The sequence below is a fragment of the Haemaphysalis longicornis genome, unplaced genomic scaffold (assembly GCF_048455015.1).
Source record: "Haemaphysalis longicornis isolate Haplotype H1 unplaced genomic scaffold, Haemaphysalis longicornis Haplotype H1 scaffold_11, whole genome shotgun sequence".
In the NCBI taxonomy this organism is placed as follows: domain Eukaryota; kingdom Metazoa; phylum Arthropoda; class Arachnida; order Ixodida; family Ixodidae; genus Haemaphysalis; species Haemaphysalis longicornis.
In genome coordinates, this window is record NW_027526214.1 from 30,920,287 (window position 1) to 32,073,719 (window position 1,153,433).

General features: G+C 45.9%; 1 long non-coding RNA gene, 3 other non-coding genes and 2 pseudogenes across 4 annotated transcripts; 3 read left to right on the plus strand and 3 right to left on the minus strand.

Moving 5' to 3' along the window:
* Window positions 1-465,526: 465,526 nt before the first annotated feature.
* On the minus strand, window positions 465,527-465,599 carry Trnat-ggu (transfer RNA threonine (anticodon GGU)). Its single transcript has one exon. It is a non-coding gene; the product is annotated as a tRNA-Thr (tRNA).
* Window positions 465,600-466,406: 807 nt separating this feature from the next.
* Window positions 466,407-466,479, plus strand: Trnat-ggu (transfer RNA threonine (anticodon GGU)). Its single transcript has one exon. It is a non-coding gene; the product is annotated as a tRNA-Thr (tRNA).
* A 391-nt stretch (window positions 466,480-466,870) lies between these two features.
* Window positions 466,871-466,943, plus strand: Trnat-ggu (transfer RNA threonine (anticodon GGU)). Its single transcript has one exon. It is a non-coding gene; the product is annotated as a tRNA-Thr (tRNA).
* Window positions 466,944-631,660: 164,717 nt separating this feature from the next.
* Window positions 631,661-634,627, minus strand: LOC144160832 (uncharacterized; annotated as a pseudogene).
* Window positions 634,628-908,900: 274,273 nt separating this feature from the next.
* LOC144160611 (uncharacterized) lies at window positions 908,901-910,656 on the minus strand (annotated as a pseudogene).
* Window positions 910,657-1,047,564: 136,908 nt separating this feature from the next.
* LOC144160833 (uncharacterized) lies at window positions 1,047,565-1,061,894 on the plus strand. The gene is made up of 4 exons (XR_013320400.1): window positions 1,047,565-1,047,757; window positions 1,051,220-1,051,379; window positions 1,055,266-1,055,369; window positions 1,061,778-1,061,894. It is a non-coding gene; the product is annotated as an uncharacterized LOC144160833 (long non-coding RNA).
* Window positions 1,061,895-1,153,433: the final 91,539 nt, after the last annotated feature.

Consider the following 1,153,433-nt stretch of genomic DNA (forward strand, 5'->3'; position numbering starts at 1 on the left):
CCATGAAGACAACATCGGTAAAAAATCACCCTTCTTCGTTTATTGTCAATGACATCTCTGACCTGCACTCGTTTCTCAGTCGGCCCTCCATATTTATGCCTTTTTTGTTGAGAGTTGAAGTGGAAGCTGAGGAGCTTGAGATTTCTTTTAACGAGACTTGCAAAAATCACAAACCTTGTGGCTCCTTGGTAGTGGTTCCAGCTTTCTTGTGACCTCTTTTAAAGCCGTTAACATAAGCACTGCACCAGGAGAATTCATCTTGCAGCACTTTCTATGCTTACAACACTAATATCCTAACAGAACTGTTTACACAGATGCGGTTAGGTTCACCCATTCTTTGTCATGCACTGCACACAGCCCAAACTTTGCTATCACAAAGATAATGAACAAAAACATCAGTATTTTTACAGCTGAGGCACACGGAAGTTTAACCACTGCAGAACACATTACATAATCACGTTTACACAGCTCCATGATTTCTAGGGACTCCCTGAGTGTAGTACCAACTCTTCATTTGAAAAACCAACGTGAAACATTATTTTAAACCGTCTTATCAAATTCACAATGTCTGCTTACGGTCTAAAATTGTAGTATTATGCTGCGACCTGCGCACAGCGTAATTTGGGGCAATAAATTGGCCATAGTTCCGCTGTGGCGGCTCTCTTCAGTGTTGTAGATATCCCACATGTTCCCTCGCTAGAAATGAAACCGCTAGTTCGGAGTATGCTTCGGAGGCGCTGACTTATACATTGGGATACACAAATGAAACCAAACTACAGAATATTAAACCACATATGGAGAAATACAACATAGACAGACGAAACAGGTTCAAAGAAATATCAATATGCAGATAAAGAATTCGTCACACACATGCTACACACTCACATCTTTTAAAAGCAACCCCACCACCAGATTGTGCGAAATGTTGACAAATACTTACAGTCCTCCACGTATTGAATGAATGCTTGTCATACCTAGACGCTGATGATGATGGTTGGTGTTTCATGGCGCAAGGCCAGCGAGGGCAAAGAGCGCCAGAAAAGAGGTTATATAATGAAGCGAAGTGATTACCATAAAAAGGTAGGTACAAAAACATGTAAATCCAACATTGTAAAATCAAATAAAGGTAATGGTGATGCCTGGTGTATAGGGCCAGATTTGATTATGCGTGATATGAGATAAGGTTTAAAAACTTAACATCTGAAAAATAATCAAACACACGTTTCATTGAAACACCGGCATCATCACCTAGAAACAGCGATGGGTGTGGTGGGATATGTTGTCTGTAGAGTTCTCTGAAGTGTTTGTGTCGTGTTGTGTGAAGTGCCTTGCATGTTATTAGTATGTGGACTACGGGTAGGCCCTCCCCGCACCTGATACACAGGGGTCTTGGAGATCCCGTGAGCAGGTGGGAATGTGTTGCATGCATGTGGCCTATTCGTAATCGAGCCAGGGTAACTTCGTTGTGTCTGTTGTGAGTATCAGTGGTGTATGCTCCTAGGAGTGGCTTTATACTGTGTAGTTCGTTGTCAGTCTGTTGATTCCAGTGCGCTTGCCATGTTGTGCGAAGGTGTTGTCTGATGTGTGATTTAAGGTCGGTGTAGGGTGTTGTAGTTATGTCAACGGTAGTTGTAAGGGCAGCAGTGGCCGCCATTCGGTCTGCGGTCTCATTACCTGGAATTCCAGAGTGCCCTGGCACCCAACACACGGTCACATAAAGGTTTAACGCATGCACAGACATAATAGTACTAATGAGAGCATTGACCACATGTTTTTTAGACTTCTGTGAGGATAATGTACGCACAACACCTAAAGAATCAGTATAAATTACAGATTTCGGAATTCGACTTAGAACAATATGTTGAACTACAAGAAGTATGCCATAGGCCTCTGCCGTAAAGATACTTGTATTTCTATTCATAGTTCTACAGACATTAAAGGTACCACCACCATGCGCAGCACAGGAAACAGTTGTGGCAGTTTTAGAAGCATCTGTGTCAAATTCAGCACACTTGTATTTGTGCTGCAGGGACAAGAAATGTTGCACGATCGCGCTTCTAGGCACTCTGTTTTTCTCAACACTTGTAAAAGATACATCACATGATATCGGGCGAAGCTGCCACGGTAGTAGAAGTTCAGTAGCGGAGGTTTTGATGGTGTCTGAGAACATGACATCAAGTTGTGACGCTTCTTCTCTTACTATGAAAGCGAAGGGAGCAGAGACTGATGGGCGATTAGTAAGAAGTTGAGATATTGATGTATCATAAAAAACTCACGTAAAAGGATGGTGAGGCATTGATGAGATTTTAAAAGCATAAAGCAGGTCTTTGTAGGCTCGCTGACGTTCTAGGCTCCGTTTGTTGCACTCTATATACACACTTTCCACTGGACTAGTCCGAAAGGCACCACACGAAAAGCGGAGCCCTAGATGAAGGACACGGTCCAGTATTCTGAGGGATGTTTTAGTGGCTGTCTCTTAGACAACGCTACCATAGTCCAGTCGTGAGCCTATCAAGCTGGTAAAAACACGTAAACGAAGTTGTTTGTCAGCACCAAAAGAATTGTGCGACAAAACCTTCAGGATATTCATTGTTTTTAAGCATTTATGTTTTAGTTTTATGTGTGGGGGAAACGTGAGCTTTTCATTAAAGATTATACCTAAAAACTTGTGTTCTTTCTTGACGGGAATCGAGACACCATTGAGATGAATGTCTGGAACCGGCCGGATGCCACGCCTCTTGGAAAACAAGACACAAGTGCACTTCCCTGGATTAAATTTAAAACCTTTGCTCTCTGCCCAACCAGCTAGCTTGTTAACACCAAGCTGGACTTGGCGCTCGCAGACAGACAGGTTACAAGACTTAAAGGATAATTGTACGTCGTCTACATAAACAGAGCAGGAATTCGACGGTGACAATGCCTTCCTTAGGGAATTTATTTTTACAATACAAAGGGTGCAACTTAAAACTCCACCTGTGGCACTCCATTTTCCTGCACATGCACCCTAGAAAGTGCAGTTCCAAGTCGCACGCGAAACGTCCTTTCGGACATGTAACTAGAAAGCGTGTTCATCATGTTACCCGTTATGCCAAAGGAATTTAGGTCGATGATGATACCATACCTCCATGCAGTATCATAAGCCTTTTCTAGATCAAAGAATACTGTCATACAGTACTGCTTATAGAGGAAAGCATCTTTTATATACGCCTCTAATGCAACGAGTTGATCGTTGGTAGATCGCCCCGCCCTGAAGCCTGCCTGGCAACTCTCGAGAAGACCATTGTACTCTAAGAAGTACACGAGTCTCCTGTTTATCATCTTCTCAAAGAGCTTACACAGGCAGCTTGTCTGGGCAATGGGACGATAACTGGTAGGAGAGGAAGGGTCCTTCCCTTTCTTTAGGACAGCCACTACAATGGCCTCCCTCCAAGAGCGTGGAATGTGCCCCGAAAGCAATATTTATTGTACAGGTGTAGGAGTGTTTCAAGGGTGTCTGAGTGTAAAAATTGTATCATTGTGTAAGTAATCTTATCTGCACCTGTAGCTGAAGGTTTACATGTGGTAAAAGCAGCCTTCAGCTCATAAATAGAAAAAGGAGAATTGTAACAAGTGTACGACTTGTTGCTATCACGCAGTGACTTTTCCGCAGATATTTTGTGTTTCATGAAAGTGTTTGTGTACTGTGCTGAACTGGACACGTGTTCGAAGTGTTGTGCAAGAGTGTTGGCCTGGTCTTCGAGTGTGTCTCCTGTTGTGCTAACCAAGGGCAGATTTCGTGAGTGTCGGTGTATGAGTTGATGGAAGTGAGGAAGGTGCGCCAACTCTCCCTTTTCGCCTCACGACGCACTCGCTTCCCAAGAGCCTTTGCCCGTTTAAAAAAAAATGGGGATATCTGACGTGGGGTACCGGCGTAGGACACCCCACCCCTTGTTCTGGGCCTCTCGCGCCCGCCTGCACTCCTTGTTCCACCAGCGCCTCCTTGGTGTGCGGGACCCACTGGAGGCCTGGGGAATGGACTTTTCGGCGGCGTCGAGGATGTGCGCCGTGACGAGTTGGGTGGCTTCCTCCACGTGTAGGTGTTTTATGGATGTGTGGTGTAGTTTAGATGTTTCTGTGAATGTGCTCCAGTTTGCTTTTGATTCATTAAACTTGTTATGGGAAGATGGACTGCATGGGCCTTTACCTATGTACGTTAGGGAAGTGGGGAAATGGTCACTACCATTAGGGTCTGTGCCCACACCCCACTCAAGACATGGAAAGAGAACTGCGGAACCAATCGCCAAGTCAAGATGCGAGTATGTATTGTGTCCTATATTATGGTATGTAGGCTGTTTTTTGTTGAAAAGACATGCTCCGGAGGATGTAAGAAACTTCTCTATCAGGCGACCTCGGGCATCCGTTCTGGAAGAGCCCCAAAGAGAGTTGTGCGCATTAAGGTCCCCTGTTAGTATGTATGGTTCGGGCAGCTGGTCAACCAGTGCCTCGAAATCAGAGCTCAGAAGTGCAAAATTGGGAGGAATGTAAATGGAGCATACCGTTATCAATCTATTAAATATTATCTTACGGATTGCTACAGCCTCGACGAGAGTGTTCAGAGTGACAGGGTGGCAGGCTAAGGATTTCCGGGCAATTATGGCCACACAGCCAGAAGAGTGTGTGCAGCCATCCCTGTCCTTTCTGAAGACCATGTAACTATTCAAGAAATCTGTGTGCTTGGAATGCAAATGTGTTTCCTGAACACACATTACACTTGGCTGATTAGCATGCAGTAGATCGTATACATCGTCAAGATTTTTAAGAAGGCCTCTACAGTTCCATTGAATTATGTTTTCTATTCCCATTATTTAGTGTGAGAGCTACTGGAGTGTGTGTGTTTGTTTATGTGTCGTCTTTCGGGGCTGTGACTCTCGCCTTTTTTGGCTTGTCGGGAGGCTTTGGCGTCGGGATGCGTTCCTTGCGCTGCGTTGCAGGCAGGAACAGCCCGACATCCATCTCGTCGTCGGATGCCCGAGGGGTGCCCGACGGACCGGGCCCCTCGGACTTGCCCCCCCCCCTCGGGAGCCCTTCGTTTGAGCCGCCACCGCCGAGGGCATCCGGGGCGCCAGAGGTGGCACGGGCGGTGCGGTGGCGGTGGAAACCGGTGCGGGGCCCGTGGTGTCCATCACCTCGGTACCCTCCAACGCACTGGAGGATGGGGAGACAGAGGCGGGAGCGGCACCGGTGCCGACAGAAGACGTTCCCACCACAATCATTGCTGCCTCAGCAAGCGGCGTGGTGGCGGGTTGGGCTGCCACAGGCAACCCAGGGGGGCGGAGAGGGACCAGGTCAGACTCGCTGAACTGGGTCCCTGTGGAAACCAGACGCCGCTCTGCCCCCCGGCGAGCTGTGTCTGCGTACCTCCCCAGAGGGAAAGAGGCGAACCTCTTTGTCGCCTCTGGAAAGGTGATGTTCTCAGTGACCTTAATGTTTATGATCTTTTTTTCTAGTTGGAATTTTTGGCACTTGCGGGAGTATGCTGCATGCGGCCCCCCGCAGTTTACATGGATGATCGTGCGCCGCGCCTTTTGCACAAGTTGTTCGGCCACGGCAAGAGTTCGTACCGTGCCCGAACCGCTGGCACTTAAAACAGCGCCGCGGGTTCGGGATGTACGGACGGATTGAGCAACGGATAAAACCGGCATTTATGTGTTGTGGGAGAACTGCGCGGTCCAACGTCAAGATGATGTGCTTGGTGGGAATCTCCTTGTCGTCTCTGCGGATGGTGATGCGTCTCACGGCAGTGGCGCCCTGATCCTTCAAGCCGGCAAGGAGATCCGCATCGGTTTCGTTCAAGAGATTTGTCTCTGATATCACACCCTGCGAGCTGATTAGGCTCCGATTGGGTGTGACCCTGATGTCTAGATCAGCCAGTTTTGTCTGAGCTAGAAGCTTTGTGGACTGCTGCTTGTCATTTATTTCGATTAGGAGTTCACCAGATCTTTGTTTTTTGCATTTATGCGATTTTGCTATTATGGCTTCAAGATACTTGGCGATCAAGAAGACTGACTGAGATGTAAGAGGGTAGGTTGGATTGAGGGATTCCATGACAAGAAATTGAGAGTAATGATCTGGGCCAGGAAATGTTAAGGATGGCAATGGGGGAAACGATACTTCGGTGCGGCCCCTTTTAGGGGGCCGATCACGTTTGGGGGGGGGGTTGAAAATGCCATATAGCATAGTATTAAAGCAGGGAGACTGGGGTACTTTCTTCTTTGACCTTACCCTGGTAGCCAAAGAGGTCCCGAAGCTCCCTGCCTGGTAAACAGACAGGGAGCCCATCCGCCGGAGCTTGACCTGGGCTCCGACGGCCACCGTTCGTGGTTTTTAACCCTCCACCTATAAACACATCGCCACGGTTGGATCCAGCTTATGTTTGGGGGCTCGGGGTCCCCGGTATCGCCAGTACCGTCACCAAGATTGCTCAAGGTGCCTCGTGCGGGGTATACCTAGACGCAACGAAACGACACTTCCTCAAACTGTACACCTACACGATAACCTTACACCCATTATTGTTTTGCCTGATCAACCCCCGATCAGAAGTGAACGCCTTTTAGCCTACCTCGCTCATATTATATTTTTATCACTCATCTCATACCATGTGTGACCTCATGCCACCCAATGCAAATAGTAAAGGCGGTTCTGAATGTTTTCATTACGTGACACGGACGTCACTGCCATCCCTCCTATGTTATGATGCTCCCAACACGCACCGAAACATCGTCATACTTATCTCTCATCCTATTCATATTCGGTTTTTAGAGTAAGGGACCTTTACTCCCTTAAATACACTGTTTGATCAAGTACATCACAATCATCGCAATGGTCTTTTAATAAGAAATGTGACAAAATAAACATTGTCTTGGCGCTCTTTGGCATCAGACACCCTTGCGCCAACCAACCATACATAGTAGTAATAGTAACAACTGGAGGCATTCATGCTCCACTTTGGATATTACGGGAATAATGAAGCAGACGGCGCACAGGGCTCATAAATCTAAACAAACATTGTTGCAGCGAACCTCAAGAGCTAAATAAAACCAGTTCATTCTAAAGGATTTGGCTCACAAAAATAATAAAGAAGAAGGTCTTTTTGCCTCAATCTTGCATTGCAAATTCCAGTAGCCAAACGTACACAATTGTTCCGAAATTCAAACAGAATCAAAATCGTGCAGGTTGTATTTGGATATGCCACGACTATATGTATGTATATTTTAAATAAAAACTATAACGCATAAAGCCATGGTCTTACTTCATAAACCAATACTAGGCACGTGCATTTCTTATCCCAGCAGCCTATTAAGTCTCGCGAATGATACCGACTTTAGCATACGTTTATTTTCCCATTGAAGTGCACTTTTGTCATTATCGCATCTTTTTCCTTTCTGAATATGAGAAATACACATGCATGGCGCTTCGGATTGTTTTTTAACCTGAGAATTAGTGCACAAAAGAAAAATGGCTGTCCAATTTTGGTGAAACACACATGAACACTCCTATTTTTTATGGCGGCATTGACTTTTACTAAGCCATGTGAAATAGGTGAGCCCAATGCACATAGTGCATGCCTTCTTGATATCACTTACCATTAAATGCTTGCTTCACATTCTTAATAAGCGACCACGACAGTTTGTGTCACAACGTATTTTAATATTGGGCCCAAGCTGAACAGTGGTGCGCTATTAAAATATGCAAATGTAACAATGTCAAACACAATGAACTTTCGAACGTTTCGGTATGAGTTTCAGAAGCTGCCGCAGTAACGCTGAGGACAGAAATTAACTTCAACAAACCATAAATGTTGTGAAGTTACAAAATCCTAAACAACTGCCAAACCTAAAGCACTGCTAATTTTTGAATTCAGCTATGTCTTTCTCAAACGTGGTATTTCAGCTGCCTTCGAGCCTGTAGGTTCGGCTGGGTGTTGGTATAATTTATTTCAAAACAAGGCATACTGTTTTATTGCAGATAAACACTCAGCGACTGTAAAAATGGCTTGTAATATGTTTTGCTGAAATTTTGTATCTCTTCACTCCCGGGCTGTTTATTAGGCTCTTGGTTGCGGCGACCACGCCGAGACCAAATACCAAGCAAATGCCGCGCGCGTAATGTGCATTTCGCGAATGGCTCACGTCATCATACAGGCTTGCACGGGCTTCCGCAATGTCAGGGGCTAACAAAAAGAATATACTCAGTGCAGGAAATACAAGAGCATGTGAACGCGCGTCACGTGAAGAGCATCCCGGTGTCATCCACGCTTGTGCGTGCGCTTACGCCACGTAAGGAGCTCAGAAAAAAGATGGAAATTACAGAGTAATTGGGAGCGTGCGCTTGGGGACGAGCACCCGGCATCATTCAACTTATATCTCGAGAACACACTGCCCAGCGTTTGTGACGTGATCTCTCGCGTCCTGTTCTACTGGCCAGTTTACGAATGCTCACGCCGAAAGTGGGCAGAACCGAAGAGCTCGCGCTGCAGACGCCAAGTTCAGAAACTCGTTAGTAGCCGGTTCGAGCGCGTGCTAATACGGTTCACCTTGTTAAACATGTTAAAGCCAGAGTACGAAACGATCTGGACCCCCCAACACGTGGACTTTGGCGGTGCAGAAACGGATCACGTGGCCGCCCGATGACTCATTTGCCGAGGACAAGACCGAGGAGAGCGGACCAATGACTCATTTACCGAGCACAGCATGGCGCACGAAACGCCTGCGAACCCTTGCTTACTTATAGTGGCAATATAGCACACTTCCGCCTACAATGGTTAGAACTACTGCCCTCACACGTCTCTTACTTCACCCCTGGACAGAATATTGCAACAACTGCAGACAGATTCCCTCCCCACCAGACACAACCTCCACCACATCTATGCCATATTATATCCACCCCCAAACTGCCTGTCATGTGGCGCTCGAGATAGCACGTCACACACTATTAGAGAATGCCCCTTCCAACCCCCGCTCAGTTTGCACCTTTCTCAATATCAGTTTGGAGGTAACAAAGAGCTCCTCGTCTGGGCAACAACTCCTGACCACGGCTAGGGCTTATTATTACCTGGCGTGCATCTATCTCCTGAGCGACATTGGCAAGGACTGACGTCGACAGAAATGAAGTAATTCTTCCTCTGTCTGTGGTTTCTCTTCGCATTTCTTACCGGCTGAATCCTACAGGACATACTACGGGTATTCCTTCGACGAAAGTGGGCAGGTCGCAAGTCTGGTAAACGGCTAATGCAAGCAGACCACACACAGCACTAACCATTGCTGCATTTAACGTGGCCTGGTAGACCCATTGCTCAACAGCTATTCACGACATCGTCGCATGTTTGTTCTCATTTATTTTTGATAGAGAAAACATTCGTTACCACTTGTTAGCTATAAAAATTTGGTGCCCTTACTCTCTTTGAGGAAGGACGCCCTGCTATGCAGCGCGCCCCACACGGAGTGCACGAAACAGAACTGGTTTGTTTGTAATTTTCAACTGAGCATTCTTTCTTACCAATTGCTTAAATGAGATTTAGAAGATGCCGTGCTTAATCTCAACGGACAATTGTAGAGCTGTATCTTTTCTCGCGCGTCGTAGGAATCTTAGTGATTGCAATAACGCCAACCCAATCCATCCTGCCACGGATGACACCGGACCGGTCGCATTGAGGTGTTTGATATCCACGTTCAACCTCACGTCAACAAAACGGACATGTCATCACTAGAGGCATGGATCCTATACCTGTGTGTACCCGTCCGCCCGAACACACAACCGCCCTCCTCTCTCAACCCGTACGCGCAGAAACCAGCAACCGATCATGACGGGTTTCTCAAAAGTGAACGATACTGTCGCCACTATATCGCTCTCAAAGCTCTTAAAGCTTAACGGGTGGTATTGGCCCACGTCGGCGTTCAAAGCGGACCAATTTCTGTTTATCCCAGAAGAACTTGCAGCTATACTGCCCCCTGGAACTTCACCGGCAACGGCGGCGGCCGCGGCTTTCCGTGATTTTCGTGCCCATTCAAGGTTCTGTTTTGGCTGACGCTTCTTAAGTTTCCGCTCTTCTCCTACAATTGACCGACATGGCTCCGTCTTATTGCAACTTAAAACCTCGAGGTCTTCGAACTCTATTTTAGTGGACACACGTGGGTGCCCCATTCTCTGCCCAGCCATAGGCATCTCATTGTCTGTGCAACACACAACACGGATAAACACGCTCGATTGCAGAGGACAGCTGAGCCACAATTGAGGACAGCGTTGAACACGGCATCAAACCACGACACTGCCACGTTCAGATCTGCCACCACAACAACGGATGTCATCGGTAGCGGCATTAAGCCCTGCTGTGCATGCATTCTCCCTTCCTTCACCACCAACCCGTGCACGTTTAGAGCGACAGCGGGGTATAGGCGCATGATTAGGCATAAATACACTGACGAATGAAGAGAGAAAAACTTCATATGCGACGAGACTAACATCTAATATTATTATTCCGCCACAAGAACTATGACGAGGTGGTCAACGAAGGCCGCCGAAGCGACAATGTTGCTCGGACAGGCTTTCAAGCTAAAGGAAATTATAGTACTCTCGGTGGCGTCTCAAGAAGGCCAGTTGCTTACACCTGGTAGGAACGCCCCACTATTTGGCGAGGCAAAATTTAGAGAGCCAATGGCCGCAGCTACATTCTCGGTGGCGGCGGTTGGCGGCTTCGGCCGTGTTCTAATATTCTAATACCGGCGCTACGGCCACTGCCAACCGATTGTGCAACTTTTGAAAGAGGCATGAATGGTTACGAGGAGAATCTTTTTGTAATAAGCGTTGTAAAAGAGGTGTCCATGGTTACGAGGAGGAGCCGCGGATTGGTGCTGAGTAAGTCAGCTTCACTGGAATGCAAATTTCAGGGGTGAGACATATACTGCTTTAGAGTAAAAAGTGGCAATGGCAATATTTCATTTAGTTTTTTTGCACGTCAGTTTTCCGATCGTAAGTTTGGAGACCATTAAATTTTCGTTTGCGTTTACACCGAAGTTGGACTTCACTTGCTATGCCTCTCAATAAATAGGTCACCATCGTCATCACCATCCTGCTCAGGTCCACTGAAGGACATCGGCCTTACCACTGACGACCATCCGCTTCTGCCCTGCACTAATCAAGTCCACAGTTTATTTCCAAAGTTCCGGATGTCAATACATTATCGTGGTATTCGCCTTCGTCATCTTCTAAACCCATCGAAAGATATTCACGCTGTTACCACAATTTTTACCTGTTCGCTGGTTCGTGTAACTATATGACCAACCAAGTAAATTTCTTTTTCATAATTGGACCTATGATATTGTAAACTTTATTTTGTTGTTTGATCCAGGTGGCTCATTTTTGGCCACTGACTGTTATTTCGTACATTATTCGTTCCGTGGGCCATTGAGCCAAACCTTTGTTGGCTCTCTAGTTGATTACTAAGGTGGCAAGTTTCACCTCCGTATGTCAGCACCGCAATTATGCACTGGTGGTAGGTTTTTTTGTGTACAAGAGGGAGCTCATTTTTATTACTTGGGAGATCTTGTCGAGTGCTGTTTGGCCCATACCTATTCTGTGCAAGATTCCTTTTTCGTGGTTGGGGTCAGCACTAACCCTTTGCCCGAGGTAGTTATAAAATTTAACTTCTTCTAGCATTTTCTTTCCTAAGCTATTCTGCCTGTGCAGCCGGGTGCCAACATGGCACTTTGGCTGTTGAGAAGCAGTTTTGGTAGTTAAGCCCTCAAGGCTGCTACGAAGTGAATCCTCAAGCAAGGTCTTGTTTTGCTGCCCTTACAGTAATATTTATCAGACAGAATGCACCCTCGAAACTACCGGCCACTGTGTTGTTTCATTCTGAGATTATGAAGACAATCCTCCTCCGTGAGATATTCTGGATAAGTTGCGGCACATGATGGTTTTAGTTCTTTAGGATGGCTTGAGTATCACTTTTTCGTATTCTTGCGCAGTGACGGGTCCGAAGCTTCATAAGCAATATCACTGTAGAGCCCTAGAATCTCTCGAAGCGGTCGGACTCAGTTCTAAGGAAAGTCGACTTGCCACCACAACCTAAAAGTGTTTACTCTCGTTGATTCCATTCCATAGGAGCCAACATTTCAGATATTTTTTGACATGGCATGCGGCCGAGATAGGGGTAGACATATGGGTCTAAATTCGGCCGCCCGAAAGGACTGAACCCTGTGGAAAAACCAGCGAATACACTTTCATGAAGTGCGACACGATAACCTTGCTTGACTAAAAATTGTTTCTTTCAAGCTTTTGTTCAATTAAGCGTCACCATTGCTTTCACCTGCTGCAAGTCATATGTGAAGTGGGGCACCAGCAGGTACTATTTAAAGCACTTTTGCCTTCCAAATCATTTAATGTGAAATGAAGATTATTCGCGAGAGTGTCTTTTGTTTGGAATGGTGGCACATAAAGGAAAGTGGGTGGGGAAATCACGATTGGTATATGAATGGCCGTCGAAGTATGCTTTTTTTCTCAAAAATTTGTACCACGCAGCTTGCCCAAGCCCCTGAGGAATCGCATTGAAAATGAGATTTATATGTTTGAACGAATAAACATTGACATAGTATAGTCACAGGCGCAGATGCTGACAAAACCTTTTCATGTCATTTCTGGCCTATCAAGTGACGGAAAGAAATGTTGCTTCGTAACAAAAAATAAAAAAAAATGCCACCAAGCAACAAGGGGGTCATCTTAACTCAACTTAAAGTCCAGAACTATGCATCAGCACAGAGGTTCCACTGTCCCCTTCGTTGTACACCTTAACCCTAAAGATAATACGACGGAAAAAAAATTAAAACAATTGGCAAGTAGCTCGTAACCGGTTTGGCGTTTTGGATCTACTCGCTGGGAGTTATTAGTGAGCGATTGTTCCCAAAGCATCACTCTTATATAGAGAAAAAAACGTCAGAAGCACTTCAGGAAACCGCGGATAATTTCAGCGGTTGTACCTAGGAAATCATTAAGCATCCTACCCGTCGAGCTGCACGTTAACTGTCAGGTATGCTCGCGGTGAAGTATGGATACACGTTATCACCCAGTTTTTCTCCATTCACGAAGCACTCATCACAGCGACCAATGACCAATCTGTGATAAGTTTCTTTACACATGCTGGCAAGCCGTAAATCAACGCGAACTTCTTTATTTTCAGTGAAAAACACGCTTGTAGCTCACGGGAGATTTCGCGTCTTAAGGAGTGCAAAATAGTGATGCATGGTCACCGTTCTTTCTACGGCCAGATCGGTAGCTAATAATGCAGCAGGATTGTTCAGGCTTGCGCATTCATCCGAAATTTTCGCGCACATTAAAAATACCCACCCTACTTTAGAGACACATGACAAGGAGTTTAAAAGCCCACTGCAGGCACTCTAGAAAGCCTTTGTTTTATGCTAATGCCACTCCGACCACCTCCCTGGCTGCCCTGTATATCTCGCCATTGTTTGCGAAGCCTCTTTAGCACTGTTGAAACCTGTTCTTTATCGTGGGGGCAGTTTTTTATGAACAGAAACCAATTCCAGAACTGTTGTTTTCCAAAGGGCATTTTTTGCTCTACTGTGTATTCTTGAATACTTCTCCTGTTCTAGATTTATTTAAATAGTTGTTTCACTTTTTTATAAGTAGTAGATTTCTGTTTTGTTACCCTAACATCTGAATGATCAGGCAGTTAAAAGTGAATACTGCAGCGGTGACAGTTTTGTTTCAAACAATTATGAATATTTGCGTACGCATTACAATTTTTTTTGTTTTGGACGTGCATAAAAGTGACAGCCTTGCATTGTTATTCGGTGCTACCCAACAACAATACCTAAAATCAAGTTGTTCATATCAGTAGATGATGATGTAGTGATTTGCAATGTACCACTCACACAAGCAAGTATGTGAAGACACATTTGAAATCAGTCCGACTCTTTACACGCGGAAGACATCTCAGAACGGAAACGCTTTTGACATCGGCAGCAGCGTGATGCCATCTCCTACTCCCAGCAAAATTGTTTACGTCATGGCTTCCCTAGCGAAGCCTATTTCCGAACTCCTGATGCCGTGCGTTGGTTTGCCTTATGCATCATGGCACCGTTGAGTACTGGTGACGTACTGCTCGGGCGTATGCATTCATGGCCGGTCTAGACACACCCTCTCGCGCTTCCTGAATGGTTGTGGTGCGGCAGAAATCTTGACGTCAAGAGGGGCGTCCGCTTATTGCAGCCGCATTGGTGTTTCCTTTATTGAAACCGAAACTGACGCCAATTTTTATTGAAACAATATTGTATGCTGCGATAGGCCGTTCATTACGCAATTCTATCATCAGGGGGCTGGTAGGAACCTATTGAAGCAAATAAACACTAACATAAAATTTTTGTATCAGTTGTCCTTTCATGCAGAAGTTGGCAAAAATGTCAGTACAGTTATCGGCCCAACGTCTCAATTTCTGGCAGTACAATTTGGGACATCAAAAACATTGTATTGTAAAGCACAGGTTTAGTTAAGCTGTTTCGGTTTTAGTTCATCATTATATAATGGCCGATATGAAAGTGGAGACTTGTACTAAGCCATTTATATGCCCGTCTAATTTGTTTTCAACAGTTGTACATCGGGATACCAGAAAACCTTTGCAGGCGGTTGATGGGGAGTCTGCTCTAATTTATATCAAGAGAAATTAGAAGTGATAGCCCCCTTGGCTGGTTGCGAAATAGACAGAACATGTTTGCGTGCAAGCATTTTTTTCTTGGAACCCTTTGTAAACAGTTGATAGAAACCCTGAGGAAAAATCGATGGCACTTCTAGCTCATTCGGCAATAGATAGATCATCACATCAAACTTGAAGTATTTTGTGTTTTTTTCGGTATTGTATGAGTAAAGGATCCGCAGAAAACTGAAATGTGAATTTAAAAACCCTAACTTGTCACAGTCTGTGTCCAAGGGCTACAATGTTTCCAACTTTGTGGCTTTGCGCACAACAATGCGTAAGCTTTGTTCATCAACTTTGGTTTTTTACCAGACACTAAACGAGAATACTAATACGCACAAAGCAAACTGTTCGCTTATAAATGAAGAAAGATTTTTAGAATACCTGTGAAATTGGGCAATATGCTAGATTGTACCACACTGTGCAACACCAATTTTTATATCTCGAATAGGGCGAGAGCTTGTTAAATATAGGTTGTGTAGGCCAGATACTTCTCAATACTTATGTGCACAACAGCTGTCCGCAAACATACAAGTCACCGAAAATAAATACAGGGGCTATGAAAAACGTTTAGGAGAAATTTTGGTTACTGTATTTGTCATGTCATTTAGAGATAGGAGCTAAAAAGCTTCATAGGTAATGAATTAGCAGACCAATTTAATCTCTCATCAGAGGAACATAACCTTTAAACTAGCTTTGGAGTAAAATGAGGCAGTTTCGGTGCATTATTAGCCCACCACAATGAGAACTGAGGCGTGGTTCAGTTCACCAATTTTGATTACGGGCATTTTTGATTCCTCGGTAGTGTCGCTTGGAGCTGTGACAGTTAAAAGTGCTTTTCCCTTTTGAACATTTTCTGCTTACTAACAAACAAGATTGGTTTATCACGATAAACAGCAAACCCAACAGCAGTAGTGTTGCTTGCTAGGGCCGCTGGCTGCATGCTCCAGGCACACCAGAGGTGGCTACATTAGCGATAGAACGGAAGTCTGTGGGGCAGTGGCTCTGATTGGTCCTGGCCGATAAACTTTTTCCAGTGCTCACTCAAATGCCTGGTCTTGCCGTACCTTCAAGAAGATGCTTCACCCTGTGCCTTGTGTCAAGTCGTCTCGGAATCAAGCGTGCAAGTGTGAGTGGTTACCGCTTGACACAGCAGCACATCATTCAGGTATTCTGTCTCGTTACTCTAAAAATTAGCTGCCTAGTTATAGAAATATAACTCAACAAAACCAGCCACGCATTGTGGCAAATTTTAGCACCCACAACACAATGGTAGCCTTTCAAACGTAACTCGCGGAGGTTCTAAGTTACGTGTAAAAATTGCAGATATACTGCTTACGTGTCCCTCCAAACAACGCAGCCGATTATTCAACAAAGCTTTGTTTGCGGCAAAGCAAAAAAAATGTAGGAAACCAGTAGATATATGTCTCGTTTAGGCACCACTCCGACATTCATGCGGTGGACTACTAAGGTAACACCCCATAAACGGCTTATAAAAGTATCGTGACACGTTCGTTTTACAATTTCACGTTTTCTGGTAAGAACCTTGTTCTTTGACAACGTGGAATATTTGTAATTTTAACAACCTTGAATGAGTCATTTTGATGAAAGTGCGATGTTTTCTACATCGGACACATCGATTGGTAACTTCTCCAAAATACGTTTGGGACATAATGTTGTTTTTTGGGCTGATTTCAAGCCCGAGGTGTATCGTAGGTGAATGTATGGATAACGTCCACTCACACGTCCCAAATCTTTCTAAGGACTCTCCCATTGTATTCATCAAATTCAACTCGACCATTTTAGGTATTCAAAAAACACAGCTTGAACCTTTATCTAAACACTGCACTGTATTTTGATGTATCAAGTATATTGGCTATAACATTGTGAGTATTCCAAAAACAGGAGATATAAAATATGTTCAAACAACCTCAACACCCTTGTTTTTAACCATAGCAATTGCACTTTTCATCACACAGAAAAGAATCCCGTAAAAACATAGCCATGCACGATACCTAAACAATATAATTTCCTGTTAAAAAAAGCATTCCAGAAATTGGTCAAAAGAAGGAAAATGTACACGATTAGAGGAAAACACCACTTCACTGTAATATTTGTCAATGTTATAAAGGTGCACGTTACACTGTCTCTCAAACCGAGGTTTTCCTCAAAATATCCTGACGTAAAGACACAATTTCTGCGAATGCTCAAACCGAACACTAAAAAATACCATGCCACCATTGGCCCGTTTGCTATAGTTATTAGCGCAATACAAGTCTTCATACAGTTGCGGTGACAGAATTTGAATAGCATGACTATTGTGCTAAATATATGAATTTACAAGGATTTCTCGTTGAGCCCCTCTTTGGCGCCAACATTTGTAGTGTACTAATCGGTTTAATTTAGAGCAATTCACATTTTTCAATGCACATCTTGAGTATATTTCCGTGGACAGCGTAATTATTCTCATGCGGCTGACTTATTGTGCCTTGAATCGTGACATCAGTCATAGATTGGTCATGAAACGCGCTAAGGAAGCAGCAAGAGCCTTGTTTTACTACAACAGGTATCGCGCTTTTCGAAATCACGTAGTACGACAAGCAATACAAGATATCAAAACTTTTATTATGCAGAATACATAAACCAGAGAAGCTCAGTGTTTTTAAACTCTAGCATTTCACGTTTGCGACAACAGAAAAGCAAAATATATGCCATTTTAGCAATCTATCCTCTTTCTGTAACATACAATCTGATGTAGCAATGGAACCGTTACCCACACATATAAGGTACAGTTTTTTTACAAACTGCCACGAATATTTCCCAAGCGCGTGCATATTTCCTGCTCACCGTGCACCGTAATATTGCCGCGAACCATACATTGGGTTTGTTTATTTGTGTTTTGCTTTTACCGCCTGGCTGCGCTGGTCTGTGTTATCTCTGTGCCACGGGAAGCGCGTGTTCCATTCTTTCTTTCTGTGCCGCATGTGTTATCTGTTGTGATAGGGAGAGAATTCCGATCTAACGTGAACAGCCCAGAATAATCTTGTTGGATGTACTATGTTCTTGATGTGAATCGACGTTTCGAGAACCACGCGCGCCGAAAGATAAAAAGCCGGCAGTGCGTACGCCGGAGGATTCGATTCGACGGCACTCGCCTCTGCAAGTCACTTTGTTGACCGCTTCTTCGCCGCCTCTGTATTCTTTTGAGTTGTTAGGGGAGCACAAGTTCGCTCCAATCAACGTGTTTCTCATTCACGACAACTGCATCGTCTTTTTCTTCGTGACATCTGGTGGAGGTGCTGGGTACGCACCTTTCATGCCCACTACACCATCGGGAAGCCGCCAAGCCAGTCCAACAAGAGCCAGCCTCCGCCTGCAACATTTACCACCCGAGTTCAGTTTGATGCCAGAAGGGCCCAAGAATAGGAACGCTGCAACCAACACCATGGTGCAAGAAACAACGTCGCCAATCGTCCTGCAGCAGCCCCAGGAACTGCCATCGTTCCGGTGAGCCCCCGCTGAAGACCACGAGGAATGGTTGGAGAAGCTGGAGCGCGTCCGCATCTTCAACAAGTGGGACGACGAAGAAACTTTCCGGCATGTCTTCTTTTAATTAGAAGATGCTGCTCGAACTTGGTTCGAGAACCATGAGAGTTCTTTGACCGACTTGACTCACTTCAAAAGAGACTTCCTTAAGAAATTCACTACAGTTGTGAGAAAAGAGCGAGCTGCACTTTTCTTGAAACTCGGACAGAACACCCCAACGAAGGGGTCGTGATCTTCATTGAAGAGATGAAGCAGCTATTTCGCCGCGCGGACCCCGAAACGACGGAAGAAAAGAAGTTACGCTTTTTGATGCGCGGTGTGAAAGAGGAGCTGTTTGCTGGACTTGTCCGCAACCCGCCCAAAACTATCGCTAAATTCGTGACCCAAGCCAGCACGATTGAGAAGGCTCTCGAAATGCGTGCTAAGCAGTGTGACCGGAACTTTGTTGGCGCGGCCAGTGCGAACTACGTCGACAGCATGTGGATTCCGGCTGATAGCTTTCGCGAGACCATCCGCGCAGTAGTGAGAGAGGAGCTGCGGAAACTTTTCCCGACGACGCCGCAACCCCAAGTCGCTTGCCTAACTGACGTGATCCGTGAAGAAGTTAAAAAGGTTTGGGAACTTCCGTGGCATCCGAAGTACACTGCGAGCCCCAAGCTATGACGTACTCCGCGGTTGTTCATCGTCCCCGCCCTGCTCCAAGACGTCGTCAAGAGGCACCTCGTCCAGAGGCCCCGCCCTACCGCCGCCAACTGTCGCCCGCCCGACCCCCTGTAGCACGAACCCAGACGCCTAGGAAGACTGACGTACGGCGAACACCGGATAATCACCCTCTGTGGTACCACTGCGGAGAGGCCGACCACATCTACCGTCGCTGCCCATACAAGAGACTCAGACTACGTGGTGTCTTCGTCGACGCACCACGCCCCCGACCCGGCCACCACCCATCTGAGATTTAAGAATACCTGTCGAACACCAGCCGTGGACCAGCCCGTTCCAACCGTTCGCCGTCGCCCTACCCGTACCAGTCGCCCGACCGCCGTAGCAGTATTGACTTCACACGTGGACGGTCTCCCAGCCCACGCGGGGGAAACTAAAGGCGGCAACTTCTGGAGGTGAGTTTGCCCAACGGCGAAAAAACGAAAACCCTCCAACGGCGCAACTATTCGCCGAAGACAGTGACTTACGACATGTCCTCATCCCGACGACCCGACCTAACCCTGACGTGACTCCTGAACACAGAGATAACCACAAGGCGCGACGCGTACCCGACCTGACCGAGACGTCCGTTGAGAAGACGACGACAACGACGACGCACAGTGCCCGACCGTGAACACGTACAAGCAGAGATACGACGCCCCGACGAACCTGGAACTCGAGGAAGACTGCATCTGACGTTAAGGTGTCCATCGACGGCTTTGACGTAGTCGCCCCCGTAGACACAGGAGCTGACTATTCGGTAATGAGCGGACCATTTGTGCTTAAACTGAAGAAAGTTATGACCAGATGGGACGGTCCGCACATACGCAAAGCAGGAGGCCACCTCATGACGCCACGTGAAACGTGCACATCGCGCGTCACCATCGACGGCACAACGTACCCTGCGGCGTTCGTCGTTCTGCCTAACTGCTCCCGCGAAGTAATTCTTGGAATGGACTTTTTGATGGACAACGGTGCAATAATCGATCTGCAGACTAAGTCAATAACCTTTTCCCCCCATCACTCCATGACGCCGGAACCGAACCCCGAACGACATGCTGCTGTAAGGATTGCTGATGACCATGTCACCCTGCCACCCCGCGCAAGCTTGATGGTCGCAGTCTACCGTTAAGATGCTGCTCCTGACGCCGACGCTATCGTAGACACTTATCAAAGGGTGCTTCTCGACAGTGGTGTGTCTGTCGCAAGGGGACTTGCGCGCTTCAAGGAACACCAATCTCACATTTTGTTTAATAATTTCACCGAGGTGTACCAGCATTTCAACAAGGGCACGGCAATTGCATTACTCGAATAAACGCAAGAAGCAAGTGACGTCATCGCGGTCGCCGACTTTGAACGCACACCCGTAGAAACCTTCAAGCTCCCGCAGCCCTTCGACGTGAATCCGGCGCTACCACAAGAACAACGGAACAAATTATAGGGTTTGCTGCGTCGCTATAGCGAATGTTTTTCGTCGAGCGCAAAACTTCGCCAGACCCCTCTAGCAAAGCACCGAATAATAACCGAAGAAGGAGCCCGACCTACCCGACAGTCACCGTACCGCGTCTCTTCACACGAACGGGAAGCCATCCGGACTCAAGTCGACGACATGCTCAGTGACGACATCATACAGCCATCGAAGAGCCCCTGGGCTGCGCCCGTCGTACTCGTTAAGAAAAAAGACGGCACACTAAGGTGTTGCGTTGACTACCGGCGACTGAACAAAATCGCGAAAAAGGACGTGTACCCCCTCCCCCGAATCGACGACGCCCTCGACCACCTCTGCAACGCGAAGTACTTCTCATCGATGGACCTGAAGACCGGCTACTGGCAAATTGAAGTGGACGAGAGAGACCGAGAGAAGACTGCATTCATAACCCCAGACGGCCTATACGAGTTAAAGGTGATGCCGTTTGGGATGTGCACAGCACCATCGACGTTTCAAAGAGCCATGGACACTGTGCTAGCTGGCCTTAAGTGGCACACATGCCTCGTATACCTCGACGGCGTAGTGGTATTCGCCCGGACTTTCGACGAACACCTTGCAAGGTTGGAGTCTGTACTCGAGGCCATTAGTACGTCGGGGTTGACGATGAAGCCTGTAAAGTGCCGTTTCGCATACGGGGGACTCAAGTTCTTGGGCCACATGGTCAACGCCGCGGGAGTCGTACCTGACCCGGCAAAAACTTCAGCCATTGCGAACTTCCCAAGGCCGAAAAACAAGAAGGGCGTGCGAAGATTTCTCGGGCTGTGCGCATACAACCGGCGCTTCGTCGCACACTTCGCACGAATTGCAGAGCCACTCACGTGCTTGACGAAAGATAGCACCCCTTTCAGCTGGGAAAACGACCAAGAAAAAGCATTCTGCGAGCTGCAAAAACGCCTGCAAAGCCCGCCCGTGCTCGCTCATTTCGACGAAAATGCCGAAACAGAAATGCACACGGACGCCAGTGATATAGGCTTGGGTGCCGTCCTTGTCTAAAGCAAAGGGGCTGCGAAAGGGTAATCGCCTATGCCAGCCGTGGTCTCTCGAAGGAGGACAAAAACTATTCTGCCTCTGAGAAAGAGTGCCTGGCTATTATATGGGCGATTTCAAAATTTCGCCCATACGGGTATTGAAGGCCATTCAAGGTTGTAACAGACCACCATGCGCTGTGTTGGCTCGCCAATATGAAGGACCCCTCTGGCCGTCTTGGGCGGTGGAGCTTGCGCCAACAGGAGTTCGACGTTACAGTCGTTTACACATCTGGCAGGAAACACTCCGACACCGACTGCCTGTCCCGCGCCCCCGTCGACCCAACACCACAACTCTGATGAAGACAGCGCGTTCTTCGGGATCGTGAAGGAGAGCGACCTAGCGTGCCGACCCCGACTTACGCGTCATAATCGAGTACCTCGAGGGATGCAACGTTGCCGTTCCTAGGACCATGAAACGCAGCTTACCAGCATTCAGCCTGAGAAACTTCGTCCTCGTGAAGAAGAATTTCAGCCCTGGAACAAGAGCGAATTACCTTCTCGTCATCTCCGCGGACCTTCGTGACGAAATTTTGGAAGCGTGCCACGAAGACCCGTCTTCCGGACATCTGGGCACAGCCCGCACTATTGGAAAAATCAAGGCGAGGTACTACTGGCCCGGCCTTAGCTCTGACGTCACCCACTACGTCCGGAGCTGCCGTGACTGTCAGCGACGAAAAACGCCGCCGACAAGACCCGCCGGACTTCTGCAAGCGATCGCCGTCCCATCGAGACCATTTCAACAGATCGGAATGGACCTTTTAGGCCCGTTCATTACGTCACGAGCACAGGACAAGTGGATTGTCGTAGCGACAGACTACATGACGCGCTACGCAGAGACCGCCGCTCTTCCGAGGGGGACTGCACAAGAATTGGCGAAGTTCTTTATAAGCCAAGTTTTGCTGCGACATGGAGCCCGGGAAGTCCTGATCCCAGACCGCAGAACGGCATTTACTGCAGAGCTGATGCAAGGAGTATTACGCTACAGCAACAAGGATCACCGAAGAACGACGGCGTACCACCCCCAATGAACGGACAAACAGAACGTCTGAACAAGACAATCGCAGATATGCTGTCAATGTACGTTCACGTTGAACATAAGACTTGGGACGAAGTGCTGCCGTATGTCAAGTTTGCGTACAACACTGCTATCCAGGAGACGACGCAGCTGACGCCGTTCGAGCTTATCTACGGTAGAAGGCCGAATACGATGCTCGACGCCATGCTTCCGCACGTAGAAGACGACGACCTCAACGCTGACGTCCACGGATATCTTCAACGTGCGGAGGAGGCCCGCCAGCTCGCTCGAGTTCGTATAACGGACCAGCAGCTGGTGGATACGGGCCGCTACAACCTCCGACGCCGAGACGCCCAGTACCAACCAGGGGATCGTGTGTGGGTTTGGACTCCCATCCGACGACACGGACTCAGTGAGAAGCTTCTGCGACGATATTTCGGACCCTACAAGATTCTACGACGCGTTGGCCAACTTACCTACGAAGTGATCCCCGATGGTGACTCCGGCACATCACGACAACGCACGCCGCGGCCTGAAGTGGTCAACGTGGTTCGGTTAAAACCTTTTTACGGACGATGACAAACTTTTATTTTTATTTGTTCGGACTTTCGCTTTTGTTACCATCGGGTCGATGCACTCTTGGAAAGGGGGTAGTGCCGCGAACCATACATTGGGTTTGTTTATTTGTGTTTTGCTTTTATCGTCCGGCTGCGCCGGTCTTGTTATCTCTGCGCCACGGGAAGCGCGTGTTCTATTCTTTCTTTCTGTGCCGCGTGTGTTATCTGTTGTGATAGGGAGAGCATTCCGATCTAACGTGAACTGCCCAGAATGATCTTCTTGGATATACTATGTTCTCGATGTGAATCGACGTTTCGAGAACCACGCGGCCCGAAAGATAAAATCCGGGAGTGCGGACGCCGGAGGATTCCATTCGACGACACTCGCCTGTGCAAGTCACTTTGTTGACCGCTGCTTCGCCGCCTCTGTATTCTTTTGAGTTGTTAGGGAAGCACAAGTTCGCTCCAATAGACGTGTTTCTCATTCAAGACAACTGCATCGTCCTTGTCTTCGTGACAATATTATATGCAATGTATAGGCGTCAACACATAAAAAGGCTTCGTCCAATTGGTACACGTTTACTTTTACACGAGAGTTCTGTTCCCATTTTATTCATTTCCAATGAGCAGTTACAGGCACCATTGCTTCCCAAAAACCAAACAAATGTACATCTTGGCTAGGACCGGGACAGTTAGCCTTCTCAAAAGACACAGCCTGAGCATATCCCCCTGGGGGGCATATTTGGTCAAATGTGCCATATCTATCGTGCACTGAATGACATCTATACGAAAGTGGGGATGGAATCTGCTTGTCAAGAAGCAATAGACTTGTTTTTATAGCCATAGAAGCTACCCCTTTCATAATCTGACGCTACGACTACTTCTGCAAGGTATTAAAACTTCGTCATGTAGGGCATGTAAAGCAAGGCAATCCCAACTTTCAAACTATAGCATTGCTTGTTCTCACAACAGGAATACAAATTGTATCCGTTCTTAACCCTACACAGTTTTGCTGTGAAATTTCAGCTGATGAATAATTGAATTTCTAACCACCAATTTTTTAACCTATTTTTCTTCGGTTTGTCGAAAACGTAACCCAAAACCTAACCATACCTTCGGTAAACTTGGCACCTTACAGATTACCATTATTAGTTTCCCACACCGCAGATATGGCTTCACTAAACATTTACTTTCAAGTGAGAAATTTTGTGTGTCGAACACATGAATTTTCTCCTATATCTATACGCGTAAAACGTGCAGTTCCAAATCACAGTCCTTGACAAAAACTTTCAACGATCTCAGAGAGAGAGCATGAGTATATTTCTCAGGACACAACATTGTGATCTACTGTCCTCGTTGTGCACAGAACAGTGACATCTGTCAAAATTGGTGATGAATTTTGCTTGACCAATTGAAGTAATATTGTTTTCCATCATGGAATTGGGGTCTTACAATTTGCCGCTTACAAGGATCAGAAAGAGCTGTCAAAATAGTATATTGCAGTCTAAGAACAACACAAATATCGCAACCTTTTAAAACTACATTTTGTGGAGTTTTGTGGATAAATAATATCTTAGCAATAGGCCCTTTAGGTGTAAAATCCTTCTTGTTGAATAAAACACTTTGAGGTTTTTCATCCCACTGTGGTAAATTTTAAAAACCTGTGAGCAGTTTTGGAGACCTGACCCTGTGAAGTGTCGTGCCAACTTTAGTATGGAGGCTGTAATTGTCAACGCACTAAAACGGTTGGTTCTTTTAGATACGTATACTTTTCAAAGCAATTTCTATTCTTATTAACGTGCACTTTCAATGATTAACGTACATTTTCGGATAATACGTCTTCCAAAAGCCGTCCCTTTGTATCCATCGACCGGCAGCTGTGTCCACGTATTTAAACAACACTGCTTCAGTGTATCACTAAAGACAGCATTTATGTGAGATATACTAACATTTTTGTGCACCTCCTATACAATTATGGGTGTTTTGTAATAGTATTGGCACAAACAATGGCAACAACCTTTGTTTCGACCATGTCAATGCCAACTTTCGTCATACCGTCACAGAATAAGCGCCGACACTGTAAGAACAGTGTGCTGTAGGAGGCTAAACCAAACCAATGCCACCTTTTTAATCGGTCTTGACAAGATATGACCACATCAACACAAGTTGTTCATACTCCTGGCCAAGCAGCAGTTTGCTTCAAAATTTAAGATGAATGAAAAATGATAGCCACGCCATATCATGAGAATTTTTTCAACAAACTATGGTAAACTTTTGACACTACCTATGCGCATTTCTGGTACAGCTTACACATTGAAATGACACACTCCAATTACACGCTGTAAATAGGAGTCAACCCAGTAAAGTATCCTTTTGCTTGGCATCCGCTAGTCTTCATATATTTTTCCACTCCTATGCGGATTCATTCACAATTTTAACGTCACTTCCGGGTCCCACTGCTAGCCAAACACCATCGTAATGTGCACAGGTAAATCAAATTGAACTGTAGAGGATTTCAAAACCGACAGCTTGAGCGTAGCTTTACAGAAAATACAACAGGTCGTCTTTACCACCAATAATCCGCACGGAAAGGTAATATCCGTAAATATTCATGATAGATTGCGCCTGAAGAACTGCATTTTTTTGCTAACAATCGCAGATATATCGAATTTTCGGTAATATTGCGGTGGCGATTTTCGGCGCTTTCGGCGATATTGGTGGTTCTAGCAATATACCGATTTGTTATAAAATTTCTCCAGGTGTATCAAAGGAAACGTTATTTACTATGTATTCTGCTGGGTTTTTTATTAAAAATTTGCAAACATAAAGCCAAACCTACCCACTTTTTATCCATACATAGTAAAATAACATAGTTGCATGCTATACACAAGCTATATAATAAACTCCCTAATGTTTTCGTACCATTTAGAGACTCTGTTGTTTAAACATGTGAATTCATCGCCTAAATTATGCTTATACAACATTCGCAATGGGGATGTTCAGCTCGCCCTAAACCATTCTAGTGTACCTATCGATTTGCAGCGAAACAGTTCCCGATATCAACAGACACGGCTTGAATACATCTCAAAGGACAGCATTTCGTGCGGATGTACGACTCTTATTGTGCACTTGCAGTGGACATTAGTGATGTATTGGTGATGAAATGTCCGCAAAAAGCCAAAATAGCCGCGTTTCGCAGCATTTTAATTGCGGTTTTTTTCATCCCCACATAAGATGACCACTGAAAGCTGTCAAAGAATTGTCATGTAATGTACCTTAACCAAAACGGTGCCACATTCTTTACCTTAAGCAATGCCAGTTCCCCTCTACAACAAGAAGATATACCAGGTCATACAATACACCATTTGCTGTATATTACTTTTTTTAGCCATGAGAGACCAACCCCCCGAATAAAAGCTGCCTTTTTTCAGTAACAGTTTCGGACATTTACTAAAGCCTATGAATATGTCTGATAAACCATACGCGGCCAATCACACTATGTAGGCGGCAACAACGTAAAACGCTTCGTCCGCAAGGGTTGCGTTCGATTTCAAATAGAGTTCAGTTGTCAGAGTATGCAATAACAAAATGTACCCTTAGGTCCCACTGATTTCCCAATACCATCTCAATTATATTCATCCAACTGAAAGAGCCGTTCACGTAATTGAAATGCAAAGATTGAGTATTTCTCTAAACAAAGCTTTTGGGATAACATGCTCTAGCTTCATTGACAACCGAATCTTAACTTTAGTTGAATATTGCAGATGGAACCTAATCAACGAATGGTAATGGACTTGTTGAACAACAATAAAAATTGCGCTTTTTCTCACGTTACAAGGACTGTTACAATAAACAAATGACGATGTCAAATGTCATGCAGAGTACAAAAATAAAAGCTCTGCTATCTTTCAAAAATATAGCCTTATACGTATCCCACACCAGGAAGGCAAATTGCATGAGATCCCAGCAATACACTGTTTTTGTGTAAAATATGTAATGATTTCTAATGAAAATCCTTTAATACTGATAAATAGGACAAAGGTTTCTTCAAAATGCAGCGAGCTTAGGCCGAAGCAATACGGTTTTTTTTCTAAATCTTACACCATTATTTAAAACCTATTGTACGTTAGCTATGATTGAAAATGCAGTACATCTTCGCGCATTTGCTTGAAGTTGCCTTTTTACATATCTGTTCGGTGCTAAAGGCCTGTATTTCAAACAATTGATGCTGGGACACTCCTCGAAAGAAATCACAATACTGCACCCATCGAATTGAACTAGGGCATTAGGAGATTTAAATAGACACAGCTTAAACATATCTGTAACGATAACAACTTGGATCATACCTAAAATCCTTATTGTGCATTGAACGTTGATTTCAGTAAAACATTTGTGATGGATTGGGCTAAACCAACAGCGATGACCTTGTTTACTGCCACAGCCATTGCATCTTCCGTGATACCACTGTAAAACGAATATTAAAATCTGTTTATTATTTATGTCGTGGATGGTCTGTAGGAAACGCTGCCGTCTTTTGAAACTAATGTTTGGCAAGCATTGGACAACAGCAACGTATTGTATGTGACGCTAGCAATACACCAATTTGCTGTAACATTTTTGGTGGAGTATGAAGGAAACGCTTATCCACCAGGTATAACGCAGGCAGCACAGAAAGTGTGTCCCAAGATCGGCCCGTCTATGGCCGCTTTCTGGCATGTCCGGCCAGCGTCCAGGTTCTGGCAGCCAGGGATCATGGGATGAGCGGCCAACATTCGGCAACCAGCGCTTGGGTATTTCTCCGGCCGCCCGTGTTCAGACCACGACGAACTATTCTTCGCACCTGCCCAGCGAGCGCAGCCCCAGCAGCGTCGTCGCAGGGATAATTTTCGCCGCTGCGAGTGGAGTGGCGCTACTTACGCCCTGTCATTAAGGTCCCTAAAATTACTAAGGTAGCGCCATCTTTAGATCTCGCCGCCTTTCGCCCTCACCCGCGCTCCTTTCCTGCTTCGTTTTTTGCCATTTTCTTTTTCGCCGGCAAACGCCGCGCTCCATTGGCCAACAGAAAAGTCACGTGGTATTTTTGTTTTGCTCCGCCGCTGGGTCGGCTCACCAATGCTTCGCCGGCTCGGACATTGCGCAACGCAGCCGCTGCGGCGCCATTGCTGGCTGCCGAGCCGCGCTGCTTGAGTTCCGGCTTTATGATAGGCGCCACCTAATAGCAAAATAAGAATAACCGGCTCGTTCCCAACAAATGTAGCACCGGTGTCGCTTTATGTTGCTTCTCGGTGCCGATGTGTTGTGCCTTAGGCAGCGCGAATATTGTCAGGAAAGGCAAAAGACTTCGTTATTCCGTCCGGGAAACGTGACGCAGAAAGGAGAAATGTTTGGTTGCATAGATTTGAACGGGCTTACTTCAGGCTGACGCTGCCATCACTCTTTTGTGAGGTAAGTTTCTGAATGCTAGTTCTTGCTTCGTTAAATTCTGCGCGAGTTTGAGCGGTCACTTACGAAGAAGTGCGTATTCCCTCCGCGACCGCCGTCCCCCCTTCGTTCTGTGTAGGCTTTGCGCGCAACGGCGAGTTCGTAACGTCGTAAGCTTGATTTTGGATAAGAGGCCGTGCATTTGTCATTTGCGCGCTTAACTTCCATCATAACTATCAGCGGCGTAGCATGTTCAGTAAGTTGTAAGGTTTTCGTGACGCGAGAATTGTTCACCTAAATTCGCGCTTGTTTTAGCCGACGGCAGCTTGCGTCTGACCATGTACCGTGGGCGTTCTGAATGCGTGTACGCTCTTTTCGGCGTGAAGTCGTATTTTGTGTGCTAGCGACCCGCGTGGAATTATAATCCTGTTGTTATGACAATGGAGTGATTTGCTGAGTAATATATGCTTGGTCGGTGCTGCGCAAATGGAGGCTGTTGAGAGAAAAAAAAAATTGCGGCCAGGTAAAACAATTTAGGGCCAGCTAATATAGTGACCAGGCTGTTGACGTACGTTTGATTCGCAATTACTGCAATCGCTTTGTTAAATTCGCGCACGTTATAATGGGCACTTCAAATGCATATTCCCACCGTAACGGCTGTACGCCCTTTCCTGTATGCGCTGAGGACGTTAATTACATCTTACGTTTGCTTTACACGTGATGCCGTACATTTGCAGTGTGCGCGCTTACTTTATCTTAGTAGTCAACGGCGCAGCGTATCCAGTCATTGCGATTTGAACCAAAACACACTGGGCGACTATAGTATTTTCAGCAGATCTATTATTGTCCAGCAAAACGCTTGTTAAACGTGTTTAGTGTAATCGAGTTGAGCGTGGACGAGGCACTGAGCACATGCGCGAACGCGAATGTGACCATGCTATGGTAGAACGGTCACTTACTCTATTCTGCAATGCATTATTGCCTATATTTGCGGAGTGTTTGTAGCGCATCTCAAACTCGGTGGTGACATTTTTTTCCGGTGTCAATAGGATTATTTCACGGATCAATTTGAGCAGCGGATATTGGAGAAGGTTGGCGTTAAAAAACAAAACCCAAATGTCACTCCCAGCATTTTTTCTCAGAGGAAGCCACGTCAGCACCACAAGACACCTGCACAACGTCATAACGGACGTTTGTTCCAATAAATAATCTATTTGGTGGCACCAGTTCATTTTTGTGATGTACAATATGGTTTTCTCTTGATAATCATCGTGACATTGGTTCTCTTTTGAATTTATTTGGGTGTATTCCTGTGTTAGTGCAATGTACAAATATGCCAGAATATATCCCAGCACAAAACAATTCTGTCCAGACGCGCCGTGGTGGCTCAGTGGCTAAGGCATTGCGCTGCTGAGCACGAGGTCGTGGGCTCGATTCCCGGACGTAACGGCCGTTTTTCCGATGGGGCGAAAAGCAAAAAACGCCCGTGTGTACGAGATTTCGGCGCACGTTAAAGATCCCCAGGTGCTCGAAATTAAGCCAGAGCCCTCCACTACGGCGCGCCTCATCGCCTGCGTTGCGTCGCCTCGTTAAACACTACAATCAATTCTGTCCAGGCGCCTCCATTAATAACGGCTAAAAACGTATTGCATGCTTAATTAACTGCCGTATTACTTACATAATTTGTACCTAGAGGGACTACATCTCTGGTTCGTATGAGAAATAAGAGGCCACATCTGTTTTTTCAGTTTACCCGATCGATTGATCGCAGTCTTCTCTGGCGCGTATTCCCAGAATTACAAGCCTGCGTTTTTCGCTAGGTTCGCGCGTGAAAGTACAGCCGCGAGTGCAGTTTGGTGTATCCGGTTGCGAAGTCGGGGAAACAGATTTTTCACATCGCTGTACGTGCACACACGCACAACAGCATGCATATATTTTTAATCTGTTCACTGCAGCCTATAACGACATGAAGGTGAAAGAAATATTTATACAAAAACGGGAAATCACTCTAAACGGAGGGGAATTGAGGTAGGATGCAGGTCGTTAGTAAAAGCGGGCGCAGAGTGAACGCCGCTAAGGATTCACAACCATCGCAAGAAATTCGAATGATGCAAGGACGCCAGCGCAGCGCTCGAACGATGACATTTCAGAATGAAGCCCTCTGTATACTGCCGCGAACAGTGCGCAAGACCTCTGTGCAGTGATTGCACGGCCACAGTCACGCGAATGCAAAAATGGAACTACCGCAACAAAGCAATTTAAATGGCCACGCTCGACCCTTTCGCATTCACGAGCTATCCTGAGATGTTACAGCATGCCGCACACGTAAACGAAAACCGCGCTTTGCGTATCTGCCTGCGGCTACCGCCCCGCAAATATCCACTTGTAGACAAAAATATGAAACACAGCCCCCCTCACTCGTGCGTGTTGGTAAAATGGGGCTCTAGAAATCCTATAAATGCTACCAAAGAGCGATTCCGCGCGAAAACAAGAGCAAACTGCACGAGAAACTGTAGCGACCGGCCCGAAGCGCTGCGAGGGCGTCTGCTCTGAAGCAGCCAACAAAAATGGCGGCACCGCCGCGGAGTTGAAGGGACCGCGGCGCCGCAGGTGAGGGGAAAGAAAAAAGAGGAGGGCAGCGGAGAAGGAGGGAGCAGTTCGCGCTACCTTAGGGATCTCACCTGTCGTTCGTCGCCGCCGCTGCTCCACGGCCGCGGCCGCCGCGCGCGCTGGCGCAGCCGTGCAGAATGCGCCATTGCAGACGCGGCGTGGAACGTAGGTTGCGTCTGCTGTATGTAAAACACAAAGTTTCAGACATGAAAAATACAGCTTGTTTAGTCCTCGTAAGCGAGTGTTTCTTTTGAAGGAGCACGACGGTATACTGTTTCGTACCGTACTGTAGATGTGGGGAATGTAAGGTGCAAATGTTTCCTTTCACGAGTTCCCCGTCCCTGAAGTTCAATACAAATGGATAAAGACAATCTCAAGGAAAACTGAAAACCGACTTCGTTTTAGTTTTTTTTTGCTGCAAAATTGTGTTTGAGTTTTGTAATTATGCACTTTATTCGTTCGACCGCTCGCGACAGATTGAAGCAAGCATGCGTCGCTGCGCATAGTTATCGTATTTTAATATGGTCGATTGGTGTGAAATAGCAACGAGCAGTGGGGCGCTGTCTTTAAATCTGAGCGTACCTCTCGTGTTCACAGAGAATTTACTGGTGCTTTTTTCAAGTCACCCAGTTGCAGGTATCAAGGCCAGCCCACTAGACCTCATTGCAGGCTTCCTTGTGAGAACCGTCGAGGAACACATTAAGTGCTCACTATGCATGGAGCGGCTTAAGGCGCCTCACTCATCGGGAACTGCCACTGCGGTGATCTTCGATTTGGACCGGGGTTTGCAATCTTATCGCAGGCTTCAGTCCCTGGAATTCGCCTGTGTAATAGAATTAGCGGCCAAAGCATTCGCATAACTTGCGATCTCCTACAAAAAACCGATGGCGCTGTTTGTGAAGACGATGCTACCAGCTGCACTGGAATACAGGCTTTTCAGCCACGACGGCTCAACGGACAGTCATACGAGGGCAGTGGTTTAGCTCATGCTGGAGATGTTCAGCCGACCTTTTTCACAAGTTTTGCTGCGGAGAAAACGGCCAAGAATGGCTAAGAAAAAAGGATTGCGGGAAAACCAGGCTCCATAAAAGAGCTGAAAGTGTGAAGACTGTGCTTCATTGTTCAAGTAAAATATAGGGTTGTGAACTAAAATGAACTCTTGAAAAGAATGCCAAAGTGAAAAAGATTGTACAATACCATCGTTCATGAATGTTTTGAAAACCTGACTACAGTGGGGCTGTGGGTGCCCAAACGTTGGCATTCTGTATGTAAAAGATTAGCCTTTATATAGGCTTAAAATGGCGTCGTTGTTAAGTTATAGTGTAGTAGAGGTCATTCTAGTACTTCACATGCACTCCCAATAAAGAATTTCCAATTTATTCCCAAAGAAGAGGCCAAATCATCGTCGCTTATTAGTGAGTGTAAGACCACAACTGGCATCTTCGCTGCTTGAATATGCATTTTGTTTTCCGAGCGTATGAAATTACTTCGCAACCTTATAGCAAGAAAACACTGCTACACTTCATGAGAAATTTCAACAGAAAGCTTCAATTTTGTTGTATTTACTACGACAAAATGAGTTCCTGGGAAGCTTTTATGACCTAAGTTTAGGTATGCTATGAACTTCCCAATGTACATCGTATTCCGGAATAACCTTCTCGGCGAGTATGAACCTGTACACTTTGGTTACCTAGCCAGTTCAGTTATCAGTGCGTGAGATAATGTTATTTCTTTTTGTCATCACTTCATATGAGACCACAAAACAAAATGCGCCGCGTGCACCACAACGCTTATCAAAACGAGAGTCAGTCAAGAAGCCCCGCCCCGCTTTAACACACCTAATCAGAAAAAACAACAACAGCCATTCAGGGATGGTCACCGTAAAACTCCTACTGTTTCATTCGGATATACCGAAATCAATTGCCTGTAGTGTGATTAAACGCGAATTACTGCGCCAGACGGCTGCAACTAGCGCTCGAGTACGCCCTGCCCCTCTCCCCCCCCCCCCCCCCCCCCCCTCAGCGTAGCCGTTGCTCTCCGCACCAGTGCGTAAATGCGCCCCTAGCGGCCGTGCGCGAAACGAGACTCGCCGCAAGCGCTCTTATAGAGCGCCGCTGGCTGGGCAGGTCCGAAGTAAAGCTAGTCGTGGTTTAGACACGACAGCAGCTACCCGGCTGCCAGATATTCAGTCAACTTTCGGCGGCCGTTGTTGAGAAAGAGAACGGCCGGAGTACGGCTTTAGGGCATCCGTTTTTCATTCGGGTAGCGGTGTTCATCCGAAGCACGGCTGGCGACCGGCCACAGAATATACCTATACCTGTGGCAGTTGATGTTGCCAAGGAGACCGGCCGGAGCGCGGCTGCCTTGCATTCGCTCTTTCAACGTGAACCATGCGTGCGGTAGCAGAATATTCGTTTTCTTCGGGAATGCGGTGTTATAGAGGAGACCGGCTGACGCACGACCGGCTGGCGCTGTGAAATATCATCAGAAAAGTTGATCGCGTAGAAAATTTTTTGGCAAAAAAAAAAATGCGCGAATAGTGGACATCCTTTTTTTGGGAAGGAAATTATATTGAATGCTGCTTAGTTTTCTTTTGAGAGCGAAAACGCCTTGTAAAGGCAGTCGCGCAGGTTTTATATACACCAAAACTGGTCAAGCAACTGTATGTAAAAATAGTTGATGTAGTCAGAGCCTGAAGGGGCTCAGGAAGAATTGCCCTAACTAAGATTGGTTAAAGGCGGCACTTGTCCTCTTTGTGAAATTCAACAGCCTCCGTTCCCCCCACCCCTCATTCCCCGTTTATTACAGGTAAGACGACCCACAGAAGATATCCGGACCTGGACAATACATTTATTCCAGCTCTACAGAGAAATGAATATTTTCGGTATTTGACAGTAAAAAAGGCACATCAATTAAAGGAACGACGGTTTGTGAGCACTGTTTAATACATAAATTTTGGTGTCAATTGACGCTGATAATTAAGCAAGGCTGGAAGCTCGAAGACTGGTGGTTGCGCGCGGGCTCACTTTGATGTGGCGGCAGTGGACCCCAAATGCTGGGTTCGTGCTGCTTCAAAGAGCGACTGAGTGATCTGTTTGGGCTGAATGCAGTGACCGGCCTCAGTACAGTTACGTACTTGCGGCTGAACTCCAATGCCCGTAGCACGGCCGTATTTCCGGCAGCTTTAATCCGGCTTGAGCCTGACCACTGCATCTCGGCGGTTCTCCGGTGCCGTAATTCGGCCGTAAAACGGGTGGCCTTTGGAATGGCCGAGAGCCCTACGGCTTTTACCTTGCCGCATGAACGTAAGCCTGTCCACCGGCCGAAGGACACTGGCCGTTGGACAGCCATGGGAGTAGGGCCGTATATGGCCACAAGGCCCACCATTTGTACATGGCCCGAAACATGGCTGCCGGAAAAGAAGGCTGGACACAAAATCACCGGCCAAAGTACACCAGCTTGCTTTAGGACCGGAAAGTGCTGGCTGCCTGAGAAAAGTTTTGCTGGGAAATGTTGTGAACTTTAGAGAAAATCTTAGGCACAATATACGTGAACCTTACACTCTAAAATGACATGCGATCATTAGTACGCATGCTATTGTTTGTGAACGATGTAACAATCTTTCTTCACTTGATGAATGTTGATTTTCACAAACGTGAGTTCTGTGCTAATTGAGCACATATAAAATGTTCAGTCGGGGGGCCCCGAATGCAAGAAATCTTAGTGTGACCTTCAACCTAAATCAGAAAGTTGTTCACGTCTCCACCTGACACAGCCTGAGTATACCTTCTATTAGGCCGTTTTGGACCGGCGTTTTAAGATCACTTAGACTATTTTCTTAACCAGTTTGCTTTTCGTTTCTATGTAATTACACTCACCAAAACTTGGTATAGTAATGACAAAAAGTATGCTCCCAAATAAACGGATAGATAACTTTTTTCATTTAAAAACGGGCAGTCGAGGATGCGGTGTTGCTATCTACGTACAATCTTCCAGATATTACTACTTCCTTCCCGAGATCTCAACAATAAGTGAGGACTATGAAATGTTAACCCTAAAAATCTAATACAGAAATCACATACGCAATATATCGTCCACTAAAACGAAACATAACATGATTCCTGCAGTTTATTGGGAAGTTGGTGGATTATGTTTGTAAAAAACGATTTTATTCTACCTTGTAAAGGTGATATGAACGTAAACATAATAGATGACAGTATTATTTTTTTAGTTATTTCTGTTATCATTTTTTAATTATTTTTTTTGTCTAGACATATGGGCCTTCTATTCACATTTTCTTGGATACTTTTTTGTACATTTCACACATTGCAATTTTTTTTATACTACAGAGCGTTATGGCGATGCATATTTGCATTTTTTTCAAAATTATGTACTGAAACTTTTATCTACGGTGTATTACATTGTCTAAAAATCAGAGTAGCCATATTGTTTCATTTCAGTAGAGTTTGCGTAGAAGTATGCTGCGTTATGCTGACACTGTTGTGTAAGGAATCATGGGCCCAGTCAAGCGGTTATTTCTGCTTTTTGCCCATGGAGCCCTCCAGATGTATTTTTAGAAAATATTCGATTGATATTCATATATTCATATTCACGTACCGCCTTCACTGTTTTCGCTGAACGGTGATATTAGTCAAACACTCGTGACATGGATGTGCTCAACCAGAAGGAGTGGTTTTTCGTTACACGTATATTATTGCGGTTTTATTGTTCGGCCGTATTACGAGCACTGCAAAATTCAAAAAACATATTCAAAAACCAGAACTGTGCCACCTTCTATATCTACCATTGCAAGTTTTGAAAACGGTAAGAGAAAGTATAAGCGATAATATCAATACACCATTTTGCTTCAAAATAATTTCTCATATATCAATGAACCTTAACCACCCAGCAGAAGGCGCCAATTTTCTATATATTATTGTGAATATTTACCAATAGCCATTCACCTATCTGGCAAATGATACACATTAAATAACACACGACCAGTAGTACACAATATACAGGCGTCAATGAAGTAAAGCATTTTTTCTTCCTCTAGCAATGCGTCATTTTTCCACCAACGATGGTATGCATTAACAACGTGCACTCTCAGGCCGCCCCGCTTACCAATCACTAACGCAGAACACCCGTTTACTTGAACCAGAGCGGTTTACGTTTTCAAGAAAATCTTTACTATATATCGAAGGACTGCACTTTAGGTCAGGTTTACAACTTTTATTTTGCACCGAAAGGCGAAATGAGTGAAATATTGGCGATTGATGGTGCTCAATTACCCGAAAATGCTGTATTTTACGACCATAGCGATTCCGCCTTTTTATTACACCCATGTAATAGGAGCACTGGAAGTTGTGACCGTACTGTTTTGCAGGGGACATAAAAAAACCGTACCATCCGTTATTACCATAGCATTGCAAGTTTTTAGAGCATGAAGGAATCGTACGTGATTCTAGCTATACACGAGAAGGCTGTAAAATATCGTTTTCTTTTACTAGAGGAACCCTAACTACCTAATCTAAACGTAGCTTTTCTCCAGACTGTAAAATTTAGGAACACCTACGCCAAATTCTTTATACCTCAAGTTCTCAGGGGCTGAAAACACAACTGGCACTTCAAAACGTTTCGCAATACGTTTCAAATTGTGGGACACAGTATGTAGGTACGGCATATTTACCATTTATTTCTTATTTTGTCCAGGATCAGCGACACAGTGATGGTATGCAGATTTTAGGTTCCTTAAACAAGGCTTCAGCAACAGAAACTTGAAGATGGCCGGGATATCCTGCGAGCGAAAGCCTGTTGCACTGTTGAAGAAGACTATCAGACATCAAGTGCCTCCGGGAGAGGATTTACGAAGAGCATTAAGAAAGCATAGGTTGGCAATAGCTCTTTTGACAAATTTAGAGTAAGCGGAACTAAAGAGAAGACGCGGTTAATTGCTGCGGGGTTCATAAACTCAACAAGTATGCATAGGGTGAAAGGTGAGGCTTATATCGCGAAATGTAAGCTTATTGTTAGTAGGCATTTCATGCGCAAGAACAAGCGGGTTGAACCTTTGTCTGAGCACACTGAGTATGCTAAAAGTATGTGATTCAAAGGAAGCGTGGTCACAATCAATCAAAAACAAAAAGTCATCAACGTATCTGAATGCTCTCACAACCCCCATTTTAACTAGGGTATCCTTAACGGATGTATCCAGTTTGGCTAAAAAAAATGTCACTTAGGATTGGCGCAATACATGAACCGACACAAATACCTCTTTTTGAAGACAAGGTTTATCGTCGTACAATACAAAAGTAGACCTCAGATAAAAGGATAAAAGTTCTAAAAAAACTATCAACACCATACCCACAGAATTTTGAAAGGTCATGCAACCAAACAAGACAATGCAATCTTCTACAGATTTTAGTAAAATGTTATGTGGCAAAGAATAATAAAGATCTTTTATATCTACAGAGAAAGCGAGAAGGTAATCACTGTTGCCAGATTGTTCAAACTCGAGCATCTCGTTAGAGTTTTTAACGAAGTATGGGTCCTCAAATTTAAGAATACTAAGCCTACTCTGCAGAAACTGAGAAAGCTGTCGTTGCCAGGTGCCACGTTCAGACACAAAAGGTCTGAAAGGTTTATCCGGTTTATGTGTTTTGGCATTGAAAAAACCCGAAGAAAGTCTTTTTAGCACCAGAAATGTTCTTCGAAAGATTGCTGAGATTGCTCTGTTTACATAACTTCATTGCATGCCTATTACCTTTTGCAATGTTTACATTATCATGGTATGCAAACACGAAAGACACCACTTGATCCGATTTACATTTATAGAGCTTGGATTATAAAATAGCAAAACCACCTTCTTTATCCGCAGGAAGCACGGTGAGGCCACGCTCGTCAAGGGAGGTCCGCACTAGCTTGATGGTAGACTGGATGGGGCAGGTTTAGTGCGGGACAAGAAGTTGTACTTTCAGAAATACAACGTTCTTGCTCACTGATTGGAGCATTCTGCGAAATATCGTGCACAAACGTGAGAAGCTCAGGTGGTGAGCGCTTTGGTTGAACAGCGAATATAGTTTTTTAGAACTTTTATCCTTTTATCTGAGGTCTACTTTTTTCTTGTACGACAATAAACCCTAGCTTAAAAAATAGGCTATGTGTATCGGTTCGTGTATTGCGCCAATCCTAAGTGACATTTTTTAGCAAACTGGATACGTCCGTTAAGGATACCCTAGTTAAAATGGGGGTTGTGAGAGCATTCAGATACGTTGATGACTTATTGTTTTTTACTGATTGTGACCAGGCTTCCTTTGAATCCCAGACTTTCAGCATACTAAGTGTGCTCAGAGAAAGGTTCAACCCGTTCGTTATTACTCATGAAATGCCTACTAACAATAGGCTTAGATTTATGGATATAAGCCTCACCTTTCACCCTATGCATACTTGTTGGGTTTATGAACCACGCAGTAATAAACCACTTCTTCCCTTTACTTTCACCCACTTTAAATTAGTCAAAAGAGCTATTGCCAATTTATGCTTTCCTAATGCCCTTCGTAAATGCTGTCCGCACTTAATGTCTGATAGTCTTCTTCAACAGTGCAACAGGCTTTCGCTCGCAGGATATCCCGGCCATCTTCAAGTTTCTGTTGCTGAAGCCTTGTTAAGGAACCTAAAATATGTAGACCAAGCCTGTGTCACTGATCCTGGTCAAAATAAGAAAAACAAAAGGTAAATATGCCGTACCTACACACTGTGTCCCACTATTTGAAACGTATTGCGAAACGTTTTGAAATGCCAGTTGTATTTTCAGCCCCTGAGAAGTTGAATAGGCTTTGTAAGATAAATAATGGTGATAGGCAGATTTCGCATAATTGTAAAAAGACACACCAAACTTCGTTCGTTGAACGTATAGATAGTGTTGTCTACCAGATTCCCCTCTTTTGTGGTAAACATTATGTTGGTCAGACCGGTCGTTCTTTAAATGATCGCCTTCGTGAGCACAATCGCAATGTAAAAAAGAAAACTGAACAAGATGAACTACTAGTTATGCACTGTAACGCATGTACAGATTGCAAACCATTCCTTGATAAGTGTGTTATTATTGGTAATAGTAAGGACAAGTGTACGCGTAAAATCATTGAGGCGGAGAAGATAACCAGGTTAGCAAGCTCTTGTGTAAGTTCTACTTCTATCAAATTATCAGAAAAAGAGACTGCCTATTTGCATTTGCGCTGATGTACGCATGTGTGTGACGTCACGGGATTCTTGCCTATATATGTGTGTGTGCTACCGTTTTCAATAAAGGTGTTGGAAGTTAGCGCCGTGTATGTCTACTTGTCTGTGTCTCTCGTCTTCTGCGCTACATATTTGTGAGCTTGAGTGAGTTTTAGCCGAGTGAGCACGACTTAGTTTGAGTCCTATTGTGTTTTAGTACGACTGAGGCCTAGTGAATTCTGAGTTCATCTTGAGTTGTGAGTACATTTTGAGTTTAAGTCCATTTTCAGTTCTGAGTACATTTTGAGTTTGAGTCCATTTTGAGTTCTGAGTACCTTTAGAGTTTTAGTCCATTTTGAGTTTTTGAGTACATTTTGAGTTTGAGTACATATTGAGTTCTACGTGTATTTTGAGTTTGAGTACATTTTGCGCTTTGAGTACATATCAGTTTTGAGTCCATTTTTAGTTTGAGTATGTATGAGCAGCCTAGCAGGCAGCTATGGTTAGCTGTTAAGTTTCATGCGTTGCTGCGGGCTCGGAATTCAGCTTACCTGGGGTTACAGCAGCATTCGTGATCAGCATGATCGGTTTGGACGAAGAGGGTGTATGATTTTTTTTTCTTGTTGAATTTTATCACCTAAGCACTTTCTGTATACCGAGTTTTCACGGCTGGGCACGTGAGTGATAATTGACTGGTGAGGTCATAAAAAAGGGCTGTCTTAACTTTTCCTCTTGATGGATCCACTAAGAGGGTGGAAAGGGTGATAGGAAAGCACACGGCAGGGATTGCTTGCTGGTTGTTCGCCTGCTACTGTTAATGGCTTAAGACTCTAGGGGTCACAAAAACAGATGTGAGAGCCGAGGGAAAAGGGGGCGCGGGCTGTACCTTCTGCAGTTTCAAATAAATTAGCTGAATTTACTGGGCAATGCCCCTTTAAACAAAATATTGTCCGCACTAAGTTGCGTGAAAAGTCAAACTGATGATGCTAAGGCGTGTTAGGCATGAAATGATAGGCCCGAATAACGAAATTATGCCGGGTAAATAAAAAATTGCTTTGTCATTGTAGTCATCAGGTAGTCATATTTAGTCATAGATTGGGTTAAAATTCAAAATGCTGCTACGAGGGCATGTGGGGAATTAAATTCAAGGCGTCGATGTGGGAAATGATTCGGGACCAAAATACATTATGGTTATATCATGACGTAGTCGTGGTTAGTCATAGATTGGGTAAAATTCAAGTTCGTGAGATAAGTGTGGGTGGCGTATCAAATTAAAGGTCTCAATAAGGGCAATCACATGCTTCCTGATTATTATCATGACATAGTCAAGGTGCGTCATAAATTAGGTTAAAATTGAGAATGACGCGACTGGGTGTTCGGGGCATCAAATTGAATGTTCCGATGAGAGAAATAACGGGAGGCAAAAATGTGGTATGGGTATATCATGAGATAATCATGGTTAGTCATTCATTGGTTTAACATGGAAATTGATTTTGCTAGGATGTGACGGGTATCAAATTATTGTCCTTATGAGCTGAATCACGTAGGAGAAATATAAAAGTGCTTCGGGGTTATAACTAAGATAGACATGGTGAGACCTATATTTTATTAATATTCGAAGTGATCCCCGCTAGGGCGCGTAGGGTATCAAATGTACTGTCTTGACGAGGGGATTCACGTGGTACAAGTAAAAAAAAAGGCTTCATGGTTTTAATTATGGGATACACTCGATCCCAGATATATCGAACCCAGATATATCGAAGCATTGCATATATCGAACAGTCCAAACAGCCCCTTCCAAAGCCAATGCCAAAGCATAGCACTCTCTTACCCGTGTGTCGCACTCTCCTTCACCGACACATTCCAAATATCTAACGCCACGCCACAAGTACCCCTGCAACTGTGCTTCTACTGAGGCAGTTGTGGGTGATGACGATGACTAATCGTGCGTCGCGCTGCTTTGGGGGCCTTCAGTACCTAGAAAGTAACTCTATGCCCTCAACACCTACGCTACACGCTCGGTGCGCTAGCATGGGATACCCTCATGACAACGAGAATGCAGAGTGTGATTGGATGCGAATGGGAAAGGGGATACCGAACGGAGGGCTGTGACCCACACAGATATATGATGTGACACAGCGGTGGCTCCGCTGGCATGGCGACCTGTGCGGCGTGGCGCGTGTTTGTTTTGATCTTTGCGGCGTGTCTCCGGAGAATTAAGCTTTAGCGATGAAGGCGGACATCATTAGATGGGGGGAGGCCATTGGAAACTAGTCGTCGGTTGCAGGGGCATTATGAAATCAAACTTCCTCACAGCACTTTTTATGACAAAACTGCGAAGCAAGCTGACGTAGGCCGAAGGCAGCAGAGCACGGCCGTCCTGGGGTGTTTCGGGCGTGTGTTCTTGGAGCTGGTTCAGCAAAGCGGCTTTGTTACGGCTCCACATGAGATGCGTTCGAATACAAAAAACACCAACGTTGAGTGCCTCGAGAGTGACTTTAAGGGCTATTAGCATTCCCACGAGAAATCCCGGGTGCCGCAACAGCATGTAGTTTCGTAACTGTTGACGACGACGAGCAAGCTGTGGTGGATCGGGACGACGAGGTGATTGCATCGATGATAGCCGTTACTGAAGAAGCGGATATTATTAAGCCACCCTGACGACGTTCCCAAACGCGTACGGCAGCCGAGCTAGCTTTTTGCTGTGGACTTCACGGCCGTGGGGGTGCAGTAGATGACGATAGACGTTTTGATTTGAATGGCCTTGGTAAGCGTGAAGAAAGGTTTGTGAACTCTATGACGAGAAAATGAAGAAGCCGAAGCCCACGGACTTTTTTTTCAGCTGAATAAAGTGCTTTGGTCGTCGCGCTGTGTTTCATATTTTTCGTACTTTGAAGAACAGATCAGGACGTTGTCGGGAAGCCGTCTCTCAAAGCTCTCAGCGGTGTGTGGAGTTTTCAGACAAGCTCCAGATGGGCATATTTTATATTTGGAATTATCGATATATCATGGAGTTTCATATATCAGCGATCGACTGTAGTCATTATGAGTCATAGATTGGGGTAAATTCAAGTTGAAGGCGCTAATCATGTGGGGTGTCAAATGGAAAGTTTCAGTAAGGGGAATCACATCGGATATTTAAATAAAGCGTCCTGGTTACAGTCATGAGAGTGATGGTTAGTATGAGTGGTATGAATTCGTTATGATCCTGCTAGTGTGTGGGGGGTATGAAATTAAAGGTCTCGTCGAGGGGGATCAATTGGGAGAAATATAAAGATGCTTTCGGAATATAGTTATGAGGATATAGCAAAACGTATCTTTCTTTATTTGCTGGGTCAGGTTTAACCAAAACTCCTTTCCAACCCGCAAGGCAGTTGTGCTATATACATGCGAAAGTTTGTCGAGAGATGTCCATCAATGCTGTGCATTGAAATAAAAATATTGGCGATTAATTGCTGAATGATCGAGGCAGGATGGCATGGGGTAAAAACAAAAGCCATGCCGTGCTCTCGAACCTAAATCACCAGAATCAAAAACTATCTGCTAATAACTGCCATTCAATCGTTACTTCCTCCATTTCCATGTGTCCCAACAAACAAGCAAATCCTTCGACACATATGCTGAGAGGTCGGCGAACTCACTCATGAGTCCACTCACTCAGACTGATTTTACTCAAACTCACGGTGAGTGTGAGTTTGAGGGAGCGCGAGGCTAGTGTGGCATAGTGAGTCTGAGCTCGAGTGAGTTTGAGCCGAGTGAGCCCGACTGAGTTTGAGAACAATTGAGTTTGAGTACGCCTGAGACCTTGTGAATTCTGAGTTCATTTTGAGTTCTGAGTACATTTTGAGTTTGGGTACATTTTGAGTTCTTAGTACATGTTGAGTATAAGTACATGTTGAGTTTGAGTACATAATGAGTTTTGAGTACATTTTGAGTTCTGAGTACATATGAGTAGCCTAGCAAGCTGCTATTGTTGTCTGTTAAGCTTCATGCGTCGCTGCGGGCTTGGAATTCAGGATACCTGCACGTACGGCACCATTAGCGATCTGCATGATCGGTTGGGAGGGAGGGGGTGTGTGATTTTTTTTTAGTTTCTTGTGAAATATTTAGGACCCTAAGCACTTGGTGTATACCAAGTTTTCGCGCCTGGGCGCGTGAGTGATAATTGACTGGTGAGGTCATAAAAAGGGTTGACTTAACTTTTCCTCCTAATAGATCCACTAAGGCGGTGGGAGAGGGTGGTGGGAATGCACAGGGCGGCACTTGCTTACTGTTTGTTCGCCTGCTACTGTTAAGGGCTTTATATTCAAGGGGTCACAAAGGAAGGCGTGAGAGCCGGGGAAAATTGGGACGGGGGATGTCCCTTGTGCAGTTTCAAAAATTGGGCCCATCTCCATGCGGAGGGGACTCGAGTAAATGCGTCGCATAGGGGGTGGGTGTATTGCGTTAACGTTTAGTGTTTGGGGAGTTGGTGGTAGTGAATGCGTTGTATCAGCAGCTTCTTGACGTAGTTTGAATGAGTCAAGGATATGAGGCGCGTTCGTGGCCTCCTATTCTGTGTCGGCTTTGTGGCACAGTGGGTTGAGCACCGTGCACATTGCGTTCCGCCCGCAAGGTCGAGGGATCGAAACCAGGCGCCGGATAGTATTTTTTTATATAGTGTAGGGGGAGGGGTGCGGACTATGTTTACGGACGTCAACGCGGGTGACATCGTGAGTTACTGAAATGCTCTGCATTTAAAATTGGGCCCATCTCCCCGCGAGGGGAACTCAAGTAAATGCGTCGCATTGGGGGTGGGTGTATTGCATTAACGTTTAGTGTTTGGGGAGTTGGTGGTAGTGAATGCGTTTTATCAGCAGCTTCTTGACGTAGTTTGAATGAGCCAAGGATATCAGGCGCGTTCGTGGCCTCCTATTCTGTGTCGGCTTTGTGGCACAGTGGGTTGAGCACCGTGCACATTGCGTTCCGCCCGCAGGGTCGAGCGATCGAAACCAGGCACCGGAAAGAATTTTTTTATATAGTGTAGGGGGAGGGGTGCGGACTACGACTATGGACGTCAACGCGGGTGACATCGTGAGTTACTGATAGCTCTGGATTTAAAAAGTTAGCTGAATTGACTGGGCAGCGCCCCTTTAGACAGAATAATGACCGCATTAGATTGGGTGAAAAGTAAAACTGATGACGCTTAAGGGTGTAACGTATCAAATAAAAGCTCCCGAATAACGAAATCACGCGGGGTAAATAAAAATGCTTTCTGATTGTAGTCATCAGGCAGTTATAATGAGTATAAAATGGGTTAAAATTCAAAATGACGTTGCGAGGGTATGTGGGAAGTTTAATTCAAGGTATCGATGTGGGGAATCATTCGGGACAAAAAAGCTCCATGGTTATATTATGACGTAGTCATGGTTAGCCATCGATTCGGTTACAATTAAGGTTCATGACACTAGGGTGCGTGGCTTATCACATTTAGAGGTCTCGATGAGGGTACTCTTGTGCTTCCTGATTATTATCATGGCACAGTCAAGGCGGGTCATAAATTAGGCAAAATTCACAATTACGCCACTGGGTGTGCTGGGCATCGAATTGAAGGTTCGGATGAGGAAAATCACGTAGGGCCAAATTGCGGTATGTCTATAACTTGAGATAGTCATGGTTAGTTATTGATTGGTTTATATTCAAATTGAACCCGCTAGGGTTCAATGGGTATCAAATTAATCGTCTTGATGAGCGCCCTCTCTTGGGAGATATACAAAAATGCTTTCTGGGTATAACCATCACATAGTCATGGCGAGTTTTATATTCGGTAAAAATTCGAAGTGACCACGCAAGGGCGTGTAGGGTATCAAGTTTACGGTATTGACGAGGGGACTCACGTGGTACAAATAAAATACGCTTGGTGGTTCCAGTCGTGAAATGGTCATTATGAGTCATAAATTGGGTTAAATTCATGTTGAGGATGCTAAAGCATGTGGGATGTCAAATTGAAGGTTTCTGTTTGTGGAATCACGTTGGACATTTTAATATTTTGTTCTAGTTACACTCATTAGTGTCATGGGTATTTTGACTGGTATGAATTTCATATTCTGGCGTCTTAGTAGACGGAGGTGTCGACAGCTGCAGAATGACGATGTACCTATTTATTAGGCGTAGCGCTACACCGAAGCGTACAGGCACCACGGCAAGTCTCAGCGAAGATTCCTGAATCGTTTTGGCCCGCGAGCGGAGGACCCACACATTGGCGTCGTCACCTTCGAACACCTGTCAGGCCAAGAAGAGGGAACGTACCACTAGCTGGGGTTTGAACACTACACGGCGATCACACACACTGCAAGTAGGGGATTGCTGCTTGATAAATATCGACGTGACAATATGATCCTGGTAGGGTGTGAGGGGTATCAAATTAAAGGTCTCGTCGAGGGGGATCACGTGGGACAAATATAAAAATGCTTTCTAGTTATAGTTATGAGGATATAGCAAAAGGTATATTTCTTTATTGCTGGGTCGGGTTTAACCAAAATGTTTTGCCAAGTCGTAACTGCCATTCAAACGTTACTTCCTCCATTTTCCCGTGTCCCAACCAAAAAACAAATCCTTCGACACATATTGTGTCGTACAAATTGTGGACGAGCATAGTTAAAAGGGGGCATCAGAGCTTATCAGAAAGGCGAATTTCACATTTGCTTATGAATAAAGCCTTGCGGCCGCATTTAGTACGTAAATTCCTTCCCACAGTGTACCAACGTGCACTCGATTCCGGAATTGGACAATAACATGTGAGACATTATCTCCTTGCTTGAGTGTACGAGATAGGGAGGCAATGAAGCAACCAAGACATAAACAGATATTGCGACAGAAGTAAAACGCCTCAGAAAATTAGCAAGCGCAGTTTCTGCGTGCGCTCTAACTGATTTTATTACAAAAAGAAATCAGCGCAAGATTACAAAACTAGCACACGATAAAAATGTAAAGGAAAAGAATTTAACTCGAATTAACAATGAATAAATTTCAAAAAAAGGTGAAAGAACAGATGACTGACGCAACACACACACACGCAAACGCACGCGTACGCGCACACGCACACGCCCACGCTTGCATGCTGGAAGTGAACAGCTGGGTACGGTGGCGGTACTTGCTTACAACGATAGCGTGGGGCTTTTCCGAGCTACGAGAGCTCATTCCACCTAGCAAATGTTAATAAAAACAAATACAAGTGCCCCAGGAAACAACTAGGCGCTTTTTTGTTTGTCCCACCTGATTTCCCTCCTCGAGACACCTAATTTGATACCCCACATTCTTTCGCGCCACATTTCTAAGAATTTTAACCCAATCTGAGACAATCATTGATTCCCGTGTTACACAGTTCACCATTTTTTATATTTTCGCTTATTCTTTCTTTTTTTATTTTTTGACATTTAAATTGATCAATTCTCTATATTTATACTTTTATAATGATTACAAGTAGAATTTTCGTGATGTTTGCATTTTTGTGTAAGTGCAAGGCGTTACACGACCCTGGCGCGGGCAAGGAGAGGGGGTGTACTCTGCAAAGAATGCTATGCATTAAAAAAGAACAGGAATATACGCGAATGCATCGCGCTTCAGAGATTTGCGGGGACAGTTTGCTTTGACACAAGGGCTTTTTTCCGGATGCAGAGCAATAATGCATGAAACCATAACCCTAAACAACATCGACGCAAATGAACGGAGCAGTGAGCGCACGTCCCCTCGCCCAATCTTGCTTGTTTCGACCCTGGGGCCAAGCACACCATCGAGTCTGGACTGCTCTGTCATGAACACGAACACGGAGCCTACATCGAGAGTTTCGTATCCGATATATACGCACAAGTGCTTGCACCAGCGCTAGTCATCATGGGCAGCAGATATAGCTGTATTAAAGTTGCAACAAAATTTTTTTACGACCTCACAGGAGCCACGGTGTCATGTCGTGCCGAAAGCAAGAGCTTGAGTTCACGAATACGCACCCGTAATATTTTTACTGCGCGTCAATTTGAAAATACTGAATGCTAATGAAATCATAGTCCATTCGATGATGATGATGGTTGTACGTTTATGGCGCAAGGCCAACTGGGACAAAGAGCGCCAAAACAATAGTCATATATAAGGGGTTAACCTTAAACACTAAGTAAATTCAGCAAAAACAAAAGTACAATCACAAAACGAGAATGAGCATGGCTGGTGTATAGGGCCAGTTTTGATTATGCATGATAAGAAATGAGGTTTAAAAACATAATGTCTGACAAATACTCAAAGACACGTTTCACAGAAACCATGGCATCGTCAACAAGAAATAGCGATGGATATAGGGGGATATGTTGTCTGTAGAGTTCTCTGAAGTGTTTGTGTCGTGTTGTGTGAAGTGCCTTGCATGTTATTAGTATGTGTACTACGGATAGTTCCTCTCCGCACCTGCTGCACTGGGGCCTAGGAGATCCCGTCAGCAGATACGAGTGAGTTGCATGCGTGTGCCCTATCCGTAACCTACCCAAGGCGACGTGCGTGCGTCTGTTGTGTGAGTCAGATGTGTACCGTCCCAAGTGTGGCTTTATTACATGTAGTTTGTTGTCTGTCTGTTCGTCCCAGTGTGTTTGCCCTGTTCTGCGCAGGTGTTGTCTTATGTCTGGCTTGAGGTCAGTGTAGGGTATCGTTGTAATGTCTACAGTGTTCCTTAGTGCAGCAGCAGTGGCCCTCTCGTCTGCCAAACTCATTCCAAGCAATCCCTGCGTGTCCTGGGACCCAGTGAGGACCAGCTCATGCTTTTGTGCATACACGGACATGATAGTGTTGAATACAAGAATAACTATGTGGTTTTTGGGGGGCTTGTGCGATGACAGTGCGCGAACAACACTCAAAGAATCTGTATAGATGATGCAATTGGGAATTTGAGTTTTAAGAATGTGTCGTACAAGCAGTAAAATTCCATACGCTTCTGCTGAAAAAATTGTTGTGTGCACGCTCATGGTTTTGGCTGCATTGAAATTTGGACCATGAGCAGCACGACACCATAGTGGAGGTTTTAGAAGCGTCACATTAAAATTCTGCACATGTGTATTTAAACTGCAAAGACAGAAAGTGCTGCAGTATTGCAGCTCGTAGTACACAATTTTTGTCAAGTCTCATAAAAGAAAGGTCGCACGACACAGGGTGAACTTGCCAAGGCGGTAAACTGTTACAAAAGGATGACCTGCACACATCTAAGAACAAAGCACTGAGATCCGAGGCTCGCTCTCTCACTTTAAGTGAAAAGGGCAGAGAAACGGATGGGCGATTTACAAAGAGCAGTGCTGTTGATGTATCATAAAGACCTGATAAAAAGGATGAGTATTCTGCGACGAAATTTTAAAAGCATAAAGCAAGTCCATGTACGTTCGTTGGTTCTCAAGGCTCCACTTATCACACTCGACATAAAGACTCTCGGCAGGGCTAGTGCGGAAAGCACCCGAGCAAGACGAAGGCCCAAGTGTAGCACTGGGTCCAGAATTCGCAAGTCTGTCTTGGTCGCCTACCCATACACCACACTGCCATAGTCTAAACGAGACCCAACCAACGCAGTATACATACGAAGCAGGAGTTCTTTGTCGGAACCGTAGGATTGGTGGGACATAACCTTAAGTATATTCATTGTTTTGAGACATTTATTTTTAAGTTTCTTGATGTGGGGAATGAATGTGAGCTGTTGATCAAACACAACACCTAAGAACTTGTGCTCCTTGTTCACAGGAAGCGGCACTCCATTAAGATGAATGTCTGCGTCTGGATTGACCCCGCGCTTTCTGGAGAACACAACGCAGGAGCTTTTTACAGGATTCAATTTAAAACCATTCTTGTCTGCCCAGCCGGCAAGTTTCTTTACACCAAGCTAGACTTGACGTTCGCAGATTGACATATTGCATGATTTATAGGATATCTGGACGTCATCTACATACATGGAATAAGAGATTGAAGGTGGTAGTGCCTTACCAAGAGAGTTCATTTTTACTATGAAGAGAGTGCAGCTCAACACGCCACCTTGTGACACGCCATTTTCTTGCACGTGAACCTTTGAGAGTGCATCACCGACTCTTAATCGGAACGCTCTGTCTGACAAGTAACTGACAAGAGCGTTCAACCTGTTACCCGAAACACCGAATGACTTGAGGTCCCTAAGAATCTCATAACGACAAGCGGTGTCGTATGCCTTTTCAATGTCGAAAAACACAGTTAAACAATACTGCTTGTGCGCGAAGGCATCCTTGATGTACGAGTCAAGAGCTAACAGTTGATCGTTCGTCGATCGCCGCACCCTGAAGCCTGTCTGGCAGCTCTCGAGAAGACCATTGTACTCAAGGAAGTACACGAGCCTGCGATTTATCATCTTCTCGAAGAGCTTGCAGAGGCAGCTCGTCAGGGCAATAGGACGGTAACTTGAGGGGGATGACGGGTCCTTTCCCTCCTTCAGGAAAGCTACAACTATAGCCTCCTTCCAAGAGTTTGGAATGTGCCCCGAAAGCCATATATTGTTATATAGGTGTAAGAGTGTTACAAGAGTGTCTGCGTGTAGGTGTTGTATCATTGTATATGTAATGTTGTCTGGGCCTAGAGCTGAGGGTTTACACGTGCTCAGGGAAGCCCTCAGCTCATGTAGTGAAAACAGGGAGTTGTAAGAAGTCTGTGATTTGTTGTTGTCGTGTAGTGACTTCTTTTTACTAGAGTCTTTATACCTCAGGAAAGTGTTCGTGTAGTGTGCCTAACTGGACACGTGTTGGAAGTGTTGTGCGAGTGTGTCAGCCTGGCCTTCGAGTGTGTCCCCTGTAGTGCTGACCAGAGGCAGGCTGTGAGTTTGTTGTACTTTGAGTTTGCGTATTCTCGTCCATACTTTCCATGTGTCTGTGTAGGAGTTTATGGACGTTATGAAGGAACGCCAACTCTCTCGTTTTGACTCACGGCGCACACGTTTCCTAACGCCTTGGCCCGTTTGAACAAAATGAGGTTACCCGACGTGGGGTACCGACGATGGACACCCCACGCCTTGTTATGGGCCTCTCGCGCCCGCCTACAGTCCTCATTCCACCACGGCCACCGCTGGTTGCGCGGGGCACCAGAGGCGTGGGGAATGGACTTTTCGGCGGCGTCGAGGATGTGCGCCGTGAGATGTTGGGTAGCTTCTTCAACGTGTAGGTGTTTTATGGATGTGTGGTGTAGTTGGGATGTCTCTGTAAATGTATTCCAGGTAGCTCTTGCTTCATTAAACCTTTTATGGGAAGATGGACTGCTCGGGCCTGTACCTATGTACGTTAATAAAGTAGGGAAATCATCACTACTATATGGTCCGTGCCCACACCCCACTCAAGACATGGAAAGAGAATTGCAGAACCAATAGGCAGGTCAAGATGTATGTGTTGTCACCTATGTTATGGTATGTAGGCTGTTTATTATTGAAAAGGCATGCTCCAGAAGATGTAAGGAATTTCTCTACCAGGCGACCTCGGGCATCCGTTCTGGAAGAGCCCCAAAGAGAGTTGTGAGCATTAAGGTCGCCTGTAAGGATGTATGGTTCGGGCAGCTGGTAAACCAGCGCCTCGAAGTCGGAGCTCGTAAGTGCAACATCAGGAGGAATGTATATAGAGCATACCGTTATCAACCTCTTAAATATTATTGTGCGAACGACTACAGCCTCAAGGACGGTGTTCAAGGTGACAGGGTGGCATGCTAAGGATTTGCGGGCGATTATGGCCACACCGCCAGAAGAGTGTGTACAGCCATCCCTGTATTTCCTGTATACCAGGTAACTATTAAAGAAATTTGAGTGTTTAGAATTCAAATGTGTTTCCTGAACACACATTACACTTGGCTGATTGGTATGCAGAATCTCATACACGTCATTAAGATTATTCAGAAAGCCTCTGCAGTTCCATTGAATAATATTTTCTCTTCCCATTATTTATTGCAAGAGCTACTGGAGTGTGTATGTTTACGTGTCGTCTTTCGGGGCTGTGACTCTTCGATTGGGCTTTTTGGGCGGCCTATCTGTAGACTTGGACATCGAAGGCCGCTCCTTGCGCAGCGTTGCAGGCTCCTTGCGCAGCGTTGCAGGCAAGAACGGCACGACGTCTATCTCGTCGTCCGATGTCCTTAGTGTGCCCGTCGAACCGGGCCCCCCGGACCTTCCACCGCCGGTGGTGTCGGAGGCACCAGAAGTGGCACGGGCGGTGCGGTGGCGGTGGGAGCCGGTGCGGGGCTCGTGGTGTCCATGGCAGCCTCCAACGCACTGGACGATGTGGAGAGAGGGACGGGAGCTCACCGGTCCCGACGGAAGAGGTTGCCACCACAACCGCTGCTGGCTCAGCGAGCGGTGCGGAGGCGGGTTGGGCTGCCAGAGGCAACACAGGGGGGGGGGGGGGGGGCGGGGGGCTGATGCGGGACCAAGTCCGACTCGCGGTACTGGGTCCCCGCCGAAACCAAACGCCGCTCTGCCCCCCGGCGAGCTGCGTCGCTGTGTCTGCCCAGAGGAAAGGAGGCGAACCTCTTCCGCGCCTCTGGGAAGGTGATGTTTTCGTTTACTTTCAAGGCACTTATCTGTTTTTCCTGCTTGAACTTTTCACAGCTCCTAGAATAGGCAGCATGTGGTCCTTGACAGTTTGCACAGGTGAAGTTCTCGGATTTACAATTGTCTGTCAGATGATCATGTGCTGCTGATTTTGCGCACGTCAATTTACTACGACAAGAGGTTGTGCCGTGCCCAAACTGCTGACACTTGAAACAGCGGCGTGGGTTTGGCACGTAGGGTCGGACCAGACATCTCATGAAGCCTGCGTTGACCGACTCAGGAAGTGTTGAGCGGTCAAATGTCAAGATTATGTGTTTAGTAGCTATTATTTGGTCGTTTCGGCGTATCGTGATTCGCCACACTGCTGTCACGCCCTGATAGCGAAGGCCGTCGAGCAGATCTGCTTCAGTCTCATTTATTAGATCTCTATCGGAGATGACGCCAAGGGAGCTATTAAGACTGCGATGGGGCGTCATCTTGATGTGAACATCGACCATGCGCGTTTGCTTCAAGAGGTTACGGGATTGTTGTTTGTTTTGGACTTCAATTAGGACTTCTCCGGTTGTGAGCTTTTTAGCCTTGTACGATTTGCCTACGAGGCTTTCAAGAAACTTGGAAATGAGAAAGACAGACTGGGAAATGATGGGTTTTGATTTATCTAGGGATTCCATTACCAGGAAGCACGAGAGATTATCGGGCTTTGGAATGGAGATCGAAGACAAAGGAGGAAAAGATACTTCGGTGCGGCCCCTTTTCAGGGACCGATCACGTTTGGAGGGGGGTTTTAAAATGCCATATGTTACATTGGAGAGCAGGGAGACTGGGGTACTTTCTGCTTTGACCTTACCCTGGTAGTCAAAGATGTCCCGGAGCTCCCTGCCTGGTAGACAGGCAAGGAGCCCATCGGCCGGAGCTTGACCAGGGCTCCGACGGCCACCGTTAGAGGTTTCTACCCTTCCCCTTAAAAACAAATCACCACGGTAGGGCACAGCTTATGTTGGGGGGCTCGGGGTCCGCGGTATCGACAGTACCGTCACCAACATTGCTCAAGGTGCCCTGTGCGGGGTTATAGTCCATTCGAGCTTGAGTAAATTCCTAGCATGAGAGAGTTGTGAGGCCATTTGAGTTTTGAAATCATTTTGAGTTCTCAGCCCATTTTGAGTTCTGAATTTATATTGAGTTTTGAGTACATTATGAGTTTAGAGTACATTTTGAGTTTGAGGTAATTTTCAGTTCTGAGTACAATTTGAGCTTTAAGTACATTTTGCGTTTTGTGTACATATTGATTTTTGAGTCAATTTTGCATTTGAGTACATTTTGGTGTTCATTTTGAGTTTGAGTACATGGTGATTTATGTGTACATTTTGAGGTTTGAGTACATTTTGAGTTTGAATAAATTTTGAGTTCTCAGTACATTTTGAGTGTTGAGTCCGAGTGAGTTCTGAGTTTTGCGATCAATGTAAGCTTGAGTTCGAGTGAGCGGTAATGTGCTTCTAAGCATTGAGTTTGAGTTTGAGTAGTGATTCGAAAAAAAAAACTGGGAGTGAGTTTGAGTGAGCTGCGGCAACTTTGCCGAGGTATGCCCATAGTATATTGACCACACCAATAGATTCAACCAAACGCTGACTAATGTGATATCTATGTATGTGTTCGGCGAACATCCAGATTTGGTCGTTTTTCTCCAGCAGGTGACATTTACTTATAGCTCCTCTCGCCATGACACTGCTAATTACTTTCCATTTTTCATCTATTCGGCTGAGAGCCCACCTCACAAATGTACTCAATTCTACCTGCCTCAAGTACTGCGATGTTTAACTATACTCATGATGCTTTAGCTAGAGCGCATCTTACAGGCAGACTTGGTGAGGCCAAGCTCTCTGCTTCAGAGGTGGCGCAAAAGAATGGCTATTACAAGAGCCATCGCATGGAAATATTTTATTACGCGTCTTTGTCGTGTTCTGTTTATCTTCCAGTTGTGTTGGCCTCTGCGTAAAGCTTCTGACGCGCTTATATCGAGTAGTGCGCAAAGTAACCCTTGTCACCTTTGAAGTTGCTCAACGTAACTCCGATTCTTGGGCTTCCAACTCTCACAGTGATCCTGACCATATCAGCAATATAAAGTTCTACAGTCCACATTAACTTTGCTCCCAAGTGTGACAAAGTCGCTCACCAGTAAGAATCGGGACGGCGGCTTTCCATCCTGGGGGTAACGTTCCAGGAGAAATTGTAAGAACCTGGTTTCTGCATCCAAAAGGACGCCGGACAAGAAAGCACCTATGAAACTGGCGCAAACGAGAGCCAGCAGAAGACGAAGAAGTAGACGATTCCCGCAATAAACTGGGAGCACCGCAACTCAGACTCTCTCTCTCGCTCCCTCTCTCTCTCTCTCACTCCCTGTCGCTAAACACGAAAAACACAAATACTGTAAATATATTCTACATTTTGTGCTGCACGTTACCATGCCATGTAACCATGTTAGAAAAGTAATGTTTTCAACTAACAGCAATGGCTGTGATTACAAGCTTTGTCATTTCTCCCTCTCGGTACGCGAAGCCCTTAAAGCTTTAAAACTTTTCTTTTGATGCTACGCAAAGAAAAACAGCCCCACTTTTAAAACTGCTAAATTGAAATTTTTAAATACCGCAAGGCAAAGCGTACGCTGCCCTGGCAATACACCTTTCTGGTGTAAAACGTGTGCCCATGCATCAAAACAACCGTTGGTCGGCATGCATAGAAATCACAGCGATGAAACACTTCTATCACTTTAGAGACTTTGAGTTCTGAAAACGTAAGTTCTAAACTAAATTATTCTATGTACAACGTACAATCACTATCTCACTCTTCACTCTAAAATATATCCCGTTAGGCTCAACGGCATGAACGAGAGCAGTAGTTTGTTTTCAATAAACCCTGCTTGACTACAACTCTGACGAGCACAATTTGATAATTCTATAACCGATTATTATGTACTGAATGGCGATTTCTGGAAAGTGGTTATGATATAATGTGTTACGCCAGCAGCAGTAGCCCTGCTTAGGAAAAGAGCAATGCGCCGTCATCATACTGCTGTATTAGGAGGAGCGAAAGATGTCATATCTTCGTCTTGCAGCATACAGGAAAGAGAACAGCGCCAACTTTTAAAACTAAAGAATATAATTTTTGCTGCAGGAAAGTAACTTGTATGCGGAGAAAAAGGGTGATAAGTTTCTGTAAAATTTACCTGTTCTAATTTTCTAACCCTGAGAGATGATAGGGCTACCCAGCTGCACAGTTCTTTTGGGTGCCGGGCGCCTGCTTTTTTGGAAAAAAGCAGCCTACATGCAATAATTTATTAAGGAACACACACTGATCTGTCGCAGTAACGCTTGCTTCTGCAAGTTTAAATTTTCTCATCTGGGAGGCTTGCAAAAACCCTTTCTCAAGTGACACGTTCCGAGCCACCATACCATGCCAAGATATTGCTCCTAGATCAACTTTGCAATAAATTTTGACCAAAGCAAAAAACTAGCATATCGTAATCAAAACATATAAGCTTCAACAAACATACTAAAAACACCTTAGCCTGAAAGACGACACCAATCTCCTCGGGCCTGTATGACGAAATCAATAAAAATGCTTTTTTCACACACTTAGGCAGCCACAAGCAACCCAAAGAGGGCTTGGTTAAACGAGGATTGCCCGCTCACAGGTATGGCCAGGAACAGGGCTCATGGCATTGTTACCTGTATCCGAATACTGAGACCCTATACTATCATTGAACCTCATTGAAAAGCTTTAGAAAAGCTTTTGGGATGTGAAGCACAAATGGAAAGTTGGTGCATATTTCTAAGAATAATAAACCTTTATATATACACACCCCAAATCTTGACCCGAATGTGTAAACCGAAAGTCCCTCGTTCTCAATAGGCTACTACTGGCATCCGGTGCAAAACCTTGCAAATGCCCATTCACATCTCGTCAAACAGGTGTCCAGTTCTGCACACTATGTAAACACTTTCGTACGAAACACACTTTTAGAAAACAAATCGTTAGGAATAAAAACTAAAACGCCTCTTAGAACTGTGAATTGTCTCTTGATCAGCTGAAAGATGCTCGAATATTATCAAGAGGTAAAACTAAGGCAGACAGAATATATATATATATATATATATATATATATATATATATATATATATATATATATATATATATATATATATATATAGATATATATATATATATATACACAGAAAGATAGGTCAGCAGTCTACGACGCCAAAGGAGGCATAGGGGTGTGGTTAGGCTCTTTTCTTTTTTACTACGGTTAATGAAGTGAACATTTTTTAAATATACAGAAGGAAGAAAGAAAAACACGAGCCCAGAGTGGGGACCGAACATCTTTCGCTCCTCCTAATACCGAACCCATCTAAAGGCGTGGGTTCGGTCCCCACTCTGGGCGCGTGTTTTTCTTTCTTCTGTATATTTAAAAATTTTCACTGCATTAACCGTAGTAAAAAAGAAAAGAGCCTAACCACACCCCTATGCCTCCTTTGGCGTCATAGACTGCTGACCTATCTTTCTGTATTTCCTCAACGAGCCCCTCATTTCCTCCTTACTATATAATATACATATATATATATATATATTTATATATATATATATATATATATATATATATATATATATATATATATATATATATATATATATATATATATATATATATATATATATATATATATATATACATGATGATATAACACTTATGTGCCGGCACTTTTTAAACTCTCCTAAAATTTAAAATAAAAGCGAGACTGTTGTTATTGAAGCGCCCTCCCAGGTGCTAGAAAGGGGTCAATAAATGCTTCAATCACAGATGGAAAGTGCCTATTTTTCCGGCAGGTTATCGTCAAATTACATGGCCATCTGCGTGTGCTATCTTTTTGGGACTTTTGTAACAATTTAAGCCCTATACTCAGGCAGGAAACTTGTTGGGGTGATCTGCAAATGATCAATTTGTGGCCTTGACATTCTACATCAACGGTGTTTTTGCACGTCGTCAGTTTTGCATAATATATTTTTCAGACATTATGCAAGCTTGCGTCATCTCTAAGCTTTATTTAATCATTAGAGACCAAGTCATTCGGTTCATCCAGCAACGTATTTAGTGCTCTCGATAGAAATTCGTGCAAGTAAACACCCGTGATCAGAGTTGATTTAGAAACCTCAATCCTTCTCGTGCAAGGATATAGAATGCAGAACGGTTGATGTATAAAGGAATGAATGAAACAAACATTTATTAACAACAGCAAGTGCTGTTGTTAGGGCACCCGCGTGGTGGAGCGGATGGCTAGTCCGGGTTCCCCTGGCTGCAGCTGCCTGCTCGGGCCCGTTGCACCAAGTCACTGTGGAACGTAAAATCTATGCTGGTCAACCGCACCGTCCATTCTTGTTGAAGGGGTTGGGGATTGGTTGCAGGTCTAGTGTTTTGTAGCACTCCCACACCTAAGAGCATAGGGTACCTGGCGCTGGGCAGTAGGTGCAGGTGGCCTAATAGGCTGTCGGATAAGTGGCATGAAAAGGGTACGGTATTAGTAAGTGTTAGTTCGAAGTCTGAACATCGTTGCTTCATGCCTTGTGAGTTTGTGGTGTGGAGTGAGGAAAATTGGTCGGTAGTGTAGGTCGTCCCCCAAGATATCTGTGTTGCGCAAAAGAGGTTGCGGGTTAGGTGGAAGCGTTGGACACGGCCCCGTGAGAGAAGCGGCCCAGTGCATGCATTCGCAGGCAGCAGCTTGAGCCGCTGCTTCCCCATCAAGAGATTTGTGTCCTGGCACCCAAAATATATAAAAGTTCTTGGGGTATTCTTCTGGCCCAGCTTTACTCCGGATGCATATTTTTTTTTATATTGGCCCCATTCGTATGTGCTGTCGAATGTTCAAAGGTATGCTCCTTTTCTGATCTTTACTCGCGGACCCGGCCTACCGGACTAGAATGGCCACCCACAGCTCATTCTCTTTTCTCCCTCCTTCTACATCCCCTGTATTTCAATAAACATTCTAATCAATCAATTTACCTGGTGGAGCCATAAAATTTATTCGGTGGAGATTTGCGTGCCCCGTCGTTGTTTTCTTCAGGCACTCCATCTGACAAGTGGCGTGCGCTTCTTTTAATTCCTCCCTACTTGTATATACGCCTAATTGTAATACTTTAGATATCGACGTCTTCTAGGGAAGCACGAGCGCAGTCATGTAGGCTTGGCGAATATTTACATTTATTCTGGCTTTTTTGTTCGCTTTAAATGCCAAGTACCGTTTTCTGTAGGTATTTTAGTTACAAGTTCTGCTTGAAACGTTTTTTGTGTGTCGGCGTTTTTGAGGCCATACGGGTGAGGTTCGACGCGCTCAACTATGTGCGTTAGCTGGATGACAGCCTTCTGGGTGGGAGCGATTGTGTGGAGCCTGGAGCCATTTTGGGGGATATTAGTCAAAGAATTCTCGAGTGCGGCACATTTGGAACTAATTGCTTCTTTATTGATAGGTCCGGGTCTGGGACGGTGGACTTGTTATTTTTTTTTCGGGGTACCAGCACTAAGTTTCAAAAGTGCCAATTTCCATGAGGCACACAGAAGACCTCGTTCTCGAAAGTATATTTGCGCCTTATCTAGAGCTGCTTGACGTGCTTCTAATTGCTCAGCAATGTATCCAGTACGGATCCAAAAGGTGAGATCATCTTCGTAGATGGAGTGCTAAAGGTTGGGAATATTTTCCAATAATGGTGGTGGGTCCCTCACGGCAAGGTTGAACAAAAGTGGCGAGATGACTGACCCCTGTGGGGCACCACGAGCGTTCGCCTTGAACGTTGCAGACCACAGTTGTCCTATTTCAATGGTCGATGTGCGTTTCGTAAGGAAGGCAGTGGCTTAATTGTACAGTCTCTGCTGACAATCAATAAATGAAAGTCTTTGAAGGATAGTATGGTGACTGGTGTTATCTAAACCACATTATTGTCTAGAGCCACGATGCAACGCTTCGGGTTCTTGGGAAGCCGGTCAGGAAGGTATTGTTTAACATGAATGGGTACGTTAGATTGATTATTGTGCTTAATGGCGCAAGAACTTCTGGGCCAAAAAGATCCAAAACAAGGCTGTTGCAAGGTCGCAGGTGAGTTATATCCTGCATGCTTTTGTTAAAAGCTTGCTAGGTAAAATTGGTGTATAGGGCCACTGATTATAAGTAAAAAGTTAAATTATTTATTTTTATTTTCAATAGTGCCAGTCTCGTTCCGAGACCATAACAGGTGGGCATACAGATGGTACATGCAGGTGGTACATAAATAAATATCAGCGCAGAAAACAGAAACAGGAATGTAGTGAAATGCAGTCACACAAAGTATAGGAGCGAAAATATAAAAATTTGTTTACATTTAATAGTTAGGAAGAATACGGAGCGTAAATTCTTGAACAACACACTTGAAAACTTACAACATGAACACACTCATAAGAAAAAGCATAATAAAGTCACGCTTTTTAACTTAATACAAACAAACCAACAACAAAAAGAAGAGAAATTGTACATGAATTCCAGGGGTACACAGGCAAAAAATAGCAAACTTGCAAACACCCCAGTTAACACTTATATACTCCACTAATACGCTTTCACTGGTGGCGGAATGCCGCTGGGGATGCGAGTGTTGCCGCATTACCAGAACATATTTTGTAATTTTGGTGCAAAGTCAGATACCGATTTAGCATTAGTTAAAGCGGGATCTAAACAGTTCCATTCCTTTATGGCAAGTGGAAAAAAGGAGTGCTTGAACGTGTCATTGCGGTAGGAGTACTCTTTCAGTGTGTGTGAATGTTTGTGCCTGGTAACGCGGGATGGAGGACTATACAATGATGGGTCAATTTTATAATGGTTGTAAAGTAGCTGAAAAAAAATTTAAGGCGCGCTTGTTTTGCTATAATCGCAAGTGTTTGGAGGCCAGAGCTTGCTAACATATTTGTGGAGAATCAGTGCGCTTATATTTGTAGCAGATGAACCTTGCTGCCTAACTCTGTACATTTTCTAGCTTTTGAATGTTAGTGACTGTATAAGAAAACCATACTGTGTTAGCATATTCTAATACCGGTCTTACGTAAGTAGTATAGGCTAAAAGCTTGGTTGAGTGAGGGGCCAACCGAAGGCATCTGCGAAGATAAAAGAGCTTGCGCGGAGCAACTGAAGTAATATTAGATATGTGCGCATCCCTTCTGAGGTTTGAAGTAATCGTGATGCCTAAATATTTGTGTTCAGTCACTTTTTCAAGCCTGGTGCCTGTAATGCTGTAGTCATACTGGATAGCTTCTTTTTTTCGGGTCATCGTCATGCACACTGTTTTTTTGGGTCAATCAACATTTGCCACATGTAGCACCAGTTGGAAAGATCGTGTAAAGAATCGCTTAGTGCAAGGTGATCTGCATGACTTGTAATTTCTTTGTAAATAATGCAGTCGTCGGCGAAGAGCCTAATGTTGCAAGAGATACTGTCTGTGATATCGTTAATAAAAACAAGAAATAACAAAGGCCCCAAAACGGAGCCTTGTGGTACTCCGGACGTAACAGGCAAGGTTTCTGGTGGTACTTGGTCATACAGGATATATTGCGAACGGTTGGTTCAGAAGTCCTTACCCCAATCTGTTAATATTCCCACTCCAATAATACTTCGAATTTTTGCAGTAAATTTATTGTGACATACGGAATCAAATGCTTTAGCAAAGTCTAGTAGAATGATATCCGTTTGCGTGCAATTGTTAATAGATAAAGCTAAATCATGAACAACTTCTGTTAGTTGCGTGATAGTCGATAATCCGCTGCGAAACCCGTGCTGGCAAGATGACAAAACGCCCTTATTCTAAAAAAAACGGTCAAGTGTTTCAAGAATATATGTTCCAATATTTTGCATGACGTGCTGGTTAAAGATATTGGCCTGAAATTTGAAGGGTTATCGGTATTTCCTGCTTTGGAAATCGGTGTGATTTTAGCTTTTTTCCAGTCATCTGGAAGTTTTGCGAGGGCGAGATATTTGCGGAAAATTATACCAAGGTATTTGCTGCACCATTCGGCGTATCGCTTAAGAAAGGGATTGGGGACGTCATCTGGCCCGGAAGATTTTTTGGGGTCTAGGCCGAGCAAAAGGCAAAATATTGCTTCATCAGTTACATCTAGAGTGCTGATTTCAGTATTATCTATATGCGCAAGCTGTGGAATTTTCCCGTCATCTTTTGTAAAAACAGAGTGGAAAAAGTTGTTGTACATATTGGACTTTGCCGTTTTCTGTTGCAATGAAAGTTCAGGACTGTTTTTTTTTCTGGGGCTGAAATGCTTCCAGAACCTTTGCGGGTTACCAGTAATGAATGACGGTAGCGTTACTTTAAAGTAATATTGTTTTGCTTGCTTCGTTTTGCCCTTACAGTGTGAAATAGATATTTTCATTTTTGATGTATTCGCACTGCAGCACTGTTGTTTTACCGCTTTCCGAAGTCGTTTTACTTTCCTCTTTGCGTGTAGAATTTCTCTTGTGATCCAGTGGTTATTTCTTTGCGGCCGTCTAGGCCGTAATAGAATAAATTTATTCATGCAGTGCAGAACAGTGCGCTTGAACATTAGCCAGAGGTCATTTACAGTTGTGGCAGGATCACAGTTCAATTCAACATACTCGTAAAATTTATGAGCTAAATAAGTTAGTACGTTGGCGTCGTCTGCTTTACTTAAGTCTTGAACACGGTTTACTGTTGATTGTAGGTGTAATCTGTGATCAAGTGTTAACCGGCAAATAGGCACTCTGTGGTCTGAAATGCCCTCTACAACATCAACTTGAGTGTCGATATGGATAAGGTGACTAGTAATAAGTATTAAATCTAGTACATTTGTGGCTGTTCCTTGAACACGAGTTGGGCATGAAACAATTTGATGGAGGGTAAAATTTAACATTAAACCGAATAAATCCTCTGAACCCTGTGAGGTGTGGTGCATGGTACTCCAGTTTATATCAGCAAGGTTAAAATCCCCCCTTATCACGACTGCAGAGCTATGGACATGCTGCTGAAGAAAATTGTGGATGGAATCTATGCATTCCGAACCAGAAATGGGCTACGATAAACGCAACCCGCCACTATGCTTGTGCTATTGCAAAAACGTTTGCAAAAAACCGCTTCTGTTTCCGGAACGTCTGGCAGTAGTGTATATGAAATGGAACGTCGAATTAACAATGCGACACATCCGCCTCGAGTTGGTCTGTCTTTTCGGATAACAGAATAGTTAGGGGGAGTGAATTCATGGTCGAGTATATCTGATGAGAGCCAGGTTTCTGTGATTGCTACAATATCTGGTTCATTAGGCAGCAACAGGTCTTCAAGTGGCTGCACTTTATTCACGACGCTTCTGGCGTTCACGTTTAGTAATGTTATTTTTTGTTTTGTGTGGTACTCCGCGTGTTTGACCGAGTTGGTATTTCGTAGTTTTTTTGTTTGCTCAGAGGCACCCTTTCTTCTTTCTCCTCATCCCAAACAAAAGCGCAGTCATTTATGTACAGGTTCTCGAAAGCCAGCGCCACTTTTTCCTTTTTTCTCTGTTCGATTTCGCACTGTCCCAAAGCGTTTTTCTAATTTCGCGAGTTTTGCGAAAAAATCTTCGCCAATGGCGTAATCGGTGCCCTTTAGGTGCTTTCCATTCTTTAATATGGCTTCCTTCTGACGCGAATTCACAAGTTTGAAGATAACTGGTCTGGTTTTATTGGGAGCGGGTTTACCTAGCCAGTGGATGCACTCGATCGCAATCGGTTGTAGTTTGAGTTTATCCTGTATGACGTTCATGTTCACGGCTTGTGCGAGGGTTTCACTTGTCTCAGATTGTGCTTCCGGCAAGCCGTATACGATTAGATTGGATCTTCTGCTCCTATTCTCAAGATCGTCTATTTTTTTCTAATGTTTGTATTACCCTAGTCATTGAATTAAGTTGCGTTTTGCAGTGCCCTAGCTCTACTTCAAGGACTGACAGAGCGTCAAGTTTGTTATCTATGTCTACTAGCCGCTTTTCTTTTATTTCTTTAATGTCGCTTGCAATGTCCTTCAGTTGATTAAACAATTCTTCAAGGGTGGGGCCTTGGTTAGTTTCAATGTCTCCTCCCAACAATAACAGTTTTTAAAAAAACTTCGTGCTATCTAACGCCATGCTAAACAGCCGTGGGCACGGCGACACCAACAAGAAGCGGTGACTTGAGCGAAAGCGTTTACCATAGTTTCTGCTCACCTGCAGAATGAAGACAAATGGGTTAGCGAACCGCATTCTGCTGGTGAAGCCGTGCCCAGTGACCGTCGCATCAGTGAGGCTGGCTTTTATTGGTGGTCTGGAAGGGGGCGCTGCCAGTTGATTCTGCGCACCGAGATGCGCCGATGTCGTCTTGCGTGGACTGATTCCATTCGGCAGGCCCGGCACGTGTGGGACCGTCTTCAAGATTAGCGCCGTTTCGTTGATCCTCAGCCATCCAGTGTCGCCATTGCTGGCGGGGTACAGGTGGATGAGGCAGAACTCCAGAATGAAGACACATGGGTTAGCGAGCCGCATTCTGCTGGTGAAGCCGTGCCCAGTGACCGTCGCATCAGTGAGGCTGGCTTTTATTGGTGGTCTGGAAGGGGGCGCTGCCAGTTGATTCTGCGCACCGAGATGCGCCGATGTCGTCTTGCGTGGACTGATTCCATTCGGCAGGCCCGGCACGTGTGGGACCGTCTTCAAGATTAGCGCCGTTTCGTTCATCCTCAGCCATCCAGTGTCGCCATTGCTGGCGGGGTACAGGTGGATGAGGCAGAACTCCAGAATGAAGACACATGGGTTAGCGAACCGCATTCCGCTGGTGAAGCCGTGCCCAGTCCAGAATAAAACCAGCTGCGAGAGTATAAAACGATTACGACTAAAAATGATTGTGGCTCGGGAAGAGTTCTTGCCCAAGACAAAAAGGTCGAGACTCATGATTGTCGCGTAACAGTACCTTGGCTGTGTCCCCGTCACTGAGGTACAAGCTGGAGAAATGTGCGATAAAAAATTTTCATTACAAATCAACCTCGGCCAAGTAGTGTAGAACGTGTTTGCAACTGAATATTCTTGCATCCTAGAGAAGGTGCGCCAGGTGAAGGGGTATGTGTTGCGTGTATATGCTAGCGAAGAGACTTTGTGTAATTGTTTCGAGTGAGTTACATTCGATTCGGATATAAAGTACAGAAACATCTCATCCACATTTGTCACATGTTGGTCGTGGTGTTCCATTTAAGAGGTATTCATGTGTGTCATGTGTGTGCCTTATCCTTAAACGACGCGGAGAAAGTTTTACAGACCTGTGTAGTTTTTTGGTTATCTTTCTACCTATTTCTGAATTATTTGCATAGAATTTGTTTTATGTTTGCGTGTCTAGTGTTTCTGTAAGCGTTCTCGGAGTTTTTTTTATTTAAAGATTTCATACCACAGGAAAGCAGTGACATTAAGTCCACATTTATACAAAGAGCAGCCACAGTTGACTCTATTAGCAGACTCATTTCCTGCTATTCTTCAATGACCAGGAGCCCAGCAGACAGTAATTTTGAGGCCCATCAAAAATGCTGATATGACAGCGTTTATGAGCACATTGAGGACTGCGTTCTTGTGCGGCTTTGCAAAGAACGAGGCTTTCACCACAGAGAGAGAATCAGTGTGTATGACCGAGCAAACCTTTTTGTCCTGTGCTATATGTTTTATAGCCAGTGTAACGGCTTGGGCTTCACCTGTGAAAATGCTACTGCAACAATTTAGGATTTTTGTAGCGCAGACAATCGGTCCAAGAGGGGCACATGACACTGCAGAATTTGTTTTGAATGCGTCTGTATAGAACTCTGCACATTATTCTTTATGTTGAGCACTTAAAATGCGCTGTTCAATAAGGGCAATAAGTGCTTCGTTTTTGTTATACTTTCAAAGACATGTCGTTTGCTACAGGCGATAGCTTCATTGGGGCTATAACACCAGCTAAAAAGGTTTTCTACGTGTCTTTAAGAGAAATACCTAAGTTGGAGGATACAGTATATACTGTTATCACATTGGCCTGGGAAAACGACTGCCGCTTAACGAACAAAGATACAGTGGTTGTGTCATGAATAAAGGTTGGATGGTATCTTCATGACAGCGGTTGTTTTTACAGCCTATAACAAGGTGGTGTAAGCACGCTGGTTTTCCAATGACCACATATCAGATTCTACATACAAACTTTTTATCGGAACGCAAGGCCTAAACAATAGACAGGGTCCAGTAGTTTCACAGCAGGCTTTGGGGCTGACTAACCAAACCTCGATCTTACGATGCTGTTTAAAATATTTAATAAGCATTCTCTGTCCGTCCATATGATTGACGCGACAAAGTCCTGGGAATATTTAGTGCTTTCTTGCATCTTATTCGTAATTGTTTGATGTGAGGAATACATGAATGTTTTTGATCCAGCACCACTCCAAAAATTTGGGCTCTTTTGCTAACGGGATGCGCTTCCCTTCAAGAGTCACACATGGTCTGCCCGCATGCCCCGCGACTTAGTAAAAAGTATGCAGAGGCTTTTGTCACATTGGGACAGATCAATTTAAAATCGTTCGCATTTGCCCACCTTGAGAGGCTGTTCACTTCAAGTTGGTGTTGTCTCTGACAAATGGCCTTATTGCAAGATTTAAACCTAACCTGAACATCATGCATATATAAAGAGGAAAAGCGGAAGTGGGGTAGACTGTTCCTTAAAAAAATTTATTTCCACAATGAAAAGTGAACAACTGAAGACACTTCCCTGAGGTACACTGTTTTCTTGGATGAAAGCGCGTGATAAGACACGGCCAATTCTCACTCGGAATGTACTGCGCGTCAAAGAATACAGACATGCAGTGTTGTTTATGCCCGAACACGTCACGCGCGTATGTCTGAAAGGCCACAACGACATCCTTTCTACGCCTTCCCGAACGAAAGCCCGCTTCACACTTGTCCAAAATCCTGTTATGCTCTAAACATAAACAAGGCATATGTTTATCATTTTCTCCAAAAGCCACCATAAACCGCCTGTAGCTAGGAGGTGAACAGGTATTCTTTCTTCTTTTAGTATTGGAACTACAATGAATTCTTTCCAAGATTTAGGAAGGCGTCCTGCTTGCCATATTTTATTAAAAAAATAATTGCTTCTTGGATGTCTTGAGGAACATGTTTCAACATTCTATAAAATATTTTGTGGGCCCTTGGAGCAGTTTTCCTACAGGTCAAAGCTGCAAGTGCAATCTCTTGTTTGGTTAACGGACAGTTGTAGCCCACACGGTCTTTTTTTCCTGCTGAGGCTGCTGTTCCATTAACGTTTTGTGCCGCAAAAAGTGTGCTGTGGGGTTAGCAGACCTGGAGACACTCTCAAAGTGTTGCCCATGGGCGTTAGCTTGATCTTCAAGCGGGTCTCCAGCTGTGCTAACAAGTTGTAGGGTGTTTGTGTTTCTTCCTTGTAGTGCACTCATGCTTTTCCAAACTTTGTTGGTATCAGTGTAAGAGTTGATGGAAGCAAGAAATGTTTTCTATCTGTCAGTTTTCGCCTCTCGTTTATTTCGGCGGCATTGTGCCTTCCCGCGTTTGAAGGCCACAGGATTGCTAGTAGTTGGATAGCTTCTGAGAGGCCCAGGCTTTCTCTTGTTGTTTGCGAGCTATCTTGTTGCTTATTGTTCCACATAGGCCTCCGTTTGTTCTTGTTTCTAATCGAGGTTTGGGGAATTGTGGAATGTGCTGTCTCTGTTATGTGTGTAGTAATTATATGTGTGGCTTTACCAATGTCTAACCTTTCTATTGAGGCATACCACAGTTGGGACATCACCCTGAATTTTTTCCAATTGGCTTCCTCCTCACGAAATCATTGTGTGTGTGTGTTGGAATTCTGGGGCTATTTATTGCGGCGTATGGAATATAAAAATGGTCGCTACCGAACGAATTTTATGTTACACTCCGCTCTACTAATAAAAAAAGAGTTGGGTTGCCTATTGTGAGATCGATCAGGGAGTAATTGTTGTGGGTTGTGTTGTAATGGGTCGGCTGTTTTTTTTTGTTAAATAAGCAGTTGCCACAAGAAGCAGAAATTTTTCAATAAGTGTTCGTTGTTTATGGGCACCTGCAGAACCCCAGAGTTGATGATAATTAAAATCACTCATTAGTATGAAAAGCTGTAAGAGTTGGTCAACTAAACTTTCAAATTCAGTAGCCTGGTGATTGTCATCGGGGAGTATATACAAAGACCAAGCAGTTGGTCTTTGTATGCAGTTGGTCTTTGATGGCGAATATATTGAATATAATCGCCATTTTGGCAACGGCTTCAAGGTTAGTTTGCGGGCTTATTTCATGTAAAGCAATAGACTTTTGAATGAATGAGGCAACACCTCCGGAGGAGTGAGTACAGCCATCTCTATCCTTTCTAATAACCGTGTACAGTGTCAGAAAGAGTGTGTTTTGCGTTCAGATGTGTTTCCTGGAGACAAATTACCTCTGGCCTGTGTTAAGATATTTCGTAATTGTTGTGAAGATTTTTCAACAGGATCCTACAATTCCGCTGTATATGGTTTTGCAACTTAGATTTCGTTTTTGAAATGATGGTGCTTGTTTGGTTACTTACGTATTGCTGTTTATTGCGTAGTGCACCAGTTACTCTCGTTATTTATTTTCGACGCTCAGCTGTGGGGCGCTGCTCCCTAGACAACTCTGGTGCCACCGGGGACGGCATTACGTTCATTTTCTCAACGGGAGCCCCATGAGCAGCTGATGGGTGAGGCTCTTTCGGGCGTGATCCGAGAGAGTTGGAGTCTTTGCTGGCAATCGCGCGCTGGTGCCACAGAACGCGGCACGGATAACGTGGAGGGTGGAGCCGGCCCACCAAGTCCATTTCCCCCAATCGTTCATGAACACTCAGGGTGGGTGCATCAGACGCCGGTGTGGCCGCACCATCTCAAGCCGTCTTCGTCGCCACTGCTGCAGCAGTGACAGGCAGTGTGACGACATTTTGAGCTGCCCAGGGCAGCACAGTGGGGAGCGAGAATGGGACCAACTGATCACTGCTGTACTCTGTCGCCCCCGGCAATAGACGAGGCTCCGCCCCCTGGCGAGCCACGTTGGCATACCTAGGAGAAAACATCGAATGTTTTCTCCGCGCTCCCCGCTAGGAGATGTTTTGCGTTGCGTTGAGATTGGTTATTTCTTTTTCTGCTTTGAACTTTTAACATTTTCGGGAAGAGGCTGCGTGCGGTTGTTCACAGTTCGGACATTTAAGCTCATCAGAAGTACAGTTTTCGTACGAGAAATTGTGCGCTGCACATTTGGGGCACGTCAGACGTCCGCTGCACGATGTTGTACTGAGCCCATACTGTTGGCATTTGAAGCATCGCCGTGGGTTGGGGACGCATGTTCGAACTTTGCAATGCCAGAATCCTGCAGTTACTGAGTGGGGAAGAGTCCTTCGATCAAAAGTTAGAATAATATGCTTCGTGGGATTTCCATTTCCATCACACCTTATCATTATTCTTATCACTGCAGTAACCCCTTGGTCACAGATGCCATCTAGGTTATAAGAATCGGTCTCTTAAAAGATGTCAGTTTCAGATATTACACTTTGCAAACAGCTTAGGCTTCTGTGTGGAGTGACAGACACTTTGATAACTTGCGTCTCAGTCTAACTCAAGAGTTTATTGAACTGTTGTTTATTTTGCACCTAAACGAGAGTGTCACCTATCGTTAGCTTCTTCGCCTTGTAGTTTGCGCCAACAACAAGGCGAAGAACGCGATCTTTGGGAACCTAGCTACAAACAAGACTGACTTTCTGGTGATTGGCGCGTCTTTCTCAACGGAATGTACTATAAGAAAACGAGGGAAATTGTCAAGTCTTGTAAGCAATTCCGCAGAAAGGGGTGGGAAAGCCATTACTTCGTGACCAGCCCTCTTCAGGGCTCGATCGTTTGGTTGGGGGGAAGGGTTCAGAATATAGCATACGCTATAGTTCACAGCAGGGAACGGTGGTACTTTCTTCTACAGCCTTACCCTGTTAGCGAGAGAGGTCCTGGACCTTCCGGCCTCGTTAACAGACAGGGAGGCCATCCGCTGGAGCTTGACTTTGGCTCCAACAGCCACTGTATGAGGATTCTACCCTTCACCCTAAAACTGATTACCACGGTGGGTTACAACAAGAATATGGTTTCTTGGGTGCGCGGTGTCACCAATACCGTCACCAAGATTGCTCAAGATGCCCCGTGCGGGGAATTTGAATGGATACTGCCGCGAACCATGTATGGGCTTGCTTATTTATTGTTTGCTTTTACTGCCAGGCCACACCCGACTGTGTTATCTGCGTTCCAAGCAAAGCGTGTCTTCCATTCTTTATGTTTATGCCGCACGGGCTATCAAATTCAGATAAGCAAACTGTTTCGCCCTAAAGTCGCTAGCCCAGAATAATCGACTTTGATCTACAATGTTCTGGATGTGAATCGACGGTTCCAGAAGCACTCGCGCCGAAAGATAAAAAGCCTGCAGAGCAGACGCCTCGGCATTTTCGATTCTGCGACGCTCGCGGACGCAAGTCACTTTGTTGACCGCTGCTTCGCCGCCTCTGTATTCTTTTGAGTTGTTAGGGGAGCACAAGTTCGCTCCAATAAACGTGTTTCTCCTTCAAGACACTGCATCGTCCTTGGCTTCGTGACATCTGGTGGAGGTGCGGGGTACTCACCCTTTATGCTCTCTAAGACATCTGGAAGCCGCCAAGCCAGCCTAACCATAGAAAGCCGCCGACACCAAGGATTGCTACCCGAGTTCGGTTTCATGCCAGAAGGACCCAAGAAAAGGAACGCTGCAGCCAACACCATGGTGCAAGAAACCAGCTCGCCAATCGTCCGGCAGCAGCCCCGGGAACCGCCATCGTTCCGGAGAGCCCCCCCTGAAGACCCCGAAGATTGGTTGGAGGAGCTCGAGCGGTAGGTGTGGGCAACACCCATACATAGTGTTGGGAAAATGGTCATGGTCTTCAATGAATGGAGAAATACGATTTTGTACTATATGTTCAAATAATTTTCTTACGCAGGAAGTAAGAGATATGAGTCTCAAATTCGCTGTTAGCGACTTTCCAGTTTTAAGTAATAATATGACATCGCAATGTTTCCATTGATGAGAAATTTGCCTCGTTATCAAATTTTTGTATATTCTAGAATGGCTTCTACTGCTTCAGAGTCGAAATTTCGGAGGAGCACATTCGGAATTTCGTAATTTCCTGGTGTACTGTCCCGAAGAGGATTTGTCCGGCAGCTTCTATTTCGGAAAGGGTAAAAAGGGCATCCAGTTCGGGGTTAGGGATGCCATTGTACGGTGGTAGAGCAAGCGTACGTTGGGCTATGCCTTTCGATGACTTTTGCAGCTTCTGGAGGACTTCCGCCTCTGTTTCCGGATAGTTACAAATCAGTGTCGTTACTTGATCGGCTATGGATGACATAGCTTCTTTGTTTTATGGGAGGGATTGAAGCAGAAGCCATGTTCAATGGGTACCCAGTGCACCCCGCCATTGCGTACAGAATTGAGGTTGTAGCGCCACCATCATCATCTTCGTAAGGGCCACCATCATCATCAACAGATTGATCAGCTGGCTCGGAGGGACCCGCGACACTCGGCACCCGGCGCACCTCGGGAACGGCCCTCGCGTTCTACGCGCCTCGTCGGGTTCATAGCACAGTCAACTCAACCACAATAAACGTGGGGTCGGCCGCACCGACTTTTCGGCCGCCTACAATTTGGTGACCCGGACAAGCGGCTTCGCATGGCTTCGAAACGCTGTTTGACCAGCCAAAACGCGGACGACGGCACGGGAAGAACGTTCCCCGCTCTCCCACACCATCCCTTGCTGATCCAGTTTGACTCCATCTCAAACCACGTGGCATGGTTCGTCATCCTGGAGAGCCATTTTTACGTACTTGACATCTGCTCCCCAGAAATCAGGTACCTCGTGACATTACAGAAGCTACCTGCTGACCTCGTGGAGCAGATCCAGCTGCCGGCCCCCGGCCCCAGTGCGTATGACGAATTAAAAGACACTGTCCTCAACCACTACGACATGAAAACCCGGCAGACGACAATACTAACAGAACCTGCAGCTGTTACCACCACCAGTCCTCCTCCGACGCCAGACTCGGCTCACGCACCCGAACCCTCCCTAGGGGACGGGTCTGCTATCATGGGCGCGTATTTCAACCTCCAATACCTCAGCGGCCTTCCGGACTTTTATACCCCTCGCTGCGACATCTGGTTTGTTTAGCTCGAGAGCCACTTTGTCATCAACAACGTAAGGAGGCAAACGCTGCGCTATCACGTCGCAGCGACACGGCTACCTGACGGGCTCCTCGCGAAGCTTCGGCTCCCACCACCTGGCCCACCGACCTACAACGACTTGAAGAAGGCTGTTCTTGAGCACTATGGCGTCTAGGATAGGATTTTTCAATACTTAAACGATAGTTGTGATGACACGCCTACCTCGGTCACACTCATGCCGACGCCATCCTGTACACCACCACACCTTCCAACGCCAACTGTGCATACAACTTCGCCACAGTGTTCAGTATCGCCTTGTCAGGAAACACCAGCGCCGGCTACGGCTTGCAGCACTACAGAGTCGGCCTTTAGCTTAGTGGAATCTGCGCAACACCACGCCGCAGTGCGACAGGTTGTTGCGTCGGCTTCACCGACCCCAGCAAGTGTCGACTGCTTTGCCGCTCGTGGCGGCGAAACTGCTCTGCACGGCACGATTGAGAGCGATCTTTATGAGCGATGTACTCCCGGTGTACGACCGCCGTCTTCCTCGCCTCATGTATCAGAGGCTGCAGCAGCCAATGACAGATCGAGGACTCCGAGAGTCGAGGATACCTTCGAAACACATGTGCTTCCTCTTCACAATCTTCACACCCTGGCTACGATGGCGATACCGGAGCAAAGATTGCGGGACGCCCCTCCCAACAACCGTCGCCGAAAGAGGTATCCCATGACCCAATGCAATCAAGAGATGCGTCAAAAGCTGGTCCCCAGACGTCGGCCGATTCCATGCTCCAGGACAGTGTTAGGTAGACGCAGTAACCAGAGCGCAGCCGTCTGCCTACAAATGAAACAGACGAAACCAGCTTGCAGGTTGGGGATCCGACATCATTGCAGTTCAAGCACAGCTCATCAATGCAAGGCTCCGCTCTGCCACCTCTCACCGCGTTTGCGAAAGCAGCCCAGACAGCGACGAAGCCACAGAGCCCACACCGGGGCTCAGTAAACCCCTCACTCCGGTCGTCATTCTGCTGCACCATGCTCAGCCACTTCGCACCCCGCAACGCGTCCACGGCCGGACTCCCAGCCTCGACCACCAGAGGTTGCCCCTTACCCGGACGCCACCTCGCCGACGACCAGGACCATGCCATTTACTCAAACCCGGCCCCTAAACCACTGACTGCCGACGGACTCTCTATAGCTTCGGACAAACATTACATGTGCCTGTGAACTGCGATAAGTGCTTCTCCTACTGCTCCTCCCCCTGCTTTAACTTACAGTGCTGCACAAAACAACACCAAGATCAGTTTTCTCTATCGCGCTACGCGCTAGGGGGGGAGCCCTGTAGCGCCACCATCATCATCTTTGTAAGTGCCACCATCATCATAAACAGATTGTTCAGCTGGCTCGGAGGTACATGCCACACTCGGCACCTGGCACACCTCGGGAACGGCACTCGCGTTCTACGCCCCTCGTCGTGTTCATGGCACAGCCAACTCAATCACAATAAACGTGGGCTCGGCCGCACCGCCTTTTCGGCCGCCTACAAGGCCAGTTCTGTTGGCTTTTGTTTTAGCGTAGTCTGCTGCTTCCTGCGTTAGGTTAACTATTATGATACCTATTTTCGATTTGTTTTGGGCTTTCTCTATCGCTTAGTTCGCCCTTTCGGGCCTCTCACGGATGTAACAGATGTGAATTTACAGTGGGGCAATCGTGCATGAGAAACAATTGTTTCGTTTTTTTTTGAAAATATCAAGCATTCTCTGTGCCCAATTTAAGACGTGTTGGATGGGACGGGTTCGTGCCAATTCGCGAAATTTCTGCCAATCAGTTTTCGGGCAATGCCGATCTTTTGCAATTCAGTACGATACTTCAAAATTTGCAATTGAATGATGTAATGGTCACTGCCCAGTGATTCAGAAAGGCATTCACATGTATATTTAACTGCGCATGTTAAAGTAAGATCTTGGGTATGGTCTCGAGAGACTTTATTCCGATGCCGGTGGGAGTGTCGTGGGCATTGCACAAGCGCAAGCTAATACCTCGTATATCATGATAAAGTGGTTGTCCTTTTTTGTTGTCCTTATAATAGCCCCAAGCTGCATGTTGCGGATTAAAATTCCCGGTTATTACCAAAGCATGTCCGCTCGTGCAGTGTTTAACCGTTTTGGAGAGGCGGTAAATCTCCCCTAGACAGGTTGTCGGAGGGCCATAGATATTGAGAAGGAAGAGCGTATTCTGATTTTTCTTTCGTGGGAGAAGCTTCATAAAAGTGTGGTTAACAGATCTTGGCAGGGAGTGTAGTTGTGGAGCTTTACTCGTCTTTACGAGTATTGTTATCCTTTTATGTGCATCGGTATATGTAAGTTTTGTAGCCTCGAAGATGAAGTTTGCCCGTGTGTGTTTTATGTAGAGCAATGGCGAAGGGCGAGTATTGATACCCGTTGAAAGAGAGCTGTTCTTGTTTACGGCGAAACAAAAGACAGTTCTACCACCAAATGACTGTTGGTCGGTTCACGCGACACTTAAGGTACACCATTATTGCAGTTTTACCATTCGTCCTGTGAAGCCATGGCACTGGTCGATGGGGAGAAGACGCAGGATCAATGGGCTCGCGCTTTGACCGAGGATTTTTGCGATTTCTCCACAGAGTGGCTTACGTAGTTAGTATCACCTGCTTCGCAATGTAGCGCCAGATCGATTGATACCACTATAAACCACATATGACCTTCCGTACCCCGGCACTGCCCGATAAAATCTTGGAGCACACCACACATCGCACCTAGGCCTACTATGGCCGAGGCGGCTGCAGCCACGACTACAGCTTACACACCTGTGCCCTCGGATAGCCATCAGTTAAAAAACTCGCCGCAGTTCAACAACCAGGAGAGGGCCATAGATTACGACGAGCTTAGCGGCCGAATAATTTTTCAGCTCAGCACTTGGAAAGAGATTCTCAACTCCAGACGCTGCACGCACCCGCAAGCCCATAGGCAAACATCAAGTAAACCCATGACCTCTCAAAGAGCACCGCCTCCCTCCCGTATACCAGAAATGGACTACAAAATATTTCGACTACGCGAAGACGTAAGACTTGCCTCATGAAGTGACCGCCTAATCATATCTGATATCTAAGTGGGCAGTGCAATACCTGAGGGCTCATTCTATCAGCAGGTAGAGATTCAAATCCAGGCTGTGCAAAATAAATCGTACCGTGTACGGCTAACGCAGAATGCGCAGATGGTCTCACTTACTTGACGCCAATTTAACTTGGTGCAGTAAACTGTGCTCTTCTACCCAACATGATGCACTTCCCGGATACAGTTAAAGGCGTTATCTATTGCTTATACCCTGGAACCACCACCGAGCAACTGCCCTGTATCATTGCGTCGTCTGGACCCCGCATGGTGCAAGCCTAAATTGTCTTGCAAATCCACGTCTGCTGTTGTGACTTTTGAAGGCCACCAGGTGCCTTTCTACTTCCGCGTCCAGGGAATGCGTACTGAGTGCCGCCGGTACCAGGGATAAATCCAGTGCTGAAGTTTGTGCGGGGAAATCGACCATCGACGCGACGATTGTCCCACGCCAGACGTAATGACATCTGCCCACTGTCATGAGCTCGGTTCCTCCTAAGACCACATGGGCAACCGGAAGTGTAAATTATACGGACTTGCACCCCCAATGGTCAGCAAGGAACGCTCGTAAAAAGTTTGTCCTCAAACTGCCCCAGCTATTTACGAGAACGTCGCACCAGTGCCGAAGTGACTCCTTCTCTCCAGACTTCCTTACAAAGTGAAACCAGCCCTCCGCTATCGTCACATTACTAGGCGGGCAGCAGCGTACACCGTCAACAACCTATGCAACTCGCCAACTGGTCTGTCATTGTTGTCACAGGAATACCGTTGCCGCAATATTTCGCTACCCCCCCCCCCCCCCCCCCGTTACCAGACCAACCCGTCCTACCGCAGGAACGAATTGACGACCCTAGCATATTGCAGCTACAAAGGGAAAACGAACAACTCATAAAAAAAACTCTCAATTCTGGCACCGATTGATCACCCTTGCATGCAACGGTTAGAGCAGGAAAACGCACAACTCGGAAAGACACTTCAAATGCAAACAGCTGCCAGTGAAATTCTAGAGCGATGCTTTGATGTCTTACTATCCCTCCGCACAGAGCTTCAGGCACTTCCTGTAGGGCAAGTCTCAGAAACAGTGACGCCCTCCAACACAGGACAGCCTACTTTCAATGTCACTGACACACCTGACCTCAGCCGTATTGAACAACTAATCATATTCGAGAGTGAAACTGCGGAACGCCGTACCACACCGTTGGAGCAACAACCAGAGGCTGCAGATTCGGTGAAAGGATGACCCACAAAAAGAATAAGGACGAAAGCGTCGGATCTCTTCAACTGCTCCGAACTACAACTCTACCAACGACACTCAAGGTTGAGGTATAACATGCACATTTTTTAGAGGTCTGGTTTCGGTGTGTACAACAGAACGTTTTAAAAAATACTGAAAGCTCCAAGAGGCTGTTAACAGTCCCACGTGTACAGGTCAGCATGGGTCAATTGAATATCCTAGGATCTACTGTTCTCAGAAGATTGCTCCCTTGTGAAAGCATTGAACTTTATTGAGCTCAGCGTTGCCAGTGAGCCTAAATCCTTTTTAATCAAACATCATGGGTGCTGAGGGGTATGGAGGGAGGTGAGACGCGCTTTTTACTTCAAACGATCCAAATATTTTGTCGCACATTATTTTCATTGCTCCTGTTATATCAACACTACGATTAAACTAAACTTTTAACAGCATTTTCCTTTTGAACGCAACTCATTTCTGATGTGTCGTATGCTATGTTTGTGCAACTGAGTTTTTCGCGAAATACACCGGTTTGTTGCTTCGTCGAATTTGTGCATTAAAACAAGTTCTGCTCACAGTTCAGTAAATGCTTAAACGTAATTACGGTACCTAAACGCCGTTTTACTTTTATTGAAGATGTATATGCTGCATATCTTCCAAATATGTCATCATACGTCTCGTAAAATATAATTACCCATCTGTTATTTGTGTGGTGGATTTCCTTTGACTCAATAGGCTAAGAATTAAGAGACCAATTTATGAAAGTCATGATGAAGTGGAAGTCATAAAGAATTTTGGTATTAATTTTAACAAAAGTAAGACGACTAGCGCGTCGACATAGGGGAAATAAATTATATGTAGTCAAATCGAAAGCATGGCACGCGACAGTTGAAAAGCTGGTGTGGTTTTAGACAATGCTGACCGGTTTCTTATAACAATGTGGAGCTTGTATTCATAATTGCGCTACGAAACAGGTACAGTGTGATCGTACAAACTAGAACTGTCAGACGTCAAAACGAAGTTGTCCTATTGTGCACACATGAGATTGGATGTAGTGGCATTGATGCCGCGGTGAATATACTCGAAATTGTATATATAGACCTGAATTTGACGCCAATAGATGGTATTAGGACTGTTGTCTGGTACGTGTGCGCACGGGTAATCGGCCAATAGATATTTCAAAATTATTAATTGTGTAACGATCACTTTGACTAAAGCTTTCCGAGCTTCTTTCAACACGTTGCCCAGCACACCATCTAATATGAGGAGGTAGTTTAGGTAAAAAATGCTCCCGTTTTTTCCAACTCTCCATTTCAAGTTAACACTTCTTCTCATGCCCCCTCTTTTTTTTCCCCTAATATCACTTTCTCATTGCATAGTAGGTCGCTACGTAATGACATTCACTTTCTAGTTTTCATCAGCTTTCACTAAATTCCATCAGGTTTGTTGCTTAAAAGTGTTTACGTGAAATATTTTTTCAACAGTCAAGTTTTCAGTAATCATGAAAAATATAATGCCGCCACTTACGGCTTTGCAAAATATAGTTATCTATACTGATCGGACAAGATGCAAATAATTGGTTTATGTCGCTACGCAATAAGATGAGGCAAATCACTAAATTAAATTTTCTTAAGATATTCTTGTTGGGAATACCTTTTTTACACTGAAAACAATCTGAAATCTGTCGAATTCCTATATTGTGAATTGCGTTGACCGTAAAAACACGCACCATATTTTTGTTGGCGTGTTTCAGTTTTAGCTAATACAAATTTGATTTTTTTGTTGTGATGTGGCGATAACATGAAATTTTAATGTTTTGCTGCAGCGAACCGTAAACAGAACTTGGAAAAAATAATCAATACTTTTTTGTTTTCAGTGTAAACAATTGTCCCTGTAAAAAGCGCGCATAATAAAGCCCCTCGTTCAAGCAATCCAAGTGCAATGCCTTGTACAGAGATTTAAAACACAACCGACAGTGGTTGCCAAGTTTCCAATCCCCCCCGGAGCCTTAAAAAATATTCATTTTCGTGATACAGACTCACGTCACACTGCTTTCCTTAATGGGTAATTGAGCTTAGGTACACCAAAAATGCTTAGAACATTTTTTATAACGTTGTAGCTTTGAACATGTATTGTCATTAGGAGGAAAGCCGAAAATATGTTTCCTTGCTAGACTATGGAGAGACATTTGTGAGAAGTTTCATATCTGTAGTATTGTACATTGAGCATAATAAATTGCGTTATCAAACAGATTTTATAATTTACGTATGCCGCGGAACACTAAGAAAGGTACGCCTCTTTTAGTGGACATGACATTATTTGCGATGGCACATAAATATTACTATAGCATTGCAAAAATGATGGTAAATGAAGCGCAGAAAGCAGAAATCTGCTTTACAAATGGGTGCTTTCACTGAAGAAAAACCAATACTTGACCCATCTGACGTGAAATTGTTACTAATGCTTCGTATTACTACGTTAAACTTGCATGAATGATGGAAGATCAAATTTTTATACAATAACGTATAATATTTTTAGTCTTGCAGTTTCTAGTTGTTCGCATTCACTTGACAAACCGCTTATATTTACAGGACATGGTAAGCCTTCTGAAGACCAGCTTGTTGTTTTAATATTTGGCTTATTCTGAAAGTTAGAACACTCTGCTGTCGAGCGTTACCCGAGGAGCGTTACAGAAAAAAGGTGTGATAAACACATACAGGAAAAAACATTTTACCCCAAAACTTACATTTATAGCATTCAAAAATGCCCAAATGAATTAAACTTGTTTTGGGATAAAAACTTGTCATAGTAAAAACCCGAATTTAAAAAGTTTTCACAAGTGTACAATATGGCGTTAGCATTGTTTCCCCTGGTAACATGCTTGCGCCCAAAATATTAGGAGATTATTAATCAATGGTTTTTTATGGCTCCACCACACAAAAGTATATTTATAGTTCGTTCTGGTTACGCGCGTTTTATAAATTGAGTGAACCACGTTCAATACATCAACGGGAAGTGCATTTTTCTAAGTTCTCTAGCTCATATCAAGGCGGCATTTTAACTGTTTTTATTCATGTGGTATTAGTTTTTTATTACTTCTTACCAGCCTTCCACACCTATGCCCATCTGCCATTCTGGATCGGAATTTGGCACCCTTGGAAGGCGAGATACATTGGCATTTGCACGTTATGGTGTGCAAAATTCATTGTCAAAAATATCTGTCTCTTTTCAAAATGAACTCGTTTGACTGCAATGCTCGAGTGAATTCCTGACTGGCCTTTTTACTTTATAGTTGTTCTGAACTGTGCTCCAAGTCAACTTTGTTTTTTTGAGCTAGCTGCACATGTTATTACTTGATGCCACTACGAATCCCATTACCCGTTTCCCTATATGGTGGCCCAGTAGTCATGGTGCCCCAACACTACGTAAAAGTCTGCAGTTCAATTCCTGGAAATCTGATAACCACATTGCTGTCTTGAGGCGCAATTCAAACCACTGCTCGTGGGCTTCTTGCTGTCTTTCCAGTTTCGCTCCCAATTGTTGGCGTAGAAATTTGTTACTCTCTATTTCCCTGATTGCGATATTTTTCAGGTAACAATCCGCAGCAACAGAACAAAGTTTAAATGAGTTCATTCAAGAAGGGGGGCATTATTTGTGTATACCGCCTCCACAGTCTGTAAAAGAGAAGGCAAAGAGATATTCACAAGTCAGAATTTTTCAAATAAATGCACAATGAAATATACACAGAAAACTTCGGAGAAAATAGTCTAATGCATCAAAAACATGCCAGAGAGAATTTCAAACAGTTGTAGTAAAGTTATTACAATGTTGAGGACGAAGAAATTGTGGATTTAACAAGCCCTGCATATTATACCAACAAAAAGCAGATTTACCAGTGGGATATTAGATTTTTTACAACCAAATATAAAAAACGAAAGAGGAGAAAAACAGATCTATAGACGAACAATAACCAGTGGCATAATGTGAAGTCCATAAGGTATGAGCCAGCCATGATAGCAAATGGGTTGTAGAAGCCCGCGTGTTACAGATAACAAATTACAATATATTACAACGTAAAGAAGACCCATAGTACAGAACATAAAATACCCAAAATGAAGACGGAGAACACCGTGTGTACTGAAGTGGCACTGAAAAGAATTATGTTAGAAGAGACCGAGCCGTTAGAAGAAGGAATTACAAAATTGTGAGGAAGAACACGAAGAGAAAGCAATACGCTATTGCAAAAAAGAACAAGTTATACCGAAGCACATAGATGAAGCACCCCACGAAATGGTTGGTGCAGAAGACCCAGAGTAATGGTAAGCTAAAACAAATAGTGTCTGGGAGACAGAACCATTATGTGTAAAGGAGCGAATGCAAAATGTTGACGTGTAAAGGACCTAGCTTAACGGCACGCTGTTAAACCCGGAAAATGGGAAACAGTACCTACTGGAGAATCAATATTGAAAACTATTGTAGTTCAGGTGATGCAGAAATATAAACAACCACTTTAAAATACCCAAAGTGGGTCACATTGAGCTAAAGATAGCTATACAAAATGAAAGAGAGCACAGCAAGACAGAAATTTATATACAAAATATCTGTAGGGGAAACTCAGTTTTAAAAGGCTAATATTGAATCTCAGGCGTAAAAGGCGCGGACTTCATTAGGCTCATTGAAAATGTACGTGGTTGAAAATTCAAAAAATTGACATGTGGTTGCCAACGCGCACGCAGAAAATACCTTATGGTAAGACCCAGAGTTTCGGGTATTCTACAAAAACGTAAGTTAGGGGAACACCTACAGTTCACACTTGGCATAGCATGTTACAAAAAGAGAAAAGTGCTACAAACAAACCTTGACAAAAATGTCTGAAAATATTCGCTTTTGGAGTAAAGCTATTACAAAACGGCCACGTGTACAAAGCAGAATAATACCAAGAATAAATATGTATGAGAGAAGGCAAGACGAATATATAGGTTCATTGAAAATGTAGAGGTTGGGAGACCTGCATACAAAAATAATTATAAATATACACCACATAAAAAGCCTACAGCGTTAGACCAGAAAATATAGGGTAAATACCAAATCAACGCCTCATGGGAAGCATTGAATCGTCTGCCAAAAGGTAGGCGGGGTGGGGTAGAATATGTTGTCCGTAGCGGTTTGGAAGGTGTTTCTGTTTTATTGTGTTTTCTGCCTTAAATCTAATAAAATGTGAATTTAAGATCAGTGTTCCTCGTGTCTAGCCCACAGTATCTGTCGTTATCCTGTGGGCAGGTGTCAATGTGTTTCATGTGTGTGAGCGATCCGCAACAAACATAGGGCAACGTCAGTGAATTTGTTGCGCGAGTCAGTTGTGTACTGTCCAAAGTGTGGGTTTAAGAACCTGCCGTTTATTGTCAGTCTGTTTCCTCCAGTGCGTTGGCCACTTTTTACGAAGGAGTTGTCAGATGTGGGCTTCATGTCAGTGTAGAATACGTCGTCAGTATGTTCTATGTTTGAGAGATCATCAGCAGCAGCTATGTTATCGGTGACCTTTTTGCTAGCAATTTCAGCCTGGCCTGGGACGCAGCACACGACCAGTCACGTTGTTCGGCATACATAGACAAAGTATACGTAGGCTGAAAGCAGGTTGACTGTGGTTGTTGCATGGCTTCAGTTATGACAATGCGTGCACAACGCCTAAGGAATCGGTGAAAAATATGGACTTGGGAATTTTAGGGTAAACAATATGTTTAAAATTAAAATGTCATTAGTAACCCGAGCAAAACATGTGTATGCCGTAATACATCCACACACATTAAAAATTGGTCAATAAGCAGTACGGGGCACCTTGGGCAAATCGTTGGTGCATCATTGTAAAATGCTGCACATTGACATTTATGTTTACAGTACAAAATTCCTAAAAAATAACAGTTATTCGTACACTGTTTCTATCCATTTTCACAAATAATCGACACTTGAGAGAGAAAGAGGGCACCGACCAAGTAACGAAAAAGAAAAAGAAAAACTTAAAAGACGTTTCGGCTCCCGCAGGGAGCCTTGTTCACAATTGTGAACAAGGCTCTCTTGTTCAGATTGTGAACAAGGCTCCCTTGTTCAGATTGTGAACAAGGCTCCCGTGCGGGAGCCGAAACGTCTTTTAAGTTTTTCTTTTTCTTTTTCGTTACTTGGTCGGTGCCCTCTTTCTCTCTCAAATGTACCCTCCCGACCAGACGGTTGTCCGTCAAACCCTTGACTTCAAATAATCGACACCAGAAATAGGCTGATGTCGCCAGGGCCATGGTTAGTGAAAGATGATGCGTAGACGCCAAACACGTAATTTTAAACATTATAAGCTTTCTTCATCACTCTCGGTGAGAAGGGCAGATAAATAGATTGGCAAATTAAAAAAAGTGGGAATGGTGCGGTAACGTTGAGGACGAGATAGAAAGGGTGCTAGTTCGGTGAAGAATTTTAAAAGCATACAACGAAATATGTACCTTTTCTGAAGTTCCACCAATATTTCTTGCAGTGTACGTAAAACTCTGTGCGGGTTTTGAGCGCAAAGCACCTTACCGATGCCATGCTTATTAAGTGGTTTTGTGGCTGAACGATATACGACACTGCTACAATCTGGTCGCCACACGATTATGACAGCAAAGACCTGAAGAAGGAGTTGCACGTAGGCACTTTAAAAGTGATGGGAAAGAACATTACGAATGTTGATTTTTCTTAGGCCCCGTGTTTAGGTTGTTTACTTGTAGCCCCATCGGAGGTGGAGGAAGAGTACCTTAGAAAATTTTTGGGGGTAATGTGTGCTTGTGTTCGAGTTTTTTATCTTGTAGCCACCTTAGAAATGCTTGGAAATGAGCTTAAGAATGTTGATGGTTCGCAGGTGCTATTGTTTACGTTGTTTATTATGTCTATTATATGCAAGAGATTGTTCAGTAATATTTCCGAAGAACTTGTGTACCTCCTTAAAATGATCACAGTTACCATTGCTTGAAATGTCGTGGTCCGCCCTAATTCCCCGCCTCCCCGGAAATACACCGCAGGTAGTCTTCACAACATAAATGCACAGCCATTCTCTTTCACACAGTGAGCAAGTTTTTTCACACCAAGCTGGTTGGCGGATATATAAAAGGAACATATGCTGAAACACACTTGCAGGTAGTCTAAATGCACTGAATAGGAGAATAATGGTGGCAGTGCCTTCCGAACCAAATTCATCTCAATATAAACAACACGGAGCTCAAAACTCCTCCTTGAGCTCCCGCTTTTTAACGCACGTGTGATCTTGAGACAGCAAAGCCTACCATGAACCGAAATGCTAGTTCAGACATGTAACTACCATGGGGGTTCAACGTGTCGCCCGAAACGTTCCAAGACTTCAGGTCGCTGAGGATGCCGTAAGGCCAAACGGTTCTGTAAGCCGAATTCAGGTCAAAGAACACCGTTAGAAAAACTGCTTTTCGACAAAGTCATCCTTTATGTTCAACTCAAGCGGTATAATTTGGTAATTGATGGATCGCCCCAGCCTGAAGCCACCTAAGGGCCGTGAGCAGACCTTTGCACTCCGAACTTGCGAAGGTGGCTGTTTACCTTATTATCGAGGAGCCGCACAAGCAACTTGTCACAGCGATGTGGCGATGGGTACAAGAAGAGGAAGGATCTCTACCCTCCCTTCTAAAAGTCCCTTATTTGCCCCCTTCCATGACCTTTCAGAGTACCCGAAAGCTATATTTCATTTTATAGGTGTAGAAATGTTTCAACAGTGTCTGCGTATATGTGTTGTATCATTGTGTATATATAGTAAACTGACTGTCAAGCTGAAGCCTTCCATGCGCAACTCCAGTTTCAAAATAAGTATGCATAAATTCTATAGTTGTAAGCAGACTTGAATGTGCTATTCCCTGGCAAGGGCGTTTTTCTGCACACATTTTGTGCTTTATTTAGGTGCTTGTTTAGTGTTCTGACCTGGACCCGTGTAGGAAGAGTGTCGCAAGTGTGTAAGTCTGGTTTTTAAGTGTGTCCTCTGATTGGACTAACAAAAGGCAGACTGTGCATACCATGTCCTTTGAGTTTTCATTCGTTTTGATTCCTTGCGCGTGTCTGTTTACGCGTTTATTGATGTCAGGAAGACCGGCCAAATCTCCATTTTAGCCCTGCGCAGCCCACGCTTCTCAATAGCCATTGCCCATTTGAAAGATAAGTTTATCATGGTGTACCAACAACCCAGGCAGCACAGGACCGTTCGGCCTAACTCAAGCCAGTGCAGTTTAGCTAGTGATTTGCCAGTTTCAGGAAGTGCATTGGTTCTCATCGCCCTGATGCGTGCCGTTGTTCGGCTGTACACCGCTTACCGAAGTAACAACGGATAACCTGAGACTTCACGTCGGCTGATCTCCAGCTGAGCACAGGTTGCCAATTATTCTGCGGTCGTTCGCTTGCCGTGATCCGGCCGAAGGCCGCTAACTGAACAAACAACGTACATTTTTGGGCCACACGTAGGCCGGTCTCTTTTACTACACCGGTTGCCCGCAGAAAACGAATATTCCGCCACCAGACGCGTGGTTCACCGTAGAGAGACTGAATGCATGGCAGCCGCACTCAGCCCGGTTTTCTTCGGAACAGGAGCTGCCCCCGGGATACAAATATATCACGCGCCGCGCTTCCGCTGAACACCGTTTCCCGAAGGAAAAACGGATGCCCTATGGCCGTCCGTCGGCCGTTATTCTTCTGAACGTTGGCCGCCCAAAGTCAACTAGATATCTGGCAGCAAAGTACTTGCCGCTGTGTGTCTGAACATGGGCGGCCGTAGAAATACCGAAGTGCTGGTTTCCAAATATTGGCTGTTTATCGGCTGAACAGTGGCTGCCCGAACCTGGAAGCTGACCGACATGCCACAAAGCTGCCATAGACGGGCCGCTCGTGGGACAGACTTTCTGTGCTGCCTGGACTGTGCGTGTTGGAACAAGAACTGTGCGCACAGTTCTTGTTCCAACACGACCTCCTATGGCTACGTGGAGCGCCAGAGGTATGTGGAAAGGAGTTTTCGTGGTGCCAAGAATGTGTGCTATGATGTTATCGTTGCCAACTCTAAGTGTAAGCGCTTTCCTATGTGTGGTTGTGGCTAGGTTTAATGAAATTGTATTGCAGTTCGCTCTGGCGTCAGTGTGGTTGGGGAGACAGTCTGGTTTGGAAGTGGTCGCTACCATATGTATCTGTGTTACTCTCCACGCAAGAGATGGAAGGCAACTGAAAACAAATAGAGTAGTCAAGGTGTGAATAAATAGTGTAGCATAAATTATATTATCAAGCACTTTTGTACTGAAAGGGCATGCCCCAACGGAGTTTACGAACCTTTTAATAAGGACACTACAATAATTCCTGCAGCGACAACAGCTAAAAATTGCGTGTATATGTCGGAATTAGGGTACAAGTATGGGGACACTGATGTTGCAGTGCATACAAATTAGTGCCGAACTGCTAAACGAACAAATTAGTGTCAAACAAACCGTTATTACATATCGACTCTTATTGTAGAAATTCTACAGCCTCAAGAACAGTATTTGTATTTAGGTTCTTTCATGCTATGAGTTTAGAGGTGATATCGGCTACACCAACAAGAGTGAGCGCAGTGATGTCCGTACCATTTCATTATTCAGAAATTTTGTGCTTACTGGTTATGCGCTTTTTTTGCATACAAAGTGCAGTCAGATTTTTGCGCGTAGTATCTCGTATGCTAATTACTTCAAAAGCGCATAGTTTTACTTTACTTGTTTTTCAGGCTTTAACGTGTGTTCATGTATGGTCTTTTGAGGCATCAGGCACCATTACATTACTTAAATCTACTTGCGGCAATCACCACTCCGGTATTGTAGTGCAGAAAGTTAAGCTTATTCTGTGCCGCTCGTGCCTCACCGTCGTCTCTCCCAACCGACAATTCATTGATAACCTCGAGAATGCCATTGTTCTCACGTGCATGTCAATATTGTTCTCAAGGTTTCCCGCTCCCTCTTCGCCTACCACAATTACAAATCTCCAGAGAGAACCCAGACATTCTCTCTGGAAGCTTGCATGCAGTATAGATGAATGCAACAACCTCGCTATTCAGAAATATAGCTTGCTTAATATGACATATTTTAAGGGCTGTGTGGGGGTAAATGTCCATATCGTCTTTTTATAACCAGCAATGTTTTTCTTACCTAAAAATCGGAAGCCATTTCTCAGAGGCTGTACTTCCTGCCCCATCAAGAAAAACTACTACGATTGCTCCTGCACGAAGTTCAGTTATTATGGCCATGTGTTCAAAGAGAGTCGAAAACCGCGTCACTTGCATATATTGTGTGGAGGCGTATGCAGCAGCTGCCTGAAATCATCAAAGCAACAATAACGTTGTGTGCAGAAAGTGTTGTGCGGCCTCGAACGTGATGTTTGTAATACTTTTATAGCGCCATTTTGAGAAGTCTCGACCACGTCCATAGCCCTACTGAGATTGTAGACAATCTTCAAGAAATCTCCAACCGTATCCTCCACGTCTGCTTAGGTTTTCACAGAAAAATGACACCGCTCCAATTTGTACAGGCCAATCTGGAACACACAGGCACCGCGACTGCACAAGTCGTCTCGTATATTAGGGCTTAAAAAGAGACTTAGAAGTTTTTCTTGTTTATTCACTGCCACGTCAAGCAGCTGGGGAAACCGGATGCAGAAAAGCAAAACATTTATTACGGAAGCACAGTAATGTACACGATGCCACACTTCACAGCACTCCTCATACCGGCAACAATAAAATGTGTTAGACGTAAGCACAATATACAGTTAGCTTCGCTCCTTTGCCAATTATTGTCCGTTCCTTGTTGAAGCTGTATTCCGTAGGGACCGGTAGTCGAACACCACTTGAGAAGCTTGCAGGAAACGCTGCGGAACCCCTGGTTCGGAAACACCAGGTGTTATAGAGAACTGGTCTGAGGTGCGCTGCCCCAGCGTTCAAGCGAGACAGCTCTGTGGTGCTCGTTTCCGAAGCCGCCAAGGGTGCGTTGCTGCGCTCAGCATCATTGCCTGAAGCTGCTATTTGGGGTCCAGCTTGGCGGCTTTCCTGGGTTGGTGCCTAGAACATTTACGCAGACGTTGGAACCGCTTGCTTTCCTCGCTGCACGCGCCTCTCTTCTTCTTCCACTTCTACCTGTCACCTCCATCGGGGGGTAGCTATTGACATTGCCCATATATTCTTTTCCTCCCCTTCTACTAGTCATCTTCTGGCTTTCTTCAGTATTTGCTGGTGACATTTACCCCCCCCCCCCCTTTAAGGTTTTTTTTTTAACTGCTGATTCGCTGAATGGGAAATTTAGACTCAGTGCGTTCTGATGAAGCACCGTCTCTTCTCAGGAAAAGTGAAGCAGACCCTCCTCTCACAGATGCAGTCTTGCGGCTCCAGAAAGTCAAGGGTACACCCTACATGAACTAAGATTTCTCACACACGGTTCGACACACAATTTTAAGTCACAATTCAATGTCCTTTGATAATAAACGCACAAATTCCATTCTACAGTTAACCCATTCTATACATTCCCCAATAAATACTGAGGAAACGTTCGCTTAGGCAGCTACTCATAACATCTGCGCCTACGTTCTCTCTTGTTTTTATGTGCTCCACATGAAAGTCATACTCTTGCAGATTTAACGGCCATCGCATTATTCGGCTGTTATTTATTTTCGCCTCCTTCAGATATTCCAGCGGCTGATGATCAGCGTGAAATTTGAAGGTTTCTTTAAAAGTATATGTGGAAGATTCTGATACCCAATACCAAGACGAAAAATTCCTCCTCCATCTTAGAGTCATTTCTATCTGCATCATTTATTCAATTACTTGCAAAACAGACCGGTTGTAACTTTTGTTATCTACCTTCTTAAAAAGCGTTCGAAGAGTTATGTCTGAGGCATCTGCTCACAAAATGAAGGGTCGCTTAAGTTAAGTGCTATCAGTACCGGTATCTTTGCCGTGCAGCTCTTGAGTTTATCAAATGCTTCTGCACACTCTGTTATAGATTTACGGTATTGGTCGACCCATTTATCTTGAGTTCCTCCAGGAGATCAGCCGCGCTAGCGTAATAGGGATTGAACTCGCAATAAAACCCGATCAGTCCCAGAAACGACGGGACCTCCTTCTTCGTCCTTGGTGTAATTGCTGTTTCTATTTTGTCCAGGATTGCTTCCTTGCAACACACGGTCCCCATTCGTAATTTGTGTCCCAGGAACATCCCGGCTTGGTAACTAAAGTCAAATTTTCTTGACGTAGTCGTCAGATTTGCCTCTCGCAGTTGTTGCAACAAAGCTTCACGTGTTTAACCGTGTTTTTTCGTGTGTCCGTGGCTACCAAAATGTCTTCGATGTAGTGTTGCACGTTACGAAGGCCTTGTAACACTTTCTTCAATAATTTTTGTAAATTAGGCAGCGGCTGTTTTAGCCTAAATAGCGTAAACTTTAAAATAAAAAGTCCTATCGAACAGGAACAAGACGTCTTATCTTTCCATTCTTTATCCATAGAGATTTGCCAATATCCCTTGGTGAGGTCGAAATTGGAAAAGTACTCCTTGTTTCCGACTTTCTCGGCAAGTACGTCCACTCTAGGTGTTGGCTCAGCATCGGCAAATAAATTGTTGTTGAAGCCTCGGAAATTTACACACACTCTCGTCGACAATCCGGTTACTTCACTGCCAATAAAGAGGCACTATACGCAGAATAAGCCGTTTATTTGTCTACTGGGTGAACTCTAATTCGACCTTTTTTTTCGAAAGCCTATTGGAATGCAATTGGTAATGAATATTGCTTTACGTTCACAAGCTTTTCCTGGGTTAGCTGTGGCTGGGGTCAGAATACAGGTGAGCATTTTTGTGGTGCAAAGTTTGAAGTTTTAATGCTTTGTTTGTCTTCAAGGAGAGGCATATTCGACGTTTTCTACTCCCATAGTTGTCCTTGCCGAATAATATAATACTTGATGATTCTTACCTTCAGCTAGCACCATGCAGGCTGTACTTATACTGTTCCTTGCTGGGGGACGCCAGTCCTCGCACTTCTTCAATATATTGATGTCGAAGAGTTACCTCGGTCCTTTTACTAACAACTCGTAGTCCAATTCATTTGTCTTGCATGTAACCACGAGGGCCCGTTCCATTGCTTGAGCAATTTTCCCCTTCAGGAACTCATGGCTGTCTGTAGAGAGAAGCTCCTTGCCTGGACACGCAGGTCATCCAATGCTGTCGACAGACCAGTGACAAATTAGGACACCCCTGCCAGCGAGCAATGGCCCTGCCCCAGCCTTAGCGTGCCAATGTGACCACTAACTTCATCACTCCGACGGATTCGCTCCACCAAATCTCGGCGATGTTGAGTACTTCTGAAGGCAGCTGGGGACAGCATGGGTACTACATAAGGAGCCTTCCTCACACGTGCCAGTGGATCTTGACACCCCATCCAACATGTGCTCGTCGCTGTTTGTAGCCAGGTGCGCCTTCTTGCCTGGGCACACCGCCCATCTAAAGCTGTCGACACACCAGTGACAACTGAGTACACCCCTACCGGCGAGCAATGACACTGATTAATTGATTGATTGATTGATGGTTGGTGTTTATTGGCGCAAGACCAACAGGGGCAACGAGCGCCAGGGAGTAGTTGAGACCGTAAATACTGAAACCTGCGAGTTAAACGAACAGTTACGCCAATACAAATTATATTAGAGATGGCTTGTGTATGGGGCCAGGTTGATTGCACGTGATATGACAGGAGCTGCACAAATTGAATGTCAGCTAAAAATTTAAGAAAATGTAGAGTACAAAACATTGGTTCGTCGGCTAAAAATTCTGATGGGTGCAATGAAATGTGTCTTCTGTGTAGTTCAGGGAAGTGTTTGTGTCGTGTTGTGTCAAGTGCCTTGCCTGCTATTGGTATGCGTAATACGGATAGGTCCCTTCCACACCTGCTACAAAGTGGGCGGGAAGATGCAGTGAGCAGGTGCGAGCGCGTTACAAGTGTTTGTCCTATCGGCAGCCTAGCTAGGGCGACTACAGTGTATTTTTTTTGTGAGTGACTTGCATAGCGTACAATTGTGACTTTATTACCTGTAGTTGTTGCCTGTTTGTTGACTCCAGTGTAGTCGCCATGTGTTACGAAGCTGTCGTCTGATGTGTATCTTTACGTCGCCAAGGTAGTTTTATGTCAACTGTGGTGATGAGAGCAGCAGCACCAGCCATTGGATCAGCGGCCTCATTGCCAGGGATTCCGCAGTGACTCGGTACCCAGGATGTAGTCATTTCAAAGTTTCAGCCATGTGGCGCAAACCATTAAAAGAGTATTTTTCACATTGTTTTTAAACGACCTCCCTAGTGACAGTGTCTTCAAATGGGTTAAAGAATCTATGGACAAGATGGACATTGTAATTTTATGTTTGGTGAATGCATTTGAAACGAGTAAGATGCCATATGCTTCTGCTCTGTAAATATTGCTATGAAAGTTCAAATGTTTACTAACGACAAAAGGGTAATCCGTGTGCTGCAAAAGAGACATTAGAAGCAGTTTTTGATGCGTCACTAAAGAATTCTGCGCGCTTGCAATTGTCTTGTAGGAGCAGGAAGTGGTGCAGGATTCCTGTCATGGGTTACCTATTTTTTTCTACGTGCGTGAATGACAAAACGCTGTATAATGGATGCAGACGCCATAGTGGGATGAAAATAAGGAGGGGTGTTTTGTGCGTGTCGGAAAGGGGGATTTCAGTGCAGAAGCCTTGCTTTGAGAGAGAAAGGTAACAAAATATATGGCATGTTAAAATATAGATTAAGGTTGATGTATTTTTCATGACAGGATCAAAAATGATAGTTGGGGAGCGACACGATCTTCGATGCCTACAAAAACTCAACATACTCCCGTTGATGCCCTAGACACCACCTGCCTCCATCGACATACAGACTCTCTACAGGGCTAGTGTGGAAAAAGCCGCAGGGCAGGCAAAGGCCAAGATGCAGCACTGGGTCGAGCATTTGCAATAATGTTTTTGTAGTCAGGCTAGTACACGACACTTTCTCATACACGACACTTTCCCAGGCTCATACACGACATGACACGACACCATACACGACCCTTTCGTACTCAAGCCAAGACCCCATCAAGGCAGTGTAGAGGAGCAGCGAAAGTTTTAGGTCGGCCACATAAGATTGGTTTTAGAGGAATTTAGGAATGTCCATTGTTCTTAAGCATTTGGATTTAGGGAGTTGTTGTGTGGAATTATTGTAACCTTTTCGTCGAGTAAAATACCTGAAAACTTGTGCTCCTTGTTCACAGGAATCGAGATTTAGTAAAGAGTCATGTCTAGGTCTGGTTGGACTCTTGCTTCCGGGAGAACACAAGATCTCTTTCCAGATTTACGTTTAAAACCATTCTTGTCTGCCCAGCAGGCAAGTCTCTTGGCGCCCAGCCGAACTTGACGTTCGCAGATTGATAATTAAATGATTTAAATTATGTCTGCACATCGTCTGTATCATGAAATAAGAAATTAGAAGTGGCGATTCCTTCCCAAGAGAGTTCATCTTCACAATGAAAAGAGTTCCGCTAAGCACGCGACATTGCGACACCCCGTTTTCCTGCACGTTGACCCTTGAGAGCGCACTACCTACTCTCACTCGAAATGTTCTTTCTCGCAAGAAAGTAACAAGAGTGTTTAATGTTACCCGAAACACCGAATGACTTGAGATCACTAACGATCCTCTAATGCCAAGCAATGTCATAGGCCTTGTCGATTTCCAAAACACAGTTGCCCAACACTGCTGATGTAATACGGCCTCCTTGATTTACGAGTTAAGTGCGACTAGTTGAGCGTGAGTCGATCGTCTAATCCTGAAGCCTACCTGCCAGCTCTCGAGACGACCGTTGTAGTCAAGGAAATACACGAGCCTGTGCTATATCACCTTCGGGAGAAGCGGCACAGGCAGCTCGTAAGGACTATGGGAATGTAACTTGAGGAGAACGACGGGTCGTTTCTCTCTTTTAAGAAAGCCCTTACTATGGCTTTCGTCCAAGATTGTGGAATATGCCCCGAATGCCAAAATATAGTATGTAAATGTACAAGTGTTTTAACTGTTTCTGCGTGTAGGGGTTGTGTCATTGTATACGTGACGTTGTCTGGGCCTTGAGCTGAGGTTTTATTTTAGCGCGGAGCAGCCCACAGATCATGCAGTGAAAACGCTTAGTTTTACGCAGATGCTAACATGTTGGTATCTAGTATATGCTTCATTTCTTCCGATTGATTGTGTTTTATGAAACCGTTTGTATAGTGTACTTAACTGGACACGTTTTGGATGTGTTGTGCGAGTGTGTATGCCTGGTCTTCCGGTGTGTCTCCTGTTAGGTAGACCAGAGGAAGGCTGTTTGTTGCTTGTCCTTGGAGCTTGAAAATTCATTTCCACACGTTTGGTGTGTCTGCGTAAGTTTATTGATGTTATCAAGCAACGCCAATTTTCTCGTTTTGCCTGAACGCGCACACGTTTTGCTAACGCCTTTGCCCTATTGAACGAAATGAGTTTTATCAACGTGGGGAACCGACGAAGGATACAATACGCCTTGTTCTAGGACTCTCGGGCCCGCCTACATTCATTCTACCTCGGCGTCCTCCGGTTGAGCAGGGCACCAGATGCGTAGAGAATGGACTTTTCCGCGGCATCGTGGATGTGCAGCGTGAGTTGTTGTGTTGCCTGCTCAACGTGTAGGTGTCTTATGGACTTGATGTATAGTTTGGATGCTTCTGTAGGTGTATTCCGTTGTGCTCGTGCATGATTAAACCTGTTTTGGGAAGAGGCACTGCTTGGGCCTTTACCTATATGCGCTAGTGATGTGGGGAAGTGGTAACTACTATATGGGTCAGTGCTCACGTCCCTTTTTTCTTTGTATTTTCTTTCTTAATGCCATCATGCTGTGCCTGGGACCCTTTTGGTTTTTTTTTTCCTTTTAACGTCCCTTTCAACATGGCTTTTTTCCAAATGTAGGTATGTAAATAAATAAATAAATAATTAATAAAAATAAGGAACGAATAAGATGGGAACGTGTAGTAAGAATAGTGTCCTGGGTGTCAGCGCTTGTATGAAAAATTCTGGTAGTTTCGTTCATAATTTGAGTGATACCAAATTAACTGCATAAATTATCTTTATCAGATGAACAAGGAATGCCAAGACCAGAAACGGGCCACATCACTTTAAAGAAAATGAAGACGCCTAGCAGAATTATCAGACCAAATGAGAAACGCAAGATAACAATGTTTATTCGATCGTGAAGTGCAGCGGAAAGCATAAAGGAGAAGTGTGGTCCCATAGCACGCGCAGATGACGAAATCGCGGTAGCCTATGCGCACTCATATGCACACAATTTCAAGGCAACGTAGTAAGGGTGGGTAAAAAGAAGAAACGCTGTAAGCAACGGTGATTTTTACGCCTTCTCCTGACCTTTCCCAACAGTTAGCTCAAAACAAATTGAAATGTATCTCCGTGTTAACATATTTTTTGGAAATTTAGCTGATCATCAAAATTATGTAATGAGCCTCATATCAGTTCGGAAAGTGTCAAGGAATGACGAAAGGTCATAACGCTTACTCACAAAGCTGCGGATACTAGTAAAAAGAAAATTATCAATAGTCGCAGACAGTAGATGGCAAACTGGGCATAGCTATTCGGATGGCGCGTTTTTTGATGCGGGAACGCTGGTTTCACTACCCTGCGCAGCAATGTCGTTTTAGGAATAACATTCGGAGACGCAGTCGGCTGAAGGAACGTACTTGTATCATTTTCTTATGAACCATTTTTTTACGTACCAATTTGTTGTACCTACCCGATCGCGACTGGCCTTGAACAAAATTTTGTGTTTTATTTAGGTGTTTGTTTAGTGTTCAGACCTGGACACGTGTACAAAGAGTTGCACAAGTGTGTTATATTGGTTTTCAAGTGTGTCCTCCTATTGCACTAATGAAAGGCAGGCTGTGCATATCTTGTCCTTTGAGTTTTTATTCGCTTTGACACCTTGCGTGTGTCTGTTTACGCGTTTTTTGATGTGAGGATGACACACCAAATCTTCATTTTTGCCCTGCGTCGCCTACGCTTCTCAAGCTTTTGCCCATTTGAAAGATATCTTTATCATGGGGTACCAACAAAGGAGACCCCACGCCTCCTTCTGGGATTCTCACGCGAACGTACAGTTCTTGTTCCAACACGACCTCCTATGGCTACGCGGGCCGCCAGAGGTATTTGGAAGGGAGTTTTCGTGACCAATAATATGTGCTTTGATGATATCTGTTGCCAACTCCAAGTGTAAGCATTTTCCCGATGTGTGGTTGTGGCTAGGTTTTATGAAATTGTATTCCAGTTCGCTCTTGCTTTATTTAACGTTTTGGGCATTGTCAGTGTGGTTGTCAGTGTGATTGGTCGCTACCAAATTTATCTGTGTTACTGTCAACTCAAGAGATAAAGACAACTGAAAACCAATAGTTTAGTTAAGGCGGCATTAAATATTCTAGCCTACATTATGTTATCAAGCTATTTATTACTGAATAGGCATGCCCCCACGGAGTTTACGAAGTTTTTATTATGGGCACTTCAATCATTCCTGCAGCGACAGCAGCTAAGAATTGTGTGTATTGAAGTTGCCGTTAGGGTAAAAGTAAGGGGAAACTGATGTTGCAGTGCATACAAATTAGTGCCGAACTGCTGGCAATCAAGGGGAATGTGGGAGAAACATACCATTATTACTTATCGACTGTATTATAGGAACGTACACGTCGCATTTTTTTATGAACAATCTGTTGTACCTAACAATTTGTTGTACCTAACCGATCACCACTGGCCTTTCTAAATTCAATGGGCTTTCTGCGCGATGCACATGTTTCGACACATAAGTGTTCTTTTACGCTAACATTTTTCTTTTAAATCTCTTTTCAGGCAGATAAAATGGCTTCGTTACTTTGAAAGCGGAAAAATATTACAATAAACGAACGGCACTTATCAGAACTACATTTGAGAGCCAGTGAACTCTTAAAATAGCCTCATCTGAAAGCTGCAGCTTTAGAGTGGATCGCAACAGCTCTCTAACCTTTTTCTCGGAATCCTTCAATGTTTTGTTAAGATCATCAGAATGTCCCTGAAATACAGTCAAACTCGTTTATAGCGAACTGCAATACCCACCGCGATTTATTCGATACATTCAATAGTTCGATATAGCCGAACCCGCCTGTAAAGAGCTCATTATTACGAGTTCGCAATCTGCGAAAGCCCGCCCCCACCTTTCCCGTTCCCTACTCCGCCATCTCTGCATGCAGAAACGAACACAGTATAGTAGCCATTACCATACCCCAAATATTCCATTTATTGCAAGCAATAAAGCTACTTTCCGCATTAAATGCCTACTTTGCAAAATAAGCGGTTATTTTTGTTTTCACTTTCGTTTTGGCAGCTTCAACTATCATAGCATTGCTTACACGATACATTATTTGGACGAGTTCGAGTCCGCGTCTTCGAAAATAGAAGAGGCATTGGCGTAGCACATCGACTGCCGAAAGCGCCTCATTATACACGCCGGACGACGTTCACTCGTGACATCATGGGAACATTGGCGAGCTCTTCCTACAGTTCGTCTACTTATCGATTCAGAAAAAAAAAGTCCCGTGCACATCGAGGCACTTGAAATAGATGAATAGATGTTATATGCATATCCCCGAGCCAGATGGCCTAGTCATCAAGACGATAGAAGCAATGCGTTTGGATACACGGGCACACTTCAAACGAGGTTCTAAGGAAACCAAAATAACGATCCTGATTGGCTCGGACCACTACTGGGGTCTGGTAACCGGCAACGTGAAGCCAGTGACGACGAAGCTCGAGGCAGTCGAAACGTATCTATGCTGGACTGTTCAGGGCCCACTGCCACAACGAGCTAATGTCACGCACTGTGCTAACATTGTCGTTCTTCAATCGAGCGTTGGAGATCAAGGGGTCTCAAAACTTGCGACTGATTTTGTTGACCTTGAAGGCATCATAGGTCAAGACCCAAGACGGACGACTGACGGACAGCGATTCGATGCTGCCGATGTCACAGCGCAGCGCCCCGATTAAAGTCAACCGGACATCAGCACAAGCATACCAACCAGTATCAAAAATTAATCGGATACCTTTCCCAGCTACTTCGAGTCCTGTCCTCATAACTCCCACTTTAAAGCACCACTTTTAACCCACCAAAAACCGCTACCGACAGGCAGACCGACCACCGCAATACTACATGTCTATGAAGGATCCGCTTATAAGAGCTGACATTATTGAAGAAATACTGGAGAACAAAAAAAACAGACATCGTCCAACAAGCTTGTACGAACTTTTGCAAACCGGCCAGCAACGACCCAGTTGTAGCTGCCACCTTACAACAAAGAGTTACCTTTCCGGAAGAAACCATCTCTTCGCCTCCTAGAACCCTATGAGTGCTGGTACCTGGTTGTAACACGCCTATAGATACTTTTTAGTCCGCACGCCAGAACCTCCCGCACTCCCTCCAGGAGTCAAAGAAAACTGGAAATCTTCGTGAGCATACGTATATAAACTCAACTGAGGCCAAAAGACGCGAACGCAAAATGAAGAGAGCAAAAGCCAGCAGACATCATAACGAGGCCAGACAAACGATTTGCGGCCTGTACACTCGGAACGCGAGAACATCAGTTGAAATGCCAAGTTCATAAATAAACCCAAACTTCAGGCTGCAAAATTCAACATTTACTTAAGATTCAACACCTGCGAAGGAACGATTCCATTTTCAGCGAACTTCCTTTGTCCAGAAACTCTTGTCGCTTCGCGTGGTGGTGGTGGTGGTAATGTTTATTTACGGGTGGACCTAGAATGCGTGGTATGCCGGCAATTGCGCACCCGATCAGCACCTTTTTACCGCTATCCGCAGGAATTCACCATGCCTCGCTGAGGCTTGTGACATGTAAAAATTGCAGGATCAAACGAAAGATGTCCCTCCTCGTGATCCAATGGCCTTCCGGGAAAATTAAATTGTTCAAAGAGGCATGCGGAGCGGCCAGCCTTCGCAGTTCTTTAAACAAAGCTAACCGCTCCTCCACATGCTAATAAAATGACCGATGTCGCCTGTAGCACCACACGTTCCACACAGACGTGAAGCGATAATGTTCAGCTTGTGGAGCCACGCCGGTGTCCGCGCTGAGTTGGTCCGGATGCCGAAGAGTAAGGTTGCCTCTGTCCTCTTCATTCTTTTTGTGACACAAGGTCGATGTTGTGGTCGCCAAAGAGAGCGGAAATGATTCTGTATGACTGTTTTTAAAATGCGCCGTTCATCTGGAGCCACATTCAGAAGACGAGCGCACGATGTCGCTTCACGAGCCAACTGGTCCGCAGCTCGCAATACACGAGGTGAGCCTGGATTGCTAATTTTTGGGAACTCATTCTAAAGAGCAACAAGTTCGACGGTGTAAAAACCGGTGGCGGAGAGAGCGCTTCATGGATGTTGGAGGGTCGCCGTTTGGAAATTTCCCCTGGAACCCAGAAAAACACAGACTGATTGTGGAATGAGTGATGATCGGCCCGTTCAACTCTTATACCCTCTTGGAAGCCAACCAGCCTCATCTGTCGGCGGGGGAGAACGTAGGAACCTCTTCCTCTTCCTACATAACAGACGACGCTGATCATCATCATCTTCACCAGCACGGACCTAGCGGTGGCACGCGCTCGCGCTCCACGCGCACCCGGTCGAATAAAGCCTCCATTCTCATCAGACGTGCGCTCTCCGCTCTTTCTCGACGGCGTGGCAGCCAGACGACCTCGAGGTCTATAAAAGAGAGGTACGCGATGCAAGGCATTAGAGAAATCAATGAAGATTGGATGACTCGCAACCAGAAGTATACTGAAGTAGATAAATCGTTAGTAAATACGGCGAAGTGGGTCTCGAACGAGTAACCTTTTCGGAAACCGTGTTGGAGTATAAAAATAGCGTTATTACGTTTGGCTACCCAACTTGAGAATTTATGTTGTGCTCGGTAATATTACAATAGATGCGCGTCAGAGAGAGGGGTGGGTAGTTAAGTTGTGAAGAACAATCACCGAACTTGAAGAAGGGCGTGATTTTCGTTATACGGCATTAAGGTGAGAGTAACGAGATAAGAACTAAGTGAAATGTGCTGCCAGTACGGGAGCAACAGAAACGGAAGTATTTTTAGTGTCGTATTGTTGCCCCTTTTATATTCACATGTATTAAAATTTTGTGTTTGTTGAATAAATATCAGATTCAACCCTCAGTAATGACAATTTCGCGCGTAACGTCCTCCATAAAACCAGCTGTCATCGGTAACGAAGCAACGTCTTCGCAAGTAAAAACCGAAGAAAATGAGTTGTTTAGTATCTGCAGGCACTCTTCGACAGGCATTCATTCAGGCGCTATTATATGACAGGGCAGCTTTTATGATTGATTACGCACCAGAATTTCTGAGGTTTGTTACATATCAGGGATGTTACGTCGTGACTGGAGAAATTGCGACAAGTAGATTTAGGAAGAGATTGGTACAGGTTGTCATTGTCATTATAGCCAAGCCAAGAAACCGTGTTTCTATTTTTCTCCGCTTACCTGTAAACGCGCCTTTTGTTAATGTTTAAACGCCGAAGTGAGAGGGTGAACCAAGGCCCAGGACAACTTTTTTTGTGGTTAAGACAGGAATGTATGACTGAAGTACCTTTAAAAGGTTCTTTAAAAACGCCCCATTTTTCTTCCAAGGATGTTAAATCATATATATTCAAAATGTGAACTGAGAAACGAGATAATTCAGAGTTCTTGGCCCCACATTTCGCACTGCTGTATCGCCAAATTTTTTTTGCGTTTTTTCAGAAATTCAACGAACGAACAATTATAGCAGTTATATTGCCATGATCCGGGATGCCATCTACGATAGTATTATTGGAACAAAATCGGGATGATTTGTAAGTATAAGATCAAGGATATTTGCAGACGTCGCTGAACCACAATTTGGGGGGTTATTGGCTAAGTTAAGAAGAAATCTAGGCAGCACTGAAGAAATGCGTTTTGATTTATTTAAGGGGATGCTATGAATAGCGAAGAAAGGTCAATGGTCGGAAAGTTGAATTCGGCAAGAATTGTATCTCAATTGACGATTTTACAAAATGCAGCTGTGAATGAGGATAACATATCGAAAGGGTCGTAAAAAACTGCAAATATGTCTTGAAACGCGTCACATCTAATGGAAAATAAAACATGTTCAGGAAACAATTCATTATGTTAGGAATGGCCAAAAATTCTCCATTGACCGCTATGAGAACACGCCAACCCTACTCTATAATCTGTCGCAGTAAAAACAGCTGAAGTGCGATCCACTTACCAGAATGCTGCTTTGAGGAACCGGATTCTTAAGCTCTGTTTTTGCTAATACTGCTAGAGCTTGGCAACATAAATCACGAAGAGAAGAAAGGGCGACATTTTTGATAAGGCGCTAAGAATTTTACTGAAGAGAAAAAAAGCACCGGTAATAAAAGACACCTGATTTTTTGTTGGTAACTCCTGGGAACGAGGTGGAGTGGCACTACAGAAATTGTCACGCAATTCCCAAGTGGGCGCAGATGCTTCGTAGTTAATATCACACATTTCGTATTGATTTAAACAAAGAGCCTGGCCTTTACCTCAACCACAGTGATAGGCTTGGTCGCTATTCATATGTGGTGAATACGAGCCAAACACGGTCGTTCCGCTTCTTAGCTGTTTTTGAAAAATGAAGAAGGTTCCGACGCACGTGAAGAATGGTTAAATAGTAGTCACGAAAAATTGAAAACGTTGTGGTCTTTAACTCATTACATTGTCCAAAACAGTTCTACAGCTCTTTTGTTGAAATTTTTACTATACTTGGACGCTTTTTGTCTGCAAACACTTGAGAACATGTGCGCTCTGCTGACGGTTGTTCCCGTCACACGCAAGTTTGGCAGCACAAAACTTTTTAACGAGTTTTTCAGACACATGACATTATTTCACTTTATCGCCTTCGCCAATGCGAAGAATAACCCATGAAGTGCTATGAGCACTTCTCCAAGTTGTCAATTTTACAGTGCACCAAAGAACGGTTTTCGCGATAGTTTTGAGATTGATGGGGGACGCACTTTATCCAGTTCTAGACCCGAGTTCCACAACCCGCTTGCGTTATATTTCTATATCTTTCTTCTTAGCGTTATTATTCTGCAAGTTGTTGTTACGAGATTCAGGAAGGGCTCCATGGTTTGATTCGAGGCGTGTAACTACATCAAAGACGAAGTTTACCTTCTCTTGGTCTTTGGTCAAAGGTCCCGGATTACCTTCTATGTCGCCGCTAAGTAGCGGGATATCACAAAGGTACAACGCGACATCACGACCGCACTTCGAATGGTCAAAACAACCAGAACAACTATTGCGCCATGACACAGCCACAGGGCAAACATTGTAACTACGGTAACAATAACATTTGTTATATCTAACCCTGATATACATCGCTTGTAAGTGCATTGGCGCGGCAGCATTGTCGTGACCCGAAGTGTGTATGAAGTGGGCGTGTCTTTTCAAGTGTTGTCTTCGTAGAGCGCATTGAATTCACACCGAGTGGCCAGTTGTCGAATTTGTAGGGGTCCAGGCTTGACGGAAATTCCTACGCTACATCCGAAATTGCCGAAGGCCAGCTGCAGGAACCAACGAATTTGATAGAGACTGCGCTGCATTGCGTGAGGACAGGCAGCATCAGCAGCACCAACGTAGTTGAAGAAGGACCACCGAAGAATGCTGAGAAACATTACCTGGAAATAGATCGCTTGTGCGCCCATTGGTGAGGCACCAGTTTCGTAGTATCTGTGTCTATGAGACCATGCAAATGATTGAATACTGCAGGTGTTGACATTGGATGTGCTGTTCACTATAGTTTGTTTCCATTCTTCGGAGTTTTCTGCACAGATGACCCATGTTAAATTTACGATTCCTATTTTCTAGGGTGCTCGGACAACACCGAGGATAAATTTGCTGGACCGATTCTAAATGCTTAAAAGTTATAGTTGTGTTACTTTAGCATCGAAAAGTTCTCAAAAAATGGCTTGGTTTTAATTACGCTGATGAGGTCATTTTATTGTTCGAATGCTCAGATAAGTGTTTTTTGACTGATCAGTAGTTTTTTACTGTTTTGTTTTATTAGCACTTAGTACAATAGGAAGTATTATTTTAGAATAAAAAAGTGCATTATACAACTGTATTTGCAACCATTGTTTATGAAATAGGCTGAGTTTTTAAACACACCCAGCTATTTTACTAAGCTCCGTATGTTTTGCATATGTGTGTTTTATGCCACGATTTTGGTAAACCATGCGGCCAGAAACGTCGGGAAATGCGCTTGTTCAATATGTATGCCCAAAACAAAATATTTGCAATATAATACCACGGCTTGGCAATTGGAGCGAGTACAATATATTTGTTTTTAAAACGTTCAGTTCAAGCTTGTTTGAGTTAAACTATACAGGCATCTCGTGCGGGTAGATATTACCTAGTGTTCACGTTTTATTTAATATTTTCTACTAAAAAAGCGCCTAAAGCCTGCGTACATTATTAGCCCAGGAGAACAAGGGATGTCACACCGATAAATTATATAAAATCTGCATAGCTAGGGGCGAGCACGGACCCGTGTGCTTGTCTTCGAGTTATGTTTGCATAAACGATGTACTGTTGATTACGCAGTCATTTTGACGACGGTAATTAAGTATTTTACATTACCTTCCGAACGACACAACCTACGGCATATCTGCTAAGTTTGCATGTTAGGACTTTATTATACACCCCATAAACGCCTTCCTAATGTTAACGCAGAAACACAGGGAGTTTACCCTATGTTCGTCCATATTTTTATTTAGAAGATAATTTTAATAACAGAAATTGCTCACAACATTTCATTTTCTGAAAACCATACAGGTCCTTATTGGGCATGATGTGTTTGCTAAAGAACTTGTACAACCACGTGTAAGTTGCATGATCATATGCTTTTGACAAACCCGAAAGAACACATTGTCACGAAGCCAAAGACGACGCAGTTGTCTTGAAAAAGAAACAAGTTTTTTGGAGCGAAATTGTGCACCCCTAAAAGCTCAAACAATACAGAGGCGGCGAAGCAGCGGTCAACAAACTTACTTGGGCAGGCGAGAGTCGTTGAATCAAATGCCGCGGCGTCTGCTCTGCAGACGTTTTACTTTTGGCGCGAGTGTTTTTTAAACCGTCGATTCACCTCCAGAACGTTGTATATCACAAAAGAATATTCTGGCCTGGCGATGTTAGGGCGAAGCGGTCGGCCTATTTGATTGTGATAGCCCTTGCGGCATAAAAATACAGAACGGAAGACGGGCTTTGCTTGGAACGCAGATACCACAGACGGGCGTTGCCCGGCAGTAAAAACAAACAATAAATAAACCAACCCATACAAGGTTCGTGGCATTACCTCCCTTTAGGAGTGCATCGACTCGGTGCTATAAAATAAAAGACAGTCTCAAAAAGCAACAAAAAATTCGTCATATTGCATAGTAGGTTTTCAAGCGAACCACGTGGACGACTTTGGGTGGCGTGCTTCGTCGTGATGTTCCGGAATCCCCATCGGGGATCACCTCGTACGTAAGTTGTCCGACGCGTCGTAGAATCTGGTAGGGTTCGAAATTCCGTCCCAAAAGCTTCTCACTGAGTTAGCGTCGTCGGATGGGAGTTCAAACCCAAACACGGTCCCCTGGGTGGTACTCTACGCCTCAGCATTGGTGGTTGTAGCGCCTGGCATCCATCAGCTGCTTGTCCATTGTACAAACTCGAGCGAACTGGCGGGTCTCTCCCGCACGCTGAAGGTATTCTTGCACGTCGAGGTTGAGGTCGTCGTGTTTGCTTTCGGAAGCATGGCGTCAAGCATCGTAGTCGGCAGTCTTCCGTAGACAAGCTCGAACGGCGTCATTTGCGTAGTTTCCTAGATAGCCGTGTTGTACGCAAAGGTGACATACGGGAGCATTTCGTCCCCAGTATGTTCAACGTCGACGTACATTGACATCATATCCGCGATCGTCTTGTTCAGGCGTTCCGGTAGTCTGTTTGTTTGGGGGGATTCGCCGTCGTTATTCGGTGGTCCATGTTGCTGTAGCCTAACATTCCATGCTTAAGCTCCGCAGTGAAGGTTGTTCCGCGTTCCGTGATTAGGACATCAAGGGCTCCGTGTCGCAGCACAACTTAGTTTATGAAGAACTTTGCGACTTCCTGTACAGTCCCCCTCGGAAGAGCGGCGGTCTCTGCGTAGCGCGTCATGTGGTCTGTCGCTAAAACAATGCACTTGTTTTGTGATTGTAATGAAGGGAACGGGCCTAGAAGTTCTATTCCAATATGTTGAAAGGGCCTCGACCGGACGGCCATCGGCTGCAGAAAGCCGGCGGGTCTTGTTGGTGGAGGTTTTCGTCACTGGCAGTCATAGCAACTCCGAACGTAGTGGGTGACGTAGGTTGTAAGACGGTGCCAAGAGTACTTCGCGTTGATATTCTTAAAAGTGCGAGCTGTGCCGAGATGTAGGGAGGACGGGTAGTCGTGGCATCCTTCCAAATTTTAGTCATGGAGCTTTGCTAGGATGCCAAGTAGGTAATGTGTTCTCTTTCTTGGGCTGAAATTCTTCTTCACGAGGACGGAGTTTTTGAGGCTGGATGCTGCTAAGTTCCGCTTGAACACCGTAGGCACGACGACATTGCGCTCTTCGAGGTAGTCGATCATGACGCGCACGTCGGGGTCGGCACGCTGCTGGGCGGGTAGGTCGCTCTCCGTAACAACTCCGAAGAACGCTCTGTCTTCATCAGAGTCTTGTGGTGGTGGGTTGACGGGGGCGCGGGACAGGCAGACGGCGTCGGAGTGTTTCCGGCCGGATTTGTAGACAATTGTAACGCCAAACCCTTGAACGCGCTAGCTCGACCGGCAAAGACGGCCAGAGGGGTCCTTCAAATTGGCGAGCCAGCACCGCGCATGGTGGGCTGTCACAACCTTGATTGGTCCACCATACTCGTATGGGCGAATTTTTAAAATGGCCTATATAATTTCGAGGCACCCTTTTTCAGAGGCTGAGCAATTTTTCTCCTCCTTCGATCGACGAGGGCTGGCAAAAGCAGTTACTTTTTCGCTCCCGCTTTGCATTTGGATGAGAACGGCACACAAGGCTATATCGCTGGCATCGGGGCGCATTTCCGGTTCGGCGTTTTCCTCGAAATGAGCGAGGACGGGAGAGTTTTGCAGGCATTGTTGAAGCTCGCAAAATTCTCTTAGATGCAAAGCATCTCTTAGTCGAGCCTCTGTCGTCCGGGTCCCCACCTCTCCCTCTCTCCACACCACATGTGATAAAACCCCTCTCTCCCCTCCTCCTCTCCACACCACTTGTGCGCTAGCGCGCGCTGCTCCTTCACTCCACACCACCCGTGCGTTACACGCGCTCCTCCTCCTTCCACCTCCCCCCACACCCGCTGTCCAATCACACGAACGTGCGCTGCTCCTCCTCTCCACTCCCTCTGCTCTGCAAACAAACCCGGTCCGTGCTCCGCTCAGTTGCTTCTTCGCTACTGCGCCGTCCGATGACTGGAAATGGACGCGAACGATTCAGTCAGCGAAGTAGCTGGCACACCTTCAAATTGCGCAAGCCGGCACACTGTCAGAACCGCGGGCACCTCCGAAGACAAGGCTGCACAAAAGAGAGCTCGCGACGCCGAATGTAAACGGCAGCGCCGATCAGCGGATTCCTCGGTTCGAGAACGAAAAGCCACTTTGAAACGAAAGCGGCGAGTACCTGATCCAGATTTCACGGCATTGCATCCCCTCAGGGTTTCCACGTGGGAAGATAGTGTAATTTTTCTTGGGCGTTTTCCCGTTTGAAAGGGGTGCTATCTTTTGTCAGCCGCGTGAGTGGCTCTGCAATGTATGCAAAGTTTGAAACAAAGCGTCAGTAGAATGCGCACAGTCCAAGAAATCGTCGCACGGCTTTTTGTCGTTCCGTCTTCAGAAGTTCGCTCTGCCTGATGTTTTCGCCGATTCAAGCAGGACTCCCGCGGGGTTGACGACGTTTCGGAAAAACTTCCTTGTATACGAAGCGGCAGTTTTCAAGCTTTAGTTTGAACCACGACGTGCGAATAGCCTCCAATCTTGCAAGGTGTTCATCGAAATTTTGGGCGAATACCACAGCTTCGTCGAGTTGTAAGAGGCTGGTGTGCCACTTCAGGCCAGCGAGTGCAGTGTCCATGACTCTTTGAAACGGTGCTGGTGCAGTGCAAAGCCAAAACGGCATTACCTCCAACTCATATAGACCGTCCGGGGTTATAAATTCCGTCTTCTCTCGGTCTCTCTCATCCACTACAATTTTCCAGTAGCCGGTTTTTAGATCCATCGATGAAAACTACTTCGCACGGCAGAAGTGGTTGAGGGCGTCGTCGATTCCTGGCAGGGGGTACTCATCCTTTGTTGGTCATTTTATTCAGTCTCCGGCAGTCAATGCAGAGCCTTAAAGTGCCGTCTTTTTTCTTCACGAGTAGGACCGGCGCAGCCCACGGATTTTTCTATGGCTCTATATTGTTCTCGCTGAGCATGCCGTCGAATTGAGTCAGGATGGCTTCCCGCTCGTGTGAAGAGACGCGGTACGGTGACTGTCGGGTAGGTCGGGCTCCATCCTCGGTTACTATCCGGTGCTTCGCCAGAGGTATCTGACGCAATTTTCAGTTCGACGAAAAACACCCGCTGTAGAGACGCAGCAAAGCTGATAACTTGTTTCTTTCTTCTTGCAGTAGCACCGGATTCACGTCGAAGGGATGCGGAAGCATGAAGGTATTTTCGGGTGTGCGTTCAAAGCCGGTGACTGCGATCATGTCACTTGCTTCTTTCGTTTCTCGGAGGAACGCTATTGCAGCGCCTTTGTTTAAAAGATGGTACTCCTCGGTGAAATTGGTGACCAAAACGTAGGATTTGCGTTGCTTAAACTGCGCATTGCCTCTTCCGACAGACACGCCGCAGTCGAGGAGCAACCTTTAACCACTCTTCATGATAGCGTCGACTTCAGGAGCAACACCTTCGCAGTAGACGGTGATCATCAAGCTTGCGCGGAATGGCAGGGTGACGTGATCGTCGGCGATCCTTACCGCAGCACGGTGTTCGGGGTTCTGCTGCGGCGTCGTGGAGTAATCGGAGGCAAAAGTTATCGACTTGGTCTGTAGATCAATTATTGCGCCGTTGTCTGTCAAAAGGTCCATTCGGAGATTTACGGTGCGGGAGAAGTTAGAAAAAATCACGAATGCCGCAGAGAACAATAAGCCATCCATGGTGACGCGAGATGTGCACGTTCCCCTTGGCGTCACGAGGTGGCCTCCGGCTATGCGAATGTGTGGACCGTCCCATCTGGTCATAAGTTTCTTCAGCTTAGATGCAAATGGTCCGCTCACTACTGAGTAGCCGGCTCCAGTGTCTATGAGGGCGACTACATCATAACCATCGATGGACAGCTGAACGTCGGACGCCGCTTTCCTCGAGTTTCGGGTGCGTCGGGACGTCATATCTCGGCTTGTACGTGTTGACGGTCGACACAATGCGTCGTTGTCTTCGCCGTGTTCTCAGTAGCACGTTTGGTCATGTCGGGTACGGGTAGCGCCGTCTTGTTCAGGAGTCTCATCAGGGTTAGATTGTTGACGGGCTGAGGGCATGTCGTGAGTCATGGTATTTACTGAGTCGCTGTGTCGTTGGATGGTTTTCATTTTTCTCTGGTGTGCAACTATACCCCCAGAAATTTCTGCTTTTAGTTTCATCCGTGTGTGCTGGGGGACCTTCACGCGAGAGATCAGCAGTGCTTCGGTGGTTCGGTGACTGTTAGGGGTAGGGCTACTGTGAACAGTTGAAGCAGGCTGGTCCTCGGTTGGTGTTGGAGCGGTATTCCTCGATCTCAGCAGGGCGCTGGCCGTATCGGGGGCGTAAAGCGTCGACGGAGAACCCTCACAAACCGAGCCTTTTCTAGGGACGACGGTAGATGTGGTCGGCCGGTCCGCAGTGGTAGCTCAGCGGGCGATTATTGGGCGTTCGCCACACGTCGGTCTTCCTCGGCGTCTGGTATTGGTCTTCAGAATCCCGGGCGGGCGGAATTGAACAGCGGTATGGCTCGGCCGTATGGGATGAACAGCGGTATGGGACGCAGCGATGGCGTAGAGGTAGAAAACCCGCCTCGCGTGCAGAAGGACCGTGGTTCGAATCCCGGTGCCAGAAAATTCCCACCGGATTTAAAAAAAAAATCCACGTATTGATGGAATTGCACAAAGGGGCTTGGGGTGCGGCCTGACCCCGGCGACCATTGCCGGTAATGCACTCCCTCACCAGAGCAGGATTGGCCACCCTGGTGCAGTACCGGCCACAACCTCCCATGAATACGCCAACTAACCCTCGGCCCTCAGTCCCCAGCGGCTGCGAAGCAACTCACCACGGCGGCGGTCAGACCTGTGACGCAGCAGAGGGTGCTAAGAATTACTGGATCTGGACAGGCCGCCAATGGAATCTGAACCTGGCAACGTGTAACGTGCGAACCTTATCTAGCGAAGTAAGTCTCGAGGTGTTGTTCGAGGAATTAGAGGGCATTAAATTGGATGTAATAGGCCTTAGCGAGGTTAGGAGGGCAGGCGAAGCATTTACGGTGCTGAAAAATGGACACGTCTTATGTTACCGTGGTCTAGAGGACAGAAGAGAACTGGGAGTGGGATTTCTAGTCAATAAAAGCATAGCTGGCAACATAGACGAATACTACAGCATTAACGAAAGGGTAGCAGCTCTTGTAATTAGGCTCAATAAGAGGTACAAGCTCAAAGTGGTGCAGGGCTACGCGCCCACATCCAGCCACGACGACAAAGTAGTGGAACGCTTCTATGAAGATGTGGAATCGGCAATGGCTAAAGTAAAAACGCAGTATACTGTAGTTATGGGGGACCTCAATGCTAAAGTAGGCAAGAATCAGGTTGGAGACAAGGCAGTTGGTAACTATGGTCTGGGCTGTAGAAATAGCAGGGGGGACCTACTAGTTGAGTTTGCAGACCGGAATAACCTACGCATAATAAATACCTACTTCTGTAAACGGGAGAGTGGGAAGTGGACCTGGAGGAGCCCGAAAGGGGAGCACAAACATGAAATAGACTTCATATTATGCGATAACCCTGGCGTCGTGCAGGATGCGGAAGTGCTCGGAAGGGTAAGGTGTAGTGACCACCGTATGGTAAGACCTCAAATTAGGCAAGAGTTGAGGAGGGACCGCAACAAGCTAGGACGAAAGAAGCCGATAAATGAGCAAACAGTAAGACGTAAAGTTCAAGAATTCAGGATCGTGCTGCAGAACCGATATTCCGCCCATAACGAGGAAGCCGAGCTTACGACACCGGAAGCCAGCTACAACCTTACACGCATTCTCACGGAGTGTGCAGTAGAATTCGGGGGCCCTATGGCTAGACAGGATACTGGTAAACTTTCACAGGAGACGAAAGATCTAATCAGGAAACGGCAAACCATGAGAATCTCTACCGCAGCTGACAAAATAGAACTAGCAGAGCTCTCGAAGTTAATCAATAAGCGCAAGACAGCTGACATACGGAAGTATAATATGGAGAGGATCGAATACGCTGTAAAAAACGGAGGTAGCCTGAAAGCAGTAAAGAGACGTCTTGGCGTGGGGAAAAATCAGATATATGCACTTAAGGATAAGCAAGGCAATGTCATCACAAATAGGGATAAAATAGTCACAGTGGCCGAGGAGTTCTATAGGGATCTGTACAGTAGCCGGGACATACAGGATAATGCCGAACGAGGCAGTAGTTCAGAGGAGATAGACATCCCACCACTAACGGTCGCAGAAGTAAGGAAGGCTTTCAAAGAAATGAAAGGGGGCAAAGCACCTGGTGAGGATCAGATAACAGCAGACGTCTTGAAGGATGGCGGAGAAATTGTACTTGAAAAACTGGCAAACCTGTATACGCAATGCCTAATGACCGCAATGGTACCGGAATCTTGGAAGAACGCGAACATCAACCCAATCCATAAGAAAGGCGACATCAAGGACTTGAAAAACTACAGGCCGATCAGCTTACTGTCAGTCGTCTAGAAGGTGTTTACCAAGGTAATCGCTAACCGAATCTCTGCAACCTTAGATTTCAGTCAACCTAAAGAACAAGCAGGGTTCCGTAAAGGTTATTCAACAATGAACCATATTCACATGATCAATCAGGTGATAGAGAAGTGCGCTGAGTATACTCAACCCCTATATATAGCCTTCATAGATTATGAGAAAGCATTTGACTCGGTCGAAACCCTAGCAGTCATTCAGGCATTACGGAACCAGGGGGTAGATGAGCATTATGTAAGAATACTAGAGGATATCTATAATAGGTCTACAGCTACCATCATCTTCCATAAGGAGAGCAGTAAAATACCTATAAGGAAGGGTGTCAGACAAGGAGACACAATCTCTCCAATGTTATTCACAGCATGCTTACAAGAAGTATTCAGAACGTTGGATTGGGAACAGGTGGGAGTAAGGGTTAATGGAGAATACCTCAGTAATCTCAGATTTGCTGATGACGTTGCCTTGCTAAGTAACTCGGGGGACGAATTGCAAAGCATGCTTTCCGCACTGGGCGAACAGAGTAGAACCGTGGGCCTGAAAATTAATATGCAGAAAACTAAAGCAATGATCAATAACCTCGGGACAGCACAGCAGTTTGAGATAGGGGGCGACGCAGTGGAAGTGGTAAGCGAATATATATACTTAGGCCAAGTTGTGACCCCAGATCCCAACCATGAGGCACAGATAATTAAAATGATCAGAATGGGGTGGGATGCATATGGCAGATATTATCAGATAATGAATAGCAGCCTACCATTGTCGTTGAAGAAGAAAGTGTATGACAGCTGCATCTTACCAGTACTCACCTACGGGGCAGAAACTTGGAGGCTCACTAAGAGGGTTCAACTTAAATTGAGAAAGACTCAGCGGGCAATGGAGCGGAAAATGATAGGTGTAACATTAAGGGACAAGAAGAGAGCGGAGTGGGTCAGGGAGCAAACTGGTGTTAAAACATATTTGTAGAAATTAAGAAGAAGAAATGGACTTGGGCAGGGCATGTAATGCAAAGGCAAGATAACCGCTGGTCATTAAGGGTAACAGAGGGGATCCCTAGAGAAGGCAAGCGCTGCAGGGGGCGGCAGAAAGTTAGATGGGCAGATGAGATCAAGAAGTTTGCGGGGATAAATTGGTCACAGTTGGCACTGGACCGAGGTAATTGGAGAATAATGGGAGAGGCCTTTGCCCTGCAATGGGCGTAGACAGGCTGGTGATGAAGATGGCTCGGCCACTCGACAACGGGTTGGAGAGGGCGGGGTTGATAAAGAGCTGCGAAGGAGGCCATCGCTTGGGGCTGACGGGGTGCTTCTGAAGGCGCAGAAGTCCCCAGCGCCTGTTTAACCTCTTCTCGAATGACGTCAGTCAGGTAAGCCACTTGAGATTGCGGCGTCGTTGGAAAAAGCGTCTGAAGCTCCTCCTTGACCACTGCTCGGAAGATCTCGCGCAATGTATCTGAGATTACAGTTGCGGCACCAATGGCCCCCCAGAACCGCGCGTTGACAGGGCGGTCGTACTGCCCCGTTTGAATTTCAGCGTCTTCTCCATCGCGGCCGCCTCAGACGCCAATTCAGCCACCGTCTTCGGCCAATCACAAATAGACAAGCAAAAATCTTCAGCTTCCCTCCTCGCATTATTGATTGATTGATTGGTTGATTCATTGATTGTGGGTTTTAACGCGCTCACGCAACGCAGGCGATGAGCCGCGCCGTAGTGGAGGGCTAAGGGTTGAATTTGGCCAGGTGGAAATCTTTAAGGTGCGCCGAAATGTTGTACACACGGACGTTTTTGCGTTTTGCCTCCATCAGAAAAGCTACATCCGGGCCGGCAATTGAACCCGCGAACTCGCGCTCAGTAGCGCGATGCCTTAGCCACTAAGCCATCGCGGCGGGTCACTCTCGCAATAGAAACCTGAGCACCTTTTTTCGGTCATTTCGGGGTCAACACGGCGAAACATTTGCTTTATCTGTTCTACAAAGATCACGACACCTTCATTGTGGTGCTGCGTTTAAGTTTCAAGAAAAAGCGCAGCTCGCTCTTTTCTAACACGGTGGCGAAGGTATTAAGGCACTCAGTAGAACAGAAAGTTGAGCTAGTTGGATCTTATTTATGTTTTAAGCGCGGACAGACGAAATACAACAAGAGGACAACCCTAGCACTCATGCTGTCCTCTTCTTGTATTTCATCTGTCCGCGCTTCAAACATGAATTAAGGAGCTCCCTTTTGAATTAGGTCCAGTCGATCAAAGAGCTCTCATGGTTCTCGAGCCAAGTTCGAGCAGCATCTTCTAGGTAAAAGAAGATATGCCGGAAAGTTTCCTCATCGTCCCACCGGTTGAAAATGTGGACGCGCTCCAGCTTCTCCAACCATTATTTTGGGTCTTCAGTGGGGGCTCCCCGGAACAATGGCGGTTCTCGGGACTGCTGCAGGATGATTGGCGACGTTGTTTCTTGCACCATGGGGTTGGTGGCAGCGTTCCCTCTCTTGGAGCCTTCTGGCAGAAGACCGAACTTGGGTAGCATCCTTGCAGTCGGCGGCTTTCTCTGGTCGGACTGGCTTGGCGGATTCTAGATGTCGTAGGGAGCTTAAAGGCTGAATACCCAGCTCCCCCACCATAAGTCACGATGCCAAGGATGACGCAGTTTTCTTGAAAGAGAAACAAGTTTACTGGAGCGAACTTGTGCTCCCCTTACATCTGAAAAGAATACAGAGGCGGCGAAGAAGCGATCAACAAAGTGACTTGCGCGGGCGAGTATCGTGAAAAAAAAAGCCGCAGCTTCTCCTCTGAAGGCTTTTATCTTTTGGCGCGAGTGTTTTTAGTACCGTAGATTCAGATCCAGAACATCGTAGATCGCAGAAGGGCTAGCGACGTTAGGGCGAAACAGTCTGTTTATCTGTGTGTGAGAGCCTGTGCAGCTTAATACAGAATGGAAGACGCGCTTTGCTTTGAACGCAGATAACACAGCAGGGCGTAGCATGGCAGTAAGAACAAACAATAAATAAACAAACCCATACATGGTTCGCGGCAATAAATAGCAAATGTAAGCCTTTAGGTAAGAATTGATGTTAGGTATCGCCTTTAAAAAACGGCCTACTTTTATATTATAGGGGAAAGTTTAAGATCTAAATTTTTGTTGAAACATTAGGCAATTATGCAGCTATAATATCAGCTACGCATTTTGACGTAGTGACGTGATCTTATCATAACCCGTATATACACTATGTGTGACTTGCCGTATCAGTTTTATTACTTCCTCCGATGTCACAAGGTTAATTTCGAGAGAGTGTGTTATGCTCAACTCGCTTGGCACCAAACAACGAACAACATTGTTATTTTGTTGTATTCTACACTTGTCACAAGGTAATCATTCGTCTGATTCGGCGGTTCAGTGTAACAATGGATGTGTCCACTAGTCCAAATTTATATTTCTGAAGATTGTTCCTTCTGACATATTCGCTTCTTTGTTTCTTTCCAAATATTCCTTGCTTCAATTTTTTATGTTAGCGAACTGCTTACCATAATACGGACCCCAACATATCTTAAAACATCTTTTCTTCCCCACATATCCCTTACTACATACCCTTACAACTGCCACACCTGCCATATTCACAATACAAAATACCATCTTGTACGGGCTTGCACCGACCATCCGAACACCCTCTCTTCCCTAACTCCGGAGCAATGGTTGCGCGAGATGACCAGGTCTCAGCTCGGGACTAAGGAACACCTTACCTCCCAGCTTGATCAGCAGCAGTCGATCACACCTTTGTGAACTGAGAAGAGGGGATACACCTTCTTTTGTTCTTTTTGTCGGCTCAAATAAAAATGTTCTCCTACCTCCAGCACCCCCATGCCTCACTGGTGTGGTCATTTATTTCAATAATTTTAAACTCTGACAATGCCTTTTAGTTTTTTACTTAACAAATATGTGAAACATCTTAGTTTTTGTCATAATAATGTTCAATAACCTTCCATCAATTCAGGACTTTCTGGCTCACTTTGATTTGCAATTTTTAAGGGAGTGGGCCTGCTCGATCATGTGATGCCACACTTTTTTTTAAAGACACTTTGTTTGCTGCATTTCAGTGTCTCCGCTCGAACGCGCTCGTCAAACGAGTTAATTGACTTTGTGAGTAAAACGGTTGCACGGCAGCATTACTGATGTTTGGAGATAAGGCTTACGTTATGGGTTTTCATTTTACATGTGCATTTGGCTGCAAGCAAACAAACTGGTACATAATCATTTAGGTCAACAATTGGACGTGCACAATACAGGTACGGGTATAGATGTTCGTTAAACATATGTCTTATGAGGCGGCATCTTTTTCACTTACCCCCATAGCATCCGTAACAAGGTTTCTGCGTGTGAATAAAATGATTTAAACGAAATTTATTCTGTAAGTGTCACTTGATTACGTATTTATGTGGCCATCCTCCTAGACATCCCCCATTACCTCCCCACGAGAGATAGACAATAAACGCTCTCAATAGTGAAAGAATGTTTATTTGGTACACATAAATAGTCGGTGGATAATTGTCACTTTATACGTAGCTTGAAATGTAGCAACATACACTGAATGCTATATTTATTAGTGGAAACATTGAAATTGCGTCGTTCGTCTTTGATGTTTTTCTATAAATGACTAAGACACCGCAGCGACCACTTGGGTGCACGAAGCCATTGTACAAGTAAATTTGGTAATGCTCTGGCTGTTGAGTTACTGTTAGCTTTTTTTCGTGCACATTGAACCGCCAGAACTACCAGAAATGGATTAAGTTATTCCTTTTTATTTGGGGTGCTGCACGCGTTTATGTGTAAGATATTAAGCTGCTTACCTATATATTGAACAGACTTGCTGAACCTCGTACATCATAGTAGCCACGTGCTTTCTGGGTGTTCACGTTTTTAATTAGCAACTTCGAACTAGACTTGGGAAAGACTATACACTATTTTCCTCCATTTATTCTTTCAATATCGCTTCCGTTAGAAATGTTCGACGCAGGTGAGAAAAATAGCAAACAATCAACAAAAACACGTTGTTTTTTTTTCATTTCTTTTGTTGAATCCATCCGCATGCGAATAAGTGCACTTCGGGGCTTTTTTTTTCAGCAAAAATCAAACTGCATTGCTTTTGTACTGACAAAAAACAACCCCCCGAAATTTTCAAAATCTCAAAACTGCAAAAAATACTCAACATCCGGAAATAGGTACTTTCTCAAGACACTAAATTCTTGAATGCCCTCTTAAGTTTTAATGAATTCATAAGATTTGAAAACTTTTTTTCTTTTAACAATGACAGCGCATCAATATTTAGAAAAACGAGAAATTGTTTGTTTTGTTCACAGTAAGAAAGTATTTTTGTCAAAAGTTGGATATGTTCTAAACTTCAATGCAGGTGACTATGGTATCAAACACAGTTGACAAAAAAGAATCCAGTGGAAGTTGTATAAAATAATTTACTCAAAGATATGGCAATGTTTTCCAAATGACAAGGCACAACCAAAATGTCGGTAAATAAAGCTCATAGAAACAGTATTCCCAAATTCTCTGCTGGGTAGCTTCATTGATGAAAAAGCTGAATGGACCAAGTTAGTACAAAATAGCTACTAGAACTTTTTATTACTACATTGTCATTACAAATATGTCAGAAAACCTAGGTTTTTATTCAAGAATCCATATTATTTTTATTATGGCCCTCAACGATTGCTTGTGTTCACGTATTAAATTGCTTTTTTACAGAAATACGTAAGTTTTACAAAACATGAGCTTGTTGAGGGATATTGGGGTAATCATCACAGTGAATATACCACGCTCATAGTACTTCCTGAAGAAGCCAAACGAGAAAAGCGGCTATAAATCATAAGGAGAAACTTTTTACCGCGCAGTTGACTTTCAGATGTAATTTGAAAAGCAATACAAATCAATCTAAAGATAGTATGAAACGTAAATCAACCTAAAGATAGTATAAAACGTACAAAACACTCACCGTAATTTCTTTCCCAACATAAACAGCAGTGCCAGTTTGATATTTGTATGTTATTTTCCTCTGGTAACATGCATACGACCCACAAAAATGCAGTTTTTTATTATTTTTCATCTTAGGGCTTCCTGAGGTGAAAGTTTATTTGGTATTTGTGTATCGGTTACGTGTTAGTCTTGCTGCCACTTCATTCTGTCCTGCTACCTGGTCCTCGACCGTAATATAGGCTGCAATGAAAATATTATGCACTACCGTGTGAGGACCCCACGAAACGAGAGGGATCTTTAATTTTCTCGGCACAAGCATTGGAGAGAACCGTTTAATATTTATCTGGTCTTTTTATTTTATTTTTATACTTATGTCACCCGACGCTGCCAGTTCACGCACTTGGTTACGTCTTCAGGAGTTATCAGATCTACAATCAGCGACAACACTAAAAGATCCTGTGCATCGATATAAACCCAAATCGCTAACATTACCCTATGGTAACGAAAAATTGCCCTTGGCAAATTTACGAAGACATTCTTATGCGAAAGCAGCACAGGCCATACTGTGATCAATATGAGAAGTGCATTTACATTGCGATTGTTCCTTTTTCACATTAGTCTTCATCGCTCAACCCAGTAATTATCGGCCCATAATGACTTCACGGGGCCCACGGTAATGTGTACGCATATCGCTGTGAGTAATATTGCATATGAAAGTTTTATTGCGTGTGGAGGTGGTGAGAAAAACTTCACACCTGCGTTTTAAGAAATGCTTGAAACTTTTGCAAACTGGTCACAGCCTATCTGATGTGCCATTGATAAATCTACGCTGGGCAAGACATGTTCAGCCATATATTCCGTTCGTAGTTGATTTGTGCAAATATAAGGGAAGATCAAAGAGTTCATATAAATGTTGTGTAGTGTTCGGGTTAAATTCTGCTTTGGGATCTACAGAAAAGGCAATCGTGTTTCTGCAAAAAAAGTCTGCAAAAAAAGTATTAAGCATTCTCGAATGACCCAAACAAAGCGAATGTCTTGCGAAACTGTCCAAAAGATTTCTTTAAAAAGAAATAAAAAGTATTTGTGTGTCATTCAGTACAGTCCATAAACTAAAAATATTTTGACAAGGAGCCCTCTATTTTGATGTTCGGAATTACACTCAAGATGAACCATTCTTGACCAGGGTAATGAATTGAAAAAACTGAGCATACGCATTCAGGATTATTTCTGCGAAAAAACACCCCAAAAAAGAAATTGCCCTAGGACAGTGCAAGCAACTATAAATGCCCCGACAAGAACGTAACCTTTGTAACAGATTGAACTTGGAATGGCAAACTACTGAGTTTTTAGGACGGCTTTCCTGGCTATGTCAGTTTAATGCTGAAGGCGAAATACATTTTTTTTACAAAATTGATACTATACAAGCACGGGTGTACTTTGCTCGTATGTAATTGTAGGAGTGTTGTGAGAACAGGCGTGATAGGCATATTCTGCATGCCGGCGTGATAGTGGTTTTCGGGGCGCTGGAGTGGTGGCGATTACAAAATGTGACACTAAACTTCCTTTTGCTGAGAGAAGCCCTCACTATGAATGTCTTCTTGTAATGGTGTCATTCTAGGGGACAATTTTTTTTTCTGCCTGCCCACCCCTCGAGCACCGATGACTTCATTTTGAACAGTCCTTATGGCCCCCTGCTAAATTCGTTACTCACACGAATAAATACCACAGGGCATTTTACTTGCCAACTGTTCTTTAAAATAGCATGCTGTATGGGTAAAATGTATCAGTTGTACTACATGTAATGATAACTTTTACTTATTCTCCAGTTTGGTAGACTACACCTACTACAACGCACCCCTTTATTCGAACTCCAGAGCTCATCACAGAAAACTGATGAGGAGCTAAAAAAAACGTTTTCCCATTTCTGCTCTCGTAGATAATTCCGTGCTCTTCAGCAAATACGCTGTATTCGATTCCTGGCGTGTCATCGGCCAGGTTTTTTGGTATATTGTGGCACGCAAGAAACTGCATCGATTTTTCATAGAAATGTCTGTACAGCAAAGCGCTGGTCACAGTGTAATCAATCTGCAATACGTGATTCTCTTCTCTGATAGACTGTTGTGTAATATTGAGAATGTACAGATGGCCATTACTCCGAACGTGTGATCCTACGTACGGTACACCCTGATTCCCTATCGGAAATGTTGAATAGGTTCACTACCATGCCAACTAAGGATTTAGATACTCATCCATGTATTATGTAAAAAAGGCGTTAAACATAGACACTTTGAGTTTCTACTCATTATAAAATCGCGAGTACATAGTACAAAAGATAAGTCATAACTTCCCAAATAAAATGTATGATAAGCGACAGTAAGGTAGCCCTTCCTGTTACATAAAGTGTTTACAAATTTTTGTTAACACTGCGGAGCGTTTATCATAACCAGCCAGATTAAAGGCACATTGCGATAATACTAAACAGAGCTGCTATTGGCCCACAAGAATGATCCATTGTATGCACATGTGAGATTAGGTGCCTGCCAACCAGCTGTAATTCAACCTAGCTCTTAAGTTTCCTCTGAAGTGGATGCCGATAGATTGCATAATGAGTGTTGCCTGACACCCTTATGTGGCGATTGTGTGTGGAATGTTTTTTTTAATATTATAACTTTTGCTAGCGATCCCTTTCACTAATGGTTACAGAATGTTTTCAGACAATGCATCCATTGAACTATACGAACTGAACAACCTAAAAGCTTCACAAAAAAGGCCTGTAATTCTATGTCCTTCTCCGCGTCGATTTTGTCCTAAACTTCGTGTCCTCTCTTCTAATACCGGAATATTACTCTGCAAACGCAGGGAAGTTTACTGCCCGCCACACGGTTCTCTTACCGGTTCTCCACTTTGCTTCCTTTACCTCTATGTCTTTCTTTCATGTTTATCGTTTCAAAATATTACTTAAAATTTGTATTACCTTTGAAATAATTTTTCTTATAAATATTTAGGCTTTATTCGTGCGGATTCATTGAAAACAATGCAGCTCTACCAAATACATTACGCAATCCTAAATGTACTAGTTATTGAAAACCTGACTTTATGCAGTATGTTTATCTTTCCAGTACAATAAAAGGAATCACACAATTAATAGTTCGCTGGACCATACCCAGTACACGTCCTGCGTTTACCGCGACAAAAAGGGATATATAAAATTTAATGGTCATTGTATGGTCCGGTGTATATTGTCCCGTTGATATTTCTGTAGAGAAATTTTTGATTGATTTGATTGTTTGATTTCATTATAGGGTTTAACGCACCGACACGATGCAGGCGATGAGGTGCGCCGTAGTGGAGGGCTCCAAAATAATTTTGACCACCAGGGATTTTTAACGTGCGCCGAATTGTCATACACAAGGGCGTTTTTGCGTTTCGCCTTCTTACAAAAGTGGTCGCCACGGCGGGGAATCAAACCCGCGACCTCGGGCCCAGCAGCGCAATGCCTCAGCCACTGAGCCACCGCGTTGGGTTTTTCCTTTTGCATTTATGCCAGGCAATATATAATTGTTGATATATTTTGATGCACCTATAACATACAATATCAATTGTTGTGCAGCAGCGAGCTCTCTAACCAGAAAGGGAAGCACTATATTCCTTGATAATTACTGATACCTGAGCAGAGGCTACAGGCTTTATAGAAAAACAACTACCTCTGCACATGACTACAGTTGGCAAGCACGACTTTATAAACAACGGTTAAATTTATTATCGCAACATTTGACGGAATAACACAAAAAATCAAAATTATGCAATAATGCAATACAACCTAAAAACATATGTTTTACTTAAAAAATCGCATAGCTTTTAAAGATCACCCTTTTTCAGAGTATAAATTCACAATTAATACATCTTAGGCATTCACATGACAGCTTTGTCACCTTATACCAATTGATAGGTGAAACATTTTCCCCGCGAGGTGCACCTTGAGTATTTGTGGTTATGGTAATGGGGATACCGGGGACCCCGAGACCCCGAACAGAAGGTGGAACCAACAGTGGTGATGTGTTGTATGGTGAAGGGATAAAGACTACGAACGGTGGCAGTCGGAGCCCAGGTCAAGCTCCGGCCGAAGGGCTACCTGTCTGTTTGCCAGGCAGGGAGCTCCGGGACTTCTTCACAAATCAGGGTAAGGCTGACGAAAGAAGTGAACCTGTCTCCCTGCTTTTTCTTATGCTATATAGATAATTCCAAACCCCCCTCAACAAGATCAGCCCCCATAAAGGAGCTGAAATTAGGTTTCCTAACCAACCCTTCTCACAATCCACATTCCAAAACCTGACAACTATACTCGAATATCGGTTATCGAGGCACTCTACACAACAAACCCGGTTTCTTCCAAGTCCGTATTCCTGATCACTAAAGACGTGGAAGGCATCCTCGGAAAATCGTTCGATGCTGAGTTCCACCCCGGTGAAGTCTTAGTCAATGTCAACATGCAGCATCAATCTACTAACCTCCTGACCCAAACCTGCATGGCAAATCTGTCCATCAGAGTCACACCGCATCGTAGCCTCAACTGCTCTCAGAGTGTGGTTTCTGAGACAGATGTATTGAATGAGATCGAAGCTGATCTGTTTGAAGGCCTGGAAGATGAGGATGCAACTGCATGAGGCATATCACCATCAGACGAGATAAGCAGGAATTTACCACAAAGAATTACTCTTGACATTCAACCACCCCAAACGTCCTGAATTCATTCAAGCATGGTTCATCTCGTCGTCCGTCCGAGCATACCTCCCGAATCCGCGTCGCTTCTACAAGTGCCAGCGGTTTCAACGATACTCACTCGTGCCAACGGTACTTACTCGTGTCGGGGCCAACCAACCTGCGCCAAGTGGGCCCAAGACCATCTCACTGATGCCTGTACATGTAGTCAATTATGCTGTGCCTATTGCCTCGGACCTCATGATCCATATTCGGAAACGTGAGAGTGGTCGAAACTTCAGGAAAAAATAATCAACATAATGGTCACAGAAAACATTAGCTTCAGAGAGGCGCGAGAAAGGTTCGCCTATTTCCCTGTGTGGAGGTACGCCGACGTGGTTCGCCGTGGGGCGGAGCAGCGCATCGTTTCGGTGGGAATCCAATAGAATGAGTCGGGCCTTGTCCCACTTCTGCAACCCATTATTTTGCCTGTGGCGACCGCTGCCGCCCCCCCCCACCGCTTGCTTAGCCAGCAGCGGCTGTGGTGGCAGCCACATCAGTTGGGAATGCGGCTGAATCCGCCGCTTTCTCTCCACAGGCCCAAACCACATGCGAGGGCACGGAGGAGATTCAGGCGGAGCCACCCGCGGCTGTTCCCACCCCTGTCGCACCACCTCTGCAACCTGGGGCGCTCCTGACACCCTCGGCTTTCGCGGCTCCAACGAAAGGCACCGGCAGTGGTGCCAAGTACAGGTCTTGGGGGCCCTCCCTTGCATTCAGATTACGACATGGACGTCGAGTAGTTTCGACGTGCCCCACAGCGAAGGAACGGTCTCCGGCATCCAGGTCAGTTGAGAAGATCTAAAAAGCCCTTCCAAGGGTTCAAGCGCTGAAAGTCGACACCTAAATACGCAAATACTGTTGTAGCCTAAACCTTTAATATTGGGGCGATAAAAATTAGCCGCGTATCTGCTCCTTTTGTGGAAAATGTCGGCAAAAGACGATAGTCCTTGTAGACATTTGCCAAGGAAATGACTCTCTCTGCTTTCCTGCTTACCTCTCATGCTGTTCCTGTGCAGTCGCGCTCATCCCAAGGTAAACACACTAAAGATTTGCTCAAGGTGAATTGAATTTACCGCGTTCCACTGATACAGGCCGGATTCCTCGATGCCAGCGCAGCAGTACGGCGGAGACTCGCATGAACGGAGGCGGCCGACAACAATGTTTATAGAACCGCTTCGCAGTGCTCCACGTTCGTTCCAAGCAGAACGTGAAACCTAGCTAGTGGTACATTTTGTTATTTTTGCCGCGTGAGTTTTCATATGCCGCTAGGAGGAAGCGGTTTTCTGCAGTAGATGTAAAATATCATTTCCTATCGAAATACCAACCATCCATAAATTTTTTTTATAAAGGAATCTTGTAAATTTCCCTTGTGTACTTATTTCCTGTCTTATATTTGCGTAATTTCTGGTACTTCTTCAACAAAGTTGGGAAGTATGAATACATTAACCGGGATTAGGCGTTTACGTTTGGTTGTGAGTATATAAGACTATTGCACACTATCAACTTTACTTTGGCCAGTTGGCTGAATCAATTCAGGGACAGTCAGACAGACATAAATACAGACACACCAAAATTTTCTAATTTAAGTAGCCCAAGAGAGACTCTCGTCTAAAAATTTTATGCAAGGGAACTCCAGAGGCTTTCTTCAAAATAAAGATGTCTATGGGTTATTGCATTCCAATCGGCCAAGTGTGATGTGTCTGCAAGAAACCTATTTAAACTCCAGCCACACAATTTTTTTGAATAGTTAGAAGGTATTTAGGAAGGACTGAGATTGAGGTGGCACATCGTCAGTTGGCGTGGCCATAATTGCCCGAAAATCCTTTCATGCCGCACTGTCCAACTACAAACCATCCTAGAGGCTGCGGAGAAAAAGTCCTCTGCGGAGAAAAAGACCTTACATGACAAAGACAAACGAAATTTCTTAAAACTCCGCATTCACACTGTATGAGTTCATGGCTGCCCTGTGCTCGTGCAAATGTTCAGATGCAGGCTCAGATGAGATTACACATACAATGATACAACACCAACCGGAAGACACTCTTGAGACACTGCTACACCTATACAACAAGATATGGCTTTCGGGGCAGCTTCCAAGGCCTTGGAAGGAGGCCATTGCCGTGGCTTTCCTGGAGGAATGGAAGGACTCTTCCTCTCCCACTTGCTATCGACCCATTGCCCTGCCCAGCTGCCTGTGTGAGCTTTTTCAGATGATAGTTTACAGAAGACTCGTGTACTTCTTGGAGTACAATGGTTTTCTCGAGATCTGCCAGGCTCGCTTCAGGGCGGGGAGATGCACTAACGATCACGTGCGTGCGTTGGAATTGTATAAAAGATGCCTTCGTTCAAAAACAGTTCTGTCCTAAATGATTTTTGACTTAGAGAAGGCCATTCACACCGCATGGCGTTACTACATACTTAGTGGACTCAAGTCATTCGGAGTCTGGGGTGGCATGTTAAATACCCTTATTAGCTACTTGTCGGAAAGAACCCTTCGCGTGAGGGATGGTAGTGTACTCTGAAAGGTTTACGTGCAAGAAAATGGCGTGCCGCAAGGTGGAGTGATGAATTGCACGCTTTTCATAATTAAGATTAACTCTATTGGAAAAGAGTTGCCAACTACAATCTCTAATTTAATGTTGTAGATGACGTCCATATATCCTCTAAATCATGTATTATGTCAATATGCAGACGTCAAGTCCAAATGGGCGTCGAGAAACTTGCCAGCTGGGCAGACAAGAATGGTTTTAAATTACGGCAAAACGCTTTTCCTTTGTGTTGTCCGGGAAGCGAGGGGTTCATCCGGACCCAGACACAACTCTGAATGGCGTGTTGCTTCCTGTGAACAAAGAGCACAATTTTTTAGGTGTTGTGCTTCGCCACAAACTCACATTTCATCATCAAATCAAGCAAATAAAGCTTAAATGTCTCGAAACAGTGAATATCCTTAAGGTCCGCACAAACCAATCGTATGGTGCGGACACAAAAATTCCTGGTACGCCTATATACTTGTTTGGTTTTGTCTGGTTTGGACTACGGTAGTGTGGTGCAAGGGTTGCCGACAAAACCAGCAATAAGAATGCACGACACAGTGCAACACTTGGGGCTTCGCTTTGCATGGGGTGCTTTCCGCATGAGCCCCGTCCAAAGTTTGTATGCTGAGTGTAGGAAGTAGTGCCTTTTGGACCAACAAACGTACCTGTACCCGCTCTACTCTTTTAAAATTTCACCGCACAAAAACCATCCTTTTAAACCTGTTTTAATGATACATTGGCAACTCAACTATTTGTAAATCACCCGTATGTGTCTTTGCTATTCTCAATTAGGGTGAGACTGTCTGCTTCGAGTTCGAACATCTCCTTTATAGACATATACACATCTTCTATTACTGACGTTTTACCACCCGGGCAGCTTCAACCTGTATCCTGCGACTTGTCCTTCGTAAAAATTGATAAAGCCAGGTTACGACAACCTGCTGTTTTTCAGAACTTCTTGCCCCTGCAGTATGAGTATCATTGTGCGGAATTTTATTATGACGCATCCAAAACTGCAAAGATCGTGTCTTCAACTGTCCATGGGTCAAACTTTGATGTACGCAGAACCATGAGCACATACATCACAATTTAGTCAGCCGAGGAATATGGCATATTACTCATTGCACAACAGATTTTTAATCACAACATTCCGAATTTCATTATGTATATACATTCCTTGAGCGTTGTGCGTGCATTGGCATCGCACGCGCCGTTCAAAAATAGTATTGTTATTATGGTCCTTAACACCATCAGGTCTATATATATTCCCAAACACTCTTTCTGGCCTTGTGCTGGGTTTCATTCCACTCTGGGATCACTGCCCATGAGGTTACTGATGAGAGTGCCGCTGCCGCCGCACTCAGGAACACAGTGGACAACACTACCTGAACAACACTACCACACAGTGACTTAAAGCAACAAGTTCAACGAAACCTTTGTAACAAATGGCAAGAAATGACAGACAACAAACTACATGTCATAAATCCACACTTAGGACAATACACAACTGACTCACACAAGAGACACACCGAAGTGACCTCAGCAAAGTTTCTGGATAGGCCACTCACATGCAACACTTTGGCGGTGGCCAATCACTTGGGCGGTGGCGGCGTTGGCGAATAGACGCCAATCTAATTCTTCTTGCTTCAACTTACAGACTACCAGCAGGGAACAGCCGCCCTTCCTTCAAAGAATCGTCATTGTGATGTCATCTCGTCACGCTTTCGCTATGTTCCTCCTGGTGGCCGAAATGGGAGCTCGGCACTTGGGCGGAGGCGGCGGTGGCCAATAGACGCCCCCCTAATTCTTCTGGCTTCAACTTACAGGTTGGTGACGCCCGCTATACTTTACCGTTTCCACCTGCTCCGCCAACCCTGTCCGTGGCTGTGACCGCCCTGCCTAAGCCGTGTACACTGTTCTGCATTTTCATCGGCGTCTTTTCGCATTGGCTTCTACGCAATTCCAGACTACCAGCAGGGAACAGCCGCCCTTCCTTCAAGGAATCGTCATCGTCAATCGTCAAGGGATCGTCATCACGTCGCGCTCTCGCTGTGTCCCTCCTGATGGCCCAAAATGGGAGCTAGGCACATGGTCGGTGGCGGCGGTGGCGAATAGATGCCCCCCGCCCCCTAATACTTCTTTCTTCAACTTACACGTTGGTGTGTTTCTAAATCTGCTAAGCAGTGTTATCTTTGCTGCCGCCGCAGCCGCCAATAGCCCTGTTGCCGTGCAATTCGCTGTGCTGTGTTTGTGGCCGTGTTTTGCCTATCTTTGTATCTAACTATGCCAACCCGGAAGATATGTGTTTGACCTGCGATGAGTGCCTGCCAACTGACATCCGCTTCCTGAAATGCTCAGACTGTGAGTACGCCTACCATGTGGGAACCTGTTCGGGTTGCTGAGAAGCGACTTTTGAAGGCAAAGGAGAATCTACACGAACGTCGTGGGGTGCCTGAATTGCCGTGCCTCCAAAACGAAAGGCGCTGGGAAGGCCGTTCCAGAAGCAGATCTGAAGTCTAGTCTGCGTGAGATAGTGCGTAGGCTTTACGCCTTATCCTGCTTGTCCACTCAGGTTGACAAGGTGAAAATTTCCATTGAAATGATGTCAAAACAGTACGATGGCATTCTGAACAAGCAGGCAGTTCACGACAAGGAAACAAATGATCTAAAAAAACGTGTCTCTGTGCTCGAGAGAGGTCGGGCTAAATATGATGTTGACAGCATCAAGTCCTTGCTGAATGACCTCAAATCGCGTAGTCGTAAATAAAACATTGAATTCATGGAAATCCGAAATCCGACAATGAAGATTTAATTGCCAACCTAATGAAGTAGCTACAACCGTAAATGTACCTCCGCTCTCTGGAAATGAAGTAGACCTGTACACAGGCTTCCATCGAGAGCGGGATCTAAAGCCGGGAGAGTTGTTCGCTTCTACCGGCAATCACTTCGAGACGAATGGTTGGTAAAAAGGAAGGTACTGCGCGAGTCGAAATCTTGTGTTTCTATCACAGAGAAAATGACAAAACAAAATCGTGAGCTACTTCGTCGCATGCAAGAATGGGCGGAGGAAAACGGCTATCGCTTTTCCTTGCACGCTAACAATAAAGTTCTTATCAGAAGAGCAGCAGGCGACCGTAATAATTGTCGTGCACTACAAGAGACACCTTGAAGAGCTCAATGCTGTATAGTGCGTTCGCGTCGCTGAAGTTTCTTTTTTTGTACTTTTTTTCTCCATGGCTTCTGTTACAAAATAACCAAACAGACTTATTAGAACTTGATGACAGTATCGTATTTATTAATCAGCAAAATTGTAACTGTGTTCATTTCAATCTTAGGTCAGGCAAAAATAAATTTAATGATCTTGAATATATCTTTACCGTTCTAAATCACGCCTTGATGTTATAATGTTCTCTGAAACGTGGTTTACTTCCGAAGCTGCTGTTTTTAAAATGTCTGGTTATAATACATACTATCTTAACCGAAATTACAGAAGAGGAGGAAGCGTGTCAATGCTGCTTTCCAGTGTTATGGAATGTGAAGTGCTCACTAATTTCTCTTGCATAATACCCCATTACGAAATGTCAGTTATTCAGTGTGACACGCAAGTGATTTGTGTTTGTTACCGTGCACCTTGCAGTGTAATTTCAGAGTTTCTTTCCTTTCTGGGTTTCCTTTTTGAAATTTCTCAATGAACGCGAATATAGCCTAATCATGGGTGGTGACTTTAATATTAATTTCCTCGTCGAAAGTACGAAAGTAGAACGAGGACAAAATTGGGAACCCTGCTTATTATTAACTCCTGTCGCCACACTATAAAATCCACCACACGAATCACAGCTACTTCAGATACTCTGTAAGATCTTTTTATTACAAACAATGATGAAACTTGTCTGAGATCCGGCGTAATTAACTTTGCTCTGAGTGACCACCTTCCTGTTTTTCTGTCTGTTCAACTTCATGCTACGTCTAAAAAACGGCACCACATAACCCGCTCTTTCCACGTTATCAATCACCGTAGTCTAATAAAATTTCGAGAGTGCTTAGCTCGAACGAATTGGAACGATGTCTTCAGGGAGAGCAGCTCTGATGCTGCATATGAGAAGTTTCTGGTAAATTTCACCCATGCATATATTGCTAGTTTTCCGTGCAGAACGCATTCTCCACGAAAATGTGCCCGGAAATCCTGGATAACTCAGTACCTGATCAGGATTATGAAGAAACGGGATGAACTTTATAAAAAAATTTTTGAAAACGAGGAATGCTGACATCTTTAAAGCTTTAAAACTCTCTGTAGTCACGTCACTAAAGAGCTCCACGATGCGAAATACCGCTATCATTTTATTTATTATTATTTATTCGGGTTACCCCTAAAGGCCCTCTAGAAGAGGCTATTACATAGAGGGGCCAATACCACATGATGTGTAAACTAAAACAGCAAAAAAAGCAGTACAACAATATACAATGCAACGTAACAACTGCAACAAAACGCAAATCATAAATACGGGCAGCAATTGCATGGCGTTATACAAGAGTTAAAAAAAGTTAGAAAGGAAAGAGAACAACAAAAGCAAAAAAAAAATCATTGGTCAGCGTAGCGCGCATGAGCTCTAAAAACTTAGCCGAGTCTTTCTCGGTGGCAATGTGTGCGGGTAAACTGTTCCACTCAATAATAGTGCGCGGGATGAATAACTGAGCGAAACGAAGTGTGCGAGATAGCGGGCGCTTAACTTTGTTAGGATGATCACGGCGTGGAAAGATGGAACAGGGGGGTTCAAAGAAACTGTCATGTAATGACGGGTGATTGTAAAGTTTGTGGAAAAGTGATAAGCGCGCATATCTCGGACGAAGGGCCGAATCCTCTAGCTCAGCACGGTTTTTTAAGTTAGTGACGCAGGAATAAGAAGAATAATCAGAGCAAATGAAACGAGCAGCACGGTTTGCAAGGATTCAATATTTGATGCGATGTAGGCTTGATAAGGATCCCAAATGGCACTGGCGTATTCTATTTTAGGGCGAATTAATGTGGTAAAAGCAAGCTTTTTTATGTGCGATGGAGCCTGTTTAAGATTTCGTTTCAATAACCCGAAAGACCGGTTAGCAGCTGCAAGAGTGAGTTCTATATGATGATGCCATGATAGATCCGATTGAAAGTGGAGGCCGAGGTACTTGTAAGTAGATGTTAACTGAAGTGTTATATTATTCAACGAGTATTGACTAGGAAAACGGGTAGCAGCGTTATTAAAAGACATACACTTTGTTTTAGAAACATTTAACGATATAAGCCAAGTTGAACACCAATGATTAATTTTGTTAAGGTCAGATTGCAAAGCTTAGCGGTCCGATTCAGAAGAAATATTATGGTATATTACGCAGTCGTCCGCAAAAAGTCGAATGTGTGAAGATAGAGAATTTGGTAGATCAATAATATAAACGAGGAAGAGTAGAGGACCAAGAACACTTCCTTGGGGTACACCAGATGTTACCGGTAAAGAAGAATAAACATTCATAGCAAAGGTGAATTGAGACCTGGAGGAAAGAAAAGCTTTTATCCATGCAAGAACGTTGGGATGAATGTTAAGTTGTTCTAGCTTTAGTAGTAATCTGTGGTGAGCAACGCGGTCAAAAGCTTTAGCGAAATCTAAGAAAATTGCGTCTACCTGGCAACCAGCATCCATAGATGTATGAAGGTAGTGAACAAAACCGGCAAGTTGGGTGTCGCATGAAAATCCCTTGCGAAAACCGGGCTGAAAATTGAAGATGATATTGTGACGTTCCAAATAGTTTATGACTTGAGTGTGTATGATATGCTCCATGAGTTTGCAAACGGTACTAGTTAAGGAAATGGGCCTGTAATTTAGCGGTGAGGAATGGTAACCCGATTTGAAGAGGGGGACGACTTTAGCTGTTAGCCAGTCTTGAGGTAGAGTTCCGGTAGACAAAGACTGTGAAAAGAGAGCGCATAAAAAGGGGATGATGCTGAATAATATAGATTTGAGGATTTTATTATTAAAGCCTATATTATCCGAGGTGGAAGAAATTTTCAGTTTCTGTAAAAGGGACACAATACCCGCCTCACTGATAACAATCTCCGGCATGACTGTGCTGTTGATACTATGCAGTATGGGAGCGGATGAAACGTCTTCTCTGGTAAAAACTGAAGAAAACGCCTGGTTTAAGACCTCTGCGCATTGCGATGTGGGAACGGAAAAGCCATCGTTATTTCTTAGGACTATATCAGGATAACATTTGGGGTTAACAACGCGCCAGAATCTGCGTGGATTATGTGCAAGTATAGATGATAAATCATGTGTAAAGAAACGGCTGCGGGTAGATTTTAAAAGTGAGTGATATTCTTTATCGCATTTTTTGTATTTCGCCCAAGAGTTAGAGGTATCTGTTCGGACAGCCTGTTTATATAAACGTTTTTTTTGGTTGTTCAAACGTCGGAGCTGCTGAGTAAACCATGGAACCGTGCTTCGGGTTCTCACAGTGATGACAGGTATGAATTTGTTTATGAGACCAGTAAGTTTATTTATTAATAGCAACCAGTTTTCTTGAGTGGTGCGCTGGAGGTGACCATGTATGAATTCTTCGTAAAAGGCCGATAATTCATTATTTATGCCATCAAAGTTACCTCTGTTATAGCACCTAATCAATTTGTTATTTGTTGTTTTTGTGACAAGTGGGCGAATCAGGTTTCCGGTAATAATAGCATGGTCGGAAAGACCATCAAAAATATTAATGTTCGAGCAAGCATCGGTTTCATTTGTTAAAATTAGGTCGAGAATATTCGAACTTGTTGCTGAGCAGCGTGTAGGAAAACTTATTAGTTGAGTAAAAGAAAAGTCAAGGGAAATCTGCAAAAATTTTCGCGCTTCAACATCACATGGTGGAACGGTAAGGTCGCTCCCATTAATGGCAGGAAAATTAAAATCACCGAAAATGATAAGAACAGCGTTCGGAAAACGGGTAATAATATCGCCCAGAACACGGGAAAATTCATTCGAAAACGTGCAACCCATATCGGGGGGACGGTAAAAAACAGCAATTATAACATGATTACCAGCGCACTTCAAAGAAGCAAAGGCACATTCTAGAAAAGAACACATTGAAATGGGGGTAACAACAAGATCGTTTTTGACGGCAAGGAGGACACCACCGCCCCTTCGGTGCTTTCGATCGCAACGAAAAAAATTGAATTCAGATGCACAAAGATATTGTTATCACTAACAGTTTCATTAGGCCTTGTTTCAGTTAATATTACTACTGATGCTGACGACGAGTCTATCAGTGAAGAAAGAGGGACCGTTTTTGAAAGAACACACAGATATTTGTAAGCAAAAATGGAAAATGCTTGACTATGGTGCGGGGTACATGTGGCGAAGAACGTTTAATTCTCGGGGGAGAGCCACGTCATTCACTCGTGTCGCTCACGGGGGTTAGCGCCGCATGTACGTTATCACGAGAATTTATTCGGACAGCGCATTCATTTTCAGTGTTCCACACGTAGATGTCGTCATTCACGAACAGCTTAGTAAATATTATGCGGCAGCGGTCTCCCTCCTTCACCACTGATTTCTTGAAGTGGGCAAGTTTGCGGCGCTTTTTGCGAACGGGCAGCCAGTACTCGCGCGAGATGCTGAAGGGCGTATTTTTTAGTTTAGGTCCTTTCTTCAAAATTACTTCAATTTCTCTATCGTTAAAGAACTAGGCTATAATGGGCCTCTTTTTGTCCTGTACAAAACGACCTAATCTATGAGCTCGGGCAACGGAATGGACTGTTATGCCAAACTCTGACGCGCAAAATTCTCTAACGAGACCCTCAGTTACATCCCATGTTTCAGATGGTTCTTTATCATCTACGCCAAAGAAAAGGACATCGGAACGCCGAGAGCGATTTCCCAGGTCGTCCGTTTTGTCATGTAATGCGGAAAAATGTTGGTCGTGGGTCGGTAAAGTTACGGTGTTATCTTTGGTTTGCATTTTAGGTTCGATAGCCTGTACCCGAGTTTTGAGCTGTTCTACATTGTTTTGAATAGCCATATGTGTTAGTAAAACATTATTTACGGATTCCAGTAAGGTAGCGTTGTTGTTTTCGAGGCGCTGGACAGCATCGAGCACAAAGTTCAATTTTTCTTCGTGGCACTTATTCATTGGTCCGGGGTTTTCCTCCACGTCACCGTGAAGTACCAAAAGGCGGCTGTGGAACAACGCTGCACTCCGAGCAAATTTCAAAACCCCAGAAGGCCACGACACCGCCAAAAGGCAAATATCACCATCCCGGTAGGAACAACAGTCTTTTTATTATTATTTTTAATATTCTTTTTATTATTCTTTTTATTCTTTTTATTTCATGTACGGACGCCCTCAAGACATTTGGAAAAAAATTATTACGATGCTTGGAAATCCCACGGACCACCTAAAAAACTCATAAATGACGGTAAGATACTAGAAAAAGAAGCCTGAGCCAATGCTATAAACATTTTTTTTTTCGTTCCAACTCTTTCAGTAAATATTGAAAGTTTAAGATGCCTAAAGTGCTCTACAGACAACACTATTTTTCTTGATCCCGTAGCTGCATTTATGTCTTGCTGCATTTATGTCTCTAAGAAAAAGCAATTCCTCCGACGTGGACGGTTTCCAGCTAAAGGCCGTAAAGTTTGTCATTGATTTATTAGCAAAATGTCTAACCTAAATGTCTAACCTTTTTAACGTATGTTTCTCAACCACAGTTTTCCCACGGAAAACGCAGTCTGTAAAGTTCTAGTACTATTTAAAAGGGGCGATCGCAATGATTTCTCAAACTACCGGCCTATTTTTATTTTGCCTGTTTTTTCCAAAGGTATACAAAATAATCTCCTGAAGCGCTTATCTTCATTTTCTGATCGCTATAATATTGTCACGGAACACCTATGCGGACAATGCCCCATAGCGCCATAACCCGTCACCGAAGACGACGAAGAGGATGCGGCTGGCCCGTGCGATCATGGCCGCTTGTAAATAGATCGCATTCGCTCTGCGGCAACATCTTGTAAATACATCACTTCATTGTCGCCCATGGTTCGCCTCATCATTGTCCTGCCGCCACGTAGCATTTTGGTGGAGGGTGCGGGTTCCAGTCCCATCCCGGCCCCGAGCTTCACCCCGTCTCGCCTCGTGAAGCGGTCCCATCCTGTCTCTTGGAAAGCGTCGGCCCGCCCCAGCCTTGCTGAGCCACGGACGCGACATTCCCCAGCCCCGTGTCCCCTGCCCATGCCCCGCCGATACCAGACGAACTGACCAGCCACGACCAGACGTATAGCCGACGATGTCCCCTCGCTCAGATTTCCGGCGCTTCTCGCAAGCTTTGGACGCTGCCTAGTGGGGTCGGCGGTGGTCACAGCTGTTCCGGGGCCACTGCTCATCGCGACCATCAACATCACAGTGGCGGCAAGGACTTCATTGTACATGTTATCATCGTTTTGATCATCCGCTTCGCCACCCTGTCTTTGCCCTGGCATCGACCGGGTCGGTCGTCCTCCGACGGGGGGGTCATGTCACGGAACACCTAGGTGGACAATGCCCCATAGCGCCATAACGCGTCACGGAAGACGACGAAGAGGATACCGCTGGCCCGCGCGATCATGGCCGCTTGTAAATAGATCGTATCGCTCTGCGGCAACATCTTGTAAATAAATCACTTCATTGTCGCCCATGGTCGCCTCATCTTTGTCCTGCCGCCACGTAACAATATCATTTCCCCCACTCAATACGGTTACAGAAAGAGCAAATCAACTGAGCTGGCATTGCTTTATCTAAAAGTGTTTATCCTGGACAATTTTAAAAACAACAATGTCGTTCCAGGTATTTTGCTTGACTTCACAAAAGCATACGATTACGTGAATCACGATATTCTTCTTCATAAGCCATATCGATATGGCTTTCACGGGAAAGCTCATTCTCTAATATCATCTTATCTATGCCATCGATCGCAGCTCGTTGAAACATTTCAACAACTAAACCATTTAGGAGTGGCGTGCCACAGGATAGTATTTTAGGTCTGTTTCTTTTCATTTTGTTCAATAACGAGATTGTTAACATCGATGAAACAGTAAATACATAATATATGCCAATGACACAAGTTTAGATTTTTCCGGTTGCTCAGGTATTGATTTCGCAAATCACGCAAATAAGACTCTTGCAAGTATTAGCAGCTGGACATCAAACAATCATTTAAAACTGAATGCTAGCAAACCAGAAACAGTACGTTTTAACCCACGTTGTGAAATCAGCACAGTTGACCCTATTGTAATCAATCAAACTCCAGTTGCATTCATTCAATGTTTCAAAACATCAGGTGTATATTTTAAAGAAAATATGCCACGGAATAAACACACTATTTTGTCCAGAAATTATACCAGGCCACTGGTTTTATGCACTGTTAGTTTTTGTCTTTTGCAGTCTCAGAAAACTTTCAACTTTACAACTCCATTTCAGCTCTATGCTTAACTACGGCGTACTAATTTGGGCTACCGAAACTTGGGAAAATATAGGTAAAATAACAAACTTACAAAAACGAGCTATTCGCCTAGTCAGCAAGGTTCCGTATCTTTCTCCTACACGAAAAGTATTTAAAAAGTACAATGGCCTTTATGTGGATTTTTTACAGCTATAAACTCTACCGATGTTACAAACAAGCAGTAATAGGTAGCGGTTCACTAAATAATCTAGCCAGTCTATAAAGCTCTCTCCGATATATTCTACTCGTTATCCTGAAACCTGGAAAGTAAAAAAATGCCGAACAAACTACGGGGAAAAAATGTTGCAACACAGATTTCCGTCTTTGCCTAATATTTATAAAGACATTTGTACTATTCCTTTTAACCATCTACGGGGCATCTTTACGCTTAACTCATGGTGTTGTTATTACCATAAATATATTTCTCTTCATTTTTAATGTATTTCGCAAGCTTACTACTTTTTGAAACTTTGCTCAGTGTGTATTTTGAGTGCTGTTTATAGTCATTGCATGTATTCTATATACATTGCGTTTTTCGTTTGTGTGAGTTTTGTTAATATTAGCCAATGCCGTTCGCCGCCTCTCTGCCCCGTGGGACTGGGACTCCTCAAGCTGGTAATACGGCTTTTTTTCCCGTTCCCTTTGCGCGAAAGTGATTTGTTTGTTGTTTTTTTGCGCAAGAATAAAAAAATCAAAAATCAAATCAAACACACCCGCACTTGCTCACTGGATCTTCAAGACCCACGTGCAGCGGGTGTAGAGAAGGCCTATCCGTAATTAATGTACTTATACAATGCAAGCCACTAGAAACGACTCGACACAAACACTGCACAACTATACAGACAACACATTCCACTACACCCGTCATTCATTTAAGGGATGACCCTATAATCACCCACAAGTGTACTTTCCTGCTTCTTAGCGATGTCAAGTTTTAACACCTCACTTTTTATCATGCATGTTAAAATCTGGTCATTTACGCCAGTCACCTTCATTGCCTTCATTGTCACTTCAAGTACATTTTCGGTAAATATTTTACACTCAATGTCACTCCGTCCTAGTAAAACAACTTTTCTTTTGAGCTCTTTGATCTTTGTCAGCCTTGTGCCAAAAAACCCCAACCACCATGAGCATACGTGAAACATTTTAAATACATATACATTGTTCTACATATTGCATGTTGTGAAACATAAAGATAGACTTATTGGTTTTATTTATTTCATAGTACCCCTAAAGACAGTCAATGATGGGTTTTGCATTTGGTGGGAGTGGCATGCACATATTACAGTACTCATATGTTCCCAGCAGTATTAGTGAAATATAAAAAAACAAAGATAGAAAAGAACAAAAATCAAAACCTCGGTACAGTAGCTAAAAGGATAGAACGGACCCAAAAATAAACCTTTGGTGAAAAGAATGGGGCATGCATGCAATGCCAATTAAAAAAAACACTTTGAATAAATAAACTAGTTGCACTTGACCAGTAAGGCACTAACTGATGGCAAGCAAATAACTCTACAAAACTAATAAATATCGTTGTGTAAATAAAAGTGACGAAGAGGAAAAAGAAAACACCGCGGGTGCTCACCGATACATTTAGAGAAACAATGCAATTCAACGCATCCCAATCGGCGAAGGAAGTCTTGCAGCTTTGTATTTTCTGTTTGAGTTGCTACGTGTTTGTGGTGTCGCGTGGGCGACGGCCCCGAAGGGCGAAGCAGGAGACAAACGCCCGGTGAAAGAGTCAAGCCAAAAGAGAGTAATTTATTTAGTGACATCATATATATAGCCTGGGGTTAGCCCCCTGGTGGTAGAACTACCGAAACGGCGAGATGCGAAAATCCCGGATACTACATACTCCTTCCCTTAAAATTTTTTTGTACTTCATCTTTCCCTCTTATAAAGAAAAAAATAAAAACGAGCAAATGACATTTCCGTACTCTACACAAACAACTGACACAGTCCACACAGCAAAGGTAATATCATCCACATGTCCAAAAATAACTGTCACTTCACGTGAATGTAGTTCACCGTTATTTCACTGTGCTTCACTTCACACACATTGCACTGTTTTCTTTCCCCTTTTTCTTTTTTCTTCTTTTTTCTTGTCGGCGGACTCGTCGTCATACTCGACATCCTCGATCTTGGGCTTATCCTCTTCGTTGGCCTTCTTGGCGTCTCCCTCGGGCTTGTTGGCTTCGTCGGCCTTTTTGGAGTCTTCCTCGGGCTTGTCAGCTTCTTCCTTTTGAAGCTCCGGCAGCTGAACCTCTTGAGATTCATTTGTGCTCTCCTCTATTTCCGACGAGTTTGCTCGTAGTTGCTCACGAAGATCTGCTAGTTGCGATTTTAGCTGCCGCTTCCCTTCTGCCAGTTGGGATTCTCTACTTCTGCTTTGTGCTACCTCTGATACAAACAGGGAAAGTAAGCTGTCATTCACCTTGACATCAGAGTAGGATTCTTGGGGCGTTGGCGTCGTATATAGACCGAGCTGGTTGACGACGACGACGTCCTGCTCGTCGTCGGGTGGCGCCTCGATGTTTCGCAACGGTGACCGGGTGTGTCGTTTCACACGAGGTGAAGACGGATGCATGGTTGCAGAACGCGGCGTACGGCAGGCATTTCCTAAGTGGCCGATTTTACCACACTGGAAACACGTTTTCCCCAGAGCGGGGCACTGTTGAAGCGGACGCGGCGTACGACAGGCATTCCTGATGTGGCCGATTTTGCCGCACCGGAAACACGTTTTTCCTTGAGCGGGACACTGTTGAAGGCGGTGCCAAGTCCTACCACAGCGGCTGCATGTTGGAGGAGGAGAGCGTCGACCGGTGCTCCGGGCAAAGCTAGGCCCCGAACGGGACGGTGACGAACTTCGTTTTCTGGAAATGGTGGGGCGGAAATCGCGACGTGGAAATCGGGTGGGGCGCTGTTGAAATCGAAGCGGTCGCCTTCGTTGAGTCCCGTCGATCGCTTGAACTATTTCTTCTCTGGCTGCTCGATATCGTTGGAGCAGATCCTGGACTTCAGTTACGTTTTGGATGACTTGGATGGCTCTGTCAAACGTGAGTGCTGGGCCTTCTGTGAGCAGACGTTCCCTTGGGCGTCGAACGCAAGTCCCACGATAAGTTTATCCATGAGTGACGCGGCTTCATTGGAGCCGAAGTTGCATTTTCGACCCACGTATTGCACACGGCGCGTGAAGTCGATCGCCGATTCCGTTTCTGCTTGACATAAACTTCGGAACTGTATACGGTTTGCCCGCTGTGATGTCGAAACGTCAAAGTGAGCCAGGAGGCCCTGAACAAGATACTTGTACTCGTCAGAATCGCCTGCGCCCGCCGGCCCGGCTGACTCGATCATATGCGCAGTTCCATTCGCTTCCGCTCCCAAAAAGGTCTTCAAGAGCGCTGTTTCGCGTCACGGAGTGAATTTTTGACAGCCTCCTCCGATTAGGTATGTTTCGATCGAGCGGTGCCACTCGCGACATGAAATGGCCGGCCTCCCCGGGCCCGGCAAAAATGGAAGTGGCTTCGCGGCAATGTAAGCCATCTTGTCAAGATAATGAACGAAGTGGTGCCACTTTAGTTTGCTTCGTGAAGTTTATATAATCCTGGTGCAAGAAATACTTGGGGCCAGTTGACGATATCTTGCAGTTTTACCTTAAGGTTACATGTCGCTGGTCGTATTTGCTGCGTGTCCCTCGATGCACGTCGATTTCGGCACTATGCTGCTGGCCGCCCTTTCCTTGCCGGTGCGGTCGCCCGCGTCGGCCTAACTCTCTATCGCTCTCGGCTGACTGTTTCAGCCCTCACTATTGAAAATAGAAGTGGCAGCCTGTTCGGCGGCTTACATCTTGCTGCAGGAATGTCGAGCGCTTACATTTGTGACGGTTCTTGAGTCGACTGAGCCACTGTGGTGTCGCGTAGGCGACGGCCCCGAAGGGCGAAGCAGGAGACAAACGCCCGGTGAACGAGTCAAGCTAAAGAGAGTAATTTATTCAGTGACATCATATATATAGCCTGGGGTTAGCCCCCTGGTGGTAGAACTACCGCAACGCCGAGATGCGAAAACCCCGAATACTACAGCGTTGTGTTGTGTTGTGCTGTGTTTTATGGCGCATTAGCAACTTAGGCTATCATGCGCCAAACAAAAGGTTTTGCATACCAGAGCTTTATTCTTCAAACACGTAAACTTTTTGTCTCAAAAGGAGCCTGAGATCGGCTGGGTAAACTTCGAGAACACGACTGGCCTATTCTGTTGACGGAGCTGGCTTTTAACTACTGGGCGTGGGCCAACGCGGTTCTGCATGCTTCGCAGTTAACATTTCGACACGGCGGGGGCATTTCCCTCTCTAAATAAAATGAAAAATAGAAAGCAGCTTGAGCAACATACCAGAGCTCTATTCTTCAAACACGTAGAATTTTTATCTCAAAAGGAGCCTGAGATCGGCTGGGGAAACTTCGAGAACACGACTGGCTTATTCTGTTGGCGGAGCTGGCTTTTAACTACTAGGCGTGGGCCAACGCGGTTCTGCATGCTTCGAAGTTAACATTTTGACACGGCGGAGGCATTTCCCTCACTAAAGAAAATGAAAAATGGAAAGCAGCTCGAGCAACATACCAGAGCTCTATTCTTCAAACACGTAGAGATTTTGTCTCAAAAGGGGCCTGAGATCGGCTGGGTAAACTTCGAGAACACGACTGGCCTATTCTGTTGACGGAGCTGGCTTTTAACTACTGGGCGTGGGCCAACGCGGTTCTGCATGCTTCGCAGTTAACATTTGGACACGGCGGGGGCATTTCCCTCTCTAAATAAAATGAAAAATAGAAAGCAGCTCGAGCAACATACCAGAGCTCTATTCTTCAAACACGTAGAATTTTTATCTCAAAAGGAGCCTGAGATCGGCTGGGGAAACTTCGAGAACACGACTGGCTTATTCTGTTGGCGGAGCTGGCTTTTAACTACTAGACGCGGGCCAACGCGGTTCTGGATGCTTCGAAGTTAACATTTTGACACGGCGGAGGCATTTCCCTCGCTAAAGAAAATGAAAAATAGAAAGCAGCCCGAGCGACATACCAGAGCTGTATTGTTCAAACACGTAGAATTTTTGTCTCAAAAGGAGCCTGAGATCGGCTAAGTAAACTTCGAGAACACGACTGGCTTATTCTGTTGACGGAGCTGGATTTTACCTACTGGGCGCGGGCCAACGCGATTCTGCATGCTTCGCAGTTAACATTTCGACACGGCGGAGGCATTTCCCTCACTAAAAAAATGAAAAATAGAAAGCAGCCCGAGCAACATACCAGAGCTCTATTCTTCAAACACGTAGAATTTTTGTCTCAAAAGGAGCCTGAGATCGGCTGGGGAAACTTCGAGAACACGACTGGCTTATTCTGTTGCCGGAGCTGGCTTTTAACTACTGGGCGTGGGCCAACGCGGTTCTGCATGCTTCGCAGTTAACATTTCGACACGGCGGGGGCATTTCCCTTTGCTAAAGTAAATGAAAAATAGAAAGCAGCCCGAGCAACATACCAGAGCTCTATTCTTCGAACACGTAGAATTTTGTCTCAAAAGGAGCCTGAGATCGGCTGGGTAAACTTTGAGAACACGACTGGCTTATTCTGTTGACGGAGCTGGCTTTTAACTACTGGGCGCGGGCCAACGCGGTTCTGCATGCTTTGCAGTTAACATTTCGACACGGCGGGGGCATTTCCCTCGCTAAAGAAAAAGAAAAAAAAAAGCAGCCTAAGCAACATACCAGAGCTCTATTCTTCAAACACGTAGAATTTTTGTCTCAAAAGGAGAATGAGATCGGCTGGGGAAACTTTGAGAACACGACTGGCTTATTCTGTTGGCGGAGCTGGCTTTTAACTACTAGGCGCGGGCCAACGCGGTTCTGCATGCTTCGAAGTTAACATTTTGACACGGCGGAGGCATTTCCCTCGCTAAAGAAATTGAAAAATAGAAAGCAGCCCGAGCAACATACCAGAGCTCTATTCTTCAAACACGTAGAGTTTTTGTCTCAAAAGAAGCCTGAGATCGGCTGGGTAAACTTCGAGAACACGACTGGCCTATTCTGTTGACGGAGCTGGCTTTTAACTACTGGGCGTGGACCAACGCGGTTCTGCATGCTTCGCAGTTAACATTTCGACACGGCGGGGGCATTTCCCTCACTAAAGAAAATGAAAAATAGAAAGCAGCTCGAGCAACATACCAGAGCTCTATTCTTCAAACACGTAGAATTTTTATCTCAAAAGGTGCCTGAGATTGGCTGGGGAAACTTCGAGAACACGACTGGCTTATTCTGTTGGCGGAGCTGGCTTTTAAGTACTGGGCGCGGGCCAACGCGGTTCTGCAAGCTTCGCAGTTAACATTTCGACACGGCGGGGGCATTTCCCTTTGCTACAGTAAATGAAAAATAGAAAGCAGCCCGAGCAACATACCAGAGCTCTATTCTTCGAACACGTAGAATTTTGTCTCAAAAGGAGCCTGAGAGCGGCTGGGTAAACTTTGAGAACACGACTGGCTTATTCTGTTGACGGAGCTGGCTTTTAACTACTGGGCGCGGGCCAACGCGGTTCTGCATGCTTTGCAGTTAACATTTCGACACGGCGGGGGCATTTCCCTCGCTAAAGAAAAAGAAAAATAGAAAGCAGCCTAAGCAACATACCAGAGCTCTATTCTTCAAACACGTAGAATTTTTGTCTCAAAAGGAGAATGAGATCGGCTGGGGAAACTTTGAGAACACGACTGGCTTATTCTGTTGGCGGAGCTGGCTTTTAACTACTAGGCGCGGGCCAACGCGGTTCTGCATGCTTCGAAGTTAACATTTTGACACGGCGGAGGCATTTCCCTCGCTAAAGAAATTGAAAAATAGAAAGCAGCCCGAGCAACATACCAGAGCTCTATTCTTCAAACACGTAGAATTTTTGTCTCAAAAGGGGCCTGAGATCGGCTGGGTAAACTTCGAGAACACGACTGGCTTATTCTTTTGACGGAGCTGGCTTTTAACTACTGGGCGCGGGCCAACGCGGTTCTGCATGCTTCGCAGTTAACATTTCGACACGGCGGGGGCATTTCCCTCGCATAAGAAAATGAAAAATAGAAAGCAGCCCGAGCAACATACCAGAGCTCTATTCTTCAAACACGTAGAATTTTTGTCCCAAAAGGAGCCTGAGATCGGCTGGGTAAACTTCGAGAACACGACTGGCTTATTCTGTTGATGGAGCTGGCTTTTAACTACTGGGCGCGGGCTAACGCGGTTCTGCATGCTTCGGAGTTAACATTTAGACACGGCGGGGGCATTTCCCTCGCATAAGAAAATGAAAAATAGAAAGCAGCCCGAGCAACATACCAGAGCTTTATTCTTCAAACACGTAAAATTTTTTGTCTCAAAAGGAGCCTGAGATCGGCTGGGTAAACTTCGAGAACACGACTGGCTTATTCTGTTGACGGAGCTGGCTTTTAACTACTGGGCGTGGGCCAACGCCGTTCTGCATGCTTCGCAGTTAACATATCGACACGGCGGGGGCATTTCCCTCTGTAAATAAAATGAAAAATAGAAAGCAGCTCGAGCAACATACCACAGCTCTATTCTTCAAACACGTAGAATTTTTATCTCAAAAGGAGCCTGAGATCGGCTGGGGAAACTTCGAGAACACGACTGGCTTATTCAGTTGGCGGAGCTGGCTTTTAACTACTAGACGCGGGCCAACGCGGTTCTGCATGCTTCGAAGTTAACATTTTGACACGGCGGAGGCATATACCTCGCTAAAGAAAATGAAAAATAGAAAGCAGCCCGAGCGACATACCAGAGCTCTATTGTTCAAACACGTAGAATTTTTGTCTCAAAAGGAGCCTGAGATCGGCTGAGTAAACTTCGAGAACACGACTGGCTTATTCTGTTGACGGAGCTGGATTTTACCTACTGGGCGCGGGCCAACGCGATTCTGCATGCTTCGCAGTTAACATTTCGACACGGCGGAGGCATTTCCCTCACTAAAAAAATGAAAAATAGAAAGCAGCCCGAGCAACATACCAGAGCTCTATTCTTCAAACACGTAGAATTTTTGTCTCAAAAGGAGCCTGAGATCGGCTGGGGAAACTTCGAGAACACGACTGGCTTATTCTGTTGCCGGAGCTGGCTTTTAACTACTGGGCGTGGGCCAACGCGGTTCTGCATGCTTCGCAGTTAACATTTCGACACGGCGGGGGCATTTCCCTTTGCTAAAGTAAATGAAAAATAGAAAGCAGCCCGAGCAACATACCAGAGCTCTATTCTTCGAACACGTAGAATTTTGTCTCAAAAGGAGCCTGAGATCGGCTGGGTAAACTTTGAGAACACGACTGGCTTATTCTGTTGACGGAGCTGGCTTTTAACTACTGGGCGCGGGCCAACGCGGTTCTGCATGCTTTGCAGTTAACATTTCGACACGGCGGGGGCATTTCCCTCACTAAAGAAAATGAAAAATAGAAAGCAGCCTAAGCAACATACCAGAGCTCTATTCTTCAAACACGTAGAATTTTTGTCTCAAAAGGAGAATGAGATCGGCTGGGGAAACTTTGAGAACACGACTGGCTTATTCTGTTGGCGGAGCTGGCTTTTAACTACTAGGCGCGGGCCAACGCGGTTCTGCATGCTTCGAAGTTAACATTTTGACACGGCGGAGGCATTTCCCTCGCTAAAGAAATTGAAAAATAGAAAGCAGCCCGAGCAACATACCAGAGCTCTATTCTTCAAACACGTAGAATTTTTGTCTCAAAAGGGGCCTGAGATCGGCTGGGTAAACTTCGAGAACACGACTGGCTTATTCTTTTGACGGAGCTGGCTTTTAACTACTGGGCGCGGGCCAACGCGGTTCTGCATGCTTCGCAGTTAACATTTCGACACGGCGGGGGCATTTCCCTCGCATAAGAAAATGAAAAATAGAAAGCAGCCCGAGCAACATACCAGAGCTCTATTCTTCAAACACGTAGAATTTTTGTCCCAAAAGGAGCCTGAGATCGGCTGGGTAAACTTCGAGAACACGACTGGCTTATTCTGTTGATGGAGCTGGCTTTTAACTACTGGGCGCGGGCTAACGCGGTTCTGCATGCTTCGGAGTTAACATTTAGACACGGCGGGGGCATTTCCCTCGCATAAGAAAATGAAAAATAGAAAGCAGCCCGAGCAACATACCAGAGCTTTATTCTTCAAACACGTAAAATTTTTTGTCTCAAAAGGAGCCTGAGATCGGCTGGGTAAAATTCGAGAACACGACTGGCTTATTCTGTTGACGGAGCTGGCTTTTAACTACTGGGCGTGGGCCAACGCCGTTCTGCATGCTTCGCAGTTAACATATCGACACGGCGGGGGCATTTCCCTCTGTAAATAAAATGAAAAATAGAAAGCAGCTCGAGCAACATACCACAGCTCTATTCTTCAAACACGTAGAATTTTTATCTCAAAAGGAGCCTGAGATCGGCTGGGGAAACTTCGAGAACACGACTGGCTTATTCAGTTGGCGGAGCTGGCTTTTAACTACTAGACGCGGGCCAACGCGGTTCTGCATGCTTCGAAGTTAACATTTTGACACGGCGGAGGCATATACCTCGCTAAAGAAAATGAAAAATAGAAAGCAGCCCGAGCGACATACCAGAGCTCTATTGTTCAAACACGTAGAATTTTTGTCTCAAAAGGAGCCTGAGATCGGCTGAGTAAACTTCGAGAACACGACTGGCTTATTCTGTTGACGGAGCTGGATTTTACCTACTGGGCGCGGGCCAACGCGATTCTGCATGCTTCGCAGTTAACATTTCGAAACGGCGGAGGCATTTCCCTCACTAAAAAAATGAAAAATAGAAAGCAGCCCGAGCAACATACCAGAGCTCTATTCTTCAAACACGTAGAATTTTTGTCTCAAAAGGAGCCTGAGATCGGCTGGGGAAACTTCGAGAACACGACTGGCTTATTCTGTTGCCGGAGCTGGCTTTTAACTACTGGGCGTGGGCCAACGCGGTTCTGCATGCTTCGCAGTTAACATTTCGACACGGCGGGGGCATTTCCCTTTGCTAATTAAATGAAAAATAGAAAGCAGCCCGAGCAACATACCAGAGCTCTATTCTTCGAACACGTAGAATTTTGTCTCAAAAGGAGCCTGAGATCGGCTGGGTAAACTTTGAGAACACGACTGGCTTATTCTGTTGACGGAGCTGGCTTTTAACTACTGGGCGCGGGCCAACGCGGTTCTGCATGCTTTGCAGTTAACATTTCGACACGGCGGGGGCATTTCCCTCGCTAAAGAAAAAGAAAAAAAAAAGCAGCCTAAGCAACATACCAGAGCTCTATTCTTCAAACACGTAGAATTTTTATCTCAAAAGGTGCCTGAGATTGGCTGGGGAAACTTCGAGAACACGACTGGCTTATTCTGTTGGCGGAGCTGGCTTTTAAGTACTGGGCGCGGGCCAACGCGGTTCTGCAAGCTTCGCAGTTAACATTTCGACACGGCGGGGGCATTTCCCTTTGCTAAAGTAAATGAAAAATAGAAAGCAGCCCGAGCAACATACCAGAGCTCTATTCTTCGAACACGTAGAATTTTGTCTCAAAAGGAGCCTGAGATCGGCTGGGTAAACTTTGAGAACACGACTGGCTTATTCTGTTGACGGAGCTGGCTTTTAACTACTGGGCGCGGGCCAACGCGGTTCTGCATGCTTTGCAGTTAACATTTCGACACGGCGGGGGCATTTCCCTCGCTAAAGAAAAAGAAAAATAGAAAGCAGCCTAAGCAACATACCAGAGCTCTATTCTTCAAACACGTAGAATTTTTGTCTCAAAAGGAGAATGAGATCGGCTGGGGAAACTTTGAGAACACGACTGGCTTATTCTGTTGGCGGAGCTGGCTTTTAACTACTAGGCGCGGGCCAACGCGGTTCTGCATGCTTCGAAGTTAACATTTTGACACGGCGGAGGCATTTCCCTCGCTAAAGAAATTGAAAAATAGAAAGCAGCCCGAGCAACATACCAGAGCTCTATTCTTCAAACACGTAGAATTTTTGTCTCAAAAGGGGCCTGAGATCGGCTGGGTAAACTTCGAGAACACGACTGGCTTATTCTTTTGACGGAGCTGGCTTTTAACTACTGGGCGCGGGCCAACGCGGTTCTGCATGCTTCGCAGTTAACATTTCGACACGGCGGGGGCATTTCCCTCGCATAAGAAAATGAAAAATAGAAAGCAGCCCGAGCAACATACCAGAGCTCTATTCTTCAAACACGTAGAATTTTTGTCCCAAAAGGAGCCTGAGATCGGCTGGGTAAACTTCGAGAACACGACTGGCTTATTCTGTTGATGGAGCTGGCTTTTAACTACTGGGCGCGGGCTAACGCGGTTCTGCATGCTTCGGAGTTAACATTTAGACACGGCGGGGGCATTTCCCTCGCATAAGAAAATGAAAAATAGAAAGCAGCCCGAGCAACATACCAGAGCTTTATTCTTCAAACACGTAAAATTTTTTGTCTCAAAAGGAGCCTGAGATCGGCTGGGTAAACTTCGAGAACACGACTGGCTTATTCTGTTGACGGAGCTGGCTTTTAACTACTGGGCGTGGGCCAACGCCGTTCTGCATGCTTCGCAGTTAACATATCGACACAGCGGGGGCATTTCCCTCTGTAAATAAAATGAAAAATAGAAAGCAGCTCGAGCAACATACCACAGCTCTATTCTTCAAACACGTAGAATTTTTATCTCAAAAGGAGCCTGAGATCGGCTGGGGAAACTTCGAGAACACGACTGGCTTATTCAGTTGGCGGAGCTGGCTTTTAACTACTAGACGCGGGCCAACGCGGTTCTGCATGCTTCGAAGTTAACATTTTGACACGGCGGAGGCATTTCCCTCGCTAAAGAAAATGAAAAATAGAAAGCAGCCCGAGCGACATACCAGAGCTCTATTGTTCAAACACGTAGAATTTTTGTCTCAAAAGGAGCCTGAGATCGGCTGAGTAAACTTTGAGAACACGACTGGCTTATTCTGTTGACGGAGCTGGATTTTACCTACTGGGCGCGGGCCAACGCGATTCTGCATGCTTCGCAGTTAACATTTCGACACGGCGGAGGCATTTCCCTCGCTAAAAAAAATGAAGAAGAGAAAGCAGCCCGAGCAACATACCAGAGCTCTATTCTTCAAACACGTAGAATTTTTGTCTCAAAAGGAGCCTGAGATCGGCTGGGGAAACTTCGAGAACACGACTGGCTTATTCTGTTGGCGAAGCTGGCTTTTAACTACTAGGCGCGGGCCAACGCGGTTCTGCATGCTTCGAAGTTAACATTTTGACACGGCGGGGGCATTTCCCTCGCTAAAGAAAATGAAAAATAGAAAGCAGCCCGAGCAACATACCAGAGCTCTATTCTTCAAACACGTAGAGTTTTTTTCTCAAAAGAAGCCTGAGATCGGCTGGGTAAACTTCGAGAACACGACTGGCCTATTCTGTTGACGGAGCTGGCTTTTAACTACTGGGCGTGGACCAACGCGGTTCTGCATGCTTCGCAGTTAACATTTCGACACGGCGGGGGCATTTCCCTCACTAAAGAAAATGAAAAATAGAAAGCAGCTCGAACAACATACCAGAGCTCTATTCTTCAAACACGTAGAATTTTTATCTCAAAAGGAGCCTGAGATCGGCTGGGGAAACTTCGACAACACGACTGGCTTATTCTGTTGGCGGAGCTGGCTTTTAACTACTGGGCGCGGGCCAACGCGGTTCTGCATGCTTCGCAGTTAACATTTCGACACGGCGGGGGCATTTCCCTCGCATAAGAAAATGAAAAATAGAAAGCAGCCTGAGCAACATACCAGAGCTCTATTCTTCAAACACGTAGAGATTTTGTCTCAAAAGGGGCCTGAGATCGGCTGGGTAAACTTCGAGAACACGACTGGCTTATTCTGTTGACGGAGCTGGCTTTTAACTACTGGGCGCGGGCCAACGTGGTTCTGCATGCTTCGCAGTTACCATTTCGACACGGCGGGGGCATTTCCCTCGCTAAAGGAAATGAAAAATAGAAACCAGCCCGAGCAACATACCAGAGCTCTATTCTTCAAACACGTAGAATTTTTGTCTCGAAAGAAGCCTGAGATCGGCTGGGGCAACTGCGAGAACAAGACTGGCTTATTCTGTTTATGGAGCTGGCTTTTAAGTACTGGGCGCGGGCCAACGCGGTTCTGCAAGCTTCGCAGTTAACATTTCGACACGGCGGGGGCAGTTCACTTTGCTAAAGTAAATGAAAAATAGAAAGGAGCCCGAGCAACATACCAGACCTCTATTCTTCGAACACGTAGAATTTTTGTCTCAAAAGGAGCCTGAGATCGGCTGGGTAAACTTTGAGAACACGACTGGCTTATTCTGTTGACGGAGCTGGCTTTTAACTACTGGGCGCGGGCCAACGCGGTTCTGAATGCTTTGCAGTTAACATTTCGACACGGCGGGGGCATTTCCCTCGCTAAAGAAAAAGAAAAATAGAAAGCAGCCTGAGCAACATACCAGAGCTCTATTCTTCAAACACGTAGAATTTTTGTCTCAAAAGGAGCCTGAGATCGGCTGGGGAAACTTCGAGAACAAGACTGGCTTATTCTGTTGACGGAGCTGGCTTTTAACTACTAGGCGCGGGCCAACGCGGTTCTGCATGCTTCGAAGTTAACATTTTGACACGGCGGAGGCATTTCCCTCACTAAAGAAAATGAAAAATAGAAAGCAGCTCGAGCAACATACCAGAGCTCTATTCTTCAAACACGTAGAATTTTTGTCTCAAAAGGAGCCTGAGATCGGCTGGGTAAACTTTGAGAACACGACTGGCTTATTCTGTTGACGGAGCTGGCTTTTAACTACTGGGCGCGGGCCAACGCGGTTCTGAATGCTTTGCAGTTAACATTTCGACACGGCGGGGGCATTTCCCTCGCTAAAGAAAAAGAAAAATAGAAAGCAGCCTGAGCAACATAGCAGAGCTCTATTCTTCAAACACGTAGAATTTTTGTCTCAAAAGGAGCCTGAGATCGGCTGGGTAAACTTTGAGAACACGACTGGCTTATTCTGTTGACGGAGCTGGCTTTTAACTACTGGGCGCGGGCCAACGCGGTTCTGAATGCTTTGCAGTTAACATTTCGACACGGCGGGGGCATTTCCCTCGCTAAAGAAAATGAAAAATAGAAAGCAGCCTGAGCAACATACCAGAGCTCTATTCTTCAAACACGTAGAATTTTTGTCTCAAAAGGAGCCTGAGATCGGCTGGGGAAACTTCGAGAACACGACTGGCTTATTCTGTTGGCGGAGCTGGCTTTAACTACTAGGCGCGGGCCAACGCGGTTCTGCATGCTTCGAAGTTAACATTTTGACACGGCGGAGGTATTTCCCTCGCTAAAGAAAATGAAAAATAGAAAGCAGCCCGAGCAACATACCAGAGCTCTATTCTTCAAACACGTAGAGATTTTGTCTCAAAAGGGGCCTGAGATCGGCTGGGTAAACTTTGAGAACACGACTGGCTTATTCTGTTTGCGGAGCTGGCTTTTAACTACTAGGCGCGGGCCAACGCGGTTCTGCATGCTTCGAAGTTAACATTTTGACACGGCGGAGGCATTTCCCTCACTAAAGAAAATGAAAAATAGAAAGCAGGTCGAGCAACATACCAGAGCTCTATTCTTCAAACACGTAGAATTTTTGTCTCAAAAGGAGCCTGAGATCGGCTGGGTAAACTTTGAGAACACGACTGCCTTATTCTGTTGGCGGAGCTGGCTTTTAACTACTAGGCGCGGGCCAACGCGGTTCTGCATGCTTCGAAGTTAACATTTTGACACGGCGGAGGCATTTCCCTCACTAAAGAAAATGAAAAATAGAAAGCAGCTCGAGCAACATACCAGAGCTCTATTCTTCAAACACGTAGAATTTTTGTCTCAAAAGGAGCCTGAGATCGGCTGGGTAAACTTCGAGAACCCGACTGGCTTATTCTGTTGACGGAGCTGGCTTTTAACTACTAGGCGCGGGCCAACGCGGTTCTGCATGCTTCGGAGTTAACATTTAGACACGGCGGGGGCATTTCCCTCGCATAAGAAAATGAAAAATAGAAAGCAGCCCGAGCAACATACCAGAGCTTTATTCTTCAAACACGTAAAATTTTTTGTCTCAAAAGGAGCCTGAGATCGGCTGGGTAAACTTCGAGAACACGACTGGCTTATTCTGTTGACGGAGCTGGCTTTTAACTACTGGGCGTGGGCCAACGCCGTTCTGCATGCTTCGCAGTTAACATATCGACACGGCGGGGGCATTTCCCTCTGTAAATAAAATGAAAAATAGAAAGCAGCTCGAGCAACATACCACAGCTGTATTCTTCAAACACGTAGAATTTTTATCTCAAAAGGAGCCTGAGATCGGCTGGGGAAACTTCGAGAACACGACTGGCTTATTCAGTTGGCGGAGCTGGCTTTTAACTACTAGACGCGGGCCAACGCGGTTCTGCATGCTTCGAAGTTAACATTTTGACACGGAGGAGGCATTTCCCTCGCTAAAGAAAATGAAAAATAGAAAGCAGCCCGAGCGACATACCAGAGCTCTATTGTTCAAACACGTAGAATTTTTGTCTCAAAAGGAGCCTGAGATCGGCTGAGTAAACTTCGAGAACACGACTGGCTTATTCTGTTGACGGAGCTGGATTTTACCTACTGGGCGCGGGCCAACGCGATTCTGCATGCTTCGCAGTTAACATTTCGACACGGCGGAGGCATTTCCCTCGCTAAAAAAAATGAAGAAGAGAAAGCAGCCCGAGCAACATACCAGAGCTCTATTCTTCAAACACGTAGAATGTTTGTCTCAAAAGGAGCCTGAGATCGGCTGGGGAAACTTCGAGAACACGACTGGCTTATTCTGTTGGCGAAGCTGGCTTTTAACTACTAGGCGCGGGCCAACGCGGTTCTGCATGCTTCGAAGTTAACATTTTGACACGGCGGGGGCATTTCCCTCGCTAAAGAAAATGAAAAATAGAAAGCAGCCCGAGCAACATACCAGAGCTCTATTCTTCAAACACGTAGAGTTTTTTTCTCAAAAGAAGCCTGAGATCGGCTGGGTAAACTTCGAGAACACGACTGGCCTATTCTGTTGACGGAGCTGGCTTTTAACTACTGGGCGTGGACCAACGCGGTTATGCATGCTTCGCAGTTAACATTTCGACACGGCGGGGGCATTTCCCTCACTAAAGAAAATGAAAAATAGAAAGCAGCTCGAACAACATACCAGAGCTCTATTCTTCAAACACGTAGAATTTTTATCTCAAAAGGAGCCTGAGATCGGCTGGGGAAACTTCGACAACACGACTGGCTTATTCTGTTGGCGGAGCTGGCTTTTAACTACTGGGCGCGGGCCAACGCGGTTCTGCATGCTTCGCAGTTAACATTTCGACACGGCGGGGGCATTTCCCTCGCATAAGAAAATGAAAAATAGAAAGCAGCCTGAGCAACATACCAGAGCTCTATTCTTCAAACACGTAGAGATTTTGTCTCAAAAGGGGCCTGAGATCGGCTGGGTAAACTTCGAGAACACGACTGGCTTATTCTGTTGACGGAGCTGGCTTTTAACTACTGGGCGCGGGCCAACGTGGTTCTGCATGCTTCGCAGTTACCATTTCGACACGGCGGGGGCATTTCCCTCGCTAAAGGAAATGAAAAATAGAAACCAGCCCGAGCAACATACCAGAGCTCTATTCTTCAAACACGTAGAATTTTTGTCTCGAAAGAAGCCTGAGATCGGCTGGGGCAACTGCGAGAACAAGACTGGCTTATTCTGTTTATGGAGCTGGCTTTTAAGTACTGGGCGCGGGCCAACGCGGTTCTGCAAGCTTCGCAGTTAACATTTCGACACGGCGGGGGCATTTCACTTTGCTAAAAAAAATGAAAAATAGAAAGCAGCCCGAGCAAAATACCAGAGCTCTATTCTTCAAACACGTAGAATTTTTGTCTCAAAAGAAGCCTGAGATCGGCTGGGGCCACTGCGAGAACAAGTCTGGCCTATTCTGTTTATGGAGCTGGCTTTTAAGTACTGGGCGTGGGCCAACGCGGTTCTGCATGCTTCGCAGTTAACATTTCGACACGGCGGGGTCATTTCCCTTTGCTAAAGAAAATGAAAAATAGAAAGCAGTCCGAGCAACATACCAGAGCTCTATTCTTCGAACACGTAGAATTTTGGTCTCAAAAGGAGCCTGAGATCGGCTGGGTAAACTTTGATAACACGACTGGCTTATTCTGTCGACGGAGCTGGCTTTTAACTACTGAGCGCGGTCCAACGCGGTTTTGCATGCTTCGCAGTTAACATTTCGACATGGTGGGGCATTTTCCTCGCTAAAGAAAATGAAAAATAGAAAGCAGCCCGAGCAACATACCAGAGCTCTATTCTTCAAACACAGAATTTTTGTCTCAAATGAGCCTGAGATCGGCTGGGTAAACTTCGAGGACACGACTGGCTTATTCTGTTGATGCAGCTGGTTTTTAACTACTGAGCGTGGGCTGACGCGGTTCTGCATGCTTCGGAGTTAACATTTAGACACGGCGGGGGCATTTCCCTCGCATAAGAAAATGAAAAATAGAAAGCAGCCCGAGCAACATACCAGAGCTCTATTCTTCAAAAACGTATAATTTTTGTCTCAAAAGGAGCCTGAGATCGGCTGGGTAAACTTCGAGAACACGACTGGCTTATTCTGTTGACGGAGCTGGCTTTTAACTACTGGGCGCGGGCCAACGCGGTTCTGCATGCTTCGCAGTTAACATTTCGACACGGCGGGGGCATTTCCCTCGCTAAAGAAAATGAAATATAGAAAGCAGCCCGAGCAACATAGCAGAGCTCTATTCTTCAAACACGTATAATTTTTGTCTCAAAAGGAGCCTGAGATCGGCTGGGTAAACTTCGAGAACACGACTTGCTTATTCTGTTGACGGAGCTGGCTTTTAACTACTGGGCGCGGGCCAACGCGGTTCTGCATGCTTCGCAGTTAACATTTCGACACGGCGGAGGCATTTCCCTCGCTAAAAAAAATGAAAAATAGAAAGCAGCCCGAGCAACATACCAGAGCTCTATTCTTCAAACACGTAGAATTTTTGTCTCAAAAGAAGCCTGAGATCGGCTGGGGCAACTGCGAGAACAAGACTGGCTTATTCTGTTTATGGAGCTGGCTTTTAAGTACTGGGCGCGGGCCAACGCGGTTCTGCATGCTTCGCAGTTAACATTTCGACACGGCGGGGGCATTTCCCTCGCTAAAGAAAATGAAAAATAGAAAGCAGCCCGAGCAACATACCAAAGCTCTATTCTTCAAACACGTAGAATTTTGGTCTCAAAGGGAGCCTGAGATCGGCTGGGGAAACTTCGAGAACATGACTTGCTTATTCTGTTTATGGAGCTGGCTTTTAACTACTGCGCGTGCCAACGCGGTTCTGCATGCTTCGCAGTTAACATTTCGACACGGCGGAGGCATTTCCCTCGCTAAAAAAAATGAAAAATAGAAAGCAGCCCGAGCAACATACCAGAGCTCTATTCTTCAAACACGTATAATTTTTGTCTCAAAAGGAGCCTGAGATCGGCTGGGTAAACTTCGAGAACACGACTGGCTTATTCTGTTGACGGAGCTGGCTTTTAACTACTGGGCGCGGGCCAACGCGGTTCTGCATGCTTCGCAGTTAACATTTCGACACGGCGGGGGCATTTCCCTCGCTAAAGAAAATGAAATATAGAATGCAGCCCGAGCAACATACCAGAGCTCTATTCTTCAAACACGTATAATTTTTGTCTCAAAAGGAGCCTGAGATCGGCTGGATAAACTTCGAGAACACGACTGGCTTATTCTGTTGACGGAGCTGGATTTTACCTACTGGGCGCGGGCCAACGCGATTCTGCATGCTTCGCAGTTAACATTTCGACACGGCGGAGGCATTTCCCTCGCTAAAAAAAATGAAAAATAGAAAGCAGCCCGAGCAACATACCAGAGCTTTATTCTTCAAACACGTAGAATTTTTGTCTCAAAAGAAGCCTGAGATCGGCTGGGGCAACTGCGAGAACAAGACTGGCTCATTCTGTTTATGGAGCTGGCTTTTAAGTACTGGGCGCGGGCCAACGCGGTTCTGCATGCTTCGCAGTTAACATTTCGACACGGCGGGGGCATTTCCCTCGCTAAAGAAAATGAAAAATAGAAAGCAGCCCGAGCAACATACCAAAGCTCTATTCTTCAAACACGTAGAATTTTGGTCTCAAAGGGAGCCTGAGATCGGCTGGGGAAACTTCGAGAACATGACTTGCCTATTCTGTTTATGGAGCTGGCTTTTAACTACTGGGCGCGTGCCAACGCGGTTCTGCATGCTTCGCAGTTAACATTTCGACACGGCGGGGGCATTTCCCTCGCTAAAGAAAATGAAAAATAGAAAGCAGCCCGAGCAACATACCAGAGCTCTATTCTTCAAACACGTAGAATTTTTGTCTCAAAAGGAGCCTGAGATGGGCTGGGTAAACTTCGAGAACACGACTGGCTTATTCTGTTGATGGAGCTGGCTTTTAACTACTGGGCGCGGGCCAACGCGGTTCTGCATGCTTCGGAGTTAACATTTAGACACGGCGGGGGCATTTCCCTCGCATAATAAAATGAAAAATAGAAAGCAGCCCGAGCAACATACTAGAGCCCTATTCTTCAAACACGTATAATTTTTGTCTCAAAAGGAGCCTGAGATCGGCTGGGTAAACTTCGAGAACACGGCTGGCTTATTCTGTTGATGGAGCTGGCTTTTAACTACTGGTCGCGGGCCAACGCGGTTCTGCATGCTTCGGAGTTAACATTTAGACACGGCGGGGGCATTTCCCTCGCATAAGAAAATGAAAAATAGAAAGCAGCCCGAGCAACATACGAGAGCTCTATTCTTCAAACACGTATAATTTTTGTCTCAAAAGGAGCCTGAGATCGGCTGGGTAAACTTCGAGAACACGACTGGCTTATTCTGTTGACGGAGCTGGATTTTAACTACTGGGCGCGGGCCAACGCGGTTCTGCATGCTTCGCAGTTAACATTTCGACACGGCGGAGGCATTTCCCTCGCTAAAAAAAAATGAAAAATAGAAAGCAGCCCGAGCAACATACCAGAGCTCTATTCTTCAAACACGTAGAATTTTGGTCTCAAAAGGAGCCTGAGATCGGCTGGGTAAACTTTGATAACACGACTGGCTTATTCTGTCGACGGAGCTGGCTTTTAACTACTGAGCGCGGGCCAACGCGGTTCTGCATGCTTCGCAGTTAACATTTCGACATAACGGGGGCATTTCCCTCACTAAAGAAAATGAAAAATAGAAAGCAGCCCGAGCAACATACCAGAGCCCTATTCTTCAAACACAGTATTTTTGTCTCAAATGAGCCTGAGATCGGCAGGGTAAACTTCAAGGACACGACTGGCTTATTCTGTTGATGGAGCTGGCTTTTAACTATGAGCGCGGGCTGACGCGGTTCTGCATGCTTCGGAGTTAGGATTTAGACACAGCGGGGGCATTTCCCTCGCATAAGAAAATGAAAAATAGAAAGCAGCCCGAGCAACATACCAGAACTCTATTCTTCAAACACGTATAATTTTTGTCTCAAAAGGAGCCTGAGATCGGCTGGGTAAACTTCGAGAACACGACTGGCTTATTCTGTTGATGGAGCTGGCTTTTAACTACTGGGCGCGGGCAAACGCGGTTCTGCATGCATCGGAGTTAACGTTTAGACACGCGGGGGCATTTCCCTCGCATAAGAAAATGAAAAATAGAAAGCAGCCCGAGCAACATACCAGAGCTCTATTCTTCAAAAACGTCTAATTTTTGTCTCAAAAGGAGCCTGAGATCGGCTGGGTAAACTTCGAGAACACGACTGGCTTATTCTGTTGACGGAGCTGGCTTTTAACTATTGGGCGCGGGCCAACGCGGTTCTGCATGCTTCGCAGTTAACATTTCGACACGGCGGGGGCATTTCCCTCGCTTAAGAAAATGAAATATAGAAAGCAGCCCGAGCAACATACCAGAGCTCTATTCTTCAAACACGTATAATTTTTGTCTCAAAAGGAGCCTGAGATCGGCTGGGTAAACTTCGAGAACACGACTTGCTTATTCTGTTGACGGAGCTGGCTTTTAACTACTGGGCGCGGGCCAACGCGGTTCTGCATGCTTCGCAGTTAACATTTCGACACGGCGGGGGCATTTCCCTCGCTAAAGAAAATGAAAAATAGAAAGCAGCCCGAGCAACATACCAGAGCTCTATTCTTCAAACACGTATAATTTTTGTATCAAAAGGAGCCTGAGATCGGCTGGGTAAACTTCGAGAACACGACTTGCTTATTCTGTTGATGGAGCTGGCTTTTAACTACTGGGCGCGGGCCAACGCGGTTCTGCATGCTTCGCAGTGAACATTTCGACACGGCTGGGGCATTTCCCTCGCTAAAGAAAAAAAAATAGAAAGCAGCCCGAGCAATATACCAGAGCTCTATTCTTCAAACGCGTAGAATTTTTGTCTCAAAAGAAGCCTGAGATCGGCTGGGGCAACTGCGAGAACAAGACTGGCTTATTCTGTTTATGGAGCTGGCTTTTAAGTACTGGCCGCGGGCCAACGCGGTTCTGCATGCTTCGCAGTTAACATTTCGACACGGCGGGGGCATTTCCCTTTGCTCAAGAAAATGAAAAATAGAAAGCAGCCCGAGCAACATACCAGAGCTCTATTCTTCGAAGACGTAGAATTTTGGTCTCAAAAGGAGCCTGAGATCGGCTGGGTAAACTTCGAGAACACGACTGGCCTATTCTGTCGACGGAGCTGGCTTTTAACTACTGAGCGCGGGCCAACGCGGTTCTGCATGCTTCGCAGTTAACATTTAGACACGGCGGGGGCATTTCCCTCGCTAAAGAAAATAAAAAATAGAAAGCAACCCGAGCAACATACCAGAGCTCTATTCTTCAAACACGTAGAATTTTGGTCTCCAAGGGAGCCTGAGATCGGCTGGGGAAACTTCGAGAACATGACTTGCTTATTCTGTTTATGGAGCTGGCTTTTAACTACGGGGCGCGTGCCAACACAGTTCTGCATGCTTCGCAGTTAACATTTCGACACGGCGGGGGCATTTCCCTCGCTAAAGAAAATGAAAAATAGAAAGCAGCCCGAGCAACATACCAGAGCTCTATTCTTCAAACACGTATAATTTTTGTCTCAAAAGGAGCCTGAGATCGGCTGGGTAAACTTCGAGAACACGACTTGCTTATTCTGTTGACGGAGCTGGCTTTTAACTACTGGGCGCGGGCCAACGCGGTTCTGCATGCTTCGCAGTTAACATTTCGACACGGCGGAGGCATTTCCCTCGCTAAAAAAAATGAAAAATAGAAAGCAGCCCGAGCAACATACCAGAGCTCTATTCTTCAAACACGTAGAATTTTTGTCTCAAAAGAAGCCTGAGATCGGCTGGGGCAACTGCGAGAACAAGACTGGCTTATTCTGTTTATGGAGCTGGCTTTTAAGTACTGGGCGCGGGCCAACGCGGTTCTGCATGCTTCGCAGTTAACATTTCGACACGGCGGGGGCATTTCCCTCGCTAAAGAAAATGAAAAATAGAAAGCAGCCCGAGCAACATACCAAAGCTCTATTCTTCAAACACGTAGAATTTTGGTCTCAAAGGGAGCCTGAGATCGGCTGGGGAAACTTCGAGAACATGACTTGCTTATTCTGTTTATGGAGCTGGCTTTTAACTACTGCGCGTGCCAACGCGGTTCTGCATGCTTCGCAGTTAACATTTCGACACGGCGGAGGCATTTCCCTCGCTAAAAAAAATGAAAAATAGAAAGCAGCCCGAGCAACATACCAGAGCTCTATTCTTCAAACACGTATAATTTTTGTCTCAAAAGGAGCCTGAGATCGGCTGGGTAAACTTCGAGAACACGACTGGCTTATTCTGTTGACGGAGCTGGCTTTTAACTACTGGGCGCGGGCCAACGCGGTTCTGCATGCTTCGCAGTTAACATTTCGACACGGCGGGGGCATTTCCCTCGCTAAAGAAAATGAAATATAGAATGCAGCCCGAGCAACATACCAGAGCTTTATTCTTCAAACACGTAGAATTTTTGTCTCAAAAGAAGCCTGAGATCGGCTGGGGCAACTGCGAGAACAAGACTGGCTCATTCTGTTTATGGAGCTGGCTTTTAAGTACTGGGCGCGGGCCAACGCGGTTCTGCATGCTTCGCAGTTAACATTTCGACACGGCGGGGGCATTTCCCTCGCTAAAGAAAATGAAAAATAGAAAGCAGCCCGAGCAACATACCAAAGCTCTATTCTTCAAACACGTAGAATTTTGGTCTCAAAGGGAGCCTGAGATCGGCTGGGGAAACTTCGAGAACATGACTTGCCTATTCTGTTTATGGAGCTGGCTTTTAACTACTGGGCGCGTGCCAACGCGGTTCTGCATGCTTCGCAGTTAACATTTCGACACGGCGGGGGCATTTCCCTCGCTAAAGAAAATGAAAAATAGAAAGCAGCCCGAGCAACATACCAGAGCTCTATTCTTCAAACACGTAGAATTTTTGTCTCAAAAGGAGCCTGAGATGGGCTGGGTAAACTTCGAGAACACGACTGGCTTATTCTGTTGATGGAGCTGGCTTTTAACTACTGGGCGCGGGCCAACGCGGTTCTGCATGCTTCGGAGTTAACATTTAGACACGGCGGGGGCATTTCCCTCGCATAATAAAATGAAAAATAGAAAGCAGCCCGAGCAACATACTAGAGCCCTATTCTTCAAACACGTATAATTTTTGTCTCAAAAGGAGCCTGAGATCGGCTGGGTAAACTTCGAGAACACGGCTGGCTTATTCTGTTGATGGAGCTGGCTTTTAACTACTGGTCGCGGGCCAACGCGGTTCTGCATGCTTCGGAGTTAACATTTAGACACGGCGGGGGCATTTCCCTCGCATAAGAAAATGAAAAATAGAAAGCAGCCCGAGCAACATACGAGAGCTCTATTCTTCAAACACGTATAATTTTTGTCTCAAAAGGAGCCTGAGATCGGCTGGGTAAACTTCGAGAACACGACTGGCTTATTCTGTTGACGGAGCTGGATTTTAACTACTGGGCGCGGGCCAACGCGGTTCTGCATGCTTCGCAGTTAACATTTCGACACGGCGGAGGCATTTCCCTCGCTAAAAAAAAATGAAAAATAGAAAGCAGCCCGAGCAACATACCAGAGCTCTATTCTTCAAACACGTAGAATTTTGGTCTCAAAAGGAGCCTGAGATCGGCTGGGTAAACTTTGATAACACGACTGGCTTATTCTGTCGACGGAGCTGGCTTTTAACTACTGAGCGCGGGCCAACGCGGTTCTGCATGCTTCGCAGTTAACATTTCGACATAACGGGGGCATTTCCCTCGCTAAAGAAAATGAAAAATAGAAAGCAGCCCGAGCAACATACCAGAGCCCTATTCTTCAAACACAGTATTTTTGTCTCAAATGAGCCTGAGATCGGCAGGGTAAACTTCAAGGACACGACTGGCTTATTCTGTTGATGGAGCTGGCTTTTAACTATGAGCGCGGGCTGACGCGGTTCTGCATGCTTCGGAGTTAGGATTTAGACACAGCGGGGGCATTTCCCTCGCATAAGAAAATGAAAAATAGAAAGCAGCCCGAGCAACATACCAGAACTCTATTCTTCAAACACGTATAATTTTTGTCTCAAAAGGAGCCTGAGATCGGCTGGGTAAACTTCGAGAACACGACTGGCTTATTCTGTTGATGGAGCTGGCTTTTAACTACTGGGCGCGGGCAAACGCGGTTCTGCATGCATCGGAGTTAACGTTTAGACACGCGGGGGCATTTCCCTCGCATAAGAAAATGAAAAATAGAAAGCAGCCCGAGCAACATACCAGAGCTCTATTCTTCAAAAACGTCTAATTTTTGTCTCAAAAGGAGCCTGAGATCGGCTGGGTAAACTTCGAGAACACGACTGGCTTATTCTGTTGACGGAGCTGGCTTTTAACTATTGGGCGCGGGCCAACGCGGTTCTGCATGCTTCGCAGTTAACATTTCGACACGGCGGGGGCATTTCCCTCGCTTAAGAAAATGAAATATAGAAAGCAGCCCGAGCAACATACCAGAGCTCTATTCTTCAAACACGTATAATTTTTGTCTCAAAAGGAGCCTGAGATCGGCTGGGTAAACTTCGAGAACACGACTTGCTTATTCTGTTGACGGAGCTGGCTTTTAACTACTGGGCGCGGGCCAACGCGGTTCTGCATGCTTCGCAGTTAACATTTCGACACGGCGGGGGCATTTCCCTCGCTAAAGAAAATGAAAAATAGAAAGCAGCCCGAGCAACATACCAGAGCTCTATTCTTCAAACACGTATAATTTTTGTATCAAAAGGAGCCTGAGTTCGGCTGGGTAAACTTCGAGAACACGACTTGCTTATTCTGTTGATGGAGCTGGCTTTTAACTACTGGGCGCGGGCCAACGCGGTTCTGCATGCTTCGCAGTGAACATTTCGACACGGCTGGGGCATTTCCCTCGCTAAAGAAAAAAAATAGAAAGCAGCCCGAGCAATATACCAGAGCTCTATTCTTCAAACGCGTAGAATTTTTGTCTCAAAAGAAGCCTGAGATCGGCTGGGGCAACTGCGAGAACAAGACTGGCTTATTCTGTTTATGGAGCTGGCTTTTAAGTACTGGCCGCGGGCCAACGCGGTTCTGCATGCTTCGCAGTTAACATTTCGACACGGCGGGGGCATTTCCCTTTGCTCAAGAAAATGAAAAATAGAAAGCAGCCCGAGCAACATACCAGAGCTCTATTCTTCGAAGACGTAGAATTTTGGTCTCAAAAGGAGCCTGAGATCGGCTGGGTAAACTTCGAGAACACGACTGGCCTATTCTGTCGACGGAGCTGGCTTTTAACTACTGAGCGCGGGCCAACGCGGTTCTGCATGCTTCGCAGTTAACATTTAGACACGGCGGGGGCATTTCCCTCGCTAAAGAAAATAAAAAATAGAAAGCAACCCGAGCAACATACCAGAGCTCTATTCTTCAAACACGTAGAATTTTGGTCTCCAAGGGAGCCTGAGATCGGCTGGGGAAACTTCGAGAACATGACTTGCTTATTCTGTTTATGGAGCTGGCTTTTAACTACGGGGCGCGTGCCAACACAGTTCTGCATGCTTCGCAGTTAACATTTCGACACGGCGGGGGCATTTCCCTCGCTAAAGAAAATGAAAAATAGAAAGCAGCCCGAGCAACATACCAGAGCTCTATTCTTCAAACACGTATAATTTTTGTCTCAAAAGGAGCCTGAGATCGGCTGGGTAAACTTCGAGAACACGACTGGATTATTCTGTTGACGGAGCTGACTTTTAACTACTGGGCGAGGGCCAACGCGGTTCTGCATGCTTCGCAGTGAACATTTCGACACGGCGGGGGCATTTCCCTCGCATAAGAAAATGAAAAATAGAAAGCAGCCCGAGCAACATACCAGAGCTCTATTCTTGAAACACGTATAATTTTGGTCTCAAAGGGAGCCTGAGATCGGCTGGGGAAACTTCGAGAACATGACTTGCTTATTCTGTTTATGGAGCTGGCTTTTAACTACGGGGCGCGTGCCAACGCGGTTCTGCATGCTTAGCAGTTAACATTTCGACACGGCGGGGGCATTTCCCTCGCTAACGAAAATGAAAAATAGAAAGCAGCCCGAGCAACATACCAGAGCTCTATTCTTCAAACACGTATAATTTTTGTATCAAAAGGAGCCTGAGATCGGCTGGGTAAACTTCGAGAACACGACTGGCTTATTCTGTTGACGGAGCTGACTTTTAACTACTGGGTGCGGGCCAACGCGGTTCTGCATGCATCGGAGTTAACATTTCGACACGGCGGGGGCATTTCCCTCGCTAAAGAAAATGAAAAATAGAAAGCAGCCCGAGCAACATACCAGAGCTCTATTCTTCAAACACGTATAATTTTTGTCTCAAAAGGAGCCTGAGATCGGCTGGGAAAACTTCGAGAACACGACTGGCTTATTCTGTTGACGGAGCTGGATTTTAACTACTGGGCGCGGGCCAACGCGGTTCTGCATGCTTCGGAGTTAACATTTAGACACGGCGGGGGCATTTCCCTCGCATAAGAAAATAAAAATAGAAAACAGCCCGAGCAACATACCAGAGCTCTATTCTTCAAACACGTATAATTTTTGTCTCAAAAGGAGCCTGAGATCGGCTGGGTAAACTTCGAGAACACGACTGGCTTATTCTGTTGACGGAGCTGGATTTAACTACTGGGCGCGGGCCAACGCGGTTCTGCATGCTTCGCAGTTAAAATTTCGACACGGCGGGGGCATTTCCCTCGCTAAAGAAAATGAAAAATAGAAAGCAGCCCGAGCAACATACCAGAGCTCTATTCTTCAAACACATAGAATTTTTGTCTCAAAAGGAGCCTGAGATCGTCTGGGTAAACTTCGAGAACACGACTGGCTTATTCTGTTGACGGAGCTGGATTTTACCTACTGGGCGCGGACCAACGCGATTCTGCATGCTTCGCAGTTAACATTTCGACACGGTGGAGGAATTTCCCTCGCTAAAAAAATGAAAAATAGAAAGCAGCCCGAGCAACATACCAGAGCTCTATTCTTCAAACACATAGAATTTTTGTCTCAAAAGAAGCCTGAGATCGGCTGGGGCAACTGCGAGAACAAGACTGGCTTATTCTGTTTATGGAGCTGGCTTTTAAATACTGTAACGCGGGCCAACGCGGTTCTGCATGCTTCGCCGTTAAAATTTCGACACGGCGGGGTCATTTCCCTCGCTAAAGAAAATGAAAAATAGAAAGCAGCCCGAGAAACATACCAGAGCTCTATTCTTCAAACACGTATAATTTTTGTCTCAAAAGGAGCCTGAGATTGGCTGGGTACACTTCGAGAACACGACTGGCTTATTCTGTTGACGGACTGGATTTTACCTACTGGGCGCGGGCCAACGCGATTCTGCATGCTGCGCAGTTTACATTTCGACACGGCGGAGGCATTTCCCTCGCTAAAAAAATTAAAAATAGAAAGCAGCCCGAGCAACTTACCAGAGCTCTATTCTTCAAACACGTGGAATTTTTGTCTCAAAAAAAGCCTGAGATCGGCTGGGGCAACTGTGAGAACAAGACTGGCTCATTCTGTTTATGGAGCTGGCTTTTAAGTACTGGGCGCGGGCCAACGCGGTTCTGCATGCTTCGCAGTTAACATTTCGACACGGCGGGGGCATTTCCCTCGCTAAAGAAAATGAAAAATAGAAAGCAGCCCGAGCAACATACCAGAGCTCTATTCTTCAAACACGTATAATTTTTGTCTCAAAAGGAGCCTGAGATCGGCTGGGTAAACTTCGAGAACACGACTGGCTTATTCTTTTGATGGAGCTGGCTTTTAACTACTGGGCGCGGGCCAACGCGGTTCTGCATGCTTCGGAGTTAACATTAAGACACGGCGGGGGCATTTCCCTCGCATAAGAAAATGAAAAATAGAAAGCAGCCCGAGCAACATACCAGAGCTTTATTCTTCAAACACGTATAATTTTTGTCTCAAAAGGAGCCTGAGATCGGCTGGGTAAACTTCGAGAACACGACTGGCTTATTCTGTTGATGGAGCTGACTTTTAACTACTGGGCGCGGGCCAACGTGGTTCTGCATGCTTCGGCGTTAACATTTAGACACGGCGGGGGCATTTCTCTCGCATAAGAAAATGAAAAATAGAAAGCAGCCCGAGCAACATACCAGAGCTCTATTCTTCAAACACGTATAATTTTTGTCTCAAAAGGAGCCTGAGATCGGCTGGGTAAACTTCGAGAACACGACTGGCTTATTCTGTTGATGGAGCTGGATTTTAACTACTGGGCGCGGGCCAACGCGGTTCTGCATGCTTCGCAGTTAAAATTTCGACACGGCGGAATCATTTCCCTCGCTAAAGAAAATGAAAAATAGAAAGCAGCCCGAGAGACATACCAGAGCTCTATTCTTCAAACACGTATAATTTTTGTCTCAAAAGGAGCCTGAGATCGGCTGGGTAAACTTCGAGAACACGACTGGCTTATTCTTTTGATGGAGCTGGCTTTTAACTACTGGGCGCGGGCCAACGCGGTTCTGCATGCTTCGGAGTTAACATTAAGACACGGCGGGGGCATTTCCCTCGCATAAGAAAATGAAAAATAGAAAGCAGCCCGAGCAACATACCAGAGCTCTATTCTTCAAACACGTATAATTTTTGTCTCAAAAGGAGCCTGAGATCGGCTGGGTAAACTTCGAGAACACGACTGGCTTATTCTGTTGATGGAGCTGACTTTTAACTACTGAGCGCGGGCCAACGTGGTTCTGCATGCTACGGCGTTAACATTTAGACACGGCGGGGGCATTTCCCTCGCATAAGAAAATGAAAAATAGAAACCAGCCCGAGCAACATACCAGAGCTCTATTCTTCAAACACGTATAATTTTTGTCTCAAAAGGAGCCTGAGATCGGCTGGGTTAACTTCGAGAACACGACTGGCTTATTCTGTTGACGCAGCTGGATTTTAACTACTGGGCGCGGGCCAACGCGGTTCTGCATGCTTCGCAGTTAAAATTTCGACACGGCGGGGGCATTTCCCTCGCTAAAGAAAATGAAAAATAGAAAGCAGCCCGAGCAACATACCAGAGCTCTATTCTTCAAACACGTATAATTTTTGTCTCAAAAGGAGCCTGAGATCGTCCGGGTAAACTTCGAGAACACGACTGGCTTATTCTGTTGACGGAGCTGGATTTTGCCTACTGGGCGCGGGCCAACGCGATTCTGCATGCTTCGCAGTTAATATTTCGACACGGCGGAGGCATTTCCCTCGCTAAAAAAATGAAAAATAGAAAGCAGCCCGAGCAACATACCAGAGCTCTATTCTTCAAACACATAGAATTTTTGTCTCAAAAGAAGCCTGAGATCGGCTGGGGCAACTGCGAGAACAAGACTGGCTTATTCTGTTTATGGAGCTGGCTTTTAAATACTGGGCGCGGGCCAACGCGGTTCTGCATGCTTCGCAGTTAAAATTTCGACACGGCGGGGTCATTTCCCTCGGTAAAGAAAATGAAAAATAGAAAGCAGCCCGAGCAACATACCAGAGCTCTATTCTTCAAACACGTATAATTTTTGTCTCAAAAGGAGCCTGAGATTGGCTGGGTAAACTTCGAGAACACGACTGACTTATTCTGTTGACGGGCTGGATTTTACCTACTGGGCGCGGGCCAACGCGATTCTGCATGCTGCGCAGTTAACATTTCGACACGGCGGAGGCATTTCCCTCGCTAAAAAAAATGAAAAATAGAAAGCAGCCCGAGCAACATACCAGAGCTCTATTCTTCAAACAGAGAATTTTTGTCTCAAAGGAGCCTGAGATCGGCTGGGTAAACTTCGAGAACACGACTGGCTTATTCTGTTGACGGAGCTGGATTTTACCTACTGGGCGCGGGCCAACGCGATTCTGCATGCTTCGCAGTTAACATTTCGACACGGCGGAGGCATTTCCCTCGCTAAAAAAATGAAAAATAGAAAGCAGCCCGAGCAAAATACCAGAGCTCTATTCTTCAAACACGTAGAATTTTGGTCTGAAAGGGAGCCTGAGATCGGCTGGGGAAACTTCGAGAACTGAGTTGCTTATTCTGTTTATGGAGCTGGCTTTTAACTACTGGGCGCATGCCAACGCGGTTCTGCATGCTTCGCAGTTAAAATTTCGACACGGCGGGGGCATTTCCCTCGCTAAAGAAAATGAAAAATAGAAAGCAGCCCGAGCAACATACCAGAGCTCTATTCTTCAAACACGTGTAATTTTTGTCTCAAAAGGAGCCTGAGATCGTCTGGGTAAACTTCGAGAACACGACTGGCTTATTCTGTTGACGGAGCTGGATTTTACCTACTGGGCGCGGGCCAACGCGATTCTGCATGCTTCGCAGTTAGCATTTCGACACGGCGGAGGCATTTCCCTCGCTAAAAAAATGAAAAATAGAAAGCAGCCCGAGCAACATACCAGAGCTCTATTCTTCAAACACATAGAATTTTTGTCTCAAAAGAAGCCTGAGATCGGCTGGGGCAACTGCGAGAACAAGGCTGGCTTATTCTGTTTATGGAGCTGGCTTTTAAATACTGGGCGTGGGCCAACGCGGTTCTGCATGCTTCGCAGCTAACATTTCGACACGGCGGGGGCATTTCCCTTTGCTAAAGAAAATGAAAAATAGAAAGCAGCCCGAGCAACATACCAGAGCTCTATTCTTCGAACACGTAGAATTTTTGTCTCAAAAAGAGCCTGAGATCGGCTAGGTAAACTTCGAGAACACGACTGGCTTATTCTGTCGACGGAGCTGGCTTTTAACTACTGGGCGCATGCCAACGCGGTTCTGCATGCTTCGCAGTTAACATTTCGACACGGCGGGGGCATTTCCCTCGCTAAAGAAAATGAAAAATAGAAAGCAGCCCGAGCAACGTACCAGGGCTCTATTCTTCAAACACGTAGAATTTTTGTCTCAAAAGGAGCCTGAGATCGGCTGGGGCTACTTCGAGAACACGACTGGCTTATTCTGTTGACGAAGCTGGCTTTTAACTACTGGGCACGGGCCAACGCGGTTCTGCATGCTTCGCGGTTACCATTTCGACATGGCGAAGGCATTTCCATCGCTAAAAAAAATGAAAAATTGAAAGCAGCCCGAGCAACATACCAGGGCTCTATTCTTCAAACACGTAGAATTTTTGTCTCAAAAGGAGCCTGAGATCGGCTGGGGCAACTTCGAGAACACGACTGGCTTATTCTGTAATGGAGCTGGCTTTTAACTACTGGGTGCGGGCCAACGTGGTTCTGCATGCTTCGCAGTTAACATTTCGACAGGGCGGGGGCATTTCCCTCGCTAAAGAAAATGAAAAATAGAAAGCAGCCCGAGCAACGTACCAGGGCTCTATTCTTCAAACACGTAGAATTGTTGTCTCAAAAGGAGCCTGAGATCGGCTGGGGCAACTTCGAGAATACGACTGGCTTATTCTGTTTATGGAGCTTGCTTTTAACTACTGGGCGCAGGCCAACGCGGTTCTGCATGCTTCGCAGTTAACATTTCGACATGGCAGGGGCATTTCACTCGCTCAAGAAAATGAAAAATAGAAAGCAGCCCGAGCAACATACCAGGGCTCTATTCTTTAAACACGTAGAATTTTTCTCTCCAAAGGAGCCTGAGATCGGCTGGGGCAACTTTGAGAATACGACTGCTTATTCTGTTTTTGGAGCTGGCTTTTAACTACTGGGCGCGGGCCAACGCGGTTCTGAATGCTTCGCAGTTTACATTTCCACACGGCGGAGGCATTTCCCTCGCTAAAGAAAATGAAAAATAGAAAGCAGCCCGAGCAACATACCAGAGCTCTATTCTTCAAACACGTAGAATTTTTGTCTCAAAAGGAGCCTGTGATCGCCTGGGTAAACTTCGAGAACACGACTGGCTTATTCTGTTAACGGAGCTGGCTTTTTACTGGGCGCGGGCCAACGCGGTTCTGCATGCTTCGCAGTTACCATTTCGACACGGCGGAGGCATTTCCATCGCTAAAGAAAATGAAAAAATAGAAAGCAGCCCGAGCAACATACCAGAGCTCTATTCTTCAAACACGTAGAATTTTTGTCTCAAAAAAAGCCTGATATCGGCTGGGGCAACTTCGAGAACACGACTGGCTTATTCTGTTGACGAAGCTGGCTTTTAACTACTGGGCGCGGGCCAACGCTGTTCTGCATCCTTCGCAGTTAACATTTCGACACGGCGGAGGCATTTCCCTCGCTAAAGAAAATGAAAAATAGAAAGCAGCCCGAGCAACATACCAGAGCTCTATTCTTCAAACACGTAGAATTTTTGTCTCAAAAAAAGCCTGATATCGGCTGGGGCAACTTCGAGAACACGACTGGCTTATTCTGTTGACGGAGCTGGCTTTTAACTACTGGGCGCGGGCCAACGCGGTTCTGCATGCTTCGCAGTTAACATTTCGACACGGCGGGGGCATGTCCCTCACTAAAGAAAATGAAAAATTGAAAGCAGCCCGAGCAACATACCAGAGCTCTCTTCTTCAAACACGTAGAATTTTTGTCTCAAAAGGAGCCTGAGATCGGCTGGGGCAACTTCGAGAACACGACTGGCTTATTCTGTTTATGAAGCTGGCTTTTAACTACTGGGCGCGGGCCAACGCGGTTCTGCATGCTTCGCAGTTAACATTTCGACACGGCGGGGGCATTTCCCTCGCAAAAAAAATGAAAACTAGAAAGCAGCCCGAGCAACATACCAGGGCTCTATTCTTCAAACACGTAGAATTTTTGTCTCAAAAGAAGCCTGAGATCGGCAGGGGGCAACTTCGAGAACACGACTGGCTTATTCTGTAATGGAGCTGGCTTTAACTACTGGGTGCGGGCCAACGCGGTTCTGCATGCTTCGCAGTTAACATTTCGACAGGGCGGGGGCATTTCCCTCGCTAAAGAAAATGAAAAATAGAAAGCAGCCCAAGCAACGTACCAGGGCTCTATTCTTCAAACACGTAGAATTGTTGTCTCAAAAGGAGCCTGAGATCGGCTGGGGCAACTTCGAGAACACGACTGGCTTATTCTGTTTATGGAGCTTGCTTTTAACTACTGCGCGCAGGCTAACGCGGATCTGCATGCTTCGCAGTTAACATTTCGACATGGCGGGGGCATTTCACTCGCTCAAGAAAATTAAACATAGAAAGCAGCCCGAGCAACATACCAGGGCTCTATTCTTCAAACACGTAGAATTTTTGTCTCAAAAGGAGCCTGAGGTCGGCCGGGTAAACTTCGAGAACACGACTGGGTGTTTCTGTTGACGGAGCTTGCTTTTAACTACTGGGCGCGGGCCAACGCGGTTCTGCATGCTTCGCAGTTAACATTTCGACACGGCGGAGGCATTTCCATCGCTAAAGAAAATGAAAAATAGAAAGCAGCCAAAGCAACATACCAGAGCTCTATTCTTCAAACACACAGAATTTTTGTCTCAAAAGGAGCCTGAGGTCGGCCGGGTAAACTTCGAGAACACGACTGGGTGTTTCTGTTGACGGAGCTTGCTTTTAACTACTGGGCGCGGGCCAACGCGGTTCTGCATGCTTCGCAGTTAACATTTCGACACGGCGGAGGCATTTCCATCGCTAAAGAAAATGAAAAATAGAAAGCAGCCAAAGCAACATACCAGAGCTCTATTCTTCAAACACACAGAATTTTTGTCTCAAAAGGAGCCTGAGGTCGGCCGGGTAAACTTCGAGAACACGACTGGGTGTTTCTGTTGACGGAGCTTGCTTTTAACTACTGGGCGCGGGCCAACGCGGTTCTGCATGCTTCGCAGTTAACATTTCGACACGGCGGAGGCATTTCCATCGCTAAAGAAAATGAAAAATAGAAAGCAGCCCGAGCAACATACCAGAGCTCTATTCTTCAAACACACAGAATTTTTGTCTCAAAAGGAGCCTGAGATCGGCTGGGTAAACTTCGACAACACGACTGGCTTATTCTGTTGATGGAGCTGGCTTTTAACTACTGGGCGCGGGCCAACGCGGTTCGCCATGCTTCGCAGTTAACATTTCGACAGGGCGGGGACATTTCCCTCGCTAAAGAAAATGAAAAATAGAAAGCAGCCCGAGCAACATACCAGAGCTCTATTCTTCAAACACGTAGAATTTTTGAATCAAAAGGAGCCTGAGGTCGGCCGGGTAAACTTCGAGAACACGACTGGGTTATTCTGTTGACGGAGCTGGCTTTTAACTATTAAGCGCGGTCCAACGCGGTTCTGCATGCTTCGCAGTTAACATTTCGACACGGCGGAGGCATTTCCATCGCTAAAGAAAATGAAAAATAGAAAGCAGCCCGAGCAACATACCATAGCTCTATTCTTCAAATACGTAGAATTTTTGTCTCAAAGGGAGCCTGAGATCGGCTGGGTAAACTTCGAGAACACGACTGGCTTATTCTGTGGACGGAGCTGGCTTTTAACAACTGGGCGCGGGCCAACGCGGTTCTGCATGCTTCGCAGTTAACATTTCGACACGGCGGAGGCATTTCCATCGCTAAAGAAAATGAAAAATAGAAAGCAGCCCGAGCAACATACCATAGCTCTATTCTTCAAATACGTAGAATTTTTGTCTCAAAAGGAGCCTGAGATCGGCTGGGTAAACTTCGAGAACACGACTGGCTTATTCTGTGGACGGAGCTGGCTTTTAACAACTGGGCGCGGTCCAACGCGGTTCTGCATGCTTCGCAGTTAACATTTCGACACGGCGGAGGCATTTCCATCGCTAAAGAAAATGAAAAATAGAAAGCAGCCCCAGCAACATACCAGAGCTCTATTCTTCAAATACGTAGAATTTTTGTCTCAAAAGGAGCCTGAGGTCGGCCGGGTAAACTTCGAGAACACGACTGGGTGTTTCTGTTGACGGAGCTTGCTTTTAACTACTGGGCGCGGGCCAACGCGGTTCTGCATGCTTCGCAGTTAAAATTTCGACACGGCGGGGGCATTTCCCTCGCTAAAGAAAATGAAAAATAGAAAGCAGCCCGAGCAACATACCAGAGCTCTATTCTTCAAACACGTATAATTTTTGTCTCAAAAGGAGCCTGAGATCGGCCGGGTAAACTTCGAGAACACGACTGGCTTATTCTGTTGACGGAGCTGGATTTTGCCTACTGGGCGCGGGCCAACGCGATTCTGCATGCTTCGCAGTTAATATTTCGACACGGCGGAGGCATTTCCCTCGCTAAAAAAATGAAAAATAGAAAGCAGCCCGAGCAACATACCAGAGCTCTATTCTTCAAACACATAGAATTTTTGTCTCAAAAGAAGCCTGAGATCGGCTGGGGCAACTGCGAGAACAAGACTGGCTTATTCTGTTTATGGAGCTGGCTTTTAAATACTGGGCGTGGGCCAACGCGGTTCTGCATGCTTCGCAGCTAACATTTCGACACGGCGGGGGCATTTCCCTTTGCTAAAGAAAATGAAAAATAGAAAGCAGCCCGAGCAACATACCAGAGCTCTATTCTTCGAACACGTAGAATTTTTGTCTCAAAAAGAGCCTGAGATCGGCTAGGTAAACTTCGAGAACACGACTGGCTTATTCTGTCGACGGAGCTGGCTTTTAACTACTGGGCGCATGCCAACGCGGTTCTGCATGCTTCGCAGTTAACATTTCGACACGGCGGGGGCATTTCCCTCGCTAAAGAAAATGAAAAATAGAAAGCAGCCCGAGCAACGTACCAGGGCTCTATTCTTCAAACACGTAGAATTTTTGTCTCAAAAGGAGCCTGAGATCGGCTGGGGCTACTTCGAGAACACGACTGGCTTATTCTGTTGACGAAGCTGGCTTTTAACTACTGGGCACGGGCCAACGCGGTTCTGCATGCTTCGCGGTTACCATTTCGACATGGCGAAGGCATTTCCATCGCTAAAAAAAATGAAAAATTGAAAGCAGCCCGAGCAACATACCAGGGCTCTATTCTTCAAACACGTAGAATTTTTGTCTCAAAAGGAGCCTGAGATCGGCTGGGGCAACTTCGAGAACACGACTGGCTTATTCTGTAATGGAGCTGGCTTTTAACTACTGGGTGCGGGCCAACGTGGTTCTGCATGCTTCGCAGTTAACATTTCGACAGGGCGGGGGCATTTCCCTCGCTAAAGAAAATGAAAAATAGAAAGCAGCCCGAGCAACGTACCAGGGCTCTATTCTTCAAACACGTAGAATTGTTGTCTCAAAAGGAGCCTGAGATCGGCTGGGGCAACTTCGAGAATACGACTGGCTTATTCTGTTTATGGAGCTTGCTTTTAACTACTGGGCGCAGGCCAACGCGGTTCTGCATGCTTCGCAGTTAACATTTCGACATGGCAGGGGCATTTCACTCGCTCAAGAAAATGAAAAATAGAAAGCAGCCCGAGCAACATACCAGGGCTCTATTCTTTAAACACGTAGAATTTTTCTCTCCAAAGGAGCCTGAGATCGGCTGGGGCAACTTTGAGAATACGACTGCTTATTCTGTTTTTGGAGCTGGCTTTTAACTACTGGGCGCGGGCCAACGCGGTTCTGAATGCTTCGCAGTTTACATTTCGACACGGCGAGGGCATTTCCCTCGCTAAAGAAAATGAAAAATAGAAAGCAGCCCGAGCAACATACCAGAGCTCTATTCTTCAAACACGTAGAATTTTTGTCTCAAAAGGAGCCTGAGGTCGGCCGGGTAAACTTCGAGAACATGACTGGGTGTTTCTGTTGACGGAGCTTGCTTTTAACTACTGGGCGCGGGCCAACGCGGTTCTGCATGCTTCGCAGTTAACATTTCGACACGGCGGAGGCATTTCCATCGCTAAAGAAAATGAAAAATAAAAAGCAGCCCGAGCAACATACCAGAGCTCTATTCTTCAAAAACGTAGAATTTTCGTCTCAAAAGGAGCCTGAGGTCGGCCGGGTAAACTTCGAGAACACGACTGGCTTATTCTGTTGACGAAGCTGGCTTTTAACTACTGGGCGCGGGCCAACGCGGTTCTGCATGCTTCGCAGTTAACATTTCCACACGGCGGAGGCATTTCCCTCGCTAAAGAAAATGAAAAATAGAAAGCAGCCCGAGCAACATACCAGAGCTCTATTCTTCAAACACGTAGAATTTTTGTCTCAAAAGGAGCCTGTGATCGCCTGGGTAAACTTCGAGAACACGACTGGCTTATTCTGTTAACGGAGCTGGCTTTTTACTGGGCGCGGGCCAACGCGGTTCTGCATGCTTCGCAGTTACCATTTCGACACGGCGGAGGCATTTCCATCGCTAAAGAAAATGAAAAAATAGAAAGCAGCCCGAGCAACATACCAGAGCTCTATTCTTCAAACACGTAGAATTTTTGTCTCAAAAAAAGCCTGATATCGGCTGGGGCAACTTCGAGAACACGACTGGCTTATTCTGTTGACGAAGCTGGCTTTTAACTACTGGGCGCGGGCCAACGCTGTTCTGCATCCTTCGCAGTTAACATTTCGACACGGCGGAGGCATTTCCCTCGCTAAAGAAAATTAAAAATAGAAAGCAGCCCGAGCAACATACCAGAGCTCTATTCTTCAAACACGTAGAATTTTTGTCTCAAAAAAAGCCTGATATCGGCTGGGGCAACTTCGAGAACACGACTGGCTTATTCTGTTGACGGAGCTGGCTTTTAACTACTGGGCGCGGGCCAACGCGGTTCTGCATGCTTCGCAGTTAACATTTCGACACGGCGGGGGCATGTCCCTCACTAAAGAAAATGAAAAATTGAAAGCAGCCCGAGCAACATACCAGAGCTCTCTTCTTCAAACACGTAGAATTTTTGTCTCAAAAGGAGCCTGAGATCGGCTGGGGCAACTTCGAGAACACGACTGGCTTATTCTGTTTATGAAGCTGGCTTTTAACTACTGGGCGCGGGCCAACGCGGTTCTGCATGCTTCGCAGTTAACATTTCGACACGGCGGGGGCATTTCCCTCGCAAAAAAAATGAAAACTAGAAAGCAGCCCGAGCAACATACCAGGGCTCTATTCTTCAAACACGTAGAATTTTTGTCTCAAAAGAAGCCTGAGATCGGCAGGGGGCAACTTCGAGAACACGACTGGCTTATTCTGTAATGGAGCTGGCTTTAACTACTGGGTGCGGGCCAACGCGGTTCTGCATGCTTCGCAGTTAACATTTCGACAGGGCGGGGGCATTTCCCTCGCTAAAGAAAATGAAAAATAGAAAGCAGCCCAAGCAACGTACCAGGGCTCTATTCTTCAAACACGTAGAATTGTTGTCTCAAAAGGAGCCTGAGATCGGCTGGGGCAACTTCGAGAACACGACTGGCTTATTCTGTTTATGGAGCTTGCTTTTAACTACTGCGCGCAGGCTAACGCGGATCTGCATGCTTCGCAGTTAACATTTCGACATGGCGGGGGCATTTCACTCGCTCAAGAAAATTAAAAATAGAAAGCAGCCCGAGCAACATACCAGGGCTCTATTCTTCAAACACGTAGAATTTTTGTCTCAAAAGGAGCCTGAGGTCGGCCGGGTAAACTTCGAGAACACGACTGGGTGTTTCTGTTGACGGAGCTTGCTTTTAACTACTGGGCGCGGGCCAACGCGGTTCTGCATGCTTCGCAGTTAACATTTCGACACGGCGGAGGCATTTCCATCGCTAAAGAAAATGAAAAATAGAAAGCAGCCAAAGCAACATACCAGAGCTCTATTCTTCAAACACACAGAATTTTTGTCTCAAAAGGAGCCTGAGGTCGGCCGGGTAAACTTCGAGAACACGACTGGGTGTTTCTGTTGACGGAGCTTGCTTTTAACTACTGGGCGCGGGCCAACGCGGTTCTGCATGCTTCGCAGTTAACATTTCGACACGGCGGAGGCATTTCCATCGCTAAAGAAAATGAAAAATAGAAAGCAGCCAAAGCAACATACCAGAGCTCTATTCTTCAAACACACAGAATTTTTGTCTCAAAAGGAGCCTGAGGTCGGCCGGGTAAACTTCGAGAACACGACTGGGTGTTTCTGTTGACGGAGCTTGCTTTTAACTACTGGGCGCGGGCCAACGCGGTTCTGCATGCTTCGCAGTTAACATTTCGACACGGCGGAGGCATTTCCATCGCTAAAGAAAATGAAAAATAGAAAGCAGCCCGAGCAACATACCAGAGCTCTATTCTTCAAACACACAGAATTTTTGTCTCAAAAGGAGCCTGAGATCGGCTGGGTAAACTTCGACAACACGACTGGCTTATTCTGTTGATGGAGCTGGCTTTTAACTACTGGGCGCGGGCCAACGCGGTTCGCCATGCTTCGCAGTTAACATTTCGACAGGGCGGGGACATTTCCCTCGCTAAAGAAAATGAAAAATAGAAAGCAGCCCGAGCAACATACCAGAGCTCTATTCTTCAAACACGTAGAATTTTTGAATCAAAAGGAGCCTGAGGTCGGCCGGGTAAACTTCGAGAACACGACTGGGTTATTCTGTTGACGGAGCTGGCTTTTAACTATTAAGCGCGGTCCAACGCGGTTCTGCATGCTTCGCAGTTAACATTTCGACACGGCGGAGGCATTTCCATCGCTAAAGAAAATGAAAAATAGAAAGCAGCCCGAGCAACATACCATAGCTCTATTCTTCAAATACGTAGAATTTTTGTCTCAAAGGGAGCCTGAGATCGGCTGGGTAAACTTCGAGAACACGACTGGCTTATTCTGTGGACGGAGCTGGCTTTTAACAACTGGGCGCGGGCCAACGCGGTTCTGCATGCTTCGCAGTTAACATTTCGACACGGCGGAGGCATTTCCATCGCTAAAGAAAATGAAAAATAGAAAGCAGCCCGAGCAACATACCATAGCTCTATTCTTCAAATACGTAGAATTTTTGTCTCAAAAGGAGCCTGAGATCGGCTGGGTAAACTTCGAGAACACGACTGGCTTATTCTGTGGACGGAGCTGGCTTTTAACAACTGGGCGCGGTCCAACGCGGTTCTGCATGCTTCGCAGTTAACATTTCGACACGGCGGAGGCATTTCCATCGCTAAAGAAAATGAAAAATAGAAAGCAGCCCCAGCAACATACCAGAGCTCTATTCTTCAAATACGTAGAATTTTTGTCTCAAAAGGAGCCTGAGGTCGGCCGGGTAAACTTCGAGAACACGACTGGGTGTTTCTGTTGACGGAGCTTGCTTTTAACTACTGGGCGCGGGCCAACGCGGTTCTGCATGCTTCGCAGTTAAAATTTCGACACGGCGGGGGCATTTCCCTCGCTAAAGAAAATGAAAAATAGAAAGCAGCCCGAGCAACATACCAGAGCTCTATTCTTCAAACACGTATAATTTTTGTCTCAAAAGGAGCCTGAGATCGGCCGGGTAAACTTCGAGAACACGACTGGCTTATTCTGTTGACGGAGCTGGATTTTGCCTACTGGGCGCGGGCCAACGCGATTCTGCATGCTTCGCAGTTAATATTTCGACACGGCGGAGGCATTTCCCTCGCTAAAAAAAATGAAAAATAGAAAGCAGCCCGAGCAACATACCAGAGCTCTATTCTTCAAACAGAGAATTTTTGTCTCAAAGGAGCCTGAGATCGGCTGGGTAAACTTCGAGAACACGACTGGCTTATTCTGTTGACGGAGCTGGATTTTACCTACTGGGCGCGGGCCAACGCGATTCTGCATGCTTCGCAGTTAACATTTCGACACGGCGGAGGCATTTCCCTCGCTAAAAAATGAAAAATAGAAAGCAGCCCGAGCAAAATACCAGAGCTCTATTCTTCAAACACGTAGAATTTTGGTCTGAAAGGGAGCCTGAGATCGGCTGGGGAAACTTCGAGAACTGAGTTGCTTATTCTGTTTATGGAGCTGGCTTTTAACTACTGGGCGCATGCCAACGCGGTTCTGCATGCTTCGCAGTTAAAATTTCGACACGGCGGGGGCATTTCCCTCGCTAAAGAAAATGAAAAATAGAAAGCAGCCCGAGCAACATACCAGAGCTCTATTCTTCAAACACGTATAATTTTTGTCTCAAAAGGAGCCTGAGATCGTCTGGGTAAACTTCGAGAACACGACTGGCTTATTCTGTTGACGGAGCTGGATTTTACCTACTGGGCGCGGGCCAACGCGATTCTGCATGCTTCGCAGTTAGCATTTCGACACGGCGGAGGCATTTCCCTCGCTAAAGAAAATGAAAAATAGAAAGCAGCCCGAGCAACATACCAGAGCTCTATTCTTCAAACACGTAGAATTTTTGTCTCAAAAGGAGCCTGAGGTCGGCCGGGTAAACTTCGAGAACATGACTGGGTGTTTCTGTTGACGGAGCTTGCTTTTAACTACTGGGCGCGGGCCAACGCGGTTCTGCATGCTTCGCGGTTACCATTTCGACATGGCGAAGGCATTTCCATCGCTAAAAAAAATGAAAAATTGAAAGCAGCCCGAGCAACATACCAGGGCTCTATTCTTCAAACACGTAGAATTTTTGTCTCAAAAGGAGCCTGAGATCGGCTGGGGCAACTTCGAGAACACGACTGGCTTATTCTGTAATGGAGCTGGCTTTTAACTACTGGGTGCGGGCCAACGTGGTTCTGCATGCTTCGCAGTTAACATTTCGACAGGGCGGGGGCATTTCCCTCGCTAAAGAAAATGAAAAATAGAAAGCAGCCCGAGCAACGTACCAGGGCTCTATTCTTCAAACACGTAGAATTGTTGTCTCAAAAGGAGCCTGAGATCGGCTGGGGCAACTTCGAGAATACGACTGGCTTATTCTGTTTATGGAGCTTGCTTTTAACTACTGGGCGCAGGCCAACGCGGTTCTGCATGCTTCGCAGTTAACATTTCGACATGGCAGGGGCATTTCACTCGCTCAAGAAAATGAAAAATAGAAAGCAGCCCGAGCAACATACCAGGGCTCTATTCTTTAAACACGTAGAATTTTTCTCTCCAAAGGAGCCTGAGATCGGCTGGGGCAACTTTGAGAATACGACTGCTTATTCTGTTTTTGGAGCTGGCTTTTAACTACTGGGCGCGGGCCAACGCGGTTCTGAATGCTTCGCAGTTTACATTTCGACACGGCGAGGGCATTTCCCTCGCTAAAGAAAATGAAAAATAGAAAGCAGCCCGAGCAACATACCAGAGCTCTATTCTTCAAACACGTAGAATTTTTGTCTCAAAAGGAGCCTGAGGTCGGCCGGGTAAACTTCGAGAACATGACTGGGTGTTTCTGTTGACGGAGCTTGCTTTTAACTACTGGGCGCGGGCCAACGCGGTTCTGCATGCTTCGCAGTTAACATTTCGACACGGCGGAGGCATTTCCATCGCTAAAGAAAATGAAAAATAAAAAGCAGCCCGAGCAACATACCAGAGCTCTATTCTTCAAAAACGTAGAATTTTCGTCTCAAAAGGACCCTGAGGTCGGCCGGGTAAACTTCGAGAACACGACTGGCTTATTCTGTTGACGAAGCTGGATTTTGCCTACTGGGCGCGGGCCAACGCGATTCTGCATGCTTCGCAGTTAACATTTCCACACGGCGGAGGCATTTCCCTCGCTAAAAAAATGAAAAATAGAAAGCAGCCCGAGCAACATACCAGAGCTCTATTCTTCAAACACATAGAATTTTTGTCTCAAAAGAAGCCTGAGATCGGCTGGGGCAACTGCGAGAACAAGACTGGCTTATTCTGTTTATGGAGCTGGCTTTTAAATACTGGGCGCGGGCCAACGCGGTTCTGCATGCTTCGCAGTTAAAATTTCGACACGGCGGGGTCATTTCCCTCGGTAAAGAAAATGAAAAATAGAAAGCAGCCCGAGCAACATACCAGAGCTCTATTCTTCAAACACGTATAATTTTTGTCTCAAAAGGAGCCTGAGATTGGCTGGGTAAACTTCGAGAACACGACTGACTTATTCTGTTGACGGGCTGGATTTTACCTACTGGGCGCGGGCCAACGCGATTCTGCATGCTGCGCAGTTAACATTTCGACACGGCGGAGGCATTTCCCTCGCTAAAAAAAATGAAAAATAGAAAGCAGCCCGAGCAACATACCAGAGCTCTATTCTTCAAACAGAGAATTTTTGTCTCAAAGGAGCCTGAGATCGGCTGGGTAAACTTCGAGAACACGACTGGCTTATTCTGTTGACGGAGCTGGATTTTACCTACTGGGCGCGGGCCAACGCGATTCTGCATGCTTCGCAGTTAGCATTTCGACACGGCGGAGGCATTTCCCTCGCTAAAGAAAATGAAAAATAGAAAGCAGCCCGAGCAACATACCAGAGCTCTATTCTTCAAACACGTAGAATTTTTGTCTCAAAAGGAGCCTGAGGTCGGCCGGGTAAACTTCGAGAACATGACTGGGTGTTTCTGTTGACGGAGCTTGCTTTTAACTACTGGGCGCGGGCCAACGCGGTTCTGCATGCTTCGCGGTTACCATTTCGACATGGCGAAGGCATTTCCATCGCTAAAAAAAATGAAAAATTGAAAGCAGCCCGAGCAACATACCAGGGCTCTATTCTTCAAACACGTAGAATTTTTGTCTCAAAAGGAGCCTGAGATCGGCTGGGGCAACTTCGAGAACACGACTGGCTTATTCTGTAATGGAGCTGGCTTTTAACTACTGGGTGCGGGCCAACGTGGTTCTGCATGCTTCGCAGTTAACATTTCGACAGGGCGGGGGCATTTCCCTCGCTAAAGAAAATGAAAAATAGAAAGCAGCCCGAGCAACGTACCAGGGCTCTATTCTTCAAACACGTAGAATTGTTGTCTCAAAAGGAGCCTGAGATCGGCTGGGGCAACTTCGAGAATACGACTGGCTTATTCTGTTTATGGAGCTTGCTTTTAACTACTGGGCGCAGGCCAACGCGGTTCTGCATGCTTCGCAGTTAACATTTCGACATGGCAGGGGCATTTCACTCGCTCAAGAAAATGAAAAATAGAAAGCAGCCCGAGCAACATACCAGGGCTCTATTCTTTAAACACGTAGAATTTTTCTCTCCAAAGGAGCCTGAGATCGGCTGGGGCAACTTTGAGAATACGACTGCTTATTCTGTTTTTGGAGCTGGCTTTTAACTACTGGGCGCGGGCCAACGCGGTTCTGAATGCTTCGCAGTTTACATTTCGACACGGCGAGGGCATTTCCCTCGCTAAAGAAAATGAAAAATAGAAAGCAGCCCGAGCAACATACCAGAGCTCTATTCTTGAAACACGTAGAATTTTTGTCTCAAAAGGAGCCTGAGGTCGGCCGGGTAAACTTCGAGAACATGACTGGGTGTTTCTGTTGACGGAGCTTGCTTTTAACTACTGGGCGCGGGCCAACGCGGTTCTGCATGCTTCGCAGTTAACATTTCGACACGGCGGAGGCATTTCCATCGCTAAAGAAAATGAAAAATAAAAAGCAGCCCGAGCAACATACCAGAGCTCTATTCTTCAAAAACGTAGAATTTTCGTCTCAAAAGGAGCCTGAGGTCGGCCGGGTAAACTTCGAGAACACGACTGGCTTATTCTGTTGACGAAGCTGGATTTTGCCTACTGGGCGCGGGCCAACGCGATTCTGCATGCTTCGCAGTTAACATTTCCACACGGCGGAGGCATTTCCCTCGCTAAAAAAATGAAAAATAGAAAGCAGCCCGAGCAACATACCAGAGCTCTATTCTTCAAACACATAGAATTTTTGTCTCAAAAGAAGCCTGAGATCGGCTGGGGCAACTGCGAGAACAAGACTGGCTTATTCTGTTTATGGAGCTGGCTTTTAAATACTGGGCGCGGGCCAACGCGGTTCTGCATGCTTCGCAGTTAAAATTTCGACACGGCGGGGTCATTTCCCTCGGTAAAGAAAATGAAAAATAGAAAGCAGCCCGAGCAACATACCAGAGCTCTATTCTTCAAACACGTATAATTTTTGTCTCAAAAGGAGCCTGAGATTGGCTGGGTAAACTTCGAGAACACGACTGACTTATTCTGTTGACGGGCTGGATTTTACCTACTGGGCGCGGGCCAACGCGATTCTGCATGCTGCGCAGTTAACATTTCGACACGGCGGAGGCATTTCCCTCGCTAAAAAAAATGAAAAATAGAAAGCAGCCCGAGCAACATACCAGAGCTCTATTCTTCAAACAGAGAATTTTTGTCTCAAAGGAGCCTGAGATCGGCTGGGTAAACTTCGAGAACACGACTGGCTTATTCTGTTGACGGAGCTGGATTTTACCTACTGGGCGCGGGCCAACGCGATTCTGCATGCTTCGCAGTTAACATTTCGACACGGCGGAGGCATTTCCCTCGCTAAAAAAATGAAAAATAGAAAGCAGCCCGAGCAAAATACCAGAGCTCTATTCTTCAAACACGTAGAATTTTGGTCTGAAAGGGAGCCTGAGATCGGCTGGGGAAACTTCGAGAACTGAGTTGCTTATTCTGTTTATGGAGCTGGCTTTTAACTACTGGGCGCATGCCAACGCGGTTCTGCATGCTTCGCAGTTAAAATTTCGACACGGCGGGGGCATTTCCCTCGCTAAAGAAAATGAAAAATAGAAAGCAGCCCGAGCAACATACCAGAGCTCTATTCTTCAAACACATAGAATTTTTGTCTCAAAAGAAGCCTGAGATCGGCTGGGGCAACTGCGAGAACAAGGCTGGCTTATTCTGTTTATGGAGCTGGCTTTTAAATACTGGGCGTGGGCCAACGCGGTTCTGCATGCTTCGCAGCTAACATTTCGACACGGCGGGGGCATTTCCCTTTGCTAAAGAAAATGAAAAATAGAAAGCAGCCCGAGCAACATACCAGAGCTCTATTCTTCGAACACGTAGAATTTTTGTCTCAAAAAGAGCCTGAGATCGGCTAGGTAAACTTCGAGAACACGACTGGCTTATTCTGTCGACGGAGCTGGCTTTTAACTACTGGGCGCATGCCAACGCGGTTCTGCATGCTTCGCAGTTAACATTTCGACACGGCGGGGGCATTTCCCTCGCTAAAGAAAATGAAAAATAGAAAGCAGCCCGAGCAATGTACCAGGGCTCTATTCTTGAAACACGTAGAATTTTTGTCTCAAAAGGAGCCTGAGATCGGCTGGGGCTACTTCGAGAACACGACTGGCTTATTCTGTTGACGAAGCTGGCTTTTAACTACTGGGCACGGGCCAACGCGGTTCTGCATGCTTCGCGGTTACCATTTCGACATGGCGAAGGCATTTCCATCGCTAAAAAAATGAAAAATTGAAAGCAGCCCGAGCAACATACCAGGGCTCTATTCTTCAAACACGTAGAATTTTTGTCTCAAAAGGAGCCTGAGATCGGCTGGGGCAACTTCGAGAACACGACTGGCTTATTCTGTAATGGAGCTGGCTTTTAACTACTGGGTGCGGGCCAACGTGGTTCTGCATGCTTCGCAGTTAACATTTCGACAGGGCGGGGGCATTTCCCTCGCTAAAGAAAATGAAAAATAGAAAGCAGCCCGAGCAACGTACCAGGGCTCTATTCTTCAAACACGTAGAATTGTTGTCTCAAAAGGAGCCTGAGATCGGCTGGGGCAACTTCGAGAATACGACTGGCTTATTCTGTTTATGGAGCTTGCTTTTAACTACTGGGCGCAGGCCAACGCGGTTCTGCATGCTTCGCAGTTAACATTTCGACATGGCAGGGGCATTTCACTCGCTCAAGAAAATGAAAAATAGAAAGCAGCCCGAGCAACATACCAGGGCTCTATTCTTTAAACACGTAGAATTTTTCTCTCCAAAGGAGCCTGAGATCGGCTGGGGCAACTTTGAGAATACGACTGCTTATTCTGTTTTTGGAGCTGGCTTTTAACTACTGGGCGCGGGCCAACGCGGTTCTGAATGCTTCGCAGTTTACATTTCGACACGGCGAGGGCATTTCCCTCGCTAAAGAAAATGAAAAATAGAAAGCAGCCCGAGCAACATACCAGAGCTCTATTCTTCAAACACCTAGAATTTTTGTCTCAAAAGGAGCCTGAGGTCGGCCGGGTAAACTTCGAGAACATGACTGGGTGTTTCTGTTGACGGAGCTTGCTTTTAACTACTGGGCGCGGGCCAACGCGGTTCTGCATGCTTCGCAGTTAACATTTCGACACGGCGGAGGCATTTCCATCGCTAAAGAAAATGAAAAATAAAAAGCAGCCCGAGCAACATACCAGAGCTCTATTCTTCAAAAACGTAGAATTTTCGTCTCAAAAGGAGCCTGAGGTCGGCCGGGTAAACTTCGAGAACACGACTGGCTTATTCTGTTGACGAAGCTGGCTTTTAACTACTGGGCGCGGGCCAACGCGGTTCTGCATGCTTCGCAGTTAACATTTCCACACGGCGGAGGCATTTCCCTCGCTAAAGAAAATGAAAAATAGAAAGCAGCCCGAGCAACATACCAGAGCTCTATTCTTCAGACACGTAGAATTTTTGTCTCAAAAGGAGCCTGTGATCGCCTGGGTAAACTTCGAGAACACGACTGGCTTATTCTGTTAACGGAGCTGGCTTTTTACTGGGCGCGGGCCAACGCGGTTCTGCATGCTTCGCAGTTACCATTTCGACACGGCGGAGGCATTTCCATCGCTAAAGAAAATGAAAAAATAGAAAGCAGCCCGAGCAACATACCAGAGCTCTATTCTTCAAACACGTAGAATTTTTGTCTCAAAAAAAGCCTGATATCGGCTGGGGCAACTTCGAGAACACGACTGGCTTATTCTGTTGACGAAGCTGGCTTTTAACTACTGGGCGCGGGCCAACGCTGTTCTGCATCCTTCGCAGTTAACATTTCGACACGGCGGAGGCATTTCCCTCGCTAAAGAAAATGAAAAATAGAAAGCAGCCCGAGCAACATACCAGAGCTCTATTCTTCAAACACGTAGAATTTTTGTCTCAAAAAAAGCCTGATATCGGCTGGGGCAACTTCGAGAACACGACTGGCTTATTCTGTTGACGGAGCTGGCTTTTAACTACTGGGCGCGGGCCAACGCGGTTCTGCATGCTTCGCAGTTAACATTTCGACACGGCGGGGGCATGTCCCTCACTAAAGAAAATGAAAAATTGAAAGCAGCCCGAGCAACATACCAGAGCTCTCTTCTTCAAACACGTAGAATTTTTGTCTCAAAAGGAGCCTGAGATCGGCTGGGGCAACTTCGAGAACACGACTGGCTTATTCTGTTTATGAAGCTGGCTTTTAACTACTGGGCGCGGGCCAACGCGGTTCTGCATGCTTCGCAGTTAACATTTCGACACGGCGGGGGCATTTCCCTCGCAAAAAAAATGAAAACTAGAAAGCAGCCCGAGCAACATACCAGGGCTCTATTCTTCAAACACGTAGAATTTTTGTCTCAAAATAAGCCTGAGATCGGCAGGGGGCAACTTCGAGAACACGACTGGCTTATTCTGTAATGGAGCTGGCTTTAACTACTGGGTGCGGGCCAACGCGGTTCTGCATGCTTCGCAGTTAACATTTCGACAGGGCGGGGGCATTTCCCTCGCTAAAGAAAATGAAAAATAGAAAGCAGCCCAAGCAACGTACCAGGGCTCTATTCTTCAAACACGTAGAATTGTTGTCTCAAAAGGAGCCTGAGATCGGCTGGGGCAACTTCGAGAACACGACTGGCTTATTCTGTTTATGGAGCTTGCTTTTAACTACTGCGCGCAGGCTAACGCGGATCTGCATGCTTCGCAGTTAACATTTCGACATGGCGGGGGCATTTCACTCGCTCAAGAAAATTAAAAATAGAAAGCAGCCCGAGCAACATACCAGGGCTCTATTCTTCAAACACGTAGAATTTTTGTCTCAAAAGGATCCTGAGGTCGGCCGGGTAAACTTCGAGAACACGACTGGGTGTTTCTGTTGACGGAGCTTGCTTTTAACTACTGGGCGCGGGCCAACGCGGTTCTGCATGCTTCGCAGTTAACATTTCGACACGGCGGAGGCATTTCCATCGCTAAAGAAAATGAAAAATAGAAAGCAGCCAAAGCAACATACCAGAGCTCTATTCTTCAAACACACAGAATTTTTGTCTCAAAAGGAGCCTGAGGTCGGCCGGGTAAACTTCGAGAACACGACTGGGTGTTTCTGTTGACGGAGCTTGCTTTTAACTACTGGGCGCGGGCCAACGCGGTTCTGCATGCTTCGCAGTTAACATTTCGACACGGCGGAGGCATTTCCATCGCTAAAGAAAATGAAAAATAGAAAGCAGCCAAAGCAACATACCAGAGCTCTATTCTTCAAACACACAGAATTTTTGTCTCAAAAGGAGCCTGAGGTCGGCCGGGTAAACTTCGAGAACACGACTGGGTGTTTCTGTTGACGGAGCTTGCTTTTAACTACTGGGCGCGGGCCAACGCGGTTCTGCATGCTTCGCAGTTAACATTTCGACACGGCGGAGGCATTTCCATCGCTAAAGAAAATGAAAAATAGAAAGCAGCCCGAGCAACATACCAGAGCTCTATTCTTCAAACACACAGAATTTTTGTCTCAAAAGGAGCCTGAGATCGGCTGGGTAAACTTCGACAACACGACTGGCTTATTCTGTTGATGGAGCTGGCTTTTAACTACTGGGCGCGGGCCAACGCGGTTCGCCATGCTTCGCAGTTAACATTTCGACAGGGCGGGGACATTTCCCTCGCTAAAGAAAATGAAAAATAGAAAGCAGCCCGAGCAACATACCAGAGCTCTATTCTTCAAACACGTAGAATTTTTGAATCAAAAGGAGCCTGAGGTCGGCCGGGTAAACTTCGAGAACACGACTGGGTTATTCTGTTGACGGAGCTGGCTTTTAACTATTAAGCGCGGTCCAACGCGGTTCTGCATGCTTCGCAGTTAACATTTCGACACGGCGGAGGCATTTCCATCGCTAAAGAAAATGAAAAATAGAAAGCAGCCCGAGCAACATACCATAGCTCTATTCTTCAAATACGTAGAATTTTTGTCTCAAAGGGAGCCTGAGATCGGCTGGGTAAACTTCGAGAACACGACTGGCTTATTCTGTGGACGGAGCTGGCTTTTAACAACTGGGCGCGGGCCAACGCGGTTCTGCATGCTTCGCAGTTAACATTTCGACACGGCGGAGGCATTTCCATCGCTAAAGAAAATGAAAAATAGAAAGCAGCCCGAGCAACATACCATAGCTCTATTCTTCAAATACGTAGAATTTTTGTCTCAAAAGGAGCCTGAGATCGGCTGGGTAAACTTCGAGAACACGACTGGCTTATTCTGTGGACGGAGCTGGCTTTTAACAACTGGGCGCGGTCCAACGCGGTTCTGCATGCTTCGCAGTTAACATTTCGACACGGCGGAGGCATTTCCATCGCTAAAGAAAATGAAAAATAGAAAGCAGCCCCAGCAACATACCAGAGCTCTATTCTTCAAATACGTAGAATTTTTGTCTCAAAAGGAGCCTGAGGTCGGCCGGGTAAACTTCGAGAACACGACTGGGTGTTTCTGTTGACGGAGCTTGCTTTTAACTACTGGGCGCGGGCCAACGCGGTTCTGCATGCTTCGCAGTTAACATTTCGACACGGCGGAGGCATTTCCATCGCTAAAGAAAATGAAAAATAGAAAGCAGCCCGAGCAACATACCAGGGCTCTATTCTTCAAACACGTAGAATTTTTGTCTCAAAAGGAGCCTGAGGTCGGCCGGGTAAACTTCGAGAACACGACTGGGTGTTTCTGTTGACGGAGCTTGCTTTTAACTACTGGGCGGGGGCCAACGCGGTTCTGCATGCTTCGCAGTTAACATTTCGACACGGCGGAGGCATTTCCATCGCTAAAGAAAATGAAAAATAGAAAGCAGCCCGAGCAACATACCAGGGCTCTATTCTTCAAACACGTAGAATTTTTGTCTCAAAAGGAGCCTGAGATCGGCAGGGGGCAACTTCGAGAACACGACTGGCTTTTTCTGTAATGGAGCTGGCTTTAACTACTGGGTGCGGGCCAACGCGGTTCTGCATGCTTCGCAGTTAACATTTCGACAGGGCGGGGGCATTTCCCTCGCTAAAGAAAATGAAAAATAGAAAGCAGCCCGAGCAACATACCAGGGCTCTATTCTTTAAACACGTAGAATTTTTCTCTCCAAAGGAGCCTGAGATCGGCTGGGGCAACTTCGAGAATACGACTGCTTATTCTGTTTTTGGAGCTGGCTTTAACTACTGGGCGCGGGCCAACGCGGTTCTGAATGCTTCGCAGTTTACATTTCGACACGGCGAGGGCATTTCCCTCGCTAAAGAAAATGAAAAATAGAAAGCAGCCCGAGCAACATACCAGAGCTCTATTCTTCAAACACGTAGAATTTTTGTCTCAAAAAAAGCCTGATATCGGCTGGGGCAACTTCGAGAACACGACTGGCTTATTCTGTTGACGGAGCTGGCTTTTAACTACTGGGCGCGGGCCAACGCGGTTCTGCATGCTTCGCAGTTAACATTTCGACACGGCGGGGGCATGTCCCTCACTAAAGAAAATGAAAAATTGAAAGCAGCCCGAGCAACATACCAGAGCTCTCTTCTTCAAACACGTAGAATTTTTGTCTCAAAAGGAGCCTGAGATCGGCTGGGGCAACTTCGAGAACACGACTGGCTTATTCTGTTTATGAAGCTGGCTTTTAACTACTGGGCGCGGGCCAACGCGGTTCTGCATGCTTCGCAGTTAACATTTCGACACGGCGGGGGCATTTCCCTCGCAAAAAAAATGAAAACTAGAAAGCAGCCCGAGCAACATACCAGGGCTCTATTCTTCAAACACGTAGAATTTTTGTCTCAAAATAAGCCTGAGATCGGCAGGGGGCAACTTCGAGAACACGACTGGCTTATTCTGTAATGGAGCTGGCTTTAACTACTGGGTGCGGGCCAACGCGGTTCTGCATGCTTCGCAGTTAACATTTCGACAGGGCGGGGGCATTTCCCTCGCTAAAGAAAATGAAAAATAGAAAGCAGCCCAAGCAACGTACCAGGGCTCTATTCTTCAAACACGTAGAATTGTTGTCTCAAAAGGAGCCTGAGATCGGCTGGGGCAACTTCGAGAACACGACTGGCTTATTCTGTTTATGGAGCTTGCTTTTAACTACTGCGCGCAGGCTAACGCGGATCTGCATGCTTCGCAGTTAACATTTCGACATGGCGGGGGCATTTCACTCGCTCAAGAAAATTAAAAATAGAAAGCAGCCCGAGCAACATACCAGGGCTCTATTCTTCAAACACGTAGAATTTTTGTCTCAAAAGGAGCCTGAGGTCGGCCGGGTAAACTTCGAGAACACGACTGGGTGTTTCTGTTGACGGAGCTTGCTTTTAACTACTGGGCGCGGGCCAACGCGGTTCTGCATGCTTCGCAGTTAACATTTCGACACGGCGGAGGCATTTCCATCGCTAAAGAAAATGAAAAATAGAAAGCAGCCAAAGCAACATACCAGAGCTCTATTCTTCAAACACACAGAATTTTTGTCTCAAAAGGAGCCTGAGGTCGGCCGGGTAAACTTCGAGAACACGACTGGGTGTTTCTGTTGACGGAGCTTGCTTTTAACTACTGGGCGCGGGCCAACGCGGTTCTGCATGCTTCGCAGTTAACATTTCGACACGGCGGAGGCATTTCCATCGCTAAAGAAAATGAAAAATAGAAAGCAGCCAAAGCAACATACCAGAGCTCTATTCTTCAAACACACAGAATTTTTGTCTCAAAAGGAGCCTGAGGTCGGCCGGGTAAACTTCGAGAACACGACTGGGTGTTTCTGTTGACGGAGCTTGCTTTTAACTACTGGGCGCGGGCCAACGCGGTTCTGCATGCTTCGCAGTTAACATTTCGACACGGCGGAGGCATTTCCATCGCTAAAGAAAATGAAAAATAGAAAGCAGCCCGAGCAACATACCAGAGCTCTATTCTTCAAACACACAGAATTTTTGTCTCAAAAGGAGCCTGAGATCGGCTGGGTAAACTTCGACAACACGACTGGCTTATTCTGTTGATGGAGCTGGCTTTTAACTACTGGGCGCGGGCCAACGCGGTTCGCCATGCTTCGCAGTTAACATTTCGACAGGGCGGGGACATTTCCCTCGCTAAAGAAAATGAAAAATAGAAAGCAGCCCGAGCAACATACCAGAGCTCTATTCTTCAAACACGTAGAATTTTTGAATCAAAAGGAGCCTGAGGTCGGCCGGGTAAACTTCGAGAACACGACTGGGTTATTCTGTTGACGGAGCTGGCTTTTAACTATTAAGCGCGGTCCAACGCGGTTCTGCATGCTTCGCAGTTAACATTTCGACACGGCGGAGGCATTTCCATCGCTAAAGAAAATGAAAAATAGAAAGCAGCCCGAGCAACATACCATAGCTCTATTCTTCAAATACGTAGAATTTTTGTCTCAAAGGGAGCCTGAGATCGGCTGGGTAAACTTCGAGAACACGACTGGCTTATTCTGTGGACGGAGCTGGCTTTTAACAACTGGGCGCGGGCCAACGCGGTTCTGCATGCTTCGCAGTTAACATTTCGACACGGCGGAGGCATTTCCATCGCTAAAGAAAATGAAAAATAGAAAGCAGCCCGAGCAACATACCATAGCTCTATTCTTCAAATACGTAGAATTTTTGTCTCAAAAGGAGCCTGAGATCGGCTGGGTAAACTTCGAGAACACGACTGGCTTATTCTGTGGACGGAGCTGGCTTTTAACAACTGGGCGCGGTCCAACGCGGTTCTGCATGCTTCGCAGTTAACATTTCGACACGGCGGAGGCATTTCCATCGCTAAAGAAAATGAAAAATAGAAAGCAGCCCCAGCAACATACCAGAGCTCTATTCTTCAAATACGTAGAATTTTTGTCTCAAAAGGAGCCTGAGGTCGGCCGGGTAAACTTCGAGAACACGACTGGGTGTTTCTGTTGACGGAGCTTGCTTTTAACTACTGGGCGCGGGCCAACGCGGTTCTGCATGCTTCGCAGTTAACATTTCGACACGGCGGAGGCATTTCCATCGCTAAAGAAAATGAAAAATAGAAAGCAGCCCGAGCAACATACCAGGGCTCTATTCTTCAAACACGTAGAATTTTTGTCTCAAAAGGAGCCTGAGGTCGGCCGGGTAAACTTCGAGAACACGACTGGGTGTTTCTGTTGACGGAGCTTGCTTTTAACTACTGGGCGGGGGCCAACGCGGTTCTGCATGCTTCGCAGTTAACATTTCGACACGGCGGAGGCATTTCCATCGCTAAAGAAAATGAAAAATAGAAAGCAGCCCGAGCAACATACCAGGGCTCTATTCTTCAAACACGTAGAATTTTTGTCTCAAAAGGAGCCTGAGATCGGCAGGGGGCAACTTCGAGAACACGACTGGCTTTTTCTGTAATGGAGCTGGCTTTAACTACTGGGTGCGGGCCAACGCGGTTCTGCATGCTTCGCAGTTAACATTTCGACAGGGCGGGGGCATTTCCCTCGCTAAAGAAAATGAAAAATAGAAAGCAGCCCGAGCAACATACCAGGGCTCTATTCTTTAAACACGTAGAATTTTTCTCTCCAAAGGAGCCTGAGATCGGCTGGGGCAACTTCGAGAATACGACTGCTTATTCTGTTTTTGGAGCTGGCTTTAACTACTGGGCGCGGGCCAACGCGGTTCTGAATGCTTCGCAGTTTACATTTCGACACGGCGAGGGCATTTCCCTCGCTAAAGAAAATGAAAAATAGAAAGCAGCCCGAGCAACATACCAGAGCTCTATTCTTCAAACACGTAGAATTTTTGTCTCAAAAGGAGCCTTAGGTCGGCCGGGTAAACTTCGAGAACACGACTGGGTGTTTCTGTTGACGGAGCTTGCTTTTAACTACTGGGCGCGGGCCAACGCGGTTCTGCATGCTTCGCAGTTAACATTTCGACACGGCGGAGGCATTTCCATCGCTAAAGAAAATTAAAAATAGAAAGCAGCCCGAGCAACATACCAGAGCTCTATTCTTCAAACACGTAGAATTTTCGTCTCAAAAGAAGCCTGAGATCGGCCGGGTAAACTTCGAGAACACGACTGGCTTATTCTGTTGACGAAGCTGGCTTTTAACTACTGGGCGCGGTCCAACGCGGTTCTGCATGCTTCGCAGTTAACATTTCGACAGGGCGGAGGCATTTCCATCGCTAAAGAAAATGAAAAATAGAAAGCAGCCCGAGCAACATACCAGAGCTCTATTCTTCAAACACGTAGAATTTTTGTCTGAAAAGGAGCCTGAGGTCGGCCGGGTAAACTTCGAGAACACGACTGGCTTATTCTGTTGACGAAGCTGGCTTTTTACTGGGCGCGGGCCAACGCGGTTCTGCATGCTTCGCAGTTACCATTTCGACACAGCGGAGGCATTTCCATCGCTAAAAAAAATGAAAAATAGAAAGCAGCCCGAGCAACATACCAGAGCTCTATTCTTCAAACACGTAGAATTTTTGTCTCAAAAGGAGCCTGTGATCGCCTGGGTAAACTTCGAGAACACGACTGGCTTATTCTGTTAACGGAGCTGGCTTTTTACTGGGCGCGGGCCAACGCGGTTCTGCATGCTTCGCAGTTACCATTTCGACACAGCGGAGGCATTTCCATCGCTAAAGAAAATGAAAAATAGAAAGCAGCCCGAGCAACATACCAGAGCTCTATTCTTCAAACACGTAGAATTTTTTCTCAAAAAACGCCTGATATCGGCTGGGGCAACTTCGAGAACACGACTGGCTTATTCTGTTGACGGAGCTGGCTTTTTACTGGGCGCGGGCCAACGCGGTTCTGCATGCTTCGCAGTTAACATTTCGACACGGCGGGGGCATGTCCCTCACTAAAGAAAATGAAAAATTGAAAGCAGCCCGAGCAACATACCAGAGCTCTATTCTTCAAACACGTAGAATTTTTGTCTCAAAAAAAGCCTGATATCGGCTGGGGCAACTTCGAGAACACGACTGGCTTATTCTGTTAACGGAGCTGGCTTTTTACTGGGGGCGGGCCAACGCGGTTCTGCATGCTTCGCAGTTAACATTTCGACAGGGTGGGGACATTTCCCTCGCTAAAGAAAATGAAAAATAGAAAGAAGCCCGAGCAACATACCAGAGCTCTATTCTTCAAACACGTAGAATTTTTGTCTGAAAAGGAGCCTGAGATCGGCTGGGTAAACTTCGAGAACACGACTGGCTTATTCTGTTGACGAAGCTGGCTTTTAACTACTGGGCACGGGCCAACGCGGTTCTGCATGCTTCGCAGTAAACATTTCGACACGGCGGAGGCATTTCCATCGCTAAAGAAATTGAAAAATAGAAAGCAGCCCGAGCAACATACCAGAGCTCTATTCTTCAAACACGTAGAATTTTTGTCTCAAAAGGAGCCTGAGATCGGCTGGGTAAACTTCGAGAACACGACTGGCTTATTCTGTTAACGGAGCTGGCTTTTTCTGGGCGCGGGCCAACGCGGTTCTGCATGCTTCGCAGTTACCATTTCGACAGGGTGGGGACATTTCCCTCGCTAAAGAAAATGAAAAATAGAAAGCAGCCCGAGCAACATACCAGAGCTCTATTCTTCAAACACGTATAATTTTTGTCTCAAAAGGAGTCTGAGATCGGCTGGGTAAACTTCGAGAACACGACTGGCTTATTCTGTTGACGAAGCTGGCTTTTAACTACTGGGCACGGGCCAACGCGGTTCTGCATGCTTCGCGGTTACCATTTCGACATGGCGAAGGCATTTCCATCGCTAAAAAAATGAAAAATTGAAAGCAGCCCGAGCAACATACCAGAGCTCTATTCTTCAAACACGTAGAATTTTTGTCTCAAAAGGAGCCTGAGATCGGCTGGGGCTACTTCGAGAACACGACTGGCTTATTCTGTTTAGGAAGCTGGCTTTTAACTACTGGGCGCGGGCCAACGCGGCTCTGCATGCTTCGCAGTTAACATTTCGACACGGCGGGGGCATTTCCCTCGCAAAGAAAATGAAAAATTGAAAGCAGCCCGAGCAACATACCAGGGCTCTATTCTTCAAACACGTAGAATTTTTGTCTCAAAAGGAGCCTGAGATCGGCTGGGGCAACTTCGAGAACACGACTGGCTTATTCTGTAATGGATCTGGCTTTTAACTACTGGGTGCGGGCCAACGTGGTTCTGCATGCTTCGCAGTTAACATTTCGACAGGGCGGGGGCATTTCCCTCGCTAAAGAAAATGAAAAATAGAAAGCAGCCCGAGCAACGTACCAGGGCTCTATTCTTCAAACACGTAGAATTTTTGTCTCAAAAGGAGCCTGAGATCGGCTGGGGCTACTTCGAGAACACGACTGGCTTATTCTGTTGACGAAGCTGGCTTTTAACTACTGGGCACGGGCCAACGCGGTTCTGCATGCTTCGCGGTTACCATTTCGACATGGCGAAGGCATTTCCATCGCTAAAAAAAATGAAAAATTGAAAGCAGCCCGAGCAACATACCAGGGCTCTATTCTTCAAACACGTAGAATTTTTGTCTCAAAAGGAGCCTGAGATCGGCTGGGGCTACTTCGAGAACACGACTGGCTTATTCTGTAATGGAGCTGGCTTTTAACTACTTGGTGCGGGCCAACGTGGTTCTGCATGCTTCGCGGTTACCATTTCGACATGGCGAAGGCATTTCCATCGCTAAAAAAAATGAAAATAAGAAAGCAGCCCGAGCAACGTACCAGGGCTCTATTCTTCAAACACGTAGAATTTTTGTCTCAAAAGGAGCCTGAGATCGGCTGGGGCAACTTCGAGAACACGACTGGCTTATTCTGTAATGGAGCTGGCTTTTAACTACTGGGTGCGGGCCAACGTGGTTCTGCATGCTTCGCAGTTAACATTTCGACAGGGCGGGGGCATTTCCCTCGCTAAAGAAAATGAAAAATAGAAAGCAGCCCGAGCAACGTACCAGGGCTCTATTCTTCAAACACGTAGAATTTTTGTCTCAAAAGGAGCCTGAGATCGGCTGGGGCTACTTCGAGAACACGACTGGCTTATTCTGTTGACGAAGCTGGCTTTTAACTACTGGGCACGGGCCAACGCGGTTCTGCATGCTTCGCGGTTACCATTTCGACATGGCGAAGGCATTTCCATCGCTAAAAAAAATGAAAAATAGAAAGCAGCCCGAGCAACGTACCAGGGCTCTATTCTTCAAACACGTAGAATTTTTGTCTCAAAAGGAGCCTGAGATCGGCTGGGGCAACTTCGAGAACACGACTGGCTTATTCTGTAATGGAGCTGGCTTTTAACTACTGGGTGCGGGCCAACGTGGTTCTGCATGCTTCGCAGTTAACATTTCGACAGGGCGGGGGCATTTCCCTCGCTAAAGAAAATGAAAAATAGAAAGCAGCCCGAGCAACGTACCAGGGCTCTATTCTTCAAACACGTAGAATTTTTGTCTCAAAAGGAGCCTGAGATCGGCTGGGGCTACTTCGAGAACACGACTGGCTTATTCTGTTGACGAAGCTGGCTTTTAACTACTGGGCACGGGCCAACGCGGTTCTGCATGTTTCGCGGTTACCATTTCGACATGGCGAAGGCATTTCCATCGCTAAAAAAAATGAAAAATTGAAAGCAGCCCGAGAGACATACCAGAGCTCTATTCTTCAAACACGTATAATTTTTGTCTCAAAAGGAGCCTGAGATCGGCTGGGTAAACTTCGAGAACACGACTGGCTTATTCTGTTAACGGAGCTGGCTTTTTCTGGGCGCGGGCCAACGCGGTTCTGCATGCTTCGCAGTTACCATTTCGACAGGGCGGGGGCATTTCCCTCGCTAAAGAAAATGAAAAATAGAAAGCAGCCCGAGCAACGTACCAGGGCTCTATTCTTCAAACACGTAGAATTTTTGTCTCAAAAGGAGCCTGAGATCGGCTGGGGCTACTTCGAGAACACGACTGGCTTATTCTTTTGATGGAGCTGACTTTTAACTACTGGGCGCGGGCCAACGTGGTTCTGCATGCTTCGGCGTTAACATTTAGACACGGCGGGGGCATTTCTCTCGCATAAGAAAATGAAAAATAGAAAGCAGCACGAGCAACATACCAGAGCTCTATTCTTCAAACACGTATAATTTTTGTCTCAAAAGGAGCCTGAGATCGGCTGGGTAAACTTCGAGAACACGACTGGCTTATTCTGTTGATGGAGCTGGATTTTAACTACTGGGCGCGGGCCAACGCGGTTCTGCATGCTTCGCAGTTAAAATTTCGACACGGCGGAATCATTTCCCTCGCTAAAGAAAATGAAAAATAGAAAGCAGCCCGAGAGACATACCAGAGCTCTATTCTTCAAACACGTATAATTTTTGTCTCAAAAGGAGCCTGAGATCGGCTGGGTAAACTTCGAGAACACGACTGGCTTATTCTGTTGATGGAGCTGGATTTTAACTACTGGGCGCGGGCCAACGCGGTTCTGCATGCTTCGGAGTTAACATTAAGACACGGCGGGGGCATTTCTCTCGCATAAGAAAATGAAAAATAGAAAGCAGCCCGAGCAACATACCAGAGCTCTATTCTTCAAACACGTATAATTTTTGTCTCAAAAGGAGCCTGAGATCGGCTGGGTAAACTTCGAGAACACGACTGGCTTATTCTGTTGATGGAGCTGGATTTAAACTACTGGGCGCGGGCCAACGCGGTTCTGCATGCTTCGGAGTTAACATTAAGACACGGCGGGGGCATTTCTCTCACATAAGAAAATGAAAAATAGAAAGCAGCCCGAGCAACATACCAGAGCTCTATTCTTCAAACACGTATAATTTTTGTCTCAAAAGGAGCCTGAGATCGGCTGGGTAAACTTCGAGAACACGACTGGCTTATTCTGTTGATGGAGCTGGATTTTAACTACTGGGCGCGGGCCAACGCGGTTCTGCATGCTTCGGAGTTAACATTAAGACACGGCGGGGGCATTTCCCTCGCATAAGAAAATGAAAAATAGAAAGCAGCCCGAGAGACATACCAGAGCTCTATTCTTCAAACACGTATAATTTTTGTCTCAAAAGGAGCCTGGGATCGGCTGGGTAAACTTCGAGAACACGACTGGCTTATTCTGTTGATGGAGCTGCATTTTAACTACTGGGCGCGGGCCAACGCGGTTCTGCATGCTTCGCAGTTAAAATTTCGACACGGCGGAATCATTTCCCTCGCTAAAGAAAATGAAAAATAGAAAGCAGCCCGAGAGACATACCAGAGCTCTATTCTTCAAACACGTATAATTTTTGTTTCAAAAGGAGCCTGAGATCGGCTGGGTAAACTTCGAGAACACGACTGGCTTATTCTGTTGATGGAGCTGGATTTTAACTACTGGGCGCGGGCCAACGCGGTTCTGCATGCTTCGCAGTTAAAATTTCGACACGGCGGAATCATTTCCCTCGGTAAAGAAAATGAAAAATAGAAAGCAGCCCGAGAGACATACCAGAGCTCTCTTCTTCAAACACGTATAATTTTTGTCTCAAAAGGAGCCTGAGATCGGCTGGGTAAACTTCGAGAACACGACTGGCTTATTCTGTTGATGGAGCTGACTTTTAACTACTGGGCGCGGGCCAACGTGGTTCTGCATGCTTCGGCGTTAACATTTAGACACGGCGGGGGCATTTCTCTCGCATAAGAAAATGAAAAATAGAAAGCAGCCCGAGCAACATACCAGAGCTCTATTCTTCAAACACGTATAATTTTTGTCTCAAAAGGAGCCTGAGATCGGCTGGGTAAACTTCGAGAACACGACTGGCTTATTCTTTTGATGGAGCTGGCTTTTAACTACTGGGGCGGGCCAACGCGGTTCTGCATGCTTCGGAGTTAACATTAAGACACGGCGGGGGCATTTCCCTCGCATAAGAAAATGAAAAATAGAAAGCAGCCCGAGCAACATACCAGAGCTCTATTCTTCAAACACGTATAATTTTTGTCTCAAAAGGACCCTGAGATCGGCTGGGTAAACTTCGAGAACACGACTGGCTTATTCTTTTGATGGAGCTGGCTTTTAACTACTGGGCGCGGGCCAACGCGGTTCTGCATGCTTCGGAGTTAACATTAAGACACGGCGGGGGCATTTCCCTCGCATAAGAAAATGAAAAATAGAAAGCAGCCCGAGCAACATACCAGAGCTCTATTCTTCAAACACGTATAATTTTTGTCTCAAAAGGAGCCTGAGATCGGCTGGGTAAACTTCGAGAACACGACTGGCTTATTGTGTTGATGGAGCTGACTTTTAACTACTAAGCGCGGGCCAACGTGGTTCTGCATGCTACGGCGTTAACATTAAGACACGGCGGGGGCATTTCCCTCGCATAAGAAAATGAAAAATAGAAAGCAGCCCGAGCAACATACCAGAGCTCTATTCTTCAAACACGTATAATTTTTGTCTCAAAAGGAGCCTGAGATCGGCTGGGTAAACTTCGAGAACACGACTGGCTTATTGTGTTGATGGAGCTGACTTTTAACTACTAAGCGCGGGCCAACGTGGTTCTGCATGCTACGGCGTTAACATTTAGACACGGCGGGGGCATTTCCCTCGCATAAGAAAATGAAAAATAGAAAGCAGCCCGAGCAACATACCAGAGCTCTATTCTTCAAACACGTATAATTTTTGTCTCAAAAGGAGCCTGAGATCGGCTGGGTAAACTTCGAGAACACGACTGGCTTATTCTTTTGATGGAGCTGGCTTTTAACTACTGGGCGCGGGCCAACGCGGTTCTGCATGCTTCGGAGTTAACATTAAGACACGGCGGGGGCATTTCCCTCGCATAAGAAAATGAAAAATAGAAAGCAGCCCGAGCAACATACCAGAGCTCCATTCTTCAAACACGTATAATTTTTGTCTCAAAAGGAGCCTGAGATCGGCTGGGTAAACTTCGAGAACACGACTGGCTTATTGTGTTGATGGAGCTGACTTTTAACTACTAAGCGCGGGCCAACGTGGTTCTGCATGCTACGGCGTTAACATTTAGACACGGCGGGGGCATTTCCCTCGCATAAGAAAATGAAAAATAGAAACCAGCCCGAGCAACATACCAGAGCTCTATTCTTCAAACACGTATAATTTTTGTCTCAAAAGGAGCCTGAGATCGGCTGGGTTAACTTCGAGAACACGACTGGCTTATTCTGTTGACGGAGCTGGATTTTAACTACTGGGCGCGGGCCAACGCGGTTCTGCATGCTTCGCAGTTAAAATTTCGACACGGCGGGGGCATTTTCCTCGCTAAAGAAAATGAAAAATAGAAAGCAGCCCGAGCAACATACCAGAGCTCTATTCTTCAAACACGTATAATTTTTGTCTCAAAAGGAGCCTGAGATCGTCTGGGTAAACTTCGAGAACACGACTGGCTTATTCTGTTGACGGAGCTGGATTTTGCCTACTGGGCGCGGGCCAACGCGATTCTGCATGCTTCGCAGTTAATATTTCGACACGGCGGAGGCATTTCCCTCGCTAAAAAAATGAAAAATAGAAAGCAGCCCGAGCAACATACCAGAGCTCTATTCTTCAAACACATAGAATTTTTGTCTCAAAAGAAGCCTGAGATCGGCTGGGGCAACTGCGAGAACAAGACTGGCTTATTCTGTTTATGGAGCTGGCTTTTAAATTCTGGGCGCGGGCCAACGCGGTTCTGCATGCTTCGCAGTTAAAATTTCGACACGGCGGGGTCATTTCCCTCGGTAAAGAAAATGAAAAATAGAAAGCAGCCCGAGCAACATAGCAGAGCTCTATTCTTCAAACACGTATAATTTTTGTCTCAAAAGGAGCCTGAGATTGGCTGGGTAAACTTCGAGAACACGACTGACTTATTCTGTTGACGGGCTGGATTTTACCTACTGGGCGCGGGCCAACGCGATTCTGCATGCTGCGCAGTTAACATTTCGACACGGCGGAGGCATTTCCCTCGCTAAAAAAAATGAAAAATAGAAAGCAGCCCGAGCAACATACCAGAGCTCTATTCTTCAAACAGAGAATTTTTGTCTCAAAGGAGCCTGAGATCGGCTGGGTAAACTTCGAGAACACGACTGGCTTATTCTGTTGACGGAGCTGGATTTTACCTACTGGGCGCGGGCCAACGCGATTCTGCATGCTTCGCAGTTAACATTTCGACACGGCGGAGGCATTTCCCTCGCTAAAAAAATGAAAAATAGAAAGCAGCCCGAGCAACATACCAGAGCTCTATTCTTCAAACACGTAGAATTTTGGTCTGAAAGGGAGCCTGAGATCGGCTGGGGAAACTTCGAGAACTGAGTTGCTTATTCTGCTTATGGAGCTGGCTTTTAACTACTGGGCGCATGCCAACGCGGTTCTGCATGCTTCGCAGTTAAAATTTCGACACGGCGGGGGCATTTCCCTCGCTAAAGAAAATGAAAAATAGAAAGCAGCCCGAGCAACATACCAGAGCTCTATTCTTCAAACACGTATAATTTTTGTCTCAAAAGGAGCCTGAGATCGTCTGGGTAAACTTCGAGAACACGACTGGCTTATTCTGTTGACGGAGCTGGATTTTACCTACTGGGCGCGGGCCAACGCGATTCTGCATGCTTCGCAGTTAACATTTCGACACGGCGGAGGCATTTCCCTCGCTAAAAAAATGAAAAATAGAAAGCAGCCCGAGCAACATACCAGAGCTCTATTCTTCAAACACATAGAATTTTTGTCTCAAAAGAAGCCTGAGATCGGCTGGGGCAACTGCGAGAACAAGGCTGGCTTATTCTGTTTATGGAGCTGGCTTTTAAATACTGGGCGTGGGCCAACGCGGTTCTGCATGCTTCGCAGCTAACATTTCGACACGGCGGGGGCATTTCCCTTTGCTAAAGAAAATGAAAAATAGAAAGCAGCCCGAGCAACATACCAGAGCTCTATTCTTCGAACACGTAGAATTTTTGTCTCAAAAGGAGCCTGAGATCGGCTAGGTAAACTTCGAGAACACGACTGGCTTATTCTGTCGACGGAGCTGGCTTTTAACTACTGAGCGCGGGCCAACGCGGTTCTGCATGCTTCGCAGTTAACATTTCGACACGGCGGGGGCATTTCCCTCGCTAAAGAAAATGAAAAATAGAAAGCAGCCCGAGCAACATACCAGAGCTCTATTCTTCAAACACGCTGAATTTTGGTCTCAAAGGGAGCCTGAGATCGGCTGGGGAAACTTCGAGAACATGACTTGCTTATTCTGTTTATGGAGCTGGCTTTTAACTACTGGGCGCATGCCAACGCGGTTCTGCATGCTTCGCAGTTAACATTTCGACACGGCGGGGGCATTTCCCTCGCTAAAGAAAATGAAAAATAGAAAGCAGCCCGATCCACATACCAGAGCTCTATTCTTCAAACACGTATAATTTTTGTCTCAAAAGGAGCCTGAGATCGGCTGGGTAAACTTTGAGAACACGACTGGCTTATTCTGTCGACGGAGCTGGCTTTTAAGTACTGGGCGCGGGCCAACGCGGTTCTGCATGCTTCGCAGTTAACATTTCGACACGGCGGGGGCATTTCCCTCGCTAAAGAAAATGAAAAATAGAAAGCAGCCCGAGCAACATACCAGAGCTCTATTCTTCAAACACGTATAATTTTTGTCTCAAAAGGAGCCTGAGATCGGCTGGGTAAACTTCGAGAACACGACTGGCTTATTCTGTTGACGGAGCTGGATTTTACCTACTGGGCGCGGGCCAACGCGATTCTGCATGCTTCGCAGATAACATTTCGACACGGCGGAGGCATTTCCCTCGCTAAAAAAATTAAAAATAGAAAGCAGCCCGAGCAACTTACCAGAGCTCTATTCTTCAAACACGTAGAATTTTTGTCTCAAAAAAAGCCTGAGATCGGCTGGGGCAACTGCGAGAACAAGACTGGCTCATTCTGTTTATGGAGCTGGCTTTTAAGTACTGGGCGCGGGCCAACGCGGTTCTGCATGCTTCGCAGTTAACATTTCGACACGGCGGGGGCATTTCCCTCGCTAAAGAAAATGAAAAATAGAAAGCAGCCCGAGCAACATACCAGAGCTCTATTCTTCAAACACGAATAATTTTTGTCTCAAAAGGAGCCTGAGATCGGCTGGGTAAACTTCGAGAACACGACTGGCTTATTCTTTTGATGGAGCTGGCTTTTAACTACTGGGCGCGGGCCAACGCGGTTCTGCATGCTTCGGAGTTAACATTAAGACACGGCGGGGGCATTTCCCTCGCATAAGAAAATGAAAAATAGAAAGCAGCCCGAGCAACATACCAGAGCTTTTTTCTTCAAACACGTATAATTTTTGTCTCAAAAGGAGACTGAGATCGGCTGGGTAAACTTCGAGAACACGACTGGCTTATTCTGTTGATGGAGCTGACTTTTAACTACTGGGCGCGGGCCAACGTGGTTCTGCATGCTTCGGCGTTAACATTTAGACACGGCGGGGGCATTTCTCTCGCATAAGAAAATGAAAAATAGAAAGCAGCCCGAGCAACATACCAGAGATCTATTCTTCAAACACGTATAATTTTTGTCTCAAAAGGAGCCTGAGATCGGCTGGGTAAACTTCGAGAACACGACTGGCTTATTCTGTTGATGGAGCTGGATTTTAACTACTGGGCGCGGGCCAACGCAATTCTGCATGCTTCGCAGTTAAAATTTCGACACGGCGGAATCATTTCCCTCGCTAAAGAAAATGAAAAATAGAAAGCAGCCCGAGAGACATACCAGAGCTCTATTCTTCAAACACGTATAATTTTTGTCTCAAAAGGAGCCTGAGATCGGCTGGGTAAACTTCGAGAACACGACTGGCTTATTCTGTTGATGGAGCTGGATTTTAACTACTGTGCGCGGGCCAACGCGGTTCTGCATGCTTCGGAGTTAACATTAAGACACGGCGGGGGCATTTCTCTCGCATAAGAAAATGAAAAATAGAAAGCAGCCCGAGCAACATACCAGAGCTCTATTCTTCAAACACGTATAATTTTTGTCTCAAAAGGAGCCTGAGATCGGCTGGGTAAACTTCGAGAACACGACTGGCTTATTCTGTTGATGGAGCTGGATTTTAACTACTGGGCGCGGGCCAACGCGGTTCTGCATGCTTCGCAGTTAAAATTTCGACACGGCGGAATCATTTCCCTCGCTAAAGAAAATGAAAAATAGAAAGCAGCCCGAGAGACATACCAGAGCTCTATTCTTCAAACACGTATAATTTTTGTCTCAAAAGGAGCCTGAGATCGGCTGGGTAAACTTCGAGAACACGACTGGCTTATTCTGTTGATGGAGCTGGATTTTAACTACTGGGCGCGGGCCAACGCGGTTCTGCATGCTTCGGAGTTAACATTAAGACACGGCGGGGGCATTTCCCTCGCATAAGAAAATGAAAAATAGAAAGCAGCCCGAGAGACATACCAGAGCTCTATTCTTCAAACACGTATAATTTTTGTCTCAAAAGGAGCCTGAGATCGGCTGGGTAAACTTCGAGAACACGACTGGCTTATTCTGTTGATGGAGCTGGATTTTAACTACTGGGCGCGGGCCAACGCGGTTCTGCATGCTTCGCAGTTAAAATTTCGACACGGCGGAATCATTTCCCTCGCTAAAGAAAATGAAAAATAGAAAGCAGCCCGAGAGACATACCAGAGCTCTATTCTTCAAACACGTATAATTTTTGTCTCAAAAGGAGCCTGAGATTGGCTGGGTAAACTTCGAGAACACGACTGACTTATTCTGTTGACGGGCTGGATTTTACCTACTGGGCGCGGGCCAACGCGATTCTGCATGCTGCGCAGTTAACATTTCGACACGGCGGAGGCATTTCCCTCGCTAAAAAAAATGAAAAATAGAAAGCAGCCCGAGCAACATACCAGAGCTCTATTCTTCAAACAGAGAATTTTTGTCTCAAAGGAGCCTGAGATCGGCTGGGTAAACTTCGAGAACACGACTGGCTTATTCTGTTGACGGAGCTGGATTTTACCTACTGGGCGCGGGCCAACGCGATTCTGTATGCTTCGCAGTTAACATTTCGACACGGCGGAGGCATTTCCCTCGCTAAAAAAATGAAAAATAGAAAGCAGCCCGAGCAACATACCAGAGCTCTATCCTTCAAACACGTAGAATTTTGGTCTGAAAGGGAGCCTGAGATCGGCTGGGGAAACTTCGAGAACTGAGTTGCTTATTCTGCTTATGGAGCTGGCTTTTAACTACTGGGCGCATGCCAACGCGGTTCTGCATGCTTCGCAGTTAAAATTTCGACACGGCGGGGGCATTTCCCTCGCTAAAGAAAATGAAAAATAGAAAGCAGCCCGAGCAACATACCAGAGCTCTATTCTTCAAACACGTATAATTTTTGTCTCAAAAGGAGCCTGAGATCGTCTGGGTAAACTTCGAGAACACGACTGGCTTATTCTGTTGACGGAGCTGGATTTTACCTACTGGGCGCGGGCCAACGCGATTCTGCATGCTTCGCAGTTAACATTTCGACACGGCGGAGGCATTTCCCTCGCTAAAAAAATGAAAAATAGAAAGCAGCCCGAGCAACATACCAGAGCTCTATTCTTCAAACACATAGAATTTTTGTCTCAAAAGAAGCCTGAGATCGGCTGGGGCAACTGCGAGAACAAGGCTGGCTTATTCTGTTTATGGAGCTGGCTTTTAAATACTGGGCGTGGGCCAACGCGGTTCTGCATGCTTCGCAGCTAACATTTCGACACGGCGGGGGCATTTCCCTTTGCTAAAGAAAATGAAAAATAGAAAGCAGCCCGAGCAACATACCAGAGCTCTATTCTTCGAACACGTAGAATTTTTGTCTCAAAAGGAGCCTGAGATCGGCTAGGTAAACTTCGAGAACACGACTGGCTTATTCTGTCGACGGAGCTGGCTTTTAACTACTGAGCGCGGGCCAACGCGGTTCTGCATGCTTCGCAGTTAACATTTCGACACGGCGGGGGCATTTCCCTCGGTAAAGAAAATGAAAAATAGAAAGCAGCCCGAGCAACATACCAGAGCTCTATTCTTCAAACACGCTGAATTTTGGTCTCAAAGGGAGCCTGAGATCGGCTGGGGAAACTTCGAGAACATGACTTGCTTATTCTGTTTATGGAGCTGGCTTTTAACTACTGGGCGCATGCCAACGCGGTTCTGCATGCTTCGCAGTTAACATTTCGACACGGCGGGGGCATTTCCCTCGCTAAAGAAAATGAAAAATAGAAAGCAGCCCGATCCACATACCAGAGCTCTATTCTTCAAACACGTATAATTTTTGTCTCAAAAGGAGCCTGAGATCGGCTGGGTAAACTTTGAGAACACGACTGGCTTATTCTGTCGACGGAGCTGGCTTTTAAGTACTGGGCGCGGGCCAACGCGGTTCTGCATGCTTCGCAGTTAACATTTCGACACGGCGGGGGCATTTCCCTCGCTAAAGAAAATGAAAAATAGAAAGCAGCCCGAGCAACATACCAGAGCTCTATTCTTCAAACACGTATAATTTTTGTCTCAAAAGGAGCCTGAGATCGGCTGGGTAAACTTCGAGAACACGACTGGCTTATTCTGTTGACGGAGCTGGATTTTACCTACTGGGCGCGGGCCAACGCGATTCTGCATGCTTCGCAGATAACATTTCGACACGGCGGAGGCATTTCCCTCGCTAAAAAAATTAAAAATAGAAAGCAGCCCGAGCAACTTACCAGAGCTCTATTCTTCAAACACGTAGAATTTTTGTCTCAAAAAAAGCCTGAGATCGGCTGGGGCAACTGCGAGAACAAGACTGGCTCATTCTGTTTATGGAGCTGGCTTTTAAGTACTGGGCGCGGGCCAACGCGGTTCTGCATGCTTCGCAGTTAACATTTCGACACGGCGGGGGCATTTCCCTCGCTAAAGAAAATGAAAAATAGAAAGCAGCCCGAGCAACATACCAGAGCTCTATTCTTCAAACACGAATAATTTTTGTCTCAAAAGGAGCCTGAGATCGGCTGGGTAAACTTCGAGAACACGACTGGCTTATTCTTTTGATGGAGCTGGCTTTTAACTACTGGGCTCGGGCCAACGCGGTTCTGCATGCTTCGGAGTTAACATTAAGACACGGCGGGGGCATTTCCCTCGCATAAGAAAATGAAAAATAGAAAGCAGCCCGAGCAACATACCAGAGCTTTATTCTTCAAACACGTATAATTTTTGTCTCAAAAGGAGACTGAGATCGGCTGGGTAAACTTCGAGAACACGACTGGCTTATTCTGTTGATGGAGCTGACTTTTAACTACTGGGCGCGGGCCAACGTGGTTCTGCATGCTTCGGCGTTAACATTTAGACACGGCGGGGGCATTTCTCTCGCATAAGAAAATGAAAAATAGAAAGCAGCCCGAGCAACATACCAGAGATCTATTCTTCAAACACGTATAATTTTTGTCTCAAAAGGAGCCTGAGATCGGCTGGGTAAACTTCGAGAACACGACTGGCTTATTCTGTTGATGGAGCTGGATTTTAACTACTGGGCGCGGGCCAACGCAATTCTGCATGCTTCGCAGTTAAAATTTCGACACGGCGGAATCATTTCCCTCGCTAAAGAAAATGAAAAATAGAAAGCAGCCCGAGAGACATACCAGAGCTCTATTCTTCAAACACGTATAATTTTTGTCTCAAAAGGAGCCTGAGATCGGCTGGGTAAACTTCGAGAACACGACTGGCTTATTCTGTTGATGGAGCTGGATTTTAACTACTGTGCGCGGGCCAACGCGGTTCTGCATGCTTCGGAGTTAACATTAAGACACGGCGGGGGCATTTCTCTCGCATAAGAAAATGAAAAATAGAAAGCAGCCCGAGCAACATACCAGAGCTCTATTCTTCAAACACGTATAATTTTTGTCTCAAAAGGAGCCTGAGATCGGCTGGGTAAACTTCGAGAACACGACTGGCTTATTCTGTTGATGGAGCTGGATTTTAACTACTGGGCGCGGGCCAACGCGGTTCTGCATGCTTCGCAGTTAAAATTTCGACACGGCGGAATCATTTCCCTCGCTAAAGAAAATGAAAAATAGAAAGCAGCCCGAGAGACATACCAGAGCTCTATTCTTCAAACACGTATAATTTTTGTCTCAAAAGGAGCCTGAGATCGGCTGGGTAAACTTCGAGAACACGACTGGCTTATTCTGTTGATGGAGCTGGATTTTAACTACTGGGCGCGGGCCAACGCGGTTCTGCATGCTTCGGAGTTAACATTAAGACACGGCGGGGGCATTTCCCTCGCATAAGAAAATGAAAAATAGAAAGCAGCCCGAGAGACATACCAGAGCTCTATTCTTCAAACACGTATAATTTTTGTCTCAAAAGGAGCCTGAGATCGGCTGGGTAAACTTCGAGAACACGACTGGCTTATTCTGTTGATGGAGCTGGATTTTAACTACTGGGCGCGGGCCAACGCGGTTCTGCATGCTTCGCAGTTAAAATTTCGACACGGCGGAATCATTTCCCTCGCTAAAGAAAATGAAAAATAGAAAGCAGCCCGAGAGACATACCAGAGCTCTATTCTTCAAACACGTATAATTTTTGTCTCAAAAGGAGCCTGAGATCGGCTGGGTAAACTTCGAGTACACGACTGGCTTATTCTGTTGATGGAGCTGGATTTTAACTACTGGGCGCGGGCCAACGCGGTTCTGCATGCTTCGCAGTTAAAATTTCGACACGGCGGAATCATTTCCCTCGCTAAAGAAAATGAAAAATAGAAAGCAGCCCGAGAGACATACCAGAGCTCTATTCTTCAAACACGTATAATTTTTGTCTCAAAAGGAGCCTGAGATCGGCTGGGTAAACTTCGAGAACACGACTGGCTTATTCTTTTGATGGAGCTGGCTTTTAACTATTGGGCGCGGGCCAACGCGGTTCTGCATGCTTCGGAGTTAACATTAAGACACGGCGGGGGCATTTCCCTCGCATAAGAAAATGAAAAATAGAAAGCAGCCCGAGCAACATACCAGAGCTCTATTCTTCAAACACGTATAATTTTTGTCTCAAAAGGAGCCTGAGATCGGCTGGGTAAACTTCGAGAACACGACTGGCTTATTCTTTTGATGGAGCTGGCTTTTAACTACTGGGCGCGGGCCAACGCGGTTCTGCATGCTTCGGAGTTAACATTTAGACACGGCGGGGGCATTTCCCTCGCATAAGAAAATGAAAAATAGAAACCAGCCCGAGCAACATACCAGAGCTCTATTCTTCAAACACGTATAATTTTTGTCTCAAAAGGAGCCTGAGATCGGCTGGGTTAACTTCGAGAACACGACTGGCTTATTCTGTTGACGGAGCTGGATTTTAACTACTGGGCGCGGGCCAACGCGGTTCTGCATGCTTCGCAGTTAAAATTTCGACACGGCGGGGGCATTTCCCTCGCTAAAGAAAATGAAAAATAGAAAGCAGCCCGAGCAACATACCAGAGCTCTATTCTTCAAACACGTATAATTTTTGTCTCAAAAGGAGCCTGAGATCGTCTGGGTAAACTTCGAGAACACGACTGGCTTATTCTGTTGACGGAGCTGGATTTTGCCTACTGGGCGCGGGCCAACGCGATTCTGCATGCTTCGCAGTTAATATTTCGACACGGCGGAGGCATTTCCCTCGCTAAAAAAATGAAAAATAGAAAGCAGCCCGAGCAACATACCAGAGCTCTATTCTTCAAACACATAGAATTTTTGTCTCAAAAGAAGCCTGAGATCGGCTGGGGCAACTGCGAGAACAAGACTGGCTTATTCTGTTTATGGAGCTGGCTTTTAAATACTGGGCGCGGGCCAACGCGGTTCTGCATGCTTCGCAGTTAAAATTTCGACACGGCGGGGTCATTTCCCTCGGTAAAGAAAATGAAAAATAGAAAGCAGCCCGAGCAACATACCAGAGCTCTATTCTTCAAACACGTATAATTTTTGTCTCAAAAGGAGCCTGAGATTGGCTGGGTAAACTTCGAGAACACGACTGACTTATTCTGTTGACGGGCTGGATTTTACCTACTGGGCGCGGGCCAACGCGATTCTGCATGCTGCGCAGTTAACATTTCGACACGGCGGAGGCATTTCCCTCGCTAAAAAAAATGAAAAATAGAAAGCAGCCCGAGCAACATACCAGAGCTCTATTCTTCAAACAGAGAATTTTTGTCTCAAAGGAGCCTGAGATCGGCTGGGTAAACTTCGAGAACACGACTGGCTTATTCTGTTGACGGAGCTGGATTTTACCTACTGGGCGCGGGCCAACGCGATTCTGCATGCTTCGCAGTTAACATTTCGACACGGCGGAGGCATTTCCCTCGCTAAAAAAATGAAAAATAGAAAGCAGCCCGAGCAACATACCAGAGCTCTATTCTTCAAACACGTAGAATTTTCGTCTGAAAGGGAGCCTGAGATCGGCTGGGGAAACTTCGAGAACTGAGTTGCTTATTCTGTTTATGGAGCTGGCTTTTAACTACTGGGCGCATGCCAACGCGGTTCTGCATGCTTCGCAGTTAAAATTTCGACACGGCGGGGGCATTTCCCTCGCTAAAGAAAATGAAAAATAGAAAGCAGCCCGAGCAACATACCAGAGCTCTATTCTTCAAACACGTATAATTTTTGTCTCAAAAGGAGCCTGAGATCGTCTGGGTAAACTTCGAGAACACGACTGGCTTATTCTGTTGACGGAGCTGGATTTTACCTACTGGGCGCGGGCCAACGCGATTCTGCATGCTTCGCAGTTAACATTTCGACACGGCGGAGGCATTTCCCTCACTAAAAAAATGAAAAATAGAAAGCAGCCCGAGCAACATACCAGAGCTCTATTCTTCAAACACATAGAATTTTTGTCTCAAAAGAAGCCTGAGATCGGCTGGGGCAACTGCGAGAACAAGGCTGGCTTATTCTGTTTATGGAGCTGGCTTTTAAATACTGGGCGTGGGCCAACGCGGTTCTGCATGCTTCGCAGCTAACATTTCGACACGGCGGGGGCATTTCCCTTTGCTAAAGAAAATGAAAAATAGAAAGCAGCCCGAGCTACATACCAGAGCTCTATTCTTCGAACACGTAGAATTTTTGTCTCAAAAGGAGCCTGAGATCGGCTAGGTAAACTTCGAGAACACGACTGGCTTATTCTGTCGACGGAGCTGGCTTTTAACTACTGAGCGCGGGCCAACGCGGTTCTGCATGCTTCGATGTTAACATTTCGACACGGCGGGGGCATTTCCCTCGCTAAAGAAAATGAAAAATAGAAAGCAGCCCGAGCAACATACCAGAGCTCTATTCTTCAAACACGCTGAATTTTGGTCTCAAAGGGAGCCTGAGATCGGCTGGGGAAACTTCGAGAACATGACTTGCTTATTCTGTTTATGGAGCTGGCTTTTAACTACTGGGCGCATGCCAACGCGGTTCTGCATGCTTCGCAGTTAACATTTCGACACGGCGGGGGCATTTCCCTCGCTAAAGAAAATGAAAAATAGAAAGCAGCCCGAGCCACATACCAGAGCTCTATTCTTCAAACACGTATAATTTTTGTCTCAAAAGGAGCCTGAGATCGGCTGGGTAAACTTTGAGAACACGACTGGCTTATTCTGTCGACGGAGCTGGCTTTTAAGTACTGGGCGCGGGCCAACGCGGTTCTGCATGCTTCGCAGTTAACATTTCGACACGGCGGGGGCATTTCCCTCGCTAAAGAAAATGAAAAATAGAAAGCAGCCCGAGCAACATACCAGAGCTCTATTCTTCAAACACGTATAATTTTTGTCTCAAAAGGAGCCTGAGATCGGCTGGGTAAACTTCGAGAACACGACTGGCTTATTCTGTTGACGGAGCTGGATTTTACCTACTGGGCGCGGGCCAAGGCGATTCTGCATGCTGCGCAGTTCACATTTCGACACGGCGGAGGCATTTCCCTCGTTAAAAAAAATGAAAAATAGAAAGCAGCCCGAGCAACATACCAGAGCTCTATTCTTCAAACAGAGAATTTTTGTCTCAAATGAGCCTGAGATCGGCTGGGTAAACTTCGAGAACACGACTGGCTTATTCTGTTGACGGAGCTGGATTTTACCTACTGGGCGCGGGCCAACGCGATTCTGCATGCTTCGCAGTTAGCATTTCGACACGGCGGAGGCATTTCCCTCGCTAAAAAAATGAAAAATAGAAAGCAGCCCGAGCAACATACCAGAGCTCTATTCTTCAAACACGTAGAATTTTTGTCTCAAAAGAAGCCTGAGATCGGCTGGGGCAACTGCGAGAACAAGACTGGCTTATTCTGTTTATGGAGCTGGCTTTTAAGTACTGGGCGCGGGCCCACGCGGTTCTGCATGCTTCGCAGTTAACATTTCGACACGGCGGGGGCATTTCCCTCGCTAAAAAAAATGAAAAATAGAAAGCAGCCCGAGCAACATACCAATGCTCTATTCTTCAAACACGTAGAATTTTGGTGTCAAAGGGAGCCTGAGATCGGCTGGGGAAACTTCGAGAACATGACTTGCTTATTCTGTTTATGGAGCTGGCTTTTAACTACTGGGCGCGTGCCAACGCGGTTCTGCATGCTTCGCAGTTAACATTTCGACACGGCGGGGGCAGTTCCCTCGCTAAAGAAAATGAAAAATAGAAAGCAGCCCGAGCAACATACCAGAGCTCTATTCTTCAAACACGTAAAATTTTTGTCTCAAAAGGAGCCTGAGATGGGCTGGGTAAACTTCGAGAACACGACTGGCTTATTCTGTTGATGGAGCTGGCTTTTAACTACTGGACGCGGGCCAACGCGGTTCTGCATGCTTCTGAGTTAACATTTCGACACGGCGGGGGCATTTCCCTCGCATAAGAAAATGAAAAATAGAAAGCAGCCCGAGCAACATACCAGAGCTCTATTCTTCAAACACGTAAAATTTTTGTCTCAAAAGGAGCCTGAGATGGGCTGGGTAAACTTCGAGAACACGACTGGCTTATTCTGTCGACGGAGCTGGCTTTTAAGTACTGGGCGCGGGCCAACGCGGTTCTGCATGCTTCGCAGTTAACATTTCGACACGGCGGGGGCATTTCCCTCGCTAAAGAAAATGAAAAATAGAAAGCAGCCCGAGCAACATACCAGAGCTCTATTTTTCAAACACGTATAATTTTTGTCTCAAAAGGAGCCTGAGATCGGCTGGGTAAACTTCGAGAACACGACTGGCTTATTCTGTTGACGGAGCTGGATTTTAACTACTTGGCGCGTGCCAACGCGGTTCTGCATGCTTCGCAGTTAACATTTCGACACGGCGGGGGCATTTCCCTCGCATAAGAAAATGAAAAATAGAAAGCAGCCCGAGCAACATACCAGAGCTCTATTCTTCAAACACGTATAATTTTTGTCTCAAAAGGAGCCTGAGATCGGCTGGGTAAACTTCGAGAACACGACTGGCTTATTCTGTTGACGGAGCTGGATTTTAACTACTTGGCGCGTGCCAACGCGGTTCTGCATGCTTCGCAGTTAACATTTCGACACGGCGGGGGCATTTCCCTCGCTAAAGAAAATGAAAAATAGAAAGCAGCCCGAGCAACATACCAGAGCTCTATTCTTCAAACACGTATAATTTTTGTCTCAAAAGGAGCCTGAGATCGGCTGGGTAAACTTCGAGAACACGACTGGCTTATTCTGTTGACGGAGCTGGATTTTAACTACTTGGCGCGTGCCAACGCGGTTCTGCATGCTTCGGAGTTAACATTTAGACACGGCGGGGGCATTTCCCTCGCATAAGAAAATGAAAAATAGAAAGCAGCCCGAGCAACATACCAGAGCTCTATTCTTCAAACACGCATAATTTTTGTCTCAAAAAGAGCCTGAGATCGGCTGGGTAAACTTCGAGAACACGGCTGGCTTATTCTGTTGATGGAGCGGGCTTTTAACTACTGGACGCGGGCCAACGCGGTTCTGCATGCTTCGGAGTTAACATTTCGACATGGCGGGGGCATTTCCCTCGCATAAGAAAATGAAAAATAGAAAGCAGCCTGAGCAACATACCAGAGCTCTATTCTTCAAACACGTAAAATTTTTGTCTCAAAAGGAGCCTGAGATGGGCTGGGTAAACTTCGAGAACACGACTGGCTTATTCTGTCGACGGAGCTGGCTTTTAAGTACTGGGCGCGGGCCAGCGCGGTTCTGCATGCTTCGCAGTTAACATTTCGACACGGCGGGGGCATTTCCCTCGCTAAAAAAATGAAAAATAGAAAGCAGCCCGAGCAACATACCAGAGCTCTATTCTTCAAACACGTAGAATTTTTGTCTCAAAAGAAGCCTGAGATCGGCTGGGGCAACTGCGAGAACAAGACTGGCTTATTCTGTTTATGGAGCTGGCTTTTAAGTACTGGGCGCGGGCCCACGCGGTTCTGCATGCTTCGCAGTTAACATTTCGACACGGCGGGGGCATTTCCCTCGCTAAAGAAAATGAAAAATAGAAAGCAGCCCGAGCAACATACCAATGCTCTATTCTTCAAACACGTAGAATTTTGGTCTCAAAGGGAGCCTGAGATCGGCTGGGGAAACTTCGAGAACATGACTTGCTTATTCTGTTTATGGAGCTGGCTTTTAACTACTGGGCGCGTGCCAACGCGGTTCTGCATGCTTCGCAGTTAACATTTCGACACGGCGGGGGCAGTTCCCTCGCTAAAGAAAATGAAAAATAGAAAGCAGCCCGAGCAACATACCAGAGCTCTATTCTTCAAACACGTAAAATTTTTGTCTCAAAAGGAGCCTGAGATGGGCTGGGTAAACTTCGAGAACACGACTGGCTTATTCTGTTGATGGAGCTGGCTTTAACTACTGGGCGCGGGCCAACGCGGTTCTGCATGCTTCGGAGTTAACATTTAGACACGGCGGGGGCATTTCCCTCGCATAAGAAAATGAAAAATAGAAAGCAGCCCGAGCAACATACCAGAGCTCTATTCTTCAAACACGTATAATTTTTGTCTCAAAAAGAGCCTGAGATCGGCTGGGTAAACTTCGAGAACACGGCTGGCTTATTCTGTTGATGGAGCGGGCTTTTAACTACTGGACGCGGGCCAACGCGGTTCTGCATGCTTCGGAGTTAACATTTAGACACGGCGGGGGCATTTTCCTCGCATAAGAAAATGAAAAATATAAAGCAGCCCGAGCAACATACCAGAGCTCTATTCTTCAAACACGTATAATTTTTGTCTCAAAAGGAGCCTGAGATTGGCTGGGTAAACTTCGAGAACACGACTGGCTTATTTTGTTGACGGAGCTGGATTTTAACTACTGGGCGCGGGCCAACGCGGTTCTGCATGCTTCGCAGTTAACATTTCGACACGGCGGAGGCATTTCCCTCGCTAAAAAAAATGAAAAATAGAAAGCAGCCCGAGCAACATACCAGAGCTCTATTCTTCAAACACGTAGAATTTTTGTCTCAAAAGAAGCCTGAGATCGGCTGGGGCAACTGCGAGAACAAGTCTGGCCTATTCTGTTTATGGAGCTGGCTTTAAGTACTGGGCGTGGGCCAACGCGGTTCTGCATGCTTCACAGTTAACATTTCGACACGGCGGGGTCATTTCCCTTTGCTAAAGAAAATGAAAAATAGAAAGCAGTCCGAGCAACATACCAGAGCTCTATTCTTCGAACACGTAGAATTTTGGTCTCAAAAGGAGCCTGAGATCGGCTGGGTAAACTTTGATAACACGACTGGCTTATTCTGTCGACGGAGCTGGCTTTTAACTACTGAGCGCGGTCCAACGCGGTTTTGCATGCTTCGCAGTTAACATTTCGACATGGCGGGGGCATTTTCCTCGCTAAAGAAAATGAAAAATAGAAAGCAGCCCGAGCAACATACCAGAGCTCTATTCTTCAAACACAGAATTTTTGTCTCAAATGAGCCTGAGATCGGCTGGGTAAACTTCGAGGACACGACTGGCTTATTCTGTTGATGGAGCTGGCTTTTAACTACTGAGCGTGCGCTGACGCGGTTCTGCATGCTTCGGAGTTAACATTTAGACACGGCGGGGGCATTTCCCTCGCATAAGAAAATGAAAAATAGAAAGCAGCCCGAGCAACATACCAGAACTCTATTCTTCAAACACGTATAATTTTTGTCTCAAAAGGAGTCTGAGATCGGCTGGGTAAACTTCGAGAACACGACTGGCTTATTCTGTTGATGGAGCTGGCTTTTAACTACTGGGCGCGGGCCAACGCGGTTCTGCATGCATCGGAGTTAACGTTAAGACACGCGGGCGCATTTCCCTCGCATAAGAAAATGAAAAAAAAAGCAGCCCGAGAAACATACCAGAGCTCTATTCTTCAAAAACGTATAATTTTTGTCTCAAAAGGAGCCTGAGATCGGCTTAGTAAACTTCGAGAACACGACTTGCTTATTCTGTTGACGGAGCTGGCTTTTAACTACTGGGCGCGGGCCAACGCGGTTCTGCATGCTTCGCAGTTAACATTTCGACAAGGCGGAGGCATTTCCCTCGCTAAAAAAAATGAAAAATAGAAAGCAGCCCGAGAGACATACCAGAGCTCTATTCTTCAAACACGTAGAATTTTTGTCTCAAAAGAAGCCTGAGATCGGCTGGGGCAACTGCGAGAACAAGACTGGCTTATTCTGTTTATGGAGCTGGCTTTTAAGTACTGGGCGCGGGCCAACGCGGTTCTGCATGCTTCGCAGTTAACATTTCGACACGGCGGGGGCATTTCCCTCGCTAAAGAAAATGAAAAATAGAAAGCAGCCCGAGCAACATACCAAAGCTCTATTCTTCAAACACGTAGAATTTTGGTCTCAAAGGGAGCCTGAGATCGGCTGGGGAAACTTCGAGAACATGACTTGCTTATTCTGTTTATGGAGCTGGCTTTTAACTACTGCGCGTGCCAACGCGGTTCTGCATGCTTCGCAGTTAACATTTCTACACGGCGGAGGCATTTCCCTCGCTAAAAAAAATGAAAAATAGAAAGCAGCCCGAGCAACATACCAGAGCTCTATTCTTCAAACACGTATAATTTTTGTCTCAAAAGGAGCCTGAGATCGGCTGGGTAAACTTCGAGAACACGACTAGCTTATTCTGTTGATGGAGCTGGCTTTTAACTACTGGGCGCGGGCCAACGCGGTTCTGCATGCTTCGCAGTTAACATTTCGACACGGCGGGGGCATTTCCCTCGCTAAAGAAAATGAAATATAGAATGCAGCCCGAGCAACATACCAGAACTCTATTCTTCAAACACGTATAATTTTTGTCTCAAAAGGAGCCTGAGATCGGCTGGGTAAACTTCGAGAACACGACTGGCTTATTCTGTTGACGGAGCTGGATTTTACCTACTGGGCGCGGGCCAACGCGATTCTGCATGCTTCGCAGTTAACATTTCGACACGGCGGAGGCATTTTCCTCGCTAAAAAAATGAAAAATAGAAAGCAGCCCGAGCAACATACCAGAGCTTTATTCTTCAAACACGTAGAATTTTTGTCTCAAAAGAAGCCTGAGATCGGCTGGGGCAACTGCGAGAACAAGACTGGCTTATTCTGTTTATGGAGCTGGCTTTTAAGTACTGGGCGCGGGCCAAGGCGGTTCTGCATGCTTCGCAGTTAACATTTCGACACGGCGGGGGCATTTCCCTCGCTAAAGAAAATGAAAAATAGAAAGCAGCCCGAGCAACATACCAAAGCTCTATTCTTCAAACACGTAGAATTTTGGTCTCAAAGGGAGCCTGAGATCGGCTGGGGAAACTTCGAGAACATGACTTGCCTATTCTGTTTATGGAGCTGGCTTTTAACTACTGGGCGCGTGCCAACGCGGTTCTGCATGCTTCGCAGTTAACATTTCGACACGGCGGGGGCATTTCCCTCGCTAAAGAAAATGAAAAATAGAAAGCAGCCCGAGCAACATACCAGAGCTCTATTCTTCAAACACGTAGAATTTTTGTCTCAAAAGGAGCCTGAGATCGGCTGTGTAAACTTCGAGAACACGACTGGCTTATTCTGTTGATGGAGCTGGGTTTTAACTACTGGGCGCGGGCCAACGCGGTTCTGCATGCTTCGGAGTTAACATTTAGACACGGCGGGGGCATTTCCCTCGCATAAGAAAATGAAAAATAGAAAGCAGCCTGAGCAACATACGAGAGCTCTATTCTTCAAACACGTATAAATTTTGTCTCAAAAGGAGCCTGAGATCGGCTGGGTAAACTTCGAGAACACGACTGGCTTATTCTGTTGATGGAGCTGGCTTTTAACTACGGGGCGCGGGCCAACGCGGTTCTGCATGCTTCGGAGTTAACATTTAGACACGGCGGGGGCATTTCCCTCGCATAAGAAAATGAAAAATAGAAAGCAGCCCGAGCAACATACGAGAGCTCTATTCTTCAAACACGTAGAATTTTTGTCTCAAAAGGAGCCTGAGATCGGCTGGGTAAACTTCGAGAACACGACTGGCTTATTCTGTTGATGGAGCTGGCTTTTAACTACGGGGCGCGGGCCAACGCGGTTCTGCATGCTTCGGAGTTAACATTTAGACACGGCGGGGGCATTTCCCTCGCATAAGAAAATGAAAAATAGAAAGCAGCCCGAGCAACATACGAGAGCTCTATTCTTCAAACACGTATAAATTTTGTCTCAAAAGGAGCCTGAGATCGGCTGGGTAAACTTCGAGAACACGACTGGCTTATTCTGTTGATGGAGCTGGCTTTTAACTACGGGGCGCGGGCCAACGCGGTTCTGCATGCTTCGGAGTTAACATTTAGACACGGCGGGGGCATTTCCCTCGCATAAGAAAATGAAAAATAGAAAGCAGCCCGAGCAACATACGAGAGCTCTATTCTTCAAACACGTAGAATTTTTGTCTCAAAAGGAGCCTGAGATGGGCTGGGTAAACTTCGAGAACACGACTGGCTTATTCTGTTGATGGAGCTGGCTTTTAACTACGGGGCGCGGGCCAACGCGGTTCTGCATGCTTCGGAGTTAACATTTAGACACGGCGGAAGCATTTCCCTCGCATAAGAAAATGAAAAATAGAAAGCAGCCCGAGCAACATACGAGAGCTCTATTCTTCAAACACGTATAAATTTTGTCTCAAAAGGAGCCTGAGATCGGCTGGGTAAACTTCGAGAACACGACTGGCTTATTCTGTTGATGGAGCTGGCTTTTAACTACTGGGCGCGGGCCAACGCGGTTCTGCATGCTTCGGAGTTAACATTTAGACACGGCGGGGGCATTTCCCTCGCATAAGAAAATGAAAAAAAGAAAGCAGCCCGAGCAACATACGAGAGCTCTATTCTTCAAACACGTATAAATTTTGTCTCAAAAGGAGCCTGAGATCGGCTGGGTAAACTTCGAGAACACGACTGGCTTATTCTGTTGATGGAGCTGGCTTTTAACTACGGGGCGCGGGCCAACGCGGTTCTGCATGCTTCGGAGTTAACATTTAGACACGGCGGGGGCATTTCCCTCGCATAAGAAAATGAAAAATAGAAAGCAGCCCGAGCAACATACGAGAGCTCTATTCTTCAAACACGTAGAATTTTTGTCTCAAAAGGAGCCTGAGATGGGCTGGGTAAACTTCGAGAACACGACTGGCTTATTCTGTTGATGGAGCTGGCTTTTAACTACGGGGCGCGGGCCAACGCGGTTCTGCATGCTTCGGAGTTAACATTTAGACACGGCGGGGGCATTTCCCTCGCATAAGAAAATGAAAAAAAAAAGCAGCCCGAGCAACATACCAGAGCTCTATTCTTCAAAAACGTATAATTTTTGTCTCAAAAGGAGCCTGAGATCGGCTGGGTAAACTTCGAGAACACGACTTGCTTATTCTGTTGACGGAGCTGGCTTTTAACTACTGGGCGCGGGCCAACGCGGTTCTGCATGCTTCGCAGTTAACATTTCGACACGGCGGAGGCATTTCCCTCGTTAAAAAAAATGAAAAATAGAAAGCAGCCCGAGAGACATACCAGAGCTCTATTCTTCAAACACGTAGAATTTTTGTCTCAAAAGGAGCCTGAGATCGGCTGGGTAAACTTCGAGAACACGACTGGCTTATTCTGTTGATGGAGCTGGATTTTAACTACTGGGCGCGGGCCAACGCGGTTCTGCATGCTTCGGAGTTAACATTAAGACACGGCGGGGGCATTTCTCTCGCATAAGAAAATGAAAAATAGAAAGCAGCCCGAGCAACATACCAGAGCTCTATTCTTCAAACACGTATAATTTTTGTCTCAAAAGGAGCCTGAGATCGGCTGGGTAAACTTCGAGAACACGACTAGCTTATTCTGTTGATGGAGCTGGATTTTAACTACTGCGCGTGCCAACGCGGTTCTGCATGCTTCGCAGTTAACATTTCGACACGGCGGAGGCATTTCCCTCGCTAAAAAAATGAAAAATAGAAAGCAGCCCGAGCAACATACCAGAGCTCTATTCTTCAAACACGTATAATTTTTGTCTCAAAAGGAGCCTGAGATCGGCTGGGTAAACTTCGAGAACACGACTAGCTTATTCTTTTGACGGAGCTGGCTTTTAACTACTGGGCGCGGGCCAACGCGGTTCTGCATGCTTCGCGTTAACATTTCGACACGGCGGGGGCATTTCCCTCGCTAAAGAAAATGAAATATAGAATGCAGCCCGAGCAACATACCAGAGCTCTATTCTTCAAACACGTATAATTTTTGTCTCAAAAGGAGCCTGAGATCGGCTGGGTAAACTTCGAGAACACGACTGGCTTATTCTGTTGACGGAGCTGGATTTTACCTACTGGGCGCGGACCAACGCGATTCTGCATGCTTCACAGTTAACATTTCGACACGGCGGAGGCATTTCCCTCGCTAAAAAAATGAAAAATAGAAAGCAGCCCGAGCAACATACCAGAGCTTTATTCTTCAAACACGTAGAATTTTTGTCTCAAAAGAAGCCTGAGATCGGCTGGGGCAACTGCGAGAACAAGACTGGCTTATTCTGTTTATGGAGCTGGCTTTTAAGTACTGGGCGCGGGCCAACGCGGTTCTGCATGCTTCGCAGTTAACATTTCGACACGGCGGGGGCATTTCCCTCGCTAAAGAAAATGAAAAATAGAAAGCAGCCCGAGCAACATACCAAAGCTCTATTCTTCAAACACGTAGAATTTTGGTCTCAAAGGGAGCCTGAGATCGGCTGGGGAAACTTCGAGAACATGACTTGCCTATTCTGTTTATGGAGCTGGCTTTTAACTACTGGGCGCGTGCCAACGCGGTTCTGCATGCTTCGCAGTTAACATTTCGACACGGCGGGGGCATTTCCCTCGCTAAAGAAAATGAAAAATAGAAAGCAGCCCGAGCAACATACCAGAGCTCTATTCTTCAAACACGTAGAATTTTTGTCTCAACAGGAGCCTGAGATGGGCTGGGTAAACTTCGAGAACACGACTGGCTTATTCTGTTGATGGAGCTGGCTTTTAACTACTGGGCGCGGGCCAACGCGGTTCTGCATGCTTCGGAGTTAACATTTAGACACGGCGGGGGCATTTCCCTCGCATAAGAAAATGAAAAATAGAAAGCAGCCCGAGCAACATACCAGAGCTCTATTCTTCAAACACGTAGAATTTTTGTCTCAAAAGGAGCCTGAGATGGGCTGGGTAAACTTCGAGAACACGACTGGCTTATTCTGTTGATGGAGCTGGCTTTTAACTACTGGGCGCGGGCCAACGCGGTTCTGCATGCTTCGGAGTTAACATTAAGACACGGCGGGGGCATTTCCCTCGCATAAGAAAATGAAAAATAGAAAGCAGCCCGAGCAACATACGAGAGCTCTATTCTTCAAACACGTATAAATTTTGTCTCAAAAGGAGCCTGAGATCGGCTGGGTAAACTTCGAGAACACGACTGGCTTATTCTGTTGACGGAGCTGGATTTTAACTACTGGGCGCGGGCCAACGCGGTTCTGCATGCTTCGCAGTTAACATTTCGACACGGCGGAGGCATTTCCCTCGCTAAAAAAAATGAAAAATAGAAAGCAGCCCGAGCAACATACCAGAGCTCTATTCTTCAAACACGTAGAATTTTGGTCTCAAAAGGAGCCTGAGATCGGCTGGGTAAACTTTGATAACACGACTGGCTTATTCTGTCGACGGAGCTGGCTTTTAACTACTGAGCGCGGGCCAACGCGGTTCTGGATGCTTCGCAGTTAACATTAAGACACGGCGGGGGCATTTCCCTCGCATAAGAAAATGAAAAATAGAAAGCAGCCCGAGCAACATACCAGAGCTCTATTCTTCAAACACGTATAATTTTTGTCTCAAAAGGAGCCTGAGATCGGCTGGGTAAACTTCGAGAACACGACTGGCTTATTCTTTTGATGGAGCTGGCTTTTAACTACTGGGCGCGGGCTGACGCGGTTCTGCATGCTTCGGAGTTAACATTTAGACACGGCGGAAGCATTTCCCTCGCATAAGAAAATGAAAAATAGAAAGCAGCCCGAGCAACATACGAGAGCTCTATTCTTCAAACACGTATAAATTTTGTCTCAAAAGGAGCCTGAGATCGGCTGGGTAAACTTCGAGAACACGACTGGCTTATTCTGTTGATGGAGCTGGCTTTTAACTACTGGGCGCGGGCCAACGCGGTTCTGCATGCTTCGGAGTTAACATTTAGACACGGCGGGGGCATTTCCCTCGCATAAGAAAATGAAAAATAGAAAGCAGCCCGAGCAACATACGAGAGCTCTATTCTTCAAACACGTATAAATTTTGTCTCAAAAGGAGCCTGAGATCGGCTGGGTAAACTTCGAGAACACGACTGGCTTATTCTGTTGATGGAGCTGGCTTTTAACTACGGGGCGCGGGCCAACGCGGTTCTGCATGCTTCGGAGTTAACATTTAGACACGGCGGGGGCATTTCCCTCGCATAAGAAAATGAAAAATAGAAAGCAGCCCGAGCAACATACGAGAGCTCTATTCTTCAAACACGTAGAATTTTTGTCTCAAAAGGAGCCTGAGATGGGCTGGGTAAACTTCGAGAACACGACTGGCTTATTCTGTTGATGGAGCTGGCTTTTAACTACGGGGCGCGGGCCAACGCGGTTCTGCATGCTTCGGAGTTAACATTTAGACACGGCGGGGGCATTTCCCTCGCATAAGAAAATGAAAAAAAAAAGCAGCCCGAGCAACATACCAGAGCTCTATTCTTCAAAAACGTATAATTTTTGTCTCAAAAGGAGCCTGAGATCGGCTGGGTAAACTTCGAGAACACGACTTGCTTATTCTGTTGACGGAGCTGGCTTTTAACTACTGGGCGCGGGCCAACGCGGTTCTGCATGCTTCGCAGTTAACATTTCGACACGGCGGAGGCATTTCCCTCGTTAAAAAAAATGAAAAATAGAAAGCAGCCCGAGAGACATACCAGAGCTCTATTCTTCAAACACGTAGAATTTTTGTCTCAAAAGAAGCCTGAGATCGGCTGGGGCAACTGCGAGAACAAGACTGGCTTATTCTGTTTATGGAGCTGGCTTTGAAGTACTGGGCGCGGGCCAACGCGGTTCTGCATGCTTCGCAGTTAACATTTCGACACGGCGGGGGCATTTCCCTCGCTAAAGAAAATGAAAAATAGAAAGCAGCCCGAGCAACATACCAAAGCTCTATTCTTCAAACACGTAGAATTTTGGTCTCAAAGGGAGCCTGAGATCGGCTGGGGAAACTTCGAGAACATGACTTGCTTATTCTGTTTATGGAGCTGGCTTTTAACTACTGCGCGTGCCAACGCGGTTCTGCATGCTTCGCAGTTAACATTTCGACACGGCGGAGGCATTTCCCTCGCTAAAAAAATGAAAAATAGAAAGCAGCCCGAGCAACATACCAGAGCTCTATTCTTCAAACACGTATAATTTTTGTCTCAAAAGGAGCCTGAGATCGGCTGGGTAAACTTCGAGAACACGACTAGCTTATTCTTTTGACGGAGCTGGCTTTTAACTACTGGGCGCGGGCCAACGCGGTTCTGCATGCTTCGCGTTAACATTTCGACACGGCGGGGGCATTTCCCTCGCTAAAAAAAATGAAATATAGAATGCAGCCCGAGCAACATACCAGAGCTCTATTCTTCAAACACGTATAATTTTTGTCTCAAAAGGAGCCTGAGATCGGCTGGGTAAACTTCGAGAACACGACTGGCTTATTCTGTTGACGGAGCTGGATTTTACCTACTGGGCGCGGGCCAACGCGATTCTGCATGCTTCGCAGTTAACATTTCGACACGGCGGAGGCATTTCCCTCGCTAAAAAAATGAAAAATAGAAAGCAGCCCGAGCAACATACCAGAGCTTTATTCTTCAAACACGTAGAATTTTTGTCTCAAAAGAAGCCTGACATCGGCTGGGGCAACTGCGAGAACAAGACTGGCTTATTCTGTTTATGGAGCTGGCTTTTAAGTACTGGGCGCGGGCCAACGCGGTTCTGCATGCTTCGCAGTTAACATTTCGACACGGCGGGGGCATTTCCCTCGCTAAAGAAAATGAAAAATAGAAAGCAGCCCGAGCAACATACCAGAGCTCTATTCTTCAAACACGTAGAATTTTTGTCTCAAAAGGAGCCTGAGATGGGCTGGGTAAACTTCGAGAACACGACTGGCTTATTCTGTTGATGGAGCTGGCTTTTAACTACTGGGCGCGGGCCAACGCGGTTCTGCATGCTTCGGAGTTAACATTTAGACACGGCGGGGGCATTTCCCTCGCATAAGAAAATGAAAAATAGAAAGCAGCCCGAGCAACATACGAGAGCTCTATTCTTCAAACACGTATAAATTTTGTCTCAAAAGGAGCCTGAGATCGGCTGGGTAAACTTCGAGAACACGACTGGCTTATTCTGTTGACGGAGCTGGATTTTAACTACTGGGCGCGGGCCAACGCGGTTCTGCATGCTTCGCAGTTAACATTTCGACACGGCGGAGGCATTTCCCTCGCTAAAAAAAATGAAAAATAGAAAGCAGCCCGAGCAACATACCAGAGCTCTATTCTTCAAACACGTAGAATTTTGGTCTCAAAAGGAGCCTGAGATCGGCTGGGTAAACTTTGATAACACGACTGGCTTATTCTGTCGACGGAGCTGGCTTTTAACTACTGAGCGCTTGCCAACGCGGTTCTGGATGCTTCGCAGTTAACATTTCGACATAACGGGGGCATTTCCCTCGCTAAAGAAAATGAAAAATAGAAAGCAGCCCGAGCAACATACCAGAGCCCTATTCTTCAAACACAGTATTTTTGTCTCAAATGAGCCTGAGATCGGCAGGGTAAACTTCAAGGACACGACTGGCTTATTCTGTTGATGGAGCTGGCTTTTAACTATGAGCGCGGGCTGACGCGGTTCTGCATGCTTCGGAGTTAACATTTAGACACAGCAGGGGCATTTCCCTCGCATAAGAAAATGAAAAATAGAAAGCAGCCCGAGCAACATACCAGAACTCTATTCTTCAAACACGTATAATTTTTGTCTCAAAAGGAGCCTGAGATCGGCTGGGTAAACTTCGAGAACACGACTGGCTTATTCTGTTGATGGAGCTGGCTTTACTTATGGGCGCGGGCCAATGCGGTTCTGCATGCTTCGGAGTTAACATTTAGACACGGCGGGGGCATTTCCCTCGCATAAGAAAATGAGAAATAGAAAGCAGCCCGAGCAACATACCAGAGCTCTATTCTTCAAACACGTATAATTTTTGTCTCAAAAGGAGCCTGAGATCGGCTGGGTAAACTTCGAGAACACGGCTGGCTTATTCTGTTGATGGAGCGGGCTTTTAACTACTGGACGCGGGCCAACGCGGTTCTGCATGCTTCGGAGTTAACATTTAGACACGGCGGGGGTATTTTCCTCGCATAAGAAAATGAAAAATATAAAGCAGCCCGAGCAACATACCAGAGCTCTATTCTTCAAACACGTATAATTTTTGTCTCAAAAGGAGCCTGAGATCGGCTGGGTAAACTTCGAGAACACGACTGGCTTATTTTGTTGACGGAGCTGGATTTTAACTACTGGGCGCGGGCCAACGCGGTTCTGCATGCTTCGCAGTTAACATTTCGACACGGCGGAGGCATTTCCCTCGCTAAAAAAAATGAAAAATAGAAAGCAGCCCGAGCAAAATACCAGAGCTCTATTCTTCAAACACGTAGAATTTTTGTCTCAAAAGAAGCCTGAGATCGGCTGGGGCAACTGCGAGAACAAGTCTGGCCTATTCTGTTTATGGAGCTGGCTTTTAAGTACTGGGCGTGGGCCAACGCGGTTCTGCATGCTTCGCAGTTAACATTTCGACACGGCGGGGTCATTTCCCTTTGCTAAAGAAAATGAAAAATAGAAAGCAGTCCGAGCAACATACCAGAGCTCTATTCTTCGAACACGTAGAATTTTGGTCTCAAAAGGAGCCTGAGATCGGCTGGGTAAACTTTGATAACACGACTGGCTTATTCTGTCGACGGAGCTGGCTTTTAACTACTGAGCGCGGTCCAACGCGGTTTTGCATGCTTCGCAGTTAACATTTCGACATGGCGGGGCATTTTCCTCGCTAAAGAAAATGAAAAATAGAAAGCAGCCCGAGCAACATACCAGAGCTCTATTCTTCAAACACAGAATTTTTGTCTCAAATGAGCCTGAGATCGGCTGGGTAAACTTCGAGGACACGACTGGCTTATTCTGTTGATGGAGCTGGTTTTTAACTACTGAGCGTGGGCTGACGCGGTTCTGCATGCTTCGGAGTTAACATTTAGACACGGCGGGGGCATTTCCCTCGCATAAGAAAATGAAAAATAGAAAGCAGCCCGAGCAACATACCAGAGCTCTATTCTTCAAAAACGTATAATTTTTGTCTCAAAAGGAGCCTGAGATCGGCTGGGTAAACTTCGAGAACACGACTGGCTTATTCTGTTGACGGAGCTGGCTTTTAACTACTGGGCGCGGGCCAACGCGGTTCTGCATGCTTCGCAGTTAACATTTCGACACGGCGGGGGCATTTCCCTCGCTAAAGAAAATGAAATATAGAAAGCAGCCCGAGCAACATAGCAGAGCTCTATTCTTCAAACACGTATAATTTTTGTCTCAAAAGGAGCCTGAGATCGGCTGGGTAAACTTCGAGAACACGACTTGCTTATTCTGTTGACGGAGCTGGCTTTTAACTACTGGGCGCGGGCCAACGCGGTTCTGCATGCTTCGCAGTTAACATTTCGACACGGCGGAGGCATTTCCCTCGCTAAAAAAAATGAAAAATAGAAAGCAGCCCGAGCAACATACCAGAGCTCTATTCTTCAAACACGTAGAATTTTTGTCTCAAAAGAAGCCTGAGATCGGCTGGGGCAACTGCGAGAACAAGACTGGCTTATTCTGTTTATGGAGCTGGCTTTTAAGTACTGGGCGCGGGCCAACGCGGTTCTGCATGCTTCGCAGTTAACATTTCGACACGGCGGGGGCATTTCCCTCGCTAAAGAAAATGAAAAATAGAAAGCAGCCCGAGCAACATACCAAAGCTCTATTCTTCAAACACGTAGAATTTTGGTCTCAAAGGGAGCCTGAGATCGGCTGGGGAAACTTCGAGAACATGACTTGCTTATTCTGTTTATGGAGCTGGCTTTTAACTACTGCGCGTGCCAACGCGGTTCTGCATGCTTCGCAGTTAACATTTCGACACGGCGGAGGCATTTCCCTCGCTAAAAAAAATGAAAAATAGAAAGCAGCCCGAGCAACATACCAGAGCTCTATTCTTCAAACACGTATAATTTTTGTCTCAAAAGGAGCCTGAGATCGGCTGGGTAAACTTCGAGAACACGACTGGCTTATTCTGTTGACGGAGCTGGCTTTTAACTACTGGGCGCGGGCCAACGCGGTTCTGCATGCTTCGCAGTTAACATTTCGACACGGCGGGGGCATTTCCCTCGCTAAAGAAAATGAAATATAGAATGCAGCCCGAGCAACATACCAGAGCTCTATTCTTCAAACACGTATAATTTTTGTCTCAAAAGGAGCCTGAGATCGGCTGGGTAAACTTCGAGAACACGACTGGCTTATTCTGTTGACGGAGCTGGATTTTACCTACTGGGCGCGGGCCAACGCGATTCTGCATGCTTCGCAGTTAACATTTCGACACGGCGGAGGCATTTCCCTCGCTAAAAAAATGAAAAATAGAAAGCAGCCCGAGCAACATACCAGAGCTTTATTCTTCAAACACGTAGAATTTTTGTCTCAAAAGAAGCCTGAGATCGGCTGGGGCAACTGCGAGAACAAGACTGGCTCATTCTGTTTATGGAGCTGGCTTTTAAGTACTGGGCGCGGGCCAACGCGGTTCTGCATGCTTCGCAGTTAACATTTCGACACGGCGGGGGCATTTCCCTCGCTAAAGAAAATGAAAAATAGAAAGCAGCCCGAGCAACATACCAAAGCTCTATTCTTCAAACACGTAGAATTTTGGTCTCAAAGGGAGCCTGAGATCGGCTGGGGAAACTTCGAGAACATGACTTGCCTATTCTGTTTATGGAGCTGGCTTTTAACTACTGGGCGCGTGCCAACGCGGTTCTGCATGCTTCGCAGTTAACATTTCGACACGGCGGGGGCATTTCCCTCGCTAAAGAAAATGAAAAATTGAAAGCAGCCCGAGCAACATACCAGAGCTCTATTCTTCAAACACGTAGAATTTTTGTCTCAAAAGGAGCCTGAGATGGGCTGGGTAAACTTTGATAACACGACTGGCTTATTCTGTCGACGGAGCTGGCTTTTAACTACTGAGCGCGGGCCAACGCGGTTCTGCATGCTTCGCAGTTAACATTTCGACATAACGGGGGCATTTCCCTCGCTAAAGAAAATGAAAAATAGAAAGCAGCCCGAGCAACATACCAGAGCCCTATTCTTCAAACACAGTATTTTTGTCTCAAATGAGCCTGAGATCGGCAGGGTAAACTTCAAGGACACGACTGGCTTATTCTGTTGATGGAGCTGGCTTTTAACTATGAGCGCGGGCTGACGCGGTTCTGCATGCTTCGGAGTTAGGATTTAGACACAGCGGGGGCATTTCCCTCGCATAAGAAAATGAAAAATAGAAAGCAGCCCGAGCAACATACCAGAACTCTATTCTTCAAACACGTATAATTTTTGTCTCAAAAGGAGCCTGAGATCGGCTGGGTAAACTTCGAGAACACGACTGGCTTATTCTGTTGATGGAGCTGGCTTTTAACTACTGGGCGCGGGCAAACGCGGTTCTGCATGCATCGGAGTTAACATTTAGACACGCGGGGGCATTTCCCTCGCATAAGAAAATGAAAAATAGAAAGCAGCCCGAGCAACATACCAGAGCTCTATTCTTCAAAAACGTCTAATTTTTGTCTCAAAAGGAGCCTGAGATCGGCTGGGTAAACTTCGAGAACACGACTGGCTTATTCTGTTGACGGAGCTGGCTTTTAACTACTGGGCGCGGGCCAACGCGGTTCTGCATGCTTCGGAGTTAACATTTAGACACGGCGGGGGCATTTCCGTCGCATAAGAAAATGAAAAATAGAAAGCAGCCCGAGCAACATACCAGAGCTCTATTCTTCAAACACGTAGAATTTTTGTCTCAAAAGGAGCCTGAGATGGGCTGGGTAAACTTCGAGAACACGACTGGCTTATTCTGTTGATGGAGCTGGCTTTTAACTACGGGGCGCGGGCCAACGCGGTTCTGCATGCTTCGGAGTTAACATTTAGACACGGCGGGGGCATTTCCCTCGCATAAGAAAATGAAAAATAGAAAGCAGCCCGAGCAACATACGAGAGCTCTATTCTTCAAACACGTATAAATTTTGTCTCAAAAGGAGCCTGAGATCGGCTGGGTAAACTTCGAGAACACGACTGGCTTATTCTGTTGATGGAGCTGGCTTTTAACTACTGGGCGCGGGCCAACGCGGTTCTGCATGCTTCGGAGTTAACATTTAGACACGGCGGGGGCATTTCGCTCGCATAAGAAAATGAAAAATAGAAAGCAGCCCGAGCAACATACGAGAGCTCTATTCTTCAAACACGTATAAATTTTGTCTCAAAAGGAGCCTGAGATTGGCTGGGTAAACTTCGAGAACACGACTGGCTTATTCTGTTGATGGAGCTGGCTTTTAACTACGGGGTGCGGGCCAACGCGGTTCTGCATGCTTCGGAGTTAACATTTAGACACGGCGGGGGCATTTCCCTCGCATAAGAAAATGAAAAATAGAAAGCAGCCCGAGCAACATACGAGAGCTCTATTCTTCAAACACGTAGAATTTTTGTCTCAAAAGGAGCCTGAGATCGGCTGGGTAAACTTCGAGAACACGACTGGCTTATTCTGTTGATGGAGCTGGCTTTTAACTACGGGGCGCGGGCCAACGCGGTTCTGCATGCTTCGGAGTTAACATTTAGACACGGCGGGGGCATTTCCCTCGCATAAGAAAATGAAAAATAGAAAGCAGCCCGAGCAACATACGAGAGCTCTATTCTTCAAACACGTATAAATTTTGTCTCAAAAGGAGCCTGAGATCGGCTGGGTAAACTTCGAGAACACGACTGGCTTATTCTGTTGATGGAGCTGGCTTTTAACTACGGGGCGCGGGCCAACGCGGTTCTGCATGCTTCGGAGTTAACATTTAGATACGGCGGGGGCATTTCCCTCGCATAAGAAAATGAAAAATAGAAAGCAGCCCGAGCAACATACGAGAGCTCTATTCTTCAAACACGTAGAATTTTTGTCTCAAAAGGAGCCTGAGATGGGCTGGGTAAACTTCGAGAACACGACTGGCTAATTCTGTTGATGGAGCTGGCTTTTAACTACGGGGCGCGGGCCAACGCGGTTCTGCATGCTTCGGAGTTAACATTTAGACACGGCGGAAGCATTTCCCTCGCATAAGAAAATGAAAAATAGAAAGCAGCCCGAGCAACATACGAGAGCTCTATTCTTCAAACACGTATAAATTTTGTCTCAAAAGGAGCCTGAGATCGGTGGGTAAACTTCGAGAACACGACTGGCTTATTCTGTTGATGGAGCTGGCTTTTAACTACTGGGCGCGGGCCAACGCGGTTCTGCATGCTTCGGAGTTAACATTTAGACACGGCGGGGGCATTTCCCTCGCATAAGAAAATGAAAAATAGAAAGCAGCCCGAGCAACATACGAGAGCTCTATTCTTCAAACACGTAGAATTTTTGTCTCAAAAGAAGCCTGAGATCGGCAGGGGCAACTGCGAGAACAAGACTGGCTTATTCTGTTTATGGAGCTGGCTTTTAAGTACTGGGCGCGGGCCAACGCGGTTCTGCATGCTTCGCAGTTAACATTTCGACACGGCGGGGGCATTTCCCTCGCTAAAGAAAATGAAAAATAGAAAGCAGCCCGAGCAACATACCAAAGCTCTATTCTTCAAACACGTAGAATTTTGGTCTCAAAGGGAGCCTGAGATCGGCTGGGGAAACTTCGAGAACATGACTTGCTTATTCTGTTTATGGAGCTGGCTTTTAACTACTGCGCGTGCCAACGCGGTTCTGCATGCTTCGCAGTTAACATTTCGACACGGCGGAGGCATTTCCCTCGCTAAAAAAATGAAAAATAGAAAGCAGCCCGAGCAACATACCAGAGCTCTATTCTTCAAACACGTATAATTTTTGTCTCAAAAGGAGCCTGAGATCGGCTGGGTAAACTTCGAGAACACGACTAGCTTATTCTTTTGACGGAGCTGGCTTTTAACTACTGGGCGCGGGCCAACGCGGTTCTGCATGCTTCGCGTTAACATTTCGACACGGCGGGGGCATTTCCCTCGCTAAAGAAAATGAAATATAGAATGCAGCCCGAGCAACATACCAGAGCTCTATTCTTCAAACACGTATAATTTTTGTCTCAAAAGGAGCCTGAGATCGGCTGGGTAAACTTCGAGAACACGACTGGCTTATTCTGTTGACGTAGCTGGATTTTACCTACTGGGCGCGGGCCAACGCGATTCTGCATGCTTCGCAGTTAACATTTCGACACGGCGGAGGCATTTCCCTCGCTAAAAAAATGAAAAATAGAAAGCAGCCCGAGCAACATACCAGAGCTTTATTCTTCAAACACGTAGAATTTTTGTCTCAAAAGAAGCCTGAGATCGGCTGGGGCAACTGCGAGAACAAGACTGGCTTATTCTGTTTATGGAGCTGGCTTTTAAGTACTGGGCGCGGACCAACGCGGTTCTGCATGCTTCGCAGTTAACATTTCGACATGGCGGGGGCATTTCCCTCGCTAAAGAAAATGAAAAATAGAAAGCAGCCCGAGCAACATACCAAAGCTCTATTCTTCAAACACGTAGAATTTTGGTCTCAAAGGGAGCCTGAGATCGGCTGGGGAAACTTCGAGAACATGACTTGCCTATTCTGTTTATGGAGCTGGCTTTTACCTACTGGGCGCGTGCCAACGCGGTTCTGCATGCTTCGCAGTTAACATTTCGACACGGCGGGGGCATTTCCCTCGCTAAAGAAAATGAAAAATAGAAAGCAGCCCGAGCAACATACCAGAGCTCTATTCTTCAAACACGTAGAATTTTTGTCTCAACAGGAGCCTGAGATGGGCTGGGTAAACTTCGAGAACACGACTGGCTTATTCTGTTGATGGAGCTGGCTTTTAACTACTGGGCGCGGGCCAACGCGGTTCTGCATGCTTCGGAGTTAACATTTAGACACGGCGTGGGCATTTCCCTCGCATAAGAAAATGAAAAATAGAAAGCAGCCCGAGCAACATACCAGAGCTCTATTCTTCAAACACGTAGAATTTTTGTCTCAAAAGGAGCCTGAGATGGGCTGGGTAAACTTCGAGAACACGACTGGCTTATTCTGTTGATGGAGCTGGCTTTTAACTACTGGGCGCGGGCCAACGCGGTTCTGCATGCTTCGGAGTTAACATTTAGACACGGCGGGGGCATTTCCCTCGCATAAGAAAATGAAAAATAGAAAGCAGCCCGAGCAACATACGAGAGCTCTATTCTTCAAACACGTATAAATTTTGTCTCAAAAGGAGCCTGAGATCGGCTGGGTAAACTTCGAGAACACGACTGGCTTATTCTGTTGACGGAGCTGGATTTTAACTACTGGGCGCGGGCCAACGCGGTTCTGCATGCTTCGCAGTTAACATTTCGACACGGCGGAGGCATTTCCCTCGCTAAAAAAATGAAAAATAGAAAGCAGCCCGAGCAACATACCAGAGCTCTATTTTTCAAACACGTAGAATTTTGGTCTCAAAAGGAGCCTGAGATCGGCTGGGTAAACTTTGATAACACGACTGGCTTATTCTGTCGACGGAGCTGGCTTTTAACTACTGAGCGCGGGCCAACGCGGTTCTGGATGCTTCGCAGTTAACATTTCGACATAACGGGGGCATTTCCCTCGCTAAAGAAAATGAAAAATAGAAAGCAGCCCGAGCAACATACCAGAGCCCTATTCTTCAAACACAGTATTTTTGTCTCAAATGAGCCTGAGATCGGCAGGGTAAACTTCAAGGACACGACTGGCTTATTCTGTTGATGGAGCTGGCTTTTAACTATGAGCGCGGGCTGACGCGGTTCTGCATGCTTCGGAGTTAACATTTAGACACAGCAGGGGCATTTCCCTCGCATAAGAAAATGAAAAATAGAAAGCAGCCCGAGCAACATACCAGAACTCTATTCTTCAAACACGTATAATTTTTGTCTCAAAAGGAGCCTGAGATCGGCTGGGTAAACTTCGAGAACACGACTGGCTTATTCTGTTGATGGAGCTGGCTTTTAACTACTGGGCGCGGGCAAACGCGGTTCTGCATGCATCGGAGTTAACATTTAGACACGCGGGGGCATTTCCCTCGCTAAAGAAAATGAAAAATAGAAAGCAGCCCGAGCAACATACCAGAGCTCTATTCTTCAAACACGTAAAATTTTTGTCTCAAAAGGAGCCTGAGATGGGCTGGGTAAACTTCGAGAACACGACTGGCTTATTCTGTTGATGGAGCTGGCTTTAACTTCTGGGCGCGGGCCAATGCGGTTCTGCATGCTTCGCAGTTAACATTTCGACACGGCGGAGGCATTTCCCTCGCTAAAAAAAATGAAAAATAGAAAGCAGCCCGAGCAAAATACCAGAGCTCTATTCTTCAAACACGTAGAATTTTTGTCGCAAAAGAAGCCTGAGATCGGCTGGGGCAACTGCGAGAACAAGTCTGGCCTATTCTGTTTATGGAGCTGGCTTTTAAGTACTGGGCGTGGGCCAACGCGGTTCTGCATGCTTCGCAGTTAACATTTCGACACGGCGGGGTCATTTCCCTTTGCTAAAGAAAATGAAAAATAGAAAGCAGTCCGAGCAACATACCAGAGCTCTATTCTTCGAACACGTAGAATTTTGGTCTCAAAAGGAGCCTGAGATCGGCTGGGTAAACTTTGATAACACGACTGGCTTATTCTGTCGACGGAGCTGGCTTTTAACTACTGAGCGCGGTCCAACGCGGTTTTGCATGCTTCGCAGTTAACATTTCGACATGGCCGGGCATTTTCCTCGCTAAAGAAAATGAAAAATAGAAAGCAGCCCGAGCAACATACCAGAGCTCTATTCTTCAAACACAGAATTTTTGTCTCAAATGAGCCTGAGATCGGCTGGGTAAACTTCGAGGACACGACTGGCTTATTCTGTTGATGGAGCTGGTTTTTAACTACTGAGCGTGGGCTGACGCGGTTCTGCATGCTTCGGAGTTAACATTTAGACACGGCGGGGGCATTTCCCTCGCATAAGAAAATGAAAAATAGAAAGCAGCCCGAGCAACATACCAGAGCTCTATTCTTCAAAAACGTATAATTTTTGTCTCAAAAGGAGCCTGAGATCGGCTGGGTAAACTTCGAGAACACGACTGGCTTATTCTGTTGACGGAGCTGGCTTTTAACTACTGGGCGCGGGCCAACGCGGTTCTGCATGCTTCGCAGTTAACATTTCGACACGGCGGGGGCATTTCCCTCGCTAAAGAAAATGAAATATAGAAAGCAGCCCGAGCAACATAGCAGAGCTCTATTCTTCAAACACGTATAATTTTTGTCTCAAAAGGAGCCTGAGATCGGCTGGGTAAACTTCGAGAACACGACTTGCTTATTCTGTTGACGGAGCTGGCTTTTAACTACTGGGCGCGGGCCAACGCGGTTCTGCATGCTTCGCAGTTAACATTTCGACACGGCGGAGGCATTTCCCTCGCTAAAAAAAATGAAAAATAGAAAGCAGCCCGAGCAACATACCAGAGCTCTATTCTTCAAACACGTAGAATTTTTGTCTCAAAAGAAGCCTGAGATCGGCTGGGGCAACTGCGAGAACAAGACTGGCTTATTCTGTTTATGGAGCTGGCTTTTAAGTACTGGGCGCGGGCCAACGCGGTTCTGCATGCTTCGCAGTTAACATTTCGACACGGCGGGGGCATTTCCCTCGCTAAAGAAAATGAAAAATAGAAAGCAGCCCGAGCAACATACCAAAGCTCTATTCTTCAAACACGTAGAATTTTGGTTTTAAAGGGAGCCTGAGATCGGCTGGGGAAACTTCGAGAACATGACTTGCTTATTCTGTTTATGGAGCTGGCTTTTAACTACTGCGCGTGCCAACGCGGTTCTGCATGCTTCGCAGTTAACATTTCGACACGGCGGAGGCATTTCCCTCGCTAAAAAAAATGAAAAATAGAAAGCAGCCCGAGCAAAATACCAGAGCTCTATTCTTCAAACACGTAGAATTTTTGTCTCAAAAGAAGCCTGAGATCGGCTGGGGCAACTGCGAGAACAAGTCTGGCCTATTCTGTTTATGGAGCTGGCTTTTAAGTACTGGGCGTGGGCCAACGCGGTTCTGCATGCTTCGCAGTTAACATTTCGACACGGCGGGGTCATTTCCCTTTGCTAAAGAAAATGAAAAATAGAAAGCAGTCCGAGCAACATACCAGAGCTCTATTCTTCGAACACGTAGAATTTTGGTCTCAAAAGGAGCCTGAGATCGGCTGGGTAAACTTTGATAACACGACTGGCTTATTCTGTCGACGGAGCTGGCTTTTAACTACTGAGCGCGGTCCAACGCGGTTTTGCATGCTTCGCAGTTAACATTTCGACATGGCGGGGCATTTTCCTCGCTAAAGAAAATGAAAAATAGAAAGCAGCCCGAGCAACATACCAGAGCTCTATTCTTCAAACACAGAATTTTTGTCTCAAATGAGCCTGAGATCGGCTGGGTAAACTTCGAGGACACGACTGGCTTATTCTGTTGATGGAGCTGGTTTTTAACTACTGAGCGTGGGCTGACGCGGTTCTGCATGCTTCGGAGTTAACATTTAGACACGGCGGGGGCATTTCCCTCGCATAAGAAAATGAAAAATAGAAAGCAGCCCGAGCAACATACCAGAGCTCTATTCTTCAAAAACGTATAATTTTTGTCTCAAAAGGAGCCTGAGATCGGCTGGGTAAACTTCGAGAACACGACTGGCTTATTCTGTTGACGGAGCTGGCTTTTAACTACTGGGCGCGGGCCAACGCGGTTCTGCATGCTTCGCAGTTAACATTTCGACACGGCGGGGGCATTTCCCTCGCTAAAGAAAATGAAATATAGAAAGCAGCCCGAGCAACATACCAGAGCTCTATTCTTCAAACACGTAGAATTTTTGTCTCAAAAGAAGCCTGAGATCGGCTGGGGCAACTGCGAGAACAAGACTGGCTTATTCTGTTTATGGAGCTGGCTTTTAAGTACTGGGCGCGGGCCAACGCGGTTCTGCATGCTTCGCAGTTAACATTTCGACACGGCGGGGGCATTTCCCTCGCTAAAGAAAATGAAAAATAGAAAGCAGCCCGAGCAACATACCAAAGCTCTATTCTTCAAACACGTAGAATTTTGGTTTTAAAGGGAGCCTGAGATCGGCTGGGGAAACTTCGAGAACATGACTTGCTTATTCTGTTTATGGAGCTGGCTTTTAACTACTGCGCGTGCCAACGCGGTTCTGCATGCTTCGCAGTTAACATTTCGACACGGCGGAGGCATTTCCCTCGCTAAAAAAAATGAAAAATAGAAAGCAGCCCGAGCAAAATACCAGAGCTCTATTCTTCAAACACGTAGAATTTTTGTCTCAAAAGAAGCCTGAGATCGGCTGGGGCAACTGCGAGAACAAGTCTGGCCTATTCTGTTTATGGAGCTGGCTTTTAAGTACTGGGCGTGGGCCAACGCGGTTCTGCATGCTTCGCAGTTAACATTTCGACACGGCGGGGTCATTTCCCTTTGCTAAAGAAAATGAAAAATAGAAAGCAGTCCGAGCAACATACCAGAGCTCTATTCTTCGAACACGTAGAATTTTGGTCTCAAAAGGAGCCTGAGATCGGCTGGGTAAACTTTGATAACACGACTGGCTTATTCTGTCGACGGAGCTGGCTTTTAACTACTGAGCGCGGTCCAACGCGGTTTTGCATGCTTCGCAGTTAACATTTCGACATGGCGGGGCATTTTCCTCGCTAAAGAAAATGAAAAATAGAAAGCAGCCCGAGCAACATACCAGAGCTCTATTCTTCAAACACAGAATTTTTGTCTCAAATGAGCCTGAGATCGGCTGGGTAAACTTCGAGGACACGACTGGCTTATTCTGTTGATGGAGCTGGTTTTTAACTACTGAGCGTGGGCTGACGCGGTTCTGCATGCTTCGGAGTTAACATTTAGACACGGCGGGGGCATTTCCCTCGCATAAGAAAATGAAAAATAGAAAGCAGCCCGAGCAACATACCAGAGCTCTATTCTTCAAAAACGTATAATTTTTGTCTCAAAAGGAGCCTGAGATCGGCTGGGTAAACTTCGAGAACACGACTGGCTTATTCTGTTGACGGAGCTGGCTTTTAACTACTGGGCGCGGGCCAACGCGGTTCTGCATGCTTCGCAGTTAACATTTCGACACGGCGGGGGCATTTCCCTCGCTAAAGAAAATGAAATATAGAAAGCAGCCCGAGCAACATAGCAGAGCTCTATTCTTCAAACACGTATAATTTTTGTCTCAAAAGGAGCCTGAGATCGGCTGGGTAAACTTCGAGAACACGACTTGCTTATTCTGTTGACGGAGCTGGCTTTTAACTACTGGGCGCGGGCCAACGCGGTTCTGCATGCTTCGCAGTTAACATTTCGACACGGCGGAGGCATTTCCCTCGCTAAAAAAAATGAAAAATAGAAAGCAGCCCGAGCAACATACCAGAGCTCTATTCTTCAAACACGTAGAATTTTTGTCTCAAAAGAAGCCTGAGATCGGCTGGGGCAACTGCGAGAACAAGACTGGCTTATTCTGTTTATGGAGCTGGCTTTTAAGTACTGGGCGCGGGCCAACGCGGTTCTGCATGCTTCGCAGTTAACATTTCGACACGGCGGGGGCATTTCCCTCGCTAAAGAAAATGAAAAATAGAAAGCAGCCCGAGCAACATACCAAAGCTCTATTCTTCAAACACGTAGAATTTTGGTTTTAAAGGGAGCCTGAGATCGGCTGGGGAAACTTCGAGAACATGACTTGCTTATTCTGTTTATGGAGCTGGCTTTTAACTACTGCGCGTGCCAACGCGGTTCTGCATGCTTCGCAGTTAACATTTCGACACGGCGGAGGCATTTCCCTCGCTAAAAAAAATGAAAAATAGAAAACAGCCCGAGCAACATACCAGAGCTCTATTCTTCAAACACGTATAATTTTTGTCTCAAAAGGAGCCTGAGATCGGCTGGGTAAACTTCGAGAACACGACTGGCTTATTCTGTTGACGGAGCTGGCTTTTAACTACTGGGCGCGGGCCAACGCGGTTCTGCATGCTTCGCAGTTAACATTTCGACACGGCGGGGGCATTTCCCTCGCTAAAGAAAATGAAATATAGAATGCAGCCCGAGCAACATACCAGAGCTCTATTCTTCAAACACGTATAATTTTTGTCTCAAAAGGAGCCTGACATCGGCTGGGTAAACTTCGAGAACACGACTGGCTTATTCTGTTGACGGAGCTGGATTTTACCTACTGGGCGCGGGCCAACGCGATTCTGCATGCTTCGCAGTTAACATTTCGACACGGCGGAGGCATTTCCCTCGCTAAAAAAAATGAAAAATAGAAAGCAGCCCGAGCAACATACCAGAGCTTTATTCTTCAAACACGTAGAATTTTTGTCTCAAAAGAAGCCTGAGATCGGCTGGGGCAACTGCGAGAACAAGACTGGCTCATTCTGTTTATGGAGCTGGCTTTTAAGTACTGGGCGCGGGCCAACGCGGTTCTGCATGCTTCGCAGTTAACATTTCGACACGGCGGGGGCATTTCCCTCGCTAAAGAAAATGAAAAATAGAAAGCAGCCCGAGCAACATACCAAAGCTCTATTCTTCAAACACGTAGAATTTTGGTCTCAAAGGGAGCCTGAGATCGGCTGGGGAAACTTCGAGAACATGACTTGCCTATTCTGTTTATGGAGCTGGCTTTTAACTACTGGGCGCGTGCCAACGCGGTTCTGTATGCTTCGCAGTTAACATTTCGACACGGCGGGGGCATTTCCCTCGCTAAAGAAAATGAAAAATAGAAAGCAGCCCGAGCAACATACCAGAGCTCTATTCTTCAAACACGTAGAATTTTTGTCTCAAAAGGAGCCTGAGATGGGCTGGGTACACTTTGATAACACGACTGGCTTATTCTGTCGACGGAGCTGGCTTTTAACTACTGAGCGCGGGCCAACGCGGTTCTGCATGCTTCGCAGTTAACATTTCGACATAACGGGGGCATTTCCCTCGCTAAAGAAAATGAAAAATAGAAAGCAGCCCGAGCAACATACCAGAGCCCTATTCTTCAAACACAGTATTTTTGTCTCAAATGAGCCTGAGATCGGCAGGGTAAACTTCAAGGACACGACTGGCTTATTCTGTTGATGGAGCTGGCTTTTAACTATGAGCGCGGGCTGACGCGGTTCTGCATGCTTCGGAGTTAGGATTTAGACACAGCGGGGGCATTTCCCTCGCATAAGAAAATGAAAAATAGAAAGCAGCCCGAGCAACATACCAGAACTCTATTCTTCAAACACGTATAATTTTTGTCTCAAAAGGAGCCTGAGATCGGCTGGGTAAACTTCGAGAACACGACTGGCTTATTCTGTTGATGGAGCTGGCTTTTAACTACTGGGCGCGGGCAAACGCGGTTCTGCATGCATCGGAGTTAACATTTAGACACGCGGGGGCATTTCCCTCGCATAAGAAAATGAAAAATAGAAAGCAGCCCGAGCAACATTCCAGAGCTCTATTCTTCAAAAACGTCTAATTTTTGTCTCAAAAGGAGCCTGAGATCGGCTGGGTAAACTTCGAGAACACGACTGGCTTATTCTGTTGACGGAGCTGGCTTTTAACTACTGGGCGCGGGCCAACGCGGTTCTGCATGCTTCGCAGTTAACATTTCGACACGGCGGGGGCATTTCCCTCGCTTAAGAAAATGAAATATAGAAAGCAGCCCGAGCAACATACCAGAGCTCTATTCTTCAAACACGTATAATTTTTGTCTCAAAAGGAGCCTGAGATCGGCTGGGTAAACTTCGAGAACACGACTTGCTTATTCTGTTGACGGAGCTGGCTTTTAACTACTGGGCGCGGGCCAACGCGGTTCTGCATGCTTCGCAGTTAACATTTCGACACGGCGGGGGCATTTCCCTCGCTAAAGAAAATGAAAAATAGAAAGCAGCCCGAGCAACATACCAGAGCTCTATTCTTCAAACACGTATAATTTTTGTCTCAAAAGGAGCCTGAGATCGGCTGGGTAAACTTCGAGAACACGACTTGCTTATTCTGTTGATGGAGCTGGCTTTTAACTACTGGGCGCGGGCCAACGCGGTTCTGCATGCTTCGCAGTGAACATTTCGACACGGCTGGGGCATTTCCCTCGCTAAAGAAAAAAAAATAGAAAGCAGCCCGAGCAACATACCAGAGCTCTATTCTTCAAACGCGTAGAATTTTTGTCTCAAAAGAAGCCTGAGATCGGCTGGGGCAACTGCGAGAACAAGACTGGCTTATTCTGTTTATGGAGCTGGCTTTTAAGTACTGGCCGCGGGCCAACGCGGTTCTGCATGCTTCGCAGTTAACATTTCGACACGGCGGGGGCATTTCCCTTTGCTCAAGAAAATGAAAAATAGAAAGCAGCCCGAGCAACATACCAGAGCTCTATTCTTCGAAGACGGAGAATTTTGGTCTCAAAAGGAGCCTGAGATCGGCTGGGTAAACTTCGAGAACACGACTGGCCTATTCTGTCGACGGAGCTGGCTTTTAACTACTGAGCGCGGGCCAACGCGGTTCTGCATGCTTCGCAGTTAACATTTAGACACGGCGGGGGCATTTCCCTCGCTAAAGAAAATAAAAAATAGAAAGCAACCCGAGCAACATACCAGAGCTCTATTCTTCAAACACGTAGAATTTTGGTCTCCAAGGGAGCCTGAGATCGGCTGGGGAAACTTCGAGAACATGACTTGCTTATTCTGTTTATGGAGCTGGCTTTTAACTACGGGGCGCGTGCCAACACAGTTCTGCATGCTTCGCAGTTAACATTTCGACACGGCGGGGGCATTTCCCTCGCTAAAGAAAATGAAAAATAGAAAGCAGCCCGAGCAACATACCAGAGCTCTATTCTTCAAACACGTATAATTTTTGTCTCAAAAGGAGCCTGAGATCGGCTGGGTAAACTTCGAGAACACGACTGGAATATTCTGTTGACGGAGCTGACTTTTAACTACTGGGCGAGGGCCAACGCGGTTCTGCATGCTTCGCAGTGAACATTTCGACACGGCGGGGGCATTTCCCTCGCATAAGAAAATGAAAAATAGAAAGCAGCCCGAGCAACATACCAGAGCTCTATTCTTCAAACACGTATAATTTTTGTCTCAAAAGGAGCCTGAGATCGGCTGGGTAAACTTCGAGAACACGACTGGCTTATTCTGTTGACGGAGCTGACTTTTAACTACTGGGTGCGGGCCAACGCGGTTCTGCATGCATCGGAGTTAACATTTCGACACGGCGGGGGCATTTCCCTCGCTAAAGAAAATGAAAAATAGAAAGCAGCCCGAGCAACATACCAGAGCTCTATTCTTCAAACACGTATAATTTTTGTCTCAAAAGGAGCCTGAGATCGGCTGGGAAAACTTCGAGAACACGACTGGCTTATTCTGTTGACGGAGCTGGATTTTAACTACTGGGCGCGGGCCAACGCGGTTCTGCATGCTTCGGAGTTAACATTTAGACACGGCGGGGGCATTTCCCTCGCATAAGAAAATAAAAATAGAAAACAGCCCGAGCAACATACCAGAGCTCTATTCTTCAAACACGTATAATTTTTGTCTCAAAAGGAGCCTGAGATCGGCTGGGTAAACTTCGAGAACACGACTGGCTTATTCTGTTGACCGAGCTGGATTTTAACTACTGGGCGCGGGCCAACGCGGTTCTGCATGCTTCGCAGTTAAAATTTCGACACGGCGGGGGCATTTCCCTCGCTAAAGAAAATGAAAAATAGAAAGCAGCCCGAGCAACATACCAGAGCTCTATTCTTCAAACACATAGAATTTTTGTCTCAAAAGGAGCCTGAGATCGTCTGGGTAAACTTCGAGAACACGACTGGCTTATTCTGTTGACGGAGCTGGATTTTACCTACTGGGCGCGGACCAACGCGATTCTGCATGCTTCGCAGTTAACATTTCGACACGGCGGAGGAATTTCCCTCGCTAAAAAAATGAAAAATAGAAAGCAGCCCGAGCAACATACCAGAGCTCTATTCTTCAAACACATAGAATTTTTGTCTCAAAAGAAGCCTGAGATCGGCTGGGGCAACTGCGAGAACAAGACTGGCTTATTCTGTTTATGGAGCTGGCTTTTAAATACTGGGCGCGGGCCAACGCGGTTCTGCATGCTTCGCCGTTAAAATTTCGACACGGCGGGGTCATTTCCCTCGCTAAAGAAAATGAAAAATAGAAAGCAGCCCGAGAAACATACCAGAGCTCTATTCTTCAAACACGTATAATTTTTGTCTCAAAAGGAGCCTGAGATTGGCTGGGTACACATCGAGAACACGACTGGCTTATTCTGTTGACGGACTGGATTTTACCTACTGGGCGCGGGCCAACGCGATTCTGCATGCTGCGCAGTTTACATTTCGACACGGCGGAGGCATTTCCCTCGCTAAAAAAAAATGAAAAATAGAAAGCAGCCCGAGCAACATACCAGAGATCTATTCTTCAAACAGAGAATTTTTGTCTCAAATGAGCCTGAGATCGGCTGGGTAAACTTCGAGAACACGACTGGCTTATTCTGTTGACGGAGCTGAATTTTACCTACTGGGCGCGGGCCAACGCGATTCTGCATGCTTCGCAGATAACATTTCGACACGGCGGAGGCATTTCCCTCGCTAAAAAAATTAAAAATAGAAAGCAGCCCGAGCAACTTACCAGAGCTCTATTCTTCAAACACGTGGAATTTTTGTCTCAAAAAAAGCCTGAGATCGGCTGGGGCAACTGCGAGAACAAGACTGGCTCATTCTGTTTATGGAGCTGGCTTTTAAGTACTGGGCGCGGGCCAACGCGGTTCTGCATGCTTCGCAGTTAACATTTCGACACGGCGGGGGCATTTCCCTCGCTAAAGAAAATGAAAAATAGAAAGCAGCCCGAGCAACATACCAGAGCTCTATTCTTCAAACACGTATAATTTTTGTCTCAAAAGGAGCCTGAGATCGGCTGGGTAAACTTCGAGAACACGACTGGCTTATTCTTTTGATGGAGCTGGCTTTTAACTACTGGGCGCGGGCCAACGCGGTTCTGCATGCTTCGGAGTTAACATTAAGACACGGCGGGGGCATTTCCCTCGCATAAGAAAATGAAAAATAGAAAGCAGCCCGAGCAACATACCAGAGCTTTATTCTTCAAACACGTATAATTTTTGTCTCAAAGGAGCCTGAGATCGGCTGGGTAAACTTCGAGAACACGACTGGCTTATTCTGTTGACGGAGCTGGATTTTACCTACTGGGCGCGGGCCAACGCGATTCTGCATGCTTCGCAGTTAACATTTCGACACGGCGGAGGCATTTCCCTCGCTAAAAAAATGAAAAATAGAAAGCAGCCCGAGCAAAATACCAGAGCTCTATTCTTCAAACACGTAGAATTTTGGTCTGAAAGGGAGCCTGAGATCGGCTGGGGAAACTTCGAGAACTGAGTTGCTTATTCTGTTTATGGAGCTGGCTTTTAACTACTGGGCGCATGCCAACGCGGTTCTGCATGCTTCGCAGTTAAAATTTCGACACGGCGGGGGCATTTCCCTCGCTAAAGAAAATGAAAAATAGAAAGCAGCCCGAGCAACATACCAGAGCTCTATTCTTCAAACACGTATAATTTTTGTCTCAAAAGGAGCCTGAGATCGTCTGGGTAAACTTCGAGAACACGACTGGCTTATTCTGTTGACGGAGCTGGATTTTACCTACTGGGCGTGGGCCAACGCGATTCTGCATGCTTCGCAGTTAACATTTCGACACGGCGGAGGCATTTCCCTCGCTAAAAAAATGAAAAATAGAAAGCAGCCCGAGCAACATACCAGAGCTCTATTCTTCAAACACATAGAATTTTTGTCTCAAAAGAAGCCTGAGATCGGCTGGGGCAACTGCGAGAACAAGGCTGGCTTATTCTGTTTATGGAGCTGGCTTTTAAATACTGGGCGTGGGCCAACGCGGTTCTGCATGCTTCGCAGCTAACATTTCGACACGGCGGGGGCATTTCCCTTTGCTAAAGAAAATGAAAAATAGAAAGCAGCCCGAGCAACATACCAGAGCTCTATTCTTCGAACACGTAGAATTTTTGTCTCAAAAAGAGCCTGAGATCGGCTAGGTAAACTTCGAGAACACGACTGGCTTATTCTGTCGACGGAGCTGGCTTTTAACTACTGGGCGCATGCCAACGCGGTTCTGCATGCTTCGCAGTTAACATTTCGACACGGCGGGGGCATTTCCCTCGCTAAAGAAAATGAAAATAGAAAGCAGCCCGAGCAACGTACCAGGGCTCTATTCTTCAAACACGTAGAATTTTTGTCTCAAAAGGAGCCTGAGATCGGCTGGGGCTACTTCGAGAACACGACTGGCTTATTCTGTTGACGAAGCTGGCTTTTAACTACTGGGCACGGGCCAACGCGGTTCTGCATGCTTCGCGGTTACCATTTCGACATGGCGAAGGCATTTCCATCGCTAAAAAAAATGAAAAATTGAAAGCAGCCCGAGCAACATACCAGGGCTCTATTCTTCAAACACGTAGAATTTTTGTCTCAAAAGGAGCCTGAGATCGGCTGGGGCAACTTCGAGAACACGACTGGCTTATTCTGTAATGGAGCTGGCTTTTAACTACTGGGTGCGGGCCAACGTGGTTCTGCATGCTTCGCAGTTAACATTTCGACAGGGCGGGGGCATTTCCCTCGCTAAAGAAAATGAAAAATAGAAAGCAGCCCGAGCAACGTACCAGGGCTCTATTCTTCAAACACGTAGAATTGTTGTCTCAAAAGGAGCCTGAGATCGGCTGGGGCAACTTCGAGAATACGACTGGCTTATTCTGTTTATGGAGCTTGCTTTTAACTACTGGGCGCAGGCCAACGCGGTTCTGCATGCTTCGCAGTTAACATTTCGACATGGCAGGGGCATTTCACTCGCTCAAGAAAATGAAAAATAGAAAGCAGCCCGAGCAACATACCAGGGCTCTATTCTTTAAACACGTAGAATTTTTCTCTCCAAAGGAGCCTGAGATCGGCTGGGGCAACTTTGAGAATACGACTGCTTATTCTGTTTTTGGAGCTGGCTTTTAACTACTGGGCGCGGGCCAACGCGGTTCTGAATGCTTCGCAGTTTACATTTCGACACGGCGAGGGCATTTCCCTCGCTAAAGAAAATGAAAAATAGAAAGCAGCCCGAGCAACATACCAGAGCTCTATTCTTCAAACACGTAGAATTTTTGTCTCAAAAGGAGCCTGAGGTCGGCCGGGTAAACTTCGAGAACATGACTGGGTGTTTCTGTTGACGGAGCTTGCTTTTAACTACTGGGCGCGGGCCAACGCGGTTCTGCATGCTTCGCAGTTAACATTTCGACACGGCGGAGGCATTTCCATCGCTAAAGAAAATGAAAAATAGAAAGCAGCCCGAGCAACATACCAGAGCTCTATTCTTCAAACACGTAGAATTTTCGTCTCAAAAGGAGCCTGAGGTCGGCCGGGTAAACTTCGAGAACATGACTGGGTGTTTCTGTTGACGGAGCTTGCTTTTAACTACTGGGCGCGGGCCAACGCGGTTCTGCATGCTTCGCAGTTAACATTTCGACATGGCAGGGGCATTTCACTCGCTCAAGAAAATGAAAAATAGAAAGCAGCCCGAGCAACATACCAGGGCTCTATTCTTTAAACACGTAGAATTTTTCTCTCCAAAGGAGCCTGAGATCGGCTGGGGCAACTTTGAGAATACGACTGCTTATTCTGTTTTTGGAGCTGGCTTTTAACTACTGGGCGCGGGCCAACGCGGTTCTGAATGCTTCGCAGTTTACATTTCGACACGGCGAGGGCATTTCCCTCGCTAAAGAAAATGAAAAATAGAAAGCAGCCCGAGCAACATACCAGAGCTCTATTCTTCAAACACGTAGAATTTTTGTCTCAAAAGGAGCCTGAGGTCGGCCGGGTAAACTTCGAGAACATGACTGGGTGTTTCTGTTGACGGAGCTTGCTTTTAACTACTGGGCGCGGGCCAACGCGGTTCTGCATGCTTCGCAGTTAACATTTCGACACGGCGGAGGCATTTCCCTCGCTAAAGAAAATGAAAAATAGACACCAGCCCGAGCAACATACCAGAGCTCTATTCTTCAAACACGTATAATTTTTGTCTCAAAAGGAGCCTGAGATCGGCTGGGTTAACTTCGAGAACACGACTGGCTTATTCTGTTGACGGAGCTGGATTTTAACTACTGGGCGCGGGCCAACGCGGTTCTGCATGCTTCGCAGTTAAAATTTCGACACGGCGGGGGCATTTCCCTCGCTAAAGAAAATGAAAAATAGAAAGCAGCCCGAGCAACATACCAGAGCTCTATTCTTCAAACACGTATAATTTTTGTCTCAAAAGGAGCCTGAGATCGTCTGGGTAAACTTCGAGAACACGACTGGCTTATTCTGTTGACGAAGCTGGCTTTTAACTACTGGGCGCGGGCCAACGCGGTTCTGCATGCTTCGCAGTTAACATTTCGACACGGCGGAGGCATTTCCCTCGCTAAAGAAAATGAAAAATAGAAAGCAGCCCGAGCAACATACCAGAGCTCTATTCTTCAAACACGTAGAATTTTTGTCTCAAAAGGAGCCTGTGATCGCCTGGGTAAACTTCGAGAACACGACTGGCTTATTCTGTTAACGGAGCTGGCTTTTTACTGGGCGCGGGCCAACGCGGTTCTGCATGCTTCGCAGTTACCATTTCGACACGGCGGAGGCATTTCCATCGCTAAAGAAAATGAAAAAATAGAAAGCAGCCCGAGCAACATACCAGAGCTCTATTCTTCAAACACGTAGAATTTTTGTCTCAAAAAAAGCCTGATATCGGCTGGGGCAACTTCGAGAACACGACTGGCTTATTCTGTTGACGAAGCTGGCTTTTAACTACTGGGCGCGGGCCAACGCTGTTCTGCATCCTTCGCAGTTAACATTTCGACACGGCGGAGGCATTTCCCTCGCTAAAGAAAATGAAAAATAGAAAGCAGCCCGAGCAACATACCAGAGCTCTATTCTTCAAACACGTAGAATTTTTGTCTCAAAAAAAGCCTGATATCGGCTGGGGCAACTTCGAGAACACGACTAGCTTATTCTGTTGACGGAGCTGGCTTTTAACTACTGGGCGCGGGCCAACGCGGTTCTGCATGCTTCGCAGTTAACATTTCGACACGGCGGGGGCATGTCCCTCACTAAAGAAAATGAAAAATTGAAAGCAGCCCGAGCAACATACCAGAGCTCTCTTCTTCAAACACGTAGAATTTTTGTCTCAAAAGGAGCCTGAGATCGGCTGGGGCAACTTCGAGAACACGACTGGCTTATTCTGTTTATGAAGCTGGCTTTTAACTACTGGGCGCGGGCCAACGCGGTTCTGCATGCTTCGCAGTTAACATTTCGACACGGCGGGGGCATTTCCCTCGCAAAAAAAATGAAAACTAGAAAGCAGCCCGAGCAACATACCAGGGCTCTATTCTTCAAACACGTAGAATTTTTGTCTCAAAAGAAGCCTGAGATCGGCAGGGGGCAACTTCGAGAACACGACTGGCTTATTCTGTAATGGAGCTGGCTTTAACTACTGGGTGCGGGCCAACGCGGTTCTGCATGCTTCGCAGTTAACATTTCGACAGGGCGGGGGCATTTCCCTCGCTAAAGAAAATGAAAAATAGAAAGCAGCCCAAGCAACGTACCAGGGCTCTATTCTTCAAACACGTAGAATTGTTGTCTCAAAAGGAGCCTGAGATCGGCTGGGGAAACTTCGAGAACATGACTTGCTTATTCTGTTTATGGAGCTGGCTTTTAACTACGGGGCGCGTGCCAACGCGGTTCTGCATGCTTAGCAGTTAACATTTCGACACGGCGGGGGCATTTCCCTCGCTAACGAAAATGAAAAATAGAAAGCAGCCCGAGCAACATACCAGAGCTCTATTCTTCAAACACGTATAATTTTTGTCTCAAAAGGAGCCTGAGATCGGCTGGGTAAACTTCGAGAACACGACTGGCTTATTCTGTTGACGGAGCTGACTTTTAACTACTGGGTGCGGGCCAACGCGGTTCTGCATGCATCGGAGTTAACATTTCGACACGGCGGGGGCATTTCCCTCGCTAAAGAAAATGAAAAATAGAAAGCAGCCCGAGCAACATACCAGAGCTCTATTCTTCAAACACGTATAATTTTTGTCTCAAAAGGAGCCTGAGATCGGCTGGGAAAACTTCGAGAACACGACTGGCTTATTCTGTTGACGGAGCTGGATTTTAACTACTGGGCGCGGGCCAACGCGGTTCTGCATGCTTCGGAGTTAACATTTAGACACGGCGGGGGCATTTCCCTCGCATAAGAAAATAAAAATAGAAAACAGCCCGAGCAACATACCAGAGCTCTATTCTTCAAACACGTATAATTTTTGTCTCAAAAGGAGCCTGAGATCGGCTGGGTAAACTTCGAGAACACGACTGGCTTATTCTGTTGACGGAGCTGGATTTTAACTACTGGGCGCGGGCCAACGCGGTTCTGCATGCTTCGCAGTTAAAATTTCGACACGGCGGGGACATTTCCCTCGCTAAAGAAAATGAAAAATAGAAAGCAGCCCGAGCAACATACCAGAGCTCTATTCTTCAAACACATAGAATTTTTGTCTCAAAAGGAGCCTGAGATCGTCTGGGTAAACTTCGAGAACACGACTGGCTTATTCTGTTGACGGAGCTGGATTTTACCTACTGGGCGCGGACCAACGCGATTCTGCATGCTTCGCAGTTAACATTTCGACACGGCGGAGGAATTTCCCTCGCTAAAAAAATGAAAAATAGAAAGCAGCCCGAGCAACATACCAGAGCTCTATTCTTCAAACACATAGAATTTTTGTCTCAAAAGAAGCCTGAGATCGGCTGGGGCAACTGCGAGAACAAGACTGGCTCATTCTGTTTATGGAGCTGGCTTTTAAGTACTGGGCGCGGGCCAACGCGGTTCTGCATGCTTCGCAGTTAACATTTCGACACGGCGGGGGCATTTCCCTCGCTAAAGAAAATGAAAAATAGAAAGCAGCCCGAGCAACATACCAGAGCTCTATTCTTCAAACACGTATAATTTTGTCTCAAAAGGAGCCTGAGATCGGCTGGGTAAACTTCGAGAACACGACTGGCTTATTCTTTTGATGGAGCTGGCTTTTAACTACTGGGCGCGGGCCAACGCGGTTCTGCATGCTTCGGAGTTAACATTAAGACACGGCGGGGGCATTTCCCTCGCATAAGAAAATGAAAAATAGAAAGCAGCCCGAGCAACATACCAGAGCTTTATTCTTCAAACACGTATAATTTTTGTCTCAAAAGGAGCCTGAGATCGGCTGGGTAAACTTCGAGAACACGACTGGCTTATTCTGTTGATGGAGCTGACTTTTAACTACTGGGCGCGGGCCAACGTGGTTCTGCATGCTTCGGCGTTAACATTTAGACACGGCGGGGGCATTTCTCTCGCATAAGAAAATGAAAAATAGAAAGCAGCCCGAGCAACATACCAGAGCTCTATTCTTCAAACACGTATAATTTTTGTCTCAAAAGGAGCCTGAGATCGGCTGGGTAAACTTCGAGAACACGACTGGCTTATTCTGTTGATGGAGCTGGATTTTAACTACTGGGCGCGGGCCAACGCGGTTCTGCATGCTTCGCAGTTAAAATTTCGACACGGCGGAATCATTTCCCTCGCTAAAGAAAATGAAAAATAGAAAGCAGCCCGAGAGATATACCAGAGCTCTATTCTTCAAACACGTATAATTTTTGTCTCAAAAGGAGCCTGAGATCGGCTGGGTAAACTTCGAGAACACGACTGGCTTATTCTTTTGATGGAGCTGGCTTTTAACTACTGGGCGCGGGCCAACGCGGTTCTGCATGCTTCGGAGTTAACATTAAGACACGGCGGGGGCATTTCCCTCGCATAAGAAAATGAAAAATAGAAAGCAGCCCGAGCAACATTCCAGAGCTCTATTCTTCAAACACGTATAATTTTTGTCTCAAAAGGAGCCTGAGATCGGCTGGGTAAACTTCGAGAACACGACTGGCTTATTCTGTTGATGGAGCTGACTTTTAACTACTGAGCGCGGGCCAACGTGGTTCTGCATGCTACGGCGTTAACATTTAGACACGGCGGGGGCATTTCCCTCGCATAAGAAAATGAAAAATAGAAACCAGCCCGAGCAACATACCAGAGCTCTATTCTTCAAACACGTATAATTTTTGTCTCAAAAGGAGCCTGAGATCGGCTGGGTTAACTTCGAGAACACGACTGGCTTATTCTGTTGACGGAGCTGGATTTTAACTACTGGGCGCGGGCCAACGCGGTTCTGCATGCTTCGCAGTTAAAATTTCGACACGGCGGGGGCATTTCCCTCGCTAAAGAAAATGAAAAATAGAAAGCAGCCCGAGCAACATACCAGAGCTCTATTCTTCAAACACGTATAATTTTTGTCTCAAAAGGAGCCTGAGATCGTCTGGGTAAACTTCGAGAACACGACTGGCTTATTCTGTTGACGGAGCTGGATTTTGCCTACTGGGCGCGGGCCAACGCGATTCTGCATGCTTCGCAGTTAATATTTCGACACGGCGGAGGCATTTCCCTCGCTAAAAAAATGAAAAATAGAAAGCAGCCCGAGCAACATACCAGAGCTCTATTCTTCAAACACATAGAATTTTTGTCTCAAAAGAAGCCTGAGATCGGCTGGGGCAACTGCGAGAACAAGACTGGCTTATTCTGTTTATGGAGCTGGCTTTTAAATACTGGGCGCGGGCCAACGCGGTTCTGCATGCTTCGCAGTTAAAATTTCGACACGGCGGGGTCATTTCCCTCGGTAAAGAAAATGAAAAATAGAAAGCAGCCCGAGCAACATACCAGAGCTCTATTCTTCAAACACGTATAATTTTTGTCTCAAAAGGAGCCTGAGATTGGCTGGGTAAACTTCGAGAACACGACTGACTTATTCTGTTGACGGGCTGGATTTTACCTACTGGTCGCGGGCCAACGCGATTCTGCATGCTGCGCAGTTAACATTTCGACACGGCGGAGGCATTTCCCTCGCTAAAAAAAATGAAAAATAGAAAGCAGCCCGAGCAACATACCAGAGCTCTATTCTTCAAACAGAGAATTTTTGTCTCAAAGGAGCCTGAGATCGGCTGGGTAAACTTCGAGAACACGACTGGCTTATTCTGTTGACGGAGCTGGATTTTACCTACTGGGCGCGGGCCAACGCGATTCTGCATGCTTCGCAGTTAACATTTCGACACGGCGGAGGCATTTCCCTCGCTAAAAAAATGAAAAATAGAAAGCAGCCCGAGCAAAATACCAGAGCTCTATTCTTCAAACACGTAGAATTTTGGTCTGAAAGGGAGCCTGAGATCGGCTGGGGAAACTTCGAGAACTGAGTTGCTTATTCTGTTTATGGAGCTGGCTTTTAACTACTGGGCGCATGCCAACGCGGTTCTGCATGCTTCGCAGTTAAAATTTCGACACGGCGGGGGCATTTCCCTCGCTAAAGAAAATGAAAAATAGAAAGCAGCCCGAGCAACATACCAGAGCTCTATTCTGCAAACACGTATAATTTTTGTCTCAAAAGGAGCCTGAGATCGTCTGGGTAAACTTCGAGAACACGACTGGCTTATTCTGTTGACGGAGCTGGATTTTACCTACTGGGCGTGGGCCAACGCGATTCTGCATGCTTCGCAGTTAACATTTCGACACGGCGGAGGCATTTCCCTCGCTAAAAAAATGAAAAATAGAAAGCAGCCCGAGCAACATACCAGAGCTCTATTCTTCAAACACATAGAATTTTTGTCTCAAAAGAAGCCTGAGATCGGCTGGGGCAACTGCGAGAACAAGGCTGGCTTATTCTGTTTATGGAGCTGGCTTTTAAATACTGGGCGTGGGCCAACGCGGTTCTGCATGCTTCGCAGCTAACATTTCGACACGGCGGGGGCATTTCCCTTTGCTAAAGAAAATGAAAAATAGAAAGCAGCCCGAGCAACATACCAGAGCTCTATTCTTCGAACACGTAGAATTTTTGTCTCAAAAAGAGCCTGAGATCGGCTAGGTAAACTTCGAGAACACGACTGGCTTATTCTGTCGACGGAGCTGGCTTTTAACTACTGGGCGCATGCCAACGCGGTTCTGCATGCTTCGCAGTTAACATTTCGACACGGCGGGGGCATTTCCCTCGCTAAAGAAAATGAAAAATAGAAAGCAGCCCGAGCAACGTACCAGGGCTCTATTCTTCAAACACGTAGAATTTTTGTCTCAAAAGGAGCCTGAGATCGGCTGGGGCTACTTCGAGAACACGACTGGCTTATTCTGTTGACGAAGCTGGCTTTTAACTACTGGGCACGGGCCAACGCGGTTCTGCATGCTTCGCGGTTACCATTTCGACATGGCGAAGGCATTTCCATCGCTAAAAAAAATGAAAAATTGAAAGCAGCCCGAGCAACATACCAGGGCTCTATTCTTCAAACACGTAGAATTTTTGTCTCAAAAGGAGCCTGAGATCGGCTGGGGCAACTTCGAGAACACGACTGGCTTATTCTGTAATGGAGCTGGCTTTTAACTACTGGGTGCGGGCCAACGTGGTTCTGCATGCTTCGCAGTTAACATTTCGACAGGGCGGGGGCATTTCCCTCGCTAAAGAAAATGAAAAATAGAAAGCAGCCCGAGCAACGTACCAGGGCTCTATTCTTCAAACACGTAGAATTGTTGTCTCAAAAGGAGCCTGAGATCGGCTGGGGCAACTTCGAGAATACGACTGGCTTATTCTGTTTATGGAGCTTGCTTTTAACTACTGGGCGCAGGCCAACGCGGTTCTGCATGCTTCGCAGTTAACATTTCGACATGGCAGGGGCATTTCACTCGCTCAAGAAAATGAAAAATAGAAAGCAGCCCGAGCAACATACCAGGGCTCTATTCTTTAAACACGTAGAATTTTTCTCTCCAAAGGAGCCTGAGATCGGCTGGGGCAACTTTGAGAATACGACTGCTTATTCTGTTTTTGGAGCTGGCTTTTAACTACTGGGCGCGGGCCAACGCGGTTCTGAATGCTTCGCAGTTTACATTTCGACACGGCGAGGGCATTTCCCTCGCTAAAGAAAATGAAAAATAGAAAGCAGCCCGAGCAACATACCAGAGCTCTATTCTTCAAACACGTAGAATTTTTGTCTCAAAAGGAGCCTGAGGTCGGCCGGGTAAACTTCGAGAACACGACTGGGTGTTTCTGTTGACGGAGCTTGCTTTTAACTACTGGGCGCGGGCCAACGCGGTTCTGCATGCTTCGCAGTTAACATTTCGACACGGCGGAGGCATTTCCATCGCTAAAGAAAATGAAAAATAGAAAGCAGCCCGAGCAACATACCAGAGCTCTATTCTTCAAACACGTAGAATTTTCGTCTCAAAAGGAGCCTGAGGTCGGCCGGGTAAACTTCGAGAACACGACTGGCTTATTCTGTTGACGAAGCTGGCTTTTAACTACTGGGCGCGGGCCAACGCGGTTCTGCATGCTTCGCAGTTAACATTTCGACACGGCGGAGGCATTTCCCTCGCTAAAGAAAATGAAAAATAGAAAGCAGCCCGAGCAACATACCAGAGCTCTATTCTTCAAACACGTAGAATTTTTGTCTCAAAAGGAGCCTGTGATCGCCTGGGTAAACTTCGAGAACACGACTGGCTTATTCTGTTAACGGAGCTGGCTTTTTACTGGGCGCGGGCCAACGCGGTTCTGCATGCTTCGCAGTTACCATTTCGACACGGCGGAGGCATTTCCATCGCTAAAGAAAATGAAAAAATAGAAAGCAGCCCGAGCAACATACCAGAGCTCTATTCTTCAAACACGTAGAATTTTTGTCTCAAAAAAAGCCTGATATCGGCTGGGGCAACTTCGAGAACACGACTGGCTTATTCTGTTGACGAAGCTGGCTTTTAACTACTGGGCGCGGGCCAACGCTGTTCTGCATCCTTCGCAGTTAACATTTCGACACGGCGGAGGCATTTCCCTCGCTAAAGAAAATGAAAAATAGAAAGCAGCCCGAGCAACATACCAGAGCTCTATTCTTCAAACACGTAGAATTTTTGTCTCAAAAAAAGCCTGATATCGGCTGGGGCAACTTCGAGAACACGACTGGCTTATTCTGTTGACGGAGCTGGCTTTTAACTACTGGGCGCGGGCCAACGCGGTTCTGCATGCTTCGCAGTTAACATTTCGACACGGCGGGGGCATGTCCCTCACTAAAGAAAATGAAAAATTGAAAGCAGCCCGAGCAACATACCAGAGCTCTCTTCTTCAAACACGTAGAATTTTTGTCTCAAAAGGAGCCTGAGATCGGCTGGGGCAACTTCGAGAACACGACTGGCTTATTCTGTTTATGAAGCTGGCTTTTAACTACTGGGCGCGGGCCAACGCGGTTCTGCATGCTTCGCAGTTAACATTTCGACACGGCGGGGGCATTTCCCTCGCAAAAAAAATGAAAACTAGAAAGCAGCCCGAGCAACATACCAGGGCTCTATTCTTCAAACACGTAGAATTTTTGTCTCAAAAGAAGCCTGAGATCGGCAGGGGGCAACTTCGAGAACACGACTGGCTTATTCTGTAATGGAGCTGGCTTTAACTTCTGGGTGCGGGCCAACGCGGTTCTGCATGCTTCGCAGTTAACATTTCGACAGGGCGGGGGCATTTCCCTCGCTAAAGAAAATGAAAAATAGAAAGCAGCCCAAGCAACGTACCAGGGCTCTATTCTTCAAACACGTAGAATTGTTGTCTCAAAAGGAGCCTGAGATCGGCTGGGGCAACTTCGAGAACACGACTGGCTTATTCTGTTTATGGAGCTTGCTTTTAACTACTGCGCGCAGGCCAACGCGGATCTGCATGCTTCGCAGTTAACATTTCGACATGGCGGGGGCATTTCACTCGCTCAAGAAAATTAAAAATAGAAAGCAGCCCGAGCAACATACCAGGGCTCTATTCTTCAAACACGTAGAATTTTTGTCTCAAAAGGAGCCTGAGGTCGGCCGGGTAAACTTCGAGAACACGACTGGGTGTTTCTGTTGACGGAGCTTGCTTTTAACTACTGGGCGCGGGCCAACGCGGTTCTGCATGCTTCGCAGTTAACATTTCGACATGGCGGAGGCATTTCCATCGCTAAAGAAAATGAAAAATAGAAAGCAGCCAAAGCAACATACCAGAGCTCTATTCTTCAAACACACAGAATTTTTGTCTCAAAAGGATCCTGAGGTCGGCCGGGTAAACTTCGAGAACACGACTGGGTGTTTCTGTTGACGGAGCTTGCTTTTAACTACTGGGCGCGGGCCAACGCGGTTCTGCATGCTTCGCAGTTAACATTTCGACACGGCGGAGGCATTTCCATCGCTAAAGAAAATGAAAAATAGAAAGCAGCCCGAGCAACATACCAGAGCTCTATTCTTCAAACACACAGAATTTTTGTCTCAAAAGGAGCCTGAGATCGGCTGGGTAAACTTCGACAACACGACTGGCTTATTCTGTTGATGGAGCTGGCTTTTAACTACTGGGCGCGGGCCAACGCGGTTCGCCATGCTTCGCAGTTAACATTTCGACAGGGCGGGGACATTTCCCTCGCTAAAGAAAAGGAAAAATAGAAAGCAGCCCGAGCAACATACCAGAGCTCTATTCTTCAAACACGTAGAATTTTTGAATCAAAAGGAGCCTGAGGTCGGCCGGGTAAACTTCGAGAACACGACTGGGTTATTCTGTTGACGGAGCTGGCTTTTAACTATTAAGCGCGGTCCAACGCGGTTCTGCATGCTTCGCAGTTAACATTTCGACACGGCGGAGGCATTTCCATCGCTAAAGAAAATGAAAAATAGAAAGCAGCCCGAGCAACATACCATAGCTCTATTCTTCAAATACGTAGAATTTTTGTCTCAAAGGGAGCCTGAGATCGGCTGGGTAAACTTCGAGAACACGACTGGCTTATTCTGTGGACGGAGCTGGCTTTTAACAACTGGGCGCGGGCCAACGCGGTTCTGCATGCTTCGCAGTTAACATTTCGACACGGCGGAGGCATTTCCATCGCTAAAGAAAATGAAAAATAGAAAGCAGCCCGAGCAACATACCATAGCTCTATTCTTCAAATACGTAGAATTTTTGTCTCAAAAGGAGCCTGAGATCGGCTGGGTAAACTTCGAGAACACGACTGGCTTATTCTGTGGACGGAGCTGGCTTTTAACAACTGGGCGCGGTCCAACGCGGTTCTGCATGCTTCGCAGTTAACATTTCGACACGGCGGAGGCATTTCCATCGCTAAAGAAAATGAAAAATAGAAAGCAGCCCGAGCAACATACCAGAGCTCTATTCTTCAAATACGTAGAATTTTTGTCTCAAAAGGAGCCTGAGGTCGGCCGGGTAAACTTCGAGAACACGACTGGGTGTTTCTGTTGACGGAGCTTGCTTTTAACTACTGGGCGCGGGCCAACGCGGTTCTGCATGCTTCGCAGTTAACATTTCGACACGGCGGAGGCATTTCCATCGCTAAAGAAAATGAAAAATAGAAAGCAGCCCGAGCAACATACCAGGGCTCTATTCTTCAAACACGTAGAATTTTTGTCTCAAAAGGAGCCTGAGGTCGGCCGGGTAAACTTCGAGAACACGACTGGGTGTTTCTGTTGACGGAGCTTGCTTTTAACTACTGGGCGGGGGCCAACGCGGTTCTGCATGCTTCGCAGTTAACATTTCGACACGGCGGAGGCATTTCCATCGCTAAAGAAAATGAAAAATAGAAAGCAGCCCGAGCAACATACCAGGGCTCTATTCTTCAAACACGTAGAATTTTTGTCTCAAAAGGAGCCTGAGGTCGTCCGGGTAAACTTCGAGAACACGACTGGGTGTTTCTGTTGACGGAGCTTGCTTTTAACTACTGGGCGCGGGCCAACGCGGTTCTGCATGCTTCGCAGTTAACATTTCGACACGGCGGGGGCATTTCCCTCGCAAAAAAAAATAAAAACTAGAAAGCAGCCCGAGCAACATACCAGGGCTCTATTCTTCAAACACGTAGAATTTTTGTCTCAAAAGGAGCCTGAGATCGGCAGGGGGCAACTTCGAGAACACGACTGGCTTATTCTGTAATGGAGCTGGCTTTAACTACTGGGTGCGGGCCAACGCGGTTCTGCATGCTTCGCAGTTAACATTTCGACAGGGCGGGGGCATTTCCCTCGCTAAAGAAAATGAAAAATAGAAAGCAGCCCGAGCAACATACCAGGGCTCTATTCTTTAAACACGTAGAATTTTTCTCTCCAAAGGAGCCTGAGATCGGCTGGGGCAACTTCGAGAACACGACTGCTTATTCTGTTTTTGGAGCTGGCTTTTAACTACTGGGCGCGGGCCAACGCGGTTCTGAATGCTTCGCAGTTTACATTTCGACACGGCGAGGGCATTTCCCTCGCTAAAGAAAATGAAAAATAGAAAGCAGCCCGAGCAACATACCAGAGCTCTATTCTTCAAACACGTAGAATTTTTGTCTCAAAAGGAGCCTGAGGTCGGCCGGGTAAACTTCGAGAACACGACTGGGTGTTTCTGTTGACGGAGCTTGCTTTTAACTACTCGGCGCGGGCCAACGCGGTTCTGCATGCTTCGCAGTTAACATTTCGACACGGCGGAGGCATTTCCATCGCTAAAGAAAATTAAAAATAGAAAGCAGCCCGAGCAACATACCAGAGCTCTATTCTTCAAACACGTAGAATTTTCGTCTCAAAAGAAGCCTGAGATCGGCCGGGTAAACTTCGAGAACACGACTGGCTTATTCTGTTGACGAAGCTGGCTTTTAACTACTGGGCGCGGGCCAACGCGGTTCTGCATGCTTCGCAGTTAACATTTCGACAGGGCGGAGGCATTTCCATCGCTAAAGAAAATGAAAAATAGAAAGCAGCCCGAGCAACATACCAGAGCTCTATTCTTCAAACACGTAGAATTTTTGTCTGAAAAGGAGCCTGAGGTCGGCCGGGTAAACTTCGAGAACACGACTGGCTTATTCTGTTGACGAAGCTGGCTTTTTACTGGGCGCGGGCCAACGCGGTTCTGCATGCTTCGCAGTTACCATTTCGACACAGCGGAGGCATTTCCATCGCTAAAAAAAATGAAAAATAGAAAGCAGCCCGAGCAACATACCAGAGCTCTATTCTTCAAACACGTAGAATTTTTGTCTCAAAAGGAGCCTGTGATCGCCTGGGTAAACTTCGAGAACACGACTGGCTTATTCTGTTAACGGAGCTGGCTTTTTACTGGGCGCGGGCCAACGCGGTTCTGCATGCTTCGCAGTTACCATTTCGACACAGCGGAGGCATTTCCATCGCTAAAGAAAATGAAAAATAGAAAGCAGCCCGAGCAACATACCAGAGCTCTATTCTTCAAACACGTAGAATTTTTTCTCAAAAAAAGCCTGATATCGGCTGGGGCAACTTCGAGAACACGACTGGCTTATTCTGTTGACGGAGCTGGCTTTTTACTGGGCGCGGGCCAACGCGGTTCTGCATGCTTCGCAGTTAACATTTCGACACGGCGGGGGCATGTCCCTCACTAAAGAAAATGAAAAATTGAAAGCAGCCCGAGCAACATACCAGAGCTCTATTCTTCAAACACGTAGAATTTTTGTCTCAAAAAAAGCCTGATATCGGCTGGGGCAACTTCGAGAACACGACTGGCTTATTCTGTTAACCGAGCTGGCTTTTTACTGGGGGCGGGCCAACGCGGTTCTGCATGCTTCGCAGTTAACATTTCGACAGGGTGGGGACATATCCCTCGCTAAAGAAAATGAAAAATAGAAAGCAGCCCGAGCAACATACCAGAGCTCTATTCTTCAAACACGTAGAATTTTTGTCTGAAAAGGAGCCTGAGATCGGCTGGGTAAACTTCGAGAACACGACTGGCTTATTCTGTTGACGAAGCTGGCTTTTAACTACTGGGCACGGGCCAACGCGGTTCTGCATGCTTCGCAGTAAACATTTCGACACGGCGGAGGCATTTCCATCGCTAAAGAAATTGAAAAATAGAAAGCAGCCCGAGCAACATACCAGAGCTCTATTCTTCAAACACGTAGAATTTTTGTCTCAAAAGGAGCCTGAGATCGGCTGGGTAAACTTCGAGAACACGACTGGCTTATTCTGTTAACGGAGCTGGCTTTTTCTGGGCGCGGGCTAACCCGGTTCTGCATGCTTCGCAGTTACCATTTCGACAGGGTGGGGACATTTCCCTCGCTAAAGAAAATGAAAAATAGAAAGCAGCCCGAGCAACATACCAGAGCTCTATTCTTAAGCACGTATAATTTTTGTCTCAAAAGGAGTCTGAGATCGGCTGGGTAAACTTCGAGAACACGACTGGCTTATTCTGTTGACGAAGCTGGCTTTTAACTACTGGGCACGGGCCAACGCGGTTCTGCATGCTTCGCGGTTACCATTTCGACATGGCGAAGGCATTTCCATCGCTAAAAAAATGAAAAATTGAAAGCAGCCCGAGCAACATACCAGAGCTCTATTCTTCAAACACGTAGAATTTTTGTCTCAAAAGGAGCCTGAGATCGGCTGGGGCTACTTCGAGAACACGACTGGCTTATTCTGTTTAGGAAGCTGGCTTTTAACTACTGGGCGCGGGCCAACGCGGCTCTGCATGCTTCGCAGTTAACATTTCGACACGGCGGGGGCATTTCCCTCGCAAAGAAAATGAAAAATTGAAAGCAGCCCGAGCAACATACCAGGGCTCTATTCTTCAAACACGTAGAATTTTTGTCTCAAAAGGAGCCTGAGATCGGCTGGGGCAACTTCGAGAACACGACTGGCTTATTCTGTAATGGATCTGGCTTTTAACTACTGGGTGCGGGCCAACGTGGTTCTGCATGCTTCGCAGTTAACATTTCGACAGGGCGGGGGCATTTCCCTCGCTAAAGAAAATGAAAAATAGAAAGCAGCCCGAGCAACGTACCAGGGCTCTATTCTTCAAAAAGGTAGAATTTTTGTCTCAAAAGGAGCCTGAGATCGGCTGGGGCTACTTCGAGAACACGACTGGCTTATTCTGTTGACGAAGCTGGCTTTTAACTACTGGGCACGGGCCAACGCGGTTCTGCATGCTTCGCGGTTACCATTTCGACATGGCGAAGGCATTTCCATCGCTAAAAAAAATGAAAAATTGAAAGCAGCCCGAGCAACATACCAGGGCTCTATTCTTCAAACACGTAGAATTTTTGTCTCAAAAGGAGCCTGAGATCGGCTGGGGCTACTTCGAGAACACGACTGGCTTATTCTGTAATGGAGCTGGCTTTTAACTACTTGGTGCGGGCCAACGTGGTTCTGCATGCTTCGCGATTACCATTTCGACATGGCGAAGGCATTTCCATCGCTAAAAAAAATGAAAAATAGAAAGCAGCCCGAGCAACGTACCAGGGCTCTATTCTTCAAACACGTAGAATTTTTGTCTCAAAAGGAGCCTGAGATCGGCTGGGGCAACTTCGAGAACACGACTGGCTTATTCTGTAATGGAACTGGCTTTTAACTACTGGGTGCGGGCCAACGTGGTTCTGCATGCTTCGCAGTTAACATTTCGACAGGGCGGGGGCATTTCCCTCGCTAAAGAAAATGAAAAATAGAAAGCAGCCCGAGCAACGTACCAGGGCTCTATTCTTCAAACACGTAGAATTTTTGTCTCAAAAGGAGCCTGAGATCGGCTGGGGCTACTTCGAGAACACGACTGGCTTATTCTGTTGACGAAGCTGGCTTTTAACTACTGGGCACGGGCCAACGCGGTTCTGCATGCTTCGCGGTTACCATTTCGACATGGCGAAGGCATTTCCATCGCTAAAAAAAATGAAAAATAGAAAGCAGCCCGAGCAACGTACCAGGGCTCTATTCTTCAAACACGTAGAATTTTTGTCTCAAAAGGAGCCTGAGATCGGCTGGGGCAACTTCGAGAACACGACTGGCTTATTCTGTAATGGAGCTGGCTTTTAACTACTGGGTGCGGGCCAACGTGGTTCTGCATGCTTCGCAGTTAACATTTCGACAGGGCGGGGGCATTTCCCTCGCTAAAGAAAATGAAAAATAGAAAGCAGCCCGAGCAACGTACCAGGGCTCTATTCTTCAAACAGGTAGAATTTTTGTCTGAAAAGGAGCCTGAGATCGGCTGGGGCTACTTCGAGAACACGACTGGCTTATTCTGTTGACGAAGCTGGCTTTTAACTACTGGGCACGGGCCAACGCGGTTCTGCATGTTTCGCGGTTACCATTTCGACATGACGAAGGCATTTCCATCGCTAAAAAAATGAAAAATTGAAAGCAGCCCGAGCAACATACCAGGGCTCTATTCTTCAAACACGTAGAATTTTTGTCTCAAAAGGAGCCTGAGATCGGCTGGGGCTACTTCGAGAACACGACTGGCTTATTCTGTTGACGAAGCTGGCTTTTAACTACTGGGCACGGGCCAACGCGGTTCTGCATGCTTCGCGGTTACCATTTCGACATGGCGAAGGCATTTCCATCGCTAAAAAAAATGAAAAATTGAAAGCAGCCCGAGCAACATACCAGGGCTCTATTCTTCAAACACGTAGAATTTTTGTCTCAAAAGGAGCCTGAGATCGGCTGGGGCAACTTCGAGAACACGACTGGCTTATTCTGTAATGGAGCTGGCTTTTAACTACTGGGTGCGGGCCAACGTGGTTCTGCATGCTTCGCAGTTAACATTTCGACAGGGCGGGGGCATTTCCCTCGCTAAAGAAAATGAAAAATAGAAAGCAGCCCGAGCAACGTACCAGGGCTCTATTCTTCAAACACGTAGAATTGTTGTCTCAAAAGGAGCCTGAGATCGGCTGGGGCAACTTCGAGAATACGACTGGCTTATTCTGTTTATGGAGCTTGCTTTTAACTACTGGGCGCAGGCCAACGCGGTTCTGCATGCTTCGCAGTTAACATTTCGACATGGCAGGGGCATTTCACTCGCTTAAGAAAATGAAAAATAGAAAGCAGCCCGAGCAACATACCAGGGCTCTATTCTTTAAACACGTAGAATTTTTCTCTCCAAAGGAGCCTGAGATCGGCTGGGGCAACTTTGAGAATACGACTTCTTATTCTGTTTTTGGAGCTGGCTTTTAACTACTGGGCGCGGGCCAACGCGGTTCTGAATGCTTCGCAGTTTACATTTCGACACGGCGAGGGCATTTCCCTCGCTAAAGAAACTGAAAAATAGAAAGCAGCCCGAGCAACATACCAGAGCTCTATTCTTCAAACACGTAGAATTTTTGTCTCAAAAGGAGCCTGAGGTCGCCGGGTAAACTTCGAGAACACGACTGGGTGTTTCTGTTGACGGAGCTTGCTTTTAACTACTGGGCGCGGGCCAACGCGGTTCTGCATGCTTCGCAGTTAACATTTCGACACGGCGGAGGCATTTCCATCGCTAAAGAAAATGAAAAATAGAAAGCAGCCCGAGCAACATACCAGAGCTCTATTCTTCAAACACGTAGAATTTTCGTCTCAAAAGGAGCCTGAGGTCGGCCGGGTAAACTTCGAGAACACGACTGGCTTATTCTGTTGACGAAGCTGGCTTTTAACTACTGGGCGCGGGCCAACGCGGTTCTGCATGCTTCGCAGTTAATATTTCGACACGGCGGAGGCATTTCCCTCGCTAAAGAAAATGAAAAATAGAAAGCAGCCCGAGCAACATACCAGAGCTCTATTCTTCGAACACGTAGAATTTTTGTCTCAAAAAGAGCCTGAGATCGGCTAGGTAAACTTCGAGAACACGACTGGCTTATTCTGTCGACGGAGCTGGCTTTTAACTACTGGGCGCATGCCAACGCGGTTCTGCATGCTTCGCAGTTAACATTTCGACACGGCGGGGGCATTTCCCTCGGTAAAGAAAATGAAAAATAGAAAGCAGCCCGAGCAACGTACCAGGGCTCTATTCTTCAAACACGTAGAATTTTTGTCTCAAAAGGAGCCTGAGATCGGCTGGGGCTACTTCGAGAACACGACTGGCTTATTCTGTTGACGAAGCTGGCTTTTAACTACTGGGCACGGGCCAACGCGGTTCTGCATGCTTCGCGGTTACCATTTCGACATGGCGAAGGCATTTCCATCGCTAAAAAAAATGAAAAATTGAAAGCAGCCCGAGCAACATACCAGGGCTCTATTCTTCAAACACGTAGAATTTTTGTCTCAAAAGGAGCCTGAGATCGGCTGGGGCTACTTCGAGAACACGACTGGCTTATTCTGTTGACGAAGCTGGCTTTTAACTACTGGGCACGGGCCAACGCGGTTCTGCATGCTTCGCGGTTACCATTTCGACATGGCGAAGGCATTTCCATCGCTAAAAAAAATGAAAAATTGAAAGCAGCCCGAGCAACATACCAGGGCTCTATTCTTCAAACACGTAGAATTTTTGTCTCAAAAGGAGCCTGAGATCGGCTGGGGCCACTTCGAGAACACGACTGGCTTATTCTGTAATGGAGCTGGCTTTTAACTACTGGGTGCGGGCCAACGTGGTTCTGCATGCTTCGCAGTTAACATTTCCACAGGGCGGGGGCATTTCCCTCGCTAAAGAAAATGAAAAATAGAAAGCAGCCCGAGCAACGTACCAGGGCTCTATTCTTCAAACACGTAGAATTGTTGTCTCAAAAGGAGCCTGAGATCGGCTGGGGCAACTTCGAGAATACGACTGGCTTATTCTGTTTATGGAGCTTGCTTTTAACTACTGGGCGCAGGCCAACGCGGTTCTGCATGCTTCGCAGTTAACATTTCGACATGGCAGGGGCATTTCACTCGCTCAAGAAAATGAAAAATAGAAAGCAGCCCGAGCAACATACCAGGGCTCTATTCTTTAAACACGTAGAATTTTTCTCTCCAAAGGAGCCTGAGATCGGCTGGGGCAACTTTGAGAATACGACTGCTTATTCTGTTTTTGGAGCTGGCTTTTAACTACTGGGCGCGGGCCAACGCGGTTCTGAATGCTTCGCAGTTTACATTTCGACACGGCGAGGGCATTTCCCTCGCTAAAGAAAATGAAAAATAGAAAGCAGCCCGAGCAACATACCAGAGCTCTATTCTTCAAACACGTAGAATTTTTGTCTCAAAAGGAGCCTGAGGCCGGCCGGGTAAACTTCGAGAACATGACTGGGTGTTTCTGTTGACGGAGCTTGCTTTTAACTACTGGGCGCGGGCCAACGCGGTTCTGCATGCTTCGCAGTTAACATTTCGACACGGCGGAGGCATTTCCATCGCTAAAGAAAATGAAAAATAGAAAGCAGCCCGAGCAACATACCAGAGCTCTATTCTTCAAACACGTAGAATTTTTGTCTCAAAAGGAGCCTGTGATCGCCTGGGTAAACTTCGAGAACACGACTGGCTTATTCTGTTAACGGAGCTGGCTTTTTACTGGGCGCGGGCCAACGCGGTTCTGCATGCTTCGCAGTTACCATTTCGACACGGCGGAGGCATTTCCATCGCTAAAGAAAATGAAAAAATAGAAAGCAGCCCGAGCAACATACCAGAGCTCTATTCTTCAAACACGTAGAATTTTTGTCTCAAAAAAAGCCTGATATCGGCTGGGGCAACTTCGAGAACACGACTGGCTTATTCTGTTGACGAAGCTGGCTTTTAACTACTGGGCGCGGGCCAACGCTGTTCTGCATCCTTCGCAGTTAACATTTCGACACGGCGGAGGCATTTCCCTCGCTAAAGAAAATGAAAAATAGAAAGCAGCCCGAGCAACATACCAGAGCTCTATTCTTCAAACACGTAGAATTTTTGTCTCAAAAAAAGCCTGATATCGGCTGGGGCAACTTCGAGAACGCGACTGGCTTATTCTGTTGACGGAGCTGGCTTTTAACTTCTGGGCGCGGGCCAACGCGGTTCTGCATGCTTCGCAGTTAACATTTCGACACGGCGGGGGCATGTCCCTCACTAAAGAAAATGAAAAATTGAAAGCAGCCCGAGCAACATACCAGAGCTCTCTTCTTCAAACACGTAGAATTTTTGTCTCAAAAGGAGCCTGAGATCGGCTGGGGCAACTTCGAGAACACGACTGGCTTATTCTGTTTATGAAGCTGGCTTTTAACTACTGGGCGCGGGCCAACGCGGTTCTGCATGCTTCGCAGTTAACATTTCGACACGGCGGGGGCATTTCCCTCGCAAAAAAAATGAAAACTAGAAAGCAGCCCGAGCAACATACCAGGGCTCTATTCTTCAAACACGTAGAATTTTTGTCTCAAAAGAAGCCTGAGATCGGCAGGGGGCAACTTCGAGAACACGACTGGCTTATTCTGTAATGGAGCTGGCTTTAACTACTGGGTGCGGGCCAACGCGGTTCTGCATGCTTCGCAGTTAACATTTCGACAGGGCGGGGGCATTTCCCTCGCTAAAGAAAATGAAAAATAGAAAGCAGCCCAAGCAACGTACCAGGGCTCTATTCTTCAAACACGTAGAATTGTTGTCTCAAAAGGAGCCTGAGATCGGCTGGGGCAACTTCGAGAACACGACTGGCTTATTCTGTTTATGGAGCTTGCTTTTAACTACTGCGCGCAGGCCAACGCGGATCTGCATGCTTCGCAGTTAACATTTCGACATGGCGGGGGCATTTCACTCGCTCAAGAAAATTAAAAATAGAAAGCAGCCCGAGCAACATACCAGGGCTCTATTCTTCAAACACGTAGAATTTTTGTCTCAAAAGGAGCCTGAGGTCGGCCGGGTAAACTTCGAGAACACGACTGGGTGTTTCTGTTGACGGAGCTTGCTTTTAACTACTGGGCGCGGGCCAACGCGGTTCTGCATGCTTCGCAGTTAACATTTCGACACGGCGGAGGCATTTCCATCGCTAAAGAAAATGAAAAATAGAAAGCAGCCAAAGCAACATACCAGAGCTCTATTCTTCAAACACACAGAATTTTTGTCTCAAAAGGATCCTGAGGTCGGCCGGGTAAACTTCGAGAACACGACTGGGTGTTTCTGTTGACGGAGCTTGCTTTTAACTACTGGGCGCGGGCCAACGCGGTTCTGCATGCTTCGCAGTTAACATTTCGACACGGCGGAGGCATTTCCATCGCTAAAGAAAATGAAAAATAGAAAGCAGCCCGAGCAACATACCAGAGCTCTATTCTTCAAACACACAGAATTTTTGTCTCAAAAGGAGCCTGAGATCGGCTGGGTAAACTTCGACAACACGACTGGCTTATTCTGTTGATGGAGCTGGCTTTTAACTACTGGGCGCGGGCCAACGCGGTTCGCCATGCTTCGCAGTTAACATTTCGACAGGGCGGGGACATTTCCCTCGCTAAAGAAAATGAAAAATAGAAAGCAGCCCGAGCAACATACCAGAGCTCTATTCTTCAAACACGTAGAATTTTTGAATCAAAAGGAGCCTGAGGTCGGCCGGGTAAACTTCGAGAACACGACTGGGTTATTCTGTTGACGGAGCTAGCTTTTAACTATTAAGCGCGGTCCAACGCGGTTCTGCATGCTTCGCAGTTAACATTTCGACACGGCGGAGGCATTTCCATCGCTAAAGAAAATGAAAAATAGAAAGCAGCCCGAGCAACATACCAGAGCTCTATTCTTCAAATACGTAGAATTTTTGTCTCAAAAGGAGCCTGAGGTCGGCCGGGTAAACTTCGAGAACACGACTGGGTGTTTCTGTTGACGGAGCTTGCTTTTAACTACTGGGCGCGGGCCAACGCGGTTCTGCATGCTTCGCAGTTAACATTTCGACACGGCGGAGGCATTTCCATCGCTAAAGAAAATGAAAAATAGAAAGCAGCCCGAGCAACATACCAGGGCTCTATTCTTCAAACACGTAGAATTTTTGTCTCAAAAGGAGCCTGAGGTCGGCCGGGTAAACTTCGAGAACACGACTGGGTGTTTCTGTTGACGGAGCTTGCTTTTAACTACTGGGCGGGGGCCAACGCGGTTCTGCATGCTTCGCAGTTAACATTTCGACACGGCGGAGGCATTTCCATCGCTAAAGAAAATGAAAAATAGAAAGCAGCCCGAGCAACATACCAGGGCTCTATTCTTCAAACACGTAGAATTTTTGTCTCAAAAGGAGCCTGAGGTCGTCCGGGTAAACTTCGAGAACACGACTGGGTGTTTCTGTTGACGGAGCTTGCTTTTAACTACTGGGCGCGGGCCAACGCGGTTCTGCATGCTTCGCAGTTAACATTTCGACACGGCGGGGGCATTTCCCTCGCAAAAAAAATGAAAACTAGAAAGCAGCCCGAGCAACATACCAGGGCTCTATTCTTCAAACACGTAGAATTTTTGTCTCAAAAGGAGCCTGAGATCGGCAGGGGGCAACTTCGAGAACACGACTGGCTTATTCTGTAATGGAGCTGGCTTTAACTACTGGGTGCGGGCCAACGCGGTTCTGCATGCTTCGCAGTTAACATTTCGACAGGGCGGGGGCATTTCCCTCGCTAAAGAAAATGAAAAATAGAAAGCAGCCCGAGCAACATACCAGGGCTCTATTCTTTAAACACGTAGAATTTTTCTCTCCAAAGGAGCCTGAGATCGGCTGGGGCAACTTCGAGAACACGACTGCTTATTCTGTTTTTGGAGCTGGCTTTTAACTACTGGGCGCGGGCCAACGCGGTTCTGAATGCTTCGCAGTTTACATTTCGACACGGCGAGGGCATTTCCCTCGCTAAAGAAAATGAAAAATAGAAAGCAGCCCGAGCAACATACCAGAGCTCTATTCTTCAAACACGTAGAATTTTTGTCTCAAAAGGAGCCTGAGGTCGGCCGGGTAAACTTCGAGAACACGACTGGGTGTTTCTGTTGACGGAGCTTGCTTTTAACTACTGGGCGCGGGCCAACGCGGTTCTGCATGCTTCGCAGTTAACATTTCGACACGGCGGAGGCATTTCCATCGCTAAAGAAAATTAAAAATAGAAAGCAGCCCGAGCAACATACCAGAGCTCTATTCTTCAAACACGTAGAATTTTCGTCTCAAAAGAAGCCTGAGATCGGCCGGGTAAACTTCGAGAACACGACTGGCTTATTCTGTTCACGAAGCTGGCTTTTAACTACTGGGCGCGGGCCAACGCGGTTCTGCATGCTTCGCAGTTAACATTTCGACAGGGCGGAGGCATTTCCATCGCTAAAGAAAATGAAAAATAGAAAGCAGCCCGAGCAACATACCAGAGCTCTATTCTTCAAACACGTAGAATTTTTGTCTGAAAAGGAGCCTGAGGTCGGCCGGGTAAACTTCGAGAACACGACTGGCTTATTCTGTTGACGAAGCTGGCTTTTTACTGGGCGCGGGCCAACGCGGTTCTGCATGCTTCGCAGTTACCATTTCGACACAGCGGAGGCATTTCCATCGCTAAAAAAATGAAAAATAGAAAGCAGCCCGAGCAACATACCAGAGCTCTATTCTTCAAACACGTAGAATTTTTGTCTCAAAAGGAGCCTGTGATCGCCTGGGTAAACTTCGAGAACACGACTGGCTTATTCTGTTAACGGAGCTGGCTTTTTATTTGGGCGCGGGCCAACGCGGTTCTGCATGCTTCGCAGTTACCATTTCGACACAGCGGAGGCATTTCCATCGCTAAAGAAAATGAAAAATAGAAAGCAGCCCGAGCAACATACCAGAGCTCTATTCTTCAAACACGTAGAATTTTTTCTCAAAAAAAGCCTGATATCGGCTGGGGCAACTTCGAGAACACGACTGGCTTATTCTGTTGACGGAGCTGGCTTTTTACTGGGCGCGGGCCAACGCGGTTCTGCATGCTTCGCAGTTAACATTTCGACACGGCGGGGGCATGTCCCTCACTAAAGAAAATGAAAAATTGAAAGCAGCCCGAGCAACATACCAGAGCTCTATTCTTCAAACACGTAGAATTTTTGTCTCAAAAAAAGCCTGATATCGGCTGGGGCAACTTCGAGAACACGACTGGCTTATTCTGTTAACCGAGCTGGCTTTTTACTGGGGGCGGGCCAACGCGGTTCTGCATGCTTCGCAGTTAACATTTCGACAGGGTGGGGACATTTCCCTCGCTAAAGAAAATGAAAAATAGAAAGCAGCCCGAGCAACATACCAGAGCTCGATTCTTCAAACACGTAGAATTTTTGTCTGAAAAGGAGCCTGAGATCGGCTGGGTAAACTTCGAGAACACGACTGGCTTATTCTGTTGACGAAGCTGGCTTTTAACTACTGGGCACGGGCCAACGCGGTTCTGCATGCTTCGCAGTAAACATTTCGACACGGCGGAGGCATTTCCATCGCTAAAGAAATTGAAAAATAGAAAGCAGCCCGAGCAACATACCAGAGCTCTATTCTTCAAACACGTAGAATTTTTGTCTCAAAAGGAGCCTGAGATCGGCTGGGTAAACTTCGAGAACACGACTGGCTTATTCTGTTAACGGAGCTGGCTTTTTCTGGGCGCGGGCTAACGCGGTTCTGCATGCTTCGCAGTTACCATTTCGACAGGGTGGGGACATTTCCCTCGCTAAAGAAAATGAAAAATAGAAAGCAGCCCGAGCAACATACCAGAGCTCTATTCTTAAACACGTATAATTTTTGTCTCAAAAGGAGTCTGAGATCGGCTGGGTAAACTTCGAGAACACGACTGGCTTATTCTGTTGACGAAGCTGGCTTTTAACTACTGGGCACGGGCCAACGCGGTTCTGCATGCTTCGCGGTTACCATTTCGACATGGCGAAGGCATTTCCATCGCTAAAAAAATGAAAAATTGAAAGCAGCCCGAGCAACATACCAGAGCTCTATTCTTCAAACACGTAGAATTTTTGTCTCAAAAGGAGCCTGAGATCGGCTGGGGCTACTTCGAGAACACGACTGGCTTATTCTGTTTAGGAAGCTGGCTTTTAACTACTGGGCGCGGGCCAACGCGGCTCTGCATGCTTCGCAGTTAACATTTCGACACGGCGGGGGCATTTCCCTCGCAAAGAAAATGAAAAATTGAAAGCAGCCCGAGCAACATACCAGGGCTCTATTCTTCAAACACGTAGAATTTTTGTCTCAAAAGGAGCCTGAGATCGGCTGGGGCAACTTCGAGAACACGACTGGCTTATTCTGTAATGGATCTGGCTTTTAACTACTGGGTGCGGGCCAACGTGGTTCTGCATGCTTCGCAGTTAACATTTCGACAGGGCGGGGGCATTTCCCTCGCTAAAGAAAATGAAAAATAGAAAGCAGCCCGAGCAACGTACCAGGGCTCTATTCTTCAAACACGTAGAATTTTTGTCTCAAAAGGAGCCTGAGATCGGCTGGGGCTACTTCGAGAACACGACTGGCTTATTCTGTTGACGAAGCTGGCTTTTAACTACTGGGCACGGGCCAACGCGGTTCTGCATGCTTCGCGGTTACCATTTCGACATGGCGAAGGCATTTCCATCGCTAAAAAAAATGAAAAATTGAAAGCAGCCCGAGCAACATACCAGGGCTCTATTCTTCAAACACGTAGAATTTTTGTCTCAAAAGGAGCCTGAGATCGGCTGGGGCTACTTCGAGAACACGACTGGCTTATTCTGTAATGGAGCTGGCTTTTAACTACTTGGTGCGGGCCAACGTGGTTCTGCATGCTTCGCGGTTACCATTTCGACATGGCGAAGGCATTTCCATCGCTAAAAAAAATGAAAAATAGAAAGCAGCCCGAGCAACGTACCAGGGCTCTATTCTTCAAACACGTAGAATTTTTGTCTCAAAAGGAGCCTGAGATCGGCTGGGGCAACTTCGAGAACACGACTGGCTTATTCTGTAATGGAGCTGGCTTTTAACTACTGGGTGCGGGCCAACGTGGTTCTGCATGCTTCGCAGTTAACATTTCGACAGGGCGGGGGCATTTCCCTCGCTAAAGAAAATGAAAAATAGAAAGCAGCCCGAGCAACGTACCAGGGCTCTATTCTTCAAACACGTAGAATTTTTGTCTCAAAAGGAGCCTGAGATCGGCTGGGGCTACTTCGAGAACACGACTGGCTTATTCTGTTGACGAAGCTGGCTTTTAACTACTGGGCACGGGCCAACGCGGTTCTGCATGTTTCGCGGTTACCATTTCGACATGGCGAAGGCATTTCCATCGCTAAAAAAATGAAAAATTGAAAGCAGCCCGAGCAACATACCAGGGCTCTATTCTTCAAACACGTAGAATTTTTGTCTCAAAAGGAGCCTGAGATCGGCTGGGGCTACTTCGAGAACACGACTGGCTTATTCTGTTGACGAAGCTGGCTTTTAACTACTGGGCACGGGCCAACGCGGTTCTGCATGCTTCGCGGTTACCATTTCGACATGGCGAAGGCATTTCCATCGCTAAAAAAAATGAAAAATTGAAAGCAGCCCGAGCAACATACCAGGGCTCTATTCTTCAAACACGTAGAATTTTTGTCTCAAAAGGAGCCTGAGATCGGCTGGGGCAACTTCGAGAACACGACTGGCTTATTCTGTAATGGAGCTGGCTTTTAACTACTGGGTGCGGGCCAACGTGGTTCTGCATGCTTCGCAGTTAACATTTCGACAGGGCGGGGGCATTTCCCTCGCTAAAGAAAATGAAAAATAGAAAGCAGCCCGAGCAACGTACCAGGGCTCTATTCTTCAAACACGTAGAATTGTTGTCTCAAAAGGAGCCTGAGATCGGCTGGGGCAACTTCGAGAATACGACTGGCTTATTCTGTTTATGGAGCTTGCTTTTAACTACTGGGCGCAGGCCAACGCGGTTCTGCATGCTTCGCAGTTAACATTTCGACATGGCAGGGGCATTTCACTCGCTTAAGAAAATGAAAAATAGAAAGCAGCCCGAGCAACATACCAGGGCTCTATTCTTTAAACACGTAGAATTTTTCTCTCCAAAGGAGCCTGAGATCGGCTGGGGCAACTTTGAGAATACGACTTCTTATTCTGTTTTTGGAGCTGGCTTTTAACTACTGGGCGCGGGCCAACGCGGTTCTGAATGCTTCGCAGTTTACATTTCGACACGGCGAGGGCATTTCCCTCGCTAACGAAACTGAAAAATAGAAAGCAGCCCGAGCAACATACCAGAGCTCTATTCTTCAAACACGTAGAATTTTTGTCTCAAAAGGAGCCTGAGGTCGCCGGGTAAACTTCGAGAACACGACTGGGTGTTTCTGTTGACGGAGCTTGCTTTTAACTACTGGGCGCGGGCCAACGCGGTTCTGCATGCTTCGCAGTTAACATTTCGACACGGCGGAGGCATTTCCATCGCTAAAGAAAATGAAAAATAGAAAGCAGCCCGAGCAACATACCAGAGTTCTATTCTTCAAACACGTAGAATTTTCGTCTCAAAAGGAGCCTGAGGTCGGCCGGGTAAACTTCGAGAACACGACTGGCTTATTCTGTTGACGAAGCTGGCTTTTAACTACTGGGCGCGGGCCAACGCGGTTCTGCATGCTTCGCAGTTAACATTTCGACACGGTGGAGGCATTTCCCTCGCTAAAGAAAATGAAAAATAGAAAGCAGCCCGAGCAACATACCAGAGCTCTATTCTTCAAACACGTAGAATTTTTGTCTCAAAAGGAGCCTGTGATCGCCTGGGTAAACTTCGAGAACACGACTGGCTTATTCTGTTAACGGAGCTGGCTTTTTACTGGGCGCGGGCCAACGCGGTTCTGCATGCTTCGCAGTTACCATTTCGACACGGCGGAGGCATTTCCATCGCTAAAGAAAATGAAAAAATAGAAAGCAGCCCGAGCAACATACCAGAGCTCTATTCTTCAAACACGTAGAATTTTTGTCTCAAAAAAAGCCTGATATCGGCTGGGGCAACTTCGAGAACACGACTGGCTTATTCTGTTGACGAAGCTGGCTTTTAACTACTGGGCGCGGGCCAACGCGGTTCTGCATGCTTCGCAGTTAATATTTCGACACGGCGGAGGCATTTCCCTCGCTAAAGAAAATGAAAAATAGAAAGCAGCCCGAGCAACATACCAGAGCTCTATTCTTCAAACACGTAGAATTTTTGTCTCAAAAAAAGCCTGATATCGGCTGGGGCAACTTCGAGAACACGACTGGCTTATTCTGTTGACGGAGCTGGCTTTTAACTACTGGGCGCGGGCCAACGCGGTTCTGCATGCTTCGCAGTTAACATTTCGACACGGCGGGGGCATGTCCCTCACTAAAGAAAATGAAAAATTGAAAGCAGCCCGAGCAACATACCAGAGCTCTCTTCTTCAAACACGTAGAATTTTTGTCTCAAAAGGAGCCTGAGATCGGCTGGGGCAACTTCGAGAACACGACTGGCTTATTCTGTTTATGGAGCTTGCTTTTAACTACTGCGCGCAGGCCAACGCGGTTCTGCATGCTTCGCAGTTAACATTTCGACAGGGCGGGGGCATTTCCCTCGCTAAAGAAAATGAAAAATTGAAAGCAGCCCGAGCAACATACCAGAGCTCTCTTCTTCAAACACGTAGAATTTTTGTCTCAAAAGGAGCCTGAGATCGGCTGGGACAACTTCGAGAACACGACTGGCTTATTCTGTTTATGAAGCTGGCTTTTAACTACTGGGCGCGGGCCAACGCGGTTCTGCATGCTTCGCAGTTAACATTTCGACACGGCGGGGGCATTTCCCTCGCAAAAAAAATGAAAACTAGAAAGCAGCCCGAGCAACATACCAGGGCTCTATTCTTCAAACACGTAGAATTTTTGTCTCAAAAGAAGCCTGAGATCGGCAGGGGGCAACTTCGAGAACACGACTGGCTTATTCTGTAATGGAGCTGGCTTTAACTACTGGGTGCGGGCCAACGCGGTTCTGCATGCTTCGCAGTTAACATTTCGACAGGGCGGGGGCATTTCCCTCGCTAAAGAAAATGAAAAATAGAAAGCAGCCCAAGCAACGTACCAGGGCTCTATTCTTCAAACACGTAGAATTGTTGTCTCAAAAGGAGCCTGAGATCGGCTGGGGCAACTTCGAGAACACGACTGGCTTATTCTGTTTATGGAGCTTGCTTTTAACTACTGCGCGCAGGCCAACGCGGTTCTGCATGCTTCGCAGTTAACATTTCGACATGGCGGGGGCATTTCACTCGCTCAAGAAAATTAAAAATAGAAAGCAGCCCGAGCAACATACCAGGGCTCTATTCTTCAAACACGTAGAATTTTGTCTCAAAAGGAGCCTGAGGTCGGCCGGGTAAACTTCGAGAACACGACTGGGTGTTTCTGTTGACGGAGCTTGCTTTTAACTACTGGGCGCGGGCCAACGCGGTTCTGCATGCTTCGCAGTTAACATTTCGACACGGCGGAGGCATTTCCATCGCTAAAGAAAATGAAAAATAGAAAGCAGCCCGAGCAACATACCAGAGCTCTATTCTTCAAACACACAGAATTTTTGTCTCAAAAGGAGCCTGAGGTCGGCCGGGTAAACTTCGAGAACACGACTGGGTGTTTCTGTTGACGGAGCTTGCTTTTAACCACTGGGCGCGGGCCAACGCGGTTCTGCATGCTTCGCAGTTAACATTTCGACACGGCGGAGGCATTTCCATCGCTAAAGAAAATGAAAAATAGAAAGCAGCCCGAGCAACATACCATAGCTCTATTCTTCAAATACGTAGAATTTTTGTCTCAAATGGAGCCTGAGATCGGCTGGGTAAACTTCGAGAACACGACTGGCTTATTCTGTGGACGGAGCTGGCTTTTAACAACTGGGCGCGGGCCAACGCGGTTCTGCATGCTTCGCAGTTAACATTTCGACACGGCGGAGGCATTTCCATCGCTAAAGAAAATGAAAAATAGAAAGCAGCCCGAGCAACATACCATAGCTCTATTCTTCAAATACGTAGAATTTTTGTCTCAAAAGGAGCCTGAGATCGGCTGGGTAAACTTCGAGAACACGACTGGCTTATTCTGTGGACGGAGCTGGCTTTTAACAACTGGGCGCGGTCCAACGCGGTTCTGCATGCTTCGCAGTTAACATTTCGACACGGCGGAGGCATTTCCATCGCTAAAGAAAATGAAAAATAGAAAGCAGCCCGAGCTACATACCAGAGCTCTATTCTTCAAATACGTAGAATTTTTGTCTCAAAAGGAGCCTGAGATCGGCTGGGTAAACTTCGAGAACACGACTGGCTTATTCTGTGGACGGAGCTGGCTTTTAACAACTGGGCGCGGTCCAACGCGTTTCTGCATGCTTCGCAGTTAACATTTCGACACGGCGGAGGCATTTCCATCGCTAAAGAAAATGAAAAATAGAAAGCAGCCCGAGCAACATACCAGAGCTCTATTCTTCAAATACGTAGAATTTTTGTCTCAAAAGGAGCCTGAGGTCGGCCGGGTAAACTTCGAGAACACGACTGGGTGTTTCTGTTGACGGAGCTTGCTTTTAACTACTGGGCGCGGGCCAACGCGGTTCTGCATGCTTCGCAGTTAACATTTCGACACGGCGGAGGCATTTCCATCGCTAAAGAAAATGAAAAATAGAAAGCAGCCCGAGCAACATACCAGGGCTCTATTCTTCAAACACGTAGAATTTTTGTCTCAAAAGGAGCCTCAGGTCGGCCGGGTAAACTTCGAGAACACGACTGGGTGTTTCTGTTGACGGAGCTTGCTTTTAACTACTGGGCGGGGGCCAACGCGGTTCTGCATGCTTCGCAGTTAACATTTCGACACGGCGGAGGCATTTCCATCGCTAAAGAAAATGAAAAATAGAAAGCAGCCCGAGCAACATACCAGGGCTCTATTCTTCAAACACGTAGAATTTTTGTCTCAAAAGGAGCCTGAGGTCGGCCGGGTAAACTTCGAGAACACGACTGGGTGTTTCTGTTGACGCAGCTTGCTTTTAACTACTGGGCGGGGGCCAACGCGGTTCTGCATGCTTCGCAGTTAACATTTCGACACGGCGGAGGCATTTCCATCGCTAAAGAAAATGAAAAATAGAAAGCAGCCCGAGCAACATACCAGGGCTCTATTCTTCAAACACGTAGAATTTTTGTCTCAAAAGGAGCCTGAGGTCGGCCGGGTAAACTTCGAGAACACGACTGGGTGTTTCTGTTGACAGAGCTTGCTTTTAACTACTGGGCGCGGGCCAACGCGGTTCTGCATGCTTCGCAGTTAACATTTCGACACGGCGGAGGCATTTCCATCGCTAAAGAAAATGAAAAATAGAAAGCAGCCCGAGCAACATACCAGGGCTCTATTCTTCAAACACGTAGAATTTTTGTCTCAAAAGGAGCCTGAGGTCGGCCGGGTAAAGTTCGAGAACACGACTGGGTGTTTCTGTTGACGGAGCTTGCTTTTAACTACTGGGCGCGGGCCAACGCGGTTCTGCATGCTTCGCAGTTAACATTTCGACACGGCGGAGGCATTTCCATCGCTAAAGAAAATGAAAAATAGAAAGCAGCCCGAGCAACATACCAGAGCTCTATTCTTCAAACACACAGAATTTTTGTCTCAAAAGGAGCCTGAGATCGGCTGGGTAAACTTCGACAACACGACTGGCTTATTCTGTTGATGGAGCTGGCTTTTAACTACTGGGCGCAGGCCAACGCGGTTCGCCATGCTTCGCAGTTAACATTTCGACAGGGCGGGGATATTTCCCTCGCTAAAGAAAATGAAAAATAGAAAGCAGCCCGAGCAACATACCAGAGCTCTATTCTTCAAATACGTAGAATTTTTGTCTCAAAGGGAGCCTGAGGTCGGCCGGGTAAACTTCGAGAACACGACTGGCTTATTCTGTTAACGGAGCTGGCTTTTTACTGGGCGCGGGCCAACGCGGTTCTGCATGCTTCGCAGTTACCATTTCGACACGGCGGAGGCATTTCCATCGCTAAAGAAAATGAAAAATAGAAAGCAGCCCGAGCAATATACCAGAGCTCTATTCTTCAAACACGTAGACTTTTTGTCTCAAAAAAAGCCTGATATCGGCTGGGGCAACTTCGAGAACACGACTGGCTTATTCTGTTAACGGAGCTGGCTTTTTACTGGGCGCGGGCCAACGCGGTTCTGCATGCTTCGCAGTTAACATTTCGATAGGGTGGGGACATTTCTCTCGCTAAAGAAAATGAAAAATAGAAAGCAGCCCGAGCAACATACCAGAGCTCTATTCTTCAAACACGTAGAATTTTTGTCTCAAAAGGAGCCTGAGATCGGCCGGGTAAACTTCGAGAACACGACTGGCTTATTCTGTTGACGAAGCTGGCTTTTAACTACTGGGCGCGGGCCAACGCGGTTCTGCATGCTTCGCAGTTAACATTTCGACACGGCGGGGGCATTTCCCTCGCAAAGAAAATGAAAAATAGAAAGCAGCCCGAGCAACATACCAGGGCTCTATTCTTCAAACACGTAGAATTTTTGTCTCAAAATGAGCCTGAGATCGGCTGGGGCAACTTCGAGAACACGACTGGCCTATTCTGTTAATGGAGCTGGCTTTTAACTACTGGGCGCGGGCCAACGCGGTTCTGCATGCTTCGCAGTTAACATTTCTACACGGCGGGGGCATTTCCCTCGCCAAAGAAAACGAAAAATAGAAAGCAACCCGAGCAACCTACCAGGGGCGGTATTCTCGAGTTTTGTCCCTTTTGCGTCCCTTTCAAAAGTGTCCCTTTTGGCGAGCCCTGATTGGCTAAAAGCAAACAACCGTAAGTGACGTAACCCGAGCGCGGCAAACCTACTGCCAACTTTTCTTCATGCTGCCCACGTCCACTGCTTAACCGGAAGTACGTCACGATGAAAGGGACGCAAAAGGGACGTTTTCAAAAGGGACAGTTACGAGAATACCGCCCCAGAGCTCTATTCTTCAAACACGTAGAATTTTTGTCTCAAAAGGAGCCTGAGATCGGCTGGGTAAACTTCGAGAACACGACTGGCTTATTCTGTTGACGGAGCTGGCTTTTAAGTACTGGGCGCGGGCCAACGCGGTTCTGCATGCTTCGCAGTTAACATTTCGACACGGCGAGGGCATTTCCCTCGCTAAAGAAAATGAAAAATAGAAAGCAGCCGAGCAACATACCAGAGCTCTATTCTTCCAACACGTAGAATTTTTTTCTCAAAAGGAGCCTGAGATCGGCTGGGGAAACTTCGAGAACACGACTGGCTTATTATGTTTACGGAGCTGGCTTTTAACTACTGGGCGCGGGCCAACGGGGTTCTGCATGCTTCGCAGTTAACATTTCGACAGGGCGGGGGCATTTCCCTCGTTAAAGAAACTGAAAAATTGAAAGCAGCCCGAGCAACATACCAGAGCCCTATTCTTCGAACACGTAGAATTTTCGTCCCAAAAGGAGCCTGAGATCGGCTTGAGAAACTTCGAGAACACCTTTGGGTACCCAACTTGAGAATTTATGTTATGCTCTGTAATTTTACAATGAAAGCGGGTCTGAGAGATGGGTGGGTTTTTATGTTGTGAAGAACAATCACCAAACTTGAAGAAGGTCGCGCTTTTTTGTTATACGGGAGTAGGGTGAGAGTAACGAGACACGAACTGAGTGAAAAGTGCTGCCAGTACGGGAGCAAGACTTAAGGAAGTATTTTCAGTGCCGTATTTTTGCCCCTTTTGTATTCGCATGATGATGAAATTTTAAGTTTGTTGAGTAAATACCAGATTCAATCCTCAGTAATGACGTTTTCACGCGTCACGTGCTCCATGAAACCAGCTGTGATCGGTAACGAAGCAACGTCTTCGCAAGTAAAAACCGAAGAAAATGTGTTGTTTAGTATCTGCAGGCACTCTTCGGCAGGAATTCATGCAAGCACTATATTATGACCGGGCAGTTTTTAGGATTGATTACTCGCGTGAATTTCTTAGGTTTGTTACATGTCATGGATGTTACGTCGTCACTGCACAAATTGCGATCAGTATATTTAAGAATAGATTGGTACAGGAGGTCCTTGTAATTATGGCCCTGCCAAGAAACCGTGTTTCTTTTTTTCTCAGCTTACCTGTAAAGACGCCTTATGGTGTTGTTTAAACGCCGAAGTGAGTGGGTTAATCAAGGCACAGCACGACTTTTTTTGTGGTTAAGACAGGAATGCATGACTCAAGTGCGTTTAAAAATGTTTTTTTAAAACCCCCCATTTTTCTTCCGTGGATTTTGAATTATACGTATTCAAAATCTGAACTGAGAAACGAGATAGTTCAGTGTTCATGGCCCCTCATTTAGCACTGCTGTAGCACCAAATTTATTTGCGGTTTTTCAGAAATTTAAAGAAAGTGTAATTCTACCAGTTATACTGACATGATTAGAGATGCCGCCTACGATAGTAATATTGGAACAGAATTGGGATGATTGGTAATTATAAGATCGAGGATATTTGCAGACGTCGCTGAACGACAAGTTGGGGAGGTTATTGGCTAAGTTAAGAAGAAATCTAGGCAGCTTTGAAGAAATGCGTTTTCATCTATTTAATCGGATGCTACGAATAGCGAAGAAAGGTCAATGGTCGGAAAGTTGAATTCGGCAAGAATTGTATCTCAATTGACGATTTGACAAAATGCAGCTGGTAATGAGGATAACATATCGGAAGGGTCATAAAATACTGCAAATATGTCTTCAAGCGCGTCACATCGAATGAAAAACAAAACCGTTCAAGAAAAAAATTCATTAGGTTAAGAACAGCAAACAACTCTCCATTGACCGCTATGGGAACACGCAACCCTACTGTATAATCTGTCGCAGTAAAAACAGCTGAAGTCCGATCCACTGATCAGAATGCTGCTTTCAGGAACTCGGTTCTTAAGCTCCGTTTCTGCTAATACTACTATAGCTTTGCAACATAAATCACTAAGAGAAGAAAGGGTGACATTTTTGATAAGGCGCTAAGAATTACAGTGTACAGAAAAAAATAACCGCTAATAAAAGACAGCTGATGTTTTTTGATAACTCCTGGAAACGAGATGGAGTGGCAATACAAAAATTGTCACGTAATTCCCAAGTGGGCGCAGATACTTCGTAGTTAATATCACACCTTTCGTATCGATTTAAACGAAGAGCCTGGCCTTTACCTGATCCACAAGGATAGGCTTGGTCGTTATTCATAGGTGGTGAATACGAGCCCTACACGGTCGTCCCGCTTCTTAACTGTTTTTGAAAAATGAAGAAGCTTCCGATGCACGTGAAGAATGCTTAAGTAATAGTCACGAAAAATTCGAAACGATTTGGCCTTTGCTTATTACATTGCTAAAACAGTTCCTAGAGCTTTTTTGGTGAAATGTTTAATATATTCGGACGTTTTTTTGTCTGCAAACACTTGCCCACCTGTGGGCTCTGACGACGGTTGTTACCGTCACACGCAAGTTTGCCAGCACAAAACGTTTTCACGAGTTCTTCAGACCCATCACATTATTTCACTTTATCACCTTCGTCAATGCTGAAGAATAACCCATAATAGCGCTGTGACCACTTCTCCAAGTTGTCAATTTTACAGTGCACCAAAGAAATGTTTTCGTGATAGTTTTGAGTTTGATGGGGGACGCATTTTATCCAGTTCTAGACCCGAGTTCTACAACCCGCTTGCGTAATATTTCTAGGTCTTTTTTCATAGCGTTATTATTCTGCAAGTTTTTATTATGAGATTGAGGGAGGGCTCCATGGTTTGATTCCATGCGTGTAACTACTTAAAAGACGAAGTTTATCTTCTCTTGGGCTTTGGTCAAAGGTGCCGGTTTATATTCTATGTCGCCGCCAAGTAGCGGGATATCACAAACGTACAACGCGACATCACGACCGCACTTTTAATGGTCGAAACAACGAGAACAACCAGTGGGCCATGACACTGCCACAAGGCAAACATTATAACTACTATAACGATAACACTGGAAATAACTAACCTGGATATACATTGCTTGTAAGTGCATTCGCGCGGCAGCATTGTCGTGACCCGAAGTGTGTATGAAGTAGGCGTGTCTTTTCAAGTGTTGTCTAGGTAGATAGCCTTGAATTCACACAAAGTGGCAGATTCCCAGTTTGTAGGGGTCCAGGCTTGACGGAAACTCCTGCGCTACATCCGAAAATGCCGAAGGCCAGCTGCAGAAACCAACGAATTTGAAGGAGACTGGGCTGCATTGCCTGAGGAGAGGCAGCATCCGGAGAACCAACGTAGTTTAAGAAGCACCACCAAGAACGCTATGCAACAGCAAGTGGAAATACATCGCTTGTGAGCACATTGGTATTGTACCAGTGCCGTGGGTCGCTTTTAAAATGATTGCGATCGGTGTCTATGAGACCATCCACATGAATAAATACTGCAGGTGCTTGACATTTGATGTGCTGTTCACCATAATTCGCTTAGACTCTTGGAAGTTTCCTGCGCACATGACCCTTGTTAAAATTATGATTCCGATTTTCTATGGCGCTCTTACAACACCGTGAAGAAATTTCCTGAACCCATAGTAAATGCCTAAAATATATAGGTTTGTTGTTTTTAGCATCGAATATTTTTCCCAAAATGGTGTCGTTTTTATGTCGATGATGACGCCATAATATTGTTCAAATTCTCAGAGCATTCTTTTTTGAGTAATCAGTTGTTTTTCACGGTTTGTGTTATATTACCTTATAGTAATTACAAAATATTATTTTAGTATAAAACAGTTCAATATACAACTCCATTGGAAGCCAGTGTTTACTGATCTGAGCTGAGTTCGTATAAACACCCAGATATATTACTAAGCTTCATAATATTTGCATTTGTGTGGTTTTTGTCAAGATTTTGCTTAACCATGCTGCCCGAAACCCCGGAATACTTGCCTGTTCATGTCTCTCTGCAAACAAAATTATTGAAATATAATACCACGGCTTGTTAGTTGGAGAAAATACAATGTATTTGGTTTTAAAAAAGCGTTCAGTTGAAGCTTGTTTGAGCTAAGCTATACAGACAGCTCGTGCGGGTAGATATTACCCTGTGTTCAAGTTTTATAATATATTTACCCCTAACGAAAATGCTCTTCAAGTCTATGTACATTATTAGCACAGGAGAACATCGGATATCACACAGATCAATTATAAAATTCCCCGCATTTTCCCGAGGGGAAGAATGGGAAAGTGCGAATGCACGAGTTGAATTTGCGCGGTCCGGTAATGTTCCCGAAAGAGAGATCACACACACACACACACACACCACTACAAAGAGAGAAAGATGCATTTATTCACAGACACCTATTTGTGTTGTCGTTGTACTTGATTGCTAGAGCGGATCTCAGCTTTGAAATTTCATGTCAGTACTACTTTAAGCGGGTGCATTAGCCCTTCTCACGCCCGATTCCTGGCCAATTCCCCACGTGGGTATCTGCCACGTCAGCGGCCAGGCAGCGCGCGCCCATCCTCCCCGCGTTGCCAAGGAAGACGAGGAGATTCCTGGCCAATCCCCCACGTGGGTATGCTATGCGGACATCGCCGGTAGACGCAGGTTCAGGGTCGCTTAAGAAGTGCATTAGCACTTAAAAACTCTACATAGCAAAGGAGCGAGTATTGACCGCTGCTGTTTTCCTGTGGATATATTTGCATAAACGATGGCCTGTTGCTTATGCAGTCATATTGACGACGGGTTTCTAATGAGCTTTCATTACCTCCAGAACGACACCACATACGCCATACCTTGTAAGTTTGTACGGTAATGCTTCGTTATATACCGAATAAACGTCCTCTTAAAATAAATGGAGACACAAAGGGAGCATAGCTTATGTTAGTCGATGTTTTTATTAGATTATATTTTTATTACTAGAACGTTCTCACATGATTTCATTTTTTAAAAAACACGGAGTCTTATTGGTCATATTGCACATGCTAAATAACTTGTACAACAACGTGTTAGTTGGATCATCAAATACTTTTGACAAAAACGAACGTATGTAGCAAATATTGGTCGGTAAATATAAATTGGCGTTTCATTGTCACCTATAAAAATGCAGAAGGCCTACTTTTAACATTGTGAAAAATTCCCAATTCTGAAATTTTGTAGAAAAAATAGGCAATTATGCGGCTCTAAGATCAGCTACGCATTCGGACGTTGTGAAATCATCTTATCATAACTCGCAGATACTCCTATTTGTGATGTGCCGTAGAAGCAATATTAGTTCGTACTATGTCACAGGTTTAATAGCGGGAGAGCGTGTTAGGCTCAACTCGCTTGGCACCAAACAATGAACTACATTGCTATTATTTTTCTATTCTGCACTTGTCATAAGGTATTCATTCGTCTAATTCGGCTTCAGCGTAACACAGGATGCGTGCACTTGTCAGAATGTATATTTTTGGATTGTTTCTTCTCAGACAATCGCTTCTTTACTTTTTTCCAAAACTTTCTTGGTTTATTGTTTTCTTAGTGAACTGCTTACCATAATTCGCTTCCCAACCTATTTTACACCCCAATTATTCCCCATATATTTCTTACTACATACCCTTACAACTGCCCCACCTGCCATATTCACAGTACAAAGTACCATCTTCTACGAGCTTGCGCCTTCCATTCCGTAACTCCGGAGCAATTGTTGCGCGGGATGACCAGGTCTCAGCTCGGGACCAAGGAACACCTTACCTCCCGGCTAGAGCAGCAGCAGTCACTCGGGGCTTGCTAAACTAAGCAGAGGGTACACACCCCCTAAGGCTCTGTTTGTCGGCTCAAATAAAAACGTTTTTCTGCCCACCACACCACCCATGTCTCACTAAGGTGGTCATTTATTTCTGATTTTTGAACATTGGCAATGCCTCCAGGTTTTTATTTAAAAATCTGGGGAACATCTTATTTTTCGTCACGAATATTTTAAATATCCTTCCATCAATCCACGGCTTTCTAGCTCGTTTTGATTTACGATTTTTGGAAGCGAGTAGACCTGCTCGATTATATGATGCCGCAACTTTAAAAAAGAAAAAAGACACATTGTTTGCTGCATTCGAGGGTCTCCGCTCAAACCTGCTAGTCAATTCGGTAAATTGAATTTGTGAGTAAAACGGTTGCAGGGAAGCATTACTGATGCTTCGATGTGAGTTTTACATTATCGGTTTTCATTTTACATGTGCATTTGGTAGCATGCAAAAAACTTATAGATAATCATTTACGTCAACAGTTGGATGTGCGCAAAACAGGCAGGCGTATAGATGTCATCAATCATGTCTTGGCGTCATCATGTCATCAATCATGTCATGGCGGTACTATTTCAGTTACCTCATACTTCTGTGACAAGGTTTGTGCATGTGAATAAATGAATGATATCAACGATATTTATTCATTCAGTGTCACCTGATAACATATTTATGTTGACATCCTCCAGGACATCCCCCTTTACATCCCCACGAACCACAGAAAATGCACGCTCTGAATAGTCACAAAATTCTCATTTGGTACCCATAGGTGGTCGGTGTATAATTGTAACTTGAAACGAGGCTTGAAATGTAGCAAGATACACTGAATGCCAGTATGTATTAGTGGAAACTCTGAAATTGCATCGTGCACCATTGACGTTTTTGCATAATTGACTAGGACACTGCCCCTACCACTTAGGCGCATGGAGCCATTTAATTTATTTTTTCTTTATTTGTTTACATATTTATTTAATTGTTTGTTTATTTATTTTTTATTTATTTATTTATAATTATTTATTTAATATTTATTTATTTATTTATTTATTTATTTATCATGGTACCCACAGCGCCAGTTTGCCATTGCAGGGGGGCGGAAGAAGTACATATGTATTATAAACAAAGAAAGCAGTAATACTGAACACATGAAAAAGACCCTGCCGTAACCGGCATGTAGTAAGTGAAACGATCCTGGCCAATCCCCCAAGTGGGTATGCGCCACAAACTGCGCAGAAGGCCGCCTGGCTCTTGCTACGGGAGGAAACTAAACATCCCCCTCGCAAGGGGCACGATCAAATGCAGAGCATTTCCGGAGGCGCACGACGTTAAGTAGTTTGCGTTACGTTAATGTTGTTGCACTTGTTGCTGTTTGTGGTTGTATTGTAATTAAATGAGGAGACGTAATTACGTGGTCATGTGACATCATTTATTAGCAGGTGGGTATGACATTATTTATTAGCAGGTGGATATGATTATTGTGGCGCAGTGGGAAGAGCCCCATGTACCTCGCGTTCCGCCAACAGGTAGTGAATGCGTTGTATCAACAGCTTCTTGACGTAGTTTGATGAGTCAAGGATATAAGCGCATTCGTAGCCCTCCCTTCTGTGTCGGCTTTGTGGCGCAGTGGGTAGTGCACCATGTACCTTGCGTTCCGCCCGCACGGTCATGGGATCGATACCAGGCGCCGGTGAGTAATATTTTTTTTATATAGTGTAGGGGGAGGGGTGCGGACGACCATGAACAACTAGAACGGGTGACATCGTGAGTTAAAGAAATGCTCTGCATTTAAAAAGCAATTACCGTTCAGAACAAATCGCTGACACAAACCAAAACGAGAACCGTAATGTATGCGCGACAACCACCACAACACGGAAGATAAGCAAGACATAGTCGTACATGTGCGCAGCAAAACATGGTTCTTGGTGACGCAAAAAGGAAACCACTGAAAGGAAACGAAAACCCAAATGCGAAAATGTAAATCACACGGCTGAAGCAAATGTATAACTTGAAAACAGCGATGCGACATCACAAGGCAATCTGTTCCACTCACTGATCATCGTAAGGAAAAAAGACATCTGAAAAAGTTCAGTTCTACATCTATATTCTTTAATCTTAAGCGGGTGATCGCACCTTGCAGAAGTATACTCTGTTGCCTTTATATAGGTATCCCGATTGAGGCCGCTTGTATTATGGTATATACTATGCAAAAAAATTAATCTGAATGTTTTTCTACGATTTTGAAGGGTATTCCAGCCTACGTTTTCTTTTTTTGGGATGCGTTAAAATACCGAGTTTAATTTTGAACCACGAAACGTGCCGCTAAGCTTTGTACCCTTTCTAGTTTCATTATGGAGGTCACAGCCCGGGCGTCCCAGATGGTACAACCATATTCAAGTATTGGCCTTATGTTTGTCTTGTAAATTTTCTGTTTCCAAAAAAAAAGCACTTTGCACTTCTACGCAACATACCAAGAACTCTACATGCCTCCGCAATTACATAGTCAACATGGCGGTGCCAGCATAGTTGTTGGGTCAAGTAAACACCAAGGTATTTATAATCACATTGATGTAAGATTTGTCCAGTTATTGCTATACGTATATACATGTGGCAACCTTTGTCTAGAAAAGCGCATCTGCACCGTTTGGTCAAGATTTATACCCAAGCCCCATTTATCACACCTTTCGGCAATCTTGTATGAATCTTTCTGTAGTTCATCGTAATCGTCTGAATTTTTATAACACGATACAAAACGCTGTCATCTGCAAACAATCTGATACAAGATGAAATGCCACTATAAATATCATTCATGTATAAAAAAAACAAGAGCGGACCCAAAACTAAACCTTGAGGCACTCCCCGATGACACATCAACACCATGCTACCGTTCACCGCCAACGACTACATGTTGCGTCCTACAACGACAATTTTTCAAGCAGCAAAGAATGAGGAACTAGGCGGAAATCCTTCCGTAATCTAAAAATTATCAATTTGCACAACCCCTATGTCAAGGGTTGATGCTAAGTGGTGTAATTATGCTGTAAGCTGGGTAACACAAGAATAACCACTTCGAAATCCATGTTGGTGAGGAATCAATAAGAAAAACCTGTATATGGCCCATGATGTTGCTAAAAAGTATATGCTCAAATATCTTGCAGCGGACACTAGTCAGTGACAGAGGCCGTTATTGAACACAAAATTTTGAGGTCCCGATATCGAAATAGAGACAACATTGGGGATTTTCCAGTCGGCAGGCAATAAATCGCATGTCAAGGACACAGTAAAAAGCACACCCAAGTATTTGGACAGCAGGCCTGCACAAGCGGAGAGCAGAAAGTTCGACAGGTCATCGTGGCCGCTGGCACTAGTGATACCTAAACGCAGAAGTTGCATTTAAATGCCCCTCCGGTCAAAGACGATGCCATTCATGGGTTCCCCTGCGATAAGCTCGTAGTTAAACATTGGATCCGTGTTAGTTGGGCGCCCAGGAAAAACAGAGCTGAAGAAAGAACTAAAACATTCTGCCTTATCGCTGCTTTCATGAACAAGATACCAATTGTGTTCGAGCACAGGAATAGACACTTCGTACTTTCTATTCCTTTTGATAAATTGCCAAAATTCCCTAGCGTTAGTTTTTAACCTAAAAAGAAAAGGAGCATAAAAGCACTTTTTGCGTGTGATTTTGCGGACTTTGCAGCATATGAGGCGCGCTGCAGTTGTTGCTTTTTCTGTGGTGTGGGGTTCTTTCTGAACGCAGTGTATACGCCATTTCTTTTACGAGTAACTATAAAAATGCTGTGGGTGTTTAGTTTCTCCTACGTATTTTTTTGTGCGACAACGTCACAACTACCAGAAATGGAGTAAACTATTCCTTTTTATTTCGGGTGCTGCGCGTGTTTATGTGTAATATTTTAGGCTGTGCAGTTTTATATAGAACAGACTTGCTGAATCTCGCACATCATAGTAGCTACGTGCTTTCTGGCTGTCCACTTTTTTTCCTGGCCACTCTGAACAAGACTTCGGAAAGACTATACACTACATTCCTTCATCTATCCTTTCGATATCGCCGCCGTTAGAAATGTTCAACGCAGGGGAGAAGATAGCAAACATTACCCTAAATTACGTACTTTTTCCCCTTTCCTCTGGTTGAATACTTCAGCAAGCGTAAATGTTCTACTTGGGTTTTTTACCGCAATCATACTGCATTGCTTTTGCAGTGACTTTATACCAACCGTTGTTTTCAAAATCTCAGAACAACATAAAATACTTAACATTCGGAATTAGGTTTTCTCAAGACACTAAATTTTTGAATGTCCAATTATGTTCAAATAAACCCATAACCATTAAAAACCTTTTCTTGTAACTAAGCCAATCTTCCGCTATTTAGGACTAACAAGAAATTGTTTATTTCGGCCAGAGTAAGAAGATAACTTTGTCAAAAATAGGATAACTAGTAAACTTCAATGCAGGTTTATGGTATCAATCACAGTTCACAAAAACGAATCTAGCGAAAGCTGTACAAAATACATTTCTCAAATATATGACAATATTTTCCAAGTAACAAGAAAGTAATGTGGCCCCACCGAAATGTCAGTAAATAAACCTCCTTGAAAGAGTATTCCCAATTTCAATGCTCGGTACCTTCATTAGAGAAAAAGCTGCCTGGACCAAGTTAGTACAAAATCGCTACTACAACTTTTTATTACTACATTGTCATTAGAAATATGTCAGAAAACCTAGTTTTTTATGCAAGATTCTATATTATTTTAGTATAGCCTCAACGATTGCTTGTGTTCACGTGTTAAATGGCCTTTTTTACAGAACGACGTAAGTTTTACCAAACATGAGCTTTTTTGAGGGATGTTCCCTACCATACTTACACCGTGCTGATAGTCGTTACTAACGAAGCCAAACGAAAAAAAGGCGCGATAAAACATATCGAGCAACATTTTACAGGGGAGTTGACTTTCGGATGCAATTTAACAAACTAAACCGAATGAACCTAAAGAAAGGGAAAAAAAATTTAATATAATGAACATAAATTGTTCCCAAACAAACACAGCAGGGCCGAGCTAGTTTTGTATTCACTATATTCATTTGGTAACAAGCAAACCACCCGCATAAATTTTTATTATGTTCTTCCTAAAGCCACCTGAAGGCGAAAGTTTATTTGGTATCTGTGTCTCAGTTACGTGTCAGTCCTGCTGCGACTTGACTGTACCCTCTACCCGGTCACCGACCGTAATAAAGTCTGGAAAGAAAATATTATGCACTACGGTGAGAGGACCCCACAAAACCAGAGGAATCTCATTTTTTCATGACACAATAATGGATGAAGGCATTTTATTACCTTTATTTCTTAATATGTTAAGTCATACTGGCGTCACCGATGCTGAAGTTCACGCACTTGGTTACGCCCTCGGCAGTTCACAGATATACAATCAGCGACAACAGTAAAAAATTGTGTGCATCGACATATAAACAACATCGCTAACATTAGACGATGCCATTGAAAAAGTCTTCTGGGCAAAATTACGAAGACATTCTTAAGCGGAACCAGCGAAGGCCATACTGCGATCGTTGGGAGAAGTGGATTTACATTGCGATTGTTTCTTTTCACATTAGTCTTTAGTGCTCAACCAAGTAATTACCGTCACGTTATGGCTTTGCGGTGCCCACGTCAGGGTGTACGCATTTGCTATGAGTATTTTCGCATATGCAAGTTTTATGTGTGTGAGGTGGTGAGAAAAACCTCACACCATCTTTTTAGAAAAGCTTGAAACGTTTACAAAATGGCCGCAGCCTTTCTGATCTTGACATTGAAAAATCTACCCTGGCCAATACATGTTCAGCCATATATTGTTTTTGTTAGATTGGTTAAAATATAAGGCAAGATCAAACAGTTGCAAATAAAAGTTGTGTGGTGTTTGGGTATAATGCTACTTTGGGACCTACACCAAATGCAATAGTGTTTCTGCAAAAACGTCGATGTAAGTGATCCTGGCGTAAAGTGCAGTCAGGTTGTATTAGGTATTCTCGTATGACCTAATCAAAGAGAATATTTTGCGAAACTGGCATTAAAATTTCATCAGAGAAAAAAGAAAGTGAATTGTGTTCTTGAAGCCTGTCCTCAGGATTGCGAGGACCAAGGTGGTCTGCGACCATTTGGTAATTAATGTCGAGACACCAGGTCTCCACTACAAACGCCGTGTCGTGGCCCTGTGCCCAGTGCATCTGCTTTTCCCCTGATTGCCCCACGGCACCTTCTCTTCCTGGGCATCTCGCTTCTTTAGCAGCGGCGCCATCATAAGGCTGTTATTTCACAAGACGTCCACGTGGCCCACGCTTTCCAGCTCTGCAACGACATCTTCGTGTATCGACCACACGGGACTCTTTGCAGTCGCGAGAACCTCAAATCATATTTTGTGTGTGTGTGTTGGACTATGCCCCCCTTTACGTTAGTTTTGTTCCGTTGGAATCTCGCATAAACCTTATAAATGCACCTTTCCTGGTTAGAGTACCAAAATACCATTATCTCACGTCCTGCATAAATGTTGGCTATCGTTGTCCGTTAAAGCCGCGTCGCAATTTCTTGCTCTGGATTGAACTACCGCGTCATGAGTTTTCCCTAACCTCAATATCATCACACAAACAATGCCTGAGTCATCTTCGCATAAATACATGCTGCACAAAAATATTGCAAGACCGCATACTACCACATTGCGAACATAAAACAAACAGCTGCCCTTCATCCTTTCCACAAATCGTCCTGACCAATAAAGAACAGGAACGTATAAATTTAGCGTACAACCCAACAACCAAGGCGGAGTCTTCACCGCGTAAGATCAAGGATGTCATATTCTCTTACCAACTGAACCGCCTCACCAACCCAGCCAACATCAAACAATCACCCAATACCAACTTCACCTACTAACACACTGTTTTAGGAATTTTTAGATGCGACACTCTGAGCATCTCTTGTCGGGGGCCCTGTCCTTCCTGTGTGCGTTCGTTGTTGTCCGCGTGCGTCCTTTGTTGTCCGCCTGCGTCCGTTGTTGTCCGCAGCCACTCTCCCGCTCTCCTCTCCGATAGCGAACACTCTCTCGCGAAGGACATTGGATTGGCTTGGCTTGGCTTGGCTTCGCTTGGCTTGACTTGGCTTGACTTGGATTGGATTGGATTAAAGTGGATTGTGTTGGATTGTGTTGCGTCATAGCCGCGGCAGACGCACTGGCGCCGGCGCGTGCCCAGGTGAGAGCGTGTGCGGCCCAGCGCGCTCTCACTCCGCCTGTGGGCGGTGCTGCGCACGGTGCTGCCCATGTGCAGTACTCTCGCTCTCCGCGATCTCCTCTCCTTCGGGCGCGCTGCGCATATAACCGGTGTGCCGCTCTCCGGCGGCCTTTCGGTCGACGGTTGCTCTCCACTTGCGCTTGAACCCCCTCATCGTCTCATCACACCAGGGTTCCCGCGAGAGGAGGTGGGCGTATTGTTTTGAAACGCGCAGGTTTTGAAAGCCGCCGTGTAAGGCTTACAAATCCGCAGTGTAAGGGCAGACACTGTATAGAACCTTTTGGACGCGACAGCTACGCGGCAGCCCATCTTACAAGAACCTCGAATTGCCAATATCGCCGCACCAATTCAGCCACGCCTTGCCTACGTTACTCCATGGACAGAGAACTCTTGGTCCTATATAGAGACTAATTGCAAGAAATTGAATTACCACTCCGGAAGGCCGTCAGACCACCAGGCCACATAAACTCTTTAGGCAATCAACATGACAAGTGCTATCCCCGTCACGTGCGCCACACATGTGCTGCGGCACAGACAACAAAAATGTATACATCGAGAGTGCGCTAATCGATGGCCTTTGTGGTCACACAATCAACTCCCGCACTACTCCGTCATCTGGTACTGTCCGAAATTCTTTCTCATATGCTTAATTGCACTCTCTAGATCTAGCACGCTCGTATGCTCACTGCCACTATCACTCTTGCTCTATCACTACAGAACAAGTTCCTGTGGTCCCCCATGACCAACACATAACACCCCCTTCTTTGTTACCAATTAGGCAACCAAAACCGGGCCAGAAAAGCTTGGTTTTACTGCTAGGCTGGATATGCACTCAACTAAAAAAATTTTCGGTAAAGTATCTTGTAAAGATTTGAAGTAAAGCCGTAATTTCAAAACTTTCGAAAACCCTAACGAGTTAGTGTACCCACAAATTCCCCTGGGACAAAAAGTGCCGAAGAAACTTCAAGCAATCAATAGGCTAAATCTGCGAGTCTTCAAGAATTCATGTCAAAAAAGGAAGGGGATATAGTGGAGGTCCTTCAAAACGCTTTAAAAATATTGCAAAAAGACACAAAAATACGGACAAGAAGAGACAAAAAGATAGGAGTGGGTCCACAGGGAGTTTGAAACAACCCATTGTAGAGGCCGGAAAACAGAGTAATAGGGGAGAAGGGAGAGAAATGTTCGTATCTTGGGACATTTTAAAGTAAACCGTTCTAGTTGAAGCTTTTTGGCTCCTTATGAAGGCGGATGAGGCCACGTGGGGCAAAGAGAGCAGGCTCACGACTTTAAACTGCTCGTGCTAGAGCGCTTTTTATTGGGGTAGTGCGCAATTAAAGTAAGCGTGGAGGGTTTCAGCGTTCGAGGGTCAATAATGGGGAGGAGGAATTTGAGGAGATTTCAAAGGTTGAAGTGATAGAAACGTTAGCACAAAACCTATAAAGGAGCAGACATCCATTTCTAATGCGTTATTACACCAATATGAGGGAGAAGACCCAGAGGTATGCATGATGCAAAAAATTATATGAAGGTGCATCGACACGAGCAGTTACAGTAAATTTATAAATAAATAAATTGAGAAGTGGCAGGAGTCGTAGATAGTCTATTACCAAATTGTAATGGGGAGACAACCCACAGTTATAGAGTTTAAGTAAAAACCCATCACTAAAGGAATGCGAAACCGAAGACTCAGAGTTGAAGGCAAGACAGTTAAAATTTAGGGACAGAAAAAAGACCCACACAAACAATGAAAACAAAGCTGAGAACAGCTGCAGTTATGGACCACCAATTTGTGTGCTTTCGACAGCAGCGATCTCGCGGTTCAGAAATCCCGACAATAAACAGCACGTTCTTACGGTTACACAGGGGCCACGACGCCCCATTTTGTTCCTCGTGCTCCGTTCCTGTGTAAGTGGTGGAGGATTAGGGACCGGTGCCGCCCACTTATTTCAAAAAACGATGTACTGCCTTCTACGACTGCTCCCACCCCAACAATTCTCTTGTAATGGATATAACATCTTTGTTGCCCTTGTATGGACGGCCGCCACCAGCTTCTTTGAAAGAGCAGCGCCAATGCCGTTGCCTCAAGTGTTTTATGCTATGCATGGGCTGCTCATTTGACCTTCTTTGTCTGATAATCCCTCTGGTAAAGTCACCTTGGTTGCTTCTCCAACTGCGGGCACTATATGTGACGTTCATTGTGAATGCATTTTTGTTGTTACTCTTAGGCGGTGAAATCTATACGAATCATTTTCCTTCTAATATTTCCAAAGAACCTATCCAACAATGGATCCGAGTGAAATACTGGTGATGTCATGTATAAACAAAACTGTCAAAATCGACATAAACGACGTTAATACGCTTACGAAACTGAACAAGGTGAAGAAAATTAAATTATTCCCCTAAACATAAATCGCAGGTTTCAACAATACTGATAGTGATTGAAAAAAAGCCGCGTCTGATGGATAGTAACACCCAACCTTTCCCATTCCATCGCTGAAAGATGGCGCTGTGAAACGAATAGCCTTACGCGTGTCCGTGACGAATATGAATAACGGTCATGGCGTGCAACCGTTATATTTAAGGGTTCACAATATTCGAATCGAGTAATGGCAAGAATCCCAAAATAACACTCCCAAGGTCTTTTGTTTTATTCTAGAAACAGCACTTGCCGAAGGGCCAACCGAACGCGCTTATGGGCTTAAAAGTTTGTCCATAATTAGCTTATACACATTTTCCGTAAATTTTCAATATTTAAAATCAACAGTGGTATTTTCGTAAAGATGGAAACTGTTTTCTTAACTGCCTTAATTCTGCGCTGTGTCCCGTCCACTTCACGTCCTCGTCTACTTGCGCTGTTCAAAAGAATGTCGTATCAACACGCCCAAGTTTTACACCTTAATGAACTTAATTGTAGGCATTACCAAATATTTTTGCACCGCAACTGGAACGCTGCCAAGGAAGCTGACCGTTTGTGTGTTTGTTTTTTCTTTATTGAGAAAACAACCTTCAATAGTGGGTTGTCTTGATGCCAAGGCAAAAGGCGGAGCGGAAAGCCTTCTTACTAGTTCTTTGGCACCAGAGACTACACGCTCCAGACAACATGAACGCAACATACTTCGAAACAATTTGCAAAATCTGAAATGCTCAAACACACTACATGAAACATTGTATAAAATACAACATCAAATGTTCAGGCCCGTTGCAAAATTTCTAGCGCATACAATAAAAAGGCATCCATAGTATCAAAAACGATACCGCAATATGTACGGGAAAATTACAAAAAAATGTTCAATACGTACTTCCCCAACATATAACCATTAAGGGGACATGAAGTAAATATTCCATAGGATTGACCAGAGCCAGAACGAAATGTACACAAAAATTCTGACTACTGGGTGCAATATATTTTATTTAGTTTTCGGAAGGCAGGGTTAGCGAGGGAACTCACTATTGTTTCTAGAGACGAAGGATAGCAATTCAGAAGGTTCGGAATTCGCCATTTTAATAATTCGCCATGCATAGTGTTCGTTTTATTCTTTAGAATGCTTTTACATCTGAAATGATATTGTGTCTCTGTATTTGCATACGTATCAAAGAAAAGTTCGCGATTTTCTTTTTATTTCTAGCGATATCCTTTCCAACGAACGCTGTTTATACAGCATTTCTATATAAATATTCTAGTTCACGGCAAAGTATGGGAACGTATGATAACGATGCGATATGTTTTGAATGAATCGTATATTTTTTCTGCATTGGATTTGGTCGTTTTAAATTATACTTCGATGTAGCCCCCAGACTAATAAACAACATTGAATAATGGTATAAACTCTACTAAAATGAAGTTGCCGTTTTATATTATTGAAACCGACTTCCTAAATCCCCATAGCATTCCCAATAATTTAGGAATGATAGCATTTATGAAATTCGCGTGACTTGTCCACCAAAAATTGTCAGAAAATTGTACTCTTATAAGCCCTGATTCTGCAGTATGTTATAGTGGACATGATTTAAAATTTAAAAAGATGTTTGGGTGACCTGATATATTAACAGAGAAAAAGAAAATGTATTTGGTTTTCCTAACATTCATTAGGAGTCCCTTTGCGTATAGCCATCAAGATAAATTTGAAGCCATATATTAACGGTGCGAATTAGAGCTAAAATGTTATTGGACGTGAAAAAACGTTCGTATCGTCGGCGTCAATGACCAAATCGGAGGTCAGAGGGATGTTGACAATGTTGTTTATATACAGTAAGTATATTCTGGGTCCTACTACAGATCATTGCGAACACCAGAATTCATAATTTCAGTATGACGACACAGCTTATAAGTACAATGAACTGTGTACGGTTAGTAGAACAGTTACGAAGTACCTTAGGGGTAGGGTGTCCTATTTCCTCGCACGGTAACTTTGCAAACAAACAATATGGAATGTGTATAGAATCGTCAGCTTTGTAAAATTATAAGACACCTTTTCAGCGCAGTTGATTTACTTTATCAGTTTCAATTTTTTCTGAAATGTATATTATTGCTGATTCAGTACATTCACCTGGCCGAAAACCATGCTGATATTCGATAATTAGGTTGTGGTTAAAAACTAAAATTAATTCTCGAATTTATAACTTTCTCGGCTATTTTGCAAGAAAAAAAGGAAAGTACAGAATTTGGTTGGTAGTTAGTACTACAGCCTAGAGGACCACCTTAATGTAAATGTAAAATCCTAGCGATTTCCATTCTATCCAAAAATATTCCTGCAAACAAAATACTATTCATTAGGTGGCAAACTATGTCGCATAGAAAATCTCAGACTGCTTTATTGGGTACCACTTTATTTCCTCCGAAACTGCAAAAAACATTACTTTTAGGTTGGTCAATTACAGTTTCTATTCAAGGAACTTCGTAAAAAATAGGGTTTGACTGAATTGTGTTCAATACACGTTTACAATTCCTCATAAGTTGTCACTTGCGATGCTACAGAAGAAAAAAAGTGGTGGTTAAACTGATTGGCAAGCGCCGCACCAGTTGAAATTTGCCCATATATTTTGGTTTTCTTAGAAGTGTCAGTCCGCATTTTAAATTATAAAAATTTTAAAGAGCGCCATGTTTTCATAGGGTGATAATATATCTCGGCAAATTTGCTATAATAGTAAAGAATTTGGTACTTTATTATGAGAGCTCAGCTAATTTCTTATTTTTTTTGTACTCTATAAGTACTCTCAAGTCCCTGTTTTTTATAATTTTCTGAAAGAGTTTATTTTTTCCTTTTATTCGATGCAATAGTAAGGGGGTTTTTCAGGGTTTTCTTGATTTCTTACTCTTCTTAATTATATTACTCGGAAACACGCGAGCATATACTCGAACGTTTTATCAAGAAATGCATGATAGATGACATTACGATCAGTCTCTTGCATTATTCTTCCCAAAATTTTCGACGATACAAGCCTACGAACATTATATATACAACTTGATGTCATAGGCTTAATTTTATAACTTGTCTGTATGGGTTTCACTACATGCACCGAGTATTTTAAAAAAAAATCCAAAAAAGAGACATATGGCCACTGATTTCCATAGTAAGTACACCAGAATTGACATTGTTTTTATCAAGTTTTGTGAGACATAATCCAATCGGTCTCAGAAGTGGCTGCTATGCGTTCGGTATATTTAGTGATATATTTAGTGATATAAATGATATGCGTTCGGATTATTTATTGATAGATTATATACGAATTCCAAACTAAATCAATTTGGTTTAGTATGTTTATTTTGAGATCCCCCCAAAATGACCACTGGTAATATAAAAGTTGAAAACTATTTCAACATTTGTTCAAAAAAGGTGTGAAATGCGTCTAAGCAGTAGGAGAGCGAGCGGCAACTTTGTCTGTGAATAGCTTAGCTGTAATGAAGAGGGGCTCAACATTAAAAAAACGATAGATCATTCGGCCATAACATATTACGAAAATTATTTTTTGATATACGGGGCCACACCACCAACTATACTATTATTTTTAGACAACGCCTCGAAATTGTAGCTATCGAGATATACGAAATCCCTGTCACCAGTAAACAACGTTTCAAAAAGGCCAGTACAGCAAAAATGCAGTGTCAAGAAGGTAAAAAAGAGCCCTGTTCTTCGTTTATATGGTACTCTAAATGGTAATAGGCATTCAAAAGGTAATCAGAAAAAAATTGACCGCGCATCTGCTCCTTTCGTCACAAATCTCGACAAAAGGCGATAGTGTTTGAAAACACTTACTATGTAAATGACTCTCTTCGCCTTCCTGCTCACCTCTCGTGCTGCCCCGTTTGCGTCGCGATCCTCACAAAGTAAACACCCTAAAGGTTTTCTCAAGTAAGGCTGAATTTACCGCGTTCTACTGCTGCAGGCCCGGTGCTTCAATGCCAGAGCTGCTGTACGGCGGAGACGCGGGTGAATTAGGGCGCCATACTTCAACACTTATAGAACCGCGTTGACCTAGTCAACGGGCGTTTCAAGCAGAAAATTGAACCTATCTAGTGGAACCCTCCGTAACTGTTCCCGCTTGAATTCCTAAAATGCCGCCGGAAGCTATAGTGGCGCGGGCGGCAGCAGGCGACAGTGTGATTTTTTTCGCAGTAGGTGTACTATTTCATTTCGCAAAAAATCAAGCATCGATATTTCTTTTATAAAATACCTCTCTATATATCACTTGTGTAATATTGTGTCTTAAATTTGCGTAATGTCTTGTTATTGTTCAACAATGTTTATAAGTACGAACATATAAACCGGACTTCGATGTTCAGATTTCGCCATGAGTATATGAGACTATTGCGCGGACTTCGTTTCACTTTGGCCGGGTGGCTGACTCGGGTCAGACAGACAGACACAAAAATTTCTGGGTTGAAGTAGCCAAAGAAAGACTATCGTCTTTAAAACTTCATTGTTGCTGTTGCACAGACACAATAGTATAGAAAGAGGCAATATCGTGGTGGCAGCAGTAGTTTTTTGCGACGGGCATCGGACATTACTCCCGCATCTCACATCGGAGGCTTAACCGCCTAAAGCAGATTTTCGAAATCAGGTTTTTCATGCATTCGAATGAAACCGTCACCATCGTCCTTACGGTCCAGCAAGTGTCAATTTTTTGCAACACAAACAGTGAACACTTTTTATGGTTTCTTTCTTTCAACCCACAGGAAATTTTTGTTGAAAGCACACTGGTTGTCAAAGATACGCTCATGAGGCTTTCTAATTTTAAGGGCACAGTTGGCTCTATAGCCGCGCTTTCTTAAGTGCGGTTGAAAATTACGACCGATTCTCTGCGGGCACGTGCTGATAGTTGCCTTTGTGCATAGACACTATTGTGTAACGATGTTTTCGACGTCGGGAAGGCCTATGACACCGCTTCGCGTTAAGGGATCTTTAGTGACCTCAGTTCATTCGGTGCGTCGGGTAATGTGTTAAACACCATTTATAGTATTTGTCGGACAGAACCTTTCATGTGAAAGTTGGTTAGGCACTCATGAGATTCACGTGCAAGAAAATGGCAAGCAACAAGTTAGAGCGTTGAGCTGCATTCTCTTCATAATTAAGATAAACAATCTTGGGAAGCCATTGCCACCCACAATTTCTTATACCGTGTATTTAGACGACGTTTATGTATGCCTTATTCATGTAATATGTCCATCTCTGACCGTCAAGTCCCACTTGGTGTCAAGAAACTTGAATGCTCGAAGCACAGGAATGATTTTGAACTTCAACCTCCAAAAGTCTCTTGCGTGGTGTTTTGCCGGAGGCGTAGAGTCCGTGCGGACCCATCCATTACTCGCCATGGCGTGTTCATTCCTGTGAACAAGGAGCACATCTTTTTCGCTGTTTTTTTTTACTACAAACCCAAATTAATTCCTCAAATCAAGGAGCTTGAGCATAAACGTCTGAAAACATGACATATTTTTAAGGTTCTCTCCCACCAATCATAAGATGCCGACAAAGAATTCTTGCTGGGCTTGTATTGTGCTTTGTTTGGGTCTCGTTTTTACTATGGCGGTGGAGTGTATGGGCCAGAGACTAAAACAGCATTGCGAAAGATTTACCCGTGCTATACTTGACGCTTCATTGTGCCTCGGGTGCTTTCCACATTAGCCCTGTCCAATTTGTGTATGTTGATTAGAAGAACTTGTTCGTGGGCGAGTTGGTGCATCTTCAACCTAATGTAAAAAACTGCGCGATTTCGGACATAGTTTTGGACACAAGACTGGGCGTGGATTGTGTTTTCTTCTTTTTTTGGCCGTCCAAAATTGCGCGGTTTTTTACTGTATGTTGAGTGAAACAACTGGTGCCTTCAGAACCGGTGGACGTACATGGTGCTTTATGCTTTCAAAATTTCTTCGCTGAATAACCATCCTTTCCGTGATCCGCGCTGATCCGAAGTTTGGATCACCGCGTTTGGTTTGTAGATGTGCACAGGTCACCTTTTTCATACATTTTACCGCCTTGGGAAGTTTGCGCTTTTTCTGGAATTTTCTATACTGAAGTTAGGGAAAAATGGTGTACCACAAACTGCCATACTGCAGTCCTGTCTGTCCGTGCACTTTACTTCCCAGCAGCAGAATTTTACTCTGATGCTTCTAAAACTTCCACTATGGTGTCTTGTGTTGCTCATGGTTTTATTTTAATGCCACCATTAGCATAGACGTCCACGCAATCGTTTTGTGAGCAGAAGGTTGTAGAATTTTACTCATTGTCCAAAACGTTCTTGGAAATGCAATTCACAATCTTATCATCGGCACAGATTCCTTGAGTGTTCTTCGGGCACTGTCATCCCAAAAGCCTAGAAAACACGCATAGTTATTTTATTTTCAGCACCAATCGGTCTAGCTATGCACAAATGCATTAACTCCTGCGGTGTTGTGTCCAAGGTCACGCTGGAATTGCTGGCAACAAGTTGGTAGGCGAAAGGGCCGCTGCTGCTCCATTACGAACACTGCATACATAATAACGATATCCTATACAGACCTCAAGCCACACATAAGACCACACTTGCGTTCAACTTGGTAAACGCACTGGAGGTTTTATCAGACGTCAGGTTTTTATAGCTCCTTGCATAACATGCGTAATCATCCTGGCCAAATACACAAGCCATGTTTCAACTTTGGAGTCGTTTCACTTTTGTTTTAGCGGGAAAAATTAGTATTTATTATACATCTGAGTTATCATCAAAAAAATTTGTCGTTGGCGCGGTTCACCTTTGTTGGCATTGCGCCATGAACCCAAAATGATCATTATAGTGCAGTGGATGGTTCGGCAAGGTATTTGGGAAAACGTGGGACGTGTTACAGTGTGCGCCCGTTGCCGCTACTGCGGGCAAAATGCCGGGGCCCCGATGACCTATTCTTTTTAAGCTGCCAGCGTCCATCGCCGAATATGCCGGTGCCTTCCGGTATTCGTTGAGCACGCATTTTCTTATCCGATCTGTAGATCAGGTTACGGTAATAGCGCAGTGGATGTTTCTGCAAGGTAGTTGGGCAGAATTAGCCAATGCTAAAGCGCGCAGCCATTGCCGTGGCTGCGTGCTGGTTCTGTAACCTTTCAGTCAGCTACAACAATGGTTTTCTCAACAGGAATTGTACGCACTGTCTCCTGATAGTGTGTGAAAAATTAGTGTTCATAACGTTGCGCTGCTGAGCACGTGGTCACGGGTTGGATTCACGGACGCGGAAGCCGCTTTTCAAATGGAGGCGAAAAGCAAAGACATCCGTCTGTACGAGAAGTGTACGAGATCCCCAGGTGGTCAAAAGTATTCTGGAGCCCCCCACTACGGCGCGCCTCATCGCCTGTGTTGCGTCGGCGCTTCAAATCCTACAATCAATCAGTGTTCATAACGACGATACCCCTGTAAACAATGGGGTTTTCGCATAACACCAAGCTACGTTAGAAATTCACAGTCGTAGAAATCGTAGAAATCGTATAATTCGTAGTCGTAGAAATCCACTGTCGTAGAAATCCACAGTCGTGACCATCTAAATTATTTGCTTGCTTTAAAAAAAATCAATGCCCTGAATAAGCGGGATGACTGTTGACCCATGAAGCGCAGATATGGGGGAAGTCAGAGAAACATGATTACTCTCAGAGGTGTTGTGTAGCAAAATTGTACATTTTTAAAATATTTTAATTTTATCGTAGTGGTCCAGGCTCAGAAACAGGAAACAATGCTATTTGTAATCACTGACTATCTCCACTCATTTTATGTACCCATTTTACTCCCCTAAATATATTTTGCGCAGGTGTTTGCATAAAACACGACCGCGTTATATTTTTTTGTCACGTACCAGAAAACAACTGTTCTCTTTACGAATAACTAATTTTATTGCGCTAAGGGGACCTGAATTCATTTTTCCTTTGGGGAATTATACGTGTTTACACTTTTTTCGACACAATACTGTGCTGGTGTGTCGAACTACTCACGCAAAAGTTCTCAGTTTCTTCATTTGGGGTCAAAATTTCATTTTTGGACTTCTCATCTAACTAACCCCCATGGCAATAATAATCACCAATGAGCGTCATCTAGTTTTAAACTCTTCTCGACATCTTGTGCACTGGCTGTCTGTGACGCCAGGGCTAAGAGACCGCGGTTTTATCCACTTTTCAAGTAAAGCGAGCCCGCACCTCCGAACATAGGTGTGAGCCTTCCTAGCATTCCCATTGGAAGGGACACGTCATGTGGCTGCCTACGCGGGTATACATTGGCTATCGAAGAGCGTATGTGTCAGCATGACATCTTTATTGGTTACAGGCACGAGTAGGCATCGGCCAAAAGACCATGTGGTTCGTGCGTGAAATGCCGATGTAGAAAAAGGGCGGCGATGGATGTAGCAATAAATCTTTATTCGGCAAGAGGTAGCCAGCAGCCTAAGAAAAGAGGCGAAACTATCGAGATATAACAATCAAAGCAGATGGCTCAGCAGAGGTCTAGTGTGGACGAGGGATATATCACGCTTCAGGTCGGGCAATTGCCGCGAAGAAAGAAGACCAGCGTTCCCACTATTAAAAAAAAAGCCCCAGAAGGTTATTACAAGTAGTAGTACAGTAGTACAAACAAACCTTGTGCAGCCTGTACGGAGCTTTTTGCTGCATCGACATTAGCTACCCCAGCCAACAAAGCTCATAAATTGCTTTGAAAATTTTATGTGCAGCTTTATTCTAGATAACAACACACACACGTTTTGTGCTCTGATGATTAGAAGAGGCATAAAGTGGTACCTAGATTGGATAATTTTTTTTTCGCCCATTTAAAATTGCGCAAACACACATTTTTACCTACATACGCAAAAACTGTCAAGCGCCATTATATGACTACAGCGTGAATGTCATCAATTCTTACCAGTACCAGGGGGCGAAAAATAGCGAAAAAAGTAGCGTATGGTGGAATACCTAGGCGAAGTTTTAAGGTATTATTTGCAGTTTCGAAACGTTGACAATCAGGCGCCATGCATTACTCCGCAAAAAACGGCCGCGACAGTACGGGGATTCATGACCTTTAGGGTATAGCTTTGCCTATACCCGAAACGCAGGCATTCGGTGCTGCCCTCTCCAGGATTTTTGGTACAGAAACAGCTCTCCCTCGCCAGAAAAAAACCAGTCCACTTGTTGTAGCAGTGGGTCCACACCTCCAATCATTTGCAAAAAAAAAAAAAAACGTCGGCCACGAGTGTCGAGCAGCTCTAGATCACCTGACAATGGCGGCGATCAGACCAGAGTTACAGAAGAGGGTGCTAAGAATCTCAGTTTCTGACGGGCCGCCCTTCGAACCTTACCGTGCCAACGTTCAACCAGTAAACGCTGACTAGCGAGGGAAGCTCAGCTGTACTGCTAGAGGAGCTCTCAGACATAACATAGTATATAATAGGGTTAACCGCAGTTACAACAATAGGACAGGCCTTCATGGAGCTAACAAGTGGGCATATTTTGACCTACAAAGGACTCCATCAGAAGAAAGAGCACGGAGTGAGAGTTCAAATTCACAAAGATTAGCAGGCAATGTATAAGAAGTCTTCAGCATTACGAAACGAGTCACAGCCGTTGTGATCAATCTAAATAAGGGGGACAGGTAAGAGGTAGTACAGACCGTTGCGCCAACAAGTACCTAAGATGGTGAAACTGCAGAGATTTTCTACGAGGACACGGAATTAGCAATCAAGAATTAAACAGCACTGTTCCGGATTGTGAGAAGTGACTGACACAAAAGGCGGTAAGAAATCAGAAAAAAGTAAGTGGTAAACTTTGAAATAAAAAATCACAACAGACGAGATTATACAGTGTTCGGATTTGCAGAGTGAAAGATTCTGCTGTTATTGAACACATTATTCTACAAAAATATGAATAGAAAACAGACATTACAAATTTTCTTGTACAACAAACAACAATGTTGAATTCATTCCAAGTATTCGCCCAGCGATTGTGCGGGACGTAGAGTTTCCAAATAATAATCAGAACAGCGATCACATGGTGGATAGATTCAAGGTAACCATAAATCTCAGGAGAAAGAAGGAAACTTTGGAAACGTAGAAAGACCAGCCTAGCGTCAGTAATAGAGAGGATGAAACAGCATTAAATAGCTCTCTAGCACAAGTTCGCGCATCTATACAAAAACAACCAAGACATTGTAGACAGGCTAAATGTCAACCTAACAATCTGAATTAAAGAATGTCCGGCAGCTGTGGAAAAAGCAGCATATAGGAGAGAAACGGAAAACTGACTTAGAAAACGAAGTAACTAATTACGATACCTAAGAACATGAAGTTGTCAAGTGCTATTGATCGTATTGTCACGAAGACAAGGACGATGCAGTTGTCTTGAATGAGAGACACGTTTATTGGAGCGAACTTGTGCTCCCCTAACAACTCAAAAGAATACAGAGGCGGCGAAGCAGCGGTCAACAAAGTGACTTGCGTCGGCGAGCGTCGCAGAATCGAATGCCCTGGCGTCTGCTCTGCAGGCTTTTTATCTTTCGGCGCGCGTGGTTCTCGAACCGTCGAATGGCATCGAGAACATTGTACATCCAAGAAGATTATTCCAGGCTGTTCACGTTAGATCGGAATGCTCTCCCTATCAGAACAGATAACACATGCGGCAAAGAAAGAAAGAATGGAACACGCACTTCCCTTGGCACAGAGATAACACAGACCGGCGCAGCCGGGCGGTAAAACCAAACACAAATAAACAAACCCAATGGATGGTTCGCGGCATTACCCCCCCTCTAAGTGTGCATCGACCCGATGCTAACATAGGCGACAGTCCGAACAAATAAAAATTAAATTTCGTCATCGTCCGTAGAAAGGTATTAAGCGAACCACGTGGACGACTTCGGGCCGCGTGTGTCGTCGTGATGTGCCGGAGTCAGCATCGGGGCTCACTTCGTAGGTGAGTTGGCCAACACGTCGTAGTATCTTGTAGGGTCCGAAATACCGTTGCAGAAGTTTCTCACTCAGTCCGCGTCGTCGGATGGGAGTCCAAACCCACACACAATCCCCTGGTTGGTACTCGGCGGCTCGGCTTCGGAGGTTGTAGCGGCCGGCATCCACCAGCTGCTGGTTTCTTATACGAACTCGAGCAAGCTGGCGGGCCTCCTCCGCACGCTGAAGGCATCCTTGGACGTCGGCGCTCAGGTCGTCGTCTTCTACATGCGGCAGCATGGCGTCAAGCATTGTAGTCGGCCGTCTTCCGTAGACGAGCTCGAACGGTGTCATCAGCGTGGTTTCTTGGATAGCCGTGTTGTACATTACCGTGACATACGGGAGCAATTCGTCCCAAGTGTAATGTTCAACGTCAACGTATATGGACAGCATATCCGCAATCGTCTTGTTCAAACGTTCCGTTAGTCCGTTCGTTTGTGGGTGGTACGCCGTCGTTCTTCGGTGATCCGTGTTGCTGTAGCGTAAGATTCCTTGCATCAGCTGCGCAGTAAAAGCCGTTCCGCGGTCCCTGATGAGGACTTCAGGGGCTCCATGTCGCAGCACAACTTGTCTTATGAAAAACTTGGCGACTTCTTGTGCAGTCCCCCTCAGAAGAGCGACGGTCTCCGCGTAGCGCGTCATGTAGTCTGTTGCTACGACAATCCACGTGTTCTCCGACTGGGACGTAGGAAAGGGGCCCAGAAGGTCCATTCCAATCTGTTGGAAGGGCCTGGTGGGACGGCGATCGGCTGCAGAAGTCCCGCAGGTCTCGTCCGTGGCGTTTTTCGTCGCTGACAGTCACGGCAGCTCCGGACGTAGTGGGTGACGTCGGATGTAAGGCGGGGCCAGTAGTACTTCGCCTTGATTTTTGCAATTGTGCGGGCTGTGCCGAGATGTCCGGAAGACGGGTCGTCGTGGCACATTTTCAAAATTTTGTCACGAAGGTCTGCGGGGATAACAAGAAAGTAATTCGTTCTCGTTCCGGGGCTGAAATTCTTCTTCACGAGGACGGATTTCCTCAGGCTGAATGCTGGTAAGCTTCGTTTGAAGGTCCTAGGTACGGCGACGTTGCGTCCCTCGAAGTAGTCGAATATGACGCGTAAGTCAGGGTCGGCACGCTGCTGGGTGGCTAGGTCGGACTCCGTCACGATTCCGTAGAACGCGCTGTCTTCATCAGAGTCTTGTGCTGGTGGGTCGACGGGGGCGCGGGACAGGCAGTCGGCGTCGGAGTCGAAGAAGCAGTCAACAAAGTGACTTGCGTCGGCGAGCGTCGCAGAATCAAATGCCCCGGCGTCTGCTCTGCAGGCTTTTTATCTTTCGGCATGCGTTGTTCTCGAACCGTCGATTCGCATCGAGAACATTGTAGATCCAAGAAAAATATTCCAGGCTGTTCACGTTAGGTCGGAATGCTCTCCCTATCAGAACAGATAACACATGCGGCAAAGAAAGAAATAATGGAAACACGCGCTTCCCTTGGCACAGAGATAACACAGACTGGCGCAGCGGGCGGTAAAAGCAAAACACAAATAAACAAACCCAATGCATGGTTCGCGGCAATATTGAGTGAGCAGAGCTGTTTAAATTGGTCAGCAGAAGTAAAAAAAACGACAATCGTGCGTATAACTTGGCAGAGATCAAGGCAACACTGCAAAAAAGAAGTTTAGAAGCAAACAGAAGGAAGTTTGCCATCGGCAAACACACAATGTGCGAACTCAGAGGTGAGCAGGGTAGCAATGCGCACGAAACTGATGAGCTAGTAAAAGCAGCCGAACGATTCTACAAAAAACGTTGCGCCAGCGACACAACCTCAAAGGACACAACACAGAGTACGAGTTTACCTTGCAATGTCAAACTAGGTATACAAGAGAAAGTGGGGAAGGCTATCAAGAACATGGAAACATGAAAAGATGCAGTTGAAGACGCAATAACCGCGAATCGTTTGCAAAGAGAAAGGAGGCATATTACTTGTAAATTATGCTAGTTTATATTTCGAACGCTTAACGGCTGAAAAAATGCCCATTGTATCTAACAAAGACAACGTATTCTGAATCATACAACGAGACTTTAGGACCTTACGAATTACCTAAATTATACCTAATCGCGTTAGAGATAGCATTGCTTTCTAGCAACCCAGAGAGCAGGATGAGTTTAGATTGGTTCTGAACCATGAATCATATCCAAGTTCCTATTCAATATAAAGAAAAATCCGCTGAATACACTCAAGACCTTAGTATAGCGTTTATAGACTATGAGAAAGCATTTCCTTCTGTACAAAGCACAGTATTACTAAAATAATTAGGAAGCAAGGAATAGAGGACACCTACCTGGGACTTCTAGACAATATAGATAGGGAAGGCGGGGCCCGGATAGCACTTCAAAAACGAAGCGGTAAATTCTTTATCGAAAAAGGAGTAAGAGAGTGAGAAACTATCTCCCTAGAAGTGCTCACTGCATGTCTGGGGACAGTGCTCAGGGAACTTTGCCTGGAAAAACATATGGAAAATCAAAGGTATATACTTCTGCAGTCTGAGGCTTGCTGACGACATAGTATAGCTGAGTGAGACTGCGGAACACCTGCCAAAAATGCTTCAGGTAGTACAATAAAATGCATTGTCGTAGAAATAAAAATAATTATCATATAATCTAATGTACTGACGAGTTAGCATGCTGTAAGAGCCATCTTTAGCTTAGGAGGCTTAGCGCTGGAAGAATTACAATAATATAATTACCTCGGATAGATAGTTTCTGGTGACCCCAAAGATGATAAAGAAATCCGTCTTAGAATAGGCGTGGGCTAGAGGGCACTCTTCAAGCACCCCTAAAGATAGAAAAGTATTCTATCTCTCTCACTCAAAAAAAAAACGTACACGCCATGCCCACTGTCTGTGATAAGATACGGAGCTAAAACTCTGGGCCTAATTAAACAACTGAAAAACAATCTTATATCTGCCAAACCGGCCATAGAACAAATAATAATTAACGAATAACAATAACAATAGGAGTAACAATCAGAGACAGGTGACCAGCTTCATGGATCAGAAAAAAAAATACACGATACCATACTTTATGTAAAAAAAATTCATTTGGGCTGACCCTGTAGTGAACCGAACCAACAAACGGTGAACAATTAGAGTGAGTGGATACAAATACATGGTTCTAGAAGCAGGGGGAAAGTAAATTACGCGATTGTGGAATCAAATGTGGGCGTTCTGTGGTGAGCAGTGGCCTCGGGAGGCGTAGGACAGGAGCTGTGGGAAACCAATGAGGGGGACTTCGCTCTGCAGTAAGGCTGGGTTGGCTGGGGATGTTGATGATAATGAAACCAAGGAAGTGGTAAGCCAAAAGCGTCAGTGGTTAGCAGAAAGCCGAGTGTTAGTCGGTTATAGAGGTGAAACAGCGCGCAAAAAACCGGGACAGAAAGAGGAGGACAACAACTCGAGCGCTCCTGTTGTTGTCCTCTTGTTTTTGTCTCTTTTTTTTCGCGCTGTTTCAGCACTATGAATCTGTGCCAACTGGCCCAATTCGTGACACTTTTGAACATTAGTCGATTAGTGAACAGGGTGAAGCATTTGTGATAATTATAGCGCCCCGTCTCATGAACAAACTGTAGCGACATATTTGCCGTTTTTTAAAGGCAAATCGCCTTTTTTAATCAACAATCATATACCTTTACGCATCATTTATTTCAATAGTTTGTCCCTTTGGTTCAACCTTTCGCTCAAATATATCCTTAATAGTAAACATTGTTTAGAAAAGCAGGGCACAGCAATATAAAAACAATGTGGTACTAGTATCAGGGCTGCAACTTGTAATTTCGCAAAACTGACCGAGGTGGAAAGACGTTTTTATATTGACACCTTTCCTTCTCTACTTGTACAGGGCAACAATTCCTGGAACATGATTGGTGGCACAAAGAAAAATTTATGTCGTTTGTTTATAAAAATAGCGCAGTTAAACATCATTGTAAAAGCTCCTCTGTGCTTTAGAGGGCATTCAAAAATGTTTCCAACCACCATAGCCACGTGCTCGTTCATACCACTGCAGTACTCGAATATTTTCCCCAATAGAAGCATCCGTAGTAGACTGGATTTAAATAAAACCACTAATCGCCATTTTAAATATCTTTCACCGTCTTTGGTACACTGAATAAAATAAAAGAATTAAAAACGCAAGCTTTAATTTTTTATAGTTGTTTCTGAAAGTTTTACCTAATCTTATAAGTCTTGTGTATTACCTGACAGTCGGAAAATTGGTCAATTGGCACATTCTTCCATTCTGGTGCTGCACAAAACACCATAATATTGCCCAACCTTATTACCTGGTGTTTAGCGTAAGCTGCGTGGTCATATAACTTTCAAAAACCTGGTAGCATTTCAAGAAATCAATATTTTTCAACCTTGCAAACTGAGATATTCTTATACTTTTTTCGTAAAACTTGCTACTCTTTTGAAAAATAATATTTTCTGCACCCTAGACTACCAAACGTTTATTCATTGCATCTTTTTTTCAGTAATCCAAAGCGCCCGACATACCCCCTTATCACTTGATTTGACCAAGGTATTCTAGTCTGGATCGAGAACATCTTTACTGACAGACCAGTTTGCCATAAAAAAATACTATGAATCATATAACTGCCCAGTAAATTCTGCGGTACCTCAACGTGTTCCCTTGGTCCACTCTTGAATCTGTAACTACTGACGTCAAATTATTTGCATACTCCTGCGTTTTTACCGCGTCATTTTATCTTCGTCTTAATCATCGATACTGCCGTATGCACCTAAATATTGTAAGAAGTTACTGTACACTGGCAAATGCGGCTAAGTAGAGTAAATGTAAAATAACGATAAATACGCAACGACCCAATCTCTCTCAAACATACCGACATCCTGCACCATTCATGACGAACAACTAGAAATGACAGCTGCTTTCAACTATTCACAAATACCGGAAACTAACAACTGATCCTCCGAAAAACATGTTATCATTACTTAAACAAGGCAAATGGCATTCTAAGATAATTGCGTATCCTGCAAAACGGAATTATTGGAACCCAAACAATGCAATTAGAATTGTGAGATTATTCCGACGTAAATTTTATGTCTCCTTCAAGCTGAACGTAGTCGTTCAAGGACGCAAACCGTGGTTAACATAAATTCTGTGCAGTCGGAATCCAGCGCTTGACTTCCCTATTAGGTTTTATTATAGGTAAAAAACTCAGAGCATGCTTTATCTTAATTCAGCTTTCAAGGCTGGTATGTTATAAATTAACGAACACTAAACGTGCCACCTTTAAGGATCCGCAGGAAACCCGTACCGCGTAATCTGTTTCATAAAAGTATCGCTTCCTTTATAGCTGAAAGATAGGCTTGTAGTTTATCGCCGCACAAATCGCCGCACATACATAACCCGTTCAAACTGAATTTTCCTCATTGTCATACTAATCTGCGTTTTTATTCGTTCATACCTCAAGCGTCGTACTTGTGGAAACGCTTTTACGCAGTAAAAACCACTATTACCAATGCTTGCGGATTTCGCTAAGAAAAGTAACGACATTTATGTGCGTAGTAAAACTGTTTTGGTGTTTGTGTATTCTATTGTGCGTTTGTATATTTTTGTCTGGCCATAAACTTTTATTTTCCTAAGTTCACGTGTTTTTGTCCCACCGTTAGTTGCTTCCGGCATTCCCGCTTGCTTTTGTGTGCCCGGTGTGTTTGCGTGTGATACCACTAGGTTATAACCATGTTTTCGAAATGACGACATTAAACTTCTCAGTGCCGCTTTATTTTTTATGCTGCTCGATTACGTATAACTTAAAAAAAACCCTCCATTTTGTAGCGATAGCTGGGAATTGAACGTAACAAATCATATAAGTATATGAGCAAATAAAAGAGAAAATTTGCATGTAGAGAAGACGGTGATTTAAAAACACGCCACTAAGTGAAATATAAAAAAGAGAATAACCATAGCTATAGACAAGCCGACATATTTAGGTGTACCTCATAAACACACGTCAGAGATCTCTACCGCTTCAAACAACTCAGAAAATTCTATTATGGTGAAGTCTACAGATTCTAAACAAGTAATACCGTGAAAATATAAGAGAAACGCCCAAAAATATCAAAAACCAATTAAAACATAAAAGGAACCAAACCCCACACTCACAACAAGGCCAAGAAATTACAGGGGAAACGGCTGGAGGGATATAGACGAAACGTCACAAATACGTAGTTGGAAACATGCGTAAAGTTATAGACAAAAAGTCAGGTAAAATGGCTTGAGCCAAGACGCAGAAATATTGATAATGCATGCAACAAACAGGGAGTACAGACTTATTGTTTTAGTACACTTCATACAAAAAAACTGTAACGAGAAGGCCCAGTATTAGACAAGGCTGAAAATAAATCAGGGAAAACCAAATTTTACAGACAACCCAAATTATATTTCTCACAGCAAAAATATGAAACGCTTTTACAAAAGTATTAATGAGGTAAGATTAAGGGTTGGAGTCAAGCGATTCCGAAAACGTTATATTGCCAAGAAGCGGAGTTTTAGGCTGGTCACTACAATATTGCAGCTCGGGAAAGCCCAACATTGGCGAATCATTATGAGAGGTACGTTAAAAATAGTTTGATTTGCATACAATTTTTAGAAAAGATCGACAGGCATCTAACGCGAATGTAGGACCAAAATGCCGACAGTTGTTGTCAAGCATTACAAATAAGTAAAAGCGGAGAGGCATAAATATCGGCTAGCCTTTAGGTAATTGCAGAAGAGAAAAAATACCGATCAAGTCATAAAAACGTAGCGTAAAGAATTCCCATAGGGGCTGACAAGCGGTCACTATGAAAAATCAGCCACCTTCGAACTCGACATGCGAACACAGAAAACCGCGAAGTTGCTGGACTTCAGTAATGTTAACTTGTCTGTCCCCAAGTCCGTTTGTTTGTTGGATGCTTTAAAAAAAAGCTTCCTCTATGCGTAGTGAGGTAAATCAAAGTCCACAATCAACCATTTTAATGTGCATTACTCACACCGCCCAATTTGAAAGAGAAACTGCACTTAAAGTTAAGCAACGTAAAAATCCAACGTCCTCGCAACGAAGCTAGGAGAAAAGGTGCGGCCCACAAATGTTATTTAACGCGTTCTGATAGACGACTGTTTCGAAAAACATTACATGCATCCTTAAGCTTAATTGCCCATAGAGATCTTGAAAAGATAAAGTTGTGAATTTTTCCAAAAACACTAATAATTAGGCTGTAAACACCACTACAGTTGAGAAAATACCTGCAAATATTAGGTACAAAAAGTGCAACTATGGCGACATTTTTTGCGGGCGGCATTCCGGGGTGTCCTGTTTCGAAAAGAAAACTTTGCGAAACACATAACCGTGCAGAGGTGAACCTTGCATGTTGTGCAAATTTTATTGGACCGCCTGTCACTTTCTCTGAAGAACAAAGTCTACAGCGCTCGTTCGACGTCTCCGCCTAAGAGAAATGGGGTATGGCTTATAAAAAGCGTATTGATGTTATTAGGAAAAAGCGACGCATTTCTTAATTTATTGCATTCGGTAAGTTTTCGATCTTTCTTTGCTTCCAACTAGGCTTGCTTGTTATGTCATAATATTATAAGCATCACCAAACAATGCGTCTGTACGTCAAAAATGAGCACATACAAATCGCGTGGAGCTTCGCTCAAACTCGTGCCCGTAAAGAAAATTTCAAAACCCTTTTGTTCGCGTTCAGAAGCGCGAGCCGAGTTTCTCATAAATACCTTCATCTCCTTCAAGCCTGTTTCTGCTGGAATTGGCTTCTGACGAGCTAACGCTAGCTTCAGTGCTATCGCGTTCTGCATCTTTTCAGTGGGTAAACGCTACTTATGCCTTATCATCACCATCCTGATCATCACCAGCCTGACTATCCATCGAGTGGTCCACATCGCAAGTAGAAAAATCAAGAAGGTTTAAACAGCTCCAGCAAAGAGTCGCCGAGCTGTCTAAACAGGCAAAAAAGGCACCAAAACCTATTTACATTGTCTGAAAGGCTATAGAAAGCTATGTTCTTAAGTGGTAGATTTTATAGAAGGATTTTTGTATTGCATAAATGCATGAAGTGGGTTCAAAAGCATACTAGTATAGTGGTGAAGGCTTCATCTTATTATAAAAATAGGATTTGCCTATTTTCGTCGGGAAGATTCTATTGTAATCTGTATATTGTAGCTCTCATATTGATCAATGCGCGAAAGCTCAGAAGGACAGAAAAATGCAGCGTAGGTTTATAACTGCTGCTGCAGCACCTAGTAGAATGAACCTAAAAATACGGTTTCCCCAAACTGGCTTTAAAATAAAAATGCAAAACAATATCCGGAGGAAATATGCAGCCCTCCAGGCTGGAACGCATTTAAACGAATGGTGAAGTATCTTCCCTGTAGGTGTTTATGGGTTATTTGTCTATACACGGAGACTTTTTTCCTCGTTGTTTATTACTATGTTGATCCGGTGGTGGCACTTGGAGTGTTTTTCGGGGGTATTTTGGGGTGTTAGGTTATCCATTTTAGACGTTTTATTATTTTGTCCTCCCATACCTAGGTGTCCATTTGCTTTCCGTTTTGTAATGAGGTGGCCTGGAAGGATGGGATAAAATTGCTTTCGGAAGCAAGAGCAAGAGGACTCAACTTCGTTTATAGACTCATTTTTCTTTTTAAATCTACCCATTCCACTGTAATAAAGTACGCAATTTTTATCTCAACCGTTATGTTTGCAGGTGTTGCGTGCTGCATGCAGAGAACAACATTTTTTCTGTTAGCTGCACGGATGATTGTTCCCTATCACTGCTAACCCATATTCCTCAGGCCTTCAGGCTGCCTAGTAGTTAGGTTGCCCGTATATTTACATAGAGATTCCACGTTCTATTTCGGGACAATCGCAAACCACAATTTGTGTGACGCGCGCACACTTATAAGTACTTGTCGAGTGCTTGACTTCAAGCCATTTTCTCTCACACTTACTCCCCAACCATTTTCCCCTGACGACGGCGCGGACGATAGATTTAACACGCAGCGGTTACTGGCCGTAAGTTGGTCGTTGCATGAAAAAATAAAGGGAAAATGCCAAACACACGTGAGCGCGCGCATCTCGGCTACCGGTGAGCGTTCTCTTCACGCATCGTGCCTCTATAAAAAAAACAGGTCAATACCCTGATGAGCGAAAAAAGTAAAGCCATTCCAGTCAGAGTGGGAGCTGTTCAAAGTGCAGATCAGTGATTCGCGAAATTGGATTGGGGCCCCATGAGTCCCTCACTGCTACAACTTACCACTCTCTTTGCATCCCTGTCTCACTGTTTTCTTAAAGAATTGAACAGAGTTTTGTCAAATTCAAATAACATTTCCTGCCTTCGTAGTCTGCGCAACCTCTGCCTGGAACAGGGCGAGCCAAAGGGTATAACTAACTAAATGGAAGCGGCGTCTGCAAGTTATATACCCAAGTTTCGCAAGAAATGTACCTCAAATTTATTTTGCGCTATACAACGGGGAGATGTAGGACGAGCGCAACGAGTTCATAGGTTTCTAACACTTATGGCTATATAAACCATTTGTTTTTGAAGCTTCTGTCACGAGTTCTACTTGAGTCCGCTATTTCGCTGCTCCGCCTAATTATGGCAGGCGCTTGACATTATGACCGCAAGTAGGCGCTGACAAGAGGGCGGGTCCCTAAAGTGCTCGGAGATTAAAATGCTGGGCACTCGTCAGCGCGTGCATCGCGGCGACCACAGAGTTCCCGGCCTGCGAATTGGCGTTGGGCCAGCACCTCCACCGCTGCTGTTAGTACTACCGCGCAAATAACAATACCTCCAGCGCTAATGATCAAGAATAAAAGATTGCCTGGCTGGGAGAGGTCACCGATGCAGCCGCATTCCCGGCTATTTGTTATGAAAAATTGATTACATGGCTACCATTGTGCTAATCAATGCCCAGCCGAATATTGATCCCGCCAGCGTTGCTTCGACTGGAAGACCAAAAGATGGTGAAAGTCTACAATGGTGAGGGAGACATGGCATTCCACAGTCGCCGCAAGGAAAACGGGGAACTGTTCGACGCAAATGATAGCAAATGCTAGAATTGCAACTATGAAGACCAGAATATTAGCTAAATCCAACTATGTGCCGAATAATGCCTACCTAGTAGAGCTTTGTCATTTAAGTCTTGCACAAAAGTGCAAGTTTGCCTGAATATTTGTTATGAATGCACACGGACGGAAGAAAACTTGAACAGATTTAAAGTAGAGGGGTACATTCGTATTACGCAATTCGTACATTGCGCAATCACAACATCTGGGGAGAAGACTAAGAGTTTTGCGCAAGCTGAAACCTTCGACACCGACAAAAACAAAGAAAACACGTATGAACATAACCCAACATTTATAAATAGCCAGCCATTTTTAAATTGCCTTTCAATTACTATTGACCTGCTATTAGAAAAATTTTAAAGAGAAGACAAAGTCCTGTGGCGAAATACTTACCACATGGTAAGGGGAAGAAGTGATACATTTTTGAACAAGACTTCCCCCAAAATAATAGAGAATGCCCCAGAGTTAGGAGCAGAAGACCTGGATTTGTATTAAATGACATATAAAGTAACATAAATTTGATAAACCAGAGATATAGTTTAATAATGACCGTGGGCATAAAGAGAAGAACGCGCGAGCTAAACAAGGCAATAAAGCATATTGGCTGCACAGGACCACTGGGTATAGAGAAGAAATTACGAAACATTTTAACCTAAAGATGAGACAGAATGATCGACAGTATAACACCAAACGTTGACAACGTAAACGACTAAGAGTACTCAAGCAGTCATAACAAAAATGCAGGTTAGAAAAGACCAAGCAAATTTATAAATCCATTGAAAAAATGTAAAATAAAGTAAAACAGCAAACTCAAGGACGTTCAAAAAACTAGAAGCAATACCCATAAACATAAACAACCACAGCACGATATTGTTGGTAAAGCTGACTCGTTGTAATGAGCACAAAATATACCGAACTTTCTGGGAGACGAGACTGAGTTTTAGGCTACCCTATAAAAAAAGCCCCGTAAGATATAAAGTTAGCATCACGTGATTACAGATTGTAAAAAGAAGAAAAAATAGTAGGGTATCATCAATATACAAAAAAATAAAATGCAGGCGAGAAGGAGTTGTAAACAACACTTCACAAAGACTCAAGGGGAACAACCTGAATGCTTAGAGCAGATATAAAAGTATTTTTCATAATTGTTGAAAAGCAATACCCAAACTTCTACTAAATAACAAACCTGATCTATGAAAGCCTATGATAAAAAGTTTTCAAAGAGAAGACTGAGAGTTTGCAGAAGACCTTAGCGAGCGTCGTTGATTACTCAACATAACAGCAAGTGATTACAAGAATATTAGGAAGACACCTATAGGTCTCTACTGGTAACCTTGCTCGCTACAAACATTCCAAAATACCTAGCAAATTGAACCACAGCCGTTTCTACGTTTACAAAACACAGTTTCCTTTTGTTGTTCTTTTTAGGATTTGACTTACAAGCTTGTGGGTACCTTTTTCGATGGCACACCGGTTTTTTTAACAAGCTCTAACTTTGGTGCACGTAATGTGGAATTGTTAAGGGCACGTGATGACTGGAAGATACCCTGACTTTGTATAACGTTTTAAAAATGATACGTTTGTGATCGGAATTCGGAGAGAGGAATAAAAATTGCTGCAAAATTTCATCACCATGCCAGCGTCCTTTCGAAAATGGCGTCTAGGTATCGTCGTGTTCACAACTCAGCATTAGAAGAAGCACCCTGCATAAAACACAAACACATGAGCGGCCGGGTGAGAGCACTTCTTTAAACATCGGTGCGCCGGCGTCTTCAAGGCAACAGACGCCCCTTCCAAGGGGTTCCAAATCCATCCCTAGGCTTCCCTTAAGGCGCCTACGGTGATCGCACAAAATGTCGGGTGACGTGATTAGACTGCTGCACGCAATTTATTAGAGAAACTGAGGCTGTCTGAAATATTGTCTACATCTGGCGCTGACGCTTCCCTCTTCTTGTCTTTCATGTTGGCGGCAGCTGCTTACAATAAACTACAACAATCTCCTCCAGGTGAACGTTTTCTTGCCTCCATGATTTCTTAAAGTTTTGGAGGGTACAGCTATGCTGTCTGACCTCTACTCCCCTGCGACGTCTAAGCTTCCTAGACCGCACGTTACTGTTCCTTCCCTTGATAGTCTCTAGAATATCATAGGTTTTCCATAAATGCGTTTTCCGGTTATCTTCTTTGAGGAGACCAAGTCACCACATTCTAGGGTACTTAATTCTTTACGTTTGCATATGTTTGCCGATCTCAGCTGTAACAAGTACTCCAGGCATCACCTTTTCCAGAGGGTGCCAGGAATGATGCCACGACACTTTCATTGCCAAACAAGTTGTGGCCACTTCGAAACTTTTCGACCGGCAAGTGCTGCGGTGGCCTCGTAGTGAGCCTTCTACCCACGACGAGGTTATTCCGTCATGGCGGCTCCGGCCGTTTCGTGATAACAAACAAATATCAGTTATTGCGCATTTCTTGCTGCCTGCACCTGGTATAGAACGGTTGCCATTTCTTCAAATTTTAGGCTGCTCCGGCGCAGGACTTGTGGAATATCCATTTCACTGACCTGCTCAAGCACTCCCGAAATCTACCCCTGCAAGTGGCTCTTTCAACTATTTATTTTAGTGATTTTAGAGTTGGCGAATAAAAATGGCGATTTTGGCTTCTTTTTTAAGTTAACATCATTTTAACGTTACTTGACCATCGTTTTGTGTGAGTATTGTCAGAGTAAACCGTAGTGCCCATTTCCCGTCGTGCAACCAAGCGCCTAATGCCTAAGGAAAGCTGTAGCCGAAAGGCCACTGAAGTGCTCGAGGTGCACTGCACGCGTTACCGCACATATAAACAGAGCAATGTAACACTTTTGTTCCACGGCGGTGCGTTACAATAGATGGTTAGTGAACCCTACTCTAATAACGCCAAGCAGGTTTCCTTAACTGGGTCGATTGGCAGGGGGTGAGGCCATCTGGTAGGACTCCGGCGGACGAATTTGTTTCCGACACTTAAGGCACTCATTCACCAATTCTTTCACCGCCTGACACCCCCTCAGAATATAGTACGACTCCCATAGTTGAGCGAACGTAGTTCGCATGCTGGAGTTCAGTAGTCTTAGGTGTGCTTTCTATATGCGCAGGTGAGTGAGCATGTGGTCTCCGGTAAGTTGAAGTCGATGCTTCGAACTTTCGCTGATAATATTGAACTTAAATCCCCTCCATACCCTCACAAACACGTCGAGATCATAGCAAAGGGTAAATAAGGACACAGGAGGTTTCTTGGAAAACCCACTTTAAGAGATAAAGGGGGAAATGTCATCGCCAAATGATGCTTTTTTGGTATTACCCACCAGTAACTTTTATTGGGGACAATGATTTTAGCTGTTACTGACACTTTCCTTTTTTCTTTTTTCTTACGCACTTGCCTAAACAAAAGAGGTACCATGCAGTCACTTGTACCACCCCACTTGAACACACTATGATTTTCAAGACTAGAAATCAGGTCACGGAATGGTGACGTCACTGTCATTGCAGACAGTCTCATTTCCTCTTTTTAAGAGTCCGCTTGTTGTGACGCTTCATTATTCAGCATTGTCCAACCTTACTCATCTTTGAACAGCTAGTGGAGCTCTTTACATCATTTTGCACTCTGCTATAACGCCGAGGACAGAATTGAGCCCGTTACCAGATCAACAGAGTTGTCAGCTCTAAGGCAATGCCCCAATCTTTTTGTTTTGTCAGCGTCGGCACCTCTGTAGCTTTATTAACGACTAATAGTTTCCATCGGTAACTGCAACCCTTGATGCACTATATAGCCACCCTGCAGTCAGTCTAGAGTCGCAAATTAGCGTCTTCAAATCATAACATCTTCTCAATGTATTGGTCTGGTAGCGCGACAATAAGGGATAAAATAAAGGGGCTCTAAATAGGCTGCTAATTAGGTTACAATTTTTCGTGCGCAGTCACTTGGGTACTATCCAAGGAACGTCATCCCGCAAAAATTGTTTAAATGCGTTAAGCATTGGCCAAGTTATCACTCAATGAAAGCGTCCACCCATAAGGCCTTGGGCTCTCCTTCTCCAGTAGCGCCTCCGAAGCGCTGTGGAAGGCACGACTTCTACCAGGTGCAAGACCACCGAGAGAAGCCTGGCAATCCATCACCCTCATTGATGTACGTGCAGTCATTGCCTGCGCTAAGCCCTGTGAGCACGTTTTTTAGCACTTGACGCGCATGCTCCGCCCACCAGATTCTGGTTGCACGGGGAGCGCTGTCGCTGTGGTTAACGTTGGCGGCGCCGTACAGGGCAATGTCTTCTGATGGAGGCGAAAAGCAAAAACACCCGTGTGTTCGAGATTTCGGGGCACGTTAAAGATCCCCAGGTGGTCAAAATTAATCCGGAGCCCTCCACTATGACGCGCCTCATCGCCTGCGTTGCGTCGGCGCGTAAACCCTACAATCAATCAACTGGACAATGTCTTGTGCGTCATAGAGGCGCGTCAGAGCCAGAATGAACTGCGCCAGAGCGCGGCAGTGTGGTGGCAAGGTATGGTTGGTGAGCCAGAAGAAAATAGAAATCTTTTTTTCGTGTTTGTGCAGTGTAGGCTTTACGCAGAGGTGTAATATTTGGTATACGTTATCGCGAAGATGCACTCTAGCGATTGCGCGAAAGAAATGGCGACCTTCGGAAGGATATTTAGTGCCCCTATAACGCCAGTCGGGGAACTTTTAAAAGACCGGATGTGAGTATGGCTTATACGATATGTTATTGGATCATGTTTACTTATCCGGAACACAACGGAACAATCCAATATTAGTGATGGAATGTGGTGAACTGTAAACCGTAGCTTGGTTTATCAAGTAAAAATTATGTCAACCTCATCACCATACTACACGACGAGAAGAGAAATGTGTAAAATGATTGTCGCGCAATGTACGTAAACAAGAAAAGTTCTACCTTGAAAGCTTGACATGAGAAGTTTTAAAGGCAGTAAATAAAAGTGCGGACGATGCTGGCAATACTCCAATTTATTTGCAAAGATGTTTTGATGTGTCTAAAAAATCTCTCACCACGCTAACAGGTGCCTTTTTTACGAGTGTTGAAATATAAACAAATATATAAAGGTTCCTGTAAACCATACAAAAAATAATGACACATAATATTATTACGCATACTATTGGCATGAAACATGTAAATGTCTTTGTGTACTTGTGGAATCTAAAATCTTGTGAAACCTCAACATGGACAACAAAAACTACTGGACGAAGCACTACTAGCAGCCGAAACGTCTAATCGTAAAACACATACAGATATATCAACTCGATTAAAACCACCATCATCATGACTGGTGTAGTTTAATACACCAATGCACAATCGCCCGAAACAACAACCACAGCACTACACACAATCAGTCCGCTCGTGTACAAACCCAGAAAAACAAGACGGCATACTTTATCAGCCTTTTTCCAAAAAGCAAACTCAGCGTCTTATATGAAGACAGAAGGTTGGCTGCCACACGTGTCTACATCTTTTTGATGCAAAATGCTTCATTTATCTCCCTATTTACCCGTTTTCCCTTTATAACAAGAACGACATTGTGTGGAAGCTCCGGATAGCACGCGCATTCTTCGTGGTTGTGAGGGGCGTCAATGAGCATGAGTGGCAACTCTGGATGGCCATGCCCAACTTTCAATGCCGGGCCAAATGGGAACACGGTACCCTTTTCAGCGAGCCCTGGGGTTCGCGATGTCTACGTCCAGGCAGCAGCCACTTTCACTTATGTACTTTTTTTCCACACTTCAAACGTTTACTCCGAATAAGATCTTTACGGCGCTCAACAAACTTCATACCGTGCCTTATCACCACAGCCATTAGTCTATTTTTCTTTTTTGTCTGGTAAACTTTGCACCGCTGGGCAAACCTTGGCCACTGTGTTTAGGGCTGCTAAAGCACACACGCCATATCTCGAAGCCATTTTCTTCAGCTGATGAGATGCACCTTGTAGGTGAAGAATGACAGCTATCTTATCGGGCTCCAACTCCCCTCCTTTTTCCTTGCCCCGAGCCACGCTTAGCGCCTTACTAGTCTCTCGGCGATTCTTTTCACAAGCCAAGCGAATAGATTCTTCTGGGTGCTCAGCTGCTCTAAACCTGTCTAACTGGGCGGCGACACTCTGTTTTAAAAATTTTCGCAGGATTTGAAACAAGCCCAACTCGCAGTTGCACTTAACGTATGAAACCCTGCATTTTTTTTAAAAGTCAATAACTTTGCAAAGTAGTTACTTATATTGGTATTGCTTGCTGATTTCAGCAAAGCATCCGATTTTTGAATTAACAAAATTTTAACAAAAAAACATTTGCAACCACATGATCACCGCTTAAGGAACATAATCCGATCGACTACAGATGGTGTACGTGTATCGCAAATAACAAAAAGTGGGACTAATTTTATCTCTTCTTTGGCAAACGCGGAAGTGAACTTCCCTGCCTACCAAGCACAGTCAACGGAATTTTGTCCCGTACCCTCAGCCAGACAAACTGCATCTCTCAAACGATAAACTCCGAGGCACAGCAATACACTCTTCTAAAGTTACTGAATAACTCAACTGTAGTAGTGTGGACATTAGGTCATTATCAGCTCTAAGTGCACACTTTTGTTGTTACACGCCTTAACAAGCGCAAACACTTCTTTTTAATTATGTATCTTCTCTTAGGTGTGCAATGATGTTTCTTTTGTGAAAGATCTCATTTTATTTTTTTTTTTTGCTTATGTAGTTCCATCTCTTGTTATCCCGCCACGCCACAAAACCAACTTTAGTGTAGCGGTAATTAAGCTGCGTAATTCTGAGTTTTAATCTAATGTGTGATTCTGATTAAACAGTCATAGGCGGGTTGGAATCTCATATACTGTATATTTATGATCTTTAGTATTGTTCATCGTCGTTCTGTATTACAGTGATATAGTTTTCATCTTGTCACTACTTTCTTGTCACTACGCTTGTTGTGTCAAATATTACAATTTTCGAAATATGAATGCAGCAAGTGCATCAAGCTGAAAATTTACAAACAGGCAAAACATAGCGCTAGTAATTACTATAATAACGCTAAAAGTATTTTTAAAAAATATTTGCAAGATTCCTTTTAATTTTTTGAAGCCAATGATCGTTCTCAAGAGAAAGAAACCTTTAGTACAAGTATAGGAAACTTGGCAGCACAAAGGTCAAGTGGGGTTACAATGACACTTGAAATGTTCTGTCCCATACAACCAGGAAATGCATGCTAATGTAACACAGGACTCCCACAGTAACAGAGTGCTTGGCAGGGTAAGGTTTAGCGACTACCGTTTGGTAAGATGTCGTATTAGGCTAGATTTGAGGAGGAAACGTAACACGCTAGTACGTAACAAGTGGATCAATGAGCTAACAGTAAGACATATATTTGAAGAATTCTGGATCGTGCTGCAGAACCGATATTCAGTTCTTACAGAAGAAGCAGAGTTTACGACACAGGAAGCCAGTGGCAATCTTACACGCATTATCACGGAGTGTGCAGTAGAAGTCGCGGGCACTATGACTAGACAGGATTGCGGTAAATGTTCTCAAGAGGCGAAATATCTAATTAAGAAACACCAAAGCATCAACCCCCGTATATAACCTTCATAGATTATAAGAAAGGATTGGACTCCGTCGAAAGCCTAGCCGTCATTTAAGCATTACGAAACCAGGGCGTACATGAGCTTTGTTTAGAAATACTACATGACATTTACAATGGGTCCACAGCTACCACCATTCTCCAGAAGAACAGTAAAATACCTATAAGGAAGCGCGTCAGAAAAAACACACCAATTTATCCAATATTATTCGAGACATGTTTTCATGAAGCATCCAGAAGATTAAATTGGGAACAGGTGGGGGTAAAGGTTCATCAGAGAACACCCCAGAAACCTCATATTTGCTGATGACATTGTCTTGCTAAGTAACGTAGGGGACGAACTACAAAGCTTGCTTACCGCACCGCACAAACAGAGTAGAAACGTGGGCCTGAATTTTATTATGCAGAAATCTAAAGTAATGGTCATTACCCTCGGGACAGCCCAGCGATTTGAGATATGTGGCGAGGCATTAACAGGGGTAAGCGAATACATGTACATGTGCCAAGTTGTGTCCACAAATCCCAACCATGAGGCTGACATATTTCGAAGGATAAAAATGGGGTGGTGTGCATTCGGCAGACATTCTCAGATAATGAATGACAGTCTGCCATTCTCCCTGAAGAAGAAAGTGTATGACAGCTGCATCGTACAGGTACTCACCTACGGAGCAGAAACCTGGATGCTTACTAAGAGGGTTCAACCTGAAAGGTGGACTACTCAGCGAGAAATGCTATTGAAGATGAGAGCTGTAACACTAAGGGACAAGAAGAAAGCGGAGTCCATCACGGATCAAGTGCGTGTTTAGGACATAGTAGTAGTTATTAGGAAGAAGAAATGTTCGTGTTCTGGGCATTTAATGCGAAGGTAAGATAATCATTCGTCGCTAAGGGTAGTGGATCCCTAGAGAAGGCAAGAGTGGCAGTGGGCGGAGAAAGAAAGGCAGGCAGATGACATCAAGACGTTTGCCTGCATAAATTGGTTGCAGTTAGCACAGGACAGGGGTAATTGGAAATAATGGGAGACATCTTTGCCCATCAGATGGCGTTGATGGGCTCGCGATGATGATGTTGCATAGAAAAAGCACTGTATCTGCAGTAACTACATATTCTGACTCCAGAGAAACTAAATCTGCAGTTTTGTGAGTTAGTTATAAAGACAACATCAATTTAGAACTACTGCAAGTCCCTGCTTCGCTAGAAAACTGTGTCGTGCACGGCGCGTTTACCACAATTTGCGGTGTAAAATATTATTTTTTTATTTTTTTGCAGTTCAAGGTATGTTTATTTGCAAAAAAACCTCGTCGCTGGGCAAGTCAGTATATCCTAACAAGGTATCCCTGCTACTTTTTATATATTTAAAATATAAAGAAAGCAAAATCAGGCCGATCCTGCAATACTAAACTAGTCTTTAAATTTCACAGGTAGGAAAACAAATAATGAACACATAAAAGGACTGTTGTGAACGCGGTTTTGAGGCAGGAAAGGATAACAAAGAACAATCCCAAACGTTATTATCTATTTGAGTGCAGCAGCACAAAATATTTTCGATACAATTACAATTTATGGGTTTCCATTCAGCATCTTTCAATCACCTATTTTATTCCACAAATAGAACATTTTATTTAGATTTAAAATATACATTGCTCCAACTATAAGAGAAAATTCCCGTGAGCTTCACACTTAGTACTTTCCTTACAACAACGCCAGAGGTTTAAAGTAGAAAAAAGTGAAATATTTTAGTTAACTTTGTCTACAGTTAGTTATCTTTGTGTGCTTAACTTTGTTAGTTAACCACAACTTCATGCAATAATATTTGCAATTGATTAGAAAAAGTTTCTGGGGGTCTGGGCAAGCGGGATGAAACGTCAGGACACAGCATCATCAAAGGTAATAATGGAGTAAAAATGATTGTACTACTAATTTCAACACCGCCGGGAACAGGCAGACAAATCGAACCCATAAGCTGAGTCCTTGCTTTTTTACTCTGTAAATATTTAAACCTCGTCCATAGTGTGTCTTCTCATACTACCATCTACTGCCACCGGCCAGGCTGCCTATGGTTATTCAAAACAGCCAAAGGAAGACTAATAAAAGGGAACACCTGATTGGCTTCCGTATTTGCCACCGCTGCCTTTACGAGAGGCGTGGTTGGCAAAGATTCTTCGAGCGACACCTTCGCCCCTTGCCTGCAAAACGTGTGAACTTGAGAGACGAAGTCCCATTCAAAACGGCCGGCGTGCGCCAAGGTTCAATCATTATCCTCGCTTATCCGTACCGATACACCCGCTACCGCAGCTGTGATGACTTCGCACTTAAGAAGTCTCCCTCCACAGGTGACGAAGGTGTCGGGAGCACCAAAGGTGGCAATGGCGGTGCGGCAGAGGTGGTAGTCGATGCGGGACCCACGGTGTCCACGCTGTCCGCAGGAAGGAGAGACCGAAGGGGCATCTGATCCGACGGTGACTGTTGCCAACACAGCCGGTGCTGGCTCAGCAAGCGCTGTGGTGATGGATTGGGCTGCCTGAGGAAACCCAAGGGGGGGGGGGGGGCGGTGGCGAGACCACGTCTGACTCGCAGTACTGGGTTTCCATCGAAAAAAGAAGCCGCTCCACCCACCGGCCAGCCGCGTCGGTGAACTTCCCCAAGGTGAATGAGGCGAATCTCGTTCGCTCCTGTGGGAAGGAGACGCTTTCTGTTACCTTTAAGTTTATTATTTTCTTCTCAAATTAAAACTTCTCGAATTATGTAGAGTACGCCGCGTGTTGGGCCTGACAGGTAATGCCGGGGAGTGGTTGTGAGCTACAAATATATGTGCGATGGTAATGTTAAGCGCACTTGCACCGATTATTTGTCCCCGACGTGAGTTAGTTCCGCACTAAAACGGCTGGCACTTCAAACAGCGCCGTGGGAAGCGGATGTACGCTCGGACGGAGCAGCGGATGAAACTGCAATAGATGTCATCAGGAAGAACACAACGGTCAAATGTAATGATGTCTAGTCGGTACTACCTTACCGTCTCTCTTGATGGTGATACGCCTGACTGCCGTCACACCTTGACTTCTCAGGCCGTCAAGAAGATCGGCCTTTGGCTCGTCTGCAAGATCTGGCTCCGAGGTAACCTCTTACGAGCTTTAGAGGCTGCGTTGGGCGTGACCTTTACGTCAAGATGGGCAATATGGGTCGGTTTCAACAGTGTTGTGGCCGGCTGTGAACCTCGGCCAAGATCTCGCCGGTTCTTTGTTTCTTAGGTTTATAGGATTCACCTAACACAATTTGCAGAAACTTAGTAATCAAGAACACATACTGGGAAGCAATAGAACTGGCTTGTTAAAGAGATTCAATTACCAAGTAGGGGTAGTTAACAGGTTTCGGGATTGTCATAGTTGAAAGTGGTAGAAAGGATACTTCAGCGGGGTTCCTTTTAGGGGGCTCATCATTCGGTTTGGGGAATTTAGAAAAAAAACATACAGCATCTGTAAAAGCAGGTGGACGGGGGTACTTCCTTCGCTCTGGTTACCCCGATACCGAGAGATGTCCCGGAGTTCCCTGTCTGGTAAACCAACAGGGAGCCCATTCGCCAGAGCTGGAACTGGCCTCGCCGCCCACCGTTCGATTTTTATGCCCTTCACCTTAAACTCATTACCACAGATATTTAGACCGTGAGTTTGAAGGCTCGTGGTCCGCGCTGTCGCCAATACTGTTACCAAGGTAACTCAAGGTGCCCGTTTGGGGATACGGACTTTTAAATAGTCTTTGAACGTTACGGGCTTGTCGTCATTATATAGAGGGACGAAATGTCTTGGGAATAATGCACGTCTACGCACGCTTGCAAATGCGAACTTCTTTCACCGTGCCGAATCGGCTAATAAAAATTTCCGGAATAGTGTTGTAATATAGATTTCGCCTAGATAACGGGAAGGCACAATGTTTGACTCCGCCGGCAGGAAGTGCCTATTTTTTTTTCCGCTTCACTCATGGTCGTTATCATTGTTAGAGAAAGTTGGCGTTTATCTATGGCGTTCATCATGGGGTAGAGATGACAACGCTTAGATGCTAAAATTTTCGCTAAAACAAAACCCTATATGAATGTACAAAGCAACAATATTCCCAGAAACAATGCGGGTTTGTGCATCGTTTCTCCGTCAATTTGTTGGCCTCCAAGTTTTATTTGCGGAATTAATAAATTGTCTTGGATTGAGCCATTTGAGTTTTAACCAACTACATCAATTCCATGTTTCAGCCTATCCGTATTTGATTCTGAATTCTTATTTTTTCTTTACTTTTCAAGCTTCACTGGCGCCTTCCTGTCGGAAAACCCCGCGGTTCCAGCATTAGGAGAGCGATGAAATACGCCGGAAAGAACGGAATACACTGAAAAACGCCGCGCTGGAAGACATAAACTCGGGGAGGATGCTGGAAAGCATCGAATAACACGGGGACGTTGCCTTTGGAGACTGGGATTCAGACATGGCGAACGGGTCAGTACGTCCTCACGAGGCCGCTGCTTGGCTGGACACAGCAATGCCTCGCGCCGGTTACGTGGTCGACTGACTGTAATCTAGCGCCGCAATCAACGCAGGTGCTCCGAAAGTTTGCGTTTGCGGCCCGTGGGGTGCCACAAAATCCCACTTTTTTAGCCTGCGCTTCGCGGAAACAATGCTCCGTACGAGCGACGATCCTGTCGTTACATTGCATTGCAAGCGTCTGTAATAATGAAAGTTTGTTGTATTGCTGCCATTAGCATTCCGGTCGTGTTTAAAAAAAACCTTCGATACAAATTTGCAGTTAACAACGCAACTTATCGCAGATCACGGTAATGTTGGAACATCCAAGCGCAGCCCGCTAACCAAACTAATGGATAAATAAAGCCCTTCACAATTTCCTGGGGTTGTTTGAGTGAATTGCAATCGCATATATTGTACCGTGGACAACCTCTGATGAAAGAATCAGGCTATAGGGATAGGCCGTTGGCAAAACGGACACATAAAGGGCAAGGAAGACTTGCTTTTTAAGGAAGTGGTGTAATTATTGCAGTTCACATTCTGACATGTATTTTTGGGTCTTTGAGAGCCCCGTTGTCTCACTCTGCGTGTTGTTATATTATTTGTTTAGCAAGCAAACTGTTATTTTAACGCGAACCGTGTGTCCAATCTAGCTTAAATATAGAAAATAAGATTTTAAAACAAGTTAAGCAGTTTCCGCTACGGTGTTCAAAGAAAAAAAATGGCGCCAGTGAACCCATTACAATACCAAGATGTGTTAAAAAAGAGTAAATGTAGAAAGAAAGAAAACGCCCGCCTTCGCTCCAGCAGGGCCGCTCGGAAGAAAGTCTGGGGATGCACCGTCACTGACGAAACCTGTCACGCGTCAGCACGCGCGGGGCGGCGGAGCCCACAATACGGAGAATCGAGAGGGGTGCGGAGGAATTTCTGCGCAGAACAAGCTCTCGTGATCGGCCGGGAAGCACTTCGTTCCGCCCTGCTTGTCGCCGTTCGGTCAAAATTCGTATGTGGCTGTGTGGCTGAGTGGCCCGCCGACATTTCTCACCGGTGCTGTGCCTAGTTGAAGTTACGCATAACTTTTTTGTAAAAACGTGCATCTTATGTCTCCGGGAAGTGCCAGCAGCAGCATGTGAAGCTACGAAAGGTGTGGTAGACGCAAGAACAGTGGTCCGGATTCCAAGCATCTCGAAGTGACGACTCCTCAAGCGACGACACACCGTGGTTCCTGGGATTATTGGCACTTTGATGCGAGTGGATACGACGAATCTCGGAGGCAGCGTGATTTGGAATACTTGCGATGGGCTTCGACAATCGACTGATATTGCAAAGACCCCTGCATGACTTGGGCAGGTATCGGGCGCGCGTATTCTTCGTGATAGTGCTGCACCACGTAGACGTGCGCTTTTCGTCCCATGATACCCTTCCAAGCCTTGCTGTACGAATGCATTGTCAACAGATGAAGGTTCACCAAGGCAACAAATCCAGCTAAGGATTGACTTTCTATTTTAATCCTCACGTTTTGCTGTTAAAATAAACGAGGTTCAAGAAATATGTGTTTACTTGTGTTTAAATGGACCTAAAATTATAACGCCTCCCGAGTAATCCATAGGTTGTAGTTTTTCAACTTTTTGGTTATTTTGGGGACACAACGGTGTATACAAATGAAGACAATATCTTTAAACATGAACCAAAAATATTTGATATCACAGATACTGTTGTGAAATGTATCGAAGTGAAGGTCAAAGGCATCAAGAATAGCTTCGTCATCAGCACTTGGAAAATTTGGTCAAACTGTACCCTGTCTGAACTGGTAGGAGGAACGTTCAGTAAACTTATTACTACAGGTAGGTGATCAGACATGCCAGCTGTAACCTTATATGACACTTCGTTCTTGACAGTTGCGCTAACAAAAACTAAATCAAGAGCTGCCCATGAGTCATTGTGGATCCTTGTGTATTTGTCTACCACTTGGAGTAAATCGAACGGGAAGATAATGTCAAGCATTTTGTTGTTAACTAGTGAAGATGATTGCGAACAAAAATTGACCCAGTCAATATTAGGTAAATTGAAATCTACAGCTATAATCAGTTTGTCTTCCACTTTAACAAAACTACGTAAATAGTCTTTTAATCCTTCCAAAAATGTGGCAGGTGAGCTGGGTGGAGGGTAGACAGCTTTTAGGACGTAACTAACGTTTTCGAAGTATCGTTTACAAAACAAACTTTCTCCCATGGGAACATCTGACATTTTTAAAACTTGGAGTGAATTCCTTAGACAATCGGTACACCGCACCTTCTTGTGTCACGATCTTTGCGAAGCACATGACAATTCTTTGGTAGAAATTCACTGTCATAAATGTCGCTATTTAGCCAGTTTTCGTTAAGTACAGCAAAGCCTCCCGCAGAGCGGCTTTATTTGTAATGCTACGGCAATTATTGTTCAATATTACGAAAGCCCACGTACAGCCTTTTTGAAGTCATTTACTGGCTTTATTCACCTTATAGCGTCTGTTCTTCATGACTTCCCTAGCGTATTTATTTCCCTCGAAACTAAGCTTATCAAAAATCAGTGTGACTTTTGCGCCAGCGTCTCTTTCGTAAGCCGAGCTTTGCCATAGTTCTTTTCTTATCTCTAGTAGATTCTTTGAAAAGTCATGCGTTACCGACAAACCAGTTTGCTTCCATTTGTTGCATGCAGCAAAAATCAGGCACTTCTCACGGTAGTACTGCAACTTTATAATAACAGGGCCGAATGAGCTGCAATCTTCCGATGTTCCAGGAATGCCACGTTTGTCCGATCATTCGCCCAACAACAGTCGCCTTGAGTTGATACCATGAAGATTCGGTTGATGAAATGGCTCGTCGATGATCCAGTTAGAGCGCGACCAGTCGATATCGCTTGAACTTAACGTGCGTGAAGTATGCAGCAAAAACCTGCACCATGAAGCAGAACGGTTTGGTGGGCATTGTGCCCGGTGTACTGCTGCCGAACCCACTGGCTGACGCAGCCGAAGCGAAGCCTTTTGTAGCATCCGAGGATGTCACGTGGTCTGACGTCGCCGAATGAGCCGCAATCGTCCGATGTTCCAGGAATGCCATATTGGTCCGATCGTTCACCGAACAACAGTCGCCTTTAGTTGATAGCGTGAAGCTTGTGTTGATGAAATGGCTCGTCGGTGATTCAGTTCGAGCGCGACCAGTCGACATCGGTTGAACTTGAAGTGATTGAAGTACGGAAGCAAAAACCTGCACCATGAAGCAAAACGGTTTGGTGAGCCTTCTGCCGGTGTACTGCTGCCGAACCTACAGAACTAATATTTGTGCCAAAGACAGCAAAACAATCTACACAGGACGTACAGTGCTCACGAATTGAAACGCGACAGTGCGAGCGCGTGGTCGCTGGTACATGCAGCGCCGCCCGTGGACACCCGCGAAAGCTAGGTGTTGCATTGTGGTATACCTCGAGGATGAGAGCCTGTTGACCATAGGCGTACTGCTTCCAGTTGCCAATGAGCGGGACTGGCTCCCCGCTGTGACAGCGGGGAGCTGGGAGCCTGGACCGCTGGAACGCGTTTGTGCTCCGGTGGTAGCCGCCCCGCCGCCCGCGCAGCCAATTTCGCGACATCGTCTGCTCGCGCGCTCTTTGCGTGCCTTCCGATGCGGCACAGTAATGTTTATGTAATGCATAGTCACGCCCATCTGTATAAAAGTATAAAAGAAACTTCTGCACGAAGGAACACCAAACTATTCCAGGATGTAGAATGAAAAAAGGAAAGACGCCTTTGAAGGCACGTTCGCGTGTGGCACTTCGTCGACTTTCACCATTAGTACTTCTTTGACTCTCCTCTTTTTTAGTTTATATTATAGAATAAAGTTGGCAGTTACTTCGTGCAGACGCGCGTTTTATTCAGATAAGCGTGACTATGCCCTAAATGCACATTATCTGTGCGGCATCGGAAGGGCACGCGTAACAAAAGCGCGCGAGCTGACGATGTCGCGAAATTAGCTGCGCGGCCCGCCGGGCAGCTACCACCGGCGCACAAACGCGGTCCAGGCTCACAGCCCACCGCTGTCGCAGCGGCGATGAACTACAGCTCCCCATATTAGCAACCGGAAGCAGCAAGCCTACGCTTAAAACGCTCTCATCCTCGTGGTACACCACAATTCAACACGTAGCTTCCACTAGCGTCCACGGGCGGCGCTGCATGTACCGCAGGCCACGCGCTCGCAATGTCGCGTAACAAACCATGAGCACTGTACACATACGTCTTGCATGCGTACCACTACAATATTCATTAGCTGTACCACTAAGGTAACATACCATAAACAGCATATAATAGTGCCCTGACAGGTAGATTCTACGACATTTTTGTGTGATTTGGATAAATTTTTGTAAGTTGTAGCGACGTTGATTATGTGTAATTTCGAACCCAGCCGCACGTTTCCAGGACATCTGTAATGTCGATTGCTTACATCTTCTGGATACCCGAGGCCCGTAACGTGGTTTTCCAGGGGTTGATGCTTCACAGTACAAATGCCCAAAGTAATGTGAACAAGATAAATCTACTCGAAGCCGAACTTTTGCACATAGCCTGCACATTGGTGCTATCACGGAAACCTGACTTCACAGTGCTATACCTGATGAGAATGTCGTCCCACCCGCTTATAAAATATTTCGTAGGGACCGTGGCGCGTGAGGCGGGGGTGTTGCCGTCTTTTTTAAACAAAATATTGACGTCATGCCCTTGACGCATTGTCCGGACTTGTAATGGTCGTGTTTTTATTTTCAAGCCGTTTATAGACCTTCCCACTCAAAACCTGATTTTCTTGAAACAATTTAAAATCACATGACAGATTTCAACCAGCACAAACGGATTATCCCGGGTGGTTTTAACTTCTCCTGCATAAGCCACGGTCCTCAAGCTGATTCTTTAAGCGACATTAATTCACTTTTCCACATTATGCTCGATAATTATTTAGGGTAAGTTGTGCATAAGCCTACTCGGGTTACTACTAACTTATGTTCAATACTCGATCTTGTGTTTTTGTTTCATTTTATTTTTGATTACGACGTTGCTGTTCAGCCCGGAGTATCCGAGCACGATGTTGTAGTGGTATCTTTGATTTAGGTGGAAATGGCTCTGAAGTTGTGCCCTCGCTAACAAATGATTACGCGCATGCAAATGACAGAGCTCAAGCTGCATATCTTAGAAAAAACTTTTTTTGGCCATGATGATGTCACTATATTATGGGACAACTTTAAGAATATCTGTTCACACTGCTTCGACAACTTCATTCCTAGCAAAGTTAAAAAAACAACGAAGTATGCACCATGAACTACCATGTCGGGGATACCTTTGAAACGTAAGGCTAAACACTTACGTCGCAAATGAAAAACCTCGCCTAAGCTTACTGGCATTCGCACAGGTCAGTTATATGCAAATAATTTTGCAAAATGACACTATTTTACACTACTTTGACTATCTTCTTGAAAGATAACCCAATAAAACCTGGAATTTTGCTTGTGCATGAAAAAAAGGGTTAGCCACATTTCGCATTATGGTCACCTCTTACCTGATCCCAAAGTTATAGCAGACCCCTTCAATAACTACTTTCACGGCGCTATTTCACATTCTTCTCTGCTATTCGAAAATAGGCACGCTGTTTTCCTCCAGTCCCGAAGTTATCTCGTATTCTGGTGTCCTGAGCCTGCTTTTAGGTTGAAAACAAATCATCCCGTGGTTACGATGGTATACCTAACACCTTCGTACGGCTTTATGCAGAAACCTTGGCTAATTTTCTCCTTCCTAATATCCAGGCATCCCTTAGATCAGCTACTTTTCATCCTGACTTCGAGGTAGCCTTGTTGTTGCCGTTCATGAAGAGGGTGGTCCTCTTATTATTCTGAACTATCGGCCTATTTCAATAGTTTCTTCAGCCTGTAAACTTCTTAAACATATTGTAGCAACTTGCATCTGTGATTTGCTGACAAGCACAAAATATTTACCCCTTTCCAACACGGCTTCCGCAAATGCCTGACTGCAGTTACCCACAGTGATTCACTATAAACGCCGCCAGGTTGGCCTAATTCTCCTTTATTTCTGTAAGGCCTTGGATTGCGTTACTTATAATAAACTAGGAATGGGCGTCGTGTAATGGGGGTTTTATTTTATTTCAAAAAAAAAAATTCTAAAGGCCCTCTGGGGAAGGTATTACATAGGGTAGGGGGGTTTCAAAGGTGTCACATAAACTAGAACAAGAACAAAATAAACACAAGAACTAGAAAATGGCGGAAATAAATAATATTGCTAGACTGCAAACAAATACAAAAAATCGGTAGAACAATAAGAACAGCTATTGGTACAGTAACTAGAACAAACTACACCGATTATAACCACATGGTATAATACCACATGTCATCTCACAACGCAAGAACTGAATGAAATGAGGCAGTGAAATGATACATATTAAACATTGATATTTTTGCTCAAAGCATTAGTAAATTCCGTGATATTCGGTTCAGTAACAATGTTTGATGGTAGATTATTCCAGTCTATTGTGGTACGAGGAGCAAAAGATTCGGCAAAAGCAACGGTATGACATGTGATGCGTTTGATTTTGCATGAATGATCTCGACGCGGAAAAATGGCGGCGGGTGCACAGATAAATTTGTTATGAAGGCATGCATAGTAGTACAGTTAATGAAATAATGTTAAGCGAGATATGTTGCGACAATGCGATAAGGATTTAAGTTCACCACAATTTCTTAATTCGGTTACGCTGGTATAGGGTGAGTAATCAGAAAAGACGAAGCGGACAGCACTGTTTTGTAAAGCTTATAAGTCGTTTATTAGATATGCCTAATGAGGGTCCCAAATGGCTGCCGCGTATTTAGTTTAGGGCGTATTAGTGTAATATATGCTAACTTTCGTAAACGGGCGGGTGCATGTCTGAGGTTACGTTTAAAGAAACCAAGCCAACGGTTAGCAGACGGGAGGTAATGGTTAATGTGATTATTGCATGTCAAGGTACTGCTTAGATGTACGCCAAGGTATTCATACGTGGATGTTGTGACCACGAGGCTGTCGTTTAATATGTAAAATGCTGAATTTCGGGAGGCGTGATTGGTAAAGGACACTAGTTTTGTTTTCACAAGGTTTAGAGGCATTAGCCAGGTTGAGCATCATGTGTTTATAGCATTAAGGTCAGATTGTAGAATATCGGGGTCATGGTTAGATAGAATTTTGCGGTATAATACGCAGTCATCAGCAAATAACCTTATGTTCGATTTAACGCAGTCTGGCAGATCATAATATAAACTACCAAAACCAAGTGCCTCAGTACACTTCGCTGAGGAACACCAAATGTTACGGGGACTAGAGAGGAGTTGTGATTGTTAACTGATGTAAATTGCATCCTGTTACAAGGAAAGTCTTTTATCCATGTTATAACAGCAGAGTCGATGTTCAGTAGCGTAAGCTTGTGAATAAGTGGATGGTGAGGAACACGATCAAATGCTTTTGAAAAGTGTAGGAAAATTGCGTCGACTTTAATTCCAGGGTCTACGGATGAATGTATTTCGTGAATGAAGCCCGGTAGTTGGGTGTCACATGAATAGCCTTTACGGAAACCGTGCTGATTCCGAAAAATAAGGTAATGTTTTTCGAGGTAGTTAATGATCTGGGAGTGAGTTATATGCTCCATGAATTTGCATATGGTACTGGTTAGTGAAATAGGGTGATAGTTCAGGGGTGTGGTACGATCACCAGATTTGAAAAACGGAACAACCTTCGCCACCTTCCAGTCATGGGGTATAACGCCGGTGGATAGAGACTGTTGGAATAGAGCAGATAATATTGGGAATATGCTTTGTGCTATATTTTTTAGAATAGTTTTATGTAAACCAGTGTTGTCAGCCGAAGAAGGAGTGTTGAAATTAGTCAGAAGAGAAAATATGCCAGCATCGGTTATGGTTATTTCAGGCATATATGCATCAGTGCAACTGCGTATGGTTGCCTGTGGGAGGGAAGATTCGACTGTAGATAGCAAGGAAAATGTTTTGTTCAGTAGTTACGAACACTCACGGCCAGTTATTATTACGCCGTTCTGATCAGTAAAGATGATGTCGGGATTATGCTTGGGATTGATGACACGCCAGAATCGCCCAGGAATTTTTGTTAGCATGGATGATAAATCCCGTTTAAAAAACTGTAAGCGAGTGGTTTTGAGCAATTTTTGATATTCTCTGTCACATTCCTTATACCGTTGCCAGGAAACAGCTAATTTACTTTTGTCAGCGGTATGAATAATCTTTTCTTCTTGTTGTTTAGGTGGCGAAATTTCTGTGAAAACCAAGGGGCAGTATTATCGGATTTAATAGAGATCACCGGGATGTACTTATCTATCAGATTAGTCAGGGTATTTTTCAGTAGTAACCAGTTTTCTTCGACGGTCCGCGACAATCTATCTGTTAGAAAGTCAATGGCAAAAAGAGATAGTTCGTGGTTGATACGATCGAAATAAGCTTTCCTGTAACATCGCATGACCTTGCTAAATGTTTGCCGCTTGATAAGAGTAGGAACTATGCGACCGGTTAGCACGTCATGATGGAATAAACCATTAAGATGTGTTATATCAGAGCATATATCTGCGTTGTTAGTCAGTACCAAGTCAAGAATATTCGAACAGTGGGTTGAATGTCGTGTTGAGCTTGTAACTAATTGGGTGAGGTTGAAATCAAAACAACATTTTAGAAACGCGTTAGACTCGAATGGTGTGCCAGAAGTAATTGAGCAGACCACGCTATGTCAGGGAAGTTTAAATACCCCAAAATATTATGTTTGACTGCAGAAACCGACGAGCAAGTTCGGCAAGAATACGATGGAATTCTGCAGTGAAACCGTCTGAACAATCTGGAGGGCGATAAAAAATGCTAACAAATATATTACTGGATTTGAATTTTAAATAAAAACTGCACATTCCAAAAAAGTACTGATAATCACTGGCAAAACCAAGTACTGTCTTCTTACCGCAAGAAGGACACCGCCACCACGGCGGTTTTGACAATCACAACAAAAAATGTTAAAGTCTGATTCACAAATGAATGTGCTATTGCTAGGAACAGAATCATTTACCCACGCTTCAGTTATAGGTATATTGGTTGCAGTTGTTGCGACATTTTTACTAGTACACTCCTAATGTTAGTGTGTAAAAAGTGACAAGCAACGTCGGTACTAATATTGGTATTTGCTGTTGCTCGTTGCAGCTTAGCTGAGGATGAAGGGCTTACATCACGTCAATTTGCAGAAACCACAGGGGAAACAAGTTTCGCACAATTACGTTCGGTATCCCATATGTAAACATCCTGATTAATTTTTAGGTTAATAAAAGACAAGGTGACGCGGTCTTTTTCTTTCTTTATAGTCTTTGAGACCCCGCACGGGGCACCTTGAGCACTCTTGGTGACGGTACTGGCGATACCGCGGACCCCGAGCCCCCAAACATACGCTGGATCCAACCGTGGCAATGTGTTTATAGGTGGAGGGTTAGAAACCATGAACGGTGGCCGTCGGAGCCTTGGTCAAGCTCCGGCCGATAGGCTCCCTGCCTGTCTACCAGGCAGGGAGCTCCGGGACATCTTTGACTACCAGGGTAAGGGCAAAGCAGAAAGTAGCCCCGTCTCCCTGCTTTCCAATGTATCATATAGCATTTTCCAAACCCCCCCCAGACGTGATCAGCCCCCGAAAAGGGGCCGCACCAAAGTACCTTTTCCTGCGTTGCAATCAATCTCGCTCCCAAAGCCCGATAATTTCTCGCGCTTTCTGATCATGGAATCTGTTGACAAAACAAAACCAATCACTTCCCAGTCCGTCTTTCTAATCTCCACGTATCTTGAAAGCCTTGTTGGAAAGTCGTACAAGGCTAAGAAACTGAAAACGGGAGAACTTTTGATTGAGGTAGACAACAAACAGCAGTCCGCAAACCTCCTTTCACAAACGCGCATGGTCAATGTTGACATCAAGATCACACCTCATCGCAGCCTTAATAGCTGCCAAGGCGTGATCTCTAATCCAGATCTTATAAGTGAAACTGAAGCCAATCTGCTCGAGGGCCTCCATGATCAGGGCGTGACGGCAGTGAGGCGAATAACCATACGCCAAAACGATCAAATCATTCCTACCAAACACATCATCTTGACGTTTGACCGCTCAACGCTTCCTGAGTCGGTCAACGCAGGCTTCGTTAGATGTCCGGTCCGACCCTACGTGCCGAATCCACGCCGCTGCTATAAGTGTCAGCGGTTTGGCCACGGCACAAACTCTTGTCGTGGGAAACTGACGTGCGCCAAATGTGCAGCACAAGATCATCCAACCGATAACTGTGAATCTGAGCACTTCACCTGTCCGAACTACCAGGGACCGCATGCTGCCTATTCCAGAAGTTGTGAGAAGTTTAAACAAGAGAAACAGATTATTGCCTTGAAAGTAAACGAGAACATCACCTTCCCCGAGGCGCGAAAGAGGTTCGCCTCCTTCCCTCTGGGCAGGTACGCCGACGCAGCTCGCCGGGGGGCGGAGCGGCGTCTGGTTTCGGCGGGGACCCAGTACCGCGAGTCGGACTTGGTCCCGCCCCCGACCCCCCCACTGTTGCCCCAGGCAGCCCAACCAGCCTCTGCACCGCTCGCTCACCCATTAGCGGCTGTGGTTGCAAGGTCTGTTGGGGATGCCGCTGTATCCACTGCATCCTCCCCACCGGCCCAAAGCACACGCATGGGCACGGAGATGGAGACGGAGGCAGTCGCAGCGACCCCCTCCTCTACCTCACTGCCTGTGCCACTTGTCGTGCTTCCCACGCCTTCGGCACTAGCAGCGCAGGCAAAGAATGCCCGAAAGGGTACCACGTCAAGGGGGCCTAGTCCGCCGAGGACCCCCTTGCCTTCAGATGACGACATGGACGTCGAGCCCTTCTGGCTTTCATCGCAGCGGAAGGAACGGGCTGCGACGTCCAGGTCAGTAGAGAAGGCCAGAAAGCCCCTCCCAAGAGTCCAAGCCCCGAAAGACCCTACATAAATAATCAAACTCCAGTAGCTCTGAACACATAATAATGGGAAGAGAAAACATAGTTCAATGGAACTCCAGAGGCCTTCTGAATAATCTTGACGACGTGCATGAGATTCTGCATGCCAACCAGCCAAGTTTAATGTGTGTCCAGGAAACACATCTGAATTCCAAAAACACAAATGTCTTGAATAGTTACCTGGTATACAGGAAAGACAGGGATGGCTGCACCCACTCTTCTGGCGGTGTGGCCATAATCGCCCGCAAATCCTTAGCATGCCACCCTGTCGCCTTGAACACTATCCTTGAGGCTGTAGCCATTCGCACAATAATATTTAATAGGTTGATAACGGTATGCTCCATTTACATCCCTCCTGATCTTGCACTTTCGAGCTCTGACTTTGAGGCGCTGGTCGACCAGCTGCCGGAGCCGTACATTCTAACAGGCGACCTTAATGCTCACAATTCTCTTTGGGGCTCTTCTCGTACGGATGCCCGGGGTCGCCTGATAGAGAGGTTTCTTACATCCTCTGGAGCATGCCTTTTCAATAATAAACAGCCTACATATCATAAAATAGGACACAATACATACTCACATCTTGACTTGGCTATTGGTTCGGCAATTCTGTTTCCATGTCTTGAGTGGGGAGTGGGCACTGACCCATATGGCAGTGACCACTTCCCCACATCACTAACATATATAGGTAAAGGCCCAAGCAGTTCATCTTCCCATAATAGGTTCAATGAAGCACGAGCTAACTGGAACACATTTACAGAGACATCGAAACTACACCACACATCCATAGGACACCTACACGTTGAAGAAGCTACCCAACTCCTCACGGCACACATTCTCGACGCCGCCGAAAAGTCCATTCCCCACGCCTCTGGTGCCCCGTGCAACCAGAGGAGGCCGTGGTGGAATGAGGACTGTAGGCGGGCGCGAGAGGCCCAGGACAAGGCGTGGGGTATCCTTCGTCGGTACCCCACACCGGGTAACCTTATTTTGTTCAAACGGGCCAAGGCGTTTGGAAAACGTGTGCGCCGTGAGGCAAAACGAGAGAGTTGGCACACCTTCTTGACATCCATTAATTCATACACAGACACACACAAAGTCTGGACACGTATACGCAAGCTCAAAGGACAACAGACGCACAGCCTGCCCTTGGTTAGCACAACAGGGGACACAATGGAAGACCAGGCTAACACTCTTGCACAACACTTCGAACACGTGTCTAGTTCAGCACACTACACAAACACTTTATTGAAACACAAAACATCTGCAGAAAAAAAGCCCTTACACGACAAAGACAAATCAAAAACTTCTTACATCTCTGAATTCACTCTCTATGAGTTGAGGGCTGCCCTGAGCACGTGCAAACCTTCAGCTCCAGGCGCAGATAAGATTACATACACCATGATACAGCACCTACACCCAGACACTCTTGAAACACTCTTACACCTATACAATAAAATATGGCTTTCGGGGCACATTCCACGCTCTTGGAGGGAGGCCATAGTAGTGGCTGTCCTAAAGGAAGGGAAGGACCCTTCGTCTCCTGCCAGTTACCGCCCCATTGCCCTGACAAGCTGCCTGTGTAAGCTCTTCGAGAAGATGATAAACAGGAGACTTGTGTACTTCTTAGAGTACACTGGTCTTCTCGAGAGCTGCCAGGCGGGCTTCAGGGCGGGGCGATCTACCAACGATCAACTCGTTGCATTTGAGGTGTATATAAAGATGCTTTTCTCCATAAGCAGTACTGTATGACAGTATTCTTTGATCTAGAAAAAGCATACGATACCGCGTGGCGGTATGGCATCCTAAGCGACCTCAAGTCCTTTGGCATGTCGGGTAACATGATGAACACGCTTGCCAGTTACCTGTCTGAAAGAACGTTTCGCGTGCGAGTTGGAACTGCACTTTCTAGGGTTCATGTGCAGGAAAACGGCGTGCCGCAAGGTGGAGTTTTGAGTTGCACTTCGATTTCCTGCTCCATTTACGTAGACGACGTTCACTTATCCTTTAAGTCTTGTAACCTGTCTGTCTGCGAGCGCCAAGTCCAGCTTGGTGTTAACAAGCTAGCTGGTTGGGCAGACAGCAACGGTTTTAAATTTAATCCAGGGAAGTGCACTTGTGTCTTGTTTTCCAAGAGGCGTGGCATCCGGCCGGATGCAGACATTCATCTCAATGGTGTCTCGATTCCTGTCAAGAAAGAACACAAGTTTTTAGGTATAATCTTTGACGAAAAGCTCACATTTATCCCACACATAAAACAACTAAAACATAAATGCTTAAAAACACTGACTATCCTGAACGTTCTGTCGCACATTTCTTTTGGTGCTGACAAACAACTTCTTTTACGTGTTTTTACCAGCTTGATAGGCTCACGACTGGACTATGGTAGCATTGTCTATGGGTCAGCCACCAAAACATCCCTCAGAATGCTGGACCCTGTGCTTCATCTAGGGCTGCGCTTGTCGTGTGGTGCCTTTCGGACTAGTCCAGTCGAAAGTCTGTATGTAGAGTGCAACAAATGGAGCCTAGAACGTCAGCGAGCCTACACAGACCTGCTTTATGCTTTTAAAATCTCATCAATGCCTCACCATCCTTTTACATCAGTTTTTTATGATACGTCTATGACTGCACTACTCCTAAACCGACCATCGTTCTCTGCGCCCTTCTCTTACAGAGTTAGAGAGGAAGCGTCAGAGCTTTCTGTCTCCTTTTAAGACACCATACAAAGTTCTCAACCAGATTTTATAGCACCATGGCATCTCCGCCCTGTATCATGCGACACATCCTTCACACATGCAGATAAAAACCGAGCTCCCACATGTGTAATTCTGCAGCACTTCTTCTATTTGCAGCAGAAGTATCAATTTTCCGAATTTTATACGGACGCCTCTAAAACTGCCACCTCTGTGTCCTGCGCGGCGCATGGGCCCGGCCTTAATTTCACTAAAACTCTTAAAAGTAATACGAGTATCTTTACGGCAGAGGCTTATGGTGTACTTTTTGTTGTTAATCATATCCTTCAAAGTCACATCCCACAATCCATTATATATACAGACTCCCTCAGTGTCGTGCGGGCGTTGTCGTCAACAAAGTCTTTAAAAAATCACATTGTAAATCTAATAGTCAAGGGTATTATGTCTGTGTATGTCCACAAATTTGAACTAGTCCTTTGCTGGGTCCCTGGCCACTGTGGTATAGCCGGGAACGAAGCAGCGGATCGAATGGCCGCTGCTGCTACACTCTCGAATACAGTAGACATAACCACATTACCCTACACCGACGTGAAACCACACATCAGACAACAACTTCGCAAAACATGGCAAACACACTGGAGCGAACAAACCGACAACAAGTTACACGTAACAAAACCACACTTGGGACCATACACCACCGACACACGCAATAGATACACTGAAGTCGTCTTGGCTAGATTACGGATAGGGCACACTCACGCAACGCACTCGCACCTGCTCACTGGATCTCCAAGACCTCTGTGCAGCAGGTGCAGAGAGGCCCTATCCGTGATCCACATCCTCATAGAATGTAAGGCACTCGACACTACACGACGCAAACACTTCCCTCAACTACACACACGACATATTCCACTACACCCATCATACTTCTTAGGAGATGATGCCATGTTTTCGGTTCAGCGCACCTTTAAGTTCCTATCAGAAGTTCACTTTTTACAACTCATCTCATACCACCCATAGCTTTACCCCTGGTCCTATACACCAACCACCTTATTTATTTTTTAACCACTCTTGTTCTTTACCCTGGCCCTTTACACCAGCCGTACTCATAGTTTTTAACTGATTTTATTTCGTGTTGTCTCCTCATCAAATAACTTTCTGTTTGGCGCTCTTTACCCATGTCGGCCTTGCGCCAATAAAATCAAACCATCATCATCATAGTCTTTGAGAACTGCCATAATTTTTCTCTCTTTTCACGAACTGCCGCACAGTAATCTCGCGAAATCCCAAATTCTGTATCTTTCAACTTGTGGCCATTGCTTAATATTGTGTCAATTTCTTTTTTATTGAAAAACTTTACAATTATGGGTCGAGTGCGGTCGCTTTAAAATCGACAAAGGCGATGAGCACGTGCAATTGATGCTGCTGTTACTTTCAGCTGGTCTTCGCAGAATTTTTTTTCCTATTTCCTCGGACGTTTCCCACCCTTCTGATTCACCCGTGCCTTGAATACCATACAAACGAAGATTATAACCCCTGGAGTGGTTTTCTAAATCGTCTATCTTCTCATGCATTCAAGAAATGTCACGCTGGCTGCTGCTGGAAGGGTGCGTCGAAGCTCCTGATGCACACTTTGATTTTAAGTTTTTGATTTGGTTTAGAATTTTTGTAAGACTAGCATCCGGACTCGATAGTGATGCCTGGGTGGTGAATGGTTCTAATTTACCTTCTATTTTGTGCACGCGTTTGGTAAGCGATTCTATGTTGTTTTTAAGTTCAATATGAGCGCGTAGCATTTTGGTAACCGATTCGAGTAGGTTAACATTACTTGCTTCCAAATGTTGCATAGCAGTGAACACCATATCAAGTTTTTCCTCTTGCGCTTTGGTCATGGGACCCGGATTGGTTTCGATGTCGCCCCCAAGCAACAAAAGGCGCCAAAAGTATACTGCTCTACGTGCCAACCCCTTGAAGCGGTTGGACAGGTCAAGGGGCCATGACACCGCAATAAGGCAAACATTGTTGCTACGGTAACATGAAGTTTCAAGGTAACAAACCTGAGCAAGCGCAAGCGGTGAGTGCAACATCCTAACTCCTTTGCTTGTAGCATGGGTTTCGTCCTATTTAACTAACCGTAAGCAGTACGTGAACTTTAATGACAACATTTGCGTCGTCCTCCCAGTTACACCCCGTGTTCCCCCGCGGAGCATACTTGGGCCCAACTGTTTTCTTCTGTATTATAAAGATATTGTTGATGTTGTTGCTGAACCTGCACAAATACATCTGTTCGCCGATCATTGTATACGGTTTAATAACATCCGATCTTTAAATGACCAGAGAGCTCTAAATTCTTCTCTTAACAGTATTCTTTCCTAGTGCAGGCAGTGATGTATTAAATCTAATGACGAAAACTCAGTTGATCTCAGATTGATCAATAAAACTAATCCTCTCAAGTTTTTCTCCATCCTTTCCAACACTCGCTAGTCAGGGTAATGAATATAGGCATCTTGGGGTTACAATTACTAACAACTTCAGTTGAAATACTCTTAACGGGAACAGTTGCGCTTCAGCGTTCCGTAAGTTATGCCATCCCAGAAATAAACTTAAAGATGCTTCCTCTCATGTTAAATGCCTATCCTACACAACTATCACAAGACCTCAATTAGGATATGCTTGCCTAGTTTGGGATCCGTACACCAAAGTTAACCCTACAATCTAGAAAAAATCCAAACAGCATGTACGTTTTATCTATTCCAAAGATAACCGCCTTCATTCCGTATCTCAAGTGCTGAACCCGAACAACATGCAAACTCTTGAATAAAACCGTAACTTTATTCCCGCGACTTTCCTGCAGCAATTGTGCAATAGAAAGCTGCGATGACATAGTAGTCTGGATGTAAATCCACTTTAAACTAGAACTCATCACACCCATGACAAATGTACAACCCTACTTTTTCCTACGATTATCCCTTGAAATATATTTTCGCCCAAATGCATCTGTGCTGAGCTGTTGCCTCCGATGATTATAACGATTTCTTTTGGTTTCCCCTTTGTATCGGCGTAATGACATGTCATATTACCAAAAAGGTATAATATATATTTATTTTACACTCTTGGTTTAATACTAGCGCTGCTTAGGGAAGGCACAAAAAGCCTTTTAGGCGCGAAATACTTTTTTTTCTGGTACAGGTTGTAACTGTCTTAGGCAATATTCCCCTCTCTGCTCTTCATCAACGAGCATTCTAATCTTCTTTTCGTCCCCTCGACAGCCTTGAAGTTACCTTTCTCTGTGATACCCTCAAATCCAAGCGCTTCTGGAAGTCGAATATTTCCTTTATGTTGATTTGGATGGATACCCTCACATTCTAACTATATGTGCGGCATAGTTTCTGTTTCTTTTCTGCAGACCATGCATACCCCATCATTTTGTGAATACTTCCCCACAAAGCTTTTAGTTCGCAGGCAACCTGCTCTAGCCTCGAAAAGGAAAGCGCTGCCCTGTGAATTATCGTAGAAATTTTCATTTCTGATTTTCAATTTCTCGGACCTGTACATCTCTAATGACGTTTTTGCTTCCAGTTTTTCCTTCCATTTATTTGTTTCAATTTGCCTTGCCTCTTTTTTCGTTACCTTGGCGGTTTGGCATTCTTCACTGTTCTTTCCGTATTTCATCGTTAGCCTTCTAGTCTTCCATAACCACTGCGTGCCCACGCTTTTAAAGTATAGGTACCTAAAAACCTTAGCTGGCCACAATCATTGATTCATTGCTCTCAACCTCGTTTCAAAGCATACTTTACTGTGTGCTTCTCTAACTTCAAACGACTCCCAACCCCTATCTCCCTGAACTGCTTCGTTAGTTGTTTTTCCATGCGCGCCTAGGGTCAAACGTCCTACCGTCCTCTGGTTCACGTGAAGGCCTGATAGAACGCCTGATTTTAAGCAGAGTTCAGCATTCGCAAACGTGAGACCCGGAACCATTACTCCGTTTCACATTCCTCTTACCACTTCATATTTGTTATACCCCCACAGTGCTCTATTCTTCATTATAGCTTAATTGCGCTTTCCCTTAACCTTAAGGTGCTCCTCGTGAGTTCTTAAGTAGTTATCCCCTTCGTTTATCCACACTCCCAAAATATTTATATTCCTTCACTCTGGGTAATTCGCCTTCCTGGATAACCACTACGTCAGTGGTAGCATCATCGAAAACCATTATTCTTGATTTTTCTGCACTAAAAATTTCATCCGTGGTCGGTGGCTTCCTGGCCGCTAATATTTATTAGCTGTTGCATATCGGTTTGGTTATCAGCTAAAAGAACAATGTCGTCTGCGTATAACATTCCTGGAATATGCTGTTGCACCACTTCACCTTGTAGTATATGGGTTAGGCTAAACCCTACTTGACTTTCTTCCAGTTTTTTTTTCTAACTCTGCCATGTAAAGCATAAACAGTATTGGGCTCAAAGGGCATCCCTGTTTAAGTCCCCGATGAATGTTGATTTGCTGGGCGTATTTCTATCCTTCACATGTAAGGAGCACTCTATTGTCTTTATAGATTGCCATAAGGAACTGTATTACCTCGTCATTTTTTCCCAGTAGTTCTAGCATCTTCCACAGCCGTTCTCTGTTTACGTTGTCCAAGAAAGTAATTCATAATGATCTCTTCTTTGCTTTCGCAATTTCAATGCATTGCGTTATCACGAACAAATTGTCATCCAGTAGACGGTCTTGTCTAAATCCATTCTGCAGTTTCCCAAGTATTTCATTTTCTCCCAATCATGCTTGAATTTCCGATTTTATCGCCTCCATTACGAATCTATACACCACTGACGTTACTGTGAGTGGTCTGTGTGAATAAATACTGGCTTTGTCCCCCCTGCCTTTATATATTAAATTCATCCTACTTTCTAGCCAGTCCTCTGGTATTGGTTTGTTTTCTATCACCTTATTTACTGCCATCATAAACGATGTTTTACTTTTAGGTCCAAGCAAGTTTATCAGTTGCATTGGTATTCCGTCCGGGCCCACTGCTGTCTGGGGGGAAACCTTTTGCTCTGCTTTTTTCCAATCAAGGTTGCTCAAACTTATTTCCCTTTTCGATGTTTTCTGCGACGCTGATGCTATCGGTACAGGCTTTCCTATCACTGTTGCCCTAAATGTCTCACTAATCACCCGATGAATGAGTTCCAACGCGTGCTCTCCTTCTATATGTTTCCCCTAATCATCAAGCAGGAATTTTTTATGGATATCGTTTTTTTAACGTAGTAAGTTTACATGGTTCCAAAACTTCTTGGATGGGCTTTTGTCCTAGTAAATGTATTGTTTTTTTTTGTTTTTTTATATTTATCTCCACACCTTGTGGTATTGCTTACACAATTGTGACTGACGTAGTGTTCTATTTGATACGTTTCTTGTCCACTTCTGATTGGGATTTCAAGCCTGTGGTATTTGAAAAATGAAAAATGAAATAAGTGAAATGCTTGAAAATTGAGGTCTATGCTTTTTGCTCAACCCGTCAAGTACATTCACGCTCTCGCAGAAGCACGAACTGTCCACGGAAACAATCAGCAAAACACCTACCTCACAGAGCCCACCAATAGCTTACTAATGAGAACGTTTCTACTACATGTTTCTTCTGGTCACTGGGATTGTGTTATTTGTATTGTCATGTTTAATTTGCAGCCTATTTTCTTCTGAGAAACACGTTGGCCATTGTAAATTTCGTCTAACTCTTCAACCGTACGCTCATAGTAACCTACGACTATTTAGGCCTGACCAGTGCACATTCCGGAGCTGTTATTGGGATTACACCACCAGAGCTAATCAGGACATTAAATCACACGTGTGTTTCAGTTTTCTACAAACAGCGTAATACCAGAAGTATTTGGGACAGCTGTGGATGTCACACTCATTTTAACCATGACATCTGAGCGGTTCTTAGTCCATCTGTTCGTTAATTTGGCCTGGTGATAACCTAGGTAATAACCTAGTTGATAAGCATATTTGTGCGCAGAGCCTGGAGTGACTTTTCGGCTTTTTCTCTACGATTTTGTAATTTATACCACTGTGCATAAAACTGATGACCAATTACGAGTAAATTCATCTATGTCTAACATCGTCGCCTGGTGCGATACATGGGGGATGGAATTTAACGCAAGTAAAACGACATTCATTACAATACCTCGAAAAAAGATATATCGGTATTTTACTTACAGTCTAGGGGGGAATACTTTAAGTCGAACTGATACCGCGAAATATCTTGGCGTTACGCTGACATCTGACTTAAGGTGGACCGCCCATATTGATAACGTCTGCTCAAAGGCGTATAGGCAACTGGGTTTTTTACGCCGAAAACTTTCCAGAGCACCACCTGCTGTGAAACTCACTGCATACAAGAGCCTCGTACGACCGATTCTTGAGTACTGCGGCATGGTCTGGAACTCTTATCAGGCGAACCTGTCTTACAAACTTGAATGAATCCAGAACATGGCAATCCGGTTTATTTATTCCAAATATTCGAGGCAACAAAGTGTAAGTAATATGCGCACCCAAGAGCGCATTCCAACTTTGGAATGCAGGCGTTGGGTCGCCGATTTAAGATTTACGTTCGTGCTTTACCACCGCGGTTCGAAATTAGATAGAGACGAGTATCTCAAACCACCTTATCATCATTCCAGTCGTACAAACCACAGTAAATGTGTGAGGTCATTCCTTTCCCATTGTGACACATTTAAGCATTCTTTCTTTCCGAGGGCTATCGAAATGTGGAATGGGTTACCGCGTGAGGTTCTAAGTATGAATTGTGTCGACGGTTTTGCTGAAACAGTCAAGGAAATTTGGTTACGCAGCAATGCATGAACATGCACCATGTATATTTTTTGTTTAATTTTGTGCCTGCAATGTATGCTGGCTTCATGCTAGTTGTGTATAAACTCTGTGTTGGGTGTTTCCTTTTTTGCATTTGCTTTTTTAGCGTTCAGTTGCTCATCAGTGTTTAGATTATGTATACGCTTTGAAGATCTTGTAAGCTACTCTTGTGTTTCTCTTTTATGCCTATCCCTGTATGGGCCTGACCAAGGCTCACAGTATCAATAAATAAATAAAATAAAAATAAAAATAACTTTTCATACCTTTTAGTACCACTTATGGCACATTTAGTGCCATTTAATGTCCGTGTTGAAACCCTTTCACCAGCTCTTATAATGGCTTCCAAATTTTGCTACTAAACTTGGCCGACCTTTTCTGCTTGGGGCCAATTGTATATAAATATCTTTAAAGAAATATCTTGCCAAGCCTCAAGCCGTACCATGCAGCTAGCTGTGTCATGGCACAGGGGCAGTGAATGTGAGCCCGCGGCTCCACCCGGGCGTAATGTAAAGTAAGCTGAGGGACATTCCATGAAGTGAATGCTTCGCGTCCTGACAAGGTCTGTCAAAATGCCACAATAAGCAAGAAAATGATCGTCGTTGCTCCGGCTTGCATGCCATTCGCTTCACTGATGAAGGCTGAGTGGCTAGACCATTGAATATATTGAAAATGCTCATACGTTCGCCACGATATTGTTATATTACGATGTAAATTTTTGCATGCAAGTGATGATGTTCCCCGTATTTCCAGAGAATGGAAAATGTCTGGTTAGCTTTATTTAATTCAGATGGATTTAGTAGTATGCCACTTTGAGTGCGGTCTTGATATAAAAAGGTCAACGGGAGTTGACACAAGAAATACCTCAATATGCCAAAATAACTGCCCCGTAGTGACATACTATATTTACGTACAAGTGATTTTGAGGCGACCTAGCAGAAAATGCATTTTAAAGCATATATAGGGATTCTTGTTGAAAATGATCTCGCAATCATCAAACATCAGCATAAAAGTACGTTTATTAGGTAGGCGACACATAAAAATAACACTGAAAAGGAACAAAAAGGAGAGCGGAGAGCGCTGTTTTGTCTACATCTTTTTTTCTGTGCTGTGTTTTCCCGCTCTGATTGTTTCTCATGAGCTTTCACCAGCTCACCAAAATTCTAGTCCTATTGAGCGTATAAAAATATATGAATGACAGGTTGTTGCGGAAGTATGTTCCATGGTTGTGTAATAATTTGCTGATATAAAATTCGTGCACATATAGTGCGATTAGCTCAGTATTTCAGGGTACTTTATTATACTCACAATACCTTATCAGTAACTTAAAAATGGCATAAACCTGAACAAAACATTCTGCAATGTTTAAAGTAGCGGTATTCTTCACTTTTAACGTCAGTCACAAGTAATAAATATTAAGGAGGTAACTCCTAAGTAGAAGGCAATCTTGGGATAGTTCGTACATTACGAAAAAAACTCTGCATAATATGATGACACAAAAGAGAAGACTAGACACTCAAGGCGCAGCTGTCTGAACTGTCCAAATGCCTTTCCAAACAATGGCAGCTGTGCATAATGTTTCCACGGAAAATAGATGATGTATATTTAAAAAAGAAAGAATGTCGTAGGATTTAGTTATTTACCCTCGTAATGGGCGCATATATGAACCGACCAATCAATCTCCGAATTCGCTGAAAAAGGTGACACAAGTGAGCTAAACGTATTCTACCAGGAGTTAACGAATACACATTTTAATTCACTTAAGGTATGGTCTTAAAGTGTAGTTTACAAGAATAACTATTTTAGAAAAAGTCTGAGTTTTCGGCTCGGGTTAGCCAAACGCAATTCACTAGTACTAGAGCTACACAGTTACGTTTGCTTCCACTTGCCTATGCTCAACTAGTATGCAACAAAATGGAGAAAATTATTTCGCAAACTCATTTATTTCAGAAATTGAAGGCAAGTTCTGTAAAAACTTTTATTTACCGCTTAATAGAATTAGGTTTTCATGTTATGGCAGGTCTGAAAGCATTCATATTCTACTGATATTGTCCACGCTGCATGTTGTTACTGCTTATAAACCAGGATGTCGAATCAGAACCACTACCGAAGTATGACCCGTACCCAAAGTGGCATTTTCGCTCTGAACCTTCATCAAAGCGAACCGGAATTTTTCCGCAATTTTGAACTGAACTGGGACCTCAACAAAGTGAAAGGATTGTTTTGAATCGGTTCTGTTAACTAATATTGGAACGTTTGTGGGATTATGGCCATCGTTGGCATAAACAGAAAATATCGAGTCGGTGGCGCCAACCTCTACATTTTTGGTGTCGTTGGCATTTAATTTTTGGGGTTCTCTCCCCCACAACCAACCAGAAAATTGAACCACGCGAAACCAGCAGGATCAGTTTTGTGTCACAGCAACCCAAATACAACAAAGGGTCCTTCTTGTACTGGCATTGCCCTATTAGCCAACCTTAGCCAGTAAGCTGCGATGGCATCTTAAAAATCCCTCACGTTGAAGATAACCAACAAAAAAAGACTAAACGCTAGGGCCAACTACACGAACACATGACTGTAAAAAAGAAAGAGACAGGTATACCTGCACAACTACTAATTTTCGTTCTCACAATTTCTCTCGATTCCAAACACGTGACCCCAGTTTTAAAGGACATCCCACCCATATGAGTACGCTTACAAGATATGAACAGTACACTATAGAGCGTAACATCACCTTGATAGCAGCTCTTTTCCGCCCACAGCAAGTTCATGCAGTAGGAGGGTGAAAGCTTAAATAGTAGCAAAATGCTACACTACCTCTGGGCCAGGTTATGATCACCGACTGTCCGGCAGTGCAAATATTGGTTCGCCTCACTCTTTTTTATCCCAGCAACTGGTGGTAATCTGTGGGCACTTTTGACGACACTGGTGCAATATCGAGTGACGCTGTGTATTTTTGAACCACAGCAATACTTTTCATTTTTCGACAAGTTCCAAACAGGCATTCATAACAGCTTTACAGCTGACATGTTTTCAGTGGGACACAATTCCCACAATGTCTAAACAGGAGTTTTATCGGTTTGCAAGTTACCTGTCGCTTAGTTAATCTGCCCCATTATCTATGTCTGTACCTTCTTTTCATCTCAGACTGTTGCCTTTGGAGTAAACAACATTGATTATTTCTACTATGCACAGCATAATTCCATGGTGACTCCAACTTGAAATCTGCTCCCTTTCCACGTACTCTATACACTCAATAGGTATTTCCTTTTCCGGTTTATAGTTACTTGAATTGAAGATTTCAGATAACCTTGGGGATTACGGATAACAACGACTGATACTGCGCACTTTTGTTTTTGTTTTCGATGGTTTGCTCACAAAAAAGGAGCAGGTAAAACAAGAGTTCGTATATAGAGTTCTCCATAAAGAGTATGCTTTTCTTTAGTTTTGTCTCACTTTTCTTCAAAAAAGCTGTCTTCTGATTTAAAGGAATTGATACATAAAATTGTCTGTGTGTTTTCAAAGTGGTTAAACAAAAGTTTTTATGTATTGTCAAAATAGTTAAAAATTCCTTCCCCAGCACAAAGTATCATGTTACATAAAAACGTGGCAACATGCACGATCCCGGACAGGGTCTTGCCATGGTAATATACAGGAAGATGAAAGCTAAGTCGAAAGGTGTTTTTAAAAATAGGCGCTTAGATTTACGCTAAGGCGACCTCTACAGTGAGGTTATGCGCCCAGGGGGACACATAAATAGGAGGTAATTATTTATTTTCACGGAATAATTAACTAAAATTGTCTAATTAACCTTTTAGTGGCTAAAGTAACCAGGCATGTTTATATTGGGAAGTTAGACGCAATCATTTTTCTGGACAGTTTCAATTGGCAGAACTGTTCTGGCGCATCCGTAGTCCGAGATATCAAACGGGGAAGTTTACATTGCCATTCGCATGATTACGCATGCAAGACAGTCTGCACCGGCGCAAACCTCCTCCCATCTGTGACGTGCCTGCTTGTGTACGGGGTGTAGTTCGACAGAGGGGTGGAGGGACAGGAAGAAGTGATAACTGGCCCCAATTCATTCTTGGCTAACGTTATCGCAATCTTCAGTACTCGGGACCGCTATCGAAACACAGAAGAAAAGGGAGGAGCAATGCGCCGGTCGTCACTTCTAGCATGCGTAATCATGCGAACGGCAAATAAACTTCGCCGTTTCACATCTCGGACTACGTTATGCGTTTGAACTAAACTGCACCGAAGACGCCTAACAATTGCTCTCCGACGGTGATAAACATTGAATTGGAGTGGCTGATACGTCTGGATTTATAGAATTGTTCTTCTGAAGTCTCAAGACAACATATTAAATAATAAACATTTCAACTGTTCCAAATGAAGCGTTTGCACAGCTTGTGTACTTTATATACTTTTATCTTAACAACAGAAAGCATTCATGCCCCATTTTGCGTAATTTAGGACTAATAAAGCAGGCACCGCTCATGGCACAAACAGGTAAAATATTTCTTGCCGCCTTCCTCGATCCGTAAAAAATAACCATTCACGATGAGCAATTTACTCACTAAAATGAGTTCAGGAAAATGCTTTACTTGCCTAAACCTTGTATTTTATATTCGACTAGCCAAACATACACAAATGTCGCGAAATTCGAACTACACAATCCAAACAAAACATGTTGTATGTTTGATACGTCAAGACATAATGCGTGTAAAATATCCAATAGAAAAAATAACGCATAAAACTAACGTTTTACTACCTGAACCAATACTAGGCATGTGGATTTCCTATCCCAGCAGCTTATTAAGCATCGTCAATTATCCCGACTGCAGCATACGGTTGTTTTTAAGGGGAACTGCGCGTTCATTATTATGGGCTCGTATTACTTTTACAATTTGTGAAACGAAAATGATTGACACCTAAAAATGTAGTTTTTTACTTGCAATTCGGGCATAAAAAAACGTAACGACCGGTTCTTTGTGGCAGCATACACGTTTACTAAGCAATGTGAAATAGCTGACCCCAATGCGCGGATTGCAACTCATCTTCACTTAACTTACCATAAAATTTTTGCTTCACCTCTTCAATAAGCGGCCACTCCAGTTTGTGGTGCAAAATGTTGCATTATTGGGATCAAGCTTAACAGTGGAAAACAGTTTACCAACTTAAAAACTCACATAAAACAATTTCATGCACAATGAGTTTTCCAAAGTTGGGGTATGAATTCTGATGCCAAAACCATGGGGTAGTAACGCTGAAGACTGAACTTAACTACAGCAAAATAGAAATGCTCCTAAATTACAAAATCACTAAGTAACTGCCAATTCTAAAGGGCTGTCATTTTTAATGAAGCCACGTCTTTTTCAAACTTGGTATTTTGCTGCCTTCGAGCCCGTAGGCTCGGTTCGGTGTTCCTGGAATTCCTTTCAAAACAAGGCTTAGCGTTTGTCTACAAAAAAAAACTAATGGTGTTTAAAAATGCCTTTTGACATTTCTACTAAATATTTTGGATCTTTCTGCTGCCGGGCTTCTAAAGCTCTTGGTTTCGCTGGCTACGAAGAAAAAAATACAAAAAAGTACAGTTTGCAGGAAAGCGTGCATTTCGTGAAGCATGCACGGCACCATACATGCTGGCACGTATGCGTTCCCAATGTGAGGGGCTCATAAAGGAAAAAAATACTGATTGCAGAATATACCAGTGCATGGTTGGGTGCGTCACGTGAGGAGCGCCCAGAATCGTTCCGGCTTGCCCATGAGCTTGCGCCACGTGGGGCGCAAAAAAAAGAAAACAAATTATCATACATCCGGCGTTATCCTACTTTCCCTTCAAGAACACTCTGCCCAGTGTTAGTGACATTATCTCTCGCGTGCTCTTCTACTCGCACATTCCCGTACGTTCCCTCCGGAAATGGGAAGCACTGAGTAGCTCACGCTGTAGACGCTGAGTTCGCAAACCCCGCTGACACCGGTTGGGACGCGTGCTAACACGGTCCACATTTTTAAGTAGGTTATAGGAAGCGGACGAACTCGCCGTGGTGGCTCAGTGGCTAAGGCGTTGGGCTGCTGAGCACGAAGTCGCGGGTTCGATTGCCGGCCGCGGCGGCCGCTTTTCTGAGGGACGCGAAAAGCAAAAACGCCCGTGTGTACGAGATTTTGGCGCACGTTAAAGATCCCCAGGGGGTCAAAATTAATCCGGAGCCCTCCACTACGGCGCGCCTCATCGCCTGCGTTGCGTCGGCGCGTTAAACCCCAAAATCAATAGGCAGCGGACGAAACAATCCAGGCCTGTGACTAATAAAAAGCTTTCAGCAGCAAGTTTAGAAATCTATGTCGGGTGCAACAGCCGGGTCTCCGACGAAGGTGGATATCTATATATATATATATATATATATATATATATATATATATAGATATAGATATATATATATATATATATATATATATATATATATATATATATATATATATATATGTGTGTGTGTATGTGTATATATATATATACAGAAAGATAAGACAGCAGTCTACGACGCCAAAGGAGGCATAGGGGTGTGGTTAGGCTCTTTTTCTCTTTTACTACGGTTAATGAAGTGAACATTTTTTTTTAATATACAGAAGAAAGAAAGAAAAACACGCGCCCAGAGTGGGGACCGAACCCACGCCTTTAGATTACATGTCGAATGCCTTACCAATTCGGCTATCTGGGCGACTGTGTTCCCCTTCACTTTCTGGGCTATTTATATTTACTAGGAGTGTATCTGACACTTGAGGGTGGTAGCCAGCGCCACTCTGACTACACGGGGAGAAGGGGACCTTCTTTTCAACCCCCGGGGCGTTACTCCAACGTCTACAACCTGTCATGAGCGGGTAACTGGCGGGAAGCCCTCTTATGATACCTAGGCATCAAGGCTGCCGGAACCGAGACCCTCGCTAGGGTTTCGCAGAATAATATAGTAAGGAAATGAGGGGCTCGTTGAGGAAATACAGAAAGATAAGACAGCAGTCTACGACGCCAAAGGAGGCATAGGGGTGTGGTTAGGCTCTTTTTCTTTTTTACTACGGGTAATGAAGTGAACATTTTTTTTTAATAAACACAAGAATATTCTTTCTTCTGTATATTAAAAAAATGTTCACTTCATTAACCGTAGTAAAAAAGAAAAAGAGCCTAACCACACCCCTATGCCTCCTTTGGCGTCGTAGACTCCTGTCTTATCTTTCTGTATTTCCTCAACGAGCCCCTCATTTCCTTACTATATTATTCTGCGAAAGCCTAGCGAGGGTCTCGGTTCTGGCAGCCTTGATGCCTAGGTAGCATAAGAGGGCTTCCCGCCAGTTACCCGCTCATGACAGGTTGTAGACGTTGGAGTCACGCCCCGGGGGTTGAAAAGAAGGTCCCCTTCTCTCCGTGTAGTCAGAGTGGCGCTGGCTACCACCCTCAAGTGTCAGATACACTCCTAGTAAATATAAATAGCCCAGAAAGTGAAGGGGAACACGGTCGCCCAGATAGCCGAATTGGTAAGGCATTCGACATGTAATCTAAAGGCGTGGGTTCGGTCCCCACTCTGGGCGCGTGTTTTTCTTTCTTTCTTCTGTATATTAAAAAAAATGTTCACTTCATTAACCGTAGTAAAAAAGAAAAAGAGCCTAACCACACCCTTATGCCTCCTTTGGCGTCGTAGACTGCTGTCTTATCTTTCTGTATTTCCTCAACGAGCCCCTCATTTACTTGCTAAATATATATATATATATATATATATATATATATATATATATTGTAAAGGAAATAGCCGACGCCTGGGTAGTCGCTTAGAGAGGGGTTTATTCACGGTCGAGGCGTGCACACGCAAGAGCCGCGAGCAGGGTTCCAAGAGACCAGACGACGAGCGTTCTTCTGCTTCTTTGTCTTCTTACACCGATGCACCGCATACCCGCATAGGCGGTTAGCGCTGCGTTAGTTCTACTTGCTCTGAGGCGTCCGCTCATACTCTTCGTTACAATCACCCCCCCCCCCCGTCAAAGAGGAGCCATCCTGGCGTCTCACGGGGACGATACGATGAGTGGTTCGACGTAAGCTTTGAGGCGCTGAATGTGAACAAGCTCACGGCCGCGACAGCGTTGGTTGGCAGAAGGGCTGACCGGCTCGACAACGTAATTTACTGGAGACGTGCCTTCAAGAACGCGGTAGGGGCCGTGGTATCCCGAAAGCAGTTTAGTGGAAAGCCCAGGTGACTCATTTGGGACCCACAGCCAGACGAGAGAGCCGGGCGAAAAGCTGCAGGCAGGTGGGGACTCATCATGGCGAGTCTTCTGGCGAGATTGTTCTTCGGTCGTGAAGGATCGCGCTAGCTGACGGCACTCTTCGGCGTGTTTCACAACGTCAGAAATTTGCCTGTTTTCGGAAGCATCGGCGTGGTATGGAAGAATCGTGTCGATGGGGCAGGAGGGCTCACGCCCATACAAAAGAAAAAAAGGAGCAAAGCCGGTTGTGGACTGTGTGGCGGTATTATAAGCGTATGTGACGAATGGAAGCAGGCCATCCTAGTCAGAGTGATCCGACGCCACATACATAGCCAGCATGTCGCCCAGTGTACGGTTGAAGCGCTCGGTTAGGCCGTTGCACGGCGGATGGTAGGCCGTAGTGGTGCGATGGACGGTATGGCATGCTGTCAAAAGCGTATCGATGACTTCCGATAGGAAAACCTTACCGTGGTCACTGAGGAGTTCGCGGGGCGCTCCATGACGCAGAAGAAAATGGCGAAGAAGGAAGGATGCAAAGTGGCGGGCCGTAGCAGCAGGTAACGCAGCAATCTCGGCGTAACGGGTAAGATGGTCAACAGCTACGATGACCCAGCGGTTGCCAGCCGCGGTGCAGGGGAGAGGGCCATACAGATCAATTCTGATGCGGTCGAAAGGTCTCAACGTACTGGTGCACAAAGCTGTACATGCCCCACCAGTAGTAGCGGAGCCGAAGACGTCGGTAGGTCTTCAGGACGCTGGCGTGGGAACAATGAGGCTCACTGTGAAAGGAACCACATATTTCTGAGCGCAGGTGGCGGGGATGACGAGGAGCCACTTGCGCCCGTCGGAGTGATAGTTGCGTCGATACAACACGTTGTTATGAATGGCAAAGTAAGATGCTTGGCGCATAAGTGCCCGAGACGCTGCAGTTTGGGTGGCACTGGACAGATGGTCGTAAAGGGCAGCGATCCACGGGTCTTTCTGTTGCTCGGTTGGCATGGAGTCAGCGTGAAGGGGAGCTACATAGCAGCTTGCGCTGGAAACGCTGTCAGCATCCGATGTCAAAGGAGAGCGCGAAAGGGATCAGCGTCCTTGTGCTCGCGTCCTGAACGTCATACAACACGAATACTGTAGTCCTGCAGACGGAGAGCCCACCGCGCAAGACGACCTGCTGGATCTTTTAGCGAGGACAACCAGCAAAGCGCGTGGTGATCGGTTACAACGTCGAAGGGGCGCCCGTATAGGTAGGGTCTGAACTTTGTAAGGTACCAAAAAATGGCTATACATTCTTTCTCAGTGACTGAATAGTTTGTCTCTGCTTTTTTGAGGGTGCGACTGGCGTAGGCGACTTCGTATTCATCAAATCCGCGCTTCCTCTAAGCTAGAACTGCTCCCAACCCGATGCCGCTGGCGTCAGTGTAGATTTCCGTCGGGGCCGTGGGGTCGAAGTGCCTCAAGATGGGCGGAGATGTCAACAGACGGCGTCGTGTGGCAAACGCGTGTTTGCAAGCCGGTGACCACGCTGAGAGGCCATTGTCGCCACAGAGGAGCTTAGTTAGCGGAGCGCTGATGGATGCAAAGTTGCATATGAAGCGGCGGAAATTATAGCACAGGCCGTCGAAGCTGCGAAGAGCCTTCTGCGTGGTAGGTTTCGGGAATTCCGCCACCGCCCGGAGCTTAGCTGGGTCGGGAAGGATTCCATCCTTTATAACGATGTGGCCGAGGATCATCAGCTGCCGAGCACCAAAGTGACATTTTTTGAAATTAGGTTGGAGTCCTGCTGCCGACATGCACGTCAGTATTTGGTCTAGGCGAACGAGATGCGTCGAGAAATCCCGAGAAAATACCACGACGTCGTCAAGGTAGCACAAACAAGTCTTCCACTTCAGGCCACGAAGAATGTTGTCCATCGTTCTTTGGAATGTTGGGGGTGCGTTACATAGACCGAACGGCATGACGTTAAATTCGTACAAGCCGCCGGGAGTAACGAACGCCGTTTTAGGTCGATCTGCGTCTGCAATGGGGACTTGCCAACAACCTGAGTGTACGTCAAGGGACGAGAAAAATTCAGCTCCCTACAAGCAGTCGAGGGCATCATCTATTCGTTGCAGAGGGTTGACATCCTTGCGAGTAATCTTGTTTAGACGTTGGTAGTCAACACAAAAGCGGATGGAGCCCTCTTTCTTCTTCACAAGGACAACAGGGGAGGCCCATGGACTGTTTGATGGGCGGATAACACCGCGCTGCAGCATGTCGTCTACCTGATCGTCAATAATGTGGCGTTCAGTGGTGGACACGCGGTAGTGTCGCTATTGTACACGTGCGTGGGATCCGGTGTCGAAGTGGTGTGTTACAGTTGACGTTCGGCCGAGTGATGTCGTTGCAGAATCGAAGGACGACTGAAATCAATGTAGTAACTGCAGAAGTTGGTCTCGTTCTGTTGGTGTGAGATTTGCGTTGATAGCATGACGGAAAACTTCCGAGGGAGGCGGCGACGTTGGACATGGAGAAGAGAGCGCGTCGATCTCAACATGCGGCAAGTCGTCGGGCACATCTACGACGACGGCAGATCCTGTCGGCTCAATGGTGCCGAGACATTCACCGCGGAGCAGGGTACGTGGGCAGGAGTCGGGATTACCGACAACGATTCTGGTGCGGCCGTCCGTAACAGTCAACATGGCGATGGGCAACGGAATAGACAGGCGATAAACGAACAGGGAGGACGGCGTAAAGAGAACGTTTCCCTCAGAGACAGCGCTGCAGGATAAACCCGGGAGGACGGCAGCAGATGGTGGAATGGTGGTATCCTCGGCAACGACGTGTTTTCGAAAAGGGGAACTGGTAGCAGGAAGGTCTAGGAAGGGGGAGAATTCAACTTCAGCGCGGCCGCAATTGATAACAGCTCTGTTCCGTGACAGGAAATCCCAACCCAAGATGACTTGATGTGAGCACGATGAGAGAACAATGAACTCGATGACGTACACAATGTCCTGAAGGACGACTCGTGCGGTGCATGCGCCTAAGGGATACATGTGTTCTGCGGAAGCGGTGCGTAGTGATAGTCCCGAATGTGGCGTCGTCACCTTCTTTAAACGGCGGCATAATTTTGCGTCTATAACCAAAACGGCGGCTCCAGTGTCGATGAGTGCGACCGTAGCGACACCTTCGACAGCGACATCAATTACATTAGATGGGGAAAAGTTAGGTCTTCGGCTGTTTGATGACGACGCAGTTCTTGCCTCCGGAACTGCGGCATCTAGTTTTCCGCGTCGCTGAAGGCAGGACGGCGCCGCATAGGAGACAGAGAGCGTCGTCGTGGGGACATGGAACGACGATTGTTGAAGTCGCGGTGGTCAGACAGGTCAGACTCGAGCAAGGGACGAGTGGGCGGCAGAGTGAAAGGCGGCGATGAACGGTAACTATTTGGGAGAATTCTTCGCGGGGGTACCATGTTGCGACGGCCGTACAGGGCCACGTGTCCCAGAACGCAACACAAAAAACACATGGGACGGTTGTCGGCCGTGCACCAGGGATTGCCAGCTTGATATCCTGAACGCGGCGATGGCCTCACAGTGGCGATTGGAGGGGCGGCCATGGGGAAGCTGACCCTGGGCCTCACTGCGACCTCAGCATATGGTGTCGGCGTGGCGTCGTGGAAAATCCTGGGCGCAGCGACGTCGGCAAATGATCTAGCGGTGTTATCGGCGTAGGTGAAAGGAGCGGCCACAGGAGGATGCGGGCGTACACAAGGGAGTCCTTCGGCAACCTGCTCTTGGATGACGTGACCAAGAGTAGCGGCAAGTGGGGAGCGCGGCGGTTCCGTGTACGGCAGCAGGGACAGCTGGCGAGCGACCTCTTCTCTCACCAATTGCTGGATGTGCTGGAGCATGGGGGGATTCTCATGGGCATCAGTGCCTAGGCTTGCCAAGGGCTCATGCATGACTGCGCCTCGTGAGTGCCCGCTGTTTGCACAGCTCCTCGTAAGACAGGCAATTACTGACGATGTCGGTAACCGTTTGCGGGTTTTTAGCCAGCAACATCTGAAAAGCGTCGTCGTCAATGCCTTTCAGTATGCGCTTGACTTTGTCGTGGTCTGTCATATTGCTGTTTATCCGTTTGCAGAGGTCAACAACATCTTCAATATAACTTGTGAAAGTTTCACCCGCGCGCTGTGCACGTTTGCGCAAGCGCTCTTCTGCGTGAGGTTTTCGGACTAGGGGGCCGCACGATGCCAACCCACTTCTCGTCGGCTCCGTTTTTGGACCCCTTTCTTGCTGTTTAATTTATTTGGACGTTGCCATTTTGTGCACCACGAGAACCGGCAAGTCACACGGACACCGAGAACACCAACATCGCAGCCGTGGACCACGCCAACGGTCAGCTACAGCGATTCATAGATCTGCCACACCGCCAGCTTCACTAGGCATACCAGGCCTAGGGAAGTCGCCATCGCTGCCGGCACCACATCTGCAAATGGCCGCGCGAGCCAATACCCGGGATGGAAAGCATCGTGGAAGGGGAGGACATGGACCCCGAGAAGCTGCGGCAGCCCGTGTGGGCTACGATTCACCACCGGCAACACGCCCTGCGCGATCAAGCACGTGCCTCGACTGGAGGCACGAACACCTCGAGCTCTGCACGTGCCCCAAAGTAAAAGAAGAAGCGTCCCCGCGTCGCCCGCCGCAGGCTTCGCCTCTGCCATCTTCTGATGTAAAAATTGTCCTGCGCCCTCGAGGAGGACTTGCGCTCTCGTCTATAGCGCAAGCCACATTAGCCGACGCCATCCTGGCCCAAGCGGGAGTGGCGCCCAACCGTGAGGACCAAATCCGGATACATCATGTGGCTAATTACCTGCTTATTAGCACACCTTCCGAAGACCGTGCCACCAGATACGCCGGGATTAAATGCCTAGTGCTTCGCGGTCAGCGATATGAAATAGCCGCTCACGTGTCCGCTCCAGCGAATACCAGCATGGGAATCATCTTCGACATTTTACAGGAAGACACCCCGGAAAAAGTGCCCGACAGCATTTTTGATTACAACTCGGACTTACCAATCCTTGATGCCAAAAGTTTGAACAGTTCTAACATGGTACAAATCTTGTTCGACGGCCACCGGGTACCCTTCTGGGTGAGATACAGGGCAGTGACGTACCGGTGCAAGCCCTTTTGCCGCAATACGGAGGCATTCACGGTGTGCTGGCAAGCCGGGCACCGGAAGCATGTGTGCCCGAACATAACAGAGCCCAAGAGATGCTCCAGCTGCGGCACAACGAATCCCTCTGATGGCCAACCGTGCACCCCGCGGTGTATAGTGTGCGAGGGCCCTCACCCCACAAGCTCCGCCGACTGCCCAAGATGCTTTCAACCGCGCAAGCGAGCCCCCTCGTATGCCCAGGTGGTCTCGGAACAAGGGAAATTGCTCAAGACTCCGTACGACCGGTCCGCCGATTTCCCTGGACTCCATCACGGAACCCGCACCGACCACCTGGAGCACCAGGCTCGCAACGCCAAGGACCGAAACAAGCTTACCGAGGGCAACAAGCACAAGGCGGGGCAGCACCCACCCCGAAACCAGCACGGCACGGAACTCCATAACAGCTACAAGGCCGCCCTCCGACAAGACGGCAGACCACCACAGCAACAGGTGAGCGGTCCCAACGCCTCTACTCACTTGGTCAGGACCCCCACCTGCATTCCATCATCCCCCCTCTCATCACCCAACTCCATCCGACCCACCCCTCCCTTCTCATCTGACATAGCATGCGAATTGCAAGCCATGCGCCTCAAAATAGCCGCGCTACGAGCTGAGAATGCCGCCCTCAAAAAGGAGATCACGCAGTTACGAACTAAGCAGCGAGAGCAGCCCCCGCCCAAGCGGAGAGCACCAAACCCACCCAATGAGAAGAGTCATCTCTTCCCCGAGTCCCCCTCCGAGGAGCGCCAGCAGGGTATAGAACGGCTGCTAGCCGAGCAAAAGCTTGAATACACCCAAACAGTACACAGCATCCTGAGCGCCCAGGCCGAAATGCAGGCCCGATTTGAGAACATTACTCGGGAGATGCTGTCAAGTGTCAGAGACCTGGCCGCACAAATAATTCCCCAAAACGTCGCAAATAATGGTATCACCGATGAAGGCCTCTAAGGGACTCGTGATCTGGCAGTGGAACTGTCGGGGCTTCGCTCGGAAACGAGCGGAACTGCAGCTGTTGCTAGAAGAGGTTGAGAATCCCCCAGATATAATTTCGCTGCAGGAACCCGGAAAGCGTGTCAGATGTCTATGTTATCAGTCCTTGCAAACACAACACGACACTGGAGTTCTAGTACAGCGAAACATATAAGCACAACACACACACTTTTATAGCTGCTGCATCCCCCATGACTTTGTAACGGTCTACCCGAAGCGTAGGTCAGAACAGGTTATTCATTTACTAAACATATACAGTAGCCCCAAGCAACACACACATAATTTTCTGTCATTAATCCTGGCCGCCAAACAGGCCGCTTCAGGCTCACCCCTCATCATTGCTGGAGACTTTAACGCTCCACACACTGCATGGGGTTATCCTAGGGACAGAGAAAGGGCAGGCTGCTCTGGGATCTGATTCAATCTCAGAAGCTGACACTCGAAACTCCACCGGATCTACCAACTAGGGAGGGAACCCAGACCCCACCCCAGACCTCACCCTTACCTATAGAGTGGGCCATGCACAATGGAGTAGGATAGACTACACAGTCGGCAGTGATCATTACATAATACAGCTACACACGACACTCAAACACCCCACACCACCAAAGCGTATGCAGACTGTCACCACAGACTGGCACGCTTTCCGGGAGGCACGACAAGCTGGGGACCTCCCTTCCTCCCCAACGCTTGACATAGCTCAATGGACGGAACAGCTCCTGGGCGATGTACGGAATCACCAAAAAGAATTAGATCCCGAAATACCGACGCCACACGTCGACTCTAAATTGCAGCATATGTGGGAAGCCCTCAAAGGCCTTAAGAGGCGATGGCGCACTCAAAAGCATTACAGGCGCCTAAGAAAGCGAAAAGCCATCCTAGCTAAGGAAATCGAATATTATGCAAACAAACGAATGATAACAGGATGGGAAGAGCTGTGCGATCGTTTACAAGGCGCTATGAGCATGAAGAGGACTTGGTGCCTCCTAAGACACCTACTCGACCCATCACGTTCTAAAAAGGAGCAGGGGAACCAAATTACCCGACTTACCATACAGCTTGCGACCCATCCGCACCAGTCACTTCGAGACCTCATCAATAGATATGTACCAGAAGGGGAACAACAACAGCACCCGGACTACTCCGGGCCGCCTAACCCCTCCTTGGACGAGGATACAACAGAGGCAGAGGTCAGGGGAGCGCTGCAGGACGTGCGAACGTCTTCCGCCCCAGGGAAAGACCGAGTCACGAATAAGATGCTTAGAAACCTCGACGATGGTTCGATATCTTATCTCACCAAGTTCTTTAACAAGCATTGGAAAGAGGCCACTCTTCCTCGAGAGTTACGTCATGCGAATGTTACTCTAATCCCTAAGCCGGGCAAACAGCTTTCGACAGAAAATCTCAGGCCGATATCGCTAACGTCATGTATAGGAAAAATAATGGAACGAATAATTATGGCACGAATAAACAGGCTTATAGAAGAAAAAGAATTGCTGTCGCCCAACATGTATGGCTTCAGGGCAGGGCTTGCGACAAACGATGTCCACCTAAGGCTATACTGGGATTTGCTGAAGGACCCTCCCTCAAGTGACTCCGCCGCCATTTTAGCCTTGGACCTGACAAAAGCATTTGATAAGGTATTTACCTCAGCCATCCTGGCAGGCGTAGAACGCATAGGGCCAGGCGTACGGACGTACAACTATGTTCGCGCCTTCCTATCTCACAGAACAGCCACGCTGACACTGGGTGACTTGCAATCTCCTGAAATACAACTACCGTCATGCGGCACACCGCAGGGGTCGGTCATAACCCCCTTACTGTTTAATCTAGCAGTGTCACACATAGCCTGTGCTCTGGATCGAGTGCCCGGTCTTCAATACAGCATGTATGCAGACGATATAGCCCTATGGGTCTCTCGAGGAAGTGATGCATACATAGAAAAAACCCTGCAAGCTGGCGCTACAGCCGTCGTGCAAGGAGCCCGAGTAGCGGGCCTGCAATGCTCTCCCACCAAATCAGAGATGCTTGTCTTGCCAGCAAAAAGATCTGGACCTTCGCGAGAGGCTTCCATCCATATTTTAGTGGACGAGAAGCCTGTACCGCGGGTCACGAACCTCAAACTTCTAGGCCTACTGCTACAGAGTAATCGGAGAAATACGGAGGTAATCAAAAAGTTCTCGGCGCATGTTACCCAAATAATTGGCCGGCTCCGTAGGATCATTGCCCGAGGGCACGGCCTGAAAGAACAAGACCGCTTGAGACTTGTACAAGCATTTGTTATCAGCCGACTAACGTATGGTCTTTCCTATATTCCCCTCAACGACAGCAAAATGACGAAAGTAGATGGTCTCATCCGCAAAGCCTACCGAACCGCCTTGCAGTTACCACCAAACGCATCCACTGCCAGATTAGAGTCAACAGGGACATACAATACGGCATCAGAACTAATCGAAGGCCACCGCACTGGCCAAGTCAACCGCCTAGGGCGCTGCTCCGCGGGCAGACACCTCTTGCAGAAACTCGGGATCGGACCAGCTCAAAGCCCCGAGTCTGTGTGCTGCATCAAATCATCAATCAGAAATCATATCATCGTTCGACCGATTCCCAAAAACATGCCCCCAAAATTTCATATTGACAGGCGGATTTATCGAGCCACGACACTGGATAAAACATTTCCCCCTTCCCGAGCGACACTCTATGTCGATGCCGCAGAATATCGGCATAACGATGCATTCGCAATTGCTGTAATTCACTCCACGTCATCTCCTCCTATTGCAACCCTCACCACTCACACCCGTCACCCGCATGTCGCGGAAGAGGCGGCAATCGAACTAGCAATAACCCAAAGGCCCACCCCTGAAATTGTATTTTCGGATGCGAAAACGGCCGTCCAAAACTTTGCCAAAGGGCTCATTTCTGCCCCGGCACACAAAATTCTCGGTCTAAATTCGCAATCCGACACAGGTCGAACTCCAATGGTTCCTGGCTCACACGGGCATTGGAGGGATAGAGACGGCCCACATGGCAGCCCGAGCACTTGCCTCCCGGGCGTACGATGTGGACTCTTCTCTCCATGGAGCCAAATCGACCAGGGACAGTCTCCTCACATTCCGAGAGGTCACACAGCATTACCGCCTCTCCTGCCCCAAGCTGCCACCCGCTCACTCATTCCTCACTCTGGAGGAGGAACGCCTCTGGCGTCAACACCAAACGGACTCTCTACCGTGCAGAGCTGTCCTCCATCATGTCCACCCCTCCCTCTACCCATCCCCGCTCCGCCCCCGCTGCGGTGAAAAAGCCACGGTCCAAAACCAAATGTGGTCGTGTGATGAGGACCCATTCCCTTCCAATTAATTCTCGTGACCAGTGGATGGAGGCGTTGGGCCGCTAGGACCCCCAGCTCCAGAAGGAGCTCGTGACTCCAGCGGCTGAAGTCGTCGTGACCCTTCGGGTCGTGCCCACCGCGCCCTAATCCTTTATGTGAATAAAGTTATTTCTCTCTCTCTCTCTTTCGGACTGCTGGGCGGCCAAAAGTAAACAAAAAATCAGCCTTGAAATCAGCCCATGTCTTGAAGCGATGCGCGTTGTTCCCACACCAAAGTTCAGCGACGGCTTGCAGGGAGAAGCTCACTTTGCTTAGTTTCATAGCTTCGTTCCATTGATTATGCGTACTCACTCGCTCGAATGACGCCAGCCAATCTTCCGCGTCATTTTCATCGGCGCCGTTGAAGCCCGGTGGATGTCGCCGGGATATATATATACATATATGTATATAATGCCGCGAACCATGCATTGGGTTTGTTTATTTGTGTTTTGCTTTTGCCGCCCGGCTGCGCCGGTCTGTGTTATCTCCGTGCCAAGGGAAGCGCGTGTTTCATTCTTTCTTTCTGTGCCGCATGTGTTATCTGTTCAGATAGGGAAAGCATTCCGATCTAACGTGAACATCCCGGAATAATCTTCTTGCATCTACAATGTTCTCGATGCGAATCGACAGTTCCAGAACCACGCGCGCCGAAAGATAAAAAGTCTGCAGAGCAGACGCCGGGGCATTCGATTCTGCGACGCTCACCGACGCACGTACGTCACTTTGTTGACCACTGCTTCGCCGCCTCTATATTCTTTTCAGTTGTTAGGGGAGCACAAGTTCGCTCCAATAAACTTGTTTCTTTTCCAAACAACTGCTTCGTCCTTGGCTACGTGACATCTGGTAGGTGCTGGGTACGCACTCTTCATGCCCACTACAACCTCTGGAAGCCGCCAAGCCAGTCCAACAAGAGCCAGCCTCCGCGTGCAAGATTTACCACCCGAGTTTGGTCTACTACCGGAGAAGACGAAGAAGAAAAACGTCGCAACCAGCACCATGCTCAACCAAGCCAATCCTCCTGTCGTTCTGCAGCAGCCACGGGAACCGCCATCATTCCGAGGAGCCCCCGCAGAAGACCCAGAAGAATGGTTGGAGAAACTGGAGCGCGTCCGGAAATTCAACAGGTGGGACGACGCAGAAACGTTCCGGAACGTTTTCTTTTACTTGGAAGATTCGGCTCGCACTTGGTTCGAGAACCACGAGAGCTCCTTGACAAACTGGGCTCAGTTGAAAAGCGAGTTCACTAAGACCTTCACTACCGTCGTGCGGAAAGAAAGAGCCGCCCTTTTGTTGGAAACACGCACGCAACACCCCAACGAAGGTGTCGTGATCTTCGTCGAGGAGATGAAGCAGCTATTTCGAAGCGCGGACCCCGAAATGACGGAAGAAAAGAAGTTGCGCTTCTTAATGCGCGGAGTGAAGGAGGAACTGTTTGCTGGACTTGTCCGAAATCCGCCTAAAACCGTCGCCGAATTCGTGACCGAAGCCAGCACCATTGAGAAAGCCCTCCAAATGCGTGCTAAGCAGTATGACCGCAACTTTGTTGGCGCGGCCAATGCGAACGACTTTGGCAGCACGCGGATCCCGGCCGACAGCCTACGCGAGACTATCCGCGCAATAGTGAGAGAGGAGCTGCGGAAACTTCTCCCAACGCCGCCGCAGTCCCAAGTCGCTTCCCTCACGACGTGGTTAGAGAAGAACTGCAACAAGCAATGGGAACTTCTACGCCATCCGAGGTACCCCGAGAGCCACAAGCTATGACATACTCCGTGACTGTTCGTCGACCCCGCCCTGCTCCAACACGCCGTCAAAAGGCCCCGCCGTACCGCCGCCCACTGTCACCCGCCCGACCCCCGGTAGCCCGAAACCAGACGCCGAGGAAGACGGACGTATGGCGAACACCCGATAACCGTCCTCTGTGCTACCACTGCGGAGAGGCCGACCACATTTACCGTCGCTGCCCATACAAGAGACTCGGACTGCGTGGTTTTTCCGTCGACGCACCTCGCCCTCTCCCTGGCCAACGACCACGTGAGATCGACGAGTATCTATCTGAAACCAGCCGTGGCCCAGCGCGTTTCAACCGTTCGCCGTCGCCCTACCCATACCAATCGCCGAACCGCCGTAGCAACGCTGACTTCGCCCGTGGAAGGTCCCCCAGCCCACGCGGGGGAAACTAAAAGCAGCAACTTCTGGAGGTGAAGTTGCTCTACGGCCAAAAACCGGAAACCCTCCAACGACGCAAGGACGCGCCGAAGACAGTGATTCACGACATGCCCTCATCCCGACGACCCGACCTAACCCTGATGAGACTCCCGAACACGACGACAGCTATACGCTGCGACGCTTACCCGACCTGACCGAGACGTCCGCTGAGAAGACATGGACGACGACGACGCACAGTGCCCGACCGTCAACACGCACCAGCCGAGATGCGACGCCCCGACGCACCCGGAACTCGAGGAAGGCGGCATCCGACGTCAAGGTGTCCATCGATGGTTTTGATGTAGTCGCCCTCGTAGACACGGGAGCCGACTACTCCGTAATGAGCGGACCATTTGCGTCTAAGCTGAAGAAAGTTATGACCAGATGGGACGGTCCGCACATACGCACAGCAGGAGGCCACATCGTGACGCCAAGTGGAACGTGCACATCGCGCGTCACCATAGATGGCACGATGTACCCTGCAGTGTTCGTCATTTTGCCCAACTGCTCCCGCGACGTAATTCTCGGAATGGACTTTTTGACAGACAACGGCGCAATAATCGATCTCCAGACGAAGTCGATAACTTTTTCCTCCGACCACTCCATGACGCCGGAATCGAACCCCGAACACCGAGCAGCTGTAAGGATCGCCGATGATCACGTCACCCTGCCACCCCGCGCAAGCTTGATGATCACCGTCTACTGTGAAGGTGCTGCTCCCGACGTCGACGCTATCGTGGAGAGTGACCGAAGGTTGCTTCTTGACCGCGGTGTGTCTGTCACAAGAGGCATTGCGCGGTTTAAGCATCGCAAATCCCACGTTTTGGTCACCAATTTCACCGAGGAGTACCAGCATTTAAACAAGGGCGCTGCAATTGCGTTCGTCGAAGAAACGCAACTAGCAAGTGACGTGATAGCAGTCACCGACTTTGAACGCGCACCCGACGATACCTTCAAGCTTCCGCACCCCTTCGACGTGAATCCGGCGCTACCGCAAGAAGAAAGGAACAAGTTATTGGCTTTGCTGCGTCGCTACAGCGAGTGTTTTTCGTCGAACTCAAAGTTACGTCAAACACCTCTGGCGAAGCACCGGATAATAACCGAGGATGGAGCCCGACCTACCCGACAGTCACCTTACCGCGTCTCTTCCCACGAACGCGAAGCCATCCGGACTCAAGTCGACGACATGCTCAACGACGACATTATACAGCCATCGAAAAGTCCGTGGGCTGCGCCGGTCGTACTTGTGAAGAAAAAAGACGGCACACTGAGGTTCTGCGTTGACTACCGGCGATTGAACAAGATCACCAAAAAGGACGTGTACCCCCTGCCACGAATCGACGACGCCCTCGACCACCTCTGCCATGCGAGGTACTTCTCATCGATGGACCTTAAGACCGGCTACTGGCAAATTGAAGTGGACGAGAGAGATCGAGAGAAGACTGCATTCATAACCCCGGACAGCCTATACGAGTTCAAGGTAATGCCGTTTGGGCTATGCACGGCACCAGCAACGTTCCAAAGAGTCATGGACACTGTGCTAGCTGGCCTGAAGTGGCACACCTGCCTCGTATACCTCGACGACGTTGTGGTATTCTCCCGGACTTTCGACGAACACCTCGCAAGGTTGCAGTCAGTACTCGAGGCCATCCGTACGTCGGGGTTAACGCTGAAGCCTGAAAAGTGCCGCTTCGCGTACGAGGAACTGAAGTTTTTGGGCCATGTCGTCAACGCCGCGGGAGTCCTGCCTGACCCGGCGAAAACTTCAGCCATAGCGAACTTCCCAAGGCCGAAAGATAAGAAGGGCGTGCGCAGATTTCTTGGACTGTGCGCATACTACCGGCGCTTCGTCGCAAACTTCGCACGCATTGCAGAGCCGCTCACGCACTTGACGAAAGATAGCACCGCTTTCAGCTGGGAAGACGACCAAGAAAAGGCATTCTGCGAGCTGCAAAAACACCTGCAAAGCCCGCCCGTGCTCGCTCATTTCGACGACAACGCCGAAACGGAAATACACACGGACGCCAGTGATATAGGCTTGGGTGCCGTCCTTGTCCAAAAACAAAGCGGGTGCGAAAACGTAATCGCCTATGCCAGCCGTGGTCTGTCGAAGGAGGAGAAAAACTACTCTGCCTCCGAAAAAGAGTGCCTGGCTATTATATGGGCCATTTCAAAATTTCGCCCATACGTGTATGGCAGACCGTTCAAGGTTGTAACAGACCACCATGCGCTGTGTTGGCTCGCCAATTTGAAGGACCCCTCTGGCCGTCTTGGGCGGTGGAGTTTGCGCCTGCAAGAGTTCGACATTACAATCGTCTACAAATTCGGCAGGAAACACTCCGACGCCGACTGCCTGTCCCGCGCCCCTGTCGACCCAACACCACAAGACTCCGATGGAGACAGTGCGTTGTTACGGAGAGCGACCTAGCCGCCTAGCAGCGTGCCGACCCCGACTTGCGAGTAATGATCGACTAACTCGAAGGACGTAACGTCCCCGTGCCTAGAGCGTTCAAGCGTAACTTACCAGCATTCAGCCTCAGAAACTCCGTCCTCGTGAAGAAGAATTTCAGACCCGGAACAAGAACGAATTATCTACTTGTCATCCCCGCAGACCTTCGTGACGAAATTTTGGAAGCGTCCCACGACGACCCGTCTTCCGGACATCTCGGCACAGCTCGCACTATTGCAAAAATTAAAGCGAAGTACTTCTGGCCCCGCCTTACATCCGACGTCACCCACTACGTTCGGAGTTGCCGGGACTGCCAGCGACGAAAAACGCCGCCGACAAGACGCGCCGGACTTCTACAACCGATCGCCGTCCCGCGGAGGCCCTTTCAACAAATTGGAATGGACCTTCTAGGCCCGTTCCCGACGTCACGATCTGAGAACTAGTGGATTGTCGAAGCGACAGACTACATGACGCACTACGCAGAGACCGCCGCTCTTCCGCGGGGGACTGCACAAGAAGTCGCCAAGTTCTTTATAAACCAAGTTGTGCTGCGACATGGAGCCCCTGAAGTCCTAATCACGGACAGCGGAACGGCCTTTACCGCGGAGCTGATGCAAGGAATCTTACGCTACAGCAACACGGATCACCGAAGAACGACGGCGTACCACCAAGAAACGAACGGACTAACAGAACGTCTGAACAAGACAATTGCGGATATGCTGTCCATGTACGTCGACGTTGAACATAAGACTTGGGACGAAGTCCTCCCGTATGTCACGTTTGCGTACAATACAGCGACGCAGGAAACTACGCAGATGACACCGTTCGAGCTTGTCTACGGAAGACGACCGACTACGATGCTCGACGCCATGCTTCCGCATGTAGAAGACGACGACCTCAACGCCGACGTCCAAGGATACCTTCAACGTGCGGAGGAGGCCCGCCAGCTCGCTCGAGTTCGTATAAGGGACCAGCAGCTGGTGGATGCCGGCCGCTACAACCTCCGACGCCGAGACGCCGAGTACCAACCAGGGGATCGTGTGTGGGTTTGAACTCCCATCCGACGACGCGGACTGAGCGAGAAACTTCTGCGACGGTATTTCGGACCCTACCAGATTCTGCGACGTGTTGCCCCACTGACCTACGAAGTGATCCCCGATGGTGACTCCGGCACATCACGACGACGTACGCGGCCCGAAGTCGTCCACGTGGTTCGCTTAAAACCTTTCTACGAACGATGACAAACTTTTATTTTCATTTTCGGACTGTCGCTTATGTTAGCATCGGGTCGATGCACTCTTAGAGGGGGGGTAAAGCCGCGAACCATGCATTGGGTTTGTTTATTTGTGTTTTGCTTTTTCCGCCCGGCTGCGCCGGTCTGTGTTATCTCCGTGCCAAGGGAAGCGCGTGTTTCATTCTTTCTTTCTGTGCCGCATGTGTTATCTGTTCAGATAGGGAGAGCATTCCGATCTAACGTGAACATCCCGGAATAATCTTCTTGCATCTACAATGTTCTCGATGCGAATCGACGGTTCCAGAACCACGCGCGCCGAAAGATAAAAAGTCTGCAGAGCAGACGCCGGGGCATTCGATTCTGCGACGTTCACCGACGCACGTACGTCACTTTGTTGACCACTGCTTCGCCGCCTCTGTATTCTTTTCAGTTGTTAGGGGAGCACAAGTTCGCTCCAATAAACTTGTTTCTTTTCCAAACAACTGCTTCGTCCTTGGCTACGTGACAATATATATCAGCGACGGCTTGCAGGGAGAAGCTCACTTTGCTTAGTTTCATAGCTTCGTTCCATTGATTATGCGTACTCACTCGCTCGAATGACGCCAGCCAATCTTCCGCGTCATTTTCATCGGCGCCGTTGAAGCCCGGTGGATGTCGCCGGGCTTCATATATATATATATATATATATATATATATATATATATATATATATATATATATATATATATATATATATATACATATATATATATAGAGAGAGTGAGAGAGAGAGAGAGAGATAAATTACTTGAGTTTCCAAGCAAGTTATAAACGCGTGGTGACGGCCGACCGAAAGTCGGTGGCGACGCTGGCGGCACGGCCAACTAGAAATGGCCGTACTCCCGGTGGCAAGCAGCGGAGTGCGTCCTCCCACTGCTTGACGCTGGAGATGGCAGAAAGTAGGTTAAGAGGACATAGCGTGGGTTAGTGCATCCAGAGATTCACAGAGGGGACAGTTTGGCGAAGGAAACTGACAGGGATAGATCTTGTGGAGGAGCGAATGACTGGTGTGGGAGTTGGTGTGAAGGATCCTTCATAGGCGCTCCTCAGCGTTGGTGAGGGATGTGTGGCAGGCGAAAAGCGTTGCCGGCAGAGGCCGTAATGCTCCGTGACTTCTTGGTACGAGAGCAGTCGATCGCTGGCCGACCCAGCACCGTGGTCGAGACCACAACCGAGCCGAGCACGGCAGGTGAGTTCTCGTGCTACTTTGTGGGCCGCCTCGTTCCCTCTCACCACATTGTGTCCCGGAGTTCAGACGATGTAGACTGTTTGCGCAAAAGGATGTAGAATAATTTTGAGTGCCGTAGCAGAAATGCTACCGCGAATGAAGTTTTCAACAGCCGTCTTCGAATCAGGGTTTATGATGGGTGGTTGCGGCATTGTTCTGAGGGCCGGGGTCATTTCCGAGTATTTCGCCGTTGCGGAGTAAGATGCCCGTATGGCGAGGGAAATGACCGAGGGGAGCCCGCCAGCTCTCCGGTTCCTCCACCATTGCACCTTTAGTAGAAGATCGGACAATTTGTTTATTTTTGCGGCTGAAAAGTGACGCCAGAGATTTGTCAAGCGAGCATTTGTATTGTTGCACATGGTACCACCTTTCCGTGTCATGTGAGCACTGCGAGGTGGAAGGGGCCATGCAGCTAACCAAGTCGTCGCTATTTCTTGTCCAGGACCGTCTGCTCTTCACCACTACCGCACCTTCAACTACAGGCACGTGCACTGCGCAAGATGTGAGAGATAGCGAGAATGGGTCTGGCCATCAGCGTTCTCCCCTGCCCCAGCGGAGGCCGTTCGGTTCAAAATGATCAGCCCGCGCCAGCTCTTGCTATCACATGAACATAAAAGAAAGCCTGCAACACTTCTTCCACAGTGGGCACGGCAAGGCGGTAGGAGCAATGCAGCTAACCAAGTCCTCCCTGTTTCTTGTCCAGATTTGTTCTAGTTCTTCTATCATAGTAAAGAACAATCGTACGTTATTGATTGTGCCATGCCCACGGACGGGTATTCTGATAGAGTACAGTTGCTTAAGGGCTTGTAAATAATCACAATCGGTGATGTTGAGCGAAATTTAGTACTTAGAGTACAGGAAATGTTCGAAAAACTTTAAAGAGGTCCATTTTCAATACTTCGAGAACTTTCTGATGCAAGAAATATACTAGTAATCACTGAAAACACAGTTACTTCCTTTAGAAATCGTTGTAACAAGTTCGACAAACTGATAGCTGACGTTCATAAAAAAACCTTCACAAATGCAGACTTTCAAGGAAAAAATCGTCTTGCTTGAGCAAAGGCTAGGCCAGCAGACTGAAAAAGTGCGGACTTTGACTACCGTAGTCGCAAATCAAACCTCGTCATTTATGGCATTGAGGAACGAAGTGAAGAAGACGAGAAAAATTTAATAGACAAGGAGATTACTGATCTTTGTGGCAGAGAATTAGGCCCGAATTACAAATCCGTGGCGAGAATCCCGTGTCTTTGTAAGCATCACGAAAATAAGCCTGTCATTTTCTATTTTCAAGAACCCGCCGCGGTGGCTCAGTGGCTAAGGCGTTGCGCTGCTGAGCACGAGGTCGCGGGTTCGATTTCCGGCCGCGGCGGCCGCTTTTCTGATGGAGGCGAAAAGCAAAAACGCCCCTGTGTACGAGATTTCGGCGCACGATAAAGATCCCCAGGTGGTCAAAATTAATCCGGAGCCCTCCACTACGGCGCGCCTCATCGCCTGCGTTGCGTCGGCGCGTTAAACCCCACAATCAATCAATCAATCAATAAATTCTATTTTCAAGACCACAGAAAAAGAGGCCGTGCTCTAGATAGCAAAACAATTAAATGTCAGAAACATATCAAATAGTAACAATTACAGTTAAACGCGGCACAAGAGACGGCTTCTGTGGCGGGGGACGCAATATTCTGAAACTGGGGACGCACTATTGAATCTTGTATTTGTCAGCCGAAGTATTATGGGATATAACGTTGGTGTAGAAGATGGTATATGTAACCATAAATTAGTTATATTTTCCTGCACATAAAAAACTGCGTGAAGGCTCGGCCCAAGCGAAAAACTCAAAACCTTTCATCAGGCTAATGATAAGCGATTCTCGATGAGCTATGGGCGTTAGTAGATAACTTGCAAAACCATGATGCTATTGTCTTGTGGGATAAGTTTAAAGGTACTGTTGAAAAATGCATTGAAATTTCCTTCCTACGAGACATATTAGGTCAAATCGCCAGGACCCATGTGTTGATATGAACAATATACACTTGAACGGCAGAAATAAACGTGCATAAAAGAATAATGCAGCCAATAACGAATAACGGCGTTTACTCCGCGAAGAATTACACAAGGTTTTGTCATGTGCGAAAAGTAAATATTTCGAGGTGACTTTGCCTAGTGCTTTAAAACAAATCCGCAAAGCCTTTGGCAATTTCTTCGCAGGAAAGCTCAACAAATAGACAATATAAATAACGCGGATGGGCTTATAACGGAGCCTAAAGGCACAGCTGATGTAATAAATTAATACTTCCATTCTGTATTCTCTCTGGCTGAGGGGGACTTCCATCATTTGTACCTTCAATATTTGATGACAACTTCGTATCTTTGGAAGGTGTCTTTTTTCTGTTTTTGAACCTTAGAAAAGGTCTTCAGGTGGACCGGATAACATACCAAATGCTTTTTTGCGCCAAAATACCGAGCCGGTGTCACATATTCTTACTTATATTTTCTGTTCCTGTTTAAAACTAGCAGTATTCCCAGATGATTGGCGTGTCGCCAGCGTAGTTGAAGTTCACAATAATGGAGACCGCTCGCAAAAAGGAAACTACTGTCCGATTTTGATGACTTCATCCTGCTGCAAAATATTTGAACACATCCTCGTACATCTCATAGCCGAATTACTCATACGTAGTCAATTTCTATTTAATCACCACACACTTTTGGCAAAAATCCTTCCACAACCACACAGCTTACAACTACTATTCATGAGATAGCTTCAAGCCTTTTCAGCCGGTGAGATTGATTTGTTTTTTTTTTTCATCAAAGCTATAGACCTTATGCAAAGACTGGCACCCTATTGAGGCCATCGCCTGCGCTTCCGCCATGTTGGGGATAGCCTGGGGTTAGCGACGCCAGCGTCGGCATTTATCGTTGCCCAAGATACCCAAATACTGCCATGTAACTTGCTTTGCACAAAGATGATCCAAAGAAAGCCACGTAATTAGCGTACACATTTTTTTATTTCTCAACGGAAGCATGATTCTAGGCCGGCGGGAAGCCGCTTGCGGGTGTGGACTTCCGTTCGCGCAGTAATAACTAGATCGCATGCACAGTCACGGACCGAATAAAATGTGAAGGACTAAAAAATACCAAACTGATCTGCTTTCTTGTCCTGTATTGGCGGAGGAGCACTCCTTTCTGCTGGTAGTTAAGGCACACTGCATCGGTCAGCTGGTACTTTGTCATGCGAGATACCTTCAGAGTCTGCCGTTCGGCTTTCGCACCCGCTTTTTTTTCTGAACGTTCGGTGGGCTTCTATGGAAGTACTACGCATTCTTCCGTTTCCCAAACGTTACAGGAAATAACGGATACGCGAGAGCTACAACCTTCCCGTAGCGTCATGAGTAGCGCAAGTAACGTCCGCCGTAACCCGTGTATCTGTCATTTACCGCTCGTCGCCTTCTGTTCGGCCTTAGCCTATTTTCCCAACATCATTTTTTTTAGTGGAATATTTTAAGCGGTAGTGGGCCCCCAGTTTTGTTCACGGCGCGATGCGGGGACGCTCGGTGGTCGCCGCGAGCCACGTGATCAGGAGCACTCGGCATTTCCTCGATCACTCTTCAAAGTTCTCGCAGTTTTTTTTTTACTAAAGCCTCTGCGCGTGATGGGGACGCCTGGTGATCACCGGAAGGCGCGCTCACCAGCGCTCGGCACTTTATTATTAATTTATTTATTCATTGGCAATTTATTGGTAATTTATTGGCAAAGTTTAACACGTTACACGCCAAACGTGTTACGCTCTACACACTACCTACGGCCAGCTACAACATCTCCGCGGTTAATACAATGTTTCCAGGTATGCAATTCATTTTATTACGTGCCTATGTTTTTCTTTTGCACATTTCCTCTTAACGTAAAGCTATATCGCGGAGTGCCCCCCCTCCTTTCAACCTCAGGACGGCCCTCATCGGCTCGAAGCGTTCAGGAATGACTTCCTGAGAAACCAACAGGATCCGAACCTACACGGATGTAATTCAATGTTTGTGTTTTGAAAGCCAAAAAAAAAAGAGAGAGAGAAACGCGACAGCCCCAAAAGCTTCCCTGCCGGTTCATTTATGACTGCTTTTTCGACGCATAATGCATGTCTACGAAGTCGCTCGGAAATGTAGGCAACAGAAAAAGGTCCACAGACCACTCGTCGCTCATTATGCTGCTGCGCTTCAATCTGAAAATAAAAGGATCGCCAAGCCGAGTAAGCCCCTCACACGATTCGTACCAAGTAATTCTGCGACCTTCGTCCCCCAACATGGCGCCTCGCGCTCGTTTCGCTTTTCGTCCGGCAGATGGCGGTACTTTAGCATAAGGTCTATTGATGGCGTATCCTATAGTAAACCTCACAGATTTGGCCTTCTGACTTTTATTATTAAATAAATAAAGGAGTACTTGTCATACCACACTCAGTTTGTGGATGTCGATGGGCACCCGTCCAAGCATTTGCCTGCTACATCTGGCGTGCCTCAGGGGGGCGACTGGGAACCAATGTTGTTTCTCATGTATGTGAACGATATCTCGACTGCTGTGTGCCCTGATGTTCAAATAAGGTGGTGTGCTGACAATTGTTTGATTTTCAAAAAAGTGAAGTGACACAACGACCATATTCTTTAAACAGTAGTCTGGCAAAAATTCACGAATGGTGCACAACACGGTCAATGTCCACAAACTTCAAAAAAAACTGTGCAGTTTGAATTAACAAAAAAAAACAGCCATTCGTTTTTACGTATGAAATTTGAAACTACAGTGTAACAGAGGCCACAGAATACAAGTATTTAGGATTGAGAATCATGAACAACCTTACCTCGTCCTCGCATACGGAAAAGATAAGTATGGCGACAACCCTGAAACTAAGCTTAGTTAGACACAAATGTAAAAAAAAACGTGCAATTCGATGCAAAGTTACTGAGTTATAAAACGTATGTTCTTCCTAAATTGGAGTATGCAAGCGTAGTTTGGGATTCGTACTATAAAAAAAACAAGCATAAGCTCGAGGTGGTAGAGAGGCGGACAGTTCGTTTCATATTTAAAACACAACAAAAAAGATTCACCGCCATACATCATGCTGGTAAAAACGTTTGCAACACTGGAGCATCGCAGGAAAATAGCCAGCCTAATTTGTTTTAATTTGCTGCATCACATCAAAATAAATGTGAATGCCTACGCACACATACAATCATTTTTGTCACTCACATTGAGAAATCTACATTCATGCAACCTACTTCCGCAATAAACACGCTCTAATCTTTTCACAAACTCCTTTTTTTCCACGCACCATTATGTATTTGAATTTATTGTCTCAGAAAAAGGTTTCATCGCAATCTGCCATCGTGTTTGTAAATGTCTTGTTCACTGATTTGGAAACGCTTTGAAAGATCTTGTACCATTTTTTGTTTTTATTTAGTTTCTTTTTTTCTTTTCTTCTTTTCTCCTCGTTTTGTGCACCCGGGGAATGTTCCGGGTGGAGTTACTTTCTGTTTCTCTTGCACATCTTGTTGCTTTTTATGTCATTGAAATGTGTTCTATGTATTGCTATAAGCCCTGATGCATACGACCTGAATTGTCCTTCATGACCGCAGTATACTATGAATAAATAAATACGAAGGTATATTGACCAAATCAAATTGTAGTTTTACAGAAAAAAAATGCTTGCTATAAGCAGAAAATTTTCTTCGGGCATACGTTGAGCATAACTTATTTAATCCGGCCCCGCATTTATATTTCCCCAAAGCAATATTCGTGGATTGCAAAACTCGCACACTAACATACAAAATCACTGGGAAACCTCAAAATGTACACCTGCAGGGAGTTCGAAAATAAAGTATAGCACATATAGCTAATATAAATGTCTCTGCGGTGGACATGGACGAAGTAAAAAACGGAAATACCCGGAACATCTGAACTATGTCACAAAAATATGTGGAAACAGCGTGCACAAATAAAGTCGCACCAACATTGACAGTACGTGTTTAACATAGTCGAAATAACATCCGAATATCAGGTACCGGCAAAGTGATCTTACCATCAAAATTTTTTATTAAAATATTGCATGTTGTTCGGACGTCTAATAGATATACTGCTGGGACATATACCTTCAGGTCTTTTGGGGACGCCGCCGAGATGTTAGTGGTTTGCTGGGATGGGAAGTTGTTTGTCCGCAACAAACGAAATGTGCGAGAGACGCTTCACGATAGTCATTGCTGTTAGACATTCATGTTTTAGTACTTTGATATGTGGGATGAATGCGAGCTTCTCGTAAAATATTACACCTAGAATCTTGCGCTCCTTTTTGACTCAAATTGAGACGTCATTGAGTTGGATTACTGGATCCGGCAGAATGCGCGCCTCTTGAAAAACGAAGCAAAAGTGCACTTTTCGGGATTCAATAAAAAGCCATTTTGTTTTTGACCAGCCAGCTAGCTTGTTAAAACCAAGCTGGACATGACGCTCCCTCACCGACAAGTTACAAGATTTGAAGGATGGTTGTGAGTCATCTACATAGCTTGAGCTCGAAATTGATGTTGGCAATGCCTTCCTAAGGGAAATTATATTCTCAATAAACAGACTGCAGCTAAAAAATCCACCATACAGCCGGCGTCTTCCTGCTCAAGAACCCTAGATAGTGTTGTTCACACTCTCACGCGAAAGGTTTCCTCGACATGTAACCCACACGCGTGTTCATGATGTTACCCGACATGCCGAAAGACTTCATGTCACTGAGGATGCTATACCACAAAGAAGAATCACACAATTTCTCAAGATGAAAAAATTTCGTCATACAATACAGCTTGTGAAGGAACACATATTTGATATCACACTTTAATCCAACGAGTTCATAGTTGGTAGATCGCCCGTACTGCTGCCTGCTTGGCAGCTTTCGAGAAGACAATTGTACTATGAGAAGTACATGTCTCCTGTAAACATCTTCCCGAGGAGCTTGCAGAGCAGCCTGTCAGGGGGATGGGTTGATAGCGCGAGGGAGAGGTTCGGTCTTTCTCCTCCCTAAGGAAAGCTGCTACTATGACATCCCTCAAAAACTTGGTGATTGCCCTAAAAGCCATATTTTGGTGTAAAGGTTTAAAGGTGTTTTAAGAGTATTTGCGTGTTAGCACGGCATCTATCTCTCTTATATGTTGTCTTCTCTGGGAGCGGAAAGCTTACAATTCCCGGGAGCTATATTTAGCCCATGAAGCAAAAAGAGGACGTAATTGGGTGTCCGACTGTTTGGTATCACGCAGACTTGTATTCGCAGAATGTTTTGTATTTCTTAAAAGTGTTGCTTTAGCGTGCTGAACTTGACCCATGTTGTAAGTGTTGTACAAGTGTATTGGCAGGGTCTTTGAGTGCGTCTCCTGTTGTGCTGACCAAGTGCACGCTACGTGTTTGTTGACCTTCATGTTTGCTCATTTGTGTCCACATGTTGTGTGTGTCTGTGTATCAGTCGATGGATCATGGAAAGGTGCGCTAACCCTCTAGTTTCACCACACCACGCACCCGCTTTCACAAAGCCTTCGCGCTTTTTGAAAGTAACGTGAAACGACTTGGTGTAGCTCCTTAACACAGGCCGCGCCTCGTTGATGGTCTCAAGCGCTGGCCTAGAGTCCTTATTACCGCATGGCCTTCTTGGGTTGCGCGGAAACCCGCAGACAAGAGTAATAGACTTTTCTGCCGCATCAAAGATGTGCGCTGTGAGTAGTTCGGTAGCTTTTAAACTCGTAGTTCTTTTATGGATGTGTAGATAAGTTTCTATGCTTGTGAAATATTTTGCAGATCGGTCTTGCATCATAACCGAGAATGCGGAGGCTAACCATTATTGATTATGGGGTTTTAACGCGCCGACGCAACGAAGATGATGAGGCGCGCCGTAGTGGAGGGCTCCGGATTAATTTTGACCACCTGGGGATCTTTAAAGTGCGCCGAAATCTCGTACACACGGGCGTTTTCGCTTTTCGGGAGGCTAACCATTAGGGCCCTTGCTTATGAGTGTTAGTAATGTAGGTACGTGGTCACTACCAGGTGGCTTTGTGCACACCTTACCACTCCCGCTACCCCGCTCGCACTCACTCGCGCACATGCTCACCACTCGTCACCACCCCTCCGCTTACTCGCGCTCACGCTCACCACTCATCGTCATCCCTCACACAAACTCGGCTCAGGCTCACCGGCCGTGCCCGCCAATCGCACTCACTCGCGCTCACGCTCGAGTGAGCGCGAGAGTGAGTGTTCGCAGTCTTAATCACTTTGTTTCCTTACAGCATTGGTGTTTTAGCCTCGCTTTGTTTTTAAACAACCTGAATAGTTCTATTTTGTGAAGACCTTCAATGCGGCGCTATTGACATCGAAACCACAATATTACCCATCAGGGAAGCGACAAAAAACTTGCTTTTTTATAAAAGAAGCTTCACAACGGCTATGAGGCTTGTCCCACAACAATGATCAACTCCAAACAACTTAATCCAACTAAGAAAAAAAAAATAAAAATCCCTAATACGAGAACAAAAACGCGAAGGTTTCTTCAGTCCAACCTGAGCCAAAGTCGCAGTTGAAGTCTAAAGTGATTCAGGGGTGTCGGAACGGGGCAATCGGTTATAGAATCCCATATAATATCGCCGGGGTCAAAGGTTTCATTTCGACTAAGCGAAACGTTTTTAACATGCAAATGTTTTATTCATGGACACACGAAGATTTCACATACGTCATATCCGTCACAAAAATTACGCCAGTACAATAAAGAAAGCGGCCTGTAAAGGGTGCACCCCTGCACTAATGATCTTCATAGGGTGGGCAACCCTTAGTACTAAAGGATATGTATTACTTAGGGTTGTTCGTTTTCGGGTTTTATTTTTAAAAACGAAGAAGTTTTATCACGAGGTTTACCAAGATTTCACTGACGGCACATTCGTCCCGGAAATGAAACCAGTACATCTTTTCCGGAGACACCAGCCAGCAGGACGTCGCTCGCCAAGCTCACCCACAAGGCAGATGTCATCCCAGAAATCATGATAAGCTCCAATTTTCGATACACTTTCATGTTATATAGATTCCATTAACCAGGTGATCAACCACAGTTTCTTCATTAGGCACTTGATGTACCTTCGCGTATCATCGTCGTTTGTGAAACCCACTCTGTATAGTTTGCGTTCCTGCATTAATTTTTAATCAGACGACGCCATCAGTGGGGAATACAAAGGTTTATATAAAAATTGTGGAAGGGTGCACTAAGCCGTTCATGGCTTGAACCACAACGAAGCTCGAGGATTATTTTCTATGTAAACACTGAGGTGCCGACCACAACACAATGCATTATGTTCGATATTGTTTATTTGCATGGTGTGTTTTCACTTTTCACTGTGGAGATAGTAGTTATTGTCATATCGAGTGATATCTTGTCATCGTCATGCATGACTGGCGGGCCTGGATGGTTTATCTTCAGGCGGCAACCGACTTCGCGAACTGGGCTTCTGTAACGCCAGCCCTCTTGTGCTCCACCTTGAGGTAGGGAATGACCTATATTTCTCTTTTTGTTTTTTTGCGTGTGACTGACGTAAGACTGGACGACGCAGTGCTCTCCTCGCAGGACTCGTGCTTACGGGCACGGTAAAAGAAGGGAGTAACTATAACGCAGTCTCTTGATGGCGCCGCAAACCACACAGATTACGGCCGGCAAACACGGCTTGACTGTTAAAAGCACACGCTGACAAAAGAGTAAAACGTAACCTGTCAAAGTGGCAATGCCGCTGCTAAGCGCAAAAACTAAAAAAAATTGCCCCCACCTCCCCGAAGGGAATCGTGAGGAAGTGCGAATGCATTTTTTGCGCCGAGAGTACACGGCGTAGTAATTCTGCCATCGCCTTGAGAGGCGCAGTACCGGCGAGGGGGAACTGTCAGGCGAGGGGAGAGGCGCGCGCCGAGGGTGAGTGCAAACCTAACGGGGGGAGAGGCGTGCCAGCTGCAGAGCATGTGACGTCACGGCGCGAGGAGAGGGGGAGCTGACGCAAAGGCGCCAGCGCGCGGTCACGTGGGAGTGTGACGTCACGGCGCGAGGAGTGGTGCGGGAGCCGGCGCGGGCGCGCGCAGCCACGGCGCGGGAGGCGGAGCGCGCGCGGGTCATGTGGAGTGTGACGTCGCTGCGCCGTTGCTACGGACGCTCCTCTCCGCTCCTCGCGCCGTTGCTAGGGGAGGGAGGAGGAGCAATGCGGACGGCAAAAGGTTCGGGGTCGCTTATAAAGTGCATCGCACTTAAAATATTTCTCAATGGCGACCGCGTATCAGCTCTGATGATAGACTCCAGGCAGTGGCGTCTGCTACTTTGCTAGGCCAAATATTGCTGCCCAATATAAAAAAAATATTCACCTTCCGTTTTTGTAGAGTGCAGTTTAGGTTACATTGTACAAAATATTAGGACACACGAACTGGACAGTGGGAAAGCAACTATATTTTGATTATTGCAATAAAAATACTTTCCTTAAAACAAAACACGTCAGCTGTTTTAGCCGATACAAAAAGAAGGGATGAGATGGGCGGGGCCAACTGTGGGAAAACGTTTCACTATACCTCAGAAATCAGAGGCGGCAAAGCATCATAAGCTGGTAAAGGGCAGTTTTCATATGGTTATTTTTTAGTAGCAGTATTCTCTACACGAAGAGTATGATTTATCAGGTCGTTTAGCATGCCAAAAGACCACAGGTTACGAGGCGCACCACAGTGAAGTGCTTCGGGTTTATTTTCACAACTAAGGGATTCTTACCGTGCGCCTAAATCTCGAAAAACAGAAGTTTTTTTTTTCGCCTCGATCAGTGAAGCAGCCGTCGCGGCCAAGAATGGAGCGCCCGTACTCGGGCTCTTCCTTTCCCTTTGTCAAGTGTATAAGTGGCGATTTATGAATTCCTTTTTAGGTTTTGTCAGCAGGACTGAGCATGAACTCACGCATGCGCTCTCTCGCCTGACATGTGGAAGAGTTCCCAAATTTCGCGTGTGGTTCATCTGGTATTTTCCTAAAAGTGAAGTATATTTTAACTCTGGGCTGCAATGAAAATGGTGCAAGTACACGGGGCTGCATTGAGATTGGTGCAGTGCAGCGACACATTGCCTGAGGGGACTGTTTGCTGACATGTGCAGCGGTGTTCTTGAACTTTCTTATTGACACATCTTGCTGTCCTTCATAAAGCCCATGCAAATATTTCACTGGTAATAAATAAGTGGATAGCTGCTTTTGTGCTGCCCCCTTGCTCACGTCGTCTCTGTAATTTTGTGTACAGTGTAATCTAAAACACCGCCTACAATAATGCGAACCCAGCTTGTCTTTCCCGTGCTGCAAAATACGAACACTTCACTGATTTCCTCTCCGGGAATGGCAGGAATATAAACTTTATTCCTGCAATTACTCGACGTAGGAAAGGCACCTCGACACTTTTATGAAGTTACCGATTAGTGAACCGCAACACCGATGTTATAGACCCTTTAGAACTCCTATAAAATTTAGGGAAGTTCGCACTTACGCACAAGACTTGAATGGGGATAGTGTTGTATGTGATCATTGACGGACATGAAGTGGAGTTTTCGTATCGTTGTAGTGTCGTGTTTCACATCGGCCGCATGGTACTTCAATGACGATATGTTGATCAAGGCCAGAGTGAGTTCTTTATTTTTTTGACGTTTTCGTGCGCCACTCTGCAGGTGCAACTTATCGTCTCTTGCGGATGATGTGCACGCCGAGCCTCTCGAAGCGCAGCCTCTTCCTCTACCGTGCGAAATATTCGTGATAAAGCCATGTTGAGTCAAGGGTCACCTGCAACAGCTTCTACTTTCAAGTCGCGGCCCTTCTGCGGTATAGAGCACATTCGAACGATGTTACAAGGACGAAAGAAAGTGGGGCGTACGCTACGAGGTGTCGTTAGTTTCTGAGCAAGCGTTGCCAAAATACGGCGAACGCTGAGTTCTTTTTTTGTGTGGCCCTGCCAATCTCCATAGGTTGGATTGCTTGGCTTGTCTAGGACTCTAGCTTGATGAACGTGCGCTCGATGGCCGCCGCAAACACGCGAGTGTTTTGTAAATATAGGCCGATCTCCATAAGTGGGCCGTCATAGCTTGACAAACCTGTGATCATACCACGATTGCCAGAACTCTCAGCATCTTCTTGATGTTTTTATAATGGCGGGCACGATTCAAACACAATTTGCTAATCACCTTCTTTGTCATTACACGCAGAGCTCGTCACCAAGGTCGAGAGAGAGTGGCTTGGTAACACGTCTTATGCAGTACCACCACAATACTACTTCCATAGACATGATATTCCCGATTATGTTTATAGGATTTGCCGTCTCAGCACGTTTTAAAGCACTGCAGTGTTTTATTCTTGTTAAAGCATAAATGTGTAAATGCTAAAGCGATGACGTCGACCGTTTTTGTGCTGGCTGAAGTAGTGTTCAAGAAGACATTATGTTCGCTACGCAATTTATTCCCACATCTGAGGCACTCTTGAGCATGGAGAAAATAACATTTATTTAATGGCGAAAAAACCTCCGGATTTAATGGTATTAGTTGGAACAGTGCACCGCTCGTTCACCTCGTTCTGCCTTTGCAGATTCTTCTTTAGGCACTTGATGTACCTTCGCGTATCATCGTCGTTTGTAAAACCCACTTTGTATAGTTGGCGTTCCTGCAGACGTTTTTACTCAGACGACGACTCCATCAGTGAGGGATAGAAAGCTTCACATAAAATATAGAGAAGGTTGCACTAAGGCGTGCAAGAGTTGAACCATAACAAAACTCGATGATTTCATTCTATGTAAACACTGATGGGTACACCACCACACATTGCATTAGGTTCGATAGTGTTTATTCGCATGTTGTGTCGTCGCTTTTCACTGTTGTAATAGTAGTCACTGTCATATCGATGGATATTTTGTCATCGTCATGCATGACTGGTGGGCCTGGGTCATTTAATTTGCAAGCGGCAACCGACCTCGCGAACTGGGCGTCTGTAGCGCAAGCTGCCTTGCGCTACACCTTCACATATGGAGGCACGTGAAATGTCCTTTTTTTTATTTTCTGCGCCTGACTGACGCAAACCTGGACGGCGCACTGCGCTCCTCGCAAGACCCGTGCTCATGTTTGCGGTAAAGGGTGGCAGTAACTATAACGCAGTCTTTTGATGACGCCGCACACCACACAGATTACGGCCAGCGAACACAGCTTGACAGTTAAAAGCACGCGCTGACGAAACAGTAAAACGTAACTTGTCAAAGTGGCAGTGCCGCTGCTACGCGCAACCAAAAAATATTTCCCAAAGGCGACCGCGTCTCAGCTCTGACGGTAGACTCCAGGCAGTGGCGTCTGCTACTTTGCTAAGCCGAATATTGCTGCCCCATATAAAAAAATATTCACCTTCTGTTTTTGTAGAGCGCAGTTTAGGTTACATGGTACAAAATATTAAGACGCACGAACTGGACAGTGCGAGCAAAACTATATATTGAATAATTGCAAGAAAAATATTTTCTTTGAAACCGAGCATGTCGGAAGTGTTAGCAGATACAAATAGAAGGGGCGAACTGGTCGCGGGCATGTGTGGGGAAACGTTTCACTATACCTGAGAAATGACAGGCGGCAAAGCATCAGATGCGGATAAAGGTCACTTTTCATTTGTTTAATTTTTTAGTAGCAGTATTCTCTGCACGACGCGTGAGATTTATTAGGTCGTTTAGCATGCCGAAACTACACAGGTCACGATGCGCACCGTAGTGAAGTGATTCGGTTTATTTTCACCACTTGGGGATCTTTAACGTGCACCTAAGTCCCGAAAAACGAGATTTTTTTATTACGCCTCCATCAGAAAAGCGGCCGTCGCGGCCGAGAATCGAGCCCCCCTTCTTGGGATTTTTCATTTTCTTTGTCGAGTGTAAAAGTGGCGATTCATGAAGTCTATTTTAGGTGTGGTCAGCAGGACTGAAAACGAACTCACCAGGACTGAGCACGAACTCACGAACTCGACGTGTGAAAGAGTTCCGAAATTTCACGTGTGGTTGGTCTGCTATTGTTGTAAAACTGAAATATTTTTAAACACTGAGCTGCAATGAGAATTGTGAAAGTACACTTGGCTGCAATGGTAATGGTACAGCGCAGCAACACATTGCCTAAGGGGACTGTTTGCTGGCATGTTTAGCGGTGTTCTTGAAGCTTCTTATCGACGCATCTTGCTGTCCTTCATAATGCCCATGCAAATATTGTACTGGCAATAAATAAGTAGATAGCTACGTTTGTGCTGTCCCCTTAGCTCATGTGTACTCTGTAATTTTGTGTACAGTGTAACCGAAAAGACCGCCTACAAAAATGCGTACCCACCTAGTCTTCTCCATGTTGCAAAATACAATAACTTTTCACATTTATTCTCCAGGAATGGGGTGAATTTAAAGTTTATTCCTGCAATTACTCGACGTAGGAAAGGCACCTGGATATTTTTGGAAGTTACCGATAAGTGAACCGTTACACAAATGTTAAGAGACCCGTTAAGAACTCTTATAAAATTTAGGGAAGCTCGCAATTACGCACAAGACTTGAATGGGGTTAGTGTTTTAGGTGAATATTGATGCACATGTTAGTTGAGTTTTCGTAACCCTGTAGTGCCGTGTTTGACATTGGCCGCATGGCATTTCAATGACCTTAGGTTGAGCAAGGCCAGAGTGAGTTCGTCATTTTTGTCGACGTTATGTTACGCCATTCTGTAGATGCGACTTGTCTCCAGCCGATGCTGTGCACGCCCAGCCAATCGAAGTGCAGCCTCTTCCTCTGTCATGCGAACTGTTCGCGGCAAAACAATGTGGAGTCAATGATCTCCTGCAACAGCTTCCACTTTCAAGTCGCGGACCTTCTTCGGTACAGAGCGCATGCGCACGACGACACAGGGACGAAAGAAAGCGGGGCGTACGCTATGTGGTGTCTTTCGATTTCGGAGCAAGTGTCGCCAAAATACGGTGAACGCTGAGTTCCTTTTCTCTGTGGCCTGGCCAATCTCCCTAAGTCGAAATGCTTGGCTTGACCAGGACTCTTGCTTGACGAAAGTGCGCTCGATGCCCGCCGCGAACACGCGAGTTTCTTGTCAATATTGGCAATCTCCGTAAGTGGGCCTGCATAGCTTGACAAATCGGCGGTCGTGCACGCTTGCAAGACTTGCTTGGTAACAGCGCAAATAAAACAGGACACAAAAGGAAGAAGGAACGGACACAGCGCTGACCTACAACTGAAATTTTATTGCGGTTGCCAGCGGTTTTGTAGGAACACTGGCAAAAACAACAAAAAGAAAAAAGTAGAAAAGGAGAAGGAAAAGAAAAGTTTTTATACATGATAACATGAAAGGAATAGAACCATCACGTATTCCTTGCCGTGTCACGATAAGACTTTTGGGAAGGCAAAAACTCACAGTGGTCATGATAAAACGAGTAAGTACAAAATGACGTAACAAAAATCATGATCGCAATCGAACCGTGGGACAGGCCTAAGTAATCTTCATTTACCGGGAGGGGTGCGCTGCGCCAAGTACTGACACTCCTTATCTTAGAGGGAGATAGATGGAATGCTTACGCATTGTTGTCCTAACTTTAAGATTTCGTTGGCTTCTAAAATTTCCCGCACGATATGGTTGTCATGCTTCCCTATCACGATGCTCCGATCCAGCGCCGGCCGACATTTGGAAACACAATCGCGGCAATGTTTGGCGAAATGACCACTGAACCCTTTGGAAACGGTATAGTTGTGCTCCCTTAATCTTTCATTGAGACATCGACCGGTTTGGCCTACGTACTGCTTGCCACATGACAGGGGACAGAATAAACAACTTTTTCAGTGCAAGAAACAAACTTGTTTTCATGGTTGGTAGTACAATTGCTTCGCGCCGATCCTGAATTAACCTTTCGGCACATTTGGGACAGTTTCAGTGGAGCAGAAAATACCACCTTTACGTTTACGTTACTTCCTACTTTTTTCAGGCCATGGGCAACTCTGTGTATGTACGGAATAACCGCCAAGCGCTCTTTCTTGGTGGGGGCAGCCTCGGGCTGGTCCCCTTTCTTTCCTTCCTTCAACATAGACTCGGAAACAGCTGTCAGAACCCCCATCGGGGGTTCAGTTTCAGTTGTAAGTTGTAAATTTCAGTTGTAACTCAGCGCTGTGTCCGTTCCTTCTTCCTTTTGTGTCCTGTTTTATTTGCGCTGTTACCAAGCAAGACAATGTACGAACTCGCCCAGTCGTCTGTTTTGGCTACGCTTGCTAGAGCTCTCCGCATTTTTTGTGTTATTTTTAAAACGGCGGACAACATACACAAATGATTTGCTAAAAACCTTCGCTGTCATTATGCGCAAAGCTCTTCACCAAGGTCGAGGGATAGTGGCTTGGTAACACGTCTCATGCAGTACAACCATAGTACTACTTCCCATAGGGACGATTCTACCACTAGTTAATATAGTATTTGAGGTCTCAGAATATTTTAAAGGCCTGCAATGTTCTATTATTGTTGAAGCATAAATCACCTTAAGCTAAAGTGATGACGTCAACCATTTTTGTGCTGGCAGAAGTAGTGTTCAAGAAAATATGTTGTTCGCGGCGCAGTTTTATCCCACGCTCAGGCACTTGTGACGGTGGAGGAAATGACTTTTAACGGGGAAACGAACCTCCGGATCTGATGGTATTAGCTGGTACCGTGCACCGCTCTTTCACCTCGTCCTGCCTTTGCACTAAATACAGAGTGCTTGGCTGCACAGCTCGTGAGCACTTATGCCTGTCAGGCACCCATCAAAAGCGTAAATGGGGTGAGACCGTGGTGTGTTTGCCTGTGCGCAAGTAAGCAATGCCGTCCTTGTTGCAAATCATTTACGTTCGTCAAGTATTTCACTGCTTGCGAAATATAGTCACGGCGGTACATAGGGTATTCACGACCTCCGTTTGGGTATGTGGAGGGAAAGAACTCTCCAAACATACCTTGTGTATTTCTTTATTACTGCATTTCTTTGTACCCTAAGCTGCGTCTAAGGTTCTCTGTTACGGATTGGTAGTTTCGTTAAGTCTTTCACATCACGCCAATCCAGGGAATGCGTTGCAGCCTTCGACTCAGCGAAGACATACAGTGGGGACTGCATGACTAATTTGACCGTGTAATTAGAGAAGTAATAATATCGTGGCCCACAAAGTACGTTCACCCAAATGTCCTCTTTGTATTGCAACACCGACATGGGTATGTGCCCAGTCGTGTCAACCAAATAAAAAGTTGTAAAGAAAACGTGTTCCGGTAATAATTATAGTACAGGTTAGGCGAGCAACACTGGGGTTGCCACGTTTGGCAATTGTAGGCAAACAGGCGACTTTTAGATGTTCGTGGCAAATGAAAGTTCAGTGTTGCGACTTATCTACTTTCGAATTAGCAACTTAGTTACTTCTATTGAGCGAGCTCTGATGAATATTTGATATTTCCTGGATCTCTGACACCTTACATTTCAGTGAAAGGGCCTTTTTGGACGTTCAGTGATTTCAGTGGTCAAGATAAAACTACAAGCCAGTTTGAACAAGAACATGGAAACAATATAGCAAAGTGGAGGTCTACAATCGGTTTTGTAGTTCCGAAAGAATCAACGATACAAAACTGCGTTCGGGCGAACTGAGTGGACGTTATGTTTCCTAGTTTGCCCTTACTTTTTATTACCCTCTTGCATCACCTCTTTTCAGTTAGCCCTTAACAGACTAGAACAAGGGTCGGTACCCTTTGGAGGTGGAGGGCCGAGCTGCATGAAACAGACATGGCGGAGGGCCGGGCGGACAATCGGTGGGCAGGGGCTGGGGTCGTTGCAGGCAAAAAGAAAAACTTCAGCTAATTCCTAATATTTCGCATTAAATGACAGTAATCTGTCCAAGTGTGACGATGAGTGGCAGTGCTAACTGGAAGCCATCAATTCTCTGTTCTTGCCTCCCGACTGACCCCCTTTCGGGTCATTACTGGCGTGTCAGCCTTCAGATAGGAAGTGACAATTTGGGGGGAGGGGAAGTTATGACTTTGTTCTGAGGACCTTACAATACTTCCCCACGGGCCGTAGATCCGCATATTGCCGACGAGCCGACTGCCGAGAAAATACCGCACACCATCAGTAACAATTATATGGCAATATTTTGGCCGCACATGTTGTATTCGTCTTTTTAAGGTACGTGGATATTTAGCCTTCTTGCACGCCCGCAGAGTTTCTGTCAGGTTGGGATGAGTGGAAGAAGTGAGCTGCGTCATCCTTTGTATCTGCGAGTTACACCTCGTAGAGCTTCGAGCTCCCAAATGGCAACTCGCCATCCGACATTTCGGCTGCGTCGGCGTGGCTCTTGCGGATGGGTGAAATGATCGCGCCTCAGTTTTGTACTCGCGTATTTGCATGACTCTACCACGCCCTGTACTGTAATGAGCACATACGTTTATGTAAGTATATTCGAAAACAGATAATTTAACGCGGACTCTACCGCGCAGTTGTAAAAAACAAGCCTAAAACTACTTGGTACAAGATATTTTATTTGACCCACGTAGCTTTGCCATCAAAATTCCTGATGCTTCATAACCTTGCCCTAATACCAGCTCCTCCTGGCATTAAAACGATTGCCGTCAACATTCATCGTACGTTCAATTTCACGTGCCTTTACCGTAGTGTTAGAAGAGACGGGCTGTTGTAGATTAGTTGCTAAATAATGAATTCCATCTGGAAGTCTTCAAGCTTTCGGAAACGTCCGCACTCTGCGCCGGTGAAGCATTGGCCTGAAAATATGGCACTAAGTGAACGAAAAAAATTGCGCCAACAGAAGGGTGTTCTTTTACTTGAGATGTCATGAGTGGCGGTGTTTCTTAGAGATAACGCTTACGAGCCGTTTCTTTGATTTTGATCTAACTTTTGGCTTAACTTACGTGTCTTCCCAGTAAACTTTCAGTTGTTAAACGGCGCTTGTGTCTTTCTTGGGCTGGCTCCACACTGTTGTCGCAACTGTCATATTATCGGTAAATAACGATGTAATTTCACGTCCCAGCCTACTAAACTGGGTGAAATGCCGTTGTTTTTTTTCGTCCATACAACACGATATGGCTATTACGTCGGTAGTCTGAACATAGCATTACCCTTGAGGTCTTGTTTTTGTTTTCGCTGAACATCATGAGCGTGTAGCGTGTTTTACTTCCAAAGCAACTTCGAAAAAAATATTTCGAGGAAGCCCTCTTGGCGCACTTACTCCGCAAGTGAGCCGCTGGGCCCATAAGCGAGAGTTTGGTAGTGAGCTATGAAAGAGCTTTTTATTTCCAATAGACGGTTAGAAGAGAAGCAGGAGGTGCTCGCAGAAAAAGTCGAGGGGAAGCCTTCTATTATGAGCGAGTTTCTATATGAACAGTTGTGCTTCTCAAGCCGTCAGCATACGCTTCGAGGCGGCGTCGGCACCCGTGTCTTTCCACCACCACAGGCGCCAGGTGCCTCGCGTGGAGAGGGGGCGATGCGGCCACAGCGGCGACCCGCAGGTACGTTGACGGTGGCTCTCCTGCTTCGGCTGGCTACCTGAAATGCCTTCTAAAGTTTATTCTCACTCATCTCTTATCTGTGTATGGAGGGACGGGGAGCTGCGTTTATGGTGTTCGACTGCGTGTTGCGGCGACGTGCAGACTTCAGTCGACCTTCGACGGAGTCTCGGGCAAAGGCGTCCATGTGTCTAGACAGAGGTACAGTATTGCAAAGTAGTCGGGGACGGAGTCTGGGGAAGGTGGAGGCGGGGACGTACGGCGCGCTAACCGGAATGCGAAAAGACGCGCTGTTTAGAACATATGTCCATGTTGCCGACGGCGGAAAAAGAAAACACAAAAAAACGTAAAGGCGGGGAGAAAGCAGGTGCCGGTGTGTGGACGCCGGTGAGGTACAAAATAATCTTAAGCTGTAAGAAGTGGTGGGACTCAGCGCGACGAATACCCAAAGCAAGACCCGCGCTTACGCGAAGAATGGAACACAACATCGGACATAATTGCAGAAGGCACGTTGGTCGTTAATGTATCGTGACTGTAATTCTATTTTTCCGTACTTTGGTTATGTAGACGTATTGGGTTCTGATTTTTACAAGTACTAATGCATCGAATATGTTTTGAGAGGCATTAATCGTTTTCGCTGTATGCAGTACCAGTATATTTGGGCCGAAAATACGTATCCACCTCAACCAAAATTTACCTTTCTCATGACTGAGGTCATACTTTTCTCTGATTATGTATTCGGTTTCTATAAACACGTCTTGATTTCTCACTTTAACGTGGTAATCTTCCCTGGACTCTTTTCTGAAAGGAACTGATTCTCCAAAATATGCCTGAAGTCATTCCTCACAACTTTTTATTATTGTTTATGCGCATTTTGCGCATATTCTAGGAAACAAAAAAAAACACTGCAAATTTTGACAGAGGTGGCAAACTTGAAATAACAACCGAGCTCGGTAGAAAACCCAAAATGCTGCTTCCAGCTGCCAAAATGCTACCTAGCGTACGCAAATATTCCTATCGCGTAAAGTGGAAGCCGCGCCGCAAAATTTCCCTAGTCAGTTCGTCGCAGGCAGCCCGCCAAACACTTTATTTCACAAAAAACACCAGCTGAAAATGGCACAGAGTGGAGATGTCCAGCAAAAAACCACCGCGAAAGGATAGCAAACGTTAGGCAATGTGGAGGAAGGCTGCTAGAGGGCTTGACTTTTAGCGTTTGGCAGAGAGATGTTGAGGAAGAGGGTTGGCGCCGCGCAGTCGCGCCATCACGCCGCCGATTCACTTAAGCGCCGGCGTCTTCATGGAGACGAGATGGCTGATTCTCTCTTCTCTCTCCTGAGTCCCACTACGAACACTGCTGCAGCCTGCCAGAGCAAAGCTGCAGTTTGATCCCAAACTACACCGTCATGCGCCCGCACGGGACACGAAGACGCTTGCACGTCAAAAGTTACATTGAAACAACGGGCAGAATAGGAATCATCGGAAACACACACGCACACGTACGCACACTCACGCACGCACACGCACACAAAAACACACGCACGCACACAAACACACACGCATGCACACTAGCATGCATGGAAGCAATGCGCACGAACTCACATGCACGTACGTGCCCTCACAGGCACGAACACACCCTAACATGCGCACGTGCACAGACAAATAAACTCGCCAGCACGCATGCCCGCCGCACGAACACGCATGCGGACGCACGCTTGTGAACACGCACTCGCGCACACGCACACACGCACTCATTCACTTACTCACTCCTTCACTCACTCACAAATTACGCCATCCATTTCTTTAAAACCGTATTATTTGCGCACCACGCAGTGGTGACAGTACCTCTCCTCTAGTCTGTACGCCATCGGCATGGCCACGACTATCTACATACGTGAAAAATATGTGAAAAACTAGACTGCGAACAACTTTTCACCAAATTATCGCACCAAGCATTACGGGGATTTTAGTGTTCTGGCTAGCCACGACGCTAAATACGTAAATAAAGCAGCAGAAGTAATTTCGCCTTCATAACTATAGTTGACGACCGTGCGCAGAGAGACTGAAGAAGCATAACGCGGAAGCCCAGGTCCAAATTTCAAGTTAGGAAGTCGAATTAACAAGCTTACAGGTAAAGGACCATCGATTACAACACAGCAGCGCAAACAGCGCGCATTTTACCTTTCGTGATCTGAAGATATGAAATATATGTTTCACAAACTGCACCCATATTATTAATTGGATGTCTGCAATTCTAGCAGGCGAATGAGAAGACAAACATAACGAACAATTTTTGTGAACCTGCGGGAGATAGGGAACTAAACTAAGCGCGCATTCGGCGAGGCATAATTACAAATACATTGTCAGGTCTTAATGAAGGCGGGATACTTCGTTTGCTGCACGTTTCAAAAGATACGCAAATCGGCGTAAATGAATCAATGCAACGTTTATAAAAAATCACGGAACGAAAAAAAGTGGTGAATTTTGCAATAAAACCGCATCGGTGAAGTTTTCAGGTGTGTCAAACTGGGACAGCAGCAAATTAGACGCCTCCAGGGGAGCACCGTAAAATCTGTAGAAGTATGTCTCACGCCTCACGCGTGAGAATGCCTTACGCAGGTCCGCGTGAAATTGAAGAATAATAACAGAGTGCCGCCGTAGAAAGTAAAGCTAAATGCAGATACGTTTGTTACGCAAAGGCCAGGAAGATGGCTACTTCTTCCACAGCACGCCATTCGACCATCTGAACCGTTTCACTATCATGATATGCGAATCTATAAATATGTGGTGCCTTTTCAAACGAGTACGGGAACTCCCAGTTTGTGCTTCCGGACCGTGTATACTGTTATACCTCGTTAACTCTAACTCGCATATCTTGAAAAATCGTTTAAGACAAAATTTTATCCTGCAGTGAACCATTCTTATAAGTCTCATGTATTTGTTGCCGTTTATATGAAAGTATTTGTGTTCCAAATAGCAGATATCTCGAAATCTTGACAGATATTGGAACGGAAATTACAACGCCACGGACTGTTGAATTTGACCATTGACCGCTCAATTTGACCGTTGACCGATGAATTCACAGATTTGGAGGAACTGTAGCAAGAGGTGATAAAGCTTACCGATAACGGTGCCACCGGGAGCGACTTGACCTTTCAGGAGTACCCGCTATGCGCGCACGATGTGCCCGTCAGACGACAACTTACAGACGCCGAAATTGTTCAAGTGGCCACAAAAGGACGGGACATCGAAGGCGGGGATTACAACCCCGAACCTCCTCGAGAAGCGCGCACATCTACCGAAACGAGGAATTTTCTGCGCTTGCTGCGAAGTAAGGTTGAGTGCAGAAGCATGGAGGGTAGGCTCAAGCAAAGCGTCAAGCAGCTGGAGGACTCCTTACTATTCCCGAGTGCGATTGCAATCCAGACCAGAATTACGCAGCTCTTTTCTGTAAGTAAAATTGTAGATAATTTTAGCCGGTGAACGTACTTGTATGTTTTTTCTCTTCAAACGTTTATAAAAAGCAAGATTTGAATCTCCTGTTGAAGAGCTAGTGAGTATTAACGCCTTTTTTGCAAAGAGTTCGATATTTCATCGCAATTCGCGCAACTTTGCTTATCTCCAAAATCTGCTTATCTCGAAATATTTACAGTTCTTACTACTTGGAGTTAACACGTTATTACTGTATATTGACCGCAGAGCCGCTTATCTTGAAATATTTCCGGTTTTTACTGCTTCGAGTTAACAAGTTTTTACTGCATTTTGGCAGCAGTAGCAAGCCAGCCAATTATGTAAGCAAAGACTACGACACTATTCGCCGCGAGATCGACATGTATGTGGCCACAGCGTCGCTCGGCTAGTGCGGATGCTCCGCTGAGCGGCCCGTAAGAATGCACAGGGTGGGCGCGCTTCGTGCGTTTTTCCTGCCGTATGTGTGCACGAAAGGTGCAAACAAGAGTGGTATACTGTAGTTCGGTTCCTCAACATTCAAAGCGTAGCATGGAAGTGGCAGTAAGTCTTCATTACTTCGCCAAAAAAAGCGACGACCCATCGGGAATATCAGAATGGTCATAATAGTTACAATGAACCTGTACGCTGTGGCTCATAGCAAGCTCAATCTTTCTGGGCTATGGGTTTGAGCCTCCCCGCACGGTGCACCTTGAGTATTCATTGTGACGGTGAGCAGCGACCCCGCGGACCCTGAGCTCCCATACATAAGCTGTGTCCAACCGTGCCGAGGTGTTTAAAAGTGGAGGGTAGAAGCCGTAAACGGTGGCCGTCGGAGCATTGGTCAAGCTCCGGCCGATGGGCTCCCTGCCTGTCTACTATTCAGGGAGCTCCGGGACCTCTTTGACTACCAGGGTAAGGTCAAAGGAGAAGGTACCCCCATCTCCCTGCTTTCAAATATATCATATGGCATTTTCAAAACCCCCCGCCAAACGTGATCGGCCCCCCAAAAGGGGCCGCAACGAAGCTTCCTTTCCATCCCTACCAAGTATCAACGTTCCGAAACATGACAAATATCCCCGTTTTTTGGTCCTTGAATCAATAGACAAATCAAAACCCGTCTCCTCGCAGTCTGTATTCCTTGTCTCTAAGTTCCTTGAAGGAATCATTGGCAAATTTTTCCATGCAAAAAACTACGAACAGGGGAAGTGTTGGTTGAATTCAAGACGCAGCAGCAAGCCACAAATCTTCTTACCCAAACCCACATGGCAGATCTGGACATCATTGTCACACCCCACCGCAGCCTCAACAGCTCGCAGGGGGTGATATTTCAGCCAGATCTGCTAAGTGAAACAGAGGCCGACCTTCTGGAAGGCCTGAAGGATCAAGGCGTAACAGCTGTGAGGAGTATCACCATCCGTCGCAACGATTGTGAAATACCAACAAAGCACATACAGTAATACCTCGTTAACTCGAACTCGCATATCTCGAAAAATCGGCTAAGTCGAAATTTTCCGCGGCACCGAACATTTTCCTATACGTCCCATGTATGTTTTTCCCTCTATCTCGAAGTATGTTTGGGTCGGATTGCGGATAACTCGAAATCTTGACTGGGAGTGGAACGAAAATTCTGCCGCCGGAATATTTCACAAGATTCGCGCTATGCTGCCACGCCTGAAGTCCGTCGATTTTTTTCTTATTTAGCCGCGCCTGCCATACGTCGATGCTTTCCGCTAACGTAGGGGACGGCGGAGACGACGGCGATGACGAACCACCTCGAGAGGTGCCGACATCTTCTGAGACGAGAAATTCGCTCCGCTTGCTTCGAAATAAGGTCGAGTGCAGCGGCGGGGAAGATCGTCTGATGCGATGCGTCAAGCAGCTGGAGGACGCCTTCCTAGGCCAGGTACGACCGCAAAGCAGACGAGCATTAGGCACGAGAAGAAAGATTAGAAACTGCAGCTGAAGAGCCGGTAAGTAGTAGTGTTTTTTCTGAAGAGCGCTCATTTTTCTCAGCGATTAGCACAACTTTTCTTATCTCGAAAATCAGTTTATCTCGAAATTTTCCCTGGTTTTTACGACTTCGAGTTAACGAGGTATTACTGTATTCTTAACATTCAGCAGTTCATGACTTCCTGAGAACATAAATGCTGGTTACATTAGCTGTGGTGTACGACCGTACATACCTAACCCCCGCCGCTGCTAGAAGTGCCAACGGTTCGGGCACGCTACAACTCCTTGCCGCGGCCAACAGACCAGCGCAGAATGCGCCACACACGACCACCCCACTGAAGAGTGTGACTCTACCACCTTCACCTGCGCAAACTGTCAGGGGCCGCACGCGGCACGGTCCCGCAGCTGTGAGAAGTTTCACCAGGAAAAGAGGATAATCCACGTGAAAGTAACCAAGAATACCTGATTTCCCGAGGCGCGAAAGTGGTTCGCCTCTTTCCCCCTGGGGAGGTACGCCGACGCAGCTCGCCAGGGGGCGGAGCGGCGTCTTATTTCGGCAGGTACCCAGTACCGGGATTCGGACTTGGTCCCGCCGCCGCCCCCCTCTAGGTGGCCTCAGGCAGCCGAAACCGCCTCCACACCGCTCGCTGAGCCGCCAGCGGCTCTGGTGGCAACCACGTCTGGTGGGGATGCTGCTGAATCCACTGTTTCCTCCTCTCTACCGGCCCGAAGCACATGCGAGGGCCCGGAGGAGATGGAGCTGGATGAAACCGCAGCAGTTCCCACCTCCGCCGCACCGCCTGTGCCACCTGGGGTGCCCCTGACGCTCTCGGCGGTCGTGGCCAAAACGAAGGGCACCGCAAAGGTTCCCAGTCCAAGTCTAGGGGGCCCAGTTCGCTGGGCACCCCCTTGCCCTCAGATGACGACCTGGACGTCGAGCCGTTGTGGCATGCACCACAGCGGAAGGAACGGGCTCCGGCGTCCAGGTCAGTAGAGAAAATCAAGAAGCCCAATTCAAGAGTACAAGCCCCGAAAGCCGACAAATACACACACACGTACTCCAGTAGAACTAAACTTGAATAATGGGAAGAGAAATTATCTTACAATGGAACTGCAGAGGCCTTCTTAAAAATCTTGATGATGTGTAGGAGTTACTGCATTCAAATCAGCCAAGTGTCATGTGTATACAAGAAACACATTTAAATTCTAAACATACAAACATTTTGAATAGTTACCGGGTATTAAGGAAGGACAGGGATGGTGGTGGTACATCTTCCGGGGGTGTGGTTGCCATTGCCCGAAAGTCCTTGGCGTCTCATTCTATCCAGTTACAGACCGTCCTTGAGGCTGTTGCCATTCGTACCATATATTTAAATAGGCTAATAACTCTACGCTCTCTTTATATCCCTCCTGATTTCGAGCTCTCGTGCACGGATTTCAAGGCCCTTGTAGATCAACATCTTCTTATAACTCAGACTATTCACTGCATGAGCTGAGGGTTACCTTTAGCACGTGTAAACCCTCAGCTCCAGGCCCAGACAACATCACATATACAATAATACAACTCCTACACGCAGATACACTCTAAGCACTTCTAAATCCATATAATAAAATATGGCTTTCGGGGCACATCCTACACTCTTAGAGGGAGGCCATAGTAGGGGCTTTCTTGAAGGAGGAAAAGGACCCGTCGTCCCTCTCAAGCTACCGTCCTATAGCCTTGACGAGCGGCCTGTGCAAGCTCTTCGAGAAGATGATCATTCGCAGGCTCGTGTACTACCTTGAGTACAATGGTCTTCTCGAGAGCTGCCAGGCAGCCTTCAGGGCTGGGAAATCCACCAACGATCAACTGGTTGCATTGGAGTCCAACCTAAAAGATGCCTTCATTCATAAGCAGTATTGTATAGTATAACAGTCTTCTTCGATATGGAGAAGGCCTATGACACGGCCTGGTGGTACGGCATCTTGTGGGAACTCAAGTCGTTTGGTGTTTCCGCCAACATCCTGAACACACTCAGTAGCTAGATGTCGGAAAGGACCTTTCGAGTGAGGGTTGGCAGTGCTCTTTCGAATGTATACGTGCAGAAAAACGGCGTCCCTCAAGGCGATGTCTTGAGCTGCACACTCTTTATGGTTAAGATGAACTCTCTTCGGAAAGCATTGCGACCAACCAATTTCTGTTCTATATATGTAGATGACGTTCAGATATCTTTTAGGTCGTGTACCTTTTCGGTTTGTGAACGCCAAGTCTAGCTTGGGGTGAACAAACTTGCTGGCTGGACGGACAGAGACTGTTTTAAACTGAATCCTGGAAAGAGTACTTGTGTTGTGTTCTCCCGCAAGGGCGGGAATAAGTCAGACCCTAAGATTACCCTTCATTGCGCTTCTATCCCTGTAAAAAAGGAGCACAAGTTTTTAGGTGTCATATTTCATGAAAAAGTCACGTTCATTCCCCACATCAACCAACTTAAACATAAATGCCTGAAAACATTAAACATTCTGAAAGTCCTCTCCCACCAGTCCTATGGTGCCGACAAAGAACTCCTTCGTGTTTTTACCGCCTTAGTTGGGTCTCGGCTAGACTACGGTAGTGTTGTGTATGGGTCGGCATCAAAAACCGCACTAAAATGCTTGACCCAGTTTTTCATTGGGACCTGCCCCTTCCGTGTGGTGCGTTCCGCACTAGCCCGGCTCAGAGTCTGTAAGCTGAAAGTACCAAAAGGTGCTTGGAACATTAACGAATTTACATAGATTTATTATGTGCTTTTAAGGTCTCTTCATTCAATAACCATCGTTTGAAAGCTCACCTCAACGATACATATACAACCCAGCTATTCTCAAATCGTCCAACTGTTCTTTTGCCCTACTCTCTGACGGTGCGAGAGCAAGCTTCAGCTATTTCCGTTGGGTTTTTAGATGTATGTACATCATCATCATTTTCTGACGTTATACCACCATGGCAACTGCAGCCTGTTTGTTGTGATGTTTCTTTCATGAACATAGATAAAAACAAGGTTCAGAGAGCTGCGATTCTGCAGCATATTTTTGTCGCTTTAGGATAAATATGAATGTACTGCATTATATAGCGATGCCTCGAAAACTTCTACTATGGTGTCATGCTCCCCTCATGGTCCCAACTTTAATTCTTTCAGAACCATGTGTGTACACACCACTATCTTATCTGCAGAAGCATATGGCATTTTAGTCATCGTTCAGCACATTCCTAAAAAACAAACTCCTATGTCCGTCACCTTTAAAGACTCTTTGAGCGTTATGCGTGCATTGTCTTCACACAGACCCTGGAAAAACCATATTGTCAATCTTGTCTTATTTTCATAATGTCTATATATGCTAAGAATTTTGAACTAATCCTGTGATAGTTTCCAGGCCATGCTGGAATCGCGGGGAATGAGACCGCGGATCAAATGGCCGCCGCTGCTGCACTTCCAGACACAGTGGACATAATGTAAGGGCCTTGAAGGACAGCCGGTACAGGACGTTTATTAAGCGTAGCAGCTCTCGCGGAACACACGCTCAGCTGGCGGCGAAGAGGCGGACACGATCCCCGAGGTGGAAGATGATGATGAGGATGACTATCAGAGGAAGATGAGGTATGTGATAGTGGCCCCTAGGTAACTGTGGTAGCGGTCAATGTCCCAAAGGGCTGGCGCACGACTAATTGCTTCCAATAACAATACCCTACACTGACCTCAAGCCACACATACGACAACACCTTTGCAAAACAACGCAAGCCTACTGGGATACACAGACAGACAACAAGTTACACATAATAAAACCCCACTTAGGGAATTACACTAGTGACTCACACAACAGATTAATCGAAGTTGCCCTAGCTGATTAGGGATAGGCCACACACACGTGACACACTCCCATCAGCTCACTGGATCTCCAAGACCCCTGTGTAGCAGGTGTGGATAGAGCATAACCGTACTTCACATCCTCATTACATGCCAAGCACTCTACACAACAAGACACAAGCACTTCCCTCAACTCTACAGACAACACATTCCACTACACCCAGCACTCTTTCTTGCGGATGATCCCGTGATTCCTATGCAACGCACTTTTAAGTTTCTCAGTGACATCAAGTTTTTACATGTTATTTCCTATCACGCGTAGTTTTGTTTAAACCCTATTTCATGGCACGCACTATCACAACTTAGCCTTTTACACCAGCCACCCTCATTGTCGTTTACTGATTTTACTTTTGTTTTTGTTTAGTGATTTTAGTGTTTACGGCCTCACCTCTCATATTTAACCATTTTTTGGCGCTTTTTGCCCCAGTTGGCCTTGCGCCATTAACATCCAACCATCACCATTATGGCTTTGAGCCGTCAATAATAGCAAAAATAGAAACAAATCAAGAAGCGTTGATCCCTGAAATTCAGTTTATAACGGCAATCTCAATCGCTTTCACTGGTAGCATGACGCATTCTTGCATTTGTGGGATGCCCTGAAATGGTAACACTACTTAGCTGCCCCGACAGTCTTTCTAAGAGCTTACGATTATTTTGTGTGTCCAAAAGGCAACAGAAAATGGCTGAATTTTGGTGAGAAAATAGATATAAATGTAGCCGCTCTAACCAGTCATTTAAATGAGATTTTAGCTACTCTGAAGGAAGATTTGGTGAATAACGGTGTCAAATTACTTATTTACTGCTTTCGTTACAAGTGAATTTGCCAATTGAATTGTCAACGCAGCCAGTACAGTCCACATCTCTTGTTTATCTAGGTTTTCGCAAAGTGACAGGCAGGTTTACACTATGCAAACCAAGCTTATGGGATCTCACAGCGAGCACAAATGTTCCATAACGGCGACTCTGTTAACCCTTTGCGTTCGTTTTAAAATCTAACACGTGCCTGCAAGAGCTAGATGTGGTTGCATTCTTGCGTATAAGGTGGCTTACGGACTATAAAAATGGCAAATGAAGTTGCGCTGTTGCAGATGTAGTAAAACATTTCCTTTTTTATTTCTCCTTGCTAATCAGTGCAATGGGTTCCCGGTAACTAATTTGCTTGGTAAATTGAACATCGCCTTTGTCTTGGCGTTTATTTCTTGAGGATTGATTAAAGATACAATCCTCTGCATTTCGTTTTTTTTCAGGAGGGGTGGAGGTCTGTCAACGTTGGAAGAACAGCGAGAAGAGAACGCATATAATGCGAAACGACAAACTATGGTTATCAGTATTACAATCGAACATAAGCTAGGCGTCGTGCTCTGTTGCGATGAAAAAGCGGTACTTTAACAAGTATTTTCAAGACTGATTAACCCCTCTTTGGTCCGAGATTGCCCAAGAATTCGAACTCACCTTTTCAAAACTGTATTGAAAGCAAGCATTGCGGGGAAAAATGTAAAAAAAACGGCGAAATATGGCACACACCCCTCACACATGTGGGCAATAACGTGCATTATATTAAGCGATTGATCTACTTTCCTTAAACTAGGTCCACTTTACGAGGTTAAGACGTGACCATATTAGGCCTTTGGTTATGACGAGTGAGGTACAATTCTGGACAAGGTGCTTTATGTCAGGATTGGAAAATGTTATATATGAAAATGACACACGATACGCAACATGACAGACCCGAACTCACAACTGCTTAATTTTACCGAAAAATCCCCCCTAATTACTCTTGCGCATCCAAAGGAACACATTTTAAATAATCCGTAAAATTAGCAACTCAGTATAAACAACGACTGTCCAAAAATGGTATTTATTTTTGAAAAGGTACGGGAAGAACACAATCACGCAGGTTCTTGCGGGTGTCACTTACGTGACCGGTATTGTATGGGCGATAGCAAACGGGTCGTGTCAGGTGAATATGTTTTTGTTTGCTTGTTATTTCTATAAGGACCCAACGCAATTTTACAATGGTGTGGAATCAGCACGCGTAAGCACAGGTCTTGTCCCTTCTTACCCGTTTCGCGTACTAACGTTTTATCCTTTACATATTCCCCAAGCCAACTCCAAAAAGCACCCTTCCGCATTCCCGAAACGGCAGACAGCTGCACTCAATAAGAAAAGTCCAATATGTGGAAGCAATGTTTATAACACGTTTCACACTCAAGCGGTGACCACGACGAAGATATTTCGGGGAACTAAACCAGCACATTCACCCGCAACAGCCGCCGATTGTTGCGTTTCTAGAGTAAATGCGCAAGAAGAAGTATCTATGTCATTGCTTACTGCCAAGCGAGCAGATGTTTTGGGTTGTTTTGTCGTGTGCAGCACTCGTCTTGCGGCCACGCAACGTGAAAAAGCAGACGACGCGACAGCGCCACCCACACTAGGAGCGGTTCGTCCCACCACCGCAAGGGGACGACTGTGTTCGCGCTCGGGGCGAATACTACGCTGCTTTCTAATGCTTCCATGGCAGCGCTCAACAGCAGTAAAGTGCAATCGCTTTGTTGTAATGACGTTACCGACACCAATTCCAACAGAACTCATTGCACGCCAGAAACATCATTCGGTGACGGTGCGCGCAGAGCCCTCAATGAGTCATGACGGCCAACCAAGTAGCATTCCTAAATCAACACGTCACCGGAGAGTTGATTTCAAGTTGCCTAATAACAGGAGGGCAGTAGCGACATATTTCAGAAGCTAAAGCAAATCGCTCCATGAACTTGTGGCTGTGTGCGAGTAGTTATAGCCAGAAGCAATTATCACAGCGAGCGGCTTTTGTGACAAATAACAACAGCGATAGGTGAGTACCTCGTTGGGCCCCGCACTTCGTTAACAAGCGCGAGTCCCCCTCTTGAGTGGTGAGCGGGTCTCGCCGCGAGTGGAACTTGCACCTGGGAGTGGTGAGTGAGGCTCACCGCGAGTGGCCCTCCTAGTCACGAGTACTGAGTGGGGCTCGCGGTGAAGACAACTCACGCTTTCGAGTGTTAGGCGGGGCTCGCCATCCGTGGAAATTGCAATTCACTACAACACCCGCAGGCGGACGTCACTCAGCCTCCCGTTGAGGTTCCCGAATTTATTGATGCGACCTCACTACCACGCAACATTCATACGACACATCACGAGGCTCGTAGGGAAGCCAGAGAGAGCGAAACTTATTCCTAATTAATACGGACGAAACTGTGCCCCAGATTACTTCACATCCGGGTAGAAATGCTATGACCGCTGTGGTTTCTACAACGTAAGACCTCATTACATGCGCATCCCTTCCCACCATCCACTCTCTGCAGGCGGAGGAAGCGGCCACCTCCCTAGCGGTTGCACAAACTTCTGCGGAAATAATAATCACAGACAGACAACAAGCTGGTAGAACCTTCTCCCACGGTTGCATGTCACGACCTGCCAGAACAATTCTTCTTAATCATCCTCCTCGACATCCGTTAAGAATATTTTGGGGTCGAGCCCACTCCCCTGTGTCTGGCAACAAAGCCGCCCAAAGAGTTCGGCAAGCAGTGGCAGGTCTGCCTTTTCTGTTCATTTCACGAAATCACTCACCACTACCGCCAGGAACGAACGCTATAACCCACAGCGCGCAAGAGCCTCCCCAAAGAACAAGAGCGTCACCTCTGAGGCAGTCAAACACATTTTCCCACACCACTAGAACCCACATTCTGGCCCCCACCCTGTACTGCTGGCAATGCCGCTTCTGCGAGGCTCCAGTAACCCTCTACCATATAATGTGGGGCTATGATAAGGACTCCAACTTACGCCCTGCACATCGCTCCCCTGAGCACTGGGAGAGATTACGGTCCAGCTGTGACCCTGACGACCAGCTTTGGCCGATGCAGCGAGCCCAAGAAGCTCGATGGACTCAACGGGTCCTGAATTGTGGAGTGTTCCACAGGGCTTACAACTCTATATACACGTTTATTCCTCATCCTCCTTACGAGTCGTGAATGGGGCTCACCGGGAGTGGCACTCGCACGCGCGAGTGCTCAGCATGGCTTCCCGCGAGGTGAACTCGTACTTGCAAGTGGTGCGCGGGGCTCGCCGCGAATGGCGCTCGCTATCACTCGCCCTCTCGAGGCCGAAACGATGGTAAGGCTAACTCAAAAGTCACACGTGAGTGATGATGGGCGGTATGAGTGCACTCATTACTGAACCTGTCAACCTATGGGTTTCTGAGTGAACATAACAATATTGTTCTTCTTCTGTTTAACCTTTTCGCGTCACTGAGTTTTAAGCGCATGGCGTCCTTGGCAGTTGGAGCAGGTGAGGGTTTGCGATTTACAGTTTTCACATCAGTTGTCATGCTGGGCACACTTTGCGCAGGGAAGAAATTCATGGCAGGAGTTAGGAAGAAATTCATGGCCGAATCAGTGGCACTTGATGCAGCGCCGTGGTTTCGGGAAGTACGAGCTGACACAACAATGAATAAACCCTGCCTTTAGAATTATAGAAGGGTGGATTAGTTGAAAGTCAGGATAATATGCTTTGTTGCAATTTGTTTGTCACGGCGGTGTATGAATATGCGCCTAAAAGCCGTAACAACCTGATCTGTTTGGCCTTCAAAAAGTTCGGTCTGTTTCGTTTATCACATCTATGATACCATGAGAGGTGTTGAGATCTGCGATGCGCGCTTGTTCTAAGTGGGTTCTTGCTTGTGCTTGAGGTCCACTTTAAGGATGACTTCGCCTCATCTCATTTTTATCGTCATATTTCTTCCCAGGAATTCCCTCAGGATATTTGGAAAGGAGAAATACTGACGTCAAAGCAACCAGATTTCATTTTTCAGACCGTCAATTGCCAAAAAAAAACGCGGCTAGCTATCTGGATTTCAGAAGTTTATTGACGGCAGTGGCGAAAATAAACCTTCGGTGCGAACTTTTTCAGCATCCGATCACGTTTAGGGGGCAGTTTTCTATTTAGTATATGACTTAGGAAAAAGCAGGGGATTGGGGTTACCCGGGTTATGACTATCCGGGGGTTACCCGCGGTGTCGCCAGCACGTTCACCATGAATTCTCAAGTTGCCCCCGGCGGAGAAACATCCTTCGTCAACAGGTATTCAACGCCCCAACAATATAAACGAAGGGCAAACATGTTAGGAGCTTTAACATTTTCAGTGAACTTGTTATATCAAATGAGTTATTATTGTAATCGTTGATCTCACATAGAAAACATTTCGTAGTGGGCAGTAGAGTGAAGTTGGCAAAGTAAAAGGTTACAAAAACTACACTAGGAATTTCTTTTGGCGGACTTACAGAAAAACAAAGAAACGAGAAGGCAGTACTACAAACATGAAAAAAATTGCTTTTTACTTTGACGCAGTTTAAACCGTTTTAAACCTGTTAGAAAGGTTTCAACGTGCAATTTCCTCTTCCGGCGTCTCATGCCTCGAATTTGAAGCAAAACCGGAAAAGAATGCGGAAAATGATTGATTCGAAACTGCGCTTTAAATACTACCATTTTTTGTAGACATTTTACAACTGAAAAAAGATGTTGCTTGTTACAATACCCGTACCCCTTCGTTAACTTCCCAGGAACATTCCATGATAAATATTTTCTGTGCGAGAACACCTACTCACGGCCCCAGATTGTCTGCTACATTTCTTGTACGTGCTCTTTATAATTCTACCGACTGGTATATTCCTCTAATTCATCATCACACTTTCATCGTCATCAAAGTTTCGGACTGTGGCAGGTCAGTCGTGGTGGCTAAAAAACCGTTTTTTGCCTCACCGTGCCATTGACTGTCATCTGAAATAAAACAGCTACGGGTGTAAACGTTATAAGTGGTCCTTTTAGAAGGGCCTTTGGTTCAGTTATATTGTTTGAATCGAAGCCGGTTTTTTTTTTGCTTTTACTTATAACATAACAGAGCGCACAACTTCTGCCGAATACGAACGAAGAGACACACAATTAGAGCGTACGAACCCCTAAATATTGATTTTCTAATTCTTCAGCATAAAAAGGTTATCGCGACGCATTGGCTCACTATGCGAACACGAAATGAAGGTTGCGACAATACGGTAAAAAAGCCCGGTTTGTATTTCGCGCATTCGTTTTTCGCACTGCCTTGATAGTAGTTCGCGTCGCATCTGACAGATGGCGCAACGAGTCCACGGCGTGCGCACCGCTCGTGGGACCTTGTTCTGGGCGGTAGCACTCAATCTCTGCACGAGGTAGCGTCAACATCCCCCTCGCGAGAACACGATCAAATGCAGAGCATTTCCGGTGGTGCTCGACGTTAAGTAGTTTACGTTACGTTAATGTTGTTGCACTTGTTGCAACTGCTGACGAGAGAGCGCTCGTAAGCAGTAATTTGAATGAGTGAAGGATATAAGGCGCATCCATAGCCTCCCATTCTGTGTCGGCTTTATGGCACAGTGGGTTGAGCACCATGTATATAGGGTTCCACCCGCAGGGTCGAGGAATCGAAACCGGGCGCCGGGTAGTATTTTTTTAATATAGTGGGGACAACGACGGTGCGGACTACGGATGTCAACGCGGGTGACATCGTGAGTTACTGAAATGCTCTGCATTTAAAACCAAAACGACCAAAACTACCCGAACATCCAGTGGCCCACTTTAGGACACGAAGCTCCCGAATCGAGAATACATTTACACTCAGGTAAACTAGACCATCAGCAAGCATTAAAAAGTCGCAGATATTTCTCGATGATGCAGTTTAGCCAGTTCCTGCTGAGCACGAGGACGCGGGTTGAATTCGCGACCGCGGTGGCCGCTTTTCTGATGGAGGCGAAAGGCAAAAACTTTTCATGTGAACGATATTTCGGAGCACGTTAAAGATCCCCAGGCAGAAAAACTATTCCCGAGCCCCATACTACGTAGCGCCTCATCGCCTGCTTTTCGTCGGCGCGTTGAAGCATACAACCAAAATCAAATCAGTTTAGCTCGATGTCAAATAGTAAAAATTTATGGTCAGTGAAATGGTGCCTACGCTACCTGCCTGTCTTACGTGACTGTAATCGGGTTGTTTATGCAACTGAGGTACTGCACTCCCAGCAAAAGCAAACAGGTATTGATTTCCACTGAAGGTTAGTAACCTGAAATATGTGATCTACAAACCACCCATGCGGCGTTTCGGAGATAGGAAATACCATTAGTCAAGCCTGGTACATACAAGTTGAGCCATATGGGTGAACTACAAAGAGCGTCAGAAAAATTAATCGAATAAACCACAAGAGTCCGGTATTGCATAAATATTTTATTTTTTTCAGCAAAGCGATCGCCATGATTTTTCGGGGCGTTTTGGCTTATATTAGTAGCCTTTTTTCGGCTTCTATGTTGCAAACAATCTGGGAAATATTAGCACACTGGGTGAATTCACTGGGCTTATCTATTCTTTCACAGCAACCTTCTTGACAAACATTGCAGGAGTACTTAAGTAGTCACGCTCAGAAAGTTTTGAAAAACAACCGAAAAGAGAAAGCCGTTCTTCAACGTTTATTGCCTCCAGAAAGACAGCGAGGCAAAGCCGTGCGCGGTAGTCAAAGAGCAGCGTTTCGGACTCATGCGCGTGCCTCTCGGAGCCGTGCGTCCTAATGAGCCACTACCCTTTCAGCGTGTCTACAATTGTCTTCATCGTCCATGTTGGCGGGAAATTAGAAATCCAGAACATCCTCCGCGCCCAACAAATGCTCAATCACATTGAAGAACATACACGACGGGTACATCAGTCTAGTAAATTATCTACCGCACGCCAGCAGAACTTTTAGGTCCTAGTGTGAACGTATTTGGCCAAAATTAGCGGTGATTGCCCACTTCAGGAAAAGCTGTCGCAATTTGTCTACTCCTTTCCTCGACAGCTTTGTGGCCATAACAGTTCGCAGAATGAAAAGTGAACACCATTCACTATGTGTGAGGACTTCACGCTTTGGCCAGCTGTCACCTCCCCGTTACTCTTGCGTATGTGAGCGAGAGCGTTGGTGACTCTAGTGTGAAGAATTTGCCTACGAACGTTGTCAATGGAGTGGCTACAAACGTCATCTCGAGGTGCCCTTAGCGGGTGTTTTTTCATGGGAGGTGCAGTTGAGATTCGTTCCTTTTTCAAGGTGGCCCTACAGCAAAGGCGGCTGCCTCATAAACGACCCGAAATGGAATAGCTCTTGACACCTCTCGGAGGGCCTCACGGTGCGGCATGGAGTACACGTGATCTGAACTAGGCATACCCTTCACAACTTTTTCTGTTTGGTCATCCCTCTGGCATTGCCTCACAGCCTTACCGTACGGTCTTACGCCTTCTTCGTTCGAAGAATGTTGACGAGGTATTCCGTGAGCTCTCGAAATGGCATGAGTGAGTGAGTAAAAATTTATAAAATCGCCTGCAGTGGCTCCGTTATCAATGTGCCGTGACGCGACCCTACGTCTTTCCGGCTGGGCATACTTGCCATCGTCGTATATGGATCCCGGTGAAGACTTCTGTGGGAGTTGTGCCCGATAGCGTTCATTTTCAAACACAGTCGAGTACGTGGATCTACATGCAAATTGTTCACTTGGATGCAAGTTCGGTGTGTTCATAAGGCCAACCGTGTCTACCTCCCGAAACCGCCAAAAAGAGCAAGAGCGGTATCCATTCTCGTGAGTGTCCACACGGAGAACACAAACGTAGCTACCGCCTTTGGTTATCTTGCTCTCTTTCAAAGGTAACGGTCCTTGTAAGGTCCATCCTAGGCTTGTATTGACAGCTACCAAAGCGGGTTTAGTTTCTTCGCACAGTACTTGGCTCGTTTTTGCACGAACTTCTACATCTGTTAGGAAACAATGAGAAGGCTTACTGCTTGCTTGAAGTCCATTCTGGCAAACCTATAGTTTTAGGCAGTAGCTTCCCCACGGCAACCAGGCGTTAAGGAAGCTTGTTGCCCTTCGGTGCTTCAGGCACGTCTTCACAAATTAAAGGCAAGATGATGGCTTCAACCTCTGTGGACGTCCTGTCATGTTGACTGCGAAGGGTCGCTCTGACGACTAAAAACTTCTTCTTCGGACATCCAGGTTGCCCGAAAGCACTGATGGCCAGACTTGTTTCTCCAATCGCAGTTAACTTTGAGCCTCGAGGATACATCTTGTCTGATGAAACTCCACCGAATGCTGTTATCAAAAACCCCACAGACGTTGCAGCAACGCAACGAAGTCATAATCCAGGCCCCGAACGTATGTAGCAGGACTCTACTGACGAGTCGCGGAATGAACGAGTCGCGGACTTCCTGTTCTTGATCCTTGTTCTTTGTTGATCCTTTCAAATCCGGTCGTAGCGGAGGAATGGCATGCCAGCTAGTAACTAGTAGTATCGCCGCAATGATGGCTTGCTTTCCAGGTTTCGGCCGCAATGTTACAAAACAGGAAAACCGTTCATCCGCGTTTATTGCCGCCGTGAAGAGAGCGACGCAAAGCCGTGCCCAGTAGTCCAAGCGCAGCGTTGCGAAATTTAGCACGTGCCTCTCGCAGTCCTCATGCGTGCTAACATGCCACTTTCTTCTCAACGTCTCTACAATTATCAGCATCGTTCATGGTGGCGGCCAATTAAGAATCCGCTACACCTGTTATGGCCATGTCACCATATTTTGAGTGACAATGCCCTGTCGGTGCTTTTCGCAATATCCCTTGCTGGCGGGCGGAAAACGAACTTTGGGATTTTTTTTAAACGGCTTATAATTTTTTTTTTTTGCTTTTTTCGCACGCCCACAAACAAAGCTATTAGGGAAGAATCCAGAACGCTTTGTTCCAACAAACAAAACAGAGCTTTCGAGTTGTACACATAAGCCTCACACTTTTCGGATAGCTATTCATGTGCTGCCCATCGTCCAGATGTATTATATCAAATGCTACGCCTGAAGCCACATTCGTATTCACTGCGGGAACACACGGCCTTGTAATGGCTGTATAATTTCAAGTCAGTTTTGCGTGCAGAGCTCACTTATATCACCGATTCTCAGAGCACCGTGCAGGCGTTACCCGAAGCGACGGTTAAAAATCCAATGTTTAATCCAATGCCAAAAATCATGTACCAAGCACACAACAAAAAAACTTTCTATCACACTATGTTGGCTCTGAGGCGATGATGACATAGGCAGAAATGTGGACGCTGGCAGGAATTCTGTGGCTGCGACTCGGCGGAGTGACACAGATAATATTGCGTCCGCCAAGAAGATGTAAATTTTACTTACGGATGAGCTATGCTACCATAGGCAGGAGACGTAGACTTGTCAGACAGTAAATAAATTACATGTAATATCCCGCAAGTTTGGTAAAGCGATTATTATGAAATGGAAAATGATCGCAGAGGTAAATCGTTGGAGGCGGCAGATACGGCATACACATTATATCAATTGTTACATTGGCGAAGGCGCCTAGGAACCAACCTCCGCTGCCTTCGTCATGTGGTAACGTGGTGAAGAAGAAGCTTGTAGGAGAGAATCCTCCGTTCCGAGCAACGATGCAGAGGTAAGAGCTAAAATAAAATTGTTTATGATGATTGACATTATCGCGCAAGGCGAACTATCGCAAAGAGTGTAAAAGAAATATATTTCTGAACGATGTACCATAAACGCTAAAACATGTGAGTAAAAGCAGAAGTGAAAAGATACGAGACCCTAAAGATGGATAGTGCGTAGAGCCAGGATGATCATACATGAAATTGCAAGAGATTTAGAAACTTTATCTCTGCTAAAAATTTTATAACGCATTTAACAGTAGACACTGGTTCGCCGTCTCTAAAGGGTGATCGGTGCTGTAGAATGTGTCGTAAGTAGAGTTCATGGAAATGTTTATTTTGTGTTGTGTCAAGTCCCTTGCATGTAATTACGATGCTAACTTCGGGGTCTTCCCCTTATTAGCTACATGAACGACTTAAAAATTCTGTTAGTAGGTGGAAGTACGTTACATGTTTGTACCTTTAGCCTAGTCAGGCCACTTCAGTGTGTCTGCTGCGTGAGTGAGTTGTTAATCCTTTTAGGTGCAATGCACTTTATAAGCGACCCCAAACCTTCCACCGCCGGCGGCGTCCGTCCGCAGTCCTCCTATCCCCTAGCAACGGCGTGGAGCGGAGAGGAGCGTTGGTAGCAACAGCGCAGTGACGTCACTCACCACGTGACGACACGCCCCTCACCGCTCCTCGCGGAGCGACGGCGTGCGCCGCACGCGTCCCTCTCCCTTCCCCGCGCCGTGACGTCACATACTCCACCTCCTCTCCCCGGCAGCTGCCGTGCGCCTCTGTGTGTCACTCTCCCTCCCCGCGCCGTGACGTCACGCACCCGCACCTCCTCTCCCCTCGCTCGGCTGCAGCTGCCGTGCGCCGCTGTCCGTCTCCCCTTGCGCTCGCCTCCTCTCTCAGCCACCTGGCTCGGCGCGCTCGGCGCGGCGTAACCCCCTATATATGCAGCGATAAACCGCCAGACCTCCGTGGGTCGGCTCGCGCGCGATCTCTCGCTACAGTCTCCTGCTCGCTCTGCTCCAGTTTAGACCGTTCGCTGGCTCGGCGCCTCTCAAGGCGATGTCAGAATTACTACGCCGTGTACTCTCGGCGCAAGAAATGCATTCGCACTTCCTCACGATTCCCTTCGGGGAGGTGGGGGCAATTTTTTACGCATGGTTTTATTAAGTGCGGTTTGGTACCTGTTTGAACACTTCAGTCTACTAGAAATAAGGCGAACCTATTGTATAAATAGGTGAAGCTGTTCTGTAATGTTTTACTTTAGATTGGTGTAAGGTCCACTGTGTCCTCTCAATTCATGAGACCAGTAGCAGCAGCAATTCCATTCGGCGGCCTCACTGCAGCGATCCCACCGTATTCTGGAACCCAGCGTAAAGTGATGCAAAATTTCAGGCATACGCAACCAGTGTAATGTTTAAAAAGATTGATATCACAATTTTGGAAGACATCTTGGATGATAGGATCTGAAAGACATTAGGATAATCTGGGCACACGATGGACTTTGGAACTTTATGTTGATATATCTGATTGGCACGAAGTAAAAACCCACACGCTTATACCTAAAAAATATTTTTACGATTGTTCATTGCTTTACAGACAGTAAAGTTAGGCCCATGCGCAAAGCAACACAGATCAAAAGCCGTTTTCGAAGCACCGCTTTAAATTTAAAGCACCTGGACTTGTTCTGCAATCATAAGACGTTCAGCGTAGCGTAAGACGTTCAGCATAGCCAGGGCCGCCAGCGTGGCCTAGGCCTTCTCAGACTGGAAGAGGTACCCCCCGGACGGGCGCCCAACCATCAATGGCTGAAGCTCGTTTAAATGAAGTTTAATCACTCACATGTCCGTGCGATACGAGCCAAATTAGCTTATTTTTTAGTGTTGTTTTGTTATTGCTTGTCTGTCATCATTCGTACAGAAACCTTGCTTATCCTAGTGGTTAACCTAAACTCTTTCTTTCCCTGTTACTACCAAGTTTTTCGGCCCGACGGTGACCTTTTGCGCCGCAAGAAACGGGGAAACGGCGTTTTGGTTGGCATTCATGTTCCTTTAAGAGGGAACGGCACTGCACGTTTAATTGGAAACTGCGTCTATCTCGTTATCGATGCTGTGTTATCGGGGAGAACTTCACTTACTATGCACACACAACAAACCTCACGAGACTACCGCCCCTGACCTAATAATGCCATAAATTTAAAAGAAACTGTTCTAACTTCTCGCAAGGATCACAATTGTATGCTCACTGTTGACTTCAACGCACCGGCAATTTAATGAGTAACTCAGATGGTTGATCGGGTGTCCTATCCAATAACACAAAATTTAAAATTTTTCCTGAGTTGTATTTGTCTCGTTTCGTTACAGCTGTGCAAGTTATTAGGAATCCGAGTGGTAATGCATAGAACTTGTCTTTTATTAGCATAAAACACGTGGAGTATTCCGTAAGTTTTGTTGTCTTTTAAAGCTAGGAAGATTTACCCCCTTTAGCATTTGAAGTTTTAACGTATACCACCCTCACCACAATCCTCCGATAACCACATTAGGTGGCTGTGGGTACAGCTTTGCTCGTGGGGACTCTTTTGGATTACAACGCTTCCTCGGTTGCACGGATTGGGGGCCATCGAACAACGACAATGACGTCAACGAAACGCTCATTTCTAACCAAACTCTTCACGATGGCTTAAAAGATTGGTACCTAATAATATGCAAAAGAAAAGGAATTATCCGTACTGAATTACAGCTGATATAACAAATGCCTTTGGAAGAAAGAACCTAGCTCACAAACAAGCAAAAGAAACCACCCAGGAGAGGTGGCAGAGTGGGTTTCGCTAACTCGAATTTCTTTATAAATATCTCCTTTAGAACGATAGGTCTTGTCACATTGCTGCGGTGTAAGCTGATGCGTCACGCAACGCTAAGGATGTCTGGCATCACATACCACCTATTTCAACATTCCCCAGGAAATGTTTACCTCATTGACAAGAGGGGTGGCAGTGATCCCATCGTTCCTAATGACTTTTGCGCAACAATGATGTTCTAGCTTCGGCAGGAAAAGTTCAGCCTGCCACTCTCGAAATTTTTTTGTGGTAGGATAAATGCGCATAAAAGTGTTGACGAAATTTTTCAGTCAAAAGCTCGGTAGCTAGTGAAACCTTTTTGGTACAGCGCTGCGGGCATTCCGTCGGCCGTACTGAAGGCGTTGGAGGATCTCCTTGTTCTGGCCTTGACGCCCGTGTTTCAAAATTTTCTCCAAAACCGGCAAGTTTCCCACTCATTAGAAAACGGTTGTTATTTTCCCTGTAGTTGGGTCAAAGTCAAAATTACTACCCACAAGCTACCGCCCGATTTTGGTTGCTTGTATTGCCTCTGCAGCTTCAGAACTCATTGAGACCGTAGTACATGTACTGCTCACTTTCAGTGTAGAAACCACAATATTATGACAAAAAAACGGTGTTGTTGCTTGAAGATCGACACACACCAATTTGCTCAATCTTATGCAGCATTCTTCTGAAGCTGTGCCGTGGGAGAAAACAACCAGTTGACGTTAACTTTGAATTGGAAAAGGCTTGGGATGTCCACTTCCATAATAACAATTGAGAAAGCTTTTTCAACTCGAAAAACAACAATTATCTTAAACCCTTATGTAAATATATGCAGGATATATCATTATTTGAGGCATACAGCCTTGCAGCCCTCCATGTCCTACGAGGCCACAAAAGGTGATGCTCATGTGAATTTCAGGGACCACTTATTTTAAGTTTTTTTATTATTCCTTTTTCTTATTCCATATGCTGCAAAATGCTTGAGCACATAATCAGTTCACACGTGTACAATCACCTCGAGTCGAACAATTTCTTTTTTCCTAATCAGCATGGTTTCAGAAAGGAATTTTCGTGTTACACACAATTGTTTGAATTAACTACCAATTTACACTTTAACATGAACAGCAACCTTCAAACGGACTGTATCTTTCCTGATTTTTCAAAAGCCTTCGCTTGCGTGCCCCACTGCCGACTAATCTTTACGTTATCTGCTCTACGACTTGACTCTTTAACATTATCCTGGATTCGTAACTTCATTTCCTTTCGACAACACTTCACTGTTGTTAACAATTTCGCGTCTCCTCTTTCTTCTGTCAGTTCGGGCGTACCGCAAGGCAGCGTCCTTGGGCCCTTACTCTTTTTAATCTACATTAATGACTTACCCTCCGAGATTACTTCTTGCATGCGTCTTTTTGCCGACGATTGTATAATATACCGTTCTATAAACTCCAGTAATGACCACTTAACCATTCAAGCAGATCTTAATCACATTTGTAACTGGTGTGGCAAATGGCTGATGAAATTGAACTTTACAAAATCCGAGGTAATGTCCTTCAGCCGTAAACACGCAAACTCTGAATTTTCCTATTACTTGAACACTATGCTTTCCCACACTTCTTCGTACAAATACCTTGGTGTTCTTCTCACAGAGAATCTTTCATGGGCCTCACACATCGCGTCTACCTGTGCCAAAGCATCACGTTCACTGGGCTACCTACGCCGCAACATGCGAAATTCTCCTACTAACATTCGAAAACTAGCCTTCCTTACCTTTATTTTACCAATACTTGAATTCGCATCAGCAATTTGGTCCCCTCATCAAAACTACTTAAACATAATGGCAGAAAAGATTCAAAGTAGAACTGCCCGCTTCATATCACGTAACTACGACATCATCTCAAGCATAACACAAATTAAATTAGACCTTCAACTGCCGCCATTAGATAACCGCCGCGATATTGCTCTTCTCTGTCTGTTCCAGAAATATATTACCTCTATAAACGATCGCGGCTTCAGCTTCAAACACCTCACTCCTTTTCGCGCAGATTGTATAATCAGTTCAGCTTCATGCGCATATACGGTACAACTAATGCATTCAATTCATCACCACTGCCTCGGGCCGTTCATCTTTAGAATGACCTCCCTGATTGCGTAGCCTCCATATCTAATCCCGATACATTTCGGCATCAGCTCCTCACTCTCTTCACCATGTGACCATGTTCCTGAATTCTGAGTGCATTGCGTATTACGGCGATTTATATTTTTCTTGTCTCTAATTTGTTGAAAATGTATCCCTCTTTCGCCATGTTCAAGTCAGCAAATGGTGTATCTTCAAATTTACCTCACCCTGTACCACGATATATGTGATTTCATATATTTTTTGTTGTTGCGCACTGACCCTGCCTGTAAACTGTATGTTATCTATCCTGTACTTTCCCAATTTCCCATCTTACCCAATGCCCTGTTCTGGGTCCTGTGAGGTTTTTTTAATAAAGAATAAAGAATAAATTTATGATTGTTATTTTCGGTCCTATGCTAGTGAACTGAAAATATTAACGACTCTTTCAGTTAGCCCCACCACTTAAGAGCTCACAAACAAGCAAGGCCAGCTGGTAAGAAAGGTTGCAGATTAAGTGATCCAGTGAGCGATCACGTGTTTTTCGTACTGGTGCATACCCAACACACCCCTCGTAAATTTGTTTAAAACTAAGGGAATCACATACAACAGAAAAAGTGACAGCATATTGGTATCGTATGACCTGGCCGCTGAAGCACTATGAGGTGCCATGCAGGTCATCAAGCTTCTCTGCGCACTTATGGGAGATCATCTGGCGGGCCCTCCGATACTTTGGCGTTGTATTTCCCCTATGAGAGGAGTTAAACGTACCAGGCTCTTCTCTCAAGCTTCACACGAACAATTGTCATCCACAGTACGACTATCCTTGTGTTGTACGGAATAACACATGCAATAGAAACTATTGGCCTCTTGACAGTGTCCATAAAAAATATATATATATCATCAACGATGACTTTGCTACTAATAACAATTTTATTTCTTGGTATTTCATTGTACCAATGCAAGAATGTTTCCCCCAGACGTATTAGGAGGCATATTTATTTGCTGTTGAAAGTATTCTTGGCACCGTGTTTGTGGTTAGGTGCCGCAACCTGTTGAGGTCCATTTTCCACACGATACTACAAGTTTATTTCCCACATGGATGCGGCGCCTCTGAGCCATGTTTTGATTGCAGTGTACATACAATGAGAACTCTGAATGTTTAGGCATATATTGTGATTCAGCATCACTTCTTCAAACATGTCTGAGCTCGTTAGGCAGGTTACCTTTTTAGCCTGTGTTCAAGAGCTGTCACTCCAGTGTCAAATGCTAATAAAACAATTACTTCGGTCTGTTTTCAATTGACTCTTGTCCACTTCTGGTATTTTGTCACGGAATATTGATTATATACTCCCTTTTTTAGATATACACAATCTTGAGTCACTCTGTTTTCGAACAAACACACAGTAATCATTTACGCATTATTTTTGAAACAGTATTTGTGCATGACTATCACTGGTGTGGTGGCACATGCCTTTCTACAAGACGTTGTACTTGCGTTTGTGTGGGGTTAATGTAGGTGCATGTATGCGTACGTGTGCAATAGCGTGCATTTATATAGCTTCCAATGATGTCTGTAATTGCATTACTTGTGAAGTGTGTACACTGCACATTGCCTGTTTTTGGTTCTCCAGCCCAGAGATCGTCTGCTTGTTCCTGGTAACATTCATAAATGAATATTTTATTGATTGAATATTATTCATTGCGTAATGATTTCCAGTACAGACACCTGTGTGCCATGCTCAGTGGTTTTGTATGCCACACAGTTGTCATGTGCTCATGACAAGCATGTGGCGTTACTAGAGGATGACAGTCGCTTCTACTCTGGCGCGCAGCAGATCGTATGTATTTGTTGTGCGACTGCAAACGTAAAAGAGAGACAAGCGATGCACCGAACGCCTCCATACCCAGAAATGGCATTCCTTCCTCGGCGCCAGACGCCACTTCGGCCATCTGTATTCCAATTGTTCATGTGGACTACGAAAGGTTTGCGCAAGCCCCTACTCTGAGTGCTGCATATGAACTTGTTTTTTACTGACTCGGACACACAGATTTGGCTGAGCAATGACCGGCACAGCAGGGCAAACGCAAGGGCGCTATCCTAACTGACGGAAACGTACGCGTTTCTACGACCAGAGGTTTGGAGCCTGTCCTTCGAGCTGTTGCTGCGGCTTGCATTCATACGGGCTCCGGTACTACACCTTTGGACCCCAACTTGTCTGCAGCAGCCTGCGTACAGAATGTCGTTGCATCGAAGTTGACACTATAAACCACTGCAATTCCACCTGTCTGACATTAACCCACCTACCTCCAAGCGCACCACTGGCGATGACATCTGCAACGCCTTCACTGCCTCCCGTGCTGCCCACCACTTCAGTGAAGGCAACAACTTCCATTGTACACAAATAGCAAAAAACCAGCCTTACTTGGATCATCTGACTCATAAGGATTGGTGGTTGTAAATCCGCCAAAGAACCCCAGGCTCATTTGTTTGTCGAAACCTAGTTGAATTATGACGGCAGGGAAGCTCAATGTCTACCGGTCTTCAGTGAACGTCGCGCCGTCATTCTGCAACCGACTAAGGCCAAAGTACGAAACGTATGCTTCATGTTCTATCTAATTTCACGAGTACTTCCAAACTTGTGTGACTGCTGCACCTTGCCGAAGGATTGTCTGTTTAAGCCCTTTAGAGGTAGATTCTATTTTGACATGATTTCTTCACCCAACAGCATCACAGTTTTGCTCGATTACAGTGAACAACCCCAGCCTTAAATTATTGTATCAAAATTCGCGCGGTCTTCGTAATAAATGGCCTGGTTTGTTCTCTACTGTTTTTTCACTATATTCAAAATAAATGCTATTACAGAAACTTCGTCTTCAAGTTACATTTCTTCCATTCAATATTTTGCTCTTAACTATGAAGTTTATTGAAATGGCAGAAAATCTGCTGGTGTGTACAAAAAAAAATTCCCCGCATTTCCCCGAGGGGAAGAATGTGAACGTGCGAATGCAGGAGTTGAATTTGCGCGGTTCGGTAATGTTCGCGAAATAGATATCACACACACACACAACTACAAAGAAACAAAGATGGATTTATTCACAGACACCTATTTGTGTTGTCGTTGTACTTGATTGCTAGAGCGGATCTAAGCTTTGAAATTTCGTGTCAGTACTCCTTTAAGCGGGTTCATTAGCCCTTCTCACGCCCGATTCCTGGTCAATCCCCCACGTGGGTATGTGCCATGCACAGACACCTATTTGTGTTGTCGTTGTACTTGATTGCTAGAGCGGATCTCAGATTTGAAATTTCGTGTCAGTACTCCTTTAAGTGGGTGCATTAGCCCTTCTCACTCCCGATTCCTGGCCAATCCCCCCCGTGGGTATGTGCCATGTCAGCGGCCAGGCAGCGCGCGCCCATCTCCCCCCGTTGCCAAGGAAGACTAGGAGATTCCTGGCCAATCTCCCACGTGGGTATGTGCCATGTCAGCGGCCAGGCAGCGCGCGCCCATCTCCTCCCGCGGCCAAGGAAGACGAGGAGCGCGCGCACCCGCAGCTGTTGCTATGTGGACGGACGGCGGTCACCGGAATTCAGGGTCGCTTATAAAGTGCATTCGCACTTAAAAGGTTCAGGTGTTCTTGTAACTGTCATAAGAGATTGCGGCAATGCGTTCGACGTTTGGAGCTTTAAACACAGGGTGAATGTATCTCTCTTGATGTGTGTTGGAACTTTACCCCCTGAACGAGAAAGAAGTGACGGCACATATGAGTAGAAGAAGACGATGAGCAGTGATGGCGGCGATAGCACGTCTACTGTCTGTGATGTATTGTGAAAGTAGATCTTTCCCCTTACCGAAGGCGTTGTAGTAGCGACAATGTGCTCCTCCGCGAGCACAAGAAGCACATGAATTGGGCGTCATATATTCCGCCTTATGTTACCGCTTTGCTGTTCAATCATCCCTTTTTCTCCATTGCGCAAGCACAAACACGTACCCGCAATAACATGCTGCATGACATAGATGACTTTCATACCATTCATTCAATGCTATAACCTTGTCTTTTCTCACTACAATGGAAAAATTGAACTAAAATGTAGCATGGGTCTTGATTTCTTATTTATTACTTACAGCACTTATATCATACAAACAACTGTTGTGGTAGCATTCCACACCTTTGTTTCGCGCACATAGCAAACACGCAAGATTTTTTGGTTGGACATTTCTTATTGTCTGCCTTAAAAGTTACACCCTCCTCTTCCTTTTTCGCATTTTAGTTGTGCAACGTGGCAAAGCTCTATCCCCATCCTCAGCTTCTTGCCATCATTGCTTACAAGGGCGGATCAGGTCGGTTTATACGAGTACGTTTATTCAGAAGATTGGCCAACTGTTTTGATGCACCCATACGTTGACGCACCGGTCAATGTTTTTACTGATTTTGTAATAACGGTATGAACAGGTTTGTCCCGAAGAATAAAACTCGCCGATATTTCCTTTTTGGTTTTACAATAAACTCCACGCTGCTCTTAGGTATACGATATAACACATAAACAGGCACGCGACTCTCGCCTTGAAAAGTGAAATACAGTGTTGAAAGAGCTCTTTGAAAAACCTACAATTACTACATCGAGTTTGACATCATTAGTTTGATGTGTTATTCTTCAAAATTGTGGAATTTTGATGAGTCCCATTCACATACCTTAGTTGATCACTTCCATTTATTTGACTCTTGTGGAGGTGAGGTTACAGATGTACCCGATTCCTTCACTGGTCTGTCTGGTAGCACTTCCGCACCTTTCAGAGACAATGAGATATCAAGATTGATGTACAGCGAGCGTACATGAAGTAGAGTTTGTCCCTTAGAGATGCTTGTATTCGAAAGCAATATTCGCAGGAAACATTTTGCGGCCTCTCCAATGCTTGATTTCTGGGGACTTTAGGCATTTTAAGGTAATCCAGTTTTGGTTTAAACATGTCTATTTATTAAATGCCTCAATACTAATTCATTTCCTGCTACATGAAATGTTTTTGCCAGACAACAGATGAGACAACAAAGATAAGGTGAATTTCAATCCTTTCTGCTGCATCGAAAAGTCTTTTATTCCGCTGTTCACTCTGCATTCCCTTCGTGCTGGAAAATTACGTTGTAAATCAATCAGCAGGGCTTCAAAACTGGGCAGCCCACAACAATTAATCTTTCTGGCTCAATGTCGCATACTCTAAAAGCAGTCAAAGACCAAGGGCAGATTGATTCAGTTGTCTGTGGTATTATTAAAGCTATGAATATCGTCACTCACCCTCCGCTACCCAACAAAACTGTGGCTCTGTTGTGTCCAAGCTCCTTTAGTTGACTCACTCGGCAGCTATCTCCTTAATACACGCTGCAATGATGGTGTAAAGAACCAAGAATCTGTTTACTTCAGTCCTACCAGTGGCCTGCATCAGGAGGACGCGTTGGAGGCTTTTGTGTTCTCTCTTTTCGCTAACGATGCATATTCCACTATTAGATGCTGATTTGTTGTTTCTATAAGGATGATATAAATGCATACAATATATCTATTTGCCAAAAGAACTGCCTTGCCCTTCAACGGGACAGATCATCGTTCGCACGCTTCTGTGCAGAGAAGCACGTAATACTAAACCGATAATGCAGTTATCAGCTACAACAGCAAAGCATCTCCCTTCCAATTTTACTACACGGTTATTATTGCCAGAGTTCCCTAAGTTTCCGAGGTGAGAGATTGAGGAGTACTTTTCTACAGTTCACTCAGTTGCCACCCATATGAGAAAAATGATCGGATAGGGATTCCACTCCATTCCCCTCTCTTGTTTCTGTGGCTGGTTTACTGGAAATTTCACTGGTCCTGTTACTCTCTTTAGGCCTTCTACATCAGTAGGATTTCCGCTATTAGAATTCTCATTACCTCTCTGGTGTAACCACTAAGTCCAACCATCACTCGGTTGAAAGGGTGCAGAAAAAAATTCTAGAAATATATCAAAGCCCCCAAGAATGCAGTTCTGTTTCTACCTCTGTTCAACAACACCTTCTTAGGGTTCTTTGAGTTGTGGGGGTGATTGAGCTGATCTTATTTCTCTGCTCAAGCCACTGCATGGAGTCATTCCCTGCCCGAACCTTCGGTTTGAACAAATGCTCGGAACACCCCTAAAGTGTACAGGGTCGTCCTATTGTTACCACACTAGCGCTTCTGGTAGTCTGTCATAAGTTCCCTGAGCACGGGAAACACAAGAAGAAGTCGCGGCGAAAAGAGGGAGCAAGCGTGCGAGTGGCGGAGTGAAAAAGAGAAAGAAGGGAAGATCGGAAGGTGGCTCGAGACGAGGAAGGCGAGAAAGAAGAGGAACGAGGCTTGTCACTTGTGAGCCGCTCCCACTATGGCCCTGAACCTGCCATAATATCACAGGTGGCGTCCGCGACAGGACTTTTCTTAACATCTTGAAGGGCAGGACATAGAACCGAGTGGAATTCACGGGTGAAGTGGCAGCATGAACCTCGAAAAGACTATCTAGGAAAGGAATTGGGCTTCAAGGACGTGGTGCTTCGGGAATGGGTGAAGTCTGAGCATGCTCGATTAAGGGAAGAATGGCTGGCAGAGTGTGAGGCGATGAAAGAAGCTGCAGAACGCGCGAGGGAAGCATCCGAGCTGGAGCAGAAGACGTTAGAGATGAAGATCCGGTTGCAAGAGCTTGCGAGAGATAGTCCTCAAGCTGATCGCTCAGTACCTGAGGCCGCAGTCTCTGGACATGCAACGGCGATCAGTCCTCACACGCTTATTCCGCCGTTGGATGACAGGAGGAACGATCTCGATGCCTACCTTGTCAGGTTCGAAAGAATCGCGCTTTCGCAGAACTGGTCTGAAAGTGAATGGGCAGAAGCTCTGAGCATGTGCCTCGCGGATGAAGCGCTGACAGTGATACGGAGAACGACCCCAGAGGACTCACTAGATTACAAAAAGTGAAGCTCGCCCTGCTTCAGCGATTCCGCTTCACTTCGCAGGGGAACAACGAAAAGTTCAGGCACCGGAAAGCGGAAGACTGGGAAACAGGCGTCTAGTTCGTTTCCCACCTCGGTGGCTATTTTGACAGTTGGCTACACACGTCCGGCGTCGCACGAGGTCGCGGGTTCGATTCCCGGCCGCAGTGGCCGCTTTTCTGATGGAGGCGAAAAGCAAAAACACCCGTGTGTGCGAGATTTTGGCGCACGTTAAACATCCCAACTTGGTCAAAATTAATCCGAAGCCCTCCACTACGGCGCGCCTCATCGCCTGCGTTGCGTCGGCGCGTTAAACCCCCACAATCAATCAAATCAACGTCCAGCGTCGCGAAAACTTTCGATGAACTGCGGGACAAGATGATCGAAGAACAGTTCATAAAGTGCTGTCACAAGCAACTAGCAGTCTTTATCAAAGAAAGAAACTGCAAGACAACTAAGGAGCTAGCAGAAGGTTGCGACCATTTCATTGAAGCACAGGCCATCAAAAACTTAGGTAAGGCCCAAGACAGACTGAGGGGAGACCAGAGTGCAGATCAGGCCCCAAAATTAAGGAAGACCCAAGGTTGCTCTATCTGCGGCAAAATAGGCCACGGTGCTATTGACTGTCGATTCTCAGGACGCCATGGTAGCTTCGGCAAGTGCAGAAATCCTGGCCATAAAACCGAGAACTGTCGGGCTAAAGAGAGCGATGGAAAGCAGGTTTCGGCTTGCACCGTAGCAAACCGCACACATATACAGGAGAAAACGCCCAAATCGGTAGAAGAGAGCACGGTTGAGAGACCAAACAAAAAGACCGATTCAAGGAAAGTTTTTGGTTGAAAACCTATCTGTCGTAACTGGGGAAATATAGGAGAAACTCATATCGGTGTTAGGCAATTAGGGCAGTAATACCGTTATCGTGCGCCATGATCTTGTGCCAGACTCATGTTTGACGGGCCAAGCTCCCAGTGTGATGTTCATGGACAAAACTGCGCAGCAACTTCAAGAAGCGTATATATAATAATAAGAATGTTTTTTCCACCTTGTAGATACAGGCAGGGGGAACTGCAGGAAAATGCTGTCTAAAGCAGCTTGACGAAGCCGCAGCTCCCTTAATTAGCAGCAGTTGAGCAGCGCAACAAAAGAAACACAGTTGCATCATGATACATTTGTAAAAGGGGCCCAAATGGCCTCAGATTGACTCAATATGTGAAAGTCCACACGCCCTACTTTTCAGGGATGCTTCAGGCAAAATCCGTGCAGGATCCCTTGTATAATTGAGTGTTAGGTAATGTGCCAGGAGCCAGACCACCCAGCCACCTTGACTGGAAACGTCAAGCACAAGTTCCTGACGTCAAGACAACCCCATAAAACCGTGACGAACCAGCTCAAAGCTCGAGCTGCTCTAATACTGAGATGGACTCTAAGAACCTCGTGGCTGTCGCAGAAACCAAAAGGCTGCCTACAGGTAGCTATACCATCGCGGAGGTCACGAGAGATCAGTTCATGGAAAAGCAGGAGCAAGATGACAGCTTAAAAAATTGTTTTCGGAAGCGGGGGACAACCTTCACATCTAGGAGTGGCAACCATTACAAATACGTCGTAGACAGGGGATTGCTCTACCGGCAGTATCACCTTTCGTCTGGACGGTCCTTCAAGCAGGTGGTGTTACCCCAAAATTTGAAGAACGCGGTGCTACAGATGGCACACGAAGGCATCATGGGCAGACACCAAGGCATCCGCAAAACAACTGACAGGGTTCTTGACCAATTTTATGGCCGAGGATGAATGCCGACGTGAAGTGATTGGGAAAGTCCTGTGACATCTGCCAAAGGACTGCACCAAAAGGAAGGGTTGGCGTTGCACCATTAGGATGCATTCCGCTCATCGACACTCCGTTTCGAAGTGTAGCAGTCGATCTAATCGGTTCAACTAAACCTGCTTCCTAGAAAGGAAACCATTTTATCCTAGCTATGATTGACTTCGCGATGCGCTACGCCGACGCCGTCGCGCTGCCAAGCATCGACAGCGTCCACGTTGCAGAAGGCCTTTCGGAAATGTTTTCCAGAGTGGAAATTCCAAAAGAAATCGTCACGGACCGAGGGACAAGCATCACCTGAGGGCTCATGCAAGAAGTCAACAAACTCTTGTCCATCAAGACCTTCCATACGACACCTTATCATGTCATGAGCAATGGACTGGTAGAAAGGTACAACGGCACGCTGAAGACGATGCTCAGACGGATTTGCCAAGAAACACCAAGATGCCGGGACCGTTACTTGGCACCATTGCTTTTTGCGTACCCAGAAGTACCCCAAACGAGTCTTGATTCTCGCCATTCGAACTGATATATGGCCGACATGTCAGGAGACCTATGAAAGTCCTGAACTATGTACCGGCGCGGCCGTGGAGGAAGACGTACGGACCACCTACACATACCTCGTCGAGCTAGGACACAGACTCGAAGAGACCTACAAAGCTGCCCAAGAGGAGCGGCGGAAGGCGAAGATGACGCAAAAGAAATGCTATGACCGGAAGGCTGTTTCACGACAGCTTAAAGGAGTACTGACACCAAATTTTGATACCTAAAAAATGATATAATTGGCTTCAGTATTTTTTACAGATGCCTCACAGATGTTTTTGCAGCGATCCGAGGCCGGAATCACATCTAAAATCGATTTTGATTGTCCAGGCCGCGAGCTTCCACAAATCTGCAGCACTAGCGCAATCACTATCGGCGTGACGAAACATTGGTCTACGTGTCTGGCCGGTTCAGACGACTCATATAGTCGTTTTCAGAACCGGAAATGATATCCTGCGCTGCTGTTGTCGGTGGTATTCGTTTGGGCACGAGACGTGGGCGTAGCTGTGTGAGCAATGCTTGTAAACGTTGCGTGTTCGAAGTCTTTGCTCTTCAGTTCGTTGCCGGCGCACGGTGTTCGGCACTGGTGCCGAAAACGGCGTGGTGCGCGATGTCGACGGGCACCGCGGCGATACGGCGGTGCGCGTCGCCGAGCTCGCCCAAGTTGTGCTATGGCAAGCTCGCGGTATGCGAAGTACTGCTCGTGGAAGCCTGCCCGAGCAAATCGACGACGACGCCAAGGTGCATTATTTTCCACGCGACGACACGCAGCGCTAAATGTGAACTTCGTGGAGTTCGTGCACGCCGGCGGCCGCAAGAACTGTCGCCCAAGCCAGCGGGCTCGGGGTTGCACGGGTCACCTTGGGTGTTGGGACCTTAGTATCGTGGCGACATTTGATCTCTGGTATCTGCACAACTACGAATGACCATTCCTTGCACAACTTTTCACCACACTATCATCCCCTTTTTCGCATATGAAGCTTTATTTTGGCAATAATTTCCGTTTATGCGATCGGTGACCAAGACATCTGCCGCGGCCTGTTTTGATTCTAGCGTGCAGGTGGCGCCATCTTTCGACCGCTCGCCGCACCGTGGTGCCGAGAGTGCTGGGTCGGAGCGCCGAACCTCCGCTGCTGGTCAGCGTAGGCTTACCATCGCGGCAAATATCTGAACGCCACTTTTAAATTCAGCGCTGATAACAACTCCTAGCACAATTTTCAGCACACTAACATCTAGTTTCTCGCATGTAGAGCTTTTTTTCGTGATGAGATTGATTAGAAGAGTGCGACAAGCTGTTGCTATCACGGTCTGCGCCGGTTCGAGCCGCAGTGATATTAAAAAACGGACGACGGCAAAGACATCGCCGGCCCAATCGCCTGGCCAAATAAAGTTGTTCTGTCTGTCGGGTGGCAGTCACTCATCCGAGTCTGAACATTCAGACGACATGTCTACTGCGCGGGCGAGTCGCAGACCATGTGCAATCGTAGCAGACGATGCGGCGAACGCACGGAGGAAAGACAAACGTCCCTGACTTCACGGGTGAGACCGTGACGTAAGGCTGCCCGCTTCAAGGCTGGCCTTCGAACGGCCATTTTCCCGCGCGGCGACCACATTTGAAATTGGTTGCAATAAACGTGCTATAATTAATTCTGTGTTGGCGGCTGACGGCTTTCGGTTCGATTTTCGTGATTACTGGGCCAATAGGTATTCTTTACAGCATAAAAACTGAAAGCGAGAAATTTCGTGTCAGTACTCCTTTAAACCTAGAGATCGCGTCCTCATTCTTCTTCCAAGTGAGTCCAACAAACTCACGCTGCACTGGAAGGGTTCAGTCACGGTAGTTGGCAAGCGCGATGACCTCGACTACGAAGTCGACTTGGGCAAGAAGACCAGCCTCTTCCACGTAAACATGCTCTAGAAATACGGAGAACGACAGCCGACGTCTTCGAGCATAGGGGCCGTCAACAAGATCGAAGATGCCATTGAGGGAGCAGAAATACCCTTTCTGCACGTTCAACCGCAGCAATCGTTCAAGGACGAGTGCATTTCCACCAGCCTATCACCATCGCAAACTCAGAAGGCGCGACAAATATGCGAATACTATCAGGACAATTTCAGCGATTTGCCAGGCAAGACCGATCTGGTAGAATGCCGATTTGAATTAACAAGCACCACGCCCGTTCATGTACGGCAGTACCCCCTACCATTTGCCTTAGAGGGGGTCATCGAAGCAGAGGTGCAAGACATGCTCTGCTTGGGAGTGATCGAGAGATCACAGTCTCCATACAACGCACCACACCTGCCTGTAAACAAACCGGAAAACACGATCCGTCCTTGTGTGTTTTACAGGGAGCTGGACAAACCACTTGTGATGTTATGGCAGGTTCAGAGTCGTAGTGGGAGCGGCTCACAAGAGACGAGGCTGGTGACCATATTGCAAACAACGGAAGCATTTATCAAAGCAAATAAAATGTAGAAAACGAAGGAGGAAGAAAACAAATAAAGAAGTCGCGAAGTCCGGCGTAGTACGCGAACACCCACTCGCACAAGAAGAGTCCGAGTCCAAGCCCACGGAAAAATTGCACAAGGGGCCTCACAGTTTTGGCCGCGGCGGGAGCGACGGGTAGTAGAACCTCCCGTCGAAGGCGGCTATCACTGGCGGTTGTTGTCGAAGACGCGGCGTGGCCCCGGCATCCGACAACAGTCACGGCGCCATGACGAATTGGCGAGGAAGCTGGTTTGCGGGAACACGGGCCGTGCTCCCGGTAGCCCGTGGTAGCCCTCCCGCAGTCCGGGCGACACCCGCTGGAGCGAAGGGTCTTCTGAGGATCGGCGTACCCGCAGTCGGGTCGACTGCCGCTGGTCCGCCAGGCTACCTTGGGGTAGACCATTCGCTCGTTTCCTCGATCGCTTCTGGATCTTGATCGAACCCAGAGCCTCGTTCCTCTTCTTTCTGGCCTCCCTTGTCTCCAGCCATCTTCCGATCTTCCCTTCCTTCTCTTCTGCACTCTGACACTCGCGCGCTTGCTGCCTCTTTTCGCCGCGATTTCTTCTTGTGTTTCCTGCATTCGGGGCACTTGATGACAAAGTCTTAAGTGGGCGTTACACCGACTGCAAACCCTGGACAAAGTACGTAGTGAAAAGTTGAGTGTTTTCAATGGCTGTCCTAAACAGTTTCTTGGTTGGCTGAACAGGGCCTTCTGTTCATGAGGAAACACTTTCACGGACGGCAGAACAGTGCCTCCCATCGCTGAAGACATATGTTTCCACTTTTTCTACGTAACCTAGTCATGCCACCTAAATTTTTTGCCGCTTTATCTACTACTGCATTTTTTTAAAACTCACTTTTTCCACATCCTCGCGTCCTTATTTACTATCTTTCAGTTTTTTCTGTGTTTAATTACTCAGTGTAATTTTTTGTTACACCATTCGTTCATTGTGTATCAAGTCATTGCTAACAAGTCCTCATCCTTAGTCAAATTACCTTTTGTCGTTGTCCTTCCACAGACCTCGCACGCTTTATAAAGCAGGCTGTCCGAGGACTTCTTGGTAAAAGCCACCTTCAAGCTGTCTACTGTGACATGAGCAGTGCCTTTGATTTATGCAACCAATTGTTATTGCATGCCAAGCTCAAAGGGACCCTGAAACACTTCCCATCAACCACTCGGAAAGTATTTTGCGGTAAAGGCTATTGTCCCAGCCATCTCCTGCCGCAAAAGTATGAAAATCCGTTCACTATCACCGAAACTACGCGTGGTGAAAAATCGCGCATAAATGCTCCTTCTCAACTCAACCGCGGACAACACGACGAAAGCTGCGCGCTCTCGCCCGAAAAGGGGGAAGGCGCGGCGTTCTGTTAGGCGGCCTTCGATATGTCACATGCCGGGGAGTTTCGTACTTTTCCCTGCAACGTGGACGGGTGTATTTCCGGTCTGGTGCCACAAAAAAGCAGGCATGGCGGCCTGCTCGCAAGCAAGCGCTCACGCTGGTAGGGCGTTTTTGAAGCATTAAACGTTTGTTCTCGAGTGGGCTCGTTTAAAGGGGAATATTTAGTTCGTCACTCAAACTCCGCGCGCACTCAGAACAAAAAATACACCACAAGCATGCGGACTGGTTCAAAAATAGAAGAGGTTGATACACAACGCCGACGGCGGCGGATCGTCTCAGGAAATGCCAAAATTTATTCGCGAGGTGGACGAGCGACAGCGAATAGGACAGACAGGACAGCCATGGCCCGATTGACGTCGCAGAGGCCATGCCAGGGGTGGATAATGAGGAGAAATGATAGACCGCGGTTGGTTTTTCCGCGTCTTCCACGGCGATTTGCGCGCTTACCGCCTCAAGTGCACATGCAATATTTGGCTCGGGTGTTCCTGGCAGTGTTATCTAAACGTCGCGCAGGTTTACTTGCACTGCCCGAAGAGTGTTGCAGGGTCCCTTTAATATGTTAGATATCCAAGCTTCTTTTTTGGGTCCTATACGTTCTTCTCTCCAGGAGCATTATAGCTGTGTACGCGTTCACGGTCAAACAACATTTAGGTACAAAGCAATCAGTGGTTCTCTTTAGGGCGGTTTTCTGAAACCCCCTCTTTTTTTGCTTTTTCGATCGCAAAAAAAGCCGGTTTTATAATCAGCGAAAAACAGGGCAGGTACTGTCGAAGAAAAGCGTTGTTCCCGGTTGATTACGTGTTGCGCACGCGCCAGGGTTTTTTAGGTTGTTTTCTGTTGTGTTATATTTAGGCGCCGTGGGGATCGCTTTTTTGTTGTTTTGTTAGTTCCTTCCCTGCTTCCCACACAAATTCGCCTGCCTTTCCATCCCGTGAAGAGTTGGACTGGAGAGGGAAGATGAAAAGGTTGTGGCGTGGTATGGTGACGTAAACTTGTTTTAAAAGTTGTTTATTTTTCCCGCTTCAGAAAAGGCCGAGTTGGCCGTAATGCTTGGAAAAATTTTTTTATCGCACATTTTTCTTGTATGTGTTTGAATTTTCCTTCCAGCGCTTTTTTTCAAAATCGGCTGCGCATTTTATGGTTCCCGTCTGCTTCTATCTCAGTACCCCTCTGGCATTTGGGTGGCCCAATAGTTAGGGTGCCGTTTTCGCGTACTCGAAATCCTGGGTGAGATTTCTTGTGCTTCACTAACCACGTTTGTTTTTTTGAGGCGTGCACTCGAAACACCTGCTCGCAAGATTTTGCCTTCTTCCCACTATTTCTTCACGCTTCGGGATTTTTTGTTGTGAAATGAAGACAATGCTGGGCCAAAGAAGCTGCGCTGTTAATTGGTAGAACTTGACTTGGTATTACTTATAACAACCGTCATAAAACTTTGTGGCACAATTTAGCAGTCCCCGTCACCAACCTTACTGGCTTTCGTGAATGCCTTTCCGCTCGTTGTTGCTAAGTGTGTCTTGGAATTATGTTGAATTTGTGAGTGACACAAAATGCAATATTCTCGAAGCTCCCACGCTATTTTCACTGAAAACCAGGCTTGTTGTTGAAGCTATATTTTTCAATTACTTATGTCTGCCTCCACAAGGTGTAGTAATAAATGATCTCAGTTGTCACCTGACTACCATCTTCTAGAAATGTTAATTTTTTCTAGGAAACTTTGATTGTACACCATTATGCAAAATTTCTCTATTTTAATACCATACCCATAAACATTACCAAATCGAACTTGATGTTTTTTTTTTGTCGTGAGAAATGCATTGACTTAACTTCGAATACTGACTGGTCCCCTATCAACTACCGGGCTCAGAACTTGCTTTAGCCACGTTTCTCACTGCCATTATTTGGTGCAAATGAACTGCACTAACGTAAATCAGTCCAACCTAGCATACGTTTGTCCACGATGACAGTGCCTTATTATTTATCATGCTTTTTCTTGGTAAAGAAGGATAACTTATTTAAAACAAAATGACACCCTTTGCGTGACGATCTCAATCCCATCTGGCCGAATACAACTCGCGGAACTTTCAAAGTTATTAAAAAAGCGTAAAGCAGCTGACATACGGAAGTATAGTATGAAAAGTATCGACTATGCTGCAAAAAACGAAGATGCCTGAAAGCAGTGTTGAGGCATTTAGGCGAGATGGAACATTAGATGTAGGCACTTAAGGACAAGAAAGGCCATGACGTCAAAAGTAGGGATAAATATTCATAGTAACCGAAATCTTCAAAAGACATCTCTACAGCAGCCTGCTCATCCACGATAATGCCGAACAAGAAAATAGTTCCGAGGAGATAGACATCCCACCAGTAAGAAAACAAGAAGTAAGAAACGCTTTGGAAGAAATGAAAGGGCCAAATCACTCGATAAAGATCAGATAACAGCAGACCTTTGAAAGGTTGATGGGCTAATTGTACAAGTATTATGGCAAACCTGTACACTCCATGCCTAATGATTGTGAGTGTACCGGAAACTTGGCAGAACGTCAAAATCATCTAAATCCATGGGAAAGGTTACCTAAAGGATTTGACAGACAGACAGACAGACAGACAGACAGACAGACAGACAGACAGACAGACAGACAGACAGACAGACAGACAGACAGACAGACAGACAGAACAACTTTATTTGGCCATAGCTGGCGCGATTAAGCCGGCGACGTCTTCTCCGTCGTGCGTCGGGCAGCAGGGCCCCTTTTGGGAAGGGGTGCGGTGCCTTCGGTCAAACGGGCCAGGTCGTCTTGTACTTGGGGGTTTGGGTCACGCAGGGCGCCGTCCCGGATCGCCTCGCTGGTGATGGTAAGAATAATGGGATTGGATCGTGCGTGGGTATTGGTATGCTACCACCGGCCCATATGATATCGGATAAGGATGCGTGAGAGACCTAACAATATGGGCATGCGTCTACGTAGGTGTCGGGAAAGATCGCAGACATGATGGTAGGGGTGGATAAGGAGCGGGTCTGGAGCTGCCGATAGATGACCGCGAAGCATCGGGATAGCGATAGGACTTGAAAAATTACAGGTCTATCTGCCTACTGTAAATCGTCTATAAGCCACTTACCAAGGTAAACTCTAACAGAATTTCTGCCACCTTAGATTTCAGCCAACCTACAGAGCAAGCAAGGTTCCGTAAAGCAGGTGCAACAATGGACCACATTCGCAGGTATATTCAGGCGATAGAGAAGTGCACGGAGTATACTGAACCCCTACATATAGCCTTTATAGATTATGAAAAAAATATTTCACTAGGCTGAAACTTCAGCAGTCACTCAGGCATAACATAATTAGGTTGTAGACGAGGATTATGTATGAATACTTGAAGATTTTTAAAACGGGTCCACAGCTATCATCATCTTCTATAAACAGTGCAGTAAAATACCTTTAAGGAAGGGGATAAAATACCTTTAAGAAAAGGAGACACACTCTGTCCAGTTTTATTCACACCGCAGTAACAGGAAGTATAAAGAACATTGGATTGGAAACAGGTGGGAGTGAGTATAATGGAGAATAGCTCAATAAAGTCAGATTTGCTGTTGATGTTGCTTTACGAAGTAACTCGAAGAAAAATTGCAACGCATGCCTACCGCACTGGACAGGCAGAGTACAACAGTGAGCCTGCAAAAGAATACGCCGAAAACCAAAAAAATGATCAATCACATCGGGCCACTACAGCGGTTTAAGATAGGTGACGAGGCAGTGCAAGCGGTAAACGAATATATCTACCTAGCCCAAGTTGTGACCCCCATCCCTAACATGAGGCAGAGATAATTAGAAGGACAAGAATGCGATGGTGAGCACACGGCAGGGTTTCTCAGATATTGAATGGCAGTCTACCATTGTCGCTGCAGAAGAAAGTGTAAGAGAACTGCATCTTACCAGTATTCTTCTACGGAGCACAAACTCGGGAACTCACTAAAGGGGTTCAACTTATATTGAGGACGAATCAGCGACCAGCGGAACGATGATGATGATCGTTGGATGTTTATGGCGCAAGGCCAACTAGGGCAAAGAGCGCCAAAACAATAGTCGATGATAGCGGTGAAACCTTAAACACTAAGTAAAATCAGCAAAAACAAAAGTAAAATCACAACACGACAATGAGCATGGCTGGTGTATAGGGCCAGATTTCATGATGCGTGATAGGAAATGAGGTTTAAAAACTTGACGTCGGACAAATACTCAAACACACGTTTCACGGAAACAATGGCATCATCACCTAGGAAAAACGATGGATGTAGGGGAATATGTTGTCTGTAGAGTTCTCTGAAGTGTTTGTGTCGTGTTGTGTGAAGTGCCTTGCATGCGATTAGTATGTGCACTACGGATAGGGCCTCTCCGCACCTGCTGCACTGGGGTCTAGAAGATCCCGTCAGCAGATACGAGTGCGTCGCATGGGTGTGCCCTATCCGCAGCCTACCCAAGGCGACTTCTGCGTGTCTGTTGCGTGTGTCAGTGGTGTATGGACCCAAGCGTGGTTTTATAGCGTGTAACTCGTTGTCTGTCTGTTCACTCCAGTGTGTTTGCCATGTTCTACGCAAGTGTTGCCTTATGTGTGGCTTGAGGTCTGTATATGGTACGGTTGTTATGTCTACAGTGTTCCTGAGTGCAGCAGCAGCTGCCCTCTCGTCTGCCAACTCATTTCCAGCGATCCCAGCGTGTCCTGGGACCCAGCAGAGGAGCAGCTGATGCTTCTGCGCATACACAGACATGATAGTGTTAAATACAAGATTAACTATGTGGTTTTTGGGGGGTGTATGCGATGACAGTGCGCGAACAACACTCAAGGAATCTGTGTAGATGATAGACTTTGGAATATGATTTTCAAGTATGTGTCGTACAATCAGTAAAATTCCATACGCTTCTGCTGAAAAAATTGTTGTGTGGACGCTCATGGTTCTGGCTGCACTGAAATCCGGACCATGAGCAGCGCAGGAGACCATGGTGGAGGTTTTAGACGCGTCACTGTAAAATTCAGCACGTGGGTATTTAAACTGCAGAGACAGAAAGTGCTGCAGTATTGCAGCACGCGGTACCCGATTTTTGTCAAGCTTTATAAAAGAAAGGTCACAGGACACAGGGCGAACTTGCCAAGGCGGTAAAATGTTTAAAGAGGATGACCTGTACACGTCTAAAAAGGAAGCACTCAGATCCGAGGCTCGCTCTCTCGCTCGAAGTGAAAAAGGCGGAGTAACGGACGGGCGATTTACAAACAGCACAGATGTGGATGTATCGTTAAGGACAGGATAAAAAGGGTGGTTATTCTGAGATGAAATTTTAAAAGCATAAAGTAAGTCCATGTACGTTCGCTGGTTCTCAAGGCTCCACTTATTACATTCAACATATAGGCTCTCGACAGGGCTAGTGCGAAAAGCACCCGACGCAAGCCGTAGCCCCAAGTGTAGTACTGGGTCAAGCATTCGCAATGCTGTTTTACTCGCCGACCCATATACCACACTGCCATAGTCCAAACGAGACCCAACCAAAGCAGTATAGAGCCGTAGTAGGACTTCTTTGTCGGAACCATACGAATTGTGGGAGAGAACCTTCAGGATATTCATTGTTTTAAGACATTTATGTTTAAGTTTCTTGATGTGTGGAATGAATGTGAGTTTCTGGTCAAACACAACACCTAAAAACTTATGCTCCTTGTTCACAGGAAGCGACACGCCATTAAGTGTAATGTCTGGGTCTGGAAGGATCCCGCGCTTCCTAGAGAACACAACGCAGGAGCTTTTTGCAGGATTCAATTTAAAACCATTCTTGTCTGCCCAGCTGGCAAGTTTCTTGACGCCGAGCTGGACTTGACGTTCGCATATTGACATATTACAAGATTTAAACGATATCTGCACGTCATCTACGTACATAGAGTAAGAAATTGTAGGCGGCAGTGCCTTCCCAAGGGAGTTCATCTTTACTATGAAGAGAGAGCAGCTTAGAACTCCACCTTGCGGCACGCCATTTTCCTGCACGTGTACCTTTGACAGTGCAGAACCAACTCTGACGCGAAAGGTTCTCTCTGACAAATAACTAATAACGGTATTTAACATGTTACCAGAGACACCGAACGACTTAAGATTTGTAAGTATGCCATAACGCCATGCGGTGTCATAGGCCTTCTCTATGTCAAAAAACACCGTAAGACAGAATTGTTTGCGAATGAAGGCATCCTTAATGTATGACTCTAGTGCCACAAGTTGATCGTTTGTGGATCTCCCTGCCCTGAAGCCTGATTGGCAGCTCTCAACAAGACCGTTGTACTCCAAAAAGTACACAAGCCTCCGGTTTATCATCTTCTCGAGAAGCTTGCACAGGCAGCTGGTCAGGGCAATGGGTCGATAGCTAGCGGGAGAAGAAGGGTCCTTCCCTTCTTTCAAAAATGCTACAACTATGGCATCCCTCCAAGACTTTGGAATCTGCCCCGAAAGCCATATCTTATTGAAAAGGTGAAGAAGTGTTACAAGAGTGTCTGTGTGTAAGTTCTGTATCATTGTATATGTAATGTTGTCTGGGCCTGGAGCTGAGGGTTTACACGTGCTCAGAGCACCCCTCAGCTCATGAAGTGTGAACTCAGAGTTATAAGAAGTGGCTGACCTGTCATTGTCATGTAACGGCTTCTTTTCGGCCATTTGTTTGTGTTTCATGAAAGTGTTTGTATAGTGTGCTGAACTGGAAACGTGTTGGAAGTGTTGTGCAAGTGTGTCAGCCTGGTCTTCGAGTGTAACCCCTGTAGTGCTGACCAGAGGCAGGCTGTGTGTTTGTTGTCCCTTGAGTTTGCGTATTCTCGTCCATACTTTCCGTGTGTCTGTGTAGGAGTTTATGGATGTAATGAAGGAACGCCAACTCCCTCGTTTTGCCTCACGACGCACACGCTTTCCTAACGCCTTGGCCCGTTTGAACAAAATGAGGTTTCCCGACGTGGGGTACCGACGAAGGACACCCCACGCCTTGTTCTGGGCCTCTCGCGCCCGCCTGCAGTCCTCATTCCACCACGGCCTCCGCTGGTTGCGCGGGGCACCAGAGGCGTGGGGAATGGACTTTTCGGCGGCATCGAGGATGTGCGCCGTGAGCAGTTGGGTAGCTTCTTCAACGTGTAGGTGTCCTATGAATGTGTGGTGTAGTTTGGATGTCTCTGTAAATGTATTCCAGTTAGCTCTTGCTTCATTAAACCTTTTATGGGAAGATGGACTGCTCGGGCCTGTACCTATATACGTTAATGAAGTGGGGAAATGGTCACTACCATATGGGTCCGTGCCCACACCCCACTCAAGACATGGAAAGAGAATTGCAGAGCCAATAGCCAGGTCAAGATGTGAATATGTGTTGTGACCTATGTTATGGTATGTAGGCTGTTTATTGTTGAAAAGGCATGCTCCAAAGGATGTAAGAAACCTCTCTATCAGGCGACCTCGGGCATCCGTACGAGAAGAGCCCCAAAGAGAATTGTGAGCGTTAAGGTCGCCTGTTAGAATGTATGGTTCGGGCAGCTGGTCAACCAGCGCCTCGAAGTCAGAGCTCAAAAGTGTAGCATCAGGAGGAATGTATATGGAGCATACCGTTATCAACCTATTAAATATTATTAAGCGTATTGCTACAGCCTCCAGGATAGTGTTTAAAGTGACAGGATGGCATGCTAAGGATTTCCGGACGATTATGGCCACGCCGCCAGAAGAGTGTGTGCAGCCATCCCTGTCTTTCCTGTATACTAGGTAACTATTCAAGAAATTTGTGTGTTTGGAATTCAGATGTGTTTCCTGGACACACATTAAACTTGGCTGATTGGCATGCAGAATCTCATACACGTCGTCAAGATTATTTAGAAGGCCTCTGCAGTTCCATTGAACGATATTTTCTCTTCCCATTATGATGTATTAGAGCTACTGGAGTGTGACTGTTTATGTAGGGTCTTTCGGGGCTTGGACTCTTGGACGGGTTTTCTTTACCTCATCTGGAGGTTTAGATGGAGGGACCCGCTCCTTCCGCTGCGAAGCAGACAGGAAGGGTCCCACATCCAAGTCATCAACTGATTTGGAAGGGGTACCCGGCGTACCGGACCCCCCGGACCTGGCACCCTTTGCGGTGCCCTTCGTTTTGGCCGCGACCGCCGAGGGCGTCAGGAGCGCCCCGGGTGGCACAGGTGGTGCGGCGGAGGTGGGAAACGCTGCGGTCTCCTCCAGGTCCATCTCCTCCGGGCCCTCGCATGTGCTTTGGGCCGGTGGAGAGGAGGAAACAGAGGGCGCAGCAGCATCCCCAACGGACGTGGATGCCACCACAGCCGCTGCTGGCCCAGCTAGCGCCGTGGAGGCAGGTTGGGCTGCAAGAGGCAACCCAGGGGGGGGCGGTGGCGGGACCAAGTCCGACTCGCGGTACTGGGTCCCCGCCGAAACAAGACGCCGCTCCGCCCCCCGGCGAGCTGCGTCGGCGTACCTCCCCAGAGGGAAAGAGGCGAACCTCTTCCGCGCCTCTGGGAAGGTGATGTTTTCGTTGACTTTCAAGGCAATTATCTGTTTTTCCTGTTTGAACTTTTCACAGCTCCTAGAATAGGCAGCGTGTGGTCCCTGACAGTTCGCGCAGGTGAAGTCCTCGGATTTACAATTGTCTGTTAGATGATCATGAGCTGCACATTTTGCGCACGTCAATTTACCACGACAAGAGGTTGTGCCGTGCCCAAACCGCTGACACTTGAAACAGCGGCGTGGGTTCGGCACGTAGGGTCGGATTGAACATCTCAAGAAACCTGCGTTGACCGACTCAGGAAGGTTAGAGCGGTCAAGTGTCAAGATTATGTGCTTGGTTGGAATTATTTCATCATTTCGACGTATGGTGATTCGCCTCACCGCTGTCACGCCCTGATCTCGGAGGCCCTCGAGCAGATCTGCTTCAGTCTCATTCATTAGATCCCGATCAGAGATCACGCCCTGGCAGCTATTGAGGCTGCGATGGGGCGTGATCTTGATGTCAACATCTACCATGCGCGTTTGCTTGAGGAGGTTGGAGGATTGTTGCTTGTTCTCTACTTCTATCAAAACTTCTCCCGTTGTGAGTTTCTTAGCCTTGTACGACTTTCCGATAAGGCTTTCAAGAAACTTGGATATTAGAAACACTGACTGGGAAGTGATGGGCTTTGCCTTGTCACAGATTCCATGATCAAAAACCGCGAGAAATTATCAGGCTTTGGGGAAGAGATCGATTGCAAAGGAGGAAAAGAAACTTCGGTGCGGCCCCTTTTCGGGGGCCGATCACGTTTTGGGGGGTGTTTGGAAAATGCCATGTGATACATTGGAAAGCAGGGAGACGGGGGTACTTTCTCCTTTGACCTTACCCTGGTAGTCAAAGAGGTCCCGGAGCTCCCTGCCTGGTAGACAGGCAGGGAGCCCATCGGCCGGAGCTTGACCAAGGCTCCGACGGCCACCGTTAAAGGTTTCTACCCTTCACCTTAAAACACATCACCACGGTAGGGCACAGCTTATGTTGGGGGGCTCGGGGTCCGCGGTATCGCCAGTACCGTCACCAAGATTACTCAAGGTGCCCCGTGCGGGGCCAGCGGAACGGAAGATGATAGGTTTAACAATGATGAACAAGAAGAGAGCAGGTGGGTAAGGGAACAAGCGCATGTTCGCGACATATTAGTTGAACTCAAGGAGACGAAATGGACGTAGGCAGCGCATGCATTGCGAAGGCAAGATAAAGATAACCATTGTTGATTAAGGCCCTACTGAAAAGTTCCGTATATACGGAATAATTGGAATACGAATTTCATACGGAATATACTGCCCCAAGCAAACCGAAAGTCGATATTATTATAAAAAACAGAGGAATCAAAATAGTTTGCGCAATAAAACGTTTCGCAAAGGTTTCGTGTTTTTATCTTCAATAATAAGCAAAATGACGCTCCGTATGTTTTCCGTATACTGCGTATATACGGAACTCATACGGATAATGATTTGGTGCTTCTAGTGAACTGAAAGGCATAAAATCGGTGCCAATTTTTTGAATAAGTATGCACTATTTCTTCACAAGTGGTTCCTCAAACTATTCCGTGTTTTCTGGTGGCTTTGTGTCATTCTAGGAAGGTACTCTGTATTCTCATGTTTCCGTATATACGGAACCTTTCGGGAGGGAGTAACATAGTGGATCCCAAGAGAATGCAAGCATGGCTGGTTGGGCAGAGAGTTAGATGGGCAGATGAGATCAAGAAGTTTGCGTAGAAAAATTAATTGCAGTTAGCACAGAACCGGGGTAAAAAAGAATGATGCAGAGCTGTTTTCTTTGCAGTGGGCGTACATAGGCTGGCCGTGGTGGTGGTGATGATGATGATGTTGACAACCATTCAAAGGTAAACATAACACGGGCCTAAATATTTATGTTATTGTTCCGCTTCTATCGTCAACAGTCAAGCACAACAACTACAAAAATAAACTTCAACCGAACCAATCCCAATTCTGGTTGCCCAGTCAGATATTAGAAAATTCCCGACTCGTCTTGAAAATGAAAATTGCTTGTGTCAAATGTTATCAGTGCTTCCTATTTGTTTCATTGTTTTCTTGATGAATATGTAGCTACATTTCTCAAAATATCTGAAACCTTGCATTGAAGCTAGGTTCCCCGCATTGTCTGGGTAATGCACTTTTCGTAAATCTCGAGGTTGTAGTTAGAAGATTGCTGCATTCTTTTTCGTGAAGTACTCTGATGTGGGTCTATAGTCTTCCTAATGCAAATTTGTACACATATATTTCTTGCTATAAGCACGTCTAGCGGGGTTACCAGAATTACACAAACAAATCAAATAAAACTAAACAATGTTTCAATTACTTGAAAAAAAGAAAGCAACCAACTTTAAATAATATCAAACCACCCGATACAGCCATTACTCTAAGCAAGAATGTGTCCGTTATTATCGACCGCGCAGAATGTACCTGTACCTTTTGCGAATATTCTTTCTCTTGTGCTTATATTGCCAGGACTTCACTCTATATGTCACTTTTGAAAAGAAGGTTGGCATTGTTTACTCGAACGCGGCCTGCCCAGAGAAAATTGGCTCCAGTTTATGCATTTCAACATACCGGGGGCGGGCTCAGTTCAGATTTGTAAAAATATATTTATTGTTTGTAAAGTTATTCCACCTCCGCGTCTGTAAGTGGCCAACCTCATTATGACTGTAATATGGTGGCCCGCTTTTAATGGGAAACAAACTGGAGCAAGCGGCTTTTCCTGGAGCCCTGGCTTATTCAGTGAACCCCACGGAGCCCTAATAGCTGGCTTTGTACGAGCCATTCTATGTGCACGCAAGGGTTGTGTGCCACATTAAAAGGCTTTGTGTGAGGTCAGCAAAGCTGAAAGGCTATACGACGAAGCTGCTGTGGGGTCAAAGACACCCCTGAAGATTAAGCCGTGTCGGCTTCAAAAGGTCGTGTTTGGTTCTCGTACGATTGGTGGAGCACATTTAAATTTCTCTTTTAAGTTTGCAAGTTATAGAACTAGCGAACATTACGACAGAGAATAAGCTAAAGAGGAAACGAAAAACTCATTAAAACTTCAAATCAGTTTATGGAGAAACCCCAAGGGAAACACAAAGAAGTACATGATATCTGAAGGGGTTAAAATAAAAAACGCTGATAACCTAAACAAAACACACATACACAAGCCACAGTACAGTGCCGTGCCTAATCGCATGACGTACAATAACCTACACGTGCGAACACCCTTCATTCATCGCCCTTGCACAAATATCTTACCCTCGGCAAAAAAAGTGAATTCCTACATCGCCAAGGACGGTGCACTGACGCATATTTTCCCTTCTCTTTCTGTAAATAAAGCTTCAAAATTTTCTTGGTAGTTATGAGCACGCCTCGTTTACAGGATGACCTGTAAACGATGCGTGCGTGGCAGAGATTTGCAGTGCAACCCATGCACCTACAGCAATTGACCAGCCAGGTGGCTCAACATTGATCATGCATTCCGAAAGAAGTGTTAAAAACACAGAACAATCTCTACGTTATGGTGGTATACGTACAATAACGTGAAATAGAGAGCACTTAAGGTCGGCTCGTTATCCGCTTGACATTTCAGATGCGTTTGAATGAAGAAATCTGCACGTCATTTTAAACGAGTTTACAAACGTGACTTATACGGTAGTTTGCAATTACGACGATTTAAAAACTCTGTTCCGAAACAAAAGGCACATTTTTATTTCAATCAAATTGTTACCGGGGTCAAAATTACTCTTACATTGGGTAAGTTGTTTCACATAAGGAAAAATATCACGGAGAGAGAAAAAACTTCATCATCACGTGAAGAACAGCTGTAAGAGTACATAACCTTTCTTTGCGCGTACAGCTATAAAATGAAAGAGCACTGCATCAAAAGTAGCAGAATAAAAATTATTTACTTTGCAGTAAATTTAAATGTTGAAACAAGTGTGTTTTTAAAGAGATACAGCAACAGCGAGATACTTTTTGAATAACGCATTCACGTAGCTAAAAACAACAGCTAATCTACTTGCTAATCATTTATATGTTTGTGTGCATATTCTGCAAAAAAACATTCGGTAATTTCTTCGTGCAAAAGCAAAACTACAACAGGGGCTATAGACTATAGCATGTTCACGACGAAATAAATTATACTATAGCCAAAACTAGAGCCTAAAACGGATGCCCTGAAGTGATTTTAAACAAATATGCCCTTTGAAAGCCAGACCCCATCACAACAAAACAATAAAGGTAATGAAACAGCTTTCAATGTTATTAAAAGCGATCCACTTGCTCCCCCCCTTTATATACCTTCGTAGGACCCATGCAAACAAAACTCTTATAGAAATTGTTTCAGTTCTTTTCTTGCCATTTCAAATTTATCATACCTTTTTCGAGCTTGTCACCAAATATGGTAGTCCCAAGTTTTGAAGTCTAGTATACAAACCTGCTTAGTAAAACCGAATTGTTACGAGGTAAAAAAGAAGTTTTTGTTGCTAGCATCCTGTATGGTTTAGACTTTTCGGGACATATTATGTAAACACAATAATTGAAAATTACTATTTGCGGCTGAAATTTTTTGCGCACGTCTTTAAAATCCCCAAAACGTCTTTCCTGCCTGGTATGTGTAAATAAATTATACTGTTAATTTTTTTCCCTTAGCGCTGCTGGTAATTCAAACCGTTCACCTCAAAAACACCATTTTTTCAGCGTCTTGTAAGCAATATTTATTTACCCTCTAATTCAGTCTGATAGTTGGGCAAATATGATCGAGCTGCCTTGAAGAATGCAACAAAGCGGATTAAAAAAATACAAAAAGATTTATGTTCAATGATACCGGAAGTCCGGCTTACGCTTAAACGTGAACAAACACAGGTACTCAACTGAAGGGTGCCTTTCAAAGAAACTCGAGAACGTCCGAGATGTGCCGACAAAAGGAAATTCTGGGACCTCGGGTCTTGTTTTTTTTCATGTTTTATTGCTAACAACTGCATAGAAAAATAAAATATGTACAATAAATATTGCGCAGTTGGTAATGGTTCACTGAGAGCATATTTTGTGTTCACAATTTTCCAGTAAGAGATTTGACTTCTTAAAGGACAACTTAGTATTTTAGATGGATACCCCAAAAAATATTCGCTCATTGGTTCCACCCTAAATCCTAAATTGGGAGCATAGTTCTTGTCCTGGAATGGCAAAGTTTACACAAAAAATATCGATTTCTTTGTTTCACGGTAAACAAATACGTATAGAGCTCACATAGTCATTTGTATCAGAACAGGATTAGGCTTCTCGAATAAAAGTATGTTGCACCGCAAAGGTAATCACGCCTTTTTTTAAACAAGAGATTGGTGAAGCTTTAGAGTAGTGTAGGGGACGTGTGGTAAATTTTCCACTCTAAGAGATAAAAAACAGTCCTATAAATTTTAAGAATGTCGCTTCCCTCATAATTTTTTTTTCGTTTTTCAACTGTACGACTAACTTCACACAGTGGTTTCACGCCAATGTGAGATGATCGGATGGGAATACCGCTGCGCTCCACTCTGGCTACGGTGTGCAAGTTTACCAGAGATTTCACTTGCACTGTTCCCTTCCTGAAGTTTTATACATCAGTCGGCCTTTCGTTGTTAGAATTCTCATCCACTCTTTTGAATATTTCCAATAGGTCCAACCATCACTACGTTGAAAGGGTGCCGAAAAAAATTCTCTCAATATATAAAACCAAAGTAGGATGCAGTTCTCCTTCTACCTCTAGTCAACAACAGCTGCTTAAGCTTCTTACTTTGAGTCACTGGCGTGATCTACATGATCTTCTTTCTCTGCACAAGCCACTGCAAAAAGTCATTCCCTGCCGGAAACTTCGGTCCAAGCTCATGCTGCCAGCACCCCTGTAGTGTACGAGGTAGCGCTATTCATACCACACTCGCGCTCCTCGTAGTCTTCGCTGGCCGTTCCACTGACTGCAAAGGGTGTAGAACTTACTTGGTGAAAATTTGATTGTTTTCGAAGGCTGCCTCAAACAGTTTCATGGATTGCTGAACAGTGCCTTCTGTTTGTTTCCACTCATTCCACATAAACGAGTTCTGCACCCTAACTTCTTGGTTCCTTATGTACGACTGCATTTTAACTACTTTTTTCTACATGCTTGTGTCCTTACTTTATAATCTCAATTTTGTATGCCTACCCTAATCAGTCTAATTTTTGCGTTACTCTATTGGTCTATTTGGTGTCATATAATTGCTAACAAGTCCTCATCTCTAATCAACATAGCTTTTTCGTGGTCTTTCTATTTTCGCAGACCTTGCATTCTCTATGAAACAGGCTGTCCCGGCATTCGTTGGAAAACCACCTCCAACCTGTCTCCTGGGACATGAGCAATGCCTTTTATTTATTCAACCACTCGTTACGGCTTGCCAAGCTTATTATGTTAGATGTCCATGCTCCTTTGGTGGGTCACATACGTTGCTTCTGCAGGATCTTTATAGCTGTGTACGTGTTTACAGTCCAACATCATTCAGGCATAAAGCAACCACTGATTCTCCTTAGGCCCGTGTTTAAGAGCCCTTCTTTTTTTCTCTTTTCATTACAATGCTAGTCCTGCCATTGATTGATTGATTGATAGATTGATTAAAACGTTTATTGATATACAGTGGATAGGGAAGGAGGGAGAAAAGATAATGAGCTGTGGGTGGCCATCCTAGTCCGGTAGGCCGCGTGCCTTCGCAGCCGTCCTGGCCCGAGAGATCAGAAACTCCTGGTCTTCACGCCGTCTGCTCCGCAGCAAGCTCTCCCACTGCTTGAGGGAGGGAGGAAAGGGGTGCGGGGAGTTGGCGGGACCGAGCAGTAGGATGTGGGGCGTGGTGTTCGGCGTATCGGGGAAGTGATGGCAGTCGTATGGGTAGCTAGTTGGCGAGATTCTATGGAGTTGAGAGTGGTGGAACTAGGTGTGGGTTTGCAGTCGGCGCCAGATGCGAGTGTCCGCTGTGGATAGGGAGGGGTGTGGAGGGGGAAAGGTAAGGCGGGAGGCTCTGTACTGGTGGAGGATGTCCGTGTATGTTTGAGGGAGGGGATGCAGGACCAGAGGGTCGCAGAGCGGTGCGTCGTCTTCCCCTTCTGGAAATGCCTGGTGGATAAGGTCGCGGGCGGTGGCATGTGCCACCTCATTCCCAGGAAGGGTTGCATGGGCAGGGACACATACAATGCGAGTCTTGGGGAGTTCAGGCCGTTGAGACAATATGATTGCTGCAAGAGTTGATACGCTTCCTGATGCAAAGCGTCGACAAGCCGCTTGCGAATCTGTGAGTACGGTTATACTGCAGGAAGGGGCGTGTATTATTGCTAGAGAAATAGCTGCTTCTTCGGCTGTGGTGATGGTGGTGGTGAGGAGGCTAGCCGTAGCGAGAGTTGTGCCGTTGGCTTGGATGGCTGCAGCCACGTGTGCGGGGTGAGTGCGATAGCGTGTGGCGTCAGTATAGCAAGCCTCTTGATCACTGGCGTATTTTGTAGACAGAAGGCGGACCCGATGTTTGCGTCGGCCAGCGTTGTAGATGGTCTGCATGTGCCTGGGTATCGGGAGAACGTGTTTGGCGCTTCGATGAACAGCCGACAGGCGTTGTATAGTGTCCACAGTTTGGGGGGGGGGGCATCCGGGCTTGGCGAGTCGTACGCGTTGTAATTGGTTGTTGGTGTGCGCCTCTATGAGCTCTGATAGTGTGTTGTGCAGGCGTAGTTGTAAAAGTTGTTCAGTAGAGGTAAATGCGGGGAGTCCAAGAGCAGTTTTGTAAGCCTTGCGGATGATAATGTCCATCTTTGCAATTTCTTGAAGTTTGAGGGTCAAAAATGGAGTTCCGTAGGCGATGCGGCTCAAGAGCATTGCTTGTAGTATTCGACAGGTATCAGCTTCTTTGAGGCCTCGACGGCGGGTGCAGATGCGTTGGATGATATGTACGAGTTGGGATATCGTTTGTTAGAGTCTTAGGAGCAGGGCTGCTCCTGATTCATCATGTTGGTAAGGGATGCCTAATATACGGAGGTTTTCACAGAGGGGACCAACTCGCCGTTGATCCTGACGGTTGGGTCTGGGGTGGGGTTGGGAGGCCATCCCCGGGTCCGAGCTAGTCGGATAAGAAGGGCAGATTTTGGTGGGGCGCACGTGAGGCCGCACGTTTGCAAATACTTAGCGGTGGTATCAATGGCTTGCTGTAACTGGTATTCTTGGTTGCTTGGGGATCCGTTGTTGGTTCATATGGTAGGGTCGTCCGCATAGAATGCATGTGAAATTCCCAGGATATGGTCAAGTAGAGATGGTAGTCCCAAGAGTGCGATGTTGAAAAGTAGGGGAGAAATAACTGAGTCCAGTGGGGTACCCTTGGCTGGTGTGTTAAACTTGTCAGAGGTGTGGGGGCCGAGATGGAGAGTCGCTGTGCTGTTTCTGAGGAAGGCCCGGGCGTAGTTCTAGGTAGCGGCTCCGCATTTGAGGAAGTGTAACCTGGCTAGAATGGCCGTATGGGTGACATCGTCAAAAGCCTCCTGGAGCAGGGCAGAGTCTTGCTGAGGTTGCCAATGGTTTGCTCTTTAAGTGGCAGATGTATGTCGTGGGTTGACAGGTTGGGCCGAAAACCAAACATTGCCTGGGAGAGGGAGTCAGTCTCTTCGAGGTACTCGGTGAGGCGTCGTATGACAAGGTGTTCAAAACATTTGCCAACGCATGAGGTTAATGCAATGGGGCGAAGACTGTCGATAGAGATGGCTTGTTGAGTTTCGGGCGAAGGCGTCATATGACAAGGTGTTCAAAAAGGGTGCCAACGCATGAGGTTAATAAAATGCCCGCGTGGCGCCAGTGAGCTGGTACCGTGCCTTGAGACCAATGGTGGTTGTAGCAGTCGAGTAGCGAGTCGAGCTGTTCTTCATTAAGTTTGCGGAGGAGGCCGTATGTGATGTGATCATGGCCGGGTGCCGTGTTCCGGGTTAGCTTGGCCAGGGCTTGTGCAAGTTCAGTCCTGGTAAAAGGGGCGTCTAGGTTTGAATTAGCTACACCGGTATAGTCAGGGAGGTGTGCGGTGGTTGTGCTTGTTCAAAACGTTTGGTGCGAATCTGGGTCAGAATGTCGGCAGGGGAGCACAGGTGGTTGTGAAGTAGCCGGGTAACATTTTGTGAGGTGGCTGTTTTGGGAGGGGTGGCATCCATCAGGCGGTCGTGGATGCACCAGGATCGCTTGGTGGTCACGGTGCCGCCCAGCTATTGGGTTTTATGGGCTATGCGGCGTTTGAGGGCTCGGTTGTAATTTTGGCGGCGCCATCTGTTGAGAAGGCCACTGCGGGCGGCCCTTAGGTGATCGAGGTGAGGGTCAGCCACTGGGACGGTAGGAATAAGCGATATGTTCTTGGTATGAGTGTGATGCAGTTCCAGTAGGCGTTGTGACCACTCTTCCATGTTCTCTGAGGGGGACGGTAGTGCCGCTGGGTCTTGTCGGAAAGCTTGCCAGTTAGTGAGCTTAGCGGTGCCAATTTGTCGATGACTTGCTGTGTGTGGAACGGTGAGGCGGATGACAAAGTGGTCGCTGCCGAGTCTGTCGGGCAGGGTCTCCCATGATAGTAGAGGCAGGTTGCGTGCAAAACTAAGGTCAGGGATGGTGCCCCGGGTGACGCTAGTTCCAAGGCGAGTGGGGACGGTTACGTCGTTGTAAAGTGTGAAGCTGTGATTTGGCGTAGCTTATAAAAGATCTGTGCCTTTTTTACGCGTGGGGGTAGCCCCAAGTTACATGGGGAGCATTGAAGTCCCCTATAAGGATAAAAGGATTGTGACTAGATTGCTTGGTTGCGTCATGAAGTAGATTCTCAAGGGATGATTGCGGAAAGGTGGGAGGTCTGTAAATGTTCAGGATGTACAGGCTGGGCTTGCCAGGTTGACGTGGGAGGATTTCGATGGAGACGTGATCAATCGGGGAAGTTAAGGTGATTGTCTGTGCCGTGAGGGCGCGGGTGACGAGGATGGTTGTGCGGTGGTTGCAGGTGTGAACAAACGTATCATAGCCCCGTAGAGTGACGCGCGAGGTATCTGTCTCCTGGAGAGCGATGATGTCGGGGGTGGTGGTAGTAGTTAGAAGGTCGAGGGCAGCTTTATTACTCTTGAAAGAACAGCAGTTATACTTGTAGAAGACAAGGGAAGGGAGTGGTGTGTGTGGAACGTTATTGTGGTAAGGTGTCATGTGGCGGGCGTGCTTTCTTGGCCAGTGGTGGGCAGTCGGGGACAAGGGTTCGTTCCAGTGTGGACATACGTTCTGTTTGTAGCTTGACTATCTGTTCCGCTGTATCGGTGATGAGCTTGGTTATTTGTTCGGAGGATTTCTGCAGTTGTTTTTCGACATAAGGGATTAACTTGGCAGAGAATTGGGCGTCACCTGTTGCTTCAACTTGATTTGGAGTAGGGGCAGGGAGCAGAGGTGTTGGGTGGGGTTGGGCAGAACGGGAGGCTTCGAGGGCTTCTCTCCGGGCAAGGAGTTTTGCGTTTTGTTGCTGCACTTCTTCTACGAGGGACACCAGTGCAGGTATGCGAGGAGGGGCTGAGTATTGTGGGGAGGAGGACTGCATAATGGTGAGTTCTGGATGGGATTGTGCAGGGGGAGACTGAGTAGGTGGGAGGGGGGATTGCATGAGGGTTTGTTGGGATGGGGATTGAGCAGTGAAAGACCGAGAGGCAACAGCAGACCAGCTTACCAGCTTGTTGGCTTGACCAGTTTTCTTGGTCGCTGGTATGGCCGGGATGAAGCGGCGCGGGCAGTCTTTTCCTGCCTTAGCATGTGGTTGAGAGCACAGCTGGCAGGTGGGGGAACAGACATGGTCAGGGGTGGGTGAAGTGTGTCCACAGTCAGGGCAGGGCGTGTTGTCGGGGGGGGGGGAGCTCACGTCCGTGCGACGACCCAGTTCTCCGCACGCGCGGAACACTTGCACTGTCCGTCGAAAAGGTCTGCAGGCGTGCAACAAGCAGCCAAGTTTCATGTAAAACGGCACAGGTTTTCCTTGAAAGGAGAGTAGCGTGGTTCGGCTTTGACCCATCATACGCGTGTGGAGGAGGTATGGTTCCCTGTCTTGCAATAAATCCGAGAGTGTGTCCGAGGTGCTAGCTGCGTCGAGTCCGTGTATTACCAATCGGCAGGTTTCAGGAGGGGGTTTCATGTACGGTAAAATCTTGCAGCTGGCGTGCGAAATTTGCAGTTTTTGTATACTGCTAAGAGCAATACCCCGTTCTGGGTTGGCGGTGCTAGCTAGAATCACGTTGGATGTAGGCTGTACGAGTGGGGTGACAAAATTGTAAAACGCCGTACGTGAGAGTCCACACTTGCCTGCGAAGGCATCGTTGAGCTCAGTGGTGTTCAGCTTGGCGACGTTGACACTATCTCGAGGTCGATACACGATGGTGTAGATGTCAGGAGGCAAGCGCGGCAATGGTTTACGTGGTGGCGGCTTTCATTTCATTTCATTTCATTCATTCAACCTTAAGGGCCCGAATGCATTACATAAGGGGGGGGGCGTACATCGAAATTGAAAGTTTCATAGCAAGGCAACAATATGAAGGTACACACTGATTACAAGAAATAAAAAAAGAAAAAACGAAAAGAACACGCATAGCAAAACATGAAAATACATTATAGCCGATAAATTATGCGAGCACAGTAAAGACACCACTATAAATGCGAGAGGTAAATGTGCTGTTAGGACGTATCATTTGTATTTTGAAAACGGGTTAGTTTATCGCGAAATATTTTGCGGTCTCTGCAAGTAACAATGTTATCTGGTAGTGCATTCCAAACTGTTATGGCATGGGGGGAAAATGTGCTGCTCATCGCCGCCATCTGGCATTTTATGGTCATCAAAGGGTGCGTATGGGACAGGCGAGATGATGTTCTTAATGGGCATTTTAGGAGAGGATGTCCCGATCTGCTGAAGTAAAAGAAAGTATGAAGGAGGCAGACACGAGAAGTTATGCGACGTGAAGCGAGCGATTCGAGTGACTCAGTTTGTTTTAGTGCGGTTACGCTGATGTGTCTTGAATATTGTGAGGTAATGAAACGAGCTGCATGGTGCGGGCGGCATGATGCGGGCGGTCCGGCGGCTTTTGTTGCTCAGCGGCTGTTGTGGGACCTGGGACGTGGAGCTTATTGCGCTTGCGAAGTACACACACCCACCGGTTGTCCGGGGTAGTGCTCTGCCGCTGAGGGGGTCAACGTTCATGTTGGCGCTGGCGCAAGCGAGCGGCAACGAGGCGTTTTGCATGGTGCTGTGGTTGCTCGGCGACACGGTGTTGTGGCTAGGCCATGTAGGCCTAGCGCGGTCGCTGGGCTCGACGATCTTCTATTGTGGCGTGGGCCGTAGTCGTAGGAAGTGGCTGCTCACAGGTTGTCCTCGTCGCTCACGTTGGTGACGATCAATTATAAGGTTGAGTTGAAGATCCGCTGGCTTAAGAACATTAATCGGGAGCCGAATCAACGTATGGCCGAGAGCGTCAGCCTCCTGGTGGCGAATCCTCTAATCCTGCCATTACAGTTTTTTGTTGTTGTTTGCATGCTGATGGTAATAAATATTTATCGGTGCATAGTGTTGGTGGATGAAATTCTGTTCACGATGATATCACGTAAGTGCGTGGGTGTGTGCACAAAAACGTTCTATTTAAAGCCCTCCAAAACAACGTTGCGTCGCATATTACAAAAACTGCAAAGTGTCAATGCACACATAAATAGTAGTTTCTGCACTGACAATGCTGAATCAAATTCTATTCTTGGGACTAACCTCTGATTTTTTTCCGAGTCTTTCTCCCACATTACAAAAATTACCATATCCTCTCAGATTTCTAGGTGCTGTTTTCAAATGTTCCTAAGAATTTAAAGGTCATGTCCATTTCTTAAAATTGCATTTGGCTCTTGTTGTACATTTTTGGACATACGGTTCATTTGTTCAGAATGGAATATACAAGTTGAACAGTCACCGTATTGAAAGATATAAAAATGGAGGAATTCCATCTTAAAGTACCGTTTCGGTCGTCACGAGCAGACGTAAAGGGCAGCATGTCTTTTCAAATAAGTATTTTGTCTCTTTTGTGTCAATCAATGCTAGCTGGTGTTATTGTTCTTTATAAAGTTGTTTTTGGTTTATTTTGTGTACGACAACGTTATACTTATACTTCGTTATGCCATAACTTCGTCAACTTGCGTTAAAACTTTTCCGAACAATTTCGGTTTTAGGAACAGGTGGTCTAGATAGCCAATATTCCCTCGTCAGCAGAATACAATGTTCATACACAAATATTGTAATCATCTTGCTGTTTTGGAGTTGTTTTTTTGTTCTCTAATGACTTGATATCTGCTGTAGCCTAAGAGTCTGTGTCATTCCATTGTTATCTGATATATATTATATGTAAATGACGTTTTTCTGCATTTGTATCTTTTAATTTTCCTGATTAGGTGTTGCTAGAAGATCTGTGTTATGGATTGTATGTGCGCGTTAGGAAGAAAGTTTTTTGTTTCTTTTTGGGACTTTCTGCTGCTATTGTTCCAGAACTTCCCTTTTTATGTATGTTTACTTTGTATTATACGCATTGTGTATTTGCTTATCTAGTTCCTTTTTCCCACGAGCCTTGAAAGATTCGGAGGGTAAGTGCCTGCGCTTAGATCACTAAACGTTTTTTTTTTGCTTTTTTGGGATTCTCGTAACTTGCGTTCCTCTTTGTGTCTTTTATATGGTTGGTTGTGTTGTTTTCTTAATTGTTTTGTTATTATGAATGTGCTTTGTCTGGTGGGCCCGTAAAAAGACCCTAGGCTTTTTCGTGGGCATCCAAAAAATGATTCATTCATATTACTATTCCTAACTACCCCTTGGGCTCTATAAATGCTTGGAAATGCTAATAAAAAAATATTTTTTTGAAAGCTTTAAAGCGAGTGAAGTTGTCATTTTTCTGCGCCGTGGACGCCATTTTCTTAGCAGTAACACTTTTGGTGATACCATTGCACCTGTCTTGACGTGTACATTTAAATATTACCTCAAGACTGTACCGTTCCCTGCTCGTTGAAAAACTGCGCGAATTGTACCTGTTTTTATGTCGGTGTAAAAATTTGATTCCCCTAACTACTCGCCAATGTCTATTTTATGCTATCTTTCTAAGCTCTTTGAATAGAATTGCATACACTGCTTACGTTTTTATAAAACACACAATATTTCCGGAACCCATCACTTTTTCACTTAGCGATCGACCGCTTCCAATCTTGACAATTTCAGGCTCAACGCTTCTGCAGCTATAGAGGGCAGAGACCAACTCCATGTTGGTTACTTTGAATAAGGCAAGGCTTTAATGTCGTCTACCACGATGTGTTTCAACTGTATCAACTCGCTATGCAGCCATATTTCACTTCCCTCTTATGCAATTATTTATGTAAACGGTCACGTTCTGTGATGTAAATGGGCACACCTCATTTTGCTATGAGGCCAAGTCGTGTTACTCAGCGATTTGTTGTTGGACCAATTCTCTTTCCAATTTCTGTAAACAATGTTCCGCAGTATTTAGGAATTGCAATTTTCTTTTACATTCGGAGGACGCCAAAATATATAAAATGGCTTCGAACACGTCAAGCTGTTGTGCTCTCAAGAGAGCAATGTCATTTTTTTAGCACTGTCGCGTTTGCAACAAACATCTCATCAATACATCTAAAACTAAGGTAACTACATACACAACAAACGATGACTTGTTGTTACCCTATAACCTTATTGGTGAAGTGCTACCTCATTTGCAAGTAAATAACCTAGGTGTCAACTTTGACAGCAATTTCAGCTTCTCCTCACATCAATGTTGCGGAGTTGCCACTCCGGAATTGGAACCATTCTGGAATCATTCCATCTTTTTTCAGGGGTCGGAGTAGAATGGAAATAAAATGAGGACAACGTTCAAAGGAACAGAATTGGAATGGAATTAGGGGCATTTGCCCGGAATGTGATTTGAATGAAATGGTGATTTTTAACAGACGGCGTTACCATCGCTGCCACCTTCCGGCACCTCGAGTAGTCCGTTTCGACGGCAGCGTTAGTATATCTCACAGGGAGCGGTGCCGAAAAAAACGAGAACGCATACACGGAATCTCGAGTAACCAAATCCGCGCAGCCTGATGCAGCACGTGTTTAAGTGAAGTTCAAGCTGTGCAAGCGCGTCTGGAAGTGGTGCCGTTAGTTGACGCCTCGTGTTTTTGCAGTCCTTTTGAGGCATAGGTGTCTCTGTATAACCTCCCATGGCGCCGATGGCAGACCGGCGTCTCAGTGGCAGGCGGCGTGTGTCTAGGCCACCATGCATGGAATAGCATTGAAAAGCAGGGGTGGGGTATGCGAGAAGCGCGCATCCGAATCCCCGGTGTTTTTACGGCAAGCTGACGCCACGAAAACCTGGCGCTAGCCATATAAAGCGTTTAGGGTTGGAACACCAAACAATTGGTCTGCTTAGCCTTCTCCTTCCATCATCCGTACCCGCGTTCGATGCACAATGAATATCGCTGTACCATTAAAAACAACCCGGTAGGTATCTCCGGGAATAGGGCGCCAGCCTTTCGTCCCTCTGTCCGTCTGTTGCAGCGGGGCCCCAGGGTTCCAATAAATCAAAACCCAGGCAGCAAAAAAGAAAATTGTGGTTGAGCACCCTGTGTGTGTGCCCGGCACCCATCATAGGCGGAAGAGGCCAGCTTTGGATGTGTTACTGAGCTTTCTACCTCCACACTCAGATACTGTAGTGGATAGTTGGGATATACGGTTAGATTAGATATTACATATGCTAATGCAGAAGATACAGCTGCTGAAGGGAGTTCGTTTCTAACAGTTCCGGCTACAGCAGTGCGCTTGTTTGCAATCGTTTTGACAGCTGTCAGCAGTGCGACACCGCGATTTGCTTCGATCTGAAAGTGCGGCCCTCACCTCCAGTTGTGCCAAACAGGTTCGTGCTTTGTTTCCTGTGTTTCTGTGCACGTAGCCGTTGTGCCTGGGTGCAAACAAACCTGATTACTGAAATCTTAGTCGTCGGTATGGAAGTTCAAGTATCACCACTATTTAAGTGGGAAAGCCTCATTTTAAAATTTTGATCAGGTCCTCGCGCATATTTTTCTCGTTCATGGAAACAAAGTGCCTCACCATACTTCTTTATTTTGGCAGGGCTCCCGTTACAATATGATTCTGTCACGTTAGACGAGGGGGTCATAAATATTGCCCTGAATGAAACTGATTGGGCGAAGGTAGGGTCAGGGTAATGAACAAGCGAAATAAAGGTCAACATAACGTGTTGGTTGCTTTAAACGGTGAATGCAGACCTTGAAGGTTTTAGTGACGCTGCTGTCCCGTTTCTGTCGTTGGTATAGTAGCACTGGTGGACAATGCTGTAAACTAAACTAAAATTTTTTAGGCAAGCATTTAAATGCGTATACATTCGAGAAAGCCCCGCGCGACATGCGTGGTAGTTCTCCAGCATTCTAAATACGCTGGTAATATGGTACGCAAAGCAGATACAAATGTAGAATGCGACAGACTGTGCAATTAAACGGAAAAGGCAAAAAAATTGCCCCCCCCCCTCCCCGAAGGGAATCGTGAGGAAGTGCGAATGCATTTCTTGCGCCGAGAGTACACGGCGTAGTAATTCTGACATCGCCTTGAGAGGCGCCCAGCCAGCGAACGGTCTAAACAGGAGAAGAGCGAGCAAGAGACTGTAGCGAGAGAGCGCGCGCGAGCCGACCCACGGAGGTCTGGCGGTTTATCGCTGCATGTATAGGGGGTACGCCGCGCCGAGCGCGCCGAGCCAGGTGGCTGAGAGAGGAGGCGAGCGCAAGGGGAGAGGGACAGCGGGTCACGGCAGCTGCAGCCGAGCGAGGGGAGAGGAGGTGCGGGTGCGTGACGTCACGGCGCGGGGAGGGAGAGTGAAACACAGCGGCGCACGGCAGCTTCCGGGGAGAGGAGGTGGAGTATCTGACGTCACGGCGCGGAGAAGGGAGAGGGACGCGCGCGGCCACGCCGTCGCGCCGCGAGGAGCGGTGAGGGGCGTGTCGTCACGTGGTGAGTGACGTCACTGCGCCGTTGCTACCGACGCTCCTCTCCGCTCCACGCCGTTGCTAGGGGAGAGGAGGACTGCGGACGCCGCCGCCGCCGCCGCCGCCGTCGGTGGAAGGTTTGGGGTCGCTTATAAAGTGCATTGCACTTAAAACATCATAATAGCTGGGTCGTCTCGCTTCGCGCAAGTAGAAACTGTTAAAATATACTACCATTCAAATACCATATTAAGTAGCGAGATCCCGTTATGAATTATGAAGAAAGGGGCAGTGTGACACTGCCTCTTCGAAAAACGAAAGCTTTCTCCATTGGATCGATGGCATTCTGTAAAGAAACTAATACATTTCCAATTAGACCGATTGTTCCACCGAAAACGCTGATAATATCTTTGGACATGCCGCGCGTGCGTGACACCGGGGACCACAAATCAAGTTTTTATATCTCTATATATCTGAAACCGGGTTTTCATTGTGTCAAACGTTGTTGAAAATCGCAAAAAAGTACGACTTTAAATACAGCACACACATAGATTATCAAGACGCAGGGCAATTGTATATCTTTATCGGATAAACCACGTGACCATGTACATTTAGATCGGTCGAAGATACGTTCACTTCGTGCTCAAAAAATCGTCGCTTTGGTTCGTTCTTAGCTTGTGATTTGGGAACTTGATGATTTGGCAATCGGTTGGACGCACTTTTACCTTTCGCATTTCTCTCTACATTCGTCACGAAGGATTGGTTAAATTTTGCATTAGAAGGGTAGTGTTCTGCAGCCTCTTACAACCTCCAAACCGACCTGTGTAACCAACCTTTTACAACCTGCCAACCTTGTGACGAGCGACTCATTTTGCATACTTTTGCAGTTTTCAACTCGTACGATAACGTCATATTCATGTTGCGTTCCTTCATAAGTAGATAGAGCGCCTGATGCAGTTTGTACGTTAAAAAAGAAAATGTAATTGAACAGCCTGACGATTCTGGGAGGAGGAATGTGCTAAACTTATTCATTCTGAGGAATCGAAAGGAATGGAATCACGAGAAGTTTTAATTGCTTGCAATAGAATTCACATGACCTGGAGACGCCCATTGTGCTACACTGCCTCACATACTCGGTTAAATTATCGTAGGGCTGATTGATTCCTTATTGTTGTGTGGCAGAAATTGACATAGTTCAAAGAACCCAATATTTTGGTGAAGCTCTACACTACTACTTGTCGCCCGCAGCGTGCGTATGCTTGCATTATTTGGAATAGTACCTGTAAACCAACTCTGGGCTCAAGAACAGGGTTCAAAAATATTAACTCAAGCTTTAACCATCTCTTCTCAATCAAAAATAACTCTGCATATCCTTCTGCATTGACTCTACCATGATTAATCTTCAGGTCAGAGAAGGCGGAGCTGTTTTACCTATTCAAAATTATACACTGATCAGTGTCTTGGGAAGTGCTGTATTCCACTGCAGGTGCCGCAGAAGTTGGCCAGGATACCTGATGCCTTTCATAACTTGAAATGTCTGACTAGCTTCTTCCCTGTGTTCCTAAAGCAGTTTTTGTACATCCCATACTCTAGATACTTATATATATATATCTTACTAATTCTCTCCTATGTTTGGCAAGCATGTCCGTGAGCTTCTCGTGCAAACACTTTATGCTCTTTTATTCTTGCAATATTCATGCACGACTAACATTTATGCTGTGATACTGGCGCAAAACGCGAGAAACACGAATCTTCTTCCTTCTTTCTTATTTCTTTTAAATTTTATTTTACCTTTCTATGTATAAACTTCTTTTATGCTGTTTATATCAAGTAGAAGCCATATTACACCACTCTATTTTCACGGCGCACTTTATTCTATATGTACACATTTCGCTTGCCAGTACGCGTGCATGCCTCAATAACTGTTCGCGTGAATTGTCCTATTGCTATAGGCACGAGATATATATATATATATATATATATATATATATATATATATATATATATATATATATATATATATATATATATATATATATATATATATATATATATATATATATCTATATATATATATATATTGTAACAAAAAGATAGTGAACGACCATAAGAGCACCAGTTTCCCCTCGCGGGTATGTATGTGTTCGGCAGAAGCAGAGGCTGTCCTTCAAAGTGGCATCAATCCCCCAGTGGGTATGCGAGCCCGTAGCGACACAGCAGCAGCTCTGTCGACAGTGCTTCGCCCCGAGACCTGCGCGCGGACTGCGACTTCGTTTGGACTCGGAAACGGCCAGAGCCCGTTGGTACCTCTTGCCAGCCCTGCCAATTAACGTTATTATATTTTTGTCAAGGTCTTAAGCTTCACGAGAATCTCTGCCTGGAGTTACGAAGCAAGCGAGTGCTCACGCCCCTGCATCCAGAAATTGACATCTAAATGGCGTCCACAGCAGGCACCCATCGTGTGCTCCTTGTCTCTAAGCAAACACGACCCCGCTTATTTCAATGGCAATGGCTCCGATGCCGAGGATTCGCTGTCTGCCTGCAAAAGGGTGAGCACCTACAGTCGCTGGGATGATGAAATAAAGCTGAACAACATTGAGTTTTCCCTCAGCTCACTAACACTTGGTTTCATAACCACCAAGCGCGCACCAAAACTTGGTCTTAATTCACGACTGAGTTTATTAAGCGTTATGTCACGCCGCTGTGCGAAACCGTCGCGCTGAACAGCGGCTTCACGTGCGAGCACGGCGGAATGCCGAGGCTTACACCAATTACATCGAGGACGTCGGGGACCTCTGCAAGTGTGTGGATCCCATGATGCCGGAGTCCGACAGGATACGGCACATCCTCAAGGGCATCTAGGATTCTGCATTTCAGATGCTCCTGCGCAAGAAAGCGCAGACTGTTGATGAGGTCCTCAATTCGTGCCTCAGCTATCACGAGCTGCGCAAACAACATGTTGTGACTCGTAAACTCACACTGCTTCACGAAGACGTTCCACGCGTGTCCATGTCTTCACTGGCCTTACCTTCCGACCTTATCCTCTACTTCCGCAGATCGAGACCTTCGTGCGTGTAGAAGGTTTGCGGCATCTGACATTGTTTCCTAGTGGTCGAGGGTCTGCCTTTACGGTTTCCCCGACTTTGCGGCGAGTGGTTCGAGAAGAGGTCGCAGAGGCGCTTCCGTCAGCCGGCCAACCGCCACATGCTCCTGTATCCCTGGCTTCACCCTCGATCTCGCACTTCACCCTCGATCTACCAGGCTTCACCCTCGGCAGCGGCCTTTCAACTACCGCCGCCCCGCCTCTCGCTGCCCCCGTAGCATCGGCCCTAATAAAACCTATGGCAGCGCCCCTCCCTTCACCGGCTACGTTGACTTACGCTTGTCGTACAACTGGAGCTAGGCGCCTTCCAAATATATCAGTACACGGAACTCCATAGGGCGACACCTTTGCCTCGACGGGCACCTCAACAGCTCAATTCTTTGCTCACACGAATCAACCACCGTATCTGTTACGCATGCTGCAGCACCAGAAACGTTGCGCGGATGTGCCGTGGACACCCACCACTTGCTAATGATGTCCACCCTGTATCGTGCTACAGATCTTACCTGTATTTCGCTCCCGGTGTTTGAGGGACGACACCGAGCTTCCGCACTAGTGAGTGACCACCATTTTTGAGCTGTCGCCCTTCTTTCCCGCGTCGCCGCTCCTTCTCGGCCATGCACCCCCGACAAAATCCCAACGCTAAGGAAATCTGACGGCTACAGTTCCCGAGGCAAAACTGCACCTACGTGAAAGTGCCGAAGTTCTCCTATCTCACACTCTAACGTTATAGATGTGACTGTGGAAGGTGTCGCCGCACTTGAGCTTGTTGCTACGTGAGCCGCTGTGTCAGTGTTAAGTGAACGTATCTGCCGCTCTTTGCGTAAAGTAACAACACCTCTCGGTGGACTTACTCTTCGGAGTGCAAGTGCGTAACACGTTACACCACTTGCCATGTGCACCCCTGGTGTCCTCACCAAGGCATCAAGTACATGATCGAGTTCCTTGTACTCCCATCAGGTTCTTACAACATAGTTCTTGGGTGGTAGGAGCCGCCGCAAAACAAACTGTCCGTGAACTTGATTGTTTTCAAAGGCACCGATATTTATTCGAGGTGTTTCGTGATTGTGCCTGTTTCTTGAAATGTCGCTGCAGACAAACCAGCAACTCTCGCACCGTCAAGTTTCTTTATTTCGCCAAGTTGCTCCTCTTACATTCCGTTCACCTTGATTTTCGCTCTGGTTTAATCTTAATGGCAATCTGCAACGCATCCTCATGCATGACAACACTGTTCCACAGGGAATGTCTGGGATTCGTGGAAGCTGTTGATTCCTCGCATGGAAAGGCCGTATTTGACAAACCACCATTCTTCCCTGTGAGTGCACCTAATCCCGAGTGTAAGGGTAGTCCACACGTTTTCCTACAGTCTATCAACAAAAACCTCACATCGCCCCAACGCGACCAGCTCATCAACCTTCTACAAGGTTTGCCCGAATCATTCGATTGCCAGCATGCCACCTTGGGAGGAACGTCGAACCTCGCCCATGAAATTGACACAGGCTCCCACACCCCAGTACGGCAGCGACCATACCGGGTGTCATCTGCGGAGCGGCGCGTGATGGACGAGCAAGTAGCAGATAGGCTTGCGCGCAACGTAATTCGGCCCTCTACCATCCCGTTGGCCTCCACCGTGCTACTGCTAACAAAGATAGACGAGTCGATCTGGTTCTGCGTAAATTAACATCACCTGAGTAAGATTACGCGCAAGGACTCCAACCCGCTACCTCGTATCGACGATGCTCTCTGCTATTCAGAGGGAGACCGAGTGCTTCTCCTCATTAGATTTGCGGTCCGGCTACAGCCAAGTGCCATCGCCGACGCCGATCACTAAAAAACAGCGTTTATTACGCCTGATGGGTTTTACAAATTCAATGTGACGCCTTTCGGCGTTTGTAATGCGCCAGCTACCTTCAAGCAAATGATGGGAAATGTTTTACGGATCCTGAAGTGTAAAACGTGTGTGTTTTTTAGATGAGGTTTTCGTGTTATGGATACATTTCAACACGGAACTTGAGCGCCTTGAACGAGTGTTGACTTACCCTAATTCGGCTGGCTTGCAACAAATTTTCAAGAGGTTTCACTTTACTGTTCAGATGCTAACAATCCCGGGTCTCGTTGTTTACAAAAACGGCATTCTTCCGGACTCAGAAAAGCTTGCAGTGGGAGAGATTCGAAAACCCCCTACTCTGAAAAACATTCGAAGCTTTATTGGCCCCTGGTTCTATTTTTCGCCATTAATCCTCAGCAGAAGTGCCGAAATATTTGACAGGTCTCTTTCTTGCAAAAAGGCATTTCTGGATATGCGGAAGTCTCCTCTTCAAGATCCTGCGAAAGAATTGAAACCACTACCGTGTGCAGCATGACCTTTTGACCTTTTTGGAATATGCATTTACGGTCCGCTTCCCAGCATGATGGCAGGCAATCGTTAGAATAGTGCGGGACTTGATCATATGACAAGATACTCGGAAACAGCTGCACTGTCCATTCCTGCTGCTCGCGATGTCAAAACCTTCTTTTTTCAAAGTTTTATTCTACGGCGTGACGCGCCCACAGAACATTTGACCAACCGGGGACGGGTCTTCTTGTGCAATGTCGTGGAGGCGCTGCTCAATAAATGCCGCGTTGGTCACGGAAAGACTACTTGCTACCACTCACAATTCAACGGGATGACAGAACATTTTATCCATACCCTGGGCAACATGCTCTAGGTGTATGTTTTTTGTGACCAATCGAACTGTGGCTTAGTTGTTCTTTTCGTCACGCAAGGGTATGATTCGGCCACACAGATACCATCGACTTCTTACCATTTTTTCTGCTTTACGGTCATGAACCTTCCTGCCTACTTGACACCATGATTCCTTACCGCCATGACATCTCCGAATGTGGTTCAGCCACGAAATTTGCCAAGCGATACGAAGAGTGCCGCCAACTGACACAATCCTTCGCGGTAGCAGACCAAAGACGTCAGCAGTCTCGGCACGACGCCAGTTCTGGAACGCACACTTACGCTATTCGCGCTATTGTATAGCTGCGGATACTGTCCACCGCAGCGGATCTTTCAAACGACCTTCAGAACTAATACCAGGGTCTCTACCGAGTCGTCGAAAAACGTCTCCCGTCAATGACATCATCGAGAAAGTCACTCCTCGAACCATCGTCGCCTTCGTGGCCGCGAGCGGTTCACGTTGAGTGTCTCAAGGCCGATTGCGACCCGCTCATCGCGTCGCATCGCCCTGACTCACCATAGATGTCGCCTTCTGTCATTAAGGTGATTTACCAAAGATAGTAAGCGACCATAACAGCACCAGTTTCCCCGAGCGGGTATGTGTTCGGCTGAAGCGGAGGCTCTCTTTCAGAGTGGCAACAATAAACCAGTGGCTATATCTCGCACAGCGCGACACAGCGGCAGCTCCAACGACAGCGATTCGGAGCAAGACCGGCGCGCGAACTCCAGACCTCGTTTGGACTCGGAAACGGCCGGACCTCGTTTGTACCTCTTGCCAGCCTTGCCAGAAAACCTTATTATACATATAAATATATATATATATATATATCTAAATATTTATGTATATATATATAGATTGCGTGAAGGGCTGTCTTTGGTTGCCGTAGCGAAAAGTAAAAAAATGGGTGTAGCTTCTAAGAAAACTGTTTATTGCTCGACGTTTCGATCGGATGCGGATCTTTCTCAAGTCAACATTTCGTATTTTTATCCACGTATTTATAAGCTCGTCGTCCAACGACATCGAAAAAAGAGAGAGGGGTGTTTTGGGGAGAAAAGCAGAAACAAACACACACTCTCGGCGAGGTGAGGTAAAGGTTTGCAAAAAAGACAGAGAGAGAAGAGAAAAAAAGAAAGATAACACAAAAAAACAAATATAGACATGCAGAAAAGAGAGAGAAGTACACCACTCTGTGAAAACGCTGTCCTGCATTGTTCATCAGCTTGTAGAAAGAGTGACAGGGAGCGCCCGCTTCAGAGGGGGGCCACTCTGCTCAAGAAACGAAAGCGCAAAGCAGTAACAGGGACGCTTTCACACCATCACTGCAGGGCACAGAATTCCAATGGCCACTGAGATTACGGGAAGAGTTGACAGGAAGCGGTTGCCGCCGAACACATGTCTCAGTCACGCCAACCCTACAAACAAACAGGAAGGCTCGTTAAAGGGGCACTGACACAAATATTTAGCATCTTGTTTTTTTCGTTGCGATAAGTAGCTAGTGACCTACTTATAACCTGTAGAAACCTCATTTGCTTCAGCGTGCGACGCTTGTTTAATTAGAGGGATTTTAAATGCGGCCAGTCGCAGTTTTGGTTTCAGCGAGTGCCGCGAAACGATGGATTTTGTGGATTTTGTGTGAACAAAGCTGACCACGTGACCGTCGGAGGGATATCACAGAGCAGAGCCGCCGTAGCACTGTCGAATCCGCATCGACGACAGTTTCTGCGAATGCCCCCACGTTCTGATCTCGTGAGGCGCTTAATTAAAAAGCGACCGTGGATGTGACGCAGGCGCTGCGAGTGCAAATGCTACTCCGGCTAAAGAACGACGCGCGACGCTCGAGACGGTGGGTGGCAAGACGCGCGCTGGGAGCAGCCGGCCGGTCTGCCTACAGGTCCGCCTACAGATGTGTTCGCTCAGCACTGCGGCGGATATTTGAGTGCCGGTCTCGTAAGCGGTGCAGATGACAATTTTTAATGCAACCCGCCATCGCATCATTAACTCCTTTCTCATGTAAGCCACTATGGTCGGGACTTGGGGACAATTTCGTGCAGCGGTAACAAGCTATCACTCGAGCTACCTGCGCCGGCCTGGGCCACTTCGCGGCCGTGGCCGCCGCCTGCACAGCGACCGTGCGGCTAGCTCAGTGGGCTTTTCGTGCCTCCGGCGCGTTTTCGCAAACAATGGTAATAAACAGTAATAGAAACAGAGTGCCTGGAATCGCTGTAGAACTTTGGTCGCGGCCAGCTGCCCGATTAGCTGACGAAATCGCGGTGCCTCCGCCGCCAACGATCGGGTCGTTCGTTCTCGAGAGCAGAAGCTCCGCCCTCCGGCCCTCCGATTGGAGCGGCGAGCCGGGCGAGCCCGCGTAAAACGCCGGTAGTGCGGAAGCGGCAAACACAAACTCGTGACGTGTTTGGATGTTGTTTATTTACAATTGCGCGTGGTCCTCTGCTGGCTACTTGGTAGCGTTTCGCACACTTCAAAATTGATTTTAAATATGTTCTAGTCTGTATTCGCCGCTGATATTTTGCAGATGATGTATATGTGTTCCCACCAATCTATCTCCGACGTTATCTCGCCTTCAAAATTTTGTGTCAGTGCCCCTTTAAGAGTGTAGTTACGATCTGCGCACTGTGGCTCAAAGCATGCACAATTCCGCCCACCGGCAGGACGGGCGAGTGGCATTCATCACTCTTAAATCTATTCCTCTGCTCTGTCCGGGAAACCGACGGGGTCGTCCCTGACCATGAACAAGGGAAAAGGAGCTCAACTAATGCCCTACCCGCACGCGGGAGTAGCGCGGGTCCTTTGTCGGAGTAAACAACGGCGGGCGCCTCGATGTTGTTTGTGGCATATGCCGCCTGTGCGGAAACCCCAGGAAGGGAATAAATAAAATAAGAATAGCTGGATTACATGTTTAAACAACACAGAGACTTACAATAAAGATAGGGAAATATTCTGCAGCCAGGTTTTCAACAGCATGTATAGACGACGTAATGCCAGGGCTAACATTCATTCCTGCCTTTACGGTATTGAATTTGTAAATAATGTAAGATTCACGTTGTTCGCGTTCTTTTGTAGTAGAAAATCCACTCTGTAAAAGTGTGACTTTGATGGAGTCCAGCGGGTGGTTTTCGGAGTTAATATGTCGTGATGAGGGTAGATCTTGGAGTGAACGAACATGTGGGCGATGGTTGTTGAAGCGCATGCGGAATGCCGTGTCCGTCTGGCCGATGTATTCGATGCCACAAACACCGCACTCCAGAAGGTACACCCCATTCAAAAAGTCGCAGTGGAGTGTAGCGTGAAATAGATGCTTGAAATGAGAGTTGGTGCTTTCTGCCACCGTGGTTGTCTGCATGTGTTTACATAAACGGCACCGTGCCTTTCCGCATGGTCGACACCGTAACTTGGGTGCCCGCTCAGACTTGGCGTTTACAAGGTAATCTTTAATATTTTTGGGGCGCCTGTATACGACCCGAGGAGGGGTGGGAAGATTTTCGAAAGCCGTTCACTCTCTGTAGCATGTTGAAGGGCTTTTTCAAGATTTTGTTTATGTTTGGGGAATTTCCCCCGAACGTCAAAACTAGGTTGCCTCTCCCTTTCTGGTTTAGTTCTTTTTAATGGTGAAACAACTCTTGGCGGTCAACGTTGACCGCTTTGCAAATAGCGTCGTTGACTATCGGTGGTGGTATTGTCGCTTCGCGAGTACATTGCGCAAGTTTTTTGCGTTTGACTCGAAGTCCTCGGTGCGGAAAAAAATTCTCTTAAATCGGTGGGCCTTCGAAAATGGGATACTCGTTTTGCAGTGCGCGGATGACAACTCTCGAAGTGCAGATACTGCTGCCTATCGGTAGGTTTTTCTACACGGTAGTGATCAGTTGTTCTTTGTCTGTATTTATATGCACGTCAAGGAAATTGATTTCTGTGGTTGAATAGGTATAAGTGAATGCGATGTTTGGATGGGCCTTGTTGAAACACTCGATGAAGTCGATTAAGTCTTCCTCCGTACCGGTTCAAATAAGGAATACATCGTCCAGTTAAGCGTTCGTAAAAAAATGGCTTAATTTCACTGGTTGATAGAAATTTTGTTTCGAGATCGTTCATGAATATATTAGCGTAGTTGGGTGACATTCGAGTACCCATCGCAGTGCCGTTTTTTTGTAGGTAATACTGATTGTGGAATTCAAAGCTATTTAATTCCAGAAATAGCTTGGTCAATGTTTTAATTGCTTGTGGGTTTGGCGACTCGTGATCCGGATATATGCTATAGGATTCAACCAGGGCTTCAATCCCATCTCGGTGAGGTATATTTGTGTACAGAGAAGTTACATCTAGAGTTACAAGGAAGGCGCCATCAGGGATTTTTACGTTGACGATTTCCCGTAGGAAGTGGTTAGTATCACGAAGATGCGCCGAACGGGTAGTGGGTATTCTGTTAATCAGGGAGTTTATGTAGCTTGACATTGGTTCGGTGAGAGCGCCTCTTCCCGAAATTATTGGTCTACCAGGGTTCCTTTGTGCCTCTTCCCGAAATTATTGGTCTACCAGGGTTCCCATTTTATGAACTTTAGGCAGCATGTAAAACCTTCCTGGCGTTGCGTGTGCTGCTGTAAGCACCTTACAGAGGCGTGGCTCTATTTCCCCGATTTTTACAAGATTATTTAGTGTTGATGTTATTATTTCCTGATGTTCAACACTTGGGTATGCGTGAAGTTTTTGGTAGAAAAATTCTTTATTTAACTGACGGTGGCCTTCCTGAATGTAGTCTGGTTTACTAAGTAATACAATATCTCCACCTTTATCGGCTGGTTTTATGACAATGTCTGTTCGATCACTCAGTGCCTCAGGTGCCTCGCGCTCCTCTGTAGAAAGGTTCTGGGCCCCTGGTTTGCGAGCGTTATAAACCCACAGGACGTCTCTTTAACGGCCTCAATGCACAAATCCAAGTGTTTTTCCCGCTCTGATTTTGGTGTCCACTCCCGCCCTACATTGAGGGGGTACAGTTTACTCCGGGGTACAGCTTACTATTCATGAGTGGTCGTTAATCTCGTGCGGGCAGACATTTTGCCCAAGTACTGGCCGATACAATGAGTTCAGCTTGTGAAGGATCTGGACAATTTTTCATGGAATTTACCCCTAGAAGAATATTTTTTTCGATAATCCGGACAAAGAGTTCACTGCCCCAACCTCCGTCAATGTGGGGCGGCAGTGGACACCAAAATCAGAGCGGAAAAACACTTGGATTTGTGCATTGAGGCTGTTAAAGAAACGTCCTGTGGGTTTATAAAGTTCGCAATCCAGGGGGGCCCAGAACCTTTCTACAGAGAAGCGCGAGGCACCTAAGGCACTGAGTGATCGAACAGACATTGGCATTAAACCGCCCGATAAAGGTGGAGGTATTGTAATACTCAGCAAACCAGACTACATTCAAGAAGTCCACCATCAGGTAAATAACGAATTTTTCCACCAAAAACTTGACGCAAACCCAACTGTTCAACATCAGAAAATAATAACCACAACACTAAATTATCTTGTCAAAATCGGGGAAATAGAGCCACGCCTTTGTAAAGCGCCTACAGGAGCACACACAACGCCAGGAAGGTTATACATGCTGCCTAAAGTTCTTAAAGAAGGGAACCCTGGTAGACCAATAATTTCGGGAAGAGGCTTTCTTACTGAACGAATATGAAGCTACATAGACTCCTTGATTAAGAAAATACCCACAACCCATTCGGCATATCTACGTGATACTAACCACTTCCTACGGGAAATCGACAACATAAAAATCCCTATTGGCGCCTTCCTTGTAACTCTAGATGTAACTTCTCTGTACACAAATAAACCTCACCGAGATATGATTGAAGCCCTGGTTGAATCCTATAGCATTCATGGGGATCACGAGTCACCAAACCCACAAGTTATTGAAACATTCACCAAGCTAGCGCTGGAAATAAATAGCTTTGAATTCCACAATCAGTATTACCTACAAATAAACGGCACTGCGATGGGTACTCGAATGGCACCCAACTACGCTAATATATTCATGAACGATCTCGAAACAAAATTCCTATCAGCCCGTGAAATTAAGCAATTTTTTTACAAACGCTTTCTGGACAATGTATTCCTTATTTGGACCGGTACGGAGGAAGACTTATTCGACTTCATCGGGTGTTTTAACAAGGCCCATCCAAGCATCGCATTCACTTACACCTATTCAACCGGAGATAACAATTTACTTGACGTGCATATAAATACATGCAAAGGAGAACTGATCACTATCGTGTACGAAAAACCTACCGATAGGCAGCAGTATCTGCACTTTGACAGTTATCATCCGCGGCACTGCTAAACGAGTATCCCATACTCGAAGGCACACCGATTTAAGAGAATTTGTTCCCGCACCGAGGACTTCGAGGCAAACGCAGAAAACTTGCGTAATGTACTCGCGAAGCAACAATACCCACCACCCATAGTCAACGACGCTATTTGGAAAGCGGTCAACCTTGATCGCCAAGACTTGCTGCACCATGAAAAAGAACTAAACCAGAAAGGGAGAGGCAACCTAGTTTTGACGTTCGGGGGCAATACCCCAAACTTAAACAAAATCTTGAAAAAGCCCTTCAACATGCTACCAGAGAGTGAACGGCTTTCGAAAATCTTCCCCACCCCTCCTCGGGTAGTATACAGGCGCCCCAAAAACATAGATTACCTTGTACCCGCCAAGTCTTAGAGGGCACCCAAGGGTGGATGTCGACATTGCGGAAAGACACGGTGCCGCGTAAATAAACACATGCAGACAACCACGAGGGTAGAAATCACCAACTTCCATTTCAAGCATGTAATTCACGTGACACTCGACTGCGACTCTTCTAATGTGGTGTACCCTCTGGAGTGCGGTGTTTGTGGCATCCAATACATTGGCCTGACGGACACGGCATTCCGCATCTGCTTCAACAACCATCGCGCACATGTCCGGTCACTCCCAGATCTACCCTTATCACGACATATTAACTTAGAAAACCTCCCGTTCGACTCCATCAAAATCACAATTTTACAGAGTGGATTTTCTACTACAAGGGAACGCGAACAACGTGAATCCCACTTTTTTTACAAATTCAATACCGTAAAGGCAGGAATGAATGTTAGCCCGGCGTTATGTCGTCTTTACATGCTGTTGAAAATCTGGCTGCAGAATAATCTTCTATCAATATTGTTTAAAGAATTAAAGTATGCCTATTTTATTGATTCCCTTCCTGGGGTTTCCGCCCAGGCGGCATATCCTTTACTCCGCCGTTCTTTACTCCAACAAAGGACCCGCGCGACAACCGCGTGCGGTGGGGGAGGGGGTTAGTAAAGCCTTTTTCCCTGGTTCATGGTCAGGGACGACCCCGTCGGCTGCCCGGACAGGACAGAAGAATAGATTTAGGAATGATGAATGGCACTTGCCCATCCTTCTGCCGGTATGCAGAATCGTGCATGCTTTGAGCCACAGTGCGGAGATCGTACCTACACTCCTAACTAACCTTCCTGTTTGTTTGTAGGGTTGGCGTCACTGAGACATGTGTGCGGCTGCGACCGCTTCCTGTCAACTCTTCCCGTAATGTCAATGATCATTGGAATTCTGTGCCCCCCAGTGATGGTGTGAGAGGGTCCCTGTTGCTGCTTTGCGCTTTCGTTTCTTGAGCAGAGTGGCCCCCCTCTGAAGCGGGCGCTACCTGTCACTCTTTCTACAAGCTGACGAACGAAAAAAGGACAGCGTTTTGAAAGAGTTGTGTACTCCTCTCTCTTTTCTGTATCTTTAGGTTTGTTTTTGTTTTGTGTTTTCTTTCTTTTTTCTCTTCTCTCTCTCTTTTTTGCAAACCTTTACCTCCCCTCGCCGAGAGTGTGTGTTTGTTTCTGCTTTTCTCCCCAAATCCGCCCTCTCTCTTTTTCCGGCGTCGTTGGACGACGAGCTTAAAAATACGTGCACAGACATACGAAATGTTGTCTTGAGAAAGATCGGCATCCGATCGAAACGTCGACCAGTAAAAGTTTTCTTAGAAGCTATACACATTTTTTTGCTGTATATATATATATATATAGGAAATGAGGGGCTCCGGGAAATAAGACAGAAAATAAGGGTTGGCAGTCAAGAAAACCTCGGAAAGCAAAGGGGAGGTTGTGGTGGGTCATAGAAAGAGATGAAGAATTTTTTGAGTCGAAAAGAAAGTGGTGAAAAAATGCCCGCCGGGTGGGATCCGAACCCACGACCTCCAGAATACCGGTCGGGTGCGATAACCACTACGCTACCGGCGGGGCTGTTTCCCCAGCACTTTCTCGGGTATTTATGTTAAGGTATTTTTGTTTCCTGCACTTGGGGGTGGTAGCCAGCGCCACTCGGACTACTCGGGGTGAAGGGGACCTTCTTTTTACCCCTGGGCCGTGACTCGAGTGTCTACGACATGTCGAGAGTGGTCGACCAGCGTGGAACCCTCTTAAGCTCTCTTTGGCAACAAGACTGCCAGAACAGAGGCCCTCGCTAAGCATGTAGTGAATCAGAAAATGGGAAATGAGGGGCTCCGTGAAATAAGACAGAAAATAAGGGTTGGCAGTCAAGAAAACCTCGGAAAGCAAAGGGGAGGTTGTGGTGGGTCATAGAAAGAGATGAATAATTTTTTGAGTCGAAAAGAAAGTGGTGAAAAAATGCCCGCCGGGTGGGATCCGAACCCACGACCTCCAGAATACCGGTCTGGTGCGATAACCACTACGCTAGCGGCGGGGCTGTTTCCCCAGCACTTTCTCGGGTAGTTATGTTAAGGTATTTTTGTTTCCTGCACTTGGGGGTGGTAGCCAGCGCCACTCGGACTACTCGGGGTGAAGGGGACCTTCTTTTTACCCCTGGGCCGTGACTCGAGTGTCTACGACATGTCGAGGGTGGTCGATCAGCGTGGAACCCTCTTAAGCTCTCTTTGGCACCAAGACTGCCAGAACAGAGGCCCTCGCTAAGCATGTAGTGAATCAGAAAATGGGAAATGAGGGGCTCCGTGAAATAATACAGAAAATAAGGGTTGGCAGTCAAGAAAACCTCGGAAAGCAAAGGGGAGGTTGTGGTGGGTCATAGAAAGAGATGAAGAATTTTTTGAGTCGAAAAGAAAGTGGTGAAAAAATGCCCGCCGGGTGGGATCCGAACCCACGACCTCCAGAATACCGGTCTGGTGCGATAACCACTACGCTACCGGCGGGGCTGTTTCCCCAGCACTTTCTCGGGTATTTATGTTAAGGTATTTTTGTTTCCTGCACTTGGGGGTGGTAGCCAGCGCCACTCGGACTACTCGGGGTGAAGGGGACTTTCTTTTTACCCCTGGGCCGTGACTCGAGTGTCTACGACATGTCGAGAGTGGTCGACCAGCGTGGAACCCTCTTAAGCTCTCTTTGGCACCAAGACTGCCAGAACAAAGGCCCTCGCTAAGCATGTAGCGAATCAGAAAATGGGAAATGAGGGGCTCCGTGAAATAACACAGAAAATAAGGGTTGGCAGTCAAGAAAACCTCGGAAAGCAAAGGGGAGGTTGTGGTGGGTCATAGAAAGAGATGAAGAATTTTTTGAGTCGAAAAGAAAGTGGTGAAAAAAGGTCGTGGGTTCGGATCCCACCCAGCGGGCATTTTTTCACCACTTTCTTTTCGACTCAAAAAATTCTTCATCTCTTTCTATGACCCACCACAACCTCCCCTTTGCTTTCCGAGGTTTTCTTGACTGCTAACCCTTATTTTCTGTCTTATTTCACGGAGCCCCTCATTTCCCATTTTCTGATTCGCTACATGCTTAGCGAGGGCCTCTGTTCTGGCAGTCTTGGTGCCAAAGAGAGCTTAAGAGAGTTCCACGCTGGTCGACCACTCTCGACATGTCGTAGACACTCGAGTCACGGCCCAGGGGTAAAAAGAAGGTCCCCTTCACCCCGAGTAGTCCGAGTGGCGCTGGCTACCACCCCCAAGTGCAGGAAACAAAAATACCTTAACATAAATACCCGAGAAAGTGCTGGGGAAACAGCCCCGCCGGTAGCGTAGTGGTTATCGCACCAGACCGGTATTCTGGAGGTCGTGGGTTCGGATCCCACCCGGCGGGCATTTTTTTCACCACTTTCTTTTCGACTCAAAAAATTCTTCATCTCTTTCTATGACCCACCACAACCTCCCCTTTGCTTTCCGAGGTTTTCTTGACTGCCAACCCTTATTTTCTGTCTTATTTCACGGAGCCCCTCATTTCCCATTTTCTGATTCGCTACATGCTTAGCGAGGGCCTCTGTTCTGGCAGTCTTGGTGCCAAAGAGAGCTTAAGAGGGTTCCACGCTGGTCGACCACTCTCGACATGTCGTTGACACTCGAGTCACGGCCCAGGGGTAAAAAGAAGGTCCCCTTCACCCCGAGTAGTCCGAGTGGCGCTGGCTACCACCCCCAAGTGCAGGAAACAAAAATACCTTAACATAAATACCCGAGAAAGTGCTGGGGAAACAGCCCCGCCGGTAGCGTAGTGGTTATCGCACCAGACCGGTATTCTGGAGGTCGTGGGTTCGGATCCCACCCGGCGGGCATTTTTTCACCACTTTCTTTTTGACTCAAAAAATTCTTCATCTCTTTCTATGACCCACCACAACCTCCCCTTTGCTTTCCGAGGTTTTCTTGACTGCCAACCCTTATTTTCTATATATATATATATATATATATATATATATATATATATATATATATATATATATTTATATATATATATATATATACACTTATAGATACAAATATACATATATATATTATATATATATATAATTGAACGTTATTTTTTCACCAATTTCTTTCTGTCTAAATTTTTCACCTGTTTCAATAACCTACCACATTCTCCCCTTTGCATTCCAAGGTTTTCGTAACTGCCAAGTCATATGCCTGTCTTATTTCAGCGAGCCCTTCATTTCCTATTCTCATTCGCTACATGCACAGGGAGGGCCTCTGTTCTGGCAGTCTTGATTCCATAGGGAGCTTAAGAGGGTTCAACGCTGGTCGACCACTCTGGATATGTCGTAGACACTCCAGTCATGGGCCGGGGGTTGAAAAGTTTACCTTCAACCCGAGTGGTCCGAGTGGCGCTGGCTACCACCTCCAATTGCAGGAAACAAAAAATATATTGACATAAATACCCGGAAAAGTGGTGGGGAAACAGCCGCGCCGGAAGCGTATTGGCATCGCACCAGACGAGTATTCTTAGCTCGTTGGATCGAATTTCACGCGGCGGGCATTTTTTCATTGCTTTCTTTGTGTCTCAAAAAATTGCTCATGTGTTTCTATAGCCACCGAATTTTCCTTTTTGCTTTCTTCGGTTTTTTTTTGGCTGTCAATCCTTATTTCTGTCTTAATTCAAGGAGACACTCATTTTCTATTCTTATTCGTTACACGCATAGCAAGGGCCTCTGTTCTGGCAGTCTTGGTGCAATAGGGAGCTTAGGAGGGTTCAATGCTGGTCGACCACTCTCGACATGTCGTAGACACTCCAGTGATGGCCCTGGGGTTTAAAAGAAGTTCCCTTCGCCCCCAATGTCCTATGTGGAGGGAACAACAAATATCTTCAAAGAAGTGCCCGTTAAAGTGGTCGGGTAACATCCCCGCCGGTAGCGTAGTGGTCTTTGAACCAGACGCGTATTCTGGAGGTAGTGGTTTCGAATTCGAACCAGCGGGCATTTTTTCACCACTTTCTTTCTGTCGCAAACAAATCTTCATCTGTTTTATAGCCTAACGCATTCTCCCCTTTGTTTCGGGGTTTTTCTCTTGACTGTCAAGCTTTTTTGTTATATTTCGATGAGCCCACATGACACGTTTCCCGTTTCTCGTTTCCAACAGTTTCGGAGCTAGAAACTCCCTGAAGAAGGACTTTTTAACTCCGAAACTGTTAGGAACTTCCTGGAGAAGGAGTTTCTAACTCCGAAACGGTTGGCAATGAAAAACGGGAAGCATGCCAGGCAACTTCTTTCACTCTCTCTCTCTCTCTCTCTCTCTCTATATATATATATATATATATATATATATATATATATATATATATATATATATATATATATATATATATATATATATATATATATATATATATATATATATATATTTGTGTTTGTGTATATTTGGTGTTATTTTTGCTCCGTGTAACCAATCCTGTCTTCTTATTTGTGTGAGATGTGCACATCTAGCGTCGCTTTTTCCTTTGGTTGTTGATTTCTTACCGCATGCCAGCACGATGACCCTCCGTCTGTTCTTGGCCACAATCATAAAAGCTAATTGACTGTGATTGCACACTAATAATTTTTACCTATTAATTAATAATATTACTAATATTATTACAAAAATTTAGAATATTGTTATTCTCATTATTATTCACAATGATACTATTTTGTGGTCAGTGGGGACTTTAACGCAGCGAGAATTTCATGGTACACTCAGCTGGTCAGTCAGGCGTCTCATCCGGTATACAGAGGTATGACTTTCTGATTGACTTTATGTCTGTTACTTCGTTGCAGCAGTGCAACCTCAATAGAAACCAATGTGGGAACGTTTTAGATTTCTGTCTGCTAATCTTGGAAGCTGTTGAGGTCTCTCGCTGTACTACAAGCCTTGTAAAACCTGACAAGTGTCATCCTCCAATAAATATGTCATTGCGTAACGTATCTCTATATCATCACAGTCCCCCTGTTTTCATACCACGAAGAAGTGTTGACGACGCGGCTGTTGGGACTACAATGGTTTACTTAAATTTGGTAATAACACTGACTGGGCGCCAATTGATAACATCAATGACGATGGCTTGAGCGGCTTTGTGCACAGAAAACGAAAGGAAAGTCAAGTTTCCGCGGTGTTTACCTCCGGAACTGAAACGAGCTTTGGGGCGGAAGAATCGACCGCACATGCAAGCTAAGAAAACACAGCAAGAATGCAGCCAGATTGAGTTTCGTCAAATCAGATATCTTTGTAAAAGTATGATTAGATGCCATAGGTGGAGCTACATTACTGTGGTTGAGTCTGATGCAACACGGAATGCCAAAGATTTCTGGTGCCCCGTCCATTGTCAAACATCTCAAAATTTGCCTGGGAACATTAACCTGCTCGATGAACGAGTTGAGAGCATATCGGACGTTTCCAGTCCTTGTGCTCGTCAATTCCTTTCGGCTTACGGCAAAAGATTCAGCTTGCCCCGCTAAACTGTCTCTAGGTTACTATAAGTGCTCAGAAGTGTTGGTTTACAAAAGTGTCGTTTAGAAAAGTCTAAAATAATCGCAGTTTTTCTGCTACCCTGGCGGCATTCCTTTTACTGTAGTGAAAGCAATTAGAGGATATGCTGTTCCAGACTTGACTTATATATTTCAAACTTCTCCAAGGCTGGCAACTTCATCACTCCTTGGAAGATTGCAAGGGTTTTTCTGGTATACAGGTAAGGTTAAAAACTAGACCCAACGAAATACCGACCGATATTTATTCTATGTGCTGCTTCTAAACTGTTTGAGTTCGTACTGCATAAACTACTCACGGTCAGTATAAAACCCTATAAAAACTGAACACCATGGTTTTTTGTGAGGCGATCTACCACTACTAATCTCACAAAGTTATGCTTCATGGTTCGGAAGCTGTGCAAGGGAGAGGACAGCTTTGTGTTGTCTACTTTGATTTAAACAGGGCTTTTGATGTCTGACACTAGATCTTATACAAAAAACTGTACCAGCCAAATATTGTCACAGGGCACATAAACGCGTGCAATGTCCCATACTGCCTGGGCTCAGGCAGGACACGACGAAGACGTTGAAGTAACCTGCCACCACGTGAAAGAAGTCCTGCCACCACGTAACATTTTGGCGGAGGGTGCGTTGTCTTCATCCCCATCTCGGCTTCCGCATCGCATCGTCTTGGCCATGGTGAAAACGTCCAGGGAACGTGGGCTGTGATGATGATGATGATGGTTGGTGTTTCATGGCGCAAGGCCAACGAGGGCAAAGAGCGCCAGAAAAGAAGTTAAATAATGAAGCGAAGTGATTACGACAAAAAGGTAGGTATAAAACCATGTAAGCCGAACATAGTAAAATCAATTAAAGGTAATGATGATGGCTGGTGTATAGGGCCAGATTTGATTATGCGTGATATGAGATAAGGTTTAAAAACTTAACATCTGACAAATAATCAAACACACGTTTCACAGAAACACTGGCATCGTCAGCTAGAAACAGTGATATATGTAGTGGGATATGTTGTCTGTAGAGTTCTCTGAAGTGTTTGTGTCGTGTTGTGTGAAGTGCCTTGCAAGTTATTAGTATGTGGACTACGGATAGGCCCTCCCCGCACCTACTACACAGGGGTCTTGGAGATCCCATGAGCAGGTGGGAATGTGTTGCATGCGTGTGGCCTATCCGTAATCGAGCCAGGGTAACTTCATTGTGTCTGTTGTGAGTATCAGTGGTGTATGCCCCCAAGAGTGGCTTTATAATGTGTAGTTTGTTGTCAGTCTGCTGATTCCAGTGTGCTTGCCATGTTGTGCGAAGGTGTTGTCTGGTGTGTGGTTTCACGTCGGTGTAGGGTAATGTGGTGATGTCTACTGCATTCGAGTGTGTAGCAGCAGCGGCCATTCAATCCGCGGCTTCGTTCCCGGCTATACCACAGTGGCCAGGGTCCCAGCACAGGACGAGTTCAAATTTGTGGACGTACACCGACATAATACCTTTGATGATAAGATTTACAACGTAATTTTTTGAAGACTTTGTTGATGACAATGCCCGCACAACACTGAGGGAATCTGTATAGATAATGGATTGTGGGGTGTGGCTTTGGAGTATATGATTAACAACAAAAAGTACACCATAAGCCTCTGCCGTAAAGATACTTGTATTACTATTAAGAGTTCTAGTGACACTAAGGCCGGGCCCATGCGCCGCGCAGGACACAGAGGTGGCAGTTCTAGAGGCGTCCGTATAAAATTCAGAACACTGATACTTCTGCTGCAAATACAAGAAGTGCTGCAGGATTGCGCATGTGGGAGCTCGCTTTTATCTAGATGTGTAAAAGATGTGTCGCATGATACAGGGCGAAGATGCCGTGGTGCTATAACATCCGTTAGAGAACTTTGGATTGTATCTAAAAAGGAGACAGCAAGCTCTGAAGCTTCCTCTCTAACTCTGTAAGAGAAGGGCACAGAGAACGATGGTCGATTTAAAAGGAGTTCAGTTATGGACGTATCATGAAAAACTGATTTAAAAGGATGGTGAGGCATGGATGAAATTTTAAAAGCATAAAGGAGATCTGTGTAAGCTCGCTGACGTTGTAGGTTCCATTTGTTGCACTCCACATAGAGGCTTTCGACCGGGCTAGTGCGGAAGGCGCCACACGCCAGGCGGAGCCCGAGATGGAGCACTGGGTCCAGCATTTTGAGGGATGTTTTAATAGCTGACCCATAAACAACCATTGTACTCTAAGAAGTACACGAGTCTCCTGTTTATCATCTTCTCTAAGAGCTTACACAGGTAGTTTGTCAGGGCAATGGGGCGATAACTGGCAGGAGAGGAAGGGTCCTTCCCTTCCTTTAGGAAAGCCACTACTACAGCCTCCCTCCAAGAGCGTGGAAAGTGCCCCGAAAGAAATATTTTATTGTAGAGGCAAAGAAGTGTTTCAAGCGTGTCTGCATGTAAGTGTTGTATCATTGTGAATGAAATCCTGTCTGCACCTGGAGCTGAAGGTTTGCAAGTACCGAGTGCGACCTTCAGCTCTTGAAGTGAAAAGAAGGTGTTATAGGATGAGTTCGACTTATTGCTGTCTCGCAAAGACTTCCTCTCACATGATGCTTTGTGTTTAATGAAAGTGTTGGTGTAATGTGCTGAGCTGGACACGTTTTCGAAGTGTTGTGCAAGCGTGTTGGCCTGGTCTTCGAGTGTGTCCCCTGTTGTGCTAACCAGGGGCAGGCTGTGTGTCTGTTTTCCTTTTAGCTTGCGTATTCGTGTCCAGACTTTGTGACTTTCGGTGTATGAGTTGATGGAAGTGAGGAAGGCGCGCCAACTCTCCCTTTCCGCCTCACGACGCACTCGCTTCCCAATAGCCTTTGCCCGTTTAAAAAAAATGAGGTTATCTGACGTGGGGTACCGGCGAAGGACACCCCACGCCTTGTTCTGGGCCTCTCGTGCCCGCCTGCCGTCCTCGTTCCACCAGGGCCTCCTGTGGTGCGGGACGCACTAGAGGCCTGGGGAATGAACTTTTCGGCGGCGTCGAGGATGTGCGCCGTGACGAGTTGGGCGGCTTCCTCCACGTGTAGGTGTTTTATGAATGTGTGGTGTAGCTTATATGTTTCTGTGAATGTGCTCCAGTTTGCTTTTGATTCATTAAACCTGTTATGGGAAGATGGACTGCATGGGCCTTTACCTATGTACGTTAGGGAAGTGGGAAAATGGTCCCTACCATATGGGTCTGTGCCCACACCCCACTCAAGACATGGAAAGAGAACTGCGGAACCAATCGCCAAGTCAAGATGCGAGTATGTAATGTTTCCTAAGTTATGGTATGTAGGCTGTTTTTTGCTGAAAAGGCATGCTCCGGAGGATGTAAGAAACTTCTCTATCAGGCGACCTCGGGCATTCGTTCTGGAGGAGCCCCAACGAGAGTTGTGCGCATTAAGGTCGCCTGTTAGTATGTATGGTTCGCGCAGCTTGTCAACCAGTGCCTCGAAATCAGAGCTCAGAAGTGCAAAATAAGGAGGAATGTAAATGAAGCATACCGTTATCAATCTAATAAATATTATCGTACGGATTGCTACAGCCTCGAGGACAGTGTTCAGAGTGACAGGGTGGCAAGCTAAGGATTTCCGGGCAATTATGGCCGCACCGCCAGAAGAGTGTGTGCAGCCATCCCTGTCCTTTCTGAAGACCATGTAACTATTCAAGAAATTTGTGGGCTTGGAATTCAAATGTGTTTCCTGAACACACATTACACTTGGCTGATTAGCATGCAGTAGTTCGTATACATCGTCAAGATTTTTAAGAAGGCCTCTACAGTTCCATTGAATTATGTTTTCTCTTCCCATTATTTAGTGTGAGAGCTACTGGAGTGTGTTTGTTTGTTTATGTGTCGTCTTTCGTTGCTGTGACTCTCGCCTTTTTTGGCTTGTCGGAAGGTTTTGGCGTCGGGATGCGTTCCTTGCGCTGCGTTGCAGGCAGGAACGGCCCGACATCCATCTCGTCGTCGGATGTCCGAGGGGTGCCCGACGGACCGGGCCCCCCGGACTTGGCCCCCACTCGGGAGCCCTTAGTTTGAGCCGCCACCGCCGAGGGCGTCCGGGGCGCCAGAGGTGGCACGGGCGGTGCGGTGGCGGTGGGAACCGGTGCGGGGCCCGTGGTGTCCATCACCTCGGTACCCTCCAACGCACTGGAGGACGGGTCGACAGAGGCGGGAGCGGCACCGGTCCCGACGGAAGAGGTTGCCACCACAACCGCTGCTGCCTCAGCAAGCGGCGTGGTGGTGGGTTGGGCTGCCAGAGGCAACCCAGGGGGGGCGGCGGAGGTACCAGGTCAGACTCGCTGAACTGGTACCCTGTGGCAACGAGACGCCGCTCCACCCCCCGGCGAGCTGCGTCGGCGTACCTCCCCAGGGGGAAAGAGGCAAACCTCTTCCGCACCTCTGGGAAAGTGATGTTCTCAGTTACCTTGACGTTGATTATCTTTTTTTTCAGTTTGAAATTTTTCGCACTTGCGGGAGTAAGCTGCATGCGCCCCCCCGCAGTTCACCCAAGAGAGGGTGTCGGATGTACAGTTGTCACTCGGATGGTCATGCGACGCGCATTTTGCACACGTCGTTCGGCCACGGCAGGAGTTTGTAGCGTGCCCGAACCGCTGGCACTTAAAACAGCGCCGCGGGTTCGGGATGTAGGGACGGATGGAGGAACGGATAAAACCTGCATTGATGTGTTGTGGAAGAACTGCGCGGTCAAACGTCAAGATAATGTGCTTGGTGGGAATCTCCTTGTCGTCTCTGCGGATAGTGATGCGTCTCACGGCAGTGACGCCCTGATCCTTCAAGCCGGCAAGGAGATCCACATCTGTTTCGTTCAAGAGATCCGTCTCGGATATCACACCTTGCGAGCTGTTGAGGCTCCGATGTGGTGTGACCCGGATGTCTAGATCAGCCAGTCTAGTCCGAGCTAGAAGCTTCGTGGACTGCAGTATTTCATTTACCTCAATTAGTAGTTCACCAGTCCTTTGTTTTTTGCACCTGTTTGATTTTCCTATTATGGCTTCAAGAGATTTTGCGATCAAGAAGACTGACTGCGATACAAGAGGTTGGGTTGGATTGAGCGATTCCATCACATGAAATCGAGAAAAATTATCCAGTTCAGGAAATGTTAAAGATAGCAATGAAGGAAAAGATATTTCGGTGTGGCCCCTTTTCAGGGACCGAACACGTTTGGGGGGGGGGGGGTTTGTAAGTACCATAGGGCATACTATAAAAGCAGGGAGACTGGGGTACTTTCTCCTTTGACCTTACCCTGTTAGTCAACGAGGTCCCGGAGCTCCCTGCCTGTTTACCAGGCAGGGAGCCCATCGGCCGGAGCTTGACCAAGGCTCCGACGGCCACCGTTCGTGGTTTCTAACCCTCCACCTATAAACACATCGCCACGGTTGGATCCAGCTTATGTTTGGGGGCTCGGGGTCCGTGGTATCGCCAGTAATGTCACCAAGATTGCTCAAGGTGCCCCGTGCGGGGGAACGTGGGCTGTGTCGAGTTCGAGTTCGATTACGTCCGAGTTCGATTACGTCCTGGCCCCAAGACCCCAGCCCAAGAGCACCCGATCAATTTCAGGTGTTAAAAGCCGAGACTAGAGCAACGATGATACTGTGTCCCCAGCCCTCTCGTCCCCTCGTCCCAGCCCTCCCTCTGTCCTGCCACGACGTAGCAATATACAATTATACTTAGAATCTCTTATATACCATAATTCATGTTAAAAGTCTTGTTTAATGCGTGTAAATGGACAGCCTTCTCTTTCTCATGAGGCTACCAGGGGTGTTTCTTAGGGCTCAATCCTCGGGCCACTTCTGTTCTGAATCTTTATAAATGATGTCTCAACTATATTTATTTATTGTAATTTTTTATATGCAGATGGTGTAAAAATATTTGCATCTGTTCTGAACTCTGCCAGCTGTCCCGCTCTCCTGAGAGCCATCTCGTCATTTTCGCATTGGTGCTGATGCAACAAGCTCCCCATTGTCACTTCCAAAACTGACGTAAAGGCATACACAAGAAAAACTGTCAAATTGTTCTCCTGCAGCATCAACGATGAATTACTTCATCGTGTGGTATAGGGTAATGGCCCAGGCGTCTATTTTGACTGTAAACAAAGCTTCTCGTTACATATCCATGTAGAGCTCTTGGATCGCTTGGCGTTGGGTGTCGCGTGTTGAACGAGTTTCATAAGCCGAATTCTCTTCTGAAGCTCTACACAAATATATAGCGTCATCAGCTTGAGCGTGCATTCGTAGTCGGGAATACCACGTGTAAAACAAACCGTATGCGTATGAAAATGGTCCACAATAAGTTTCTATCGAACTTCAACCATTCCTTCGGGGATAGTTGTGTTTGTAACAGGGGATATTTTTATTTTTTGACGCCATATGCTCAACCGTCAGACGGAATAAGGCTGATTTTCACCTCCTCTTTAAAATTATTCATGGCGAGTGTTTTTGGGTGTGCGAAAAAAAAACATATTCCTCTTAACGTGCCGCAAAAGTTAACCATAAAACGTTATTTATTTTCTTTTTCTTTTTGATATCTATGTTCATAAAGTTAACCGACTTTCATTATGTGACTTCAACATAAGCTACCCCCCTTTTTGTCTTTTTATTTACTCAATTTAACTCGTTTAGTTCAGTCAGACATGCCTCACTATTACGCACAACTGTTGTGTATGAAGGGGCGCTCGTAAGAGTGTGTGTGTTTGTTTATATCAAAATGTGTAATTCTCTTCGTGTGTAACTACTACTTTCCGCCTCTTATTTTTTTTTTGCGATCTATGTGCGTCTTGTTTTGTGTGTTTTTTTTTTCGTGCTCGAGCCTATCGTCACCTCGGCTGTTCCTGGGCTCGAAAATAAATGATTTATTGGCTGGTTAATTGATTGATTGATTGATTGATTGATAGATTCGATTACAAACACTTTTTTGAAAGTCTTAACCTCTTTTTAGGTTCATTTCTAATTGACCATGCTGAACTGTTCAATACATTACAATAAGGAGAATTCCCCTGTCACAATCGTATGGGACTTACTACTTCATGACCCACCGACTTAAAAACGATTGTGCAGCAATATGAAAACCTGTACAATTATATATCAATGCTCAGAACGGCCTAGTTTGATCATTTCAGTGATATGTCACTTCTTTATAAAATTACGGAAATATCACTCTGGCTTGCTAGATACCTAGAGCCATCAAGTGAGAAGGCGATAAACCCAAATGGGTTTTTTGTTTATTTTTACCTAACCGCCTGGTTTTTTGTTTATTTTTACCTCACTTCAGACGTGATGTATTTTAAAAAAAAGTGTCTAGTTAAAAGCATTCGCTTGAATTTGTAAAACCTTTCGTGATGTTCCGCGATGCTTTAAACTCTTAGGACTAAAAATAGTTAAACCCATTTCAATGTGGCCAGTTGCGTCCCCTTCAAACATCAACATTAAATTTTGATGTATTGCTGCAATATATTTCGTTTGCTGTCGTGTTTAACTAACTGCTAGTTCAATTTTGTGGGATTTGTTCGTCAGATAATTTAAATACATACTCATGCCACTATTCTTTTTAAGATAATTTTGTGTCAAACTTTCTCACGGTGCTTGTTGCGGCTTTTTACAAGATGAAAAACTGTAGAAGCGTTTTCGGTTGCTTATTGCTGATACTGTATTTGCGCTGCCAATTAGTATTAGTACTCTTACGGCAGAGGGACTGCACTTTTACCCGAAGAATGTTTTCGGTAGGCGTCTCTTTTTACATGTTCTCACCTTTCCTTTATTTCATGCATACCGATTCAATATGTGTGTGGTTATCGTTTCTTTGTGTTTTGTTTTCTGTTTCCCGCAATTCGCCGTAATTGCACAAGATTTATAATCAAATATTATTATTTTATTATCTGAATATTAGGATCAGTAGTAGTAGCTATAGTAGTAGTAGTACTAGTAGTAGCAAAATATTAGTTCAATATTTATATCAGGTGATCTACTTTTGATTGCTAATGTTTATTTACTGTATTGAGAGGAGATAAGCGCTCGGTCGTATCATGGCGAAAATGCCCTGTTATGGAATAAAATAAAAAGAAAACAAGAAAATTACATTATATAGGTTATATCTGAATATAAGGGGGACCGTTTGAAGCCTTTTAAAATACTAAAAGGGGCGTAGTGGATATTATTTTCAAGGTATTTGAAACAACCAATACGTTTGCTTTGCTCCGCGTTCACGCTACATTCGATTTTTATTGAAATTTTTTTATATTGGGATGGGCGAAGAGGATTTTTTTTATAAACGCTACAACTTCCAATGCATCTTTTATTTATGTTTTAAAGACTCTGAAAATATTTAACATAGACCAGTACTTGTTTGTACCTCATAAACCCGGAACCCTCATAGCTGAACATCCTAGCCTTGTGAACGCAGTGTATCACAGAACCGCTTTAAGATTATTCAAGGAAGTGTGCTCATGTCATTGTTTGCTCACCTGCCTGAGCATTAGGGTGAGCGAACGAGGAGCTGCCAATGCCAGTGGCCCAGCGTAGGGGTGAACCCGTGGTGCAACAGAGAGGTCGGGTGAATGGTGACCTGGTTGCGCGGGGGCCGCCCGCCCAGACTCGGCCTGCGCCTAAGAGGTCATTCATAGCAACAAGCCTCGGTTCCCCTCCTTCGCAAACCCAGCAGTTGCCTTGTCGAGAGGTCAACGATGAGGTCGGCGTCGTGTCAAAGGTAGCTGACTTCGAGTCACGACCGTTAGCTCACAAACCGCCGTCTAAGCACAAACCCCTAAGTGGGGCCTTGTCGAGCGACGTCGTGCCACTGGAAAGCGAGGTGGTACGAGAAAAAGCCGGTACGTGCAGTGTAATGAGACTTCTGCATGTGTTTCAAATATTTTTGATTTTCCCAATGCTTGGCATATCTAACTGAGTTGTTTCTTTAGCTGTGTCTGCTGTGGGTTAACGTTTTATTTTCCGGATTTTAAACTGGTCTCGTTTGTCAGGTTTATGTTCCTATTCATTATAGTCTCAAACCTGACAATTACAGGCTTGCGCGTCAGGACAAAAGTCATCTGTTTTGTGTACCCGTAAAACCGACAATGGACACAGTTGAGTTGAGGGAACTTGGGGAGCACTTCTGGTTAGGCGGTGCACAGTATCAGTGTGGGTTCTCGCGCAGCAAAAGCGCGCAAGCGAGAAAATGGACCTACAAAAAAAGCTCTTACGGATACCAGAAATTGGAAAGCAAAATTGTCAGCTTCGAGTGCGGCTTGCTTAAACTGTAGCCACGCAAAACCCGATATGTAATCGCTCCTTGGTGCCGACTCTTCGGAGAAGCGCAGGCGACGACATTAAACATTTTTGTTTTAGCGTGGTTTTATTGATTGCAGGGTTTAATGTTTCGGTGGAACACAGGCGATGAGGCGTGCCGTACTGGAGGGCCCTGAATTTATTTTCACCAGCTGGGGATCTTTAGCGTGTACCGAAATCTCGTACACATGCTTGTTTTAGGTGCGGGGTACCTTAGGACCACACAATGTTCATCTGCATCAGGGCGCATAGCATTTACAATTGCAAAAACTCACATATGCACTGGCAGGATTCGAGCGTGTGTCTAGCAGACCAGACAGAGTTTGCGTCAGTCGTCTTACTCATTGGGCTACGACCGTGAGTGAGTACCTGAGAGTCAAACGGCTTACTCCCTCGTCTGTGACGGTTCGGAGTACCTTAGGACCTCCCAGTGTCCATGCGCCTCCATCCATGCGCACAGCACTATCAAGCGAACATCAAGCAAAATATGATTTGACCCGTCAGTTGTAGTTTCATTTATGGAATAATTAAGATGCCACTTTCGGCCCTAATCGAGTGACAGTCGGGGCGCAAATCGGATATTATTCGGGGTGCAAATTGGATGTCTTTTCGAGTCCCCGTACTCCATACACTCGTTACTTTTTCCCTTTGATTCTGCCATTTTTTTTATTTTTGCCTCTATTTTGCCTCCATTTCTTGCTTTTTGCCAGCGACCTAAGCGGCCGGGAATCAAACCACGCCCTCGTGGTCAGGTTTTGCGCGTGTGTTGACCTCGTGGTTCAACTTGGCTCTAAAACTTGTCGGCAAGACTCCCCCCCCCCTGCCAAGCTCTTTTCTGTACCAATCAAGGAGTCCTATTTGATAAAAGGAGGTTGTACGACTCCAGAATTTAACCCAGACAGTAAAAAGCCGCGGCAAGAGTTACACACACGGGACTCGAGTCGGCGAAAACTTCGGAATTGCGGAACACCGAAAGAGATAAAAGATATTTGCAAAGCAACGAAACGTTGAACGTGAGGTCCCTCTGGCTGTTTGCCTAAAGGATCCACAAAAAATTTTAACAAGAGGGCACGATGGTGACACACTAGAAGCAAGGTGTCAGAACAAAACGTTTTTGTTGCGGTTTCGGTTTCGTTCCATAATAAATGTTCCGTTCCGTTTTAGCTCCGGAACGAGAAAATAATGTTTGGTAACGGTTCATAACGGTTCGTGTTTGCCCCAAAAAAAGGTATGTCTGTATGTGTGTGAAATTTCCCGCTCCCGCACTCGTGGGCAATCTCCAGTTTCCACCCCCGATCCTGCTCCAACAATAGGTTTCACACCCATTCCTAAAGTACACACCCTTCGTATACGCTGAGTGCAATTCCATTCGGATGGCTCTGGTGCTGCAGTTCTTCCCCAGCTTCAAGCCACTGTCACCCAACTCACCCATCTTATCAAACGCATCAGAAACCAAAGTCAGTGCCTCAAAGAAGACGATACAATACGACTAATTTGGCCACTTTTAATTATTCGCATTACACAGTTTACCCCCTACATCACCTTCAAACCCAAAAAACGGAAGAACGTCGACATACTAATTCGTAAAGCTTTCAAAATTGGACGTGGCCTCACCGCTCAAGCCTCCACCTGTCATTTCTTCTCCCTCGAAATCCACAACACCCTCGAAAAACGCCTGGAAGCTCAACAAAATACCCAAGTCACGAGACTGCTTCTGGCCAGTTCCGGCCAACACGTCCTCCAGGTCCTCAGATACCCTACCCCGTCTGCTTCACAAGCCCTTACGGGCATTCCATCTTCAAACCGGTCCTACAATAATGTTTCCAAAATTTATAACAACATGCACCCCGAATTCAACCAAGTTAAAAGGCTCTCCCGCGTTAAGCATCTTCGACCACATATCCACTTTCACCCCGATACTCACTCTACCAACACCCCCCTCTACCCCACACGCAAGGCTCATGCTCTGGTGGTTGTAAACTCCAAAATCACACTTCTCACCTCCCTCACAACTCTCTCGACATCACTCACCACTGCCGAAAAAATTGGCATAGCCGTCGCCGCCACTACTGGCTACGAGTACATTACAATATTGTCATGACGACAAGGACGATGCAGTTGTCTTGAATGAGAAACACGTTTATTGGAGCAAACTTGTGCTCCCCTAACAACTCAAAAGAATACAGAGGCGGCGAAGCAGCGGTCAACAAAGTGACTTGCACAGGCGAGTGTCGTCGAACCGAATGCCCCGGCGTCCGCACTGCAGGCTTTTTATCTTTTGGCGCGCGTGGTTCTCGAAACGTCGATTCGCATCGAGAACATAGTAGATCCAAGAAGATTATTCTGGGCTGTTCACGTTAGATGGGAATGCTCTCCCTATCACAACAGATAACACATGCGGCACAGAAAGAAAGAATGGAACACGCGCTTCCCTTGGCGCAGAGATAACACAGACCGGCGCAGCCGGGCGGTAAAAGCAAAACACAAATAAACAAACCCAATGTATGGTTCGCGGCATTACCCCCCCTCTAAGAGTGCATCGACCCGATGCTAATATAAGCGACAGTCCGAACAAACGAAAAGAAAAATTCGTCATCGTCTGTAGAAAGGTTTTAAGCGAACCACGTGGACGACTTCAGGCCGCGTGCCTTGTCGTGATGTGCCGGAGTCACCATCGGGGATTACTTGGTAGGTGAGTTGTCCAACACGTCGTAGAATCTTGTAGGGTCCGAAATACCGTCGCAGGAGCTTCTCAGTGAGTTCGCGTCGTCGGATGGGAGTCCAAACCCACACACGATCCCCTGGTTGGTACTCGGCGTCTCGGAGTCGGAGGTTGTAGCGGCCCGCATCCACCAGCTGCTGCTCCTTTATACGAACTCGAGCGAGCTGCCGGGCCTCCTCTGCACGTTGAAGATATCCGTGGACGTCGGCGTTGAGATCGTCGTCTTCTACGTGCGGAAGCATGGCGTCGAGCATCGTAGTCGGCCTTCTACCGTAGACAAGCTCGAACGGCGTCAGCTGCGTCGTCTCCTTGATAGCCGTGTTGTACGCAAACGTGACATACGGGAGCACTTCGTCGCAAGTCTTATGTTCAACGTAAACGTACATTGACAGCATATCTGCGATTGTCTTGTTCAGACGTTCTGTTAGTCCGTTTGTTTGGGGGTGGTGCGCCCGTCGTTTTTCGGTGATCCGTGTTGCTGTAGCGTAATACTCCTTGCATCAGCTCCGCAGTAAATGCCGTTCCGTGGTCTGTGATTAGGACTTCCGGGGCTCCATGTCGCAGCACAACTTGGCTTATAAAAAACTTCGCCACTTCTTGTGCAGTCCCACTCGGAAGAGCGGCGGTCTCTGCGTAGCGCGTCAGATAGTCTGTCGCTATGACAATCCACTTGTTCTGTGATCGTGACGTAGGGAACGGGCCTAAAAGTTCCATTCCAATCTCTTAAATCTCTTAAAATAGTCTCGATGGGACGGCGATCGGTTGCAGAAGTCCGGCGGGTCTTGTCGGCGGCGTTTTTCGTCGCTGGCAGTCACGGCAGCTCCGGACGTAGTGGGTGACGTCAGAGGTAAGGCCGGCCCAGTAGTACCTCGCTTTGATTTTTCCAATAGTGGGGGCTTGGCCCAGATGTCCGGAAGACGGGTCGGCGTGGCACGCTTCCAAAAGTTCGTCACGAAGGTCCGCGGGGATGACGAGAAGGTAATTCGCTCTTGTTCCGGTGCTGAAATTCTCCTTCACAAGGAAGGAGTTTCTCAGGCTGAATGCTGGTAAGCTACGTTTGAAGGTCCTAGGAACGGCAACGTTGCATCCCTCGAGGTACTCGATTAGGACACGTAAGTCGGGGTCTGCACGCTGCTGGGTGGCTAGGTCGCTCTCCGTCACGATCCTGAAGAACGCGCTTTCTTCATCAGAGTCTTGTGGTGGTTGGTCGACGGGGGCGCGGGACAAGCAGTCGGCGTCGGAGTGTTTCCTGCCGGATTTATAAACGACTGTAACGTCGAACTCCTGCAGGCGCAAGCTCCACCGCCCAAGACGGCCAGAGGGGTCCTTCAAATTGGCGAGCCAACACAGCGCATGGTGGTGTTACAACCTTGAATGGTCTTCCATACACGTATGGGCGAAATTTTGAAATCGCCCATACAATAGCCAGGCACTCTTTCTCAGAGGCAGAATAGTTTTTCTCCTCCTTCGACAGACCACGGCTGGCATAGGCGATCACCCTTTCGCAGCCGCTTTGCTTTTGGACAAGGACGGCACCCAAGCCTATATCACTGGCGTCCGTGTGCATTTCCGTTTCGGCATGTTCGTTGAAATGAGCTAGCAGGGGCGGGCTTTGCAGTTGTTTTTGCAGCTGGCAGAATGCTTTTCCTTGGTCGTTTTTCCAGATGAAAGGGGTGCTATCTTTCGTCAAGCGCGTGAGTGGCTCTGCAATGCGTGCGAAGTTTGCGACGAAGCGCCGGTAGTATGCGCACAGCCTGAGAAATCTTCGCACGCCCTTCTTGTCTTTCGGCCTTGAGAAGTTTGCAATGGCTGAAGTTGCAATGGCGGGTCAGGTAGGACTCCCACGGCGTTGATGACGTGGCCGAAAAACTTGAGTTCCCCGTATGCGAAACGGCACTTTTCAGGCTTCAGCGTCAACCTCGACGTACGAATGGCCTCGAGTACAGACTCCAACCTTTCGAATGCCCTGGAATCGAATGCCCCGCCGTCCGCACTGCAGACTTTTTATCTTTTGGCGCAAGTGGTTCTCGAAACGTCGATTCGCATCGAGAACATAGTAGATCCAAGAAGATTATTCTGGGCTGTTCACGTTAGATGGGAATGCTCTCCCTATCACAACAGATAACGCATGCGGCACAGAAAGAAAGAATGGAACACGCGCTTCCCTTGGCGCAGAGATTACACATACCGGCGCAGCCGGGCGGTAAAAGCAAAACACAAATAAACAAACCCAATGTATGGTTCGCGGCAATATTATCAGATTCCCAGAAAGCCTGCCGCAACATTCAACATGGACGCATCTCACTTCCTGCATTACGCATACTCGCATCGTACAATCCCCTACCCGAGCGTGTGGACCCCTGGCCACTCGTCCCTCGGAAAACAATGTAAAATGGCGCGGGCAGCGGCGTCAGCCGCTGCCCGCGCGTTTTTACATTAGTCATTTCGCTCAGGAACAGATCCGACGATCCAGCCTCCTCCACCTACTATTGTTCCATCACGCTACCACTACATCCTGCACCATTATCGCAACCTTAGCCTCATTTTGCCTCAACCTCACCCTCAACTAACCAAAAAGGAAGCATTCATCTGGCGTCGATTACAAACAAACTCCTATTACATTGCAACCATCCTCCACGCTATCTCCCCTGCTCAATACACCTCACCTGCCAATTATGCCCCTGCCCTAATGCTGGCTACCACACGGTGTGGGCCTGTCAAAACACCCCATCGCTTACCCTAATACCAGACTGTCCCCAGTGCAGTGGGAAGGCCAGCAGAACAGCTCCCGTCATGCTGAACGAGACCTTTCTGGTCACCCGTGCCAGGGCTGCAGTGAAGGCCCAAGGTTACCTGGACTGAGGGGAACCCACCCTACTGAGTGACTGCTCAAATACCACTGTTTCCTTTTAATTATGTTTCTTCTCTGCGTGTGTGTGAGATGGCTTGAAAGATTGAGGATTATGAAATTTTGTGAAAAAAGGTGAAGTAAGGCCTAATACGTTATTGAAAAATATAATTTCTGAGGAACACTCATTGTTGTGGTATTATCAATTAGGTTAAAATGGTCTGTCTCATGGAACACTGCAAAACTTCTGTTAACCAAAAGGTTGTATGAGAACTGTAGCCTTCAGTACCTCAGTACCTTCAGCAAATCTCCACCGCCGGATATATATATCCAGACAAAGCCATAACAGCACGAAAATTGGTGAATGATACTGGCGCACTTCCGCACTGTAGGCGCCTTTTTCGAAAAGTATTACAGATAATACTGCCGTGCCCGAAACTGTTGCTTCCGCTGATTATGAAATGCATTCCGCTGTACTATCGCAGCATTTGCGTACAAGTGCAACATGAGTTGTGGGGGCTTGTATTGAGTGCGGCTGTAATCTGCCGTTCACGCTGGAAATTGTGTATGTTCACACCAATGGTTGTGTTTTTCGCTCATTGTTTAGATGTGTTTTTTTAGAATACTAATCTTTAATAGACATGTATCACGCCCCGTATAAAATAAAGGGCTAATGTAGGTATTTTATCAAACTAACAGAATAAATTAAAAATAAATTTGGCGTGACGCCTGCATCGCAGCCAGATGACCGCGTCAATCACGCGTGGAGCTCAGGACTGCGCCTATCGGAACAAACGGAGAGAGTATGGTAGCAGGCAGCAAGTCTTGCAAAGGAGAGTGTGTGCCAGAAAGACAAAATACGATTTGATGCCAGAGTATCAACGCAATTTTTTATCTCGCGGAATGGAAATTGAAATGATTCCTGAAATACCCAAAATTGCCACACAAACTGCTGATGGCCAAGCATTCCTCCAAACCTTCATCGTTGTCGCTCACCTCGAAAGTGAACCACTTCTCCTTGGAATGACTTTCTGGTGACATCGAAAGCCAATATTGACTGAGGTACGAATAGTTTCAGGTGTCTAAGCCTCCGCCACTTCCAAAGATTAGCCTTGTAAAACAGACCCACATTCCAGCAACATAGCAGAAGCTTGTAAAGGTCATGTTTTCTAGCTCACACCAATTGAAATCAGGGGTACAGATGGAGGTTGGTGTAACGCGCTTGCTATTTGAGCGACACTCCGTTCTAATCGAACCAGCGGTAACAAGCTGAATGAAACGAATATTCTACATCCTCTTGACAAACTGTTCAACGCAACCTGTTATCCTGTCTCCTGGTATGAGAGTGGGATTGGCGGACGTCGTCTGCGACACCACAGAGTCAGATATCAGCGCTTACGAAGCAGAGAATATATTCCGCGGCACTACCTTGCCACCTCCTGTGGATATGGAGGAACCAGCGTCCACCCCTTACAGGGAAGCTCAGTATCAGACCTTAAAATTGAATGGAATTTCATTCAATGCTGGTTCAACGCTGACACATAGCCAGTTTTGGCAAGAAAAGCAGCTCCTCGCAGCAAACCCCACATGCTTTACCACAAGCAGTACAGATATTGGGAGCTATTCCATTGAAAAACACACAACACCGACCGGAGACGCAAAACCATTCGCACAAGGCGCGCGCCGACTATCTTCTGTTCAACGCGACATCGTGAAAGCGATGATCAAGGACCTAATTGATGGAAAAATAATTGCACCATACAGAAGTCGATGCGCATCACCGTTGGTATTAGTCACAAAGAGAGGTGGCTCAATACGCATTTTTGTCGATTACCGGCGCCTAAATGCAGTCACCGAAGATAGTCTATCCTATGCCAAGACTCGAAGACGCATTGGAAGCTCTCACGGGTTGCCAATTCTTCTCAGTCATAGACTTGGTTTCAGGCTTTTACCAGATTTCAATAAATCCTGCCGACACTGAAAAAACTGCATTTGTGACTCAAAGGGGACTGTACCAATTTCTTCATATGCCTTTTGGATTAAAAAGAGCACCTTTCACGTGTCAGCACGCAGTATATTCAGTGATTGGAGACCTCACGTATAACCCTCTAGTTCACATGGGCGACTGTGTCATCTATAGCAAAACATCGTAACACCTGAGCCACTTGCAAGAAGTCTTCGACCGACTTAGCAAGGCTGGACGTAAGATCATAACCACAGAAGTTTTTTCTCTTTTGCACATGAATTGTTTACCTTCGACACGTTGTCACAGAAAAGGGAGTTTCTCTGGATCCGATGAAATTAGCAGCTGTGAAGAATTTCCCTCCACCGAGGAATAACTAAGAGCTTCAGTCATTTTTAGGACTAACGTCATACTTCAGGAAGTTTATCCCAAACTACAGCGTTCATGCCGCACATTTGCGCGCGCGAAAAAGGACACTCACTTCAAATGGGAAGACCCTTAGAAAGATGCTTTCGAAGTACTAAAGGCTTGCCTTTGTGAGCCACCACTGCTGAAGGTGTTTTCAGACGATTTGCAGTTAAACGTTCAAGTGCACATGGACGCATCGCGTCTGGGTTTAGGAGCTTTACTTCTGCAAGAGGACGAATGTAGCATGTTACGGCCTGTAGTCTACCTGAGCCGTTCTCTCAAAGGCGCTGAAAACAACTACACCTCAACAGAACTTGTAGTGTTAGCTGTGAAATGGTCTTTGGAACAACTTCGCCCCTATCTAATGGGACGGAAGTTTCAAGTTGTCACTGACCATCATGCGCTCTGCTGGGTGATGCGCTACAAAGAGGGAAATCATAGATTACTCTGTTCGTATGTTGTCCTGCAAGAGTTCGATTTTCAAGCGATCTCCAAATCCGGCAGACGGCATGGTCCTCCTTATTGCTTGTTTAGAATGCCTCACTCGGAAGAAAATCCGACCATGTTCTTCAAATTTGTTCTGAACAATTACGCCAACCGTTGTCAAACTTTGATGAAGCACAATATGCAGACGCTTTCTACAAAGACATCTTCAGCTTGATAGCGGGATAATCCACTGCCAGAAAACAGCAGAAGCGGTCACGATTTAAGTTCGTCATACACGACGGCGTTTTCTACAAGTGAGATCAGGGCCCGATTCACCAACGCTTTTTGATGTGCCTTCCTGCCAGCAAAAGGGCTGAAGTTTTCACGAATTTCATGGAGGCAAGTACGGAGCCCATATGAATATCCGACGCACGTTCGAAGCCATCCGCTTGAAATACTTCTTGCGGAAGATGTACCAGCAAATCAAAACTTTTGTCAACCATTCCGACCTTTGCCAACGAATGAAGACTAAACCAGTTGCACTGCTAGGTCTTTTGCAGCCGATTGAAATGCATTCTCCATTCCACACGATTGGTCTCGACATTGTTGGACCATTCAATTCGTCACGGGGATACAAGTACATCATCGCTGCCATGGACTACTGAACAAAGTTCGTAGAGGCTAAACCGGTCCGTAACATAGAAGCCGTGACTGTTCAAAAGTTCATTAAACGTCACATCATTCTCAAGCATGGCTGTCCAGCGGTAGTTATTACCGACCGAGGCACTCAGATGATGGGAAAATCTACGGCAGCATACCTTCAGCACCGTGGAATTCATCATTCTCCTACTACAGCCTATCACCCAGCTGCAAACGGACTGTGCGAGAGGGCCAACAAGACACTGAAGCAAATGATCAGCGTGTTGACCACCAAAGGCGAAAAATGGGCTTATATATTGCCATACGTTGTGTTTTTTTTAAAGACCGGCTACTAACACACCATTCGGGATACACCCTTCGGTCTGGTGTACGGCAGAGATCCAGTGTTGCCTCTCGACGTCCGCTTCAATCGGAAAGAACTTACCGAACTCCGCGACTCATCAAATTACGCCGCGCTAGTTTATGAGCGACTGAACGAAGTTCGGACATTGGCATCAAAAAACATCAAACTAGCGCAAGAACTGCAGAATACCTACTTCGACAAGGGCCGCAAGGATATCACGTTTGAAATGACCAGTTGGTGCTCCTAAAGATACCTCCCGTCGGCATCAAAGCTCAGCGAAAGTTTACAGGTCCTCATCGTGTTGTGTCTCGTGTTTCTCCTGTGAAATATGAGATTCAACTCATGGACGGTTCTTGCCGCGAATTAGTTAACGTGGAAAAGCTGCAGCCATTCATTTCGCCCGTTGCAGAGTTCCCGTAGCCATGTTGTTCTCTCAAAACTAAGTGTTTCCTGTCTACTGCCCGCAGGGGAGTGTAAAACATAAATGTCGGAACGACATTTGTTAGAACCCCGGAACGTGGCGTGCGGCGCTATGTTTATATAACGTAAGTGCTGCTCGGCGCACTTACGCGCGACTGCGGACTGCGGCTCTCTCTCCTCGTTCCCTCGCCGACCCTCCGACACCACACGCCGTGCCTGCGGTCCCGGGGTGCTCGACCCTCGTGTGTTCGGAGCGAGAAATAAACAGTTCTTCTCTTACTGTAGAAGCATTGAAACGTCTCTGCGGTCCTGGCCAATCTCTTTTTCCCTGACGGCTGCTCCGCGCCGTCACACGGGGGCTACATGTCCTCTCTACCTCACCCCTTCCTTGGCCCAAGTGAGCCGTGGACATGGCTCACTCTGATGTCCTCATTACAGATCATAACAGCGGGCTTCATCTCCGAGGCCAAACAATCGCACCGCCCTCCGAACCATTGCGGCCGCCATGCTGATGGTCATTGGAAGCCAGCCTCAAGGTCCTGGTTTCTACTATATCATGGTGTTGGCGTGGAGGACAGAGTCAGTCTCCACGAGCGTGTCAGTGCCTACAATCGCTGGCATTCCACCCGTACGGCAGTGAACCTCGTGTTCTACCTGAAAGGTGTGGCTAAAACGTTGTATTACACGAACGAAGCCCAACTTACTAGCTCGGTAAGTGCATGGTGGAGATGATTACCATTATTTGGAAGTCGACTGGGCGGCAGCTTTCTGCGAAAAACCAGCCTGAGTTGCGAGCGCAGACGTTGACCGAGCCGTATGTCAGCTATATCCTACACGTACTGGCACTCTGTCACAAAGTTGACCATCCAATGCCGGAACAGGGTCATGTCGGGCACAGTTTGAAAGGCATAGTTGATGATGCTTTCATTCTGCTCGTGTGCGAAGACTGCTCTACCGCAAACCTAACTTCCAGTGAGCGCACGCACAAACTACGCATGGTGACGTAGACGATGCAGAATTTTTTCAGTGGAAAAGTCCTTACGTTGGGACATATGTGATGGGAAGAAATTGCAACAGAAAAAAGACCCCCACAGTGACAAAATTTCATAAGAAAGATGCTGAAAAGAAGAAAAAAAAAGACGACGCAAGGTGCGCGGCGCCAAGGAACTGGTCTGTAGCGGCTCTCGTCTCTGGCGCTCGGTTACGGCTCCGAGCGCTTCACACCCGAGCATGAGCTCGCACCACCGCTGGAGGATATGGAGCTGACAACGATCGGGACTCCCTGACCGGGCTGCTGCTCAGGATGCTGATTGATTAGCTGACCGGGACACGTGGCGGCCCGGCGTTCGGAACTCGGCTGTGACCCAAGATGTAGCACCCATCTACAAGCTCTGAGCTCTCACCGTAGGAATCAAGGCAGTCGTATGGTTGGTCATTACATCATTAGGCAAGAACATGGCAGAATCATTATGCAGAGATTGTTTTCAGGCATTATTCTGCCCGGCCGTCTTGTCCCCAAAATATTCTACACAGGCAGGTCATATTTTTGTTTCCGATTCCGCTCCAACCGCTGGGACTACTTGTCCGGAGTCACTCTGATTGGTGCGGGTAACAGTGCTGCTGCGCCAACTAGAGATCTAGAGAATGTAACACATACAACGCTACAGTGGATTAAAAAAAAACACTTGATTTGAGCCTATGCCCGAACCGGTAAAACTTTCAGCGGTGAACTGATGATGATATGATTGTTTTGAACCCAGATATTGAGATGAATATTGATTAATTTTATGGACACAACTTTCGCAAGGCCTGAGAAATAAAAAACGCAGCTCCTCCTTCAAGAAAAGCAAAACTGGTACATAACACTGACCCATTCGTGGGCAAGGTCGCTCAGCTCGACCAATGATTGCGCCTAAACAGTGTAGAAATAAAAGGCATACCTGCTAATCAAGGTGAAGAGCACAAAAACAGTGAAGGGCTTGGTGAGACGATTGGGCGCCCCTATAACCACAGGACATCGACAAGGTCATCGACACAGGACTTCGAAGCGGAAACCTGTTTTCCTTCAAGACAACTGAGTCGTCTCTGACTTCGTGACATCTGGTGGAGGGGCTGAATACATGCACCCTCAATCCTCTTCAAGGGGTCCAGCAAGCTCAACTTGTTGCAGCCGCCGACAGCAAGTCCTAAAGCAGGAGTTTAGACTACTGCCAGATAAATTGAAGGCGGAAGAAGGCGGAAGACATCGATCGCTCGTGTATTTCCGCAGCAACCCCGGGAACCACCATCATTACATGGATCACCATCCAAAAATCCTGAGAAATGTTTGGAGCATCTTTAGAGGGTCCGAACGTTTAACCGATTGGATGACGACAAAACACTCAGGCAAGTGTTTTTCTACCTTGAAGACTAAGCATGGATTTAGTTCGAGAGCCCGGAACGTACACCGACAACCTGGGACCTATTTAAGACCGAGCTCTCGAAAACGTTCACCACTCTGTTACTCAAGAAACGGACCGAGTAGCAGCTACAGTTACGCACTCAGCATCCCAGTGAGTGCATGCTCGTGTTCGTTGAAAAGCTGAAGTGACCTTTTCGCCGTGCGGACCCAGGAGCGAGTGAAGAAAAGGAGCCCAGGTTTCAAATGCGAGGATTGAAGCAAGAGCTTTTTGGTTGTCTTGTCTGTAACCCTCCGAAAAAGGTGGCTGATTTCTCGTTTGAGCCAGCCGCGATGGAGAAGAGGCTTGAAGTTCGAACGAGGCAGTACGACTGCCCAGCCAATGCGATTGTTTCGGAGAAGATCGGGGCCGGGGCCATTAGCTCCGACACCCTTCGCAAGACCATCCGTCAAGTGGTGAGGGAGCAGCTGCGGATACTTTTTGACGACATCGCAACCCCTGGTCGCTTGACTAACGGACGTGATCCGGGAAGAAGTTCAACACGCTTTTGGAACTTCTATCCCATCCGAAGTACGCTGCGAGCCACAACCTATGACGTATTCTGTGGCTGTTCGTCGACCCCGCCCTGCGTCAACAAGTCGTAAGAGGCACCGCCCTACCGCAACCCACTGTCGCCTGCTGGACTTCCTGTAGCACGAAACCAGACGCCCAGGAAGACTGACGTGTGGCGAACACCGGATAATCATCCTCTGTGTTTCTACTGTGGAGAGGCCGACCACATTTACCGTTGCTGCCCATACAAGAGACCCGGATTTCATGGTTTCGCCGTCGACCAATGATCCCCGAGACCTGGCCAGCGGTCATCTCAGATTCAGGAATACCTGCCCGACACCAACCGTTCGCCGTTGCCCTACCCCTACCGGCTGCCGGACCGCCGAACCAGTGCTGACTTCCCACGTGGAGTGTCTCCCAGCCCACGTGGGAGAAACTAATGGAAGCAACTTCTGGAAGTGAAGTTGCAGAACCGCAGAAAAACTAAGATCCACCAACAACGCAACGATTCGTCGAAGATTGACTCACGACATGCCCTAACCCCTACGACCCGACCTAACCCTGACATGACTCCCGAACACGCCAATAGCCACACGGCGCGACACGTACCCGGCATGACCGAGGCTGCCCATTAGAACACGACGCCAAAGACGAAGCACAGTGCCAGGTCGTAAACACGCACCAGCCGAGGTGCGACGCGCTGACCAACCGTGAACTCGAGGAAGGCGGCCTTCGACGTCAAAATGTGCATCGACGGCTTTGATGCCGTCGCCCTTCTAGACACTGGGGCCGACTATACAGTATTCAGCGGATCTTTCGCTGAAGAAAGTTACCACAACATAGGACAGGCCGCACATACGCACAGCAGGAGGCGATCTCGTAATAGAAGGTGGAACGTGCCCATCGCGCGTCACCATAGGTGGCACCACGTACTCTGCTGCGTTCACAATTTGCCTAACAGCTCCCGCGAATAAATCCGCGCAATCAGTGATCCGCATCCCAAGTCGATAACTTCTTTCTACACGACGCTGCACCCGCCACCCAAACAACGTGCTGTTGTAAGCATCACCGACGATCACGCCACCTGCCACCCCGCGCAAGTTTGATGATCACTGTATACTGTGAAGATGCTGCTCCTGACATCGATGCTGTCGTAGAGTGACCTAAATTTGCTTCTCCAGCGCGGTGTCTCCATCGCAAAAGGTATTGTGTGCTTTAAGCAATGAAATCCCACGTTTTGGTCAATTATTTCACCGAGGTGTACCAGCTTCTAAACAAGGGCACTAAAATTGCGTTCCTTGAAGAAACGCAAAAAGCAAGTCAAGTTATCACTGCCGCCCACTTTGAACACGCACGCGCAGATACTTTCAAGCTGCCGTATCGTTTCGACATGAACTCGGAGCTTCCTGAATAAATCAGGACACATTTCTACATTTGCTGCGCCGCTACAGGGAGTGTTTCTCGTCGAACTCAAAATTATGTCACACCCCCCCCCGCCCCCGAAGCACCCTATAATAATCGAAGATGGAGCCCGAGATACACTAAAGTCAACGTACCGTGTGTCGTCCCACGAGCTGGAAGCCATCCGGACACAAGTCGAAGACATGCTCAGCGACGACATTATACAGCCATCAAAAAGCTCCTGGTCCGCGCCGGTCGTACTCGTGAAGAAAAAGGATGGCACATTAAGCTTCTGCGTTGACTAGCGGCGGCTGAACAAGATCACCAAAAATTACGCATACCCTTTGCCACGAATCGGCGACGTCCTCGACCAGCCTTGTCACGCAAAGTACTTCTCTTCGATGGATTTGAAGACAGGTTACTGGCAAATTGAAGTAGACAAAAGAGACCGAGACAAAACTGCATTCAAAACCCCGAAGAGCCTAATGCCGCGAGCCATGCATTGGTTTGTTTATTTGTGTTTTGCTTTTACCGCGCGGCTGCGCCGGTCTGTGTTATCTTTGTGCCAAGGGAAGCTCGTGTTCCAGTCTTTCTTTCTGTGCCGCATGTGTTATCTTTTCTTATAGGGAGAGCATACCGATCTAACCTGAACAGCCCTGAATATTCGTCTTGCATCTACAATGTTCTACATGTGAATCAACGGTTCAAGAACCACGCGTGCTAAATAAAAAAAGCCTGCAGAGCAGACACCGGGCTATCCTTTTCGACGACACTCGCCTTCGCAATTAAATTTGTGGACTGCTGCTTCGCCGCCTCTGTATTCTTTTGAGTTGTTAGTGGAGTAAAAGTGCACTCCAATAAACTTGTTTTCCTTGAACACAGCTGCATCGTCTTTGGCCACGTGGCATCTGGTAGAGGTGCTGGGTAAATGCAACCTACGCCGTTGTCAAGCCGACAAGAAAGTCCCACTTGTGCCAGCCGCCTACAGCAAGGACTTCAGCCGCAGTTTGGGCTCCTTCCGGAAAAAGTAAATAAAGAAGACGTCGTGATCACCATCATGATCAACGGACGCACCATGACCAGCACGACCCTCGTTCTTCAACAGCCCCGGGAACCACCGTCGTTCTACATATCCCCCGGAGATGACCTTGAGGACTGGTTGAAGAAAGTGGAGCGCGCCCGCATCTTTAACAGGTGGAATGACGAAGAAAATTTCCGCCATGTTTTCTTCTACTCAGAAGATACGGCCCGAACGTGAATTTGAAACCATAACATTTCCCTAACCGACTGGACTCTCTTTAAGAGAGAGTTCCTAAAAACATTCGCCACCGTTGTGCGGAAAGAACGAGCCGCCCTTTTGTTGTAAACGCGAACGCAATACCCCAACGAAGTTGTTGTGGTCTTCATTGAGGAGATGAAGCAACTATTTCGCCATGCGGACCGCTAAATAACGGAAGAAAAGAAGTTATGCTTCTTGATGCGCGGTGTGAAGGAGGAGCTGTTTGCTGGGCTTGTCCGCAAACCGCCCAAAACCATCGGCGAATTTGTGACCGAAGCCAGCCCAATTGAGAAGGCTCTCGAAATGCGTGCTAAGCAGTATTACCGCAAATATGTTGGCGCGGTCAATCCGAACTACGGCGACAACAAGTGGATTCGGGCTCATAGCCTACGCGAAACCATCTGCGGAGTAGTGAGAGAGGACCTGCGGAAACGTCTCCCCACGGTGCCGCAGCCCCACGTCGCTTCCCTTACCGACGTGATTAGGGAGAAGCGCAACAAGTATTGGGAACTTCTAGGCCATCCGAAGTAACCAACGAGCCCCAAGCTATGTCCTACTCCGCGGCAGTTGGCCAACCCCGCCCTGCTCTAACACGTCGTCAACAGGACCCGCCATACCACCGCCCACTCTCACCCACCCGACCAACGGTAGCCGGAAACAAGACACGAAGAAAGACCAACGTGTGGCGAACTCCCGATAATCGCCCGTTGTGCTACCACTGCGGAGAGGCTGAGCACATCTACCGTCGCTGTCTCTACAAGAGGCTCGGTTTGCGAGGGTTCTCCGTCAATGCCGCACGCCCACGATACGGCCAGCTCCCTGCTGAGATAGAAGAATACCTCTCCATCACCAGCCATGTACCAGCCCGTTTCCACCGATCGCCGTCGCCCTACCCATACCAGTCGTCCACCCGCCGTAGCAATGCTGATTTCGACGTGGAAGGTCCCTCGGCCCACGCGGGGGAAAATAAAAGCAGCGACTTCTGGTGGTAAAGTTGCACGACAGCGGAAAAATAAAACCCTTCAACGAGGCAACGACTCGCGGAAGGCGATAATGCCCGACATCCCCTCAGCCTAACGACCCAATCAAACCCGGGTATGACTCCTGAACACGACGACAACCACATGGCCCGACGCGTACCCGATATGACCGCACCTGCCGCCTACACGACGACAACGAGCACGCACAGTGCCCGACCGTCAACACGCAGACGCCGAGATACACCGCCCCGACGCACCCAGAACTCGAGGAAGGCAGCGTCCGACGTCCAGTTGTCCGTCGATGGGATTGACGTCGTCGCCCTCATCGACACGGGAGCCGACTACTCGGGGATGAGCGGGTCATTCGGGTCTAAGCTGAAGAAAGTTACAGCAAGTCCGAATATACGCACAGCAGGAGGCCATCTCGTAACGCCAAGTGGAACGTGCACATCACGCGTCACCATAGACGTCACCATGTACCCTGCTGCGTTCTTCATTTTGCCTAACTGCTCCTTGACGTCGGAATTTCGACGAACAAATCACAAGTTTGGAGTCTGTACTCGAGGCCATTCGTACTTAGTGGTTATTGCTGAAGCCTGAAAAGTGCCGTTTCGCATACGAGGAACTCAAGTTCTTGGGCCACGTTGTCAACGCCGCGGGAGTCCTACCTGACCCGGCAAAAACCTCATTTATTGCGAACTTCCCAAGGCCAAAAGACAACAAGGGCATGCAAAGATCTCTCGTGATGTGCGCATACTAAAGGCGCTTCGTTGCAAACTTCACACGCATTGCAGAGCCACTCACGCGCTTGACGAAAGTTAGCACCCCTTTCAGCTGGGAAAACGACCAAGAAAAAGCATTCTGCGAGCTGCGAAAACGCCAAAAGCTCACCTGTGCTCAGTCAATACGACGAAAATGCCGAAATGGAAATGCACCCGGACGCCAGTGATGTAGGCTTGGGTGCCGTCCTTGTCCTGAAGCAAAGCGTTTGCGAAAAGGTAATTGCCTATGCCCACCGTGGTCTGTCCGAGCAAGAAAAAAACTACTAGCCTCTAAGAAAGAATGCCTCGCGATTATATGGGCTTTTTCGAAATTCCTAGCATATATGAATGAAAGACCCATTAATGTTGAGAGAGACCACCATTCGCTGTGTTGGCTCGTCAATTTAAAGGACCCCTCTGGCCGTCTTGGTAGGTGGAGCTTACGCCTGCAAGAATTCGACGTTACAGTAGTCTATAATCCTGGGAGGAAACACTCCGACGCCGACTGCCTGTCTGGCGCCCCCGACAACCCCCCCCACAACATTCTGACGAACACCGCGCATTCTTCAGAGTCGTGATGGAAAGCGACCTAGCCGCACAGCAGCGTGCCGACCCCGAGTTACGCGTAATGATTGACTACCTTGGAGGACGCAACGTCGCCGTGCCTAGGGCTGTCAAACGTAACCTACCAGCATTGATCCTGAAAAACATCGTCCTGCTGAAGAAGAATTTCAGCCCCGGATACAGACCTTCGTGACGAAATTTTTGAAGCGTTTCACGACGTCCCGTCTTCCGGACATCTCGGCACAGCTCGCACTATTGGGAAAATCAAAATGAAGTACTTCTTTCCCCGCCTTCAATCCGACGTCACCCACTACGTTCGGAGCTGCCATGACTGCCAGCAACAAAAAGCGCCACCGACGAGACCCGAAGAACTTCTGCAGCCGATCCTCGTCCTATCAAGGTCGTTCCAACAGATTAAAATGGACCTTCTGAGCCCGTTCCCTACGTCACGATCCGACAAGTGCATTGTCGTAGCAACAGACTACAGGAAGCGCTACGCGGAGACCGCGGCTCTTCCGAGGGGGGCTGCTCAAGTAGTCGCCAAGTATTTCATAAGACAAATTGTGCTGCGACATGGAGCCCCTTAAGTCCTAATCACAGACCACGGAACGGCCTTTACTGCGGAGCTCATGCAAGGGATCTTACGCTACAGCAACACGGATGACCAAAGAACGGCAGCGAAACACCCCCAAAACGAACGGACAAACGGAACCTTTGATCCAGATGTTTGTGGATATGATTTCCATGTACGTCGGCGTTGAGGATAACACATGAGACGAAGTGCTCCCGTATGTCACGTTTGCGTACAACACGGCTATCCAAGAAACCATGAAGATGACACCATTCAAGCTTGTCTGCGGAAGACGGCCGAATAGAATGCTTGACGCCATGCTGCCACATGTAGAAGACGACGACCTGAACGCCAACGTCCAAGGATACCTTGTGGAGTGCGGCGGAGGCCCACCATCTCGCTCAAGCTCGTATAACGAACCAGCAGCTGGTGGATGCCGGCCGCTACAACATCCGACGCCGAGACGCCGAGTACCACCCATGGGCTCGTGTGCGGGTTTGGACTACCATCCGACGACGCGGAATGAGTGAGAAACTTTTGCGACGGTATTTCGGACCCTACCAGATTCTACAACGTGTTCGCCAACTTATCTACGAAGTAATCCTCGACGGTGACTCCCGCACATCACGATGACACACGCGGCCCGAAGTCATCCACGTGCTTCGCTTGAAACCTTTGTATGGACGATGACAAACTTTTATTTTTATTTTAGGACTGCCGCCTATGTTATCATCGGGTCGATGCACGCTTAGAGGGAGATAATACCGCGAAACATGCATTGTGCTTGTTTATTTGTGTTTTGCTGTTACTGCGCGGCTACGCCGGTCTGTGTTATCTCTGTGCCAAGAGAAGCGCATGTTCCATTCTTTTTTCCTGTGCCAATTGTGTTATCTGTTCTGATAGGGAGCGCATTCGAATCTAACCTGAACATCCCAGAATAATCTTCTTGGATCTACAATGTTCTAGATGTGAATCGACGGTTATAGAACCGCGCGCGCCGAAAGATAAAAGGCCTGCAGAGCAGACGCCTGGGCATTCTTTTCGACAACACTCCAGTGCGCAAGTCGATTGGTTGACCGCTTCTTCGCCGCCTCTGTAATCGTTTGAGTTGTTAGGGGAGCACATGTTCGCCCCGATAAGCGTGTTTTCTTGGAAGAGAACTGCGTCTTCTTCGTCCACGTGACACAATACCAGTACAAGGTGATGCCATTTCGGCTGTGTACAGCATCAGCAACGTTTCAGCGAGTATAGAACACTGTTCTAGCTGGCCAAAAGGGGCACACCTGCCCGTATACCTTGACGACCTCGTAATATTCACCCGGACTTTTGACGAACACCTTGCATGCGTGGAATATGTGTTCGAGGCCACCCATACGTCGGGGTCACGCCGAAGCCTGAGAAGTACCGCTTCGCGTATGAGCATTTTATGTTTTTGGGCCACGCCCTCAACGCGCGGGTATCCGTCCTGATCCGGGGAAAACTGCAGCCATAGCAAACTTCCCAAGACGGAAAGACAGGAAGGGCGCGCGAAGATTTTTCGGGTTGTGCGCATAATACCGGTGCTTCGTCGCAAACTTCGCACGCATTGCAGAGCCACTCACGCGATTGACGAAAGGTAGCACCCCTTTCAGCTGGGAAAACGACCAAGAAATGCATTCTGCGAGATGAAAAAACGCCAAAAGCCCGCCCGTGCTCGCTCATTTCGACAAAAACGCTGAAACAGAAATGCACACGGACGCCAGTGATATAGGCTTGGGGGCCGTGCAGGTCCTAAAGTAAAGTGGTTGCGAAAAGGTAATCGCGTCTTTCTCCCCTGGTCAGTCGAAGGAGGCGAAAAACTGCTCTGCCTTGGAGAAGGATTGCCTGGCTATCATATAGGCCATTTCAAACTTTCGCCCATACGTGCATGGTACACCATTCAAGGTTGTGACAGACCACCATGCGCTCTGTTGGCTTGACAATTTGAAGGACCCCTCTGGCCGTCTTGGGCGATTGAGCTTGCGCCTACCGGAATTCGACGTTACAATACTCTAGAAATCTGGCAGGAAACACTCCGGCGCTGAATGTGTGTCCCATGCGGCCATGTCCCCGTCGGTCCACCACCTGCTGACTCCGATGCCGACAACGCGTTCTTCGGAGTCGCTACTGAGAGTGATCTAGACGCCCAACAGCGCGCCGATCGCGAGTTACGCGTCATGATTGACTACCTGCAAGGACGCAAAGTCGCGGTGCCTTTGCCCTTCAAACGAAACTTACCCTCATTCAGCCTAAAAAACTTCTTCCCCGTGAAGAAAAATTTCAGCCACGGAGCGAGAACGAATTACCTTGTTCATTGCGGCAGATATTTGTTACGAAATTTCGGGAGCGTACCACGTACATCTCGGCACAGCTCGCACAATTGGAGAAATCAGCGCGAGCTACAGATGGACCCACCTTACATCCGACGTCACTCAGTACATCCGGTGCTACCGTGACTGCCAGCGACAAAAACCCCCGCCGACAAGGCCCGCCGGACTTCTGTAGCCAATCGCCGTCCCATCGAGGCCCTTCCAGATAGATTGTAATGAGCCGTTTGGCTCCATTCCCTACGTCACGATCCCAGAACAAGTGGATTGTCGTAGCGACAGACTACATGACGCGCTACGTAGACACCGCTGCTCGTCCGAGGAGATTGCGCAAGAAATCGCAAAGTTCTTCATAAGTCAAGCTGTGCTCCGACATGGAGCCCCTGAAGTTCTAATCCCGTTCTTCGGAACGGCCGTTACTGCCGAGCAGATGCAAGGAGTTTTACGCAACAGCAACACGGATTACCGAGGAACGACGGCCTTCGGTAGCGGAACGTTTGAACAACACGATTGCGGATTTGGTGTCTACATACGTCAATGTTGAACATAAGACCTGGGGCGAAGTGGTCCCATATGACAAGTTTCGTACAACACGGCTGTTCAAGAAACTACGAAGATGACACCTTTGGATTATGTCAACGGAAGGCGGCCGACTACGATGCTTGACGACATGCTTCCGCACGTAGAAGACGACCTTAACTACGACGTCCAAGAATACGTTAAAGGAGCCATGAAGACAAAATACAAGGTGGATTTATTTGAAAGACTGCTTAGTCCCGATAACAATGATACCAATATCAACGCAATCTTCGAACAAATAACGGATAAATGAAAGAAAACGTGTGAAGCAGTCGCTACCCTCTAGCCAATTTCCCGCAACTTTTCTATTTCGTCACGGAACCTTGTTTGTGTGATTGGCGGCCGACTACCTGACCTGTAGCGAAGACACATGACTGGACGTCTGTAATGGGGCCTCTAGTTCCATTTGACCGCATCACCTGAGTGCTAACGTGCAGTTAACGCAATGAAAATTGTTTTATTGTTGGCCCGTATGACGTCATTCTTGCTCATAACACGTCACTGTGGCGCAATATTTGAAAGTTTTTAGATGGTTCTTAATTTTTTCTCGTTAAAAACATCTTTTGTGGCTGTAATCTAGCTGAGCAAGGTACTGAATCGTAGTTCTTTCAAATTAAACGAAGTTGTATTTTCTCTTCATGGCTCCTTTAAGCATGCGGAGGAGGCCCGTCAGCTCACTCGAGTTTGCACAACGGCCCAGCAGCTGGTGCATACCGACCCCTACAGCCTCCGACGGAGAGGCGCCGAGTACCACTCAGGAGATCGTGTCTCAGTTTGGTCTCCCACCTTAGGGCGCAGGCTAAGTGAGAAGCTTCTGCGATGGTATTTTTGGCCCTACGGGATTTCACGATGTGTTGGCCAACTTACGATGTGATCCCCGATGGTGATTCCGGCCCATCACGACGACGCACGCTGCCCGATGTCGTCCACGTGGTTCGCCTCAAACCTTACAGGCAAGATGACGGATTTATTGTTGTTCTTTGTTCGAACTGTCGTTTTATTTTAGCATAGGGTCGATGCACTTTTAGAGGGAGAGTAATGTCGCGAAGCAGGCATCGGGTTTTTTTATGTTTTGTTTTTAGTTACCAGCTGCGCGCGGCTGCATTATATGTGTCACAAGCAAAACGCGTGTCTCATTCTTTGTTTTTATGCCGCATGGCTTATGTCATTCTGATATGAAGTGTGTTTCGTCCTACCCTCACTAGCCTTGAATATTCCTAATTGATCTACATTGTTCTAGATATAAATCGACGGTTCGTGAAAAACTCGAGCCGAAAGACGAAAGCCTGCAAAGCAGGCGTCATGGTATTCCGATCGTCGACGCTCGCCCGCTGACGTAACTTTGTTGACTCCTGCTTCTCCGCCTATATATTCTTTGAGTTGTTAGGGGAGCTCAAGATCACTTCAATAAGCGTGTTTTCCTTCAAGACAACTGCGTCGTCTCTGTCTTTGCGACAATATGCCTCATCCGCATACCAAAGATATTACCTGAAGGAATTCACATCACGCTGTCTGTTTACGACATCTCATCTGAGCTTCGGGCCGGAACCGCAAAAACAAACGTGTAAAAGTGCACAAGGTTCTGTTCGCCAATGAAAAATACCTCAGCAGCGGCGGGCTGCTTCTGTCTCCTGAGAAGTGCGCTATCATGGCTTTCGCCAAGCGTGATGTATCTTGATACCCACATGAGATAAATGGCGTGCCGATACTGTATGTTTCGAATCGCAACTTTCTAGGCATAACAGTGCGCCGTTCGTTGTTCTTTGCTACCCATGTCAGGCAGCAAATGCAGCGACTCTTTTCGTTCGTTGTCGTTTTGTGGATGATGACCGAAAGCACCTGGGTCGGTTAAGTGTCAGAACTCTTGCGACTCTACAAAGCGCTTTTTGGGGGCCTCTTGTGATATAGCCTCCCAGGTTTAAATGTTGTGTCCAGGAAGAACTTGAAGGTTCTATAAATCCTAAAGCTGGAACATTGCAAACTTGCCTGCGCCTTCCAAAATGCACCTGCACGTTAGGAACTCTAGGTGAGGCGAGGTGCTTTTCTGGGATCATTCTCCGATCGCAATAATTGCTTCGTACTAGCCTTCGAGATGTTTCTCGATGCTTTGATTATTTACTGGCTGCGGTTTATGCATCTTGCATGGTGCACGTCCTGCCGTCTAATTACCTCCGACCCAAGCTCTCTGCTACTCCACCATGGTTGTACGCGACATGAGTTGTGTGCACCACTGCAACTAGAATATCCAAAAGTCGTCTATGCCCGCATGTGCCTTGAGGTATTTTGTCCAGAAGCATATCCAAACCAGCTTTGCAGACCACATTCAAGTGCACACGAATGGATCCGTGAGTTCGGCTTCTTCGGCATTCGGTGTATAGATTTCGTCAGGGGGATGGTCCATGAAAGAAAAGCTCAGCCACAGAACATCCTCAACGGCCATTCAGCTAACAGTGTCAGAGCAGCACTTTTTTACATAAGCGGAACTCTTCCTCGATGGTAGGTAATTCTTGGCGATTCCTGCAAGCTTTGCAAGTACGAAATACGCCGCCTGATTGCCGCAATCAACTTGTCTGCGTTTTGAATGAAATATGTTCAAGTGCGGTGCCCGAAGGACCTGAAATTTTTCTTCACTGGATACCAGGTCATTCTGGTATAGGCTCTGTGCGCTGGTGTTTCGAGCGCGACCGCAGCACCGCCCACCAGCGGCGCCGTCAGAAATCGGATGTTGGTCAGCCCGAAGGAGCGGCTGTACCGGGCTGAGATTCCGCAGTCGTTGTAAAAAAGTCGAGCTAGTAGTGTGTATTTCTGTATGTATTGCTGGGTCTACGGCTCCCGTAACATTTTAAAAAGGTCGCGAGGAGGCTGACGAAAAAACAGTTTATCTCGGTTCCCTTGAAATGAAGCGGAAAGGCGACAGCGATGAACCCATGCAGTGCGACGGGGAATGTAAAGAACGCCGATCGACTTCTGGCCATAAGCGTTCGTTGTGCTGTTTTGTGTGAATGTGGTTTATACTCTAGAATCTTGTTTCTGTGCACACCCGGTATCAACTTCGGGGGGGGGGGGGGGGGGCGGGGGTGACTGCGACAGCCGGTGCCCGGCGAAACTTGCATAGGCAACGCGAACTTCATCGGGAACAATTCAGCGCGCCAGCATACACCCCAGCAATCTACCCGAGTGCTACGGAATATGACGCAGCGTAACGGTCGACACGAAACTGCAGTGATCCCACAGGCAACCACCGCAGCTAAACGGATGGGCCATTAATATGCGCGTCAATCATCTTGAACCAGTGATGTCGGTCGTTTTCTCTTTTTTTTTCGCTGAGCCTATGCCTCTCCGGCATTTTAGCATTACGTGTTGCTTATGCTTTAGCAATCTGTATCGTTTATTCCTCTTCCGTATTATGGTGTTCATCGCTGCCAATCCTTTCCTAGGTGTACGCGCGGAGCTTCTGCCCGTGCGGCCTCGGCCGCTGTTTTGACGCAGATATCGCGGCCAACTCCATACGAATAACATTTCGCTGATTCGGACAGAGCTGGAACACCGGCGTTAATACCGGCGCTAAAATTTGGCAATAGCTGCCCGGTGCTCACCGTTATGAGTTGACGAACATAGCAACAGCCTCAGCATGTTTACGCGAGCCGTGTCACGCGGCCTTGCGCGTGCAGCTTCCCCCGCATACCTCGCTTAGACTCACTGAGCTCATAATAAAGTGCAGAGATGCGTGAGCCGTGTGTTTACAACTGAACTCATAACCATTCACTGTACCCGCCTTTAACTAAAAGTCGCAGCCCAGGGTCACGCCTGTTATGTGCACAACGCCATTGCTGGAAACATCGGACGGGTCCGTTGCGTTCGCTAGCTCCTCCCGGATGCAGTAAACATCGTTTGCGGCGTGTAGCTGGCGACCGCGTTTTGAGGTTTTCTTAGACAAAAAAGAAAACGAGCCAATATCTCCCACCTCTCTAAAACCGTTCAAACGAGCGCGCTGGTTTGCGCAATCAGTAATCGGAGCGTAGCACGGGCAGTACGGGGAAGGGCGCAAGCGACGACCACAACATCCGATAAATGCCTCCAGTGGCCGTAGATGGCGCCAGTTGTTCAGGCGCTTGTGTCGCCACCATACCAGCGCACGGAGCCTATAACGGCAACAGGATCGCCGATGCAGTCACCAGAGATGCCCACAACCTCAACTTAACCATTGGAGTCCGGATATTCAAAGAGCATAGCAAAGAAAGTACAATCGACCTATGATGGCAACGCCAGCTGCCAGCTTGGCAGGATCCTCTAAAACCTAATGTGCCTCTTTATGCTACAGACCCTCAGTGCGATTTCCCGCATCCATGGTGTTTGCAAAGCGCACTGAAGGAGGGCTACACCGGCTGTGACGTGACGTTGCATACACCCGAAGCTTCATGTTTTAAGCTGGGCTTGGTAGAGCCGCCTACGTGTACAGTCTGCTCTACTACCGACAACATTAGGAACATTTTAAGCCACTGCTCGCTGTATACCAGTCATCGGGCTACAGCAAGAAAAGAACTTGTGCGACGGCGACGCGGACGTCCTCAGAACTCTACAGTTCCTTGGACCCTGGCAAAACCATGATCAGGCAGTGCTGCGTAAAAAAAAAACTCTGCTTACTTTTCTTGTAGAAACAGGACTAAAAGAGGTTCTGTGAACAATCTGATCGTATACATTTTAAATATGTGTGCGTTTCTTCTTTCCCACTTCTGTCTTTCATTTTTTGCTTTATTTTCTGTTGTCACCTCACTGTGTTTACCCATCTTGAGTAGAATAACATATCGTTAGTGGGGCTGACGTCTTCAGCTTTCGTTAAAGGCGTTCACTTTCCCTCTCTATCTATGTACAGGAGCCCGGACATCGAGGATAATGCACAAGGAGAAAGTAGTGCAGAGGAGATTGGTATCCCACTCCGAACGAGAGGAGTGAGGGAAGGGTTTCAAAGAAGCAAAAGGGGGCAAAAAACTTGGTGAATACCAGATAAAAGCGGATCTCATGAAGGATGATGGGCAAATTGTACTAGTATAACTAGTAAACCTGTACTGGCAATGGCTAATGCCCGCGAGTGTACTAGAAACATTCCAGAAAGCCAACATCATACTAACCCATAAGAAAGGAGACATGAAGGACTTAAAAGTTTATAATGCCGATTAGCTTACAATCAGTCGTCTACAAAGTACTTACCAATGTAACCACTAAGAGACTTTCTGCCACCTTAGATTCCAGTCAACCTAAAGAACAAGCAGGGTTCTGTAAAGGCTGTTTAACAATGTACCATATTCACACAAATGTTCAGATGATGAAGAATGGCGCGGAGTTTATTGAACCCTATATAGAGAATACTTGGTTCAAGACAAAGCATTTGACTCTGCAGAAACCTCAGCAGTCAGTCAGGCATTACGGAACCAGGGTGTAGACGAGCATTATCTAAGAATGCTGGAAGATGTTTATGACGCGTCCAAAGCTACCATAATCCTCCTTAAGGAGGGCAGTGAAATATCTAAAAGGGAGGGCGTCAGACAAAAAGACACACTACTCTTCAATGTTATCCAGAGCATGTGTACAGGTCGTATTCGGAAACGTGGATTGGCGAGAAGTGAGAATGAGCCTTAACAAAGATACCTCAGTACACTGAGATTTGCTGATGACGTTTCTTTGAATGGTAGATAGGAGGACGAATTGCAAATTATTGGTACCGCACAGGACAAGCGGAGTGGCACCGTTGCCCGTAAATTATTATGAAGAAACCAAAGTAATGAACAATAACGTCAGGACAGCAGAGCGGTTTGAGATAAGTGGCGGCGCAGGGCAATTGGAAAACGAATTTGTGACGAATTGGTGGCCAAGTTGTGACCCCAGATCCCAACCCTCATGCCGAGATAATTAGGATAGAAATGAGATAGAGTGCAATCGGCAGACACTCTCAGATATATAATGACAGCCTATCACTGTCCCTGAAGAATAAAGTGTTTCACAGCTGCATCTCACCGGAACGTACGTACAGAGCAGACAATTGGTTTCTCATTAGTAGGGTTTCATTTAAATTGGGGGTGAGAGAGCAAACAAAGGAATAGATGATGATAGGTTTAACATTAAGGGACAGGAAGAGAGCAGAGTGGGTCAGCGAACAAACTTATGCTAAGGACATATTATTAGATACCAAGAAGAAATGGACGTGGGCAGCACCTGCATTGTGAAGGCAAGGTGACCATTGTCTATTAAGGGTAACAGAGTGGTTCATTAGAGAAGGCAAAGATGGCAAGGGGGTGGCCGATAGTTTTATGGGCAGATTGCATCAACAAGCTTGCGTGGATAAATTTGTCATAGCACATGACAGGCGCATTTCGAGGTTAATGGGAGAGGCTTTGGCCTGCATTGGGCCTAGATAGGCAGGTGAGGATGATGATTATGACAATCTTTCAAATGCGAACATCAAACGTGCGTAAATATTTATGTTAAAGTCGCTTGCTTTGTGCCTAAAATAGCTAAACATAACTACTACGAAAATAGGCTTCAACCGAACTAAACGCACACCTGGCTGCACACGAAGACAATGGACAATTCCTTAATTGTCTTGAACATGTAAATTGCTTTCTCAAAGTTCATCAATGCATGCCATTTGTTCTCTTGTTTTATTGACGACTGCGTACCTACATTTCTGAAAATACCTGAAATCTTGTATTTTTTTCGTGTTTCCCTTGTTCTGTGAATAATGCACTTTTTGTAAATCTTAAGCCAGTGCTCTGAATATAGCGGAATTCTTTACGTTGAAGCACTCTCATGTTGCTCTACGGTCTTCTTAAAGCCATCTTGAGCACATATATTCTTTGTATTAACCACTCTGCTACAGCCACGTATAGTGGGGTTACCAGAAATATTCAGAAAAAAATATAAATGAACAACGTGGCAATGAGTTAAAAATAAAATACTGACCAAATTTAAATATTATCCAAATACCCGACAGAGCTATTACTCTACAAAAAAGTGAGTCTGTTATTATCAACCCCGCAGAATATGCCTCTACCTTCTGCGAATATTCTTTATATTGTGTTTATATTGCCAGGACTTCACATTAAACATCGCCTTTCGAACGCAGTTTGCACTCTTTAATCGAACACCGCCTGTCCGCAGAAAATTGGGTAACTTTTAAGCACAATAAACGGAACTGGGTCGGGAATAGTCTGGATTTGTACCAAGGATGTTTATTCTGGTAAAGGTATTCCAATTCGGCCACTGTAAGGGGCCGACACCAAACTGACTGCGCCAGGACAGCCACCATCTAAATGGAAGAGAACTGGAGTAAGCGGCTTTTCAAGTCGTGGTATATTCACCGAACACAACGGAGCCCTTAAAGCTCGCTTCGTACGCTTCCTTCTGTGTACAGCAACGGGTCGTGTGCCTCAGCAAAAGGCTTTGTGTGAGGTCCGCAACGCTGAAAGGCTATACGACGCACCTACAGTGCGGCCCAGTCACCCCTGAAGATGCAACTAAGCCGGCATCAAAAGGTCGAGTTTTGTCCATGTAAGATTGGTTGGAGCATATTTAAATTTCTTTTTTGACAAAGGAATTCGTCGCACTAGCGAGCATTAGGATAACAACAAAGCGAAAGAAGAGACAAAACACTCGCTCGAACCTAAACTCAGTTTATTTAACAGAAACATAGAAACACCAAGAAGAACTTGACACTTGAAAGGGTATAAAAACGCAGAGAACACCAAAAACATTGATATCACAGGCCGCATTACAGCGCCGTGTTTAACCACATGGCGTACATTAAACCCACGCGTACGAACAGTCTTCATCTGTCCGCCCGTGCGCAACCATCTTGCCCTTGACCAAAAAGTGAATGCCTTTGCCAACAGCACCAAGCATGGCGCACTGACGCATATTTGGCCTTCACTGCCTATCCAGAAAGCTTCTACACTTTCTTGTTCATTTTCGGAGGACGACCTGTAAACACTGCGCGCGTGGAAGACATCTGAAGTGCAATCCATGCACCTACCGGAATCATCAGCCATGTGGCTGAACATTGAATACGTATTCTGAACGATGTATTAAAATTTACGGCACAGTCTCCACGTTATGGTTGTAAATATCCATAAAAACGCAATAGGGAGCGCTCTAGGTGTGCTCATCCTCCACTTCACATTGCAGATTCGCTGCAATGATAAAATCTGCATGTAATTTTCAACAATTTCAAAAACACGACATATACGGTAGTTTGTTATTACGAGGATAAAAAAACACTGTACGGAAACAGGAGTGCGTTATTATTACAGGCTAATTGTTCTCGGGGACAAGAATAGCCTAATACTCGGTAATTTGTTCTGCACAAGAAAACGCTGATTCAGAGACTCAAACCGGCATCATTATGTGCAGAAGAGGTGTACGAGCACACACCTTCTCCTTTCGCTTAAATCTATACAGTTAAAGGCTATGACGTCTGAAAGTAAAAAAATAACAAAATATTGCCACGTGACCACGTGGAGATGGGTAGTCAGGAAGGAGGTGTATTTACAAAGGACACCGTAGCCACCGGGCGAAAAGACGGGTTGATGGCGCAAACCCCGGCGGGAGCTCGGGCTTCGTCTACTTCCTCTTCATTCCGTTGGACATCACCCAGCGTCTTTCCACTGGAGCACATTTCGTCAACTTCCCGCTGAATGACACCTCGCTCGGTCTGAGACACGCGATATGGGCGTCGAGGTATCGGACTTGCATCCCCGGTGTTTATGTGATGCGTCACAACGGACGTCTGACCCAAGGGCCGGCCGTCGAAGTCAAAAATGTCACTATGGCTGGCAAGAAGGCAGCAAAGCTCGTGAGCATGGTGCGCTGGAAGGTCCGGGGAAATCATTCGTACAAACTCCTTTGATTTTGCGAGGTTGTGGTGGTCTTCTATGTCAACTTGGGCTGATTCAAGGGCCATGGCAGAAATCTCGCAGTTATGCAATGGTGAAAGCTGGGCAAGCGCTATTCCTTGAGGAAGGACTTGTGTCGAAAGTCTGAAATTTAGTAACGGCAGTGTGATCCGCTTCTCGGCAACTGTTACGACCGAACATGGGAGAGCCACGTGTCGGTCGAGCAACACGGCTGTAACCGGAGAAACGATGTAATCACCATCCGGCACGGGCGGAGACGAGGTCAGCGGAAGGTAGGTCACTGCCTTTGGGGCCACGCGAATGTGCTCAGTGGAAGGAAGCCGGGACTGAGGTTCGACATCAGTAGCAAGGGGGCTCGGTAGCTCGAGCCGAAGAACACCTGAAGCACAATCGAGTAAGGCTGCGTGGTCCGCGAGAAAGTCCAGGCCGATAATAACATCATGAGGGCACGTGTCCAGGACAGCAAACATAACAGGGATTTGGTGGCCGGCCAGTCCAACACGCGCAGTACACATTCCGGCTACGGTGGTCATCCCACCATCGGCAACTCTCAAAACACGGGACGGGGCAGGCGTGATCACTTTCCGTAGGCAGCGGCGAAGGGACGAGCTCATGACGGACAACTGCGCACCTTATATCGACTAAAGCAGTTACCGGGACATCATCGACATGAAGGGCTAATAAGTTGTGCTTTCCAGAACGAGGAGGTAGAGGATTTTCGGGCTGGGTCGGGAATGCAGCATCACCTCTGGGAGCTGCACTGCCTAGTTTTCCGGAGAGTACCGGGCGGCACGGTCGGGAATCGGAGACGAGCGGCGAGGTTGCGGCGATCGGGACTGGCGGCGTTGGGGCGAGGGTGAGCGGTTGAACCGGGTGTGCACAGGGTCTGCATCCAAGTGTTGGGTATCCGAGGTTGGGGAAGTACGGTGCTGCGCATCGGGAGTGTAGCCGTAGGAGAAAGGCCGAGAGCCGTAACGAGGTGACGCATTGGGCGGGGGTGGAGTCCAGCGGCTCCTACAGTAACGAGCGATGTGGCCAATACGGGAGCAGTTGAAGCATATTGGTCTGTCGTCAGGCGTTCGCCATTCAGCTGGATTGCGGCGGCGGTTACCAAAAGGCGCTTGGGGGCCCATGTGCGTGGTCGGCGAAAACTGTTGGGCAAAGGGAGGATGGGGATGCCCGATACTGCACACTTGATGGATTCCCATGCTTGCCATTTCATTGCGAACGACGGCCTGGATTGCAGCGATCGTAGGGAGTTGGCAGCGATCATCCGCATATGGCAGTGTGGGGGTCGGGACCATCGCTTCGATTTCGCGGCGCACGATTCTGGTAATATCCGCAGACGGGGCGACAGGGTCCGGCCTGCGTGGAGCAGGAGCGGGTAGATGGACGTCATCGCAGCAAGATGTCGCAGCAGTGTGCGGGAGCCGGGCAAATTGGTGAGCTATACGGCGTTCCTTGGCCTGCTCAAATCGCCGGCACTCTTTGATGATGGAATCAACGGTGGTGCAGTCCTTACAAATGGGCAGGTGAAAGGCGTCGTCGGTGATGCCCTTAAAGATATGACCAACCTTGTCCATTTCTGACATTCCTGGGTCAACTTTGGAGCATAGGGCCAGAACGTCGTGGATTTAGGTGACGTAACTTTCAGTGGATGTTTGAGCCCGTGTTGAGAGCTCTTGCTTTGCCGCAAGCAGGCGACCAACGGGCTTCCCGAACACCTTTCGAAGCTCTTCTTTGGAAATATCCCAACTGGTTAGCCGTGCTTCATTAGTGTAAAACCATGTCTCAGCCGTTTTCTTGAGGCACAAAGCAGCGTTGGCGAGCTTAAGGGTGTCATCCCATCTGTTGTGAGCACTCACACGTTCGAACCTACGGAGCCCATTTTTTACATCAATGTCGTCCGTCCCAGTGAAGTCGCCGGGGTCCCGAGGGTGGGACACAACGATGAACGATGAAGGGGATCCGGGCTCATTGGTAGGCATCGCGGGGCCGCGAGCGATGCGCCCACTCCGAAGTTCCGTGTTCTGAAGAAGCCGCGCTGGCGAGAGGTACAGGAAACCGGAAGTACAGCACCTCCACCAAAGATGTCACGTGACAACGCGGAGATGGGTAGTCAGATAAGGTGTATTTACAAAGGACACCGTAGCCACCGGGCTAAAAGACGGGTTGATGGCGCAAACCCCACCGGGAGCTCGGGCTTCGTCTACTTCCTCTTCATTCCGTTGGACATCGCCCAGCGTCTTTCCACCGGAGCACATACCCCGATCGGGAGAGATTGCCCCGTGTACGGGACGAGGCGGACAATCACCGTGGCGCCATGGCCCACCGCCAAGGATGATGACGACGAAGAGCTGTGTGAGCGGCGCAGCCAAGCCATGCTTGGTTATTGCTGCCTGTAAATAGTCTTGTAAATACATCGCTTTATCGCCTCATGGTTTATGTCATCTGCCGCCACGTTACATTTGGTGGAGCGTGAGGGTTCGTCATCCCCATCCTGGTCCTAGCATCGCACCGCATCGGCATGGACGTTGCCTCCAGGGATAACGAAGCCGTGCCGGGCAGCCCCAGCCCAGCCGATCGAGACCACCGAACGACGATGTCCCCCGCCTCGTATCCCCAGCCCGAATGACCCAAGTGACGACCAGCCGAGATCAGAAGTGCCCAGACAAGCCCAAGATGGATTCCCCCGCCCTTCCGTCCGACGTGGCCTCAGGACCTTTGGCGCTTCATCGCGGCTGAAGCTGTTGCTGTTGCTGGACCAGGCGTCATCAACACCATCATCGTCATATGGCGGCAAGCAATTCGTCTGCATTTCTCATCGCACACTCATCCGCATTCATTCGCCAAATTGCGTCGGCGTCGACCGAGACGGTCGTCCTCGACCGGCCGGATGATGTCACGGGACGAGGCGGACAATCACCGTGGCGCCATGGCCCACCGCCAAGGATGATGACGACGAAGAGCTGTGTGAGCGGCGCAGCCAAGCCCTGCTTGGTTATGGCTGCCTGTAAATAGTCTTGTATATACATCGCTTCATCGCCTCATGGTTCATGTCATCTGCCACCACGTTACAATATTTACCTTTCAGGAAATTTCAATATTTAAACAACCGTGGTTTCAAAAAGATACAATGCAGAAAGATATATTTTGAATAATATATGTACCTTGTTAAAATTCAACGGCTAATCAGCTTGCTAATCATTTATTTGTGCGGAACTTTGTACAAAAGAACTTTGCAAGTTCTTCGTATAAAAGCTAGCAACACTACAACAGGGGTTATAGACTAAAGCATGTTTTTTTTCTGAAATGTTGCCTACTATGCCCTAAACTATAGCCTACCTAACTACAGCACGGAAGGGATGCCCTAAAAAATTTTAAACAATTGCGCTGATTAAACTTCAGCCCCCATCACAACAAAATGATAAAGGTAATAAAACAGCTTTCTCTGTATTATAAGCCAACCACCCCCTTTTGGAAAGACCTTCGTAGTTGCTTGTGCAAGCTAACCGTGATAGAAATCGCTCTTGTGTTTTTTCTGTATTTTCTTTCCGTTCCATTTCAACCTTACCTTACCTTTTTCTTGCTTGTCACAAAATACGGTACCTCGTGTTATGAAGTCATATATACACCACTATTTTATTAATAGATTTGTGACCAGATGAAAAAAGAAATCATGGTTGCTAGCATCTTGTATTTTTTTAAACTAGGGGGGACAGAAAAACGTTAACACAAAAAATACAAATTGGTATTTTCCGCTGAAATTTTTGCGCACCTTTTAAAAACTTCCAAAACATCTTTCAGACCTGGTATGGGTAACTAAATCATTCTGTCATTTTTTCTGCCTTAGCGTTGCTCGTAATTCAAACCGTTCACCACAAAAACACAAATTTCTTTCAGCGTGATGTAAGCAATATTTCTTTGAAGCCATACTTGAGGCTCTTATAGATCCGTCACCAAAATATTTATTTTAAATGGCGGTTTTTGCTGCTCATATTGCACTCTGGGGTACCTCCCGAACATAAGGCAGTGTTCGTTTTATCCAAAACATTTCAATATCATAGCAAGCCAGGCAATTTAGAAGAGCATAGTTGTCATTATATAGTGCAGAACGACAACTTAAACCTTGATCAAGCGATTGATTCCACGACTTACAGTTAAATACCTAAAAAGGCAAAAATGTCCCAACTATAATTTTATACATAGGTATAGGTCCTCAGAGGTCACCTTTCGATAAAGTTTGCAAATGAAATAAAGCAATCTGTAACACATTTACAAAAACGCCAAACAGTTGCAACAGAACTCTATTACTAATGCGTGTATATTATTCAACATACATACTAACTGCCATTCTTCGGGACGTCCCAAAAAAGGTAATTCTGAAGTCAGAAGAATTTTTTCATACACAAAAGGTCCGTGGGGAACGTCAACTGTTGGCGCGCTCAAGATACGAAGCACAAAGCAAGAGATATCCTCCATAATTACCTCACAAACGATTAGATGAAAACCTTGGAACACGCAAAGGTTCTGGAGAAGCATGTCCCCGATGAGAGTGAAACAAGTTGGAGCATATTCGCACTTTACAAACGTGCATCCTGACTTACACGATGTTTGAACACAATTACATAAATTTAAAGCACAACAGTCAGACGGCCTGCCGTGATAAACTGAACGCGAAACACCTTTTAGGCCCAGAAATTGTTATCGTGAACAAGTGTCGAGTTTTTCATACTTTAGGCACACAATCGTGGGACTTGTAAAATTCCCCGAAACGAAAATTTACGTAATTACCCTAAGTAAAGCATTGCTTACAAATCTGTAGGTTGGCTGCATTTGATCATGTCTTTCTAAGTCCGTTTAGGGCCATCTCATTCTGTAGGCAACGGTACAAACAGCAATATAAAGCATTTACACGCGAACACCCTGAAACACGATTACACAGTTGTAAAAAAAATATGGTTTCAGTCTCTACTCCAAAGTCTTGGGGGCGGTCAGAGTCGTAGCCTTGCTATTAGAGGGAACGTACTTTTCACCGCAAAATGATTATTCCTTCATTTGCATTAATCTCACTGCTTTAGCTTCCCAAGAAGAAAAGAAGGATTTGTGCCTTTATAAATGCTACGAAGTTTACTAGAGCTGCCAGGCAGGCGCTAGAACAGGTGTCACGAATGATCAAGGCGTTTTCCGCGAAACATGTGTAAACGATGCACTTATGCTTAAACCTCTTTGCATAACAGTTTTTGACGCACATAAAACCCATGAGACAAGTTTGCCCGTCGGAATTTTTAGCGTTCTGCACCTAATAAATTTTGGGGCAGCACGTTGGACCTCTTGTTAGGTCGATGCATAAATTACCCTTGCGTAGGGAGTTGAGTGTAATTTTTTGAATATCCTGCTCAAGCTGAAGTATGGCGAAACGTGAATTTTCAGCTGTGCATTGCGTACAGTCCAGTTCAACTCATATTGAAGGTATTGACGGCAACCGTATTGCAATCAATCTACGGTGACGATGTGCAGATATATTTCAAATACTTTACCGTGTTACTTTGGCATGGTCAAGCCTAGCTACGCGTTAACAAATGTGTTGATGAGCAGACAGAGGTGCAGTTACCCTAAAGGATAAAAAAAGCATGCTAGTGTTGCCTTCTGCGAGAGGCCCAGCCATCGGGTTAACTCTGCAACTAGTACTAATAGCATATATTTTTCCATAGTTTTTAGGCATAGTACTTGACGAAAACCTGACAGTGATTACACACAAATAATTCAAACATGCACTCCTCTAAATAAAGGGTATTTAAAACGCCTCGAGGCGCAGTTTGTACATAATAAAAGCAAAATCTTGAAAAAACTAGCTTGTAAAACTTGTGTTTTGCACTCTTTTCGCAGCAATAGCCCTAAATGTTGAAGATCCGTGTGCTGGCTTGCAAGCCCTTCCTTGATTACAAAGAACATTGACGCCACACTGAACGAAAGAGACTAAGAAACAATAACACGTACAAACCTTAACTTGCGATGACACACAAGTGTCACATACAAAAGACAAACACAAGTGGCAATATGTATGTGGCTAAACGGCCGCAGGTTTTCAAAACGGAAACACACGCTCACTGGATATTCAATAACTCTGTGTAGTAGTCGTTGACATGGCCCATCTGCAGCCTACATTCTTAATACGTGTAAAATTTCTAATCCGACTTTAGAGGAACAGTGCCAGAACTTTATAGACAACAATTTCAATTACACGTAATTATGTTCTTTGCTAACAATGTTGTGGGTTTCGCAAAGTCTGTTATGCCAGAACTTTATAGAAAACAATTTAAACTACACGTATAATGGTTCTCTACTAACAATGTTGTGGGTTTCTCAAATCCTGCAATAAATTTTTCCCGTAATTGTCGGTTTAAATCTCATTTCCGCCAATCGTTTATAGGTTGCCTCTTTACAGCAGCTATCACATTTGGCTTTGATTACAATTCGCAATAACTGTTCCTACAACAACTGTTTCTCTTCCCAGTTTTGTTGCGTACTATTTTTTTGGCGCTCTATACAATTGCTGGCTTGCGTAAAAAATACATGCAATATTTATCGTCACGAGGGCTTTATTTCTCTTTTTTTTCATTTTTTTGCGTGAATCTAGATTCACGATGAGAGAATAAATTTGGCACCTATGGCCGGATTCTATACGAAGCCATCATATACCACCCTTCTTCGCAAATATGGTCCAAAACATTCCCCACCGTCAAGAAGCGTATCACAGGCTTGCTATGTTGGTGCTTGCAGGTGCCATCTCGACTGCATTGCGACGATGAAAGCATAAATAGTACGCGAAAATGCCCAGCTAAACTTACCTCATTATTTTCACAGCGCGACAACAAGATACAGTTGCAGCAAAACGCCACCATATTTTTAACCACAAACATTACTTAGACTTTCGGAACCTGCATGTATAGGTTTTCAGGCCCTTAGAGAAAATCTTTGTGGAATTCATCTTCCTAGCTGAGAAAAAGACTGCTTTGACGATGTCAAGATCCCGTGATTGAATTGAGAATTTGTTGAATAAGCTTTAAACTCAACTGCCTTATCTTTATGACACGACTTACAAAAAAACAACCCATGCTTTCGTGACGTACATTAACAGGTCGCATTAATGTAAACACCGGAATCAACAAAAGTTCAGGCGCCTATATACTGAGTAGTGCTTAGGTATACCTTTATGGTCTGGTATGGTTCAGATGTTTCATGCCACGTTTGGGTGAGTGCTTGCCTAAATTCAAGGGTTGCTGACTTAGACGCTTCCCCATTCGGCTACGTTTATCTTATCCAGACAATTACTAGGCGGGATTCATAAAATTCCTTAACGCAACAGCAGTATTTTGCCGCACCGTTCTCTACTAGCTACCAACTAATACTTGGTACGAAGTCTGCATACTCGACATTATACAGCTATACCTATGAGTTGGAGACAAGTATTTTTCTGTGCAAAGTTTGATTACGCATTCCCAAAAGCTGCATGAGATGGTTCAAGCATGTTATGGTACAATACTTTTACTAATCATTTGTGTGCATTTGTCCGGGTGGGATGGGCTTATGAGGAAGTTGATGGGGCTATTACATTTTCGTATTAGTGGAATATTTGCATAAATACGCAAAAAATATATACACTCAAAATTTAGGAAAGAAAAAAATCGTAAGTTACGGTCGAAGGTTTAAACTAACTTTTTCTGAAGCGTTTTACATCCATGCAAAGCGAGTGATGTCAGTTTAGTATGGTCATGCCGGACTAGCTTCTGCCAGTGCAATGAAACCTAGAAGCAGTGAACTGGCAGGTATACTGAATAGCACAACTCATATTCTTTTTGAAGACGTGTATTAGATATTGTGGAATCGACACTAGTTCTCAATATACACTAAACGTGAGAGGCCCGTATTATAAATAATGACATTTCAAAAAAAGTAGATGCCAAAACCGGAGGTATCAAGCAGCCAAAACACAAATGAGGGGATGAGACCTAATTTTTGAACCGTAATCGATAATTTCGTTTATAAAACCAGTTCTATAGAGAAACCTTTTAAATGTTGGATGGAGAAAAACGAGAGGAATAAAAAGATACGAGAAAATTGTGTGGTAAAAACAGGGAAGGTATAAAAAAGCCAATATATCAAGTACGATGAGAAGACGCAGTGTTGTGGAAATACAATAACAGCAAGACAAGAAAGATCACCGAGAAAAACAGAAAGCCTTTGCAACATCGTGAAAGTGACAATAAATATGTTTTGACAGGCAAATATTACAACTGGAGAAAACATTACAGTATGACGTGCCCCAACAAAAAACGTACAAGACAAAAATACTAGACCTATTGCTTGGTCATTTCAAATATTAGGAGGGAAGGCGCAGACCGATGGGCTGGCAATTCAGAAATCTAATGTTGTAATGCCGACGTATGTTTGCAAGCCAATACAAATATGTAAAGGATATAAGGCCCAAATGTATATTCAGTAATACAAACAACTCTGTTGAGAAAAAACCTGTAGTATAGATAAGCGTTACAAATTACAGCGAAAACGGCATATATCAACTGAAAAGCCAATACGAAAACGATCGAGGTTGCCATGACAAACGCTTCGGGAGAACGTATTAGTAAACGTGAAGACATAAGTAAAGAGGCTCTACTAGGCAACACATTGGATATAAATAGAAGGCTGAGACACAATTTTATACCAATTTAGAGAAAACCATGTAAGAGGAACAAAACACCGAAAAATAAAGAATTCAATCCAAGGTGAGGGCGAGAAGAGGCGGAGCTACTTACGACCCACGCAAAAAGTGCATTAAACAGCAATTGTAGACTACCAAGACTAGAAAGCCGTCCAAAAAAACAGAGTTTCAAAGGGGAGAGCTAAAAACTGGAGGAGAGAACTGCCACAGCTAGAGGAAGCCATTTCTAGAATGATATGGCTTGAAGACACAGCTATAAATACACGTAATTTTAAAAACAAGAGTAGTTGTACAAAACGAAGTTGTATAAAAGCCAAAGTCGACATTACCAAAATATCTTGGCAAGACGAAAATCAAGCGTCGTGCAAATAAAAATTTTAAGTGAGAAGATAGACTTGCAGGCAACTGATTGCTAAAATGAAGGGGACTGACCGCTATTTGCACACAACCTATCGAAAGATGAATTAACGAATAAATGTAAACCATTTTAGTTAGGCGGATTCGAAATCGAAGTTGGCGAAACAGTTAAATATGAGGTTATCCGCAAATTTATTTCTCCGAAACTCCATTTTGGAGACGAGAAGAAAAATAGAGGGGCAGAAAACACAGGTATTAAAACCTGTCTACAGAACGTGTCAGAAAGGAAGGACCAACAGATATAGGAAGAAAGTTACTAAAAACCCAAGGGTGGAAGTAGCCAAGTGATATACAAAGCGTTCCAAATTGTGAGGTGCAAAAAATCCTGGAGAACACAAAAGCAACATCGAGTAAATGGAGCTTTCAATAGCTCCTTGGTACCACACGAAGTACAACGGGTTATACCCAATTGCAAAAGCAATAAAAAAAGTTTTGCGCAGAATAAACACGATTGCAGAAAATCTAAGACACAGTTTGGTGGGTACAAGCCACAGTTTAAAACTTCACGCAGAAAAACTGTGGGAGGTTTACACAAAGAGTTATCTACAAGCCTTTATAAACGCGTATAGTTGATAAAAGACCGTGACGTAGGGGCAAGACTTTAAAACAGGGTAAAGGAGAGAAGAACCAAAGCTACAAACAAAACGTCAAAAGAATAAACTAAGGACCCCTTGACAGATACACCAACACAAGAAAATTTAAAGAGAACAACCAGCATTGTAAATACGCTAGTACAAAAAAATCAAGGTAGAAGTATCCCCACAGTTGTAACCAAGCTGTTACGAGAACTGCAGGCGAAAAAAAATTATATTTAAACATGTGAGCAAGTACTCGTAAATTTCCGTTTGTGAACACGATTTAGTCAACGAAAACGGCCAGTCTCCATTCTGGGTTGTGTGCCACGAAGATGAAGAAAAGGTGCTAGGGGATTCCCGAGAAAGGAGCGGTGTGTTCCGGATTGTTCGAGGGCAGCCTTCGGAGGAAGAGAGCAGCCTTCAGACCAGACGCTACTGTGATACTAGCGAGTGCGCTACCGTGGTTCACGTGTGACCGCCAAGGAGGCAACGGCCAGAGAATAACAGCACGGACCAGCGCCCCACTACCTGCCCACGTTGGAGGACGTTCCGCCGGCGCACCCACAAAACTCTAGCCAAGGTGCACCCTCCCAGGAAGCTCATCCAACACGTGAGACTTGCCGTTTGCCAACTGGACTTCCGTTAAAACAGACTCGTGTTTTTTTATTAGCAGCCCTGTTTAGTTTTCCCCCGTCGCTTTTTTACTTCGCGTGTTTCTGCGATTACCCAACCCTATAAAGTGTGCCATCTTCAGTTCTTCTCCATGTTCCAGTGCCCTGTCTCGTCTTTCTCCCGTCCGTAATACTGGAGACTGTTTAGAGCCTGTATTCCATCACAAAAAGGCCACAAGAATGCAGAGAGAGACAGATTTATTCAATTCCAGAAAAAGTAGCTGTGTAGGAGCGAGAGTGTTGTAGATGTCGAAGCAATACATTTATAGAGAAAAGACCGACCTAACTGAAAGTATAAATGTTGGGCGAGATTACCTCTGTGCAAACAGCCGCTAGTTACTACAACACACCACCTATTACAAAACAGGGATGGACCAATCTTCTACAAAAACAATATAAGCAAAATGCAAGGCGTTATCAACCAGGTTCACAGCAGCGTCGTTCAAAAATCCAACAGCAGAAGACCTAAGAAGCCTTCCCAAAACTTCAAAAAGGCAATATGAAGCAATCTATAAAGCCGTTGCAGAAAAATACATATATGACAAGACATAACTTTAGCAGTTACAAACATTTTCTGGAAGACCCATAAGTAAACACAAGCCTTCAGAGAAACTCGTTGGAGGGAAGAATACACTAACCGCTTCGCTTCTATGCTTTTGACGTAAGATTGCTGTGACGCGCAATTAGTGAAGTTTGGCCACGCAGTTGGGCTCAGTGGAAAACATGGTTTATTCTCCTTTATAGGAAGTGCTAAAATATAGTATTTTTGTCTATTTTATAGTGATAATGCTACACCTTCTTTCAAGCGCAAGATTACGTCTTGTGTGTCTGGATGCGTTCGGAATTGGTACTATTTGTGGGGAAGTAATTGCTATTTTATACGAATGGAGAAAGGCTGTTGCGTAAAATGTACCCCAGCTAGTTGCCCCCGGATGATTTCAGCAAAATGGTGCGGATATTCGGCAGAGTTAAGAGATCGCCTCTCCTCGAAATAGGAATGGAGTATGGCTGTCGCTACTATTAGCGTATATTTGTGCTCCCTTACTGGATATTGATGAATTCCAAGAGTTGAATCAGTGCTAGAGATTCGAAGTTGCGTAGCAATTTGTTGGTCCCAGTCCCAGTACACTTTCCTGTTACCGCTTCAATTTACGGTATGGTGAAGGAAACATGCAGATCTTAGTTAGGGTTACCAGAACAACACGTTTACGAGGTTACCCTGTGCGTCGTCGCAGTTTTGAGACACATATTGAGTTGTATTATTCATGTCAAGTAGCAGGGTTGTTATGGAAAGTGGTTCGACTTAAGGGGCCGATGGAAGCTATGCTTTCATGAGTAAACTTAAGGCACCGTAGAAGATGCCGCGTTTAAGCACGTCCCGTCACAAGTAATCGTCGGGCTTGTCGCAAATTTTCATCAAGTATGGTCGGGTCGTTTTCATTCAATCAATCAATCAATCAATCAATCAATCAATCAATCAATCAATCAATCAATTAATCAAATCAACTTTATTCGCCTTACAGATGCGTACAGGGGAAGAAGCAGCAACAAAAAGCTGCACAGAGCAGCTTGACGGGGCGGCTGCTCACCATGTGATTAATTTTGCCCCGCATTCTTCTGCTTCTTGTTCATTTGACAGTTTCGTGTTTTAGCTTGAGGCTAGTTGATCCATATTTTCAGCGGCCGATAAGCACATGGTAGGCATAACAAAAACTTCTTGCATCCGCAGAAGTACTCTGGTGTGATTTTTCAGGAGCTCTAGCAGCTGCTGGGATCACGCGTGGCGACATCGCTTTGGATTATGGTCGGTTTCAATTGAACATTCTCCAGTGTTTTGTTTGAGCCATCCTCGGTGTTCGGTTCACGCGTGACTCATCGTTATTATGGAGTGTAGTGGTCGCAATGAAAACTTTCAACGAGACAGCGCCATGTAAAACATCTATGAAACAGCACTATGCTAGACAGCGCAATGTGTTGTGTGTGTACGAGGTTGGTTGCAGAGTGTCGGGAAATTGAACTTGATTGTAAACTGTTTTATCATAAAATGTAAAAGGTATCTGCGGGGGTTACAAGCATAGCCCCGTACAGCATACAGCAACATAAAGTCGCGGGCACTCGCCAGATTTTGCACTTTGCCTGCATGGTAGCTTTGTTATAAGGAGTTAAATCCCGGTTGATTGCCAGGGGGTGTACCGCAGACATTAGACCTATAGAGGCTTGGGGTTATCGTATGGGAAGGAAGGCACTCCGAGAATGCGGAATGAATGGTTGTTCAGGGTGCGTGTAGCATGACAGTCAGGTGTGTTTCGCACCAGTATTACTCTACGGGGCTGTAAAGTTGAGTAAACGGCATTGTAGTCTCGAAGGCCCATGTGATTGAAGTCCCCATTCCTGCACAGCAATCATATCCTGAAAATATTATTGTGCAAACTGAACGAATTAATTATTACTTCGTAATAATGAGTTTTACAGGAAGGATACTGTGACGTTTCACGTTTCAGGCTGGGGTGGCACTCATGTTATGGAGAGCGCTTTGAACATTTTCATAGTGCCATGTAAATACGGCCGCTTTTCTTGGCTCTTTATAAGAACGCTGCATACTGCTGTCTTGAGGTGCTAGAGTCTTTTGTGCATTTGTTGGATTTGGGCGTGGATGTGATGAACCACAACTGGACTGAAGCATTTAAGACATTCGGAAGCCTCTACTATGTTTGTCTTTTTGGGAGGCCTTGGCAATTCAGTCTTGGTTTGGGTCTCGTATTTTCAAGAGGGTAAGCTAATGAAATATGTCTTTCATATAGCAAAAATGTAGTTGTTTTAGATGGTGTGATGTTACGTTGCATTGGGGCTCGGAGGTAACCTAGTAGCTTCTGAGTGTTGAACTGTGCTGACATCTTTTGCAGGACGGACTTGCGCTGAACGTTTAGTTGCTTTAGTGTTTCGTTTTTGGCGTCATGAATAAAAAGGGTGGGCATTTGGGGTATTTTATTATGCCTTTTACGTGCTAGTGGTGGTTAGGCTGCAGCTGCTTCCCATGTCGTGTTTGGTTGTATGTTGCCCGTTTTTTAGACCTGAAGGTAGCAGGCAGTGCTGCGCAGGTTTCTATCGATTTTATAAACTCGCCAGTGGTTTCAATTAATATTCACGCAATCGGATGAGTAGCGGTGGAGGTTAGGCTGTAGCCTACTGTTATTCCTTGCTAATAGATGCCCTAATCTACAAAGCTCACAGTTTGGTTCACTCGTGTGGTCCGGCACAGGGCTAATCGCATAAAATTGTTTGGCGGTAATAATTTGGGTACTGGGGCAGACGTCCGATCGGTGCTCGAGAGCACCACCCAGGGAGAAGCATTGGTACAGTTGGCTATAAAGTTTGCAGCGTGCGAGTATGCCATACGCTCTACTTCGAGGGACATGTGTGTATATTCAGACCAGTTGACTGCAGGGCACAGGCTTCAGATATTTTTGCTTCTAGTGGGGTTGGCTCAGTCGTCATAATGGCTTTGCGCGGTTGCTCTAGGGTGAGCTGTGGTCGGTGTCATGGTGAGAAAAAATGGTGCACTTTGCAATACTGTTGCACGCGTGGAGAAAGAGCAGGTTTTGTGGACCCTGTTCCTTCGTCGGTGGTACGGATTTTGCATCAGCAGCAGCAGGAACCTATGACGACCACTGGAGAATAAAAGCCTCTCTCATCGGCCTCCAATCGGTCCGTTTTCATGAGGCTCCCATTTATTCTCAACATTCGAATTTGCCTCTATCATCACTGCTTGGAATCATGTACCTTCGTCGTTTTTATACCCGTCTCTCGGTGTCTAGATATTCGGCGTGGTAAAACACCAAAATCGGCGGAAAAACTCATCTCGCCAGATTGCCTAGTTTATGAAATATGACATCTTCTATTTTAGTCAGTTCTCTGATCCAGGAAGCTCGCTAATAATATTTTTTGCTCCGCTGGCCTCTAAACCCATCTAGTATTCGAAGTTGAATATGAAGGCGCCAAGTTTCTGCTCGAGATGTCATCACTATAACATTCGTTTCCAAACTTGCTGCTGAAAGTTCTCCATGGCTGGCAAATCTGGACAATTTTGTCCGCAGGCTTTCACATCTCTCCAAATGTGGGCCGTGTTAGTACGTGCAAGAATCAGAGGGTAATTCGAAGCCAACGCCCACTCTAGAAATCGAAAGAAACTTTTGTTCCCCAGTAATGCGGTTATACCTCGATGGGATGGACACCCGTTTTACATCTATAGGGACCCAGGTTTAATTTTTGCTTTCCAATTGGCTGCACACGTTATTGTTTACCACGACTATTAACCCATACCCCTGGGGCATTCGCAGCTGCCCAGTGGGTATGTTGTGAATTTTACGATATATAGGTGCGAGGTTTGAAAACCGGGAGCTTCGTAACCACAGTTTTTAAGCCTAAAGTGGCTGAGTATACGCTGGCTAAAAAATAGTGACGTTTATAATCTCTCTGACCACCCTATTGGGTCGATTGATGCATGTGGTTGCATTGTAGGTGGTGTTATTCTGCTGATAATTCCTGTAATGTGGTATAGCTTTCATTCTTTCCTTCCTTTCTTTCTTCTTTCTCTTTCTCCTTTATTTTACTTTCTTCATTTCTGTATTTCATTATTTCTTTCTTTCTTTTTTATTTCTCTCCTTTCTTTTTTTTTCTCTTTTTCCGTTTACTTCGTTCGTTCTTAAGTCTTTTCTACATAAAGGGGAGCAGAAGCCAAGCGCTTTAGTGCTGCTGTGGAGCTTCTACGCAGCTTTACTTGGTTCCAAGAAGTATTCGTCTGGTGGGCGCACGCTGAGGAGATCTTCGTTAGCTAGTGAGTGCGTTATGATTTGAACGTACAAGCCGTTTTGTTTTTTTATTTCGCGCCGGCTAGTTGGATGCTGTGCGTGAGGTGAGCGTCACACGTTCCGTTCCCGCTATTATTAGCCCTTTGCACCAGAAAAAACAGTCTTATGGTTGCTTTCAGAGTGTTCGCGTGCAGGATAGGTACGCAAGAGGGTCCGCTTTCTTATAATTTGTGTAGGATGTGTCGCAAAGAGCTATGTTTGGGTAGGTTTGCATAGCAACCGCTTCAAATTACACGGTTGCTTTGACCGAAGGGCTAATTGTTGCTGGGCCTGCTGTATACCGAGCTGAACGGGTTTATGGGGAGTATGGTTCTCAGTTTGCGGGGATAAATTGGTCACAGTTTGCAAAGGAGCGGGGTAATTTTAGAATAATGGGAGAGGTCTTTCCCCTGCAGTGGGCGTAGATAGGCTGGTAATGAAGAATATGATGAGTTCTGAGTAGGCCTATCAGCTGAGCGCGTGCACGCAAACACACAGACACACGCATGCACGCACGCGCACGAGAACTCGCCCGCGAGCGCACGTACACATACATGCACACGCACGCGTTTACGCACCCGCGCGCACACGCGCACGCGCACATGCACGTGCGCAGACGCTCATGCACACACACAAGCACAAGCACACGCACACGCCCGCAGTTACTGCCACATATGTACCCGCATATGCACACGCGCACGCACAGGCTCCACGCACGTGCAAACGCTCACGAACACGCTCCCACGCGCGCTCACGCACTCGCAACCGACACACAGCACACACGAGCACACACTCTCACACACGCGCGCACGCTCACGCACACACACGCATGCACATGCACGGAAGTATGCACGCGCAAACGAACAAGAACACGCACGCACGCGCAAAGGCCCGAGGACGTGCACACAGGTTCGCACGCGCGCATGCGAACACTACGCACGCGCGCTTGCGTGCACAAGCATACGCACACACGCGCACTCACGAACACACGCACGCGCATGTGTAAACGCGCAAGGACAGGCACACACATGAAATAACGCACGCTCACGCGCCCGCGCACGCGCGCACACCAACACCCACGCAGGCACGTACGCACGCACACACGCACGAGAAAATACATGCACGCACGCACGCGCGCACACACACACGCATACACCCATACGTGCTCGCGCAGACACGTTCACACACACGCACACGCACACGCACGTGGTCACCCAAACGAACGCGCATTCGGGCACACGCGTATAGGCGAACGCAACGCTCACATGCACATGCAGAAACACCCACATGCACGTGAACGCACACGCACACGCACACTCGCACATTCACATGACCACTCGCATCCACACGCGCACACACGCGCACACATGTACGCACACGAACTGGCACACATCCATGCGAACATGCACGCCCGCGGGCCTGCACGCACACACACACACGCAATCACGTGCACCCACATGCACGCGCGCGCACACGGTCGCATGCATCCACGTACATACACCCGAACGCGCGCACGCAAGCACACACGCGCACATCCGCGAGCACACCCACAGGCACACGCACACGCATAGCAACACTCCCACTCACACGGACAGGCACACGAATGCGAGCACGTGCGTACACGCAGATGCACACGCAAACACGTACACGCGCTCATGCACATACGCGCACGAACAAATACAGACAAGCACACGAGAACGCGAACGCACACAAACACGCACCGAAAGATACACACGACAGCACGCACGCACACACCATCGTACACAAACACACACACGCACGCACGCCCGCACCGGAATTAATGCACGCTCGCATGCACGCTCGCATGGATGCGCATGGGCACCACACAAACACGCACGCACGCACACGCGCACAACCACACGCACAAGCACACGCACTCACGCGCATACCTACGCGCAAATGCACGTACATTCGCAAACCTACGTGCCAACGGAAGCACGTTCGCCCTTAGACGCACACGCACACACGCCCACGCGCGCGCACAGGCAGACCCACACGCACACCCACACGCACACACATGCACACGCACGCACACGCGCGCACACAGGCGCACACGCGCACGCGCTCGTGAACGCACATGCGCGTGCATACACTCGCACGTGGGCAGGCACACGCACACGCATACACGCACGGGCACACGCACACGCGCACGCACACGCGCAGGCACAGACACATGTGTGCACACAGACACAAACACACGCACACGCTCGCACGCCCGCATGCACGCACGTACACAGACACAAACACACACGTACAAATAAGCATGCATGCACGCACACATCCGCACACACGCGCCACACACATACAAATGTACACACGCACGCGTGCACGCACGCACGTACGCGCACGAACACGCACACTCACGCGAACACGTACAGACACGCACACCTGCACCCGCGCACGCACCCGCTCACGTGCATGCGTACGCGCACACATACATACAAACACACACGCACGCACTTACGCGCACCCGCAAGCGAACACGCACGCACACGCCTGCACACATCACACGGAGATGCACACGAACACACACACAAACACACCCACAAGCATACAAGGATGGACACGCACACTACACTCTGCTCTAAAAGGCCCAAACTTCGGTCCTTCGATCCATGTGCGCGCAGTTTACTTTCTTTTACGTGTATTTTATCAAAGTATTTTTGGGCATATAGTTTTCTGTTTGCATAGCTTTCGTCTCGCCACCAACGCTTCGAATTTGACGGTAGCAGCATTTCTATAGCTTCCAGGAAAGCTGCCACTCAAGTAATTGAATGCGTTTTGTTAAGGTTGGTAACTGGGAGATTTTGTGGGTGTGTGTAGGCTGGGTGATATCAATAAAAAATTTGGCATGCGCCTCTATTGATGACCTTAATAAGGCTCTCAACAAAGGAGCTTGGTGGCATCTCACCCAGGCAAAGGTTTTTCCTCAACTGAAGGCATTTCACCCCGCTGTGCGAACCATCGAGTTCGCTTTTACTGCAAATCAGTATATGTCCAAACCCTCAGTTTTCATTTCGGTGTCATGGATTTACTCGACGGCGCTCCGAGGCCCCTCCTCAACACTGCTGACACCTCTTTCACAATTATTTCACCCTCACCTCTACCGATGTCCCTTTGGCAATTTTCGTAGTCAGCAGCTAACGGCGGTATGCGGTTATCAGACGATTGCGAAAAAATAAAAGGGAGGACGGATGGGCCTAAAAAATGCGCTTACGATTACTGGACTCTTCAATAAGAAGTTTGTGCGCAGCGCGAGCTGCAGCCTTGTCGGTCACGGCGAATTTGTGCTGCGCTGAGGAAGTGTTCGCGTGATCAGCGAACATACGGCGGCGTGCGCCATTCTGCAGTTACCTGGCTGTGCGCCGCCATCTCCGTCTAGCATGTTGCAAATCTTGTTTTAACCTCCCGTACAAATGCCACGTGGTTCAGATAAACCCCACACAAGGGAGCAGCGAGTAGATTCTTGGATATCGTGTTTGAACTTCCCACGCAAACTTCACGTGGTTTGGATTAGCGGGAAATAGAACAGTGTCTGGGGACGTATGAAGGGTAGGGCGCTCCTTCGGCGCGGCGACACATGAAACGTGTGCCAGAGAAAGGCAATGAGAGATATTACGCCGTAGCCGCACGTGTCGTAGTCCACCTCAACCTATAGACATTCCTCCCCATTCTCTTTCTTTTGTTGATGCTGCATTCGCTCACTCGGTTACCGGACATAAACAGACGCCCCTAGTGCGACGCCCAGGTACCAACTGCCAAGGGCGTCCGCCTAAAACGACCGAAACTTGCCGTCGCGGCATCCCATCAGACTCACTTTGCTAATTAGTTTCGAATTCCACCCGGTGGAAGAGAATCTTCCCCAGTTGGAACGCCGCCTCGAGCCGATGTTTCTTTTTTCAGCTTGAAAGGCCTTCCAAACGACATTTTCGCCGTGTCTTTCACACTTATGCGCCATCACTGAATGCCGGTTTATGCGTGCAGGGTTTGCGGGTAGGATAAGGGGGGCGCGCACGCCCAGCTAGGCTTCATGACACTACCTCAAAAATGCTGGTTGTGCTGATATTTAGATGTAGAATAACATGGCTCAGTGTGGTTAGTCCGCCTTCCCCCTCAATCGAGCGGTTCGGGTGTGGGTTGGTTTGTTACACAGCCATCTTACACACACAGTAAGATGCATACGAGGGGAAGAAAAATGGACACCCACATGTTGGTACGCGAGAATAGAATTCAAGGAATCCCAAGTTTTAAATTGTTATAAAACGGATGCATGCCATTCGTTTGGACGACGAAGAACCAGAATCGAAGCGTTTGGCGGAACACATGGGCTGTTGGGTGTGAAACTAATAGCAAGCTGGTGGCACCACCATTACCGCCTCACGTTCAACTCATGGAAAGGCGGCAAATGCCTTCCAAAGAAATAGCAAATTGCCCGCCAATATCATAACACTTCTTCAAAGGGCTTTTCAGGGGGTAGTTTTGACGATATCTCACTTTAAACAGTCGCATATGACCGGTTGCCGGTTTATGCGTGCGGAGGTTGTAGTGGAGAATAGTGGGAGGACAGAGGGGAGAGTGCACGCACAGCCACAGGTTTCAATCCTGCACTGATAGATGGCATGTTCTTTGTGCTGTTGTGAGATTTAAACGCGGACGTTAAACGGCGCAATGAAACCTGTCCGTAGTCTTTACTCGTATAGCGGTCGGCTTTGTGTGTTAAGCTATGTTCATATTACAAACGCAAAACCCGTATCGTGATTTATAGACGTAGAAAAAATTTCATTTAACGCAGTTCTGTTGGCTGAGGCGGGAATTGAAGTCATTCCTTAAAGCTGCTACGACAATTCCGGCAACATTCTGAACCCGGCCTTAAACAAATAGTAAGATGCTTCCGACGTGGGAGGGGCAAAGGCAGTTTCATGTTTTTCTGCCACCACAAAGCTTGGGTCCGTCAGAGGTTCATTCAACATATCGGCTAAGAAGTATTCTCCATCGGAAATTACCATAAACGTGTGTTGTTTCGTGCACTCTGTGGACAGCGTCCAGCTTTGCAGGTCGTCTTTCTACAGACTGGTAGGGCTATAATTTTTTTATTTATCGCGTCCTCTTCTGCTTCGCTATCCCTACGTTTGCGCTCGGCCAGAAGCTCATTTGCCGAATCATCCCTTCGAAGCGTGGCTGCGTACTCTTCGTTCATTACGCCTCTGCGTGTGTGATCGTTATGCGTATTTGGAAGTGGGGAGTTTTGAATTTGCAATTTAGCATTCTCAACGGCTCACAGATTTAGCTGTCAACTCAACCCACGGCTGGATCTCCATTTTATCACAAACCTATTTTATTTCCGTCGTTTCCTTCAAGTTATTGGTGCACTGACTAGCATGGCCCTGAATATTTGCCTTCGCGTCCGTCTCACCATATATTTCCTCCCAAACCTTTCTATCTCTCCGGAGTTGTATGGCCGCTGCTAAGTTTTTAGGCAATTGCGGCAATTGTGCCCAATGGAAAGTCACACGGTATATTTGGGGGCTCGACACTCCCTAGAAATGTGCCCTGTCAGGTGGCACTGCCCCCATTTGACCAATGGTTATCTTCTGCAGTGCCGCCTGTAAATGTCTGAAAGACATAATACCCTCACAAGGAATTACTTTCTCAAAGGACAACATAATATTCGAATGTCGCGACGGTTTCCCCAAAAGCTAATCATCTAAAGTGGAATTGTAGCATTATTTCCCAACTTACACGCATCTTTGATGCCGGCATTAAAATTGACACCGCATTATAATCAAGTTCTCCACTAGCCCCAACCATTTCTGGGGAAGCATTATATACACCCAACTGTTCTTGTGTCTGTGATCTACTTTTGTTTTAACAAAATGATGTTTAGATACGTCAATATCTTTACGTTCGTTTCAAGATTTACCTGGTATAGGTAAATTATGTGCGCTTTGTTCTTGGCTTTTGCGAATATATTAAAAGCAATGATAACCTTTTTCTGAAAAATAATACAGAACCTGTGACTACTTGCCATTTTCGGTACTGCAACGAAAAAACCAAAAGAATCCCGCATTGGTGCAGCTGTATAAAGAAGTCATATCGTCACTATGACTATGAAGTCTTATTATCGTTCGAATGGCAACAGCATTTAGGATGGTGGCACGCCAAAGATGTCCAAGTGTGGCACGCCAAGGATGTCCGGGCAATGATGGCCACACTGCCTGAGAATGTGCCCCCAGTATCTCGGTTCTTTCTAAATACCACGTAACTATTCAATAAATTTGTGTGCCTTGAGCCTAAATTGGCTTCTTGGAGACACATCACACTTGTCTGATTAGAATTCAATATCTCATAGACATCATCAATATTTTTAAGAAGGCCTCTGCAGTCCATTGAGTGATATTTTCCTTTCTCAATTTCCAAGTTTAGAGCGACTGATATAGAGCGACTAGAAGAAGCATTTTGAACATCTTCGGAAGCTGCGCCCTACCAATTCAGGTAGCAACGTGCCCGCTTTGAGGAAGCTGTATGACAACGTGCAAATGAACTGGCGAGGACTGGAAAGCTTGGGAGTTTCAAGTTGTTCCACGCGGCTATGTTGGATGAAGCGCTTTTAAAAAGGATACTGGTGACATTATTGTCGATTACTTCAAACAGCAGGGCCTTTCTGCCAGCACTGCGCGCACGAGCAGCCACGGTTCCTATGCCCAGGACGTAGAGCATCTGCTGTATTTCCTGCGAGTGGAAGTCGAGTGCAGGCAAAACAGCTTCCAGAGCAGCAAGCCTCAAGGAAGTGAGGAAGCTGACCAAGGGCCGAAGAAGCAGGTGTCTATTCCCACCGCTGCGGCAGTGCACAAGGCACAACCTTCGCCTTGCTTCTTCTGCTCCGCAAAAGATCACAGAAGGGAAGAATGTCCGGGTCACACCCCTTTGGCCGAAAAGCAAACCCACCTAGCAAGTCACGGCCAATGCTTCAGAAGCACGGATAAGGGAAATCTCCTACAGAGTTGCTGAAAGAAGTTCTGGTGTGGAACATGTAAGCGGCGCCATGCTACCAGGATGTGCACCACTGAACCCGCTGTGAAACCGTAGAAATCGGCTGCAAAAACGCGAGATGATGCAATGCACGTCAACTTCCGCAAAACAGCAATCCCGCAACTTTCTAGCCACGTCCTACTACAGGCGTTCCCGGCGTGTATTATGACTTCTTCGCATTGCTGCTACGTCCATGGAGTTTTTGATAACGGTCGCCAGCGGACATTTATTAAAGAAGGCGTTGCCGCAAAGCTGAAGTTAGAGGTTATTTGTGTGTGCTTCTGCTCATACGTGCTTTCGGCCGAACAGAAGGTTGTAGTACCAAGTTTGAGGTCGTCGCGGTGACTGTTCGTCGTCAGCATGAGAGTTTGTTCGGGAAGTCGAAGCCATCATTTTGCCTTTCATTTGTGATGAGATGGCTGAAGCACCACATAATAATGCGCTTCTCCAAATCCTGGTCACCGAGCTAAAACCGCTAGCTGACGCCAGTGCTTTCTTAGGCATGCAGTGTAATTCAGGAGTGACCATACTTGTAGGCCTAGATCCTGGTTTATGCCAGAATAGAGCCAAGTAAAGAGTCATGAACAGAATCCTGCATCAGTTGCCATCAGAGCAAGCAAGGAGTGGACCTTACAAAGACAATCACCCTAATCGACAGCGGCAGCCCGAATTGCCGGAGCAACGTTTGTGCTCTCTGTACAGACACGAGCGAGAATGAAGACCTTTGTTTCTCGCTTCAGCGGTTTTTGGAGCTAGACGCTTTTGGCATTACGAACTCTCCAGGCTCGCGTCACGATAAACAGACGTTAGACAACAAATCGATCTCGTTTTTAAATGGGCCCTATGAGGTAGCCTCCTAAGGAAATCCTCACCAGCAGCCATGGTGCCGAAAAACGCAAGGTTGCCCTTTCGAGACATCATGGACTGCTTCAGCCACTTATTTCATATGAGGAAGCAATAAAAGCGTACGACAAGGCTGACAAGCAATACGAGAAGGCCGACCGAGAAGAAAGAGTTGTTCAACGGGCGGTTTGTCCAGATGAGGAATGCTATAGGCCGCACCATGATGTCATTTCAGAAGCATGAAAAACCACTCATCTTCGTTTCGTTTTTGGGGCGCTCACACACGCTGTCGGGACCTAATATGCAAAAAGCTTCCTTGAAAAGTGACCGAACCTCAACGCGGAACTTTTGAAAATGTTGATAGTTTCGACTATTCGTAGGTGGGATTAGGGCCTACGTTTGAAAGCATTTTCTTCATATACGCATCCGAGAAGAGCACAGTGATACTTTGCGTTTTTTGTGGTTTGAGTAGATTCCTTCTGCTACCAAGGCTTTACCCAGCATACAACAGATGCGAATGACGCGGGTACCTTTCGGATGCATGTATAGTCCCTTTGTGCAGTCTCCAAGTTCGCAATACCACTTCACTCCCGTCGATAGCAACTCCTAAGAAACCGCTGCGGAGAGGCTTCTATGGGGTTGACTTAGTGTTTTGGAGCTACTGCCCACAAGAAGACTTTAGGCCGTATAAAGAGACTAACAAAACAACGAGGCAGACTGACATCAACATGCAGAAATAGACAAGCTGTAACATGCATCGAGAAAGGATTTGCCAGGATGACGAAACTGATGTGATGGCAAGAATTTATAGGAAAATTATTTTTGATCTAAACTTGAGTCAGTTGAAGAAGCCGTTAACAGCACCACGAGCAAGCGAACTGCGCTCTAAGCGACATCCCGCAGTTTCGACGCCCTGGGAGTGCTGGTTTCTTTGACTACGTTGTGTTTTAAAAGGTCTGGACACAGACTTCATTGGGAGCAGAACCTGCTAGTATCCTTTCGGGCGAATAGAAGAAATGGTGTGAGGATGTACCAAACGTCAAAGAATCTCGCGCTCCACGAGAGCAGCATGCTGAAAACAGCTTGCAGAATCATGTAACCATTCACGTGGTTACCGACGTGAGCCCTTGCGCTTATGTTTTAGTGGCATACTCCAGAGCCGAAGACAGCTCGGGCGATGTTCGCGTTCGGCAGCGCAACAAAAACACCCGCGTCGCTCTAATCCAGCGTGTGACGTTTCCTTGTCTTGAACTCGTGGCCACTGGTCGACGAACTGGGCTTACCGTACGGCTCTTGGAAACATTACCTTTCAGTAATCGGGACAATTTCTGTTGGGTGCATTCCCAAATTTGTTTGAGTTGGTCGCGCTCTGCAGCAACTTAGTGGAAAGCGTTCGTTTGCAATCGTGTGATCAAAATTCAAGGTATAACCGATCCTGCCCCGTGGAGGCTCTGCTCGGAGAAAACAAACCCTGCTAAAATAGTGACCAGGGCATTTCTGCTCGGACCCTGACAGCCGGCCGTTTTTGGTGGCATGGACCAGATTGCCTGGTTGGTCTGCCAGAAGCACAGCAAAAAGAAAGTGAGGTCTATGAAGATCAAAGTGAAATTACAGCAGTTATTCCTTAAGCAAAAAACGGAGATGAGTAAGCGGTTTTGGCATGTCAGACTGCGCGACGGACCGAGCATCTTTTAGGGGCAAAACTTATCTTGCTTGGCCGTTGTCCCGTTTCTCGTTGCGCGGTGCACATACCGCAGATGATAATTGTGCAGGATGCTCGAGGGATTTGCCAACCAAAGAATAGACGAAGAGGTGAAAACTTTCAACGTGTTCGTTGCTACCCAGAAAAGAGGAGAGGAAGAAGAAGTGGTTGTCGTTCGTCGTCTGTCAGATCAAGACACGTACCGGGGGTAGGCAACACAAGACGCTCAGCAGAAGGCGACGACCAATGTGGTTAAAATGTCACACACCGACTTTGCTAACTTACCCATGAAGATTCTAATCATCCCAAACAAGCCCTACATGATCACCACAAACATCAACGTCGTCGACGGGCTTGTGCACCGAGCGGTGGCAAGTCTCAAGCTTTGCGAGCTAGGAGTAGTGGTCTTGACGCGGCTGCGCCCGGTTTCGATCCCACGGCTCTCTGGCCGCGACGAGAGGTAGGTGGCGCTTTTCCAACTGCGCCTCAAACCGCGACACGAGCATGGCTACGAACGCGCCTGATGTCCTTCACTTCTTCAGATGTTGCGCGCTGTCAAGAAGACCTATAACAACGTGTGGAGTGCCATTAACTCGGAGGCTCCCGGTTTCGATCCCACGACTATCTCGCTGAAACGGGTGGTACGTGGCGCTCTTCCCACTGCGGTACAAACCGAGCCGCGAGCTCAGCTACGAACGCGCCTTATTGACTTCACTCATTCAGATTGCGCGCTCCATCGAGAAGATCTATAGCAACGTGTCGAGTTTTTATATGATGTGTTGGTGAATGTTTCATGGTTGTACCGATAAGCATTTTAGCTTCTCCCCTCTTATTATCATTCCCTTCGTCGAGATGGCGGGATTGATATATAAACAAGCCCAGACACTAGCGACCAGCGGTAAGAATAATCGGCTGGATTATTAGATTTCTCCACTACTGCTGCAAGCTGGCAAACCATGAGACACAAGAATCTCTTACCGTTGACTAACTCAAAAACGACGAAAATACATGGACTAGGATTGCTCAGCGTACCGTATTTGGCGATGAGTTGGCTGCGTTGTTCGTGAAAAATCCCATCGACAGGACATACGCCATCCGCGACCTCCATCATTTTGTCTACAACAACAGCATAATGCGTATTAAAAAACCCTAAGCTAACAAAGCGATATCAGAACAACGATGCGCTATACGGATACCAAGATGTCACCACTGTACCAACTTCATTGTTGACAGCGCTCACCGGCGACTTCTACACACCGCATAAACCGATACTCTCGCTCTCAGTTGCCGACAATGTGTGAAAAAAGTTCTCGCACGTGACAAAGTGTGTGTGCGTTTCAGACTGCAACCTGCTAGGGCTCACGTCGTGACCTTGCCGGGGGACCGACTTACCAGAGCTTACCTGCTTCTAACTGTAAGGTGAATGACAGACACCTGAAACGGTGGCCGTTGGAGCCCAGGCAAGCTCCGGCGGATGGGCTCCTGTCTGTTCACCAGGTAGGAAGCTCCGGCACCTCTCAATGTATGAGGGTATGCTTTGAGAAGGAAGTACCACCATCCCCTTCTTTTATACTATAGCATTATATTTTTAAAGCCTGCCCAAGTCTATTTTTCTCTATTGCGTTCGATTTCGCTCCCAATCCCTGATAATTTTGGACATTTTTAAATATTTTTAATATATTTGACATTTTTTATTTATTGGACATTATTTATCATCGCCTCCATGCGTGTCTTTTTGATTTCCAAATTTCTTAAAAGCCTTATCGGTAAGTGGTACAAGGATAAGAAACATACAACGGGAGAAGTCTTGATTAAAGTGGAAAACAAACAGCAATCTTCTAACCTCATCATAAAACGCGCAAGGTATATTGTGACATCAAGATCACGCCCTATCGCAGTCGTAATTGCTACCAGGGCGTGACCTCTGATCGGGATCTAATACTGATACCGAGGCCGATCTGCGCGACGACCTTCGTGAGCATGGCGTAATGGTAGTGAGGCGAATAATCACATGCCGAAACACCCAATTTATGGCAATCAAATACATGGTTTTGACGTTTGACCGCTTACCACTTCCTCAGTCGGTCAATGCAGGTTCCATGAGATGTACGGCCTGACCCTACCTGCCATACGCACGCTGCTGCTTCGAATGTCGGTGGTTAGGGCACTGCACAACCTTTTGCCGTAGCAAACTGACCTGTGTAACATGTCCAGCGCATGATCACTTACACAACAACAGTGAATGTTAGAGCTTCAACTGCGCAAACTGCCAGGGACTGCACCCTACCTGTTGTAGGAGTCGTCAAAAGATCAAGCAAGAAGTGAAAATCAGCACCTTAAAAGTCAACGAGAACATCACCTTCCCAGAGGCGCGAACGAGGTTCAGCTCTTTCCTTCTGGCAAAGTACGCCGACGCCGCTCGCCGGGTTTCTGGTTTCGGCAGAGACCCAGTACCGAGAGTCAGTTCTTGTCCTGCCTCCGGCCCTCCTGGGTTGTTTTAGGCAGCCAAACCTACCTGTGGTGACAACCACGTGCGTTGTGTATGCCGGAGCATCCACATCTTCCGCCCCACCAGCACCACGCCCACACGCGTGCACGTATAGATGAAGACGGAGAAACCCACGGCAGTTCCCCCTCGCACCACTTCTGCTACCTTTGGCGCTGCTGACGCCGTCGGCGATCGCAACTCCAACGAAGGGCACTGGAAAAGGTGCCAAGTCAAGGGGATCCGGTTCACCAGTATCCCAATAATTTCGGACGACGACATGATCGTCGAGATCTTCCGGCTTGCATCACAGCAAAAGGAACGGCCTGCAACGTCCAGGTCAGCAGAAGATGAAAAAACCTTTTAAGAATTCAAGCCTCGAAAGTCGACACATAAACAACACACACATATTCCAGTCGCTGTAAACTTGAAAATTGGGAAAATAAATTATCATTCAACGGCCTGCAGAGGCCTTCTTAAAAATCTTGGTGATGTCTATAACTTATTGCATTCAAATCGGCCAACTGTGATGTGTCTCCAAGAAACCCATTTAAACTCCAGGCACACAGTTTTTTTGAAAAGTTACATGGTATTTAGGAAATACCGAGATGGTGGTGGCACATCTCCAGAGAGAGTGGCCATCATTGCCCAGGCCTTATTGGCGTGCAATACTGTACAACTACAGATCATCCTAGAGGCTTGTGCTATTTGAATGATCTCATTCAATAGGCTTAGAACACTATATTCCCTTTGCATCCCTCCTGGCTTACAGCTCTGGAGGTAAGATTTCGAGGGCCTGGTAGACCAGTTACCCGAACCTTTTATTCTGATAGGTGACCTGGATGCACATAACTCCCTTTTGGGATCTGTCGCCACGGATGCCCGAGGTCGGCTCATTGAGAAATTCTTAATTTAGTCGGAAGCCTATAATTTCAACCAGAAACAGCCAACATATTATAATATAAGACAAATCACTTATACACACCTTCCCTTGCCTATTGGGTCTGCAGTTCTCTTTCCATGTCTTGAGTGGGGTGTGGGCACTGACCCATATGATAGTAACCACTTCCCCACCTGACTAACACTTATAGTTAAAATCCCAAGCAGTTCATCTATCCAGAACAGGTTCACTGAAGCAAGAGCACACAAGAGTATATTTACAGAGGCATTGAAACTACACTACAGTTTTATAAGATATCTACACGTTGAGCAGGCAACACTACTACTTACAGCGGACATCCTCGATGCCGCTGAGAAGTCCATTCCCCACGCTTTTGGTTCCCTGAGCAACCAGAGGGTGTCGCAGTGGAAAGAAGACGGTACATCAAAGCGTGAGGTCCAGAACAAGATGTGGGGTGTCGTTTGTCGGTACCCCATGCCAGGAAACCTCCTTTTGTTAAAAAGGGAAATAGGTCAGGAAAACGTCAGCTCCGTGGGGCAAAACGACATACTTGGCGTGTATCCATACCGCCATCCTGCAGAGACACGCGAAAAGTATCGACACGAATACGCAAACTCAAAGAACAAGAAACAGACAGCCTCTCTCTTGTCAGCACAACAGGGGACACACTAGAAGACCAGAGTGACACGCTCCAACAACACTTACAACACATGCCCAGTTCAGAACACTACACAGACACTGTCATAAAACACAAACAATAGGCCGAAAAGAAGCTTTTACTGGACAACAATACGTAAACATCTTACAACTTAGAGTTTTCACTACATAAGCTGAGGGCTGCTCTGAGCGCGTCTAAACCCTCAGCTCCAGTTCCAGACAACATCCCACATACAATGCTATTACACCTTCATGCAGACACACTTGAAACACTGCTACATCTATAAAACAAAATATGGCTTTTGGGGCACTATCCACACTGTCGGAGGGACACCATAGTAGTGGCTTGCTTGAAGAAGAGAAAAAAACGTTGTTCCCCTTAGGTTACCGTTCCATAGCCCTGATGTGCTGCCTGTGCAAGTTTTTGGAGAGGAAATCGCAGGCTCGAGTACTTCCTCAGTACAACGATGTTTTCGGGAGCTGCCAGGCAGGCTTCAGGGTGGGGCGAGCAACGAACAATCTACTCGTTCCACTTGACTCACAGTTCAAGGATGCCTTGTTGCATAAACAGTATTCTGTAACTCTCTTTTTCTACCTCGAGAAGGCCTCCAACAGCGCTCGGCGTTACGGGGTCCTTAGTGACCTCAAGTCATTCGGTGTTTCGGGTAACATGTTAAACCCCCTTGTTAGTTACTTGTCAGAGCGAATGTTTCAATAAGAGCTAGTTGTGCACTATCAAAGGTTCAGGTACCAGAAAATGGCGTCCGCAAGGTGGCGCTTTTTGCTGCACTCATGTCATAATCAAGATGAACTTTCTTGGGAAGGCATTGGAACCTGCAATTTGTTATTCCATGTATGTAGACAACGTAGAGTTCTCTTTTAAATCTTGGAATATGTCAATATCTATATATAAAGTTCAGCTGGCCGTCAAGCAACTTGCCGGCTGGGAAGACAAGAATGGTTTTAAAATAAAACCTGGAAAAAGCTCTTGCGTTGTGTTCTCCAGGAAGCGTGAGGTTCATGCGGACCCCGACCGTAGTCTGAATGGTGCGTCTATTCCTGTGAACAAGGAGCACGGGCTTTTTGGTGTTGTGTTTGACCAAAAACTCACATTCATTTTCTACATTAGGAAACCTAAGCCTAAATGCTTGAAAATAGTGAATATCAGTAAGAATTTCTTCCACTAATTATATGGGGCTGGCAAAGAGATCTTGAAGTGCTTGTGTACTGCTTTGCTTGTGTCTCGTGGGGTGTATGCGTCGGCGACTCAAACAGCGTTGCGAATGCTTGACCCAGTGCTAGACTTGGGGATTCGTCTTGTGTCGGCTGCTTTTCGCACTGGCCCGAAATATACATCGAGTGACACAAGTGGTGCCTAGAGAACAAAGGACGTATGAGGACTTGTTTTAAGCGTGTAAAATTTCATCGCTGAATAACCATTCCTTTTATCCTGTCTTAAACATGACATCCACGCCTCTGCTGTTTGTACATTGCAAATTCGTTCCTCTGCTTTTTTTGCTTAGAGTGACAGAGCGAACCTCGAATTACAGCGCTTGGTTTGGAATGCGTACAGATTATTCTTTTCAGGCATTTTACGTCCTTGGCAAGTTCGCCCTGTTTTTGTTACCTTTCTTTTTTAAAACTGGAACGAACGGGTACCACGAGCTTCAATTCTGAGCACTTTCTATCACTGCAGTTTAACTATCCTTGTGCAGAAATTTACCGTATTGCTTCTAAAACCTCAGCTATGATGTGCTACGTTGCTCATGGTCCGAATTTCAATGCAGCCAGAACCATGAGCGTACACGCAACTATGTTGAAAACAGACGCGGACGGAATTTTACTCATTGCACAAAACGTTCTTGAAGATCAAATTCCCCATTCCATCATCTATACAATTTTTTTAGCGTTTTTTTGGTTCTATCTCCGCACAGTCCCCCAAAATTACATCGGTAATCTTGTGTTCACTGCCATTATGGCTGTCTATGCGCAAAAGAATAAGATCCTCCTCCGCTGCGTTTCAGGACACGCTGGGATTGCTGGCAATGAGGTGGCGGACAGGAGAGCCGCTGCTTCAGCACTCAGCAACACTGTGGACATACCAACGGTAACCTATAATTACCTCAATCCACAAATAAGACAACACGTGCGTAGAACATGGCAAATACACTGGAGTGAACAAACAGACACCGAACTACATATAATCAGCCACTTTCTGGATAGAATACCGCTGACTCTTCCAAAAGAGCCATGGAAGTCAGATTGGCCAGGCTACGGATAGGGCACACACACATGCGACGCACTCGTATCTGCTCACATGATCTTCAAGACCTCGGAGCAGCAGGTGCGGACAGGCCATATCCATAGCCCACGTACTCGTTCAATGCAAGGCACTTGACAAAAAAGGAGACCAACACTTTCTCAAACTCAACATAGAACACATTTCACACCACCCATTGTTGTTTATGGGTAACGATGACATTGTACCTGTAAAATGTGTTTTTAAGTATTTCTAAGATATGAAGTTTAAAAACCTCATTTCCTAAAATGTTTAATCAAAACTGACCCTATACACCTTTAAACCAGCATTGTCTTCAACTGTTTTTGCCTTTGGCTTACTGAGCTATTTCAGTGTTTACATCTTCACCCCTCATACACAACCTCTGACTTCCCACTCGTTGCCCTAATTAAACGCCAGAAAAATCCAAATATCATAATCATCATCGGTGATTCGTTGCCTCTCCGGGGAAAAGCACCCAGCTTTCGTCGCGTTGTTCGCTGTTGTTCGTTGTTTGCGTTGTTTGCATTGTTCGCGTTCATGGATTTGATAGAGAACAAATATGCATGATTGCTTATCGCCCGTACTTTCGGTGATAGCAAACATATTTTTATAATTCTTGCGGGAGGAGATTGCTTGGAGAATAGAATTTACCCCAACATACCTTCACATTAGTCGATGGTAAATTCTGAAAGGTGCGTTCAAAAAAGTGTAATCTTACGTTCTTATTCACGTGCATTCGGAAACTTGGTTATCAAATAATGATAAAACCTTGTTCGACATTCCATCTTATGCATGTGAGTACCTTAACAGAGACGCAAACAACAATGAAGGTGGCGAAAGTCTTGTATATACACCATATAGATGCAAGCAAAGAATGTACCTTAGTCTGTCACTATCAAATTGTAAATCTTTTTGGAGTAAACTTGACGAGGCACCCACTTCACCTCGGGGCTTTGAGACCATCCAGGCTGCGTCCGTCGGTCACCATGATCATCAGTAGTGAAATTCAGCAGTAAACCTAATGTACTGCTATCTTTAGGGTCGCTTGAACCAAAAAGGGGTCATAACTGGTGATATCAACACGATTGGGACACTGAAAACTTCGCCGCTCTTTCTTTTTTGTAGTTTTGCATACTTAGTTTCTTTCACAAAAAGATTTTCATTATGCAGCACGAGTTTCATCACTCAGCATGTATTATCTAACTCTGTTCAGTTCAAAGATTTTGGAATCCTAAAGGGTGACTATATGGATAACCAACTGCTCTTCGTCTATTTTGTGATGGTCCTAATAACACGCGTTAATTTTGGAGGCGTGTAAAGAATTTGCGGGCAATTACGATACCAGCTAACGCAATAATTGGGCGCAGCTTTTTAGCTGTTTGCATTGTGCGATATATTGCCGCGAACCGCGTGTTCGGTTTGTTTATTTATATTTTGTTTTACCCGTACGTCCGGGCCAGGCTGTGTTATCTATGTGCCAAGTAAAGCATGTGTTCACTGATTATTTTTGTATGCCACACTTGTTATTGTTTTTGTTAGGGAGAGCGTTTACAATTAACGTTACCAGCTTAGAATAATCAACTTCGACCTACAGTTTTGTCAATTTTGTTCAACGGTTTTATAATTACCCGCGCCGAAAGGTTAATACCCGCAGAGCAGACTCTGCGGTATAAGATTCGCCGACACCAGTCTGCGCACTTTGTTGTCTGCTGTTCGCCGCCTGTGTATTCGTTGAGTTGTTAGGGGAGATAACTTCGCTCCATTAAACTTGTTTTAAATTCACCTCAACTGCGTTGTCTTTGGCTATGTGACAATACGTTCAGGCAAAGAATTTCGGACGCACATATTTGTGGGTTCCAGAAAACTTGTATTTGCATTGACGGACGCAGCACATGCGCCCGTTACCTCGCTCAATGTTGAAATCTCAATTGGAGTTCTGGCGTCAGCAGTGGCGACCTTCCGCTTTGGCAGCTCGTCTAGTTGCAGCGGCTGATGAAGCACTCGACCGGTTGCTTCACTCGCCGTTCAGCAGTCACTTCTGATGGCAGGAGTGATCTGAATTCACTCCTGTCGTTCCGGCTGATTCATCGCGCCTTCCGAAGACTGATATCGTCCTTTTCGTCCGTCTAAAGCCCTATTGTTCACAGGCTACAGTTTTGTCCTGAGCAGCACCGTGACGGTGCTTGTATGGGAAGGGGGTCTTGTTACGATCATCATCAAGGTGGGAAGAGGAAGAAGAGACTTAGAGGGACGCGCGTTGAGTTCGGCCTCTTCCTTGGATGGCGCTTAGTCAGTCTTACTGTGCCTTCTGTAAACACCGGACTACCGCGTATCAATATTAAGTCCGGTCTCACCTGGTCACTTGATATTAACAAGATTATCCACAGTGCCAACACAAAATTGGGGTATCTTCGCCACATTTTTTCATAATTTCAATTTGAGATTCAAGCACTGATAAGTAATTTCTTCCTTAGAATTAGCACAAAATAACTCCGCTCGTGTCATACCGCATGATTACAAACGTGCCGCTAGCATAACGTCCATTAAAACACATTGCACCTTCCATCCCTGTCATCATGTCGTCAATTTTCTCGTCTATGCCAATTTCGTAAAATATTCAATCACAGTTCTCTTTTGCGCACCGAACTCATACTTCCAACAATGTACATTTCCCCGCGAGTTGATCACGTTCATAAAGTTGGAATCCACCTCTGCCGAACAAGAGTTTGCCTTCTGGCCTTCATACCACGCAAATAAAAAGAGCGGAACCACCTTCCTGGACCAAGCTACCATTGCCAACCACCAACTTTTTTGTACCGCAATAGCTAATATTGTATACTCAGGAACCTAACAAGCCTATACTCATCCAAAAAATTTTGTATTTTACCTGTATCTCTGTATCTACTCTCCTCTTTATTGCCTCTGGCCTTGAGGGTAAATGGAAATAAAAAGGCACACAGCCAGACGAGTAAACCGGTTGATATCATTATTCACTCGTGGAATATAGTACATGAAAAATACCGAATCCTATTATAAATAAATTTAAAACACCTAAGCCCTCCTAAACCGTGCGTCGTGCTAGTCTTTTTTGCTCTCTGATGTCACTGGAGGAATATGACAGTCAAGAATTGGGAAGACCCACGACTTTTATTAGGTCGCCCGAAAAATAAAACCGTTTTCACTGTTTTATTGGCTCTACAAGCATTAAAATATTTCCTTCTGCCTCAGACTTTTTACGCTCGATTAACGCCTTTAGAAATGGAACGTTTCCGTGGATACACAGTATCTTGTGTGAGGTCGCGCATACGAGGCACGATAATAGAGGGAATCACTTGGCATCTGTTATGAAAAGGTAAAGCCTTTTTTTATGGTATATTGGCACCGTGGTGAAAGCGACACAAAGCCATGCACGGTATTCCAGGCGCTGCGTTCCGAACTCATGTGCGTGCCCCACAGCCTCTTTGTGCGCTCAAAAACCACTTCCTTCTCAGGGCCTCTATCATCATCACATGTTGGCGGTAAATTACAAGTCTGCAACATCATCCGCGCCCACCAAGTCATCATTTGCAGAATTCCAAAATGGCCCAATAGTTCCACATGACCAGTCGCTGCTCGACCACCTGATATAACTGACCTTTGCAGGCTCCAACGCGACCATCGTTTCCTAAGTGCATTTCACTGATTTTTCACAGTTTTCAGGGCATAACGGGAGTTTTATCTTTCCTGATCTCTACCACTTCTCCCATCTTGACCCTATAGTCGGGATGTACGGTTCGGCTTTGTGCGTTTCTTATACCTAAAAGATAATGTTTATGCCAACGTTTCTACAAATCATTGACATTTCGCTGCCTGCTTTTCCGCAGTCTCAATGTTTTGTGGCGACTAACAAACGCTGGAGAGTCGTTCGTCTGCGAAGGAGTAGCGATTCGCCTACCACATAAATTATGTGAAGCCGTGCGCACTTCCTTCTTTGCAGCGTATGCCTAAAGGTACATTAAATGCCTGGAATTTTCCACGGCTTCTACATGAGAAAGTATTGTGGTGAGCTGCTCAAAGTTGATTCGGTTTTTGCCAAATGTTTTTCCTAAGCAGTTCCTAACTGTCCGGAAAAGGCGTTCCCAAAATCCACCCCACAACATGTTTCGCTCAGCTACCAATTTACACCTTATGTGGTTTGTAGCACAGGATTTTGCATTTGAACATCAATAAACGCTTGGTAAAGTACCTTCAAATTACGACTGGTGGCGCGAAAAGTCAGCGCAATATAGGAATAAATGATATTTCGTAACCCACGTCATGAAAAAAATCACCGGAAAGGCCTGAAAATGCGCTGGCAGTCATGTCATTGCATCGTTTTAGGTGCACCGCCCGCACTACCACACACGTACACAAGACCACGTAAGCTTTCACTTTGCTGGTCCCTCTGACAAACATTATTCCTGCGAAGTCGACGCGAATGACTTGAAATGGGTGAGCTCTGGTGTCTGGGTCCCGCGGCAAGGGAACGACAGAAGAGCTAGCAGGTTGCATTCTGAAACGCGCACACACTTTGCAACGTTCGAGTACTTTTTTCCAACATTGTCTTCCACTAAACTCTCAGAACCACTCACGGATTTCAGCGAGACTATCGCTTTCTCCGCTGTGTTGAAGTCGCCGGTGAGCGCCGTCAACGACGAAGTGGGTAGAGCGTTGACCTTTAAGTCGCAGTATCGGGCATCATTCTTCTTCGGAATCAGCGGCCTTAGCTAAAGGTTTTCTGAAATGCATTATGCCGTTGTAGTCGACGAAAGTTTGGATGCCGCGGATGGCGTATGTCCTGTCGATGAGATTTCCCACGCACAACGCAGCCAACTCATTGCCAAACACTCCACGCTGAGCAATCCTAATCCATGTATTCTCGCTCTTTTTGAGCTCGTGAACGGTAAGAGCTTCTTGTGTCCGACGGTTTGCTGGCACGCGGCAGTGGTGCAGATATCTTTTAATTGAGCTGGTTATTCTTAACGCTCGTCTCCAGAGGCTGTGCTTACCTCGGTTTTTCGCTTTAAGAAGAACTTCCCTCTCACCAAATTCCCCTGGTCGCCAATTCAGCCGGGTTTGTTTTCTCCGAACAGCGCCTCCACGGGGCTGGATCCATTATACATTCAATTTCGATCACACGATTGCAAAGCGAATGCTTTTCACTTGGTTGCTGAGGATTGCACCCAACTCCAACAAATTTGGGAATCCTTCCAAGCAAAATATTCGATATTTCTGAAGGGTACTGTTTCAAAGAGCAGTATAGTATACCCAGTGCATAGGACAGTGGCTTCGAGTTCAAGACGAGGCAACGTCACACGCTTGATGGGAGTGATGCGGGCTTTTACAATTAGCTGCAGAATGCGATCCTTGCCCGAGCTTAATTCGGCTCTCAAGTATGCCACCGCAACATAAGCAGAAGGGCTGCGGCAGGTTGATTTCAACAAGCTTCTGTCATGGAATGCAAAATGGTTTGACGTCTGGTAACTCCTCACAACATTTCTTCCTGTCGTTCGAAAGGCCACTAGGCCGTGCCTGCTCCCATTCAAGTCCTGGTATCTATATCTTTTGCAGCAAAACCTTCGCCCTGATAGTGAATTGTACTAGCACTCCCAGCTCATCAAAAATGCCGGATGTTGCTTGCAGCACCGTTCTCTTGGTTGTCTCGCTGTAACGGCTTCTTCAACTGACTCGAGAGTCACTGTGATGGTATCGTCGATCGAGCTCCACATTTGCCAAAAAACATTTTTTCTGGAAGTTCTGGCCATCAACCCAGATTCGTCATCCTGGGAAAACAATTGTCGACCCATGTCACAACTTGTCCATTTCTGCATCTTCATGCTAGCCTTCCTCGATGTTTCGTTACTCTTTTATGCAGCCTAACGGCCGCCTGTGGGTCAGCAGCTCGAAAAAACTAAATCATCCACAAAGAAGTTTCTCCGGACCCTCAGAGCGCTTTCTTGCAAGTTGCTGTTGACGTGAACGAGGGGGTATTGCAAACGTCGAGACACCACAAAGCGACTAGACGTGCTTCCGAAAGGTAGCCGCGTCATTCGCATCTCTTGTATTCTAGGTAAAGCCCTAATTGCAGAAGGAATTTACTGAAACCACATAAATGTCCTCGAATGCGTATATGTCGAAAATACTTTCGAACGTAGGCCGTGGTTCAATCACGAGGAGTCAAAATTTATCTACATTTACAAAGGTCCGCGATGAGGTTCCGTCCTTTTTTAAGAAGGTTGCAGGCTGTTCAAATAATTGTTCCAGACAGCGTTTGATGACTCCCCAATAATACACGAAGGCGGGTGGTTGTTATTCCTTCTCGTACAACTTCATGATGCGCCCTATAGTATTCTTGATAGGGACAAACCGCTCTTTTATAGCGCTTTCTGCTTGGTCATCTTGGTATTGCCTGACAGCCTTGTCGTACGCTTTCATCGCTTCTTCATTTGAAGAAAGACGCTGAAGCTGTCCGTGAAGTCTCGAAATAGCAACCTTGTGATTTTTCAGCCATGGATGCTGGCGAGGCCTTCATAAGGTTGGCTACTTAATCGGGCCTACTTCGAAACGAGTTCGATTCGTTAAAATAATTCGAAACTGTTCGTCATGATGCGAGCTTGGATAGTTCGTGATGCCAATAGCATCTAGCTCCCAAAACCACTGAAGCGAGAAAAAAAGGTCTTATTTCACGCGCATGTCTGTGCGAAGAACACTTACGTGGCTGCGGCATTTCGGGTGCTGCTCTCGATAAGGTTCAATGTTCCTAGTAAGGTCCATCCCATACTTGTTCTGAGGGCGCCTAAGGCAGGATTCCTTTCTTTGCACTTAACTTGGCTTGATTGTGGCATAAGCAAAGATCCTACCCTAGAAACAGGCTCACTCTTGACTCATACTTAATGCCTGAAAAAGCACTGGCGTCAGCTACCGGTTTCTGCTCGGTGCCCAGGACTTAGAGAAGGGCGTTATCTTTTGGTGTTTCAGCCACCTCATCAAATGACAGGCACAATGACGGCTTTGACATCCGCCACGAACCGCCATGCTGACTCTGAACAGTAACTGCGAAGACCCTTCACTTCTGATTACGACCTTTTGATAGGCCGAAAGCACGTATGACCAGATTAATTTCACAAATCACCGGTAACTTCACCTAAGTGGCATCGTCTGCTCTAAAGAATGTTGAATATCCGCTCGCTACTATTATCAAAAACTGCGCGGACGAAGCAACAACGCGAAGAAGTAATAATCTACGCCCGGAACATATGTAGCAGGGCGTCGCTAGAGAGTCGCCAGATCGCTGATTTGTGCGTGTTGGCGTGCATCGCTGCATCTTGCGTTTTTGCACACGAGTTCAATGGTTTTCGAGAGGGGTAAGTGGTGCACATCGTGGTAGCATTGGGCTGCTTACATGTCACTCATGGGGCCTTCTTTCTGCAACTCCGTACGACATGTCCATTGTGACTTGCTAGGCGGGTTTGGTTGTCGGCCAAAGAGATGTAGCTGGAACATTCTTCCAATCTGTGATTTTTGCGGAGCAGAAGAAGCAAAGCGAAGGCTGTGCCTTGTTGTCGAGGATAGCAACAGTAGAAATAGACTGCTGCTTCTTCAACAGTCGGCGAGCTTCCTCTTATCGTTGACGCTTCCTGATCTGAAAGTGTCTTTCCCTGCACAAGACTTCTACTCACAGGAAAAACAGCAGATGCTGTACGTTCCTAGCAGAATACCTCTAACGGCTCGTAGAAGCAGTGCTCGAAGAAACGCCCTGCTGTTTGAAGTAATGGGCAATATTTTCACCAGGTATCCCATTTAAAGCCCTTCGTTCAACATAGCCGCGTAAGAATGCATCCCAACGCCCAAGCTTTCTAGTCCTTGGCTGTTCCTTAGTCCATTGTAGTACAGCATCGTCAAAGCGGGCACGTTGTGGATGAATCGACAGCCCGGAGCTTCCGCAGATTTTTGAAATGCTTCTGCTCTATCACCTCAGAATTTTCAAAACGATTCCTCAAAATATCAAGAGCATCTTTTCAGCACGACTCTGCCGCTTGCAGGCCAGCGACGGCTTTAGCAGCACCTCTGTCCTGAAGCGAAATCAAGTAATAAAAGCAGGCAATATTGGACAGTCAGGAATTAACATGAGCAGAATGTCGGAACATGTCCCAAAAAGGTTGCCACCGCGTTATTTCTCGGTCGACGCACAACAGTTTTAGTTTCGCGAGACCTGCTCCAAACTCGCGAGTAGATTGTATGGGCTTTACGGTAGACTTCCCAGTCAAGCATTACTTGCTTGCGTCTCGCAATGAAGGAGCTGGCAGGAGCATCGAAAACTACCTCAACACCTCCATGCGATGCTCGAGTAAAGCCAATGCGGTGGTTCGCTGCGTCGTCATACTCCATGACTGAAGCGGTTCTTACGCCAGGACCAGCGCTATTTACTACTGAACTTTAATTATAAACACGGGGCATATAAACAGAAAAGAGAAATCGCTCAAGTGAAAACGAAGCATATCACGTCAATGCACAGCCCCAGCCCCCGCACCCGTAAAGCAATCGTGTGCTATGAATGCTTATGCAAGAAGGCCAGCTCTTCGAGTTTAAAGATATGGACGTCGTACTAACCCATTCACTTATCCGCTGCATTTCTGTGCCCTCAACAATCGCTCGCGTGCTCTGATCAGCGTCTCGAAATATGACAGAGCACGCATCGTACGTAGGCTGGCAATTGTAGCACTTTTGGCAATGAATACCCAAGTAGCTACCTTTGCCTTTCCCTTCCTTGTTGCAATGTCCCCGTAGGCGAGTGTTGAGGCACTGTCAATTCTGGCCGACGTATGGTTTTTGTGCCTAATGAGGCATTTGTTTTTACTTTCTTCACAGGAGACGTTTAGAAGCAAAGTATACACAGATGAGCAGTAGCCTGCGTGACAACTTATTGCCAGACCTTCCGCCAATACTTTTAAGGTTGCGCGATATGCGACGCATATGCAGAATCACGGCTACAATTTGTACTTTGGTTCACCTCTTGTCGGTCTGAATTCGTCGTATTTGCCTCCATACTATTCAAATTGGGCACTGCTGCATCCATGCTCAGAGGATATCCTGCTGATGAAATGCGATGGATTTTAGTGTGGTGCATGCATGAGCTGAGGTGCTTCCCAGATTTCTTTTGCGCGTTAGGAAGACACGTCCTGGCGATGACCCTATTCATGGTTTTTGTGTGCACGCATGCAAATGGCAATAGCGGTTTCTGCTAACGGGGTTTGTAGAGGCAACATAAATGCGAAGCAGAGATTTTGCGACACCTACTCACTAAATTCAGGGTGTTCTCCTTATGCACCTCGTGAGTGACATGCAGAGGGCTAAGGCTACATGAAAAATTTCCACCGGGCGGGTGCCCTAACAATTGCACCTGTTGTTTTAATAAAGATTTGTTTCATTCATTCATTCCTGTGCACTGGCGACGTCCATAGGATGGTTCCTCCTTACGTTCCAGCAGCACCAAGAATTCATCGGTGTAACGAAATACTTTTCAGTCATGTGTCCTATAACCTGTCTGCGATAATCCTTTCCAGGTGATCGATGACGAGGTTCATCAGTGGGGTGCAACGGTGGATCCGATACGCAGACCCTTCTTTTGTATGCCCACACCGTAGGTTTATTGAACATACGTAGAATTCAAGTTGAATTCCAATAAATGCAGAACGCCTTCAACAGACTCCCCACATTCACTCTAAAGCCGTGCGGAAACAAACCTCAAATTCACAGCTTCAACAGTCGATTCACCAACTCTTGAGGGAAGAAATTATACAGGTGTTTTAGGCCCACATAAATGGCTTTGTAGCACTGTTATGAATTTTGTGTCGGAACGTTTACCAGTTGCTATATGACCCTTTTAGTTTCTAAAGTGTATTTTATGTTAGCAATCTGAGGTTGCTCTGCAAGAACCCCGCTACACATTTCTGACAGGAATGTCTTTCAGTTACAATAACGCAAAAGGGCGGGCCCGTCTTATGGGCCTCCACGCTAGAAAACATAACTAGGCCCGCCTAAGCGCTGCACTCTATGTGCTTCACCAAAATATTCAGGTTAAGACTTTCGCATATGTCATGTGGTAAGAAGAGCCCATACCCGAATGCGGATTGGCCCGAGAAGATGATGGAAGAAAAAAAGACAAAGAAGAATCAGAGGACGGGGTGGCGAGACGGATTTGGCAGGTGCGAATGAAGAACATACACAGAGTGATTAGGAGGAGGAGTAGGTTAGCTGACCAGCAAATGGGAGCCTGACACGATAGAATGCGAGGTGAACAGGAGGACGAAGAAGTTGGAGCGGACAGTGTGGAACGAGGTCTTGGGAGGAACGGTGGCAAGTTCGGGCTGTGCCCCACAACGCACCAGCGGCTTCGCTCTGCTGGCCTCCTGCTAACCGGTGGCATCGCACCGCCGGCGACCCGTCGGGCCGTGCCCCAAGACGCACCAGCGGCATCGCGCCGTTTGGCAGCGGGCAGCTCGGGAAACGTTATTACCAACAGCTTCGCACTGATGGCCTCCTGCTGAGCCGCGCTGCTCAGGGAAGCCGTAACATCACACCACGGTCTTCCGGATTACTAACGACCAGCATGGGCCATCGCGACGGGCTGCGACATTCGGGAACGCGGACGCCCACCCACAGGGACACGTCATCGGAATAACAGCGCCTTCGACGTGCTACAGGGTGGGACTTGTTTCACTTTGCCACAGAAAATCAATGTTATATAGTGACTGTTTGACTAGAATTTTGGTAGTGTGAGGCAGTGCTTGTTGTGTTGTGTATAGTGTGATATGCTTGTGAGTTTGTTATGATCACGTTCGTTTGGGGTTTTCGTGTTGTAAATATATTGCGTGGAAACCGAATGCTTCAAACCGAGCCTCATTTCTCTGCCGCGTGAGACGCGTGACAACATTTGGCGAGCCTGCCAGGATCTATCCTCGGCCAAATCACGCGTCTTACCTGGCAGAAAGATTGATCTCGCGCATATTTTAACCTTGGCTAGTATATCAGGTATAAACAAAGAGCACCTTTTTGCTTTGTTAAATGAAGAGTGGCGCAAAGAGCGCGAGAGGTTGTCTGCCCAGCTAGGAGAGTTTGACCAAGAAAAGGCAAAATGAACCCGGCGCCTCGAGGAAACAGAATGCAGAAAGAGCGGTGAACGCGCCGCACGAGAGCCTGAAGGCACGCGGGTCGCCGACCTCTATGAGGCACGGGAGAAACAAAGCACGCAGTTTGTCTACAGTGAAGAAGCATGTGCGTTTGACCGAACGAGGTTTGCATACCGCTATTTGGAGAAAGGCGCGTTGGAAGCGCGAGATGGTGAACCTTCCGGGGGTGGCAGAATCGTAGAAGATGCGACTGAAGATGAGTGCACTGAGAACTTGCCATGCAAGGACAGCGCGTTGCCGCCTAGTTTCTCTGTTGAGCCACTTGGTGTTATGGTCTCTGAAATATTAATAATTGAGACGGAGGTACCTGCCGCTCCGTGCACTGGCAGTAATAACAACGGGGCGCAAAGCTGTATTGCTGGTCAGGTAGAAATGCCTATTACTATTGAGAGTACACTTGCCCACAAAAGGACAGTGAAAATTCTCCATACGGCTCAGCACACAGCTCAGCGTCTAAGATGGTAAACGGGGTCACCAGTGCACAGTCAAGTGGAGGGATTCCAGAGAAAGTAGGGCAGCTCCCTCAGACCGAGCTGCTTGTCGCTGACCTTGAGTCGCGACTCCGGAAATTCAGGTCCGGCATCCAACAGGGGCTGGTCCCATGTAAAAGGCAGTTGTCAGCACCCGTGAGGTGGGCTGAGAAGCAAGAGGGCAAGAAAAAGGGCCCGCGTTTTCGTAAGCGTGCGATGCAGAGGACGAAAAAGGGTTTTGGTCTTAGGGAGATTTGAGTTCATGAGCGGAGCTGTGAGAAAGGTTATAGGGTATCTCTGAACTTCGTAGTGTTAGCGCACGCTACGAAGACAACGCGCAGAAAACCAGCTGAGGCATGTAAGATATACAGTGAGTTCTCCTCCTGGAGCAGCCAAAGCTCCAAATTCAGAGGAGAGCGAAAGCGCAGACGCGCAAAGACAAAAAAGAAGAATCTGCGCTAGTCTCGTAAAATTAAGAGAAAGATTGCAATAGGCAAAGACTGGAGAAAGCGCTCGGTTCAAAGGGCAGTGAGGCAAGTAAACATTGACGGTGTTTCAAGCAGAGATGACAAGCTAGTGAAAGGGTCTGAATGGAAGATGCACAAGAAGGTGAAGATGAAGGCAAACGTCAACTAACCTGATGGAATACACTGAGATGACCTGGACAGAAAGAGGACTAAACGATTTTCATCGAAAGACGAAAGTTCACAAATATGTTCGGTAATACGGTAAAGCATAGATGTTTCGCTATGGTGCAGATACGAAGGTGTTGTAGGGATATGAAGTGTACACGGAAATGAGGTAGTTCGGAAGTGTTGATTGATCAAGTCTGTTTGAAATCTAGAGGTTTAATGATGTGTTTGATTTTGGTGATGTTAGAGCAGATTGCGTGAGTAGATTAGTATAAGAGTATGAAGATGTTTTGTCGGTTAGTGTCAATTGTTGCAATTGAGTGTAGGATTTGAAGTTAGTTTTGGTGAACAGTGAACAAGGTGTGTGATGAATATTAGTCGTTTAGTAGGACTGATGAAGCAGCTTAATAGAACTGGTGGTGTTGTGACGTGCGGACTGCGTACTTTCTTTCCACGAACAAGCGTGGTGTGTAGCAGATTTTAGGAAACAAAACTCTTCAGTTTCGGAGGGTAATGTGGTGTGGTAAGAAGAGCCCATATCCGAAGGGGGATTGGCCCGAGAAGATGATGGAAGAAAAGACGACAAAGAAGAATTAGAGGTCGGGGTGGCGAGAAGGATTTGGAAGTGGCCAATGAAGAACATACACAGAGTGAAAAGAAGGAGGAGTAGGTTAGATGACCAGCAAATGGGAGCCTGACATAATAGAATGCGAGGTGACGAGGAGGACGAAGAAGTTGGAGTGGACAGAGTGGAACGAGGTCTTGGGAGGAATGGTGACAAGTTCGGGCCGTGTCCCACAACGCGCCAGCGGCATCGCACCGTTTGGCAACCGGCAGCTCGGAACCACCGATTACCAGCGGCTTCGCTCTGCTTGCCTCCTGCTGACCGGGGGCATTGGACCACCGGCGACCCTTTAACCGTACCCCACGACGCACCAGCCGCATCGCACCATCTTCCAGCGGGAAGCTCGGGACCCCTTATTACCAGCAGCTTGGCACTGATGGCCTCCTGCTGAGGCGCGCTGCTCAGCGAAACCGTAGCATCGCAACCAGGGTCATCGGGATCACTGACGACCAGCACGGGCCATCGCAACATGCTGCGACGTTCAGGTACGCGGAAGCCCACCCACAGGGACACTTCATCAGAATAGCAGCGGCTTCGACGTGCTACAGGGTGGGACTTGTTTCACTTTGCCATAGAAAGTCAATGTATTATAGTGACGATTTGACTAAATTTTTGCTAGTCTGTCGTGGTGCTTGTTGTGTTGTATATAGTGTGATATGCTTGTGAGTTTGTTATGATCGCGTTCTTTTGAGGTTTTGGTATTGTAAATATATTGTGTGGAAACCGAATGCTTCAAACCGAGCCTCATTTCTCTGCCGCGTGAAACGCATCACAGCAAAGTTCTTTGACTTCTTTTCTTGCCCTTGTCAAAGATACACGTGGACAGGTTCGAAATACGAAAGCAATTGCGTCTTCTGCTTAAGAGAAGAACCTGGTGAGCGGGAACACTCCAAAATCATACTCCTCGTCCGATTGTACCGCGCACAGGTTGTTATCCTTTAGGTAATGATGATGATGGTTCAGGTGTAATGCCGCAAGGCCGACTAAGGGCACTGAGCGCCAATGAAGAAGTTATTAAATGGTTGATGAGCATGTAAATACTAAAATTTGAGAGTAGAAGTAAAAGTGGCGCAAAACAAAAGACAATGGAGATATCTGCTGTATTGGGCCAGGATGATTACACGTGATATGGCAAGAACTGCAGAAAGTTTGCCTCATCTAAAAACTTAAAACACGTTGGCGAGAAAATATTGGTTCGTCGGCTAAAAAGTATGATGGGTGCAGTAAAATCTGTCGTCTATGAATTTCTGGAACGTGTTTGCGTCGTGTGGTGTGAACTGCCTTCTAGGCGAGTAGTATGTGATCTACGCATAGGGCCACTCTGCACCTGCTGCACTGGGGTCTAGAACATCCCATCAGCAGACACGAGTGCGTTGCATGTGTGTGCCCTATCCGTAGCCTAGCCAATGCGACTTCCGTGTATCTGTTGTGTGAGTCAGCTGTGTACCGTCTCCAGTGTAGTTTTATTACAAGTAGTTTGTTGCCTGTCAGTTCATTCCAGTGTGTTTCCTATGTTCTGCGCAAGTTGTGCCTGATGTACAGCTTGAGCTCTTTATAGGGTACCATTGTAATGACTAAAGTGTTCCTGAGTGCAGCAGCAGCGGCCCTCTCGTCTTCAAACTCATTTCCAGCAGTCCCAGTGCGTCCTGCGACCCAGAAAATGAGTAGATCATGCTTTTAAGCATACTGGTGCAGACATAATGGTGTTTAACAAAAAATGAACCAGTTGTGTTTTGGCGGGGCTGTGTGATGATAGTCAGCGAACAACGCTCAAGGAATCAATAGAAATGACAGAGTTAAGACTTTTATTTTCAGAATGTGCTGTACGATTAGTAAAATTTTGTATGATTCTGCTGAAAAAATGGTTGTGTGTACTGTTATGGCTCTAGCTGCATTAAACGTCGAACCTTGAGCAGCGCAGGACACCATACTGGAGGTTTTAGATGGATCACTGTGGAATTGTTCACGTGGGTAGTTAAACTGGAGAGACAGAAAGTATTGCAGCTCGTGGTACCCAATTGTTTTTTCAAGTTGCATAAAAGAAATGTCGGAGGACAGAGGACGAGGTTTCTATGGAGGTAAAATGTCTTAAAAGGGTGATCTGTACACCTCTAAAAACAAAGTGCTGAGATCCAAGGCTCCCTCTCTAACTCAAAGTGAAAAGGGCAGAGGAACGGATGGGTGATTTGCAAGCAGCAAAGATGTGGATGTATTGTTTCAGACAGGATTAAAATCATGGTTATTCAGCGGTAAAAATTTAAAAGCATTAAGGAAGTACATGTACGTTAGTTGGCTCTCCAGGCTCTACCTATTACACTCGACGTACAGACTCTCGACCGGGATAGTGCAAAAGCACCCGATGGGAGACAGAGCCCCAAGTGTAGAACTGGGTCAAGCATTTCCAATGCGGTTTTAGTCACCGAACCATACACGAAACTGCCATATTCGAAACGAGACCCAACCAAAGCAGTATACAAGCACAGCAGGAGTTCGTTGTCGGAACTATAGAATTGGTGGGAGAGCACCTTTTGTGTATGCATTGTTTTGAGACAGTAATGCTTAGGTTCCTTGATGTGGGGAATAAACGTGAATTTGTTGTCAAACACAACACCTAAGAACCTGTGCTCCTTGTTCACAAGAAGCGACAGTCGGGTTCTGGATCGACCCCGCGCTTCCTGGAGAACACAACGCAGGAGCTTTTTGCAGCATTCAATTTAAAACCAATCTTGTCTGCCCGTCCGGCAAGTTTCTTGACACCAAGCTGGATTTGACGTTCACAAACTGACATATTGCACGATTTATATGATATCTGAACGTCATTTACATACATAGAATAAGAAATTCCAGGTGGAAATGCCTTTAGTGAGAGATCTTCTTAACTATTAAGAAAGTATAGCTGAGCACTCCGCCTTGAGGCACGCCATTTTCTTGCACGTGAACCTTGGAGAGTGCCCAACCAACTCTCACTCGAAACGTTCTGTGTGACAAGTAACTAACAAGAGTGTCCAACATGTTACCCGAAACACCGAATGACTTGAGGTCACAAAGGATCCTACAACGCCAAGAGGTGTCACAGGCCTTCTCGAGGTCTAACACAGCTAGACAATACTGCTTATGCACAAAGGCATCCTTGATGTACCAGTCCAGTGCTACCAATTGATCGTTCTTCAATCGCCACACCCTGAAGACGGCCTGGCAGCTGTTCCGAAGACCATTGTACTCAAGGAAGTACACAAGCCTGCAATTGATCATCTTTTCGAAGAGCTGGCCCAGGCTGCTCGTCATTGCTATGGGACGGAAACTTAAGCAGGACCACATGCCCTTTCCCTCCTTCAAGAAAGCCCCTACTATGGCCTCCCTCCAGGAGTGTGGAATGTGCCCTGAAAGGCAGATTTTATTACATAGATGTAGAAGTGTTTGAAGTGCGTCTGCGTGTAGGTGCTGTATTATTGTATATACGATGTTGTCTGGGCCTGGATTTCAGGGAGAACACGTGCTCAGAGCAGCCCTTCGCTCATGCCGTAGAATGTCTGAGTTAAAAGAAGATGTTGACCTATTGTTATCTAGTAAAAACTTCTCTCAAGCCGATTGTTTTTGTTTTATGAAAGTGTGTACCTTGCGTGCTACACTGGACACGTGTTGGAAGTGTTGTGCGAGTGTGTAAGCCTAATTATCGAGTGTGTCCGCTGTTGGGCTGACCAGGGGAAGACTGCGTGTTTACTGTTCTCAGGTTTGCGTATTCTTGTCCATACTTTTCGTGTGTCAGTGTAGGAGTTTATTGATGTTAAAATAAACGCCAACTATCTCGTTTGGTCTCACGGCGCACACGTGTTCCCATCGCCATTGCCCTTTCTAACAATAAAAGGTTTCCCGACATGGCGTACCGACATAGGATACCCCACGCCTTGTTCTTGGCCTCTCGGGCCCACCTACAGTCCTCATTCCACCACAGAATCCGCTGGTTGCGCAGAGTACCAGAGGCGTGGGCAATGAATTTTTCAGCGGCGTCGAAGATGTGCGCCGTGAGTAGTTGGGTTGCCTGTTGAAACTGTAAGTAGTCTTGTAGTGTATTGTAGTTTAGATGAATCTGTAAATGCATTCCAGTTAGCTCTTGCTTCATTAAGCCTGTTCAGGGAAGACAGACTGCTCGGGCCTTTACCAATATATGTTAGTAAAGTGGGGAAGTGGTCACTACTATATGGGTCTATGCCCACGTCCCACTGAAGACAAGGAAAAATTAACTGCGGACCCAATTACCTAGTCAAGGTGTGAATAAGTGTTGTGTCCTGTAATATAGTGTGTAAGCTGTTTCTAGTTGAAAAGAGGAGCTCCCGACGATGTTAAGCCTTTCTGAATAAGGAGACCACTGGCATCGGCGCGAGCAGAGCCCCAAAGAGAGTTGTGCGCATTGCGGTCGCCTCTGAGAATGTAAGTTTCGGGCAACTGATCTACCCGGCCCTCAAAATGTGAGCCGGAGAGCTGGACGTCAGGGGGGATGTACACAGAACATACTGTTATAAGCCTACTGAAGATTACCCTTTGGATAGAAAGAGCTTCAAGAATGGTCCGTAGTTGGACAGTGTTGCACACCAAGGATTATTGGTAAATGATGCCCACACCACATGAGGACGTACCATCACCTCATGTGTCCTTCTTAAATATCATGTAATTGTTTAGGAAATTTGTCTGTTTCGAGTTTAAAAGCGCTTATTGGAAGCACATCACACTTGGCTGTTTGGAATAATATATTTGATATCATATAAATTTTAAGGGGGCCTCTGCAGTTCCACTGGAATATGTTTTCTCTTCCCATTACTTCAGTTCAAAGCAACTGGAATATGTGAGTATTTATGTGTGGATTCGCGGCTTGGACTCTTGGGAGGGGTTTTTTAAACTTCTCTACTGACCTGGACGCCGGAGCTCGTTCCTGTTGCTGCGATGAAAGCCGGAAGACCTCGACGTCCACGCCGTCATCTGAAAGCAAGAGGGTGCCCAGCAGACTTGGCCTCCTTGAGCTAGTACACTTTCGGGCGATCTTAGCCTGCACCACCAGTGCTGAATTCATGGGGAGCACCGCAAATGGCCCAGGCAGTGAGGCGGGGAAGGGGGCCGCCGCTACGGCCTCCGTCTTTATCTCCTCCTGCCCTTGCGTGTGACTTGGGACATTGGGAAGGAAGCAGTGGACGCAGCGCCATCCCCAACAGACGTGGTAGCCACCACAGCCGCTCCTGTCGGGGCAACTGGCGTGGTGACCGGGGCGGCTGCCACTGGCAGCCTCGTGGGGGCCGAGGCTGCCAGTGGCAGCCTCGGCCCGCTCTGCCCGCTCTGCCTCGGCCCGCTCTGCTCCCTGCGAGCAGCGTAAGCATACCTTACGCAGCTGAAAAGTTAAACTTTCTTGAGGGCCTTCGGAAAGCTGATGTTCTTATGGACCTTCAAAGTGAATATTCGTTTTTTTTGTTTGAACTTTTCGCATGATCGTAAAAACGCGGCATTAGGTCCGTGGCAATTGTGACAAAGGTAGTTTCTAGCATCACAGTTGTCAGTAGGATGGTCAGTTTGCCCACACTTCGCACATGTGAGTTTACCGCGGCAGGAGTTCGTACCATGCACATAACGCTGGCACTTGAAGAAGCGGCGTGGATTTGGCCCATACGGGCACGTGGGACATCTGAGGAAACCTGCCATCACGGTTTCTGTTAGTGGGGTTCTATCAAAGCCAGAATAATCTGCATTGTTTTGATTTCTTTGTTTTCTCGCCTATTGTGATGCAGCTAACTGCTGTGACTACTTGGTCACGCAGTCCTTCTAGAATGTGGGTTTCGGTTTTATTGATGAAATCGATTTCGGATATGAAGTCTTAGAAGTGTTTAGTGTTCTATGGGGAGTGACTGTTATTTCTAGATCTAGGGTTACAGTTTGTTTCAGAAGCTTATTCGCCTGCTCTTTGTGGCTTACTTCAACGAGAACATCTCCAGAAGACAGATTTTTGCCTTATAGTTCTGCTGTGCATCAGTCTCGATGAACTTGGCTACGAGAAAGTCTGATTTTTCACTTGCGGGGTTTTTTTATCTACAGATTGCATCACGAGCAAGCGAGTATAGTTGTCTTGGCTTCGAAGGCCACTGGTCGGTTGCGGTTTGACTGTTACGTTGGTGTGGGATCATTTAGAGGGGGTGTCTGGAAAATCTATATAGCATAGGTTAGAAGCAGGGGACGGGGGTACTTCCATCGCCCGGGTTACCCTGATACCGAGAGAGGTCCCGGGGCTCCCTGCCTGGTAAACAGTAAGGGAGCCCATCCGCCGTAGCTTGACCTGGGCTCCGACAGCCCCCGTTTGTGGTTTCTGCCCTACACCTTAAAACTCGCAGCCACGGTAGATTACAGCAAGAGTATGCGGGCTAGGGGTACGGGGAACCACCAATACTATCTCCAAGATTGCTTAAGGTGCCCTGTGCGGGGTTTTCTTTTAAGTCCGTCACAACCTCCGTTACGGATAACCCTACTTTAGGAAGACCACACTGCAAAAAACATAATACTGTCTGACATACACGTTTTCTTCACCTTCTCCGGTGCCGCGCTTGATACAAATCTTCCATCGGACAGGCGTTTCGGAGCAGAACCGTTTGGCCGCACGTCACACCTCGGTGTGAAGATAGGCGTGCAAGCACCTAATAAAAAAGTATCATGTCACTATCGGTAAAGACAGTTTTCGACAGCTGGAGTCCCTTTGGGATGGCTAAGTCGAAGCTCGAAGAGGGTCGAATGTCACATACTCTCGGCGGCGGAGTCAATCTGTATGTTGTATTGTCGCCATCGCTTTTTCTTGACAATGGAAGAAACTCGCCGACGTTCTACAAATTTATAGAGAACCTCACAGTACACCCGTCATTGCTTCCACTCTAAATACTGAAAGCGGCACATGCCATCCTTATGCTTTGTGGTCGGGCAGAAGCTCCAGAGGAGCAAGGACGTGTCGGGTGGTAACTGTTTCTGGCGAAGGCAAAATGAATAAGTTCGGTATTTGCAAATAGTGATGCCGATGAGAGGTATAATAAAAGAATGTTGCAAAAAACAACACACAAAAGAGCTCGTTGACATGGAAATATAATTTATTGACGTGTGTGTACGAGTGAGTTCGTACTCCATTAAAACTCCCTTGAATGCAGCGAAGAAAACACAATACGAGGGAGACAAGGACCAGAGCTACCGAAAACAAAATTTTATACCCAGGGGACATATAAATAGAAAAGAAGAACAAAATGCTCAAACGACTTGGAGTAGCGAGGAAGCCTTTTCTGCGGACGTGGCCGGAACACTGGGGATTTTTCAGAAATGGCTTAGCCGTCTTGTTGAGGTCATTCACGCGGTGCATAAACTGGAGAACCTGAATACTTTGGATCATTGCCTGAAATTCCATTCTTCGCATGTGTGTTGCTTGTAGTAACACCCTTGGCAGAAACTATTATTGACATTTACGTCTTCGCCCACTAAACGTGTCAAGAGGTGCAAAGCCAGCACGTGTCTTGCTAACGAGCTGAAGAAATCTTGCAAACACCTGATGAACTCCAGTTTTCACACTCAAATCCATCGCCTTAAATCAGTAGGAAACCCTGAGGGCATGAATGTAGCAGTAGCCAGTTCGATTCCTATGGAGGCAGAGAAAGCGCAGTCATATCGGCAAGAGGTGACCCGAAAGGACAAAAAAGTAGCCGTTATCCCTTATACGCACCGCATAACGCACCAACTTTTAAGGATTGGTGGAAGTGCTGGCGTGAAATTTGTCATGTCAGCCCCTGTTAAACTGTATGGACTCGTCTGCCGAACGTGCCTTGCGAGGAAAAAAACAAATGGCTCATTGGGTACGAAAACTAGTACGCCCTTTGCATGGAAGGAGTGGTCTATAAGTTGCCCCTTGTAAAAAAGCATATGTTGGTCAGACTGGACATTGCCTGAACACTCGCGTACGGGAACATTGTAACAAGGTACAGAAAGTCAACGATGGTAGTTTGGGTATTTATTGCCAAAAGTGGTATAAGTGCGAGCCATTGTATCATGTGTGCTCCGTCAAATTGAGAGACGATGATCAGCGAATGCGAGAGATATGAAGGCCGCAGAAACACAGCGGATAGGGGACTGTGTTAGTACGACGTCCCTATCTTTGAGCTATGAAAAGGTGGCCTTCTTGTATTAGCATTTATCTCTTATTGATGTATTGGCGTGTGCATGGGGGGCTTTGTAGTGGCGTGATAAACTTTGTAGACTTTTGATTGTGTTGTTCTTAATTTCTATTTATATGTCCCGTGTTTGTATTAAAATTCAGTTGTAAATAGCGCTGGTCCTTGTCTCCAAGCTCCTGGGTTCCCTTCACTGCATTTAAAGGAGTTATGACGACGAAAGGCTGGAACAAATATTCCTGCGTCGGCTGTTGCTCCTGAGCAAAGCTGAGAATCGAACGGGTGATGTCAGCAAATTAAGCTGCGTTCGCTTTTTTAGAACCACACTGCATTATTTAAATTATATGGAAGACCACTCCAAAGTCCTAAAAGAAAGCCAAAAGTAAATCTCGCCATTCCAAAAGAGCAAAACAGCTTTAAATATCAAAAAGCCATGCTCAGCAATAAAGTATTTCCATTGCGCTAGATATACAGCGTTGGTAATTGTAAAGGTTTAGCAGGATCACGCGAAACGAAGGGAATGCTCTTGGTGCGAACGAGGAGAAGACATATTCACAGGCTTCACAGGAAGGGGGTTTGGATCAACTACGAAAGGTTACACACTAAATGTTAGCCGAGAATTATTAAACCGGAAACACCGCATGGTCCGCTTCAGCGATCGCCACTACAAGGTCCGCAACCGTCCCCGCGTAAATTTCCTAAGACCAGAATACGCTCACTGGTGTTTGTATAAGCATGCGGGTGCCGACGATGCCCTCGTAGCGGTGCTTGCGTCGTCGAGGTTTGCACCATAGGTGGCAAAGCCAGGTGAATCTCAGCCTGGTAAGCTGGAGGGCTTGATCCCGCCTCGCGCCCGGTCAAGCGCCCTTCGGCACGCCGGACTCCGGTAGACGATAGTCCGTTTTGGCGACGACGCTCCGGGCCTTGGCCGCGACGCTCGGAACCGTGGCGGAGACTAGCGACGGCCTTGCCTTACTGTGGCACGTACAGCCAGGATCAATTTAAAGGTTATCGTGCGAGCAGCGACCAAACAATACGACGGCGCTGTTCGGTGGCCCTTTTTTCATTCGCGAAGACGAGATTATGCTGCCCTCCCTCACCTTTTGGCTGTTGCATAGAATTCGCTCACCTCTTCTGCAAGGGCTGGCTGCCACCTTCTTTTTCGTCATTCCTTTTTGGATGACGTATAGGCGTTTTGTTTCTCGGCGATTTTATAACCTCGATATTTGCAGCATTGCGGAAGCAAATTTCAATTTTTTTATACAAGAATGATTCGCAGCATGCCGACGTAGTGGCCTTGAGAATTCTCCGTATGAGTGGAAAGTATATCGATGACGGGAGGAACGAGTAAAGAAAAAAGAAACGAGCGTGGCCGTTATAACTTTTGGTGGTAGTGCTGGCACTGCATGGAACAGCCAAGGGAGAAGCAAACGTAGCACATTCTTGTTGCGGGCTTACGCAGAAACGTTTCCCGGAATGGCACTGTCGTCTCGGTCAGTCGGCGCTCCCACGATAACCTTCAAATTTATCTAGACTGTACACCGGACGTCTTACGCGAGTTCTCACATAGCCGTACCCCGTTCGATCCGCCTTGTCCCCTGGCTCGGTATCGCTCGGTCTCTGTCCGTGCCTCGTTCACCTCTTCTTCCTCTACCGCATCAGCAACAGCTTGGTCTTGGGATCTTTTTGGCGTCGATTGTGGCGTCATTTCCTTTCCCGGATATGTTCCATCCCATTATCTCCGCCCTAAGAAAGTTTTTAGGGGAACAACTATACTACAGTCCAAAAAAGAGCCCCAAAAAGTCCAACACAGAACGCTGTCCTCACGGACAGCGGACGCATGCAATTTGCTATGGCACGTAAAAGAAAATACTACGGTAAGGTCCTACGCTAGGAGAGCTCTTGACAGAATGAACGCAAAATATTCCCAAAAAATCTTAAGCTACAGCGCAAAGCTGTGGACATGCTTAGCCGATTGTCGGAATTGTCAAAATACGTTATTTTTGCTCTTCTCTTTTGGTAAGAGTATGGGAGAGATGTTGCAAAGGATTGTTTCTACTTTGCCCTACATGAGGGGTATCAGGGTTCGTGTTGGAGAGGTCGTTTCTTCTTGAGAAATTGGTTACGCTTGGTCAGGTCCTCAGAGCAAAAATGCGACGAAAGCTTTTGCGTCAGGATGTTGAACGCCACCTCTTGAGACTGGTCCCAAGCAACCCTGTTTCCCACTGTTGCGTCCATATGGTCAGTTATGGGCATGGCGATTGCAGCGTAATTTGAAATGCCGCGGCTTAGGGAAGACCCATTCGTTTCCACGAAGTCGCACTTTCCTTGTTTGAACCCAGCAACGCAATGTGCCGTCGCATGAGGTGACGAAGCGTTTGACGCCTTCGCACAGACCAGGCCGGTAAAGCTCATCTACCATGTGGTCGACGGTTTTTCGTGTGCCGTAATGAATTGCACCGAAGCATTCGTGTGCAAATCGAAGAATTGGTTTCCTTTTTGACTTGGGCAGAACGACCTGTTGGAATCTTCTGCCCGTTCAAAGGTGCAAGTGCAAGGCTGTCCAATCTGGTTGAAACAGCTTCTTAGCGACAGATAGCTTTTCTGCTCTCGGGCGAGCTGTTCTCTTTCGGTGTCGGTGACGAATTCACGAGCGCTTTCCCTTGCTTGATGTTCGCTGGGGTAGCCTGGGTGACGGCGGACACGAAAACATTCTGGCTAGGATAGACATGATCCTTGCTGATATTCTTCACTATTTTAAGTGAACCTCCATCGGGGCGTTTTCCGTGAGGATCCGGGTTGCCCATCTCCATGACACCTAGTAGGTTGTCGAGGGCAAGATCGTAGAACGGCCACATCATACAGGATACGGTGGTTCCACCTACGAAGTACGGAGTGTCGAAACGGATCCTCGCCTGGGCTAGTTGCTTCATAGAGCCGTCTACAAGCGACACACGGGTTGTTTTTCCAGATAAGCAACCGTCTTCAATTAAACCTCTCCGAACGATGGCGGTATTGCTTCCAGTATGACGAATACCTGTGCAGGCTTCCCTTGACCACGGCCTTCCACGCCGTTCAAGGCGTGGAAGGCATGCCGTTCACGAAAAACCAGTCCTTTCCAGCGACTTTATGACGGTCGGGCTCGGAATTATACGGATTTGCCCCGGAAGCACTCTTCTGGTTGCGCAAGGGATGGTTTGGAGAGGGCATGGTCAGTGCGCAAGCAGCAAACTCCTCTTCACCCTCTGACGCAGGTTGGCAGTCATCTGCTTTGTGTCTGACACGTACACAGGCGCTGATTTCGGGGAATCTCTTGCCGTGCTGCGGCAGCCAGAAGCGCGGTGGCCCTGCCGGTAACACTCGACGCACTTGGGTGGTTGCTTCTTCTGCGTGTCTTGCGCGTCTTGCGCATTCTACTGCGGTTGATGTCCGTCATCTGGCCCTTTCCTAAGATTTGACAGGTCTTGCGCCTCCAGAAACACGTGGGTATAATATGCCAAGTTATTGAGAGTTTTGCACTGGCGCTCGTTTACAAAAACTTCGAGCTCCGGATGGAAACAGCGGAGGAACTGCTCCGCAATGACGTTATTGGTGAGGCCCTCAAATATTTTAGTAACCCGGTCATTTCAATCCAATGACCGAAATAACCGCATATCCTAGCTGCTTCCCGGAGAGGATATCCCATCTGCCTCCCTGTTCCCCAACCTCAGCTCGTGCTTTTCGAAACTTGTCCTTGTACCCTTGGGCAGTAAATATAAAACATTGCAGAAGAGCTTTCTTGACTTTCAAATTGTCCAACGACTCTTTTGCAGTCATCCAACCGGTAACTGGAGGTTCCTCCCCAAACAAGCACATACTCGTGGCAACAGGCCATTTGTGCTGGGGCCAACCCTGACCCGTTGCTTCACGCTCGAACCTTTGAAAATAGGCGTGCAAATCGTATCGCTTCTCATCGAACAAGGGTAGCAACTTATGTAAATTCGTCACAAGCATGTTGGAGCCAGCGCTACTGTCTCCACTAACAGCTGGAGTAATTTGCGCCCCTTCCTAGATGCGCAGCTTAGGTTGGAGGAGTGCCAACTCTCCTTCGTCAGCTTCCTTTGCCCTTTCCGCTGCGTTTCCAAGGGCGTCTCTCTCGGCTGCCCTCTGGGCCCTCTAATCCACATGCTTGCTTTCAATCCACTCCCGAAGTTAGGGACCAGTCAATCCTTGCTGTGAACCTATCGCCATTACTTTACACAAATCCACCTTGCAAATGTCAAAGCACACAACCACACACAGCATTCAAGGATTTCCGCCTATGTTATTTATACGATCCGGGCAGGCTCGCCACTTTTTGTGAAGGATTGGTCGGAATCACGCGAAATGAATGAAATGCTCTTTGTGCGAACGAGAAGACATTATATTCAGAGTCTTCACAAAACAGAGGTTTGGATCAACTACGAAAGGTTACACACTATATAAGAGAGAAGAATTGTTAAACGGGAAAACACCGGGTGGTCCGCTTCAGCTCTCGCAACTTCAAGGTCCGCGACCGTCCCCGCCTAAATGTCCCGAGACCAGAACACGCTCAAGGTCGGTTGTATCAGAATGCGCGTGCCGATTGTCGCGGAAACTACCGCGAGTCACGGAACGAAGCCATAGACGGAGCGATCTTTGCTTGCTGTCCTCGAACCCACTACCGATGATGATCGTGGCGCGTACTCATTCCCGCTTCGTCCTGATTGCCCTTTTCTAGATCTTCCCGCGGGCCCATGATGATGAGGTGGCAAATACAAAACAGGTCCAGTTTTTCAACGTTTTAAACTTGAAGGTTTGCCGTATAACTTGTCATACAGCACTGAAACTCGGGAACGTCCCCATTGCAATTGCGGTGCATTGTCGGCCAGGATCACAGTCACGATGTCGTCTATCTCCATCTGCGGCGTTCGACGTTTTTCTTATTTGGCTTGGCGATGGAGTCAAACCCGCGAGAACATTCCGGTTGTACTCAACCGTATGAGTTTTCTTCCAGCTACCCAACGGCTCAAGTTTCGGCCACGCTGACACAAGTGCCTGTGCGCGTTGTTGGTTGGTCCTGCGTTGCCTTGAGGAAGCGCTGATGCGCCGGATGGTCGGCCTGTCGTTTCCTTCGTTGCTGTTCTTGCTTTTCTTCATGTGCGCACTTGCATTTTGCTAAACGTCCTTGGGGTGCACCCTTCATCTTCGTCTTCCCCTTGGACGGGCTTTCATAACTGACGCTCTCGAGCATGCCTTTACAGTACCCTCCCTCAGTACTGCGTTTGGGTTCGCTATCGGTTCATTACGTTCATATTCTTTCGGGGCCGTTTCGGCGGATCCATTTTTCTTGCGTCCACGTGTTGCGTGTTCAGTGGTGCTATCGGTACATTTGAGTCTCCACGATGTGACCTTTGATTTGACTGTCTTCTGGGTAGCTGCACGCTCGGATGTCGGCTGGCTAGCACTGAATATTACCTGCGCCTCTTCGTTGGAAATGACTTCTTCAACGTTTTGCTTGGCGCTTGCCTTTTTACGAGTGGTAGGGCCGGTCTTAGGGGTTTCCGTTTCAAGTGATAAAAGGGAACTGCAGTTCTGTCGCCGACACAGAGCAGGTGCAGCGAAGTCCAAATGCCTCCGTGTGCCATCCGAGAGACACATGGGGCTAGCAAACCTGCAGGGCGGAGATTCGAGCATCCCCTTGACCGTCCCACCTAGAACTGTCTCCACCGCTGTCAGCTCTTTGTTGACTCTGTCCAACCTGCCCGTGGCCACCTTCCAGTAGGCGTCTGAACCAACCAGTACGCTGATTTTATTTCCCTTCCAAGTACCCGGCTGGAAGGCGTCGGCTACGTCGTACCGCTTTTTCTTATGGGTTTCTACCGTCGCGGTGTCGAGTTCCGGGCTCGTAAGGGAGCAAATCTTCGGACTTTCTAAACCTTCCAAAATGACCGGCTTCCCACGAGCTTGTCCGCGTAGCGTCACCTGTACTCGCTGGCACAGTAGAACCTTGGGTAACTTCACCCTGCCGAACGTTACTGAGGACAGGTCTTCGTGCCCACAACCGTGCATTTAAGGGCCCTAGCATCATCCTGGCGAATGAAGGTGCGTTGGCTTCCGATGTCTAGAAGTACTCGCACTAGGCGTCGTCGAGCACCCTCTGACCAGGCTCGAGCCATCGGCAGTAGAACTGACGTTGTTTTGGAGTGCCCGCTCGAAGCCGTCACCACAGTTGGCTGTGCCCGGTGCCCAGCTTGTACATGCGGCGTTGATCTGTGTGCGGTGTGGTCAGCGGGCCGCAAGCACGTCACGCAGGATGTTGAAGTGACGCCCGTTGCAGGTACTGCAGGTCAGGTTGCGCGACGCTCTGCACTGACGAGCAACATGGTTGTGTCTGCCGCATCGGATGCAGCAGAGAGCGTTGCGCAATCGCGTCCTCTTCTCGGCCGCCGACAGGTTGACCTGACAGTCCGCCACCTTGTGACCGCGGCTGTCACACAAGTGACACGCCGGTGTGGCTGAGGACTCGGTCTCAGCGGTCAACGCTAACCCCGAGGAAACGGGTGGCTCCGATTGTCCTAGGAAGATAAAGTCGGCATTTTGGACGGATCGACGAGCTGCGGTTGACTGAGGCTGCCCATACTTCCCTTCCTCGCGAATCTCAATTTGGATCCTCAAGAACTCCACACGTTTTTTCACCTGGCAACCTTGTCCTTGACTCATCGCGGATTCTGCCGCGGATCCAGTAGTCGACCCTTGTATCATTTCCTTAGCCCTCTACCGGTACATCAAGGTTATGTCATCGGGCAGGCATCGCAGGAGCACACGGTTGAGGACCACGACATACTGCTCTTGTGGAACTCCCAGGGCTTCCAGGGTGCTGACGCGGAAATGTACCTTGTCGTACAACTCGCGGAGCCTCACGATGTCCATTGAGCTTCCGATCGGCTTCGTTGCCATGAGTTGATCAATGTGGTCGTTGATAAGCAAGTCTCGTCAGCTGAACCGCTGAACTAAGGTCTTCACCGCGAGGTCGTAGTTCGCCTCAGCAAGCCGGATTCCCTCAATGGCTTGTTTGGCGTCGCCGATCAAGTATGTCAATGAGTGCTTAAACTTCTCACTCTTCGGCAGCTCGCCATTTTCGGGGATCGTCACATTAAAATAATCCCAAAACGCTTGCCATTCCTGCAGATTTCCCGACAACGCTGGTGTCTGGTGCTTTGAAATCATGACCGTCCGCTAACGTGAGGCATGCGTGTGCCCGCCTGACGCACCCGTGGGATCAATAACTGGAGTTGCGGTCCCTCCGCAGGCATTGGAATCGGTCGCGCTGCGCGCTTGCTAGACGTGTCGAAGAAGGAAGCGTACTTGGGAGACGGCATGGGATATCTTTCGGGTATACTCTGCAGCTCCTTCGAGCTCCTGTTCCAGCCCTTCGTCATCCGTGGCATCGGCGATTTTCTTAGTGAAGGCGGTGAGCTCAGGCTCTCGCGGTACGATGTACTCGACGTGCGAGCTCAGAGTTGCCGTGTCGGGAGACGGCTGCTACAGCAGGTAATTAAGCTGGTTGAGAGCTCGCGTGACGCCGCTCCTGACGACGCCACGAGCCTTCCGAAGGCGGTCGATGGACGAAGGCATGCGGGTGATGCTCGAAAGGTGATTTCCCAGATTTCGGCACCAAAGCTGTCGCGGAAACTACCGCGAGTCACTGCCCTGAGCACTAGACGGAGCGATCCGTGCTTGTTTATTAGCTGTCCTCGAACCAACTACCGATGATGATCGTGGCGCATCCTCACGCCCCGCTTAGTCCTCTTTCTCCTTTTCTACACCGATGTCGCCCCCGTAGTGGTTCTTGCGTCGTCGAGGTTGGCACCACAGTTGGCGAAGCCAGAAGAATCTCAGCCGCGTCAGCTTAAAGGCTTGATCCCGCCTCGCGCCCGGTGACACGGCGTTCGGCACGCTGGATCCCGGTAGATGGTAGTCCGTGCTGGCGACAATGCTCCTGGCCTTGGTGGTGACGCCTGGAACCGTGCCCGAGACTGGCGACAGCCTTGCCTCAGTGTGGCACGTAGACCGTACGTATTACGGGAATTCTGATAAAGCCGTGCCCCGTTCGATCCGCCTTATCCCCTGGCTCGGTCTCCCTCGCTCTCTGCCTGTGCCTGGATCACCTCTTCTTCTTCTCTCTCAGCCGCACCCGCTTGGTCTTCGGAGCTTTATGGCATCGAATGTGGCGTCATTCTCCTCCCCGTGCATGTTTCATCACAGTGATAGGCTTTTTATGAAAAAGGAACGCGTTATTAAGGAGAACCCTGTTTATAGAAAGAGGGTGCATGTGATTCCTCATTGACACTGAGCATACAGCATTTATAATTTAGTAGCGCAAACGTAGATGTTTTAATGTTTTTACTGCCAAGTGCAAGATGGGCAAGATGTGAACGACTACGAACAAGTTCCCCGTGCGGTTAAAGGCGTAGCCAAGCCCCCGCTTTGTAGTACATGCAGTACAAATAAAACAATGCACGTAATGAAACTTTTAAAGATGCCAGACACAGCGACACCGCACCCTTGTGAGGAACAAACAACGACTAAATTTATTTTGATTGTGCTGCTGCCTACTCAGCATCCTCGAGGCGGATGTACAGTGTTGCCAGATGGCTAGGGGAAAGAAACCGTTAGTTAGGGTTTTCTCCAGATCATTCGGAATGTACCTTAGTACATTCCTTAGGATACAATAGCTCAATCGCTCTTCTGAGGATGGTTCCACTTGGTAGACGCGCCATACACGCTCTAACACGTTCATTTCGCCCTACCAGCACATCGTCTACCACTCCAGTTTTCCACAGCTGATTTGGCAGAAGATGCTCATGAACTAACACAAGAGTTTCTTTCGTCAATACACTGAATAAACATGGCACCGCAAAATGTGCGGAGCGCAAAGAAGTCAGGTACTTCTGTCGCCATCTTCACCAGAAATGATCAGTCAACTTTTGCCGGTATCGCAAACGACGGGGCAGCTGATCCTGCGTTGATGAGGGTGTTTCCTGACCAGACCCACTGGGAAGGCAAGTAAAACGTCTGCCAACAAAAAAATGTGAGGGGCTCAGTGGTTCTGGTTCGTTCGATTCCGCATGCACGTAGGTTAGCGGCCTTGATTTTATGACGGCTTCGATTTTTGTCAGAATCGTAGTGAGCTCTTCAAAATTGCAGTAGCAGTTGCCCAACACCTTTTTTAGAGGGTTCGTCATGAACCTGATCATCCGTTCCCAGAATCCGCCCCACCAGGTGGCCCTTTCGACGATGAATTTCCACTGAATCTGATGACCCGCGAAATAGCTCTGGACCTCTTCTCCACGCAGTGTTTGCCATAGTCGCTCCAAATTCTTTGATGCTCGCTTCAACGTTTTTGCGTTGTCCGAAAAGACGGTTCGACAAACTTCTCGTCTTCTCCTAAACCTTTTGAATGCCATGAAAAAGAAGGAAGTAGTCATGTTACCCACTAGCTCCAAGTGCAGAGCGCGTGTAACCGCACACGTGAAAACCTGTATATATGACGTTTGGTCCTGCCCTGCTCTTTTGTATTCAATGGTCCTGCGAAGTCAAGCCACCCACCTGAAAGGGTGAAGCCTCTGTCACCCTGTCACGTGGCAAACGAGCCACTGGTTCGGTTGAAGCGCAGCTGTTGAAACGGTTGCACGTAAAGCATAACTTCAAAGCCTTTTTGGCCATCTGTCTTCTATGAACCACCCAGTATTGTTCCTTGAGCTCCGTGACCATTTCAAGTCCGGCGGCCTGTAAAGGTCGGCTGTGGGTGGCGTATATCAGAAGCTCAGTGAAATGATGGCCAGCAGGGACAACGATAGGGTGCTTCGTGCTGTAAGAGAGGGTGGAGTCGTCCAGGCGTCCTCCGACTCTAATATTCCATCTTGGTCGCAGTACACATCCAGGTCACGCAAAGGAATGTTGCTTGTAAAGCGGGTTGACCTTTGAATAAATTGCAGCTCTTCGGGGAAGGCCTCGTGCTGCACCTGCGCTATTACAAGCGTCTGAGCTCGTGCGATCTCGTCTGCTGTCAGATGTCTCGTGTGCTTCTCGTTTCAGTTTCTTGAGTTATGCAAGAAACGGTGCACCTACGCGACAACTCGAACAAGCTTTAAAAGGGGGCTGTAGTGCTTCATTGTCAAGGCCGTAATGTTCGACTGTTACGTTCTGGACGCGAACTGGTCTTCTTTCTTGCTCTGCTTCGGTCAGTTCGACATCCTCATGTCTTGGCGAGGACGCAGGTGGTTCAGCAAGCCAGCTTGGTCAATTCCACTAAACCATGTTTTCCTTGGGTGCCCTAGGGCTAGCTTCTTTCGTCAGAAAATCAGCTGGGTTCTCAGCTCCGGGGCAGTGATTCCACGTATCTGGATCAGTTCGCTGTTGTATTTCCAGCACTCGATTGTCCACCAAGAGTTTCCAGGGTCGCGCTGACTCTCAGACCCACTGTAGTGCAACGTTAGAATCTGTCCACAAGTACCACCTCGAAACTGGTAGGCTCAAAAATTGGGACAAATGTTCCTTCATTCTGGCACCCACCACCATTCCAATGAATTCCAGTCTTGGAAGAGAAAGCTTCTTGACTGGCGGCACACGTGACTTCGATATAATTAATGTCAAGATCGATTCGCTTGTTCCTGTTGCGCACAAGTACCTATAGCTCCGTATGCCTTGGGGCTTGCATCCTTGAAAATGTGGACCCAATGTGGCCGTCCTTGAGACCACTTTATCTTCTGGGTATTGTGATCTCCATTAAATGATGCAGCTGTGTGTGCCACTGCTACCAACCTGTCTGTACGTCTTCAGGTAGAGGGGCATCCCATTCGAGTCACCGTTCCATGAGTGTCTGAAACAGCAACTTCGCGGTACCTGCTACTTAGGAAACGATTCCAAGCGGGTCATAAATGCGCGCCGATGTCTGAAGAATGAAGCGTTTTGTATTGTTATCCTGTCCTGTCATTGTCCAGCAATCGTTGCAATGTCTTCGAATTTGTTCTCCACTTCCGTAATGTCATGCTCGCAAGATTCATGACTTGGAGGGCTTCATGGAAAAAATCTTCCGCCTCTTGTTCAGACTCCATTCCGGTGATTAGATTGTTCACATAGAGGCTTTCCGTGATCTTTTTTGTCGTATCAGAGTGGCCGTCCGCCTTCGACAAGTGATAACGTCAAGTGGCGGCGAGGATGAACGGGCTGCTTGTTGTTTTAAAAGGCACCCTTGTCATTCTCCACACTTGGGGCGTTCTTTGTTGACACGTGCTCATACCAAAGGATTCGCAGAGCATCGCGATCCTTAGGGCGCACCGAAATCTCTAGGAATGCGTTTCCAATGTCAGCAGTGAGGCCGATGCGAAGAATCTTAAAGTTAAGTAGTACCTTCAGAAGGTCCGGGTTCAAATTGGGTCCTTCCTCAAGAATCTCATTTAGGGAAGCACACCTTGCATCAATGGACGATGCACCGAACGCGACTTCAACTTTTGTCGTAAGACTGTCAGATTTGAAGACTGCTCGATGTGGCATGTAGTACATTCTTTGTTCGGGCTTGACGTCAGCCTCTGCAGGTACTCGTTCCGCAAATCCTTGCTGCAGGTACTGACGTATCGACTCGTCATACTCTGTCATCATCCATTCATCATTCACCAGCTTCTTAGTGAGGTTGAACAAACGCTTCTTTGCTAAAGCTTTGTTGTCAGCTAATTGGACATTCACTTGCTTCCAAGGCAGTCCAACCTCACAGCGTCCGTCAACAAGCTTTATGGAAGATGTAAGTTACTTGACAACTAGGTTCGCTTCATTTTGTTTAGTGACTGGTTCGGTAATGCCCAGACTCTCACGCTCCCAAAAGGACCCGAGTTCGGCAGACAGGGTCTGCGTTTCTCCCACACATGAGTCCTGATAACAGCAGCGGTCGAACAGCAGGCAGTTAAGCTGCGGCGGGTAATTGGTCCCTGTAGCGTACACCCAAACTAATGTTGACCATGTAGGCGGCTCATGAGGCCGTGCGGCCGAGCCCACATTTATTGCGATTGCGTTGACTGTGCCATGAACACGACGAGGCGCGTTGAACGCGGGTGCCGTTCTCGACGTGTGCCGGGTGCGAGTGTGTTCCGTGCCAGCTGGCTAATCTACTGATGATGATGGTGGCGCTGAAGAAGATGATGATAGCGGCGCTACAGGGCTCCCCCCCTATCACATAGAGCGTTATGAGAAATGTGTGAAAAAGATGTACATTGTACAGGTATGTACAATTCGTCCGAAGTCAGGAAGAGAGTCCGTGGGCAGTCATTGGTTTAGGGCCGGAGTTGAGTAAAGAGCACAGTCCTGGTCGTCAGCGAGGTAGCGTTCGGGTAAGAAGCAACCTCTGGTGGTCGAGGCTTGGAGTGCGGCCGCGGACGCATTGCGGGGTGTGACGCGGCTGCTGCCATTGATGGTAGAGCCAGCGGCAGGCGTAACTGGAAGGACAGCGACCAGGTGAAGCGTGGTGCATCAGAATGACGACCAGAGTGCGGGCTTGACTGTAGCCCGGTGTGGGCTCTGTGGCTTCGTCGCTGTCTTGGCTGTTTTCGCAACCGCGGTGGGAGGCGGCAGAGCTGAGCCTTGCATTGATGAGCTGCGCTGAAACTCCAATGATGTCGAATCCCCATCTTGCAAACTGGTTTCGTCTGTTTGATTTGTAGACCGACTGCTGAGCTCTGGTTACTGCATCTACCTATCACTGTCCCAGAGCATGGAATCGGTCGACGTCTGGGGACCAGCTTTTTGACGCGTCTCGTGACTGCATTTTGTCATGGGATACCTCTTTCGGTGTAGGTTGTTGTAGAAGCGTCCTGCAATCTTTGCTCTGGTATCGCTATCGCAGCCACGGTGTAAAGTTGTCAAGAGCCAGCAGACGTGTTTCGAAGGTAGCTTCGACTCCTCTCCTGGAGTCCTCGATCTGTCGGTGGCTGCTGGAGGCTGTGCCACCTGAGGCGAGGAACATGGCTGTCGTACACCGGGAGTACAGCGCGCATGAAGATCGCTCTTACTCGTGCCGTGCAGAGAAGTTTCGCAGCCACGAGCGGCATAGCAGTCAACACTTCCTGGGGTCGGTGAAGCCGACGCAACAACGTGTGGCGCTGCGGCATGGTGTTGCGCAGATTCAACTAAGCCAAAGCCCGACCCTGCAGTGCAGCAAGCCGTAGCTGGAGCTAGCGTTTCCTGACAAGAGGAGACTGAACACTGCGGCGAAATTGTATGCACAGTTGGCGTTGGAAGGTGTGGTGGTGTAGAATATGGCTTGGGGATGAGCGTGACCGAGGTGGGCGTGTCATCACAACCATCGCTGAAGTATTGAAAAATACTGTCTGAGACATCATAGTGCCTAAGAACAGCCTTCTTCAAGTCGTCGTAGGTCTGTGGGCCAGGTGGTGGGAGCCGGAGCTTCGCGAGGAGCCCGTCAGGTAGCCGTGTCGCTGCGAGGTGATAGCGCAGCGGTTGGCTTCTTACGTTGTTGATGACAAAGTGGCTCTCGAGCTGAACAAACCATATGTCCTAGCGACGGGTGTAGAAGCTAGGAAGGCCGCTGAGGTCTGGGAGGTCGAGATACGCGCCCATGATCGCAGACCCGTCACACAGTGAGGGTTCGGGTACATGGGCCGAGGGTGGTGTCGGAAAAAGACTGGTGGTGGTAACGGCTGCAGGTTCTGTTAGCATTGTCGTCTGCCGGGTTTTCATGCCGTAGTGGTTGAGGACTGTGTCTGTCAAGTCGTTATACGCAATGGGGCCTGGGGTCGGCAGCTGGATCTGCTCAGTGAGGTCAGCAGGTAGCTTCTATAATGTCACGAGGTACCGGATTTCCGGGGAGCAGATGTCCTTTACATAAAAACGGCTCTTCAGGATAACGAACCTTGCAGCGTGGTTTGTGATGGAGCCAAGTGGAATCAGCAAGGGGAGGTTTGAGAGGGCGATGGACGTTCGTCGCATGCCATTGTCCGCAATGTGGCTGGGGAAGCAGCAGTGTGATGCCATTGCGAAGCCGCTCGTCCGGGTCACCAAATTATAGGCGGCCGATAACGTGGTGCGGCCGAGGCCACGTTTATTGTGGTTGCGTTGGCTGTGCCATGAACATGACGAGGCACCTAGAACGTGGTTGCCGTTTGCGACATGTGCCGGGTGCCGAGTGTGCTTCGTTCCTGCTTGCCAATCTACTGATGTTGATGGTGGCGCTGAAAAAGATGATGATAGCGGCGCTACAACCGCAACCAGAGCTCCCAGCCATTTCTGAATGTCTCCAGACACGAGAGTCCAGTTTTAGTCAGATCCAACGACAATAGAGATGCCAGTTCTCGTCAAGTCGGCTGGGGGCACGGTGACATCCGCCAGATCCCTTATCTTTGTCTTGGCTTCATGAATGACATGCTCAGGAAGAATGAGATGGTTAGTGCAGATCTCTGGTAGTTCTAGAGCTTCAATGGAATGCTCCTTTCGGTTGTATTGGCTCCTTAACCACAGTCGCACTCGCTTGCGTTTTTCCTTGCTGATGTTTCCGGCTCCTCCGAAGGCATATATCGTGCCGTCCTCTTCCCTAAGAACCTCCAGCGCGAGAACGTTCTTCGGTCACAAAGAAACACTGGCCACCTCCATCAAACAGGAGGCGGGCCAGTGCTCTTCGCTGATGTCCTTCTGCCCAGACTTGGGCCGTTTGGAGAAGCACGGAAATATCCTTGAAGTTCTTCTTGCCCATTGCGGAGTGCAGCTCTGCTGCTGTATTGTCACTTTTCTTCCACCCAGGGTCGCACATCTGAGTCAGGTGTGTTTTGCCGCAATTCTTGTACCTGACGCTTTTGTTGTAACACTGTCTCGAAGTGTGGCCTTAGACAGCGCGGCGGAAGCACCTACCGGAATCCCGGAGGGTCCTCTTCTTTTCTTCCAGTGAAAGTGGTGCTTAACATTCCTTCGTTTCGTGGTTCTTCGCAGCACAGAATGCGCATGGATCCATATGCTGCGACCCATTTCGTGAATACATTGAAGCCGTTGACGCTTTCGACTCTTTCGAGTTTTCATTTTCGAAATGAGGTTTCGTACTGGGGTTCTTGCGTTCTTGTCGGCCAACTTGTAATTCTTGTTCCACTCTCCACTTCGGTTTTTAGGAATCAAGCAAGCTCTCTATGCCCAGTCCGTTGTCTTCCTTGACTTCGGAACGACGCCTGTGATACTCGATGACAATCCAGGCAGCACGAGCATGTGCGGCAAATCTTTGCCCAAAGAACATTGGCACGCGCTTTTCCTCCTGGCCAATCTTCGGTCAAAGTGTTCGTTCGGCCCATAGTCCAAAATTATCCTTGGCCGTGTAAGGCTGGAGCTTGGCTGTCGTTCATTGGCCAATCTACTATGGCCGCTAATACCATTGGCTGGCCGATCATTGGCCAAACAGCTATGGCCTTCTATTGGCCAAGCATATGTGGCCTACCATTGACCGAGCACTTATGGCCTACCATTGGCCCAGCATGTATGGCCTACCATTAGCCGAGAATGTATGGCCTACCATTGGCCAATTATGTATGGCCTACCATTGGCCTGATTCAGATTATTCTCTGCAGGCCAGAGGAAGCCCGCCCAAGGCTGCTGCCATGCATGCCCTACAGCAGGTCGTTAACCTTGGTTTAACATCGAAAATATATATAATGAATTTTAATTGCATTAAAAATGCCCAGAAAATGTAATTCTAAATACGACCAAAAAGCATTAGTAATACATTTTAGATGCAAAGAAAATACTGCTTCAAATATACTCAAAATGTGTTACTAGTGTATAGAAAATAAAAGCATGAATATATTGACAGATGCCTCGCAATGTGTCTTTCGGGGAATTGTCGTTCAGCTAGAAAATTTCATGTTGTGGTTTCGAAACGTTTCATAGGCTCTAGCCTCAAGATATCCTCTATTGTGAAAATGTAAACCGGCCATGGTCTGATTGCGGGCCAGCAAATGACTGAAAAGAACAGCATGTATGAGCACAGATTGGCAGTTTGAAAGTTGTTTATTGTACACCTCAGCAAAGTGGCCAATTTCACTATTACTAAGCAGCAGGAATGAATGCCTTTCAGCCACCTCTGCAGCCAGCGCCGATGCAGCGTTGTGCATCAGAGTCCTCGTACTTCGGATTCTCCACGCGGGAAATTTCACCAGCACCTGCAGTGAAAAGAAAAGAAAACATGGGAAAATATTAGGGAAACACTTATTTTTAGAGGCAAATAAATGTCAAATCAATCAGGCTTTTTCTCTAGCCGTACCAACGTTCCTCGTGAGCAAGGATTTTTTAGTTTCCCCTTCAAAGAAAAAAAAACCGTCAGGAAAACAATGCCCATTTGAAGGATGTAAGGCGATTTATGTTATGTTAAGCATTCTTTATATCGTCATGCGGCAGCTACATTGCATCATTTATACCATTATAAAAAAAGGATGGTGGTTGGGGGTAGGGAGGCTTATGTATGGAGATTGTCTAGGAATAAAAATTTAGCAAAAATTAGTACAAAAAAGACACAGCTAACAACGTTACCAAACATGCAACAGAGTTCTTAGCGTTATGCTGCTTCTCTTTCTGAGGCGCTTGAATTAACTTGAAATGGTGGCATTCTAGTTTTTAATTAACTTGGACAAAACTGGTCTGTGACCTCACAGGACGCGAATAAAATCAGATAAATACTAGTTTTATAACTATATTTATAGTTATGTGTTCCATATTTCGGCGTCAACTTCTTTGGAGATTCGGTGCTAAAAAATAGTGCGGAGCGAAACAGTTCCAAAATGCACGGGCAGGATTGTAGTAGAAAGCTTACATAAAAGTAATTAGATTGGCGGAAGCACTAAACAATGACTTCAAAGGAACGGCAAAGTAAGTTTATTTCGAAACAGAAAGACAACCTTCAAGCCGTCCTTAAAAAACAAGATCTGATATGGTAGGCACCTAACCAAAAGCGATTAAAACAAGCAAAGCAAGAAAAAGTGTATTTTTGCTTAAACACATATGTGATTTTTTTTTTGCTCTCCGTCGCACATAACCGGTAATTTTATATTTTTTGCTGTACACAGACAACGTAATCAATTATTAGGAAGCGACGCGGAAAATAATTGTAAATGCTCGCGTCGCTTACACACAAAAAAACAGATGAACACCTGTTAGCGTCAGGCACCATCAAGTAAAAAGTAGCGGCTTCATAAATACTCGAGACACCTAAAACGAACTCGTTTAAGTACACCTTTCGACACAAATGAGCAATTGCAGCTGCTAAACACACACAACTGCCAAGCAGCCCACGCGCACCCGCTCTTGACTTGCTGTTTTGCGGTGCCTTTGTCACATTTTCGAAATTCTCACTCGACCACGAGCGGCCTAAGGGCCCCTCAAAACGCGCACACGTGTTCGTGAATGCGAGACAAAATCAATACAGCAAGGAGGGGAAAAGTTGCTCGGAAGCACAAAAGAGGAAAGGTGGAACTTCCTGAAGTTTCACGAAGTTTTGGGGGAGTGATCAAAGGAATAAAAAGAGGCGAACCCGGCCGGGGGACCCGTTCTGGGAACCGAGGAGTCTCTTGCCAGGAACTGGTTGCCCCCCTCGCCGCCACCCTTGGTTCTCCGTCCTTCCTTGGCTGGTTCTTGGTTCTGGGAACGGAAACTGATTGTAACTTAGCGGCGCCTCTTATACAGTTTGTCGTAGATGGACAAATCATTTTAAGTACCTGAGAATGAAGCACTTAGTGTCGCGACAGCCACTTGCACGGAAGATTACGTGTTTGGCTTTTAACACTTTTGGTGACTTCCAAACAGACGGCACAAACTCTTTCATGGCTTTAGTTGACAGAATGGCGACATGCGACGGACAAAAAATCGCGAAGGCTACCCGGCTTCTCGCCGTATGGCCCGGGCATGCGCATTAATTAATCGGATGGATGTGTGCCACAAACTGGGTTCCTTCCCAATACGGCGGCTGCTGTCAACATGCGCAGCTGTGAGCGGCTGCTGCTAACAGAAAAAAAAAAAAAGCTGCGTCCCTGAATACAATGATTTGATTGTTTGTAGGGTGATATACTTAGGTAGTGCAGGCAAGGAACATCTTCCCCATTCACACTCTGTTTGTAGGGTTTAACGCGCTGACGGAAGGCTCCGGATTAATTTCCACCACCTGGGGGTCTTCAACATGCGTCGAAATCTCGTACACACGGGCGTTTTTGCTTCTCGCCTCCATCAGAAAAGCGGCCACCGCGGCCGAGAATCGAACCCGTGACCTAGTCTCTCAAACGCATAAACGTGGACGGCGGACTTTGTGTGAGCAGGCTTTGTTTAAAACGTTCCTGGCTGTTATGTGTTTACTGCAAGTGATAGCCCTAAATGAGCTCACAATGGAATAACTCTATCTACAGAAAAACTCGTAGCAACAGTCCCCCGGCCACTCAGCAATACCCGAACTAAAAATTAGGCGGAAAAAAGGGTAGCACTAAAATTCTTTTTTTACGACTTCTTGCTGTCGTTGATTTGTGAGTACATTCCCTTGCGCGGAGTAGTTACGGTAGGAAATCTTGCTCGCAGGTAAAGGTAAGCTCAACAACCACGTGCGGATTTCAAAAAAGGCGTTAACACACTTTCATTGCAAGGCAAACCTACATCGAATAATTGTTGTAAACCGTACGCGCAAATAGCTAGCAAATCGTGCTTACCTTGGCTAGAGGGCAATCCTGATAAAAACGCCGCTGCAAGGCGCCGTCCAAGCAGAGGCTTCGTCCGCACGACGACCGCGCGTTGACGAGTCCGAGAACTTGTAACAGCACAAGGCAGGCATGGCAAAAGAAACGCCGCGAGGGCAGACAAAACGTGAAGGGGGGCTGCGTCGCTCGCCGCAGGTACCGGGCAGAAAGGAGGAGGTAGTGAGCGGCAGTGAGAGGCGCCGAGCTGCTCGCCCTCGCAAGCATAGCCAGCGTTGTCCATCTAAGGCCGATATTTTTCAGAAAAAAAAAATTCAAAGCCTCCACAGCGATACCGTCGTAAGAACGCTGGCAAAGTGCAAGTGCTTTCATACGTATATATACTCGTTGAATTAGCTGTTTTTCATTTGTCGATTACGTTGAAATACCGCCGCTTACATATTTGTACGCCGAGTTTCTCTCTAATACAGAGAGCTTATATGTATGCCTGCCTTAGACAGCGCAGTAAGTGAAAGTATCTCCCTCAGTTTCTTTTATTATAAGTAAACATCGAGGAGAAATTATCAGTACGTTTATTCATTTGAGATGTAATTTATCAGGCACTTAAGATATGCTTTACGTGAATATTGCGATTCAGCAACTGAAGCAGCGCTGCTAGTGTACTCGAAATGTATTTCGGCAAAGCTTTTTTAAGACATTTCAAATGTATTTTCAATAAAATATTTTTCCTGCATTGAGAGTGTATCTCTACATGTTCGTTCAAAAAACATAGAATGCATCTGAAATAAATTTCGAATATATTCGGAGTATATTTCTATGCTTCAGCACACTTTTAAAGTATACTCACCCTCCTATTCACAAACCTAACTTAAGAAAAACCTTTCCCTTCGGACACTTTTCGGCTCATCAATGCGTTTCAAGAACCAAACTTATGCGCAAGGGGCGCCTTTTCGCGAACTTATCCGGCGGAAAGTAAGTGCTACTTAAGTTATCTCCCGACCTAACTTAAGTGAGCCTTTTCCTGACCAACATTGCAGGCTACTACGATAGCTTGGCTGGGGCGTTTGATTTCACGCGCCGTACGCGAGAAATTGATAAAGCTGTAAACAATAAAGCGCTTTCCTCGAGCAACAATGATCTCCGCACACGACTTCCTCTCTGACGCGGCCGTGCGCACACCGCGCACCTCACAGCGGCCCACCAGCCCGGCCGGCGCGCGATGCGGCTAGCGCCGGCAGCATGGCGCGGCCTCCTCTCGTAGAACGGCCCCGGCAGGTGCAGCTACAGTTTGCTGCGGCTTGCCCGAATGGAACTAATCGTGCCAAACAAGTTACACATGCGAGAAAGGGGATGATGCTGTGGTAAAAATTCACGCAATATATAATCATGCCCGTTAGTAGCGCACGCCGCGATCAGTATTATGCCGCTATGCCACGAATCACGTTCCCTGCGGGTAAGGGCTGCGGACGGAGCAGGCTGATCCAAGCGCTTCGAAGCTGGCGCCACGGAAGCGTTCTTCGCTATTGGCGCACATGTCAAGTCCCGCCCACACGCCGTGTACGGATTGGCGCATCGCGTGCTAGCCTTGTTCGCAGGAGCCTAGCGTGCCTCGAAAAGGGCGCCTTTGATAAGTGCGCCTTAAGGAAGGTTTGTGAAACACAAAGCGGGCTTTTCTCATTCTTGCCCTTTTCGGACACTTACGAAAGGCTTCCTTATGGCATAAGTTAAGTATGTTTTTGAATACGGGGGTCAGAGTGCTGCTCTAAATGTAGTTACGTAAGCGTATTTGTAAATATTTACAGTCCATTTGGACCTAGATCTTTTGGCGGGAAGGAATACATTTTATATATATTCTGAATGACTTCGGCCCGCATTCATGAGGTTCAGTACATTCCTAAACTATTTGTAGGGTACTCAAAAGCACTGTATTTTTTCCGCATTTATAATAATGTATTTTCAATATTTACTAAAAATTAGGAAAATGCAATTTTTATGCACTTGAAATACATGTACCAATACAAGGCATATTTGAAGTGCAGTTCAAGCATACTCGTAGGTATTTCAAACGTAATACTTTTCGCTAAGGGCCCTTATCCTCTCTCTCCTACCCCTCCTCTTTCCTCAGCTACACTCAGCCTGACGTTTGAGCCGACAGTATACTTTCGATTGATTGATTGTAGGGTTTAACCCACCGACGCAACGCAGGCGGTGAGGCGCGCCGTAGTGGAGGGCTCCGAATTAAATTTTTTCCACCTTGGGATCTTTAACGTGCGCCGAAATCTCGTACACACGAGCATTTTTGCTTTTCGCCCCATCAGAAAAGCGGCCGCCGAGGCCGGGAATCGAACCAATGACCTCGTGCTCAGCAGCGCAACGCCTTAGCCAATGAGCCATCGCGGCGGGTGACAGTAGACTTTCACTTCCTGCGTAAGTTTTTATACAAGCATATAGTCCCGCACAGAACCTGCCCTTCTTTTTTATATCTTTCGAGTAAGGCAAAATCCATAGAAGTAGCTCAAAGGCGTTTTAGTAACCACAAATGTCCGCTAGGCCGGAAATTTTCGTCAAAAAATAGGAAGCGACCGGTGCAAGAGCAGCGCGCATGTGGGAGAAACCTGATGGGTGTGACGGAGGCGTAGGGGCAAACATTTTTGTGTTTAGGCAAGACGCGACCTCATGCTGGATCTTCCTTCAGCAGGGTCACCAGTAACCTCCACTGCTGTGTTCTTGACTTTATAGATGGCTTGTCGCTGACGATATTGAATATACTATTGAAGTACTTGGCCAACTGATAGCCTCACAAGGAATTTGTACGGGAGTAATTCTTCGTAATGCTCTCGTAATAATTCATTTTGGAGACATTTTGATCACCTCGGCTGCGAAAAAGTGGCGGCACTCAAAATCGTGAAGAAAGCGTTCAAACGCGCTAGATTCGCTACTTTGAAAAAAAAAGCTGTGATACATACGTTGCCTGGGTGAGAATATGTTTGTGGTAACGACATGGACAAGATAATTAAAGCGATAATTGAAAGCATGCTATGACGTTGTAGGAAAACAGCGCGTAACGTTCCTTTAAATCTCCATTTTATAACACGCATACGCGTTTCATCACACCCACGGAATACATTATTTCCAAATTGAGGACGCGCCCAGCACGTGATTTCGTACAATTAAGGTATTCACAATCGTCGTATGCATAGCCTGGAGTCAAAACCTGCGTGCAACCTCGTAACGCTTGTATTATCCTCTGTGCATGTCAGGAGAGTTCTTATGCCCTGGGTGCCAGAAATATAGGGCTTCGCAACTTCCGTGGTTCCCACAACTTTTGATGAATACCTCACGTCGTTTCAGAGCATTCGAGTTTCATATAAATATACATTAGAGCATAAAACATCAGCATAGCCTGTAGCTATCGTAAAATACATATTTCGAATCCTCGAAGGGTTCTTTTTTTTTGTCCAGGTACTTAACTCTATCGCAAATATAACTGAAATGAAGCGTCAAGCATGTTTTACTCACCAATGACGAAACATCTTGTTTTCGGCGAAGTAGCTGGGTCAAAAGACATTGTGGCACAGGGAAGTATGTAGTTGCATAGCAGGGCTAAGGGGTATGTTGTTATTACGACGCAAGTTTATTAATATTTATTAACACAGCACATGTCTCAAATGAAAGGCTGATGTTAATCAGTAGCGCCACGTATATCTCGAGCACTTAGTTGTATGCTATGAGCAAATCCATGTGCTTGGTAGGCTGGAAAAAAGAAAATTAATGACTTGTCTACATGCTCATTGCCTTTTTTTGCTTTTATTCATGAGTATCACGCCTAAAGAAACCACAGTGGGACGGTGCTTCCAAACACCACACGAATGTTAGCTCAATTGCAACAGTTGCCGTTTTTTTCGTTTATTTTAAAAGAATGCCCTGACATCGCATTTGCGGCCCTAACTTATTACCCTCGTGTGATGTAAATGTGGCATTTAGGTATACCTTTTTGTTTAGGCCAGCTTTGGCGCCAAAAAATGTTTGAAGTTGAATTTATCATCCCCCACACTAACATTTCAGTTAAAGCAAGTGTCATGTCAGCAGCCCTACCTGCTTTAACAGAGCTTATAAAATAAAGGAGATATTTTGTGCCTGTAATGGCCTTCATTAGCTCACTCACAGAAAGGGAGATTCGCCATAGAGGTTACTGCCACCGCCAGGCCCTCGAGAAGCTACATACTATGCTACTGCATGCCATAGAGGCCCCGCGGACAAGCGGCTCGTTCTCCCTCACTATTGTATTTCCCGTCCACCGCGACCCCTCCTTCCAGAGGTCGTCACGTACATACACGTAATTCTCTGTCCGGAGATCCTTTCTACATGGGTGGCCGCAGAGAAAACGAGTATTCCGCGTCCAGATGCTTGTCGTTCGTCTTGGGGCCTTTGTTGGCCAAACAGGAAAGAAGTAATTCGTGGCCAGACTGTTGCCGTTCGTGTTCCGCCTTCCGCTGGCAAAATGGGAAACGATTAATGCGTGGCCAGACGCTCTTTGTTCGTCATCAGACGTATGGTGGCCATGGAGAAAGCGTGTACTCCGTGGCAGATGCTTGCCGCTCATTTGGGGGCCTAAACTGGCCAAACAGACAACGCGGCCCCCGTGGCCTTTCGCTTGCAGTTCGTCTTCCGACCTCAGCTGGTCAAAAGGGAAACAAGTGATCTGTTGCCGGACGCGTGCTGTTCGTCGTCGGACGTGTGGTGACCAATGAAAAAACATGTTCTCTGGGGTCAAATGTTTGCCTTTGGTGTAAAGACCTCGGCCTGCCGAAAACACAACATGTATTCCGTGACCAAATGCATGCCAAAGAACATAAGTTCTCTGGCAGTCGAAACTTTGCCAATAGCCAAACAGGCCAAGCATCGGCCAAAAATAGGCCAAAGGCTGGCCACGTTTTCTGTGCTGCATGGGAAGTTCGTTTGGCAGCGTTCGCAGCAGCGCAGAGGAAAGCATCGCTCCTTAGCTTTCGCTTTTCACGCCCAGAGAACGTGAGCGCCGACATGCTGCGCTGCAAGTGATCGTAGAGGCGGCGTAGCCTGTTAACCACATTTTCCCTTCGTATGGTAGGCAAGTCCAGTTACTAGGTGAGATGTTCCTGGATAAGCATATCCGAGCGGCTAAAACGCTGCTTTAAAAGCTCGATGACTTTGGCGTAGTTCACTCCTGTGACTTGTACCCCAGTTACCACCGACCCCAGGCGGTCCAGAAAGTGTGTCCCAAGACCGGCCCGTCTAGGGGCGCTTTATGGCATGTCCGGCCAGCATCCAGGTTCTGGCAGCCACTGATCGTACGTTGAAGGGGCAACATTCTGCAACAAGCGCTTCGGTATATCTCCGGCCACCCGTGTTCAGACCAGTGTTGCAGAGTTACCACTCCGGATTTCGAATCATTCCGGATTCATTCCACCTTTTTGAGGTACCGGAATGGAATAAGAATGGAATGAGGACAATGGCTGGCGGAATGGAATGGGAATGGAATTAAGCGCATTTTTCCTGGAATGGAATGGGAATGGAATGGTGATTTTTTGACGACGACGTCAACATCCCTGGCGCATTCCGGCTACTAATTAGTCAGTGGCGACGACTACGTCGGTATATCTCAAATGGAGCACCGGCGGCGAAAACGAGAACGAATACCCGGCATCTCGAGTAACCTAATCCCGGCAGCCTGCGGCAGCGCTGGTGCAACTGAACTTCGAGCAGCGCAAGCGCCTTTTGCCGCCGGGCAGGTGGAGATGTTACGTCCGCTCTTCGTGCTGTGGCAGGCTTTTTGAGGCAGAGCTTTGTCTGTACAACTAACTGACCGTGGCGCCGATGGCAGACCGGCGTGTCAGCTGCAGGCGCCATGTGCACAGGCCAGCGAGCGGGGAATACCATCGAGAAGCAGGAGGGGGGGGGATACGAACGGCAGCCATCCGAAGCCGCGGTGTTTCTCACAGCAAGTATATGCTGCGAAACCATGGAACTACCAATATAAAGCGTTCACGCATGAAACATGAAACATGAAACAAGGAGTCTGCTTGGCGTTCTTCTCCAGCCCTCCGTGCCCGGCGCGCAATGAATAGCGTTGTAGCTTGCAAGCCCACCTGGTAGGAATCTCTCGGGAATGCGGCGCCAACCTGTGAACCTTTTGTCCGTCTGTGGCAGCGGGGCCCCGGGGCTCCAGCAAATCAAAACCAAGGAAGTAAAAAGAAAATTGTGGGTGTGGGCCCTGCGTGATTGGCACCCGCAATAAGCATAAGAAGCGAGCTTCGGATGTGTTACTGAGATTTCTACCTCCACACTGTGGTACGGTAGTGGGCAGCTGTGATATACGCTTGCACAAGATATTAAATACGACAATGCGGAAGACACAGCTGCCAAAGGGCGTTTGTTTCTAACAGTTGCGGCTCCAGCAGCGCCCTTGTTTGCGAGTACTTTAACAGCTTTCTGCAGTGAGACACCGTGCTTTGCTTCGATCCGAAAGTACGGCCTTCTCCTTCAGTTGTTCCAAACTGGTTCGTGGTTTGGTTGCTGTGTTTCTGTACATGGAGCCTTTGCACCCGCAGTACAAACATACGTGATTACTGAAGCCTTAGTCATCGGCGTGAAAGTTGGAGCACCACCACCATTCAGGTATACGGAGGCCTCATTTCAAAATTTTGATCAGGTCCTCGTGCATAGTGGTGGCGCCGATCATACTCCTTATAAAGGGCTCATAAATAATGCCCTGTATTGAACCGATTGGGCTGAGATAGTGCCAGGGCAATAACCAAGCGATATGGAGGTCAACGTGGAAGCGGTGGTGACTTTCCTACTGTGAATGCAAAACTGTTAACGGTGTTCTTTGACGCTGCCTTCCAGTCTCCCGCGTTGGTACAGTAGCATTGGTGCTCAATGCTCTAAATTCACTTGAAATCATTCAAGTAAGCATTTAGAATGCGTGTACATGTGAGAAAGCTCCGCGCGACATTCCTGTGGGTTATCCACAGTATACTAATTACGCTGGTATGATGGTACGCAAAGCAGATAGCACGACAGAACGCAACAGACTGTGCAACGAAACTGTCATCAACGTAATGGCTGCTTCACCTCGCGTCGCGCAGAAACAAACCGTTAAAACAAGCTAACATGCAAACACCAAAATGAGTAGCGGGATCCAGGTACTTATTATGTAAAAACTAGCAGTGTGATACTGCCCCCTTTTAGAGCGAAAGCTTTCCTAGTGGGACCAGTGGCATTCTGTCAAAAAAATTTTTACATTTCCACATCTACCGGTTGCTCTACCGAAAAGCTCTGCTGACATCTCTGGACGCACGGTGCGTGCGTGAAACCGGGGACCGCAAAAAACGTCTCCCTATCTCTCTCTCTAAAACCGGGCTTTCATTGTGTCAGAAAGGTTACTTGAAAATAGCGAAAAAAGAACAGTTCTAAATAAGACTTCACACGCGTCGATCGTGAAGACAAAATGAAATACGTAGTATATCTTTATCTCATAAAACACGTAACCGTGTACATTTCAATCGTTCGTAGATGTGTTACTTGTGCACGAGAAATCATCGCATGGGTTCGTTGTTGGCTTGCGGTTTGGGAGTTTGAATGTTTGGCGATTGGTTGGATACACTTTCAGCGAAATTTGAACGAACTTGTAGGTTTCGCACTTTTCTTTACTTGCGTTAGGAAGGGATGGTAAATGTTCGCATTAGAAGGGTAGTTGTTCTGCACGAGATATGTAACCAAGCTGCTACCATCTCCCAAATCGGTGACAAGTGGCACATTTTGCATACTTTTGCAGTTTTCAACGCGTAGGATAACGTCATATTCATGTTGCGTCCCTCGAAGGCTCGATAGAGCACCTAAGGCAGTTTTTACGTTGAGGAATTAAAGGAATGGAATTGACCTGCCCGCCCATTCCAGGAATGGGAATGGGCTAAATTCTGTAATTCCGAGGAAATGAAAGTAATGGAATCACGACAAGTTCTAATTCCTCGGAATGGAATTGGAATGGAATGGGGATGCCCATTCCGCAACACTGGTTCAGAAGCACACTGGTACCTTCCCGGCTGCCAGATACTCTCAGCTGCCGATATTGAGAAAGAGAACGGCCGAAGTACGGCTTTAGGGGATCCGTTTTTTCTTCGGAAGCGGTGTTCAGCCGAAGCTCGGCAAGCCACCGGCCACAGCGCGTTCGAAAGGAGACCGGCCAGAGCGCGGCTCCCGTGCGTTCACTTTTTAAACGGTGAACCGTGCCTCCAGCGGCACAATATTCGTTTTCGTCGGGCAACCATTGTCGTAAAGGAGAGCGGCCGACGTACGGCCGCAGAATGTACGTTTTTCATTCAGTTAGTGGTACTCGGTCGAATTACGGGAAGTGAACGGCCGCAGAATTTTTGGCAACCGGTGTTCAACAGGAGACCAGCCTACGTAAGGTCTTATGTTATACGTCATTCTTTCGGCAAACGGCGTACAGCCGAACAACGGCACGCGCCCGGGCGCCGAGAATTCATGCAGAGACGTGTTTGGAAGAGGACTCGCCAGTGTAGGACCGGTTTTTCAGCCATTAGGGAGCCGAATGACACCGATGCGTTTTTCATCCGCTCGGTGTTTCCACGTTTTAAACCAACGAATTTCGTTTTTCAAACCATAAAAAGTGTTCTAGGTGAATGGGCAAGGTGCAAGGACTCGCTGGACCTTAGCAGGGAGCCTTTTAGGCCATGGGAATGCTGTTTATTGCCACAAGAATACTGTGCCACACCGACGGGTGAGCTAAGCCTCGCCAGTCATAGCCGCTACCACGCCTCGCCCACCGGCTCCGTCGACGCATCAGCTCGAGGCTATCCCCCCCCCCCAAGAAACAGAGACCATTGGAGACATCGACCCGGCAGAGATGTCAGACCCGAGACGGGAGTGGAAATGAGTGGCCTCAAAGGGCGTCGAGCAAGCAGCCACCGCGCAGGAGATGTACCGGCGCCATGTCAAGAACTTCTACCAAAGAAAGGCGAGGGGGCGCAAAAGCGCACGTTTGCGGCTATTCCTTTTACAATAATTATGCAAAAAACATTGTTGCATTATTTTGTTGGTGATAAACTTAAAGCGTAAAACTCGTGCATTTGTAGGCTCAACTTCGTGCCCTTCACAATGTTACTTCATGGGATTTTATGTGTGCCTATTTTTAAACAACTGTTATTTTAAATTTGCCATAACAGCAGAGCCTTGTGAATGACGAAGCCTGGATGTTAATTCAGTTGCGGTGTTTGAAGGTGAGCTTAGCTACACTTGGGATATCACTCATTTGGTGAAACTTAATCACCAGCATCCTAGGAAACACGGATTTCGTCAGGTTTTTCTTGCTCAACACCCCTTGTTGATTTCACGCACGATCTGGCTCTAGCAATAGATAAGCTTACCGCAGTTGACTTTATTTTCTTCTACTTGGAAAAAGCATTTGACGGTGTTCTATATCGATTGATTGATTATAGGTTTTAACGCACCGACGCAACGCAGGGGATGAGGCGTGCCGTAGTGGAGAGCTGGAGATTAATTTTGACTCCCTGGGATTCTTTAACGTCCGCCGAAATCTCGTACACACGGGCGTTTTTGCTTCTCGCCTCTATCAGAAAAGCGGCCGCCGCTGCCGGCAGACGAACCCGCGTCCTCGTGCTCAGCAGCGCAACGCCTTAGCCACTGAGCCACCCCGGTGGGTGACTGTGTTCGATATCACCTTTCTGTTAGTACATTGCGGGCTATAAACTGAATGGAACGGTTATCACATGGATAGCCCAGTGTCTCTTTGTAAGACAGCAGTTGGTCGCTCTTAATGATTGTTCGTCCGGATATGTTACCGTGACCTCAGGAATTCCCCAATGCTCACTTGCGGGCCCTCTTTTGTTTGTGTTATATACAGGGTGATCAAAATTAAGTCGACAGATTTTTACAAATTACGCGCTTAGATATACGTGAGGGCCACCACCACAGCAAGGTTATGCGCCAAGGGGGATACACAATGAGGTGGTAACTATTGATGTAGGTAACGTAATTAACTAAAATTTAATAATAACTTCTTAGCCGCTGCAGTAAGCAGGTATGTTTGTATTGTAGAGTTAGACGCAATCTTATTTTTTCGCAGTTTCATTTTGCAGAATTTTTTTAGCGCTTCGGCACTCAGAGATATGGAACGTACTGCTAAGTTTAATTGTCGTTATCATGTTTACGCATGCCAGACAATAAAGACCGGCGCAAAGCTCCTCCCTTTGGTGACGTCCTTGCTGTGTACGGTGCTTAGAATTACAACGGGGTGGAGGCTTAGGCAAAAGCGAGAACTGGCACACTTTAGTCTTCGCTCGTTTTATGGCAATCTGCACTAGGCGGAACCGCTATCGGAACACAGAACAAATGGGAGGATCTTTGCGCCGGTCGTCGCTGTCCAGCATGCGTAATCATGCGAACGTCAATTAAACTTCGCAATTCGATATCTCCGAGTAAGGATGCGCTAGAAGAATTCTGCCAAATAGAACTACGTAGAAGCACAATTTCGCCAAATTTTTAATACAAACATGCCTGCTTACGGCAGCCACTAAAAATATAATTATACAATCTTAGTTATTAAGCCATCGACATAAATATTCACGACCTAATTTTGTGCCCCCCTGGGCGCATAACCTCACTGTAGAGGTCGTCTTCACGCAAAGCAAGGCGCTCGATTAAAAAAAAAACTTGCCGACCTAATTTTGATCACCCTTTATAAATGTTATTACGATTGGCCTTAAATCTTTGTTCAAAATGTTCGCGAATGACTGTATAGTTTACAGGACTATAGCGAATGAACGTGATTCCGAACACCTGCAGCATGATTCGGATTTAACATCCCCGTGTGCGGATTCAAAAAAGTCATTGAATAATAAAAAGTTTGTTAAGGTCAACTTTACAAGAAAACCTTTATTCCAATTGAATACGTATACTGTAAATTGCGCTGCAAGAATGGCCGGGAACTATAAATAACGAGGAGTTTATTAACGAGTGGTTAGAGGTTAAATAGCCATGTTCACAACATTTAAGTTTGGGCTGCACGTATTTTTGGCTTTGCGAGATAGAATTTCAGCAAATCACCATCTATTTTAAAAGAACAACCGTATTTCACTCATGCGCCTTGAAGGTTGTAGTAGGCATGTTTTTTCTCGGATCCCTACTCCAAAGCGCTGGTTGATACGCTCGAAAACATACAGAATAGGGCACTGCGATTCGTATTAGGTAATTGGCACTGTCAACTCAGCATGAGGGAAAGTAAAAGTAAACTGAACTGGTAAGACAGCAAAGATCGCCAATAAAACCACAGGTTGAAACTTTTTTTTCGAAATATATATCATTGGAAAACTGGAATTCAAGGGGAGAAGTATATCCAAGCCCCATTGTACATATCCCAAAGTGGGACCGCAAGATTAAAGCAAATTATTAACTTTCCTTTAAAGACGCCGCATTGCGCGATTCATTGTATCTTAGTTCAATAAGAGAGTGCAATGATCTTCCATATATGATTGTATCCCCTATTTTTAATTACGATTTTCACTGTGCTTAGTAAAATTTTTTGTTCTTTGGTCTCATATTTGATGCTTAGTGTTATATATCTCCCTGCTGCAATGCATGCAAAGGCAAGCAGGATTAAAAAAAATAAATATATAAATATATAAATAAACAAACAAATAAATAATAAAAATAATTAAATGAAGAAGTACATAAATGAATAAATAAATAAATAAATAAAAACAATAAATAAACAAATACATAAATAATTTAAAAAAAACCATCTTGTAGATCCGCAAGTTCGCGTCGCCACGGTAGCTCAGTGGCTAAGGCGTCACGCTGCTGAGCGCGATATTGCGGGTTCGTTTTTCTGATGGAGGCGAAAAGCAAAAACGCCGGTGAGTACGAGATTTCGGCGCACTATAAAGATGTCCACGTGGTCAAAATTAATACGGAGCCCTCCACTACGGCGCGCCTCATCATCTGCATTGCGTCGGCGTGTTAAAACCTAAAATCAATCAAGTTGAGCTCCGACAGCTTCAGAACCTTACGTATTCAAACTTGACCAATAAAATATTTATTGTTTTTTTCGTCGCACTATGCGAGGTTTGCTGTATAAATACTACCATTGCTATGTTATTGGTTTGAAACAAATTTTGAAGCTCTAGTCTGACGCCTTTCCTTGCGTGAACCCAGAGGGACACAACTGCAGCCACCTGAAGCAAGGCGTTATTCGCAACGCGTGTAGAATTTTTTTTAACGTAGTACGACAATAGAAGCAAGTTAATTTATTTAGGACTACTAAGTGGTGTGCACGTAACTCATGAAAACATCATAAAAATAGATTCAAAATAAAAGCATTGATCTATTCAGAGCATGAAAGTATTCAGGAAGATTATCCTACAAGAAATTGGCTGCAAGCGGCACTTCCATCTTTGTTAAATTCAACCCACTGAAGTACGCGCCTCCCCGCCCTTCTCCCCGTTTATTCCATGTAAGGCGCCCCAATATCAGGGCCTGGAGAATACATCTATTTCAGATTTGCAAAAAATTGAATTATTTCTGCCTTCGAAAGTAAAAGAGGAACAGCAAATAAAGGAACCACCGTTGGTAACTACTGTTTAATAAATGAATTTTGGTGTCAACTGACGCTGTGGCTGAAGGCAGGACGGCTGGTGGTTGGGCGCGGACTCACTTTGATGTAAGTGCAATGAACCCAAAATGCTGTTTGTGCTGCTGCACAGCGGGACTGAGTCATCTGCTTGCGCGACATGCGTTGGTCGTCCACCGGCGTCAGTACAGTTAACGTACTGTGGCTGAAGTCCAATGCCCATACCACAGCCGGATTTCCGACAGCTTTAGTTCGGCTGGAGTCCGATGACCCCATCTCGGCTGTCTTCCGGTGGCCGAACTTCGGCACCACACGGGTGGCTTTGGAATGGCCGGAGCCCTACGGCAAGAATCTGGCCGTATGAACGTAAGCCGATCGACTGGCCGACGGACACTGGCCGTTGGACATCCATGGCAGTACGGCCTAATACGGCCAAAAGGCCCACAGTTGGACACGGGCTAAGCATGGCTGCCGGAAAACGGCCGGGCAGAAAATCACCGGCCAAAGTACACCGGCTTGAGTTAGGTCGAACAGTCCTGTGCTGCCTGGGATGCAGCTTTCCCAGTAAGCGTTGTCTGTAGGTACACGAACTTCTCCGCGTTAGAAACAGCTTCGTTGTCGTGAATAGCCGGCCGAAACTGCTCTCTAAATCGTGGTAGCGCGAGCTTGCGTAACTTAACTTTCGTACTCGCAGAGCTCCAGTTACCGTCGGAAAGCGGTTGCGTTGCTTAGCTCTGTGTTTTCTTTTTTGCTCTTTGTTCTTTTTGCGCCTCCTGGCCGAGCTTCGCTATACACGTCACGATCGAGTCATCGTATTCTATGGTGATGACGTAGTTTTGCTCTGCTTCGTGTTCTAACATCAGTGGCTCAATGGCCGCACCCGCTTCGTTTATTTTCATTTTGAGGGCGCAAGGCCTAGCCGTTTGAACGTTTAGTCCTTTTTTTCTGCGCGGCTTTTAAACGCTGAATTCGCTTCGGCGATCAGTTTCGTTACCTTCGTTCGCCGTGCTGCTCTTTTCTGTTTGCGCCGGTCCATAGCCCCGTTGTGGCGTGGTTTAGTGTTTGGTGGCTTCGTTGGGATGGCGTCTTTAGGCTTCATGCGGGGGCGCGGCAGAGTCAACTTGCGTTTCACTTCGAAGTCTGTGTGCGTTCACCGTATCATTGGATTTGTCGTCTCGTCGCCACCCTATAGCATCGTTGTTTCACTGTAAGCTTCGTTACATTCCCGCGTTTTCGGCACCAAAATAATGAAACTTTGAAAGAAGCCAGACAGAGCGACACCACACCCTTGTGAGGAACAAACAACGACTGAATATATTTCGATAGTGCTGCTGCCTACTCAGTGAGCTCTAGCCGAATATAAAGTGTTACCAGGTGGCTAGAAGAAAGAAGCCGAAGTTGGGGGTTTCTACAGCACGAGAGCGCTGTCCCAGAAATACCAATGCAATGCAACGGATTTGTAACAGGGAAATTCACCGTTGCTCCACTGAAAAAGCAAAAGCCACGAGAACACATCCGAGGTCTTAGTAATGTGGTCAGGGAAATTTGGCAGATCACTGCAGGACACGTACATTACCAGATCCAGTGATAAACTTGAAAAGCAGATACTGGACGCCTTTCGTTAAGAATGCAGTATGTCAGGTAACCGTCATTTACAACTTTCTTAAGAAAATGGCAATTCCGTCGCAAGTGAAAATGGTCATCCCCCGAATTCGGTGCAATCCTAATTCCGGGTACAAACGCGTCTGTTTCTGCAATAAACTTTACCCTAAACTATCTCCCGTTCTTTTTACCCTCCTTCATTTATCCTGGTATTTGGGCAATATTTCCCTACGTTTGTTTGGACTACTCGCCTAAGTCGAGCTCTTGCTCCTGACAAGTAAGTATTTGGCCTCCAACATTTATATCACCGTTCAACTATTGGAGATCGCTAGCCGGATGCCAAGCATTTGGTTAATCCTGGCAGATGACTCACTTGTTTGGTGGACGCTTGATGGCATCGCTAACGTGAGTGCGGTAGAGACAAGTTTGAACTTCGGTACCCAAGTTCGCACGCCGGGGCTCATTTTGTAATAATGTGTCATCTTCATTGCAGTGCGACTAGTAGCTGGCACCTCTTCAGGATAGAATTGCAAGGCTTACTACGCTGTACATTCACAAAGCGGATAAAAGACAGAGTAAGACGCATGAACAGGATAGGTTGATTTTGCAATGCTGCGCGTAGAACAGTGAGAAATGCTAAAACCGGGAGAACATCACTTCCTCTCTCAAAATTGTCCCATGCAGCTATACAATATTTGGGGCCTTCCTAACACATCGCGCGCACCCTTGGGGGTATCAGTATTTGTGCTACCACAGTTTTGTTTATATTCTCAGGTGCATTTGTATACAATACTTTCACTTAGTAGGCATTAGTGGGTGAAATACTTGTAATTATGCTTGTACTCCTAATCTCAAATGGCTTCATTCGGGTCCAGACATTAGGATGGAACTTACCACGTAAAGAAATCAATCCTTGTGTTGGTACACAGTTGTGTAGAATCTGCCTAATGTGCGGTTTAGGAGGTGTATGTCTTAAATTGTATTGATTATAACCTTAGAGAGAGAAGTCCACGTGCTTCATTGTGCGAACAATCGCGTGTGGTTGTTCGGTAACCGACAACTCCAGCCACTGTACCAAATTTATTTTACACACATTTGTGTTTGTAAACGATTTAGACGCGAGTGTATACAGATAGGGCTGAGTGCTTTGCTATAGAAATGCGGTAGCAAGTTGGCTGAGGAGGAAAAAAGTTGGCCGGTTCGCTTCGCCTGACTAGTGATCTATCTGATACGACAGCAGAACAACTGAAGGCCACACACACATGACTCGGGTGTTGCGGAAATATTGGTCGCCAATGCAAAGTGTGCCACCCACCGCGCTGTCACTTTACTTTTTAACTGCAAAAAGCGGAAAAACCAAAGATAAGAAAGCGAAGCAGAACAGGTCTGTGTGTATACGAGTACACAGAACAATAATGAAAAAAGGTGGAAGTGGAGCGCTAATACCACTCAGCTCAACCAATTTGCTTTTCCTGTGGCAGAGCGCTTCTAGTCGCTCCGTACCGGTTCTGTAGACTGTAAAGTCACGATAGGATGGTATATATTACGATTAGCATTTTGTGAGGAGGGAAGGAAAACCCCCTCTGCAGGTTCTTGAGTAGGGTGTGTTCGGTGGCGAGTGGGGCTAGCCACAGTCGCCAGTTAATCAGACGAGGGCGCTTTGTGAGGTTACGAAGACAACATGTATTTTAGAACAAAGCACGATACAGACAGACTACCAGAGAGCTAACAAAAACCCAAAAGGAATAACTAGTCTACAAATGCGACATGAAGAAACCAAAACGCTAACTAATCTACAGAAAAGCCTATAAATCTAAACACCAGAAAAGAGCAACAGAAAAGTTCATAAACAGTTCACCGTGACGTGGCGTAGTACTCGGGCGTCGGGGCGTCGCGTTGTGTTGCGCTGAGGGTCGCGTCGGAAGTCTCGCGTGCTGGCCCGTTGCCGATGCAACTCCGTTGCCGATGCAACGCCGATGCACTTGCAGGAGCGGTCGTGGCCGGAACCTGGTCACCACCAGGCGCCACGTCAGGGAAGGCCGCGGGCAGCCGGCATCCGGTAGCCGCCGGTAGACGATGATCTCCCGGCCGTGGTCGTTCAGGACCGGGGCACGACGCAGCGCGTGTGCCTGCCACGGGCCAGGGCACTGGGGAATAGGACGCTGGTCAGGGGAGGCCTTGGCGTCAGGTAGATCCCTCCGAGCTTGGGTCCCTGAAACCCGATGAGCTCTCGATCTGCGCCTGGACGCCGCTCTCCTCGAACCGTCCTCTCCGAACTCCTCCACTCGAATGGCCGTCCTTCCTCGTTCCCGTCTGGCCTCGTCACCACTCCGTCGGGGCCGACTCTCATAGGTCACTCGCGTTCATCGTCATCGGCTCGTGTAGCCTGCCACTTCTTCTTTTTCGGCCCTTCCAAAACGAGGACAATCCCTTCACCGCCATGTGTCCGCGACGTCGTCGTCGTCGTCGTCGTCGTCGTCTTCGCCGACTGAGCGCTTCACCTCACACATTTTTACAGAGCAGTAGAGGATCACTTGTTGCGTGTTCATTTACGACGTGGCATGGCGTGGCGGGCTCCTAAGTAAACGCTCGGGGTGATAAATCGCAATTTCCTGGTCCACGTGAGGCATCCGAAGAACAATTTTGTATACATGTAAAGTCCATTGAAAATTTCTGTGGGGGGTAATGACTTCATAAGTTTAAGTGCTGCTGTTGTCAAGACACGTTGGAATTCCTTCGGAAGTCCATGACTCCTCCACCTGCCACCTTGAATCGGCATTGGGTGTATATAGGAAGCAAAATCCACGTGTTGCAGTGGCAAGAACAAACGTGGTTTACTTTTAAAATCAATATTCTTCGCAATATTATTAATATTTCTTTATTTACACATTTATAATACTGCTAGCCCTTGGGGGCTGTAGCAGGGGTACGAGGTAAACAGGTGAACAGTTGACAATACTAAGCAAAAACAAGCCCAGCCGTCGTTGAACGTCCTGTGGTTATCTGCATATTTGAAAAACCTCGACAGGAAGCGCATTTCAATCAATTGATCGCACCAGAAACGAAAACTTAAATACATCCACCCGCGGTACATAAGCCTGGACAACAAATGAGTGGTCGGTAAGAGCCTACACTCGCCTTGTGGTGTGTGGGTATATTACGGGATCCAGTTTGTAGTTTTTATGATACAAGTTATTGGGAAATAATTCTAAACGACTTTTTTTTGTGAAGGCAATTGTTGGAGGTGAGCCCTGGTTTAAAGTGAGCACAATGGTTGAAGATCAGCAAAAGTCATACAGCGTGTGTTCGCCTGTAAAGTTGATAAATAAACCTCGCTACCACTCTTTGGTCTTGTTCAAGTTTGCTAATTTCAGTTTCAGTATGCTGATCCCAGATGATAGCTGCATACTCCAGCGTTGGTCTAACAATCGTCTTATAGACCAACAATTTCAAAGCTGGTACTGCATTTCTTAGTTTCTTGCTCAGAAAACTTAGCTTTCGCTTATCCATTGATGTAATGTTGTCAATATGCTTGGCCTACTTTCAATTGTTCGAATGAGTAACACCTAGTTATTTAAACTCGGTAATACTCCTAATATGTCTATTGCTCATTGTGTATTCAGAGTTTACGGGGGATTTTTAGTTGAAATTGTCATGCAAACAGTTTTATCGAACTTACTTTTATGTCCAAATTTTCAGACCAGTTTTCAGTACGTCGGAGAGCATCATTAAGGAACCTTTTATGAGAAACACTTATGAGAAATCCTGATACAAGAGACAATCATTGGCATGTAACCTTGCATAAACAAAAGGAGAAAGAACCGTTGCAATATCATTCACCGAAATTTTTAAAAAAGTAAAGGTCCTATTAGAGGGCCTTGTGGTACACCTGACGATACTCTACCCCCAGAAACCCATGGATAAGGAAAAGTCTCCTACAGTGCATTCGTAAAAGAGACAACTTTGACAGGAAAGTAAAAAGTCGGCCCTCAAATATTTCTTTTAAAATTTGTCATAAAAAGCATTCGCAAACACTCCATGCAACGTTGAAACAAGTAAAAAGAACTACTATCAAAATAAAATTCTTCAAAACAGAAAAAACACCATCAACATCTGGCAACTAATCAAAGAAATTCTTAAGCTGGGTTACGAGCAATTCTCTATAACTGAAATTAACGACGGTATGCAGACTTTAACCAGCCCTATAGACATTGCTGACTCATCTACCACTTTCTTTTCTAAATTGAATTTAATACAGGCTAGTAACCTTTTATGCTTCCGTAGATGCCCTCATAATTCTTACCTGTATCCTACCTCAGCTGACGAAGTCCGTCATGTAATTTAAATTTAAAAAACACTGGTCCAGTGTTTGATTTATTTCACCTTTTTAAAATAAAGCTACTTCATCTTGCCGTATCCGCTGTACTTGCTAGCATATTCAATACCATATCTACAATCGGTGTTTTTCCGTCTGAACTTAACGTGGCAAAGTTGTTCTACTCTTTACCAAGAGGAACGTAATGTTTATGCTTATTGCGGCCCTATAACTACTCTTCTGTTCTTTATAAATTGTGAAGAAGCTGACTTATGGTCGTCTAATTGAATATTTCGCTAAATGCAACCTTCTATCTAACTGCCAGTTTGGTTTTGGGCCTAATCTTTCTACAGAACTTGCGCCTATACAATTTACAGATGAGAATAAACAGCTTATTGACAAAGGTCACTGGCCGGCAGCGGTATTTATTAATTTCACTAATCCTTTGGATACCATTATTAATATTTTTTTCGAAATTGGAATCACTAGGATATGGTGGGCCACCTCTACTTAGCAGACAGCACCCTAATGCTACGCCTTTTAGACGCAACTTCCCAACCTATAACTTTAAATCAAGGAGTACCGCAAGGGTTCATTTTAGGTCCACTTCTCTTTTTAGTATGTAATTATCACTCGCCTACGTGCTTAAATAACACAACTTCTACTCTTTACGCTGATGACACTACAAAATAACAGGTAAACCTAATCTAGACGCCCTAACTGCAAGGCCATCCACGGCTTCGAAAATATTCTATCATGGTGTAATAAAAACGCGCTCCAGATAAACTCCACAAAAACACACTATTTAATATTTATTACCTCTAATAGGCATGTAGTTTCAGTTCCAAGCCTTTGCTTTGAGTACACCACCATTCCTGTGTCAAGCACAGTAACACTCCTCTGAGTTGTATTCAACACTCATCTGAAATTTATTCTCCACGTAAAATAACTTACCAAAACATTTGTTTTGGCATGCGCGTACTAATCAGATCTCGAAGTTATTTTTAGAAACATATTCTTATATCTATATACTATGCATTTGTTCACAGTCACCTTATTTATTGCTTATCGTCATGGGTAAACACATATTCCACTCATTTTAATTGTCTCCATTATTTCCATAACCAAGCAGTTCGCCTAATTACATTCAGCCCTTACAACGCATCGGCGCTGGTCATCTACACCAGTCTGAAGATTCAACCGCTAAATCTTGCTTTTCAAAGCTGGCGCTGTCATCTTTCGGGCTCGCATACACGACACCAACCCCACAATATTTGCACAAGGCCTTAACTTACTCTGCCTATGGTCTTCACTAATTATCGGAAACAGCCATTTTCGCAGGCATTAAACGGCGGAATTCATTACTAGTAACAATTAAATTGTCTTATTCTATGCGTTCACACCGCACTAGCTTAGGACCGTTTTTGCTTAATACTCTTTCCGAATATAGTGTCGTGTAGTAGTTAAACATGTTTTCCAGGGCTAATATTGTGTAGTTTCTTGTTATAATGCTTCCATGTTTTATGGGCGGGTTACACTGACCCGAGCCAAACTGCGATATTTTATGCTTCTACAATATATTGCTTCTTTATTGTAAAGTAGTTCAGGACCATGCTTGATCACAACTTTTTTTCTGAATAGTAATTTTTGTTCTTTCCCTTGTTTATAGTACACAAGCATGTTTTTCTCGATTTAATATTGCATAATTTCTTGTTATAGTGTTTGCATATTCAATTAGCGGGCTAATCTGACCTGCACCTCGACTGCGTACATATTTTAACAATATTTTCGCATTTATTACAGGGGGTCCACCCGACTGTTTTACTTTGGGACCTCCTTCTATACTAATAACTACGTGCGAAGTGTATGTACAAAAAAGTAAATAAAACCTTGAATCCTTGAATAAGCTTAAAAGCGATGAACGTGTGCCGCTTATATCAATAAACTGCAACCAATTTCATGAGTATCGTCCAACTCATCTTAAAATTTTGAAATAAATACCAAGTTTCAACTTTTTTCAATAAGTTTATGGTGATATACTCCCAAAATAAATCCTTTGAGATATCAATTGCAATCACATCGACTTGTTCTTTTGAGTTTATCGCTGGAGCGAAAGCATCAACGGTTTCACATAGGTGAGTTACAGCTGTAAGGCCTTTTCTAAAATCGTGTTGCTACATTACAAAACCGATTATTGTTTTCTATATATTGAAACAAATATTTTGAAGCTATATGTTCTATGACTTTGCAAGCCAAGCATGTGAAATAAATTGGGCTGTAAATACAGACATTAGGCGGTCACCAGCTTTGAAAATGGGCGCAACTCTTGCCAATAACCAATCATTCGTGGCACTGGTAGTACACAAGGATAAAATAAAATTTTAACACAAAATTTAAAAACCCAATTAGAGTAGCGCATAAAAATTTCTTGGGAATCACATCCGGAACAGGCGATCTTTTCATGCTGAAATGCAAGCCGTAGTGCCTGCCAATACGCCCTTTTGAGAAACTATAAAAATGTTGACACTGCTATCATCAAACGTGTGGCCCTTTTTGAATCATTCATACTTGGAGATAAAAAGTACTGAAGCAACAATAAAGTGCCTCTGCAATCTGAATCGGTTTGCTATAGGATGTCCCGTTTATAAAAAGCCGTCATTTAAACTGATAACTAGACAGGTACCGCCAAATATCTTGGGAGGTTTGGATATGTCATCGACAATATATTAGTGAGGAAATTACTTTTAGCTTGCTTCACTTCACTTCGTACCTCAGCAATAATGTGTGCTTAACCAATGAATTTCTGGATAATTTCTGACGAGCTCCACATAGACGCCGTTTTTCGTTAAAGATACATGGGGTAATCCGGGGGTCGGCTTTACCCATTCGCATTTCTCATTTTGGAGTAAAACACGTCAGACAATCGTTTACTACCATTTTAAATTATCCAAAGAAGTCCTTTATATATACAGTAGGCGAGATAGCGTGAAAAGACATTTCTAAGTAGTCTAATATTGGGTTATTATATGCGGCCTGATAATTGTACACAATTACTCTTGCTTTTTTCTACGTTATGATTTGGTTTAAGAGTTGCTGGAACCATATTATTATCCGAGATTGCCCACTCGATACTTATTTCACAATGAAACACTTCCTGTGATAACAATATTAAGTCCAACGATGCCTCGGTTTGTCCTTGCACTTGAGTGGGCTCGACAACACCCTCAACCAGATTCTACTTGATCATTATATCAAGCATATTTTCTGCAAAAGGCCTGTTCCGCGGCCTTGCAACTCCGGCATTCCAGCTAACATCTGGTAAATTGTAATCGCCTTTGAATATTACTCTGCTTCTTTTGTTTGTCATTGTTAGCAAGTACACATCCAATTTCACAAAAAAATTAACTGATGCTTCTGGGGCCTATAGAGATCGCCCATAAGTAACGTGGTATATCCGTAAATAATTCACAGGACGCCTTCTCACAGTCCTAAATGTGCGACAATAATTCATACCGAAGCGTTTTTTTAATCAGTAAAGCAACGCCCCTGCCTCGTGTTAATCTGTCATTACGGAGTACAAGAAATAAAATTCGGAAAACTTCCGCATCAGCAGTATATTCTGTCTTTGCCTTGTTTTTTTTATGTTCGTAATTTTCACGCGTGTATTGGAGCCGGAATTCTACGCGTAAGCAACGTCATTATTGTTAAGCTAATCACGAACAAGCTCCACCTTTCGAACAGTAACGCTTATCGTCATTAGCAGATCGCCAGAGAGTTTTTGTTTTTTGTAACGTTTATTTTGAGTCGTCGTCAAAGACAATGATATTCTTACCTTTCAATTTCTTGCAGCTATTAAATAATGTGGTCTTTCACTGTATTCATAGAACCTTACAATTACTCGTCTTCGATGTTTCCTTTTCTTCTAGCGAATGCGGTTAATTCTTTCTACTGACGATGCACTAACCAAAAGGCACGTTGAGATTGTTTTTATTTCTATCTCTTCAACGTGCTGTGGTGTCTCCTTATCAGTTTCAGTTACACCAAATAAAAGAAGGTTATTTCTTTGAGCCTTGCCTTCCAATTCGTGTAACTTTCTTGCTGCAGTTTAAATCGTTCATTGGAAGCTTTCAACAGCATTATAAAGGTTATTTGCGTAGGGCCATATTCAGAAAAGGGTTCCAGTTTTTCTTCTGCCTGAGTTACCCCAGCCTTTATTTGAGTTGGTGTCCTTAAAATAGTTACAACCACTTCCTCAACAGTTGGTCTCGGATTGAGCTCAATGTCCCCGGAAAGCATTTGCACCAATTCTGACCAAACTTGAAAAGAATGTCAAAAGAAATCGCTTAGAGCGGCAGCACAATCAAAAAAGGGTTGCCAGAACGACATTAGGATACAGGCCCGTAATAACTAACTTGCAAGACAAGCCACGCATGTTTCTGCGACATTGCTGCTGTAGTGCCTCCGGTCCCACTGAAGCGGGCGGAGTTTTATGTGCGGCTGAAGCGGGTGGGGTTCTCTGTCTTCTTTGTGGGGTGACGTCCCTGAAGTTCTCCAGTTCAATGGGTTGGCTTTGATGACGGCACGAGTAAATCGTAAATGCAGAAACTGGGTTAGAAAACGTTTGTTGGACGTTGAACAAAGGCTACCACTGCTTACATTTTAAAGCCTAAGCGGAGAAGCCACCTACAAATTTATTAATGAACTTGTATTGGGAAATTTTCAATAGTTCGAGTTATGGTGTCCTGTAAAAAGAATTGCCGAAACTTGCAAAGAGTCGCGCAATTCTTCGACCATAGCAAAGCTTCATAACGTTTAAACGTATACTTTGCAGGTCCTTCCACCAGGCATACCATTAAGTCACTATTTTTATATGTTGTATCGTTGCTTCTCAATACGTTAGTAGTCCTCGTCATAGCCATAAATTATATCATCCTCTTTCTCAAGCTTGGCTGTGGGCCCTGAACGTTTTCGTTGCAGGCTTTCACATTTGCCCGAAAGTGAAACGGGTCAGCACGCACAAAACTGCCGCAAGCAGGCTTTGCGAACTGGGCGTCGGTACCGCGAGCTGTCTTGAGCTCCGCCCTTGAGGCGGTGGTGATGGTTAGTGATTTATTGAAATATAAAGTGAAAAAGTGGGGTGGGGATTTAGAACTATATGTGTGAGTTCACCAGCGTACAACCCAGTCCCAAGGTGGGGAACGGATCGATGAAAGGCGATGCGTGAGAACAAGTTTGGACAGAGAAAAATGGAGAGATACAAAGAGTTAATGAGTGCGTAAGGGAGGCCGGCAGGGGTTGGGTAAAGCCGTTTGATAAGCGTGGTCTCCGCCCACAATGACTCGACAAGTCGGAAGGATTCTCACACTATGGAGATGGCGCCTTCCTGGAAAAGCTGGTCCATCAGAGTGTAGCTGGGTAGCCCGACACGCTCGAGTGCAGCCCGAAGCTCCACTCTAGGGGCATCGTGTTAGCGGCAAGCGTAGAGGACGTGCTCCGGTGTCTCAGGTTCAGGCCAGTCAGTACCTGTGGGTGACGACTGGCGGCCCTGTCCGTGCAAGCGGGCTGCCACATTACACCAATCGAGGCCCATGCTGAGGGGTATGGATGGGGCGTCACTGCCGATTCGGCCAGGCAGGACCTGTGGAGCTTGGCTGCTGATGACCCTAGGGCTGGCTGCACCATCTTCACCTCGAGCGAGAGGATGGATTGTGCGGCGTCTAAGGGCCTCAGGTCACGGAAGGCAGGGGCTTTCTCCTAGCGAGCAGCAGCTCCAGTCAGGGCGTCAGCCACCTCATTGCTAGTGATGCCGACATGAGGTGGGAACCAGTGGAGCTTGTGCTCACGTGCGCAACAAATGACTGGAGTAAATGCAACGAAAAAAATTCCGTTCTGCATAACGAAATAGACGACTTGTTCATGAAGGAGAACAATAGTATATCTTTATTTCATTACGCACGTATCGGCGTGCATTTAAAATTGTTCATAGATGCGCTTACTTACTGCGGCGAAAATCGTCGAATTGGTTTCTCCTTCAGTTGTGATTTTCCTATTTGAAGGCTTGATGATTCAATAAACGCCCTAGATAAGGTTGGGCATATGTTTGGCTTTTAGGCCTCCGTGAACGTTCTTCTGGAATTGATCCAAAAATTTGCATGAACGTAGACGTTTTACCTAATTTGAGGCATTATTTCCTCATTTAGTGTGGCTTGTCATTTTGCAAATCAGTTTAATCGTAAAACGCATTCTACAAAACTTTTTTCTTTAAAGTGTTGCATAACACTACAAGTGTCGGGTTGTACCTATGTTGAAGGAATGTCTATTTCTTCTCCAGAGTCTTTTATTATCATTACGATTACAACACCTGGTTCATACCTGCTGCAAGATGACGGTCTCTGTCATTGGCCTACCATGTAAATATATCTTGTTTGTATCATTTTTATAGGCAAATGTGTCTATGTATTCTTCTATTAAGACCCCTATTAGCACCAGACGGCTTTACAAAAATGAATGAAAATTTGTAGCATTAATTTTGACTAACAAAATAGCGATACACAAAAATGAAATGAAGCAGTAACAAATAAAAAGCAAGCGCACAAGCGCACATAGTACATGGTTCATGGTTATAAGATTTCGATGTATCGATACATACAAGCGCTTCATTTGGTTGCAAAAAAAATTTGACCATAAATTGTTGCAATGCCTTTTCGTAATCAGCTCACATAAATAATGACCACAAAAGCGATGATTCGCGAAAAAAATTAGTAAAGCCAAACAAGGGGGTGACATTTACCTGGTGATTTATACATAGAAGAATCCGGCGTGCTAGATTCCTTTGCGATGCACCAAGCGACTATGGAGTAGTGTCGATGTGGTGGAAGTGAGAGAGTAAAGCTAGTATTTTTCTTTCTGAAGGGAAGGCAGCAGTATAAACTTCTCAATGGTTGTGACGCTCGATTTGCGAGAAAATGTTGTAGCTACAGAACACGTTGCTTTATTGCAAAGCCCCCCATTTGTGTGTTAATTATGTGAGGTTCGGGTTCCCAATATATAACGCGTACTTCCCTTTGTAATCTAACCACTGTAGTAGTAAAAAAAGTTTAATTGACTTTTATTCCTAAGGAAAATTTTGTATTATAAAACCGAGTGCTTTATTAGCCTACGAAAATATGACTTCAAAATGTTGACTCCGCGTTAGGTGTCACGCCGAACATTCCGCCAATATTTTGGCACTGCAAAACTTCGTCACCGTATTTTAATATAGTATAGCCTATGAAGCACAAGAATAGTCATCGAGAAAGTAATGAACTTGATTTTGGAAGCTTTTGTCGTCGTTTGGAGCTGCTCACACCAGCTATATTTATTGTTCTGGTCTCTGTGTAACGCGTTGAGATATTCATAGGGCTAATTATTCTGTACATTACGCAATCATCCGCAAATAACCATAGAATAGAACTTAATCCATTTCTTAGGTCAACAATGTTAACTTAAAATAGGTTGGGTCATGTAAAGAGCCTAAAAGCTTTCGTAATTTGGCTTCTGTGAAAGTGGAAGTGCTTGGTTAAAACTATGCCCTCCAATTGATAACGCTGCGGTTTATGTTAGCCGACACAATTTTACCATGAGGTGTGGATAAGCAATATATCAAATGCTTTTGCTAAGCAGAAATATTGCATCAATTTTGAATGGGTGATGGCCTGATGCAGGTGGTTGCAACCTTTAGTAATGTGTTTCCCAAAAAAAAATGATTGAAAAAAATTAGTGGTTTTTATACAAAATTTGCTTTGTAAGATATCTCGTGACGGCTTATGTTATTATATGCTCAAGATTTTTGCATAATACCATTTTAATAAAATCAGCTCATAATGTCGTGTGCGCTTGACCAGTCACCTTGCATGACACCGGTGTAGAGTGATTGTTGGAAATTGGCAACTAAAATACGAGAAATATAAGTTTAGTTCTATTCAACAGTTTTCTAGGAATGCCATCAGGTTCTGGTGCAATATTTTCCAAAGTCAATCAAGGGGAAATTCATTTTCCTCGGCTGTGATGATAATATCACTAACATATGTCGAAATAGACTAGGTTCGCGTTCAAATGGTTGTGTGTTTTATCTTTGGAAACACAAGGAAAGAAAAGTCAGTTTAGCGAAACCTCCGATGATAAATGTAGTTCACCATCGTTGACAAAGTTTTGTATTGCCACCTGAAGGAAAATCTGGGTTGAATAATGTCCGAGTTTTTTTTAGTGCTTTAAAACTTGCTGATAGTAACTTTGTTGTACACGTTTTCATTGGAAGCATTCCGGTGTTGTTTACATTTACTTACCGAACGCTTCGCTTTTCAGTACACAGTCTTCTGAGTTTTTTCAATTTCCGTGTAACCCCAACCAAGTGGCTTTGTTGATCAAGTTTTTCGAACGTTGGTTAGTTGTGTTGGTAAGTTTGTATTGTTTAGTTTGTTATTTTGTATTGGACGTTGGTTAGCTTGCCTTGGACACCTATCCTGTTCTTAGTACCATTGCAGTAACAAATAAGGCATAAAAAAGGTGACTTTCGAAAATTTATTAAAACTTTTTTGTGCCTATATTTAAAATTGTTTCTCGCGGTTGCCCTGGCAAGTTTTTGATGCATATTTGCTTTAGGTAACATTGTTATTATAATAGAAATATAAAACAGAAGTAATTTTAATGGTTCAGTGTTTATACCAGATACGAAGTTACACTGCCAGCCGTGGGGTCACAAACCGCTGTTTCAAATAAAATAAAATGCACATCTAAGAATTCTGTTCCTATTTTTTTTTGTTTTTCCGCCCTTGTGTGTGACGATTGCCGATCGGTTGCATTATGAGTTGAAAGAGTACTAAAATATATTTGTTCGTATTCGATTCGCAATATATGTATTGGTATTCGATGTATTTGTATTCGATAGCGTTTAAGAAATTATTTAATAATTCAACACTAAGGAGAAGAAGTGGTCGGTAGTAACCCACCCTCAATGAAAATTTCACAGAAGAGGGCATCTCAATTACAACCCACAAAATTTATACATCGCAAGTGGTGGGAACATTGCTTGCACGACACAAATCTATCATGGGCTCTGGCAGTAACCAACGCGGGTGCCCACGATGTTCCTGCAAAATATGGCAGATGCTTTATAGAGTGGTAGTTTGTTATCATTTATGCCAGGAGCCATTCTTGTATCTTTGTCCAGAACACTGTCTGCTGCACAGTATTCTACAGACGCACGTGAATAATGTTGTTTTGGAAGCATGCTACGGGGCTTGCACAGATAAATTGATAGATTCCTTGCTGAAAACGGGTTCGTGTAAGTGGCTATCAGCAGCATCTTTCCGTAATAATGAGCACTGGCCTGTTTAGGAGGAAGGCTTGCTGTAGCTTCTCGCCTTGACAGAAAGGTCTTTTTTGCGTAGTCGAAGGAAACTCACTTGTTTCCGACAATTCATACAACACAGATCTGCACTTCTTGTCTTGGGTACGTTTCTCCTCAGTGAAGTCTCGAAAGCTTAAATTTGTAAAATTATTTGTCGTACATTTACACATGCCGTTTTGTTATTATTGAGCTTATAGGCGTTATTTATAATGCTATTTTCTGTTTTAGGGTCGAAGCTCCTCTTGCTCGGGCCCGGTCCCGGCCCTCGTTGCTGCTGTATCCGGCACAATAATGATGATTGTGGCAGGATCCTTCTAGGGATTGGCCAGCGAACGATTGGCCGAAGAGGTCAAAACGTTCAACGCGTTCGTTGCGACACCAAGACACGTAGCGGGGGTAAGCGACACATGACGGTCTGCATAGGGCGACGGCCAAGGTGGCTAAAATGTCACACACCGAATAAGCCCTCTTACCCATGGAGATTCTCATCGTCCCAAACAAGCCCAACATAATCACCACAAATTTCGATATCGTCCACGGGCTTGTCTACGGAGCGGTGGTAAGCAGGACGTTTCGAGTCCTTATATAAAGTGCGGGGGAAGGTTTCACGGTTTTACATAGAAGCTATTTAGTTTCGCTCCTGTCACCATCATTCACTTCGTAGAGATGGCGGGAGTTTTTTTAATTTACCAATTTTTTTCACGGTTTGGGGCTTTGCTTTACATTACGTCGGAAACCGTGTGCGGTAGTTTTATTTATGCGGGCGGGGCGCGAAAATTTCTCGACAAAAAATTCTAACTAAACATACCGTGTCTGCGCAGTTTTCATGTCGTTCCCTCAGAATTCTATAAAAAAATATGGTTCTTCCTGCGCAATCGCCTACTAAATTTTCGCAATACAAGCACAGCCTGTTTTTATTTTATTCTTCATGGTCGGCACCTAAACCAGAGAATATTAATTGCCTCTCCTCACGCTGGTGACATCAGAGTCCTGGTGGTCGATTGCACACGTTGTGTCTCACTAAACTGAGCTACGTTTTATGTATTTAACTTACGTTTGATCGTCTTTCAGCTTCATTGACGTGCAGTCGTGAAAGCATTTGTTTGACTGCCTTGACTGTTTTACAAGAGCAACGACTTTGTCTGTGTTTCCAAACCCGAATTGGTCTAAACTTTTTTAGCGCAAATGCGATCCCAGGAAAGATATCTAAGAATCATCGTCCACTGGTACGACAATTCCGGCACGACTGACGAAAAAAAGATATATAGGCAGGCTCAACCATAATTTTGAAAGCAAGCTTCCTAATTTACTATGAGCCCAGCAACAACATATTCTCGCAGAGTACTTATAAAGATTAGAGATTCAGTGCGCTTCGCTCGGTATGTGCAGGAAAATAGTTCCGAAGACATAAAGAAGGACTGCGCTTTACCCATTCAGCTATAAGCATGAAAAAGCGGTCAGGGAAGTTCTATTCTGCAAAGCTCTGAGTCCACTACCCGTTGAATAGACTATTCACGTGCGGGAAATTAAGCTCAATTTAATGAGGAATCGCTATGGGTGACTCGGTGTTGGTGATCAGGTAGTAGCGTTATGGTCAATGAACTGCAGGTGGCTCCTTTTGGATGCCTGCACCTACAACCATTAAAATACAGCTGATAATAAAGGAGCTTGTACCTCTGTCTGACATGATACCTCTTATGTAAATCCTTAAAGCGGGGCTCCGTCGCCGGATTAGCGTTGAGGCACTTGTTGTTCTTCTTCTTCTCTTTCTTACGAACTTGCCGATAACTTGGTTAGAGGCATAATCTATTCGGAAATTAGTTACCACTTCACTGCACGTATCGTTACGGGGCGGCGAGGCCACGCGTGCAGGAGCCTAAACAGAAGATGCATCTACGTTGGGTTCCGTTTCCAGACTGAGTTTATTGAGAGACTCGAGATAGAGGGAAAAAAAGAATACATAGAAAAGAATAGGGAGGGTGGCTGCAGGAATCCACCTCAACGCAAGCGTTCTTTCCGTAGCGGGCAGCGTGGGAGAGTCGGGTTCATTTCCCAGCATTCACTCACTGCGCGCACAACACACCCACACACACAAACCAACCTCGGAGGTCGCATCCCAGACATAACTCTCCCGCACCGGCGTTCTCGGGGAAACAGACGTTCTTCGAATGGGTCTACCCGAACCCCTGTGGCTGTTCCGAAGGTGCTCGCGGCGATCATACTAGGTGTTGAGTGACGGGGTCCAGGCACTTTACATGACTCACTGGAGGTATGCAAGCCTGCGTGAACCTCGTCTGCGTGTGGTGCCAACGCCTTTTCTGTCTTCTCTCTCGCTTCGTCTGCAGCGCCTTACAATAATACAACCTCCCCCCAGATGAGCGATTTGTTGCGCTCATTGTTTATTTTTTAAGTTTCAAAGGATACAGCAACTGTAAGGGCCATCTGATCTCTGCTCCCCCTAGTAGCCTGAGCTTGCAAGATCGCACGAGGCCATTCCTTTCCTTGACGGTTTTCGTGATTCCACCCGTTTTCCATAGATACCTTTTAAGGTGATCGTTCTTTCAGAGCACCAAATCACCAGCTTAAAGGCCACTTGACACGGTAGGTTTACTCGGGTGTGCCGATCTCAGCTCGAACAGGTACTATCTGCGCTACCTTCGCCAGAAGTTGTCCCCAATGATGCTGCGGTATCTCCAGCACCGAACAAGTTACTGGCCACCTGGGGATGTTGCGGCTCGAAGACGATGCGGCGGCAGCGTAGTGAGTTTTCGCCCCACAAGGAAGTGACCCGGCGAAAGCGGCTCAGGCTCCTCAGCGTCGGAATAAACGAGCGTCAATGGACGCGAGGTAATTACGGCCTCCACCTCGTTGAGAAGTGTTGTCAACTCTTTACGGCTCCGACCGAGCACGTTGCGGAGTGACACCTTCACTGATCTCATCAGGTGCTCCCAAAATCCACCCCACCAAGCGGACCTTTCAACTATGAATTTCCACCTAATTCTATGGTCGGCGAAGTAGCATAGAGTTTTTTCTTATTGCAGTGAGTCGAACATCAACTTGTGTTATGTTCAAAATCTTTTGAATGTTAGTGCATTGTCAGAGTAGACCGTAGGGCACATTCTTCGACGTGCGACGAAGCGCTTAAAGGCCAATAGAAAGGCAGTTGCCGAATAATCACTTACAGGATCGAGGTGCACTGCACGCATTACGGCACATGTGAAGAGGGCGATGTCACATTTCTCCATCCCAGCACTCTCCCGACACAATAGTGGGCCAGCGAAGTCAACTCCAACAACGTCAAACGGGTTCCCCTTTGTTTCTCTATCGGCAGGAAGTGGTGTCACTAGCTCGGACGCCGGTGGACAACTTCGTTTCCGACACTTTAAGCACTGATTTACAACTTTCCTCACGACCTGCCGCCCCCTGAGCATCCAGTATGACTCTATTAATTGAGCGAAGGTTTCCCGCATGCCGGAGTGCAACAGCCGTAGGTGTTCTCTCTGTATGAGCAGGGAAGTGAAAATGTGGCCGCCGGGGAGGTCTATTCGATTCTCAATATTTTCGCTGTTCTGGCTGAAGTGTAATCTCCCCCATACCCTCATGAGCCCGTCATCATCGATGTAAGGATTAAATGGGGACACAGAAGATTTCCTCGAAAGCGGTCTCGGAGTTTGCAGATTCGACATGTCGACGCCAAGGGCTTCTTTTTGGATGGTCACCAACCAGTACCTTTCAGAATTGATTATTTCTTCAGCTGTGAGTGACCCCTTCCTTTTTTCATCTTTCTACCGGCAGCTATCCACTAAACGGAGGACCCAAGCAGTCACTCTAAGTATCCTGTTGAACGAAATGTAATCCTTGAGACTCAAGATCGGGTCATGCGATGCAGACATCACTGGAATTGCTGCCACTCTCATTTCATCTTTGTAGGAATCCGCTTGTTGCGACGATTGATCATCCAGTATCGGGAAGCATGACTCATAATTAGGTACCCGCTGGGGCCCTCTCCAACATAGTGCGGTCTGCACGAATGCCGAAGGAAGAATGCTGCGTGTTAAGATATCCGCAGGGTTCTCCGATCCAGGGCAATGCCCCCAATCTTCAGGGTTGGTCAGTGTCTGTAACTCTGTAAGTCGGTTGGCCACGAATGGTTTCCATCGGCTGGCAGAACCCTTGATTCAGTATATAGGTATTGTAGAGTCCGTCCAAAGTCGCACCTGAGGGTGCTCTAATCCCAACGTATTTGCGAGGAATTGGCACAGTCGCGCGCCTATTAGGGCTCCCATTAACTCGAGTCGGGGCAAAGAGAGTCATTTCAGAGGTGCCACTCTGGTTCTGGCCATTATCAACCTGACTCCTACCTCTCCTGCCGCTGATGTAGTTACGATGTAGGCAATGACACCTTGGGCATTGGGGCTTGCATCACAGAAAACGTGAAGCACTTTTTTTGTTTGTTCGTCCCCGAAATCCTCGGCGAATATTTGGGGCACTGTAATCGGTTGAATGAGCGGAAGCTCGCTCCATCACTGATCCCACTCGGTTTGCAAACTACTCAGCAAAGATTTACCCCATCTAACTCTCAGCTCCCACAGCCTTTGAAACAGCCTCCTAACATTCACTGTGGTGGGTGAGAGAAATCTAAATGGATCGAAAATTCTCGCTGACACTCGGAGCACAAATCTCTTATTGTCCATTCATGCGGATAGAAAATCGATGAGGGCGGTGAACCTGTATTCGAACACGTCGCTTTCGGGGTTCCAGCCCACTCCTAACACCTTTGGGGCCGCAGCATGTCCGAAGACTTCGTATTGCTGCTGAACAGCACCTTCTTCCAATGAGCTTAGCAGCTCGGTATCATTGGACATTCAGTTGTGCAGTTTCATTCCTGCTTGTCCCATAATAGCAGTTACCTCCTGGCACAGCTTCGTCGCTTGTGTTCGGCTGTCCACTGGAGTCACGAGGTCGTCAACATAAAGGTGACTGCTTAGGATATCCGCGGTTCCGTCGTACTGTTTAGGCAGGTTTCTTAGGTGATGGTACAACGTCGCTGTCAACAGAAATGGGCTTGAAGTTACGCCAAAGCGCACTCTTGCCATCTCGCAGGTCACGACCGGAGGAAGTTTTTCCCCAATCTTTGACATTCTTTTGCACCACAGGAAGCGCAGCGCGCTCTTATCCATCTCGACCAAATATATCTGCAAGAAGGCCTTCTCCGTGTCTCCAACAATGGCGATGTTATGGGTGCGGAACCAGGTCAGTACGTCAATGAGTTCATGATTCACATTGCGCTCACTCTGCAAAACGTCGTTCAGAAAGGGGCGATTGTTGGTCCTCGACGAGGCATCAAAAACAACCCTCAGCTTAGTTGTTTGACTGTCATGACGTACAACAGCTTGGTGTGGCATATAATACATCGGACTTTTGGTGCCTTTTTTTGACCTCCTCGGCGCAGCCCTTCTTAATGTAGTCACAGATGGAGGCATCGTGCTTCTGCATTAGGTTCTCACTCTTGCTTAGGCGTGTTGTGACAGACTTTAGACACCTAGAAGCACATTCTTGGTTGTCGTTCAATACCGTTGGTTTTGGCTACCACGGGAACGATACCTTGTAGCGGCCGTCTTCAAACCCGACCATTTCTTTATGATGCCGAAGAACGGCATCTTGGGTACAAACGCGTTCGGTTTCGTTGATACCAAGGTTCTCAAGCTCCCAAAAAGACCGGAGTTGCGAGGCTATCTCTTTCTCTGTTTCTTCATTGACGCTTGCTCTCATCACACTTGTTACAGTGGAAGAAATTTCCGTAGATCGGGTGATACGAAGCTCGCCTTGCAAAGTCCACCCAAAAGCTGTGTTCACTGCCATGAGCTTAGGGCCAAGTCGCCTGACTGATCCCGTGACCACCGCCCACTAGGAATCGGCCCCAATCAAGAGACCTATGCCCTAGTCACTGTAATCACCATGTGAAGCGTCTGCGATTTTCATACCTTCCTCCAGCATTCGCAAATCGTCTGCGTCCGATGGAGCAGAGATGAGATCTCGACATATGCAAGGAACATCGGGAGCCTCAACCCGCACCTCGGTTCTGTCATGCTGGCTTCGGAGCCACAGCTCCACTCGACGTGAATTGGTATGCTTGGCAGCTTCCGCCCCTCCGAACGTAAAACTATTCAGCTCTTCTTCGCCTAGGACCTTCAACTGCAGACTCTTCGACAGGGCACTTCGTATGAATGTACTTTGCCTACCTGCATCAAAGAAAAGTCTCACCAGTGCACGCTTTTGCTGGCCCTCAGCCCAAGCCTTTGCGACTGCTCAACTCTCTTTGGCTCAGTCACAGTTCTCATGATTGTATTCTGTTTTGTCGTGTAGTGAGTGCCCGACATGTTGGGATCACACAACGTGGTGAGATGTTTTTCTGCGCAACTTGCGCACTTCAACCATCTGGCTGTTCGGCCTTCTTTAGACCTGTGTCCTTTTTTGTGCAGCGAAAGCAACGATTGTCGTGCTTTAGAAGTTCCCTCTTTTCCAAAACCGACATCCGACAATCACAGCTTCCAGCGTCATGGTTGGAAGAATGGCAGAACACGCATCCTATGCTGCGCTTTTCCGTTGCAGCGTTCAGCAAGGCAGCAGAAGGCGTATGCGATCCTTTGAAGCCACTCTTGGGTCTGTTGGGAGCAGCGGGAGAGTCGCGGTGTCTGTATTCCACTACTTGACTCTTTGCCCACATTTCTACCTCTTTTCTTAGGAAAGCCAGGAACGTTTCCACATCGCTGCCCTATTTGGTTTCATCGTCCCTTCGGTAGTATTCGAGGCAAAGACCAGCTGGCACAGCCTTCTTGAGTGCAGTCAGCAATAGCACGCCGTATGTGCTAGCACTCACTCCAAATGCGGCTAGACTCCTGACTTCCACCTGCACTTCGTCGACGAGGCAACGCAGTTTCTTGAGGTTTCGTGCATCTTAAAATAATTTCACATGAAGCACACGTGACATGTGCTCCTCGACTATCATTTCCTTTCGGCAGAAGCATTCCTAAAGGATGGTTAGGATTACGTCATAATTTGCCTCTGGTAGGTCAAGCCCTGCTATGACCGCCGCTGCTTTTGCTGTCCTATAGCTGTTCAGATATTTAAACTGGTCAATTTTTGACAAAGTGTGGTTGCTGTGGATAGTAGATTTGAATTGGCTCCAAAATTCCTGCCACATTCTCAGTTCTCCTCAAAATTTATAAATTTCCAACTTTGGGAACCTCATGACTTGCAGGGGGATAACCGGAGTCATTATGGTTTCTTCCTGCTGCCTGGTATCTGTCTGCCGCGTTGCTGGAGCTGCTGCTGCCTTTTCCTTGGCGGACTTCAGGTCGTTCATCCAACTTTTTACTTCGCTCTTGGCTACGATGATTTTCTCCGCGTACTATCCAGAGCTTTTTACATCGTCTTCTAGCTCTTCCACTTCAATGACACTATGTCTTTTTTCGTCAAGATCTTTAAGAGATCTTTCTTTATAGAGAAAAGGTCCAAATTGCATTCCAGCTCACCGATTGATGCAGAGTCCTTCTTGTCGGGGATGTCGTTGATTAGCTCTGTAGTCGACCATCGCACTACGGTCCGCTTGCGTTTGAGACGGCTGACGTCCACCTTTTTTTGAAATACCTCATCCCTGGGTTTCGGCTCCAGAAAATTGTGTTGTTGTTCTTCTTCTCTTTCTTACGAACTTGCTGATAACTTGAGTAGAGGCATAATCTATTAGGAAACAAGTTACCACTTTACTGCATGTATCGTTACACGGTGGCGATGCCACGACGCTTGCAGGAGCCTAAAACATAAGATGCGTCTACGTTGGGTTCGGTTTCCAAACTGACTTTATTGAGAGATTCGAGAGAGTGGGAAAACGAAGAATACATAGAAAAGAATGGGGGGGTGGCTGCAGGCATCCACCGCAACGCAAGCTTCCTTTTTGGAGCGGGCGACGTGGGAGAATCGGGTTTATTTCCTAGCGTTCACTTACTGCGCGCATAACACACACACACACAAACCAACCTCGCAGGTCGCCGCCCATGCATAACTCTCTTGCGCCGGCGTTCTCGGGGAAACAGACGCTATTCGAATGGGTCTTTCCGAACCCCTGTGGCTGTTCCGAAGCCGCCCGCGGCGATCGTACGAGGTGTCGAGTAACGGGGCCCAGGATCTTTACATGACTTACAGGAGGCAGACAAGCCTGTGTGAACTTCGTCTGCGTGTGGCGTCGACGCCTTTTCTCGCTTGTCTCTTGCGTTGTCTGCAGCTCCTTACAATAATGCAACAGCACTGACTCATGAAATCATAATCGTGGCCAACAGTGTTTCGAGATTGCCGAGAAATCTCGACTATTGCAAAAGAGGATTGATCCTATAAAGCGTGATCATAGATTCTTCGAAGTTTTGAGGAACTAGAGTTAACATGATGCCCATCAAAAGCTAGTTCCAAATATCTTCATTTTTCCTGGACGTCTTTTGGTGTTTCCCAAAGGTGCACGCAAAACGTGTATCTTAAACTTACTTGTTTGATTTGAATACCGAACATAACTTCATATTATAAGACATGTTCAAACACCAGCGATATGTGCTGTGAAAGTTTGGGCCGTTATAGAAAATTGCACTGCAGGTTTATTTCTACCAATTGGGAGCCAGCTATACTTTAAAATAGCATTTTATAGAAAAAAATAGTAGTATAACAAACATCCGTTACTTTATGCGCTCTTACCCTAAGAGCATCCCTGATCTTGGGACAAAAGAAAACCTGCCTAACATTCTCATAATGTACACCTTTATCTTATTGTAACTTTTACTTGCCAAAATTTGGTAATATAGACAAACCAATTTATTTTGCGAGGGCTCAGATTGATTTCATTCCAAGAGCACCTCATTTCTTTTCTATGACATCAAGCAATTTACTTACTAAATACATTGGTTATAAATATATATTCTTTCTAACTACTGTATATAACGTGTTTGTCCAAGCGACACACACAGACACACTTGGCAATACACCACCTAGCCACCAATAATTTGAATGGCAATGCTAGAAGTAATTTATTAATCCATGCCAGATTGTGTTTTCGTGAACTTTGTACACTAGCAAGAGAATATTCTTTTGTTTTGTAAGACCTCGCTGGGAACTTAGAGCCTCAATTTTTTCTTGCAAAGCTCATGGATGCCAGGTGGAGATGTTTTATCACTTGAAAAAAAACCTTCATAACGCCTTCAGCTTTTTGCGGATTTCTGTGAAAGCAAAAACTTTCCGTTATTCCTCAACGGTATCTCCGAGCGCTTTTCAGTGAATAGGAAAAAAGTTTGGATGTAGAACTATAGCCATTGTGTTAAATATAATTATATTAAAAAAACAAAACCGAAGAAGACGCAAAAGAGCAGGTGCACACTAAATATTGTTTGTTGGCAAACATGGATTGCAATTCTGAGTGAACCTTCAAAAAGGTTGAATAGGTGATATAACCTCTCAACAGACCGTAACTGGTCAATCCGTCTGCCGTGTCAATAAGTAAAATGGCCTAATGTAGTTCGTCATTGAAGTTACTACCTGATCTGCTTGCCGCGGAAGTCGAAGAGCTTGACTGGTACCAACTTATATTTGCTACATTACTAGCTGAATGATTACTCGTGCACAACAAAACAATGCTTTGCTCCACGAGTATGAGGGAAATGTGCTTTGCTAAATTTTCTATTCCTTTTTAATAGCCTGATGTAAGTTTCACTTTCCGAATACCTTGTTTGTGGGCTACTAGCAACAATCTAACTGAGAGAACACGCGTCTGATATAGTCTATTTATTCACAACGGAACACAAAAGGGGGATAGTTGGGCACGTTAGTAGCTATTAATTATTTACTTCAAGTTCCCGTCACTTCAAATTTTGCAGTGCACACAAAAAGTAAATATTGTTAAGGCGCTTTTGAAGCACACTTTAATAATTCATCGTAGCGGTCTGCCGTGACAGAACATCGAAGTGGTCGACTAAACATTGGCATGTTCGATACGTGGTTAAACTTATTGTTCTTCAATAAAGTGTCGCCCATGGACTTCTTCATGTCCCCGAAGGCAACGTTTTTAAAAAGTTACAGTATACTTGGTTCCATGTATACAAAAAGTTGTGCTCGTGCTCTGTGTGTTGTATGAACTTCACAACAGCGTAATAATTACAAGCTGATAAAATCAAGCATACAAATATATACAATCTACAACAAGCACAGAAACAAGTAGAAATTGTTCGCCATTAGCGCAGGACCAGGATAATTGGATATCTATAAGGGAAGCCTTGGCCCTGCAGTGGGTGTAGACTGCCCGATGATGACGATGGCAATGAGCATTTTCTTTTTGGTATCGTTAACGTGTTAAGTAATACCAATACATCGAACTGTGAGCTTTAACTATTGTTTTAGCAAAGGGATGTATGGGCAAGCTCCTATAGCACCATTTGGGTCCTCCGAAAGAATCTCCTTCGCAAATTCTCCTAACACAATGTCATCTTTGGTGAGTGTGCATCATCCATGGTTCCTTTTATACTTGTGTGTGTTTCGTAATCTATAGGCGGATATATGAAATCATCTTGTGGATGTAGCAATGGTGCTCCTCAGAAAGAAATTTACCCACTGTGCACAAAACAAAGGTGAGTAGATGCAAACTATTAATTTATAGACTACACCACAATGATGTTGACCGATCGCACGTACTCGTGTGTACGAAGGGTACATGTGCGTAAAAACAGGCTGTGAATCAGAACCAGAATCAAAATCTGTAAGTAATACCAGAAATTCGTAACCTATGCAAGGTATTCAAAATGAGGTCCCATGGTAGGTGACTGTAAGGGTGTTTGTGTACAATGTAAATGCTGAAAAAGTGTAACCAACACAGTAGAGATACAGTGAGAAAAACATCAGCGATAAGAGTTAGAGGTGAACCAAATACGGTTACAAGTATCCAATATGAGGGAAATGTTAACAATCAAGGTAATACATTCTGTAGAAAGATAAAACAGCAAATACGTGCAAAAGTGCACAAGAGCACAAGGCAAAAATGGGATACCTTTTGAACATTGTATATTTTCAGCCCGTTTTTCTCTTATTCGGAATACGTGACGTTGGGTTTCGGGTTAAGGAAGTCAGAATGCGATCCAGATAAATTGATGGTCGGCTTTTCGCAGATACTAGGAACTTTCACTTATATGTAATTTTTGTTCAGCGCAAATTTCGCCATATTGGTATTTGAAAGCAGAGAAATTGGAGCTAATAGGTGTGTGTGTTCATTGTTATTTGCCTTAAGCATACGAATGCCGAGATTATATACGATAAGTACGTAACCTTTATTTTGTTATTTGTTAGGAAGTATTGACCTAGCGTTACTGCGAAATTAGTTTAGCTACTGCAATTCTTATTTGTTTGTTTTAATTTGTCTGATATACAGTTTGTGCTGTAGGTGCTACCCCATCAAGAAATGAAGAATGAAATTTATGAATAGATGGAGCAAAAGTATAATAAACTCAGGGTTTCCTGATCGAAACAAGGGTGAGCTTCGTCATTTTTTCGTCGTACGTCATTTTTTCTGTCACGTGTGAAAAATGTCGATGTTTTTTTTTTGTTAGAGTCGAGTTGGACACCCTCAAACATAGAGGTAGCGCTTGCAGTGACGTTGTTAAATATTTGAAGTTAGATATTTTTGGGCTGATGTGAAGACGACAAATTTCATTTTAAACTAGTTTATCTGTAAAATACTTTAAGTAAACCAACACCTCAATTTAGCCATATAAAAGCTGTCTTTCTCAGTAATTGAAGTAACTCGATTGGCGGAGTGGAAATTTTGGTGTCATTGAGACAAAAAAAGCAATTCGCTTTATTTCTGATCTGAAGTAGGATGAAAAGTGTCCCCACAATCAAATTTTGAGATACACCAATGTTAGTTATTTTTGGTATGCAACATGCATTAGAAATTAGAACCTTCCGGGTACGATCCCAGGGGTAGCTTTGCAAAAATTGCATCGGTTGTCCAGAATCCTATTATTGATCGTCTCAAATGCTTTCGTTAGATTGATAAAAACGCTCCCACCATAAAAACTGCTCTCGGTGGACCTTTTAAATGCCCCATTGAGGGAAATAGAGGCACGATAAATAGAGTACTGAAAAGAAAGCAAAACTGACAGGGAGATAGAATGTAAAAGATATTAGGTAATTCTTTGGGCATATAGATAGTTTTTTTAATATGATCTCTAAAAAAGTAATACGCAAATGTGGCGGTAGGTATTATTCAATGAAGTAGTACCCTTTTTATGTACTAGAATAATTTTACCCTGTTCATGCTCTTGCGGAAACGCATGTTTTAAACATTAATAAAAGTAAAAACGAGTACATATTATAATAAATTGGCTACCATTTTTATGTGTGAAATCTATACTATTGTGTCCAGCACTTTTTTTAGGTCGTGTATTACGTTGGCAATGTCGTGCGGCATCATTAAACTAAAAAAAAACAAATAAGTACGCGATCAAATTTTATTTTTTTTAAAGGAAGTGGCTACGATACGACTTGAAAGAAAAAAGTTCCCAAACTGATTAGCAACGTCACTTACGCCACTAGAAGTACCATCGTTGTGAGTATCGTTTGTTATGGTATCCCGATCTGGGTTTCTATTTAATACCGAACGTACAATTTCTCTTTTTTCGTGGGTTTTTATGGCATCAGTTAGTTTTTGCTCATAATACTTTCTTATTGTTTGGTTCAACTGCAGTTAAATATTTCCTTTTTTGCACCGAGCGAGCAAGTTATAGCGTTACCGGATTTGTTAGGGCAGTGTAGCCTGTCAGTCATATATTTTCTTTCGAAGCTAGAACTTTTTCATTTTTGTTTATCTGCACAATACCGAACATGTTTTACGAGTAAAGGGGAAAATAGGCCGCAGGCTCCCTGTGAGTCATATATTAGATAAACTTCAAACCAGTCTGTTTTAACCACGGCATAAAAAATGTAGTTTACAAATACTTATCTTGTAAATCAAGGTAATTGTGGTTTTTCAACATGGTTGAAGGGCAAGAGTAAAAGATAGTAGTCAGTGATATTGATTTCATATAGATTTCACTTTGTGTAATCAATAATGGAATCATTACTAATGCTAGTTAGTCTTGGTGGAAGGGTAATTAAACATTCATATCCATAATTGTTCAGTTAAGTTGATGGTATTTAGGAGAGAGATGTACTAGTAACTATAATGTAATCAATCAATCAATCAATCAATCAATCATGTATATATATTGTGCCCAGGAACAGCTGTGAGGCCTTGGTGCTGGTACACAGATGGATACAGGTAAAAAAAAAGGAAAACAAAAATTAAAAGGAAAGAACACGTTGACAGCGTATAAAATAAAAGAGTAGAAAAAAAATAACTTTTAGAATGTATATTACAAAGTATAGCGTACAAATCACTACAAAACGTAGATAGCCTATACACTACATGCAATGAACACAAACAAAACTGACAGGATACAACAGAATTGGTAATTACATCGTACCGATGAAACAGAACATCTGCACACTACAGATAATCGTGTAACCTTATAACAGCAATCCATAAAATGGAAAACAACAAGAGTCATATAAACAGCATACTCTCTATACAGTAAGGCAAGCAGGTAAAAAGAAGTTACTATAAATAGAACAAGATCCATTCAGTATGACTGAGCAAAGAAATATTCCATATAGTTCCATGTAAGAGAATAAGAGGGAGCATATTAGCGAATGAGAATTCTGGAAGTGTCTGAACTGAACTGATTGAGGGAGCTGTTAAAAATATCTACGTCTGCAGAGTAGAAGTTACACGTGCTCTGCAGTCTGAACAGCGGGCAATGACGGTTACAGGAGCTGAGAGTACGAAAAGGTTGACATTTTCTTGTGGTTTTAATAGGCACTCTTAGCTGGAGCTCCGAAACCAGTTGCGCACTGCTAATTTGTCCATGTATGAGCTTAAAAAGAAATAAGAGGTCAGCTGTATCGCGCCTTGCCTTTAGCTCAGGCAGCACTTGCAAGTACCGTGGTCCAGAGTCAAGACGGTGATACTAGTGAGGGAGGCGATGTCTAAGTATGGACAGCAGCTTATTCTGCACTTTATCAGTGGCCCTGCTGTTAGATTTGCATGTACCATTATAGACAACCGAGGCATATTCCAGCACGGGACGACAGACAGTGGAGTACAGTTTCAGGAAAGACTTTGCACTGCGGAATTCTTTAGACATCCAATAATAATCAATCAATCAATCAATCAATCATGTATATTTATTGTGCCCAGGAACAGCCGTGAGGCCTTGGTGCTGGTACACAGATGGATACAGGTAAAAAAAAGGAAAACGAAAATTAAAAGGAAAAAACACTTTGACAGCGTATAAAATAAGAGTAGAAAAAACTAACTTTTAGAATGTATATTACAAAGTACAGCGTACAAATCACTACAAAACGTAGATAGCCTATACACTACATGCAATGAACACAAACAAAACTGACAAATAGTAATAATAGTAATAATAATAATAATAGTAATAATAATAATAGTAATAATAATCAATCCACCCATGATAATGGCATTCGTATTGTCAAGGGAAATGGCAATTGGGGATGGTACCATTTCGTGTAAATAAAGAAACTTGTGAAGAGAGAAAATGGTATATAAAACCAGGTATATATACCTAATATTGTCACGAAACCAAGGACGACGCAGTTGTTATGGAAAAGAAACAAGTTTATTGGAGCGAACTTGTGCTCCCCTAACAACTGAAAAGAATACAGAGGCAGCGAAGCAGCGCTCAACAAAGTGACGTGCGTCGGCGAGCGTCGCAGAATCGAATACCCCGGCGTCAGCTCTGCAGGCTTTTTATCTTTCGGTGCGCATGGCTGTCGAACCGTCGATTCACATCGAGAACATTGCAGATATAAGAAAACTATTCTCGGCTCTTCAAATTAGATCAGAATGCTCTCCCTATCAGAACAGATACCACATGCGGCACAGAAAAAAAGAATGGAACACGCACTTTCCTTGGCCCAGAGATTACACACACCGGCGCAGCCGGGCGGTAAACGCAAACCGCCAATAAAGAAACCCAATGCAATGTTCGCGGCATTACCCCCCTCTAAAAGTGCACCGAACCGATGATAACCAAACCGACAGTCCGAAAATAAAAATAAAAGTTCGTCACCGTCCCTAAAAAGGTTTTAAGCAAACCACGTGGACGACTTCGGGCCGCGTGCGTCGTCGTGATGTGCTGGAGTCAGCATGGGGGATCACTTAGTATGTAAGTTGGGCACACGTCGTAGAATCTGGTAGGATCTGAAATACCGTCGCAGAAGTTTCTCACTCAGTCCGCGTCATCAGATGGGAGTACAAACCCACACACGATCCCCAGGATGGTACTCGGCGCATCACCGACGGCGATTGTAGAGTGCGGCATCCACTAGCTGCTGGTCGGTTATACGAACTCGATCGAGCTGGCGGGCCACCTCCGCACGTTGAAGATAGCTTTGGACGTCGGCTTTGAGGTTGTCGTATTCTACGTGCGGAAGCAGGGCGTCTAGTATCATAGCCGGCCTTCTTCCGTGGACAAGCTCCATCGGTGTCATCTGCGTAGTGTCGTGGGTCGATGTGTTGTACGCGAACGTGGCATACGGGAGGACTTCGTCCTAAGTATTATGTTACAACTTCGACGTACATAGACAGCATACCCGCGATCGTCTTGTTCAGACGTTCCGTAAGTCGTTCGTTTGGGGGTGGCACACAGTAGTTCTTCTGTGATCCGTGTTGCTGTAGCGTAAGATTCCTTGCTTCAGCTCCGCATTGAAGGCCGTTCCGCGGTCCACGATTAGGACTTCAGGGGTTCCACGCTGCAGCACAAGTTGGTTAATATAGAACTTGGCGATTTCTCGTGCAGTCCCCCTCGGAAGAGCGTCGGTTTCTGCGTAGCGCGTCATATAGTCTGTTGCTACGACGATGCACTTGATCTCGGATCGTGACGTAGGGAACAGCCCGAGAAGGTCCATTCCAATCTGTTAGAAGGGCATCGATGGGACGGCGATCGGCTGCAGGAGTCCGGCGGGTCTCGTCGGTGGCGTTTTTCGTCGCTGACAGTCACGGCAGCTCCGGACGTAGTGGGTGACGTCGGATGTAAGGCGGGGCCAGCAGTACTTCGCCTTCATTTTTCTAATTGTGCGGGCTGTGCCGAGATGTCTGGAAGATGGGTCGTCGTGGCACGCTTCCAAAATTTAGTCGCGAAGGACTGCGGGGATGGCAAGAATGTAATTCGTTCTCATTCCGGGGCTGAAATTCTTCACAATGACGCAATTCATCAGGCTGAATGCTGGTAAGCTGCATTTGAAGGTTGTAGGTGCATCAACGTTGCATCCGTCGCGGTAGTCGATTATGACGCGTAAGTCGGGGTCGGCATGTTGCTGTGCTGCTAGGTCGCGCTCCGTTACGATTCCTAAGAACGCGCAGTCTTCATCAGAGTCTTGTGCTGGTGGGTTGACGGGAGCGCGGTACAGGCAGTCGGCGTCGTAGTGGTTGCTTCCGGATTTATAGATGACTGTAATATCGAACTGCTGCAGGCGCAAGCGCCACTGCCAATGACGGCGACAGGGGTCCTTCAAATTGGCGAGCAAACACAGCGCGTGGTGATCTGTCCCAACTTTGAATGGTCTTCCATTCACGTATGGGTGAAATTTTGAAATGGCTCATATAATTGCCCGGCACTCTTTCTCAGAGTCAGAGTAGTTTTTGTTCCCCTTCGACAGACCACTGCTGGCATAGGCGATTACCTTTTCGCACCCGCTTGGTTAATGGACGAGAACGGCACCCAAACCTATATCACTGGCGTCCGCGTGTATTTCCGTTTCGGCGTTTTCGCTGAAATGAGCGAGTACGGGCGGGCTTTGCAGGCGTTTGTGCAGCTCGCAGAATGCTTTTCCTGGATTGTTTTTCCAGCTGAAAGGGGTGCTATCTTTTGTCAAGCACGTGAGCGGCTCTGCAATGCGTGCGACGTTTGCGACGATGCGCCGGTAGTATGTGCAAGGTCCAAGAAATCTTCGCACGCCCTTCTTGTCTTCCAGCCTTGGGAAGTTCGCAATGGATGGAAGTTGCGCTGGGTCAGGTAGGACTCCCACGGCGTTGAAGACGTGGTCCACGAACTTGAGTTCCTCGTAAGCGAAACGGCACTTTTCAGGCTTCAGCGTTAATACCGACGTACGAATGGCCTCGAGTACAGACTCCAACCTTGCGAGGTGTTCGTCGAATGTCCGGGCGAATACGACAACGTCGCCGAGGTAAACGAAGAATGTGTGCCACTTCAGGCCAGCTAGCACTGTGTCCATGACTCTTTGAAACGTTGCTGGCGGCGTGCACAGCCCGAAAGGCATCCCCTTAAACTCGTATAGGCCGTCCGGGGTTGTAAATGCAGTCTTCTCTCGGTCTCTCTTGTCCACGTCAATTTTCCAGTAGCTGGTTTTCAGATCCATCGATGAGATGTACTTCGCATGGCAGAGGTGGTCGAGGGCGTCGTCGACTCGTGGCAGGGGGTACACGTCCTTTTTGGTGATTTTTTTCAGTCGCCAGTAGTAAACGCAAAACCCTAATGCCGTCTTTTTTCTTCACGTGTACGACCAGCGCAGCCAACGAAAGTTTCGGTGGCTGTATTATGTCGTCGCAGAGCTTGTCGTCGAATTGAGTCCGGTTGGTTTCCCGCTCGTGTGAAGAGACGCGGTACGGGGCTGTGTGGTAGGTCGGGCTCCATCTTCGGTTATAATTCGGTGCTTCGCTAGGTGTGTCTGACGTAAATTTGAGTTTGCCAAAAAACGCTCGCTGTAGCGATGGAGCAAATCCAGCAATCTGTCCCGATTTTCTTGCCGCAGCGCCATTTCACTCTGAAAGGTTGCTTCGGCTTGGAAGCACCTGCGCGTGCGCATTCAAAGCTTGCGACCGTGATCACTTGACTTGCTTCGTGAGTTTCTTCGAGGAACGCAATAGCAGCGCCCTTGTTTAGACGCTGGTACTCCACGGTGAAGTTGGTTACCAAAACACGGGATTTGCACTGCTCAAAGCGCGCAATTCCTCTTGTGACGGAGACACCGCGTCTCAGAAGCAACCTTTGGTCACCTTCTACGATAGCGTCGATGTCAGGAGCAGCAGCCCCACAATAGACGGGGATCATCAAGCTTGCGCGGGGTGGCAGGGTGACGTGATAGTCGGCATTCCTTACCACAGCACGGTGATGATGGTTAAGTGGTGGCATCGTGGAGTGATCAGAGGAAAAAGCTATCAATTATTACGCCGTTGTTCGTCAAAATGTTCATTCCTAGTATTACGTCACAGGAGCAGTTAGGTAAAAAAAAGAAAGCAGCAGGGTACGTGATTCCGTCTATGGTGCCGCGGGATGTGCACGTTCCACTTGGCGTTAGGAGATGGCCTCCTGCTGTGAGCATATGCGGACAGTCCCGTCTTGTCGTAACTTTCTTCAGCTAAGACGCGAATGACCCGCTCATCACCGAGTAGTCGGCTCCCGTGTCGATGAGGGCGGCTACGTCAAAGCCGTCGATGGACAACTCGACGTCGGACGCTGCATTCCTCGAGTTCCGGGTGCGTCGGGGTGTCGCATCTCGGCTTGTGCGTGTTGACGGTCGGGCACTGTGCGTTGTCGTTGTCGTCTCAGCGACAGGTTCGGTCATATCGGGTGCGCGTCGGGCCCCTCCGTAGTGGCGGCACCACCATCTGTTATAATCACCAGCGCCACTAGCCTCATCCTTAACGGCTGCCCACAATCACCGTAAGCATTGCCTGGTGGGGTCAGCAGTTACACGCGCCACAGCATATCAAACACGACTGCGCTCCAGGGGCTGTCGCATGGCTACACCACTCTTTAGGTTCCGGGACGGCCTTACGCTCTCGAAATAAACATAACAAGCCACATCAGCCACACGGTTCGCTCAACCACTCTATCCTCTGAGAGACACTCCCGCTAGAGCATCGCTGCCTTCTTGCCCTCCAACTGCCTAGCGAAACCCCCTACGACGACCTTCGCTCTGCCTTGCTCGCACACTATGGCTTCGGGGATGACTGCTTTCGGTCGACAGCACAGAAGGTACCGGTATTGTCTGCGAACGCTTCGCCACTCCACATCGCACGTTCCGCACCATCGGCGTCGTTTCTTGCCACGAGTGTCGCCGTCGTGGACTCCACCACCAGCGCGGCAGCCACACCGACACCACAGCCGATGACGTCGTAAACGCCAACTGAACGCAGCCCTCCTCCTACCCTTCTACCACCCCATGCAAGCGTTCCAATAGTGCACCGTGACCATTCCATCGTGTATAACCCGGTCGATCGCTACCCCACCGTCGCACATCGAAAGCAGCGCGACAGTGACGCTCGTCTTTGTACCAGTGTGTGCAGTAGCAGCATGAAGGGAACAATACGCACGTCGTGGCATCCAAAGCCAACCCCGACGAACCCACAGTGCCCCATTGTGCTGCCATCAGTGCTTATGATGGAATATCGACGCAGTAAAGCCGCTCACTAATACATCTATACTCTGGCCTTCCAACCGTCGGAACAACACGCCCAAATCTGCGCTGAAGAGTATGTTGACAAAGCATCTGGTACAATAGCGCTGCTGCATCCGGTGCTTGCCCAAAAGTGGGGCTTTTTTGTCGGAATGTAAATAGGACAAGTAGTTCAATGTTTTAGTGTTATCGTTCCGTCTTTCTTCAATCCTCGTTCAAATTTTAGTTCATGTAGTAAAGAAGTTTGTACATAAAACAATCCCTGAACTGAACGAACGTAACGCATATTTATATATTTTGAAAGCCAATAAAAAACGGCCGTCTTCGATTTATTTTCAAAATTTCACAAAAAAAGAAACGTTGCCCTCTATCACCTCCATCAGAAACATGTTGCGCTATTTTTGTTGTATTTCAGGTACAAATCGCCAAATATGGACTTGCTAGCATCGTTGGAATGACAACCAAGTTGTATGTAAGAAGCGCATGACCGCAACGCCGGGGGAGAAAATGTAGTTACAAAGATAAAATCAGATAAATAAGGAAAGGGTACAGTAAAAATAAATATTGATTGGGTTCATGGCACGTAAATTTTATGTTGAGTCTCCATATTCCGAGCACATCTTTGGTCGTGTGTTTATCGACTGGTGTGGTCTCCATCTCGCAACTTGAAAGCTGGCCTTTTTGTTTCTCGCCTTTCAATGACTGCCGATATATTATGAAAGCAAATCAGCAGAGTCACAGAGCGATACAAAAATATCTGTAATGAACCAAGACTGCAGATTATCCTTACGCTCGAACTACATGGATTTCAGTGCTCTGATCTGGTACTCACGTTCTCTTGAAACCTCAGGAATAGCAACCTTTTGATATGGTCTTTTAACTGATAATTTCAGTACACCCTAACTGTGCTACGCGGAGCTCGGTGGCACTATATGTTATTCAGAGAACTAAGCACCGATGAGGCCGTACGTTCTTAGTGGCGTTCACTTGAAAATAAAGTAGAACGGAAGTGAGGCTGATCTATGTTGTCAGTAGCTCATTAGCGGCAACCAAAGCGTTTTAGATGCTAATACTCACAGGGCGCAGCTGCCTACCCTTTCAATAAACGCCAGGATATACACGCTGATTAGTCGGCTGAACGGGATCTAGTGTCGAGATCTTTCATGATGGTGAAGATCGTTCTTAAAGCCGTTTTTTCTTATTCCCTCCTAAATAACCAACCAACCTCATTCACTCATCCCTACTCTTGGTCTGTTAGCCACAGAAGGCGATGATCAGGCAGAAACTGTCGCAAGGTGGAATGGTTTTTTCCAGCCACCTGATCCTGTTATCGCGAATTTCGGCTAAGGTAATGGTTATAAGTTTGTTTTGTCTTTTTAATTTTGGTGGAAGCATGAGATCGTATCTTTCTGAGACTAATCAAGAAGTTCAGCCGCCATCCTTAAATACTCATTTATTGCTGCTGGAACGGTTACCCCGACGCTGCAAGTTAGACTAAGTTCGAGCACAACCTGGGGGACCCCGTCGCTCCCGAAAGGTCTGAATCTTATCTTAGTAACTCTGCATTTGCAAGTGGGTCTACATTACGCGTACACAACTTTGAGAAGCTTATGATGGGATGCGTTCAGATGAGCGAGTGAGCTAGTTTAAACAATCGAGTTGGAGTGCTTTTCTACAACTTGTCAAAATGTTGGCTGCATTGTTTCCGCTAATTTCAACAAAGCATGTTTACTGCAATGGTCATTTTATGATTTTATATTTTTAACTACCATTTCTCGCCCTACTTTTCGGTCATAAGCTTCCTACAGACAACTAACCCAGGCAGCACAGGACTGTTCGGCCGCCTTACTCAAGCCGGCGTACTTTGGCCGCTGATTTTCTGACCGGCCTTTCTCCGGCAACCATGTTCGGCCCGTGTCCAAATGTGGGCCTTTTGGCCGTATACGGCCGTACTCCCATCACTGTCCAACGGCCAGTGTCCGTCGGTCGGTCGACCGGCTTACGTTCATAGGTCAGATTCCAGCCGTAGGGCTCCGGCCATCCCAAAGCTACCCGTGTGCGGCCGAAGTACGGCCACCGGAGGACAGCCGAGATGCGGTCGTCGGACTCCTGCCGGACTAAAGCTGCCAGAAATTCGGCCGTGCTACGGGCATTGTAGTTCAGCCACAGTACGTTAACCGTACTCAGGCCGGTGGACGACCACCGCATGCAGCGCAAGCAGATGACTCAATAGCATTGTCCTGCAGAACAAACCCACCATTTTGGGTCCACTGCACCCACTTCAAAGTCAGCCCGCGCGCAACAACCAGCCGTCCAGCCTTCAGTGCAGCCTGGCTTAATTATCAGCGTCAGTTTACACCAAAATTATTTATTCAACAGTGCTCAGAAATGGTCGTTCCTTTAATTGCTGTGCCTCTTTTACTGTCGAAGACGGCAAATATTCATTTCTTTGCAGAGCTGGAATATATGTATGGTCCAGGTCCTCATATCTTCTTTGGGGCGGCTTACCTGCAATAAACAAGGAAGGATAGGGGGGGCGGAAGGCGCATACTTTAGTGGGTTGAATTTCACAAGGATGAAAGGGCTGCTTTCAGGCACTTTCTTTTAAGACAACACTTTCATGCTCTGACAAAATCAACTATTTTAACAAAAGCTGCTTGACCAGTTTTTTTGTATATAAAACCGGTGCGAATGCCTTTACCAAGCGGTTCGGTACTCCACAAAACACTCAGCAGCATTTAATATAAGTTACTTCACACAAAAAGTATGTCCAGTATTTGCCCATTTTTCTTCCAAAGAAATTTTCTACTCGATCAACTTTTCTGATTATCTTTCACAGGGCTGATCCTAGAAGAGATCAAAAAAGTACTTTCAGTTTTAATATATTTTTTATGTTATTTTCATGAGTTACGTGCACACTCCTTAATAGTCCAAAAGAACTTAATTTTCTTCTAAAGTCGTACTACGTTAACAACATTCTACACGTGTTGCGAATGACGCCCTTCTTCAGATGGCTGCAGTTGTATCCCTCTGTGTTCACGCAAGAAAAGACGTAAGACAAGAGTTTCATGTTTTCTGTCAAACAAATAACTTAGCAATTGTAGTATTCATACAGCCAACCTTGCATACTGCAATGAATAAAGCAATAAATATTTCATTGGTCAAGTTTGAATGCGTAGGGTTCTTAACCCGTCGGAGGCGAACTTGCGGCTCCGCAAGTTTATTTATTTATTTATTATTTCTTCAGTTATTTATTTATTTATTTATTTATTTATTTGATACCTGCTTGCCCTTGCATGCATTACAGCAGGGAGATACATAACACTAAGAATCAAATACGAGACCAAATAACAAAATTCTACAAAGCGCGGTGAAAATCGTCATTATAAACTGGATAAACTCATACGTGGAAGATAATTACACTCTCATCTTGATCTAAAATAAAATGAATCGCGCAAGGCGTCACCTTAAAGGAAAGTTAATAATTTGCTTCAAGCTAGCGATCCCACTTTGGGATATGTAGAATGGCGCTTGGATATACTTCTCCCCTTCTATTCTAGTTTTCGAATGATACATATTACGAAAAACTTTCAATCTCAGGTTTCGTCTATGATCTTTGCCGTCTTACCATTTAAGTTTACTTTTACTTTCCCTCCTCCTAAGTTGACAGTGCCAATACCTAATACGAATCGCACTGGCCTATTCTGTATGTTTTCGAGCGTATCAACCAGCTCTTTGCTGTAGGAATCCCAGAAAACACATGGGTACTCCTACATTGAGCGCACACAGGGTGTCGGAACGAAATGTTTTTCGTTCCGTTTTTTGTTTCGTTCCCCAGAAAAAAGTTCCGTTCCGTTTCTGTTCCGGAACGAAAAAAATAACGTTCCGTAACGTTCGTAAGGTATTTTTTAATAAAATAAACAGTAATAGAATACTTGATAAAATTTATATAATAATAATTGATAAATTAAATAATTAGGAACGTCATAATTGGGTGTTTACGTCCCAAAACTACCATATGATTAAGAGGGACTCTGCAAGGAACTTCGAAGAATAATAACAACAAAAACTTAGTATTTATTTTTCCTCCTATTTGAATCCCGCATTATCTTTAAGGAAGTGAGCACGATTTCAGAAGCAGCAGATCATCGAGTGTACTCTCCGACAAAACAAACTTCAGTGCTGAAAATGCCCTCTCCATACTGACTTGTGTGGCTGGCACACCAAGAGCCACTTGTGCTAACATGTATAGCTCCGGTTGCCGCTCTTTGCGCTCTTGCCAAAATTTCAACATATTTGTGCTTCTTGGAAGGCACGGCTCTTTGTCCAGCATTTCTAGCAAAAGTACCATGTCCGAATAATCCTGGCTTACTTGTGAAATGCGATTCAGTTCCAGCCTCAGCTTCCTTCGTTTTCAGAAACGCTTCTAGGGCGTCCTCCGGTTCTTCAGAAGTGGGCGCAGCGGTGCTCTCTGAAATGCAGCTGCTACATTGCTTCTGCTGAAGGCCTGTGAAGGCTGTGATTCGCTTCCAGGTTTTGCACAGGTGCATCCTCGCATGATATTTTTGATCAGGTGTCAGCAGAAGGTGATAGCGGTGGTCGGTGTACAATGCAGCACAAAAGATATTCGTACTGCAGAGATTTCGTTCTCGTTTCTTCATGGACTGAACCAGGGCCTGTGCCAGTGGCGCCGGTATCGCTGATGTCTTCATGGAACACGTCAGCCAAGCACCATAGAAATCTCCGATTACCAGTTGTTCTCTCTGAAGCACCTTCGTGGCTTCTTGTGCTGGCTGAAGGGATTGGATCAGCCCTTCTACATTTGCCCACATGCTGTCAGTCCACCTTGCGGTCTGTTCGCGTGAAAGGAAGTCTTTACCGAAGCCCTTCAGTTCAACGAACCTGGTCAACATGTTCAATGTCGACATCCAGCGTGTCGGGCAATCAATAATGTTAGTGCACTTCAGCTTGACTTATCAACACTAACTAAATGGTGCCAAAAATGGCAAATGCAAATAAACGTATAGCAAACTAAACACGTCCGATTTTCTTCCGTAACTAGATCAGATAGTTATATTTATCTAATAAATGGCTCCGAAATTCAGACGGTTTCATCCTTTAAATACCTGGGCGTAAGATTGACCTCCGACTTAAACCGGGGTCCACACATAGAAAAAATCACTTCGAAGGCGTTTAAAAAGCTTGGATTGCTTAAACGTCGCCTTCATCTGGCTAATTCTGACACGAACCTTCAGGCGTATAATAACCCTGATTCACCTTCTCTCAAATACGCGCCAATAATATGGCATCCTCACCAAATTGGACTTAATAACAAAATTAATCAGTGCGAAAGAAAGCCGCTCGATTTATTATGTCTTCATACTCGCGATACCAAAGCGTTTCTGCCTTGAAAGAGCAACTAAATCTTCCCCCTCTCACCCTGCGCAGGCAATTTTCAAGGTTATCTTTTTTCCATGCACTGTACCGTAACCCGTCGGCCTTCGCTCGCAAATTTATCGTTCCAGCACCGTATACTTCGGCACGCCTAGATCATGCTTACAAATTTAATCCCATTTTTGCCTGCACAAAAATATCAGAATTCTCCTCTTGTATTTGCCATAAACGAATGGAATTCTTTACCTGCAAACCTAGCCACACCAACAGACGCTTCTTCTTTTCAAACAGCACTTCTCTCCTTTTTAACGACTGAAAGCAAAATCTACCTTTGATTTCATTGTGTCTGTTATGTTGTAAACATATTGGTTCTTCTCTGTACGACATTATATCGCTTGTTATTGTTCGTTTCATAGTTTTGTTTAGCGTTGTACTGTGCGATTTCGGAGTGCAATTCTTGTATTACTGTTTTTCTTGCTATTCTGTTCACACAACGTTATTTTTTATATAATTGTATTATTAGTGTGTCATACCTCAACCCCCCCCCCCCCTATGTAATGCCCGCCCGGGCCCTTAGGGTACATAAATAAATAAATCAATAAATAACAATAACAGGCTTCCTTAGCCCTAGCTTTATCAAGCCCAGTGCACTTTGTACACGCAGTTTCTTCACATGTGCGCGACACTGTGCCACGAGGGTGTTTGAACCGGAGTCCTTAAGAGCATCGCTGACTGCCAGTTGCAGCGTGTGCGCAGCACACCTGACGCCTAACTTAAAGTCGGCTCCATCAAGACCAAGGCAGTCGGCGTCTTCTGAATCGTCCAGCAGAGAGCCGCAATATCCAAATTCAGGGTAGCCGCTATCGTCATCCTCGTCTGAACTGGAAGCGTCGGGTTCATCGTCTGTTTCAATGAGAAGGCGAGCAGCCTTTAGCATGTTTGCACCGTTGTCAGTTGTGACACTGTACACCTGGGTGACACTGAGGTCGTAGCGAGAGAGAGTGTTTTTCACCTGTGATGTCAAATGCTCTGCAGTGTGCCTATCGTAAAGCTTCTTCATGGCCAGAGGTTGAAGAATTAGTTTTCCATTTTCAGCGTACTGTGCGTTGATGCCAAGCAGAGCCCTGTCAAGTCGCGGCGCACTGTCCATTTTTAAAGAAAACATCCGATTTTTCAGCGACTGCGAACTTTCTTCTCGCTTGCTTTTTGCTTCTTCCTGGACCCCGTCCTTTACAGTCTCTGCTCTGATGACTCGCTTACCATTGAGCGCTTTTAGGACCGGATCGATTATTTTCCGAAAGCCTGAGTCATCAATTAGCCGAAATGGCCGACCGTTTCTTGTGACTAGTTCAACGCAGCTATTCATGATGATGTCCTCTGTCATTTCGAGCGAAACACACTTCGGTGAAATGGGTTTAAAAATGTTCTGTATATCCACTTGCCTGTGCTTTGCCGCAGGAGAGCCTTCCGCCTCGTCCGACGCAACACGCTTTGTAGAGTGGGCTTTGTCGGGCTGAATGTTGTCGTACACTTCCTTGTGGTGTCGCTGCAAGTGACGCTCGAGGTTCCCATCATGGTCGCCCGACACAACGTGCTGGCAGTCCTCAATCTGGCATGTCGATGTCTTTGAGACGCTGTCATACTTGAAATACCGTCGAGCGCGATTTGTTCTGTCGCGTCCCATCTGAACTAGCAACAAACGTTGGTACGAGGCACTTGGGAGGTGGCCGAACATCAGCAAGTCAGTCGTAAAAACGTAGTGGACGCGCACTTCACGGCTCGCTGAAGGTGCCTTTCTCACGCTTGCTCGAGCGGTTCGCGTTACCTGACCCGCCAGATGTATGACGCGTGAGATATCGTGTTCCACGCCTGCGCCGCCGCGCCATCGGGGACCGGGGGGGGGGGGGGCGCGAGGGGGTTTCATTATTTCTCTTCGCTTAATAAAGGGACTTGAGTTCCAGCAACCGATCGTTGTGTACGCTTTTATCGTCGCTCGTCAGCCAACGAGACAGTAACGACGTCGGTAACGAAACACACTGCAGGAATGTCACGCCTCCTCTTTGCATATTCCACCGAACAGGAAAAACGAAATAAAAAAAGGCAGGCAGTAGTGGTCAATGGAAAAAAAAGTAGTTTGCCTGCTATTCTATGGTCGAAGCTATCTGGTGGAAAATAAACTTGCTCGCGCATGCGCATAACTATTTTGCAAGCTGTCAATGGTGCAGACACCAATCCACCGCACTGTTGACAAGGCAAATGATACTGCCGGAATTCAACATGATGGTGCTAGCGACGCGATGTGGACGTACAAAGGGCGACAACGTTGCCTTGACCGTGCATTTCTTGGGACCGTGCAGACATTTCCCGTGAACGGAAAACCATTAAAAATATGTCGGTTTCACTCCGGAACGAAATACGTTTTCGTTCCGCTCAAAAATATCGTTTTTTTTCGTTTTTCGTTTTTCGTTTTCGTTCCGTTCCGACACACTGAGCGCACATGAGTGAAATACGGTTGTTCTTTTAAGTTCGGTGGAGGTTCGCTGAAATTTTATCTCGGAAAGCCGAAAACACGTGCAGCTATAACTTTTATGTTGTGAACGTGCCTATTTCTCTAAGAACTCGTGAAATAAACTCCTTGTTATTTATATTCCCCAGCCGTTCATAAAGCACTGTAATTTACTGTATATGCATTCAATTGGAATGAAGGTTTTCTTGTAAAGTTGACGTTACACATTTTTTAAGATTCAACGACTTTTCTGAATCAGCACACCAGGATGTTATTAATTTGAACCACGCTGCAAGTATTTTGAATCACGTTCATTCGCTATAGTCCTGTGAATTACACAGTCATTCGCGAACATTTTTAACAAAGACTTGAGGCCACACAAACAAAAGAGGGCCCGCAACCGAGCCTTGGGGAATTCCTGAGGTCGCGGGAACATATCCAGGTGAACAACTATTGAGAGCGACCAGCTGCTGTCTTAGAGTGATATACTCGGCTATCCATGCAATAACCAATTCATTCAGTTTATTGCCCGCAATGTACTAACAAGAAGGTGATGTGAAACACCGTCAAATGCTTTTTTGCCGCACAAGAAAATAGTCAGCTACTTTAAGCTTATCTATGCTAGAGCCAAATCGTGTGTTAACTCAACAACCTGCGTTGAGCAAGAAAAACCCGACGAAATCCATGTTTGCTAGGATGCTGGCGATTATGTTTAACCAAATGAGTGATATCCCAAGTGTAGCTAATTTCAATTTCAAACACCGCAACTAAATTAACATCCAGGCTTCGTCATTCACAATTTCCTGTTGTTATGGCAAATTAAAAACAACAATTGTTTCTAAATAGGCAATCATAAAAACACATAAAGTAACATAGTGCAGGGCACGAAGCTGAGCCTACCAATGCACGAGCTTAGCCTCTTCTACGTTTATCACAAACAATATAGTGCAGATTGTTTTTCGCAGTCTTATGGTGAGAAGAATAGCCAGAAACTTGCGCTTTTGCGCGCCCTTGCCTTTCTTTGGTGGGGAGTCCTTGACATGGCGCCGGTTGAGCTCCTGCGTGGTGGCCGCTTGCTCGACACCCTTTAAGGCCACTTATTTTGGTGAACCACCACCATCTCGGGTCGGACATCGCTGCCGGGTCGATATCTCCAATGGTCTCCATTTCGTGTGGGGGCGAACAGCCTTGAGCTGATGCGTCGACGAAGCCAAAGGGCGAGGCGTTGTAGCGGCTATGACTGGCGAGGCTTAGCTCACCCGTCGGTGTGGCACAGTCTTCTTGTGGCAATAAATGGCATTTTGATGGCCTATACGTTTTCCTAGTAATGTTCAGTGAGTCCTTGCACCTTGCCCGTTCACCTAGAACACTCAATACTGTTTGACAAACGTAGTTCGTTCATTTAAAATGTAGAAACACCGAGCGAACGAAAAACGTGTCTGCGCCATTCGACTCCCTAACAGCTCTTTCTTCACCCAGGGAAAAACCGGTCCTACATCGGCGGGTCTTTGTCCAAGCACGTGTGTGCATGAATTCTCGGCGCCCACACGCGCGCCGTTGTTCGCATAATGACGTATAACATCATACCTTACGAAGGCCGGTCTCCTCTTGAACACCAGTTGCCGAAAATTCTGCGGCCGTTCGCTTGCCGTAATTCGTCCGAGGACCGCTAACCAAATGAAACACGTACATTCTGAGGCCGTAAGTCGGCCGGTCTCCTTTATAGCACCGGCTGCCCGAAGAAAACGAATATTCTGCCGCCGGACGCGCGGTTCACCGGTGAAAGAGCGGATGCGCGGCAGCCGCGCTACTGCCGGTCTCCTTTCAAACACCAACTGCCACAAGAATACGGATATCCTGTGGCCGGTCGCTTGCCGTGCTTCGGCTGAACACCGCTTCCCGAAGGAAAAACGCATGCCCTAAAGCCGTTCTCCGGCCGATTTCTTTCTCAACATCGGCAGCCGAAAGGCAACTGAATATCTGGCAGCCGGGCAGCTGCCGTTGTGCGTCTGAACATGGGCGGCCTGAGGAATACCGAAGCGCTGGTTGCCGAATGTTGGCCGCTCGTCGTATGATCAGCGGCTGCCAGAACCTGGATGCTGGCCGGACATGCAAGAAAGCGGCCATAGACGGGCCCGTCTTCGGACACACTTTCTGTGCCGCCTGGGAAGCCATATTTGCGCTTTGTAGCTTGTGGGAATCGCGGAGAATCGCAGCCCGCGATACCGAGCCGACGGCCGCTTCGAGGAGAAAGCCGCTGAGCTGAAATCGGCCCGGCACTCCACTGGTTCATCTACACCACCCGCTGCCACCCCCCCCCCCCCAGAGATGGCACCACAGGTCCGCGCTCAAGAGGCGCGTTGGCCGCGCGTGCATGTGCGCGCAGAAGACACAGAGGAGTCGGTCCGGAGGTCCGGGCGAAGGGGAGATCGGCAGAATCGCGCCGCGGTGCCGGACGCCATGTATCCCAGGGGGGAACTGTTGTTTCTCATACACAGCAAAAGATCGCGAGCCGAAGGCAGGTGCCTTCCCATCCCGGTCACAACCAGGACTGCCTGTTTTGTGAACGCCGCGAAGTCTAGAGAGTTCCTCAAAAACGGTTTGGCTACGGTGTTTTCGTATCGTTAATCTCGCTGGGCTACCGTATGAACGGGAGCCGGTGTGGTTGACACATCGGGACCTAGCCTGGTGGCCTACGCCGTAGTACTAGCTAGGTCGCCCCAAAGAACCCTGCGAATTTCCACAACCAACAAAGTAACAAAACTACCGCTGCATGGTTTAAATGGAGGTGATAGAGAGCACCGTTGCGTTTTTTTAATGTGAAAGTTAGAAAAAAAATTATGATGCCCTTGTTTTTATTGGGCTTTCAAAATCTACCAAAATCCGTTGCCTTGCTTTAGTACGGGGTTTTTTGTATAGAGACTTCTGCACCACATACACCAAAATCGGAAGGCAGAATGAACCAACACAGAAGAAAAGCTATGAAATTTCAACTGACTATATTGCTTAGATTCCGAGAAAAAAGGCCCACGTTTGGGCAATTTTCAATATTGTTTTCGAAATTGGGACTTTTAATTAACCGCAACACGCTCTGCAAGCCAAACACGACCCGTTAAAGCATTGGAGAGTATGGAAAATATTTACAGAAAAAGAACTGGGGCCAGAGCTGTAGTGGTGTTTGTTTCGCAGCGGAAAGGTTTCCAATTTTTCGCGACCCGCTCAGCGGGCCAGTGTCCCCACGCGGCTTTAAATTTTTTTTCTGAGAAAGGGATACTTGTTCTTGCAAATAACTTCAGATTCGGTGTTCTTGTACAGAAGGAGGTATATATAAAACGTTCGCCAAACGTAAACGCGTCGAGTGGACCCGCGTGTCACATCTCACGTGAAATCACCCGAGACATTTTTCTGACGAGCTGAACCTAAGTTGATAATAAAAGAAAAAGACTGTGCTTCGAAATGCAGTGCGTATAATAAGATGTGTTGACGGTGCGTGTTGGTCCCCCCTCAGCAGCCATGACAGAAATAGCTCTCGATATGCGCTTAAAGGCAAACTGCACTCAAAATTTTGTTTGTCAAAATTTTATACAAATTAGTATTATATGCTCTTAAAAGTACCATGGCGAAATCCTTTGCTTCGGTATCACAGAGCACACCAGGCACCTTCATTCAAAGCACCCCGGAGCAGACCACGTATGCACCTGGCGGAGAGTCGCCGAAACCATTTCCGAGCGGCCTGTGACGGAGGTTGGGTAACCTGTCCCGTGAAACTCGAGCTTCTCCAGCGACTTGCATGGCGCTCGACTAGCTGCAGGGATGCGTTTGGCCGGCATTTCTCTTCTACACCCGCGCGCTGTACCACCGTCATCATCACATGTTTAAAACTAACTGCGATTTTGTTTTAAAGCAATAAAAGAAATTAGATGCCTACAAACTATTCACGCGCTTGCGAACGTTCCGGAGTTAGCAAAACTTTCTTTACTCGAAAATATTTGTACTCAAGAAAAAAATATTGCCGCGAACCATGCAATTGGTTTGTTTATTTCTGTTTTGCTTTTATCGCCCGGCTGCGCCTGTCTGTGTTATTTCTGTGCGAAGGGAAGCGCGTGTTCCATTCTTTCTTCCTGTGCCGCATGTGTTATCTGTTCTGATAGAGAGCATCCCGATCTAACGTGAACCGCCCGGAATAATCTTCTTGGATCTAGAATGTTCTCGAAGCGCATCGACGGTTCGAGAACACGCGCGCCGAAATATAAAAAGCCGGCAGAGCAGACGCCGGGGCTATCCATTCTGCGACGCTCGCCAATGCCAGTCACTTTGTTGACCGCTGCTTCGCCGCCTCTGTATTCTTTTGAGTTGTTAGGGGAGCACAAGTTCGCTCCAATTAACTTGTTTCTCCTTCAAGACAACTGCGTCGTCCTTGGGTTCGCGACATCTGGTGGAGTTGCGGGGTACTTTATGACGACCTCTGGAAGCCGTCAGCCCAGTCCAACTAGAGCCAGCCTCCGACTGCAAGGATTGCCACCCGAGCTCGGTCTTCTGCCAGAAGGGCCCGAGGGAAGGAACGCTGCAACCAACACCATAGTGCAAGAACGAGCATTGCCAATCGTCCTGCAGCAGCCCCGGGAACCACCATCGTTCCGCGGATCCCCTGGAGAAGTCCATGAGGACTGGTTGGAGAAAATAGAGCGCGTCCGCATCTTTAACAGGTGGGATGACGAAGAAACGTTCCGCCATGTTTTCTTCTATCTAGAAGATACGGCCCGAACGTTCCCTAACCAACTGGGCTCTCTTTAAGAGCGAACTCCTCAAAACATTCGCTACCGTCGTGCAAAAAGAACGAGCCGCCCTCTTGTTGGAAACGCGCACGCAACACCCCAACGTAGGGGTTGTTATCTTCGTTGAGGAGATGAAGCAACTATTTATCCGCGCGGAGCCCGATATGACGGAAGAAAAGAAGCTAAGCTTTTTAATGCGCGGTGTAAAGGAAGAACTGTTTGCTGGACGTGTCCGAAACCCGCCCAAAACTGTCACCGAATTCGTGACCGAAGCCACTACAATTGAGAAGGCCCTCGAAATGCGTGCTAAGCAGTACGAGCAGAGCTTTGTAGGCGCGGCTAATGCGACCTACATCAACAACATGTGAATTACGGCTGAAAAACTATGCGACACCATCCGTGCAGTGGAGAGGGAGGAGCTGCGGAAATTTTTCTCGACGACGACGCCACACCCTCAAGTCGCTTAACTGACGTGATCCTGGAAGAAGTACAACAGGCTTTGAGAACTTCTATGCCGTCCGAAGCACACCGCGAGCCAGAGGCTATGACCTACTCCGCGGCTGTTCGTCGACACCACCCTGTTCCCACACGTCGTGAAGAGACCCCGCCCTACCGTCTCCCACTGTCGCCCGCCCGACCCCCTGTAGTACGAAACCAGACGCCGAGGATGACTGACGTATGGCGAACACTGGATAATCGTCCTCTGTGCTACCACTGCGGAGAGGCCGACCACGTCTACCGTCGCTGCCCATACAAGAGACTCGGACTTCATGGTTTCTCCGTCGACGCACCACGCCCCCAACCCGGCCAGCGCCCATCTGATATTGAAGAATACCTGTCCAACACCAGCCGTGGACCAGCCCGTTTCAACCGTTCGCCATCGCCCTACCCGTACCAGTCGCCGGACCGCCGTAGCAGTGCTGTCTTCGCACGTGGAAGGTCCCCCAGCCCACGTGGGGGAAACATAAAGGCGGCATCTTCAGGAGGTGAAGTTGCAAAACGGCGAAAAACCGAAAACCCTCCAACGACTTAACGATTCGCCGAAGAATGTGACTTACGATATGCCCTCATCCCGACGACCCGACCTAAACCTGACGTGACTCCTGAACACGACGACAACCACACGGCGCGACACGCACTTGACATGACCAAACCTGCCGCTGAGACGACGACAACGACGACGCACAGTACCCGCCCGTCAACACGCACAATCCGAGATGCGACGCCCCGACGCACCCGGAACTCGAGGAAGGCAGCGTCCGACGTCCAGTTGTCCATCGACGGCTTTGACGTAGTCGCCCTCATCGACACGGGAGCCGTATACTCGGTGATGAGCGGGTCATTCGCGTCTAAGCTGAAGAAAGTTACGACAAGATGGGACGGTCCGCATATAGGCACAGCAATAGGCCATCTTGTAAAGCCAAGTGGAACGTGCACATTCCGCGTCACCATAGACGGCATCACGTACCCTGCTGCTTTCGTAATTTTACCAAACTGCTCCCGCGACGTAATACTCGGAATGGACTTTTTGACGGACAACGGCGCAATCATTGATCTCCAGACCAAGTCGATAACTTTTTCGTCTGATCACTCTACGACGCCGCCACTGAACCCCGATCACCGTGCTGCTGTAAGGATCGCCGATGATCACGTCACCCTGCCACCCCGAGAAAGCTTGATGATCGCCGTCTACTGTGAGGTTGCTGCTGCTAACAACGATGCTATCGTAGAGGGTGACCAAAGGTTGCTTCTCAACCGCGGTGTCTCCGTCGCAAGAGGCATTGCGCGCTTTAAGCAATGCAAATCCCATGTTTTGGTCACCAATTTCACCGAGGAGTACCAGCATCTAAACAAGGGCGCTGCAATTGCGTTTCTCGAAGAAACGCAAAAAGAAAGTCAAGTGATCGCGGTCGCTAACTTTGAAGGCGCACGCGCAGATGCTTCCAAGCCGCCGCAACCTTTCGACGAGAACCCGGCGCTGCCGCAAGAAAACCGGGAGAGATTACGGGATTTGCTCCGTCGTTACACCGAGTGTTTATCGGCAAACTCAAAATTACGTCAGACACCCCTAGTGAAGCGTCTAATTATAACCCAAGATGGAGCTCGAACTACCCGACAGTCACCGTACCGCGTCTCTTCACACGAGCGGGAAGCCATCCGTACTCAAGTCGACGACATGCTCGGCGACGACATATTACAGCCATCGAAGAGTCCGTCGGCTGCGCCGGTCGTACTCATGAAGAAAAAAGACGGCACATTAAGGTTCTGCGTTGACTACCGGCGACTGAACAAAATCACCAGAAAGGACGTGTACCCCCTGCCACGAATCGACGACGCCCTCGACCACCTCTGCCATGCGAAGTACTTATCATCGGTGGATCTGAAGACCGGCTACTGGAAAATTGAATTGGACGAGAGAGACCGAGAGAAGACTGCATTTATAACCCCGGATGGCCTATACGAGTTCGCCTTTTGGGGTGTGCAAGGGGCCAGCAAAATTTCAGTGAGCCACGACAATGGTGCTAGCTGGCCTGAAGTGGCACACCTGCCTCGTATACCGTGACGACGTTGTCGTATTCGCCCAGACTTTCGATGAACACTTCGCAAGGTTGGAGTCTGTACTCGACGCCATTCGTACTTCGGGGCTAATGCTGAAGCCTGAAAAGGGCCGTTTCGCGTACGAGGAACTCACGTTCTTGGGCCACATCGTCAACGCCGCGGGAGTCCTACCTAACCCAGTAAAAACTTCGGCCATTGCGAACTTCCCAAGGCCGAAAGACAAGACGGGCGTGCGAAGATTTCTCGGACTGTGCGCATACTACCGGCGCTTCGTCGCAAACTTCGCACGCATTGCTGAGCCGCTCATGCGCTTGAGGAAAGATAGCACCCCTTTCAGCTGGGACAACGACCAAGAAAAAGCATTCGGCGAGCTGAAAAAACGCCTGCAAAGCCCGCCTGTGCTCACTCATTCCGACGAAAACTCCGAAACAGAAATACACACGGACGGCAGTGATATAGGCTTGGGTGCCGTCCTCGTCCAAAAACAAAGCGGGTGCGAAAAAGTAATCGCCTATGCCAGCCGTTGTCTGTCGCAGGAGGAGAAAAACTACTCTGCCTCTGAGAAAGAGTGTCTGGGAATTATATGGGCAATTTCAAAATTTCGCCAATACCCATTCAAGGTTGTGACAGACCACCACGCGCTTTGTTGGCTCGCCAATTTGAAGGACCCCTCTGGTCGTCTTGGGCGCTGGAGCTTGAGCGTGCAGGAGTTCGACGTTACATTCGTTTATAAATCCGGCAGGAAACACTCCGACGCCGACTGCCTGTACCGTGCCCCCATCGACCCACCAGCACAAGACTCTGATGAAGACAGCGCGTTCTTCGGAATCGTGACGGAGAGCGACCTAGCCGCCAGGCAGCGTGCCGACCCTGACTTACGCATTATAGTCGACTACCTCGAGGGATGCAACGTCACCGTACCTAGAACATTCAAACGGAGCTTACCAGAATTCAGCCTGAGAAACTCCGTCCTCGTGAAGAAGAATTTCAGCCCCGGAACGAGAACGAATTACCTTCTTGTCATCCCCGCAGACCTTCGTGACGAAATTTTCGAAGCGTGCCACGACGAACCCGTCTTCTGGATATCTCGGCACAGCCTGCACAATTGGAAAAATCAAGGCGAAGTACTACTGGCCCCGCCTTACATCCTACGTCACCTACTACGTCCGGAGCTGCCGTGACTGCCAGCGACGAAAAACGCCACCGGCGAGACCCGCCGGACTTTTTCAGGCCATCGCCGTCCCATCAAGGCCCTTCCAACAGATTGGAATGGACCTTCTAGGCCCGTTCCCTACGTCTCAATCCGAGAACAAGGGGATTCTCGTAGCAACAGACTACATGACGCGCTACGCGGAGACCGCCGCTCTTCCGAGGGGGACTGCTCAAGAAGTCGCCAAGTTTTTCATAAGACAAGTTGTACTGCGACATGGAGCTCCTGAAGTCCTCATCACGGACCGCGGAACAGCCTTTACTGCGCAGCTCATGCAAGGAATATTTACGCTACAGCAACACGGATCACCGAAGAACGACGGCGTACCACCCCCAAACGAACGGATTAACGGAACGTTTGAACAAGACGATTGCGGCTATGCTGTCCATGTACGTCGACGTTCAACATAAGACTTGGGACGAAGTGCTCCCGTATGTCACGTTTGCGTACAACACGGCTATTCAAGAAACCAGGCAAATGACACCGTTCGAGCATGTCTACGGAAGACTGCCGACTACAAAGCTTCACGCCAGGCTGCCTCACGTAAAAGACGACGACCTGAAGGCCGACGTCCAAGGATGCCTTCAGCGTGCGGAGGAAGCCCGCACGCTCGCTCAAGTTCGTATAACGGACCAGCAGCTGGTGGATGCCGGCCGCTACAACCTCGGACGCCGAGCCGCCGAGTACCACCCAGGGGATCGTGTGTGCGTTTGGACTCCCATTCGCCGACGCGGAATGAGTGAGAATTTTCTGCGACAATATTTCGGACCCTACAAGATTCTACCATGTGTTGGCCAACTTACCTACGACGTGATCACCGATGGTGACTCCGGCACATCACGACGATACACGCGGTCCGAAGTCGTCCACGTGGTTCGCTTAAAACCTTTCTACAGACGATGACGAACTTCTATTTTTATTTGTTCGGACTGTCGCTTACGTTAGCATAGGGTGGGCGCACTTTTAGAGGGGGGGGTAATGCCGCGAACCTTGCATTAAGTTTGTTTATCTGTGTTTTGCTTTTACCGCCCGGCGGCGCCGGTCTGTGTTATCTCTGTGCCAAGGGAAGCGCGTGTTCCATTCTTTCTTTCTGGGCCGCATGGGTTATCTGTTCTGATAGGGAGAGCATCCCGATCTAACGTGAATAGCCCGGAATAGTCTTCTTGTATCTAGAATGTTCTCGATGGGAATCGACGGTTCGAGAACCATGCGCACCGAAAGATTAAAAGCCGGAAGAGCAGACGCCGGGGCATTCGATTCTGCGACGCTCGCCGATGCAAGTCACTTTGTTGACCGCTGCTTCGCCGCCTCTTTATTCTTTTAAGTTGTTAGGGCAGGACAAGTTCGCTCCAATAAACTTGTTTCTCCTTCAAGACAACTGCGTCGTCCTTGGGTTCGTGACAATATAGCGCGAAATGAGCACTTACCCTACAATCGTCAATTCTATTGCACCTACCATAGAAATATATGTTATAAATTTTTGACCACTTGCACTTCCGCGTCTAACATATGCCATATTTGCTGGCCCAACACCACCCCCATCTTTTAGACCTTTCCAAAAGTTTCACGGCCTAGCTAGAGTAGCTGTACGATCAGGTTTAAACATTTGTGCGCGTTCTGCCTCACTGGCTAAGTGAACCAAAGTCAGCCTTTCTCGTGGTAACAAGTTCATCCGCACAAACATCGGCCGTCGTCCTCGCGAATTTCGGAAGCTAAGGAAACTGTTCCTCTCCTAAACAATAAACTAGATTTTTTGTTCAATTTACAAGTGAAGTATTCACTAGTGGTAGATCGTTAGATTTAGTTCACTTGAGAGTGAAGTGTTTTCAACAGGACATGCCTCTGGGGAAAGTAGAAAACAGTGTTACATGTAGAAACTTTTTAGCGTTTTACTGCTGTATTTAGCTGTGGAAGCTGATTTTAACTTTCAAACCACTTTATAATTCGATTCTCGATGTTCAGCAAGGTGAAGAATTCAGGGCCGATATTCACGAAGCTGTTTTTACCTAATGCATTGTAGAAATAGTGATTGATCTCCGCCCGCATGCAGTTTGTTCCCTTTAAACTGAACGATGTGATTTCGGAGGCGCGGGCTAACGAAAGCCACTTTTTGATATGGTAGGAGCAAGTAGCTTCGTAAATCAGGATCCGCTTTTTTACTCACAATGCCAGAAATCGCTATCCGGCATTTATTCTGATGGGAAAAAATTACTGTCGGCCGGTCTACATCATCTCGATTAATAGCAACCCGATGCCGGAATTGGGCATAACTGCATTATCAGGGGCAAAGGTTGGTGGAAGTTTTTCTTAGCAAATAACTGTGCCAAACGTAACGCTACCACTCTCATTTGAAGGTGGCTCTGAGCAGCCGCTGGTGCTAGCGCGGCCGATACCGTTCCCGCACGTACGTCACGTCCGGCCGGCGGTAATGGCCGCCTTTTCTATCCAGTTTCGGTTCCGAAAACGCCAACTTCGCGAGCGGTTTGCGTCGCCTGCGTTTATGTTTGAAACGCAGTATTTTGCATTTCGCACCCTTTTATATGCACTATTAGGTGACATTACTTTTACGTTGTCAAAAATTACCGTTCAGTTGGCCTTTAAGGCCGTACAACCCCCAGTTGAAAGCATTAGGGGCAAGCCCCTTCCCAGCCTTTTTTTCTCAACAGATGGTTTGCACAAAACGACGCGTGCGGTAGTTCGCGATGAGTTCGGCAATCTGTGTGCACCCACGCTGCAATTGCAGATAGCAGCATTATGTTGGATGATTCCAGAGGAAGTGCAAGATAAAATAATCACTCATCTTCCTTCGAAAACACGCATACAACCCCAGCCCATAAACTAAATCCTTTTTTTCGCTGTTGTGATTCTCGTGCTGCTTCTGCCCAGGATGGCCTGTAGTACTGCAGTCCAATATCACCAGCACGGTCAGCAGGGGTGGATCAAAGCACCCTGAGCAAAAGTAATGTGTGTTTAATACTTGATTGTGTACGCTGCGATATCACCCAAAAACGCGCAGGAAGCATCTGCTGCCGCTCTCCCTATAAGAGACTTGCTTTGCGGTTTGCAGTACGACACCTGTTCCGGTTGCCCGTAAAAAGCCTGAACAAGATCGACGCCTCACATAGCACAGTAAAAATGCAATCTCGCAATCCATCACACGACGCTTGAACGGAATGAATGCCTCCAAAAAAGCCATAAACTGCCCTTTGTTACCGTGCGTTTTGTGTATCGGTCTACCAGTGAACAATGACTTGCAAAGCAGAAAAGGCTATCCAATTTTGAACCTTATGTCTTTATCAGAGAACACAACAATAGAAAGATCGATTTGTTAAAGCCAACAAAAGATGGCTTTCTACAAAGACTACCATTTCTCCGGTCACGGCAGAAAAAGTTTCGCGTGAAGAAAGAAGAGGATGAATGACCACAGAAATAAAAATACTCGCTAATTTTCGTATGCTGGAAAATGATCCGCGATCGATGGGGTTATTGTATGCTACGTGTTGAATGGGTACCTCCTGTGAACATTTTGCAACACATCAGGACAATTTGCTGCAAGACTATTCTTTCTTCCTATTTAAACAGCCAGTGAATTAGTATACAGAAATATAAACTAGGTTTGGTTTTCTCATACATATTTTACCTTTGACTTGATTGTTTTATTCAAATATTGCATAAGGACAGCTCAGATATACTACCTATTCAACTTTCAGGGACAAACTCTAAAAATTCGCACGCATAGTGGCGAAGAGTGTTTAGTTGCTCATGGTGATCAAATCCTGTGTTGTATTAACGACTTTTTGTAGCACATCAGAATATGATTCTTTATATGTTGTTTACATCCACCATTTTCGGTCTTATATGTCTCCCAAAGGGGATGGCTACTCTCTGTCTTCTGTTTCTCGAACGGTGCCTCTAATTTATATTGTAGAACAAATAAAGAGTTAGTTCTGGATAAGACTTTAACATGAACATAGACGACACAGGACTAAACGGAAACTTCAGACAATTGCACATATGTTCTGCAGCGCAATGTGATATCAACAGTTGCAAGAACCGTGTGCACAGCTGTTTGTGCACTTAGCATTTCAATACCAAAAGGACAAGGAATTTAAAAGCAGAAGTTCGCAGTTGTGGTCTCAGTGAGAGTGTGCCTATTTTGTTGAGTTTTCAAGGGAACACTGGACCGCAAAGTGGGCATCACACTTCTACAAAATTATTTAGTCTAAATGGCAGAAAATTTCTTTTCTGCAATTACTCGTGATAAACTGGTCAGGCGTTTATGTCAAATAAAACACCCATGGAAACTTGGAAGTGTGCTTTCGCAAAATTTCAATGTGTGATGGCAACTATTTGCCTTTCTAAGGTAAAATTTCCCGTTTTCAAATCCGTAAACCATGGATCACGCCAGATATAAGTCCAAAACGTTTAAACAGGAGCCTCTCTCTATATCGAGCTGCTTAACACAAAATTTAGATCTGCAAACATTGAAATCTTTCTGCCATCAAATTACCTGTCAATTGCTGACAACGAGAGTACATTGCCCTTTACGCCTGCAAGAATAACAGTCGTAAAATTTTGAGAACTCCGAGCCACTGCAAATTGCGTATCACCACAAATACTGACCCAAGAATATTCTCTGCCATTATATTATATGATCACGTGAAGAAATGATATATACATTTACGCATTTCTTCATTAACACTTGGACCACTAGGGTAAATACACTTGCCGGCCACAATATACCTGGCCACGGCCCTAAATTATATTCCTTCGAATGAACAATGAACCGGAGATAGGTGGCGTCTTTGAATTCCAGACAACAGCAACACTTAGTAGGTCGATCGTTTAGAGATATCGCCCGTAAAGCAGGTATAAGATACCTTGCACCCATTCGGCATCAGATTTATAATCTGTCAAGATTGTCTTGGTTGTTCCCTCATAAAATGCAACTTGTGAATGATATATCGCGGGAATGAAGCTGACAAACGTTTTCAACATTTGCGTATTTCAGTTATTCACTGTGCTCTGCACATTCGCCAGAAAGGTTCCTCATCTTCGTTCCTCCCGTATCTGGTCTTCAAGAAGACACAACATTGTGCAAGCGAGGAATGTCACCCATCCAGTCGCCCCTTCGAAGGCAAGAGCTACGCATTTACTGGTGGCACCGTTTCAACTACGACTCCCAGAGCAATCGTGGTCAAGTACCTACCCTTTGTAACGGTCGAATATTGTCCACAACCGTTAAGTGGGCTAGGAAACGTCGCCAGAACAAAGCTGACAAGCTTCATCGACCTCTGAGTATTTCAGGTTAGTTTAGCGTCTTCAAAACGCCCTGGTTACGTTTTTGGTTGTGTTCACACGCTCCCAACTACTCCTGAAAAATTGCGAATGAGTGTCTGAGCGTGATCAAAGCCTTGTTTTCCACAGCCACAACAGTAATTTCAGGCCCTCCTTAAACTCGCAGCAACACGCAGACCCACCTTGCCGATAGGGCGGACAGAACGTGTAATAACGATACTATACATCTATTGGGAAGCTTCGCGGCTTTTAACGTCGCTCCACAAAAAATAACGGCCAACTGGGCATCTTCAATTCAATTCAAAGCCTGAGTATTGCCCAGCAAAATAAAATAAAAAGTTTGTAGTATATCTGAACGGCTAGTCTGTGTTGAATACAAGCTGCAATATCTTGAATCATTTTGTGTTGACCCCCGCACGAGCACCTTGAGTAATGTTAGTAACGGTGCGGTCGACACCACGGACCACCAGCCCCCATACTCAAGCTGTAACCGACCATGGTAATGAGTTTCAAGGTGTAGGCTATAAACCTGAAACGGTCGCCGTCGCAGCACAGGTCAAGCTACGGCAGATGGGCTACCTGTCAGTTTACAACGCAGGGACCCAGGCAGCACAGCCAGTCCGATTCTTGACTGGCCAATCTACGGCTGTTCCACGGAATTCTCGGCCATCGGCAACGAATTGGGGAGCGTTGAACGTAACATAAACTCTTTGAATACGGCCACCATCCTCTCCGCACGTTAGCGGCAGCCAATGTTCAAAAGTTGGTCAGCTGTCGCTCTTTACCCGTACACACAGTTTTAGCTGGGCGAAAGTTTCGCAGAAGTTACCCGGCGGTTCAACCACCGCTGATAAACGGCACTTCCTCCAGCAACGTTCAATCAAAAGACAGGCGGCAGGTTTCCCGCCGCCGAGTACTCGCTTGTTGCTTGAAAGCGGGTTTACAAAGATGATCAGCTTGTGCTCGGCCACCGGGCGACCCCTTTGTTTCCGCTTGCCGGGGAAGACGTGATGAATGGCTGTTATCAGGCTCCAGAGTACTCGTGTTTCGTCAGCAGCCGTTGCTCAAAAGTTGCTTTGGAAACGTAAGTTACCCGGTCCGGATATTTCTTCACGCTCCTGCTCTTCGAAAGGTGAACGGCTGTTGTCTGTCACAGGTCTAGCACCGCCCGTGCCCAATCACAGGAATTCCGAAGGTCATGCGTGGGCTAGCGCTTAGTCACCGAGCACAGTGTGATGTATATACGTGTACACTTATAGACGAATTAATGAAAACACGAAAATATTAAACGGAACGCTCTAGATGAAAGAATATGGATAGTGAATGCAAAATAATGGCTCGCTAGAGGTATATTTGGAAAGACACATTTTCAATCTTTGTTACTTTTATAAAGCGGCGCGATTGTTTGACTTGCAAGAAAAGAAATTGCGCTATTTGTGTTTCTGGTTCATATTGTCGGGTTCGCGTTTCATTTGTCTATTCTACGTTTTAGGCCATTCTTTTGGCTTGAAACCAAAAATAAATGTCAGTTTTTTTTAACTAAAGAAGACGTGCGCGTAAAACAACTCGTGCTTTGCGATCCTGCATAGAAACTGACCGCATTGGTACAGACGCTGACCTCATTGGTACTGTAATTTTTTATACAAGTTAAGAACGTATACTTTGTGACGAACCGCGACGCCGACGAGGTTAAGGATCAATGCTCTGGGCGCACAACGCATATTACCTAGAGTAAAAAAGAACGCCCTTTTGGCGGTCTCATGGCATTCTTTTTTCCTCGGCACTTCAAAATCACTGTACGCAGGACGTTTGTCAGCAAGTTTCCTTGCTCGTACAAGCAACCTAATACTACTATGCGGAAATGTGTATTCTATAGAATCTGTATTTTGGAGCATTCATCGCGATAGCAGTAATTACATGCAACTAACCCATGTCGTGGCATCAAGCAACTCTTTTCATTCGCCGTCTGTGTTGATGGAAAGAAGCAAAAATCGTATGTGCTATTGAACGAGCTCCTGGCTTTAGCACCTAAGTGGCAGTCAAGTAATGCACTAACATGGGCCCGAACAGCGGCGAAAGCTCGTGGCTTCCTGGATTGAGAAAAGGCCAGCAGCTATGTGCAAACAAATGTGCCGCTCGCGGACGCTAAACATGACAGCAGATCTATGTACCGATAAGACCTCCCACTAAACAAATTGCCAAAATTCAGGTTGGAGATAACGTTTTTTTTTTCACGCGTCAAGAAAACGAGAATATTACCCACCGAAGCCATGATATTAGTTCAAATATGAAGGCAACGATTCATTGATTAGACCACGTGGACATCCTAAATTTTAGTTCCCTCATTGTTTCTGTGTAAGGCGAAGTGGTCCCATTGTTATCTTTACAAGCCCTCAGACATGACCTGTGAGAACGGTGCATAATTTGAGCGTATTTTGTTGTAGCCGTGGAAAACAAATAAACTTCTACGTAAATTTCTGATTGGTTGATTTATTATTTATTATGTGGCTTAACGCGCTGACGCTATAGATACGCAAGCGACGAGGCGCGCTGTAGTGTAGGGCTCCGGATTAATTTCGGTCACCTGGGGATCTTTAACGTGCACCGAAATCTCGAACACAAGGGCGTTTTCGTTTTTGGCCTCCATCAGAAGTATAGTTGTATGACGGCGTCAGCAATGCAGTTTCAACGTTTCAGAAGAGGTAGCTTTTTATGTCTGATTTCTAATACATTTGATTGACAGCATATAACTTCGTTTATACAAAACTAGCTTTAACCGAAGGTAATTGTTTTGAGGGACTCGTTCCTTTGGGGGTCAATTACCTAATTCCGCAATTGCGGGGTGAGTAAGCTGTGACACACACACAAAACCCACAGCTAGTCGCCGCTGCACCTACAACTGCCAACCGACCACTACAGAAATTACCCCGCCAGGGCTTCCCGAATGCTGCATGGACCAGTTCCAGTTACTTCAGCATGACCTACGGAAACGTGAGGAAGCCTCAACATCGCTTTCGCCAACGACTACCTGCATGCATAAGACAAGAAGAGTATCACCTCTCTGTCACTGTTGTAGTGTTCGTTAGGACATTGAACCTGCACTGTGTGCTGAAACTCAGCGTTAGCTTAGGCTCACAGCACTCGACTGCGTCTGGGACAAGGGCTGCGAAGGCCTTGCCTTTCTCCGTGACAGCGCTTTGAGGAAATTCTGTGAGCGTTTCCACTGTGTGCATATATGTGGGTCTTCCAGATTTGCGTTTCTAGAGTACTTAAAGTGTATGCGTGCGTTTTTCTGTGCTGGTGTATTCATTCCTTGTCGTCATTTTCATTTATCAAGCCATCTTTTTTTCTAGGCTCACTTCTTCGTATCATAAAGGTATTCCTCCCTTCCACTTTTTCTCGCAGAAGTTACGAAGAAAACACCCGACAAAAAAAGAAATGCTAGTGAATATTCCTGTGCGAGTACAGTAAAGACTCACATCAACGCTGTACCTTTTACGGGAAGTATAGATTTACCAACCAAGTGGTTGAAAAATCGTAAGGCGAGCGACACCAGCGACAAAGATTTCCCTTGGTAATGATTACGCACCCTGAAGTCTCAATTACACCTTCAAATGATGGATGCAATATCACGATCTGCAAACGCGCGAGCCGAATGATTCAAGACTCCCGTGCAAGCCTGTGCTGAAGCAGGCCGAACGCCAAATTTTGTCCGAGCTGAAAAGCATTGTAAGGCACACGTGGATTTTCATTTGTCTGGTTATGACAGAGTAAAGTCCACCAGACCGCGCACGGCGCAGGGAATCAAAGCCAGAGATAGCGGCAGCTAAGACAAGTCCGCGGTAGAAAGACAGGCGAAATGGAACATGCCGTCACCCCGATGCAAAGACTTTTACTCGCCATCATCATCCCCGTTCAAGGTTGTTTTGTGGCGCTGCCATGCGCCAAAAATACAGCCTGATTGGCTTAGATCTTCTGGCGAAAACTGGCAGCCAATCAGAAAAGACCGGGAGCAACTGGGTTGTATGCAGGGAAGCACCCAGCTGGGCTCAATATTATCACCAGCCCATTTCCTTTCCTTTTCACCCAAACCACATAGTAGTAGTAGTAGTAGCAAGAAGTCAGCGATCGGGAAAGTTGCAATCAGGAGTCTATTAAAACTAAAATACTTGTGAACAAAAAAGCAATAATATTTTGAATGAATGATTCCTTAAAGATTGACAAATTTGGCAATGTTGTGTGATCACTTTGCCTGAAAATACAGAGTGAACTCTGCTCTTGTGTTCGTCGCTGCAGTCGTTTCCGATCAGGATTCTATTTAAACTGGAATACTTGTGAACACCGAAAGCAATGACAATTTTGAATAAATGATTCTTTGAAGTTTGAAGAATTTGGCAATGTTCTATGATCACTTCGAATTAAAATATAAAGTCGTAACTCTGCTCATTATTTGGGCGTTTCGGCGCTGCAGTCGTTTCCGACGTAATTTTTCCATCAACGAGTGCTGGCGCCGAGGTGGACCGTGGTTGCGCGTTGATCATGTTGTTATTCTTGTTTTTTGTGCGCTATACCGTTGTAAAATGTGTTCGCCCTTTGTGGATAAAGCCTGCTTGCCACTTTGGAAGCACGTGAGGTTAAGGAATAGCTGATATACATCAGCAAACGATTGAAGAACGGCGGCGTTTTCCTGTGCCCGGACAAAGAAGTTCGGTAAGTTCTTTTTTGCTGGACCTTTTCTAGCGCGACTAAGGTTCGGGGCCAGAAACGTGTTATTGGCTTGATTTCTCGTTTCACGTCAGTCTCACGCTGTGGTTCGTGCAAGCTAAATGCAATTTGCTGGCGCTGCTGGATATGTCTAGCGTTCCTGACGGACAGGTGGTGGATGCAGCGGAGGGCCTTAGGAAGCTTGAAATAATTGCCGGTGCTCTTGAGAATATCGTGAGGAATCGATGTGTATTATTTCGTATGCGGTTTTTATCGCATTAGGTCTATTTCTATATGCGGCCGTGCGGTTTCACCGCGCTTTTGTTTTATTTTGATAGCTGTGCCAATTAGAACAAAGCAAAATACAATATCCGACTGCTCAACTTATCGGACGTAAAACTTCCCTTGAGAAAAATGGAAACCGGAAATAGTTTGAAAATCTTAACTTGGTAATAAAAGTGTTTTGATATTTTGTTACCGTCTTGTTACGGGCTGAAAACCTTTCCTGGCCCTTTTTCGCGTTCTCTTTCTTTGGAAACTATTTGTTTTCAAACAGTTTGTAGTTAAGGAGCACCTAGGCGCAGTATATTTGACATTGCTGTAAACACTATCTACGCTTGCATAGCATTGGTTTTAACCACCTTTCATCAATTCTGCGGTTAGGTCTTTAACAAAACTGTCTTGATACTAGAACAATCATCGAGTGAGTGTTCTTTCTTCTCGGAATGTGTAGTCTACTGTGAGCTTCTAACTTTGGCAGGTAACGACATTTGTGCTTATGTAACTTTTCCTTGCAACCTTTTCATTTAAAAGTTGCTGGAACTTCAGAACGGGGGCTGTCGGGCAAGACGAAAACCAATAACAGGTACGTACTGCATTTATGTGACCGATATAGAAACCCAGAAATAGAAACTGGAATTATAAGTATGCGTTTGAGTGATGTGGGGCCTTTACAGCAGGAAATATTCCCACCTAACTTGTGGGAGTTGTTTATTCTTGAATTACCACAGGAATAATAGTAGTAGGTAGCCCCTACAGCGGTAGGGTGCTCTGCATGTTTAGGACATTTGAATTATGTTGAATGTAGCTTTTTATACGTACAGAAAGTGAATTCCTGTTTTATATTTCTTTTGCACACGATGTAGTGCCTGTGCAAACCAGGTTTTTTGGGTTAAGAGTCCTTCAACATCTGGTTGAGGCTGGGCAGCTATTATGTCATATTGCTTGTAATGTGAGTAAGCCACAAGGTATTGCAGGTGCAGTACCAGTGCCGCAAGAAGTAATTTGAATGCTAGAGCTGGGGCCAAACTCGGGTCTGTGCAGCTGCACCAGCGGTAACTGACAGCAGCATATCATATACCCATGCATATCGGCCACAATATCCCCTCTATACCTATGGATCCTTCTGTATTACCCTGTCACTGAGCCTTATGCATTGTATGTAGGATGCCGCGCCAGTGGAGTGGTGGTGCTTTTTTTCTGTGAATACAAACTTCTGACATCCTTTGGCGCTATCTATGCACTGAATTTACATGGGTTCCTTGCCAGTGGTAAGTTAATCAGCCGGCTGTTTTGCGATGGGTTAAGCAAAAAAAAAACAGTGGCAAGGTTACGCTGGCTGTGTGTGCAAGGTCCGGAAGTGTTTTGTGAACTTGAGTTGTAAGTTGATCTGCGATTGAATTTCTTTCCCTTTTTTCGCATTCAAGCTCACCCACCCCTTTCTCTGAAATAAAATCATGTCTATGCTACTGAGCTGCACTGTTGGTGGCACCTGAAGTGAGGCATCTTTATGCTTCATTTCTTTGTCGACTGTATACTGTGACTGTTCAAAATGCTGTAAGCACAGTGTTTACATTATGCGCACAGGCTCAGTTGTTGTGTGAGTTCAAATTCATTTCAACCAAATAACTTGCCGTGGTGGCTCAGTGGCTAAGGTGTTGTGCTGCTAAGCACGACGTCGCGGGCTCGATTCCTGGCCACGGCGGCCGCTTTTTTAACGGAGGCGAAAAGCAAAAACGCCTGTTTGTACGAGGTTTTGGCGCACGTTAAAGATCCTGAGGTGGTCGAAATTAATCCGGAGCCCTCCACTACGGCGCGCCTCATGGCCTGCGTTGCGTCGCCGCATTAAACCCTGCAATCAATCAATCAATCAATCAATCATTTCAACCAAATAGATTTTTGACGAAGCAAAACAAACCGTTAAGCTTTCTTTGCCATATTTTGTTTATTCTTGCTCAATATTAAAAATATTTTTTTTCATCTATAATAAATGGCTTCAGTGCCTCTAAATGTGTTCAGACAAAGGTTTACATGCTAGATTCTGTTTTTAAATGAGGCATAGCCACATGCTACCCAAGATCATGAGTTCGCTTTCTCGAATCATAAGAATGGATCATTTAGATTCTTTTGGTGGGATGAGGGGGGGAAACGTTGATAGCCCTGGCAAATAAAATGCATCAATGCTACGAATGGTTAGATGATTGATTGATTGATTGATTGATTGATTGATTGATTGATTGATTGATTGATTGATTGATTGATTGATTGATTGATTGATTGTGGGGTTTATGACGTTGACGCAACGCCGGCGATAAGGGGCGCCGTAGTGGAGGGCTCCGGACTAATTTTGGCCACCTGGGGATCTTTAACGTGCGCCGAAATCTCGTACACACGCGCGTTTTTGCTTTACGTCTTCATCAGAAAAGCTGCCGTGGCAGCCGGGAATCGAACTCGCAACCTCGTGCTCAGCAGCGCAATGCCTTAGCCACTTAGCTACTGCGGCGGGTACGGATGGGTAGGTTTACCTAAAGTAGCCCATGCTGGCTTGCGCTCCTGCATAGTCTACTACAGGTAGATATTGGGGCAGGAAGGCAGTGCTCTCTGGTGATTTGGCCGCAACCCCCCTGTGTACCAAGCAGAAGTACCTGAAACAGTCCTTCATAATTTTTTATTACCTCAAAAGCGTGTCTCTCAATGATGATCAGGCACAAATAAGATTTCATTTCGTCGTTGATTATAGTCTTGCTCTTCTGATCAAGATCGGTCTAAAAAAAGCACAGAGAACATAGTGTATGCTAATTTGGAATTTTGCCATTCTAATAATAATGCCAAAGACAACAACGTACCATGTTTACTTAACTGTAATGTGACCACGATTGTAGTGTGAGGGGTGACTTCATCGCATCCAGAAAGAAAAATTAAAACCACTAAAGTAACTGAAGGGGTACCTTTCTGTCGCGCCAAAACAAAAAAAAGAAGAGCCGCCAAAGTAATCACATGAAGCCAGTGGAATTATAGAAAAGCACATTTATTTTTCAAACACTTGGGCTAGGCGCCCACCTTTGACACTTAAAACTTCGCAGGAAGCGCATCTGTCGAGCGATATCACTTGTTTCGAGCTGTATCGGCTGAACACTGACCGCCAAAACGCGGTTACACTGTTTGGTGACGAAATCAGCAACACCCTTTTATATTTAGATGTGGCAGCTGTAGCAAGGCCTTCGAAAACTTTTTGGGCAGGGTTTGCATGCAAAAGGTGCTACCGCAGTAACTGCCATCCACAGACGGTCGATGTTGACTCTTCGGGGAGCTGCCGAATTTCCGATTTCTTGAGCCATTAAAATAGCATGGGTCATAGTGAGTGCAATACGTTGCCGTAACAAGGGGAGCTGAAGAGGTGTTGAAACACTTGAGGGCAATGAAAGTTACCTATGCCTCAATACAAACGTACGGCACAAAAACAAAGGAAAAACGTTGCGCACGCTGTCAACAACCACAGAAAAAATGCAAGGAAACAAAAAAAGTCGGTTTAGCTTACAGTGGACCCGAACAACTCCGACACATCTTGCTGACATAGATTGCGAAATTGTCAAAACTGTAGCCATTGATGACAATTGTGCATCATTGCAAATTTAGGCAACTTCAGTTGCGGTATTACATTGTAACGCGAGGGTTGACTTCAGGTTGCAAAAAGAAAACGTGTTATAATCGACTAAATACAGTAACATTCGTAGTTGTATTTAACTATTTTAATTCAATTTAAGAAATGTATGATATTTGTTCATCTCCTCTATTGTTTTGATTGTTCAGCATACTTGAGCATGGCAGCATCATGTGACGTTTTGAGACTGCCTAGAGATGAATGAACTCATGTTGCTCATGGCAATTTGCTGATGCACTGAATAAAATTTTGAAAAACTTGGAAAATTTGACGCATCAGTTTGGTAGGCGCCCTGACTGTAGGCCACAATTTTCCAACCTTCTTAGGGTGGCGCCATTTGCCCGGGATTGGTGTGGAGCTGTGCAGGCATTTCCCGGGGGACAGCGGGAGCAGTCACGGCCCCAGCCACATGCCACCAGCCGCATTGGACTGCGTATAGTGTTTGTGTCTCAGACACCTAATCTGATTTGAAAATTGGTAAGTTCATATTCAACAGTGTACAACCCACAGTTTAACAGTGCAGTAGAAAGTGGTTGAAGGCGAGTCAAAGCTAGTTGCGTGCGAAAATTGCGTATGCTGTACAAAGGCTGCAAATGGACCATGCTTTGCGGGGTTCTCACCGAAATCGCGTTTTTTTTGGTGTATTTTTCTGTGCCAGGCTTTGTCCAGTCAATTGCGGCACCCGACTCCTATACCCTACGAATTAGCTGTGCGCTTACCGTGCCCGCCGAGCTGAGGGTTTAAATATTCTTGAGCTTTTATTTATACACTAGGAAAGGGTTGATTTTGGCTTGTTTCTCGTCTATAAAAAGAACACTGCTAACCTGTAGGGAACAGAAATTAGCGATAGATAATGGGATTGGAATCAATAACTGGGCTCTCAAAACAGCGTACGAGAGGCGTATTGTTGCAAAGGTGCTACATTCGAATATGTTCAATTGGGCGTGATTATCAATTGGCGGAAGCACTCAGGGACCCCCAAAATCTTAGTTATGGTTTTTAATGCATAACGATCTTGTGTTTGTTATTTTTTGTGTACTCAACAACTCTGCAGTGACCCTAAAACAAGAAGCCTTTGCACAATGTTAATTTCACCCAAGGCATGCCGACCTGCATGCTCGAGGAAAAAAAAAAGACTGAAAAATGTGGGTACAGCTGTTATATTCAAGAAGACTGCCGTGACAAAATATACCACTCAGAGGCCATAAATCTGATAAGACAACATGCGACACGGTGCATTTGCAGCCCGTGCACACCATGGGAAAACCCGCCATGATGTTAGTTCTCGCTCACCATGAGTGCGCTCTCAAGTGCACTGTTAAGCTGTAGGGTGCTGACTCGTTGAATAAAATTGTACTTGCCAAAACCTTGGTCGTCAGACAAATCGTCTGGAATGCAATAGAGTAAGCACTGTTTGATGGTAATGGCACTATGTAACGTCATCGGTGCTTTATTTTTAGAAAGTTCATAGCATTGTCGATAACCGTGAAAGATGCAGCTTCTCGCATAAGTTCACGATGTTTGCTCTGAAATCGAGTCTGCGCTTAAAAACATCCTTACTGGGGCAGCTGGATAACACATAAATTATAATCATACAAATATATAAATATTGCCAATGTAAATTCAACAGAAATCCGTCTTTATTGTCTTTTAGGCATCATTTATTTATGCTTCCTCAGAAACTTCACTGCAGCAACCAAGCACAAGTTCAGAAGTTCTTGTACTGTATAGACAAAGCTTAGTCACTTTTTTTAGTATCCTTTTTTGTGCAAGTTTCTAACCTCTGTTGTTTGCTAGAAGCTTACTGTGTTAATATTAATCGTGGAATAGAACAAGCTGAAAATGTTCCTGTCAGTGCTGCGGCACTAGCTCAAGGGACAGCAGCTTTTTTGCCATTCACTATGCCGATATAGAAAAAGCCATGTGTGCATTTCTCCTGGCCGGTCTCTAGAGACAGTGGCGTGCCTGAAGTAATGAATCAGTGCTGAGGTAGATAACGTTAAGCAATTATCACGATACAGACCTTAAGCAAGAGCTTCTAAGAAGTCGAGGTAGGTATCGGTTTGTAAAGGTCCAGTTAAGATAGTAGAAAATTGCAGCGCATTTTCTTGCACGAAAACAAAAAAGTATTTTTAGATGCGATGACATATCTCAGAAGATTTTGCTCTAGAAGCTTGTAGGCATTTTGCTTGCGCACGGTGGTGCGTGCATGCTTCCCAGCTTTGGGCCAGTGCATGGGCCGCCGCTATGCTGTGAGCACCGCAGCAGAGACGTGAATATTGCCGGCTGTTTTTTTTTTTTTCTTTTTTCCCTATTGCGTATACAGTACACTGCTAACCTTTAAATGGAGGTTGCAAATATTCCTTAGAAAGCTAATATAAAAAAGAAACATTCCAGGAAGCCATGTTTCTGCAGTACAAATAAAGCGCTGTTTTGAAAGCAGTAAAGATGATGCTGAGTGAAACATTGCGTCGAATAGTTTGTTCGTCGCAAAACAGTATTTCTAGTAGAGAAGTTCAGAGTGCAGCCTAGCTGTAATTTTAGAGCAGTCGTAGTTATTAAGAAAGAAGCCGTGGCTTTCTACAGTGCTGTGCACCTCTTAAAAATAAGTCTTCAGTGAGCTTGGAAAGTGCTGTACATCTAAACAGTGAGTAGTCAAATGCATTTACGTATTTTTTTGGCAGAAAATAGTTTTGGTACGTTTAGTTGTAAGTCAAGCACTGGTGGCTTTAGTGAGCAACTACTGATGCTCCCTTCTCACCCCCCCCCCCCCCCACACACACACATACGCACATTTTTTGGCATCTTTCTTTGTCAACTACGACTGTGCACGCTGCAATTTCTGTGGCTGCAAAGCTCGTGCGAGCGTACTGAGTTTGTTCCCTGCCATTTCCGTGGCCTCAACAATGTTGGGGCAGCAGAGTTTTGAAATGTAGGCAACTGACCATTCATAGCCGTAGTGAAAAAAAATTGGGCCTGTTTGTTTCTTAGTACGTGTGCTTTTCTTTTTTTGAGGTTCAACACTGCGAGGACACCTAGCGCAGAATTTTGCGGCGTGTGCTTCATGCAATACCCTCGCTTTATTAGACAAGACTAAAGAGGAAATGCGGTACTATGCCGTAATTGAGACAACCTAAATAAAGCCAATGGAATGTAGGCTGTAAAAAGTGCAATAATATAAGTACGATGTCCATTTTTTGTATTTTCATGATGGAAGCGTTCCTTCCCCGTCATTCGCACATACCTTTTTACTCAGTGGCTGCTATGAGGCTTTTTCATCTTAGTGATTATTAGAATAAATGCTAATGTACTGCAGCACGGCTGTGATGCACTGCTTTAATTTGATAAAGTTACAGGTTTGGAAATGTAGTATGATGCTTAATAATGACAGAATTGTGTCGATAAGTGTTCTCAAAATACACATTTCATGGGCTTTGTTTTTCCAAATGAGAGAAAAAAATGGTCTTTTTTAACACACACTTTACTTGGTTACGTAATGAGTAAAACTCGCCTGCTAGTTTCCGACAGTGGACTGGGACACTTATACTCTAGTTACACGTGCACAGTTACCCCGCTAACCATGGTTAACGCAAACTGAGCTTGGCCACCTCAGTTTGGTTACTCTAACCGTAGTTGCCGCTGCAGCAGTGTTCAAAAATCGCACAAGTCAGTTTGCACGCAAGTGGCGGCGCATCAGCGTAGGCCTAAAAAATCACCTCGCGTTCGCAGAAGACGGAGGCCTCAAATAGCGGGAGCCCCAGAGCTGCCCCCAAGAGGAGCTTGTGCTCTTTGCGTCGCCCTCGCAGTCGGCTCGACCGCGCGTGAGCAGCAGCTCGTATCCCAGTCCACCCGATCAACTATGAGAAAAGCCTAGATTTGTAAATTATGCTGATCGTTTGCCAAAAAATAGACAAAGCAGGCAATCATGAAGCGTTTTCAGCACTCGGAATTGATCCGCGCGCGCGTCGGCTGGTTCTGCAAACACACCGGCGCGTCTGTCCGCATGGCACTGAAAGCGGCTTGACGCCCCTCTTCAAAATCAATCTGATCGCGGAAAAGAAGTTCCACATGCGACAAAGTGGATATTATAAAGGTTAAAAATTGTGCTATGTATTGTAATTCGCAGTTGTAGAGGTAGCGCCGGACAAATATCGACCGCAATCCTAAGTTCCCAACACCGAACCAACCCGAGAACAAGCCGGTCGCAAGCTGCTGGGGAAGCCCCTTTTTCGCCGTGGGCGAGTGCGTCGCGTTTGGGTCTGAAGCAACTGTTTAACGATATTTTTTGTCTACACTGCTTCGCCTTTGGTTTTTTATCGGGAGTGTAAAAGTCTGTTACTTTATTTTTTTTACGCTCACAACCAAGTGACCGCTGTCGACACACATGGAATTTCGCATGTAACAGCCAAAACCACAGTTTGCGATAACCGAGGTTAAAATTTGGTAACCACCGTTAAACGTAACTACAGTTACTTCCGCCATTTAACTAGGGTATAAACCTAATTAAGGGATGGTGTGGGGACAACCAAAATATTTGGATATAAAAACAGTTGTGTTGAATTTTTGCTAGAACTTCTAGGGCTCCATGTCAAAATTAACAATAGTTTCTAATGATAACATGAAGGACAAACAGCTGCAATGCAGTTGCATAAGGAGAGCAGCATAAAATAAAGGAAAGCTGTTTTGCAAATGATAGGATGTTGCATCATTCTTTGCATGGCTCTTCAACTGCATGGCAGCTTTAAAATGGGAAAGCATTATTTGCCAATCATGTAAATCATGCCTGGCAATCTTTTGGAACTGCCTTAGGGTTCAGGTGACCTTCAGTTGCCTGCTTCTACTCAGAGTCAGCACTTAAAGCAAAAACGAACACAATGGCTATATCATTTTGCACTTAAAACACTGATAAGCTCCGCAAGGTTTGATCAGCGATTCCAAAGATTTGGTTTCATCACAATGGTGTGGAATCGAGTTTGCTGACTTCCCATTTTTTTGCTACTGCCTTCCAGTGTGTCACAGGCCCTTGCCGCATTTTAGTGTGGGGAATACTGAAAACTTCAATCTGCCCCTTAAAGGAGTGATGGCACAAAATTTCAAAGCACAGATGACTACATAAAAAGCTTTCTTTTTAAATAGAGATACCCCTCAGGAAGGTTAACCTGTAACTGTTCGGAAGAACATATTTTAAGTCAATTTTAATATCTGCATGCTCGAAAAAGTTAAGGATGGATTTCCTTTCGACATCGACATCAGTGTGATGCCATGTGTGCCTCTCCCCAAACTGCCTATGTCATGGCTGCCATGACGTATCCGAGGTGGCCTATTCTGCCTGATCCTTCTGTGAAAACGCAGATCCTTTAGTCATGGCGCCAGTGTTTTCTATTGAACACAATTTTCGAGAGCCATGAGCTACTGCCCAGTGTTTAGAAAAATGTCTGCTGTCGTCTTGGGTGAAAAGGAAGGAAATGCCCAAAACAGGCAACACAAAAGGCAAAGAAATAAGTAGAAACAACAGCACTTGCGTTCTTCCTAATTTTTTTGTCTGATGTATCTCGCCCATTTTGCAGTATCGTCTTTTTCAACTTAGAATCAACTTGGCCTAGCCTCAACCCTAGCAAGCCTTCATGGGCACTTTATTAAAATTACGAAAGGTTTATTGGGTTTGTATGCTTGCGTGATGCATACAAAAGAGAGAGAGAGAGAGAAATGACCTTTATTGATTCGTCCTGCGATAAAGGTGCGGGTCAGGCCACGCAGGGCTTCGCCGCACCTCGTCTAACTACCTGCGCTAAGTAGCGGGCGGAGCTCGAGGCGTCGTGCCCGGCCGGCCGCGCGGGTTACTCGGATCGCCCGCTCCGTCGCCGTCCGCTCGACCCCCGCGGGGGCCAGAGGCGAGGGGCGCTGGCTTTCCTTTCGCCGTTGCTGCGCTGGAGCTGCCTCGAGCCGCTTTACGGCCCTGAGCTGGCTGTCGTGCTCCGGGGAGCCGATCAACTCGCGAATGTCTGGCGGGAGGCGGTCGCCTCCGTCGCGCGCGCACTGTTCGTCGCAGCCCCACATGATGTGGGCCAGGTCCGCGGGCACTCGCGCACACACACAGCACTCGGTCCGCTCGTAGAGTTCCGGGCACACGTGGCGCGCCAGCGCCGGCGTGAGCACGGTCTCGGTCTGTAACTGCCGCAGGAGCACCGCCTCCTCCCGGGACAAACCGGGGTGTGGAGGCGGAAAAGTCCCTCTTTCGCGTCTGTAGCACCGCAGCACTTCGCCGTAGGCGACGAGGTGCTCCCCTGCGTCGTCGTCGTGGTCGTCGTCTGCTTCCTTCCCGGAGTCTTCCGGGGTTCGATCGAGGCGGGGGGGCCCGGTCCGGCACGTGGCGAAGACTCGGGCCGCAGGCGTCCGCATCTTCGTTGCTGTTGTGGTGGCCGTTGGGCAGCTCCCGGCCCGCGTAGGCCGGGAACCACCGGATTCTCGTGCTGTTGGCGGCCCCCTCCCGGAGCCGAGAGAGGAGCCGCGCGGTGCTCCTGCACACTGTGCCCCTCGCGAAGTTGGATCTTACTTATTTTCATTTACTTCGAATTGAACAACCAGTGACAAATTACAAATTTGCAATTTTTGCTGAATAGCAGTGGTCAGCAAGCTTTTCAGGTGGAGAACCGGGTTTAATGCAATGGACACGTTTCAGACCTTTGTTTCAAACCTTTGCAACTGAATAATTTTGAATATATACCGTAAAATTCCAAACAAGCCCCCCCCCCCACTTCCAAGAAATTCAAGATGGCAACAACAAATTTTCTTGCGCAAAAATAAACACAGTGCGCATTGTTTTAAAATTTTGTTAGGAAGATGATCTTTATTAGGCAATAGATGTTACTGCTGTTAGTCACTTTGAAAACCATCGAAAGACTAGCCTGGGCGCGGTTTGTGATAACTGTGCAGAAGCGGGGGTAGCTTGATCAGAATTTCTCGGTAGTCGTAGCAGAAGATCAAAGCAATCTTGCTGCATGTCTTGAAGCTTTCATGGAGACGGTGATCCGGAACCAAGCAGAGATCTTGATGGAAGTGAGAGTCATCAGACGGCAAGGGGTGGAAGGAGGTGTTAATGTCCAAACCTTGCCTGAGGGCTTCCCCCATCTCCCGGTGAACACCACGGCTGTGATGAGGGAGCTGAATCGGTACTTGGGAAACCGAGAAAAGCTTCAAGAAATGTTATTTTAGTTTATTACATTGTTATTTTGCGTGCATTCGGTGAGATGATGGTAAGTCCACTTGCATTTTATTTGGACATTACTGTGCTTTACTTTGGCACTGGGAGCCATCTGTAAAATACCGAAACAGGCAAATTTCAGTTCCTGTTTAAACGGAGACGAGTTAAATTTACGAGAAACACACAGGAAAAGGAAATTGAAAAAAAATGGGTGATGCCTGGTCTAGCATCCTATTTTAATTACGTTAGTGAAAGAATGTGTGTATGTGCCAACACTTTGCCAACCACTCTGTGCATGCGTCACATTCATTTGCTATCCAGTAGAAACTCAGTCTGCCTTGCTAAGAATGAAATAGAAAAGGGGCTAACGCACTCGTCTTCGATGCTCGACACCATACAAGACGCTTCCCAGAGTTATCTGGTTGTTTCGTCTTTTGATTTGAATAGAACTGCGGTCTTATGGAATACTGGGGTGCATTTACACTTGGCGCAGTGTAGTGCCAGGTTGCCTGAAACAGCCATCTGCTGACACAGCGCAGGATGCTCTTTAAACCTTTAATTAGGGCAACGCCCCAATTGCCTATATCAGTCATTTTGTAGGAAAGTGGAATCTTTCTATCACTCATGATTAAAATTCAATTGCTAGTCCGTCAAATCTCATTTTGTCTGGTTCCTTTTTTGTCTGTGTGTTTGTCCCTCGTGAATTTCTGGAGCACAATTCTTTCAGGTACTTTTTGGGCATGACATCTGTTCTTCGTGTCATGCAGAGAGAGATGCAAAAAAAATTGCCAAGATCAGTGTAGAAATAAAAAAGTTGCTTATTTTAAATTTAAAAATACAAGCAAATAGAGCACTGCCCTCTTCTCGAAAACCGGAAATCCGCTGCTCACTTTCTGACTGACCCCGATGTCATATGGCGGGACAAATGAGGGCGGCAAAAAATACGTCCTGGAAGTTTGAAGCCCATGGTGGCCTGATCTGGGAAGCTTCTTTCCGCGCTTCTTGACGCTGTCGTTCGGTGGTACCGTGCCGGCAAGTAGAAGAGGACAAGTAGCCACACGATACCAGCAAACTGACGTGCCTGCCACTGCGTCGATGGGTGTTTCAATGCCTGTTTGTCTGAACTCGCTACCATTTTTACCTCTCTTTATTTTGTGTGAAGCCATGTTCAGCGCTGCCTTGCTGTTGAGCTTTCATGTGAGCGTCACTTGTGGGCTCAAACAAAGGTTAAAGCAACAGCTGCATATTCTGGTAAAAAGACCTTATAGAACGCTCACAGCAAGAAAAAATTCCGCGGGATTAGAACCACTGACTTGCAAAACTGTACTCCAGCTTCTTACCTCTCGACCATATACACAAGCTGTGGGGCTTGCAAAAATTGAGCACAGAGCTATATAGTCAACAAATATTGCCAGGTGTGTCTGTTTCTTGTCATGTTTGAGAAATTCTGGCAGTGAGAATGCTTGTGTCTCACGCACCAATCTTGCAGACAAACCCCATCTTGCTAATACTAGAAGCAATGTAGCTAGAGCTTCCATATTTACCTCATGACAAGCATCACGCGATCACAATCTCTCCGACGCAAGCACAGGTAGCGAAGTACGGAATGTGCCACTAAAATTATATCTGTCTCTAGGGGATAATAGCTTGCCAACAAAAACAGTTTGGTACAATTTGTCTCAAGGCAGCCAATCACCGCTAGAAAAAAAATAGTTGGTGTTTTTCAGTTAACGGAACAGCATTTCCCAGTGCTAAAACATGTCCCCAGACATAGAGACGGACTGATAACCTGGAAGCTGCCGCCCACTTTTGCTATGCTCCCTGACCACGCCTCCTCTAGCATCGATGCCAATATATTCCGTGAATAGACATCAGCATACGGCGCGCGAATGAACGAGTTCGCGTGTATTTCGGCGACGCGCGCTGATGCCAGGCGATGTCAACAGTGGTGCATCGTAACACGCCATGGAAAGGCACACATGTGCTCGAAGCGGAGCCATAGTGCGGGTCTATGTTACTGTGTATGTAGAGTTTTGTATTCTTTGAGGCCACGGTTAAGCTTTTATGCTTACTTTAAAGAAAACAAGCAGTAAGGCAACATTTAGGCTCGTTTGGTCAAAATAATGGCATATATACACTTTCAAGCTGAGCCAGCTGTAGGGCCGCCGCTCTTTGTCGTCATATCCGGAGGCCTCAAGTGTGACGTTGCCAGTACTGCATCTGCTTGTATTTTTAGACTAAAAACTAGAATAACTTTCTCATATCTGCGCCGCTATGATCATTCTTTTTGCGCATGTAGAATTTTTTTCATAGAATGTGGACTTCAAAAACATTATGAACAAAATTGACGCGTGGCTTTGCTACTGCAAACAGCAGTGACCAGGGGAGCTGAGGGGAAGCCTCAGAAAATGGCACACCTTCCTAGTCTACCTCAACGACGCCGTAGTATTTGCCCGGAACTGCGACGAGCAACTTAAACATGAGCGCGGCACGACGAAGCGCGTTCCGAGAGGGAAACGAATGTTCCGGGGGTTTTCATCCAGGCGGTCTCGCCAAATAAGTAGTCTGCTGCGGGAAACATGGTGTAGACCCGCGAAAACGATCTGGAGGCGAGAAAAGGCGTGGCTTTGCTGTCCCAAACAGCCTCGCGAAAGTTATGTGCGGAACGCTGATGTCATTGCTAACGTCATACCATGGGCGCTCGGCAAGGCTAAACCGGTTGCACGAGGACCCTTGTACGTGCACCGGTCCTCGTCTCCACTCTCCTCACCCCTCCCCTTCGCAAACTCGGCTTCCGGACTGTGTGCTGTAGCACTCTGCTAACATCACTCCGAGGAGCACAAGCTTGACAGCTCTGCTGTTAAAAAGAGAAGGCCAGAGCTCTGTGCCGTGCAATAACCAAAAGAAGGCAGAATTGATTGTGTTATCTACGACAACAAATTGTTTGCTTTCTCATGTGCTCACGTTAAGGGTATGCTTTTGCGTGATATGTTCAGCCTTGATGCATTCAACTTACAAGTGTATTTTAAATTTCCTTTCTCCTGTTAGGCCCAGAACTTCAGCCACATGGGTGGCTACGACTTCAAGGCGGCTGCTCGCACGGTGTTGGACATGGTGATTGGGCAGCCAGAGGCATTGTCCTGCATCTGGGCAGGGTCTAAGGGGGCGAAAGAGGCCTTCTGCGAGCTAGACAACATTGTGTCTCCAAGTATGCAGGGCACAATCACCCGTCCGAAAACTGTACAACCGATCAGCTGAAATGTACCAACTGTGAACAACCACACGCAGCCTCTTCCCGAATGTGTGTAAAGTTGAAAGTAGAAAAACAAGTATTCAACCTGAAAGTAAAGCAAAACATCACTTACCAGGAAGCACGGCAAATACGTTCCATATTTTCTTCTAGTATGCCAACGTTAATCGCCGAGAGGCGGAGCCGCGTTTGGTGTCAGTGGGGACCCAGTGCAGCAGTGGTGACTGGGTCCAATCCCTGGGCAGCCCAAAACGTCGTCACACTGTCTTTGACTGCAGAAGCAGTTGCGACCGCGTTCTGGGGATGATGCGACCACTCCGGTGTCTGGTGGACCCACCACCAGGGTTCCTGTGAGATTGGGAACATAGACTCGGGGCCGCCTCCACCCACCACGCTGGCCGTGCTGCGTTCTGCGCCTCGATCACCCCCCCCATCCACACCTATCCCCCGAGGCTGCCCACATGTGGCGGATACTCCAAACGCACACGTTCCCTCATCGTACTCAACTAATACATACACATCCACATCAATTCCACACACCCCACTGCCCCAAGTGAGGTCAGCTGGATACTCTGTATCACTCTCTTTGCGAATGTCCTGCTGACCCATATTCCCCACTCCCCTCCTCATTCCACTGGGAGCAGGCCCTGGGCAGCTCCGAGGAGTCCCGCCAAGTGCTGGTCACCTGCCGAGCTCTGGCGGTCGCGGCGAACCTCTGGTCCTCCGCCACGCCCCCTCGCTAGCTCAGTTTTCTTTTCTTTTAATAAAGTTTTGTTCTCTCTCGATGATCGACCACTTTTCTGTCAGGCTAAGCGCTATAATGAGCCACACAATATCAACACGTGCACAGAGATTTTGTGACGAGTGTGCGGATTGAAAAAAACCAATGAAATGTCCCAACGGTCTCATGTATAATTAGAAAACCTTGACATTGACAACGCTATAAATATTATCACCGCACACATCATTATGCCGCCTATTCCTCTATGCCGTAAACTTCTGGTAGAAACAACAACAAACCCAGGCTTTGGTGGAACCAGGAGTGCAGCGAAGATAAAAAAAAACAAATCTTGGGGTTTTTTTAGAAGCCATTCCAGGACTCAAAGCCTAATTTCTTTGACGTGCAAAAACAATGAGAAGACGAATAAGACGCGTGTCCAAAACTAAGCGCTGGAAAGCATTATCTCTTTCATCAACATATACTTTGATACACAGAAATTTTGGAAAAGGATAAGTGCATTACAAGGGCGGAACACCAACCCCTTCCATATTGTTAGCACGACTGGGGACACGTTTGAAGATCTAGCTAATGGTCTTGTCCAAACCTTAGAGGGTGTTTCTAGCTCTGCTCACTACACCGATCACTTTTTAAGACACAAACATATATTAGAAAGAAAAACCCCATCGAAAGATGAAATCCCGAAAAAATGGATACAACTGCCCATTCTCTATGCGAGAAAGCCGCGTTAGGGGCGGCAGTATCAAATACAAAATTATAAAACTTTCTCACGCAGACACCGCAGCTGCACTTCTCCATTTTTTCAATAAAATATGGCGAACAGGACGTCTCAAAAAATAATTGAAAGAGATCATTGCTCTTCCAGTGATAAAAGATGGAAAGAAACATTTTACCAAGCAGCTATAGACCGTGCCATCGGGCAAGGGGGAAACGTAGTCTCGGAATCAGCAGCCGCGGGACCCGGACCGCCTTTCGCCCTTTCTGGAGTGTCCGCGCCGATCACAGCAGGCCTGGCGCGGCTGCGCCTTGGCCTTGACTACGCTTTATAAACATCGCGTGGGCGGGTTCGCCTCTAATTTACACATTATTTCAATGAAATGTTGGTAATAAGTGATCCAGACTAGCAGCGTGTGAGCGGCGAATTTATTAGCACACAGCATATTCAGCAATTTTGTTCTTCTTAGCTCTTTCTGTACACTCCTACCTTGTTGTAGTGGCAGAAAATTCTTCTACCTTCATTCCAAACTAATATCAATATTTGGAACTTGCCTGGGCCGCAGAAGGTGTTAGTTCAATCTCCACTGCTGCTGCGGTCCCATTGCGGCCTACCCGGCTCCAAGTATTACGTGGGCTGGCGTTGGCGATTTTCACAGTGACTACTAGTACCTCCCTAGGTTGTCCCTTTCCGCAGCCAGTCCGAGGGAAAGGACACTACTGAAGAGGATTCTACCTCCATTGTTCCCCATCCCCGAGTCGGGCACAATAAAGTTTTCACTCGCTCACTTAAACAAGAGTTCAGTCTATTACCCAAATATTATCTCTGTTTGTCAGCAACATCAAACCTCGATGAAGGCAACGCAAAAGCGACAGCTTGTCTGGTTGCGCAACGGCGGACGCTTAATAAGACACTTAATAATAAGTTGCCCAACGGCGGAGGCTCTCCAAGAACTGTGTTGTTCATTTAATATATGTTGTAGTTTAGTACTGCAGAGCTGCTTTAAATTCTAGAGAGAGTAAGTTTTGTTTATAGTTGGTGATAGCGGTGTCTGAGGGTGAGGTGTTGATATATCGATAATATTTATTACAAACTATGTAACATGCAAAATACTTACTAAGTCTACCCAAAATTACCTGTGTGAAACCCTGCAGGGATATGAATCCAGAAGTATGTTACGCTGACGTCGACACGCGCTTCTGCTTGTTGCCCATTGGCTGCGGGCGTATCACGGTTAGATTGTTTTAATAAACATCAGTTTTTGCAGTAAAGGGATAAAATACCCGCTTGATGCGATCCTGGACGCATACACACAAACAAAATAATTGTGGCTAAGTATTGCAAACATATATTCGACACGGTATCGTTTACCCACAACGAACCACGCTACCTCAAGTCGAATTTGAGCTCCACTGCGGCCCGAAAACCCTCCAATTTAAGCCAGATCGCTTAAACTGGTCCAATGCAACAACTTTTTATAATAAAGTATATTACGAAAAGGAATGTACAACGCCCTACAACGAAAAATTCACCGATCCGCCGCTGGCGCCCATGCGCCGCAAAGCAAATGCCCAAGACTCCGAATCGGCCAGCTACGAGATGGCACTGCGCACGCAAGATGGCGGCGCCCTTGTTGGAATGGTCCATAGGCCGATTGCGTTGACGAGATGCTTGTGTAAGGTGTTTGAAAAAAAATGATTAACAGACGTTTAGTGTTGTTTTTAGAATATCATGTTATTTTAGACGATTCCCAGGCAGGCTTTCAGTCACCAAGGTGCTAAACTGACCGTCTCGTGTCCTTTGAGTCTTATGCAAGCGAGGCATTTCTACATAAGCGACACTGCATGACTGTCTCTTTCGACATGGATCAAGCGTATTACTATGCAATGCGTCATGGCTTCGTAATGAATGTCTGCTTGTTTGAAATTTCTGGCAATATGCTAAATATAAAACAGGGCTTTCCTTCGCACAGGACATATTGCGTGCGGCTTGGCTATATTTTATAGAGAGTGTATACTCAAGAAAATCGTGTACCCAAAGAAGGTGTTTTGAGGTGTTCGCTCTTTATTGTCAAAATGAACTCTTAGGAAAAGTGTTGCCCCGCTCACACTTTTATCCTGTCTATGTGAATGACATTCAGGTAAGTTTTAAACCATCTGCCATCTCTGATACACAAATTCAGCTAATAGTTAACAGCCCCTCGAGGTGGGCAAATGAGAATAATAAGTTTACCGGAGACAATAGCACCTGTGGGCTGTTTCCTAAAGTGCGAGGCGTGCGGCCGGACTTACGTGTTAGTCACGACGGAGGAATCAGCCCAGTAAAAAAACGAGGATACATTTTTCCGTGTGCTGCTGGACAAGAAATTGTCTTTTATACCGCACATAAAAGTACCATTGAAATGTATAAAAGCGATGAAAATTCTTAATATTCTCTCTCGTCAGTCGTATGGCACGGATAGCTAACGCCTATTGAAAATCTTTAACTGCCTTATCAGATCGAGACTTGATTAGTTATTTTTTTTTCCGAATACTGTTAGCCCTTGTTGGGCTGGTACAGGGTGGGAGGATATACACATTTTGTCAACACACCAAGCAATGAAACAAAATAAACACATCACGAGAGGTACATTTCCAACTTTTGTTCAAATGATTGTACAGTCATTGCGTCATCAACAATCTCTGCACCGAGTGCATTCCAATCTTCTATTGTCCCAACAAGGGGAGAATAGTTAAAAACATCAATTCTGGCATTGTAAGGCATAAAAACATACGGGTGATTCACACCGGGAGAGACTCTGCAAGGGCAGGACAAATAGCGCGACTGATCTAAACTGAATTTATTTGTAGAGAGCTGGTATAAAAACTTCAGTCTTGCGATTTTTCTGCGTCTTGACAGTGGTAATAAATTTGCCCTAGCGAGCAAGGTGGTTACAGACTGTGTTTTGCGTTACTCTGAAAATATGAACCGCACTGCAAGTCTGTGTATTCGTTCAAGTTGGTTAATCTGATATTGTTAGTGAGGGTCCCATATAACACTAGCGTATTCCAAAGAAGGACGTACGACGGCTGTGTACGCCTTAAGCTTAACTTCAGGTGTTGCATGCACCAATTTTCGTTTCAAAAATCCAAGTTTTCGCTGAGCAGTTCCACATATGTTAGTTACATGATCCTTTCAATTGAGGTTACTCAAAATAGTGACACGAAGGTATTTGACCTTTGTAGTGTGAGCTATTTGCTTATTGCCTACAGTGTAATTAAACCTAAGTGGCATCTTCTTGTTCGACACAGTCATACACTTGGTCTTTTCAAAATTAATTTCCATATTGCATTTGGAGCACCAATTATGAATTACTTTCATTGATTTTTTAAGTAATTATTGATCATCTATTGATTTCACTGGGCAGTACAAAATACAATCGTCCGCAACCAAACGAACTTCAACACTGGTATCTACACGCTCGGCTATATCATTAATCTAAATCTAGAATATTATTGGCCCTAACACAGTCCCTTGCGGTACACCAGAAAACACTGGTAAGCTTTGGGAGTGTTTACCATGAATTTAAACAAATTGCAGCCTATTTGACAAGCAGGCTTGAATACAATTAATAATTTGTTGGTTGACCCCAAGGTCATAAAGCTTGATTATGAGTTTCCTGTGGCAGACCTTTTAAATGCCTTTGACATATCAATTGAAATTAAGTCAATTTGCACTTTCGAGTTGACAGCTTAAGCGAAGCTGTGGACAGTTTCAAACAATTCAGTCACAGTTGATACACTACAGCGAAAGCCATGTTGCTTACTGTAGAAAAGATTATTATTTTCTATGTACTCTAATAACTTCTTAACGATTATATGTTCCAGGACCTTAAATATTGTGGACGTAATAGAAATCGGGCGATAATTCCCAATAGCAAGCTTGCTTCCCTATTTGAAAACTGGTTTTACTCTTGCCATCAGCCAGTCAGTATGTATATTACCACTATGAAGCGATAACGAAAAAATCTTTTCGAGAAAGCACGCTACCCACTCAGAATAACGTTTCAGAAAAGTTTGGAATCTTGTCCGGACCCGGTGACTTCTTGTCGTCTAAATTATGGTATTGTGGGACATCAGTTAGCCCCAAAGGCTGCGCTGACACTCCCTGATCCTGTTGATCATTAAGGCGTGCGACTGGCAAATGCTTCTTTTTGTACCGCCCCAATAGAATGTTTATATGTTCAATCAGATATGTTGTCAATGGAAAATCAACGTGCCTACACATTGTTGCTATACGCAGTAAAAACAACCTCCACCGTACAGCACCAATCGAACGTCTTAATACATTACACATTCACTGTGCCTTTATTCCGTAAAAGGACTTCACTTCCACCCTTACACGATCACCGTAAACACACTAGCATCCAACATGGAGATTTATTTCAAAGCCACCTACAAAACCACTTTGTCTGATGTTATTGCCCCTTAGAAGCTAGCGCCAGTGGTATGTGACACGTCCTTTACAAAAATATACAAGAATAAAGCACCTTCTTCCTTGATCCGTCGACATTTCCTAACCCTTCAACATCAATAGCAATGTACAGGGTTGTACAGAGGCGCCTACAAAACAAACACTGCAGTATCCTGTGCTGTACATGGACGGAACCAATTCATTTCAAAAACGCTAAACCTCAACACCCGAATTTTCACAGGTATTGCGATAGTTTTCTCAGTCATATACACTGATTCACTGAGTGTAGTGACAGCCCTATTGTTATCGAAGCCCCATGCGAATGCAGTGTTCAACTGGCTCGTAAATGCTATTATATAAGCATAATCTATGGGGTTCAAAATTAGTCTGCTGGGTTTCTGGCCATTGTGGAATAGCGGGAAACGAGACTGCTGCTAGGGAGGCAGTTGCCGCTGCGCTTTGTAGAAACGTGGACAATATCTCAGTGTCTTACTAGACCTGAAATCGACCATCAGAAGAAAATTCCGAGAACGGTGACTGAACCACCGGGGCACGGAAACGGAAAACAGATTTCATGCAATAAACCACAGATAGGTAGACACACAACCAAAAAACTACGCAGGTCAGTAGTAGTTGGTCTTTGTCGTTTAGGAATAGAGAACGCAGATGGCACACATGGATACTTTTTAAACGAAACGCGACGGCCAAGATGTGATAAATGGGGAGTGGAATGTGGGGTACTCGAAAAACAAAGACTGAGACTTTCTGCTGATCTGTACACACAACACATACCACTACACCCGCCACACTTTCTCTCGAATGAAGGAATAGTAGGTTAAAATACGTTTAAGACAACTTGGGTGCGGTTGATTTTTAAAGAAAATTTCTTATCGCACATGTCCACAGCTTATCCGCCAGTAATGAGGACACTGCTGAGATACTTTTAGGTGACACTCAGAGGGCTCATCCTTTTTTTGCTAGGCAAAATCTGTTCCCGCAGAACCCTGATTTTAACCCAAATCTGTTTCTACTCTATCATCTAGTTTTATTCACTATTTACTCACAATCATTGGCCCTATGCACCAATTTTACATAACCAACTTTAGACGAAAGCTTGCAGCATATAACTCAAATAGACATTAACACACCCTTGTTGTGGCTCACTTTGGCCTAGACGCCCTTGTGCCATTAAACGAAAATCATTATGATCATCATTTTTTGTTGACGTGGTCTCAAAGAAAGACATAGGTAGATATATACTGTTAGGATTCAGCCCACTGCAGTGCTTTGTGCAGCACCGAGGCCTCGGCTGTGTGGCAAAGACTCCTCTATGCGCGCCGTTCGAGTAGGCGCCGCGCTGTCGGTGGCACATGCATACATCGGCAGCCTACGGATCCAAACAAGTCGCAGCATGCTGGGAAAACTCGGATCGCTGGCGCTCGCTACCGGCGTAATTCAAACTTCGGTGGCGGCCGACGCAACACGCAGAAAATTGTGCCAGGGACACAGAAGCCATTGCGGAGACCTCCTCTCTCCCCTCTCTGGGACTTAGCGTGCGCCGCTAGTACCGGCCACTCGCGAACTCTGGAAAGAGCGTTGTGTGTGGCTGTACCGTTCGTTTCGTGTGCACAATCTAGAGGGAACACTTGTTTGGCCGCTGATGCTATCGATATATTACCCCCCCCCCCCACCCCCAAGCACTCTAGTTCATTCTTGTTGGAGCAGTGAATCAATGCTGACACTCTGTAAGAGTCCTCTACTGTAACCTCGCCCGCCAGGGAATTGCTCTTGTCTGTATTCGGCCTATCTCTCACCATGACGTAAACCAGTTAGGTTGGCATTCGGCTTCTTGTCTTCTTCAAGGCGGCAACAATGGCTGGCCGCTCGCTTTACGACGCTACTTCTCCCATGTCGAAGGCGACGGAGCTCGGCTCGGGTACGCCTTCCCTTATGCAACAACGGGTTGTCAGCGGCGGGATGAAAACGCTGAAATAATACTAAAAAAACTAAGTTACCCGATGATGCTTGATCAATGTAGAGGATAGAGCTTGCAGGGATGATATTTTTTAATATTCTTGACTCGTTGGATAAAAAATAGGAACAATGCGTTGAACTGGTTTTGAACGTAACGTGTTGAAAAACTGGCTTAACCAGTTCTCTCGTCCGTATTTTCAGCAGTATTAGTTTGGCACAGCACTCCAGAAAAGCAATACCAATGACGATTATGTTTTCAAATTTCAAAGTAAAAAACAGCTGTTGCAGGCTAAATTGCCACTGAAAGACTTAGACATAACAATCGGTAAAGATTTTTACCATGTACCAGGCGTGCGAGTAAAAAAACTGGTCGAATTCGCTATAGCCAAACGAACACTTGAGCCTTTTGACGAATAGACGTATCCACAAAGAGAAATGTTACACTTATTGTACCGTAACTGAAGCTGTCCACAAAACGAGTCACAACCCGTTACTAACGTTTCTCCGCTACAACTCCGATCAAAATCCGTTACTGGCAGTGATAACGCAGGACTCTGCTCGGCACCACAGTGTCCGGCCGTGGTCAGCGGTGTGGGCACAAGTCGAATTATTTATCAAATATATTTTTCTAATATATGGAGAATCATCCGCGTTAGTAATTCTATATCTTGCGCCGCCCAGGGTTTCTTGATATTGGAGTTGCAAAACTCGCAATATGCTGCATGCATCAAGAAGTGGCGCTAAGATTCCTTAACTGTTTTGGAATTTCCGTATGGTGGCCCCATTTGTCGCTGACGAAATAAATTATACAACCTGCTTCGGCGCTTGACGCCCCCCCCCCAAAAAAAAAATGGTATTTGTGTTCTTACGTACAATTTTTGTTCCGAAGCAGAGCAATGTGTTCAAGCATGAAAGTCTTTTATGGACATTCGAAGCAAGACCAGTAAAAATGCCACTGTGGGGTCTGCGAGATGTGTTGTCGCTTGAACATTGACCGCTGCTGCGCGTTGCCTGCGGCCTTCCGGCGTCAGAAAACTAGTTTATTTTCGCTTCCACGGCATTATGCAAGGTTGAAAGGTATATTTAAGCCTTTTGATCAGCTACTGAATGTTTTTTTGCAGTGTGCTGTCGGCTCACAGAAAACTACAACTTCAGGACCGGAGGTCGGAGCCATGTTGGGAAGGAGTTCCCAAAGAAGCGCCAATTCATCGAGGCAGTTGCGCAGACGAAAAAACAATCGCAATATAAAAAAAAGGAGTTGAGAAAATAATGAATATCGCCCAGCAAAATAAATTTTCATGCACGGTGAAAATAATGTTTAACCATAAATTGTCAGTTCGTATATTTTTTGTGTAATATTGTAGTGCTTGTGGTGACCACGGTAGAGGTGCCGTACAGAATATCAAAAACTGCGGGGGTCCGGACGCGGGCCATTTTTTTCAGGCGAGGTTTCACAACTGTCCACGCGAAAGAGCTCGTGCGCGTCCGATACTACGGTAGCTGATATAATAGTTTTAACTTACACGTGGCTGAACGACTCTGTGCTTTATCATAAAATTTTTGTTGCCAAAAAGAATACCACATATTCCGCCATTACCGCGCCTCAAGGTAGGGTGGTAACGTTTTGTTGCTGTAGCAGATGGTGGACCTTGTTTTCAAGAAATTTTTGCCGGTACTCTAGAGTTTATATGTGCAGCAGAAACAGATAACTTCACAATATAATGTTCTTTGTATGCTATCGAACACCTTCCACGCCAGGAGGACTTTTTAGTGACGTTCACAAATTTAATTGCCATTCCTACCAAAGTCGCCCTTAATCTACTCTTTCCTTTAGGGACTTTAACTTCCCAGAGATTACTTGCCCCTGCACCTCCGACAATGGGTGTGAATCATGTGAGTTGTTATAACTCTGAGCACTTTGCTTTGATTTTTTGCAGCACAAGTAATTACAAGGAAAATCAGAGTAACATATTCTAAGTTCACAATTTTAGACTCGCAGCTAACTACAGCACCGGAGTATGTTTTTGACATAACTTACCTACCGGGTATCCGTCATCACAGCCTAGTTAATATTGAATTAGTTGTTATGTTGTTGAAATTACCATGCCGTATGTGATTGAAAAAGATGAACCATATTTCTAATTGAGCTAAGGCAACCTTCCGAAACCTTAGCGAAGGCTTACAGCGTTTCATTCATAGATTTCTTTTTGACTTTCATAAACGGGCAGTAAATATTAAGTGGTTCACGTATCGAAATGTCCTTCGCATGTACCACGCGAAGTTATTGTGAATAATGGCCTACCTCTTCGGTAAACCGAGGCTTTGAAACCACTTGACAAAATAAAAACATTTATTCCGAAAAATCAAGTTTTCTCGAATATCCGAGCACTGGTTAGCCCTACGGACGGACAGTGAAAGAAACAAAAGTCTATAAATAACGCGAAGAAAATATTAATTATTATGACGTTATCATCGCTTCTATCCAATGATCGGAAAAATTTTGCTGCGTCGCGAAACGCACGAACCATTCAAGATTCTATTTTTGCTTCACTATCCACCCAACCGCCGAAAATGCTTGCTCTGAAGCGGTGAACAATGTATTGGTGAAGGCGTTTTCCTCAGCTTCTAACCAATCAATCCCAAAGTACTACACGGAGGTTAGAGTTCCAGCGGTTGCAATTAGCTTTGACTGTGACAGTCTACTACGTATTGTTTATGTTCTAAACGTATCATCTTCGAGTCAGGTGGGCGGTAATATTGCTAAAATTTAAGAAAGCACCAAGAACTCTGCAGTAATTTGATAAACGCAAATATTCAATCAATTATTGGAACACAAAAATCTACCTCACAATTGGAGGATTGGTGAGGAGGTTCAACTGCATTCTTCCGGTGACCTCCATTCCGCCGGCAATTACTGCCACATTTTATCACCAGTATCTGCTGTAAGATCATGGATCACGTCTCAATATGATTACTACCCAACTTCAATAAATCATGTTTTTCATCCCGGTTCAACCTGGGTTAAGCAAAGCTTTTTCTGCGAAACTAAACTCAGAATGTACAAAAGAGACTCTGTCTGTGCATAATCGGTCTTTGAGGTTTATTGTTACGTTTAGATTTTCGCAAAGCATTCGACAGAGTGTCTTTCCATTTGCTGTACTTGGAAAAATAGTGTCGTAATGTTGCCCATACTGTGTACTGCGTAGACTCCGTGTGTTGATTGACTTATTGTTTTCAATATGTACATATTAACAGCCATAACGCTTCAACAGTTCGGGTTACGTTCCGTGTTTCGCAAGGTTATTTGCATGCCCCTTTACAGTTTCCCTTTTATATTCATTATAGTGAGGGTTACCAGAAAAAGGACTAGGCACGTAGCTCGAAGGGACCCCGCCGAAAATGATGAAGCAGTGCGTGACACGGGCTCAGCTCGGGCTGTCATGGCCGCTTTTACGTAGTTCATCCAGGTAAAAACATCGCTGCTCCGTCGTCAAGTATTCGCTTCATATTTACCTTGACCCCACACAACCTTTTTGTGGACGGTGCGGTTTCCATTCCGCTACCGGTTCTCGAGCTTCGCCCCGTCTCGGCTACTAAAGGAATCACCTCGAGGGTGTCGGATCAGGTCGGCCGCCCCAGCCCAATTGAGACAAGAACGCGCCCACTCCCAACCCACGTGTTCCCAGCCAATGACCTGCCGGGACCAGACGAGATGGGATCACCCGTTAGCTGCAAAGCCAACGATACCGCTCTCCTACCCCATTTTAGGGCTTGTCTCCAGTAACTTCGGACGTTCCTTCTTTACGTAGGCGAGTGCTGCTGTTCCGGGGCCAATGTTCAACAAGCTCATCATCATCCGTGGCGGCACGGAATTCACTGTATATTCCCATCTCACCTCCTCATCCTTGCACCCTAGCTTGTACTGTTACCTCGACAAGATGGTGGCCTTTGACGAGGGAGAACTGTCACCATATTCAGCGGAAGAACATGGCCCATAGCTGGAGGGGACCCGGCAGAAAACGATGAAGAAGTGCGTGGCACGGGTTGAGCTCGAGCTGTCATCGCCGCTTGTACCTGGTTCATTTAAATAAATACATCACTGCTCCATTGTCAAATATTCGTTTCATCTTTACCTTGTCGGCATATAACAATGTGTGTCTGACAACAAGGCATCCCCCCATAATTTTTTTACGAATGATTTATTATTGTACAGTAAAACAAAAAGTATAACGATGTTTTTTCCCGCACGAACATCCTAAGGTGATATTTACCTGGCATCTGCAGAAGAAAATGACCCTACATTTGAGCAAATGTGAAGTAATGGGTATTTCTGTTTATGCATCTTCTTGCCCTTCTTCTTATAGTTTTAACAAATTTTCTTTGCTATCAATAACCTCGTAGAAATATCTTGACGCCATACTCACATCAAACGTCTTAAGGATTGTGCACCTCGTAACTATCACTGCCTGAGCTCCCCCCAAGCCTTGGCACATGAAATGATACTTCTCCAAAATCTAAGTATCAATTAAACGTCGTTATTATCAGTAATTAGCTGCAGAAAACTCGAATAGGCTAATTCTGTTTTGGACCCTTTTACAAAAACAGAAATCGACGCTTTTGAAGCTGTGCCAAACCACGCACCTCATTTTATTTTTGTAGAACTACCACCGCTCTTGAAGTATAATGCTCATGAAAAACTCCCTATCACTTCCGCCATTTCATTGCGGAGAATAATTTACCGCACATGCCTATGCTTCAAAATATATGAGCATAAAGGGAAGGTGAATCGGTTTAGAATTAAAAGAAAAATTGACTACCAGCAAGTGCACATTGAACAGTTCCCGCGTACGAAATATTTTCGCAGCAATAGAAGCGGGGCAATGCGCAAACAAAAGTGGTCCGATGCCCTGCCCCCATCTCCACGCGTGGTGCCCGAAGACCGAGGAGCGCGGGCGAAAACCGGCTGAAAAACGTCATACCTGGACTTCCGGCCGGGTCGGCCGCTCTGCCATGCTCTTTTCGCCATGTTTTCTTTTGAATGGTACTTGTTGTCGTGATTGATACCACTTTTAAGTGCGAATGCACTTTATAAGCGACCCCGAACCTTCCGCCGTCCGCATAGCAACAGCTGCGGGTGCGCGCGCTTTTCGTCTTCCTTAGCAACGGGGGGAGATGGGCGCGCGCTGCCTGGCCGCTGACATGGCACATACCCACGTGGCTTTTCGTCTCCCTTAGCAACGGGGGGAGATGGGCCCGCGCTGCCTGGCCGCTGACATGGCACATACCCACGTGGGAGATTGGCCAGGAATAAGTGCGAATGCACTTCTTAAGCGAGCCTGAATCGTCGCGCTCGCATAGCGCCTCCTCTCCCCCCTCGCCTACTCTTCTAAAGCCCCTTTACTACTCTCCAGCTCGCAACACCCTCTCTCGGCGCGCCAGCCAGGCCACTACACTATATAAAATAAACAGCATCCGGCGCCAGGGGCTGTATTCTGCTGGGCATCCGGCGCGCCTCGGATTAGATCCGAGACGCAGTCCGGTGCGGTCACGTGAGGAGGCGCTCGGATGGGGTGTCACGCGATTGGCTCGGAGCGAAAACGTCAGCCGGCCTGCGTCACGCGGCTATATTTTGGCTATATTTTGGTGACGTCACGTAGCCAAAGGCTCCCGCTCGTTCTCCCGCGACCGGCGCGTGAAATCCGGCGCGGTTGAGAGCGCATCGGATTGTACGATGGCTGCGTATATGCCGCCTGTGTTTACACTTTTGTTGAAGCTGCTGGAGGAGGATCCCGTGCCTGAGCGTCGACTGAGCGACGGCGACTTTCAGCGCCGTTTCCGTGTCAACAAGGGCCCGGCGCGGATGCTGTGCGACGCACTTGACGAGTACGTTAGGCCTCGAGGTGCGACGGGGCTATCTACGGAAGCGAACGTGATGTGCGCGCTGAGGCTCTTCGCTACCGGCAGCTTTTCGGTAGCGGTGATACTCTTGGCATGACGCAGCCGTCGGTCAGCCGCAGCATTCACGCCGCTGCCAAGGCGCTGAAACTGGAAGCCGTTATCGGCCATCGAGGTGCAGCGAAGTGTCAACAGATACGAAGGTGCTGTGCTTGCTGTGTCCCTCTTCGCAACTGACAGTTTGCAAAGCGTTTTCTGCCACCATGAAACACTGTCGCACCCCGACGCCAGTCGCAGCTTTCACACTGTGGTGTCGGCACTGACGGAGCTCCGACACACGATGGTTTTGAATACCCCGGCGACGTAAGCACGGTGTAAGTACTACTTGTTTCTGCCTACGTTTGTTACGGAAGCAAAAAATTGTTCTGCATCGAAGGGAAAAGGAGCGCGATGTCTGAAAAGCAGTTACTGAAATGTGTTTTTTTTAAGCGGTGTGGTGTGGTGGCAGTGATCTCCCATAAATTTCGCAATTGTGCATGATCAAATAGTGTGTCAAAAAAAAACAGCAGATGCATGCATATGTAAATAATCTTTTAACTCTCCGGCCTATGTTCGCTTAAGTGAAATGATATCGAAAAGGTATGTCAATAAATGTAGCTAAAATAAACACGTTCAGAGGTATCGAATAGGGTGGCGTCTTGAAAGAAAAAAAGCTTATAAAGAAAGATAAACTGGTGTATTGTGTTGGTCGTCTAACTGACTTCATAAAGAACCGTGTAATATATGCGTAACTTATATCGCCCTCGCCCCACCCCTATCGTGTGTCAACTGCTTCGGCGCCTTGTCACTTCGGCTGAGATGTTTTCCCCTGCTTGACACATAGTGAAAAGGTGACCAGTTCAGATTGTCGGCTCGTTTTAAGGGTTTATCGATTTCGAAATGCGGGGTGGGGAGAGGAGGGGTTGTGTTTCGCAGTTGTACCGCATAGATGGGTGGGAGGGCCCTTACCTATAGTTGTAAGTAACCAATTTTCCTCTCAGGTCGCCTGCATGCTCTAATTCCCCTGCTAGCGCGAAACAGCGACGATTAAAGAAAAGGCACATACAACACGGCGACGTCGTTTGTCGTTGCATGCAGTTGCGGAGTGAATAAGTTCCAAGTAACCCAGTTCTTTGTATTCTTGCTCTTGTTTATTACCTTTTCCTTTTTTCAAACTGTACTTGTTTAATGCTTTAGTACATATTGGTGTTATGTATTTCTTTCAGGTGTGCGACGCCAGTATGAAGGCCCTGACCGTGACTGCCGACTACAGTGCCTTTGTGTGACTGGCTGTTCACTTTTGCCCGTGACGTGTAAAGCCTGGCGAGTTCTGGGGTTGATGGTGGCCACCTGCTCGAGTCGTGGCTCATGACACCCCCTGCTCGTCGTCCAGGCCCCAGACACCTGAAGAAAAGTACAATGCCGCACATGCTTCGATGTGCTCTGTCGTGAAGTGCAGCATTGCAGTGCTCAAGAGCTCTTTTCCTTGCCTGCAGCAGCACCAGCTTTTCTTTATAGGCCTCTTCTGGCAGCCAACATTGTCAGTGTGTGTTGTGTGGCTGCCTGTTGGAACGACTGACGACAATAGCTGCAGCAGCACCAAGGGACGAGGGCAGTGATAGAGACGACGCGGCTGATGAGGTGCCTGCCCCCGACAGGAGCAAGAAGCTCCTGAGGACAGGGCAACCAACGCATCTTCAGACAGCTTTGTGGCACTAAACATGTCATTTTTAACTTTCGTTTCTGATTTTGTGTGGTGTGCGGTGTTTGTTTTGTAGGGAGAAAATTGTTTTGTTGTTGTTTCAAGTAGCATATACTTTGCCCTGACGCGACATTGTTTCCTGTAGAGAAGCTTCTTGTCGTTTTGTGTTTGACATGGTTGTGTGAGGACAACAGAGAAAGTTGCTTTGCTTTCGACCACTATATACTATGTCTTGACACGGTGTTGCTTGATCTGGGATAGCCCGTGACTACTGTTTTGATGGGTCGTGAGGCCTTGTTGTGGGTATAGACACCGGTCAAGATTCTCTTGAGAAAATTCTGTTTATTACAATGTAACCGTCATTCTGCTTTGAAGCAAAGAATTATGATGCATGTACCACACAAAAAAAATGAATCAGTATACTGCGGACTCTTCTGGACACATTTAGTTCAATCCTGTCAAGAGTTATATTATGACATAGCACAACCATTGCACGGTGACTTTGTTTGGAAATCTCTGACAGATCATTTTACTTAAGAGAACACGATATGCCAGTATGCATCTCCACTGTTGATACAAAAAGTAAACATGCTTAAAATGTTGGAGGCTGTCTCTTAACACAGAGTTCACTGTCATGGTTTGCTCTGACATTCTCATGATAAGTGGAAAAATGGTCACAAAAGTTTCATTTACCCCACCATTGCATGTATTCTAGCACTCAGTGCTTTGATGACTGCTTGCTTAGATTTTTAAAGTGATATTGCGATTTTTTCTATCATGAAGGGCACCTGCTTGTAAAAAATAATTATGATATGCCAACAGCAGCATCTACAAAGGCGTATTGAATTTTTCCTCAATAAATCAGGGTGTGACAAGTTATGTTGAACTGTTTCCTTTTCCCCTGCATGCAGCAGCACCGTCCAAGAGTAACCAACACTGGGAAAAAATAATCGTGACAAAATCAACTAAAGCATTTCTGTAGTAATGGTACACAGCCTTATTTAAAGTGCACAGAAACCAACGCAACTTCATTGCAAAAATAAAGAAGGGCACATTGTTGTTTGTGATGCAATGCCAAAACTGCTTTCTCTACTCCAGCTTGTTAAAGTGCTCATAGTTGGCATCTATTCTTGTTAAGGCCACAGTACTGGTTGTTCGTTCAGGGCCTTCCACAACCAGCAGCTCTCCAGCTCCAGTGTGCCTGAAAATGTGTTCATTATGAGCTGAACGGCCAAAAAACAATAAGGGGTTGAAAATTCGGTCTCTATGTTAGTTAACGAAGTGTATTGCGGTATACTTCACCCATTTAACCCTCAAGGGTAGAGGCATTAAATAGAAAAATGGAATTACAAAATATGCTAACGTAAGGATACATTGCAGGTGTTCAATTACAAAAATTGCACCTCATTGCACAGTCACTGAGTTGTACCTATGCTTGTAGAAACAAGTGATTATCGTGGATGGAAACAATACCTGCGGGAAGGCGGTTTGATTCTCGGGATGTTTTAAGAAAAAAACTGAGCAAACTACTTCAAGTTGCATGATTAAGCACCAAATTTGTGGGCGTGGTCAATGTGACGTGATACAGGCTTAGGCTTTTAGAGCAGTTCGTCACGCAGAATAGCATATTAATATAGCTCATGAAACAAAGCTAGGCGGGAAACGTATCCTCGGGACGCTAAAGATTGGAGGTCAGCACTCTCTTTCATTGACGTTGCACTTGCACCCCTGCTTTCATTAAAAAAATTACAACGGGCTTGTCGTGATATTACCGCGAACCATGTATGGGTTTGTTTTTATCGCCCGGCCACGCCTGGCTCTGTTATCTGTGTCCGCGAAGCGCGTCTTCCATTCTTTATTTTTATGCCGCACGGGCTATCTCATTCACATAAGCAGACTGTTTCGCCCTAATGGCACTAGCCCAGAATAATCTTCTCTGATCTAAAATGTTCTGTATTTCAATGGACGGTTCGAGAAACACTTGCGCCGAAAGATAAAAGCGTGCAGAGCAGACGCCACGGCATTCGATTCGACGACACTCGCCTGCACAAGTCACTCTGTTGACCGCTGCTTCGCCGCCTCTGTATTCTTTTTAGTTGTTAGGGGAGCACAAGTTCGCTACAATAAACTTGTTTTTCCTTCAAGACAACTGCGTCATCCTTGGCTTCGTGACAAAATAAGTGCGCAATCTGATCGTGCGCAAAACGCGCACACATGCGTTTTGAAAAACGGGTTTAATTCACTGCACAAGCGGGAGTGGCCGAACAATGACATGGCGTTAGAAAATCGATCGAAATATCGTACTCACGTCACAGCCCTCTTATATATAACTGCCGGGCAACAGCGTACCGTTTACGTCGCTTTTCGTCCCAAGAGAACGCCCTTGTGGGACGAAATTTTTGCGCAGCAACTTACTGAGCGTTCAAATATGCCTCCTTTAAAAACAGCTGTGCCGCGAGCAGCGCTCCCTGGCGCCTCATAACGGAACAAAGTAAAAACATAAATGCGTGTAAACCTGTTAAACTAGCATTAGCAGCAACGTCAGTGCCCGTGAAAACACACAAACAGGAAAGGCTTTGTTATATTTAAACAATTTTATTAATTTCGATCTAGCAGCATTTCAAAGTTATGAGATTGTCCCCGAAGGCGTTGACACGCACTTCCGGACATGACGTACTGCCCGCGATCTCCCGAGGCATGCTCCGAGGGCGGAGCTTTGGCGATTTTTACGTCATTTTGACGTCACAAACATCCGAGGCGCATCGGAACGGCGCCGGATAGCAGAATACGGCCCCAGGTTTCGATCTGCGGACTTTGCGGCCGCAGCGCGACGCTCTACAGACTAAGCCACGGACGCGACGTTGATATAAGTGTTAGTAACGCGCCTTACATCTTTAACGCATTCAAACTACGTCGTCAGCGGCGTGCGTTGGCGACTCAGCGGCGTTATAGCGGCTTGATGACTGTGTGGTGTACACGTGGTACTACAAACCCGCTAGTTCTGCATTCTCTCACGTGACTGCGCCTCCTCTCCCTTCACTCCGGTCGGCGCTTCGCAGCTGCGGTGCGCTGCGGTGCAGTGCGCTCCTCCTCTCGAATATACACGTTAAGTCACCAAGATTTCCGCAGAGGGACAAACGAGGCGTGTTAAGCCGAACGTGATCACGAGGGGGTGTTAATGTAACTAACGGGCAAACAAAATGCCACCAAACTTCAACAAACTCCCCCTCATAGCATCACCCCGTGCTTTGCACTTCCTGATACTCCCCTTCGGGGAAATGCGGCGGAATTTTTTTGTACAATTTTCGTGTTCAATAAGTATGCACGAACGCCAAACGAGGCATATGTTACCATGCCGCATTCGTAAGCAGCATAATGCCACGCCGGGATGTTTGATAACATACGGAAGAGTCAATCGTGATGGCTCTGCTTGATGACAGAGAATATACTTTACTACGTTAGATACTTTGTAAAACGATCCAGTGCGTTTTCTTATCTTTTTTTTATACGATGGACGTGAATGCTGAAATTAGATGCTAGATTTAGGAAGGATGGTGAATACTGCTGTACTTTGTCCCGGGATGTTTCTGTTTCGTTCAGTTCCAGAAACAAAGTCACATTTGTTCAGGAAATACCTGTTTTGTTAAACACGTTGGTTTTCTTTCCCAATGGGCTCAGAACAGTGATCAAAAACTTAAGCCGATAATGCTGCTGAGTCACCAGTATGCTACACTCTTTTCAGAATAAATGCAAGTCAAGCAGTAAGATGCCACTCACCGAAGTACAGCATGGTGCAGCTAGCGATCGCGGAGGCGCCTTCGCGCCGCTGCCCAAATGGCGCGCGCGCGTGCGGGTGTGGGTGTGTGTATGGGGATGAGTACCGGGGCTGGGGCGTGTGACAACGAACAAAGAATATTCGCAAGCAGTGTCGCTTGTTGGTTTATGCGTGTACCAGCTACATATGTCTCTCATATATGTTTACAGCGGATGAATGCTATTTTTTCGCGCAGTGCACGTACGCGCTTTTTGCTGGTAGATTATTTACAAAACGCCGCCTAATCTTCGGCATGAATGGTTTCGTATATAGTAAGAAACAGTTCAGGCAGTGCATAATATAACATAAGGAATAAAAACCCCTATGCTGGTTGCCTAATCCATAAATATTTTTACGGAACCCTCTAGCAGACTCCACAGTCACTGCTTTGGGGTTCTCGGTCGTGTAAAGCAAATTTAAGCTCCAAAATAACCGAACCAAACGCACAGGGATTTATAAAATAAACTTGCAGTCATGTGCGAATGTTAAACTGCAAGCTAAATTGCCGAAAAGGCAAGCGCCGATGCCGTGCGATCGTTCCCAATGCTTCCGACAACTTGCGCGGCCAAAGGGTGCCTCCTTTGACGTCATGATGGGCGCTACCAATGAGGGGCGTCAAAAGACGAAAAGCGCGCGTCTTTCAAACGGGACCGCTCGTTTTGCAAGATAAATGCTGTTTCGACTCATATGCGATAACATTCAATGTGATATTAGGATTCAGCGCGCAAGAAACTATATAAACATGCCTCTAACTCATTTTTTGGAAAGCGCTTCAGCTTCCCTCTAATGCTTCACCTAAGAAATCAATATTGACGCCACTAAGTTTTATCTCATCCCGCATAAATCATTTGCGAGCAGCTGGAATTCCTCAACGCCGTACGGACTACAGCTTAAATTTATTGAGCACTTAAACATGATCGGTGGAACCACCTACCGTCTTACTCTATGATTGAAACCAAAGTTAAATTTTTAATAAGCCACGAACTGACTACTACGTGTGGCGGAAAATTTGAACTTCTTTGCGTTGTTTTTTTTTTGGTAAAACGGTTGTGTTTTTGTTAGGTTAGTGTAATGAAGTAACTGTGTTGTTTGAACCAAATTGCTACATATTTAATGTGAAAATCAAATCGTCATGAACGTGTTTTACACTCTTTTAACACAACTTGGTAAAATTTCTAAGTTACTATATAAACAGCTAGATTCATAAGATTTGACGCGTCGTCACTACGGAGGCGATGAAGCGCACCGTAGGGAGACCTCCGGAATTTTCCTGGCCACCTCGTGCACGTCTAACCTTCACTGAAATCTCGAACACAAGGCATTTCGCTTTTCTTTTCAATCAGAAAAATGTCATCTGTGGCCGAAAAGCCCACCCGTGTCCTGACAAAGTAGAAATTGCAAACTTTTTTGCTATACACAAAAATTTGACAGAACCAGGTCTGTAAGTACAGCCTAATCGAAATGTACCAAATATTTTCAGAAGAGTTAAAAACGTATTTTAACCGTACGTCAGTATTTCTTACACAAAAGAACTTGGCACAGCTTGCGCTAGTGCTGCAAGGCTACAGACAGCAGAGGAAGGGGCCAGCTTAGCTTCTCCCGGTTTTGGTTAGTTTTTCTAGTTTTCGTTAGGGTTATTTTGGTTTTAATATGTTTTCGAGAGTTTGCTATTCTTGTTGATGAGTTGAGGGATCAGGCCCGGTTTAGCCCGATTTTACCAGGCGATTCCCGTAGGCACTCCACCCTAACAGCGTATTTATGAGGGGAAAATCTAGGTAGACTTCAGCTCTGCTGTTTCTCCAAGACACACTGAAAGCTAGCGAGTTGTTAACTAGCGTCTTAAAATAAAAGCGGAAAATGGAAGCACCCTGGTTCAAGACAAAAACAAAACGTCCCCGTGAGTAGCGACCTTACGTTTTTTTTTATAAAATTGAGCTTGCACATGTTGATGAAACTGGAGGAGTCTTTTTCGACAATCACGTGTCAAGGAATTAAAATACACATGTCCTAATTTTCGAGCTTTGAAAAGAAACTCAGACTAATGTAATCAGTCACACACCTGGCATGTAGTGTAAAATTGTTAGTTTCCACCATCTTTTTTAAGACACATAAATATTTTTCTCTTGTGTGTGGGGAACCACTTCTTCTTCAAATATGAACCACCTGTTATCTCTGCAGAAATACCGGATAATTTCTAGCACCCCATACTATAAACATCTGAAATATAATTCTAAGAATTTTTCCAGCGGAATATACCCCAACCGAAAAACAATAGAATATTGCACACGTATCCCAAAAAAATGCAGCAGGTTTATCGATTGTCCGCCAAATGTGAACAAAAAGTCCCCGCCTGCAACATACGGTCACCGCGATTCTGGCACGTTCTCTACCCATGGCAAGCACTGCTTTCAAACGATAACCCATACTCTTACCCACTTACGGAATGAAATGAACTTCAGCAGGGTTGACGTGACGTTCATTTTACCTCTATGTGCCCGCTTTCGGTATGTACACTCCTTTACAACGCCAACACTTCTTTCATTTTTTATCATTTACCCATGTTGGTAATATAATTTCTTTTGCGCGAAAAGCCATTTTTTTTTGTTTCTGCCCATTCACTTTCAGGTCTTGTCCTACAACATCACCACAGAACTGTCTTTCATATGTGTAGCGGTTTTGCAAAAGTCGCATTTATGTCTGATTCCTGTAGGCTGTACTTTCGAGGTTCTTGCCGTAATGTTCATCTTCTTCGTTCTGTACTGTCTTGACATATAGTCTTCTGCTTGTCACTAGCTTGAACACTGTCCGACTACAGTTTGATCGTATGCCTTGTACTTGGAATAATATTACCTCTGTCTCAAATCGTGAGTTTAGTTTGTTTTCGATTTCTCGCTAGGTATTTCTATAGAAGAAGGATTCGGTTGTGAAGACATTTTCACTTCACCTTGCTGCTTCCTCTGCTAGAACATGTACGGCAGGCCAAGCTGCTAGACTCGTATTTTTGAAACATTCATGCAATATATACGGTATATTTTTTTAAAAATAAAGAAATTTGAAAACGACACAATGTAACCTATTTTTAAAGAGAAAGTCACAGAAGAGGTTGCCACTAATAAGCAGCCACGAATAAATTTTGATCGCAATCCCAGAAATATAATTCAGCGGACTCTCTTTACGTTTGGTTTCGGTTATTGTTATACATTAGCAAGACAATAGCCTTGGGATTGCTAAGAGGACTTGAGTTTATTGATACATTCACCATCGTTTGGCACTAAGCTAGTAGTTTATAGCGAGAAGAATTTGAAATAATTTCTTCATTCAAAATTGTGATAATTTTTGTAAAAGCGACAATGCTCCCTTTATTCAAGAAAAACCACTCAACGGATTTTCTGGCAAAGAAAGCCATTTTCGAATTGAAATATTGCTTCTTCATCAAAGTTATCAAAGAGACTTACAGACTTTTGAACTACAGCACAAATCCGATAAACATTCTTTGTGTGAAATTGGGTTGCAATTCTGACAGTTCGCAAATTGTTGTAAGGAAACTGTTCCTTCAGAAAGAAAGTAACTTCTTTCATAATAGTCAGTGGTGGTATAATACGAAAGTTTGTTGAAAATGTCACTTGAAAGTTCCTCTTGCCTGTCACCAAGCCAAACGGACTACTGTAGCGTAGAAAACACTCTGCGAAGTAACTACTAGCTCTACCTACAAATCAGCTCATAGCAGAAGGTTTCTCACTCTAACAAATTACTAAATCAGTTAAAAACAATTGAATCGCCCGTGCCACAGAAGGAATTTGTCTTAAACGTAAAGTTTAACTGCAAGTGTGGTGTTATATGTAAAATTCTGTTTTTACAGTTTCAGGTAAGCTTCATTTTATAAAAATCTTGTTCATGGGCTAGACGGCATATCTCAAAAGGCCTGCACTGCGTTTGTTAAGGCTACTGATGCCACTAAGGAAGACCTATGGTGCCACAGCTGGGAACCTAAAGCACTGTATAACACTCACTTTATTTGAGAAAAATCTTTGAAGTTGGTAATCAAACAACACAAAAAAGAAATATAGCTAACGCGCTTTTGATGAACCCACCAATATTACGGAGCAATCCGAATGGTTATAATTTTTTTGAGTGCAACAGGTAGATTGAACGTACAACGAGCATTTTTGTTTTACTGGAATATATTTATAGTTCAATTGAGCGTCTCGCGTCCACGTACGCCAGTCCATGTAGGCAACATTTTTTAGAGGTAAAGTATGCATCCCCCAAACATATGTAGAGTGGCCGTCGTGCCGCGTGCGCATTACACACCTTCAATATCGTCATATTTTAATTCGAATTCTAAGTGGACCTAACCATGCAGTCTTAACTTTTCTAATACTTTTTAACCGAAGGAATGTACGGCAAAGTTGGTATAGCCCCTTTTTTGCACATAGACGGAATCTCTCAGGAATTCTTGTATACCGATGTCATCGCTGGAGGATTTGCATCACCCGTCACCCTGTTTTTCAAGCTGTCACTCATCGTTGAGCCATAAGAAGATTGATAATACCATCTTGTAGGTTCAGGAATAGTGCTGCTCGGAGAAACATTTCCGCACTGTTCAAAACCGAACCTGCAAATATGCAAAGTTTCACTTTAAAGGCTACACCCGTGTAATGGCGCCCCGACTAGCGGCCACAAAAGGTGTCAGTATGCATGATACACCAACAGTCAGCGAAACCTTATCTTTTAGAGCGGCAAAAGAACAACTGAGGCATAGTCTGTCGTGCAGAGATAAAAAAGTGATATATGTGGTTTTTTTGCCTTGCACTAGCATGGCAAAGTTATATTGCAACTCTTCATGGAAACATTTGCATGGTCTATGGGCTCTAACTTGTCTTTTGTTGTGGCAGGGTATCTAAATCCGGATGTTGAGGACGGCACATCAGCTCATTTGTTTTAATTTTGAAGAACCATGAGACACGCTAATATGATGGACCCACTTCAACACGGTATTTCTAAAAACGGCTAGCGGAGGTGTTGAAAAGAAAAGATCTAAACTCTTTCTGCACACCCGCGGCGAACAGCCCACGAAGGTGTCGTTGAGTACCTTGCGTGATTGAAGACATCCTTCCAGCGAGTTAGTCCTATGAAGACAGAAGAAATAAAACAGGACTTCCTTTCCCTTGGCATAAAAATACGTCTGTTCGTGCAGTTGGTATTGACCCCTCGGCTGCCATGGCTGAAAAAGATATCGACGCGTGCTGAACGCAGTACCTCATGGAAGCGGCAAGCCCCATGTACGCGTTTGACCCTCAACCGAGGCTTTGCGTTAGACGCTCCGTGCCGTAGTTTCCGAAGAGCAGAAAACTCTTGTCAACGACGCCCTAACATCACGTCACTGCTTTATCCAATGTGGTCCAGCTTCTACAATCCCCTTCGGGCTCCTCAGTCGCCAGGAGAACGCCGAGAACCGGAACAGGAACCGGAACCGAGAACCACTGCTTTGTGCAGTCGTTATTCTTCGGCTTCCCTTCCCAAGAAAACCCTTTCATAACGCCGTCCATTGTTACAATCGCGCCCGCCTTTGGTGCACGAAAAAATTGGGAGAGCACGTGATTTGTATCCATTGCGTTATCACGCAAAGACGCCGGGAACAGCAGCCGCCATCTCCATAAGACGAGACCAAGTATAAAAGATTTACCCTGCGGCGCATCTGCCTTTTGCCCAGACACCGTCCGAACAAGAGTCACGATTACATATTGAAGACATGCCAATGCAGCCGCGGTTAATCCGTTCACCCTCGCCTATCCGTACGGATTCACCAGTTTCCGCAGCTGTGCTGACTTTGCACCGAGAAATTTCCCCACCCCAATTTGGTAACATTAGGCATCCCCTCTTTGAGTTGAAGTTAGGCTACGCCACAAAAACATAACTCCTCCAACAACGAAACTACCAATCGCGGAACCCTATTCAGGAGGTCCCCAGAACTCGTCGCCACGGCCGGACCCTGAAAAGACCCACGAACGCGGCGAGAGCCACAAGGCGAGACACATGGGAGACGTGGGGAAGCGATCCATTAGGAACGACAACTTCCATGACAAGTACCGACGTGGGCATATTGATACAGATGGAAGCTGAATATTAAGTTAGAGATCGTTTGCATGGTAATTTTAAAAGAAAGTTACGCGTTGGCATGGTAGTTTATTGCTAAACGTCTTTCAAATAAAGCAGCATGTGGACTTTTTTTTGCAAAAAGCAAAGTATACGATTGGTGTTGTTTGTTAAGTATTTATTGTGGTTCTCCAAGATCGCTTAGCCCTAATATGAGCTGTTAGATACCCAGGCGACCATATATTATCCACAACTCATCAATGGAGGTGATAGTTTTAAATGTTGGTACTATCGGTATAGAATAATATTTTTATTACTTTGCATTCGTCCGTATTATTTTTAAACGATAGCAGAATATGCATTGCATAATATCTATACTACTTTAACTTTGTTGGTTTTAGGCGCATGTGCCTTGAAGTACACCGAGCAGAAGAACTGTTAACGTTAATTTAAAAACCGAAATATCAGAGCAACTAAACATTACCCAGCGGGAAAGACGATTGTCGGAATACTGCTAAACTAAGAAAATATAACATTAGCGAAGTCATTTATGTAACCGATGACAAGCAATGGTGCGAGTACAGTTGCCTACGGCACGAATGAAATATGCGGTCAGAGGCTGTAACAAATGGGGTGTGGTGTGAACAACAAATTTTCTATCCACGTAAAATTTTAAAGGTCTGTACTTACTCTTCCCGATTTAAGATGTAGACGTTCGTGAGTCACTACTTCGAACGTTTTGAAGAAGTAAGGATTACGCATTATGTGACCGTTCTCTCCGATACTGCGGCAAAATGAAAACCACGTAAACGTTACTGGCAGTTTCCAGAAATTTGAATTGTGAGAACCTATTTAACAAAAGAAAAATGTTGTTTAAAAAGAAACTTTTCACAAATTTTGTGTTGAAAGGTTTTACAGGATTTGCTAGTGAGAGATGTGGCCTTTGGCGCACCATTCCTCGCCCTTGAGAAATTTTCTCGGCATACATTGCTCTACTTATTTTACAAAACTGCTCACTTGTTTGCATACAACCGCGCGTTCTTCCCGAACATAGTTTTTTCTCTGGCCTTGGTGCTTTTCACAAAGTTACTGCGATATTTCTCACTTATATTGGTCGTAAGTTCCCGTACTCCTCGGAATCACTCAATAATATTTACTATTACCCCACGCTGCTAACGTAACCGAGTACTAGTCTTTTTATACGTACCTTTCCAATTTTGTGTGAAAAAATATTTGCTATTTGTATTGATGACGTGTGCTTCGTTTTAAACATTTCCAAAATTTCGACTGTGCTTGTCCCTCGTATATTTCCATGTTTAGGTTGCTGTACCTAATTTTGATATGGTTTACTTATATTGCCAAGTACTGTTTTTATTTCTGTTTACGCCTCCAAAGAAGCCCACCTAAATATTCTAAGCGATTTTTGGGGATAAGTTTAGAGACAGAAACTAAATTTTCTCATGCATGCAACGCTCATTATAACGTAATACACTTCAATCTATATATAGAAGAGAGCCCTGACCAGCCCGTCCTTCACACTAAACATGAGCTAATTAGGACGCCGAGGCAACAAGCTGCTGCATCCGGAATCATTTTCAACTTTCACTTCCCCATCTTTTTACGTTATTTTTCTAATCTCAAGCTAAAGTTCCTTCATGAGAAGTTTTCGCTCCAATCTCTCTATGTTAAAAAAACAGCTACCAATTTCCATGCGGCCACAAGGGTAGAGAAGAAACAGTTTAAAATACCCACAGTCTAATGTTCTGATCAACTCTGCCGAATACTCCGCGGATAAAATGTCTAACACCCACGTATTAAGCCATCCAAGCTGAGACAACCTTTAACTTTCATGCGTTGTTGAGGCTGAAAACTGTTCGTGCGGTTCTTCCTTTCTTCGCTCAACTTCGGTTCTTACAAAGCACAAAGAATATACGTAGGAACTGCGTTACACCACTTTTCCTCAACTAAGGACCAAGGTCGCTTTCTACATCTAACACCGAAGCGCAGATGTCATCGGCCACTTTATATCCGCGAGTTTTTATTTGTGGAATATATTTAAATTAGAATGGTTTCTCAACTTTTCGATCAGTGTAGGAAAGGGGCGCGGTTATCAATACCTTTAATAAAGGGTCATTGTGTCATGATGTCAATTACATTTATTATGGTGGTAGTTACGCTTACACACTCTTTTGGTCTCCTGCAGGCCCTTTGCCTCTCTGTTTGACTCCCAAGCGCTCCCGGCAAAAATACCCTATTTACATATTTTTCAACACTGATTAATATATTTTTGATCATTAGGACTAAGCTCTAAAATTTAAACTGTGCAAAAAAATAAATTCGTTTTTTTCTTCAACCCTGGCGATGTTTTTGTACTTGTGCTTGCAAAAATTATAACTTGGGTGACTGTCTTTCTTTTTATCATCAATTTACGTTTACCTTTTGGTTGTGGCTGAACACAAAATTTGCTGCCATTTCTTCGTGTTTCTTAAGAAAATTGCTGAGTTCTGTTGTGTTTTTGCATTGATGAACTGCACATTTCGTGTAGGGATGGTGTTTGGAACGTCAATAGGGAAATTGTAATGGCAGAAACACCTGTCATTTTAGCTTCACACACTTTTGGCTTAACATGCTTTTAGCTTAACCTAATAAACCACAACACTACAACACAATATTTCGATAAAAAAGATCTTAAACGGATTTGGTTATTTTCATTACAACTTAATGTTTCTTAACGTAGTGAAACGAGAAAAAAAAAATTCATTTTATGAGTTTAGAGAAAATTTTATTGGAAGTCCACTGTTTTCTTTTTAAAACATAAACCGGCAATTTATTTGAAAATACATTTGCTTGAAAAATACCAAATGAGAACGCAGAAGATGATGTCCTCCCCGAAACGAGACCAACGGAATCGGCTATTAAGAAAACGAAAACGCCTTATCTAATTTTTGTGGCACCCACAGGAGTCATATCCTGGGATCCCTCGAGAGTATTTGGTTTCTGTGAATACCATACATTAGCAAGCTATTCTCTTGAGATTTGCCAAGAGCGATATCGGCGACTCATTGAGACGCAATCGCTGGACACGAAGCTAGTAGCTAACAGTAAGAATATTTATTTACCTAATGTTTATTGATACTGTAATCTACTCAAAGGCTCACACACGAGTGGTGCAGTGCAAAAATAGAACACGTTAAGATATCTCTACGAAACTATTTAGCATACGAGGGTAATAATGGCTGTGTACATTATTATGTCAAAGGCGTTTGTGAATCTGAAATAAATTTTTTTCATAAATCCTAGAGTCGTTCAATTACTTTGTGAAAAGTGAAAAGTCTCCTTTTGATTAGAAAAACAACTCAGCGCTTTTTTCGTATGGGAAAGAAATTTTGAGTTATAAATCATCCAAAGGGGTAAAGCTACAAAGGGACCAAATAGATACAGCTTAAATTTCATCCAATTAGAGCTGATGTAGTCTTAATAATATCTGTTGAGAACATTGCGCTACATCGTGCAAGAAGTTAGAAATTATTTACGGGGAGTCCTTTCAAAAAGGACAGAACGTTTTATCATTTTTAGGGGTAGAAGCATTTCCGCTTTCGGTTAATAGGTCTCTTCAAAGTTCCACTATCATGCCCCCGAAAACTGCAACCTACGGAAACACATACGGCAAGCATTAATCTTTGGGTTACTACGTGTGAGTAAAGGCCAACACAGAGCAGCAGATTCGCACCGCTGTTAATATTGATAAGTGAATCTACTACATTTATATGATCGGTGCTCCTTAAAATAACCACATATTGCACCGCGAGTTCATACATAATGTTCAGTAAAAAAAATTTAAATTCATTGTCGTTGTTACAGCGTGATGTAAGTTTCATTTCCAAATATTCGTGTTTGAGGGCTAGTCGGCAAACTTATCTGTAAAGACACCGTGGTGGTTAAGGCTACATGATAAAAATTTAAGATGGAGACGAAAGATCTCCACACTTAGATCTCCACAAGCGGTAACCTTATCTCCACAGATCTCCACAAGCGGTAACCTTAACACGTTATTTTGCTGAACTACTGAAAGTGGGCAAACAATTAACACACATACAGAGGGAATAGCGCGAACGCGGTTTTAACGCCTCACCACAAATTTTGAGTAACTTAAGTTTACTTTGTATTCGTAAGCTGTGGCCCTTCATTGAACTCTCTGAACCATAAGAGGCGCATCCTTTCATTAGGCCTAATTTTCCGCCGTTCATACGAGCGACGCTAAACCACTTCTAGTTCCTTGAAGCAAAGCTTATTTGGAAATGCTCTGCAAATAAACTGCAGGTCATTGCGTAAACGTTTGGATTCCAACCATCGGTATTCTTTGTTTTTATACAGAAGCGTTACGAAACATTAAAAGTGCCAGCTTTACATTTAAATTGCGAAAAAAATGTCATTCCATTTTTATTTAGCATTTACTACCACACACCACTTATTTGAAGCTTACTCTTTGCCATCTCCGCGTAGCATTACTGACATCATAGGCACAGCTATCTGTATAATTGTAACAGAAACTCCAAGATCAGAAGGAAGGAGGCTTTTGTAAAGCAGAAGCCTCAATTTTGTCAGCAAAAGAATTCAGTGAGTATCGACACAAATCAAGTGTGACATTGAAGATATATCTAGGCTGGAGGTAGAACTCAGTTCGGTAGAGTGGCTACGTGTCAATGTATGCGTGGCTCCAAACAAGCAAAAAAATAAAAAGAGCGGCGAGCCATTCATGGTGGCGAAATTGTTCGAACCACGGTGACTAGTGTCATGAATGTCCATGTGAGGGATTGGCCACCCAAGTGAGCCAGCCTGAACGCCAGCGACGATGACAAGGAATCGGCACCGTGCGTGATTGACCGCGGAAGCACGACCGACAACGGCTTGAAGCTCAATGGCGGAGCACGCATGGTTCCGTGGAAACGACACCGTGGGATGCCTCGTCCACGTGCACGCTTGAAGAAAACCGTCGCCATCCCCCGCAAACGATCGAGAGCGCGCTTGGGTGCCGTCATCACGACGCTTGTGTGCGGACTGCCGACATTCAGGTCTGGCTGTTGGGCGCTGCCGTTGCTGCTGTTGGAGCGGCTGGAAACGCGTCGCCACGGAAGGTGAGCTTACTTGCCTATTGGGCATTGCGCTAGGACATTCCAAACTGTAGAGACTCTTTTGTGTACCTTCTAAATGTTGGCTGTGCTTCCGTGGGATCCAAGAAGGTCCTACCGTCTACCATCTATAAGGTCCTACCATCTACTGTCTTGTGCTTGTATTCTATCATGTTGAATATACCCTTCGACTTGCTAACCACCGCTCGTCTCTTTGCATGCGGGGTCTTTCGCCCATCCTTAAGAGTGGTGGGCCTGCCAGGTTCCGGAGTTTCCATCTGTAGAGAGGAGGCTTACTACTTTTTCTCTTCGCATGTCGCAGATATATAAAAATGTATATAGCCGGACAGGAAAAGATAATGAAGCATGGAAAAGAGCTAGGACTGACTGGTGCAGGGCTTCTGCATTATTCCACACATAGCGTGAGAAGCCTGAAGTAGAGTTGGCTCTTAACAGAGGCCAGGCGACTTAGTATCGACGTTGCTCTATTCATAGGAAGTGGTGAGTCCAAACTTGAGATCACGAGGCAATATAAGCGAAAGAGAGAAGAAGAAGTAAGGGAAGAACCTCAGGAAGTACTAGAATAATAAAGCACGATGGGGAACGACAGATAACCGCACTGAAACAACAAATCGCGGTTCTTGAATCTCGCTTCAAACCGTGACTTCTGATGGCATATCTGAAAACACACCAGGCTCCAAGCCTGGCCACTTATCTGTAACAATAGTGTCTCCTCTAACTGAACGTGAGAGTAATAGCCTGATTTTGCAAAAGATCGTAACATAGAGCCAAGAGAAGGAAAACGTTTCATCAGTACAAAATCATGTGCAACTACATCAAGTTGCGAGTCTGCTACCTCTCACTAGGCCTCCCAAAACTGACAATTTTAATTTCCCTGCCATAGGACGAGGCACTTATCAGGGCCCGAGGGGTTCTCATGAGCAAGATGCCCAATGATTGCCTACAGAATATGCAGATCTCAGCCACAAAACAGTCGCCAATATAAAAGGACCTGAAACCGTAACTGATCACTTAACCTGCTCGGAAAAGTTGCCGTGGAAAAGAGGGACCCGAAGACAACCGCGATTGTATTGCCCAGGAAAGCATCACGTGGTTACCATTGCAGCGTGGCACGACCACGGGCTGTTTTCGGTTTCTTAGCCATCACAACTCTCCGAGCTCTTAAAGATTCAGGCTAAAATGAATGGCAAGCGGTGTTCAAAACTCTATCATAACTATAGTGTTTATTGTTCCATGCGAATCTGCGCTTCCACAAACCTTATATCAACCCATTCTCCGATATCCTCATTTCTCCCAGAAAAGTCTCTGCGCACGTGAAATCTCGAGCCAAAGACTCGCGTAAGTGAAAAAAATGCAGGCCAAAACCGGCGGGAAATAAATAAAGCGGAAAATACACTTGTGTTTAACTTTAACAAAACACGTGGAAGTTTAATTTGCTCCAAACGTGGTCCCAAACGTTGTTCTAGAATGCGCAGACACCGATACAGTGCAGTGTTCCACGGTAGGGGTGCATGCTGCCCAAAGCAAAAGAGGCACATATTTACTTTCCGAGCCACCTTTGACTCTCCTCGGAATACTCGAGCTTAAGCTGAAATTCTGTAATCTTTTTCTGCATGAGGAATAAGAATGGGAGTAGGTGTTCGTTCTCGGAGGCAGCAAGACAGCCGCCATTGCGCTGTAGGTCCGAGGACCATTGCCGCCTCTTCCGTCAAAGCCAGCGCCCGAGCTGTCAACGAGACTATGGGCGACGAGACGACAAAAAGCTGTTTCGCGTGTTGGAGGGAGCGGTGTTTTGGTGGCGTGCAGCGCGGGCACCGATGCCTCATCATGGCGCCGACATAAGCCCTTCCATCTCGCTACTAGCCACATGACACAATCGCGTGGTTGCGCCGCAAGACACCTCCACAACGACTCCACAAACCTGCCCCTCAGCGAGGCAGAGAAACGCCTCTCTGAGTAGTCAAATCCAGACGTCTCATCCTTGCGATCGCAATTTGTGAGCGTATGCATTCCTTCGTGATTTAGTCCGAAATCATGCACACCTTCGTGTTTCCCAGGGTAGTCCGTTTCTTCGCTGTAGGGTCTATTTCGGCTTTGTTCATGAATTTCGTTATAATAATTGGTGTGTGTGCATTTTCGAGCACGTAGTCTAGGCTCAGGACATTCTACGCGGTCCGGCTGAGTGGTCATTAGAACTAGCATAAACCGTACACGTAGTGACTCTGCAGTACAGGCTGGCGTGCGTCATAAAAGAACTCCTTGATATTGAAGTTATAGCTTTATTTCGCATGCAGAAAACATCACCGCCATCCCTGTATGTTTTCCTCTGCCATATCTCGTCATACAACTATTGGCACTATTCTTGCATTGTTTATATTACATCCCTATTATTGACTGATGATTATGAAGTTTAATGAGCCAAGAGTGCACAAGCGATGAGCCGCGCCAGAGTGGAGCGCTCCGGAAAAATTTTGACCACGTGGGAATCATTACTTGCCCAGAACATTAAAACAGATGTGCGTTATCGCTTTATGCTTTCAATAGAAAAGGGGCCGCGGCCGTCGGGAATCGAAATCGTGTCCCGGGGTTCAGCAGCACACCACCTTATCCACTCAGATACCGCGGCTTGTTAGTGTATATTGCAATGCCACCACAACCAGTCTAATAATATTTGCACACAAAAGCCCACTTAAAGATGAAATAAAAACCTGCGTTAGTATCAGTTTACAACGACATCACAGGGGCATCTTGATCAGAACATCTTGATGAATATTGGCACCACAAATAATTTTTGTTCCGCCGCTGACAGCGGTCAAAACCTGGGGATGGGGGAAAAACAAACAGTTTCTCTTCATGAGTATACCACTGGACGCTCCTTCGAAAAAGGGGAAAGTTGCCAGGACACCATATATATGTTGTATAAAGCTGCTTTAACTTTTCCTGGAATCACAGGGCTACGACGATACAGAAAATTACGAGGAATCTTTTGTTGTTGTTGTTGTTGGTCCAAAAAAAATGGCTCATGTATCTTGCACACCCCACTCTCCTCTTCTTCCAATCAGCTTGCTCAGATGGTTGACCGTTGAAATGTCATAAACGCATCCGCGAATATACGGCCCTGGTGGTGTGCGTAACACTTCCCCCGTCGCAGACGAAGCCCCCAGGGCGAGTAAGCTTGTGTAGCATTCTTCACAACGTTTGAGGCGGGCAACATGGACTACTTGCGTTCTTTTGCGCTGTCCGCCAGTAGAAGTTAATCGCGAGACGACGTATGTGACATCGCTGAGACGTTGTAGCACAACAAACGGACCCACGTAATGAGGCAGGAACTTCTCACATAAGCCGCGCTTACGCAGTAGTGTCCAAAGCAACACTAAATCACCCGGTGTGTATGTTACATGACGCCGATGACTGTCGTAACGCTGCTTAGAGTGCTTCTGGGAGGCCAAGATTCACAGGCGGGCAAGCCGACGTGCTTCTTCGGCAAGGCAGAGCGTCCCAGCTAAGGAAGGATTGTCATGGTTGAAGAAAGGAAAAATCGGGTCGAGACAGCTACCGGGCTGCCGGGCATAAAGGACGAAGAAGGGGCTGTAGCCGGTTGTTTCGTGCTTCCCAGTATTGTACGCGTATGTGATAAATGGTAGCAGATTGTCCCAGTTCTTGTGGTCCGAGCTGACATACATAGATAACATGCTCGCTAACGTGCGGTTGGTACGTTACGTCAGTCCATTTGTTTGAGGGTGGTACGGCGTGGCATGGCGATATTGGACGGAACAAAGGCGAAGCAACTCTTCAACGAAATTTCCAGTAAACTGACGTCCACGGTCACTGATTATGGCTTGGGGTGGTCCATGGCGTACAAAATGTAGCGAAGCAAAAAGACGGCGATCTCTGTAGCAGTGGCAGACTGTAGAGCAGCCGTCTCAGTATAGCGAGAGAGGTAATCCACTCATACAATGATCTAGCGATATCCATGCATTGAGCCGGGGAAAGGCCCTAACAAGTCAATCCCTACTTGTTGGAAAGGACGACTTGGCGGGTCAACAGGGTAGAGTCGCCCTGCTGGAGCAGTTGTTGGATTTTTGTACTGCTGGCATTGGGTACAAGTGGCGACATAGCGCTCAATAGTCTTGCGCATGTTCGGCCAGTAAAACCGTTGTTGGGGGCGGTGCAGAGTGCTCGCGAGCCCCATGTGGCCCGATGTGACGTCATCATGCACAAAACTTAGAACAGCGCTGCGGAGGCTTTTTGGCACAACAAGTAGAAGACGAGGTCCGACAGCCGAATAGTTCTTCTTGTAAAGTAGTTTGTTTCGCACGCAGAAACGAATAGTAGGCTTCGATTCATCGGCAAAGGCGAAAAGCGAGTCAAAAGTTTTGCCGTTGCATTGCTCCCTTTCGAAAACAGCCGGCTCAGGGAAAGATGTCGAAATAGAGGCGAGATACTGGTCAAAGTTGTCTTCGTCAGAGGCCACTGATGCGTCGGCATGCTTGCCGACGCTTTTGTATGATAAGGTGAAATCATACTCCTCAAGACGGAGAGCCCAGCGTGCCAGCCGCCCACAAGGATCACGAAGGTTGACGAGCCAGCAGAGTGAGTGGTGGTCTGTGACAATGGTAAAAGGATGCCCATAGAGATAGGAGCGAAATCGCTGTGTGGCAAAAATTACTGCCAAACACTCTTGCTCTGCGACAGTATAATTCCGGTCCGAGTTGCTGAGAGTGCGGCTAGCGTAAGCAATAACATGCTCACCATCGCTGTGGCGCTGAACAAGCACGGCCCCAACGCCGATCCCACTGGCATCGGTGTAAAAGTTAGTAAGCGCCTGGGCATCAAAATGGCGGAGAATCGGTCCGGACGTCAGAAGATGTTTCAAGTGACGAAAAACGACGGCACAGTTGGTACTCTATTTGAATGGAATGTTTTTCCGCAGAGGACATGTCATTGTATTGGCTATGTCAGCAAAGCCAGGGATAAAACGACGAAAATAGGAGCAAAGTTCTAAGAAGTTGCGAAGTTCCTTCGCAGAGTTGGTTTCTTTAAAGCAGCTAACGGCTCGTATCTTGTGTGGATCAGGTCTGACGCCATGTTTGTCGACAACGAGGCCTAAGACAAGAGTTTGCCGCTATCCGAATCGACATTTTTTTTAGTTCAAGATGAGACGAGCCTTTTATAAACAGTCCAAAACAGTCGCCAAGCGCGTGTTGTGTTCACAAAATGTGCGACCAAAAATGACGATATCGTCCAGGTAGCACATGCACATTTCCCACTTGTAGCCCCGAACTACCGTATCCATGAAACGCTCAAACGTAGCAGGGGCGTTACATAGTCCAAAGGGCATAACATTAAATTCAAATAGTCCATCGGGTGTGATAAACGCTGTTTTTTTTTATGGTCGGGGTTCACGGGAATTTGCCAGTAGCCTGATCGCAAGTCAACTGAAAATAAGTACGAAGCCGAATGAAGACAATCTATTGCATCATCTATGTGGGTTAGAGGGTAGACGCCTTTTTTAGTAATTTTGTTGAGGCGCCAATAGTCAACACAGAGGCGCCATGACCCGTCTTTCTTTCTGACCAATATCACCGGAGCTGCCCAGGGACTTGAAGACTCTTGAATCACCCCATTCTGCAACATGTCTCGTACTTGTTCATTGATAATATTGCGCTCGGATGGTGAAACGCGGTACGGCTTTTGTCGTATGGGCCGGGCTTCCCCAGTATGTATTGAATGGTGGGTCCGTGTGGGCGGTATTGACGAGCATCGATGGGTTCGCCCGAAGTCAAATACGCGTGCTTATTGTGCAAGCACGGCAACCAACGCATGGCGTTTTTCTGGTTCCAGGGATTCGTCGATCATACTTTGCAATTTGGCAGGGTCCACCGGGCAAGGATCAATGGACGGATTTATGGCTTCGGACGAAACTCCTACTGAAGTTGAAACATATTCGATCGCTTCGGCAAGTTTCCGCCCGCGTGGAAGTAGAGTGGGTTCGGGCGAAGAGTTCATAGTCCACACAGAGGTATTTCCCCTGTTCACCGTAACAACCGATCGAGGCCCCAATACATTTTTCTTTCCACAGTTTAAGGGAATCATCTCCAGCAAAGCATCAAATTTATCCAGATCAGTTCCCGTGCAAAGGATTGACACGAATGCGGTTGACCGCGCCGGCATGATGGTGTCGCTCAATACGCAGACTGTGCGGGTGGTATCGGGAGAAGAATCTTCTACAAGGGCAGATAGGGCGGACCCATCCACATATATCTCCCCATTACGACAGTCAACTGTGGCACCACACTGCTTCTAGAAGTCTAGACCTAAAATCAAATCGTGAATTGACCGCGGCAATACTGCAAACCCCGCCCTGAATGTGTGGCCACCAAACGAAACAGTCAATGAGCAGATTCAAAGTGAGCATAGGGACTCACCCCCGACACCTCACGATTGTGCGAAATCACATTGACCAGCTTTCGCTGCCGAGTGACCAATTTGAATTTCTACCTTCACCGTGCACGCATAGCGCCTTCGGCCCAATGTGAGTTTTGTCAAGAGGAGAAGACAATCGAACATTTCCTGCTGTCTTGCCGGCGGTTCTCCTCTATCCGAAATCGATTCCTGGAGGTTCCCCTCCGGCGCCTGGGTCTTTCCTTGTCTGTATCGAATTTACTGTCATTTGGGGCATCGTGTTTAGGTTTCTGCCACGGGGTAGTTTGTCGCGCCCTTCACGCTTTTATTTCACAATCCGGTCGCCTACCCTGTTAAAAGACACTTCGTACTTTCTTTCTCTGGTGCGTGTAGTATCTGTTTTTACTTCAGTATGTTATAGTTTTTTTTTACCTCAAAATTGCCAACATCACTTCCCTCACACTCCACAGCTCTATTTTACCCTTAGTTTGAATTCTTGACCAGTTTCCCTAATCTGACTTGGCCAATCCCCCAGAGTGGGTACGCGCCACTGATTTTTGGTTCCAACCAACCAACCTTGAAATGTTACCATTTTGTCCCAGTGAAACTTTACTTTGCGGCCAAGGCGGGATTTAAACGCAGAACTCATTACCGACACTGTTGCGCCCGTATCGATCAAAGCCATCTTTCGGGTGCCATCGACTAATACGTCCACTGTATTTTTTAGCATTGATACAGGGCAAGGTACTTCCCAGTTAGGCTGTCCGGTAAGAGGCATTTCACGTGACAGTTGTGCCGTGGCCTCACCTCCATTGGCCGCGCTGGCTAGTTTTCCGGCGGCGGTGACCGACGCCGGGGTGATGGTGAACGCCGCTGTCGTGAAGCGGGTAGGGTTAAGCTGCGGTCAGAAAACGGTAAATCGCGTCGCGGTGGTGCCTCGGAGAACAAAGCTGTTGTCAGGCGAGAGTCGTAGCGGGCATTTTGGGCGTTCGGGCGGTTCCACATGGGAGTTTGCTGGTACGGTGGCGCTTGGCGGCGACGGCGGCAGTAGCGAGAGATGTGGACCTCAAAACCACAGTTGCAGCAGAAGGGAAGGTCACGCTCACGGGGAGGGAAGGATCTCTCGTAGACGCCATCAAAACGGCGATCATAAGCAGGGCGCTGAGGACGCTGGTCGTAAGTTGGACGTTGAGGGCGCCGAGAGAACTGCTGGACATCGTGACTGTAGCGTGGTGAATCCCAATTGTCGATGCTGATGATGATGATTGTTTGATTTTATTGGCGCAAGGCCGAGATAGGCAAAGAGCGCCAAACACAAAGTGATTTGATGAGGAGAGAACACGAAATAAAATCAGTTAAAAACTATGAGCACGGCTGGTGTAAAGGGCCAGGGTGAAGAACACGAGTGGTTAAAAGATAAATAAGGAGGCTGGGGTATAGGACCAGGGGTAAAGCTATGGGTGGTATGAGATGAGTTGTACCAAGTGAACTTCTGATAGGAACCTAAAGGTGCGCTGAACAGAAAACATGGCATCATCTCTTAAGAAGTATGATGGGTGTGGTGGAATATGTCGTGTGTGTAGTTGAGGGAAGTGTTTGCGTCGTGTAGTGTCGAGTGTCTTACATTGTATGAGGATGTGCATCACGGATAGGGCCTCTCCGCACCTGCTGCACAGGTCTTGGAGATCCAGTGAGAAGGTGCGAGTGTGTTGCATGAGTGTGCCCTATCGGTAATCTAGACAGGGCGACTTCAGTGTATCTATTGCGTGTGTCGGTGGTGTATGGTCCCAAGTGCGGTTTTATTACGCGTAACTTGTCTGTTTGTTCGCTCCAGTGTGTTTGCCATGTTTTGCGAAGTTGTTGTCGGATGTATGGTTTCACGTCGGTGTAGGGTAATGTGGTTATGTCTACTGTATTTGAGAGTGTAGCAGCAGCAGCCATTCGATCCGCTGCTTCGTTCCCAGCTATACCACAGTGGCCAGGGACCCAGCAAAGGACTAGTTCAAATTTGTGGACATACACAGACATAATACCCTTGACTATTATATTTACAACTTGATTTTTTGAAGACTTTGTTGACGACAACGCCCGCGCAACACTGAGGGAGTCTGTATATATAATGGATTGTGGGATGTGACTTTGAAGAATATAATGAACAACAAGAAGTACACCATAAGCCTTCACCGTAAAGATACTGGTATTACTATTAAGAGTTCTAGTGACATTAAGGCCGGGCCCATGCGCCGCGCAGGACACAGAGGTGGCAGTTTTAGAGGCGTCCGTATAAAATTCAGAAAATTGATACTTCTGCTGCAAATACAAGAAGTGCTGCAGAATTGCACATGTGGGAGCTCTGTTTTATCTACATGTGTGAAAGATGTGTCGCATAAGACAGGGCGGAGATGTCACGGTGCTATAAAAGCTGTTTGACAACTTTGTACGGTGTTAAAAAAGGAGACAGAAAGCTCTGACGCTTCCTCTCTAACTCTGTAAGAGAAGGCCGCAGAGAACGATGGTCGGTTTATTAGTAGTGCATTCATAGACGTATCATAAAAAGCTGATTTAAAAGGATGGTGTGGCATAGATGAAATTTTAAAAGCATAAAGGAGATCTGTGTATGCTCGCTGACGTTGTAGGTTCCACTTATTACACTCCACATAGAGGCTTTCGACCGGGCTAGTCCGGAAAGCGCCACATGCCAGCCGGAGCCCCAGATGAAGCACTGGGTCCAACATTTTGAGGGATGTCTTACTTGCTGACCCATCAACAACACTTCCATAGTCTAATCGTGAACCTATCAGGCTAGTAAAAACACGTAAAATGAGTTGTTTGTCAGCTCCATATGAAGATTGGGAGAGAACCTCGAGTATATTTTTGGCCTTTAAGCATTTATGTTTAAGTTGTTTAATATGTGGATTGAACGAGAGCTTTTCGTCAAAAACAACACCTAAAAACTTGTGTTCATTTCTGACTGGAATTGAGACACCATTGAGTTTGATGTCTGGATCCGGCCGAATGCCACGCCTTTACGAAAACAAAACACAAGTATACTTCACTGGATTAAATTTAAAACAGTTGCTATCTGCCCAGGCAGCTATCTTGTTAACACCAAGCTGGACGGCGCTCGCAGATAGACAGGTTACAAGACTTAAAGGATAATTGCACGTCGTCTACATAGATTAAGCAGGAAATGGTTGGTGGCAGAGCCTTCCGAAGAGAGTTCATTTTTACAATAAACAAAGTGCAACTCAAAACTCCACCTTGCGGAACACCGTTTTCTTGCACATGAACTCTAGAGAGTGCAGTTCCAACACGCACGCGAAACGTTCTTTCAGAGAGGTAATTGGCAAGCGTGTTCCACATGTTACCGGACATACCAAAGGACTTCAAATCGCTGAGGATGCTGTACCGCCAAGCAGTGTCGTACGCCTTTTCAAGATCAAAGAATACTGTCATACAGTACTGCTTATGGATGAAAGCATCTTTATTATATGACTGTAACGCAACGAGTTGATCGTTCGTAGATCGCCCCTCCCTAAAGCCCGCCTGGCAGCTCTCGAGAAGACCGTTGTACTCTAAGAAGTACACGACTCTCCTGTTTACCATCTTCTCGAAGAGCTTACACAGGCAGCTTGTCAGGGCAATGGGGCGATAACTGCGGGAGAGGAGGGGTCCTTCCCTTCCTTTAGGAAAGCCACTACTATGGCCTCCCTCCAAGAGCGTGGGAAGTGCCCCGAAAGAAATATTTTATTGTAGAGGTGAAGAAGTGTTTCAAGCGTGTCTGCATGTAAGTGTTGTATCATTGTGTATGCAATCCTGTCTGCACCTAGAGCTGAAGGTTTACAAGTACCAAGTGGGACCTTCAGCTCACGAAGTGAAAAGGGGGTGTTAAAGGATGAGTTGGACTTATTAGTGTCTCGCAAGGACTTCTTCTCACATGATGCTTTGTGTTTAATGAAACTTTGGTGTAGTGTGCTGAGCTGGACACGTGTTCGAAGTGTTCTGCAAGCGTGTTGGCCTGGTCTTCGAGTGTGTCCCCTGTTGTGCTAACCAGGGGCAGGCTGTGTGTCTGTTGTCCTTTTAGCTTGCGTATTCGTGTCCAGACTTTGTGAGTGTCGGTGTATGAGTTGATGGAAGTGAGGAAGGCGCGACAACTCTCCCTTTTCGCCTCACGACGCACACGCTTCCCAATAGCCTTTGCCCGTTTAAAAAAATGAGATTATCTGGCGTGGGGTACCGGCGAAGGACACCCCACCCCTTGTTCTGGGCCTCCCGCGCCCGCCTACAGTCCTCGTTCTACCAGGGCCTCCTTGGGGTGCGGGACGCACTGGAGGCCTGGGGTATGGACTTTTCGGCGGCGTCGAGTATGTGTGCCGCGACGAGTTGGGCTGCTTCTTCCACGTGTAGGTGTTTTATGGTTGTGTGGTGTAGTTTAGATGTTTCTGTGAATGTACTCCTGTTTGCTTTTGATTCACTAAACCTGTTATGGGAAGATGGACTGCTCGGGCCTGTACCTATATACGTTAATGAAGTGGGGAAATGGTCACTACCATATGGGTCTGTGGCCACACCCCACTTAAGACATGGAAAGAGAACAGCGGTACCAATCACGAAGTCAAGATGAGAGTATGTATTGTGTCCTAAGTTATGATATGTAGGCTGTTTTTTGTTGAAGAGGCATGCTCCGGAGGATGTAAGAAACCTCTCTATCAGGCGACCTCGGGCATCCGTACGAGAAGAGCCCCAAAGAGGATTGTGAGCATTAAGGTCGCCTGTCAGGATGTATAGTTCGTGCAGCTGGTCAACCAGCGCCTCGAAGTCAGAGCTCGAAAGTGCAAGATCAGGAGGAATATATATGAAGCATACCGTTATTAACCTATTAAAAATTATTGTGCGTATTGCTACAGCCTCAAGGACAGTGTTCAGAGTGACAGGGTGGCAGGCTAAGGATTTCCGGGCAATTATGGCCACACCGCCAGAAGAGTGTGTGCAGCCATCCCTGTCCTTTCTGAAGATCATGTAACTATTCAAGAAATTTGTGCGCTTGGAATTCAAATGTATATCCTGAACACACATTACACTTGGCTGATTAGCATGCAGTATTTCGTATACATCGTCAAGATTATTCAGAGGGCATCTGCAGCTTCATTGTATTGTTTTCTCTTCCCATTATTTAGTTTGAGAGCTACTGGAGTGTGTGTGTTTATGTGTCGTCTTTGGGGGCTGTGACTCTCGCCTTTTTTGGCTTGTCGGGAGGCTTTGGCGTCGGGACGCGTTCCTTGCGGTGAACCGCAGGCAAGAACGGCACGACGACCATCTCGTCGTCCGATGTCCTGGGTGTGCCCGTCGTACCGGGCCCCCCGGACTTGGCCCCCCTCTTTCCATTATTTAGTGTGAGAGCTACTGGAGTGTGTGTGTTTATGTGTCGTCTTTCGGGGCTGTGACTCTCGCCTTTTTTGGCTTGTCGGGAGGCTTTGGCGTCGGGACGCGTTCCTTGCGGTGAACCGCAGGCAAGAACGGCACGACGACCATCTCGTCGTCCGATGTCCTGGGTGTGCCCGTCGTACCGGGCCCCCCGGACTTGGCCCCCCTTCGGGGGCCCTTTGTTTGACCCGCCACCGCCACAGGTGACGGAGGCACTAGAAGGGGCACGGGGGGTGCGGTGGCGGTGCGTGGTCCGTGGTGTCCATGGCATCCTCCAACGCACTGGAGGATGGGAAGGCAGGGACGGGAGCGGCACCGGTCCCGACGGAAGAGGTTGCCACCACAACCGCTGCTGGCTCAGCGAGCGGTGCGGATTCGGGTTGGGCTGCCAGAGGCAACCCAGGGGGGGGGGGGGTGGCGGCGGGACCAAGTCCGACTCGCGGTACTGGGTCCCCGCCGAAGCCAGATGCCGCTGCGCCCCCCGGCGAGCTGCGTCGGCGTACCTCCCCAGGCGGAAAAAGGTGAACCTCTTTCGCGCCTCTGGGAAGGTGATGTTTTCAGTGACTTTGATGTTGATTATTTTCTTTTCTAATTGAAACTTTTCACATTTTCTGGACTACACCGCGTGTGGGCCCTGACCGTTTACGCAAAGAAATTGTTGAGCGTTACAGTTGTCGGATGGGTGGTCGTGCTGGGCACATTTTGCGCAGGTAAGTCCGCTGCGACAGGAGTTTGTGCCGTGCCCGAACCGCTGGCACTTGAAACAGCGCCGCGGGTTCGGGATGTACGGCCGGACTGAACATCGGATGTAACCAGCATTGATGAATTCTGGAAGGGTGGAGTTGTCAAAGGTTAGGATGAGGTGCTTTGTCGGTATTTGTTTATCGTCTCTCCGGATGGTTATGCGCCTGACCGATGTTACGCCCTGACTACGAAGACCCTCCAGCAGGTCAGCTTCAGATTCATTTAGTAGGTGATACTCGGAAATCACGCCCTGGGACCTGTTTAGGCTGCGGTGGGGCGTGACTCGGATTGGCAGATCGGCGATGCTGGTTTGCACAAGAAGTTTATTGGCCTGGTCCTGGCTACTGACCTCGACAAGAATTGCACCGGTTCGATGTTTTTTGGCCTTATACGATTCTCCTAGAATACCGTCAAGAAACTTTGTAATCATAAATACCGACTGTGAAGCAAGAGGGTTTGATTGATCTACAGATTCCATCACGATGAAACGAGGATAGTTGGTCGGATTCGGAGGCCTCAAGTCGGGAAGTGGTGGAAAAGAAACTTCGGTGCGGTCCCTTTTTGGGGGCCGATCACGTCTGGGGGGGGTAGAAAATGCCATATAGCATAGTAAAAAGCAGGGAGACGGGGGTACTTTTTTCTTTGACCTTACCCTGGTAGCCCAAGAGGTCCCGGAGCTCCCTGCCTGGTAGACAGGCAGGGAGCCCGTCGGCCGGAGCTTGACCAAGGCTCCGACAGCCACCGTTCACGGCTTCTAACCCTTCACCTTTCAACTTGTAGTCACGGTAGGTGACAACTTAAGTATGGGGGGCTCGGGGTACGCGGTGTCGCCACTCACCGTCACCAATATTACTCAAGGTGCCCCGTGCGGGGCCAATTGTCGATGCGCTGGGGGCTTTCATTGCGAGGCGTATAACTCGGATCACGGAACTGAGCAGTCGAAGGCGAGAGGCTATTGGCCTGTACATCTTGCAGCACGTAACTTTCCTGAACGTGCAAGCCGTCAGTATAGCGCCGAGGCTCTTGGTGACGCAGCAACTCCTCGCGGACGATGCGCCAGATAGTTTCAGCGAAGTCCGGTAGTGGGGTCACATCAACGCTAGCCGCAGTAGTTACATTAACCAAGCGACAGAACTTTGGCGTATTACGACGCTTCTTCAACGCCTCGAAGTTGCAACGTCTGACGCCGATTCCAACTTTTCGCGCCGTAATAAAAAGTTGTAGCCGTCTTCAGCGATCCCCTTTAATAAGTGACCCACTTTATCGTCCTGAGACATTTGCGGGTCGACGAGTCTGCAGAGCTTTAGCACCTCCTCAATGTAGGTCGTGCATGTCTCACCTGGGACTTGGGCGCGATGGAGCAACGTCTGTTCAGCCTGCTTCTTCTTTCCGACGGAGTCGCCAAAGCGAGCTGAAATTTCTTCGACGAAACGGTCCCAGGTTGTAAGCTTGCTTTCTTTGTTCTCAAACCAGTCAGAGCAGTCTTATTTGGCGAGATCACGACGTACAGGAGTTGTGCAGCGGTATCCCAGCGGTTGTACCGGCTCACTCGCCGATAGTGCGCCAGCCATTCCTCAACGTCCTCATCGGCGTTCCCAGTGAACATTGGGGGCTATCGCGGGGGATGCCAGCCAGGCGTAGGGTCCGGCACAGCGTTCCCACCTTGAGGGAACGAAGGAGACAGCGGTGGCAGACCCGCGACACGTCGGCTGCGGCGGAAATCCTGGAGACACGACGTGGCGTACCCAGCACCTACCCAACTGTTATGAGATGGATTTATTCACAGTGAGCGCGGACGGTGTAGGACGAGCGTAGATGGTAGAGCGGTCCGTTAATGAGGGTGCCAAGCCGGAGTGCCACCTCGTTCTTCTCTTCTTCCAATCAGCTTGCTCAGATGGTTGACCAATGAAATGTCATAAACGCATCCGCGAATATAAGGCCCTGGTGGTGTGCGTAACAGTATATATATATATATATATATATATATATATATATATATATATATATATATATATATCGCTATATATATATATATATATATAGAAATACATATATATATATATATATATATATATATAGATATATATATATATATATATATAGAAATACATATATATATATATAGAGAGAGAGAGAAAGAGAGAAAGAGAAACATTAAACTCACAAAGCGTTCGGAAATAGTACAGGAAAAAATTGTCGGATACAAAGCAAGAACAAAAACAAACAAGGTTTACTTACGTAGCGGCAACGGGACTTGTCCTTATCAGAGTACAGTTACATGATTTTGCTCTCACAAACATTTGGAAAACATTTCTTATATAGCTTTGCAGAAAACTAGGAGAAGGTGCGGAAGATGTGTGGGAAATGGAGAGTATGCATGCAGTCGAGCTGCATCTATGTTACAACAATAACAAAGAGCGAGAGAGAGAGACAGAGAGAAAGGGGTCGAGTTAACAAATCAGCGTTTAAGGTTTCACCATGACGGGGCAACGAGCGTGGCGTGGGCTGCAAGTTCAGACAATGCGGAAAACTAGACAATCATGGTTTCAAAAGGAAGGGAAGAGTATACAGTAAGGCATTCAGTGGCTGGGGAGTCTGGTTGGGGCGGAAGCGAAGATAGGTGTGCCCCCCGCGGATGTAGAGAATAGATACCGGGCACAAAAGAGCATTGCAGAGAAGCTAGCAACTGAACAGGGAATAGGTAGGTTCTATAGATCACAAAGGGTAAATATTCCTAAATGGTTGTGGGAACGCGGCCTCCTTCCCAAGGACAAATGACATTGTTGAGCCGAATTAGGCTAATAAAGGTTGTGAATTTGAAGAGTTTCTGGGAATTCTGATGGGAAACTCATGGGTAGGAAACATGAACATAGTTATCAAAATTATGAGGCTGCCAATTTTAATCGAGGGATAAGCACGTAAGTTTCCGTCACTTTCATTATTCCCAAGCTTCGCTGACCTAAACTTATAAATGAGATAACATTCCCGTACCTCGCGGTCGTGGTGGGTTTTGAAGGCGGATTCTAAAATCATTTGTTTAAGATGTTCAAATGCACGTCGGGGCTGTTCACATGTCTTGACGGGGGCAAATAAGGGGAGCTATTTGCATGAGAGCTGTGAATATTGAACCCTATTCGGAAGGGCGTTTCAGTTTGGCCGATATATTGTTTCCTACAAGCAGTGCCCACTAGAAGGTATACTACATTATCGGAGTCACAGTTAAAGTTATATTTTACATTTACGTCGTAGTCTGAAGCCGTGCTGGTGGCGCGCTGTGTAGTTGTCATGTGTGATCATGCAGGAAGAAAAATTTTCGGAGGGAGCATGACGTCAGGCGGCACAGGTTTGGCAAGCCAACCTCCTCTGACGCCGCATTCTCCTCTCCTCGGGCTCCTCCCGCGCAATGCATTATGGAAGATGCACCACTCAGGCCCGCGGTAGCATTTAGTGGCTCCGGCTGGTTGCCGGTGGAGGAGGAGGCGAGTGGCGTTGCCGAAGGCGCCGTTCGCGATTTCTCGCCAGCGTTGCGCTCCCACCCTCGTATCCCTCCTATCGTGGAAGTACTGTCGCTGTTCAAAGCGACACGATACGTAGATCCCATGCTCACGGAGCACCTTCACGAGCTGCGAGCCGAATTTGACTCTTACCGCTGAACCACGACCGGCTTTGCTCGAACGCGCCGCTCTAAACATTCACAAGCACGGAGCGGCCTACGGGTGCGTGGTGTTTGCCAGGTGTGCTTTGACGATTGCGTTTCCAATTTTGCTGAGAGTTATCGCGCCACCTTCCCTTTACATCATAGCGCCGTAACGAGTGTCCCATCAGCTAAGAGGTTGTGCGAGAAGCTTTCGTTTCGCTCGCGTGCGCATTTGCATACATTCGCCTTATCGGTGCTCCGGCATGGTGGCACGTTGTACATGCCACAATTGTCGTGACGATGTCTGTTTTGCGTTGCTGTCTCCTTCAGTGCATTACAAAAGAAAAGGTGCAGAACCACTGACGTTGGGTGCGGGCGCGGGAAGAACAAATCATTTTCCGCCGCGCGTCGCAGGCAGAACGCGGACTGGTTGTCGGAGTACTGCTCAATCCGTGCGATAGATATATGGGTAACGAAAGCTAAATTACGCCTGGGAGGTGAAAATATAAAATTACCAGAATCAAGGAAGTGAGGTGTGTTTGTGAAATAAAATGTGGAGCACGGATATCGTACTCTCCGCTTTTGCACTGCGGCGGAACACGACACTTCGACTGCGGCGCACTTCGACGGATCCCAGAGCTCAGTAAATAAAGATGTATTCTGTCTCTCCCGTCCGAACACTTTGCCTGCACGATCAGCCCGCTGCGCGTTTAGGGTTGCAGGCAGCGCTGCGCGCAACGCCTTGAAGGGGACTCGTCGCCGAAATGCCAATATCCGGACGGCCCGGCAACCAAACGAAACGACGCAGCATAGCGCGGGCAGGCGGACGGCCGCGTGGGGCGCAAAGAACTACCGCTTGCCTATTACGTGAGGCACGGTATCTCCCATCAGTCTTTCCTTTTTTATTTTTTATGACTAGGCTTCACTATAGTCACGTGACGCTCCCTCCTAAACTTTTCTTTCCTCCATGTGCGTGAGCATACTTTACATAGGGGTTTATTACAGGGCAAGGAGCCAGTAGTTTCCGGTCGGTTGATACGAGAGTTAGTAAGAAAGTCCCTAAATTTCTATTACGCCGATAGACAACGCGTCGTAATTTGGGGAATATGCTTTTTAAGCGGTCACTTTGCATTAGGATATCGTGATGTTTTTTAGTACGATTAACACTCTTGGAGCCAGGGTAAGTGGATTAAAATTAAGTTATTTAGCGGGTTACCCTTCGGGGCTTTTTTCTTACAGATTTCGTTACGATCTAATTGATTGGCTCGCCCAATAGCGTCGTCGCTAATTTGTTCCGGGTATTTTTTATTCAGGAGGGCGGTCTTGAGTACCCGAAAGTTTACGCCAAAGTAGGCTTGGTTTGAGCACATTCTCGTAAATCGGAGAGCTTGGCTGTAAGGTATTGCTGTCTTGCCGTGTCTGACATGGCTACATTGGAAGTTCAAGTACTGCCTCGTGTCTGTCGGTTTTCTATACACTTTACTTTGAAACCGACCTTTGGAGGTATTAACGGTGACTTCAAGAAAGTGTACATTGTGTTCCGAATAGGAATGAGCAAAGGAAATACTAGGATGGGCTAGGTAGAGCTCCTCACTTCTATGAAAGTGAGGAGCTCCGCGTCACCGTATTGCCAGATCATGAATATGTCATCAGTATACCTTTTGTAGTACAGTGGCTTTTAATTTTGGGTTTCAAGAAAGTTTGATTCGAGGTGAGCCATAAGGATAATGTCGTAGTTAGGTCCGATTCGAATTCCCATTGACGTTCCGCTGACTTGGACGTAATGAACGCAATCGAACTCAAAATTGTTAAGTTAAAGAATAAGCCTAAGGAAGGCTTGTAGAGCATAAGAATCGATAGGTTTGTCGCACGATGACGGCTCCTACGCAAGGGATACAGCGGCGATGCCATCTTCATGGGGGATGCTAGTACAAAAGGACACAACATCGAGGGTGACTAGGAGGAAGTTATCAGGAATTTCAATTTTTGAGATGTCTTAGAGAAACTCATTGGTATCCCTAATGAAGGAGGGAAATCTGGGCGGAATATCGCAAAGGAGATTATCCACATTGCGCGCGGGGTTTTCGGTAATAGTGTCAGTGGCAGAAACAATGGGGCCCCCTAGGTTTTTCGCCTTGTGAATCTTTGGAAGAAGATATAATGTAGCTGCTACTGGGCTTAAGGGGATCAGTGAACAAGCCGTGGTTTAATTTATTCTTTTATTTTTACAAGCTGAGCAAGTTTATCTTTGACGATTTGCTGATAGTCTTGAGTGGGATTACTGGGTAGTGCCTAATCGAATGTCGATACCGATAGTTGCTTATTGACCTCGTTCACATAGAGGGGTCTGTAAAAGATTACGATGGCGCCTCCCTTCTCAGCAGGTTTAATAATTATGTCGCAACAGCTTTCGACTTCCTCTAGGACTTTCTTTTCGTTGGTACTCATGTTGTGGTGGAAATATGTGTTTGGTATGCTTTTGGCACATCGCGTTGGACAGCCTTGATCTATATGTGGATGCAACTATCACGCTGTATGGGAGGGTTCCAGTGTTTATGCTAGGTAGGGTTCAGCGGGCTTATTCCGTCGCGGGGTTTTTGGAGAAGTGTTCTCGTAGCCTCATATTTCTGGCGAAATTATTTAAGTCATTAAATTTGAAAGTCATCAAAACAACCAGTGTCCGGGCAAAAGTTGAGGCCCTTTGACAAGATGTTCATCTGAACTAGTGAGAGGGTTATACTTGGAAGGTTCGTGACATTCCAGGTAAGATTGTCCTTTGTGACGGCAGACGAGGAAAAAAAATAAATTACAAGGTTTTAATTGAGCTGGTTGGGGTGCAGTAGTCGAAGCGTTTATTACAGTCGTAGTGACATTATCGGTCGTATTTTCAGAGTGGGGGCATATATATATATATATATATATATATATATATATATATATATATATATATATATATATATATATATATATATATATATATATATATATATATATATATATATATATATATATATATATATATATATATATATATATATATATATATATATATATATTGAGAGGCGGCGTTTCGCAAGACGGCCTTTATTCGGTCGCCAAGCCCAGACGTTCGCCCGCAGTCGAAGCGAGGGGATGATGATGATCATTTACAGACGATAATGGCGATGGGTGGACAGATATGACTAAACGGGACACGCAACCCTTGGTGTCCACAATGCAAGCGATGATGGTTATTCTGCGTTTGGGCATAATGTCCGGTAATAACGTCCCTTTGCTCACAATATATATATATATATATATATATATATATATATATATTTATATTTATATATTTATATATATTCAATCTGCGTTATATATCAGTTGTTTCTATGCGCGTTATTTTATTTTCAAATCTTTCTTCCGCTTAATCTATTAGTAAAAGTTTAGCGCTCTCGACTACAGCTATGCAGCCCAAACTGGCCCCTACAGATGCCCTGTTAGGCATCCAGTGATCTGTACTTGTCAATACCCAAAAGGCAAATTCAGTCAGGTTTACTATATAACCACTAGCTTTCAAGGCCATGCAAGAAACTGTCTCTGTGTACATGACAACAATTGGAAGGTTAGTCTCTGTGTACATGACAACAATTGGAAGGTTATTTTTTATTAATTAATGCCAACAACCTTCAGAAGTAAACAAGAAGTGTGCCACATATTTGCGTAACGTTTTGTTTGTTGTGTGAAGTATGACGTGATGGTTTTCCCTTTTTAAACACAAAACTCTCCATATAACGGAAGTTAGGTACACTGTAAGTGTCATCGTCATCATCAGCACTTTAGGCCCACTGCAGGACGACGCCACCTCCCACTGAACTCCAACTGCTCCAGTTCTGCGTTGCTCGAGTCCACAGTTGACCACCAAATTTCATTATTTCACATCCTCCATCGGAAAAAATAGCCTTGCCTTCTTCTAGTGCCATCTCTTGGTATGCTCTCTGTTACACTAATCGTATTTTGTTACGTCTCACTACATGGTCAGTACAGGTTCGTTTTTGTTCATTTTTTTGAACAATTATATCCTCTACACTGGGTTGTTCTCTGGTCAACGTCGCTCGTTTCCTGTCCGACAGTGTAACCTCTAACATAATTCATTCCATTGCCCAATGAGCCGACCTAAGTTTCATTTCTAGTGTTTATTAGAGAGTAAAGTTTCAGCTCCTTATGTCAAAACCGGCCGTACGTACTCTTTGTAGCTCTTCAGTTTGAGTGATGAGGCCGCTTTAAAATTGCTTGCAGAGTGCTCTTCAGCACATACCTATACTGCGCCGGATTTCCCTCACGGTTTTGGGGTCTGCACTGACAATATGTACTAGGTAGTTGTATACTTTTCTTCCGTCATTTCGCTTCTTAAGCTGAAGTGTGCGTTTTTAGAATGCTTCTTTATCATTCCTCTAAATTCATTCCTATTTATTTTCAGCCCCACGGTCATGCTTTCTGATTTTAGTTCCTCAGATATTTTTGGCAGGTGTTCTGCATTCGCACTCAGCAATTATCTGTGATTCGCAGCACTCAGTTTGGTCAAAAATTATGGGTTTATCTCTAATTCGTTGTTTTACTAGTCACACGTCCTAAATACCCCACCCAGACAATCTGTGAATACTATTGGCGAGATGGTATCGCCCTTTCTTACACGCTTTCAGGTCGGTAAATAATATCTTTACTCGTCGAGGGTTGTCCTCCCCTTGCATTCCTAATATACGTCTTCCTAAAGTATTATGTCATCATCATCATCACCAGCCTACCTACGCCCACTGCAGGGCAAAGGCGTCTCCCATTATTCTCCAATTACCTCGGTCCTGTGCCAACTGTGGCCAATTTATCCCCGCAAACTTCTTGATCTTATCTGCCCATCTAACTTTCTGCCGCCCTCTGCAACGCTTGCCTTCTCTAGGCATCCACTCTGTTACCTTTAATGACCAGCGGTTATCTTGCTTTCGCATTGCATGCCCCGCCCACGTCAATTTCTTCTTCCTAATTCCTACTAATATGTCTTTAACACCAGTTCGCTCTCTGACCCACTCCGCTCTCTTCTGGTCCCTTAATGTTATACCTATCATTTTTCGCTCCATTGCCTGCTGAGTCGTTCTCAATTTAAGTTGAACCCTCTTAGTGTGCCTCCAAGTTTCTGCCCCGTAGGTGAGTACCGGTAAGATGCAGCTGTCATACACTTCCTTCATGAGCGACAATGGTAGTCTACTATTGATTATCTGAGAATGTCTGCCATATGCACCCCACCCCATTCTGATCCTTCTAATTATCTCTGCCTCATGGTTGGGATCTACGGTCACAACTTGGCCTAACTATATATATTCGCTTACCACTTTTACTGCTTCGCCATCTATCTCAAACTGCTGTGCTATCCCTAAGTTATTGATCATTTCTTTATATTTCTGCATAATATTTTCAAGCCCACGGTTCTACTCTGTTGGCCCAGTGCGGAAAGCATGCTTTGCAATTTGTCCCCGGAGTTACTTGGCAAGGGAACGTCATCAGCAAATCTGAGGTTACTGATGTATTCTCCATTAACCCTACTCCCACCTGTTCCCAATCCAGCGTTCTGAATACTTCTTGTAAGCATGCTGTGAAAAACATTGGAGAGATTGTGTCTCCTTGTCTGACACCCTTCCTTATAGGTATTTTACTGCTCTCCCTATGGAGGATTACGGTAGCTCTAGACCCATTGTAGATATTCTCTAGTATTCTTACATATTGCTCATCTACCCCCTGGTTCCGTAATGCCTGAATGACTGCTAGGGTTTCGACCGAGTCAAATGCTTTCTCATAATCTATGAAGGCTATATATAGGGGTTCAGTATACTCAGCGCACTTCTCTATCACCTGATTGATCGTGTGAATATGGTCCATTGTTGAATAACGTTTATGGAACCCTGCTTGTTCTTTAGGTTGACTGAAATCTTAGGTTGCAGAGATTCGGTTAACGATTACGTTGGTAAATACCTTGTAGACGACTGCAAGTAAGCTGGTCGGCCTGTAATTTTGCAAGTCCTTCATGTCGCCTTTCTTATGTATTAGGATGATGTTCGCGTTCTTCCAAGATTCCCGTACCATTGCGGTCATTGGGAATGTGTTTACAGGTTTGCCAGTTTTTCAAGTGCAATTTCTCCGCCATCCTTCAAGAGGTCTGCTGTTATCTGATCCTCACCAGGTGCTTTGCCCCCTTTCATTTCTTTCAAAGCCTTCCTTACTTCGTCGGTCGTTAATGGTGAGATGAATATCTCTGAACTACTGTCTCGTTCGGCATTATCCTGTATCTCTCGGCTACTGTACAGATCTCTATAGAACTCCTCGACCACTGTGACTATTTTATCCATATTTGTGATGACATTGCCTTGCTTATCCTAAGTGCATACATCTGATTTTTCCCCACGCCAAGATGTCTCTTCACTGCTTTCAGGCTACCTCCTTTCTTTACAGCGTATTCGATCCTCTCCATATTATACTTCCGTATGTCAGCTGTCTTACGCTTATTGATTAACTTCGAGAGCTCGGGTAATTCTATTCTGTAAGCTGCGGTAGAGATTCTTATGGTTTGCCGACTCCTGATTAGATCTTTCGTCTCCTGAGAAAGTTTACCAGTATCCTGTCTAGCCATAGTGCCCCTGACTTCTACTGCACACTCCGTGAGAATGCGTGTAATGTTGTCGCTGGCTTCCTGTTTCGTAAGCTCGGCTTCCTCGTTAACGGCGGAATATCTGTTCTGCAGCGCGATCCAGAATTCTTCTACTTTGCGTCTTACTGTTAGCTTATTATCGGCTTCTTTCGTACTAGCTTGTTGCAGTCCCTCCTCAAATCTAGCCTAATTCGAGATCTTACCATGCGGTGGTCACTACACCTTACCCTTTCGAGCACTTCGACATCTTGAACGACGCCAGGGTTATCACATAATATGAAGTCTATTTCATTTTTGTTATTATGTAGATATCCTCTATACCCTGTTTTAGTGCTTCTAGCACGGCTGCGGTGAGTATAGAATCGAAGAATTCTCGTAGTCTACAAATGCCTTGCAAAGGGGTTTGGTGTATTGTGCAGATTTTTTTTCGCTTTAGTGCGAACATAGATGTGAACCATGGTTGAGTGCCCTTACCTAAACCCAGCATTCTTTTCTGGCTGTTACAAATCAAGGCTGTCACCAATGCGGGTATACCGTGACTTTGGTAAAACTTTTGCGCACAACTGACGACAGGCCGAAGCGTGTGTAATTCGTAATGTCCTGGGATTGATCTATTCTTAAAAATCAGTATATTGCTGTCTTTTTTCCAGTCTATGGACGCTTTCTGAAATATCAAGCATTTCAAAAATACTACAGCAAGGTTTTCTAGTACAATTTTTCCTCCGTTCGTCAAAAGATCCGCGGTTATGCCGTCCTCAGCTACAGCCCTTCCTCTTTTCATACATTTGATTGCCTTTTATACGTCCTCTTTAGGTACTTGGGAGACATCGCAGTTGTGCTTGTACTATCAGTATTTTCCACTGGTGCATCTTACCAGGAATACAGACTTGTGCATAATACTTGTGGTATCTTTGTTATCTCGTCTAAGTTGTGCGTTTTGTTACCCTACTCGTCTTGAGTGAGTACATACTATCGATGCCGACAGCTAGATTTCTTTTAGTTGCTTTCAGGCTTCCCCATATTTGCAGCGTTTAGAAGATCACTGCCATAATATATGCACGAATGTCGTTTGTTTTACTTCTGTTAAAAATTTTCGGAAGCTCAGCTAATTCAGTGCGATGTGCCATACTTGACACTGTCATGTTATTGTGTTTGGTAAAGTTTTGCTCCACTTTATTAGTTTGTTTTGCTGTTAGTTTCCTACATTCCTTCTTCACATCGCTGCAGATTCACTGATTGCTGAAGTAAGGTTGTCATTTGGACTGCCTACATATACCTGGTTCTGCTCATCTACGGGCGCGAATGGGTTTGAAAGAGTTATTTATGCTGCTGCAATTTGGGTTTGGCTGACGTGATGCGTGGTTTTGTTATTTTCGCCATTTTCCTCTTTCCTCCGATGAGATTCAGCATTAGCTAGAATTTAATCATCCTGTGATCGCTGCTCCGAATCTTAGCACCTTTACGTCTTCTACAATAATTGGATTTTTCCTGAAACTGAAGTCAATTTTTTTTTTGTTTTTTCCTGTACTACAGGGACGTTTCCCCGTCCATTTACTATTTTCCTTGTTAAAGAAATGTTTCAACAGCCTCACGTTATTTCACTATGCCAATTCAACTAGTGTGTCTTCTCGACTATTCCGAAGGTCTCTTCCGAAGTTTTCTATGTACCATTCTACCATTTGCTTCTACCGATCTGGCCTTAGTCTTCACCAACAATTGTTAATAGTGTGGTTCACTTCCTCATAGCTGATTGGACATCCCTGTAAAACGTGTCTTCGACTTCATCATCATAGCTTGTTGTTGGCGCATAAGCATCCACTATCTTTAACCTGCATGGCTTGTTTAGCTTCATTACAACTGCCGGATCTCTCCCGATAATGCTTAAAAACTCTTGCACGTGTCCTGATTTTTCTCTGTGAATTACAAATCAAACCCCGGTTCTTTCTTCTATTGAGGTACACTGTAGCACAAAATATGTCAGCTAGTGAGCTCTATGAAGGCTTGTCCTGTTGCTCTAACTTCGTTTAACGCTTTAACATCCCACACATGGATTCATAGCTAGTCTGGTAATACAGCTTAGCTTTTCCTGCTAGTCAGAGTGCGTGTTTGAATGTTGCCAGAGTGAAGTTTCAATGTCGGCCTGTCTGGGCACAGAGATTCTTAGCACCCTTTGTTGTATCGCCGTAATGACCGCCATCGCAGACAGGTGATATACAGCTACTAGGGACCGAGAACACGAGAGATGAAGTGGTCAGTCATGGGAGGTGGCGGCCATCTACTACACATGGGTGGCCAGATCCTTCACCGGCCAAGGAGTGCTGTTTGTGTCCCTAAGAGCCTTACAAGCATGTTTGAGCCTTTTTAGTGTTTTTTCTTGCGTATCAGCGATGATAGATACCCCCCGGAGCAGGAAGCCTTCAATGCTTGTATGGGTATGGCACCGACACAGATGAAAAAGAGAAAGAAAGCGAGATACATTTGCTGGGAACGCCTGCAATGCTATTTAAACAGCGTTGCTTGATTTAGCTCCGTTTCAGTTAGGTTCCTTAAGGTAGGGTAGAAAGATTGTTCGGAAAGCCAAAGATGACGTTCCGCTGCAACGGACAGTGACCTACCAACTGAAAAAAACTTCAAAAATTCAGCCTTTGTTTCAAATACCGTGACCATACTGAGATAAAAGCACCGCGGCGATCCCGAGCGACGCCAGGAACATCACTTAAAATTGATAAGCTCTACAACCCGCGTGTACAATTAATTAAAGCTCGTTGTGACCACTCCAGCAAAATATTTATAGATATATAATCGGCTTTTATATAAAAAACATGAAAATAGAGTTTTTCCGCGACGTTCCGGTCCTAAGGCTTCCTGACTTCACAGACAACAGGTTTGTCACCCTTCGCGCAACCCTGTAAAAAGGTCACCGCTTTGGCGACAAAGTTTGTCGGCCGAGACTAGTGTTCAAATGGCGAGGATAGACGCTAATGCACCTTTAGCGTGCTAAGTGGCCAGCTGAGCTTCAACTGGCCATTTATCGCATCTATGCACATGATCACAGCCTTCGCTCATTTCCGCAATGGCTAGATGTCAGTGGATCTGTCATGAGTAAGCTTTCACCTCAGCTTATTACTTCTGAAGCTGAAGTGCTACTGTGCTATCTAGGATTTTTACTGATACAAGTATTTTATATCTAGCCTTAGCGCTAAATTATGGACGTTTTCAGATGAGTATTTTGCACGTCCTTGCACTAATGCGAACCGCTGGGACCAAACCGGAATAACTAATACAAATGCTAGAAAGCTGTAGTCGGTTAAATTCCAAACACGTGAAGCACTGAACTGCTTATTTTGGGAATCCGCCATCATCACTGTCATGAAAAAAATTTGCCTCATGATGAAAGGTATTTAGGGGGCTAAGACGTCATCAGTTAGATGCTGAACTCTTAGGTAATAAACAAAACCCTACATATAATATATGCCGCTATTGACTCTAAAATAATGGCTTTTCGTGAATTGCTTTTTTTCGCAAATTTTGCAACGAGCAAGATAAACGGGAACCGAAAATCGTTAATCGCAGTACTTTTGTGACGTTCAGCTGTTTCTTTTAAAGTAACTCCGGGAAATTGTTGCTCTATCTAAGTTGAAGCTGTACCATTTTATCGACAGTTTTCAGAATTCAATGACATCTTTGTCTATCCGACGAATTAGTGGAATTTGTACGAACTTTTCAGGAAACCGCTTGCAAGGTTTGAGACTACTCGGGCTCACTCATACGTTTGTGTTTACACTGAATACAGATAAGTGCCGTTTCTCGTTTGAGAAACCGAACAACGACGTCACGCCTTCAACATGGAGGCGTCCTCTCTGACTTAAGAAAAACTTCAGCAATACTCAACATATGTAAGCTCAAGGCCAACAAACAGGTCACAACGATCCCTTGACAGCGTAAAATACCGGGACTTTTCCAACAACTTCGAAAGCATAGTTAAGTGAACAAGAACTGTGTAATAAAGATTATTTCGTTCTGCTGTGGCGAGACACAGCCGGACACAAATATACATATTCAGCGATCCTAATGCCGCCTATATTGACCGCCTTTGGTATCACCGCTTCACGAGTATGCCAAGAGATAAATGCACACAAAAGGGGGTGAATTATGTTGGGGGCAGTCATCGTCCAAAAGTATAACTGCTGCAAAAAAGTAATTTTGCGCACCACAAGTAGTGTCTATAAACAGAAGAAAATCTATTATAGCTCGGAAAAATAGTGCCTTGCCAAATTTTGGGCGGTCTCTACGTTTTGCCGTTACGTCTGGAAGGGCCGTTTCAGGGAGTAACTGGCCCGCACGCGGTGTACAGGGCGAACGGTAAAGTTCCCGTGTGGTCGTCGAGTCAGTGGATCTTGCGCCTTCAAACATTCCCGTTTCCACAATATACGAATTAGGGAGAAAAAGTCAGACGGTGAGAGCGTGTCACACGAGCCTACTCCAGAGGAATTAAAAGAAAGGAGCGCCTTGTTCAGTATCAGAACGGAGATTTACCAAGCAGTCCAGCAGCTTGTTTACCACCACCTGCGTGTCAATGTGGACCACCTCAAAGGAAACACCGCAACCTGCGTGTCATGAGGAACAATCTCGAAGGACTCAATTTCAGCGTTCCCTGGGCTTTCAAGCGAACGTTGTCTGCGGTTTGACTAAAAATTGGTTCCTCCTCATAGAAAGTTCGACCCTGCCACGAGCAGAAACTATTCTTTGTATTGATGTAGACGTGCGCTAAAGAATGTTTCAAGCACGCTATGCAAACACGACTACACCCACTACGACAGAAGCTGCCGTGATTGCTGTCGAAACAAAAGCCGCAGCGACACCCGTCGCCCTTAGCACCACTAGCCATACCATTGAGGACGGTCAAAAAATTAACTATAGAATTTCTGCGCACGTTTGTTAGGTAACATGTAGTCTAGACAAACTAAATGACGATCTCTGCAGCGACCACTGCCATTGGTAAAGGGGCTATGCAAGAAGCAGACTCTTTTTTTCGTCCACCCCATTTTGTGTGACATGAGACCCTTCAGTCATGAGTACGTACCGTGAAACGGGCTTCACTGAAGAGCGTAAGTAAGGCGTCTTACGCTACAGAAGCATAGATCACACAAACATTAGGCCGCATCAATGTCAAAGGAACGGACCAACCAAACGCCTGACAAGGAAATCTTGGATATGCTTTCTATGCAGTCTTATATTGAACTTAAGAGACCGTTCGATTCCCGGCCGCGGCGGCCGCTTTTCTGATGGAGGCGAAAAGCAAAAACGCCCGTGTGTACGAGATTTCGGCGCACGATAAAGATCCCCAGGTGGTCAAAATTAATCCGGAGCCCTCCACTACGGCGCGCCTCATCGCCGGCGTTGCGTCGGTACCTTAAACTCAACAATCAATCAAACAGAACTTAAGAGACCGGACGATGTTCTGCATTTTGTCACGTTTACGTACCCCGCCGCTATACACAAAATCATGCAGATGACTCTGCAATAAATTTGTAGCAGAAGCTCCAGCGACATCGCTAGATCGAGTGCCGCACCTCGCGCTGCAGCCCAAGCGACATGGCGGGACAGGCTCGGCCGCGCGAGCACACGAGGACACGGGGACTGGTAGAGTTCCAACAAAATAGAATCTCCTTGTTCTTGCCGACGAACGGCCGTCCTCTCCGAGGCTCCTTTTTCTCGCCCGACATAGCTCCCTACAATTTGTCAATTGGTGACCCTACCAAACACGCCACCGAGGTTAATGTAGAGCCACGTTTCTCGACAACCCGGACACAACCCGTTCATGAGAAGCCAGCGAAGCAGTCTCAGCCTTGACCGTTCGGCTTCCGGAATTCTGGGAGCGCCACCCGAGGACCTGGTTTCTGCAAGCAGAGGCGCAATTTCAGCTGGCTCGGAACACCTCTCAAGAAACCAAATTTATCCACGTCATCGGAGCCCTTCCTCCGACCGCCGCAGAGGAGATCTCCGACATCCTCGCATCGTTCAACCGCACCCTTCCCGCAGTGCTGTACGACCAGCTCAAAGCTGCACTCCTGGAGCCCGCAGCTTCTTCGAAACGCACGCGCATCCAGCAGCTTCTCTCCTCCGAGAAGCTCAGTGACCGCAGGCTAAGCCCACTGCTACGCCGCATGAAGCAACTCCTTTGCACGCATTCTCAGTTTATTTATTTACAGAATACTGCCAATCCCCCATGGGGATTATTACAGGGGTGAGCATCACTGTCACAACTTTTGACGTTTGAAACAACAAATATCAGAATAAAGAACACACAATCACTCAACACAGCAGTACGGCATTTTTTTTGTACCATACGGCAGTTTTTTTTTTGTACCATAACCAAGTATTGAATTAACCAACAAAGAAACAGAGGTCGAGAAGAAAAGAGGCATAGAAAAGAAGAAAACGCCGAGCGGGTATTATTATCAAAGAACCGTAGAAACAATAAATAAATGCAGACAAGCGCTTTGGTATGACAATTGGAGGCAGGGAGGGCTGCGTGCAGAAAAACAGGTAATCACTGTACTTGCTAACTAGGTTAGAATAGATCAGTACCTTCAATTAGTTTCATAAATTTCTATAATGTTGGCTGCTGTGTAATGACTGCATCCAGTGTGTTCCATTCACGAATTGCGCGTGGAAAGAATGAATGAGAAAAAGTATTGTTACTAAATGAGTATTCTTCGAGTTCCCATGCATGCCTTCGCCTCGTCGGTCTGGTGTATCGAAAGTTCAAGTAAAGATCTGGGTTTATGCGGAATGATCTGTGTAAAATAAAATAAAGAAATTTAAGCCGAAAAACCTTTGCACGACTATCAAGTGTGGCTAGACCAGCACGGTGTAATAGAGCGGTAGGTGAGTCATTGCGCCCGTATCTCTTGAAGATAAAGCGCACTGCTTTCCGCGGAACCCTTTCCAGTATAGCGATATTATTCGCAGTGTGAGGAAACCACACAATACTAGCATATTCTAAGACCGGGCGGACAAATGTGACGTAAGCAAGAAGCTTCGTTTCATATGTGGCGAATGACAGGGCCCGTTTAATAAAAAATTCCCCGCATTTCCCCGAGGGGAAGAATGTGAAAGTGCGAATGCAGGAGTTGAATTTGCGCGGTTCGGTAATGTTCGCGAAATAGAGATCACACACACACACACACACACACAACTAAAAAGAAAGAAAGATGCATTTATTCACAGACACCTATTTGTGTTGTCGTTGTACTTGATTGCTTGAGCGGATCTCAGCTTTGGAATTTCGTGTCAGTAGTCCTTTAAGCGGGTGCATTAGCCCTTCTCACGCCCGATTCCTAGCCATTCCCGCAAGTGGGTGTGTGCCATGTCAGCGGCCAGGCAGCGCGCGCCCATCTCCCCCCGTTGACAAGAAATACGAGGAGATTCCTGGCCAATCCCCCACGTGAGTATGTGCCATGTAAGCGGCCAGGCACCGCGCGCCCATCTCCCCCCGTTGCCAAGGAAGACGAGGAGCGCGCGCACCCGCACCCGCTGCTGTTGCTATGCGGATGGCGGCGGACGCTTCAGGCTCGCTGAAGAAGTGCATTCGCACTTGAAAACTAATTTGCTCATCGCTTTTTTGGACACTTGACGCACGTGCTCTGTCCAAATGAAATCAGACGCAATTGTGATACCAAGGTATTTGTATTGATTAACTCTTCGAAGCGGCACATTATTAAAGTGGTATTGAAAGTCAAATTTAGACACCTTGTTTGTAATGCACATAAATACGGTTTTGTCAATGTTTATAGTCATTTGCCAATCAGCGCACCACTGAGCTATTTTGTTTAATGAATTATATAACTTCTCCTGACCATCGTGATGATGTATTTTATTGTTGTAGAGCATGCAGTCGTCGGCAAAGAGTCTGAGTTTAACGTCTGCGTAGTTAGTTATGTCATTTATATATAATAGGAACAAAACTGGAGCTAGTGCAGACCCCTGCGGGATGCCTGATAACACCGGAGCTAGGTCTGAAGTGTGATTGCCATACTGTACGTATTGGTGACGGTCAGTTAAGTAATTAGTTATCCACTGGAAAATGGGGCCATCGCCTAACAAGTGATTAAGTTTAGGTAGTAGTTTAGTGTGCGAGACGCGGTCGAATGCCATCGAGAAATCAAGAAAAATTACATCAGTTTGAATGCGTTCATTTATGCCGAGAGAGAGGTCGTGAAGTGTTTCGACGAGCTGTGTAACTGTTGATAGTCCTGATCAAAAGCCATGCTGGTTGGAATGCAGAATGTTGTTTGATTCAATAAAACTTATTAGGAATTTTAACACTAAATGTTCAAGAATTTTGATACTTGTGCAGGTGATCTAAATAGGCCTATAATTAGAAAGACTAGCTGCATTACCTGATTTAAATATTGGAGTAATTTCGGCAATTTTCGATTCAGCTGGAATGCAGCCGTCTGCCAATGATTTGGAGTATATGAAATAAAAATATTTACTGACTGATTCTGCATATCGTTTAAGGAAGCCATATGGAATTCCGTCGGGACCGCTACTTTTCTTTTCATTGATGCCTAGAAGCAGCGACAGAATGCCAGCCTCGGACAAAGAAGGCGTACCTAACAATTTGATATCCTGATTATATAAAGAAGCATTGATGTTCGCAGTGCCATTATCGACTGTAAAAACTGAACGAAAGTAACTGTTGAAATTGTCTGCTCTTGCTTGGTCTTGACCATCTGGGGAAGGTCGACTAGGCATTTTTGTGTTCATATGCTGCCAGAATTTATGAGGGAAGTTTTTAATAAACTCATTCAATGTAGACCCGCATAACTTCTGTTTCGCGTTTTGCACCAGTTCTTTAAGTGATCTAGTATGCGAGTTTAGTATAGAACGGTAGCCTGGAACATTCCGGTTTTTGATAGTCTTTCGCAACCTCTTGATTTTGCGTTTAGCATGAATTATTTCACGTGTAATCCACGGATTGTGTTTTTGAGTTGACTTGAATACCATTGGAACAAAGTTCCGCATACAATGCATGACATGGAATTTGAATTTCAGCCAGACCGCATCTATACCAGAGCAAGCATCAGTACAGAGGTCATAAAATTCAGTGTACTCGTGTACAAGGTACGTCATTATAGCCGCATCATTGGCCTTGTTAAATGCGGTTATTCCTCTTAGTTGGCTACGTAATTTCGGTGGGCTAATGAAAGGCAATGTGCATAATACCATTTTGTGATAGGGTAACCCATCAAGTACGTCTACTCGAGATTCATTTGTAGGAAGGCTGTTACTTACAAAAACAAGGTCCAAGATTGAGGATGACGTTTTCTGTACCCGAGTTGGGACTGAAACAGTCTGCTCGAGATTGAAGCCAAACATGAGATCCAATAGGATGCTTTGAGGTTTAGTTTCAGGTACAAAAGAACACCAGTCAATGTCAGGAAGAATAAAGTCACCGACTAGTACAATCAAGCCCACCTGCACATGCGAATGCATGTAATCAAAACGAGACTCAAGATATGTACAATCGGCATTGGGGGGCTGGTAGAACACGCCCACTTTAGGGATCGTGTGTTGAAGGTGCACATTGCACCACAAAGCTTCAGAATTTTTAACGTCTGGCATAGTTGAAAAGTGGATACCTTCCTTGAAAAGAAGCGCAACACCCCCACCACGTGATTCCCTGTCGTTGCGCACTATCGCATATCCGGGAGGCACAATTTCCTTATCTGAAATGCCAGAATGTAGCCACGTTTCCGTGATAGCGACAATATCAGAAGAATGTGCCAGGAGTATTGCTTCAAGCTGATCAACTTTATTAACGATACTGCGACCATTCAAGTTGATAAGAGATGCTGACTGCGGCATCGCGTTACGCGCGCTTTCCTTGGTGCTTTTTTTTGCGTTGCTGTCTCCTTGTTTTTTGGGATAGCTACGCGCGCTTCGCTTGGTGCTTTCTTTTGCGCTGCCGTTTCCTTCTCATTTTTTGGGACAGCTGCCATTTTATTGCAACTTTCGTCCCATGAAAATAGTCGGCCCTCTCCTTTAACCTTATCATATCAAAGGTAAACTTTCTCTTTCCGGTCTCGATTCTCCTCCGTGTGTGCCCATAGCTTCCTTGAAATTTCATGGACAGGTTGGGAGAAGTCTTCACTGACTGATATTGAGGAGCCTTTGAATTTAGAGCAGTTTGTCAAGATGTTGGCTTTGTCTCGGTAGTCAACAAGCTTCAGTATGACAGGCCTAGATTTTGGCTAAGCGCCCTGATTTGCCCTACCAAGACGATGAATACGTTCTACTCCTGATATCCTGACATCGAGCACATCATTGAAAACTTCCTTGACTACAGCCGTTTCAAGTTTTTCAGGCGACTGGTGTTCTTGTTCGCTGACACCTTACACAATTAAGTTAGAACGTCGACTTCTATTTTCCAGGTCATCGAGTTTCTCAGCCTCAACTGCCATACTGCATTCAAGGTCAGCTATCCTGTTAACGCAGTCAGTTACATTGATCACAAGGCTAGCACTTTTCTCAAGGTTTTTATTAATTGCACTTAGCTTTTCGTTAGTCTCTGCTTTGCCTGCCTTGATTTCTTTGATATTACCCGCGATTATTTTCAGCTGCTTTACCAACTCGTCGAATTCGGGTCCAGGATTCGACTCTACATCTCCAGCCATAAGCCACAAAAACAGCAAAGATGCACAGACATTGTAAACCAGGACGCACAATGGCCGCGGGCACGGCAGCAGAATAAGAAATACGTTATTACTGGGGAAGCATTTTCCGAAACGTTTTCCCACCTGGATAAAAAATTGAAGCAGATTGTTAGGTGGCATTCTGACGCTGCCGCCGTGCCCCCTGCCGAGCGATCCCTGTTGCGCCAGCTTTATACCGAGCAGACATGCTGACGCTGGTGGCGTGGTCGTATCTTCCAGGGGAAAGGCTGAGGCGGTCCGGGCGCTCCCAACGACGATTTCAAAGGCCGAGAAGTTGGTTGCAACTTCACAAGCTGCGCCGTCGATGTCCGGAAGCCATATCTGCTGCGCATCTGTGGTCGGTAGTACCGTCAGTTCTGTTCTTCGAAGCAGCAGAATCAGGAGCGTCTGGATAAATAATTGATGCGGATTGTTAGGTGGCATTCTGACGCTGCCGCCGTGCGCACACACTGTGCCCACACACCGTGCCCACATGGATGAGACACTGCTGCGTGAGCTCTTCCTTCAGCGCCTACCCTTGAACGTCCAAATGGTCCTCGCCTCTGCGCAGCCATGGATCTGCAGGCCCTCGCCGTGCGGCCGCTGTGAACACACACTGTGCCCACACACTGTGCCCACACACCGTGCCCACATGGATGACACACTTCTGCGTGAGCTTTTCCTTCAGCGCCTACCCTTTAACGTCCAAATGGTCCTCGACTCTGCCGCAGCCACAATCCCGCTTCGGCGCCCAGTGAATCCGCCGCTTCATCTAGACTCGACACCCTTTGCGATCGTCTAGAGAAGATCATCGTTGCCGCAACACGCCGCGATATCTCGCCGCAACGTTCCGGTCAACGTCGTCGCTCGTCGTCGCAGGGGCGACGCCCAGAGCGCCCACGCAGTGACTCGCCTAACCTGGGCATTTGCGACTACCACCGGACCGAGGTTTCTCGTGAATACCGGTGCCCAGGTTAGCGTTTTCCCCGCTACGCGCTCGGATCATGCTTCTCGTGCCATCTCGCATTTACAAGCAGTGAACCGCACGCGCATACACTTCTACATGCTGTGCTCACTCACTCTAAACCTGGGGTCCACCGAGTTTTCCGGTGGGTTTTTCTTGTCGCCGACGTTCGCACCGCCATTCTCGGTGCCGACTTCGTCGCAAAACATGGCCTTCTCGTCGACCTTAAGTGGCAGCGTATACTTGATGCGACCACACACCTCTCAGTGCAAGGTGCGTCAGCGGAGGCAGCTGCTAATGTAGCACCATCCTGCACTACAGTTGCCGATGAACCATTCGCCACCATGCTGCGGAACTTCCCAACCGTGACAGCGCCACCTGAATGGACTCAGCCTGTTCGTCACGACGTCCGTCATCACTTCATCACCACTGGCCCTTCCGTTTTTATTCGACCACAGCGGCTCGCGCCTGACAAGTTTAAAGTCGCCCGTGCGGAGTTCGAGCACGTGATGGAACTGGGCATCATCCGTTCATCATCCAGTAACCATGCATCACCACTGCACATGGCGCCCCAAAAAACTGGTGACTGGCACCCCTGCGGAGATTACTGGTCCTTGAACACCAAGACCGTTCCTGACCGCTATCCGTTACCCATCCTCCAAGAATTCACCGCCACTATCCACTGGGCCAGAATATTCTTTAAGTAGACTTAGTTCGTGCTTGCCACCAGATCCCCGTGGCAGAAAAAGACATCCCTAGAACTTCCATCACAACCCCGTTCGGCCTGTTCCAATTTCTGCGCATGCCTTTCGGAATCCGCAACGCGGCACAAACATTCCGGCCTTTCATTGATGCCGTAACACGGGGGCTACCGTTCGTCTACACATACGTTGACGGCATTCTGATGGCCAGCACATTCCTGGAAGAGCACCTGAAGCATCTTCGCCTTCTTTTCGAGCGTCTCGCTGCCCACGGCATCCTCATCAACGTCTCCAAGAGCTAGTTTGGTGCCACTGCTCTGGATTTTCTTGGTAATAATTTAGACACCAATGGCATAGGTGCACTCCCCGCCAAGGTTCAGGAAATCATCGACTTTCCCAAGCCAGTGTCGTTGACAAAGCTCCGCCAGTTCCTAGGACTGGTAAATTTCCACCACTGCTTTAATAGGAACTTTGCCACGGTGCTCGTACCTCTCGACATGCTGCTTTCGACCAAATACTCATCCACTTCACTCTATTTGGACGCTGCCGCTTACAGTGCATTGCGGGCCATCACACGCGCTCTCGGCGATGCTGCACTGCTGTCTCAGCCGAATCCAGGTTTTCCTTTGGCACTCATGTCCGACGCGTCACGTTCTGCCGTCGGAGCTGTCCTTCAGCAGCGATTGAAAGGTGCATGGCAACAGCTAGCGTTTTTTTCAAGCGAATGATGCCAGCTCAGACACGATATAGCGTTTTCGGCCGCGAACTGCTAGCCATGTTCCTTGCTGTTCCTCACTGCAAACGTCGCTTTGAAGGACGCCACTTCACGATCCTCACCGATCACAAGCCGCTCACGTTCGCCTTGAGCCATAATGACACCCTCTACACTCCACGAGAGGTGCGCCAACTAGCATACCTTTCGGAGTTCACGTCCGACATCCAGCACTTCAGTGGTGTTGCCAATGCACCTGCAGACACTCTGAGTCACATGGACGATGTAAATGCCGCTTCACCAGGAACGCAGGAAGCACTTACCGACCCCCTTTACGTAAAAGAACTCGCTACGACGCAAGCCAAAGATAACGAGCTCTCCAGTCTGCGAGCACCTACAGTATTCAAGCTTAAAGACGTACCATTTGGTGGTGTGACCATTCTGTGCCACACGTCCACAGGTGTTCCTCGAACCGTCCTGCCTGGCTCACATCGTCGCCGCCTGTTTGACGCCATCCACAAAATGGCCCACCCCGGCATTTTGGCATCTCAAAAACTAATTGCGCCCAGCTACGTTTGGCCATGAACGTTTTTCAGTCGTTTATATTGACCTCGTCGGCCCCATGCCTCCTTGCCAAGGTTACCGGTACATGTTGACCTGTGTTGACTGCTTCACACGTTGGCCCGAAGATTGCCCTCTTCCCGACATCCCGGCCTCCACAGTAGCTTCAGCCTTTTTCTCTACCTGAGTGTCGCGCTGCGGATGACCTTCCACTGTTGTCACCGATCACGGCCGGAGTTCGAGCCATCCCTGTTTACCGAACTACTGCGTCTATCAGAACGACTCGCCTGCGAACAGCTGCGTACCACCCGCAGTAGAACGGCCTTGCTGAGCGTTTCCATCGGGAGCTCAAGGCTTCACTCACTGCACACGGCTGCTCCACCGAGTGGGTCCAAATACTACCACTGACGCTCCTTGGCATCCGGTGAGCGTACAAAGTTGACCTCACATGCACGTCTGCTGAGCTCGTCTATGGTACCTCTCTGCGTTTTCCAGCGGACTGGTTGGACGAGTCTTCACGACCCGTCCCTGCAAGCGACTACGTCGATCATACTACGACAAGGTTTTCGGCATCTTCGGCATAAACCCACTCGCCTTGCAAAATATCAGATGGATTACACGCACCCTGACCTCAAAACTGCCAGGCATGTTTTCAATCGGTACGGACCCGTCCGACGACCACTGCGGCCTGACTACCTTGGTTTCTACCCTGTCGTACACCGCTGCAAGTATACATTCGTACTGGACATCAACGGCTCTCCGGACACCGTCGCAATTGAACCCCAGAATCCCGCGTACTTCGAGCCGCCCGAAGCCACTTCATTGGAACCTGGTCTGCGCCCTTTAACAAGACCAGTTCGGCGCGTCCACTAGAAACAGGAATGACTTTTTTGCTCTTCACTCCCGCTCCTCTCTTCAGAGTGAGCCCTGTAGCAGCAGCTCCAGCAATATCCCTAGATCGAGTGCCGAACCTCGCGCGGCAGCCCCAGCGACATGGCGGGTCAGGCGCGGCCGCGCGAGCGCACGAGGACATGGGGTCTAGCAGAGTTCCGTCAAAATAAAATCTCCTTGTTCTTTCCGACGAAACGTCGTCCTGTCCGAGGCTCCTTTCTCTCGCCCGAGGTAGCACCCAACAAATTGTTTGCTAGAGAAATCCGACTACGTTGCTCAAAGACAATCTGAACGACGTTCGCATAACGAACTCAACAACTCCGCACAAGGATACCGACAGCCGGCGGAGGAGCCCGCAGATTGCTGTAGTTCGTACAACGAATGCCCGTGCATTCGTTCTCAACTCCCTTCAGTTTATATATAGCCCAATTGGCCATTCGTTCGTGCCAATGTTGAGCTTGGTAGTGTTGTGGTGAAGCCATAGGCGCGCTTACACAGGCACATGTTATATTTAATTTTTATATTTCAGTCGGTTTAAAACATTTATAACCATAAAAGAACGCAGCCGAAGGTTGTACAGTCGGGCACAAGACGTTTTTAGAGTGCGTCATACATTTATTTCAACACCTATATAGCCCTTTTTGTATTCCGGGAAACTACTAGACGAGTACACCGTAACAGATATTACTAGCGTTCCCTGAAGAGTACTGTGAGTTTGCGGCCGTGCGATCCCGCCTGTGTGTTCGATTGTGCATATGATTGCACAACAAAACACTCCACCCTCTCTTTTTCACCTGACGGCCTTGCGCCCCTTTTCCTTCCTAAAGAATTTTCGTTCATTTTTGGCCAGCTCAGTACTGCCAGCGTCGATAAGTTGAGGGATTCGATACCGGCCGCGACTTTATATACAGCTCCCCAACCAGCTTACCTTTTTGCTTGTTACGTGCATGAGAGGTTACTATGTTTATACGGTCACGAAGCCAGAGATGGCGTAGTTGGCTTGAAGAAAGAAGTTTATTGGAGCAAAATTGTACTCCCCAAACAAGTCAAGAAATAAACAGGCGGCGGAGCAGCAACCAAAAAGTGACTTGCGTTGGCGAGCGTCGGCAAATCGAATGCCGCGGAGTCTACTCTGCGGCAGGATACAGAGTTGGGCGAGTTGGTAATGCGGCTTGGTTACTTGGAAACAGTGTGTTAAAACAGGCCCACGAAGAAAAAATGGACAGGACGAGCGCTGACTATCAACTGATACTTATAAAAAATGAAGAAACATTTCTACGTAAAAATGAATTCTGTGCTTGCACTATGGTGAGAATCCCACCCATACACTTACAGAGATAACAGAAAAAATTAACCCTTGCTTCGGCGCTTGACAACATTCAAGAAACGCCACTTGTTTCTCTTATAAAAATGTACAGCTGGACTAACAGAGTTTTCACCCAGCCTGGTTTTCTATATTCTCTTTAACACCCTTTTCACCAAGCCTGGTTCTCTATAAAACCTCTATAGTCTTTCGCTTCAGCTGATTGGGATTACGGAACAGTACAAAGGATTGGTCTAACGGTTTTGTCTTACCGAACAGTACAACGGTTTCGCTCTGCGGGCTGTTAACCTTCCGCGCGGGTCTTTTTCAAATCGTCGAGTTAGACCGAGAACGCTTTAAATATTAGACGACGAGTCTAGGCTAGTGGCATTAAGGCGAAACATTCTCGCTATCAAAATGATTCATGCGGCATAAAAAAGAATGAAACATGCGCTTCACTCGGGCCATAAATAACACGGCCCGTTGCACCGGGCTTTAAAAGCACAAACGCAATTGTACAACTCCAATGCATGCTTCGCGACAATATCCAGCTTAAAGAGTGCATCGACCCTATGCTAAGAGAAAACGAGAGTCGAAAAAAAAGTAAAATGCGCTATTTTGCGTAGTGGTGTTTTAGGTGAACTACGTGTACGACCTCGCTTTGCGTGCGTCGTCGTGATGTTACGGAATCACCATCGGGGATCAGCTTGTCGGTAAGTTGGCCAACACATTGTAAAATCTGGCAGGGTCCGAAGTGCCATACCAGGGCGTCTCATTGAGTCCACGTGATCGGTTGGAGGTCCAAACCCACAGACGATCCTGGGCGGTACTCGGCGCATAGGCATCGGAGCTTGTGGTGTCCAGAATCTCCAGCTCCTGGTGTGGTCGTGCGAACTAGACCGAGTTGGTGGGCCTCCTCCACATACTCAAGGTATCTTTAAACGTCGGCATTGATGTCATAGACTTCTACGTGCTAAACAATGGCGTCAGGCGTCGTAGTAGGCTGTCTTCCGTGGAGCAGCTCAAATGGTGTCACCTGCCAATTTTCCTGTAAAGCCATGTTGTGCGCAAACTTGGCACACGGAACAACTTCGTCCTAAGTTTTACGTTCAACGTCGTCATACATAGGTAGCATATCCGCGATTGGCTTGCTGAGACCGTCCATTAGTCCGTTCGTTTCGGTGTGATACGCCATCGTTATTCGGTAATACATGTGGCTGTAGCGTAAGATTCCTTGCATAAGCCCCGCCGTGAAGGCAGTTCCGCGGTCCGTGATTAGCACTTCAGGGGCTCTATGTCGCAGCCCAACACGCTTTAGGAAGCAAATAAAGACTTCTCGTGCATTCCCCCTCGCAAGAGTCGTGGTCTGTGTAGCGCGTCATGTAGTATCTCGCTACGACAATACACTTGTTCCCGGATCGTGACTTAGGAAACAGGCACAGAAGGTCCATTCTAATGTGTTGGAAAGGCGTGGATAAGACGACGATCAGTTACAGAATTGCGGCGTGTCTCTGCGGTGGCGTTTTTCGTACTTAGCAGTCACGGCAGCTCTGGAAGTAGTGGGTGACGGCTAAAGTGAGGCGTGGCCAGTAGTACTGCGTCTTTATTTTTCCAATAGTGCGAGCTGTGCCGAGATGTTCGGAAGACGGGTTGTCGTGGCACGCTTCGAAAATACTGTCACTAAGGTCTGCGGGGATTTCGTTCTCTACCTAGGCTGACATTTTTCTTAAGGGTTGAAGTTTTCATGCTAAATGCTGCTAAGTCCCGCTTGAACAACTTAGGGACGACGAGGTTGTGCTCTTTAAGGTAGTCGATCTTGCCTTGTAATTCTGGGACGGCACGCGGTCTTGGCAGCTAGGTCGCTCTTCGTCACGACTCCGAAGAAAGGGCTGTTTTCAACGCAACCGGCTTGCTTTTGGACCAGCATGGCACCCAAGCCTATATCACTTCACTGCCGTCTTTGTGCATTTCCGATTCGGTGTTTTCATTGAATTGTATGAGCACGGGGGGGGGTTGCATGCGTTGTTGCAGTACACAGAATGCTTTTTCTTTGCTGTTCTCCCAGCTAAATGGGGTGCTATCTTCCGTCAAACACGTGAGTGGCTCTCGAATGCATGCGTTGTTTGCGACGAAGCTCCGGTAGTACGCTCATATGCCGAGAAATCTTGGGGCGCCCTTTTTGTCTTTCGCTCTTAGGAAGTTCGTTTTGGCTGAGGTTTTGGCCAGTTAAGTAAGGGCTCACGTGTCGTTGAGAGATATAGACCAAAAATTTGAGTTCCTCGTAAGCGAAGCGACCCTTTTCAGGCTTCAGCATTACCTCCGACGCCCGAATAACCTAGAGTACAGATTCAAACCTGTAAAGGTGTTCGTCGAAAGTTCAGGCGAAAGCCCAACGTCGTCGAGGCGTACAATACAGGTTGCATGTACCGGGCACAGCCCGAACGCAAATCACTTTGAACTCGCAAAGGCCTGCGGAAATTTCAATGCAGTCTTCTCTCGGGATCTCTCGCCCACTTCTATTTGCCAGTAGCCCGTCGTTAGATCCATTTATCAGAAGTTCTTCCCGTGGCAGAAGTGGTCGAGGGACTACCGGCGCTGCCCAGCAGATTTTCGATGGCTGTATGTCATCGCTGAGCATGTCCTCAACTTGTGTCAGGATGGCACCCCGCTCGTGTGAAGATACGCGGTACGGTGACTGTATAGTCGATCGGGCTCCACCTTCGGTTATTATTCGATTATTCGCCAAAGTGTCTGACTTTATTTTGAGTTCAGCGAAATACACTCGCTTTAGTGGCGCAGCAAAGCAAATAATTTGTTCTCTTCGTTCGGTAACGGCCGATTCACGTCGAAGGAATGCGGAAGCTTGAAGGTATGTTTCTGTGCGCGTTCACAGTCGGCTACTGCGATCACGTCAATTACTTCTTGCGTAACTTCAAGGAACGGATTCCGGCGCCCTTGTTTATTACATGATACTTCTCGGCAAAATGAGTGTCCAAAGCACAACATTGGCGTTTCCTGATGATGATGATAGTTGGGTTTTATTGGCGCAAGGCCGACTATGGGCAAAGAGCGCCAAAGAAGAAGTTACTGAATTATGATGAGACCGTACATACTACAACATGTGACAAAGTAAAGGTGATGCAAAACAAACGACAATGGAGATGACTGGTGTATAGGGCCAGGGTGATTACACATGATATGACAAGAGCTGCAGAAAGTTTACCTCAGCTAAAAACTTAAAAACACGTTGACTAGAAAACATTGGTTCGTCGGCTAAAAAGTATGATGGGTGCAAAGGAATGTGTTGTCTGTATAATTCAGGGAAATGTTTGTGTCGTGTTGTGTCAAGTGCCTTGCATGTGATTAGTATGTGGACTACGGATAGGCCCTTTCCAGACCTGCTACACATGGGTCCCGAAGTTCCAGTGAGCAGGTGGGAGTGCGTCGCATGTGTGTGGCCTATCCGCAGCCTAGCCAGGGCGACTTCAGTGTATCTGTTGTGTGAGTCAGTTATGTAGCGTCCCAGTTGTGGTTTTATTATGTGTAGTTTGTTGTCTGTTTGTTGACTCCAGTGTAATTGCCATGTGTTACGAAGCTGTCGTGTGATGTGTGTCTTTAGGTCGGTGTAAGGTACTGTTGTAACGTCAACTGTAGTCATGAGAGCAGGATCACCAGCCATTTGGTCGGCGGCCTCATTGCCAGGGATTCCACAATGCCCTGGTACCCAGCATATAGTTATTTCAAGATTTGAGGCATAAGCAGACATTAGTACCTTGAAGAGAGCATTTATGACATAGTTTTTAGATGACCTTCCTAATGACAGTGCCTGTACAACGCTTTGAGAGTCTGTGTACACAATGGACTTGGGAATTTTATGTTTGATGATGTGGTTTGAAACGAGTAAAATGCCATATGCTTCTGCCGTGTAAATACTGTTATGAAAATTCATTGTTTTGCTTACTCTAAAATTTGGTCCGTGCGCTGCGCAAGATACCGTAGAACCAGTTTTCGACGCGTCACTATAGAATTCTGCGCACCTGTACTTGTCCTGCAGGAACAGGAAGTGCTGCAGAACTGCACTTCTGGGTACCCTATTTTTTTCTACTAATGTAAATGATAGGTCGCATGATATAGGACATGGATGCCATGGTGGAAATAAATTATGGATGGGTGTCTTGTGCGTGTCTGAAAGAGGGACCGTGAGTGCAGAAGCCTCCTCTCTTACTCTGAGAGAGAAAGGTAAGGAAACGGATGGCCTGTTTAAAAAGAGTTGCAAGTTTGATGTATTGTTCATGATGGGATTAAAAGGATGGTTGGTAAGGGTCACAATCTTAGATGCATATAGCAGGTCAACATACTCCCGCTGATGCCCTAGACACCACTTGTCGCACTCGACATAAAGGCTTTCCACAGGGCTAGTGCGGAAAGCGCCGCATGAGAGGCGAAGGCCAAGATGCAGCACTGGGTCGAGCATTCTCAGTGCGGTCTTTCTCGCCGACCCATACACGACACTGCCGTAGTCGAGCCGACACCCCACCAACGCTGTGTACAGGCGCAGCAGGAGTTGTTTGTCGGCCCCATAAGATTGATGTGAGAGAACCTTAAGAATATTCATTGCCTTTATGCATTTACATTTGAGCAGTTGGACATGAGGAATGAATGTAAGTTTTTCATCGAATAAAATGCCTAAAAACTTGTGCTCCTTGTTCACAGGAATTGGCACATTTGCAAGAGTGATGTATGGGTCCGGGTGGACCCCACGCTTCCTGGAGAATACAACACAAGAGCTCTTTCCGGGATTAATTTTAAAACCATTCTTGTCTGCCCAGCCGGCAAGCTTCTTGACGCCGAGCTGGACTTGACGTTCGCAGATGGAAATATTACATGATGTAAAAGATATCTGCACGTCATCTACATACATGGAGTAAGAAATTGTAGGCGGCAGTGCCTTCCCAAGGGAGTTCATTTTTACTATGAAGAGAGTGCAGCTTAGAACTCCGCCTTGCGACACGCCATTTTCTTGCACGTGTACCTTTGACAGTGCAGAACCAACTCTGACGCGAAAGGTTCTCTCCGACAAATAGCTAGCAAGGGTGTTAAACATATTACCAGAAACACCGAATGACTTCAGGTCAGTAAGGATCCCATAACGCCAAGCGGTGTCATAGGCCTTTTCTAGGTCAAAAAACACAGCTAAACAGAACTGTTTATGCACGAAGGCATCCTTATTATACGACTCTAGTGCCACAAGTTGATCATTCGTGGATCGCCCCGCCCTGAAGCCTGCCTGGCAGCTCTCGAGAAGGCTGTTATACTCCAAAAAGTACACGAGCCTCCGGTTTATCATCTTCTCGAGAAGCTTGCACAGGCAGCTGGTCAGGGCAATGGGTCGATAGCTAGCGGGAGAAGAAGGGTCCTTCCCTTCTTTCAAGAATGCTACAACTATGGCATCCCTCCAAGACTTTGGAATGTGCCCCGAAAGCCATATCTTGTTGAAAAGGTGAAGAAGTGTTACAAGAATGTCTGTGTGTAAGTTCTGTATTATTGTATAGGTAATGTTGTCTGGGCCTGGAGCTGAGGGTTTACACGTGCTCAGAACAGCCCTCAGCTCATGTAGTGAAAACAGGGAGTTGTACGAAGTCTGTGATTTGTTGTTGTCGTGTAGGGACTTCTTTTCACAAGAGGCTTTATGTTTCAGGAAAGTGTTCGTGTAGTGTGCTGAACTGGACACGTGTTGGAAGTGTTGTGCGAGTGTGTCAGCCTGGTCTTCCAGAGTGTCCCCTGTTGTACTGACCAGGGGCAGGCTGTGTGTCTGTTGTCCTTTGAGTTTGCGTATACGTGTCCATACTTTCCGTGTGTCTGTGTAGGAGTTTATTGATGTTATGAATGTACACCAACTCCCTCGTTTTGCCTCACGGCGCACACGTTTTCATAATGCCTTGGCCCGTTTGAACAAGAGGAGGTTTCCCGACGTGGGGTACCGACGAAGGATACCCCACGCCTTGTTATGGGCCTCTCGCGCCCGCCTACAGTCCTCATTCCACCCAGGCCTCCGCTGGTTGCGCGGGGAACCAGAGACGTGGGGAATGGACTTTTCGGCGGCGTCGAGGATGTGCGCCAAGAGGAGTTGGGTAGCTTCTTCAACGTGTTGGTGTTCTATGAATGTGTGGTGTAGTTTGGATGTCTCTGTAAATGTATTCCAGTTAGCTCGTGCTTCATTGAACCTATTATGGGAAGGTGAACTGCTTGGGCCTTTATCTATATATGTAAGTGAGGTGGGGAAGTGGTCACTGCCATATGGGTCAGTTCCCACACCCCACTCGAGAAGGGGAAACAGAACTGCGGAGCCAATCGCCAAGTCAAGACATGAGTATGTGTTGTGTCCTATGTTATGGTATGTAGGCTGTTTACTGTTGAAAAGGCATGCTCCTGAAGATGTAAGGACTTTCTCTATGAGGCGACCTCAGGCGTACGTGCGAGAGGAGCCCCAAAGAGTGTTGTGAGCATTAAGGTCGCCTGTCAGGATGTATGGTTCGGGCAGCTGGTCAACCAGCGCCTCGAAGTCAGAGCATAAAAGTGAAACATCAGGAGGAATGTATATGGAGCATACCGTTATCAACCTATTAAATATTATCGTTCGAATTGCCACAGCCTCCAGGATGGTGTTCAAGGTGACAGGGTGGCATGCTAAGGATTGGCGGGCGATTATGGCCACACCGCCAGAAGAGTGTGTGCAGCCAACCCTGTCCTTTCTGTATACCAGGTAACTATTCAAGAAATTTGGGTGTTTAGAATTCAAATGTGTTTCCTGAACACACATTACACTTGACTGATTGGTATGCAGAATCTCATATACGTCGTCAAGATTATTCAGAAGGCCTCTGCAGTTCCATTGAACGATATTTTCTCTTCCCATTATTATGTATTAGAGCTACTGGAGTGTGAATATTTATGTAGGGTCTTTCGGGGCTTGGACTCTTGGACGGGGTTTCTTTACCTCCTCTGGAGGTTTAGATGGGGGGACCCGTTCCTTCCGCTGCGAAGCAGACAGGAAGGGTCCCACATCCAAGTCATCATCTGATTTGGAAGGGGTACCCGGCGTACCGGACCCCCCGGACCTGGCACCCTTTGCGGTGCCCTTTTGTTTTGGCCGCGACCGCCGAGGGCGTCAGGAGCGACCCGGGTGCCACAGGCGGTGCGGCGGAGGTGGGAACTGCTGCGGTTTCCTCCAGCTCCATCTCCTCCGGGCCCTCGCATGTGCTTCGGGCCGGTGGAGAGGAGGAAACAGAGGGTTCAGCAGCATCCCCAACGGACGTGGATGCCACCACAGCCGCTGCTGACTTAGCAGGCGGTGCGGTGGCGGGTTGGGCCGCCAGAGGCAACCCAGGGGGGTCGGGGGCGGGACCAAGTCCGACTCGCGGTACTGGGTCCCCGCCGAAACAAGACGCCGCTCCGCCCCCCGGCGAGCTGCGTCGGCGTACCTCCCCAAGGGGAAAGAGGCGAACCTATTTCGCGCCTCGGGGAAGGAGATGTTCTCAGTTACTTTCACGTGGATGATCTTTTTTTCTTGGTGAAACTTTTCACAGCTACGGGAGTATGCCGCGTGCGGCCCCTGACAGTATGCGCAGGTGAAGGTGGTGGAATCACATTTTTCAGTGGGGTGGTCGTTGCGGCGCATTTTGCGCAGGTCTGTTTCCCGCGGCAAGAAGTTGTAGCGTGCCCGAACCGCTGGCACTTGTAGCAGCGGCGCGGGTTAGGTATGTACGGACGTACACCACACCTAATGAAACCAGCATTGATGTGATCAGGAAGTTTTGAACTGCTGAATGTTAAGATTATGTGCTTTGTGGGTATTTCTACATTGTCGCGACGGATGGTGATTCTCCTGACAGCTGTTACGCCCTGATCCTTCAGACCTTCTAGAAGGTCGGCCTCTGTTTCACTTAGCAGATCTGGTTGAGATACACCCCCTGCGAGCTGTTGAGGCTGCGATGGGGTGTGACAGTGATGTCCAGATCTGCCATGCGGCTTTGGGTCAGGAGATTTGTGGCTTGCTGCTGCGTCTTGACTTCAACCAACACTTCGCCGGTTCGTAGTTTTTTTGCCTCGAAAGATTTGCCGACAATTCCTTCAAGGAACTTGGAGACGAGGAATACAGATTGGGAGGAGACGGGTTTGGATTTGTCTATTGATTCAAGGACCAAAAAACGGGGATAGTTGTCATGTTTCGGAACGTTGATAGTTGGTAGGGGTGGAAAGGAAACTTCGGTGCGGCCCCTTTTCGGGGGCCGATCACGTCTGGGGGGGGGGTTTGAAAATTCCATATGATACATTGGAAAGCAGCGAGAGGGGGGTACTTTCTCCTTTGACCTTACCCTGGTAGTCAAAGAGGTCCCGGAGCTCTCTGCCTGGTAGACAGGCAGGGAGCCCATCGGCCGGAGCTTGATCAAGGTTCCGACGGCCACCGTTTACGGCTTCTACCCTTCACCTTAAAAACACCTCGCCACGGTTGGACACGGCTTATGTTGGGAGCTCGGGGTACGCGGTGTCGCTGCTCACCGTCACCATGAATACTCAAGGTGCCCCGTGCGGGGCATTGGCGTTTCCTAAAGTGTGCAATGCTTTTTGGGACCGAGACACCGCGTGCAGAAGCAACCTTTGCGCACTTTCTATGATAGCGTCGACGTTAGGAGCAGCATCTTCGCTTTACACGGTTATCATCAAGCTTGCGCGGGTAGGCAGGGGCCATAATGATCGGCAGTCTTTACAGCGGCATGCTTTTCTGTGTTAGGTTTCGACGTCATAGAGCAATCGAAGCAAAAATATATGTATTTGTTCAGTAGCTCAATTATTCCACCGTTGTCTGTCAAAAAGTCAATATCAAGAATTCCGTCGCGGGAGCAGTTAGGCAAAAGGACGAATGCGGCAGGGCACGTGGTACAATGTATGGTGACATGTAATGTGCATGTGTGTTGGGACTGTCCCATCTGGTCGTAACTGTGTTCGGTTTTGACGCAAATGAAGCGCTAATTACTGAGCAGTTGGCTCCCATGTCTATGAGGGCGGGTAAATCATAGCGGTCGATGGACAACTGGGCGTCAGACGCCGCCATGCTCGAGTTCCGGCTGCGTCGGGGCGTTGTATATCGTCTTGTCCGTGTTGACGGCCGGGAACTATGCGTGGTCATTGTCCTCATCTCACCAGCAGGCTCGGTCATGTCAGGTACGCGTCGCACCGTTTGGCTGTCTTCGTTTTCCGGATTCACGACCGGGTTAGAAGGGGCCGTCAGCCTGAGGCATGGTCGTTAATGGTGGTCGCTGCATCGTTGCGTCGTTGGCGGGTTTTCGGTTTTCTGTCATTGCGCAACTTCACCTAAAGAAGTAGCTGCTTTTAGTATCCGCGCGTGGGCGAGGGGACCTTCCACGTGCTTAGTCCGCATTGCTATGCCAGTTTAGCGACTCGTACGGGTAGGCAAATGGCGAACGACTGAATCTTGGGCCATGGCTGGTTTGAGATTTATCGTCGCATATCTCACGTAGTCGTTGGCCAGGGAGAAGGCGAGGTGATTCAAAGGAGTAACCACGCATTCCGAGTGTCTTGCATATACTGCAACGACCGATGTGGTCGGCCTCTCCGCAATGGTAGCACAGAAGGCGATTATCGGGGATTAGCAATACGTCCATCTTCCTCCGCGTCTAATTCTGGACTACAAGGAGTCCGGTGGGAGACAGTTGTCTGCGAAGGGTTGGATTGGGCGGTGGTCTGCCAACCGCTTCAGCGTAAGCCATATCTTGTGCTTCCGTAGAAGTTCCCTGCGCGTGTTGTACCTCTCCTCGGATCACGTCGGTGAGGGTGGCGACTTGGGGTTGCGGCGTTGCCGGGAAACGTTTTCTCCGTTCATCGCGAAAGATGGCGTGGATCGTTTCCGGAAATTCTTCTTTCGCTAATCCAAATGCGCTGACAGGGTTCACCAAAAGCATGTTGTGTGATCTATCGTACTGCGTCGCAGGCATGTCCAGGGTCCTGTCGATCATGCAAGCCTCGTTGACGAACTCACCGACATCCTTTGGTGTGTTGGGAATGAGTCCAGCGAAGAGCTCTTGTTTAACAACCCGCTCAGAAAGCGCAGCTTCTTTTCTTCTGCCATTCGGGGTCAGCATGTTGGAACAGCGTCATCATCTCCTCAACGATCACTACAAACCTTCGTTGGGGTGTTGGATTCCCCTCTGCAACAATACCTCAGCTTGGTCATTACGCGCGACAGTTGGGAACGTTTTCCAAAGTTCGGTTTTTAAGATGCTTCGTGATGTTAGCTCGAGTGAAATGTCTCAGGAAGCAAAACACTTTTCTCAAGATTTCTTCGCTATCCCATCGTTTGAGTCATCGGATGCCGTCCAGCTTCTCCAGCCACGCTTCTCCCGAGGTTGCTGCAGAACGACGGGAGGGTTGTGTTGGTTTACCATGGTGCTGGTCGCGACGTCTTCTTTCTTCAGTTTCTCCTGTAGTTGACCGGGCTCGGGTTAAAGGCCTTGCTCTTGGCTGCTGGTATGAGTGGGGCTTACATGGCGATTTGCAGATATGGTAGGGTGCTTGTGCCCAGCACCTCCACCAGGCGGCACGAAGCCGAAGATGACCTGGTTTTCTTGAAGATAAAGGAAGCTTATTGGAGCGAACTTGTGTTCCCCTAACCGTACAAATCTGGGAAGTAAATACTGCCCAGTCTTGGGCAGTAAGAAATCGCTAGCAAAGCGTTACCGGAAACTAGTTACTGTTTTCAGGAAGTGGTCACTGTAACTAGTTACTTATGGGTTACAGGAACTGCTAACTGTAACAGTGGTACCTTTTGGCGCAGTGACTGTAACGTAAAATACAGTTAGAGTTACTTTTTTTTATGGTGATATTACCCGACAGTAGGTATCTCCAAAGGCAGAGGCAAAATTTGCGTTTCCTACTGATCGGAATTTCTTATATACCTTCTGCGTTTTTCCTTTCCCCTCGCTGTTTAAGAGAGGAAGTCACTGAGAGGTCGGAATATCTTTTCTGCTTAAAGCCGTGGTCAGACGTCGGTGCTTCAGTCATTTCTTATACCTTTTCTTCGTCTTGAGTCTGAAAGAAACAAGAAAAAAAAACCTTCAATACGACATCTCAAAATAGGGAAGCTCTCGTATGCCAACATTAAGAAACGACTCAACATAGGTTGCAATATTTTTTTAATATAAATTACCCTACACAAAGGTGCGTTAAAAAATTGGCATTATATCTGCAAACTCTGCTGCAAATGTCGTCTAAAGGCAATGGTTTCCTGCGCGCCTGCCATGTAAATGACCCTCTTTTCTCTCCCTCCTATCTCTCACACCCTTTCTCTCCTATAGGAAACATCGTTGCAGTTCAATCCAGTCTATTCAATTTTTGGCGAGTTCCCCTTCTCACGCGCCACCTACTGAAACATTTTTTTTTACTATTGGACCATGTTAGGGGGTGGGCATGTCTGTGCTTTTTAAACTTCTATGTCCAACCACCCCCTCATGCCGTATAATATTTTTTTCCTATCATAAAAAGTAAGGAGTTATGCATTTTATTGAGATATCCCTGGAAATATTATTAATCTATTGATGTTTTGCATCAAACATGCCTGAAGTTTTATTTTTGTATAACAATTTCGAAGCATGAACATTCCCACTAGATATAGTAGTTAAGAAATGTTTTTTCTCTATACACGTATCGTTCAGGGATTCTTTTCAGCTTTGTCTGTGTGGGTGAATAGAGGGACAGACAGACATACAGACATACAGGCTGACTTAAATTTTTGCATTTGAGTAGTCCAACAAACACTTACTAAAACGAAATATTAGAAGTTTTTAGATATATAAATGGAAAACAAACTCAAATCAACGACACACAAACCAAATGTAACAAAAAGTACCAGCGCTGTGTATGTTTGTTACCTTCTTCTTCTATGCCGTCGTTTTGCGCTGGTTTTCTCTTTCAAGACTATAGACACTAACAGGCAATGCGAAAAAAATAGGCGTACACGACAATTTCGGGTGTGGCAAAAAACTTTAGTGTGCCAGCGTGCCGCGTTTTAGGTTCTCTTCGTCAGGGAATTGCAATTGCAATTTTTGCTACCCGCATTCATTCGTACATTTCGTTAAAGAGACTTTATATTTGGTTTTTGATCATTGATTTGTTTTTATTCAGAAACAGAAATTTAGCGGCGTTAGTTTTTTACAGTAACTGTAACTGTAACACGTTACCTTTAAACTCTTGAACGGTAACTGTACCACTTACATTTACTGGTAACGTTCCCGTGACTGTCTGGATGTCATCCACATGAAGGAAGTATGAAAAAAGGCATAGCAAGGCGTATGTCAGGGATTTTATTTTGACAATAAAAGTAGCGCAACACAAAATATACCCCAAGAAACAATAATTTCTTGTCTAAAAGATTGTGATAGTGAGAAACCCATACGTACTCCGAAAATAGGGTGAGTTATCTAGCATCTCATGAAATTCAACATTTCCACAGGTTCAAAGCGGGTTTTGGTCTAATAAGATTCAGTGGTGCCACGTAGTATCGTACGCCTTGTCTAAGCCAAAAAACCGGCGTCTAAGTTTATTTGTGAACCAAAGCATCTCGTACTTTGGACTCAAAAGCCACAAGATTTTTGTTGGTGGAACAATGCACTCGAAAGCCTCATTTGTGATTATACAGTCCACCATGAAACTCCAAAGATACAAAAATTCAGCAAAGGTCGGTGGATCATCTTCTCTAACAATTTACCCAAGCATATTGTAGGGGCAAATGACGCGTAACTGCTACGTAGAGCCAAGTCTGTTCTTTGTTTCATCACAAGAAATAGAATTGCCTATTTCCATGAATTTGGAACACGCTTTCTTCGTCATATCAAGTTAAAAGCGTTAAGAATTGCTTTAGGCGTGTCTTGGTGTAAATGTTTTATCATCTCGTAAGTTACTTTATCTGCTCTTTTTGGAAAGGTTTACGTTCAGAAATCTTTGTATATTGAAGGAATTCTGTTGTATTATAGGTAGAGCTGGAAATAAGTTCCAAATGCTGGCCGAGAGTGTTAGCCTGATCCTATAGTGTCACCTGCTGTGCTAAAATGTGGAAGAGGGTTTAAGCTATTACACCAAAGTTCTCCTCTTTATTTCCATACCCTGTGTGTGTCAGTGAACGAATTTATTGAGGTTACGAACGTTCTCCAGCTCTCCATTCTTGCAGTACGTCGAACGCATCTCCCTTTGGATTCTGCTTCTTTAGGCTTTTCACTTGTATTTCTTGCGAAGGTTTCCTATGCTTTATTTTCCTCTTCGCGTGCAATCCTACACTCCTCGTTCCACCAAAGGGCTGGCCTGTTTTTTTCTTTATTGCAGCTTGAGGAATGGAGAAATGTGTGGCATAGATAATACTCGCAGTAATAATGTCTTTGGCTGGGTCAATTTTTATTGTTGTATGGACGTTTAGGAAAGCTAAGAAAACGTTTTATCTCCTTCCACTTTGCTCCTGCAGTTCTAAACCTTGTTATGTAGTTGGAATTGCGGCGTTTTGATCCGACTTGTGTTTGGCGGGAAAGTGATCATTGCCATAAGAGTTAGGAGAAACCCCCGTTCGACTATAGGAAATCGATTGGTGGAACCGAGGGATAGTTCAAGGTAAAAAAAAATATATGATGTGCTGCGCTGACAAAAGTACCCTGCTGTATAATATAAAAATGAGCAGAGGACAACAACAATTTTTCTAAGAAACACCCTCGAGGATCGGGTGCCCACAGCACCGCACTTTTCATAGAGGTTGCGTTCCTACGAAGAAACAAGCGACTCCAAACAAACAATTCTTTCATCTTGAGTAGTGGGGACGGGGGCAAACCACGTGGACGACCTTAGTACGTGGGCATCTTCGCAATATGCAAGAGTCACTGTCGGTTGAAGCTATGTAAATGAGTGTAACTACAAGTCATTGAAATCGACGGGTCCGGTGTATTGACGGGGTAGTTTCTCTGTTAGTCCACGTCTTTGAACTGGAGTCCAATCCCAAACATCACCTGGGTGACTCGGCGTCTCACAGTCGGAGGTTGTAGCATCCGGCATCCGCCAGCTGCTGGGAAATAGTTTGTACGCGAGCAAGCTGGCGGGCCTCCTTGCACCGCTGTAGATATCCTGGGACGTCGGCGTGGAGGTCGTCGTGTTCAACGTGTGGTAGCACGGCGTAGAGCATCGCCATATAATGTCAATTGTAGACACGGTCGAAATGAGTCGTCTGCGAGTATTCCTGGATAGTTGTATTCTACGTGAACACGACCTAATGGAGCAATTTGTTTTCACGTAATACGTTCACCTATGACGCACATAGTGAACATCAGTGATTGTCTTGTTCAGGCAATCAGTAAGTGGCTTCATAGGTAGGTGGTACACCGAGGTCGTTCGATCATCCGGCTTGAATTAATTCTGCATTGAATGCAGTAATGCGTTCATTGAGAAGGACGTCTTAGGGCTGCATGCCGCAGTACGACTTGGTGAATCCAGATTTTTGAAATTTCATCAGCATTCCTGCTGGGTGCAGCGGCGGTCCGTGCACAACGTGACCCGCCGGTCGTCGCTACGGCATTCAAAGTGTTCGCGACTCGTGACTTGGGGAATGGTCCTACAATATCTATTCACATCTATTCAAAGGGCCGCTAATGCACAGCGATTGGCTGCATCATCCGGGAGGGCCTCGTGAGTGATCTGTTTTGTAGCTGGCTGTTACTGGAGCTCCGAACGCAGTGGCCGACTTGGGATGTAGGAGTGGGCCAGTAGTACCTCATCTTGATCTTCCCCAGCCTACGTAACGTGCCATGGTGTTCTGACGTTGCTTCGTCATTGCACTCTTCCAAATTGTTGTGGAGGCCGCGGGAATAACGAGAAGGTACTTCGTTCCTATTTTATTGTCGAAGTTATACCTAACTAGCTCTGAATATTCTAGACAAAATGCAGCGGAGTTAAATTTATATTCGTTTGGGATGTTGATGTTATAGCCATCAAAGCAGTCGATCATGTCCCTAAACTCGTGTTCGGCACACCGCTTTACGGCTAGGTAGCATTCTGTCAAGATGCTGAAGGAATGCTGCGCCTTAGTCAGAAATCTATGGCAGAAAATCTACGGCGGCACGCGACAGGCAGTTGACGTCCGACTCTTCTCTAGCCGGATTGCAAACAGTGGTGACATGGAATTACAGAAAGCACAAGCTCCAACGCCCAAGACGGTGACCAAGGAAATTGAACATTGCGTAATATAAGAGGGCTTGGTCGCCTTTTACCACTTAGAAGTGCCTCACGCAGAACATCAGGCGTAGTATGAAAATTTCTTACAATATGGCGAAGCACTCTTTTACGGACGGCTCGCAGTTTCTCTCACCATTTGAAGGGCATGGCCATCGTAAAGGATTAACTTCTGTCAGCCATTCTTTTTTAGGAAGAGGATATAACCACAAAGCCTACTTCTCTAGCGTTGGTGTATATTTCTGCATCTACATACTCGTGCAATTTTGCAAGCAGACGTGGGCACTGCATATATTTTGCAAGCTCGCCAACAACGTTCTGCTGTGCATCCTTCCAGCAGAACTGAACTCTGCCTTTAGTGAGAAGAATATGAAGTGCAGCGATTTTGGCTAAATTTTTGACAATGCACTGGTAGTACATGGAAAGTCCGAGGAACCTTCGCAAGCTTTCTTGTCCTTCGTTCTTGAAACATTCAATAGGGCTGACGTTTTCGCGACTTAAGCCGGAGTCCCTCGGTGCTGACGACGTGGCCCAACACTTGTGTTTGTCGCACGCGAAACGGCACTTTTGGACTTCAAGGTTAATCCTGACTTTGGGATTGGCTAGGATACCGACTTCAACCTTCTGAGACGCTTTTCGTAGTTCCGGAAACATGCGACAACATCGCCCAGGTGGGCGATGCAGTAGTGCTAAGTCAGGCCGGCCAGCACAGATTTCATATCTCTTTGGAATGTCGGGGCTGGCGTTCGAAGCCTAAATTACATCATGGTAAACTAGTACAGTCTATCCCGCATTATAAATAAAGTTTTTTCGCGGTCGGTTTTCGTGACTTCAGTTTGCCAGTACCCGTTATTCAAGTACATCGACGAGAAGTACGTTGCTGGGCAAACGTGGTCGAGGGCGTCGTCGATTCGTGGGAGAGTCTACACGTTCTTTCACGTGATTTATTCAGCCGTGGGTGGCCAACGCAGAACGTTAGAGCGCCGTCTTCATTCACGAGCACAACGGGAGCAGCAATTCTGCTTCGAGGGTTGTATGAATGTGGTCGCTCAGCATGTCATCTCACAGCGCTCGGATAGCCGCGCACTTCTGTGAAGACACGCGAGAAGGTGACTGTTGCATTGGTAGTGCGCCCTCTGAGGTGATCATATGGTGCTTCACAACAGGCGTCTGACGTAGCTTCGGTGTTGATGAAACGAAGCTGCTGTAGCGGTGTAGTAAAGCCTTGGTGTTTTCGGTTTTTCGTGCGGTAGAGCGGGGTTGATGTCGATGAAGTTAGCAGACTTGAATACGACATCAGAAGCGCGCGGACTATCGTCTACGGCGATGACGTCCTTTTCTTCCTGATGTTCTGAACATATTGTATATTAGGCGCAATTGTTTATTTGCTAATATTCCTGGAAAAAATTCATGATATGAAAACGAGATTTTCCCTGCTTCAAGCGCAATATACCCCTAGCGACGGAGACAACACCCTCCTTACCCTCGAGCATATCTTCGGTGTAAGGAGCAGAATAATGAGCGAAGACAGCGACCATCAGCCTTGCCCGTTAATGCACTGACGTGGTCGTCGTCAATCTTAGAAGTAGTTCATTGATTGGGGCTTGGTTTGAGCATCACAGCGTGATCGGTAGAGAAACTAATCGAGTGGTCCTGCAAATCTAAAGCCGTGCAGTTCCCGCTCAAAAAGTTTATCAGTATTACGGTGCGGGAGCACTTTGGCTATTTGACGAGCGCAGCAGGGTACGTGGTGTCGTGTATCGTCATCGGCGAGGTATGTTCCACTTGCCGTGAAGAGATGGCCTCCGGCTCAGCACATGAACCAACTGTCACGGCTTAGCACAATTTTTTTCAGTTTCGACGCCACCGATCAGCTCAACGCTGAATAGTCGGTTCCAGTGTCTGATAGTGCGACAACGTCATGGCCGCCGATGGATAGCCGAACATCTGACGTTGAGTTTCGGGTGCGTCGAGGTGTCGTATCAGAGCTGGTGCGTGTTCACATTCGGTCGCTGTGAGTCGTCTTAATTTTTGTTACTGCGGTGGCGTCAGGTTGAGTAAGGTGTGCGTCGCTTCGCGTCGGTGTCTTCATGCTCTGGGATTACGTCAGATTTGGATCGGTACTTCGAGATTTGGAGATTTGGGAATTTGGAGCCGGTACTCTTGCCGACATGCAGGTCACGTCACTTTTGTTCATGCAGGTTTTGACCGCTCTTGGAACAGAAGTATGCTCCGACGCAGTAGAAGGGAGCGTAGTTTTTTGTGCGGACCGTGTTCTCTAACGCCGCTTCATTTTCGCTCGTCTTCAGCCACCAGCATGAGCCTCGTTGCTGGCTTCAACGATTTCAAGCATGTGAAGCTTTCAACCGAAAATATAACAGTTAAGAACCAGCCATCACTCTTCGGGCTGCAAGGACCACGTGACCACACCGGGGACTACTTACGCGCGCAGCACTTTGTCTTCGTGGTATTTTGAGCCGGCACTCTTGCCGGCTAAACTAATGAAAACATGTTTAAGGCCCGGATTGCAGCGTTGATCAAGATTATTCTCCCGAAACCCGTCACATACGTAAGCGATTGTGGTAATACGCGAAAGTGAAGCGGACCGATAAAGACAAAGTAAAGCCTAATGCTGACCACATTGTCATCAACGGTCAAGAATTCATTTGGGAGAAGGAAAAAGAAAAACTTGTGCAAGTGCGCAAACGATGACAACTTCTTGTCAAAAGCGGTGCCCGTCGCGACCTTGTCGCGATTGTAATAAATTGTTGCAGTCCGGTAAATAAAGTCAAAGAATTTGCCGGTTCAATTCATTCTTTCCAAGGTGACATTGTATATGGCAAAAGTCTTGGTTGAACCTGTCTATTCGGGGTAATGAAGTCTTCCCAGATGATTTTATGGCTTATCGGAAGGACAGGCTTACCTTAGGCGGGGGAGTCTTTGTACTCGTTCACTGCTTAAATCATTCATGGGCGCTTGATATTGGGCATGAAAAATTGGAATCAGTTTGGTGCTCTGTTAGATTAGAAGATAATTCTTCTTTTTCTGAAGGGGCGTTTTATCGTCGACCACCTACCTCCGACATTAGTTCATTACAACTTTTACATGAAACTATTTCCAAGATTTCTGGGGAAATCTTTGTTCTTGCTGGAGACTCTAACCTATCTGATCTGCTTTGGATGCCGGTACATGCACGTGCAAAAGTGGTAGCCCTATTAACCGCGAGATGAAGAACATCGTTATTGCTTTTGTGCTCTACCAGTATGTGCATCAGCCAAGTCGAAATGGCAACAATACAGACGATGTTTTTTAATGTGCCGACTATTGTAACTTCTGAGGATAAGGTTCCGGGTATAAGTGATCACACCGCTGTGATCGCGAGTGTCAAGTTTGAAAAGAACAAGGCAAAGAACAAACCTACAAGGAAGGTATTTTGGTAATGGTGACTACCCAGAGATGTCACAGGCGCTTTCAAATAATCTGCCTGTTTTGGAGTGCTTTGCCAAATATTGTACCACACAGGAATTGTGGTGTGCTTTTAAAAGTAAAATATATAGAACCTATAGATGGCATCGATAGACGTGTGCATTCTCGTGGGATGAAAAGCCGCAAGAAGCGTCGGGTTACCCCACAGTTATAAAAATAATTAAAAACAGGCAACGAGTATACCGTAGCTTCAAAAAAACGAAGACAGAAAAAACACATCGACAGGTAAAGCGCCCTAACGCGTGAATACAAAGTTATCGCTAAAAACGCAAAGGCAGGATACTTAAATAGGCTAAACGAAGAAATGAAAACGAATCCCAAAATGTTTTGGTGGTACTTAAGATGTTGCGGGTCGGATGCTACAGGTAATAACGAAATCCAATGTAATAATCAAGTGTTCTCGGAAGATATAGACAAGGCGAACTGCCTTAGTGAATATTTTCAGATCTGTATTTTTGCCAAAAATTGATGAATACTGTGATATCGTATGTGTACACTTATTGTAGCCGGTTGAGCTTATCCTGAACGGCATTCAGGCCTTTCTAAGTAGTCGCGATGAAACATAAGCGAATGGTCCTGACGGCACTCTTCTGCGTGTTTACAAACACTGTGATTCTCCTGTTTCCTTGTATCTTTGTATATTTAACTAATTTACTCGAAGTCTTTTCTACTGCTCTATTACCAGATGACTGGAAGATGGACAAGTTGTACCGATCCACAAAGGTGGACCAAAAACGGTAGCTGTGAACTATAGACCAATTTCATTAACACCAATTGCCTGCAAAGTACTTGAGCACATCTTGTACAAAGAAAAAATACCACATATAACACAGCACAAATTGTAATAAAAAATCAGCATGAATTCCCAAAGGAACTAACTTGTACCACGAAGCTCGTTGAATTTTATCACGATTTATCGTCTAGTATTGAAAATGGGCAGATTGACCGTATTTTGTTTTATTTCCAAAAAACTTTTGATTTGGTTTCGAATGCTCTCCTTTTCCAAAAACGTAAGTCATTTAATTTAGACCTGAATGTGACAATCTGGATAGAAAATTATTGAAAGCGTCGTCGCCAATGTGTTGTTTTGAATGGAAAAGCATCCAGTTATGTTGACGTGACATCAGGTGTGCCACATGGCTCCGTTTTAGGTCCTTTGTTGTTTGTAATTTATATCAATGATATTTCGGTTGGTCTCTCATCGTCTATCCGGCTTTTTTCCGATGATTGTATAGTATACCGGAAAATTAAGAGTGAGCAGGATGCCTCCCAACTTCACAACGACTTGGTGCGTATTTGTGACTTGTGGACAACGTGGAAAATGTCTTTGAATTTAATAAGTGCGTTAACCTTTGCTTTTCAAAGAAGAAAAAGAAGATCGAATATAGATACTGTATAAATGGTGTGCCAGTTACCACGAAGACAACTTCCAAATACCTGGGTGTTTTCTTCTGACGGTCCATGGAATTTACATGTGGAATATGTTGTCGCGAAAGCTGCGAGAGTGTTAAAATTTATTCAGCGTAACCTAAGATGTTCGCATCAGCGAGTTAGAGAATGTGCGTATTTGATGTGTGTACCACCAGTCTTAGAATACGCCTGCGCTCTCTGGGATCCGCCGCAGGTATCCCTGAGTGATAATATAGAAAAATTATATAACAAGGTGGCAAGGTTCGTCCTGGGACGGGATCAATGGCGGGTTAGCTGTACCGCTACGAAAAAGAATTGAATTGCGAGCTGCTTTCACCACGTAGAAGAAAATTGCGATAATACTTTTATATTATTATTTATAATAAAACTGAAATCAACAAGTACAGTCGAGTCCACTTATAACAATACCGATTTTAACAATATATCGGATAACAATGGACAGCCGCGGCAACGTCAGCTTTTCACTGTATTCTGTGGCAAAATAAACCGCATATAACAATGCTGTCATGACGCAATATCGGTTATAACAATTAAATGTGGGCACTGGAACCAACCCTGAACGAAACAAAAATGCAAAAACGCTGCGACAATGCTACCCCAACCCCGCCTATTACGCAAAAGGGCATGAGAGCATACGCGCGGCGGCCAGGCAATAGCGCACTTGGCCTCGGCCGTGGCGAGTGCGCACCGAAGAGGCTCGCATGCCACCGCTGCTTTCGTCTGCCGCGGCGACGCGGAGGAGAGGTAGGAGGACCGGATTGGCGCCTCTACGGGCAGTGGGCCAGTCCATTCTGAGGGTGCGGCGCCTGTAGAAAAAGCACCGGGGCGCCTAAGCCGCCGCAGCAGCAGCGCTGTGTGCACTGTGCCGACCTCCACTATTGTTCGCTAATTTGGCCACGTCTCCAGCTCCGCCGTTTGCACGTGTTCCGAGTCTGGTGCTTACCAGCGTCGTTTTCCTTGCCTGTTGTCACTGTTCCTGTCATGTTCCTGTCATGTTTATCATGTTCCCCTCATTAAATGCTCTTGTTTGTCAGGTTTTTTTGTTATTTTCGGCATAACCTGCTTATAACAATAACCGGTTATAACAATGATATTTTCATGCACCTCAATATTGTTATAAGTGGACTCGACTGTATAAGTATTTAAAGACGCGGTATTATTTGTCAAATCAAAGTGATCATTTCTTTTAACTGAGGGAATACCGTCCCAGGATAGGAATTTTTGCAAATTCATTTTTTGTCTAAACGATAGAACAGTATAATGGGTTTTTACATGTATAAGTGTGTGCTGTGAATGAAAACTTGTTTTTTTTTCAACGTGTAGTCCCCTGCCATAACGCGGTCGGCCGCTGCAGGTATATGTTGTATAACGAATAAATAATGAAGACATGGGGCCACGCTCTAAATCTTATTCATTTATGAGTCGTTGCTTCGTTTGAGGGCTTGGTTTTTCGCGGCAGTGCAATTTCACCTTCAAAAGCTGCTTTCTTTCGTTTCCCCTACGTTGGCTGGGGGAGAATTCGTATTTGAAATGAGGATTGCTGAGGTGCTTCGTGCTCCGTATGGATAGGGCAATGGCGAATGGTTGAAGCACGGAGAGTGTCGGCTGGTTTTTCATAGGCATTGCTCGATTTTGTTCAGGTGTTTTCTGGGCAAATCCCAGGCTGCCATTAAAAAGGTACATCACACTCCGAGTGATTTGTATGGCCAGTGGCGATGGTTGTGACCGCCCTCTACGCGGACCATTATCCGGGGATCGCCTTACCTGAGTCTCCATCGCCACCTGCCTTTTTTCTACAGGAGTGTATGGCGGTACGGCAGACCTCTTCAAGACGACGAGTTGGAATTTGGAAGGGTCAAGAGCTCAGGCATAGGTCATGACTCGAGGTTATTGATGTGCGTCTGGTGTCCAAGTAGTCTCCAGTGCCTCTTCAACCTCTTCTTAAATTACTTCAGTCAAGAAAGCGACTTTAGATTGTTGCGTCGTAGGTAAAAGTTTGTACGGCTCCACGCTGACCACAGCCCGGATGGTCTTGCGCGGGGTGTCAGAGCGTATAGCCCCGGCTATCAGTCCAAAGGCAGCGCATTTACTGGGTGGTCGTACTGCCTTGTTCGATGTTCAGCTGTATTCTCCACCACGGCCGCCTCAGAAGCGAATTCGGCCACCGTCTTTGGAGGGTTACTGACAGGGGTTTTGGTTTACCCAACGTATTAAAATCGTTAGCTTTGGTTTTTCAGTCATTGGTGCGCAAGACGAAACATTGTTTTTATCTCCTAAACAGAGGTCACGACCCTTTTTTGGGATGTTGCGTGTACGTTTTTAGCAAAAGTGGGGTTGGTTCTTTTCGGAAAATAGCGGCGACTCACTTCTGAAGAGAGGCCTGTCGCTCAAGGAGCTGTTGTGGTTCTTAAGCCAAGTTAAATCTGCATCCTGTAAACAGAAGATCAAATGACCAATAGTTTATTCGCCATTCTACCTATTAAAAATCCTGGCGGGCTCCACTTTCTCCATCCAATACTTAAGGTCTTTCACTTGTGATCAGGTGAACGATGGGGGTTTTCGCGGCTATTGGAGGACGATGGATAAATGGCTTCAAGAACCATGTTGTCGATTGCGACAGACTTATTCTTTGTTTTTTTGGCAGGGCACCATACTCGTCCGCGGCTTCCTCGGCTTGGTCTGGCTGGTTGGCTTTCACAGTCTGAAGGGAGCATAATGTCTGCGCCGCCAGCCCCTCCACCAGTTGTCACGTACCCAAGGAAGACGCAGGTTTTCTATACGGAGCGAAAGTTTATGGAAGCGAACTTGTGCACTTTAAATGCCAAAAGAAAATACAGCAGGGGTGACCAAGAAGACGCCAACGTAACGCCTACAGAAGATCGCCAGTGAATTGAATGCCACATGCCTGCATCCTAGCACTTAAGTAGCAGCGCGACTGTTTCTCGTACCATAGAATTGATATATATCGAGAACAGTTGCCGTCAAAGAGGAAAACTGCTAGACTAGTGACGTCAGGGAAACACTTTCTATTTCACAAAGTGCAGCTTTCGGGGCATACAACTAACAGGATTGGATACCCGCACTTTGCTTGAAACAAATATAACACAGCTGGGCGGGGCAAGCTGTAAAATCCAAGCTCGAAAATACACAACAAGAAGGAACGGCTTTCGGCAATGTATCGCTCAATAGAAAACCTCGTCCATACCCCATAAAATGTCAAAAAGCGTAGTAACAAGTGCTTCGAATTTCGAAGTATTGGTATTTCTCAACATAGAACGTTACCCACAAAGGAGAGATAAACACAGTCAAAATACAGCTGTGCCCAATTTGCCCACCTGAAATAAATGATCGAATTTCTGAAGCGCAATAAAGTTGTTGATCGGTGGTTTGACCTCCCGAGTTGCCACAGAAGCAAACCTGCCATTGAAACTCAACTTGTAAAGTTGAAGTAAAAGTTGATAAAGTAAGCTGAACGAACTATACTAGTAATATTATAGCTTGTTTTTACTTCAACTCAAGGAGGCCTAATTAGGGTGGTGTACAGCAAAAAAGAACCATTTGAACGAACTACTGGCATGTCGACATGAATATGCAACACGTAGTAAACTAGTTCCGTCATTTTTTGCTCTACTCGGGAATGTAGAAATAATGTGTGGAAACAAGAAGAAAAATTGTTTGTACAAACTGTTTTATTGCAGTATTACAAGGCAAGTGTAACCACAACATCTTCTTTACCTTTTACTTGGATGTGATTTTCAGAATATGTTATGTCCTTAAAACCTTCAAGTACCAGTTACCTTTTACTTGGATGGGATTTTCAGAATATGTTATGTCCTTAAAACCTTCTAATACTAGTTCTATTATCTGGCGTTGTTTTTGATCATTACCTTTTAACACCACAATTTATTTTTCAGTCATTGGACCTCCAAACCGTTGCTTGTTACAATTTCATGTGCTCACCAATATCGTTCAACACAACCACACATAATAAATATTTTATGCAATACGACAACAATATATTTCTTCCAAGCAAACAGGCTTTTCAAGACGCTTTTATATCGTTTTAAAAATCTTTATTTTTACGTCTTTGCTCTCACGCGTCAAGAAACAAACAGTGCAAAATCATCATCATCATCATAATTCTGCTAAGGTCCACTGCAAGAGAAGAGTCTTCCCTATTGGACTCCAACCGGTCTTGACCAGCGCAAATCGAGTCAAATTTTTAACCCCTGAGTTCCATATTTAAACCCGCCCTTGTGGTATTGGTCTTCCTCTTCTTCTAGACCCACCTCTTGGTATCCCCTCTGTTACACTAATTGTCCACCGGTTGTCGGTTCGTCTCACCACAATGCCAGCCCTAGTAAATTTATTTTCTTTATTTTAACTGCGTTATTGTCAACTCTAGCTTCTTCTCTAATCCAGGCAGCTTGTTACTTGTGCCTGAGTGTGATTTTCAACATTATTCTTTCTAATATCCGTTGAGCCGACCTAACTTGCATTTTAGTTGTTTAATGAGCAGCAAAAGTTCAGCTCCACATGCCACTATTCACTGGTTGTAAATTTTTCTTTTGAGCGACAGAGGGGGCTTAAATTTTATTATTTCGGACTGCTTGCTGAGTGCACCCCAGCCCATACAATTTTTATCGCCGGATTTCTCTCCTATGTGGGGGGTCAGCACTAACCATCCTTCAGAAATGGTGATATTCTGTTACTTCGTATAGCCTTTCGTTTCTTTAGCTGAAAAAGACGTTTTTTGCACGCGTATTCCTCATTACGTTAGATTTATTCCTACACATTTTGAGCTCCGCGGCCGTGACTTCTGATTGCAGTTCCTCAAGCATTCTTTGGATGTGTTCTGCAGTCTCACTCATCAAGACGATCTCATCCATAAACCTGAACTGGCTTAAGTAATCCCCGTTTACTCTTACCCCTCTATTCTCCCAGTTAAGATTTAAAAATGCCCCCTCGAGACATGCTCTGAATAGTTTTAGAGATATGGTATCTCGCTGTCTAACTCAATTACAGGTATGAAATTCATCTCTTTGCTTGTGGAGGGTTATCTGCCCGTCATTCCTCATATATGTGTTCTAGATGTCTTATGTTTGTTTCCTATATTTTAACGTCTTTCAGTGCTTCTAAAACGGCTGCGGTTAGTACGGTATCAAACGCTTATACATAACCTACAATTTGACGCAAAGGGTTTTAGTGTTTCGGCGGATTTTCGTATCAATTGGTTGACGACATGTGTGTGATCCACGGTTTACTACCATTTCCTAAACGGAGTCTGCTCTCTGGATTTACGAAAATCCAGGATATCGTTTTTGCTGACAACTATAATTTTGTAAACAGCTTGCAAAGAAAAAATAATAGGCTGGTGTGTCTATGTTCTTGAGGTCCTTGTGATCTCCCTTCTTAAAAATCAGTATAAATGTGCCTTTTTTCAGGATATGGGCACTTTTTGAGTCTTCAAGCATTATAAAAATAGTACAGTGTGTTTTTTAGAACAGCATATAGTCCCTTTTGCAAAAGTTTTACTAATATACCGCCATCGCCTGCATTTTTTTCTCTTTTCATGACCCGGAGTACCTTCCTTACATCCCCTTATTTCCTAGTGGCACATCGCTTGGAACGCTTGTACTCTCATCATTTCTCCTATTTTTGTGTCACTGTCATACAGTCTTTTGTAAACCCTTCTGCTACATTGATTATCTAATTTAATCGTGTGTTATGTTACCGCGCTCGTATTTGAGTGCGCACATCCTGCATTTGCCTATGGCTAGCTTTCTCTTGGTTGCTTTCAAGCTTGCCCCTTTTTGCCGCATTTCTACCACCACTGCTATGTTATCAGCAGGAATAGCTTTTATTGTGGAAAACGGCCAGGGAGGGAAGCCAGGAGGCTATCGTCTAGCAAAAACCAGTATATTTACCCCAGTTATAGAGAACCGTTCATCTAGACAGACATCTTGTCGCCCCTCCTGGTTGTGGTCTTCTTCGTGGTCTAGCTGCTTGCCCAGTTGGGTGCCAGTTTCATCTTTGTCCTCCAAGAAAGGTACATTTTCCCGCCCCACAACAGTTTGTACGATCGGTGATGGTGTTGGTCAATTGGCCGTTCGTGTCCAGCCCGTGTCCGATTTCGTCTTTTTTCCTTGTCTTCGGTCTTCGCGTTCTTCTGGACTTTGCCTTTCTTCAAACCTTCGATCTGGGTTTTCCTAAATGGCTACGTCAAGGGATGAGTTAGAGGCATAACGTTTCCAGAATTCAAGAATGCACACTGTCTTCAGGTGTAGTTTGAGTGAATTTTTGCAGAGCATCATCTTTTGATCTCTTTCCTAGAAAGGTGGGGCATTTTACAGTAGCACTTTGGCCGATGCGAAGGTGCTTAATCGCTGTTGAGTGGTTCGACTTTTTACGAATAGCGCGTTCACACAGTTTGTGTCTTGTGGCACTTCCATAGTGTGGTTGTAGCTGCTGCACTTTTGTCTCGGTTGTAGTGTTCCCACTATAGGCACTCCTTTCCCAGCCATGCACTTCCGTATCCTGTTCATGGGTGTTTCTTAGTGGTGACTGTGTATTGTCAGCTGTAGTTGTTTCTACCTCAGTGGATAGTCCGCCAACATCCAGATTCTGAGGTTCTCTTTTTGTGAATGTCCTTTATCGTACAGTCTGCACCACACCTTGTGGCCATAAGGTAGGTCGAAAGCACATCTGGTGCGTTGGATTAGTCGTTATGCAATCAGAGGCCGGACCATCCTCGTCATGCACGACATCCTCTTGTGGTTCTGATGAAACTGACTAAGGTAGCGGGGAGAATTTATGCCCTTCTTTTCGTTGCAGATATAGCGAATGCTATGTCAGGGAGTCTGCATGTCTGAGCGAAACGGGAAAAGCTATCTGGTGCACCTCTCGAGAATCCTCAGTCAAGTTGTTCAGTAAGGCACATGCTGTCCCTGGGACAAGTGAGGAAATTAGGTTTGGAGATTTTTGGGGTCTATAAACGGGAATTGGATTTCCCATCGATGTCGTTGAAGTAATTTGTGGGTCGAGATTTCTGTTATTTTCCCCTTGTTCATTGCTTTCACTTGGCCTCTTTCATTCATCTATTGGTCTGCCTTGAATTGTGCCTTGCTTTTTCAGAAACGACCACAGTGGGGCTCCTCCTTTTCCTCTATTAGGTCTACGTTGAAGTGAGTGAATGATTCTGTAAGCTAGTTCAACAGACTCCAGATCTACTTTGCGTTCGCCGTCTGTTTCGCTTCCTTAAGCCAGAGCTTCTAGGTCGTCGTTGACCCTATCAAGTCGGTTGGCTCTGAACTGGAGCCTCGGTAACGACACAGCGGCCCCAACGTCTTTCGTTTCTCCTAGAGAGGACGGTGTTTCGGCAACACGCGTCTGATTGAATTCGACAAGGTTTTTCTGAACAAGTTTCAGCCGGTTCATCTGCTCGGATGCCACCTCCTTGCTTCGGGTTCAGCAATGCGATCGAAGAATGGAATCTTGCTCCATGGCTCACCTCGTCATGTCACTTGGCGTCCCGGGTTTCGGCACCATGCGGAAAACATGCAGGGATAGAAAGGAGGTGGCCGCAGTCTAGAAGAAGTTATCATATTTACGCTATTTTCAGAGAACTCTTCATCTATGCAGCCCTCTTGTCGGCCCTCCTCGTCGTCGTTCTTTTCTTCGACTAGGTCCTTCCTCAGTTGGGTGCCAGCTTCATCTTTTTCTTTCATCAAAGTTAGATTTATTTTTGTCTGTTAATAAGTTTTGACAACTCAGACAATTCAATCTGGTCCTCTGTACTTGACATTTTCATTTTCCAACCTTTGGCTACTCACCAAAAATAAGTGATGACTCGCAACTTTTGTTTGTTCTGCAGACTAATCAACATAGATACAGAAACGACCAAATCAACGCTACCCTTGAGCGGTAATTTTCCTAAAAAATCCCCTTATTCTATAATAAATCAACATACAGCAAAATAAACTCCGCAAGAGAATTTCAAACTGCTTGCAGATATTTTTCTAATAAGTCAATTCCACATACACTTAACCATAAACAATGAAACATTCAATTCAAGCAGATTGTGACTGCGCTACCTTCCTGCCTAAAGAGACAGTAAATAGCTGCTCGATCTACATCAGATACGGCCCTCCTTGTGAAAGCAAAAAGAATATTGACCTCGAATGTAGTAATTAATAATTGAAGATGTGAGCTGCAAACCACAAAGGGGTGTTTTCGTGAGAATACATGACGCTCGTCTAACAAGGTATTTGCAAGTCACACCTACTGGCCTAGCTAAACGTAGCGACATGGAAATGCATCAAATAAACATGTCAACTGAATGACAGAAGGAACGGCTGGTTAGTCTGAGACAGACAGTGTTCCCTCTGTGCCTTTTTCTGTTTTTCTCGTGTTCGTTTGAATGCTTTGGGAGCCAACATCACTAGAAAAGTTTACCTATCCCATTTCAATTCTTCCCACCGGCATGCAGTTGTGGAATCACCCAAAATTGACATAACAGGGGTTTTGATTGATGTTCGGCAAGCACTTTTACAAAAACAATCGTTTTAAAAGCGTTTTGATAGGCCTATAGGTGACATATTTAATGTATGCTGTAGCCATAACAGTTTCAATTCCGTTCAGGAACCTAACTTCAGATAGGTAAGGGTAATTTCCTGATTGATCGGCGATTGATCGGCCTGGGAATGTGCGGTGCTGTTTTGCTAGCATACCCATCAAAAACTAAAGAAGTCAACACATGCAGCGACACCATGACACGAAGTCCTTGCTTTGTCACTGTAAACTTAACACATTTCTGGGGAAAAATGTTCCTTCTGATAAGAGCCACACGTGGACCTAATAAGCACACCACCCTTGTGAGTAAAATTATTTTGAGTAATTTTACCACACTAAATAAGAAAACAATTTAGGATAGAAGAACAGAAATCTGCGCCCTTCCACTCTGGATGGAGAATAACCTGCAATTATGGACGTGGTCCACAGAGTGCACGAAAGAAAAACGCGATTATCAGAATTTGTGCTGGACCACATTTCAATTCAATCAGCACATTCAGCGCATTTCAATTATCTAGACAATTATCTGAATGACCCTCTGACAAATCCAATCTTTGCTCTTGCAGATAAACATGAATAATCTTATAATCTTATAACGCTTGCTGAGACGCAGGAGAAATCCGTTGTGACAGAGAAGACTGCAGCTCACGCTGCACTGAAAGTTCTTATTAGGCAGTGTAGTAATTGTCAGTGCATTTCTTTACGCCAATCCGCGCTTCAGTGTATTCTTCACAATCATCTGATAACCGCATACAGCCCTTAGCTGGCGACTGCGAAACATTTTAAAGGGGCATCGGTATACGGGAGAGCGAAAATAGTGGTGAGAAGGAGCCCCGGAGCGTCGTCGAGTAAATCGATGGCACCGGAATAAAGGAGGGGGGGTGGCTATATACTGCTTGGCAGTAAAATAAACGACAATCATGAAAAAGCAATGAGTGTATTTTGCTTTCTCATGGGTCGCAAACCGTTTATTCTGCTCAATTTTGTTCCACTATTTTTGGAGTAACTTGTCTTTATTGGCAAACGCTTCAATTTTTGTTTGCTCCACACCCCAAGACTTTACCTGCCACCAGAAAGTTTGATATTGTTGATGAAATCTTCGAATTGGAGGATCTCATAATATTTTGAGAAATGTTAACACTAAACCGCTGCGCTAGTCCTGTTGAGAATGGTTGCTGTGAAGGGTAGAATCTATAGATAATAGCATAGAAAGAAAATGAAAGCAGTACTCTCTCTTTTAACTGGCGGTACAAAATACTCCAGACTTTTGCTTAACAAAAGGTTTTTACCACGCGTTTTAAGATTTTGCTGAAAACACTATACCAAGAATTGCGATAAATTGTACATTGATTTAGAAGAAAAAAAATTAGCAATGGCTTATCTCCGCTCAGCCAGGATATACGAAGCGTGAGCTAAGGTTCAGCTAGTTAGTCTTAGATTTTCTGGTGTCTAGGATAAGCAGATTATCATGCTTACTGCCGCTAAAACGATTTTTAATCCATACCAATCCAATCCAATTCAATTCAATCCAGTGCAGTCCGCTCCAGTCCAATCCAATCAATCCAGTCCAGTCCAGCACGATCAGTCCTGTCCAGTCCTTGTATCTGGGGCATGCGCAGCATGGCTCTTCAGGAGCCTCGCGAAATGGCTATCAAGCGGCTCCGTCGCAGCGTCAGACTTGGGTACTGCGCAGCGGTGCGCACAGGAAGGCAGACGCTGGCGCCAGTTCGTCTGCCACGGCTAAGACGTCAGTCATATGGAATTCGCAGACCCAATTCTTTACACAACTCTACTCCAATTCGATTGGATTTCAATCCGACACAATCAAATTTATTCCAAATCAATCCAATCAAAATCCAATCCAATTCAATCCAAGCCAATCCAATTTGATATGATCCAAACCAATCTAATGCTCCTAGCACTTGCGCCGAAGCGCCCTTCAAGGTCCACGCGAAACTGCTCAACCTCGGCCAGGGTATTTTACGGTACAAAAATGATGCACCACTGGGTTTAACGCCGACGACGATTGAACGCGAAGCATTCTCCTGATCGATTGCTTAACTGTCCAATCCCAAAGAGCGAGTAGGTGCTACTCCTGAGGCATACACTAATGTTCTTATATATGCGGAGCACCTCCCTGGTATGCACTCAGTATGCATATCGTTTGGGTTTTGGGTCCACGGCGGCAATCAGTACCAGCTGCTTAGCGCAGGGGCAGTATATTTTGTGTGGACGCTGGTTCAAATTATTAAACCTCGAAATTTTACGTTAGGCCTAACGTCCTGCGTCCAGCAGCATTCCTGCATCCATGCTAATAAATGACGCTTTTTGCACCCCTAAATCACCACCTCCATCGGCAACACATCAACTTTTAGTGGACGTTGCTAGCTGAGTTTTGGCCAAGTTCACAGCGAAGCTTTTAAATTGTTCACGCTTCATTCACGATTATCGTTATTGTGTGAGACTTTTTCTTTCTTGCAGTTCGTTTTCACGTACTATCATCACCAGCGAGAGGCTGAAAGCTTCGTTTTATTGTGGCGGTTTTTTGCCAAGGAAAAATATGCGTTTTTATCGACGGAACTTACTACCTACATGTTGACCTACCTTATCAAGCCAAGGTTACCTTTAGGCGTGTAGAAAAACCTGACTACAATTGTCAGAATGATGGCCTATTTGTGTTGCGTGGCCCTTCTATGTTTCAACATGACTACACTGCTCGCCAGCAACAAAGAAGGAACCCTTCAAGGCATGCCTACACATTGTGTGCACACGGGTACGAGAGGTATGGGGAAGTTGGACTGGGCAGCTATATGCGGATTGTTATTTGCTTTCGACAGGTGCAGTTTTTCAAATATTAAACTTTGACCGAGGAGTTGTCCTAGTCCAGTTTCATTCCTTCCTAGCGTCACTCACAACTCAGTCCAGCAAAGTCGAGGAGAGGAAAGTCTTTGGCAAAGAACTGCGAGGGAAAGCTGCGAGAAGCCAAGTAGCCCATGAGCGGGTTTGGGAGTGTGCGTCGCAGCACTGGTGCTTGTTCTAGAGACCACTTCCGGGCAGTGTTAAAAATCTGGGGAAAAGAGGAGAGGAGGATAATGACAGGGAAAGTTAGTTGAGAAAATGTCGACCGGGCCAGGAGCTGACGAGCGGTCTTAAAAGTGTGTCACAGCAAAGCCTCACGGGGAGGCTGGCGTTGCACATTGGCTGCACCTAGTGATAACATAGCCTCTGACGTGCAGGTTTTCACTTAGTTGAGACAGAGTACCCGCGTTCAGCGGTAACACTGTCCGATCTACGGATAAAATACCCAGACCTACAAATAGGAAAGTAAAGCTAGTGAGAACACGAGTCTAATATTTCTCCAGTCTTGAAACCGCAATAGTGAATGTGGCCAAATATGTTTTGCGCTGAATTCTAGTCGTGCTGAAAGGTGACGTTTCACAATATTTTCGCTCACAGGATACCGTTATTTATGTTATTCTTGAGCTTGCTGCTTGGTTAGTGTTTTGAATTCATCAAATCTAGAAACACGTGATGCTGTCACCGGAAATACTGGTCCTCTGTCAGATTTCCGTTGTTTTGAAAATGTAATAGAGGGCGGCAGCAGAAAGCAAGATGGTTAATCCAACCAGAAGGGACAGAGGGCATGGGTTCTTTTCCGTATTGCCGAAACCCATGAATTAGGTTTGTTGAATAATGTATTTTGTGTTTCCCGTCCAGCCGTGCCAGGCGGGGTTACCTTCGCTCCAAGCAAAGCGCGTTTCCTTTCATTCGTTTTTAAGTGGCACGGACCATCTTCTTTGATAAGGCGAGTGTTTTGCACTGACGCCACAAAAAGAGTATAAATTTTGTTTCATGTACAGTGCTCGCGCTGTAATCGACACTTAGAGTACCAATCACCCCGAAAGTAAAATCCTTCAGACAAAACGTTGCAGAATTATATTCGCCGACGCTCTACTCGGCACGACACTTAGTTGTCTGCTCCCCTGCCGCCGTGGTATTGTTTTAGTTGTTACGGGAGCACAAGTTCGCTTTAGTGAACTTGCTTTCCTTCAACACAATTACATTGTCTTTATCTATTCTACTTGCAGCCCACATCACCCGAGGAAATAGTGCAAGTGATCAAAGCCCTAAAAAGTTGTGGGGCTGGATTGGATGGTATCCATGCAGCTAGGGTAAAACTTGTCGCCAACGAACTTTCCATTGTAATCGCCCACGTCATTAACAATATTTTTAGGTCGGGCGTTTTTCCGTCTGAACTTAAGAAAGGAAAAGTAGTACCCGTTCATAAGAAAGGTGATCGTGGTATGTTAAATAACTATCGCCCCATAACCATACTGCCCTTTTTTAGCAAGTTAATAGAAAAACTTATTGTAACTAGGCTGTGGAAATATATCTCCAAATTTCAATTACTGACCCCCTGTAAGTTTGGTTTTCGGCCTAATTTTTCTACTGAGGCTGCTCTTATCGAGATAACTGATTTCATGAAACAATCAATTGATTGCGGCCTATTTGCAGCAGCTATATTTGTCGACCTCACAAAGGCATTTGATTCCATTACTCACGATATTCTTTTTTCCAAATTAGAATCATTGGGTGTCTGTGGACCAACATTAGCCTTACTACACTCATATCTGGCTGACAGGCTTCAGGCTGTGGAATGCAGTGGCATACTTTCTGAATACAAGACAGTAAATATAGGCGTCCCCCAGGGGTCCATTTTGGGACCACTGTTGTTCTTGTTATTTATAAATGATCTCCCATCTTGTTTAAAATTTTCAAAATGCATGCTTTACGCAGATGACACCACGGTTTATTTGGCTGATTCTGACCTTTTGAACCTAACTAAAAAATTAAACGACGATTTAATAAGGTTATCCGATTGGTGCCGAAACAATAGGTTAAATATAAACCCTAGCAAAACCAGTTTCATAATTTTTCACTCCCATCATAAGCAAATTACCCCAATCCCGCATCTCCGCCTTGGCACGCATTTTATCTACCCTTCAGATTACACTACATTCCTAGGAGTGGTCCTCGATAAACATTTAAAATTTCACTTGCACATCAAGTCACTTATTAGTAAAGTGGCGTTTGGTATTCATGTACTAATTAGAACTCGCCCATATTTTCCTCTGCCTGTTCTCCGTTCTCTTTACAACTGTTTTGTACACAGTCATTTAACATATTGTTTAGGTTCGTGGGGAAGCACCTATGATGTTCATCTATCACCGCTTGTTTCTTTGCAAAACCGAGCCATCCGAATCATTAATTACAGCCATCCGAGAGACAGTGCTCCTAATTTATATTCTGACCTTCGAATCCTACCCCTTCTATTTGAATATAAAATAAAAATGTGCATTTTCCTCCTTCGCGCTAGAAATAATGAATCCATGCACAGGTGTGCATGGATTCACCGGTCGTTACTTTTAACGCCAACAACACCCGCTTTTCAGAAAACAATAACCTAATTCTACCAAACATTCGCTCTAACTACGGCAAACAAACTGCCGTATTCGCCGCCATTTCAATGTGGAATGAACTACCGACCCCCCTCAAATCAATTCACTCTCCCAATTTTTTCCGAAACCAATTAAAAAGTTTTCTATTATCTACCTTGGCCTAATGTATCAACGTGTTTTTGTTGTAGCACCATTTTTTTTCTGTGCTTCTGTTCTTCCGTCGAATCGTTTTTACTGCAATTTTTTGTGCATATGTTTGTATTGCTACAAATGAATGTATATATATATGTGCGTATGTATGTATATACATATATGCATTGCTTTCTGCCTGTTTTTGCTTATTTTCGTTTGATGTGTTTTTTACTTGTTGCCAACCCTACGCTGTTCCGTTGTGCACTTTGTCACAGGAGGTCCCCCCGACAGTTTTTTTAACTACGGGACCTCCTCGGTATTACTCTTTGTACGCTCTTTTAAAACGTGAAAATAAATAAACTTCAAACTTCAAACTATATGCGGCATCTGGTTCAGGTGCAGGATAGATGCTCCTTATGCCAAAGTTGAGCTAAAGAGAAAGCGCCACTCATGTCAGCCGCCAACAGCAAGGTCTTCAGCCGGAGTTTGGGCTGTGTCGGAATAAAGAGAAAAACGTAACCACCACAACAATTATCAACGCATCCGCCGTGACCAGCGCTACCAATTATTCCCTGATTGTTCACCAACCCAGGGAGGCGCTCATAAATCAATGGAGCACCGGTGGAGGATCTCGTAGAATGGTTTAGCACAAGTCGAATGCGTTTAGCCTTAGTAACCACTGGGGTAGCGAGTAGGCACTCAGGCAAGTATTCTTCAACTTTAAGATTTAGCGCAGATCTGGTTCTAATAGCACGAGAGCTCCCTAGATTACTAGAATGAATTCAGAACGTCAATTAAAACGGCCTTCGCCAATGTTGTGGTAAAGACCGGGCTGACGTCTAGCTGCAGACGTAGACACAATACCCTACCTTAAGCATTGCTGTGTTCGTCGAAGAGACGAAGAGGATTTTCAGGCGCGCTGAATTTTTGCATGGCGGAAGAAAACGTAAGCTTCCTAATGTGCAGCGTGAAGTAAGCACTGGTTGCTGTACTTGTCGCCAGTAACCGTCACCGAATTCGTGACCGAAAGAAGAACAACTGAGAAGCGTGTGTAAACAGCATGACTGTCACTTTGTTGGCACGGCCAATGCGAACAACTTCGACATCATCTGAATTCCGGCGGACGCCTTACGCGCACTTGTGACAAAAGAGGTGCGGAAGGCTCTCCAAACGCATCCGCGACCCCAGGTCACTTCGCTTGACAACGTCGTTAGGGAAGAAGTGCAGCAAGTGCTAAGAACTGCAGCGACGCCAGAAGCTCCCCGCAAGCCACCAGCTATGGCATACGCAGCTGGCCTTCGTCGTCCAAGTCCATCTGCACCCTATCGTCAGATGGCATTATACTGTTGTCCCTAGTCGTCTGCCCGGCTGGCAGTGGTGGAACACTCCTTCACACAAAAACTTACATGTCGCGAATGCCCGATAATGCCCGATAATGTGGTGACTGCCGGATGTGGCGTATGCCCTTCTCAACCCGTACAAGAGGCTGGGTTTGTGAGGGGTCTCAGTCAGCGCACCACGCCGCCTACGCTCCATGGCCCTTCTGAGATCGAAAAATACCTGTTCATAACCAACAAAGGTCCACTGCGCATGAACCGTTTTCCGTCTCCCTACATATACCGATCGCCTAGCCGTCGCACCAGCGCTCCCTCAATACCTGCACAATCTTCCAGAACACGCAAGACGAACTGAAAGCAGCCTCTTCTGGAGGTGAACTTGCTCTACACTGCTAAAGCGGAAACATTCCAATAGCGCATGGCCGCACCGAACACAGTGATTCAAGACTTGAATTCTGCTGGATGAACCGATCAAACCCTGACGTGACTCCCAAACGCATCAAAAACCACACGGCGCGACGCGTACTCGACATGGCCGATTATCAAGAGGAGCACTCCAAGATACGACGCCGCAAAGCACACAGAACTCGAGGAAGGCGACATCCTGCGTCAAGTTGCCTACCGAACGCTTTGAAGTAGTTAACGTTGCTGCTTGCGTGAGTTGTTGCTTGGGCCAAAAAAAGGACGGAAGGTAAAGCGAGACACACAGCCGCTGCCTTAAAACTCAAGATTATTGCTGTGACATCTGGTATAATAATACAGGAGAAATTAATGGCAACAAAGGACACGTGCAAACAAAATAACAAATCTACCACCACAGCGCTACCACCACGTGATTGCACACTGTTTAGATAAGTTATTTCTTTTGCTCATAGCGCTACCTAAGGGACGCTTACACACTTTATTCTTTGCTATTTCGTGAGCCTCAATAATTTTCCTTGTCAGTTTATGCCTATTTTCATACGCTTTTGCAATACTAATAATCAAGGGTTAGCACCCAGCACAGCCTCTACAAGTATTTGTGGGTGACAGCTTTTGCACTTTTCTATGTTTTAACTGTGTTCCTATAGCTATTGTCCCCCCCCCCCCCCATGCCCGGTATATTCCCTCTTGCAAACTAAAGGGAAACTGTACACCACATTAGTTGCACGTGGAAATAACTACCATTCATGCTTCTTCCTACAAACTGGAGGACTAGGGATATCGCTATTTCCGTGCTTTCATAGTCTCCAAATCTAATCAGGAGCAGAAAAAAACATCACTCACATGAGAACCCTGAGCTATTCCTTTAAATTCTGTTAAAACATATGTGTGTATGTATGCAATACTGCAAACTTCGCTTTTGTTTTGTTATTCTTATAATTTTTTTGTGTAGCCTTTATTTTATTCAAAAACCTTCGGCAACGGATGTTAATAGATGTCTGCGGTAACCTGCATCAACTAGGCAATAAATCTGGTACATAAACCTAAAGGTCATCATTAGGACTGATGATTTAACGAGTAAATTTTTAAGGCACAGATTACCAATTCCACTTTTAACTAGTTTGGTATGCACCGAGTCTTATGCAAGGAGCGACTGCTGGCCTTGAGGTTCTTACTTCCAACAAATGTGCTCGCGAGTAAAAGGAAAGGTAAGATCGAGAAACCTGATACATCCTGCGTAGGGTTGTTCGTAGGTTACTACTAGAGGTTTCAAGTAGTCATTAAAAATTGTATGCTATTGTTGCATGAAGGTAATAATGTTCTTTTTGTCACATGGAATTATCAACAAACCTAAAAATGTCGACTGACATGGCTGTCTTAAGCCGGTCTGATAAAATACTATCTTTGCGAGATAAATAAAAGTCGCTTATTGTGGCGCGATGCAAGAAGCAGTGCAACTGTCATTCTGTTAGATATACTTCTCGCTCTTTCAGGTGAAGAAAGTAGAGTTAAAATAAACAACATCAAGTTTCAATGAACCAGCAAGCCAAATACCAGCATAATTATGAAATGTTTCCGGTCAATGAATGTCTATCTCGCCCCCGTAAATACTGAAGCAAGTCGTTTTGCGGCATCGAATAACAAAGATCTTTTACATCAAATGAGCATGCATGTAGTGGGTGTCTTATTGAGCGTATACATCCTTAATAAACCTGCAGAACGTTTGACCACGAAGAGATCGTTAATATATTAAATCCGTAGCTTCTCTTGTAAAAACAAAGACACTCCTTGGTGCCAAGTGGCGTTCTCTGATACAATTGTTTTCAGGGCCACTGAACAACATGTATTATTGCGTTGGAGAAAATTCCCAAATTTCAACGACTCGTCAACCCTTCCAGCAAGTTTTGTCAAGTTATTTTGTCGAACAGCAAATTAGCTTTGGCCTTTACTTTTTAAAGACAAACACTGTCGCGGTGGGAAAAAAAGAAGTAAACTGCTTCCAAGCCTTTGGTGTTGTACACACCTTTAGAAAATACTACGAATCCCTCTTTCTTGTCTGCGGGTAGTCGAGTTAGGAAGTGGTTGTTTTGGTATTACTAAACGTTTCTAGCAGGTAGGTTACTAGTTGTAGGTTTACATTGAGCAAGCGTATTGACGCCTTCAGAGACACATCCATCCTTCTAGTGTTCTGCACTCTGGACTGACACTTGCCTTACAAGCACAGAAGTTTCGGTTTCATTTTCCGTGGCGGCCCCGCAAACTTGGGTCACGGACTAAGAACACCGTGTACGCGATCTAGAAGCTTTATACCACTTGCGGTGTAGATTTGACTTCTTGAGGTCTCCGGTTTGGGTGGTGCGCTCGCACGAAGCTCCTTCAGGGTTTGTTGCGAATGAAACTCAGCCGTTCTTCATTTCACAGCGCAAAAAACGAACAAGGACGATAGGGAGAGCGAGGCCCATAGACGAAAAGGAGAAACACATCACGTTATCCAGGTATATTTCTAGTCCAACGGGCTCTTTTCTGTGTTCTACCCTGCCCCCTGCCTTCTTGTTACGTTCATCGCCAGCGCGATTGGCCGACCCCTTGTTTGATCGACCTACATCTGGAATAAAAATTCACACCAAATAATGATACTCTTCTTGTCAACTTTCACCCTTCTATCGGCCACGCCTGACGTGTCAGCAGGAAGGTGTTGTCGGTGTGCAGTGACATTGCATTTAATTTCATTTATTCAACCTTAAGGACACGAAGGCATTTGGAAGTTGGAAGTTTCATAGCAAGGTAACGATATGAAGGTACACACTGTTTACAAGAAATAAAGAAAGAAAAAAACGAAAAGAACACGCATAACAAAACGAAAATACATATTCGACTTCTTCGGGATTGCCTGTACAGTAGGCTGTACTAGACCAGAAGTCACTCGTTGGCAAGAAGGAAATGAAGGGAGTACTCAACCACTTTTGACTGAACGGCTGCGTTTCTTTGCCAAAAGAACACGAGGGAGCTTCGTGCCAGCGCCCTAGGCAAACCGAAGACCATAAGAAATCATATCCACACTGCAAGCGGACCACGTACGCGATGTTCTTATTCGGGGACCCAGTTTGGATGCCCCCACGGAAAACCGCTCATGACCTTTTGTGCTTGGTAAGTCAAGTGTCAGGCGAGGCTGCTGATGATAAAGATAGGTCTATCTCGGAGGCCGTTGATATGCTTGCTCGATGTTAACCTACAACTAGTAACCTACCTGTTAAAACGCTGGGTCGTACCTAATGCAAAACTCGTTAGCTAAGTTACCTGCAAATAAGGAAGCGAGATTCGTTATACTTCCTAAGGATGTGAACACGGAAGCGCTAGAAGCAATTGACTCCGTTTTTTGCCGCTGCGACAGTATTTGTCTTTCAAAAGTGATGGCCAAAGCTAATACGCTGTGCAACAAGTTATCTTGACAGAACATGTTTTGAAGGGTGTACAAGTTGTCGAAATTAGCCCCACGCATTTTCTTGAACGCAAGAACGCCTATTGTTCATTGGCCCTTAAGGGCAATTGTATCAGAGAACGGAACTTGGAGGACAGCAGTATTTGTTTTTACAAGAGAAGCTACGGATATAACATGTCAATCATCCCTTCATGGTGAAAAGTTCGGTCGATTTATTAAGGATGTAGAAGCTAAAGCAGACACCCACCGCAGAGCATGCTCAATTGATGTAAAAGACCTTTATTATTCGATAGCGCAAAATGACATGCTTCAGTATTTACGGTGTGAGACAGACATTCATGAACCGGTAGCATTACAAAACGCTGCGTGTAGGTCGGTTGCACGTTTTTTGGTAATTTTTGCTTTTTATTGGAACTACTTTTTCTATTTAGAACGGCGAAAATTATCTCCAACAAAGTGAAATTTGTAGTGGTTATTGCGTCGCGCCCAAAACAGGTGACTTGTATTTAGCTCTCAAAGATAGTGTTTTATCAGTCCGATGCAAGGCAGCCATGTAAGACGACAGTTTGAGATTCGTTGATGGGTACCTTATAGTAATTTTATGCGACAAGAAGTGCATCAATATCTTGATGCAACGCATATCCAGAAATCTGGGACACGAAGTAACGACGCCGCTGGTGGGCACGACGCGAAGCACGCGCGTTTTCAATGGGAAGAGGCTGTTTTTGGGATTTTAATTAGGTTATAGGGCATACATCAAATTTGTGAGGACGGGGAATGCTTCCAGGGATCACTACAAATATTTTAAATACCACGGCACGTTTGGGCACGCAAGATTAGTTGTTCCCACAGCGAATGAAGTTTAAACAACGGTAGCCTAAGGAAGCAGCTAAAATTTGGGCGCACTCTCAGCCACCTTTGAGCCACAAAAACGCACCTAGTGACAACACAGTGGCTGAAGTTCAAGTTATGGTAATTGATATAGCTAGAGAAGCGACTCGGCTTCTCTTGCGTGCAAACGACAAGTCATCACGCGGAAGATAAAGCGTTCCAAGTTGACAATTGCTGAAACCCAGTCACTGTTGTCGCCTAGAAGCTACGTAAACGCATTCGTCATTCAGGGCTTCTGTGTACCAATGGCCGAGTGGTTTTGCCTGAGGCACTTTGCGTTGGTTTCCTTATGCCGGGAAGGAATGTTCATTCCGGACCTCGCAGCTGTTTTTTTTCGATTTAGCTTTGGTGGTAAAGGGATAAAATTTTCGGTGACAAACGTTTGCACATCTATTCTAACTCACTTGTTTGCTTTATAAATTTTGTCTAGATGTCCTTTTAAATCCTATATGCTCTGCTTATGAGGGGTAAAAGCTCGTCGCGAAATATTTTAGCGGAGTTTCGATGTTTGTTTTGTGTGTATGTAATGTTGAGGTAGCTTGCTCTGATTCGTTTATTCAACATACATCGTTATCAACAAGAAAGTTCAGAAATTGCAAAAAAATTTGAAGTGAAAGATGTCCCAGCGATATATGTGCTAGGTAGTGCCATCTATGCAGTTCACGTGAACTAAAAATATCACAGTTGAGGAAAGTTCCAAGGGCGGCGCTAAACAACCACTCGTATCATTAGGGTACATGAGAAAGGAACGATATCTCTACCTTGTTTGCATGTTGGCCATTAGATTTGAACATACAGACAGAAAACTATTACCTGACGCCGGTTGTTTCATGTCCCACGTGCAGCAAAGGCGCGCATGTTTTACATCTTGGTGCTGAGATCGGAATTTCAGTTTAGAGCAGTAAACAATTGTGACCGTTGACATTATAAAGGAAAGTCATAGCTAAATATCCTAACCGCCCTTGCTAAAGGGAAAAAAAATTTGCAGCCGTCTCGCCCTCCGAACGTGTATGTACAGCGATGCTGTATCAAACACCGCATATGCTGATGGGGGGTATGTTTTATTATTACTTTAAAGTAATGGTAGTGATAATTGCTTTGTGGTCGCGGTGGGTAGACCGTGATTGGTTCCGCGACCATTTTTGTTACATTAATATAAACTGGGAAACACACGCGGGGTGAAGGAACGTGCTCGCATTGGCGCAGGCGTGGTTATAAACCATTGTGCGGTGTTCACTCCAGACGAGAGTTTCGAATGAGATCAAACTGCCCTTTCGAAAGCAGCTGCAACCTAACCTTTGGAAACGCGTGCGAGGGTGTTCCTTTTGTTCACTGGACCTTATCATCTATCATATGTGGTTTGATACTTACCGAAATGAATTTTAAACCATCGTCGTGGTTAGGTCGATGGGTGCATATTTACGTTTATTATTTCGTACTTCCATGTACCCCTCTCCAAATCCCAACTGATTCGGAATGACACAAGCGTATTGACGTGAGCTACAAATGGTGAGGGACCCAGGTTCGAATCCGAACACGAGAAACGCTTGTTTCTTCAATTCACCCACTTTCATCACCATTGCAACTGCAAGTTGGCTTTCCTGCCGTGCGTTTGGTGTTTACGCCACGACATTTTCCCTCGAACGAGAAGTGCAAATCTTCGTTGTAAAAAGACCGAAGGTTCGTGGAGGAAGGACCAGATTTGCCCTGACAGCTTGTAAAGGTAAGCCTTTCATTCAGATTATATTTATTTTCAATTACGGATACCCCGTAGCTAGTTTTGCCTACTCTGACTGTTATTTATGTAGTGGTTACAGTAACTTCGCGTTTCGTGCAGTGCTCTTTCTCCCCCTTTCCCTTTTTTTAGATAACGTACGTGAAATCTTCTTCGGCAGCGTGCGACATATCGGTGTCAGCGGATTGCCGTGGTTCCCCCGAGTCAAGTGTTGCGTCCACGCACAGCAGACGTAATCAAATTAATAGTTATCAAGCCGCTTTCGATTTGTGCATACTCATGTTCTAGTCATACAAAGGGCAGGATTCTGTAAACGTGGCCGTCTTTGGGAATGACAAGGTTTTGACGTTACAAAGGCGTGTTTTTTTTGGGGTTCGGGAGACTTGTGGTCGCACAGAGCCGAATAAAATATAGCCGCTTCTGACGGGCAGCAAAACGACAGGTCGAAGTGACGCGACACGCGGCGCAAAAAAAAAGAAAAGAAAAGGAGAGAGCCATTTTGACGAGAAGGAAACGACAACAAGAAACGTGACGGTGTCACTTCGAGTCACTGTTATTTGCCTTTGTAGATATAACTAAAAAATTTTGTCTTTTATTGCTTTCATCTACGCTGCGTGCGAACTGAAACTACTAACTTTATCGTCGGTAGACGGAAATATCACAATCCTAAACGCCATCGTCATGCTTTCTGCTAGCGCGCGAGAATTGAAAAGCAGTCACTGGCTGTTTAACGAGAAGCCATTATAGCTGGGCTTGAACCATGATAATCTTCTCCAAACATACTTTAGTGACAAAGTATAATTGATATTTTCCAGAAGCAAACGCCCCATGCAAAGACCGAAAGCGCCGGACTGTTACATGCTCCACACCCACCACCCCCTCCAAACTTTAGCTGCACATTCGAATGACAATTATTCGCATGTTTAGTAACAGCGCCGTGCGGAGAGAATGCAGAAAAGAAACATTTTCTGTGTCTAATGTACCTTCGAGTAGCTTCGTGCAGCCCTGTTACAGAGTTGAGTGTGGAAGTTCCCAGTGACTTTGAATAAAACCCTGTAATCAGTGTCATTTATATGCTATTTCCGTTTTTCTTTCATTTCGTTTTAAACATTATCAAGATCATTGTTCTTTTATTTTTTCAGTCTGAAATTTCCCCATCCGGCCACTCTCCTTGTCGAATAATATATACATTGAAGAAGGGAAGGTAGCAGTTTGTAAACCCTGTTATTATGACATGGCTTGATATTTTATTCTTACACACTGGCTTGATTTTCTACTTGCCATGGGAATCATATTGATTTGCAATGCATTATGCACAGAAGGAGAAGCTGAAATTTTAAGGATGTGCAATGCCGTCGGGATTTTCAGTAGGGCGTCAACCTTTCCATGTACTGCAAAAACTAAAAAGAATATTGCCGCTTTCAGGTAACCGCAGAACTACAAAGTTTTGGATGAGCGGGTGTACTGCCACTGGAGCGCAGACGCCAGTGTGCCTGCGCAGAGCGCTGAGGTCGCCAGCGATTTCGCGAAGCGGCTTTCATTTGCGCTCAACTGCCTGCCCAACGGTGTTAAGGGGTACTGACAACAATTTTCGGGGCTAATATTGTTGTACAGTTCGTTTCTTTTACACACGAGGATACCCTTGCATAAAGTATGAACAGAATGAGTAGCGTGAAACATATTGTAAATTGATTCAAATCTAGCCTTCGGTGTCGCTCCCAAAGCAAGATAACTACCCTCGTTTTTTTATTCTAGAATTAGGAGACAAACTGAAGCTGGCTACCTCACATTTTGTATTTCTTGTTTCGAAATTCTTTGAAGGTATCATCGGCAAAACATACGACACGAAAAAGTTCAGAACTGGTGAAGAGCTAGTTGAGGTAAAAATTGAGCCGGAATCCACAATCGATGATGGTTGGTGTTTCATGGCGCAAGGCCAACGAGGGCAAAGAGCGCCAGAAAAGAAGTTATATAATGAAGCGAAGTGATTACGACAAAAAGGTAGGTATAAAAACATGTAAACCAAACATAGTAAAATCAATTAAAGGTAATGGTGATGGCTGGTGTATAGGGCCAGATTTGATTATGCGTGATATGAGATAAGGTTTAAAAACTTAACACCTGACAAACAATCAAACACACGTTTCACAGAAACACTGGCATCGTCACCTAGAAACAGCGATGGATGTAGTGGGATATGTTGTCTGTAGAGGTCTCTGAAGGGTTTGTGTCGTGTTGTGTGAAGTGTCTTGCATGTGATTAGTATGTGCACTACGGATAGGGCCTCTCCGCACCTGCAGCACAGAGGTCTTGGAGATGCAGTGAGAAGGTGTGAGTGCGTTGCATGTGTGTGCCCTATCCGTAATCTGGCCAAGGCGACTTCAGAGTATCTATTGCGTGTGTCGGTGGTGTATGGTCCCAAGTGAGGTTTTATTTCGTGTAACTTGTTGTCTGTTTGTTCACTCCAGTGTGTTTGCCATGTTTTGCGAAGTTGTTGTCTGATGTGTGGTTTCACGTCGGTGTAGGGTAATGTGGTTATGTCTACTGTATTCAAGAGTGTAGCAGCAGCAGCCATTCGGTCCACTGCTTCGTTCCCGGCTATACCACAGTGGCCAGGGACCCAGCAAAGAACCAGTTCAAATTTGCGTACATACTAAGACATAATACCCTTGACGATCAAATTGACAACGTGGTTTTTGGAAGGCATTGTTGACGACAGTGCCCGCACAACACTTATGGAGTCTGTATAGATAATGGATTGTGGGATGTGGCTTTGAAGTATATGATTGACAACAAGAAGTACACCGTAAGCCTCTGCCGTAAAGATACTAGTATAACTATTCAGAGTTCTAGTGACACTAAGGCCGGGCCCATGCGCCGCGGAGGACACAGAGGTGGCAGTTCTAGAAGCATCCGTATAAAATTCAGAACACTCATACTTCTCGTGCAAATACAAGAAATGCTGCATAATTGCACATGTGGCAGCTCGGTTTTTATCTACATGTGTGAACGATGTGTCGCATGATACAGGGCGGAGAAGCCATGGTGCTATAAAATCTGTTAGAGAACCTTGGGTTGTATCTAAAAAGGAGACAGCAAGCTCTGACGCTTCCTGTCTAACTCTGTAAGAGAAGGGCGCAGAGAACGATGGTCGATTTAAAAGGAGGTTATTCATGGATGTATCAAGAAAAACTGATTTAAAAGGATGGTGTGGCATGGATGAAATTTTAAAGGCATAAAGGAGATCTGTGTATGCTCGCTGACGTTGTAGGTTCCATTTGTTGCACTCCACATAGAGGCTTTCGACCGGGCTAGGGCGGAAGGCGCCACATGCCAGCCGGAGGCCGAGATGGAGCACTGGGTCCGGAATCCACAATCCTCCCGAAGCAAACCCGCATAACCCGCATGACATTGGGAGCGGCGGCAATACACCAGCAATGTCGCTGAAACATGCGTGGCTTATCTTGCAGATGGTGCCACTCGTGCTCAGTGCTCCAACATCGACCGACCAAGTCCCGGCCTTGCCTAGCGCATCCGCGACAGCATCCTGTGACGGCATCGAAGCCAACCTATAAAACTGGAGAACTTCAGGAACGTCATCCCGCGAAGAAGATATAAAACCTCGTCCGCTTCAACAGCACTTCAGTGGGAGCGGCAGCACTACACCAGTAATGTCGCTGAAACATGCGTGGCTTATCTTGCAGATGGTGCCGCTCGTGCTCAGTGCTCCAACATCGACCGGCCAAGTCCCGGTCTTGCCTAGTGCATCCGCGACAGCATCTCGTTGTGTCATCGAAGCCAACCTATCGAACTGGAGAACTTCAGGAACATCACCCCGTGAAAGAGATATAAAACATCCTCCGCTTCAAAAGCACTTCAGTGAGAGTGGCGGCACTACACCAGCAATGTCGATGAAACATGCGTGGCTTATCTTGCAGGTTGGATATTATGCTCTTGCATCTTATCATCGTTCTGGCGATCCCTTTTCTATTGTGCTGCTGCTCCCAGCAAATTGTTGTGACATTCTGTTCAAGTTGTGGTTACAATTGGTGCTAATGCTTTCCGGGGACGTTGAACTCATTCTCGGACCAACTGTTGAGGAAATGCTTGAGACAATTTAATGACACAAACTCAAATAGAAGCTACGTTCACTCATATAGAAAAAAATTGGAACCCTTGTCTGAATATGCTGCTAAGATAAATAACCTTAACATTGCTGTGGAAAGCGTCCACCGCACGATAGAACAACAGCACGACAGGTTAATCGAATTGGAAGACAGGGCTCGAAGAAACAATCTTCTTGTTTTTGGTATCACTAAAACTGATAAGGAAACACGACAGGACATTGAAGAGAAAGTATTAAAAACATATTCTCAACGCGCCTTGGTGTTACAGTGTCCTCAGTAGAAAGAGTTCACCTCACTGGCCAGAAGAAAAGGAAACAGGACAAACCAGTAATTGTAAGATTCTACGACTACATTGAAAAGATGGCCATATTTCAGAACTGCAAAAAATTGAAAGGTACTAATATCAGTGTCTCCGACGACTACTCAAAAGAAACGTCAGAAAAAAAAAATCCCTTTGGCGCTCTGCTCCTGAAGATAAGAATAATGGTGCGAAGGTGAAGCTTGATCGTGATAAGCTTTACATCGACGACGGTGCTTACACGTGGGATTCTCGTTCCAATACATGCGTGGAAGTCAAGAACACTCAAAGCTAAGCACGCCACCCGGACTGACAAAAAAATCAGTACGACATAAGGCTGATAAACGTGAATGCACGAAGCGTTTTAAACAAAACAGAAGAACTAGAACAGTTGACACTTATTTATGACCCTGACATCGTGGCTGTAACAGAAACTTGGCTGACAGGAGATATTGCAGATACGGACGTTTTTCCCATTTCATTTCATGTACTGCGTAATGACAGACTTACCCTAGGCGGGGGTGTTGCTTTACGGATTATGAAAACGCTTCGGTATGGAATATTGTCGGCCATTAAAGACTGTGAGAATGTGTGGGGTCAATTATTTATGGGAGATACCACGTTATTTATAGGCGTTCTCTATAGGCCCCCAGGAACTTCAGTTGATTTTGTTTGAGAAATGGGATGACTTCTTGCTAACAATGGCAAAAAACGAAGCAGAGTAATAGACACAGGTCATTTTAATTTACCAGGTCTTGACTTGAACGCACGAGTTGCTGGGCCGCTGAACTGGTCCCTGGCCGAAAATATGCTTGACATAATGATCAAGCACGATCTGGTTCAGGTAGTTGACAAGCCTACTCGAGTTCAAGGACAAACCGAGGCATTGTTGGAACTAATATTTTTATCACAGGAAGGTTTTGATTATGAAATAAGTATCTAGCATGAAATCTCGGATCATCAGGTGGTTCCAGCAACTCTTAAACCATCAGAAAATCCGTGACCACGGCTTTTCTGTTCAGAGATTTGTTGCTTGCTATATGACGTTGCTTCGTTGTGCCGGAAGATACTCTTGCTAGGAGGGGATATTGAGAGCAACCCTGGTCCAGACCTGACTAAAATAGCGAAACAACTCAACTAGATCGCTAATGATATTAAAGAAATCAAAGAAAATCGGCTTGGAGATATTGAAAGGAAACTTGATGCCTTTACAGTACTTGAAACCAAGGTCTTCTCATGCAAAGAACAGATTGCTTCCTTGTCTACTACAATTCAAACCCTTGAGAACAAGCTAGACGACCTCGAGAATCGTAGCAGAAGCTCTAACCTTATCATTTACGGACTACCTCAAGCCGAGGACGAAAGTAGCGACACGTTGGAGCACACTGTTAACCAAATAATAGACAAAGGCATTCTTGATTTGGATCCAGTGGGTATAGAGCGCCTTCATAGGCTGGGAAGGCCATCGCCCGGAAAAGTAAGGCAAGTAATTTTCAAGCTGCTGGATTCAAGGGACAAAGTTGCCATTTTGAAAAAAGGAATGAAATTAAAAGGCACCAATTATTCGATAGGCGAGGATTTTTCAAAAAGACTGAGAGAGTGGAGAAGGAAGCTTTGGCAAAGCTCTAAGGAAAACCGCGATAACGGAGACAAAACTTCGCTCATTTTTGATAGATTATACAAAAGCAAAAAGGCCTATGTCGGGGATGACGAGAAAAACGACAAAGTTCCTGTCCAAAAAAACGATATCGCAGAGTCAAGCCGCCCAAATACGCGAAACCAAGGGCAATTGCAGAGCTAATTGAAAGGCATGTCACTGTCTCAACTGTATGCTCCGCCGATTCACTCACTGTGAGGATCACATCGTCTTGCTCAAACATAAAAAAATGTGGTGAATGAAAAAAAACTAAGGCTACTGAATATAAATGCACGTAGTATCATCAATAAGATGGATTCAACGAAAATTCAAATATTGCAACATGATCCGCACATAGATGTAATAACTGAAACTTGGTTGAGAAGTGAAATTGGTGATGGAGTTTTCCCGCCCCATTACAACGTATCTCCCAAAGACAGGGCCACCGGAGGAGGGGGCGGAGCCATCCCAGTAAAGCCGCCATTAGAGGCTAAGATTCTAGCCAATATAAGCAATCTTGAATGTTTATGCCTACAGATTACGTGCTGGGGCCATAGGTTTATTTTGTACGCGTGCTACAGGCCTCCAGGCTCAGCTCCAGATTATCTAATCACGTTGCAAGAACATGTCCTGTATCTTAATAAAAAAATATTTTTGATAGGTGATTTCAATTTGCCCACCATCGACTGGGAACGGTTGAAAACTTGTACGCAGCCGAGCAAAAATGAGAATGCTAATTTAACATCATGCTCACACACGACATAATTCATCTAGTTAAACAACCTACTCGTGTACAAGGACAGTCGAGCTCTATTTTAGACTTGGTGTTTGTGACTCGCGACTTTTCTGAGCATACTGTATTGATAGAACAAGGGTTATCGGATCATAGCCTTGTCAGCGTATCTATTCCGCTACTGAAATTCGTTTGTTTTAAAAAACCATCCGTTCAAACTTTTAAAGATTATTCTAGAGCAAACGATGCTTGCGTGATTGAACATATGGAAGCGGCCTTAGTTGACTTCAGCGATGATGTCAATGACGCATGCGCTCTTTGGGATCGCTTTTTGGAAGTATGCCAATTCTTTATCACCAACTTTGTACCGAACAAACGTAAAAAAACGAACAAACGCACACCTTGGATGACACGCAGTATCATCCATCTAAAGCGGAAAATTAAACGATTGAAAAAGAGGCATGCCCAGCGAAATGTGATCCAAACGCTACAAAGAAGCCTGGCAAGTGAAGTGAAACAATGCAAGGACTATTACTTTAAAACGTTAATGCCAAACTTTATTAAAAGTGACCCAACAAAGGTCTGGAGTTATCTATCCCATAACAAAAAGCCAGTGATGTCAATTCCTGTCAAAGGGTGCACGGTTACAAATCGCAGTGACATCGCAAATCACTTCAACATTTATTTTCAGAGCGTGTTTGCCAATTCAGCAATATGTGTGCCAGAAACGTTTCTGTTTGAACCGCCTGAAGCGAATTTCATTTCTTATTCTGGTTTGGTTTCAATGCTCCTAAACTTGAAAGCAAAAAAAAATGCTGCGGTCCTGATGACCTTCCGAATGTGTTTCTTCGGCGTTATGCCGAATGCATCGCCAAATTTTTTGTTGTAATATTCCAAGCGTCCTTGTTAACTGCAAAACTACAACGTGACTGGAGGATAGCTAGAGTCACCTCTATCTTTAAAAATGGGGATCGATTAATTCCGGATAATTACCGTCCTATATCTTTAACTTCAACATGGTGCAAATAATTGAACATATCATAGCCAACCGTATTCTTGAATTCCTTGAAAGACACTCGATTCTAACAAGCTTCGAACATGGTTTTAGGAAAGGCTATTCGACTGTGACTCAACCGGTCACCGTCAGACACGAGTTTGCAAAGGCCCTTGATAATAATGTTCAGGTAGACACAATTTTTCTCGATCTTAGCAAAGCATTTGACAAAGTTCCCCATGACAAATAATTCAAAAAATAAAAAATATAAATTTTCGGAAAGTTTGGTAGCGTGGGTGTCTAGGTATTTGATGAATAGGGAGCAGTATGTATTGATTGATGGTCATGCCTCGAGCTGTCTTCCTGTCACATCCGGAGTGCCTCAAGGTAGTGTTCTGGGGCCGTTGCTTTTTCTTTTATGCATCAATGATATCGTCACTGTAGTTACACCCATCACTCATGTCCGGCTGTTTGCAGATGACTGTATTTTATTCCGTGAAATCTCCAGCATGCAAGATCAAATAGAACTTAACACAAACCTGGACAATATATACAGTTGGTGCAAGGAATGGGGCATGGTTGTCAACGCAAAGAAAACTGTTTCCATCCGCATAACGCGTAAAAATCTCCATTCGAATTTCAGTACACACTGGGATCGTGCGCGGTGAACCAAGGCAACAGCTTCAAATACTTGGGCGTAACGTTCACTAATAATCTTTCCTGGAACTTGCACATAGACAACATCTGCTCCTCCGCTTTTTCAAAACTGTGTTTCTTGAGACACAAACTTCGTAATTCGCCTCCAAGTGTTAAACTTCTTTGCTACCATTCATACGTTGGACCAATACCAAAAATAACATCGATAAATTGGAAAAGATTCAGAGGAAAGCTGTTAGGTTCATTTTTTCAAAATTTCGTGGCATGGATACTCCCCCTGAATTAATCATTGCCAAAACATTCCCACGCTTCAGTTAAGAAGACAAAAATTTCGTCTCGATTTCCTCTGCTCACTTACTAACCATGAATTGGCTATCGAACCCTCTCTGTATACATCCGCCCTGACCACAAGACACACGCGGCACCATCACCCTAGATCGCTAACGCCATACCAAGCGCATACTGATACCAGAGTCCTTCAATGCTTTACTGGTCACGAAACTGCTCCGTAACTCAATGGGAGAGCTTCATATGCTGCCTTTGGCCGCCGCGCGGTGGCGCCACCCTCTCACTGAGGTCACTCCTCGGGCGGCGTTGCGCTGGCTGCAACGGCGGAGCCGCGGCGAGTTGTGTTTGTTTTGTGTGGGAAAAAAATGTAACGTGCATCTCGCGCTGTTGTGATGCGACTTAAGTATTGCAAAGACGATGCCGAACATGTGTTGCGACCCGGGATGTCATTCCTTGTACAACGATACCACAGAAAATGTTTTCTTGTTCTGTTGGCCGAGCGACGGAGAGCTGCGTGAGAAATGGAGGCGCGCCATTCCAAGGCAAGCAACGGGAGATTTCAGCTTCGATTATAAGTGTGTGACAGTGTGTGGAAATGCACTGTGTGTGACAATGGAAAAAGCAATGTACCCTTTTGAGAGCATCGTGGACCTAGAATTGTACAAGGCTAACTTAAAACCGGATTTTTATCATATCAGTCAGGTTGTAGCGGTGCTTCATTACCTGTTTGCAAACTTGTATTACCTTGCGCTCAGGTTTGCGTGTAAAAAGGATTTGGGATGTCCTTGTGCTTTTACTTTTCATATTTCCGCGAATTATCCCTTAGGGTTCGTTTTGTTTGTTTTGTAATCGCGCGTGGCCGATTCCGGTTTCTTATCTGGCGTTTCAACCGGAGCGCCCGTTTGCTTTTTTTTGTCGTACGTCCCGTCGGGCAATATTGTTTGATATGGAAAGTGTGTCACCTTCTCGCTAACTTGATTTTTTGTTTCTTCGACAATGTTCTTAATCTTATTTCCATGGTGTAAGGTCCACTTATGAGATTAGCGGCCAGGCGCCCAGGCTGCGCGTGGGAACCCGCCGCCCTGTCTGATGACGTAGCACTGCCAACACTGCAGAGCAGTGGACGCCAATTCGTCACGGCGCGCTCGGGAGACGGATCGTCTGGCCCACCGCATACCACAGGGCTAATCCCCCATTGAGAAAGCAGACGGCGCCGCCGGATTCCAGGAACCACCGTCAGCGTGACACGCGGAGGTGGTGGAATTACCAGCGTCGAAGCGCTCGCCCTGCAGGGAAGCATTGTTAAAGCGCCCCTCGCCGGCGCAGGGCACTGTCGCCGTCTTTCGCCTTCACCCCGCGGGGTCGCCCGCCCCTGCTCGTCTGCGAGCGTGCCGTTGACCCGAAGATGGCGGCGCCTCATTGAATATTCCGTGGCGTGCTGAGTGACAGCTGTCTACGTGAATTTGGGCACTCCCATACGCGTGTACGAACGCTACAGGGGCGTTCCCGAGAGATGGTGATCTCGAGGTTTTATAAGGCCGAACTTGGCCGTTGGAAATCATTCTTGTCTGAGCGCAGAGCTGGTAGTTCCCGGCGGGACAAGGAGTCTCGACCGTTAACGCTAGGTTGGGAGTTGTGAGCCCCCTTGTCGAGGTTAAGATCGCGTCGGGGGTTTAGGGTGCAGCGCCGTACCGGGCAACTAGACGGATCTTACGTCGAGACAGGGTCTCGGCCGTTGTTTCTCAAGCGGTGTGTGTACGATCCGAGAATAGGAGAGTTAGACGAAGTTGAGAAGCTCAAGTGATTTGCGCGCACTTGGAGCTAGCGTCTAGCTGCAGTTTGAAGTTTTTCTCTTTATTACTCATGTACCCAGTTATCCTACTGTAAAAAGCTGTATATAAACCTTCGTTTCATTTAATCAACCTCAACGCCTTGAGTTCGTCAATTCGGCCGCCGTCTCCAAGAACTTCAACACCATCGCCCAGCCAGCCTCCTGCCAAATCAACCGAAGCCCGGGCGATTGGGTTCCTGATCGACACCGGACTTCGGGGAAACGATCTTTACTCATGGATTTGAAATTAATAACTTTACGAGAGTAATGCATGCATAGCAAACACCGCGCAACTCACTTTATCGACGTTCATCTGTGCACGTCACACTGCGGACTGCTTCTTCGACATTTGTGTTTCATTCTAGTCTTTTGTAGAGCAGGAGCTCGCTAGCTCGCTGCGTTCAGAAAAGCTTTGCGTCGTTCTTGGCTTCATGGCAATATTCTGTTGCCTCCGTATGCTGCACATCGCAGCGCGAAAAAATAAATTTTTGTACGCTGGACCACGCTCTTTTGTCTCCCTTCGTAACATGTAATTTTTTTGTTGCGTGTGATAAAATCAGTTTTATTGTTCTTTTTTTGCTTCCCGTTTTTGCGAGGATTGCGACCCAAAAAAAATTCAATGAAGCACGAGCTAAAACTAGAATACATTTACAGAGGCATCCAAACTACACTGCACAAGCATGACACCTACACGTAGACGAAGCCGTTCAACTCCTCACGGCGGACATCCTCGACGCTGTCGAAAAGTCTGTTCCGCACGCCTCTGGTGCCCTGCGCAATAAGAGGGGGCCTTGGTGGAAATAGGACTGTAGGCGGGCGTGAGAGGACGTAAACACGACGTTGGGCATCCTTCGTCGGTATCCAACGTCGCGAAACATCCTGTTGTTCAAACTGTCAAATGCGTTACGAAAACAAATGTGCCGTGAGGCAAAACGAGACAGTTGGCGCTCATTTGTAACAATATTAAACTCAAACGCTGACACACGCAAGGTATGGTCATGAATACGCAAACTAAAAGGACAACAAATATTCAGCCTGACTCTAGCCAGCAGAACAGGGGACGCATTCGGAGACCATGTTTACACACTTGGACAACACTTCCAACTCGTCTTGGACAACACTTCTAACACTTCCAACACTTCCAACACGTCCAGTTCAGCACACTACACAAACACTTTCGTGAAGCACAAACAATCGGCTGAAAAGAAGCCTTCACTAAATAACGGTACATCAACATCTTTTTATACCTCAGAGTTTTCACTGCATGAACTGAGGGCTGCTCTTAACATGTGTAAACCCTCAGCTCCAAGCCCAGACAAAATCACATATACAATGATACAACACCCACACGCAGACACACGTGCAACACTTCTACATCTATGTAATAAATGTGGCTTTTGGGGCACATTCCACACTCTTGGACGAAAGCCATAGTAATGGCTTTCTTGAAGGAGGTAACCAGCTCGTCAGCCCCCTCAAGTTCCCGTCCTATAGCCCTGACGAGCTGCCTGTGCAAGCTACTAGAAAAGATGACCAATCGCCGGCTTTGTACGTTCTTGAATACCACGGTCTTCACGAGAGCTGCCAGGCAGGCTTCAGGGTGGGGCGATTGACGAACAATCAACTCGTATGTACTTGACTTGTACATCAAGGATGCCTTCGTGCATAAGCAGTATTGTTTAACTGTGTTTTTTGAACTCGAGACAGCCTACCTTACCGCTTGGTGTTACGGGGTACTTAGTGACCTCAAGTCATTCGATGTACCGCGTAACATGTTAAACACTCTTGTTAGCTACAAATCAGACAGAACATTTCGAGTGAGAGTTGCATGTGCTCTCCACAAGGTTCAAGCGCAAGCAAACGGCGTGCCGGAAGGTTGTGTGTTGAGCTGCACTCTTGTAATAATGGAGATGAACTGTCTTGGAAAGGCAGTGCCACCTGCAATCTCTTTTTTCATGTATATAAATGATGTCTAGATATCCTATAAATGATGTAATATGTCAATCTGGGAACGTCAGGTCTAGCTTGGTTTTAAGAAACTTGCCGTCTGGGCACACAAGAAAAGTTTTATCTTGAATCTTGCAAAACGTTCCTGCATTAGTTATCCAGGAAGCCTGGGGTCTATTCCTACCCAGAAAATACACTTAATGGCTTGTCGCTTACTGTGAACCAGGAGCACAAATTTTTAGGTGTTGTGTTTGACCACCAACTCGCATTCATTCCCCACATGAAGTAACTTAAGCATAAATGTCTCAAAACAATGAATATCCTTAAGGTTCTCTCCCACCAATCCTATGGTTCCGACAAAGAACTGCTGCGCTTGTATACCGCTTTGGTTTCGTCTCGTTTGGACTATGGCAGTGTAGTGTATGGCACGGGGACTAGAACAGCGTTGCGAATGCTGGACCCTGTGCTACACTTGGGGCTTCGTCTTGCCCCGGGTGCTTTTCGCACTAGGCCAGCCCAAAGCCTGTATGTCGAGTGTAACAAGTGGGGCCTTGAGAACCAACGAATGTACGTTGAATTGCTTTAGGGTTTTAAATTTTTATCACTAAATTACCATCCTGTTTATACTGTCTTTCACAATAAACCCACATTTCTGCTGTTTGTTTATCGCCCATCCGTTCCTCTTCCCTTTTCACTCAGAATGAGAGAGCGAGCCTCGGATCGGAGCGCTTGGTTTTTAGATGGTTACACATCATCCTTTTGAGACAATTCACCGCCTTAGAACGTACTTCCTGGCTCCTGAGACCTTTATTTTATGAAACTTGACAAAAAGTGGGTACCACGAGCTGCAATACTGCTGCATTTTCATCTCTGCTGTTTAAACACTCATGTGCAAAATTTTACAGTGATGCTTTTAGAACCTCCACTATCGTGTCCTGTGCTGCACATGGTCCGAAGTTTAATGCAACCAGAACCATGAGCACCGCCAAAACTGTTTTTTTCAGCTAAAGTATATAGAATTTTACTGATCGTACAGCACATTCTTGAAAATTAAATTCCTCATTTCGCAATCGAGAGATTTATTGTTCGTTGCTCGTGCGATATCATCACACAAACTCAACTAAACCACTATCACATCTATTATGTTTACAACATCATGTTAACCACTATTGTGTTTAACGTTATCATGTTTAAATGCTATCATGTTTAACACTATAATGTCTGTGTATGTGCAACAGCATGAGCGGCTCTTTTGCTGGGTGCCAGGACAAGCGAGGATGGCATGGAACAAGTTGGCACACGAGAGGGCCGCTGCAGCTGCACTCAGGAACACTGGAGACACTACAACGGTACCCTATGCAGAGCTAAAGCCACACATAAGACAACACTTGTGTAGAGCATGGCAAACACACTGGATTGAACAAACAGACAACAAACTACATGTAATAAAGTCAAACTTGGGGCGGTACAAAGCTTACTCACTCAACATCTATACGGAAGCCGCTTTGGCTAGACTACGGATAGGGAACACGCATGCGACACATTCGTATCTGCTGATGGGATCTTCTAAAGCCCAGTGAACCAGGTGTGGAGAGGCCCTATCTGTAGTTCACGTACTCATGCAATGCAAGGCCACTCGACACCACATGACACAAATATTTTCCTTAACTGTTCAGACAACACATCCAACCACACCTCTCACACCTCTCGGGCGAACCCAATGATTTCTAACAAGCGTGTTTTTCAGGTTTTATCAGGCGTCAAGTTTTTACAGGTTCTTTCATATCATGCATAATCACACTGGCCTTATACACCAGCCATCTTCATGCATTCGCTTGACTTTTGTTTATACTCGACCATTTAGTTTTTAATTGCACATCTGTCCTTATCAAATATATTTATTTTTGGCGCTCTTTGCCCTTGTTGGCCTAGGGCTAATCAACTCCAACTATCATGATCAATTATCCACCAAATAAATTGCGAATACTGCCATTAAAAACGACCGCACCCCGGTTTCTGCCTCGTTTTTTTTTTCTTTTTTGTGTGTGATACCAGATGTCACACCTTTGAAGTCACACCTTTGTGTCACACCTTTGTCACACCTTTGTCCCTAATTGGGAACACGCGCTGTGTCAAAACATATTGCCCTTTTGTCGCCTGACAGATGCCTATATGCGCTGCAGAATTTATTTTACGCTTGTGTGCGCGCTTTCTGTGTAATATATGAGCGTTTTTACGAATAAATGCTGGTTGGTTGATTATGGCGTTTGATCAACGCATGCTACTCAGGCGATGAGACGCACCGTAGTGGAAAGGTCTGGATAAACTTTGACCACCTGGATATCCTTAACGTTCGCCGAAATCTCAAACACACGGGCGTATTCGCTTTTCTTCTCCATCAGAAAAGCAGCCGCCGTGTCAGGGAAGCGAACCCTCATCCCTGAGCTACAAATAAATTCTAGTTGTAAATAGCGCTTGTCCCTGTCGTCCTCCTTTAGTGCCTGGTATATGTTTTGCGTTTTACTCCTATAAATGAGGCAGTTCTTGAGGGGTATGATACTTTGTTATTCATGTATAGTCATACAAGATATGCTTCCTTTCCAAAGTTGTATAAATCCTGGAATAAAATAAAACTTAATGACTCACGGTGTGCCTCAAGTTAACAATGTTGCAAGACAAACATATCACATACGCGGACAACTTTTGCTCTGATCCTATTGCGTAAACAACTCCCTTGCGTACATATTGTTTATGGACCAGACCAAAAGAACTGGGCCATATCAGTGACAGGGACTGCCTCGTTTAACGCGGAAAGGCTCCCCGCACGGGGAACCTTCAGTAATCTTGGCTACAGCATTGGCGACACCGCGGATCCCCCAAACCCAAACAGAAGCTGCAACCTTCCGTGGTCATGTTTTTAAAGGTGAAGGGTAGAAACCTCAAACGGTGGCCGTCGGAGCCCGGGTCAAGCTTCGGCGCATTGGCTCCTTCTCTGTTTACCAGCAAAGAGCTCCTGGACCTCCCTCAGTATCAGGGTAACCCGAGCGAAGAAATCACGCCCGTATCTTGGTTTTATATTATAGCCTATGGTAGTATCTAAACGCCCCGCAAGCATGATGGGCCCCCGAAAAGGGGCCGCACCGAAGTTTCTTTTCCACCGCTTCCTAACTTGAGTTTTCCAAAATCGAACAACTACTCCCGCCTAATATTGTTAGAATCAGTGTACCATTTGAACCCCCTTGGTTTTAAGTTAGTATTACTAATGTCGAAATTTGTTCAAGGTGTCATTGGCGAATCATTAAAAGCCAAAAAACAAAAGACCGGTGAAATCCTTCTTAAAGTCGGTACCAGGATCAGGAAGATAAACTTCTTGGTCAACCGAGAATCACCGATCTGGCCATCAGAGTGACCCCCACCGTAGCCTAAACCGCTCCCAAACCATGGTACCCGATTTTGACATACCTAATGAAACTGAAGCTCACCTGCTGGAAGGCCTTCGTGGTCAGGGCGTAACAGCTGTAGGGAGCATACCCATATGCAGAGATGACAAACAAATTCCGCTAAGCATCTCATCTTAACCATGGACAGGTAAACCCTTCCAGAATTAATCAACGCAGGTTACACCCGACGTCCAGTCCGGCCTTACAACCGAACCCGCGGCGCTGTCTGAAGTGCCAACGGTTCGGGCTCGGCAGAAACTCCTGTCACGGCCGACTTAACTGTGAAAAATGCGCTCAGCTTGACCATCCGTGCGAAAACTGTAGCGTGCAACAATTTCTTTGCTTAAGCTGCCAGGATCTATATGCGACTTGAAAGAGAAGTTGACATTAGAACAATTCAGTTGCCTGCAAATGTCATGCAATTACTATGTTTTCGAGCTGAACCCCCGTGGGCACAAAGCATCTTAGTACCGATAAAACTGAACCATTACAGTTGTGCACACTTTCAACGAACACCTGCTGAATATATCTCTGAGGAGCGCATATTGGGTCAGATGTAAAACCTATATTGTGCACTGAACGGTGGCAACAAATCTGGCGTTGGTATGTACTCAACCAACACGAATGGTCGTGTTACGACAAATGCAATAACCCTTTCATTACGCCGCTTTACAATGAATACTAAAAATGTGAACTATTTTTAAGTAGCAAACATAAACGAAAAGTATTCCAGCACTTGAAACTATGGAATTTGCGATTTCTCAAAGGCAAGAAAAATTATACGATTTCCTACCCTTTCCTTTATTATTAACCTCACCGTGACCACAGACATTTTTCCAGGCAGGTAAAACTCGCCAAAGTCAATGCTATATTCAAAGGTGGTGAGCGTAACAACCTGTTGAACTATCGTCCTATATCGGTGCTTCCAACTTTATCTATTATATTCGAAGGCGTAAGCCATGAGCCACTCACTTCTTTTTTTCGACAAGTATCAAATGTTAGCAACCAACTAATTGGGCTTTAAAATGCATAGGTCAACCGAGCACACTCTGGCATATATCAAGGAAAAGAGAATAGCAAATATAGAAAACAGAAAATAAACACTCGCCATTTTTTAGATATTCAAAAGACATTTCATTCAATACATTTCTATTTGCTGTTAAAAATTATCGAGCTGTGGAATTTGTAGGATCGCATTACAAATTATGAAAAACTACGTGCGTGATTGATATCAAATAGTTGGCATCAATGACAGTATCTACCGAAATGAAATTGAAACAAGACATCCCAGAACGATCCTTACTTGGCCCGTTATTATTTCTTGGGTACATCAATGATATTGTTAAAATGGCAAGTTCTTTTCACTATATTATGCATGCAGAAGACACGAATATTTTTTTCTAATCAAACAGTTTACCAGTTTTGGTATCGATTGTTAACGATTATCTGGTGCATCTTTTAAACTGGTTACAACAAATAAGCTGGGTATAACTGCCCCAAAAACCACCTATATAATTTTCCGCCCAATCAATGAGCCCTTAAACGAAGATATCAATCTCAAATACGAATCTCATGTCATGCAGGGGTACATGAGCAAATGTTCTTTCGTGTTTGGTTTCAATTGATTGATTCTAGGGTTTAACGCGCCGACGCAACGCAGGCGATGAGGCGCGCCGTAGTGGAGGGCTCCGGATTAATTTTGACCACCTGGGGATCTTTATCGTGCGCCGAAATCTCGTACACACGGGCGTTTTTGCTTTTCGCCTCCATCATAAAAGCGGCCGCCGCGGCCGGGAATCGAACCCGCGACCTCGTGTTCAGCAGCGCAACGCCTTAGCCACTGAGCGTGTTTGGTTTCAAGAATAGTTTAACGGGTCAGTACACGTAAATCATTTACTTACGGCTCTGGAACGAACAGTTGGATTCCTTTATAAAATATCACACTTAGTACGCTATGTGTAAAAGGAAACATGTAATATTTTCTATTCTATTCAACACTAACGTACGGAATCTTGGCGTGGGGAGCACGCTCAGAAAATATTTACATCAGGCTTGTTGTCCCAGAAAAAGAGATATTACGGTGTTTCAAAAATTTTGAAGGGAAACACCAAGAACTGCCTACTTCTCCTTTGTTTTCAAACACGCAATACTTAGAGCTCACCCGCTGCATTACTCTACTCTTCTCCAGATAGTACACAAAAACAAGTTTTATGTAGATGGTGACGCACCAAACCGTTTTACTGTGTACGGTATCATTCAAGACGTACACCCAAAACCTAGGGCAAATACGGCAAACAATGGCCACTTATCAAATCCCAGATGTCTTGAACATCCTAGCGAATAATTTAAAATTTAACACTATTGCAACTGTATTTAAGACTGAAACCAAGGTGATGTTCATAGAAAAGAAAGTGAGATATGAAAATCACTAGGCGTGTCTCATTCTAACAAATATAAACAGTATTGTGTGAAGACGTGATTTTTACATAGACATGATGAACAATCAGTCAGGAAATGTCTGATGTTCTTATGCATCTGCATAAAAAACTTCCATGTATATTGTGTAACTTGGGATTCTTATTTTAGACGATATACGATTTTCTGTATTTTCCCTATTTTACTTATTGCTCTCTCTCGGTATTGCTGGATCTTATACCTAAGCACGCATGTTGGATTTGAACATGTCCTATGCTGTGAACTCCTCTTCTGTGAACTCGAAAGTGTCAGGGGCCATCGTCAGGCACTCAATGCCTTTAGTTCCTGCCCCTTCACACCAGGAATTGTAACAACGGCTGCCGAAAAATAGTCTTTTCCTTTTCTTCTGAACGGCTTGGTGCAAAACGTGTCGCGATGTATGAATGACCAATTTACTCACGGGCTAATATTTACCCACGGCCTAACCCAGACAGGCCGCCGCCATTGGAATCTGAAACTCGCAACGTTTAACACGAGAACCTTATCTTGTGAAGCGAGTCTGTACTGTCGTTCCAGCAATTAAACGGCATTAAATGGGATGTCATAAGTCTTAGTGAGGTTAGGAGGACAGGTGAAGCCTTTACATTGCTGAAAAATGAACACGTCCTATGTTACCGTGGTCTAGTGAACAGAAGAGGAGTGTGAGTGAGATTTCTAGTCAATAAGAGCATAGCTGGCAACATAGAAAAATACTATAGCATTAAAGAAAGTGCAGCAGGTCTTGTAATTAGGCTCAATAAGAGGTACTAGCTCAAGGTGGTATAGGGCTATGCCCCCACATCTGGCCACTACGACCAGGTAGTGGTACGCTTTTATGAAGATGTGGAATCGGCAATGGCTAAAGTAAAAACACAGCATACCGTAGTTATGGGGGACTTCAATGCTAAAGTAGGCAAGAATCAGGATGGAGACAAGGCGGTTGGGAACTATGGTCTGGGCTGTAGAAATAGCAGGGGGGACCTACTAGTTGAGTTTGCAGAACGGAATAACCTACGCATAATGAATACCTTCTTCTGTAAACGGAAGAGTCGGAAGTGGACCTGGAGGAACCCGAATGGGTAGCACAAAAATGAAATAGACTTCATATTATGCGATAACCCTGGCGTCGTGCAGGATGTGGAAGTGCTCGGAGGGGTAAGGTGCAGTGACCACCGTATGGTAAGATCTATAATTAGGCTAGAGTTGAGGAGGGACCGCAACAAGCTAGTACGAAAGAAGCCGATAAACGAGCTAACAGCAAGGCATAAATAAAATTCCGGATCGCGCTGCAGATCCGATACTCAGCTTTACCGAGGAAGCCGGGCTTACACAGAAAGCAGCGACAACCTTGCACGCAATATCACGCAGTGCGCCGTAGAAGTCGGGGGCACGATGGCTAGACAGGATGCTGGCAAACGTTCCTAGGAGACGAAAGATCTTATTAGGAAACGACAAACCATGACAATCTCCACCTCAGCTGACTGAATAGAACAAGCGGATCTTTTGAAGTTAATCAATAGTGTAAGACAGCTGACATACGGAAGTATACTATCGAGAGGATCAAATACGCTGTAAAGAACGGAGCTAGCTTGAAAGCAGTGAAGAGGCGTCCTGGAGTGGGAAAAAAGCAGATGTATACACCTAAAGGTTAGCAAGGCAACGTCATCACACTTAGGGATAAAATACACCTAGTGGGCGAGGAGTTCTATAGTGATCTGTACAGTAGCCGGGACATCCTGTGTAATGCCGAACGAGAAATAAGTTTGAGGAGATAGACATCCCATCAGTAACGACAGAGGAAGTAAGGAAGCCGTTGAAAGAAATGAAAGGGGGCAGAGCACCTGGCGAGAATCAGATAACAGCAGACTTCTTGAAGGAGGGTGGGGAAATTGTACTTGAAAAACTGACAAACCTGTATACGCAATGCCTAATGACCGCAAGGGTCCCGGAATCTTTGAAGAACGTGAACATAATCCTAATTTATAAGAAAGGGGACATGAAGGACGTAAAAAAGTACAGGCCGATCAGCTTACTGTCAGACGTCAACAAGTAACTTACCAAGGTAATCGCTAACAGAATTTCTGCAACCTTATATTTCAGTCACCCTAAAGAACAAGCAGGGTTCCGGAAAGGATATTCAACAATAGACCATATTCAAACGATCAATCAGGTGAAAGAGAAGTGCGCTGAGTACACTGAACCCCTATATATACCCTTCATAGACTATGAGAATGCATTTGATCCGGTCGAAACCTTTCACTGTAAGCGGAAACTAGCCGGAAATGGAGTTTTTAACAAGTAATGTTGCCTGAAAAGTACTTATAGCAAAACATTTACTCCCTAGGCGTTGTGTAAAAAAAGTGAGGAACTCCCATGGTACTACCGTTGCCCATCCGTGTAGCAAAAGAGCAGATTTAGAACGACTTAACACCATTTGTGAGATGGCGTTCGGTTCCTTGTATACAACCACGTCCATAATAAACTCCCCATCTGGGGTAATCATCTCAAGCGGGCGGGTGCCATGTTAATCTTGTGTTCTTTCCGTGTGTCAGCACTTCAACCGTGGCCTAATGCTAATTAGAACGAGAAAGCAGGAAGCTACGGTTGCATGCAGCTAGAAAACCGATACCGTCCGTATACCCGTATAGATGCTTCAGCTAGCGCGATCACAGGCAGACAGCGTGGCCGTGTTGTTTCAATCTGTTTACTTTGGCGGTAGGTGTTGTTAAACAAAGAGGCAGTTCTCGCCGTTGCAAAAAATTTCAATGTTCATCTGCTTCGCTTGCTTGCGAATATATAGAATATTTAAATTCTCGTGCCAGCGCGCCAACGCACCCGACTTTTTTTTCCATCATTTTTTTCTTATTTGAGAAGGGCTAGTAGTGCCATTTGGTGGAAAAATTTTAATGTGCCCCTGTCACACGACGAACGGCCGCTAACAGCATTTGAATACGGCGACAGCTGTGGACAGCTACCTGGTAAGTGGTCTGTCATCAGTCGATGCGTTTGTCATACGTTTGGATAGGGTTAACTGCGAAGTACCCCGGCCGCACACAGCATGTACACGCACGGACAAAGAAAAAAGCGCTTACTCGTATTTTTTGCTTGCTTGTTAGTTTTGGGGTATGCATTAGCATTCTTTTGTAAGCCGGTTTGTAACAGGCCATTCGAGATAAAATCGCTTGTCGCGCGCGGCGTCGTTTCAAAGCAACGTGACGGTTAATTCGTGCTGGCAAAATCAGCGCAGTCAGACGGAAGCGGGAAGGAACGTAGAGATGTCGGGAAAGAGGGCGTTCATATTTAAAAGAAAGGGTAATGCAAGACGAGAAAAGGAACGCAACCCGCCTACATTTCTCCGAACTTCAGGACAGAGCCGCACACGGGTACGTTGCCGCAAACTCGAGCATACGACGTCTAAAAGTACCATATATTTTTTTCATTTTTATTGTACAGGGCCTAATTTTTGTTGACTCGTCCGATTCGTTCCGTTCAGTTCTATTCGCCCCGAGAAAATGCTGGAATTTCTCGAACGAAGCGCCGGTAAAGCGACCACTCGCCGGCTCGCCGGCAAGAAAATACCAAAATAAAAACTCCGCCGCTCAGCTTTAACTGAAGCTTAGTTCTTTCGAGGGGGCGAACGTAGCTTTTCCAGTGCTAAGGCATGTTGATGAATCTAGAAGGAAGAAAAAGGCAAGTGGTGCGCTCGTCGGCGGCGGGCGCGTTGCAGGTTGTGCATTTATCTCCGCGAAGTGCGCAGTTATTGAAAAGAGACTCGCGCCGAAGCAAGTTAGCTGCGCATGGGCGTCGTTCACAGGTAGCGGAATCGCCTCCGACAGTGGTGCATCGTCTTGCCCGGTCGGTAAATATTGTGGGACTCTGTCTCTCATATGCATCGAACTGTTCTTGTATTTTTTAGTTAACTGTTCCACTTTGGAATATCTATTTGTTAACGCTCCTGATTGTACATTTTGTATTTGAACTGTTGCTGGCATTTGTATTCATTCTATGTTAGCTCTCGCTTGCGTTCCTGTCCGCGTGCTTGTACCGTGTTTTGGCTGTCCAAATATAAGTCTTTGTGTTGTTTTCGTTCAAGGCTCTGACTCATTCTTACTGCTCTGGTCGGTAAGAATGAGTATTGAAATGAATAAGAATTTTACGTGTGGGGCATTTTTTTTCTTTTTTGCTTTTTCCGGGAGATGTTCCTTTGACTCCCTGCCTCCATTCCGTAAACGGGGAGCTTAGCCTCCACATCGATGGCCAGCGTGTCTTGACTGCATCATCTTTACTGGGAGGACTGTGTAGTTTGTTTGCATGGTTCTGGGTTTTCAACATTCTATATCCCAAGAAGGCACACCGAGCTCTAACGTTTGTGGAACATGCCATTTTGGACCTTTCCAGCACCAAACCACGTGTGAACGATTTAGAACTAATTAACTTTTATCCCATCAATATCGATCACTAATATTTTATTTCTTTTCAATCCTGTAATCATTGCATAGTAGTCAATAAGAATTCCGTATTGTGTTTCTGACATTTTCTTGTCCTTTTTTTTACTGAAAAGGGGATATTTGGTGGGCCGTTTTGTATGCTGATAATACAGCTATCTTTTAGTGAAGCAATTTTTTTAACAAACTAATTTAACTTGAAACAATTATCTAAATAATGTCGGCAACAGGTGCGAAATGAATGAACTAAAAATTATCCGAAAAACATGAATTTCATGGCTTTTTGTTGTCATTCTAAAGAAGCTGCCGCGGTAGCACCGATTCTGTTCTATATCATTGCGATTAACGCGTCAGACTCGGTCACGGTTCTTGGCGCATTTGTGTCTTTATCAAAACGCACTGGTATTTTCTGCAGCATATTTTTTGTTCTATATATTACTCATTTATCCATAGCCAACTCACTGCTGTCTGTTTCCTGTCTGTTTCCTGCATTTATCTCTTGTGCCTTTGCCACCTACAATGTGCTCGTTACCTTTCAATATCAAATCTCGGCACATCTCTCGCTCATTTCACCACCAATTGAAAAATTGTTTTGTTGTTGTAAACCACTGCAACCATTTTTTTCTTCACTTTGTGTACTGAGTACTTATGGGTACTGATAAGTTCTGATAAGTACTGACCCGTTCTAGATCCTCTAGTATTATATAATGATTTCACTTGCCATGCGGTTGTGTTTGTGCTTATCTGTTTTTCGCGTATTTCCAGTTCTTGTAGTAATATTGTTTCTACGGTTTACTCAACTAGCATAGTATTGCTGTCTTCCATTACTAACTGGCGTGTTGTTTAGCAATGTGCCATTTTTGCTTTCTTATAGGTTGTCGGCCTAAGTTTTTATTTCCGAATCTCCTTGTGTACACCATTTACCCTGTAAACTTGTAAGCGACAGTTCGTTTGAAATAAACCTGAAACAGAGAAAAACCGCGTGAAATCAATACTCCCGCAAGGAACTTGAAATTCTCCCCTGTCGCCTTGAAAAAAAACGCCTTTCGGAAGGCCTACAAAACTCACCAAGCTTTCGTAAATCTCAATGAAAATGAAATATATGCTTCCCTTGAACCTCCTAAAAACGCCCCTAACTAACATAAGTACTCGCCGAATGAGCCTTATTAGGCTCCTATTCAACCCCCTAAAAATTTCATAAACATCACTTAAAACACCCTTTAGGAAAAAAAGAATACTCCATTTTGACCTCCCTAAATTCTCCCGAACATTTCTCAACACTCCCTAAATTCCTCCTTTCTGTCACCTAAAAACGCCCTGTTTTGAGGAGGTAAACAAAACCTCCGGGTTTCATGTAGTAAAAAAACTCCTTCAAGGAGGATCACTAGAGGACAGGCGAAAAAGAACCTCTAGAGAGTATCTGGGAGGCAAAAACGTTTAGAGGGTAGCAGTCATTCAGGCACTACGGAACAAGGGGGTCAATGAACATTATGTAAAAATACTAGAAAATATCTACAATGGGCCCACTACTACCATCATCCCCCATAAGGAGAGCAGTAAAATACCTATAAGGAATGGCCTCCGACAAGGAGACACAATCGCTGCAATGTTATTCACAGCATGTTTACAAAAAAAATTCAGAACGTTCGATTGGGAACAGGTGGGAGTAAAGGTTAATGGAGAATACCTCAGTAACCTCAGATTTGCTGATGACGTTGCCTTCCTAAGTAACTGGGGGTTGAATTGCAAAGCATTCTTTCCGTACTGGATGACAATAGTGAACCGTGGGCCTGAAAATATTATGCAGAAAACTAAAGTAATGAACAATTATCTCGGTGCAGCGCAGCAGTTTGATATTGGGGGCGAGGTAGTGGAAGTTGTAAAAGAATATATCTACTTAGGCCAAGTTGTGACCCCGGATCCCAACCATGAGATAAAGTTAATTAGAAGAATCAGAATGAGGGGAGTGCGTACGGTAGACATTCTCAGATAATGAATAGCAGCCTGCCATTTTCCCTGAAGGAGAAAGTGTATGACAGCTGCATCTTACCGGTACTCACCCACGGGGCAGAAACTTGGAGGCTCACTAAGAGAGTTCAACTCAAATTGAGAACGACTCAGCGGGCAATGGAGCGGAAAATGATAGGTGCAACTTTAAGGGACAAGAAGAGAGTGGAGTGGGTCAGGGAACAAACGCGTGTTAAGGATATAGTAGTAGAACTTCAGAAGTGCAAATGGACGTGGGCCGGGCATGTAATGCGAAGACAAGATAACCGTTGTCCATTAAGGGTAACAGAGTGGATCCCTAGAGAAGGCAAGCATTGCAGGGGGCGGCAGAAAATTAGAAGGGCAGATGAGATCAAGATGTTTGCAGAGATAAAATGTTCACAGATGGCAAACGACCGCGGTAATGGAAGAATAATTGGAGAGGCCTTTGCCCTGCAGTGGGCGTAGATAGGCTAGTGATGATGATGAATATGATAAATTATGTCTTGTTGCTGTGCATTGTCGGGAACTTTTAATAAACTCTATGTAAATTTCTCCCAAACCTTATATCAGAAATATACGTTGGCGTGCTATGTTGCGGAACAATTGAAAAAATTTATTCACTTAAACCTAATGACATTTAAATAAAATAGTTCGGTTCAAAATTTGTGCAAATCCAAGGCTGAATGGCACATATCCCTGCCCGCCATGAAGCACTCCCGTGCACCCATCGACTTGAACCAGAGAAGTTTATGTTTCCAAAAGGAATAGTTTAAATATATCTCTTAGGACAACAGAATGAGCGAGATGTAGCCCCTTTATTCTGCGATCACTGGTGACATCAGTTGTTATTGGTGAATAAATGTGCTAACTAAAAGCACAAACCTTGTTTCACGGTAATTACAATTGTGTTCTTCATCATGCCGCTTATGATGAATAGGGCAAGCTGTAAAAATGTTGTCATGCAGGATACGTAAACCAGATCAGTCCAACCTACTTAGACTATAGCATTCCAGACTCAAGCCAGAACGAAAGCGAATTGCAAGGAATTGTATAAATACAACATTATAAATAGAAATACAATATTTATAAAAATGTTTAAATATAAATACAACAAATACAACAATTGTATGCATACAACATTATAAAACCATATAATTCAATATATATAGAAATTGTTTAATGAACTCTCTCGATAAGTTAACACTACCAATGCACATTTTTGGTAATTCTTATACCGTAAAATGAAGCGCCACACTTTGTGTGCATTGTATAGGCATCCATGCACATTGTCTTGGTCCACATGCGATATGCTGGATTTAGAGCACATGTGTTCCATCCTACATGTGCGCATTTAGAACATGCACTGTCCGGTCCCACTGCTTGACAAAAATCATCGAAGTGTACTAATCTACTTCAACCACAGGAGTGGTCTCGTTTTATACACGCAGCTCAGTATATTTTCGAGGACCGCTTATTCCATTGTGTAGAACACCATTGAATCAATCTAATATCGATAAAAAATGTGCGGAGCCTATTGCAATGATATCGTTTACTACCATAGGAAATATTCTGTTCTTTATGGCACTATACCACCAGCACCAAAATCTCTCAAAACATTGGACTGTACGAGGCGCAAACCAAAATGATACCCGCCTGCAAAACTGTAGAAATGCAGGTTTCTGTCAACGGTAAGTCAAATTGTGTACAACGCTGGCAGTGCACCTTTTTGCTGAAAAGTACGGCACGATGTGTTAGTAAAATATTTACCGACCACTTAGTTGGCGGGATTTTTTTTAGGCTGCCGCAAATTTTGAACAAACTCATTGCAAGTTTCTCGCGATCTTTTTATGGAATACTCCGCCTGCAATTTTCACCACCCAGTAAAGGTGTTCGTCCACTTTAGAGACGCTGGCTTTCGAGCGTGTGATTTCTGTCGTACTTTTATGCATTTGAAACGTGCACTTCATGGTCGCACTCTTGCCAAAAACCAATTAATGTAATAACTGACTTGAACGAAAGCAGTAGACAACGTTCTCATAAGACAGAGCCTAAGTGAATCTCCAAGGTCCTGTGATTAGGCAAGATCTACCATGTCACTGGGCTCAGAATGGTGACATCAAACAACTATTGGTGATGAAATGGGCTGAAGCAATAGCGTTTGCACTGTTTGTGACCAAATAATTTTCGCCATTCACCATTACGCGGTACGAAGTCATCTGAAAGCGGTCAAAACATTGTCCAGAAGACACTTAAAACACCACTTCGTTACTAGTGGATTCAAATCATTGCAAGCTATTGATGGCAGGAAGAATTGTTATGCAATATAGCAATACATCTATTTGCTGTAAATTATGTCCTCATTAACAAAAAAAAAACGTTTTTAAGAGTTCGCAGGATTCGTGTAAAAATGAATATTGAAGTTGCAACAGAACAAAATTAAAAATATAGAACTTTAGAAGCAATAAAAATAAAAGCAGTTGTAAGCGAAATGCAGAAAACTAAATATATTTACGGTGTTATTTTTACCAGACCAACGAATTATAACACTCATCAGCATTCCGACAAGGTTGCAGAACAACAACTAAAATATTTCGTTAAACTGTTTTGTTTCAGTTTGATTATGTAAGAGTAAAAAAATCTTTCCATTTGCATCTTTAATGCATTATCATTTCAGAAGATGCCTGTTTTTTACGGCTCTTCATTGCCGTAGCTAGTATCATCAGCCGTGCGTGAGTAAAACGCCCTAGAAAGCATGAAGAAATACTTCACTTCTTATTGATGTTTACTATTTTGTGAAGGTAGGATTCACAACGGAGAAAAAATAACTCCCCCCATACATTACATATATGAAGCTCTAAAACATAGCTATCTTACCGACTGCGTTTTGCTCCAGTTTACCCGGGTAATCAATTAGATATTAGTGTATGTACCTTCTAAAGTGGTAGTCAGTACATCAGTACAAAAACTTGGCGAATGCCAGCTATTTATTTCTAAACCTGCTGTGTGTGACCCGAGTGTCTACAACAAATCAAAAGGTGTGTGTCCCTCTTCGTTCCTTCCTGGAAGTAAAAGGGAAGAATTTATTCCAAAGAGGAACCAAATTTTTGTTGTGTGCCTAACAGAGGCTGAAAATTGAATCAATCTGGTACGCTAAGCTTGTAGCTCTTATTTCCGCATGATTTAAAGCTTCTCCTCATTATGAATAATATTTACACGTAGCCAAGGAAGACGGACATTTGTTGTGGAGCAAGCAATTACTGGGACTAAATTGTGGTCCATTAGCAGTAAAGAAACGCAGAAGGAGCAAAGCCGCAGTCTACAAAAAGACACGCACCCACGAATGTCGGCATATATAATAGCGCAATGATTGCGTTCCGCGCATGTATCTTCTCGTGCATATTGTTCCGTCCGAACCTTTCGTCCGAAACTAAAACAAGGTAATCAAATGCGAACATTCTGTTCGTGTGACATCAGGCGATAAGCTCTTCCTAGGAAATGAATTAGCCTGTGTGATAGAGACAACGAAAGGGACGAAAACGCTCCATCAGTATTAACTTATATAAAGCAGGAAAGAAAGGGTATACGCTAGGCACAACCCAAAATAAACTTAACATATGGCGCGGTTTGCGCAATTAACCTCCTCTAAGAGGGAATCGTCCTGAGGCTATAATGATGCGGCAAATAAAAATTAGCAGTGCGTAATGTTGTGTAGTGAGGCTTGAGAAAACCACCTGGTCAACGTCCGGCTGTCAGTGTTCTCACAAAGGGCCACCGCCGCTGTAGGATACAACTTCACAGATAGGTTGGCGAAATGTCGCAGAATATATTATGGCCCAAAATACTGTCGTGGGTACTTGGCACTTGGTACAAGTTCTGAAATTGGAGTCCGAGGCCAAACAAATCAGCTGGGTGATACACGGCATTTAGAAACTACAAATTGAAACTAATAACTTGCAACTTGGAAACAGATAATGTAAGTACAAGAGCAACATACTTAATCGTAAACGGAAATGTTTTCTACACAGTGTTAGTGTGGAGTAAGCGTGGTTGACTTCATTTTGGTTCTTTTTTCTTACATCCAAAGAGCAACATGTTTAAATAGGGCTACCTATTCAAACGTTACCATTAGGTATGCAACTACACGGAGGAAGTGCACTTGCACTATTTGTATTTTGCCTATTTTCAACAAACGTGCTTTTCCTGTCCTCAACAGTTCTCGCGAGACCACCAGGTTGTGCCGATGGGACTTCCATAGTGGTTACTGGCGAAACTGTATAGGTTAGTAGATCTTTGAAACAAGATAATTACTCAACCATCACGCTGGTAAAGAAAAACATCTTTCATATAAATTCGGTAAAAAAACAGCTTTAAACACCGAGTGGCCGGTTCGCAACATTTTGACTTGAGCCGACGAGTGAGTGGAGTTCCACGTGGCATAGAGGTTCTCGTAGTGTTTGTGAACAATCATACTTGGTAGGGTAACAAAACCGAAATTCACCAAACTTTTCAAACAAGAAGTATACAAAAATTTCAGATTAGTTGAGAAACGTATTAGAGTAATAAAATCAAGCTTGTTATTTTTAACTCACTTACTGCATGCTCTTTCTGTTGCTGGAAAGTGCACATATCTTTTTGCGTACTGTTTTATTTCAGATTGTGGACGTAAGAGTGAATGAAAAAAATGTATTTAAATCTCTCGAATTTGAGCTTTACGGGATATCCCAGGTCGTAATAGCATTTAATTACTACTGCCCCTAGCGAGCGCCGTCCGATTTGCTGAATTTTCATCCTGATGCACAAGAACCTATTTTCGAGTGAGTCTGCAAGATTAACTTAGAAAATCCTTGATATAGTTCCTGGTTCCGACACAAAGCTTCACACTAACGCAAAACAGTTGGTCTTGCAATTATTCAGCTAGATCATCCTCGGGATATACGCGGCCAGGCAAACAAGTTAAATACTGATTTTTTTTTAAACGAAAAAAAAAGAGTTGCGTTTATTCATTACCTGTTAATAGTACATAAACTACTATCTGAAGTTTTGGACGGAGTACCGAAATAAAAAAAAACGCATTTTGGCAACTACCTTTTTATCAACAAATGGAGTATTGGAGTGGAAATTAGAGCAGGCAGAGCGAAAACACGGCTAACGTGTTGAACTTTTTCTCCCCGCAGGTTGTTTTGACCCTGTCAGCTTTAATACTGATTGCAACACCCTGCGCGACCCCATACCTGTTTTTCCGGGCTAATACTGATACAGTGACAGCCTTCAAAACACTTCTGCGCACACATTCATCATCCCATCTTCATTGCCCTTCGCTTCTGCACCTACGTGCACCCACTCTACAGTGACCCTGGACCCTAAGACTACTTAGGGCCCTAGAACAGATAGAAGTATAATAACGTGTTGATCTCTTCGCGCCAAAGGTTTGCACATATCGTCCCCTTTATGCTAAAAACTGAAAAAAATTTTCTTAGTCGTACTCTCATGCTCATGGGAGTCGTGTGTTATTTTGACAGTAGTGAATATTTGACAGTAGTAAACGCTCTCAATGATTATGAAGTTGGACATAAGCCATTCAAGCATGAGGTGGCGCTGCTAGAGGATTGGAAAACTGTATAGATATCACACGTTAAATAAGTACAAAACTGCCAATGCAGTTGTTGCAATGATATAGCACGCATTGCATTATGCGGGCGAAGTTTATATATTATTCCGGACTTCCTGACATAGTGGATATTTGTGACTCAACTCAAACAATTGAAATACAAACATTCTCTCTATTTTGAGCACCTTAGCAGTCCTTGTAAATACAAACATCCTCTCTATTTTTACCACCGTAGCAGTCCTTGCAGCAATGGTCCATCATTATTATAAACTGTGCACTTTGTTGACATTTTTGGTTAGTACCTCACTCGTGTCATTTCGTCTTTAATAGACTGCCATAAGGCAGTTTTAATCAAGCTAAAATAACATTTTCCATCCTGCAGAAATCAAGAGCATCCTGCCGCCAGCTCCCTGGCCACTCCCTGAGCCCGCAAACTCCCTGAGTTTGCGTAAACGGAGCTTCAGAAGTGCTAAGATTTTTCCGCCAGAACTGCACCTACTTTGTAGGCTGTGTGCAATCGCCGAGCCATGTCGTTGTGCCGAAGTGAACATTTGCCCTCCGAGCGGGCTCGCGAAACCGCTAGGCAATCCCTGCATCACCGTGCGTCGCACGACGTGTACCACTTAGCCATTACCAAAGAGGCAAGAAAACTCTACTGTGAAGTTCCCTACTTCTAAAAACCCTCTACGTTGACTACGAGAACATCTGAACCCGCAGGTGTACCGAAGAAAAACAAGACTGAACGTTTTGAAGAAAGCGCTATCTCACAAAAAGCGCAATCTCACACCAACGCTTCAACTTGCCGAATACCACAAAAAAAAATCGTGCGGGCGCGATATCATCGAAGTACAAAGCCCCGACACCCCGATTGTTACATTCACTTCGTACCTTGAACATGCCTGAGAGTCAGCATAATCCCGTATCTCTGGCTTGAACGAGAAAATTACGAAATTCAGCCGTACAAGCAACACCTCCGAGCGCAAGCGGGGAAGCCATCCGCGGCCTTGGGAAGGAAGGCACCACTGAGACGATGAAGAATACGCTGCTAGTCAAGCAGCCTCTACTGCTGTCCGCTCACCTCGAGCGCCTAACCACCCTTTCGCACCTGACCTTCGAAGGGCCGCACATCTCAATCTATTTTACAAGGGGACATATGTTTAAGGTATGGCACCCGTTCCGACGTTTAGTGAAAGGGGGTTCTTCTGCCGAGCACTAGGCTCCTTACATTGTGTGCCCAAAAGAGGACGGGCCAAGCTGGGCCGACTGTGGCCTGATCACGAAGGCAGTGTTAATCACTGTGCACCAAAATCCAAACTGTGTATTCAGCCCAACAATAAAGCCGGGAAGTATTACCTTAAAATTCTAATCCAAACGATTTTTAAATCTGCCACAGACCGTTTCATCGATACGCAAGGATCATCACTTTAAAAGGAGAGCTTGTCAGCCATAGTATTTACTACTCCCGTTGCTCATCAACATAGCACTCGCAAAACCAAAATGCCCTACACGCAACTGCCACACGCGTAAATAGAATAGCACTCAAAAACTTACCAAAGGAGACAAAAACACAAAATGTTAATTTCCAGAAGAGGGTGCAGGCGTTAGAAACTGTCATGTAGCACCAACTTAGCCTGAACAAGCCTGAGCGTCCCTTTTACAATCCAACAGCTACAACAAGCAATTGCACTGCTGTCGCGTAACAGCACGCCAGGCAATAACAGATTACGGTTGTAATACTAATAAAGCTAACCGAAGCACGAAGGAATTCATCCTGGCACTCTTCAACAATGAATAGCGAGCTCGCGGCCTACCGACGTAGGGGACCCGCACAGACCTAAATAAATCTCTAAACATGACCAATAAATGGACGTTGTTTTGAACAGTGAATTCTCACTAAAACTGACCACCGCGAGTGCCTGGTTCAGTGGTGTCATGCACTGAAGATGTTAACTGCCATCTCACTCTCTCTCTTTCTCTAAATTTGTTTTTTTTTTGTAAATTGAACCTTTTACACAGATATGTCTGACTGCCGTTAGTAGTTTGTATTCATTAGTGTTGAGTTGCGTTGTTTGAATTGCATCCCCCCTATTTTATGCCCTTTTGGGGCCTTAGGGTATTCAAATTAAATAAATAAATAAATAAATAAATTACATTGACTATCTTTGACAATTATCAAGCCTTGTAAATTTGTTTGAACATTTGGTGAAGCGTCAACTTGCGAAAAATTGAACTAATACGAAACCAGCAAGCTACTACAAAAGCGGCTACATCGACTAAAGATGGCTTGATGGATCCCGACAAACCGGGGAACCTTATATAAATACCATCCAACACCCTCTTTAGGATCCCGTAAAACATACGCGCTAAAATCACATTCGCTAAAATTACGACACACAATCCTCGAAATTAAACACAAGGACAAAAAAGCAAAAGTAACATAAACGAGCAAGAAATCAGAAACAGCTAGGGTGTTCATAGCGCAGTCGTCGCAAAAAATCTCCGACCACCATGCCCACATTGCAGTGGTGGGGGTTCTGAAGTAGGGGCAGTCGCAGCTGAAATAAGGCGAAATATTCACACCCATGCCGCGGAAGCCACAGCTATATCTCTCAGCTCTAGTTCCCGCAAGAAAGATACTAATTATACGGACAGAGTCGTCACTAACTACTGGCGTGCTGGCATTAACTATAGTTTGGAATATATGTTTATGTTGTGAAAGTGGCCGAACACGCTAAAACTGAGCAGCACATTCACATCGCTTCGACGCCTGGCCACGACTGCCTCCAGGAAAGGAGGTGGCGCACGCCCGCTATCTAAACACTTTACACCGAGTATTTCAAACGGACGCCGAACTCACAAGTACCATTTGAGTAGCCCAGCCACTCAGCTAAAAATTACAGGAGCATTGTATCCCGTTGCTGCTGGGAACACCCAATTTACACAATTGTCACCCACGACTAAACCTACAAGGCTCACAAATCTGGAGCAGAAATAAACAAAAACACACAACACGACTTATCTATTTCACATCTCCCCCACTGTTTTTGCCTAGTGCTCCGCAATGCGTAACGCACCCAGAACATTCTATCACTTCTATTGGGAATGCGTTAAACATCTAAATGTAATCTGATCATCCACATTAGAGTGGTTAGATCCTAGGTTGACAAGACCCCGCCTGGATGATCAGCAGTGACTGTTGTCCTGGTTTCGGGCTTATGACAGGTCTATACACGACCTGGAAAAGAACTGCCACACACTCTCCCTCTGTAATCCCCTTTCCTTTTAAAAATCAATGCTAGTTCTCTTCTTCCTGCTCCTCCTGGCTTTCAAAAATTATGCGGTGTTATCTGCGTTTTACTGTAGCGAACCCGTCGTACAAGGTGGCTGCCGCCGAGTAATACCTGCAATACAAGGGAGACAGCAATGCTTTCCTTACGCATTGACTATCGAGTAGCGAATTTGTGGTTTATGCTAGGCACAAAATTATGCCGAGTAAAGCGCGACAGCTATAATGGCCAAATGGTCACAAAAACGATAGCGTTGCGTCGTGTAAGATGTTTTAAGTCTAGCGGCGATGTTCAGGTTAAGGCAGTTGTGGAATATTGAAATTGTTGACAATATGCCATCCAAGTTCAACTTTTAGGGTTTATATGTTTTCGCTCATCTCAAATAACACGTCCTTCATTGTGCAGAAGGTATTTGTATATGCCTGAGCAACAAGGAAGATGATTGTTCGAATGGTATTTACATTGTGTCTCACCGCAAATACAAAGTTACATTGTAAAAGCAAGGTTAACAACCCTTCCAAAATTTTAATACACCCGAAATAAACAACAAGGCTTCTAAGCATATTTCTAAAAAGGGGTATAATGTTCCTATTGTTCGAATAAATCGCTGTTTCAGTAGAGTAAAAATTATATCAAAATGAATTTTTGCGGTAAAAACCGCAATTTGCGTCAAGATGAGGTCAGAGAATTCGTACAATGGTGAATCCTCTAATCATTTTGTAAGTGCCGGTTGTTTGCAATTGCTTTGTAATTAGGAGGAGTTTTGTCGATGCTTTTATATGAATTTAAAATGTGGGATTGGAAAAACATTTCTGTTGTAATGAGGCCTTTTTAAAAATACTGAAGATGCTTCCCCAAAAGCACATATCTTTGGGATTGTACCAACCACTACGTGAGCATTTGGAAGTATAATGTGTCTTTTGCATCAGTGTGAACACTGCCTAAAACATGGTGGAGACCGTTTCGAAGTAAGTAGTAATATATTCAACTGCTTTTTTCAAGATTTCAAATTTCTTATTCTTTTATGCATTGGTTTATTGTAACCTAGTCACGCTAAAGTTTCGCGAAATATTTATTGTATGGGTAAGTACTTTTTACAATGGGGAAACTTCGTGTATTTCGTGCTGCTAATCTTCCTCACAACGTCCCCGTCAAAACCAGCAGGTGCGGAAAAAAGAATGGGAAGGACGTGAGCGTACCCGGTGAGCTGCCTAGAAGTAGTCTGAACCGGAGAATAAATGCCCCTTGGAAGCAGACAGAGGAGATTGGATGGGTCGAATAGACAGCACACGGTTAATAGGCGAGAGGGAGTAGTCATTTACTTGTATAAATACCGGAAGACGAGCCTCTGCAGTTGTGAGTTGTGAATGATGGCGTAGTTATAGGCGTTTGTCCAGACGGAGCTAGAGTTAAGAGAATATTATAAGCTCCGACCAATCGCTAACCACTAACCAATGGATAACGAATAGTTAGGCCTTCATCACTCACTTGGTATGCTCCGTTTTGTGAGCGCACACGGGTTGCGTGCCAGAGTGAAAGACTGTGTGAGGTCAGCAACGGTGAAAGGCTATAAGACGCAGCTACAGTGTGGCTCCAGTCACCCCTGAAGAAGAAACCTATGTGGCTTGGAAATTTAGGGTTTTGATTATGTATAACATCATTATATGTTTCTTTAGTAACTTCCAAAATAGAAGTCTGTCAAATGTTCACCTTCAAGTCTATCAGCCGAGGCTTCGGCAACTCGGCAGCTCGTCAAGCGCTACATATGAATCAAGGAAGCATCTGAGTCTTCAAAACGAATATTGACTTCAATCGCACCTGTATTTTTTTAAGAATGTCGTCCCTCAAAGCATGCGCCAAAAACAGCCAGTGCCGACCCTGGAAGGAATGGAAATTATCACTAAAGACGACCATCGACTCGTCAAATGCCACCTCCACGAAAGAAACGCAGCCCTCAGGAAGAAAGAAGTGGACCTATTCTTATACAGATCCTTATACAGATGGCCTCCGTCAACTAATAAGCTTACACCATGGTTTCGTCGAGTACCTACAAAAACTGGATCACGCAAGAAAGAAAACTTGCTTGCTTGTGAATAAAGCGCTCCTCCCAAATTACCCAACATAAGGGTTTTGGGACCATCCGGTCATCCTGAACTAAAGCTCAAGAGCCAAATATTGTACTATGTAAAGGACAGGGCTATAATGTGACGAGGCCCCGCCTACAAAAAATTGTTGATGCTGTAGAGGACGCCGTCTAGGGAACACATCCACCACGCGCGATATGAAACAAGACCACAATCAGTTGGCCTCCTGTCGAAAATGCCGTTCAAAGCTTGTAAAATATGACAGTACAGCAAAATCGTGCACTTTATCAACTTCGAAAACACGAAAATCTTGACATTCTTCCTTCCGACAAGGGCAACTCTATGGTGGTGTTAAGCAGCCTGACTTCGACTGGTAGGTTTAAGCTATCTTGCATATGGACGCATATACTAAGCTGAAGAGGGTTCCAACAAAGCAAACGCAGACGCAGCTGAACAAGTTTTTCACGGAACGTTTCAAGAACCACAAGGAAAAAATACTCTACTTCCATTTTATTTGCAGAATTGCTCCTTACGCAGTTTCTACGGAAAACCGAAGATTCAGAAATATGGCGTACCCTTCTCCCGACTGTGGACTTCCCATCCTCACCGTGACGAGCTCCTTCAAAAAACTTGCACCGCATTCGCGCCCCCTTCACCGGGGAGATATCGACTCAGTTACACAACTCCAGCCACTTTGTAGAACTTTCGCCACTAGCGCATTGACGAAGACCAGCCTGGTCTTTTGTGACATTGTCTCAATATTCACAAATGTGCCTGTACCTTTTGCGATATCCGCTGCAGGAACTGCAATAAAAAAGATGCAACCTTAAAAGAAAATATGCCTTTCACTGCTGACAAGCTATGCCGCCTGTTGGAGGTCCTGCTTGACCAGCAGAAATTTTGCGTAGAATTGGGAAATTTAAAAACACAAAAGGGGAACCGCAGTTGTGGCCTCTATCTACACAACATTGCCTAACTTGTCCTTAGATTACGTACAATGGAAATCTTTGAGCACCTTCTTCTGTGACCGTCACTTTTTCTTCGATATTTCGGCTATTTTCTCTGTATAGTGGAGACCTCCACAGTGTACGGATTTTAAACACATCCAAATTCCATCCACCCGGCCATCCAGTTCATGGTTAAATGGGAGTCAGACGGCTCCATTCCCATTTGTGACGCCCAAATGGTGAGAGGAGCCACAGCCTGGTGTTTTTCGTTTCCAGAAACCTTGGGCACACTGCCAGCTGCCTTTATTTTACATCGGCCCACCCTGTTACCCAAAACGTCTTGGTAGTGTCCTTATTATTCAACAGAGCTGATGACGTTTGCTCTTCCGAATCCGAACAAAAAAAGAAGAAAGACGGGTAATTGCGGACCTCCAGAAAAACGGCAAGCCGAAAAGGTTCATTCACACCGCAATCCGCCGAAGAGAGGAAAAGAGGGTGGTAAACGTGCCATGACCATCAACTGTCCGAATTCGGAAACGCCTCCTGGTGATCTCGGGAACGAGCGAGGCCTTGGGCTGAACTTGCAGAAGAGTAGTGCAGATTGTTCAGAAGCTTTGGCGAGCTATAGGCCGCTTACCCGGCACCCGTAAACACCGGCAGATAATAGAGAATATTTTCCGCAGTCGTTTACTGTATTTCGTGGGCTGTATGCCCCGCGTCATAGATGTGTGAAAGCAAACATCTCTTGGAGAGAAATAGGGAACACCCCAACGACACCCATGAACAGAATAGAGAACGCAGCGCCATCGCCAAGTGCTGTGAAGTGGCCGACCAAAACCTGACTACTTCAGAGCGGCCATCCTCGAAAGGGGAACAAACTTGAGGAAGCGGCGTAGTTTTGAGTCGTGGCATAGTAAAGAACTCCGCTGAGATTTCATCCCTCGCTTGGTACGCTCCCTTCAGTGTACGTACACGTGTTTCTTTCTGCAGTGAAGGGCTTTGTGCGAGGTCAGCAATGGGAAAGGCTATGCGACGCAGCTGCAGTTGGCCTCAGTCACGCTGACGAAGGAGCTGGGCTGGATTTGAAACGTCGGGTTTTCTCTATGTACCACTAGTTGGTGGGTGATTAATTTTCTTTTTATTAAATTCGCAATCAGATTGAAGTCGGTCAAATCACCTCCTGGAGCTAGAGTGAGACTTCCGAACGGTGCAGCGATGGAGAGAGAGAGAGAGAAAGAGAGAGAAACATCTTTATTTGCCCTTCTATAAAGGCTTCTTATAGTCCTCCGATCTTACAGTACAGCGATGGAAAAGGCTCTTACAGTCCTCCTAGAGACCGAGATAGGGAATCAGTTGTGCCTGCTATGGAGTGTCACGACTGAGTTGACGGTGTGATGCGAAGAAATCGCTACGACAAAAAAATGCTATTAAAAGAAGGAGAGAGAGAGAGAGGAATTTTATTGAAATGAAATAAACACAGAAAGGTCTGCCTGACGGTAGTATATCTGGCCAGCTATTCTGTGTGTGGGAAGGGAAAGTGGAGGAAAGAGTGTGGATAGAGGACGAGAGAGATGAAGATGGCGGAGAAATAAATGAAGGGCTATGTATAGAAGATGCCTATACCGATACGGTGTATGTGTTAAAGTTAAGCCAGACGGGCCTCAACTACAATATCTCTGAGAGGCCGCTGCTGCGCAGAAATGCCAGCACAGCTTTAAATGCAATGCAGGAACGCTTCGCGTCCGGCCAAGGTCCCAGCAACACTTCCTCTGACACCACACGACAGTCCAAACGGGCCAATGTTCTCACTAATTGTTGTCGTGGTTGCGCATAGCGTGGACAGTGGCAGAGAACATGCGAAATAGTCTCTGGTACATGGCATGTCTCACAGTCGGGGTCACTCGTTAAGCCAATTAGGTGCTTGTAGCGACGGGTAAAGGCTACGCGAAGCCGTAGTCGGTGAAACAGCGTGGCGTAGTTTCGCTGAATACCATGAGGTAACCGAAACTTGCAGTCGGGGTCCAGGCGGTGTAATCTTCTATGACGATTGTCAGGGTGGGACCAGTGATTCGCCGAGGCGTGGCGGAGAATGTAAACAGAAGGGCGGTCGTGTCCGTCCTTGCGAAGGGCAGACGTACAACATCTGCATTTATTAAAAGAAGATTACGCACAAAACTACAAAGGAGACGAGACGCGCGAGATGCACCGCCAAGGTCATCGACCAAAGCTACGGTATCGAGCCGCTGGAAACCGTATTACAAGCTGCGCGGCCACTGGTCGATCGCGAGCCACCAGTGATAGCGGCCGGCAGAAGAATGAATGCCGTGAAGAATAACTTGGGGGTTAGGAGGGTAGAGCGTGAATGGGATACACGGCGGTCGGGTGACCGGACTCCTGGCCTACCCTAAGAGGTCCTCCACAACTGGAGCCTCTTGGACCTCTGCTCCGCAAGCGACTCGGGTGGCCGGACGTCAGTAGTAGACAGCGATGCCCTAAGAGAGTTGCTTTCGTACCGGGCAATGGGGGCTCGGTGCACGCTCTACCAGTGAGATGAGGATACATCACCTGGGATTTAGGCCCTGAGTGCGACTAGTCCCTTCAAACAAAATTACTACTTTAGTCAGAAGTGATTAGCTATCCGCTTAACAGGTGTAAACGCATACACCGATACGTATTTTTTCACCACAGAGATAGTGACTCCACTAAGAAGTAAGGCACATGATGAACAGAAAATATACATCACCAACCTATACAGCTTTCCCAACTATTTTTTCAAATACCTACATGACCGTTTACGCACCTAGTGGCCGGGGATTTTAACGTAAAGCACAGAGCGTCGGGTTACGAGAAGTGTGATTTGAATGTAAGGCGCTGGAATCTTTGATCAAAAGAGAAATCTTTATATTGCTGAATCAAGCTTACTCAAACACGCGAGATGGAAACTCGGTTCAGAAGGACATAGGACCACACTTGGCACTAGTCAAGTAATCGCTTCGATGCCATGGTAATGGGAAAGCGGAAACTCTCACCAGTGGTCACACGATCATACATACAGAAATTTGTGTATTCAAATTTAGGAAGAGTAATAAAATGTTTACATAAGTAATGGGGTTAATTCCGTAAAAGATGGGGAACGCTACGAGGCCCCACACAAGCAGAATGGAATGCAAGGATCTTAAAAAATGTAGAGTTGTGCTCAAAAAGTTAAGAAACTTTAGATAATTATCGGGAGATAGACTGTAATCTCCTGCATCTATTTGAAGCTAGGCGAGAATTAGCCAATAGATGTATGAGAAAGAAACTGATCAGGGAGCTGAAAAAAAGAATAGCAAACATAAATGTAGAATACTAAACGTACGCCTCTCAACTCACAAGAAACAATTGGTGCAGTACATCCAACCAACTAAACAGCAATCTTTATCTAAAAAAAGCCTGCTCTTTAATTAGGTATTTCATAGTCCTGGGAACACCACAACAGAACTAAGCAAGCGGCTAGACATTTTGGCAGCTAATTATAACAAGGCAGACATCTGCTAGACGAACTAGCATATGTTCATTTCCCGAAAAAAGACTATTCGGGCAAAAAAGCTCCAACAGCAAGGCAAAAAACACGGGCTACCTTAACCAGCCGATCAACAAGAGAGAGCTTGCTGAAGCCATTGCTGAAGATAACAGGCACGCAGCTCCGTGGTCAAATCAACTTCACAACCACATTCTTCGCAATTTAAACGAATCAAATTTCTAGTTTCTTCTGCAGGTGATGAATGAGGCTTGGGAGAGGGAAACATTGCCGCAGAAGTTGAAGGGCGCTATAGTTATCGTCATCCCAAAACTTGGAAAACCGAGAGAGACTGGAAATCTTAGACCCATCTCTTTATCATCATGTCAAAGCAAGTTATTAGAACGCATCATCGTGAACGGTTACTGCGATATTTAGACGAGAAGTGGCTACCGTTCTAGATTATTTTCTTCAGGAAACATATTTCAAGGAAGACGCCCTCCATCAGAAAAAAGAAGACATGATCAAGAATCTAAGCGCAGCCTAATATAAAGCAATCTTGGCAGTCCATTTAACCAAAGCAATCGATAATGTCACACATTACGTCATCCTTGATGCGCTCGAAAACACTAACTGCGGAGACCGTATCTAGAACTACGTGCGAACTTTTTGAAAGACCACACTCTACGCATTCTCCTAGGATCGTACACATCCGTAAATAAAAAGCGCCCAAGCAGAGGTAAATCACAGGGATATGTACTCTCAACTCTAATTTTTCACGTAGCCATGTCTGACGTCGACCGAAAACTACATAAATCCCAGAGATAAGGTAAACATCATAGGCGGATGATATTACAGTATGTATTACCAAATGTTCTTCGGAGCACATTGAAAGCACGATGTAACTGTCACTAAATACAATAAAACACGAGGCCAATAAAAACGGCCTCCATTGCACCCCTGCCAATCAGAGGTTCTTCTCGTAGCAAAGCATACCAAATAAAACCGGCATGAAAAATTTACCCTAACCTTTGTGAATTTCCCATCCCAAAAAGAGCGAAACTGAGTCTTGTGGCATCATGTTTAGAAAGACTTATGCTACAGCAAATGAACTTTTGAGGCAAGGTAACACGATCATTACGATGAACAAAACCATCACCAATCATACTACCGTATTGAAGGATATGGAAACCCTGAGGCTGAGGGATGCCTTCATAATTTTCAAAACTAGAATCCACCTTCCGCACTTAAACCCATCAGAAAAAGAAAAATTGAAGTTAGGCGCTCATCAGAAAGGCTACCAAGGTTGCCTTTGGAGTACCAATCTCGACTAGCAAAGAGGCCCTATTCAAGACAGGTACTAATAAAACGATTGATGTGATCAGTTCAGTTCATTTAGTAAATCAAGTTCAGAGACTTCGGTCAGCACAGCAAGGCAAGAACGTCCTCACCAGCATCAAATTCAATCGCGCACATCGGAACGAGCCATAGGAAATCAAGAGCCCATTTCTCGACAGCCAAACTCTAGACCTCCTCAAAGTTGCCCTTTTACCCAGGAATACGAATCTTGAATGAAATTAGAAAAAACGATGACGATGATGATGGTTGGGTTTTTATGGCGCAAGGCCGACTAAGGGCAAAGAGCGCTAGAGAAAAGTTAATTTAGTGAAGCGAAGTGGTTAACACAAAAAGGTAGGAGAAAAAAAAACGCATCAACCGAACATAGTAAAATCAGTTAAACATAATGGTGATGGCTGGTGTATAGGGCCACATTTGATTATTCGTGATAGGAAATGAGGTTTAAAAACTTAACGTCTGACAAGTACTCAAACACGCGTTTCACAGAAACAGGGGCATCGTCACCTAGAAACAGCGATGGTTGTAGTGGGATATGTTGTCTGTAGAGTTCTCTAAAGTGTTTGTGTCGTGTTGTGTGAAGTGCCTTGCATGTGATTAGTATGTGCACTGCGGATAGGGCCTCTCCGAACCTGCTGCACTGTGGTCTAGAAGATCCCGTCAGCAGATACGAGTGCGTAGCATGGGTGTGCCCAACCCGCAGCCTACCTAAGGCGACTTCCGTGTGTCTGTTGTGTGAGTCAGCTCTGTACCATCCCAAGTGTGGCTTTATTAGATGTAGTTTGTTGTCTGCCTGTTCATCCCAGTGTGTTTAGCATGTTCTGCGCAGGTGTTGTCTTATGTGTGTCTTGAGGTCTGTGTAGATTATCGTTGTAATGTCCCCAGTGTTCCTGAGTGCAGCAGCAGCGCCCCTCTCGACTTCCAACTCGTTCCCAGCGATCTCTGCGTGTCCTGTGACCCAGCAGAGGACCAGCTCATGCTTTTGTGAATAAACGGACATCATAGTGCTGAATAGAAGATTAACCATGTAGTTGGGGGGGGGGGCTTGTGCGATGACAGTGCGCGAACAACACCAAGAGGATCTGTATATATGATGGAATTGGGAATTTGATTTTCAAGAATGTACCGTACAATCAGTAAAATTCCACACGCTTCTGCTGAAAAAATTGTTATGTGCATGCTCATGGTTCTGGCCTCAGTGAAATTTTTACCACGAGCAGCGCACGACACAATAGTGGAGGTTTTTGAAGCGTCAATATGAAATTCTGCACATGTGTATTTAAACTGCAAAGACAGAAAGTGGTGCAGTGTTGCAGCTCATGGTACCCGATTTTTGTCAACTCTCAAAAGAAAGGTCGCACGGCACAGGGCGAACTTTCCAAGGCGGTAAACTGTTTGAAAAGGATGGCCTATATACGTAAAAAAAAAAGCACTGAGATCCGAGGCTCACTCCCTCACTCTAAGTGAAAAGGGCAGAGGAACGGATGGGCGATTTACAAATAGCAGAGATGTTGATGTATCGTTAAAGACAGGATAAAAAGGATGTATATTCAGTGATGAAATTTTAAAAGCATATAGCAAGTCCATGTACGTTCGTTGGTTCTCAAGGCTACACTTATCACACTCGACATACAGACTCTCGACAGGGCTAGTGCGAAAAGAACCCGAGGCGAGACGAAGTCCCAAGTGTAGCACTGGGTCAAGCATTCGTAACGCTGTTTTACTCGCCGACCCATACACCACACTGCCATAGTCCAAACGAGACCCAACCAAAGCAGTGTACAAGCGGAGCAGGAGTTCTTTATCGGAGACATAGGATTGGTGGGAGAGAACCTTAAGGATATTCATTGTTTTGAGACATTTATGCTTAAGTTGCTTGATGTGGGGAATGAATGTGAGTTTCTGGTCAAACACCACACCTAAAAACTTGTACTCCTTGTTCACAGGAAGCGACACGCCATTAAGAGTAATTTCTGGGTCCATATGGACCCCGCGCTTCTTGGAGAACACAACGCAGGAGCTTTTTACACGATTCAATTTAAAACCATTCTTGTCTGCCCATCCGGCAAGTTTCTTTACATCAAGCTGGACTTGACGTTCGCAGATTGACATATTGCATGATTTATAGGATATCTGGACGTCATCTTCATACATGGAATTAGAGATTGTTGGGGGCAGTGCCTTACCAAGAGAGTTCATTTTTACTTTGAAGAGAGTGAAGCTCAACACGCCACCTTGTGGCACGCCATTTTATTGCACGTGAACCTTTGAGAGTGCATACTCGAAACGTTCTGTCTGACAAGTAACTAACAAGTGTTCAACATGTTACCGGAAACACCGAATGACTTGAGGTCACAAAGGATCCCATAACGCCAACCGATGTCGTATGCCTTCTCAAGGTCGAAAAACAGAGTTAAACAATAATGCTTATGCGCGAAGGCATCCTTGATGTATCAGTCAAGAGCTACCAGTTGATCGTTCGTCGATCGCCCTACCCTGAAGCCTGCCTGGCTGCTCTAGAGAAGACCGTTGTACTCAAGGAAGTACACGAGCCTGCGATTTACCATCTTCTCGAAGAGCTTGCACAGGCAGCTCGTCAAGTCTGTTGGACGGTAGCTTGAGAGGTATGACGGGTCCTTTTCCTCCTCCAGCAAAGCTAGAACTATAGCCTCCTTCCAAGAGTTTGGAATGTGCCCCGAAAGCCATATCTTGTTATATAGGTGTAACAGTGTTAGAAGTGTGTCTGCGTGCACGTGTTGTATCATTGTGTATGCGATGTTGTCTGGACCTGGAGCTGAGGGTTTACACGTGCTCAAAGCAGCCCTCTGCTCATGCAGTGAAAACTCTTAGTTATAAGAAGATGTTGACCTATTGTTATCTACTATAGGCTTCTTTTCGGCCGTTTGTTTGTGTTTCATGAAAGTGTTTCTGTAGTTTGCTGAACAGGACACGTGTTGGAAGTGTTTTGCGATGGTGTCAGCCTGGTCTTCGAGTGGGTACCCTGTTGTGGTGACCACAGGCAGGCCGTGTGTTTGTTGTCCTGTGAGTTTGCGTGCTCTTGTCCATACTTTGTGTGTGTCTGTGTAGGAGTTTATTGATGTTATGAAGGAACGGCAACTCTCTCGTTTTGCCTCACGGCGCACACGTTTTCCTAACGCCTTGGCCCGTTTGAACAAAATGAGGTTACCCGACGTGGGGTACCGACGAAGGACACCCCAGGCCTTGTTCCGGGCCTCTCGCCCCTGCCTACAGTCCTCATTTCACCACGGCCTCCGCTGGTTGCGCGGGGCACCAGAGGCGTGGGGAATGGACTTTACGGCGTCGTCAATTATGTGCGCCGTGAGCAGTTGGGTAGCTTCTTCAACGGGTAGGTGTCCTATGTATGTGAGGTGTAGTTTGGATGTCTCTGTAAATGTATTCCAGTTACCTCTTATTCATTAAACCTTTTATGGGAAGATGGACTGCTCGGGCCTGTACCTATATACGTTAATGAAATGGGGAAATGGTCACTACCATATCAGACCGTGCCCACACCCCACTCAAGACATAGAAACAGAATTGCAGAACCAATAGCCAGGTCAAGATGTGAGTATGTGTTGGGACCTATGGTGTGGTATGTAGGCTGTTTGTTGTTGATAAGGCATGCTCCTTAAGATGTAAGGAATTTCTCTATCAGGTGACCTCGGGCATCCCTTCTGGAGGAGCCCCAAAGAGAGTTGTGTGCGTTAAGGTCACATGTTTGAATGTCCGGTTCGGGCAGCTGGTCGACCAGCGCCTCGAAGACAGAGCTCGAAAGTGCATAATCAGGAGGAATGTAAATGGGGCACACCGTTATCAACCTATTAAAAATTGTGTGGATGGCTACAGCCTCAAGGACGGTGTTCAAGGTGACAAGTTGGCATGCTAAGTATTTTCGGGTGATTATGGCCACATCGCCGGAAGAGTGTGTGTGGCCATCCCTGTCCTTTCTGTATACCAGGTAAATATTCAAGAAATTAGTGTGTTTGAAATTCAGATGTGTTTCTTGGACGCACATTACACTTGGCTTATTGGCATGCAGAATCTCATACACGTCGTCAAGATTATTCAGAAGGCCTCTGCAGTTCCATTGAACGATATTTTCTGTTCCCATTATGCTGTGTTAGAGCTACTGGAGTGTGACTATTTATGTAGGGTCTTTCGGGGCTTGGACTCTTGGGAGGGGTTTTCTGGTCTTCTCTACTGACCTGGACGTCGCAGCCCATTCGTTCCGCTGCGATGAAAGCCGGAAGGGCTCGACGTCCATGTCGTCATCTGAATGCAAGGGGGTGCCCAGCGGACTGGGCCCCCTTGACGTCGTACCCTTTCGGGTGTTCTTTGCCTGCGCTGCCAGTGCCGAAAGGAGTGAGGAGCACCACACATGGCACAGGCAGTGAGGCGGAAGAGGGGGTCGCTGCGACTGCCTCCATCTCCTCCGTGCCATTGCGTGCGCTTTGGGCCAGTGGAAAGGGAGCAGTGAATGCAGCGGCATCCCCAACAGACGTTGTTGCCACCACAGCCGCTGCTGGGTGAGCGAGCGGTGCAGAGGCTGGTTGGGCTGCCTGGGGCAACCCTGGAGGGGGCGGGACCAAGTCCGACTCGCGGTACTGGGTCCCCGCTGAAAGCACCCGCCGCTCCGCCCCTCGGCGAGCCGCGTCCGCGTACCTACCCTGGGGGAAAGAGGCGAACCACTTCCGCGCCTCTGGGTAGGTGTTGTTTTCTGTCACTTTTATTTTGAATATTTTCTTTTCAACTTGGAATTTCTCGCACTTCCTGGAGCAGGCCGCATGAGGGCCCCTGCAGTTTGTGCATGTGAGGTTGTCAGAATTGCAATTGTCAGTGGGGTGGTCCGGCGCTGCACATTTCGCACAGGTTGTTCTGTGCCCGAACCGCTGGCACTTAAAGCAGCGGCGCGGGTTCGGTTGTAGCCTGCATCGGATGTAGCCTGCATTTATATATTGCAGAAGTGTCGATCGGTCGAAGGTAACGATAATGTGTTTGGTGGGGATTATCTTAACGTCCCTGCGCATCGTGATGCGGCCCACGGCTGTGACGCCCTGGTCCTTCAACCCTTCAAGAAGGCCGGAATCTGTATCTGTAAGGCGATCCGACTCTGAAATCACACCCTGGGAGCTGTTCAGGCTCCGGTGGGGCGTGATCCTGATGTCCAGAAATGGATGCGAGTTTGGGCAAGAAGTGTGCGGGATTGTTTTTAATTGTTGAGTTCGACAAGGATTTTTCCTTTCCTGAACTTTTTGGCTTCATACTTTTCACCTAATGGGCTTGGCAGAAATTTCAAGAGAAGGAATACCGACAGTGAAGCGATGGGCGTCGTCGGGTCAGCTGACTCAATCACAAGAAAACGAGAATACTTATTCAAGTTTCTTGAAAAGACAAAAGTTGACAGAAGTGGGAATGAAACTTCAGAGCGGCCCCTTTTCGCGGGCCGATCACGTCTGTGGGGGTTTAGAAAATGCCATATATAATAGTAGAGAAGCAGGAGACGGGGGTACTTTCTTCTTGGACTTTACCCTGATGGTCAAAGAGGTCCTGGACCTCCCTGCCTGGTGAACAGACAGGGAGCCCATCCGCCGGAGCTTGACCTTAGCTGTGACGGCTACTGTTCCTGGTTTCGAACCCTCCACCTATAAACACATCGCCACGGTTGGATCCTGCTTATGTTTGGAGGCTCGGGGTCCGCGGTATCGCCAGTACCGTCACCAAGATTGCTCGAAGTGCCCCGTGCGGAGAATTAGGGAAAAAGATGGCAAAGAGGTACAATTTTATAAGAGGAGGAGTAATAAATGTTTATTCTACAAGCGCTGGTGTTGCGGTTAGGGAACCCTCCCGGTAGGGGTGTCCCTAGTCCGGGATGCCCTGGCATTGGCTGGCAGTCCAGGCCGCCTACACCAGCATGGTCCGGACTTTTCAGGCCGGCCACACACTTTACGCAAGAGGGGGAAGTGTTGGGGATAGGCCTGGGGTGAGACCGCACTCCAATTGGCGGTATAGCTTGCAACGCAAGGAACAGAAATTACAGGTGGCGGGGTATCTGGTGGGGTAGATCGCGTGAAGAAGGGTGAGATGGGGATAGGAGTTTGTATTCTCAGTCTGGTGGCTTCTTGTCTCGAGAGCTCGTTAAGTGGAGCCGGGAATATTCTTCTGCTTTGGCTATAGTGGGCCAAAATATCTGCATATTTGATAAGAGGTTCTGTTTTGGGAGGAGCAGGGGATGTTTGTACCTCGTAGATCATGACCCAGTGTATGTGCGCGCGGGCAGCGGCATGGGCCGCCACTTTACCGGCGAGGGATGTGTGTCCGGGTACTCAGGCGATTTTTATTTCGGGTAGCTGACTCTTGGTTTCGAAGATGCGGAGGGCTGCTTTAGAGATCCGTCCCCGTAGATAGCTGCGTCACGCTGCTTGAGAATCTGTACGCACTGTGATTGCGTCCTCACTAGGCGTTGCGTCTAGGGCAATAGCCACTTCCTTTGGTCGTTTCCATCTCCGTTGTACCGACGGTTGGGGCAGGTCATTTCTTGCCCTGTGGAACTGGTGACAACTTCGTGAAACGATCAACAAGTTAAAGAATATACTATGTAAATATTATTTCTAGCACAAGGAAGCACTACGTTGTCATGCGGTACAGAGACCTTCATCCGGCAGTAGCTAGAATACTCAAAAGTATCTCCATTGTAAACACAGCAGGCATTCAACACTATGCCATGGCCACAGCCTTTAGATACCAGGACCCCTTCACACCACCTAGTTCCCACATAAATAAAATCCCGGTAACCATTTACAGACTCTCAAGCAGCATGCAGGCAAATTAGATTGAGCAACATAAATAAGGATGCAGCATATTTATTTATTATTCACTCTCATCATCGCTACAAAAATGTTTTCCCACGTGGACACGCAGAGATGTTTGGCAACCTTAATGCATCGACGCTGGCCAGTGAGTTAATGTTCTGGGCACCGAACATGTTCCTGGAGAGATGCAATTTTCGTGTCTTCACGAACAATTGCCTAAGAGATCTTCAACCGAACAGAAGGGAATTACCTCAACGTCAACGTAACCTAGACAGGCAGAAATCAGTATTACTGAGACAACCACAGACTAACATTACTTGCACTCCCGCTAGACATCTTTTCTACATTGAAAGTTCAGAAGAACCACAAGCGAACAAATTCTGTGGTGGGTATCCCAATCGGCAACATATCCTATGGGAATGGCCTTGCAATCATGGAAGCATTCCTGACTTACGCACACCGACGTAGCTGCCATAACCCATTGACACAGGCTGGCTTACTCTCACCTCCAATTTTGACCAGTGCGTTGCTTGATGAAAACCCGTAATTTGTTTGTCTTAAGCGTCTTTGGGTATAAATAGAGTAATTTTCTCTTTCGCGTTCCCTCCGACCTGTCCAGTAAGAACCGCGTACTGTGTCATCTCCCTTCGTTTCCGGACTTTAACCATTTCTGTTTGTTTGATCTCGTCAATCTTTTACTTACCGCATTCTGGTTCGTTTCTCTAGTGTGCTTCGCTGTTCTTTATTCCCACTGTCCCTTATTGTTCTCACGTTTGTCTGTGATTATTTTGTGAATTTCGTTCTGTTTTCGGTTATATAAACATAGTACCATTCCCAAATATTCTTGTTTTATTGATTATAATATCCCCGAACATGACAGTGCGGAAATTTATTTTCGTCAATAATGGAATGTCTACGACCCAATCCAGTGTAACGGTAGATGGCCGTAGAGCTAAGGCCGTGCGTTTAAACTGCTGCTAAAATGCAGAGAGTAAGACGCATCTCCTAATGTGTTGTATAACACCTTGGGAGTACGAAAAACTACCTACCTAAAGAGACAGGGAAGAACTACAAAGGGCAGAAGCGCACGCGCAAGATTACCGCAAATTGAGTTAATGTCCTCGAGGGCGAACGTACTGTCCTTCAGTGTTGGTTTCTGGTTCATAGACTGCAAGCATGGCACAGAGCGTAGCGGCACAACTCTGAGTGTGCCAGAAAGGCTGCATCTTTGGAAGTAATTTTTGCAGTGTAAAAATGCGGATTTATGCTGCGTGGACAAATGACGGCCTCGCAATACCCATTCGCGCAAATGAAAAGTCAAATCATGCTGTGCATGCATTCAGGCCCCGCAGTTAAACCGGGAGGATTTATGCCGCGTGGCCCCATGACGACCGCGCAATGATAATTAGGGCAAAACCAATTCGCGGAAATAACGGTGCCAAACCGTTGCAAAGAAACATTTGCGCATATTTTGAACCACTTGTTATTGGCAAAACAGCTGACGGCACAATGCGGTGTTATCGACCCCCTCAACCAAGTTAGGCCCTAGATACTGCTCTTACCGACTGCCTGTTGTGCAGGAGAGCTTACACACGCAGTTTTCTATGCAGAGGGAATAAAGCTCACTCTTCGGTTTTACAAACTACACACTATTCTGCGGCTAGCCACACTGGATGCAAATTGATCGACTTGCTCCGTATGTGTGTCGCACTGCGGATTTTATGGTGAGTGTTGATTATTCAAATAAATCAATGGGGGGGCCAAACGCTGCCCCGCCGGTTTCTCTACGATTTTGTACTCTTCCAGACGCAGTAGGAGATGACGTAGAAACAAGCACGCATCGGAGTCATATTTCTCCCTGTGAGATGGCGTTCGGGCGTCTTACTGGCAACGTGTCGTTTCGGTTTTCTTGCCTAACTCACCGTACTTCTAGCACACGCATTATGAGGGAAGGCAAGCTCGAGCAACGCTCTTTTATTGTCTCCTTTAAGACAGGTTAGACGGAAACGAATAACCTGTATTTCCAATACACAGATACGTATTTGGAGTCTCGTGTTTCCTGAAGTCATAAGGGCAGTTACTGCAAAAAGTGTGAGCGAGGGGTCCACACCGAAAGCTAGCCGCCTGCGGGAGGGCGACTACCAGCTCGCTCATGAGCTCGGTCAGACACGACATAAGCCTTACGCTGTCTTTTGGGAAGACTCGCTTTGACACTTTATAATATTGTTACGAAACATTTCATACCCTCGCTCTTCGAATAAGCAAAAAACCATCGCGTTTTTTGAAAGTTATGCGCCTTCCCAGTGCCGCTGCAACATCATTATGGGAGATCCTGGTTTCACCACAGCGTTTAAAACCGGCCACAACCACTGCAGATAGCATGCAGCAGCCATCCTGTCGGTTGTCAATTTTCCGCCGACGCCGCTTCCTACACTTCTTTCAGGCCAGCTCAGACGTCCGTGGTCCCTTCCACCAAGAGTGTGGGTCACGGTCTTACAGCAACCCGACTCAATGAAGGAGAGCAGATAACCGGCCCTTCTGCTTTCCCTGTAGGTGTGTTGATTATGTTGTCCTCTTTGTCATAGCTGTTGGTTTTCTAGGGCTCGAAACCCTTAAACCACCGTGTCCCGAACTCTGCGGCGCACTGTTCTGCTACTAGATACCAGCAACGCAATGCCGATGATGCCGTTTCTTGAGCCCCATGATTTGGCAGTTCACAGTGACACTGCTCCGGCAGTCTCACTCTTCGGAGCCCAGCCGTACTATCTCGTCTACAAACTACGGGCGCGTCGACTTTGAAAACAAGTGAGTGCAGCTTCCAGAGGTGACGCTGCATTCCCTACCCCGACCAAAAATCCTCTTTTGACTCTGCCGACAAGGGAGAATTTTCTCGGAGTGAAAGTTGACGGCGTGCCTGCTCCGGCATTGATTGATACAGCGGGTCATATTTCCGTCATGAGTGCTAATCTACGCGGCCACTTACAAAACGTCCTCACACCTGGCCTAGCATGTTCAAGTTGGGTACACCGGAGATCGCTCATACTATGCACTTGTCGCATTACTATCGCCGCCTACAACACCATAATTGCTTCCTCTGTTTTTGACAAATGCCGTCACGACGTGATCATCGGCCGCGATTTCTTCACAGAGCATGCCGCACTCAACGATACCTTTACGGTCTTCGTCTCGGATTGCCAACTTCTTCCGCCTCATGACCGCCGCTCCTTTACACGTCCGAACACATTCGCTTGCAGTGTAAATCAGCAACTTATATCAGCCTGAGTTTGTCTACCGGCATTCCTGATGGTGACACCTTGGGCTGCCATCGTTGACGTTATATTGACCGGAAATTCCGCTCTACATCACACTGTGGCTACCAACGAACAGGAGCGCGATTGCTCCATCTCCTCAAAGTTGCGCTCATACTCAACTACTCCTAGACGATAATACTGTCGCCACTCTCACCCATTCTGAGGTAGCCTAAATGTCTGATTTTGCTATAAACCGTGACCCAATATAACAATGTGGTTCCAACCCTCGACCAACTGCGCCAGATAAATTTGCACCCGTGATAATCCCGGAGCTATATGAACCTCAATCACGGAAAATGCGCTTACGTTTCCATTCATTTGGTGCAAAGCACAGCTGTTACGCACCGTATCAGTATAGGTGATGAGAGAACCATCTATCGCCTGCCGTACCGTGTATGGCATTCCTAACTAGAAGTCATTCAGCAAGAGGTTGACAAAATGCCGGCAAAGCACATCATTAAACCATCCTGCAGTCTTGGGGCTTAACTCATCGTGTTTTTTTAAAAAAAAGATGGCGCCTGGTGCTTCTGTGTCGAATACCGCCACTTGAACCGGGCAACCAAGAAACATGTCTACCCTCTACACAGGATCGACGATGCCCTAGTTTTCCTGAATGGGCCCAAATTCTTCTGGTCCACAGAAGCTTTGGGTATTAGCAGACTGTAGACGATGAGCTTCACTGAGCAAAGACCGCGTTTTTCACTCCCGACGACCTATATTAGTTTAAGGTCATGCCGTTCGGACAGTGCAACATGGCAATCACCAAAGTGCCAACCACTCTCTCCAGCGCGGGTTCAAGTGGTGCACTTGCCTCTACTATCTCGATGACATCATTGTCTTTTTTCCTTAATACGAAGCTCATCTCCATCCCCTTCGTGAAAGCCTTGCTCTTTTCCGCCAGGCGAACACCGCGAAATATCGGTTGGCCGGGCACGAACAGACAATTTTTGGCCACCACGTCAGTGCTCATGGAGTGCATCCTGATCCCGAAAAGATAGAAGTAGTTAAGAACTTCCCTGTGCTCCGGTCATTGAAACATGTCCGCAGTTTTGTGGGCATCTGGTCTAAGTTACATCGTTTTGTGAACGGCTTTGCTTATATCCCCAGTCCTATAACCGATCTTTTGAAAACGGACACCATTTTTGCGTGGGGCCCTGAACACGCCAAATACTTCGGAACCGGGATACCTAACTTGACCGCTTCACTCTTTAGCCCACTTCTATGTGTCCGCTCCAACAGATGTCTACAGTAACGCTAGTGGCCATGGAATTGGAGCCGTCTTGGCTCAGCGCCGATCCGGCAAGGATTGCCGGAGTACCTAGGCCAGTGGCCTTCTATTTCCTGCCAAAGAAATTATTCCATCTCACAACTTGATTGTGTAACTCTTGTGTGGGCTGTAGGCAAATTTGTACATACCTCTACAGCGGACCGTTTTCTGTTGTGACGGATATTCATAGCATTGTTTCTTACTGTCACTGAAAGATCAAACAGGAGGCCACGGGCTTTGCTCTCCGTCAACAGGAGTATTTTTATTGTGTCGCCTACATATCGGGCCGCCTGCACCAGTACCCGGGCGGTCTGTCACGGTGCCCTGTCGAATCTGCTAAGCCTTCGGGTTCGGAAGCATTTGCATTGCTATTTGCGATTTTCTCTTTCCTCCACTTTGTGAAGAGTAGCGCCGGGTTGCATTTTTGCAACAGATCAGAGAACGCCTGAGTAACACACCTTCGGTCTCAAAAGCCTCGTTATTTCAAGGGAAGGTGTGCGTTATTTGGACATCTTTAGGCAACTGTGCGATCATCGAGCAGCTAGCTATTAGAAAGTTTCCACAGTATACGGCGCCGTCCGACGGCATTTTTTCTTCCAGGGCTTTACGGGCATACTCGCCGTTACGTCGGTACATGCGACAAGTTCCAACTTAGGAAAACACCAACGACGCTATCAGGCTACCTTCCTCAGCCACTGGACATACTTGACGAACCAATTTTTTCGAGTCGATTTAGGCCTTCTTGACAAATTTCCCCAGTCTGTAGGAGAAAATGAGTAATTTGCAGTGGGCACTGATTATACGACACGTTACGCAATACCGTGTGCTCTTTCCACCAGCTGTGCTACGGATATCGCAGATGTTTTCTTTTGCGAGGTGATCGTCTGTCATGGTGCTTCTCGTCAGCTACTGACTGACGCGGACAAAACTTCCGCTCGCGAGAAGTCAACGACATCCTTCGCTCCTGCGCCGCCACACACACACACTAACGATTGCTTACAATCTAAGACCAACGGTCTTACGGAGCGCCTTAATCGAAGTTTACCTCATATGCTTTCCGTGTACGTTTCGGATAACCATGACGACTGTGACATTGCTTTGCCTTTCGCTATATACGCCTACACCTTCACGACACGGCTGGATTTTCCCCTTTTCACCTCCTCTTCGGTTAAGAGCCAGCCTTCACCTAGACACCTTACTCGGATAAACCCCGTCACTATCTGGACATCCACACGATGAGATTGCCCGGGCTCCCATTGTCTCCATCACAGCGCGCACCAGGCTCACGTCATCCCAGGATCCCTAGACGTGCCCTGGCATGGATTCCCACCATCGCTGCCACAGCACCGTCAAGTTGGGGCCCGAATATTTCGTGCAAGTGTGGTGTTCTGTACGCCAAGCAGGGCGTTCTGGAAAGTTTCTCGCCCGTTAATACGGTTTCTATCGTGTCTGGCGCCATGTGAATGAGGGGAACTATTAAATCACCCCTGTTGTTCCGTGTGCATCATCCCGACTTCCCAAAAATGACATCGTCCATGTTATTTGTCTAAAGCCGTACCGTTCACAGCCTACAATTTTCCCGTGAGCAGCCCCGAGACAGTGCTCTTACGAGACGGGGGTTCTGTTACGAGATATTCGATACGCTCGCTTTAATTTGTGCGCTATATGCGCCGAGAGGGAGATTATCATTAAGGTGGGAATTTCAAGAAGCTGCTGAGGGCGACGCACACGTAGCTCAGTTTTTTATAGGGCAGCGCTCTCTTCTACTGTGCCTTGTTCAAGCGGGAACTCTTAATTAGTACTGTGAATACACTTCTAGATATACCGGCCACTTCTTATAATTATGTTAATGACGTAGGTTCCTACTAATCGGTTTTTATTTGCAACGTGATACGAGCTGGTGGTGCCGTGCGAGCACGTAACGGCTCGTAGAAGGCAACCTTTTAATAAATTACGGCAAAAAGGATAATCCCAAAATTTACCAGCCTATGTTTAGCCTGAGCAGTCTTTTAAAATATTTATTAGCCGAATGCATTCCCGGTTAAAATATTGCTTTCAGACACGTTCTGTAAACACCAGGCAACATGGTTTTTCTTCAACTGCCCTGTTTACACAGCCGAATTTTTTAAAGTGACAGTTACCCACATTTTACTAGATAATTTACTTAGAAGAGCGCTTGGCCTATTCAGCCATGGCACACTTGTTTTCTACACCGAGTTACAGCGGAGGTACATCGTTTCACTCAGACGGATAGCTTCTTTTCTATTTATACATAGAAGCATGTTCCCAGAGGTCCGCATTATTTAAAACCTAAGTGTATAAATAAACAACTGCTTGAGAAAAGTAATATTGGTTCCTTATTTTATTACTTGTTCGTAACGAACTTGCACTTTGTTTGCTAAACTTTTTGTAAGACTTCCAGCTGTGCTGACGATAGTACCATATTGAGTATAAGTGAATCTCTCAATTAGGATAAAAAATTTTCCCCCAAAATACTGAATGAACCATTCACCCCAGCACGATACTTGTTAATTTGATATTCTGCTTTTCTCCTTGCAGCTTTATATGGTAAGAGAAATTGAAAACCTAATATTCACATCTCGCATTATTGATTCTCGCTGGATATGCCACGTTCCCACGGCGTTGAATTGAACAATGATTACCATGCGCCCCCGACGTTACAGATTTTAACCGACGCAGTTTTTTGAGCGAGAATAAAACTAGGAGTTTTGTCGACAAACAGGTACAAACCTACTCCTCATATTCTTTGTTCTTGCAATCAATCTGTTACAGCTTTCCGGCGATATATGTCGTCTTGCAAAAAAGTAGTATAATTGTACGTTATATAGAGGTTGCTAGACGCTTCAGTGTATGATACACCTTTCTAGCAGATCAGCATACAACACAAGTTCTCCACGCCTAACACAAAAACAACCCCTACTTCGTCGCAGGTGGACATAAAGTACTTATGGTGAAGGTTTTGGCGACACCTCCAACCATGTGCCATCAAACAATATCTGTACCCAACCGTAGCTAGGTGTTCAAAAACCGAGGGTAAGAAACCAGGAAAGGTCGTAGGCGGAGCCGTGGTCAAGCTACATCCGAAGGGCTCTATGTCTGCTTAGCTGGAATGGAGCTCTCGATCCTCTCTCAGTATCAATGTAAAGCATGCCAAGAAAGTAACCCCGTCCCCTGCTTTTTTAAAGTTATATGTTGAATGGAGTTGCACTCTCCGCCCAAACTCGCATAGCATTTCTGGATATCAAGGTCACACTCCACCCCAGACTATACGCTTTCAGGGTGTGATATTTGAGCCAGATCTTCTAATCGAAGCCCAGGTCGACCTTCTGTCAGGCCTGAAGGGTGCATGCGTAATGCTGTCATTGAGACTTACCGTCAAGGGGACAATGCAGAAATACTTACGAAACACGTAGTCTTCACTTTAACGTATGAAAACTTTCTGAACACCTCAATGCAAATTTGTGGAGATTTGAGTCCATCCCTACATACCAGACTCGCGCCTCTGCTACAAGAGCGAGTGGTTCGGGCATGGTGCAAACTCTGGGCACGGAAAATAACCTGCGCATAAGGCACTACACAGGACCACACCAATGACAACTGCAACTCCACCACTTAGAATTTTCTAAATGCCGGGGACAGCACGGGCATACTTTTGTTTATGCGAGAAATTTAAAGAACAGATGAAAATATTCAGATTTGAAATCACAGAGAATCTCCCCTTTTCAGAGGCGCGGAAAAGGTTTGCCTCTTTCGCTCTGTAGAGGTACACCGACGATGCTGGCCGTAAAGCGTGGTGGCGCCTGGTTTCGGAAGAGACAAGAACGGCGAATCGGACGTTGTCTCTTCTCCGCCCCGCACTGGTTGTCTAAGTCAGCCCAACCGTCCACCACCCCGCAGTGCAAGCCCGCAGTGGTTGCGGTGTTAAGGCACACCTTGAAGAGCAATGCTGCTCCATTAGTCTTTCTTTTTCCTCCGGCGATTACACCTGAGGGGGTGGAGATTGACATGGAGGGACACGCAGCTGCCCCCACCTTCGCTGCACCGCCTTTGCCAACGGTTGTGCTTCCGATTCCGTAGGAAGTGGCTGCTCAAATGGAGGGCCCTACAATTAGTGGTATGCCTATGGGGCACAGTGCGCGGGAACACCCTGGACATCTGATCATGAGATGAATATCGGACCGTACCTGCCTGTAGCGGTGCAAGAAACAGCCTCCGCTATCCATTTTACAGACGCCCAAAAACACTTTTGTTTGAGTGAGAGCACCGAAAGACAACATAAACACGCACACACAAACACATTACAGTCATTATATGTAAAAAATTCCCCGCATTTCCCCGAGGGAAAGAATGTGAAAGTGCGAATGCACGAGTTGAATTTGCACGGTTCGGTAGTGTTCGCGAAAGAGAGATCACACACACACACACACAACTACAAAGAAAGAAATATGCATTTATTCACAGACACCTGTTTGTGTTGTCGTTGTACTTGATTGCTAGAGCGGATCTCAGCTTTAAAATTTCGTGTCAGTGCTCCTTTAAGCGGGTGCATTAGCCCTTCTCACGCCCGATTCCTGGCCAATCCCCCACGTGGGTATGTACGCACCTGTATATATGTACCTGTGAGGTACATACCTGTACATACATACATACTCCTTTAAGCGGGTGCATTAGCCCTTCTCACGCCCGATTCCTGGCCAATGCCCCACGTGGGTATGTAGCGCGGACATCGCCGGTGGACGCAGGTTCAGGGTCGCTTAAGAAGTGCATTCGCACTTAAAATTGGGAACAGATAATATTATTCGTTTACACTGCTGAGGCCTTCTTAAAAATCTTGAAGATGTGTATAAGATGCTGCATGCTAATCAGCCAAAGGTCATGTGCCTCCATGAAATACGCCTAAGTTCCAAACAAACCAATTTCCTAAATAGGTACATAGTAATTTTAAAGGACAAAAATTGTTTTCCACACTATTCGGGTGGTGTGGCCATTAGGGCATGGAAGTCGTTAGCATGCCACCCTATCCCTTTCAACACTGTTCGTGAGGCTGTAGCAATCTGGACGCTAATATTTATAGAATATTATCTGTATGCTACGTCTACATCTTTCCTAACTTCCAGCTCTTGAGCTGTGATTTCGAGGGCCTTGTAAATCGGCTTCCTGATCCCTCTATACATATAGGCGATATGAATGCATATAATTCCTTTGGGCGTCTCCTCACCGGATGCCCGAGTTCGCCTTATCGAAAAGTGTTTGGCAATTTTGGGTGCTTGCATTCAACATAAACAAGCCTACATACCATTATCTATGACACAACATTTACCCATACCATGACTTGGCCATTGGATCTGTAGTTCTTTTTCCATGTCTCGAGTGGGACGTTAGCCCGAACCTATATAGTACTAATCCTTTTCGTACCCCGTTAACACAAATAAGTAAAAGCCCAAGCAGCTCATCATCCCATAAGAGGTTCAATGAAGAAAGAGCAAACCGGAATACATATATGCAAACAATTACACTTCCCCACACCTCTATAAAACAATACATGTTGAAGAGGCAACCCACCTCTCACAACTAACATCCTCGACGCCTCTGAAAAGTTTATTCCCCACATCTCTTTGGCCCCCGCGCAATCAAAGGAGGCCGTAGTAAAATGACGACTGTACGCTGGCGCGACGGGCCAACCACAAGGCGTCGGGAATCCTTCTTCGGTACCCCATGTCGGATAACGTCATTTTTCCAAAATAGGAAAAGCATTAAGAAAACGTGTGCGCCATCAGGCGAAACGAGAGACATGGCAGTGATTTTTACATCAATAAATTCTGACAGACACGCGCAAGGTATGGGCACGAATACGCGAACTTTATGTACAACACACACAAAGCCGCCTCTGGTAAGCTCAACTGGAGACACATTAGAAGGCCATGCCAACACACTTGCACAACACCTGTGATTGATTTCCTTCCCCCATGGCGCCTCCGCTCTGCGCTGTGGGACCTATCGTTTACAAAACTTGGAATAAACAGCTCATCAAAACTAGCGATTCTACAGTATTTATTGTGTCTGCAGGAACGTACGCTGTGCGGAGTTTTACATCAACTCATCAAAGGCTGCTGGTGCTGTTTCTTTTGTGGCGCATAGACAAAACTTCCATGTCAGTAAAAGAAATATTTTAACAGTATATTTGCAGTATCGCTGTTTTACTGACCTATTTCAGTGTTTACATTTATGTCTCGGGCAGTAAAATAATTTTTTAGCCTATTTGGCCTACCGCCAATAAGCAAAAAAAGTATTATCTAAAGCAGCGCTTTTGTGATAATACGTTTTCATCAGAGAACTTAATATACTACAACCTGAGTGGCCCAAAAGCGCGGACGTGAGACGACGTTCCCTGAAACATTTTATTAAATACCTGAATAAATATTCAATTTCGACAAAATACGCAGAATACTTACTAAACTCGCACCGAATAGTCCCCCGATAAGCTGTTTTCACGCAGCCTTCACCTTAAACCATTAAAGAATCACATCCCGAAGAGTTTAAATGAGTCACCTTGCCCTGCAAAACCGCAATAGGTCGAAGCCCACTGGACGTCAGGTGAGCATGATAACTTTGGTGGTGTTCTGTTTAACGGTTTCCCTTGTAGGAGTTCTAAAAATCTAAACAACAAGGACATTTCAGTGGCATTTTTCTGATAAAAGTCCAGCGCGTTCTGTTAGCGGTGTGCTATAATGAACATCGTGAAGCCGAAATGCACTTATCTTTCGCAAAAATATGATGAAGAGAAGCACAAGATACATGCCTATCCAATCTTTTGAGTGTAAAATGCCACGTGGTGCAATTACTCTGGATTTTTTTATGGAATCCTAATTACCGACAGCACACGACCAAAATATTTATAGTACGCTGCTATTAAAATTGTGTGTATGGTGTATGTCTTTTGGCTGTGTTTTGGCCTCATTAGTCTGTTGGAGGGGCTATGGGTTGTCGTCAGTCATAAAGCCGGAGTTTTTGTGATACTATTGCCTGTGGGATTGTTTGCTTGCAGGCTGCATCCTGTAAACGAATCACCGGCTCACAGGTCTCAAGCACACCTGCTCTTCCAGCTGAAACCTGTAAATTACAAGTCGACTTTTTTTGCTAAGGTTGCTCTCTATTTTCCTCATGTCTCGCCAAGCTTTCGGCAGCATACTTTCTAGCCACATCTACCCTTCACGGCACGCTTCGCAGGCACAGTGTATTATTTTCCGGAAAACTGTGCCGAAGCTTTTCCTCTATCCACGTGTATACCCAGTTAACAAATTTTTTTCATGAATTTGCGCAAGCATTACATAGTCGAACTTCTGTTCTTGACTGGAACTGCGCCCAAACAACCTTACGAAGGGAACAAAACACGCACAACGCACAACACACTGCGTTGTGTTAGTTCTCTTCCCTTGGTTCAGTTTTTTTTGTGCGCAGTTCCAGTCATGAACCGTTTTGAACTAGCCCTGCTTTCCACTTTGCTTCAGAACTTGTGCTGACGGTGTTTATGAAAAAAAGCTTTCGATTTCTTCACTCACAGTAATCGGTACAATAAATATCACATATAATTGTCAATGTTCAAATCGTCAACGCTGGGTTTCAGAGTACTGAGTGTCCAGATGACAGAATGTTTTTGTGAATGGTGGAGTCGAGGTTTCTTAGGGTGATATGTGGTTTCCTCAGGGACACATTGTGGGGTCTTTTAGTTTTTTGTTTTCTGTAAACGAAATCAACGAGGCTGTAATTCGTGCATGAGAATTTTGCAGACGGTAGTAAAATATATATAATATAGCTTGTGATAAAGGTGTTCATCAATTCGAAAACAATTTACGTAAAAGTCAAACGCGGGGGAGAAAGTGTGAAATAAAGTTTAATTTAGACAAAACTGTGTTTCGGTGTTGGTGGGGTGACGGTTCGCTGACGGTGGTTGGGTGAATGGTATAGGTAGGGCGATGGCGAACTGTTAAAACGGCCTTGGCAACGGCTGATTTGAGATAGGTAGTCATCGATTTCACGGGGTCGAGTCAGGGAGAGGGCGAGGCGCATCGACAGAGAAACACCGGAGTGCGAGTCTCTTGTATGGGCAGCCATTCGTCTATATTCCTCTCAATTTAGACAATGCTATATTTTTCTCGCGTCCAGTTTACTGTTTGCATTATTTTGATGCATACTAAAACCTGCTGTATTTTTATTCTTTGGGTTTTGTCTATTACACCTTCACTGCAATGCCATCGAGGTTCTGTAGGTAATATAAGAATAATAACAGGCTCAGTATTGGGAAATAAATTACTAAAATATTACTCATTGCAATACGTGATGAGAAAAATGAAGGTACATCTAGCTGTATTTGCTGCAATATTCACAGAGGAAAGCATCTCACAGCGCATAACAACCTTGAAAGCTGACGAACATTGGTGTAACATAATATGGCCATGTTTTAAATGAATTTTCAATTTTTCTACGGCTACCCTCAGTAGGCTAATATCAGTAAAAAACAAAGGTTCTTTTAGCACTTATCGTTGTTGTGCGGTATAAACTAACTTGTAATTACAACAATACCAGTAATATACATCGGTGCAAAAAATGGGTTGTGAAAAAAAGCTAAAATGGCAGAATAAAACACGGCTGTGCCATGCCAACGAAGTACCACAAAAGCTGAATGCGTGCTTAGTCACCATCGCATCCAAAACATTATTGGCGCATACTCCTTTGCAAAGAGGATTCTGTGTACAAACACCGAAATATGACAATTGAGCATGCGAAACACATGAAAGGGTATAGCGCTACGGTTATTAGCTAATCGTGTTTACTCCGTTTGAACTTAGCATTGAAATTTTACAGAAAAAACACATGCTTTCGGATTACGGATGTGAGGCCCTTCCGATCGCAGTACTAGATTAGGTTTTTTTAGAGAAACTTTATCGCGGTCTCCTCAAGTAATATTTTTACGCTAAAATAGTAATAAAAAGAATATTAGGTTTTCTACAGAAACTTTATCCCGGTACTCAAGTAGTATTGTTACGTTACAATAGTAAAAAAATCGCAAAAGAGAAGAATTTCACCTCGCGGCTTTATCTTGAATCCCTGACAAATCAGGCCACCCAGCACACACTTAGGCGAACAACGGGATCACTTTCGCCCCTACTTTTCATTGTAAACAGGCCGCCCGTATGGGAGCCGAAACCTCTTTTTGGGGATTTTAAACATTCTTGGTCGGTGCCAGTTTTTATTGTCATGTGTTTTCCTGACCCGACGGGTTTCCGTCCAACCCTCGATTTCAACAACTGGGATACTACACCGCAGCTTGCAAACGTAGTATTTTGCTAAGTGAGAACGCCATAATGTGTTTTAGGAACCGCAAAGTATATATGGCTTTTTGGGAATTATTCTTGACATACATAAAACAATGTTTACGACTCAAGTAAAACATCCATTTGAGCAGACTGTGCTTCGATGAAACAAAGTCTCATGCATTGAGTGCAAGTAATGCATAGAGAAAATTTATGATTAACAAATTGTGCTTGTCGTGATGCAGTGTCGATTCACCTTTTCAGGAACATTGTGCAAGATGCCTACAATTTAATTATAGGCAAAGTTAATGTCAGCACCACGGCAGGTGTGATCTGCCATTGCCGAACATTTCAAGTGTCCAAGTTAGGAGGAATAGCGACAATGTAAGGACGTCTAAGCAATATGTTACCGTGTCGACCGTCGACGTCGGGTACCCCATAGTCATTGAGGAGCCACAGCGTCTGAATGTGGTAGAAGTACTCCGAAAAGTGAAGAACGTAACCGTTGTGCGGGTGGGATGGATGAAGACTGCTATCTGGAAGACATTCCTGCCCGATTACCTTTAGAGGTGTTGGTTGTGAAGTTCTATGTCCAGTAGAATTTTTGTCTGTCAATATATGCCTTGAATAAAAATTCTAAGGAACAGAAGCCACAGTGCTTATTATGCTGCGCGAGATGTGAAATTTGGTGTTGATTTTCCGAATACCTACGGAGTTACGATCGTCCGCGCCGATTATAAAATTCAAGTACTTTCGTGCCTATGCCCTTCATTTTTGAGGACCAGTTTTACTATTTACTATGCGTGCACGAACCCACGTTAGTGCCTCAATATTCGGAAGCGTTTTTCTGAGATTTATGTGCCTCAGCACTGACGCAGGCACTTTAGTGTCCCTTGCAGATCCCAATCCCGGCCACTGTGTAAAAGTAACGATTCTCGTTCCATAGGCTTCCATATCAATGGCTGCAAGTAATTATGAGTCGTAAACAGTACAGATGAACGTGCTGTGCTTCCACACTTCCTGAAGCTCTAATCATTTGAAGTGTGTACTCCGCTTACTATTTCGAATTTGGTAATTCTGAACATAATGACGCTCCCGTCCCTAAAATCCACAACTGCTTGTCACTATCAAAAAAAATCACTTCACCGTGATGACCTCTAAGCACTACAAGGCAAACTTGCTATTTACTCCTCAGTTATGGACTTCAGCCAAAGAAAGATCACCCCCTCCTTTGCTTAGAGCAGATACACAACACGGCGTAAACAAGGGGTGCGGAATTTTAAGTTGAGAAAACCATTATGGGGTATCTCCTTCACGCGACAAAGCAATGGCCGATAACAGCCGTTATAAGTTAGCACGAGGCGTCATTCGAGAATCTTCTTATTTTAGGGACCACAATCTTGGAGGAAAAACTGTATCAAAGAGGTTTTGTGGTGATTCCCGCCCTCTCAATTCAGTCACTAGAAGATGCGCATCAAATTGCACAAATACAAACCCTTTACTTCCTGACTTCTACCTCCTACTTCTCATCTGTGAAGTTACAGTGCAGGAATCGTCGAACTTGAATACGCACAAGCGCCAATGATCACACTTTTTTTTAACTAGACAGTCTTTCCAATTTTAACGGAAACTTCTTTGGACTGCACAAATCGCCTCAGTCTTTCAAGACGGTTCTAAACACCATTTTGCTACGACACAAATAAATATATGTTTGTGTGATCTGCCTGACATCTTGATGTGTGGGCATGCTTTTTTTAACCCAACGCAAGCCTATCTGCGGTGTTTGAATGCGGGAATGAGCTTTCATTCGTTTCAGTTTAAAGAAATACCGGTTTGGTGAGCGCTAAGCACTTCTGCTGGGAAAGAATAAGGCTGTAGTGTGCATCAAAGATCCATATACGCGCAAAGACTGGAGGAGATTCCGGACCTTGGTTCTGAGTTCCGTCGTTTTCATTCCAAATTCGGGGGTACACCTGCGGCTTGGACATGGATGCTCCACAAAGACACGTGTTTCATCTTTACTACACTTGGGTAAGCAACGTTTTAACAGCTATAACTCTTCCCGCAATCTGGTCCGATTCTTGACCAATATGGCCTCGGATGTTTTGATTTAGCCATTCACAAGCGTGGCTGGTTTTACGCGCCAGACATTTGTCTGGGTACCTCACCTTGGTCCATCAGAACTAAACAAATGCTTAAGAAATCTGGGATCCTTCTCGTAATCAAGAAAAGGGCGTAAACTAACGTCGCAGGTTCAGAGTGGGAGCAGCTTCAATTCATTAAATTTGAAAGTAATTTTTGAAAAGTATCCGGTCTCTGTTATGTTTCAACCACGTTCAGAGAAGCCACATCTTAGTTTTGCTTCACAACACTCCAAACAGTTAACACGGGTATTGCTGTTGCCTCTTTATAGCCAGCGCTGCTGACAAGTTTTCACACTTTGCGGGATAGCCCTTCAATGTGCAATCAAACCACTTAGAAAGGCAGGCTTTTATTGAACGGTGTTACTTGTGGCGAGCAAGAAAGTGACAAAAGAAGTCATGCCGGGGCAAAACAGACGTAATAATAAGAACGTGAACATGATTTGCGAGGCGCATTATCGCTTAATTCGAACGAAGTTATTTCACATCGATATAAGGAACTGGCAGTCTGATTTCATCTCCAAAGTGACCAATAATCTACGCAAGGGAACAAAAAAGATTGTTTAAAAGTACGTTTTCTCTTTACACCTTTCGCTCTACTAGATATAAAGTACCGTCAATTGTTTTTGTAAAATATTGAAGGCACATTCTTCGAGCAGCTAAACCGTCAAATCAGTCCGGTTTAACACGTACCTGTTTTAAAATGTGTAGTACCTTCTGCATATATGTATTTCTTTTTTGTCACTTCTGCGTTTTTTACCTAAACTAAATTGCCCTTAAAGTATTTGCACTATAAACATAGCGACAAGAATTATGATGATGGTGATGCGGACAATGATGATGATGAATATGATGGAAGTACTGGCAGAACGCCGACTGACGCAAAGAGCGCCTAGATAGTGATGATGATATTCCGCTAACCATGCATGGAGTGTGCCTATTTATGGTTCATTTTTACTGCCTATCTGCGCCCGTCTGTGCTATCTGCGCCCGGCTCTGTTATCCCGGCTGTGATAGCGAAGCGCATGTTCCATTCTTCATTTTTATGCCGCATGAGTTATCTCATTTCCATCAGGAGAGCGTTTTTCCGTTACGTCACTTGCGTGGAATGATCCTGTTTGATCTGTTATGTTCTGAATGTAAATCGACGGTTCGCCAAACTTTCGCACCGAAAAATTCCCTTGCCCTGCGGCAAATGCTATGTAGGGCAGACGGGGCGATGTGTAAATGACCGTCTGAGGGAGCATCGGGCTGCAGTTTCATCGCTTACTGGGGGGGGGGGGGGCACTTGGCCGACCACTGTAAGCGGTGTCATGGTTGTGTTCCAGCATTTGGCGCTACACGTGTCTTAGATAGCGGGCGCGACCAAGTAAAGCGCGAAATTTCTGAGGCTTTCTATATTCAAAAGGAGGCAGTTAACTGTATCAGTAAGCCTTCCATCGCTCTGACGCCAAAAGAGCTGAATTGTTTGCAAGGCCGCATGCGCGGGATGTAATTTGGTTGTGTGGGTCGTACGCATTTAGGATTGTGGACGGTTGTATCTCTTTTGTTTGTTTTTATCACTTGCAAGGTCTATCATCCTTGTCTGTTGGCATTTTCATATATTACGTGTTTCTTGTGTAAACTTTTCAGTTGAAGTCTAGCGAGTGTCCTGTCTGCTTCTTTCTTCGTCCCTGTCTGTTTTTTCGCTGGTAATATGCATCTAAGTCAACACCAACTAGCCCAACTTTCAGCCTTAACTGTTTTCTATCAAGAAAAATGCGTGGTCTTTGCCGTCGTGACATCTAGTAGGTGCTGAGTACATGCACCCTAACCCCCGCGTTAAGCCAAAAAGCGAGCCCACATCGTGGCAGTCACCGACAGCAAGGTCAACGCCAGAGTTTGGACTGCTTCCGGATAACGTTAAAAAAGATGTCATGAAAACCACCAAGATCAACGCGGGCACCATGACCAGCCCTTCCAATTCTGCCCTCGTTCTCCAATTACTCAGGAAGCCCGCTCATTCCAAGGGTCACCTTCAGGAGATGACCGAGCCTGGCTCGAGCAAGTCACACAGGTCAGGCTGTTTAACAGATGCGACGAGGCAGAGACGTGCAGCATGAATATGGTTCGAAAACCATGAGAGCTCCCTAAAATCTTGGAACGAATTCAGAAAGCAATTTTTGACGACGTCCACCACGGTTCTGCGAAAATAGCCGGCCGAGGTCTTGCTGCAAACATCTAGACACCACCATAATAAAAGCGTTGTTGTGATCTTCGAAGAGATGGAGGTACTTTTCAGATGTGCGGACCCTTGAATGGGGGAAGAAAAAAAGGTACGCTTCCTAATGCGTGCTGTGTAGGAGGAACTGTTTCTTGGACGTTTCCGCAATCCACCCAAAACCGTCGCCAAATAATGACCGAAGACAGCACCATTGAGGAAGCACTCCAAATGCGTACAAAGCAGTATGGCCGCAACTTTGCTGACACGCCCAATTCGAATTGTGTCAACAGCATACGTATTGCCACAGATAGCTTACGCGAGACTATTTGCGTATCGTGAGCAAGGAGCTGCGGAAACATCTCCACACGCCGACGCAATCACAAGTCGCCTCCCTTACCGATGTCATTAGAGAAGTGCCGCAAGCGCTGGGAACTACAACGACGACAAAACTACCCCTTCAGCCACAAGCCATGGCCTACGCGGCTCCTGTCCATCACCCTCGCCAACCTGCACCCTATCGTCACGAGGCTCCGTACCATATCCTCCAGTCGGCGGCCCGACGACCTGCTGTGCAACCCCATGCCCAAAGGAAGACCGACGTGTGACAAACATCCGATAATCGGCCGCTTTGCTACCACTGCGGAGAGACCGACCACATCTACCATCGCTGCCCCTGCAAGAGGCTCGGATTACGAGGTTTCTCCATCGTCGCACCACGCCCCCGACCCTACCAGCGCCCATCTGAGATCGAAGAATACCTTTCCAACCTCAGCTGTTTACCAGGCCGTTTGAACAGTTCGCCGCCACCCTAGCCATACCGGTAGCCTGGCCACTGTAGCAATGGTGAGCTCGCACGTTGAAGGTCCCCCAGTCCGCGCGGGGGGGAAACTAAAAGCAGCAACTTCTGGAGGTGAAGTCTTTCGCATTACCGATGAACGCAGGGATCATACACATTTTAGTAATGAGCTTCCCATCACTTTAGCGTTATACGATCGTCCACCATGGCGGTACACGACAACGAGAACCAATAGGACAGCGAAGGTTCGTTGCGTGACAGGCAAGCGGCAACCTCCGATACCACACAGTCTAAAGGTCAGTGCTTATTGCACACAGATGCAGCTCTCCTGCCGAACGGACGACATAGGGTTTTCGCAACTGCCACACACCAGAAAATAAAGGCTCGGGCGGTTATAGTACTGACAATGGAGACCTGCTGTTTCTGCAGCTCCGGGCTCTACATGAATCAGTCAATGCTGCAAGTGCATGTGATAACATCCGGAGATGCATATATACACGGACTCGCTAAGTGCTTGTAGCTTTTGAAGCAAGTGAAGAACACATATGAGTTCTGCCAACAGATTCACATCTTCCAGAAAGCACCACATCTAACGCTCTGTACACACTTGGTGCTGGCACGTAGTTTGAATATACGGAACCTATTAGCGGACCATCTACACCACTCTACTTCCCCACCTGACTCCTCCCTGGACCCTTGCTTGTGATATACGGGTGGAGAAGGTTTCTACCAGGTGGTCTCGTGCTGGGGTGGCCCTCTTAACTTCAGCCACTTGAATTTAGGGGCCCTCACAAGATGACCCAGGAACTTGTCCCACGTGTCTTTTTCCGGTGGTTGAAGCTGACGCCAATCATCTTTTGTGCACGTACACGATAAAAAGAACAAATCGAGACGGCGCGGTGAGAAAGATTGATCTTCGGTGGGATAAACCAGGCTACTACAACCACTGGGCGAACGAAGAGAGATTCTGCAGGTCGATGATAGACTTTCCGCACACAACTAGACTGCAAGCATAATTGTGTTGAAGATCATTATCATTAAATCTCCAGTGGAATTGAAGTCAGGAAGAAGAAGCTTTGCCTCGTACAGCCTGCAACCATCATTATCTAGACTTTTTCTGCTGTTCTTTTCTCAATAAACCTACGCTGTGGAGAAGTCCAGCGCTCTCTCGGTACAAAAAATTGTTCAGTGACAAGGATACAACTCCCGGCAACAGAGATAAGACAATGTGCCATTGAGAAGCAGTGAATACAGACGCGGAGGAGCAGCGAAGCAGTCTTTAGGAGACCAGAAGATCGCAGCAGGCGGAACACCCATGGAGCCAAAGGATCATCAAACATAGGCAAGATTTTCACGTTAGGATAATAAATTCCAAGGAAGTCGTCGCGAAGAAGAGAAGGGTATTGCGAATGCAAATCACGCAGCTAATTAATGCGTCATGGCTCAAATGCAGCAAGGAGTGGACAGACCACCTGATTGCCACGCAAGCCCAAATAAAGGCTATACCATAAAGCCGGCAGACGTCCAACGTTCCGATGGGTGGTTATTTAACGGAAGAAGTGAAGGACAGGGAGTTTCAGAGGGTGATAAAATATGACTTGAGTATAGCAGCCATCTCTTCGAAGATCGAGAACTATCTTAAGGAGGAAACTCAAGGCATGCTGTCAGCTCGAGCACAAGAAGATAGCGTCGAATCAGCGAGTCGTGCAAAGAACAGCCTGCACAATTCAACGGCGCTCGTGAAGACGCGGAAATAAAAAATGATTAAGTTTAGTAGAAATTTCCATGACTGAACTAGATTTTGGACGCAACAAGAATTAGCGGTTCACTTGGGGCCTAATATGAGCAATGGATGGATGTTCAACAAGCTCATGTCTAAACTGACCGGCAAAGCAGCTGCAGCGTTTTAAGGACTTCAGTACTCAGCCGAAAACAACTATGAGCAAGCGATTAATGTACCTTAAGAGACATTTGGAAGGCCGGAGCAATTGGTGACGTGCACAAGAACGAACGGTTAGGCCTAGATAAGGTGAAAGTGTATCATACGCAAGCTTTACGAAATCTGCTCCAAAAGCTGCAGAGAGAGAGAGAGACAAACTTTTATTTTAGTAATGAGCAGGAGGATATTCTTAGGGCCTCCACCCAGTGAGAGGCATCCTTATTCCAAGATGCCTTGGAGCTGGCTGGCCGACCGGGCCCGTTCCACCAGTCGGCGCTGGTCCGAGAGCTCGGAGCTGGTCAGCTGCTCCACCCACTGCTCATAGGTAGGGTTGGGATTTGGGGTTAGAGTGGGGGTCCGTTGACACTCCCATACCACGTGGTATAGGGTGCCAGCAACAGGGCAAAAGTTACAGGTGGCAGGGTATTGGGTGGGGTACATAGCGTTCAGTAGGGTGTTATGGGGATACGAATTGGTTTGGAGGCGCCGGAAAGTGGTTTCCTCGTCGCGTGTTAGTTGTGCATGAGGTGGCGGGAAGCGACGGCGGTCGTTTTTGTAGTGGGATAAGATTTCGGTGTATGTATGGATTGGTGCTGGCTTTGAGGCGCTTCGGTCATTGTTTTCTCCCTCTGAGGTAACGGCCCGGTGTGTATGAGCACGGGCAGCGGCGTGTGCCGCCCCGTTCCCTTCGAGGGACTGGTGGCCGGGTGACCAGAGGATGTTAATTTCTGGTAGTCTTTTTAGTTGCCGTAGAAGGTGCAGTGCTGGTTGAGAGATGCGGCCAATGAGGAAGTTTCTGCAGGCGGTCTGTGAATAGGTTATAACTGTAAGAAATTCCTCGCCTGTTGTAGCGGCAAGCGCGATGGCACACTCCTCAGCAGTCTCGATGGAAATGGTGAAAACGGTCGCTGCTGCCAGTTCTGCGCCTTGCGTGCTAACGACACAGGCTGCATGTGCTTTCTGATGAGGGTACGGCGATGCATCTGTGTACCGAGTGCATGGTAAATGGTGATTGTTCTTATGAATCAAGCGAGCTCGTGCAGTGCGCCGCTGTTTGTTGAAAACCGGGTGCATATTTCAGGGTATGGGGGCTACGCGGATGTGTTGCCGAATGTCTGCTGGGATTCGAATTTTCTCATCTTCTCGTGGTGGGACGTTGTAGTGTAGACGGAGAAGTGTTGCTCTTCCTGTGGGCGTTATCTGTAGTCGGCGTATCTGAGATGCGTGGTGGGCCTCTTGTATTTCCTGCCAGGTATTGTGGACCCCTAGCTGCAAAAGTTTTTTGGTTGCCGTGCTGATTGGGAGCCCAATAGCGGTCTTGTAGGCCTGGCGTATGGTTGCGTCGAGTTTCCGTATTTCTTGTGGTCTCAGGGCCAGGTATGGCGTGCCATACGCAATCCTACTGATGAGAATGGCTTGGACCATGCGTAGGGTGTCGTGTTCACGAAGTCCGAAGCGACGATTGGAGACGCGGCGGATGATGTGCATGAGCTGGTTGAGTGTACGCTGTAATGGTGGTAGGGCTTGTAAGCCAGATCCATCTCTAGGTATAATGAGCCCCAATATCCTAAGGTAAGGGACATTAGGGACAGGGTGATTATTTATGTATAATTCTGGTTCTGGTATACTGTGTGCGCTCTTGCGGGTAGATCTCTTGCTGAGCGTTAGTAAACCAGACTTTTCGGGGGCGCACTCCAGTCCTCTGGATTGGAGATATCGTTGGGCGGTGTCAATTGCCATTTGAAGTGCCTCTTCCTGATCTCCAATTGATCCAGTGGGTGTCCATAGCGTGAGGTCGTCCGCATAGAAAGCGTGTCGGAGATGCGGAATATCTTGGAGCAGGGGTGGGATGTCCTTCATGGCAAGGTTAAAGAGTAGGGGTGAAATAACCGAGCCTTGAGGTGTTCTTCGGGGAATTGCTGAAAAAGTGTCGGATCGCAGATGGCCGATGCGTACAGTGGCGGTTCGGTTGCTAAGAAATGCCGCGACGTAGCTGTAAAGTCTGGGCCCGCAGTTGGTAGTAGCTAGCCCTTGTAGGATGGCTTGGTGCGTGACATTGTCAAATGCCCCTTTTATATCAAGTGCGACAATAGAATATTTGTGATTGTTCGAGAGTTTCAATAGTATGTCTTCTTTAAGCTGCAGCAGGATGTCTTGGGTAGAGAGATGGGGCCGAAATCCATACATGGTGGTTGGGAAGTAGTTATTGTCCTCTATGTAATGGGCGAGACGATTGTGAACCATATGCTCAAGGAGTTTGCCCACGCACGATGTGAGAGAAATGGGACGGAGGTTTTTGAGTGTGAGGGGTTTTCCGGCCTTGGGAATTAGCGTGATATCAGCATGTTTCCACTGTGGCGGGAGAGTTCCTTTCATCCAGTGTTCATTCATATATGCGAGCAGATTTTCAAGGGCGATGGGGTCCAGATTGCGCAGAAGTTTGTTGGGGATCTTATCCTGTCCAGGAGTGGTGTTCCTTGTTAGGCCGTGTATCGCGGCTTCAATTTCCTGAATGGTGAAAGGCGTATCCAGTTCTTGGTTCGGTTGACCGGTGTACTGCAGTGGCGGCTGTACCTGTGTAGTGGGCTGAGCTTCGAATGATTTCTGCAGCTCTTGCAGCAGGTCTTCATCTGTTCCGGGGTGGTTGTGGATTAATATTTTAAGCTTGTGCGCAGTCGTGGCTTTTGATTCTTTGGAGCCCATGAGGGAACGGAGAAGGTGCCAAGTTCTCCGGGTGCCGAGAGTTCCTTGGAGCGTATTGCAGAATTGGTTCCAATTTTGCTGGCTTAGTTGTCGAGCATATTCTTCTGCTTCTTGTGTGAGTAAGGCTATACGAGTGCGTAGTTTCCGGTTGGTCTTGCGCCTTTTCCACCTCTTCAGAAGGCCGTTTCTGGCGTCCCATAAGTGCTTGAGGTGGTTGTCTATGGCCGGATTGTCTTCGGTAAGAGGAAGCTCTTTTGTGTGCTTGGCGAATGTCGTGATAATCTCAGCGGCCCAATCCTCAATATTTTGGATTGACTTAGTAGGCGAGTCTTCTCTGAAGGCCTTCCAATCAGTAAGTCTGGCTGTACCAATTCTTTGCCTGGCGTTTTTGTGATGAGCGATTCGGAGTTGTATAATGTGATGGTCGCTTCCTAGTGTTTCGTCTAGGCACGTCCATTCGTCATTCTTGATGTTGTAAGTTAGGGTTAGGTCGGGTGAAGTATCGCGGGAGACGCTGTTTACAATGCGCGTGGGTGTGTCTGGGTTGTTGCATAAATGAAGACGATGCTGTTGAATTGCGTCATCGTTTCACCCATGATTGAGGACCTCAAACGCTACATCCACGGACTTGTTTCGGACCTGAACGCGAAAATTCAAGCGGTTGACACACGCGTTGCCGCACTCGAAATTACCCAGAGGAAAAAGCGCGTTGCCGCACTGGAGATTACAAAGAGGAAAAAACGCAAGAAACCCAAACAAGGCGCTCGCCCACATCCCACCGGGAGAACAGCACAGCTCAAAGATGATGGGGACACCCCCTTCCTCTCCGCCTAAAGTCGCCACCCCACCGACCACCCTCATATGGCAATGGAATTGTCGCTCATACCGTAGCAAGAAATCATCACTCCTTCATTTCACTCAACAACACCGACCCGATATCATCGCTCTACAAGAAACAGACACCACCAACGTCACCCTCAGAGATTATACCACATACACTACAGACACCCTTGCCCACACCGCCATCCTCGTACGCACCGATCAAACAGCCCAACAACACACCCTCCCCACCAGCATCGATTACACCTTCGTGGAGGTCATCCCCCGAAAAAAGACGCACTCAAGTCTATTTGTCCTGAATATCTACAGCCCACCCGCTGCTCTCCTGTCAGAAATTGACAAGCTCTTCCGAGAAGTAACACGGCGCACTAAGGGACATAAATTATTAATACTAGGGGATTTTAATGCCCATCACATGATGTGGGGCTACCATCGAAACGATCGAAAGCTGCAGATACACACACTGACACGGCAGGCTTTCGGAGTGAACACAGATTGCTACGCTGAATTGTTGATTCCAGGACTGAGGAAGGGTATGCCATCATAGCTTCTGATCCAGTTCAAACCAAAGGAGGCATCCGGAAACAGGTCGACGACTAGCAGCGAAGAAGCGATGCCATCAATTGAAAAAAAAAGTTGCGACACGCAGCAAAGAACGATAGAATTTATACGAGAACCCGTGTGCTTGCGCGAGGAAGCTCATCGGGTGGAGGAGGAGAACAAAAAACAGTACAGGATCTAAGGAGGAGAACAAAAAACAGTACAGCACGACCGCTTGTTAATACAGCTCTGCACACAAGGTCGGCTTGTTCACCAAGCAAACTAACCACCTGAACGAAGACAGCACGCGAAGAATACCTATTCAAGAGAACAATAAACTGATAATCTGGAACAGGTCAAGTTACGATGTACTCGACGGAATCATACGGCGTGGATTTGGACAGCAATTGTGGTTTGCAAGAGATGCAAAGGCCGCCATGGACTATCGATATGCAAGGCAAAAGACAAGAAGAGACAGAAAACCACCATAGTGGAGCAAACAGCCACGTCACAGGTGCAATCAGTGCGAAAAGCGACTAGAAACTGCGTGCTGCTGCCGACATATCGGAACAAAGAGTCTACAGCAAGAAAAGTTAGGAATTGAATTCTTTGGAGGGAACAAAAAATTTAAATATCTGGACGTCTTGAAGGTGACAGTAACAATGGAGCTTCGAGTTCGAAACAAGTTTGAAACGAGTATGAAACAAGATGCCTTCAGACAACCGGACTTCTCATCGGGTAAGAACACTCCTGGGAGTTCGTCATGGCACAAATACAACTCATCGATAACCGACTAGTCGCAACCGAGACAACACCTGCTTCGATAGTGCATGGACCAGTGAGCGAAAGTATGTTAAGACTGACAGAGTCCCCAGCAGTGATGGTACACGAGGTTGACGCAAGTAACTTGGAGGTGAAGTTAGAACAGGAAAGATATTGGAGCTCAGGAGCCATCAGATTCCAAGCAAGGACTAGCCAGATGGACATAGGTATTATGGTGGCCGAAATATTCGAGCAGTTGACAGAAAATGGGCCCTATTAGGTGAAATTGCAGTGGAAGGAACCATCGACATGGAATCCAACAAGGACACTGCAAGGAAACGACTCATTCCGCTGACAATAAGGTTAAACAAGATCGAAAAGCTGATCGATAGGTATGACAAGGCCATCTCAGAATACTTCAGTTCAGCAGTTGCGGAGCCAGTGAGATAAAGTTTATGATGCAGGTCCAATAATGTTAATACATGCCGCACCACCTGGTATTACGGAAAGACAGAGAAAGTTTGAGTCGGTTTTGATGCCTCATCAAGCTCAATCAAGGAAAAGTCATTTATGAACCATTGGGAGCCGGTTCTTATTTCAACGAAGATGTGCTTTCGCTACTTCTGAAATTTCGGAAAGAAAAAGTAGCTCTAATAGGTGACCTTGAGCAACAATTTGTGCAATTAGAACTTCATGGAAATAACGAAAATTTATTACGATTTATTTCGTGCAAACACGACGCTGAAGGCGAGATGACCAATGCAGTCGAAATGGGAGAATGACCAGTCACATTTACAGCACCGCCAAGCACGTTCCTCCTAGTGGGGACAATTAAACATCAGTTGGAGCAAACTAAAATAAATTCCTAATTAGCACAGAGAAGCTGATGAAGGGAATTGTCGACGACGGGATTTTTGGAGCAAATAGCGTTGAGGAAGCTGTTAAGCTGTACAACGAATCCAAAGACATTTCTCAAAGAGCATCAATGAACCTCCCGAAATTGACTAGGAATAAAAAAAGTTCAATGAGATAGACAACAATGAAATGGAAACAGCCAACCAAGAAACACGATTGATAGGTGTCACGAACTGTTGGCCACCGCTTAACCAGCGCTGCCAGTCTACGCTGCGCGCGCCTTCAATCTGATCTCCCTCTTCCTCTTCCCTCACCTTTCGTTCTGATAAAAACCTAAGCCGGACAATAAACGTTCTCTTTTTGCCCTGGCCACTCTGTTCGTGCATTTCCGGGCGCGGCCCAGCCGCGGGGCAGGTTGCAACAGTGGCGACGAGTATTTCAACAAAGAACGAGACCCATCTGCTTCCTGAAGGCGGGCAAGCAGCCACCACATCGACAGGCATGAGTCACCGCCTCCCGGAATTCAGCGACGAATCAGATAAGTGGCAAGCGTACCTCGTGAAGGTTGAGGCATATTTTGAAGCAAATAAAGTCACTGACGATGCCAGGAAAAGAGCCCTGTTGTTTGCCGCACTTGGGTCGCGAACGATTGATGTGCTATGCGGTAGAGTGGCACCGCAGAAGCCAAACGCACTCGGCTACGATGCCGTCGTGAAATTTTTAGGCGAGTATTATGACCCACGACGAAACGAAATTTCAGAAAGCTTCAAGTTTTTCCACCGAAACCAGCAGGAAGGAGAGTCTGTTCACGCATTCATTGTGGAAATACGGCGCCTAGCCCATAACTGCAACTTCTCGTCCATGCTGGATAGGATGTTAAGGGACCATATTGTGTGAGGGGCACGTTCAAGAAATTTGCAAAAGCAGCTGCTCGCGAAACCTGAGTTGACATTACAAGAAGCAGAGGCACTTGCGTTAGCGGCAGAAAGTGCAGAGTTAGATACGGAGAACATAAATCGAGAAACGTCCCCAGTAACAGTGTCGGCAATGAAGGAGCAACGCTGGGTGCCGCGAGGCCAGAAGAAAAACGATGGCGGAAAGCCATGCGAGTGCTGCCGAAAGCGTAATCATAAGCGCGCGACCTGTTCAATGCGTGGGAGGCACTGTTACAAATGTGGAAAACAAGGGCACTTGGCACGAATGTGCCAAAGGATCGACAACGCGTTGAATGTAACAGTCCAAGCTGACGACAGTGATAGCAGCGCGTCGCAACTTTGGTCCGTAACTTAGAAGAATTCCTTGGTGCCACCGATTGAGGGAACGTTCATGTGGAACGGCGTAAAGCTGAAGATGGACGTTGATACCGGCTCGCCCGTATGCGTCATTCCTAGAGCAACCTTCAAAGCCCACCGTCATCAATGGTCGAAGTTGCCAGAGCCGAAGATAAAGCTGGCGTGCTACTTGGGGAAGCTACCCGTACTCGGAATACTGTCAATGCGTGTATGCCACAAATCGGCGGAGGTTGATCGTAACCTAATCGTCTTGGACTGCGAAGGTCCTCTCCTGTGCGGTCGTGATTTGTTGCAGAAACTACAAGATCAGGGCGCAGCAGTACTCCACGTAGCTGTGCCACCATTCGGGTCGAGCCCGGAGTCTCCGCCAGCGCCTGCGGTGTATGACCGCTACTCCGACCTGTGCACGGAGGGCATAGGACTCATAAAAGGCCCACCGGTGCGCCTTCCCATCAAGCCTGGAGTGACGCCAAAGTTCTTCAAAGCAAAAAAGCTACCCTACGCTCTGTTGGATAAAGTTTCAGAGGCATTAGATCGACTCGTGGCAGCTGGCATTATATCACCAGTGACGACCTCGGAATGGGCTACGCCCATTGTTCCAGTCTTAAAGAAAGACGGCACAGTTCGCATTTGCGGTGACTTCAAGATTACTTTGAACTTAGTATGGGAGCTGGAACAATACCCGCTGCCTCTTATCGAGGATATTTTTCCTCAATTAGGCGGGGGGGGGGGAGCGGTTCAGCATTATGGATTCGCTCGACGCCTACAACCAGATCCCGATGGACGAAGAGCCTCGCAAATTGGCCGTGACACCCACAAGGGCCTCTTTTGCTTCAACCGCTGCTTCGTCACCGGCGATATTTCAAAGGCGGATTGAATCAATCCTGCAGGGCTTGCCTGGGGTGCAAGAGTACCTCGATGACGTGTTGATAGCGGAAGAGGGTGATAGTCAAAACCGCAATCTGATGGCGGTGCTCGAGCGCTTTCGTGAACATGGCATTAAGCTTCGTGCTGATAAGTGCCGCGTTAGCGAGCCCTCTGTTACATATCTAGGTCACCGTATTGACGCGAACGGACTGCACCCCATGAAAAAGAATGTGGATGCTCAGGCTAGCCCCGTCTCCACAGAACGTCGACGAGCTACGCTCATTTCTGGGCATGGTAACCTTTTATAACATGTTTATGCCCGACTTGTCTACCATTCTAGCAGCGTTGTACAAACTGCTGGAAAAGGGCGATAACTGGACGTAGAGCACAAAAGAAAAGAAAGCCTTTGTCCAGGTGAAAAATGCGTTGTGCGCGGCACCCGTGCTGACTCATTTTGACCCGAACCTTGAGCTCTTCTTGGAGTGGGATGCGTCTCCATACGGAGTTGGTGCGGCACTTTTTCATTACACCGAAGGCGGGAAGCGACCCGTAGGGTTTTGATCGAGAACGCTGACAACTGCCGAAAGAAAGTACTATCAGATCGACCGCGAGGTGTTAGCCTTGATATTTGGTGTTACTAGGTTTCGGGACTACCTTTTGGGGCGAGTGTTCACTCTGGTTACCGATCACCAGCCGTTGCAAGGCCTGTTAAGGCACGACCGTCAGACCGCCGTCATGGCGGCAGCCAGAATCCAAAGATGGGCGCTACTACTTGGTGCGTAGACGTATAAACTGCAGTACAAGGCTGGAAAATTTATGCTCAACGCGGATGCATTAAGCCGGTTACCCCAATCTCTTGAACAGGAGCTGCAGGACGCCGAGGATACCACCGAGTACATCCTCGTCGTGGACCAGCGGGACAAAGCCTGCGGTGCCAATGGAAGAGCTTGTGTGCAGGTCAAGTGTGTGCAGGTACGTCAACCAAGGTTGGCCACAACGCACTGCTCAGGAAGGCACAGAGATGCGGGAGTACCACAAAAGGCGGAACGAGCTGTCCGTACGCTATAACTTGCTTCACTGAGGCCATCGTGTTGAGGTTCCGGCGGAAGCCAGGAAGAAGCTACCGAAGTTATTACATGGAGCTCATCAAGGAGTTTCTGCAATGAAGGCAGTTGCACGGTCAAAGTTTTGGTGGCCTGGCTTGGACCACGATATTGAGCGCTTAGCCGCTGTGTGTCAGCACTGCGTACAGGCGTTGCCCATGCCACCCGCACAAGCACCCATCCGCTGGCCAGAGACGCAGGAAAGATGGTCGTGACTGCATGTCGACTTATCTGGCCCGATCCAAAACAAGATGCTGCTTGTCGTCGTGGACTCTCACACTAAATGGATTGAGGCCATTCCCCTGGCTCACGCGACCTCGCGCAACACAGTTGATGCCCTGCGAACGCTGTTCAGTAGATTCGGTCTGCCACACACAGTAGTGTCTGATAATGGCACGCCATTCACCGGGTGGGAGTTCAAGGAGTTCTTGCAACAGAACGGGGTAGTTCACGTGCGGGCACCCCCCTACCATCCACAGAGTAATGGACTCGCCGAACGTATGGTGCGAACCATCAAAGACGGACTAAAGAAGTGTGGGGACGCAGACTTTTCAAAGACGCTGGCTAGAACCCTGCGCCGCTGTAGAAACACGCCGCTCCCGTCCGGGCGATCACCATCAGAAATGTTGTTGAGTTACCGGCTCCGCACCCGATTAGACATGTGTTTTCCTCCCAGGAGCCGAGCAACAAGGGATGTCCACTCTGCTGACAGCGCCGGGTGGAACTTCGCACCGGGAGATCCTGTGTACCTTCGCAATTACGGCCGTGGCGAGAAGTGGACACCTGGGAAGGTCCGGTCAACCTCTGGTGCACGCATCGTGTCTATCGACACGGAGAACAGGCTTGTTCACCGGCACATGGACCAACTCAGGCGGAGAAGAATCGAAGAACCTTCTAGTCCAGAGGCTCTCGCTAGCCCCCAGATAAGCCCGGACCCGCCAGTACAAGACCGCGAAGCTCCAATGGCTACTGCCCCCGGTCTTTCGGGCCACCCGCCCCCAGAGCCACGACGTTCCACACGTACCAAGAAGCCAGTGGAGCGTTATGGATTCTAAGGAAGAAGGAATGCCACGAAGTGTTGGCCACCGCTAAACAAGCGCTGCCAGTCTACGCTGCGCGCGCCTTCAATCTTATCTTCCTCTTCTCCTGCCCTCACATTTCTTTCTTATGAAAACCGAAGCCAGACAATAAACGTTCTCTTTTTGCCCTGGCTACTCTGTTCTAGCATTTGCGGGGGCGGCCCAGCCCCGGGGCAGGTTGCAACAATAGGAGATATAATAGTACTGGATATGAAATGCAAACACTCAGGAGGCGTGCTGTCATTCCCAGTACAAAAATGGTTGTTCCAAGCGATCTCGAAAAACATGAATAAAAGAGCAGTGTCCAAGGTGGCAGCGAAAATGTTTGGCACAATTGGCCTACTATTGCCATTCACGATACAAGACAAAATAGTATTTCAGCGCCTATAGAAGATGGGCCTAAAATGGGACAACCCATTGCCATCAGAGGAGAGCGACCAAAGGAAGAAAATAATTCAAGAATCTTTTTTTTTATTTCGAAAGTTCGCTTTGCGGCCTAATAGATAGAGGCGCTTACAGAAACACGAATAAGTTAGTTTCGTGTATAAAGTTCAGGAATTGTCGGTGACATGGATGATGATGATGGTTGCATTGTATTGACGCGAGGCCAACTAGGGCAAAGATTGCCAAAACAGATGGTTAGTTAACGCAAATAAAAGGTGAATACTAAAATTGAATAGCAACAGAGGTAAAACCAAATAAAGACAATGGAGATGGCTGGTGTAGAGGGCCATGTTGTCATTATGTATGGTACGATATAAAATTCAGAAAGTTAACTTCAAAGAAAAACTGAAAAACACGTTTAACAAAAAACATCGGTTCCTCACCTAAGGAGTGCCATGGGTGGAGTGAGATTTATCGTCTGTAGACTTCTGGAAAGTGTTTGCGATGTGTGGTGTGAAGTTTTTTTTTCTTTTATTTGTGAATACCTTCAGTGTGGATACATTGAAGAGGGGAGTGGGGTACGAAATACAACAATAACAAAACGTAGCAGCGTAAGTACAAAATATGTAACAATAGACATTGTATAGTGGCTCAAATTGCACGTACATGCGATAACAACAGCAAAAGGTGTTTATACAACGCACGCCGCTTTGTTAAAAATAAGGTTACACAACGGTATTATGAAGAGAAGCATTAAACAACTCGGAATGAACAATTGCAGCAATGTCACGGGGAAGGTGCTTCCAGTCTTTTCACGTTGACGGGATAAATGATTTAGAAAAAGTTGCTGTATGGCATGAAATTTGGCCTACTTTGTGGGAGTGGTCAAGACGTGAAGATACATATGACGGCGGGGTTATAAGAAAGTTGTGAAGGGTATCATGATAAAAGATTTTATGGAAAAGGCACAGCCGAGCGATTTTACGACGCGGGATGAGCAATGGCAGTCCCAAGTTCAATTTCATTGCAGACACACTGGATGCTCGCGGATAATTTGAAAGAATGAAACGCGGAGAGTTGTTTTGTATCATTTCTAGTTGATGAACAAGTATTTCTATGTGAGGATCCCATATCGATGAGGCGTATTCGAGTTGGCTGCGGAGAATGGATTTGTAAAAACACTAGCTTGATAGATGAAGGAGCAGACTGAAAGTTTCGTTTAAGATAACCGAGCATGCGATTTGCTTTGTTGGTGATGAAATGAATATGTTTTTTCAAGGAAAGATGGGTTGTTATATGAAGTCCGAGATATTTTTACGATGGGACTGATTCAAGAGCAATGTGATCCAGGTGATACGAGGGTGGGATTGTCGAAAGACGTGAAACGCGCATGAATTTACAATTTTTAACGTTTAGCTTCATCTGCCACGTGCTACACCAGTTGGAAATGGCATTGATGTCACTTTGAAGAGCATGAGTGTCGTCATTAGTTGTTATTTCTCGGAAAAAAACACAATCATCGGCAAATAAATGAATCGAAGAGGAAACGCAGTTAGGTAGGTCGTTTATGTAAATAAGAAAAAGTAAAGGGCCGAGGACTGTTGCTTGAGGAACGCCTGATATTACGGGGGCAAGCGATGAGCTAACGTCGTTAGCTGTGACAAATTGTTGGCGATTAGTAAGGAAACTTTCAAGCCACTATAACACGTTAGTTTCAATTCCAATATTGCGGAGTTTTAGTAGAAGTAACCGATGAGAGACCTTATGAAAGCTTTTGCAAAATCTAAAAAATGCAGTCTGCGAAAGAACGACGGTCAAGAATAGCATCAAGTTTATGGGTGAATAGGAGCAGTTGCGTCTCACAAGAGAATGTTTTGTGGAATCCATGCTGGGATGGGTAAAAAAATGAGTTGGACTCAAGGAAGATGTGCGAATATATTATATGCTCAAGAATTTTGCACGGCACGCTAGTGATGGAAATGGGTCTGTAGTTTAAGGGTGAATGCTTATCTCCAGATTTGAACGCTGGTACCACCTTCCCGATTTCGAAATCATCTCGTAATTCGCCTCTGTCCAAAGATTGCTGAAAGATTTTAGCTAACAGAATGGAACAACATACATTGGTGTTTCTTAGAAATTTAGAACTTGTACCATCAACGCCAAACGCTCCCGAGGTTTTAATAGAATTAATAATTTTAGAAATAGCACTGGTGTCAATTATTATTGGATACATAGGCACATACGTATTGCGGGGAAACTCTGGTAGTTGCGAAAATGACGGCTTTGTAAAAGAATCAGAAAACACACTGTTTAATACGGTTGAGCATTCTTTGTCACCAATTGGTTCACCTTTAGGGCTTGCAAGAACTATTAAATTGTTTTCGGGGGGGTTGAGTACATTCCAAAATTTTTTGGTGTTATTAAACAACATGCTTGGTAAGGTGTTTTTAAGGAAATCCTGTTTTGCGGTTTGAACCGCTGAGACATACGCTTCTGCAACTGCGCGCTACAAAGTCCAGCGGTGTCAGCTTTGGGATTTTTCGCTAGGCGATACAAGCGTTTTTTTCGGTTTTAAAGCCGTGGAATATTGGCGTTGTACCAGGGCGCTTTAGGGTTGTACGAGATTACGCGTGCAGGAACGAAACGGTGGGTCAGCTCAAGGATTTTGTTTTTGACTAAACACCAGTTATACTCGACAGAGTGGTTCTCAAAACCTGTCAAATACGTCGTCAGGAAAGTGTGTAGCTCATCATTGATTTTGGCGAAATCCGCGTTCCGGTAATCACTTAAATACTTGTAGTTCTAGTAAGCTTTTTTACGGGAATTGAAATAGAAAAATTCAGTAATGAATGATCACTCAACTTAGGCATGAACGTTATCGTAAAGCACAAGTCTGGCCAAGTTGTAAGAACTAGATCTAATAAGTTTGAGCTTGTGGGGGTTGTCCGAGTAGGTTGGTCTACTATTTTTGTTAGGTTAAATGTGGAGCATAATTTTATAAATTCCTCACAAATTGAAGAGAATGGGTTTGAATGTGGCGTCGGTTCGGTCCACGTAATCCCCGGGAGGTTAAAATCATCCAATAGAAAGAGGGGTACGGAAGGATAACGGGTTATTACAGAATTTATGGTGTCGTGAAGCTCTGTGGCAAAAGAGGAGGAGGCATTTGGCGGTCGATAGCATACGGCCAAGATAAAGCGGCGATGGGATAGTTTTACGAATACCTAGACTATTTCTAGATTTCTCGGAATATTACGGTCAAAGGACTCAAACTGTTTACTTATCGCCACAAGCACGCCCCCCCCCCCTTGCCTCGCTTCTCTATCGCAGCGATAAATGTGAAACGTGCTGGGTGTTTCGAAGATTTGAGAGTCACGTATATTACGGTGAAGCCATGTTTTCGTTAAAGTAACAATATTTGCGGAACATGAATTGATTGCCGCGGAAAGTTCTGTACGCTTTTTTATTACACTTCTAATGTTCGTAAAAAGTACAGAAACCTCCTGAAATGAGGATTGTGTAGCCACACCCCTCGCCAACCGTTATTGCGATGTGTTTTTTGTGTTAGAAGTGCTGGTTACGGGATCCTTCTGCTGGGTGGAAAATATGTAAGAGGATTTTGGCTGTGTTGGTGCAGGCGAATTAGTATCTGAAGCATGAGCAATCGTCCCGGTTTCGACGACTTCGGCCATCAACGGATCATACCAGTAGTATTTCCAGTGCAATAATAGTTTTCTGTATTTCAATTTAAAGGAAGGGGTACCGGGGTGGGATTTCGCGAATTCGATTAACTTTTTGTGAGCTATGCGCGTTCCAGGCGAGTAGTCTTCGCTAACACTCACATCCAGTTCTTTGAGCTTTGGTTTCGCTTGAAAAATTTTATCTCTTGTTTTGAAACTAGTGAATTTCACAATTAAAAGACGACACTTTGTCTCATGAAAGTGCCCGAGTCGATGCGCACGTTCAATGCAGCTATCCTCGATGAGAGTATCGGGACACGATGATAAGAGTTCTAATATCTTTTTCTGGCTTTCGGCCCAACTTTCGTTTTCATCGGGAATTCCATGAAACAGAAGGTTGCCGCGTCTGGCCCTGTCCTCTTGCTCATCAACACGATTTTGCAAAAGTACGTTTTGTTCCTGAAGCTTTTTTATTGTACGATCCGCTGACTTCACCACTCCGCTGATTTCTTCTAGATTTTGAATTTTTTGTTCAGCAATGGTCAGCCTGTTCCCGAAGCTAGCTAAAGAAGATTCGATGTTTCGTTGGCTGTTGCGAATTTCTGCCGCGCCTTTTTTTTAATTCTTCGTGGCTAGCTGTTATGGCCGATGACTGTGCCTGAAGTTGTTTTAGAATTTGTAACATTTCACTGCTTTCGTCTAGTTCGGTTGATGAGTTACTCTGGGAGGGGTTAGGAAGTTTGCTTTTTTGTCAGGGCACCTTCTTTTGAGGACCTGGGTTGGCTTCTATATCCCCAGCCATTATTTAAAGGATGCCAGTGTTAAGGCAGTCAGACAAAACTTCACAAAATACCCGTTGGCACGGGAGCAGCAAAAGACAGAGATTGTCACTCTTTCTAGCATACAGTGAAGTACAGTTACGCACCTGAACGAAGAACGAGAGCGGATTTTGAGCCATTGCGGCCCGTTCGCTGCAACCGTGCCCACTGGTGAATTCCAAGAAGGACCGCTCTTTTAAAGCTGGCGCTGCTGGGGCTGTTGATGACGATGAAGCGCTCGGGCAAGGGAAGCGAACACTGACGGAAGAAGCCGTAAGCACGATGAATTCAGTCACTGGAACTCGGTGCGCAGACTGGAGTGGTTTGCAGCAGGTAACCCACGCAGGCATAGAAGGGCTGCGTGCCAAAAGTCACGATCGGCAGCATCACCTGAACGAACAAAAGTGGATTTTGAGCCATTGCGGCCCATCTGCTGCAACCATGCCCACTTGCATGTTATTAGTATGTGAACTACGGATCGGCCCTCTGCACACCTGCCGCACAAGGGTCTCGGGGACCCAGTGAGCAAGTGTGAATGTGTTACATAAGTGTTGCCTATCCGTAGCCTGGCTAAGGCTACTTGCGTGTGTCTGTCTTGTTTGTCTGTGACTTATATACCTAAGTGTGGCTTTATAGTGTAGAGTTTGTTCTCTGTTTGTGTGTCCCATGTTTCCTGCCAAGATTTGCGCAAGGCTGTCCGTACCAGTGGCTTCAGGTCGAGGTGGAGAGCAGCCACAGCGGCAGTCTGGTCAGCAATTTCATTCCCCAGAACGCCACAGCGACCCAGAACCCAGCAAACAATTATTTTTAATTTGGAGTGATCAGCAGAGGTTAGACATTTGATTAGATGCTTGAGGAGAATGTTTTGTGTAGGTTTGAAGGAATGTAAGGCTGTTACCACATTTAGTAAGTATGTAAATATAATAGAGTGTTCTGTTCTGGTTTGTGTAATGTGTTATACTGCTAATAAGATACCATGTGCTTCTGCAATAAAAATGCTGCTATTTCTGTGTAATGTCTTCGTACTGGAAACGTTGGGGCCGTGTGCAGCACATGCGACGGCGGAAGAAGAATTCGAGGCATCGGTGTAGAAGGTGGTGTGGGGGTATTTGTGTTGTAATTAAAGAAATTGCTGTAGTATAAGTTCTCTGGGCGCATTTCGTTTGTCAACGTTTAGAAGAAATATCACACGAAATTGCTGACCTCTCCCAAGGCCAAATGAGGTCAGCAACAGAAGACGTCATGCTTTCCGCAAATGAAATTCCTAGTTCCTCAGCATGGGCTCTCACTCGGGTAGAGAAAGGAGCGGGTATAGATGGCCGTGCTGCAATCAATGGATCGGATGAGCGAGCGGGAGAGGCAGGACCCTTCCCCTCTTTCAGGAAAGCTACAACTATAGGCTCCCTCCGAGAGTTTGGAATGGGCCCGGAAAGCCAAATCTTGTTATATAGGTGGAGGAGTGTTAGAAGAGTGTCTGAGTGTAAGTGTTGTATCATTGTATATGTGATGTCTGGGCCTGGAGCTAAGGTTTTACAAGGGCTCAGAGCGGCCCTCAGGTCATGAAGTGAAACCTCCCACTCATAAGAGGAGGTTGACTTATCATTATAAAGTAAAGACTTCTTTTCAGCCAATTGTTTGCGTTTCATGAAAGTGTTAGTGTAGTGTGCTGAACTGGACACGTGTTGGCAGTGTTGTAAACGTGTGTTAGCCTGGTCTTCCAGCCTGTCGCCTGTTGAATTAACCATGTGCACGCTGTGTGTCTGTTGTCCTTTTAGTTTGCGTATTTGTGTCGAGACCTTTTGTGTGCTAGTGTAAGAGTTAATGAATGTTGCGAATGAGCGCCAACACTACCCGTTTTGCCTCACGGCGCACACGTTTTCTAATCGCCTTTGCCGTTTTGAACAAGAGGAGGTTTCCCGACGTGGGGTACAGGCGCAGGATACCCCACGCCTTCGTTGCTCTGGGTCTCTCGCGCCCGCCTACAGTCCTTATTCAACCACAGCTCCTCTGGTTGCGCGGGGCACCAGAGGCGTGGGGAATAGACTTTTTGGCGGCGTCGAGGATGTGTGCAATGAGGGGTTGGGCGGCTTCATGTACGTGTAGGTGTGTTGTAGATGTGTAGTGTAATTTGGATATTTCTGTAAATGTATTCCAGTTTTCTTTTGCTTCATTCAACCAATTATGGGAAGGTGAACTGGTAGGGCCTTTGACAATGTATGTTAGTGAAGTAGGGAAGTGGTCACTACCGTATAGATTCGTGTCCATGTCCCATTCAAGAGATGGCAGAAGTACTGCCGGTCCTGAGGGTCAGGTCAAGTGTGAGAAGGTCTTGTGTTCTATATTATATTATGTTGCCTGTTTCTGGCTGAAAAGGCATTCTCCCGACGATGTTGAGAATTTCTCAAGGAGGCGAAATCGAGCATCGGTGTGGGAAGAGCCGCCATAAGAATTATGCGCATTCACGTCGCCTTTAGCAATGTATGTAATGTATTATATGCAATCTTCCTAATAAACTTCAAACTTCAAACTTCAAACTATAAGGATCAGGCAACTGATCTACCAGCCCTCAGCTCATACATCTACCAGATCTACCAGTTAGTCGATCTTACAGATCTACCAGCTGGAAGTCAGGCGGTATGTAAAGGGAGCATACAGTTATTAATCTATTAAATACTGTTGAACGAATCGCTCCAGCTTCAAGGACAGTGTTTAAGGGGATGTTAATGCATGCAACGCATTTTCGAGTGACAATAGCCACACCGCCCGAGGAGTGTGTGCATCCATCTCTGTCTTTACTAAATACCATATAATTATTCAGGATATTTGTGTTTTAGCTGCTCAGATGAGTATCCTGCAGGCACATTAACTTGGTTACTTGGTGTGCAGTAACTTATATATATCGTCAAGATTTTTGATGAGGCCTCTACAGTTCCATTGTACATTATATTTCACTCCAATTATTTGCAATAGCGACTGGAAATGTGTGAGAATGAGTGTTTATGTATTGTCTTTTGGGGCTTTGACTCTTGGTTTTTTTTGGGCTTATCAGATGGCTCGACGATGGTACCCGTTCCTTCCCCTGCAAAGCAGACAGGTAGGATCTAAAGTCCATGTCTTCGTTGGACGTAGTCAGAGTGCCCAACGGATTTGGCTCCTTGGACCTGGATACCTTGTGGGTGCTCTTTTCAGCAACCGCCACCACAGATGGCATTCGTACTGCCAGAAGTGGCACACGTGGGGTAGAAGGGGTGGCAGCTTGCGCCGGCTCCCCGATCTCCATCTCCTGTGTACGCTCGCTTGAGCTTTGGGCAAGAGGAGGAGAAATGGTGGAGGTAGCAGCACCCCCAACTGACTGAGTTGCCACCACAGCCACTGCTGACTGAGCAGGCGGTATGGTAGCGGGTTGGGCCGCCGGAGGCAAAAGGTGGGGGGCGGCAGCGGGACCAGGTTCGACTCGCGGTACTGGGTCCCCGCCGAAACCAGACGCCACTCCGCCCCTGGCGATCTGCGTCGGCGTACCTCCCCAGGGGGAAAAAGGCGATCCTCTATTGCGCCTCCGAGAAGGTGATATTTTCAGTGTCTTTGACCTTGATGATTTTCGTTTCGTGTTTGAATGTCTCGCAGGCTCGCGGATACGTGCCGTGCGGTCTTTGACCGTTCACGCAAAGCATTGACTCGAGGGACAATTATCAGAGTGATAACCTTGTTCCGCGCACTTGACACATCTCAGTTGGCCACAACTAGAGTTGGTACCATGCCCGAACCGCTGGCACTTGTAACAGCGCCACGGATTCGGGATGTACGCTCGGTCGGAGCACCGGATGAATCCTGCATTCATATGGTATGGAAGAGTTGAACGATCGAATGCGAGGATTATGTGGCTGGTAGGTATTTCCTTATTATGTCGTCTTATGCATATCCGCCTCACAGCCGTCACACCCTGATTTCTCAGGCCTTCTAGAAGATCGGCTTCCGGCTCGTTTGCCAGATCTGACTCTGAGATAACGCCCTACCAGCTATTGAGGCTGCAGTGGAGCGTGACCTTGATACCCATATCGGCAATACGGGTCTGGCTCAGGAGATTTGTGGCCTGTTCCTGGGTGGTGACTTCTACAAGCAACTCTCCAGGACTTTGCTTTTTGGCTTTGTAGTGTTTGCCGATTATTCCTTTTATGAATTTTGTAATCAGAAACACGGATATTGAGGCAACTGGCTTGTCTTTTTCAAGGGATTCGATAATCAAGAATCGGGGATAATAACCAGGTTTCGGGAGAGTGAAAGTTGGAAGGGGTGGGTACGTGACATCGGTGGGACCCCATTTCAGGGACCGATCGGGTTTACGGGGGGTTTTGATTATTTCATGTGTCATTGCAAAAAAAGCAGGAGACGGGGGTACTTAGTTCTCAAACCTTACCCTGTTAGCTTGAGGGGTCCCGGAGCTCCCTGCCTGGTAACCAGACAAGGAGCTGATCCACCGGAGTTTGACCTGGGCTCCGACGGCCACCGTTTGAGGTTTCTACCGTTCACCTTAAAACTCATAACCACAGTCGGTTACAGCGTGAGTATGGGGGCTCGGGGTCGGCGGTGTCGCACACACCGTCACCAAGATTCATCAAGGTGCCCCATGCGGGGACGGTGACATGGTCCATGCACCCACGTTGCAGGTCTGGAGGGCGGCCAGGGTGGAGACCGGTTGCACGAACGTGCTGCAGGCCAACTTGATGCGATTCCGGGCAGGCCCAGAGCAGGTGCTGGACATTTCCAACCCCAATGGCAGTGGCGCAGAATGTACAGGTGGATCCGTATGGGCCACGGTATTGCAAAGGCCAGAAGGCAGCCGCGGACGGCGTAAGGCCGCCCCAACGCGTAATCTCCGCAGCTCAACCTCCTCTCGGCGTGTTAAGTCGCCAGGGAGGTTTGAACCACACGGTCGTATGAGTGCTCGTGTGGTTCGCCGGAGATTTTCCTTCAGAACAGTTAAAACGTCTTCACGTGCAACAATGTTACGTGAAAAAAAAAGCACATAGAAAGCCGGCACATACAGGTTTTCTCATCTAAACACCGTATAGCGCAGTAGGCAAGACACAGGACGAAGGGGACACGGACGAGCGCTCGTCCGTGTCCCCTTCGTCCTGTGTCTTGCCTACTGCGCTATACGGTGTTTAGATGGAGTACCAACTAGCTCGTACCCATACGTTGTTAAAAGGTTTTCTCAGACGCAAGCCCATCAGATTATGGAGGTCGAGCGTACAGCGTGCACAAGTTCAAAGACGAAACAAAGGAAGCGGCTTTATTGATGGCGAAAACCGATTGATACTGATGAAAGTTATCCCTTGCGAAACTCGAACACTTGGCAGCGGTTCTGGCAGTTAGTATGAGCGAGTACATAAGAAAATATTACGCGGAAAACTTCTAAAGTGTCAGATACTGGACGGACTCAATGATACCGCTCCACTTGTTCAAAGGAGACGCGAAAAGAGAAGTATTTGTCAAGAGGAGAGCTGATGAGGTACGCGGGACAACAAACCATAGTAGTTGGGGGTTGGTCGAGGGGAAGAAATGCTCGCAGACATGCTCACACGAGGAATCAGCGCAAAGACTCCAATAGAGTAGAATGCGTTGTGGCATAGTCCAAACTTCATAAAATCCGAAGCAAAGCGTCTCAACCAGAAGCCGACGTGGGCATCAACACTGAGAACGAGCGATAAATGGTGCAGTGCAACAAACTTTTCATGGAGCAGGCAACACCACCAATAGTAACCATTTAAAGATATGGCTCTTACAACAAGCTGCTACGTGTAACAGCGCGGATGTTTTGTTTCATCGAAAATACCAAAAGGAGACGCCTAAAAGGCGCACTACCAGCAGAGGAAATAAGAAATATTGAAGAGTACTGTGTAAGGAAACTCAGACGTGTTTTACCCCTTTCCCATTTAACAGAGGGAGCACTCGAAACAGAGGATTTTAGCTGCATTGAAAGGAAGTGTTCCTGGACGACGCAGACATCATACAACACAAAAGTTGACTACAGGTCAGCGCTTTAATCGCCATGTCACAGTACTGCAGAAGGATGTACCATTTACCGAGCTTCTAATCCGGCCTGTTCATAACCTGGTGGTGCACGGTTGTGTTCAGGAAACTCTCACAAGACTCTGCACCAAGTTCTGGGTAGTACAAGGACGGCATGTGGTGAAGCGGATCATTAGCAAATGCGTAACTTGCAAAGAAGGTACAACAACAGGCACGTATAACTGGCAGTATCTCCACTGCCAGCGGATCGGGTCAACGAAGCGAAGCCATTCGAAGTTAATGGTGTAGACTTCACTGAAAAACTGTACGCAACGTACAAAGGCGAACCAGTACAACAATATGTCCTTATTTGCACCTCCACAGTGACGAGAGTATTTCACTTGGAATGACAGACGACATAACCATGAACAGTTTCCTGCAGGCGTTTTGTCGATTTGCAGGTCGAAGAGGACTCCCAGGCGTCATATATTCGGGCAATGCCAAGACCTTTAAAAGGGGCAAAAGGGAGATCAACTGATCGCTTGACGCATAAAGAATATTCCCTTGACCAGTTACAGCAGTATGCACAAGATATAGTAGAAGCCATTTTGGAGTGTGCACCTTGGTGGGGTGGTTTCTATGACAGCCTCATACGGAGCATGAAAGAATTCAACCGGAAGATAATCGCCAAGAGAATGACATCTCTTGAGCTACAGACTGTGGTAACAGAAGTAGAAGGAGCTCTAAACAATCGTTCATTTACACACGTATACGGCGAGCCCGACAGGCCACTTCCATACACCAGCGTAAATTTTTGGAGGCAAGCTGCAACTGCATGACTCCCCGGAGAAGAGACAGAGCCGCGACATTGAAGATGCATGAAGAGGACGTTGTTGCATAACGCAAGAGTGGTGGGCGAGATGGCGAAATGAATAACTAAACGAGCTTCGATCAACAGTACGACCCAAAGCTTCAAGCAGCAGACAGTTGTCGAAAGGCGACGTCGTACTCATCCAAGACAAAGGCCCAGGACATTTTGTAGGACGGGTCGTATAGAACGGATGTATACCAGTAGCGGATGTATGTAAGTAGGAACTAGTTCCTCTGAAATGTTGTTTAGCAGGTGTGTATTTGACATTCTTGTTGAAGAACTGGTGAATGACATCCACTTTGTTTCAGAAAGGTTGAGAGTTATTAGCCAATCAGAACACCATTGGTTTAAGGCCCAACCACAGACAGCGTACTTTCGGCGTTCTCAGGCGCCGAAGGCCTCCCGCGTCGCTGTGCGTCAGCCGACGTCGCCGAAAATGCATGGCGACACAATCTGATGCCTGAACGACGCCGATGTGTACGCCCGCCAGATATCGGCGTCGACGAAGCGCGAGAGAGCACCAGAAAGCGGGAGGCCGCATCCAGGTTTTCTGTCCTTCTCGTCGTTTGGGGCAATTCTTTTTAAGTGAAAACAATCCATTTCTTTTTACCTTACGGTAACCGGTATCCTTGAGACAAATTGCATGTTATTTCAGTTCGTGAACGCTCATTTCATTTGTTGCTTGTTCGGCTTTCATCGGGGAGTTCGGGGACCAGCAACAGCTTTGTGGGAGGTAAATAAGGGAGCTCGGGCAATATCGCTTCCAATATGAGCCTATTGTGGCTCCTCTGCAAGATCGGTGTGTGACGAGCAAGCTTTATCAACACCCGATTTCTAGCGGTGCATTCAATTCAATTGGTAGCTATGGTGTTTTCCGCAGGGGACACCGGGGATGTGCGATAGGTTTTCTTGACTTAAATAATAAAGCCCTGGTTACAACGCTTGCAGCGCAAGCATAATTGTCATCGGCTGTAAGATTGATGCCAAAACAAAAGCGTTACCACTGCTCAAATCTCCCAAATACTACCAAACCAAAGCGCACCGACACTATTCGTAGGGAGCATCGGTTAGTATTGCGTATTATTCGAGTCCTCCTCATGTTCTGGCCTGGTCGGGGGGTTGAGTGCCGGTCTTCTGTTTTGAAAGTTCTTTGTTGGTGTCCTTGCAAATCTCAAGTTTTTGCGGTGAGCGTTTGATCAGATTTTTAAGGAGTACAGACAGGGTCCCAGAGTACCTTTCCTTTTAATCTACAATTGACGTTCGGCTGCAACATCACTATCAAGGTGGCGCTGAAATTTGTTTTGCTACACTGAATTTCTCAACATGTAATTGGTACATAACATGAAGGTTAATCAAAGGGCAAGTAAACCAGTTGTGCCAAGTGCGTCTTGGTTTATCGTGCTATCTCATTTGGTTCACATATACCGAGCTGAATCGAGATACATTTCTAAGCATTTCAATATTCGCCCGCTAACATACTTTGCAACAAATAAAGACGCCAAGTAATTCTTTTGGCTAAAGCTAGTATCTTGATAATCGCAGGTCAAGAATTGATAATATCTGATCATAAATGACTTCCAAAGGATGGCATACGTGTCTTGCAACGTCCTCTGACGCAGTGACTGGCGCGCGACGTCGCCGGTCCCATGCGGTTACTCGCTCTCTCCTTTGGGTTCGCATGTTGCCGCCGAACGACGGCGCCGCTCACGCGACGCGTGATTTCGCGTCCATGCGGTTGAAGCGTTATTGTGTCCAGATCTGTCTGAACAGCCTGGCGGTCAGCATCATTTTGAGTGTTTCGATACATTATACAATCATCGGCAAAGAGCCTAACTCTGGACGTTGGGCCGTTTGGTAAGTCTATATTATAAACTATGAAGAGGAAACTGCCAAGCAAAATGCCATAGGGCACCCGATGCGTTACCCGCACGAATGAAGAAATTAATTTTTAGCGTATGTAAACGAAGTTCCGGATGGTAGAAAATCGGTTATCCATTCAATGCCTTTAGTATGAATATTAAGACATCTTATTTTAGGTAGAAGTCGGCGGTGGGGAACAGGGTCTAAAACCTTTGAAAAACGAAAAAATGGCATCAACATGATTACTGGCGTCGAAAGATGAGTTTAACTGATCAATAAACCGGCGAGCTTGGTGCCATAAGACTAACCCCTGCCAAAACCGCCATGGTATTTGTAAATAATGTTGCGTGCTTCAAAGTATCAGATGATTTGGGAATGTATGATATGTTTTAATTGTTTACAGATCGTATTAGTGTATAAAATTGGCCGGTAGTTTATTGGTGATGTCCGATTGCCTGATTTAAAAATGGCACAAATATACAAATGCGCCAGTAATCAGGTATTGAACCATGAGATGAAGACTGCAAAAAAGGCACGGTTGAAATTACAGATATACTGCATGACTGATGTTTGTGATGTTGTTGAATCAGAAGTTGTAGGTTCGGAGACAAAATTTGTACTTTGTTTCATAGGGCTGAATACCAGCTGCTTCAATGAATATTTCTGCCGTATTACTATTTGGTGATATAGTTGAAGTTAAAGCATGCGACTTGCAGGTATCTTTCTGAGTTACAGCTGATGCGAAGACGTTTAAGAGCTGTCCACAATAGGATTCGAGAATTGTTGGGCCATTTGAATCACTATGTTTGGATAGAGCTATTTTCAGGTTTGACGCATATGGCGACAAAATATTTTTAAAAGCAAGATGAAAGATATTGTTCCTGAAGACTTTCCAGTGGCAATGAAAGCATCCCACTAATAGTATCTTTGTATATAATTGACTTTGCAATGTGATGTTCCACAATCTGATGTACAACAACATAAATGCCGTACGACTCAGCTGTTAATATATCAGTGTTTACATTCATGTTTCTGCCTTTATGAAAGATTGGATAGTGCACAGCACAGGACACTGTATGAGCAGGTTTGAATTTTCACCGTAAAATTGCGCAACTTGCTATCCTACATGTAAAAAAAGAAGCTCTCGAGAAATGCATTTCCTACAAAACAGTTTTTTTTTTAGCTTTAAAAACGACATGTCGCACGACACAGGGTGGCACTGACAATGCACAAAAAGGTCGGTAAAGTATTTCGCATAGGTGTGTCGATATAAAACAGCCAGTTCAGATGCTTTTTGTCTTTGTGTGGCAAACAAACACATATAAATAGAGGGATAATGAAAAAGGTGTTGGTGTGAAGGCCAATCGAAGCGATCCAATCAAAATGATGTTGTGTCGTGGACATGCGTTTTGAGGCATGCAAGTCTATGTATAATCTCCGGCAATGTAGTTTAATTTATCAGCGACCGCATGAAGGCTCTGGACAGCGCTGTGAAAGAAAGCTCCACAAGCAAGGCGGTGACCCAGGCGCAGCACTTGGGCGAGCATTTTTGGTGTGGTTTTGTAGCTGTCCCGTACACGATTCTGCGATTCTACCAATGGGGTGTAACAACACAGGTGTGTTTTCTTGTCCGCACCGTACGATTGGTCTATGAGTTTTTATAATGTTCATAGTATTAAGGCTTCTTTGCTTAGTCTATGGTAAGTGTGGGATGAATGTCGGTTTGTTAAAAAATATTATGTCTCGAAACCTCCGCTCCTTTTTAAAACGTGTAAAAATACCTTAAGAATACTGAATGGGTCCTGATAGATCACACACTTTATGAAGAATCGAAAGCAAGTAGGTTTTCTGGATTTAGTTTAAAACCTTTTTGTCTGGCCACCCGAAACAGCTCTTCAAGGCGAGCTGGACTTCCCGTTAACAAATGGACATCTTAGATGATATAAAGAATGATTGTACATCTTTTACCTCAAGAGAATGGAAAATTGTAGGAGGCCTTGTCTTCCCAGGGGATTTTTTCTTCACGTTCACAAATGGGCATCTTAAACAATGTAAATAATGCTTGTACATATTTTACCAAAATATAACAGAAACGTCTAGATGGCTATGCCTTCCCAAAGGATTTTTTCTTAAATAGAAATAGATACCGTTTCAAAACGCCAGCTTGCAGCACGCCGTTTTCCGGCAACTAATCTCAAAAAGTCAATTCGAACTTATCACGAAACTGCCTTTCCGACATGTAACTACAAAGAGTCTTCATGTTGCTGCAAATAAACTGAATGAGTTAATGTCGCTAACGATACCGTAACGACACGCGGTGTCATAATTCTTCTACGGGCTAACCAAAACACCGTTAAGCAAGCCTGTTTATTGACAAGGGTATTCTTTGTGTACGACTCAAGAGGCACGAGTTGGTCGCTTCTGGATCACCCCGAACTGAAGCCTACCTTTCAGCTCGGAAGAATACAATTGTAATCTAACAAGTAGGGAAATCTCTTGTTGAATATCTCTCCCAGAACCTTGCAAAAGCATTTTTCAACCACGATGGAACGGTGGAAGAAGGGTCCTCACCCTCCTTTGGAAAAGCAACTACGACGGACTCGCAACGAGACCTTGGAAGGCGCATTAAACGCCATTTTGCTTGTATCGGCGTAAAGGTGTTTCAAACGTGTCTGTGTGTAAGTGCTGTATCATAATTTCTGTAACGTCTGCACTCGGAGATTAAGGTTGACCAGAGCTCACAAATATCTTCAACCAATGAATTCAAATGAGGACGTAGAAAACAGCTACTTGATTTCTTGTTGCCACATGAAAACCAGTTTTTGCGCAATATTTGGTGTTTAATAACGGTGCTGGCGTAGTATGCGCAATCGGACACGTGAAGGAACTGTTCAAGTGTGTTAGCTTAGTTTTCGAGTATGTCGTCTGTTGTAGCTACAAAAGGCAGCCTGCTTGTCAGATTCATAAAGTGTACTTATTTGTATCCAGGCTTTGGGTCGGTCCGTGTACGTTACGAACGTCACAAATGCCGGCCAACTACGTTGTTCTGCCTCACGGCTAACATGTTTACCAAGACCATTTGCCATTTTAAGAATGAGGTTATCTTACGTGGGCTACAAGCGATGGTCACAAACACATTCTACTGGGCATATTGCGCCACTCTCTTGTCCTCGTACCAACTGGGCCTGCTCTTGCTTCGCGGTAGAACGGAGGCTTTGGGAATGGGCTTTTCTGCTGCGACGAGCGTGTCCACCGTGCAGAGTTGGGCTGCTTCATCCACATCTACGTGGGTGAAGGGTGTGTTGCGTAGTCTCAATTTTTGTGTAATTTTACTCCAGCTCGGGTTTGCTTAATTGCAATTTTGATAGGTTGTGGTTCTACTTGGGCGAAGGATTGTGAGGAAGGTACCAAATGGGCTCCTACCGTAGGTGCCACTTAAGACCTAGAGGATGACTGCAGGTCCTATGCCCCAGTGAAGGTGTCAGTAACTGTTGTGTCCTAGGTTATGGTATGTGGACAGTTTTTGTTGAAAGGCCTTTTCCAGAAGATGTTAGGAAGTTTGTTGATAAGGTGACCGTGTGTATCCGCACAAGAAGAGCCCGAAGATTGTTATGTGCATTCAGTTCACCGACAAAAATGAAGGGCTCGTGTATCTAGGGCAGCGTGAAAAAAACGAGATAGTTGAAAATCCCGAGGAATAAAAAAAACTATACCAATTTTACCCTATGAATTGTTACTACAAGAATTGATACATTATCAAGGACAGTGGTTGAGTAGATATGGTTGCGTGCTAAATATTTCCGGGCGATAAGGGCCACAGTACCTGAAGTGTAGGGGCACACTTTTCTGTTCCTTCTGATTACCTTGTAACTACTCACAAAATTGTGCACTTAGAGTTAGGTGTGTTTAGGGACACATATTACCCTTGACTGATTATACTGCAGAATTTCGAACGCATCACCAAGAGTTTTAAGCAGGCCTCCACAGTTGTATTGAAGTTCAGTATCGCTTTGTATTATGTATAGTTTGGAGCGATTCGAATGTGTGCTTATGTATATATTTTCGAGGCCCTGATTATGTGCTTTTGGATTTTTCTGTTGGCAGAACGTGGGAGCTCGTTTCTTGCACTGTGTTGCAGTCAGGAACGGTCCTAGGTCGATGTCATTGTCGGATGTCATCAGACTACACGAGAAATTCTGCTCCTAAACCACGCACACTTTTGGGGGAGCTCTGCCTGGGCGGCCACGCCCGAAGGCTTAACAGCGCCGCGAGTAGCACAGACGGTGGGGCGGGTGTGACGGCAGCCTCTGATGTGTGGGTGTCCGTCTCCTCCGTGCTAAAGTGTACTAGCAGTTTTAGAGTGGCCCGGCTGGCGGCCCGGAGTGGTCCTCCGTTCGCACAAAAAAAAGTGGCGGCGCTGTAGTCAACGACTGCTGAAGGCGGCGGCTGGCCCCGCGCGCGGCCGCGCACCCGGCCGCATTGTCGCGGCCGGGAACACTGCTTCTGTACGCGCCGCTTTTGAAGCTTGTTCTGAGGGACGTCCGACTGCTTTAATATACTAAACGTACAGTGGACTGTCGGTACCGAAATGCGAAATAAACGATGCTGTGCCTTTTTCGTTAGTTTTCTCCTTTCCGATCGACTGCGACGAAAAGATTGTTTTTTTGTGCTGTATTTGTAGCGGATTGTAAATTAAGTAATGGCAGCGGCATGTCCGTTATTACAACTTCCCAATGAACATATTTTTCGTAAAATGGCATAATATGTCATACCTTAAAGTGTGCTTTATGACCCTCTCTTTATTTTGCTGCTGTAGTGACATAATTCGTTCACACAAATCAATAAAAAATTATGAGGCCTGGAATAAGGCTTTTTGGAAGAATTTTTTCTTGTGCTGTAATTTACGTGAGCTGTTATTATAGCTGCGAGCTGTGGCCCACTTGTAATAATGTAAGGATTAGCTTGGTAATAATTCTGCCGCCTGGCACAGCAGAAAATGACACACGAAAAATTGTTAAAAAAAAGGGTTGCCTTAGCGGTGAGCCCAGTTTTCCCCGAAACCTTGCTGTATTGCAGCCATTACACCAACATCCTATATTTCGTACAACCTTTAACCTGGTTCAGTTATAGATAGATAGATAGATAGATTGATTGATTGATTGATTGATTGATTGATTGATTGATTGATTGATTGATTGATAGATTGATTGATTGACTTATTGATTGATTGATTGATTGATTGACTGACTAAAGCGTTTAAGGCGCCGACGTGACACGGGGGATGAGGTGCGCTGTAGTGGAGGGCTCCAGGTTAATTTTTTTGACCACCCGAGGATCTTTATGTGCACCGAAATCTCGAGTGCAAGGGGTTCCGCTTTTCTTCTGCGTCAGAAAAGCGGACGCCACGGCCGGAAATCGAAGCCGCGTCCTTGAGCTCAACAGCGTAACTGAGCCAAGGAAGGAGTCCAATCAAAGAAACAATAATTTATTGACAAGTATACTGAGAGAACAACTACACTCACGTAAAACCAAAGCAAGAGAAAGATAATTAGAAATGTATTGATCACGACAAAAATGAGAAATAACGGGGGAAACAATACTCAATCTATATTACAAAAAAGTTCAAATAAACAAAACTGGAAAAAATACACATTTTTATTGCATTGTCAAGGGTAATGAAAATTATATATAACGCAGAAAATTATGCGCGAAGTCTGTTCAACATTGACAGGTACAAGAACGCTAGCTAGAGATTAACTGGAACAAAAATACTCCGCCTACATTCTGGGGCAACGCATTTACAGAACTTCGTAACTAATCACCGGACTTGTTTAGACGTTTTATATAGAAATGCATCCTGTGTAATGACGTAAAACCCAACAAAATTTCCAGTCAACATTTCAATGTGCTGGCACCAACCAATGCAGGGGAAGAGGATAATTTTGCCGTAATCGACCGTCGAAGTTTAACTCGATTTCGGAATCTCAAAATATATGACAATTCGAAACATTTTTTGTCAATGCATTTACCCCCCACAGGCAGTACGCTTTCGCCCCCTTTTCTATCGAAATGTTTTTTCCTAGTACCACGGATATCCTGAAATCATGAGAGGGAGGACACAATACAGTGAGCTCAGGATATGTCCCTGTTCGAACGCTCAGCTCCCACAACGCGCCAAACACGGTCATTGACTGCAAAATTCCCCAAAGTACGCGCTGTGCAAGGCCGATCTGCCAGTTACGGTAATGTGGTCTGGCGCTTACATCGTTTTGAAATAGGTAGATTTGGACAACCCAGCCTAATATACGGACGACGAGGATCTTCAAGAAGGGCCTACAACGAAAGAACCAGCAAACATGCAGCGTCTGATTCACAAATGGTGACCAACAACCGAAGTAGTGCATCGAGCAGCTTAAGAACGCTTATTTGTGTACCAGATCCTTACGCAAGAAAGGAGAGCGTCACTTAGTTATTTATTTTGTAATATTGAAAATTGTTTTTTCCGCAAATTGTTTTCTTTTTATAACAAAATTATCCTTTTGCAGTGGAGCTAATATTGGCAGCACCAGCTGGTATTTCAGTGACCGGGCCACATATTTTTGGCATTCCACATAACTTATCTTTGCCTTTTGAGGTAATTTTACGACTTTTAGTTAACGATAGCTGTATATCAAGAGCATTTTGTCTACCCACGATGAAATGTGAATGTATCTCTGGGGGGAAGGGGTCGATAATTTTATGTTGGGTTCTGAGTGTACTTTCTAAATAACCTGTCCATAGGTGTCGATTCGTTTTCCTACCTTGGCGGCTGCTTTTCTGATGGAAAAGAAGAGCTAAAACCGGCCGTGTGCTCAACATTTTTCCGCAGGATAGAGGTTCCCATGTGGTCCAAGTTCTCTTCAGCCCTCCTCAACGGGCCCCTCTTCACATTTGTAGCGTCGGCGCGTTAAGCTTCATAATCAATCAATAAATCAGCTGCCCAGGCACAAACACCGTAGCGAGCAGCACAAATCTTGCCGCACGCATGCTGGGAGCTCGGGCCATGAAGCGGCGATGGTTCAGCGATCGAGGACAGCAGCGCCACCACTGTACCGGTTTATTTTCTGCGCGACAGGCGACACCACGGTACAAAAAGAGAGGCCGCAACTCAGGCCATTTGAAACTTATAGTACACACTATCCGCAAGCTTAGGTCTCTTTGGTAGAGCGGATTAGGCAGAGTAAGCGGCGTAGCTTCCGACAGAATCGGTTGTAGCCACAATCCCTGCCGTACCACCAAGCTGTGTGGTGACAGTTTCGACTTCAAAGCGAAATCCATGGGTGCAGGGGAAGCAAACAGATCAGTTCGCTTACCTGAGTCGCCACCAAAACTATACTACGGCCCGCCCCTGGCGAGCTGCAGCGGCATGCCTCCCTGGGGGGGAGGAGGCCAACCTGTTTCGCGCCTCTGGGTACGTAATATTTTAAGTGACGTAAACATAATCTTTTTTTTTTCCTGTTCGTACCTTTCGCATGTTCGAGAGGCCGCCGAGTGGTTTCCTGGGTGGAGGTTGGTAAGGGGTAGTTGGCGCAGGGGGATTCACAGTTTTCATGTAGGTCGTCAGGCTGGCCACGCTTTGCTGAGGTAGGTCGGCCAGTACAAAAGTTAGTACAATGCCCGAAGCGATAGCACTTAAATAAGCGGCGAGTGTATGGAACATATCGTCCAAAGGGCCAAGAACATAACCGGAATTTTTTATTTAAAAATAGTGGAACTGTCGAAGGGTCGAATAAATGCATTATTGGAATTTTCTTTTAATCTCAACGAATAATGGTATGTCTCGTTTCAGTAACACCTTTGACTCAAGACCTTCTTCTGTCTCATTTTCTGTAGATTCATCATACCTGGTGTAGATCACACACCTTGGAATCTGTTAAGGTTGCTGAAGGGGGTGGCACTCATGTCCACTTCGACAGTACGAGTTTGAGTGAAGCGATTTTTAAGTGTTTTCGTGTTACTGGATACTACAAGGACTTTGCATGTCCTCGGCGTTTGTGTTATTAGGCTGACGAACAATGCCTTCAAAAAATTACACGCAATCGGGATGGACCAGTCAACAGAATATATTTTTAATTATCTAGCATAGTTATTTGTCTCACTCTTGGGTGACAACAGAAGAAACGGTTCTTCGGTACGGCCCTGATGAGTAACCGATCAGTACTTCTCAGGGACGTGAATTTATTTTGCAGCATAGAAAAATTCTTTCTTTATTCTTTTCCCCTGATGGTAAATGATGTCCTTGATCTTCTGCCTGTTTACAAGGCAGGAAGCCCATCGGGGGGAGCTGGACCCCTCTCCGAATTCCACCTTTACAGATTTCCACTGTTCATCTAAAATTCCTTCCCCCAGTTGGATGCCGGGTGAGTATGAGGTCTCGGAGTCCGAAGTGTTGCCAATGCCGTCACCAAGAATAAACAAACGCTCGCGCTTGGGAGCTACAAAATTGGTGTCACAATTTAGAGACCAATAACTGCACTTCGGGTCATTCCAATGGCCTCAAAGAACCCCTAACCCATGCACCACACAATTTTTTCCAAACTCAAAAGAATAATTTAATGGTATAACGTTTTCCGTAAAGTCCTCTGTCCTCTAGTAGGAGTCCTTACGGTTGGTACAGAATATATTTCATATATTTTATAGAATATAGACGAAACGTTTTACTGCGTATGGTTGCTAAGAAGTATACGTAAGGAATCCTTGGAGACTACAGCAAACCTTTGTTTTTTCTCAGCCACACGAATAGCACTCTTTGCTTATAAACGTGTGTGAACCTTTATTCTGGAACATATTGTGCGACGTGCCTTAGGGACGCGTGTTGGGTGCGCTTTCGTTTCATTTTTATGGGCGCAACATTTGAGCATTTGTGAGTGAGCATAATTCCTGCAGTTGGCTTAAGACACAAGCCAGTTTGCTTAAGATCATACTGCCCAATTTCACAAACGTGCTATTCTCATTATATATATAATCCTTGAGCTGTTTAAATAATGCAGATGTGAATTACGAAAAATGATCCAAACCGATATTTTATGCTGCCGTAAATAAATCCATAATTATGCTGGGAGATCTAATTTTTGAGCATCCTGCTTAGTGGTTGTGCTGTGAACGTGAAGTCCTCGCTATTATTGTTTCCCTCCAAATCAGTCAAGATGACCAAGCCCGTCATTGTCCTTTAAAGGCATACCGCACCTTAGGTATAATATAGATGCCAGAAAATATTTATTACCTTCGTGAAAACAATGCTGAAAGCAAGCCATTAACTAATGGCTCACAGGTACCTTTTGTTTAACATGAAGACAACCTGTTTGACAGGTGCAATTAGGCAATGTATGTAATTCAAGGCTTAGTGGGGTGGAATGCCGTATAATATGCGCAGATTTTGACTCGCAGCTGTAATATATCCCAAGTTTCTTGGCAAACCATGTTTATATACCTTTAACGTATCTCTATTTGAAGACCTACCTGCCGTCTTTACAGAAATTATGTCAACAATAGGTCTAGCGTTCACATGTATTACATATAACAATTTAATTCGCCTGGTTCATGTTCCCTACGATCAAAAATACAAGTTATTGGTTAACCATCTAGAATATGACGACGGGTAATATCTATGGGAAAAGAAGGCTAAAAAATAAGCAGACGATTTCGTATGATTATATTTGTACACGAAAAGGTTGAAGTCAGCCAAAACAAAAAAAAAAATGAAATTGCCATGACGGCTGCACAACAATTTCTAGGAAATTCAAAACGCAATAAGTGAAATGAAACAATGGTTTGTCAAAAGAAAACCTCATTTCGCGTAAGTTTGCACAATTGCGATGGAGCGAAGTACGGGCTGCCTACCCATCGCGCGCTAGCAGGTGAACTATTCGAAACCAGCGATGGGCCAAAACTGCGATCTAGTTTAGTCCGAAATACAAACCTTGTGGGATCCTAATTGGGCGGCTTATAACGGCGTAATTGTGCGGATGCCGCTGCGCAAGCTTCTGAATGGAAAGTCCAAATATCAAATACTACTAAATGGGGCACTGTATAAACATTATTTCTGGGGTATTCCTCAAACTGAAGCCGTACAAATACCGTAAAGGGTATTATCTTGAACTTCGGCATCATCAAACAAGGTGGACTCAGTTTCCCGCAAGGCCTTTCGGCGTACACGCCACCATACGAGGCAAGTCAGCCAATAAAGGGTATGCTTCAAAATTATACTTTTACGTGACTGAAGGACCAAAAGTTGAACCTAGATAGAGGCAACCGTTCTATTTGAAGTGCAGTACATAGGGGCCATGAGAGCCCGATGGGGCTGGGCCTACCTGCAGCTTCTTCGTGGGCGGATGCTGGAACCATAGTGCCATTCAATTCTTCCTCCGGTGATCACCATGTCATCCATAACGTATAGCGTCCAGAATTACCACAAAGAGTGTAGGAGTTGAATAGAGGTGCTTGACCAAGTGATGAATTTATATGCAGTATTCTGACGGCGAACGGTCAATAGTGTTCACAGAAAAATCTCCAATAAAATCTAATTTTTATTAAATAACCTACGTTAAATTCTTTTAAATTAGTTGTAGAATAAATGTAGTTTCAAAATGAGGACAAACGTCTGCAACTGCTAGAGCACTCTTTCAATTTTAGGGCAGTTTTACTGAACCAATCTATGTTTATTTCACATTCACACACCTACAAATATCGGGAGCACAGATGAAAATTCACACAAGTGGCTTGATGGGGTCCCTGTCCCCTAATATACAGGTACTGTAAAAAGTAGACATTCAATTTGCAGGGCACACTGCGCATGCATAAAATTCGCATTTATAAAGTAAAATGAGCTAGACATTTCGCAGCCCTACCGTATCTAGCGGCATACAACATAAAGAAGAATACACCCCCTCCAGACTACACAATTATTGACAGCCTGCAGGGAAAAACAAGAAATAGAAGTAGGGATACTTAAGGAAACAAAAAATACTGACACCACGCAGTGCGCATACGCCACGAATTTTAGGCTATATTAGTACAACGATGATGATGATGCTTGATGGCGAAAGGTGGAAGGTCCTCAAGAACAAAATGCGCCAGAAAATGAGTTATTTAATGTGATGTAACCATAAATACTAAAGCTCGTGGGAAAACGCAAAATCTACCCAAACAAAAGAAAACGAAAATGGCTGGTGAATTTGTCCAGAATGATTATGCGTTACATGACAGGAGCTACAGAAGTTGTATATCTGCGAAAACTTGACCCGATGAACACAAAACATTTGTTCATGAATTAAAAACTACGATGGGTGAAGTGGAATGTGTTCTGTTCAGAGTTCACATATCTGTTTGTGTAGTGTTCTATTGAGTGCCTCACAGGTGATTAGTATGTAGATCACGCATAGGCCATCTCCACACCTGCTACACAAATGCCTTGAAGATGCTCTGAGCAGGTGGGAGTGTGTTCTTATATACAAAATCGATCCAAGATCTATACAAGCCTATACAAAATCTATCCAAGGCGACTTCTGTGTATCTTTTACATGTCGGTGGCGTAGGGTCCTAAGTGTGTTTTAGTACGTATCACTGGCTGTCTGTCTGTGTACTGCAGCTTGTTTGGCATGGTTTTCGAAGATGCATGATAGGTGGCTTGATGTCGGTTTACGGGATTATTGTGTTTTACGCCGTATAAAGGTGAATGGAAGCAGCAGAAATTTTATGGGTGTCCTCCATTCTTGAGATTCCAGAGTGACCCGCCACCCAACATTTACCCACTCGCAGATTTAAGGCGTATGCTGGTGTTAGTCTTAAAAACTAGATTAGTGACGTTGTTATCAGAAGGTTTTTGGGATTGTAATCACGTTACGATGGCGAGTGAATATGTGTAGATTATGAAATTTCGATATACATGCTGAGCAATATTACCTGCCTTATAAAGGATGCCACACGATTCCGTCATGAAAATGCTCATGTTTAAAGCATGTTCGCGCAGGAATTAAAATTGGGTTCACGCGCTGCACAAGCCAAAGCATTGAAGGTATTTGATGCAGCGCTAAACCTTTCATGAGCCCGGTATTCCTGCTGCAGATACAAAAAATGAAAAATCCAAATTTCTGGTACCCTGTTTTACTGTAAGTCTGTAAACGACAGGTGACAAGAAACAGGGCGAAAGTGCTACAGGACACTGAGTACGAAAGGCACAGAAAGAGGTGGGTCGTTTCAAACGAGTTGTAACGTCTATGTGTGATACATGCCATATTCACAAGGGTAGTGCGTAAAAGATAAAATTTTGAAGAGATATGACAGGTACTCCTACTTGGGATACTCATACTAGGGTTGCTACTCCAGGCACCATTCATTAAACTCGACATAATGCGTTTGCACTGGGCTAGTGTGGAAGGCACCACATACAAGCTGCAGCCCCAAAAGCAGAACTGGGTCAAGTATGTGTGAGGTTCATTGCGTTGCTGACCATATCAAACTCTCGCACAGTGTAATCGAGAGCCTAACAAGCCCGACAAAACCCCCAGCAGATGAATTGTGTCCGCTTCATATGAATAATGTAAAATAAATTTTAGAATGTTCATTGTTTTATGCGCTTATATATAAGTACTTTTATGTGAGGGTGAACGTCAGAAGGAATGAAGGAACAGTACAGGAAAGGCATGGAGGTTAAAAACAATATTGCCCGGTTGGCTTTTTTTTAAAGACGAATGCCAACAAGATGGTGTTTCCTTTCGACTGGAATCGAAACAAAGTAAATTTTATGACTGGATCTGACCACATCCCACAGATTTTGGGAAACGCAAAACACGTTATTTGTCTGGCTTCGGCATAAAGCCGCTGTTTTCTGTCCAGCCAGCAAGTTTCTTCGTTTGTCTCTGTGTGTGTGTGTGTGTGCGTGTGCGTGTGCGTGTGCGTGTGTGTGTGTGTGTGTGTGTGTGTGTGTGTGTGTGTGTGTGTGTGTGTGTGTGTGTGTGTGTGTGTGTGCGTGTGCGTGTGCGTGTGCGTGTGCGTGTGCGTGTGTGTGTGTGTGTGTGTGTGTGTGTGTGTGTGTGTGTGTGTGTGTGTGTGTGTGTGTGTGTGTGTGTGTGTGTGTGTGTGTGTGTGTGTTATAATTTGGGGCTGTTATTTTCGAGGCGGCTTTTTGGGCATCTCTTCATTTCGATGTCGCCGCAATCCATCCGTGCCACTGTGATGCAGTCAGGTACGTTTTGCCGCCCATCTCATCGTCGGAAGTCGTGGAGGTGAGCGGCGGACAGGACACCATCGACTTAGCACCCTTTCTTGCGCACTTTGCTCGAAACGCCACCGCCACTGGCAGGGGGAGGACCAAAATTGGCCCTTGTGGTGCGGTTAGGTTTGGAGCCGCTGCAGCTCCTTCAACTTGCATTTCGTCTGCCCCCGGTGTTGTAGAGGGGTCCATGGGAAAGATGGAAGCAGCGAAATTGTTCTTCATACAGTCGGTGTGGCCACCGCAACCGTTGCGTTGATGCCCACCAGCGTGTTCACGGGTCGGGATGCCCCACGCAAACCAGGTATGTGGAGAAGTACCAGATCGCTTTCACTGACTTGCGTCGCTGCTGAAACCAGACTCCGGTTCTCACCCCGCCAGAATCTTCGGCGCACCCTCAAGAGGGAAGAAGCAAAACTCTTTCACACCTCTGGCAACGCGATGTTTTCCAAGTCTTTTTCATTTAATCTCTTTTTTTCAGTTTGAATCTTTAGCCCATTTTGGAGTATACCACGTGTAATCCCAAGCAATTTGGATGGATGAAATTTTGAGAAGGACAGTTCTCTCAGGTTAAATCATGGTTCGTTGATTTCGTGCACATTATCCATCCGGGGCTGGCGTTTCTGCTATGACTCAACCAATCACACCTAAATCAGCAGCGCGAGTTTGGGACATTATCAGTTGGGATAATCACAGAAGCCTGAATTCATTTATTCAGGAACTGTGGAACGGATGAAGGTTGAGAATGAATATTTTGTTGAAACTTAGTTGTTTTTCCAACAAAGCACAAATCGCCTGACTCCAGTGACGCACTCGTCTTAAAGGCTTTTTTACAGATCGTTTTCAATTTCATTCATCCGATATGGCCTATAGATTACCGCGTTTAAGGCTGCGGTGGGGTGTGACCCTCATGTCCAGGTCTGCAGCTCGAGATTGAGTCCAGATAATAATGGGTTGTTATTGACTTCTACAAATACCTCGCAAGTTCTAACATTTTTCACTTGCTAGGACTAACGAACGATGTTCTCGAGAAATTAGTATATTAGAAGACAGACTTGATAGCTGCGGGTGTAAACGTGTAAATGAATTACATAAACGAAAAAATTGCCTAGCTATCGGTCCTTGATCGGCTAGATTTAGGGGAAATCCCCCAGGTGGAGTAGGTTCCTGCGAAGGAGAGTTTCACATCCAACTCAATGCAGCCATTCGGCTACATAGGAAACCTATACTGCCTTCCAGAAACTCCGCAGTTGAAGAAAAATTCGTCCCAGATTCGTCCAGGATTTTGACCCGGAATCACCGCTTTACCGATACAGTCGCTCTACCGACAGGCTAGCCGTTTGTAACGCCAGAGCGAATTTATCAACTCGAAGTGATTTTGATGTGCCAATAGATCAGATTTAGGGGAAATCGCCAAGGACGAGTAAGTTTCTGCGAAGAAGGGTGTGATGTCCAACTCACTCAATGCAGCCTTAGGGCTACATAGGAACCTGTACAGCTTTCTGAGAAACTTTGCAGTTGACGAAAGATTAGTTCTGGGCAAGGAGTTTAACCCGGCACCACCGCTTAGGGGGAGCAGTACCACTACAAACTGAGCTAACAAAGAGACTAGCCGTTTGCACCGCAAGGGCGAATTGATTAACACTTCGAAGGGATGGAGAGCTGTAAATTGACCAGATTTAGACGAAATCCCCAATCACTTTGAGCACATTTGCTCAAACCGATCAGATTTTGGGAGATTTAAATTACCAAGTGGCATAGCAAAAAGTACACGGCAAGAATTACCTTGTTTTCTTGCCTTACTCTGATAACTAAAGAGGTCCCTGAGCTCTTTGTGTGGTAAAATGACCAGGTGCACGTCGGACAGAGCGCATCGGAAATAATATTTATAAAGAAATAGCCACTATTTGTTACAGCTAATGTTTGAATGCTCGGCGTACGCGATGTCGCCAATACCGTCACATCAAATACAGGGGGTACCTCGTGCGGAGTTCATTTCTAACATACTACAATAGGTTTCGCTCATGGAAGAAGTTTTGAATTCCCATAAAGTGTGGTTAATTGAGCATGATGATTTTGTGCAGAAAAGGGTGGTTTGTTTTTGCTGGAGAGGAGAAATGTGGTAAAAGCAAATAATGAAAGCTTTGAGGCAGCATCGTGTTAAGATGGTAGGCGTCGTGTTTATAAAAGTGCGGTAGTTGGTGCGATATAAGGATTCATAGGTGTAAAGAAAATTAGTGAGTATATGTATCGGCTGGTCTAACATGCACCTATGCCACAGAACAAATGTAGTTACGTTGCCCTCCAACTGAAGAGACGATTTATGAGTGATGGGGAACACGTCTAGATAATGTACAGACGCACAAAATCGTAGGACCTCATGCACAGCTTCGGTATTTCTCAAACGAGATGAGATCACTATAATTGAATAGTCAACTCACACGTCTGTCAGCCACAGCCCGGAATTCCTACGTAGCCACCGACCTATCGATACGCATTGCTTTTCTTTTATTTTAAAAGTTGCTCATGCAAAAACTGTACGGTTGCGCCTAAGGTGTTCGTTGATGAACGTGGTGTAACCAGGTTGTTTTACAATTCGATTGCAATAAGACGGTGCTTAGCTAAGCCCTTTGTGTTGTAATTGGAAACCTCGTTTCTTCAAAGAGAGAGAAAATTGGAGACACTTCGGTGTGTGACTTTTGAAACAATGCGCCCCTCAACGTCGCTATCAGTGGCGACAAAGTGACTGCATTTTTCTGCAATATACTGAATGATTTGACAAAAAATTGAGTGCTTAGCTACACAACTCAGGACAGGAGATCTCCACAACACAGGCCTGTATATACCACGAGTGTGACATAGGCAACAGCGCTGCCATTTCAAAATAATTGATACCGCTTCGGGTGTGGTGTTCGTTTCAACCACAGCTTCACATTTCTTTATTCACCAGCCTGCAACGTTGGCGTGTCGTCCAATACTGGGCATCATACCACTATGATCTAAAACTGTGCTTGTAGATATTCATTTTACCAGTGTTTATATTATTAGAATATTATACGTCCCGCTTTGGTAAATATATTGCGAAGCATTCCAGACGACCACACTTTTGGCAAGTCTTTATAAAGCCCGGTCAATGTAACTGCACTCGTCAAGCGCCTACATCATCAGTAGGCTATTTAGGATTCTACAAGAAAAATGCTTATCCCATTGATCTCCATCTACTTTGCACTACCCTGCCCGAGTCCATGTTTGTCATCCGAATGTTCCTACTTCTTCCCTCCATCCAGTAATGGCATGCCTTTACTAGTTTTGTTTCTTTGAATCCATTCTGTTACCCCGTGGTCCACTTGTTGGAAGTTCATCTCACTTTATTTTGGGCCCAATCCAATTATTTTTATTATTTAACGAATAATATCTTCTACTCGAGTTGGCTGCCTGATCCAGAGTGCTCGTTTCTTGCCCTTGAAAGTTACTCCTATGATTAGTTGCTCCATGGCTCGTTGCACCCACCTACGGTGGCTCTTCATTCATTTTGTAAAGGGCCTTGTTCTGCTTCGTATATGATCAGCGGTAGAAATCAAGGGTTAACTATTTTAGTTTTTAGCGATAGATTAGCTTATTTTTATTATTACTGAGACGTTGGCGAGTGAGCCCTAACCCATAAGTATTCTGCACCAGTTTCTTTCTCCTGGTTGGGATCAGCAGTAAAATTCGGTCTAAGGTACTTTAATTCCACGTTTTCAGTTATGCAACCTACGGTTATGAGTGCACTTTAGTATTCCTATTTCTCCTTAGTTTTGCTTTACTTATATATTGCCGCGAACCATACATTGGGTTTGTTTATTTGCGTTTTGCTTTTACCGCCCGGCTGCGCCGGTCTGTGTTATCTCTGCGCCAAGGGAAGCGCGTGTTCCATTCTTTCTTTCTGTGCCGCATGTGTTATCTGTTCTGATAGGGAGAGCATTCCGATCTAACGTGAACATCCCGGAATAATCTTCTCGCATCTACAATGTTCTCGATGCGAATCGACGCTCCCAGAACCACGCGCGCCGAAAGATAAAAAGCCTGCAGAGCAGACGCCGGGGCATTCGATTCGACGACACTCGCCGACGCAAGTCACTTTGTTGACCGCTGCTTCGCCGCCTCTGTATTCTTTTGAGTTGTTAGGGGAGCACAAGTTCGCTCCAATAAACGTGTTTCTCATTCAAGACAACTGAATCGTCCTTCTCTTCGCGACATCTGCAAAACACAAATAAACAAACCCAATGTATGGTTCGCGGCAATATATTTTAAATCCAACTCCAGAGCTTTCTGTTTGTAGATCTTCAATATTTCGCCTCTGACGACCTAAGCATTCTCCGTTTTATTAGTAAACATGCGTTTTCTCAGTCAAAATTTCTGGACACTCCCTCCAGACAGAACACTCAGGGGCGGAATATAGTTAACATATTTGTAACGGAAGAGTCACGCTCACTGCAGATGATCGCGGAGACGTGATGGTCTGGTAGCGACGCAAATGTCTGCAGTCTACGACGAAGTAGTGTGTTACGATGGAGCAGGTCGCTGCAGGCATTGAACCGGTGCCTCGCTGGAGAGGAATTTGATGGTGGCCGATGCCTAGGGGCGGGTGTAAGGAGCTGAGGCCTGGTCTCCAGCGAGGCCTCGCTGCCCGCGCTCTACGCCACCAGAATCTCGATCACTCCAAAGGGCGCAACAGCTTCCTGTCGTCCTGGTGTCGGCCGTCGTCTCGTTCACAGGCCGGGTGATTGCTCTAGGAGAGCCGGCGACGGTCATCGGGTCTACACCGCGAGAGTTGCCGTCGTTCTGCCTCGAAGACCACGCATCTTCTCTCTTCATTTCCTCAGCACTTGCGTCGCTTTTGTGTGCCACACCCGTGGGTGGAATTGGGTGGATTTGCCCCTATTGATTTGTTGCAGCGACACCTCACCAGAAATACCGTCAACAATTTTGTTTAAATGGTATCTCCCGGTAGCGTTACCTTCTGGTGTGTTTTTCTTTAACATTACAAAAAAAAACTTTTCGCTTGTCATGTGAGGTATTATCTTCCCCGAGCATTCCTCATATATGGTTTTTAGGAGTCTCGTATAGGCATCTTCAGTTATTTTTAACGGTGCCAACACTGGTAAGGATTCCATTGAATCCGCTTTTCATACTCGGTTAATATCATGTAAACAAGTTTATTTCTCTCTGATGATGTGTCTTCTACTTCATTCATAACAAGTATGTGATCAATTGTACAGAATTCTTTTTTAAGTCTAGTTCTAGGTTGTTCAAACTCTAGGGGGCTCACTGTTCTGGCGGCTGACTTATGCTTCTCACTGTTGTGTTGGCAAACAGCTCGGAAGCAGCTCCGGGGTCTGTAATTCCTAAGATATCTGCTATCTCCTTTTTGTGAATGAGAACTACATTGGGGTTTTAGCAGGCAACATGTGGTCATTAAGCCCTCACACATTCACAGAATTGTATATCATGCTTCTGCCATATATCATCTCTTCCCTCTTTTAGAAGATAAATGGCTATGCCATCCTCACCTGCAGCTGTTCCTGTTTTTAAACTGGAGTGCGTTTTATAGTACTCATTTGTTAGTAGCAAAACATCGCCAAATAACTTGTTGGCTCTGTAGTTTTAAATTTTGCAACGTCGCTGGCGTGCTGCCGTTTTTTAGAATCGGTCTGCTACTGTTATTATCTCTTCTATATTGCTCGAAATGTTACCGTGTTCGTTTCTGAGCGTGTGGATTCATCTGAGGCTGTATAGTGTGGTCCCTTTGCTGCGTTTAACCTTCCACGTGCATAAAGCCTTTCCTCGATTACTCCCTTTCGTTATGCATGGCATTTCTTTCTTTTATATTTACAATCATATTTCACCGCTCCGTCAATTACATTTTATCCATTGATCCTGGCAATTTCATATTCATTCGTTTGGCAATAACCCATGCTTTAAGCCTTAGCTTGGCATTTTGGTTTTACATGCTGCTTGTACCAGTTAAGTTGCCGAGTCTGTGTGTGCCCTTGTTAGTTTTTCCATTAGCATGTAAACGCACTCATCTTTCTCAGAAGTAAACCATAAGGTTTTATTTGTAAGAATATTTGAACCTCTTGTCGACGTTTTCTGAGTGATTTTATGTTGGGCTTCCAAAGTTTCGCTTGTTTCTCCCGTTCTCTTTTCTGATTTAGCCCTATTTTACACAACCAATTTCTCTTCGCTACTCTGTGTTTTTCTTTGCACCTGCACGTCCTCCACAATACCTTTGTTGTCACTTAAAATTAACGCAATATCGTTTTTTAAAGTTTTCCCGGGAGGACGCCTCTATGCTCCTTCTCTATTTTGTTCGTTCCCGGAACATTATGTTCATTACCCTGAAGTTAGCTCTTTACTGAATCCAATCACTGTATTTCCGCGGCTATTCCGAGGGCTTATTCCAAAGTTTCCTATGGTGCTTTTTTTATTCGTTTTTCAGATACTTTTGCATTTATGTTTCCCCTCACAGTTATGAATTGTGTATTTTTTTTCCTGATTTGGGTCTCAGTAACTGGCTGTCAGTGAATAAGCTTGCGCTATCTTTACCCTACATAGCTTGTTCAACATGATCACAATGACTCCCAGCATTCCTTAATTACCAAAAAATACTTCTACCTGCCCTCTATCTCTCTGTAAATAAGAAAACCCAATCCGTGTTCTTTCTGTTTGTGAGACACTCGATCGAATACAATATGCCAACTACTCAAGTTCATCAGGCCATCTCCTGTTTTTCCCATCCTCCCTTATCCCTGCGATATCCAAACTTATGTCAGAGTGCTCCTGTTGCAGATGGGCTAAGCTTACCTCCGAAGATAGAGTCGCGTTGCGAACGTTTACATTTTGAAAGTAGTGTGAGGTACAACAAAAAAAAAGTAATTTAGAGGAACTATTTTGTTTCAGAACGGAACGGTAAGAAAGATTAACGATATTTTTACAAATTCTTATGGCATGCACTTTGCAGAATATTGCAGGTGCTTACAACGTTAAATACTGTCATTAATTCGTTCCCGTTCGTTTTACTGCCTTTCATTACCCCCGTAGTAAGCAGTAAACAAGAAAGACAGAGATAAAAAAAATTATTTTTACGACACCCGGCGCACAAACACTGCACACCGCCCGCACATATTACATTTTCTACGGAATCCGACATTATACATTGCCTTGCCACAAGCTCAGTGATGCATTTGCATTATTTAAACGAAACGGTTTCCAGGTTCTATTTTATCTGATAGTTATTAAAACAACAAGTATAAATTTTACCCACGTTACCAAAACACTCACAAGCACGAACTCACAAGTAGTCCTTGTTTACAAATATTTTTCATTAAAAATAAGCGGCCGAAAAATTCACTCTTCCAGACGCGCCAGTCTGATAAAGCGTTTAGACTGAATAAATCAAAACATTAAACCTTTAAATGTGAGACAAGTTACGTACGTTTCCACATTACGCACGTTAGCCTCATGCATCGCTATAAACAGCCAAAGAACGGAAGTTGCGGACATCGTAAGCGCCTTTCCTTCTTGTTTAAAACAACGATCAACGCCTGGTCAATGCACGCAAAATAGGCTTTTAATAATGCTTGTCTCCCACATTTCTCCGTTTTGGTGGTGTCTACGCGGAAGGACAACGGGTAATGATTTAAATGAAGAAATACAGCCAGGAAGACGTGAGAAAACAATCAAAATGGTGTTTTTTGTCACGTAATCACGCCAAACCAATGTAGTGTTACATGTCTTACTAGGGTGTTAAACAAATCCACGGGGAAGAAAATTTAGTCAAATAAATCACAATTCTCGGGGACGACACAAACTAACTTGTGGATTTTACTGCAGGTGCAGCGACTAGGTTTCTTTTTTCTTGGTTTAGGTAGTGTCCGTTCCGCTATATGTGTGGCAAGGAAACTTCCACATTATGTGTTTATTCTACTTTTTCAATGCGACTGACATCATCTTCACCGATTACCTATCACCAAAATTCAAGGCCTATTAGTGTCGTTTATAAAGATCTTTTCAGAGAGGTCTTTCTGCCAGCATTTCACTGGCCCTGGCGATAAGAAAAAATTATTCTAACTTCTTTCATCTCTTTTCAAATGCTGGCATCCCTAAAGTATCTCAATAAGTATCAAGCCTCGCTTCAGCAAAAAAAGTCCAGCGTCCTGTTTGATTAGCTTTTATGGTTATGGCATAATGTAAAGGGGTGCTTTCAAATACTTATCGGTGTTCTCAAACGACACAAGCTATTCGTTTGATTTTCAAAATTCATTACCCTTTCTCATCTTGTGGTATCGCTTGACGCCACCACATAGAAATGTCTCTAGAGCCAACAGAAAGAAATGGTAACTGATATATTTCTGAGGAACAGCCTTTCGAAGATGACTCTTGTGTACATATCGCCATTGTTACGCGTTTACATAGCCGGACGCAAAAATATAAAATCTTGATTGAAGAGAACAGTACAACATTCACACAATAAACAAAGGGGGTTGTAATTTCCCTCCAATCATTGTACATCTCCAAATATGTGCACAATAAATGTCATTTTCTGTTTTTTAGGCTCATGGGATCACAATCATTAGGAAAATATGCATAAAAATTTCGTCCGCCCCATATAATTTTTATTTCTCTGATGTCGTAAATGATTTCATAATTACTGAATCAGTTATAGCTTCACTACCTGCAGTATTTCCCGTTTGTGAATATTGGAGGTTTCTCAAGAAAATAATTTTGTTTAAAAAAGATGGAGGATAACGGGTTAAGCATGCAAGGGCAAATTTTGCGTGTGACAGGTCTACAAGGTGCTGCAGCACCTTGAGAGGCAGTTTTTCTACCTGGCTCCAGCAATGCTTAGTATTTGCTTAAAAATTATTATTGCTGAAGATATTTCACTGTTTTTAGACCTTAAAAAGCGTTTGATTAGATAGATAATCCCATTTTGTAAATAAATTACGCAGATATGGAATACGTGGCATGGCAGGTAAACTTTAAAAAAGCTATTTTACCCAAAGAAATCAGTTCCTTCAACTAACCTTTATTGCATCAGACACATTAAAGCTAAAACAAAGTGTCCCGCAATGCTCTAAGTTAGGCCCGTTACTGTTTATAGTTTATGTAAATGATATCATAAATATAGAAGGTCTGCAAGAAATGGTAATGTATGCGCATGCCCCTAACGTATTCTTCACATCTGATAATATAATTAAACTTCACTCAGTGGTAAATGTTTTCTTATAACAATTATGAAATTGCTTATTAGATAATAAGGTACAAATAAACGCTTCAAAAACAACTTACATGATATTTAAGACGTACAATAAAAATGTCAAGAAAGAAATACCGATTATATTCAACAGAACCCAGTTAAACCGAGTGACAAAACAGAATTCCTTAGGTGTTTGGTTTCAAGAACAACTTTCGTGTAATCCGCATATTCCTGACGTGTACACCGAACATTCTAAAAGTATAGGTCTCATATATATAGAATCGGCCATTTGGAACCACAATGTTTGAAACAAAACTTACAGAATGCGCTCTTTTATTCGAAACTTTGCTACGGGACTTGGGCGTGAGGGACCACAACCAAAACTAATTAAAACAGGCTCGTTGTATTGCAAAAAAGAATTTTCCGCATATATTTAAATTATTATGGTTGTTACGGAGATTTGAGGGCAAGTCCTTTATTTACTGAATATTCAATGCTTCGAGCGAACCAAATCTATTAAATGAAATTTATGCACACCATTTATAAGGAAAAGACCCACAATCAAGTTGACAGTAAATCTTCATGTAAATCTTCTAAGTATATATTACGGTAAATCTTCTAAGTCAGAAGACAGTAAATCTTCTAAGGCATATATTACGGCACACTCCAAAAGTAGGAAGGAACTATGGTGATTAATCTTTCCTGTGCCCGTCAACTGAAATTATAAATAAATTGAGAGAAAACAATTAACTTTGACGCCAGTGAACTTACGTATAAAAAGCAGCTCTAAGAAGTGTTACTTAAGCCAAACGCCTGAATTACTGATATATAATTAAGGGTTTGAAGTATATGTCTATATGTTCCACTGAAAGTAGAAGATAAAAACAATTACAAACAAAAATATTAGCGTAACTTATGAATGTTAATGCCTGCAAAAACTGCTTTTAAGTGTACAATGTGATCCTTCTGTGAATTTTAAATCTATGCTTTTTATAATACATAGGAAATATAGTATTGACTTTTCCTTGTACTATTTCTCTATTGCGATTGTACTAATATGCTTAAATTTGTGAACAGACGTGTTATTATGTACGGTGTAAGTCGGGTGGCTGAGACCTCTTTCAGGCCACGTTCGCCTTTAGTCTCAGTCTCCCCTTGGTTTTGCCAAGAAATATAAATCAAATCCTGAAATACTCCAAATACACTAAACGAGGCGTGGCGCTGCTGTCCTGTCACATTCTCACGGCAGGACTTGCCGTGGTGGCTTCGCGCGTTCTGGTTTGTTTTCGCCTTTGTGTTTTTTACTTATCGGGTGCCAGATACGGTGGCAGTGGAAATGATTGCGCAATGTTTTCAACGCGCGGAACCATGGCGCGTCTTTTTCCAGCTGATTTTAAACACGGCAGCCTTTGTTTGGTTATTTTTGCGCGAGAATGTTTGCCTTTCTCAGTGTGTCATAAAGAGAATTTATAATACAACCAAATAACAGGCACCTCTGTAGAGATTACCTACACGGGTAACCGCCAAGGATTTTTATGTACCGTGTGTGCACTTTCTACAAGTGCACACCAGTGTTTTTCACGTGATTTAGCACCTCGGTAAAAAGTAGAGGAATTTGACAACGAGAGTTTCAGATAGACAAAACTTTTCCTAGCCACCAAACCTGCTACCACACTGCATGCATGTAACACATTTTTACAAAAACGAACAATACATATGTTTGAACCAAATTAAAACTGTACTTTTAATAAAAGCAGACATGGGTTTACGTAATTATTGGAATTGCAAAAAAGAAACCACCAGGAAAAATATTTTAACCACAATTACTAGAAAAGCTCTCGCCCAAGCGTGTACATTGTGGCTCGCGCGCCCATACAAACAGTAAAAAATCATCACAATACGTAACTAGTCAGCAGTGCCAACGATGTGAAACTAGGTTAAATTCAGCAAACATGCATGGCGTTTTGCATTGCGAGGACCCAGACAGCACGGGAACAGCATGAGCGGCCGCAGCGCCTGCTTTTCTGTTTATCCGAAAACTGACAACGCTCCTGTGTTCGACATTTTGGAGCATGGTAATGATCCCCTGGTTGACAAAAATATTTCGGAAACCTGCACTACGTCGTGGCAACTTGCCTGTGTCAAATCGGCGGGTTAGATATTATAATCAATGAATGAACAGCATCAGCTTTTGGCGAAGGGACAGAGCAGTTACCTGGTTGGGGCTTCAAAAGATTATTTTTTGGACATTTTCAGATACTGAGAAGATTGTAGGCTTGTTATTATGCTGATGGATTGGGTTAATGCTTCTGTTCAAAAATTTTTTCATGTTATCGATGTGTGTTTTGTCAATTCTATCACGTTAGGTCAAGTGAACAGCGGCTACTCCTTGTTGCACGTTGTGGTATCTGTACTCTATAAAAGGCAAACTGAAGCTATAAGATGCAAGCCCAGCGTTTAGCTTAAACAATCTGGTTCGGTCGTGTTTGCACTATAATTCTGAAAGGTTCATAGTCGGCGCACCACCCTAAGACGAGCGATGCAGCGTTCTCATACCTTCCACCTCTTAAGAGCTAACGGCTTACATTTTGAGTAGACTTTGGAAAAACAGAAAATACAAATGGTAGATTATCCACTAGATATCCCCTTAATATTAACCCTAAAACTGCGCTTCCTTCTCTACCCCGAGGGCTACTAACCCCTAGTCTGGGATTACCCCTACGGGCAGAGCGCCCTCCCTTTACCTACCCCTGACAAGTGGGACCTACCGCATGGAGCTGTAAACAAAATGTCTATCTTCTTAGCCAATCAAATTATTTGGTTGTCTTGTGACAAACTGTACAATCGTTGCGTTCTCAACCGCCACGTTCATATTCTGGCCAGAACGTATGTATCGATATTACAATCACAGTGAAATTACATCCTTATCTTCAAAATATGCAAATGTGACAAACTGTACAATCTGCGCGTTCTCAACCCCCACGTTCATATTCTGTTCAGAAACGTATGTATCGATATTAATATCACAGTGAAATTCCATCATTATTTTCAAAATATGCAATTCAAGATAACGACGGTGAGAAGAGATTACGCTGTTGGATTGCTGAGTGTTAACCATTTGGATTTTTTGCAACCTGCCCTACCTCAATTTTTTCCCAGCTCGCAAGATGCGACATTGCGGTATCATTTATTGGCTGCTTTGACATGACTGTTCACCACAAGGCTTATTTAAAAAGTGCGCCCTCAGTAGCGTATCAGCTCGGGATAGCAGATTTGGCCGGCAAGCGCCATGCTAGCCGCGGCCATCCGCACAACTCTTGTTCGGTCCAGCTGGGCCCACCATCTTCAGCTCCAGCAAACGTCACTTTGCAAATAAACTGCGTCATAATGTTTTCTGCGTCTCAATTTACAAATTATTGAAGGCAAGCCATTCAGAAATCAACGAGGACGATGATTGAATGCGTCCGCCTTGGTACCGGCCGTAGATTGACACAGAGGGGAAGATTGTATTTAGGGCTTTAACCTCTCCAGCGGACTTTTATTGTTACTGCATAATGAAAAGTCCAAGGTGTGCGAGCTTATTACATGCTGCTGTAATGTACCAACACCTTGATAACTGGATGGTTTGCAGGTGGTATATACGCATAGGCGCAAAAAAATGCGGTCAAACGAAGGCCCCTAAACACAGTTACTGAAGCGTAGTTTATAACCAAGCGACTGTTCTCGGCTCCATCTGACATATCACATATATATATCAGCATGATAAATACATATAAGAAGATATGGGTGGTCTCCTCAGGCGTTGACGTTCTCAAATGTTACCTTAGATAATATAAAGTCTTTGCTTTTGTTGAAATGGAAACTAGGAACTTGTTTAGGTAAATAAATAGTAAGAAAAATACAGATGTGAGATGCAGCCATATTAGTTGGAGATTAATGAACCTAGAACAGACCTTTTGTGTTCGATGTAAATTTCGTCCTCGTAACGTTTGGTGAAAAAGTGATGATTGTAATAAAAGCCCTACAATTTCTTTCTAATGGACCTCTCACGCCGGAAACGTAGGTGACAAAAGAAAAAAAATATCACCAAACTTCTCCATTCCGCAAGTTCTTCCCACAGGCCTATTAGATGTTCCGCTTGCCCTTTCTCCAGCTCTCCCCAGGCAATTTAAGTTTTTAATAACGCACATAACCGGGCTAGTTGGTACTTCAATCTTTTTACATCGCAGAAGGAAAGGGGCAAAGTTCTGGAAGTTCTTCGATAAACTTCATGTGAATAGTTTCTCGTTTTAAGGGTGTGTTTTTATACAGCTGGCGTGCTAGGATACACCTCGAAGCCCGTAGATTTTTTTGGCTGAGTGTGTAACGTGGACCTAAAGCTGTCCAATTCCCCCTACCCGTGTAGCTGGAAAAGGGGATATTATCGGTATTGCATTCCTCCTGTAGCGGAACGACGATACCTAAAAAAAGATAACACGTTCAGCCTGATACACGCTTGTAATATTTTGGTGATGATATACTAGAAATCCGATTCCAGATCGGCATTGAATTTACAGCACCGGGGCTTCGTAAACCATCGTAGGTTCTACGTATTAAAGACAGCGCTTCCGCTCTCCACAAACAAATTGAATATAATATTAGTACATAAACAGGGCATCACATTCGGATCAAGGACCGATATGTAACACCCGTATGGCCCGGTTAGCAGTCCGCCGTCACAAGTGCACTCATACGGATGCAGTACGTGGCGTAGAAACATCGCACAGCGTGTCATATAATGGCGAACAAAACTTCTTTCATGACCTTGAAAAATGTACATTACATTTTCCTTTGAAGAGAAACATCAAGATCTTTGGAAAGTGTTAGCAGCAGGCAGGATGTACAATCGTTTTTCTTCAGGGCGCCACGCCCATACGGCAGTTATCTTCCTTCCTATACGCGAGTAAACTAATTAAATCTGAAGGGTAAAGTGCGCTAAGGAAGATGCTACACAGAGAGAGGTAAACTACGACAGTCGCAGACTTGCAATTAAAGTTTATTCTACGAAGAAACACACATAAATACACATACGGGCCTATCATTGCGCACGCCCGAAAACCAAAAACAAACGCAAAACATTACACATCAACATGTGGTGAGCATTCTCACACACGCTCGTCGGTAAACAACATATCACTGTTGTGCAGCACAATCGACGCATCGCTGACATAGTCGTTTCCCTTTTTCCTTATATGGGAAGCCTCGCGAATCTCTCTTGGTCGGTTACTCTTGCACCTACATAATATCTTAACTTGCTTGAACAGTGGCTTACAGAGTGTCTTACACGTGCAAGCCGAGCAATGATTAGTGAGATGTTCACGTTCACACACCTGCCAGTCTGTCCAACGTAAACTTTGCTGCAGGAAAGCGGAACCTGATAGACTACTCCAACGCAGCAATCAACGTAGGAATTGTTGTGCTTCTTTCTGCACCCTGGCTGCCTATTGTTACCCCTTTCAATCCGCGAACACATCCCCGCCAGCTTGACACGTGCCGAAAACGCCACTTCCACGCCATTTCTCTTCATGACCTTCTCCTGGGTATGGAACGTGTTGTGAACATAAGGCACCACTCCACGTTTTTTGTTGCGTTCACTTCCATTGTCAATACTAGCGTTTTCCGTTCTTAACTTGTTTAATACTGCCTGAGCTGCGGAATACACGACTGATTGCGGGAAACCAGCTAGATTTAACCTTATAATGTGCACTTAAAAGCTTTATTGAGCTTTGTGGGGGCAAGATTTCTTTAAAGCCGATATGATGCACTGGGAACCTATAACACGCTTGATAGTTTTTGAATGTGCCGAATCATAAGGCAAAAATTCTTTTGGGGACCTTGGTTTACACTTCCAGCACACATGGTTGTCATAGAATGCTATAACTATATCTAAAAACTGAATTCGGTTATCTTTTGTTAGTTCGTGGCGGAAGGTTAGCCCTTTGCCATGAAACCTAAGAACACTTAAAAACTCTGCAATGGCGTCATGATACGTATTGTGGGGTCGCTTTTTTAAAAGTTCAAGGAAGTCGTCAACGTAACGAAAAACAGAAATACCCTAGTCGTTACGTTTTTCGTTACGTTAACGACTTCCTTTTAGTTTTAAAAGCGACCCACCAATACATATGACGAGGCCGTTGCGGAGGTTTTAAGTGTTTTTAGGTGTCATGGCAAAGGGCTACCCTTCACCCCCGAAGTAACAAAAGATGCAAGCAAAATGGAGAGAACAAGGCGGGGATCAGGAGGGGTATTCAAGTCAGCTGTTTTCTTCTTGAAAATAATTGTCCCCACCCCAACACACTTCCTTAATAAATTTCGATTATTACTTCCACACAGCGTTCCGTCGCACTTAGTTATTCGTCTGACTTCCTAAAAAAACTTCCTATTGTCCCAACAAAAGAAAGTTTCTCCTTGATAATAAAATCAACTTTAACCCACGATGATCGGAGAGAGATATACATGTGGACGAAAGTTGGGCAAAGATGATGTGCGTTAAAAGCGCTAAACTATTTGACCACTCGGCGTCTGCGATGAATGCAAACGTATAAATAAGAACTGGCGGAATGTATTTGCTTCGCAACGAACGGAGGCTGCGTGTAACAAGCTTAGTTACCGTGTGGCATAATTGAAACCAGGGTTGAATTCAAACAACGTATTTCGAGGCGCTTTGGAATCTAGCACACAAATGGGGGAGCGAATACGAATTCCACCCCTCGCCCCACAGCACCTTCCTCTCACTACTGATAGTCGGGTTTGATGTCTATCAGAACCGTAGACCTGGACACACCCTTTCAATGATTTCCCGGCGCCATTCCTGATTATAGGTTCGGCACATATTCCTGAGGGGGCTGTGCGTAGGTGCTACAATAATAATACAGAATTACGACATTTAATGGTCCGTGGTTCCGTAACATCTAGCCGGACTGGTAAGCGCTGGCGCGGAGTATGATTGCACTCCGCACCACCTGCGCTTGCAATAAAAAGGCAGCTACGGTTGCACTGCGCGTAGACGACAGCAACATTGCGAGAGACATGAGCGGGAGAGCACGCTACATCAAAGACGCTATTAAAATCTATGCAATAAATACTTCTCAAAATATTAGCGATGCAAGTGGCGTTTGGTTCTTCTTGCACCTAAACTGCTCCATAGATTGGAATCATCGATTGTCGCATGATTCATCACTATGTGCCCCTTAACAATTAGACTGAAAATACTGCTGTTGCGTGTAAGATATAAAATGTTCAGGAACGTTCGGTGTATCAGTTTCTCCGGACATCATAACTGGCATCAACCACACCGTCCGCTTGGAATATGAGATTCTGTGTCTAGGAATACACGGAACGTTTCGACCAATGTATCTGGGAAGGCTATGGTAGGTGGCAGGTAATGCAAATTATCTTATTGAAAATTACATCGACGTTTGTTTCACATACATCGCACAAATACCGTAAAATGGTTTTCAATTTTGCCTGCGCCAAAAACAGCTTGAGTAGTGGGGCAAGTAAGGGTAGTATGCTCTACACTGCTTTAAACAACTGTTGAGCCATTCAACTATGTTAAAAGGGATGACCAAGGAAGACACAGCATTGTGGTGAAGGGTATGAGACACTTTATTACTGCTCAGCATTGAATGCGTTCTTCTATAACAAAAGTACATACTTAAAAGCACATACATAAAATCACACGCTCCACCGATTTCGAAAATGATGGGTATTTATTTAAACACAACGCGTTTTAAATGTACCACCGAGTGATGAGACATATAAGCTTTCGGGCAAAGTCTATATAAGCCATGGTTTGATCGTAAAAATAGTGCCCATAGTTTACCATTCTACTCAAGTACCGAGTACAACTGGTAAGGCGTATACGCTTAATGCACAACCTATATTTTGAACTGCGTGCGACTTTGTTCGTGACCGTATGCTATTATCCAGCACAGCAGTACCTTTGTTTCTGACGTATCGAGACAGAACGCCTGGCATTTCAAAGATGCGTGGCTGTCGGGGGTTTTTATTCTCGTTGGTTATAAATACATGGAGCCACATCCACCTATGATTAGCTTACAGCCGCGGCCATTGCCAAGCTACCCAATTTGACAGTGCATCACTTATTTGGGCAATGTAACGCGCAACAATTAGGACTTACGTAGTAACAATTAGTACGTAGGCTGCGAGCTGGATGCCGAATGAACTTCATGGAATATGACAAGGAATAACGTGTATTCTTATAGAGCAAATACTTATTGGCTTCCAGAGGTGGTGGCACACTTATTCCAAGCCACAAGAGGTTTGCGACGTTGCTCGAGGCCTGGTGACCAGCATAAGCTGGTCGTTGAGGCCCTAGCTTGTCAGCGCAACGTTCCATTGCTATTGGCGGTTTGGCGTTTGCAGGGACAGCGTAGGTGTTTTAGCACGCCCGGGTGATGTGGTACAGAGATCCGTTTTCGTCGGTGCAGTGAGGGCATTTGTTTAGGGCCACTCGCCAGCGTAGATAGCCTATAGTGGGCTTAGGTTGCGGCGTGTAAATTTGTAGACGTCGCCAGCTGGTGTCTTCTTCTACACAGACTTGTTTGTGTATTGCGGTTAGAGCTTTTGGCGTGAGAGAAGGTAGTGCTGTAGGATTTTGCGGTTCTGTGGTGGGATGGTTTGGGGACTTAGCCTGAGTGATGCGGCGCTTGGTGGGCGTATGCTCGAGCAACAGCATGTGCTTACTCGTTTCCGCCTAAACCATTGTGTTGCGGCGTCCATACAAGGCTCGTGGGTGGTATGATGTAATTTGACTTGCTTGCGAGCATTCTACAAGCTGCGTGAGATACACCACCTGTTGGGGATAAGGCTGGAGCTTGTGAATATGTTACTACTGCAATGCTTTGCCCATTCGTAGGGGCATTAACAATGGCCAAGATGATGGCCGCTTTCTGTCCTGCGAATGGGATTGATGTTTTGATTGTTGCAGATGCAGGCTTTGTAACGTCGCTGTTGTTTGCACTCGCCACCATAGCTTGGAGGGCCGTTGAACTTGCTGTGTCAGTGTAAATTGTGTTGCATTTTTTCTTAAACTGTTACTGCATGTGTTCTACACTTGCTTGTCTTCATGCTGCGTAGTGTTTTGGGTACATATTCCTGGGTATCGGAGATATTATAACTTTTTCCCTTGTGCCAACTGGGAGAAGTCATTTTCTTATGATGCGAACTGTGAATAAGGCAGCCGATCCGGGAAAGGGTTATACCGGTGAGTGAGCAGCCACCGTTCTTGTTGGCTGGCGATATGTGCTCCTACCAGCTCTGCAGCCGTGTTGTGTATGCTCAAGTCAAGTACAAGTTGCTCCGTGGAAGTATTCCGTGGTAAGTGCAATGCTCGCTTTCAAGCCTTTCTTATGATTCCGTCTAAGGTCATTATTGCATAGCCGCAAGTAGGGGGCAACATGGAATATTCTGCGGATTAGTAAGGCCTGGACTAGTTTAATGCAGTGTGCGTCCTCCATACCGTGGTTTTTTTCGTGATGCGTCTGATCACACCCATATTTTGAGCCGAAGATCGTAGGAGACGATTTACTTCGCTGTTGCGGAGATGTTTGTCAATGTGAAGCCAAGGATGAGAATGTGGTCAATGCAGGGAATCGGTCCCGCGGGTACAAGGTGCTGTATATCCGGTGGCTCGGTTCACCACGGGTACTGGTTGATTATTAGGAGCTCCGACTTTTCCGGTGAGCAATCCAGGCCGAAGGCATTTAGGTATTCGGTCTCTATGTCAATGACCTACTGGAGGTCGTCCTGGATGGCTCCGTCAGACCGTTGCGTTCACGAAAATGTAATGTCGCCTCGGAAAAGTGAGTGCTGGACGTTTTCGAGTTTGTAGAGTCCTGGCGGTAGCTCCCTTATAGCTATATTGAAATTTAACGGGGACAGAACTGCCCTCATGGATGTTTGTTCGTTCCTTAAATGGATGTTGTCAATTACCCCAGGCCCGATGGCAATCATAGCTGTCCGGTCCGAGAGGAACTAGTAGACGTAGTTGTAGGTCTTAACACTGCAGTTGAATAAGACGAGGTCGCCTACTTTGTTATTGTGGCTAACGTTATCGAACACACCTTTGAGATCAAGGACAACAACCACTCTCGTTTTTTTGCGTGGTGAGCTCTGGATCACCTCTTACTTACGGTGAAGGAGAACATCCTGTGTGGGAAGATGTGTTTTATATTCGAAGATGGACGCAGAAATCATTCGGGCCCCTCAATGTATGGTTGAATGTGATTTATCCCTACATGTTCGAAATGTGTTCCGATGCATGATGGCAGAGAGATTGGTTTATATATACGTAAGCCGATTGGTTTATTTTGTTTAGGTATTTGATTTTGTTAAAATTTTTATTCCAGAAGTGGGCCGTTACAGGGTAGAATTAGAAGAATTTTTTTGCGAAAAACGTGCATGTACATTACAAGTTATAGGAAAATTTTCGCTATGGTTGTGAGCAGCAGCTCGAAGTTATACATGAAAGAAAAATTGAACACGTATGCAATGCAATGTACACTCGCGGAACAGTACATGATGCATTTGAGCTGGCACTCTTTCACCGCCCTGTATATTTGTACCTAAAAAAACATTGCAGTATGATGAGACCAACAAAAAGCATACACACCAGAAAAGTAGCTAAGCAAAATGCATTTTTTGCTGTCCTTTATAAAATTGTCGGTTTAGAGTCTGTCTGAATGACGTAAGTGGAGAACAACCAACTATAGACACGGGAAACTTAATACAATCTTCGAGAGCATGCGGTAAGTAACCGATCCTAAATCAGTCGTTACGTGTGGCAAGGGGTATCTACATTTAGGTCAAAGTCACGGGTGTTCCTATGCTTTAACCTGGAAAAATATAATTACTTTAGTTTATTTTGATAATAAACCAACTGGAAAAAGGAATTTCAGGCGCTCAATCCTTCACTTAGTTTTCCAACTGTCGAGGGCAGCTGTATTACAAAGCTCAGTAGGTGAATGATGCCGTCGATATTTATTACAAAAAATCTTGCACTAAGTCATTGTATTTTTAAAGTTTTATTGCACCTTGACTCAGTGTAAGGGTACCATACAATCTTAGCATATTCAATAAAAGGCATGACTTGGGTTTGAAAGCTTCGCACTTAATATCAGATGGGGCGCTATAAAGGTTACACCTAAGGTTATACAATGCCATGATTGCCTTGGAGCACACATAATCAATTATGAGTGTTCCACCGGAGGTCGGGCGTAAAACTTATCCCAAGACATTTATAGTTCTGTACATGTTTCAGCATAGCATTTTCAATCGGGTGATTATATGCAGAGGTGCTTTCTTTCTGGTTTTAGACTCAGACATACTTTTTTCTGCATTAAAAGTCATTTGTCACTCTTTGCACCAATCTTTTACTTGTTGACGGTGGTTATTTAAATTACCTTTGATCGTGTTCACTGTCGGTTCTGCTGTAAACAACGCAGTCTTCGGCAAGCAACCTTATTTGAATCATGACGCGATTTGGCAGACCCTATATCAATAATAAAAATAAAAGACGACCCTGTACACTCCCCTGCAGCACTCCATACATAATTGTAAGTGACCTAGAAATTTTGTCTTTTATTTGAACATACAGTTGACGTGAGCTGAGATAGGACTCAAAACATTTTGTCAAGAGAATATTTTGTATCTTTGAGTGCGACACTTCATCGATTGTATTTGCTGAATCTATATATGCGAGATCACTTTCATTAGGCGAATGTAAGGTTTTGGATCGATCGTGCGCCAACTCGATTGGCTGTGTTGTGTTAGATAAGCCTCGGCGGAATCCATGCTGCTTCGACAGCAATAAATTGGGCGCATCTATGTAGGCAAGCAGGTGTTTCTTAGTTATGTGCTCGAGCCTCTTTTAGTGAGATAGCATGGTAGTTGCGCTTGTTTAAAAAAGAGCTACTTTTGTGAACTGGGGTAATTTTTCTCGTTTCCCGCTCATGAGAAAGAACCATTGTGCAGAGACGACTGAAATAGTTTTCTAAGGAAGCGAGACGCCCATTTAGCGTATCTGTAGATAAATTCGTTTGGTATACCATCAAGGAAGGGATTTTTTTGTATTTATATCAAGTAAAAGATTTGTGACAGCTTCTTAGGTAATTACAACATCCGCAATTGGTCGCTGAATGGTGACCTAGAAAACTGTCGAAACATACCATTGTCGTTTTTATACACAGAAGCAAAAAAAGAATTGAAATCGTCACCATGTTGTTGAATATTTTCAGATAGCTGTGGAGAGCTTGCCGGGGATTTTATATAGTTCCAGAACTTTAAGGGGTATCCTTGAAATATTTATTCAATGTCACGTTAAAATCCTATCCCTCGATAGCTTTATCCAACGTTTCAGTTCTTGTCTCATTGAAGTAATGCCAGCCGTTCTCTCATAAGCAAATATATTTTTCACATGATTTCTGTTTACTTTTAGGTTTTATTTTCGCGGCAATGATTTGCTGATAATCCAGGAATCAGTTTTAAGCACAGGTTTTGTAATCTTGGGTACTAACTATCTAGACACTTCGCAACAGCATTCGAAAAGAAATGCAAAAACCTATTAGTGCTCCGGCAAGTGTTACAAAGGAACAGATATTGATCAAAGAACCCATGAAGGCAGTCCAAAATAGACCCATCATCGGCAGCCACCAAATTCAATACAGTACTGAATGTGGGTGTACCCAAGGTTTATGAGAACATTGCTAGTTTCGCTACATTCATTCTGTGGTTAGACAGGCGCTCTAAAACTTCACAACCGGCGAGGAACCGCAACAGCCCGGGAGACGTAAAAATGAAATCAAGGATAGTTGTCTTTGCAGCGCGTACCCTAGTAAAATCAGCCACAGTTTGCGTTAGCCCTTAACATAGCGCGAGCTCCAATAGCTGCTCAGCACTTGCCGCTTGTTCTGCCCCAGGATACCCACATAGCCAATTACCACCCGGAAGGTTGAAGTCCCACAATCAAATTACGGTTTTTTAGAGAATAAAATTCGAACCTATGAAATTTTTAGCTTTGTGGTTTTATCGAGAGAAGAATATGGCGCTCTAAAAATCCCCCCAATATACACACTTGGGTCACGAAACCTGGTTCTGATCCACAACATTTTTATGTCCCTATTATAATATATCACTCAAAACGTTATGGTGCTTTGAATGTGAAAAAAAAAACACCACCAACTCAGCTTTGTCGGTCTTTTCTAATAATATGCACCCTGGAGGTGTGACTTCCGAACCTACTACATTCGTACGTAACCAAGTCTATGCCCCGACCATTACATCGAGATAATGCTCCAAAATGACGGCTTCAGCTACATCAGCTTTACTCAGCAACCTTTTGGCATTCACAATATAATCTTAACAGATTCGGTTCGTCGCAGTTTCAGTCAGTCAGATCTGGTATAAACTGAGCTAGTATGGCGGAACCGCTCATTGGTAACTTCATTCTAGTCATGAGGAACGTAGTTTACTTTCAGGTTATCGAAAAAGAATTTAGCCTTTGCTCCTTTTTTCTTTCTTCCGCTGATGAAATTCGTTTTTGCTTTATGATTTCAACAACTCGTTTAGAGTAATCTACGCTAATACTGAAAAGCATCCCCTTGAGTTTAGAAAATTTTTCCAGTGTTTTGATTTCGTTTCTTTCATCTGCAACTTTCAAGAAGACCAGTCAGTCTATTTAAGGTATTTTTTCTAGACTGCGAATTCTCCTAATCGAGCTACACTTTGCGCTATGAACGGTGCCAAACATTGCATCATTCACCTGTTTTATTTGTACAGTCTCCTCCTCAGGCCTATTTTTCTGTACTCCGCTTACAATAGGACTGCTGCGTCTAGAGCGGCTTTCCAAGTCATCGATCATCATGGCAAGAGCCGTGAATTCGCTGTCATGGTGACAAACACATGAATCTACCATTTCCAGCCGGTTCGGAGTTTACCCAGCCCTTCAGGTTGTTTTTCATTAGTCTGAAGCCTAACCTGTCGGATATGCAGGCATCCGCTGTTGTCTGCAGTGCCTGAACTTCATTACCTTTCTCGAGTTATTTATTCTGCTTACCTAATATTACCTCCAGCAAAACTTCAACTTCGGGTACAAGATTTTCCTCTACGTCACCGTACAATTTTTGTAAGAGGCCTACAACTGAAATACAGTCATTCAAGCAATCAAGAACAGTATGGCGACAGGCAGCACAAGCAAGAAGATACAGTTACTACAAAAGCCATATTTTCAGTCACCAATTTGCACAAGTGGATGCACGTAAGGCTACATTGTAACGGAGGTTTCGCCATGTTCAGTGAAGGTTCAGGTTGTAGCTTTTGCGTTTTTTTGCTCCGGGCGGCTGGCGACTGGGGAGGCCAAGGACGCCTTTGTGTTACGCGGGGGTGCGCAGTCGCCGAAGGGCACGGGGCAAAGCATAGTTTTCGCCACCGCCGATTTAGCGGCGCAGTGCATGCGCTCCCTCGAAGTTTGGTGCGCACTTTCTGTCGAAGCACGTTCTTCCTGTTGTCGGCGACAACAAGAGCCTGCTCCGTCCTCGAAGAATCACTTAGTTAAAACCTGCACTAGTAGAGGCAACTAAGTGTTGAAGCACTTTCTCATGGCGGTGCTGCTGTGAGTGAGTGAGTGAATGAGTCAAAAAGGCTTTATTTGAATACTCGGCGGAGAACTATCATTCTAGCCACACGAGGGGAGGGTTATCGCGATGTGGCAACACATCATCTCTTCATGGCGTACTTTATTTGGCCAGCAGCCCTCGCTACTCCAACTTTCTTCTGCCACCCTCACTTGCCCCTGTGTTGGGGTGGTAACGAGCAGCTGGCGCTTTCTCTCAGGTGCTGCTTGTCGAGGAGAGCCCCAATCTGCAGGACGGACCGTGTCTCCTCTTCCCGTTGGTCATTTCCTACTGCAGCCGCCGGCCACGGCGGGGTCGTCGTTACTCTCCGTGCCTCTCTCGGATTCTCTTCAAAATCCCACAAATTGTGGGCAGCAGCAGCCCTTTCAGATCCGCAAATGCGACACAAGTCGCTTACAAGTACGCTAAAACTCACATGATTTAAGAGCACCGTCGTGCGAAGTGACCCATTATGCAGTTCCCGAGACGTCACCGTCTCGCTTCGAGTTTTGCCCGGGTGACACGCGGACATAGTTCTGCATTGTAGTTTTTGCCTTTTGAATACTTCACTGTACTGTATCATCCTGTCTTTGGCCTCGCACCACCATTCCTTTGTCGAGTTGATGCTCGGTTTGGTATGTGAAACTTTGCGCCTGGTCGTTGCAGTATCGTTGTGGTTTGTGCTGTCTCCGGTCGACCCTTCCCATGTGGGCCGGGAAGCACTTGATTGTCTCTGCTCTATCCGGCAGGTACACCGCGTGCCGCACACGCTCTACTGCCACACACAATCTGCTTCTGGCGTAGTTCCACACCGCTGCCCTGGAATCACTCAGCACTGTCGTTCATCCATGCTGCCGTCTCCATTTATCTTCTTGACATCGCCGTGTGCGTGTATGACCTTGACATCGGCATGCCTAAACACCGCCGTGATGAAGCCATTGTACAACATAGTATTGAATTACTGCGTGATACGCTCAATCAATTCCTCCTCAAGATTACACGGAATCTTGTTTTGGATTTGTTCCTTCCCTGGTTGGGTGTTTCTGGTGATGTAGAAGACAACCTGCTGAATGTCTTCAAGGGAAATAGGAGCGTCAACCTGCTCGTTCGGAGCGCCCGTGTATCGTTTTTGTGCGGCGGCAACGTTAGTGGTGCCTAACTTTGCGGTGAGATCCTGAAGCACTTGGTCTTCTGTTCCAGTATATTGGTGCACAAGTTTCAGGATGGCTTGTGTGCCTTGCTGCTTGTTGGTGCTGGGACCAAGCCGCTAAGTTGTGGCCATGTGCCTAATGCACCGAGTGTGCTATTTAGTTGATCATCAATAAGCCGACAGTTTCGCGTAGATAGTGTCGCTGCATATTTTCGGGCTCTTTCTGTGATATCTGATATCCGTAGGTTGAGCTTTTTATTGTGTCTTTGGAGCATTCATCGTTTCATGATTCCTTGTCGAGCTACCCAGGTGTGGAGTAGGCGCCTGTCTACAGCTGGGCCGTCTGCTTTAGGCATGATGTCTTTGGTGTCAGTCCTTACATTAAAGAGTAGTTGCGTTGCCCCTCTAAAAAGCTGCTGAATTTGTAATGTATTTGTGTCTTGCTACGGGGTCTAAATCCCCCTTTCTATGTGGAGCACTTTGCCTTGCTTCTGGCGTGTTTGGGTACCACAGACAAAAGTTGCTATTATGTAGTCGTCGCTTCCTGGTCGCGCTTCTTGTCCAGGGTATCCTCTGGCCTGATGGTTGGGGTTATATTTCCAACTATGATAATCTTTTTTTGATTTGCGAATTTAAAGGCTTGTTGAAATAGCGCCGTAACGCTAGTCAAGCTGACCCCTTGGTGTCTGCAGATATTAAGTAATAACGTTCTATTATGACGTTTCCTAGGTGGCAATATATCTACTGTGATGTGATCTTGGGGAACTTGGTCATGGCTGTGCTGCATGTCTGTTAAATGCTGTTGAAATAATGCCCCTGTCACACAGGCACTTTAAATCGCGATTGAAGTTAATCCCGATCGAGTTTTCGAGCCCGCTCGAAGCACTGCTGCTGCTACACGGCACGATTCAGTCGCGATCGAGAAGTGGCAGCTGTTACACTCGTGAACGCCAGATGACCCTAACGGTGTACTTGCGGCCGGGGTATGCTTACTTGGCGCGGTCGTAGGTGTACGGAACTATGTAAATAATAACGCACGCTTATTTAGATCAAGTTATTCGTCTCAATTTGTGGCGTTAGTTGCAGTTGTCACCTTCTGTACCATTACTGACCGGGGACGACAGTGTCGCCGCTTTCGTCTGATCGCGCTTGGAAGCCGCGATCGCGCTGGAGAAACCAGGATTGAGTTTAAGCGGGATCGAGCCCAATCGCGATTGAAACTCCCAATACCAGCGCCTCATCCGCATTGAGCTCGATCTGAATCGACTCAATTGCGATGGAAGGTACCCGTGGGACAGGGGCATTACATTGCCGGCCCGCTAGAAAATTTGGAGTTGCTATGTGCTGCATAACCTCTTTGCCTTGGAGTGCCGTTTCCTTAAGCACAGTTATGTCGGCCCCAGGATCCGCGTTTACGATGAATTGTTTAACGAGTCTTGCAATAAATTACCTGCAAGTTCATTACCATATTGTAGGGTCTTTCTTAGATTCACTTAGATTTGTCTTCGATGTGCTGCTCATTTTTGCTCGTTATCTCGTTTTGGAGGGAAGTTTTCTTCGATGTGTCTACATTTCGTGGGGTAGCCCCCAGGGCTCTCTTCTATCATGTCTGATTTCGTTGGTCAGTGAATCTTGAATGGTATAGTGGTAGGTCCCACTTTTCTGCGTCAGCTGTTCTTACTTTCCCATTTCCCACAGCTCAATTCGGTTTGCAAAGGCCCCTTCTGTTCCTTAGCGCAAAGGCTGTGCGGACGTTTGAGGTCTACTATGTGTGAGTTCTATTGGTCGGCATTCGAGCGTAGGATCTGGCGTATCCTGCACCTGGTGCATTTTTTCATTTTGTAGAGCTTAATGCCGGCTTTTTTTTACATATCTTATGGCAATCCGTCTGCATTTTAGGTTGACCGCCTGCCTTCATGTGTTTTCTCTCTCAGCTTTGGAAGCCCCGTGCGTATCGTGTGGTTTAGTGGTTCTCGCTTGTACAGCTGCGGGGGTGTTAAGGTACTGTGGTGCTGAAGCGTTGCTTGAGTGGCGTGTTGGGATGCAGAGGAGGATTAGGGATGAAACATATGCGCTTCCCACCTCACCTGATTTTGTTTATATGTTCACTTCTCGATCGCCTGCGATGGCTTCCAAAGCCATTGCTTTAACTTCTTCATCGGCTGAGTAGGCTGCCCGATCGGTCGCATGGGAACTTTGACTTTCTTCCATGGTTGATGGCTCGTTGGGACGATGTTCGTTTCTCTTTTGACCTGATTAGTCATCCCGAGCATGACCATTGTTGAAGTTTTCTGCTGCTGAGAATGCCTGTGTTGTCAGTAAAACATTGTGATTAGTCCTTGGAGGTAGTAACGTGTGCGGCGCCGCACAGTTACCTTTTTGGCAGCATTTGTGGTTCTGGCCTGGGCTTGTCTACCGCACTGAGGGGATACGATGACTTCCGGAATTGGGCATGCGTCCGCCCAGTGTAACACCTCCTGACAGATGTCACCGGCAGCTTTTGCGGTCCTGTAGAGTGTACACTGCATCTCGGCCTTTTGATAATAAACGTAGTGTTGTACATTGGGGAAGCGAAAGTTAAGGTGGCTTGTCCGGTATTATATACGACAAAATGAAATTTACGCCAACCAGCTGGACGAGGCACTGCATATACGCTTTTTGTACAGGCCTCAAGCAACGAATGCCAAATCCCAAGGCCGTCAGTTCCATTCCTAGCCCCCCCCCCCAGCATCCCTGGGGCATATGATGGGGAGAGGGGGAAAAGTCGCTATGCCAGCCAGGCATAGCGTCTTCGCGCTGGGATAGCAGAGGAAGTCAGGTATTCGTGCAACCCTTCCTTTTAACGGAATACCTCAAGCGTCAAAGCAACAGCGTGCCGATAAAGAAGCCATTGAGTAAATGAAGAGTGAATTGTGCATTTCACTTTGATATAGAGCTTTTACAACTGGAATAAAACGCACCACAATCGTCTCAACCGTTCTAATAGCGCACTATTTTAAGCGCAGCAGGTTCACAATCAGCTGTCTTTGCATTTCGTTAATTAGTAGAGGCACTTTTTTATACGTGTGGTGTTGGGTGCAGATTGAGTACAAATATTCGTGAGTACAGACTTGCTACGATTACGAGTGAGTAAAGGTGAGTTGAGTACAACTTAGTAGAAATTCAGAACCCAGCAATTCGAAGCCCTGAAATATTTTATTTTGCTGGGAACGTTCGTTGACCGGTTCCGATAGACCAATAATCTCAAGTTCCCAAAATAGGCACACTCTCTGCCCTGACTCGGTTGCATGCGTTGTTAACACGTGAACTATCATTCTCAAAATTCCACTGGTTGTTGTCAAAGTGGTTTTGGGACCCTAAAATGTCCACCCAGACTCGTAATTTATTCCTTGAGACCTCCATTCTTTCGAAATCTCGACACTTGTCAAAATAACAAAGCTCTCATATGAGCTAACCGTATGAGCTCGCTTATATTACCTGTAGTTACGATGGTCGGATGCATCAGGTAACTGACAAGATCTTTTGGGGGCTTCCTATAAGACTCCGAGAAGGATTATTTTTTGCAGGTCGCCACAATGTCGTGGCAGATGTGGGGTATCACAATTGTACGCAACAGAACTTCACTGTAATATGAACTGGCTACGCAGTCAGATTTCTAGGGTGCGACATTTTGTAGATGCTGGGGTTCTCACGTTGGCAAATGTACCCCACGCAATCACAGTGAAACCAATGCTCCTCATCCGAAGATGCCCACACCATTCCTCCGTCAAAAAGGTGCGTTGGCTTCCGCCCTCGGAAACTCCACTAACGTATCTGCAGCCTCACCACTCTTGGCCCACACTCAGAATATTTGAAGTGGAACGAAACACCGCTACTTATCGATCCCTCGTTTGCGACCTTGAAAGGACGCCCACACCTTGGTACTTGCATGTGGTCAACCGATATCCCATCGTGCTTCTGAATGGGTTCTGTAGGAATCACGCATATTAAAAGCATGACGACAGGCGCATGCGCTGCGTGACACATTCTGATGACAATCTAGGGCTCTGTGCCCTGTTTATAAGCAGGGGAAATTTTTTAAGTCTTCGGTCAGAAGTTGCTTTTTTCGGGCAAAATGAAATATCTGCCCTTCAGATTTCTGTCGCGTGTTGTGGCGACTTAGAAAAGGTGCAGAACTAAGCCGTCTTCTGGGCATGGTTGTGAAATACAGAGAATATGGTATGGTGGTCACAGTAATGGAAGCCATTTCATTCGATATTGCATGGTATTAGATTCTGGGCTTTGTTGGTCTTCAAATTACTCTTCTCGAGGCTTTTCAGCTGCATGACAAGAAACGTCAGCAGGCAGTTAAGGTAAGTTTCTTCTTTAGAGGCGCCTGTACTTTGAGGAGATACTTGAGCAGAACACTTACGGTAGTACTATGGCACGGTGGTTTGGGGTCGTAGCACGCCCGACACTGCGTAGCGGCCTTCGCCCTTTCGGCGTGGCACGCATGGTAGCCCGATTGTCTGGCCGAGGGAATGCCGCAGGGGTGGTCGCCCCTTGAGGACGCAAAGGGCACCGCCGTGTTACGAGAATCCGCAGTCGGAACGGCTAGTTTTCGGCAGTCGCCGCCTTTCGCCCTCTCCCCTCGGGAAAGCGTGCGCTTTCTAGCCCGCGTGCGGGCCGTTGACCCAAAGATGGTGGCACCTCATTGAATATTCCGTCGTGCCCTGAGTGACAGCTGTCTACGTGAATTCGGGCACTGCCTTACGCGTGTACGAAGGCTACAGGGGCGTCCCCGAGATAGCGTGATCTCGAGGTGTTATAAGGCCGAACTTGGCCGTTAGAAAACGTTCTTGTCTGAGCACTGAGATGGGCAGTTCCCGGCGGGAAAAGGAGTCTCGACCGTTAAAGCTGCATTTGGATTTGTGAGCCTCCTAAGCTAGAGGTTAGAATCGCGTCGGAAGTTTAGGGTACAGCGCCGTACCGGCCAACTAGACGGATCCTGCGGTGAGACAGAGTCTCGGCTGCCGTTCGTCGAGCAGTTTGTGTGCGCTCCTAGGATAGGATAGTTAGATGAAGTTGAAAAGCTCGAGTCATTTGTACGCACTTGAAGCTAGCGTATAGCTGAAGAGTGAGGTTTTTTTTTTACTCATGTACCCAGTTATCCTACTATAAATAGCTGTATATAAATTCTTCGTTTTCCTTCACCAACTACAAACACATTGAGTTCATCAATTCGACCGCCATCTCAAAGAACTTTAACACCATCGCCCTGCCAGCCTCCCGCCAATTTAACCGCAGCCCGGGCGATTGGGTTCCTGATCGACAACCGACTTCAGGGAAAGAAACCACAACCATCTTTACTGCATCCTTGTAGAAAGCTTCTGTCGTTGGAATGCGACTGACAGCTGACACAGCCTCTCCATTCGAAAATGGTTGAAGCATACCAAATGAGTAAAAAACAGCTCAGAAAACCGGACAACAGAATGGGCACCTAGACAGGCGGTGACTTGAATTTTTTTGGAGACAGTGAGACCGTTGTTTTCATTTATCATCTTATCAAAGTGTTCCCAAAATTCATTCCACTCGCCAAAATATCCGTGATTGGAGCGATGGTTAATTTCGGAGCGCTTGCTCCGTTTATCTTTGGAGCAACAACTTGGTGATTGGAGTTCCTGGGGACGTTGAAATGACCGTGGCAGACTGTGTGAGGCGACCGCTCCTTCTTTGCAGTTGGGATAGGGTGCGGATACCGGGATCTTGACAATCAATTACGCTTTTGTTCTCAGCCTGAAACGAGTCGTCCTCGATGGAGCTTTCTAGTTCATTGTTTATTTTGTTACGTTCGTTTTTATGCGTTTTACGTATTTGTTATAAGGATGTCCGTTGGTATACAGAAGTGCAGCTCTTCATCGGAATGGGACATGTCTCAAAGATTAGCATGGTATTCTGTTCCCTTTTCTATGCTCGGATGCACTTAAGTTTATCAATGAAGCTCGGTCTCCTAGAAGACCTAAGAAGTCCCGGATGTTCTACCGCGTTTGCTCAAAAATTGTTGAACCACTAGTGTCGAAAAGAGAAACTCAAGGCCGCAAAAACTATTTATACGTACATGTGACCAGCGTTCTGCAGTGGTCGTCCTGATTGCAAGCACGAGCTCCCATTGACCATTAATGTCTCGTCGTCTTTGTGCTTGAAGGAGGGCGCGGGACGAGAGATTAAAGAGGGAAAAAGCTGCCAGCCAACGTTCGCCAGCTTGATTCGTACTGCATGCAGGGCTGGCTGAAGCTGCAGCACGACACCTCGGTAGACCCCCTTTGGTCCCCACCACCCTTACGGTCATGTCGTCGGCGTACATAGACATTTACACCATGTGTGCCCCTCCGCTATGCAGGAAGTCTGGCACTCTGTCCATAAACAGGTTGAAGGCTGCCGCCTTGATTAGGTGATGACTGAGCACTGAGGAACCGACAGTGCGCTGCCCACCTGCACCGGCCGACCTGAGGTACGTAGGTGACTACGCTTAGGTACTGAGCACATCAGTACCACCGCGTCGTAGATGAGGTACTGAGTACCGACTCATATGCTGAGGTACTACTGGCCGAGGCACCGACAGAGCGGTGCAACCTGCCCCTTCCGCCGCGCGGCCCGTGAGTAGGGCGTCTGTGATGAGGGCCTCATTGTGCAGATAGAGTCCCTGAGATGCCTCCGGAGCAGCAACCGCAGTCCCTGCGGTCGCCTAGTGTGTTAATAGGCAGTGCTTCACGAAGAACTCGACCAGCTCCTCGTAGCTCCCGTCCTCTATACGGCCAGGTCGGACAGGGGGCTGCGATTTGTAGAAGGGTTTAGGACCCACTGGAAATGCATCATAGTTGGTGGTATGGTGGCAACATGGGTCAGCATCAAACATTTAGCATAGCTTGGCCCACTTTTCCCTGTTGAGGCGTTTTGCTTGCCGTCGAGAGGCAGCATCACTTCCTAAGATGTCTGTACCGTTTTCATCCCTACAGGAGGCACGTTGTGTATTGAGCTTGACTATGTTAACGACACCGTGGATCCCAATCCATCATCCACCAGCTGCGACCAACCATGCAGAGACGTTTATAGGTGAAGGGTAAGGAAACAGGGTAATTGGCCGTCGTCGAAATGGTGAAGCTCCGGCCAATGGGCGGCTAGTTTGTTTACCAGGCACAGAGCTGCGGCACTTCTCTCGGCTTCAGAGTAAATCGATCAACAAATGAACCACCGTCCCTGCTTTTCTAGGCACAGAACAAAGCGGAAACCATTTTTAAATCTGACCAGGCCCAGAAAGGGTCCGCACCAAAGTATCATTTTCGCCCATTCCAGCCACCACTTTTCCTTACCCTGACAACTACCACGGTTTCATGGTGAGCGAATCTGTTGAAAACGTACATCTGTTTCGCCAGAGTCCGTGCTGTTAATCACTAAATTTTTCAAGGGTAACCTAGCCAAGTCCTCAAACAATAAGAAACTCAGTACCGGTTAAATATTGGTTACAGTCAGCACCCAGCAACAAGCTATATTCCTCCTCATTCAAATAGCATGGCAGAACTGAGCATCAGGGTCACACTCCAACACAGTATGAACAGCTCGAAGGGCGTAATATCTGAGCCCTATCTGCGAAGCGAAACCCAGGCCCACCTTCGGTGAGGCAAGGAAGATCAAGGTGTCACTGTGGTTAGGAGAATTTCCATCCACCTGGTCAAAACAGAGATACCAACGAAACACAATTTGACTTTCAACAGACAAAAACTTTCTGAGCTTATCTACTTCAAATACTTATCAAGTTATCATAACTCCGTGATCAAACATGCGAGAGCCTAAATTTTCCTATGGACCCATTGACCCTTGGTCCCGCTGGAATTGCACCCATAATTCCTAAACTAAAAAGGTTGTCTTCCAGTGGTGCTGATGACATTAACACTGAATGTCTTCGTACTACTGAATAGTTCAGCTCAAAGTTTTCATATTTCATTTACACCAAATATATTCATAAGAGGTACTTGCCCAGGGGAATTGAAGACCGGCAGGGTGGTTTCACTCTACAATTCTGGTTACGCGCATAGCCCCTCAAAACTACCGTCCAATATCCATTACTTCCATCTCTTGTACAATCCTCGAACACACTATTCACTCATTTGGTTAACTTTCTTGAGTCCAATCACTTTTTTGTATAATTCAAAACATGATTTGAGAAAATCTCGTTTTGTGAAACCCAACCTATTACTTTTACTAATGACTTTCATGCATTTCTTGACTCCTCTTTTGTAACCTATCCTGTTTTTCTGCATTTTTTCAAAGCGTTTCATAAAGTTAATCATCAACTTCCCCTACTGAAATACGCAAGTTGAAAGTTAATCCACAGGTCTTACAATGGATAGAATTAGTTTTTTTCTAACCGAGCTCAGTTTGTGTCTGCGCATGAAACTTACTCCGCAGAGGTACCTGTGCACTCACATGTACCTAAGGCTTTTGTTCTGAGACACATTAACTACTTGCCTAGTAATATTTCTTCTTTTTCACCCTTTGCTCATGAGACTGTGTGCTTCATCATAACAATAATTATTCCTCTGAAATTGAATGCCTGCAATCTGACCATAAGGATATTTCTTGTTGGCGCAAACTTTCGAATATGGAGCTCATCATAACGTAATGTAAACGGTGAGGATATTCCCTAATCAATTATTGTCCTGTTATTTTCCTAATACCCCAATAGTTTCCTAATTTGACTATTATTGCCTTTGTGACCACTAAACTAACACCATTTTCTGGGGCCGACATATTGATTTTAAAGCATCTCAGGCTAACCACATGCCTGGATACTTTATTCGTAATTTTTTCTGAGCCCCCTTATCTCTAAAAAGCAGTTATATGTTACTTACGTGCGCCCCATTCTAGAACATGCTTTACCAACTTGGGATCCTGGCTTTACGACTCTTAATAGTGAATTTATAGATGTTCAAAACCGGTAGGTAAGTTTTATACTGTATATCATCGCACGGCAGGTGTTACTTCCAGTAAATGCAGATTTGTGATTTCGCTACACGTAGAAAACTGTCACATCTGTGGCTATTTCAGAAAGTGTATCATTATAACCATGTACTCAAATCACGCCAACCCGCCCGTTTCATATCTGAACATCATGACCATCGTCACAAAGTTCATACCCCTTCATACACTGCACCAAAACATTGTCACCTACTCATACTGCTTTTTTGCCCAAATCGTGCCGTGCGTAGAACCACCTTCCCGCTCGACTACCTTCCATTAGTAACCCTGATCATTTTCAGGAAGCATCGTAGAATTCAAATTTGTTGTAAGTTTTGTTTGTTTGAGTGTTCTTGTTTCCTGTCTGATGCCTTGAAGTAAGCAGTGCTTTTTCTATATAATCATTGTTTCTTTTAGTATATTCTATGCCGGTATGAATCCGCATTTCTGTGCAGACAACAGTTCTTTTACAACGAATGAAGTGAATGAGTTTGCTCTCCTCATGCACGTCCTGATGTCCTCATGCACGTCTCAGGAAGGAGGTGTATTTACAAAGGCAACCGTAGCCACCGGGCTAAAAGACGGGGTGATGGCGCAAACCCAGCGGGAGCTCGGGCTTCGTCTACTTCCTCTTCGTTCCGTTGGAAATCGCCCAACGTCTTTCCACTGGAGCACATACCCCGAAAGGGAGAGATTGCCCCGTGTACGTTTCTCGGGAATTTGTCCGAAGTCTGTGACACAACTCCCCCGCCGCAGAAGCACCGTCCCGGTGCCTGTTATGAAGGAGGAGCAGTAGCAGGTAGACTCCCTCGGTGGTATGGCTTGAGGCGGCTCACATGAACGAGCTGAGGTACTGAGTGCCCAGACGACGTCAGAGGCAAAACAGGCACGATTTCGTACGTGAAGGGGGTGACGGCACACTCGACGCGGTAGGGGCCAGTGAAGGGGGACATGAGCTTCTCAGACAGTTCAACTCGGCGAGAAGGGGTCCACAGAAGAACCAAGGAGCCCGGAGCAAAGTTTGCAGGGCGATGACACTCATCGTATCGAGACTTCTGGGATGCTTGTTAGGCCAATAGTCGTTCTCGGGCAACCTGGCGCGCCAGTTCAGCGTGGGCGATGATGTCACGAGCATATGCAGTGGTCGGCTCACTTGAAGTCGGTAGGGTGGTGTCGAACGGTAAAGTAGGCTCACGACCAAAAAGAAGGAAGAAAGGAGAATATCCAGCCGTGTCGTGCTGGGAGGAATTATAAGCAAATGTGACATAAGGTAGTGTAACGTCCCAATCTCGGTGGTCTGTGGAAACGTACATTGCAAGCATGTCAGTGAGCGTTTTGTTGAGCCGCTCAGTAAGGCCATTTGTTTGAGGATGGTATGCAGTCGTCAGTTTGTGCTTTGCTTCACAAGAGCGGATAAGGTCCTCGAGAACCTGTGACAAAAAGTACCGGCCCCGGTCCGTGAGCAACTTTCGCGGAGCACCATGACGCAGGATGACGTCCTCCAGGAGGAAATCGGCGACATCTGTAGCACAACTCGTTGGGAGCGCACGGGTGATAGCGTAGCGGGTAGTACAGTCTGTGGCTACCGCAATTCAACGATTCCCGGAGGAGGACAACGGAAAGGGGCCTAAAAGGTCTAAACCAACACGATAAAACGGTTTGGTGGGAATGTCCAAAGGCTGCAACTGGCCGGCGGGACGTAATGGAGGCATCTTTCGACGTTGGCAAGGATCGCACGCCGCGACATAGCGACGCACAGTCCGGTAGAGCCCTGGCCAGTAAAATCGTCGGTGGACGCGGTCATAAGTGCGAGCAGCGCCAAGGTGGCCAGCCATCGGGACGTCGTGGAGCTGGCGGAGGACATCCGAGCGAAGTTGCTCGGGTACCGCCAGAAGCAGGTCAGGACCATCAGCCCGGTAGTTGCGACGGTATAGGATACCATTTCGCAGCACGAATGCGTTCAGGGAAGGGTGCGTTGGCTGTGATTGGATACGGTCGATAATAGGCCGAAACGTCGGATCACGGCGCTGGTGGTGCCCGATGTCTTTGAAGTCCGAAAAAGAATAGACGCAAATATCCGTGTTGAGCTCATCAGTGGGAGGCTCGCCGACGGGATAACGAGATAAACAGTCGGCATCTCTGTGCAGTTTACCGGACTTGTACACAACTGAATAATCAAAGTCTTGGAGGTATAGAACCCAGCGAGCAAGCCGACCTGTGGGGTCTTTCAGAGAAAAAAGCCAGCATAAGGCGTGGTGGTCGGTTACAACGGTAAACGGCCTGCCGTACAGATATGGTCTAAATTTGCCGACGGCCCACACCAGAACAAGGCATTCACGCTCGGTGATTGACTAGTTGCGCTCGGATGGAGAGAAGAGGCGGCTTGCGTAAGCTATCACCCGGTCGAGGCCCGCCTGTGTTTGGGCTAGCACTGCCCCCATTCCATGGCCGCTGGCGTCCGTGCGGATTTCCGTTGGAGCAGAGCGGTCAAAGTGAGCCAGGACTGGTGGGTTCGACAGGTGGCTGATGAGCGCGGAAAAAGCCGACTTGTGCGCTTGGCTCCCAGAGAACGCTGCATCCTTCTTAAGAAGATCAGTGAGGGGGCGAGCGATGGCAGCGAAATCCTTGACAAACCGGCGGAAGTACTAGCACAGCCATATAAAGCTGCGCACGTCGTGCACTGAACGCGGAATGGGGAAGTCTTTAAAGGCGCGTATTTTCTCAGGATCGGGTTGAACACCGGTGGAGTCGACTAGGTGTCCGAGAATCTTGATTTGGCGGCAACCGAAATGGCACTTCTTGGAGTTCAGTTGCAGACCGGCTCTACGAAAAACACCCAGAATGTCCGAGAGACGTTGCAGGTGAGTCTCAAATGTGGGCGAATACACAACGACGTCGTCAAGGTAACAAAGGCAAGTTGTCTACTTGAACCCGCGAAGAAGAGAGTCCATCATCCTTTCGAATGTGGCCGGCGCGTTACACAGTCCGAATGGCATGACTTTGAATTGGTACAAACCGTCAGGTGTTACGAAGCGGTTTTTTCTCTGTCTTTGTCGTCAACAGCTATTTGCCCGTATCCGGACCGCAAATCGATGGATGAAAAGTAGGAGGCACCATGTAGGCAATCGAGGGCGTCATCAATTCGAGGGAGCGGGTATACACCTTTCTTGGTAATTTTGTTCAAGTGCATATAATCAACACAGAAGCGCCATGAGCCGTACTTCTTTTTCAATAAAACAACCGGTGATGCCCATGGGCTAGAGGAGGGTTCAATAACATCCCTTCTGAGCATTTCGTCAACTTCCCGCTGAATGACACCTCGCTCGGTCTGAGACACGCGATATGGGCGTCGACGTATCGGACTTGCATCCCCGGTGTTTATGCGATGCGTCACAACGGACGTCTGACCTAAGGGCCGGCCGTCGAAGTCAAAAATGTCACTATTGCTGGCAAGAAGGGAGCGAAGCTTGTGAGAATGGTGCTCTGGAAGGTCCGGGGAAATCATTCGTACAAACTCCTCTGATTTTGCGAGGTTGTGGTGGTCTTCTTTGTCAACTTTGGCTGATTCAAGGGCCATGGCAGAAATCTCGCAGTTATCCAATGGTGAAAGCTGGGCAAGTGTTATTCCTTGAGGAAGGACTTGTGTCGAAAGTCCGAAATTTAGTAACGGCAGTGTGATCCGATTCTGGGCAACTGTTACGACCGAAAATGGGAGAGCCACGTGTCGGTCGAGCAACACGGCTGTAACCGGAGAAACGATGTAATCACCATCCGGCACGGGCGGAGACGAGGTCAGCGGAAGGTAGGTCACTGCCTTTGGGGCCAGGCGAATGTGCTCAGTGGAACGAAGCCGGGACGGAGGTTCGACATCAGTAGCAAGGGGGCTCGGTAGCTCGAGCCGAAGAACACCGGAGGCACAATCGATTAAGGCTGCGTGGTCCGCGAGAAAGTCCAGGCCGATAATAACATCATAAGGGCACGTGTCCAGGACAGCAAACATAACAGGGATTTGGTGGCCGGCCAGTCCAACACGCGCAGTACACATTCCGGCTACGGTGGTCATCCCACCATCGACAACTCTCAAAACACGGGACGGGGCAGGCGTGAGGTTTTTCCGTAGGCAGCGGCGAAGGGACGAGCTCATGACAGACAACTGCGCACCTGTATCGACTAAAGCAGTTACCGGGACATCATCGACATGAAGGGCTGATAAGTTGTGCTTTCCAGAACGAGGAGGTAGAGGATTTTCGGACCGGGTCGGGAATGCAGCATCACCTCTGGGAGCTGCACTGCCTAGTTTTCCGGAGAGTACCGGGCGGCACGGTCGGGAATCGGAGACGAGCGGCGAGGTTGCGGCGATCGGGACTGGCGGCGTTGGGGCGAGGGTGAGCGGTTTAACCGGGTGTGCACAGGGTCTGCATTCAAGTGTTGGGTATCCGAGGTTGGGGAAGGACGGCGCTGCGCATCGGGAGTGTAGCCGTAGGAGAAAGGCCGAGAGCCGTAACGAGGTGACGCATTGGGCGGGGGTGGAGTCCAGCGGCTCCTACAGTAACGAGCGATGTGGCGAATACGGGAGCAGTTGAAGCATATTGGTCTGTCGTCAGGCGTTCGCCATTCAGCTGGATTGCGGCGGCGGTTACCAAAAGGCGCTTGGGGGCCCATGTGCGCGGTCGGCGAAAACTGTTGGGTAAAAGGAGGATGGGGATGCCCGATACTGCACACTTGATGGATTCCCATGCTTGCCATTTTATTGCGAACGACGGCCTGGATTGCAGCGATCGTATGGAGTTGGCAGCGATCATCTGCATATGGCAGTGTGGGGGTCGGGACCATCGCTTCGATTTCGCGGCGCACGATTCTGGTAATATCTGCAGACGGGGCGACAGGGTCCGTCCTGCATGGAGCAGGAGCGGGTAAATGAACGTCATCGCAGGAAGATGTCGCAGCAGTGTGCGGGAGCCGGGCAAATTGGTGAGCTATACGGCGTCCCTTGGCCTGCTCAAATCGCCGGCACTCTTTGATGATGGAATCAACGGTGGCAGAGTCCTTACAAATGAGCAGGTGAAAGGCGTCGTCGGCGATGCCCCTAAGGATATGACCAACCTTGTCCATTTCTGACATTCCTGGGTCAACTTTGGAGCATAGGGCCAGAACGTCGTGGATGTAGGCGACGTAATTTTCAGTGGATGTTTGAGCCTGTGTTGAGAGCTCTTGCTTTGCCGCAAGCAGGCGACCAACGGGCTTCCTCAACACCTTTAGAAGCTCTTCTTTGAAAACATCCCAACTGGTTAGCCGTGCTTCATTAGTGTCAAACCATGTCTCAGCCATTTTCTTTAGGCACAAAGCAGCGTTGGCGAGCTTAAGGGTGTCGTCCCATCTGTTGTGAGCACTCACACGTTCGAACCTACGGAGCCAATCTTCTACATCAATGTCGTCCGTCCCAGTGAAGTCGCCGGGGTCCCGAGGGTGGGACACAACGATGAACGATGAAGGGGATCCGGGCTCATTGGTAGGCATCGCGGGGCCGCGAGCGATGCGCCCACTCCGAAGTTCCGGGTTGTTAAGAAGCCGCGCTGACGAGAGGTACAGAAAACCGGAAGTCCACCACCTCCACCAAAGATGTCACGTGACAACGCGGAGATGGGTAGTCAGGAAGGAGGTGTGTTTACAAAGGACACCGTAGCCACCTGGCTAAAACACGGGGTAATGGCGCAAACCCAGCGGGAGCTCGGGCTTCGTCTACTTCCTCTTCGTTCCGTTGGACATCGCCCAGCGTCTTTCCACTGGAGCACATACCCCGATAGGGAGAGATTGCCCCGTGTACGTTTCTCGGGAATCTGTCTGAAGTCTGTAACAATATTCTCTCTTAACTCTGTATTCCGTATTTTGGGCACCTTTGCGGCCCTTTGACAAACTTTCCCGTCCGAACTGATTCGGGCGTTCTCGGTGTGGTTTAGGCAAGATAAACTGGTTAAGCCTTTCCCGGGAAGGTACTTTGTGTCCTCCGAAGGAATCTTTGCGTGTTGTCGAGGATCTTGCCTCTGGTCCAGGCTTCGCGAGGAACTGCTGTCGGTTGACAGCAAAGCAATTTCCCAACCCATTCGTTGGTTGTTCTGTGGCCGAGTTCAACAGATCAGGTTGAACACCTTCTGCGTAAAGCCTTCCTGACCAAAATATGTCAGGTTGAGGAGCATCCTTCTTGAGCGTTTCTTTGTTTTCTTTCGTTAAATAGGCCTGCTCCATTGTCGTATGAGGGCCAAACGTCATCCCCACACAGGAGCTAGAAATCGACACACCCTCCACATTTCCTATGACCAAGTCATAGAAAGAATATTGCAAACATTTTGCGGTGAGTTTTCCCGAAAAGAACGGAGTTTCTACCTCGATGTTTGCTTCCGGAAGGAACTTGATGGTTCTGTCTAGGGGGAGGACAGGGCTAATTTTTCCTGTGAAGTTTTTGGCAGGAATCAAGTTTTTTCAGACAATCACGGTGTTGCACCCGGTGTCTCGAAGCACACTGACAGTCTTGCCTCCTAGGCATCCTTCAACAACAGGTAGTTCACACAGGGATGTCAGGCATTTTTCTCTGGCCGTATTTACGTCAGGAATTTTTTCGCCAGTCTCCAGAGTGACAAATGTCGGAACATCTACCGTGGGCTGTACCACGCACGATGCCTGCAGTTTTTCGTCTTCCTGCTGGTGGCAATTATCAGCCCTATGGCCAACCTGCCCGCATTTCCAACAGGCTCTCCTGCGCTTCCAACACTCGGCAGCTGTGTGCCCATGTTTGTCACAAAGGAAGCATTCCTTCTCCAGTCGGGAGTTTCCTTTCCTTTGAGGCGAGTTTTTTCCGCCGTATTGCTGGTTGGGTTTCTCCTCCATGCAAACTGTTGACCGTGAGCCAAGGCTCCGTTGCCCTTGTGCGTCTAGGCAATTAGCGGCAGCTACCACCGTATCTTCCAACTTGGCGCAATTTCTTTCTTTCAAGAAGGCTAGCAGGTTTTAGGGAACCTGTTCATAAACTGCTCAGTGATAATTTTCTCTCGCAGGCCCGCATAAGTCTTTTCAACTCGGCCTGTCTCCATCCATCTATCAAAGTATCTGGAGAGCCTAGCTGCAAATTGGCGACAAGTTTCCCCCTCCTCGGCCACCGACCCTCGAAACTTCTCTCTGTAGCCTTCTGCGGTGTACCGAAATCTTTGCACTAAAGCTCCTTCGACCTTTTCGTTGTCTAAAGAATCCTCTGGAGACAGGCGACCGACTACTCTCAGGGCTTCACCAGTCAGGTACAAACTAATTGTGGTTGCCCATTTTTCTTTCGGCCACCCCTGACCAGTAGCGACACGCTAAACATCTGGATATAATCGTCCAGGTCGTCTCTGGAGTCGTTAAAAACAGGAATGAGCTTATGGGGGCTGATAACGTCTGAGCTGCTCGCTCCACGAGCTCCTCCGGCACCGCTGTCATTGGCATCTAGTGCGTGAGCTCGGATCTTCTCGAGTTGTAGCTTGCGATCTAGCACTTCCCGTTCCAGCTCTAGTCTCTGGCGCTCGGCATCCCTCGCAAGCGCTCTTTCCCGTCCAGCATCCTGTCTTTCCCGTCTTTCCTTTTTTATCTCTCTCTCGACCCATTGCTTCAGATCACTGCCCACCAGGCCTAACTATTTTCTCACGGCGAGCAATTTGTCAATGTTCATTCCGGCGCCAAGTGCTCTCCTCTCCGTCGCAAAAATTACCTCCTCGACTCTCTTGAAGTTACGCAGAGAGTCCTGTCGCGGACGCCATTTTTGTGATGCGGGTTGTGGTGTGGATGAGGAGGACAAGTTTAACTGGCAGAGAAGAAGCGAGGCACGTGACGTCAGCAAGGACAGACTCTATTCACGGGACAGAATTAGAAAAATACACAAATTAGAAAACTACACGAATTAACTAGGAGCTAACCTAATCCAATGACTAGATGTCCGCCAAGACAATGTTCTTAACCAAAAAAAGTTCCCACTCACGGCTGGCAGTACTGGGTGGCAAGAAGCTGTGGCGGTTCACTTGACTGGTGTGATGTCTGAAGGCGCTGTCCCCTTGACGTTGGCGCTGTCCGCCGCAAAGTCGGATCCCGTGCGCTGGGCTCGGGGCGCTTCCGCGGTGCCCTTGTCAGTGCCGGTGCTGCGACTAATGAGCGCTTCGGCCCGGGTGCTCCGTGGCCAGTCTCGGCTGAGCTGCCTCGATGTCCGCGGGGAAGATGCGGCTCGCAACAGAGGTTCCCCGAACGTTCTCGTCCTGCAGGTCGCTCCTCGAACCCCGTTTGTTCCGCTCTCGTGCCACGGTCTTCCGGCTTCCTCCTCCTCTTTATCTCTCGCGCCCTTCTTCGGCCTCCGCACACACCTCGTCGTCTTCGCTCCAACCTGCCGACTCCTGTTCGGCGAGCAGCGCCTCCTCACAACAAGGTTTTTTCAACAATATTGTATATTTATGTGTGTACTATCCTCGAACAGTTGTCGCGTGCTTTGGACATCAAATTTGGCTCTTTTATTTGAGCCGCTCCCCTGTGAAATGCTTTTATGAGATGAGGGCAAAATAAATATATAAGTGCTGGTTTTATTAAGCGTGAAGCCTATGACTATATACTTGACCAGCGCCTCCGCTTCAAGTACAAAGGATTCTGCCATGGTAAAAACTCTTGACGCGGCAAAACAACCGGTGCGAAAAGCGCGTCACAGGACCACCCCACTGACAACAGCAACTCCACCCCTTTAACTTGTGCTAACTGCCGGAGACCACACCTTGCAGACTCTATGACCTGCGAGCAATTTTAATAAGGGCAGAAAATATTCAACGTCCAAACCACGGGAAACCTCTCCTTCTCAGAGGAGCAAACGAGGTTTGCTTCTTTCCCCTGAAGAAGTATGCCGATGCAGCTAAGCGGGATGAGCAGTGGCGCCGTTTTCGGCAGTGACTCACTACTGCGAGTAAAACATTGCCCCTCCCCCTCTTTGTTAACTAGCACAGCCGAACTCTTTATAGCAAGCCCGCAGTGGTTTCTGCTGCCACTGACACCGTGAGGAGTAATTCAGCTCCTTCCGTCTCTCCTTCCCCGGCGGCCAGCACACTTCACAACAGGGAGACGCGTGTTGCGGAACACGCAGCGGCTCCCACCGTCACTGTACTACTTGTGACTACCGTGGCGCCGCCGTCGCCGGGGCGGTGGCGTCTGAAATGAAAGGCGCTATAATCGGGGGTATATTCGTGGGCAACAGACCACCGGGCACCCACTGAACATCAGATGATAACATGAATGCTGGGCAGTACCAGCTGCATCGCAGGGCAAGAAACTTTCTCCGGCATCCGTCCCACAGACGCCCAAAAAGCCTATCATTGAGTAACAGCCCCAAAATGTACAACATGAACACATGCACACAAACCCATTCCAAACGTTTATATGTAAATAATGGGAACAGAAAATATTATTCAACAAAACTGCAGAAGCCTCTTTGATACTTTGTATCAGATGCTGCGCGCTGATCTTCCAAGGCTCATGCGTTCCAAACACACTGAATTCCAGACTCTTTAGCTAGCTACATTGTATTAGAAATGACAATAATGGCTGTATCCACTCTTCGGACGGTGTGGCCATTGTAGCCCGTAAATCGTTAGTATGCCACCATAACACTTTCAAAACTGTTGATGAGCCTGTTGCAATGTTCCCGATAATAATAATTAGGTTAATAACTGCAAGCTCCGTCTACATGTTTTCGGACTTTCCTCTCTTGAGCAGAGATATCTAGGGCTTTGTAGATCTGATTCCCGAGCGCTTTTTTCTTAGCTGCACTAAAGATTACCAAAAAACGTTTTTACAGAATATGTTGCCATCTATGTTGAAAACTGTTATAAAATACCAGGCGCACTGAATATTGCGCCAACACTTTTTAATATCAGTTGTCAACATAGGTTGCAACGTATTCTGTGAACAATTGCTCAATATTTAATGAGGGTATGCTGGGAAACTATAGTTTTGCAAAGAAGGTACAGTATTACTCGAATGAAATAAGGAATTCTCTGTAAAGCGTCATTCCGTATGGTCGCACAATCATTCTGGTGAATTGTACTTCCAACAATATGGAAAAGCGTTATAGTGTCGTTATCGATTGGTTTAATATCCAAACGATAACGATACCGTAACCATTGTATGGCGGTTTGCGCGCTAGCCCTGTCCAGAACCTTTACTTGGATTGCGGCAAGTGGTCCATACATGACAAGGAATATACTTGGACTAGCTCTATTTTTTCAAGAAATACATCAACCATTTCCAATATTTTAAGCCGGACATCGGCGAAACATTCTTACACTAACTAGTTCTAAATTTTCCACCGGTTTCTCCACCTTTTCTCTCAGATTGACAAAGGAGTCTTCTGAGCTCAAGCTACCCTTTCTAGACACGTACAAGACACTAATCATTCATTTTGTACGGCTTTGAAATCCTCACCCTGTGTCAGCGACCTGTTCTTTACCAACTCGATAAAAAGCGCACAACGAATTTCACTTTTACAGATTTTCCGGTTTTTTGTTCAAGAGAAGTACCGCTCCGGACAATTTTACTTTGACGCCGCAAAGACTGCATTGTGCTGCAAAGGGACAGAAGTTTCATGTCTGTGAAAGAATGAACTTCGATAGCACGATGCAGTATTTTCACCGCGAAAGTACATCCTAATGGTTCTATATTATTTGGTCTACCTTCAAGTACCTAATTGCATCCTGTACACAAACTCCCATAGTTTTGTACGTGCACTCTCATCTAGGAATGTTCTAAAACTATAAAAATAATGTTGTTTTTTAGTATAATATATTCGAATATCTCTGAAACAGTGAAATAACTATAGGCTAGACTCCACTTAATTCTATGATCGACGGTAATGATGTTTCAGATACATTGGCTGCTGGTGGCGCACTGCTACAAGAAACAGTTGACAAGAGTACCCTATACTGACATCATTTCACACGTGAGAAATTGAGAAAAGATGACACGCTTACTGCAGCACGCAGATAGAAAATAAACTGCACAGAATAAAACCACAGTTCAGATGATACACTACTGACTCACACAACAGACACACAGAAGTTCCACTAGCATGGTTATCGATCGGTCACACACATTTACTAAGCTCACACCTACTCACGGGATTTTCAAAACCATTGGAAGCAGGTGTAGAGAAGGCCTATCCGTTAAACACTTCCTCAAACCATGCAAATCACTAGGCGAAACACAACTGAACAGTTTTTACAGCTATAAAGATATACCTTGCCACTAGATCCAGCACACTTGCTCGAAATAACCCCATGAATTTCGTTAGGCGTACTGTTAAAGTTTTCCCAGAGATTCACTCTTGCAGCTCATGCAACATCATTTGTGATCAAAAACCTGCCTTATACAAAAGCCATCTTTATTGACATTAGGTCATTTCATGTACATCCTTGTTGATTTTTTTGGTACTCGCCTTCAAACCACTGTCACAAACTTTTCTTAAGCTTGTTTGCGTTTGTTGGCCTTCCGCAATCATCAAGTCCCGTTTTAAGCTATTCTCATTTTCTGCATATATTTTATACTGTTCTGGCGGGTAACTGTACATTTATTCCGTACTGTCATCTACTCCACACCCACGTTATTTCTCTGTCGCATTTGATTTTGTGTTTATCATTACTTGGGGGTTTTCCTGATAAGGTCGAGTACTAGAGATCAGTTGTTATCTATATATCAACCAAACTCTTCGATTTGAGCATTCCTATCTCCAACTAAGTCGATTTCACCTGAGTCTTTATTTTTTTCCAATCTTTTCTCACAATTTACGACTTTGTCAATTTCTTGCCTACACCGCTCCGTCCTACGAGCAGCGCACACTGTGGAAGCAGGCCCGGAATGCTAGCTAGCACCAAGACATCAAGTCTAAAAGCATCGTGTACTTGCACTTTAAGAGGGCCGGACGAATTCTTGCCTTATACGAAGAATATAAAATCTTGGAATTTGCCTATCACTGCTCTGAAGAACTTCAAGCGGTATTCTCGCCATACTACCCATCGCTGGGGCACGTTACTACGGGTATTTCTTGTATTCAATGATTTGAGTTTAAGAGCCTAACTTGACTTGGAGGTCTGTGGCCGGTGTCGCATAGAGTCTCCAATATGGTGACTTCTTTTCGGCTCGGTCTGCGTGAAATACAAGTTGTGGCCTTAACGCTAAGCGTGGCTGGAAACTGGCGGACATTTCGCGACAGTGAATCTGGCATCCAGTAGCGATACCTGTTTGCTCTGCACATGACATCTGCCTTTCCCTACGACCTTTTGGGCGACGCCTGAAGGCAAAGACTATGAAGAAGACGGAACTCAAGTTCTACAGCTTCTGGGGCTTTCGTGGAGTGAACTGTGTCTGCACAGTCATCCGCTGCGTAATTCTTGCACACGCTGCTCCTATGTGATGTGCTCCTGCTGCCATGTGTCCAAACAGTGCGTCCCGTTCGCAATTTGACAGTGGTGTTCCCGTGCATTCCGATGGGCACAGCAGAATTGGTGACCCGCTCGTGTCCAAGTGGCATGTCCTAAAATGTTTTAGTGTGGTGTACGCTCACGTTTCGTACGCGTGTGGACGGGCCAGTGGACGTGCATTGCCGTGCGGGTACGAACTGGCCGAACTGCTTTGAACTGGCCGAAAGTGTACCAGTATGTGGGTGTATTTAATTTTGCATTCTACAAATTAGCTTTCACTACAAAAAGTATGTTTCGGTTAAAACACCTGTTCATTTATTTTTGATTGGCTACAAACCTGTCATACCATTGCTGAAGCGGGTGTTGTTCCCGGGGTATTCTTTTTTTTTGGTAGGGGGAACATGGAAAAAGAATTGGAAGAATTGGCTGGAAACTGTGCCCCCGCACGACGACAATACAAAGCACCGCCAGCGCCACCTCGAAGTTACGAAGTGAACTTAATACACTTGTGAGCTTACGTTGAAGGGCCCGTTGCAATTCATTATTTACGATTGCCTTAGGAAGCAGGACTTATCTGCTGTACATCGTTCCTGACGTCAGTTAAGCCGTTTCTGAATTGTAGTGCGCGGCACAAGAAAGCAGTAGTTTACTGTCGATAAATTGCTTTTTTATGAAATAAACCGATTTTTTGAAATCTTGTTTGCAATAAAGTGGGAGCAGTTTCCGTGCACAGATACGCATGTCTACGTAACACGTAATCCTGAAGACCTATGCTGAACACAGAATGCGCTGGAGTGCCCCAAACTGACTAAAACAGCTGAATCCGACAGTGGAGGATATGAAATATGGCCGTCCGGCGACAGACATAAAACTGGTGGAATAGCTACACATATCATTTGTCGCATTGAGTAAAGATTGCTTTGTGAAGTTAGTGACAGAAATGTGTCTCATTGTGTTTCCAGGTACCACAACAAGTTATTCAAATGAGACGAAAGAATTTCGAACATCATGATGATAGCGCACTTATACACGGCAAACCACAGCGCTCAAACAACGGATTTTATTACAGCTAGCACATACTTAAATACTACAACCTAAACGAAATTGACCACACATCACACATACGTCACAATCCATCGTGTTATTTCTAAGATGTTACACGCACCAACAAACAGTGTGGATGAACACGCGTGTTTTGATTTACGCTAGAGAGCGACCTAAAAAGTTCAATTGACGATTCATGTAAATGAATCGAAGGCACACTGAAGCACCATACCTACTTTTTTCGCACACTATTTGCATTGATAATCTCGCGTGTCAATTTGTCCCTGTGCACAGACAGTATCCCTACTTCCAGGAATGCTGAATAGCATTTGCATTCTGAAACGTGCTAAGGCACGTGAGAGTAATTGTCCTCTTCTAAATACCGTTTATCTTCCAACAACCTAAGATTAATACGTCTACTTGTCTTTTTAATACACATGTCCACATGAATATGGTATAAGGTAGGCAACACAGGTTTTTGTATGGTAAAAACGAAGACTCGTGCCTCACCACCCCCCTTTACGGCGCCACGTGACATGCCTGTTCTTCCCTTCAATTAAACTTTTCTATCAACAAATCCAGATATTTTGGTATGTTTATTAGAAGCTAAAAGACAAACTTTACACCAAAGCGACCCGCGACGTTTTTTACACCGTGGGACAATCTGTGAGTGTACGGGACTACAGCAGGAAATTTCTTTTTGTTCGGTCATGCATCTTTACTTTTGGCGCGTGTGCCCATCTTATCCCGTTTTTTAAGCTTCTGTACTACAAAAAGAAAGACGACACTTGAAAGCCCGGTACCTTCTAACCTTTGTTTCGGTTTAGAAAAACTATTGGCAATTGCTTCAACACAGGACCTAAACAGTGCCGACCGCAATCAAGAGAAAGCAATGCCTTTCTTAAGCAGTTCCGAGAGTGCCGAATTGATCTTAAGGAGCGGCTTCTCACAACGATGTCTGGTGGCTGTGGGCGCTTCAATGCCGGGAACCCCTCATGTTCCGCAAGATATTCACTCTGCCCGAAAGAACTGCAGGGACGCAGTGGGTTCTTGGAACCTTCAACCGGATACAAAGAAAATTCTTCAACTTCAACCGAGTGGAACAGTACTGCCAAGGCCATTTCTTCAAGGACTGCCAACAAGAAGCGTTCTGTGCAATACAGGCCAAACGAAGACACAGATGAATGTTCCTGGATTGGTGCATACCATCAGACCAGCTAACTAATTGTATGTGGAACGTAGTGCGGCCTGCCTTCACGACCGTGAAGAAAAACTGGGTGGGCGAAGCAGGCTTTGTGTTATTGCTGGAGTCTTCCTTCATTGCTGAGCACAGGCGGCCCCTTGCTTTTGGACCCAAGTTTTCTTCACAGCCGTCCCAGACTCCACCAGAGAAATTGGGAATTTCAAGGTCAGTCATGCGCCCCCGTTCCAAAAAAGATCGTCCGCGTGCGTGCGTCGATACTATTGCGTGCGTCGATACTATTGCGTGCGTCGATACTGCAGCGTGCGTCGATACTATTAGCCGTACAGTAGGCACTGGCTCAAACCCTAGTAATGTGAATTCAATTGTGGTCTACGCCGTTAGTAAGGGCCTTCGTATCCTAATCTCAAGTAAGGAAGGGCTCATTGTTGCTCTAGGGCCGACGTTTCAGAAAAAAAGCGTGTGTAGTTGTAAACAAAAATTTCAGATTACCGAACCAAAAGCGCCATACGGGAAGGAAACAATATTGCCTTGTTTCAGAAACATATTCTGGAAAAGCTCGTGTCAAGTGCAAGGAAGGCTAAGGCCGTACATCTGGGTGCGTTCTTTGATAGAAAAGACCTGAACCCGAAATTCCTTATCTTTCGATAGTAACAGAAAAAGACACGTGGTAGAGTGAAGTTTCCAGCTACTTGCAAAAGCCATTAAAATGCTGTGCGTGAGTGATCCATTTCCTCTACGCAACTATGATGCGCTTGTCGAGTGGCTCGGCAATTGTCCCCCTGATTCTTGCCATCTTTACAATGTACGCGACTTGTACTATAACCTTTGACATAATTATTTATCAAAAGTGTTACACTGTCGATAGCAGAAAAAAATTATGGGCTGAAAGTTCGTAATAGTGCTGGTATTTGGGTCCGTATCGTTCCTAATATGTTTTCGCTTTACCTGAACTCTACAATGTAGGCTCGAGCGCAAGGCGGTTCTTGTAATGCTCTGGCGTGTGTATCGGCTCAAAAATGGCGCCTCTACTGAGCAACACATTTCTAGGAAGTGTACACAAATGTATTCAAAGAAACGTCAGCATTCTAGTCACAAACATGTTCAGATATGCAGGTGACTTTCTTGTTTTTGTTCCACCATGTGATATTCGGAAAACTGTGGAGATATTGTTCAGCTGTTCACAGCTTCTGGCTAGGTTTAAAGTTCACGCAAAAGGTACCTTAAAATAATAGGCTGCTGTTCCTTCACATCAAGTTAGCACTGAAACCTGATCAGGTGTGTTGGATGTAAAGCACTCCTTCTGACAAGCCCTCTTCAACTTTATTATAGGAGACTCGAAACTCATATGAACGGCATTTAATTCTTTTCTTTGTGGTTGGCTTTCTAAGCCGTGTGTTGAAGGGATTGCTACTAGTTTTGCTAAACAGGTAAAAAGGTTAAAAGATACCGGGTTTCCAAGTGACCTCATTCGCCTTACGGCACAGAAGCTAATAAAACGAGTAACGATGGGCACACGCGCAATGTGTGATGATGCAGAACTGACCGAGAAGAAATTTCCTGCGGTAGTCCAATATCTTTACAGATTGCACCACGGTTTGAAGAAATTCGTGGGTCGCTTAGGTGTAGAGGTTGTCTTTTCAACACCCAATAAACTTGACAAAATGTGTGGATCTGTTGATGGAAAGCTCTAAAGCATGTCGCATTGCACCGGAAAGGGTCGCGGAGTGCAGCATGCGTCTCGTTCTGTAAAAGGCAACACATTTTTGTCTACCTTGCACCATTTTTAATTGGGTATGTGTATAATATAAAGACAAGTGGGTTTATGATTGTTACGTTGTTCGACCATAAACGCTCTTCAGCAGAGGACACCTACTCGCATGTGGCATAGCACGTTTCAGAGTGCAACTGCGATCTTGCGTTTCAACAAACAGTCATACTAACGGTTCACAGAGACAAATTGACATGGGCGAATATCGAGGCATATACTTTAATAAAAACGTAGGTGCGGTGAATTGGGGTCCCTTCGATTCATTTACATAAAAGTGAGTTTAAATGATTATATTAGCTCTGTAGAGCATAAATGTAAAACACGCGCCTTCATCCGCACAGGTTGTTTGTGCCTGTCACGTTCTGAAAAAAAAAAACGAATGATTTTGACGTATGTAGGACGTGCGGTCGCATCCGCTTAGGTTGTAGTATTTAAATGTGTGTCTGTTTTAATAAATATTCATAGGTGAGTAAGCGGTGTGTTGTGCCAAATACCAACTAGCTCAGTTATCGCTTCCTCTAGAGAAAAAAAAAACTTGTCCGTACAGTAGGCCATGAGGGCTTGTAATGTTAAACGTGCTGCATCGATCGTCCTTCGCGGACAGAGGCTATATTTACGTCCTACCATTAATATGCGTCAACATGTTGTTGCCCAGCCCGAAAGGTGCGTTATATATGGCTCTTTAAAATTGGAGGAAGTTCAATATAAATTCCTATACGCGCATCACATGGCCCAGCAATACCCACACCGAAAATAGTCAAAGGAGCTTCAACCCGTTGCTAAGAATTGCGTGAACTGGCAAGAAAGGTGAATAAACATTTCTGCTAAAAATACTTGAAGGAAAACGCTGCCGCCATGCGTCTGTCAAGCTACATCAAGATAAATTTGTTTTTCTACCACCACCAATAACTTAGTTTTTTGTGGTGGTAGTTTCTTGGTGAGGTTTTTTCAGCGGATTGTCGAAGTGACTACATCGTGACGCCCATGGTGTGTAGGATATATTCGTAATTACGCGTTAGCAAACAAGTAGCCTGTTTGCATCGTCGTGTGTCACATGTTTTATATTCTTCGTCTTGAGGCGCTGGTTAACGTTGCCCCGCCGTGTACTTTTCCGCAGAATATTCTAGCAATCTTGACTGAGTTACTGCCAACGAAGTTTATTGTGTGACCCATACGGCCTGCAACAGATGTGCCTTTTTAAATGCCCCATGTGATATATTTTCTAAAACCTGGTGCACAAAGAGTTTCCTGTAACTGCCTGCGTAATGTCCACTTGTAATCCAGTGTCAATCTTAAAGAATGTGAAGGTAACCGAACCTCAGTCACAGCCACCATTAGCCTAGAGTTCGAAAATGTAACTCTCCCTTTTCTCTTAAACCAGGTCTCCTAGTCTTACAATAGTTTTCGCTAAAATACTTGTTTGTCACAGTAAATCCCCCCCTTCAATTTCTACACAGGGACCACCTTCGTGACCAATTAGAAGCAATTAAATAGTATACCCTGTATCAGTTAGGGGATACAGTGGTTAGGACATACTGAACAAACTCAAGTGCGAGAAACATAGTGCTCTTCTGACGCTGAAAACTGATTTAAGGGGAAAACTAAACAAAAAGCAGCACACGCTTTTCAATCGAATGGGCATTGGAGGGCTTAGCAGCCTCCGTTTCTAGGAGTTAACACAGTAGCTTATAATTATTCAGTCGTTCATAGAAGTTTAAAAGTGAAAGGACATTTTCTAGGCAATCTCAACGAGCACTACGTAGCCGCTAAACTCACAGCTGAGTTTTTACGTTATGCAAACTTACAGACTTTAGTGCTGAGATAGCGGCCACACGAGCGCACGCTCTATGAAGCATGTCCTTGGGTGCGGCTGAAAAATTCCACTTGAAAGCTTCTGCTGAAGATGGATTTCAAAAAGAATCATCGTCTGAGAAAAATATTTGTTTGGATAAAAAATATTCCTTAATATGCTGTTCATAAAAATACCTGACAAAAAACCGACATAAACAACCGAACAGGCGAAATCCACAATTCGCTTTATTTTAAATCTGAACAGATGTACTGGACCGCAGTGTAGAAAATTAAACAATAGAAGTTCGTGGTATTCGTGCAATATAATCCGTGCTTGTTCAGCCCCTTTAAACTATATACTTTCGCTTCTATTGCTCTTATCTCTGAGCGATTTTGCAGTTTGTTACAAGTACATTCGATTTCACTACCATATATCCAGTAGTATGCAATTATTGAGCAATATGCCACTCTCTCACATATTGATAGTCGTTGCAGCATTTTCTGTGCAAAGACTCATTTCTGAAGCACAGTCTCAGCGACTACATGTCTATCAAACAACACTGGTCGGCTCGACACAATTTATGATCGGGGTGTCAATTTTATGTACACACGAACTATTAGAATAACACAACAGAACTTTTGCGGGGATACAGCGCTGCATTTTAGTGCTATGCTGTGGGGTTGGTTTGTGGCTCACCCATATTGTGACGTTACAGCGGCACTCTAGAAACGTTGGTACTTTAAGTTGTATTGCACCACATGGGTGCCTTTCGACTCGCCACCCATTCATGCAGTGCGCCAAAGTGCCCATCAGGCTTGCACTGCCCTTTAGACATTCTTCCTATAGATCATTTTTGAGATCAATCTGTGCTGATCGGTGTCTATATTTATTGTCGTTCCACTTGCGACCACCGTGAGAAAGAGCACTTGACCATAAAGGCCCTTGTTTTATTCAAAGATGGTACCAAAAAGAATTAAAACATTACAAGCCTATTTCAGCAAGGCAGTATAATATGGAAATGTCAAGCATTGAGTGTTGGTTTATTACTCTCAGAAACGTTCTGGGCACCCATTAAAGTTTAATTTTGTTATGTTTGCTCAAGAAAAACGGCACTGTTAAAAGACGCAATATTATCTACAATGTATATTACCAGCATTACAATTTACGTATTCATCTATTGATACACAGCGTCCGCGACCCTTTTTAGCACATAGTGTTGCGAGAATTGCACGCCGTTTAATGCAATTGCTTAGTTTTTCTCTAACACACAGTAACGTAGTTTAGTTGGTCCGCAACATAAAAACATCAACTTCTCTGAATCCACCACTACATACAGAAAACGCACTTGATTCATGGTTATGATGTTTACTAGTAACGAACGAATAATTCTATTCATCAACTATCCTTAGATGACTAGCAGTTCTGCCGATCACAGTAGCGACCATAATGTCCACTGGTAAAACTGCAAAGGTTTGTAAATAAACTATCGAAGGAAACGCTAACTGAAGATGCATACACACATGAAAAGCAGTCCTTAAATTTACATTTGCAAAAACCTAGGTTAAAACACAAGAAAGCCAGTTAGCAGAGTTTTTTTTTTTCGGAAAAGCAATTTAACTTACACCGTGCATGAAAGTGCTCGTTCCATATGCTTGGCAACGTGTTTTGTTAAAGCAATTCAAATCAAAGCGGCAAAATGTGAAAAACGAGCTGTGTAACGAAATGTTCGACAAAAGTAAGTGAAGCCTACAAGAGTAGTCCTATATACGAAGTTTTATATTACTTAAACTCCCGAATGCTCCATTATGCCCAGGAACAATACAGAACAACTATTTTGCATACTGTTCTATTTCAGGTTGCGAAAGTAAGAACATTGTATTTGTATTTACAGCTCTTTACAAAACTTTGTATTTACAGCTCTGCATTTTGAGCTTTTTAAGAGATGCCATGTCGTTCCGGCGTTTTATATTAACATGCACTGCCCAAACTGACTGCTGGAACAGCACATTTATTTTTTAGTTGAACCTGGGGGAATAAGATAAAGTGCTTTTCCCCAAAAGCGAGATGCCACACAGAGGAACACACTGAACACTCAAATTCAATCCTCTAGAACGTTCAGGCCATAAATTTGGACACACAAAAAGGAATAATATGGTTTTTGTTCAATAAATGGAAGGTAGAATCTTTTTGTGTGTCACGTACGGATGACTCTTTGGTCAAATGACATAGTTAAGTGGTATTTGCGGTGTTCCTTCAGAGAAATACATCAGTCCTTCTCTTTGGCGATAATATTCAAAGCACTAAAGCCACTCTACAAGAACAGCCTTAGATAAGAACCATACACCGGCCGCAAAGAGACCTTACACCGGAACGCTTTGGTACTGTTGCCGTACTTCGAAGAGGCCTGGGTACGTATAATTGTGTGTTCCTACGGCAACGGCAAGCAGTGCCACCAGGTCATAGATCTTTCTTCCCCAGTGCGTTCTGCCGTTTGTATTGTACTCCTGTTGTACTCCAATTGTACTCAGTCTGGCATTGCTGCATACAGTGCGCGCGGAGAGCCACTTTGAACACCCGTAAAGAAGAAGCTTAAGCTACTTTCACCCTACCGTCGAAATGCCGTTGCGCCCTGCCGTCGGCCGCCAAGGCGTCGCCCACACTTCGGGTGAAGATTGCCGTGCGAAGCCGCTTGCGGACGTCATCAGGGCGGCATGGTACGTTTGACGCTATGGTTCACGTGGTTTTAGCGTGTACCAGCTGATAGCGTTAGAATTGAAATTATTTACGTGGAACGGGGGCAGACTCACTATAGCATCCACACAACATGTGCAACAAAGTTAGCAGACACGCAGCAATTTTTTTTGCACGCTCCACAGACCAAATTTGTTTGTCTCCAAAATGGCTCCCAGGTTTATTCTGTGTCAATGTGCGGTCAGTTGCTTTGTGTTGCGAAGCAATGAGCACAAAATAATATAACAAAACTTGTGCTTATCCATTTTTTGACAGCTACCGTCTAACAATAACAAATATCTCCAGTACTCCTTCAAAATGTTGATGGATTATTTAGGTCTATTTGTGCATTAATCACACCAGTAGTTAGCGACCAGGCGTGAAGGTATAAACGCTGTATAAATGATTTAAAATATTTATTACTACCGTTAGTACCTCTGTCAATTTTTTTTCACACCAATATACCTGTAAAGGTTGACAAAACCTAGGAAAATCGTTCATTTTTTCGCCCGCTTGATTTACTTTTGTGCGATACAGAATATATTGTAATTTCTGATACAAGCTCACCAGCACTGCGCGCCTGTGCAATACCGTTGTTCTTAAAACTGGCTGAAAAAGCCTAGGTATATTATGGCTGACCTAGGCAAGTGCAGAGATAGAACGCTAAGTTGTTTGAGTCACCCAATTACACCAATCCGATTCATGTAGTGGTCATCGCAATGAATATAATAAACTGAGTGTTTAGCCACTCTATTTTCAATACCAATTGACAAGGACGTGTCCGAAAAATGCACACGCTATACCGTTCTGGTATATTCAGCAGATCGGCACTTCCCTGCTGCAGATACCGGCGGGGCATAAAAGAGCGGGCAGATCACTGATAGTGGGGACAGAAAATGCAAGGTGCCATGAAGTCCACCAGGTGCTTCATGTTGCACCGATTCATCTGACTGGTCGGATATACATGCCGGACCACGCGCTTCTGCGACGTATTCCGCCGAAGCAGTAGCCGACGCCCTCTTGGTAACTCACTCAACAGCGGCAACAATGGACTTTATCAGTGCCCCAGTAGTAACTGATGCAGAATTCTAAGTTATTCGTGGATGATGTACCGGCTTGTCCTGCCGTGAAAACGATTTTGTGCGGTCATGAAAACGTCGCTTTGTGAATCCTTCTCTTACTTGGCGTGCTCTTATAGCGGAGGGATGTAACAAGCAGTTGACGGTGAGACAAACCCCTGGCCCAAAATAATCTTTTTGCGTAACAACTAACGCAAACTGCTCTTGACCCTAAATATATTAGAGACGTTCGACTAATGGCTATTTAGTTCGAATTGGGAAAATTGGCTGCTATAAGTGAGTACATACTAGACTGTATCGGCAAAGTTACTGGCCTAAAAAGGAGTAATTATATCAGACATCCGACTGACTGACCTAAAAAATTGAGCCCAAATTAGTATCTTGATAATATTGCGCACCCCTAATTAAGAAAAAACGAATGCAAAAACTCAAAAGGTATTCTGAAGATGGCAAAGAAAGGTTAAATCTCTAAGAACAGGATCAAGCGACTCGGAATACAATTGCAATCAACGTCATTCCAATATTTTTAAATTCTTGATGATGAAAAAATATTAAAAAAACCGCCACACAAAGTGCTCCAAAATGTGAAATAGAAGAGTCTCTTTTCAGCCCGTGCGTTCTATAAGGAAAAAGTTATAGTAGTTAGCGAAGCTAAAGAAAAATCCTTGTAGAAAGTACTTCTTGTTTAAAAATAAATGCAAACCTAACCCTGGCTTTACTGTTGTGTTGACATCATAAAGAGTGCAGTCCTGGTTGGCAAGAAAACATATTCATTAGGAACAAAAAACACACGAGCGGGCAGTCAGATCCACGGGATCGAACCCGACCGAGGTGAGGTTTTTAAGTGTGAATTTTCCAAACGACCTGAACAAACTTTAATACCCTCAATGCCTGAACCTCCACCATGCGCCAGACTTTGCTGGTCTGACTGAAACTGCGTTAAATCATGGCATGCTACATGGTGGACCAACGCCCCTAATCAAAAATGTTATTAAAAAAGGGCGCCCAGCAAAAGGCGATGGCGACGCCTTACTTGGAAAGCATACAATACTGCTACTCTGGTACGAGAAATCGAAGATGTTGATGCTATATTTACGAAGATGATATTTCACCCTCACACAACCATTCTCGGATGCTGCTATCACCGGCCTATTCCTTACACACCATGCATGTAGTGTCGTTACAACTACATTGAACAAACTAGAAAAATGACAAAAAAATCTTGTCTAGCGATGTTAACCTTCCCGATTGCGAATGGCAATATATGTCATTATCGACACAATGCTAGGCTTCATGCTTCACTAGTAGTCCTACAACCAACACCTGTTGAGGGAGTAAGTAAAATTACTCTTAAGCCTATTTACTTAAAGGACCCCTTCCAAGATGATAAAGTCAAAATGGGGCCAATGAATGGCATATCTGTTCACAAGCTCGCATCGCACGCTGCTCCTCTAATGAAAAATAGAGCAATCACACAAAAATGCTTACCTGGATGGTAATTTTGCTGAGGACGCGTGCATATTATACAGCAAAGATGCGAATGTCATTTTCTTCAACGAAGTATCCGGCGGTAGTTCAACAGCCCTCAAAATAATAAGGGTAGATTTAAAAGCAAACACCCAAATGTAATAATATTTTGTATATACTTAATAGAACAATTTACAAACAGAACCCTCGGATAACGCGTGATGTAATAACGCGAAACAAAAAGTGAAGCAAACAAAAATTAACAAAAACACCTGCAGCAGTAATTATCTGTCTACTTCTGTGAATGATAAAAAAAACTTCGAAGAGCAATTATTTCACTAAAATATTGCAGAACTTCCTGAAATGCTCCCCCAGCATACTTCTGAGCTAACTAAAACAAGGAGAAAACAATAGATTCAACACACCCCTGTAAAATTGATTCCCACATCAATGCAGACAAACTAAACAGTTACTTTAAATTAGTATTCACTCGCCTTTACAGAAAGATGCCGCGTATGGGTGCTACTTTTGAAGCTACCTTGATATCCATGGCTGTAACTGAGGCTAGAGCTGAATATTTTGCTCTACTTGAACAAAAAAAAAGAAGCAGGGCCTTATATATTCCTAACATTCTCAGCCAGGAGCGCGGAGGCGTAATAAATAAGTAATTACTATGGACGTGCTCCTTAACCGTGGAGTGGAGAAAGGCTAAAATTGTTCCTGTGCCTGCCCGAGGAAGCAAAACGAAGTGGCTAACATTAGGCAAGTAATACTGACAGGTACAATATGTAGAATCTTGATGCACATACATTACCGTTTGCGTAGGAAAAAGGCGCATGATATCCCGTTACCAACCCATTATCCCGTTACCCCGTTCGCCGATGTCTGTCACCCCTACTCAAATACACCAAAAACACATTCAGTATCGCAGAGTATTGTCAATAAAATAAACTGGCCTAATTTTTCTGGATTCTTCAAAGCACTCTTTAAGGTATTAAAATTAAAACTGCCAGAAAACCTTGCAGGCAGTCTAGGGATTTGTGCTATTTCGAAAAATAATTATTGTATATGCCTGACCATCCACAGTATGTAAAATTTATCAGAGTGACTTCATCTACAAATGCAGGTACATCTGTATTCCCGCTAGGCTGCGTCCTGGCTCAGATTTTTTTCTTCTTTTGAAAAGAGATGTTCGTCCTATAATAAAGTAATAAGCAGCCTGTTTGAACACGACGCCGTGCTCTTTTTTTTTTGAACCTGTCCTTGGTACAAAGAGTGAAAATAATTCAATTTTGATAGTTTAATACTTTCTTTTTCGTTGCGATGGTGGTGTTACTATTGTCTACTTCTCTGAATATTTTTTCGTACTATTCTGCTGTATTTCTCAATGATATTTGCAGTATGAGAAACCTCAATAGATAAAAAAATAAATCAATTGGTACATTTATTGCGCAACACCATTGAGAATGATGGCTGGCTTTCTGGGTGACTAGCAAGGGTGACTGGGTGACTATCAAGATTCGGAATTTATTCGGTGGTATTGAAGGCACAAACAAACGACCTGCCCATTTCGATTACTAATCTGAAGCCATTCATTAAACTTTGTGAGCGAGGGTAATCTAACAAACAATCTCGCGTTACTTATAAAATTGGGGTTGCGTTACAATGACAACACTTGTAATCGTTGAGATGTGACTACGCATCGTGACAATGTGGTATTTTCTGTGCCGAACGCCGCCCATATGTGCCTTAAAAATTATGAAGAGTCTTTGACTAGCTGGGAATGATCACTATGGAGATTTAAACATTTCTTGGAGCGCCAAAGTATAGAAGCGGGCCAACCGGACTGAATTTATAGACGACACATTTTGGTCAGACGTGCACGGCATACCTAGAGGAGAGAGTAGTATTTCGACTAATCATGCATGCCATGAATTTCGAGCAACAGGAAGTTCCGCCGTGGCGTCTACATTTTTTATGGAAGCACAGCATCAGTACAGCTTCTCACGTCGTTTGCAGTGCCGCACAATTTAAAGGTTTGAAATTATGTGGCTTGGTGTTTTGGGCGGTGGTTTTGGCAATGGTGGTTTGGGGGGTTTGTTTGGTAGTTTGCTGGTTTTGGCAATATTGGTACTGTGGCTACAGCCAACGTTGATTACCTCGGTCGCGCAGCCGAGAGAATTTACCGAATTGTGCCCAATGACCTGTTACGGCATGACCAACTTCACTTCTCTGTCTACTTGAGCGTAGAGGCTTGACTCTCATAAACTACCTGGACGTTATTTACTAGCGCTATGCGACTTTTACGGTCTCCCCAAGTTCTGCTTCGAAATTAGCCTGCCCCAGGTTGATCAAAAAAATTATGCGTAATTGGCCACAGCTCCCATAAAAAGGTTACAAGAAAATAAAATTTCTCGACCCCCGTGCAATGACTGCCGCCCTGACGCTGAGGCATTGCTCCCGTGCGCCAAAAATGCGGCTCTGTTGGGCTTATTATCCAAGGCATAATGGCCGACTCCTAGCAGGCGTTCCTAAAACCCATTGATTGACACTAAGTAAAACTTTTTCGTCATCATCAATAATAACGCCGCCGCCGCGCTACATAACGGAATTTGAGGATTGAGCTTTCTTTTCGAACCGCGTTTACCGTATTTTATACACCTATTTTATACACCGTTTACCGTATTTTGTATACCGTATTTTATACACCTTTATACACCTTACCGTATTTTATACACCTTATTTTATACACCGTATTTTATACAGCTTTCATACCAACAAAACGGTTTCGGAACACAGCTAGTCGCGGGCATCCGATTGTAACGTGAGGCCAATGGAACAGCATGTCTGTCGGTCTCCTGCTACTCGACGTCGTTGTAAAATCCCGGGAAACTAGGCGGTGGTATCCTTGGCAGTTGGTTCTTCAGACAGGCAGCTTCAATTATTTGTCTACCCGCAGTGGCGCTCAAAAAGAAGTCCACCATCTTATTCACAGAAATCTGTCAAATGCTTTGTAGACAGTCTTACGTCTGTTTCTGCTTCGAGTGTGAGTTTCAAGTATAGCTGAGGGCGAAAAGTGCCACTTGATCAAAACCGCCACTTTTCTTGGCGTTCAGTACTTCTTCCACTAAAAGTGTGTTGATTGGATTTGACATTTTTTCGCGGCAGAATAAGAGTCAAATATTATTGGGCTTTCGGTTCACGCGCTATATGTGACATTGAGTGTCAGTTTTTTAAAAGAGTGAGGCGGTACCGACGTCTTTGCCTACAAGGAAATCCTTTTTCATAGGTTCTTATCTTCTCCCGTGGCGATAACTACGTGAGATCTGGAACTTGGCGCGTTCAAAGACATTATCGTGCCTCTATTTGTCGAACTTGTCTAAGCGTTACCCGTGAGGACAGGTACGTTCCTTTTTTTTGTGGAAACCGTACCCAGCAATTGTGCAAAAGCCGCGTTCTAGTTCCGTATTGTGATGTGTAAAAGGCCTCAATGAATCGGTGGCAATAAACCTGAGCACGCAATAAATGAGCACGCCGCTCCTAACCTCACAGAACAAGTATATTTCACCGTGATCTCCTTATCATTTTGTTCTTACGAACGTCGTACGTTACTTGACAACCTTACCTATTACCCTTCAGGTTTTGACTACTGCAAAAGACACGTATCTCTCTGTTGCTGAATCCTCGACACAACACGCCACATACCCTGGGTCCGCAGCCACAGTGAGGCAGCGACATTATTTATTTATTGTTTTTTGTTTATATACCTTAAGAGCTGAGAAGGCAAGACAAAGTAGGGAATACTTAGGTAAGGTTATACCAGTATCAGTAATAGAGCAACTGAGGCAGCAATACTCATAACAAAAGAACTAACACCATAAAAAGCATTCATAACACAGTGAATGTTAAGACAGTAAACAGTCCTCGGAAACACGACAAAAATCAATAAATCATTTCGATATCCATAATAAACAATAATATAAACTATGCCTACAAATCACGGTGCACTACCAAGTAACAGAGCAAAGCAGAATAGCAATGGGAGGTATGTGTAATGGCCCCGGTGTTTGAGGGTGGAGAATTGCATTTGTTTATTGACAACTAAGAGATAATGTGCTATTTTTGAACTAGCCTGTATTGAATCAGCCTTATGCGCATGGTCAACGCGAGCAGAAACCTAGGAAGCCGTGGTAATGAATGTTTCGGAGAAGGGTGTTACGTATCATATAAACTGTTGAAAAAGAAAGGAGGAATCCCCATGGAGCACGCTTAAAGTAACGGTTGCACCATAGACCGGCGAAAATCCTTCGTGTTTCTTCATTTCGCACAGATTCGACCAAATAAGCTAATATAGCAGTATTTGGGTACCAGATGGTTCACGTATACACTATGAAAGGCTTGATCACAGCCGTATATGGTGACGTTTCGTGTCTTAGTTGTCGCTTCTCAGGCGGCGTTTCAAAATACCACTTTTCTCAACAATTTCATTACCACTTTTTTTCAACATTACGAACAATGATGTATTCGAATCACTGTTCCGCTTGAAGTCGGAGCTAATGAAACTGACAAGCTATTTGGTTTATGAAACGGTCTCAACAACGGCGTTGTTAAATCAATATCTGGCGGGGGAGGTTCTTGATATAGCAGTAAATCTAATGTGTGTTGTTTTTGAGCGTTTATAACAATATGCCACAAGCAGCACCACTCTGTTAGTTTTTCCAGATATTATTAAAGGGTTTTAATGCCATCCGGTTTGATCATATTTTTATATATGAGACAATCTGCGAATAGGCGGACGGAAGAAACTATATAGGATACAATGTGATGCATGTAAACAACGAAAAAAGTTGGTCCGTGCACGGAGCCGTGGATGGACCGTACTATACTAGGTTCTTTCTGGAACTTTTCTGGTTAAGTTTGACCAACTGTGTTGGTTACAGAGGCACTCTTGAATCAGTTAGGTTGTTTCTCATAAAGCTGTTGGATGCCGATTTTGGGTGAGGAATCGTTTGTGCTGAACACAATGAAAAGTATTATTAGGGTGAATGAAAATTGCGTCTGTAGACCAGAACTATTCTTATAATTATGTAAGTATGCCAATGATAAAATACTTGGGTATTTCCAGAGCGTTTGTCTGAACTCTGTGTTGGTTTGTTATAAGAAATTTTGATGCGAAACTGTGGTCAAATGAGATATAATTTGTGAGTAAAAAATCTTTTCCAAGAGCTTGAAAAAAAACAGATGTTATAGACATAGGACGGTACTTGCTGGGACGGGACAGTCAGAAGGATTTAAATTTTAGTTTACAAAGGAGCACTTCCAGTCTTCTGCTAAACAACCACTGTAAAGCGAGTACTATATTATCAGAGAGAATGACTATGCTTATGTGTGGCTGGTTAATTTTAGCAGTCGGGCCCTTGACTGGTATGACAAGAAATTCGTATAGCTCGCGCACATCATTTTTCGTTGTAGTAATTGAAGAAAAAGAATTGGGATTGAGAGGTTGTGAGTTAGTGAGTCTAGTGAATATTTGTGCATGAACACAGGCGCGAAATGTTTGTTTAAGCATTTATCGCTCTCTTATAGCAGACGGTTTTGCCTTCATAACTCCGTAGTTTTCACGGAGAAGGATTGGCTGTAGGGTTCACAACGCAGCAGAATTTTTGGGGCTTGGTTCTCAATAGGTTTTGTAAGCTACTGTTGAAATATTTGTCCAGGCTACTTTTTTGTAAGCATCAGTTTGTTTGAAATATTTTTGCATGGTGGCTGGACAATAATGGGAGGAAGGATGCGATGGGCTGAAAGGACTTATTTGCATTAGTTACGAGCGGTGATGGCACATTCCGGTCACTCTGCACACTGCCCTTCTCCTGGTCGTCTCCGACGCCAGGATATGGTGCCTTGGGGCATTGTTCAGTTGCCCTGTGATATTATCCCCCTCCCAGACAAAGGCGTCCGTCCCGGTTGAGGACAACGGGACACGGCTTGAAATCAGTTTTGTTTCTTCTTTCTCCTCCGATAATCTTTGATATTAGGCAGCTTGACGTCGTCATAGCAGCCCTCCTGTGCCGGGCGCAATGGTTCATGCGGCTGCCGATGAGTTGGGGGTCTTCGCAGAAGACGGGTACTTTGCGGTTGCGGATGCCGGTGCGACATTATACTGCGCCATTGGAGACTGTCAATGTAGCAGCAAAAAGCACCTGCTGGTCAACGCTTGCGCACCAGTGTCTCAATTTTATCGCGTCACCGCTTTTTCCCTTGCACAGAATCCGTCGAAAGTGGACAGCAGTGAACTCGGTGAGGTCGTCGCGCAGCCGGAAAACGAGACGTGGACACCTCAGGTGGCGATGAGTAGGATGAGTATACAAAGTGAAGTCCTCGCCGCCACGGATGACGATGACATGTTAGGTGGTGCATGGCCCCGACTCTTCAATGTCATCAGCGCTGATGAAGCGTCGAATGTTGTCGAGGCCACGAACCGGAAGGGCTGGGGACAACTGCCATTCGTCCGATCACGGCTGGTCTCTGCAGTTCTTGAGAAGCATCTTACGAGCTGGGGGCACGGGGTCGGTGGCCTGTCCGAGCTGTGGTCGTGGCGGGGCTGCGGCGGACCGACATTACCCACGTACCTTCGATTATCACGTCCGGGCCGAGACGGGGCAAAGCTGAGGCCAGGATGGCGATGACCACTCGCACACTCCACCAAAATGTTACGTGGAGGTAGGACCATTATGATAGGAACGATGCATTGCCGTGAAGTGAGCTATTTAAATACCTTACAAGCGGTGATTGAAAAGTCCGCTCAGTCTGCACGCACGCCTTCTCCTCGTCGTCTACGCCGCCATGCTTTGGGAACATGGGGCACTTCCGAGCTGTCATGTGCCAATATTTTTATAATTAGGCCAATCGTGAGATTTAGAGGTTCGTGTAGCCTTTTATAATCCTCGGGTCTTCTGATTTAGGAATATTTATACGTGAAGTGTGAACGTCGGGTAGTTTTTGATAGGTGCTGGTGAGTTTTGGGGTGCAGCATTTTTTTAGTTACAGTGCGTTGCGAAATGGGAGCCAAAGTTATTTTAAGGGGATTTTTTCAATACCTGAGTACAATGTGAGTACAAGGTCATTTTTCATGCGTTTCGTCTTCCGGATGTCTGCACAAGCATAGTTAAATATAGTCGAACACGGATATATCGAACTCCACCGGAATCACAAAATATTTGGATATATCGGTAATTCTAAATTTAAAATATGCTCAAATGAAGCTTCCTGAACACTCCGCAAATCTCTGGGAGCTTTTCAAAGTCGCTGGAAGCCATAGCTTACCAATGTGTTTCTCACAGCGCAGAAAAGTCGAAACACTTCACTAGAGTAACGACAGCAAGCACGCTTTACAATAAAAAAATTCAATAAAAGTTCCCTTGCTTTTTTTTCTGCGTCATCAAGTTAATAAGCTGTCTTCAAGAATACTAGCGCCTTTCAAATTAGAAAATATTGTTTGGTACTTTGAGTCACAACAGTGGCGAATCTGAACGCTCACTTTATCTCGGCTGCAGTAGGCGGTTGGGATAATCGTAAGTGCCGTTTGGAGGCGTCGCCTCTTCTCGATCGGCGATGTCCGCCGCAGAGCGCACATCGTGGTAAGCGTTTAGGAATTCGTGTGCCGTTATGTTATTCAAAATTGCCCATGGCAATGCTAACACCTCCGTGAGTTCGCTCTCGAGGGCCTCAGTACTGTTGTCTTCAGTGTCAGAACACTTCTCACATAGAGCCGTGCAACAAAGCCGCTTTGCATACGAGAAGCACCAGAACGAATTGGGGCGTGGCCGCCCTGCCTTCTCTTTTAAGACTAGTGCGATGTGCAGTATTGCACTCGAAAATGCTGCAAGGAACGACGGGTACAGCGGCCTGTTCCCATCGAATGAAGTCCGCTTTCGTTGGTAAATCCTGATTCTTCTGTTTTTCCGTATCTATGTCTTCAAAACGCATTCCGCGGGCAAACTAAACATGCACCACATTTAATCGGTCCTGCTGCCCCGGCCCCCACTGATAACCGTGAAAGCACGCAGAAAAGATGCCACAAACTGAGCGCTTTCTGTCGTTTTCTCCTCCTCCTATACGAGCTTTATGAGCTCCTTTATAACACCATCGAAGCAATTCGGCTACACCTCCTCACCACTGCGTGTGGCAGTGTCCTCGACAAGCTTTCATCACAATCGTCATCAGTTCAACCCCACCAGGAGAGGCACAGTTGGCGGGAGACTTTCGGCGTGGCCTTCGTTATGTTGAATGCGGCCGTGATCGCGAGTTGAATACACGCGTACAACAGCGCTATACATTTCTATTGAATGTCCAAGAGAATTTTCAGACTGTTGGATATATAAAATATTTTCCATATCTGTGTTCGATATATAAGTGTTCCACTGTGACTGATTAGTCACCTGAGATATATCGCAATGTGGCAGAGATTGTGAACAGTGGACGACCCCACTGTCTCTAGTTTTAATCGGCACGACGGTAAAAATGTTCGCAGAACTGTTTTTGAAAAGCACACTTCATAACTTATGACCACGTGTATGTTGTGTTACTAACTGGGTCATGAACTAGACGTGTGAAAAAATGTAAAATACGGAAGCATTTATCACCGTGGCCGCTTTTACAGCCGACCAGTCTATACCAGAGTAGTTGAAATCATCACCCAGAACAAGAACAGAGTCTGTATAATGGGTATAAACAAACTCAAGTGAATTATTCCGCAAGTCGACGAGACCTAACCAGGTATCGATAATAATGATGATGTTTAGAGTTTAATGGCGCAAGGCCGACTAAGGGCAAAGAGCGCCAAACAAAAGTGATTACATGAAAGTGACATGGAAGTAAAAGAACATTTCAGTAAAAAAAAACAAAGTAAAACACAACGTAATGAAGATGACTGGTGTAGAGGGCCAGGTTGTCAACATGCATGATAAGAAATGAAACGTAAAACTTTTACGTCGGTCAGAAAATCGAAAACACGTTTGATTGAAAACAGGGCTTCGTCTCCTACGAAGTATGACGGGTGTGGTGGAATATGTCGTGTGTGTAGTTGTGGGAAGTGTTTTCGTCGTGTGATGTCGAGTGCCTTACATTGTATGAGGATGTGGATCACAGATAGGGCCTCTCCGCACCTGCTGCACAGAGTTCTTGGAGATCCAGTGAGCAGGTGCGAGTGCGTTGCGTGCGTGTGCCCTATCCGTAATCTAGCCAAGGCGACTTCTATGTATCTGTTCCGTGTGTCGGAGGTGTACGGTCCCAAGTAAGGTTTTATTACGTGTAACTCGTTGTCTGTCTGTTCACTCCAGTGTGTTTGCCATGTTTTGCGAAGTTGTTGTCTGATGTGTGGTTTCACGTAGGTGTAGGGTAATGTGGTTATGTCTACTGTATTCAAGAGTAGCAGCAGCAGCCATTCGGTCCGCTGCTTCGTTCCCGGCTATAGCACAGTGGCCAGGGACCCAGCAAAGAACCAGTTCAAATTTGCGTACATACACAGACATAATACCCTTGACTATTAAATTTATAACGTGATTTTTTGAAGACTTTGTTTATGACAACGCCCACACAACACTGAGAGAATCTGTATACATAATAAATTGTGGGATGTGGCTTTGAAGGATATGATTAACAACCAGAAGTACACCATAAACCTCTGCCGTAAAGATACTTATATTACTGTTAAGAGTTCTCGTGACACTAAGGCCGGGCCCATGCGCCGCGCAGGACACCGAGGTGGAAGTTTTAGAGGCGTCCGTATAAAATTCAGAACATTGGTACTTCTGCTGCAAATACAAGAAGTGCTGCAGAACTGCACATGTGGGAGCTCGGTTTTTATCTACCTGTGCGAAAGATGTGTCGCATGATACAGGGCGGAGATGCCATGGTGCTATAAAATCTGTTTGAGAACTTTGTAGGGTGTCTAAAAAGGATACAGAAAGCTCTGACTCTTCCTCTCTCACCCTGTAAGAGAAGGGCGAAGAGAACGATGGTCGATTTAAAAGGAGTTCACTCATGGATCTATCATAAAAAACTGATTTAAAAGGATGGTGAGGCATGGATGAAATTTTAAAAGCATAAACGAGGTCTGTGTATGCTCGCTGACGTTGTAGGTTCCATTTGTTGCACTCGACAGACAGGCTTTCAACTGGACTAGTCCGGAAGGCGCCACACGCCAAGCGGAGCCCTAGATGAAGCACAGGGTCGAGCATTTTCAGGGATGTTTTACTTTCTGACCCATAAACAACACTACCATAGTCCAATCGTGAACCTATCAAGCTGGTAAAAACACGTAAAAGAAGTTGTTTGTCAGCACTAAAAGAGATGTGCGACAGAACCTTAAGGATATTCATTGTTTTTGGGGATTTATGTTTTAGCTGTTTTAGGTGTGAAATGAATGTAAGCTTTTCGTCAAAGGTTATGCCTAAAAACTTGTGTTCCTTTTTGACAGGAATCAAGACACCATTGAGTTGAATGTCAGGTTCCGGCTGGATACCACGCCTCTTGGAAAACAAAACACGAGTGCACTTTCCCGGAATAAATTTAAAACCGTTGCCATCTGCCCAAGCCAGCAAGCTTGTTCACACCAAGCTGGACTTGCCGCTCGCAGACAGACAAGTTACAAGACTTAAAGGAGAGTTGAACGTCGTCTACATAAATTGAACATGAAATCGACGGTGGTAATGCCTTCCGAAGAGAATTCATTTTTACATTAAAAAGGGTGCAACTTAAAACTCCACTTTGTGGCACGCCGTTTTCCTGCACATGAAACCTAGAGAGTGCATTTCCAACTCGCACGCGAAACGTTCTTTCAGACAGGTAACTGGCAAGCGTGTTCATCATGTTACCCGACATTCCAAAGGACTTCAAGTCGCTAAGGATGCCGTACTGCCATGCAGTATCGTACGCCTTTTCAAGATCAAAGAAGACTGTCATACAGTACTACTTGTAGAGGAAAGCATGTTTGATATAAGACTCTAATGCAACCAGTTGATCGTTGGTAGATCGCCCCACCCTGAAGCCTGCCTGGCAGCTCTCGAGAAGACCTTTGTACTCTAAGGAGCACACAAGTCTCCTGTTTATCATCTTCTCGAAGAGCTTACACAGGCAGCTTGCCAGGGCAATAGGGCGATAACTGGCAGGAGAGGAAGGGTCCTTCTCATCCTTTCGGAAAGTCACTACTATGGCCTCTCTCCGAGAGCGTGGAAAGTGCCCCGAAAGAAATATTTTATTGTAGAGGTGAAGAAGTGTTTCAAGCGTGTCTGCATGTAAGTGTTGTATCATTGTGTATGAAATCCTGTCTGCACCTGGAGCTGAAGGTTTACAAGTACCGAGTGCGACCTTCAGCTCATGAAGTGAAAAGGGGGTGTTATAGGATGAGTTCGACTTATAACTGTCTCGCTAAGACATCTTCTCGCATGATGCTTTGTGTTTAATGAAAGTGTTGGTGCTGTGTGCTGAGCTGGACGCGTGTTCGAAGTGTTGTGGGAGCGTGTTGGCCTGGTCTTCGAATGTGTCCCCTGTTGTGCTAACCAGGGGCAGGCTGTGTGTCTGTTGTCCTTTTAGTTTGCGTATTCGTGTCCAGTCTTAGTGAGTGTCGGTGTATGAGTTGATGGAAGTGAGGAAGGCGCGCCAACTCTCCCTTTTCGCCTCACGACGCACACGCTTCCCAAGAGCCTTTGCCCGTTTAAAGGAAATGAGATTATCTGGCGTGGGGTACCGGCGAAGGACACCCCACACCTTGTTCTGGGCCTCTCGCGCCCGCCTACAGTCCTCGTTCCACCAGGGCCTCCTTGGGTTGCGGGACGCACTGGAGGCCTGGGGCATGGACTTTTCGGCGCCGGCGAGTATGTGTGCCGTGACGAGTTGGGCTGCTTCCTCAACGTGTAGGTGTTTTATGGTTGTGTGGTGTTGTTTAGATGTTTCTGGGAATGTACTCCAGTTTTCTTTTAATTCATTAAACCTGTTATGGGAAATGGACTGCATGGGCCTTTACCTATGTACGTTAAGGAAGTGGGGAAGTGGTCACTACTATATGGGTCCGTGCCCACGTCCCACTGAAGACATGGAAAGAGAATTGCAGAACCAATAGCCAAGTCAAGATGCGAGTATGTATTGTGTCCTAAGTTATGATATGTAGGCTGTTTATTGTTGAAAAGGCATGCTCCAGAGGATGTAAGAAACCTCTCTATCAGGCGACCCCGGGCATCCGTACGAGAATAGCCCCAAAGAGAATTGTGAGCATTAAGGTCGCCTGTTAGAATGTATGGTTCGGGCAGCTGGTCAACTAGTGCCTCGAAGTCAGAGCTCGAAAGTGCAAGATCAGGGGGAATATATATGGAGCATATCGTTATCAACCTATTAAATATTATCGTACGGATTGCTACAGCCTCAAGGACTGTGTTCAGAGTGACAGAGTGGCAGGCTAAGGACTTTTGGGCGACAATTGCCACACCTCCTGAAGAGTGTGTGCAGCCAACCCTGTCGTTTCTAAATACCATGTACCTATTTAAGAAATTTGTTTCTTTAGGATTGAGGTGTGTTTCCTGGAGACACTTGATACTTGGCTGATTGGCATGTAGCATCTCACACACATCGTGAAGATTTTTAAGGAGGCCTCTGCAGTTCCATCAGATGATGTTTTCAGTTCCCATTATTTAAATTTACAAATAACTGGAGTGTGTGTGTGTGTGCGTGTTTTTGTTCATGTGTCGTGTTTCGGGGCTGTTATTCTAGGATTTCTAGGCCTTTCTGGCGGCTTAGACATCGGAGGCCGATCCTTGCTCCGCGTTGCAGGCAGGAACGGCGCGACATCCATCTCCTCGTCGGATGCCAGAAGGGTGCCCGGCGGACCAGGCCCCTCGGACTTGGCCCCCTTTCGGGAGCCCTTCGTTTGAGCCGCCACCGCCGAGGGCGTCCGGGACACCAAAGGTGGCACGGGAGGTGCGGTGGCGGTGGGAGCCGATGTGGGGCCCCCGGTGTCCATCCGGTCGGCACCCTCCAACGCACTGGAGATCAGGGAGAGAGGGGCGGGAGCGGCACCGGTCCCTACAGAAGAGGTTGTCACCACAACCGCTGCTGCCTCAGCAAGCGGCGTGGCGACGGATTGGGCTGACTGAGGCACCCCAGGGTGCCCTGATTTCTCAGGAGGTCAGCATCTGTCTCATTCATCAGGTCTAGTTCGGAGATGACACCTTGAGTACTGTTCAGGCTCCGGTGGGGTGTCACCCTGATTTCAAGATTAGCTATGCGAGTTTGTTCAAGGAGAATCTTGGCATGCTGTTGGTTGTGTACTTCAACCAGGATTTCTCCAGTTCTTTGTTTTTTGGCCTTATATTTGTCACCAATGATGCCCTCCAGAAATTTCGATATTAGGAACACGGACTGTGATGCAAGAGGCTTTTCTTGTTCACTGGATTCCAACACCAAAAAACGGGGTAGTTATCGGGCTTTGGAAGACTTAGGTTTGGGAGTGGGGGATTCTATTACACCATAAGGCATGTAATAGAAGCAGGGGACGGGGGTACTTTCTTCTCAAACCTTACCCTGATAGCCTGAGAGGTCCCGGAGCTCCCTGCCTGGTAAACAGACAGGAAGCCCATCCGCCGGAGCTTGACCTGGGCTCCGACGGCCACCGTTTCAGGTTTGTGCCCTTCACCTTAAAACTCGTTACCACGGTCGGTTACAGCGTGAGTATGGGGACTCGGGGTCCGCGGTGTCGCCTACACCGTCACCAAGATTGCTCAAGGTGCCCCGTGCGGGCCCTAACCAGGTATCGCTCGGTCGGTAGCACGCGTTGATTGTGACAGTGATGTTAGTTGACTGCACAGTAACCCAAAATAATTCGAGACATGTGTCACAGGCGATAAGTGGTCGACAATATTCTTCCATAGGAGCTGTAGTTTCTCCTGCGCTTTATGATGGCAGTCTGTTTTTGAGAAAAAAATCCAAATTATGGAGGAAAGCCAAAATAAGAGATAGAATGGTCGTCCGAGAGGCACGTTTCTGTACCTAACAAAATGCCCACAGAAAATGTTACAAGAAGGTGTTCTAGTAGTTTTACTTACTTAAAATTATTTTTAAGAGGACACTACCTCCAATTTGGCCTTGAAGTTCTAATTAAAAAGAGACTGTAAAACCTCGAGATGTTCTTCTCAGCAGGCTACTTTAGCGACATTGTCTTGACATTCCATTGTATGGGAAGTGAATTATCGCGTGATGGTTTGCTGGACGACGCTGCTGGTGACGGAATAGTATGAAAAATTAAAAAAACTTGTGGTGCCAAATGTCCAGGCAGCAAAGGCGAAGCAAAAAACTGTCGCGTTGTTGGCGGTGATTTGTTTAGAAGTAGCTCACCCTTTTACAGGCCATCTGTACATTCGAAGAAATATCTACCTAATTCCAAACTTTCGTAAAATCAAAGTTCTTTAGTTTCGGGGATTACACAGATTTCTGTTTCGATTGTGAAATTTCGAAATTTCATTATAACTGGTCGGTCAACATAGGGGCATCGCATTTGACATCGCCGGCCTGTACCTCAACGTGCGCGCAATAAATTTCTTTACGTTTTTTTTTTCTGTTTGCTCGCAGCCTTTTTTATCGGTCTGGGGGAGACCGTTAACAATAAGATTCTGTGTTTTCATTAATGTATTCATGTCAACTACTCAAGCAAGCAGTTCTTCGTTTCTTTTGAAATACTGTGTTTTACTTCCGGAAATTATTCGCCGACACCTGGGCATTTTCCCTCAGCTTGCGTATTTCTTAAAATATTTTTCAAGTACTTCAGTTTTTAAATTTTTTGAATGGTTGCAATTATTTTATTCCTCTCAGGGTAGTTGTATTTCTGCAAGAAAGTTCTTTCATAAAAGCTAGGCCATCATCAATCTTAAGACCGGGACTTGCTTCAAGGTCACCGGCGCTGAGTATGAACAGGGAAGAGGCGGTGATTGACATCAAAGGTCTCGGGCTAACAGAGCGCTTTGCAACACACAAATGACCTCATTTACGCGCGATATGTAGACACGTCTACACTCATAGCTCTGCTGAGGATACAACACACAGCCGCGGATAGCGGGAATCAGCGGCCGGAAATATGTAAAAAATACACTATAAAATGACGTTATCCATATATGCCTATTTAAAACATCCACAACGACTTGTTAGCCATGGCTGCTGCAGGCTACGATATCCCGTGTGTTATGTACTTTATTGCTCAGAGTAATATACTCAAAAAGGGTACGTTGTTGGGCTTGTCGGTCGTGAGATGCAAAGCTAGGAACAGCACGTATTTTGACGAAGGACGGACAGAAACCCACACGCCACAGCGGCTGTAATTGTAATAGCTTTATTGTATTGGTAATAGCTGCAATAATACAAAGCTGAACAGTAATAGGTGGTAACATTGGTTATTCGCTGGACAAGATTTTATTCGGAAATCGTCAATTCTTTTGGCAACTCCAGCAATAATATTAAAAGGAAAAAACAAAATCTGAGGGTTTGTATTGGTCACCGCGAATAAATATTGCTTAATAAAATGGTGTGCACCTGTTCCCACTACCAGACAAATCCTTGACTGCCTGCGTTCAACCTAAAGCAGTGCATGAGCAACGTTTTGCCGCCAAGGCCATTATCCGACCGGCCTTCCCGGTAGGCTGCCTGTCTTACCCTGAGCAAACCTTTTATGGCAGTAAACGTGCCCCACCCGGCCGCGATATTACGTTTAGTCTATTTCCAACGGGGGCATGGCACTCGGGGCCGCTGACATCTCTGACGTCGACGGCGTGCCGCCGTCACATCCGCTGCGCGCTTTGCAGTGGCAGTGGCAGCAACGGAGGTGCCCCAAATAAATTTGACGATTTACCTGTAGAACTTCTAAACTGTAAACGGGAACATATATATGCGCTTTTGAGATGATTACCTTGGGCGCCGAAAAATGTTTGTATCCACGCCCGCATCCATTGCGAAGTCACGCTCTACCCTAGCCGATCCGCTGAGAAAAGAAAAATGTCGCGCACCGTGCGCGTTTAGCAAGCTGTGCTATGCTGTAGCTGCTGCGCCGTAAAGCTTCGCTGAGCTGTGCTACCGCATTAGCCCTTGCTGTGTTGGGTGGGTGGTGGTGACTTTGACGAAAGTGCGCCGTGTGTTTCATGAGCCATTGTATTGTGAGGTGCTAAAAAACCGTGCGAGATTCCCAGCCCAACTTTCCGAACCTACGATCGTCCATTTCATCGTCAAAGGATGTACTGCCTGACTTGATGTGTTCGCTTCTTTTTTGCTTTTTATTTACGCATCACGGTGTGCTCGACGCCTGAGCGAGCATGGTTCGTATGCCCAAACGCATCGCCGCTTAACCTATGGTTTTCTTACCGACCAAGGCGAAGTGGCACTGTGTTCATATATCCGCTCTGCAAGCATCAAACAAAGCTTATCATCTCAGGCTAATGAAGCGTACAAAGTTCCCACTGGTTGAATACGTTCAATAATTTCTTTAACAATGTCTTTAAGACAAAAAATAGCATGTAGAACTACTTAAATAAAATGCCGGCGCCGCTCTTTTTCGCATTGTAGCAAGCACACTGGTTTAATTCAAATGTATTGCACAATTTTCCAGTTTTGAATATGCTTTTGTTTTCTTTTGAAATTGCGTGAAGTTTCTAATAACAATGTATTTGTAGCTTTTTGCGAAACTGCGTGTCACAAACTCCAGCGTACGACGTCTAAAAGTACTTTATAAATTTTTCATTTTTATTGTACAGCGCCTAATTCTTCTTACAGTTGTCCGATTCATTCCATTCGGTTCTATTCGCCCGAGACAAGGCTGGAAGTTTCTCGAACGAAGAGACGGTAACACGATCACTAGCCGGCTCACCGGCGAGAAAACAACAAAAATAAAACCCCCGCGGCTCCGGTTTCGTCGAAGCTTCCAGTACTTTCGAGGAGGTGCGCGTGGCCTTGCCAGTGCTTAAGAGCGTCGATGATTCTAGAAGGGAGAAGAGTGAAGTTATTCGCTGACTGACGGCGGCGGGCGCGCTGTGTGTTGTGCTCTCCTTCTCCGCACCGGCGCGCCTATAAAAAGAGAAGCCGCGCCTAAGCAAACCAGCTACGTTTGGACGTCGTGATTGACAATGGCACCTGCCAGTTTGTACATCACACCATCGGCGACCCGCGCCCTGGAGGACTCCAACGTACTCCCGGGCCTCGAATCACCGTGATCGTCTCGGACGGCCTGGCCTACAGCGAAGCCACGCTTCCCAGGTAGCCGAATCGCCTCCGACAGCGGTGCATCGTCCGGCCCGGTCGGTGAATATGCTAGGACTCTGTCTCTCATAAGCATCGAACTGTTCATTTTCTTTTAGTTAACTGCTCCGATTCGTAATCTTCATTTGTTAACGCTCCTGTTTGTATCATTTTTGTCGAATTGGACTGTTTCTTGTATTTGAATTCCATCTAAGTTGTCCGTCATTATCGATCCGTTACCTCGTGCTTGTGTTTGTAACTTGCCTGTTTAAATATAAGTCTTTGTGCTGTTTTCCGTTCAAGGCTCTTGCTCATTCTTGCCGCTCTGGTCGGCGAAAGCCGCACATCAGACGGCCACCCCCTTTGTCAACTGTGCCCTGTGGATTCGGTGGGGTTTGTTGGCTCTCTTGAGTCGACTCCTCATATCTTCTGGCAGTGCACCCTAATTTAAAGGAAACGGGTGACAATTTCTGGCGTCCGCGACAGGACGTCTGATGTGAGCGGTAGGGAAGAGAAAGAGCCTGGAACTTTTTTGGCATAGGTTTCTACTGCCTTTATAAGCAGGTGCTCTTGTTCACTTTCTCTGTGTAGATATACCTAGCTAGAGGCGAGGGTATTCTGACTAGATTGCGATACATTTGCAATCATGGATTTAGAGAAAATTGTAGCATTGGGCTGCAAGCTGGGCTTCTCAGGGGCCGAACTGCGGAACTGAGTAGCTCAGAAAGAAAAAGAAGAAAACGAGAAAGTTAAGAGAGCAAGACAGGCAGCACGAACAGAAGCTGAGAGGAAAAGAGAGAAAGAATTTCGGAGACAACTTCGATTGGAGCTAGAGCAGAAAGCAAGGAAAGAAGAGCTAACAGGAGCAAATGTTGATGCTCAACGTTTGAAGCTCGACTGCTCATCAGCAGATCGGAGCATGAGAGGAGAAAATAGGCGCCTGTGTCTCAGTACCAACCTTGAAAAGGTTAAGGTAAATTTCGGAAACGCGGTAGCGGACCGAAGGAGGGCCAGCCAAAAACCCCCGCTGAAATATTACTCTTGTAACAAGTTTGGGCACATTGCCAAGGACTGCTGGAGCAACTTTAAGAGAAATAGTGCTTCCAGATGTTTTAAGTGCGGTCGGGCTGGACATAAGGCTGCGACATGCAGGAGCAGCAACGATGAAAGGCGCCAGGATTTGCGCAAATGCGCACCTCTCAGGGCACCCAAGCAATACGATGCTACTGATAGCTCAGAGGAGCGAAAAGGGGGCAAGAAAATTCACGTTGTGGGTGCCATTACGGCATTTGGGTCGAAGACAGTGCCGGTGGCTGAGGGAAAATTGTCAGGCAAAACCATTACCGTTTTGCGCTCCACCGGCACCAGCACAGTTATTGTGCGAGCGGACTTAGTCCGAGAACAGGAGTTCACTGGGGAAACAAACCCAGTGTACTTTATGGATGGCTCAATGCGAGAGTTGCCGGTAGCTCAGATCGAGGTGGAGACTCCCTACTACACGGGAAGCGTAACCACCCTTTGCATGGAAAGGTCCATGTATGACCTCATCCTCGGCAACATCGATGGAGTCAGGGATCCCGAAGACCCGATAACTTTACCTGCCCCAGAAGAAGCGCCACCCGTGGAGGTGGAAGAGCCACTTATTGAGGAGTCGGCTGGAGAGGCAGCTGTGGTTTCCGCATCTCCAGACATGAATAGGAGCACAGAGATTGTGCGAAATGAGTTCCATCGGAAAGATGAACTCAATGAAGAAAATTCTAGAGATGAGAATAGTGCCAAAGTACTAACCGTGAGAAGGCAAAAGAATGCCAGGATAGCTCCGGAGGTGAAGAGGCATAAGTATCCGCAATCAGCAAGGAGGAAACACCTCCACCAGTGTGCGAAAGCGCACCACTTCCGTCCTGGAAGGACGATGATCCTAAAGGTGATGCAGAGCTTGAGGATGCAGATAACATCCAGGTTGTGGATGCCATCACGACGTCGGGGCCGAACCCTCTAGACGAAGGGGTACCCGATATTGCGGGGAGAGTGCCCGAGGAAACCGTTGTCTTTCCGAAAGACACGGGTAGTTGCACGCTCGATGTGCAGGAAGACCCAGCTTGAGACTGCGAACTCTCTAGGCAGACTAGCGCCGCGTGCGTAACTGACAACTCGAGGAGCAACGAGACTGACAGTAAGGTCAAGTTTGAAACCCCCGTGCGAAGCGGATCCGCACCCCGCGGAGGGAACGCGCCGTACATAAGCGTCGGCGACGATCCTGTGACTTCAGCGGTGGGAGAGAAACCACCCGCTGTTTCGAAAGAAGAACCCCGATTCGATGCTTCGGAGAGAGGCGAAGCCGTGCTCGTCGTAACGCGGGCACCGGCAAAATGGAAGCCAGCACAGTTCCGGCTCTCAAAATCTGCGACCGCTGCGACCGTGCCGCTTAGAAGAGAAAGGAGTGCCGAAGGGCCTGTAAAAAGCAAGTCAATAAAAACCGGCCTCCCAAAATTGTGCAAGCAGCTGGGCTGCCGAAACAAAGAGTGCAGGTTTGGGCTCAAGAGTAAGAGAAAACATCTCTACTGTCATTTGTCCCGACGGACACATGGGAAGAAGCGCCGAGCCGTTATTAGCCACTCGGTCGTTCACCAGGTGAAGGCCCAGGCAGTGAAACATTGTCGCAGGCCCGGTATCACGGCGGACGCCAAAGAGTTTGTCGCTTCGCGCGACATTTGTAACGGAACTTGTCCGAACAGAATTTCGCTGGCGCAGTTACGCAAGCGCCCGATAGACACGGGCTAAACATGAAGAATGCAAATTTAGGTATGCACGTGGGATATGAGTGGAATTGTGTCAGACAGAGTTGTATTTTTACGCCGAGTACTCTATACCTAACATTATTCATTGTTTCTCTGTCGTCCTGTACGCGAAGGTTGTACTTATTTTGTTACTCTGGTTGTACAGGGTATATTCACGTACTAGTTGCGTTCTGCGTAAACGTTACTTTCGCTGTTATACAGTACATTTGCTGTGTATTATTGACGTTATTAGTGCACGACATTCGTGAACGTTGGGGTTGCATGTTAACATATTAGTTATGGTTCTTATAAGTTTCACTGTACCAGTACGTTGTATGTGTTTCTGAGTACGGACGTATACTCATTGTATTTGAGCCTACGAGACCTTCGCAATAGAGCGCACGATGTATTTTCATGGGTTTCCCACTTGTAATGACTTTTGTCCAGACATTTATTATGGGCACTGGTTTAATTCGTATGCTAGAACTGTATTGTTCTTAAACTTGTGAGTTGTCCCTAGGATGTGCATTGTTGAGAAATATTCGCCAAACCGCTGTTCTCTTCGCGAATTCTGTACCTGTCATTATTTTTATGAAGAACCTTGGGCTGTACTTGATTTTGTGTTAGTAGGCACAGCCTCTTTTGTTCACTAACTGTGAACGACGCGTACGCACGACTTTGTGAGTTTTGGGAATAATTTTGCATAATATTCTGAAACTGGGGGGCTGTGTCACAAACTCGAGCGTACGACGTCTAAAAGTACTTTATAATTTTTTCATTTTTATTGTACAGCGCCTAATTCTTCTTACAGTCGTCCGATTCATTCCATTCGGTTCTATTCGCCCGAGACAAGGCTGGAAGTTTCTCGAACGAAGAGACGGTAACACGATCACTAGCCGGCTCACCGGCGAGAAAACAACAAAAATAAAACCCCCGCCGCTCCGGTTTCGTCGAAGCTTCCAGTACTTTCGAGGAGGTGCGCGTGGCCTTGCCAGTGCTTAAGAGCGTCGATGAATCTAGAAGGGAGAAGAGTGAAGTTATTCGCTGACGGCGGCGGGCGCGCTGTGTGTTGTGCTCTCCTTCTCCGCACCGGCGCGCCTATAAAAAGAGAAGCCGCGCCTAAGCAAACCAGCTACGTTTGGACGTCGTGATTGACAACGGCACCTGCCAGTTTGTACATCACACCGTCGGCGACCCGCGCCCTGGAAGACTCCAACGTAATCCCGGGCCTCGAATCACCGTGATCGTCTTGGACGGCCTGGCCTACAGCGAAGCCACGCTTCCCAGGTAGCCGAATCGCCTCCGACAGCGGTGCATCGTCCGGCCCGGTCAGTGAATATGCTGGGACTCTGTCTCTCATAAGCATCGAACTGTTCATTTTCTTTTAGTTAACTGCTCCGATTCGTAATCTTCATTTGTTAACGCTCCTGTTTGTATCATTTTTGTCGAATTGGACTGTTTCTTGTATTTGAATTCCATCTAAGTTGTCTGTCATTATCGATTCGTTACCTCGTGCTTGTGTTTGTAACTTGCCTGTTTAAATGTAAGTCTTTGTGCTGTTTTCCGTTCAAGGCTCTTGCTCATTCTTGCCGCTCTGGTCGGCGAAAGCCGCACATCAGACGGCCACCCCCTTTGTCACCTGTGCCCTGTGGATTCGGTGGGGTTTGTTGGCTCTCATGAGTCGACTCCCCATATCTTCTGGCAGTGCACCCTAATTTAAAGGAAACGGGTGACACTGCGGCTTGCGTTAAATGCGTGCTACGAGGCTTTCGGCTGCGGTGGCATGCCTGCGGTGGGAGGCGCTGTGTAGTTCCAGTTTCTGTGTCGTTCCATGTATTTTGACTGCTGGTAAGCTGTCTGCGTTCTGTCCAGGAATTTGAATGTAGTGTGCCAGCTCTGCCAAGCAACTTTTGGTGGATGGGCCTCTTACCGGCAGTAGTGAAAAGCCAAATATCGTGCTGTGCTTCGTAACTCGTTAAATAGTGGTGCGCAGCATTGTTATCTTTTGTGAATGCTTCTTTTTTTTGTGGGATAGAGGTATTCAGTGGGCAGGTGCCGTGCGTGACGTTGACTCTTCTTGATGACGAACAGCTGTATTGCTTTCATTGCCGACGCAAAAGGTCGACATGCCAACAGTGAACCTGTATTGTCTAATATTAATCGCGCTGCCTGTATCTAGGTTAACCCACTAAGTTTCTCTGTATTTGTCTCAAGCGTTAGCAAACAAATCCCAATAGAGATATTTAAATGCAGCCCTGTAAAACCTGATTCACTAAGGATAAGCGCGTTGCTAGAAAGACATCAAATAAGATGAAATATAAACAGTGTGACAACAAAATGTGGGGTTCCAAAGCCTTTTTAAATAACGAATTAGTGTATTACGCCACGCTTTTTATTCCTATCGGGTCTGAAGGTACGAGTCTATCATAATTAGGCATGTTAATTTGTCAGATAATGTGTTTACTTAGCATGTATTACGTACTGCCCTTTTTTCATTGAGGGCCGACTTGCCAAAGAATGCTGACACATTACCACTGTTACACTTCTCGTCATTAAATTTTGTTAGTGAAAAGAACTGCTGAAATGACCCCTTAAATGCTGCTCATCCGATACCGTTTTCACAATTTTCACACCAGTTCTTACAGTGTCCACCTTGTGCCCCTAGCAGACAGCCAAAGACTTGTTGAGGCATGCACAAAAATATTTGTTGCATATCAAATAATGGGGTACCACTCCATAGTTGCATGTTTTCTGAGCATGCCTTGACTGGAGCTTTTTATTCCAAAGTACTGGGTTGGTGCATAAGAGTATGAATTTTGTGAAGCAACCAGTTTCGCAAAACCTTTATTTTATGTTAGCTGGAAGTGATTAACTTTCTGCCTGATAGCCCTTGGACTGCAGTTCTCTGAATACAGTACCTAAAATCTATCCAATTGTACACCCGTTTAATTTTTTACCAATAGCACCAGAGCGTCGACCGTTCGGTCGGTCAGCGCCTCTTGATGGGGTGATACGGCTAACACGGCGAGCGTAGCCGCATGCGCACTAAGCAAAGGCCGCTGCTGCCGTTGTCTGCTAGGCTGTTCCAAGAGCAGACAGCCTCCCCCCGATTTTCGTTATTCGCTTATCACACTGCCTGCCATACTCGTAATTTTGCTTCAATACCGGGCACGTGGCGCCAACTGAAAACAATAATCAGCGTTGCCGAACGAACCTTGCGCTGAACGAACTTTGCATTTGGTATGGCTGATTACTCTGGTTTTTTTTGGCGCCACGTGCCCGGTCTTGAAGAAACATTTTGAGTGTGGCAGGCAGTGTGATCAGCAAAAAAACAAAAAATGGGGCAGCTGGGTGCTCTTCCAACAGCCTAGCAGAATGACAGCAGCAGCGGCCTTTGCTTAGTGCACATGCAGCCACTCTCGCCTAGTTTGCCGTATCACTCCATCATGAGGCGCTGATCGACCGCACGGTAGATGCTCCGGTGATATTTGTAAAAAATTGAACGGGTGTACATTGTTGGCAGCTGTTACAGCAAAGCTGTATATCGCTAGGATCCAGCAGATCATCTCCGGTCCCAGAGCGATGTAGACAGGCATCGCTAGCGAGCGTAGCGCCACGTTTCGGAGCCCACTCAAATCCCCGGAATCGTAAACTGGGCATTACACCCCCGGGGCATGGAAAAAAGCATACAATATTAAAAAGGACCCAGGGCCTTCATACAGCATACGCCGTGATTACCATACCCCCCGTATAATAAATTACTACCCACGATTCATGTGTGTTTTGTAGCGTAAGCTACACTGGCCGAGGTTGAGCAGTGTCGCGTGTGCCGTGAAGTGCCGTTCTGCGCATGCGCAAGGGGCATTGGATTGGATAGGATTGAATTGGCCTGGCTTGGCTTGGCTTGGCTTGGATTTCAATTGGATTAAAGTGGATTGTGTTGGATTGTGTAGCGTCATAGCTGCGGCAGACGCACTGGTGCTGCCTCGTGCCCAGGTGTGCGCCTCAATTGCGCAGTAGCCAACTCTGACGCTGCGTCAAAGCCGCTTGATTGCCGTTTCCCGTGGCTCGTGAAAAGCCGTGCTGAGCATGCGGGAGGAGCAGTGACTGGACAGGACTGGACTTTCAGTTCATAGCCAAGAACAATGCTCCATCGCAAATTACAAACAAACGTGTTTTCTTTCGTGCACCCCTTGGACTACGACCCAGTCAAACCTCAAATTGAGGCTCGGCACCGCAGCTTTACTGGCCATTCCTCTTCACGGGGTGGAAGGGCTCTTAATATTTTGTCTTGTGTTACTCTCCAATGGTACATCTGAGGCACCTGTTTGCTTTATGTCACTCATTTATTATGTTTATTTAGCTGGACTTGTCCAGCCATCAAATATTTCTAATATTTTAGGACGTTCAGTTTTCATTTCTAATGTTTGTTCGCACTGCCTCTGATGTGTAAGGCGGCAAATTTGGCTTTTAAACACAGATCTCCTGCTCACATTATTCTCACCATATTGTACATAGCTTGTTCTTAGTTTATGAACCCATGATTCCAAGCTATTGCCTTCAAACCTAGCGCAAAAAGATTATTTATACCGGGGTGTCAGCTCAGACCAAGCTATGAATGCATGTGGTACTGAGGCTTCTTTCAGGCATGCCGCTTATTGCATTTTAAGTTGTTGGATACATAAAGATAACCCAGATGAAGAGAAGGACGGACCAAGGGGGCAGCCTTAGGCTGAACAAGGAAGTCGAGGATCATCAGAAGCCATGGCCATTCTTAGCTATCTAATGTAAATACTGCTATTCTTTCTTATTAGTGGTCTTGGCCATTTATTTATTATTTTATGGTGCCTAGAAAGCTAGAAGGAAAAAGTCGGGGATACTAAACCGGCCGATCGTGTCCAGTCGGTAAGACCAACGTTGGTGACCACAATGTGGAGAAGGCATTGTTATAATCCGGAAAGAAGAATGTACTAGCTGAAAATAAAGAAGAGGTCGTGAGAAACAAAACGCAAGGCTTTTAAATGAAGCAAAGACGGTGTTGGATACTCCTGATGTGGAAATGTCAGGCTCACTCATAGAGTGGCTGCAGTCCAACAACAATGAGTTCAGCAAGCTGAATGCCGAGGTAAAAAATGTTTACCTGACGACGAGTTCGACATACAGTAGAATATCGATAAACGGAAATCGCTTAAACTGAACAGCCGCCTGTAAGTTGGTTGGTTTTGTATTCAGATGACGGGAAAAAAACTCGGTAATCGGAACTAAAATTTCCCCATCACTGTGTAAACGAAACCAAAAATGGAACTTCTTGTGAAACCCATCGGGATGAGAATCAGCTGTTTACGCTTCCGGCTGTTTAGTTTTTGTTTTTCTTCCTCCATGGTTTTTTTACGTCGTTGGCCTCGTAAGCCTCGTCTCATTAGTGGTCAGCCGTATTTAGCGCAACGAATGCAACATCGAAGTTCTCGTTCCAGTCGTTTGGTCTCGACTCGAGACGCTCAGGGTACAGAGCTCAGCTCCTTCTGCCTTGTTTGTGCCATCGTGATGCTATTCGCGCTTCATTACCTCGTTGCCGTATTCTACATTCGGTGGCTCCTAATACTCGCGAAGTTGAGGCCCCTAACCTCCGTGAAGACGCAGTTTCAAGGACTCAAAGATAATTGATGCATTTTGTAGTGAACAGCGACTAATTGATGCCGAATCAACTTTGTGGATGCTCTGCCTAAATCGTTTTTTAGTTTTCTTGCTTTCTAAAAAAACTATCAGCTACATTCACCTCCTAGTGCTTAGAGTTCCATAAAATTGTATGAAGAGAGCGTACGCACACAAATGTGCACTTTTACACATCTATCTCAGTAAACGGAACGACCCGCCGCGGTGGCTCAGTGGCTAAGGCGTTGCGCTGCTGAGCACGAGGTCGCGGGTTCGATTCCCGGCCGCGGCGGCCGCTTTTCTGATGGAGGCGAAAAGCAAAAACGCCCGTGTGTACGAGATTTCGGCGCACGATAAAGATCCCCATGTGGTCAAAATTAATCCGGAGCCCTCCACTACGGCGCGCCTCATCGCCTGCGTTGCGTCGGCGCGTTAAACCCCACAATCTATCTGTCAGTAAACGGAACTCCTGTTAAGCGGAACTAAATTTTTTGGTCCCTTGAAGTTCCGTCTATCGAGAGTCTACTGTAATTATGAGGTGCGATGAAGCTACCGAAAGCATGCTGGGCCAGCTAAAGGCTAGCTAAACACCTTCAGTCAATCAGTTTGAGAACATTCCCCCAGTAAGCAACATTTCGATATCCAAGGAAGGTGTCTGTTCTCTTTTGCTTCAAATCGATCCTAAGAAAACACCCGGAATAGACTGTATTGATAACCACTTCTTGGTGAGGTATGCTGAATTGAGCTCGCATTAGCTGCATCTTATATTTAATAAATCCTTATCCCAATCTGAGATCCCAGAGGAATGGAAATACGGTATAATTACGCCTATACCTAAATCGGACACTCCACATTTGGTTACTTCAAAGAGACATATCACCCTCTTGTGTACATGCGAAAAAATATTGAAACATATTATCTTTAGGCACTTATCAACGTTTCTAGAAGAAAACAAACTTATTGACCCCAGGCAACATGACTTCCGGAAAGGCCTATCTACCATACCACAACTATTAGAAACAGTACATAAATTCGCCAAAACCCTTGATAGGCAAGGTCAAACTGACCTCATTTTTCTGGATTATGAGAAAGCGTACGATCGAGTGTCGCACCAAAAGCTACTTTTAAAACTTCAACCCATTATGAAGAACGATACACTTCTGTCATAGATAAAATATTACTTTAATTTAAGACGACAATGTGTATCAATTGATGGTACGTGCTCTCCAGCAGAGACAGTTATATCCGGTATTCCTCAAGGTTCGGTGCTTGGGCCACTTTTCTTTACAGTGTTTATTAATGACACAGTACAAGATATAACAGTTAAAATTAAACTATTCGCAGATGACTGCATCCTCCATCATGAAGTTCAAAGCCCCTGCGACCAAGTTCTTTTAAATTCTTCTTTAGCGAAAATACAAACTTGGTGTTCAACGTGGCAAATGAGCGTCAACAAGGCCAAAACGGTAGCCATGTCAGTTACTCGCAAACAGCATCCCCTAAGCTTTCCTTATTCTATAGATACTCACACTCTTTCCGTTGTAGAAAGGTACAAATATTTAGGCGTAATTAGAGATGATGATGGTTGGTGTTTCATGGCGCAAGGCCAACGAGGGCAAAGAGCGCCAGAAAAGAAGTTAAATAATGAAGCGAGGTGATTACCAAAAAAAGGTAGGTAAAAAAACATGTAAATCGGACATAGTAAAATCAATTACAGGTAATGGTGATGACTGGTGTATAGGGCCAGATTTGATTATGCGTGATATGAGATAAGGTTTAAAAACTTAACATTTGACAAATAATCAAACACACGTTTCATAGAAACACTGGCATCGTCACCTAGAAACAGCGATGGATGTAGTGGGATATGTTGTCTGTAGAGTTCTCTGAAGTGTTTGTGTCGTGTTGTGTGAAGTGCCTTGCATGTTATTAGTATGTGGACTACGGATAGGCCCTCCCCGCCCCTGCTACACTGGGGTCTTGGAGATCCCGTGAGCAAGTGGGAATGTGTTGCATACGTGTGGCCTATCCGTAATCGAGCCAGGGTAACTTCGTTGTGTCTGTTGTGAGTATCAGTGGTGTATGCTCCCAAGAGTGGCTTTTTAATGTGTAGTTTGTTGTCAGTCTGTTGATTCCAGTGTGCTTGCCATGTTGTGCGAAGGTGTTGTCTGATGTGTGGTTTGAGGTCGGTGTAGGGTATTGTTGTTATGTCAACGGTAGTTGTAAGGGCAGCAGCGGCCGCCATTCGGTCCGCGGTCTCATTACCTGGAATTCCAGAGTGCCCTGGCACCCAGCACACAGTCACCTCAAGGTTTAACGCATGCACAGACATAAGAGTACTAATAAGAACACTGACCACATGATTTTTAGACTTCTGTGAGGATAATGTACGCACAACACCTAAAGAATCAGTATAAATTACAGATTTCGGAATTCGACTTAGAACAATATGTTGAACTACAAGAAGTATGCCATAGGCCTCTGCCGTAAAGATACTTGTATTTGTATTCATAGTTCTACAGACATTAAAGGTACCACCATGCGCAGCACAGGAAACAGTTGTGGCATTTTTTGAAGCATCCGTGTAAAATTCAGCACACTTATATTTGTGCTGCAGGGACAAGAAATGTTGCACGATCGCGCGTCTAGGCACTCTGTTTTTCTCCACACTTATAAAAGATACATCACATGATATCGGGCGAAGCTGCCCTGGTACTAGAAGTTCAGTAGCGGAGGTTTTGATGGTATCTGAGAACATGACATCAAGTTGCGACGCTTCTTCTCTTACTCTGAAAGCGAAGGGAGCAGAGACTGATGGACGATTAGTAAGAAGTTGAGATATGGATGTATCATAAAAAACTGATCTAAAAGGATGGGGAGGCATTGATGAGATTTTAAAAGCATAAAGCACGTCTGTGTAGGCTCGCTGACGTTCTAGGCTCCATTTGTTGTACTCTACATACAAACTTTCGACTGGACTAGTCCGAAAGGCACCACATGACAAGTGGAGCCCTAGATGAAGCACAGGGTCCATCATTCCGAGGGATGTTTTAGTGGCTGACCCATAGACAACGCTACCATAGTCCAGTCGTGAGCCTATCAAGCTGGTAAAAACACGTAAATGAAGTTGTTTGTCAGCACCAAAAGAAATGTGCGACAGAACCTTCAGGATAGTCATTGTTTTTAAGCATTTATGTTTTAGTTGTTTTATGTGTGGGATAAATGCGAGCTTTTTGTCAAAGATTATACCTAAAAACTTGTGTTCTTTCTTGACAGGAATCGAGACACCATTGAGATGAATGTCTGGATCCGGCCGGATGCCACGCCTCTTGGAAAACAAGACACAAGTGCACTTCCCCGGATTAAATTTAAAACCGTTGATATCTGCCCCACCAGCTAGCTTGTTAACACCAAGCTGGACTTGGTGCTCGCAGACAGACAGGTTACAAGACTTAAAGAATAATTGAACGTCGTCTACATAAATGGAGGAGGAAATCGATGGTGGTAGCGCCTTACAAAGAGAATTCGTTTTTACAATAAAAAGGGTGCAACTTAAAACTCCACCTGGCGGCACGCCGTTTTCTGCACATGAACCCTAGAAAGTGCAGTTCCAACTCGCACGCGAAAAATTCTTTCAGACAGGTAACTGGCAAGGGTGTTCATCATGTTACCCGACATGCCAAAGGCCTTCAAGTCGCTAAGGATGCCGTACCGTCAAGCAGTATCGTACGCCTTTTCAAGATCAAAGAAGACCGTCATGCAGTACTGCTTGTGGAGGAAAGCATCTTTGATATAAGACTCTAACGCAACGAGTTGATCGTTGGTAGATCGCCCGGCCCTGAAGCCCACCTGGCAGCTCTCGAGAAGACCATTGTACTCTAAGAAGTACACAAGTCTCCTGTTTATCATCTTCTCGAATAGCTTACGCAGGCAGCTTGTTAGGGCAATGGGGCGATAACTGGCAGGAAAGGAAGGGTCCTTCCCTTCCTTTAGGACAGCCACTACTGTGGCCTCTCTCCAAGAGCGAGGAATGTGCCCCGAAAGCCATATTTTATTGTATAGGTGTAAGAGTGTTTCAAGAGTGTCTGGGTGTAGGTGTTGTATCATGGTTTATGTGATTTTGTCTGCACCTGGAGCTGACGTCTTACATGTGCTCAGAGCAACCTTCAGCTCATGAATTGAAAAACAAGAATTGTAAGAAGTGTGCGACTTGTTGTTATCACGCAGGGACTTCTTTTCTACAGATGTTTTGTGTTTTATGAAAGTGTTTGTGTACTGTGCTGAACTGTACACGTGTTCGAAGTGTTGTACAAGTGAGTTAGCCTGGTCTTCCAGTGTGTCCCCGGTCGTACTAACCAGGGGCAGGCTGTGTGTCTGTTGTCCTTTTAGTTTTCGTATTCGTGTCCAGACTTTGTGTGTATCAGTGTATGAATTGATGGAAGTGAGGAAGGTGCGCCAACTCTCCCTTTTCGCCTCACGACGCACTCGCTTCCCAAAAGCCTTTGCCCGTTTAAAAGAAATGAGGTTGTCTGACGTGGGGTACCGGCGAAGGACACCCCACGCCTTGTTCTGGGCCTCTCGCGCCCGCCTGCAGTCCTCGTTCCACCAGGGCCTCCTTGGGCTGCGGGACCCACTGGAGGCCTGGGGAATGGACTTTTCGGCGGCATCGAGGATGTGCGCCGTGACGAGTTGGGCGGCTTCCTCCACGTGTAGGTATTTTATGAATGTGTGGTGTAGTTGAGATGTTTGTGTGAATGTGCTCCAGTTTGCTTGTGATTCATTAAACCTTTTATGGGAAGATGGACTGCTCGGGCCTGTACCTATATACGTTAATGAAGTTGGGAAATGGTCACTACCATATGGGTCTGTGCCCACACCCCACTCAAGACATGGAAAGAGAACTGCGGAACCAATAGCCAAGTCAAGATGCGAGTATGTATTGTGTCCTAGGTTATGGTATGTAGGCTGTTTTTTGTTGAAAAGGCATGCTCCGGAGGATGTAAGGAACTTCTCTATCAGGCGACCTCGGGCATCCGTTCTGGTGGAGCCCCAAAGAGAGTTGTGCGCATTAAGGTCGCCTGTTAGTATGTATGGTTCGGGCAGCTCGTCAACCAGTGCCTCGAAATCAGAGCTCAGAAGTGCAAAATTCAGGAGAGATGTATATGGAGCATACCGTTATCAAACTTTTAAATATTATGGTACGGATCGCTACAGCCTCGAGGACAGTGTTTAAAGTGACAGGGTGGCATGCTAATGATTTCCGGGCGATAATGGGCACACCTCCTGAAGAGTGGGTGCAGCCAACCCTGTCCTTTCTGAATACCATGTACCTATTTAGGAAATTTGTTTGTTTAGAGTTGAGGTGGGTTTCCTGGAGACACATAATACTTGGCTGACTGGCATGCAGAATCTCATACACATCGTCAAGATTTTTAAGGAGGCCTCTGCAGTTCCATTGGATGATATTTTCTGTTCCCATTATTTAAATTTAAGAATGACTGGAATGTGTGTGTTCGTGTGTGTTCATGTGTCGTCTTTCGGGGCTGTTAGTCTTGAATTCGGCTTTTTGGGCCTTTCTGTAGGCTTGGAAGTCGGTGGCCGTTCCTTGCTCTGCGTTACAGGCAGGAACGGCCACACATCCATCTCGTCATTGGATGTCCGAGGGTTGCCCGACGGACCGGGCCCCCCGGACTTGGCCCCCCTTCGGGAGCCCTTCGTTTGAGCCGCCACCATCGGGGGCGCCAGAGGTGGCACAGGCGGTGCGGTGGCGGTGGGAGCCGGTGCGGGGCCCGTGGTGTCCATAACCTCGGTACCCTCCAACGCACTGGAGGACGGGGAGACAGAGGCGGAAGCGGCACCGGTCCCGACAGGAGTGGTTTGCACCACAACCGCTGCTGCCTCAGCAAGCGGCGTGGTGCCAGGTTGGGCTGCGTGAGGCAACCCAGCAGGGGGCGGGGGCGGGACCAGGTCAGACTCGCTGAACTGGGTCCCTGTGGACACCAGACGCCGCTCCGCCCCCCGGCGAGCCGCGTCAGCGTACCTCCCCAGAGGGAAAGAGGCGAACCTCTTTCTCGCCTCCGGGAAGGTGATGTTCTCGGTTACCTTGATGTTGATTATCTTTTTTTCGAGTTGGAACTTTTCGCACTTGCGGGAGTACGCTGCATGCGGTCCACCGCAGTTTACACAAGTGAGAGTATCGGATTGGCAGTTGTCACTAGGATGATCGTGCGCCGCGCATTTCGCACACGTCATTCATCCACGGCAAGGGTTCGTACCGTGCCCGAGCCGCTGGCACTTAAAACAGCTCCGCGAGTTCGGGATGTACGGACGTATTGAGCACCGGATAAAACCTGCATATATATGTTGTGGGAGAACTGCACGGTCAAAGGTCAAGATGATGTGCTTGGTGGGAATCTCCTTGTCGTCTCTACGGATAGTGATGCGTCTCACGGCTGTGACGCCCTGATCCTTCAAGCCGGCAAGGAGATCCGCATCGGTTTCGTTCAGGAGGTCTGTCTCGGATATCACACCCTGCGAGCTGTTGAGGCTCCGATGTGGTGTGACCCGGATGTCAAGATCAGCCAGTCTAGTCTGAGTTAGAAGCTTTGCAGACTGCTGCTTGTCATTTATTTCAATTAAGAGTTCACCAGACCTTTGTTTTTTGCATTTATACGATTTTCCTACTATGGCTTCAAGATACTTGGCGATCAAGAAGACTGACTGAGATGCAAGAGGGTGGGTTGGATTGAGCGATTCCATCACAAGAAATCTAGAAAAATTATCTGGTTCAGGAAATGTCAAAGATGGCAATGGGGGAAACGATACTTCGGTGCGGCCCCTTTTAGGGGGCCGATCACGGTTGGAGGGGGTTTTAGACAATACCATAAAGCATAGTATAAAAGCAGAGAGACGGGGGTACTTTCTCCTTTGACCTTACCCTGGTAGTCAAAGAGGTCCCGGAGCTCCCTGCCTGGTAGACAAGCAGGGAGCCCATCGGCCGAAGCTTGACCAAGGCTCCGACGGCCACCGTTTACGGCTTCTACCCTTCACCTTTAAACACGTCGCCACGGTTGGACACGGCTTATGTTGGGAGCTCGGGGTCCGCGGTGTCGCTGCTCACCGTCACCATGAATACTCAAGGTACCCCGTGCGGGGTAGGCGTAATTATTACCTCAGACCAAAGATGGAATGAACCCATTTCGTACATTAAAAATAAATCCATGCGTAAACTTGGATACCTTCGAAGGTCATTGCGAAAATCAACAAATGAAATAAAGTTACTAGCTTACAAAACTTTCATTAGGCCCTCCCTCGAATATGCATCAGTTATCTGGGATCCGTACACAAAAAACAAATTGATAAACTAGAACTTGTTCAAAGGAAAGCCATCGGGTTTGTTCATAGTTGCTATCGCTGTCGAGTACCTGTAACGTCACTCTTGGCTGAATCAGAGCTGGATACATTGGAAACGAGACGTCAGCGTGAACGGCTCAAGTTTTTGTACTCCCTTTACCATGATAAGCTGGCAATAGACAAGATTATTTTATTGACCTGGTCTGTAAGCGCTCGACGCGATCACACCACACAAAAAAGATAAAGGATTTCAGCTGTAAAACAGACACGTTTAAAAACTCTTTTTTTCCGAGAACAACGCGCGAACGAAATCGACTTCCATCCAATGTAATTGATTGCAGTAAACTAAATTCTTTTACCAAAGCATTGTCAGATCATCTGTAATTTTGTTGTATCTTCATCGTCACTCCGCTTTCCAAATAGCGCGACATCTACAACTGACATGTGATTGTGAAACAATAATCTCGCTCTGATGTTTTTTTTTTTTATTTTTCCTTTTTTTGTGTGCGTGTGTCCCATTGTAGCTCTGCTTCGTTTTAGCGGTACACCTCGGTGGTGTTACTATTTACAGTGTCCTCATTGTACAATTCGGATTATTCCGGCTCTTTCCAGTCATGTCTTGTATATTATTAATTGTGCTATCTATATAGGTCTGGCTTGGTACCACATGGGTTGCTTTTTTTCATTGTTCTCGAACTGCCGACTGTTTTAGTTTGCAGTTACTGATAGTACCTGCTGTTCAATTTGTTGATTGCGGTATCCCATACTTTTATTTTGTTCCCGCTAATTGTTGCGGTTGCTTTGTGGATGTAGATCTTATCTGTGCATGTATCATGCGTATTTTCTCGCATTCTTTTATTTGTTCTACCCGCTCCTGCCAAAGGCCTTTTTGCAAAGGCTGGCAGTAAATCTCAAAAGAAATAAAAAAATAACAGAATGGAGTGTAATTAGGTATATTGTATAATAAATACATATTAAAACAACACCAGATCACTACGGTATGGTCAGCGGCTGCCGGCATCGACAGCCCCAGCACCTTCTGTAGTGTATTCTCACAGTAACGAGTGTCATCTCCATGGAAGCTCCATGCAGCTCCGAATGGTGAAGCTCCAAACATTCAGTGTGGAGTTGTGCCAGTGGCTCAGCTTTTGGACGCAATTTAAATTAGCCATGAAGACAAATACGAAGACAAAGTTAGATGGGCAGGGCACATGAGATGAAAAAGTTTGCAGGGATAAATTGGTCACAGTTGGCACAGGAACGGGGTAATTGGAGAATAATAGGAGAGGCTTTTGCCCTGCAGTGGGCGTAGATAGGCTGGTGATGAAGACAAATACAAGTTTATTTTATTCGAAAGATTTTGTGTTTTATCATGCCCGAGCACTGTTCCGGATGTGAACGATGGTTTATTAACCGAGAAATTAATTTCAGTAAAATTTTTATTTTCCCGCTAAATTGTGCGTTTTTGTGGTATGCAATGACATCACAGGAGCCGACCTCTCTGCAGCCGATTGGGCAGCCTTGTTTACCAGTTATTGAACCTAGATGGCCCCATCATACAGTTGCAAGCCATTTCTGCCTTTGGTTTGTTTTTGACCGCATTTAAACAGGGCGTGTTTTTGATCAGGGAGAAAAGAATCGTTTCGTGAAACAGGGTGCTCCCTCGACAGATAGGTTCGCGTAAGACACCGTTGCTTGCGTCAATCGGCCAGTGTCGTCAAGCCCCGCAGTCCTGTGCAGCTAAACCAAGCATAGTGCGCACAGTACCAACAGCAACCGCATCGGTACTTCTATGTTTATGTGTGCTTAAATACCTTCCACTGTTTTTCCTCCCAATATTACTGCTTTAAAAAGAATGTGCCCTAAAATAAGCGCAAATAGCTCGTTCACCAAGCTTACAAGCTCTGCCAAATTTGCGTTTGCTTTTGCGGGCCTCCACCAATCCCAGAGCTGGTTGGTATGCCATCATCGGTTCAGTTGCAGAAAATGAGCTAGTGGTTCGCATGGCCATTCTCTTTTTTTCAAATTACATAGCTTTTCGAGTGAAGCTTATGTAAAATGGTGTCGGTAAGATTTTAACGAGGCAATATTTTGAATAAACCAAACTTGTGTTTTTTCTTCATGGCTCCTTTAAGGCAGCCATCCACAAAAATCCCAGCCTGAACAATAGACAGAAGTTTTATTACCTTTGGTCGCTGCTCGACGGGTAAGCGGCTGCATATATTGCCAGGCTGACCGACGTTACCCAGACGCCGTGGAAATTCTGTTGCGACATTTTGATGACACGCCGGATTGTACGGGAACATCTGGTACAGCTTCGATCGCTCCCTTCAGTGGTGTCATCGAATAATGTTGGGGGGCTCCAGCGAATGCTGGACCACGTGCAGTGTCACGTGCGTGGTCTGGCAGCCCTGAAGGTTTCTTCACACGTACTTTACGATGATGACAAGCGTGCTTCTGACATTTTAAGCAAACACTATATCGCAGTGGGTGGCTAAGGCGTTGTGCAGCTGAGCCCAAGGACGTGGGTTCGATTCATATCCATGGCAGCCGCTTTTCTGATAGAGGCAAAATGCAAAAAATGCCTGTGTTCGAGATTTTAGCGCGCGTTAAAGATCCCCAGGTGGTCAAAATTAATCCAGAGACTTCCGCTGCGGTACGCCTCATAGCCTGTGCAGCGTTGGCTCGTTAAACCCCATAATCAGGTCGCAGTGGGTCTGTCGTATGCGGCAACAGTGTTGTTTTCGAATAAAGTTCCATAGATTACATAAAGCGTCACTGTAGTTTGGTTCCATCACACGTAAATTTTCTTACTTGACCTTTATTTGAACGTAACTTCCATTTACATTTACTTATTTATACATTTGTTAACAAAACTGCTGGCCCTTGCAGGTTGAAGCAGGGGTAAAAGGTGAACAATACATAATGTCCACATTAAAAACAAATCTAGCTGTCCTTCAAAGTTTTCAGAGCATTTGCATGTTGTGAACACTTTGGGAGAGAGAATTTCAATGCACCGTTGTACGAGAAACAAAATTTTTATCAATTTGCGATGCATACGACTGAAGAACAAATGGATTCAATTTCTGGTTGTGTCAGAAGGGAGTAATTCTTTACTGTGGATTACCGGACATCACTTTAACGTAAATTTCAGGTTACATCAGACGTAACTTGAAGCATATGAATAAGGTTACATCGGACATAATTTTAACTTTTCATGTTTGGTTACGTCAAATACATCTGGCTAAATTTTTTGCATGGTATGTGTTTAAAGTCAGCTTCTTCTGAAACAAACCAGCCATACTAAAAAGCCCGACAAACTACAGGGCTTGTATATTTATAAATAAATTTAACAATAGCACATGGTTTCTCAAAATGGCATGGGCACTCATATTTATTGAGTTGGTAAATACATAAAAATATATAGCTGTGTATTCAGAAATTTTCTGGTTTGCCTTGACAGGATGCATTGCCGATGATCTAAAACCAAGGGTAGCATTCTAATTATGTGACATTCACTTCTTAGCAAGGCTGAAGAAAGCTTTTTTACTTCTACTTTTCTATGGTTTAATAGTTAATTTCAGTATCTGTCAACATCGTCAAGGCCTGCAGGACAGCACCACTTCTTGTACATGAGTTTGGCTTAAAGCATTTGAAAGAAGTGGTTTATCTAAACTTTTTAATTAAAGAAAGGGTGTCAAAGAGGTAACAAAAAAGAAAAGGACTCCCACGTCCAAAGACATGCTATCACGCTACACTGCATACAGGGAGAAATGTACAAAAACTGAAAGATGTCATGCAGGAACATAAAAATGTATGCGCTTACTTGTGTCGGTGGCCATGTGGAAGAATATTTACATAAGCAGTGTGCATAGTACCGCTAATAAGAATATTGTACAACCAATGCTTCCTGCTTTGACGAGATATGGGGCAGAAATGCCGGCTTACGTTAAGGACCAGAAAGAAAACTAATGTTGGCTCAATATGCCACGAAATGAAGAACATTGGAGTAACGCTTAGGGTCCGGAAAAGAGCGGCTTTGGATGGGAAAACAAACTCGCGTGTAGGACAGTATAGTAAAGTTACCTGAGAAAAAGCAGACTTGGGCTGGTCACGTAATAAGATGAAATGACAACCAGTATTACAAAGGTAACTCAATGAAGAGACGAAGTAAAAAAAATCTGGGGGCAAAGAACTGACTGGGGTGGCTCAGGACAGGAGCTGTTGGAGGTTAAAGGGAGAGACCTTCCCCTGCAGTGGACCTAAATAGGCTATTGGTGATTGATGTTGAGTATATGTACACTTGACTGTTTTCCCAGATGGGATGAACTAGAAAAGGGGCGTCAAGAACTGGCGACAGTCTCAAATGCAGAGCCAAACATGACGTAAAAATATCAAGTCATGCGCAACCTTTCCGTTGCAAAGCAAAAGGTAGATTTGATGCTGCAAACAATTGCAACCAATGCAATTGAGCAGTGAAAATGTACCTACACTGCACTCTTTCAATGGCATTACTTTTAGACAGATGCTCAATTTGACACGACAGACTACATGTAAAATTTGCTTGGTTGTGCCTATTGAAGGCTGGCTTTCATTTTTCAGTGCCTATTGTTGCACCTAAATTTTCGCTTTAGTTCTCAAACGTTTGCTTGGCAAGTGCCAAATGCTTGATCTTGCTTAGAGCTTTTCATTTTTGTTTTTGCAAACAAAGCAACGTCACCGATAAAACATTTACGACAAGGCTGAATTTTGCCTGTTAACTTTCTTTAGAGGGACATTAAATTCTAAATATTTTTATTTGAACCGTTGGAACTGAAGTTTTAATTCTGCTTGGTGACCGATGACGCTTTGTTTGCAGGAAATAAAAAAAATCATTCTGCAGTTGCTTCATTTCCCTCCCACCTTGCATGATGCAGCAGAATGTGTACGAACTGCCACGTAGTTCTTGGTTAAACTTAGGCAGGTTGCGCCCCTTTTACAGAAACTGTGTGATGGACCACAGTGAAAGGCAAAGCTGATGCCTAACTAAGTTGCCAATTTGCTGGTTGTAGTACACTACAGTGGAGCAAAAGATGTTTTATGTACTATACTTGGTCGTTATGATTTAGGGCACCGATAAAGTCAAGGCACTTGTACACAGCCGTTGTGAGTGCATGTGTCGGCTTGCACTTCCACAAAAATGGAACGTTCCAATCAGTTATTCCACCGATGCATGGCTATAAGCATTACTAGTCTTTTATTGTGGTAATATTTGGCACGAAAAATACAGCAAGCATTTCACACCCTGCAAGTTCTTCAACAGAGAAAATAGAGCAAAGGCAAACCATCTGTATCCAGCAGGCAAGAAATGCTGTACACAATGGCTCTGGTGATTGTCATCATTAGGCAGATAATGAGACATGAAATTGAGAGCAATAGGTTACACTTTGCTGCAACTGCAGCTTGAAATATCGCTGCTTCATATTTATGGGGCATTAAAAAATTCTTGTAAACTGTATACTTCAAACCACCTTAATTGAATTTGCAGAGAGAAGGATGTTCACAGCATTTATGTTTGTAAATGCATTTACGTTTGCAAACTTCATTGGCATTACATTTCACCGAGCATCAATAAAGAAAAGCACTGCACTTCAACTGCATAAATATACAGATGCACTAAAAAAATGTTTTGAAATCCAAACAATAACCTCACTGCACCAGCTCCGTGATCACTACGCGTTGCACAACTACAAGCTACAAAAATAACTGTATGGAACCCATCGAAGGAGAGGTTTGGAGAACACAAGTTTTTGTGCTAGCATGAGCCAGTGCGGCCATGAATTTTATGGAGAACCACACAGCTGGAGTATTGTATTGCTGCCTGAAATGCAGTGCCACACAATTATTGTTTGCCAGTCACTCTTGTCCACGCTCTAATGTCTATGAAATCGAAAAGCAATGAAGCGAATTATGCGCAAACAATTGCTTGTAGTCAAGCGCATTCTTTGGATATAAACAGAACAATGTAACAGTGCTGGTTAGTAAAACAAGTGGAGTTTAACAATTTTACATGAAACATAAAAAACAATGACAGAACTTCTCTTCTGAACAGAGAAACTTTTGCTAGAAATTAAGCAATAGTACCAATTTATCCAAAGGTGCACTCGCCTTTCTATTACTACTTGAAAGATTTCAGAGGGCAGCACTTGAATGCATTTTTTATCACTCACGCTAATGAACATCGTTTACACATTCAATCCGTCGAGCTCGTGCAATTGCCTCGCCATAATCGCTGGCAGTGTGCAAGCTGAGTGAGTACAGCAGGCATAAACAAATTCACACTAACATAATGGCGAAACTGCAGACTGTTATTCTTGACATGAGATTGTTAAACCAGTCGAAATCTACAACGCTTGCTAAGCCTGAGATGAAAATCCTGGTTTCATTCTTTCAGCGCGCATACAAGAACATGTAGTTCCTCTCGGCCTCGATCACTACAAAACCCAAGATAAATGGCGATGTGTTTGGACATATAAAACATGTTCACTCATCTTAATGCGTAAATAATAATAAAAAAAAACAGACACATCACGTCACGTAGAAAATTTCCTGGCGGTGATACGGTACGGGCAATCGCGGGCTTCAAAAAGTTTGGCTGGGGATCTCGCACCGTCCTTCAGCATCAGACAATGGTAAGTATTCTGAAGCACAATGCGCAATTTTTTAAGTCACCACCACCCACCCAACCCAGCGGGCGGTTCTGGGGTTGCACGCACAGAACCGGGAGGATTTGTTGCACAGCTGGCATACAACACGGCAGCTGTCACCAGCTGGCACACAGCATTTTCAATCAGCTATAGCGTGACGGCACAATGGATTCTGGCGTGGATTCAAAAATGTTTCGGTGCTTAACAAAATCATCGCAAAAGCACATATATTCCCGATGAACCGATTAAAAGACCTACAGGCAAATTTCAAAATGTATTTAGGACGGCTCCGCTGCAGCTACAGCCACTGCACAGCGTGCAGCGGATGTGACGGCTGTGCGGCCTCGACGTCAGAGATATGAGAGGCCCCGAAGGCCACACCCCTATTACAAAATTGACGAAACAGAATAGCACGTTTCGGTTCGTCTACTTTTCCAAAAGCAGACTGTTCCAAGAGCAGACAGCCGCCCCATTTTTTGTTATGTGCTTATCCCACTGCCTGCCATACTCGAACTTTTTCTTCAAGACCGGTCAAGTGGCGCCAACCAAAACCAGAGTAACCAGCGTTGCCAAGCGCAAAGTTCGTTAAGCGCAAGGTTCGTTCGGCAACGCTGACTACTCTGTTTTCAGTTGGCGCCACATGTCCGGTCTTGAAGAAAAATTTCAAGTATGGCAGGCAGTGCGATAGGCGAATAACAAAAATCAAGGGCGGCCGTCTCATCTTGGAACAGGCTAGCAAACAACGGCAGCAGCGGCCTTTGCTTAGCGCGCATGCGGCTACGCTCCCCGAGTTTGCCGTATCACACCATCACAAGGCGCTGACCGACAGAGCGGTCAACGCTCAGGTGCTATTGGTTAAAAATTGGGCGGGTGTACAATTGGGTGGGTGTACCAGTAATGATCAATAACCTCGGGACAGCACAGCAGTTTGAGATAGATGGTGGGGCAGTGGAAGTGGTAAGCGAATATATATACTTAGGCCAAGTTGGACCCCAGATCCCAACCATGAGGCAGAGATAATTAGAAGGATCAGAATGGGGGTGAGGTGCATATGGCAGACATTCTCAGATAATGAATACCAGCCTACCATTGTCATTCAAGAAGAAAGTGTATGACAGCTGCATCTTACCGGTACTCACCTACGGGGCAGAAACTTGGAGGCTCACTAAGAGGGTTCAATTTAAATTGAGAAAGACTCAGCGGGCAATGGAGAAGAAAATGATAGGTGTAACATTAAGGGACAAGAAGAGAGCGGAGTGGGTCAGGGAGCAAACTGGTGTTTAAGATATATTAGTAGAAATTAAGAAGAAGAAATGGACGTGGGCAGGGCATGTAATTCGAAGGCAAGATAACCGCTGGTCATTAAGGGTAACAGAGTGGATCCCTAGAGAAGGCAAGCGTTGCAGGGGGCGACAGAAAGTTAGATGGGCAGACGAGATCAAGAAGTTTGCGGGGATAAATTGGTCACAGTTGGCACAGGACCGAGGTAAATGGAGAATAATGAGAGAGGCCTTTGCCCGGCAGTGGGCGTAGATAGGCTGGTGATGATGATGATGATGATGATGACAATTGGGGAGATTTTAAAAAATTCAGAGAACTGCAGTCCAAGGGCTATCAGGCACAAAGTTAATCACTTTCAGCTAACATAAAATAAAGTTGTTTTTGCGAAACTGGTTGCTTCACAAAATTCACACCCTTATGCACCAACCCAGTACTTTGTAATAGATAGCTCCAGTCTAGGCATGCTCAGAAAACATGCAACTATGCAGTGGTACCCGATCATTTGATCTGCGTCAAATTTTTTTTTGCATGCCTCAACAAGTCTTTGGCTGTGCTAAGGGCACGTGGTGGACACTGCAAGAACTGATGTGAAAATTGTGAATACAGTATCGGATGAGCAGCGTTTAAGGGGCAATTTCAGCAGTTCTTTTCAATAAAAAAATTCAATGACGGGAAGTGTAACAGTGCTAATGTGTCAGCATTCTTTGGCAAGTCGGCCGTTAATGAAAAAAAAAGGCAGTACGTAATACATGCTAAGTAAACACATAATCAGACAAAAATAACATGCGTAATTACGATTGACTCGTACCTTCAGACCCAGTACAAATAAAAAGCGTGACGTAATGCACTAATTGGGTATTAAAAGCCTTTGGAACCACACATTTTGGTGCCAATGTGCTTATATAACAAATTTGTTTGTGCTTAGTGAAGCCGGTTTTACAGGGCTGGATTTACATAGCTCAATTGGCCCGGATACGTTCGCTAATGTGGCTGAGAGGTCCGAGTGAAACCGAATACACCGACGCACTTTAAAGAGTTTCGCGGATAGGTCAGAAGTAGCTTTGAGAAATATTGCAGGTACGTCCGACGTATCTTTCAGAAATCTTGCGGGTACGTCCGACGTATCTTTAACAAATCTTCCGGGTACGTCCGACGTATCTTTAAGAAATATTGCGGGTACGTCCGACTTATCTTTAAGAAATTTTGCGGGTACGTCCGACGTACCTTTATAAACTGCGTTGAACTGAACCAGTGTGCTTGCTACAATACGAAAAAGAGCGGCGCCGGTATTATCTTTTAATTTAGGTAGTATTACACGCTATTTTTCGCCTTAAAGACATTGTTAAAGCCATTATTGAACGTATTCAACCAGTGGGAACCTTGTACGCTTCATTATCCTGAGATGATAAGCTTTGTTTGATGCTTGCAGAGCGGATACACGAACACAATGCCACTCCGCCTTGGTCGGTAAGAAAACCGTAAGGTAAGCGGCGATGCGTTTGGGCATACGAACCATGCTAGCTCAGGCGTCGAGGACACCGTGATACGTAAATAAAAAGCAAAAATAAAGCGAAAACATCAAGTCAGGCAGTAAATCCTTCGACGATGAAATAAACGATTGCAGGTTCGGAAAGTTGGGCTGGGAATCACGCACGGTTTCACAGCACCTCACAATACAACGGCTCATGAAGCACACGGCGCACTTTCATCACAGTCACCACCACCCACCCAACACAGCAAGGGGTTATGCGGTAGCACAGCTCAGCGAAGCTTTACGGCGCAGCAGCTACAGCATAGCACAGCTTGCTAAACGCGCACGGTGCACGACATTTTCTTTGCTCAGCGGATCGGCTAGGCTAGAGCGTGACTTCGCAATGGATGCGGGCGTGGATACAAAAATCTTTCCGCGCCCAACGTAATCATCTCAAAAGCGCATAAGTTCCCGTTTACAGTTTAGACGTTCTAGAGGTAAATCGACAAATTTATTTGGGGCAGCTCCGTTGCTGCCACTGCAACTGCAAAGCGTGCAGCGGATGTGACGGCGGCGCGCCGTCACAGTCAGAGATGTCAGCGGCCCTGAGTGCCACGCCCCCGTTGGAAAGTAGACGAAACGTAATAGCGCCACCCGGCCCGGATGTATTTTTCCGTAATCCGTTTGGCTTCGCACGACACCCCTTTTACAAAGGTTCGAGCACTACCCGAAACCAAATTGGACCTAGAGCGTCACACATTGCCGTGGGCGTTAGAAATAGCGCTTGATCAGAAAAGAAGTAGATTTTTCATGTAAGAGGCGACCATGGGTTGGGGGGTGGGGTTGCAACGGGGCCTCGAGCGTCTTGTGGTTTGTAATGGTTAAGCAATTCATGGAACAAAAATCGTTGACTTGAGTCATGGGCGTCGGAATTATTTGTATTGAAGTGAAGAAAAAAGAAAAACAGTTACACAGGCGTAGGGGACGGGCGGTGTATACCAATAGATAAGAAATATTTCACAGTACCCTTGTTGTATTAAAAAGGGTATATTTTAAGGGTAAGAATTGCGTTTCCAAAGGTATACAAAGGTGCATATAAGACAACGAACCCCGGTGTCACATAACGCAAGGTCTTTTTCAAGTGAAAGGTCCAGGCTACCAGTTTTGAAACAATTGTATTTTCCTGATAACCTAAACGTAACAATAAATACTCTTGTGTGGTATATTTACTGCAATCAGCATTTGCTTTGGCGAAACTCATCTATCACTGATCCATAAGTACAAACAACCTGCATCTTCTGGTGCGCGCATCGTAAAGTGAATATCTTTGTGCACAGTTTTTTCCTATTATTTTTAAGTTTTATATTCGCAACTCAAGCGTGATGAGCGCTAACAGAACGCTGTTGAGCACCCTATGGCTAGGCCATGTTTTTAAACGCGTAATAAACATCTCTATAGGCACATGTCATTTTGGTTAATACGATAGCGTTTGCACAGCACTACTGGTTTTGGGGAGTAACACTCAGCGAAAGCTAAGACCTCCACCTGGTATTTAATAAACTTCCTGTGCGTTCACGATGGACGCCAATGTTCAGCTTTACAGCCGATGTTGTAGAAATGTCCGTATTTCTTACCGGCCTCACTCTGCTTTGTGATGAATCATTATTCATTACTTCGAGGCCTTTAGGGGGTGTAAGAACCGTAAACCTAATGAGTGTCCTCAAAAGTTTCTTTTTACTATGGTAGCAGGAAGTCGAAGTATGGGATAAATATGGCAGGGATATTTTTTGAAGCTTAGGAGTGTGTTGCAGGACATTATTTGGAGGGCGACTATTCGCAGAGCAGTGAGTTCTGTGCCAAGTTGTACTGCGGTCTCGTCATTTTCTCAACATCGGACCGCAAAGACTTCTTTTGCTTTGGCACAGTGGCTTGTAATTGTTACCATCAGAAGACGGCATCTGCTCGTGCACCTTTATTTCTCCATCTGTTTGTGTATATTGACTTATTTATTGTGAAGTGGGCCAAAAAAAATGCTAAGGTGGTGTGTACATTAGGTTTAGAATAATTCATTATAAACTTGTAGAACATATAGCTTTCGCTTGTTTAGCATCGCCAGGGTAAAAATTGTCTTTTTCCTGTCTTCCAACGGAAATCCGTCCGGCGCCCATTCATCATGTAAGATGGGAGTTATAAAGGCGGACATTCAAGAAGATAACCTGAATATGTATATTAATAAAGGGTGAAAACGGATTTACGAAATACTCCTTTTGTTAGGCATGTATATCACATGCTGACAAGCTCACTTGCATACTTAAACCAGGGATTTGCAGCAGAACATTGGTTTGAAAATATAAATAGGCGAAAAACAGGCAATTTGTAATAATTTGTGCCGACACCAAACGTGAGTGCACCAAACGTTGTGAACGCTGCACGTTAAAACGATAATATTGTGTAGTATTAAGCTTACTCGTGAGGGAAGATGTGACAGTGATGTGATTAGACCTCGTCAGGTGATTACGGACACTGCTCTACGTGCGGTGATATCAGCAGAAATATCTTCAGAGTCACGCTAGTCAAGCAGCTTGCTCATTTCATGCTTTATCAAACACTTACTAGCTACAATCACCATCGTTTTTTTTCTTTAAAGAAACTTGTGAAGTAAACTTTAGGTTTGCAAAAATATAAAAAAAAACAGGTTCGGTCTTGTCTGGCGAAACAGCTTGGCGATGCACGCCGACTCGAGCTCTCTTTGGCGTGTGGAGTCAGTAAAGGGCCCTAGACGGTATTTGTTCTACTTCGTTTGGAACAGCCCAATCGATTTGGCGAGGACACGCCAGCTGCATGGTTGAAAGCTTGAGCTGCTGATTTCAAGTGCCCCAGCCCCTCACAATCAGAGTGAGCAAAGATGGCACACAGCATAAATTTTACACGCGAAGCAGCTTATGGTCGAGCCTGTTCCCTGCGCTGTTGTGTGGGTGCCTTTGTGTGGTTTCCACACCCCCACTACGGATGCCTGGCAGGCACCGCTGATAATGATTGCGGCAAGATGACCCTAGCAGTTGGCCGGCCAAAAATTTTATCACAAGATCGCTTCGCGTTCAACCACAGTCGTCTTCTTCCCGTAGACGAACCCTGAGTGGCACCCCCACTGCGCATGCCTGGCCTGGCACCGCTGGTGATGATTGTGGCAGGATGCTCCTAAGGATTTGCCAACCAAACAATCTATGACGAGATAGCTTCGCGTTCAACCACTGTCGTCATCTTCCCGTCGAGAAACCCTGAGTTGTACGCGAGGCATTCCTCATCCCCTCTCCGACGTTCCTCTCCTCTCAGGCATTCCTCCTTTCTTCTCCGAAGATCCTCCCCTCTGCGGGTTCGCGCTAGGAGTCGCAGCACTTGTGGCGCCGCGCGCGATAATGCGAAGCAGCTTAGGGTTAGAGAGGCGACTGCAGCAGCGGCATACTCCGCTGGGAGCACCACTGTAGTTCCGCGGTTTAAAAGACACGCGCGCGCACTCCGATCCCCTAAATCTCCTCCCGCAACGCCGCGATCGACCTGAAAATAATGGGAACTTGAGTCGACCCGAAGGCTGCTTTGCATACTACTCGGGGTTCCCGTACGGGATGATGGTGAATTTTTTTTTTGGCCTTGTTAACAGGAGCAGCAAGTTAGACTTCAGGTGACGCCGCAAAGTTGCCACTCAAATTTGCAACCCAGTCTACAGCTTGCCACTCAACCCACAGAAGAAAAGAGCCAGGGGTGACAGGCTTAACCAAAAGAGTTTTCATGACCATGACAATCACTATGCACAAGGCAACAATAAATTTTAACCAAACTATTATACATAACCTTATGTTAGCAATATCTCAAATGCTGCTGCTATATTTCAACATTCCACAGAGACAGGATGCTTACCATTCGCCTGAAGAATCGCCCATGTCATCCCGATATTTAGGTCAGGTGACACATTTGTGCCTTCTAATTAAAGACCAATTTCCTTAACCAGCATATTTGGGAAACTTCTTTGACGCAAAACATATTCTTCTGTAATTAACCCTTCGATTCCCAAAACTTTACTTTCATTCTAGGAAGCCAGAATGTTTAGTATAGTTTGAATAGACAAAAATAAGCATGAAACAGGTAAACGAAAAAAGTTAGCTTTATTTATTCATGCGTAATGAATTGTTGCTCCTGGGAAACATCGGGCATTTGATGCACTATTTTGTGTTGAAGGAGTGGAATCAGTTCCGGCGTGGCAGAAGGCACAAGTGCATTTGGCATTTCTCGCAGTAGAGGAATGTGTAGCCTGCTTTGCAGAACTTGCACCTGATTTTCTTGTCGCCGTACGAGCCCAGTGGTGTGAGCCGTCGTGCCAGACATCTACAACAAGCCGTGGAGTGAGAGGCCGCATGATTTTTCGTGCAGGAGCTTGATGACTTCGCACTGCAGTGGTGGAATTTTTTTTCTGTGGTTTCGCGTTTACTAGGGTCGGAGTTTGCGCAATTTGTGCACGAAAGGTTGGAAGAGGCAATTTCTTCTTGATGCCCAGTTGCAAGCAGTGCTGCTTATACAGCAGCCATCCATTCACGATGGAGACTTCGATGAACCAGAAAAATATGCGCATGTACCATTTTTTCGAATTGTGGTCAGTGCGGTACAGCTCAATAAGCATATCGGCGAGGTCTACGCCGCCCATAAAACTGTTATATTCTTTTACAGCGAATGGCCGAGAAACGTCAATGGTTCGTTGCTCTTTAGTGCTCCACCGCTTGCAGGTGTCCGTCGCCTAAACACCAGAATAGCTTGATACTAGGACGACGCAACTGTTGTCGTACCACTTGATCACTTGAATCCCTGATTTTTCGCCCGTCTGGAAATCTACTGAGCCTCTACCCTGACTTCTCAAAGTTGCTTCGGTGGTGAGAGGATATTTCTCGCTCCGGTCAACTTTTACTGTCCCTCCGGAGTGAAACCCTCTGGCCTGCAACTCGTCCACAATTCGTAGGCTGGTCCACCTCTTGTCAAAATATAACTTGTGGTTGACGTGCAGCTGCAAGTACTGTACGAGGTGAATGACGACATCCCCAGAGATGCCAAATCCGTGCTCGCCGGTTGTACCTTTGACTTCATATATGACAAAATCGTGTATTCTTCCCGAGGAGCTTGCTCGTGTTAACACTTTATATCCCCACTTGTGGGGTTTTGACTTCAAGTACTGTTCCAGAGTGGATCTCCCCTTGAAGGGGATTATATGATCATTAATGCTCTGGCGCTGCTCCGGTGCTACCTTTCTCATATATTGATTCAAAAGGTCTAAAATTGGGCGTACCTTGAAAAGGCGATCGTAGCCGTCTGTGCCCCTTAACTTTGCCTGCAGGTTGTCATTCATGTGTAAACAGTGATGAATGGCATCGAAGCGATTCCGAGACATCAGCTCAGCCACCGCAAGAAACCACGTTCCTGTCTGCCAAAACATACGAAAATGCGGCATTCGTATGATTCCTGATATTACAGGAATCGATAGGTATTTTCGCATCTCCTCAGATGTTACTCCATTGCAAGGTCCATTTTTCTGAGTAGAGAAAAGGTATGTTTGATAGCAGAGAGTATCAATAATTTCTGCGTCGAAGAATGCTGCGAAGTACTCATACGGACTCAGTACAGCTTCGCGTTCAACCACTGTCGTCATCTTCCCGTCGAGAAACCCTGAGTTGTACGCGAGGCATTCCTCATCCCCTCTCCGACGTTCCTCTCCTCTCAGGCATTCCTCCTTTCTTCTCCGAAGATCCTCCCCTCTGCGGGTTCGCGCTAGGAGTCGCAGCACTTGTGGCGCCGCGCGCGATAATGCGAAGCAGCTTAGGGTTAGAGAGGCGACTGTAGCAGCGGCATACTCCGCTGGGAGCACCACTGAAGTTCCGCGGTTTAAAAGACACGCGCGCGCACTCCGATCCCCTAAATCTCCTCCCGCAACGCCGCGATCGACCTGAAAATAATGGGAACTTGAGTCGACCCGAAGGCTGCTTTGCATACTAGTCGGGGTTCCCGTACGGGATGATGGTGAATTTTTTTTTGGCCTTGTTAACAGGAGCAGCAAGTTAGACTTCAGGTGACGCCGCAAAGTTGCCACTCAAATTTGCAACCCAGTCTACAGCTTGCCACTCAACCCACAGAAGAAAAGAGCCAGGGGTGACAGGCTTAACCAAGAGTTTTCATGACCATGACAATCACTATGCACAAGGCAACAATAAATTTTAACCAAACTATTATACATAACCTTATGTTAGCAATATCTCAAATGCTGCTGCTATATTTCAACATTCCACAGAGACAGGATGCTTACCATTCGCCTGAAGAATCGCCCATGTCATCCCGATATTTAGGTCAGGTGACACATTTGTGCCTTCTAATTAAAGACCAATTTCCTTAACCAGCATATTTGGGAAACTTCTTTGACGCAAAACATATTCTTCTATAATTAACCCTTCGATTCCCAAAACTTTATTTTTCATTCTAGGAAGCCAGAATGTTTAGTATAGTTTGAATAGACAAAAATAAGCATGAAACAGGTAAACGAAAAAAGTTAGCTTTATTTATTCATGCGTACTGAATTGTTGCTCCTGGGAAACATCGGGCATTTGATGCACTATTTTGTGTTGAAGGAGTGGAATCAGTTCCGGCGTGGCAGAAGGCACAAGTGCATTTGGCAGTTCTCGCAGTAGAGGAATGTGTAGCCTGCTTTGCAGAACTTGCACCTGGTTTTCTTGTCGCCGTACGAGGCCAGTGGTGTGAGCCGTCGTGCCAGACATCTACAACAAGCCGTGGAGTGAGAGGCCGCATGATTTTTCGTGCAGGAGCTTGATGACTTCGCACTGCAGTGGTGGAATTTTTTTTCTGTGGTTTCGCGTTTACTAGGGTCGGAGTTTGCGCAATTTGTGCACGAAAGGTTGGAAGAGGCAATTTCTTCTTGATGCCCAGTTGCAAGCAGTGCTGCTTATACAGCAGCCATCCATTCACGATGGAGACTTCGATGAACCAGAAAAATATGCGCATGTACCATTTTTTCGAATTGTGGTCAGTGCGGTACAGCTCAATAAGCATATCGGCGAGGTCTACGCCGCCCATAAAACTGTTATATTCTTTTACAGCGAATGGCCGAGAAACGTCAATGGTTCGTTGCTCTTTAGTGCTCCACCGCTTGCAGGTGTCCGTCGCCTAAACACCAGAATAGCTTGATACTAGGACGACGCAACTGTTGTCGTACCACTTGATCACTTGAATCCCTGATTTTTCGCCCGTCTGGAAATCTACTGAGCCTCTACCCTGACTTCTCAAAGTTGCTTCGGTGGTGAGAGGATATTTCTCGCTCCGGTCAACTTTTACTGTCCCTCCGGAGTGAAACCCTCTGGCCTTCAACTCGTCCACAATTCGTAGGCTGGTCCACCTCTTGTCAAAATATAACTTGTGGTTGACGTGCAGCTGCAAGTACTGTACGAGGTGAATGACGACATCCCCAGAGATGCCAAATCCGTGCTCGCCGGTTGCACCTTTGACTTCATATATGACAAAATCGTGTATTCTTCCCGAGGAGCTTGCTCGTGTTAACACTTTATATCCCCACTTGTGGGGTTTTGACTTCAAGTACTGTTCCAGAGTGGATCTCCCCTTGAAGGGGATTATATGATCCTTAATGCTCTGGCGCTGCTCCGGTGCTACCTTTCTCATATATTGATTCAAAAGGTCTAAAATTTGGCGTACCTTGAAAAGGCGATCGTAGCCGTCTGTGCCCCTTAACTTTGCCTGCAGGTTGTCATTCATGTGTAAACAGTGATGAATGGCATCGAAGCGATTCCGAGACATCAGCTCAGCCACCGCAAGAAACCACGTTCCTGTCTGCCAAAACATACGAAAATGCGGCATTCGTATGATTCCTGATATTACAGGAATCGATAGGTATTTTCGCATCTCCTCAGATGTTACTCCAATGCAAGATCCATTTTTCTGAGTAGAGAAAAGGTATGTTTGATAGCAGAGAGTATCAATAATTTCTGCGTCGAAGAATGCTGCGAAGTACTCATACGGACTCAGTACAGCTTCTGGTGGAAGGGGTAGCTCACTTTTTCACGCCGTATCCACGACAGACAAATCTCTGCGCTGCCAGTTTCAAGGAGGCTTTTGTTTTGAGTTTTTAGAACCTTTGCGATTTGAAGAAGTGGCTGACGGCAATTCAGAAGACCCGCTCTGCACTGTACGGTTCTCGTTTTCTGGGGCATTGTTGTTGCGAAGGTTCGTGACGAATTCAAGAGGGCAACGGTCAAGAAAGTTCTCTTGCCTTTGGTCATATTCGGGGTCATCCGGGTCGCTGTCGATATCTACGTCGCATATTTCACCTTCCGGCAAGAAAATTATTTCCTGAATCTCCTCGTCTGTTAGAGGCGTCCGAGATCTTGACCTGTCCATCTGCCTAGAAACACGAAAGCAAATGCTGTGTCACCGAATGTTCTCCTTACTATGTAAGCTTTTCATCATAACGAAAACCGGCAAATGGAATGAAATTGTGCAGTGTGTATACATCATTTCAACTGTGAGAGCTCCCTGCTTCAGCGCACCTATTGTCGCATTGCACCCACAAGTGCACGACGTTGTTCCTGAGCAACATCATATTTTGCCCCCGCACGGGGCACCTTGAGTATTCATGGTGACGGTGTTGGCGACACCGCGGACCCCGAGCCCCCAACATAAACTGTTACCTACCGTGGTGATGTGTTTAAAGGTGAAGGGTAGAAGCCTCAAACGGTGGCCGTCGGAGCCCAGGTCAAGCTCCGGCGGATGGGCTCCCTGTATGTTTACCAGGCAGGGAGCTCCGGGACCTCTCAGGCTATCAGGGTAAGGTTTGAGAAGAAAGTACCCCCGTCCCCTGCTTCTTTTACATGCCATATGGTAAATCGTAAATCCCCCCCAAACATGATCGGCCCCTGAAAAGGGGCCGCACCAAAGGTTCATTTCCGCCACTCCCAACCCACAGTCTTCCAAAGCCCGATAACTACCCCCGTTTTTTGGTGTTAGAATCCAGTGACCAAGAAAAACCTCTTGCATCACAGTCCGTGTTCCTAATATCGAAATTTCTCGAGGGCATCATTGGTGACAAATATAAGGCCAAAAAACAAAGAACTGGACAAATCCTGGCTGAAGTACACAACCAACAGCATGCAAAGATCCTCCTTGAACAAACTCGCATAGCCAATCTTGAAATCAGGGTGACACCCCACCGGAGCCTGAACAGTACCCAAGGTGTCATCTCTGAACTAGACCTGATGAATGAGGCAGATGCTGACCTGCTGGAGGGTCTGAGAAATCAGGGCGTGACAGCAGTGAGGTGCAAAACTATGAGGAGGGATGACAAAGTAGTTTCGACCAAGCACATTATCCTTACTTTTGACCGGTCCAAACTCCCAGAGTACATCAATGCAGTTTTTGTACATTGTAATGTCCGGCCCTACATTCCAAACCCGCGCCGCTGCTTTAAGTGCCAGCGGTTCGGGCACGGAACCAACTCCTGCCGTGGTCATCTGACCTGCGCAAAATGCGCTCAGCATGATCATCCATCTGATAATTGTCCATCGTCAACCCTCACCTGCGCCAACTGCCAGGGACCCCATGACGCCTACTCTCGAACGTGCGAGAAGTTTAAGCAGGAGAAGGCGATTATTAATGTGAAGGTAACTGAGAACATCACCTTCCCAGAGGCGCAAAAGAGGTTCGCCTCTTTCCCCCAGGGGAGGTACGCCGTCGCGGCTCGCCGGGGGGCGGAGCGGCGTCTGGTTTCGGCGGGGACCCTGTACCGCGATTCGGACTTGGTCCCGCCTCCGCCCCCCCCCCCCCCCCCAGGGTTGCCCCAGGCAGCCCAACCAGCCTCTGCACCGCTCGCTCACCCAGCAGCGGCTGTGGTGGCAACAACATCTGTTGGGAATGCCGCTGCATCCACTGCTTCCTCTCCACCGGCCCAAAGCACATGCAAGGGCACGGAGATGGAGACGGAGGCAGTCGCAGCGACCCCCACCCCCACCTCACTGCCTGTGCCGTCTGTCGTGCTCCCCACGCCTTCGGCACTGGCAGCGCAGGCAAAGAACACCCGAAAGTGTACCACGCCAAGGGGGCCCAGTCCGCTGGGCACCCCCTTGCCTTCAGATGACGACATGGACGTCGAGCCCTTCCGGCTTTCATCACAGCGGAAGGAACGGGCTGCGACGTCCAGGTCAGTAGAGAAGGTCAGAAAACCCCTCCCAAGAGTCCAAGCCCCGAAAGACCCTACATAAACAGTCACACTCCAGTAGCTCTGAACACATAATAAAGGGAACAGAAAACATACTTCAATAGAACTGCAGAGGCCTTCTGAGTAATCTTGACGACGTGTATGAGATTGTGCATACCAAACAGCCGAGTTTAATGTGTGTCCAGGAAACACACCTGAATTCCAAACACACAAATTTCTTGAAGAGTTACCTGGTATACAGAAAGGACAGGGATGGCTGCACACACTCTTCTGGCGGTGTGGCCATAATCGCCCGAAAATCCTTAGCCTGCCACCCTGTCACCTTGAATACCGTCCTCGAGGCTGTAGCCATCCGCACAATAGTTTTTAATAGGTTGGTAACGGTATGCTCCGTATACATTCCTCCTGATGTTGCACTTACGAGCTCTGAATTCGAGGCGCTGGTTGACCAGCTGCCCGAACCATACATCCTTACAGGCGACTTTAATGCTCACAATTCTCTTTGGGGCTTTTCCAGAACGGATGCCCGAGGTAGCCTGATAGAGAAATTCCTAACATCTTCTGGAGCATGCCTTTTCAACGAGAAACAGCCTACATACCATAACATAGGACACAATACATACTCAAATCTTGACTTGGCTATTGGTTCAGCAATTCTCTTTCCATGTCTTGAGTGGGGAGTGGGCACTGGCCCAAATGGCAGTGACCACTTCCCCACTTCACTAACATATATCGGTAACGGCCCAAGCAGTTCTTCTTCCCATAATAGGTTCAATGAAGCACGAGCTAACTGGAACACATTTACAGAGACATCGAAACTACACCACACATCCATAAGACACCTACACGTTGAAGAAGCTACCCAACTCCTCACGGCGCACATCCTCGACGCCGCCGAAAAGTCCATTCCCCACGCCTCTGGTTCCCCGAGCAACCAGCGGAGGCCGTGGTGGAATGAGGACTGTAGGCGGGCGCGAGAGGCCCAGAACAAGGCGAGGGGTGTCCTTCGTCGGTACCCCACGTCGGGTAACCTCATTTTGTTCAAACGGGCCAAGGCGTTAGGAAAACGTGTGCGCCGTGAGGCGAAACGAGAGAGTTGGCACACCTTCTTGACATCCAATAATTCATACACAGACACACAAAAAGTCTGGACACGTATACGCAAGCTCAAAGGACAACAGACACAGAGCCTGCCCCTGGTTAGCACAACAGGGGGCACTTGAAGACCAGGCTAACACGCTTGCACAACACTTCGAACACGTGTCCAGTTCAGCACACTACGCGAACACTTTCATGAAACACAAAACATCTGCAGAAAAAAAGTCCTTACAAAAAAAACACAGATCAAAAACTTCTTACAACTCTGAATTCACTATCTATGAGTTGAGGGCTGCCCTGAGCTCGTGCAAACCTTCAGCTTCAGGCGCAGATAAGATTACATACACCATGATACAGCACCTACACCCAGACACTCTTGAAACACTCTTACACCTATACAATAAAATATGGCTTTCGGGGCACACTCCACGCTCTTGGAGGGATGCCATAGTAGTGGCTGTCCTAAAGGAAGGGAAGGACCCTTCCTCTCCCGCCAGTTATCGTCCCATTGCCCTGACAAGCTGCCTGTGTAAGCTCTTCGAGAAGATGATAAACAGGAGACTCGTGTACTTCTTAGAGTACAATCGTCTTCTCGAGAGGTGCCAGGCGGGCTTCAGGGTGGGACGATCTACCAACGATCAACTCGTCGCGTTATAGTCTTATATCAAAGATGCTTTCCTCCACAAGCAGTACTGTATGACAGTATTCTTTGATCTTGAAAAGGCGTACGATACTGCTTGGAGGTATGGTATCCTCATCGATCTGAAGTCCTTTGGCATAACGGGTAACATGATAAACACGCTTTCCAGTTACATGTCCGAAAGGACGTTTCGCGTGCGACTTGGAACTGCACTCTCTAGGGTGCATGTGCAAGAAAATCGAGTGCCACAAGGTGGAGTTTTAAGTTGTACCCTTTTTATTGTGAAAATGAATTCCCCCAGGAAGGCATTGCCAAAGTCGATTTCCTGCTCAATTCATGTAGACGACGTACAATTATCCTTTAAGTCTTGTAACCTGTCTGTCTGCGAGCGCCAAGTCCAGCTTGGTGTTAACAAGCTAGCTGGTTGGGCAGACAGCAACGGTTTTAAATTTAATCCAGGGAAGTGCACTTGTGTCTTGTTTTCCAAAAGGCGTGGCATCAGGCCTGATCAAGACATTCAACTCCGCGGTGTCTCGATTCCTGTCAAAAGGAACACAAGTTTTTAGGTATAATCTTTGACGAAAAGCTCACATTCATCCCAAACATAAAACAACTAAAACATAAACGCTTAAAACAATGAATATCCTGAAGGTTCTCTCGCACATGTCTTTTGGTGCTGACAAACAGCTTCTGTTGCGTGTTTTTACCAGCTTGATAGGCTCACGATTGGACTATGGCAGCGTTGTCTATGGGTCAGCCACTAAAACATCCCTCAGAATGCTGGACCCTGTGCTTCATCTAGGTCTCCGCTTGTCCTGTGGCGCCTTTCGGACTAGTCCAGTCGAAAGCCTGTATGTAGAGTGCAACAAATGGAACCTACAACGTCAGCAAGCATACACAGACCTCCTTTATGCTTTTAAAATTTCATCCATGCTTCACCATTCTTTTAAATCAGTTTTTCATGATACCTCCATGACTGAACTCCTAAATGGACCATCGTTCTCTGCGCCCTTCTCTTACAGAGTTAGAGAGGAAGCGTCAGAGCTTGCTGTCTCCTTTTTAGATACCATCCAAAGTTCTGTAACAGATCTCTTAGCACCATGGCATCTCCTCCCTGTCTCATGCGACACATCATTCACACATGTAGATAAAAACCGAGCTCCCACATGTGCAATTCTGCAGCATTTCTTGTATTTGCCGCAGAATATGAGTGCTCTGAGTTTTATACGGATGCCTCTAAGACTTCCACCTCAGTGTCCTGCGCGGCGCCTGGGCCCGGCATTAGTGTCACCAAAACTCTGAATATTATACTAGTATCTTTACGGCAGAGGCTTACGGTGTACTTCTTGTTGTCAATCATATACTTCAAAGCCACATCCCACAATCCATTATCTATACAGATTCCATCAGTGTTGTGCGGGCACTGTCGTCAACAATGCCCTCGAAAAACCACGTTGTCAATCTGATCGTCAAGGGTATTATGTCTGTGCATGTACGCAAATTTGAACTGGTTCCTTGCTGGGTCCCTGGCCATTGTGGTATAGCCGTAAATGAAGCAGCGGACTGAATGGCTGCTGCTGTACACTCACGAATACAGTAGACATAACCACATTACCCTACACCGACGTGAAACCACACATCAGACAACAACTTCGCAAAACATGGCAAAAACACGGGAGTGAACAAACGGACAACAAGTTACATGTAATAAAACCACACTTGGGACCATTCACCACCGACACACGTAATAGATACACTGAAGTCGCCTTGGCTAGATTACGGATAGGGCACACTCATGCAACGCACTCGCACCTTCTCACGGGGTCTCCAAGATCTCTGTGCAGCAGGTGCGGAGAGGCCCTATCCGTGATCCACATCCTTATACAATGTAAGGCACTTGACACAACACGACACAAATACTTCCCACAACTAACACACGCGACATATTCCACCACACCCGTCATACTTCTTAGGAGATGAAGCCATGTTTTTAATCAAACGCGTTTTCGAGTTTCTTACCCACGTAAAATTTTTACATCTCATTTCTTATCATGCATGTTGACAACCCGGCCCTTTACACCAGTCATCATCTTCATTACGCTGTCTTTTACTTGGTTTATTTTTACTGAAATGTTCTACTTTTACTTCCATGCCACTTTCATGTAATCACTATTGTTTGGCGCTCTTTGCCCTTAGTCGGCCTTGCGCCATTAAACTCCAAACATCATCATTATCAACATCATATTTTGCACGCTTTGCGTCATGAGACTGTAAACTGTTTTTTCAATGCTCCTGTAGACGAGAGTGGCGCTGGCTACCACCCTCAAGTGTCAGATACACTCCTAGTAAATCTAAATAGCCCAGAAAGTGAAGGAGAACACAGTCGCCCAGATAGCCGAATTGGTAAGGCAATCGACATGTAATCGAAAGGCGTGGGTTCGGTCCCAACTCTGGGCGCGTGTTTTTCTTTCTTTCTCCTGTATATTTAAAAAAATGTTCACTTCATTAACCGTAGTAAAAAAACAAAAGAGCCTAACCACACCCCTATGCCTCCTTTGGCGTCGTGGACTGCTGACCTATCTTTCTGTATTTCCTCAACGAGCCCCTCATTTCCTTAATATATTATTCTGCAAAAGCCTAGCGAGGGTCTCGGTTCTGGCAGCCTTGATGCCTAGGTAGCATAAGAGGGCTTCCCGCCAGTAACCCGCTCATGACAGGCTGTAGACGTTCACGTCACGCCCCCGGGGGTTGAAAAGAAGGTCCCCTTCTCCCCGTGTAGTCAGAGTGGCGCTGGCTACCACCCTCAAGCGTCAGATACACTTCTAGTAAATATAAATAGCCCAGAAAGTGAAGGAGAACACAGTCGCCCAGATAGCCGAATTGGTAAGGCATTCGACATGTAATCGAAAGGCGTGGGTTCGGTCCCCACTCTGGGCGCGTGTTTTTCTTTCTTTCTTCTGTATAATTGAAAAAAAATGTTTACCTAATGAACTGTAGTGAAAAAGAAAAGAGCCTAACCACACCCCTATGCCTCCTTTGGCGTTGTGACTGCTGACCTATCTTTCTGTATTTTCCTCAACGAGCCCCTCATTGCCTTACTATATTATTCATGCGAAAGCCTAGCGAGGGTCTCGATTCCGGCAGCCTTGATGCCTAGGTAGCATAAGAGGGCTTCCCGCCAGTAACCCGCTCATGACAGGCTGTAGACGTTCACGTCACGCCCCCGGGGGTTGAAAAGAAGGTCCCCTTCTCCCCGTGTAGTCAGAGTGGCGCTGGCTACCACCCTCAAGCGTCAGATACACTTCTAGTAAATATAAATAGCCCAGAAAGTGAAGGAGAACACAGTCGCCCAGATAGCCGAATTGGTAAGGCATTCGACATGTAATCGAAAGGCGTGGGTTCGGTCCCCACTCTGGGCGCGTGTTTTTCTTTCTTTCTTCTGTATAATTGAAAAAAAATGTTTACCTAATGAACTGTAGTGAAAAAGAAAAGAGCCTAACCACACCCCTATGCCTCCTTTGGCGTTGTGACTGCTGACCTATCTTTCTGTATTTTCCTCAACGAGCCCCTCATTGCCTTACTATATTATTCATGCGAAAGCCTAGCGAGGGTCTCGATTCCGGCAGCCTTGATGCCTAGGTAGCATAAGAGGGCTTCCCGCCAGTAACCCGCTCATGACAGGCTGTAGACGTTCACGTCACGCCCCCGGGGGTTGAAAAGAAGGTCCCCTTCTCCCCGTGTAGTCAGAGTGGCGCTGGCTACCACCCTCAAGCGTCAGATACACTTCTAGTAAATATAAATAGCCCAGAAAGTGAAGGAGAACACAGTCGCCCAGATAGCCGAATTGGTAAGGCATTCGACATGTAATCGAAAGGCGTGGGTTCGGTCCCCACTCTGGGCGCGTGTTTTTCTTTCTTTCTTCTGTATAATTGAAAAAAAATGTTTACCTAATGAACTGTAGTGAAAAAGAAAAGAGCCTAACCACACCCCTATGCCTCCTTTGGCGTTGTGACTGCTGACCTATCTTTCTGTATTTTCCTCAACGAGCCCCTCATTGCCTTACTATATTATTCATGCGAAAGCCTAGCGAGGGTCTCGATTCCGGCAGCCTTGATACCTAGGTAGCATAAGAGGGCTTCCCGCCAGTAACCCGCTCATGACAGGCTGTAGACGTTCACGTCACGCCCCCGGGGGTTGAAAAGAAGGTCCCCTTCTCCCCGTGTAGTCAGAGTGGCGCTGGCTACCACCCTCAAGCGTCAGATACACTTCTAGTAAATATAAATAGCCCAGAAAGTGAAGGAGAACACAGTCGCCCAGATAGCCGAATTGGTAAGGCATTCGACATGTAATCGAAAGGCGTGGGTTCGGTCCCCACTCTGGGCGCGTGTTTTTCTTTCTTTCTTCTGTATAATTGAAAAAAAATGTTTACCTAATGAACTGTAGTGAAAAAGAAAAGAGCCTAACCACACCCCTATGCCTCCTTTGGCGTTGTGACTGCTGACCTATCTTTCTGTATTTTCCTCAACGAGCCCCTCATTGCCTTACTATATTATTCATGCGAAAGCCTAGCGAGGGTCTCGATTCCGGCAGCCTTGATGCCTAGGTAGCATAAGAGGGCTTCCCGCCAGTAACCCGCTCATGACAGGCTGTAGACGTTCACGTCACGCCCCCGGGGGTTGAAAAGAAGGTCCCCTTCTCCCCGTGTAGTCAGAGTGGCGCTGGCTACCACCCTCAAGCGTCAGATACACTTCTAGTAAATATAAATAGCCCAGAAAGTGAAGGAGAACACAGTCGCCCAGATAGCCGAATTGGTAAGGCATTCGACATGTAATCGAAAGGCGTGGGTTCGGTCCCCACTCTGGGCGCGTGTTTTTCTTTCTTTCTTCTGTATAATTGAAAAAAAATGTTTACCTAATGAACTGTAGTGAAAAAGAAAAGAGCCTAACCACACCCCTATGCCTCCTTTGGCGTTGTGACTGCTGACCTATCTTTCTGTATTTTCCTCAACGAGCCCCTCATTGCCTTACTATATTATTCATGCGAAAGCCTAGCGAGGGTCTCGATTCCGGCAGCCTTGATGCCTAGGTAGCATAAGAGGGCTTCCCGCCAGTAACCCGCTCATGACAGGCTGTAGACGTTCACGTCACGCCCCCGGGGGTTGAAAAGAAGGTCCCCTTCTCCCCGTGTAGTCAGAGTGGCGCTGGCTACCACCCTCAAGCGTCAGATACACTTCTAGTAAATATAAATAGCCCAGAAAGTGAAGGAGAACACAGTCGCCCAGATAGCCGAATTGGTAAGGCATTCGACATGTAATCGAAAGGCGTGGGTTCGGTCCCCACTCTGGGCGCGTGTTTTTCTTTCTTTCTTCTGTATAATTGAAAAAAAATGTTTACCTAATGAACTGTAGTGAAAAAGAAAAGAGCCTAACCACACCCCTATGCCTCCTTTGGCGTTGTGACTGCTGACCTATCTTTCTGTATTTTCCTCAACGAGCCCCTCATTGCCTTACTATATTATTCATGCGAAAGCCTAGCGAGGGTCTCGATTCCGGCAGCCTTGATGCCTAGGTAGCATAAGAGGGCTTCCCGCCAGTAACCCGCTCATGACAGGCTGTAGACGTTCACGTCACGCCCCCGGGGGTTGAAAAGAAGGTCCCCTTCTCCCCGTGTAGTCAGAGTGGCGCTGGCTACCACCCTCAAGCGTCAGATACACTTCTAGTAAATATAAATAGCCCAGAAAGTGAAGGAGAACACAGTCGCCCAGATAGCCGAATTGGTAAGGCATTCGACATGTAATCGAAAGGCGTGGGTTCGGTCCCCACTCTGGGCGCGTGTTTTTCTTTCTTTCTTCTGTATAATTGAAAAAAAATGTTTACCTAATGAACTGTAGTGAAAAAGAAAAGAGCCTAACCACACCCCTATGCCTCCTTTGGCGTTGTGACTGCTGACCTATCTTTCTGTATTTTCCTCAACGAGCCCCTCATTGCCTTACTATATTATTCATGCGAAAGCCTAGCGAGGGTCTCGATTCCGGCAGCCTTGATGCCTAGGTAGCATAAGAGGGCTTCCCGCCAGTAACCCGCTCATGACAGGCTGTAGACGTTCACGTCACGCCCCCGGGGGTTGAAAAGAAGGTCCCCTTCTCCCCGTGTAGTCAGAGTGGCGCTGGCTACCACCCTCAAGCGTCAGATACACTTCTAGTAAATATAAATAGCCCAGAAAGTGAAGGAGAACACAGTCGCCCAGATAGCCGAATTGGTAAGGCATTCGACATGTAATCGAAAGGCGTGGGTTCGGTCCCCACTCTGGGCGCGTGTTTTTCTTTCTTTCTTCTGTATAATTGAAAAAAAATGTTTACCTAATGAACTGTAGTGAAAAAGAAAAGAGCCTAACCACACCCCTATGCCTCCTTTGGCGTTGTGACTGCTGACCTATCTTTCTGTATTTTCCTCAACGAGCCCCTCATTGCCTTACTATATTATTCATGCGAAAGCCTAGCGAGGGTCTCGATTCCGGCAGCCTTGATGCCTAGGTAGCATAAGAGGGCTTCCCGCCAGTAACCCGCTCATGACAGGCTGTAGACGTTCACGTCACGCCCCCGGGGGTTGAAAAGAAGGTCCCCTTCTCCCCGTGTAGTCAGAGTGGCGCTGGCTACCACCCTCAAGCGTCAGATACACTTCTAGTAAATATAAATAGCCCAGAAAGTGAAGGAGAACACAGTCGCCCAGATAGCCGAATTGGTAAGGCATTCGACATGTAATCGAAAGGCGTGGGTTCGGTCCCCACTCTGGGCGCGTGTTTTTCTTTCTTTCTTCTGTATAATTGAAAAAAAATGTTTACCTAATGAACTGTAGTGAAAAAGAAAAGAGCCTAACCACACCCCTATGCCTCCTTTGGCGTTGTGACTGCTGACCTATCTTTCTGTATTTTCCTCAACGAGCCCCTCATTGCCTTACTATATTATTCATGCGAAAGCCTAGCGAGGGTCTCGATTCCGGCAGCCTTGATGCCTAGGTAGCATAAGAGGGCTTCCCGCCAGTAACCCGCTCATGACAGGCTGTAGACGTTCACGTCACGCCCCCGGGGGTTGAAAAGAAGGTCCCCTTCTCCCCGTGTAGTCAGAGTGGCGCTGGCTACCACCCTCAAGCGTCAGATACACTTCTAGTAAATATAAATAGCCCAGAAAGTGAAGGAGAACACAGTCGCCCAGATAGCCGAATTGGTAAGGCATTCGACATGTAATCGAAAGGCGTGGGTTCGGTCCCCACTCTGGGCGCGTGTTTTTCTTTCTTTCTTCTGTATAATTGAAAAAAAATGTTTACCTAATGAACTGTAGTGAAAAAGAAAAGAGCCTAACCACACCCCTATGCCTCCTTTGGCGTTGTGACTGCTGACCTATCTTTCTGTATTTTCCTCAACGAGCCCCTCATTGCCTTACTATATTATTCATGCGAAAGCCTAGCGAGGGTCTCGATTCCGGCAGCCTTGATGCCTAGGTAGCATAAGAGGGCTTCCCGCCAGTAACCCGCTCATGACAGGCTGTAGACGTTCACGTCACGCCCCCGGGGGTTGAAAAGAAGGTCCCCTTCTCCCCGTGTAGTCAGAGTGGCGCTGGCTACCACCCTCAAGCGTCAGATACACTTCTAGTAAATATAAATAGCCCAGAAAGTGAAGGAGAACACAGTCGCCCAGATAGCCGAATTGGTAAGGCATTCGACATGTAATCGAAAGGCGTGGGTTCGGTCCCCACTCTGGGCGCGTGTTTTTCTTTCTTTCTTCTGTATAATTGAAAAAAAATGTTTACCTAATGAACTGTAGTGAAAAAGAAAAGAGCCTAACCACACCCCTATGCCTCCTTTGGCGTTGTGACTGCTGACCTATCTTTCTGTATTTTCCTCAACGAGCCCCTCATTGCCTTACTATATTATTCATGCGAAAGCCTAGCGAGGGTCTCGATTCCGGCAGCCTTGATGCCTAGGTAGCATAAGAGGGCTTCCCGCCAGTAACCCGCTCATGACAGGCTGTAGACGTTCACGTCACGCCCCCGGGGGTTGAAAAGAAGGTCCCCTTCTCCCCGTGTAGTCAGAGTGGCGCTGGCTACCACCCTCAAGCGTCAGATACACTTCTAGTAAATATAAATAGCCCAGAAAGTGAAGGAGAACACAGTCGCCCAGATAGCCGAATTGGTAAGGCATTCGACATGTAATCGAAAGGCGTGGGTTCGGTCCCCACTCTGGGCGCGTGTTTTTCTTTCTTTCTTCTGTATAATTGAAAAAAAATGTTTACCTAATGAACTGTAGTGAAAAAGAAAAGAGCCTAACCACACCCCTATGCCTCCTTTGGCGTTGTGACTGCTGACCTATCTTTCTGTATTTTCCTCAACGAGCCCCTCATTGCCTTACTATATTATTCATGCGAAAGCCTAGCGAGGGTCTCGATTCCGGCAGCCTTGATGCCTAGGTAGCATAAGAGGGCTTCCCGCCAGTAACCCGCTCATGACAGGCTGTAGACGTTCACGTCACGCCCCCGGGGGTTGAAAAGAAGGTCCCCTTCTCCCCGTGTAGTCAGAGTGGCGCTGGCTACCACCCTCAAGCGTCAGATACACTTCTAGTAAATATAAATAGCCCAGAAAGTGAAGGAGAACACAGTCGCCCAGATAGCCGAATTGGTAAGGCATTCGACATGTAATCGAAAGGCGTGGGTTCGGTCCCCACTCTGGGCGCGTGTTTTTCTTTCTTTCTTCTGTATAATTGAAAAAAAATGTTTACCTAATGAACTGTAGTGAAAAAGAAAAGAGCCTAACCACACCCCTATGCCTCCTTTGGCGTTGTGACTGCTGACCTATCTTTCTGTATTTTCCTCAACGAGCCCCTCATTGCCTTACTATATTATTCATGCGAAAGCCTAGCGAGGGTCTCGATTCCGGCAGCCTTGATGCCTAGGTAGCATAAGAGGGCTTCCCGCCAGTAACCCGCTCATGACAGGCTGTAGACGTTCACGTCACGCCCCCGGGGGTTGAAAAGAAGGTCCCCTTCTCCCCGTGTAGTCAGAGTGGCGCTGGCTACCACCCTCAAGCGTCAGATACACTTCTAGTAAATATAAATAGCCCAGAAAGTGAAGGAGAACACAGTCGCCCAGATAGCCGAATTGGTAAGGCATTCGACATGTAATCGAAAGGCGTGGGTTCGGTCCCCACTCTGGGCGCGTGTTTTTCTTTCTTTCTTCTGTATAATTGAAAAAAAATGTTTACCTAATGAACTGTAGTGAAAAAGAAAAGAGCCTAACCACACCCCTATGCCTCCTTTGGCGTTGTGACTGCTGACCTATCTTTCTGTATTTTCCTCAACGAGCCCCTCATTGCCTTACTATATATATATATATATATATATATATATATATATATATTAGTCGATAGTGGCGCTTCGTCCTGTTTTCTAGACGTTCTCGTTCTTGTTCTACTAGTCAAAGATTATGCGCTCTCCACTCCAGCTGTGTTTCTGGCACATTGACATATTTTTTAGGACTGAAAACTCAGCGATAAGACAGAGGGCCGTGGGGGGGGGCTGGTATTTGATGCATTTAGGCCAAGAAAGCGTATAAAATAAAAAAATCTACCTACTTCGTACAATCATCTGCCGCTCACGAAAAACATGCGAACTGAACGCTGCAAACGATGGAGATACTACACCTGAAACTAGCTTCTTCTTGACTCACTTTTCTCTTTTTTGAAGCAAAGTGCAGCTCCTCGTAATGTTTTTTTATGAAAACTTAGGACGTTAGGCGGGTCGTTTATCACAAAGGATTGCAACCAGACATAAACATGTTCACTTTAGACCACTTCACCAGCAACGCAGTCCGTTAAAGTTGCACCTTAAAATAAAGATTGATATTTCATGCTCAGTACGAAGGGCGAGGAAGACTTCAAGTATGAAGTAAGGGCGAGGAAGACTACCTATTGTTTGTAACAATCATTTTGCTTTGTAGGAAGATTGGTTGCTTTCACACTGCATTATTTCTATGCGTGGACGAGTCCTGGGCTGGTTGTTGTGTTTATAAGCACTTAACACAACCTGCTCATGCGCCTTTACACCCACAAAACCACATTTAATGACTGTCAAGTAAACGTCTGCAACGTAATTTGCTTCGGGAACAGTCATGCTTGACCTTGCCTATACAATCCTTTCTTGTATGGCTTTCATACAGCAAGGTGGTCTCTTTTTGGAAAGTACACGCGGCTGGCTACGTTTTTATGTCGCAACTGTCTGTCTCCCTGTACGTCCACCTGTAGCAGCGGCCATCGTGATGACTGTCCTCTCGTATGAGTCGAGATCCTGCAAAAGGGTGGTTCGTTAACTGCGCTCATTGATGGTGTGGTCCCAGCATGAATCTCCCCAGCCATACTTTTTTTTAGGTTATGGGCTTACCCCACCCTCGCTCGTAGCAATGCTATTTTATTAGGTCGTGTTTACATCATCATATTTTTTGCGGCATGTTATGGCGTATTCTGCTTTGTGAAGTCCAAATTACAGAGTAAATTGTACTGCCGGGGGACTTTCCAAACATTCACTTCTTGTAACTCCCATCTTCTTTGTTTTCATTTGCTGTCCCGCTAAGGCAGGTGTCCGGCTCTAGGCGGGCTACCACAGGGCCAAAACCACGTTAAAACGTGGCTGGCGCTATGCACACTGCAAACAAAATCACCTTGAACTCGTGCAGTTCAAGATGATACCGTTATAAAGGCGCCATAAAGGCAGTATTCTTACCATCTCTATAGTCCACTTCAGGTTGCAAGCACCCGGTTTTAAAGTCCAGCGATGAGAAATACTTTGCGTGGCAAAGCTGTCCGAGGGCACCGTCGATTCGTGGGAGATGGTACACGTCCTTCTTTCGGGTTGCGTTCAGCCAACACAGAACTTAAACGTGCCGCTTTTTTTTTACGAACACAATGGGAGCTGCCCAGAGACTTTTATTGGCTTGTCAGCTGTCATGTCCGGATCGCCTCACTTGTGTACACATAGCCTCGTGCTGGTGTTAAGACACCCGGTAAGGTGAGGGTCGCATTTGGTCGGGTGCGCTCTTCGGTAGTTATACGGTGCTTCCCAAGAGGCATTTCAAGTCCCTCGCGAAGTCGACGAAAAGGAGTCCCTGTAGGGCCGTAGCGATGCGCTAAGTTTTGGGGTTTTTCTGGCAGTAGCGCCAAATTCACATCTAAGAAACGGTGAGGGTCGGTAAGATTGTCGGACAGGTTTTAAAGTCGGCGACCATAGGACAAAGCTTTACTGGAAATAACTTTTGCTTCATAAAAACTGAAAGAACATAAAAGCGCCGTGGAGGCAGTCAAAGAAGTGACATGCACGGAACTGGCGTCGGCGAACAGAAATCCTCTGATTGCTTTGCAAACATTCATCTTTAGGCGTGAGGCTTCGAGAACCATCGAATCAGACTTAGATAATGGTCATCAAGCACCAACATTCTGTTCGTGTGAAAATAAGTTCACACGCCGTTTTTACGAGATTGCCTGCGCAGGATGAAAAAGAAACCGCCAGAAACGAGCGCTTCATTTATTAATTAGCTTGTACAGCTGTCCGTGAGCAGACACTGGCGGCAACACAATAAAAAAGAAAGCAGAAGGCGTGGTTTGTGCAAATACGCCAAAATGTATGGATCAATTCCAAAAGCCGGTTTCCGTATGATAAATAAAATACCCTTTAAATCTGGCAATATTCGTTGGTATTTGTTATATTTTGAGTGGTATATGTTATCAAAATCCTGCTTTCTTTGTCTGAGTTCCAGGATTAGTTCTGTGAACATTGTTTCAACCTAGCAAGTAAAGATATCTTACGGTTGTATTATGTGTATTATGAAAATAACGTATTTTACTCCTACATATTAACATGTCTAATCAATTGTTTTGGGGTGTGGAATGCCCTCCAACTCCAAGGCGACATTTACCAAACGGTTTATTGGTTAACTAGTTGGATCAAAGCAAAAATAAAACCTTTTTAAGCAAAGTTTTCGGAACACCTAATTTCTTTGTATACCAGCATATATTTCAACAAACTTTCGCATAATGAAAGGTTTTTATTCAGTAGTTGTCGTTCGCCTCGCTGATATTCCTACGATAAGAAATTCAGGGCAGTATACAGTTTTTTTATTCTTATGACGCGTGGTATCTGTGGGAAAGCATGGCTAGAAATTAACGAATCACTTCACTCCGATTCAAAGATTCACGTCGAACTCTATCTATGTGCAAACAAAAAACAATCAACTAGAAATGCAACGACGGCAGCACAATACACTTTTCCCGAACACAAAGCGCAATAAGGGTCATGAAAACACGAAACTATCGATTGGTCAAAAAACGCTTTCATTTCGTTTTGGTTACCAGCTGCAGTTTAGTGAACTGCGCGCAGCCTACCATTGGTGCGGGAGAATGTGAACTGGCCGACGCTAGTAAGAGATCGCACTTGCGATAAATGACGAAGAATATGAGCTCCTATTGTGGCCGTATATTGCGAGGCAATTTTGCGATACGCCCACATTAGCTCCCAAAAGCTAGATCGACATATCTATTATTGTCCTCTACCTCGGGAACAGTTTACCCGTTCTTGTTGGCCTATTCACCTAAGTGAGTACGGGCGAAGGACACTAACAGCATCATCATCCTCATCGGCGTCATAAAAGCACGTAGATTAGGTTGGCATGGCAATATGGTGTTTCAGCGCAAGCCCCTACACAGGAAGCAATTCAGCCAATGCAATGTATCTTGAATAATACAGTATCTATACCGTGTAGCGCACGTAATGACGACGAGTGTGAGAGTTGAATAGATCCTCGACTTCGTCGTCGAATAGATTTGCAATATTATTGCGGGGAAGAGTTTATAATATTTACAATAATTTAGAGAATGATATTTTTTTCTAATCTTGGTTTACGTATGTTACATTTTCTGAATTTTGTTGCAGAATATATGTAGTTTGAAGAGGGGAACGATCGACGGATGTGGTTAGAGCTCTATTTTAGGCAAAAAGATGCGCAGTGAAATTGAAGGCAGTTTGGGTACGCTTTATTTGTGTAATAAAATTGTCTTTTCGGGGTGTGTGAGTGATCAGGAAAGACGGGTAATTTCGGCAAAACGCTATTTTTTTCTTGGGCCCTTATCCAGGCTACTTAGCACATAACAATGAACTAAAGAATTTGAAGCATTTTGAGCAATACCGTGTTGTGCACATAACTACCTGTTTTGGCAATATGGACTTCTTAGCGCCTATTTTCACCGTGTGGGACTAAATGGTCTCTTTAACACCGAAAACACCTTTTTTGTTTTATATTCTTTTTGGGTTGTTCTATTTGATGTTTGGCGACGTCCATTGTTGCTTCAGATGTTGCTTGCGATAAGATTTCACGCGTAATGCATGTTTACGCGCCAAGAAAAGCAAACACAGCGCAATCCAACAGCACGTCGACGTTGCCATTGCCGCCGAGACGCCAGAGGCCCATGTGCCTCGACATCGCCGCCAAACAAAACGTCACCCATATAAAAAGGAGCTAGCTCTTCTGTTCTATGTCTTCACAAACTGGGTCGCGGACCAAGGACGACACCTTTTGCCGACGTGCCCTATCTATGTCTGAGAAATGAAAAATCAAGTAAATGAAAATGAACATGGTGCCCAAGGGCACAGAAGACACCTCTGGGAAAACGACGTGCAAATCTCGCACACAAAACTTCTCCGGTGCCGTGCGCCTCTCACGGGTGCGCCACCGGCTGGCAAGATGTAGTGCGTGTAGCACGAAGAATGAATGAGAAACGATGCTGATTGGAATGTGCATCTCGGCACTTCACAGCTAGTGCAGTTGTAACAGCCATCATCTGCCTTGCCAGGTACCCTTTCGGGCATTAGGAAACCTAGCATTAAACAAAATATATTAAAGAATTTTGCGTGCAGTTTAAAGTTCATGTTCATTATACAGTGCATAGATACTGAATGGTGTTTCTCCGTTGCTTCGCTGATATTCTGCGTCTCCAAAATAGAATGCCTCAGCAACGTGTAAAGAATCATTGCACATCACAGAATTTATTGGTGTTGGAAAGAGCTCAGAAGGCCGTTCTGCTCTTTCAACGAACAGTAAGTTGCAGTTAAGATCTGGATTCGATGCGCAGTTGTGTCTTCCAGAGGAAGTTACCGATTGTACCTCTTCCACCGGATCTTGTTGTTGCACCCTATTCACATAAGCTAAGGGCGAAATACTACTACAATACACTCCGGTGGTATTCTGAGGTTTGCATTCGACAAAACTGTCACAGCCCTAAGTATTTACGCCAAGCTACACTTGAACGTTATGTGGAACATTCGTGTGCTCAATTCGCCCACTTATCAGAAAGAATTTAAGCACCTTAGAGCTTGAGCGCTATTCTGACTCAAAATGCTGAGCTCATTTACGAGGTCGACAGATCCGCCACCGCCCCATGGGACCAGATTGCTTAAATCTGTGTCACATAAAGTTCCTGGATTACCTGTGCATAAAAACAGCCGCAAGTTCCGAGCAGCAAACATTGAGATGTATACAGATGGAATTAGATTACTGAGTGTCCCCAAGTACAATAATGCTCCCCCAAATTATGTGGACGTTGAGCACTGTTTTTTTTTCGCACAGAAATATGTATTGAAAGGAGATACACTTTTAGGCAGCAAATTATTGTGGGGGGTTTGGTTCGTCATGGCTTGGGAGGCTTTCGTTTGGTGTCGAATAACTGTGCGTTTTACGAAAATCGTAGAGTAGCAACTGTTGTGTGAAATATTTTTAGAAAAAATAAAGTACATTGTCACAGCATGCGATTTCTGTGTTGTTTTTATTGAAAATTGAACAATCGTCTTAAATTATGCTGCTAAAATAAATACAAATTGAGCCTATGTATTACCATACCCAATGGAACTTTTCAGTGCCTAATGCAGGAATCTAGTGTCTGCATTTCTTCTTTCTAAAGTTCTATACTTCAGTGATCCCTTAAACAACAAATACCACAGGGTCGTCAGGTGTGGTAAATAAAGAAAGGTAATTTGTAAAGGTAACGGTAACTCCTTACAGTAAAGCCCTTGTTAGTCAGCTCTGATCATAATGATGAGCAGAATTTACATTTGCAGATCTATGCTGCATGCTCAATACCATACCATAAATCTTCTTTACAGATCAAACTGATGTAGAATGGGGCTAGTTTGGACTGTGTTAAATTCAATTTCGTGGGGTATACTTAGACAAACTTTGACGTTTGTCTAAGTGACGAAGCGCTTACAGTGACGAAGCGCTTCGTTGCCGTCCCTTCGTTGTAAACTTTACTTTAGAGTGTCTTGCGCAGTTCAATGTGAAGCATCTTAAGGAGTTCAAATGGTAATGACAACGTTATTTCACGATGTCTGGTGTGTGGGTACGTCAATTCTATTTTTGTTGGCAAAAGAGCAGGCTGTTATGTAAGGACGCACTATTGAGCTTGTCGGCATATACAAATAAAATGAAACACCCTTTTAATCAATCTCAGAAAAAAAAGTAGTTTTTAGTCTTCACTTACGGTCAGGCTTCCCATTTCGGAAAACAGGGTTTTTGATATTTTTCTCTGTACCTAACCTTGACCAAAAAGAACAGAATGTGCCCTTTTTTATTTTCCTCTGCCTACACAGTGAAAACAATTACATGCTTCTCCATCTGTCTCTAACCATCTGCTTAGGCAATGTTGAGCAATACGTCATTGCACAACTGTGGCTTATTTTGGTATAGTCGGTTTGTATGCCGGTGTCCTGAAAATGTCTATTGGCCTATCAAGTACCATCTATTCAAGCATGTGGTATAAAACTACGGTAAAATCATGCCATTGATGCAAAGATTTCTCGGGATCACCAGCTTGGCCCCTTAACCCGTCGGCATGACTGGCGAACCATGTTTTTGTGTAGGGCTGGGCCAATCTGGTGAATCTTCCCGATCGAATGCTTGGTCACAGAGAAACACTATGTGACAGTTGACGCCATTACGCAAAACCTCTAACCGTCAAAGATAGTAATCTGACGTATTTTTGGTCCAGAGTATTTTTTTTTTTTCTGGGCGCAGTCAAATTAACCAATAGAGGTGTTTTCTTGATCTGTTTTTTGCCCGTACTTTTCTGCTGTGGCAACAGCAAACACAAACTGTCTACGAAGTACTACCCGCAAAACAACGGCTTCAAAGGTCTCATTTGAGTCGCGCACTAATTAGCATGGATTTAATGTAAAGTTCTTGAAACCATGAGACTGTGTGAGACATAGCTTAAAGTTTCATCGGCAAACAATTTTTCTCGCCCTATAGCCACAGGTATTCCAACTTCTGATTCATGGTTGGGAAACTAATAGTATCTTTGGACACATTATCACTGTCCGCTATGCCTTCAGCCAATGTTTCACGGCGGAACCACTTGGTCAGAAACAATTGTAAATTGCACGCATACGGAATATGCAAGTACAGCACCATCACACACGTTTTACGAAAAGAGAAGGCACTGCCTCCATATCGGCAATGGCTTGTTAATATTTTTTTTTTCTGTAATTTGCCGGCAATGAAGGCGTAATATTAAAGGTTCTCGAACCTGGAAATGTATTTTCCAGTTCTACAAATGGTTACCGAAATTTCCGAAGGGACAATTCCACTCGGTCCTGCCCGTGCCTAATTTCTCACTGTTTTCTTTACTTTGTCATACACATGCCAAACCATCGCCAGCCATGTGATGGCCTACAAAAATCACTCGTCAATGTATCTGTACTTCAAAATATATCTGGACATCAAAAAACTAGGAATTCACACAGATAAGTATTTGTCGTTTTTTGTTGGTTTCAGTGGAGTTGGCGTTGAAAACAATACCTTGAGCTTTTTTAAGATTATAAAAGAAGCACGTGATAAAGTTGCATAAATTAAAAACCAATATGGCTCACAACAGCACATTGTGGAAGTACTTTTCCTCGATCAGTTAACAAATCGTTTATTGTGAATGACGAACATTTATTGTCGTCAGCTCGTGGTGAAAGGTTTATAATTAATTTAAACTTCACTATCTTATCGCTTTTTAATGGACTGGCAAATCGCCTGGGAAAAGAGGCACTACCAATTTCAAACTGATATTTACTCTCAAGATAGAACGATGCTCTCAAAAGAGTAAACACTGTTCAAAAACGGCACCTATGCCGTATGTTGTGCATACACAATAAGTGATTAGACTTACTAAGAACTACCCTCTTTCCATTACCCAACAAAGTACCACCGAAAAAAACGGCGCTTGCACTATAAATGTAACGCGAATGAGCTAAACGTAAAACATTTCCAGCTTTTAACATATAATTTTGCTGCAACTTGAAAACACTTAATTCTTGTGGGGTACCACAACGTATGAATATGCAAGGAAACTGTTTTTTTACAGAATGATACTGTAAGAGTATACTGATCTTGTTGCCTTCTTTTGCATTGGTTTTGAAGGAGTAATCAGGCCCTTACAACCATATACCGCAGTTTTTGTGCCGACTTCTCTTTTGTAAGTCATTTACATATAACCATTTAGTTTTTACTAAACCATAAAGACAATTACAGTTACCTAATAGATAACTGCAACCCCCGTTCTCAGTAAACACTGGCCCAACATAATACATATTCTACGCTGTAAAACCGCTATACCTTTTCTACAATATAGGCTTCATATCAAGAAGTCCTTTATGTCTTCATTTATTTTAAACACGAATATGTTTCTTAATCTTATGAACCGAAATAATATAACAAAATGCCATTTTCACACGGAGCACGTAAATTCTACCAGTACTTTTGTTATTATGCATATGTACGCGGCCAAAAAGCGAGAAACACAATCATTTATAAGTGAAAAATATTAGACCCCGTTTTAACCACACATATTATAAGCTACGTGCATACCATGTGCAGATACCTTCCCAATATGTATCTTAACGTTACGCAAGGCTATAAAGGGCAAAAGCCTGATCAGGGCTAGTTGGTTGAACATACTGAATAAATTTGAGGCGCTAAACAACGGGGACGAAACGAAACACGTAGACACAGACAAGGCGCCACTTCCAACTAAACTTTAACAGTGAAAAACCCTGGAATAAATACACTGTTTTGACGTCATGCAAAAACGTCACACCAACAACGTGTGCCAACCTACACGTGTCCATCTAAAAACTGGAGTTCTTTGAATGATAATGTAACCGATGGTGTACTGATGCACTTATCTCCCGCCTTTGTGAATGAAGTACGCCTCCACAATTTCTCTTTCTTGCCTATCTCTCACCCATTTTAAAAACGTGGCCTGTTTGAAGAGCGGAGTGCATTTAGCTCCCTGCTGAGTGCACCTTTTGCAGTGCTCAGCTATGTGGCCCCCTGCGTTGTTTTTTACAGCCCAACAATGCTCGCGCGCTCTGTCGTTGAAACATCTGCCTCTTTGGCCAATATAACTCTTGTTACAACTCATGGGAATCTCGTATACAACTCCCATGGTGCATTCCGTGTATAATTCGCCGTGCTTCTTGGAGCACGATTGCCGCTTCCTTTCCTTCATCATAGGGCAAACCTTCGCCAATTTGAAGGGCGCGCTAAACACCACATTAATGTCGTACCTTTGAGCAGCTTTTTTGAGGTTTTTCGAGATCCTGTGCCAATACGGGATAACGTGAACTATCTTTTTTTTTCTTCTATTTTCTTCTGCATTGCAGCAGTGGTTGCGGTCACGGAAAGATCGCTCAGCGTCTTCTGGTATTTGCACAGGTTTCTCGGGCCCCAGATCGCACCGGCGCAGTACTGCTTGGCCAGCCGCCGAATCAACCCGGTGTGAAGAAGTGATCGTCAACGAATTCTTCGGAACGCCCTTCTTCGCCCCGTGTTGCCCCTTCGAGCCTGCCTCGACTGCCCACGAGTGCCTTAAAAGGCGTCATCGGAAGGCAGCCAGCTTCATTGCAGCAGTGGTTGCGGACATGGAAAGATCGCTAAGCGTATTTTCGTATTTGCACAGGTTTCTCGGGCACCAGATCGCACCTGCGCAGTACTGCTTGGCCAGCCGCCGAATCAACCCGGAGTGAAGAAGTGATCGTCAACGAATTCTTCGGAACGCCCTTCTTCGCCCCGTGTTGCCCCTTCGAGCCTGCCTCGATTGCCCACGAGTGCCTTAAAAGTCGTAATCGGAAGACAGCCAGCTTCATTGCAGCAGTGGTTGCGGTCACGGAAAGATCGCTAATCGTTTTCTCGTATTTGCACAAGTTGGTACTCTGTATCTGTTTCATCTCGGGTCTTAAAAAGGCCGAACCTGTGCCGCAACCACTCTTGCTGCAGTGTTCTTGAGATTTGTTGTGCTCTGCCGAAGCGTTCCCTTGTTTTTGCTGTGTACGATTTAATATGCCGACCAATGCTGAGTTGGCTAAAAAAATTGAGGTACTTGAGGCGCAATTTGAGGAAAGATTGGACGCGCTAGTGGCAAAACTAGTAGGAAGCGTCAAAGTTAAACTTCTCGACGCTGGTGTCGACTCCAGTGCCTCCAACACTAAAATCACTGAAATGGAGGATAGCATGGGCCTTCTAAATGATTTGGTCGACGGCGTACGCACTAAGCAAGTGGAGCTGCTTGAATCCAATAAGGCCGTGAAACTTGAAAACGCCGCCTTGAATGAAAACCAGGGTGTCTGCCCTTGAGAGGTATTCAAGGATCAATAATGTCGAAGTGAAAGGGGTACCTGTCACTCAGGGGGAAGATTGCGTCACGATCATTTCTTCAATCGGAGAACAAGCGAAATGTCCTGTCTTGGCTTCTGACCTAGAAATTGTGCACAAGGTGCCAACCAAGTCTGGTCAGCAGAACATAATTGCTCGCTTCTACTCTCGTACGCACAAAAATGACTTTGTGAAGAAGGCGCGGAAGGCTCGGCTGAACACTGGCAGCTTTGGTTATTCGGTTAAAGATAAGCAACTCATTTTTGTGAACGAGCACCTCACCCGGGAGACTAAACGGCCCTTCGCGCAAGCCCTGAAACTGAAAAAAGAAAAGGGGTGGCTGTTCCTTTGGACAGAAAACTGCCAAATAAAAGCCCACCAAACTGAAGACCGCCGATCCTTCCGTATCTCCTCTGAATCCGACCTGGCTATCTTCTCTTGAATCTTGCACTTGTGCTGATTGAGTGCCTTCGCCTTCGTGGCCAACTACTTCAGCCCTTCTGAACTTGTAAATCACCTATCTTCTGCGTCTACGTCCATCATTCACCTAAACACGCGTAGTTTAAGAAGACACTTTGATGAAATAACATGTCTGTTATCAGCCATTCGTCACCGTCAATCTATTATCTGCTTGAGTGAAACGTGGTTGACTCCGAGTGATGGAAATTTTTTCGCGTTTGAAGGGTACACCTCTGAATACTGTCATCGTGAACATAGTTGTGATGGTGGGGCAGCAATTTGCATCGCATCTTCATTATGTTATCGCCGTCGCTCTGACTTGTCGCTGGACTTACATGAGTGCGAATCTGTATGGATTGAATTTCCTGATGCATTCCTTCTGAAAGATACTAAGCAATTAGTTATCGGTTGTATTTATCGTTCGCCCTCATCATGTCTTACTGATTTCTGTACAGCGTTAAATAGTGTCCTGCACACGTTATTATCAGAAAATGAAAAGGTCGTTATAATGGGTGACATAAACGTCCACCTAATTGACTCTACAACACCTCCTTACGTCGAATACACTAACGTTCTAAACGGATACGGTTTCGAATGCCTTATTACAATTCCAACTCGATGTTCTACCACTGGACCTAGCACGTTGATCAACCACGCCTTATCTAATCTTGTTCCTGTGCCCTCTTCAGGAGTGATTGAGGTGGAAATAACAGACCATTACCCCATATTCGTTCAAATAAACATGTCCTCTAGGAACGACGGTATGCTGTTCACTAAGCAGAGTCTAAACGCGCCCTTATTTCTTGAAGAAATCGGAAAAACTGACTGGGCAGCACTTCTGCTCCAGGACGACGCGAAAGAAGCATTCGAGCTATTCGCGTCTACGTTGTCTAATGCTCTTCAAATATCGTGTACCACTGTCAAGTGCAAAAAAAGGTTTGCGGCTCCACATAATCCGTGGTTAACAGGTACTCTCTTGAAATGTCTTAGAAAGAAAGACAATCTTGATAAGAAAACTAAAAAACAACCATTTACCTCGCGTCTGCTAGCTCGCTACAAAACGTACTCTAAAGTACTGTGCAAGCTGCTCAAAGACGCTAAAAAAGTTCCTGTGAGAGCGAAATCACCAGTGCGGGGAATGACGTGCGAAAGCAATAGAAAGGTATAAACTGCTTCCTAAATAAAACACCGGTGAATCCTTCCGTAACAAAAATAAATTCAGTCAACAGTACATTTCACAACCCATCCGATATCGCAAACGCCTTTCTAGATTCTTTCACACCCAACCGACCAGTTCCGCCGGAATTGCTCAACACGAATTTTCCACGTTTGCCTCATAGTTTTTTTCATTTACCCACTTCGCCTGAAGAAGTGTATAGGGTTATTCAGAATTTGAACGACACGGGTCCGGGATTAGACAACCTTAAGCCTTCATATATCAAGTTGATTGCGCATCTCGTCTCTGGAGCATTCGCCCACATTGTAAATCTTATCTTTAAGACTGGTGTATTCCCATCCGTTTTGAAAAACGCCAAGCTAACACCGGTGTTTAAGAAAGGGGACAGACTTCACCTATCGCACTACCGCCCCATAGCCGTATTATCCTTCTTAGAAAAATTATTGAAAAGCTACTTGTTCTGAGGCTCACAAGTTATATATCAAAATTTAGCATACTATCGGCGAATCAATTCGGGTTCAGGTCTGGGTATTCCACTGAACATGCTTTAATATTTCTAACTGATAAATTTAAAGAAGCCATTGATGCGGGATATCTGGTTGGTGCGCTGTTTATTGACCTGTCTAAAGCTTTCGACTCTCTGAACCATACCATATTGTTTAAAAAAGTAAATGCAATTGGAATTACCGGCCCTGCTCTAACCCTAATAAAAATTATTTAATTGATAGGAAACAAACCGTATGCATCTCTGGTACTTTCTCCGAATTCAAATTAACAATCATAGGCGTACCACAGGGATCTCTTCATGGTCCTTTTTTATTTTTAATCTTTATCAATGATCTCCCGAAATGCCTTAAATTTTCAACTGGTGTACTTTATGCTTACGATACCAATATCTTTACATCTGATATGAATTTAGAATCGCTAATTTTGAAGCTTAATGCTGATAGTAAAAATTTAGCTGCATGGTGTCGGGAAAACATGTTAACCATTAACTCGTCCAAATCTCGATTTATTATTTTTAGATCTCAACACGAAATAATCCTGGAAAACTCTTCCATCTGCCTAAATGATACTCAACTTCTTTGCTCGGACAACGCCACTTTTTTTAGGTGTTGAGCTTGACAAACATCTCAAATTCAAAAAAGCCATCTCTTTGTTAACTAAAAAGGTAGCATATGGAATACGAATATTAATTAAGGTTCGTCCCTATTTTGGCTTGAAGACTCTAATTTCCTTGTACTATGCTTTCATTCATAGTCACATTAGTTATTGCATATCATCGTGGGGCAATACATACCCGACGCGCCTGTCCCCCTTGCAACATATCCAGAATCAAGCCATACGGATTATTACTCATTGTCACTTCCGTTGCAGTTCTTTACCGCTGCTTCGTGCACATAACATTCTATCAGTTTCTAATTTGGTTAAGTATTATCTATGCATCATAGTATTTAAATTCTTCAGCGGTAGGCTTCCCATCGAAATTATCACTGCTAACCAACTTCCACTTCAGAGCTGCACTCGTTTTGCCCTTCATAAAAATGTTTTACTTCCTAAAGCTCAAACTAATTATGTTAAACAAGCTGTTCATTTTTCTGCTGCTTACGAATGGAACTTTTTGCCTCACTTGACAAAATGTGCTTCAAATATTTTTTCTTTCAAAAATGGCTTCCGTGCTCATCTTCAGTCACTTTGAGTTCATTTTGTTCGCGTTTATCACATGTTTTGTTTGCTTTCTTACTTTGATTGTGCAATCTCAGTTTTTTAATATGTTTTGTCGGTTTCAAAATAATAGTGTAACAACTGTTTGTTAAAACTTTTACTTGTTGATGCTTGTTTTATAGGAGGTCCCCCTGCAGTCATTGACTTCGGGACCTCCTCCTGTATATACCCTTTGTATGTTTTTTTTTGTGATAAATAAACCACCATCGAATCAATGTCACCTTACCTCTTTTTTTGTTTAAATTTTTTTGTTTAAATTTTTGCAGCAATGCTTCGCAAACGGCAGAAACAACTGCAGAAGAGAACCCCGCAGTGTTCAGCCGGGCAATCTGTTCATTAAATGCGTCGTGTACCTTTTGCGCTCACCACTTGTTTAACGCTGCCGTGATGCATGTCTTGGCCACACCCCTTTTGATTAATTGGGAGTGAGTGCTATCAAATGGAATCAGCTACTTGTTAGCGCGCGGCTTGTATTGCCAACACACGTGCTTGTTCTGAAAGGTCAGGATCAAATCTAGGAACCGCAGGCAGTTATTGCTTGGTAGCTCCCACATAAACTCCCACGTAACTCCCACGTAAACTGGGTGAGAGATAGGCAAGAAAGAGAAATTGTGGAGGCGTACTTCATTCACGAGGCGGGAGATAAGTGCATCAGTACACCATCGGTTACATTATCATTCAAAGAACTCCAGTTTTTAGGTGAACACGTGTAGGTTGGCACACGTTGTTGGTGTGACGTTTTTTCATGACGTCAAAACAGTGTATTTAATCCAGTGTTTTTCACTATTAAAGTTTAGTTAGAAGTGGGGCCTTGTCTATGCCTACGTGTTTATTCTGGTCCCCGTTGTTTAGCGCCTCAAATTTATTCACTATAAAGGGCCCACGAACTGCATTATCAGAGATTGTAAGTACGCTACCAACCTTCCTAAAGGGACTCTGAAGTGAATTTGTCAAGCTCCCGTTTTCGCTTGCACTGTGTAGACTGGCTCAAATTAGCACACTTTCATCGTTTATCCGGTTGACAAATCGGTAATTATTTCACAAAGCGCGAAAGAAGAAAAACTACCATGCGCGGTTTGCGGCGGCCGCACAAACTAAGCTGTGACGTTGGGAGGAGGGGGCGCCGTGATTGGACGATGCCCAAGGTTAGCAATCAAACAAGTTTCGGTTTCGGTTTCGGTCTGTAAAACAACATGTTTGACATTGGATGGCGTCGTTGGATGGACATTCTCAATATCCCCGTTATCGTAGTACCGCGCTTCTGCCATGTTGTTGGCTGTAAAATGCATAAGATAAGCCTGCCAGGACGGCTTGGAATCGTAGCATTCACTATATGAGGCCTCCGAAGCTTGGAGCATGCCTCGCTCATAATTGGAGCTTGCCTCGCTCATGCCTGTATCGTAAAAAGCGTGTTCGCACCAGGCCAAGGGTCTGTTGATTCTGGCCTGTGCCCACTGCCCGCAAGCAGTCGGTGCTTATGGCAACAGCACGCCAACGAGAACTCGCTGGCGCGGCAGTGCCAGCCTGCGCGAGTTCTGTGGACTAGTTCGTGGAGCAATGAACGTTGCGGCCCAAAAAAGGTGAACTCAGTATAGAAAACATCGGCGAAAAACAAAAAAAGTTCACTCAAAAAAAAGCACGTACCGGCGGGGATTCGATTTTGTGACTGGCAAAACACTTGCGATGACACACCTAGCACCCCAGTCGACTAGGCCACAGGGGGCTGCTGGCGGCGATGGAAAAGATAAGGTGTATAATGTATAACCAGTTTACACTTTTATTTAGTTTTAGTATTTCAAGCAGCTTAGGTGACAATTTGTTGTGTTGCGCTCGTGCAGTAAGCGTCCCCCGAGTTTCCATAATAGCTCACGTCTAGCAATTGCATTTCGTAGACGGGACAGCGTTCGCAGATGCGTAGTCGTGCTGCTGACCGCTCTGCTTGTTCGCCCAGCGCAAAAAAGTGCTTCCTGCACCCTAGTTTTACGCTGTACGGTAAAAATATCAGTTGAGTTTATTTCCTTAGTACCTATATTGACTTTGCTCACTCTTCTCCCCCTTCAAGAGGCCTTCAAGAGGCGTACCAGTCAGCGAAGCGTCGCCTATGCGCTTGTGCAGCGCTTTTGTGAAGCGACCTTGACTTGGAGCTAGATACAGTGTGCAAACTAACTAAGTAAATACGGGCGCATTCTTCCATTCCCAAACGTGTTGTGGCTCAGTTTCAACTGATCGAGCGAATTGCGACGACCCGTTGGCGGCCGGCGGACTAAACGGTAAGCCGTCTGACTCGGTCGCGGAAGGTCGGCGAGCCGTGCAGTAGCGCGTCCAATTGTCAGCTCCTCTCCTGCTGACGTCACTCGAAAACGCCACAGAAAATGGGCGAGCGTAAAGAGAGGAGGGCAGCATTTTAGAATTGATTTTTCTACTAAATAAATTCGCGTAAACGCGCACAGAGTGGTCGAAACAGGGCCCAGGGACTCCGGGCTACAGTTTGCGCTCGTAATCCCGCATTGTTTACAAATCACTTTAGTGTCCCTTTAAAAGACAATAGGCGACTTGTCTATTCATGCAAGATAAGCTTCTGTATTTCATTGCCGTCCCACATTTTCTCCTTATTGCTGTTCTTGGTTGGGAGGCCAAAAAAACTTTTAACTCAAATTATCCAAGAACGACAGAAAATTGTGGCTACCAAAAAAGGAACAACACGTTCCTGGTTACGTAATCACATATATTTAGTGTGGTGTCAACATGTCTTGCCCGCAATACTAATGAGGCCAGTGACAAAAAACTGTAATCAAATAAATTCCAAGCAAGAGGCATAACACAAAAAACACCTGTTGATCTGTGCAGGCGTTATTACTACTATGCTCAATTTTGAACGTTTTAAGAAACATCCATTGTATTTTCCGTGCCTAGAATACTCGCAGTTTGTATTTTTCTTCAACATCATTTATTCCGTGCGACATGCTTTTCTTGCATTATTTACAGCGATCTTCAGAGGCTAGTGTTTTCGCTTATCCTGGGCTTTTCAAAAGCCCGCAGTTCGGCCTTGCGACCCACAGTGCAGACGCATTCAGTTTTTTCCAAGTGGAATCCATTTGAACAAAACAGCGCAAATGTTTTGTTATAACTTTGCCTTCGTAATACATAAAGACAGCTTTTTTGCATCAAAATGCAAATAATCTTAAAGGACACAGATTAGGCTGCGAGGGACTGCTGTTTATTTGTTCGCGTGTCCGTTGTCCGACATACATTGTCCAACATATTTCTCGGTCCACTCACTGAAAACTGCCCCATCCCCGCACGGGGCACCTTGAGTATTCATGGTGACGGTGTTGGCGACAACGCGGACCCCGAGCCCCCAACATAAACTGTAACCTACCGTGGTGATGTGTTTAAAGGTGAAGGGTAGAAGCCTCAAACGGTGGCCGTCGGAGCCCAGGTCAAGCTCCGGCGGATGGGCTCCCTGTCTGTTTACCAGGCAGGGAGCTCTGGGACCTCTCAGGCTATCAGGGTAAGGTTTGAGAAGAAAGTACCCCCGTCCCCTACTTTTTTCTATGCTGTATAGAAAATTCAACCCCCCCCCAAACGTGATCGGTCCCTGAAAAGGGGCCGCACCGAAGTATCTTTCCCTCCACTTCCAAGCATGAGCTTCCCAAAGCCAGACAAATACTCTCGTTTTCTTGTTATCGAATCCCTTGACACAGCCCGCCCTCTTGCTTCACAATCAGTATTTTTGATTACAAAATACCTTGATGGAATCATTGGGAAAACCTATAACGCCAAAAAACAACACACAGGTGAAGTCCTTGTTGAAGTAACAAACCAACAGCAGGCAACCACACTTCTTGGTCAGACGAAAATGGTCGATCTGGACATCAGGGTCACACCCCACCGCAGCCTGAATAGCTCGCAGGGTGTGATCTCTGAGGCAGATCTTCTTAACGAGACAGATGCCGATATTCTTGAAGGTCTAAAGGATCAGGTGTCACAGCCGTGCGCCGCATCACGATGCGTAGAGATGATAAGGTAATCCCCACGAAACATATCATCTTGACCTTCAACTGCTCCTCACTTCCTGACCATTTCAACGCAGGGTTCATCCGATGCTCCATTCGTCCTTACATTCCGAACCCGCGCCGCTGCTTTAAGTGCCAGCGGTTCGGGCACGGAACCAACTCCTGCCGTGGTCGTCTGACCTGCGCAAAGTGCGCTTAGCATGATCATCCATCTGATAATTGTCCATCATCAACCCTCACCTGTGCCAACTGCCAGGGACCCCATGCCGCCTACTCTCGAACGTGCGAGAAGTTTAAGCAGGAGAAGGCGATCATTACTGTGAAGGTAACTGAGAACACCACCTTCCCAGAGGCGCGAAAGAGGTTCGCCTCTTTCCCCCTGGGGAGGTACGCCGACGCGGCTCGCCGGGGGGCGGAGCGGCGTCTGGTGTCCACAGGGACCCAGTTCAGCGAGTCTGACCTGGTCCCTCCGCCGCCCTCCCCCCCCCCCCTGGGTTGCCTCTGGCAGCCCAATCCGTTCCCACACCGCTTGCTGAGGCAGCAGTGGTTGTGGTGACAACCTCTTCTGTAGGGACCGGTGCCGCTCCCGCCTCTACCTCCCCGTCCTCCAGTGCGTTGGAGGGTGCGAACCGGATGGACACCGGGGGCCCTGCATCGGCTCCCACCGCCACCACCCCTCCCGTGCCACCTCTGGTGCAACGGACGCCCTCGGCGGTGGCGGCTCAAACGAAGGGCTCCCGAAAGGGGGCCAAGTCCGAGGGGCCTGGTCCGCCGGGCACCCTTCTGGCATCCGATGAGGAGATGGATGTCGCGCCGTTCCTGCCTGCAACGCAGCGCAAGGAACGGCCTCCCATGTCGAAGCAGACAGAAAGGCCTACAAATCCTAGAATAACTGCCCCGAAAGACGACACATGAACAAACAGACACGCACACACACTCCAGTTATTCTTGAATATAAATTTAAATAATGGGAACAGAAAACATCATCCAATGGAACTGCAGAGGCCTCCTTAAAAATGTTGAGGATGTGTATGAGATTCTGCATGCCAGTCAGCCAAGTGTCATGTGTCTCCAGGAAACCCACCTCAATTCGAAACAAACAAATTTCTTAAATAGGTACATGGTATTCAGAAAGGACAGGGTTGGCTGCGCACACTCTTCAGGAGGTGTGGCAATTGTCGCCCGGAAATCCTTAGCCTGCCACCCTGTCACTCTGAACACTGTCCTTGAGGCTGTAGCAATCCATACTATAATATTTAATAGGTTAATAACGGTGTGCTCCATTTACATTCCTCCTGATTTTGCACTTCTGAGCTCTGATTTCGAGGCACTGGTTGACCAGCTGCCCGAACCATACATACTAGCAGGCGACCTTAAAGGGGCACTGACACAAAATTTTGAAGGCGAGATAACGTCGGAGATAGATTGGTGGGAACACATATACATCATCTGCAAAATATCAGCGGCGAATACAGCCTAGAACATATTTAAAATCAATTTTGAAGTGTGCGAAACGCAACCGAGCAGCCAGCAGAGGACCACGCGCAATTGTAAATAAACAACATCCAAACACGTCACGAGTTTGTGTTTGCCGCTTCCGCACTACCGGCGTTTTACGCGGGCTCGCCCGGCTCGCCGCTCCAATCGGAGGGCCGGAGGGCGGAGCTTCTGCTCTCGAGAACGAACGACCCGATCGTTGGCGGCGGAGGCGCCGTGATTTCGTCAGCTAATCGGGCAGCTGGCCGCGACCAAAGTTCTACAGCGATTCCAGGCACTCTGTTTCTATTACTGTTTATTACCATTGGATGCGAAAACGCGCCGGAGGCACGAAAAGCCCACTGAGCTAGCCGCACGGTTGCTGTGCAGGCGGCGGCCACGGCCGCGAAGTGGCCCAGGCCGGCGCAGGTAGCTCGAGTGATAGCTTGTTACCGCTGCACGAAATTGTCCCCAAGTCCCGACCATAGTGTCTTAAATGAGAAAGGAGTTAATGATGCGATGGCGGGTTGCATTAAAAATTGTCATCTGCACCGCTTACGAGAGCGGCACTCGAATATCCGCCGCAGTGCTGAGCCGAACACATCTGTAGGCGGACCTGTAGGCAGACCGGGCGGCCGCTCCCAGCGCGCGTCTTGCCACCCACCGCCTCGAGCGTCGCGCGTCGTTCTTTAGCCGCGGTAGCATTTGCACTCGCAGCGCCTGCGTCACATCCACGGTCGCTTTTTAATTAAGCGCCTCACGAGATCAGTACGTGGGGGCATTCGCAGAAACTGCCGTCGATGCGGATTCGACAGTGCGACGGCGGTGACGGCGGCTCTGCTCTGTGATATCCCTCCGACGGTCACGTGGTCAGCTTTGTTCACACAAAATCCACAAAATCCATCGTTTCGCGGCACTCGCTGAAACCGAAACTGCGACTGGCCGCATTTAAAATCCCTCTAATTAAACAACCGTCGCACGCTGAAGCAAATGAGGTTTCTACAGGTTATAAGTAGGTCACTAGCTACTTATCGCAACGAAAAAAACAAGATGCTAAATTTTTGTGTCAGTGCCCCTTTAATGCGCACAACTCTCTTTGGGGCTCCTCCAGAACGGATGCCCGAGGTCGCCTGATAGAGAAGTTTCTTACATCCTCCGGAGCATGCCTTTTCAACAAAAAACAGCCTACATACCATAACTTAGGACACAATACATACTCGCATCTTGACTTGGCGATTCGTTCTGCAGTTTTCTTTCCATGTCTTGAGTGGGGTGTGGGCACAGACCCATATGGTAGTGACCATTTCCCCACTTCCCTAACGTACCGCCACGATCAAAAGTTTACGGACCACGGAAATGGCAACTTTAAATTATTTCTCTTCCTATAGTAGCCCGACAAACTGTCGAATGCATGCCAGATGTCGTATAGGTACTGAACTAATGAAAACTACCACACGTAGTACTCCGGGAAGCCGTGCGGCAGAGAAATAACTCAAAATTGCTGCTTTCGTGGTCCGTAAACTTGTGCTCTTGGGTGTACATAGTTAAAGGCCCATGCAGTCCATCTTCCCATAATAGGTTTATTGAATCAAAAGCAAACTGGAGTACATTCACAGAAACATCTAAACTACACCACGCAACCATAAAACACCTACACGTGGAGGAAGCAACCCGACTCGTCACGGCACACATACTCGACGCCGCCGAAAAGTCCATGCCCCAGGCCTCCAGTGCGTCCCGCAACCCAAGGAGGCCCTGGTGGAACGAGGACTGTAGGCGGGCGAGAGAGGCCCAGAACAAGGCGTGGGGTGTCCTCCGCCGGTACCCCACGTCAGATAACCTCATTTCTTTTAAACGGGCAAAGGCTTTTGGGAAGCGAGTGCGTCGTGAGGCGAAAAGGGAGAGTTGGCACACCTTCCTCACCTCCATCAACTCATACACTGATACACACATAGGCTGGACACGAATACGCAAGCTGAAAAGACAACAAAAAACAGCCTGCCCCTGGATAGCACAACAGAGGACACACTCAAAGACCAGGCCAACACACTTGCACAACACTTCGAACACGTGTCCAGCTCATCACACTACACAAACACTTTCATGAAGCACAAAACGTCTGCGGAAAAGAAGTCCCTGCGTGATAGCAAGAAGTCGCACACTTCTTACAATTCTCCTTTTTCAATTCATGAGCTGAAGGTTGCTCTGAGCACATGTAAGCCTTCAGCTCCAGGTGCAGACAAAATCACATACACCATGATACAACACCTACACCCAAACACTCTTGAAACACTCCTACATCTATACAACAACATAACCTTTCGGGGCACATTCCTCGCTCTTGGAGGGAGGCCATAGTAGTGGCTTTCCTGAAGGAAGAAAACGACCCTTCCTCTCCTGCTAGCTATTGGCCCATCGCCCTTACAAGCTGCCTTTGCAAGCTCTTCGAGAAGGTGATAAACAGGAGACTTGTGTACTTCCTTGAGTACAACGGTCTTCTCGAGGGCTGCCAGGCAGGCTTCAGGGCGGGGCGATCTACAAATGACCAACTTGTCGCCCTTGAATCATACATAAAGGACGCTTTCATGCACAAACAGTTTTGCACAACGGTATTTTTTGACCTTGAGAAGGCCTATGACACCGCTTGGCGTTACGGGATCCTAAGTGACCTAAAGTCTTTCGGTGTTTCGGGCCATAGGCTCAACACCCTTGCTAGTTATTTGTCCGAAAGAACGTTTCGCGTGAGAGTAGGTAGCGCACTCTCTAGAGTTCATGTGCAAGAAAACGGCGTTCCGCAAGGTGGACTGCTAAGCTGCACTCTGTTCATAGTTAAAATGAACTCCCTTGGGAAGGCATTGCCACCTACAATTTCTTATTCAATGTATGTAGACGACATCCAGCTATCTTTTAAATCATGTAATATGTCCATCTGTGAGCGTCAAGTCCAGCTCGGTGTCAAAAAACTTGCCAGCTGGGCAGACAAGAACGGTTTTAAAGTGAACCCAGAAAAAAGCACCTGTGCTGTCTTTTCCAGGAGGCGTGGTATCCATCTGGACCCAGACATTAACTTTAATGGCGTATCGATTTCTGTGAGGAAGGAACACAAGTTTTTAGGTGTGGTGCTGGATGAAAGGCTTATGTTCATCCCTCACATTAATTAATTGAAACATAAATGTCTAAAGGCTCTCAACATTCTTAAAATCTTGTCCCACCAGTCGTATGGAATGGATAAGCAGCTCCTGTTACGTATTTTCACAAGTCTAGTGGGGTCTAGATTGGACTATGGGAGTGTTGTGTATGGGTCAGCCACTAAAACAGCACTTAAAATGCTCGACCCAGTGCTTCACTTGGGGCTTCGCCTCTCTTGTGGCGCATTCCGTACGAGCTCTGTACAGAGTCTTTACCCAGAGTGTGACAAATGGTGCTTATCACACCAGCGAAACTATGTTGACTTGTTATATGCCTCTAAAATTTCATCAATGGACAACCATCCTTCTAAACCGGTTTTTAATGATACATCCACATCAAAACTCTTTTTAAATCGCCCGTCCATTCCTGTTTCCTTCTCGCTCAGAGTAAGGGACGAGGTCACTATTCATGAGGTCTCCTTTGTAGACACATTCAAGTCATCTATCACTGATCTTGTAGCACCATGGCATCTTCGTCCTGTTGCAAGTGACTTGTCTTTCTTAAAATACAATAAGAACAGGACACCGAAAAGTGGGATTCTGCAGCATTTCATGTATGTGCAGGAAAAACACAAGGCTGCAGAGTTTTTCAGCGATGCATCGAAAACGGTCACTGCAGTGTCTTGTGCGGCGCATGGGCCTAATTTTGCAGCATATAGAACCATGAATGTAAAGACAAGTATTTTTACGGCAGAAGCATATGGCATTTTTCTTGTTGTAAGTCACATAGTTGAACATCATATTCCTAAATCCATCATCTATACAGATTCACTGAGTGTCGTCCGTACATTGCCATCCGGAGAGTCCTCGAAAAACCATGTAGTTAACCTTGTCTTGAAATCAATTGTGCTGGCATATTCTTCAAACCTTGAGGTGACTGTGTGTTGGGTGCCAGGCCACTCTGGCATCGGCGGAAATGAACTGGCGGATGAAATGGCCGCCAATGCTGCACTCCGAAACACAGTAGACATAATAACACTACCTTACACAGACCTCAAGCCACACATAAGACAACACTTGCGCAGAACATGGCAAACACACTGGAATGAACAGACAGACAACAAACTACATGTAATAAAGCCACACTTGGGACGGTACACATCTGACTCGAACAACAGACACACGGAAGTCGCCTTGGGTAGGCTGCGGATAGGGCACACCCATGCAACGCACTCGTATCTGCTGACGGGATCTCCTAGACCCCAGTGCAGCAGGTGCGGAGAGGCCCTATCCGTAGTGCACATACTAATCACATGCAAGGCACTTCACACAACACGACACAAACACTTCAGAGAACTCTACAGACAACATATTCCCCTACATCCATCGTTTTTCCTAGGTGACGATGCCATTGTTTCCGTCAAACGTGTGTTTGAGTATTTGTCAGACGTCAAGTTTTTAAACCTCATTTCCTATCACGCATCACGAAATCTGGCCCTTTACACCAGCCATCCTCGCTGTCTTTTACTGATTTTACTTTTGTTCTTGCCTAGTGATTTCAGTGTCTAAGTTCTCACCTCTCATATTTAACCACTGTTTTGGCGCTCTTTGCCCTAGTTGGCCTTGCGCCATTAACATCCAACCATCATCATCAAAACTGCCCCATTGTCAGCAGCCGGAGAAAAGAGCTGTCGGACCGCGAAAGAAGACACACTGATGAAGGTTCGTTAAATAAGGCGTATGTCACATGTCCGGTGCTCTCTGTGCAAGCCGAGCACAACACTCTCGTCCTCTCCATTTTCTCATAGGCTAGGTTTACAAGACGAATTACTTGATTTGTCCTCGCCATTTGCAAGAACACTTTTTTGCGAACCGAAAATGGCGGTAGACTCGAAAGTAGAACGGGAACAACTAAATTAATGACTAACTTCTTAGGAAACTCGCTGACTCACTGACTCACTCACTCGCTCACTTACTTACGTATCACTGACTCACTCACTCTCCTTCCTCCCTAACTCACTGGCTCACTAACTCACTCACTTAATAACTCACACAGCATTCACAATCACACTCGCTTGCCAACATGACACATGAACAGCTCGACACAGGGGAAGATAATGCTGCTTTTTCTGCAAATGCTAAGGTTCAGTCTCAATACCACAAAGCCGGAATACAGTCCAGCCAACGAGCGTACAAGTGTTCACCGTGGGCAAGGTGACGGACGGCATTGTGTCGGTCATTCGCAGAGATATTCTTAATAAGTGGAAAAAGGTTCGTAAAGCACAGCCGCTGATCTTAAAAACAAAGTCTCTTCAGCTCACTCAGAGGGATCTTGATCCATTTAATAGGCTGTACTTGCTTGCAGCTGAAATAAAGTTCTTGAAAAAAAAAGAGAAATCTGCCATCCATGCCGTTAAAATTTCCAGGAAACAGTCCACCATTGCCTTCTGGCTTTCTACTTGATCGTTGTTCCAGACTTGCAAGGTACGTTTTTTCAGTGGGCGCATTATGTGTCATGGAGTAGGGTTGTTCAAAAACAACTGCCACAAAGGTCTCTAGTTGCCCTGGCCGTTGCTGCGATTGCGATCGGTGGTATGAGGGATTCGCATCGTCGCGCCTTCTTTGCAAGGAGTGCTGATTTTTATATTGAAATATATCAGCATAACTTCAACAAGCACCGCCAGGCATCGCCATCAAAATACGTCAAATACCTGGCGGTGATGACAAATGGTGCTGGTGGTTGTGCCAGTAGTACTGCTGGTGCTGGAGGTGGTTGACGGCGTCTGGATGGACTATCCTATTGACAAATTCAAGGAAGTAAAATATGAACGTTGCGCAAGAGGTTTATGTGAAACTTTCAGGGTGTGCAACATCGCCATACAACGGCGGTAGGCATATACCAATAGTCAGGCCAGTGGAGTGCTGTGTCAACGAAATCGGCTTCATCACGTAACCGGCACGAGGCTTTTCGCATTCACTCCCATTTTTCTTCTAGACGGCCAAGTTGCATCTCTTTTATGCGCTCTATGAGTCCTCAAAGAAGAAGCACACATAAAAACTTTCGCTTCAATGCGCCAGGAGGCACTGACAGCACATTAGGCAAACCAACCTCCGACGACACACAAACTCTGGTATAACATCATAACGGCAGCCGGAACAGTCATAGTGCCGCCAGACCTTGATTTACGTTTGAGAGAATCCGCTTTGGCTATTTATTGAAGACTAATCTTGTCACATGTCCTCTATATTATACGAGGATTGCAGTGCACAGTAAACGATGATTCATGCCATGACAACAGGTGTCTATGTTATTTTGAGGATAGGTTTGTTTTCGTACGTCTATTATTTTACGCCCAGTGACACAACACGGCACCAGTATTACACTCCTACAGCATCTCTGTCGTTTAAACTTATTGTATGGACGTCATCTTCGCATCTCGCAACTTGGTTATAAGCCCTAGGAGAGAGATGACCGTTCGGTTCTGGGTTTGAGTAGCTGTGCTCTTTGGCGTCCTGTGTTCGTCCTTGTACGAATTTGCCATTTAAATTCATTTACATCCGTGACATGTGGGTGGCACGTGCTGCGTACAGTGCATGTACTTAATTCCTGAAGAATTACGCCCTGGTGCTTTTGACGGCGTGGACACGACCTCCATCCACCAGAGAAGGCGCAGTCTGCAGGCGCGCCATAATGACCACTACGGCTACAGAAACAGCTAAGTGCTTCGTGGCATCCTCACCAATTTTTTTTTCACGCACCGCGCACGCCGCGGTTCTTTCACGGATACACTTTCGAAGACGTTGACGATTGTCTGGACTCTCTCGATCGCGTAGCCCCACACAACAAATGGAACAAGAAGCGCAATCTCCACAATGTTCACTTTTTTCTGAAAGCCACAGCTATGACGTGGTTCGTGAACCACGACCACTCCTGACAAGCTGGCCATTCACTTGAGACGTATGGAAACAAGGGTCAGAAAGAGAGGGCGGAATGTGCTAGGTTTCAAAAGCCAAAAACAGCATGGTCGTGTTTGAAGAAAACTTGGCGCTCTTGTTTACGCGTGCTCACCTCACCATGAGCGAAGTGACGATGGTGCGCCAGCTCATGCGGGGCGTCGTAACCCAGCTTTTTGCAGGACTTGTTCACAGCACCGCAACGACAGTAGCCCAGGTGGTACGCGAGGCGTCAACAATGCAGCGCTCCCTCTACTAACACGCGACGCAGTAAGGCCTCCAGGTGAATTTTACTTCTTCCACATCGCCATTTGATGACGTAAGCGCCCTCCGTGAACTTGTGAGCAGTGTGATCCGCAAAAACCTGCGGCTACTACAAGAAAGGTGACCATTGGGCAACAGTCGACTGCATCGGACAAGTCATCCGCGACAAAGTTCGGCGAGCAGCGGGGCCACTTATGCTACCTGAAGTCGAGTGCTCTGTTGAGCATTCTCTGCCAACTCGCGCCAACTTGCTTCGGATGACGCCTTCTCAGCAACGCCGCGTTTCGTCATTATTTGATGTTCAGCGCTCTCCTGCCTTAGTGCCACCTGTGCTACACCTGCTACCCACATGACTTCAGCGCTTATTGAACCCCTCGACGCGTTGCGAATCAACGCGTGCACAACTACAAGCGTTCGTTGGGCACACTTCTGACAACCGGCGCCTCTGCTGTAATCGGGCAGCCGGTTGTACTCTGCCAATGCCCTTATCACCAAATTGGGCTCAGTGGTTATCACCAGATGCGCCGCGAAACCGCTATGGCCACAGACCACCAGAATTGAAGGAGTATCAATACTTCCGGGCGGGCCTCCAAAGCCAAACTTTAAAAGTGTGGATGATTGACTGCTCCTGAGATTACTGCCAACAAAGCCTATCGGGAACATCCGGATAGGGCCAGATATGCACGGCTGCAAACCATTGTGTAGACACGTTTTTGTACAATATCAAGCAAACAAGCGTAATAGTCGACGTTCGAGTTGTTTTCACCGCGCCAAACAAACTTGCACGCCTAGAAATAAAAGGTAATCACAAGCACAGTCCGGCCAACACCTCCGAAAAGAAACAGGATCAGCCTTATGTTGAGTGCAAATCTCAAGTTGTGTACAGAGTCCCACACAACTGCAAAAATGACTACATAGGCCAGGCACGCGGTTGCATTAACGACCGTCTGCACGGACACGCCAGTGCCCTCAATAAGTCTGTTGGCGGGCACCTTGCTGCTCACTACATAAGTTGTGGTTGCAAACTTTTGTTTGAAAAAACGCAGTATATTCAGCCTTTATCGGGAGCAGAAGGCACGGAAGATTTCCGAAGCTTTTTTCAATGTTCCGCACCGCAAAGATTGTATTATAACACCGAGCGTCTTGCTCATGGAGAAAAAGATTCATTATCTCAAAACTTCACACGTGTCTCCTGGCGCAGTTGTTGTCCGTTTCTTAATAATCAATTTGGTGCGGCTTTCCCTTGTTCTTTCTCCCCCACCCCTCTTTCGTTTTTTCTAGTTCTTTTTGGTGGTCGACTAGAATGTACAAAAATGGCGCCCCGATGCAATGCATATTTTGGTTGTTAGTATGTGTTGGCGTTTTTCTGGTCTTCGCTTCGTCCCATTCGTTGCGTTGCCCTCTTCCATCCACCATCAACAAGCCCCTGGAAATCACCCGTGTTCTTTTTCTAAAAGAAAGATGGTACCCTTCGTTTTTGGTGGTTTAATGGAAGCTAAACAAAGTTACAAAACAGACGTCTACCCTTGTCGAGTATCGGTTTTTATCGGTTTTTATCTGCCATAGACGCGCAGGGAATGCTGGCAAAGCGAAGATGAACGGGACCGTGAAAAAAATGGCCTCTAATATCCCAGATGCCCGTTATAAACTCAAAGTATACCTATTCGGTTACTGCCCCTCTCCTGCCACGTTCCAAATAATGACCCACACTGTTTCATTCGGACTTCTTGTCTATCTAGATGACGTCGTAGTGTTTAAGGAGAACATTTATAACGCCTCCGGGCAGCTTTTGAAGCTATCCGCTCCAGCCAACTTTGCCTACATCCGGAGACAAGTTACTGCACCTACGATAAACTGAAATTTTTTGGCCACATTGTAAGTGTCGGAGGTTTCAGTCCCGATCCTAAGAAGTCAGCCGCCATAGCTGAGTTTGAAGGTCCATCTGATATAAGAACTCTTCGCCGTTTCTTAGGTGTCTGCGCTTCGGGTCACTGCGGTTATTATAGACGTTTTGCGCTTAACCTTTCACAATTAGCAGAGTCCTTATTCTTCTTGACAAGAAATGGCTTCGAACTTCGTTGGGGCCACGTAGAGCACGCTGCATTCGGGAAATTGAAAAATCACCTTGAACTGCCCCGTCCATGACAACTCTGACGAGGATGCTGACACGAAACTGCACCCAGTCAGTACCAATTGGTCTGGGAGCTGTGTTTGTACAGTGCCAAGGTGGAGTCGAATGGGTCATACCTTTTGCTAGCCGTACACCTTCCCACCCACAAGTGAACTAGTAGACGACTAGGAATGTTTAGCGGATTTATTGTCGATTAGCCAATTTCGGCAATATTTGTGCGGACGGCAGTTAAAGTAGTGACCCACGATCCCTACTTTTACTGGCTTGAAAAGCTGCAACATCAAAGACATCGGCTATCAGCCAGAGTTTCTGCCCCAGGACCGAAACCTTTGCAGCCTCAGTGTTCTTCATGGGGATCTTCCAGCAACTGTGACGTCATCTGACAAACCAATATTGAATATCCCGGTGGCTGCAGTTCAATACTGGCCACGGGAATATAGCAGGAACCCTGTAGCTTATGCAGACTTATTTGTTCACCCCACAGGTTAGTGAAAGCGTGTCGATAGATCGCTGCGATGACACACTGCTGTTTATTTTTTTCGTGTCCAAGGTACTTCGCATTGTATGCCAGAATTTTCGGCATATATGCGTACTTCTCTGGATGACGTGGAGGAGAACCCAGGTACTACCTCTGAGGAAATGTTAGCGAAAATTTAGAGTGGCCAGAAAAACGTTTTTAAGGAACCTACTAATATTCCTGAAAGACTAACAACTTAAACTACAGTTGCAAAACTATCACCTCGATGTAATTACCCTGACAAAGTGCTTCTTAAGATTCGGGAGAAAACTTCAGAGGTTAAAAAACTTCTGTCAAACGGTCCGAATTTGGAACTGACAATCGAGCAACGATACTAGAAACTTGTCCAAGCATGTCATTTTAGGTATTGAAGAAGACAGGGCAAAGACGATGAATCATTAAAAGGAAAGGTTGTAGATGGCAATGTCGAACAGGAGCTTAAACAGAAATGCCAGTCGGTCGCTAGAAGTCATCGCATTAGAAGGCCTGGTGCCCCCAAAAGATCAGTTATTGTTTACCTTTAGGATTTTCTTGAGAAGGAGGCACTTCTGCACAGTGCGAAGAACTTGAAGAGTACGAACATATTTGTACAAAATGATTTTACCAAAGCTACCTAACACAAGCGTAAGCTTTTGCCGGAAACGGCGGAGGAGGACAAAGCCAACGGTAAAGAAGTGTAACTAATTCCTGATGACCTGAAATTTGATGGGACCCTCTATGCCTGGGATGCATCCAAGAACTGCAGTGTGGTAAATAATGTTCGCAGGCAACAAAAAGCAGATCGACAGGTACAGCAGCGCGACTCAAGAAAGCTGGGTTTCATGAACGTAAACTTTTGTATTGTAGTAAATAAAATTGATAAACTACACCTGCTTTTGAACTACGGCCCGCACATAGAAATCATAACTTAAACCAGGCTGCACGAGGAGATCACGGATGATATGCTTACCAGTACTTCGCACAACTTATTTCGCCGCGATTGTGATTACCGCGGGGGTGGGGTGGCGATAATATTGAAGAACACGTTTTCTGCTACATTCTTGCCCAATTTGGTGATCATTAAATTTATTTTTGATACCTAACTATTGGGGCAACATTTTTACAGTGTGCACAGCGTATCGATCACCCTCATTTCCTCCTCAGCACCTATCGTCTCCCTAGAGATACATGTCTTCACTGGAACATGACGAAATTTTAATGGCGTATCGTTTTATTGTTTCGTCCATCGGCTGGTCTCGCGAAAGATTTTATTTACTTGATGGCGCACTATTGGATATAACGTTAGCCGGCGATTTCCGGCAAGTAGTACGCACAATCACGCATGGACATGGTGACGGCGGCTCAATTTTAAACTTATTTTCGTGAGCAACGCATTACGAGAATATGATTAAAGAGTGTCCAACCATAAAGAAGTACTTCTTTCTTGCGACCTTGAGAAATATATGCCTAAAAAGCCTGTGCTTAAACCAATCAGAGCATTTACGCGTTCTGATTATGTATCCATACTTGACAGATTGTGGGAGCTTGTTGACAATATTTCTGATACTGATCGTAGGTTTAGGAAAAATTCACTAAAACAGCGAACGAGTGTATAAACAAGCACATCCTCATAAGGCGCATCAAGTTGCAGCGCACTAGTCCCTGGATTGATAGCAATGTAATGCACTATAAAGGTTAATAAAACTTGCGAAAAGAAACATCATAAGTGTCCAGCTTATTCAGATGCTCGAGACTGAACTATACACAGCACTGGCGACTTCTACAAACAAATACTGTACAATAACGCTGCCTAACTTCATAAAAAAAAGTCCGGAAAAGTTTTGGCGTTATCCAGCCCCAAGAATATTAGGCTCGAACAAATACAACAAAACAGCGCCCTTTTTGCTAACGCCGACAAAGCAAACGACCATTTCCATTTAGTGCTATCCGCAAAAAACGGAGTTAGTTATATCTTGGTTGCGGCATGACACCGTCCTGTCGATTTCATATGCCAAAGCGGAATGTTAACATCGCTGCTCAATGTACGAGACAAGTCATCCAGTGGTCCAGGTGAAATACCAACGCATTCTTACGCTGATACGCAGAACCGATATATCACATTTTAAATGCTATTTTTGCTTTGCCCCAGGCGTCTGCAATTTTGCCTTATCATTGGCTTGTGGCGGGAATATTGACAGCACAAAAGGAAGGTGACCGTTTATTGATAAAAAAGTACCGGAAAATCTCATTACTTGTACATGCTGTAAATTAACGAACACAATGTCGCTCACTTTAAAACAGACCCCCTGAATGTAGCAGCTTACTTTCCGAATTCCAGTACTGTTTTCTTACAGCGCTATGGACGCACTGACAGCTGCTGTGCACAAAATGGCCTCCGCCACTGATTCGGCCAGCCACATCGACCTGGTGTTCATCCACTTCAGCAAGTCAGTTAATCGCTGTTGCTTATGATAAACGTTTAGGCAAACTACTATACGTTCATTTTACCAATTTTCTTGTTAGTTGAACCGAATCTTGCCTTTTTAACAGGACTCACTGTGAGCAGTTCTCCGTGTGCTCGTTAGGCTCATTACCTATCTTATCAGGTGTTGCACGGGGAAGCGTCTTGGGGCCCATTCTCTTTTTATTTTTTATGTGAATGATTTAACTTCAGTTGTCTCCTCTGATGACCATATATAATTATTTGCAGATGACTGCATAATTTTCATGAAAGCTACATGCCCTGAGGATCAAATACACTGAACTAAAACCTGATGCGGATTAGGCTTCGGTACACATCGTGGTACGTGCAGTTAAACTCAGATAAGGCTGTCCTACATGGAATCATAAAACAAAAAAAGTTCTACTGATATTTCTTATCGTATGAATGGGGTGACTACTAAAGAAGAAGAATACAAATATCTGGGCGTGACAATTACAAATATATTATAATGGTCTAAGCACATTAAAAAAACCAACACAGCTGCCATGTGCAAGCTTGGATTCATAAGCCACAAGCCTAAAGCTGCCCCTACACACGCCAACATATCGGCCTATGAAACTTTGGTGCTTCGAAACCTTGAATATGCTAACATTGTTTGAGACCCCCTTTTGTAATAAAGAACACCACAATCTAGAAATGGGGCAACGAAAAGCAGTGGGTCTTATTTCTCACAAGTACTGATCCACTGATTCAACGTCCTCGGTAATGGTGCAACATAGAATTTCAATTATAGAGCAATTATGTTAACAAGGTCGTTTAAAATTTTATTATCCATTTTTCAAAGGCACCTAAACCTTAACGCAAACGCTGATATCAAGCCGTTTTTGCCTGGAGCGTAATTATATCGCAGCTCACACAAGTGTGTTTCTAACGAAGCCCGCACCAATTTATTCAAGTACTCTTTCTTCCCGCGGACAATTGCGAGTGGAATGCATTACCGATTTCGATTTTTTCTGCATGAACTGCGGCCGTTGTTTTAGCAAAGGTGTACGCTTCCCTAGAATCTTAGCGATGTTTGTATGCGAGGTTTGCGGAGTGTTTGAATGCGTATTTAATTTTTAGGTATACTTTTAAACGATTGAGGGTGTTTTTTGTGTGTTTATTTTGTTTCTTTGGACATTGGCGTATTAGCTTTATTCTTGTTGTTTCTCTTGATGTTGCTTCTATTGAATGAGCTTAGATTGTTTGAAGGTGTGGTTTTATCTTAACGTAGTAACGTAGGTTTGGTTTTAACCGTGTTTTTTAAATAGGTGCTCCCGCTGTGGCTTGTTACTTTTACATAAGTGTATATATGTATGTGTATGTGCGTGTATATATGCATGTATATATATTTGTATACATTTGTGTGGGCATGTCGGCTGGTCTGCGAGCAACATGCGAAATCCATTTCTCTTTTTTGTACAGGTCAGTAACAAGTTTTGCTCTGTCAAAACAAGTAATCATTGTTTGATTCAGCTGACGTGCCCACAAAGTGTCTGTTTGGCTTGTTTGGTCATTCGGAATTTCGTAGTGTCGTTATGGATGCTATGTGAGGACATTGAGTCCACCCAGGCCCTACTGTTGAGGAACTTCTTGATGAGCTCTCCGCCGGTGAGAAGAACATTCAAACAAGGCTTGACGGGATAAAAAACAAAATTAAAGCAGGTAGAAGCTGCTACCTCTGCCAATGAAGAATTAAATGTGAGTGTCAACCCTGAAAAAAAAACTATTTGAAGTTTGGAACACAAAGTGACTGACTTAGGAAACCGCAGTAGGCACAATATTATTATAGTGTTCGGTGTAACTGAGGATGAAAAGAAAACCCCTATTCCCCTTCTAATACTATTGTTGAAGGTGTGTTTAACGATGTGCTTGGCGTACAGCTGAGCTCAGTAGAACGATGCATGAAAACCAACCAGTCATATTAAAATTGTTTGATTACCGCGAAAAAGAGGAAGTGCTGACAAACTCATAAAGCTTAAACGTAGTGATATATCAGTTTCCGAAGATTTTTTCCTAGTCACAGGAGAAAAAGGAAAAAAAACGGTGGTAAAGCACTTCTGAATTTTGAAAGGCAGATGGATCGAATGGAATGACGCTGAAAACAAAAGAATTTCCCTAAAAAAGGGCGGGGGTAGCCAGGTACGCAAAAAATAAAATAACATTGAAGATGGTTGATGGTGATAATGGTTGGTGTTTAATGGTGTAAAGCCGACAATGGTAAAGAGCGCCAGAGAATTTTTTTAATGAAAAGAAGTGATTACCACAAAAGGTAGGTATAGAACGTGTAAACTGGACATAGTAAGATATATAAAGATAATGGTGATGGCTGTTGTATAGGGCTAGATTTTATTATGCATTATACAGATTTTATTATGCATTACAGGAAATGAGGTTTAAAAACATAACATCTGAAAACTACTTAAACACGCGTTTCACAGAAACAATGGCATCGTAACCCAGAAACAACGATGGGTGCAGGAGAATAAGTTGTCTGTAGAGTTCTCTGAAGTGTTTGTGTCGTGTTTTGTCAAGTGCCTTGCATTGTATGAGTATGTGGACTACGGACAGGCCCTCCCCACACCTGCCACACAGGGGTCTTGGAGATCCCGTGAGCAGGGGGGAATGTGTTGCATGCGTGTGGCCTATCCGTAATCGAGCCAGGGTAACTTCGTTGTGTCTGTTGTGTGTGTCAGTTGTGTATGCTCCCAAGAGTGGCTTTATAATGCGAGTTTGTTGTCGGCCTGTTGATTCCAATGTGCTTCCCATGTTGTGCGAAGGTGTTGCCTGATGTGTGATTTGTGGTCGGTGTACAGAATTGTTGTTATGTCAACTGTAGTTGTAAGGGCAGCAGCGGCCGCCATTCGGTCTGCGGTCTCATTACCTGGAATTCCCGACTTCCCTGGCACCCAGCACACGGTCACTTTAAGGTTAAGGCATACACAGACATAATAGTACTAATGAGCGCATTGACCACATGGGTTTTAGACTTCTGTGAGGATAATGAACACACGAAACTTAAAGATACAGTATAAATTATGGATTTCAAAATTCGATTTATAACAATATGTTTACGTACAAGAAGTATGCCATAGGCCTCTGCCATAAAGATACTTGTATTTCTATTCATAGTTCTACCGACGTTAAAGGTGCCACCATCCACAGCACAAGAAGGAGTTGTGGCAGTTTTTGAAGCATCCGTGTAAAATTCAGCACACATATTTGTGCTGTAAGGACAAGGAATGTTGCACGATCGCACTTCTAGGCACTCTGTTTTTCTCGGCACTTGTGAAAGATACATCACATGATATCGGGCGAAGCTGCTACGCTACTAGAAGTTCACTAGCGGAGGTTTTTATGGCGTATGAGAACATGACATCAAGTTGTGACGCTTCTTCGCTTCCTCTGAAAGCGAAGGGAGCAGAGACTGATGGACGATTAGTAAGAAGTTGAGAAATGAAGGTATCATAAAAACTAATGTAAAAGGATGGTGAGGTATTGATGAAATTTTAAAAGCATAAAGCAGGTCTGTGTAAGCTCGATGACGTTCTAGGCTCCATTTGTTGCACTCTACATGCAAACTTTCGACTGGACTAGTCCGAAAGGCGCCACACGACAAGCGGAGCCTTAAATGAAGTACAGGGTCCAGCATTCTTAGGGATGTTTTAGTGGCTGACCCATAGACAACGCTACCATAGTCCAATCGTGAACCTATCAAGCTGGTAAAAACACGTAAAAGAAGTTGTTTGTAAGCACCAAAAGATATGGGCGAGAGAACCTTCAGGATATTCATTGTTTTTAAGCTTTTATGTTTTAGTTGTTTTAGTGTGGGATAAATGTGAGCTTTTCGTCAAAGATTATACATAAAAACTTGTGTTCCTTTTTGACGGGAATCCAGATACCATTAAGATGAATGTCTGGATCCGGCCGGATGCCACACCTCTGAAAACAAGACACAACTACACTTCCATTAAATTTAAAGCCGTGGCTATCTGCCCAGCCAGCCAGGTTGTTATTACCAAGCTGGACTTGGCGCTCGCAGATAGAGAGGTTACAAGACTTAAAGGATGATTGTACGTCGTCTACATAAATTGAGTAAGAAATCGACGGTGGCAATGCCTACCTAAGGGAATTCATTTTCACAATAAAAAGGGTGCAACTTAAAACTCCACCTTGTGGCACTCCATTTTCCTGCACATGAACCATAGAGAGTGGAGTTCCAACTCGCACGCGAAACGTTATTTCGGACATTTAACTTACAAGCGTGTTCATCATGTTACCCGACATGCCGAAGGACTTCAGGTCGCTTAGGGTGCCATACCACCACGCGGTATCGTACGCTTTTTCCAGATCAAAGAATACTGTCATACAATATTGTTTGTGAAGGAAAGCATCCTTTATATAGGACTCGAGCGCGACGAGTTGGTCGTTAGCACACCGCCCTGCCCTAAAGCCTGCCTGGCAGCTCTCGAGAAGACCGTTGTACTCAAGAAAGTTTATCAGTTCTGTTCTGTTTATCATCTTCTCGAGGAGCTTGCACAGGCAGCTTGTCAGGGCAATGGGACGATAACTGGCGGGAGAGGAAGGGTCCTTCCCTTCTTTTAGTAAAGCCACTACTATGGCCTTCCTCCAAGAGCATGGAACGTGCCCCAAAAGTTATATTTTATTGTATAGGTGTAAGAGTGTTTCAAGAGTGTCTGGGTGTAGCTGCTGTATCATGGTGTATGTAATCTTATCTGCGCCTGGAGCTAAAGGTTTTCACGTGATCAGGGCAGCCCTCAACTCATGGAGAATGAATTCAGAGTTGTAAGAATAATTTGATTTGTCTTTTTCGTGTAAGGGCTTTTTTATTCAGGTGTTTTGTGTTTCATGACAGCGTTTGTGTAGTGGTCTGAACTGGACACGTCTTCGGAGTGTTGTGCAAGTGTGTTAGCCTGCTCTTCCAGTGTGTCCCCTGTTGTGCTAACCAGGGGCAGGCTGTGTGTCCATGGTCCTTTGAGCTTGCGTATACGTGTCCAGACTTTGTGTGAGTCCGTGTATGAAATAATGAATGTCAAGAAGGTGTGCCAACTCTCTCGTTTTGCCTCACGCCGCACACGTTTTCCAAACGCCTTGGCCCGTTTGAACAAAATGAGGTTACCCGACGTGGGGTACCGACGAAGGATACCCCACGCCTTGTTCTGGGCCTCTCGCGCGTTAGGAGTTGGGTAGCTTCTTCAAGGTGTAGGTGTCCTATGAATGTGTGGTGTAGTTTGGATGACTCTGTAAATGTGTTCCAGTTAGCTCGTGCTTCATTGAACCTATTATGGGAAGATGAACTGCTTGGGCCTTAACCTATATACGTTAGTGAAGTGGGGAAGTGGTCACTGCCATATGGGTCAGTGCCAACACCCCACTCAAGACATGGAAATAGAGAATTGCCGAACCAATAGCCAAGTCAAGATTTGAGTATGTATTCTCTCCTATGTTATGATATGTAGGCTGTTTCTTGTTGAAAAGGCATGCTCCAGAGTAAGTTAAAAACTTCTCTATCAGGCGACCTCGGGCATCCGTGCGAGAAGAGCCCGAAAGAGAATTATGTGCTTTGAAGTCGCCTGTTAGGTTGTATGGTTCACGCAGCTGCTCGACCAGCGCCTGAAAGTAAGGGCTCAGAAGTGCAAGATAAGGAGAGATGTAGATAGAGCATACCGCTATCAACCTATTAAATTTTATTGTTCGGACGGCTACAGCCTCAAGGACGGTGTTCAAGGTGACAGGGTGACATGCTAAGGATTTGCGGGCGATTATGGCCACACCACCAGAAGAGTGTGTACAGCCAACCCTGACCATTCTGTATACTAGGTAACTATTCAGGAAATATGTGTGCTTGGAATGCAGGTATGTGTCCAGGAAACACATTTAACTTGGCTGATTGGCATGCAGAATCTCATGCACGTCGTCAAGATTATTCAGAAAGCTTCTGCAGTTCCATGTCTTCTAACGCTCCTGCTTTTTAAAGCAAAAGGACCTACAGGAGCAACAATCAGAGAATAGTGCATCAGCTGTCACTGCACAACCAACCATTTACTGCTAGCTTGTTCCAGAACAACAGCTGTCATAAGATGGCATTTTGACATCCAGATATATGAGGTTCTACATTTTACTTCACGATCAGGAAAGAAAACATATAGCTTGTATGGAGACCAGACAAAAGATGAAAGCAAATACAACGTGGGAAAGGCACTTTCGAGTTCATTCTGCAACTGCCATGCTCACCTGAAATCAATGTACCAAATGTATGTACTACAGCCTGTGCATTCGGTGTAACGACAGCTGTTAATGCACCCAGTTGACACTAATAACCAAAATACATGGCAGCATCACAGCTCCTCAAAAGGTAATTTTTCAGGTAGCAAAGTAAAATAGAGGCACAGCAATCTGCGAGGGCCACAATTTTATATTGGCACAGAAGGGTTCACTGTTTATATATCACTGCACTGTTAACAGTTTCCTGACATGATTATTTTGCCCATTCATTTGAAATACAAAAATTGACAAATCATCGAACACCAACTGCATCCACAGGAGGCATATAACTACAGAGTCAACCTTGCAACACTTTTTAAAACCGCACAACAGTCAGCACTCATTTTCTTACTGGCCGTTGTCACTGTAAGTGCACCGATTCAAAATGAGGACCACACAGCACAACGCTGAGTGTGCCGCAACAGTGCACGCCGCAGTAAAAATTATGCACATCGGCCGCTGTAACTACTAACATGCAATTGGGCCGCCAAAGTGGCGGAGCATGATTACGAGGCTCTAGGCACAGCCCTACTATTAGAATCACGCCGTGCTAGTTGTGATAAACATGTGGCTGCATTCTACATGAATTAAAACGATACTTGTATTACTGCAGACGGAAACCTTCCTTGTCACTCGATCTTCGTGGCAGAAAATGCTGCTTGCTAAGTCAGTTTGTTTTCAACAGGTGTAACTTAAGCTAAGCAGTTAAATGTAGTACCTGGTAAGGGCCAGAGTAGAGGACACAAGACGAAAAAAAAGGGAAACCCGCAGTGGTGGCCTTTCGTTCTGTCGCCTACTCAATCAGCAAATCAAACGTTTTATTTTTGGTAGTGCCTAGCGCATTCCTCCTAGACAGAACGCTAAACACTGCCACCAGAAAATGCAGCACGGGCGGAACCTATACACCAAGTCCCAGAACTGCAGATGACGTCTAATCAGCTGGTCTCCCTCTTGCCTGGACGGCCCTTTACACACTTCACGTCGATTTCGTCTTTAATTTTTGATGTATATTTCCTCACAGTTGTGCGAGTGAAGCAATACACGCCGCAAAATGTTGCCTGTAAACGACACCCAAATAAACTTACCCACCTGGAAAATGATGACCGCCCATTGCAGCGACTCGGTGGCAGATTGCTCGACTACTTCAGAGGACTTTTTCAAGCGCACACTTCTGCTACAACTTGGCCGGACCACAGGTAAAGCATCACACCGCCAGCACGCACCACAAAATCCGCGTTTTGAACACCACATAGCAGCGTCTTCGGGCGTCATTTTTGTGCATTTTGACGGCCCCAGTAACGAGGCGCACGCACACAAATATAATGAGGATTAGCTGCAGTAGTTAGCAGCAAATACTCACTCTTAATGAACTGTCACACTAGAGGCACTACCACAAAGAAAGAAATCCTACTGCTATCGACGACCATTCTTCCCATTCTTCCGCGTCTACCATGGAGGAAAGAAACGTTTTCTTCCTCCATGGCGTGACCGTGCGACTCCACGGCCACCATGGCCGGCTACGCGGCTACGGCTCCTCAAAAAGAAGCCACCAGCTGCCATTGTAAAAAAACTAATAAAATAAATGTATGGCTTTGATTTTGTTAAAATTTATTATTGCGGTTTATTTCAAGCAATTATACAGTTGAAATAACTGTAGTTATGTATTAAGAACTTAATTTTTAGTTCCAGCTGGTACTAGCCCTCGTTGCTATGCAACTGTGGTTGCTATGCAAAGGAGGCTATGATGCAGCTTAGTGCTATGGCTTAGTGTTATGACACATTCAAAACAGTATGGCAAATTGTGTCCAGAAAGGCCAAAATTTATTATTTAACAATTTTTCGAAACAAAAACGCGTTATATAAAGCTAACAACAGTTCTACAGTTTGCTGTAACCAGTTGGCAACATTGGATTGCTTTTTCTTTTTTTTTCGTTTTTGTACCGTTATCCCAAGATTTTGAAACTATACCAACTATACAGTCATATCAGTCATATTATCTTTATAACCCAGTCGCGTGGGCCGTGAGGGCTGGGAAAGTTCGGAGAAGGAAACGTACGGCTTTCATTCTGTTCCCGTGCTCTGTGGGATGGACGCCGCCGCCCGTGAGCCCTGGAAAGGACTGCCGTTCAAGAAAGTACGTGCGTAGTAGTATATGTTGTGTCGTTGTGTGGTATTAGTTCTTTGTTGATCTGTGTTCGGCTTAGGCGAGGTGATAAGAAACGAGTGTGCACATTTCTTGGTATTTTGAAGTCCACAGCAGAGCCTTTTTGTCAGTGTCAGTTGTGCCGTTATTTTTGAAATACGTTTTTGAATTTTCTCAGAGTGCATTTTTCTGTGTAATTGGTTTTCGTTCTCTGGAGGCGGCATCCCGTCATATGACAGCAATTATGCGCTCACGTTCGACTTAGCATCGTAGACGTCACAAGTTTTCAGCTCGAAAGACCAGTACGCGAAAAATTTCGCGCTCTGACATAAACGCACTTTTTAATTAATTCGTTGTCAGGCGTAGAGCGATCGGAGGAGCACGCATGCTGCCCTACTGGTGTCCTTAACCGCCTTGTATTTTTTCTAAATGTAGCCTTTCTACATCTGCCATTGCACGTTTTGAAGACTAGTGTGTGCGTGGCATGGATTAGAAGTGGGCAGTTGCTTGTGCTCGTTTCTGAAATGCCCATCAGTGTTCTCATTCTGTAATTTCTACAATTTTTTTTAGCCATTTAGCTGGCATGTCAGCGGTGCCGCGCACGTTTGCGGTAGATTTCAAAACATGCCGAAGGTTACTTCAAAGCCGCATGTTCGAAATAAAAAGGCACTCCGCGAAGTTCACGACCATATTCATAATCATGTAATTGCCCCTGTGGTCCCCTGGTATTTCTTAGGGGGCCATTAAAACAGTTTCCTACTAGTTATGTGCCCATTGCCACCGGTCCTAGCCTGTGCAGTACAGTGTCTAGATCCTTTGTGCAGACTACAGTACTAGGGGACACCTTTCTGACAGAGGCTACAGGGGAGAGCAAACTTCTTTGTGTTACTGCGCCAGTGTATTGACTGATAAATTGGTTTTGAGTTCAGTTCTGGCGTGACAGATGCGCATTTGCTACAGATCATTTCGTTGCATGAGATCCGTAGTTGAATGCACTGAACCACGCTCATTGATGCAGGCATATTGGCATCTCCTTCCCTACACCCCATTTGTTTCTCAATACAAGCCAATGTTTTTGCTGGAGAACTCGGAGCAACTTAATCATTTACTGTATGAATGGTAGCGTCCAGCTCTGTACCATCAATGAATTAACTTGAATTATATGTAGTTTCGAAGGCATTCTCTGATATGTTAACTCTTCTGGGGCTGAAACTGGGCAGTACCACAGACATGCAACGTGCTTGAATAGTACAGGCATGGTATAACGAAAGAGCAGAACGCACCCACTACGGCACGAAGTAAAATCTCATTTGGATTGTGTTGAGTGCGTTGAAGGTGAAACTGTCATACCGCTGCACTCTTGTCATTACACAACTTCAAGTGGTCTTCCAATTGCCAAACGAAGCTGTTTTACCATTTTAAGACCTTCGTCTTGAGACATGCGACCGTTGGCTCACTTACGCCAGCTTACGCCAGGCTCATTCGGCTAACCGAATGAAATGCGGAAATGATGGAGAGTCCCAGTTGCGTCAGTGTCACTTGGGCCCACATTTTGCAGGCCACTCGCTTCGTTTGTTTTGACAGCTTTTTGTTCTCAAGTAAATTCAGTGGGGTGAAGAAAGTTTCGAGCTGCTGTATGGGAAGAAAGCTGCTGTCAAAAAGAACACCGTGTTTTTTTTCTCCTGACCAGAACCTATCCGATGCCAGTGGCAAACACGGCAAACAAGAAGCCCAAAAATCTACATTTAATGCTCTGTTTTACAAACTCTGACTATCACTTTATTGGCAATATCTATTGAAGGCAATAAGCTCTGTTTTTAAATTGCTGAGATTATGCCCACCAAAATATTTTTGTTGGACTTGCGTCCAGCTGCGCAGCAAAACAGTGTCGTTCGGCTCTGTAGTTGTTACTGCATTGCACAGAAATTTGTCCACGAGTTGAGGGTTATAAAGCCCTGCTCCCCTCAGGCAGGAGCAGTTGAGATAGTTCTGTGCAGCTTGCTTCGTTTCTGCCTGTGAAAAGGTGAATATTTTGCTTTGCTGCATTTAATGAGAATGTAGCTTTTAGTTTGAAATTGGTGTGCAGGGCAGAAAAAAGGAAAGGAGAGAAACCGTAAACCTTGTAAAAAGCCATTAATACAATATTAAGAACCTAAATCAAGACTAGGACATGTAATGCTGTCAAATAAAGGTAGCATGATGGAACGATGCAGTGAGAGTGAAGGGTGATGGAAAAGGTATTATGTCAAGGTTAAATATGCATTAGGTTTAATGAGCAAGTTACGTGAATATTGTAACTTCAGTAATAAAGGTATTCATGTTAAAACAGTGCGCTTTTTCAGGCTTTACAGTTCATACTTTTATTTTACATGTTGTAAGCAGCATTGTCGTTACCGGGGGTATCATTTTTTCAGTACTTATCTCTAGTCTCTCGCCTACGAGCCAGGTACACAGACGGCAAGTTGATTGATTGTGGGGTTTCAGTGCACTGAAGCCACATGTGGGCTATGAGGTATGCTGTAGCAGGGGGAGGCTTGGGATTAAATTTACCCGCCGCGGTGGCTCAGTGGCCACTGGCAACTGCATCATAGCAACAGCACTGCAGGCTGACCCATCAAGGCACTACGTCTCTGAGCTGCCCAGCCAGTACCCAGTGGTCAGCCGAAGGAGACAAAGCAGACAGCAGTGGCAAAAGAGATGTGGAAAGAGTAGCATGTGCGTGCAAAACATTAGCAAAAAGGGGCAACCTGCAAGAATAGCATAGCGGCTTCACCGAAACACGACGTCACGGCCTGTCCTAAGCTTTCCTTTCCTCCATGCAGCAGGCACTGCTGCATGAAGTTTCAAAATGCTGAACGGGGCTTAGCTTTTTATATATATTCATTTATAGAAGTGTATCTGCAGTGTATTGATGTTTTGGAAGTCCATACACCATAGCACCAAAAGCCTGGCTAGTACCGTGGGTGCACCATGATCAGAACACAATCTTTTACTTTCTTCTTTTTCTTTCTTCCCCCCCCTCTCCCGAGGTGTAGGCTAAGGTTGGAGTTGCCATGCGGCATAAAGTGAAATGTGTGAATGAAAGCATTGCCTCTTTTTTTTTTCTGTGGTGTAGTTTGAGGAGAGGAGCGTGTGTACTGTGTCAGATGACTGGTTCCTCTTTTTTTTCTTCTCACCAATCAAATGCCTTGCCAGCTGCTTCACTCACAATGGGTACCTACAGAAAATTTATTATATTCCAGGTGAGCACCTCTTAATTAAACAACGTACAGATGCATTTATTGCTACAGCAGGTGATTTAGCAGTCACTAAAACCCCCGTGCTATATCTCGTTACACATTGAAAGTCACTGGTGTGCAGTGGAGTAAGCTCGAATGAACATTACCCTTGATTTCTGTATCACATCAATGTTAAAGGCTGTATTAACAACACATTTCCTGTACCCATGCCTAGATTGAAGAACTCTCTAGCCAGGGAGGCTCAACAGCGGCAGTTTGTGCAAGGCGCCTGCTATAGTTGCTGTTGGCGGACAGCTTAGCCATGGAGTTTTCATGGTTGGGCAAGAAGGGGAAACACTCCTTTTCCCAGCTGCGACTGGCACCTGGCATTGTGTGTAAGTTGATGTCTTCATGTTATTACAGACATCAAATTCTTTCACCAGACAATGTATAGTGCCCCAATTTCTATTGTCAGTCACATCCTGTGCAAATGTCAGCTGTGTTGACAACCGGCAGCTTATTACTTTTTTTTGCTAGAAGAGGTATTAAGTTTGTCTGAGCCTTTGTAGCACAGAATTTTTACCCCCTTTCCGACTGTTATGGCTTGCAACCATTTTGGCAGTTTCGGGCACCACAAAAAAGAACGCAAACTGTGCAAGAACCCCTGTAATCGCTAACTGATGGAGTCATGCAGTTCTCTTCATCACTGAAGTCATCATTGCTTTATGTCAGTGCGCCGCCATAGAACGCACGTGATGAGGAAACAGTAAGGCTTCTGAGAAAACAGCGTTCAAGTGAAAACGCTCTAGAATCCACATGGCCTGTTCTGGACATTGTGCTGCACGTTAGTGCAGTGAGAAAACTTTAACAAATTTCCCTTATTCCTCTAGAGGTGGTGCATCATGTATACAAAGAATATGGGCACATTGCAGCGAGGAAGCCCACGAAGTTTAATCTTAGACTCCAAAGCCGGGCAAGCCCGGCAGGGGACCACTGTGGCCATGTTGAGTTGTCGGTTATCGGGGAGGGCCAGGCAATGAACCGCAAAGGGTTAACCTCTTGTTTACATAATGTTCTGTAGTTAATATCCGCTGTGGTCCTTATGAAACTGCCTTGGGATGTGATGATGTCAGTGAATTTTACTAGTTTGTGTTTTTGGCAAAGTTTTAAGGCATACAAATCACGATGGTTGATATTACCGCACAGTTTGCTTCCTTTATTCAGTGGGATACCCTGATTGAACTTTGAACAGGTCTGCATTGTGTTGAATGCAGTATTGTACTTTGAGTAAACATTGCATGAAAAGAATAGCTCAGTATGCAGCACTCTGCTTTATCAATGAGGAAAGGTGACATTGCCAAGCATCTCCAACTGGCAGCAGAAAATAGCGATGTTGCTTAGCTTGCAAAGCTCAGCAACAGACTACTGGCAGCAATGACAAGCTGATGCTGGTCGTTGCAGCTTATTACCACTTGCTAGATGGGAACTCTAGGTGAAAAAGGTTACAAAAAACACGCAAAAAAAGAAGACTATAATATGATCGCTTTATAGGTTGGCAAGCATGATTAGTGAAAGTAGCCATGAAATGGATTCCCCAGTGGTAACCCTACAGCTCATTGGACAGCCCATCTAGGGAGACCTTGGCTGCTAACAATTAAAGTAATCATGAAGACAGAATACAAGTTTTGTTCTTTTGTTCTTTGGGCCGATAACAATAATGCCAATTTTATCACAGGCCTGAAACAAATACTCTGCATACTAAGGAAAAGCATGTGACGCAGTGCTGACACCTGAGCCACTTCCTGGAGATGTCTGTGTGATATCACAGAAGCATGTTGATGCACCTCTAACCAAAGCCACCTCCAAGAAAAATGACTGGGCAATTACCTTATGTATGCACTTATAAGAGGAGGGTGCTATTTGGAGGGTCAAAAAAGAAAAAAAGTATATTTCTGCCAATATGAAACGAAGGAAGGAAGACAATTAAATTCCTTACCTTTCAGCAAAGCAGACACCCAGTTTTCACAAATTATCTGCGCATGAAGATATTTATTCTGCGGGAGACGACATGCACGCTCAGAAACTGCTGTGCTCAGAGGTGGTATCCGAGTTCTCCAACTTATGCACTTGAAGAGGGCAGCGTTCTCAGTGCCATCAAGAGCAATAAAAACGCAGTGTTTGCGGGAGGCTGCTGCCACCATGGCTTCGGGGATCGCTGCCCAAGTGTCCACCACACACTGGGCAGCGATCCCCAGCATACACAGAGAATTCCACTTTAGAAACACTATAAAAATCTTGCAGGAGGGACTCCGAGAACTCCAACAAAAAATGCAAGATGGCGTCCTGACTTGTCTGCAAGCATTGTGGCTTTTACTGGCTTGAAGCAGCTACTGCTGGCTTAGATCGATCACATGGTCGGATACATCTGCTGCCATGGCCTCTGCTGTATCACAAGCTTTTCAGCACACTTGCAGTTGCCAAAACTCTGTAATTACTATCTGCAGCCTGCATTTGTGTAAAGTGTTATTTTGAAATCTCTATGTTGCATTTCTAACAGTGTTTTTGAACTCTTGGTCATAATGTGGAAACCAAAACTTTCACACCAACATCACCATATATACTGAGCTTGGAATATAAGACGGGGTGTGACTTTGATACTACGGATTTTGAGAAAAACCCTCGCCTTATATTGGAATAAATACGGTAATTCCTTTAACTCTACTACTTCAATGCTAACAGGCAGTTAACATACTGATCACTATGTTGATAGTGGCAGCCCATAATACATCACTTCTGCCCAAATTACGTCAGTGCCTTGCAAAGCTTTTCAATATTTGTTGCATTGTTTTGGTTAAAGAAAACGTCTTTTTTGGGCTGGAATGGAGTGGTGTGAGCTACCGAAGGCTAGTTCTTTCAAAGTCAGCAAAGTTGTATTTTGTCTGCATGGCCTGTTTACATATTAATTTGTGCTCTTTATTTGCTGAACAGTTTGGCATTGCAATGTGGCATGATAAGTTGCATGCTGCAGCAGAAGCTGTTGCTGTAACAGCCATCAGTGGTAAAGCTGCGTAAAGAAGGTGAGGCTGCCCAAGCCTCACCTTATTTACGCTTTCTCACCTTCCTTCTTTGACACCGCCCCACTGATCTTGAGAATACCCAACGCAAATGGCTCAGTGGTTATAAGGTGCAGCGCTGCTAAGCACGAGGACGCGGGTTCGATTCCTGGCCACCGCCGCGCCTTTTTTCGATGGAGGCAAAAAGCAAAAACGCCCGTGTGCACGAGATTTCGGCGTACGTTAAAGATCCCCAGGTGCTCAAAATTAGTCTGGAGCTCTGCACTACGGCGGGCCTCATGGCCTGTGTTGCATCGGCACATTAAAGCCTGCAGTCAAATCAATCAATCAATCAATCTGATCTTGAGAATGGATTCAAGCAACTACTTAAATATCGTGAATTTCTGCAGTCATTTTTTTAGACGTTGGCTCAATTTTTTAGGTGGGTGTTATTGCCTTGGTAAACTTCTAGAATTTGGTGGTTCATCTAGTTTAAACACTTTAGGCTTTAGAAGCACGCAATTTATTGCAACCTAGATGCAGTCATTGTGTGTACAGCAACTGACGTATTTTGCACTGAGCGCTACTGAATGCAAAATAACTTTTCTAGAGGGGCCATGAAGACAAAATACGAGTTTTGTTCAACAGGAAAACTGGCATCAACAAGTTGGATACCAATTTATATCAAACTTCGAGGAAATTGCGATGTTAATGGGAACAGAAGAGCTGGTGGGAACTCCCCAGCCACTCTCCAGCGATTTCGTTGTGACGTCGGGGAATTGTGTTTCTGCAATAGGGGCCAGCCCAAGCCAGCACCAAGGCACATTACTGCGCATTGGACTGGGGCGGGTTTGAGCTAGTCAATTAAATGATAATGGGCAGTTAACACACTGATATCTTCTTAAAGTATCCCCCCCTCCCCCCCCACTCGCCGTATGCTAACTTCGTGTAGCCCAAAATTGAAAAGTTCTTCAATATTTCTTGCATTTTGTCTTTTCAAAAAGGTGTATCGTGGCTGAAATAGAACTGAATGGGTCACTGGAGACTAGTTCTTGTAAATAGAACGAATCTTAGGGTCCATGGCCCTTTTAAAATTGTGGCGACACTGTGGCCATGTGGTCAATTTGTGGTTTTAATCTGAGAAATTTCCAGGGCTATGTTTCAACTGTAAGTGAAGATTTTGATGTTGCTGTGGCACTAATGAGCACTAATGTATCTTTTTGCACAGCTGCTGTGAAGTCTTCGCATGGTGCAACTGACTTTGAAGTTGAAGCAGCTATACGGGAATGGCTGCGTCATGCTCCTGCCAGGCACAGGCTTGCGTCAGAAAAGGTAACAATTTTAGCTCTACTAGCCAAGGGTTCTTTTGCGGCTTGCAGGACAATAAATTCCCAACGCAGCAAAGGGAAAGGGGGTGCGGAGGGTTTCACTCACGGAGCACACTGTAGATGAGGCGGCGAATTTACCCAGCATTCCCGCGCAGAGGTGGCTGGCATGGCTTTGTATGGTTTTGTCATCTGCTTAACTTACCGTTATTTTGGGCCTGTTTTGGTCCAGCTTTGCGTCCATTGCACACTTCCTTTGCACGGCTTGAATAACTTGTTCGACAGCACCTCCTGGGTAACCTTTACACGACTTAATTAAGTGGTCGTACGGCAAAGATGCATTAAGGATTGGTTTGCAGGGTGAAAAACGAAATGTAGAGGCCACATACAGACATCTCGCGCTATAAAAACACCACCTTTTGCGCACTGCTTGCCACGAATGGGAGAATAGGACTGTGTATTCTCTATTGCTTAATACCAATTTGGTTGTGTTCTAAGAGGTAGTACGAAAGTCAAAAGGAGCAACTGGTTCTGGTAAATAGAGGATATAAAAAGTTCCTCAGCTTTCTCGCTATTCTCAAACTTACTAAACTAGCTGTTGTTTAGATCGGTATAAATGGGAATCACTAAGCCCACATGCCGAATTGTTTCGGTGTGTGTGCTTGTTGTGTGCAGTGGTGTATCCTCTAGCTAGCGCTTCAGGATGGCTAGGTTCCGCTGTCTCACCCTTCGAAAGACGCTCCTATTCGTCTTCTTTCTCCCGACTCACGGCCAGGCTACAGTGGTGGCGTCCGCCGCTGTAGCCCGCCCTTGGCCGATGCTGCTGCTGAGTTCGGGACGCCACCTTCAAAAATTTCATCGAGTAATGGCTGGCAGAATCTCTGGTTTCACTCTTTGTAGAGCCACGTGTGTGAATTCAAGTGACGTGAGATGGGCAATTGTTTTGGGTGTCGTTTAAAGCTTTGCTTTACAACCACCTTCACACCGTGGACTGGAGCCATTTTTTTCTCCCAGCACATTTCCACCATCGACCAGATTTAGGCAGAATCCCGAAGGTGGAGTAAGTTTCTGCAAAGGAAAGTTTGACATCCACCTCAATCCGGTGTACAGCTACAAGGGAAAGCTATACAGATTCCTCAGAAACATCGCAGTTGAAGAAAAATTCGTCCTGTTCCAGGATGTGAATTTGAACCACTGCTTGGACGGAGCAGTTGCTCTACCAACTAAGCTAACCAGGAGGTTAGTTGTTTGTAGCATAGAGTTTCTCAATATCACCTAGAGCGGAAAGTGTCGCTGCGATCGCACTCCGCCATGGGAATTGTGAGTAGTGTGCGAATCGGATTGGCACCAAGTGACTAGTACAAAGGGCTATGGATAAGGCTTCTCGGCTCTGAAGTGCTTGTTAGTTCTGTTTTGCGGTGTGCTTTTCCGTTTTTGGGGTGCCAATTTCTGGCATTCAATGGCTATCACAGATATGTCTAAATAACAGCGTGATTAGCACTTAACGCATGCTCGCGTTAGCGGCGAGCTTCTTAAGATGAAGGGGTGACCACATGCTGTGACGGCGATAAGCGATGCCAAAAATGTAACTCAAAAGGTACAACAGCAGTGTGTACTAGGTGACAGCGACAAGCGAAAAAAATGAATACACTGCCGCCAATGTCCTCTGTCGTCGTTGCTTGTCGCTACAGTTCACTGTATCACCGCTGCCGCTCGCTTGTGGGCTGCTTCTGGACGGCAAAAAGCGAACGAAGGTCCCAGCGGCCTGTTATATGCCGCTTAATACTGTTTGCCACCGCCGCCGCCGACACTACAGCCACTAAATAAGCTACGCTAGCCCACACTATCCGTTTTCTGCACACATTCAGTTACAATTTTCGCATCGCTCGTCGCCACCGCTGCGTTTACTTACCCCTGGAAGCATGCGCTGCCTTGGACAGGTTCAATGAGGCAACATACATAGTTACTCGACAAGCCAGTATTTATTTGCCATTTAAAGCGTTCATTCAATTTCATAATGCTTTGCGCGTGCTTAAAGACTCACTTGTGGTAATAGCAGCGCCTATGAGTTTGTTTATATCTGCTTGGACAAAACAAATACGACGCGATTACATAATTCTTGCATCTCTATGTTGCATCTGCTTCTCCTGCCAAAACGCATAGCATACGATAATAATACTGTATTGAGAGGAAGCAAGAACACAGTTTAAAACAATCTAAACAATTTTTTTAGCTAAATCTTTGATATTACAAAAAAATCATAGCAAACCTTACTCATTTTGAAGTATGTAATATTTAAAAATAAATCCGGGATGGCCCGCTGTATCTGGTGGCGTGAGCCGAAGGCAGCACTTCTGCTTTTTTTTTTCTTCATAACCGCCAAATTTGTTTTGAAACATAAGCCCTCTAACACAGTGTCTTATATAAAATAAAGTTTGTTAACAGCGGCACTTTTGGCAGCACTTTTTTAAACAAAAACTCAATTGGAGTAGCCCCAAAGTCTTTGCCGGCCATGCCACACCGAACTTCCGGCCGAACTACACACTATGGCGGCACTAGAGTGAACTAGAATAGGGGAGTGGCTCGAGCGGGCTGAGACAGCGTTGCTTTCGGCGTTCCGCGCGCCGTCGACCACCGCTAGGATGGCTAGGGGCGCTGGTGCGCGATCTCGCAGCTAGTCAGCCGTGCCCGCGCTGTCGCTGCGGCCTTCAGACTAGACGAAACGTGGAAGGCAGTGGGTGCACATGCGTTCAGTGAAATCGGGTGCGTTCTGACGTGTTTTTTTTTTAAATAGTGAAACAGTGTATTTCGTCAAGGACTGGCATGTGAGTTTATGATAGCTTCCTTGACATTTTGAGTGTGGTGTTGGCTAAGCAGCAGTGCGAACTAAGGTGCAGTGATCATTGTAAGGCTGTTGCGGCAGAGGTGAGCGCGTTTTACCTCATGACCCGCATTGACTTCTACATCAAAAGCATCAACAGAAGCAATTAAAAAAGACGGCAATCTGCAAAGTATGCTAAACTATAGGCAAATGCTCGTACAACTGGACAAAAGTGCGAAATAAACTGTGCCCCCACACTAAAATGTAATCTGTTCTAGCTCGTTCACATAATGTATATTATTTATATTGCAACCGGGTTTGAAAAAAAGTGAAGCTGTGCCATTAGCTATACACAACTTTGCTTAACATGTAACATGGCATAGTTGATAGATTTGTTAGTTAACATTAGTTACTATTCTTTTTTGATCGTAATTATAACAAGAAAAAACCACAAAATAATTTGTCTTTTGCCATGATAGCCCCTCTGATCTCTGAAAAATGGTGGACTCCTTGCCATATTGGTAAGCAGCAGTTAGTTCCGTTTTTGTGCTATGCGGTGGGTCTAAACTTCCTTTTAGGAGATGGGGGTGGGTGTCAACGTGCTTATTTGCGCACATGCGCTGAATAATACATCAGAATTGACTGCGACACCTAGGCTAAAAAATTTGACACTCTTAAATGCTGCTATGCGAGCAATGATATGTTTTTAGAACTGCGATGCTCTTCCCTGTGTAGGGACTGAACACCTGCCAGTTCGGGAAAACTAAGTAATTATCTTTCGTCAGGCGTGTTGCCTAACAGCGTGTTGCGGAGAACACAGGTGACAGTTCATTGACATTCAGGAGCGCCCGCGCCAGATATAAAGCTCAAGGTGAATCAAAATTGCGGATAGCGGATCGAACTAAGGTGCCTGCAACCAGAATGGCTCACCACATCGAGGCCGCAGTTCTCGTGAACGACCTGGAGCAGTAGTAGGTAAAGCAAAAGTTGCGTTTGGCCGCTTAGAATCTTGCTTAGCTTCTGAATGTCTTTGAAAGCAAAAAGAGAACGCGAGAAGATTGCAGTGCATGGCCAGACGCGTAGTCTCACTGCGCCAGACCAGCTGCGAAAGGGTGCAGTCGCGCCACCTGGCAATGTCGACGCCAACCGGAGTGGCTCGGCGCTGCCGCTCGGGACACTCCCTTATTCTAGTACACTCTAGGCGGCACTCATGTAGGCATGAGCGCCTTCGCCGAATCACGTTGACGCTAGAGCCAGATTCCACTCTAGGTGAGTTAGTGAGAAACTATGGTTTGTAGCGTGAGAACGAATTAATCAACAGCTTGAAGTGACATCACTTCGAGCTGTTGATCAATTTGTTCTCTGTCTACAAACGACTAGCCGTTTCGTTAGCTCAGTTGGTAGAGCAACTGCTCCATTCAAGCAGTGGTCCCAAGTTGACATCCTGGACCAGGATGAATTTTTCTTCAACTGCAAAGTTTCTGAGGAATCTGTATAGCTTTCCCTTGTAGCCGTATGCTGCATTGAGGTGGATGCAAAACTTTCTTGCTGTGTGATCGTAGCTCTAGCTATCACGGGCACAACTAAAATTACATGTTTATAGTGTATCCCCGATTATGTGCCTTTTTGGGGCTACTAGGGCCACCTTTAGTGAGGTAAAGACCTGAATCATTCAGTTTGTTGGGGATACATGCGCTTGCCTTGGATTCAGAGGGGTCCATGTCCAATGAATGCCTGCAGCCATTTGTAACCAATTATTTTAAAATCAATTGCTTTACTTTCTTTTGTGGCATTCCTTGTGCCTGCCATCTCTTGGCCATGGTGACGCCAGATTTTCGGCCTTTTTTATTGCTTCTGTCACATAAAAAAAGGCAATGGCAACAGAGGTGCACTGGGAGGAATGACAGTGAGAACCCATGAAAGAAAGAAAAGGGAAAGAAAAAACGTGATGTGGCCTGGAGAAGAGCATGAAGGGCACTGATATCGTGGGGTGAGATGTCAAATGTTTATTTATTTATTTATTTATTTATTTATTTATTTATTTATTTATTTATTTATTTATTTATTTATTTGTTTATTTATTTATTTATAAGATACTGCTGTCCGTAGACCAAGCAGGTTGGCAAGTACAAACTGTGTTACATTCAAAACAAAGCATTGAATGAAGGATATAAATTTACAAACGGTAATTAAACAAACCTGAGAAAAAAAAGAGAAAAAAAAACACAAGAAGAAGAGAACATGTCTTGACAGAAAAAAACGCGGTCTGGCCATGGCTAATTGGCTTAGCCCAGCAACCTTCCCCCCTGACAAAAGCATTCCGGTATTTTGTTGCATCCATGGTATTTTTTGCAGCTCTCTCACAAGCAAGTGTGTTGTGAAATACACATCCTTCAGATTTTTTTTTTGCTGAGGGATTGTGCGCAGTAGCATAGTACGTAGGTAAAGGAAGTACCTTTGATTAGAAGTATTTAGAAACACCTAGGAATGTTCCAGCATATCTGAATAAAGAGGTACTTAGAGCTATTATGGGATCTATTGAGATCCAGTACAATTACAAAAAAAAACAGGCATATGCTTTCTTTTGAAGTGATTTTAAGACCTCATTAATGATTAGGCCGTATTGGAAATTTCTGTGCTCATATACTTAAATTAGGTGGGGGCAGGAAACTTTGCCTCTACTGCGAGGTGACACCTCGTGTTCACTTAAAAATAGCACTACACTAACTTTGCAAAACTTTACTAGCTTTGTAGCTAGCTATCTGTAGCTCAAGCTTTACAAAGGGCCCAGTAAAGCGCATATATCAACTATGTTTAGCTTTGTATCTCTACCCCCCGAGGTTTCTTTCATGCCCATTTGTGTCAACAGAAAACTGCCACGAACCAATAAAAGAAGTTATTGGCACCACCAAAAAACGAACCTGGAATGAATAGAAAAATGTAGAGAGAGCCCATTGTCTTACCGATTGAGCTTCGAATCCATGCGGAGATGAGGGTGACAGATGAGAGTGGCACCCACCGAGCACATCTGTGGCTTCCCCTGCCTTCTTGCTTAGTAATGCCATGTGAGAGCATCATGCGACATGTCATGCCGCTGTACGCTGCCCATGGCACATGTACAGCTGTGTGCGGGCCTTGTGTATACGCCAAGTGCGAGTAAATTTGGAGGAAGCTCACGTGAGCGGTGATTAAGTGCATGTCACTTGTCTCTGGTTTCACTTGTAGAGCCACGTGTGTGAATTCAAGTGACGTCGCATGGGTAATCATGTGGGTGTCATTTGCAGCTTCGCTTTACCTTCAGAGGTTGGATTGGCACGCACTTTTTTTCTGGAAGGTTACAATTGTCAGGAATTCCTTGTAAACATTTGATGGGGAGGGACCCTGGTATACTAGGATTTTGGGGGCACACCTGAGTGCTTCCCCTCACGATAAGAGCTTTGCGTAGTGTGATTACACTTTCTGTGGGTTGGTAAGACATCTGCTACTGTAATTATGCAAGGGATAATTATTGCTAATGCTGCAAAGAAATGAGTGCTCTTAAATATGTTGCATTCATTTTAGAAAGGGGCCATTTGTTTTACTTTCACACTTCAGACACAAGCTGCAGTGTGACAGCCCAAGCCAAGACTGCCCGAGCAAAGACTGCCCAAGCCAAGACTGCCCAAGCCAAGACTGCCCAAGCCAAGACTGCCCAAGCCAAGACTGCCCAAGACAACCCACCTTTGTATACATTTGTTTTCTGGTGCCCTAAACAATTCACTTGAGTGGAATTATTTGGTCACGTAAATTTGTGCTCTTTTTGTAATCACCGTTCACTCATTTATATATATCACCTTTTTCTACTCTTCCCCATCATAAACAAGGTGGAATTTTATTGTATAAATTTGGAGTGCACTCGTAACCACCATTCAATCATTGGTGTTTCTCAGCTTTTTTGTGTTATAGTTCCCCAATCATTTCTCTGTTATTTAAGGTCACAGCTGTTCTTCTAACCATCATTCAATCACTCTGTGCTTCGAAGCTTTTTTTTGTTTTCTTGTTTTCAAACATTTCACTAGGTGTGAATTTTTAGTCGTGTAAATTTCTCTGGTATCTACCATTCGATCATTTCTGTGTGCACATTTTTTTTTTGCATTGTTTTTGCAGCATTCTACTTTGTGTGAAATATTGAAGTCACGTAACTTTTTACTGTACTCCCAACCACGATTCAATCATTTGTGTGTTTATAAGCTTTTTAAATTGTTTTATTGGTCTCCTACCATTTTACAAGGTGTAAATTATTTAAAGCGTAAATTTCTGCTTTTTCAATAGTAACCACCATTTAATCATTTCTGTGCTTCCAAGCATTTTTATTGTTTTATTGTTCCTCAATCATATTACTAGGTGTTATGTTCATGTCGTAACTGACTTGCCACATTTTTTCTTTGTTCCCAAAGTATATCGCTTTGTGTAAAGTATTGAAGTAGTGTAACTTTGAGCTGAATTCCTAACCACTACTCAATAATTTCTTTGTTTCCAAAGTTTTTTTGTTGTCCTGCTTGTTCACTAGGTGTAAATTATTTAGTCACGTAAATTATACTGCTCTTGTAACCACCGTACAATCATTTCTGTATATACAAGTTTTTTCTAGTGTTCATAATCATTTCCCTAGATGTGAGTTTATTTAAAGTCACTTATATTATCTGGCACTCAATTACCACTCAATCACTTTGTTTTCTACCTGCTATTGCTTTATTGCTTCTCATTTTTTTTTCACTAGCTGTGAATTATTTAGGTACATTAATTTGTCTTGCTCTTGTGACCATGTACCATTCAATCATTTGTGTCGTTCCACATACTTTTTTTTGCTTTGTTTTCTAACCATTTCACTTAGTGTGAGATATTTTAAGTTACATAACTGTCTTGTTTTTGTAACCTGGGTTGATGTTTGCTTTCTTTACTATTTTTTGGCAATCTGTGTGACATATTTAATGTCGTGCAAATTCGTGTTATTCTTGTTATAAAATCTGTACTCTTTAACCCAAGGCAGATATATATATAGCATCAAAACTGGTTGTGTTGCAAAACCATATTGCATAATTTTGAAGTAAATATAAACTGTTTTACCTGAACTGTTTTGTTTTATGTGTACTTTGAAAGCTTTCTTTTGGCCGAGCTTTACAGCTAGCTTGGCAAGACCATCATTTTAATTAGTTTCTAATTGTATCTCTAATAGTTTATTTACAGAAGGCCAGTGCAGCCGTGCTGTGTGGTCTGTACCTGGAATGCGATGACACTAGGTTTCCTTAGTGTCAAGGGCACATGTGCTGATCAGGGCTGGTTTGCTGTTGCTTGGTGCCACTTGTTTTCGATGCAACATTAATTCTTGTTTGGAGCTGTGATTTGTGTGCTTCTGCAAGGAGTTTATGTCAGCTTAGCTCTTCACATGAGACTTCAAGTAGTATGCAACACTTCGAAAGTGTAATCACATTACTCTAGTAACCAGGCACCAAGTAACAATAAACAGTGCTGAATGAAGGCATGTATTTAAAGCACAAGTGCCCACGACACGTAGGCAACCTCGCAAAGAGGGCTGGCCAAGCTCCTAAATAATGTATAAAGAATGTAAATTTAATGCATACTGGTTCATCTCGACAATATCGTACTAACGTAGACTAGATGGGGATTTAACAAAGCAATGTCTGTGCCAAAGACAGCAAAACAATGTAGAGTAGACGTACCAATACGTCTTGCATATGTAACACTACAATATCCATAAGACGTACCACTAAGGTAACGTCCCGTAAACAGCGTATAAAAGTACCATGAGACGTCTATAGTACGTCATCCTTCATGTGATTCGGACGGGTTTTTTGCAGTTGTAGGAACGTTGAGTATATGTAAGTCCGACCCGAACGGTACGTCTCCTGGACATCTGCAACGTCGATTGCTGACATCTCCAGGATATCTACAGAACGTAACGCGGTTTGCTGGGAAATAATTCATCCTACTTTCAAGGCAATCTCTGGCATTTCTTTGGTCTGTATCACCTTATTTATTGCCTTCATAAGCGATTCTTTATTTTTACGTCCCACCAGATTTATCTGATGCTTTGGTGTCCCGTCGGGATACCAAACTCTGCTTTTTTTTGCTTTTTTCTGTGCTTTTTTTTTCAACCAAGGTTGCTCAAGCTTACATTCTATTCTGCAGTGTTATGTGACACTGATGTTATCGGTGCAGGCTTCCCTACCTCGATTTTCCTATATTTCTCACTAATCACTCAATGAATGTGTGCTAATGTGTGCTCTCCTAAAAATTTCTCCTCCTCATCAATGAATATTTTTGAGGATTTCTTTTTATTTGTAATTTATGTATTTTATTTAGGCCAGATGCCTTGGCAAGGAAGTGGGTTAAAATAGTTACAAATATAATATAAATCCAAACAGAAAAATTAGGAACAGCGAAAAAAACCACCAAAATCCTGACTAGGCATTAAAGGCTTTTCAGGGCTTCGATTCTCGGTCGAATCCAAATACCAGGCTTTCCTACCTCGATTTTCCTATATTTCTCACTAATCACTCAATGAATATGTGTCAACGTGTGCTCTCCTGAAAATTTCTCCTCCTCATCAATGAATAGTTTTTGAGGAATTTCTTTTTATTTGTAATTTATGCATTCTAGGCCACATGCCTTGGCAAAGGGAGTGGGTTACAATAGTTACAAATATATTATAAATCCAAACAGAAAAATTAAGAACCGCGAAAAAAAACCATGAAAATCCTGACAAGTCATCAAAGGCTTTTCGGGGCTTCTATGCTCGGCCGAAGCCAAATACCGTTGCTCTGTGGTTCCCGATCTTGGCTGCAGTGGAACGCCTGAAAATGCTCAAGTGCATAGCGATCGCACCTCAAGACGTGGTCCCAGTGTAAGAGTACCCAGTTGAAGGGTCTGACTTGTAACGCTAGGTTGTGTACGGTGTCGATTGCAAAGAAGATCAGGCGGTGCTGAAGCGTGAGCTTTTCTGCCTTACACACCGCATTATGGCAGATTGCTACATGGAAAAAAGGCTCCTGCTTCGAAACGCTGGAAGGGCCTCCTGCACCTCCGCCTGGGTGTATAAACAACGGTTGCATTTTGCGAACTGAACCATACAAGCCTATTGTTGTGTACTGCTACAAGTGCTTTCGACCTGGTCATATCCACAGGTCCTGTCATTCGTTATGCCAGGATGAAGAAATGGCTGATAAATATGTGTCTTACCAGTGTGGCCTCTGCAAAAGTAATGATTACCGCATTACATCTCCTACGTGCCCGACCAAGTGAAAGGCGACCGAGTCATTACATCGTCGTCAAAACTACAGGCTCAAAGAGAATGCAAGCACGTTTGCCGTACCAAAAACCAACTGTTTTTCGACACTCCAGCTGTATGAACAAGACTTCCCAGACCTCCCTGATCGGCGTCATGTACCTGAAGAACGACTATTGTATAGTGACGGTGCTCTCCGAGGAGGTCGCCGCCGCCAAAAGAATTCCCTGCCGCATACACCTAAGCCAGAACCCCATGATGTCACCACGGCTGCTGTTGAGGAGCAAATCGCTCACCCCTGAGAAAAGCTCACTAAACTCCGGTGGCACCGATAGTTACATTTAAGTTGAAAACAAACAGACCAACGCACTGAACTTTCAGCAACACCCTCATCTACGATGTGCCAAAAGCCGCCATATTTCGTGCCCAAAAAGTCGTCACCGATTCGCAACAACTCGACCTCGTCGCTGTTGCGTTTCATTGTTAACTAGGTATCCAACCTGACATCAATTCTCCTACAGCGCTTGGACTCCTAATCACAACGCCCACTCCTCCTGTATCCGGCGTCTTACAGGGGAACTGCAGGGCCTGTCATCAAAGATTTGAGAGATAAGGATTCGTACCTTCAACAATGAGATACACGTCTGGGCTTTGCTTCTTCAAGAAACAAACGCTCTACCTTCTATTTGTGGTTTCGGTGGCCATGTGTCCCCATCTATGGTCGATCACCGTGTGCAGGCTGCGGCGCCTCCGTCCAAGGTGGCCGTGTGAGGGGCGGCGTATTTCCCGACAACTCAACTGCCCATGGAACAGGGGTGCCACTCGTATGAGGAGGTAGTGGCACTCACCGTCCAAAGAACAAGTCCAACAGTGATTGTCGTTTCTTGCTACTGGCGGCCAGCAGGTTGCTCGCCCTCCCGCATTATTCTAGGCTGACTATTGTCTACCAGCAGCAATACCGAGGGTGCCTGATTTTGTTAGGGGGTGTATTTAATGCGCGTCATTCCGGTTTGGGTTACCACGTGTCAAGTTCCCAAGGCAGGCGTGTGCGGGACGTGTTTGCGTACGCTTACTTCGTGCTGCTAAAGCAGCCCGGCGCAGCGACACGTGACGTGTAGTTTCCTTCTAGGCGTCTCATGCGCTAGACCTTTCGTGGGGATTAGTGCCATGCACTCTTTTATGGCACTTGGATCCCGATTTCTGAGGGAGGGATCACCATCCCATGTGATAAGCGCCATGGTCCCGCCGATTGGGTCGCAAGGGCTGTATTGTGAGTCGGGACACCTTTCGGTCTAAGCTGGCTGACCAGTTTGTGGAGGCGCCAACAGACGTTATCAACAGAATACGAAAGGCGCGCAATTGTGCGAACACTACCACATGGACAGATGTAGATCGGCCTACGCCGGATATCGACCTCAATCTCTGGACTGCTTCCAGGCAAGAAGATCTTGAAGCCTCTTGTGATACTGCTTACCCACACACCCACGCGCGCTTGAAGTTCCTAACAGCAAAGGTACGCCAATACTAAAAGAACCTATAAAGTCGTCAGTGCCCCAATTGGTGTGAGAAGTCTCCTAGAATACCTCCAATGCCTCACTCTGGCGAGCATTCCGGGCAATAAAACGCTGGCGCGACCTCTGGATCCCGCTGCTCACGCTTGCTTTGCCCCTAGGATATGTCCCGAAGATTTCGGAAAGAAAGCGCCAAGAGTGTTTTTTCCGTTCTATGATTTTCCGCCTGTCCGAAATCTCCTGCCTTGCGTAAGATTTCCCCCTGCCCAAGTGGACAAGCCGCCATTGCCTCTGACGTTGTGGATATTGGTAGGGGTTTACAAATGCCAGTATTGCTTGCGACAATAGACTCTGCTAAGTGGAAAACTACGTCCTTCCTGACGCAATACTTTGCGAAGCCTTCAAGAATTTGGAAAATAATGCTGTCACTGGGGTCTTCCATTCAATCGACGAGGTTCTGCTTAGGGGCGTCGTTCCTTGCAGCTAGAAAGCAGCGCATGTCGTTTGTATACCAAAACTTACCAAGCCCGCGATGGTACTAGAAAAACCTCGGCCAGTGTCACACACGTGCCATAAATTGAAAGCTTGTACAGAAAACACTATCCACTCGCTCGTCGTGGTATCTTGAACAGCGAGGGTATTACCACCCCTGCAAATCGGCTTTGGCCCATAACTTGGCACACAGGACGGGCGTAGTGTTTAGGCAGCGTCAACATTGGCGTAAACACAGAGTCATGGTGTACGAACCATCCTGGCAATGGACAACGAAAAATAATGAAACAACATCAGTCATGCGGCTATCTTGGACTGAATTGATATGCTCCACCTTCCCATGTGGGTGAGGCAGTTTGTTTATTCATTTCTTCAAGGTCGGACATTTGCCATGCGCTTTACCGAGAAGTGGTTGGGTCGTTTGTTCCTGTACGTGATGTCCCGCAAGGAGAGTTATTACCTCTGACCTTAATTATTATGGCCTTGATTCCACTGGCAAGGTGCCTTCACGATGTGCCGGATCTTAACTTTCTCATTTACACCGATGGCATGACCGCATGGAGCCCGCACCATGACCCGTAAACTCAAGTGAGTTGCCTGCAATCATCCTTAGATATCACTGCAGACTTTGCATCTTCAGTGGACATTCAGTTTTCAACAGGTAAAACAACATACACCTCTGTTGCAAACCGCTGGGCTAACCGAAAATTGGCAGCTTGTCCTATCCGCCTTCGACTGGCTGGGCAACCACTGCAAGAGAGCCCAACAAACAAAGTCCAGTGGTTGATTATACACAGATGAGGAACGGCGAAAGCTTGGCTCGCTTAGGCTAAACAGAAATCTGCTCAAACGCTAGCACTAGTACGCCGTATCGCTACCAAAACTGGTGGTGCGAGCTCACACGTGGCGCGACAAATACTGAGAGCAGTATTACAACCGCGCTTGGTTCCAGTTCCAGCATTAGACGGCAGCGCTGAGGTATTGACTGTAAAGAATACCAGAGAGACTATGAGAGCAATTGCTGCGCTCGCACGCATCACCCCTATAGTTGCTCTGTATGCGCATGCCCAATTGAACACGTTGGACTTCGCAAGCTCAAGAACTCACGACTTCATTGTGTGATTCTGCGCGAGCAAGAACTGCTTGCGCAGTCTCTCAGACTACTCATACTACTCATACTCTCATACTACCACAGCAAGGCAAATGTAGCAGCCCCGCTATCAGTCTCCATTCCATCTCCGACTTCCCCGTTAAAGCTGGATGATGCGACTCTCCTACTAACTAGAAAGGAACACCTCCGGCCCCCCGCACACGTGCTCTAATTTCACTGTGTGCTGCCATCCTCCTCCGTGTGTTACCCGTGGCGAGGAGGTTGTGCTTAGGACGATCTGGGAGAGGTGGCCTTACCTCCCCCTGTGCCCGCCAATGGCCTTACTTCAAAAATTGTTTTACAAACACCGGTTGCCCAGTTTGCCAATGCTGAGATGCAATATCCGACAAACACCACTTGCTGTGGTCTTGCCTGGCTTTCAGTCGTGCGAGACTGCGACATCTTGAGGTGACGGGCCTACGCGTAGACTAGGCATTCACATACAGCGCATGGATATATGGGCCCCATCACAGTTCCCTCTTTGACTTTATACGCGAGGCGAACATTCTTATGTTCGTCTAACAAACTTTCTGCGTCATATACTCATACTCCTTATTCATGTCCTGTGGCAAATTAAACGCTCTAAAAACAAGGAAAATTTAATGTTCTTCTGATTATACAATACAAAATATAGTAGAATTCCGATTAGGCAATGTTAGCTAAAATAGTTTTAAAAAATTGGTGGTCTAAAGTTTTTGCCGTCAGTGCGAGGAGATTGTTCCATTCTTGTGATTTACGCGGTATGAATGACTGAAAAAAAGTTTGTTCTCCAAGACGCTAAGCCTTCTTTACAGGCATGATTTATCGCGGAGGTTTAAATGTACCAAGGAGGCGGAAAGAGTTCATCGCGGAGCGGGCTGTAATAGAAAAGATTATGAAAAAGACAAAGGTGAAGAATATTTCTACGAGAACACAATGGTGGTAATCCGAGGCTAGATTTCTTGGTGATTATGCTAGCAGTCCGGTTGTAGTTAAAGTATATGATGAACCGAGTTATTTTTGACCATTTAGATTGAGTGTGTTAGATTTTCGTGGTTACGATCCTAAACTGATGCTGCATATTCCAGTTTCGAACGGATAAGTGTTTTTTTAAGCGTCAACTTTTTGTTTGAGGGAGCCTGTGAGAAATTCCGATGTACGTAACCAAGCATGCGATAAGTGTTATTATTACGTAAGCTGTATGCACGGACACGTCAGGTCGGTAGTAATACGTATTCCCAGCTGTTTGTAAGTGTTGCATATTTCAATGGAGCATCGCTGAGACGGTAAGTGGGCATTACACGGTCAGTTCTACATACGCGAAGAAACTTGCAATTTCAGGGGTTGGGTTCCATTACCCATGTTTTTCAACACACAGAAATTGCTTTATGATCTGATTGAAGGTATAACAGGTCATTGTCATTAGGTATTTCACGAAAAAGGACGCAATCATTGGCAAACTACGTATGTGACCAGTAACGGATAAAGGTAAGTCGTAATGTATACAAGAGATAGCAGGGCAGCCAGACCAGAATAGGGATGCCAGAAGAGACGTTACCGTTACCCTAAAAGGACTGAGAACGGCAAAAAGAAAACATTCCAGGCAATATAAAAGTTTCGGATCAATGTGAAGGTCTTGTAGTTCGTGAAGAAACAGCTTGTAATATACGTTAATAAACCCATTTCAAAAGTCGGAAAACATACAATCAGCGATAGATGAACGATTACCAATATTGTTGGGTCCGTGTGTGAATGACACAAGTTGTTTCGCACGAATATTTTTTTTAAAACCATGTTGGCATTTAAAAAAAACGAGTTCAAAAATGCGATTCAAGAAATCGTACTAGGTGGGAATATGTTATATGTCTTAATATTTTACAAGTTATGCTGGTTATTGAACTGTGCCGGTAGTCAGATGGTGAATGTTCTTTACCCGTTTTACACTGTGCAGTTACCTTTCAAAGTTAAAGTCGATGGGGAGACAGCCCTTATAAAGACATTGTTCGAAAATCTTTGTTAGTATAATTGAAGTGAGCTTGTATTTTAAAAAAAATGAAGGACTGACGGTATCACACCTAGGAGATGAGGAAGGCTTCAAGAACTGATTTCACTCACTATGCCAACGTAATAAATATTAATAGAAAGCATCAGGGGTAGCCACAATGAGGCTTAGAAAAAACACGGACATCTGAGTTACTAAAAAATTTCAGGAAAAAGCTTCTTTGAGGGCTTGTGCACAAAAATGAGTGGTAGTGGTTTTACCAGCACTGTCAGTCAGGGTAACATTTTGCTGGCGGGGGGGTTAACAATGCGCCGAAATGTCTTAGTACTAGTTTATATATTATTCGCTAGTGTGGGGTAAAATAGCAATACTTTGCATTTTTTATTGGCGCGGTGTGCTCTTGTGACGCTATTTTGTAGTCTCCCCATCAAGCGTTGCTCGAGGATAGCCTCACGACCCCGTAAATACGACAATTATTGTTTAAGAGACGATTAATCTTTGGATCGAACTATGACGCGTTACGGTTAGTTGTCATTGTGGGAACAGGACGGTATTTATTTGTTAGTTGTTTCACCCTATTTACACGAACGTCCTAGTTAGTTTGAACACTACGACTATTGAAGGTGGAGAGGAAACTATCAAGGAATATGCAAACTTCGTTATTATGAAGATTAAATCGGGTTTACTGTAATAATTATTATTTTGGAAGTTTTTAAATGCTTGGTACAGGCTGCATTGATCTTGAATCGATAGCAGAGTAAGATCCCTTAATCTTGGCAGATGGGTAATGTTCGAAACTAAATTGGGGTGGGACGTAGGTACAAGATCAAGTGTGTTTGCTACTGATGCAGTCGTTCGGTTAGGGCGCTTTACTAATTGTGGCGAGAAAAATAGAACATAGACTTTCACCGTCTCCTTAACAGGGTATACTGTCAGAAGATAGGGGGAGTCTACTCAAGCGCTCCAATAACCACACTCTCACTATAGGGCACAGGTGCCGAAGGGGATGGACGTCTGATGTGCAGCTTTCGCAGAGCAGAGCGGTAAGAATGAGCCAGAGCCTTGCACTAAAAACCGCAGAAAGACCTATATTTAAACAGGCAAAACACTGCACAAGCACGAGGTAACAAACTGATAATGATAGACAAATGAGCTCGAATTGAAATGAAAGAAACCGCTCCAAATCAGACAAAATGATAGTCAGGAGCGTTAACAAATGGATATTACGAGGTGAAGAAGTTAACCAATAAAACGAACAGTTTGATGCATATGAGAGACAGAGTCCCAAAATATTCACCGACCGGGCCGGAAGATGCACCGCTGTCGGATGTGATTCGGCTACCTTGGAAGCGTGGCTTCGTTGTAGGCCAGGCCGTCCGAAGCGATCACGGTGATTCGAGGTCCGGGAGTACGTTGGAGTCCTCCAGGGTCCGGGTCGCCGATGGTGTGATGCACAAACTGGGAGGTGCCGTTCACGACGTCCAAACGCACCTGGTTTACTTAGGCGCGGCTTCTCTTTTTATAACCCCGCCTGCGCGGAGAGGGAGGGCAGAACACACAACGCTCCCGCCGCCATCAGCGAATAACTTCCCTCTTTCTCCCTTCTAGATTCATCGGCGCGCTTTAACACTGGCAAGGTCACACGTGCCTCCTCGAAAGTGCTCGAAGCTTTGGTGTAAGCTGAGCTGCGGAGCTTTTGTTTGGTATTTTCTTGCCGGCAAGCCGGCGAGTGGTCGTGCTACCACCTCCTCGCTCGAGAGGGTTCCAGCATTGCCTCGGGAGAATAGAACCGAACTGAACAAATGGGGCTAATTTAACAAGTAGTCCGATTCACTTTACATTGCTTTACTTTAACTTTTGAAACTGACACCTTACGGACAAAACACGACGTACAGACTCCAGTTTTTTCACGACGGGAAATGGGAATAATCCACCACACAACTGCCAGAACACCTGCAAGTGATTGTTTTCTACGAGCGGCATCTGGTGATACCGGAGAGTACCTAGTGAGTGACTTTTATTCAATGTTCGCGGACTTCGTATTTCCTACGTGAACGTGGCTCCAATAGGCCTGACGAGGAATACGGCTGTGCCATACCTGGACCGGAATCCGAACGAGGCTGTACATATGTGGGGTCCTGGCGTGAACGATCGTGCTACCCTCTCCGGTTTATCCACATACCTAAAGGTGTGAACTTGTACCTCTGTTTGTTGTGGACATAGGCCTGTTATTGAAGCTGGTACGACTGCAGGCCGCTGGGCAGGCGAAAGTCTGCCCGTGCTGTGTGACAGCTGACGGCCCTCATTGGAGTCTTCAAGGTTGACACATGCAATGATTATCCCAACCCTTCCCCTCCGGCCGGCCTGAGCACAGTGGGCAGCGGGGGACGTCATGGCTTTGCGGCAGCGTAGAAGCATTGCCGCGTGTTCATGCAACTTTCCATACCTTTCTGAACCCCGCATGGTGGCTCGAGCGTTCGCGAGTGCGTCGTGACAGACCTTTCGTAAATTTCCGAGGGGTGTCACTTCTCTCCAGCGCATCGGTGCGGATCACTTAACGAGGAAGGAAGATCAAATAGAATACCCGTATGGCGGATGCTTAAGCATTGTGCGCATTCGGCAACCATAGCTGAAGCCACTGGCCCGCGCTCCTCCACGAACAAAGAAAAAGTGTTTTTTTGGTTTCTCTAGTGAATGCCGTCAAATTGATCACATAGCAGCCTCAACAACACCTGGAGGCCACTCCAATAAAGTATCATTGTCTACAAGCCCGCACAAACCCAGCAACCAAACCAAAACGGACTGTACCCCGGAACCATTTGACTATGTTTGCGTCACAAAAACAGTCAGATCTGCCTGTATGCCCGTGAGACGTGAAAATCTTCAGTTCACCGAAGACCACCGCCCCCCATGGCAGCTCCAGTGAATCAACCCGCCCGCTCAAAACCACACTTTTCGTAAGCTGGCCGAAACCCTCTTAAGTACCCCAGTCTCAACGCAAAGTCATCCCGTGGAAATTCAAAACAATAGACGGAACGTAGGTGACTCCACCTCAAAACTCATTCATGTAGCTCGGAAACGTTCTACCCAGTACCTAGACAACTGCTCTGCTGGCCCTGCTCGTAGAAATTGCACATCGAACGAAGAAAACCGTGCAAACCACGTCAGAACGTTGCCCGTATTGATAGGCAGACATTTTATAAAGACAGCAACCCAGTGGGTATAGACCGAAAAAACCAAATGCACTAAATTTAGCGGATTTTGCAGAAAACGTTTCAAAACGTGATTTAAATTTCCGGGATCAAAGCAAGCAGCCAAACCATTGTTAAAACCAAGGTTCCCAACAAAAAGGAACAGAGAATTTTGGCTGTAAACTTGGAACCTGCTAACGATCAGTACTAGGCCGAGTAATCCCGATGAACGATGGCACGAACGAAGAAGAAATGCAAGAAAAACGCGTATAAATCAGGGAAAAAACATCACACAAAGAAAAGCGAAAGCACAATGGCAGAAGAACCGTGAGATCCTTCCTAGGACTCTACACATGTTTCTAAGTGCTTCTTTCTGAGACACACGAAGCAGAAAAACTGGAACAAGTGCAGGGATACAAAGAAAAAGGAACACTTCCCTTCACAAACGTAGTCCAGCAGAGCGCTCTACATCGGAATGCGGCTTCCCAGTACAACAGTCAACAATGTGTAAAAGCACTGAAGACGGTGAAGGCGATTTCCCTAGCCTCGAACAAGCACTCTCCAATTATCCAAGCAAGGATGATTCTCTTCTGGCCTAGCTGGCGAAGAGCGATCGCAGATTCTTTAGGTCTGATGTAGATTTCACACAAGTTCCAAGAACAAGATGTCCGTAAAGACTTGGAATTTATACTAACAGAATACACCAGAGTAAAGACGACTGCGCTTGAAGCAAACCAAGAACCTAAAGTTTCACAAGGGAAGGTCAAGGGTCTCAGGAAGGCGCATGGCTTTACCCCAGGAGCTCCCATATGGCCCAAGAAAGAATTCCCAAAGTCTGAGCCAGATAAACCTGCAACAAGGGAGAAAACAAAAGCTGCAGTTGTAGTGCAGTGAAACCTTCCTTTCGTGAAGGTAATTGAAGAAATTAAGACCATTGACCCCGCGGACATAGCCCTTAACGATGTTAATATCAGGCCTTCAAGAGAAGGGGTAGTCATCTCTTCTAGTTGTAAAAGAGGAATAGACAGACCTAACAAAATTATCAAGACACATGACAGCTTGAAAAATCCCTTCACGACAAAAGTCCCGAAGGCAAAGCTCCCAGAAATCAAAATAGTAGGCATAGAAGACGACATCGAGACAGACTCCATCCCACAACGACTCATCAAGCAAAACCATCTCCACTGCTCGAAGGAGGATCGAAAGCTAAATGCATCGTGGAAAGAAAAACATGACAAGAGACTCCTACTTAAAATCAAGAAAAAAGCATATAATGCACTTCTGGGTAAAACTCATGGAAACATTTCGTGGACACGGTGTCGATTCTTTGATAAGACATTCCTGCCACCTTGCAGTAATTGTTCAGTCTACAGCAACCTGGAGAAATACGGTAGTTCATCAGACTCATATTTCTCCAGGTGCGACGACGACCACCACTACGAAGGCTGCACCAGGCCTCCCTCCTGCTGGGTGTGCAAGAAGCACAACTACGACAGCGGCGGCGATATTGACACGTGCCATGCATTCTCCTCCCGCGACTGCCCGACTTACCTCCGCCGGGTCGCAGAATAGGCTGAACACATCTTCTTGTCAATGTCTGGGTAGGCTCATAGTAGGGAATTTCGGAACTGCCATAGAAGAGCCTCCATCTTTGCATGTATGTACGTGCTATTGCTGCAGTGACTATAGCTTCGAACTTCGAACTATAGAAAAGGACAGAGCGAAAGAAGCACAAAACGCGAAATATGTCGGGAAAGTGGCATTTGGGACTCTGGTCGGGAAAGTACTGACTGCCGTGTTAGAGGCAACTTGACAAATTCCTTTCATTACGGCACTTATGGAAAGCGGTAAATAATATTTTGACATTGACAGTTTTCCAACAGCGTTTACCGGCTGTCGTAAACTAGCGTTGATGCATATAAATGCCAGGACTATGAGAAACAAGCTAGATGACATAATTAACTAGTTTGAAACAATTAAACATTTGTTTCCTTTAATTAATTTGATTCCTTTAATTATTTGTTTCCTTTAAACCTATAATTAATGTGAAACAATTAAACCTGAAATTGATCTGGCGTGCTTTTCGGAAACTTGGTTGACTAAAAAAGATGCGATTCCATTCTCTAATGAATACCGATATAAACACGTTTTCAGATAGGCCAGGAGCGAGAAAAGCGGGGGGGGGGCGGGCTAGAGTCCAATTCACCCTGAAGAATCCATACCGTGTACGGTCATTGACGACTTTTCTAGGAGTAATAGCGATGTTGAGTGCATAACCATTCGTTTGGGAAACACCAAAGTGTCTCTGGTATATAAATCACCAAATGGTGCCAGACAAAGCTTTAGCATTTTTTTGGACGACACCTTCAATTTGGTAGCAGTAAAATAACTCTTGTAATATTATGGGCGATGTCAATATAGACATGAGTTCGTGGATAAGTGGTCTCTGGAAATAAAAAAAACGTAATGGCATGCCGTGAATACACAAATCTTGTAGAACTACCGACTAGGGTATCTTCTGGTAGTGCCTCCTTGCAAGATATCTGTCTAATGTCAACATCGATGAGATTGAGGCTGGCGTGCTTTCCGCTGATCTTAGTGATCATTTACCAGTGTTTTGTTTTGCCAAGACGAAGGTTACTGTAAGTGGCAATACTTGTGACAGAAACGTTTGGCCTAGAATAACTAGTTTGGGTACGGAGGAGTTTAGAGACCTTGTCAGAGATTTCGACTGGAAGGAAGTTTTCGCTCAAAGTGACTCAAACAAACTTATGACCTTTTTTTGATGTACATACTGGCATGCTACGACTTAGGGTTTCAACCAGTGGCACAACAAAGAAATTTCCGGAAGGTGCGAATGCCCTGAATAGATCAACAACTTCATAAACGAATCAAAAATAAAAACTCAAAGTATCATTCTTTTGTGCTTACCCGTGACCCTAACCTCGTTCTAATATTCAAAAATATAGAAACAAACTGAAGAGCGACCTGACAGTGCCAAGCTCAGATAGTATGAACGCCTCTTCGAGGATGTACGTGACGATTCACAAAAGATATCGCAAACAGTGAATGTGATAACGGCCGACAGAAGAGCACGCAGTCGCATGTTGCTCGCTTGAACGATAGACGGGAAGAATCAGCCGAAATGGCCATCGCAATGAATAGGCATTTCATCAAAGCACGGGCGTACATTTCGGAAATCGATGAAGATAAAAGTAGCGCTATACTGGAAAAGTCACAGCTTCCAAACTCTATCATTTTAAGTCCGACAAACGCGAGTGAGGTGCAAACTTTTATTCTTAAACTAAAACCAACATCGCATCCGGCATCGATGGTATTGCACCACTTCTTGTTAAACGCATCGCTTGTGAAATTAATGAAGTTTTAGCTGTTATTATTAGTTTGACATTATCTATGGGAGTTTTTCCTGAAAAATTGGGAAATAGTTAAGCCAATTATCAAGTTATGCCAATTCACAAAGGTGGTGGCGATGACCAGTTGTACAATTACAGGCCAATCTCGTTGTTGACTGTCTTTTCAAAAATATTTTTAGATGTAATACATAATAGACTAAGAAACTTTTTCAATACACACAAGGTCATTCCACCGTATCAGTACGGCTTTCAAAAAAATAAGTCACCGCAGGAAGCTCTGCCTAATATAAGGACAGTATAATTGAAAATATAGAGGGTGAGAAATTTACACTGGGGTTATTCGTGCACCTACAAAAAGCATTTGACTCAATCACTCATGAAATATTGCTAAGAAAACTAAAAAATTAGGAATACTCGGAATAGCGGCTGACCTGTTAAGGACCTATTTAAGTAATAGTGAGCAATTTGTTGAATTTAACAGTATTTGATCGGAGTTATTGGCAATAGAACAGCGTGTTCCGCAAGGGTGAAAGCTGGGAGCGTTGTAGACCTTAATATAATTAAAGAATTTTCCAAATATACCATGTACACCCCAGATAGCCATGTATGCACATGACACGAACATATGTTTCTCCGGTAGCAGTATAAGAGAACTCCAGTATGAAGTAAATAGATATTTAAAAATGTTGTCAAAGTGGTTGCACGAAAATAAATTACAGCTAAACGCATCGAACACTACCTATACCATTTTTAGACCATTAATAGGAAGATAGATCAAGGCATTCATATTGAATATCGGGGCAATATGATCAACCAAGTCAAAGAACAGAAGTTCTTAGGAGTATGGCTTTATGAAGAATTATCGTGGCATCCTCATATCATACCACTTAGACAATAAAAATTCAAAAACATATTTCCGTTCTCTACATATTGGGACGCTGTGGTTGAAAAAGCAGCTTTATAACACTCTGGTTTATTCTAGGCGTTGCTACGGGATATTGGCGTAATTAACAACCAACAAAACAAATTACAACCGAGTGATCGTTTTACAAAAAAGAGTTATCCGTCTATTTGCCAATGTTCACGGGCACTATGCCGACTTGAGAACGGGTCCACTATTTGTTCAATACAGTATGCTTACGGCTGACCAAATTTTTTATGCGAAGCTTGTACAAGCTATACACAAAGAAAATATCCATGGAAAACATAAAAATAGCAGTATGTACCCTCTTAGGTGTTCCAAAATACATACACCGAAATTGCAAACAAACTACGGCAGCCATTCTTCTGTGTTTCAATGCACCGACATACTCAACAAAGTTGGAGACCACATTGATTTCAAATGCAGCAGAAACATATTTAAAACACACGCGAAAAAATACCTCCTAAATCAGATTATCGGCTTGAATGGCTAGAACAGTGGGTGTCGTCTAGACCTGTTAAATGAGCAGGTTTTGTAACTGTATCTATCTTTAAAACCCTATCTTACCTTTACTCTGATTGTCCACTTGGATTTTGTTTTACTTTTCTTTTTTGTACTCTAATGTACATTACTGTACCTTTCCCATATTGTTGTGTAATGTCTTGTGTTTTACATGTTGCTTGTATTTTTGTAACTCCCATTATAATTTCTAGCCTAATTGATTTTGCCTCATCATTGTACTGAACCAAAGGGGGCTGGGGCCTCTCTCAAGCTTTGCAGCCATTAGTCCCAGCCTGCCTCCTCGTACTTCTGAGGAAATCTTTAAGTATAAGGCGCTGTACAATATTAAGAAAACAATTATATGGTATTTTACGACGTCGTACGCTCGAGTTTGTGGCATAGACTTAAGAAATTGTTTGCGAATGCGAAAAAGGGGACTATAGTAGATAGTTTTGTTACCCATGAATGTTTGGCTCCTTAAAAGCAACTTATAAAGCAAGCACACCAAACGGTAGCGAGAATAAACAAAGTAAACAGCGTCGTGCTTTTCGTTGACAAAGGATGAGGATGATGCAGGAGGACAATAGCACACACCGACAACACCTTTCCGATTGGAGAGTTTGATAATACCCCAACGCTATCGCGAGATCTGAGGGAACGTGAAAACACTGGGATGGTAGGGTTTGTGAAACAGCGAGCAATATGCTGCCCCCTTGGTGGGCTGTAAGGTCACATCTGTGAAACGGAAAAGAGTGAGCACAGTCGAGTAATTCATGGCGAAGAATGTCTGGAGGCAGCCAGGTCACTGTTACTGATATGATATCGGCATTATTTGCATAATAAAAACGTGACTTTATTTGCGATTTTTAAGAATGCTTCGAATGTTTGTGAAAAGAAATGAAATGCGATTTTGTTTTCTTCCACTGCCCCACTGATTTCCCTTGCTTTAATTGGTCAGCTCGGGAAGCTTTTGGGGGTTATGAGACATTTGGCGCTTACGTGCTCTGTTTCGCAATTAGTTGCGGGGTCATAGAAGTACTGTTTTTGTTCATATTTACCTTGTTGGGCCGGAGTTGAACGCGTCTTTCGTGAGACTGACTTTCCGCGAGGGCCGCAAGATAGTAAAAAAGCCTTTCGCAGCCGACCGCACACGATGCAACCGCACTGGCCACTCACCATCACCTCAGCGTCGCCAGTCGCGTTCGCCAAAGCCCCGCCGCCAAACCCCGCCGCCTGCTTTCTCAACCTCCATCTCGGAAAACTCGCTAGTGCAGCTCCTGGAGGTGATTCTGCATTAATGACCAGGCCTAAAAATTCGGAGAGACGAGAGACGAGGAAAAGATCGCCCAGAAACGAACTGACACGAGCTGCGTTGGGTGCCTTGCCTTTTGTTCCTTGCCTACAGCTGTAATTATAGGTAAATAAATTGCTTATTCGCATCTGCCTCGTAACACTATAAAACGGTTGCAGTCAATATTGCATCGTTATCCCGCCCCTCACTTGGGTATTTCTGTTGAGGTGTTTTTTGTTTCTTCTGCTTGGGGGCGTTAGCCAGCACCTCCCGAACTACACACGGTATAGGGGGACTTTTTTTAACCACCGGTCGTTACTCGAGTGCTTAGGACATGTCGATAGTGGTCGCACAACGTTGAACCGTGTTAAGCTACCCATAGCACCAAGCCAGCCAGAACAGTTGCCCTCGGTGTGAGTGTAGCTAATCATACTTGTCAATTCGATGCTGGTTGAATTAGGAAGACATATGGGGATTGAAGTCACGAACGCCGAAGAAAGCACGGCGTGAGAAGGCGGAAGGTCATTGAAACAAAACAAGAATTTTGAAAGACTGAAATAAAGTGGAGAAACGATTCCCGCCGGGTGGGATCTGAACCTACGACCTCCACATTGCTTGTCTGGAGCGATAACCACTACGCTACAAGAGGGACTGTTTGGCGTGTGGTTTCTTGGGTGTTTGTTTAAGTATTTTTGTTTCCACTGCCTCGGGGCAGTAGCCAATTCCACTCGAACTGCTCAGGGTGAGGGCGACCATCTTTTGTTGTCACCGGGCAGTACCTCGAGTGTCTACGACATGTCGAGCGTGGTCGATCAACGGTGAACCCAGTGACGCTGCCCATGACACCAAGATTGACAGAACCGAGACCCTCGCTAGTCATGTAGCGAATCAAAGTGGGAAATAAGTAGCTTATTGAATTAAGACAGCAATAACGGTTGGCAATCAAGAATGCTTCAGAAAGCAAAGGGGAGAATGCGGTAGGGCATGAAAACAGATGAAGACCAAAAGAAAGTGGAAAGATGGGAGCATCTCCAGTGCATAGATAATGCCAAAGGTCTCAGAATGGGGACTAGATATGACATCCAAGTTGCACCCCGAGTAAAATTCAATTTGCGCCCTGACCCTAATTCGATTCGAGCCGTGATTTGCATCTAGCTTGTTCCGTCAATGAAACTGCAACCCACGGGTCAAATTGAATTTGCTTCATTTTCGCTTGATGTTGGTATGCTCACGGATGGAATTTAGACAGACACTGGGAGGTCCTAAGATATTAATCACCGTTAGAGCCAAGGGAGTGAGCCGTTTGATTCTCGCGTAATAACTCACAGTCGTAGCCGAATGGGTAAGACGACTGATGATAGCTCTGTCTGGTCGTCCCGACGCAGGCTCCATTATTGCCGGTGGTTTGTGATATTTACTAAAAAGGGGTATATATCTATCCGTCCAGTTTTCATTCCGGTGTCATCGATTTACTAAGCGCGGCTCTGGGGCTCCTCGTGACCCACGCTGACCCCTCTTTAACAACTATTTTCCCCCTCGCCTCCACTGATACCTTATTGGCAAGTTGGTCAGTCCGCAGCTAACGATAGTATGGGGTTATGAGATGATTGCGAAAAATAAAGGAAGCATGGATTGACGTGCGAAAATGCACTGACGATTACTACACTCTCCAATATAAAATTTGTGCAGAGCGCGAGCTGCAGTTATCTGTGTTATAGCGCATTTCTCCCGCGTCTCTTAGAAGTGTTCGCGAGATAAGCGAACTCACGGCGGCAAGCGCTAATCTGCTGCTACCTCACAGAGCGCCGCCACGCCGGCCAGCATGTTAGAAATCGAGCTTGAATTTCCCGCGCAAATGTCGGGTGGTTCGGAATGTTTCGCACAGTGAAGTAGCGAGCGTGGTGTTGCATATCGTGCTTGAACCTCCCTCGCAAACGTCTCGTGGTTTTGAATGACGGAGGATGCAACAGCGTCTGAAGAATGTGTCAGGGGGAGGGTGCTCGTAGGTAGCGACACATAAAACATGTGTAAAAAAAGGCAATGACGGAGATGACGCCCTAGCAGAACGTGTCGTATTCCCCTTAACCCTGCTCTAGACGCACGTCTCCGTTTCCTTTCTTTGGTCGCTGCTGCGTTTGCTCACTCGGTTACGCGGACAAACAGACGCCGCTCCCGCAAAGCCCTGGCAACGTCTGCTGAAAGGCTGCCCCCTAAAATGACAAAAATCCGCCATCACCGTTCCCACTCAAATTCACTCCGCCTAGTAGCAGCGAATCTATCCCGGTAGAAGAGACAAGGTCTCAGAGCGGCAATCACGCTAGTGTCTTGCATGCCTATGTCCTATGTAAGCGCCTTCCCAGGTTGCCGGATTATGCATTCATAATCTGCGGGTAGAAAAAGAGGAGTGTGCACGAAAAACTAGTCTTCATGCCGCAACCGATGAAATTCCGGTTGTGTTGGTATTTATAGTTGAAATTACATAGCTCAATGCGGTTAGTCTACTGTCATCGTCTATCTAGTGTTTCGGTTGTGGGTTAATGTGTTACACAGACATCTTACACACACAGAAGGATGCATACAAGGGGAAAGGAGCATGGTCAGCCACTTGTTTGTACGCGAGAATAGAACTCAAGGTCTTCCACGTTTCCAATCGTTATGGGACGGGTGCATGCCGTTCATTTGGAGGAAGATGAGCCAGAATTGAAGCGTTAGCCCGAACACAAGCGCGAATGACTGCAAAACAACCGGAATTTGCTGGCACCGTCGTTGCCACCTCAAGTTCAGCTCGTGGAGTAGCGACGAATTTCTTCGAATGAACCGCAAATTGCCCGCTTGGAAAGCAGGCGGGAGCCCATACCACCTTTCAGAGGGCTATCAGGGGATATTTTCGCCGGTGTCTGTCCCTTCTAAGCACGCACAAATAAATAGTGGCCCGTTTATGCCTGTGCAGGTCTGTAGTGGCGAATAATTGGACGGAGGAGGGTAGGCGTGCACCCTCAGCTATAGGTTTCATGCCCATACAGATGTATCACACGTTCATTGTCTTGGTGCGAGATTTAAACGCAGACGTTAAATGGTCCAATTGGACCTGTCCGGAGTCCTTATTGGTAGAGTGGATCGGGTTTGCGTGTGAGTCTACGTTCAAATTACCGACGCAAAACCCGTATCGTTATCTAGACACTTGAAAAAGTGCCATGTCACGCACTTCGATTATCTGAGACGTGAAATGACATATTTCTTAAATATATTAGCACAGTGGAAGCAACAGACTGAACCCGGCGTTGCACAAAGAGTAAGATGCCTGCGACGTGGGAGGGACAAATGCAGTTTCATGTTTATCTGTAATAAAAAGCTTGGATCCATCCAAGGTTCATTCAGGTAATTGGCTGGGAAAAATGCTCCATCGCAAATTACGATACACATGTTTTGTTTTGGGCACTCCGTGGACTGCGTCCGGCTTTGCAGGTCATCCTTCTTCAGAGAATGGAATAGACCTAATTTTTTCGATTGTAAATGCAATGCGCCCGCACGCAGACGGACATTGGTGACCCTAAGATTCTCCGGACCTAAAATTTCCGCCGGTTGGTATCCGAGCCCCTGACCTCCAGAATGGCGTCTGGTGCGATAAGAACTACGGGACAGGTGGGGCTGTTTTCCCTCCATTCTGTCGGGTATTCATGTTAAGGTATTTTTATTTCCTCTGCGTGGGGGTGGTAGCCAGTGCAAGTGGAACTACCCGAGGTGAAGGTAACCTTATTTTAGCCCCTGGGTGGTGCCTAGAGTACCTACATGTCGAGAGTTGACCAGCGTTGAACCCTCCTAAGGTACCCATGGCACCAATACTACCAGAATAGAGGCCCTCGATATGCATGCACAGAATCAGAATTAGAAATGAGGGATTCGTTTGATTAAGACAGAAATAGGAATTGGCAGTCAAGAGTGCCCCTGGTGCAGTAACGACTACGCCACCGGCGGGGCTATTTTCCCTCTCTTTCTTGGGCACCTATGTTAAGGTATTTTTGTATCCTGTGCTTGGGAGTGGTAGCCAGCACCACTCCAACTACTCTGTATGAAGGGCACCTGTTTTCCCCCGTGCCATTACCCGAGCGTCTACGACGTGTCGAGAGTGGTAGATCAGCTTTGAACCCTATTCGGCTACCCATGGCACCAAGATTTGCAGAGCAGACGGAATCGCTATGCACGTAGCAAATAAGAATGAGAAATGAAGTACTCAATGAATTAAGACAGAAATAAGAAATGGCTGTCAAGAATGCCTCGAACATCAATGGCTTGAAGTCAGCAGATCATATAATTAGAGAGAGAATTTTGGAAGGCAGAAACAAAGTAGAGAAACAATTTCCTCCGGGTTGGATACGAACCAACGACAGCCACAATACCCATCTAGTGCGATAAGCACTACGCTATGGTCAGGGCTGTTTTCCCTCGAATTTGCGAGGAGTTTATGTTAACCGGCTTTTTCGTGTGCTTAGGGGTGGCAGTAAGCGCCACCCGAACTAGTCGGTGCGAATGTGACCTTCTTTTCAACCGCCTTGCTGTGACTCGGGTGTCAACGACATATAGAGAGTGCTCAACCAGCGCTGAACCCTCATAAGTTACCCATGGCCGAAGGCGGCCAGAACAGGGGCGCTTGCTATAAATATAGGAAATCTGAATAGGAAATGAGGGGCTTGTTGTATTAAGACAGAATTAATGGTTGGCCGTCAAGCATTCCTCGAAAAGAATAGGAGAGAATGCAGTTGGTCATTGAAACCGGCGAAGAATTTTGAAAAAAATAATAGATAGACAGTGGAGAAAAATTTTCTGCCGGGTGGAATCCGAACCCCCGACCTCCACAATACGGGTCTTGTGCGATAACCAATACGCTACCGGCGTGGGTGATTCCCCTCCACTTTTGTCGGGTATTTATCATCGGGTATTTTTTGTTTCCTGTGCCTGCTGGGGGGCAGTAGCCAGTTTCACTGGAATTACTCGGGGTTATGGTGAGCGTCATTTCAAACTCCAGGATGTGACTCGAGTACCTACGACATGTCGAGTGTGGTCGATCAACGTTGAACCCTCTTAGGGTACCCATGGCACCATTACTACTGAACAGAGGCCCTCGATATACAAGTAAAGAATCTATATAGGAAATGCGGGACTGGTTAAATTAAGACAGAAATAAGGTTTGGCTGTCCAGAGTGCCTTGAAACGCAAAGGGGAGAATGCGGTAAGCCATTAAAACAGATGAAGGATTTTGAAAGCGAGAAAGAATGGGCAGAAATATTCCCGCCATTTGGGATCAGGACCCACCACCTCCCGATTATGCGTCTGGTGCGATAACAACTACGCCACCAGTAGAGCTGTCTCTCCTCCACATTCTCGGGTGTTTGTGTTTATCTATTTTTCTTCTCTGTGCTTGGTGGTACTGGCTAGCGCCAGTCGAACTACGCGTATTGAGGGGACCTTGTGTTTAACCCCTTCGTTGGGACTCGAGTGTCTACGAAATGTCGAGAGCGGCCGACAAGCGTTGAACTCTCCTAAACTACTGATGACACCAAGATTGACACAACAAAGGCCCTCGCTATCCATAGAGCGAATCTGAATGGAAAATGAGGCGCTCGTTCAAATAACAAAGAATTAATGGTTGGCAGTCAACCAAACAGCGGAAAGCAAAGTGGAGAATGCGTTCGGTCATTTAGACACACCAAGAATGTTGGAAAACACATACACAGTGGAAAAAAAATTCCGCCTGGTAGCATCCGAAGCCACGACCTCCAGAATACGAGTCTCGTGTGATAACCTCTATGCTACCGGCGTTGCTCTTTCACCTACACTTGGTCGGATATTCATGTTAAGCTGTTTCCCCTCCAGGATGTTACTCAAGGGTAGAGAACGGTCGTCCAGCTTCGACATGTCGAGGATGGTCGTCCTGCTTTGAAGCGTCATAAGCAACCCATGGAAACAAGACTGCCAGAGGTCGCACTACGCATGTTGCGAATTAGACTGCGAAACGAAGGGCTTGTCAAATTAGGGCAGAAACCCAGCACGGGGCACCTTGAGTAATCATGGCGACGGTATTGACGACACCACGGACTCCGAGCCACCAAGCTAAGCTGTATCCAACCCTGGCGATGTGTTTTTAGGTTGACTTTGAGAAACCATGAACGGTGGCGGTGAGAGTCGTGGTCAAGCTCTGGCGGATGACCTCCCTGTTTTTTTACAGGGCAGATAGCCCTGGCACCTTTTTGATGATCAGGGTAAAGTCAGAAAAAAGTAACACCTTCCCCTGCTTTATACTATGGCGCATGGTAGTACCTAAACCTTTTCTTTTAAATAATCGGGCCATCAAAAGGGCCCGCATCGAAGCAATATTTAAACCCCTACCGAACCTCCTCTTGAACAGCCCTGACAACCTTTCTAGCTTTCTAGTCATGCCAACAGTAGACAAAGCGCCCCCCCCCCAATAACTTCCAAATATGTGTTTCTGATCGGTACGTTCATTGAAGATATACTTTGAAAAAACTACGACACGAAGAAACTTGCATCTGGTGACATGCTCATTGCAGTCAGAACTAAGGAACAAACGGCTAACCTTCTAAAGAATACAAGCGTATGTGACTTACAGATCACTCTAACACCTCATCGAACCCTCAAGAGCTGCCAAGGTGTGCTCTCGCAAACTGAGCCCATACTATAACGGAGGCAGATATTCCTGAGGGCTTGCGTGTGCAACGAGTGACTGCTGTTAGACAATTCAGAAAAGGGCGCGAATGGAATGAGATCCCAACCGAACATATCTTGACATTTGATCGTAGTATGCTCCCTGAATCTGTCAAAACCGGGATTTTCCACTGTCAGATAAGGGCGTACATCCCAAACCCGCGATGTTGCTTCATATGTCAAAGGGACGGGCAGAGTAGCAACAACTGTCGAGGGCAAAACACATGTGCAAAATGCTCGAAGCACGACTACAAGACAGATGAACGTAATGCAACACAATCTCACTGTCTTAACTGTAAAGGGAACCCACCCCGTGTACTCCCGTCCTTGCAAAAAATTCAAAAATGAGAAAGAAATAAGCCTCAGTCACCCACAACCTCTCTTAGCCAGAAGCTCGAAAAAGACATTCCATGCTTCCTTCAGGAAGTTACGGTGACGCCGCTCACAGGGGTGAGGGCGGGGTCACGTTCCGGTGGTGACCCAGCGCCGCAGCACACACTTCGTCCCACCACCAACCCCCACTGGACTGGATTCTGCTGCCCAAGATGCTCTACCACATCCTGTGGCACCCACTGCGGCTTAGGTGGAAACGAACCCTGTAGGTGGAGACAGTTTGCCTTCCACTCCTGCTTCGCTGTCCCCTTTGGGCACAGTAGGTAGCGAGGTGGGAAGCATTACATCCACATCTGCACGCAGAACGCCGCTATAGCCACCATAGGCCCACACGGCAAACACGAGTGGCACTCCACGAAGTCCGCGGCAACAAGACACTCTGCATATACTTCTTTGCCGTCGGGTGAAGAGATAGAAGTAACACCCACGCTAGCTCGGTCAGCTGTTCCGCCAAACAAAAGCGTGGCAACATCGGCCGCGGGAATAAACCAGCTCCTTGCATAACTGGCCCTAATGCAGCCTCAGTAACATAGAAAACAGCACCCGTCTGCCACAATACATGCTGCACGCTCTCTTTAAAACCTATGGTAGTACAATGTATTACACAATACAACTGCAGGTGCCTAATAAAAACTTGGATGGCATATACGAAATTCTTCATAAAACCCAATCAACTATCTTATGTCGTCTGAAAAAAACACTTGCAAGAGAAACAAAAAAAACTTTCTGACGCGCTATTCTTTGTGTAGAAAAGATAGGAAAGACTGTTTTCACTCCTGTGGTGGTGTAGATATTGTTATACAACATATTATAAATGTCAATTTGTCCCTTTTATGACAACCCTCTAAGTGGTGTCTGTGCGTGTAATAATCGCCGGGAAGTCACTAATGGTAGCGTCTATTTATGATCCCCCTGACTTTCGCTTTGTAGTCCTGAATTTGATTCCTTATTTAACCACCTACCGGATCCATTCCTACTATTGGGCGACTTTATTGCCCATAGCAAACTGCGGAGATCTGAACACGAAGATGGCCGGGGCCATGTAATTGAAACATTCTAACTCTCATCTGGTGCCTGTATATTTAAGCAAAAGAATCCAACACACTACAACACACAACACCTACTCACACGTTGACTTAGCAATATGCTCATTCATCCTCTTCGCTTCGTTCGAGTGGTATCTTAACTACAACCCTAATAAAAGTAACCACATCCCTGTCACTCCAAAGTGTCTAGATGCCCTTTCTGACAGTTCTATTTACCATAAAAGGTATAAAATCCCGGTTTAAATAGGGTTTAAATAACGTTTAAAATCCCATTTTTTAAGCAAAGATCACTGCTGTCCGACACATTCATAAAACAAATACATATCGATGAAGCTTCTAGAAATGTCACGACCGACAATATAGATGCTGCCAAGAGTTCAATCCTTGAAACCTCCGGCACTTCTCAAAATCACAGAAGACACTAGTTGAATAAGGAGTGTTTATACGCACGCCAAGGACAAAACAAGCCCTGGGGTAAACACGGAGGTACCTAACGGAACAGAATCTAATAGCTTTCAAGCGTACCAAAGCATTTATAAGGCGTATTCGCCGCGAAGCCAAAACCAACAACTGGAGAGCTGTTGTGGGTTTTATTACCTTATACACTGACACAAGCAAGGTGTGGAACCGAATAAAAAGTTCAAAGGGCACCAAACAACGTTACTGCTTGTTAACAATACTGGTGACACATTAGAAGACCAGGCACACAAACTAGCCAAACACTTTGAACTTATATCAAGCTCTTCACATTACAAAGACAGATGTAAGAGGTACAAAACATCTGCTGAACGGAAATCCATTAGGGACATCAAGAAATCGTCGCAAGACTCTTACAACGGTCCATTTTCCATCAACGAGATAAGGTTGCCTTGGCGAATTGGGAGACATCACCACCAGCTGCAAACCAAACCACATACACAATGATTGATCACCTCACCCTCGAAACTTTCCTTCGTTTGTTTAACAAGATATTGAGTGCAGGACATCTTCCATGGTCTTGCACAGACGCAATTGTGGTACCATTTCTTAAACAAAGGAAAGATGCCTCTTCTCCTTCTAGCTATCGGTAAATAGCACTTACCAATTGTTTGAGCAAACTGTTAAAGAAGATGGTCATTAAAAGGCTCATGTACGTTTTAGAATACCACGGTATTCTAGATTGCTACCAGGCAGGTTTCCGTTCGTAAAGATCTACAACCGGCCACTTTGTCGCCTTTGAATAGTACGCTAACGATGCTTTTGTCCACAGGCATCACTGTATGTCTATTTTCTGACATGGAGAAGGCGTACAATATACATGGTGCTATGGCATCCTGCGTGACCTCAAAGGTTAGGGTGTATCTGGAAATATGCTCAACACTATAGAAAGCTACGTGTATGAGCGAACTTTCGCGTAAGGGTCGTAGCATCACTTTCTAGAATACACACTGAAAAAACGGGGTCCCACAAGGTGGAGTACTGAGTTGTATACTTTTCATTGTCAAAACAAATTCACTCCGAAAAGCGCTGCCACCCACAATTTTCAGCTCAGTCAACATTCATGATATTAAAATCAGCTATAAGTCTTGTAATCAGTCAATCGGTGAGCGGCAGATACAACTTAGTGCTAATAAACTTGAAAAGAGGACAGAAGAAAATGGTTTTAAGTTCAATCCTGAAAAGAACACATGTGTAAAGTATTCTGGGCAGCCTGGAGTCCGCCTTGACCCTGATGTCTGTATTTTATTGTAGTGATTCTCGTCCAAAATGAACAAAAGGATATTGGTATTCTGCTGGACAAAAGGCTTAGAATTTTCCCCCACATAAACAATTTAAAATTAAGTGCACTAAAGCCATGAACATTATAAAACACTATTCAAACAATCATGTGGTGGAGATAAGACATGGTTGCTCCGTCTTTTCAATAGTTTGTTGCGATTCCGCATGACTACGCCAGTATAAATTATGGTTCTTCTTCGAAAGCAGCTTTAAAACTGCTTGACCCAGTGTTCAATTTAGGCCTCCGCCTTGAGTGGGGCTTTCCGGACAAGCCGCAAAGAAAGCCCGTATGTTGAAACCGACCAGTGCTGCTTAGAGCACCAACGCACACACGTGGCGCTTTTGCACTGTGTGAGAGCGACGTCGTTGAGGAATCATTCATTCAATACTACTATTCAAAACACATCATCTGAAAGGTTGTTTTTGAGCCGTCGTCACTCTCTCTCCCTTATTCTCTCCGAGAAGAGGCTGGACCTTGGTGTCACTCTGACCGACACCTACAAAACACACATCACCAAGTTTACTGCACTATTTAATCTGCTCCCTGTCATCTGTGACGTGTCTTTCAAGAAAATTGACGAAAGACACGCACCTAAGGAACTCATTCTGCAACACGTTCTACACTTACAATACAAGTACCTATATACTGCTTTTTATACGGATGCCTCAATGTATGCCACTGCAATGGCATGTGCGGCACATGGTCCCACTTTTTGTGCACAACACCGCTCAAGAGAAACACAAGTATATTTACGGTGGAGGCACGTGCTATTTTAATAACTGTGGTACGCATAAGACAAAAACACAATTTATGTATATATGCGGACTCCTAAAGCTTTGTAACAGCGTTACGCTCTGAAAAAAAAAAAGTGGAAATGCGATATTCTACAAGGTCAATAAAAGTATGCTTTAAAACGGACCATAATGGTGTGCGGGGTGCCTGGACACTGCGGAATTACTGGCAATGAGCTTGCTGACCAGAGCGCCGCTGCCGCAGCACTCCGCTGTGAAATCGATGTTCCTCAGCTGCCCTATCTTGACATAAAACCGCTCATTTGTAAGGCACTACGAAAACTCTGGAAGCAACGCTGGGTAACAAAGAAAGAAAACAAACTCCACACTATAAACCCCCCACTTGGCAGCTACCTCACCGAGAAACACCACACAACAACGAAACTGTACATCTGCAGACTACGTATAGGTCATACATATGAAATTCCATGGATCCCCACCGCCATGATGCAACAGTTGTGGACATCGTCTCTCAGTAATTCATGATCTCGCTGAATTTCGGCATCTCCACAGTGGCAGAAAAAAGCATTTCCGCGAACTGCACACTCACATGATTGCACTTCATCCATCATTGTTTTTAAGCGAGAAACTCTTCATTCCAATTAAACGTGTCTTTGTTTACCGTGGAGGCACTGTATTTTGACAAGGCATCTCATACCACATGTCTCAGGGGCTATGTCTAAGATGGGGACATAGCTCCTTAGGGGAGGGGGTAAATTTGATTCATCATTCAGTGTGTACCCTAACCTTATATTCATTTGGCTCACTTCAGAGTTTGTTTTAAATACGGTCCTCTTTCACCCCGCAGTGGCCTATCACATATCTATTTTGCTTAACCTTTTACACCAGAAACAACACAACCATTGTGTTGGCGCTTTTTGGCCTTCGTTGACCTTGCGCCAGAAAACCAACAAATATCTTCACCACTTAGGACAAAAATAAGAGATGGCAGCATATTTTTGTTCTAGAAAGCAAAGTGGAGAATACGGTAGGTCATTGAAAGAGATAAAAAATTTTGGAAGACAAAAAGTGCACAAAGAATTCCTGCCGGGTTGCATCCGAACAAACGACCTCCAAAATACCTGTCTGGTGTATAACCACTACTGAACAGGCGGGGCTATTTCCCCTCCACTTTTTAGGGTATCTGTGTTAAGGTATTTTTTTATCCTGTGTTTGATAATGGTAGCCAGAGCCACATGAAATACTTGAGGTAAGGGTACCTTCTTTTTTAACCCAATGGTTGTGACTCGAGTATCTACCTGTCGAGAGTGGTGAACCAGCGATGAACCTTCTTAAGCTACCAATGGCACCAAGATGGCCAGCACGGCCAGACGGCCAGCGAATCAGAATGGAAAGTGAGGAGCTTGTTGAATTAAGACAGAATGAAGGGTTGGCAGACAAGCATACCTCAGAAAGAAAAGAGGTGAACGCGGTAGGACAACGAGACAGACGAAGAATTTCGAAAAAAAAAACAAATAGAAAATGGAGAAAAACTTGCTACCTGGTGGGATCTGAACCCACTTCTTCCGCAGTACGGGTCAGGTGTGTAACCAACTACGCTACTGGGCGGGCTGTTTCCCTCCACTTTGTCGGGTATTCATGTTGGGGTATTTTGGTTTCCTGTGTGTATTGGTGGTAGCCAGCTCTACTGGAACTACTCGGGATGTAAGTGACGTTTTTGTAACCTTCCGGCATGTTGCTCGAGTACATACGACATGTTGAGAATGGTCGAACAGAGTTGTACCTTCACAAGCTAATCATGGCACCAAGACTGCCAGAACAAATGCCCCCCGTATGTATGTCGCGAATCAGAATGGGAAATGGAGGGCGCGTTGACATAAGGCAGAGAAAAGCGTTGCCTGTCAAGAATGCCTCGCCAATCGAAGAACAGAGGCCGTCAGGTCACTGAATCAGGTGGAGAATTTTAAAGGACCAAAAGAAAGGGTAGAGAAATTTCCACCCGGTGGAATTTTCACCCGGTGAACTGACGCGTATTCCACCGGGTGGAATACGCGTCAGTTGCGATTACCACTACGCAACGAGCGAAGCTGTTTTCCCTCCACTTTCTGGGGTATATGTTAAAGTATGTTTGTTTCTTTTGTTTGGAGTGGTAGCCAGCGCCCATCAAACTACTCGGGGTGACGGGGTGACGGGGACGGGGACGATCGCCTAGGTACGATGGTAATTCGAGTTTCGGGCAAACACTCAGGACATTAAATCTTTTTGTTCCCTCCCAGGCACCAAAAGCAATGCCGTCTAATTTTCCACCCTGGACCCTCTCGCCCCTACATATCAGATGCAGCATCCCCGGAATCAACTCCGAAAAGAGCATGCCTCAAAGCGTACTCTTACAATTAACACTTCAGCATATCAGCTGGCTGTACTCTGACGCAAACCACATCTTCACAGATGGCTCCTGCACATCTGAGCGCAGTTCCTCCGGAATATTTATTCCCTCTACTGGCCAGACGTTCTCCTATCGCCTCGAGCATGCGATATCATCGATGACCGCTGAGCTTCATGCGATCAAGGAAGCTATACGCTGCATTTTACGCCAGCAGCCAAAGGAATGAACTGTTTTCACAGACTCGAAGGCGGCTCTCCAAAACCTGCGACGCAGCGACTGCTTCACCCTACATGAACATGCCTCTCGCAACATCACATACCTGCACCACCTTGCCAACGACGCTGGACACCGTATAACGTTTCAGTGGCTTCCCGGTCAGTGCGGTGTTTTAGGAAATGAGAAGGCGGACGAAGCTGCTCGCAGGGGCCTGGAAATGCGCAATGTGAGGAAGATTTTTTTCACTAAGCGTGATGCCACAACTATGGCGAAGGAGATTGTTTCAATTGAACGGAACCGCCTCTGGTCCCTTCCAGATCACCACCATGCCTTCCTACGCTACATAGACCCTGAGCTCAGGATGAGGCTGCCAGAGGTATTTGCGCGCCGATTAGAGACATTATATCACCGACTTCGTCTCAACGCAGCGCTTACGAAGGCATACCTTTTTCGACTTGGTGTCACCAGAAACCCTTACTGCGACAACTGCGGGTCACCGGAAACCGTGAAGCATTTGCTGCTGGAATGCTCAGCATACATACACGCAAGATACAGTCTTGCGCAGAAACTAGAGCGCCTCAGCCCAGGACCAATGACCTTGAAAGTACTTCTTGGTCCATGGCCATCTCCACCAGCTCAACGCAAATTACTGGAGGCGTTGTTCGACTATCTGGACGAGATTGGCGTCGCTGCAGTGATTTAGAGTTTAGAAGACAGACTTTGTAATCTTACTACTCACATACTGAGTGTCATTTTCTTGTTATTTTTCTGTCTTCTTTTATTTCTTCGCTTTCTTCCTCTTTCTTCAGCCCTGTAATCTATGGGGCCTTTTCTTTCCCCCTCCCCCTTCCCCCGCCGAGTAGCATGTCGGTGTCGCAATTCCGGCAAACATCTCGGCCTTCTTTTCTAATAAAGAGCCTTCTCTCTCTCTTCTATGCTACCGGCAAAGCTGTTTATTCTCCACTTGGTCGAGTATTTATTTTAAGGGGCTTTTGTTTCCTCAGCGTGTGGGTAGTAGCCAGCGCCACTCAAACTACTCGGGGTGAAAGGGACCTGCTTTCTAACATCCAGGATGTGACTCAAGTGTCTACGACATATCGGGAGTGCTCGCCCAGCTTTGAACCGTGTTAAGCCACCCATGGCACAAATACTGTGAGGGGCCCTGGCTATGAATGTAGCGAATAAGAATGGGAAATGAGGGCTCCTTGAATCTAAACAGAAATAGGGCATGGCAGTGAGAAATGCTTCGCTAAGCCAAGGGGAGAATTCGGTAGTTCATTGAATCAGGTGAAGAATTTCGAAAGACAGAAATAAAGTGGAGACAAACATGGAAGCATCTCCACTCCACGCATGATGGTGAGGGTGAGGAGCACAGGGACTCAAAATTACATCCAATTTGTTCCCAGGGTGACATCCGATTTGCGCGCCCCGACGTATATTTGGTTTTATACTTGAGTAGCACCTAGATTGTTCCCTAAATATAACTGCCTCTCGTGGCTCAAACAGAATTTACTTGATTTCGCTTGATGGTTAGGGGCGCAGTGATAGACGCTGACAGACATTGGGAGGTCCTGAGGTACAGACGAGGGAGGTCCTGACGATACAGGTGAGGGAGTAGGCCGTTTTGGTCTCGGGTACTAACTCCCGGTTGTAGCCAAGAGGGTAAGGCAACTGACACTAACTCGACCTGGTCTACCAGAGACAAGCTCAAATTCTGCCGGTGCCTGTGTGATTTTTGCGATGGTGATTGCCATGCGCATGGACGCGGATGGACATTGTGCAGTCCTAATTTACGCCACACCTAAAAACTCCAGACAGTATGGATCCGAACCCACAACATCAAGAATACGCGTCTGGTAAGATACCTATGCTACCAGCGGGGCTGCATCCAGATAAGTCTTTCGGGCATTTGTGTTTAGGTATTTTTGTTTCCTGTTCGTGGGAGTGATAGCCAGCGCCACTCAAACTACTCCATATGAAGGGACCTTTCTTTTACATCCGGGCGGTGACTCAAGTGTCTAAGACATGTCGAGAGTGGTCGAACAGCGTTGAGCCCTATTAAGCTACCCTTGGCACCAGAACTGCCAGAACAAACGCCCTCGCTATGCATGTATCAAATCCGAATGGAAAATGAAGGGCTCGTTGAATTAAGACAGAAATAAGGGTTGGCATGCCTCGGAAATGAAAGGAGAGAAGGCGTGAATTCTTTAATGAGATGAAGAATTTTGGAATACAGAAAAAAATTCAAAAAAAAAAAATTTACGTCGGGTGAGATCAAAATTTAGAACCTTCGAAATAGGCGTTTTGATGCGAAAACCACTATGCCACTGGTGACGCTGTTTCTCCTCCAGTTTCTCGGGTATTGATGTCAAGGTATTCTTGTTTCCTGTGCGTGGATGTGATAGCCAGTGCCACTCAAGCTATACGGGGTGAAGGGGATCTGCTTTCTTATGGCCGGGGTGTGACTCGAGTATTAACGACATGTCGAGAGTGATCGACCAGTTTTGAAAACTTTAAGGCGACCCATGCCAACAAGACTGACATAACAGAAGCTCCCGCTGTGCATGTACTGAATCAGAATGGAAAATAAGGGGCTTGTTGAACTAACATAGAATTAAGGGTTGGTAGGCCAGCGTACCTCTGAACATAAATGGGAAAATTTGGCAGGTCAAAGTAACAGATTATAATTTTGAAAGGCAGAATGTGAAAAAATATTTCCCGCCCGGTGGGATCCGAACTTACGACCTCCAGAATATGGATCTGGTGGGATGGCCATGGCGTCAAATTCGGGCTGTTTCCCCTCCACTTTCTCGGGTAATATTTTGGGTAATTTTGTTTTCTTTGCGTAGGGATGGTAGCCAGTTTCACTGGAAATACTTGGCATGAAGTTGACCTTCTTTCGAACTTCCGGGATGTGCCTCGAGTACCTACGACTTGTCGAGAGTGGTCGACCATGGTTGAACCTTCTTAAGTTAACCATCGCCCCAAGACTACCAGAGCAGATGCTCTCGATATGCATGTAGAGAAACATAATGGGAAACGAGAGACTAGTTGAATAAGAACCGAAATATTGTTCGGCCGTCAAGAGTGATTCAAAAACCAAAGGAGATAATGCGGTAGGTTGTAGAAAGAGATAAAGAATTTTGAAAGACAAAAAGTGGACAAGAATTTCTCGCCGAGTGGAATCCGGACGCACGAACTCCCGAACACCCATCCGGTGCGATAGCAGCGGCTCCAGTCCAAATTGCCCGGTATTTATGTTACGGTATTTTTGTTTCCTGTGCTTGGTGGTGGCAGTCAGCACCACTAGAACTATTCGGGGTGAGGGGGACCTTCTTTTCAACCCCATGGCCATGACTGAAGTGTCTACTATATGTCGAAAGTAGTCGACGAGCGTTGAAACATGTCAAGCTACATATGGTACCAAGACTGAGAATACAAAGGCCATTCGTACGATTATAGTGAATCAGAATGCGAAATAAAAGGCTCGTTGTTTTAAGACAGAAATAAGGGTTGTCAGTCAAGAATGCCTCGGAAATCAAACGCGAGAAGTCGTCAAATAATTGAATCAGACGGAGAATTTTGCAAGACAGAAAGAAAGTCCAGAGAGAGTTCTCGCGGGTTGGATCAGAGGCCACAACCTCCAAAATAGGTGTCGGGTTCGATAGCCACTACGCTAATGGTGGGGCTGTTTCCGCTCGACTTTCTCGGGTATTTATGTTAAGGTATTTTTGTTTTATGTGCGTGGGGGTGGTAGCGAGTGCCAGTCGAACTACTCGGGGTAAGCGGGACCTTCTTTTTAACACCCTAGCACTGACTCGAGGGTCTACGACATGTTGAGAATGGCAGACCAGTGTTAAACCCTCTTAAGCTTCCATGGCACCAAGATTGACGGAACAGAGGCCCTCCCTATGCATGTAGCCAATCAAAATGAAAAATAAGGCGCATGTTAAATAGAAGGCATAAATAAGGGTTGGTAGTCAAGCATACCTTGGAAATCAAAGGGGGGATGAGGTTGATCATTGATAAAGACGAAGAATTTTGAAAAAGAGATATATAGTGGAGAAAAAGTTTCTACCTGGTTGGACCCGAACCCACGACCTCCAGAATACGACTCTTCTACAATAACTTCTACGCTACGGGTGGGGCTGCTCCCCTCTACTCCGTCGGGTATTGATGTTAGGGTTTTTTTTTGTTTCCTGTGCGTGGGGGTGGTAGCCAGAGCCACTCGAACTCTTCGGGGTGAAGGAGACCATCTTTGGCACAAATACTGCCAGAGGCGCTCGCTATGCTTGTAGCGAATCAGAATAGGAAATGAAGGGCTCTTTGAATAAGACAGAAATCGGGGTTGGCAGTACGTAATGCGTCGGAAAGCCAAGGAAAGAATGCTGCAGGTCATTAAAACAAATGAAGTTGATGAAAGACTTAAATGAAATGGAGACAAATATGGAAGCATGTTCACTCCGTGGATGATGTGGAGGGTGAGGAGTACGAAGGCTGGAAATTACATTCAAGTTGCTCCCCGGGTGACATCCGATTTGCGACCCGAGATTCCTGTGGTTTGAACCTGTAAGCGGCACATTGATTGTGCCCTAAATGAATTGCAACTCGCGGGTCCAACCGAATTTAGTTAATTTTCACTTGATGTTGGAGTGCGCACATACATACGCAGGCGGACATTGGCAGGTCCTAAGATACTCCGACACGATACAGGCGAGGGAGCGATCCGTATAGCTCTCGGGTACTAACTCACGGTCGTAGCTCAAAGGGTAAAGCAACCGACACAATCTCGGTCTGGTCTGCCAGACAAGCTCGAATCTAGTCGGTGACTGTGATTTTTTGGGATTGTAGATGCCATGCGTACGAACGCGGACGGACATTGTGTAGTTATAAGTTACTACACGCCCAAAAATTCTCTTTTGAAAACCGAACCAACCACCTCCAGAATACGCACCTGGTGCGATATTCTCTACGCCAGCGGCGTTGCTCTTTCCCCTCAAATTTGTCAGGTATTCATGTTAAGGTATATTTGTTTCCTTTATTTCTGGGTGGTAACAGCCCCACGCGAACAACGCGAGATGAAGGAGACCTTTTTATCATGGGACGTTACTCGGGTGTCTACGACAGGCCGTGAGTGGCCGACCAGAGTAGTACCCCCTTAAGTTCCCTATGGCCCCAAGACTGCCAGAACAGAGGCCCCCTCTATGCATGTAGTCAATCACAATAGAAAATGAGGGGCTCATTGAAATAAGAAAGAAATAAGGTTTCGCAGTCAAGAAAACCTCGGAAAGCGAGGGGGAGGGAATGGTAGGCCATTTAAACAGATGATGAATTTCGAAGCACAGATAGAAAGTGGAGATAAAGTTGCCGCGTTGCGGAGTCCGAACCCACGACCTCCATAATACGAGTCTGCCGCGATAACCACTATGCTACCGGCGGGGATGTTTCCCTTTAACTTTGTCGGGTATCATGTAAGGCTAGTTTTGTTTCCTGGTCGTAGGAATGGTAGCCTGTGCCACTGGAACTACTCCGACTGAAAGTGACCTTGATTTTGATCTCCGGGGTGTGAATGGAGTACCTAAAACCGTTAGATTGTGTTCGACCACCGTTGAACCATCTTAAGCCATCCATGGCACCAAGAGTACCAGAACAGAGGCCCTTATAATCATGTTGCTTATGAGAATGGGAAATGAGGGACTCGTTGAAATAGGACAGAAAGAAGGCGTGGCAGTAAAGAGTGCATGGGAAAGCAAAGGGAGAATACAGTAGGTCATGGAAACAGGTGAAGAATTCTGAAAGAAAGAAAGTGGGAAAAAATTCCCGCCGTGTGGGATAGGAACACACAATCTCCAGAATAAGCATCTGGTGCGATAACCACTACGCTACCAGCGCGGCTGTTTCCCTTCCACTTTGTCAGGTACTCATGTGAAGGTATTTTTGCTTCCTGTGCGTGGTATCTAATGGGACTCGAACTACTCCGGGTTAAGGGGACCTGCTTTTAAACGTCCGGCATGTGACTCAAGTGTCTTCGACATAACGAGAGTAGTCGACCAGCGTTGAGGCCTCTTAAGGTACACATACCACCAGCCTGCCAGAACAAACGCTCTCGCTATGGCATGTAGTGAAACAGTAAGGAAAATAAAGGGCCCGTTCAATTAAGCCAGAAATGATGGTGGTCTGCAAGGAATGCGTCGGAAAGCAAAGGGGCAGTGCGGTGTTGCATTGAAAGATATAAAAACATTTTAAAGAGAGGAAGGCAGGGGAGAAAAAATTCCAGCCGGATGGGATCGGAACCCATAACCTACAGAATAAGCGTCTGGTGCGATAACCACTACGTTACAAACGGGGCTTTGTCTCCTCCAGTTTCTCCGCTGTACATTTTAAGGCATTTTTGTTTCCTGTGGTTGGCGGTTGTAGACTCCGCCACCCGAACGACTCGGGCTGAAGGGACTTTTTTTAACCCCCGAGTCGTCACTCGAGTGTCTACGACGTGTCGAGAGTGTTCGACCCTCGAGTAACGACTCGGGGGTTAAAAAAGGTCCCTTCAGCCCGAGTCGTTCGGGTGGCGGAGTCTACCACCTTTACATCCCGACAGGCGATAGACAGGCTCTTCCGTCCTATTGAGGGGAAGCTAATGCTGAAATAGATGCGGAAATAACGGAAGCGGAGATACGAGCCGCCCTCCTCCACATTCGCCCAGGGTCGGCCCCAGGGCCAGAGGGCATCACAAATAAGATGCTCCTTAATCTAGGCGACCAATCTATTTCAATCCTTACAAAATACTATAACCATTTTTGGAAACTCGGCGTTCTACCCCAGTCCTGGAAGCACGCAAAAATTGCACTCAAACCTAAACCGGGGAAGCCGCTCAATATCGAACATCTTCGGCTCATCTCCCTCACTTCATGCATTGGAAAAGTTCTAGAGCACATTATCCATGTTCGCCTTACGAATTATCTCAACTCTACTAATTTTCTTCCTCACTCGATGATTGGCTTTAAATCAGGATTGTCCTCTCAGGATATTCTTCGTCAACTATCCCTGGAAGTAATTACCCCTCCGTCAAAAATGTACACGGCCGCTGTACTTGCCCTAGACCTCACGAAGGCATTTGACCGGGTATCACACAAGGCAATCTTGCAAGGGCTGGCAACAGCCTCCCCTGGAGAACGTACTTACAATTACGTCAGGGACTTCCTCACGTCTCGCACTGCAATTATTTAGGTTGAACTTATTTAGGTTGAAGTTAGGCTGAAATTATTTAGGTTGAAACATTGTTGAACTCCCCTCAGTTGGCACTCCGCAGGGCACCGTACTGTCTCCGCTTTTGTTTAATCTCGCCCTCCTCAACATCCCCAAGAGGTTGGAAAGAATTCCGCACCTTCAGTTTAGCCTGTACGCGGATGACAATACACACTGGGTACCGAGTGGTAGCGATTCCCTCATAGAAGAAGTTCTACAAGCTGGTGCACAGGTGGTTGTCGAGGAGGCGGGTGTGGCAGGACTCAGCTGTGCACCTGAGAAATCTCAGCTCCTTCTTCTACCCGCGGAGCGTAAATCGAAAGCCCCACCGGACAAAAAATTCAGATTGGGACCAACACCGTTCCAGCAGTAGGAAGTGTAAAAATTCTTGGTTTTTTCATACAGCGTAACAGATCAAACACTCAATTTATATCGCAAATTACATCGCATGTAAACCAAACTATCGGCCTAATTCGATGAATAACCACTCGTAACAAAGGACTTAAGGAGACAAGAAAGGCTCCAGCTGGTACAAGCTTTCGTGATAAGCCGCATCACCTACTCACTACCTTATCCCAATGTAACAAAAACCGAACTGCAGAAAATTGATTGCCGCATTAGAAAAGCTTATAAGGCGGCGTTACAAGTGCCCATGCACGCATCTCCTGCTCGACTCGAACATCTGGGGGTTTATCATACCTCGAAGGAACTCGTGGAAGCCCAGCATATTGCCGCGAACCATACATTGGGTTTGTTTATTTGTGTTTTGCTTTTACCGCCCGGCTGCGCCGGTCTGCGTTATCTCTGCGCCAAGGGAAGCGCGTGTTCAATTCTTTATTTCTGTGCCGCATGTGCTATCTGTTGTGATAGGGAGAGCATTCCGATCTAACGTGAACAGCCCAGAATAATCTTCTTGGATCTACTATGTTCTCGATGCGAATCGACGTTTCGAGAACCACGCGCGCCGAAAGATAAAAAGCGTGCAGTGCGGACGCAGGGGCATTCGATTCGACGACACTCGCCTGTACAAGTCACTTTATTGACCGCTGCTTCGCCGCCTCTGTATTCTTTTGAGTTGTTAGGGGAGCACAAGTTCGCTCCAATAAACGTGTTTCTCATTCAACACAACTGCATCGTCCTTGTCTTCGTGACATCTGGTGGCGGTGCGGGGTAGCAGGGTGACATGATCATCGGCTATCCTTACAGCTGCACGGTGTTCGGGGTTGGGTTCCGGCGTCATGGAGTGATCGGAGGAAAAAGTTATCGACTTGGTCTGCAGATCAATTATTGCGCCGTTGTCCGTCAAAAAGTCCATTCCGAGAATTACGTCGCGGGAGCAGTTAGGCAAGATGACGAACGCGGCAGGGTACGTCGTGCCGTCTATGGTGACGCGCGATGTGCACGTTCCACTTGGCGTCACGAGGTGGCCTCCTGCTGTGCGTATATGCGGACCGTCCCATCTGGTCATAACTTTCTTCAGTTTAGACGCAAATGGTCCGCTCATTATCGAATAGTCAGCTCCCGTGTCTACGAGGGCGACTACGTCAAAGCCGTCGATGGACACCTTGACGTCAGATGCAGTCTTCCTCGAGTTCCGGGTTCGCCGAGGAGTCGTATCTCTGCTTGTACGTGTTGACGATCGGGCACTGTGCATCGTCGTTGTCATCGTCTTCTGAACGGACGTCTCGGTCAGGTCGGGTACGCGTCGCGCCGTGTAGCTGTCGTCGTGTTCGGGTGTCTCGTCAGGGTTAGGTCGGGTCGTCGGGATGAGGGCATGTCGTGAATCACTGTCTTCAGCGCGTCCTTGCATCGTTGGAGGGTTTCTAGTTTTTCGCCGTAGAGCAACTTCACCTCCAGAAGTTGCCGCCTTTAGTTTCCCCCGCGTGGGCTGGGGGACCTTCCACGGGCGAAGTCAGCGTTGCTACGGCGGTTGGAGTCTGTACTCGAGGCCATTCGTACGTCGGGGTTGACGCTGAAGCCTGAAAAGTGCCGTTTCGCATACGAGGAACTCAAGTTCTTGGGCCACGTCGTCAACGCCGCGGGAGTCCTACCTGACCCGGCAAAAACTTCAGCTATCGCGAATTTCCCTAGGCCGAAAGACAAGAAGGGCGTGCGAAGATTTCTCGGGCTGTGCGCATTCTACCGGCGCTTCGTCGCAAACTTCGCACGCATTGCAGAGCCACTCACGCGCTTGACGAAAGACAGCACCCTTTTCAGCTGGGAAAACGACCAAGAAAAAGCATTCTGCGAGCTGCAAAAACGCCTGCAAAGCCCGCCCGTGCTCGCTCATTTCGACGAAAATGCCGAAACGGAAATGCACACGGACGCCAGTGATGTAGGCTTGGGTGCCGTCCTTGTCCAAAAGCAAAGCGGCTGCGAAAGGGTAATCGCCTATGCCAGCCGTGGTCTGTCGAAGGTGGAGAAAAACTATTCTGCCTCTGAGAAAGAGTGCCTGGCTATTATATGGGCGATTTCAAAATTTCGCCCATACGTGTATGGAAGGCCATTCAAAGTTGTAACAGACCACCATGCGCTGTGTTGGCTCGCCAATTTGAAGGACCCCTCTGGCCGTCTTGGGCGGTGGAGCTTGCGCCTGCAGGAGTTCGACGTTACAGTCGTTTATAAATCCGGCAGGAAACACTCCGACGCCGACTGCCTGTCCCGCGCCCCCGTCGACCCACCACCACAAGACTCTGATGAAGACAGCGCGTTCTTCGGGATCGTGACGGAGAGCGACCTAGCAGCCCAGCAGCGTGCCGACCCCGACTTACGCGTCATAATCGAGTACCTCGAGGGATGCAACGTTGCCGTTCCTAGGACCTTCAAACGCAGCTTACCAGCACTCAGCCTGAGAAACTCCGTCCTCGTGAAGAAGAATTTCAGCCCCGGAACAAGAGCGAATTACCTTCTCGTCATCCCCGCGGACCTTCGTGACGAAAGTGTGGAAGCGTGCCACGATCACCCGTCTTCCGAACATCTCGGCACAGCCCGCACTATTGGAAAAATCAAGGCGAGGTACTACTGGCCCGGCCTTACCTCTGACGTCACCCACTACGTCCGGAGCTGCCGTGACTGCCAGCGACAAAAAACGACGCCGACAAGACCCGCCGGACTTCTACAACCGATCGCCGTCCCATCGAGACCATTTCAACAGATTGGATTGGACATTTTAGGCCCGTTCCCTACGTCACGATCACAGAACAAGTGGATTGTCGTGGCGACAGACTACATAACGCGCTACGCAGAGAGCGCCGCTCTTCCGAGGGGGACTGCACAAGAAGTGGCAAAGTTCTTTATAAGCCAAGTTGTGCTGCGACGTGGAGCCCCGGAAGTCCTAATCACAGACCGCAGAACGGCATTTACTGCGGAGCTGATGCAAGGACTATTACGCTACATCAACACGGATCACCGAAGAACGACGGCGTACCACCCCCAAACGAACGGACTAACAGAACGTCTGAACAAGACAATCGCAGATATGCTGTCAATGTACGTTGACGTTGAACACAAGACTTGGGACGAAGTGCTCCCGTATGTCACGTTTGCGTACAACACGGGTATCCAGGAGACGACGCAGCTGACGCCGTTCGAGCTTGTCTACGGTAGAAGGCCGACTACGATGCTCGACGCCATGCTTCCGCACGTAGAAGACGACGACCTCAACGCCGACGTCCACGGATATCTTCAACGTGCGGAGGAGGCCGCCAGCTCGCTCGAGTTCGTATAACGGACCAGCAGCTGGTGGATGAGGGCCGCCACAACCTCCAACGCCGAGGCGCCGAGTACCAACCAGGGGATCGTGTGTGGGTTTGAACTCCCATCCGACGACGCGGACTCAGTGAGAAGCTCCTGCGACGCTATTTTGGACCCTACCAGATTCTACGACGTGTTGGCCAACTTACCTACGAAGTTATCCCTGATGGTGACTCCGGCATATCACGACAACGCAGGCGGCCTGAAGTCGTCCACGCGGTTCGCCTAAAACCTTTCTACGGACGATGACGAACTTTTATTTTCATTTGTTCGGATTGTCGCTTATGTTAGCATCGGGTCGATGCACTCTTAGAGGGGGGGGTAATGCCGCGACCCATACATTGGGTTTCTTTATTTGTGTTTTGCTTTTACCGCCCGGCTGCGCCGGTCTGCGTTGTCTCTGCGCCAAGGAAAGCGCGTGTTCCATTTTTTCTTTCTGTGCCGCATGTGTTATCTCTTGTGATAGGGAGAGCATTCCGATCTAACGTGAACAGCCCAGAATAATCTTCTTGGATCTACTATGTTCTCGATGCGAATCGACGTTTCGAGAACCACGCGCGCCGAAAGATAAAAAGCCTGCAGTGCGGACGCCGGGGCATTCGATTCGACGACACTCGCCTGTCCAAGTCACTTTGTTGACCGCTGCTTCGCCGCCTCTGTATTCTTTTGAGTTGTTAGGGGAGCACAAGTTCGCTCAAATAAACGTGTTTCTCATTCAACACAACTGCATCGTCCTTGTCTTCGTGACAATATTAATCAACTGCGGAGGCTTTCGGCCACCTCAACCGGAAGGCACATACTAGATTGTCTGAAGCTGCAGGCCCCTTTAATTACTGATAAGAGACTCCCCATTCGACGCGATACGCACGCGTGTCTTATAGTCCGCCCCATACCACGCAATATTCACTCCATTCATCACAAGGTTCGCAGGGAGCATAGAGCACAGGAGCTGTGCCGGTGCTTTCCAATAAATCCAGGCATACTTCATGTCGACGCGGCGGAATATCGACACCACGCCGCATACGCAGTGGCAGTAGTCGACCGACCAAATGCCCCCCCTGTAACCTCCCTCTGCGTCCGTACCACCTGTCCCGCGACGGCGGAAGAGACGGCAATTGCACTAGCTTTAACTCAACGGCCAGCCCCCGCAATCGTATTCTCAGATTCGAAGACGGCCGTGCAAAATTTCGCCCGGGGTGTAATAACCCCACAGGCCCTCCAAATTCTCTCCAAAAATCCACCCTCAACCCCCATAGAACTGATCTGGACCCCAGCCCACACCGGTGTGGGTGGTAACGAGGTGGCCCACGCTACTGCTCGAGAACTCACCATCCGAGTGGGCCCCAGCCTTGTCCCATCCCACGGTGCCAGATCGGCTCGAGATAGCCTCCTCAGATATCACAACTTGGTCTTACACTACCGTCTCTCCCACCGCGCGTTTCCGCCCGCTCATGTCAGTCTTAATAACTCCCAGGAACGCACGTGGCGGCTCTTGCAGACCGACACTCTTCCATGTCGTGCAGTGCTGCACCATATTCACCCCTCACTATTTCTCTCCCCCTACTGCCCTTCGTGCAGTGCTCTGGCCACCGGGTCGCACTCCAAGTGTGTATGTAATAATGATCCCTTCCCCTCCATAGCGTGTGACGAGCAGTGGGAGGGGCACTGGGTAGCTCGGATCCAGGGATCCAAATCTCCCTGGTGACCCGAGCAACCGCTGTTGCCACCAGGCTCATGCCACCGGCCACCCCGCCCTCTTAAGTGCCTTGTACAATAAATTTTTGTCTCTCTCTCTCTTCCACTTTGTCGGGTCCTCATGTTAAGGTATTTTTGTTTCCTGTGAGTGGTATGTAGTGGGACTCGAACTACTCCGGATTAAGGGGACCTGCTTTTTAACGTCCGGGATATGACTCAAGTGTCTTTGACATAACGAGAGTGGTCGAACAGCGTTGAGCCCTGTTAAGGTACACATACCACCAGACTGCCAGAACAAACGCTGTCGCTATGGCATGTAGTGAAGCAGTAAGGGAAATGAAGGGCTCGTTCAATTAAGCCCGAAATGATGGTGGTCTGTAAGGAATGCGTCGGAAAGCAAAGGGGCAGTGCGGTGTCATTGAAAGATATAAAAAATTTTTAAAGAGAGGAAGAAAGGGGAGAAAAAATTCCAGCCGGATGGGATCCGAACCCATAACCTACAATATAAGCGTCAGGTGCGGTAACCACTACGTTGCGAACGGGGATTTGACCCCTCCAGTTTCACCGCCAATTATTTTAGGTATTTTTGTTTCCTGTGGCTGGCGGTGGTAGACTGCGCCACCCGAACGACTCGAGCTGAAGGGGACTTTTTTTAACCCCCGAGTCGTCGCTCGAGGGTTTGCGAGTGTCGAGAGTGGTCGACCAGCGTTGAAACATCCTTACATGTCCATGGCACCAACACTGCCGGAACAGAGGCCTTCGCTATGCATGTAGACAATTACAGTGGGATATCAGGGGCTCGTTCAATTAAGACAGAAATAAGAGTAGTCAGTAAAGAATGCTTCGGAACGCAAGGGGAGAATGCAGTCGGTAACTGAATCAGATGAAGAACTTTGAAAGACACAAAGAAATTAGAGAAAAAATGTCCCCATCTCCTGTTGGGGAACCCTCAGTAGTTTGCGAAGCAGCCATGAGGTCGACTCAAGTTTCTATTAGTTTTAAGTTTTTAGTTTCAATTAGGTTGAGGTTCGTAGCCACCATTATATTTATTGCATTTATTTAGGCATTATTATTATATTCAACATAGTTGAAGTCGGGTTGTGGTTGACGCTTTTATAATTATGGCCGTCCTATGATCATTTATTTGGCGGACCTGCACTGGCGCCCCTAGCGAAGTATGCAGCATCTTACATTAAGATGATTCGCATTATCTCGCGCAGAGTCGCAGGTGTTATCATTCTTTGCGCCATCCCAAAGTAGAGAAGAGCTTCGGAGAGGTGAAGAGGATTGCCGAAGAATCGAGGAGATGAGACAAAGAGAGGAGAACAGGGTGGTAAGATGCTTATGCGCAGTGGGGGTGTGGACGCCGCACTACGGCGGCCGCACTGCGGCGGAGGGAACTGGCGCGACCATAAGATCTTTCGCATCTGCAATTTCGCAGTGTTGGATCCCAACATACCACCTCCAGAATACATGCCTGGTGCAAAAACCACTACGCTACCGGCGGGGCTGTTTCCCCTCGAATTTCTCGGGTACCTGTGTTACAGTATTTTGCGTTCCTGTTCTTGGGAGTGGTAGCAGTGCCACTGGAACGACTCCATGTGAAGGGTACTTTCTTTAATGTGCGGAGCATCTCTTGCTCAGGGGGATGTCACTTGTTTATGCCCCTCTGCAGCGCCTCTGATTATGATTGTGGCAGGATGCCCTTCTCGATTGGGTAACTAAAAAATGCGTCACGAGATAGTTTCGCGTTCAACCACCGTCGTCAGCTTCCCTTAGGGGAACCCCTGAAGAAGAAGGAGGAGACAAAGCTGTGAAGAGGAGGGCGTGTACGTTGCTCTCAGCAGGTGCACCAACGTTAACAACATTTACCTCACCAACTTCTTCGATGCGAACCGTCTCTTGTTTGGGGTGAGTCACTTGTCTTTGCGCCGTTAGAAACGCTTCTCATGATGATTGTGGAAGGATGTCTCTAAGTATTGGCCAACCAAAGAATCAATCACGAGATAGCGTCGCGTTCAACCACCGTCGTAATCTACCCGTAGGGGAACCGCTGAAGAAGAAGGAGAACAATACAAAGCTAGGATGACGAGGGCGTGTACATTGCTCTCGGCAGGTGCACCAACGTTAACACGTTCAGCTCACCAACGCAGACGGAGACTACGGATTCTACCACAGAGACTACAACATCGACAACAACATGATGGACGAGTTTCAGCGCCTCGAGAACCACCCCCTACTCACTGTCACACAACAATACTTGCGTGGCTTTGCCACCGGTGTGGACTTGGACGAGGAGTTTTCTGTGCATTACTAAACACCAGATCACTCAACATAACGGCGACACAATTGAACAACACGGAACCCCAATGATGCTTCGCATCCTCATTGGGGTTCTCCAAGGGAAGATGGTGTACGTGTTTTTACTTCTCGGCCGCGACTCAAGTGTCTACGACACGTGGAGAGTGGTCGACCAGTGTTGAAACTTATTAAACTACCCATGGCAGCAGTACTACAAGAACAAGGGCTCTCGCTACCCATGTAGCAAATCCGAATGGGAAATGAAGGGCTGGTTGAAGCATGACAGAAATGAAGGTTGGCACTCAAGAATGCCTCTGAAATCAAAGGCGAGAAGTCGTCAATTTATTGAATCAGATGAAGAATTTGGAAGGCTTAGAGGAAGTGTAAAAATACCTCCCGCCGGATAGGATTCCCACCCACGACCACAAATTTAGGGTATGCTGCGATAACCACTACACCACCGTTGGGGCTGTTGGCCCTGCACTTTCTCAGGTATTTATATTGAGGTATTTTTGTTTCCTCTACCTGGGGGTGTTGGCCAGTGCCACTCGAACTACACAGGATGAAGGGGATCAGCTTTTAATCTACAGGATGTGACGCAAGGGTCCACTACATCTCGAGGATGGTCAACCATCTTTGAACCGTGTTAAGTCACCAGGTCCCTCGCTATGCATGTAGCGAATCAGAAGGGGAAATGAAGGGCTCCTTGAAATAACACAGAAATAAGGATTGGCGGTGAGTAATGCCTCGGAAAGGAAAGGAGAGAACGCAGTAGGTCATCGAAACAAATGAGGAATTCTGATAAACAGAAAAGAGCGGAGAACAATGGAAGCGTGTCCACTCCATGGATGATGGTGGGAGTGAGGAGTACGGTGACTCAAAACTACATCCAATTTGCTCCCAAAGTGGCATCCCAGTTGCGTACCGACGTTCATTTTGTTTGAACCGTGAGTTTCACCTAGATTGTTTCCTAAATAAAACTGCATGTCGTGGCTGAAACCGAATTTATTTGATTTTGCTTGATGGTTTGGGTACACAGACGTACGCGGACGGACATTGCGACTTCCTAAGGTACTACGCAACGATACAGGAGATAGAGAAAGCCGTTTAGGTTTCGTGTACTAACTCACTGTCGTAGCCCAAAGGGTTATGCAACTGACACTAACTGCGTCTGGTCTACCAGAGAAAAGCGCGAATCCTGCTGTTGCCCGTGTAATTTTTAGCGATGGTAAATTCTCGGCGCACGGACGCGGCCGGACATTGGGCGGTCCAAAGATACTCCACACCTATTAATTTCTGCCGTTCGGGATCCGAATCCACGACCACCAGAACACCCGTCTGGTGAGATAACTACGCTACCAGCGGGGCTGTTTCCCCTCCACGTTTTCGGGTTTTTACGTAAAGTTTTTTTTGTCCTGTGCTTGGGGGCGGTAGCAGCACAACTTCAAATTGTCTCGGTGAAGACATTCATTTTTACCGCTGGACGTGACTCGATGGACCACGACATGTCGAGAGTCGTCGACCAGCGTTGAACCCTCTTATCCTTCTCATGGCAACAAGACGACCACAACAGAGGGCCTCGCTAATAATGTAGCAAATCAGAGTGGGAAATGAGGGTCTCGTTAATTAAGACAGCAATAAGGTTTGGCCGTCAACATACCTCGGGAAGCAAAAGGGAGAAAGCGGTGGATCATTGAAACAGACGATGAATTTTAAAAACACATTTAAATTACACAAAAATGTTTAGCCTGGCGGGATCCGAACAAACGACCTCCAGAATTGAAGTCTGCTACGATAACCACTACGCTACCGTTGGGGCTGTTTCCCCTCCACTGTGTGGGGTATTCAAGTTGAGGTATTTTCGTTTCCTATGCTTGGTGGTGGCCGCCAGCGCCACTCGAACAGCATGGGGTAAAAGGAACCTTATTTCAACCTACGGCCGCGGCTCAAGTGTTTACGACATGTCGTTTGCGGTCGAGCAGCATTCATTCCTTTTAAGCTTCCCATTGCACCAAGACTGCCAGAAAAGAGGCCCTCGCTATGCTTGTAGCGGATCAGAATGGCAAAGGAAGGACTCTGTAAGTTAAGACAGAAATAATGGTTGGTAGTGATAAACACTTCGAAAAGCAAAGGGCAGAATGCGGTAAATATTTAAAACCAATAAAATATTTTGAAAGACCGAAAGCGAGCGGAGTGAGAGAGAGAGAGAACCTTATTCAGTTCGCCAGCTGTCTTGATTTGTCGTCGGTCATGAGCCGTTGGGCTCTGACAGTGTCCTGAACCAGCTGGACGGCCCAGATATGATCTTTCGGGTTGGAGCTGAGCAGTACGGTCTCCAACTGCTCACTGTTAATGATTGTGAGGCCATTTGTCATCGCCGGTGGACGTTTCCTTAAAATATCCGCCAGATCCACTCGTTGCTGACATCTGTGACACTCAGGGGTGTAGCGCCCTAGGTATACAGAACTATACAGAAGTGGGTTTGGATAAGAGTGGGACTGCAAGAGTCGCCAGACCACCGACCGCTGCTTACTGAGGGATGGGTGTGCAGGTGGAAGCGGGCCCGGTCTAAATGGTAATCACCTGTAACGTCGCTGTATGACAATAGCTTGTCCCTGCCCGTCATGTGGACGAGTTCCGCATCGGAGGTGAAGTCCGCTCGGTCGGTAAGGCCTCGAGTGGCATCGTGCGCAGACTCGTTCCCTGCAGGGCTGGAGTGGGTGGGGGTCAAAAATAAGTTCAACTTGCCTGTCGGGTTTGTGAGGTGGAGACCAAAAACGATGATTGCGGACGCCTCCCTTGATAGGCGTCCTCTTGAGAAATGTAGAATTATTGGTAGTCGCTAATGATTGTTTTGATTTTTGAGTAGAAAACCATGGATAGAGCAATGGCTGCATCTTCTCCTACCACCGATTCTCTCGTGCGGACACAGCAGGAGGCGAGGGTGTTGCCCTGATTGTTGACCACCACTACGGCCATGGCTTCGTTACCAGCGTAATCAGCCTCGTCCGCGTAGGCAACGTTCTTGACTTTCGCAAAGCTTCTTTGCACGGCACGGCCTCTGGCCTCTTGCCGATCCTTCTGATGTAAAGGGTCCATATTAGTTTGGAGCGGAGACGTGAATGTTCTCCCTTATTGTTAACGGGATCTCAAAACTAGTAGGCACACTGTAAGGGTGAGCTATACCCAAAGAATCTGGTATGTGGCCCCCCCTTTGCTTTGTACGTCAGCCGTACTAGTTGCCGTAGCCGTTGAGCCTCCATGAGCTCATCCAGATTTTTTGTAAGGCCCATGGCATCAAATCGCTCGGTGAGCGTGTTTAGTGGGAGGCCAATGGCCAGCTTGTAGGCTCTGCAGGGGAGAGCGTCTATTTTAATTGCCACTGCCCTCTGTAGCCGGATGTACGGAGTGGCGTATGTCACCCGACTTAGTACAAAAGCCTGTACGATCCGGAGGAGGTGACCGTCCTTGTTTCCGTGGTTGCGACCAGCTATCCCCGAGATTAGTTTGGCTGTTTATTGAGGAGGCCACCTTAAGGACTCTTTAATAAGAAACAATAAACATGTTAAGTCTCTCTCTCTCCCTCTCAAGCGCTAGCAAGGATTCCTAATTATGTCAATTCGCTTGCATTCGAAGTCCCAGAACTTGAATACTCAAGACGATAAAAGTGCGGTGCGAACGTTGGACTGAATGGTGAGTGGAATTCGACTTTCTTCCGCTACTGGTAGGACAGTTGATAAGAAGTTCTGGTTTTTCTTGTGAGCAGCTGAGGCCCCGGGGTGCATTGTATTTTTCGACGGGGTATATGGCTTGCTGGAGAGTGTCCTCAATGTGACCGTCAATACCACTGCCCACCCAGAGTGTTACATCGTCAGTGTAATGACTATGCTGGAGTTCTTCTATGCCATCGAGGAGATTGGGCAACCGATCAATGCCCGGTTGAAAAGGAAGGGGAAAAGATCCGAGCCCTGAACCGTTCCCGTGCTGCCTAGATGAATTTTGTCTGATTTAAGTCCGCCATTCGTGATAGTTGCTGTTCGATCGGTGAGGAAGTTTCGAATGTAGTTTTACACCCTCTTACTGCCCCTCAGGCTGTTGAGATTCCCTAGGATTCCCGAATGTTTGACGTTATCGAAGGCTTTAACGAGATCGAACCCGAGGACGGCACGGGAGTCTGTTGACGAGGAGCGTGCTCCGAAAGTAACGTCGTGTTTAGGTCGAAGCATCACATCCTGTGTCGAGAGTCTAGGGCGGAAGCCGTTCATGGTTTGCGGGTATAAAGAATTTTTTACCATGTAGGCGTTGATTCTATATAAGATCACATGCTTGAGGAATTTTCCTACACAGGAATTGGGCGAAGGTTTTCAATTTGGAGCTCTTGGCCGCGTTTGGCAATGGTGGTGACGTTGGGCGTTTTTCACTGAGCGAAGATGTGGCCCCCGTCCCAACACACAATAAAGTAGCGCGTAAGAGTCTCGATGGAGTCATTATCTAAGTTGCGGAGTATCTTATCTGTTATGCCGTCTGACCGCAGTGCTGAGACTTTCCGGAGGGCCAAAATGGCCTCCCGTAACTCGCAGACTCCTGGAATTCTGCGGCCACTGGGTCGCCGCTGCCCGTAGCTTGGGGGCTGTTCTCCGGTATCACTGGTGTAGGAGGGATTAGTTTGGACTGGAGTGCCTTTGAGACAATCTAGCTGTGCTTTGAGCGCTCGGTTTTCCAAGAGAATCATCTCTAGCATTTGTCGAATTCGGCTACGTTTGGAGTGCGAGTTAGAGTCTAAGTCGCAAATGTTTTGAACCGGTGTGCCCTTAGCCTTCCGCTGATTTGTACCGTTGGAGACCGTGGCTGTCCACCTCACCTTGTTTCTGTTGTTGTTGTCGTTGGCCCTTTCGCCGCCGCATGACGTTGATCAGGATGGTTGCCGCTGGAGACTCCGGCCCTCTTTGCTCGGTTGGCGACGACGCGACAACGATCGCGAACGGCTGCGTCCCTGGGCAGAGGTGTCCCGGGTTTCCGTTCGCTGGTCTGTGTCTCGCCTGCTCTGCCGCTGTTGTTGCGGCTACCCGGGGAAGGAGGTAGAGCAATGCCGGTATCCGTCCAGAGCACCACTGGATTTAGGGATGCTTGACGAGTTGCCTAAGTCATTATTACGGTGCTGTTGTTACTTTATTTCTTGCTGCAGATTCCTGCGCTGCTTGTACCACTTGCGCTTCTTCAGTATGTAAGGGGTTTGATAGCGGAGTCGGCATTTCTTGTCCCCAGTTGCGTGGTCCTTGCCGCAGGTGCGCACTTGGGCGTGCAGGGGTGGTCTTCACCCGGTGTCTCTTCGCCGCACAAGTTGCATATATTCTTATTAGGGACTGGGTATGCATCCGCGCGTTGTCCTAGTCGGCCGTAGCCGTCACAGATTTCATGGCGGTTCTTGTGAAGGAAGCAGTGGTACTCGACCTTGCGGTATTAGTTGCAGTGCGGTACCGTTTTGCCCTCGAAAACAATAAGGACCGAGTTGGTCTGGCCCATTCGTCTTGCCTGAACGATGGTGGAATTTTTCTTGTATACCAGGCTGTTTTTGATGTCTACGGCACTGCCGTAGTCTGGGATAGTCTTCCCGTGGTGCCGCATGCGCGGTGACCTCGTACGTCTTTCCTCCAATTTGGAGTGCCTTGCCGTCGTTGTTTTGTTGGCCACGTTGCATACTCTGTGTAGTGGCAACGATATTTTTCTCTAAAATAATGCGGAGGCGATCCTCGACTGCCTCGTCGAAGGTAAGACCAATGGCACGCAGCACACTGTCGCGAAGTCCCGCGTGGCTGACCTTTGTTACGTCGAGGCCAGTCCTCGGCTGGAACACTATCTTGATGTCTTCACTCGGCAAGAGCGGTTGATGCGGCGCCCGATTCTGTCTTCGTAGGGACTGTAGCGCTCGCGGCTTTCGATCTGGCTCACGAGCGCCAGCGGCGCCTTGCTCGAGAGGATGTTCTGCTGTTGGGATTAGTTTGACAAGGCCACGAGCGCCTCGTCGGCGGGGGCTTGCTAGCCAGCCAGCTTCTTCCGTGATATCTTCCGGTGAGATTGTCTCACCCTTTACTTTGATGCCATCCATCGCGCTGCTCCGGCTCTCGGGGGAAGTCGCCTCAAGCCTCGATGAATGCCGGAGACGCGGCGGAAGCGGCTAGGGCAAGGCCGCCGCCGTCATTCCTGCTCAGTGTACCGAAGCTGCGGTTAGGGTTAGCGCTGGCTCCAGACTAGGACAGGGAAGCCGGCATACAAAGGCCGGTCCGTGCTCAAAACATTCGGGCGCTCCCTGTGATAGGTGTCACGGGCTTATCTTGAGTGGTTTCGCCACAAATAACGTGCAAAGATAGGGCTGACGTGGAACGCATCCGCTCAGCTCCGGGGGATAATGATCTCAAGAGAGTGAAGAAAAAAAAGATTACACAATATTCCCATAGGGGAACCCCGAGTAGTATGCGAAGCAGCCATGGGGTCAAATCAAGTTCCTTTTTATTTTTCAGTTTTTTGTTTCCGTAAAGTTGAGCTTCGTAGCTACCAATATATTTATTGTCTATATTTATGCGTTATCATCATCTTAAACATAGGTAACGTCAAGTTGTGGTTGGTCTTTTCTTTAAGTATGGCCGTCTTTTGGTCATATAAACCGCGCAGCAGCAGTGGCGCCCCCAGCGGTGTATGCAGTAGGTACCGTCGCGTCTCTTTCCCTATGGTGATCCTCATTATCGCGCACAGAGCCGCTGGTGTTAGCAATCTTTGTGAAATCTCAGAGAGGAGAAGAGCTTCAGAGAGGAGAGGAGGAAAGCCAATGAGGAGAGGAGATGAGACATGGAGAGGAGAGGAGGGTAGAAGGATGGGCATGTGCAGTGGAGGTGTAGACGCTACACAACGGCGCAGAGAACAGTTGCGACTATAGGATCCTTGGCATCTACAATTTCCGCCGTGTGGGATCCAAACCCACGACCTCTAGAATACGCGCCTTGTGCAATAAACACTACGCTGCCAGCGGGGCTGTTTCCCCTCCACATTCTCGGGTATTTGTGATGAGGTACTTTTGTTTGCTGTGCTTGCGACAGCTAACCAGCGCCACTCGTACTACTCCATGTGAAGGGGACCTTTTAGAAGTGGAGCATCTCTTGCAGCGAGGGATGTCACTTGTCCGTGCCTCGTCTGCAGCGCCTCTGATGATGATTTTGGCAAGATGCCCCCAGGGATTGGCCAACCGAGAAATCCATCACGAGATAGCTTCGCTTTCAACCACCATCATCATCTTCCCGTAGAGGAACCGCTGATGGAGAACAACCGCTGATGGAGAAGAACGAGAAGACAAAGCTGTGAAGTGGAGGGCGTGTTCGTGGCTCTCAGCCAGTGCACCAACGTTAACAACGTTTACCTCACCAACGCTGAGAATCGAAGCATCGCTTGCTCGGGGCCGATCACTTGTCCATGCCCCGTTCGCAGCGCCTCTGTTGATGATTGTGACAGGATGCCCCTAGGGATTGGTCAACCAAGGATTCCATAACGAGATAGCCTCGCCTTCAACCATTGTCGCAATCTACCCGTAGAGGAACCGCTGAAGAAGAAGGGAGAGAAGAAGACAAGGCTGCGAATAGGAGGGCGTGTGCGGTGCTACTCCATCACGACTTAGCTTCACGTTCAGCCACCGTCGTCATCTTCCTTAGGACAACCGCTGAAGAAGAAGGAGAAGAATACAAAGCTGCAAAGAGGAGGGCGTGTACGTTGCTCTCAGCCGATGCACAAACGTCAACACCCTTCACCTCACCTACGCTGACGGAGACTGCCGATTCTACCACAGAGACGACAACATCGAGAACAAATGATGGACGTGTTTCGGCGCATCGAGAGCCACCGCCTACTCACCGTCATACAAAAGTACTTGCGTGCCATTGCCACCAGTGTGGACCCGGAAGCGGAATTCCCCCTGGCGTTACTGAACACCACATCACTCAACAAAATGGCGACACAATGGGACCACACGCATCCTCATCAGGGTTCCCAAGGGGAAAATGGTGTAAGTGATTTTACTTCCGGGCCGCGACAAAAGAGTCTACGACATTTCGGACTGGTCGACCATTGTTGAACCCTATAAACTATCCATGCCACCAGTACAACAAGAACAAAGGCTCTCGCTATGCATGTAACGAATCGGAATGGGGCATGAGGGGCTCGTTGAATTAAGACAGAAGTAATGGTTGGCAGTCAAGAATTCCGCGGAAATCAAAGGCGAGAAGTTTATGAATTGACTGAATCAGCTGGAGAATTTTGGAAGACAGAAAGGACATTTAAAAAGAATTCCGACCGTACAGGGTCCCAGCCCACGAACCCCAAAATATGGGTCTAGTGCGATAACCACTACGGCACCGGTGGGGCTGTTTGCACTCCAGTTTATCGGGCATTTATCTAGAGATATTTTTGTTTCCACTGCGTGTGCACGTTAGCCAGTGCCACTTGATCTACTAGGGGTGAAGGGGACCTGCTTTTTAAGCTCTGGTATGTGACTCAAGGGTCTATGACATATAGAGAATGGTCGACCTTCTCGACCGTTTTAAGTCACCTATGGCACAGACTGCCAGATACCCCCCCCAAGGTATGTAGCGAATCAGAAGGGTAAATGAAGGGTTTCTTGAAATGAGACAGAAAAAAGCCTTGGCAGTGAGTAATACCTCCGAAAGCAAAGGCGAGGGCGCGTAGGTCATGAAAACAGATGTAAAATTTTGAAAGACAGAAAGAAAGTGGAGAAAAATGTGCAAGCATTTTTACTCCGCTGATGAAGGCGAGGGTGAGGAGTACGGGGACTCAAAAAAACATCCAATTTGCCCCACGGGTGACATCCGATTGGCGCGAAGTTCGTTTGTTTTGAACCGTGAGTTGCACCTAGATGGTTCCCTAAATTAAAATGCTTGTAGTGGCTGAAACCGAATTTACTTGATTTTGCTTGATGGTGAGAACGCACAGATAGATGCGGACGAACATTGGGAGGTCCTTAAGTACTTCGCAACGATACAGGAGGAGAAAACCGTTTAGGTCTCGGGTACTAACTCACGGTCGTAGCCCAAAGGGTAAGGCAAATGACACTAACTCGGTCTCGTCCACCAGACAAAAGCGCGAATCCTGCGGGTGTCTGTGTGATTTTAGCGATTGTAAAGACGCTGCGCACAGACGCGGGCGGTCATTGGGCGATCCTAAGTTACTGCACACCTAAAACTCTCTGCCATTCGTGATCCGAACCTATGACCTCCAGAATACGCGTCTGGTGAGATAACAATTAAGCTTCCAGCGGGGCTGTTTCCCCTCCACGTTTTCGGGTATTTATGTAAAGGTATTTTCTTTCCTGTGCTTGGTCGTGGTAGCAGCACCACTCGAACTACTCTCGGTTAAGACATTCTTTTTATCACTGGACGTGACTCGAGTGACTACGACATGTCGATAGTGCTCGACCAGCGTTGAACCCTTTTAAGCTTCTCATTGCAATAAGACACCCACAACAGAGCCCCTCGCTATAAATGTAGCGAATCCGAATGGGAAATAAGGGGTTTGTTAAATTAAGACAGAATTAAGGTTTGTCAGTTAAGCATACCTCGGGAAGCAAAGGGGAGATATCGGCGGGTCATTGAAACAGGCGAAGACTTTTGAAAACCAGATAGAAAGTGGAGAAAAATTTTCCTGCTGGCGGGATCCGAGCACACGACCTCCAGAATTCGGGTCTGGTTCATAAAGAACTACGTTAAGGTTTGGCTGTTCCCTTCCACTGTGTCTGGGTATTCATGTTTAGGTATTTTGGTTTCCTTGCTTGGTGGTTACAGCCAGCGCCACTCCAAAAACACGGGGTAAAGGGGGCGTTATTTTAACCCCCCGGCCGCGACTCAATTCGAGACTCGACGACATGCCGAGTGTGGTTGAACAGCATTCAATCCTCTTAAGCTACCCATAGCACCAAGAGTGCCAGAACAGAGGCCCTCGCTATGCATGTAGCGGATCAGAATGAGAAATGGGAAATTCGTTAAATTGAGACCGAAATAATGGTTGGCAGAAATCAACAGCTCGGAAAGTAAAGGGCAGATTTCGGCAGGTCATTTAAACGAATGAAATATTTTGAAAGACAGAAAGAGGGCGGAAAAAATTAATTCACCATCTTCCAATGTGAGAACCCTGAGTAGTCTGCGAAGCAGCTATGGGGTCGATTAAAGTTTCCATGAGCTTTCAGTTAGATCGCGGCGTTGCGGGAGGAGAATGAGGGTAGCGGAGCACGCCCGGGTCATGTAAACCACGGAGCTACATCGCTCCCCTAGGGGAGTATGCAGCGGCTACCGCCGCATCCCTACCAATAGGTTTCTTCAGCTTCGGATTTTAGAGGTGGAACACCAGAGAGGAGAGTGCCGCCTGAGAGAAGAGAAGGAATGCCTCGCGTACTACTCAGGCTTCCCCTACAAGAACTTAACACTGGTGGCTGAACGCGAAGCTATTTCGTGATGGATTCTTTTTTTCGCGAATCCCTTTCACGGCATCCTGCCATAATCATCACCACTGGTTTCTGGCCAGGCATGCGCAGTGGGGGTGTGGGCGCTTGTTGGAGGGAACAGTCTCAACCTTCAGCTGCTTCGCATCTAAAATGGAAGCATCTCCACTTCGTGAATGAAGTTGAGGGTGTGGACTACGGGGACACAAAATTACATTCAAGTTCCTCCCCAGGTGACATGCCGACTGGCGCACCGACCTTCAATTGATTTGAACCATGAGTTGCACTTAGATTGTTCCCTAAATGGAACTGCAACTCCAGGCTCAAACGCAATATACTTGATTTTCGCTCGGAGGTGTTGTGCACATGTATGGACGCGGACAGACATTAGGAGGTCCTAAGGTACTACACTTCAATACAGGCGATGGAGTAAGCAGTTTAAGTATCGGGCACTAACTCATGGTCGTAGCCAGATGCATAAAGTAACTGACACTAACTCGGTCTGGTCTTTCTGACACAAGCTTGAATCGTTCTGGTGCACTCTGAGATTTTCGCGATTTTAAAAGTTATACGCACGGATGCGGACTGACATTGTGCGGTCCTAAGTTACTTTACGCCTTAAAATGTCCGCCGGTTGGAACCCGAACCAACGACCTCCAGCATACGCTCCTTGTGCAATAACCACTACGCTACCACGGGGCTGTTTCCCCATGCCTTATTCTGCTATTGATGTTAAGGTGTTTTCTTTCCTGCGCGTGGCGATGGCAGCCAGTGCCACTGGAACTACTCCGAGATAGGTCACTTTCTTTAAACCCCCGGGCAGTGACTCGAGTTTCTAAGAGATGTCGAGAGCGGTCCTCCAGCGTTGAAACCTCTTAAGGTACCCATGGCTCCAAGTCTATAAGAACATAGTCCCTCAATATGCATGTAGCGATTTGGAAGGGGAAATGAGGGATTCGTTGAATTATGACACAAATAGGGTTTGATAGTCAAGAGTGCCTCAAAAAGCAAGAGGGAGAATGCGGTAGGTCATAGAAACAGGTGAAGAACTTTGAAAGACAGAAAGAATGGGGAGAAATATTCCTCCCTGGTGGGATAACTACTCACGACCTCCCAATCTTGTGCCATAACCACGACTGCACCAGCGGCGCTGTTTGCCGTCCACTTTGCACTCGACTGCAGAGCTACATATCGGTAAGCTACGTACCAGGCAGGGGGCACGTGCGCACGAGTTGGAGTATACGAAGACAAAATCCCGGCGCGCCAGAACGTGCAGCTGATCCGACGCCATGTTTTAGCCGCCGCCAGCGGCTGAACTCCTGCTGGTTCCTGTAATAAACGGCATCGAGTCTGAATACTGGCGACGAGGAAAACCCTTTTTATAACGGTCGCTACGTACTACTGCGATATAGCGACAAACGGCTCCATCGAAGAGTTTTCGGGTACGGTCTTGGCTTCGTGGTCGGAGCGGCTTCAATTCTACTTCGAAGGCAACAGCATCTCTGAGGACGCTCGGAAACGCTCGGAAGCAGACGCTACATTTGCACTTTGCTAGACTGCTCAATGGCCAAATGTTGTTGGTTATCGTAGACGCGTACACCAAAGTGTTCGAAGTGCAGTGCGTCCCAAACGCTATTTCGGCAACGCTGATTTTGGAGCTTCGTTGACTGTTTGCTACTTTCAGAATTCCAGAGAAGGTCATTACTGACAACAGTACTGGGTTTGTTTCAGCCGAGATGACCATTTTTTAAACAGAAACAGAATTTGGAAAATCAGAAGTGCTCCATACCATCCGGCCACTAACGGCCAAGAGGAACGCATTGTCTAATATCTTGAACTGGCGCTGGCGCGAGAGAAGAGTGCGGACACCAAACCTCACTTGGTCAGGTTCCGTTTTAAATAACACTCCACTTTCGTCCACAGGGAAAAGCCTAGCAGAACTAATGCTTGTTCGCGAAATTTACAGCTGCTAGTGCCTACTAAGCCCACACTACACCCAGAACACTCCGAAACTTTGAAAAAACATTTGGAGGCCACAGCAGCAAGTATTCACGAGGAACTTCGGCAATGGCCCTCGGTGGATTCCTGGCATACTCCTCGAGAGGAAAGGCCTGCGGTCGTGGTTAGTCCAGACGTCTACTGGACCAGTTCGAGATACCTGAACCATTTACCCATTAGGCGGTTGGAGTACTTAGGTAAGCCGTCTTATTTACCGATACCGTTAACCCTAGAAACATCGATGCCTGAGCTAACCCGGAACGAGAGGCTTGATGCTGAAGGTAGTACAACCGCTCGGACCACTTCTGGAGAACAGCTATCGTCCGGAGAAGGATCATGTCCTCAGCGACCGTTGCAATGGCGCACAAATCCACCGAGGAATTGACTTCGTCCTGCAAGCCACAGAGACTCAAAATGGCAGGGAGAAGAGATTTGCATATCAGCATGCTATGTACCAGGCTCAGGTGCGCTTGCCCAAGAATCAGAGAAGACGAAGACGAAGTCCCAGAGCGCCAGAGTGTGCAGCTGACCCGACGCCGTGTTTTAACCGCTTACAGCGGTTTAACACTTTCTGGTTCCAGCAATAAACGGCATCCAGACTTGACAGTGGGGTATTCATTTTAAGGTATGTTTGTTTCCTGTGCGTCGGGGCGGTAGCCAGTGTCGGTCGAATTACTCCGAGTGAAGCGGACCAGCTTTTTAACCTCCAGGATGTGACTCACGTGTCTACGACTATTCGAGAGGGGTCCTCCAGCTTTGAACCGTCTTAAGCCACCCATGGCATCAACACTGCCAGAGGTCCCCGCCATGCATGTAGCGAGTCCGAATGGGAAATAAAGGGCTTGTTGAATCAATACAGAAAAAAGGGTTGCCAGTGAGTAATTCCTCGGAAAGAAAGGAGGATAATGCTGGACTTGATTGAAAGAGACGAAGAATTTTAAAAAAGAAAGTGGAGAAAATTCCCGCCGGCAGGGATCCAAACCCACGACCTCCAGAATACCCATCTGGAGCGATGACCACTACGCCACCAGTGTGGGTGCTTCCCCTCCACTTTTTCGGGTATTGTTGTTGGAGTAATTTTGTTTCCAGTGCCGGGGGGTAGTGCAGCACCACTCGAACTACAGTGGTTAAGAAGACCTTTTTACCCCCGGACGTTACTCGAGTGTATACGACATGTCGAGAGTGGTCAACCTGCATTGAACTCTCTTAAGCTAACCGTGGCTCCAAGGCTACCAGAACAGACGCCCCCGCTATGCATGTAGTGAATCCGAATGGGAAATGAAGGGCTCATTGAATTAAGACAGAAATCGAGAGGTGGGTAGGCAGGAATGCGTTGGAAAGCAAACGGGAGAATGTGGTATGTCATTGAAACAGGCAAATAATTTTTAAAGAGAGAAAGAAAGTGCAGAAAAATTTCCAGCTGACGGGATCCAAACGCACGACCTCCAGAATATCCGCCGGGTGCAATAGCCACTACGCTCATGGATGCGCTCTTTCCCCTCCACATTCTCTGGTATCTAATGTAAGGTATTTTTGTTTCCTTTGCTTTCGAGTGCTAGCCTGCACCACTCGAACTACTCCAAGTGAAGGGGACCTTCTTTTTACCCTTGGGTAGAGACTCAAGTGTCTACAAGATGTCGAGAGTTGTCGACCAGCGTTGAACTTTATTAAGCTACCGTTCGCACCAGGACAGCCAGAACAAAGGCTGTCGCTATGCATGCAGCGAATCAGAACGGGAAATGGAGGGCTTGTAGAAAGAAGACTGAAATAAGGGTTGCCAGCGAGTAATGCCTCGGAAAGCAAAGAGGAGAGTGCTGTACGTCATTGCAACTGATGAAGAATTTTAAAACAAAGAAGAAAAGTAAGAAAATGGAAGCATCTCCACGCCGTGGATAATGGTGAGTGTTTGGAGTATCGGACTTGAAATTACATCCAAGTTCTCCCCGTCGGACAGTGGATTTGAACCTCACCTTTATTTGATTAGAACCGTGAGTTGCACCTAGATTGTTCTCAAAATTAACTGCATCTCGTGGCTCAAACTGAATTTTCTTGATTTTCGCTTTATTGTGGGGTGCGCACAGATGCACGCGGACAGAAATCGGGATTTCTGAAGGTACTACGCAACGATAACGGCGATTAAGACTTTTATGTCTCGGGTACTGACACACAGTCGCAGACAAAGGGCAAGGCATCTTACAGTAGATCCGTCTGGTCTACCAGACACAAGCTCGAATCCTGCCGGTGGCTATGTGAGTTTTTTGAGATTGTAAATGCTCTACACACGGATGCGGACAGACATTGTGTGGTCCTAAGGTGCGCTACACATAAATATTCCCGCCCGTTGTGATCCGAACCCGTGACCTCTAGAATATGCACCTTGTGAGATAAACACCACGCTACCGGCGGGGCTGTTTTCCCTCCAATTACTCGGGTATTTATGGTGAGGTATTTTTGTGTCATGTCTTTGGAGGTGGAAACCGGGGCCACTCAAACTACTCGGGGTGAAGGTGACCTTTTAATAAGCCACGGGACGCGGCTGAAGTGTCTACGACATGTCTTAAGCTACAGTCTTAAGCTACCCATGGAACCAAGGCTCCCAGAGGCCCTCGCTACGGATGTAGAGAATAAAATGGTAAATGAGAGGCTCGTTGAAATAAAACACAAGTAAGTGTTTCCTGTAAAGAATGCCTCAGAAAGAAAAAGGAGAGTTCGGTTGATCATTGAAACAGAAGAAGAATTCTGAAAGACCGAAAGAAAATGGTAAAAAAATTCCCCCTTGTAGGATTCGCACCCTCTACCTACTGAATAGGCGTCGTCTGCAATAACCGCTACACAACCTGCGGGCTTCTCCCTTCCGGTTTCTCGGGATTATGTTATTGTATTTTTATTTCCTGTTCTTAGGGTGGTAGCCACCGCCATTCTGACTATTCGGGGTGAATGGGGCCTCCTGTTTAACCCCCGCTCTGTGACTGGAGTGTCTACGACATGTCGAAAGATGTCGAACATCGGTGAACCGTCTTAAGCTACCTATGGCACCAAGATTGCCAAAATAGAGGCCCTAACTATGCGCGTAGCGAATCAAAAGGGGTATCAGGGGCTGAATAAATTTATGCAAAAATAACTTTTGCTGTGAAAAATGCCTCGGAAACCAAATGGAGTATGCAGTAGGTCAGTGAAACAGATGAACAATTTTAAAAGACAGAAATAAAGTGAAGAAACCTATCCTTGGGAGGGGTGCGAACCCACGACCTCTAGATTACGCTTCCGGTTCGCTAACCGCTACCCTATCGGTGGGTCTATTTCCCCCCACTTTCTCGGGCATTTATGTTAATGTACTTTTGTGTCCTGTGCTTTGGGGGTTGTAGCCAGTGCCACTCGAACTTCTTTTGGTGAAGTGAACCTTCTTTAGAATCCCCGGGCCGTGATCTGAGTGTCTATTACATGTCCACATTGGTCAACCATCGTTGAAATCATTTGAGCTACCCCTGGCACCAAGTCTGCCAGAACAGACGCCCTCAGTTTGAGTGTATCTAATCAGAATGGGATATGAGAGTCTCATTGAATAAAGAGAGAAATCAGCGTTGGCAGTCAAGACATGCCTGGGAAACTCAAGTCACGGCCCGTGATTTTAGGTTTACAAAGCTTAAGGTTTTTCTGTTGTGTTTAGAGATCTATACACACCATCATTTGCTGACATTTTTCCGCCATGGCAACTTCAGCCTGTATTATGTGATTTATATTCTATTAAATTGGACAAAAACTGGGTTCACAGAAATATCATTCTGCAACTTATCTTGGCCATGCAGAATAAGTATAAATGTGCCGAATTTTAGTGATGCCTCGAAAACTTCAACTATGGTGTCTCGTGCCACTCACGGTCTCTAATTTATATTCTTACAGAACCATTAGTGCACACACCACTATATTCTCAGCAGAAGCATATGGCATTTTACTCATCGTTCTGCACATTATTAAAAAATGTTTAGTCTGTCTTGTTTCAGACTTATGGGCATTGGTGGTGCATCGTCTTCCCAGAGACCCAGAAAAAATCACAATGTAACCATTCTCTTTATTGGTATAATATCTTTATATGCTGACAATTTTCAAATATTCATGTGCTGTGTTCCCGGCCATGTTGGAATTATGGGTTATGAGACAGCGGGTGAAATAGCCACCGCTTCTGCACTTGCAAACACCGTGATTACAAGAACAATAAAACAAACCGACCTCAAGCCACACATAAGACAACAACTTCGCTAAACTTGGCAAGCCGACTAGAGCAAACACACAGAGAAGTTACACATAATAAAACCACACTTAGCACCATACACTAGTGACTCACACAACAGATCCAACGAAGTTTTCCTAGGTAGATTACCGATTGTCCACAAGCACGCGACACACTCATATCTGATCACTGGATCTCCAAGTTCATTGTGTAGCAGGTGTGGGGAGGGGCTATTCATTCTTCACATCCTCATTACATGCCGATAACTCCACACAAAAAGACGCAAGCACTTCCCTCAACTCTACAGACAACACAGCCCACTACACCCACCACTCTTTAAAGCGGATGACCCCATGATTTCTCTACATTGCACCTTTTGGGTTACTGGCACAAATCAAATTTTACATCTCATTTCCGATCAGGCGTAGTTTTTTTCCACCGACTTTCATCCCAATCACAATCACAAGCTGTCCTTCTACACCAGCCATCCTTTTTCTTTTTTACTGATTTTACTTTTGTTTTTGTTGAATGATTTTAGAGTTTACACTCACATCCGTCATACATGACAGTTTCGGCGCTTTTTGCCTTAGTTGGCCTTGCACCATGAACACCCAACCATCACCATCATCACGGTCACCTTCAACACAAGTAGTTGGAGTTGTGCCGATTACCGGCTCCACACACAGTAAACAAATATACAATAACAGAAATACCCAAGAAAGTGGAGGGGTAACGGCCCTGCCGGTAGCGTAGTAAATACCGCAACAGAGGCGTATTCTGGCCGTCGTGGGTTTGGATCCCACCTAAGGTTACTTTTCTCCGCTTTCTGTCTTTCAAAATTCTTCATCTGTTATAATGAACTGCTTGATTCTCCCCTCTGCTTTCGAAGGCGTTCTTGACTGCCAACCCTCTTTTCTGTCTTAATTAAATGAGCCTCTCATTTAAATTTTGATTCGCTGCATGCATAGCGAGGGCGTCTTGCCGTCTTGTTGCCATGGGTAGCTTAAGCAGTTCAATGCTGGTCGAGCACTCTCGACATGTCGTAGGCAATTGAGTCACGTCACGTGGGTTAAAATAAGGTCACCTTCACCCCCAGACGTTCCAGTGGCACTGGCTGCTCCCCCAAGCGCGCGAAATAAAAATACCACAACATCAATACCCGTGTAAGTGGTCTAGTAAAGTACGTTGTTGGGCTAGTTGGTGGATCATTATTACAGATGTATAGCGCAAAAAAGACGAAGGACAATGAATGCACGAGGACGAAGCGCTTCATCCTCGTGCATTCTTTGTCCTTCGTCTTTTTTGCGCTATACATCTGTTAATAGTGTAAGTGGAGCGGAATTAAAATCGCCTGTAGCGTAGTGGTTATCGCTCCAGACACTATTCGGGAAGATTTGGGATGAAATCCCACACTGCAGGAATTCCTTAAAGTGTTTCTTTCGGTTTTTTAAATTCCACATCTGTTTCAATGCCCTACCGCATTCTCTCATTTGCTTTCATAAGCATTCTTGACTGCCAACCCTTATTTCTGATTGAACTCAAGGAGCCCCTTATTTTCAATTGCGATTCGCTACGCGTATAGCGAGGGCCTCTGTTCTGGCAGTCTTGGTACCAGGGGTAGTCTTATAGGGTTCAAGGCTTTGTAACCGCTCTCGAAATGTCTATCCTTAGGAATAAAAGAAACGTCCGGGTAACCCCGAGTAGTTCGGGTGGTGCTAGCCACCACCCCCAAGCACAGGAATCAAAACTACGATAACATAAATAGTGGAGAAAGTGGAGGGGAAACAGAATCGCCGATAGGGTAGTGGTTATCACACCAGCCGCGAATCTGGAGATCGTGGGCTCAAATCCCACCCCGCGGGAATTCTTTCACCACTTTCTTTCTGTCTTTCAAAATTCTTCGTCAGTTTCAATGACCCACCGCATTCTCCCCATTCCTTTCCGAAGCATTCTTGACCGCCAACCATTATTTCTGTCTTAATTCGGTCCGCGTCGATCCGGGGATACACCACCATCAGACGAAAATCAAGTAAATTCTATTTTAGCCGGGAGATACAGTTTCATTTAGGGAAGAATCCAGGTGGAACTCGTGGCTGAAATCAAATGAATATCGCTGCGCCAATCGGATGTCACTCGGCGTGCAACATAGACTTTGAAGCAGTTTCTTGTCCCCGTACTATGCACCCTCACCATCATTAACGTAGTGGAGATGCTTTCATTTTTTCTTCACTTTCTGTTGGTCTTTCGAAATTTTTCATCTCTTTTAAATTGCTATCAAATTCTCCCCTTTGCTTTCGGAGTCATTCGTGACTGCCAACTCCTTTGTGTGTCCTAATTAACGAGCCCCTCACATCCCATTTTGATTTGCAGTATGCATTCCCTTGGCCTCTGTTTTGGCAGTCTTGGTGCCATGCGTAGTTAGGATATTTCAACGCTGGTCGCCCACTCTCGAGATGTCGTAGACACTTGATGATGATGATGGTTTGATATATTGGCGCCAGGCCAGCTTGGCAGAGAGCGCCAAATAAGTGGTTATATATGAGAGGTGAGAACGTAAACACTTCAATAAATCAGCAAGAACAAAACTAAAATAAATAAAAGGCTGTGAGGATGGCTTGTCTATAAGGCCAGGTTGTGATCATGCGTGGTAATAAATTAGGTCTAAAAATTTACCTTATGCTATAGTAGACACTTCAGTCGCGGCTCGGGGGTTGAAATAAGGTCCCCTCATCCCGAGTAGATGGAGTGGCAGTGGCTGCCACTGCAAGCAAAGGAAACGAAAATACCTTAAACATATACCCAAGAAAGTAGAGGAGAAACACCCCGCCCGTAGCGTAGTGGTGTTCGCACCAGGCACATATTCTTGAGGTTGTGGGTTCGGATCTAATCCGGCTAAAATTTTTTCTTCACTCTTTCCATTTCAAAATGTTTAATCTCTTGTAATGACCTAATACATTCTCCCCATTGCTATACGAGGTGTTATTGGCTACAAACCCATTTTTCTTTTATACTTAAATTAGCTTCTCAATTCCCGTTCTAACTCCCTACATGCAAAGCAAGGGCATCTGCTCTGGCACTCGTGGTGCTATGGTTACCTTGAGATGCTTTAACGCTGGTCGAGCACTATCGACATGTCGTAGACACTCGAGTCACAGCCGGGGGATTAACAAGAAGGTGTTTTTAGACCCGAGTTGTTCGACTGGCGCTCACGACCACCCCCAATCAAAGGAAACACAAGTATCTGAACATAAATACTCAAAAAACTGGTGGGAAACTGCCACACTGGTACCATAGTTGTTATCGCACTACACGTGTATTCCGGAGGTCGTGTCTTCAGATCCCACCCGGCATATATTTTTCTCCCTTTTTTTTCTTTCAAAATACTTCATTTGTTTCTATGACCCACCGCATTCTCGCCTTTGATTTCCGCGGCACTCTTGACTGCCAACCCTTGTTTTTCCCTTAAGTGTAGGAGCCCTCCATTTCCCATTCTGATTCGCTACAAGCATAGCCAGGGCATCTGTTCTGTCAGTCTCGGTTTAATAGGTAGGTGAAGAGGGTTCAATGGAGGTCGACGACTCTGTATGTGTCCTAGACGCTCGAGTAATATCCCGGGGGTTAAAAAGAAGTTCTACTTTGTATAGTCCGTATTCAGAGTCAAAGAGGGGTCGTGCGTCGCGCTCGCGGGAGAGAGTGACAGTCGAGCATTCCGCGAAACCCTTACAGACAGAAGGGAAGCCGAACAGGGGATACTGGAGGAGTGGGATTTGCGATTACGTGCGTGAGTGGTAATACTTTTAAAGAAGTAAATGGAAAGAGTCTTCGCGGGTTAACTAGTGAGCACAAATGTCCTTTCTCAGCCCGGAGGACGGAGTATAGAAAAATGACGCGAAGTACAAGTCACGAACTACGCGGTAATGGTTTCCGGCAAGCCTGGATTCAAGCGTCGTTACCTGAAAGGGGCTAAGTGAATGATCCCGGAAAAATCAAGGAGGTGCTGGTTAGCTTAAAAAAGGGGATAGGTCCCACTAGAAGCGAACAGAAGGAAGCGAGTAATTACTGTTGCAAATATGTCAGCGCGCCCATGCTTTCGTTCAACCCAGAAGATGCGGTTTTCAACTTAATTATGAGATAAGATTCGCTAACTCTGCGCGCGTGGTTTCTGTAAAGTTATATTCAATTACTGGTACCTTTAAAATAATAAAGGAATGACCCGAGATTGCAATGTAACCGGACAAAGGAAGGTTTTAGATACTAAGCGTCTTCCCAATGATTGTTAAACTTCAATTTAAAAGCGTCGCCGCTTTGCCAACATATTGCAGTTGGCAGGTATTGCACTCGAGTAGGTTAACTACGTTGACGCTGTCACTGTTAAAATTCCTTTTCAGTGTTAATGAGAAGTGCGATGTGGTGCTACAGGCTGTTTTTGTTCATGTCATGGGGCATACCGGACAACGAGGGTTGTAACTGGGTTCACAACAGCTCACTAGCGAATGGCTGAGCCTCCAAGATGTCACAATATCGCGCAGGTTTTTGTTTGAACGCGGGCGGCCGCCTCCATGACGGCCTTCAGCTGTCACTGTGGCGTCGCCGTCACGGTGGCATGAAGGCTATGTGGGGCATACTCGACAAGGATGCTTGTTGTGGGCCGTGCAACAAGCCTCGTTGTGAGGAATGTTGTCAGTCTGTGCTCAAAACACACACGCTAAGGTTCTGCCAATGGCGTCTCTTGGTCCGGACACAATACGCCCCAATAAAACACAGCGCCTACCCTAGTGCCAAGGTTCTTGTGACTCTGAGGAGTCTCCCCTTACGCCGCCGTATTGGCCCAGCTGGCTTCCTTACGTGAAAAAATCCAGCAACCCAAAACCTAAATTTAAAACTCAATAAGGCCCTAGCTGCATAGAATCAGAATGTAACCCAAACGAAAACTATAAACTCGCATTGAGCAATCATACACGCTCTATCCAGAGCCCCGGCATCAAACGCACTCCCACAACATAACGTAGAATCGACCAAGAGGTAACAAAGGCTCTCCACGCTGTCCGAACTGACATCCAACGTGAACGTACAACACGGCTAGAAGAAATCGGTAAAATTTTAAGTCAACGCAAAAGTCACGAGCAACAAACAACGGCTTTACTGCAACGTTTTCACAAAGAATATCTTCGACAGAGGCTCTTGAGGAACCCCCGCGTTAAGTCCTTATTTAGCAATTTTGGCTACTCCCCCTAATCTACAGTGAAATTGACGCAGCTACCAGCAGAATCATATAACATCGTTACCCCGCATTATGCTAATGCAACCACTATTTATATAGCTACCAGAAACGCGCACTCCGAACGTTCGACGCTAAACGACCTACACCAGCCCACCTACACCAGCCCACCCACGAACTTACCCTCACAACCAGCTATGTGGCAGTACTTGTCTGTTCAGACCTCGGTAGTCGAGAATTCATTGTGTCGTCTAGTCAGCATGAAGTCGTAGTCACTCATTCTGGAATGACCTAGTAGAAAAATCGTAGTGGTTGCCTCTCAATTTCCATGCGCAAATATGTTTTTTGGAGGCGACTTCAATGCCAAGAGCTACACACGGGGCTAAACCAGTATACACATCAGACGGGCGAATATTGACGAAATTTTTGAACTATGCAACCTACATCTCGTTAAAGACAACGCCTGCGCAACAAGGGTGGGGCTTCATCAGTCTGAGCGAGACACCATCCCTGACTTGACTTGTAGCACTGCAGGCATCATCCGTAATTGTTCACGCACAGATAAAATTTGAATAGTCACCACTATCCTAGTATGGTTACATTACACGTGAAGCGATTAATCACAGCGAAAACAATCACTTCAACAGACTGGTCTGCTTTTCGCAAAGTTCTCAGTTTACATGAGGTCAACCATATTCTGTAATCACAGCTGGCGTGATCAAGGCCTCGTACACGGCTTCGGAGCAAGTTAGCTGTTAAGAATAACCCCTGCCATTGATGGGCATTAATAGAATTTGTTGGAGCGAGTCGAGCAGCTCACCCACAGTTACCATCATAATGGTCAGGGCCATCGGGACCAGATGCGGCTCAGGCATAAGTATAAACTAATTCCTATTATAAGCAATTATTCAATGACCATGGGAATTACTTGTGATCCTCACTTAGCAAAAAACGTGGCCTATCCAAGCTGTGGCAAAATTACAGAGGCGTCGCCACGATATCCAAAAAAACGCCAACCACTTTTGTCCACCCTAGCACTGGCGGAACATCCAGCCACAGAAGAACAAAAACTTCTATCTACCTTCTTTACCACGGCATCACTCTCCCAGCACACCGCAATACCGGTCATTCAGGTCCACGACTCACGCGAAGACCTAGGCACTCCGTTCACTGTGGCAGAACTCCGGGCGGCCATTTTGCAGAGAAAACACTCTGCACGTGGCCATGACGGCATTTCCTGCCTACATATTCGGAACATGGTCGATGTTACTCTGGCTCGACTACTAGCCTACGTCAACAAGCACTGGGAGGTTAGCGAGGTCGCTCACTACCAGTAACTCACACTCGTCTATACCATTCCCAAGCCAAACAAAGACCCAGATGTCATTACAGACTTGAAGTTAATCTCCCCTACTTCTACTCTGTGTAAACTAAAGAACCTCTCATCCGTGCCGGACTACAATTCTACTTAGATACACTCAACATTGGTGTCACGCATCCTAAACCAGCTTTCGTCATCATCTGGTTACACACGACTGCCTGTGGCTTCTTCGTCCTGTTATCAATCGTTCAGCAGGAGTGGTGGCCTATCAGACTGCGTTTTAACCATTGACATCCGCAAGGCGTTTGACAGATTTAGTCAAATCGCCATTCCAGAGGAACTACCCCAGCGTATGCCAGCCAAAAAACTGAAGAGTGGGTGCAGCAATATTTAAAAAAATACGCCCATACAACTTCACGGTTTCCATCTGGTCTGGTAGCCCCATACATCCTTGTTGGACAGAGAAGTACCTCAACGGTAAATACTCGACCAGTCTTCTTCATTCTGGCAATGACCCGTAAGGCTTGTCAACTCGAGCAAGACACATGAACCATTTCGCTATCTACTCGGATTATATAACAATATGGGGGAAGGTAATGACTTCGATAGCAAAGACAGTACTACTGCTGAACTTAGGACGGCTCTCTCAAAGCCTGGAGGTCCATATGGCTGGACTGGGGCTCGAGATGACGCCTAAAAAAAGCTAAATTCTTCTTCTTCACAGAACCAAGTCCTCGCCTTCTCCCAAGCCATCCGCCCTCCACATAGTAAATAGAACTATTTGTGCCACTTGTGACCACATAGGGCTGCTTGGCCTATCGCTAGGCAGTCACAACAGTCCGGAGATCTGGCTAACCAAATTAAAAGCAATAGAAGCCGATGCTAGACGTCATCAAACGCCCCTCTAAGAAGTCCGGTTATGTACAAATAAGTTAATGCATTGCTAATACTCGTGCGGTGATCATAGGTACCCTCGCATATGTTTGCCCTGTATATGACTTCAGTAAGTCTAACCTTAAGTTTCTCCAGACCCTTCACAAAGACACACTACGAACCAGCACCGGGCTACTTCGGCATACAAGATTTACACCACTTGAACAAGCCGCTCCACTTTCCTCCATCGATCTGATAAAGAATAAACTGGAGTGCAAGCGGACTTCAGGCAGACTCTTACCCTGAAAGTACTGCTGCTCTCAGATTGGTACAACCAACGGCTCATCCAGGTGCAAAATCTACTAAGTACAATGGCTCCATGTGACCTCCCGGACATTGCCCCCAATGTTTCTCGACACTAGTCCCCCGCGGTCACTCCACACTGTGCAAGCAAACCTACAAAAACTAAACCTGTCCCGCCTGCCCTTTGAGATTGCATCTATACGGACGCCAGCATCAGCTACCACAGCGTCAGTCTGGCCTAGCACTGCTCGTACAGCCCAGATGTCAGCGGCGCAGCTAGCCTAACCGTTGTCGAGATCACGCCGTTGAAAGCTGATCGCCACGCCGACATCGGTACCATCAACCACATAAGCTTTGACGTCTAGCAGATGCTCCGATTTAACATTCGTATCCCCACAGTCTCCTTCAGCGCATGTTGAAGAACTCAGACGCCCGTCCTCTCTCCACTCCCTCACACAATAAATCCTGACCCATGGTTCACTACTCCGTCTCAACGGGGTATCTATACAGATTGATTGGGTCCCCGGCTATGAGACAGCTTGCACGGCTAACCAGGCCGCCCTATCTGCGGCAGAGCAGAGCAGTATCTTTACACCTGAGATGGTTCCTAACACGCCTACTCCGTACCCGCTACCCCGTTCCACGCAGTTACTTCGACATAAACGTGACAAGAGGACCCGCTATATTGCAGCCACACCTCAAGTACACTTTACCGGTGTCTCTTCCCTGCAACGAGCGGGTGAGGTATTTCTGAACAAGCTCCTAGCAAATGCCGCCTACACCCCGCCAATAATGCGGAAGTGGCTCTCACCTAGCCTTTCTCACAAATGTACCTCCTTTATTACCCTCACATAGACAGTCCTCAAACATCTCTTTGCGATTGCTCCTTCTTCTCAAAGATCGCTCAGACGTCACATCTCTCCACGTGACCACAAGCACTCTGAAAAACTAGCAGGCTATGGAGAAACCTGTCCTGCACAGGATATGGCTGTTTGCAATCAAACGTAAACTAGCATGGGCCGTGTTGCTTGGGGGGACCTGGGTACCTGCAAAGCAGCCACGTCACTATAAAAGACATTGCATTCCTCTCCTCAAATTTTCTTCCGCTTCCCAAACCGGCCCGTGGCCCTCCTTACCAATAACGGTGCTACTACTACTACTCCCAGCTCTTCCTCCTGATGTCAGTGAAGTTACCCATGATATATAACTTGCCTTTGGCTACCTCGATGAAATGGTCATGGCAAGCTGGTTGTAATGAGATCACAAACAGAAAATGCGCATCCTTTTAAATAATCTTGACGTGTATGGGGCCATTGTAAACCCAAACAATTGCGGCGTTGGCCTGCAGAACATCGACTTTCTTAGGAGACATATCAATAAACAACACTTCAGACCTATTAAAACGAAGACGAATATGATCCAAGGCTGCTCTGTCCAACTAACTCAAGAAGCTCCGAGAATTTTCGAACATGTTGTAGTTCTTCGACACCTGAATAAAATGTGTACCGAACTGGTGCAGCTATTCACTGATCTGCTGACTACCAAGAAAATACCTGCAGTGCACATCAGGTGAAGGCAGCGAGCAGCGTGCCCATTTTCTGCTTGAGGCGAAAAGGCCCTCTCCAATGCTGCCACGCTCTTCCTCCAAGTTGCTGATGGTCAGCTTTGCAGCATCACCGATGCCACCTTCGTGGCTGTCATATTTTTGGTTTAGCCGTTTATCTCAGGTTGTTAACAACTTGGTTTGTTCACCATGAAACCCGCCGCGGTGGCTCAGTGGCTAAGGCGTTGCGCTGCTGAGCACAAGGTCGCGGGTTCGATTCCCGGCCGTGGCGGCCGCTTTTCTGATGGAGGCGAAAAGCAAAAAACGCACGTGTGTACGAGATCTCGGAGCACGTTAAAGATCCCCAGTTGCTCAAAATTAATCCGGAGCCCTCCACTACGGCGCGCCTCATCGCCTGCGTTACGTCGGCGCGTTAAACCCTACAATCAATCAATCAATTGTTCACCATGAAGTTGGAACCTTGATAAACAGGTTACAGAACCTTTGTGTACAAGCAAATGGCTGGTTATCTAACCCTTAAATATTTTCGGCATTTTTAAGGTGGGTATTTGTACAATTTTACGATCCACAAGCGCCGCATATGTACATTCAGGGCAGCCACAGCTAGTAGTCCTCGTGTTGCGCCATCCAGAGCAACTGCAGTTCATACACATCATGCGAAATTCGACACGTCTCTTCTATCTCAAAGTTTGCCGTCGATTTTCAATGTGTCAGTGTCCCGATCAACAGTTCTGAGGACATGGTGTATCACATCGAAGCCCCTTCGTCCAGAACTCAACCGATATAAAAAACGGGCTTGCTTCTGCGCAGCAACGGATAACTAAGCTGCAACAGAACAGTGTTACCCCGTCTACACTCGCATTCACGCATTTTCTAGGGCCGTTTACCAAAGGCATCATTACTTGCGGGAGATCTACAGGCGTTCCCTGACCTAACGTCTCACCGACATTTTGTCGAGCCGTTTTTGTCACCATGCATGATAAAAGGCACCCGGGTATCTAAGAAACGCCGGACCTCGTTAGACCTCGGTGGTTCGAGTGCTCCATGAAGGCCGATGTTGGCCGGAGGGCGAGCACTTGCCGCTAGTGCGAACGTTGTCACGGAAGGAAGGCACACAGTGCCTACGTCGCCATTCCATCCACTGGCCACCCTTTCATAGCATGTGCGCATTATCATACTAAACAACTGCCTCCATTCCCAGACGCCACATCCTTGCTGACGTGCGTACACTGCTTCCCGCGATGGTCATGCGTGATCGCTGGCCCGGATATTATTGGATAACGTTGATGCTTGAGCAATTTGGTGTTTCATACTCTTGAATTCACAGTGCGTACAACAAAGAAGGATAGGGAAAGCGAGACACCCAGGAGCTGATAACGACTTAAGTTTTTTAATGTGACATCTGGCATATAAGTACAACAGAAATCAAGGCAGCAAAGAACACATGAAAACAAATTAAAAACCCGCTGCGACATCGATACCGACATGTGCTTACACAGTATTCATATAGATGAGTTTTTCCTGTTAGTGCAAAAGAAGGGACGCATACACACCTTTTTTGCTGCTTAATTAGCCTCAATAAGTTACCTTGCCAGTTTATGCTTATTTTCACATAATATTGCGGTGACTACAATATCTAGAGTCTCTAGAATGTATTCCTTGCTGACAACTTTTACAGTTTTCAAAGTTACAGCTGTGATCATTTAACGAATACTTAACACACGGCCCCGTTTTCCGGATTTATTATCTTTCATGCAATAAAACACCACTGTAAACGAAGTTTGTTGCACATAGAAAAACCGTTCTTTGATGTTCTTTCTACGAACGGAGAAACCAATGGTATCACTATTACGCGCCTACAAAGTCTCGAAAGTTTATAAGGAGTAGAAGAAAACATCAATCACATCAGCACGCTGAGCATTTTTTATGCCCTACCTTATGCATATATTGGAATACTGCAATCTTCCTTTTTGTTTTGGCATTCCGTTCATTTTTGCGTAGCCTTCACTTTCTTCTTTAAACCTTCGCGAACGGACGTTAATAGAATTCGAGGGTAAACTACACTAAATAAGTGGTCAACATGGTTCATGAATCTGGAGAGCATCATATGCAAGCGACTTAACAATTGGATTTGTAAGGCACAGTATCGAAATTACTCTTCAAAATAGTTTCGCATGCGCCGAGTCATGCGAAAACAGTCACGTCAAGCCTCCAGGATCGCATTTCTAACAAATGTGCTGAAGAATAAAAGAAAGTTCAAGATAGCGAAAGCGACAACATCCTGCATTGGGTAGTTCGTGAGTTACTAATTCAAGTAGCACTTAAAAATTGTAACTGTTGCTGCATCAAAGTATTATCGCAATTTTGGTTTCATGGATACTGCTCGAGGCAATCAACAACAAATATAAAAATGTCGACTGACACGGCTGTCTTTTATTCCTCTTATAAAACCCTACGTCGGGTAAATAAAAGTCACCTAATAAGAGCGCGTTGCACAAAGGAATGGTAATTATGGATTTACGTTTTGCTGTTCAAGTACAAAAAGAAGAGTTGAACTGAAACACAAAGATTTCTAAAACCGGCAACCTTCAAACTGGCGTCGTTTCGAAATGCGACGGGTTTAAGAAAATCGATCTCGTAATCTACACACTCAAGCAATCCATTTTGTGGAATCGAATAATAATGGTATTTTACAATAAATGACCATGCCATGCAGTTGGCGTCTTGTTTAGCGCACAAAACCATAATAACATCTGAAGAACGTTTGACCATGTGGGGATTGGAAATACGCAAAATTTGTAGCTTCTGTAAAAAACAGGTACTGATTTGTGTCAGGTTCCGTTCTCTTGACAAAATTACCCTCAAGGGCAGCTGAACCTTATGCGCTTCTACGTTAAAAATATTGGTAAGGTTGACTTTGCAACTCTTCCAGCAAGTCTTGAACGTTTAAATTGTTGCATAGTATCTTAGATTTGGTTTTTACATTTGAAAGAATAATACTGTCGCGGCGGAAAAGAACGGAGTCAATTGCTTCTATGACTCTTGAGTTGTACAAATTCTTAGGAACTTCAGCGGCCGAGCGCCATGGTGTGTTACTCTGCCCTTGCTTCTTGGGTGCGCTGTCAAATGATATCGCTGCTGTAACAATTGTGGCAGCATTTGTTGCCATGGGGTTTCACTTTTTGGTTCGCAGGCGTCAATTCCGACCTCCTACGTTCAGCATTCTGTTTTCTGTGTTAGAAGCATTCCACATTCTCACCACCACCCACAATCCGAGCACCAACAGGAAGTTAGAACGTTTACACGGAACACTCAAGGCAGCTCTCACTTCCTAGCAGTGACGAGAACAGCGTGCGGCGGAACACCTCGGTCTCCTCCTAATTGGGCTATACTCGGCTTTCAAGGCTGACCTGAGTTGGACCTCAGCTGAACAGGTGTAACGCTGCCCTCGTAGTCCCCCCGGTTGGCTTTCTCACGCCGCAGCCTGCCGATGGACTTCCGGACACCGTCGGTGACGTGGCTTACCTTTGTACTGTCTTTGAACAAATCCGCCATGTGCTGTCTTTAGAGCGAAGTGACCACAGACTCTTCGTGTTCCAGGATCTGGCATCCTGAAAACACATGTTCACGTGCATGACGCCGCCGGCCCCCTTTTCACTCTTGCTTCCCATGACGCATACGTGTCATTCAGCGAAGCTGTAATACTTTCACTCTTGAAATCAAGGCCTCCAAGATGTCGTCACTGACAACTGAGTGAAGCACCCTTACGTCGCTTTTCTCCGACCCAGCCGGACATTGCGGTCCCAAAAAATCTGCCCTGAAATTTTTAAACTGAACTGCAGACAATCATCACGTGGGCAACACAAGGGCTAGTGGGTGTGAAGAAAAGATTCGGCTAACAGCACACCCTTGCAGCCGTAACAATGACGGTGAAGGTGGGAACTTGTCATATGCAGCAAAACTACGCTCTCGGCAAGAAGACGCATAGCATTGCCAGTACGGCACACGTGCTCATGCATTCACACAGGCTTAATACATAACTTCAAGCTTACACGCTATGCCTGTTGGTTGTCTCCCCTCAACTCAGGAGAAAGGCCACTTCGCCCATGTAGTTTAAATAGTGGCATTAGCCCGAATTTGAGAAAGCTTTTTGCAATTAGGGAACCCCCGAAACCGACAACAGTAAAGGCCCTCTGGAGATTCATTCGGCTAAATAAGTTTAGCCGTACTTTAGCATACCGGCCGCAATCACTCCGATGGTGAAGGTCTCTTGCCCTCTCTTATTAGATAACCAGTATCTCAGCTATGCAGAATGGTCTGCAGCTTGTCGCCTCTCAGTGTTACTAACCCTTTTGCTAAGCAGTGTGAGTCCCGATTGATTGCTTTTATTGTCGACATCGTTTCCGCTGCGTCAGGTATTGCTGCCTAGAGGGTCCTACGTTGAAACGGCTCTATCTTCAAATTGAGTGCCCAGCTTCTTTAATGTCCGAACTACCAGCAGAATGGCCGCAAGTGGCTCCTGGTTGTTTCACTACACTTGCGCAGGCGTTTGCTCCTGCGATCATGCTGACCAGTGTTTGGCTCATTATGGCTTCCTTGTGACGGACTAGCGATCCGCAGAGGGTATTTAGACGGGAAATGCATTTTTTGGCGCGAATGTGTGGTCGCCTCTGCCCGGAATGCCAGCACCTAAACTCGATACGCAGTCCTTTACCCACCTATTAACAACCAATATCTCGTCCCGTTAATCTTTTTGACAGCGCTGGACTGCAATGGCTTCAGTTCTTTCAACAGCTTGGGCCAAACAATGAGTAGTGGTAGCCATTGACAACCTCATAAGATGCATGGAAACAGACTGACACAAGTTAAACCATGGCTCTTGACGTAGCCACTGCCATTTTACATTATTCTACTTTTCTTCACGGAGCGGCGTTAGAGCTTCCAAGTGACCGAGATCACGTTTTTCCCCGGGCATCATTCAAATTCTTCCGTTCTTCTAACGATGCGTCGTTATAATTCTGTAATTTCAGAATCCGGACTTCTGAAATGGCAAGTTGTTTGCCGTACGATAATTATGTACCACCCGTCGACCGAGCTTGTCCTTCCAGATGTACCGGATGGCACATCTGGATGTACCGGATCGTACATCACCCATAAAGAATGAATTATTGGTTCATTCTTTATGGGTGAGAGCCGACCTGCGCAAAGGTCAAAACATGGCATTACAACAAGGAGGACACAAAATCTACTCTAGCTTTACAACTAGCCCGCCATACCGAAAAAAATGTCGATAACTCTTCCTTTCATTTACACCAGCATGTCACCACCACGTGAAGAATCGCCGCTACGAGTGTACAGGTGATTAGGCATCTGATGATGGTTCTCATATGAATTTGGGGTCCCTTTGAATCAGGGTATTTACCTGTTTTTTGTATCAATTAGATTTTCAAGCCGTTGCTGAGAGTGTCATAGTAAAGCTGGCTGGAGTACTAGGGCTCCGAGATTCTTTCAAGTATTTATGATACTATCAAATTATTTGTCTTGTGTAATGCTCTAGCCGAAAGAAGGTGAGTTTTTAATAGCTTGATTGCAGGTTTCCATCCATTTTAGACACACGTCTCGTGCTTACTACACATTCGCCGAAAATCAGGAGGTTTGTAATAAGGGACTGCAGTGTTGCAGTGCGTGAGAAGGTTTTTGTGGAAATACCACTCTGGCACGTACCTCACAGTTTGCTTCACAACCACTTCTGAATCATCTCCTAAGAATCACGACTAACATTCACAAAACTTTCACTTTGCGCAGATTATGAATACAAAAGAGAAATAGTAGGATGCGCTATCATACAATCTCCAAGTAAATTTGATTTAACTTCTTTGTACTGGCGTATTATGAATATATTGCTTATATACACCTTTTAAGACAGTGGTTTTAATTATTATTTTCATCTTTGTTGTAATGTACGTCATATAATTCTTTTTGAGTAGCTGATTTTTGTTGTAGCTTCCATGGACCCCACCACTTAGCTAATTCCTCTAGGTGGAGATTAGTATTCTGTGTTATAAAACGCCTAGCCATATTTTCTGCAATGCAACACAGAAGTGGTGTTACTAAAACAAGACAATTATTTCACGAATTTTGGTGACTTATCAAAAGTCTTCCCTCCGGCGTCTGCCTTTAGAGAGACTAACATAACTCCAGTTTTGAAGTAATGGTTTTCCTCCACCTGTGTGGCCGTGCGCACGTGCTCTTATAAAACGGTTCATAAAAATCCCGCCATCTCCACGAAGTAAACGATGATGAGATGGGCGAAGCTGAACTATTTATCGGTAAAGCCAGGAAACATTGTCATAGGTCTTCTTGACGGCGCGCACCATCTGAATGAGCAACGGAGTTCGGGCGCGTTCGTAGCCATGCTCGCGTCTCGGCTTGTAGCGCAGTGGGGATTGCGCCATGTACCTCCCTTCGCGGCAAGAGAGTCGTGGGATCGAAACCGGGTGCACCCGCGTTAAGACCACCACTTCTAGCACGCAAAGCTTGAGAATTATCACCGTTCCGTTGACAAGCCCGTCCACGACGTCGATGTTTGTGGTGATTATGTAGGACTTGTTTGGGACCATGAGAATCCCCATGGATTAGTTGGCGAATTCGGTGTGAGACGTTTTAGCCACCTTGGTCATAGCTTTTTGCAGAGACCCTGTGTCGCGTACCCCCGGTACGTGTCTTGAGCTCACCGGCAATGAACAACAACCTCTTCGTTTTCCTCTCCTCTACGTTGGGTAGCAACGAACGCGTTGAACGTTTTAACTCTTTGGTCAATCTTTCGTAGGCCAATCCCTGAGGTGATCCTGCCGCTAACACCATCGTGGTGCCGTGTACAGCAGCAACACCTGACGGGACAAGGCACGAGCAAGAGGAGCGTCACTTCTTAAATGCACAAGGAACAAACAGTAAACACTTTCTTCTTTCGGCTTCACGTGAGCCCCAGCACGGAGAGGACATGGCAAGTGCTAGGGGGATTTTACTGTCCATTTACTAACTTCTTTTTCGGTGTATAAACCCAACATTCGGGTCCATATTATGGCAGCAACCGGAGCACTATTTTTTGGTAATGTCATTCGAGAAACTATAAACGGGAATTTTGCTCTCGCAGCTCTATGAACCCAATAACCATCTGTAAGCTCGTGAATATTCCTAAAGCATGTCTTAGTTTTAGCATCTACAACTAATTGCGATGAACCACGGATGTTTACGCAAATTTCCGTAATGGGAGGTATCTATACAGGGATGTAATAAAGGCGGTGAATTTTAACAGGGGCCCAATGAATATTAAGATGCGCAAGGTGGACTCGCCTATGGGCTCAGGTAAATATATTGCATCAATCCTTTACTGGAAACAAAGAATGGCAGATTGATTGTACCCAGGATAAACGGTAACTTCTCCAGCGCGATTCTCCCTGCATCTACAAAAGAGGAAAAAGTACGTTGACACTTACAGAATTTAGGACACGACAACTTGTGTATACGTTATCGACACTACTCACTCCAGCAAACACAGCAGATACTTCAGCACTTTCGCTTGTTCACTCCTTTATGAGAAATTTTACAATAAATTATATGCATAAAATTTCTGCTTTTATATACCCACAAACGTTTGCATTTTGCATTTGTTTAACATTTATTAATGTATTTTCTGAACTCAAAATAGTTTTATTGCCCTTTGCTGTGTGTGCTCGTAAGGGAGCCTTCTCGACCTCAAAAGTAATGGTTTTGTTTCGTTGGTCGACTGCACGTCGCGCTTTCATGAAGTCATCAGTCTGCGATGGACCACAGAACCTACTCTGATTGCCGCTTTCAAGAACGCGTTTGCACGCCATGTCATCCCAAGCATGGTCCGCACCGACAAAGGGCCACAGTTTTTATCCTAAGACTTCTCTATATTCGCACAGGCTTACGAAGTCGAGCATCTCCCCAGTAGCCCCCATTTCCAGCTGTCCAACTACAAAGTACAGAGAATGGTGCCGACGGTCATTGAACTGATTCGCAAGGTGGAGGACAGTTACTTGTGACTGCTTGCCTATAGGCACACACCAAGCGTTAACTTAGTAATCTCTGCACAACTACTGATGTTCTACGCTAGAAAACAAGAGTCCCCAAGACTTCGCAGCAGCTCGAGCCACTGTGGCCTTCATCTTCATCTGCAGTGAGCTGCCAGGTACCGGTGAAAAGTAAAGAAGAGGAAAGATGAGAATTCCAGAGAAAATTAGGACAGTCACCCACACACGGGTATGTACCAGAAGTGCGTGAAAGGGGAGGACGACGTCAGAGGACAGAACGGAAGACCGGCTAGAGCTCGAGTGCTCTAACGAAAGGCGACATCCAACCGATGCGACCACCACGCCGCAGTGCTGGGACTTCGACAGCTCTCCCCGCAAAGCGGGGTCCCCGCCGTAGGGCCGGAGATCCGTCCATCTCCAGGCACCCGATCTTTGCGCCGGGTAGCATGGTCATTGTTTCCTCTTGCGGTGGCCATGTCGTCAGGCGGACAACCTGTTGCTCCCACAAATCCAGGTACTCGAGCGGTGCGCCGGGGAGCCTAAGCTCGTGCCACCTCTTAGGAGCTGGCATGTCTCACGTTCCTGCCATGGTGCCGGATCGTCGGTTACTCCGACTAGTCAAGGCAGTGGCGATACCGCTGCATTGCGCCACATCCGGCTAAGACGTCTGTGACGACATTGCTTTCGGTACTCGTCTCTTCTAGAAAGTCTACGCCCGACCCTGAGACTCCACGCCTGACCAGACCACATAAACTGAGAGCTCGTAGGTTTATTTGGCACATTTTTATAGCGCTTAATGGTGGTTGTTGGTAGGACTAGCGAAAGTAGTACCTTAGTCCTTAGTTTGTATGTCTATAGTTTAAATGTCCACCATCTCTCTTTTCATCAATGTCGCTCTTCCGTGTTCTGGAAGACATCTTGGCCCGATTGGTGTGTGTCGTCTCCCGGTTAATTACACTCCAACCCTGACACAAGCCAACCAAACTTGAATCAGGGTGATCTAGCCAATCGAAGGAACTAGGCTCTGGACGTCAACCGAAGGAAGGTGGCTGCCCCATAACGGCTTATCTAGTCTGGTGAGAGTCTGGGCGCGAGACATCGCCTTGCCGTGGTTCTGGTACATCGTGGAGACATCGAAGGGAGTTATCTAACATAATTGGCCAGCAAACCTCCATACGTGGTGGAAATATCCTGGAGACGTCAGCAATCGATATTGCAGATGTCCAGGAGACGTACTGTTGGGGTGGAAATTACAAATTTTCAACGTTGCTACGTCTACAAAATCCCATCCAAATCATACGAAGGCTATGGTAGAATAGAAGAATAGACCCCTCATGGTACCTTTATATTCTGTTTAGGGGACGTTACCTTAGTAGTACAGCATATTGATATTGTAGTGGTACGGATTCAAGACGTATATTTATGTCGGTTCTGCAATGTTTTGCTGTCTTTGAAACAAGCATTAGTTTGTTATATTCTTGTCCACAGTACCTTAGTGTGATATTGTTGAGAGTAACCTGTATGCCTGAAGGTTACATTTTTATACATCATTTTGCAGTTTAGCCAGCCCCCTTTCCCTTGTCTCCAAAGTGTTTTGGGTATTGAAACATCAAAAAGAAGTCTTGCTTGCTATTCAGCACTGTTTGCTGTTACTTGACACCTGGTTTCTACATTAACGTGTTTCTGCTTTTTAAGGGCTGCATAGTGCACGAAGTCTCATATGGGAAGTGCCAAGCTGAACACACTCTCTTGCAGAAGCACGTGAACCACAGCACGCGAACAAGAAATGCCGCATTGACAAAAATGTAGCAGTAAGTAACAGCAAACCAGTCCTGATCAGCACAAGTGCTCTTGACACTAAGGCAACCACTGCAGCATCACGAATTGTTCCACACAGCACGGCTGTACAGGCCTTCTGCAAAAAACTATAAGAGAAAGAATTCAAAAATAAACAAATTAAAATGACAGTCTTGCCAACCCAGCTGTAAGTAAGTGCAGCTGTGTAGTAAGAAAGCTTTCAAACTATACATAGAATACCAAAGAGTTCAGGTAAAACATTTTCTTTCGACTTCCAAATTATCCTATATGCTTTGGCAACACAACCACTTTAACTTTTATTCCCATCTGCCCTGGCCCACCGGGTACAGATTTTATAATTACAAGAATAATACAAATATTGATGACTATAAATACGTCACACACGACAGAAAGGTTGACAAAAATAGAAAAAAGTAAACATGTACACCCAGGGTACAAGCACAAGATAGGTATGCAACTTCAAATGTCTCACATTATGTGAAAGTGGTAGACAACAACGCAAAAAAACGTGTGGAAACCAAGAAATAATCGAATGGTGGTTAGAGAAAAACAGCAAATTTATAAAAATAAATAGTCCACATCCAGCAAAAAGTTTGGAAAACAATAAAACAACAGAACCTTTGAAACACAGAATTGGCGTTGATTGGTTTCGGTGGGTGCCATACAAATTTTTGCTACTTTAAACAAGTAAACATCTAGGGGATCGGTTATGAACACTAGAAAAGGTGAGGATACAGAAATGACTGTAGGTCGGTTACAAGAGCGGTAGAAATTTACGTGATGAAATGATTCACACAGTAAAACGACCGAACAGTAAAAAAAGAAAACATTTTAGAAGCAACTTATTAAATTCTGGTTAAGAAAACAATTCAAGGTTACTCTATTTCAATATTTCACACAAAGTGATATGATTTGGGAACAAAAGTAAACACGGGGAACACGGAAATGACTGAATTATAGCTACAAGACATATTTACACGACTACGTATTCCACACCAAGTGATACGCTAAAAGAACAACAACACAAAATAAAAACGCATGGAAGCACGAAAATTATTCAGTGGTGGTTCAATGGTGCATGCCTAATTGTTAGTTATGCTAGGGATTCTTGAACAGTTGGCGTTCTTTGTTGTGGTGACAGAAACTGTCAAAATAGTTACAGACAACGTTGGTTCGAACGTGAGTAAAACGTTCATGGTCCAAAGGCTAAACTTAATGTAAAACCTCTTCTCGCAATAAAAACTAAGCCGCAGGTTGTCGACAAAGCTGATATTTGCCCAGGATGCGACTTCAAATAAAAACCTGGGCCCTATACATTCTCTAGTGAAAGAATTTGTTTTTTGTAACAACACGAAGATATCTAGTTACACACAATGCAGGATTTCACTCACAGGTAGAAAGAAGCGTGACCAGCAGATCTCCTGCGCCCAGTTGCTCGTCTAACGTAGCTTGAGCAGGTGCCTTGTGCAGACTGTTGCAGTAGCACCTGTCTTGCCTCCAGGTCTTCTATCATGGCAGGGGTAGAGGAAAATCTGTGTTGTTAATACAGCCTTTAGGACTGGTATAATACAGAATGGCTGCCTACCATTGTCCCAGAAAAAGACAGTGTATAACAGGTGCATCTTACCGGTACTCACCAACGGAGCAGAAACCTTAAGTCTCACCTAAACGGTTAATCCTGCATTAAGGACGACTTAGCAGGCAGTAGAACGATAAATGATAGATGTAACACAAGGGACACGAAGACAGCGGAGTATATATTATTTATTGTCACCATCGGAACTACTAAGGCAACCGTAAAAGAAACTATGACTGCTAACGTGAGGTACCTATATTTATAAGAACTATATTTCGTGAATGGGGACTCAGGACATCTTAGCCCTGTTACAAGTGCCATGTGAACTTGCAAAACATTTTTCTGTGTCTATTCTAACCGCTTGGTTGATTGACATCACAATATATACACTGATGAAGCCATGTCCACAAAATGTGGCAAAAGGAAACATGCACAATCCCGAAGAGGGTCACTGCCATGGACGCATACATCCTGCAGCAGCATGGCGAGGTGGTCTAGTTGGTATATATGCTTAGCTAAACCTCCAAAACGCACATAACTAAAAACTCGTCCTGTTGTCCTGTTCGCTTCTTCTGTTAGGCCTACATTTTTAGTTGAGGTATACGTTGTACTGCATGAAGCATCAAAATAGTGCAAGAAAGTTTTACTTCGCAATCACATTCAAACGTAGTCTTCCCTGAATTTAAATTGTATGTCAAATTTCTAGGGGCCACTGTATTCGAATTGCCGAGGTTAGAAGTCGATTGTAGTCAGTTGTTTAGGAAGGCTTTCACTACATTAGGTGCATGTTGCTTATGTTCGTTCAGTGGCCTTTACATTTAAACAATGACCATATGACGGTGGTGGCAGTAGCGGGGTGGGAATGAAGCCAAAATAATTGTGTCCTCACTCACTTTTGGCTACTACTGCACCTGCTATACCCTCATCCCTGGCAAGCTCAATATTTTTGCAATTCAACTTTGCATCAATGCAAAGTTTTTCAGGCCACCTAAGAACACGTACCGCACAATTCCTACAATGCAGTGCAGGGTGGCGAATGAGAGGGCATTGGCTTGCAGAGGTAGGTACAGGCGAAACCAATTTAACAAATCTTCCTTTCAGCAATTAGACACATGCAGAATATAAGGACTTGGGTGGCATACAGGCAAGAAACATGACTGCAGACGGAATAATCAGGACGCAAGCAAGATGCACGTGAAGTAAAACATGATACACGCAATCTGCAATTGATACTGGCTCAATTTTACGGCATGTACCAGGCTTTCTTTGTTGTGTAGGCGGGATACCTTGACTGTATAACATGCTATCCAGGGAGGTCTTCCCCAAGTAACGTTGGCAGTCAGTCTTGTTCCGAGTTTGGTGTTGCATTTGCACGTAAGCGCTTGACATAAAATAAACACCAACTTCGCGAAAACCAGGTTGCTATATTCAGCATAACGTGTGGGGAAAAAAGAAATGTCAGAATTGCATACGCTTATGCTGCTTAAGCTTAAAATGCTGAAGAACTGAAAGTGAGTCATCATCATCACCAGCCAATCTACGCCCACTGCAGGGCAAAGGCATCTTCCATTGATTGTCAATTACCGTGGCCGTGCGCAAACTGCGACCGATTTATTCCCGCAAACTTATTGATCTCATCTGCCCATCTAACTTAAATTCTGCCGGCCCCTGCCACGCTTGCCTTCTCTAGGGATCCACTCTACTAAACAACGGTTATCCTTCCTTCGCATTATGTGCCCTGCCCACTTCCATTTCTTCCTAATATTTCTGCTTATATGTCCTTAATACGCGTTCATTCCCTGACCCACTCCCCTCTCTTCTTCTCGCTCATTGTTACACCTATCATCTTCCGTTCCATTGCGGGCTGAGTGGTTGGGGGCTTCTGTTCTATTGGGTGTTGAGTACCATCGCAAAGATTTTGTCATTCTACGGTTTCTCCGCCCAAATTGCAGAAATATATACACAGAGGATTTAAAAATAAAATGCCTGCCACTCGTGTTGCTTACATCACTGCCGCGCATCAGGGTTTCCCCGTTCTCGTGAACAATCTCTCGTTCTGTATTTTTACTGACTAGAATAGATGCCTTCTATGCTTCGAACACAAACAAATCCTTAACACACTTCTAAGGCTTTGTGCCTTCAGGCACAAGTGGGAAACGAGGCGGTGCTAAAGTATATGGACAAAACATCCACAAAGCCAGGCCACTGTGGCAAATCAGCATTGCGTCGCCAGTAGGAGCAATTGGAGTAGCTGGCAGTGCGCGAGATGTTGTTTATGTCAGGTGGTATTAACACTCCTATCGGATGTTGCACGGCTTATGTCTTTCTTGTTTAAATAAAACTCAGTTACCGTTCAGCGGTGTGTTCTATATTACCTTCTTGTTATGTCCTCGTCCACATCTGCTGTTAATCCATTACTATCGCGTCGCCAACAACCGCTTTGAGGCACGCTTTACAAGAGTTTGTATTTCGACTAGTTGGTACATAACTTCGAGAGAAGGCGGAAGGCAATGGAGCGGACATGGTTGATATAAAAAAACAAAGCAGAAGTGTTTACCTACTTATCGCTGCGTCCCGACTGTAACACCATCGCTTAATTTCCAAGGCACGTTTTGCATAATGCCAGCAACAAAGTACAACTACATACCTTTTCACACATATGCTGGCAAAACAAATAAAGCGTTATATTCCATTAGTATTAACGTTGAGATGCGCAATACTAACGAGGGGAAGGCGATGGGCAAGTTAGCAACGGCAACAGCTAGATAGCATTGCATCGGCGACCACTGTCGTCGCGCTTTCGACCCGCTGCGCTCTTGCACACGAATCGAGTTCACAACACAATTCACACTGTTGCAAACAGTCTTCGCTCCTTCACAGTAGTAACAGTAGGTATTTGAATAAAATTTGATGCTCTTACCCTGCTACACGCATAAACTGAACTGCGCAGAACAAGCCTGAAAATTGCTGTTTGCTCCTAAGGTAATGGCCAGTAGATTTAAATGGCTCATATGATGTCGCTTTATAGCACAGTCGTCATTGTGCTGTCGTAAAACAACCTATCAAACAATAAACTTTTCAACAGCTCAAATTGGAGCGTTAGTACACATTTTTTTTATATAGTTTTTATCATAACAATGGGCGAAATTCATGCCCGACTTTGGGCATAGCGGGTATAAGGAAGCAGACGGCGCTGACGTTCTGATACAAAAAAGAGCGGTGTTGGCCGCGAAGCTCGGACCTTTATTAAAATCCCTTTATAAGAATTCTTGCTGACTAAAATAAAATAAAGATGATTTATCTGCCTACATTTAGGGTTGAAAATTAGACAAAATCAACAAAAAACGGAATCAAAATCGCGCGGGGTGTATGTTTGATATCTCAAGCCATTACGTGTGTATAAGTTTAAATAGATTATATAACACATAAAACTAACGTCTTACATCATAAACCAATACTAGACACGTAAATGTCCTATCCTAGCTGCTTATTATTTCCTATCCCACCGGCAATCCCGACTGCAGCACCCGGGTTTTTTTTTCGGGAAAGTGCGCTAGCTTTATTATCGGCTTCTTTTGCTAAATCTCCCCCTGGGTATGCGCATTAGTGACCGTAATAATCATGAAAGCGCCCCTGCCAGTAAATTTGTCGTCCCCGCTAAGAGCAGCCATGGCGCAGGTCTCATTTCTCTCGTCCTTCCGTTTACATTTTCTGGTGCCGTTAAACCCGGGAGGATGACCTTACGCGATGACGAAGGAGACCACCTACGTCCCCTCCGGCTTAAGGTTTCTGGTACCCCGCGATTTCGTCTGTTCCGCTGATAAGCCCCGTCCTCAGCCTCAGGTTGGCATTGCTGGCCCTGACCGCCCACCTAGGACTGACTGGAACCTTCAACGGGATGCAAATACGCCCCCTCACGTCCAGGATACCATGCTTGGGAGCAACTTTACGTCCCCGAGTACCAGGTTGGTTCTTCGCGCTGCAGTTACGAGGCTTCTTATGGCAGCGAGCACACTCTGGCAAGCTCCCTCAACATCTGCGTTGTACTTGCAGTTGCCTATCAACTAGCTCGAACCGAAGGGCGCCGAACTCAACAAGCTGAACTATATGGTAGGTGAGCTACTGGAAGGAGACGAGTTCGAACACGATTGCTACGTGATTTTGCACTACCAGGAGACGATATGCGGGGCCCTCAGTCAGCTGCGATCGACTTTGACCGATCTGCGGGCAGCCGGCATTAAGTTTACCGGAAAGGGAAATTCACATCATCCACACGACCCCTCCCACGTCGGCTCGCACACGTCGACTTCACCAGTTGTCCTGCCGATGCTGCAGGTTTAAACTTTCAACGGTGAGCCACGTGGGTACAAGGGGTATTGGAGCCGCGTCGAGACGACGGCCCAAAGCCACATTCCATATATAGACAACGTGAGAGCTAGCACCGAGGTAGCGCCGAGTGTTCAAGCGAAGAACTGTGAAGAACGCGAGGCCACACCAGCCGCATACAAAGAAGACAAGTCCGCTGCTCCCGTCCAAGTACATGACAGAACACGTAAAGTAAACGGCGTGAACGAAAGGATAGAACAACTATCGTGTGAGCTTGAGTTCGAGTACATCTTTTTCCCAACTTTATGAAAAGTGAACCGTTACCGGACATTTGTGAAGGCCGGCTAGCCCCAAGCGTTGCAGCAGCGCGCGAGGTCGCACCCATCCAGGAGTCTGAGCCGTTCAATGCACCTGAAGGCTTAGAAGCGGAATCACGCTGGCTGATCGCTTCGGCTGCGTATGAAAAAACCGTAAAGCTGCATTGTGACCACACCCCAAGCACAAAAAAAGTACGGTGGAATCGCAAACTATCGAAAAGCGAATCCGAGCCAGCCACAAGAGCCATTTGGGAACACCGCTACACTCGCTGCTCAGGGGTGACCGCAACACCGAAATATATATAATTTCCCGACACCGCTTCCACAACACTTTCTACAGGCGACCTGCTAAATTCAAAACGTTTCAGCGAGCTGGACGCCTAGTTTTGGCGCCGTCCGCTTCGGCTTGGCGACACCAGGCTCTGCTGAAAGTTGTACGACGGCAGATGCACCGTTGGAAACGCAAGAGGGAAGAGCACTTCATGACAGCTCTACACAAATTCAATCTGCGAAACGAAACCCAAAAATTAGGATTGTGGACTTCCTGTTCATCCTCGCAGCAATTTTCTCGCCTGCGGAGGGAGAGGTATGATCAGCTGTTTTGAGTCGAAGATGATTTCAGCGACCTTTGGGCACCGTTATGGTTGTATTAGCCTCCGCACCCAGAGGAAGCATGCGTTCCCTGCAGGTTAGAGACCCCGGAAACGGTGCAGTTCACCTTCCGTTGTACTCCAACCATCGCGACTTTCTTTAGAGTCTGTTGGAAGCTGAGAAGCAAAAAGATAAATATGAAGGACACTCAACGAACACTGCCAAGTTTATATAGGTGACTTAGCGTGGGAGAAGTCGAAAAATTGTCAGGAGTGGAGCAACATGTCTATGCAAGGAGCCCGAGGATTCACTCTAGCTTTTAAATGGACGGCGGCACTCAGTTCGCGCATCGTTCGACGCAATTTGGTTGAGACGCAGTAATGGTGCCACCTTTAGAAACCAGCGACTAAACAGCAAGTTCCATGTGCGGTGCACCGTTTGTACAGTGGCGGACACGAACGTTGCGCGCGTGGGAGGATGTTAAATCTCCCTTGGGTATGCGTCATTAGTGACCATATTCATCATGAAAGTGCCCCTGCCAGCAAAGTGATATATGCTTTAAAATCAAAAATGCTTATTTAACTGCCAACCTTGAAGGTCTGCTCATTTTTAAATTGAGCGATGCCTATTCCAAACAGCGTATTTCACCTGCCTTCGAGCCCATATGTTCGGATGGGTGTTGCTAGAATTGCTTTCAAAACATGGCAAACAATTTTGTTTTTAGAAGCATTGATGGACATTAAAAATGGCTTTAGATATTTTTAAATAAAATTTCGGGTCTTTTCACTGCCGGGCTGTTCATAACCTCTTGGTTTGAAACGAAAAAAAATGGCCGCGTATCTGCTCCTTTCGTTGCAAATGTCGTCAAAAGACAATAGTCTTTACCGGCTTTTGCCAAGTAAATGCTTCCCTTCGCTTTCCCGCTCACGTATCATGTTGTTCCTCTTGCATCGCGCTCCTCCGAAGGGAAAGACGACAAAGGTTTGCCTAAATCATTTTAAATTTACTTCGTTCCACTGCTCCAAACCGGGTGTCTCAGTGCCAACGCTGCCGTACGGCGAAGACGCGCGTGAATCGAGGCGCCCTACTTCAACGCTTATAGAACCGCGTTTCCCAAGTCCACGTGCGTTCGAAGCAGAACTGAAACCTTTCTAGTGGAACCTTTCGTAACTGTTGTCACTTGATTTCTTCAAATGCCGCCAGAAGCTATATGGCGCGGGTGATGGCGGAGTCATATTTTTTTCTTCAGTTGATGAAGTATTTAATCTCGCCGAAATCAAACATGTACAATTTTTTATAAAAGAACGCTGCAAATATCCCTTCTGTAATAATTTCTTGTCTTATATAAGCGTAATGTCTTGTTGTTCTTTAACAATATTGACAAGTATGAACATTACACCAGACTTAGATGGGCACATTTAGCGGTGACTATAAAATACTATTGCGCAGGCATTGTTTTACTTTGGCCGGATGGCTGAATCGAGTCACAGACAGACAGACGGACGGACATACAGACAGACAGACATACAGACAGACCACAATTTCTGGGTTTAAGTAGCCCAAGAAAGACTATCGTCTTTAAAAATACCAAGAATATGCCACGCGCACGTAAGCGTGCATTTTGTGAGCAGCGCATGGCATCATACATGCTATTGTGGTCTTCAGCCACGTGAGGACCTCACAAAAAATAAAATACTGAGAGCAGAAAATACAAGCTCATGTGAGCGTTAATCACGTGAGGAGCGTCCGGCATTATCCAAGCATGCGCGTGGCCTTACGTCAAGTGAGGGGCACTAAAAAAAGAAATTACCGACTGCACGTAAGCGTGCGCCTCGAGACGACTACCCGGTATAATCCAACTTGCCCTTCCAGAACACTCTGCCAGCGTTTGTGATGTGATCTCTTACGTACTGTTCTACTCGCCAGTTCATATATACGCCAGCGCCGGAAGTGTGAAACACCAAACAGCTCGAGCTGCAGAAGCCCAGTTCGCGAACCCGGTAGCTGCCGTTTCAAGCTATGGCTACACGGTCCACCATGTTAAATATGTTTAGGCCAACAGACGAAACGATCCCGGCTGGCTACTCATGGAGAGCATTCAGGAGCAAGTTAGGAAATCTATGTCAGGTGCAACAGTCGGGTTTCCGAAGAATGGAGATAATAAGAGAGAGGTCACTTTATTTTCCAAGCAAGTGTAGTAGGAACCCGTGGTGGCTGCCGGCTGAAGGATTGCGGCGGCAGTGGCGGCTTGGTCAACAATAAGTAGCTGCGCCCCCGGTTGCGAGCACCCGTACGCGTCCTCCCACTGCTTGAAACTGGAGATGGGGTAGGATGGGTTAAGCTGAGAGGCCCACTTGTTGTGGCTTAGTGCGTCCAGGGAGTGAAGGATGGCGACAGTTGCGCGCAGGGAACTCATAGCAGTAGGTCTTGTGGAGGAGGCATTGACGGGCGAGGGAGTTGGTCTGAAGGATACGCCATAGGCGCTTCTGAGCGTTGGTGAGAGATGTGTGGGCATTGGGAAAACGGCGGCGGGAGAGGTGATAATGCTCCGTGACTTCTTGGTACGAGAGAAGACGATCGTGTGCCGACCGAGCCCTGTTTTAGAGA